The sequence below is a fragment of the Ranitomeya variabilis genome, chromosome 2, assembly GCF_051348905.1.
Source record: "Ranitomeya variabilis isolate aRanVar5 chromosome 2, aRanVar5.hap1, whole genome shotgun sequence".
Lineage (NCBI taxonomy): Eukaryota > Metazoa > Chordata > Amphibia > Anura > Dendrobatidae > Ranitomeya > Ranitomeya variabilis.
In genome coordinates, this window is record NC_135233.1 from 872,959,024 (window position 1) to 874,099,174 (window position 1,140,151).

At 44.8% G+C, this 1,140,151-nt stretch overlaps 2 protein-coding genes and 1 pseudogene across 2 annotated transcripts in view; 1 reads left to right on the plus strand and 2 right to left on the minus strand.

Moving 5' to 3' along the window:
- Nucleotides 1-155,197: 155,197 nt before the first annotated feature.
- LOC143808065 (putative cation-transporting ATPase 13A4) lies at nucleotides 155,198-752,517 on the minus strand. Its single transcript, XM_077290324.1, has 30 exons — nucleotides 752,366-752,517; nucleotides 663,886-664,056; nucleotides 663,575-663,703; nucleotides 594,383-594,453; nucleotides 593,816-593,896; nucleotides 593,288-593,357; nucleotides 536,620-536,754; nucleotides 536,459-536,531; nucleotides 471,536-471,667; nucleotides 470,895-471,065; nucleotides 405,391-405,548; nucleotides 402,488-402,676; nucleotides 383,564-383,625; nucleotides 383,118-383,265; nucleotides 382,539-382,625; nucleotides 362,117-362,273; nucleotides 361,443-361,560; nucleotides 346,726-346,850; nucleotides 335,742-335,911; nucleotides 335,005-335,127; nucleotides 310,990-311,069; nucleotides 306,731-306,773; nucleotides 301,682-301,791; nucleotides 301,161-301,257; nucleotides 243,319-243,391; nucleotides 243,016-243,190; nucleotides 194,047-194,216; nucleotides 178,607-178,695; nucleotides 169,331-169,411; nucleotides 155,198-159,342 (listed from the first exon to the last, which is right to left on the minus strand). Exons 1-30 carry the CDS (start codon nucleotides 752,411-752,413, stop codon nucleotides 159,097-159,099), a joined length of 3,582 nt encoding a protein of 1,193 aa, XP_077146439.1. The 5' UTR covers nucleotides 752,414-752,517; the 3' UTR covers nucleotides 155,198-159,096.
- Nucleotides 752,518-804,821: 52,304 nt separating this feature from the next.
- The window catches only part of LOC143808068 (putative cation-transporting ATPase 13A5), a 642,074-nt gene continuing 306,744 nt past the window's right edge, over nucleotides 804,822-1,140,151 (minus strand). Inside the window, exons 19-30 of the mRNA XM_077290325.1 lie at nucleotides 1,114,487-1,114,650; nucleotides 1,092,299-1,092,436; nucleotides 1,083,085-1,083,164; nucleotides 1,082,616-1,082,658; nucleotides 1,045,986-1,046,095; nucleotides 1,032,997-1,033,093; nucleotides 997,229-997,301; nucleotides 982,259-982,433; nucleotides 956,560-956,732; nucleotides 951,188-951,276; nucleotides 949,533-949,613; nucleotides 804,822-806,225 (exon numbers count right to left, since the gene is read on the minus strand). Of these exons, the coding sequence (XP_077146440.1) occupies nucleotides 806,211-806,225; nucleotides 949,533-949,613; nucleotides 951,188-951,276; nucleotides 956,560-956,732; nucleotides 982,259-982,433; nucleotides 997,229-997,301; nucleotides 1,032,997-1,033,093; nucleotides 1,045,986-1,046,095; nucleotides 1,082,616-1,082,658; nucleotides 1,083,085-1,083,164; nucleotides 1,092,299-1,092,436; nucleotides 1,114,487-1,114,650 (1,238 nt within the window). The 3' untranslated portion in view covers nucleotides 804,822-806,210. The remainder of the gene's footprint in view (nucleotides 806,226-949,532; nucleotides 949,614-951,187; nucleotides 951,277-956,559; nucleotides 956,733-982,258; nucleotides 982,434-997,228; nucleotides 997,302-1,032,996; nucleotides 1,033,094-1,045,985; nucleotides 1,046,096-1,082,615; nucleotides 1,082,659-1,083,084; nucleotides 1,083,165-1,092,298; nucleotides 1,092,437-1,114,486; nucleotides 1,114,651-1,140,151) is intronic.
- On the plus strand, nucleotides 956,924-979,141 carry LOC143808991 (zinc finger protein 592-like; annotated as a pseudogene).

Genomic DNA, 1,140,151 nt, shown 5'->3' on the forward strand with positions numbered 1-1,140,151 from the left:
CTACTTCTACTGCCGTTGTTGCTGCTTTTGCTGCATTTGCTCTTGTTGCTGTCGCTGCAACTGCAGCTGCTGCATGAGGGCCAACTGTTCAAGTATTTCCTCCATTTTGTCAGCCGGCTTGAGCTGTAGCATTGCAGGCTTGATTACTGACATTCAGCATGCTTTGGGGTATGCCTCAGTTCACACTGCTCCGCATTCTCCAACCATATGTAGTGCTGCAGTGTCCTCGCTGTACACTGAGAAGGCAGTGACCCGACAACAGTTCAAAATAAAGTCTCATTTAATTTACAGCGTATTTACAAACAGAAAGTAAAGCGGATCCTCCGTATTGCAGCCAGGAAAACAGACAGTTCATGACCGGTTGGAGTGGGCGACTGCTCCACCATGTATGCTGGGGTGCCAGGCTTTTGGCTCAGCTGGGCCTTGTGTTGCTTCACACAGGAAGAGCTCTATAAGGCCTCCTGCTCAATCTGCTTCCAAGACCAACACTGACACACCCAAACCGTTCCTGCAAGGTTTTTTTTTTTTCATCTCCTCTGGATTTTGTGGCCATGGGCCAGTTATAAGATCCGGCCTTGAGGAAATGGACTGGCCCCACTAACTTCTTGCAGTCCGTTTCAAAAATTAAAGCCCATACTATGTTTTCCTGAACAATTCCTTGGCCACATAACCTGATCAGGTTCATGCTTACTTTTATTCTGCCTTATGACTCATAGGCATCCTGCAGTGACCACAAGGCACTTCAGCAGATCTAATAAGCTTCTAAGCACATCATGGGGGACACATAGTGACCCTCGCAAATAACACCGGTTGCTGCTTCTCACTGTGTATAAGGCCACATTCACACTTTCAGTATTTGGTCAGTATTTTACCTCAGTATTTATAAGCCAAAACCATAAGTGGGAGAAAAATACAGAAGTAGTGACGTGTTTCTAATATAGTTTTCCTCTGATTGTTTTACGACAAGTTTTAGAATACAAATACTGAGGTAAAAATCCAAACTAAACGAGGTCTAAAGGAGAAAAGTGTGATGCTGCAGAAGAACTAGGCTGTGTATACTATACGATTCATTGCGACTAGTGCATTTTCTCACAGGGTCAAAGCTGTGCTGCAGAAAAATGCTGTGTATAAAGGAGGAGCGTGAGGTGCAGGAGGAGGCTGGGTAAAAAGCAGGAGCATGAGGTGCAAGAGGAATAAGGCCCCTTAACTGCTGCCTTTAAAAGTTGTATCAGCAGTCATTAAGGGGTTAATATTGTGTTAAAAAATGCTTTAACAAAATGGTGCAGATGGGTGTTTCGTGTAGCAGTGTAGGAGCGTTGCTATGTTCAACAGCGACAATTTATTTTTCTTGTGCACGTTCCCTTACTGGTCATCGGAACATAGTGGGTTGTGCATGTGTAGATTGAGAGCATTGCTTGCCAATAGATGCTATTGTGCATGCGCCAGCATCATTTTGTTGAAGCAAAATTTTTCTTTTTTGAAGACGACAATATTAAATGCGCAGTATTTAAAATAGGAAGCACGTCACTGAATGTTCAATTACCTGTAATTTAAGCCCAGAATGATCATGATGAGGACAGAGCACCAAAAAAGATCTGCACATAGCATTCCACGGAGCACCAGCATATCAGTATGGCAAGTTAAAACTTCAAACACAGATTAAAAAAAGAAACATAACGCGGATTTATCCAACCCAGGTATCATTTTAATCGGTTTAACAGCACCAACCTAACAATGTCTGTAGTTTACTTAGCAAAATCCTGATGACAGGTTCGCTTTAAAATTATTTTTACAGCTACAACTAATGCCACTCTAAATTAGTCCTTCTTTGAAATTTCTAACTAAATGGTATTATACTCTCACAAGTTTGAAATCTGCTTTCTCTAAGAGAAAAGTTGTGTTATGCCTCAATGAGCAAGACTTACAGAAAGAAGAAAGGGAGGCAAGACTAACAGAAATGAGTACAGAAATGAAAGAAAGGGAGGCAAGAGCTGCTTCTTCAAGGGCCACTGAAATATCTCAGCAGAGAGAAGCAAGACTTGCAGACATGAATAAGAGCTGCTTCATCAAGGGCCACTGAAACATCTCAGCAGAGAGAAGCAAGACTTGCAGATATGAGAACAAGAGCTGCTACCTCAAAGTCCACAGAAGTTTCTCAGCAGAGAGAAGTGTGGCACTCCAGGAGTCCAGAAGCCACAATGGTATAACCTACCTCATAGTGGAGGTGATGTCATGCCTGGAAACAAGGAGGGATCCCTTAATCAGGTAATACTGGCATGCAACACTGTTTTGACTCCAGGCCAGAAGGGGAAGCTCTAAACCCAGCTTCAGGGTAGCTTCCCTATATATTCTGGCTGGAGGAGGACTTAGTCAGTCTGCTAGGGACAGTGAGATGAGAGAAGGCAAAAGAAGAGGAGTTTGGGGTCTGGAGCTGCAAGTGGGCTCACCCCAGAGGAAAACACCAAGAGACCGGACTGTTATGGTCTGGTGATTAAGGAGCGACATGCGACTAGCTCTGAGCAGGTGGTAACTATACCGACCGCAGTTCCTAATCTTAACACAGACACTAGCAGTAGCCGTGGGATGTTCCTGTCACTCCCTGGACACCTCATCACAGCCGGAGAACTAGCTACCCCTAAAGGTAGAAACAGGAAAGCTATCTTGCCTCAGAGAAAATCCCCAAAGGATAGGACAGCCCCCCACAAATAATGACTGTGAGAGGAGAAGGAAATGACATACGTAGTATGAAACAAGATTTAGCAAAGGAGGCCACTACTAGATAGACAGAATTAGTACAGAACAGAAAACTGTGCGGTCAGTAATAAAAACTAGAAAAAGTCCACCGCAGAGAAATGCAAAAATCTCCACACCTGACTAAAGGTGTGGAGGGCAAACTCTGCTGCCCAGAGCTTCCAGCTTAGCTAAATAGATCCATACTGATAAGCTGGACAAATGAGCAAAATATAGAAAATGCCAAACATCAAAGTCCACAACAAGTGAACTGCAAAAAGACAAGCAAGGACTTAGCTTTGCTGAAATAGTCAGAGTGGCAGGGAAATCCTCAGAGAGCCATGACTCCAAGCTCAACAATTGACAACTGGCATTGAATTAGGGATAAGGCCAGACTAATATAGCCGAGCCAGAAAGACGATCAGTGAGAACAGCTGCTGATGCTAAATCCAAGAAGCAGCCATACCACTCAAAACCACAGGAGGGAGCCCAAGAGCAGAATTCACAAAAATGCTACTTATAACTACCGGAGGGAGCCCAAGAGCGGAATTCACAACACTGGACACCGGGGTCTGTGGTGGTGTACGAGTTGGAGACCCAGCCACTGAACCCGGAGGGCAGGAGATTGCAAGTCTCCTGTCCCATCCAAGACCTGCAGGTACCACAGCAAGTGAGGAGGCTGCCAGAGAAAGGACAATGCCCAAGAAAGCTTCAGGCTGTCAGCCATACAGGTTGAGAATACAGACACTGAGAGGACTTGTGCAGAGCTTCAGGCAGCAAGGGTCAGAACCCACCTGGCTAAGTGGATCCCAAGCTGTTTCCAGGCTGCCCTGACCCCACCATCACCTGATACCTGTACCCTGGACTGTACCTGAATTCTACCAGTAAAAGGTCAAAGAAACTGTTATCCCTGTGTCCTGCAATTATTCCCTGCACCCCACCGTCAACTATTCCTCTTACCAGCTACACTGGGAGCCCTGGGGACCAAGCTCTACCTGTGGAGAGCTATACCATCTAAGCTGTAAAACCATCAGCCCCAGAGGACCCTTTAATACCTCAGATGGCGTCATGAACACTACTACATTAGACTTTATTCCCATCTTCATTAACCCCCTTTTACTGGACACCCAGGGCCATGGACCGGGTCACTGCCACCGTGACCACCCCTTTAAGAACAGAACCGGCCCCGTATCCAGTACCCACGGTCCTAGAGGGTGCTCCACAAGACTTGCAGACATGAGAACAAAAGCTGCTTCTTCAAGGGCCACTGAAACATCTCAGCAGAGAGAAGCAAGACTTGCAGACAAGAGAACAAGAGCTCCTTCATCAAGGTCCACTAAAATGTCTCAGCAGAGAGAAGCAAGATTTGCAGACATCAGAACAAAAGCTGTTTCCTGAAGGGCTACTGAAATATCTCAGCAGAGAGAAGCAAAACTTACAGACATGAGAATCGCAACTGCTTCCACCAGGACACAGGAAAAAGTTGGAAATTTGAAATACTCTGCCTTTTGTTACCACTCAGACATCAACTCTCAGGATAATCCAATAGTTAACATAGGAAAAATGGATGTGGTATGCATGTACTGCAATGCCCTGAAGTGGAAACATGAACCACCAGGTTTATGCTGTGGAAATGGCAAGGTAAAACTGCTTCCTCTCCTCTCACCACCAGACCCCTGAAATCTCTGATGACAGGCACCACTGTAATATCAAACCATTTCTTGGACAACATCAGGAAGTACAACTCCTGCTTCCAAATGACATAATTTGGTGCAAAAAGAGAAGTTTTTCAACTGGATTTATGCCCATGTTCAAAGTTCAAGGACAGATTTACCACTCAATTGGCTCACTGTTTCCATTACAAGAAAAAGAACCTCAATTTCTTCAACTCTACTTCATGGGAAATGTAGAAGCAGAAGCTCAGCAGAGATGGTCTTTAATTCCAAACACTCACCTTGATATTGTCACTAACTTGCAGCAGTTCCTTCACTTAAACAATCCATATGTACAACTTTTCAAGACTGCACTTGAAAGCATGCCAAATGACGATTACAAAGTTGTAATCAGAGCTAACAAAGCACCACAAGGTGAACATCACTGGCATTTCAATGCCCCCATATTTGATGTGGTAGTTATTTTGATTGTGGGTAATGAGTTTACACCTGTGATATTGTGCTTCATAAAAGGAACAGTAGTTTGCAATGGGTGACAGAAACTCATAGTAATTAGTGATGAGCGAGTGTACTGATTGCTCAGGTTTTCCAAGCACGCTCGGGTGATCTCCAAGTATTTGTTAGTGCTCGGAGATTTAGTTTTTGTCAAAGCAGTTGCATGGTTTATGGCTGCTAGCCAGCCTGAGTACATGTGGGGGTTGCCTGGATGCTAGGGAATCCCCACATGTATTCAAGCTGTCTAGCATCCTTAAATCATGCAGCTGCGTTGACAAAAACTAAATCTCCGAGCACTAACAAATACTTGGAGACTACCCGAGCATGCTCGGGAAAACCCGAGCAACGAGTACACTCGCTCATCACTAATTACTATGAGTTTCTGTCACTCATAGTAATCATTTAGTAAATTTTTGTTGAATATATATAATGTGGGTGGTTTTCATGTGCATTATAATCATTCTAATTTGATATAGCTAACCACAGTTAGTTACTATGCCCGGTCAACGCTGGGCTCTTTAGCTAGTCTCTTTATAGTTTTTAAAAGCTAGAGCTGACCCATCAGAATGTTATTGTTTCTAAATGCCCTATTGTAGGTGTGCCCCATGTGCAGCATAATTTTTGTTGTATATGTAGCGCCCCCACTGTTGCAGGGCCGAGGGGTACCCGGTACCGGGCCTCTTAGTCTCTGTTCTGGGGTTGTCACGGTGGCTAGACCCGGTCCGTGACCCTGCTGAGGGGCGTACAATGAAGGTGGAGGGAATGGTGATGATGTTGTGGTGGTGCGGTGCAGGTCGCAGTAAATAACGAGGACACCAGGTTGCAGTCTCTTTACCTCTTTACTGAAGGTCCCAGGATCCTCAGTCCGGAATACGGTTAACCGGGCTGCGCAAGTCCGGCCGGTCCGATGGCACCTCCAGAGTTCCCTTCGCAGGTGGAAATCTGTGCCTACCTTCTAGCGCTTGTGTGTTGTGGTCCTCCCCTGCTGTCCTTACGGGATAGTCCCCACAACTGTTGTGTCTGTTTCTGAAGTTCCCTCACAACTCGATTATGATGTTCTTCTTCGTCCCCCAGATGATATGGCTAGGACGCACCCGTATGACGGGTAGGCTCGGAGATCTTCCGGGACCCTAGAGTCGCCCCTCTCCTATTGTTGCCCCCTGTGTCTTCGTAGGTGAATGGTGTGAGACAGCCCGCCTATAGCTGACTGTCCTGCCGTAGGTTTGAAGTATTGCTTGGAGCCTAGTACTTCCTCGGCGTTCCGGCCACCGGCTACGCGCCTCAGTAGGATGTTGCCTCGTCTTACAGCACGACTCCTACTGGTATTTCTCCTTGTTGCGTTGATCTCGTTTCTCACTCAGCACAATATACCTCGCCTCTTGTCCTTTCTTAGGGTACCGCCGCGATCAAGTGCAGGCGCGGTCCCGTAACGTTCTCTCTGTTCGCTAGGCCTCTGTCAGGATCCCACCCCTGACAGGGACCCCCCTGAGTCTCTCCCCGCAACACCCTCTGCCACAGGGTGTTGCCTGTTCGATTCCCAGTCAGCTTCCGTCTAACTTTCTGCCTAACCCCCAGTTTTACCAGATTGTGAGGAGTGGCCTAATACATAGCACCCTTAGCTCCCCCTGGAGGCCAGACTGTGAAGTGTTTTGGTGACTGTGATACCTGGTCAGAAGAACTCCTTCAGTGCCATCAGACGTACCATAGCCCCCCTTAGCGGCGGAACATCAGTACTGCAGCAACCTGGACTCTGGGGCGCTGCACTCCCCCCCGGTTAAATCCAGTACTCCTGGACTGGGAAGAAAACAACAGTACATGTCAGCAAAAAGACATACAATTTTGAAATGCAATAACATTAAGCAAGTTTGAACAGAGCTTCCCTTTATGGGAGGTGAGGACACTTGAACGTTACAAACATGGTTAAATACTTTAAATAACATACTATAAATAACTTTTCTTACCCAACCGGGTATTCTACTAAGTGCACATTTTTGAACAATAATTTAACATTGCCTTTAAGGATGTACACACTGAATCCACTAAAGACCTTCTTATAAAACGCTATAAGGCTAATCAACTTTTCCTTCATTTTCCATCTTTACATCTGCAGGACCGCCTGTCTATCTGCCCCAGGCCTACTGCCTCTCGTTCTATTACAGGACCGTCCCTTTCTGCCCGGGCCTACTGCCTTTCTACTACTATACACAGTATAGAACATATCATCCATCTCTCAGTTCAAGATCTCTGAGCCATCTCTGTATGGCTCCTAGGAGGACTCACCGACTAACCCCGTATGGGTTCACTTCCTGTCCTCGTTCTCTGACACATCATTAGACATTTCTCACAATTAACTAGCTCACTACATATAACTTCTTTATACGTAAGCATTATCAATACTTTCTTTTAAAGCACCATCATTCTTTAAGTGCTATCGATGAACGTTCCCTTTAAGAAGGAACCAAGTCTCTATGAGGTAGTGCAACTTCTCAAGCTGCAAGTCCGTATGCAGCAAGGACTCCGGTACTGCTTCCAGGAACAGTTTCTTCGCAAAGAGTCCTTTCTTTTATAAAACCAGTAGAGGGCACCTTTAAGAAGGTGCAAACTATTTACAAGGAGTTTGTAATCATGCAGTGTTCCTGATCCAGCAGTTCTTTCAACAATGATAAGACAGGAACAAAAACAAAAAGCAGAAGAAGGGATCCTGGGTAAACAAAGGGATCCCTTTAAGAATTACCCTAGTCGGGTCATAGCAGCAAGAGGACAAACAGTTAACTATATACATTCTGTAAAGCATTTATGCTTACTCAGGTTCTGGCTGAGCAGGAGGCGGACTCTGATCTGCGGCTGATGTAGTGTCAGTGTCAAGGGTTGGTCTCTCGGGTGCAGTCAGGTCACCCGGTGTCTGGATTTGAAGGCTAACCCTGGCTGCAAGCTCGGTAGCCGCAACAAGGCGCACAGTGGCGATAGTAACAAGATCTGTCAAGTCCGGATCGGTCATGGTCGGGGCATCAGGTGACACCCCCTCAGGCCCACATTGTTGGACGTTCCGAGCGCACCATCCTTGCGCACTCCGGTGGCGGGTGTAGGTCACCTGATCCCCCCTTTGCAATAGTGGGTCACCATATTGGTCGCGGCAGGGAGTCTTCACGTTATAACTGGTAACGAAGACGTCAGTCGTAGTCCCGGTTCCTGTATGGAGCCCCAACCCCGTTTTGGGTGAAAGGCCAGCACAGTTCCCCGCTTTACCACGTCTTTCCTGCCGCACGCAGGCTTCGAGCATTGTACTTTTGGCGCATTAGTTTATCCTGTGTCCCTTCGGTTTTTCCAATGTAGGATCAGGCATTGTTTATATTGTTCCCAGGTGAGCACAGCAAGGGTGAAGCCTTCCTCCCGAGCTCCTTCTGGCCCGGTCCAGGGGGTGTCCCACTGGAGGATCACCCCTTCTGGGCTCACATCTATGGGTTCCCCCATCGTGGTCGGTAGTGGAGGTACCAGCTTCCCCATCATGTCGGGGGTGAGCACCACCAGCCCCGCCGTGAGGAAACAGTTATTGTTGGGGTGAGGAGCGGGAGCGGGAGCGGGATCGGTCAGGGGAGCAGGATCGGTCGGGGGAGTAGGGGCGCCTTCCATACCTGCGCCGGATGTGATTCCACCGATGTCGATCCGTTCCGCTGACAAGGACACTGGAATCGGCTGCAGCCCGGACCGCGGCTCCTCCAAGGTGGCCTCTCAATGTGGGTCCGCTCTCCATGGCTCCGCACCTGCTGGCTCCGTGGTCGGGATAGGTAGGCTCGGCTCCGCCACCACTGGCTCCGAGGAGTTCAGATCCTTCAGCTGCAGTGCATTCGGGTCTGTCTCCGGTGGGTGAGGACAAGCCGGGAATACTTCGCCGTCGCTCAGGCACTTGCTGCTCATCGTCGCTGTCCGGCATTCGGCGGCACTGCATACACCTGGCTTCGCCATTTCTCCAAGGTCGAGCTCCCTCTTCGCCTCGTTCCCGCCGTTGCAAATCAGGGGGTGGTTCTCCTCTGCTGCTGGGCAGGTCGTCGTCTCGCAGCAGAAGTCGGAGGGGGCGGTCATTACTTTTGGCGCCGCTTTGGTAATCTCCTCCCATGGCACACCCTTCTTCTTCCTCTGCGCTCCCTGTGGCGCTGCAATGGCGGTGGCTTTTGGCGGGAACTTTTAGCGGCAAGTGGCAACACACAGCCTTTGCAATAAGTCACAGTCCAGTCACAATAAATCACAGTTCCAAGGCACACATGACCTGATTCTTCAGGCTTAAGTAGATCCTGTTCGTGACGCCAAGTTGTAGCGCCCCCACTGTCGCAGGGCCGAGGGGTACCCGGTACCGGGCCTCTTAGTCTCTGTTCTGGGGTTGTCACGGTGGCTAGACCCGGTCCGTGACCCTGCTGAGGGGCGTACAATGAAGGTGGAGGGAATGGTGATGATATTGTGGTGGTGCGGTGCAGGTCGCAGTAAATAACGAGGACACCAGGTTGCAGTCTCTTTACCTCTTTACTGAAGGTCCCAGGATCCTCAGTCCGGAATACGGTTAACCGGGCTGCGCAAGTCCGGCAGGTCCGATGGCACCTCCAGAATTCCCTTCGCAGGTGGAAATCTGTGCCTACCTTCTAGCGCTTGTGTGTTGTGGTCCTCCCCTGCTGTGCTTACGGGATAGTCCCCACAACTGTTGTGTCTGTTTCTGAAGTTCCCTCACAACTCGATTATGATGTTCTTCTTCGTCCCCCAGATGATATGGCTAGGACGCACCCGTATGACGGGTAGGCTCGGAGTTCTTCCGGGACCCTAGAGTCGCCCCTCTCCTATTGTTGCCCCCTGTGTCTTCGTAGGTGAATGGTGTGAGACAGCCCGCCTATAGCTGACTGTCCTGCCGTAGGTCTGAAGTATTGCTTGGAGCCTAGTACTTCCTCAGCGTTCCGGCCACCAGCTACGCGCCTCAGTAGGATGTTGCCTCGTCTTACAGCACGACTCCTACTGGTATTTCTCCTTGTTGCGTTGATCTCGTTTCTCACTCAGCACAATATACCTCGCCTCTTGTCCTTTCTTAGGGTACCGCCGCGATCAAGTGCAGGCGCGGTCCCGTAACGTTCTCTCTGTTCGCTAGGCCTCTGTCAGGATCCCACCCCTGACAGGGACCCCCCTGAGTCTCTCCCCGCAACACCCTCTGCCACAGGGTGTTGCCTGTTCGATTCCCAGTCAGCTTCCGTCTAACTTTCTGCCTAACCCCCAGTTTTACCAGATTGTGAGGAGTGGCCTAATACATAGCACCCTTAGCTCCCCCTGGAGGCCAGACTGTGAAGTGTTTTGGTGACTGTGATACCTGGTCAAAAGAACTCCTTCAGTGCCATCAGACGTACCATAGCCCCCCTTAGCGGCGGAACGTCAGTACTGCAGCAACCAGGACTCTGGGGCGCTGCATATACAGTATACCATACTTGTTACCAATGTATTTTGCATTCTGACTATAAAGTTAAAATACTGCAACTTGTCTCTGCTATCACTGTGACAGTAGCTGCCCCCAATGAATGTCCTCAATGCAGCCTGGGAAAATTGGTCTATTTAAAATTAAGGGTTAATGCCAGTATGTTTTTTATAATATAAGCAAAGTTAAATTAAATTTTGTCACCAACGCCAAGGTTTTTGTGAACGATGACATTTCTTACACATTCTGAGTTTTGTTTAAGTAACAAATATAATATATTTTCTAAGAGATTATTTTGTGATTTTCCTTATACAGCATGTTGGACTCGTACAGTATATAGCAAATCTATACTTTGAAATGTCTGGGCAATCAGTAGTACACAAAGTATGACCGATAGCCATCTTTCTCTCCAGTTCATTTTTCAAATGCTCCGGGTTTAAATATTTTTTTACAACAGCAGCTCTTTATATTTCACATGCAAAATGTGTTACACCATTACTCTGGCATACAAATACAATGTGACACTGTTGGTACTGAAAAAAATTGAATATAAAACTTGATAATGTGTCAGTGTTTATCAGTCCAAAAAATAATGTTAATCACTTGAACACTTTATACTAATCAGTGAGTTAAGAATGCAAAATTTCCAGTTGAAAGAATGTAATGATGACAGTGATACGAAGTTTTAAAACACATTTGTTGCTATAAAGGGTCCGTGTCAGAATGGCTGCGTAGGAATGTGTGAACGTTTTCTTGCTTGACATTGATGTAGTTACTTTTATGACCAAAAATGACAGAACTATTGTAGGAGTGATACCTTTATTGGCTATCCTGAAAAATTATGTTTACAAAATTTTAGAACGCAGAAAAAGAAAATGACATTAAAACGAGAATTTTTAAAGTTTAGCTGGACTCCCAAAAATGCTTAATTTACTATCAGTGTGTCTAGGGGAAACATTTTTCTCTTTATGGAGAGTGCCAAGCCATCATAAAGAGCCTTCTAAGCCTTAAGGTACCGTCACACTCAGCGATGCTGCAGCGATATAGACAACGAGCCGATCGCTGCAGCGTCGCTGTTTAGGTCGCTGTAGAGATGTCAAACACAGCAGCTCCAGAACGATGCAGGAGCAATCCTGTGACGTAACGGTGACTCATTTATCGTTCTCACAGGTCGTTACCTCCATGTAAAACATTGCAGGCATCGTTGCTTTTGCTGTCAAACACGACGATACACGCCGATCTGACGACCAAATAAAGTTCTGGACTTCTAGCTCCGACCAGCGATATCACAGCGGGATCCAGATGGCTGCTGCGGGTCAAACACAACGAGATCGCTATCCAGGACGCTGCAACGTCACGGATCGTTGTCGTTCTCGTTGTAAAGTTGCTGAGTGTGAAGGTACCTTTAGAGCTGAGCTAGACTGCTGTATTTGTCCTGTGAGGATGGCATTGCACTGCACGCACTGGCCCAGCACCTCTCCTGACCTGAGCAAGACAGCATGATAGATTACTATGCAGCTGTCAAGCTCAGGTCAGGAGAGCCAACAGCCAGTAAGAATTTTATGATGGGATTCTCACAGGAGGAATAAGGCAGTCTGTCTCTGCCCTTACAATGCTTCTCTGAGAATGCTGCCAGAGGGGCATTACATAGCCCATAAGTCTCCTCCTGATTGATACTCTCAATAAGGAAAAATGTTCCCTCTTTGCCCCTTGTCAAAAAACTTTCACTTAGCCAAATCAGACCTTCTGTCTTGCACTGATGAGGGGCAAACACCATAAAACACATCTACAAATGAAGTGTCTGGTTCAACTCTTTATCTTAAGTCATTTGACAAGGCTCCTCAAAGGGTCGATAATAACTTTTAGGATTTGTACATCCAATAGATGGCATGAGAATTTAAGTCATGTTCTCTGAAGAGGCTATTAGCACAATTTAGTATCAGGCAAAAGAACTATCAAAAAGGATTATACAGCCATTTTATCAGATGTTCAAAATAAGTACATCAGGCTGTGAAAATTGCTGACATATCAACTTTAAAAAAGAAAAGTTCTTTAGTTTCCCTATATTAAAAAAAAAAGCAGAAAGAAAGTACTGATAGGATTATACAGAAAACCAAATATTAAATTTAATCTTGAGGGCATTACACAATAAAATTATCTTTGTTATACAACAGGCACATTATTGTGGTGGCAGACATATCTCATATGTCACATTTATTTATCTGCTGCCAAAGAACAGTGTGTCCTGTGTCTACATGTATTTTTCCATTAACACTGTGACACCATGTAGGAAGCGGAGGTTTTTAAGATTGCATAATGCAATTCATGCTTATTTATTTATAAAGGATTCATTACACGTGGGGTGCATAGATTTTGAACAAATACTTTTTAGGATAACAATAATAATTCTGATAATTTTCATTTCTATAGCACCAACACATTCCACAGCACTTTACAATTCAGAAGGGACAGGTCCTTCAAACAAAAGTCAGTTGTTCAGAGATAGGGGTCATCCAGGCTTTTTTTTTTTTGTATGTAAAAAATGGTCCAAGTTTCATCTGTACTTTTTACCAGAGTTTCAACAGAGTTTGGTCAGTGCATCCATTTTTTAGCCAACAGAGTTTAGTCAGGGCATCATCAGTTTTTCTTGGATGCCAAAAAATGATGATTTCTTAACCTTCTATATCAAACAGTCTGTAAAACTGAACAACACACAGATGGCATCAAAGTGCTGTCTGATTTTTTTTTCACAGACACATAAACTTGCATTGATGAGATTGATCAGAGGATTGGATCAAAATTAGACATATCTCCTTGATTTTGTGCTCACCACTTGGTCCCCGAAAATACATGGACATGTCAACAGCCCTATAGAATAAACTGGATATCAGTTTTATCCCTGAAAACCACGGATAAGACTCATATGCAAAAATATGACATCTGACTGAGTTCTTGTAGAAGCTGTCATTATGATGTCATTTCCTAAAGGTAAGTTATCAACGTAAATAAAAAAAGAAGAAACTTTAGTAATGTAAATGTACCATGCAACTATTTTTTTCCAAAGGTACTCATAAACGATTCTTGTTCAGCATACATGTATTGAAATTCAGTTTGACAGATCATTTTACTTAACAGTATTATTTTTTTATAAAGAATTGTGATGTCCTCATACACATGAAATGATCAGTCAGTTCTGTTGAAAAGAGCATGTTTGTCCGACATTAGTTTCACACAATGTTTGAGCTTCCCTTGAGATCTTCATGGAGGGCTTCTGCTGAAAACAAAGTAAAAATCAAAACAAAAAAGACAGTATTCATGTGGAATCCCAATTACACTGCATATAATGAGGCAAACAAAGCCTAAAGCCTGCAATTTTTGACAAGATAGCATAGCCTGTTGTATTCTGCCTTATTGTGTCCAGCAATTAAAACCATTGGAGAAAACTCTACTTGTCTGTTCCTATCAACCAAATGTACCATTCAGGTTATCCCTCAAGTACCCTTTCTTATCTTCTCTTTGTTTGAGGCCCAATGCTATCAGACTCTACATCTCCTTGTCCATGCCAGTGGCTGTTGTGTATAGTCCTCTGGGCCCCTCCCGTCAGTTCCTGGATCACTTTGCCACCTGGCTTCAACATTTTCTCTCCTGTGACAGTCCCACCCTCATCATGGGATACTTTAACATCCCCATTGCTTTCCCCCTCTCCCCATCTTACACTCACCTTTTATCTCTAGCCTCCTCCTTCAGCCTTTTGCAGCTTATTAACTCTCCTACACAGGAACATGGAAACTCCCTGTACCAGGTCTTCTCTGGACTTTTCTCAGTGTATGATTTTGCCAACTCCTCTCTCCCACTCTCTGACCACAACCTTCTTTCTTTCTCTGTCAAGAACTGTCTTTCTGCTCAGGGCCCCCCCTCCCACACTTTCCACACTTATAGAAATATACGGGCCATTAACACCCAGAAACTTATGACAAATTTGCAGTCATCATTGTCCCAAAACTACTCCCTCTCATGTCCTGACTCTGCACATTATAATGAAACACTATCAAGTGCCCTGGATGAAACTGCACCTCCTATACATAGAACAACTTGGCACAGATGACAACAACCCTGGCACTCTGCAAACACGTTCCTAGTGCTCGGAACATCTGTGGAGAATATCCAATCTGCCTGAAGGTTTCATTCATTATAAGTTTATGCTTAAAATGTACAACAATTCTGCCCTTCACCTCTCCAAACAAGCCTAATTCAACACCCTCATCACCTAACTATCCAATAATCCTAAATGTCTCTGACACTTTTCATTCCCTACTCAACCTAAGAGTGCAGGCACCAATCACGCATCTCCGCCCTAATGAACTGGACAATTATTTCAAAGAAAAAATTGACCATTTCCAACAGGAAATTTTCTCTCAATCCCCTCATACCATGCACTGTCCTCCCTCCCCCACAGCATGTAGCTCACTCTGACTTTGAGCCAGTCACAGAAGAAGAAGTGATCAGGCTCCTTGCAACTTCTCACCCTACTACTTGCACCAGTGACCGTATTCCATCACATCTCCTCCAGTCCCTTTCCCCTGCTGTCACCACTCACCTAACAAAAATATTCAACCTCTATCTCTCTTTCAGTATCTTTCCCTCATCATTTAAGCATGCCATCATGCATTCACTACTTAAAAAATCATCCGTCAACCAAAACTGTGCTGCTAACTATTGACCTGTCTCTAATCTTCCCTTCATCTCTAAACTCCTGGAACACGTGGTCCACTCCCGTCTAATCAGCTATCTCTCCGATAACTCTCTTCTCAACCCTCTTCAATCTGGTTTCCGCTCTTTAAACTCTACTGAAACTGCCCTCACTAAAGTATCTAATAATTTGCTAACAGCTAAATCTAATGTTCTATACTCCATGCTAATTCTCCTGGAACTCTCTGCAGCATTCGACACTGTGGATCATCAGCTCTTCCTCATTATACTCTGCTCCATTGGCTTCAAGAACAGTGTTCTCCCCTGGTTCTTCTCCTTCCTCTCTGACCGCTCCTTCACTGTATCTTTGCTGGCTCCTCCTCCTCTCATCTTCCCCTTACTGTTGGGGTTCCTCAAGGATCAGTCCTAGGCCCCCTCCTCTTCTCCTTGTATATTGCCCCTTATTAGACAAATAATCTGTAGATTTGGTTTCCAGTACCATCTCTATGCTGATGACACGTAATCATACACCTCTACTCTTGACATCATGCCTACATTATTACAGAATATGGGTGATTGTCTTACCACTGTCTCCAACATCATGTCCTCCCTCTATTTGAAACTGAACCTGTCAAAAACTGAACCCCTTGTGTTTCCTCACTCTACTAACTTACCTTTGCCCGACATTGCCATTTCTAAGTGTGGTTCTACCATTACTCCCCAGCAACATGACTGCTGTCTTGGGGTCATACTTGATTCAGAGCTTTCATTCACTCCCCACATCCGATCACTGGCTCGTAGGGTTGAGCGACTTTTAATTTTTTGAGATCGAGTCGGGTTTCACGAAACCCGACTTTCTCAAAAGTCGGGTTGAGTGAAATCGGCCGATCTTATTGAAAAGTCGGGGTTGGGGATCGGCCAAAACAAGAAACCCAATGCAAGTCAATGGGGAAGCATACTTTTTTAATATTTACTTCAGCGCGATAATGTTGAAAAGCCGGTAATTCAATTGCCGGCTTTTCATTTCTCCTGCCTAAACCCGACATGATATGAGACATGGTTTACATACAGTAAACCATGTCATATCCCCCTTTTTTTTGCATATTCCACACTACTAATGTTAGTAGTGTGTATGTGGCAAAATAATAAACCCACAATATACATACCCTCTGATGACCTGTCTCGTCCCACGAGGTAATCCATCTGAAGGGGTTAAAATATTTTACAAGCAGGAGCCCTGCTAATTCAGCTGTGCTCGTGCTTGTAAGCCTCGGCGAATGAAGGAAATGTAGGTCAATGACCTATAGTTACCTTCAGTCGCGGTGATGCGCCCCCTGGTGGATGTCCTCATATGACGTCCAGCGTGGGAAAAAGTTCCCAGGCTGCAGTTCACGAGGACATCCAGCAGAGGGCGCATCACCGCGACTGAAGGTAACTACAGGTCATTGACCTACATTTCCTTCATTCGCCGGGGCTTACAAGCACGAGCACAGCTGCATTAGCAGGGCTCCTGCTTGTAAAATATTTTAACCCCTTCAGATGGATTACCTCGTGGGACGTGACAGTTCATCTGAAGGTATGTATATTGTGGGTTTATTATTTTGCCAAGCGAGGGTCTTCAGCTGGATTGAGAGAGCAATAAAATATTAAAACAACCGGTGTGTTTATTTCATTAAAATACTTTTTAATAATGTGTGTGTGTGTTTTTAACCCTTTCATACAATTGGATTAATAATGGATAGGTGACATAATTGACGCCTCTCCATTATTAATCTGGCTTAATGTCACCTTACAATAGCAAGGTGGCATTAACCCTTCATTACCCCATATCCCACCGCTACACGGGAGTGGGAAGAGAGTGGCCAAGTGCCAGAATAGGCGCATCTTCCAGATGTGCCTTTTCTGTGGTGGCTGGGGGCAGTTGTTTTTAGCCACGGGGGGGCCAATAACCATGGACCCTCTCCTGGCTATTAACCCCTTCACCCCAAAGCCTGTTTTCACCTAAGTGACACGGCCAATTTTTACAATTCTGACCACTGTCACTTTATGAGGTCATAACTCTGAAACGCTTCAACGGATCCTGGTGATTCTGAGATTGTTTTCTCGTGACATATTGTACTTTATGATAGTGGTAAAACTTCTTCGATATGACTTGCATTTATTTGTGAAAAAAACTGAAATTTGTCGAAAATTATGAAAATTTAGCAATTTTCAAATTTTTCGTTTTTATGCCCTTAAATTAGAGAGTTATATCACATAATATAGTTAATAAACAACATTTCCCACATGTCTGCTTTACATCAGCACAATTTTGGAAACATAATTTTTTTTTTGTTAGGGAGTTATAAGGCTTAAAAGTTGACCAGCGATTTCTCATTTTTGCAACAAAATTTGCAAAACCATTTTTTTTACGGACCACCTCACACTTGAAGTGACTTTGAGGGGTCTATATGACAGAAAATGTCCAAAAGTGACACCATTCTAAAAACTGCACCCCTCAAGGTACTCTAAACCACATTCAAAAAGTTTATTAACCCTTCAGGTGCTTCACAGGAATTTTTGGAATGTTTAAAAAAAATTGAACATTTAACTTTTTTTTCACAAAATTTTTACTTCAGATCCAATTTGTTTTATTTTACCAAGGGTAGCAGGATAAATTGGACCACAAAAGTTGTTGTGCAATTTGTCCTGAGTACGCTGATACTTCATATATGGGGATAAACCACTGTTTGGGCGCATGGCAGAGCTCGGAAGGGAAGGAGCGCCATTTGACTTTTCAATGCAAAATTGGCTGGAATTGAGATCGGAACCCATGTCGTGTTTGGAGAGCCCCTGACGTGCCTAAACAGTGGAAACCCCCACAAGTGACACCATTTTGGAAAGTAGACCCTCTAAGGAACTAATCTAGATGTGTGGTGAGCACTTTGAACCTCCAAGTGCTTCACAGAAGTTTATAATGTGGAGCCGTAAAAAAAAATTCATATTAATTTTCACAAAAAATGATATTTTTGCCCCAAATTTTTTATTTTCCCAAGGGTAGCAGGATAAATTGGACCCCAAAAGTTGTTGTGCAATTTGTCCTGAGTACGATGATTTTTCATATATGGGGATAAACCACTGTTTGGGCGCATGGCAGAGCTCGGAAGGGAAGGAGCGCCATTTGACTTTTCAATGCAAAATTGGCTGGAATTGAGATCGGAACCCATGTCGTGTTTGGAGAGCCCCTGACGTGCCTAAACAGTGGAAACCCCCAGAAGTGACACCATTTTGGAAAGAAGACCCCCTAAGGAACTTATTTAGGTGTGTGGTGAGCACTTTTAACCCCCAGTTGTTTCACTAAAGTTTAGAATGTAGCGCTGTGAAAATCAAAAAATCATTTTTTCTTTCCACAAAATGATGTTTTAGCCCGCAATTTTTTTTCCCCCAAGTGTAACAGGAGAAATTGGACCACAAAAGTTATTGTCCAATTTGTCCTGAGTACGCTGATACCCCATACATTGGGGGGAACCACTGTTTGGGCGCACGGCAGAGCTCAGAAGGGAAGGAGCGCCGTTTGAAATGCAGACTTAGATGGATTGGTCTGCAGGTGTCATGTTGCATTTGCAGAGCCCCTGATGTACCTAAACAGTAGAAACCCCCCACAAGTGACCCCATATTGGAAACTAGACCCCCCACGGAACTTATCTAGATGTGTTGTGAGAACTTTGAACCAACAAGTGTTTCACTACAGTTTATCACGCAGAGCCGTGAAAATAAAAAATATTTTTTTTTCCACGAAAATTATATTTTAGCCCCCACATTTTTATTTTCTTAAGGGTAACAGGAGAAATTGGACAACAAAAGTTGTTGTCCAATTTGTCCTGAGTACGCTGATACCCCATATATGGGGGGGAACCACTGGTTGGGCGCACGGCAGAGCTCGGAAGGGAAGGAGCGCCGTTTGAAATGCAGACTTAGATGGATTGGTCTGCAGGTGTCATGTTGCATTTGCAGAGCCCCTGATGTACCTAAACAGTAGAAACCCCCCACAAGTGACCCCATATTGGAAACTAGACCCCCCCCGGAACTTATCTAGATGTGTTGTGAGAACTTTGAACCAACAAGTGTTTCACTACAGTTTATCACGCAGAGCCATGAAAATAAAAAAATATTTTTTTTTCCACGAAAATTATATTTTAGCCCCCACATTTTTATTTTCCCAAGGGTAACAGGAGAAATTGGACAACAAAAGTTGTTGTCCAATTTGTCCTGAGTACGCTGATACTTCATATATGGGGATAAACCACTGTTTGGGCGCACGGCAGAGCTCGGAAGGGAAGGAGCGCCGTTTGAAATGCAGACTTAGATGGATTGGTCTGCAGGTGTCATGTTGCATTTGCAGAGCCTCTGATGTACCTAAACAGTAGAAACCCCCCACAAGTGACCCCATATTGGAAACTAGACCCCCCACGGAACTTATCTAGATGTGTTGTGAGAACTTTGAACCCCCAAGTGCTTCACTACAGTTTATAACGCAGAGCTGCGAAAATAAAAAATATATTTTTTTCCACGAAAATTATATTTTAGCCCCCATGTTTTTATTTTCCCAAGGGTAAGGCTGGTTTCACACTTGCGTTTTTATCTGCATACGTTTTTTTAAAAAACGCATGTGTGAAAAAACGCATGTAATCGCGGTAAAACGCATGCGTTTTTTTAGACGCATGGGTTTTTATAGAAAAACACAAGAAAACAAGAAAAAAACAAAAAACCCTAACCCTACCCCTAACCCTACCCCTACCCCTAACCCTAACCTGAAATACGTGGCAGTGAAATACGTGGCACTGAAATACGTTTATATACGTATATACGTATATAAGTGCCACGATATTTCAGTGGCCACGTATATAAGTGCCACGTATATAAGTGCCACGTATATAAGTGCCACGTATATAAGTGCCACGTATTTCATGTACATGCCACGATATTTAAGTGCCACGTATATAAGTGCCACGTATTTAAGTGCCACGTATTTAAGTGCCACGTATTTAAGTGCCACGTATTTCACGTAAATGCCACGATATTTCAGTGCCACGTATTTCACTGAAATATCGTGGCACTTAAATACGTGGCACTGAAATATCATGGCACTGAAATATCGTGGCACTGAAATATCGTGGCACTGAAAGACGTGGCACTGAAATACGTGGCACTGAAATACGTGGCACTGAAATACGTGGCACTGAAATACGTGGCACTGAAATACGTGGCACTATGACTGTCAGAAAATGTTCATTAAACGGTTAGGGATGAGTTTAGGGGTAGGGTTAGGGTTAGGGTTTGGATCCCTTTATCACCTTGATGGTGGTGGGTGACTTTTCAGTGTGTGTTCTGGTTTTTTTCTATAAAAACGCATGCGTTTTTAACGCAAACAAACGCGTTGAGATCGGACGCCATGTCGCGTTTGGAGAGCCCCTGATGTGCCTAAACAGTGAAAACTCCCCAATTCTAACTGAAACCCTAACCCCAACCCTAACCCTAGTCATAACCCTAGCGCTACTTTCACACTAGTGTTTTTTTGCATACGTCGCAATGCGTCGTTTTGGCGAAAAAACGCATCCTGCAAAGTCATCTGCAGGATGCGTTTTTTCCCCATAGACTAACATTAGCGACGTATTGACACTAGGGTTGAGCGAAACGGGTCGTTCATTTTCAAAAGTCGCCGACTTTTGGCTAAGTCGGCGTCTCATGAAACCCGATCCGACCCCTGTGCTTGTCGGCCATGCGGTACGCGACTTTCGCGCCAAAGTCGCGTTTCAAAGACGCAAAAAGCGCCATTTCTCAGCCAATGAAGGTGAACGCAGAGTGTGGGCAGCGTGATGACATAGGTCCTGGTCCCCACCATCTTAGAAAAGGGCATTGCAGTGATTGGCTTGCTGTCTGCGGCGTCACAGGGGCTATAAAGGGGCGTTCCCGCCGACCGCCATCTCACTGCTGCTGATCTGAGCTTAGGGAGAGGTTGCTGCCGCTTCGTCAGAAGCAGGGATAGCGTTAGGCAGGGTCCACTAACCACCAAACCGCTTGTGCTGTAGCGATTTCCACTGTCCAACACCACCTTCGGTGTGCAGGAACAGTGGAAGCTACATTTTTTTTTTTTCTCTCAGCGCTGTAGCTCATTGGGCTGCCCTAGAAGGCTCCGTGATAGCTGTATTGCTGTGTGTACGCCACTGTGGAAACCAACTGCTTTTTTCAAAGCACATATCCTCTTGTTCCTTCCTTTCTGCACAGCTATCTTTTTTGTTTGTCCACACTTTTTATTTAATTTGTGCATCAGTCCACTCCTATTGCTGCCTGCCATACCTGGCTGAGATTACTGCAGGGAGATAGTAATTGTAGGACAGTCCCTGTTTTTTTTTTTTTTTTTGTGGGAGATTAAGATTTGCATTTCTGCTAGAGTGCCATCCGTGTGTGTGCCATCCCTGTGTGCACCATCTCTCACTCAGTGGGCCATAGAAAGCCTATTTATTTTTTTGCTTGATTTGGGTTCTAAAATCTACCTGAAAAAAAAAAACACTACATCCATCAGTGGGAGATTAATACTGTCCTCAGGGCTTGTGTGCCACTCCTGATCCTGACTCCTATGAGCGCCATCTCTTACTCAGTGGGCCATAGAAAGCCTATTTATTTTTTTGCTTGATTTGGGTTCTAAAATCTAACTGAAAAAAAAAATCACTACATCCATCAGTGGGAGATTAATACTGTCCTCAGTGCTTGTGTGCCACTCCTGATCCTGACTCCTGTGAGCGCCATCTCTCACTCAGTGGGCCATAGAAAGCCTATTTATTTTTTTGCTTGATTTGGGTTCTAAAATCTACCTGAAAAAAAAAACACTACATCCATCAGTGGGAGATTAATACTGTCCTCAGGGCTTGTGTGCCACTCCTGATCCTGACTCCTGTGCGCGCCATCTCTCACTCAGTGGGCCATAGAAAGCCTATTTATTTTTTTGCTTGATTTGGGTTCTAAAATCTACCTGAACAAAAAAAACACTACATCCATCAGTGGGAGATTAATACTGTCCTCAGGGCTTGTGTGCCACTCCTGATCCTGACTCCTGTGCGCGCCATCTCTCACTCAGTGGGCCATAGAAAGCCTATTTATTTTTTTGCTTGATTTGGGTTCTAAAATCAACCTGAAAAAAAAAACACTACATCCATCAGTGGGAGATTAATACTGTCCTCAGGGCTTGTGTGCCACTCCTGATACTGACTCCTGTGAGCACCATCTCTCACTCAGTGGGCCATAGAAAGCCTATTTATTTTTTTGCTTGATTTGGGTTCTAAAATCTAACTGAAAAAAAAAAACACTACATCCATCAGTGGGAGATTAATACTGTCCTCAGGGCTTGTGTGCCACTCCTGATCCTGACTCCTGTGAGCGCCATCTCTCACTCAGTGGGCCATAGAAAGCCTATTTATTTTTTTGCTTGATTTGGGTTCTAAAATCTAACTGAAAAAAAAAATCACTACATCCATCAGTGGGAGATTAATACTGTCCTCAGGGCTTGTGTGCCACTCCTGATCCTGACTCCTGTGAGCGCCATCTCTCACTCAGTGGGCCATAGAAAGCCTATTTATTTTTTTGCTTGATTTGGGTTCTAAAATCTACCTGAAAAAAAAAACCACTACATCCATCAGTGGAAGATTAATACTGTCCTCAGGGCTTGTGTGCCACTCCTGATCCTGACTCCTGTGCGCGCCATCTCTCACTCAGTGGGCCATAGAAAGCCTATTTATTTTTTTGCTTGATTTGGGTTCTAAAATCTACCTGAACAAAAAAAACACTACATCCATCAGTGGGAGATTAATACTGTCCTCAGGGCTTGTGTGCCACTCCTGATCCTGACTCCTGTGCGCGCCATCTCTCACTCAGTGGGCCATAGAAAGCCTATTTATTTTTTTGCTTGATTTGGGTTCTAAAATCAACCTGAAAAAAAAAACACTACATCCATCAGTGGGAGATTAATACTGTCCTCAGGGCTTGTGTGCCACTCCTGATCCTGACTCTTGTGAGCGCCATCTCTCACTCAGTGGGCCATAGAAAGCCTATTTATTTTTTTGCTTGATTTGGGTTCTAAAATCTAACTGAAAAAAAAAACACTACATCCATCAGTGGGAGATTAATACTGTCCTCAGGGCTTGTGTGCCACTCCTGATCCTGACTCCTGTGAGCGCCATCTCTCACTCAGTGGGCCATAGAAAGCCTATTTATTTTTTTGCTTGATTTGGGTTCTAAAATCTACCTGAAAAAAAAAAAAACACTACATCCATCAGTGGGAGATTAATACTGTCCTCAGGGCTTGTGTGCCACTCCTGATCCTGACTCCTGTGCGCGCCATCTCTCACTCAGTGGGCCATAGAAAGCCTATTTATTTTTTTGCTTGATTTGGGTTCTAAAATCTACCTGAAAAAAAAAAAAAAACTACATCCATCAGTGGGAGATTAATACTGTCCTCAGGGCTTGTGTGCCACTCCTGATCCTGACTCCTGTGAGCGCCATCTCTCACTCAGTGGGCCATAGAAAGCCTATTTATTTTTTTGCTTGATTTGGGTTCTAAAATCTACCTGAACAAAAAAAACACTACATCCATCAGTGGGAGATTAATACTGTCCTCAGGGCTTGTTTGCCACTCCTGATCCTGACTCCTGTGAGCGCCATCTCTCACTCAGTGGGCCATAGAAAACCTATTTTTTTTTTTGCTTGATTTGGGTTCTAAAATCTACCTGAACAAAAAAAACACTACATCCATCAGTGGGAGATTAATACTGTCCTCAGGGCTTGTGTGCCACTCCTGATCCTGACTCCTGTGAGCGCCATCTCTCACTCAGTGGGCCATAGAAAGCCTATTTATTTTTTTGCTTGATTTGGGTTCTAAAATCAACCTGAAAAAAAAAACACTACATCCATCAGTGGGAGATTAATACTGTCCTCAGGGCTTGTGTGCCACTCCTGATCCTGACTCCTGTGAGCGCCATCTCTCACTCAGTGGGCCATAGAAAGCCTATTTATTTTTTTGCTTGATTTGGGTTCTAAAATCTACCTGAAAAAAAAAACACTACATCCATCAGTGGGAGATTAATACTGTCCTCAGGGCTTGTGTGCCACTCCTGATCCTGACTCCTGTGAGCGCCATCTCTCTCTCAGTGGGCCATAGAAAGCCTATTTATTTTTTTGCTTGATTTGGGTTCTAAAATCTACCTGAAAAAAAAATCACTACATCCATCAGTGGGAGATTAATACTGTCCTCAGGGCTTGTGTGCCACTCCTGATCCTGACTCCTGTGTGTGCCATCTCTCACTCAGTGGGCACTGGGCCATAGAAACCTTTTTTTTTATTATTATTATTTGGTTTCTAAATTGTCCCTGAAAAAAACAATTTATCTTATTTGGTTTCTAAAGTCTCCCTGAGGGAAAAAAAAAAAAAAAAAAAAAAGGTGGGAGATTAATATTGACATTTGTGCTTGAGTGACAGTCCTGCGTGTGTGGCATCTCTGTGATTTTGTGCCACAGAAAACAGAGTGTGTAACATTGTGCCTGATTTTCCTTGTGGTCTCACCAACCTGTTAAGGGATATTGAAATCATACTGAAGTTATAGCTTACCGTGTAAGTTGTTTGACAGCAACAAATAAAGTTACTTTGGTTAAGTTTTTAAAACAATGAGGAAGTCTGGTGCAAGAGGTCGTGGCCGTGGGCGTTCATTGTCAGCTGGTAATGATGGTAGTGGTAGTGGAGCATCAGGTGGTCGTGGGGATAAAAATATTCCACGTAAGTCTGGAGCTGTGGAGCCAGTTTCGTCATCTGGCTACACAAGGCCTCGAACGCTCTCTTTTCTGGGAGTAGGAAAACCGCTTTTAAAGGCGGAGCAGCAACAGCAAGTTTTGGCTTACATTGCAGACTCAGCCTCTAGCTCTTTTGCCTCCTCTTCTGAAACTGGTAAATGTAAAAGCAGCGCGTCGCTTGTGGATGTCCACGGTCAGGGACAAGTCGCTTCCTTGTCCTCTTCAGCAAAAACTACAACAAGAGAGAAGGATGCAGCAGGCGACACAACGGGTTACTCCATGGAGCTCTTTACACATACCGTCCCTGGCTTACAAAGTGAAACACTTAACAGGCCATGCCCATTACAAGTTGATTCTGACATGGAGTGCACTGATGCACAGCCACAGCCAGAGTACTATGCTGCTCCTTTGACTCAGACCACCACATTGCCCTCTCAGGGTACTGATCCACAATCAGACCCTGATGAGACTATGTTGCTCCGCCACGAACGCTATACCACCGACCGACACAGTGACACAGACGAAGTTGCACACGAGCTCGAAGAGGAGTTAATAGATGACCCAGTTATTGACCCCGATTGGCAGCCATTGGGGGAACAGGGTGCAGGCGGCAGTAGTTCAGAAGCGGAGGTGGAGGAGGGGCCGCAGCAGGCATCAACATCGCAACAGGTTCCATCTGCCGGGCCCGTATCTGGCCCAAAACGCGTGTCAAAGCCAAAACCTGTTGGAGGACAGCGTGGCCATCCGGTTAAAGCTCAGTCTGCAATACCTGAAAAGGGATCCGATGCTAGGAAGAGTGCAGTCTGGCATTTTTTTAAACAACATCCAATTGATCAGCGCAAAGTCATCTGTCAAAAATGTTCAACTAGCTTAAGCAGAGGTCAGAATCTGAAATGTCTCAATACTAGTTGCATGCATAGACACTTAACCACCATGCATTTTCAAGCCTGGACTAACTACCAAACGTCCCTTAAGGTTGTAGCACCCTCGGCCAATGAAGCTAGTCATCAACGCAACATCCCTTCCGTCACTGTAAGGCCACCATTTTCCGCACCACCGGCAGTATCTGTGCAGGTTTCTTTGCCAGCCAAAAGCACTCAGGGTCAGGGAATCACCAGTTTTGTAGGAGGAAATATTGCATCTAGGTCACCGGCGGAAACAATACCATCTCCAACCGTCTCGCAGTCTGCCATGTCCACCGGCACACCCGCAGGTTCCACGATCTCCATCTCTCCAGTTCAGCTCATACTACATGAGACTCTGGTTAGAAAAAGGAAGTACTTATCCTCGCATCCGCGTACACAGGGTTTTAACGCCCACATAGCTAGACTAATATCGTTAGAGATGATGCCCTACCGGTTAGTTGAAAGCGAACCTTTCAAAGCCCTGATGGAGTACGCTGAACCACGATACGAGCTACCCAGTCGACACTTTTTTTCCAGAAAAGCCATCCCGGCCCTGCACCAGCATGTTAAACAGCGCATCGTCCGTGCACTCAGGCAATCTGTGAGTACAAAGGTGCACCTGACTACAGATGCATGGACCAGTAGGCATGGCCAGGGACGTTATGTGTCCATCACGGCACACTGGGTGAATGTGGTGGATGCAGGGTCCTCAGGGGACATCAATTTCGGGACAGTTGTGCCTAGCCCACGGTCTAGGAAACAGTTGGCTGTAGGCGTTCGCACCACCTCCTCCTCCTCCTCCTCGTCCTCCTGCAGAAGCTACAGCTCTTCCACAGACCACAGTCGGCCAACCACTCCATCGGCAGATGACACTGTTGCACACCAGTTGTCCCATTATGGGCCAGCTACTGCCAAGCGTCAGCAGGCTGTATTGGCTATGAAGTGTTTGGGCGACAACAGACACACCGCGGAAGTTCTGTCCGAGTTCTTGCAACAAGAAATGCAGTCGTGGCTGGGCACAGTAGATCTTGAGGCAGGCAAGGTAGTGAGTGATAACGGAAGGAATTTCATGGCTGCCATCTCCCTTTCCCAACTGAAACACATTCCTTGCCTGGCTCACACCTTAAACCTGGTGGTGCAGTGCTTATTGAAAACTTATCCTGGGTTCTCCGACCTGCTCCTCAAAGTGCGTGGACTTTGCTCACATATCCGACGTTCGCCTGTACACTCCAGCCGTATGCAGACCTATCAGCGGTCTTTGAACCTTCCCCAGCATCGCCTAATCATAGACGTTGCAACAAGGTGGAACTCAACACTGCACATGCTTCAGAGACTGTGCCAACAGAGGCGGGCTGTTATGTTTTTGTGGGAGGATACACATACACGGGCAGGCAGTAGGATGGCAGACATGGAGTTGTCTGGTGTGCAGTGGTCCAAGATACAAGACATGTGTCAAGTCCTTCAGTGTTTTGAGGAATGCACACGGCTGGTTAGTGCAGACAACGCCGTAATAAGCATGAGCATCCCCCTAATGCATCTGCTGATGCAAAGTTTGACGCACATAAAGGAGCAGGCGTCTGCACCAGAGGAAGAGGAAAGCCTTGATGACAGTCAGCCATTGTCTGGTCAGGGCAGTGTACAGGACGAGGTAGCGGGCGAAGAGGAGGTGGAGGACGAGGAGGATGATGGGGATGAGTATATTTTTAATGCGGAAGCTTTCCCGGGGGCACTGGAAATTGGTTGCGTGGCAAGGCCGGGTTCTGGTTTTTTGAGGGACACAAGTGACGTAGATTTGCCTGAAACTGCCCCTCAACCAATCACAACCGGAGATTTGACAACTGGAACTTTGGCCCACATGGCGGATTATGCCTTACGTATCCTAAAAAGGGACACACGCATAACGAAAATGATGAACGATGACGATTACTGGTTGGCCTGCCTCCTTGATCCACGCTATAAAGGCAAATTGAAAAATATTATGCCACATGAGAACTTGGAACTAATATTAGCAACCAAACAATCAACTCTTGTTGACCGTTTGCTTCAGGCATTCCCAGCACACAGCGCACGTGATCGTTATCACACGAGCTCCAGGGGGCAGCAGATTAGTAGTGTTAGGGGTGCACACATCAGAAGTGGCATTGGACAAAGGGGTTTTCTGACCAGGTTGTGGAGTGATTTTGCTATGACCGCAGACAGGACAGGTACTGCTGCATCAATTGAAAGTGACAGGAGACAACATTTGTCCAGTATGGTTACTAACTATTTTTCATCCCTTATCGATGTTCTCCCTCAACCGTCATTCCCATTTGATTACTGGGCCTCAAAATTAGACACCTGGCCAGAATTGGCAGAATATGCATTGCAGGAGCTTGCTTGCCCGGCAGCAAGTGTCCTATCAGAAAGAGTATTCAGTGCTGCAGGTTCAATATTAACCGAAAAAAGGACTCGTCTGGCTACCCAAAATGTTGACGATCTAACATTCATTAAAATGAACCACAACTGGATTTCAAAATCTTTTGCCCCACCTTGCCCGGCCGACACCTAGCTTTCCTATGAAAAGCTCTTGCCTGTGGACTACTGTGAATTACTTTTCTAATGTCTAATTTTCTGCAGCTGATTGTCCGGCATATGACATGTTTACACCTCTGTTGTGAAATTGGATTTTGGGCTCCCCCGGTGGCCACTGGTGGAATTGAACTGGTGTGCATCATCCTCTCTGTTCACCTGTTTCCATCAGGATGTGGGAGTCGCTATTTAGCCTTGCTCCTCTGTTACTTCCATGCCGGTCAACATTGTAATCAGAAGCCTTTCTGTGCATGTTCCTGCTGCTAGACAACTCCCAGCTAAGTTGGACTTTTGTCCTTGTTTGTTTTTGCATTTTGTTCCAGTTCACAGCTGTAGTTTCGTTTCTGTGTCTGGAAAGCTCTTGTGATCTGAAATTGCCACTCTGATGTTATGAGTTAATACTAGAGTCTTAAAGTAATTTCAGGATGGTATTTTGATAGGGTTTTCAGCTGACCATGAAAGTGCTCTTTCTGTCTTCCTGCTATCTAGTAAGCGGACCTCAATTTTGCTAAACCTATTTTCATACTACGTTTGTCATTTCATCTAAAATCACCGCCAATATTTGTGGGGGCCTCTGTCTGCCTTTCGGGGAAATTTCTCTAGAGGTGAGCCAGGACTATATTTTCCTCTGCCAGGATTAGTTAGTCCTCCGGCCGGCGCTGGGCGTCTAGGGATAAAACGCAGGCTACGCTACCCGGCTACTGTTAGTTGTGCGGCAGGTTTAGTTCATGGTCAGTTTAGTTTCCATCCTTCCAAGAGCTAGTTCTTATGTTTGCTGGGCTATGTTCTCTTGCCATTGAGAACCATAACAGTTTGACCGGCCATAAAGGGTTAAATTAATTGACAGAGAAAGGAGAGAAAAGAGAAGTCTGCTGAAGATTTTTTTTTTTTTTTTTCTTTCCTTCAGTTCTGAGTGTGCTTGTAATTGAATTTCTTGCAAGTCTGCCTATATTGCAGCCTTTCTCTCTCTCTCTCCTTCTAATCCTGGAATGGCTCTGTGTTCACCTGTTTAAAATGGATATTCAGAGTTTAGCTGCAGGTTTGAATAATCTCACCACGAAAGTTCAAAATTTACAAGATTTTGTTGTTCATGTTCCTATATCTGAACCTAGAATTCCTTTGCCTGAATTTTTCTCGGGGAATAGATCTTGCTTTCAAAATTTCAAAAATAATTGCAAGTTGTTTTTGTCCCTGAAATCTCGCTCTGCTGGAGATCCTGCTCAGCAGGTCAGGATTGTGATTTCCTTGCTCCGGGGCGACCCTCAGGATTGGGCTTTTGCATTGGCTCCAGGGGATCCTGCGTTGCTCAATGTGGATGCGTTTTTTCTGGCCTTGGGGTTGCTTTATGAGGAACCTCAGTTAGAACTTCAGGCGGAAAAGGCCTTGATGTCCCTATCTCAGGGGCAAGACGAAGCTGAAATATACTGCCAGAAATTCCGTAAATGGGCTGTGCTTACTCAGTGGAATGAGTGCGCCCTGGCGGCGAATTTCAGAGAGGGTCTCTCTGATGCCATTAAGGATGTTATGGTGGGGTTCCCTGTGCCTGCGGGTCTGAATGAGTCCATGACAATGGCTATCCAGATCGATAGGCGTCTGCGGGAGCGCAAACCTGTGCACCATTTGGCGGTGTCTACTGAGAAGACGCCAGAGAATATGCAATGTGATAGAATTCTGTCCAGAAGTGAACGGCAGAATTTTAGACGAAAAAATGGGTTGTGCTTCTATTGCGGTGATTCAACTCATGTTATATCAGCATGCTCTAAGCGTACTAAGAAGCTTGATAAGTCTGTTTCAATTGGCACTTTACAGTCTAAGTTTATTCTATCTGTGACCCTGATTTGTTCTTTATCATCTATTACCGCGGATGCCTATGTCGACTCTGGCGCCGCTTTGAGTCTTATGGATTGGTCCTTTGCCAAACGCTGTGGGTATGATTTGGAGCCTCTTGAAACTCCTATACCCCTGAAGGGGATTGACTCCACCCCATTGGCTAGCAATAAAACACAATACAGGACACAAGTAACTATGCGGATTAATCCGGATCACCAGGAGATTATTCGCTTTCTTGTGCTGTATAACCTACATGATGTGTTGGTGCTTGGATTGCCATGGCTGCAATCTCATAACCCAGTCCTTGACTGGAAAGCTATGTCTGTGTTAAGCTGGGGATGTAAGGGGACGCATGGGGACGTACCTGTGGTTTCCATTTCATCATCTATTCCCTCTGAGATTCCTGAATTCTTGACTGAATATCGTGACGTTTTTGAAGAACCTAAGCTTGGTTCATTACCTCCGCACCGGGAGTGCGATTGTGCCATAGATTTGATTCCGGGTAGTAAATACCCTAAGGGTCGTTTATTTAATCTGTCTGTGCCTGAACATGCTGCTATGCGAGAATATATAAAGGAGTCCTTGGAAAAGGGACATATTCGTCCTTCGTCATCTCCCTTAGGAGCCGGTTTTTTCTTTGTGGCTAAGAAAGATGGCTCTTTGAGGCCGTGCATTGATTATCGGCTTTTGAATAAAATCACGGTTAAATATCAATATCCGTTGCCACTGCTGACTGATTTGTTTGCTCGCATAAAGGGGGCCAAGTGGTTCTCTAAGATAGATCTCCGTGGGGCGTATAATTTGGTGCGAATTAAGCAGGGGGATGAGTGGAAAACCGCATTTAATACACCCGAGGGCCACTTTGAGTATTTGGTGATGCCTTTTGGTCTTTCAAATGCCCCTTCAGTCTTTCAGTCCTTTATGCATGACATTTTCCGTGATTATTTGGATAAATTTATGATTGTGTATCTGGATGATATTTTGATTTTTTCGGATGACTGGGACTCTCATGTCCAGCAGGTCAGGAGGGTTTTTCAGGTTTTGCGGTCTAATTCCTTGTGTGTGAAGGGTTCTAAGTGCGTTTTTGGGGTTCAAAAGATTTCCTTTTTGGGATATATTTTTTCCCCCTCTTCCATCGAGATGGATCCTGTCAAGGTTCAGGCTATTTGTGATTGGACGCAACCCTCTTCTCTTAAGAGTCTTCAGAAATTTTTGGGCTTTGCTAACTTTTATCGTCGATTTATTGCTGGTTTTTCTGATGTTGTTAAACCATTGACTGATTTGACTAAGAAGGGTGCTGATGTTGCTGATTGGTCCCCTGCTGCTGTGGAGGCCTTTCGGGAGCTTAAGCGCCGCTTTTCTTCTGCCCCTGTGTTGCGTCAGCCTGATGTTGCTCTTCCTTTTCAGGTTGAGGTCGACGCTTCTGAAATCGGAGCTGGGGCGGTTTTGTCGCAGAGAAGTTCCGATTGCTCCGTGATGAGACCTTGTGCTTTTTTCTCGCGTAAATTTTCGCCCGCCGAGCGGAATTATGATGTTGGGAATCGGGAGCTTTTGGCCATGAAGTGGGCTTTTGAGGAGTGGCGTCATTGGCTTGAGGGGGCTAGACATCAGGTGGTGGTATTGACTGACCACAAAAATCTAATTTATCTTGAGTCCGCCAGACGCCTGAATCCTAGACAGGCACGCTGGTCGTTGTTTTTCTCTCGGTTTAATTTTGTGGTGTCCTACCTGCCGGGTTCTAAGAATGTTAAGGCGGATGCCCTTTCTAGGAGTTTTGAGCCTGACTCCCCTGGTAATTCTGAACCTACAGGTATCCTTAAGGACGGAGTGATATTGTCTGCCATTTCTCCAGACCTGCGGCGGGCCTTGCAGGAGTTTCAGGCGGATAGACCTGATCGTTGCCCACCTGGTAGACTGTTTGTTCCTGATGATTGGACCAGTAAAGTCATTTCTGAGGTTCATTCTTCTGCGTTGGCAGGTCATCCTGGAATCTTTGGTACCAGGGATTTGGTGGCAAGGTCCTTCTGGTGGCCTTCCCTGTCTCGAGATGTGCGAGGCTTCGTGCAGTCTTGTGACGTTTGTGCTCGGGCCAAACCTTGTTGTTCTCGGGCTAGTGGATTGTTGTTGCCCTTGCCTATCCCGAAGAGGCCCTGGATGCACATCTCGATGGATTTTATTTCGGATCTTCCTGTTTCTCAGAAGATGTCTGTCATCTGGGTGGTGTGTGATCATTTCTCTAAGATGGTCCATTTGGTTCCCCTGCCTAAGTTGCCTTCTTCTTCCGAGTTGGTTCCTCTGTTTTTTCAAAATGTGGTCCGTTTGCATGGTATTCCGGAGAATATCGTTTCTGACAGAGGTACCCAATTCGTGTCTAGATTTTGGCGAGCATTCTGTGCTAGGATGGGCATAGATTTGTCTTTCTCGTCTGCTTTCCATCCTCAGACTAATGGCCAGACCGAGCGGACGAATCAGACCTTGGAGACATATTTGAGGTGTTTTGTGTCTGCAGATCAGGATGATTGGGTTGCTTTTTTGCCTTTAGCGGAGTTTGCCCTCAATAATCGGGCCAGCTCTGCCACCTTGGTGTCTCCCTTTTTCTGTAATTCGGGGTTTCATCCTCGATTTTCTTCTGGTCAGGTGGAATCTTCGGATTGTCCTGGAGTGGATGCTGTGGTGGAGAGGTTGCATCAGATTTGGGGGCAGGTAGTGGAAAATTTGAAATTGTCCCAGGAGAAGACTCAGCTTTTTGCCAACCGCCGGCGTCGGGTTGGTCCTCGGCTTTGTGTTGGGGACTTGGTGTGGTTGTCTTCTCGTTTTGTCCCTATGAGGGTTTCTTCTCCCAAGTTTAAGCCTCGGTTCATCGGCCCGTACAAGATATTGGAGATTCTTAACCCTGTGTCCTTCCGTTTGGACCTCCCTGCATCTTTTTCTATTCATAATGTTTTTCATCGGTCATTATTGCGCAGGTATGAGGTACCGGTTGTGCCTTCCGTTGAGCCTCCTGCTCCGGTGTTGGTTGAGGGCGAGTTGGAGTACGTTGTGGAAAAAATCTTGGACTCCCGTGTTTCCAGACGGAAACTCCAGTATCTGGTCAAATGGAAGGGATACGGTCAGGAGGATAATTCTTGGGTGACTGCCTCTGATGTTCATGCCTCCGATTTGGTCCGTGCCTTTCATAGGGCTCATCCTGATTGCCCTGGTGGTTCTGGTGAGGGTTCGGTGCCCCCTCCTTGAGGGGGGGTACTGTTGTGAAATTGGATTTTGGGCTCCCCCGGTGGCCACTGGTGGAATTGAACTGGTGTGCATCATCCTCTCTGTTCACCTGTTTCCATCAGGATGTGGGAGTCGCTATTTAGCCTTGCTCCTCTGTTACTTCCATGCCGGTCAACATTGTAATCAGAAGCCTTTCTGTGCATGTTCCTGCTGCTAGACAACTCCCAGCTAAGTTGGACTTTTGTCCTTGTTTGTTTTTGCATTTTGTTCCAGTTCACAGCTGTAGTTTCGTTTCTGTGTCTGGAAAGCTCTTGTGATCTGAAATTGCCACTCTGATGTTATGAGTTAATACTAGAGTCTTAAAGTAATTTCAGGATGGTATTTTGATAGGGTTTTCAGCTGACCATGAAAGTGCTCTTTCTGTCTTCCTGCTATCTAGTAAGCGGACCTCAATTTTGCTAAACCTATTTTCATACTACGTTTGTCATTTCATCTAAAATCACCGCCAATATTTGTGGGGGCCTCTGTCTGCCTTTCGGGGAAATTTCTCTAGAGGTGAGCCAGGACTATATTTTCCTCTGCCAGGATTAGTTAGTCCTCCGGCCGGCGCTGGGCGTCTAGGGATAAAACGCAGGCTACGCTACCCGGCTACTGTTAGTTGTGCGGCAGGTTTAGTTCATGGTCAGTTTAGTTTCCATCCTTCCAAGAGCTAGTTCTTATGTTTGCTGGGCTATGTTCTCTTGCCATTGAGAACCATAACACACCTCCCTAAATGGCCAAACTCCCCACAAGGGGCCGTGGTATCGCGACTTGGCGCAAGCACCCGTGAGACAGCTGTTTGCCTGAAGAGGTGGGTGTGCTCGCTTTTGGTCGACGGCATTGGTACTGGGTCCCTCATAGTACAATAAAGTGTCTCTGGCGGTGGTGGTGCGCACCCAACGTCAGACACACTGTTGTAACATGAGAGGCCCTGGGCCTGTACCGCCGGCCACAAGAGAGTTCACCCACCCCCAGGTCAAACATTGCTCTACCACTTCCACAGTTATCTCTCACACTTCCACCAATGTTTAGTCTATGCGCTGACATCCTTCCATACCTGCCACTGACAATACCATTGTGTTGACATGTATGATGGTACATAACATAGTCAGGGGCAGTGTCCTCTATTTACCACAGTAAATACTTTGCGCTAAATTAGTAGGTCTGAAACAACGCAGAGGATCCCACTCCTGAACCTAATGATTGCACCCTTTAGTGTCTTTGTTTTAATGCGAGACATTCACATTTATTTGTTGTTTTTTGACTACTAACTGGCAGACACCCATTACAATCGGCCTCCGTTGACCACACCACTGCTGCCCGTGTACCCTTGGATCCAATTATAAAGTGCCTACAGCCAGCCCATTTTATCATGTTAGGCCTTCAAAGCCTGTCTGCGGTCCCTCCTTCCACTAGGCCTCCACTGACCAGACCACTGCTGCCCGTGTACCGCTGGAACCAATTATAAAGTGCCTACAGCCAGCCCATTTTATCATGTTAGGCCTTCGAAGCCTGTCTGCGGTCCCTCCTTCCACTAGGCCTCCACTGACCAGACCACTGCTGCCCGTGTACCCCTGAAACCAATTATAAAGTGCCTACAGCCAGCCAATTTTATTGTGTTAGGCCTCCGAAGCCTGTCTGCGGTCCCTCCTTCCACTAGGCCTCCTGTTATGATTTTCCCAATGGCAGGGAAATCAAAATAACAACGGACTAGCTCTCGGGTGATGGGAACTAAAGTGACCGTGACCTGAACCTGACACGACACTGGAAGTAGCCGGGGAGTGTTTCCTACGATGCCCTAGACACCACGCGCCAGCCGGAGATCTAACTACCCCTATCAGAGGAATATACAGGCCTGCCTTACCTCCAGAGATGAACCCCAAAAGGAGATAGCAGCCCCCCACAGATATTGACGGTGAGTCAAGAGGAAAAGACATACGTAGGATGAACAGCAGATTTAGCACAGTGAGGTCCGCTTACTAGATAGCAGAAGTACAGGAAAGAGTCACTTCACGGTCAACTTCAAAACACTACTCAAAAACACCATCCTGAAATTACTTTAAAACTCCAGTGACAACTCATGCCACTGGAGTGGCAATTTCAGTCCGCGAGAGCTTCCAGCTACAGAGAGTACATTGCAAATAGCTGGACAAAAATAGCATAAACTAGAAACAAAATACAACTTAGCTGAACAGGATCTTGAGGCAGGAGAATGCAACAGAATGCTACTGATACATTGTTGGCCGGCATCAGACCAGCAGCCAAGCAGCCTTAAATAGGAAACTCCCCTAATGGGTGTCAACAGGTGATCAAGGATAGAAGAAGGCAAATAAGTGGCACTACCATAAAACACCACCGGGAAGCCCACAAACAGAATTCACAACAGTACCCCCCCCTTAAGGAGGGGGCACCGAACCCTCACCAGAACCACCAGGGCGATCTGGATGAGCACTATGAAATGCACGAACCAAATCAGGAGCATGAACATCAGATGCTGTCACCCAAGAATTATCCTCCTGACCATAGCCTTTCCACTTAACCAGATACTGAAGTTTCCGTCTGGAAACACGGGAGTCCAAGATCTTTTCCACCACATACTCCAACTCACCCTCAACCAGCACAGGAGCAGGAGGATCAGCAGACGGAACAACCGGCACCTCATACCTCCGCAACAATGACCGATGAAAAACATTGAATGAATAGTAAAAGATGCTGGGAGGTCCAAACGAAAGGACACAGGATTGAGAACCTCCAGAATCCTATAAGGGCCGATAAACCGAGGCTTAAACTTAGGAGACGAGACCTTCATAGGAACAAATCGAGAAGACAACCAAACCAGGTCCCCAACACAAAGACGAGGACCGACACGCCGATGACGATTAGTGAACTGTTGAGTCTTCTCCTGGGACAACTTCAAATTGTCCACAACCTGTCCCCAAATCTGATGCATTCTATCAACCACAGCATCTACTCCAGGACAATCCGAAGACTCCAATTGACCGGACGAAAAGCGAGGGTGAAACCCTGAATTACAAAAAAATGGAGAAACCAAAGTGGCAGAACTGGCCCGATTGTTAAGGGCAAACTCTGCCAATGGCAAAAAATCAAGCCAATCGTCCTGATCAGCGGACACAAAACACCTCAAGTAAGTCTCCAAGGTCTGATTAGTACGCTCAGTCTGGCCATTAGTCTGAGGATGGAATGCAGACGAAAAAGACAAGTCGATGCCCATCCTGGCACAGAACGCCCGCCAAAATCTAGACACAAACTGAGTACCCCTGTCAGACACTATATTCTCAGGAATACCATGCAAACGCACAACATTCTGAAAAAATAGAGGGACCAGCTCAGAGGAGGAGGGCAATTTGGGCAAAGGTACCAAGTGAACCATCTTGGAAAAACGGTCACACACCACCCAGATGACGGACATCCTACGAGAAACAGGAAGGTCAGAAATAAAGTCCATAGAGATGTGCGTCCAAGGCCTCTTAGGAATAGGCAAGGGCAACAACAACCCGCTGGCCCGGGAACAGCAGGGCTTAGCCCGAGCACAAACATCACAAGACTGCACAAAAATACGTACATCTCGAGACAAGGAAGGCCACCAGAAGGACCTAGACACCAGATCCCTGGTGCCAAAAATTCCAGGATGACCTGCCAACGCGGAAGAGTGAACCTCCGAAATAACTCTACTGGTCCAGTCATCAGGGACAAACAGTCTACCAGGCGGACAGCGATCAGGCCTATCCACCTGAAACTCCTGCAAAGAGCGCCGCAGGTCTGGGGAGACAGCTGACAATATCACCCCATCCTTCAGGATGCCAGTAGGTTCGGAATCACCAGGCGAGTCAGGCTCAAAACTCCTAGAGAGGGCATCCGCCCTCACATTCTTAGACCCAGGCAGATATGAAACCACAAAGTTAAATCGAGAGAAAAACAACGACCAGCGCGCCTGTCTAGGATTCAGACGCCTGGCTGACTCAAGATAAATTAGATTTTTGTGGTCAGTCAAGACCACCACCTGGTGTCTAGCACCCTCAAGCCAATGACGCCACTCCTCAAATGCCCACTTCATGGCCAAGAGCTCCCGATTTCCAACATCATAATTTCGCTCAGCGGGCGAAAACTTTCGAGAGAAAAACGCACATGGTCTCATCACTGAGCAGTCAGGACCTTTCTGCGACAAAACTGCACCTGCTCCGATCTCGGAAGCATCTACTTCAACCTGGAACGGGAGCGGAACATCAGGCTGGCGCAACACAGGAGCAGAAGAAAAGCGGCGCTTAAGCTCCCGAAAGGCCTCCACAGCCGCAGAGGACCAATTAGCAACATCAGCACCCTTCTTGGTCAAATCAGTCAAAGGTTTAGCAATGGCAGAAAAACCCGCTATGAATCGGCGATAGAAATTAGCAAATCCCAAGAATTTCTGAAGACTCTTTAGAGAAGTAGGTTGTACCCAATCACAAATAGCCTGAACCTTAACAGGGTCCATCTCCATAGATGAAGGGGAAAAAATATATCCCAAAAAGGAAATTCTCTGAACCCCAAAAATACACTTTGAGCCCTTCACAAATAGAGAATTAGCTCGTAAAACCTGAAAAACTCTCCTGACCTGTTGAACATGAGATTCCCAGTCATCCGAAAAAATCAAAATATCATCCAAATACACAATCATAAATTTATCCAGATATTCACGGAAAATATCGTGCATAAAGGACTGAAAAACGGAAGGGGCATTCGCGAGACCGAAAGGCATTACCAAATACTCAAAATGGCCTTCAGGCGTATTAAATGCGGTCTTCCACTCATCCCCCTGCTTAATCCGCACCAAATTATACGCACCACGTAGATCGATCTTAGTGAACCACTTCGCCCCCTTTATGCGAGCAAAAAGATCAGTCAGTAAAGGTAACGGGTACTGGTATTTAACTGTAATCTTATTCAGAAGTCGATAGTCGATACAAGGTCTCAATGAACCATCCTTTTTACCCACAAAGAAAAACCCTGCCCCCAGTGGAGACAAAGAGGGGCGAATATGACCCTTTTCCAAAGATTCTCTGATATACTCCCGCATAGCAGTATGTTCAGGTACAGACAAATTAAACAAGCGACCCTTAGGAAATTTACTACCGGGAATCAACTCAATAGCGCAGTCACACTCTCTGTGAGGGGGGAGAGAATCAGTTTTAGGCTCCTGAAAGACATCATAAAAATCTGACAGAAATGCTGGGATCTCAGAGGGAGTAGATGAAGAAATGGGAACCAAAGGTGCATCCCCATGAATCCCCTGACATCCCCAGCTCAGCACAGACATTGATCTCCAGTCCAAGACTGGATTATGAATTTGTAACCATGGTAATCCAAGTACTAATACGTCATGTAGATTATATAACACAAGGAAACGAATAATCTCCTGATGGTCTGGGGAAAGATGCATAGTCACTTGTGTCCAATATTGTGGTTTATTGCTAGCCAAAGGTGTAGAATCAATACCCTTTAAGGGAATAGAAACCTCCAGAGGCTCTAAATCAAACCCACAACGCTTGGCAAAGGACCAATCCATGAGACTCAGAGCGGCGCCAGAATCCACATAAGCATCCACAGTAACAGATGATAAAGTACAAATCAATGTCACGGACAAAAGAAATTTAGACTGCAAGGTACCCATAGAAAAAGATTTATCAACCTTTTTATCAACCTTCTTTATGTGTTTAGAGCATGCTGATATAACATGAGCTGGATCTCCACAATAGAAGCACAACCCATTTTTGCGCCTGTAATTCTGTCGTTCGCCTCTAGACAATACACTATCGCATTGCATATGCTCTGGTGCCTTTTCAGAGGTCACCGCCAAATGATGCACAGGTTTTTGCTCAGAAGATACCGCCATATGGTGCACAGATTTTTGCTCAGAAGATACCGCCATATGGTGCACAGATTTGCGCTCCCGTAAACGCCGATCAATCTGGATAGCCAATTTCATGGCATCATTCAGACCTGTAGGCACAGGGAACCCCACCATGACATCCTTCACGGCATCAGAGAGACCTTCTCTGAAATTAGCTGCTAGAGCGCACTCATTCCATTTAGTAAGCACCGACCATTTACGAAATTTTTGGCAGTATATCTCAGCTTCATCTTGCCCTTGGGAAAGAGCTATCAAGGCTTTCTCAGCCAAAATCTCTAAATTAGGTTCTTCATAAAGCAACCCCAAAGCCAGAAAAAACGCATCTACATTTAATAACGCAGGATCCCCTGGCGACAATGCAAATGCCCAACTTTGTGGGTCACCCCGCAATAGAGAAATAACAATTTTAACCTGTTGCGCAGGATCACCAGCAGAGTGAGATTTCAGAGACAAAAACAATTTACAATTCTCTCTGAAATTCAAAAAACGGGATCTGTCTCCGGTAAAAAATTCAGGCATAGGGATCTTAGGTTCAGACATTGGAGCACGTATAACAAAATCTTGTAAGTTCTGGACCTTTGTAGCCAGGTTATTCAGACCTGCAACCAAACTCTGTGGATCCATGATTCAAACAGGTGTAACCAAAGCCATTCAGAGATTAAGAGGAGAGGAAAAAAAAAAAAAGGCTGAAGACTGCAGTTTAAGCAAGGAGTACAAATAAGCACTAAGGTGCACTTTCCAAACACAGAAGGAAAAAAAAACTTTTCATATCCTTTCCTGCTTTAGTGCATAGTTTTAACACATGTTGGCCGGCCAAACTGTTATTATTTTCCCAATGGCAGGGAAATCAAAATAACAACGGACTAGCTCTCGGGTGATGGGAACTAAAGTGACCGTGACCTGAACCTGACACGACACTGGAAGTAGCCGGGGAGTGTTTCCTACGATGCCCTAGACACCACGCGCCAGCCGGAGATCTAACTACCCCTATCAGAGGAATATACAGGCCTGCCTTACCTCCAGAGATGAACCCCAAAAGGAGATAGCAGCCCCCCACAGATATTGACGGTGAGTCAAGAGGAAAAGACATACGTAGGATGAACAGCAGATTTAGCACAGTGAGGTCCGCTTACTAGATAGCAGAAGTACAGGAAAGAGTCACTTCACAGTCAACTTCAAAACACTACTCAAAAACGCCATCCTGAAATTACTTTAAAACTCCAGTGACAACTCATGCCACTGGAGTGGCAATTTCTGAGAGCTTCCAGCTACAGAGAGTACATTGCAAATAGCTGGACAAAAATAGCATAAACTAGAAACAAAATACAACATAGCTGAACAGGATCTTGAGGCAGGAGAATGCAACAGAATGCTACTGATACATTGTTGGCCGGCATCAGACCAGCAGCCAAGCAGCCTTAAATAGGAAACTCCCCTAATGGGTGTCAACAGGTGATCAAGGATAGAAGAAGGCAAATAAGTGGCACTACCATAAAACACCACCGGGAAGCCCACAAACAGAATTCACAACAGTACCCCCCCCTTAAGGAGGGGGCACCGAACCCTCACCAGAACCACCAGGGCGATCTGGATGAGCACTATGAAATGCACGAACCAAATCAGGAGCATGAACATCAGATGCTGTCACCCAAGAATTATCCTCCTGACCATAGCCTTTCCACTTAACCAGATACTGAAGTTTCCGTCTGGAAACACGGGAGTCCAAGATCTTTTCCACCACATACTCCAACTCACCCTCAACCAGCACAGGAGCAGGAGGATCAGCAGACGGAACAACCGGCACCTCATACCTCCGCAACAATGACCGATGAAAAACATTGAATGAATAGTAAAAGATGCTGGGAGGTCCAAACGAAAGGACACAGGATTGAGAACCTCCAGAATCCTATAAGGGCCGATAAACCGAGGCTTAAACTTAGGAGACGAGACCTTCATAGGAACAAATCGAGAAGACAACCAAACCAGGTCCCCAACACAAAGACGAGGACCGACACGCCGATGACGATTAGTGAACTGTTGAGTCTTCTCCTGGGACAACTTCAAATTGTCCACAACCTGTCCCCAAATCTGATGCATTCTATCAACCACAGCATCTACTCCAGGACAATCCGAAGACTCCAATTGACCGGACGAAAAGCGAGGGTGAAACCCTGAATTACAAAAAAATGGAGAAACCAAAGTGGCAGAACTGGCCCGATTGTTAAGGGCAAACTCTGCCAATGGCAAAAAATCAAGCCAATCGTCCTGATCAGCGGACACAAAACACCTCAAGTAAGTCTCCAAGGTCTGATTAGTACGCTCAGTCTGGCCATTAGTCTGAGGATGGAATGCAGACGAAAAAGACAAGTCGATGCCCATCCTGGCACAGAACGCCCGCCAAAATCTAGACACAAACTGAGTACCCCTGTCAGACACTATATTCTCAGGAATACCATGCAAACGCACAACATTCTGAAAAAATAGAGGGACCAGCTCAGAGGAGGAGGGCAATTTGGGCAAAGGTACCAAGTGAACCATCTTGGAAAAACGGTCACACACCACCCAGATGACGGACATCCTACGAGAAACAGGAAGGTCAGAAATAAAGTCCATAGAGATGTGCGTCCAAGGCCTCTTAGGAATAGGCAAGGGCAACAACAACCCGCTGGCCCGGGAACAGCAGGGCTTAGCCCGAGCACAAACATCACAAGACTGCACAAAAATACGTACATCTCGAGACAAGGAAGGCCACCAGAAGGACCTAGACACCAGATCCCTGGTGCCAAAAATTCCAGGATGACCTGCCAACGCGGAAGAGTGAACCTCCGAAATAACTCTACTGGTCCAGTCATCAGGGACAAACAGTCTACCAGGCGGACAGCGATCAGGCCTATCCACCTGAAACTCCTGCAAAGAGCGCCGCAGGTCTGGGGAGACAGCTGACAATATCACCCCATCCTTCAGGATGCCAGTAGGTTCGGAATCACCAGGCGAGTCAGGCTCAAAACTCCTAGAGAGGGCATCCGCCCTCACATTCTTAGACCCAGGCAGATATGAAACCACAAAGTTAAATCGAGAGAAAAACAACGACCAGCGCGCCTGTCTAGGATTCAGACGCCTGGCTGACTCAAGATAAATTAGATTTTTGTGGTCAGTCAAGACCACCACCTGGTGTCTAGCACCCTCAAGCCAATGACGCCACTCCTCAAATGCCCACTTCATGGCCAAGAGCTCCCGATTTCCAACATCATAATTTCGCTCAGCGGGCGAAAACTTTCGAGAGAAAAACGCACATGGTCTCATCACTGAGCAGTCAGGACCTTTCTGCGACAAAACTGCACCTGCTCCGATCTCGGAAGCATCTACTTCAACCTGGAACGGGAGCGAAACATCAGGCTGGCGCAACACAGGAGCAGAAGAAAAGCGGCGCTTAAGCTCCCGAAAGGCCTCCACAGCCGCAGAGGACCAATTAGCAACATCAGCACCCTTCTTGGTCAAATCAGTCAAAGGTTTAGCAATGGCAGAAAAACCCGCTATGAATCGGCGATAGAAATTAGCAAATCCCAAGAATTTCTGAAGACTCTTTAGAGAAGTAGGTTGTACCCAATCACAAATAGCCTGAACCTTAACAGGGTCCATCTCCATAGATGAAGGGGAAAAAATATATCCCAAAAAGGAAATTCTCTGAACCCCAAAAATACACTTTGAGCCCTTCACAAATAGAGAATTAGCTCGTAAAACCTGAAAAACTCTCCTGACCTGTTGAACATGAGATTCCCAGTCATCCGAAAAAATCAAAATATCATCCAAATACACAATCATAAATTTATCCAGATATTCACGGAAAATATCGTGCATAAAGGACTGAAAAACGGAAGGGGCATTCGCGAGACCGAAAGGCATTACCAAATACTCAAAATGGCCTTCAGGCGTATTAAATGCGGTCTTCCACTCATCCCCCTGCTTAATCCGCACCAAATTATACGCACCACGTAGATCGATCTTAGTGAACCACTTCGCCCCCTTTATGCGAGCAAAAAGATCAGTCAGTAAAGGTAACGGGTACTGGTATTTAACTGTAATCTTATTCAGAAGTCGATAGTCGATACAAGGTCTCAATGAACCATCCTTTTTACCCACAAAGAAAAACCCTGCCCCCAGTGGAGACAAAGAGGGGCGAATATGACCCTTTTCCAAAGATTCTCTGATATACTCCCGCATAGCAGTATGTTCAGGTACAGACAAATTAAACAAGCGACCCTTAGGAAATTTACTACCGGGAATCAACTCAATAGCGCAGTCACACTCTCTGTGAGGGGGGAGAGAATCAGTTTTAGGCTCCTGAAAGACATCATAAAAATCTGACAGAAATGCTGGGATCTCAGAGGGAGTAGATGAAGAAATGGGAACCAAAGGTGCATCCCCATGAATCCCCTGACATCCCCAGCTCAGCACAGACATTGATCTCCAGTCCAAGACTGGATTATGAATTTGTAACCATGGTAATCCAAGTACTAATACGTCATGTAGATTATATAACACAAGGAAACGAATAATCTCCTGATGGTCTGGGGAAAGATGCATAGTCACTTGTGTCCAATATTGTGGTTTATTGCTAGCCAAAGGTGTAGAATCAATACCCTTTAAGGGAATAGAAACCTCCAGAGGCTCTAAATCAAACTCACAACGCTTGGCAAAGGACCAATCCATGAGACTCAGAGCGGCGCCAGAATCCACATAAGCATCCACAGTAACAGATGATAAAGTACAAATCAATGTCACGGACAAAAGAAATTTAGACTGCAAGGTACCCATAGAAAAAGATTTATCAACCTTTTTATCAACCTTCTTTATGCGTTTAGAGCATGCTGATATAACATGAGCTGGATCTCCACAATAGAAGCACAACCCATTTTTGCGCCTGTAATTCTGTCGTTCGCCTCTAGACAATACACTATCGCATTGCATATGCTCTGGTGCCTTTTCAGAGGTCACCGCCAAATGATGCACAGGTTTTTGCTCAGAAGATACCGCCATATGGTGCACAGGTTTTTGCTCAGAAGATACCGCCATATGGTGCACAGATTTTTGCTCAGAAGATACCGCCATATGGTGCACAGATTTGCGCTCCCGTAAACGCCGATCAATCTGGATAGCCAATTTCATGGCATCATTCAGACCTGTAGGCACAGGGAACCCCACCATGACATCCTTCACGGCATCAGAGAGACCTTCTCTGAAATTAGCTGCTAGAGCGCACTCATTCCATTTAGTAAGCACCGACCATTTACGAAATTTTTGGCAGTATATCTCAGCTTCATCTTGCCCTTGGGAAAGAGCTATCAAGGCTTTCTCAGCCAAAATCTCTAAATTAGGTTCTTCATAAAGCAACCCCAAAGCCAGAAAAAACGCATCTACATTTAATAACGCAGGATCCCCTGGCGACAATGCAAATGCCCAACTTTGTGGGTCACCCCGCAATAGAGAAATAACAATTTTAACCTGTTGCGCAGGATCACCAGCAGAGTGAGATTTCAGAGACAAAAACAATTTACAATTCTCTCTGAAATTCAAAAAACGGGATCTGTCTCCGGTAAAAAATTCAGGCATAGGGATCTTAGGTTCAGACATTGGAGCACGTATAACAAAATCTTGTAAGTTCTGGACCTTTGTAGCCAGGTTATTCAGACCTGCAACCAAACTCTGTGGATCCATGATTCAAACAGGTGTAACCAAAGCCATTCAGAGATTAAGAGGAGAGGAAAAAAAAAAAAAGGCTGAAGACTGCAGTTTAAGCAAGGAGTACAAATAAGCACTAAGGTGCACTTTCCAAACACAGAAGGAAAAAAAAACTTTTCATATCCTTTCCTGCTTTAGTGCATAGTTTTAACACATGTTGGCCGGCCAAACTGTTATTATTTTCCCAATGGCAGGGAAATCAAAATAACAACGGACTAGCTCTCGGGTGATGGGAACTAAAGTGACCGTGACCTGAACCTGACACGACACTGGAAGTAGCCGGGGAGTGTTTCCTACGATGCCCTAGACACCACGCGCCAGCCGGAGATCTAACTACCCCTATCAGAGGAATATACAGGCCTGCCTTACCTCCAGAGATGAACCCCAAAAGGAGATAGCAGCCCCCCACAGATATTGACGGTGAGTCAAGAGGAAAAGACATACGTAGGATGAACAGCAGATTTAGCACAGTGAGGTCCGCTTACTAGATAGCAGAAGTACAGGAAAGAGTCACTTCACAGTCAACTTCAAAACACTACTCAAAAACGCCATCCTGAAATTACTTTAAAACTCCAGTGACAACTCATGCCACTGGAGTGGCAATTTCTGAGAGCTTCCAGCTACAGAGAGTACATTGCAAATAGCTGGACAAAAATAGCATAAACTAGAAACAAAATACAACATAGCTGAACAGGATCTTGAGGCAGGAGAATGCAACAGAATGCTACTGATACATTGTTGGCCGGCATCAGACCAGCAGCCAAGCAGCCTTAAATAGGAAACTCCCCTAATGGGTGTCAACAGGTGATCAAGGATAGAAGAAGGCAAATAAGTGGCACTACCATAAAACACCACCGGGAAGCCCACAAACAGAATTCACAACAGTACCCCCCCCTTAAGGAGGGGGCACCGAACCCTCACCAGAACCACCAGGGCGATCTGGATGAGCACTATGAAATGCACGAACCAAATCAGGAGCATGAACATCAGATGCTGTCACCCAAGAATTATCCTCCTGACCATAGCCTTTCCACTTAACCAGATACTGAAGTTTCCGTCTGGAAACACGGGAGTCCAAGATCTTTTCCACCACATACTCCAACTCACCCTCAACCAGCACAGGAGCAGGAGGATCAGCAGACGGAACAACCGGCACCTCATACCTCCGCAACAATGACCGATGAAAAACATTGAATGAATAGTAAAAGATGCTGGGAGGTCCAAACGAAAGGACACAGGATTGAGAACCTCCAGAATCCTATAAGGGCCGATAAACCGAGGCTTAAACTTAGGAGACGAGACCTTCATAGGAACAAATCGAGAAGACAACCAAACCAGGTCCCCAACACAAAGACGAGGACCGACACGCCGATGACGATTAGTGAACTGTTGAGTCTTCTCCTGGGACAACTTCAAATTGTCCACAACCTGTCCCCAAATCTGATGCATTCTATCAACCACAGCATCTACTCCAGGACAATCCGAAGACTCCAATTGACCGGACGAAAAGCGAGGGTGAAACCCTGAATTACAAAAAAATGGAGAAACCAAAGTGGCAGAACTGGCCCGATTGTTAAGGGCAAACTCTGCCAATGGCAAAAAATCAAGCCAATCGTCCTGATCAGCGGACACAAAACACCTCAAGTAAGTCTCCAAGGTCTGATTAGTACGCTCAGTCTGGCCATTAGTCTGAGGATGGAATGCAGACGAAAAAGACAAGTCGATGCCCATCCTGGCACAGAACGCCCGCCAAAATCTAGACACAAACTGAGTACCCCTGTCAGACACTATATTCTCAGGAATACCATGCAAACGCACAACATTCTGAAAAAATAGAGGGACCAGCTCAGAGGAGGAGGGCAATTTGGGCAAAGGTACCAAGTGAACCATCTTGGAAAAACGGTCACACACCACCCAGATGACGGACATCCTACGAGAAACAGGAAGGTCAGAAATAAAGTCCATAGAGATGTGCGTCCAAGGCCTCTTAGGAATAGGCAAGGGCAACAACAACCCGCTGGCCCGGGAACAGCAGGGCTTAGCCCGAGCACAAACATCACAAGACTGCACAAAAATACGTACATCTCGAGACAAGGAAGGCCACCAGAAGGACCTAGACACCAGATCCCTGGTGCCAAAAATTCCAGGATGACCTGCCAACGCGGAAGAGTGAACCTCCGAAATAACTCTACTGGTCCAGTCATCAGGGACAAACAGTCTACCAGGCGGACAGCGATCAGGCCTATCCACCTGAAACTCCTGCAAAGAGCGCCGCAGGTCTGGGGAGACAGCTGACAATATCACCCCATCCTTCAGGATGCCAGTAGGTTCGGAATCACCAGGCGAGTCAGGCTCAAAACTCCTAGAGAGGGCATCCGCCCTCACATTCTTAGACCCAGGCAGATATGAAACCACAAAGTTAAATCGAGAGAAAAACAACGACCAGCGCGCCTGTCTAGGATTCAGACGCCTGGCTGACTCAAGATAAATTAGATTTTTGTGGTCAGTCAAGACCACCACCTGGTGTCTAGCACCCTCAAGCCAATGACGCCACTCCTCAAATGCCCACTTCATGGCCAAGAGCTCCCGATTTCCAACATCATAATTTCGCTCAGCGGGCGAAAACTTTCGAGAGAAAAACGCACATGGTCTCATCACTGAGCAGTCAGGACCTTTCTGCGACAAAACTGCACCTGCTCCGATCTCGGAAGCATCTACTTCAACCTGGAACGGGAGCGAAACATCAGGCTGGCGCAACACAGGAGCAGAAGAAAAGCGGCGCTTAAGCTCCCGAAAGGCCTCCACAGCCGCAGAGGACCAATTAGCAACATCAGCACCCTTCTTGGTCAAATCAGTCAAAGGTTTAGCAATGGCAGAAAAACCCGCTATGAATCGGCGATAGAAATTAGCAAATCCCAAGAATTTCTGAAGACTCTTTAGAGAAGTAGGTTGTACCCAATCACAAATAGCCTGAACCTTAACAGGGTCCATCTCCATAGATGAAGGGGAAAAAATATATCCCAAAAAGGAAATTCTCTGAACCCCAAAAATACACTTTGAGCCCTTCACAAATAGAGAATTAGCTCGTAAAACCTGAAAAACTCTCCTGACCTGTTGAACATGAGATTCCCAGTCATCCGAAAAAATCAAAATATCATCCAAATACACAATCATAAATTTATCCAGATATTCACGGAAAATATCGTGCATAAAGGACTGAAAAACGGAAGGGGCATTCGCGAGACCGAAAGGCATTACCAAATACTCAAAATGGCCTTCAGGCGTATTAAATGCGGTCTTCCACTCATCCCCCTGCTTAATCCGCACCAAATTATACGCACCACGTAGATCGATCTTAGTGAACCACTTCGCCCCCTTTATGCGAGCAAAAAGATCAGTCAGTAAAGGTAACGGGTACTGGTATTTAACTGTAATCTTATTCAGAAGTCGATAGTCGATACAAGGTCTCAATGAACCATCCTTTTTACCCACAAAGAAAAACCCTGCCCCCAGTGGAGACAAAGAGGGGCGAATATGACCCTTTTCCAAAGATTCTCTGATATACTCCCGCATAGCAGTATGTTCAGGTACAGACAAATTAAACAAGCGACCCTTAGGAAATTTACTACCGGGAATCAACTCAATAGCGCAGTCACACTCTCTGTGAGGGGGGAGAGAATCAGTTTTAGGCTCCTGAAAGACATCATAAAAATCTGACAGAAATGCTGGGATCTCAGAGGGAGTAGATGAAGAAATGGGAACCAAAGGTGCATCCCCATGAATCCCCTGACATCCCCAGCTCAGCACAGACATTGATCTCCAGTCCAAGACTGGATTATGAATTTGTAACCATGGTAATCCAAGTACTAATACGTCATGTAGATTATATAACACAAGGAAACGAATAATCTCCTGATGGTCTGGGGAAAGATGCATAGTCACTTGTGTCCAATATTGTGGTTTATTGCTAGCCAAAGGTGTAGAATCAATACCCTTTAAGGGAATAGAAACCTCCAGAGGCTCTAAATCAAACTCACAACGCTTGGCAAAGGACCAATCCATGAGACTCAGAGCGGCGCCAGAATCCACATAAGCATCCACAGTAACAGATGATAAAGTACAAATCAATGTCACGGACAAAAGAAATTTAGACTGCAAGGTACCCATAGAAAAAGATTTATCAACCTTTTTATCAACCTTCTTTATGCGTTTAGAGCATGCTGATATAACATGAGCTGGATCTCCACAATAGAAGCACAACCCATTTTTGCGCCTGTAATTCTGTCGTTCGCCTCTAGACAATACACTATCGCATTGCATATGCTCTGGTGCCTTTTCAGAGGTCACCGCCAAATGATGCACAGGTTTTTGCTCAGAAGATACCGCCATATGGTGCACAGGTTTTTGCTCAGAAGATACCGCCATATGGTGCACAGATTTTTGCTCAGAAGATACCGCCATATGGTGCACAGATTTGCGCTCCCGTAAACGCCGATCAATCTGGATAGCCAATTTCATGGCATCATTCAGACCTGTAGGCACAGGGAACCCCACCATGACATCCTTCACGGCATCAGAGAGACCTTCTCTGAAATTAGCTGCTAGAGCGCACTCATTCCATTTAGTAAGCACCGACCATTTACGAAATTTTTGGCAGTATATCTCAGCTTCATCTTGCCCTTGGGAAAGAGCTATCAAGGCTTTCTCAGCCAAAATCTCTAAATTAGGTTCTTCATAAAGCAACCCCAAAGCCAGAAAAAACGCATCTACATTTAATAACGCAGGATCCCCTGGCGACAATGCAAATGCCCAACTTTGTGGGTCACCCCGCAATAGAGAAATAACAATTTTAACCTGTTGCGCAGGATCACCAGCAGAGTGAGATTTCAGAGACAAAAACAATTTACAATTCTCTCTGAAATTCAAAAAACGGGATCTGTCTCCGGTAAAAAATTCAGGCATAGGGATCTTAGGTTCAGACATTGGAGCACGTATAACAAAATCTTGTAAGTTCTGGACCTTTGTAGCCAGGTTATTCAGACCTGCAACCAAACTCTGTGGATCCATGATTCAAACAGGTGTAACCAAAGCCATTCAGAGATTAAGAGGAGAGGAAAAAAAAAAAAAGGCTGAAGACTGCAGTTTAAGCAAGGAGTACAAATAAGCACTAAGGTGCACTTTCCAAACACAGAAGGAAAAAAAAACTTTTCATATCCTTTCCTGCTTTAGTGCATAGTTTTAACACATGTTGGCCGGCCAAACTGTTATTATTTTCCCAATGGCAGGGAAATCAAAATAACAACGGACTAGCTCTCGGGTGATGGGAACTAAAGTGACCGTGACCTGAACCTGACACGACACTGGAAGTAGCCGGGGAGTGTTTCCTACGATGCCCTAGACACCACGCGCCAGCCGGAGATCTAACTACCCCTATCAGAGGAATATACAGGCCTGCCTTACCTCCAGAGATGAACCCCAAAAGGAGATAGCAGCCCCCCACAGATATTGACGGTGAGTCAAGAGGAAAAGACATACGTAGGATGAACAGCAGATTTAGCACAGTGAGGTCCGCTTACTAGATAGCAGAAGTACAGGAAAGAGTCACTTCACGGTCAACTTCAAAACACTACTCAAAAACGCCATCCTGAAATTACTTTAAAACTCCAGTGACAACTCATGCCACTGGAGTGGCAATTTCTGAGAGCTTCCAGCTACAGAGAGTACATTGCAAATAGCTGGACAAAAATAGCATAAACTAGAAACAAAATACAACATAGCTGAACAGGATCTTGAGGCAGGAGAATGCAACAGAATGCTACTGATACATTGTTGGCCGGCATCAGACCAGCAGCCAAGCAGCCTTAAATAGGAAACTCCCCTAATGGGTGTCAACAGGTGATCAAGGATAGAAGAAGGCAAATAAGTGGCACTACCATAAAACACCACCGGGAAGCCCACAAACAGAATTCACAACAGTACCCCCCCCTTAAGGAGGGGGCACCGAACCCTCACCAGAACCACCAGGGCGATCTGGATGAGCACTATGAAATGCACGAACCAAATCAGGAGCATGAACATCAGATGCTGTCACCCAAGAATTATCCTCCTGACCATAGCCTTTCCACTTAACCAGATACTGAAGTTTCCGTCTGGAAACACGGGAGTCCAAGATCTTTTCCACCACATACTCCAACTCACCCTCAACCAGCACAGGAGCAGGAGGATCAGCAGACGGAACAACCGGCACCTCATACCTCCGCAACAATGACCGATGAAAAACATTGAATGAATAGTAAAAGATGCTGGGAGGTCCAAACGAAAGGACACAGGATTGAGAACCTCCAGAATCCTATAAGGGCCGATAAACCGAGGCTTAAACTTAGGAGACGAGACCTTCATAGGAACAAATCGAGAAGACAACCAAACCAGGTCCCCAACACAAAGACGAGGACCGACACGCCGATGACGATTAGTGAACTGTTGAGTCTTCTCCTGGGACAACTTCAAATTGTCCACAACCTGTCCCCAAATCTGATGCATTCTATCAACCACAGCATCTACTCCAGGACAATCCGAAGACTCCAATTGACCGGACGAAAAGCGAGGGTGAAACCCTGAATTACAAAAAAATGGAGAAACCAAAGTGGCAGAACTGGCCCGATTGTTAAGGGCAAACTCTGCCAATGGCAAAAAATCAAGCCAATCGTCCTGATCAGCGGACACAAAACACCTCAAGTAAGTCTCCAAGGTCTGATTAGTACGCTCAGTCTGGCCATTAGTCTGAGGATGGAATGCAGACGAAAAAGACAAGTCGATGCCCATCCTGGCACAGAACGCCCGCCAAAATCTAGACACAAACTGAGTACCCCTGTCAGACACTATATTCTCAGGAATACCATGCAAACGCACAACATTCTGAAAAAATAGAGGGACCAGCTCAGAGGAGGAGGGCAATTTGGGCAAAGGTACCAAGTGAACCATCTTGGAAAAACGGTCACACACCACCCAGATGACGGACATCCTACGAGAAACAGGAAGGTCAGAAATAAAGTCCATAGAGATGTGCGTCCAAGGCCTCTTAGGAATAGGCAAGGGCAACAACAACCCGCTGGCCCGGGAACAGCAGGGCTTAGCCCGAGCACAAACATCACAAGACTGCACAAAAATACGTACATCTCGAGACAAGGAAGGCCACCAGAAGGACCTAGACACCAGATCCCTGGTGCCAAAAATTCCAGGATGACCTGCCAACGCGGAAGAGTGAACCTCCGAAATAACTCTACTGGTCCAGTCATCAGGGACAAACAGTCTACCAGGCGGACAGCGATCAGGCCTATCCACCTGAAACTCCTGCAAAGAGCGCCGCAGGTCTGGGGAGACAGCTGACAATATCACCCCATCCTTCAGGATGCCAGTAGGTTCGGAATCACCAGGCGAGTCAGGCTCAAAACTCCTAGAGAGGGCATCCGCCCTCACATTCTTAGACCCAGGCAGATATGAAACCACAAAGTTAAATCGAGAGAAAAACAACGACCAGCGCGCCTGTCTAGGATTCAGACGCCTGGCTGACTCAAGATAAATTAGATTTTTGTGGTCAGTCAAGACCACCACCTGGTGTCTAGCACCCTCAAGCCAATGACGCCACTCCTCAAATGCCCACTTCATGGCCAAGAGCTCCCGATTTCCAACATCATAATTTCGCTCAGCGGGCGAAAACTTTCGAGAGAAAAACGCACATGGTCTCATCACTGAGCAGTCAGGACCTTTCTGCGACAAAACTGCACCTGCTCCGATCTCGGAAGCATCTACTTCAACCTGGAACGGGAGCGAAACATCAGGCTGGCGCAACACAGGAGCAGAAGAAAAGCGGCGCTTAAGCTCCCGAAAGGCCTCCACAGCCGCAGAGGACCAATTAGCAACATCAGCACCCTTCTTGGTCAAATCAGTCAAAGGTTTAGCAATGGCAGAAAAACCCGCTATGAATCGGCGATAGAAATTAGCAAATCCCAAGAATTTCTGAAGACTCTTTAGAGAAGTAGGTTGTACCCAATCACAAATAGCCTGAACCTTAACAGGGTCCATCTCCATAGATGAAGGGGAAAAAATATATCCCAAAAAGGAAATTCTCTGAACCCCAAAAATACACTTTGAGCCCTTCACAAATAGAGAATTAGCTCGTAAAACCTGAAAAACTCTCCTGACCTGTTGAACATGAGATTCCCAGTCATCCGAAAAAATCAAAATATCATCCAAATACACAATCATAAATTTATCCAGATATTCACGGAAAATATCGTGCATAAAGGACTGAAAAACGGAAGGGGCATTCGCGAGACCGAAAGGCATTACCAAATACTCAAAATGGCCTTCAGGCGTATTAAATGCGGTCTTCCACTCATCCCCCTGCTTAATCCGCACCAAATTATACGCACCACGTAGATCGATCTTAGTGAACCACTTCGCCCCCTTTATGCGAGCAAAAAGATCAGTCAGTAAAGGTAACGGGTACTGGTATTTAACTGTAATCTTATTCAGAAGTCGATAGTCGATACAAGGTCTCAATGAACCATCCTTTTTACCCACAAAGAAAAACCCTGCCCCCAGTGGAGACAAAGAGGGGCGAATATGACCCTTTTCCAAAGATTCTCTGATATACTCCCGCATAGCAGTATGTTCAGGTACAGACAAATTAAACAAGCGACCCTTAGGAAATTTACTACCGGGAATCAACTCAATAGCGCAGTCACACTCTCTGTGAGGGGGGAGAGAATCAGTTTTAGGCTCCTGAAAGACATCATAAAAATCTGACAGAAATGCTGGGATCTCAGAGGGAGTAGATGAAGAAATGGGAACCAAAGGTGCATCCCCATGAATCCCCTGACATCCCCAGCTCAGCACAGACATTGATCTCCAGTCCAAGACTGGATTATGAATTTGTAACCATGGTAATCCAAGTACTAATACGTCATGTAGATTATATAACACAAGGAAACGAATAATCTCCTGATGGTCTGGGGAAAGATGCATAGTCACTTGTGTCCAATATTGTGGTTTATTGCTAGCCAAAGGTGTAGAATCAATACCCTTTAAGGGAATAGAAACCTCCAGAGGCTCTAAATCAAACCCACAACGCTTGGCAAAGGACCAATCCATGAGACTCAGAGCGGCGCCAGAATCCACATAAGCATCCACAGTAACAGATGATAAAGTACAAATCAATGTCACGGACAAAAGAAATTTAGACTGCAAGGTACCCATAGAAAAAGATTTATCAACCTTTTTATCAACCTTCTTTATGCGTTTAGAGCATGCTGATATAACATGAGCTGGATCTCCACAATAGAAGCACAACCCATTTTTGCGCCTGTAATTCTGTCGTTCGCCTCTAGACAATACACTATCGCATTGCATATGCTCTGGTGCCTTTTCAGAGGTCACCGCCAAATGATGCACAGGTTTTTGCTCAGAAGATACCGCCATATGGTGCACAGGTTTTTGCTCAGAAGATACCGCCATATGGTGCACAGATTTTTGCTCAGAAGATACCGCCATATGGTGCACAGATTTGCGCTCCCGTAAACGCCGATCAATCTGGATAGCCAATTTCATGGCATCATTCAGACCTGTAGGCACAGGGAACCCCACCATGACATCCTTCACGGCATCAGAGAGACCTTCTCTGAAATTAGCTGCTAGAGCGCACTCATTCCATTTAGTAAGCACCGACCATTTACGAAATTTTTGGCAGTATATCTCAGCTTCATCTTGCCCTTGGGAAAGAGCTATCAAGGCTTTCTCAGCCAAAATCTCTAAATTAGGTTCTTCATAAAGCAACCCCAAAGCCAGAAAAAACGCATCTACATTTAATAACGCAGGATCCCCTGGCGACAATGCAAATGCCCAACTTTGTGGGTCACCCCGCAATAGAGAAATAACAATTTTAACCTGTTGCGCAGGATCACCAGCAGAGTGAGATTTCAGAGACAAAAACAATTTACAATTCTCTCTGAAATTCAAAAAACGGGATCTGTCTCCGGTAAAAAATTCAGGCATAGGGATCTTAGGTTCAGACATTGGAGCACGTATAACAAAATCTTGTAAGTTCTGGACCTTTGTAGCCAGGTTATTCAGACCTGCAACCAAACTCTGTGGATCCATGATTCAAACAGGTGTAACCAAAGCCATTCAGAGATTAAGAGGAGAGGAAAAAAAAAAAAAGGCTGAAGACTGCAGTTTAAGCAAGGAGTACAAATAAGCACTAAGGTGCACTTTCCAAACACAGAAGGAAAAAAAAACTTTTCATATCCTTTCCTGCTTTAGTGCATAGTTTTAACACATGTTGGCCGGCCAAACTGTTATTATTTTCCCAATGGCAGGGAAATCAAAATAACAACGGACTAGCTCTCGGGTGATGGGAACTAAAGTGACCGTGACCTGAACCTGACACGACACTGGAAGTAGCCGGGGAGTGTTTCCTACGATGCCCTAGACACCACGCGCCAGCCGGAGATCTAACTACCCCTATCAGAGGAATATACAGGCCTGCCTTACCTCCAGAGATGAACCCCAAAAGGAGATAGCAGCCCCCCACAGATATTGACGGTGAGTCAAGAGGAAAAGACATACGTAGGATGAACAGCAGATTTAGCACAGTGAGGTCCGCTTACTAGATAGCAGAAGTACAGGAAAGAGTCACTTCACGGTCAACTTCAAAACACTACTCAAAAACACCATCCTGAAATTACTTTAAAACTCCAGTGACAACTCATGCCACTGGAGTGGCAATTTCTGAGAGCTTCCAGCTACAGAGAGTACATTGCAAATAGCTGGACAAAAATAGCATAAACTAGAAACAAAATACAACATAGCTGAACAGGATCTTGAGGCAGGAGAATGCAACAGAATGCTACTGATACATTGTTGGCCGGCATCAGACCAGCAGCCAAGCAGCCTTAAATAGGAAACTCCCCTAATGGGTGTCAACAGGTGATCAAGGATAGAAGAAGGCAAATAAGTGGCACTACCATAAAACACCACCGGGAAGCCCACAAACAGAATTCACAACAGTACCCCCCCCTTAAGGAGGGGGCACCGAACCCTCACCAGAACCACCAGGGCGATCTGGATGAGCACTATGAAATGCACGAACCAAATCAGGAGCATGAACATCAGATGCTGTCACCCAAGAATTATCCTCCTGACCATAGCCTTTCCACTTAACCAGATACTGAAGTGTCATGATCTCTGCAGGCAGAGATCATAGCAAGCCTATAGAGGGACAAGCTCTCGGAAGATGGAACTATACTGACCATGAACTAAGCCTGCCGCGCAACTAGAAATAGCCAGGTAGCATTTCCTATTTATCGCTAGATGCCCAGCTCTGGCCTAAGACCTAAATAGCTAGCAGAGGGAAATATAAGACCTGGCTCACCTCTAGAGAAATATTCCAAAGAAGACAGTAGCCCCCCACATATAATGACGGTGAGTTCAGATGAAACTACAAACGCAGCAGGAAAATAGTCTTTAGCAAATTTGAGGTCCGCTTACTAGATAGCAGAAGACAGATAGTATACTTTCATGGTCAGCAGAAAAACACTAACAAAACACCATCCAGAGATTACCTTAAACTCTGGCATTAACTCATAACGCCAGAGTAGCAATCCCTGTTCAACGAGAGCTTTCCAGACACAGTAACAAAACTTCAGCTGTGAACTGGAACAAAATAGGCAAAACAAAACATGGACAAAAGTCCAACTTATCTAGTAGTTGTCAGAAGCAGGAACAAGCACTGAGAGGCATCAGATAACATTGTTGACCGGCAAGAAACCACCAGAGAAATGAGCTTAAATAGCGACACCCACTACTGATGGAACCAGGTGAAACAGGAAAAAGGATGACAAGTCCAATTCCACAAGCGGCCACCGGGGGAGCCCAGAATCCAAATTCACAACAGTACCCCCCCCTCAAGGAGGGGGCACCGAACCCTCACCAGATCCACCAGGGCGACCAGGATGAGCCCTATGGAAGGCACGAACAAGATCAGAAGCATGAACATCAGATGCATTGACCCAAGAATTATCCTCCTGGCCGTAACCCTTCCAGTTGACCAGATACTGGAGTTTCCGTCTGGAAACACGAGAGTCCAAAATTTTCTCCACAACGTACTCCAACTCACCCTCAACCAACACCGGAGCAGGAGGCTCAACTGAAGGTACAACAGGTACCTCATACCTGCGCAATAACGACCGATGAAAAACGTTATGAATGGAAAAGGACGCAGGGAGGTCCAAACGGAAAGAAACAGGATTAAGAATCTCCAATATTCTATAAGGGCCGATGAACCGAGGTTTAAACTTAGGAGAAGAGACCCTCATAGGGACAAAACGAGAAGACAACCACACCAAATCTCCAACACAAAGCCGAGAACCAACACGACGATGACGGTTGGCAAAACGCTGAGTCTTCTCCTGGGACAACTTCAAATTGTCCATAACCTGCCCCCAGATGTGATGCAATCTCTCCACCACCGCATCCACTCCAGGACAATCCGAGGATTCCACCTGACCGGAGGAAAATCGAGGGTGAAACCCCGAATTACAGAAAAACGGGGACACCAAGGTGGAAGAACTGGCCCGATTATTGAGGGCGAACTCTGCCAATGGCAAAAAAGCAACATCAGCGCCTTGTCTGGTCAAATCAGTCAGTGGTTTAACGACATCCGAAAAACCAGCAATAAATCGGCGGTAAAAGTTGGCAAAGCCCAAAAATCTCTGAAGACCCTTAAGAGAGGAGGGCTGAGTCCAGTCACAAATAGCTTGCACCTTGACGGGATCCATCTCAATGGAAGAGGGAGAAAAAATATACCCCAAAAAGGAAATTTTCTGGACCCCAAAAACGCACTTAGACCCCTTCACACATAAAGAATTAGACCGCAAAACCTGAAAAACTCTCCTGACCTGCTGGACATGAGAGTCCCAGTCATCAGAAAAAATCAGAATATCATCCAGATATATTATCATAAATTTATCCAGAAAATCGCGGAAAATATCATGCATAAAAGACTGGAAAACTGAAGGGGCATTAGAAAGACCAAAAGGCATGACCAAATACTCAAAGTGGCCCTCGGGCGTATTAAATGCGGTCTTCCACTCATCCCCCTGCCTGATCCGCACCAAATTATACGCCCCACGAAGATCAATTTTAGAGAACCACTTAGCACCCTCTATACGAGCAAACAAATCAGTAAGCAATGGCAATGGGTATTGATACTTAACAGTGATCTTATTCAGAAGCCGATAATCAATACATGGTCTCAAAGAGCCGTCTTTTTTTGAGACAAAGAAAAACCCAGCTCCCAAGGGAGAAGAAGATGGACGAATATGTCCCTTTTCCAAAGACTCCTTTATATATTCCCGCATAGCAGCATGTTCCGGCACAGACAAATTAAACAAACGACCCTTTGGATATTTACAACCCGGTATCAAATCTATGGCACAATCGCACTCACGGTGCGGAGGTAACGACCCAAGCTTGGGTTCGTCAAAGACGTCTTGATAATCAGAGAGGAACTCAGGGACTTCAGAGGGAATGGACGACGAAATAGAAACCAAAGGTACGTCCCCATGAATACCCTTACATCCCCAGCTCAACACAGACATTGCTCTCCAGTCCAAGACTGGGTTGTGAGACTGCAACCATGGCAATCCCAGTACCAAATCGTCATGTAAATTATACAGCACCAGGAAACGAATAATCTCCTGGTGATCCGGATTGATACGCATGGTTACTTGTGTCCAGTATTGTGGTTTATTATTAGCCAATGGGGTGGAGTCAATCCCCTTCAGAGGAATAAGAGTCTCCAAAGGCTCTAAATTAAAACCACAACGATTGGCAAAGGACCAATCCATAAGACTCAGAGCGGCGCCAGAGTCAACATAGGCGTCCGTGGCAATGGATGACAAAGAGCAAATCAGGGTTACAGACAAAATAAACTTAGACTGAATGGTGCCAATGGAAACAGACTTATCAAGCTTCTTTGTACGCCTAGAGCATGCTGATATAACATGAGTAGAATCCCCACAATAGAAACACAATCCATTCTTCCGTCTAAAATTCTGTCGCTCGCTCCTGGACAGAATTCTATCACACTGCATACTTTCTGGCGTCTTTTCCATAGACACCGCCAGATGGTGCACCGGTTTGCGCTCCCGCAGACGCCTATCAATCTGAATAGCCATTGTCATGGACTCATTCAGACCTGCAGGCAAAGGGAACCCCACCATAACATCCTTAACGGCATCAGAGAGACCTTCTCTGAAAGTTGCCGCCAAAGCGCACTCATTCCACTGAGTAAGCACAGACCATTTACGGAATCTTTGGCAGAAAACTTCAGCTTCGTCTTGCCCCTGAGATAGTGCCATCAAAGTTTTTTCTGCCTGAAGTTCCAAATGAGGTTCCTCATAAAGCAAGCCCAAGGCCAGAAAAAACGCATCCACATCGCGTAACGCAGGATCCCCTGCTGGCAATGAGAAGGCCCAATCTTGAGGGTCACCCCTGAGCAAGGAAATCACAATCCTAACCTGCTGAGCAGGGTCTCCAGCTGAACGAGACTTCAGGGACAAATAAAGCTTACAATTATTTCGGAAATTCTGGAAGCTAGCTCTATTCCCTGTGAAGAACTCCGGCAAAGGAATTCTCGGCTCAGATACCGGAGCATGTACCACAAAATCTTGTAAATTTTGTACTTTCGTGATGAGATTATTCAAACCCGCAGTTACACTCTGGAGATCCATTATTGTCAGGTGCACACAGAGCATACAGAGATTAGGAGGAGAGAGAGAAAAAAGACTGCAGCAAGGCAGACTGGAGAAAAAAAAAAAAAAAAATTCCAGCAGACTTCTTATAACTCTCCTTTCTAAACCTGGGTCTTTAACACTTTACAGGCCGGTCAAACTATCATGATCTCTGCAGGCAGAGATCATAGCAAGCCTATAGAGGGACAAGCTCTCGGAAGATGGAACTATACTGACCATGAACTAAGCCTGCCGCGCAACTAGAAATAGCCAGGTAGCATTTCCTATTTATCGCTAGATGCCCAGCTCTGGCCTAAGACCTAAATAGCTAGCAGAGGGAAATATAAGACCTGGCTCACCTCTAGAGAAATATTCCAAAGAAGACAGTAGCCCCCCACATATAATGACGGTGAGTTCAGATGAAACTACAAACGCAGCAGGAAAATAGTCTTTAGCAAATTTGAGGTCCGCTTACTAGATAGCAGAAGACAGATAGTATACTTTCATGGTCAGCAGAAAAACACTAACAAAACACCATCCAGAGATTACCTTAAACTCTGGCATTAACTCATAACGCCAGAGTAGCAATCCCTGTTCAACGAGAGCTTTCCAGACACAGTAACAAAACTTCAGCTGTGAACTGGAACAAAATAGGCAAAACAAAACATGGACAAAAGTCCAACTTATCTAGTAGTTGTCAGAAGCAGGAACAAGCACTGAGAGGCATCAGATAACATTGTTGACCGGCAAGAAACCACCAGAGAAATGAGCTTAAATAGCGACACCCACTACTGATGGAACCAGGTGAAACAGGAAAAAGGATGACAAGTCCAATTCCACAAGCGGCCACCGGGGGAGCCCAGAATCCAAATTCACAACACTGAAGTTTCCGTCTGGAAACACGGGAGTCCAAGATCTTTTCCACCACATACTCCAACTCACCCTCAACCAGCACAGGAGCAGGAGGATCAGCAGACGGAACAACCGGCACCTCATACCTCCGCAACAATGACCGATGAAAAACATTGAATGAATAGTAAAAGATGCTGGGAGGTCCAAACGAAAGGACACAGGATTGAGAACCTCCAGAATCCTATAAGGGCCGATAAACCGAGGCTTAAACTTAGGAGACGAGACCTTCATAGGAACAAATCGAGAAGACAACCAAACCAGGTCCCCAACACAAAGACGAGGACCGACACGCCGATGACGATTAGTGAACTGTTGAGTCTTCTCCTGGGACAACTTCAAATTGTCCACAACCTGTCCCCAAATCTGATGCATTCTATCAACCACAGCATCTACTCCAGGACAATCCGAAGACTCCAATTGACCGGACGAAAAGCGAGGGTGAAACCCTGAATTACAAAAAAATGGAGAAACCAAAGTGGCAGAACTGGCCCGATTGTTAAGGGCAAACTCTGCCAATGGCAAAAAATCAAGCCAATCGTCCTGATCAGCGGACACAAAACACCTCAAGTAAGTCTCCAAGGTCTGATTAGTACGCTCAGTCTGGCCATTAGTCTGAGGATGGAATGCAGACGAAAAAGACAAGTCGATGCCCATCCTGGCACAGAACGCCCGCCAAAATCTAGACACAAACTGAGTACCCCTGTCAGACACTATATTCTCAGGAATACCATGCAAACGCACAACATTCTGAAAAAATAGAGGGACCAGCTCAGAGGAGGAGGGCAATTTGGGCAAAGGTACCAAGTGAACCATCTTGGAAAAACGGTCACACACCACCCAGATGACGGACATCCTACGAGAAACAGGAAGGTCAGAAATAAAGTCCATAGAGATGTGCGTCCAAGGCCTCTTAGGAATAGGCAAGGGCAACAACAACCCGCTGGCCCGGGAACAGCAGGGCTTAGCCCGAGCACAAACATCACAAGACTGCACAAAAATACGTACATCTCGAGACAAGGAAGGCCACCAGAAGGACCTAGACACCAGATCCCTGGTGCCAAAAATTCCAGGATGACCTGCCAACGCGGAAGAGTGAACCTCCGAAATAACTCTACTGGTCCAGTCATCAGGGACAAACAGTCTACCAGGCGGACAGCGATCAGGCCTATCCACCTGAAACTCCTGCAAAGAGCGCCGCAGGTCTGGGGAGACAGCTGACAATATCACCCCATCCTTCAGGATGCCAGTAGGTTCGGAATCACCAGGCGAGTCAGGCTCAAAACTCCTAGAGAGGGCATCCGCCCTCACATTCTTAGACCCAGGCAGATATGAAACCACAAAGTTAAATCGAGAGAAAAACAACGACCAGCGCGCCTGTCTAGGATTCAGACGCCTGGCTGACTCAAGATAAATTAGATTTTTGTGGTCAGTCAAGACCACCACCTGGTGTCTAGCACCCTCAAGCCAATGACGCCACTCCTCAAATGCCCACTTCATGGCCAAGAGCTCCCGATTTCCAACATCATAATTTCGCTCAGCGGGCGAAAACTTTCGAGAGAAAAACGCACATGGTCTCATCACTGAGCAGTCAGGACCTTTCTGCGACAAAACTGCACCTGCTCCGATCTCGGAAGCATCTACTTCAACCTGGAACGGGAGCGAAACATCAGGCTGGCGCAACACAGGAGCAGAAGAAAAGCGGCGCTTAAGCTCCCGAAAGGCCTCCACAGCCGCAGAGGACCAATTAGCAACATCAGCACCCTTCTTGGTCAAATCAGTCAAAGGTTTAGCAATGGCAGAAAAACCCGCTATGAATCGGCGATAGAAATTAGCAAATCCCAAGAATTTCTGAAGACTCTTTAGAGAAGTAGGTTGTACCCAATCACAAATAGCCTGAACCTTAACAGGGTCCATCTCCATAGATGAAGGGGAAAAAATATATCCCAAAAAGGAAATTCTCTGAACCCCAAAAATACACTTTGAGCCCTTCACAAATAGAGAATTAGCTCGTAAAACCTGAAAAACTCTCCTGACCTGTTGAACATGAGATTCCCAGTCATCCGAAAAAATCAAAATATCATCCAAATACACAATCATAAATTTATCCAGATATTCACGGAAAATATCGTGCATAAAGGACTGAAAAACGGAAGGGGCATTCGCGAGACCGAAAGGCATTACCAAATACTCAAAATGGCCTTCAGGCGTATTAAATGCGGTCTTCCACTCATCCCCCTGCTTAATCCGCACCAAATTATACGCACCACGTAGATCGATCTTAGTGAACCACTTCGCCCCCTTTATGCGAGCAAAAAGATCAGTCAGTAAAGGTAACGGGTACTGGTATTTAACTGTAATCTTATTCAGAAGTCGATAGTCGATACAAGGTCTCAATGAACCATCCTTTTTACCCACAAAGAAAAACCCTGCCCCCAGTGGAGACAAAGAGGGGCGAATATGACCCTTTTCCAAAGATTCTCTGATATACTCCCGCATAGCAGTATGTTCAGGTACAGACAAATTAAACAAGCGACCCTTAGGAAATTTACTACCGGGAATCAACTCAATAGCGCAGTCACACTCTCTGTGAGGGGGGAGAGAATCAGTTTTAGGCTCCTGAAAGACATCATAAAAATCTGACAGAAATGCTGGGATCTCAGAGGGAGTAGATGAAGAAATGGGAACCAAAGGTGCATCCCCATGAATCCCCTGACATCCCCAGCTCAGCACAGACATTGATCTCCAGTCCAAGACTGGATTATGAATTTGTAACCATGGTAATCCAAGTACTAATACGTCATGTAGATTATATAACACAAGGAAACGAATAATCTCCTGATGGTCTGGGGAAAGATGCATAGTCACTTGTGTCCAATATTGTGGTTTATTGCTAGCCAAAGGTGTAGAATCAATACCCTTTAAGGGAATAGAAACCTCCAGAGGCTCTAAATCAAACTCACAACGCTTGGCAAAGGACCAATCCATGAGACTCAGAGCGGCGCCAGAATCCACATAAGCATCCACAGTAACAGATGATAAAGTACAAATCAATGTCACGGACAAAAGAAATTTAGACTGCAAGGTACCCATAGAAAAAGATTTATCAACCTTTTTATCAACCTTCTTTATGCGTTTAGAGCATGCTGATATAACATGAGCTGGATCTCCACAATAGAAGCACAACCCATTTTTGCGCCTGTAATTCTGTCGTTCGCCTCTAGACAATACACTATCGCATTGCATATGCTCTGGTGCCTTTTCAGAGGTCACCGCCAAATGATGCACAGGTTTTTGCTCAGAAGATACCGCCATATGGTGCACAGGTTTTTGCTCAGAAGATACCGCCATATGGTGCACAGATTTTTGCTCAGAAGATACCGCCATATGGTGCACAGATTTGCGCTCCCGTAAACGCCGATCAATCTGGATAGCCAATTTCATGGCATCATTCAGACCTGTAGGCACAGGGAACCCCACCATGACATCCTTCACGGCATCAGAGAGACCTTCTCTGAAATTAGCTGCTAGAGCGCACTCATTCCATTTAGTAAGCACCGACCATTTACGAAATTTTTGGCAGTATATCTCAGCTTCATCTTGCCCTTGGGAAAGAGCTATCAAGGCTTTCTCAGCCAAAATCTCTAAATTAGGTTCTTCATAAAGCAACCCCAAAGCCAGAAAAAACGCATCTACATTTAATAACGCAGGATCCCCTGGCGACAATGCAAATGCCCAACTTTGTGGGTCACCCCGCAATAGAGAAATAACAATTTTAACCTGTTGCGCAGGATCACCAGCAGAGTGAGATTTCAGAGACAAAAACAATTTACAATTCTCTCTGAAATTCAAAAAACGGGATCTGTCTCCGGTAAAAAATTCAGGCATAGGGATCTTAGGTTCAGACATTGGAGCACGTATAACAAAATCTTGTAAGTTCTGGACCTTTGTAGCCAGGTTATTCAGACCTGCAACCAAACTCTGTGGATCCATGATTCAAACAGGTGTAACCAAAGCCATTCAGAGATTAAGAGGAGAGGAAAAAAAAAAAAAGGCTGAAGACTGCAGTTTAAGCAAGGAGTACAAATAAGCACTAAGGTGCACTTTCCAAACACAGAAGGAAAAAAAAACTTTTCATATCCTTTCCTGCTTTAGTGCATAGTTTTAACACATGTTGGCCGGCCAAACTGTTATTATTTTCCCAATGGCAGGGAAATCAAAATAACAACGGACTAGCTCTCGGGTGATGGGAACTAAAGTGACCGTGACCTGAACCTGACACGACACTGGAAGTAGCCGGGGAGTGTTTCCTACGATGCCCTAGACACCACGCGCCAGCCGGAGATCTAACTACCCCTATCAGAGGAATATACAGGCCTGCCTTACCTCCAGAGATGAACCCCAAAAGGAGATAGCAGCCCCCCACAGATATTGACGGTGAGTCAAGAGGAAAAGACATACGTAGGATGAACAGCAGATTTAGCACAGTGAGGTCCGCTTACTAGATAGCAGAAGTACAGGAAAGAGTCACTTCACGGTCAACTTCAAAACACTACTCAAAAACACCATCCTGAAATTACTTTAAAACTCCAGTGACAACTCATGCCACTGGAGTGGCAATTTCAGTCCGCGAGAGCTTCCAGCTACAGAGAGTACATTGCAAATAGCTGGACAAAAATAGCATAAACTAGAAACAAAATACAACTTAGCTGAACAGGATCTTGAGGCAGGAGAATGCAACAGAATGCTACTGATACATTGTTGGCCGGCATCAGACCAGCAGCCAAGCAGCCTTAAATAGGAAACTCCCCTAATGGGTGTCAACAGGTGATCAAGGATAGAAGAAGGCAAATAAGTGGCACTACCATAAAACACCACCGGGGAAGCCCACAAACAGAATTCACAACAGCCTCCGTTGACCACACCACTGCTGCCCGTGTACCCCTGGAACCTATTTTACAGTGCCTACAGCCAGCCCATTTTATTATGTTAGGCCTTCGAAGCCTGTCTGCGGTCCCTCCTTCCACTAGGCCTCCACTGACCAGACCACTGCTGCCCGTGTACCCCTGGAACCAATTATAAAGTGCCTACAGCCAGCCCATTTTATCATGTTAGGCCTTCGAAGCCTGTCTGCGGTCCTTCCTTCCACTAGGCCTCCACTGACCAGACCACTGCTGCCCGTGTACCCCTGGAACCAATTATAAAGTGCCTACAGCCAGCCCATTTTATCATGTTAGGCCTTCGAAGCCTGTCTGCGGTCCCTCCTTCCACTAGGCCTCCACTGACCAGACCACTGCTGCCCGTGTACCCCTGGAACCAATTTTAAATTGCCTACAGCCAGCCCATTTTATTGTGTTAGGCCTCCGAAGCCTGTCTGCGGTCCCTCCTTCCACTAGGCCTCCACTGACCACACCACTGCTGCCCGTGTACCCCTGGAACCTATTTTACAGTGCCTACAGCCAGCCCATTTTATTATGTTAGGCCTTCGAAGCCTGTCTGCGGTCCCTCCTTCCACTAGGCCTCCACTGACCAGACCACTGCTGCCCGTGTACCCCTGGAACCAATTTTAAAGTGCCTACAGCCAGCCCATTTTATTATGTTAGGCATTCGAAGCCTGTCTGCGGTCCCTCCTTCCACTAGGCCTCCACTGACCAGACCACTGCTGCCCGTGTACCCCTGGAACCAATTATAAAGTGCCTACAGCCAGCCCATTTTATTATGTTAGGCCTTCGAAGCCTGTCTGCGGTCCCTCCTTCCACTAGGCCTCCACTGACCAGACCACTGCTGCCCGTGTACCCCTGGAACCAATTATAAAGTGCCTACAGCCAGCCCATTTTATTATGTTAGGCCTTCGAAGCCTGTCTGCGGTCCCTCCTTCCACTAGGCCTCCACTGACCAGACCATTGCTGCCCGTGTACCCCTGGAACCAATTCTAAATTGCCTACAGCCAGCCCATTTTATTGTGTTAGGCCTCCGAAGCCTGTCTGCGGTCCCTCCTTCCACTAGGCCTCCGTTGACCACGCCACTGCTGCCCGTGTACCCCTGGAACCTATTTTACAGTGCCTACAGCCAGCCCATTTTATTATGTTAGGCCTTCGAAGCCTGTCTGCGGTCCCTCCTTCCACTAGGCCTCCACTGACCAGACCACTGCTGCCCGTGTACCCCTGGAACCAATTATAAAGTGCCTACAGCCAGCCCATTTTATCATGTTAGGCCTTCAAAGCCTGTCTGCGGTCCCTCCTTCCACTAGGCCTCCACTGACCAGACCACTGCTGCCCGTGTACCCCTGGAACCAATTATCAAGTTTATAAGCGTGTCCCGAGGAACACTCCGGTATAAAACATCAGAAAATATAAAAATAAGTATTTTGCTTATAATAAAGAAAATACTGGAGAGATATCAAATGCATACATTTTAACATTAAAAACAAAAACACATACAACCAAAAACTGGTACAGTACCAAAATTGGCCACCAGCTACAAAAACTTTCTCCTGCAAGTAGTTAACTGAAAGGTTTTTTTCCATTGAAAACACAGATATGGCATCCACCGAGTGTTGTCCTGTCGCGTCTTCTTTATATTATTGCAAAGAAGCTGCAACTGAATAAAGCTGTGCTTCAACCTTCTGGCTTTCTGCCTATAGTATCAGATATTAAACTGCATTTGGCCTTCAACTTTGGTTACGGCCTACTAACGGTGTCTGCCCCTCCCTGGTGTTGTCCTCAACTAAATACAGCTGAGCTTCAACCTTCTGGCTTTCATTAAGTGTTTTTTAAAAAACAAAATGGTGGTTAGGGCCTACTAACGGTGTCTGCCCCTCCCTGGTGTTGCCCTCAACTGAATAAAGCTGAGCTTCAACCTTCTGGCTCTCATTAAGTGCTGTGTTTTTAAAAAATGGTGGTTAGGGCCTACTAACGGTGTCTGCCCCTGCCTGGTGTTGTCCTCCACTGAATACAGCTGAGCTTCAACCTTCTGGCTCTCATTAAGTGCTGTGTTTTTAAAAAATGGTGGTTAGGGCCTACTAACGGTGTCTGCCCCTGCCTGGTGTTGTCCTCCACTGAATACAGCTGAGCTTCAACCTTCTGGCTCTCATTAAGTGCTGTGTTTTTAAAAATTGGTTGTTAGGGCCTACTAACGGTGTCTGCCCCTGCCTGGTGTTGTCCTCAACTGAATACAGCTGAGCTTCAACCTTCTTGCTCTCATTAAGTGCTGTGTTTTTAAAAAATGGTGGTTAGGGCCTACTAACGGTGTCTGCCCCTGCCTGGTGTTGTCCTCCACTGAATACAGCTGAGCTTCAACCTTCTGGCTCTCATTAAGTGCTGTGTTTTTAAAAAAATGGTGGTTAGGGCTTACTAACGGTGTCTGCCCCTGCCTGGTGTTGTCCTCCACTGAATACAGCTGAGCTTCAACCTTCTGGCTCTCATTAAGTGTTTTTTAAAAAACAAAATGGTGGTTAGGGCCTACTAACGGTGTCTGCCCCTCCCTGGTGTTGCCCTCAACTGAATAAAGCTGTGCTTCAACCTTCTGGCTTTCGGCCTATAGTATCAGATATTAAACTGCATTTGGCCTTCAACTTTGGTTACGGCCTACTAACGGTGTCTGCCCCTCCCTGGTGTTGTCCTCAACTGAATACAGCTGAGCTTCAACCTTCTGGCTCTCATTAAGTGTTTTTTAAAAAACAAAATGGTGGTTAGGGCCTACTAACGGTGTCTGCCCCTCCCTGGTGTTGCCCTCAACTGAATACAGCTGAGCTTCAACCTTCTGGCTCTCATTAAGTGCTGTGTTTTTAAAAATTGGTGGTTAGGGCCTACTAACGGTGTCTGCCCCTCCCTGGTGTTGCCCTCAACTGAATAAAGCTGAGCTTCAACCTCATTGCTCTCATTAAGTGCTGTGTTTTTAAAAAATGGTGGTTAGGGCCTACTAACGGTGTCTGCCCCTGCCTGGTGTTGTCCTCCACTGAATACAGCTGAGCTTCAACCTTCTGGCTCTCATTAAGTGTTTTTTAAAAAACAAAATGGTGGTTAGGGCCTACTAACGGTGTCTGCCCCTCCCTGGTGTTGCCCTCAACTGAATAAAGCTGAGCTTCAACCTTCTGGCTTTCGGCCTATAGTATCAGATATTAAACTGCATTTGGCCTTCAACTTTGGTTACGGCCTACTAACGGTGTCTGCCCCTCCCTGGTGTTGCCCTCAACTGAATAAAGCTGTGCTTCAACCTTCTGGCTTTCGGCCTATAGTATCAGATATTAAACTGCATTTGGCCTTCAACTTTGGTTACGGCCTACTAACGGTGTCTGCCCCTCCCTGGTGTTGTCCTCAACTGAATACAGCTGAGCTTCAACCTTCTGGCTCTCATTAAGTGTTTTTTAAAAAACAAAATGGTGGTTAGGGCCTACTAACGGTGTCTGCCCCTCCCTGGTGTTGCCCTCAACTGAATACAGCTGAGCTTCAACCTTCTGGCTCTCATTAAGTGCTGTGTTTTTAAAAATTGGTGGTTAGGGCCTACTAACGGTGTCTGCCCCTCCCTGGTGTTGCCCTCAACTGAATAAAGCTGAGCTTCAACCTTCTTGCTCTCATTAAGTGCTGTGTTTTTAAAAAATGGTGGTTAGGGCCTACTAACGGTGTCTGCCCCTGCCTGGTGTTGTCCTCCACTGAATACAGCTGAGCTTCAACCTTCTGGCTCTCATTAAGTGTTTTTTAAAAAACAAAATGGTGGTTAGGGCCTACTAACGGTGTCTGCCCCTCCCTGGTGTTGCCCTCAACTGAATAAAGCTGAGCTTCAACCTTCTGGCTCTCATTAAGTGCTGTGTTTTTAAAAATTGGTGGTTAGGGCCTACTAACGGTGTCTGCCCCTGCCTGGTGTTGTCCTCCACTGAACAAAGCTGAGTTTCCACCTTCTGGCTCTTTTTTTTTTTTTAAATTGCTGGATGGGGCCTAATAGCTCTGTTTGCTCCTCCCTGGTGTTTGTCCTCAACTAAAAAAAGCTGAGCTTCAACCTTATGGCTTTCGGCCTATAGTATCAGATATTAAACTGCATTTGGCCTATTAGTGTGTTTGGGCCCTTAAAACAGTGTCTGCTGCTCCTGGGTTTGCTACTCCACTCAACAAAGCAATGCCGCCTGTTTAGTCCTGTTACCAATTTTGAACTGCATTTAGCCTACTTTATTCTTTGGCCCTATATCTGTTTCCTCCTCATCCTGCCCACTGCCCAGCCACTGCTACATGAGTCTGCTGGTACATTGACCTAGACCACTACATTCCCCTTGCACTCTACACAGCCAGAATCTGACCCTGCTGAAAGTCAGGTTCCCCTTCCCGCATGTTATACCACCTTACACAGGGACAAAGAGGAAGGTGCAGATGAAAGTACAGGTTCCTTCATCAGGTGGGGGGGGGCATACTCGTTGGCGACGTCACTGGCACAGGGCCCCTCAGAGTACGCAAAAGTGTCGCTGCTGGTGGGAGGCGCCCCCGCCGTGCAAACACACCGCTGTACTTTGAGGGGCCCTGTGCCAGTGCCAATGCCAACGAGTGGGCCCCCCTGCTTGCTTAGGATCACAGCACTTGCAAACTTGACATACTTACCTCTCACTGCTCCACTGCCGTGACGTAGTCCATGTTTCCTGTGCCCACTAAAACCTTGAACCAGCCCTACCCCCCACAACTTTTGCCAAATCACCCCCAATTTCCAGTGCCCAACTATTATTACAAAGTTAATTTAGATTGACAAGCTTCAGAAAACAAGAATGAATGTTTTTGGCATTAAAATGGGCACTGTAGGTGTTTTCCTGGCCTCCACTCACTGCCGGCTATGCTTCCCCATTGACTTGCATTGGGTTTCGTGTTTCGGTCGATCCCCGACTTTTAGCGATAATCAGCCGACTTCACTCGACTCGACTCTGGACTAAGTCGGGTTTCACAAAACCCGACTCGATCTTAAAAAAATGAAAGTCGCTCAACCCTAATTGACACACGTCGCAAGCGTCGTGCGACGGTTGCGTCGTGTTGTGGCGGACCGCCGGCAGCAAAAAACGTTACATGTAACTTTTTTTGTGCTGACGGTCCACCATTTCTGACCGCGCATGCGCGGCTGGAACTCCGCCCCCACCTCCCCGCACCTCACAATGGGGCAGCGGATGCGTGGAAAAACAGCATCCGCTGCCCCCGTTGTGCGGCGCTTGCACAGTATGCGTCGGTATGTCGGGCCGACGCAGCGCGACGGCCCCGTACCGACGCTAGTGTGAAAGTAGCCTAACGGGAAAATGGAAATAAATATATTTTTTAAAATTTTATTATTTTTCCTAACTAAGGGGGTGATGAAGGGGGATTTGATTTACTTTTATAGCGTTTTTTGGGCAGATTTTTATGGTTGGCAGCCGTCACACACTAAAAGACGCTTTTTATTGCAAAAAATAGTTTTTGCATCACCACATTTTGAGAGCTATAATTTGTCCATATTTTGGCCCACAGAGTCATGTGAGATCTTGTTTTTTGCAGGACGAGGTGACGTTTTTGCTGGTACCATTTTCGGGTACATGACATTTTTTGATCGCTTTTTATTCCGATTTTTGGGAGGCGGAATGAACAAAAACCAGCAATTCCTGAAATTCTTTTAGGGGGTGCGTTTATACGGTTCCGCGTTTGGTAAAAAGGATAAAGCAGTTTTATTCTTCGGGTCAGTACGATTACAGCGATACCTCATTTATGTAATTTTTTTATGTTTTGGCGCTTTTACACAATAAAAACTATTTTATATAAAAAAATAATTGTTTTTGCATCGCTTTATTCTGAGAGCTATAACTTTTTTATTTTTCTGCTGATGATGCTGTATGGCGGCTTTTTTTTTTGCGGGACAAGATGACGTTTTCAGCGGTACCATGGTTATTTATATCCGTCTTTTTGATCGCGTGTTATTCCACTTTTTGTTTGGCGGTATGAGAATAAAGCGTTGTTTTTTGCCTCGTTTTTTTTTTTTTTTTTTTTTTACGGTGTTCACTGAAGGGGTTAACTAGTGATATAGTTTTATAGGTGGGGTCGTTACGGACGCGGCGATACTAATAATGTGTACTTTTATTGTGTGGTGTTTTTTTATTTAGATAAAGAAATGTATTTATGGGAATATATATATATTTTTTTTCTTTATTTAGGAATTTTTTTTTTTTTTTTTTTACACATGTGGAAAATTTTTTTTTTTACTTTTTTACTTTGTCCCAGGGGGGGACATCACAGATCGGTGATCAGACAGTGTGCACAGCACTCTGCCTGATCATCGATCTGACAGGCACATTGCAGAGGCTTGCCGGCGCCTGCTATGAGGATTCTCAGCAGACGCCGGCAAGCAGGGTCATCTTATGACCCGGAAGGAGTCCCGCGGCCATCTTGGATCCGGGGACTCCTTCCAGGTCTCATCGCGCTGCTCCGGTGGGAGAGCGCAGGGAGCCCCCGTCCCTGCGCGATCCCCCTCTATGCCGCTGTCACTATTGACAGCGGTATCAGAGGGGTTAAATGCCCGCGATCGGCGACAGCGCCGATCGTGGGCATTGCTGCGGGGTGTCAGCTGTCATATACAGCTGACACCCGCACCCGATCACCGCGGCGCTCAGCGTGAGACCGCGGTGATCGGGGCGCCGTACTAGTACTGCGGCTGGCACTAATGCAGTGCCGGCAGCGCCGTACTAGTACGGCGCATGGCACGAAGGGGTTAATATCTGCCCTCAGTCACTGGCTTTACCGCTCTGGTGGAGAAAATTGCACGGGAGCCCACGCCAATTTTTTCCGCGATTTAACCTTTTATTTTACAAACTACAGCGCCGAAATTTTGCACATACACACTACTAACATTAGTAGTGTGGAATATGCAAAAAAAGGGGATATGAGATGGTTTACTGTATGTAAACCATGTCTCATATCATGTCGGGTTTAGGCAGGAGAAATGAAAAGCCGGCAATTGAATTACCGGCTTTTCACATATATCGCGCTGAAGTAATATATATGTGTCTCAATGACATATATATATATGTTATATATATATATATATATATATATATATATATATATATATATATATAAAACGAAACCCGACTTTGCAGCGAAGATCGCCGACGGCCGACCCGATCCCACAGTGAGATCGGGTCGGGTTTCACGAAACCCGACTTTCCCAAAAGTCGGCCGACTTTTGAAATTGGCCGATCTGTTTCGCTCAACCCTACTGGCTCGCCCTTGTTATCTGCACCTCAAAACCATTTCCAGAATTTGACCTTTTCTTACTTTCTGCAAAAACTTTTACTGTTGCTCTTATTCATTCTAGTCTGGACTATTGTAACTCTCTATTAATCGGTGTCCCTCTTACCAAACTCTCCCCTCAACAATCTCTCTTGAATGCTGCAGCCAGGATCATATTCCTCACCAACTGCTACACCAATGTCTCTACCTTGTGCCAGCCATTGCACTGGTTACCCATCCACACAAGAATTCAATATAAACTTGTCATTCTCACCCACAAAGCACTCCATGGTTCAGTACCCTACATCTCCTCCCTCGTCTCAGTCTACCACCCTACCTCTACCCTCGGTTCTGCTCCAGACCTAAGGTTAACATCCTTAACAATCAGAACCTCCCAGTCCCATATCCAAGACTTCTCATGTGGTGTGCCAATTCTTTGGAATGCACTACCTAGGATAATTTGATTAATCCCCAATCCCCAAAGCTTTAAGCGTTTCTCTAAAAACGCTTTTCTTCAGACTGACCTTTAACCTCAATACATTTATTTAACTATCCTTGTGTTGCCCATTCAAAATTTTCACCATAACCAGGTTCCTCGTATCACGTTCTCTCACTCTTTATGCAATTAATAGCCCTCTGTGTCTGTACTTTTACATATTTTGGCTGATAACCGGTTCATGCAGCATTACATGAACACCTGATTTCTTACATTATGGCTGGTCAGCACAATGAACGCAATTGGTACCATCCACCTTTCGTGTCTCCCCTATATCCTCATAGATTGTAAGATTGCAAGCAGGGCCCTCATTCACCTTAGTATCTGTTCATTTATGTGATTATTGTTATGCTGTAATGTCTTTTATTGTCTGTACAAGTCTCCTCTAAAATGTAAAGTGCTGCAGAATATGTTGGTTCTATAGAAAAAAAAATTATTAGTATTATTAATTATTATTATTATTATTATTATTATTATGTTTAATGACTTCATCAATTTACAATTTTCAACTGAAACTTGTATTTCTAGGGCAGAAGCCCAAGATGGAGTCAGAAAAGGAGGCTCAAAAGTTATGTCAAATTATAAATCAACTATGTCAAATGGAGGTCAGCCCATTTGATAAGTGATTCCAACCAACTTAAATAAAACAATATATTTTTATTAACTCAATATAAAAAAAATTTGCAAGGATAAAATATTTAAAAAGACAGGGCAAAAGCCTCCAAAGATGAGTTGGACAACAGCCAAAAAAGTTAAGTATGGAAAGGTAAAAGGACATTTAAATAAAGTCAGTATTCATCATTTGCTATTTTGATGATGGGGGTTTGTGGGTCGTATACATGTCCACAGGACCGCATTTTCAAAACTGTTGTTTCCCCATATGGCTTTTTTATCCCATTATGGACTATGCTTGCCCTCCTTGGCACTTCCTCTTGTCAGCATCCATGAAGTAGTGTGAACCCCAGTGGACTACACCACAAACCTCCCCCTGGACCTGCTGCCCACCTTCCCCTTCCCCTCCTCACTCAATTCCCCTCTATTCTGTGTGCCAAGCACACTTTGCAATTTATTTATTTATTCATTAACATGGATTATAATTATGCACCTTAATAAAAGCACCTTAATTTTTATTTTTATCTCTGTATCAAGTATCTTCGTAATTAGTCACACTCTAATACTCTACAGATTCTTTCAGGTATCCCCCTGATATGTTCTCAAGGACACTCCTCTTTGATTACTAGTGATGAGCGAACGTGCTTGCCACTACACGGTACTCGCCCGAGTATCACTGTGCTCCGTGTACTTGGCAAGCACCGAGTATTTCTGGGATTATTCATCGGGAGCTTGGGTCTTCGCCCTGCAATTCTAGCGCTCTTTAGGGTGCCAATGACAATGCAGGGATTGTCAGCCAGTCACTGTAATGCCGCAGCCATCTTTGTTGTGGTATTACAGTGAATGGCTGGCCGCACAGCGTCATCAGGTCTATAAGAGACCTGGCGCTGCCCTGCTCACCGCATTCTGCTCAGACTTAGCTAGTGTAGGGACAGCTGCTGCTGAGATAGGGTCAGAATCGTTCTTTTAATAGTTAGTGTGGGTCTGCTAGTGTTCATTCCACAAATCCTGAGAAACCAACAGTTCTTTTTGGGGCTAATTCGGGGGTACTGAGGTACTGAGATTGCAGCGCTAGGTAGGCAGGGGAATCTATGTGCACATATCCACATCAGTGCAAGGCCTGCATGCACTGTATGTGAATACATAGCTCTCACTGCATAGCTCCAAAAGCTCCATTCCTGTCAGCTGCTGCTGCTGCTTATATAAGATATACCTATCTGCAGTTATCTGTGGCATTTTTTTTTTCGCAGCTTATACCTGCTCATTTTATTATAAAACAGTCCATAGCCCCCTTTTTTTCTACATTGATTTGCTTGGTCACGCTGCAGACTACAGCCAGGTCATTGCAATAGAAGAGCGTGCAAATCTAAGAATTTATTTATTTTTTTTTTTTGTACAAAGGACTCAGATGTGAGTGTGCCAAAAAATCTGTCCTTTTTGTTTCGTTAGTATCAAATATTTAGTAGTGTCTTACAACATTTTTGGACACCATTTTGCTGCCCCAAATATCTGTAGCTGGTACAAAAAATTTTAGCTACAGTTCTTATATTTATCACTGTGAGTTGTACACCACATGCATCGCATGTTATTGTGCAAAATATCTTACCATTTTATTACTCCATTTTTTTTAGTGTCAAAGCCAAATTGTTGACAAAATTTTGGTGTGCCCCAAAAAATCAAGGCCACATTAGATCAGTCTGTTATCTCACATTGAGGCATGGTGTATCTGTTGTGGAAAAATCTTTGCTTCACAGGCATACGTTGCATAGTTCTGTCTGCTAGCCTAGTTCTACTCATTTTTTTTCCAAAATAAAAAAAAAAAAAATTAATACAGTCTATTATCTCAGGCTGTGGCCTGGTGTATCTGTGATGGAAAAATCTTTTCCTCGCAGGCATACATTGCATAGTTCTGTCTGCTAGACTTGTTCTACTCATTTTTTATTGTTTTCAAAAGTTGCCAACAAACATAAATAAAAATGTATACAGTCTGTTATCTCATGCTGAGGCCTGGTGTATCTGTGTTTGAAAAATCTTTGCTTTGCAGGCATACTGATCACATAATTTTTCTCCAAATAAATCCATTTGCAATGAGCTTTTCAAATAGTTCAGTAGTCCATTTAAAATGGGCAAGGGACGGGAAAGTGGACGTGATGCTGATGATGCATGCAAAGGATCAGGCCGTGGCCAAGCTGAAAGTGGGCCACAACAAAGACCTACATTTTTCAGCTCGACTTTCCTGTCCCAGTTTCTAGGGGACCAAAGCACACCATTATTGAAGCCAGAGCAGTGTGAAACGGCTGTTGGTTGGATAGCAGATAATGCTTCCAGTCAATTAGCCACCACCATCACCACCATGTCTTCCACACTGTCAAGTCTGAGTAGCCGTGAGTGTGGACCAGATATTCCTCACCCTGATCCTACTTCCACCCACCATGCCGGGTGCCCTGAGACAACTAATCCCACACTTGGATACTCCGAAGAGCTGTTCAGTTTTCCCTTTAAAGATTCCAGACTCTCGGCCAGTCAACTTGAAGTGGGGCCAGATGAGGTCGCATGTAGCAATGACCAATGCTTTGAACAGCCACGGTCACAAGAAGGTGATGGTGGAAAAGTGTCACAAGAGGTGGACGATGATGAGACACAATTGCCAGAAAGTCAGGAGGAGGAGCATGGTGCAGATGTGGAAGACGAGGTGGTGGATGACAGTGACTGACCCAACCTGGCAGGAGGACATGCAGAGCGAGGACAGCAGCACACATGGGGAAGGAGGCATATCACCCCAACAGGCAGGAAGAAGCAGTGTGGTGGCCACAAACAGAAAGCGTGCATAAGTTCCCCGTAACACCAACATAAGGGAAGTTGCCACTCCGACTGTTAGATCTTCCCAAATCTGGTCATTTTTTAAAGACTCTGTCGATAACCCCAAACAGGCCATTTGCAGCACATGCCATGCCCGCATCAGCAGGGGTAGCAAAACTACCAGCCTGACCACCACCAGCATGATCAGGCACATGGCAGCAAAGCACCTGACTTTGTGGGCCGAACCCCAGGCTCCAGGAACACTGCAGGTGATACCACTGCTTCTTTCACTGTTTTGCTTAGAAGCCAATTGTCAGTTTACCGTGCATGTGAAGATGCCTTTGGCCCTGCACAGCCTTCAATTGTCCATACCCCAGTCATTGGAAGGCAAGCGGAAATATGCAGGCAATGCCCCACAGGCCACAGTACTAAGTTCACACATTTCTCATCTGCTTGCACTCGAAATGTTGCCTTTTAGGCTCGTGGAGATGGAAGCTTTCCACAACCTGTTGGCGGAGGCCGTCCCAAGGTACTCGGTCCCCATCCGCCACTATTTCTCCTGGTGTGCCGTATTGGCATAACACCAACACGTGTCCCACAACATTACCGGTGCCCTCAACAATGCTGTTACTGGGAAAGTCCACCTAACCTTGGACAGTCCACCTAACCTTGGACAAGTGCTTGTGGGCAGGGACGGTACATCTCACTGACGGCACACTGGGTTAACATAGTGGAAGCAGCAACCCAGTCGGACCTTGGGATGGAACATGTCCTCGTGACACCAAGGATTGCAAGCCCTACGTCAATCAGGGTTGCCCCCACAGTCTACATCTCCTGCACTTCCTCCTCCTCTTCAGCCTTCATCTCTGAAATGAGCACATCAGTCACAAACTGGAAGCACTGCATCACTGCCTCAGCCAAGCACCAACAGGCTGCGCTGAAGCTAATCTGCTTGACAAACCACACAATGCTGAAGAGTTGTGGACAGCTCTGAAAGAGGAGTCAAATTTGTGGCTGACACTGCTTAACCTACAGCCAGGCATGGTCGTGAGTGACAATGGCCAGAACCTGGTTGTGGCTCTGAGGCAAGGTGAGCTCACACATGTACCATGCCTGGCTAATGTGTTTAACCTCATCATTCAGCGGTTTCTCAAAAGCTACCCGGAGCAGCCGGATCTGCTTGTGAAAGTACACCGCCTGCATGCTCATTTTAGAAAGTCAGCTACAGCTTCAGCTGCCCTTGCCGTGCTTTAGCAGCATCTGCAGCTTCCAGCTCACCGACTGGTGTGTCATGTCCCCACACGTTGGAACTCTGTTGTGGGTTCTGCTCTTGAGATCCCTCCTGTGGTTATAAATGGTAGTGCTGGTGTTTGTCCTTCACAGCAGTCATCAGGTGCTACCACTTTGGATGGGGCTATTTAGTCTGGCCTCACCCTTTGGTGAGTGCCAGTTGTCCATTGTCTTCTGTAGAATTCACATCTCTGCTTGGTTTCTCCTGCTGGATTGTCCAAATCATCAAAGATAAGTCCTGGCTTGGTTTTTGCAGTCCACATGCGGTGGACTTTATAGTTCAGTGAATTGCTATGTTTTTTCTTGTCCAGCTTTGTCTGTGTAAGGATTTATTCAGCCAAGCTGGAAGCTCTGGAGTTGCAGAGTTACCCTCCATGCCTTTAGTTAGGTGTGGAGATTTTTGTATTCTCTGTGGTGGATTTTTGTTGTATTTTAATACCGCACAGTACTCTGTCCTGTCTTTTCTTTCTAGGTAGCGTGGCTTCCTTTGCTAAATTCTGTTTTCAGTCTGCGTTTGTAATTTCCCTCTCCTCTCACAGTCAATATTTGTGGGGGGCTGTCTTTCCTTTGGGAATTTTCTCTGAGGCAAGATAGTTTTCCTGTTTCTTTAGGGGTAATTAGTCCTCCGGCTGTGACGAGGTGTCTAGGGAGTGACAGGAACATCCCACGGCTACTTCTAGTTGCGGTGTTAAGTTCAGGGTCTGTTATCTGTGACCCTGATCTGCTCATTATCGTCATTTTCTGTCATGGCATTTTTGGATTCAGGCGCTGCTTTAAATTGAATGGACTTAGAATTTGCCAGACGTTGTGGTTTTCCCTTGCAGCCTTTGCAGAGTCCTATCCCTTTGAGGGGCATTGATGCTACACCATTGGCTAAAAATAAACCTCAGTTTTGGACACAGTTAACCATGTGCATGGCGCCAACCCATCAGGAAGATTGTCGTTTCCTGGTTTTGCATAATTTGCATGATGCTATTGTGCTGGGGTTTCCATGGTTACAGGTACATAATCCGGTGTTGGATTGGAAATCTATGTCTGTGACTAGTTGGGGTTGTCATGGGGTTCATGATGACGTTCCTTTGATGTCAATTTCCTCCTCCCCCCTCTTCTGAAATTCCTGAGTTTCTGTCAGATTTCCAGGATGTTTTCAATGAGCCCAAGTCCAGTTCCCTTCCACCTCATAGGGACTGTGATTGTGCTATTGAGTATTGACTTGATTCCAGGTTGTAAGTTCCCTAAGGGCCGACTTTTCAACCTACGTGTGCCTGAACATGCCGCCATGCGGAGTTATGTTAAGGAGTTTTTGGAGAAGGGACATATTGGGCCATCTTCTTCTCCATTGGGAGCAGGTTTTTTTTTGTTGCTAAGAAGGATGGCTCCTTGAGACCCTGTATTGATTATCGCCTCTTGAATAAGATCACGGTCAAATTCCAATACCCTTTGCCTTTGCTTTCTGATTTGTTTGCCAGGATTAAGGGGGATAGTTGGTTTACTAAGATTGACCTTCGAGGGGCATATAATCTTGTTCGTATTAAGCAGGGTGACGAATGGAAAACTGTGTTTAATACGCCCGAGGGCCATTTTGAATATCTTGTGATGCCATTTGGACTCTCTAATGCCCCATCTGTGTTTCAGTCCTTCATGCATGATATTTTTCGGAATTATCTTGATAAATTCATGATTGTATATTTGGATGATATTTTGATTTTTTCAGATGATTGGGAATCTCATGTGAAACAAGTCAGGATGGTATTTCAGGTCCTTCGTGATAATGCCTTGTTTGTGAAGGGGTCTAAGTGCCTCTTTGGAGTACAGAAGGTTTCTTTTTTTGGCTTCATTTTTTCTTTATCATCTATAGAAATGGATCCGGTTAAGGTTCAGGCCATTCATGATTGGATCCAGCCCACATCCGTGAAGTGAAGAGCCTTCAGAAATTTTTGGGCTTTGCTAATTTTTATCGCCGTTTCATTGCCAACTTCTCTAGTGTGGTTAAACCCCTGACCGATTTGACAAGGAAGGGCGCTGATGTAACGAATTGGTCCTCTGAGGCTGTTTCTGCCTTTCAGGAGCTTAAGCGCCAATTTACTTCTGCCCCTGTGTTGCGTCAGCCTGATGTTTCTCTTCCTTTTCAGGTTGAGGTTGACGCTTCTGAAATTGGGGCAGGAGCCGTTTTGTCTCAGAGGAATTCTGATGGTTCCTCGATGAAACCATGTGCCTTCTTCTCTCGGAAGTTCTCGCCTGCGGAACGCAATTATGATGTCGGTAATCGTGAGTTGTTGGCTATGAAGTGGGCATTTGAGGAGTGGCGACATTGGCTTGAGGGGGCCAAGCACCGTATTGTGGTCTTGACCGATCATAAGAATCTTATTTACCTCGAGTCGGCCAAACGGCTGAATCCTAGACAGGCTCGATGGTCCCTGTTTTTCTCTCATTTTGATTTTGTTGTCTCGTATCTTCCGGGTTCTAAGAATGTTAAGGCTGATGCCCTCTCTAGGAGTTTTTTGCCTGATTCCCCTGGGGTTCTTGAGCCGGTTGGTATTCTGAAGGAGGGGGCAATTCTTTCTGCTATCTCCCCTGATTTGCGACGGGCTCTTCAGGAGTTTCAGGCTGATAAACCTGATCACTGTCCAGCGGGAAAACTGTTTGTTCCTGACAGATGGACTAGTAAAGTGATTTCTGAGGTTCACTGTTCTGTGTTGGCTGGCCATCCTGGGATTTTTGGTACTAGAGATTTGGTTAGTAGGTCCTTTTGGTGGCCTTCTTTGTCATGTGATGTGCGTTCTTTTGTGCAGTCCTGTGGGACTTGTGCGCCGGCTAAACCCTGCTGCTCCCGCGCCAGTGGGTTGCTTTTGCCTTTGCCGGTCCCTGAGAGGCCTTGGACGCATATTTCTATGGATTTTATTTCGGATCTTCCTGTTTCCCAGAGGATGTCGGTTATCTGGGTGGTCTGTGACCGGTTTTCTAAGATGATTCATTTGATACCTTTGCCTAAATTGCCTTCCTCTTCTGAGGTTCCGTTGTTTTTTCAGCATGTGGTTCATTTGCATGGCATTCCGGAGAATATTGTGTCCAATAGAGGTTCCCAGTTTGTTTCTAGGTTTTGGCGGTCCTTTTGTGCTAAGCTGGGCATTGATTTGTCTTTTTCTTCCGCATTTCATCCTCAGACAAACGGTCAAACCGAGCGAACTAACCAGACTTTGGAGACTTATTTGAGATGCTTTGTGTCTGCTGATCAGGATGATTGGGTGGCTTTCTTGCCATTGGCCGAGTTTGCCCTTAATAATCGGGCTAGTTCTGCTACCTTGGTTTCACCCTTCTTTTGTAATTCTGGGTTTCATCCTCGTTTTTCTTCAGGGCAGGTTGAGTCTTCTGACTGTCCTGGGGTGGACTCTGTGGTTGACAGGTTACAGCAAATTTGGGCTCATGTTGTGGACAATTTGGTGTTGTCTCAGGAGGAGGCTCAGCGTTTTGCCAACCGTCATCGGCGTGTGGGTTCCCGGCTTCGGGTTGGGGATTTGGTCTGGTTGTCTTCCCGTCATGTTCCTATGAAGGTTTCTTCCCCGAAGTTTAAACCTCGGTTTATTGGTCCTTATAGGATTTCTGAGATTATCAATCCAGTGTCTTTTCGTTTGGCCCTTCCAGCCTCTTTTTCCATCCATAATGTTTTTCATAGATCTTTGTTGCGGAAATATATGGTGCCCGTGGTTCCCTCTGTTGATCCTCCTGCCCCAGTGTTGATTGATGGGGAGATGGAGTATGTTGTGGAGAAGATCTTGGATTCTCGTTTTTCAAGACGGAGGCTTCAGTACCTTGTCAAGTGGAAGGGTTATGACCAGGAGGATAATTCTTGGGTTGTTGCCTACGATGTTCATGTTGGCGATTTGGTTCGTGCCTTCCATTTGGCTCGTCCTGATCGGCCCGGGGGCTCTGGTGAGGGTTCGGTGACCCCTCCTCAAGAGGGGGGGGGGGTACTGTTGTGAATTCTGTTGTGGGTTCTGCTCTTGAGCTCCCTCCTATGGTTATAAATGGTAGTGCTGCTGTTTTTCCTTCACAGCAGTCATCAGGTGCTACCACTGGACGGGGCTATTTAGTCTGGCCTCACCCTTTGGTGAGTGCCAGTTGTCCATTGTCTTCTGGAGAATTCACATCTCTGCTTGGTTTCTCCTGCTGGATTGTCCAAATCATCAAAGATAAGTCCTGGCTTGGTTTTAGCAGTCCACATGCGGTGGACTTTATAGTTCAGTGAATTGCTATGTTTTTTCTTGTCCAGCTTTGTCTGTGTAAGGATTTATTCAGCCAAGCTGGAAGCTCTGGAGTTGCAGAGTTACCCTCCATGCCTTTAGTTAGGTGTGGAGATTTTTGTATTCTCTGTGGTGGATTTTTGTTGTATTTTAATACTGACTGCACAGTACTCTGTCCTGTCTTTTCTTTCTAGGTAGCGTGGCCTCCTTTGCTAAATTCTGTTTTCAGTCTGCGTTTGTAATTTCCCTCTCCTCTCACAGTCAATATTTGTGGGGGGCTGTCTTTCCTTTGGGAATTTTCTCTGAGGCAAGATAGTTTCCCTGTTTCTTTCTTTAGGGGTAATTAGTCCTCCGGCTGTGACGAGGTGTCTAGGGAGTGACAGGAACATCCCACGGCTACTTCTAGTTGCGGTTTTAAGTTCAGGGTCTGCGGTCAGTATAGAGGCCACCTACTCCAGAGTTCGTCCATGCTGCTCCTAGGCCACCAGATCATTACACACTAAATGTGTTGGAAAGGATTTGTGAGAAAAAGAGGGCAGTTGTTGACTACCATCATCAACAAGGCCGTCGTTATTCAGTTCAGACTCCACACATAACACCTCAAGAGTGGACATGGATGTTAGACATTTGTACCATCCTACAAAACTTTGAGGACTCCACCAAGATGGTGAGCGGCGATGATGCAACAATTAGCATCACTATCCCCCTTCTCTGCATTCTGAAAAGCTCTCTGCTCACAACGAAAGTGGATGCATTGCAGGCGGAGCACGAGGACATGGAGCAAAGAACCATAGAGGGTGATTACACAGAGCCCAGCCTCATGTCGTCTCAATGTGGATTGGTAGATGAAGAAGGAATGAGGAAGAGGAGGAGGAGGAAGAACAGGAGCTTCTTTCATGCGCTACAGTGGGTACTTCAAACACAACTGTAATACAATCTGTTCAGCGTGGATGGCCTGAGGACAGGGAGGATGAGGACAGCATGGTAAGTCATCCTTTTGGTTTACACACAGAAGTCTTGCCTGTTAGCAGTGTGACCAGAGGACAGATATACCAAGGGGACCAAGTTGGATCAATTATATTCCTTTATTAAGCAGTGATACATATATTAAAAATTAAATATATTTAATATTAAAATACAAAAAATGCAATATATTATATAAAAATTGTGCAGCATGGACGGCAAATAACAATAAATATACAGATACCCACTGTGCACCATAAAGATTACATATATATTGGTGCAAGGTAAATATTGTTTCCTGGGATAAATTCAACAGTGTAAAAAACTAAGTGGAAATATATATAAAATATATAATAAAAAACTCCAATACAATAGTGTATAATGTGCAAACAATTGCTAAAGTGCTAGAGGAAGGAGAAAATTATTATTAAATGGCTGGGTAAAATTTCAACCCAGCACAGTGATAGCCACCACAAAGTGCTAAGTGCAAAATAAAGAAAATCCCAGGAAGGCAAGATATACCATTTATATTACCTTGGGGACCGTGCCTAACCAGCCTGCACACACACGCCCGACGCGCATTTCGGAATTATATTCCTTCGTCAGGGGATGGTGTTTCAGGTAAACTAAACGTTTTTATATAGTGCGCTACAATAAGGAAACCGGAATACTTCCGGGTTAAAGTTGATACATGCGCAATGTGTCCAGGTTCCTAGCACTTCACCGATGATGTCATCCCGGACGTAATCGGCGCATGCGCATTCTGATGAGTCCTGGACACAACCATTCCCCCACACCGCGGCACCGGCCGTACAGGATATACCCGACGTTACCACGGTAACCGCAGCATAGAAGACAGAAGAGTCCGGACACAGGCCACGCATGCGCACCGACCAGGACCCCACCGTGAGCGGTGCAGGCATATAAACCATTTGTTATAACCTTACAAAATGGGGCAATGATGGAAAAAACCTTTACATAATGCACATAATTGTAACGGAAAAAGACAAAAAGAGAGCGGGGAGAAAAGAAAATATAAAGGAACCAAAAAACAAAGGGCTGCTTTAACATATTCTGCCCTCTAGTGCATCCAAATTACTGCACAGCAATGTCAATACTCTCCCTATACAAAAATTATATTTAGATTAAATAATACATTCCTCAAAGACCACTAATATATAACTATTACATTAAATTACATATGGGAGAAAAATACATGTGTACATACTAACCCCTATTAAATAGAGTGTACATGCATCAGGCTACTCAGGATGTGTAGTTAAATTTAACATGTGAGCAAAAAATGTTATATATACTACCACATACAAAAATGCTATGCCAAATGTTCACATGCATCAGAGTGCCCTGGCTGTGTATTTAAAAACAGTACAATACAGAAGAATATAATAAATAATAAAAATAATTAGTCTCTCTCTCCATCTTTTAGGCACGAAGGAATCCATCCAGCCAATACATTCATTGCCAAGAATTCTTCACGGACTACATCCTCTGTGAATTTATAGAAGTCATCACATATTCAAGCTTCCGCCCGTGATTGTACAAGACGAAGAACCACAGAAGGAATATAAGGTAAGTAATTAAAAACCTAAAATATAATAAGAACACATTATAAAAATAGCATTAAAATGACCTAAAACAACCATTTGGTGTAAAAAAGAAAAGAGGGGGGAAGAAGAAGGGACTATAAAAAAGGGGCAAAGCTAATATTCTCTTTAAGGCCAAAGGGGGAAATGGTTTCTAAAAGCCAAATCCATTTCGTTTCCATCTGAGCTAAAGGTATGCTTATTTTTCCTTCCCTTTCCCTGGTTTCAATCATGTCTATGCCCATCACTTTTAATAAGGTTGAATCACAATCATGATGGATTTTAAAATGTTTGGCACTAGATGTTACGGCACTAGAATTACAGTTTATTGCATGTTTAATTTCATATGAAATTAAACATGCAATAAACTGTAATTCTAGTGCCGTAATCTATTACGCCACGTGCCCATGCTCACTTATATACGTGGGACTCACGACACGCAAATTAAAAGTACGTGTAAGGGAGCATGTGTTGGGAATACAAACAGCAAAAGAAGTGGAAGATGTCTCTCTGCTTAAAACCATTCCCAAACATTTTACAATCCATCATGATTGTGATTCAACCTTATTAAAAGTGATGGGCATAGACATGATTGAAACCAGGGAAAGGGAAGGAAAAATAAGCATACCTTTAGCTCAGATGGAAACGAAATGGATTTGGCTTTTAGAAACCATTTCCCCCTTTGGCCTTAATGAGAATATTAGCTTTGCCCCTTTTTTATAGTCCCTTCTTCTCCCCCCCCCCCCCTCTTTTCTTTTTTACACCAAATGGTTGTTTTAGGTCATTTTAATGCTATTTTTATAATGTGTTCTTATTATATTTTAGGTTTTTAATTACTTACCTTATATTCCTTCTGTGGTTCTTCGTCTTGTACAATCACGGGCGGAAGCTTGAATATGTGATGACTTCTATAAATTCACAGAGGATGTAGTCCGTGAAGAATTCTTGGCAATGAATGTATTGGCTGGATGGATTCCTTCGTGCCTAAAAGATGGAGAGAGAGACTAATTATTTTTATTATTTATTATATTCTTCTGTATTGTACTGTTTTTAAATACATAGCCAGGGCACTCTGATGCATGTGAACATTTGGCATATCATTTTTGTATGTGGTAGTATATATAACATTTTTTGCTCACATGTTAAATTTAACTACACATCCTGAGTAGCCTGATGCATGTACACTCTATTTAATAGGGGTTAGTATGTACACATGTATTTTTCTCCCACATGTAATTTAATGTAATAGTTATATATTAGTGGTCTTTGAGGAATGTATTATTTAATCTAAATATAATTTTTGTATAGGGAGAGTATTGACATTGCTGTGCAGTAATTTGGATGCACTAGAGGGCAGAATATGTTAAAGCAGCCCTTTGTTTTTTGGTTCCTTTATATTTTCTTTTCTCCCCGCTCTCTTTTTGTCTTTTTCCGTTACAATTATGTGCATTATGTAAAGGTTTTTTCCATCATTGCCCCATTTTGTAAGGTTATAACAAATGGTTTATATGCCTGCACCGCTCATGGTGGGGTCCTGGTCGGTGCGCATGCGTGGCCTGTGTCCGGACTCTTCTGTCTTCTACGCTGCGGTTACCGTGGTAACGTCGGGTATATCCTGTACGGCCGGTGCCGCGGTGTGGGGGAATGGTTGTGTCCAGGACTCATCAGACTGCGCATGTGCCGATTATGTCCGGGATGACATCATCGGTGAAGTGCTAGGAACCTGGACACATTGCGCATGTATCTACTTTAACCCGGAAGTATTCCGGTTTCCTTATTGTAGCGCACTATATAAAAACGTTTAGTTTACCTGAAACACCATCCCCTGACGAAGGAATATAATTCCGAAACGCGCGTCGGGCGTGTGTGTGCAGGCTGGTTAGGCACGGTCCCCAAGGTAATATAAATGGTATATCTTGCCTTCCTGGGATTTTCTTTATTTTGCACTTAGCACTTTGTGGTGGCTATCACTGTGCTGGGTTGAAATTTTACCCAGCCATTTAATAATAATTTTCTCCTTCCTCTAGCACTTTAGCAATTGTTTGCACATTATACACTATTGTATTGGAGTTTTTTATTATATATTTTATATATATTTCCACTTAGTTTTTTACACTGTTGAATTTATCCCAGGAAACAATATTTACATTGCACCAATATATATGTAATCTTTATGGTGCACAGTGGGTATCTGTATATTTATTGTTATTTGCCGTCCATGCTGCACAATTTTTATATAATATATTGCATTTTTTGTATTTTAATATTAAATATATTTAATTTTTAATATATGTATCACTGCTTAATAAAGGAATATAATTGATCCAACTTGGTCCCCTTGGTATATCCGTCCTCTGGTGATTTGGTTTTTTCTCGGTTTTAGTGGTTCCCACTTCTTTGACCTTTCAAAAGACACCCTGGTGGAATAATAATATCATACTCATATGTGATATATATAGATTGGTGAAATATTGGGTTGTTCTTTTATAAGTGTAATTTCTGTTAGCAGTGTGGCACGCATGGCCGACTTTATGTTGCGCTGCCTTTCCCGTAACTCTCGCATTATCAAAATTTTCAGTGACACTCATTACTGATTGGTGACACTTCCAGACTCACGCTACAAGGAGAACTTACAATCTCTTCTTCCAGAGGCAGACAGGTCTGCTTAATTGGTGCAGTACAAGAGGGCTCTTGTAGCGGAATTACTAAAAAAATTCCCATCTGAGAATGCTGGCAGCAGACGTCACAGTTCGTTGGACAACCAAGGAGTACAGGCAAGAGAGACACATCTTCAATCCAGCAAAGGCAGGGGAACACTGGCAAAGTTTTGGGAGAATTTTCTAAGACCCTCCCATCGCTCTGGCACAGAGGCAAGGGGTACTGTCACAAGGAGTGTTTTGGAAGATGCTGAGGGAGTACCTTGCTGACCGTACCAACATCCTCCATGGTTCCTTTGTGCCTTTTAATTATTGGGTCTCCAAGCTAGACACGTGGCATGAACTGGCTCTCTATGCCTTGGAGGTCCTGGCCTGCCCTGCCATTTTGTCAGAGCAGGTTTTTAGTGCCACTGGTGGAATTATAACTGTTAAGCGCATTCGCTTGTCAACTAAAAATGCTGACAGGCTGACTCTTATAAAAATGAACAAGGGCTGGATTGGGCCAGGCTTCTCTACACCACCGAATGATAATAGCGAAACATAACCTCCAACACAGTGACTTTTTTTGGGAAGTGTATTCCCATGTACCTCTTCACACCTACACATGGATATTCCCTTACTGATTTTGTCTACTTGATGTTATCCTACTTCTTCTCCTCATTCTCATCATCCACCACCACTAGAACACGAGGGTGAACTTATTCCGTGATGCAACAGTCACTCTATTTTTTGGCTAGAGTGTTTATGATGCCTGTAAAAAAAATGTGTACCCTCAGGGGGAAATGTTTGTCCGCCCATACACAGTGTATGGGCATTCCAAATATCGGAGACCTTCTCCATTAAATTGGGAATAGATTCTTAAGAGGACATCCTCCATGTCTCTTCAGACACCACCACTTGAACACCAGGGTGAATGTATTCCGTGATGCAATAGTCACTCTGCTTCTTGGCAAGGCTGTTTATGATGCCCGTAAATAATTTTAAAAAAGTGTACCCCCAGGGAGAAATGTTTGTCAGCCTGTACACTTAGTGTATGGGCATTACAAGTACAGTCATATGAAAAAGTTTGGGCACCCCTATTAATCTTAAGCTTAATGTTTTATAAAAATGTTTTTTTTTGCAACAGCTATTTCAGTTTTATATATCTAACAACTGTTGGACACAGTAGTGTTTCTGCCTTGAAATGAGGTTTATTGTACTAACAGAAAATGTGCAATCTGCATTCAAACAAAATTTGACAGGTGCATAAGTATGGGCACCCTTATCATTTTCTTGTTTTAAATACTCCTACCTACTTTTTACTGACTTACTGAAGCACTTTTTTTGGTTTTGTAACCTCATTGAGCTTTGAACTTCATAGCCAGGTGTATGCAATCACGAGAAAAGCTACTTAAAGTGGCCACTTGCAAGTTCTTCTCCTGTTTGAATCTCCTCTGAAGAGTGGCATCATGGGCTCCTCAAAACAACTGTCAAATGATCTGAAAACAAAGATTATTCAACATAGCTGTTCAGGGGGAGGATACAAAAAGCTGTCCCAGAGATTTAACCTGTCAATTTCCACTGTGAGGAACATAGTAAGGAAATGGAAGAACACAGGTACAGTTCTTGTTAAGGCCAGAAGTGGCAGGCCAAGAAAAACATCAGAAAGGCAGAGAAGAAGAATGGTGAGATCAGTCAAGGACAATCCTCAGACCATCTCCAGAGAGCTGCAGCGTCAACTTGCTGCAGATGGTGTCACTGTGCATAGGTCAACTATACAACGCACTGTGTTTTTTTGCCGCCATGCATAACGCCTTTTTGTATTACCAAATAACTCAATCTTGGTTTCATGAGTCCACAGGACCTTCTTCCAAAAATAAATTGGCTTCTCCAAATGTGCTTCTGCATACCTCAGCCGACTCTGTTTGTGGCGTGCTTGCAGAAAGGGCTTCTTTCGCATCACTCTCCCATACAGCTTCTCCTTGTGCAAAGTGCGTTGTATAGTTGACCGATGCACAGTGACACCATCTGCAGCAAGTTGATGCTGCAGCTCTCTGGAGATGGTCTGAGGATTGTCCTTGACTGATCTCACCATTCTTCTTCTCTGTCTTTCTGATGTTTTTCTTGGCCTGCCACTTCTGGCCTTAACAAGAACTGTACCTGTGTTCTTCCATTTCCTTACTATGTTCCTCACAGTGGAAATTGACAGGTTAAATCTCTGAGACAGCTTTTTGTATCCTTCCCCTGAACAACTATGTTGAATAATCTTTGTTTTCAGATCATTTGACAGTTGTTTTGAGGAGCCCATGATGCCACTCTTCAGAGGAGATTCAAACAGGAGAAGAACTTGCAAGTGGCCACTTTAAGTAGCTTTTCTCATGATTGCATACACCTAGCTATGAAGTTCAAAGCTCAATGAGGTTACAAAACCAAAAAAAGTGCTTCAGTAAGTCAGTAAAAAGTAGGTAGGAGTATTTAAAACAAGAAAATGATAAGGGTGCCCATACTTATGCACCTGTCAAATTTTGTTTGAATGCAGATTGCACATTTTCTGTTAGTACAATAAACCTCATTTCAAGGCAGAAACACTACTGTGTCCAACAGTTGTTAGATATATAAAACTGAAATAGCTGTTGCAAAAAAAAACATTTTTATAAAACATTAAGCTTAAGATTAATAGGGGTGCCCAAACTTTTTCATATGACTGTATAAGAGACCTGCTCGTTTATAATAGGAACATTTTTTTACTAGGCCCTACTCCACATCTCTTTCATGGGGCATTGGAGTGCCTCCTAATTTTTTGCAGGCCGTGCATACACTGCATAGGCAAACACTATGGGAGGCCCACTTTCTAGTAATGGGAACATTGTTTTCAGGTGGCCCACCTCTACATATCTTCCAAGGGTTATTGGAGTGCCTCCTAATTTTTGGCAGACCTTGCATTCACTTCACAGGCAAACCGTATGGGAGTAACACATAAATAATGTGAATAGGGTTTTATTGTGGCCATCCAGTACCACGTTTATAGGGGTTCATGCATAGCTCCCAACCGTCCCTCATTGTGCGGGATTGTCCCGGATTTCATTCTTTGTCCTGCTGTCCAGCGCAGGACGCTGTGATCCCGGGAGACAGCAGGAGACCTCCCGTCACACCCCCTTTTGTTAGGCCATGCCCCTTCCCCTGTATGTTCCTGAGTCTCCCAGCATCACTGTTCAGAGAGGGAGAGAGGGGAGTGACTCACTTCTAGTTTCAGTTTGAGGTACGTAATTAGTAACACAGCCGAACACAGCCTGGGTGCCAGCGGCAATGTAAGCAGCAGACCAGAGTGTGAGTGGACTGCTGGAGCTGCTAATTATAATGCCTGGCTAATAATAATCGTGCGGAATGAAAGTGGGGCTGAGCAGGGAGGGACGGACACACTCACAGCCTCCCTCTGTTTGCCTCGGCTGCTCAGTGCTCACTGCTGTGTTCTTATTGCAGAGCGCCCAGTGTGAGTGAGTAGTCGATGTCACAGATCGATGACTCACTGACATGTCTGTCTCCAGTCAGTGGCATTTGAGGAGGAGCAGCTGCAGCTCCCACGGAGAGGGTGACGACACGACGCTATTGTGGCTGCTATTTCCCCACGCATAAAAGGGCTACCAAAGCCCCTGTGACAGTCTGACACTGTATCATCATGTGCTATGAGACAGCAAATCATGGCACAATTAATTCATTGCTCTACACAAAAATTACAAGCAGCTCTGCTCGGTACACACTCTGCTCTGCTCGGTACACACTCTGCTCCGCTCGGTACACAGACACACACGTGGCTCCACTCGGTGCACCTCGTACACACACACACGCGGCTCCACTCGGTACACCTCGTACACACACACGCGGCTCCGCTCGGTACACCTCGTACACACACACAAGCGGCTCCGCTCGGTACACCTCGCTCACACACACGCGGCTTCGCTCGGATCACTTCGTACACACATGCGGCTCCGCTCGGTACACCTCGTACACACGCGGCTCCGCTTGGTACACCTCGTACACACACACACACATGCGGCTTCACTCGGTTCACCTCGTACACACACACACACATGCGGCTTCACTCGGTTCACCTCGTACAAACACGCGGCTCCGCTTGGTACACCTCGTACACACACACACGCGGCTTCGCTCGGTTCACCTCGTACACATACGCGGCTCCGCTTGGTACATCTCGTACACACACGCGGCTCCGCTCGGTACACCTCGTACACACACACACGCGGCTTCGCTCGGTTCACCTCGTACACACGCGCGGCTCCGCTCAGTACACCTCATACACACACGCGGCTCCGCTGTATAGATCAGCTGAGATGCTCAGTTCAGAGCGGGCTCAGCGCCGGAGCCCGCGCTGAAACAGGGTTTATTACCTATGTCGTACTATTACGGCATAGGTAATAAAGCAGTTAAAGAACAGCACCAGAATGGGGGGGGGGCATATACCAAGATAAGGGATATATATATTACCAGGATGGGGATATATATATACCAAGATGAGGCCCAGTATAAGGGACATATACCAGTGTGTGTATATAGATAGACTAGCTATTGAACCCGTTCTACGCCCGGGTGGCGAGCATTTATATTGGTATATGGTCTCCATCCTGATATGTACTGCTTCCATCCTGCGTCCCAATCCTGTCATTTGCTCCCATCCTGTCATGTGCTGCTCCCATCCTGCGCCCCCATCCTGTCATTTGCTCCCATCCTGCGCCCCTATTCTGTCATGTGCTGCTCCTATCCTGCGCCCCCATTCTGTCATGTGCTGCTCCCATCCTGCGCCCCCATTCTGTCATGTGCTGCTCCCATCCTGCGCCCCCATCCTGTCATGTGCTGCTCCCATCCTGCACCCCCATCCTGTCATTTGCTCCCATCCTGTGCCCCTATTCTGTCATGTGCTGCTCCTATCCTGCGCCCCCATTCTGTCATGTGCTGCTCCCATCCTGCGCCCCCATCCTGTCATGTGATGCTCCCATCCTGCGCCCCCATCCTGTCATGTGCTGCTCCCATCCTGCGCCCCCATTCTGTCATGTGCTGCTCCCATCCATATGCCCCGTATGCTGCTCCATGAAGGTTGATGGCCCCCATAAGATGCTCCATAGCATAATATGCCCCGTATGCTGCTGCGATAAAAAAAAAATGGCTCAGGCCCCCGACACTTGCGAAATTCACCTGTCCCCGTTCCACCGCTGTGCTCCAGTCTGTCTTCCGGGTCTCTGGCTGTGACTGTTCAGTCAGATGGCGCGCACTAAGCACGTCATCGCGCCCTCTGACCTGAACGTCACAGCCAGAGGACGTGGAAGCCGTAGCCCAGTGGTTGAACGGGGACAGGGGAATATCGCATACTTGCCCTCCTGGCACGTCCGTGCTTCTCCGTCAGAGATCTCAGTATGCGTTCAGTGCTTACGCATACTGCGATCTCCTGGGCCACAATTCTCATCCCCGGATGCATAACTCTGTGGAGTCCAGACTGCGCAGGCGCTTGCTCAGTTTATAAAGGCTTCGGACACAGTGATGCTCCCAGTGTTATATTATAGATAGATATGATGCGGGGGTCCGGTTCAAATCTTGCACCACAACCCATCACACTCTATTTATGCCGCTGTTCTTGGTTGCTCTATGTGACTGTAGACATTTGAATCTTCACAGCGTTCACATCGCACGCTGTGAGGATTCTCCAGACACGGCAGCAGGCAGTTATATGACTTTGAGTATGTGATTTGCATACTCCTTTAAACATTCTCATACCTCCCAACCGTCCCGGATCCCGCGGGACTGTCCTGATTTTGACAGTCAGCCCCGGGATCCCAGACGGGACATTAGTTGCCCCGCATTACGTGCCTAGGGCGGGGACAATGCAGCAGGGGGCGGCATCTGAATAAGGTTTGTGTCTGTTTTTTTTTTTTTTTTTTATAAAAACTGGATCTCACCTCCCGACCGACCCCGCCCCCCGCCCCCTGTGCGGCCGCTGCCACGCTGAGGGAGAGGGCCAGCAGCAATCAAGATGAAAGGTCAGCGACTCACTACCTCCTGTGTGTGCACGGAGCTCCGGCTTCTCCTGCTCTTATCTGCTATCCCGGCAGAGAAGGAAAGACGGGGGAGGTGCAGGGACAGTGCAGAGCTGTGAGCAGGAAAAACTGAAGAGCTGCACATGGACATCAGCCGCCCCTGCACTACAGAGGAGATTGTGTGATGTGTGTGTGTGTGAGCTGTGTGATGCTGCATGTGTGTGTGTGTATGAGGTATCTGGTGTGTATGTGATGGCTGCATGTGTCTGTGATGGCTGCGTGTGTCTGTGATGGCTGCGTGTGTGTCTGTGATGGCTGCGTGTGTCTGTGATGGCTACGTGTGTGTCTGTGATGGCTGCGTGTGTGTCTGTGATGGCTGCGTGTGTGTCTGTGATGGCTGCGTGTGTGTAGGATGGCTGCGTGTGTGTGATGGCTGCGTGTGTGTGAAGGCTGCGTGTGTGTGATGGCTGCGTGTGTGTGATGGCTGCGTGTGTGTGATGGCTGCGTGTGTGTGATGGCTGCGTGTGTGTGTGATGGCTGCGTGTGTGTGTGATGGCTCCATGTGTGTGTGTGATGGCTGCGTGTGTGTGTGATGGCTGTGTGTGTGTGTGATGGCTGCGTGTGTGATGCATTTGTGTCAAAGCTGCATGTGTTTGTGAGCTGCGTTTGTGATGCTGCATGTGTATGTGTGATACTGCGTGTGTGTGTGATGGCTGCGCGTGTGTGTGTGATGGCTGCGTGTGTGTGTGATGGCTGCGTGTGTGTGTGTGATGGCTGCGTGTGTGTGTGATGGCTGCGTGTGTGATGCATTTGTGTCAAAGCTGCATGTGTTTGTGAGCTGCGTTTGTGATGCTGCATGTGTATGTGTGATACTACGTGTGTGTGTGTGATGCTGCATGTGTGTGAGCTGCGTGCGTGTGTGAGCTGTGAGCTGTGTGTGTTAGCTGCGTGCCTGTGTGTGCTGCGTGTGTGAGCCGTGTGTGTGAGCTGTGTGTGTGTGTGTGAGCGTGGGTGTGAGCTACGTGCCTGTATGTCATTATACAGTATGGAGAACTGTGGCCATTATACAGTATGGAGCATCATGTGCAGCCAGTATACATTATGGAGCATCATGTGCAGTCATTATACAGTATGGAGCATCATGTGCAGCCAGTATACAGTATGGAGCATCATGTGCAGTCATTATACAGTATGGAGCATCATGTGCGGTCATTATACAGTATGCAGCATCATGTGCGGTCATTATACAGTATGGAGCATCATGTGCGGTCATTATACAGTATGGAGTATCATGTGCGGTCATCATACAGTATGGAGCATCATGTGTGGTCATTATACAGTATGCAGCATCATGTGCGGACATTATACAGTATGGAGCATCATGTGCAGTCATTATACAGTATGGAGCATCATGTGTGGTCATTATACAGTATGGAGCATCATGTGCGGCCATTATACAGTATGGAGCATCATGTGCGGCCATTATACAGTATGCAGCATCATGTGCGGTCATTATACAGTATGGAGCGTCATGTGCAGCCAGTATACAGTATGGAGCGTCGTGTGTGGCCATTATACAGTATGGGGCACTGTGTGGCCATATTTTTTTGTTTATAATTATTGTATATGAAACAGTGTGATCGGCAGTGCTAAATGGGTGTGGTTGGGACGTGGATATGGGTGTGACTAATTATGAATGGGTGTGGTCAGAGGCGTGGCCTAAAATTTGCCGCGGCGATCTTCGCGCGCCGCAAACTTTGTCCCTCTTTCCCATCTTCAAAAGTTGGGAGGTATGGTACATGTAGCTTTGGGGCAGGCCATGGCTGGCATTCAATGCATAAGCAAACAGTATGGGAGAAACACTTTCTTCTAATGGGAATAATTTTCTCATGTGGCCCTCAAGTACATCTGCTAAAAGGGTTATTGGGGTGTATGTAAATTTGGTGCATGGCAGGCCTTGCATTCAATGCATGATGCTGGTTTCACATTTGCGGATGGAGGTGCTGCGGAGGGCTGCGTACGTCCTCTGTGAAGCTCCACTGCAGCACCTCCTCTGGTCAGCTCCTCCTACGTCAGAATGCGACGTGCATACCATATCTTTACCATTAGGTATGTAGGCAATGCCGATTTATGCGGATGCCTCCGCATGCGTCGTGTTGGCGGTGCAGCGACCTGTGCCGCACCTTATTGTGCATGTATCTGTGGTGCAGAGCAGGCCTTGCATGCAATGAGACATTTTTTAAGGAGGCCCTCCTGTACGTCTCCTGAAAGGGGTATTGGAGTGCATCCTAATTTTTGGCAGCTCAGCCACTCACTCCATAGGCATTAACAGTATAGGAGACCCATTGTTTAATAATGGCCCTTTAAGAATATTAATGCCACCTGATGCCACTATAAAAATAGGCTCTGTGACTTTAACAGTCCCTCCTTCATAAATGAAACAAGATGTATCTAATGATGTGTCACACACCACATGGCCAGCTAAGGTTGTTAAATGTTACAATTACATTTCCCAGTGAATGCATTTGAATTGGTTGAAAGCAATACTAAAGTTGAAAAACGCATCAAAAACGCAGCGTGTAAACATAGCCCAAGTGGTGGAGGAACATTTTTGTTTGAGGTTAATTATTTTGCCTTATATACAAGTCATTACCCTGAAAAGGAAGTACCTTAACATATTTCCCAGCAAAATCCATTTTGGTTTCGGGTTTTTATGTTTTTTCGTGCACCTGTAAAAATGGCATGAAACTCTGAGAACATTGTTTACAGCTGTGACTTCCAGCTGCTTCCAGGGGCATTTGCCATGCTGTTCCCATGTCATTTGAGCAGTGTTTCCATAATTTTCAGATGTTTTTAGACCTTAAAGGACCCCCGGGGGAGATCATGGTAAACATGCCTGGGTTTCCCATAGACTTACATTGGGCTCGTTGTTCTGTCTGAGTACCCAAGTATTACAAATTGATCGACCCGAGCAACATTTTAACCCCTTAACGACTGCCGATACGCCTTTTAACGGCGGCCGCTAAGGGTACTTAAACCAGATCGACGTTAATTAACGGCGCTGTGGAAAAAGTGAATAGCGCCCCCCAGAGTCGGATTTTCTCTGGGGTCTCGGTTGCCGAGGGTAGCCGAGACCCCAGAGAACATGATTCGGGGGGTTTTTACCGACCCCCGAGTTGCGATCGCCGGTAATTAACCGTTTACCGGCGGTCGCAACAAAAAAAAAATGCGATTTGCCATTTAATTTCTCTGTCCTCCGATGTGATCGCACATCGGAGGATAGAGAAATAGTGTCCCCGATGGCCCCCAATAGCCCCCCAATACTCACCTATCTCCCCCGGTGCTCCTCGTGGCTCCCGATGGGTGCCGCCATCTTTTTTCCGGGAAAAAATGGCGGGCGCATGCGCAGTGCGCCCGCCGCCCGGCACCCGGAAGATCTTTGGGGTCTCGGCTGCCGGGGGTAGCCGAGACCCTAAAGAACATGATCGGGGTTGGTTTTTACCGACATCTGTTTTGCGATCGGCGGTAATTAACTGTTTACCGGCGACCGCAAAAAAAAAAAAAAAAAAAAAGCGATCTGTAATTCTCTGTCCTCTGATGTGATCGCACATCAGAGGACAGAGAAATAGGGGGATTCAGGGACCCTATCATACTCACCCGGATTCCCCGGGTCCTCCTGCGTCTCCTCTTGCCGGCCGGCTTCTTCCTCTGCAAAGAAAATGGCGGGCGCATGCGCAGTGCGCCTGCCATCTGCTGCCATCTGCCGGCCGGCAGGAGAGACGAGTTGGGGCTAAAATTAGGGTTAGGGTTAGGGCTAGGGTTAGGGCTAGGGTTAGGGTTAGGGCTAGGGTTAGGGTTAGGGTTAGGGCTAGGGTTAGGCTACTTTCACACTAGCGTTTTTTGGCTTCCGTCGCAATGCGTCGTTGGAGAAAAAATGCATCCTGCAAAAGTGCTTGCAGGATGCGTTTTTTTCTCCATTGACTTGCATTAGCGACACATTGCGACGGATTGCCACACATCGTGCTTTGGCGGACCGTCGGCACAAAAAAACGGAAAACATGTAACTTTTTTTGTGCAACGTGTCCGCCATTTCCGACCGCGCATGCGCGGCCGGAACTCCGCCCCCGCCTCCCCGCACCTCACAATGGGGCAGCGGATGCATTGAAAAAACAACATCCTCTGCACCCGTTGTGCGGCGCTTACTACGCTAGCGTCGGTACGTCGGCCCGACACACTGCGATGGGCCGAGTATGACGCTAGTGTGAAAGTAGCCTTAGGCTTCTTTCACACTTGCGTCGGTACGGGGCGGTCGCAATGCGTCAGCCCGACGTACCGACGCACGTTGCGAAAATTGTGCACAACGTGGGCAGTGGATGCAGTTTTTCAACGCATCCGCTGCCCAGTCTATGTCTTGGGGAGGAGGGGGCAGAGTTACGGCCACGCATGCGTGGAAATGGCGGACGCGACGTACAAAAAAAAGGTTACATTGAACTTTTTTTGTGACGACGGTCCGCCAAAACACAACGGATCCAGTGCACGATGGATGCGACGTGTGGCCATCAGTCGGTAATTCAAGTCTATGGGCAAAAAAGGCATCCTGTGGGCACATTTGCAGGATCCGTTTTTTGTCCAAAACGACGGATTGTGACGGATGCCACACGACGCAAGTGTGAAAGTAGCCTTAGGGTTAGGGTTGGGGCTAAAGTTAGAGCTAGGGTTAGGGTTAAATTTAGGGTTAGGATTGGGGCTAAAGTTAGGGTTAGGGCTAGGGTTGGGGCTAAAATTAGGGTTAGGGTTAGGGTTGGGGCTAAAGTTAGGGATAGAGTTGGGATTAGGGTTAGGGTTTGGATTAGGGTTGGTATTAGGGTTACGGTTGGGATTAGGGTTACGTTTGGGATTAGGGTTGGGATTAGGGTTAGGGTTGGGATTAGGGTTAAGGTTAGGGTTGGGATTAGGGTTAGGGGTGTATTGGGATTAGGGTTAGGTTTGAGGTTAGGGTTGAGATTAGGGTTAGGGGTGCGTTGGATTTAGGGTTTTGATTAGGGTTATGGTTAGAGTTGAGATTAGGGCTGTTTTGGGGTTAGGGTTGTGATTATCGTTAGGGTTGTCATTAGGATTATGGATCGGGTTGAGATTAGGGTTAGGGGTGTGTTGGAGTTTGGGTTGGAGTTAGAATTGGGGGGTTTCCACTGTTTAGGTACATCAGGGGGTCTCCAAACACGACAGACAATTTTGCGCTAAAAAAGTCAAATGGTGCTCCCTCCCTTCTGAGCTCTGCTGTGTGCCCAAACAGTGGTTTACCCCCACATATGGGGCATCAGCGTACTCGGGATAAATTGGACAACAACTTTTGGTGTCCAATTTCTCCTGTTACCCTTGTGAAAATGTAAACTTGGGGGCTAAAAATCTTTTTTGTGGGAAAAAAATATTTTTTATTTTCACTACTCTGCATTATAAACTTCTGTGAAGCACTTGAGCATTCAAAGTTCTCACCACATATCTAAATAAGTTCCTTAGGTGGTCTAGTTTCTAAAATTTGGTCACTTGTGGGGGGTTTCTACTGTTTAGGTACATCAGGGGCTCTGCAAACGCAACATAACACCCACAGACAATTCTATCAAAGTCTGAATTCCAAAATGGCGCTCCTTCTCTTCCGAGCTCTGCCGTGTGCCCAAACAGTGGTTTACCCCCACATATGGGGTACCAGCATACTCAGGACAAATTGGAGAACAAATATTGGTGACAAAAAGAGAAATGATCCAGCTGGAGGTGGAGGCAGTTCAGACTTTGTGAGACTTTATTAGACAACTAAAGCGATAAATAGTTCTTCAAAAAGAAAAATCTTTACATAGCAAACACCTGGCACACCAGTGGGGAGGATCAACGTGTTTCAACTATGAAGTCTTACTCATGATCTACCTCATTTGTCTTCATTTGCTGTGGGCGCTCACCCCGAACCGTGCTGGGCGTTGGCAGGTCTGGGGATTTCGTCTAAGACCGGTAAGCTGACTATATTCCTTTTTTCTTTTGTTTAACAAATATTGGTGTCCAATTTCTCTTGTTACCCTTGTGAAAATAAAAACTTGGGGGCTAAAAAATCTTTTTTGTGGAAAAAAATATATTTTCTATTTTCACTACTCTGCATTATAAACTTCTGTGAAGAACTTCAAAGTTCTCACCACATATCTAGATAAGTTCCTTGGGGGGTCTAGTTTCCAAAATGGGGTCACTTGTGGGGGGTTTCTACTGTTTAGGAACATCAGTGGCTCTGCAAACGCAACATAACGCCCGCAGACCATTCTATCAAAGCCTGCATTCCAAAATGGCACTCCTTCCCTTCCGAGCTCTGCCGTGCGCACAAACAGCGGGTTACCCCCACATATTGGGTACCAGCATACTCAGGACAAATTGGACAACAACTTTTGGGGTCCAAATTCTCTTGTTACCCTTGTGAAAATAAAAATTTTGGGGCTAAAAAAATCTTTTTTGTGGGAAAAAAATATATTTTTTATTTTCACTACTCTGCATTATAAACTTCTGTGAAGCACTTGGGCATTCAAAGTTCTCACCACATATCTAGATAAGTTCCTTGGGGGGTCTATTTTCCAAAATGGGGTCACTTGTTGGGGGTTTCTACTGTTTAGGTACATTAGGAGTCTGCAAACGCAACATAACGCCAGCAGACAATTCTATCAAAGTCTGCATTCCAAAACGGCGCTCCTTCCCTTCCGAGCTCAGCCATGCGCCCAAACAGTGGTTTACCCCCACATATGGGGTACCAGCATACTCAGGACAAATTGGACAACAACGTTTGGGGTCCAATTTCTCTTGTTACACTTGTGAAAATAAAAACTTGGGGGCTAAAAAATATTTTTTGTTAAAAAAAAAATATTTTTTTTTTCACGACTCTGCATTATAAACTTCTGTGATGCACTTGGGCATTCAAAGTTCTCACTATAGATCTAGATAAGTTCCATGGGGGGTCTAGTTTCCAAAATGGGGTCACTTTTGGGGGGTTTCTACTGTTTAGGCACATCAGGGGCTCTCCAAACGCGACATGGCGTCCGATCTCAATTCCAGTCAATTTTGCATTGAAAAGTCAAATGGCGCTCCTTTGCTTCCGAGCTCAGCCATGCGCCCAAACAGTGGTTTACCCCCACATATGGGGTGTCGGCGTACTCAAGACAAATTGTGCAACAACTTCTTGGGTCCATTTTCTCCTGTTACCCTTGGTAAAATAAAAATTTGGAGGCAAAAAATCATTTTTGTAGAAAAAATTCGATTTTTTTATTTTCACGGCTCTACGTTATAAACTTCTGTGAAGCACCTGGGGGTTTAAAGTGCTCACCACACATCTAGATAAGTTCCTTAAGGGGTTTAGTTTCCAAAATGGCGTCATTTGTGGGGGGTTTCCACTGTTTAGGCACATCAGGGGCTCTTCAAACGTGACATGGCGTCCGATCTCAATTCCAGCCAATTCTACATTGAATAAGTAAAACGACACTCCTTCTCTTCCAAGCTCTGCGGTGCGCCCAAACAGTGGTTTACCCCCACATATGGGGTATGGACGTACTCAGGAGAAATTGCACAACAACTTCTGTGGTCTAATTTCTCCTGTTACCCTTGTGAAAATAAAAATTTGGGGGCAGAAAGATCATTTTTGTAGAAAAAATGCAATTTTTTATTTTCACGGCTCTACGTTATAAACTTCTGTGAAGCACTTGGGGGTTCAAAGTGCTCACCACACATCTAGATAAGTTCCTTAAGGGGTCTAGTTTCCAAAATGGTATCACTTGTGGGGGGTTTCCACTGTTTAGGCACATCAGGAGCTCTCCAAACGCGACATGGCATCCGATCTCAATTCCAGCCAATTCTGCATTGAAAAAGTCAAACGGTGCTCTTTCACTTCCAAGCTCTGCGGTGCGCCCAAACAGTGGTTTACCCCCACATATGGGGTATGGACGTACTCAGGAGAAATAGCACAACAACTTTTGTGGTCTAATTTCTCCTGTTATACTTGTGAAAATAAGAATTTGTGGGTGAAAAAATCATTTTTGTGAAAACAAATGCGATTTTTTATTTTCACGGCTCTACGTTATAAACGTCTGTGAAGCACTTGGGGGTTCAAAGTGCTCACCACACATCTAGATAAGTTCCTTAAGGGGTCTAGTTTCCAAAATGGTATCACTTGTGGGGGGTTTCCACTGTTTAGGCACATCAGGGGCTCTCCAACCGCGACATGGCGTCCGATCTCAATTCCAGCCAATTCTGCATTAAAACAGTCAAACGGCGCTCCTTCACTTCCAAGCTCTGCGGTGCGCCCAAACAGTGGTTTACCTCCACATATGGGGTACCAACGTACTCAGGAGAAATTGCACAACAAAATTTGTGGTTAAATTTCTGTTTTTACACTTGTGAAAATTAAAAAAAATGGTTCTGAAGTAAAATGTTTGCAAAAAAAAAGTTAAATGTTCATTTTTTTCTTCCACATTGTTTCAGTTCCTGTGAAGTACGTAAAGGGTTAATAAACTTCTTGAATGTGGTTTTGAGCAGCTTGAGGGGTGCAGTTTTTAGAATGGTGTCACACTTGGTTATTTTCTATAATATAGACCCCTCAAAATGACTTCAAAGGTGATGTGGTCCCTAAAAAAAACATGGTGTTGTAAAAATGAGAAATTGCTGGTCAACTTTTAACCCTTATAACTCCCTAACAAAAAAAAATTTTGTTTCCAAAATTGTGCTGATGTAAAGTGGACATGTGGGAAATGTTATTTATTAACTATTTTTCGTGACATATCTCTCTGATTTAAGGGCATAAAAATACAAAGTTTGAAAATTTCAAGATTTTAAATTTTTTTGCCATATTTCCATTTTTTTCATAAATAATCGCAAGTAATATCGAAGAAATGTTACCAATAACTTGAAGTACAATATGTCACGAAAAAACAATCTCAGAATCAGCGGGATCCGATAAAGCGTTCCAGCGTACCTCATAAAATGACAGTGGTCAGAATTGTAAAAATTGGCTCGGTCATTAAGTACCAAATTGGCTCTGTCACTAAGGGGTTAATGCTCGCTCATCACTACTGACAACAACTTTGACCTTCACACCCTTTTGTTTAATTTCAGTTTCTTTATCAACAGTAAACCTTCCTCTAATTGCACCTGCACTAACATTAAACTTGTTTCTTTTCTTTTACTTAACCTTTCCAAGCTTTTTTTTAAACCTTTGCAAAAAAACTAAGAACATTTTTACATCAAATGTTATGTTCAACTAGATTCCATGTGCTGATGTGGTATGTTTGTGTTACTTTATTGTTCCTGGACATGTTTTTGTTAGTTTGCTTTGTTTTCTGTTCCTGAAATGAGAACTAAATGTTTGTTAGAGCTAAAGAACTCTACAGCTAATACAATTCATAGGTTAATTGTCATATGATTAGGATATAGAGTGTGTATTTTTAGTTTTCTCACTTTAGCATAATAATTAAGATTATATAATGTTTATTTGCTTTATAGAGGCGTTATATACGTTTAAATGAGTAATTGATATTCTGTTTGTGTAGCTTTCTCATGCATATGGAACACAAAACAATCAGAAAAAACATGGTATATACAGACTGTTACTACATTTTTGCTTTTTGACCAGATTTACTTCTCTTGATTTTAATAGTATAATTTGTATTTATTTTTTTAGCATCACTAATTTCACAGCCCTTTACCCTTTATACACATTACTATTAGGGTTGAGCGACTTAATTTTTCAAGATCGAGTCGGGTTTCGTGAAACCCGACTTTGTCAAAAGTCGGGTCGGGCGAAATCGGCCGATTATTGCGAAAAGTCGGTGATCCGATCGAAACGCGAAACCCAATGCAAGTCAATGGAGAATCAAAGTCGGCAGTGAGTGGAGGACAGGAAAACACCAACAGTGCCCATTTTAATGCCAAAAACATCAATTCTTGTTACTTAAGCTTGTCAATCTTAATTTACCTTATAAGAATAGTTAGGCATTGAAAATTGGGGCTCATTTGGCAAAAGTTGTGGGGGGATTCGGGCTGGCTAAACTTTTTCAGGGGCCCAGGAAATTTTGAACTACGTCACGGTGATGGAGTGCTGTGATCCAGAGCAAGCAGGGGGGGCACACTCGTTGGCACTGGCACTGGGCCCCTCATAGTACAGCAGTGTGTTTGATGGCGGGTGGCATCTCACACTGGCAGAGACACTTTTGCGTACTATGAGGGGCCCTGTGCCAGTGACGTCGCCAACGAGTATGCCCCCCCACCTGATGATGGAAACTGCACTTTCATCTGCACCTTCCTCTTTGTCCCCGTGTAAGGTGGTGTCTGTTCACATGGGGTGCATTTGGATAGGGCTGGGCAGGCCCGCCTGATCTAATAGAAGGGTGTCACTACTAGGCTTGCCTGGATGCTTTGCATCTCCATTGTGTGAACAGCGCCACATACAAGTCTTTTATTTGCAGCAATGTGCCAAGCAGCCACCCCCTCCATTAATTTGGCAGGTTGTGAGTGGCTGCCTCATCAGTTATGCTGCACCTGTGTTTTTTTCTATCATAACCACATGGGTCCACTGCATCCTGATAGTGCATTTGTTTGGAGGCCTAGGCAGGTAAGCATCTCTGCCTTGTTTTGCTGTATTTTCTATTTTTGGAGGATCTTTGAATCCTATTTTTGTGCTGTTGCTTTTTAGAATTAGGACTCATGAGCGTGGGGACCCTTGACGCGGGTCATGAGCTTCCGTATTTTGGCCAAAATATTAACTAATACCTCACAAAGAAATTTTTTTTATGTGTTTTTTGCACTTTTTTCCAGGGTGTAGTTGGGCCCATTTTTGTCTTGTAAACTGTGGTGTCTGTTCACATGGGGTGCATTTGGATAGCGCTGGGCAGGCCCGCCTGATCTAATAGAAGGTTGTCACTACTAGGCTTGCCTAAATGCTTTGCATCTCCATTATGTGAATAGTGCCACATACAAGACTTTTATGTGCAGCAATGTGCCAAGCAGCCACCCCCTCCATTAATTTGGCAGGTTGTGAGTAGCTGTCTCATCGGTTATGCTGCACCTGTGATTTTTTCTATCATAACCACATGGGTCCACTGCATCCTGATAGTGCATTTGTTTGGAGGCCTAGGCAGGTAAGCATCTCTGACTTGTTTTGCTGTATTTTCTATTTTTGGAGGATCTTTGAATCCTTTTTGTGCTGTTGCTATCCCCATGTAAGGTGGTATAGTATGCGGGAAGGGGAACCTGAGTTTCAACAGGGTCAGATTCAGGCTGTGTAGAGTGCAAGGGGAATGTAGTGGTCTGTGTCATTGTACTAGCAGACGCATCTAGCAGTGGCTGGGCAATGGGCAGGAATGAGGAGGAAACACAGATATAGGCCCAAAACAAAAGTAGTAGGCTAAAAGCTGTTAAAAATTGGTAACAGGAGTAAACAGGCGGCATTGGTTTGTTCAGAGGAGGAGAACAACAATCAGTGGCAGACACCATTAGTAGGCCCAACCAAACAAGTAGGCCACATGCTGTTTCATATTCTATATATAGGCTGAAAGCCTGAAGATTGAAGCTCAGCTTTGTGTAGTAGAGGAAAACAAGAGGCAGCAGCAGACAACGTTACTAGGGCCAAACCAAGAACTAGGCCAAATGTAGTTTCATATTGTTGTTACAGGCTGAAAGCCTGAAGCTTCAAGCTCAGCTTTGTTTAGTAGAGTAAAACAAGAGGTGGCAGCAGACAATGTTACTAGGCCCAACCCAACAAGTAGGCCAAATGCAGTGTAATATAAAAAATAATTAAACGAAAGCCTGAAGATTGAAGCGCAAGATAAATAAACCAGGAGAACACCAAGGAGCGGCAGACACCTTTAGTAGGCCCCAACCCAACAAGTAGGCCAAATGCAGTTTAATATTTGAAACGGGACAACAGTTCAGCTTTGTTCAGCGAAGGAAAAAAAAGAAGCAGTGATTACGCCCAAATAATAAAGACAGTGGTAGTAGGCGCAAAGTATTAAATGAAGGCCAGGGACCCTGTATATTTTAACTATCATCTATCATTTCAAATAATTCGTATTGGCAGTGCCATTTAAGGTTTTAACCGCACAGACTAGACAGTGGTGGAGCTGGGAGAGGTAGTATTGCAAGTGGTAGAGCACTGTTCAAGCTGGGGGGGAGCACTCTCTCGTGGGCAGCGGTACTGGCACAGGGCCCCTCATATTTCGACGGTGTAATATGAGTTGTGGTTCAGTGTCTCCCGCCAAAAAATGAGGAAGTCTGGTGGAAGTGGCCGTGGGCGGGGGTTGCCAGCTGGTACTGATGGTGCTGGTGGTGCTGCATCTCGTGGTAGTGGCAAAAGCACATTAGCACCTAAGGCTGGAGGTGTTGAGCCTGCGTCATCGTCTGGCTACACAAGGGCTCGAAGGCTCCCTTACCTGGGAGTAGGAAAACAGCTTTTAAAGCCAGAGAAGCAGGAAAAAGTGTTGTCTTTCCTTGCTGACTCACCCTCTAGCTCTTTCGCCTTCTCTTCCCAAAGTTCTAAATGTAAGAGCAGCCAGTCGTCAGTGGATGCTCCCGGTCAGGAAAAAGACGTTTCCTTGTGTCCTTCTCCCAAACCAAAAGTGAAGGATGCATCAGGCGACACTACAGGTTACTCCATGGAGCTCTTTACACATACCTTGCCTGGGTTAGAAAGGGAAATTATACACTGCCAATTACAAGAAGAATCGGACATGGAGTGCACTGATGCACAGCCACAGGTAGATTGTGATGCTGTTCCATTGACTCTGATCACTACATTGCCCTCGCAGTTTACTGAGCCAGAATCTGACCCTGATGAGACTATGGTGCCCTGTCCCGAACGCTATAGCACCTTACACTGTGACACTGAGGAAGGTGCACATGATATTGAGGAGGAGGTGATAGATGACCCAGTTGTTGACCCAGATTGGCAGCCATTGGGGGAAGAGTGTGCCGCTGCCAGTAGCTCAGAAGCGGAGGAGGTTGATCCACAGCAGCCATCTACATCGTAACAGCTGTCATCTTGCAGGCCCGTATCAGGCCAAAAATGTTTGTGAAAAACAAAACAGTTTTAGGAGAGCGTGGCCATTCGGTGAAAGTAGCAAAGCGCAGAATGCCTGAAAAGGTTTTCGATAGTAGGAAGAGTGTAGTGTAGCAATTTTTTAACCAAGATCAGAATGATCAGTCAAAAGTTATCTGTAAGAAATGCTCAAAGACCTTTAGTAGAAAGAAGAATCTTCAAAATTTAAATACAACGTGCATGCTTAGACATTTAACCAGCATGCAGTTGCAAGCCTGGACTAACTACCAAACGTCCCGTACCATTGGTGCACCTGCTCAGAATGAAGGTAGTCAGCAATGCTACATTGCTTCCCTCACTGTAAGCCCACCGGTTAGGACACCACCAGCAGCAAATGTGGAGTTATCGTCGTAAGGCCAAAGCAGTCAGGGAATCACAAGGTTATTGGTAGGATAGACTGTATGTAGGCCAACATCAAGAATACCATAACAAACTCTCTCAATCCGCCATGTCCACCACCACCACCACCGCTAGTTCCACCATATGCACCTCTCCAGTCCATCTCACCCTACAAGAGACTCTCGTTAGGAAAAGAAAGTACTCATCCTCTCATCCACGTACACAGGATTTGAACGCCCACATTGCTATACTAATCTCATTAGAGATGATGCCCTACCGTTTGGTTGAAAGCGAAGCTTTCAAAGATCTGATGGACCACGCAGAACCACGCTATGACCTACCCAGTCGCCACTTCTTTGTGAGAAAAGCCATCCCAGCCCTCGAGCAGCAAGTCAAAGACCGCATTGGCCATGCCTTGAGGCAATCAGTCAGTGGAAAGGTGCACCTCACAACACATGCATGGACCAGTAGGCATGGCCAGGGACGTTACGTGTCCATCACGGCGCACTGGGTTAATGTGTAGGATGCAGGGTCCACAGGGGGCAGCCATAGTGGGACAGTTCAGCCTATCCCACAGTGTAAGGAAACAGTTGGTATAAGGCGTTTGCCACTCCTCCTCCTCCTCCTCCAGAAGAGAAAGCTCGTGCACAGAGCGCAGTCGCACGACCACTCCATCCGCAGCTGCCACTGTTGCACACGAGGTGTGCCATTATCGAACAGCAACTGGTAAGCGTCAGCAGGCTGTGTTTAAAATGAAGTGTTTGGGCAACAACAGACACATCGCAGAAGTTCTGGCCGAGTTATTGCAGCAAGAAACTCAGTCATGGCTGGGCAGTGTACATCTTGAGGCAGGCAAGGTAGTCAGTGATAACGGAAGGAATTTTATGGCTGCCATAGCCCTTTCATAACTGAAACACATACCTTGCCTGGCTCACACCTTTAACCTGGTCGTGCAGGGCTTCCTCAAAAATTATCCTAAGTTACCAGCCCTGCTCCTGAAGGTGCGAAGGCTTTGTTCGCACATCCGCCATTCTCCCGTACACTGCAGCCGTATGCTGAACCATCAGCGATCACTGAATCTTCCCCAGCACCGCCTAATAATCGACGTTGCAACAAGGTGGAACTCCACACTGCACATGATTCAGAGGCTGTGCGAACAGAGGCGTGCTGTAATTAATTTGTGGGAGGATAAACGGGCTGGCACTTGGATGGCAGACATGGAGTTGTCTGGTGTGCAGTGGTCGAAGCTCCTAGACCTCTGTCAAGTCCTTCAGTGTTTTGAGGAATGCACACGGCTGGTAAGTGCAGATTACGCCATCATAAGCATGAACATCCCACTTATGCGTCTGCTGATGCAAAGTTTGACGCACATTAAGGAGCAGGCTTCTGCAGCCGAGGAGGAGGGAAGCCTTGATGACAGTCAGCCATTGTCTGCTCAGGGAACTGTCCAGGACGAGGTGGCGGATGAAGAGGATGATGAGGAGGATGATGGGGATGAATATGTATGGGAGGAGGATGATTCTCAGGTGGCAATAGAAACTGGTGGCATTGCAAGGTCTGGTACAGGTTTCTTGCGGGACACCTGTGATGTTGATTTGCAAGAAAGTGGTCCTCAACCCAGCAGAAACAGTTAATTGACACCTGGAACATTGGCCCACATGGCTGAGTATGCCTAGCGTATCCTAAAAAGGGACCGCTGCATAGTCAAAATGATGACCGATGACGACAACTGGTTGGCCTGCCTCCTGGATACAAGATGTTAAGGAAAACTGCAAAATATCATGCCACATGACAAACTAGGTCAAATATTGGCTACCAAACAAACAACTCTTATAGACCGTTTGGTTCAGGTATTCCCAGCACACAGCGGCGGTGATGGTTCTCACACGAGCCTTGGGGGGCAACATGGCAGAGGTGCTAGAGGTGCAGAAATCCGAAGTGGAGTTGGAGAAAGGGGTTTATGACAAGGTTGTGGAATGATTTCGCAATTACCGCTGACACAACAGGGACAGCTGCATCGATTCAAAGTGACAGGAGACAGCATTTGTCCAGTATGGTTACAAACTACTTTTCCTCCATTACCGATGTTCTCCCTCACAGGTCATTCCCCTTTGATTACTCATCATCTAAACTGGACACCTGGCCTGAATTGGCAGAATATGCATTACAGGACCTCGATTGCCCTGCTGTCAGTGGGTTTTCAGAAAGTGTTCAGTGCTGCTGGTTCAATACTGACTGAAAAAAGGACACGTCTGGCTACCAAAAATATTGATTAGCTAACCTTCATTTAAATTAACCAATCATGGATTTCACATTCTTTTGCCCCACCTTCCCCTGCTGACACGTAGCTTGCCTGAAAGATGACTTGCTTTTGGGGGGAGACACTGAACCCCAACTCTGGCCCTGTGGTATAACACAACACTATGAACGTGGCAGAAAGTGGCTGCCTGATATAGGACGCACTAGCAGTACAGCTGAATATACACTGTGTGAGAATTTGAATCTCCATTTTTTGGGGGAGACACTGAACCTTAACTCTGGCCCTGTGGTATAACACAACACTATGAACGTGGCAGAAAGTGGCTGCCTGATATACGACGCACTAGCAGTACAGCTGAATATACACTGTGTGAGAATTTGAATCTCCATTTTTTGGGGGAGACACTGAACCCTAACTCTGGCCCTGTGGTATAACACAACACTATGAACGTGGCAGAAAGTGGCTGGAATTATTATAAAGAAAAAAATAAGGTACTGCAATAACACACTCCCTAGTCCCTACAATGATCTCAGGACAAGTATGGCAGCAATAAAAAGGACTTCAGAACAAAAAAAGTGTGGACAAATAAAAATGACAGGTAACTGTGCAGAAAGGAGCAACAGGATTTTTGCTTTGAAAAAAGCAGTTGGTTTGCACAGCACCGTGCACACAGCTATGCAGCTGCTGCACTAAAATACGACCTCCACTGTCCCTGGACAAAAAGGTGGTGTTGGACAGTGAAAATCGCTACAGCACAAGCGGTTTGGGGGTTAATATTCCCTCCCTAACTCTGTCCCGGCTTCTGACGAAGCTGCAGCAACCTCTCCCTATGCTCAGATCGGCAGAAGTAAGATGGCGGTCGGCGTGCACGCCCCTTTATAGCCCCTGTGACGCCGCAGACAGCAAGCCAGTCACTGCCATGCCCTTGTCTAAGATGGTGGGGACAGAGATCTATGTCATCATGCTGCCCACACTCTGCGTCCTCCTTCATTGGATGAAAAACGGCGGTAACAGCGTCATACGAAACGCGACTTTGGCGCTCTGATCGTGTACCGCATGGCCGATCCCACACTAGGATCGGTTCAGGTTTCATGAAACCCGACTTTGCCTAAAAGTCGTCGATTTCTGAAAATGACCGATCTGTTTCGCTCAACCCTAATTACTATCACTGTCCCCATTGTGCCTCACAACATAAAATCCACATCAGTATGTTTTTCTCAGTAGAGGCAATTTGCATATTATATTTCCCAGAGGAGCATTGCACGGCGAATAAGCCTCCTTACCTTGACAAGCCAGAGTTGGTATGTCACTCTCCATAAGGAGAAACGATACCCCTTAGACCCCAGTCCAGAACCTCTCACCTAGCCAAATCAGTTCACATGCTTCGCACTGATGAGGGCCAACAGCCCAAAGCACCGTGTCTGCGAATTGAGATACTGATTTGGCTTTTATCCTAAGTCATATTGCTTGACTCGTTAAAGGGTTTATTGTGACTTGTAGGATCGCTACTTCCAACAGGTGGCGCTATAGAGTTAAGTCCTCTTTTTTTCAGAAGAGGCAAATTGCATATGAGAAAATCAGAGCACTAGGAGGAAACCCATGAAAACACCTTGAGAACACAAAAACTCCTTGAAGATGTCCTTGGTGAAGCCAACACCCCAACACTTAAAGGCTACAGTGCTAGCCACTGAGCAACCATAAATGTTAAAATGAGAAAGAGAAAAATAATAAAAAGGGTCTGCTGGATGAATCTAATTTTTTTTCAGTCCTTTACATCTGTCATTCATCTATTTAATGATTTAATAAAAGCAAAATGGATACCATGTATATAATATAAAATGTGCCTTATGCTGTTTCCATTAAAATGAGTGTGCTGCCTGTGTAATGTACTGATATTTTGCATTTTCTCAAACAGTTCTGCCTAGAATTTACTTACAAATCAGTATTTTTTTTATCAGTATTTGAGGGGAAGAGGTAGTGGGAGCTAGAAGATGATACACACATTATTCTGCTAGTTCTCTTGAAGTAATAGGTCAAAGTTCAGCGTGTACACTGTCAGGCCGGTTTCACACGTCAGTGCCTCCGGTACGCGTAGTGACAGTTTTCTCACGTACCGGAGACACTTACACATGTAGACACATTCAAATGAATGGGTCTATGCAGATGTCAACGTGTTTTGACAGACCGTGTGTCCGTGTGCAAAACACGCAGACATGTCCGTTTTTACCCAGACACATGGCTCGCCAAACATCCAAAACATGTGCACACGGAGAAGAGTGTGCCCTGTCCTCCGTGCACACAGACGGCTGCCGGGAAGCAGCGCTACAGTAAGCTGCTGTTCCCCTGCATGTGGTGCTGAGCCCAGCTCTCATCCATTCTCCCCTGCTGTGCCGGTGAGCATCGTGAGCAGGGGACAAGGGATTTAAAAAAATATTGATGTGGGGTCCGCCCTATATTTTACAACCAACCCGGCAAAACTCACAGCCCCACCAGCCTAAAAAGAGCAGCCCGCATCTGCCCAGAAAAGGCGCATGTTAGATGCGCTAATTCTGGAGCATTGCCTGGTTTTTCCAACTTGCCCTCTAGCAGTGGCAAGTGGGGTAATGAGGGGTTAATGTCACTTTCTTACTGTAAGGTGACATTAAGCGGGCATAGTAATGGAGGTGTCAATAAGACACCTATCCATCACTAATCTTATGCTGGCTAAATGGTTAATAACACACCACACATTAAGAAAAATGTATTTTAATGAAATAAAACAATATACACATATTTTCCATCTTTATTATTATGCCATTCCAAGCGAAGCCCTCAATCTCCTGGAAAAAATGTCAAAATAATAAACCAACAATATACCATACCAGTCCGGCGTACGGTCAGTCCCACACAGTAATCTATATCTAGGGGAATTTATGGTTTACAATCGGGAGCGCTGCTATTGCGACCGCTCCTGGCTGTAAATTACTGGTGATTGGATGAAATGGCAGCTGATTTTCTCATGCTGAAGAGTTCATTTTAGTTCAGGCTGCTAGGGAGCGCAGCTTCAGTAACGACACCACTAGTCACTGAAGTTCCGCTGCCAGCGTTTCATTCATTCATCAGTAGATTACAGCCAGAAGCAGTCATATTAGCACTGCTCCCAATTGTAAACTGTAAATTCCCCTAGATATGGATTACTGCGTGGGACTGATGTATGCCTGACAGGTATGGTTCATTGTTGATTTACTATTTTGACATTTTTTCCAGGAGATCGAGGGCTTCGCTTGGAATGGCAGACTAATAAAAATGGAAAAAAATTGTATATTGTTTTATTTCATTAAAATACTTTTTTCTTACAGTGTGGTGTGTTTGATTAACCCTTTAACAACTATAGGATTAGTAATGAATAGGTGTCTTATTACTAAGCCGGCTTAATGTCACCTTACAATAGGAAGGTGACATTAACCCCTCAGTACCCCACTTGCCACCACTAGAGGGCAAGTGGGAAGAACTAGGCAAAGCGCCAGAATTGGCGCATCTAATAGATGTGCCTTTTCTGTGCAGCTGCAGGCTGCTTTTTTTTAGGCTGGGGGCCCATATCCATGGCCCCTTATCAGCCTGAGAATAGCAGCCTGCACCCGTGAGTTTTGATGGGTTGGTTGTAAAATCCTCACATCCTTTTATTCTTTCATTCATTCCTTCGTGCTTGCCGGCCGAGCAGGGGAGAAGGGATGACAGCCGGCTTCAGCACCGCACACAGGGGAACAGTGCTTACTGTAGCGCTGCTTCCCGGAGGACATCTGTGCGGTCCTAAAGCGGCACACAGTTGCCACACATGTGTCACACGGATGTATCACAAGGACATGGATATCTCCAGTACCGTGTTTACCGGTACCAGAAATATCAGGACGTGTGAAACTGGCCTCAGGATGTGAGGTGCTGGTTGAACAGGCTCTTAAGCCCCTGGCACTAGAAGATCAAAATAATAATGATAAACTAAGGTTCTTTTATTTTAGTCCGTAAACAAAAGCAATATTCTAGGGAGCGGGTAAAATGGTGATACAAAAAGCGACTAATGATTTATTGCAACGTTTCGACCTGTCACAAGTCTTAATCATTAAGTCGCTGTATTCTGAAGGTAGAGGAGCAAGGTATCATAGTAATGAGAGAGGAGAATGATTTCCATGAAAGATCCACAAAGAGGATGCTGAATGGTCGATTTAGTAACGAATTCTGGTAAACCTGCTGATCTGTTGGCCCTGAACAGCGGCACTCCTGTGCCTTGCTGCAGTGCTGGTGCCAGTACGGTCGTTGAATATATTTGAACCTCATTGATTTCAATGGGATGCAAAACCCATTTTGGGGGAGAGTGGGCAAAAAGCTGCCTAAAAAGTTCATATTAGGGGCATTCAAGTGGCATCAATTGACCCACAGTACAAATTTGATAATGGCACAGCAACAGTCAGCCATGGGCCATGCATGAGGTATCAGCATCTGTGCCAGCATTTACAGCTTTGAGTTTAAGTTAAAATTAACCCCTTAACATCCAATGACAGGCACAGTCCATTATTGGATGCCTACCCCTGTTTAGTGCGGGCTCTGGCAATGAGCCCACACCTTTTCCAGCACATGACAGCTGATCTGATCAGGTGACATGTGCCCGGAACAGTCGCTGGTGGAATCGTGATTCAAGCACAGCTGTTAACATGTTAAATGCCGTTGTCAAACGCTGACAGCGGCATTTAACATGCATGCGCAGGAATAATGTTATTATCTCCTCCCATCGGCGCCCATGTCACATGACCGCGGGTTTCCGATGGGTTGGCATGACAACCCTGGGTCAGCAGTAGATCCATGTTGTTGTCATTGCTGGATCGCTATGAGCGCCGCCTGGTTGTGAGTGCTTATAGCAAGTGCGCATATCTGCTGCATAGAGCAGGACTGCAGCCCTGCTCTATGTAGCAGAGACGATTGGACAAATGCAGCTTCTAGTCTCCCATGGAGACTATTGAAGCAAGTAAAAAGTAAAAAAAAAAGTTTTAAAAAATATTAATATTAATTCAATCGGTGAACAGCGTAGTGAGAAAAAAAATAAAACCGCCAAAATTACTTTTTTTGGTCGCTGTAACATTGCAATAAAATGCACAAACAGGTGATAAAAAGATTGCATACACACCAAAATGGTGTCATTAAAAACATAATATTGGCGCGCAAAAAATAAGCCCTCAAACAGCCCCAGATCCTGAAAAATGGAGACGCTACAGGTCTCGTAAAATGGCAATTTTTTAATAAACTTTGGAATTTTTTTTCATCATGGGATTGCACTTTTTTTTGCAATTTCACCGCACTTGGAATTTTTTTCCCGTTTTCTATTACACTACATGGTAAAACCAATCGTGTAATTCAAAAGTACAACTCGTCCCACAAATAACAAGCCCTGACATGGCCATTTTGACCAAAAAATATGGCTCTGGGAACAAGGGGAGCAAGAAATAAAAATGCAAAACCAAAAATACCCCTATCTGCTAAGGAGTTAAGACAAGGTGGGTGAGGGACCTGTGTAAGTCTGCTGTGCTGGGAGCCCAGATACCTCATGCAAAACGTTATTTTTCATCAGCCACATTTAGGTGGCACAAATATCAGCTTGGTATACCACAAATGTTATAAAAATGTATGGATAGTAACATAGGTAGTTGGCTGAAAGTAATTGCAGGCCTGTTGGACTGGGAGCCCTACTGCTATAGGCAACACACTTGAAGGACACCCAACTCTGAGTACAAACATTTCCCAAAATTATTGACATACACCACTAAAGTGACATCGATTTCCCAAAGTTGAAATATTATAATTGTGCAGTTTTCTCAAAACTTCAATAACTAGACGGTCTACTTGACTAACTTTCTTTGGCAGCCGCACAGTATCATTATTATTGTTTTAGCATTTTTCATGTGAAAAGGAGTATACACAATAAAAAATAAAAACAAGTACAATAATCTTAAACAATACAGGTCACCGACTGCTACTGGAGGAGAGAGGACACTGCCTGCGAGGGCTCACAGTTTACTAAAGATGGGTGAAGATAAAATAGCGCTATGGTGGAGTGGTATGGTGGAGCGATGGTTAGTGTAGGTTGCAGGCTTGTCGGAAGAGGTATTTCTTCAGGTTTCTTTTGAAGGTTCCCAGGGTAGACAAGAATATGATGTGTTGAGTAGTGATGAGTGAAAAACATTTGCCAAACATAAATTCGGCACGAATATAGCACATTCGGATTTATGATCTGAAACAAGAGCATACTTTTATAAAATTGTAAAAAAATCTGAAACATTTGGTAAAAAGTGTGGGAAAATATTTGTGTTGCCACTAAAGTATTTTAAGCACTTTGGCTACTATAATGGGGGTATATGATGAGGGTAGGGCATGTGTTTGATGAGGGTAGGGTGTTTGCAAAGCTCAGTGGAGCAGCATGCTTGTAAACAGTTTTTTTTTTCCTAACTTTGTGTGCACATTGCGGCTAGCCAATCAGGGCAGGAAACATCCACAATATCCTTACACAACGACTTGTGTCATTGGCTGCTGATATCACATGTCCCTCTCCTTATAAAGAATGGACATCTTGCTTTAGCACCATTTTGACACTGTAACAGCACAGTAAGGCTACTCCTGATGCTGGCACTGTTAGCATCAAGATTTTAGTTAGCTAGGTAGTCAGTTGTTTATTAGTCAGATAGCTTAACTAGCTAGTGTCCTGTGTGGCTGTGAAATCGACCTTCCACCAGTTTTTTTGTGACATTACTGAGGTGCACAGACAAAGACTGCAGGGCATATTTCATACAAGTGTGTTTCTATTGTGCTCCATGCACTAGTAGACCATTCTAAATCTTATTTTTTCTCTTGCTAAATGTGAAATAGCATGGCATATCCCACCTTGTCATTTAGTGGTGTGGTGACATTGTTCTGTTATTTGAGCTGTTGTGCATTAAAAACATTTTTTTGTTGTCAGTTGCTACCGTGATTCACCATGACATATCTCATGTTATTTAGTGGTGGTGAAATTCCACTGTCTTCATAGCTCATGCACATTAAAAAAGATTATTTGGCTTGAGAAAGGTCCACACTTTCAGAACCGAAATGTTACCAGATGGGCAATTAAATTGCATGTGAAATGACTCCACTATGGTGAGCTGCTTTCATTTTTTGGACATTAAAAAAGATATATATATATTTTTCTGTTCCAAAACATGATAAGTTATAACGTCCGTCATATCCCATGTTGTAACTTTGTGGTGATGATATGAAGCTGTCTACAGACCCCATGCACACTAAAAAAAAAAATGTTCTATTGATCAACGTGATACAGCCCACCACATCCCACGTTGTAATTTTGTGGCAGTGAAATAGACTTGTCTGCAGACCTCAAGCATGGTAAAAAATATATTTATTCTATTGGTAAACATGATACAGCCCACCGTATCTCACATTGTAATTTTGTGGCGGTGATATGAAGCTGTCCCATCTTGTCATTTAGTAGTGTTGAAATTGTTCTTTGTGCAGGCTTGTTGCACATTAAATATTTTATTTGTTTTACAAAAGTGATAGAGCAGCCGAGATCCGAGTTTAAAATTGTTTGAAACCTATCTTCTAGATTATATAGGCCTCATCTACACTAAAGGCAATTATATTTCTGATACTAATGTAATATAGTATTAGGTAATACAGGGATTAGGCTTGGTGTTCAAGGTGTGTGAGGGGTAGGTGGTAATGTTTGTGAAAGCACTAGTGAACCAACAACTTCATGTCCTATCCAAAGACAAGTGACAACTTCTATTACTGAATGTTGTAACTTTTAGAGTGCTGCATTTTTCTCGTGTAATTGTAGTCTGTGATATCTTTAGTGGGGCTTTAGTGCTTGCTGTTGCTGCAGATGTTAATTACTAATTTGTGGAAATGTGAACAGTCCTGCTTTGGTGTCCAACTGCTGGGTTGGCTGTAGTGGAAGACTTGTCAGTCTCTATTATACTATTACTACTGTGATGAAATTGATACCACTTTTGTGGTGTGTGCCACTTAAGGGGAAGATATGAGTTATCTAGGTAGGAGATTGAATAGAGCCAGACAAAGACCAGATCAGGGGTGTCACCTTCTTTGTGTGTCTCAGAGGTTAAAAGTTGTGAGAGCCAAAGACAGATGGGTAGAGATAGAAGCTGGGATTCAGTTGGAAAGGTTAGTTTATTGAGAACAGCCTGTGGCCTCCTCGGTTGATCATTGCCCAATCATGTAATTTTCTGGACAACAGGGGCCAACTAAAAGCTCTTTGCTTCAAAGATCACAGTGGGCAGTTCTGCGTGACCCCTGGCCTGTGATCTCTGTGATAATGGGACTAAATCCTTGACAAATTGGTTGGCCAATCCAATGTGTTGGCCACAGAAATGCAGTCTTTCTGCCTAGTGGATACAGACTGTTTCTGAAAACTGATAGCCATCACAGTCCACCAGTACCAGTTACCCAGTTGCCATTACTTCTTTAAGAAAAATGTGCCTACACTACACCAGCTTATAGAAGACAAAATTGTGCGTTCCTTGAAAAAATCTGTCTGACGGGGTGCATTTCAATACTGACACCAGGACGAGCGAGCATGGACAGGGGTATTACATCTCTGTGACTGGGCACTCAGTGACTCTGGTGGATGTAAGGGAAGGCGGGGAAGGGGCTATTGCAAAAGTCTTGGAATCCCCAAGGTTTGCAGGACACTTGAGGATGGAGAACTAAACTACTATACATTATAAGAAGGAGAACTAAATTATTAGACAACAGGGGTTGGAGAACTAAACTACTAAACACCCACAGTTGGATAACTAAACCAGTACACACCAGAAGATGGAGAGCTAAACTACTATACAACAGGGATTGGAGAAATAAACTACTAAACACCTAAAGTTGGATAACTAAACCACTGTACACCAGAAGATGGAGAACTAAACTACTTGACAACAGTGCTAGGAGAAACAATCAAATAAACACCTAAAATTGAATAACAAAACCACTACATACCAGAAGAAGGAGAACTAAAGTACGAGACACCAGGGGTTGGAAAACTAAACTATTAAACACCTAGTTTTGGAGAACTAAACCACTACACTAAAAGATGGTGAACTAAAACAGTAGACATAAAGGTGTCACTAGACAGCAAATCTTGGAATCCCCAAAGCTTGCAGGACAAACCTCTGTATCTAACACTTCCTCCATTACTTTGGCTTCCTCGACCTCCTGTAGGGTCTCCACCTGTGCCATCAACCGCTCCCTTAATGAGACATGCTTTCCAACAGTGCAGAGATAATCCCTTACCTTCGTACTGCACAGCCTGGGAAAACCGAAATCAGGTAATGTTTAAATTTATATGCCTTGGAGAACACAGTCACACAGCTAAAGCATTGTGGACATCTAGACTGGAGAAGTTTGAGCACTGGTTGTCTACACTGAACCTGGAGTCAGTGAAGGCCGTGTGCAATAACAGTGCAAACATGGTGGCGGACCTATGCTGAGTCAACATCACACACTCGCCTTGAGTGGCTCACGTTCTCAGCCTGGTAGTACAACAATTTCAATGAGACTACCCCAGCCTGAATGAGCTGTTGCAGAAAGCACAGCTGCTGTATGCTCATTTCCAGTATCTACACCATTTGTGTCATCGACTTACAGTTGTGCTCAAAAGCTTACATGGCCTGGTTGAATTTTTGCTTTTTTGGCTTTTTTTTCAGAGAACATGAATGATAACACCAAACATTTTCTCCACTCATGGTTAGTGGTTGGGTGAAGCCATTTATTGTCAAGCTACTGTGTTTTCACTTTTTAAATCATAATGACAACCCAAAACATCCAAATGACTATGATCAAAAGTTTACATACCATTGTGATTTTGACCTTATAACATGCACAGAAGTTGACACAAATGGATTTGACTGGCTACTAAAGGTAACATCTTTACCTGTGACCTGTTTGCTTGTAATCAGTGTGTGTGCAAAAAAACTGAGTGAGTTTCTGGGATACAGACAGACTCTTGCATCTTTCATCCAGCCACTGATGTCTCTGGATTGTGAGTCATGGAGAAAGCAAAAGTATTGACAACGGATCTATGGAAAAGGTCATTGAACTATATAAAACAGGAAAGGGATACAAAAAGATATCCAAGGATTTGATAATGCAGCCTTCGGGGAGCTAGCAGAGGGATGATAGCCCTTCTGCCCTTTTATCGGTGGATCAGAGACCTCACGGCATGACACGGGGTCTGGATCATTGCTACGGTGAACTGATGTCATCATGATGACATCCAGGTCACCAGAGCTAGGAAAGTTGCTGATCATGTGCAGTGCATGATCAGCAACTTTCCCTGTCAGTGCAGAGCTGACAGTTTGCACAGCATAGGGATGCTGCTGCATGACCATGCTGTACAAGAGATCAGCCTAAAAAAAGTGATAGTGCCATAGTGGGAAAAAGTAAAAAGTATTGCCGTGTCTGCAATGACCTGAGCAATAAAACTACCCAGCTAGTTAACCCATTTAGTAAACACCAAAAAATAAATAATAAACAAGGCTCAAAACAATGCTCTATTATCTTACCACTGAACAAAAAGTGTAATAAATCATGATCAAAAAGACGGATGCACAGTTGAGCTCCAAAGACTTTTGCATCTTTCATCCACACACTGACATTTCTGGATTGTGAATCATGGGGAAAGCAAAAGAATTGTCAACAGATCTACGAGAAAAGGTAGTTGAACTCTATAAAACAGGAAAGTGATACAAAAAGATATTCAAGGAATTGATAATGTCAGCCAGCAGCATTCAAACTGTGTTTAACAGATGGAAAAGCAGGGGCTCTGTAGCAACAAAACCATGGCCAAAAATTTTGTCCATTACTGCCAGGAAAATTGTTTGGATGCAAAGAAAAACCCACAAATAACATCAGCTGAAATAAAGGACTCCCTGAAAACTAGCTGTGTGGCTGTTTCAAGATGCACAATAAGGAGGCACTTGAAGAAAAATGGGCTGCATGGTCAAGTCGCCAGAAGAAAGCCATTGCTGTGCAAATGCCACAAAGTATCTCACCTACAATATGCAATACAGCACAGAGACAAGCCTCAAAACTTCTGGAACAAGGTAATTTTGAGTGATGAGGCCAAAATGTAACTTTTTGGCCACAACCATACATTTTACATTTGGAGAGAGGTCAACAAGGCCTTAGGCTAGGGTCACATTGCGTTAGGGCAATCCGTTAAGCGCATAGCGCTAGCGGGTTGCGCTAACGCAATGCTTCCCTAGGGTCCGCGTTCGGCGTCCCCGCTACCGCAGATCCCCGATCTGCACTAGCGAGGAACGGACCTCGGGCGCGCCGCGGACGCTGCAAGCAGCGTCCGAGGTCCGTCACTCAAATGACGCGACATCGCTAGCGCCCGCCCAATGTGGGAGGGCGCTAGCGACGCGCTCACCATTACAGGCTATGGCGGCGTTAACGGACTACGTTAACACCGCGTTATGCCGCGGTGTAACGTAGTCCGTTAAACGCGGTCACATAACGCAATGTGACCCTAGCCTTAGATGAAAGAAACACCATTCCTACTGTAAGGTGGATCGCTGATGTTTTGGGGATGTGTGAGCTATAAAGACACAGGAAACTTGGTCAGAGTTGAAGAAAAGATGAATGCAGCATGATATCAGCAAATTCTGGAGGCAAATTTACAATCATCAACCAAGAAGCTACGCATGGGACGTACTTGAACGTTCCAACATGACAACTAAAACACAAGGCCAAGTCGACCTGTCATTGGCTATAGCAGAACAAAGGGAAGGTTCTGGAGTGACCATCTCAGTCTCCTGACCTCAATATCATTGAGACACTCTGGGAAGATCTCAAGCACACAGTTCATAGTAGACAGAATAGGAATTTACAGGAACTAGAGGTTTTCTGCCAAAAGAGTAAGCAGCTTTACCATTTGAGAAAATAAAGAATCTCATCCACAACTACCACAAAAGACTTCATTCTGTCATTGATGTTAGAGGGGGCAATACATGGTATTAAGAAATGGGGTATGTAAAATTTTGATGAGGGTCATTTGGATGTTTTGGGTTTTCATTGTGACTTAAAAAGAGAAAACACAGTAGTATAACAATAAATGGCTTCACCCAACCACTAACCATGAGTGGAGAAAAAAGTTTTGGTGTTACCATGTATATGCTCTGAAAAAAGGCCAAGAAAGCAAAAATTTTGCCTGGGTATGTAAACTTTTGAGCACAACTGTACATCACTACAGAGGTTTCTTGAGCTACCAGTTAACCGGTTGATATGTACTGTGCTGACACGGTGGAATTCCACTACGCACATGCTGCAGTGACTGTTACAGCAGCGATGAACCCTAGGAAAGTATGCAAAGTCTAGCGCAATGAAGTACGAATGTTTAACAAATCACACTTTTGGAGTGGGCACAGATGAAGGACCTCTGCACCCTTTTGCACAGTTTCATAATGGCTACTAAATGGCTCTTGCTGATGTTGCCCTTATCAGCATCACTATTCCGGTCATCTCCATGCTGTAGCATACTTTAAATAGTCTGCATGGAAGTGGCTGACACATGAACGCCTTTTTGCTACACTATCTGCAACATGATTGTTGTCCGTATTGTTATTATTAGAAATAGTGCTGATTACTGGGCTGCCACTCTGTTAGTTCCATGATACAAGAACAAATTTTGCCAGATGCTTCACCCCCTTGAAAGAGATGTGCGCATGCTGGAGTATCGAAACACGCTTGTAGACAATCTTAAGAGGAATTTTCTCAAGACATGTGAGGCTCACAGTGTGCATCGCAGCTATAGACTTCCAACCCCTGTAATGTCAAGTCATCAATGCAAAAAACATTAGCAGCAGCAGTGTAAGTGGCAAAGGCAGCATGGTGTCTTAATGGTTAGCACTGTAGCCTTGCAGCACTGGGGTCCTGGGTTAAAACCCAACCATGGACAACAGCAAGGAGTTTGTATGTTCTCTCTGTGTTTGCATGGGTTTCCTCTGAGCACTCCGGATTTCTCCCATACTCCAAATATATACTGATAGAAAACTTAGATTATGAGTCCCAATGGGGACAGTGATGAAAATGTCTGTGAAGCGCCGTTTAAATAATGGCACTATATAAGCGAGGAAAATAACTAAAAATTAAAATAAGCAATTTCTGTAAGTCGTTTCACACATTTTTTAGACCAGCCCATGCAGCTGTAGAACAGAGTACAAGCCTGACACGGAATGAATGACTGGAGAAGATAGTGCAGGAGTATCTCGAGTGCAATATCAATACCATCAGGGGGGGTTGGACCCTTTGCATTTTGGTCTTCAAAAATGAAATAGTGGCATGAGCTTGCCTCTCACGCTTTGGATGTCTTAGTATGGGTAAGTACTCTGCCTTAACATGCATTTGCTATTAGTCAGCTGTTGTGACATTCACTGTGTGACTTTCATGCCGATTGTGGCATTTATTTAGTCTCATTTTAACTTACCATTATCAACTGCTGACATAGCAATCAATAGGTGCTTTCTTCTGTGGCAGTCATTTTGTTAAAATAATGTGCACTTTTTTTGATTGCTTTTAAGCTTTGTGTCCACTCTCTGTTCCATCCCATAGTATGAAATATAACTATGCATCTGTGCTATTGCACTTTGTTCATTTTATGATACCACTGGTCACCTGAGAATTTTTGGTACTTTGTCAACCTTCCATATTCCTACGTATTTTATATATTCATCTATGTATATAATATTTGCACTTAATAAATAATTTTTTTTTTTGCCACAAAACTCTTTCCTCTTTATTGCATTAATTGATCTCATGTTATTGCAGTTTGGGACACCTTTGTCATGGCTTCTGTGCCTGCTGTTACTATTGCTGCTCATATTACAAAACAATTTTATGTAAAGTGGAGACTCCACCAGAGCCCCATTACACTATTTCTACTCTGAGGAAATTGATAATGTCTGTAAAGCGCTGTGGAATTACTGGCCCTATATAAGTGAGTACAATAAATAAATAAAATAAATTCATGCCACTTTAGTGGTGTCTGCCCCTAATTGTTTAAAATATTTGGGCTCCAAGTTGCGTCTCCTTCATGTGTCTTGCCTGAATATGGCAGACCTCTCAGACTACCAGGCCAACACCAGTCACTCATCCACCTGTTATAGGTCAATATTTAATCTAGAAATGCTTGTCCAAGCCCTGCCTTTGGCCTTGTCCCATGCTGAAATGTGGCCTGCTGGCTTGACTACACAATTAGCACAAAGGATTTATATACTGAAATGTAGCCTGCTTTATAGACCACGCTATTGATTTGCTGGAAGGTCATTTTCACAGCCACACAAGATCCTATGTATCTGAACTAGCAGACTGACTATCAACCGCTTAGATAACTTTCTGACTATCCTGTAACAGAAGTATGAGAGGCTTCTCTGCGCTGATAGTGACAAAATGGCGCTAAAACAACATGTCTGCTCTTTATATGGAGAGATGAATAAAAGATAACAAAGGAAGTGCTTTAAAATTGATATGTAATGTAATTACAATAAACAAACAAGTGAAAGTAATATCCCTGCGACCTAGAAGCAGGACCAAAGTGATGGTATGTGGACAGTCGGAAATTACGGGAGAACTAAGAATGCAGAAGAAAGCCGGCCATATAGTAAAATGTATTATGATTAAAATATACAATTTATTATATTAAACAGGTACAATAATAGAAGAAACATGAATGATAATAATGAAATAAAATTACATACCAACAAGCACACGCACCCAGGAGAGTAGAAGACAGTAAGAATGGGTAAGAGAAATGCTAGGGTAATATGCACTACACGACTAATGGTAATAAAGAGTAAGAAACAATTCTTAGCTTAGTCTTGGGATTTACTTATTCATTATCATTATTTTTGTGTGCACACTTTTCATCTTTGTTCAAACTAAACACATAGTTTATATGCATTTTTATTACAGTTAATGTTTGGATATCTAATGATGCTCATTTATGCATTAACCATGTACCAACGTTAACAAGCACTTTATTTATTTACCGTATATACTCGAGTATAAGCCGACCAGAGTATAAGCCGAGACCCCTAATTTTGCCACAAAAAACTGGGAAAACTTATTGACTGGAGTAAAAGCCTAGGGTGTGAAATGGTAAATTTCAAAAATAAAAATAGATACCAATTAAAGTAAAATTAATTGAGACATCAGTAGGTTAAGTGTTTTTGAATATCCATATAGAATCAGGAGCCCCATATAATGCTCCATAAAGTTCATGAAGGGCCCCATAAGATGCTCCCTCCATATTAAAATATGCCCATAAAATGCTGCATAAAAGGTTACTGATGGCCCCATAAGATGCTCCATAGAATATTGTGCCCCATATAATGCTGCACAAAGGTTGATGGCACCATAAGATGCTCCATAGAATATTTTGCCCCATATAATGCTGCACAAAGGTTTATGGCCCCATAAGATGCTCCATAGAATAATATGCCCCGTATGCTGCTGCTGCTGCGATTACAAAAATGACATACTCACCTCTCATCGCTGGGGGTCTGGTGCAGTGTCCTGAAAAGGTGGGGACACTGGCTTGCTATGGGTGCCAGGTGCGGGAGTCACCGCTGGCTCAGGCCCCAGGCTCTTGCGATTTTCACCTGTTCCCTTTCCACCGCCACTCGCCGCTGTGTCTTCCGGGTATCTGCAGTGAGTATTCAGGCAGAGGGCATGCACTTACCACATAATTGCGCTCACTGACCTGAATGTCACAGCCAGAGGACTCGGAAGATACAGCGCGGCAGTGGAATGGGAACAGGTGAATATTGCATCTTTCACCCTCCCCACCATACTCACCCCATCCTGGAAAAGTCTCTCTGTATGTCCCTGCTTCTCTGATGGTCTCCAATGCACACCGACAGCTTGTACCTGTGTTCTGCAGTTACGTGGTACCGCTCATTAAAGTAATGAATATGCGCTCCAACCCTATGGGCGTGACCACATGACTGCTGAACACAGGAAGAGCTGCGGGTGCCGGAGACCATCGAAGCAGGGAAGTGCAGATACCATGCTGGGAGCAGGTGAGTATGATGTGACAGCCGCCACTCCTGCCGCTCCGCCTCCCCTGTCGACCCCCTGGGACAATGACTTGAGTAGAAGCCGAGAGGGGCACTTTTAGCCAAAAAAAGGGCTGAAAATTTTGGCTTACACTTGAGTATATACGGTATTTATATTATGCAGAATTTTTTCATACTCTTTTTTACCATTGGTCTTGTTGTGCATATTACCCTGGCACTTCTCTTAACCCAGTTTCCTGGTTCTTACTCTCCTGGGTGCGTGTCCTTGTTCGTATGTAATTTTATTTTATTATAATCATCATCATAATCTGTTATTGTACCTGTTTAGTAAAGAAAATTGTATATTTTAATCATAATACATTGGACTATATGGTTGGCTTTCTTCTGCATTCATAGTTCCCTTTGTATGGAGAGAGACATGTGACTTCAGCAGCCAATGACACAGGCCCTTGCTTCTGGACATTTTTAGTGGTTCTTGCGCCCTGATTGGCTCCAGAATCAACACACATAAAGTTAAGGGAAAAAAAATTGAGAGCGCTAACCTCTTCATATGCTCCTCTAACCTCTCCACAACCCGTCCCCTCATCAAACATGTCCCCCGTCACACCTGCTCATCATAGAGCCCCACTATCCAAGCCAAAGTAATAACAAAAAGCATTAGTTGAAGCGCGATGATTTACCTAACTGTGACCAATTTTTGCCGACTTTGAGTAAAAATGCTCGTGAAAACGAACACGAATCTCAATGTGCTACGTTCATGCCGAATTTGAAATTGGCAAATGTTTTCCAAACACGTTCACTCATCTCTATTGCTGAGTCACTGTTTCTACCTTCTTTGACTAGTTTTGATAGGTTCTTGCTACTTCACTATTGAATAGGAGTAATATCCCACAAGACTTGCCAATTTAGAGTTGATTTGATCCAGTTGTTAGACATTACAACTTGATAATTACTGAGACTGTTCATTAGCCATCTAGTAAGTCTCCCTTAAAGGTGCCATTGTCCCATGGTAATCAGTGCTTTTCACTTAACCCCTTCCCGACCTGTGACACAGTGTATGCGTCATGAAAGTTGGTGCCAATGTGACCTGTGACACATATGCTGTGTCACAGAATGATCGTGTTCCTGCAGATCGGGTGAGAGGGTTAAAGTTGTCCACTACAATAACCTTTTTTTTTTCTTAAATCTTGCTATTATGTGCCACTGAAAACATCCACTGTGTTTATTTTAGCAATATTACCTTTTATCATGCTCTAGCAGCACATCTTCAGTGCTGGATCCAGCTCTCATGGGGTTAATCGACAACTTCCTTTCTCCTGACTTATTGTGCTCTAATACTACAAACTCCATGATGCATTGCACAGGCTTCTAAGCCCGAACCTTTCACACCCACTCCAAAACACACCCAAACCCCTCCCTCCTCCTCTCCCTCCTCTATCTTCAAAAAGATTTGCGATGTCATTTCTGTCCAACCTCCTCTTTTACATTTGTCCAACCCACACTCCATTACACACAGATAGATAGGTAGATAGATAGATAGATATAGATAGATAGATAGATAGATAGACAGATAGATGGAATTAGATAGATAGATAGATAGATAGATAGATAGATAGATATGGGATAGATAGAAAGATAGATAGATAGATAGATAGATATGGGATGGATAAATAGATACATACAGATATATCTATATATCTATGTCTATTTCCATAGATATGTCCATATCCATGTTTCTAAACCCTTCACCCCTGGAACTTTTTTCGTTTTTGTTTATCGCTCCACTCCTTTCCAGAGCCATAATTTTTCCATCTATATGGCCATGTGAGGGCTTGTCTTTTGCAGGACAAGTTCTACTTTTGAACGACACCATTGGTTTTACCATGTCATGTAACAGAAAATGTGAAAAAAATTCAAAGTGCGATGAAATTGCAAAAAAGTGCAATCCCACACTTGTTTTTTGCTTGGCTTTTTTGCTAGGTTCACTAAATGCTAAGGCTGTGTGCACACTTTGCGGATTTGATTTCAGATACTCAGCGCTTTTTGCCACATGGAATTGCATCAAATCTGCAGTGTAGTGCACAACCAAGGTAAGCCTGTTCGAGCCGCAGACTTGTTGTGCACATGCTGCAGAAAAAGTCGCACCGAAACGCAGCTTTTTTTAACGTAGCATGTCACTTCTTTTGTGCCAAACGGCAGCGTTTCTGCACCCTTAGACTTTCATTGAGTTGGGCACATCCGCAGCAAAACCACAGATGTAAAAAAGATCTGCAGTTTTGCTGCAGATGTGGGTCCGAGAAACACTGCAGTTCGGGTGGAGGGAAGTGTGTGGGCGGAATGTGGGCGGTGACTGTGTGCGTGTGTGTGTGGGGGACTATTTGGGTGTGTGCAGGAATGTTCGGGTGTGTGCGGGGCTGTTTGGATGTGTGCGGGGCTGTTCGGATGTGTGCGGCGCTGTGCGGGGCTGTTCAGGTGTGTACAGGACTGTTCGGGTGTGTGCGGGACTGTTCGGGTGTGTGCAGGGCTCTTCGGGTGTGTGCGAGGCTGTTCGGGTGTGTACAGGACTGTTTGGGTGTGTGCGGGGCTGTGCGGGGGGTCTTTTGGGGGGTGTGTGCAGGCATCATCCGATGGGACTACAAGTACGCAGCATCCAATCTGCAGCTAATTTGGATGTAATCAGGACAGTGGACACACACCCTACACTAGCCATACATCTATCAATAGATATATCTATCCAGATATATCTATAGATAGATATATGAATTGATAGATGTATGCATCTCTAGATCTATCTACATGTAGATATATATATATATATATATATATATATCTGTCTATCCATTTCATTTATCATCTATCTGTCTATCTGTTTGTGTAAAGGAGTGTGGGTTAGACAAATGTAAAAGAGGAGGTTCGACAATAATGACATCACAAATCATTCTTTTGCTCAATAATACATCTTTTTTTAGCTTACAAAAATGCACAAAAACACATTAAAACCGCGCAAAAAGCACACCACAAACGAATTAAAAAATGCATCAAAACCGTGCAAGAAACGCACCGAAAACTGCATCAAAAACTGCATCAAAACTGCAACAAAAACTGCATCCAAAACGCATCAAAACTGCACCAAAAACTGCATCAAAACCCCACCAAAAACGCATCAAAACCGCACCAAAAAATGCATCAAAACTGGACCAAAAACTGCATCAAAACTGCACCAAAAGCTGCATCAAAAACGCTCAAAAACCGCACCAAAAATGCATCAAAACCGTGCAAAAAATGCATCAAAACTGCACCAAAAACTGCATCAAAACCACGCAAAAAACGCACCAAAAACCAGAATAAAAACTGCATAAAAATGCATCAAAACCTGATTCAAAACCCCGCAAAAAAAGAATCAAAACCGCACCAAAAACTGCATCAAAACCGCACCAAAAACTGCATCAAAAAATGCATCAAAACTGCATCAAAACTGCGCAAAAAGCGCACCAAAAATGGACCAAAAACTGCATAGAAATGCATTAAAAACTAAATGAAAAACGCGCAAAAAAACGCACCAAATACTGCAGCAAAAACTGAAGCAGGGTATGTGCACACGTCGCGGATTTCCTCCAGATATGCAGCTTTTTTTCCACGCAGAAACGCTGCAGATCTGCAAGTGATTTACAGTACAATGTAAATCAATGGCAAAAAAATGCTGTGCAGATGGTGCGGAAAAATCTGCACGGAAAACGCAGCAGATTCAAAAAAGCACCATGTCAATTCTTTAGTGCCGATCTGCTGCGTTTCTGCACCCATTCCATAATAGAAATCTGCAGGGTTAAAAAAAGGAAGAAATCTGCACAAAAATCTGCAGCGTGTGCACATACCAAAAAAGGCGCAGATTCTGACCTGCGTTTTCTGCCAAGAAATGCAAAATCTGCACAGAAAATTCCACAGTCAAATCTGCAATGTGTGCACATAACCTCAAAACCGCACCAATAACTGCATCAAAACCGCACCAAAAATGCATCAAAACCGCTAAAAAACGCATAAAAAACGCAGCTGCGTTTTCTGCAAGGAGATGCAGATTTTGTGCAGAAAATTCTGCTCCCAAAATCTGCAACGTGTGCACACAGCCTAAAACTGACCTAACATTATGATTCTCCAGGTCATTACGAGTTCACAGACACCAAACATGTCTAAGTTATTTTTTATCTAAGTGGTGTAAAAAAATTCCAAACTTTGCTAAAAGAAAAAAATAAAATAATTGCGCCATTTTCCGATACCTGTAGCGTCTATGTTTCCTGAGATATTGGGTTGGGTGAGGGCTAATTTTTTGCGTGCCGAGCTGACGTTTTTAATAATACCACTTTTGTGCAGATATGTTCTTTTGATTGCTCGTTATTGCATTTTAATGCAATGTTGCGGCGACCAAAAAAATATAATTTTGGCTTTTGAATTTTTTTTCTCGCTACGTCGTTTAGCGATCATGTAAATTTTTTTTATTGAAAACAGCTGACATGTTGCGGCTTTGAAGTGGGCTCATCTCCGAAGCCCACCTCAAAGCGGAGGATAATGCCCGCTGACCTACTATTCCGTCAGCTGGCAGAAAGGGGTTAATGAACAATATGTTTCAGTTAAAAAAATGAAAAAAAAAATGGCGTGGGCTCCCACGCAATATTCTGTGCCAGAGGGGGAAAGCCAACAGCCTGGGGCCAATATTTGCAGCCTGGGAAGGGAGTAATACCCATGGCCCCTCCCAGTCTATGAATATCAGCCCGCAGCTGTCGGCGTAGCCTTCACTGGCTATTAAAATAGGGGATCCCCAAAAAAAATGACGTGGGGTCCCCCTATATTTTATAGCCAGAAAGGCTATGCAGACAGTTGCAGGCTGATATTCATAGCCTAGAGAGGGGCCATGGATATTGGCCCCCCTGGCTACAAATACCAGTCCGCAGCTGCCCCAGAAATGGCGCATCTGTTAGATGCACCAATTCCGGCACTTAGCTTCTCTCTTCCCACTTCCAAGTAGCGGTGGGATATGGTGTAATAAGGGGTTAATGTCACCTTGCTATTATAAGGTGACATTAAGCCGGGTTAATAATGGAGAGGCATCAATAAGACACCTATCCATTATTAATCCTACAGTAGTGAAAGAGTTAAAAAAAACAAAGACACAGCCAGAAAAAAGTATTTTAATATTCTTAATTTAACTACACTTACCATACTCGATCACCAGCAAAAAATGAAAAATAATAAACCATATACTCACTTTCCGCCTTAGTCCAATTAATAACGAGTGTCCCACGACAATCTCCCCTATAGAATAGTGACATCGGGTGATGTCACTGTTCTATAGGACCTCCAGTGACACACTGACAGGAGACAATGGCTCCTGCAGTGCATCACTGAGAGGTTACTATAGTTCACTGGTCTCACTTTATGGCAATTGCTGCGTGGGAACTTTCTCACACAGCAATGCCAAAAGTGAGACTAGGGACTATTTTCTCACAGGGGGGTAGGAATACATTGCAGAAGGATACCTGCCATCATTGTATTTCTGTAGCCCCTGGATTGCAGTCGCATCAGCTGACCATGGGAGATTATCGTGAAACACTCATTTTAATTGGATTTCTGCGGATCAGGGAGTATAGTGTTTGTTTATTATTTTAATATTTTTTACAGATGACACTGGCTTCGGGAATCAAAGTGACAAGTGATGGTGAGTATGTACTCTGTTTAATGTACTATATGTCTATATGTATGTTGTATGTACTGTATGTATGTACTGTATGCATGTACTGTATGTCGCATGTTGCATGTCGCATGCTGCATGTCGCATGTTGTCACATGTCGCATGCTGCATGTCGCATGTTGTCGCATGCTGCATGTCACATGTTGTCACATGTCGCATGTCACCTGTTGTCACATGTCGCATATCGCATGTTGTCGCATGTTGCATGTTGTCGCATGTTGTCGCATGCTGCACGTTGCATGCTGCATGTCGTATGTTGTCACATGTCGCATGCTGCATGTCGCATGTTGCATTTTGCATGTTGTCGCTTGTCGCATGTTGTCACATGTTGCATGTTGCATGCTGCATGTCGCATGTTGTCACGTGTCGCATGCTGCATATCGCATGTTGCATGTTGCATGTTGTCACATGTTGCATGTCCCATGTTGCATGTTGCATGCTGCATGTCACATGTCACATGTTGTCACATGTTGCATGTCACATGTCGCATGTTTTCGCATGTTGCATGTCCCATGTTGCATGCTGCATGTCACATGTCACATGTTGTCTCATGTTGCATGTCACATGTCGCATGTTGTCGCATGCTGCATGCTGCATGTCGCATGTTGCACGTCATATGTTGCATGTCACATGGTGTATGTTGCATGTCGCATGGTATATGTTGTATGTCTGTATGTACCGTATGTATGTTGTATGTACTGTATATGTGTGGGGTTTTTTTACATTCAACACATGGCTAATGTGTCACTCACTGCCACTGTAGCAGGCATAGCCCGATGGGACTTGTAGTCCCATTGGACGATGCCTGCACACAGAGACACACACACCAATGACCCCCCCCTGCCAGCCAGCCAGCAGCATATCAAAGCACGGCCAGTGGATCCACCGCACACACCCGCAGACCCCAGCAACACGCAGCGCCCGCACATCCCGGTGCAGCGTCACCCCAGACTGCGCCTGTCTCCTCACTTTCACACATCACCAGGACAGGATCTGAGGAGGAGAATGGGGTCTTAGCATGCAAAGTCTGGATCAGAACAGGCCATCAATCCACAGAAATGTTTCCTGGATTTCTGAGGAGCAGACAAGCAGACGGTCCATCCATGTGTATAAAAGACAGTGCTCTATGTACAATCCCTGGCTGCTCCGCACACCGAACAAGGTGCCCCCCATAGACCAGCACACTGTTCTCCTGAAATACTCTGTGCTGCTGTCAATCTGCTCTCTCCACCATATGTCTCCCAGAATCCTTGCTGCCTACCATCCTCTGTGACTGTCTACTTGTCAGTATAAGGCCAGCGTCACACTCAGCGTATGTAAATACGGTCTGTTTTCTACGGCCGTAATACGCAGAAAAGTTCCCAAAATAGTGATCCGTATGTCATCCGTAGGCAGGGTGTGTCAGCGTATTTTGCGCATGGCATCCTCCGTATGTAATCTGTATGGCATCCGTACTGCGATATTTTCTCGCAGGCTTGCAAAACCGACATCTATTGGATTTATGTGCTCAAATGTTCGGTAAAGCATATATACAGTATATATATATATATATATATATATATATATATATATATATATATATATATATATATATATATATACATATATATATATATATATATATATATATATATATATATTCTGTATTTATATTTAATTCAGCGCGATATATGTGAAAAGCCGGTAATTCAATTGCCGGCTTTTCATTTCTCCTTCCTAAACCCGACAGGATATGAGACATGATTTACATACAGTAAACCATCTCATATCCCATTTTTTTTTGCATATTCCACACTACTAATGTTAGTAGTTTATATGTGCAAAATGTGAGCGCTGTAGCTTGTAAAATAAAGGGTTAAATGGCAGAAAAATTGGCGTGGGCTCCCGCGCAATGTTCTCCACCAGAGTGGTAAAGCCAGTGACTGAGGGCAGATATTAATAGCCTAGAGAGGGTCCATGGTTATTGGCCCCCCTGTCTACAAACATCTGCCCCCAGCCACCCCAGAAAAGGCACATCTGGAAGATGCGCCTATTCTGGCACTTGGCCACTCTCTTCCCACTCCCGTGTAGCGGTGGGATATGGGGTAATGAAGGGCTAATGTCACCTTGCTATTGTAAGGTGACATTAAGCCAGATTAATAATGGAGAGGCGTCAATTATGACACCTATCCATTATTAATCCAATAGTACGAAATGGTTAATAAAACACACACACATTATTACAAAGTCCTTCACTAGAAGTCCCGGGAATTTCAAGATCCCCCTGAAGTCCAGAGAGAGGGTCAAATGATCCTCAGTCCATATTGACACCTTAATTAGCATCCTTTCATTTGTAAATGTGCTCTTGCCTGAGGAATATGCAGGGGGGATTATCTAAGATAAGAGTGTGTAAACAGAAGAATGCAAGCTATTCCAGACTGTGGGGGTTGCTGCTCACAAGAAAGAGATGCTGGCTTCACAGTGCCTTTTTTTGCCTGATCGTTTGCATCCTGTTTTGCAGGGGTTGGTGCAGAGAAGGTACAGTCATCCAGAGAATGGCCCGGGGATCGCCTCTGAACTACAGGCTGGTTCCGAGGCAATCCTTCACAGACGTTCCCCGGCGACATGTCCGCATGTGTCATGTCACCAGTGATGCCCCGGCTTTGTGCACACGCACGTGATCGCCCGCACATCGCCGGGAATCATCTCCCCGTGTGACGGCCCCATTAGGGCCCAGGAGTGACTCCAAAACCCAGAACAGGTGTCAATCTTGAAAGAAAACTGATCAGGAACTGAAGTGTGTCCCTAGCCAAAGAATGTGAGCTGCTCCTGAGTGTCTGCCCACCCCCCCAGCTGCATTGCATTAGCAAATTTGCATGCAGCTTTATGTGCTGTGGGGGAGAAACCTATTTTGTTCACAGGAAAGAAAATGGAGAGAAGGCACACCATTGAAGAGACATTGGAACTGATTCTGAGCAACACAAACCCTTCTGACTCAGATGGAGAAGACATAGTCCTTCAACCGGATTCGGACTCTGAGCTGTCTTCAGGTTAGGCTGGCTTCACACTCCCTTTTTTGCCTGTTCATTTGGATCCTATGTATTGCAGGGGTTGGTGCAGATAAGGGTCGGTGCGGGGCAGGTGTGGTGCGTGGGCAGTACGCTGCGGTGCAGGGTGGGTGTGGTGCCTGACTATCTATTTTATTTTGAACCAAAACAAAATGCTTATTTTAAATTATTTATCTTGCAGATGAGGAGACTCCGCCTCTACCAAAAAAGAGAGCTCGGTTGGCGAGCGAGCCGACAGAGACCGCAAAAGATGGCACAGTGTGGCATGAAGTACAAGAGGGGAAGCATCTCCATTTGACCCCAATAGAACCGTACCCTACAGATGGAGAGCCAAGTGCTAAGGCCAGACGAAGTGTCCAGAGTCGCCTTCAGAGCTTCCTCTGTTTTAACAGTCTTGACATGCTTCGTAGCATTGAAGAATGGACTACTCAACATACACGTCACACGGAGCAGGTGGATTGGTTCATGGGTCTCCCGGAACTAATGGCATTTATTTCAGTCATTATCTTGTGGGGGTGACCAAGATTCCATCACTACGTGACAGCTGGTCAGCAAACCTGGGAAACCCAAGGATCATTGCCACTATGACCTGAAACCGCTTTCAAGACATCATGCAACACCTACGCTTTGATGATATGTTCACGTGCAGTGAGCGAGTGGAGACCGATAAGTTTGCTGCAATCTCTGATGTGTGGAGATCGTTTGTCACCAACTGCATCGCATCCTACAACCCTGGTCGACACATCACTATTGATGAACAGCTTTTCCCATCAAAGACTCGCTGCTGTTTTCTGCAATGCACTGCAACAAAACCAGACAAGTTTGGCATCAAGTTTTGGGTGGCTTGCGACTTGAAATCAAAGTACATCTGTAATGTCCTCCCATATCTTGGCAAGGACCCCAGTCATCCCAGCGGGGAGAGACTGTCCGAAACTGTAGTGATGAGGCTGATGGAACCATTCATGGAAAAGGGCAGAACTGTAACCACAGACAATTTCTTTACATCATTGTCACTTGCACAACGACTGCTTAGCCGGGAAACCACTATCCTCGGCACAGTCAACAAGAGTCGCCAGGAAATTCCTCAATCCGCTAGACAGATGGAACGCACTGAATTCACCACTCAGGTGTTTTCAACCACTGGTGCCACACTGACAGTGTATGCACCCAAACGAAAGAAGGCCGTCTACATTCTCAGCAGCATGCACTGTTGTGAACTCCGTTTTCAGGCTCCCTTTTGTGGTCACAGATGGTATTGTGTGACTTTGGTTTTTTGGCTCCCCCTGGTGGTTTGGTTTATTATCCTGCGGGTCTGCTGGATCAGCTGCCTCGTTATTCACCAGGGAGGCTCCTATTTAGCTCTGCTTCACTTCCACTTGTTGCCGGCTGTCAATGTATTCAGTGCTATTCTGATTACTCCTGATTATCTCGTTTTCTGCCTCTTCAGGATAAGCTAAGTTCTGTTTGAATATTTTTTGCTCATCTGCCTGCAATATGATTTCTGTGTAAGATGAGTCTAGTCCAGCTTGCTAACATGTGATTTCTTTTTGCTGGTAAGCTCTGGGGTACGGAGTTGCTTCCCCCGCACCGTTAGTTGGTGCGGGGGCTCGAGCAATCTCTGCGTGGATATTTTGAATAGGGTTTTTTATTGACCGCACAGTTTCCTTCCTATTTTCTGCTATCTAGTATTAGCGGGCCTCATTTGCTAAATCTGATTTCATCTCTGCATTTGTGCTTTCCCCTTAACTCACCGTTAATATTTGTGGGGGGCTATTCTATATCTTTGGGGTCTTCCACTGAGGCAAGTGAGGACTTACTTTCCCTCCAGGAATAGTCAGTTTCTCAGGCCGTGATGAGACGTCTAGGATTTTTAGGTAACGTTCCACGGCTGCCTATAGTTGTTTGCGGATAGGATCAGGTTGCGGTCAATCTAGTTACCACTTCCCCAGAGCTAGTAGTCTGTTCAGTAACTTAGCTAGTCCGACCTGCGATCCTTGCCACTAGGATCATAATAGTACAGCCGGCCATCTCCCCAGATTTGCGACGAGTGCTGCAGGAGTTTCAGGCGGATAGACCTGACCGTTGTCCACCGGAGAGACTGTTTGTCCCGGATAGATGGACCAGCAGAGTTATTTCCGAGGTTCATTCTTCGGTGTTGGCAGGCCATCCTGGGATTTTTGGTACCAGAGATTTGGTGGCTAGGTCCTTCTGGTGGCCTTCCTTGTCACGGGATGTGCGTTCCTTTGTGCAGTCTTGTGGAATTTGTGCTCGGGCTAAGCCTTGCTGTTCTCGTGCCAGTGGCTTGTTGTTGCCTTTGCCTGTCCCGAAGAGGCCTTGGATGCACATTTCCATGGATTTTATTTCAGATCTCCCTGTCTCTCAGAGAATGTCGGTCATTTGGGTGGTGTGTGATCGTTTTTCTAAAATGGTCCATTTGGTGCCCTTGCCTAAGTTGCCTTCCTCCTCCGAGTTGGTTCCTCTGTTTTTTCAAAATGTGGTTCGTTTGCATGGGATCCCTGAAAATATTGTTTCCGACAGAGGATCCCAGTTTGTGTCTAGATTTTGGTGGACCTTTTGTGCTAAGATGGGCATTAATTTGTCTTTTTCGTCGGCCTTCCATCCTCAGACGAATGGCCAAACCGAGCGCACTAATCAGACTTTGGAAACCTATTTAAGATGTTTTGTTTCTGCTGATCAGGACGACTGGGTGACTTTTTTGCCATTGGCCGAGTTTGCCCTTAATAATCGGCCTAGTTCTGCTACTTTGGTTTCGCCTTTTTTTTGTAATTCAGGGTTTCATCCTCGTTTTTCCTCGGGTCAGGTGGAGTCTTCTGACTGTCCTGGAGTGGATGTTGTGGTGGATAGGTTGCATCAGATTTGGAATCATCATTTGCACGGGATCCCTGAAAATATTATTTCCGACAGAGGATCCCAGTTTGTGTCTAGATTTTGGCGGACCTTTTGTGCTAAGATGGGCATTAATTTGTCTTTTTCGTCGGCCTTCCATCCTCAGACGAATGGCCAAACCAAGCGCACTAATCAGACTTTGGAAACCTATTTAAGATGTTTTGTTTCTGCTGATCAGGACGACTGGGTGACTTTTTTGCCATTGGCCGAGTTTGCCCTTAATAATCGGGCTAGTTCTGCTACTTTGGTTTCGCCTTTTTTTTGTAATTCAGGGTTTCATCCTCGTTTTTCCTCGGGTCAGGTGGAGTCTTCTGACTGTCCTGGAGTGGATGTTGTGGTGGATAGGTTGCATCAGATTTGGAATCATGTGGTGGACAATTTGAAGCTGTCACAAGAGAAGGCTCAGCGCTTTGCCAACCGTTGTTGCTGTGTGGGTCCCCGACTTCGCGTTGGGGATTTGGTGTGGTTGTCTTCTCGCTTTGTTCCTATGAAGGTCTCCTCTCCTAAGTTTAAGCCTCGGTTTATCGGTCCTTATAAGATTTTGGAAGTCCTTAACCCTGTGTCATTTCATTTGGACCTCCCGGCATCGTTTGCTATTCATAATGTGTTCCATCGGTCGTTGTTGCGGAGGTATGTGGTGCCTGTGGTTCCTTCGGTTGAGCCTCCTGCCCCTGTGCTGGTTGAGGGAGAATTGGAATACGTGGTGGAGAAGATCTTGGATTCTCGTATTTCTAGACGGAGGCTTCAGTATTTGGTTAAGTGGAAAGGGTATGGTCAGGAGGATAATTCCTGGGTTGTCGCCTCTGATGTTCATGCGGCCGATTTGGTTCGTGCCTTCCATGTGGCTCACCCTGATCGCCCTGGAGGTTTTGATGAGGGTTCGGTGACCCCTCCTCAAGGGGGGGTACTGTTGTGAACTCCGTTTTCAGGCTCCCTCTTGTGGTCACAGATGGTATTGTGTGACTTTGGTTTTTTGGCTCCCCCTGGTGGTTTGGTTTATTATCCTGCGGGTCTGCTGGATCAGCTGCCTCGTTATTCACCAGGGAGGCTCCTATTTAGCTCTGCTTCACTTCCACTTGTTGCCGGCTGTCAATGTATTCAGTGCTATTCTGATTACTCCTGATTATCTCGTTTTCTGCCTCTTCAGGATAAGCTAAGTTCTGTTTGAATATTTTTTGCTCATCTGCCTGCAATATGATTTCTGTGTATGATGAGTCTAGTCCAGCTTGCTAACATGTGATTTCTTTTTGCTGGTAAGCTCTGGGGTACGGCGTTGCTTCCCCCGCACCGTTAGTTGGTGCGGGGGCTCGAGCAATCTCTGCGTGGATATTTTGAATAGGGTTTTTTATTGACCGCACAGTTTCCTTCCTATTTTCTGCTATCTAGTATTAGCGGGCCTCATTTGCTAAATCTGATTTCATCTCTGCGTTTGTGCTTTCCCCTTAACTCACCGTTAATATTTGTGGGGGGCTATTCTATATCTTTGGGGTCTTCCACTGAGGCAAGTGAGGACTTACTTTCCCTCCAGGAATAGTCAGTTTCTCAGGCCGTGACGAGACGTCTAGGATTTTTAGGTAATGTTCCACGGCTGCCTATAGTTGTTTGCGGATAGGATCAGGTTGCGGTCAATCTAGTTACCACTTCCCCAGAGCTAGTAGTCTGTTCAGTTACTTAGCTAGTCCGACCTGCGATCCTTGCCACTAGGATCATAACAATGCACAGCGTGGTTGAGACTGAGGATACCAACAAAAGGAAGCCAAACACGGTCACACAATACAACCACACAAAGTGCGGTGTGGATGTAATGGACCAAATGGTGCGGGAGTACAGCATGAATGCAGGAACACGGAGATGGCCAGTCACCGTGTTCTACAACATGATTGACATGGCAGCACTCAATGCTCATGTTCTTTATCAGGCATGCACTGGGGTGCAGGAGAGACGGGTGGACTTCCTGGTTGAGCTTGCAAAAGAGTTAGGTGGCTGTCATGTGACTGAAAAGAAGGCACGCAAGGAGAAACTCCTTTGGCAACTTCCTTCCACACCCAGCCCTGGCAAAAGGGTGAAGTGTCAGGTCAACCATCGATGCACGAACAATTGTGCAACTGAGAGATGTGTTGACTGCTACAAATACACGTGTGGCAAATGTACCAGGGACATACCCAGGCAGTGCCAGGTATGTTCCGACATGTTCAGACAGACTGCTGAGTGAGTGTTGAAATGCTAGTCACACAAGGACATGCCACTCACACACACACAGCCCCCCACTGCAGCCTATTGAAAATATGTGTGGAATTGTTTTATTCCTTGTATTTTTTTAACATTTTTATAACAAAAATAAAAAGCATCCTTTGATGCGTACTCCTTTACTCCCCTACCCCCATGTATTTGTCTTTACCCTTTCCCCCTCCCCTCTTCCAACTCCTCCACCAAAATCCCTCCCTGTTGTATAATTTGATTATATTGTTTTCTTGTTCACTGTTTTATCACATTTGTTTGGCCATGCCGCTTATACACTGCTCATCTTGAAAATGTGACTATTTGTTTGATGTTGGTGTGAAATAACCCTTTAGTGAAAAAAAAATCTTATTGGTTTTTAAAAAAAATAAAAAGCATCAAAACAAATAACAGTTGTTCTTTTGTATATTTTTCACACTAAAATTTCAGTCCTCTTGTGCGAATTTTTTTCGCGCCAAATTTGCACAAGAATGAATATGCTGCAATTTTTTTTTGCTAGTGTGATTGAGGCCTAAAGGTACAGTTACACGTTACGATCTCGTTGACGATATCTTTTTAAAACGTCACGTGATCACGTCGTTCATGCGATGTCATTTTCACATCGTTGCGTGTAACGTGAAGATATCGGACGAACACATCATTGGATCGCTGATCGCAGATTTGAGGTCAGGATCTCAAATCTGACGATCCTCGTCCAATTATGTGTCAGAAGATGTGCAGCATCGTTCAGTGTAACACTGAGATGAACGATGTCGGTTTAAATTCTCCTATTCCTGCCATTGTGAAAAATCGTTCTGCAAACGTTTGCAATGAGGCTAACGCGGAGACAAAATTTACATCGTTAACAAGATAGTTGCATGTGACGCCTCTTGGACGATGTGAAACTGATTGCATGAACGATGTGATGATGTGACATTTCTAACTATATCGACGACAAGATCGTAACATGTAATGGCACCTTTGACCGCTGCGGATCCGCAGCAGTTTCCCCTGAGTTTACAGTACAATGTAAACTTATGGGAAACAAAAAATACTGTGCACATGCTGCGGAAAAATCCGCGCGGAAACGCTGCGGATTACATTCCGCAGCATGTCACTTCTTTTCTGCGGATTTTCACCTGCTCCAATAGGAAACTGCAGATGAAAATCCGCAGAAGAAACCGCAGTAAAAAATGCGATAAATCCGCAGTAAAAACCGCAACGAGTTTTCACTGCGGATTTTGGAATTCCGCTGCGGAAAAATCCGCAGTGGAATCCGCAAAGTGTGCACATAGCCTTAGGGTACTGTCACACAGTAGCACTTTGGTCGCTACAACGGCACGATCCGTGACGTTCCAGCGATATAGTTACGATATCGCTGTGTCTGACACGCTACTGCGATCAGGGACCCCGCTGAGAATCCTACATCGTAGCAGATCGTTTGAAACTTTATTTCGTCGTCAAGTGTCCCGCTGTTGCGGCATGATCGCAGCGTGTAACAAAGGTGTGCACGATATTCCCAATGTCCCGTATGACTTCTACATCGCAACTACGCCATGAAATTATTGCTCCAGCGCCGTGCATTGCAAAGTGTGACCGCAGTCTACGACGCTGGAGCGATAATCAAGCGAAACTGCAACGTCACGGATCGTGCCGTTGGAGTGATCAAAGTGCCACTGTGTGACAGTACCTGACCTGCTTCTGGTCATTACTCACAGCTGTACCTTGCTCTAAAATTTCTAATTCTCTATTTAAAATATATAAAAAATGATTCATTGTTTCAGCGCTTTTTTGCTCAAATAAAACTAAACTAAATACAATATGTATAGTATTTATATTATCAAATACAATAAACTGAACAGAACTAACTTGAAACTTGAAACTACATGGGTAAACTCGATGGAAAACAGCAAACAACCTCCTGTGGTGCAACTGTAATGGCCTTAATTACAGAACAAAAGACAGTGAATAGAGATAAGATAAGCTATAGATAAAATCCTTTAGGTCATTTGACCCTTCTCTGGGTTTCAAAGGTAGAAATGTCAAAAGACCCATCTCTGGGACTTTCTAGTGTTAATGAAATAAAGACACAGGGTGTTGTAATATTTTATTATTCTCTTAATCCAGCTGAAGACCCTCGTTCTGTAACAAAGTAAAAATAAAAAATCAACAATATCTCATATCTTCCGATGATCAGTCACGTCTCAAGAAGTAAATCCATCTGAAGGGGTTAAATCATTTTACAGCCAGGAGCTGTGCTAAAGCACTGCTCGTGGTTGTAAAACCCCTGGGAATGAATGGAGTGCAGGGTGACCTGTAGCTACCTTGAGTTGCGGTGAGGCGCCCTCTGCTGGATTTCCTCATGAACTGGAGCCTGGTAAAAGTTCCCGCGCTCGAGTTCATAAGAGGACATCCAGCAGAGGGCGCCTCACCACAACGCAAGGTAACTACAGGTCACCCTGCACTTCATTCATTCCCGGGGGTTTTACAACCACGAGCAGTGCTTTAGCACAGCTCCTGGCTGTAAAATGATTTAACCCCTTCAGATGGATTTACTTCGTGGGACGTGACTGATCATCGGAAGGTATAAGATATTGTTGATTTTTCATTTTTACTTTGTTACAGAACGAGGGTCTTCAGCTGGATTAAGAGAATAATAAATATTACAACACCCTGTGTCTTTATTTCATTAAAGGACTTTGTAATAATGTGTGTGTGTTTTATTAACCATTTCGTACTATTGGATTAATAATGGATAGGTGTCATAATTGACACCTCTCCATTATTAATCTGGCTTAATGTCACCTTACAATAGCAAGGTGACATTAACCCTTCATTACGCCATATCCCACTGCTACACAGGAGTGGGAAGAGAGTGGCCAAGTGGCAGAATAGGCGCATCTTCCAGATGTGCCTTTTCTGGGGTGGCTGGGGCAGATGTTTGTAGCCGGGGGGGCCAATAACCATGCACCCTCTCTAGGCTATTAATATCTGCCCTCAGTCACTGGCTTTACCACTCTGGTGGAGAAAATTGCGCGGGAGCCCACGTGTTGTGAATTCTGTTCTCGGGCTCCCTCCTGTGGTCGTGAATGGTACTTTGGTGAGTTCTGTCCTTGGACACCCTCTGGTAGCTTTGAGTGGAACTGCTGATCTTTGAGCTTGGCTTTCTCAGCTGCCCTCGTTTATTGCTGCTGCTGGCTTCCCTATTTAACTCTGCCCAGGGCGTTAGTTCATGCCAGCTGTCAATGTCTCAGTACTGGTTCAGATCTCTCTTGGATTTCTCAGGTGACCTGTCTACTCCAGCAGAAGCTAAGTCCTCGCTAGTTCATTTGCTGTTCATTGGTTTTTGAATATATTTCTCAGTACATGTTATGTTTCCAGTCCAGCTTGCTATTATGATATTTCCTTGCTAGCTGGAAGCTCTGGGGGTGCAGAGCTGCACCTCCACACCGTGAGTCGTTGTGGAGGTCTTTTTGCACACTCTGCGTGGTTTTTGTAGTTTTTAATACTGACCGCATAGTTCCCTTTCCTATCCTCTGTCTTTCTAGAGAAGATTTGGCCTCCTTTGCTAAAATCTGTTTCATTCCTGTGTTTGTTACTTTCCTCTTAACTCACAGTCAATATTTGTGGGGGGCTACCTTTACTTTGGGGAATTTCTCTGAGGCAAGGTAGGCTGCTATTTCTATCTTTAGGGGTAGTTAGCTCTTAGGCTGTGAAGAGGCGTCTAGGGAGAGTTAGGTACGCTCCACGGCTATTTCTAGTGTGTGTGATAGGATTAGGGAATGCGGTCAGTAGAGTTACCACTTCCTCAGAGCTTGTCCCAGGTTTTCCATTTTAACCATCAGGTCATTTCGGGTGCTCCTAACCACCAGGTCCATAACAGTACAGCTGGCCTACAAAGTGTTAATGCATCTCAAAAGAGGGAAAAGAGAAGTTCTGAGTCAATTTTTTTTTCTTTGCTGCTTGTTTGTCTTTCTTTTTCCCTTAACCCCTGGGTGGTTCAGGACTCAGGTGTAGATATGGATATTCAGGGTTTGTCCTCTTGTGTGGATCAACTCGCTGTCAGGGTACAGAGTATTCAAGATTATGTAGTTCAGAATCCAATGTTAGAGCCTAAAATTCCAATTCCTGATTTGTTTTCTGGGGATAGATCTAAATTTTTGAATTTCAAAATAATTGCAGACTGTTTCTTGCTCTGAAACCCCGCTCCTCTGGTGACCCCATTCAGCAAGTAAAGATTGTTATTTCTTTGTTGCGTGGTGACCCGCAAGACTGGGCATTCTCCCTTGAGCCAGGAATTCCTGCATTGCTTAATGTAGATGCATTTTTTCTAGCGCTTGGATTGCTTTATGACGAACCTAATTCTGTGGATCAGGCAGAAAAGATCTTGCTGACTATGTCAGGGTCAGGATGAGGCAGAAGTATATTGCCAGAAGTTTAGAAAGTGGTCTGTGCTTACACAATGGAATGAGTGTACCCTGGCAGCAATTTTCAGAAAGGGTCTTTCTGAAGCCCTTAACCCCTTAAGCCCCGAGGGTGGTTTGCACGTTAATGACCGGGCCAATTTTTACAATTCTGACCACTGTCCCTTTATGAGGTTATAACTCTGGAACGCTTCAACGGATCTTGGCGATTCTGACATTGTTTTCTCGTGAGATATTGTACTTCATGTTAGTGGTAAAATTTATTCGATATAACTTGTGTTTATTTGTGAAAAAAATGGAAATTTGGCAAAAATTTTGAAAATTTCACAATTATCCAACTTTGAATTTTAATGCCCTTAAATCACAGAGATATGTCATGTAAAATACTTAATAAGTAACATTTTCCATATGTCTACTTTACATCAGCACAATTTTGGAACCAACATTTTTTTTTGTTAGGGAGTTATAAGGGTTAAAAGTTGACCAGCAATTTCTCATTTTTACAACACCATTTTTTTTTAGGGACCACATCTCATTTGAAGTCATTTTGAGGGGTCTATATGATAGAAAATAACCAAGTGTTACACCATTCTAAAAACTGCAACCCTCAAGGTGCTCAAAACCACATTCAAGAAGTTTATTAACCCTTCAGGTGTTTCACAGGAATTTTTGGAATGTTTAAATAAAAATGAACATTTAACTTTTTTTCACACAAAATTTACTTCAGCTCCAATTTGTTTTATTTTACCAAGGGTAACAGGAGAAAATGGACCCCAGAAGATGTTGTACAATTTGTCCTGAGTATGCTGATACCCAATATGTGGGGGTAAACCACTTTTTCGGCACATGACAGAGCTTGGAAGTGAAGGAGCGCCATTTGACTTTTCAATGCAAAATTGACTGGAATTGAGATGGGACGCCATGTTGCGTTTGGAGAGCCTCTGATGTGCCTAAACATTGAAACCCCCCACAAGTAACACCATTTTGGAAAGTAGACCCCTTAAGGAACTTATCTAGATGTGTGGTAAGCACTTTGACCCACCAAGTGCTTCACAGAAGTTTATAATGCAGAGCCGTAAAAATAAAAAATCATATTTTTTCACAAAAATGATATTTTCGCCCCCAATTTTTTATTTTCCCAAGGGTAAGAGAAGAAATTGGACCACAAAAATTGTTGTGCAATTTGTCCTGAGTACGCTGATACCCCATATGTGGGTGTAAACCATTGTTTGGGTGCATGGCAGAGCTCGGAAGGGAAGGAGCGCCATTTGACTTTTCAATGCAAAATTGACTGGAATTGACATGGGACGCCATGTTGCGTTTGGAGAGCCCCTGATGTGCCTAAACATTGAAACCCCCCACAAGTGACACCATTTTGGAAAGTAGACCCCTTAAGGAACTTATCTAGATGTGTGGTGAGCACTTTGACCCAAGAAGTGCTTCACAGAAGTTTATAATGCAGAGCCGTAAAAATAAAAAATCATATTTTTTCACAAAAATTATCTTTTTGCCCCCAATTTTTTATTTTCCCAAGGGTAAGGGAAGAAATTAGACCACAAAAGTTGTTGTTCAATTTGTCCTGAGTACAACGATACCCCATATGTGGGGGTAAACCACTGTTTGGGCGCATAGCAGAGCTCGGAAGGGAAGGAGTGCCATTTGACTTTTCAATGCAAAATTGACTGGAATTGAGATGGGACACCATGTCGCGTTTGGAGAGCCCCTGATGTGCCTAAACATTAAAACCCCCCACAAGTGACACCATTTTGGAAAGTAGACCCCTTAAGGAACTTATCTTGATGTGTTTTGAGAGCTTTGAACCCCCAAGTGTTTCACTACAGTTTATAACGCAGAGCAGTGAAACTAAAAATTCTTTTTTTTTTCAGAAAAATGATTTTTTAGCCCCCAGTTTTATATTTTCACAAGGGTAACAGGATAAATTGGACCCCAAAAGTTGTTGTCCAATTTGTCCTGAGTACACTGATACCCCATCTGTGGGGGGGGAACCACTGTTTGGGCGCATGGCAGAGCTCGGAAGGGAAGGAGCGACATTTGGAATGCAGACTTAGATGGATTGGTCTGCAGGCGTCATGTTGCATTTGCAGAGCCCCTGATGTACCCAAACAGTATAAACCCCCCATAAGTGGCCCCATATTGGAAACTAGACCTCCCAAGGAACTTATCTAGATGTGTTGTGAGAACTTTGAACCCCCAAGTGTTTCACTACAGTTTACAACGCAGTGCCGTGAAAATAAAAAATCCTTTTTTTCCCACAAAAATGATTTTTAGCCCCCCAAATTTTTATTTTCCCAGAGATAACAAGAGAACTTGGACCCCAAAGGTTGTTGTACAATTTGTCCCGAGTACGCTGATGCCCCAAATGTTGGGGTAAACCCCTGTTTGGGCGCACGGGAGAGCTCGGAAGGGAAGGAGCACTGTTTTACTTTTTCAACGCAGAATTGTCTGGAATTGAGATCGGATGCCATGTCACGTTTGGAGAGCCCCTGATGTGCCTAAACAGTGGAAACTCCCCAATTCTACCTGAAACTAATCCAAACACACCCCTAACCCTAATCCCAACTGTAACCCTAACCACACCCCTAACCCTGACACACCCCTAATTCTAATACCAACCCTAATCCCAACCATAAATGTAATCCTAACCCTAACCCTAACTTTATCCGCAACCCTAACTTTAGCCCCAACCCTAACTTTAGCCCCAACCCTATCCCTAACTTTAGCCCCACCCTAACTTTAGCTCCAACCCTAGCCCCAACCCTAACCCTAACCCTAGCCCTAACCCTAGCCCTAATGCTAGCCCTAACCCTAGCCCTAGCCCTAACCCTAACCCTAGCCCTAACCCTAACCCTAGCCCTAATGGGAAAATGGAAATAAATACATTTATTTAATTTTATTATTTTTCCCTAACTAAGGGGGTGATGAAGGGGGGTTTGATTTACTTTTATAACGTTTTTTATATCGGATTTTTATGATTGGCAGCTGTCACACACTAAAAGACGCTTTTTATAGCAAAAAAGTTCTTGCGTCTCCACATTTTGAGACCTATAATTTTTCCGTATTTTGGTCCACAGAGTCATGTGAGGTCTTGTTTTTTGCGGGACGAGTTGTCGTTTTTATTGGTAACATTTTCGGACATGTGACTATTTTTGATCACTTTTTATTCCGATTTTTGTGAGGCAGATTGACCAAAACCAGCTATTCATGAATTTCTTTTGGGGGAGGCGTTTATACCGTTCCACGTTTGGTAAAATTGATAAAGCAGTTTTATTCGTCGGGTCAGTACGATTACAGCGATATCTCAATTATATCACTTTTTTATGTTTTGGCGCTTTTATACTATAAAAGCTATTTTATAGAAAAAATAATTATTTTGGCATCGCTTTATTCTGAGGACTATAACTTTTTTATTTTTTTGGTTATGATGCTATGTGGTAGCTCGTTTTTTGCGGGACAAGATGACATTTTCATCGGTACCATGGTTATTTATATCCGTCTTTTTGATCGCGTGTTATTTCACTTTTTGTTCAGCGGTATGATAATAAAGCGTTGTTTTTTGGCTCGTTTTTTTTTTTTTTTTTCTTACGGTGTTCACTGAAGGGGTTAACTAGTGGGACAGTTTTATAGGATAGGTCGTTTCAGATGCAGCGATACTAAATATGTGTACTTTTATTGTTTTTTGGTTTTTTTTAGATAAAGAAATATATTTATGGGAATAATATTTTTTTTTCTTCTTTATTTAGGAATTATTTTTTTTTATTTTTTTTTACACATGTGGAAATTTTTTTTTTTACTTTTTTACTTTGTCCCAGGGGGGGACATCACAGATCGCCGATCTGATAGTTTGCATAGCACTCTATCAGATCGGCGCTCTCACTCACATTACTGCAGGCTGCAGCTTTCATCTGCAGCCTGCTCCGGACCGGGAAGTACTCCCTGCACGACCCGGATGCAGCCCCGCGGCCATTTTGGATCCGGGGCCTGCAGAGAGGAGACGCTCGGTACAAGGTGAGTACATTCCCTTGTACCGATCGTCTCAGGGAAGCCCGCAGGGAGCCCCCTCACTGCACGATGCTTCCCTGTACCGCCGGTACAACGCGATCATGTTTGATCGCGGTGTGCCGGGGGTTAATGTGCCGGGGGCGGTCCGAGACCGCTCCTGGCACATAGTGCCGGATGTCAGCTGTGATAGGCAGCTGACACCTGGCCACGATCGGCCGCGCTCCCCCAGTGAGCGCGGCCGATCGGCTATGACGTACTATCCCGTCACTGGGAATTAAGTCCCAGGTCACCTTGATGGGATAGTACGTCATACGGGATTAAGGGGTTAAAGATGTTATGGTGGGGTTCCCCACGCCTGCTGGTCTGAATGAATCAATGTCTTTGGCCATTCAGATTGATCGGCGTTTGCGCGAGCGCAAAGTTGTGCACCATTTGGCGGTGTCCTCTGAGCAGAGGCCTGAGCCTATGCAATGTGATAGGACTTTGACCAGAGCTGAACGGCAAGAACACAGACGTCAGAATGGGCTGTGTTTTTTACTGTGGTGGCTCTTCTCATACTATCTCTGATTGTCCTAAGCGCACTAAGAGGTTCGCTAGGTCTGTCACCATTAGTACTGTGCAGCCTAAATTTCTCTTATCTGTTACTCTGATTTGCTCATTGTCGTCCTACTCTGTTATGGCATTTGTGGATTCAGGCGCTGCTCTGAATTTGATGGACTTGGAGTTTGCTAAGCGCTGTGGTTTTTTCTTGGAGCCTTTGCAGATTCCTATTCCCTTAAGGGGGATTGACGCTACGCCATTGGCCAAGAATAAACCTCAGTACTGAACTCAGCTGACCATGTGCATGGCCCCCGCACATCAGGAAAATATTCGCTTTTTGGTGTTGCATAATTTGCATGATGTTGTCGTGTTGGGTTTGCCATGGTTACAGGTTCATAATCCAGTACTGGATTGGAAATCAATGTCTGTGTCTAGTTGGGGTTGTCAAGGGATACATAGTGATGTTCCTTTGATGTCAATTTCTTCTTCCACTCCTTCTGAAGTTCCTGAGTTTTTGTCGGATTACCAGGATGTATTTGATGAGCCCAAGTCCAGTGCCCTACCTCCTCATAGGGACTGTGATTGCGCTATTAATTTGATTCCTGGTAGTAAGTTCCCTAAGGGCCGACTGTTTAATTTATCTGTGCCAGAACATGCCGCTATGCGGAGTTATGTAAAGGAGTCCTTGGAGAAAGGACATATTCGCCTGTCTTCGTCACCGTTGGGAGCAGGGTTCTTTTTTGTGGCCAAGAAGGATGGCTCTCTGAGACCCTGTATAGATTACCACCTTCTCAATAAAATCACGGTCAGATTTCAGTACCCTTTGCCTCTGATGTCTGATTTGTTTGCTCGGATTAAGGGGGCTAGTTGGTTTACCAAGATTGACCTTCGAGGGGCATATAATCTTGTGCGTATTAAACAGGGCGATGAATGGAAAACAGCATTTAATACGCCCGAGGGCCATTTTGAGTACCTGGTGATGCCATTTGGGCTTTCTAATGCCCCATCTGTGTTTCAGTCCTTTATGCACGACATCTTCTGGAAGTATCTGGATAGGTTCATGATTGTATATTTGGATGATATTTTGGTCTTTTCGGATGATTGGGAGTCCCATGTGAGGCAGGTCAGGATGGTGTTCCAGGTCCTTCGTGCTAATGCGTTGTTTGTGAAGGGGTCTAAATGCCTCTTTGGAGTTCAGAAGGTTTCCTTTTTGGGCTTCCTTTTTTCTCCTTCTACTATCGAGATGGACCCTGTTAAAGTTCAGGCCATTTATGATTGGACTCAACCTACATCTGTGAAGAGTCTTCAGAAGTTCCTGGGCTTTGCAAATTTTTATCGTCGCTTCATCGCTAATTTTTCTAGTGTGGTTAAGCCTTTGACTGATTTGACGAAGAAAGGCGCTGATGTGGTGAACTGGTCCCCTGCGGCCGTTGAGGCTTTTCAGGAGCTTAAACTTCGTTTTACTTCGGCCCCTGTGTTGCGTCAGCCAGATGTTTTGCTCCCTTTTCAGGTCGAGGTTGATGCTTCTGAGATTGGGGCAGGGGCTGTTTTGTCTCAGAGAAGTTCTGATGGCTCTTTGATGAAGCCATGTGCCTTCTTTTCTAGAAAGTTTTCGCCTGCTGAGCGTAATTGTGATGTCGGCAATCGGGAGTTGTTGGCTATGAAGTGGGCATTCGAGGAGTGGCGACATTGGCTTGAGGGAGCCAAACATCGCGTGGTGGTCCTGACTGATCACAAGAATCTGACTTACCTCCAGTCCGCCAAGCGGTTGAATCCTAGACAGGCTCGATCGTCACTGTTTTTCTCCCGTTTCGATTTTGTGGTCTCATACCTTCCGGGATCTAAGAATGTGAAGGCTGATGCCCTTTCTAGGAGTTTTTTGCCTGATTCTCCGGGAGTCTCTGAGCTGACTGGTATTCTCAAAGAGGGGGTGATTTTGTCTGCCATCTCCCCTGATTTGCGGCGGGTGCTGCAGGAGTTTCAGGCTGATAGACCTGACCGCTGTCCAGTGGAGAAACTGTTTGTCCCTGATAGATGGACTAGTAGGGTTATTTCTGAGGTTCATTGTTCAGTATTGGCTGGTCATCCTGGGATTTTTGGTACCAGAGATTTGGTTGCTAGGTCCTTTTGGTGGCCTTCCTTGTCACGGGATGTTCGTTCTTATGTGCAGTCCTGTGGGACTTGTGCTTGGGCCAAACCTTGCTGTTCTCATGCCAGTGGGTTGCTTTTGCCTTTGCCTGTCCCGAAGAGGCCCTGGACGCATATTTCCATGGATTTTATTTCTGATCTTCCTGTCTCTCCAAGGATGTCAGTCATCTGGGTGGTTTGTGATCGGTTTTCTAAGATGGTCCATTTGGTACCCTTGCCTAAATTGCCTTCCTCCTCTGATTTGGTTCCGTTGTTTTTTCAGCATGTGGTTCGTTTGCATGGCATTCCGGAGAACATTGTGTCGGACAGAGGTTCCCAGTTTGTTTCTAGGTTTTGGCGGTCCTTTTGTGCTAAGATGGGCATTGATTTGTCTTTTTCTTCAGCGTTCCATCCTCAGACAAATGGCCAAACCGAACGAACTAATCAGACCTTGGAGACCTATCTGAGATGCTTTGTCTCTGCTGATCAGGATGATTGGGTGACCTTCTTGCCATTGGCCGAGTTCGCTCTTAATAATCGGGCTAGTTCTGCTACTTTGGTTTCGCCTTTTTTTTGTAATTCTGGTTTTCATCCTCGTTTTTCTTCAGGGCAGGTTGAGCCTTCTGACTGTCCTGGTGTGACTTCTGTAGTGGACAGGTTGCAGCAAATTTGGACTCACGTGGTGGACAATTTGATGTTGTCTCAGGAGAAGGCGCAACGTTTTGCTAACCGCCGTCGCTGTGTTGGTCCCCGACTTCGTGTTGGGGATTTGGTTTGGTTGTCTTCTCGTTATGTTCCTATGAAGGTTTCTTCTCCTAAGTTCAAGCCTCGTTTCATTGGTCCTTATAAGATTTCTGAAATTATCAATCTTGTGTCATTTCGTTTGGCCCTTACAGCTTCTTTTGCCATCCATAATGTGTTCCATAGGTCGTTGTTGCGGAGATATGTGGCGCCTATGGTTCCTTCCGTTGACCCTCCTGCTCCGGTGTTGGTTGAGGGGGAGTTGGAGTATGTGGTGGAGAAGATTTTAGATTCTCGTATTTCGAGACGGAAGCTTCAGTACCTGGTTAAATGGAAGGGCTATGGTCAGGAGGATAATTCCTGGGTTGTTGCCTCCGATGTCCATGCTGCCGATTTGGTTCGTGCCTTTCATTTGGCTCGTCCTGATCGGCCGGGGGGCTCTGGTGAGGGTTCAGTGACCCCTCCTCAAGGGGGGGGCACTGTTGTGAATTCCGTTCTCGGGCTCCCTCCTGTGGTCGTGAATGGTACTTTGGTGAATTCTGTCCTTGGACACCCTCTGGTGGCTTTGAGTGGAACTGCTGATCTTTGAGCTTGGCTTTCTCAGCTGCCCTTGTTTATTGCTGCTGCTGGCTTCCCTATTTAACTCTGCCCAGGTCGTTAGTTCATGCCAGCTGTCAATGTCTCAGTACTGGTTCAGACCTCTCTTGGATTTCTCAGATGACCTGTCTACTCCAGCAGAAGCTAAGCCCTCGCTAGTTCATTTGCTGTTCATTGGTTTTTGAATATATTTCTCAGTACATGTTATGTTTCCAGTCCAGCTTGCTATTATGATATTTCCTTGCTAGCTGGAAGCTCTGGGGGTGCAGAGCTGCACCTCCACACCGTGAGTCGTTGTGGAGGTCTTTTTGCACACTCTGCGTGGTTTTTGTAGTTTTTAACACTGACCGCATAGTTCCCTTTCCTATCCTCTGTCTTTCTAGAGAAGATTCGGCCTCCTTTGCTAAAATCTGTTTCATTCCTGTGTTTGTTACTTTCCTCTTAACTCACAGTCAATATTTGTGGGGGGCTACCTTTACTTTGGGGAATTTCTCTGAGGCAAGGTAGGCTGCTATTTCTATCTTTAGGGGTAGTTAGCTCTTAGGCTGTGAAGAGGCATCTAGGGAGAGTTAGGTACGCTCCACGGCTATTTCTAGTGTGTGTGATAGGATTAGGGATTGCGGTCAGTAGAGTTACCACTTCCTCAGAGCTTGTCCCAGGTTTTCCATTTTAACCATCAGGTCATTTCGGGTGCTCCTAACCACCAAGTCCATAACACCCACGCCAATTTTTTCCGCGATTCAACCCTTTATTTTACAAGCTAGGGCACCCAAATTTTGCACATACACACTACTAACATTAGCAGTGTGGAATATGCAAAAAAAAGGGATATGACATGGTTTACTGTATGCAAACCATGTCTCATATCATGTCGGGTTTGTGAAGGAGAAATGAAAAGCCGGCAATTGAATTACCGGCTTTTCTATAGAACACCGCTGCGTATTTATCGCAAGTCACACTGCTGGTCCGTGTGTAATCCGTATTTTTCTCGCCCCCATAGACTTTCATTGGTGATTTTTTTGCGCATTACGGTGACAAACACAGCATGCTGCGATTTTGTACGGGCGTAGAAGACCGTATAATATGGATCCGTAAAATACGGCTGATAGGAGCTGGGCCATAGTGAATCATTGGGCCGTGTGTCATGCGTACTTTACGTGTGTATTTTCTGTGCTCATACGTCCATAAAACTCGCCAGTGTGACGCCGGCCTAACTCTGCAGTCATTAACAAAATGCCTTCTCACTGTGTTCCTGTATATCATCCTATCTTATCCCTTGGCAAACACCCAGAAGGGTAGGAGAGGAGTGACATTACACATGTTAGCAGACTCCGCCCATAATTACTGCAGTACAGTAATGTGAGCTACTTGTACTCTAGGTTTTCAGTAGCTGCTCCCCCTAGTGTTTAAAAGTGGAAATGCCAAACCTTTTAAAATTATTTTTCATATTTTACTAAATTATAAACAAATGATAATATAGTTTTAAGAAAATTTAAACATTAATTCTTTACTTTTTCTCAATCGCTGGAATTTTTTTTATGGCACCTTCCCTTTAAGTGAGCTCATAATTAGGAATTTTTTTTTGCTTTTCATCATTCAGAGCATAGCTTGTTTGCATGCTCACAGCATGAGTAGGCTACTTATCTAAGTTCCATCTTAGTCTTATACTTACCAGCCACTGCCTTCATCTGTTATCCACTCTGCTTCAGTAGGTTGGTCTCCAGCAGTCTGTGACCTGACAGATCTTTCCAGTGTTTGCTGGGGGAGAAGGAGGTTACGTTTCAATGCAAGTCTATAAGGCTAGGTTCACATTGCGTTAGGGCAATCCGTTAAGCGCATAGCGCTAGCGGATTGCGCTAACGCAATGTTTGTCTAGGGTCCGCGTTCGATCTGCGCTAGCAAGGAACGGACCTCGGGCACACCTCGGACGCTGCAAGCAGCGTCCGAGGTCCGTCACAAAAGAAAGGCACATCGCTAGCGCGTGCCGAAAATGGCATGCGCTAGCGATGCGCTACAGGAAAAAAATCACATTGCTGTCAATGGGTGCACTAACGGACCTGTTGCACGGCGTTAATTGCGACATTGTCGCTGTGCAACGCAGTCCGTTAGCGTTAACCCATTAACGCAATGTGAACCTAGCCTAAGAGATTTATTCTGACTCTCATAGACTTGCACTGAGAGCTTGTGATTGCTCTCTCTGACTCTAAGTCAGATGGGCACAAAATGGTGGCACAGGAACAGATAGGTGCCAGGATCAGCTGACGATGGCTAGCAAGTAGAACACTAGGGTCAGAGACCCTAGATTAGTAGCACCACTCCAGCACTGAAATACGAAAACTGCTGGAGTGCTGATTGAAGATAGCATGTTTGTCCATACATGTTAAGATAATGCAAATTCTTGCAGACATGCTTTTAAAGAGCTATTCTTTGCAGAATCCTTAACGTGTCAGTGCTTAAAATGTAATTCTCGTTTTTAGAGATTTTCAGTTATTTAATGGATAGGTGATAACCTGTTGATCAATGGGGATACAACACACTGGAATGTACTGCAAAGACAAAAAGGAGGGTATGTGCCTGCTTCATGATTTGTACCAATATAAGAAGCTATATGGATATTTTAGATAATATTTCATAATAAAAAAATAGTCAATAAAGTATTATGACAAATCTAATGTCTTAAAAATAAGTTTCCTTTTCAAAGAAAAAAACATTCCTGGAGCCTAAAATCTGGCTTATACATAGCCCATTACATATAGATTATGTAAGTTCAATTGCTGTGGATGGATGTCTTGAATATATAATGGAACATGAAAACACCAACAAGTATCCCATATTACACTATATAGTACTATACGTATTTTAAAAGTTTATACATTTTAACCGCCTTAGTGACCAAGCCAATTATTTCAAATCTGACATGTCACTTTATGTGACAATAAGACTGGAGTGCTCACACATATCTCAGTTATTGTGAGATTGTTTTTTTTCATGACACATTATACTTTATGCTAGCGGTAAACTTAAAGTCTGTGTTTTGCATAAATTTGTAAAAATATCAGATATGTGACAAAAAGTTCAAAATAAGGGGAAATTTTCAGAATTTGAATGTTCATATCGTTAATCAAAATTGTCACACCAGACAAAAAGTTATTTGATAACATGTACCTTATATATCAACACCTTATGTGAAATGTCCACTCATTTTGTTATGTTGCTAGGTTTAAAAATTTAGGAGTAATGTTTCATTTGTTTCAAGGAAATGTACAAAACTTATTTTTTTAGGGACCTATTCAGTTTTGAAGTGACTTCGAGGGACCTATATGTTGGAAACCCCCCAAAGTAATATATTTTAAAAACAGCACGAGTCAACATATTCAAAACTGTTGTCAGGTAGTTTATTAACCATTCAGGTGTTTATTAACCATTGAGGTGCAATGACAGAAATGTAAAATGTTATTTTTACCAATAAAATGTTGCTACATTTAAACAGGTCCTTATAGTTGGAAACCCTAGGGCCATTACTAGGATCGATGAACATTTGTTTTTTAGATCATGAAAGCATTATAGCTTCATAACAAGAAAGGAATGTACACATAATGAGAATATTAAGTAAATATTTATGTCTCTTCTCTTTTCCAAGAAAATACAGTTTTAATCTACATAGTGATTGGGATTGTTGTTGGAGTGTTTGTCATCTGCATAGTGTTTATAATTATTGCATATTTCTATCTCAAATCCAAGTAAGTGATCAGAATAAAAGAATAATAGCTTTTCTTAAAAATATTCTATAACTCTGCCCAAGCCCTACTTATCCTTGACAGCACCAACATTCATGGATCAGGCGATCAGCAAAGATGTGCATCAGACGTCCTGCTGTCAGCATCTGCATGATCCAGGATAGCGTTTAATGCTTTTAAGTGAAAACTCATCTTGGTGATCCTCTAACCTTGCCCATTTTTGCACAAAGACTTATAAAACTATCAAGCGATCATTTTGAAAAACTATGTGACACAGAGCAATTTTAGTTAAATTAAAATTGCAGTACAACCAATGCATGAGACTTTTGGACATACTGTATGGAGAGGTATTGTTAGGTATTCAATGGAAACAGCAACATATTTTTTTATTTGTAATCATTTCTAATGTGCCATTTATTACCAAAAGATGGACAGTTCACAGAGTAGGAACTATATGATGTAGTACACTGAAATGACCAAAGGCAATAAAAAGTGTGAAGATAGATCTGATTAAACATTTAACCACAGACTAAAACACAAATTTTTTTTATTCTGTATACATGAATTTATGTTAATATACCTCTGTGTACCTTTGGTCTCTGATCACTTGCAAAGTTTATGCCTAATGTGTGTACATGTTACATGTATGTATTTGTACTTTTTCCAATGATAATTTATAATATATTAATGTCTTTGTGATTATAATGTACTGTATGTAAAATTGTAACATTGTGGACATTTGAAAAGCAAAAATAAAAGCAAAGCATATTTATGTCTCAAAAAGATGACACATACCAGTCATTGGAAATTACATCAAAAAGGCTGCCGTATAGTTGAGCCCAATTACTTTTGAAAAATAAGACTATGGATTTAAAATAAGCAACACTCCAATGTTTACATGTATTCATGTTGTAAAGAAATATTTTCTTAAGGGGTTATATCACAGACAACTTCTTCAAGGCCTCATTCAGACGTTTGTGTTTGGTCACGTATGCAAAAAATTGGTATAGGTGTCATGAGTGATTTCGATCCGAGATTCATCAATGTTTGGGCAGTTTTTACCATCAGTGTTAGATCAGTGACTTTCACATATGGAGGAAAAATAAGTACATAAATTAAAAAAACTTTTCTTATTCTTTAAGCCACGTTCACACATTCAGTATTGGGTCAGTATTTTACATCAGTGTTTGTAAGCAAAAATCAGGAGTAGAAAAATCATAGGAAAAGGTTAATAGAGACACACCACCACTTCTATATTTTTCACCCACTCCTAGTTTTTGGCTTACAAATACTGATGTAAAATACTGTCCAAATACTTAACTTGTGAACATGACCTTAGATTGTTAATCACAGACAGCACATGGACAGCACACAGACAGCAGTGATGGCATCCGTGTGCTGTAATTGATTTTCATCCATGAAAATAGTAAAATAAAAAGATGTCTCTGATTTTTGATACTGACACACAGTCAGCAAAAAAAATGCAGACATATGAACAGCCGCATAGAATAAACCAAATTTTTCGGACTATAAGATGCACTTTTTTCCTCAAAAAATGTGGCGAAAACTGGGGGATGTGTCTTATAGTCTGGATGTACTGTCCGGCTCTGGCTGTGGTGGGTAGGTGGGGGAGCAGCACCAGCAGAGCAATGGGTCACAGGATGCTGGCGGTTGTGGCTAACTCCTGTGCCCGCTGCTAAAGAGACATGAATATCCACTGCATTTCACGCCCATGGGTGTGGAGAGCAATGAATATTAATTTAACTTTAATAGCGTCTTGGTATAATTGACCCACAACCCCGGTCCTGGTATGCATGGCCCCATCCTTATGATTGGCATCCACACCCATATTGGTATACACGGCCCATTCAGAAAACATAAAAAAATACCCATTACACTTACCTTCCCTCGCAGCATCCTGCTCTGATGCTAGCAGAGGCATTATGCTTGTAAGCAGTGCATGGCAGGGATGTCATGATCTGCTACTGGAAAACTCACTGCGTGCACACCAGGACTGTGTGCGCAGAGAACAGTGAGTATTCATCACTCTTCAGCAGCACTGCAGTGTCGGCTTCCGGTGGTCACGTGTGCTGCTACTTAAGAGGAATGAATATTCATCTCTCTCCACATGTATATTCATTTCTCTTAAGTAGCGGCACAAGTGACTGCCGGCAGCTGTAGGAAGGCTCCTTGTGACACTGTGCATGCTACTGCAGAGCAATAAATACTCACTGCTCTCTGCGCGCACAGTCCCGGTGTGCAGAGCAGTGACTGTGCTCAGAGTTGTGCTCTGCTTGTGAGCACTGCATGATGTCACTGCCATGCACTGCTTATAAGGATAAAGCAGCTGCTAGCAACAGAGCAGGACTCTGCGAGGGAGCGACGGGAAGCTAAGTGTGCTGGGTTTTTTTCAAATGTTTTCTGATGGGGCCATGCATACCAGGAAGGGGGTGGGGGCAATTATAAGGATGGGGCATGCATACCAGCATAGGGGTGGGGGCCGATTATAAGGATGGTGCCATGCATACCAGGACCGGGATGGGGGCAATCATACCAGAATAGGGCTGTGCATACTAGGACAAGATGGGGGCACTGCATACCAGGATAAATATGGGGGCCATGCATAATAGGATAAGGATGAGGATGGTAATTCTTACCAGGATAGGGATGAGGGGGACCATTCCTACCAGGATCGGGATGAGGGGACAATGCACACCAGGATAGGGATGAGGGGGCATGCATACCAGGATAGAGATTAGGGGGGCCATACATACCAGGATAGGGATGACGGATCCATGCATACCAACATAGGGATGAGTGGACCATGCATACCAGGGTGGGGATGAGGGGACCATATATACCAGGATAGGGGATATTAAGTACAGAATTGACCACATTTTTTGCTTCAATTGTTATCCCTAATTTCTTCCTCTAAAACCTAAGTGCGTCTTATAGTCCGAAAAATACGGTAATAGGTTTGTGTTCTATAAGTAAAAATCACCAACATAACACATGTGAAAAACCGGATTTATGAATGAGGCCTAAAAGTGGGTATATCATTCTTTTATGGGTATGTAGCATCTCATTTAACTCACATTTTAGCAAAATTGTATATAGATTGTTGCTGATGTATGCATAAAAAATTAACGTACAGCTTTAAAATGTCTTTAGCACTCTAACTACAGCTAATTACATAAGGATATTTTGATTAGCTCAGCTACAAGTATTATTATAGGGGTTGCCCCGGACTGACATAATCATGGCGTATTCCATCAATAAGAGATCGGGAAACAACGGGTAAAATCTTCAGTGACTAGATATAAGCGATTTACGGCGACAAACCTCAGCAGCACAATACATTGATTAGCGGCGCATGACGAGTACTAAACTTTATCTCTTACTAATTGCAGAACTCGGCATCATGGAGTGCCGGGTGTTTGACCCTAACTGATCTCAAATGTATGATTTATCCTATTTATTAGGTTCAGTGGCTTTTCACTAGCAAAAGAAGTATTTCTTTTTAGGTTTGCTGCATTTACATTACAGCTACAATTGTTTTTTCAGAATCATTTGGTGCAATTCTACAATGGGCTTTATTGTAAGTTAAAGTGCTGCAATCCTCAGCAGCAACATTTTCGATGGCATAGTCTATTCTGTTCCTTGGAGGCCACTCTGGATCTTTCTGTATTTTTCTTTGCAACTTTCTGTATTTGCTTTTTGATTTGTAGTGAAAGAGTCGCTTTATCCTGAGCCAGAGTTTTCTATTGTCAATAAACCATGTCTAGGAAAAATAAAGATAAAAAAAATTAGTTGGTCCCAAATGGCAGTATAAGGAGCTTGCACTATTCGGTATATATGATTTATACCAAATGGTTAACGCTTGTGGTGTTCTTTTCTTATCAGCAAAATCAGTCCCAAGTAAGTAAAACGGTTATTGCGAGAATATATTCCCACAGACAATAGAGACGAAGTCACGCTCAAGGCATCTTATCATCGAACCTTGAGGAATTATAAGGGTCTGTTGGTTTCTGACATATGCAAAGTGAAACTCTTTTAGCTTATACAGCTGGTGAAATTAAACAAGTCATCAATTTTCTAAGTAAATATTTTTCTAAAGGTGCTATTGATATAAAATTCTCATCAGACATCAGTAACAAACTATTCAATCCAAAAGGGCAAATAAATCAAGCCATAGATGTTCATAAATTGAGATATGTGTGATAATGAGAAATGGCACAGGGAAATGCATTCAACACGCTTACTGATATTTATTTTTTACTTCATACAAAAGCCTTTGTTGGTGATGACAGTTTCCAGGCACCTCCTCTATGGAGAAACTAGTGGCATGCATTGCTCTGGTGTGATTTTTCATTTTTCAACACAAACACTCTTCAAAATCTAAAGGTTCTCTGGCCTCCATCTATGGACTCTGAGCTTTAGTTCCTTTCATAAATGTTCTATTAGATTCAGGTCAGGTGATTGGATGCGCCATTCTAGCAGCTATATTTTCTTTCTCTTAAACCAATTGACAGTTTCCTTGGCTGTGCAGTGGGGATCATTGTCTTGCTGAAATGTCCACCCATATTTCATCTTAATCATCCTGGTAGATGGCAGCAGATTTTTATTAAGAATGTATCTGTACATTTGTCCATTCATCCTTCCATTAATTATATGAAGTTTGCCAGAGCAGTATGATGAAAAACCGTCTCACATCATGATGTTACCACCTCCTAACTTCACTATTGTTATGGTGTTTTGGAGTGATATGCAATTCCTTTTGGCCTCCAAACATGGTGTGTATTATGTCATCCAAAGAGTTCAATTTTGGTCTCATCTCAAAAGACTATACTTTTCCTGTATTTTACAAGCTTGTCTAAATGTGGTTGCACAAACTTTAACCCTTTTCTGATACAGGAAAGAAATATATCTGGGTACCGTGTTAGCCAGTAGATAGAAAAATATTTAGAATTGAGAGTCCTCAGTGGTTGATACCTTTTAATGGCTAACTGAAAAGATGGTAACAAATTGCAAGCTTTCGAGACTACTCAGGTCTCTTCATCAGGCTAAGACTAAAACAAATTCTGAAGAATCACATATTTATGCACAACAACATAGAAAAGAAAAGAAAAAAAAAAGGGAAAAACCATGGATAAGACAGGTGACATGAAGCAGAACTACCATTGGTGATAAACAGTTATGTTCATAAATATTGGGCCAGTTCTTAGATATTGTGGAGTCATCACAATAGAACGAGACCCCAATAAAACAATCCTTATCTAAGAACTGGCCCAATATTTATGGACATAACTGTTTATCACCCACGGTAAGTCTGCTTCATGTCACCTGTCTTATCCAATGGTTTTTCCCTTTTTTTTTTCTTTTCTATGCTATGCTGTTGTGCATAAATATATGATTCTTCAGAATTTGTTTTAGTCTGTGCCTGATGAGGAGACCTGTGTAGTCTCGAAAGCTTGCAATTTGTTACCATCTTTTCAGTTAGCCATTAAAAGGTATCAACCACTGAGGACTCTCAATTCTAAATATTTTATTAACCCTTTTCTGAAATTTGTCATAATTAGTGTTGAGCATTCCGATGCTGCAAGTATCGGGTATCGGCCGATACTTGCTGTATCGGAATTCCGATACCGGGATTCCGATACTCTTGTGGTATCGGGTATCGGGTATCGGAACAACATTAATGTTAAAATGTGTAAAATAGAGAATTAAAATAAAAAATATCGCTATACTCACCTGTCCGACGCAGCCGGGACCTCAGCGCAGGAACCGGCAGCGTTGTTTGTTTAAAATTCCCGCTTTTACATGGTTACGCGAAGTCCCGGCTTGTGATTGGTCAGGGCGGCCATGTTGCCGGGCCGCGGACCAATCACAGCAAGCCGTGACGAAAATACGTCACGGCTTGCTGTGATTGGTCCGCGTCCCGGCAACATGGCCGCCATTAACCAATCACAAGCCGTGACGTCACGGGAGGCTGGAAACGCGCTCATTTTAAAAAGGGCGCGTGTCCAGCCTCCCGTGACGTCACGGCTTGTGATTGGTTGCGTCGCGGTCAACCAATCACAAGCCGGGAGGCTGGACACGCGCCCATTTCAAAATGAGCGCGTCCAGCCTCCCGGCTTGTGATTGGTTGATCGCGGCGCAACCAATCACAAGCCGTGACGTCACGGGAGGCTGGACACGCGCCCATTTTAAAATGAGCGCGTGTCCAGCCTCCCGTGACGTCCCGGCTTGTGATTGGTCAGGGCGGCCATATTGCCGGGACGCGGACCAATCACAGCAAGCCGTGACGTAATTTCGTCACGGCTTGCTGTGATTGGTCCGCGTCCCGGCAACATGGCCGACCTGACCAATCACAAGCCGGGAATTCACGTAACCAAGTAATAGCGCGATTTTTAAACAAACAACGCTGCCGGTTCCCTCGCTGAAGTCCCGGCTGCGTCGGACAGGTGAGTATAGCGATATTTTTTATTTTAATTCTTTCTTTTACACATTTATATGGTTCCCAGGGCCTGAAGGAGAGTTTCCTCTCCTTCAGACCCTGGGAACCATCAGGGATACCGTCCGATACATGAGTCCCATTGACTTGTATTGGTATCGGGTATCGGTATCGGATTGGATTCCGATACTGTGACGGTATCGGCCGATACTTTCCGATACCGATACTTTCAAGTATCGGACGGTATCGCTCAACACTAGTCATAATATGTTTCCTATGCCCTGGGATTGTTTGACCAAGGACATATTATTACTGCATGGCGATCGAGAGCGCACACAGGCTATGCACGAGTAATCGCTGCCGGGTGTCAGCTGATTTTGACAGATGACACTGGGCACTAAGTACCAGGAGCAGACACACACCACCCCTGGCACTTTAACCCCCTAAATGCTGTGATAAAATGCGATCACAGCATTTGGGGAGCCAGCAGAGGGATGACAGCCCTTCTGCCTTTGGATCGGTGAATCGGAGACCTCGCGGCGTGACACAGGGTCCGGATCATTGCCATGGTGACCCAATGTCATCATAATGACATCCAGGTCACCAGTAGTGTTGAGCATTCCGATACCGCAAGTATCGGGTATCGGCCGATATTTGCTGTATCGGAATTCCGATACCGAGTTCCGATATTTTTGCGATATCGGAAATCGGAATCGGATCCATATTCATGTAAAAAATAAATAATAAAAATAAAAAATATTGATATACTCACCCCTCCGGCGGACCCTGGACCTTAGCGCTGTAACCAGCAGCCTCCGTTCCTAAGAATGCAGGGCGTGAAGGACCTGAGATGACGTTGCGGCTTGTGATTGGTCGCATGAGCGGTCACATGAGTGGTCACGTGACCAATCACAAGCCGCGACGTCTTCGAAGGTCCTTCACTCTGCATTCTTAGGAAACGGAGGCAGACGCTTGGACCGGTGAGAGCCGGGGCCGTCGGCGAGGTGTGTATATCAATATTTTTTATTTTTATTCTTTATTTTATACATGAATATGGATCCCAGGGCCTGAAGGAGAGTTTCCTCTCCTTCAGACCCTAGGAACCATTCCGATATTTTGTGTCCCATTGATATGCATTGGTATCGGGTATCGGTATCGGCGAGATCCGATATTTTGCCAGTATCGGCCGATCCAATCCGATACCGATACCTTTGCATATCGGAAGGTATCGCTCGACACTAGTCACCAGAGCTAGGACTTTTCCTGTCAGTGCAGAGCTTGCACAGCATAGGGATGCTGCTGCATCTTCATTCTGTACAAGTGATCAGCCTGCAAAAAATAGTAATGCCGTAGTGGGACTAAGTAACAAAGTTAAAAAAAAAAATAATAATAATAATAATTGTAAAAATATTAAAAAAATCAAAAATAATAATAAAAGAATCAAAAGATATTATGTCCATAAATAAATATTTGTATGAAAAAAATGAATATATCGAATAAAAGTGCAGTAGATTTAGTATCGCCGCGTCTACAACAACACAACCTGTAAAACTATTCAACTAGTTAACCCCTTTAGTAAACACTATAAAAAAATAAAAAACAAGGCAAAAAACAATGCTCCATCATCATTCCGCCGAAAAAGTGGTAAAAAACGCAATAAAAAAATACGGATATAAATAATCATGGTACCACTGAAAACGACATCTTGTCGCGCAAAAAATAAGCTGCAATACAGCTCCATCAGTGGAAAAATAAAAAAGTTATAGCTCTCACAATAAAGCAATGCAAAAATAATTATTTTTACTATAAGATAGTTTTTATTGTGTAGAAGCACCAAAATTAAAAAAAAACGATATAAATGAGGTATCGCTGTAATCGTACTGACTCGAAGAATAAACCTGCCTTATCAATTTTACCATACATAGAACGGCATATCCCCCGAAAAAACATCCTGAATTGCTAGTTTTTGCAGTAAAAGCATCTTTTATTGTGTGACAGCATCCAAACATAAAAACCCGATATAAATCTGGTATCTCTGTAATCGCACAGACCCATTGAATAAAGTTGCCTAATCACTTATACCACACAAAGAGCAGCGTAAAAAATAAACAAAACAAATTCATCACCTGTTGTTTATTTTTTAATTCTGCCTCCCAAAGATCGCAGTAAGCATCTGCGCACATTTATCCTGCACTTTGCAGTGAATGCTTGGACCGTGTTTTCCATGTAAATCTTTGAAATATGTGATTCAGACGGAACCTCTGGCCAAAAATTCCCTATAATGAGGCAGATGAAGGCACTGTGGATGCCGTCCGACCTGTGATGCGGTGGTGTCCATCTTTTTAGTATTGCATAAAAGTGCCGTAAGCCAAAGTTTTTTGCACTTCTGAAAAGGAGGACACGGCTGAGCAGAGGCCAGATGGAGTCCAGAGTAACTCTGCTGCCTCATTATAGTGAATGGATCCCTCGGGGGTTTTATCTGAATCGCGTCACTCAGAGATTTAAATGGAAACCCCAAAGTAAGTGCTCAGCGTAGAGCGCCAGATAAATATTATCACAAACGTTATGTAAAGCTTTAACTCAATCCACAAAAAAGCAAGCCCTTACTCAGGTCTGTCATCTGTTAATGCAATGTTCCCCAACTCTGGTCCTCAAGAGCCACAAACAGGTCATGTTTTCAGAATTTCCTTAGTATTGTCCAGGTGATGCAATTATCACCTCTTCAATACTAAGGAAATCCTGAAAACATGACCTGTTGGTGGCTCTTGATGACTGGAGTTGGGGAACACTGTGTTAATGGAAATATAGGGGGCTTCCACGTTACTGGTAATAAAAAGCTCTGGAAAAGCTCTCCGTTCCAAATTCCCCTTCCCTTCTGAGTCCCGAGTCTCTCTGTATGGCTAACTAGTACTGGACAGCCACATATGGGGTATTACCACGTTCAGTAGAAATTGTGGGACAAATTTTGATGCCATTTTCACCCACTTCTTGTTTGAAAATCTAAAATCTGAGGCTAAAAAAAATTTTGGTGGTATAAATATAGTTATATATTATTATTATATATATTTTTTTCTTCACTGTCAATATGATCACTGCACCCCTAGATAATTACATTGAGAGGTTTAGTTTGTAAAATGGGATCACTGCTATTCTGGCACCTTATGGGCTCTCCCGAGGTGTCATTGCACCTTCAAACCATAACAGTAAAATCTGGCGCTCCTTGCATTCTGAGATTTGCACTGTGCCTGAAAAATATTTCCTGATTACATGTAGGGCATTGGCAGACTCAGGAAAAAATGACCTCAGTTTGTTGTAAAAAAAATGTCCTATTAGCCCTTAGAAAAATTAAAAACTTGGGGCTAAAACAACATTTTAGTGGTATAAATGTAATTTATTCATTCTTTATTCTTTCTTCACCACTCGATGGTATAAAATTCTGTGAGACACTTGTGGTGTCAATATGATCCATGCACCCCTAGATGAATTCATTGGGGAGTGTAGTTTGTAAAATGAGTCCACATATTGGGGGTTTCTGTTGTTCTGGCACCTCAGGTGCTCTACCAATGTGACATGGCACCCTCAAACCATTCCAGCAAAATCTGAACTCCAATACGGCACCTCTTCCATCCTGAGCTTTGCAGTGTGCCTCAAAAGTAGTATTCCCCAACATATGGGGTATCGGCGTAGTGAGAAAAAATTGCACAACAAATTGTATGGTACAGTTTCTACTATTACCTTTAAGAAAATGAAACATTTGAGGCCAAAATAACATTTTTGTGGGGTAAATGTGATTTTATTATTTTCACAGCTCAATGTTATAAACTTCTGTGAAGAACTTGGGGGTTCAAGGTGCTCCCCACACATCTAAATACTTTTCTTAAGGAGTCTCGTTTCCAAAGTAGGGTCACTTGTTGGGAGTGTCCACTGTTTAGACACATCAGGGGATCTCCAAATGGGACATGACGTCCGCTAATGATCAAAGGAAATTTTACATTCAAAAAGTTAAATGATGCTCCTTCCCTTCTGAGCTATTCAGTATGCCCAACCAGGGGTTTTCTCCCTCATATGGGGTATCTGCATGCTCATGAGAAATTACAAAACAAATTTTGTGGTCAATTTTTTCATTTTACCCTAAAAAAAGTTTGGATCTGAAGTAAATTCCTGTGAAACACCTAAACGGTTAATAAACTTCATGAAAGTGGTTTTGAGCACCTTGAGGGGTGTGGTTTTTAGAATGGTGTCACTTTGGGGTATCTTCCATCATATGGACCCATAGACCCCTCAAACTGACTTCAAATTTGTCGTAGTTCCTAAAAAAAATGGTTTTGTAAATTTTGTTGGAAAAATCGCTGGTCAACTTTTAGCCATTATAACTTCCTAACAAAAAAAAAAAAAAATTGGTTCCAAAATTGTGCTGATGTAAAGAAGACATGTGGTAAACGTTACCTTTTTACTATTTTGTGTGACTTATTTCTGTGATTTAAAGGCATGGACATTCAATTTAGCAAAATTGTGAAATTTTAAGAAATGTTGCCAAATTTCCAGATTCTGGCAACCAAGAGTGCTCACTGAGACCTTGAGTGGGATAGAAATTCTTCTGTAACCAATTCTATCAGTATATTTTTAACCCCTTCATGACTGGAGCTTTTTTCAGTTTTGTGTTTTAGTTTTTCGCTCACCTCCTTCCCAGTGTCATAACTTTTTCTGTCAATATGGCCATTTGAGGGCTTATTTTTTGTGGGACGAGTTGTACTTTTGAATGACACCATTGATTTTACCATGTCGAGTACTAAAACGGGAAAAAAATTCCAAGTGTAGTGAAATTGCAAAAAAAAATGTAATCCCACACTTGTTTTTTGTTTGGCTTCTTTGCTAGTTTCACTAAATGCTAAAACTGACCTACTATTATGATTTTCCAGGTCCATTTGCGAGTTCATAGACACCAAACATGTCTAGATTCTTTTTTATCTAAGTGGTGAAAAAAAATAACAACATTGCTAAAAAAATAAAAGTGCCATTTTCCAATACCCGTAACGTCTCCATTTTTCGTGATCATGGGTTAGGTAAAGGTTTACTTTTTTGTGTGCCGAGCTGACATTTTTAACGATATCATTTTGGTGCAGATATCATCTTTAGATCACTCGTTGCGTCAACCAAAAAAAAACGTAATTTTGGCATTTTGACTTTTTTTCTTGCTACACCGTTTAGCGATTAGGTAACCCATTTTTTTATTGATAGATCGGCCGATTCTGAGTGTGGAAATATCAAATATGTGTAGGTTTAATTTTATTTATATTGTTTTATTTTGAATGGGGCGAAAGGGGGGTGATTTGAACTTTTATATTTTTTTTAATTTTTTTATATTTTTAAACACTTTTTTTACTTTTGCCATGCTTCAATAGTCTCTATAGGAGACCAGAAGCTGGCACAACTCGATCGGTTCTGCTACATAGAGGTGATGGTCAGATCGCCTTTATGTAGCAGAATTGCTGACTTTCTATGAGCGCCGACCCCAGGGCGGTGCTCACAGCAATCCGGCAGTGATAACCATAGAGGTCTCCATGAGACCTCGGGTTGTCATACCAACACAAAAGTGACACGCGATCATGTGACACAGGTCACCTGTGTGCGCATTTCAGGCCAGATGGCTGTAAGCGCCATTTAAATGAAGCTGTCAGCGTTTGACAGCGGCATTTAGCTAGTTAATAGCCTCGGGTGGATCACGATTCCACTCGTGGCTATTGCGGGCACATGTCAACTGTTCAAAACAGCTGACATGGCTCACCACCGGAGCCCACATCAAATGGAGGGATACCGACATCGGCATACTATTACGCCCGATGACTATAAGGTGTTAAGGTTGCAAAGGTCTTGAGACAGCTCATTTGTTTTATCCATCATAAGTTGTTGTTTATGTTGTACCTTGGTAGCCATCTGTTAAACAAGCTGATATTATTTTCATTAAGGGGCAAGATTGCTTTCCAATTACTGATAGATTTCAGCTGGTGTCATGACTTTCCATGGATATTTGCATCTCTCTTTCTTCTTGTGTTCAATAATTGTTTCCTGTGCAATTTATCATTATTACACATAACTTAATTTCTGGACATCTGTGGCTTGATTTCTTTTGGCCTGCTTGATAGGTTGTTACTGACATGTGGTGAGAATATAATGAAAATAGCAATTTAGAAATATATGAACTTAAAATATTGGTGACTTGTTCATTACGTATTTCACCAGCTGTATCCAGCCATATCTTGTGCACAGAGCTGGTGGAAGAGTGTCTTGGAGATCTACATATACATCAGTACACAATTGTTTTCAGGTCAAGACTCACAAGTGTCTATAACATCTTCAATGAATGTTAGGTGGTGATAGAGACACTAAAAAAGGAACCTGAGAGGAGGAAACTGAGCTTAGCACGTTAGAAGTCAGGAGACTTACAAGATCTACCATTCAACAACTCATGGTTCCTCAGTATATCGCGGTCTACTATTTGGTCACCATTGATCTAACATAATGAAGGAGTAGAGACCCTGATTACATTGATTTGTCACTTACTGGGCTGTGTTTTGCTTTTTCAATATAATCGGTGTTTTATCAGCAGGAGATCCTAACTACAGGACAACTGTCATTGTGCATCCTAGTCCAACCATACCCCCAGCACTGATTAGCAGCTCTCTGTCACTATAAAATGTACACAGAAAGTTTTGCTGTGGATGAGGTTATACAAAGCTCAACAACTGTTCTTTGCTGGAACTGCAGCACATTAAAACTGTGACTCTACCATAGCTGCTGCACCCAGAAAACTAAGGTGGCTGTGATCAAGGTCTCAGCTCCTACCTCATGGTGCGTCCAGATTACATAGCAAAAACCCGCTGACAGATTTCATTTTAAATAGAGAACAGTTTTAACATAATAATACTAATCTTTGTTTTTATATAGCGCTAACAAATTCCACAGGGCTTTACAGATATTATCATCGCTGTCCCCAGTGGGGCTCGCAATCTAAATTCCCTATCAGTTTGTCTTTGGAATGTGAGAGGAAACCAAAGTACACAGAGGAAACCCACGCAAACACGGGGAGAACATACAAACTCCTTGCAGATATTGTCCTTGGTGGGGTTTTAACCCAGAACCCCAGTGCTGCAAGGCTGCAGTGTTAACCACTAAGCCACCGTGCTGGCACATAAACATTTCAATGCATGTTTTCCTCTCTGCATGTTTTGAAAATATGGCAAAAATTGCAATATTTTGTTTGCTAAAATATTTTATAGTAAATAGTTGATGAATAAAATTCTCCAGGAACATTTACCTCCGTAGAGTATGACACCACGAAGAGAACAAGGTCCATGGTCAAGATGTACGCTCTCCAGTAATATGGCATACATGCAATCTGAATAATGAATAAAAAGACGAGTAAGCAATGATTTATACAAACAATAATACTTAAAAAATACATAAGGAATCATAAGGTTTTGATTCATAATAATTGTGATAAGTTTCAAATCAGAAAATTTACATAATTTTGACAAATGTTATAATTAACCATATTGACACAGATTCTAACAAAAAAAGACAATGCATCATATTTGAATTTGCTTTAGTTCAACAGATGGCCTGTGTGGATATGAAATATATGTGCATGCAATGGTGCATTAAAAGTGAGCCTGTCATCAGATTTACGTTTCGCTATCTGTAGGTAGCATAAAATAGTGACAGAAACTCTAATTCCACTTTCACTGTTCTATCTGTTGCAGATCTGCTAGTTATCCCAACAAAGTGCTTTTTATAATCCTGCCTGCACTATTAACTGACAGATTTCTCTGTACACTGTACATAGGAAGACAGGTGCCATCAATGGTGAGGGGTAGCGATAGCAGGAGATCATGAACATCAAGGACTACACACCGTAGTTCATAACGAAGAAACAGCAGAAAAATGGTGTTTTATCAAAACTACAGTATGAAGCCCAACAACTAGCACACCACAGAAATAAAGACATGTGCCTCTACTTTTTCTGTAAAAACTTAGTGGCAGAGTCTTTTAATGAAAAAAGGATTTCCTTACAGTCACCGTTTTTTCCAATAGCAAATTTAAAAGTCATCATATTTGTCTTGTTTAGTCTGAGTTCACTTTTGGAAACTCTGTTACATTGTTCTTTGACTAACGATGAGTGGATCAGGAAAATGTTCAATTCTCCTGTCCACACAGATTTTCTCATGAAATTTGATTTACAGAGAAGTTATTAGTTGTAAAAAGAGATGAGCAAATATTTCAATGTTCATTTCAGATTTCAATTGACGAATTTGCAATATTCATCATTTATTCATCGAATAATCACCGAACAAAACCAAAAGCCATTCAAGTCAATGGGAGGCAAAAACAAATGCATGCACCACACCTTCAGACAACCCCAAAACCTCCCAAAACACATCAACTAAGGAGCAGACATTGGGAAAGTGGTCTCAATTCACCCACAGCACAAACTATAGCATGGCACGGCAGCAATCAGCCATGTATGAGGTATTGGGGTCAGGGCCAGCATTTGCAGCTTTTACTTGAATGTCAAACTAAGATGAGATGTCATGGATATGTCAGAAGCTGCATGCAGTCACACTGCATCTAGCTGCAGAAGGTCTATGCATTTGGCTTTGCAGACACCTTCTTAAAACTTCTGACTCTTTGACCCAATGGCAACCTTTCTCCATCTCTAATTGACACACCTGAAGCAGAGTGTTTATAGACTCCCAGACTGGTGCTGGGAATCGCCGGTGATGTTTCCATTTTCTCCTGTTGAGGATTGGAGCTATAGCAGTTGGCTATCTTCCTCTTTGGTGTTGCTGGAGGACGTCTGTGTAACATCTCTGAGTCTACTAGAGATAAGTGTTCCCCTTGGTTGTCTATCCCAGCTGTCTTTAGTGGTAGTGGTGATTGACTAATGTGTATCCCGTTCTTCCCTAAGCAGGGTTTATTGCCAGGGTCAGACTGGGATTAGGTTCCTGCTCAGCGATAGGTGCAGAACCTACTTAGGAATATTTAGGGTAGACAGGGTAACTTCAGATCTCCCTAGGGGTCCCCACTCCGTCCTATTCTAATGTTTGTCTCCCTTCCCCTCATCCTTTTGCGTCTGAAGAATGAGCAAAAATTTGGTTAATTTTGCCTCCCATTAAATGTAATGGGGCTCGGGTACGTTCATCAAACCTTTCAGCAAATAGTGCAAATGGTGATCCATTTGGCAAATCCAAACCTTGAAAGGTTCGCTCATCTCTACTCACATCTCTGGCTGCTGCATTCACAAGGATTGGTATGGTTCGCACAAGATCATGTAAAGTCACGATGTCATGATATACTACGTGAACTTCCCGGCCTCCATCTGAGCCAGAATTACCCGCCTTGTAGGCCCGAGTATTAAGAGATTGTGGCATTGATAAGAAGATGCGACAGGGGTACTGAGGAATGGAGGGAGAGAAAGAGGAGCAGTATGGTGAGCAGTAGTTTTTTTTTTTACTTTTGATGTTCCTTTATTCCCCATGAAGCAATAATCTCAGTCAACCAAAATGATAGACATCAAGATGTCACAAAACTGACCTTCATAGTCAATGGATCAGTGGGCAGTAGGTCTATCTCTCCTATAACTGATCCTGGACTACTCTACGGTAGGATTGAGCGACTTTTACTTTTTCAGGATCGAGTCGGGATTCGCGAAACCCGACTTTGTCAAAAGTCGGGTCGGGTGAAATCGACCGATTATTTTGAAAAGTCGGGGATCCGACCGAAACACGAAACCCAATGCAAGTCAATGGAGAATCAAAGTCGGCAGTGAGTGGAGGACAGGAAAACACCAACAGAGCCCATTTTAATGGCAAAAACATCAATTCTTGTTACTTAAGCTTGTCAATCTTAATTTACCTTATAATAATAGTTAGCCATTGAAAATTTGGGGGTCATTTGGCAAGAGTTGTGGGGGGAGTAGGGCTGGCTCAAGTTTTTCGTGGGCCCAGGAAACGCAGACTACATCACAGCGGTGGAGCAGGGAGAGGTAAGTATTTCAACTTTGCAAGTACTGTGATCCTGAGCAAGCAGGGGGGGCACACTCGTTCACATTGCCACTGGCACAGGGCCCCTCAAAGTATGACATTGTGATTGATGGCGGGGGGCGCCTCCCACCGGCAGAGACACGTTTGCATACTATGAGGGGCCCTGTGCCAGTGATGTCGCCTACGAGTATGCCCCCCCCACCTGTTGAAGGAACCTGCACTTTGATCTGCACCTTCCTCTTTGTCCCCGTGTAAGGTGGTATAGTATGCGGGAAGGGAAACCAGACTTTCTGCAGGGTCAGATACTGGCTATGTAGAGTGCAAGGGGAATGTAGTGTTCTGGGTCAATGTACCGCCAGACTCATCTAGCAGTGGCTGGGCAATAGGCAGGATGAGGAGGAAACACAGATATAGGCCCAAAGAATAAAGTAGGCTAAATGCAGTTCAAAATTGGTAACAGGAGTAAACAGGCAGCACTGCTTTGTTCAGTGGAGAACAGCAACGAGCGGCAGACACCGTTAGTAGGCCCAACCAATCCAGTAGGCCAAATGCAGTTTTAACATTCCTATAGGCCGAAAGTCTGAAGATTAAAGCTCAGGAGAAAAACACAGGAGAATTCCAAGGAGCGGCAGACACCGTTAGTAGGCCCAACCAAACTAGTAGGCCAAATGCACTTTAATATGTGATATCGGCAGCAAATTGAGGCTCTGCTTTGTGCAGTGAAGGACAGCTGCATTGTGTGGTGCAGACAGACACATGTAGTAGGCCTAAATTTAAAAAGTTGGCTAAATGCAGTTTAAAATTGTTTACAGGGGTACACAGGCGGCAGAGCGTTGTTAAGCGGAGGACAATTGTTAGGACTGTAGTGGCCAAGACAGACTTACTAGGCCTAAAATTTAAAAAAAGGCGCAATGCAGTTCAAAATGGGTAACAGGGGTACACAGGCAGCATTGGTTTGGACAGTGGAGGACGATTGGTAGGAGTGGCGCAGACAGACTTACTAGGCCTAAAATAAAAAAGTAGGCTCAATGCTGTTAATAATGGGTAACAGGGGTACACAGGCAGCATTTGTTTGGTCAGCGGAGGATGATTGCTAGGAGTGGTGCAGACAGACGTACTAGGCCTAAAATAAAAAAGTTGGCTCAATGCAGTTAAAAATGGGTAACAGGGGTACATAAGCAGCATTGGTTTGGACAGTGGAGGACAATTGCTAGGAGTGGTGCAGACAGACTTACTAGGCCTAAAATAAAAAAAGTTGGCTCAATGCAGTTGTAAACTGGTAACAGGAGTAAACTGGTGGCACTGCTTTGTTCGGTGGAGGACAACTGGAATAAGTGGCTGACACAGTACATTGTCCTAAATAGTAAAGCGGGCTAAATATCTGCAAAAAAAATGTTCGTAAATAAACAGGTGGCAAAGCAACGTACAGGGGTGGGTTCCTCTGCTGAGTACCAGATAGCGGTAGTTCGCGCAAAGTATTCACCGGTCAAAATGGAGGGCATGGTCCCTGTATATATTTACTATCATCTCTCAATTTGTATTGCCAGTGCCATTGAAGGATTTAACAGCACCGACTAAACAGCGGTGGAGCACTGTTTCAGCTGGGGGGGGAAACACTCTCTCGTGGGCGGCGGTACTGGCCCAGGGCCCCTCATATTACGACGGTGTGTCTGACGTTGGGTGTGCACCCCCACCGCCAGAGACACTTAATTGTACTATGAGGGACCCTGTGCCAGTGCCGTCGGCCAAAAGTGGGCACACCCACCTCTCCAGGCAAACGGCACTCGCACGGGTGCTTGCGCCAAGTGGTGACCACGGGCCCGTGGGGGGAGTCAGCCCATTTAGGGAGGTGTTAAAAATGGCCTATGGTGGACATTCAGCAGCAGCAAATGGAGGAATTGGAGAAGTCAGTAAGAGGATTCAAAAAGCAAGACCTTTTTAAAGGAAAGCTACGTGTCAGCAGGGGAAGGTGGGGCAAAAGAATTTGAAATCCATGATTGGTTCATTTTAATGAAGGTTAGATCATCAACATTTTGGGTAGTCAGACGTGTCCTTTTTTCGGTCAGTATTGGGCCAGCAGCACTGAAGACTCTTTCTGATAGCACTGGCAGCAGGGCAAGCGAGCTCCTGTAATGCATATTCTGCCAATTCAGGCCAGGTGTTTAGTTTAGATGCCCAGTAATCAAAAGGGAATGACCTGTGAGGGAGAACATCGATAAGGGAGGAAAAGTAGTTTGTAACTATACTGGACAAATGCTGTCTCCTGTCACTTTGAATCGATGCAGCTGTCCCTGTCGTGTCAGCGGTCATTGAAAAATCACTCCACAACCTTGTCATAAAACCCCTCTGTCCAACGCCACTTCAGATTTCTGCACCACTCGCACCTCTGCCATGTTGCCCCCTATGGCTCGTGTGAGAACCATCACCACCGCTGTGTGCTGGGAATGCCAGAACCAAACAGTCTACAAGAGTTGCTTGTTTGGTAGCCAATATTTGCTCTAGGTTCTCAGGTGGCATGATATTTTGCAATTTCCCTTTGTAGCGTGGATCCAGTAGGCAGGCCAACCAGTAATTGTCATCGGTCATCATTTTGACAATGCGGGGGTCCCTTTTTAGGATACACAAGGCATACTCAGCCATGTGGGCCAATGTTCCAGGTGTCAATTCACTGCTTCTGCTAGGTTGAGGAGCACTTTCTTGTAAATCTACATCACAAGTGTCCCGCAAGAAACCTGTACCAGACCTTAGAACGGCACCAGTTTCTATTGCCCACTGAGAAGCTCCCTCCTCCCATACATTTTCATCACTATCATCCTCCTCCTCATCCTCTTCATCCGCCACCTCGTCCTGGACAGTTCCCTGACCAGACAATGGCTGACAGTCATCAAGGCTTCCCTCCTCCTCGGCTGCAGATGCCTGCACCTTAATGTGCGTCAAACTTTGCATCAGCAGACACATTAGTGGGATGCTCATGCTTATGATGGCGTTATCTGCACTTACCAGCCATGTGCATTCCTCAAAACACTGAAGGACTTGACAGAGGTCTTGTAGCTTCGACCACTGCACACCAGACAACTCCATGTCTGCCATCCAACTGCCTGCCTGTGTATGCGTATCCTCCCACAAATAAATGACAGCACGCCTCTTTTCACACAGCCTCTGAACCATGTGCAGTGTGGAGTTCCACCTTGTTGCAACATCTATAATTAGGTGGTGCTGTGGAAGATTTAGTGATTGCTGATGGTTCAGCATACAGCTGGAGTGTAAGGGCGACCGGCGGATGTGCGAACAAAGTTTTCACACCTTCAGGAGCAGGACTGGTAACTCCGGATAATTTTTCAGGAAGCACTGCACCACCAGGTTCAAAGTGTGAGCCAAGCAAGGTATATGTTTAAGTTGTGAAAGGGCTATGGCAGCCATAAAATTCCTTTCTTGCTGCAGGAACTCGGCCAGTACTTCAGCGGTGTGTCTGTTGTCGCCCAAACACTTCATTTCCAACACAGCCTGCTGACGCTGACCACTAGCTGTTCCATAATGAGACACCTCGTGTGCAACACTGGCAGCTGCGGATGGAGTTGCCAGGCGACTGCACTCTGTGGACGAGCTGTCGCTTCTGGAGGAGGAGGAGGAGGAGGGGTGTCGAACGCCTACTGCCAACTGTTTCCTAGACTGTGGGCTAGGCTGAACTGTCCCACTATGGCTGTCCCCTGTGGACCCTGCATCCACCACATTAACCCAGTGTGCCATGATGGACACGTAACGTCCCTGGCCATGCCTACTGGTCCATGCATCTGTGGTGAGGTGCACCTTTCCACTGACAGACTGCCTCAGTGCATGGACAATGCGGTCTTTGACATGCTGGTGGAGGGCTGGGATGGCTTTTCTCGCAAAGAAGTGATGACTGGGTAGGTCATAGCATGGTAGTGCGTAGGCCATCAGGTCTTTGAAAGCTTTGCTTTCAACCAACCGGTAGGGCATCATCTCTAACGAGATTAATCTGGCAATGTGGGTGTTCAAACCCTGTGTACGCGGATGAGAGGATTACTTTCTTTTCCTCATGAGAGTCTCTTCAAGGGTGAGCTGGACAGGAGACCTGCAGATGGTGGAACTAGCGGTGGTGGTGGTGGACATGGCGGATTGAGAGACAGTTGGTGATGTTGGCCTATATACAGTGCTTCCCACCAATAACCTTCTGATTCCCTGCCTGCTTTGGCCTTGTGACGATCCCTCCACATTTGCTGCTTGTGGTGTCCGAACCAGTGGGCTTACAGTGAGGGGAGCAATGTAGTGTTGCTGACTACCTTCATTCTGACCAGGTGCACCAACGGTACTGGACGTTTGGTAATTAGTCCAGGCTTGCAAGTGCATGCTGGTTAAATGTCTACGCATGCACGTTGTATTTAAATTTTGAAGAATCTTCCCTCTGCTAAAGGTCTTTAAGCATTTCTTACAGATCACTTTAGACTGATCATTGGGATCTTGGTCAAAAAAATGCCACACTGCACTCTTCCTACTATGGAATTCCTTTTCAGGCATTGCACGCTGTGCAACTTTCAGCGGTTGGCCACGCTGTCCTAAAACTGTTTTTGTCACACGTTTTGGGCCTGATATGGCCCTGGCTGATGACAGCTGTTGCGATGTAGATTGGTGTTGCTGAAGATAACCCTCCTCCGCTTGTGAGCTAGTGCCAGCGGCACCCTCTTCCCCCAATGGCTGCCAATCTGGGTCAAGAACTGGGTCATCTATCACCTCCTCCTCCACAATGTCATGTGCACCTTCCTCAGTGTCACCATGTAAGCCGGTGCTATAGCGTTCGGGACAGGGCACCATAGTCTCATCAGGGTCAGATTCTGGCTCAGGAAACTGCGAGGTCAATGTAGTGATCTGAATCAATGGAACAGCATCATAATCTAGCTGTGGCTGTGCATCAGTGCACTCCATGTCCGATTCTTCTTGTAATGGGCAGTGTACAATTTCCCTTTCTAACCCTTGCACGTTATGGGTAAAGAGCTCCATGGAGTAACCTGTAGTGTCGCCTGACGCATCCTTCACTTTTGGTTTGGGAGAAGGACACAAGGAAACATCTTTTTCCGGACCGGAAGCATCCACTGACGACTGGCTGCTCTTAGATTTTGAACTTTGGGAAGAGGAGGCGAAAGCGCTAGAGGCTGAGTAAGCAAGGAAAGACAAAACTTTTTCCTGCTGCTCCGGCTTTAAAAGCTGTTTTCCGACTCCCAGGTAAGGGAGCCTTCAAGGCCTTGTGTAGCCAGACGATGACGCAGGCTCAACACCTCCAGCCTTAGGTGCTACTGTGCTTTTGCCACTACCACCAGATGCAGCACCACCACCACCATCAGTACTAGCTGGCAACCCCCGCCCACGGCCTCTTCCACCAGACTTCCTCATTTTTGGGGAGGAGACACTGAACCACAACTCTGGCCCAGTGGTATAACACAACACTATGAACATGGCAGAAAGTGGCTGTAATTATTAAAAAAAAAAAAAAAAAAAAAAAAAAATTACTGCAATAACACGCTCCCTAGTCCCTACAATGATCTCAGGACAAGTATGGCAGCAATAAAAAGGACTTCAGAACCAAAAAGTGTGGACAAATAAACAAGACCGGTAACTGTGCAGAAAGGAGCAACAGGATTTTTGCTTTGAAAAAAGCAGTTGGTTTCCACAGCACCGTGCACACAGCTATGCAGCTGCTGCACTAAAATATGACCTCCACTGTCCCTGCACAAAAAGGTGGTGTGGGACAGTGAAAATTGCTCCAGCACAAGCGGTTTTGGGGTTTATATTTCCTCCCTAACTCTGTCCCTGCTTCTGACTAACTGCAGCAACCTCTCCCTATGCTCAGATCGGCAGAAGTAAGATGGCGGTTGGCGTGCACGCCCCTTTATAGCCCCTGTGACGCCGCAGACAGCAAGCCAATCACTGCCATGCCCTTGTCTAAGATGGTGGGGACAGAGACCTATGTCATCACGCTGCCCACACTCTGCGTCCTCCTTCATTGGATGAAAAACGGCGGTAACAGCGTCATACGAAACGCGACTTTGGCGCTCTGATCGTGTACCGCATGGCCGATCCCACACTAGGATCGGTTCGGGTTTCATGAAACCCGACTTTGCCTAAAAGTCGGCGATTTCTGAAAATGACAGATCTGTTTCGCTCAACCCTACTCTACGGTTTCTGTTACAGCTAACAACAATGATGAAGGTATGAACCAAACTTTTTCTGCATAGTATTTATTTACTATATTTATATCTCTTTTCATATTTTAATGAAAAATAATGAAGTCAACGATCTTATAAATTTAATTAGTTGCTTAGCTAGTAATCTTTGTAAAGTAAAATCGATGCTCAGACATTACTTTGTAGTTGTCTATCTTCATAGTTAATAAGAGCAGTAATATTGAGTTGTAACGTTTGATGAAACAGACACTAGAAAATTAAAGTATTATGTGAAGTATTGTACAAAGAAAATAGACATTTACAAAAAAAATAAGATTTGAGCTTTGAACATATATTCAATCTAAAATACTTTACCTGCATAGAAATGTATACTGACTCGATATCAGAAAAGATGAGAAACATATAAGCAGCAATTTGCAATATGATCATAACTGACATCGCATCTGAAAAAAAAAATAGGGCTATCAACATGTGTATATAAAAAATTGTGGAAGGTGTGTCTTGCAGGTAATACCTGATAAATATTAACATAATCCATGGGCTTGTCTTTCCTCTATGTACAACAAATAATTATAGTTCCAGGTTTGAAAGTTTAACATACAGTCTATAAGGGCATGATGTTCCTCTGCAGAGGGGATGGTAAGCAGAGATAAATTAAAAGACATAAGCCACAATTTATCAAGACTTTCATGTTGTTCTTGATGAGTGAGCAGGGTGGAGTGTGAGGCTCCTGATTCATTAAGAGTTACAAGCCTCTTAAATTTTTCACTCTTTGTTTCATTGCAGCCATTCGGTAAATTCAAAATAGTTCATTTATTTTCTCATTAATGTACATTCAGCACCCCATCTTGATGGAAAAAAGAGATGTAGAAATTTTTGCAAATTTATTAAAAAAGAAAAACTGAAATATCACATGGTTATAAGTATTTAGACCCTTTGCTCATATTTAAGTCACATGCTGTCCATTTCCTTGTGATCCTCCTTGAGATGGTTCTACTCCTTCATTGATGTCTAGCTGTGTTTACTTAAACTGATAGGACTTGATTTCGAAAGTCACACACCTGTCTATATAAGACCGCACAGCTCACAGTGAATGTCAGACCAAATGAGAATCATGAGGTCAAAGGAACTGACCAAGGAGCTCAGAGACAGAATTGAGGCAAATCAAAGCTGCAGAGACAGGACGACTGGTTGCAATTGGAGGAAATATGAATGTGACCAAGTACAGAGATATCCTGGATGAAAAACCTCTTCCAGAGTGCTCTGGACTTCAGGCTTGGCCGAAGATTCACCTTCCAACAAGACAATTGCCCTAAGCACACAGCTAAAATAATAAAGGAATGGCTTCAGAACAACTCTGTGACCATTCTTGACTGGCCCAGCCAGAGCCCTGACCTAAACTCAATTGAGGATCTGTGGAGAGACCTGAAAAAGGCTGTTTATCAATGTTCACCATCCAAATTGACGGAACTGGAGAGGATCTGCAAGGAAGAATGGCATAGGATACCCAAATCCAGGTGTGAAAAACTTATTGCATCATCCCAAGAAGACTCATGACTGTAGTAAGGCTACGCACACATTTGCGTTGTTGGGCGTTGCGTCAGCAACGCAACGCACAACGCATGCAAAACGCATGCAAAAACGCATTGTTTTGTGACGCATGCGTCCATTTTTGGCTTGATTTTGGACGCAAAAAAAATGCAACATGCTGCGTCCTCTGCGCCCTGACGCTTGCGCCAAAAATGACGCATGCGTCACAAAACGCAAAACAACGCATGTCCATGCGCCCCCATGTTAAATATAGGGGCGCATGACGCATGCGTCGCTATGCGTCGCCAAACCTGCGCCTGATGCAACGCAAATGTGAAAGTAGCCTAACTCAAAAGGGTGCTTCTACTCAATACTGAGCAAAGGGTCTGAATACTTATGACCACGTGATATTTCCGGTTTTATTTATTTTTTTTAAATTTGCAAAAATTTCTTCATTTCTGTTTTTTTTCAGTCAAGATCGGGTGCATAGTGTACATTAATGAGAAAAAGATGAACTTTTTTAAATTTACTAAATGGTTGCAATGAAACAATTAAAGGGGTCTGAATACTTTCCATCCCCACTGTATACACATATAAAGGTGCTTATCACAAATATCATAGAATCATAGAATGTTAGGGTACCGTCTCACAGTGGCACTTTGATCGCTATGACGGTACGATCCGTGACGTTCCAGCGATATCCATATGATATCGCTGTGTCTGTCACGCAGCAGCGATCAGGGACCCCGCTGTGAATCGTACATCGTAGCAGATCGTTTGGAACTTTATTTCGTCGCTGGAACTCCCGCTGTCATCGTTGGATCGGTGTGTGTGACACCGATCCAACGATGCGTTCGCTTGTAACCAGGGTAAACATCGGGTTACTAAGCGCAGGGCCGCGCTTAGTAACCCGATGTTTACCCTGGTTACCATCGTAAAAGTAAAAATAACAAACAGTACATACTCACCTTCGCGTCCCCCGGCGTCCGCTTCCTGCACTGACTGAGCGCCGGCCGTAAAGTGAAAGTACAGCACAGCGGTGACGTCACCGCTCTGTTGTTAGGGCCGGCACTCAGTCAGTGCAGGGAAGCGCAATCACAAGCCGCGACATCATCGAAGGTCCTTCACGCGTTCATTCTTAGGAACGGAGGCTGCCGGTTACATCGGTAAGGTCCAGGCTCCGTCGGAGGGGTGAGTATATCAATATTTTTTATTTTTATTCTTTATTTTACACATTAATATGGATCCCAGGGCCTGAAGGAGAGTTTCCTCTCCTTTAGACCCTGGGAACCATCCAGGATAACTTCCGATACTTGGTGTCCCATTGACTTGTATTGGTATTGGGTATCCGTATCGGCGATATCCGATATTTTTCGAGTATCGGCCGATACCTTCCGATACTTGAAAGTATCGGTATCGGATAGTATCGCTCAACACTACTCGTGCAGTCTGTGATCTATTAATATAACCAAGGATTTTTAACACAAGCAGTTGCTTAGTTTTTTCCTCCCATTCTGTAGATGTAATTTTTGTTTTTCATGCTCAGATGTAGAATCTTGCATTTCTCCCTGTTAATTGCCATTCTATTTGTCACTGCTAGGGTTGAGCGACTTTTACTTTTTTGGGGTCGAGTCGGGTTTTGCGAAACCCGACTTTGTCAAAAGTCGAGTCGAGTGAAATCGGCCGATCTTCTTGAAAAGTCGGGGTCGTGGATCGGCGGAAACACGAAACCCAATGCAAGTCAATGGGGAAGCATAGTGGGCAGTGAGTGGAGGCCAGGAAAACACCTACAGTGCCCATTTTAATGCCAAAATTATCAATTCTTGCTACTTAAGCTTGTCAATCTTAATTTACCTTATAAAAATAGGTAGCCATTGAAAATTTGGGGGTCATTTGGCTAAAGTTGTGGGGGGTAGGGCTGGTTCAAGTTTGTAGTGGGCACAGGAAACGTGGACTACGTCATGGCGGTGGAGCAGTTAGAGGTAAGTACTGCAATGTTGCAAGTGCTGTGATCCTGAGCAAGCAGGGGGTCCCACTCGTTCGCATTGGCACTGGCACAGGGCCCCTCACAGTACGGCGGTGTGTTTGCACGGCAGGGGCGCCTCCCACCGGCATCGACACTTTTCCGTACTATGAGGGGCCCTGTGCCAGTGACGTCGCCAATGAGTGGGCCCCCCCACCTGATGAAGGAACCTGCACTTTCACCTGCACCTTCCTCTTTGTCCCCGTGTAAGGTGGTATAGTATGCGGGAAGAGGAACCTGACTTTCAGCAGGGTCAGATTCAGGCTGTGTAGAGTGCAAGGGGAATGTAGTGGTCTGGGTCAATGTACCAGCAGACTCATCTAGCACTGGCTGGGCAATGGGCAGGATGAGGAGGAAACACAGATCTAGGCCCAAATAATAAAGTGGCCTAAATGCAGTTCAAAATTGGTAACAGGACTAACCAGGCGGCATTGCTTTGTTCAGTGGAGGACAACTGTAATGAGAGGCTGACACAGTGAGTAGGGCCAAATAAGTAACTAGGCTAAATGCAGTTCTAAATTGGTAACAGTAGGAAACAGGCGGCACTGCTTTGTTCAGTGGAGGAGAACACCAAACAGCGGCAGACACCGTTACTAGGCCCCAACCAAACTAGTAGGCCAACTGCAGTGTTACATTAACAACTACCTAATGAGAGCCTGAAGGTTGAAGCTCAAGAAAACCAAACAGGAGGAAACCCAGGAGCGTCAGACACCGTGACTAGGCCCCAAACAAAGTAGTAGGGCAACTGCTGTCTTATCTAAACAACTACTTAATGAGAGCCTGAAGGTTGAAGCTCAGACAAGGAAACCTGGAGGAGATCACCAGGGAGGAGGAGAACACCAAAGAGGAGGAGAACACCAAGGAGCATCAGACACCGTTACTAGGCCTCAACCCAAGTAGTAGGGCAACTGCAGTGTTACATTTAAAAATACTTAATGAAAGCCTGAAGGTTGAAGCTCAGACAAGGAAACCTGGAGGAGAACACCAAGGAGGAGAACACCAAGGAGCGTCAGACACCGTGACTAGGTGTGAGGGAAATGTATGTCACGATAATGTAAAAACCATAGCTGATGGATTTTTGCACTTCTGACCATGGTCCCAAAAACACATGGCAGGCACTGGGTAACCTGAAGCTTGTGTGTGAAGCTATTCTTCTCAATGCTCTGTCCTGCCCCCACTCCCAGGAAGGTTCATTATGCTTGCATAGGCACAAATCCCTGTTAAACCATGTGGTCCTTTGTTCTGTTATTGTAAGATATTAGGCAAACTAGTTAAGATAGGAGAATAATAAATACATATTTGGAATCTCCCTCGGCGGCTTTATCAGCCACCCTAAGCACAGGCTTCTAACTCCATCTGGTAAAAAAGTAGGGATTGCTCTGTAAATAATAGGACATATTTGATCTCATTAGAATGCCCACATTAATCCGAGATGAGTGCTGGATGTGGTATGATTCTGACATGTTCGGTAGCGGAATTACAAGTCTTAGAAAATTTAGCTTACACTTAGATGGAAAAGGTAGGAGGGTCTGGGATAGCCAGCCCTTTTTGGTGATGTCACCAAGCTGAGCTATAACTGTTTTGGCCAGACTCCAGCGGTCAGTCTGTTGCTGGAAGAACATGTGAGTCTGATCTGAAGAGCTGTACCTCATGCATTGGGATTTTTGGGAGCTCCGCCCACCAGCATGGTTTTTGCCTGAACTGATATGAACTAAGAACACGTGAGTGTTATCTTTTCTCCTTTAATCCTCTTTATGTTATAATTACCTTGTACATATTTGCAACTGTCTCATTTGTAACATCTTTGTAAAATATTTTGATATAAACACTGCATAAACTTTATGAGTATAATATTTCATACTAGTTCATTCTCCATGCTCTAAACGTACCCTGTCTTCTGAAAGGAATGCTGGTGGCGGCACTACTGTGTGCACTGTGCCTTTGGGTGACTTTGCAGCGACTGCGGCATTGATAATTATTGTTCCTGCCTGAGTGGGAGTAGTTATCGCGTCGCTGCAGTGTGCCCAATAGCCAGTACATAGCAGGCAGCCTTTCTGGTGACTAATTACCCTAGTTGCAGTACCTAATCTGACCTGACAGAAAGGGGGGCGCCAGAGAGCTGCAAGGTTTAAGTGGAACTGTAAGCGGGATATACACAAATCCCTGCAGTTCATGGTATATTGAAGAGCAGTGGGATACCTAAAATAAGCCCCTGCTCAAACTAAGATGTCCCGATCCTCGTGTGTGTTTTTTCATCACATTGTGGCAGTGGAGGGATAACTAGGATAAGCCCCCTGCACATGTGATAGCCGTCTGTTGGTCTAAAGTCACCCCAATCCGTGACATATTGGTGGCAGCGGCTAAGGGATCGTGACACTAGGCCCCAACCAAAGTAGTAGGGCAACTGCTGTCTTATCTAAACAACTACTTAATGAGAGCCTGAAGGTTGAAGCTCAGACAAGGCAACCTGGAGGAGATCACCAAGGAGGAGGAGAACACCAAGGAGCGTCAGGCACCGTTACTAGGCCCCAACCCAAGTAGTAGGGCAACTGCAGTGTTACATTTAAAAATACTTAATGAGAGCCTGAAGGTTGAAGCTCAGCTTTTTCAGTGGAGGACAGCGTGATTTAGTGTCGCAGACAGACAAAGGTAGTATGTGTTAAAGTTGGCTCTATGCAGTTTTAAATTGGTTACAGGGGTACACAGGCAACATTGGTGTGGTCAGCGGAGGACAATTGAAAGGAGGGACCGCAGACAGACTTCCTAGGCCTAAAATAATAAAATAGGCTCTATGCAGCTTCCATTATGTGGCAGGGGTACAGAGGCAGCATTGGTGTGGTCAGTGGAGGAAAATTGGAAGGAGGGACCGCAGACAGACTTCCTAGGCCCAAACTATTAAAATAGGCTCTATGCAGCTTAAATTTGTCGACAGGGGTACACAGGCAGCATTGGTGTGGTCAGTGGAGGACAATTGGAAGGAGGGACCGCAGACAGAATTCCTAGGCCTAAAATAATAAAATAGGCTCTATGCAGCTTAAATTTGGCAACAGGGGTACACAGGCAGCATTGGTGTGGTCAGCGGAGGACAATTGGAAGGAGGGACCACAGACAGAATTCCTAGGCCTAAAATAATAAAATAGGCTCTATGCAGCTTACATTTGGTGACAGGGGTACACAGGCAGCATTGGTGTGGTCAGCGGAGGACAATTGGAAGGAGTGTCTGACACAGTAAGTACTCCCAAAAACAAAATAGATGTTAACGTCTCCCAAAGCCCCCCCCCCAAAAAAAAAAGGTGGCATACTTAGGTACAGGGGTGTGCTCCTATGCTGACTTTCTGATAAAATAATTTTGCACAAAGTATTTACTGGTGTAAATGTAGGACAGGTCCCCTGACTATTTTAACTAGCATCATACATGTCATCAAATTGTTATTGTCTGTGCCAGCCATTGAAGGATTTCAGCACATAGACTAAACAGTGGTGGAGCACCGAGAGATAATTTTGCAAGTGGTAAAGCAAAGTTTGACCTGGGGGGGGGAAACTCTCTCCTGGGCGGCGGTACAAGCCCAGGGCCCCTCATGTTACAACGGTGTGTCTGACGTTGGGTGCGCGCCACCACCACCAGAGACACTTCATTGTACTATGAGGGACCCTGTGCCAGTGCCGTCGACCAAAAGTGGGCACACCCACCTCTTCAGACAAACGGCACTCTGACGGGTGCTTGCACCATTTAGGGAGGTGTAAACATGTCGTATGCTGGACAAACAGCCGCAGCAAATTAAGAGATTGGAACAGTCAGTAATACCAGTCCCAAAGCAAGACCTTTTTACAGGAAAGCTAGGTGTCAGCTGGGAAAGGTGGGGCAAAATAATTTGAAATCCATGAGTGGTTCATTTTAATCAAGGTTAGATCATCAACATTTTGGGTAGCCAGACGAGTCCTTTTTTCGGTTAGTATTCAACCAGCAGCACTGAATACTCTTTCTGATAGCACACTAGCTGCTGGGCAAGCAAGCTCCTGCAATGCGTATTCGGCCAATTCAGGCCAGGTGTCTATTTTGGATGCCCAGTAATCAAAGGGGAATGACGGTTGAGGGAGAACATCGTTAATGGAGGAAAAATAGTTAGTAACCATACTGGACAAATGCTGTCTCCTGTCACTTTGAATTGATGCTGCAGTACCTGTCGTGTCTGCGGTCATTGCGAAATCACTCCACAACCTGGTCAGAAAATCCCTCTTCTTAATTGTGCACCTCTAACACCTCTGCCCTGTTGCCCCCTGCAGCTCGTGTGAGAACCATCACCAGCGCTGTGTGCTGGGAATGCCTGAATCAAAAGGTCTACAAGAGTAGCTTGTTTGGTTGCCAATATTTGTTCGAGGTTCTCATGTGGCATGATATTTAGCAATTTGCCTTTATAACGAGGATCAAGGAGGCAGGCTAACCAGTAATCGTCATCGGTCATCATTTTTATAATGCGTGGGTCCCTTTTGAGGATACGCAAGGCATAATCCGCCATGTGGGCCAATGTTCCAGTTGTCAAGTCAGTGCATATGCTGGGTTGAGGAGCACTTTTGGGCAAATCAACGTCACTTGTCTCCCTCAAAAACCCTGAACGCGGCCTTGCACCGCCAGCACTTTCTATTGCCCCCTGAGAAGCTTCCTCACCCAAAAAATACTCATCCCCACCATCCTCTTTTTCCTCCTCCTCTTCGGCCGCCACCTCGTCCTGTAGACTTCCATGAGCAGACAATGGCTGACTGTCATCAAGGCTTCCCTCGTCCTCGGCTGCAGACGCCTGCTCCTTTATGTGCGTCAAACTTTGCATCAGCAGACGCATTAGGGGGATGCTCATGCTTATTATGGCGTTGTCTGCACTAACCAGCCATGTGCATTCCTCAAAACACTGAAGGACTTTACACAGGTCTTGGAGCTTCGACCACTGCACAGATGACAACTCCATGTCTGCCATCCAACTGCCTGCCCATGTATGTGTATCCTCCCACAAATACATAACAGCACGCCTCTGTTTGCACAGTCTATGAAGCATGTGCAGTGTGGAGTTCCACCTTGCTGCATCGTCTATGATTAGGCGATGCTGGGGAAGGTTCAAAGACCGCTGATGGTTCTGCATAAGGACGGAGTGTATGGGCAAACGGCGAATGTGAGAGCAAAGTCTGCGCACTTTCAGCAGCAGGTCGGGTAACCCCGGATAAGTTTTGAGGAAACACTGCACCACCAGGTTTAAGGTGTGAGCCAGGCAAGGAATGTGTTTCAGTTGTGAAAGGGCTATGGCAGCCATAAAATTCCTTCCGTTGTCACTCACTACCTTGCCTGCCTCAAGATGTACAGTGCCCAGCCATGACTGAGTTTCTTGCTGCAAGAACTCGGAAAGAACTTCCGCGGTGTGTTTGTTGTCGCCCAAACACTTCATTGCCAATACAGCCTGCTGACGCTTGCCACAAGCTGTTCCATAATTGGACACCTCGTGTGCAACAGTGGCAGCTGAGGATGGAGTGGTCGTGCGACTGCGGTCTGTGGACGAGCTCTCGCTTCTGCTAGAGGACGAGGAGGAGGAGGGGGGAAGAATGCCTACAGCCAACTGTTTCCTACACCGTGGGCTAGGCAGAACTGTCCCAATATTTCTGTCCCCTGTGGACCCTGCATCCACCATATTAACCCAGTGTGCCGTGACGGACACGTAACACCCCTGGCCATGCCTACTGGTCCATGCATCTGTTGTCAGGTGCACCTTTCTACTCACAGATTGCCTGAGCGCATGGACAATGCGGTCTTTTACATGCTGGTGGAGGGCTGGGATGGCTTTTCTCGAAAAGAAGTGTCGACTGGGTAGCTCGTAGCGTGGTACAGCGTAGTCCATCAGGGCTTTGAAAGCTTTGGTTTCAACTAACCGGTAGGGCATCATCTCTAACGAGATTAGTCTAACAATGTGGGCATTCAAACCCTGTGTACGCGGATGCGAGGATGAGTACTTCCTTTTCCTAACGAGAGTCTCATGTAGGGTGAGCTGGACTGGAGAGCTGCATACAGTGGAACTAGCGGGGGTGCCGGTGGACATGGGTGAGTGAGAGAGGGTTGGTGATGGTATTCTTGATGGTGCCCTACATACAGTTTTTCCGACCATGGACCTGGTGATTCCCTGACTGCTTTGGCCTTGCAACGAAACCGCCACATTACCTGCAGGTGGTGTGGTAAACACTGGGCTTACAGTGAGGGAAGGGATGTCGCGTTGCTGACTAGCTTCATTCGGAGAGGGTGCTACAACATTAAGGGACGTTTGGTAGTTTGTCCAGGCTTGCAAGTGCATGGTGGTTAAATGTCTATGCATGCAACTTGTATTTAAATTTTTAACATTCTGACCTCTGCTGAAGGTCCTTGAGCATTTCTTACAGATGACTTTGCGCTGATCATTGGGATCTTGGTTAAAAAAATTCCAGACTGCACTTTTCCTATCGGATACCTTTTCAACCACTGCACACTGAGCTACTTTAACCTGATGGCCATGCTGTCCTACAACTGGTTTTGGTTAGGCCACACGTTTTTGGCCAGATACGGGCCTGCCAGATGGAACCTGTTGCGATGTTGATGCCTGCTGCGGCTCCTCCTCCGCACCAGAGCTACTGCTGCCTGCACACTGTTCCCCCAATGGCTGCCAATCGGGGTCAACAACTGGGTCATCTATGACCTCCTCTTCTATGTTCTGTGCACCTTCCTCTGGGTCACCATGTAAGCCGGTGCTATAGCGTTCGTGACGGGGCTCCATAGTCTCATCGGGGTCAGATTCTGGATCAGTACACTGCGAGGGCAATGTTCTGATCTGAGTCAAAGGAACAGCATAATAATCTGGCTGTGGCTGTGCATCTGTGCACTCCATGTCCGATTCATCTTGTAATGGGCATGGCCTGTTAACAATTTCCCTTTCTAACCCAGGCACGGTATGTGTAAAGAGCTCCATGGAGTAACCAGTTGTGTCGCCTGACGCATCCTTCACTGTTGTTCTGGGTGAAGGACACAAGGAAGCGACTTGTTCCTGACCGGGAGCATCCACTGACGACGCACTGCTCTGACTTTTGGCGCTTTCCGAGGAGGAGGCAAAAGAGCTAGAGGCAGAGTCAGCAATGAAAGCCAATACTTGTTCCTGCTGCTCCGGCTTCAAAAGCGGTTTTCCTACTCCCAGAAAAGGGAGCCTTCGAGGCCTTGTGTAGCCAGACGATGACGCTGGCTCAACAACTCGAGACTTAGGGGCTATATTGCTTTTCCCACGGTCACGACCACCTGATGCTCCATGACCACCACCACTACCATCATTACCAGCTGGCAATGAACGTCCACGGCCACGACCTCTTCCACCAGACTTCCTCATTATTGGAAAAATGTAACCTAACTAACAACCGTTAGGTGGTACGGTAAAACCAGGTAGAAGGTGTACGTGAACTTGTTGTGAATTTAAATCTCCCTTTTTTATGTGTGGGAGAATGCAGGGAAAAATCAGGCCCACTGTATTACACTACACTGTTTGATTGGCAGACAGAGGCTGGCAGATATGACACTAACAGGACTGACGCAGATGCACACATTGGCAATAGAAATGTCCCTCTTTTTTTTAATATGGGAGACAAGGAATTTAATCAGGCCCACTATATCACAGTATAGTTCCTGTGGCACAAAATGACTGACAGATACCACAGAGAGCACTTGCACAGATGCACAGAGTTGGAAAGATTATTCTCCCTTTATTTAAATTTTTTTTTTTGGGATATGGGAGACAAGTGATTTAATCATGCCCACTGTTATACAGTTGGTTTTCTGTGGCAGAAAAACAAAGACAGATGCCACACACAGGACTGGCACTAATGCAGATTTGCCAATCTTAATCTCCCACTTTTTTTTGTTTTATGGGAGAATTAGGAAAAAATCAGGCACACTGTTCCACAGTAGGTTTTCTGTGGCAGAAAAAAAGACAGAAGCCACACACAGGATTGGCACTAATGCAGATTTGCCAATCTTAATCTCCCACTTTTTTTTTTTTTTTTTTATGGGAGAATTAGGAAGAAATCAGGCACACTGTTACACAGTAGGTTTTCTGTGGCTGAAAAAAAAGACATAAGCCACACACAGGACTGGCACTAATGCAGATTTGCCAATCTTAATCTCCCACTTTTTTTTTGTTTTTATGGGAGAATTAGGAAGAAATCAGGCACACTGTTACACAGTAGGTTTTCTGTGGCAGAAAAAAAAAGAAGCCACACACAGGATTGGCACTAATGCAGATTTGCCAATCTTAATCTCCCACTTTTTTTTTTGTTTTTATGGGAGAATTAGGAAGAAATCAGGAACACTGTTGCACAGTAGGTTTTCTGTGGCTGAAAAAAAAGACAGAAGCCACACACAGGACTGGCACTAATGCAGATTTGCTAATCTTAATCTCCCACTTTTTTTTTTGTTTTTATGGGAGAATTAGGAAGAAATCAGGCACACTGTTACACAGTAGGTTTTCTGTGGCAGAGAAAAAAGAAGCCACACACAGGACTGGCACTAATGCAGATTTGCCAATCTTAATCTCCCACTTTTTTTTTTTGTTTTTATGGGAGAATTAGGAAGAAATCAGGCACACTGTTACACAGTAGGTTTTCTGTGGCAGAAAAAAAAAGAAGCCACACACAGGACTGGCACTAATGCAGATTTGCCAATCTTAATCTCCCACTTTTTTTTTTTTGTTTCTATGGGAGAATTAGGAAGAAATCAGGCACACTGTTACACAGTAGGTTTTCTGTGGCAGAAAAAAAAAAGAAGCCACACACAGGACTGGCACTAATGCAGATTTGCCAATCTTAATCTCCCACTTTTTTTTGTTTTTATGGGAGAATTAAGAAGAAATCAGGCACACTGTTACACAGTAGGTTTTCTGTGGCAGAAAAAAAAGAAGCCACACACAGGATTGGCACTAACGCAGATTTGCCAATCTTAATCTCCCACTTTTTTTTTTTTGTTTTTATGGGAGAATTAGGAAGAAATCAGGCACACTGTTACACAGTAGGTTTTCTGTGGCTGAAAAAAAAGACAGAAGCCACACACAGGACTGGCACTAATGCAGATTTGCTAATCTTATTCTCCCACTTTTTTGTGTGTTTTTATGGGAGAATTAGGAAGAAATCAGGCACACTGTTACACAGTTGGTTTTCTGTGGCAGAAAAAAAAAAGAAGCCACACACTGGACTGGCACTAATGCAGATTTGCCAATCTTAATCTTCCACTTTTTTTGTTTTTATGGGAGAATTAGGAAGAAATCAGGCACACTGTTACACAGTAGGTTTTCTGTGGCAGAAAGTGGCTTGAAGAGATATAACAAAAAAACAAAAAAACAAAAAAAGGGACTGTACCACAATTACTATCTCCCTACAGTAATCTCAGAAAAGTGTAGCAGGCAGCAATAAAAAGGAGTGCTGCACACAAGAGTCAAAAGTGTGGACAAACAAACAATATAGCTGTGCAGAAAGGAAGGAGCAACAGGATTTGTGCTTTTAAAAAAGCAGTTGGTTTGCACAGCGGAGTACACACAGCAACGCAGCTATCAGGGAGCCTTATAACCTACAGAGCTGTTGCACAGAAATGTAGCCTCCACTGTCCCTGCAAAGAAAAGGTGGTGTTGGACAGTGGAAATCGCTACAGCACAAGCGGTTTTGGTGTCAATTTACCCTGCCTAACGCTATACCTGCTTCTGACGAAGCAACAGCATCCTTTCCCTACGCTCAGATCAGCAGCAGTAAGATGGCGGTCGGCGGGAACGCCCCTTTATAGCCCCTGTGATGCCGCAGAAAGCAAGCCAATCACTGCCATGCCCTTCTCTAAGATGGTGGGGACCAGGACCTATGTCATCACGCTGCCCACACTCTGTGTGCACCTTAATTGGCTGAGAAATGGAGCTTTAAGCGTCATATGAAACGCGACTTTGGCGCGAAGATCGCGTACCGCATGGCAGATCCGACGCTGGGATCGGATCGGGTTTCATGAAACCCGACTTTGCCAAAAGTCGGCGACTTTTGAAAATGACCGATCCGTTTCGCTCAACCCTAGTCACTGCCCATTATTTCACCTTATCAAAATTATTCTTTATTCTTTCTCTGTCTTCTCTAGTGTTAGCAATTCCTCCTAGCTTTGCATTGCCTGCAAATTTTATTAGCTTACCTTCAGTTCAGTTCAGTTACTCTCACTGGGGCCAGGAAAGAGCCTTGTGGTACTCCAATTGAAACACTTCCAATTGGATGTGCAAACATTCATCACCAATGTTTGAGTATGATCACTGAGCCAGTTATGAATCCACCTAACCGTAGCCTTGTCAATCCCATACCTGGTCATTTTCTCAATAAGTTACTTTATCAAATGCTTTGGTGAAGTCGAGATATACTTTTTCTACCACATTTCCCTGATCCACCCAGTCAGTGATTCCATCATAGAAGAAATTAGATTAGTCTGGCATGACTTGTTTGCTAAAAAACAATGCTGGGTCTGGTTAATAAATCTAGTCTTATCTAAATGCTTACATACATGTTGTTTAATAATTTGCTTAAAGGGCCACTGTCACTCCCTCCAGCCGTTATAAACTAAAAGAGCCACCTTGTGCAGCAGTAATGCTGCAGTCTAACAAGGTGGCTCTTTTAGTTTTTGATTCAGTTATTCCCTCAATAAAGCGTTTTAAAATTTGCCCTAAAAACCTGTCTGTAGACCTGGAGGCGGTCCGAAGCCTCCTCTGTGAATCTCCCAATGGCCGTCACTCTTCTCTTCTGGGGATGTGGTCGCCGCCCCCTTCGCGCTGTTTCTTCTTAAATCCGGCGCCTGCACTGTGCGTGCCTGCCTGGGGCAGGCGCAGTCTTCATTGTCCGTCATAGGTCAGATGCAGGGTGCCTGACTGCGCCTGTGCGGGCAGTGCTGCCACCCTGTTGCTGAATCCCCGCCCCGCACTGTGTTATTCATTATGCACAGTGCGGGGCTGGGGTTCCTGGGCATGCGCACTGTGCTGTTCAGACCCTCCCCCAGCTCAGATGCTCCCCCAGCTCCCCCGCCTTCCAGCGTTGTTATTTGCGGCTGCTTCATTCCAAACGCTGGCAAGGAAACCTGTATATTACGGCAACGCTGGAAGGCGGGGGACCGGGGAAGCGTCTGAACAGCGCAGTGCGCATGCCCAGGAACCCCAGCCCCGCACTGTGCATAATGAATAACACAGTGCGGGGCAGGGATTCAGCAACAGGGTGGCCGCACTGCCCGCACAGGCGCAGTCAGGCACCCTGCATCTGACCTATGACGGACAATGAAGACTGCGCCTGTCCCAGGCAGGCACGCACAGCGCAGGCGCCGGATTTAAGAAGAAACAGTGTGAAGGGGGCAGCGACCACATCCCCAGAAGAGAAGAGTGACGGCCGTTGGGAGATTCACAGAGGAGGCTTCGGACCGCCTCCAGGTCTACAGACAGGTTTTTAGGGCAAATTTTAAAACGCTTTATTGAGGGAATAACTGAATCAAAAACTAAAAGAGCCACCTTGTTAGACTGCAGCATTACTGCTGCACAAGGTGGCTCTTTTAGTTTATAACGGCTGGAGGGGGTGACAGTGGCCCTTTAAGGATCTTTCCTGGTATAGACATAAGGCTCACTGGCCTCTAATTTCATGGCTCCATCTTCTTTCCTTTTTTGAACATAGAGACAACATTTGACCTTCTCCAAACATCTGGGACTCTGGCTAGTGGCTCTGAAATTTCCTCTGAAATTTCTTTCAGTAACTTAGGATGTAATTTATCTGGACCAGAAAATTTAAATTCATTTAAATTAGCTAAGTGTTCCCTTACCAGTCACGATTTCTCTGTTTATAGTTAATGTGGATTAGTTTATTTATTTGATAGGATTGTGAAGATCAATTGATGTTACAATTGCTTTGTAAGAGTACACATATGCAAAATAGGAATTTAAAACTTTGGGCTTCTCAACATCATTTTTGATGGTTTAACCCTTTCCATACTGTAAATATCCTATTGCATCTTTGACTTTTCTTTTGCATTTGACATACCCCTAAAACTTTTTTTATTGCTGTCTCCCTCTCTCTGTATATATACAGATAGAGAAAAATCTCTGCATTTTTATGGTGACAGGTTCCCTTTAAAGATATATATATATATATATATATATATATATATATATATATATGTATATATTTGATATATATTTCAACTTACAGTTAGTATATAGAGGCTGCCGGAATGGCTTTCCTTTTGCATACACAATTTCTCCAACAATTAGATTAAGACCAAGCACAGGGAACATTGTTGATGCTATGAAGTTCTCTGAGAAACCAGGTTCTCTCATTGTAACATTCACTGTGCTATGGTTTGCTGGAAGACATGCACTGTGGATGAGAAAAGTAGTGATTATTATACTTTTGTGTTGTCACGTGACTTTATTAATCTTATTTAAGTCTAAGTCTGTTTTCTACTTAGACAACCCCTTCTCATTCCTGTTGTTTGGTCCAATTAAAATGAAAACACTCATAGTCACATCCAGGGCCAACACCATTCTGGTGGTGTTGGCACTTTCATTCCTGAGGCTCACGTGAGGTTGTTGCCTCACATGAGTCCTGTGCATGATCAACGCTAGCATCACTGATGCTGCATTCGGAGAAATCGAACATCGAGGGGAAGTCAGAAAGCAGCCACAGCCCTGACTAACTGTTAATGTAAAATACGTCTGATAGCTTGGACAGAGATGTGAGCACTGACTGAGAACCCACATGATGTATCAATCTTACGGTAGTCCCAGGAACGTGAGTGCCAACACCATTGGAATAACACCGCCTCAGGAAGTGAGTATAGGTGTTTCTTATTATAATTATGCCAAACATGAGGAATGAGAAGGGGTTGTCCAAGTAGTGAACAACCCTTTTAATATATAGCAGCAGCTGAAACCCAGTCTAAAAATTTATATGCATTAAAATATCCAGTATTTATTGATCATAACAGTTTATCAGCAATTTCCAGTTGAGAAATTAAGTATGTCCAAAGGAACATTTTTAAGGCCTTTAAAATATACACCTGATGACAGCAAAAGATAGATGGCAAACTTTTTCATTATAGTCTATGGTAGCTACAGTCGGGAAAAAAGTATTTAGTCAGCCACCAATTGTGCAAGTTCTTCTACTTAAAAAGATGAGAGAGGCCTGTAGTTGACATCATAGGTACACCACAACTATGAGAGTCAAAAAGAGAAAATCATCTTGTCTGTTTTGGCAAGATTTATTTTGCAAATTATGGTGGGAAATAAGTATTTGGTCACTAATAAAAGTTCATCTCAATATTTTGTTATATATCCTTTCTTGGCAATTACAGTGGTTAAACATTTTCTGTAAGTCTTCACAAGGTTGGTACACACACAGTTGGTAGTATCTTGGCTCATTCCTCCATGCAGATCTCCTCTAGAGCAGTGATGTATTGGGCCTATCGTTGGGCAACACAGACTTTCAACTCCCTCCAAACATTTTCTATGGGGTTGAGATCTGGAGACTGGCTAGGCCACTCCAGGACCTTCATATGCTTTTTATGAAGCCACTCCTTTGTTGCCCTGCAGGTATGCATGGGAATATTATCATGCTGAAAGACCCATCCACATTTCATCTTCAATGCCCTTGTTGATGGAAGGAGGTTTTCACTCAAAATCTCAAGACCATTGCTCCATTCATTCTTTCATATACACGGATCAGTCATCCTGATTCCTTTGCAGAGAAACAGCCCCAAAGCATGATGTTGCCACCCCGGTGTTTCACAGTAGGTATGCTGTTCTCTGAATGCATTTCAGCATTTTGTCTCCTCCAAACACGACAAGTTTTGTTTCTACCAAACAGTTCTACTTTGGTTTCATCAGACCATATGACATTCTCCCAATACTCTTTTGAATAATCCAAATGCTCTCTAGCAAACTTCAGATGGGCCTGGACATGTACTGGCTAGTGTTGAGCGATACCGTCCGATACTTGAAAGTATCGGTATCGGAAAGTATCGGCCGATACCGGCAAAGTATCGGATCTCGCCGATACCGATACCCGATACCAATACAAGTCAATGGGACTCAAGTATTGGAAGGTATCCCTGATGGTTCCCAGGGTCTGAAGGAGAGGAAACTCTCCTTCAGGCCCTGCGATCCATATTAATGTGTAAAATAAAGAATTAAAATAAAAAATATTGATATACTCACCTCTCCGACGCAGCCTGGACCTTACTGCTGGGAACCGGCAGCCTTCTTTGCTTAAAATGAGCGCGTTTAGGGCCTTCCATGACATCACGGCTTCTGATTGGTCGCGTGCCGCTCATGTGACCGCCACGCGACCAATCAGAAGCCGTGACGTCATCCCTCAGGTCCTAAATTCCTAGAAGGGAATGCTCAACACAATGCTGTATCGGAATGCTCAACACTAGTACTGGCTTAAGCAGGGGGACATGTCTAGCACTTCAGAATCCGAGTCCCTGGCGGCGTAGTGTATTACTGATGGTAGACTTTGTTACGGTGGTCCCAGCTCTATGCAGGTCATTCATTAGGTCCCCGCGTGTGGTTCTGGGATTTTTGTTCACCGTTCTTGTAATCATTTTGACCCCATGGGGTGAGATCTTGCGTGGAGCCCCAGGTCAAGTGAGATTATAAGTGGTCTTATATGTCTTCCATTTTCTTAGGCTACTTTCACACTAGCGTCGGGCCGAGGTCCCCGACGCTAGCGTTGTCTCCGTCGCACAACGGGGGCAGCGGATGCATATTTCCAGCGCATCCGCTGCCCCATTGTGAGGTGCGGGGAAGTGCGGGGAGGTGGGGGCGGAGTTCCGGCCACGCATGCGCGGTCGGAAAAAGCGGACCGTCGGGAGCAAAAAACGTTACGTGTAACGTTTTTTGCTCCCGACGGTCCGCCACAGCACGGCGCAACCGTCGCATGACGGTTGCGACATGTGGCAATGCGTCGCAAATGCGTCGCTAATGTTAGTCAATGCAGAAAAAACGCATCCTGCAAGCACTTTTGCAGGATGCGTTTTTTCGGCAAAACGACGCATTGCGACGTATTGCAGTTAACGCCAGTGTGAAAGTAGCCGTATTGTTCCCACAGTTGATTTCATCACACCAAGCTGCTTGCCTATTGCAAATTCAGTTTTCCCAGCCCAGTGCAGGGCTACAATTTTGTTTCTGGTGTCCTTCGACAGCTCTTTGGTCTTCACCATAGTGGAGTATGGAGTGTGACAGAGGAGCCTCTTAACCCTTAATCCCATATGACATACTATCTCGTCGAGGTGGCCTGGGACTTAATTCCGAGGGACGGGATAGTATGTCATAGGAGATCAGCCGAGCTCATGGGGGGAGCACAGAGGTCATGGACCGCTCCCGACACATTAACCTCGGAACACTGCGGTCAAACATGATTGCAGCATTCCGGCAGCATAGGGAAGCATCGCGCATGGAAGGGACTCCATGCGTGCTTCCCTGAGACCCTCGGAATGATGTGATGTGATTGCGTTGTTCTGACCGTCTCCGCCCTACAGGCCGCAGATCCAAAATGGCTGTGGGGCTCCTTCCGGGTCCTGCAGGGAGGTGGCTTGCAAGCGCCTGCTCGGAGCAGGCGCCGGCAAGCCTGCAGCACTGCCTGTTAGATCGCTGATCTGACACAATGCTCTGCAAAGTGTCAGATCAGCGATCTGACACTACATTGTGATGTCCCACACTGGGACAAAGTAAAAAAAAATATTAGTAAAAATATTTACATGTGTAAAAAAATATATATATTTTTCCAATAAATACATTTCTTTATCTAAATAAAAAAAACAATAAAAGTACACATATTTAGTATCGCTGTGTCCGAAATGACCCGACCTATAAAACTGTCCCACTACTAAACCCCTTCAGTGAATACCGTAAAAAAAATAAACGAGGCAAAAAACGCTTTATCATACCGCCAAAACAAAAATTGGAATAACACGCGATCAAAATCACAGATATAAATAACCATAGTACCGCTGAAAACGCCATCTTGTCCCGCAAAAAACAAGCCACCATACAGCATCATCAATCAGTGAAAATATAAAAAAGTTATAGTCCTCAGAATTAAGCGATACAAAAATAATAATTTTTTATATAAAATAGTTTTTATCGTATAAATGCGCCAAAACATAAAAAAAGACATAAATGAGGTATCGCTGTAATCGCACTGACCCAAAGAACTGCTTCATCCATTTTACCAAACATAAAATGGTATAAATGCCCCCCCCCCCCCCCAAAAAAAAAAAAAAAAAAAAAAAAAAAGAAATTCATGGATAGCTGGTTTCTGGTCATTCTGCCTCACAAAAATCGAAATAAAAAACGATCAATAAGTGTCACGTGCCCGGAAATGGAACCAATAAAACGTCAACTCATCCCATAAATAACAAGACCTGAGATGACTCTGTGGACCAAAATATGGAAAAATTATAGCTCTCAAAATGTGGAGATGCAAAATCAAGTAAATCAAACCCCCCTTCATCACCCCCTTAGTTAGGGAAAAATATTAAATTTAATTAAAAATGTATTTATTTCCATTTTCCCATTAGGGATAGGATTAGGGTTAGGGTTGGGGCTAAAGTTAGGGTTAGGGCTACAGTTAGGGTTGGGTCTACAGTTAGGATTAGGGTTGGGGCTAATGTTAGGGTTAGGGTTGGGGCTAAAGTTAGGGTTAGGGTTGTGGCTAAAGTTAGGGTAAGGGCTACAGTTAGGGTTAGAGTTGGGACTAAAGTTAGGGTTAGGGTTTGGATTACATTTACGGTTGGAATTAGGGTTGGGATTAGGGATAGGGGTGTGTCAGCGTTAGAGGTGTGGTTAGGTTTATGGTTGGGATTAGGGTTTTGGGTGTGATGGAGTTAGGGGAGTCATTAGGGTTGGGATTAGTGTTACAAATGTGTTGGGGTTAGGGGTGGTGTTGGAATTAGGGTTAGGGGCATATTCAGGTTAGGGGTGTGGTTAGGGTTATGGTTAGGGTTGGGATTAAGGTTAGAAGTTACCAGGTTAATACGATTAATCCCCAATCCCCACAGTTTTAAGTGTGCCCTAAAAACTCATTTGTTCAGATTGGCCTACTGCCTCAATGCATTGACCTATCTATCCCTGTGTGGCCCATTAAAAAAAAAAAAAAAACATAATCAGGTTCCTCGCATCATGTTCTCATACACTTTATACAGTTAATAGCCTCTGTGTCTGTACTGCTACATACTTAGGCAGTTAACTGGTTCATGCAGCTTTACATGAACTCCCGAGCCTTACACTATGGCTGGTCTGGTCCGAATAACTAAAGCAATTGTTACCATCCACCTCCCCATTTTCCTCACAGTTTGTAAGCTTGCGAGCAGGGCCCTCATTCCTCTTGGAATCTATTTTTAACTGTGATTTCTGTTAGGCTGTCGTCACTAGCAGTATTTGGTCAGTATTTTTACATCAGTATTTGTAAGTAGTGTTGAGCGATACCGTCCGATACTTGAAAGTATAGGTATCGGATAGTATCGGCCGATACCCGAAAAGTATCGGATATTGCCGATACCGATACCCGATACCAATACAAGTCAATGGGACACCAAGTATCGGAAGGTATCCTGATGGTTCCCAGGGTCTGAAGGAGAGGAAACTCTCCTTCAGGCCCTGGGATCCATATTAATGTGTAAAATAAAGAATTAAAATAAAAAATATTGATATACTCACCACTCCGGAGGCCCCTGCACCTTATCGCTGTTAACCGGCAGCCTCCTTTGCTTAACATGAGCGTGTTTAGGGCCTTCCATGACGTCACGGCTTCTGATTGGTCGCATGGCGGTCACATGAGCGGCACGCGACCATTCAGAAGCCGTGACGTCATGGAAGGCCCTAAACGCGCTCATTTTAAGCAAAGGAGGCTGCCGGTTAACAGCGGTAAGGTGCAGGGGCCTCCGGAGAGGTGAGTATGTCAATATTTTTTATATTAATTCTTTATTTTACACATTAATATGGATCCAATACCGATTCCCGATACCACAAAAGTATCGGAACTCGGTATCGGAATTCCGATACCGCAAATATCCGCCGATACCTGATACTTGCGGTATCGGAATGCTCAACACTATTTGTAAGCCAAAACCAGGAGTGGAACAATTAGAGGAAAAGTATAATAGAAACATATGCACCACTTCTGAATTTATCACCCTCTCCTGGTTTTGGCTTACAAATACTGATGTAAAATACTGACCAAATACTGATAGTGTGACGGCAGCCTTATGCTGTAATGTCTATTGTCTGTACAAGTCCCCTTTATAATTTGTAAAGCACTGCGGAATATGTTGGCGCTATATAAATAAATTTGTATTATTATTATTATAGAAGTGTGTTTGGGTTAGGGTTTCAGTTAGAATTGGGGGTTTCCACTGTTTAGGCACATCAGGGGCTCTCCAAATGCGACATGGCGTCCGATCTCAATTCCAGCCAATTCAGCGTTGAAAAAGTAAAACAGTGCTCCTTCCCTTCAGAGCTCTTCCGTGCACCCAATCAGGGGTTTACCCCAACATATGGAGTATCAGCGTACTCATTACAAATTGAAAAACAACTTTTGGGGTCCATTTTCTCTTGTTACCCTTTGAAAAATTAAAATTTGGGGGGCTAAACAATCATTTTTGTGGAAAAAAAAGGATTTTTTATTTTCATGAATCTGCGTTATGAAATGTAGTGAAACACTTGGTGGTTCAAAGTTCTCACATCACATTAGATAAGTTCCTTGGGGGGTTTAGTTTCCAATATGGGGTCACTTGTGGGGGATTTCTACTGTTTACGTACATCAGGGGCTCGGCAAATGCAACGTGACGCCTGCAGACCAATCCATCTAAGTCTGCATTCCAAATGGTGCTCCTTCCCTTCTGAGCTCTGCCATGCGCCAAAACTGTGGTCCCCCCACATATGGGGTATCCACGTACTCAGGACAATTTGGACAACAACTTTTGTGGTCCAATTTCTCCTTTTACCTTGGAAAAATACAAAACTGGGGGTTAAAAATAATTTTTTTGAAAAAAAAATATTTTTTATTTTCACGGCTCTGCGTTATAAACTGTAGTGAAATATTTGGGGGTTCAAAGTTCTCACAACACACCTAGGTAAGTTCCTTAGGTGGTATACTTTCCAAAATGGTGTCATTTGTGGGATGTTTCAATGTTTAGGCACATCAGGGGCTCTCCAAACGCGACATGGTGTCCTATCACAATTCCAGTCAATTTTGCATTGAAAAGTCAAACGGCGCTCCTTCCCTTCCAAACTCTGCCATGCACCCAAACAGTGGTTTACCCCCACATATGGAGGATCGGCATACTCAGGACAAATTGCACAACAACTTTTGGGGTCCAATTTCTTCTGTTACCCTTGAGAAAATAAATTTGGGCGAAAAGATCATTTTTGTGAAAAAATATGATTTTTTATTTTTACAGCTCTACATTATGAACTTCTTTGAAGCACTTTTTGGGTCAAAGTGCTCACCACACATCTAGATAAGTTCCTCAGGGGGTCTACTTTCCAAAATGGTGTCACTTGTGGGGGGTTTCAATGCTTAGGCACATCAGGGGCTCTCCAAACGTGACATGGCATCTTATCTCAATTCCAGTCAATTTTGCATTGAAAAGTCAAACGGCGCTCCTTCCATCCAAGCTCTGCATGGGCCCAAACAGTGGTTTACCCCCACATATGGGGTATCAGCATACTCAGAACAAATTATACAACAACTTTTGGGGTCCAATTTCTCCTGTTATCCTTGGTAAAATAAAACAAATCGGATCTGAAGTAAATTGTTTGTGAAAAAAAGTTAAATGTTCATTTTTTTTAAACTTTCCAAAAATTCCTGTGAAATACCTGAAGGGTTAATAAACTTCTTGAATGTGGTTTTGAGCACCTTGAGGGGTGCAGTTTTTAGAATGTTGTGACACTTGGGTACTTTCTATCATATAAGACCCCTCAAAGTGACTTCAAATGTGATGTAGTCCCTAAACAAAATGGTGTTGTAAAAATGAGAAATTGCTTGTCAACTTTTAACCTTTATAACTTTTGGTTCCAAAATTGTGGTGATATAAAGTAGACATGTGGGAACTGTTACGTATTAAGTATTTTGTGTGACATGTCTCTGTGGTTTAAGGGCATAAAAAGTCAAAGTTGGAAAATTGCGAAATTTCTGTTTTTTTCACAAATAAATGCAGGTAATATCAAATAAATTTACCACTGTCATGAAGTACAATATGTCTCAAGAAAACATTCTTAGAATTATCAGGATCCGTTGAAGCATTCCAGAGTTATAACCTCATAAAGGGACAGTGGTTGGAATTGAAAAAATTGGCCTGGTCATTAAACAATAAGCTAAGGCTATAATTATATTCCATGCTCACGTGACCAATAACAGACCAATAACACGAACATCATATGTTAGTCTAATAAAATAAGATATGGGTTTAATTGCCATATTAAAGTGACTGGTGGTGTAAGAGGCACAGGCACAGATTAAAGCCATCAGAGAAGAAAGTTGGAGAGAGCATGTTTTACTCAGAATGTACACTCAATTCTGATTGTGCAGATCCATAAAAAGGTATGTAGATCTTGAAAATGAATGAACAATGCAGTAATAAGGTAATCTAAAAGCTCATATACTATCTTAAAAAATATATTTTAATGACAAAAGTGTACATGCCCCTTTTAAATGGCTCAAATTTGTAAACCTAACCGGCAAATTATTTAAAGGCAACCTGTCACAAGGTTTGTCCCATATAAGATAAGATCACTACCTTTCTCCAGATATACAACACTCTAATATGCTGTATGTATGCCCCCAATCCAGTATGCAAGACAAGAAATAGACCTTTTATAACACTACGGGGCATTTGGATCCAATGGGCATAGATGGCCATGGTCCTGTGCTTCACTTCTTCTTGTGTTGCCATCCTTCGTCTCTGCTTCGTGTGAATGACGTGTGCTACTTAATCCACACAGTGTCCCCTGACATCGCTCTCCTGTGCAGGCGTACTTCTCTGCCCTGTTGAGGGCAGAACCAAGTATGGCAGTGCACATGCGCTAGGAAAGGTAAAAACCACAGCGCATGTGCACTACCCTACTTTACTCTGCCCTGGTCAGGGCAGAGAGGTACACCTGCGCAGGACTGAGATGCCAAAGATACAATGTGGATGACATACAGTGGGTATGGAAAGTATTCGGACCACTTTAAATTTTTCACTCTTTGCAGCCATTTGGCAAATTCAAAAAAGTTCATTTTTTTCTCATTAATGTACACTCTGCACCCCATCTTGACTGAAAATGAAACAGAAATGTAGAAACTTTTGCAAATTTATAAAGAATGTAAAACTGAAATATCACATGGTCATAAGTAGTGTTGAGCATTCCGATACCGCAAGTATCGGGTATCGGCCGATACTTGCGGTATCGGAATTCCGATACCGAGTTCGGATATTTCTGCGATATCGGAAATCGGAAGTCCCCACAGTGCAAAAATCACTATAATGGAAAGTGGGTGGTGCGTGGGCGGAGACTGTGTGTCTCTGTGCGGGCGGGGTCTGTGCGAGTGTGCGTTCCTGCCGGGGGGTCTGTGCGGCCTCTCTGGGGTCTGTACGGCCTACCGGGGGGGTCTGTGCGGCCTCCCAGGGTCTGTACGACCTGCCGGGGGGTCTGTGCGGCCTCTCCGGGGTCTGTACGACCTGCCGGGGGGTCTGTGCGGCTTCTCCGGGGTCTGTACGACCTGCCGGGGGGTCTGTGCGGCCTCTCCGGGGTCTGTACGACCTGCCGGGGGGGTCTGTGCGGACTGCCGGGGGTCTTTGTGTCTGTGCACTACAAGTCCCATCGGACGATGCCTGCTACACTGACAGTGATTGACACATTAGCCAATGATGGGACAGTAGTAGTCCCATCATCCGGCTAATGTGTTGAATGTAAAAAAAAAAAAAAAAAAATACTCCATACATGCTACATACATACATACATACATGCTACACACATGCTACACACATGCTACATACATGCTACATACATACATACATACATACATGCTACATACGTAATCCATACATACATACATACATGCTACATACATGCTACATACATACATACATATAAACCTATAAAAACCCACTGGGTTGCAGAGTGGAAAAGCAGATGTAAACAAAAGTTCACAACCAAGCAGAAGAGGTATCAAGAAACAAATATATTTATTATTTAAAGTATCAAATACACAACAATGCAATAATTACATATGGACAAAAACACGGTGAAAGGGAAGGCGTGCCAACAACAACACCAGCATAAGAGATGTAGACTAGATGCTGGGAAAAGGCACAACAAGACCAGGCATCCTAACTACACAACCACGCTGAGAAATGCCCATGGATCCAAATGATAGCAGTCAGGGGGGTTACACAAATGAGCAACACTCCAAAAGGATATGAAGACAGGGAAAGTTAAAGTAACTAATAAATCCATGGAGTGGATACATCAAAAATAACATGGAACCACATATATAAACATGACTGTGCTCAATCAGAACAGGGCATGAAGATGTACGTATCACCGGCACCTCCAGGTCCTAGGAAAGGAATGTGCATGCTATAGATGGTAGAGGGACGTTACCTTGAGACATGGTGGTGACCGGGCACCAGCGTGGTGTGAGCAGGAGAGGGCCTCGACGTATGTTTCGCCGTTTGCGGGCTTCGTCAGGAGCATACACACATACATACATACATACATGCTACATACATACTCCATACATACATGCTACATACATACTCCATACATGCTACATACATACATGCTACATACATACATACATGCTACATACATGCTACATACATACATACATGCTATATACATGCTACATACATACATGCTGCATACATACATGCTACATACTACATACATACATTCCACATACATACATACATACATGCTACATACATACATTCTACATACATACATACATGCTACATACATACATACATACATGCTACATACATACTACATACATGCTACATACATACATACCACATACAAACATACCACATACATACTACATACATACATACTACATACATGCATGCTACATACATACATACTACATACATGCTACATACTACATATATACATGCTACATACATACTACATGCTACTTACATACATACTACATACTACATACATACATGCTATATACATGCTACATACTGCATACATACATGCTACATACATACATGCTACATACATACATACTACATACATGCTACAAACTACATATATACATGCTACATACATACTACATGCTACATACATACATGCTACATACTACATACATACATGCTATATACATGCTACATACTACATACATACATGCTACATACATATTACATACATACATGCTACATACATACTACATGCTACATACATGCTACATACTACATACATGCTACATGCATGCTACATACATACTACATGCATACATACTGCATACATACATACATTATATACATGACATACATTACATTAAACATAGATTACATACTCACCATTACTTGTCACTTTGTTCCCCGAAGCCAGTGTCATCTGTAAAAAATGTGAAAAAAACAAACAACCAATATACTCCTGTTGTGAATTCCGTTCTTGGGCTCCCTCCTGTGGTTATGAATGGTACTTTTGGGAGTTCTGCCCTTGGGCTCCCTCTGGTGGTTTCGAGTGGAACTGCTGCTCCTGGAGTTTGGCCTGGCAGCTGACTTCACTAATCGGCTCCTTTGGCCTTGCTATTTAACAGGGCTATGGTCTGTAATTCATGCCAGCTGTCAATGTTTTTCTAGGTTAGACTCAGTCCTCTCCTTGGATATCCCTGATGGCCTGTCCATGTCAGCATAAGATAAGTTCTTGCTAGTTCTTGTAATTACTGTTCAGTTTAAAGTTATGTCTCTTTTTGTCCAGCTTGTCATTATGAAATATTCAGGCTAGCTGGAAGCTCTGGGGAAGCAGAATTGCCCCTCCACACCGTGAGTCGGTGTGGAGGTTATTTTTGTAATCTCTGCGTGGATTTTTTAGGTTTTATATACTGACCGCACATTGCCCTTTCCTATTTCTGCCTATCTAGTCAGTGTTGGCCTCCTTTGCTAAAATCTGTTTTCATCCCTGCATTTGTCATTTCCCTCTCCACTCACAGTCAATATATGTGGGGGGCTATCTTTCCTTTTGGGAATTTCTCTGAGGCGAGATAGTTTTCTATTTCCATCTTAGGGGTAGTTAGTTCTTAGGCTGTGAAGAGGCGTCTAGGGAGTGACAGGAACGTCCCATGGCTATTTCTAGTGTTTGTGTTAGGATTAGGGATTGCGGTCAGTAAAGCTACCACCTCCTCAGAGCTTGTCCATGATCTATTTTACCCACCAGGTCATATCAGTGCTGCTCCGTTCCCACCAGGTCATATCAGCGCTGCTCCGTTACCACCAGGTCATAACAGTACAGCTGGCCCACAATGTGTTAAATACATCTCTAAAGAGGGAAAAGAAAGTTCTGAGTCATTTTTTTTTTTTTTGTAGCTTGTTTTGTCTTTTTTTTTTCCCCTTAATCTTTGGGTGGTTCAGGATTTGGGTACTGATATGGAGGTTCAGGGTCTGTCCTCGCGTGTTCATCATCTCGCTGCAAGGGTACAGAGTATCCAAGATTATGTTGTCCAGACTCCGGTTTCTGAGCCTAGAATTCCTATTCCTGATTTGTTTTCTGGGGATAGATCTAAATTTTTGAACTTCAAAAATAATTGTAGATTGTTTTTTGCTCTGAGACCCCGTTCCTCTGGTGACTCCGTTCAGCAGGTGAAGATTGTTATTTCTCTGCTCCGTGGAGACCCGCAAGACTGGGCATTCTCCCTTGAGCCAGGGAATCCTGCATTGCTCAATGTAGATGCATTTTTTCAAGCACTTGGACTGCTTTATGATGAACCTAATTCTGTGGATCAGGCAGAAAAAAATTAGCTGGCTCTGTGTCAGGGTCAGGAAGCAGCAGAAATTTACTGTCAGAAATTTAGAAAGTGGTCTGTGCTTACAAAATGGAATGAGGATGCCCTGGCGGCTATTTTCAGAAAGGGTCTTTCTGAAGCCCTTAAGGATGTTATGGTGGGGTTCCCCACGCCTGCTGGTTTGAACGAATCAATGTCTCTGGCCATTCAGATTGATCGGCGCCTGCATGAGCGTAAGGTAGTGCACCATATGGCGGTGTCCTCTGGGCAGAGTCCTGAGTCTATGCAATGTGATGGGACTTTGACTGGAGCAGAACGGCAGGAATTCAGACGTCAGAATGGGCTGTGTTTTTACTGTGGTGATTCAGCTCATGCTATTTCTGATTGTCCTAAGCGTACTAAGAGGGTCGCTAGGTCTGTTGCCATTAGTACTATACAGCCTAAATTTCTCTTGTCTGTTACTCTGATTTGCTCATTGTCGTCCTTTTCTGTAATGGCATTTGTGGATTCTGGCGCTGCCCTGAACTTAATGGACTTAGACTTTGCCAGGCGCTGTGGTTTTTCCTTGGAGCCTTTGCAGAGCCCTATTCCCTTGAGGGGGATTGATGCTATGCCATTGGCCAAGAATAAACCTCAGTACTGGACACATTTGACCATGTACATGGCTCCAGCACATCAGGAAAATATTCGCTTTTTGGTGTTGCATAATTTGCATGATGTTGTTGTGCTGGGTTTTCCATGGTTACAGGTACATAATCCGGTACTAGATTGGAAATCTATGTCTGTGACTAGTTGGGGTTGCGAAGGGATACATAGTGATATTCCTGTGATGTCAATTTCCTCTTCCCCTTCTTCTGAAGTTCCTGAGTTTTTGTTGGATTTCCAGGATATATTTGATGACCCTAAGTCTAGTTTCCTGCCTCCTCATAGGGACTGTGATTGTGCTATTAATTTGATTCCTGGCTGTAAGTTCCCTAAGAGTCGACTTTTCAATCTGTCTGTGCCAGAGCATGCCGCTATGCGGAGTTATGTAAAGGAGTCCTTAGAGAAGGGGCATATTCGCCCGTCTTCGTCACCGTTGGGAGCGGGGTTCTTTTTTGTTGTCAAGAAGGATGGCTCCTTGAGGCCCTGTATAGATTATCGCCTTCTCAATAAGATCACGGTCAAATTCCAGTACCCTTTACCTTTAATTTCTGATTTGTTTGCTCGGATTAAAGGGGCTAGCTGGTTTACCAAGATCGACCTTCGAGAGGCGTATAATCTTGTTCGTATTAAACAGGGTGATGAATGGAAAACAGCATTTAATACGCCCGAAGGCCATTTTGAATATCTGGTGATGCCTTTCGGGCTCTCTAATGCTCCATCTGTGTTTCAGTCCTTTATGCATGATATTTTCCGGGAGTATCTGGATAAATTTATGATTGTATATTTGGATGATATCTTGGTTTTCTCCGATGATTGGGAGTCTCATGTGAAGCAGGTCAGGATGGTATTTCAGATCCTTCGTGCTAATGCACTGTTTGTGAAGGGGTCTAAGTGCCTTTTTGTAGTTCAGAAGGTTTCTTTTTGGGTTTCATTTTTTCACCCTCGGCTATTGAAATGGACCCTGTTAACTCCTTCCTGACATCTGACGTACTATCCCGTCGAGGTGGGGTGGGCCCGTATGACCACCGACGGGATAGTACGTCATACGCGATTGGCCGCGCTCACGGGGGGAGCGCGGCCGATCGCGGCCGGGTGTCAGCTGCATATCGCAGTTGACATCCGGCACTATGTGCCAGGAGCGGTCACGGACCGCCCCCGGCACATTAACCCCCGGCACACCGTGATCAAACATGATCGTGGTGTACCGGCGGTATAGGGAAGCATCGCGCAGGGAGGGGGCTCCCTGCGGGCTTCCCTGAGACCCCCGGAGCAACGCAATGTGATCGTGTTGCTCCGAGGGTCTCCTACCTCCCTCCTCGCCACAGGTCCCGGATCCAAGATGGCTGCGGCATCCGGGTCCTGCAGGGAGGGAGGTGGCTTACCGAGTGTCTGCTCAGAGCAGACACATGGTAAGCCTGCAGCCCTGCACAGCAGATCGCAGATCTGGCAGAGTGCTGTGCACACTGCCCGATCAATGATCTGTGATGTCCCCCCCTGGGACAAAGTAAAAAAGTAAAAAAAAAAAATCCCCACATGTGTAAAAAAATAAATAAAAAAAATATCCTAAATAAAGAAAAAAAAATATTATTCCCATAAATACATTTATTTTGCTAAATAAAATAAAAAAAACAATAAAAGTACACGTATTTAGTATCGCCGCGTCCGTAACGACCCAACCTATAAAACTGCCCCACTAGTTAACCCCTTCAGTAAACACCGTAAGAAAAAAAAAAAAAAAAACGAGGCAGAAAAACAACGCTTTATTATCATACCGGTGAACAAAAAGTGGAATAGCACGCGATCAAAAAGACTGATATAAATAACCATGGTACCGCTGAAAACGTCATCTTGTTCCGCAAAAAACGAGCTGCCATAAAGCATCATCAGCAAAAAAATAAAAAAGTTATAGTCCTTAGAATAAAGCGATACCAAAATAATTATTTTTTCTATAAAATAGTTTTTATCATATAAAAGCGCCAAAACATAAAAAAAATGATATAAATGAGATATCGCTGTAATCATAATGACCCGACGAATAAAACTGCTTTATCAATTTTACCAAACACGGAACGGTATAAACTCCTCCCCCAAAAGAAATTCATGAATAGCTGTTTTTTGATCACTCTGCCTCACAAAAATCGGAATAAAAAGCGATCAAAAAATGTCACGTGTCCGAAAATGTTACCAATAAAAACGTCAACTCGTCCCACAAAAAACAAGATCTCACATGACTCTGTGGACTCAAATATGGAAAAATTACAGCTCTCAAAATGTGGTAACGCAAAAAATATTTTTTGCAATGAAAAGCGTCTTTCAGTGTGTGACGGCTGCCAATCATAAAAATCCGCTAAAAAACCCGCTATAAAAGTAAATCAAACCCCCCTTCATCACCCCCTTAGTTAGGGAAAAATAAAAAAATTAAAAAATGTATTTATTTCCATTTTCCCATTAGGGTTAGGGCAAGAGTTAGGACTAGAGTTAGGACTAGAGTTAGGGCTAGGGTTAGGGCTAGGGTTAGGGTTAGGGCAAGGGTTAGGGCTAGGGTTAGGGTTAGGGTTGGGGCTAGGGTTGGGGCTAGGGCTAGGGTTGGGGCTAGGGTTAGGGCTAGGGTTAGGGTTGGGGCTAGGGTTGGGGCTAGGGTTAGGGCTAGGGTTAGGGCTAGTGTTACGGCTAGTGTTAGAGCTAGGGTTATTGCTAGGGTTAGGGCTAGGGTTAGGGCTAGGGCTAGGGTTGGGGCTAGGGTTAGGGCTAGGGTTAGGGCTAGGGTTGGGGCTAGGGTTGGGGCTAGGGTTAGGGCTAGGGTTAGGGCTAGTGTTACGGCTAGTGTTAGAGCTAGGGTTATTGCTAGGGTTAGGGCTAGGGTTAGGGCTAGGGTTGGGGCTAGGGTTGGGGCTACAGTTAGGGTTGGGGCTAAAGATAGGGTTAGGGTTTGGATTACATTTACGGTTGGGAATAGGCTTGGGTGTGTCTGGGTTAGAGGAGTGGTTAGGGTTACCGTTGGGATTAGGGTAAGGGGTGTGTTTGGATTAGGGTTTCAGTTATAATTGGAGGGTTTCCACTGTTTAGGCACATCAGGGGCTCTCCAAACGGGACATGGCATCCGATCTGAATTCCAGCCAATTCTGCGTTGAAAAAGGAAAACAGTGCTCCTTCCCTTCAGAGCTCTCCCGTGTGCCCAAAGAGGGGTTTACCCCAACATATGGGGTATCAGCGTACTCAGGACAAATTGGACATCATCTTTTGGGGTCCAAGTTCTCCTGCTACCCTTGGGAAAATACAAAACTGGGGGCCAAAAAATAAGTTTTGTGGGAAAAAAAAGATTTTTTATTTTCACGGCTCTGCGTTGTAAACTGTAGTGAAACACTTGGGGGTTCAAAATTCTCACAACACATCTAGATAAGTTCCTTGGGGGGTCTAGTTTCCGATATGCGGTCACTTGTGGGGGGTTTGTACTGTTTGGGTACATCAGGGGCTCTGCAAATGCAACGTGACGCCTGCAGACCAATCCATTTAAGTCTGCATTCCAAATGGCGCTCCTTCCCTTCCGAGCTCTGTCATGCGCCCAAACAGTGGTTCCCCCCCACATATGGGGTATCAGCGTACTCAGGACAAATTGGACAACAACGTTTGGGGTCCAATTTATCCTGATACCCTTGTGAAAATACAAAACTGGGGGCTAAAAATCATTTTTGTGAAAAAAAAAAGAATTTTTATTTTCACGGCTCTGCGTTGTAAACTGTAGTGAAACACTTGGGGGTTCAAAGTTCTCACAACACATCTAGATAAGTTCCTTGGGGGGTCTAGTTTCCAATATGGGGTCACTTGTGGGGGGTTTGTACTGTTTGGGTACATCAGGGGCTCTGCAAATGCAACGTGACGCCTGCAGACCAATCCATTTAAGTCTGCATTCCAAATGGCGCTCCTTCCCTTCCGAGCTCTGTCATGCGCCCAAACAGTGGTTCCCCCCCACATATGGGGTATCAGCGTACTCAGGACAAATTGGACAACAACTTTTGGGGTCCAATTTATCCTGATACCCTTGTGAAAATACAAAACTGGGTGCTAAAAATCATTTTTGTGAAAAAAAAAAGAATTTTTATTTTCACGGCTTTGCGTTATAAACTGTAGTGAAACACTTGGGGGTTCAAAGCTCTCAAAACACATCTAGATAAGTTCCTTAGGGGGTCTACTTTCCAAAATGGTGTCACTTGTGGGGGTTTTTAATGTTTAGGCACATCAGGGGCTCTCCAAACGCAACATGGCATCCCATCTTAATTCCAGTCAATTTTGCATTGAAAAGTAAAATAGCGCTCCTTCCCTTCCAAGCTCTGCTATGCGCCCAAACAGTGGTTTACCCCCACATATGGGGTATCGTCGTACTCAGGACAAATTGCAAAACAACTTTTGTGGTCTAATTTCTTCTCTTACCCTTGGGGAAATAAAAAAATGGGGGCGAAAAGATCATTTTTGTGAAAAAATATGATTTTTTATTTTTACGGCTCTGCATTATAAACTTCTGTGAAGCACTTGTTGGGTCAAAGTGCTCAACACACATCTAGATAAGTTCCTTAAGGGGTCTACTTTCCAAAATGGTGTCACTTGTACAGGGTTTCAATGTTTAGGCACATCAGGGGCTCTCCAAACACAACATGGCGTCCCATCTCAATTCCAGTCAATTTTGCATTAAAAAGTCAAATGGTGCTCCTTCCCTTCCGAGCTCTGCCCTGTGCCCAAACAGTGGTTTACCCCCACATATGGGGTATCAGCGTACTCAGGACAAATTGTACAACAATTTTTCGGGTCCAATTTCTTCTCTTACCCTTGGGAAAATAAAAAATTGGGGGCAAAAAATCATTTTTGTGAAAAAATATGATTTTTTATTTTTACGGCTCTGCATTATAAACTTCTGTGAAGCACTTGTTGAGTCAAAGTGCTCACCACACATCTAGATAAGATCCTTAGAGGGTCTACTTTCCAAAATGGTGTCACTTGTGGGGGGTTTCAATGTTTAGGCACATCAGGGGCTCTCCAAATGCAACATGGCGTCCCATCTCAATTCCAGTCAATTTTGCATTGAAAAGTCAAATGGTGCTCCTTTCCTTCCGAGCTCTGCCATGCGCCCAAACAGTGGTTTACCCCCACATATGGGGTATCAGCGTACTCAGGACAAATTGTACAACAAATTTTGGGGTCTATTTTTTCCTGTTACCCTTGGTAAAATAAAACAAATTGGAGCTGAAATAAATTTTGTGTGAAAAAAAGTTAAATGTTTATTTTTATTTAAACATTCCAAAAATTCCTGTGAAACACCTGAAGGGTTAATAAACTTTTTGAAAGTGGTTTTGAGTACCTTGAGGGGTGCAGTTTTTAGAATGCTGTCACACTGGGGGATTTTCTATCATATAGACCCCTCAAAATGACTTCAAATGAGATGTGGTCCCTAAAAAAAAATGGTGTTGTAAAAATGAGAAATTGCTGGTCAACTTTTAACCCTTATAACTCCGTCACAAAAGAAAATTTTGGTTCCAAAATTGTGCTGATGTAAAGTAGACATGTGGGAAATGTTACTTATTAAGTATTTTGCGTGACATATGTCTGTGATTTAAGGGCATAAAAATTCAAAGTTGGAAAATTGCGAAATTTTCAAAATTTTCGCCAAATATTCGTTTTTTTCACAAATAAACGCAAGTTATATCAAAGAAATTTTACCACTATCATGAAGTACAATATGTCACGAGAAAACAGTGTCTGAATCGCCAAGATCCGTTGAAGTGTTCCAGAGTTATAACCTCATAAAGGGACAGTGGTCAGAATTGTAAAAATTGGACCGGTCATTAACGTGCAAACCACCCTTGGGGGTGAAGGGGTTAAGGTCCAGGCCATTCATGATTGGACTCAACCTACATCTGTGAAGAGCCTTCAGAAATGTTTGGGCTTTGCTAATTTTTATCGCCGCTTCATTGCTAATTTTTCTACTGTGGTTAAACCTCTGACCGATTTGACCAAGAAAGGTGCTGATGTGGTGAATTTGTCCTCTGTGGCTGTGGAGGCCTTTCAGGAGCTTAAGCGTCGTTTTACTTCTGCCCCTGTGTTGCGTCAGCCAGATGTTTCTCTCCCTTTTCAGGTTGAGGTTGACGCTTCTGAGATTGGGGCAGGAGCCGTTTTGTCTCAGAGAAGTTCTGATGGCTCTTTGATGAAACCGTGTGCTTTCTTCTCCAGAAAGTTTTCGCCTGCTGAGCGTAATTATGATGTCGGCAATCGAGAGTTGTTGGCTATGAAGTGGGCATATGAGGAGTGGCGTCATTGGCTTGAGGGAGCTAAACATCGTGTTGTGGTCTTGACCGATCATAAGAATCTGATTTACCTCGAGTCTGCCAAGCGGTTGAATCCTAGACAGGCTCGATGGTCTTTGTTTTTCTCCCATTTTGATTTTGTGGTCTCGTATCTTCCGGGATCTAAGAATGTGAAGGCGGATGCCCTTTCTGTTGTGAATTCCGTTCTTGGACTCCCTCCTGTGGTCATGAATGGTACTTCAGTGAGTTCTGTCCTTGGACTCCCTCTGGTGGCTTTGAGTGGTACTGCTGATCCTTGAGGTTGCTTTCCCAGCTGCTCTCGTTTATCGCTAGGCTGGCTTCTCTATTTAACTCCACTCAGATCGTTACCTCATGCCTGCTGTCAATGTCTCAGTGCTGGTTCAGATCTCTCTTGGATTTCTCTGATGACCTGACTGTTCCAACAGAAGCTAAGTCCCTGCTATTGTTCATTGCGTTCTGAATATATTTCTTAGTACATGCTAAGTTCTGTCCAGCTTGCTATCATGATATTTCCTTGCTAGCTGGAAGCTCTGGGGGTGTAGGGTTGCACCTCCACACCGTGAGTCGGTGTGGAGGGCTTTTGCACACTCTGCGTGGTTTTTGTAGTTTTTTGTGCTGACCGCATAGATCCCTTTACTAGCCTCTGCCGATTTAGTGAAGACTGGCCTCCTTTGCTAATACCTGTTTCATTCCTGTGTTTGTGACTTTCCTCTTAACTCACCGTCAATATTTGTGGGGGGCTGCCTTTTCCTTTAGGGAATTTCTCTGAGGCAAGGTAAGGCTTTATTTCCTATCTTTAGGGGTAGTTAGCTCTTAGGCTGTGAAGAGGCATCTAGGGAGAGTTAGGTACGCTCCATGGCTATTTCTAGTGTTTGTGTGATAGGATTAGGGTTTGCGGTCAGCAGAGCTCCCACTCCCCAGAGCTTGTCCCGATTTCCAGTTTAACCATCAGGTCATTCTGGGTCTCCTAACCACCAGACCCATAACACCTTTCTAGGAGTTTTCTGCCTGATTCTCCGGGAGTCCTTGAGCCGGCTGGTATTCTCAAGGAGGGGGTGATTCTTTCTGCCATCTCCCCTGATTTGCGGCGGGTGCTTCAGGAGTTTCAGGCTGATAGACCTGACCGCTGTCCTGTGGGGAAACTGTTTGTTCCTGATAGATGGACTAGTAAGGTAATTTCTGAGATTCATTGTTCTGTATTGGCTGGTCATCTGGGGATTTTTGGTACCAGAGATTTGGTTGCCAGGTCCTTTTGGTGGCCTTCCTTGTCGCGGGATGTGCGTTCTTTTGTGCAGTCCTGTGGGACCTGTGCCCGGGCTAAGCCCTGCTGTTCTCGTGCTAGTGGGTTGCTTTTGCCTTTGCCGGTTCCTGAGAGGCCCTGGATGCATATTTCCATGGATTTTATTTCTGATCTTCCTGTCTCTCAGAAGATGTCTGTCATCTGGGTGGTTTGTGACCGGTTTTCTAAAATGGTCCATTTGGTACCTTTGCCTAAGTTGCCTTCCTCCTCTGATTTGGTTCCATTATTTTTTCAGCATGTGGTTCGTTTGCATGGCATTCCGGAGAATATTGTGTCTGATAGAGGTTCCAGTTTGTGTCTAGGTTTTGGCGGTCCTTTTGTGCTAGAATGGGCATTGAGTTGTCTTTTTCTTCGGCATTTCATCCTCAGACAAATGGCCAAACTGAGCGAACCAATCAGACCTTGGAAACCTATTTGAGATGCTTTGTGTCTGCGGATCAGGATGATTGGTTGGCCTTCTTGCCGTTGGCCGAGTTTGCCCTTAATAATCGGGCCAGTTCGGCTACCTTGGTTTCGCCTTTTTTTTGTAACTTCGGTTTTCATTCTCGTTTTTCTTCGAGGCAGGTTGAGCCTTCGGACTGTCCTGGTGTGGATTCTGTGGTGGACAGTTTGCAGCGGATTTGTACTCAAGTGGTGGACAATTTAACGTTGTCTCAGGAAAAGGCTCAACGTTTTGCTAACCGCCGTCGGTGCGTTGGTCCCCGGCTTCGTGTTGGGAATTTGGTCTGGTTGTCTTCTCGTCATGTTCCTATGAAGGTTTCTTCTCCTAAGTTTAAGCCTCGTTTTATTGGTCCTTATAAGATTTCTGAAATTATTAATCCGGTGTCTTTTCGTTTGGCCCTTCCTGCTTCTTTTTCCATTCATAATGTGTTCCATAGATCTTTGTTGCGGAGATATGTGGTGCCCATGGTTCCCTCCGTTGACCCTTCTGCTCCGGTTGACGGGGAGTTGGAATATGTGGTGGAGAAGATTTTGGATTCTCGTCTTTCGAGGCAGAAACTTCAGTATCTGGTCAAGTGGAAAGGTTATGGCCAGGAGGATAATTCTTGGGTTTTTGCCTCCGATGTCCATGCGGCCGATTTGGTTTGTGATTTTCATCTGGCTCGTCCTGATCGGCCTGGGGGCTCTGGTGAGGGTTCGGTGACCCCTCCTCAAGGGGGGGGGGTACTGTTGTGAATTCTGTTCTTGGGCTCCCTCCTTTGGTTATGAATGGTACTTTTGGGAGTTCTGGCCTTGGGCTCCCTCTGGTGGTTTCGAGTGGAACTGCTGCTCCTGGAGTTTGGCCTGGCAGCTGACTTCACTAATCGGCTCCTTTGGCCTTGCTATTTAACAGGGCTATGGTCTGTAATTCATGCCAGCTGTCAATGTTTTTCTAGGTTAGACTCAGTCCTATCCTTGGATATCCCTGATGGCCTGTCCATGTCAGCATAAGATAAGTTCTTGCTAGTTCTTGTAATTACTGCTCAGTTTAAAGTTATGTCTCTTTTTGTCCAGCTTGTCATTATGAAATATTCAGGCTAGCTGGAAGCTCTGGGGAAGCAGAATTGCCCCTCCACACCGTGAGTCGGTGTGTAGGTTATTTTTGTAATCTCTGCGTGGATTTTTTAGGGCACAGTGCCCTTTCCTATTTCTGCCTATCTAGTCAGTGTTGGCCTCCTTTGCTAAAATCTGTTTTCATCCCTGCGTTTGTCATTTCCCTCTCCACTCACAGTCAATATATGTGGGGGGCTATCTTTCCTTTTGGGAATTTCTCTGAGGCGAGATAGTTTTCTGTTGTGAAATTGGATTCTGGGCTCCCCCGGTGGCCACTTGTGGAATTGAACTTGTGTGCATCATCCCCTCTGTTCACCTGCTCCTATCAGGATGTGGGAGTCGCTATATAACCTTGCTCCTCTGTCAGTTTCTTGCCGGTCAACAATGTAATCAGAAGCCTTCTGTGCTTGTTCCTGCTACTAGACAACTCCCAGCTAAGTTGGACTTTTGTCCTTGTGTGTTTTTGCATTTTGTTCCTGTTCACAGCTGCTGTTTCGTTACTGTGTCTGGAAAGCTCTTGTGATCGGAAATTGCCACTCTGGTGTTATGAGTTAATGCTAGAGTCTTAAAGGAATTTCTGGATGGTGTTTTGATAGGGTTTTCTGCTGACCATGAAAGTGTCCTTTCTGTCTTCCTGCTATCTAGAAAGCGGACCTCGATTTTGCTAAACCTATTTTCATACTACGTTTGTCATTTCGTCTAAAATCACCGCCAATATATGTGGGGGCCTCTGTCTGCCTTTGGGAAAATTTCTCTAGAGGTGAGCCAGGACTGTCTTTTCCTCTGCTAGGATTAGGTAGTTCTCCGGCTGGCGCTGGGCATCTAGGGTTAAAAAACGTAGGCATGCTACCCGGCCACTTCTAGTTGTGCGGCAGGTTTAGTTCATGGTCAGTATAGTTTCCATCTTCCAAGAGCTAGTTCTCATATATGCTGGGCTATGTTCTCTCGCCATTGAGAATCATGACAGTTTGACCGGCCCGAAAAAGGGTTAAATTACTGGCTGAGAAAGGAGAGAAAAAAGAAGTCTGCTACAATTTTTTTTTTTTTTTTTTCCTCTAGTTCTGAGTGTGCTCTTAATTGAATCACTTGCTAGTCTGCCTATACTGCAGCCTTCCTCTCTTTTTCTCCTTCTAATCCTTGAATGGCTCTGTGTTCACCTGTTTCAAATGGATCTTCAGAGTGTAGCTACAGGTTTGAATAATCTCGCCACAAAGGTACAAAACTTGCAAGATTTTGTTGTTCATGCACCTATGTCTGAGCCTAGAATTCCTTTGCCTGAATTCTTCTCGGGGAATAGATCTCACTTTCAAAATTTTAAAAATAATTGCAAATTGTTTTTGTCCCTGAAGTCTCGCTCTGCCGGAGACCCTGCACAGCAGGTCAGGATTGTAATTTCCTTGCTCCGGGGCGACCCTCAAGACTGGGCTTTTGCATTGGCACCAGGGGATCCTGCGTTGCTCAATGTGGATGCGTTTTTTCTGGCCTTGGGGTTGCTTTATGAGGAACCTCATTTAGAGCTTCAGGCGGAAAAGGCCTTGATGTCCTTGTCTCAGGGGCAAGATGAAGCTGAAATATACTGCCAAAAATTCCGCAAATGGTCTGTGCTTACTCAGTGGAATGAGTGCGCCCTGGCGGCGATTTTCAGAGAAGGTCTCTCTGATGCCATTAAGGATGTTATGGTGGGGTTCCCTGTGCCTGCGAGTCTGAATGAGTCCATGACGATGGCTATTCAGATCGATAGGCGTCTGCGGGAGCGCAAACCTGTGCACCATTTGGCGGTGTCTACTGAGAAAACGCCAGAAAATATGCAATGTGATAGAATTCTGTCCAGAAGCGAGCGGCAGAATTTTAGACAAAAAAATGGGTTGTGCTTCTATTGTGGTGATTCAACTCATGTTATATCAGCATGCTTTAAGCGTACTAAGAAGCCTGACAAGTCTGTTTCAATTAGCACTTTACAGTCTAAGTTTATTCTATCTGTGACCCTGATTTGTTCTTTGTCATCTATTACCGCGGACGCCTATGTCGACTCTGGCGCTGCTTTGAGTCTTATGGATTGGTCCTTTGCCAAACGCTGTGGGTATGATTTGGAGCCACTGGAGGCTCCAATACCTCTGAAAGGGATTGACTCCACCCCATTGGCTAGTAATAAACCACAATACTGGACACAAGTGACTATGCGTGTTAATCCGGATCACCAGGAGGTTATTCGCTTTCTGGTGCTGTATAATCTACATGATGTTTTGGTGCTGGGATTGCCATGGCTGCAATCTCATAACCCAGTCCTCGACTGGAGAGCTATGTCTGTGTTAAGCTGGGGATGTAAAGGAACTCATGGGGACGTACCTTTGGTTTCCATTTCATCATCTATTCCCTCTGAGATTCCTGAATTCTTGTCTGACTTTCGTGACGTTTTTGAAGAACCCAAGGTTGGTTCACTACCTCCGCACCGGGAGTGCGATTGTGCCATAGACTTGATTCCGGGTAGTAAATACCCTAAGGGTCGTTTATTTAATCTGTCTGTGCCTGAACACGCTGCTATGCGAGAATATATAAAGGAGTCCTTGGAAAAGGGACATATTCGTCCTTCGTCATCTCCCTTAGGAGCCGGTTTTTTCTTTGTGTCTAAGAAAGACGGCTCTTTGAGGCCGTGTATTGATTATCGACTTTTGAATAAAATCACGGTTAAATATCAATATCCGTTACCACTGCTTACTGATTTGTTTGCTCGTATAAAGGGGGCCAAGTGGTTCTCTAAGATTGATCTCCGTGGGGCGTATAATTTGGTGCGAATCAAGCAGGGGGATGAGTGGAAAACCGCATTTAATACGCCCGAGGGCCATTTTGAGTATTTGGTGATGCCTTTTGGTCTTTCAAATGCCCCTTCAGTCTTCCAGTCCTTTATGCATGACATTTTCCGCGATTATTTGGATAAATTTATGATTGTGTATCTGGATGATATTCTGATTTTTTCGGATGACTGGGACTCTCATGTCCAGCAGGTCAGGAGGGTTTTTCAGGTTTTGCGGTCTAATTCCTTGTGTGTGAAGGGTTCTAAGTGTGTTTTTGGGGTTCAAAAGATTTCTTTCTTGGGATACATTTTTTCCCCCTCTTCCATCGAGATGGATCCTGTCAAGGTTCAGGCTATTGGTGATTGGACGCAACCCTCTTCTCTTAAGAGTCTTCAGAAATTTTTGGGCTTTGCTAACTTTTATCGTCGATTTATTGCTGGTTTTTCTGATGTTGTAAAACCATTGACTGATTTGACTAAGAAGGGTGCTGATGTTGCTGATTGGTCCCCTGATGCTGTGGAGGCCTTTCGGGAGCTCAAGCGCCGCTTTTCTTCCGCCCCAGTGTTGCGTCAGCCTGATGTTGCTCTTCCTTTTCAGGTTGAGGTCGACGCTTCTGAAATCGGAGCTGGGGCGGTGTTGTCGCAGAGAAGTTCCGACTGCTCCGTGATGAGACCTTGTGCTTTTTTTTCCCGTAAATTTTCGCCCGCCGAGCGGAATTATGATATTGGGAATCGGGAGCTTCTGGCCATGAAGTGGGCTTTTGAGGAGTGGCGTCACTGGCTTGAGGGGGCCAGACATCAGGTGGTGGTATTGACTGACCACAAAAATTTAATTTACCTTGAGTCTGCCAGGCGCCTGAATCCTAGACAGGCGCGCTGGTCGTTGTTTTTCTCTCGGTTTAATTTTGTGGTGTCGTACCTACCGGGTTCTAAGAATGTTAAGGCGGATGCCCTTTCTAGGAGTTTTGAGCCTGACTCCCCTGGTAATTCTGAGGCCACAGGTATCCTTAAAGATGGAGTGATATTGTCTGCTGTTTCTCCAGACCTGCGGCGGGCCTTGCAGGAGTTTCAGGCGGATAGACCTGATCGTTGCCCACCTGGTAGACTGTTTGTTCCTGATGATTGGACCAGTAGAGTCATCTCTGAGGTTCATTCTTCTGCGTTGGCAGGTCATCCTGGAATCTTTGGTACCAGGGATTTGGTGGCAAGGTCCTTCTGGTGGCCTTCCCTGTCACGAGATGTGCGAGGCTTTGTGCAGTCTTGTGACGTTTGTGCTCAGGCCAAGCCTTGTTGTTCTCGGGCTAGTGGATTGTTGTTGCCCTTGCCTATCCCGAAGAGGCCTTGGACGCACATCTCGATGGATTTTATTTCGGATCTGCCTGTTTCTCAGAAGATGTCTGTCATCTGGGTGGTGTGTGACCGTTTCTCTAAGATGGTCCATCTGGTTCCCTTGCCTAAGTTGCCTTCTTCTTCCGAGTTGGTTCCTCTGTTTTTTCAAAATGTTGTTCGTTTGCATGGTATTCCTGAGAATATCGTTTCTGACAGAGGGACCCAATTCGTGTCTAGATTTTGGCGGGCATTCTGTGCTAGGATGGGCATAGATTTGTCTTTTTCGTCTGCTTTCCATCCTCAGACTAATGGCCAGACCGAGCGGACTAATCAGACCTTGGAGACATATTTGAGGTGTTTTGTGTCTGCGGATCAGGATGATTGGGTTGCTTTTTTGCCTTTGGCGGAGTTCGCCCTCAATAATCGGGCCAGCTCTGCCACCTTGGTGTCCCCGTTTTTCTGTAATTTGGGGTTTCATCCTCGATTTTCCTCCGGTCAAGTGGAATCTTCGGATTGTCCTGGAGTGGATGCTGTGGTGGAGAGGTTGCATCAGATTTGGGGGCAGGTGGTGGACAATTTGAAGTTGTCCCAGGAGAAGACTCAGCTTTTTGCCAACCGCCGTCGTCGTGTTGGTCCTCGGCTTTGTGTTGGGGACTTGGTGTGGTTGTCTTCTCGTTTTGTCCCCATGAGGGTTTCTTCTCCTAAGTTTAAGCCTCGGTTCATCGGCCCGTACAAGATATTGGAGATTCTTAACCCTGTGTCCTTCCGTTTGGACCTCCCTGCATCCTTTTCAATTCATAATGTTTTTCATCGGTCATTGTTGCGCAGGTATGAGGTGCCGGTTGTGCCTTCCGTTGAGCCTCCTGCTCCGGTGTTGGTTGAGGGTGAGTTGGAGTACGTTGTGGAAAAGATCTTAGACTCTCGTGTTTCCAGACGGAGACTCCAGTATCTGGTCAAATGGAAGGGATACGGTCAGGAGGATAATTCTTGGGTCACTGCCTCTGATGTTCATGCCTCCGATCTTGTCCGTGCCTTTCATAGGGCTCATCCTGATCGCCCTGGTGGTTCTGGTGAGGGTTCGGTGCCCCCTCCTTGAGGGGGGGGTACTGTTGTGAAATTGGATTCTGGGCTCCCCCGGCGGCCACTTGTGGAATTGAACTTGTGTGCATCATCCCCTCTGTTCACCTGCTCCTATCAGGATGTGGGAGTCGCTATATAACCTTGCTCCTCTGTCAGTTTCTTGCCGGTCAACAATGTAATCAGAAGCCTTCTGTGCTTGTTCCTGCTACTAGACAACTCCCAGCTAAGTTGGACTTTTGTCCTTGTGTGTTTTTGCATTTTGTTCCTGTTCACAGCTGCTGTTTCGTTACTGTGTCTGGAAAGCTCTTGTGATCGGAAATTGCCACTCTGGTGTTATGAGTTAATGCTAGAGTCTTAAAGGAATTTCTGGATGGTGTTTTGATAGGGTTTTCTGCTGACCATGAAAGTGTCCTTTCTGTCTTCCTGCTATCTAGAAAGCGGACCTCGATTTTGCTAAACCTATTTTCATACTACGTTTGTCATTTCGTCTAAAATCACCGCCAATATATGTGGGGGCCTCTGTCTGCCTTTGGGAAAATTTCTCTAGAGGTGAGCCAGGACTGTCTTTTCCTCTGCTAGGATTAGGTAGTTCTCCGGCTGGCGCTGGGCATCTAGGGTTAAAAAACGTAGGCATGCTACCCGGCCACTTCTAGTTGTGCGGCAGGTTTAGTTCATGGTCAGTATAGTTTCCATCTTCCAAGAGCTAGTTCTCATATATGCTGGGCTATGTTCTCTCGCCATTGAGAATCATGACAGTTTTCTATTTCCATCTTAGGGGTAGTTAGTTCTTAGGCTGTGAAGAGGTGTCTAGGGAGTGACAGGAATGTCCCACGGCTATTTCTAGTGTTTGTGTTAGGATTAGGGATTGCGGTCAGTAAAGCTACCACCTCCTCAGAGCTTGTCCATGATCTATTTTACCCACCAGGTCATATCAGTGCTGCTCCGTTCCCACCAGGTCATATCAGTGCTGCTCTGTTACCACCAGGTCATAACATACTCCCTGTCCGCAGAAATCCACGAGTGTCCCACGACGATCTCCCGTGGAGAACAGCAGCATCAGATAATGCGACTGCTCTCCAGGGGCTCCAGGATGACAATGACGGAAGGAAGGTATCCTTCCGCCACTGTTTTCCTCCGCCACTGTAAAAAAAAAGTCCCTAGTCTCACTTTATGGCATTGTTGTATGAGACATTTTCCCATGCAGCAATTGCCATAAAGTGACACTTTGAACTCAGGTAACCTCAGTGATGCACTGCAGGAGCCATTGTCTCCTGTCAGTGTGTCACTGAGGGTCCTATAGAGCAGTAACATCACCCGATGTCACTGTTCTATAGGAAAGATCGTCGTGGGACAATCGTTATTAATTGGACTACGGCGGACAGGTAGTATGCGGTTTATTATTTTACGTTTTTTGCAGGCGCTGAAGTATGGTAAGTATGGTGAAATGAAGAAAATTAAAATACTTTTTCCTAATGTGTGCATGTTTTATTAACCCTTTTCTTACTATTGGTTTAATAACGGATAGGCGTCTTATTGACGCCTCTCCGTTATTAACCCGGCTTAATGTCACCTTACAATAGCAAGATGACATTAACCCCTTATTACCCCATATCCCACCACTACACGGGAGTGGGAAGAGAGGGGCTAAGTGCCGGAATTGGCGCATTTTACAGATGCGCCATTTCGGGGCTGCTGCGGACTGGTATTTGTAGCCGAGGGGGGGCCAATATCCATGGCCCCTCTCTAGGCTATGAATATCAGCCCGCAGCTGTCTGCGTAGCCTTTTTGGCTATAAAATATAGGGGGACCCCAAGTCATTTTTTGGGTGGTCCCCCTATTTTAATAGCCAGTAAAGGCTATGCAGACAGCTGCGGGCTGATATTCATAGCAGGCTACAAATATTGGCCCCCGGCCGTTGGCTTTCCCCCTCTGGCACAGAAAATTGCGCGGGAGCCCACGCCGTTTTCTTCCATTTTTGTTGTTGTTTTTTTTAAATTCAATGCTCATAAAGGCCTCTTTCACCCTTGCGTTGGTACGGGTCCGACGTACCGACGCACGTTGTGAAATTTGTACATGACGTGGGCAGCGGATGCAGTTTTTCAACGCATCCGCTGCCCATTCTGAACTGCGGGGAGGAGGGGGCAGAGTTTCTGCCGCACATGCGCGGTAGAAAATGGCGGACGCGACGGACAATTGTGGGAATAAAAGGACTAGAAATAGGAAAAACCCAATGTGGCTAAACAAAGAAGTAAGACAGGCAATTAACAGTAAAAAGAAAGCATTTGCACTACTAAAGCAGGATGGCACCATTGAAGGTCTAAAAAACTATAGGGAGAAAAATACTTTATCTAAAAAACTAATTAAAGCTGCCAAAAAGGAAACAGAGAAGCACATTGCTAAGGAGAGTAAAACTAATCCCAAACTGTTCTTCAACTATATCAATAGTAAAAGAATAAAAACTGAAAATGTAGGCCCCTTAAAAAATAGTGAGGAAAGAATGGTTGTAGATGATGAGGAAAAGGCTAACATATTAAACACCTTCTTCTCCACGGTATTCACGGTGGAAAATGAAATGCTAGGTGAAATCCCAAGAAACAATGAAAACCCTATATTAAGGGTCACCAAAATAACCCAAGAAGAGGTGCGAAACCGGCTAAATAAGATTAAAATAGATAAATCTCCGGGTCCGGATGGCATACACCCACGAGTACTAAGAGAACTAAGTAATGTAATAGATAAACCATTATTTCTTATTTTTAGGGACTCTATAGCGACGGGGTCTGTTCCGCAGGACTGGCGCATAGCAAATGTGGTGCCAATATTCAAAAAGGGCTCTAAAAGTGAACCTGGAAATTATAGGCCAGTAAGTCTAACCTCTACTGTTGGTAAAATATTTGAAGGGTTTCTGAAGGATGTTATTCTGGATTATCTCAATGAGAATAACTGTTTAACTCCATATCAGCATGGGTTTATGAGAAATCGCTCATGTCAAACCAATCTAATCAGTTTTTATGAAGAGGTAAGCTATAGGCTAGACCACGGTGAGTCATTGGACGTGGTATATCTCGATTTTTCCAAAGCGTTTGATACCGTGCCGCACAAGAGGTTGGTACACAAAATGAGAATGCTTGGTCTGGGGGAAAATGTGTGTAAATGGGTTAGTAACTGGCTTAGTGATAGAAAGCAGAGGGTGGTTATAAATGGTATAGTCTCTAACTGGGTCGCTGTGACCAGTGGGGTACCGCAGGGGTCGGTATTGGGACCTGTTCTCTTCAACATATTCATTAATGATCTGGTAGAAGGTTTACACAGTAAAATATTGATATTTGCAGATGATACAAAACTATGTAAAGCAGTTAATACAAGAGAAGATAGTATTCTGCTACAGATGGATCTGGATAAGTTGGAAACTTGGGCTGAAAGGTGGCAGATGAGGTTTAACAATGATAAATGTAAGGTTATACACATGGGAAGAAGGAATCAATATCACCATTACACACTGAACGGGAAACCACTGGGTAAATCTGACAGGGAGAAGGACTTGGGGATCCTAGTTAATGATAAACTTACCTGGAGCAGCCAGTGCCAGGCAGCAGCTGCCAAGGCAAACAGGATCATGGGGTGCATTAAAAGAGGTCTGGATACACATGATGAGAGCATTATACTGCCTCTGTACAAATCCCTAGTTAGACCGCACATGGAGTACTGTGTCCAGTTTTGGGCACCGGTGCTCAGGAAGGATATAATGGAACTAGAGAGAGTACAAAGGAGGGCAACAAAGTTAATAAAGGGGATGGGAGAACTACAATACCCAGATAGATTAGCGAAATTAGGATTATTTAGTCTAGAAAAAAGACGACTGAGGGGCGATCTAATAACCATGTATAAGTATATAAGGGGACAATACAAATATCTCGCTGAGGATCTGTTTATACCAAGGAAGGTGACAGGCACAAGGGGGCATTCTTTGCGTCTGGAGGAGAGAAGGTTTTTCCACCAACATAGAAGAGGATTCTTTACTGTTAGGGCAGTGAGAATCTGGAATTGCTTGCCTGAGGAGGTGGTGATGGCGAACTCAGTTGAGGGGTTCAAGAGAGGCCTGGATGTCTTCCTGGAGCAGAACAATATTGTATCATACAATTATTAGGTTCTGTAGAAGGATGTAGATCTGGGGATTTATTATGATGGAATATAGGAATATAGGCTGAACTGGATGGACAAATGTCTTTTTTCGGCCTTACTAACTATGTTACTATGTTACTATGTTACAAAAAAACGTTCACTTGAACGTTTTTTCGTGCCGACGGTCCACCAAAACTCAACGGATCCGTTGCACGACGGACGCGAGGTGTGGCCATTCGTCGCGATCCGTCCCTAATACAAGTCTATGGGAAAAAAATGCATCCTGCGAGCACATTTGCAGGGTCCGTGTTTTTCTGCCAGATCCGTTTTTTTTCCACCGGATCCATTTTTTCCTGCCGGATCCATTTTTTTCCGCCAGATCCATTTTTTTTCTCATAGAGTTGTATTAGCGCCGGATTGCGCCTGATGGCCACACAATTCATCTGTTTTTTGCAGGATCCATCAAAAAAGCTGTTTCCGCCAGACGGACAACACATAGGAATGGTTTTTGTCCGTTTTTTTCATGCATGTTTCTATTCAAATCATGCACATTTTCCGTTTTTTTCCAAAAACCTCATCAAAACCTGCATCAAAACTGCACCAAAAACTGCATCAAAAACCGCACCAAAAACCTGCACCAAAAACTGCATGAAAAACCGAACCAAAAACCTGCAGCAAAAAAAAGCACCAAAACAGCATCAAAAACAGCATCAAAAAGCTACATCAAAAACAGCACCAAAAACTGCATCAAAAACCACACCAAAAACTGCACCAAAAAACTGCATGAAAAACCGCACCAAAAACCTGCAGCAAGAAAAGCACCAAAAACTGCATCAAAAACAGCATCAAAAACCGCATCAAAAAGCTACATCAAAAACAGCACCAAAAACTGCATCAAAAACCGCACCAAAAACCTGCACCAAAAGCTGCACCAAAAACTGCATCAAAAACAGCATCAAAAACCGCATCAAAATGCTACATCAAAAACAGCACCAAAAACTGCATCAAAAACCGCACCAAAAACTGCACCAAAAAACTGCATGAAAAACCGCACCAAAAACCTGCAGCAAGAAAAGCACCAAAAACTGCATCAAAAACAGCATCAAAAACCGCATCAAAAAGCTACATCAAAAACAGCACCAAAAACTGCATCAAAAACCGCACCAAAAACCTGCACCAAAAGCTGCACCAAAAACTGCATCAAAAACAGCATCAAAAACCGCATCAAAATGCTACATCAAAAACAGCACCAAAAACTGCATCAAAAACCGCACCAAACCCTGCACCAAAAACTGCACCAAAAACTGCATCAAAAACAGCATCAAAAACCGCATCAAAAAGCTACATCAAAAACAGCACCAAAAACTGCACCAAAAACCTACACCAAAAACTGCACCAAAAACGGCATCAAAAACGGCATCAAAAACCTGCACCAATAACTGCGCCTAAAACCTGCACCAAAAACTGCATCAAAAACAGCATCAAAAACCGCATCAAAAAGCTACATCAAAAACAGCACCAAAAACTGCATCAAAAACCGCACCAAAAACCTGCACCAAAAGCTGCACCAAAAACTGCATCAAAAACAGCATCAAAAACCGCATCAAAATGCTACATCAAAAACAGCACCAAAAACTGCATCAAAAACCGCACCAAACCCTGCACCAAAAACTGCACCAAAAACTGCATCAAAAACAGCATCAAAAACCGCATCAAAAAGCTACATCAAAAACAGCACCAAAAACTGCACCAAAAACCTACACCAAAAACTGCACCAAAAACGGCATCAAAAACGGCATAAAAAACCTGCACCAATAACTGCGCCTAAAACCTGCACCAAAAACTGCATCAAAAACAGCATCAAAAACCGCATCAAAACTGCACCAGTTTTTTATGCAGGTTGTGATGCAGTTTTTGGTGCGGTTTTTAATGCTGTTTTTGGTGCAGGTTTGTGGTGCGGTTTTTTATGCAGCTTTTGGTGCTGTTTTTGATGTAGCTTTTTGGTGCGGTTTTTGATGCTGTTTTTGATGCAGTTTTTGGTGCTTTTTTGATGCAGGTTTTTTGTGCGGTTTTTGATGCAGTATTTAGTGCAGTTTTGATGCAGGTTTTGATGAGGTTTTTGGAAAATAAATAAACATAAAATGTGCATGATTTGAATGGAAACATGCATGAAAAAAATGGACAAAACCCGTTCCTATGTGTTTTCCATCCGGCGGAAACAGCTTTTTTGACGGATCCTGCAAAAAACGGATGAATTTTGTGGCCATCAGGCGCAATCCGGCGCTAATACAACTCTATGAGAAAAAAACGGATCTGGCGGAAAAAACGGATCCGGCAGGAAAAAATGGATCTGGTGGAAAAAAAACGGATCTGGTGGAAAAAAACGGATCTGGTAGAAAAAAACAGATCTGGCAGGAAAAAAAACGGATTCGACTGAAAAAAACGGATCTGGCGGAAAAAAAACGGATCCTGCAAATGTGCTCGCAGGATGCATTTTTTCCCATAGACTTGTATTAGCGACGGGTCGCGACATATGGCCACACGTCGCGTCCGTCCTGCAACGGATCCGTCGTGCTTTGGTGGACCGTTGGCACAAAAAACGTTCAAGTGAACGTTTTTTTGTCTGTCACGTCCGCCATTTTCTACCGCGCATGCACAGCAGAAACTCTGCCCCCTCCTCCCCGCACTTCAGAATGGGCAGCGGATGCATTGAAAAACTGCATCCGCTGCCCACGTCGTGTACAAATTTCACAACGTGCGTCGGTACGTCGGCCCGACGCATAGCGACGGACCCGTACTGACGCAAGGGTGAAAGAGGCCTTTATGAGCGTTGAATTTAAAAAAAACAAAAAACAGAAAAAAATGGCGTGGGCTCCCTCGCAATTTTCTGTGCCAGAGGGGGAAAGCCAACGGCCGGGGGCCAATATTTGTAGCCTGCTTTGAATATCAGCCAGCAGCTGTCTGCGTAGCCTTTACTAGCTATTAAAATAGGGGGACCCCCCAAAAAAATGATGTGGGGTCCCCTTATATTTTATAGCCAGAAAGGCTACGCAGACAGCTGCGGGCTGATATTCATAGCCTAGAGAGGGGCCATGGATATTGCCCCCCCCCCCGGCTACAAATACCGGTCCGCAGCCGCCCCGGAAATGTAAGATGCGCCAATTCCGGCACTTAGCCCCTCTCTTCCCACTCCCTTGTAGCGGTGGGATATGGGGTAATAAGGGGTTAATGTCACCTTGCTATCGTAAGGTGACATTAAGCCGGGTTAATAACAGAGAGGCGTCAATAAGACGCCTATCCATTATTAATCCATTAGTAAGAAAAGGGTTAATAAACACGCACACATTAGGAAAAGTATTTTAATATTCTTCATTTCACCATACCATACTTAGCATACTTCAGCGCGTGCAAAAAACGTAAAATAATAAACCGCATACTTTCTGTCTGCCGTAGTCCAATTAAAGGGAACCTGTCACCCCCAAAATGGCTGGTGAGCTAAGCTCACCGGCATCAGGGGCTTATCTACAGCATTCTGTAATGCTGTAGATAAGCCCCCGATGTTACCTGAAAGAGGAGAAAAAGACGTTAGATTATACTCACCCAGGGGCGGTCCCGGAGCGGTCAGGTCGGATGGGTGTCTCCGGTCCGCTCCGGCGCCTCCCATCTTCATTCCATGACGTCCTCTTCGGGTCTTTACGCCGCGGCTCCGGCGCAGGCGTACTTTGTCGGCCCTGTTGAGGGCAGAGCAAAGTACTCCAGTGCGCAGGCGCCGGAAAGGTCAGAGTGGCCCGGCTCCTGCGCACTGCAGTACTTTGCTCTGCCCTGAACAGGGCAGACAAAGTACGCCTGCGCCGGAGCTGCGGCGTAAAGACTCGAAGAGGATGTCATGGAATGAAGATGGGAGGCGGCGCAGGTGGGGACCGGAGACACCCATTTGACCACACCGCAGCGGGACCGCCCCTGGGTGAGTATAATCTAACGTCTTTTTCTCCTCTTTCAGGTAACATCGGGGGCTTATCTACAGCATTACAGAATGCTGTAGATAAGCCCCTGATGCCGGTGAGCTTACCCCACCAGCCATTTTGGGGGTGACAGGTTCCCTTTAATAACAAGTGTCCCACGATGATCTCCCTCTATAGAACAGTGACATCGGTTGATATCACTGCTCTATAGGACCCTCAGTAACACACTGACAGGAGACAATGGCTCCTGCAGTGCATCACTGAGGTTACCTGAGTTCAAAGTGTCACTTTATGGCAATTGCTGCATGGGAAAATGTCTCATACAGCAACGCCATAAAGTGAGACTAGGGACTTTTTTTTACAGCGGCGGAGGAATACAGTGGCGGAAGGATACCTTCCTCCCGTCATTGTGTTCCTGGAGCCCCTGGAGAGCAGTTGCATTATCTGATGCTGCTGCTCTCCACGGGAGATCGTCGTGGGACACTCGTGGATTTCTGTGGACAGGGAGTATATTGGTTGTTTGGTTTTTTCACATTTTTTACAGATGACACTGGCTTCGGGGATCAAAATGACAAGTAATGGTGAGTATGTAATCTATGTTTAATGTAATGTATGTCATGTATGTAATGTATGTAATGTATGAATGTACTGTATGTCTATATGTATGTATTGTATGTAATGTATGCAGTATGTATGTAGCATGGATGTATGGATGTATGCATGTAGTATGTACGTAGCATGTATGTAGTATGTATGGATGTATGTAGTATGTATGTATGTAGCATGTATGTAGTATGTATGTAGCCTGTATGTAGCATGTATGTAGTATGTAGCATGTATGTATGTAGTATGTATGTATGTAGCAGGTAGCATGTATGTATGTATGTAGCATGTATGTATGTAGCATGTAGCATGTATGTATGTAGCATGTATGTATGTAGCAGGTAGCATGTATGTATGTAGCATGTATGTATGTAGCATGTATGCATGTAGTATATAGCATGTAGTATATACATGTAGTATATAGCATGTATGCATGTAGTATATAGCATGTATGTATGTATGTAGAATGTATGTATGTAGCATGTATGTATGTAGAATGTATGTAGTATATGTATGTAGCATGCATGTATGTATGTAGCCTGTATGTATGTAGCATGTATGTATGTATGTATGTATGTAGAATGTATGTATGTATGTATGTAGAATGTATGTATGTATGTATGTATGTAGCATGTATGGAGTATTTTTTTTTCATTCAGCACATTAGCCGGATGATGGGACTACTACTGTCCCATCATTGGCTAATGTGTCAATCACTGTCAGTGTAGCAGGCATAGCCTGATGGGACTTGTAGTCCCATCGGACGATGCCCGCACTAAGACCCCCGCACGCCGCAGAGACCCCCCCACGCCGCAGAGACCCCCCCACGCCGCAGAGACCCCCCAGCACGCCACAGAGACACCCCCCACGCCAAATCAAGCCCCAGCACGCCGCATCGAGCCTGGGCAGCCCAGATACAGAGCCGCATAGAATGAGATCCCTCGCAGGCCCGCACAGACCCCGCCCGCACACACACTCAGTGTCCGCACACACAGACACTCAGTGTCCGCCCACGCACCGCCCACGCACCGCCCACTCTCTTCCTCCCTCCAGAACCCCATATAGAAGGACAGAAAGGGCTGATTTACATTCTGATACTTGTGTCCCATTTACTTGTATTGGTATCGGGTATCGGTATCGGCGATATCCGATATTTTTTGGATATCGGCCGATCCAATCCGATACCGATACTTTTGAATATCGGAAGGTATCGCTCAACACTAGTCATAAGTATTCAGACCCTCTGCTCAGTATTGAGTAGAAGCATCCTTTTGAGTTAGTACAGCCTTGAGTATTCTTGGGAATGATGTAACAAGTTTTGTATACCTGGATTAGGGGATTCTCTGCCATTCTTCCTTGCAGGTCCTCGTTAGTTCCTTCAGGTTGGATGGTGAATGTTGGTGGACTGCATTTTCACGTCTCTCCAGAGATACTCAATTGGGTTTAGGTCAGGGCTCTGGCTGGGCCAATCAAGAATGGTCACAAAGTTGTTCTGAAGCCACTCCTTTGTTATTTTAGCTGTGTGCTTAGGGTCATTGTCTTGTTTGAAGGTGAACCTTTCACCAAGTCTGAGGTCCAGAACATTCTGGAAGAGGTTTTCCTGGATATCTCTGTACTTGTCCGCATTCATGTTTCCTTCAATGACAACCAGTCATCCTGTCCCTGTAGCTGAAGCATGATGCTGCCACCACCATGTTTCACTGTTGGGATTGTACTGGGCAGGTGATGAGCAGTGCCTGGTTTTCTCCACACATGCTCCTTAGAATTATCGCTGAAAAGGTCTATCTTCATTTCATTAGGCCAGAGATCTTATTTCTCATAGTCTGGGAGTCCTTCATGTGTTTTTAGCAAACACTATGTGGGCTTTCATATGTCTTGAACTGAGGAGAGGCTTCCATTGGCCCACTCTGCCATACAGGCCCGACTGGTGGAGGGCTGCAGTGATAGTTGTCTTTGCGGAACGTTCTCCCATCTCCCTACTGCATCCCTGGAGCTCAGCCACAGTGATCTTGGGTTTCTTCTTTCATTTCTCACCAAGGTTCTTCTACTACTATTGCTCAGTTTGGCAGATCTGGGAAGACTTCTGGTGGTCCCAAACTTCTTCCATTTAAGGATTATGGAGGCCACTGTGCTGTTAGAAACCTTGAGTACTGCCGAAATTCTGACATGCACTGTGAGTTGTGAGGTCTTATATAGACAGGTGTGTGCCTTTCCAAATCAAGTCCTATCAGTTAAATTAAACACAGCTGGACTCCAAATGAGGTGAAAAATCATCTCAAGGAGGATCACAAGGAAATGGACAGCATGTGACTTAAATATAAGTGTCTGAGCAAAGGGTCTAAATACGTATGACCATGTGATATTTCAGTTTTTACTTTTTATTACATTTTCAAAAATTTCTATCTTTCTGTTTTTTCCCATCAAGATGGGGTGCAGAGTGTACATTAATGTGAAAAAATGAACTTTTTTGAATTTACCAAATGGTTGCAATGAAACAAAAAGTGAAAAATTTAAAGGGGTCTGTTAAGTGTCCTGTTCACACTGAGTGGCGTTTAACCCAGTGTGTACAAGTAATCGCTCGCTATGTGTTCCGTCATTGTTCACTGGCAGCAGTTTCCAATCTCTGCACGGTGGACTCCGAGTTGCGATTGCACTTTATTACTTATTTTATTTAGTGCATTCCGCCAACCCTAACAGGGTCTGAATACTTTCCATACCCAATGTAGGATGAGTCACCAAGACGAAGCAAGAAGGACGGAATCGCATGAAATTATGCACTGGACCAAAACAACGATACCCATTAGACCCAACCACCCTGTAGGTGAGTATTATAAAACGTGCTTTTCTTGTATTGCAAGTTGGATTGGGAGCACATACTGAATACGGCATATATGGATGATGTAAATCAGGGCTGAAAGGTCTTATCTCATGAGACAAACCTGGTGACAGATTCCCTTCAACTCTTCCTTCACTAGGTCGTGAATTAACTTCCTAAGGCCCCTTTCACAAGACCATTTTATGTATTACACACGTTGGGTTTATCATTCATTTATTTAAGAACAATTGCAGCTAGCGGCTGTAGAATACCTCGATCATCCGCACCTACTGTCACTGTTATTGGAGGCAACAGGTGTCGAATGATGGGGTAGCAGTCCCAAAAGCCCCATCTGCTGTCATTCAGACTTTAATATAATGCTCATATATATCAAAGGTTGTAGGGCCGCACCCTAAAGCACCATAGTCTCTCTGGACTCAGAAGCGCACGTCCTTACCAGGGGGTCCAACCCAGTCCAAAGTACCAAAATGTAGATAAAGAAAGGACAGCGCCACTCCAGGATGTGAAGAAGATCAGTTACATCTTTAATCCGCCTCTTGTGGCAACGTTTCGGTCATACGACCTTTCTCAAGCACAATACAAAACACGTTTCAACCACCATTATATACCTGTAGACACACCCATCAGTTAAACACCACCCAATGGAGTGACCACTTCCCTTAAAAAACACAATATATTAAAATACAACAATATAAATATAAAAACAGTCCCACAAAGGCAGTCCCACATAGGTCCCATTAACTAACAGAGTTCAACTATACCTGATCGCTCCCACCAATGTATATACATCCATAAAACCCACACGACATACCCAGCTCCCAAAATGTAAACAGAACACATCGCACCAATCAAAATAATGCATCAGCAATTGCCATAGCGATATAGGCGTGTGTAAGGCAAGAGTCACCAATCATACGGGTAAGGGGCCATATCCGCTGACCGGCCCACAGCCGGCATGCAGTGCGCAGCACCGCGTCAGCTCCTAGGGCATTTACCCAATCAGTTCATCCTTAGTGCCGGAAATGACGGCGCCTCATCGGAGGGATCCTATTGCGCATGTCAAAGACTCCCTCCTTAGCGCAAAAAACTTCTCCTACTCCAGCGCTAAACTGCGCATGTCTGCGTCGTCATGGAAACATGATGTTGTTTCGCCGGAGGGAGTCCCAGTACGCATGTCGGAAGTACATCTATTAATCATGCCGCACAAATCCATAGGTTTCTCCTGTCCAGGGGTTGTACAGCGTCTCCCATCATATGTACGCTCCATAGCACGCATGTCCATAATTCATATAACCCCATTGCCAATGCACATGACAATAGTTGTCTATAATAGAACATATTGCACATATCCCAATTAGGCCAGTATTCATGCAAATATCCCCGCTGATCCCCATCCAAAAGAGGGGGCATTCCATACATAATATATCACGGAGATGCATCAAGTATTCATCTGGGGCAAAAAAGCATGTCATATAATAGGGCACATAGCAGGATCTTATCAGATAGCAGTTGGATCTCATTAAACATTCCAATGTGTCACAGGCTTCCATATTTAGGGTGCCCTCATAATATACAAACATATAAATGAACAAGGCTCACCCCTCACAGGACACAGATCCACCCGTAATACAATATTAAATATTGACCTAAAATTAACACATAAATAAAGAAGAAAAAAAAGGAGAAAAAAAAATATTTAGACTTCAAGAGACTGTCTAATCCGGGACAACAATTCTTAAATAAAAACACTATAAGAGGTTAAAAACGATATACCGACTTGTGCAACACCGAAACCATATGACACTATAGAAGACAACTTTGTGGATATTCCATATTTAATCCCCTAGGGAAAAGTGTATCAAGTTCATAGATCCATTTCAGTTCTTTTTTCTTAAGCATAGCAACACGATCCCCTCCCCGTCTCAATATAGGGACGTCATCCACAATTCTAAACCTGAGCTGATTCACTGAGTGTTTATACTCAAAAAAATGCTTTGGTACCGGAAGATCAATGAGCTTTGTCCTAATTGTACTTTTGTGTTTAGAGATCCTCGTCCTGATCTCCTTCGTGGTCTCGCCCACATAGTATAGACCACACGGACAACTCAAAACATAGATCACAAAACTACTCTTGCATGTGTACCGTTTATGTATCATATACTTTTTACCGGTATGGGGATGATAAAAACATGCCCCTTTCACCATATTGTTACAACATGCGCATCCGAGACATGGAAAATTACCCAAGCTCGGACGACTAAGAGTAGTTTGCAGATCCCTCTTAGAGCTCCCTACATCCGAACACACCAATGCATCCTTCAAGTTTTTATTCCTCCTATAGGAAAAGAGTGGAGATTTCTGAAATTCCTTTACATTAACATGTCCCTTACTGAGCAAAGGCCAGTATTTACGTATAATACCCGAAACTTGGTAACTTTGACCATTAAAAGCTGTAACGAAGGGTATCCTTTTTTCTGCCTCGACTGCAACCCTAGGGGTCAAAAGCTCATCCCTATCCTTAGATAGTACTTTAGACTTAAATTTATCCAAATCAGACCTAGGGTACCCTCTCGCAAGAAATTTTTGGCACATTTCATCTAGCCTAGTGTCGATCAGAGCGTCATTAGAAACAATTCTCCTGACCCTCAGGAGCTGGCTCCATGGAAGGGACTCTACCATTCGTCGCGGATGTTCACTTGAAAAAAGCAGCAAATTATTCCTATCTGTCTGCTTGACGAACAGATCAGTGCATAATACCCCATCACTTTTATACACACTAGTGTCCAGGAACTGCATCCTGGTCTGAGAACACTCCATTGTGAAACCCAACCCAGGGTATATATTGTTTAAAAATAAATGGAAAAGCTCTAATTCATCGCGATCACCGTCCCATATCAGGAAGACGTCATCAATGTAGCGCCGCCAGCCCCTAACACGGCCCTCATTCTAATTTGAGCTATATTGAACGAAGGGAAATTGAGACCCTCAAAAACAACAAATCCATCACCATCAAGGCCGCCGACAAGGGTGGGGCGTTGGTGGTGATGGATACGGCCCAGTATGTTGACGAGATCAGGTCACAGCTTTCGGACACTGATGTATATGAGAAACTCCAGGTGAACCCTGCCCAGAGGTTCAAAGTGGAATTAGACACATTGATAGAGGAGGCGTACACCAATGGTTTGATTGACGTAAAGTTGGTGGAATATTTGAAAGTTGAGCATCCGGTGGTTCCCGTCCTGTACACCCTTCCGAAGATCCACAAGGATTTACGGAGGCCTCCTGGTCGCCCGATCGTGTCGGGCAGGGGTTCCTTATGTAACAAGGTGGCGATTTTTCTGGATCACCTACTGAGAGGGTTTGCAGTTGCTGCACCATCGTATGTTAGGGATACCAGTGACTTTATTGGATCTCTGAGGGGTGTGCAGGTCGAGGATTCCACTTGGCTGGTCTCCTTCGATGTGACCTCATTATACACGTCCATAGAACATGTCAGGGGGATGTCAGCTGTCGGTGTGGCGCTGGCCGGCTCCGACATGGCCCCTGACTGTGCACGTTTCGTTCTGGCGCTGTTGGAGTTCGTCCTTGAGAGGAATTTCTTTCTTTTTGGGGATGAATTTTTCCTGCAGCGCCGCGGGACAGCCATGGGGTCCAATGTGGCCCCCACTTATGCTAACATCTATATGGCTGTCCTGGAGGACGAGTACGTGTACAGTTCTCGGTTTTGGGGCCGTGTTAGGGGCTGGCGGCGCTACATTGATGACGTCTTCCTGATATGGGACGGTGATCGCGATGAATTAGAGCTTTTCCATTTATTTTTAAACAATATATACCCTGGGTTGGGTTTCACAATGGAGTGTTCTCAGACCAGGATGCAGTTCCTGGACACTAGTGTGTATAAAAGTGATGGGGTATTATGCACTGATCTGTTCGTCAAGCAGACAGATAGGAATAATTTGCTGCTTTTTTCAAGTGAACATCCGCGACGAATGGTAGAGTCCCTTCCATGGAGCCAGCTCCTGAGGGTCAGGAGAATTGTTTCTAATGACGCTCTGATCGACACTAGGCTAGATGAAATGTGCCAAAAATTTCTTGCGAGAGGGTACCCTAGGTCTGATTTGGATAAATTTAAGTCTAAAGTACTATCTAAGGATAGGGATGAGCTTTTGACCCCTAGGGTTGCAGTCGAGGCAGAAAAAAGGATACCCTTCGTTACAGCTTTTAATGGTCAAAGTTACCAAGTTTCGGGTATTATACGTAAATACTGGCCTTTGCTCAGTAAGGGACATGTTAATGTAAAGGAATTTCAGAAATCTCCACTCTTTTCCTATAGGAGGAATAAAAACTTGAAGGATGCATTGGTGTGTTCGGATGTAGGGAGCTCTAAGAGGGATCTGCAAACTACTCTTAGTCGTCCGAGCTTGGGTAATTTTCCATGTCTCGGATGCGCATGTTGTAACAATATGGTGAAAGGGGCATGTTTTTATCATCCCCATACCGGTAAAAAGTATATGATACATAAACGGTACACATGCAAGAGTAGTTTTGTGATCTATGTTTTGAGTTGTCCGTGTGGTCTATACTATGTGGGCGAGACCACGAAGGAGATCAGGACGAGGATCTCTAAACACAAAAGTACAATTAGGACAAAGCTCATTGATCTTCCGGTACCAAAGCATTTTTTTGAGTATAAACACTCAGTGAATCAGCTCAGGTTTAGAATTGTGGATGACGTCCCTATATTGAGACGGGGAGGGGATCGTGTTGCTATGCTTAAGAAAAAAGAACTGAAATGGATCTATGAACTTGATACACTTTTCCCTAGGGGATTAAATATGGAATATCCACAAAGTTGTCTTCTATAGTGTCATATGGTTTCGGTGTTGCACAAGTCGGTATATCGTTTTTAACCTCTTATAGTGTTTTTATTTAAGAATTGTTGTCCCGGATTAGACAGTCTCTTGAAGTCTAAATATTTTTTTTTCTCCTTTTTTTTCTTCTTTATTTATGTGTTAATTTTAGGTCAATATTTAATATTGTATTACGGGTGGATCTGTGTCCTGTGAGGGGTGAGCCTTGTTCATTTATATGTTTGTATATTATGAGGGCACCCTAAATATGGAAGCCTGTGACACATTGGAATGTTTAATGAGATCCAACTGCTATCTGATAAGATCCTGCTATGTGCCCTATTATATGACATGCTTTTTTGCCCCAGATGAATACTTGATGCATCTCCGTGATATATTATGTATGGAATGCCCCCTCTTTTGGATGGGGATCAGCGGGGATATTTGCATGAATACTGGCCTAATTGGGATATGTGCAATATGTTCTATTATAGACAACTATTGTCATGTGCATTGGCAATGGGGTTATATGAATTATGGACATGCGTGCTATGGAGCGTACATATGATGGGAGACGCTGTACAACCCCTGGACAGGAGAAACCTATGGATTTGTGCGGCATGATTAATAGATGTACTTCCGACATGCGTACTGGGACTCCCTCCGGCGAAACAACATCATGTTTCCATGACGACGCAGACATGCGCAGTTTAGCGCTGGAGTAGGAGAAGTTTTTTGCGCTAAGGAGGGAGTCTTTGACATGCGCAATAGGATCCCTCCGATGAGGCGCCGTCATTTCCGGCACTAAGGATGAACTGATTGGGTAAATGCCCTAGGAGCTGACGCGGTGCTGCGCACTGCATGCCGGCTGTGGGCCGGTCAGCGGATATGGCCCCTTACCCGTATGATTGGTGACTCTTGCCTTACACACGCCTATATCGCTATGGCAATTGCTGATGCATTATTTTGATTGGTGCGATGTGTTCTGTTTACATTTTGGGAGCTGGGTATGTCGTGTGGGTTTTATGGATGTATATACATTGGTGGGAGCGATCAGGTATAGTTGAACTCTGTTAGTTAATGGGACCTATGTGGGACTGCCTTTGTGGGACTGTTTTTATATTTATATTGTTGTATTTTAATATATTGTGTTTTTTAAGGGAAGTGGTCACTCCATTGGGTGGTGTTTAACTGATGGGTGTGTCTACAGGTATATAATGGTGGTTGAAACGTGTTTTGTATTGTGCTTGAGAAAGGTCGTATGACCGAAACGTTGCCACAAGAGGCGGATTAAAGATGTAACTGATCTTCTTCACATCCTGGAGTGGCGCTGTCCTTTCTTTATCTACATTTTAATATAATGCTCATCATTGACCTCTGCTCGCCGGCAGAGCAGGGGAGAATGATGACAGCCGGCTACAGCACCAGCCACCAGGGAACAGCGCTTGCCGTAGCGCTTCTTCCCCGATGCTGATGTGTGGCACACGAAGGACATCAATGTGTGTTCTTCGTGTGCACGTGTGCATGACATTTTGCCGTCCATGCTAATGGCAAAAAAAAAAGACATGTCAGCGTGTTTTGCCCAAGTGGAAACACACTGACGTGCACAGACTAGTGTTGAGCGATACCGTCCGATACTTGAAAGTATCGGTATCGGATAGTATCGGCCGATACCTGAAAAGTATCGGATATCGCCGATACCGATACCCGATACCAATACAAGTCAATGGGACACCAAGTATCGGAAGGTATCCTGATGGTTCCCAGGGTCTGAAGGAGAGGAAACTCTCCTTCAGGCCCTGGGATTCATATTAATGTGTAAAATAAAGAATTAAAATAAAAAATATTGATATACTCACCCGTCCGGAGGCCCCTGCACCTTACCGCTGTTAAACGGCAGCCTGCTTTGCTTAAAATGAGCGCGTTCAGCACCTTCCATGATGTCATGATGGCTTCTGATTGGTCGCGTGCCGCTCATGTGACCGCCACGCGACCAATCACAAGCAGCGACGTCATTCTCAGGTCCTAAATTCTTAGAATGAGGAGTTTAGGGCCTGAGAATGACGTCGCGTCTTGGGATTGGTCGCGTGGCGGTCACATGAGAGGCACGCGACCAATCAGAATCCGTGACATCATGGAAGGTGCTGAACGCGCTCATTTTAAGCAAAGCAGGCTGCCGGTTACTATCAGGGCGCGTCAGAGGGTGAGTATATCCCTATTTTTTATTTTAATTCTTTATTTTTTACATGGATATGGATCCCTGGGCCTGAAGGAGAGTTTCCTCTCCTTCAGACAATGGGAACCATACACTGGGAACTTCCGATTCCGATTCCCGATACAACAAAAGTATCGGATCTCGGTATCGGAATTCCGATACCTCAAGTATCGGACGATACCCGATACTTGCGGTATCGGAATGCTCAACACTAGCACAGACCCATTCATTTGAATTTGTCTACTTGTGTATGTGTTTCCATTAAGTGTGAAAACTGTCACCACACGTATTGGAGACACGGACGTGTGAAAGGTGCCTAAGAGAGAGTCTGCATTTGTGGAATGGTTCAGAAGCTGAGCTTTCTCCACACATGGCTGATGCCAGCTTTATTAAATAGCTAGGATCAGTCTCTAAGGGTATGTTCCCACGGTCAGTCAACGCTGTGGGTTGGATGCTGCATTCATCCACCGCATCCAACCCTTAGCAGTCAGATGTTACAACATAGTGGATGAGATTTCAAGAAATCCCATCTCTACTATGCGTGCACGGATGCCTCGGGATTTCCTGCGAAGATGGACATGTGGTGCGTTTTTCCAGGCCACAGCATATCTATTTATCTTGCAGAGATGCTCAGTCTCTGCAAGAAAAATATAATGAGTCCAATGTATTGGGCATGGTAATTCCGCACGATTCAATGAACACATGCTTTCAAAAGCCGACAGCACTTTGGATAGAGCGGACATGTACTGTGTCCAAAGCGCTGCTGATTACTGACCATGGGAACATACCCTAACAACGGCGGCTGGAGCTGAGTTCAAATTGTGGCAGTTAACCATTTTAGGGCTGTCCCACACGTCCAGATAATTCCGGTACCGGAAACAATCGGTACCGGAATTATCCGTGTCCGTGTGCCCCTACGTTTCTGGTGTACATCAGTGTGGCACACCTGTGGCACACGTGTGCCGCCCGTGTGCCCACTGGGTACCACACGCACCGTGCTAGGTACCACACGTACCAGCATCTGGTGCTGAAGCCGCGATTCATATCTTCCCTGCAGCAGTGTTTGCTGCATAGAAGATATGAATAATAGTGTTTAAAATAAAGATCTATCTGTCCGCTGCCCCCCACCCCCTGTGCGCCCCCCCGCTGTTCTGGAAATACTCACCCGCTCCCTCGTTGGCTGTCGCTGCTTCCTGTCCTGGCCGTGGCTTCTACTGTATGCGGTCACGTGGGGCCGCTCATTTACAGTCATGAATAGGCGGCTCCACCCCTATGGGAGGTGGAGCCGCATATTCATGACTCTAATCGGCGGCCCCACGTGACCGCATACAGTAGAAGGTGCGGCCAGACCAGGAAGCAGCGACAGCCAACAAGGGAGCGGGTATTTCCAGAACAGCGGGGGGGCGCACAGGGGGTGGGGGGGCAGCGAACAGATAGATCTTTATTTTAAACACTATTATTCATATCTTCTATGCAGCAAATGCTGCTGCAGAGAAGATATGAATGGCGGCTTCAGCACCATGTGGGGGGGACAGCGCTTACGCTGTCTCCTGCACGGCACACGGACTGCAGACGGACAACGTCCGTGTGCGGTCCCTGTTCTACACGGACCCATTGACTTTATTGGGTCCGTGTAATACGTGCGCTCCCACAAACACTGTTTGGCACACGGAGACACGGTCCGCAAAAAATCAATGACATCTGCACAGATGCATTGATTTTAATGGGGCTACGTGTGTCAGTGGCTCCGGTACGTGAGGAAACTGTCACCTCACGTACCGGAATCACTGACGTGTGAAACCGGCCTTAAGCATTGCTGTCAATCTCAGCAGTATATAAATTTGCACATGCCAGTGTTCACACACTGGGTCCCGTTGGCCCTCAGTAACATGATTACGGGGGAATCGATGGGTTACTATAACAATCGATGGTCTTCTGAAGTCCCTCATTGTTGTAATTTAAAGGGAACCTGTCACCTGAATTTGGCGGGACCAGTTTTGGGTCATAGGGGCGGGGTTTTCAGGTGTTTGATTCACCCTTTTCTTACCCGCTGGCTGCATGCTGGCCGCAATATTGGATTGAAGTTCATTCTCTGTCCTCCGGAGTACACGCCTGCTCAAGGCAATCTTGCCTTACGCAAGCGTGTACTATGGAGGACAGACAATGAACTTCAATCCAATATTGCAGCCAGCATGCAGCCAGCGGGTAAGGAAAGGGTGAATCAAACACTCGAAAACCCCGCCCATATGACCCTAAACTGGTTCCGCCAAATTCAGGTGACAGGTTCCCTTTAACAAAAAACAAAATTGACACACCAAAATTCCTTAACTCACTGTGCAAAAAAAAAACCTCAAAAGTCTATGTTAATGAAAAATTAAATAAGTTATGGCTCTTGGAAGATGGTGAGTAAAAAACAATAGCTGAAAAATGTCCTTGTTCGTAAAGGGTTAATAGTAATATGATGATATAACGGTCATCTCTTTTACATATGTGATATCACTCAATTCCACACATAAAAAATGTGTAAAAATATGAACTGAACTAATCATTGAACATTGCTGGCCAAGTGTCTGTTCTGGCTCCAATGAACAAATTTACCTGAAGACATCAGTTTCACTGTACCATGGCTGCTGCTGTACCAAATGGAAAGCTGTGGTTTGGACAATAAATGAAAAGATAAATTGCATGAAAATGGACAGTAATAAAGGAGGAGAGAGAAGCTGTCCCGGGGGTCTGTAAGGAGCCAACTTTGGGGCTGGGTGGTTTAAACTCACTAGAAAAAAAAGAGAAAATATTTTTTATAAACTCACAAAAAACTGACATAAATATGCTACAAATGTGGGTCAAAAATTGCAACGACATCGGTGAGAACAATTAGATAAAATGTAAAAATATACTTACTAGTCAGGGCAATTGTGATGTTGATAGCAATATCTATCATGAGGTACTGATAATTTGAAAGAAATGTAAATTTCTGGAAAAAAAAAAAAAGATTAATACATTATTTCATAACATTTGGATATTTTGATTAAGTTACAGGTCTCCTTTGTGTTTATTAATAACCCCAGAATCCAATAGGTTTTGGTGGTTTCTTAATATTAAAGGGTGTGTCAGGCTCTCAGGTACAAGTCTGCATTTACTCTATGTTACAGCAGACTTGTGAATCCTCACAGGGTTCAGTATGTGTGCTGTCAGGATTCTCCGATGCTGGGAGCGGACAGGCGCATGATCACAAGTATGCGATTTGAATACATGCGGTCATGTGCAGACTAAACATACGCTGGCCTTACTCAAAACAAGTGAAATGAGCAAGGCTGAATACATCAAGCTAGAATGTAGCCAGAGTATGCAAATCACATTCCTGTGATCACTAGTGATGAGTAGTGTTGAGCATTCCGATACCGCAAGTATCGGGTATCGGCCGATACTTGCGGGTATCGGAATTCCGATACCGAGATCCGATACTTTTGTGGTATCGGGTATCGGTATCGAAACAACATTAATGTGTAAAAGAAAGAATTAAAATAAAAAATATTGCTATACTCACCTCTCCGACGCAGCCTGCACCTTACCGAGGGAACCGGCAGCGTTGTTTGCTTAAAATTCGCGCTTTAACTTCCTTAAGTGAAGTCCCGGCTTGTGATTGGTCGCGCGCCGCCCATGTGGCCGCGACGCGACCAATCACAGCAAGCCGTGACGTAATTTCAGGTCCTTCAGGATTTTAAAATTACGTTCCGGCGTTGTGATTGGTCGCGTCGCGGTCACATGGGCGACGCGACCAATCACAAGCCGTGACGTCACGGGAGGCAGGAGACGCGCGCATTTTAAAATCGCCGGAACGTAATTTTAAAATCCTGAAGGACCTGAAATTACGTCACGGCTTGCTGTGATTAGTTGTGTCGCAGCCACATGGGCGACGCGACCAATCACAAGCCGTGACATCACGGGAGGCTGGACACGTGCGCATTTTAAAATGCGCGCGTCTCCTGCCTCCCGTGACGTCACGGCTTGTGATTGGTCGCGTCGCCCATGTGACCGCGACGCGACCAATCACAACGCCGGAACGTAATTTTAAAATCCTGAAGGACCTGAAATTACGTCACGGCTTGCTGTGATTGGTCGCGTCACGGCCACATGGGCGGCGCGCGACTAATCACAAGCCGGGACTTCACTTAAGGAAGTTAAAGCGCGAATTTTAAGCATACAACGCTGCCGGTTCCCTCGGTAAGGTGCAGGCTGCGTCGGAGAGGTGAGTATAGCAATATTTTTTATTTTAATTCTTTATTTTACACATTAATATGGTTCCCAGGGCCTGAAGGAGAGTTTCCTCTCCTTCAGACCCTGGGAACCATCAGGAATACCATCCGATACATGAGTCCCATTGACTTGTATTGGTATCGGGTATCGGTATCGGATTAGATCCGATACTTTGCCGGTATCGGCCGATACTTTCCGATACCGATACTTTCAAGTATCGGACGGTATCGCTCAACACTAGTGATGAGCAAGCACTAAATTCTTGGGTGCTCCTTACTCGGGTAGAACAATTTGTAATACTCGGGTATTCGGACAGAGCAACGAGCACAAGTCTATGGGACACCCGAGCATTTTTACCGTGACCCCCCCCCCCGGGATCCTTTTAAGGTCTAAAAGCATCTGAAAATGATGGAAACACTGCTCAAATGACATGGGAACATCATGGCAAATGTTCCTGGAAGCATTTCTGACTCCTAGGTCACAGCTGTAAACAATGCTGTCAGAGTTTCACGCCATTTTTACAGGCGCACCAAAAAACATACAAAAACAAAACCCAAATGGATTTTGCTTGGAAATATGTTAAGGTACATCCTTTCCAGGGTAATCTCATGTGAAAAGAAAAAAGGATTGGTTGGCACTGAAAGTACTACAATTGTCCGTATAAAACTATTGCAACTATGGAGTAACAATATCCGGGGAATAATGCTTCTATCGGGAGTTCAGGTGGTGCTCAGCCATAGAAGACAACACATCCAAAATGCAGCGACATAGTAGAAAAGAAAAGGCAGCACTCACCCGTTGATACTTCCGTTATTAAAGTTGCTTTTAATCCATAAAGATTACACTTGTACAACCAAATGCGGTATTGGCTGAGGCATAAGAGTGAAGAGGGAGCGGTGAAGACAAAAACAGACGACGGCCGTTTCGCTCTTACGAGCTTCTACGGGTCCATTACCATTTCCAGGGTAATGACTTGTATATAAGGCAAAATAATTAACTCCAAACAAAAATGTTCCTCCACCACTTGGGCTATGTTCACACGCAGCGTTTTTGATGGTTTTTTCAACTTTAGCATTGCTTTCAACCTATACAGGTCCTTCTCAAAAAATTAGCATATAGTGTTAAATTTCATTATTTACCATAATGTAATGATTACAATTAAACTTTCATATATTATAGATTCATTATCCACCAACTGAAATTTGTCAGGTCTTTTATTGTTTTAATACTGATGATTTTGGCATACAACTCCTGATAACCCAAAAAACCTGTCTCAATAAATTAGCATATTTCACCCGTCCAATCAAATAAAAGTGTTTTTTAATAACAAACAAAAAAAACATCAAATAATAATGTTCAGTTATGCACTCAATACTTGGTCGGGAATCCTTTGGCAGAAATGACTGCTTCAATGCGGCGTGGCATGGAGGCAATCAGCCTGTGACACTGCTGAGATGTTATGGAGGCCCAGGATGCTTCAATGGCGGCCTTAAGCTCATCCAGAGTGTTGGGTCTTGCGTCTCTCAACTTTCTCTTCACAATATCCCACAGATTCTCTATGGGGTTCAGGTCAGGAGAGTTGGCAGGCCAATTGAGCACAGTAATACCATGGTCAGTAAACCATTTACCAGTGGTTTTGGCACTGTGAGCAGGTGCCAGGTCGTGCTTACATTATGGTAAATAATGAAATTTAACACTATATGCTAATTTTTTGAGAAGGACCTGTACAAATGCATTCACTGGGTAAAGGAAAATGTCGAAGCCATGGGCAGAGGGCCCCATGACTGGGTTTGTAGGGTAAAAAGGGGTTAAAATTAATATTGTTTGAAGCGCGGGCTCAGAGGGGTCAAAAGTTTAAAGGGGGTGTATAAAGTTGAACAAGGTTTATCTGTCTGAGAAGGGGTGGGGGCTATAAATCGGCACGAGGCACCTAGCGCAAAGGTCTTGTGCCCCCTTACCTTTATCTCCTGCTCCCTGAAGATATGGCAGCGATTGCAGATATTCTAGAGCAGTTAAAAGCTACTGCTGGCAGGCAAGATGGAGAAAATGTCAGGTGTTGTGAATTCTGCTCTTGGGCTCCCTCCGGTGGTTGTTTGTGGTAGTGCAGTTGTCTCTGGATTGTAATCCAGGGCAGGTGTTTCTGCTGATTGCAGCTCTATTAGGTATTTAGGTGTGTTGGATCCAGGAGTCCCTGCCAGTTGTCCATTGTTCATGGAGGGATTGCATCTCTGTCTGGCTCCTCATGCCCTGCTGTCAATTCAGCTAAGATAAGTGCCTGGTTTTTGTTCTCTGTAGCACACATGCAGTGTGCTTTTCTATTCAGTGCAATTTATTGTGTTTTTGTCCAGCTTAGACTTTGGATTTTTCTGTCATGCTGGATTCTCTGGAGATGCAGATATACATTCTATGTCTTTAGTTAGATGTAGAATATTAGTATTGCCTGCTGTGGATATTTTTAGGGTTTTAATACTGACCGCTTAGAATTCTGTCCTATCCTTTTCTATTTAGCTAGAAGTGCCTCTTTTGCTAAATCCTGTTTTTCTGTCTGCGTACGTATTTCCTCTTAAACTCACAGTCAATATTTGGGCTGCCTTTCCTTTGGGGTTCTGCTCTGAGGCAAGATAGAATTCCTATTTCCAACTTTAGGGGTATTTAGTCCTCCGGCTGTGTCGAGGTGTCTAGGCCGTGTTAGGAACACCCCACGGCTACTTCTAGTTGCGGTGTCAGTTTAGGGTTGCGGTCAGTACAGGTACCACCTACTCCAGAGATAGTCTCATGCGGCTCCAGGGTCACCGGATCATAACAGTCAGGGATCAGATCGGGGAGATACTGGGAGATCAGGCTGCTGCAGTTGATGAAGATCTTCCTACAGCCCAACATGCATGCAATGTGAGACCACTGCAAAGATTGTCCCCTGACGCAGCTCCTAGGTCTCGGTGGCACTGTAGGAGCCCCTCCTTGTCAGCATCTGGCTTCCCCTGGTCCTGCTCCGAACTGCAGGTCTTGACGAGGTAGGAATTCATACAGGCAGCCGGGACCTTCGGTGGGCGGGGCTTTGCAGGGTCATGTGACCAGGCCTACTACCTCTACTATCTCAGGCTAGAACAAGATGGTGGTGGCCATCCCTGGCAATGCTCCGGTCAGGGGGGTCTGCTTGGACAGTGAGAGATCCTCCTTCTGCATCAGCATCTGCAGCACCCCCAGGCCCTGCTGTGGATATTTTTAGGGTTTTAATACTGACCGCTTAGAATTCTGTCCTATCCTTTTCTATTTAGCTAGAAGTGCCTCTTTTGCTAAATCCTGTTTTTCTGTCTGCATACGTATTGAGGTGTCGAGGTGTCTAGGCCGTGTTAGGAACACCCCACGGCTACTTCTAGTTGTGGTGTCAGTTTAGGGTTGCGGTCACAACAGGTACCACCTACTCCAGAGATAGTCTCATGCGGCTCCAGGGTCACCAGATCATAACAGTACAACTGGCCGACAATGAGTTAAATGCATCTCAGAAGAAGGGAAGAAAAGTGCTGAGCCATTTTTTTTCTGTAGTCTGTTTTGTCTTTCCTTCCCTCTTTTCCTCTGGGTGACTGAGGAGTTTGGTGCCAGCATGGATGTTCAGGGATTAGCTTCTCGTGTAGATCAACTTGCTGCTAGGGTACAGGGTATTTCCGATTATATTGTTCAGACTCCGGTTTTAGAGCCTAGGATTCCTACTCCTGATTTGTTTTTTTGGGACAGGTCCAAATTTTTGAGTTTTAAAAATAACTGTAAACTGTTTTTTGCTCTGAAACCTCGTTCCTCTGGTGATCCCATTCAGCAGGTTAAAATTGTCATCTCCCTGCTATGTGGCGATCCTCAGGATTGGGCATTTTCCCTGGAATCTGGGAATCCGGCCTTGCTTAATGTAGACACCTTTTTTCAGGCTCTAGGGTTATTATATGATGAACCAAATTCTGTGGATCATGCTGAGAAAACCTTGTTGGCCCTGTTTCAGGGTCAAGAAGCGGCAGAATTGTATTGTCAGAAATTTAGAAAATGGTCTGTGCTGACTAAATGGAATGAGGATGCTTTGGCGGCAATTTTCAGAAAGGGTCTTTCTGAATCTGTTAAAGATGTTATGGTGGGGTTTCCCACGCCTATTGGTCTGAGTGATTCTATGTCTCTGGCCATTCAGATTGATCGGCGCTTGCGAGAGCGCGGAACTGTGCGCACTGTGGCGTTGTCCTCAGAGCAGATGCCTGAGCCTATGCAGTGTGATAGGATTCTGTCTAGAGCGGAACAACGGGGATTCAGACGTAAGAATAGGTTGTGTTTTTACTGTGGCGATGCTTCTCATGTCATTTCGGTTTGCCCTAAGCGTACAAAGAGAATCGCTAGTTCAGTTACCATCAGTACTGTACAACCTAAATTTCTGTTATCTGTGACCTTGATCTGCTCATTATCATCATTTTCTGTCATGGCGTTTGTGGATTCAGGCGCCGCTTTGAACTTGATGGACTTTGAATTTGCCAGGCGTTGTGGTTTCCCCTTGCAGTCTTTGCAGAACCCTATTCCTTTGAGGGGCATTGATGCTACACCTTTGGCTAAAAATAAACCCCAGTTTTGGACACAGGTGACCATGTGCATGGCGCCAGCCGATCAGGACGATTGTCGTTTTCTGGTATTGCATAATTTGCATGATGCTATTGTGCTGGGTTTTCCATGGTTGCAGGTACATAATCCGGTGTTGGATTGGAAATCTATGTCTGTGACTAATTGGGGTTGTCAGGGGGTTCAAAGTGACGTTCCTTTGATGTCAATCTCCTCTTCCCCCTCTTCTGAAATTCCAGTTTTTGTCTGATTTTCAGGATGTATTCGATGAGCCCAAGTCCAGTTCCCTTCCACCGCATAGGGACTGTGATTGTGCTATTGACTTGATTCCAGGCTGTAAGTTTCCTAAGGGCCGACTTTTCAACCTGTCTGTGCCTGAACATACCGCCATGCGGAGTTATGTTAAGGAGTCTATAGAGAAAGGGCATATTCGGCCATCTTCTTCACCATTGGGAGCGGGATTTTTTTTTGTTGCCAAGAAGGATGGCTCCTTGAGACCCTGTGTTGATTATCGCCTCTTGAATAAGATCACGGTCAAATTTCAATACCCTTTGCCTTTGCTTTCCGATTTGTTTGCTAGGATTAAGGGGGCTAGTTGGTTTACTAAGATTGACCTTCGAGGGGCATATAATCTTGTTCATATTAAGCAGGGTGACGAATGGAAAACTGCGTTTAATATGCCCCAAGGCCATTTTGAATACCTTGTGATGCCATTCGGGCTCTCTAATGCTCCATCTGTTTTTCAGTCCTTCATGCATGATGTCTTCCGGAATTATCTTGATAAATTCATGATTGTATATTTGGATGACATTTTGATTTTTTCCGATGATTGGGAGTCTCATGTGAAACAGGTCAGGATGGTATTTCAGATCCTTCGTGATAATGCTTTATTTGTGAAGGGGTCTAAGTGTCTCTTTGGAGTGCAGAAGGTTTCTTTTTTGGGCTTCATTTTTTCTCCCTCATCTATAGAGATGGATCCGGTTAAGGTTCAGGCCATTCATGATTGGATTCAGCCCACATCCGTGAAGAGCCTTCAGAAATTTTTGGGCTTTGCTAATTTTTATCGCCGTTTCATTACTAACTTCTCCAGTGTGGTTAAACCCCTTACCGATTTGATGAAAAAAGGCGCTGATGTGACAAATCGGTCCTCTGCGGCTGTCTCTGCCTTTCAGGAGCTTAAACGCCGATTTACTTCTGCCCCGGTGTTGCGTCAGCCGGATGTTTCTCTTCCATTTCAGGTTGAGGTTGACGCTTCTGAGATTGGGGCAGGGGCCGTTTTGTCTCAGAGGAATTCTGATGGCTCCTTGATGAAACCATGTGCCTTCTTTTCCTGAAAGTTTTCGCCTGCTGAACGCAATTATGATGTCGGCAATCGGGAGTTGTTGGCTATGAAGTGGGCGTTCGAGGAATGGCGACATTGGCTTGAGGGAGCCAAGCACCGTATTGTGGTCTTGACCGATCATAAAAATCTGATTTACCTCGAGTCTGCCAAACGGCTGAATCCTAGACAGGCTCGATGGTCCCTGTTTTTCTCCGGTTTTGATTTCGTGGTCTCGTATCTTCCGGGTTCTAAGAATATTAAGGCTGATGCCCTCTCTAGGAGCTTTTTGCCTGATTCTCCTGAGGTCCTTGAACCGGTCGGCATTCTGAAGGAAGGGGTGGTCCTTTCTGCCATCTCCCCTGATTTACGACGGGTTCTTCAGGAATTTCAGGCTGACAAACCTGACCGCTGTCCAGTGGGGAAACTGTTTGTTCCTGATAGATGGACTAGTAGAGTGATTTCTGAGGTTCATTGTTCTGTGTTGGCTGGCCATCCTGGTATTTTTGGTACCAGAGATTTGGTTGGTAGGTCTTTTTGGCGGCCTTCTTTGTCGCGGGATGTGCATTCTTTTGTGCAGTCCTGTGGGACTTGTGCGCGGGCCAAGCCTTGTTGTTCCCACGCTAGTGGGTTGCTTTTGCCTTTGCCGGTCCCTGAGAGGCCCTGGACGCATATTTCTATGGATTTTATTTCAGATCTTCCGGTTTCCCAGAGGATGTCTGTTATCTGGGTGGTTTGTGACCGGTTTTATAAGATGGTTCATTTGGTGCCTTTGCCTAAATTGTCTTCCTCTTCTGATTTGGTTCCGTTGTTTTTTCAGCATGTGGTTCGTTTGCATAGTATTCCGGAGAATATTGTGTCCGACAGAGGTTCCCAGTTTGTTTCTAGGTTTTGGCGGGCCTTTTGTGCTAGGCTGGGCATTGATTTGTCTTTTTCTTCTGCATTTCATCCTCAGACAAATGGCCAAACCAAGCGAACTAATCAGACTTTGGAAACTTATTTGAGATGCTTTGTGTCTGCTAATCAGGATGATTGGGTGGCTTTCTTGCCATTGGCCGAGTTTGCCCTTAATAATCGGGCTAGTTCGGCTACCTTGGTTTTGCCCTTCTTTTGTAATTTTGGTTTTCATCCTCGTTTTTCTTCAGGGCAGGTTGAGCCTTCTGATTGTCCTGGTGTGGATTCTGTGGTTGACAGGTTGCAGCAAATTTGGGCTCATGTGGTGGACAATTTGGTGTTGTCTCAGGAGGAGGCTCAGCGTTTTGCTAACCTTCGTTGGTGTGTTGGTTCCCGGCTTCGGGTTGGGGATTTGGTCTGGTTGTCTTCCCGTCATGTTCCTATGAAGGTTTCTTCCCCTAAGTTTAAGCCTCGGTTTATTCATCCTTATAGGATTTCTGAAATTATCAATCCGGTGTCTTTTCGTTTGGCCCTTCCGGCCTCTTTTGCCATCCATAATGTTTTCCATAGATCTTTATTGCAGAAATATGTGGTGCCCTTTCTTCCCTCTGTTGATCCTCCTGCCCCTGTGTTGGTTGATGGGGAGTTGGAGTATGTGGTTGAGAAGATTTTGGATTCTCGTTTTTTGAGACGGAAGCTTCCGTACCTTGTCAAATGGAAGGGTTATGGCCAGGAGGATAGTTCTTGGGTTTTTGCCTCTGATGTCCATGCTGCTGATTTGGTCTGTGCCTTTCATCTGGCTCGTCCTGAACGGCCTTTGGGCTCTGGTGAGGGTTCGGTGACCCCTCTTCAAGGGGGGGGTACTGTTGTGAATTCTGCTCTTGGGCTCCCTCCGGTGGTTGTTAGTGGTTGTGCAGTTGTCTCTGGATTGTAATCCAGGGCAGGTGTTTCTGCTGATTGCAGCTCTATTAGGTATTTAGGTGTGTTGGATCCAGGAGTCCCTGCCAGTTGTCCATTGTTCATGGAGGGATTGCATCTCTGTCTGGCTCCTCATGCCCTGCTGTCAATTCAGCTAAGATAAGTGCCTGGTTTTTGTTCTCTGTAGCACACATGCAGTGTGCTTTTCTGTTCAGTGCAATTTATTGTGTTTTTGTCCAGCTTAGACTTTGGATTTTTCTGTCATGCTGGATTCTCTGGAGATGCAGATATACATTCTATGTCTTTAGTTAGATGTAGAATATTAGTATTGCCTGCTGTGGATATTTTTAGGGTTTTAATACTGACCGCTTAGAATTCTGTCCTATCCTTTTCTATTTAGCTAGAAGTGCCTCTTTTGCTAAATCCTGTTTTTCTGTCTGCGTACGTATTTCCTCTTAAACTCACAGTCAATATTTGGGCTGCCTTTCCTTTGGGGTTCTGCTCTGAGACAAGATAGAATTCCTATTTCCAACTTTAGGGGTATTTAGTCCTCCGGCTGTGTCGAGGTGTCTAGGCCGTGTTAGGAACACCCCACGGCTACTTCTAGTTGCGGTGTCAGTTTAGGGTTGCGGTCAGTACAGGTACCACCTACTCCAGAGATAGTCTCATGCGGCTCCAGGGTCACCGGATCATAACAGTCAGGGATCAGATCGGGGAGATACTGGGAGATCAGGCTGCTGCAGTTGATGAAGATCTTCCTACAGCCCAACATGCATGCAATGTGAGACCACTGCAAAGATTGTCCCCTGACGCAGCTCCTAGGTCTCGGTGGCACTGTAGGAGCCCCTCCTTGTCAGCATCTGGCTTCCCCTGGTCCTGCTCCGAACTGCAGGTCTTGACGAGGTAGGAATTCATACAGGCAGCCGGGACCTTCGGTGGGCGGGGCTTTGCAGGGTCATGTGACCAGGCCTACTACATCTACTATCTCAGGCTAGAACAAGATGGTGGTGGCCATCCCTGGCAATGCTCCGGTCAGGGGGGTCTGCTTGGACAGCGAGAGATCCTCCTTCTGCATCAGCATCTGCAGCACCCCCAGGCCCTGGGGCTCAAAAATGTTCAATCATGATACCTCATGGTTCCATGCTCCCTGGTCGTTATGCCTGGTCTGAGCAAGGCAGCATTCCAGGTGGTCCCTGTCAGAGATGCCGAGGAAGATCAGGCCCCCATACACCCTGCGAGTGATCGTCTGGATTCCGGTTTTCCGGATGGTGGGTCCCGGGCACTGACGCAGCCTGGTGAGTATGTGTCTATGCTATGCGCATTCTCACATAATTCAGTTTCTCCTGGTGCAGTTTTTAGCGAGGCTCAGGGTGCTTTGAAAGGGGTAGTATTGGCAGTTTGTTAGAGAGCGTGTGGGAGTTATTAGAGAAATTGGATTGGGAAAATAATGGCTTACCAGCCTCCCCGATTCCTGTTTGGATGAAAGGATCAGATTTTTCGGGTCTTGCTGTTAATCGGGCAGTGAGCGAAGGTTTGCATAGCAGTGGGGTTTCAGTGTCTATTCAAACACAAAAAGAAAAAGAGGGAGACAGGATAGCGCTGGATGATAGGGCAAAAGGGGAAGTGTACATATGTTTTTGAGGGTCGTCTCGGAGCCCATCTTAAAAAGGAAGTAAGAGAGAAAATATGGAAGGACAAATATGTGGAAATAGTTTCCCTCCTTCCATTAGACAAATTTAGTTTAGATAGGGGAAAGAAGGATGATAGTAAAAAGGAAGAGCATGAGAAGCAGAGGTGGCGGCTTATTCTCCAGACTTTTTGTAAATTGGCTTCAAGCCTTTGCCATTTTAGCTACTGTGATAGGGGAGAAGACACCCGAGAATTGCTCTGGGCTTTTCTGCTACATGGATGCTATCGGCAAGGCTCATCACACCTATGGGGGGCAATCCTGGTTAAAGTACGACGAGCAGTTTTGGCAGAGAAAAGCTGTCAAGCCTACAATAAGGTGGGACCAGAAGGATATAAGTCTATGGCTAAAGGTAATGGCACTTGCTCATTATGGGCAGTCCTTTCCTGGGGAGCTGGGGACACGGCCAGCATATCGTGGGGGGCATGTCACAAATAGAACCTGCAGTAGCAAGGCAGGAGCATGTCGGCAGTTTAATGAGGGCCAGTGCAAGTTCGAAGGGAGCTGTAAATTTAAGCAGCAGTGTTCAGGATGTGGAGGCTCTTCACATGGGTTGTCGCATTGTTTCAAGAAAGGAAAATCTAGATTTGGTTGGATTCTTCAAAAGGGAGCGAGTCCAGTGAATCTGCACATGATGGTCTCCTATCTAAATAGGTACTTAAAAGGAGATAAGGTGGTTTTGTTGGAGGAAGGTTTTAGTTTTGGTTTTAAGATTCCCTCCCCTCCACATGCAGTGCCTTTTAAGTTGGAGAATTTGTTGTCGGCTCGTCAGCATCCCGAGGTTGTTAATAAAAAGATTATGCATGAAGTATCATGTGGACGGATGGCAGGTCCTTTTAAAGAGCCCCCTTGGATAATTTGGTAGTTTCTCCCTTTGGGGGTAGTACCAAAGAAAGAGCCAAATAAATTCTGACTTATTCAGGATCTATCATTTCCTAAAGGTTTACCGGTTAACGAAGGCATAGACCCGGAGCTTTGCTGTGTGGTTTATACATCCTTTGATGCAGCAGTTGGTTGGGTTAAGGAGTATGAGAAGGGGGCATTGTTACCCAAAACCGATATAGAGTCTGCTTTCCGTTTGTTGCCAATGCACCCGGATAGATTATATTTGTTGGGTTGTTTTTGAGCGGGTGTTTATTTTGTGGATATGTGTCTGCCCATGGGTTGCTCCATTTCTTGTGCCTATTTTGAAGCATTTAGTTAGTTTTTGGAGTGGGTGGTTTGCAACATAGCCAGGATAACATCAGTTATTCACTACCTCCATGATTTTTTATTTATCGGGCTGCCCAGTTCACTGATTTGCCAGTTATTGTTACGGTCTATGGAGTGGGTAGCTGATCACTTTGGAGTTTCACTGGAACAAGAAAAGACAGAAGGGCCTTGTACATGTATTAGTTTTTTGGGCATCACTATCGACACCAAGAAGATGGAGTGTAGGTTGTTCTGATGAAAAAATTGTGGCTTTGTGCACCAAAGTGTGCAGGGTGGGCCGACTCAAAAAAATCCAGTTGATGGACCTACAGTCATTACTGGGAAAACGTAATTTTGCATGCCAGATTATGCCCATGGGACGGGATTTTTCGTTTGGCATCAATAATAATGTTGAGCGATACCGTCCGATACTTGAAAGTATCGGTATCGGATAGTATCGGCCGATACCCGAAAAGTATCGGATATCGCCGATACCGATACCCGATACCAATATAAGTCAATGGGACACCAAGTATCGGAAGGTATCCTGATGGTTCCCAGGGTCTGAAGGAGAGGAAACTCCCCTTCAGGCCCTGGGATCTATATTAATGTGTAAAATAAAGAATAAAAATAAAAAATATTGATATACTCACCCTCTGACGCGCCCTGGTTGTAACCGGCAGTCTCTGTTCCTAAGAATGAGCGCTTGAAAGACCTTAGATGACGTCGCAGCTTGTGATTGGTCGCGTGAGCGGTCACGTGACCGCCAAGCGACCAATCACAAGCCGTGAAGTCATCTAAGGTCTTTCAAGCACTTGAAAGACCTTATATGATGTCGCGGCTGATGATTGGTCGCGTGGCGGTCACGTGACCGCTCACGCGACCAAACACAAGCCGCGACATCATCTAAGGTCTTTCAAGCGCTCATTCTTAGGAACGGAGGCTGCCGGTTACAACCAGGGCGCGTCAGAGGGTGAGTATATCAATATTTTTTATTTTTATTCTTTATTTTACACATTAATATTGATCCCGATACCGATTCCCGATACCACAAAAGTATCGGAACTCGGTATCGGAATTCCGATACCGCAAGTATCGGCCGATACCCGATACTTGCGGTATCGGAATGCTCAACACTAATCATCAATGTCAGGGGCATCATCTCCTAGACATTACATTCGCTTAACGAAGGAACTTAGGGAGGATTTGTCAGTTTGGGAAGGTTTCCTTGAAAAGTATAATGGCCGGTCACTAGTGTTGAGCATTCCGATACCGCAAGTATCGGGTATCGGACGGAATTCTGATACCGAGTTCCGATACTTTCAGTATATCGAATACCGGAATCGGAAGTTCCCATAATTCAAAGATCCAGAATTCAGCCAATGAGGAATGATTAGAAGTGTGGGGACATCCTGTTCTGCATGGTAGGCATGTAAGTACTTGCATGGCTGTGATTGGCTGCTGAAATGATGTCATGATGCACTATAAAAGTCGCCGCCACCATTTTGGGCTCACTCTGCTGTGAATTCAGTTAGGGACAGGACGCTGTGTTCTGACTGAGGGCCAGTTTAGAGATAGTGATTTGCTTCATTGTGCTTTACCCAGGTTAATTTAGCAACCGCTGTGTGAGAACCTTGCTTTTACCTTGCAGCGCTGTTTACGGCTGTCTGCACGGTCTCTGTGTGAGTGCAGCTCACTTTGTAGTCTGTTCGCAGCCACAGCCACTTGTAGTCAGCTCAGGGTGCTTCACTGCCTCATACTGTTCAATTCATTGTCCTTTTTTGCAATTAGTGCAGCCTGCTGCACATTTTTTCAAATTTATCCTATTAGTGGCTTTCCATCCATATCCAGCTAGATTGTAGAAAAACACTATATAGAATTACATAGAGGACCTTTTTTTGGCCTTGCAGCACCGTTTACGGCTGTTTGCATGGTCTGTGTGTGAGTGCAGCTCGCTCTGTAGTCTGTTCTGCCACCACAGCCGTTTGTAGTCAGCTCAGGGTGCGTCACAGCCTCATACCGTTCCATTGTCCGTTTTTCAATTAGTGCAGCCTGCTGCACATTTTGTCTAATTTATCCTATTAGTGGCTTTCCATCCGTATCCTGCTAGATTGTGGAAAAACACTATATAGGATTACATAGAGGACTTTTTTTTGGCCTTGCAGCACCGTTTACGGCTGTCTGCATGGTCTGTGTGTGAGTGCAGCTCAAAACAAGTTTATAAAGTTCACCAAACACTCCACTTTAGAGTTGTGTAGGCCACAGTAGCTCATATTAAAGTCTAGTCCACACTTGATAAAATTAGTGTTCCTTATACCAGTTAGCAGCTGTTCAGGAATAAGTACACTAAGCTCTTAGTACTTTTCTGCCTATCTTTATCAGTCTACCAAGATGAAGAAGGCAGGGAGTAAGGCACGTTGGCGTGGGCGTGAAGCAGGGAGAGGACGTGGGGATTCTGTGCCTGCTGCGTGAACCGGTGACTCATCATCCCCCAGTTTTAGCAGGGAACAGTCCTTCATGTGAATCTTTGTTGGAGATCGCCGTACCCCGCTGCTGAGGGACGAACAAATTGAAGCCGTTGTCAGATGGATGGCAGCTAACGCATCGACTTCAATTAGTGCCACATCCTCTCAGGCACAGAGCACTGAAGAGCACCCATATGTCTCTTCACCACCTGCCAAATTGCCCAGGCAGTCAGAGATCCCAGGAAAGGAGCCATCTCTACTTCTGTTCTCTGAATCTCTTGGCTTGGAAAGAGGGGGCCAGCCAAGCAGCATTGGAGAAATGGAAGAAGAGGCAGTATGCAGTGATGCCCAACAGCTTTGTCTCTCTGACTCTGAAGAGACGGGTGGGCCAGTGCTTCCGGTCAGCACACCTCAGTACGCATCTGATGATGAGACTCAGTTGCCACTTTCAGGTGCATACTGTGCTGCCGAGACTACCCCGGAGAAGCAGTTGGTGAAAGAGGGTAGTGTAGATGATGAGGTCCTTGACCCATCATGGCGTGAGGTACAGGAATGTGGTGGGAGCAGCTCTGAGGAAGAGATTCCCCAAATAGCACAAAGAGGGAGAGGGAGGGGAAGACTGCGGTGCCTTTAGCCTCCACTTCGGCGCCCGTTAGGAGCATGCCTCTTCCAAAAGCCAAAACGAGTGCTCCCAAAACTTGCAGTGCCTGGTCCTTTTTTGACACAGTTGCAGATGACATTTGCTTAGTCAAATGCAAGGTGTGTCATCAGAAAGTCAAAAGAGGGAAAAGTGTCAGCAACCTCAATACCACAAATATGTGGAAACATGTGCGGACCAAGCACGCGGTGGAGTTACAAAAACACACTGAAGACCTAGGCCAACCTACAGTGGCACCTACCACGTCTTCAGCTCGTGTTGTTGCCTCTTCCTCCAGCTCACACACAGCTGGTTCGGCTTCCTCACAGGATCGCCATGGAAGAACCTCTGGCACTGTTGTCCAGAGACCTAGTGTAATTCCACCCACAGCACCATGTTCCCAGTCATCCTCACACTCCCAGCCATCGGTAGCACAGGCATGGGAGAAAAGGCAGCCAGTCTCAGCAAACCACCCCTGAGCACAGGCTCTGAATGCTGGCATTGCAGAACTACTGTCTCTTGAAATGCTGTCATTCAGGCTGGTGGAGACTGACACCTTCCGTAACTTGATGGCATTGGCAGTCCCACAATACAATGTGCCCAGCCACTTTTATTTCAGCAGGCAAGCCATCCCTGCCCTGCAAAAACATGTGGAGGGACACATAAAACACGCGCTACTGAACGCCGTCAGTAGCAAGGTCCACCTCACCACCGATGCGTGGACCAGTCACCATGGACAGAGGCGATACCTTTCCCTCACTGCCCATTGGGTTAATGTTGTGGAGCCGGGTAGAGATCGTGCGAGTGGCGCAGGACGTGTTCTGCCAACTCCAAGGATTGCAGGAATCCAGTCTGTACACATTGAATCATCCTCATACTCAAGTTCCTCAGAAACATCGCTGCAGGAGCCGTCACAGTCCACCTCCACATGGACCCGTGAACGCTTAGCTGTTACGACCGATATGAGCACAGCCATGGCCAAACGTCAACAGGCCGTCTTGAAATTAATTTCTTTGGTGAATCGAAGCCACACAGCGCAGGAGCTCTGGAATGCCATCAAGCAGGAGAGCAGTGTGTGGTTTGTGCCAGCGAATCTCCAGCCAGTCAGGGTAGTGTGTGACAATGGCCAAAATCTGGTGGCAGCTCTGGCCCTAGGCAACCTCACTCACATCCCATGTCTGGCACATGTGCTCAACTTGGTCATGCAGAGTTTTTTGAGGGACTATCCGGATCTTGATGCACTGCTGCACAATGTCCGCCTAGATTGTGCTCACTTGCGGCGTTCCAGCATGGCAAGATCGCGCATTGCAGCTCTGCAGCGCCAATTCCGCCTTCCAGAACATCGCATCATATGTGACCTACCCACCAGGTGGAATTCTACGTTACATATGTTGGAGCAGTTGTGTGAGCAACAGCAAGCAGTAATGGAGTACCAGCTGCATCAGGCGCAAAGAAGTTGCACTGTGCACCGTTCAGACTTCACAACCACTGTGTGGGCCACTATGAAGGACGTCTGCCAGGTTTTGCATGCCTTCGATGATTCCATGTGGATGGCGAGTGCAGATGATGCACTAGTCAGCATGACTGTCCCCCTTATCTGCATGCTTGAAAGAACACTGCAAGCGCTAAGGGATGATGTTGTGGAAGAGGTGGAGGATGAGTAGTCACCAATTCCAACGTGGTTCCTCACAAAGGCCTAGGCAGGGGACACTTTGTGAGGAGGACGAGGAGGAGTCAATGGAGGAGGAAGACATCGGTCCAGAGGAGGGAGTTACACAATTCTCCAGTAGTCAGTGTGTAGAGCGAGGGTGGGGTGATGCAGAGCAGGCAGAGATCACACCTCAAGCAGGGGACAGCGTTTCTTGGCCAGTTGGCAGTCTGCAGCACATGGTTGATTTCATGCTGCAGTGCCTGAGAAATGACCGCCGCATCGCCCACATTCTCAACACGGCTGATTATTGGGTGTACACCCTCCTAGATCCTCACTATGGGGACAACTTACAAAGCCTCATAACACCGTTGAACCGGGAGCATAAAATGCGGGAGTACCAAGACACACTGGTGAATTCCATCATCTTCTCCAGTCCAACTGAGAGCAGTGCTGCTATTGCTTTACAAAGCAGCTCAGTGCGTCAAGGCAGTGGAGGAAGTTCTGCACAAAGAGGGAGCAGAAGCAGTGCCTCAGCACAAGGCAAGAAAAGTATGGCCCAACTGTGGCACAGTTTTGTGTGCCCGCCACAAATGTCTACACCATCACAGACGGGTCCAGTCAGCAGGAGGCAACGTTTCCGTCAGATGGTGACAGACTACATGTCTTGCACTCTCAGTGAACTCCCAGACGGCTCTTCCCCCTTCAAGTTTTGGGTCTCTAAGCTGGATACATGGCCAGAGCTTAGCCAGTATGCATTGGAGGTGCTGGCTTGCCCTGCTGCTAGTGTATTATCGGAACGCGTCTTTAGTGCCACAGGTGGTGTAATAACAGACAGTCGCATGCGACTATCCTCTGATAACGTTGACCGGCTTACTTTTCTGAAAATGAACAAGGCCTGGATCTCGCAGGAATTTGCCACTCCTCTTTCAGATTAAATAATTGGTTGGAAACAGTATCCAGGTCTCCTGTTATGTTTATGTTTCTACCACCTGAACTGCAATCCCTGGGCTCCAACACCGCCAGTTGCTGCTCAGAAGTGCCGTCAACAGATGACCCAGTGTTATAGGGTTTCAGTAACGTCAGCTGATCCCCTGCTGTTTATCTGGCAATGTGTCCTGCTACCTCCACGCTGACACTACAACAGAAATTTAAGGGAACCTGTCCCCCCCCAGGCGTTTGTTACTGAAAGAGCCACCTTGTGCAGCAGTAATGCTGCACAAGGAAAAGGTGGCTCCTTTAGTTATGCTCCTTACACACGCTGAACTTAACACTTATAAAATGTGTCCCCTTATACCGTGATACCGGCCCAGAGGTGGGACTTTCCTTCGTAATGAGACGCAAGACAGCCGTCATTTCTACCCTCTTGGTGCCGTGCGCCTCCTCCTCAGCGTTGTTTGAAACTGTCCCCGAGCCTGCGCTGTTATGTTCAACCTTGGGCATGCGCAGTTAGCGCTGCCCATCTTCTGACATAATTTGGTGTCAGGATGTCTGCGCCTGTGCGTCCGCGCTGCCAGAGATCCAGCTTCGCAGTGTCTTCTGATTTAATCACACTGCGGGCCTGGGATTCATAGCCTTGCGCAGTGCATACCTTCGTCTCTCACTCATCTCCTTCCGCTTTCATGTGATTAGGGATCAGCTGACGCCGCACAGTCTGAAGAAGGCGTAAGGACATGAGTGACAGGCGAAGATATTTACTGCGCAAGGCCATGAATCCCTGCCCCGCAGTGTGAATAAATCAGAAGACACTGCAGGGCTGGGATTCATGGGCATGCGCAGAGCATACCTTCGACTCTCACTCATCTCCTTCTGCCTTCTTTAGACTGTGTGGCGTCACGGCCGTGGCATGTGATTAGGGATCAGCTGACGCCGCACAGTCTGAAGAAGGTGTAAGGACATGAGTGAGAGGCGAAGATATTTACTGCACAAGGCCATGAATCCCAGCCCCGCAGTGTGAATAAATGAGAAGACACTGCGGGACTGGATTTCATGGGCATGCACAGTGCATATCTTCTCCTCTCACAGTCAACACTTGCTGCCGTGTTATTGGGTTTCAGTAACGTCAGCTGATCCCCAACTGTGTATCCGGCAATGTGTCCTGCGACCGCCACGCTGACACAACAACAGATATTAAACTGCCTCGAGTGCAGGCTTCAGCCTACACTCTGCTCCTCCTGCTGTCCCTGGGCTCCAACACCACTAGTTGCTGCTCAGATGTGTCTTTGGCACAGGTACTCCCTCCTACCCAGCCTGGTTACAGCACGCCAGCTGTTTACGGGTAGTGTCAAGGTCACTTGGCCTCCAATACATTGTCCTGTCGGGTTGAGGTCGGGTTAGCCGACTCTATGTGTCATGAATCCCCAATGGCTAGGGATAGCACAGGATAAGCAAAGTATAATAAATATCGGACGAGCTCTAGGGTGATGGAACCTGGGCTGACCGCTGCCCTACGCCTGACAAACGCAACTAGAGATAGCCAGGGAGCGTGCCTACGTTGGTTCTAGACGCCACGCACCAGCCTAAGAGCTAACTAGTACTGCAGAGAAAACAAAGACCTCACTTGCCTCCAGAGGAATTAACCCCAAAGATATAGTTGCCCCCCACATGTATTGACGGTGAAATGAGAGGAAGGCACATACATAGAGATGATGTATATAGCTTTAGCAAATAGAGGCCCGCTGAAAACTAGAAAGCAGAATGACACAAAAGGGGACTGAGCGGTCAGCAAAAAACCCTAATCAAAAAAAACATCCTGAGATTACAAGAACCCATGTGCCAATTCATGGCACATGGGGAGAACCTCAGTCCACTAGAGCAACCAGCTAACAAAGAGACATTCTAAGCAAGCTGGACAAAAAAACCAAACAACTGAAAATCAGCACTTAGCTTATCCTGAAAGATCTGGGAGCAGGTAGGCAGGAACCAAACAGAGCACATCTGAACACATTGATAGCCGGCAAGGGAAATGACAGAGAGGCCAGGTAAAATAGGAAACACCCAGCCTCTGATGGACAGATGGAAACCAAAGGCCGCGACCCACCAAAGTCACCCAGTACCAGCAGTAACCACCAGAGGGAGCCCGCAAACAGAATCCACAACAGTACCCCCCCCTTGAGGAGGGGTCACCGAACCCTCACAAGAACCCCCAGGGCGATCAGGGTGAGCTCTATGGAAGGCGCGGACCAAATCAGTCGCATGAACATCGGAGGCGACCACCCAGGAATTGTCCTCCTGACCATAACCCTTCCACTTAACCAAATACTGGAGTTTGCGTCTGGAAACACGAGAATCCAAGATCTTTTCAACAACATACTCCAATTCTCCCTCCACCAGCACCGGAGCAGGAGACTCGACCGAAGGAACAACAGGCACCTCATACCTCCGCAACAACGACCGATGGAACACATTATGAATAGCGAACGATGCTGGGAGATCCAAACGGAAAGATACAGGGTTAAGAATCTCCGAGATCCTATAAGGACCGATGAACCGAGGCTTGAACTTAGGAGAAGAGACCTTCATAGGGACAAAACGAGAAGACAACTACACCAAGTCCCCAACAAGAAGTCGGGGACCCACGCGGCGACGGCGATTAGCAAACTGCTGAGTCTTCTCCTGAGATAACTTCAAATTGTCCACCACCTGATTCCAAATGTGATGTAGCCTGTCCACCACCACGTCCACTCCAGGACAATCCGAAGACTCCACCTGACCAGAGGAAAAACGAGGATGAAACCCCGAATTACAAAAAAAAAGAAGAGACCAACGTGGCCGAACTAGCCCGATTATTAAGAGCAAATTCGGCCAGTGGCAAAAAAGCAACCCAGTCATCCTGATCAGCAGAAACAAAACACCTCAAATAAGTTTCCAAGGTCTGATTAGTTCGCTCCATCTGGCCATTCGTCTGAGGATGGAATGCAGACGAGAAAGACAAATCAATGCCCATCTTGGCACAAAACGTCCGCCAAAATCTAGACACAAACTGGGATCCCCTGTCAGAAACGATATTCTCCGGAATCCCATGCAAACGAACCACGTTCTGAAAAAACAAAGGAACCAACTCAGAGGAGGAGGGCAACTTAGGCAAGGGCACCAAATGAACCATCTTAGAAAAGCGGTCACACACAACCCAGATAACGGACATTTTCTGTGAAACCGGGAGATCAGAAATAAAATCCATGGAAATGTGCGTCCAAGGCCTCTTCGGGATGGGCAAGGATAACAACAACCCACTAGCCCGTGAACAGCAAGGCTTAGCTCGAGCACACACTTCACAAGACTGCACAAAGGTACGCACATCCCTAGACAAGGAAGGCCACCAAAAAGACCTGGCCACCAAGTCTCTTGTACCAAATATTCCAGGATGACCAGCCAACACAGAAGAATGGACCTCGGAGATGACTCTACTGGTCCAATCATCCGGAACAAACAGTCTTTCTGGTGGACATCGATCCGGTTTATCCACCTGAAACTCCTGCAATGCGCTTCGCAAGTCTGGGGATACGGCGGACAATATTACTCCATCCCTAAGGATACCAGCAGGCCCAGTGTCTCCAGGAGAGTCAGGCACAAAACTCCTGGAAAGAGCATCTGCCTTCACATTCTTTGAACCTGGCAGGTATGAAACCACGAAATTGAAACGAGAAAAAAATAACGACCAACGAGCCTGTCTAGGATTCAAACGCCTGGCAGGCTCAAGGTAAATGAGATTCTTGTGATCAGTCAAGACCACCACACGATGTTTAGCACCCTCAAGCCAATGACGCCACTCCTCAAATGCCCACTTCATGGCCAAAAGCTCCCGATTACCCACATCATAATTGCGCTCGGCGGGCGAGAATTTTCTAGAGAAGAAAGCACATGGCTTCATCACCGAGCCATTAGAACTTCTCTGTGACAAAACCGCCCCCGCTCCAATCTCGGAAGCATCAACCTCCACCTGGAAAGGAAGTGAAACATCTGGTTGACACAACACAGGAGCAGAAGAAAACCGGCGCTTAAGTTCCCGAAAGGCCTCCACGGCCGCAGGAGACCAATCAGCAACATCAGCACCCTTTTTAGTCAAATCAGTCAAAGGTTTAACAATACTGGAAAAATTAGCAATGAACCGACGATAAAAATTAGCAAACCCCAAGAACTTCTGAAGGCTCTTAACAGATGTAGGTTGTGTCCAGTCACAAATAGCCTGAACCTTAACGGGATCCATCTCAATAGTAGAAGGAGAAAAAATGTACCCCAAAAAAGAAATCTTCTGGACTCCGAAGAGACACTTTGAGCCCTTCACAAACAGAGAATTGGCCCGCAAAACCTGAAACACCTTCCTGACCTGTAGAACATGAGACTCCCAGTCATCAGAAAACACCAAAATATCATCCAAATACACAATCATAAACTTATCCAGATATTCACGGAAAATATTGTGCATAAAGGACTGAAAGACTGACGGAGCATTGGAGAGTCCAAAAGGCATTACCAAATACTCAAAATGGCCCTCAGGCGTATTAAATGCGGTTTTCCACTCATCACCCTGTTTTATCCGCACCAGATTATACGCACCACGAAGATCTATTTTAGTGAACCACCTAGCCCCCTTAATGCGAGCAAACAAATCAGTAAATAATGGCAATGGATACTGGTATTTGACTGTAATCTTATTCAGAAGGCGATAATCTATACAAGGCCTCAGGGAACCATCTTTTTTTGCCACGAAAAAAAAACCTGCTCCCAGAGGGGACGAAGATGGACGAATATGTCCTTTCTCCAAGGACTCCTTAATATAATTCCGCATAGCAGTATGCTCTGGCAGTGACAGATTAAATAAACGACCCTTAGGGAACTTACTGCCAGGAATCAATTCTATAGCACAGTCACACTCTCTATGGGGAGGGAGCGAATTGAGCTTAGGCTCCTCAAAAACATCCCTATAATCCGACAAAAACGCAGGGATCTCCGAAGGAGTAGATGAAGCTATAGAAATCGGAGGTGCATCACCATGAACCCCCTGACATCCCCAGCTTAACACAGACATTGTTTTCCAGTCCAGGACAGGATTATGAGTTTGTAACCATGGCAGACCAAGCACTAGTACATCATGTAAATTATACAGTACAAGGAAGCGAATCACCTCCTGATGAACGGGAGTCATGCGCATGGTCACTTGTGTCCAATACTGCGGTTTATTCATAGCCAATGGTGTAGAATCAATTCCTTTCAGAGGAATAGGAACTTCCAGAGGCTCTAGACTAAAACCGCAGCGTTTAGCAAATGACCAATCCATAAGACTCAGGGCAGCGCCTGAATCCACATAGGCATCGACGGAAATGGAAGACAGTGAAAAAATCAGAGTCACAGACAAAATGAACTTAGACTGCAGAGTATCAATGGCAAAAGATTTATCAACCCTTTTTGTGCGTTTAGAGCATGCTGATATAACATGAGCTGAATCACCACAATAAAAACACAAACCATTTTTCCGCCTATAATTTTGCCGTTCACTTCTGGACTGAATTCTATCACATTGCATAGTCTCAGGTGCCTGTTCAGAAGACACCGCCAACTGGTGCACGGGTTTGCGCTCCCGTAAACGCCGATCAATCTGAATGGCCATAGCCATAGACTCATTCAGACCTGTAGGCGCAGGGAACCCCACCATAATATCCTTAATGGCCTCAGAAAGACCATTTCTGAAGTTTGCAGCCAGGGCGCACTCATTCCACTGAGTAAGCACCGACCATTTCCGAAATTTCTGACAATATATTTCCGCTTCATCATGCCCCTGAGAGAGGGCCAATAAAGCCTTTTCAGCCTGAATCTCTAGGTTAGGTTCCTCATAGAGCAATCCCAATGCCAGAAAAAACGCATCCACACTGAGCAATGCAGGATCCCCTGGTGCCAATGCAAATGCCCAATTCTGAGGGTCGCCCCGTAGGAACGATATAACAATCTTGACCTGTTGAGCAGGGTCTCCAGAGGAGCGAGATTTCAAAGAGAGAAACAATTCACAATTGTTCCTGAAATTCAGGAAGGTAGATCTATCTCCAGAAAAAAAACTCTGGAATAGGAATTCTAGGTTCAGACATGGGAGTGTGAACAACGAAATCCTGTATGTTTTGAACCTTTGCCGCGAGATTACTCAGGCTGGAAGCCAAACTCTGGACATCCATGATAAACAGCTAAGATCAGAGCCATTCAAGGGTTAAGAGGAGGTAAGAAGCAGCTAGACAGCAATTAAGGGCTAGGCAGCAAAACTCTGAAGGAAAAAAAAAAAAAATTTTCCTTGAACACTTCTTTTCCTCCTGCTTCAGCCCAAACAATTAACACTTTGTGGGCCGGCTATACTGTCATGAATCCCCAATGGCTAGGGATAGCACAGGATAAGCAAAGTATAATAAATATCGGACGAGCTCTAGGGTGATGGAACCTGGGCTGACCGCTGCCCTACGCCTGACAAACGCAACTAGAGATAGCCAGGGAGCGTGCCTACGTTGGTTCTAGACGCCACGCACCAGCCTAAGAGCTAACTAGTACTGCAGAGAAAACAAAGACCTCACTTGCCTCCAGAGGAATTAACCCCAAAGATATAGTTGCCCCCCACATGTATTGACGGTGAAATGAGAGGAAGGCACATACATAGAGATGATGTATATAGCTTTAGCAAATAGAGGCCCGCTGAAAACTAGAAAGCAGAATGACACAAAAGGGGACTGAGCGGTCAGCAAAAAACCCTAATCAAAAAAACCATCCTGAGATTACAAGAACCCATGTGCCAACTCATGGCACATGGGGAGAACCTCAGTCCACTAGAGCAACCAGCTAACAAAGAGACATTCTAAGCAAGCTGGACAAAAAAACCAAACAACTGAAAATCAGCACTTAGCTTATCCTGAAAGATCTGGGAGCAGGTAGGCAGGAACCAAACAGAGCACATCTGAACACATTGATAGCCGGCAAGGGAAATGACAGAGAGGCCAGGTAAAATAGGAAACACCCAGCCTCTGATGGACAGATGGAAACCAAAGGCCGCGACCCACCAAAGTCACCCAGTACCAGCAGTAACCACCAGAGGGAGCCCGCAAACAGAATCCACAACATCTATGGTGCCTGCAGTTTAGGTGCTTCCTATGTGGGCTGCGGAAACTGGCAATCAAGGCTGGTTCCGTAATGCCAATAGGACAAGCTCCCCCTGTAGGACTGTGGATTTTCAGTAACCACGGCCGGCTCGCGACCTTGCTACTTTTGTTTTTCCTGTGGACTTTCTGCTGCCTATCTGTGTTCCAGCACCATTAGCTTGTTCTTAGGAAGACAATCTTGAATAGGTCCCCCTGGTTCCAGTACCTTCAGCTGGTTCCGGGCAGAGCCTTTGGCTTAGGTGCCTCCTTCTGTGTATCCGAGTTCCACCAACGTCAGGTGGTCCTTGGTAGTGCTTTCTGGCACGAGATCCTCCTGCTTAGTAACTAGGTTCCAGTAACGTCAGCTGGTCCTCGGTGGTTCCATTGGCTCTTGGACCTTCAGCTACCCATCTGGGTTCCAGTACCGCCACCTGGTTCTCGGCAGTGTCTTTTGCTCTTGTACCTTCTGCTCCCCATCCTGGTTCCAGTACTGTCATCTCGTTCCGGGCCGAGCCTTTGGCTTAGGTGCCTCCTTCTGGGTATCCTAGTTCCACCAATGTCAGGTGGTCCTTGGTAGTGCTTTCTGGCATGGGTACCTCCTGCTTTGTAACCGGGTTCCAGTACCATCAGCTGGTCCTTGGTAGTTCCATTGGCTCTTGGACCTTTGGGTAGCCATCCGGGTTCTAGTACCATCAGCTGGTTCTCGGCATTTCCTCAGCCTTCATGTACCTTCTGCTACATTTCCAAGTTCAAGACCCTAAAGACAATGACCCTGAAGACCACCCCTAAGATGGCGACGACAACTGAGACAACGACCCTGGAGACGACGACCCTGAAGACCACCCCGAAGTCGACAACCCCGGAGACGACGACCCTGAAGACCGAGAAGCAGAAGAACAAGAAGCTGCAGAACAAAGAGCAGAAGAACATTAAGCATAAGACTAAACATCAGAGCAAAAGATATTATCTAAATTATAAGCAGAAGAAGACTAAGCAGTGTATGGGCGTGAGTCCATTCCTCCTCGTGGTGCCCCTGGAAAAAGCCTGCTGCTGCAGGCCAAACTGAACGCGGACAAATCCTGTTGTAACTCTTTTGTTACAGGCAGAACGGAAAGTGTTATCTTCAAACTTTTATAGATAACAACTACAGGAATGCCTGTCACAAATAAGAATATGATGAAGAAGTAGAATATGAAGAAGATTAATAGTTTAATAAAAAAGAATATGAAGAATGTAACAAAAAAGAATAATAGGTAGAAGATAAAGAAGAAGATGAATAAGGTGAAGAAGAAGTTGATGTCAAAGATGCTGATGCTGAGGATGATGAAGAAGAAAGTGTCAGAGAAGTAAAAAAGAAGGTGAAGAGCATGGAATTAGTGAAACATCAATATCTGACAAAATATAAAAAATCTTAACATAGTCAATATCTTTGTAACTCCGAACGTCTTTAAAAAAAAATTAATTCCTGCTATTCTATTTGATTGGGCTAAATCTCTATGCCTTTAATGTCTCCTCCACCTCCCCCAATACATCCTACATTATTCTTAGTTGTTTTCCTTCATGTAGAATGAACCTACAAGGAAAGGAAGGGTTTATTTTAATTCCGATATTTTGGTCCCATTGACTTGCATTGGTATCGGGTATCATTATCGGCGATATTTGATATTTTTTGAATATCAGCCGATCCAATCCGATACCAATACTTTTGGATATCAGAAGGTATCGCTCAACACTACCGGTCACTAATAATAATCACTGAGTTTTTGGAGGATTTTGACTGCAAACTGCTTACCGACATGGCAGGTAGTACAGATGTCGGTGCTTATTGCAAGGGTCACTGGTGCGTAGGAGAATGGCTGAAGACCTGGGTGGAAGCATGATTTACAAAGTATCACAAAGTATTTACAAAGAATTGGGGTCGGAAGAGGACCTCGTGGGCGCTTTACTTTGTTGGTTAAGTTCGATGGTGGCAGAAAGGTAGTCTATTTCAAGAGTTAATCGTGTTATGGCAGGAATAGCATTTGGTTTCAAGTTTAGGGGTTTGGTGGATATTACTAAGCATTTTCCTGTAGGTCAGGCACTGAAAGGGTTTAGAAAGGGTCTCACTAAGACAGACAGTAAGAGGCCAGTATCATTCAAGCTTCTGGATGAATTAGGGGGCATTTTGGCACGAATATGCAGTTCTCAGTTTGAGGAGACTTTGTTTTGGCTGGCGTTTAATTATCGATGGCCGGGGGACCACCGCGGTGCAGGAAGACTACTGTACACAAGATGAGGTGCAAACAACAAAGGGTAGATTTATTGGAAGGCAAGGAACGAAGTGAATGAGGAAGATGCAAACAGGGGTATGCAATGGTATAAGACAATTTACAAGAGTTATAAACTTTATCTTTTCCGTAAAATAGCACGGTGCTCCAACTATTACAGACTCAAAATATGTCTAACCAGCAAATGTAAACACTAAACAAGTGATGATGCTACTCTATGTATAACCTCCCTGGCCTTTACTAAGCAGGCCACTTGGCTCCCATGTACTGACTATTGAAGCCTACACTGGGCCCTAACAGGTGCACCAAACAAGAACAGACACACGGTGATGTTGGAGAATCAGATACAGTCCCAGGGGAGCCCCCAGCAGTGTAATATGGTGATGCGCACGGCTTTCTGCCAGCTCTGTGAAACTTGGTCTTCTCCTTGCTTCTGGATCCTAGGGATGCTCCTGGTAACTGTAAATCCCTTTCTCTGTCTCTTCATGGCTCTCTTGCAGCTATGTCAGAACACAGTTCTTCTCTCTTTCCGCTATCAGCGCAAAAAGTCCTCTCTGCAGCAGCCTCAGTTCACACACGCTGCTCCAGCTCCACACTTGCACTCTGCCAGACTAGTTCATCACACCGACTATTGCAGGGGAGAAGCAGAACATTCCATCACGCCAGACAAGGGGGTGCAGCCTCTTAAAGTGACAGCGTGTTCCTTACTGTCCATAACAGCACCACCCTCTTACATGCCTCCCTTCTTAATGATGGTCGTCCTCGGCCATCACAGCATCAGGGTCAAAGTGTAATGGAGGAACGTTCAATGCGGAAACAGCACCTATAGAGGAGGCAATAAAGTTGTAAAAAGAGACAGAGCACACTGTTCTACATATTGGACTGGTGGAATGCCTGCATTAGACTTCTGGGATCTCCAAAGCTCTTGGCTGTCAGGCAAGGTTTGACTATCTTCCAGAGGAACACTTGTTGCAGGAGACATTGTGAGCTCTTGTCTGGTCTCGTCCTCGCATGGTGGTACTGGTACATCTACGGGATTACCATCTCTGTGCAGCTGAGGACCCCCTCCTGTGTCAGGGACGGTCCACCACTCATCATTGATTTCACCATCAGGCATGACAGATTCAGGAAGTGGAGTAGCGCCTTCAGGCGACAATGGCATAGAACAGACCTCAGACCGGCAAGTTCGCAGCATATTTCTGTGAAGTACTCTAGGAGCGGATGCCCCAGTCTCAGTCTGTACTTTGTAGACAGGGCCGTTAGCATATACTCGCTTGATAACTTTGTATGGCTGTACTTCCCATCTCTCACTTAGTTTTCTCTTGGGCCATTTCTCTCTGACTAATACTCGGTCTCCAGGTTGGAGGGGTAACTCTTGAGTCGGTTCATGACCCGTATGTCCTTTTTTTTGCAGCTGCTGACCCGCCAACCGCCGTATCGTTTGCAATCGTTGCCGATGCTCTTTCACCCATGAGGTGACAGTTCGCTCCATCAGCTCCTCTGACTGTTCCAAATTTAGCTCAATGATCTCTCGTCCAGCTCTTCCAAACAACAGTAGATAGGGGGTATAACCCGTGGTGGAGTGGACCCGATTGTTGTAGGTCCAGACCAATTCTGGCAGATAGTCCGGCCAACACACCTTCTTATCCTCCTCCAACATTCTCAGCATTTGTAGTAAGGTTTGGTTGAAGTGTTCACAAGCTCCGTTGCCTTGAGGGTGGTAAGGGGTGGTCCGGGACTGCTCGATGCCATACATATGATACAATTCTTTCATCACCTTGCCTTGGAAACATGCACCTTGGTCGGAGTGGATGCGCTTTGGGCACCCATAAACCCAGATGAAGTCTTGACAGATGGCTCGCGCTGCCAATTCCGCAGTCTAATCTCTAGTCGAAGTGACTACTGCGAACTTAGAGAAATGATCGCTCATCACCAAACAGTATTGCAGCCCCCGGGCCAAGTGTCCCACGAGGAGATAGTCGATCATCAAGACTTCTAGCGGTTCCTTAGTTTGGATGGTTTGGATGGGTGCCCTCTGTTCGGTACTCTTAATGAGGTCACATGCTCGACATTGCCGGCAAACCTCTTCCACCACAAACTCCAACCGTGGACAATACACATACCGCTGTAACCATTGGTAGGTCTTTGTGGGGATGAAGTGTGCTCCATATTCTTGGGCTTCATTAGCTACTTTTTGAGCCATTCTTCCTGGGATGACCACTTGCCACCTTACTTCCATATCTTTTGGCTGTTGCCTCTTACGATATAGCACTGACTCTCGCACTTCCAGTCTATCCCACTGGTGTAACACACTCCTCATTTCAGAGTCCAGATCATCTTTCTCTTGTTTGCCAGGCTTACGCTTTTGAGTTACCCACCATTTCATCTGTCTCAGCCCTTCGTCTTCATCCTGAACGTGTCCCCATTCCTCATTGATTCTCCCCAGGGACCGGGGTAATGCGCAGGTCTCCCTTCTCGACTGGGCCGCAACCATTGGGGGCTTAAACTTACGAAAGTCTGAGGTTTCTTCCTCTTTGAGTTGCTCATCAAGATCTCCCACTTGAGTCTGCACAGTCACTCTTGACAGCCCATCAGCATTTGCGTTTTTGGTAGCAGAGCGATAACGGATGGTAAAGTCGAACTTGGCTAGGCGAGCCACCCACCGTTGTTCCAAGGCCCCCAATTTAGCATTCTTAAGGTGGGCCAGGGGATTATTGTCTGTTCGAACTTGAACCTTGGTACCTGTCGGGAAGTCTGCAATCTTTTCTGTCATGGCCCACACCAGGGCCAGGAGCTCTAACCGGAAGGAGCTGTAATTGAGAGGGTTTCTTTCGCTGTCTTGCAGGGACCTGCTAGCATACCCAATGACTCTCCCATGTCCATCCTGTATCTGAGAAAGTACTGCACCAAGTCCATGAAGGCTACCATCTGCGTACAACAGGAATGGTTGATCGAAGTCTGCATAGGCCAAAATCGGGGCTAAGGTAAGGGCATTCTTTATAGCCTGGAAGGCCATGTCTTGTCCCTGTGCCCAGGGGATGTGCTGGGTCTTTGGCACTCCAGCGGTCCCCCTCAACAACTCATTAAGAGGACCCGCCACCTTCGCAAAGTCTTTAACAAACCGGTGGTAGTACCCAGTGAGTCCCAGGAAGGCCTGGAGTTCTCTCACTGTTCTAGGGACTGGCCACTTCAGGATAGCAGCCACTTTTTCTGGCAAGGGTAGAACTCCATCTTGTGACACTATGTGGCCCAGGTACTCGATCTCTCCCTTGAAGAGGTGGCACTTCTTTGGCTTCACCTTCAGGTTATGAGCCCGCAGTCTTCCAAGTACCTGTCCAAGCTGGGCAAGATGTTCTTCGAATGAGGCTGAAAACACAATGATGTCATCCAGATAGATCAGGGTAGCCTCAAAATTTAAGTTTCCCAAACACTTTTCCATCAGCCATTGAAATATGCCTGGAGCATTGGAGAGCCCGAAGGGCATCCGGTTAAACTCAAACAGCCCCATAGGGAGGATGAAGGTGGTTTTCTCTTTGTCTTTCTTTGCCACGGCTACTTGCCAGTATCCACTTGCTAGGTCCAGGGTGGAGAAGTACTTGGCTTTCCCCAATGCTGTCAAGGATTCCTCGATGCGGGGCAACGGATACGAGTCTCGAACAGTGCAGGCATTGAGTTTCCTGTAATCTACACAGAACCGGATGGTCCCATCCTTTTTCTTGACGAGCACCACCGGGGCTGCCCAAGGGCTCTGACTACTCTGCACCACTCCTGAATCCAGCATCTGCCTCGGTAATGTTTTCACCTCTTGATACATCTTGGACGGGATCTGCCAGTATCGTTCTCAAATTGGACGAGCTTCCCCATTCGGTATCTCATGCTTGATGGCTTCAGTACAGCCAAAATTTTCGGCGTGACGGGAGAATGCGGCCTGATTTCCCCACAGCATAGTTTCTATTGCTTTCACACGCTCAGGGCCCAGAGCCTTCATATCCACTTCCATTTAATCAAGGATGACCCGTCCACACCACTCTGGGGATGGCGTCTCTTCGTCCCCTGCAGCAACTGCTAGGGTCCACCCCGCACCTTCTTTTGGTAATAAAAACATCTCCTTTTGACTTACCACTTCACGCTTATGTAGGTACACCAGGGCCAGATCTGTCCCTCGTGGCAAGGTGACCTCCCTGGGGCCCACATTCAAAGCTCTTATGGGGACATGTCCTTGCTGGACCACAGCTATCATACGAGCTATCATGACTTCTTGGTCCACCCCTCTGCCTACCACAGGCTGAACAATCACTTCCAACCCGTCAAGGTTGCAGTGAGTCCCCACTGGAAGGTATACTATAGTTTATCGCTCGAGAGGTAGGATTACAGGCTCTTTGCCATGGGCCCTGAATGACCCCTACCATCTGATAAGATGGCACACTCTTCTGCATCTCACAGACGTGGATCAGTTGCTGAAGGGCTTCTTGAGTGGGCTTATGTGTAGTAGCCTTCTTACAATATCCGGGTCCCCGTTTGGTAAACATAATCTGATCGAGTTCACGTAGGATATTCATTCCCAGTACTACAGGCACATCTTCCTTGATAGGCTCAGGGAATAGCAGGATCCCTTTTCTCCCAACTTCTTGCCCACAGATTCGAATATTCATCCACATGACCCCTGTGACCGGGATCAGTTGTTGGTTGGCAGAAAACAACCGGATCAACGTCTCTTTTTCTGGCTTGGCCAGGTCCTGGAAATGCTGTTTGAAATACGCTTCCAGCAACGTTGTCACTTGTGACCCTGTATCTATCAGGTAATCCACTAGAACTCCTTCGAATTCAGCATGTAGGATGGGGCTCCCAGCAATCAAGTGTTCGTTATGATATGGAGCGGCCTTTGTTCTTGCCTCCCCCGAGTGCCGCACTACTGCGGGGGTTGTTAGCTTAACGGCGGCTTCCGCTGACCTTGAGTATAGTTCCGACAGTCTCTGGCAAGGTGCCCCCGTCCTCCACATACCCAACATTGGATGCCTCATCCTCACCGGGGGGTACCTCAAGCCTATCCTTGTGCCTCTGATGCCTGATGGGAGGGGGCTTACTCTCACTGATCCCTTATCGGTCGGGCTGAAGAATGGATGCATGAGTACGATGGGTGTTGTGATCTGCTTTTTGGGCTCCCCTGGTGGTGGCTGGTGGTACTGGAGACTTGTGTGTACTTTTCTGCCTCAGCTCACCTGCTTCCATCAGTTTTGGGAGTACCCTATTTAGCCTTGCTCTCCAGTCACTTCCTTGCCGGTCACCATTGTAACCTGAGTCATTCAGTTGCATGTTCCTGCTACTAGTCTGCTGATCAGCTAAGTGGACTCTTGTCCTTTTTGTTTTGTATTTTTTGTCCAGTTTACAGTTTGTCATTTCCTGTTACTGGAAGCTCTTGTGGACTGAAATTGCCACTCCTGTGTCATGAGTTGACACAGGAGTCTTAAAGTAATTTCAGGATGGGTTTTTGAAAGGGTTTTTCAGCTGACCGTGAAGTCCTCTTTTGTATCCTTCCTCTATCTAGTAAGTGGACCTCGCTTTGCTAAATCTACCTTCATACTGTGTATGTCTTTTCCTCTGAACTCACCGTTAATATATGTGGGGGCTACTATCATCTTTGGGGAATTTAACTGGAGGTAAGCCAGGTCTGTTCCTTCCTCTTCCAGGCGTAGTTAGTTCTCCGGCTGGCGCGTGGCATTTAGGCAGCCGTAGGAATGCTCCCTGGCTACTGTTAGTTGTGTGGTAGATTTAGGTCACGGTCAGCTTGAGCTTCCATCACCCGAGAGCTAGTCTGTTATTTTGTGTTTCTGATGTTCCCATGCCATTGGGGAATCATGACAGTATGACCGGCCACTGTTAAAGTAATTGGCAGAAGAAAGGAGAGTAAAAGAAGTCTGTAGATTTTTTTTTTTTTTCCCTCTCATGTTTGCTACTTAGTTGGCTCAGTTGTATTTCTGCTCTATTTACAGCCTTGCCTTTCTCTCCTTCTAATCCTTGAATGGCTCTGATCTCTCCGGTTTAAGGATGGACCCTCAGAGTTTGGCTGCAGGTTTTAATAATCTTGCTACGAAGGTTCAGAATTTACAAGATTATGTTATACGTACTCCTATTTCTGAACCTAAGATTCCTACACCAGAGGTATTTTCCGGAGATAGATCTCGGTTTCTGAATTTCAAATGTAATTGTAAATTATTCCTTTCTCTCAGACCTCACTCCTCTGGAGATCCTGTTCAGCAGGTTAAGATTGTGATTTCTTTGCTGCGAGGTGACCCTCAAAATTGGGCATTTTCATTGACACCAGGGGATCCTGCGTTGCTCAATGTGGATGCGTTTTTTCTGGCTTTAGGGTTGCTGTATGAGGAACCTAATTTGGAGATTCAAGCTGAAAAAGCTTTAATAGCCCTGTCTCAAGGGCAAGATGAAGCTGAGATATACTGCCAAAAATTTCGTAAATGGTCTGTGCTTACTCAGTGGAATGAGTGTGCCCTAGCGGCAAATTTCAGAGAGGACCTTTCTGATGCCGTTAAGGATGTCATGGTGGGGTTTCCTACGCCCACAGGTCTGAATGAGTCCATGACAATGGCGATTCAGATTGATCGGCGTTTGCGGGAGCGCAAACCCGTGCACCATTTGGCGGTATCTTCTGAAGGGACGCCAGAGAAAATGCAATGTGACAGAATTCTGTCAAGAAGCGAGCGGCAGAATTATAGGCGCAAAAATGGCTTGTGCTTCTACTGTGGTGATTCCGCGCATGTTATATCAGCATGCTCTAAACGTACTAGGAAGGTTGACAAGTCTGTTTCTATTTGTACTTTACAGTCTAAATTTCTTCTGTCTGTAACTCTGATTTGTTCATTATCAGTTATTACCGTGGATGCCTATGTGGACTCTGGCGCCGCTCTGAGTCTCATGGATTGGTCCTTCGCCAGGCGCTGTGGGTTTGATTTGGAGCCTCTGGAAGTTCCTATACCTCTGAAGGGTATAGATTCTACACCTCTGGCTTGTAACAGACCACAGTTCTGGACGCAAGTGACTATGCGTATGACTCCAGACCATCAGGAGATGATTCGCTTCCTCGGGTTGCATAATTTACATGATGTCTTAGTGCTTGGATTACCATGGTTACAATCTCATAATGCAGTACTGGACTGGAAAACTATGTCTGTGTTAAGCTGGGGATGTCGGGGGGCTCATGGGGACATACCTTTGGTTCCTATCTCGTCATCTATTCCCTCTGAGATTCCGGCATTTTTGTCGGATTTTGGGGATATTTTTGAAGAGCCTAAAATTGGTTCTCTCCCTCCCCACAGAGAGTGTGATTGCGCCATAGATCTGATTCCAGGCAGTAAATTTCCAAAGGGTCGTTTGTTTAACCTATCTGTACCTGAGCATGCTGCCATGCGAGAGTATGTTAAGGAGTCCCTGGAAAAGGGACATATTCATCCTTCTTCGTCACCTTTAGGAGCTGGGTTTTTCTTTGTCTCTAAAAAGGATGGCTCGCTGAGGCCTTGTATTGATTATCGACTCCTGAATAAAATTACAGTCAAATATCAGTATCCGTTGCCGCTGCTTACTGATTTGTTTGCTCGCATAAGGGGGGCTAAGTGGTTCTCCAAGATCGATCTCCGTGGGGCGTATAATTTGGTGCGAATTAAGCAAGGGGATGAGTGGAAAACCGCATTTAATACGCCTGAGGGCCACTTTGAGTATTTAGTAATGCCTTTCGGCCTTTCTAATGCACCTTCAGTTTTTCAGTCCTTTATGCATGATATTTTCCGTGAATATCTGGATAAATTTATGATTGTGTATTTGGACGATATTTTGATTTTTTCTGAGGACTGCGAGTCTCATGTTCAGCACGTCAGGAGGGTTTTTCAGGTCTTGCGGGAGAATTCTCTGTGTGTAAAGGGTTCTAAGTGTGTTTTTGGGGTTCAAAAGATTTCTTTTTTGGGGTACATTTTTTCCCCTTCTTCTGTTGAGATGGACCCTGTCAAGGTTCGGGCTATTTGTGACTGGACGCAGCCTACTTCTCTAAAGGGTCTTCAGAAATTCTTGGGCTTTGCTAATTTTTATCGTCGATTTATAACTGGTTTTTCTGGTGTTGCTAAGCCTCTTACGGATTTGACTAAGAAGGGTGCTGATGTTGCCAATTGGTCCTCTGCCGCTGTGGAGGCCTTTCGGGAACTTAAGCGCCGCTTTTCGTCTGCCCCTGTGTTGCGCCAGCCCGATGTCTCTCTCCCCTTTCAGGTTGAGGTCGATGCTTCCGAGATCGGAGCAAGGGCGGTTTTGTCGCAGAAAAGTTCCGATTGCTCAGTGATGAGACCTTGTGCGTTCTTTTCTCGAAAATTTTCTGCCGCCGAAAGAAATTATGATGTCGGTAATCGGGAGCTTTTGGCCATGAAGTGGGCATTTGAGGAGTGGCGTCATTGGCTTGAGGGTGCTAGACATCAGGTGGTGGTTTTGACTGATCACAAGAATCTGATTTACCTTGAGTCTGCCAGGCGCCTGAATCCTAGACAGGTGCGCTGGTCGTTGTTTTTCTCTCGGTTTAATTTTGTGGTCTCATATCTACCAGGTTCTAAGAATGTGAAGGCGGATGCCCTTTCTAGGAGTTTTGAGCCTTATTCCCCTGGTGATTCGGAACCTACAGGTATCCTTAAGGATGGGGTGATATTATCTGCTATTTCCCCAGATCTGCGACGTGCTTTGCAAGAGTTTCAGGTGGATAGACCTGATCGCTGTCCACCTGGTAGACTGTTTGTTCCTGATGATTGGACCAGTAGAGTCATCTCGGAGGTTCATTCTTCTACGCTGGCGGGTCATCCTGGAATTTTTGGTACCAGGGATTTGGTGGCTAGATCCTTCTGGTGGCCATCTCTGTCTCGAGATGTGCGTGTTTTTGTGCAGTCTTGTGATGTGTGTGCTCGGGCCAAGCCTTGTTGTTCTAGGGCTAGTGGGTTGTTGTTGCCCTTGCCTATTCCGAAGAGGCCTTGGACGCACATCTCTATGGACTTTATTTCTGATCTTCCTGTCTCTCAGAGGATGTCTGTTATCTGGGTGGTGTGTGACCGTTTTTCTAAGATGGTTCATTTGGTGCCATTACCGAAGTTGCCTTCCTCGTCTGAGTTGGTTCCTTTGTTTTTTCAAAATGTGGTTCGCTTGCATGGTATTCCTGAAAATATCGTTTCTGATAGGGGTACCCAGTTCGTTTCTAGATTTTGGCGGGCATTTTGTGCCAGGTTGGGCATTGATTTGTCTTTTTCGTCTGCCTTCCATCCTCAGACTAATGGCCAGACGGAGCGAACTAATCAAACTTTGGAGACGTATTTGAGGTGTTTTGTGTCTGCGGATCAGGATGATTGGGTTGCCTTTTTGCCGTTGGCGGAGTTTGCTCTTAATAATCGGGCTAGTTCTGCCACTTTGGTTTCCCCTTTCTTTTGCAATTCGGGGTTTCATCCCCGTTTTTCTTCTGGTCAGGTGGAGTCTTCGGATTGTCCTGGAGTAGATGCTGTGGTGGATCGGTTGTATCGGATTTGGGGACAAGTGGTGGACAATTTGAATTTGTCCCAGGAGAGGACTCAGCGGTTTGCTAACCGCCAGCGTCGGGTTGGTCCTCGCCTTCGTGTTGGGGACTTGGTGTGGTTGTCTTCCCGTTTTGTCCCAATGAGGGTTTCTTCTCCTAAATTTAAGCCTCGGTTCATCGGTCCCTATAGGATTTTGGAGATTATTAACCCTGTTTCCTTTCGTTTGGACCTCCCGGCATCTTTCGCTATCCATAATGTGTTCCATCGGTCGTTGTTGCGGAGATACGAGGTGCCGGTGGTTCCTTCTGCTGAGCCTCCTGCTCCTGTGCTGGTTGAGGGTGAATTGGAGTACATTATAGAGAAGATCTTGGACTCCCGTATTTCCAGGCGGAGACTCCAGTATCTGGTTAAGTGGAAGGGCTATGGTCAGGAAGATAATTCTTGGGTAACTGCCTCTGATGTTCATGCCTCGGATTTGGTTCGTGCCTTTCATAGGGCTCATCCAGGTCGCCCTGGCGGTTCTTGTGAGGGTTCGGTGCCCTTAAAGGGGGGGGGGGTACTGTTGTGATCCGCTTTTTGGGCTCCCCTGGTGGTGGCTGGTGGTACTGGAGAATTGTGTGTACTTTTCTGCCTCAGCTCACCTGCTTCCATCAGTTTTGGGAGTTCCCTATTTAGCCTTGCTCTCCAGTCACTTCCTTGCCGGTCATCATTGTAACCTGAGTCATTCAATTGCATGTTCCTGCTACTAGTCTGCTGATCAGCTAAGTGGACTCTTGTCCTTTTTGTTTTGTATTTTTTGTCCAGTTTACAGTTTGTCATTTCCTGTTACTGGAAGCTCTTGTGGACTGAAATTTCCACTCCTGTGTCATGAGTTGACACAGGAGTCTTAAAGTAATTTCAGGATGGGTTTTTGAAAGGGTTTTTCAGCTGACCGTGAAGTCCTCTTTTGTATCCTTCCTCTATCTAGTAAGTGGACCTCGCTTTGCTAAATCTACCTTCATACTGTGTATGTCTTTTCCTCTGAACTCACCGTTAATATATGTGGGGGCTACTATCATCTTTGGGGAATTTCACTGGAGGTAAGCCAGGTCTGTTCCTTCCTCTTCCAGGCGTAGTTAGTTCTCTGGCTGGCGCGTGGCATTTAGGCAGCCGTAGGAATGCTCCCTGGCTACTGTTAGTTGTGTGGTAGATTTAGGTCACGGTCAGCTTGAGTTTCCATCACCCGAGAGCTAGTCTGTTATTTTGTGTTTCTGATGTTCCCATGCCATTGGGGAATCATGACAGATGGGTCAGACTGTTGTAGTTCCCCCACTCTTCGCTCCATCTGGGTCAGTTTCTCTTGCACGTTGACAACGGACCGCTGCAAGTCCTGCACCACCTGGACCAGCACCTCCTGATGGTTTGGGTCCCCTCTAGTATTGGTGCCCTGGACACGCATCACCCCAGACGCATATCTCTCTTCTTTACTTTGGCCCACTGTTTCCGCCAGGATTTGATGAAACGGAAGAGCCAGATCTGCCCGGACCAATTCTGACAGTGCTCGCCTCAAGGATGTGCTGTGCAGTCCCAGAATGAATTGCTCCCGGAGTATCTGGTCTTTAGAGCCCATGCCGCCAAATCCATCCACCTTCTTTCTCTGCACCTCTGCTAACACTTCTTGCAGTGCTGTTGCATACTGAGAAATTCCTTCTTCTTCCCGCTGCAGCCTAGAGAAAAATTTGGCGCAAAGGTATCCGGCGCTAGCAGTCTCACCGTAGATCTCTTCCAGGAACTTCACTAGCTCCTTCAGGGTAATGCGGGTGAGTTCTGGTTGTAGGCAGATGTTTCTACGGGCTTCTCCCTCTAGGGCAGTTAATGCAATGTCCACTTCGAGGTCTGGGCTGATGTTATAAATCTTCAGGGTTCTTTGCAGCCGGGACACCAAGTCGGACAGTGGCATATTCTTGCCATCAAACTTTGGTAGCACACTAAATATGGTGCCCATAGGGAGTGTCCTTGCAGGGGTTCCACCAATGCCCACGGCATCTCCATTAGCATTAGCATTCCCACCATTGCTGTCTGCTGCCTCTATCTTGGTGACAGTACACTGCTCGCAGCGCCACTTGACGCGATGGCTGGGGGACCACCACGGTGCAGGAAGACTGCTGTACACAAGATGAGGTGCAAACAACAAAGGGTAAATTTATTGGAAGGCAAGGAACAAAATGAATGAGGAAGATGCAAACAGGGGTATGCAATGGTAAAAGACAATTTGCAAGAGTTATAAACTTTATCTTTTCCGTAAAATAGCACGGTGCTCCAACTATTACAGACTCAAAATATGTCTAACCAGCAAATGTAAACACTAAACAAGTGATGATGCTACTCTATGTATAACCTCCCTGGCCTTTACTAAGCAGGCCACACGGCTCCCGTGTACTGACTATTGAAGCCTACACTGGGCCCTAACAGGTGCACCAAACAGGAAGCAGACTCACGGTGATGTTGGAGAATCAGATCCAGTCCCAGGGGGGCCCCCAGCAGTCTAATATGGTGGTGCGCACAGCTTTCTGTCAGCTCTGTGAAACTTGGTCTTCTCCTTGCTTCTGGATCCTAGGGATGCTCCTGGTAACTGTAAATCTCTTTCTCTGTATCTTCGTGGCTCTCTTGCAGCTATGTCAGGACACAGTTCTCTCTTTCAGCTATCAGCACAAAAAGTCCTCTCTACAGCAGCCTCAGTTCACACACGCTGCTCCAGCTCCACACCTGCACTCTGCCAGACTAGTTCATCACACTGACTATTGCAGGGGAGAAGCAGAACATTCCATCACGCCAGACAAGGGGGTGCAGCCTCTTAAAGTGACAGCGTGTTCCTTACTGTCCATAACAGCACCACCCTCTTACATTTACGTGGGCATTTTTTTGGCCATGAGAATAGGAGAGTTGGTTTCCCCATCTTAGGCTAAGGGGGTGGGATATTAAGTCAGGGTGCAGTTTTTATTAGCTGATTCAGTAGAGTTTTGGGTGTGGTGGTCAAAAATAGATCAAGCTGGGGCATTTAGGGGATCAAAAATGTGTCCGGTAGAGTGTTTTAAAAGTTATTTGGGTTTAGGAGTGGATCATTCAGGCCCATTGATAGATACCAATAGATGTAATATACTAATATAATCAAATAGATCAGAGACAGTGTGATGTAGCAGCAAAAAAGACAAACATAAATCTTGTATGTACTAAGAGAAGCATAGAGTCTAGATAACATGAAGCAACTATCCTCTTCTACTTGACTTCACCTGGAATACTGTGGCACCACATTTTAAAAAAATACATAGAGTGGAGCAAGTTCAGAGATGAGCTACCAAAATGGTGAGCGGACTGCAAACTATGTCCTACACGGAATGGTTAAAGGGAACCTGTCACCCCGTTTTTTGAAGATGAGCTAAAAATAGCGTTAAATAGGGGCAGAGCTGGGCGTTACGTTAGTGTCTTTGTGTGCCTTTATTACCTACCTATGCTGCCGAAATACATTTGTAAAGTCACCGTTTTCTGCTGTCACTCACGCTGGTCAGGTCCTATGGGCGTAGTGACAGCGCTGTTTCTCCCCCAGAATCCTGCTCATCATTACGTTGGTGGCGTAGTGGTGTTCGCATGTCCAAAGAGAATATCCACTGCCCAGGAGATGAAAAACAGCGTGATCTACGCTATTCAGCCGTTTACCGGTGGGCGCTGCCATCTTTCCTGCGGCCGCGCGTGCGCAGATGGAGCGCTCTGCTGCCCGGGGCTTCAGGAAAATGGCCGCCGCGATCTCCATCTGCGCACGCGCGGAATCCCGCGGCCATTTTCCTGAAGCCCCGGGCAGCAGAGCGCTCCATCTGCGCACGCGCGGCCACAGGAAAGATGGCTGCGCCCACCGGTAAACGGCTGAATAGCGCAGAGCGCGCTCTTTTTCATCTCCTGGGCAGTGGATATTCTCTTTGGACATGCGCACACCACTATGCCACCATCCCTCTAAATGTTCATCTCAAACAAGGAGAAGACAGAGATGCAGCCAAGAGGCCCATGATCACTATGGATGAGATCTACAGCTGAGGTGGGACAGTCTGTCCATAGGACCACAATCAGTCGTACACTGCACAAATCTGGCCTTTATGGAAGAGTGGCAGGAAGAAAGCCATTTCTCAAAGATATCCATAAAAAGTGTTGTTTAAAGTTTGCAACAAGCCAGCTGGGAGACATACCAGATATGTGGAAGAAGGTGCTCTGGTCAGATGAAACCAAAATCAAATTTTTTGGCAACAATGCCAAACGATATGCTTGGCGTAAAGGCAACACAGCTCATCACCTTGAACACACCATCCCCACTGTCAAACATGGTGGCAGCATCATGGTTTTGGCCTGCTTTTCTTCAGCAGGGACAGGGAAGATGGTTAAAATTGATGGGATGATGGATGGAACCAAATGCAGGACCATCCTTGAAGAAAACCTGTTGGAGTCTGCAAAAGACCTGAGACTGGGACCGAGATTTGTCTTCCAACAAGACAATGATCCCAAACATAAAGCAAAATCTACAATGGAATGGTTCACAAATAAACATATTCAGGTGTTAGAATGGCCAAGTCAGAGTCCAGACCTCAATCCAATCGAGAATCTGTGGAAAGAGCTGAAAACTGCTGTTCACAAACGATCTCCATCAAACCTCACTGAGCTCGAGCTATTTGCCAGGGAAGAATGGGCAAGAATTTCAGTCTCTCAATGTACAAAACTGATAGAGACATACCCCAAGCGACTTGCAGCTGTAATCGCAGCAAAAGGTGGCGCTACAATGTATTAAGTTAAAGGGGCTGAATGATATTGCACGCCCCACTTTCAGTTTTTGAATTTCCACAAAAATTTTAAATGACCAATAAATTTCGTTCAACTTCACAATTGTGTTCCACTTGTTGTTGATTCTTCACTAAAAATGTACATGTGGTATCTTTGTTTGAAGCATGATATGTGGGAAAAAGTTGAAAATTCCAGGGGGCCGAATACTTTCGCAAGGCACTGTATATATCTAGGGAAGTTCCCCTGAATCCCAGTTCAGAGCTCCCCTTTCTGGCCTGGATTCAAAATGTGTTGAATGTAGGTGTGCTAACTGTTAACGGGAAACCTCATTGCCTCCAGTCATGACATCACCCTCCCCGAAGGGAAGGCAACATCACTGTAACAACCGGTTACCTGGGGTGTTACATAGACAGTATAGAGTGTGTAGGATAGACAAACCTCCTGAACAGTATGTCTGTGTGGGGGGTAATGTACCATGCACAGACCATAAGATGGGGAAGAGATAAAGCACCTAGACATGAATCACATATGAGCAGAAATATAACAAGAAAAATAGGACTTAATGCAAGACAACTAGTGTGAAGTACCTGACTGCAGTGGAAAATAAGGCACCAATAAAAAAGAATCCATGTAGTGCCAAGCACTGAGAAAAAGTCTCTGCCTCCAGCAATGAATATTGCTCTTGTAATTAGGAGTCCATCCAGTGCAGGGGTGGGGAATCTTTTTTCTGCCAAGGCCCATTTGGATATTTATACCATCCTTTGGGGACCGTACAAACTCTGCCCACAAAGTACATCCTGACTCTGGCACTGGTGTCAGGACGTAATCTTTCATTGCATGCCCTTCAGTGTTCAGTAGTGAACACTGCATGTGTGCTAACAGAGCAAGAAGAAATTAATGAGCTGGTTGTAATCAAAATACACCTCCCTGGCCAAGAATGCGGTCCCTGAGAATCTGCTCAGGGGCCTAATAAAAGGTCGAGGGCCATAAATGGCCCTGGGGCCTGAGGTTCCCCACCCCTGATCTAGTGCAAGAAGCTAAAAAAAGGCGCCTGCCTAACGTAGTATTTCATCTAAGATTGCCAATAACGTTGTTTTTTATACCACATATATTAGGTGTGCGCATCAATTATGCATGATTCTTTTTATTGTCCTTTGTTCCAATTGCACATTTCATGCTTGATGCAGCACCCTTTTGTGTAGCCTATTTGCCTACTAGTGGTGCACCCTTATTTATATGTGTATACTGCTATTCTTATGGGCCTGCTTATGCTAGTTATGAATGATTGATGAGGGTGAACTGATCTCACTATATGGTGTCTACAATACCTACTTCCATTTCTGCAATGTCTCCACTTGGCTATGAAATATGTTTGTACTGCTAGCACCAATATCTATGATCAAATATAGGTCTTACCTCTGTCCTCATATGAGTTAGCACTTATAGCTTTAGGTGTCATATTGTTATAATGGGCCATTACTTTTCATGCTACTAATTTTTATTCCTGTGATAGGAACTATTTTTTATTCCTGGTGCTGTGCTCACTCATTGATACTTATCCCTGTTTTTTATGATAATTTTAATGTGTCTATTATTGTACTAATAAAGTTTTCATTACTTTTATAAGCTTTTTTCGCCTATTGCTTCCCTTCATTGTTTTTGTTTTGATAAGGCTTCATACACTTCAAATTCATGTTAAAAACCTATAACTCTGCCCTTCACATTGCCAAAAAGGCCTACTTCACCACCCTGATCTCACTATCCAACAACCCCAAGAAACTTTTTGACACCTTTCACTCCCTCCTCAGGCCAAAAGCTCAAGCCCCTATCACAGACATTTGTCCTGATGACCTGGCCTCCCACTTTATAGAGAAAATAGAAAATATCCGTCAGGAAATCCACTCCCAATCACCAAGTTCAGTGACTCTTATTTCTTTCTGCATCTCCCCTGGCTCACTCTCCATGTTTGATCCCATCACAGAAGAAGAAGTCTCCAGGCTCCTCTCTTCTTCTCGTCCGACTACATACACTACCGACCCCATTCCCTCTCATCTCCTCCAGTCTCTCTCTCCAGTCGTCATTACTCACCTTACTACAATCTTTAATCTCTCCCTCTCCTCAGGCATTTTCCCGTCCTCCTTCAAACACTCTATCATTACTCCGTTACTAAATAAACCCGCCCTCGACCCATCCTGCACAAATAACTACAGACCGGTCTCCAACCTCCCCTTCATCTCTAAATTCTTGGAGCGCCAAGTCTACTCCTGCCTTACCCGTTAGCTCTCCACTCACTCCCTCCTAGACCCTTCACAGTCTGGCTTCCACCCCTACACTCGACAGAAACTGCACTCATCAAAGTGACCAATGACCTTTTGACAGCAAAATGTAACGGTGACCACTCTCTGCTCATTCTTCTCGATCTTTCTGCAGCTTTCGACACTGTTGACCACCCTCTCTTACTCTCTAGGCTCCAGTCACTTGGCATTAAGGGCACTGCTCTCTCCTGGTTCTCCTTCTACCTTTCGGACCGCTCTTTCAGTGTTCTGTTGTCTGGCTCCACTTCATCTCCTCTTCCTCTCACTGTTGAGGTACCCCTGGGCTCAGTCCTTGGCCCCCTTCTCTTCTCCCTTTACCCGGCCCCACTTGGACAGACCATCAGCAGATTTGGCTTTCAGTACCATCTTTATGCCGACGACACACAACTATACATGTCATCCCCTGGCCTTACTCCTGCTTTACTACAGAACACCACTGACTGTCTGTCCGCAGTCTCCGACATCATGTCCGCTCTCTATCTGAAACTAAACCTCTCCAAAGCTGAACTTCTTCTGCTCCCACCATCTACTAACCTCCCTAAACCTGACGTTTCCCTCTCCATGGGTGGCACCATAATAACACCCCGGCAGCAGGCGCGCTGTCTGGGTATTATGTTTGACTCCAATCTCTCCTTCACATCCCATATACAATCTCTTGCCTGCTCATGCCGCTTACACCTAAAGAACATCTCTAGAATCCACCCTTTTCTCACTATAGAAACAACAAAAACCCTCACTGTCACCCTGATCCACTCCCGCCTGGACTAATGCAACGCTCTATTAATTGGCCTCCCCCTCACTCGACTTTCTCCACTCCAGTCTATCTTTAATGCAGCAGCCAGGGTTGTCTATCTAGCTGATTGTTGCTCAAACGCGTCCGCTCTTCGCCAGTCATTACACTGGCTGCCCATTCATTACAGGATACAATTCAAAGTACTTGTTCTCACCCACAAAGCTCTTCACAGTGCGGCACCCCCTTACATCTCCTCCCTCATTTCTGTCTATCAACCTAACCAACCTCTGCGCTCTGCAAATGACTTTCGACTAACCTCTGCACTAATCCGTACCTCCCACTCCTGACTCCAAGACTTCTCCTGTGCTGCGCCAATACTCTGGAATGCTCCACCCCAAGAGATTAGGACCATCCACAATTTACATAGTTTTAGGCGCTCCCTCAAAACACATTTGTTCAGAGCAGCCTATCATGTTCCCTAATCAGTTATTTTGTTTGTGTGTAGCCCATTCACTACTTCCATCTATCCCCCACTCCCTGAAGATGGCTGGACCATCATTGTAAATACATAATTGTAAATACCCACCTCATTGTAGATTGTAAGCTCTCATGAGCAGGGTCGTCTTGTGTTGCTTTAATTATTGTATTGTTAACATTGTTACTTATGACTGTTGTGTTTGAAGCTGTTAAACTGTAAAGCGCTGCAGAATATGCTGGCACTATATATATAAAGATTATTATTATTATTATTATTGATATATTGATATTGGAGGTGCGTATTACTGCTGACCATTTCTATTAGATACTAACCATGCAGGGTGCTCAAACTTTTGATTGGGCCAATTTTTCTTTTTTTTAATTTTGAAAATGTAAAAGATGAAAGGAAGGAAGTGTGACATCTTTTCAAATTTAGCCTTTTAGAGATCATTTTATCTAGGACTTGCTTAAGTGTTCACAATATCAGTAATTTTGACCAGGGGTTCCCAAACCTTTATGTGCCACTGTAATAGCTGTGTACAAATATGTAAACGGATGTCACGGTGTAAAGAGATCACCCTTCAACTCATTTGCACATGGAAACATGAGAAGCAATGGAATGAAACCGAAAGGCAGAAGGTACAGATTTGATATTGAAAAAAAACTTTTTGACGGTGAGGGTGATCAATGAATGGAACAGGCTGCCACGAGAGGTGGGGCGTTCTCCTTCAATGGAAGTCTTTAAAAAACAGAGGCTGAACAGACATCTGTCTGAGATGTAGTGAATCCTACATTGAGCAGGGGGTTGGACAGGTTGACCCTGGAGTCCCTTCCAACTCTAACATTCTATGGTTCTATGATTCTATAATAGATTTGCATACTTGTAATCACAAGACAGCTCAAACACTTTTTTCAGTGTTCTATTAAAAGAAGCAGATGACAATTCAGTTAGCATGTGACCCGAAGTATGCAATTTCTATATTTCATATGACCACCAACTCACACTGCAAATAAAATAATGAAAGACACTGAGACTCCTGAGACTCTAGTAGGCAAATCACTTACATGTGGTCATATGACCGTCCATGTGTGCTGCAAATGCAGGGTAATGTGACAGTGTGAACATTTCACAGCGCTACAATTCAACAGTCTGCAGTCATATAAATACTCTGTGTAATATATATACTGGAAAATGCCAGAATGTGTGTCCATGAGCTGAATCTAAAGATAATGTGAATAGGGCAGCAACCCAAAGTACAAATGTAATAATAATAATAATAATAATTTTGTTTTTAGAGCACCAACATATTCTGCAGAACTTTGAAATTAAGGCGGGACATGTATGTTATTTGTGAAAATATTTGAATTTTGGTAAAAAATTTGAAAAATTCGCAATTTTCAAAGGTTTTATTTTAATATCCCTAAGCCAGTTAGTCATGTTGTACAAAATAATTAACCCCTTTACTCCCAAGGGTGGTTTGCACGTTAATGACCGGGCCAATTTTTACAATTCTGACCACTGTCCATTTATGAGGTTATAACTCTGGAACGCTTCAACAGATTCCCGTGATTCTGACAAAGTTTTCTCATGACATATTGTACTTCATGATAGTGGTAAAATTTCTTCGATATTACCTGCGTTTATTTGTGAAAAAAAATGGGAATTTGGCAAAAAATTTTAAAATTTTGCAATTTTCCAACTTTGAATTTTTATACAATTAAATCACAGAGATATGTCACACAAAATACTTAATAAGTAACATTTTCCACATGTCTACTTTACATCAGCACAATTTTGGAACCAACATTTTTTTGTTAGGGAGTTATAAGGGTTAAAAGTTGACCAGCAATTTCTCATTTTTACAACACCATTTTTTATTTAGGGACCACATCTCATTTGAAGACATTTTGTGGGGTCTATTTGATAGAAAATACCCAAGTGTGACACCATTCTAAAACCTGCACCCATCAAGGTGCACAAAACCACATTCAACAAGTTTATTAACCCTTCAGGTGTTTCACAGAAATTTTTGGAATGTTTAAATAAAAATGAAAATTTTACTTTTTTACACAAAAAATGTATTTGTTTTATTTTCCCAAGGGTAAGATAAGAAATTGGACTCCAAAAGTTGTTGTAAAATTTGTCCTGAGTACACTGATACCTCATATGTGGGGGTAAACCACTGTTTGGGTGCAAGGGAGAGCTCGGAAGGGAAGGAGCGCCGTTTGACTATTCAATGCAAAATTGACTGGAATTGTGATGGGACGCCATGTTGCGTTTGGAGAGCCCCTGATGTGCCTAAACATTGAAAGCCCCCACAAGTCACACCATTTTGGAAAGTAGACCCTGTAAGGAACTTATCTATATATGTGGTGAGCACTTTGACCCATTAAGTGATTCACAGAAGTTTATAACGCAGAGCCGTAAAAATAAAAAATCATATTTTTTCACAAAAATAATATTTTTGCCCAAAATTTTTTATTTTCCCAAGGGTAAGAAAAGAAATTGGACTGCAAAAGTTGTTGTCCAATTTGTTCTGAATACGCTGATACATCATATGTGGGGGTAAACCACTGTTTGGGTGCATGGCAGAGCTCGGAAGGGAAGGAGCGCCATTTGACTTTTCAATGCAAAATTGACTGAAATTGAGATGAGACGCCATGTTGGGTTTGGAGAGCCACTGAGGTGCCTAAACATTGAAACCCCCCACAAGTGACACCATTTTGGAAAGTAGACCCCCTAAGAAACTCATCTAGATGTGTTTTGAGAGCTTTGACCCCTCAAGTGTTTCACTACAGTTTATAATGCAGAGCCGTGAAAATAAAAATTCTTTTATTTCAAACAAAAATTATTTTTTGGCCCCCAGTTTTGTATTTTCCCAAGAGTAACAGTGTAAATTGAACCCCAAAAGTTGTTGCCCCATTTGTCCTGAGTATGCTGATAACCAATATGTGGGGGGAACCACCGTTTGGGCGCATGGCAGAGCTTGGAAGGGAAGGAGCGCCATTTGGAATGCAGACTTAGATGGATTGGTCTGCAGGCGTTATGTTGCATTTGCAGAGCCCCTGATGTAACTAAACAGTAGAAACCCCAAAAGTGACTGCATATTGGAAACTACACCCCCCAAGGAACTTATCTAGATGTGTTGTGAGAACTTTGAACCCCCAAGTGTTTCACTACAGTTTATAACGCAGAGCCGTGAAAAAAAAATCTTTTTTTTCCCACAGAAATTATTTTTTAGCCCCCAGTTTTGTATTTTCCCAAGGGTAACAGGAGAAATTAGACCACAAAAGCTGTTATCCAATGTGTCCTGAGTACGCTGATACCCCATATGTTGGGGTAAACCCCTGTTTGGGCGCACGGGAGAGCTCAGAAGGGAAGGAGCACTGTTTTACTTTTTCAGCGCAGAATTGCCTGGAATTGAGATCGGACGCCATGTCACATTTGGAGAGCCCCTGATGTGTCTAAACAGTGGAAACCCCCCAATTATAACTGAAACCCTAATCCAAACACACCCCTAACCCTAATCTCAGTGGTAACCCTGTTATGATCCGGTGACCCTGGAGCCGCATGAGACTATCTCTGGAGTAGGTGGTACCTGTACTGACCGCAATCCTAAACTGACACCGCACCTAGAAGTAGCCGTGGGGTGTTCCTAACACGGCCTAGACACCTCGACACAGCCGGAGGACTAAATACCCCTAAAGTTGGAAATAGGAATTCTATCTTGCCTCAGAGCAAAACCCCAAAGGAAAGGCAGCCCCCCACAAATATTGACTGTGAGTTTAAGAAGAAATACGTACGCAGACAGAAAAACAGGATTTAGCAAAAGAGGCACTTCTAGCTAAATAGAAAAGATAGGACAGAGTTCTAAGCGGTAAGTATTAAAACCCTAAAAATATCCACAGCAGGCAATACTAATATTCTACATCTAACTAAAGACATAGAATGTATATCTGCATCTCCAGAGAATCCAGCATGACAGAAAAATCCAAACAAAGTCTAAGCTGGACAAAAACACAATAAATTGCACTGAACAGAAAAGCACACTGCATGCGTGCTACAGAGAACAAAAACCAGGCACTTATCTTAGCTGAATTGACAGCAGGACATGAGGAGCCAGACAGAGATGCAATCCCTCCATGAACAATGGACGACTGGCAGGGAATGCTGGATCCTACACACCTAAATACCTAATAGAGCTGCAATCAGAAGAAACACCTGCCCTGGATTACAATCCAGAAACAACTGCACTACCACTAACAACCACCGGAGGGAGCCCAAGAGCAGAATTCACAACATAACCCTAACCACACCCCTAACCCTGACACACCCCTAACCGTAATCCCAACCCTATTCCCAACCGTAAATGTAATCCAAACCCTAACCCTAACTTTAGCCCCAACCCTAACATTAGCCCCAACCCTAACTGTAACCCTAACCCCAACCCTAACCCTAACCCTAACCCTAGCCCTAACCCTAGCCCTAACCCTAACCCTAGCCCTAGCCCTAACCCTAGCCCTAACCCTAGCCCTAACCCTAGAACTAACCCTAATGGGAAAATGGAAATAAATACATTTTTTAAATTTTTTTATTTTTTCTTAGCTAAGGGGGTGATAATTTACTATTTATAGCGGGTTTTCTAGCGGATTTTTGATTGGCAGCTGTCACACACTAAAAGACGCTTCTTATTGCAAAAAATGTTTTTTTGCGTTACCACATTTTGAGAGCTATAATTTTTCCATATTTTGGTCCACAGAGTCATGTGAGGACTTGTTTTTTGTGGGACGAGTTGACGTTTTTATTGGTAACATTTTCGGGCACGTGACATTTTTTGATGGCTTTGTATTCCGATTTTTGTGAGGCAGAATGACAAAAAAACAGCCATTCTTGGATAAAGCATTTTTAATCTTCGGGTCAGTATGATTACAGCAATACCTAATTTATATCATTTTTTTATGTTTTGGTGCTTTTATACGATAAAAACTATTTTATAGAAAAAATAATTATTTTTGCATCACTTTATTCTGAGGACTATAACTTTTTAATTTTTTCGCTGATGATGGTGTGGTGGCTCGTTTTTTGCGGGACAAGATGACGTTTTCAGCGGTACCATGATTATTTATTTCTGTCTTTTTGATCGCGTGCTATTCCACTTTTTGTTCGGTGGTATGATAATAAAGCGTTTTTTGCCTTGTTTTTTTTTACGGTGTTCACTGAAGGGGTTAATTAGTGGGACAGTTTTATAGGTCGGGTCATTACGGATGCGGCAATACTAAATATGCGTACTTTTATTGTTTTTTTTTTATTTAGTTAATGGATTGTATTTATTGGAACAATATTTTTTATTATTATTATTTATTTAGGATTTTTTTTATTTTTTTTTACACATGTAATTTTTTTTCTTTTTACATTTTTACTTTGCCCCAGAGGGGAACATCACAGTAAAGTGCCAGATCGCTGTCACAGTAAAGTGACAGGTGCTATGAAGACACCTCCCTGCAGGACCCGGATGCAGCCCCCCGGCCATTTTGGATCTGGGGCTTGCAGGGAGGAGATGCTCTGTACAAGGTGAGCACATCGCCTTGTACCGATCGTCTCAGGGAAGCACGCAGGGAGCCCCCTCCCTGCGCAATGCTTCCCTATACCGCCGGAACACTGCGATCATGTTTGTTCGCAGTGTGCCGGGGGCAGTCCGTGACTGCTCCTGGCACATAGTGCCAGATGTCAGCTGCGATAGTCAGCTGACACCCGGCCACGATCGGCCGCGCTTTCCCCGTGAGCGCGGCTGATCGCGCTGGATGCACTATTCCATCCTTGGGAAGTAGGGCCCACCCCATATGGACGGAATAGTACGTCCAATAGCAGAAAGGGGTTAATAACTAAAATTTTCCATATGTCTACTTTACATCTGCACCATTTTTCAAACATCATTTTTTTTCCTTTAGGATATTAGAAGGGTTAAAAGTTGAGCAAGAATTTCTCTTTTTTACTCTCTGTTTCTTCAGCGAGCCATTCAGATTTAAATGGACTTTGTGGGACCTATATATTGGAAAGTCCCCAAAATAAATACCATCTTAAAAACCTCACCCCCAAATACTTCAAAACTGTTGTCAAAAATTGTTTTGAACCTTTCAGATGCTACATAGGAATTAATGCAAAGCGGAATGAAAAATAAATTTTAATTTTTACTCAAAAATGTTTCTGTAATTTTTTCACTTTTACAAGGAATCACATGATAAAATGGACCCCACAATTTGTTACCCAGTTTCCTCTGAGTGTGCCGATACATCACATGTAGTCAGGAACCTCTATTTGAGGAAACGGTAGGGCTCGGAAAGGTAGATGCACCATTTAGTTTTGCAAAACAAGTTTAGCTGAAATACATTGTGGTTGCCTTGACACATTTGCAGGGCACATAAGGTGACTAAACAGCAGAAATTCCAAACAAGAAACCTTATTTTGGAAACTACACCCCTCAAGGATTTTATCCAGAGGTAAAATGAGCATATTGTACCTACTAGTATCACATCTAATATGATAAAATTAGGTTGTCATATTGAAAATTTTCATATTTTTCATGAAAATGTTGCTTTAACCCCAAATGTTTCACTTTAGCAGGAGAAAACATGAAAAGTTGACCCCACAGTTTGTTATCCATTTTCTTATGAGCGTGATAATGCCCTAAGAATAGTCAAAAGTAGTGTTGAGTAGGGTTGAGCGACTTTTATTTTTATAGGATCGGATCGGGTTTCACGAAACCCGACTTTCTCAAAAGTCGGGTCGAGTGAAATCGGCCGATCCTATAAAAAAGTCGGGGTCGGGCGAAACACGAAACCCAATGCAGTGCAATGGGATACTATGGTTCCCAGGGTCTGAAGGAGAGGAAACTCTCCTTCAGGCCCTGGGATCCACATTTAAGTGTAAAATAAAGAATTAAAATAAAAAATATTAATATACTCACCTTTCCAGAGGCCCCTGGACATCGCCGCTGGTAACCGGCAGCCTTCTTTGCTTAAAATGAGCACGTTTAGCGCCTTCCATGACGTCACAGCTTGTGATTGGTCGCGGCCACCCATGTGACCGCTCACGCGACCAATCACAAGCCGTGACGTAATTCTCAGGTCCTAAATTCCTAATTCTAGGAATTTAGGACCTGAGAATTACGTCACGGCTTGTGATTGGTCGCGTGGCGGTCACATGAGCGGCCGCGACCAATCACAAGCCGTGACGTCATCTAAGGCCCTTCACGTGCTCATTCTTAGGAAGGAAGGCTGCCGGAATGAAGCCGAGGGTGAGTATATTCCTATTAGGTATATACTCACCCTCGGACGCGCCCTGCTTCTTTCCGGCAGCCTTCCTTCTTAAGAATGAGCGCGTGAAGGGCCTTAGATGACATCACGGCTTGTGATTGGTCACGGCCGCTCATGTGACCGCCACGCGACCAATCACAAGCCGTGACGTAATTCTCAGGTCCTAAATTCCTAGAATTAGGAATTTAGGACCTGAGAATTACGTCACGGCTTGTGATTGGTCGCGTGAGCGGTCACATGGGCGTCCGCGACCAATCACAAGCCGTGACGTCATGGAAGGCGCTAAATGCGCTCTTTTTAAGCAAAGAAGGCTGCCGGTTACCAGCGGCGATGTCCAGGGGCACCGGAGAGGTGAGTATATTAATATTTTTTATTTTAATTCTTTATTTTACACTTAAATGTGGATTCCGATACCGATTTCCGATATCGCAAACATATCGGAACTCGGTATCGGAATTCCGATACCAGATTCAGAAGATCGCCGACCTCGTGGCCGACCCCACACAGGGGTCGGGTCGGGTTTCATGAAACCCGACTTTGCCAAAAGTCGGCGACTTCTGAAAATGACCGACCCGTTTCGCTCAACCCTAGTGTTGAGCGATACCGTCCGATACTTGAAAGTATCGGTATCGGATAGTATCGGCCGATACCCGAAAAATATCGGATATCGCCGATACCGATACCCGATACCAATGCAAGTCAATGGGACACAAGTATCGGAAGGTATCCCTGGATGGTTCCCAGGGTCTGAAGGAGAGGAAACTCTCCTACAGGCCCTGGGATCCATATTTATGTGTAAAATAAAGAATTAAAATAAAAAATATGGATATACTCACCACTCCGGCGGCCCCTGGACCTTACCTCTGTAACCGCCAGCCTCCGTTCCTAAGAATGAGGAGTTTAGGACCTTCGATGACGTCGCGGCTGACGTCGCGGCTTCTGATTGGTCGAGTGAGCGGTCCGATTTCCGATATCACAAAAGTATCGGAACTCGGTATCGGAATGCTCAACACTAGTCAAAAGTACTGATTGGACACACAGCAAAGCTTGCAAAGGAAGAAGAAACATTTGGAATTTTGAACTTAAATTTGGCTGGAATAGATTGCAGATACCATAAGTGGAAAGAGCTGAAGATTTTTCTTCTGGAAGTTGGCTCCTTTGCTTAATTTCTTAATTTTGATACATTCAGTATTTATTAGAAAAACTTGGAAAAGATCCAAGAGCAGTGTGAAACTATTGAATGTTACAGATGACAGGGTCTTTTGACATTTTAATTCGCTAGTTCACCAGGTTTGATTATTTTTTCTCCGACACTTGAAAATCTATTCACCTGCCAAACATCCAATTGCACAAAAAAAGCGTGTGCAAAACTTTGATGTCTCCTAGGACTTTGTTGAACCCCTTTCAAGCTGTTTAAAACATATATATTATGTACTGTATATGTAATGTCAAAGTAACCTCATCTCAGAAATGGATGGTAACCTGGTAGTACCAATAGTCCATGTAATAACATTGCACAATAACAAACTTTTCATGCTTTTTTAAATGATATATATATATATATATATATATATATATATATATATATATATATATATATATATATATATATATATATATATATATAAAGGCCCAAAAATGATCCTTTTTAATCATGTTAATACTGTATTTATTAGATGGTGTCACTGTCTGAGGTAGCATCACACTTCTGTAACTGAGATGTGTGACATGAGTGTCATATCTTCAATAATGCTCTCTGCTTCATCCCTAATACAATTGGCAAAATCAGTGGATTCCAATAGTGACTATTACAAATAAATGCTAAGTAGGTACAAGTCTAAAAAGCCAACACCTGCAATAGAGTGCTGTATTAATGTGGCATGTACAGATAAAAAATTGTTCATGAAATTCACTTTGTGAGGTGGACAGTATCAGTTAAATGTCTAGATTTTGGGCAATTTTCTTTTGTATCAACAATTATTCCACTCTTCATAATAAAGATTGCACAAGATAAGCAAAAACTCAGTAAAGTTGCTTATGTGGGTCACACGGGCCAAGTTACTTTGGTGACCCTAAATAGCAGTGAAATGGATTCCTCGTGGTGTACGTTTTTAACCTCTGCAGATGTTTCTCTCTATCACAGCATACTGTGAGATGACACAAGACCCCCAAATGTGACGCATAGATAAAGAAAGTTTCAGTTCATGTCATAAAGTTAAACGTTATTTCACTGATGAACGTGATGGAGCTTATATACACTGCTAAAAAAATAAAGGGAACAATAAAAACCCACATCCTAGATATCACTGAATGAAATATTCCAGTTGTAAATCTTTATTTTTTACATAGTGGAATGTGTTCAGAACTATAAAACCTAAAAATTATCAACATAAATCACAACAAATATCCTACGGAGGTCTGGAGTTGGAATGATGCTCACAATCAAAGTGGAAAATGAAGTTACAGGCTGATCCAACTTCAGTGGAAATGCCTCAAGACAAGGAACTGATGCTCAGTAGTGTGTGTGGTCTCCACATGCCTGTATGACCTCCTTACAACGCGGGCATACTCCTGATGATGTGGTGGATGGTCTCCTGAGGGATCTCCTCCAAGACCTGGACTAAAGCATCCGCTAACTCCTGGACAGTCTGTGGTGCAACGTGACATTGGTGGATGGTGTGATACATGATGTCCCAGATGTGTTCAATCGGATTCAGGTCTGGGGAATGGGTGGGCCAATCCACAGATTCAATGCCTTCATCTTGCAGAAACTGCTGACACACTCCAGCCACATGAGGTTGACATTGTCTTGCATTAGGAGGAACCCAAGGCCAACAGCACCAGCATACGGTCTCACAAGGGGTCTGAGGATCTCATCTCGGTACCTAATGGCAAACACGCTACCTCAGGCAAGCACATGGAGGGCTGTGTGGCCCTCCAAAGAAATGACAGCCCGCACCATTACTGACCCACTGCCAAACCGGTCATGCTGAATGATATTGCAGGCAGCAGATCACTCTCCACGGCATCTCCAGACTGTCACATGTGCTCAGTGTGAACCTGCTTTCATCACAAGGCGCCAGTGGCGAATTTGCCAATCCTGGTGTTCTGGGCAAATGCCAAGCATCGTGCATGGTTTAGGCTGTGAGCACAACCTCCATCTGTGGACATCGGGCACTCAGATCATCCTCATGGAGTCGGTTTCTAACCGTTTGTGCAGACACATGCACATTTGTGCCCTGCTGGAGGTCATTTTGCAGGGCTCTGGCAGTGCTCCTCTGTTCCTCCTTGCACAAAGGCTGAGGTAGCGGTCCTGCTGCTGGGTTGTTGCCCTCCTACGGACCTCTCCACGTCTCCTGGTGTACTGGCCTGTCTCCTGGTAGTGCCTCCAGCCTCTGGACACTACGCTGACAGACACAGCAAACCTTCTTGCAACAGCACGCGTTGATGTGCCATCCTGGATTAGCTGCACTACCTGAGCCACTTGTGTGGGTTGTAGAGTCCGTCTCATGCTACCACGAGTGTGAAAGCACAACCAACATTCAGAAGTGACCAAAATATCAGGCAGAAAGCATTGGTACTGAGACGTGGTCTGTGGTCCCCACCTGCAAAACCACTCCTTTATTGAGTGTGTCTTGATAATTGCCAATAATTTCCATCTGTTGTCTATTCCATTTGCACAACAACATGTGAAATGGATTGTCAAACAGTGTTGCTTCCTAAGTGGACAGTTTGATTTCACAGAAGTTTGATTTACTTGGAGTTATAGTTTGTTGTTTAAGTGTTCCCTTTATTTTTTTAAGCAGTGTATATAATTGGAGGTACAAGACTTGTTAAATATATATTATGTTTTTCAGAGGCTTATTATTTACAATGGCAGCACAAATGTTGAAAGAAGCATTTCAGTTATTTAACATAGATGATTTGTGTCATTTTTGCTATCTTTCCTCTGCCCCAGCACTATTTTTTGCAGTACCCATACCCTGTCCTGGCAATTCCAGTATTTATTTGTTAGCACTTCCAGGTCTGCCCTACACATTGCCTCAGCCCCCAAACTTCACTTTTGCTGACTAAGGATTCAAACAAACCCACAGCTTTACCTTTCTGGGCTGTCAACAGTAGTCTGTGCAATTGAGCTCTCTTTTCTGTTTGTTCTATTTTCCAGTGCAAGGATATTTTGGCCATGTCTAGCATCCAAACTTGTCAATGCAGTTGAAAACTTGCTTACTATGTCTCTCTTTCTACACATACCCAATCTGCGGCTTATACTTTCAGCTCTCCACTTCTCTCTTTAACCCCAAATCCTCAATTGAATTAAACTGATTGTCTTCTTCCACAATCTTCAACATACTTAAAGTCATGATTCAAAGAGCAAAATGAGCAGTAAAATGTGTAAAAACTTTGCTCTACAGTGCCAGGCATTGAAAATATACACTCAATTTACTATCTATTGTATACACAATTTACACTGATAATTGAACCAAGTAACATCTTCCAAGAGTCCATTCAGCTGCAGGGCTAACTCCCTGTTACTCTTCCCTGGCCAGCTGCCTATTAACCATAAATGATCAAACTACTTCACATGAATGTCATGTAATTACAGTATATCATGCAGCAAAATAAATCATTATGTAATACAGCTAATCTCTTCAGGTGGTGCTAGCCAGCATCCACTCATTTCCAATCACACTGTGTCTAACTGACACAGATTTCAGATATTTTTTTTTATTAAAAATAATGGACTGGCTTGCTGCTTTCTAGTGCAGTAAGAATGAAGATAAAATGTGTAATTGAAATTCAATTGCAACAGGACAAATGTCAGCTGTTAATATTGTCTACTAATAGTGCTAGTAAGGAGTTTTCATGCTTATAACATTATGCCTCCCAGCCATTTACTTTAATCTCAGTAATAATGGTATTCACTGTAGCAGAAGAACTTTAAGCTCATCTCAATAAATCACATATTTGCAGTACAACAAGCTCAGCGGCCAAACATATAATGTGAAAAAGCTGCATAGACCGTATATTCAGCTATAGAGCTCCTTATCATGTACTGGTGTGATTTATTGAGGTAAGCTCAAAATTCCTCTGCTGTAGCAAATGCCATTGCTACTTAGATCAAAGAAAGGGGCAGATAAATATAACAAAATAAGCATGTAATAGCACCTGCTAGCTCTATCAGTAGAGAATATTCACTTATCCTCCCTCCATCCTTCTGTGAGATCAGTGCAAACAACATGAGTCAAACAGTAGCTGAAATGGGTTTTCCCATGAGCAAAAGTTCATATTAATCAATAGATCTAGGAATAATAATAATTTCCATAATTGGATGTGTTTAAATAAAATAAATATTGAGTTTAGAAGTTGATGCTGGACCATTTGCTTACTATTCTGAAACTTATTTTTCTACATCATGTCTGTGCATGAAAGGCAAATTAGGTAATTCAAATGCATCAGTGATTTGTATATTGCAACATTATAAACATTAATGAAAATACTGGAAATTTTAGTTCTGGAGCAAAGAAAGAACATAACTTTTCAAGACAACATTTTGGACAAAAGTAAAAATGAAAGGAAAGTCATACCCAGAAAAGAAAATATAGGCAAAGTAATGCAATGGACTGATACAAGGTCAAGAATTTGAAGAGAGAGAATGTTGTAACAAGAGTATTCCGACCTTCCCTGCATAGAAACACAACATTTTTGTTATTTGTAAAATGTTATCATTCACTTAAGTTACTATAACAAAATAATATTTGTAGTAGAAAAGTTATTTCATAGTCAGCAAACAGTTATTAACTTATACAAAAATAACACTGGAGAAATTTAGTTAAATATGTAGATTGTGTATATGGGGCTGAACCAAAATATCAATATCAAACATATCATGTGAACAAAACTTATGGTGGTCTATTCCAATCACATAATGATCTACTGCAATATCATTAGGAAACATATCACATTGATTAAATCAGTGGTGGCCCGTACTGATGCAAATTCCAGATAAAATATCAGAACTGTTTAAGCCAATGTAACCTATTTAAAGCAATCAGGTATAATGCACCTTCAATTGTATATGTATGTCCCAGATTATTGCAAAACTTACTTGATGAGCAAAGGAACACATTCAATATTTGGAATTTTGGAAGTAAATGGAGATGCAACTGATGCTTCTAATTCAGAGAGTGAAATTCCAGCATGAGCCATTTTAAGTGCCTGGAAGTAGTGAAAAATGTATGAAACATTTTGTTTCATAATTAACGATAATCCCTGTTATATCCTACACTTTTGCCTAACTTTATTTTCAGAATTAAAATCAGCAACACATCTACAGTTGGTCTAAATTAAACAACTGGCCATAATAATTTCTGTGTGTCAAGGAAGGCTTATAAGTCTCTGAGATTGACTTAAAGGGCCACTGTCACCCCCTCCAGCCGTTACAAACTAAAAGAGCCACCTTGTGCAGCAGTGATGCTGCTTTCTAACAAGGTGGCTCTTTTAGTTTTTGGTGCATGTATTCCCAAAATAAAACGTTTTATAAGTTCTCCAAAATACCTGTCTTTGGCCACGGAGGCAGGTCCTCACCCCCCTGCTTGAAACGCCAAACTGCTGTCACTCAAATGTTCAGGGGTGCTGGGCGCCACCCCCTCCACGCTGTTGTCTCATGAAATCCGGCACCTGCGCTGTGTAGTAATGTCTGGTGCAGGCGCAGAGAGCTCTGGCCGTCTGACGTCACAGCCATGGCTCGCAGACTGCGCCTGTGCAGTCAGTGCGGACACCCACCTTGGTAATCCCAGCCCCGCAGTGTGTTATGCATTATGCACAGTGCGGGGCTGGGATTACCAAGGTGGGTGGCCGCACTGACCGCACAGGCGCAGTCTGCGAGCCATGGCTGTGACGTCAGACGGCCAGAGCTCTCTGCGCCTGCACCAGACATTACTACACAGCGCAGGCGCCGGATTTCATGAGACAACAGAGCGGAGGGGGCGGTGCCCAGCGCCCCTGAACATTTGAGTGACGGCAGTTTGGCGTTTCAAGCAGGGGGGTGAGGACCTGCCTCCGTGGCCAAAGACAGGTATTTTGGAGAACTTATAAAACGCTTTATTTTGGGAATACATGCACCAAAAACTAAAAGAGCCACCTTGTTAGAAAGCAGCATCACTGCTGCACAAGGTGGCTCTTTTAGTTTATAACGGCTGGAGGGGGTGACAGTGGCCCTTTAAAGGAATTGTCCACCCCTGAGGAAATTTTTGGGCAAAACATACAGCTTTTCAAACCTCACTACTGTGTAATGCATGCATTTCTAGAATTCTCTTGTGAAAACAGTCATCATGTGTCCGCAAGTATGTGATTTGCAAAAATACTGACAATAGTCTCAGGCACTTCATTTAAAAGTTTTAGTGATAAACTCTTTAGACTCTAATCAACACGTGACCACAACTCTGCAATATATTTGAAAAAACTGACCGTCACATCCATACATAGACTAAGTGTGAACAGGTGCTGAACCTAGAGTAACCAACTCATATATAGTCAAGTAAAAAAGGCAGCACACTGCAGCGCTAAGACATGCACTAGAAATATGAAAAATGAGAGCGTTTAGCGCATAAAAATGGCCAATTTTATGTGTATCTGATAGCCCCACAGAGAGAGAAAATGTGAGTCTAGGAAGAGGTTCTCACAGGTACCCATTCACATGGAGACGTTTATTCTCAGCGAGGTAGGCAAGCGTAGGACCTGATATACGAGAGATGCCGTAAAGGGGCTATCAGGTACACATAAAATTGGCCATTTTTATGCGCTAAACGCTCTCATTTTTCATATTTCTAGTGCAGTATTGCAGTTCAGTTTTCATGTTTCATGTTTGCATGTCTTAGCGCTGCAGTGTGCTGCCTTTTTTACTTCACAACTCTGCAAATCACATATATTTTGGTCTTTTGACGACTTCTGGAATGGGCAAGCAGGGCTGAATCATAACAATGTGTACATTACATACTGTTAGGATTTATCTAGCTGCAAGGCTTTTAAAAAATTTCTTTAGGAGTGGACATTACTTTTAATAAAACCCTATTAACATGCTGAGCCAAAAATATAATCACATAAAATCATTGTTAGTATTGTTAAGCACAGATATACAGTACAATCCAATGTCTTACATAACTAGTTACATAGCTAACTACTTCCTACGTTTTATATGCACAGACTATAATGCATTTCAATATAAAAACAGTTTGATACATTATTGTTAAAAATGAAAACAAAATAAATATAAACTTGTTGTGATGCAACTGAAAGGCAGTTGCACACAACCTCCCCCAGGGGGCGCAGGTAAGGGGGACAAGGTTGCACTCACCGTGTAGCACCACAGTGCAAGGCGCGGAGTGCCACTAGAAGGCGGCAGAGTAGTCAGATAGGTCAGTCCACAACAAACAGGAGATGAGGTACCAGAAGTAACAGCAGAGCACGTAGTCAGAGACAAGCAACAAGTCAGAGCCAAACGGCAGCATGGTATCCAAAACGTGAGACGTAAGACGAAGTCGGGGGTACAAGCCAGAGAGTCAAAAGTTGGTCAAAAAAACGTGGTACTGAGACAGAAAACAAAAGGCGGGGTCAGAGATCCTGTCGAGTCACACACTGTATTGAATGGGTCTAATACAAATAAGGGAAGTCAGAGGCAGAAGGAACACCACGGTATACGGGTCAGCTGCTCCAGCCAGGAGGCATGAACTATCACTAACTCCGGCCAGCAGACTACAGAGGACTTAAACAGCCCAGCCAGCTCCAAAACGAGGCTGAGGGTATTAACTCCCGCATGACCAGTCCAGAGAGGAAACAGTAGAAAACAAACTCCGAACTGGATCATGACAGTACCCCCTCTCAATGGGGTCCACATGACCCCCAGGCTTCCCTGGACAATGAGTGTGAAAGGCTCGAACCAACTGATCCGCAGGAACTGAATGCACCGGCACCCACGACCGGTCCTCAGGACCGTAACCTTTCCAATGGATCAAGTACTGAGGTGAATGGTGGAGCATATAAGAATCCATTACCTGTTCCACCTCAAACTCGGTCTGGTCATCCACCACAACAGGCAGCGGGTGTGAGGGAGATTCCCCTGAGGAAGGCACTGATGGCTTCAAAAACGCCTTATGGAACACATTGGGGATCCACAATGATGGAGGCAAGCGCAGATGAAAGGCCACAGGATTAACCACTTCTAAAATTTCATAAGGGCCAATAAACCTGGGGCCCAACTTAGCAGAGAGAATCCTCAATCTTATATTCTTGGTGGATAACCATACCTTACCCCCCACCTGGTAAGCCGGCCCCACAGAACGTTGTTTATCCGCAAAAAAAATTATATTTCCCCTGAGCATCCCAATGTTTCTCTGAACCTCCCTCCAATTCTCCCCAATGACAGAAAGGCTGAATCAGCCCCTGGACATCCAGCTGGGAAAACTCACCAAAGTGAGTATGAAGCCCATAGTTGCAGAAGAACGGGGAAGTTCCAGTGGACTGATTGACATGATTAAAGAAAGTAAAGTCTGCCATGAGTACCTCAGAGCACCAATCATCTTGTCTAGACGTAGCAAGACACCGGAATATCTGCTCTAAAGACTGATTGGTCCTTTCAGTCTGACTGTTTGCCTCAGGATAGTAAGCTGATGAAAAGATCAGACTGATACCCAGCCGTTTACAAAAAAATGGCCAGAATTTTGCCACAAATTGCACCCCTATATCAAACACCACACTGACAGGCACACCATACAATCAGACCACATGCTCAATTAATAGTTTTGATAGAGTCTCAGCATTAGGAAGGCCCACCAATGGTATAAAATGCGCCTGTTTACTGAACCTATCAACAACTACCCAGATCATGGTTTTGCCATTAGAGGGGGCAAGATCGGTGATAAAATTCATGGACAGATGAGTCCACAGTCTATCTGGAATTGGCAGTGGCACCAATTCCCCGGCTGGCCAGTAACAGGGGGGTTTTGCACAAGTATCAGAAGAGGACACAAACCCAGTGACATCAGAAACCAATGAGGGCAACCAAAACAGCCTAGTGATGGCTTTATGTGTGGCTGAGATTTCAGGATGCCCGCTCAGAGCCGAGTCACGGAACTCTAGAAGCACCCTTAACCGATACTGAACAGGCACAAATAGCTTATTATCAGGTGCGGACGAAGGAGCAAGAGATTTGGCCTCACGAACAAATGCCGTGGACACCACAGCCGCCACCACTCCACTCTGAAAAATGGAGGAAGGAGGTTCAGGAAGTGATATTGGATCTAGGCTATGAGACAAAGCATCAACCTTTACATTCTTTTACCCCAGTCTGAAAGTAATAGAGAATTGAAATCGGGAAAAAAAAGTGACCACCTTGCCTGTCTCAGAGTTAAACGTTTGGTGGTGTAAGAGAGGTTCTTGTGATGTGTAATGACAGTGATACAATGGACAGCCCCCACCAAAAAATGCCTCCATTCTTCAAACGCCAATTTAATGGCCAATAGCTTCCGGTTACCGACATCATAATTCCTCTCAGCAGAGGAAAATTTTCACGAAAAGAAGGCACAGGGTCTTAAGTTAGTTAACGTGGTGGGTCCCTGAGACAACACAGCCCCCACTCCCACCTCTGAGGCATCCACCTCTACGATAAATGGTTTAGAAAAATTAGGTTGAACTAATACAGGGGCAGTCATGAAACTGTTCTTCAAGGAAGAAAATGCCGCAGCAGTTGGAGCTGACCAGTTGTTGAGATCAGCCCCCTTACAAGTTAAATCAGTGAGGTGTTTGACCACCTGAGAAAATCCCTTAATGAATTTTCTAGAATAATTAGTGAAACCCAGAAAACGCTGAAGACCCTTGAGATCTCTGGGTTGCACCCAATCCACAATAACCTGTACATTCCTAGGGTCCATGCGAAACCCCTCAGCAGACAAAATGACCTCAGGGAAAGACAATTCTTGAGCAAAAAATGAACACTTCTCTGGTTTAGCAAATAGTGATTTCTCCCTAAGCCTCTGAAGAACTGCCCAGAAGTGGCTCATGTGACTCTGTTTGTCGGAAGAATATATGAAGATGTTATCCAAACAAACCACCATGATATATAATAATAAATTTGTGCTTTATCAGTCTAACATTTCCTTACCCCACAATCATTGGCTCCATCTCCACACATCCCAACAAAATAGCTACAACAAAAAAATGAGGTCTGTTAGATGTTTATAATAATACATAATATAGTTATACTCCTCAATATTTAAATTGCAGCACCAAGAAAGAAAAGTTGTGAAATTATACAAATCATATGATAGATAGACATGTTAAAGGGGTTGTCCATGGCTAAAAAGTAACATGGCAGACATTTGCTAACAGAGGCAAAAACCTGCAAATTCTACCCAGTGATTCTGCTGCTCCACGACAACAAAGAAGTCATGCTGATTGACAGCCACTCACCTCTGAGTTGACTGAGATTGGTTGGTTACAACAGATTGGTAGTTAGTAACTACTTGCCTGTTAGTTTTTAGGCCCATAGTAAAGAAAATTAAATTGTTATGGATAATGACCTTGGGATTTTCCATTTTTCCGTTTTCATTTTTCACTCCCCTCCTTCCCAGAGCCATAACTTTTTTTATTTTTCCGTCAATTTGGCCATGTGAGGGCTTATTTTTTGCGGGACGAGTTTTACTTTTGAATGACATCATTGGTTTTAGCATGTTGTGCACTAGAAAACAGGAAAAAAATTCCAAGTGCGGTGAAATTGCAAAAAAAGTGCAATCCCACACTTGTTTTTTGTTTGGCTTTTTTGCTAGGTTCACTAAATGCTAAAACTGAGCAATTATGATTCTCCAGGTCATTACAAGTTCATAGACACCTAACGTGACTAGGTTCTTTTTTATCTAAGTGGTGAAAAAAAATTCCAAACTTTGCTAAAAAAAAAAAAAAATTGCGCCATTTTTCAATATCCGTAGCGTTTCCATTTTTCATGATCTGGGGTCGGTTGAGGGCTTATTTTTTGTGTGCCGAGCTGGGGTTTTTAATGATACCATTTCGGTGCAGATACATTCTTTTGATCGTCCGTTATTGCATTTTAATGCAATGTCGCGGCGACCAAAAAAAACGTAATTCTGGCATTTCGATTTTTTTTCGCTATGCTGTTTAGCGATCAGGTTAATGCTTTTTTTATTGATAGATCAGGTGATTCTGATTGCGGTGATACCAAATATGTGTAGATTTGATTTTTTTATTGATTTACTTTGAATAGGGCGAAAGGGGGGTGATTTAAAATTTATATTTTTTTATCTTTTTCATATTTTTTTACTTTTTTTTTTACTTTTGCCATGCTTCAATAGCCTCCATGTGAGGCTAGAAGCTGGCACAACGCAATCGCCTCTGCTACATAGCAGCGATCTTATGTTCGCTGCTATGTAGCAGAAAATCAGGTGTGCTGTGAGCACCGACCACAGGGTGGCGCTCACCGCTATCCGGGATCAATAATCATAGAGGTCTCAAGGACCTCTATGGTTACAATAGAGAAGCATAGCCGATCATGTGACGGGGGTCGGCGATGAGCTTATTTCCGGGCGCCAAGCCGGAAGCGGTAGTTAAATGCCGCTGTCTGCGTTTGACAGCGGCATTTAACTAGTTAATAGGCACGGGCAGATCGCGATTCTGCCCGCGCCTATTACAGGCACAGGTCAGCTGTTCAAAACAGCTGACATGTCCCGGCTTTGATGCGGGCTCACTGCCGGAGCCCGCATCAAAGCGGGGCTTCTGACCTCGGACGGGATAGTATGTCCGAGGTCAGAAAAGGGTTAAAGAAATGCAAATTATGAAAAAATGTAAACATTTTTAAAACATCTTAATGTATTTAATATTGAGCATGAGTGCCCCTGAGCAGAAGTACATGTACTCACGCTATCAATGAAGTCATTGGTTGTTTGAGGAATGTTCTTCCATGCTGAATGCACTAAGGCACTCAAATCCCTAAGATCAGATAAAGATTTCTCCTAATTATCACAGGGTCGTTTTTCAACATAACAATGTCAGCCTTCCATGAAGCACCTCTTAGATATCAATAAGCGTCAATAGTAGTGTTGAGCGATACCTTCCGATATGCATTGGTATCGGTATCGGATAGTATCGGCCGATACCGGCAAAATATCGGATCTCGCCGATACCAATACCTGATACCAATGCATTTCAATGGGACGCAAAGTATCAGAATGGTTCCCAGGGTCTGAAGGAGAGGAAACTCTCCTTCAGGCCCTGGGATCCATATTCATGTGTAAAATAAAGAATTAAAATAAAAAATATGGATATACTCACCTCTCCGGAGGCCCCTGGACCTTACCGATGTAACCGGGAGTCTCCGTTCCTAAGAATGAGCGCGTGAAGGGCCTTCGATGACGTCGCGGCTTCTGATTGGTTGCGTGACCGTTCATGTGACAGCTCACGCGACCAATCAGAAGCCGTGACGTCATCGCAGGTCCTTCACGGGCTCATTCTTAGGAACGGAGGCTCCCGGTTACATTTCGGTAAGGTCAAGGGCCCGCCGGAGAGGTGAGTATATCCATAATTTTTATTTTAATTTATATACTCACCTCTCCGGCGGCCCCTGGACCTTACCGATGTAACCGGGAGCCTCGGTTCCTAAGAATGAGCCCGTGAAGGACCTGCGATGACGTCGCGGCTTCTGATTGGTCGCGTGAGCGGTCACATGAGCGTTCACGCGACCAATCAGAAGCCGCAACGTCATCGAAGGCCCTTCATGCGCTCATTCTTAGGAACGGAGACTCCCGGTTACATCGGTAAGGTCCAGGTTCCTCCGGAGAGGTGAGTATATCCATATTTTTTATTTTAATTCTTTATTTTACACATGAATATGGTTCCGATACGATTCCCGATACCACAAAAGTATCGGAACTCGGTATCGGAATTCCGATACCGCAAGTATCGGCCAATACCCGATACTTGCGGTATCGGAATGCTCAACACTAGTCAATAGCAAAAGGAGTTGCCAGAAGCAGTTCTTAATAATTTTTGTGTCCGGGTGCATTTAGCATGGCAGAACGCTCCTCAGACAAATACTACTAATCACAATGATACCTGCCAAGTTGTGCAAGTGCTTATACTTATAATAATAATAATAATAATACATTTTATTTATATAGCGCCAACATATTCCGCAGCGCTTTACAAATTATAGAGGGGACTTGTACAGACAATAGACATTACAGCATAACAGAAATCACAGTTCAAAATAGATACCAAGAGGAATGAGGGCCCTGCTCGCAAGCTTACAAACTATGAGGAAAAGGGGAGACACAAGAGGTGGATGGTAACAATTGCTTTAGTTAGTCGGACCAGCCATAGTGTATGGCTCGGGTGTTCATGTAAAGCTGCATGAACCAGTTAACTGCATAAGTATGTAGCAGTATAGACACAGAGGGCTATTAACTGCATAAAGTGTATGAGAACATGATGCGAGGAACCCAATAATTTTTTTTTTTTTTGAATGGGCCACAAAGGGATAGTTAGGTTAATGCATTGAGGCCGTATGCCAATCTGAACAAATGAGTTTTTAGGGCACGCTTAAAACTGTGGGGATTGGGGATTAATCGTATTAACCTAGGTAGTGCATTCCAAAGAATTGGTGCAGTACGTGTAAAGTCTTCGAGATGGGAGTGGGAGGTTCTGATTATTGAGGATGCTAACCTGAGGTCATTAGCGGAGCGGAGGGCACGGGTAGGGTGATAGATTGAGACCAGAGAGGAGATGTAGGGTGGTGCTGAGCCAGTGGAGTGCTTTGTGGATGAGGGTAGTAGTTTTGTACTGGATTCTTGAGTGGATGGGTAACCAGTGTAATGACTGGCACAAGGTAGAGGCATCGGTGTAACGGTTGGTGAGGAATATGATCCTGGCTGCAGCATTCAGGACAGATTGGAGCGGGGAGAGTTTGGTAAGAGGGAGGCCGATTAGTAGAGAGTTACAATAGTCCAGACGAGAATGAATAAGTGAAACAGTAAGAGTTTTTGCAGAGTCGAAAGTAAGAAAAGGGCAAATTCTAGAAATGGATACTTCTGTGAGTGCTGCTCATACTCAATATTAAATGAATTGAGGTGTTTTGAAAATTGTTTTTCCATTTTTCACCATTTGCATATTATTAGCATGTCTATTGATCCTGTGGTTTCTATAATTCCACGACTTTTCTTTCTTGGTGTTGCAATTTCAATGTTGAAGACTCAGAGTATATATTAATAATACATCATTTGTAAGTCTGAAAAAGTCATCCAGTTCAGCCTTTTTCCCTGTAATGTTAATCCATAGGATGGGAAAACCCATAACGTCCTCAATGTATATTTTAAATTAGGCACAGTTTTATTAAAGGGAATATTTCAAACTTACTCTAATTTTTGAAGCTCTTCAACAAGACTTGACTTTTGCCTTGGAGTCATTCTTGCAAAAATGGTTCCATTTAATAGTACCTTGAAACAAAAATATTAAATCATAAGCTCTGTAAAACCCCATCCTTTACATATATGCAGTATAGTTAAAAATAATCCTCCTAAGTGTCCACTTATCTGAACATACGACAGCAGAGGTGTCTAGGTTTATACAAGACCAACGTCCTCTACTCTCTGTGTAATGTATGAGACACCGTCTTTCCAATGGTTTTAGGGATTTTCATCAATATTGAAAACCATTTTACTGAAAAATATATCCTCTATACACACAAAACTAAAGTGCACAAAAGTGATTAAGGAAACTGAATTTGTAGTTTTAGGAATAAAAAATCAATTGTGTATGTCAATACAAAGTTTGGCATTAAGGGTATGTTCACACAACCGATTTTTCCACATCCTAGAAAAACAGTATGATTATTTTGTTCAGACTTTGATCAGAGTTTGATCATAGACATATCAGTTTTTCTTGGATGTGTAGAGAAAAAAAAATCTTCTCCATTCTTTCAGGTCCTATTTTTTTCAAGGATCCATAGACTTGAATTGCAGATATGTGTACAACCCCATAGAGTATCATGAAACCCACGGATAGTACTTGTACAAGAAAATTGGTCGTGTACAGGAGCCCTAATGTAATAGGAATAAAGTTTATTAGAACTGATATATTAGGGATATATTAGGGAATCAGACTTCTTTAACCCCTTTACCCCCAAGGGTGGTTTGCACGTTAATGACCGGGCCAATTTTTACAATTCTGACCACTGTTCCTTTATGAGGTTATAACTCTGGAACGCTTCAACGGATCCTGGTGATTCTGACATTGTTTTCTCATGACATATTGTACTTCATGATAGTCATAAAATTTATTTGATATTACCTGCATTTATTTGTGAAAAAAACAGAAATTTGGCAAAAATTTTGAAAATTTCGCAATTTTCCAAATTTGAATTTGTATGCAATTAAATCACAGAGCTATGTCACACAAAATACTTAATGAGTAACATTTCCCACATGTCTACTTTACATCAGCACAATTTTGGAACCAAAATTTTTTTTGTTAGGGAGTTATAAGGGTTAAAAGTTTACCAGCAATTACTCATTTTTACAACACCATATTTTTTAGGGACCACATCTCATTTGAAGTCATTTTGAGGGGTCTATATGATAGAAAATAACCAAGTGTGACACCATTCTAAAAACTGCATCCCTCAAGGTGCTTAAAACCACATTCAAGAAGTTTATTAACCCTTTCACAGGAATTTTTGGAATGTTTAAATAAATATGCCACTCTCCATAAGGAGAAACGATACCCCTTAGACCCCAGTCCAGAGCCTCTCACCTAGCCAAATCAGTTCTCATGCTTCGCACTGTAGAGGGCCAACAGCCCGAAACACCGTGTCTGCGAATTGAGATACTGATTTGGCTTTTATCCTAAGTCATATTGCACGACTCGTTAGAGGGTTGATTGTGACTTGTAGGATCGCTACTTCCAACAGGTGGCGATATAGAGTTAAGTCCTCTTTTTCTCAGAAGAGGCAATTTGCATATTTAATTTCCCAGAGGAGCATTGTACGGCAAATAAGCCTCCTTACCTTGACAAGCCAGAGATGGTATGTCACTCTCCATAAGGAGAAACGATACCCCTTAGACCCCAGTCCAGAGCCTCTCACCTAGCCAAATCAGTTATCATGCTTCGCACTGACGAGGGCCAACAGCCTGAAACACCGTGTCTGCAAATTGAGATACTGATTTGGCTTTTATCCTAAGTCATATTGCACGACTCGTTAGAGGGTTGATTGCGACTTGTAGGATCGCTACTTCCAACAGGTGGCACTATAGAGTTAAGGCCTCTTTTTCTCAGAACAGGCAATTTGCATATTTAATTTCCCAGAGGAGCATTGTACGGCAAATAAGCCTCCTTACCTTGACAAGCCAGAGATGGTATGTCACTCTCCATAAGGAGAAACGATACCCTTAAGACCCTAAATAAATATGAACATTTAACTTTTTTTCACAAAAAAATTACTTCAGCTCCAATTTGTTTTATTTTACCAAGGGTAACAGGAGAAAATGGACCCAAAAAGTTGTTGTTCAATTTGTTCTGAGTACGCAGATACCCTGTCATGATCTCTGCAGGCAGAGATCATAGCAAGCCTATAGAGGGACAAGCTCTCGGAAGATGGAACTATACTGACCATGAACTAAGCCTGCCGCGCAACTAGAAATAGCCAGGTAGCATTTCCTATTTATCGCTAGATGCCCAGCTCTGGCCTAAGACCTAAATAGCTAGCAGAGGGAAATATAAGACCTGGCTCACCTCTAGAGAAATATTCCAAAGAAGACAGTAGCCCCCCACATATAATGACGGTGAGTTCAGATGAAACAACAAACGCAGCAGGAAAATAGTCTTAGCAAATTTGAGGTCCGCTTACTAGATAGCAGAAGACAGATAGTATACTTTCATGGTCAGCAGAAAAACACTAACAAAACACCATCCAGAGATTACCTTAAACTCTGGCATTAACTCATAACGCCAGAGTAGCAATCCCTGATCAACGAGAGCTTTCCAGACATAGTAACAAAACTTCAGCTGTGAACTGGAACAAATAGGCAAAACTAAACATGGACAAAAGTCCAACTTATCTAGTAGTAGTCTAGAAGCAGGAACAAGCACTGAGAGGCATCAGATAACATTGTTGACCGGCAAGAAACCACCAGAGAAATGAGCTTAAATAGCGACACCCACTACTGATGGAACCAGGTGAAACAGGAAAGAGGATGACAAGTCCAATTCCACAAGCGGCCACCGGGGGAGCCCAGAATCCAAATTCACAACAGTACCCCCCCCTCAAGGAGGGGGCACCAAACCCTCACCAGATCCACCAGGGCGACCAGGATGAGCCCTATGGAAGGCACGAACAAGATCAGAAGCATGAACATCAGATGCATTGACCCAAGAATTATCCTCCTGGCCGTAACCCTTCCAGTTGACCAGATACTGGAGTCTCCGTCTGGAAACACGAGAGTCCAAAATTTTCTCCACAACGTACTCCAACTCACCCTCAACCAACACCGGAGCAGGAGGCTCAACTGAAGGTACCACAGGTACCTCATACCTGCGCAATAACGACCGATGAAAAACGTTATGAATGGAAAAGGACGCAGGGAGGTCCAAACGGAAAGAAACAGGATTAAGAATCTCCAATATTCTATAAGGGCCGATGAACCGAGGTTTAAACTTAGGAGAAGAGACCCTCATAGGGACAAAACGAGAAGACAACCACACCAAATCTCCAACACAAAGCCGAGAACCAACACGACGATGACGGTTGGCAAAACGCTGAGTCTTCTCCTGGGACAACTTCAAATTGTCCATAACCTGCCCCCAGATGTGATGCAATCTCTCCACCACCGCATCCACTCCAGGACAATCCGAGGATTCCACCTGACCGGAGGAAAATCGAGGGTGAAACCCCGAATTACAGAAAAACGGGGACACCAAGGTGGAAGAGCTGGCCCGATTATTGAGGGCGAACTCTGCCAATGGCAAAAAAGCAACCCAATCATCCTGGTCAGCAGAGACAAAACACCTCAGATATGTCTCCAGGGTCTGATTAGTCCGCTCGGTCTGGCCATTAGTCTGAGGGTGAAAAGCAGATGAAAAAGACAAATCTATGCCCATCCTAGCACAGAATGCCCGCCAAAATCTAGACACAAATTGGGTACCTCTGTCAGAAACAATATTCTCAGGAATACCGTGCAATCGGACAACATTCTGAAAAAACAGAGGAACCAACTCAGAAGAAGAAGGCAACTTGGGCAGAGGAACCAAATGGACCATTTTAGAGAAACGGTCACAGACCACCCAGATGACAGACATCTTCTGGGAAACAGGCAGATCTGAAATAAAATCCATCGAGATGTGTGTCCAAGGCCTCTTAGGAATAGGCAAGGGCAACAGCAGTCCGCTAGCCCGAGAACTACAAGACTTGGCCCGAGCACAAACGTCACATGACTGCACAAAGACTCGCACATCTCGTGACAGGGAAGGCCACCAGAAGGATCTTGCCACCAAATCCCTGGTACCAAAAATTCCGGGATGACCTGCCAATGCAGAAGAATGTACCTCAGAGATGACTCTGCTGGTCCAATCATCCGGAACAAACAGTCTATCAGGCGGACAACGATCCGGTCTATCCGCCTGAAACTCTTGCAAGGACCGCCGCAGATCAGGAGAAACGGCCGACAAAATTACTCCCTCCCTAAGGATACCTGTGGGTTCAGAATTACCAGGAGAGTCCGGGTCAAAACTCCTAGAAAGGGCATCTGCCTTAACATTCTTAGAACCCGGTAGGTATGACACCACAAAATTAAAGCGAGAAAAAAATAAAGACCAGCGCGCCTGTCTAGGATTCAGGCGTCTGGCAGTCTCAAGATAAATCAAATTTTTGTGGTCAGTCAATACCACCACCTGATGCCTAGCCCCCTCGAGCCAATGGCGCCACTCCTCAAACGCCCACTTCATGGCCAAAAGCTCCCGATTCCCAACATCATAATTCCGCTCTGCGGGCGAAAATTTGCGAGAAAAGAAGGCACAAGGCCTAATGACGGAGCAGTCGGAACCTTTCTGCGACAACACTGCCCCAGCTCCGATCTCCGAAGCGTCAACCTCAACCTGAAAAGGCAGATTCACATCAGGCTGACGCAACACAGGGGCAGAGGCAAAACGGCGCTTAAGCTCCTGAAAGGCCTCTACAGCATGAGGGGACCAATTAGCAACATCAGCGCCTTGTCTGGTCAAATCAGTCAGTGGTTTAACGACATCCGAAAAACCAGCAATAAATCGGCGGTAAAAGTTGGCAAAGCCCAAAAATCTCTGAAGACCCTTAAGAGAGGAGGGCTGAGTCCAGTCACAAATAGCTTGCACCTTGACGGGATCCATCTCAATGGAGGAGGGAGAAAAAATATACCCCAAAAAGGAAATTTTCTGGACCCCAAAAACGCACTTAGACCCCTTCACACATAAAGAATTAGACCGCAGAACCTGAAAAACTCTCCTGACCTGCTGGACATGAGAGTCCCAGTCATCAGAAAAAATCAGAATATCATCCAGATATATTATCATAAATTTATCCAGAAAATCGCGGAAAATATCATGCATAAAAGACTGGAAAACTGAAGGGGCATTAGAAAGACCAAAAGGCATGACCAAATACTCAAAGTGGCCCTCGGGCGTATTAAATGCGGTCTTCCACTCATCCCCCTGCCTGATCCGCACCAAATTATACGCCCCACGAAGATCAATTTTAGAGAACCACTTAGCACCCTCTATACGAGCAAACAAATCAGTAAGCAATGGCAATGGGTATTGATACTTAACAGTGATCTTATTCAGAAGCCGATAATCAATACATGGTCTCAAAGAGCCGTCTTTCTTTGAGACAAAGAAAAACCCAGCTCCCAAGGGAGAAGAAGATGGACGAATATGTCCCTTTTCCAAAGACTCCTTTATATATTCCCGCATAGCAGCATGTTCCGGCACAGACAGATTAAACAAACGACCCTTGGGATATTTACAACCCGGTATCAAATCTATGGCACAATCGCACTCACGGTGCGGAGGTAACGACCCAAGCTTGGGTTCGTCAAAGACATCTTGATAATCAGAGAGGAACTCAGGGACTTCAGAGGGAATGGACGACGAAATAGAAACCAAAGGTAAGTCCCCATGAATACCCTTACATCCCCAGCTCAACACAGACATTGCTCTCCAGTCCAAGACTGGGTTGTGAGACTGCAACCATGGCAATCCCAGTACCAAATCGTCATGTAAATTATACAGCACCAGGAAACGAATAATCTCCTGGTGATCCGGATTGATACGCATGGTTACTTGTGTCCAGTATTGTGGTTTATTATTAGCCAATGGGGTGGAGTCAATCCCCTTCAGAGGAATAAGAGTCTCCAAAGGCTCTAAATCAAAACCACAACGATTGGCAAAGGACCAATCCATAAGACTCAGAGCGGCGCCAGAGTCAACATAGGCGTCCGTGGAAATGGATGACAAAGAGCAAATCAGGGTTACAGACAAAATAAACTTAGACTGAATGGTGCCAATGGAAACAGACTTATCAAGCTTCTTTGTACGCCTAGAGCATGCTGATATAACATGAGTAGAATCCCCACAATAGAAACACAATCCATTCTTCCGTCTAAAATTCTGTCGCTCGCTCCTGGACAGAATTCTATCACACTGCATACTTTCTGGCGTCTTTTCCATAGACACCGCCAGATGGTGCACCGGTTTGCGCTCCCGCAGACGCCTATCAATCTGAATAGCCATAGTCATGGACTCATTCAGACCTGCAGGCACAGGGAACCCCACCATAACATCCTTAACGGCATCAGAGAGACCTTCTCTGAAAGTTGCCGCCAAGGCGCACTCATTCCACTGAGTAAGCACAGACCATTTACGGAATTTTTGGCAGAAAACTTCAGCTTCGTCTTGCCCCTGAGATAGTGCCATCAAAGTTTTTTCTGCCTGAAGTTCCAAATGAGGTTCCTCATAAAGCAAGCCCAAGGCCAGAAAAAACGCATCCACATCGCGTAACGCAGGATCCCCTGCTGGCAATGAGAAGGCCCAATCTTGAGGGTCACCCCTGAGCAAGGAAATCACAATCCTAACCTGCTGAGCAGGGTCTCCAGCTGAACGAGACTTCAGGGACAAATAAAGCTTACAATTATTTCGGAAATTCTGGAAGCTAGCTCTATTCCCTGTGAAGAACTCCGGCAAAGGAATTCTCGGCTCAGATACCGGAGCATGTACCACAAAATCTTGTAAATTTTGTACTTTCGTGATGAGATTATTCAAACCCGCAGTTACACTCTGGAGATCCATTATTGTCAGGTGCACACAGAGCCATACAGAGATTAGGAGGAGAGAGAGAAAAAAGACTGCAGCAAGGCAGACTGGAGGAAAAAAAAAAAAAAAATTCCAGCAGACTTCTTATAACTCTCCTTTCTCAACCTGGGTCTTTAACACTTTATTGGCCGGTCAAACTGTCATGATCTCTGCAGGCAGAGATCATAGCAAGCCTATAGAGGGACAAGCTCTCGGAAGATGGAACTATACTGACCATGAACTAAGCCTGCCGCGCAACTAGAAATAGCCAGGTAGCATTTCCTATTTATCGCTAGATGCCCAGCTCTGGCCTAAGACCTAAATAGCTAGCAGAGGGAAATATAAGACCTGGCTCACCTCTAGAGAAATATTCCAAAGAAGACAGTAGCCCCCCACATATAATGACGGTGAGTTCAGATGAAACAACAAACGCAGCAGGAAAATAGTCTTAGCAAATTTGAGGTCCGCTTACTAGATAGCAGAAGACAGATAGTATACTTTCATGGTCAGCAGAAAAACACTAACAAAACACCATCCAGAGATTACCTTAAACTCTGGCATTAACTCATAACGCCAGAGTAGCAATCCCTGATCAACGAGAGCTTTCCAGACATAGTAACAAAACTTCAGCTGTGAACTGGAACAAATAGGCAAAACTAAACATGGACAAAAGTCCAACTTATCTAGTAGTAGTCTAGAAGCAGGAACAAGCACTGAGAGGCATCAGATAACATTGTTGACCGGCAAGAAACCACCAGAGAAATGAGCTTAAATAGCGACACCCACTACTGATGGAACCAGGTGAAACAGGAAAGAGGATGACAAGTCCAATTCCACAAGCGGCCACCGGGGGAGCCCAGAATCCAAATTCACAACAATACCCCATATGTGGGGGTAAACCACTGTTTGGGCGCATGGGAGAGACCGGAAGGGAAGGAGCGCCGTTTGACTTTTCATTGCAAAATTGACAGGAATTGAGATGGGACGCCATGTTGCGTTTGGAGAGCCACTGATGTACCTTAACATTGAAACCCCCCACAAGTGACACGATTTTGGAAAGTAGACCCCCTAAGGAACTCATCTAGATGTGTCGTGAGAGCTTTGAACCCCCAAGTGTTTCACTACAGTTCATAACGCAGTGTTGTGAAAATAAAAATTCTTTTTTTTTCCATAAAAAATATTTTTTAGCCCCCAGTTTTGTATTTTTCCAAGGATGACAGTTGAAATTAGATGACTAAAGTTGTTGTCCAATTTGTCCTGAGTACGCTGATACCCCATATGTGGGGGGAACCACCGTTTGAGCGCATGGCAGAGCTTGGAAAGGAAGGAGCGTCATTTGGAATGCAGACTTAGATGGATTGGTCTGCAAGAGTCACATTGCGTTTGCAGAGCCCCTAATGTACCTAAACAGTAGAAAACCCCCACAATTGACCCCATATTGGAAACTAGACCCCCAAGGAAGTTATCTAGATGTGTTTTGAGAACTTTGAACCCTCAAGTGTTTTACTACAGTGTTAGGGGTCGAGTTCCCACCTCTGCACAGGGGGAATCTCCAGCCATCTCCGCTGCGGTCTCCCATTCTTCTTCTGCCGCAGTAGAGCCTGCTCAGTGGAGACATCGGTCCCAGCATCTCGCTCAGTCTGACTCTGTACAAAGAGTTACTGCTGCTTTTTCTGCTTCTGCCATGGAAGTCAGTGCTGGGCAGCGGCGAGCAGACGCTTCTGGGACTAAGTCCTGCTTTTCTCGTTCTGAGCATGCCCAGAGTAAGATCTCTCAGTGGAGATCGAGGGTCACATGTTCAGATACTGCAGCTAAGGCCATTGGTCCTTCAGGAAGGTCCTGTAGGTGCTCACGCTCTGTGGCAGCCTCTCATTGGTCCTTCTAGGAAGGTCCTGTACGTGCTGCAACTACTTAAGGCTCGCATGGCCGCACGGCCATGCACTAGTATTGTTCTATGTTATGTACTTTGCGCCAGTGTGGTCATGTGAGTTTGTGTTCAGGGACCCGGCTGAAATAAGCCCCTAGAATGCTGGCACCTCCGGCGAGGAGATTTTGTGTGAATGTATTCAGGGACCTGGCTGAAATAAGCCCCTAGAATGCTGGCACCTCCGGCGAGGAGTTTGTGTGCATGCATGACCACTGACAGCTCTCAGTTGAGTAGTTAGCCTGTGCCACTGTGAAGTCAAACAGGGCACAGTGCTTTGAGTTTCGGCTACTCTGTGAAGTAACAGGGTTAGCTCATACCGATATATAGTTCTGCCATTTGCTAGCAGCAGGTTCTCCTGCACGGTGGACCCCGGGCTGCGAACACATCAATTACAATTAAACCTCTATATTTACTCGGTGCGTTCCGCTAGCCCTAACATAATACTAGCGCCAGGGTCTGGCTGTTACTGCAGTAGCTGTACAGGCTGCTAGCGTGGCTGCAGCAATCTTGTCCACTGCCACCCCTGTTCCGACATTATCTCGCCTCCCGCTGCCAGAAAAACTTTCTGGAGATAGCAAATCTTGTAGGGGATTCGTGAGTCAGTGCTCTATTTACCTCGAGCTCCTGGCTGCACGTTTTCCCACAGAGCAGGCTAAGGTGGGATTTATTGTGTCTCTCTTGTCGGATAGAGCGTTGGAATGGGCTACGCCACTGTGGTAGCATGGCGATCGTGTGGTGCAGAGTGCTCTGCTGTTACTGAGCACTCTGAAACAGGTCTTTGTAGGACCTCGGGTCACCCATGACATAGCGCTCCAACTGCTGGCATTAACTCAGGGTGTGTCCTTGGTCAGCCATTTTGCCGTCCACTTCCGTACTTTAGCTTCTGAGCTGGAGTGGTCGGATAAAGCCCTTATCCCCATATTTTAGAGGGGGCTGGCTGATCACGTGAAGGACGCTCTGGCCACTAGGGAGATTCCTGCCACACTGGAGGAGTTAATAACTGTCTCTACTCGTATTGACCTCCATTTTAACGAGCGGAGGTTAGAGTGAGCCCAGTGTAGGCAGAGGTTTCGGATGGCTCCCACCTTCACCAAACCTCTGGAATCTCCGGTCCTGGTTCCTGAGTCACATGAGGCCATGGAGGTGTCACGAGCGGGATCTAAGTCCCGGACCGCTTGTGCACTCAAGGTCTGTCATGTTTGCCAGCAGTCAGGACATCTTGCCACCAGATGTCCCCAGCGGTTGAGGAAACGTCAGCATCTAGTGGTAGTAGGTGGAGGTACACTAGACATGGCGACGTTTGCCTCCAAATTGTCCTTTAAGGGGACAATTATTATAGGCTCATCCTCCCACTTGGTAGAGCTCTGCGTGGATTCTAGGGCGGAGGGCAATTTTATGCCTTCTGCCTTCGCCCAACGTCACGCAATGCCCCTGGTTATGCTAGCTCAACCAGTAACGGTACAAGTGGTGAATGGGTCGACACTGCCCTCACAGATAACACGCCAGACCATCCCTTTTACTCTGTCCATGTCGCCATCCCATCTGGAGATTATATCTTTGCTCGTCATTCCTGAGGGAATTGATGAGGTCCTGTTGGGGATACCTTGGCTACGGTACCACTCTCCTCATATCGAGTGGTCCTCAGGCAGAATTTTGGGATGGGGTGAATCTTGTGGGGGTAGGTGTCAGAGGGAGTGCGTTCAGGTAGCTACTACAGAGGTACCCATAGATCTATCCTCTCTCCCCATGCAATATTGGTCTTATGCGGACGTGTTCTCCAAAAAGGCGACGGAGACCCTTCCACCCCATCGCCCCAATGACTGTCCTATTGACCTCTTGCCTGGTGCTGAGCCTCCCCGGGGTCGAGTCTATCCATTATCTCTCCCGGAGACGGAGGCAATGTCTCAGTACATTCAAGAGAATCTGGCAAGAGGGTTCATCAGGAAGTCAGTGTCACCTGCTGGGGCTGGGTTCTTCTTCGTGCAGAAGAAGAATGGGGAACTGCGTCCATGCATAGATTACAGGGGTCTTAACGCCATCAACGTTAAGAATAAGCATCCTTTGCCCTTGATATCTGAGCTCTTCGATAGGCTTCGGGGAGTAAGGGTATTTACTAAATTAGATCTGCGGGGTGCTTACAACCTGATTCGCATCCGTGAGGGGGACGAATGGAAGACAGCTTTTAACACCAGGGATGGGCACTATGAATATCTGGTGATGCCCTTCGGACTCTGTAATGCCCCAGCCATTTTCCAAGACTTTGTGAATGACATCTTCCGGGATATGCTTTCCACCTCGGTCATAGTCTATCTGGATGATATTCTCATCTACTCTCCAGATATTGACTCCCACCGGATAGATGTTCGCAAAGACTTCGACCTCCTATGGGCAAACTCCTTCTATGCCAAGTTGGAGAATTGTATGTTCGAGCAGGAGTCTTTACCTTTCCTAGGCTATATCATATCTGCCCAGGGATTGGCTATGGATCCTGCCAAACTACGGGCTGTGATGGACTGGCAGGAACCCCATTCTCTTAAAGTGGTGCAGCGCTTTATGGGGTTCATTATTTACTATCGCCAGTTCATTCCGCACTTCTCAACTTTGGTAGCTCCTTTGGTTGCCCTCACCAAGAAGGGAGCAAATCCCAAATTGTGGTCTGAGGAGGTCTCCAAGGCCTTTAACTCCATAAAGTCACACTTTGCTAGCGCTCCCATCCTACATCGCCCCGATGTAGATAAGCCTTTTATCATGGAGGTGGATGCCTCATCTGTTGGTGCTGGAGCAGTCCTCTTCCAAAAGGATGCTCAAGGTCGGAAGCATCCTTGCTTCTTCTTTTCTAAGACCTTCTCACCAGCAGAGAGGAATTATTCCATTGGGGACAGGGAGTTGCTAGCCATGAAGTTGGCTTTCTCAGAGTGGAGACATCTCTTGGAGGGAGCTCACTTTCCCTTCCAAGTCTTCACAGATCATAAAAATTTGGTGTACCTGCAGACAGCCCAGCGGTTAAATTCTCACCAGGCCAGATGGTCCTTGTTCTTCTCCCGGTTTCATTTCACCCTCCATTTTCTTTCTGGGGAAAAGAACATTTGTGCCGACACTCTCTCTCGCTCCGTTGTGTCATCTGTGGAGGAGGAAGAGGAGCCTCGGCTTATGGTCCCCACTGAGAGCCTGAGAACTGTGGCCCCGGTTTCGCTAGAGTCTGTGCCTCCGGGCAAGACATTTGTACCATCCAGTTTGCGCCCAGAGGTTCTCTCTTGGGCACACTCGTCCAGGGTGGGTGGACATTTTGGTTCCAAAAGGATATCTGATTTACTGGCGAGGACATACTGGTGGCCGCATATGGCTCGTGATGTCGCAGACTATGTTCGGGCGTGTGTCTCTTGCGCCAAGAACAAGTCCTCTCGGCAACGGCCAGCTGGGTTGCTTTACCCTCTGCTGGTGGCGGACAGACACTGGGAGATGGTCAGGATGGACTCTGTGGTGGGCTTACCCAAGTCTCGTAACTGCACCATTATCTGGGTGATCACCGACCATTTTTCCAAAATGGTTCATTTGGTGCCTCTTCCACAGCTACCTTCTGCACGGGCTCTGGTAGCCTTGTTCATCAAGCATATCTTTCGCTTACACGGTATGCCGGACAAGATTGTCAGTGACCGGGGTCCCCAGTTTGCGTCTCGATTCTGGAGGGAGCTTTGTCGTCTATACAGTATTGAGTTAAATCTCTCCTCAGCTTATCATCCCGAGACGAATGGGTTGGTTGAGAGGGACAATCAGACTCTGTTCACTTATTTATGACATTTTGCTTCTGCCAGGCAGGATGACTGGGCATCCTTGTTAACGTGGGCTGAGTTTGCCCTTAACAACACTGTAGCCGATTCCACCGGTCAGACTCCTTTCCTCCTTAATTGTGGACAACATCCCCGGGTTCCTCTGCCTATGCCCATGTCCTCTGCTGACTCCAGGGTGGCAGACTGGGCAGTGGAGGCACGAGACATTTGGGACCACACTCAGGATGTCATCCGGGCCTCCAAGGAGAGAATGAGGTCCTCCGCCGATGCACATCGGCGCCCTGCCCCGACCTTTGCTACTGGCGACTTAGTGTGGCTCTCCACTTGTAACATCAGGCTGCGTGTTGAGTCCATGAAGTTTGCACCTTGCTACTTGGGTCCCTTCAAGGTCCTCGAACAGGTTAATCCTGTGGTCTACCGTCTAGCCCTTCCTCCACGCCTAGGTATCACCGACACCTTTCATGTGTCCCTCCTTAAGCTCGTATACATGTCCCAGTTTTCTGAGTCGTCTACCGGGACATCGGGTTTGTCTATGGATGATTACAAGGTAAACGCTATTTTGGGGTGCAAGGTGGTTCGTGGCAAAAAATTTTTTTGGGTGGACTGGAAGGGTTACGGTCCTGAGGATAGGTCCTGGGAGCCTGCTGAGCACATTTGTTGAGAACATAGCGAGGCCCAAGGAGGGGGGCCCTAGGAGGGGGGATAATGTTAGGGGTCGAGTTCCCGCCTCTGCACAGGGGGAATCTCGGGCCATCTCTGCTGCCCTCTCCCATTCTTCTTCTGCCGCAGTGGAGCCTGCTCAGCGGAGACGTCGGTCCCAGCGTCTCGCTCAGCCTGACTCTGTACAAAGAGTTACTGCTGCTTTTCCTGCTTCTGCCATGGAAGTCAGTGCTGGGCAGCGGCGAGCAGATGCTTCTGGGACTAAGTTCTGCTTTTCTCGTTCTGAGCATGCCCAGAGTAAGATCTCTCAGTGGAGATCGAGGGTCACATGATCAGATACTGCAGATAAGGCCATTGGTCCTTCAGGAAGGTCCTGTAGGTGCTCACGCTCTGTGGCAGCCTCTCATTGGTCCTTCTAGGAAGGTCCTGTACGTGCTGCAACTATTTAAGGCTCGCATGGCCGCACGGCCATGCACTAGTATTGTTCTATGTTATGTGCTTTGCGCCAGTGCAGTCATGTGAGTTTGTGTTCAGGGACCCGGCTGAAATAAGCCCCTAGAATGCTGGCACCTCCGGCGAGGAGATTTTGTGTGAATGTATTCAGGGACCTGGCTGAAATAAGCCCCTAGAATGCTGGCACCTCCGGCGAGGAGTTTGTGTGCATGCATGACCACTGACTGCTCTCAGTTGAGTAGTTAGCCTGTGCCACTGTGAATTAAAACAGGGCGCAGTGCTGTGAGTTTCAGCTACTCTGTGAAGTAACAGGGTTAGGTCATACTGCAGCGCCCCAGAGTCCTGGTCGTTGCAGTACTGTTGCTCCGCCACTAAGGGGAGTGATGGTACGTCTGATGGCACCTAAGGAGTTCACCTGACCAGGTATCACAGTCACACATTACACGTCACACTCTAGCCACCAGGGGGAGCAAAGGGTTCTATGATTAGGCCACTCCTCACAATCTGGTAAAACTGGGGGCTGGACAGAAAGTTAGTCAGAAGCTGACTGGGTTGGAACCAGGCAACATCCTGTGGCAGAGGATGCTGCAGGGGAAGATTCAGGGGTGTCCCTGTCAGGAGTGGGATCCTGACAGAGGCCTAGCGAACAGGAAAGGACGTTACGGGACCGCTCCTGCACTTCATTGCGGCGGTACCCAAAGAAAGGACAAGAAGCGAGGTTTATTGTGGAGAAGTGAGAAACGAGATCACAGCACAAAGGAGATAAAAGCCAGTAAGAGTCGTGCCGTAAGATCGAGGCAACATCCTACTGAGGAGCGTAGCCGGTGGCCGGAACACCAAGGAAGTATTGGGCTCCAAGCATTACTTCAAACAGAGGCAGGACAGTTAATTATAGGTTGGCTGTCTCACCTAAATCACCTAAGCAGACATAGGGGGCAATTGTGGGAGAGGGGCGACTCTAGGGTCCCAGAAGAACTCCAGGCCTACCCGTCATACGGGTGCGTCCTAGCCATATCATCTGGGGGACGGAGAAGAACATCAGAACAGATACGAGTTGTCAGAAATAACATCAGAAGCAGACACAACAGTTGTGAGGACTATCCCGTGGTGCTCAGCAAGGAGGTACTACAACACACAGGCGCTAGAAGGAAGGCACTGATTTCCACCTGCGAAGGGAACTCTGGAAGTGCCATCGGACCGGCCGGTCTCAGCCAGCCCTGTTAGCAGTACTCTGGATTGTGGCTCCTGAAGCCTTCAGTAAAGAGGTAAGGAGACTGCAACCCTGTGTCCTCGTTATTCATATCGACTTGCACCACTCACCATCACTACATCCTTTCATTGGACGCCCCTTAGCAGGGTCACGGACCGGGTCTAGCCACCGTGACAACCCCAGAACCGAGACAGAGAGAGGCCCGGTACCGAGTACCCTGCGGCCCTGCATCTGGGGGCGCTCTAACTTGGCGTCACGAACAGGATCTACTTAAGCCTGAATGATCAGGTCATGTGTGCCTTGGAACTGTGTCTGATTTGCGCTTGAACTGTGACTTACTGCAAAGACTGTGTATTGCTATTTGCCGCCAAAAGTTCCCGCCAAAACCGCCGCCATTACAGCGCTAAGAGGAGCACAGGAGAAGAAGAAGGGCGTGGAAGTGGGCGTGAATGAACTGGAGAGCGTGAAAGACAATGACCGCCCAGTCTAAATATTTCTGTATCCTGAGGACGTGTCCGTCAGCCGCTGAGACCCGCCTCCTGATCTTCTATGGCGGGCGGAGACCGAAGAAACAAAACTATGACTCAGATGAGGTGGGACTGGAGATCAGAGAAGGCCTACAGAAAAGGATGGCCCCGCACCGACCTCCGTCAACGGAGGACTACTCTGACATGCCCTCGTTGGAGGACCTCGAACCGCGGAAGCTGTTGATGGGGCACCCCATGCCTGAATGGACCCCAGTCCATACGCCTCCCTCAGGAGAGTGGAGTGGTGCCGGAGGAGTTACCTCGAGCGAAGGTACTCGGTGCCGCGACCCTCAGGGAGGTTGCCTCACCTCTGCACCAGACCCGGCCGCTGTTGGAACCACCGGAGCTCCAGGACCCCCGCCGCCTGGCCCCAAAGCATCGGGGGGGCATGACCTCGGGTCCTTCCCTTGGGGAGAATATAGGAACCACCTGATCGCAGAGTACCAGCGGGAAGTGGAGCGGGAAGTGCAAGGCGAGCTGTTGGAGGGTTCCTTGCCGAAATGGGGCATTGTAATTGTTTACCAGCCCCAGGAGGGGAGAGGCTTCGTTCAAGAAATTGGAGCGTCCCTGAGAGTTCGCATTACCCGGGAGGAGGTAGAGCCCTTCCTGTGCGGAGATGGTGCAAAGTCCCTCCTGAAACCCTGGGATGTCGCCGCAGCCGCCGCCAGCATCATCCATCGGCCCACGCAGACACTCATCGCTGCGCACGACCTGGTCATGCAGAAGACCCAAAACCATGGGGTATGCCTAGGGCCGGGAGTAGACTTGGAGTCCAGCCTACCTGTGCCGCAGAGGGCCACCTGCCAGGTAAAGCCCCGGTGGAGGCCACCAGAATAAGAGTGAAATCTCCATGCTCTGCAATTGTATATTGTTCATTAACTGTTCGTCTTCTGTGTTTCCTGTTGCTGCTAAAACCCGACCAGGGTTAGTTCTTAAAGGGATCCCTTAGTTGACCCGGGATCCCTATCTGTGCCTTTTTGTGTTTTGTTTTTTATTCATCAGTGTTTCCAAAGACTGCTGAATCATGGACGGTGAATGGTTCACGAACTGTACTGTAAATAGCTTGCACCCTCTTAAGGGTGTCCTCTACTGGTTTTACAAAGAGAGAGCTTTGTGAAGAGACTGTTCCTGAATACAGCATGGAAGCTCCTGTCTAAAAAAAAACAACAAAAAAACTTGCAGATAGAGAGAGTCTGCACTACCTCAAAGAGACTTGGTTCCCTCTTAAAGGGAACATTCACCAGTTGCACTTAATGTACAATGTTGCCTTAAAGACAGTGAATAGTAATAATGTTTTGGATAGCAAGTTATATGTACCCTGCTAGTTAGTTATAGAAAATGTTTGATAATGTTGCTAGAGATTGAGGACAGGAAAGTGAACCCATAGGGGTTAGATGGTGAGTCCTCCTGAGAGCCATAGAGAGATGGTTCGGTGATCCTGTAATCAGAAAGAAAGGCAGTAGGCCTGGGCAGATAGACAGGCGGTCCTGCATATGACAAATCAGAGAGTAAAAAGAAAATGTTGCACTTAGCAGAGAAAAATGAAGAAAGGTTAATTTATATTTTAGGAGTTTTATAGTAAGCCTTTAGTGGATTCAGCTTATACATCCTTAGAGGCAAAGTTAAATTATTGTTCAGAATCTGCACTTAGTAGAATACCCGGCTGGGTAATAGAAGTTATTTATAGTATGTTATCTAAAATATTTAACCATGTTTGTAATGTTCCAGAGTCCTCACCTCCCATAAAGGGAAGCACTGTTATATTTACTTGTTCATTGCATTTTAAAATTTGCATGTCTTTTTGCTGACTTGTATTGTTGTTTTCTTCCCAGTCCGGGAGTACTGGATTTAACAGGGGGGGAGTGCAGTGCCCCAGAGTCCTGGTCATTGCAGTACTGTTGCTCCGCCACTAAGGGGAGTGATGGTACGTCTGATGGCACCTAAGGAGTTCACCTGACCAGGTATCACAGTCACACATTACACGTCACACTCTAGCCACCAGGGGGAGCAAAGGGTTCTATGATTAGGCCACTCCTCACAATCTGGTAAAACTGGGGGCTGGACAGAAAGTTAGTCAGAAGCTGACTGGGTTGGAACCAGGCAACATCCTGTGGCAGAGGGTTTTGCAGGGGAAGATTCAGGGGTCCCTGTCAGGGGTGGGATCCTGACAGAGGCCTAGCGAACAGGAAAGAACATTACGGGACCACGCCTGCACTTCATTGCGGCGGTACCCAAAGAAAGGACAATAAGTGAGGTTTATTGTGGAGAAGTGAAAAATGAGATCGCAGCACAAAGGAGATAAAAGCCAGTAGGAGTCGTGCCGTAAGATCGAGGCAACATCCTACTGAGGCGCGTAGCCGGTGGCCGGAATGCTGAGGAAGTATTGGGCTCCAAGCATTACTTCAAACAGCGGCAGGACAGTTAATTATAGGTTGGCTGTCTCACCTAAATCACCTAAGCAGACATAGGGGGCAATTGTGGGAGAGGGGCGACTCTAGGGTCCCAGAAGAACTCCAGGCCTACCCGTCATACAGGAGAGTTCTAGCCATATCATCTGGGGGACGGAGAAGAACATCAGAACAGATACGAGTTGTCAGAAATAACATCAGAAGCAGACACAACAGTTGTGAGGACTATCCCGTGGTGCTCAGCAGGGAGGTACTACAACACACAGGCACTAGAAGGAAGGCACTGATTTCCACCTGTGAAGGGAACTCTGGAAGAGCCATCGGACCGGCCGATCTCAGCCAGCCCTGTTAGCAGTACTCTGGATTGTGGCTCCTGAAGCCTTCAGTAAAGAGGTAAAGACACTGCAACCCTGTGTCCTCGTTATTCATCGCGACTTGCACCACGCACCATCACTACATCCTTTCATTGGACTCCCCTTAGCATGCTCACGGACCGGGTCTAGCCACCGTGACAACCCCAGAACCGAGACAGAGAGAGGCCCGGTACCGAGTACCCCGCGGCCCTGCGTCTGGGGGCGCACCAAAACCGCCATATAGTTCCGCCGTTTGCTAGCAGCAGGTTCTCCTGCATGGTGGACCCCGGTCTGCGAACGCATCAATTACAATAAAACCTCTATATTTACTCGGTGCGTTCCTCTAGCCCTAACATACAGTTTATAACGCAGAACCGTGAAAATAAAAAATCCTTTTTTTCCACAAAAATTATATTTTAGCCCCCAGATTTGTATTTTCCCAAGGGTAACAGGAGAAATTGGACACCAAAAGTTGTTGTACAATGTGTCCTGAGTACGCTGATACCCCATTTGTTCGGGTAAACCCCTGTTTGGGCACACGGGAGAGCTCAGAAGGGAAGGAGCACTGTTTTACTTTTTCAACGCAGAATTGGCTGGAGTTGAGATCGGACGCCATGTGGCGTTTCAAGAGCCCCTGATGTGCCTAAAAAGTGGAAACCCCCCAATTATAACTGAAACCCTAATCCAAACACATTCCTAACCCTAATCCCAACGGTAACCCTAAACACACCCCTAACCCTAATCCCAACCCTATTCCCAACCGTAAATATAACCCAAACCCTAACTTTAGCCCCAACCCTAACTTTAGCCCCATCCCTAACTGTAGCCTTAACCCTAGCCCCAACCCTAGCCCTAACCCTAGCCCTAAACCTAGCCCTAACCCTAACCCTAACCTTAGCCCTAACCTTACCCCTAACCCTAGCCCTAACCCTAACCCTAGCCCTAACCCTAGCCCTAATTGGAAAATGGAAATAAATACATTTTTTTATTTTTTTTATTTTTCGCTAACTAAGGGGGTGATGAAGGGGGTTTTGATTTACTTTTATAGCGGGTTTTTTAGTGGATTTTTATGATTGGCAGCCGTCACACACTGAAAGATGCTTTTTATTGCAAAAAATATTTTTTGCGTTACCACATTTTGAGAGCTATAATTTTTCCATTATTTTGGTCCAGAGTCATGTGAGGTCTTGTTTTGTTGCGGGACGAGTTGACGTTTTTATTGGTAACATTTTTGGGCACGTGACTTTTTTGATCACTTTTTATTCTGATTTTTGTGAGGCAGAATGACCAAAAACCAGCTATTCATGAATTTCTTTTGGGGGGAGGCGTTTATACCGTTCCGCCCTTGGTAAAATGGATGAAGCAGTTTTATTTTTTGGGTCAGTACGATTACAGCGATACCTCCTTTATATATTTTTTATGTGTTGGCGCTTTTATACGATAAAAACTATTTTATAGAAAAATAAATTATTTTTGCACCACTTTATTCTGAGGACTATAACTTTTTTATTTTTTCTTTGATGACACTGTATGGCTGCTCGTTTTTTTGCGGGACAAGATGACATTTTCAGCGGTACCATGGTTATTTATATCTGTATTTTTGATCGCGTGTTATTCCACTTTTTGTTTTGCGCTATGATAGTAAAGCGTTGTTTTTTGCCTCGTTTTTTTTTTACGGTGTTCACTGAAGGGGTTAACTAGTGGGACAGTTTTATAGGTCGGGTCGCTACGGATGCAGCGATACTAAATATGTGTACTTTTATTGTTTTTTTTTTATTTAGATAAAGACATGTATTTATAGGAACAATATATATATTTTTTTTCATTTTTTGGGGAATTTTTTAAAACTTTTTTACCCATGTGAATATATATTTTTTTACACTATAACATTGCCCCGGGGGGGGGGGGGCATCATGTTATAGTGTAAGATCGCCGATCTGACACTTTGCTGTGCACTGTGTCAGATCGGCGGTCTGACGTGCACAGATCCTCCAGGCTTCCCGGTGCCTGCTCTGAGCAGGCGCTGGTAAGCCACCCAGATGCCGCGGCCATTTTGGATCTGGGCCTGCTGCAGGGAGGAGGAGGTAAGAGACGCTCGGAGCAATGGAATCACATCGCGTTGCTCCGGGGGTCTCAGGGAAGCATGCAGGGAGCCCCCTCCCTGCGCGATGCTTCACTATACCGCCGGAACACTGCGATCATGTTTGATCGCAGTGTGCCGGGGGTTAATCTGCTGGGGGCGGTCCGTGACCGCTCCTGGCACATAGTGCCGGATGTCAGCTGCGATAGTCAGCTGACACCCGGCCACGATCGGCAGCGCTTCCCCCCTGAGCGTGGCCGATCGCTATGACGTACTATCATGTCGAGGGTCAGATAGGCCCAGGTCACCTCGACGGGATAGTACGTCTAAGGTCTGAGAGGGGCTAAATTTCCTATAAAAGTGGTATGGTATTAGGAAACAAATCTATAATAAAGCGCTGGACATGTCCATCTGTCAGATGCTGGTATAGACTGCGCCTGAGCAGTGTGGCTGGAGTCAGAAGGGCACATCCAGCGTCAATATATCAGGCTGAGGGACCATATACCAAGATGGAGGAGAATATACCAGGCTGGGGGAGAATAAACCAAGCTGGGGGAGCATATACCACGACTAGCTATTGAACCCGTTCTATGTCCAGGTGGTGAGCATTTTTATTGGTACATTTTTGTGCTATATGAAAGGGAACCTGTCACCAGTAATAACACTGTTGACCTGCAGATATGCTGTTAATGTGCATGTTAACAGCATTATTATGCTGCCAGGCGCCTGCACGCTGCAAAATGCAGCTGGGAGAAAATGAACTTTAATTTTTCCCCCATAATTCAGCTTCACTCATATGGTGCGGGGAACCACGGGTTCAGTCTGTAACGGGGGCCAGGGTGGTATTCGTGCCGAGGGGCTTCTGTACTTTTATTGCACTCCGGTGCCCCGCTGCGTTAATAAAGTGTCCATTTTGTGGTGTGCTGTGTGTGTCATGTATTTCACCCATCTGTGGGTCAGGACCCTTCACAGCATGCAGGGCTCCAATCTATCACAGACACACACAAATGTTATCAAACTCCAAGTTCAATTTCAAGAAAATTCTACTTACCTCGTGCTTCTTCATAACAGCCTTATTCTAGCAGTTCCCCCTGATCTCTCCTGTCAGCATAACCTCTGGCAATATGGTATCCAGTCCTGCAGTTCCCTAGGCAATCAAGCTAGCTGATTCTAGGGGCTCCCCATCCAATTTCCCCATCTTGGGCGAAAATTCAAGTTGCCACTGCAAATCCTGGTCAGACTGTAAGTCCCCGACATCACAGAAGTTACCCCACAGTCTAGCCACTAATTCTTTCAAGCTGACTAGGTCCACTTGTGCCCTGCAATCTTCCATTCTTCAGAAATCTCCTTTCCAGTTCTTCTTGTCTCTTTCTCTCTCTCTGGACAACAACAACTACTAACTTCTTTCTAGAACAATTCTCCTCACAGACTCATTCCTCTCACAACCTGACAGCTCTGCTCAACTCTACTAATTGAAATTACCTCAGGGAGACACTCTAACCGTCACTACACTGGCCCCGCCCCCTTTCTCAACTGTCACTACTCAGGCAGAAACCAGTTCTTAGCATGATCTAATATCTAACTCTATAGTGCCCTCCAATGTCTAACCCGCAACTACACTGTCATAACCCTTACCAATGCTGACCTACCACTGCCACTGACTGTCCCTATTTGTGTCCCTAACACACATATATCAGAACAGTGTCAGCCATTATTATATTATACAGTTTCAGCTATCATATATTACACATGGCACACTGTAAACATAAAACGTACCCGGTTTCATTTGGTAGGCATGTACAGGAATGCAGGGCCCAAACCAGCCGCCTGCATACCCCTTACAAGTCCTTGCTTTGAGAATACAGAACCGTGCCTCCTGCCCTGACTGACAGCCAGCCTCAATGTAGAGGAAGTGTCAGTCAGTGTCGGAGGCGTGGTTACAGCAGCCGCTCTCTATACTCAGAGCAGTGACTGAACACGCAGCGCCCCAACCTCCATGATGGAAATTGAACGCTGGTGGGAAGAATAAAGTTTGTTTTATCCCAGCTGCATTCGGCTCCTTGCATTCGTCAGGTAGCATAATAAAGCTGTTAACCTCCAGATTAACCACAAATCTGCAGGTTAACAGTATTAACTGTTTAACCTTATTAATTAAGGTTCCCTTGAATTTAGTAATACAATACTTCAATAAAATGGTGCCGGAGTCAGCGTGTGCGTATACCACAATATCCAAATGCCAATTTATTGAAGACTCCGACACAGTGTCTTAAAAAAAAAATGGTGCCAGAAATGTACCAATAAAAATGCAGAACAGGTTCAATACCTAGTTTACATATACAGTATATTGATGCAATGTTAGTTAGACTTTGGGCAGGTGCACACCACCATAGATTCTCTCATTCAACAGAAAAGGGTCGATCATTCACATGACATTCAGATCAAACTCTCATCAGAATTTGATCCGATTGCCAGCATAGTGTAATCTGATATTCTGGGATGAGAGAATTGGAGCACACAGTGAGGAAAGGATGGAAAACAAAATTTCTCCATCTTCTCCGTTGTGTCAGTGCACGGACTGCACTCAGATGTCATTCCAGTGTAGTTCAATGATTTCACACTCATTGACTTGAATGGCTAAGTGTGATACAATAATCAGATAAAACTCAAAAATGCTGTGATTTTTTCCTAGTACAGACTTGGTCCAAGAAAAAAAATGGACATGTGCTCGGCTCCATAGAATAACATTGGTCCGAGTGCAATGTGATGTTTTGTCGGACCGCACTTGGAAGGAAAATACAGTGGTGTAGGCAAACACTTTAAGATGTCTAATTCCAATGAAACAAGAATACTGCTCATTAAAAGGAATATGGCAGTAGAAACAACCTTTGTAAACAGTCTATATGAGCATACACGTCATAGGAAATTGTATACCTTGATTTCTGCCATCTGATGTCTTATTCCAGAGAAATCCTCACTTTTCTCATATATAAATGACCTCTTCCAGGCTATGGGGATGATGTTACCTGGAAGATAACTCTGCCTCCAGAGCTTGCTTAATTAAAAGGGGGAGTTACCAATGTGAGACAAGTAACGTACACAGACCAGGAGAAATTAACTTTGTGTTCTTGCATACACATTATTTGCAGCTCTCTCAGCTGTTCTGTATTGCAATAATATTGCAGCCCTGTCTGCCTGTGAGATGAAATCTGAAGCTGAGAGGAACCTGCAGTTTTGTCAGGTACAATCACACACAGCTCTGCAGTGAGATCAGGAGAGCAGAGAGCGGCCATTACACATCACACTGGTGTCTCCCCCTTCATGTAAAATAATCTCTGGAGGTGGAGATATCTTCCAGGCAACATCTTCCCCATAGCCTTGAAGAGGTAGTTTGCATAAAGTGATAAAAGATTATTTCTCAAAAACCAGACTTCCAATGAAGCATACAAGTAAGACTTTTCTAACCTGTATTCCTATATTAATAGATTAAATACAGTAGGTTAAATGTGATAGCTGATTCCCTCTAAAAAGAGAATGGAACCACTCCGATGACTGAAGATCTGAGCCTCCTGAAACGGACAGTGAACTTTTCATTAATTAACATATTGTGCAAAATATAAGTAAATGTAAAGTCAAAGCTATTTTCTCCACTTACCTTTGGCAGCACATTGGAGAAATATTGTGTTAAAACCTGATAGGACTTTCCATTCATTGCAAAGTGGAACTTTCCAAGGATAGTGGGATTATTAATCCATCCTTCATTTACATTAATTTGTGACTCCAAAAAATAGAAAAATCAGATTATGAATAAGTAAAAATGTATCATTTAAAAAAAAAAAATTTAAATAACTGTTTTATGTCACCATATTCAAAACGCCTTAACTTTTTTATGTTGATGGAAATGTATGTGGGCATGTTTTTTTGTAGTATGAGCTTTGTGTTGTTCTATTTGTACTATTTTAGGGGACTTATAAATTTATTTTCTAAATGAGATAAAATGATGCGATCAGTTCTAACTCTGGTTGCCTCAGTTATGGGTATGAGCTGACTTCAAACCACCCTCATAAATGATGAATCTGGGCCCTAAATTATGCAAATTCAAACTCCGGAATTCATGGCAATTAATATTTGGTTATAATTTCACCTGACTTGTATTTAGATTGTTGTAGGCAAGAGATATGAAATAAAGTTTTAGAGAGTTCATACTTATTTTTCTGTTTCAGATTGTATGGACATCCCTTTTTGGCCAATCTATGTAGTAGCTCAATCCTCATACTGGAGCATAAATGCAATTTTGCATATTAGATTATGGAACTGTACATACCCTACTCTGTTTTAATAGTCAGTTCCATTATTAAAATATATTTTTTTAAATTCTGTAATAAAACATACCTTAGCCTTTAAATGGATTTCATGTGTTTGACTTTCAGTCAAAGATTTCCAAGTAAGTGAAGCAGGTAAGTCTTTCTCAGGTTCACAGGCCTCCAACATAATTATGTTGCTGTTGGAGGGAATCATTCCTGATTTTTTACCAACAGTCACAGCCGTCTGAAGGTTATCACCTATAAAACATAAAACTATAGACAGTCCAAGGAAAAGGACAATGATGTTTCAAAATGGGGCAGCAGTCCCTCTATCTCTCCATTTACACCACTTTCTACTTTATGATCTTGGCACTGTCAAACTATATAAATGTGCTGCATTTGGACTTTAGACACAGTCATATCTAATTTATTTCTAATAGGCGCATGAAGATCAGATTGTATGCTGAATGGAGGGGGATGCAATTGTAATCTGAGTTAATCAGACAGTACATGCAATGACCACGACTGTGGATGTTGTTCTACTACCTCTGGAACGTGGCAGACAATAACAACTTCCTGATAAGGAACTGTGATTTAAGGTATGGTCAGATGGCCGTAGCTTTGGATTGATTGGGCTAATGACACTCTGATCAAACTGATCAGATTTTGATATGAATGTCAGCATAATGTGATTAAATTTTCTAGGATGAGAGAATCGGAGCACACTGTGAGTATAAGATGGAGAAAAAAATGCATCCATCTCCTCCATTCTATTACGCTGTGGAAATCAGATTGCACTCGGATATCTTCCGAGTGCAGTCTGATGTTTTCCATGCACCCATAGACTTGAATGGGTCAGTGGCATCTGATTTCAAAGTGAAGTTGTAACATGATAGATTTTTTCAGTGAAAATATTCATGCAGCAGCATTGCTCCATTAAATAACATTGGTCTAAGTGTTATCTGATAAAAATTCGGCTAGCACATGTCTGATGTTTCCGCCAGCGTGAGCTAGCCCTTAGAAGAAGTCTGAAGCACAAATGGCTGAGCTTCAAGGAAAATATTTACCACTGGTTCATAAAATTCTAAAAGCAAAGCAAGAAGTGAATTGTCATTTAACCAATTCATCCCGAGCCTGTTTTCTCCTTCCTGACCAGGCCAAATTTTACAATTCTGACCACTGTCACTTAATGTGGAAACTACTAAGGAACGCTTCAACAGATCCCAGTGATTCTGACACTGCTTTCCCTTGACATATTCTACTTCATGATAGTGGTAAATTTAGATTGATATTTTTTGCATTTTTTTGTGAAAATATCAGAATTTTGGCAAATGTGTAATTTGTATGCCTTTGAACCGGATAGTTAAATCACATAAAATAGTTAATAAATATCAATTAACACATGTATACCTTACATCATCATAATTTTTTGAAAAATTTTTTTTAGGAAGTTAGAAGGATAAACATTTTTCATAAATGTTCCATTTTTCCAACAAAATTTACAAAACCAATTTTTGTAAGGACCACATAGCATTTGAAGTGACTTATAAGGGGCCTATATGACAGAAAATACCAAACAGTGACATAATTCTAAAAACTGTACCCCTCAACATGCTTAAAACCTCATTTCATACGTTTATTAACCCTTCAGGTGATTGGCAGGAATAAAGGCAATATGGAAGGAAAAAAAATAAAATATTACTTTTTGCCATAAAAATGTTGCTTTAGCCCCAAATTTTGGATTTTCACAATAGTAACTGGAGAAAATGGAACGTACTGTCTTTTCTGCAATTTCTCCTGAGGATACTGTTACCCCATATGTGATTAAAACTACTTTTGAGACACAGTGCGAAGTTCAGAAGGGAAAATGTGCCACATTGAAGCTTAGATTTTGCTGTAATGGTTTGAGGGTGTCATGTCACATTAGCAGAGCCTCTGAGATGCCAGAACAGCAGGAACACCTAAAAGTAACCCCATTTTACAAAATACACCCCTCAATAGATTTATATAGGGGAGCAGTGAGCATGCTGACACTATGTGTGCCTCACAGAATTTTACACTATTGGGCTGTGAAGAAAGAATAATTACATTTTTAACACTAAAATGTTGCTTTAGCCCCAAGTTTTTATTTTTTTTATTAAGCTAATAGGAAGAAATGAACCATGCAGCTTTTTGTGCAATTTTTCCTGAGTGCACCAATACAATACATGTAACCGGGAAATACTTTTCAGTCACTGCGGACAGCTCAGAAGACAAGAGCCATATTATAGTGCAGATTTAGCTGTTATAGTTTGCGGGTGCCATGACCCACTGCAAGGGCCTTTTTTTTTTTTTTTACAAATGACACCTCTCAATGAATTGACCTAAGGGTGCAGTGGTCATAGTGACACCATGAGTGTGTCACAGAATTTTACACCATTGGGCAGTAAAGAAAAAATAATTACATTTTTTACACCAAAATTTTGTTTGGCATTTTCACACATGAGAATGGATAAAAATGCAATACCCCACATGTGTCTGTGCCATACTGCTTAGCCACATGGTGATACTCGAGAAGGAAAGAGCTCAACTTGACTTTTGGAGAAAAATTATCGTATAATAGTTTGCGGACTTTATATACAGAGACTTGAAGTTTTAGAATAGCAGAATCCCCCCTCAAGTGACCTCATTTTGGAAATTACCCCACAGTGAAAAATTATCTACAGGTGTAGTGATGATTTTGACTCAATGGGTGCTTTCCAGAAATAAGCAACAATGGATGTTGCCTAGTGAAAATTGCAAATGAGCCATTGTAGTGCCTGTACATTATGCCCAGATGGTGCTTCTGGATATATGCACTATAAATTAAGCAGGCTCTCATCACTACAGAATTGTCAAACATGTGGACACTAAATTTGGTTTAGACACACTGTGGGCCTTAGAAGGCAGGGGTGGATTTGGATTTAGGAGTGCAGAATTTACTGGATTTCTTTTGGGGAGCAGAGTCACAGCATTTTTCCAGCGTCTTTGTGCTTCCAGTAGCGTGGAAGCCACCTATATTTCCATTGACAGATGACGGACCTGATTGGGGACTGTTTTTTTTGTGGATTGAGTTGAAGTGTTTATTGGGTACATTATACATAACATTTCGGAGTACATTTATTTTGTGCTCTCTGCTGAGCAATTACATTGGGGTTTCCATGTAAATCTTTGAATGGCATGATTCAGATGAAACCTCATTATATTCACTATAATGAAACAGCAGAGTTATTGCTCGCTCACACTGTCGAGTAGTATTCGATGATATTTGTATGCGAGGGAATAGGATGCTATATGCAAATGATCATCTGCTTAAACTGACCCCGCTGCCTCCTCACCACTACCGGGGCTACTGCCTCACCAACACAGGAGCCCCTGCAACCCTCGACCTAAAGTCTCATTCCCCACCATCCTTTAGAATGTAAGCTCACAAGGGCAGGGTCCTCGCCCCTCTGTATCAGTCTGTAATTGTTAGTTTGCTTACTGTAAGTGATATCTGTAATTTGTATGTAACCCCTTCTCATGTACAGCACCATGGAATCAATGGTGCTATATAAATAAATAATAATAATAATAATAATAATAATAATAATAATAATAATAATAAACTCTGCTAAGAGCATCAGTCGAGTGTCATTTTAGCGTGATCCAATTCTCTCTCATGCAAGAATCTGATCACAAGTGCTGAAATATGGAGAACTTTATTTCTATATCTTCTCAATTCTGTGAATCGACATAAATCAGATTGCGTTCAAATGACATCCAACTGCAATCCGATATTTTCCAGGCACCCATAGACTTGTATGGGTGCACGCCATCCAATCTACACTCTCAGTCGCAGCATGCAGTGTTTTTTTTTCATGTGCCGACTCACCATGAGAAAATAAACGCTAGTCAGCACTGCTCCATAGTATAACATTGGATCAAGTGGTAACTGATTAACTATCAGATAACACATGTCTGATTTAAAGACTGGCTACTTGCCAGTGTGAGTGAACTCTAACTCTGGTTTCAATCTGGCCTGTATTCAATGGTGTCCTTCTTTTCAGAGGTGCACAACACTGTGGCCAACCAAATTGTTATGCATGCTTTAGAAGACGGACACTGTCGGATCGTAGGCCAGGCATAGACCACAGTGCCTCTATCTGCCTCATTATAGGTAATCTTTCACCAGAGGTTCCGTCTGAATCACGTATCACAGAGATTTACACAGAACCTCCAATGTAGGTGTTCAAAGTGGAGTGCATGATAAATGTGAGCCAAGGCTTACAGCAATCTTTGGGAGGCAGAATGAACAAATCAACAGCAGGTGAAGAATTGGTTTTCTTTATTTTTCACACCGCACCTTGTGTTGTATAAGTGATTAGACGACTTTATTCTTTGTCTGTGAAATTACAGTGATATCAGATTTTTATCTTTTTTTATGTTTGGCTGCTATCACACACATTGAAAGACCCTTTCTTTTTCCATAAACAGGTTTATGCATTGCCATATTTAGACAGCCATAAGTTTTCTATATTTCTGCTGGCAGTCATCTGAGGACTTTTTTTGCAGAATGAGTTGACGTTGCTCGATTGCTTTTTATTATGATAATGAACAAAATCAAGCAATTCGGGGGATGCTTATTTATGTACTTTTCAAATGCCGTTTACTGTGTGGTAAAATTGATAAGGCAGCATTATTTTTCATATCAGTGCAATTACAGTGATACATCATTCATATAATTTTTTATCTTTTGCTTCTTTTACACAAAAACTGGTTCATGTAATTGTTTTTGCTTCTCTGTATTCTAACATCTATAGCTTTTTTATATATCCACAGAAGGAGCTACATGGTAACATGCTTTTTGCGCGGCAATATGATGTTTTCAGCTATACCATTTTTACTTGCATTTGTCTTTTTGATTGCGTTTTTTTGGCAGTATGATGAAAAAGCAATGTTCACTGAAGAAGTTAACTAATGTAAAAGATTTATAGATCAGGTTGTTTTTTGTGTACTGTTTTTGTATTTTTGTTTTTACATAAACCTTTTTTTTCCACAATTATGCAAAATTCCCACTCCTACATTGGGAGAATTAAGTATTTGATCCCTTGCTGATTTTGTAAGTTTACCCACTGATTAAGACATGAACAGTCTACAATTCTAAAGGTAGGTTAATTTTAATATTAAAAGATAGAATATCATAAATAAATCCAGAAAATCACATTGTATTAATTATATAAATGTATTTGCATTTTACAGTGAGAAATAACTTTTTGATCCCTCTGGCAAATAAGAATAAATACTTGGTGGCAAAACCCTTGTTGGCAAGCACAGCAGTCAGATATTTTTTAGAGTTCATGATGAGGTTTGTGCACATGTCAGGAATAGTGTTGAGCATTCCGATACCGCAAGTATCGGGTATCGGCCGATACTTGCGGTATCGGAATTCCGATACCGAGTTCCGATACTTTTGTGGTATCGGGAATCGGTATCGGATCCATATTACTGTGTAAAATAAAGAATTAAAATAAAAAATATTGATATACTCACCTCTCCGGAGGCCCCTGGACTAGTGTTGAGCGATACCGTCCGATACTTGAAAGTATCGGTATCGGAAAGTATCGGCTGATACCGACAAAGTATCGGATCTAATCCGATCCCGATACCAATACAAGTCAATGGGACACCAAGTATCGGACGGTATCCTGTATGGTTCCCAGGGTCTGAAGGAGAGGAAACTCTCCTTCAGGCCCTGGGATCCATATCAATGTGTAAAAGAAAGAATTAAAATAAAAAATAGGGATATACTCACCCTCTGACGCGCCCTGGACTTTACCGCCATAACCGGGAGCCGTTGTACCTAAGAATGCGCGCTTGAAGGGCCTTAGATGATGTCACGGCGCTCTGATTGGTCCGTAGCGGTCGCGTGACCGCTACGCGACCAATCACAAAGCCGTGACGTCACCTAAGGTCTTTCAAGCGCTTGAAATACCTTAGAAGATGTCCGCAGCTTCTGATTGGTCGCGTAGCCCTTAGGTGACGTCACGGCTTTGTGATTGGTCGCGTAGCGGTCACGCGACCGCTACGCGACCAATCAGAAACTGCTGACGTCTTCTAAGGTATTTCAAGCGCTTGAAAGACCTTAGGTGACGTCACGGCTTTGTGATTGGTCGCGTAGCGGTCACGCGACCGCTACGGACCAATCAGAGCGCCGTGACGTCATCTAAGGCCCTTCAAGCGTGCATTCTTAGGTACAACGGCTCCTGGTTACGGCGGTAAAGTCCAGGGGCCGTCGGAGAGGTGAGTATATCCCTATTTTTTATTTTAATTCTTTCTTTTACACATTGATATTAATCCCGATACCGATTCCCGATACCACAAAAGTATCGGATCTCGGTATCGGAATTCCGATACCGCAAGTATCGGCCGATACCCGATACTTGCGGTATCGGAATGCTCAACACTACCCTGGACATCACCGCTGGTAACCGGCAGCTTTCTTTGCTTAAAATGAGCGCATTTAGGGCCTTCCATGACGTCACGGCTTCTGATTGGTCGCGTGCCGCCCATGTGACCGCCACGTGACCAATCACAAGCCGCGACGTCATTCTCAGGCCCTAAACTCCTCATTCTAGGAATTTAGGACCTGAGAATGACGTCGCAGCTTGTGATTGGTCGCGTGGTGGTCACATGAGCGGCACGCGACCAATCAGAAGCCGTGACATCATGGAAGGCCCTAAACGCGCTCATTTTAAGCAAAGAAGGCTGCCGGTTACCAGCGGTGATGTCCAGGGGCCTTTGGAGAGGTGAGTATATCAATATTTTTTATTTTAATTCTTTATTTTACACATTAATATGGATCCCAGGGCCTGAAGGAGAGTTTCCTCTCCTTCAGACCCTGGGAACCATCAGGATACCTTCCGATACTTGGTGTCCCATTGACTTGTATTGGTATTGGGTATCGGTATCGGCGATATCCGATACTTTTTGGGTATCGGCCGATACTATCCGATACCGATACTTTCAAGTATCGGACGGTATCGCTCAACACTAGTCAGGAGGAATTGTGGTCCACACCTCTTTGCAGATCATCTCTAAGTCATTAAGACTTTGAGGCTTTCGCTTGGCAACTCGGAGCTTCATCTCCCTCCATAAGTTTTCTATGGGACTAAGGACTGGAGACTGGCTACGCCACTCCATGACCTTAATGTGCTTCTTTTTGAGCCACTATTTTGTTGCTTTAGCTGTATATATTGGGTCATTGTCTTGCTAGAAGACCCAGCCATGACCCATTTTAAACCCCTCCACGATATGCACCGTACTGGTACAGCACATGTTGTGTCTCCCCCTTTGATGTGGGCTCTGGTGCTGAGCCCCAAATTCTCCAGCACTTCTCAATTGTTTTGAACAGCTGACATGTGCCCGGAACAGGAGCGGGTGGAATCGGGATCCACCCACCAGTTAACCTGTTAAATGATGCTGTCAAACTGACAGTGGCAATTAGCGCGCTTCCGGCAATGGCACCGAAAATCTGCCTATTAGTGACCCCCTTCACATGATCGTGGGTCACCAATGGGTCGGCATGACAACCAGAGGTCTCCTGCAGACCTCTATAGTTGTTCATGCCGGATTGCTAAGAACACCGCTTGGTGGTCGGTGCTAATAGCAAGTCAGCAATTCTGCTACATACAGGTGATCTGATCATCGCCTGTATGTAGCAGAGCCAATCAGGTTATGGAAGCTTCTTGTCTTCCAAAGAGACCATTGAAGCATGACAAAAGTAAAAAAAATGATTTTAAAAATATAAAAAGAATAAAAAAAATATAAAAGTTCAAATCACCTCCCTTTCGCCCCATTCAAAATAAAACAATAAAAGAAAATCAAACATACACATATTTTTTATCACCGCCTTCAGAATCATCCGATCTATCAATATGAAAAAATAATTAACTTGATCACTAGTGTTGAGCGATACCTTTCGATATGCATTGGTATCGGTATCGGATAGTATCGGCCGATACCGGCAAAATATCGGATCTCGCCGATACCCGATACCAATGCATTTCAATGGGACGCAAAGTATCGGAATGGTTCCCAGGGTCTGAAGGAGAGGAAACTCTCCTTCAGGCCCTGGGATCCATATTGATGTGTAAAGTAAAGAATTAAAATAAAAAATATGGATATACTCACCTCTCCGGCGGGCCCTGGACCTTACCGATGTAACCGGGAGTCTCCGTTCCTAATAATGAGCGCGTGAAGGGCCTTCGATGACGTCGCAGCTTCTGATTGGTCGCGTGACCGCTCATGTGACCGCTCGCGCGACCAATCAAAAGCTGCGACGTCATCGAAGGTCCTTCACGGGCTCATTCTTGTGAACGGAGGCTCCCGGTTACATTTCGGTAAGGTCCAGGGCCCGCCGGAGAGGTGAGTATATCCATATTTTTTATTTTAATTGATATACTCACCTATCCGGTGGCCCCTGGACCTTACCGATGTAACCGGGAGCCTCCGTTCCTAAGAATGAGCCCGTGAAGGACCTGCGATGACGTCGCGGCTTCTGATTGGCCGCGTGAGCGGTCACATGAGCGGTCACGCGACCAATCAGAAGCCACGACGTCATCGAAGGCCCTTCACGCACTCATTCCTAGGAACGGAGACTCCCGGTTACATCGGTAAGGTCCAGGGCCCGCCGGAGAGATGAGTATATCCATATTTTTTATTTTAATTCTTTATTTTACACATGAATATGGATCCCGATACCGATTCCCGATATCACAAAAGTATGGGAACTCGGTATCGGAATTCCGATACCGCAAGTATCAGCCGATACCCGATACTTGCGGTATCAGAATGCTCAACACTACTGATCACAAAACGGCCTAACAAGAAAAAAATAAAAAATGCCAGAATTATGTTTTTATGGTTGCTGCAAGATTACATTAAAATGCAAAAACGGGCGATTAAAAGATTGTATCTGCACCAAAATGGTATCATTAAAAAGTCAGCATGCAAAAAATAAGCCCTCACTCAACCCAAGATGACAAAAAATGGAGACGCTACATGTCTTGGACATTGATGCAATTATTTTCTTTTTGTAACAAACTTTGGATTTTTTTTTCACCACTTAAATAAAAAAAAAAATAGATATCTTTGGGGTCTATGAACTCATAATGACCTGGAGAATCATAGTGACAGATCAGTTTTGCATTTGGTGAGCATGGTAAAAAAAAAAAAAAAAAAAAAAAAAAACAGCTGTAGAATTGCACTTTTTGCAATTTCACTACAGTTGGAAATTTTGTTCCCATTTTTGGGTACAAGATATGGTAAAACCAATGATGTTGTTCAAATTTACTACTGATCCTGCAAAAAACAAGCCCTTACATGGCCATATTGACCAAAAATCAAAAAGTTATGGCCCTGGGAAGAAGGGGAGCTAAAATCAAAAATGCAAAAATGAAAAAGGGCTGCAGCTCGAAAGGGTTAATGTCCAGGCAGAGGGAAGGAAGTTGTCACTCAGGATTTTATGGTACATGGCTCCATCCATTCTCCCATTGATGCAGTGAAGTAGTCCTGTGCCCTTAGTAGAGTAACACCCCCAAAACATAATGTTTCCACCTCCATGCTTAACAGTGGGGACGGTGTTCTTTGGGTCATAGGCAGCATTTCTCTTCCTCCAAACATGGCATGTTGAGCTAATGCCAAAGACCTCAATTTTTGTCTCATCTGACCACAATAATTTCTCCCAATCACTCACAGAATCATCCAGGTGTTCATTGGCAAACTTTAGATGGGCCTCCACATGTGCCTTCTTGAGCAGGGGAACCTTGCGGGCACCGCAGGATTTTAAACCTTTATGGCTTAATGTGTTAGCTATGGTTTTCTTGGTGACTGCAGTCCCAACTGCTTTAAGATCATTAACAATTTCCCTATGTAGATTTAGGCTGATCTCTCACCTGCCTCATAATCAAGGATACCCCATGATGTGAGAATTTGCATGGTGCCCCAGATCAATGTCGATTGACAGTCATTTTGCATTTCTTCCATTTTCTTACTATTGCACCAACAGTTGTCTCCTTCTGACCTAGCATCTTAATTATGGTTTTGTAGCCCATTCCAGTTTTGTGCTGGTCTATGATCTTGTCCGTAACATCCTTATAAAGCTATTTGGTCTTGCCCATGTTGTGGAGGTTAGAGTCTGACTGATTAATTGAGCCTGTGGATAAAAGTCTTTTATAAAGGTGACTATATAAGGCTGTCTTTAATGTAGGTAGCGAGTTGATTAGGAGCATCTAACTGGTCTGTAGGAGCCAGGACTTATAATGGTTGGTAGGGGATCAAATACTTATTTCTCACTGCAAAATGCAAATAAATGTATATAATTTATACAATGTGATTTTCTGGATTTTATTTTTGATATTCTATCTCTCAATGTTAAAATTAACCTACCCTTAAAATTACAGATTGTTCATGTCTTTGTCAGTGGGCAAACTTACAAAATCAGCAAGGGATCAAATACTTATTTTCCCCACTGTAAATATTTTAAAAGCATATTTTAAAGGACAATCAGTGTCTTAAATGTGTCTAAAATAGAGGGTATTGCTTTTAGAAGCCTCAGGAAACTAAAACATTTGGACTGTGTAACCCCTGTAACATTTCCAGTAACACCAATAACAGTCCAATTATGCTTTTGTAAAAAAAAAAATTAAGTATGAAATAATGATAAACATCTACTATTACATTATGGGATCTTAACTACAACTGATTAAAAAATATATAATTATTGTCCGGTTCACAGAGTTTGTAGCTTTTCTTACTCTGCACAGGACTCTAGGTTTGTTTTGGGTAACACCAATAACACCCAGTTTAAACATTTTTTTCACTATAGAAACTGCAATTTTACCACATATGTTTAAAATATATATTAAGACATATCTGTTTTTGCCATAAAAACAAATGTAGCATATTTCCTTATTTATCCAATTTAATTTTTGTGAATGTAACACCCATAACTATGAATTCACCCAAAAGCAACTTCCAGGAATATAATAATAAATAAATGAGCAAAAACATACCTGTGACCATGACAGTCCTAATATTGGCTTCAATGAGTTCCTGCAGTACTGAACTGGTCTCTGGTTTAAGTTGATTTTCAAAGATCAGTAGGCCAAGAAATGTAAGGTCACGCTCCACTGCTTCCCTTTTAAGATAAAATGTTTTCATTAAAACAGCAGTAAAGTTGTGTCCTTCATTCATGTCATTATCTTTGGATAGTACTTGTCCAGCATTTAGATTCCTCTGTCACTTATTCTCCCTTTGTTGAGTAGTACTCAACTGGCAATTACTTTCTTGCAATTAAAGGAAATCTGACAGCTGTTACATGCGGCCGATCCATGAGCACTTAGGGTATGTTTCCACGGTCAGGATGGCCGGCGGTATCGCCGCAGCAGCGAAGCCGCTCGGCGCTAAGCCCCGCCCCCTTTCTGGGATGCGATCATGCCGGATGTGTTAACTCTTCACATCCGGGATGATCGCTCTCTCCCATAGCGCCCTGTGATATACCTTGGGTGGACGCTGCATCCCTGTTGTGAATTGTATTTCTTGGCTCCCTCTTGTGTTCTCTAGCGGTATTACACTTGGATTGTCTGTCTCCAGGTTTTTTCCCACCTGGGTCGTTTGGCCTGGGTGTTCCTATTTAGACTTCCTGGAAACTCAGTATGGTGCCTGGAATCGATGTAACCAGTCTAAGTCCTTTGGCTCCTGTCTCCTGCTTTTTGCAAAATAAGCTAAGTCCTGTTTCCTTATTTTTGTTTATTCGCATTACTGATATTTTGTTCCAGCTAGTAATAAGTTGATTCTGATTTTTGCTGGAAGCTCAAGGGGGCTGATATTCTCCCCCCGCACCGTTAGTCGGTGCGGGGGTTCTTGGATATTCAGCGTGGATATTTTGGTAGGGTTTTTTGCTGACCGAATAAGTTCTCTTTCTATTTTCTGCTATTAATTAGTGGGCCTCACTTTGCTAAATCTAGTTCATACTTACGTTTGTCTTTTCTTCTTACTTCACCGTTATTATTTGTTGGGGGCTTGTATCATACCTTTGGGGTTCCCTTCTCTGGAGGCAAGTGAGGTCTTATTTTCTCTGAAAGGGTTAGTTAGTTCTCCGGCTGGTGCGAGACGTCTAGAATCAATGTAGGTACATTCCCTGGCTACTGTTAGTTGTGTGCTAGGATCAGATATTCGGTCAGCCTAGTTACCACCTCCCTTGGAGCTGGATTTTGTGTTACGGACTTAGTTTTGTATATTTGAGATCCTCTACCACTAGGATCACAACACATCCCCGCAAGGTGTACGGACATGCTGCGATCTGAAAAGACGCGCAGCATGTCCGTAGTCGCAGGGCCGCCGCGTGCGGGTTTCCACGCATAGTGGAGATGGGATTTCATAAAATCCCCTCCACTATGCTGGAACATCTGGACGCTGCTTGTTTGACGCTGCAGCTCTGCGCAGCATCAAACAAGCAGCGTTTCCTGACCGTGGAAACATAACCTTAGGGTATGTGTCCACGTTCAGGATTGCATCAGGATTTGGTCAGGATTTTCCATCAGTATTTGTAAGCCAAAACCAGGAGTGGAACAATTAGAGGAAAAGTATAACAGAAACATATGCACCACTTCTGTATTTATCACCCACTCCTGGTTTTGGCTTACAAATACTGATGAAAAATCCTGACCAAATCCTGATGCAATCCTGAATGTGGACACATACCCTAAGACACTGGCTGTATGATTTCAGCCAGGTATGTTTGCCTCTGAAATGCTGCAACATTTCAGAGAAAAACATACTTTAAAAGTCACCGGGGATCAAGTGGCACAGGAGACTAGTCAATTAATAGTGGACCCTTGTCAGCTAAAGACCCACCAGCTACCTTTGGAGAAACAGGTCTCTTTGTAGAAACCCAGGCAGAGACAAACCTGTCACTCAAGGGGAGTGGGTAAGGAGAAGCCACCAGGAACCTCCCTGTCTGGCTAGTCTCCTTGGCAATTTATAATGTTTGTTTCTCTCAGTAAGGCTGGGGTCACACTTGGCGTAAGACAATACGCCACATATTATACGTCCATACTACGGCCGTAATACGGAGAAATGTTCCCAAAATATTGTTCCGTAGTCAGGGTGTGTCAGCGTATTTTGCGCATGGCATCCTCCGTATGTAATCCGTATGGCATCCGTACTGCGAGATTTTCGCGCAGGCTTGCAAAACTGACATCTAATGGATTTATGTGCTCAAATGTTCATTAAAACATATATACAGTATATATATATATATATATATATATATATATATATATATATATATATATGTCATTGAGACACATATATATATATATTCTGTATTTAGATTTCATTCAGCGCGATATCTGTGAAAAGTCGGTAATTCAATTGCCGGCTTTTCATTTCTCCTGCACAAACCCGACAGGATATGAGGCATGGTTTACATATAGTAAACCATCTCATATCCCCATTTTTTTTGGCATATTCCACACTACTAATGTTAGCAGTGTGTATGTGCAAAATTTCAGCGCTGTAGCTGCTAAAATAAAGGGTTAAATGGCGGAAAAAATTGGCGTGGGCTCCCGCGCATTTTTCTCCGCCAGAATGGTAAAGCCAGTGACTGAGGGCAGATATTAATAGCCAGGAGAGGGTCCATGGTTATTGGCCCCCCCGTGGCTAAAAACATCTGCCCCCAGCCACCCCAGAAAAGGCACATCTGGAAGATGCGCCTATTCTGGCACTTGGCCACTCTCTTCCCACTCCCTGTAGCGGTGGGATATGTGGTAATGAAGGGTTAATGCCACCTTGCTATTGTAAGGTGACATTAAGCCAGATTAATAATGGAGAGGCGTCAATTATGACACCTATCCATTATTAATCCAATTGTATGAAAGGGTTAAAACACACACACACACATGATTTTAAAGTATTTTAATGAAATAAACACAGCGGTTGCTTTAATAATTTATTGCTCTCTCAATCCATTTGCAGACCCTCGCTTGGCAAAATAATAAACGCACAAGATACATACCTTCTGATGTCCTATCACGTCCAACGAGGTAATCCATCTGAAGGGGTTAACTAATATTACAGGCACGAGCTGTGATAAACCACTCGCTCATGCCTGTAATCCCCGGGTGCTGAAAAGAAAGCAGAGTGATCTATACTTACATTCAGTACCTCACAGCCTGAGGTTACGGGCAGAGAGCCACACTAAGTCTCCAGGAGCAAAGGTCGGAGAGGGGCACCGATGCGCATCGGCAGAGACCCTCATTCTCTCATTGGAGGCCCGGATGGCATCCTGAGTGTGGTCCCAAATGTCCCGTGACTCCACAGCCCAGTCTTCCACCCTGGAATCAGCGGAAGACACGGGCATAGGCACAGGAACCCGCGGATGCTAGCCGTAATTAAGGAGGAATGGAGTCTAACCAGTGGATTCAGCTACGGCGTTGTTAAGCACAAACTCCGCCCACGGTAGCAAGGATGCCCAGTCATCCTGACTGGCAAAAACAAAATGTCGCAGATATGTGACCAGGGTCTGGTTGGCCCTCTCTACCAACCCATTTGTCTCGTGATGATATACTGAAGAGAGATTCAACTCAATGCTGAATAGATGACTAAGCTCTCCCCAGAACCGAGACGCAAACTGGGGACCCCGGTCACTGACAATTTTGTCCGGCATACTGTGTAGGCGAAAGATATGTTTAATAAAAAACGTTGCCAGAGCCCGTGCAGAAGGCAGCCGTGGAAGAGGCACCAAGCGGACCATTTTAGAAAAATGGTCGGTGATCACCCAAATAATGCTGCAGCTACGAGACTTGGGTAAGCACACCACAAAATCCATCCTGACCATCTCCCAGGGCCTGTCCATCACCTGCAGGAGGTAAAGCAATCCTGCTGGCCCTTGTCGAGGGGATTTGTTCTTGGTGCAGGAAACACACGCCCAAACATAGTCACCGACGTCGCGGGCCATATGCGGCCACCAATATGTCCTCGCCAGCAGCTCAGATGTCCCTTTGGTCCCAAAATGTCCACCCACCCTGGACGAGTGAGCCCAAGAGAGAACCTCCGGACACAAATTTGATGGTACAAAAGTCTTGCCCGGAGGCACAGACTCTAGTGAAACTGGAGCCACAGTTCTCAGGCTCTCAGAAGGGACAATAAGCTGAGGCACCTCTTCCTCCTCCTCAGATGATACAACGGAGTGAGAAAGAGAGCATCGGCATGGATGTTCTTCTCCCTGGAGAGAAAATAGAGGATGAAACGGAACCGGGAGAAGAACAGGGAGCATCTGGCCTGGTGAGAATATAACCGCTGGGCTGTCTGTAAGTAGACCAAATTTTTGTGGTGTGTGAATACTTGGAAGGGAAAGCGAGTCCCCTCCAAAAGATGTCTCCACTCAGAGAAAGCCAACTTCATTGCTAGCAACTCCCTGTCCCCGATGGAATAATTCCTCTCCGCTGGTGTGAAGGTCTTGGAAAAGAAGAAGCAAGGATGCTTCCGACCTTGAGCATCCTTTTGAAAGAGGACTGCTCCAGCACCATCGGATGAGGCATCCACCTCCATTATAAACGGTTTATCTACATTGGGGCAATGTAGGATGGGAGCGCTAGCAAAATGAGACTTAATAGAAGTGAAGGCCTTGGAGACCTCTTCAGACCACAATTTTGGATTTGCTCCCTTCTTGGTGAGGGCTACCAAGGGAGCTACCAAAGTTGAGAAATGAGGAATGAACTGGCGATAATAGTTAATGAACCCCATAAAGCGCTGCACCGATTTAAGAGAATCGGGTTCTTGCCAGTCCATCACAGCCTGTAGTTTTGCAGGATCCATAGCCAATCCCTGGGCAGAGATGATATAGCCCAGGAAAAGTAAGGACTCCTGCTCAAACACACATTTCTCCAACTTGGCGTAGATGAAATTTGCCTGCAAGAGGTCGAAGACTCTGCAAACATCTCTCCGGTGGGAGTCAATATCTGGAGAGTAGATGAGAATATCATCAAGAAAGACTATGACCGAGGTGGAGAGCATATCCAGAAGATGTCATTTACAAAGTCTTGGAAAATGGCTGGGGCATTACAGAGCCCAAAGTGCATCACTAGGTATTCATAGTGCCCATCCCTGGTGTTAAAAGCCATCTTCCATTCGTCCCCGGGGGAGGCTTAGCACCAGGCAAGAGTTCAATAGGACAGTCATAGGGGGCTATAATGCTTTTATTTTCGCTGATGATGCTGAATGGTGGCTCATTTTTTGCGGGACAAGATGACGTTTTCGGTGATACAATGTTTATTTATATCCGTCTTTTTGATCGCGTGTTATTCCACTTTTTTTTCCAGCGGTATGATGTTAAAGCATTGTTTGTTGCCTAGTTTATTTTAAGGTGTTCACTGAAGGGGTTAACTAGTGGAACAGTTTTATAGGTTGGGTCGTTACGGACGCGGCGATTCTAAATATGTGTACTTTTATTGTTTTTTTTATTTACATAAAGAAATATATTTATGGGAACAATATTTATTTTTCATTTATTTATTTAGGATTTTTTTTTTACACATGTAAATATTTTTTTTTTAGTTTGTCCCAGAGTGAGACATCATGTTATAGTGTCAGGTCGCTGATCTGACACTTTGCAGTGCACTGTGTCAGATCAGCGATCTGACAGGCACTGCAGGAGGCACCTCCCTACAGGACCCGGAAGGAGCCCCGTGGCCATCTTGGATACGGGGCCTGCAGGGAGGAGGACGGAGGAGATGCTCGGACCCGAGGGTCTCAGGGAAACACTCAGGGAGCCCCCTCCCAGCGCGATGCTTCCCTATGCCGCCAGAACGCTGCGATCATGTTTGTTCGCAGTGTTCCGGGGGTTAATGTGCCAGGAGCTGTCTGTGACCACTCCTGGCACATAGAGCCAGATGTCAGCTGTGATGTATGGCCAACTCCCACATGGATGCATTGATGTAGCAAAAGAAACGTGGGAGGTGGAGTCCACACCCTACCAGAGTGTGATCGAGCATGTGGCCCAGATGCAAGAGAGGATTGCTAAGTTGATGCCCCTTGTGAGAGAACACCTCCACAAAACACAAGAGGTGCAATCGAGAATCTACAATCAGTCAGCAAGGGTGAGACAGTTCAACCCAGGGGATCAAATACTGATGCTGGTGCCTATTGTGGAGACCAAATTCCTGGCCAAGTGACAGGGTCCCTATGAGGTAGTGGAGAAAGTTGGGGATGTCAACTACAAAATCCACCAACCGGGGAAGCAGAAGCCTTACCAGGTGTATTACGTGAACCTGATCAAACCTTGGTAGGACAGAGAAACTGAGGAAAACTCTTGTCCGCTAGCTCAGTCCAAGGTCAGTGTAGAAGATGTCAAGGTGGCAGACACCTTACCCTGCTTGCAGAAGAAACAGTGCCAGGAGTTACCGCAGCAGAACATAGACCTTTTCTCAGAACTCCCGGGGTGTATGAAGATTATAGAGCATGAGGTTCTGACGGAGCCTTATGTCCGGGTCAATGTGAAACTATATCAGATTCCTGAAGCTCACCAAGAGGTAATCTTGAAGGAGGTAAAGCAGATGCTGAGCCTGGGAGTCATCGAAGAGTCCAAAAGTGGCTGGTCCAGTCCAATAGTCTTGGTTCCAAATCCAGATGGGGAATGGCGGTTTTGCACTGACTACAGGAAGCTGAACAAAGTCTATAAGTGCGATGCTTACCCAATGCCTCAGGTCGATGAACTGATTGAGAGGCTAGGGCCAGCTTGGTATGATACTACCCTTGACCTCACAAAAGGATATTGGCAAATCCCTATGTCCCAAGAAGCCAACGAGAAGACTGCCTTTTAGCGATGAGTAAGCATGCTCTGTCATGCTCGGTTCTCACCCGAGCATCGAAGTGCTCGGTGAGCGCTGAGTATTTCCGGGGTTGTTCGGCGGTAGCTCGGGTCCCCACCCTGCATGTTTGGCTCTCTATAGAGCATCAGTCAACATGCAGGGATTGTCTGCCATGCACTGTAATGCCGCAGCCATGTTGGTTGTGGCATTACAGTGATTGGATAGTCGCACAGCGTCATCAGATCTATATCAGACCTGGTGCCGCCCTGCTTGTCCCAGTCAGCTCCAGACTTAGGCAGTGTAGGGAGAGGTGCTGCTGAGATAGGGAGAGATCTGGTGGTGTATAAGTTAGTGTGGGTATTCCATATAGAATACACAAATCCAGAAAACTAGCAGTCCTTCTGAGGACTAATTACAGTGTATATAGGTATCAGTGGTAGGCAAGCAGTGTATGTGGCAGACTTCATTGCATACACCAAGAGGGTCCATTCCATTACTGTCTGCTGATGCTGCCTATTACAGATATTTACTGTATATACATTGTTTCAAGTATCAGTGGCCAAGAAAAATTTTTTTTGCATCTTAATCCTGATTATTTAATAAAAAAGCAATCCAGAGCACACCGTTTATTATTTCCATTAGCTTGTTGGCACTGCAGAATACAGCCAGATCCTTTCCATAGTACAGCATGAAAATTGAGCTATTTTAAACAGGATTTTTGCCGTCACAGAGATCACATCTGAGTGCGCAGAAAATTCTGCCATATCTGTGCTACTGTAAAATTTTGTTGGAGTGTGTGAAACAATTTATTGACACCACATTGGTGAAAAAAATAGTTAACTACAGGGCAGATATTTAACACTGGGTTTTGTCTGCCACATGGGTCGCATATCAGTGCACTCAAAATTGTGCCATTTCAGGGCTCCATTTAATTTTTTGCTGTATCTTAGCCTAGTTATTGACACCCATTTGCTGAAAAAAAATACAGGCCAGATAGTTGAAAATGGGGTATCTCCGTCACAGGCCTCATATATCAATGTGCTCAAAATTGTGCCATTTCAGGGCTCCATTGCATTTTTTCGCTGTGTCTTAGCCTAGTACATCTCACTGACGGCACTCTGGATTAACATAGTGGAAGCCAGTACCAAGTCGGACCTTGGGAAGGAAGACCTCCTCCCAATGCCAAGGATTTCAAGTTATGAGTAATGACTAAGGAGCATATTTGGCCCTGAAATGCATAAACCGGTGTCTGGGACCCCTGCTATTTATGGCATTTTTCAGTTGGCCATGCTTTTAAGTGAAGATTTTCGAATAAAGCCTATTGGAGTGCAACCTCTTGGTGCTGGATTTTTTACTACTTGTTGGATTTTCCTAGGATGGCAGCCATGCACAGAGTTGACAGGTGAGCTGAAAAATACTTTTTTTTTACTCAACGCCAAGGATTGTGGGCCCTAAGTCAATCAGGGTTGCTCCCACAGTCTACAGCTCCTGCACCTCATTCTCTTCAGACTCCATCTCCAAAATGACTACATCAGTTACAAACTGGAAGCACTGCAGGTGACAAGGCGCACAATGCTGAAGAGTTGTGGACAGCTCTGAAAGAGGCAAGCTCACACACGTACCATACCTCGCCCATATGCTTAACTTTGTTGTTCAACTGCTTCTCAAAAGCTACTCGAAGCTGCCGGATCTGCTTGTGAATGTACGCTGCCTGTCTGCCCATTTTAGAAAGTCAGCTACAGCTTCCGCCGCCATTGCCATGCTTCAGCAGGGTTTGCAGCTTCCGGCTCACCGACTGTTTGATGTCCCCTCTGCACTACATATGTTGGAAAGGATTTGAGAGCTGAAGAGGGCAATTGTTGACTACCAGCATCAAGAAGGCTGTCAGTATTTAGTTCAGACTCCACACATAAGACCTCAGGAATGGACGTGGATGTCAGACATATGTACCATCCTCCAAAACCTTGAGGACTCCACCAAGATGGTGAGTGGCGATGACACCATAATTAGCGTCACCATCCCACTTTTCTGTGTTCTGAAATGCTCTCTGCTCACAATCAAAAATGATATGAAATTCAAAATTCACCGCACACTCTGTCCATATGGTGATGCAAAAAATTATATTTGTTACACTTGATGACAATAAAATAATCATAGAGCAGAGAAAAGAAAAAAAAGAAAAATATTTTAAGCGACTATATTCAATTTTGACATTTCAACCTATCCTAGGTTTTATTCAATACATCACCAGTTTGCTGTCATTCCTGTGTGGTCCTTAGGAATGTAAGGAGTATAGCGATATGCTTACAGTGGTGTCCAAGGCAGCTCTCCTGTGCTCAGCTTCTAGCTGCTGCTATGGTATACTTTAATTAGTGTGCACAGATGTGTCCCGCTCTCAGCCCTCTGCTGCTCAGAGGACCATGCAGGCATGACAGCAAAGCTCTCTCCACCTTGGAGTGCCCTGCCACTAGCGTTTTGTCAAAGCGGGTTTTTAGTTCTGTTGGTGGAAGTACAACTGATAAGCGCATTCGCCTGTCAACTGGATTGGGCCAGAGTTCCCTACGCCACTGAATGATATCAGCATAATGTAAACTCAAATCCATTGTCTTTTTTTGGGAGGTCTGTTACCATGCACCTCTTCACCCCCACACATGGGTATATGCTTCCTGATTTTGGCTGATGGGCATTACACTTATAGGAGACCAGCTCCTTTGTAATGGGAACAGATTTTTAGGAGGCCCTCCTTCATGTCTCTTCTAAGGGGTATTGGGGTGCATCCAAATTTGGGGCAGGCCTTGCATTCACTGCATAGGCAAAAAGTAATGGAGACTCACTTCCTAATAATGGGAACTGTAGGGTTGGTCATCTTCAACAATGCAATTCTCCACTGCCGGGTGTTCAGCCTCAACAGTGCAATGCTCCACTGCTGTGTCTTCAGCCTCAACAATGCAATTGTCTACTGCAAATTCTTCAGGTTCACCACTGCAATTAACCAATGCATGTTCTTTAGCCTCAACACAGCAATTCTCCACTGCAGTTTCTTCAGCTTCAATACTGAAATTCTTCACTGTAGGTTTTTCAGCCTTAATAATGCTGGGTCTTCATCCTCAACGCTGCAATTCTCCAATGCAGGTTCTTCAAGTTCAACACTAATATGCTCCACTGCCAGGTGTTCAGCCTCAACACTGCAATGCTCCAGTGCTAGATGTTCAGCCTCAACACTGCAATGCTCCACTGCCGTGTCTTCAGCCTCAACACTGCAATTGTCCACTGCAGGTCCTTCAAGCTCACCACTGCAATTCACCAATGCAGGTTCTTCAGTCTCAACACTGAAATTCTCCACTGCAGTTTCTTCAGCCTCAACACGGAAATTCTCCACTGCTGGTTTTTCAGCTTCAGCACTGACATTCTCCACTCCCGGGTCTTCATCCTCAACACTGCAATTCTCCAATGCAGGTTCTTCAGGCTCAACACTGAAATGCTGCACTGCCTGGTGTTCAGCCTCAACACTGCAATGATCCACTACCCTGTCTTCATCCTCAACATTGCAATGCTCCACTTCCATGTCTTCAGCCTCAACACTGCAATTGTCCACTGCAGGTTCTTCAAGCTCTCCACTGCAATTCACTGCATAGGCAAACAGTATGAGAGTACCAAATGAGTAATAATGTGAACTTTGGTATCATGTGACCATCCTGGACATCTGTTCAAAGGGTTATTGGATTGCATGTAACTTTGGGGCAAGGCAGACTTTGCATTCAATGCCAGACTAACAGTATGGGAGTACCAAATGAGTAATAATGGGAACTTTGGTTTCAGGTGGCCATCCAGTGCATCTGTTCATAAGGATATTGGAGTGTGTGTAACTTTGGGGCAGGGCAGGCTTTGCATTCAATGCATAGGCAAACTGTATGGGAGTACCAAATGAGTAATAATAGCAACTTTGGTTTCAGGTGGCCATCCAAGACGTCTGTTCAATGGGTTATTGTAGTGCATATAACTTTGGGGCAGGGCAGGCCTTGCATTCAATGCATAGGCAAACAGTATGGGAGTACCAAATGAGTAATTATGAGAACTTTGGTTTCAGGTGGCCATCCAGGACATCTGTTCATTGGGTTATTGTGGTGCCTTCAAATTTGAAGCAGACCTCATGGTCAAACAGTATGGGAGTACCAAATGAGTAATAATGGTAATAATGGGAACTTTGGTTTCATGTGGCCATCAAGGACGTCTGTTCAATGGCTTATTGGGGTGCTTGTAACTTTGGGGCAGGGCAGGCCTTGCATTCAATGCATAGACAACACAGTATGGGAGTACCAAATGAGAAATAATGGGAACTTTGGTTTCATGTGGCCATCCAGAACGTCTGTTCAATGGGTTATTGGGGTGCTAGTAACTTTGGGGCAGGGCAGGCCTTGCATTCAATGCATTGGCAAACAGTATTGGAGTACCAAATGAGTAATAATTGGAACTTTGGTTTCATGTGGCCATCCAGGATGGCTTTTTAACACAGTATGTTAATGTATACCCCCATGGGGAAATGTTTGTCAGCCCATACACTTAGTGCATGGGCATTACAGGTATAGGAGACCAGCTCCTTTGTAATGGGAACATATTTTTAGAAGGAATCCCTCTTTTTTTTTCACCAATAGTAGTCAAGGGCACCTCTACTATAATCTATTGAGTATTTCACGTCCTATATGAAAATGTAGACACAGTAAAATCTTCCAACTCTTCTAGCGACCACTGAAATTTTCAGCAGATTAGATCTCTTGTGGCTCAGTTAGCTCCTCCGTTCCTCGGTTCTTCAGTGATTCTCCATACAGTGAATCCGGGTATTGAATTGCTGATCTTGAAAACCGGTGTATTAACGATGAGAGTGCGGGTAGTAAGCACTGCCCTGGTCGGCGGCAGAACTCACCAAAGCCGTCACTCGTTGTTATCAGCGTGGAGTAGTTGCGTGCTGTAGAAAGTAGCCGCTCGGTTCACTGACAGTGCAGGACCTTGCATGACGTCACAGTCACGTGATAGCACACGGAGAGATTATTTCTAGCGTCGATATACGATTATTTACTTTAATTCTATTATACGACACAGAGAAGTGGTACTATGGCATTATCTGCTGCAAGAATTCAATATAGCAAGCGCCACTGGTGTCTAGATATCTACTCATATTTTTAGAAGGCCCTCCTCCATGTCTCTTCTAAGGGTTATTGGGGTGCATCCAAATTTGGGGCAGGCCTTGCATTTAATTCATATACAATAACAATATAGGAGACCCACTGTTTAATAATGGGAATAACAAAGCATAGCCGGCTGATGAATCTCTAAGAATAGTGAGTGAGGACTGACTGCTGGACCTTTAAGAATAGTATGGCCACCTGATGGCCCTATAAAAATAGGCTTCGTGACTTTCAGAGTCCCACCTTCATAAATGAAACAGGATGTGTCAGATGATGTGTCACACACCACATGGCCAGGTAATTATAACATGTTAAAATGACATTTCCCAGTGAATGCATTTGTCTTGGTTGAAAGCAATGGTAAAAAGGAAAAACGTAGCAAAAACGGAGGAGCATTTTTGTTTTGGGTTATTTATTTTGCCTTATATGCAAATCATTATCCTGGAAAGGAAGTTCCTTAACATATTTCCCAGGAAAATCCATTTTGGTTTTGCTTTTGTATGTTTTATTGTGTGCCTGTAAAAGTGGCGTAAGACTCTGACAACATTGTTCACACCAGTGATCTGGGAGTCAGAAATGCTTCCAGGGGTCTTCCCCATGATGTTCCCATGTCATTTGAGCATTGTTCCCATCCCATCGATTTCTGATGTTTTAAGAACCTAAAAAGACCCCCAGGGGTCCGTGGTTAAAATGCTCGAGTTTCCCATAGACTAAAGGTACCTTCACACTCAGCAACTTTGCAACTAGAACGACAACGATCCGTGACGTTCCAGCGTCCAGGATAGCGATCTCGTTGTGTTTGACACGCAGCAGCGATCTGGATCCTGCTGTGCCATCGCTGGTCGGAGCTAGAAGTCCAGAACTTTATTTCGTCATCAGGTCGGTGTGTATCGTCATGTTTGACATCAAAAGCAACGATGCCAGCAACGTTTTACATGAAGCTAACAACCAGTGAGAACGATAAGTGAGTCGCCGTTACGTCACTGGATCGCTCCTGCATCGTTCTGGAGTTGCTGTGTTTGACGTCTCTACCACGACCTAAACAGCGACGCTCCAGCAATCGGCTCGTTGTCTATATTGCTGCAGCGTCGCTGAGTGTGACGGTACCTTTACATTGGGCTACTTGCTCGGGTCGAGCACACGAGCATTCCAATTTGATTGACCTGAGCAACGAGAACCCAAGCACAGTTTAGTGCTCACCCACCACTACTGCCTTTTCAATGCCAGATGGGAGCTTCCATTACACAAGTCTATCTATGGCTCTCTACATTCTAGAGAGCCATAGACTGTATCATGGCCCCCCACGACATTGTTATCTTCAGCCCGGATTGTTGGAGTCATCTGTGCAAAGTGCAGGTGGCGCTGGATGCTCTACGGATGGCGGTGTTTTCTATTAGCCCCCAAAAATGTGCCTTGAGAATGGAGGAAGTGAGATACTTGGGCTATGTTTTAGGCAGGAGATAAATAAAGCCCTAAATAACTAAAGTTGAGGCAATCCAGGGCTGACCACAACCTCTCTCATAGAAGCAGGTCAGGGCATTGCTGGCTATTACAGCTATAGCAGCTGCCTCTCTGAAAGACCTCCTTAAAGGGACGAAGTCGGCTATTGCTAAGTGGTCTCCAGGAACTGAAGCTGGCCCTGTGCAAACAGCCAGTGTTGGTTGCACCCGATTTCTCTGAGGAGTTTGTGGTCCAGACAGACGCGTGGGATGTCGGGCTAGGCGCTGTTTTATCTCAAGAGGTGAACAGGGAAGAGCGCCCCATCATGTCTCTTAGCCAGAAGTTGTCATCCTTTGAGAAAAACTATTCGATAGTGGAGAAGGAATGTTTAACCATCAAGTGGGAGTTGGACTATCTAAAGTACTAACGATCAGGCAGAAAGTTCAGACTGGTGTCAGATCATGCCCCACTGATGTGGATGAGGGAGAAAAAGTGAACAATGCCCGAGTGACCAGGTGGTTCTTAGCACTTCAGGATTTTAACTTCCATGTGGAACATAGGTCAGGGAAACTGCACGGCAATGCTGATGCTCTGTCTAGAGTCCACTATTTATTGGCAGAAGGTGCCAACCCCCGGGCTTTAGGCAGATGGGAAGGGTAGGTAAGAGGGCCACTGGACAAGTCCTTGAGGGGAGATATATGTCATCTCGGCTGTTATCTAGGATGATATGAGTTTGGAAGTTTGCTCCAGCACCTATAGTACTGAGAGAGTTATTTGAGCCATTCCAGGGACGGGTTTTACGAGCGGGGTAAGGAATGGGAAGGAATGACTGCTCACATAACCCAACCCCAGGGTCATGGTTTGGCAGATAAAATGGAGGCCGGGTATCTCATTCAGGGTCTGTGACTGAAGGTGAGGAGACCTCCAATGTTTGTTGCTAAAGATAATGACCTGAGCAGGCGGACCAGGGCTATATGGGCTATTTACCTGCAGTTTGTGTTTACTTTCAGTGTCTAAAAGCACTGGCCTGAGTGGGCGGTCCCGCAATGGACACATGGACTATTTGTTTTCAGTTTTGTTTTCACTTTGTGCTAGAAAAGGCTCTGTTTTGCTTTGCCTTCCGGAGCGGTTGTGAAGTGCCTACCTCAAGAGCAGCTGAGTGAGTACAGATCCCTACAACCTGTTAATGAATTCAGTATGTCTTATTTCTGCACATCCCTTATTAAAACTGGCATACAAAACTCCAGTCTTAATAAATCAGGGCCTTAATACTTAAGTATATGTAAAAATTATTACCTGTCTGTGTTAAAAGACTTTGGCAGATCTTCTTTTTGCAGTGACCGACAAGCTAGCCCAATTACTCGGAAGCCTTGTACTGTGCAATCATCAAGTTTCTCAGAGAAGTTGTCTGGAACTATTAAGAAATGAGAAACACTACTCAAAATCAAAATTATATATACAGTCATATAGACTGTAGCAAAATACTCTATGTGTTGATTACAGTTCCATGAATTTAGGAAGGAATATACATATTTAATATTTCTGGAAATCATAGCAGACAAACTTAATTTTCCTTTGTATTAGAAGTGAATATTTAATATTGCACATATGCCAAATTGTGCCAAAGTTATGTGCAAAAAAATACTGCAAATTGAACCAGTAGGTGGTATAAAGTTAGATAAATGTTGAAAGATGCCCTGAAGTTAAGGTTTCTATTGCCCTACTTGCTGTTCTCAAAGAAATATCACAAGGGGGGCAATATCAATATCTAAATTACAATAATTTGCATAGCTATATATTCATAACCAATTCATTTTTACTCATTGTGCAAACTTCCTCATTTTGAAGAAGATTTTTGTATTTTATTATCAATGTACAAATGTAAACTTTTATATCAACAAAATAATTAGTCAACAATGACACAACACATCACAGTTATTCTAACTTTACTACACATACTTTATAGTTACCTGTTTCTGGTTTGCAATAGCACACAACCATTTCAGGTGCCCCTTTCATGAACATTGTCATATTACTCTCTCCAATAATCTGGGTAATGACAGTCATGCGCTGTAAAGAGGAGGAGAATGGGAACTGGTGTAGAATAAGAATTCCTTCCACTGGAGTCTACTTGATGCAGATGTAAGAATTTGAGAAACTGTTATTAATGAACAAGAATTAAACTATCGTGTACTGCTTTTAGCTAATTCAATATAAAATGCTGTTTATGGTACATTAACACATCACATTAGCTTAAAATGATGCACACATTTGCCCAGGTGGGGTATAACTTTCTGCAGCAGAATGAACATGTACAATATCAGATGGCGAACGTGTGCCTATGCTATACGCAGCAGGAGCCAGCTGTAATGTACAGATGAGTTTCCACTACATTTGCTGGAATTGAAGAAACTCTGATTCTAGCGGTATAAATGATCATATGCAGAGGTCAGGAGTAGAGATGAGCGAATTTGATCGGAAAATGATCGGCAAGCATAAATTCTGCACAGATATAGCACATTTGGATTTATGATCGGAAATCAGAGCAAAATTTTCTAAAATTGTTAAAAATCAGTAACATTTAGTAAAAGTGTGGGAAAATGTTTGTGTGGCAACCCAGGGTCCTGGTTGTCGCAGTGCTATTGCTTTCCTCTCGGGGAGAGTGATGCTACGTTTGGAGACAAAGAAGGATAACTGCATCCAGGTATCACAAACATGCAACACATTTCACACTCCAGGCCATCAGGGGAAGCTATTGCTCCTATTTATTAGTTCACTCCCCACATAGGTAAAACTGGTCGCCTGTAGGGAAAGTTAGTTAGTTGTTGGCTGAGCTCAGTTAGTTGGTCTCTGACAGGGGTGGGATCCTGTCAGCGAACAAAGGACACAAAGCTGTGCATGCCCTCAGAGCTGCAGCTCCCAGAAAGAGACATTCAGAAGGAGAACTGTATTGCAGCAAGCATGAAGGGAGTCGCAGCAAAGGAGAGGATACCAGAAGGGGACCAGCCCTACACAGGCTGCCTCCTTTGGAGGCGCAGAAGCCCGGTAGCCAGAACACCGAGGGAGTAAGAACCTTTACGCTTTACTCCAGAGACCGGCAGGAGCTAATTGCAAGTTACCTGTCCGCCCTACACCCAGGAGGCACGGTGACAACTACAGAGCCAGGTTATTTAAGAGACCCTATAAACAGCTTCAAGTCACCAGTCATACAGGTATTATCCTATCCTATATGGGGGACAGAGAGAGAGACACCACATCTGTGACACCCTTATGTGAAGCCATAGGCAGTAAGGGACTACTCCACTGCAGCACAAGGGAAGGCTACTGATTTCCACCTGGACAAGGGAAATCTGGACTTGCCTCCAAACCGGCCGGACTCTGCCTGCCCTGTGATCTGGTGCTCTGCTGTGGATGCTTAAGTCTTCAGTAAGGCCATGTTCACACTTTGCGGTGTGCTCTGCGGGTTTATCCCGCAGCGGAATTGATAAATCTGCAGGGCAAAACCGCTGTGGTTATCCCTGCAGATTTATCGTGGTTTGTTCCGCGGTTTCCGCTGCGGGATTACTCCTGTACTATTGATGCTGCATATGCAGCAATATGCAGCATCAATAGTAATGATAAAAATAATAAAAATTGGTTATACTCACCCTCCGATGTCCGGATCTCCTCGGCGCTGCACTCGGCGGTCTGATTCCAAAGATGCTGTGCTGAGAAGGACCTTCGTGACTAGTGTTGAGCATTCCGATACCGCAAGTATCAGGTATCGGCCGATATTTGCGGTATCGGAATTCCGATACCAAGATCCGATACTTTTGTGGTATCGGGAATCGGTATCGGAACCATATTAATGTGTAAAATAAATAATTAAAATAAAAAATCGGGATATACTCACCTCTCCGACGCAGCCTGGACCTTACCGATGTAACCGGCAGCTTCCGTTTCTAAGAATGAGCGCTTGAAAGTCCTTAGATGACGTCGCGGCCTGTGATTGGTCGCGTTGCGGTCACGTGACTGCTCCGCGACCAATCACAGGCCGCGACGTCATCTAAGGACTTTCAAGCGCTCATTCTTATGAACGGAGTCTGGCGGTTACTACCAGGGCGCGTCAGAGGGTGAGTATATCAATATTTTTATTTTTATTCTTTATTTTACACATTAATATGGATCCCAGGGCCTGAAGGGGAGTTTCCTCTCCTTCAGACCCTGGGAACCATCAGGATACCTTCCGATACTTGGTGTCCCATTGACTTGTATTGGTATCGGGTATCGGTATCGGCGATATCCGATACTTTTCGGGCATCGGCCGATACTATCCGATACCGATACTTTCAAGTATCGGACGGTATCGCTCAACACTATTCGTGACATCACGGTCATGTGACCGCGGCATCATCACGGTCATGTGACCGTGACGTCACCACAGGTCCTGCTCGCACAGCAAGTGAGACCGGACAGCCGCGGGCAGTGCTGTGAGGTGAGTATATCATCATTTTTTATTTTAATTCTTTTTTTTACACTATTCATGCTTCCCAGGGCCTGGAGGAGAGTCTCCTCTCCTCCACCCCGGGTAGCAACCGCGCATTATCCGCTTACTTCCCGCAACGTGGGCACAGCCCCATGCGGGAAGTAAGCGGTTCAATGCATTTCTATGGGTGCAGAATTGCAGCGATTCTGCACAAAGAAGTGACATCATGCTGCGGGTTTTAAACCGCTGCGTTTCTGCACGGTTTTTCCCGCAGCATGTGCACTGCGGTATGCGGTTTCCATAGGGTTTACATGTTAATGTAAATGCTATGGAAACTGCTGCGGACCCGCAGCATCAAAATCGCCGCGGATCCGTGGTAAAAACCACAAAGTGTGAACATGGCCCAAAGGTAAAGAGACTGCAACCCTGTGTTCTCGTTCTTCACTGCGCCATTCATCATTCACCATCTACACACCGGGAAGCCCTGGGGATATACTTCACCTGTGGGAAGGTATACCATCTAGCTGCCATAACATCACCCCAGTGGACCCCTTAAAGCAGCGTCGGTCACCCTGACTGAATACCACAGGTGGCGTCACGAATATTCCCCTTAAAGACCTTTCCCTTTTACACGGATGTCCCAGGGCCACGGACCGGGTCAGCCACCATGACATCCCCCTGTGAACCGAAGGACCCGGTACTGAGTACCCCACGGCCCCATGGGGGTGCTCTATTTGTGTTGCCACAAAAACATTTTCAGCACTTAAGCAGCAATAATGGTGGTGTATCATGAGCGTATGGCACATGTTTGATGAGAGGAGAAGGTTTGCAGAGCTCAGAGGCATGGAGTTTTTGGAAGCACAGCACAGCAGTCTTTTTTTTCCCCTAACTTTAAATGTGTACACATTGTGGCTAGCCAATCAGGATGCAGGAAACATCCACAATGTCCTGACACCACGGGTTGTGTCGTTGGCTGCTGAAATCACATGTTCCTCTCCATATAAATAACTGACATGGTTTTAGCACCATTTTGACTCTGATACAGCACAGAGAGGCTGCTCCTGAAGCTGCCACTGATTGCATCAAGATTTCAGCTATTTAGTTAGGCGGTTGTACATCAGTCAGATAGTGTAGCTAGATACTGTCCAGTGTGGCTGTAAAATTTACATTACAGATTTTTTTTTTTTGGGGGGGTGCATTAAAGTACCGTTACACTAAACGACTTACCAATGATCACGACCAGCGATACGACCTGGCCGTGATTGTTGGTAAGTCATTGTGTGGTCGCTGGGGAGCTGTCACACAGACAGCTCTCTCCAGCGACCAACGATCAGGGAAACGACTTCGGCATCATTGAAACTGTAATAGTTTAATACCAATATGTCCAGAATAAATAATTTGTTAGACACTTTAGTTTACTATATCAACAAATGTCTGTAAGTGGCCTAATTGCCACCAGACAAGAAGAAATTCCAACAGAATATAATCATTAAAAAAATCAATTTTATTAATACATGATTAAAAATGAATGATTAAAACAGACAGGGCTGAAAATCTCCAAAGTGGAGGTGAAAGCATGGAAAAAATACAGAAGTACTAAGATGGAAATATGTAGGGCAATAAAAGCCCTGAGACGATCAATGTACCCTATAAGCCAGGTAAATAACAAAAATTGCTACTAATATTGAAAGAAGATATAACCTTTAAAAATAGTTTGTAGCATCTAGTGTGCTACAGGCGCCTGATACATAGGTCTCAAAAAAATCCTTCTGTTATTAACATCATACAGTAAGGTACCTACTTTTAAAAAAAGTTTGTAGCATGTACTGTAGTGTGGTGTTCAGGCCTGATACATAGGCCACAAAAAAATTAATCTGGTATTAACGTCATAAAGTAAGGGACCTGACTTGGAAAATAGTTTGTAGCATCTAGTGTGTTATAGAAAAGTATTTTTTTTGTGACTAACATGATACAGCATGCCATATTTCAACTTTGAATTTACTGTCACTGAAATTCAACTTTTTGCAGGGGTGGTGCAGAGTTTAAAATCTAATTTTTGGTTGTTAATACAGAGCTCCTACCACTAGTGTTGAGCATTCCGATACTGCAAATATCGGGTATCGGCCGATATTCGCTGTATCGGAATTCCGATACCGAGTTCCGATATTTCTGCGAAATCGGAATCGGAAGTCCCCACAGTGCAAAAATTACTATAATGGAAAGTGGGCGGTGCGTGGGCGGAGACTGCGTGTCTCTGTGCGGGCGGGGTCTGTGCGAGTGTGCGTGCCTTCCAGGGGGTCTGTGCGGCCTCTCAGCGGGTCTGTATGGCCTGCCGGGGGGTCTGTGTGGCCTCTCCGGGGTCTGTACGACCTGCCGGGGGTCTGTGCGACCTGCCAGGGGGTCTGTGCGGCCTCTCCGGGGTCTGTACGACCTGCCGGGGGGTCTGTGCGGCCTCTCCAGGGTCTGTACGACCTGCCGGGGGGGTCTGTGCGGACTGCCGGGGGTCTTTGTGTCTGTGCACTACAAGTCCCATCGGACGATGCCTGCTACACTGACAGTGATTGACACATTAGCCAATGATGGGACAGTAGTAGTCCCATCATCCGGCTAATGTTTTGAATGTAAAAAAAAAAAAAATACTCCATACATGCTACATACATACATACATACATGCTACATACATACATACATACATACATACATGCTACATACATACATGCTACATACATACTCCATACATACTCCATATATACATACATGCTACATACATACTCCATACATGCTACATACATACATGCTACATACATGCTACATACATACATACATGATACATACATACATGCTGCATACATACATGCTACATACTACATACATACATTCTACATACATACATACATGCTACATACATACTACATATGTGCTACATACATACTATATACATACATAGATGCTACATACATGCTACATACTACATACATACATTCTTCTTACAGATGCGCCATTTCCGGGGCGGCTGCGGACTGGTATTTGTAGCCGGGGGCGGGGGCCAATATCCATGGCCCCTCTCTAGGCTATGAATATCAGCCCGCAGCTGTCTGCGTAGCCTTTCTGGCTATAAAATATAGGGGGACCCCACGTCATTTTTTTGGGGAGTCCCCCTATTTTAATAGCCAGTAAAGGCTACGCAGACAGCTGCGGGCTGATATTCATAGCAGGCTACAAATATTGGCCCCCAGCCGTCGGCTTTCCCCCTCTGGCGCAGAAAATTGCGTGGAAGCCCATGCCATTTTTTTCCGTTTTTTTTCTTTTTAAATTCAACGCTCATAAAAGCCTCTTTCACCCTTGCGTCGGTACGGGTCTGTCGCTATGCGTTGGGCCGACCTACCGACACACGTTGTGAAATTTGTACACGACGTGGGCAGCGGATGCAGTTATTCAACGCATCCGCTGCCCATTCTGAAGTGCGGGGAGGAGGGGGCAGAATTTCTGCCGCGCATGCGCGGTAGAAAATGGCGGACGCGACAGACAAAAAAACGTTCACTTGAACGTTTTTTCGTGCCGACGGTCTGCCAAAACTCGACGGATCTGTTGCACGACGGACGCGATGTGTGGCCATTCGTCGCGATCCGTCACTAATACAAGTCTATGGGAAAAAAACGCATCCTGCGAGCACATTTGCAGGATCTGTTTTTTTCCGCCAGATCCGTTTTTTTCCGTTGGATCCGTTTTTTTTCCGCCAGATCTGTTTTTTTCCACCGGATCCGTTTTTTTCCACCAGGTCCGTTTTTTTTCCGACGGATCCGTTTTTTCCTGCCGGATCCGTTTTTTTCCCCCAGATCCATTTTTTTCTCATAGAGTTGTATTAGCGCCGGATTGCGCCTGATGGCCACACGTTTCATCCGTTTTTTGCAGGATCCGTCAAAAAAGCTGTTTCCGCCGGACAGAAAACACATAGGAACGGTTTTTGTCTGGTTTTTTCATGCATGTTTCCATTCAAATCATGCACATTTTCCGTTTATTTATTTTCCAAAAACCTCATCAAAACCTGCATCAAAACTGCACCAAAAACTGCATGAAAAACCTCACCAAAAACCTGCACCAAAAACTGCACCAAAAACCGCACCAAAAACCTGCATCAAAAAAGCACCCAAAACTGCATCAAAATCAGCATCAAAAACCCCACCAAAAACCTACATCAAAAACAGCACCAAAAACTGCATCAAAAAACTGCACCAAAAACTGCATCAAAAACTGCACCAAAAACCTGCACCAAAAACTGCACCAAAAACGGCATCAAAAACCGCATCAAAAACCTGCACCAATAACTGCGCCAAAAACCTGCACCAAAAACTTGCATCAAAAACTGCATCAAAAACAGCATCAAAATCCGCATCAAAAAGCTACATCAAAACCAGCACCAAAAACTGCATCAAAAACCGCACCAAAAACCTGCACCAAAAACTGTACCAAAAACTGCATCAAAAACAGCATCAAAAACCGCATCAAAAAGCGACATCAAAAACAGCACCAAAAACTGCATGAAAAACCGCACCAAAAACCTGCACCAAAAACTGCATCAAAAACCGCACAAAAAACCTGCATCAAAAAGCACCAAAAGCTGCATCAAAATCAGCATCAAAAACCCCACCAAAAACCTACATCAAAAACAGCACCAAAAACTGCATCAAAAACTGGACCAAAAACGGCATCAAAAACCGCATCAAAAACCTGCACCAATAACTGCTCCAAAAACCTGCACCAAAAACTTGCATCAAAAACTGCATCAAAAACAGCATAAAAAACCGCATCAAAAACCGCATCCAAACTGCACCAGTTTATTATGCAGGTTTTGATGCAGTTTTTGGTGCAGGTTTTTGGTGCGGTTTTTAATGCAGTTTTGGGTGCTGTTTTTGGTGCGGTTTTTGATGTATGTTTTTGGTGCAGTTTTTGGTACTTTTTTTCTGTGCATGTTTTTGGTGCAGTTTTCGATGCAGTTTTTGGTGCAGTTTTGATGCAGTTTTTGGTGCAGGTTTGTGGTGCGGTTTTTGATGCAGTTTTTGGTGCTGTTTTTGATGTAGCTTTTGGCTACGTTCACACTTTGCGGGTTTTGCCGCGGATCTGCAGCGGATTTGACACTGCGGATCCGCAGCAGTTTTCCATGCAGGGTACAGTACAATGTTACCCTATGGAAAACAAAACCCGCTGTGCCCACGCTGCGGATTTCCGCGGAAAAAGCCGCGCGGCTTTTCTGCGGAAAAAAAGAAGGAGCATGTCACTTCTTGGTGCAGAATCGCAGCGGTTCTGCACCCAAAGAAATGCATTGATCTGTTCCCTTTCCGCATGGGGCTGTGCCCACGTTGCGGGAAGTTAAGCGGATAATGTGCAGATGGTACCTGGGGTGGAGGAGAGGAGACTCTCCTCCAGGCCCCGGGAACCATATTTTGGTGTAAAAAAAAGAATTAAAATAAAAAATGATGCTTTACTCACCTCTCAGCGCTGCCCGCGGCGTCCGGTCTCAGTTGCTGTGCTTGCAGGACCTGTGGTGACATCGCGGTCACATGACCGTGATGACGCCGCAGTCACATGACCGTGACATCACGAAGGTCCTTGTCGGCACAGCCGCCTGCAGCACCGAGGAGATCCGGACATCAGAGGGTGAGTATAACCAATTTTTATTATTTTTTACATTACTATTGATGCTGCATATTGCTGCATATGCAGCATCAATAGTATAGGCGGAAACCCGCAGCGGAAACCGCAGAACAAACCGTGATAAATCTGCAGGGATAACCGCAGCGGTTTTGCCCTGCAGATTTATCAATTCCGCTGCAGGATTAACCCGCAGAGCAGGCTGCAAAGTGTGAACGTGGCCTTTTTGTGTGGTTTTTTATGCTGTTTTTGATGCAGTTTTTGGTGCTTTTTTGATGCAGGTTTTTGGTGCGGTTTTTGATGCGGTTTTCGATGCAGTTTTTGGTGCAGGTTTTTGGTGCGGTTTTTGGTGCAGGTTTGTGGTGCGGTTTTTGATGCAGTTTTTTGTGCTGTTTTTGATGTAGCTTTTTGGTGTGGTTTTTGATACTGTTTTTGATGCAGGTTTTTGGTGCGGATTTTGATGCGGTTTTCGATGCAGTTTTTGGTGCAGTTTTGATGCAGTTTTTGGTGCAGTTTTTGATGCAGTTTTTGGTTGCAGGTTTGTGGTGCGGTTTTTGATGCAGTTTTTGGTGCTGTTTTTGATGTAGCTTTTTGGTGCGGATTTTGATGCAGCTTTTGGTGCTTTTTTGATGCAGGTTTTTGGTGCTGTTTTTGATGTAGCTTTTTGGTGCGGTTTTTGATGCAGTTTTTGGTGCTTTTCTTGATGCAGGTTTTTGGTGCTGTTTTTGGTGCAGGTTTTTGGTGCGGTTTTTGATGCAGTTTTTGGTGCAGGTTTGTGGTGCGGTTTTTGATGCAGTTTTTGGTGCAGTTTTGATGCAGGTTTTGATGAGGTTTTTGGAAAATAAATAAACCGAAAATGTGCATGATTTGAATGGAAACATGCATGGAAAAAAACGGACAAAACCCGTTCCTATGTGTTTTCCATCCGGCGGAAACAGCTTTTTTGACGGATCCTGCAAAAAATGGATGAATCTTGTGGCCATCAGGCGCAATCCGGTACTAATACAACTCTATGAGAAAAAAACAGATCTGGCAGAAAAAAACGGATCTGGCAGGAAAAAACAGATCCGGAGAAAAAAAAAGGATCTGGTGGAAAAAAACAGATCCGGTGGAAAAAACTGATCTGGCGGAAAAAAATGGATCCGACTGAAAAAACGGATCTGGCGGAAAAAAACGGATCCTGCAAATGTGCTCGCAGGATGTGTTTTTTTTCCCCATAAACTTGTATTAGCGATGGATCGCGACAAATGGCCACACGTCGCGTCCGTCCTGCAACGGATCCGTTGTGCTTTGGCGGACCGTCAGCACGAAAAAACGTTCAAGTGAACTTTTTTTGTCCATCGCGTCCGCCATTTTCTACCGCGCATGCGTGGAAGAAACTCTGCCCCCTCCTCCCCGCACTTCAGAATGGGCAGCGGATGCGTTGAAAAACTACATCCGCTGCCCACGTCGTGTACAAATTTCACAACGTGCGTCGGTACGTCGGCCCGACGCATAGCGACAGACCCGTCTTGATGCAAGGGTGAAAGAGGCCTTAATGAGCATTGAATTTAAAAAAAAAACGGAAAAAAACGGCGTGGGCTCCCGCACAGTTTTCTGCACCAGAGGGGGAAAGCCGACGGCTGGAGGCCAATATTTGTAGCCTGCTATGAATATCAGCCCGCAGCTGTCTGCGTAGCCTTTACTGGCTATTAAAATAGGGGGACCCCCCAAAAAAATGACGTGGGATCCCCCTATATTTTATAGCCAGAGAGGCTACGCAGACAGCTGCGGGCTGATATTCATTGCCTAGAGAGGGGCCATGGATATTGGTCCCCCCCTGGCTACAAATACCATTCCGCAGCTGCCCCGGAAATGGCGCATCTGTAAGATGCGCCAATACCGGCACTTAGCCCCTCTCTTCCCACTCCCGTGTAGCGGTGGGATATGGGGTAATAACGGGTTAATGCCACCTTGCTATCGTAAGGTGACATTAAGCCGGGTTAATAACGGAGAGGCGTCAATAAGACGCCTATGCGTTATTAATCCAATAATAAGAAAAGGGTTAATAAAACACACACACATTAGGTAAAAGTATTTTAATATTCTTCATTTCACCATACTTACCATACTTCAGCACCTGCAAAAAACGTAAAATAATAAACCACATACTACCTGTCCGCCGTAGTCCAATTAATAATGTGTCCCACGACGATCTCCCTTATAGAACAGTGACATCGGGTGATGTCACTGCTCTATAGGACCCTCAGTGACACACTGACAGGAGACAATGGCTCCTGCAGTGTATCACTGAGGTTACCTGAGTTCAAAGTGTCACTTTATGGCAATTGCTGCATGGGAAAATGTCTCATACAGCAATGCCATAAAGTGAGACTAGGGCCTTTTTTTTACAGCGGCGGAGGAATACAGTGGCGGAAGGATACCTTCCTCCTGTCATTGTGTTCCTGGAGCCCCTGGAGAGCAGTCGCATTATCTGGTGCTGCTGCTCTCCACGGGAGATTGTCGTGGGACACTCGTGGATTTCTGCGGACAGGGAGTATAGTGGTTGTTTGTTTTTTTCACATTTTTTACAGATGACATGGCTTCGGGGAACAAAGTGACAAGTAATGGTGAGTATGTAATCTATGTTTAATGTACTGTATGTCTATATGTATGTATTGTATGTATGTATGCAGTATGTATGCATGTATGTATGGATGGATGCATGTAGTATGTATGTAGCATGTATGTAGCATGTATGTATGTATGTAGTATGTATGGATGGATGGATGTAGCATGTATGTAGTATGTATGTAGCCTGTATGTAGTATGTATGTAGCATGTATGTAGTATGTAACATGTATGTATGTAGCATGTATATATGTATGTAGCATGTATGTATGTAGCAGGTAGCATGTATGTATGCATGTATGTAGCATGTATTTATGTATGTAGCATGTATGTATGTAGTATATAGCATGTATGTATGTATGTAGAATGTATGCATGTAGCATGTATGTATGTATGTATGTAGCATGTATGTATGTAGCAGGTAGCATGTATGTAGCATGTATGTATGTAGTATATAGCATGTATGTATGTATGTATGTAGAATGTATGTATGTAGCATGTATGTAGCATGTATGTATGTTCGCTCCAATCAGAAGCCGTGACGTCATCTAAGGTATTTCAAGCGCTTGTAAGACCTTAGATGACGTCACGGCTTGTGATTGGTCGCATAGCGGTCACGCGACCGCTACGCGACCAATCAGAAGCCGCAACGTGGTCTTTCAAGCGTGCATTCTTAGGAACAACGGCTCCCGGTTACGGCGGTAACGTCCAGGGGCCGCCGGAGAGGTGAGTATATCCCTATTTTTTATTTTAATTCTTTATTTTACACATTGATATGGATCCCAGGGCCTGAAGGAGAGTTTCCTCTCCTTCAGACCCTGGGAACCATCAGGATACCTTCCGATACTTGGTGTCCCATTGACTTGTATGGGTATCAGGTATCGGTATCGGCGATATCCGATACTTTTCGGGTATCGGCCGATACTATCCGATACCGATACTTTCAAGTATTGGATGGTATCGCTCAACACTACTCAAGGCTGAATTTGATCAATGGCTGTCTCTATTGATCCTGCATCCAAGGAAGGCCATGTCCAATAACAGTGCAAACCTTGTGGGTCCCTACGGCAAGGCAACCTCACACACGTGCCTTGCATGGCTCACATCCTCAACCTGGTGGTGCAGCATTTTCTTAGCCACTATCCTGGCCTGGGTGAGCTGCTCCAGAAAGCATGTAAGCTGTGTGCTCATTTCCACTGTTCGCATCCCTCTGCTCATCGACTTGCATCAATACAGAGGTCTTCATCCCTGCCAGTTAACAGGTTAATATACAATGTGCCGACAGTGGAATTCCACTCTGCACATGTTGCAGCAAATGTGGCAGCAGCGAGCCATGATGCAGTATGTCATATTGCATATTACAGAGTGCACAAAGATTAAGGACATCTGCACCCTTCTGCATAGCTTTGAAATGGCTACTGAAATGGTTAGCGCTGATGAAGCCATTATCAGCATCACTATTCCGGTCATTTATATGCTGGAGCAGACTTTGAATAGCCTGCAGGAGGAGATGATGGTCCCAGAAGAAGAGGAGGAAGCTGCGGAAGGGATAACATTGTCTCGAAGTTCAAGACTGTTGTCACACAGGTGGGTGTAAAGGGAGGGTGGAGGAGGGCTGTTGATAACAGACAAACTGTTATTAAAGGTGCAAGATCCAAGGAACAAATGGAGGAGATAGATATTTTGGGCGAGCAACTGTCAGATGAAGAGGATATTCCTCTCCTCTCTGTTATTCAGGGTTGGAAGGAGGGGACCGAGGAATCGAGCCTCATTGTTACCCAGCCACCAACACAGCATGGGCTCGGACCTCATGGAAGGGCCTGAGATACAAGTGCCTTCTTGCTGCATTATCTGCAACATGATCCCGTGTAGTAATGATTAGGAATAATGCTGACTACTGGGTTGCCACTTTATTAGATACACATTATAAAACCAAATTTTGCCAGATGATTCCCAACCTAGAAAGGGACCCACAAATGCTGTAGTATCGAAACATGCTTTTGTACAACCTTAAGTGAGCTTTTCCCCAAGACAGCATTGAAGCACACAGTTCGCATCGCAGCTGTAGAATTCCAACCTCTGGCCCATCAATTCGTCAATGCCAAAACAATAGCAGCAGCAGCAGTGGTAGAAGTGGAAAAAGCAATTCCTGTGAGTCCTTTGACACTTTTTTTAGGCCAACTTGTGCACCAGCACGACAGAGTTCAAGTCTTACACGTGGTGAAAAAATAGAGAGGATGGTGCAGGAAAATCTAGAACTAAACATCAATACCATCAGGAATGGTTTAGACCCTTTCACATTTTGGTCTTCCAAAATGGAGGCGTGGTTTTAGCTTGCCTCACATACCTTGGAGGTTTTATCATGCCTGGCTGCCAGCGTTCTTTCAGAACATGTCTTCAGCGCTGCTGGTGGTGTACTGATGGATAAGCGCATACATTTGTCCCCTGAAAGTGTTGACCCCCTAACTTTCATTAATATGAACAAGTCATGGATCTTCAAGGATTTTAGCACCCCAATCGCATACTGTAAAGACTAGGTGATATTGCAATTTTTAGTGTGATGCACTATTGTCACGTAACTGCACTCTGTGATATCTTTAGTTTCGCTTCTGTAACTGCTTCTGCTAAAGTTAACACAAATTTGTAGAAATGTGAAAAGTCATGGTTTGTCTACATCTGCTGAGTTAGCTGTAGTGGAAGAAATTATCGATCTGCCACTGGACCTTCATTAGAATTATATCTAGAATGATACTGAATGCTGTTTGCAGATAACTTGTTAAAGCAGCGTGTCTGTTGCTTGCAAGCACTGTCGCTATGTATATGCACTCTGTCAGAGGATCTGCATGTCTGCGCTATATACTGCTGTTGTGGAAGGATGCAAAAATAAATGGAACATTCTTTTTTCACTAATCGAGTGCCAAGTTTATTACTAACATTTGATGGGCTGGATACCCTACTTGAGCACCAATCACAAACTTGTTTATGAGTGCCGTGTTTTTTCATATTATTGTAGTGGAAGACGTGTCAGTCCCAGTTATACTATTTCTATTCTCGTGAAACTTAGTCCACTTTGGTGGTGTCAGGCCCTCATTTTTTAATATGTGAACACTCCAAGTTGGGTGTCCATCTGCTGGATTGGGTGTAGTGAAAGACCTGTCGGTCCCTATTACACTATTTCTACAGTGCTGAAATTGATGCCACTTTTGCGGTATCCGCCAATAATTTTTTGACATGTGAACACTCATGGTTGAGTGTCCATCTGCTGAAATGCGTGTAGTGAAAGACCTATTGGTCCCTATTAGACTATTACTACTGTGGTGAATTTGATGCCACTTCTGTGGTGTAAGGCCCTCATTTCTTTTAATGTGAACACACCTTGTAGGCTGTTCATCTATTGGATTGGGTGTTGTTCCCTATTCTACTGTTTTACTGTGGTGAAATTGATGCCACTTTATTGGTGTATGCCAATAATTTTTGGACATGTGAACACTCCTTTGTTGTGAATCCGCTTTTGGGCTCCCCTGGTGGTTGCTGGTGGTACTGGTGACTTGTGTGTCTTTGCTGTCTCAGTTCACCTGCTCCCATCAGTGTTTGGGAGTTTCCTATTTAGCTTTGCTCTCCAATCATTTCCTTGCCGGTCATCATTGTAACCAGAGCCTTCGGTTGCATGTTCCTGCTACTAGTCTGCTGATCAGTTAAGTGGACTTTGTCCTTTTGTTTTGTATCTTTTGTCCAGTTTGCAGTTTTGTTATTCTCTGTAGCTGGAAGCTCTTGTGGGCTGAAATTGCCACTCCTGTGTCATGAGTTGACACAGGAGTCTTAAAGTAATTTCAGGATGGTTTTTGAAAGGGTTTTCAGTTGACCGTGAAGTCCTCTTTTGTATCTTTCTGCTATCTAGTAAGTGGACCTCTCTTTGCTAAATCTACTTTCATACTGTGTATGTCTTTTCCTCTTAACTCACCGTTATTACATGTGGGGGGCTGCTATCATCTTTCGGGGTATTTCCCTAGAGGTAAGCCAGGTCTGTTCCTTCCTCTACCAGGCGTAGTTAGTCCTCCGGCTGGCGCGTGGCATCTAGGAAGCCGTAGGTATGCTCCCTGGCTACTGTTAGTTGTGTGGTAGATTTAGCTCACGGTCAGCTTAAGATTCCATCACCCAGAGCTCGTCCGTTATTTTTGTGTTCTGATGTTTCCCTGCCATTGGGAACCATGACACTCCTTGATGAGTGTCCATCTGCTGGATTAGGTGTAGAGAAAGACCTGTCGGTCCCTATTCTACTATTTCTACTGTGGTGAAATTGATGCCACTACTGTGGTGTCTGCCAATAATTTTTGGAAATGTGAAAACTCATGGTTAGATCTCCTTCATGCATGTTGCCTATAGCAGTAGGCCTCCGAGACCGTCAGGCCTCCACTTCCTTGCACTCAACTACCCATGATACTATCATTACATTTTTCTGACAATGGAGACTAGAAAACTAATATTTGTGCCACCTAAGTGTGGCTCAGCATGAAAGCAGGTATAGGTGTTGCATGTGTTATCAGGGCTTCCAGCAAAGGGGCCCTTCACCGATTCCTCACCCACCTCATCTTACTGTGATGTTCATTGGAAAGCTGTAAATGCTGTTGTATACCCCGATACCTCATGCCTGCCTGATTGCTGCAGTTCCATGCTGCAATTTGTACTGTGGGTGAATTAAGGCCACTTTCCTTGTGTCTGTCCCTCATGTGATGTGTTTCGGCAGCATTTGGGGTCGTTCTAAGGTGTTGTGCATGCGTTTGTTTTTGCATCCCATTGACTATAATGGTGTTCAATTATGTTCGGTGAATATTCGACAAATTAATCAGCGAATATTGCAAATTCGGCAAATGTAATCCAAATCGAACATTGAAATATTTGCTCATCTCTAGTCAGGAGTAAATGTGTAACCTAAGGAGTTTGACAGAAGAAAACCTCTAAATCTATCACCCCCTCAGCCTAGCTCAGTCTAAGGCCAGTTTCACACGCCAGTACCTCCGGTACGTGTAGAGATAGTTTTCTCACGTACCAGAGATACTGACACATGTAGACACATTCAAATGAATGGGTCTATGCAGATGTCAGCGTGTTTTGATGGACCTTGTGTCCGAGTGCAAAACAAGGAGACATGTCCATTTTTTTCCGGACTCATGTCCTGCACACGGAGAACAATGTACACTGTCCTCCGTGCACACGGACGGCCACAGGGGAAGCAGAGCTACTGTAAGCTGCTGTTTCACTGAATCTGGTGCTGAAGCTGGCTCTCATCCTTTTTCCACTGCTATGCCAGTGAGCAGGGAACAATGAATGAAAGACAAAAACGACGTGGGGTCCCCCTATAGTTTACAACCAACCCGGCAAAACTCACAGGTGTGGGCTGCTATTCTCAGGATGGTAATGGGCCATGGATATGGGCCCCCTAGGCTAAAAAAAGCAGCTACCTAGAAAAGGCGCATCTATTAGATGTGCCAATTCTGGAGCTTTAAAACCTATACAGAAAAGAAATACCACTATTATTATTAATTGTATGAACATATATTTAAACATCATATAAGAATACATAAATGATAAACAGTGATTGAAAAGAACAAAGGAGCAGAAAGAAATACCACTATTATGACACTATAAAACACTATGAATACTGAAAACAATAATATATACCCAAAAAAAGTATTCAAATGAATGAATAAAATATTAAATACGTTTTATTTTATTTTAACAGATCATGATTACACACAAAAACATTAATTAAAATATAAATGAATCATAAACACATCACAATGCACCAGAATTTTATAAAAAATAATTAAAACCACATGATATACAATGAAACAAATGTAATATGTAGAAAGATATATAAAATTATATATATATATATATATATATATATATATATGTGTATATATATATATATATGTGTATATATATGTATATATATATATATATATATATATATATATATATATATATATATATATATATATATATATATATATATACAGTCATATGAAAAGTTTGGGCACCCCTATTAATCTTAAGCTTAATGTTTTATAAAAATTGTTTTTTTTTGCAACAGCTATTTCAGTTTCATATATCTAATAGCTGTTGGACACAGTAATGGTTCTGCCTTGAAATGAGGTTTATTGTACTAACAGAAAATGTGCAATCTGCATTCAAACAAAATTTGACAGGTGCATAAGTATGGGCACCCTTATCATTTTCTTGTTTTAAATACTCCTACCTACTTTTTGCTAACTTACTAAAGCACTTTTTTTGGTTTTGTAACCTCATTGAGCTTTGAACTTCATAGCTAGGTGTATGCAATCATGAGAAAAGCTACTTAAAGTGGCCACTTGCAAGTTGTTCTCCTGTTTGAATTTCCTCTGAAGAGTGGCATCATGGGTTCCTCAAAACAATTGTCAAATGATCTGAAAACAAAGATTATTCAACATAGTTGTTCAGGGGAAGGATACAAAAAGCTGTCTCAGAGATTTAACCTGTTAATTTCCACTGTGAGGAACATAGTAAGGAAATGGAAGAACACAGGTACAGTTCTTGTTAAGGCCAGAAGTGGCAGGCCAAGAAAAACATCAGAAAGGCAGAGAAGAAGAATGGTGAGATCAGTCAAGGATAATCCTCAGACCATCTCCAGAGAGCTGCAGCATCAACTTGCTGCAGATGGTGTCACTGTGCATCGGTCAACTATACAACGCACTGTGTTTTTTGCCGCCATGCATAACGCCTTTTTGTATTACCAAACAACTCAATATTGGTTTCATGAGTCCACAGGACCTTCTTCCAAAAAGAAATTGGCTTCTCCAAATGTGATTTTGCATACCTCAGCCAAATCTGTTTGTGACGTGCTTGCAGAAACGGCTTCTTTCGCATCACTCTCCAATACAGCTTCTCCTTGTGCAAAGTGCGTTGTATAGTTGACCGATGCACAATTACACCATCTGCAGCAAGTTGATGCTGCAGATCTCTGGAGGTGGCCTGAGGATTGCCCTTGACTGATCTCACCATTCTTCTTCTCTGCCTTTCTGATGTTTTTCTTGGCCTGCCACTTCTGACCTTAACAAGAACTGTACCTGTGTTCTTCCATTTCCTTACTATGTTCCTCACAGTGGAAATTCACAGGTTAAACCTCTGAGACAGTTTTTTGTATCCTTCCCCTGAACAACTATGTTGAATAATCTTTGTTTTCAGATCATTTGACAGTTGTTTTGAGGAGCCCATGATGCCACTCTTCGGAGGAGATTCAAACAGGAGAACAACTTGCAAGTGGCCACTTTAAGTAGCTTTTCTCATGATTGCATACACCTAGCTATGAAGTTCAAGGCTCAATGAGGTTATAAAACCAAAAAAAGTGCTTTAGTAGCTTTAGTAAGTCAGTAAAAAGTAGGTAGGAGTATTTAAAACAAGAAAATGATAATGGTACCCATACTTATGCACCTGTCAAGTTTTGTTTGAATACAGATTGCACATTTTCTGTTAGTACAATAAACCTCATTTCAAGGCAGAAACATTACTGTGTCCAACAGTTATTAGACATATGAAACTGAAATAGCTGTTGCAAAAAAAACATTTTTTATTAAACATTAAGCTTAAGATTAATAGGGGTGCCCAAACTTTGTCATATGACTGTATTTTAGAAATTTACATGGAATCCCTGGTGTAAGAGTTTAAAGCAGAGAGCAGGATAAATGTGCGCTGAACATTACTGTAATCTTTGGGAGGCTGAATAAAAAATTGAGGCTAAGTAGGCTAAGAATTGGTTTTCCTCATGCAGTATAAATGATTAGGCGACTTTATTCTTCAGGTCGGTGCAATTACAGCGATACCAGATTTATATTGGGTTTTTATATTTGGCTGCGATCACTCACTTAAAGATTCTTTATTGCAAAAAATAGTATTTGCATCATTACATTTTGAGTGCTATAATTTTTCCATATTTTGGCCAACAGAGTCATGTTATGGCTTGTTTTTTGCGGAACAAGTTGACATTTTTATTGGTACATTTTCAGGCACATTACATTTTTTTATTACTTTCTATTCCAATTTCTGGGAGGCAGAATGAAAAAAAAACAGCAATTCAGGAATTTCTTTTTTGAGGAGGTTCATGCTGTTCCATGTGTGGTAAAATTGATAAAGCAGCTTTATTGTTCTGGTCATTAAGATTACAACGATACAACATTTATATTGTTTTCTTATGTTTGGCGCTTTTACACAATAAAAACTATTTTACAGAAAAAATAATTATTTTTAGATACTCTTAGGCTATGTTCACACTTTGCGGTTTTTGCTGCGGATCCGCAGCGGTTTTGACGCTGCGGATCCGCAGCAGTTTTCCATGCAGGGTACAGTACAATGTTACCCTATGGAAAACAAAAACCGCTGTGCCCACATTGCAGAAAATCCCTGAAAAAAACGCACGGAATTGCTGCGGAAAAAAAGAAGGAGCATGTCACTTCTTTCTGCGGATTCCGCCGCGGTTTTCAACATGCACCAATAGGAAAGTGCTGTTGAAAACCCGCAGAGGAATCCGCAGAAGAAACCACAGGAAAATCCGCAGTGAAAACCGCAGCGGTTTTGCACTGCGGTTTTTCCAAATCCGCTGCGGAAAAATCCGCAGCAAAATCCGCAAAGTGTGAGCAAGCCCTTATTGTGATAGCTATAACTTTTTTATTTTTTCACTGATGGAGCTGTATTTGGCTTTTTTTTAGGGAATAGATGACATTTTCAGCAGTACCCTGTTTATTTATATCCGTCTTTTTTAACTCGTTTTATTCCACTTTTTGTTCAGCAATAGGATGATAAAGCATTGTTTTTTGCCTTGTTTTTTTATTTTTTTATGGTGTTCACTCAAGGGGTTAACTAGTTGGATAGTTTTATTGGTCTGGTCATTGCGGATGCGGCGATACCAAATATATATACTTTTATTATTTATATTTTTTTCATTCAAATATTTATTTATAGATACATTATCTTTAGATTTTATTATTATTATTTTTTATTTGTTTTTTAAATATTTTTGCAATTATTTAGAATTATTTTTTTTTACATTTTTTAAACTTTTTTACTTTGTCTCACTGTGGGACATCCGGTCATCATGGCAATGATTGGGACCCCGCGTCACTCTGAAGAGTCTCCGATCCAAGGGCAGAGGGGCTGTCAGCCCTCTACCAGCACCCGGAATACTACAATTGTGTTCGATCACAGCATTTCGGGGGTTAAAGTGCTGGGAGCGGTCAGTGATTTACTGCCAGGGCTGAAATCCGGCGGCGATTGCCTGCACACCACCCACGTGCGCATGATCGTGAAGATCTAATAATCCGTCCGTGGTCAAATGGGCCCAGGGCACATGGACGGATTATTACATCTGATGTCAGAAAGGGGTTAAAACAATGTACTGATCCAAAGAGGGAAATCTGGGCACTGGTAGATGAGTAGCGGTTTGTATCTGTTATTTTTTTTAATTATCTTATTATATTTCCAGCTGGGCGGCTTTTATAGTTACTTTAAAAGGTTGAACCATCCCTTTAATGCTCATGAGATTAAAGATTAAAAACATAATCAATAACACATAATATGTTAAACTTTTTTAGAAAATCATACTGAAAAATAAAATTATGAAAATAAAATTAACTTGCCTTTGCAGCAGAAGGTCCAGGTTTCACCTTTGTGCAGCCTTTATATGGGTCATTTTCTCTGATTTTTACCTTGTAATCTACGAGTTCCTGTTCAATATATTAAATTCAGATTTATTAATGAAGGGTTATTCCCATCACAGCCATTCATACGTCAGTCAGTCTATCTCTTTAACACTCAGTTTTCAGAGATTGGTGAACCTCTGACCACCTCTGCCTCTCCAACATACTTTTTTCTACAAAGTCATGTAATTTTCAAGTCAATTGACCCTCCAGCTGTTTTTCATTAGTACCACTTACCCTTTTTTTAGATATATTGTTGCCATCGATTTCTAAATGTGTTAATTTTTTTCAAATGAAAAGGAAAAATGTCTAACTTTCAACTTCTGATTTTTTCTGTTCTTTTGTAAATAAAATATGGTAATAAGAAATTTTGAGTCATTGCATTCTTGTTTTCTTTACATCTTACACAGCGTCCCAAATATTTTGGAATTTGAGTTGTAGATGGGTGCATAATAATAGAGGTGAATGGTATATTCTTATAAAATTTTAACACATAAACCTTTTTAACATGTAACTTACCCAACCTGTTCCCTCAAACATCTTCAAGTCCATTGGATCTCCTAGTAATTTTCCATCCAATGTGATAAGTGAGTGACAGCTTGCCATTGCTTGAAGTATTGGACACCAGCATAGATTATCAGAAGTGATAAATGTCGTATCCTGAAAACTAAAAATGCATGTTGGAGCACATAGCATTGCTTAACTAATATTAATTTTAAGTTTAACATTTTTGAGAAAAAAAGGAGTGGATTAAAAAAGAATAAAAATAGTAGACACCATGGGAAGCGCAAGAGTTATATGGAATAGGGGTCCCTTGGGGCTTGCTTAAAGAAGGAGAGCACAATTTATTGATATAGAACAATTAGCTTTGCTATTGAATGATTGACTGTTTGCACTGGCCACTGATTGAGCTTTCACTCCTGGCAGGCAAACACTTTACAGTTGTTATGCTGACTAAAACTTACCATCTTTTATCACAAGGAAGAACACCATACAAATCCAAGATGTCTTCTGTCAAAGTTCCAGTCTATATAGAAATGAGTGAATTGGAAAATCTTATGCAAATGTTGTAAATATCTTGACTCCAAGTACAATTTCAGACAAATACAGGAACAATCTAGCATCCTTATTTCGGACACAGCATCTGAAACTATAGATTCTACCGAGCTACTGTTAGTTCACCATAAAATCCTATAGTAAAATAGCCAAGATCTACCATAGGTCTTATATCACTATAACTATTGAGCAATCATAAAGGAAGAAAATCACCATCAGCTCACCAAATCTAGCAAAATGTCCATGGATTCAGAAATTGTCCAATACAGAAATCCAAGAGGTCGGCATCCCCAAGTAAGCAGACAGGGTGAAAATAACTGAGATCCAGCACCGGAATTATAAAAATTCAATAGTTTATTGGATCAACATTACAAAACAATACAGGAAGAGATATGTATCTTGGTACAATGTAAGCCAGTAGATAGAAAAATATTTAGAATTGAAAGTCCTCAGTGGTTGATACCTTTAGCCATTTAATTGTATCAACCACTGAGGACTCTCAATTCTAAAAACAATAAAACAAACCATGGAGGGACATGAAACACATGACTAATTTTGGACAGAGATGTTCTTAGTCATAGAAATATCTATGACTAAGGACATCACTGTCCAAAATGCATCAGGTGTTTCATGTCCCCCCTTGGCATGTATTACAGTTTTTTAATATTGATCCAATAAATTATTGACTTTTAATAGTTCCGATACTGGATCTCAACTACCTTTAACATAACTAATAAGGATAATAAACTAACTTTTATAAGGTAAACCAGCAATCAAATATATCAAAAATATATACATCTTAGATCATTAAAAACCTGACATGGGATGCATGTTGTCTCTAGTTTATGCTGCATGAATCAAACAGGCTACATTATTGCAGTTATGTATTTTTTCTCTGAAACACTGTGGTAGTTCAAAGAGAACATACTTTGAATAGTCAGCAAAGGACTATGTGTTTCAAATGACTAGTCTTGAATGACAAGTCAAGTCCCATGGGTCTTCTCCCATCCTGATCCTGTACAGGGAGCAAAGGAGTGGGATGGGTGTAGACTCAGAATGGGAACGAGGGGTTAGAATGGGTGCATACACAGTATGGGGATTGAAGGAGGAAATTTGAGGACATAGCATGGAGAGCAAGGGGGATGGGTGCGGATAGAGTATGTACAGTAGAGCGAGGAGGGTTGGGCATGGACACAGCATGGAAAGCGAGAGGGGAAAATTTGAGCACAATATGGGGACTGGTAAGGTCATGGTATTGGGAGCAAAGGGGGATGGGTACTGACAATAAGGGGAGTAAGGGGGGATGAGTGTGGAAACAATATGGGGAGGGGGATGTGACAGAAGAGTTTTGAGGGAAATAGTATGAGGAGACAGTATGGAATGGGAAAAATGTGAGTGGACATAGAATAGAGACTGGGTATTGCAAGGGGATGGTATGTAGAAGGGCCAGCATGGGAGTATAGTCTTAGACCACAGGAAGGAGGAGACAGTCTGCCGAGCATGGGGTGTGTGTTGAAAAAGCAAAGTATAAGGCAGTATAGGGCAGTATATGGGGCCATCGTGGGAGTACAGTGTGAATATGGGGCACAATATGGAAAGGAACGTGCAATGTGGAGAGTATGTACCATAACAGGGACAGAGTGTGTGGATCATATTTTGTGCAAGGAACACAATGATGAGCCATTATTTATCAAGGGGCACAGAGTAGGGTAGATATTTTTATTCAGGTGTTTTACAACTAGTTATGAGTGAATTTCTGCGAAAAATGATCGCCAAAAATAAATTCGGCACAAATATAATATATTCGGATTCGTGATGGCAACATGAGCAAAATTTTATAAAATCGGAAAAAAATGGAAACATTTGGTAACAAGTGCAGGGAAATATTTGTGTTGACTAGTGTTGAGCGATACCGTCCGATACTTGAAAGTATCGGTATCAGAAAGTATCGGCCGATACCGGCAAAGTATCGGATCTAATCCGATACCGATACCCGATACCAATACAAGTCAATGGGACTCATGTATCGGACGGTATTCCTGATGGTTCCCAGGGTCTGAAGGAGAGGAAACTCTCCTTCAGGCCCTGGGAACCATATTAATGTGTAAAATAAAGAATTAAAATAAAAAATATTGCTATACTCACCTCTCCGACGCAGCCTGCACCTTACCGAGGGAACCGGCAGCGTTGTTTGCTTAAAATTCGCGCTTTAACTTCCTTACGCGAAGTCCCGGCTTGTGATTGGTCACGCGCCGCCCATGTGGCCGGGACGCAACCAATCACAGCAAGCCGTGACGTAATTTCAGGTCCTTCAGGATTTTAAAATTACGTTCCGGCGTTGTGATTGGTTGCGTCGCGGTCACATGGGCGACGCAACCAATCACAAGCCGTGACGTCACGGGAGGCTGGACACGCGCGCATCTTAAAATGCGCGCGTCTCCTGCCTCCCGTGACGTCACGGCTTGTGATTGGTTGCGTCGCCCATGTGACCGCGACGCAACCAATCACAACGCCGGAACGTAATTTTAAAATCCTGAAGGACCTGAAATTACGTCACGGCTTGCTGTGATTGGTTGCGTCGCGGTCACATGGGCGACGCAACCAATCACAAGCCGTGATGTCACGGGAGGCAGGAGACACGCGCATTTTAAAATGCGCGCGTGTCCAGCCTCCCGTGACATCACGGCTTGTGATTGGTTGCGTCGCCCATGTGACCGCGACGCAACCAATCACAACGCCGGAACGTAATTTTAAAATCCTGAAGGACCTGAAATTACGTCACGGCTTGCTGTGATTGGTTGCGTCCTGGCCACATGGGCGGCGCGCGACCAATCACAAGCCGGGACTTCGCGTAAGGAAGTTAAAGCGCAAATTTTAAGCAAACAACGCTGCCGGTTCCCTCGGTAAGGTGCAGGCTGCGTCGGAGAGGTGAGTATAGCAATATTTTTTATTTTAATTCTTTATTTTACACATTAATGTTGTTTCGATACCGATACCCGATACCACAAAAGTATCGGATCTCGGTATCGGAATTCCGATACAGCAAATATCGGCCGATACCCGATACTTGCGGTATCGGAATGCTCAACACTAGTGTTGACACTAAATACTAAAGTATTTTCAGCACTTTGTATGATGAGCGTGGGGCACATGTTTGATGATGGCAGGGGGTGGAGAGAGCTTAGAGGAGCAGCGTGCTTGTAAACAGTAATTATTTTTCTTCTTCTAATTTTATGTGTGCACATTGCAGCTAGCCAATCAGGGCGCAGGAAACATCTGTGAACATATATTCCCTTTAAAAACAAACTTTAATGTTTCAATCTTAAAAAACACCAACCCAGTGAAATAATTGGTAATATACCAGAGTTATCAAAAAAGACCATACAGCTTCCTGTCAAGAAACTACAATAGGCCTATTATCACCCCTGCCTGGCTGTGGTGGTTGGCACCCTAAGAGATGATTTTTTGGCTCCCCACTCACCGTAGACTATCCCTTACTCCCCTATATCAACCCTACAAATAAAGGTGGGAAAACAATATATTAAAGGGCTGAGATGAAAAAAAGATAAATACTATTAGAAATTCCCTATAGGGATCCTGCAGTACAAACATAAATATTAACAAATTTCATCCAACATGCATAGAGTCTTCAACAATGCATGACATGTTTTGTCTGCTCAAATTGTGCTTGGCAGCAAAAACCTTAATAACCGATATATATAGGCAAAACATGTCATGCATTGTTGAAGACTCTATGCATGTTGTTGGTCTCTTAGGGTACCATCACACAGTGCCATTTTAATCGCTACGACGGCACGATTCGTGACGTTCTAGCGATATCGTTACGATATCGTAGTGTCTGACACGCTACTGCGATCCGGAACCCCGCTGAGAATCGTACGTCGTAGCAGATCGTTTGAAACTTTCTTTCGTCGTCTAGTGTCCCGCTGTGGCGGCATGATTGCATCGTGTGACACAGGTTGTATACGATGTGCGCACAGTAACCAACGGCTTCTACATCGCAAATACGCCATGAAATTATCGCTCCAGCGCCGTGTATTGCAACGTGTGACCGCAGTCTACGACGCTGGAGCGATAATCATACGACGCTGCAACGTCACGAATCGTGCCGTCGTAGCAATGAAAATGGCACTGTGTGACGGTACCCTTAGGGTGCCAACCTCCACAGCCAGGCAGGGGTGATAATAGGCTTATTGTAGGGTCTTGACAGGCAGCTGCATGGTCTTTTTTGATACCTCTGGTATATTACCAATTATTTCACTGGGTTGGTGTTTTTAAAGATTGAAACATTAAAGTTTGTTTTTAAGGCCAGTCTCACATGTCCAGATAATTTCGGTACCGGAAACAATCGGTACCGGAATTATCCGTGTCCGTGTGCCTCTACGTTTCTGGTTTACATCAGTGTGGCACACGTGAGGCACACGTGTGCCGCCCGTGTGCCCACTGGGTACCACACGCACCGTGCTGGGTACCACATGTACCAGCATCTGGTGCTGAATCCGCAATTCATATCTTCCCTGCAGCAGCGTTTGCTGCAAAGAAGATATGAATAATAGTGTTTAAAATAAAGATCTATCTGTCCCCCGCCCTCCCACCCCCTGTGCGCCCCCTCACCCCCTGTGCGCCCCCCCGCTGTTCTGAAAATACTCACCCGCCTCCCTCGCTGCTTCCTGTCCTGGCCGCACCTTCTACTGTATGCGGTCACGTGGGGCCGCTCATTTACAGTCATGAATAGGCGGCTCCACCCCTATGGGAGGTGGAGCCGCATATTCATGACTGTAATCGGCGGCCCCACGTGACCACATACAGTAGAAGCCGCGGCCAGGACAGGACACTGCGAGGGAGGCGGGTGAGTATTTTCAGAACAGCGGGGGGGTGCACAGGGGGTGGGGGGGCGGGGGACAGATAGATCTTTCTTTTAAACACTATTATTCATATCTTCTATGCAGCAAACGCTGCTGCAGGGAAGATATGAATCGCGGATTCAGCACCATGTGGGGGGGACAGTGCTTACTGTAGCGCTGTCTCCTGCACGGAACAGGGACTGCACACGGAGAACTTCCGTGTGCGGTACGTGTTTTACACGGACCCATTGACTTTAATGGGTCCGTGTAATACGTGCGCTCCCACGAACACTGACATGTCTCCGTGTTTGGTACACGGAGACACGGTCCGCAAAAAATCAATGACATCTGCACAGATGCATTGATTTTAATGTGTCTACGTGTGTCAGTGGCTTCGGTACGTGAGAAAACTGACACCTCACGTACCGGAGCCACTGACGTGTGAAACCGGCCTTAAGGGAATATATGTTCACATATGATTTAGGATTTCCATGATCTACTTGTTTGGATATTAATTTACACAGGAAACATCCACAATGTCTTGACACAATGGCTAGTGTAATTGGCTGCTGAAATCACGTCCTTCTCCATAAAAAGAGTGAACATCTTGTTTTAGAACCATTTTGACGCTGTAATAGCATAATTTTTGGGGGCAGCTGCTACCATGATTCCCCATGCCATATCTCATTTTGTTATTAAGTAATGGTGAAATTCCACTGTCTGCATAGCTCATGCAGATGAAAAAAAAAATTCTGTTAAACGTGATAAAGCCCGCCATATTCCATGTTGTAATATTAAGGGGGGTTGAAATTAAGCTGTCTGCAGATCTCATGCACATCCAAAAAATATTTTTTTCTGTTGCTAAATGTGACACAGCCCTCCATATCCCACATTGTAATTTTCTATCAGGGAAATCAAGCTGTCTGCAGACTTCACGCACATTGAAAAACAAATATGCTGCTAAACGTCATACAGCCCGCCATATCCATTGTTGTAATAATTTGAAGTTGAAAGTAAGCTGTCTGCAGACCTCACGCACATCAAAAAAATATTTTTTTTCTGTTTCTAAATGTCATACAGCCCGCCTTGTCCCACGTTGTAATTTTGAGGCAGTAAAATTGTTGTGTGTGCAGAGCTGTTGCACATTAAAAAAATATATATTTTTTGGATACAGGCTAAATCCGATTTTGAAAAGTTTTGGAGCATATATATTAGGTTATACAGGCATCACACACACTAAAAAAAAATGTTCAATTACTAACATTGTTCAGTAGGGCGGATCTCATTTTGAAATTGTTTGTAGCATCTAGTCTGTTATACAGGCCTTATTCACAGGCCAAAATATATTTATTCTGTTACGGACGTCATACAGTATAGGACATCTCACTTTCAAATTGTTTGCAGCATCTAATTAATGTTATACAGGCCTCATCCAATGGCTCCAAAAATCTATTTGGTTATTAACGTCATACAGTAGGGGACATCATATTGTTTGTAGCATCTAGTCTATGTTATACAGGCTTCATCAACAGGCCAAAAAAATTCAGTTACTAACATCATACAGTAGAGGAGATCTCATTTAGAAATTGTTTGTAGCATCCAGTCTATTTTATACAGTCCTCATCCAACAACAACAAAAACATTTATTATGTTACTAACAACAAACAGTAGGGTAGATTTCACTTTGAAATTGTTTATAGTATTTATTCTACATTATACGGCCTCATACACAGGCCAACAAAAATTATTTTGCTGCTAACCTCATACAGTAGGGGACATCTTACACTGAAATTGCTTGTAGCATCTAGTCTATGTGAAAAAGGCCTCATCCATAGGCAAAAAATGTCTTCAGTTACTAATATCATACAGTAGGGAAGATCTCACTTTGAAATTATTTGTATCATCTAGTCTATTTTTCCAGTCCTCATCCAACAAAAAAATAATTTCTTCTGTTACTAACTTTCAACAGTAGTGGAGATCTAATTTTTTAAAATTGCTTGTAGTTTCTGGTCTATGCTATACAGGCCTCATCCACAGGGAAAAAAATGTTTATTCTGTTACTAACGTCATATTACTAACATCATACAGTAGGGGACATCTCACTTTCAAATTGTTTGTAGCGTCTGGTCAATGTTATACAGGTCTCATCCACAGGCACAAAAAATGTTGTTGGTTACCAACGTCATACAGTAGGGGAGATCTAAATTTAAAATTGTTTGGAGCATATTTTCTTTGTCATACAGGCCTCATCCACTCAAACAATTCTTTTTTCTATGGCTAATGCGATTCAGCATGTCATATTTCACGTTGTCATTTACTGTCGCTGAAATTCAGCTCTTTGCAGAGCTGGTGCAGAGTTAAAAGTTATTTTTTGTTTGTTCATACTGTGTTTCTACCACAGTATTTGAGCAACATGACTGGGAAAAAGCGAGGTCATGGTAGAAGAGGACTTAGGCTTGGTGATCAAGGTGTACGTGTGGTAGGTGGTAATGTTAGTTAAAGCACTAGTGAATCAAAAATGTCACGTCCTATGAAAAGACAACTGACAACTTCTGTTACTGGATGGGCTACTCCACTACCTTTCTTTGGCAGATGCACAGCTGTATGACTTGTTGATGAGGCCCAGAAAGAGCATGTGCTTGAATGGATGGCAAGCACAGCTTCAAGTGGACTATCGTCATCCTCCACCTCAACATCACACCCAGTAGAGTCCACAGAAGGGGGAGCCAAGTTACCCTTGCTTTCCCCCATGTCATAACTCTCCAACTGTGCAACTGACTGTAGGAAAGCACAGATGGGTAAGTCTGAAGAGCTGTTCACACATTCTTTGCCATGGGCATAGGAAGTGTACTGAAAAGTTTCACAGAGTCAAGAGGAGGAAATCTACACCAATGCCAATTTTTTTTTAACATAGGTCTGGGGCAGGATGAAGTAGGGTCCAAACAGCATCCTGACATTAACCTCCGTGGGGGAGGTGATCCTGATGAGACTCAGATATCTGAGGTTTATGCGGACATTACTGTGCTGTCACAGCAGGAAGAGGACGAGAGTGACTCTAAGGGCGAGGAATGTGATAACACAGAAGATGATGGTGATGCGGTGGTAGATCCCAGTTGGCATCAACACAGAGGCAAACAGCTGAGTAGGTAGTCATCTGAGGAGGAGTAAGACAAGCAGGTTACATTGTGCCATATGTCACAGACATGTAGTGATGCAGCCACACTGAGTAATGCATCGTCAGCCACAACTGTGGCTTTGACCAGCAGCATTCATGGGTCTGCAGCTCACAGGGGTGGAAAGGGTTGCCTAGCCTGGGCATTTTTTGACACCGCAAAGATGAGCTCACATAATCTGCCAACTTTACAAAAAAAATATGGAAAAAGTAGAGGGAAAAAGTGCAATAATTTAACTACTACATGTTTGAACCTTCAAATGCTCAATCAACATGCATTACTCTGGGAATCTACTGCCCTAAAATGCAGACCAATAGATCTCACAACCGTCAGCCACCTCATCAATCGCATCTGCTGCTTTTCCTCTTCCTCTTTTACTGTACCAAGTATTGTGATGCAGGTTTTCGACCACAGAACCTCAGATTCTTTACCCACTCCAGTCATGCTGACTGAGATTCCGCCACCAGCTGTAATGGAAGCTATCATGCCTGCTGTTTTTAAACGATATCAGAGAACAAGCAAACTTTCTCAATCCATCGTAACATCTCCACCTGTTCACCGTACTTCACCCTCTCTCAGCACTACAAGGCAGCCCACAGTCCCGCAGTTGTGGTCACATAAAAGAATGATTCCTCCTACACATGACAAAACTAAGAGGTTGAACTTCACCAGCTCCAATCTGTTGACCAGGGAAATGCTGCATTTCTGCCTGGTACGAGGGGTGTTTATTAAAGATTTCCCCTGACCCACTACTATTTAGCACACGACGCTGAAACTACACATGTATAATTACATAGTTACATAGTTATTAAGGTTGAAGGAAGACTTTACGTCCATCTAGTGATGTAGTCTCTATAGATTACGTGTCAATTTGCAACTCGCATGTGCCCAACCTCCGGCAGGCAAGGTCATGCTCACAGTATTTTGGGACCAGCACGGAGTAGTATTGATGGATTTCCTAGCAAAGGGGGCATGATCCCTGGAGCATACTATGCTTCACTGCTGTGGATATTGCGTGAGGACATCAAAACCAAGAGACTTGGCATGCTGACCAAAGTTCCGTCTTCTGCAAAACAATGCACCAGTTCACAACTCACATGTTTCCCAAGTGGAAGCATGCTCCTGTGTCTTTAAAATTCTACCGCATCCTCCTTATTGACCCGACCTCACACCATCGGACTTCCACCTCTTTCTAGTAATTAAGTTATTTTTGAAGCAAAATCATTTTCCAGATGATGAGACTCTGATTTCTGAAGTCACAACGTGGTTTTTGGAGCAACCTTTCGACTTCTACAGGTGAGGTGTTTACAGTGGCTTAAAGAGATGGGGCAAGTATGTGTCCCTAGATGGCACCTATGTAGAGAATGACGACTAATGACTGTTCCAAGTTTCATTACTCTCAGCCCACAGGAAGTGGGTCAGGGAAAATCTTTAATGAATGCCCCTTTTAGATACAGATGGTTTACGAAAGCTGATGGCCGTTGCAGTCCCCCAGTACCAGTTGCCCAGTCACCATTACTTTTCTAAGAAAGCTGTGCCTGCGCTATATCAACATGTCACAGACAGCATCACCTGTTCCTTGACTAAATCTATGTCTGTCAGGGTGCATTTCACCACACATACTTGGATGAGTAAGCATGGCCAAACCTCTATAATTCATACTTCTTCCACTGCTTCTGCCTCCTCCACCTCATCTAGGGCCTCCAACTGCACCCTCAACCTCTGCCTTAATGAGACACGAGTTCCAACAGTGCAAAATGAATCCCCACCACCTCTGTACTGCGCAGCCATGTCTCACTGCAATCAGGCAGTGTTAAAATTAATATGCCTCGGAAATAGCAGTCATACAGCTGAAGAGTTGTGGACTGCTCTCCAGACCATGTTTGAGCAATGGCTGTCTCCGCTGAACCTGCATCTAGGGAAGGCCGCGTCTGATAACCTTGCAAACGGTGGCAGCCCTACGCCAATGCAACCTCACACACGTGCCTTGCATGGGTCACGTCCTCAACCTGTAGGTACAGCGTTTTCTCCGACACAATCCTGACCTGGGTGAGCTGCTGCAGAAAGCTTGAAAGCTGCGTGCTCACTTCCACTATTCACATCTCTCAGGTCATTGACTTTCATCAATACAGAGGTCTTTGTCCATGACAGTTAACAGGTTGATATGCGATGTGCCAACATGGTGGAATTCTACACTGCACATGTTGCAGCGACTGTGGCAGCAACAAAGAGCCCTCACACAGTATGATGTATGTTGTATAGCCTGGGCCAATGCAGTAAAGATGTGAATATCACGTTTAGGTAGTGGGCACAGGTTAAGGACCTCTTCACCCTTATGCACAGTTTCGAAATGGCTACTAAGATGGTTAGCATTGACAATGCCATCATCCACATTACTTTTCCAGTCATCTATATGCTGGAGCAGACTTTGAATAGCCTGTGGGAGGAGGTTGTGGTCCCAGAAAGGAGGATGCGGAAAGGATAACATTGTCTCAAAGTTCCAAACTGTCCTCACACAGGTAGATACCAAGGGAGAGTGCATTACTGTGATCAGAGGGGCTAGAGATAACAGACAAACTGTTAGTGAAGGTTCAAGATCCAAAGTACAAATGGAGGAGGAAGAGAAGATGGACAAGCAACTGTCTGAAGATGAATAGGATAATAATTCCCTCTGTGTTGTTCGTGGTTGGCATGAGGGGATGGAGTAAACAAGTATCAGTGTTACCTTGCCACCAACACAGCATGGGCTTGGACCTCATGGAAGAGCCCGACATATGAGTGCCCTCTTTCTGCAATATCTGCAATGTGATACCTGTATAGTTATTATTATTTTATTATTATTATTATTTATTTATATAGCACCATTAATTCCATGCTGCTGTACACAAGAAAGGGGTTACATACAGGGTTGTAGATATCATTTATAGTACACAAATTTATGATGACAGACTGGTACAAAGTGGAGAGGACCCTGTCCTTGCGGACTTACATTCTAGTTATGATTCGAAATAGTGCTGACTACAGGGTTGCCACTCTGCTACTCTGTTAGATCCGAATGTTGCCAGATGCTTCCCACCCTGGAAATGGACCCACGAATAGTGTTGAGCGATACCGTCCGATACTTGAAAGTATCGGTATCGGAAAGTATCGGCCGATACCGGCAAAGTATCGGATCTAATCCGATACCGATACCCGATACCAATACAAGTCAATGGGACTCATGTATCGGACGGTATTCCTGATGGTTCCCAGGGTCTGAAGGAGATGAAACTCTCCTTCAGGCCCTGGGAACCATATTAATGTGTAAAATAAAGAATTAAAATAAAAAATATTGCTATACTCACCTCTCCGACGCAGCCTGGACCTCACCGAGGGAACCGGCAGCGTTCTTTGCTTAAAATGCGCGCTTTTCCTTCCTTCCGTGACGTCACGGCTTCTGATTGGTCGCGTGCCGCCCATGTGGCCGCGACGCGACCAATCACAGCAAGCCGTGATGTAATTTTCAGGTCCTTCTAGGCATTCAGTATTTTAAAATTACGTTCCGGCTTTGTGATTGGTCGCGTCGCAGTCACATGGGCGACGCGACCAATCACAAGCCGTGACGTCACGGGAGGCAGGAGACGCGCGCATTTTTAAAATTACGTCACGGCTTGTGATTGGTTGCGTGCCGCCCATGTGACCGCGACGCGACCAATCACAGCAAGCCGTGACGTAATTTCAGGTCCTGATGCCTATTTCTGCATTCAGGACCTGAAATTACGTCACGGCTTGCTGTGATTGGTCGCGTCGCGGTCACATGGGCAGCACGCAACCAATCACAAGCCGCGACGTAATTTTAAAAATGCGCGCGTTTCCTGCCTCCCGTGACGTCACGGCTTGTGATTGGTCGCGTCGCCCATGTGACCGCGACGCGACCAATCACAAAGCCGGAACGTAATTTTAAAATACTGAATGCCTAGAAGGACCTGAAAATTACGTCACGGCTTGCTGTGATTGGTCGCGTCGCGGCCACATGGGCGGCACGCGACCAATCAGAAGCCGTGACGTCACGGAAGGAAGGAAAAGCGCGCATTTTAAGCAAAAAACGCTGCCGGTTCCCTCGGTGAGGTCCAGGCTGCGTCGGAGAGGTGAGTATAGCAATGTTTTTTATTTTAATTCTTTATTTTACACATTAATGTTGTATTTTACACATTAATGTTGTTTCGATACCGATACCCGATACCACAAAAGTATCGGATCTCGGTATCGGAATTCCGATACCGCAAATATCGGCCGATACCCGATACTTGCGGTATCGGAATGCTCAACACTACCCACGAATGGTGGAGTATCGAAAAACAGTTTTACACAGCCTTAAGAGAGGTTTTCCGCAAGACAGCAGTGAGGCACACAGTGTGCATCACAGCTATAGACTTCCTATATCTGGCACATCAATTCATCAATGCCAAAGCATTAGCAGTAGCAGCAGTAGTGTGAGTGAAAGAAAACATTTCTGTGAGGATTCCTTTGACACAGCTCGTGCACCAGCACAACAGAGTCCAAGTCAGACACGTGGTGAACAAAAATAGAGGATGGTGCAGGAGTATCTAGAAATGAATATCAACACAATCAGGGAGGGTTTGGACCCTTTCACAATTTGGTCTTCAAAAATTGATCAGTGGCTAAAGCTCACCTCTCATGCTTTGGAGGTTTCATATTGCCCGGTAGCCAGCGTTCTCTCAGAACGTGCCTTCAGCACTGCTGGTGGTATCCTGATGGATAAGCGCAGCTGGCTGTCCCCTGAAGTGCAGACCAAGACCACCTAACTTTCATCAATATAAATAAGTCATGGATCTCCAAGAACTTTTGTACTCCAATCACAGACTGTACAGACTAGGCAAAGTAGAATTTTTTAGTGTGCTGCATTAATCTCACATTATTGCACTTGTAATATCTTTAGTGTGGATTCTGTAACTGTTGTTGCTGCTGCTGCAGATGTTAACAAAATTTTGTGGAAATGCAAACAGGTATGATTGGTCTCCATCTGCTGAGTTGGCTGTAGTGAAAGATTTGTCAGTTCCTATTATACTATTTCTACTCTAGTGAAATTTATGGCACTTTGGTGGTGTCTGCCAATATTTTTTAGAAACGTGGAGAGTCCTGATTAGGTCTCTCCATCTGTTGGGTTGGCTGCAATGAAAGAAATATTGTTCTCCATTATACTAATTCTATTCTGGTGAAATTGATGTCACATTAGTGCTGTCAGGCCCTAATATTTAGAAATGTCAACACTCCTGGTTGGATATCCATATGATGGGTTGGCTGTAATGTAAGAGATGTTGATCCCTATTATGCTATTTTTACTCTTGCAAAGTTGATGGCACTTCTTTGATGTCTGACACTAATTTTTGTAAATGTGTTTACTCCAGGTTGGGTCTCCTTCCTGTGTGTTTCCTGTAGCAGTAGGTCTTCGAGACCATCAGGTCTCCACTTCCTTTTAGTTAACTACCCGTGTTACTATCCTTAGATGTTTCTGATAATAGTAGTCTACGAAACTGATATTTATGACACCTGAGTGTGGCCGAGGATGAAATCAGGTTGAGCTGTTGCATGTGGCATCACGGCTCCCAGCACAGCAGGCCTACACTGATCCCTCACCCACCTTGTCTTAATTTGACATTCAATTCAAAGCTGTAAATGATGGCCTAGACCCCAACACCTCATGCATGGCTGATTGCTGCCGTGCCATGGTACAATTTGTTTTGTTGGTGAACTGAGGCCACTTTTCTGGTGTCTGTCCATCATTTGATATGTTTGGGCAGCTTTTGTGGCCATTTGAAGGTGTTGGGTATGCATTTGTTGTGCCTCCCATTGCCTTGAATGGCATTCGGTTATGTTCGGCGAATATTCAACAAATAAATTGTCGAATATTGCAAATTCGGCTATCATAATCCGAACCAATCATTGAAATATTCGCTCATCTATAGTTATAACGACACTGCTTTTTTAAGGGTATTGTGTGGAATATAATATACAGGACTGGAGAAGATGGAAGCCTACAGAGATGATATTGGATGTGGAAAGTCATTCTGGCATCTGGACAAGATGAAGAAAAGAAAAAGAATGACCCCAATCAGAGACAACATCATCTATAAGGCACCTGGATGCATATGTTTATTTGTGATACTAACTTATTCTCATCAGTACTGTGGTTCCTGTATGGTCTGCAGTCTGATTATGACTGATAACAACTTCCAGTATCTCCTTACCATTGTTAAGGACACATTGAAAGTTGTAGTTATCATTTACTACATATTTATATGGGTCTGATCTGTGATTACAATTAATGTAGCATGTACTGATGGTGATTATAGTGCTAAATTCATGTATTGAAGGTAGTCCTAGTGATGCATTCATGCACTGATGGTGTTTCTTGTGTTGAATTTCTGTACTAATAAAGATTTTGATGATTTGTTTCTGAACTGATGGGGGTTATGTGGATGTATTTCTTTATTGACGGTGGTTCTGATTATGAATTTTTCTACTGCAGTTGGTTCTGCTGATGTATTTCTGTACTGATGAGGGTTGTGCTGCTGTGCTTTTATACTGATGGAGGTTCTAGTGATGTATTTATGTACTGTTGGTGGTTCTGGTGATTAATTATTGTGTTGTTATTGGTTCTGATACTGTACACATGTAATAATCCAGAACTTTTAATATTGCTTTATACATGGCTATGTTAATAAAGTGTTGTGCCATCTGACAAGTTATGGAATAGTATATTTTTATTTATGTGAGAAGCATTAAAGGGGTTGTCCATGTTTGTGATGAGTCAACAGTCATTCTACGTGACTGAATATTTCAGAATTCTCACAGCGTGTAGTGCACGCTGTCAGGATCTCTAGTGTTGGTGGTGAGAGAGTGAAATCATGAAATGACAAGTATGTAATATGCACACACTACCGTTCAAAAGTTTAGGGTCACTTAGAAATTTCCATATCTTTGAAAGAAAGCATATTTTTTCTAATGAAGCTAACAATAAATGATTCAGAAATACACTCTATACATTGTTAACGTGGTAAATGACTATATTAGCTGCAAACGTCTGGTTTGTAATGCAATATCTTCATAGGTGTATAAAGGCCCATTTCCAACAACCATCATTCCAGTGTTCTTATGGTACTTTGTGGTTGCTAACTGTGTAAGAAGGCTAATGGATGGTTAGAGTACCCTTGAAAACCCTTGTGCAAGTATGTTAGCACAGCTGATAACAGTTTGGCTGATTAGAGAACCTATAAACCTGACCTTCCTTTGAGCTAGTTGAGAATCTGGAGCATTACATTTGTTGGTTCCATTAATCTCTCAAAATGGCCAGAAAAAAAAGAACTTTCATGTGAAACTATTCTTTTTCTTAGAAATGAAGGCTATTCCATGCAAGAAATTGACAAGAAACTGAAGATTTCCTACAACAGTGTGTACTACTCCCTTCAGAGGAGAGCACAAACAGGCTCTAACCAGAGTAGAAAGAGAAGTGGAAGGCCCCGCTGCACAACTGAGCAACAAGACAAGTACATTAGAGTCTGTAGTTTGAGAAATTGACGCCTCACAGGTCCTCAACTGGCTGCTTCATTAAATAGTACACGCAAAACGCCAGTGTCAACATCTACAGTAAAGAGGTGACTCCGGGATGGTGGCCTTCAGAGAAGAGTGGCAAAGAAAAAGCCATATCTGAGACTGGCTAATAAAAGGAAAAGATTAATATGGGCAAAAGAACACAGACATTGGACAGAAGAAGATTGGAAAAAAGTATTATGGACAGATGAATCCAACTGTGAGGTGTTTGGATCACACAGAAGAACATATGTGAGAAGCAGAACAACTAAAAAGATGCTGGAAGTGTGCCTGACGCCATCTGTCAAGTATTTTGGAGGTAATGTGATGGTCTGGGGTTGCTTTGGTGCTGGTAAAGTGGGAGATTTGTACAAGGTAAAAGGGATTTTGAATAAGGAAGGCTATCACTCCATTTAGCAACTCCATGCCATACTCTGTGGACAGCGCTTGATTGGAGCCAATTTCATCCTACAACAGGACAATGACCCAAAGCACACTTCCAAAATATGCAAGAACTATTTAGAGAGGAAGCAGGCAACTTGTATTTTATCTGTAATGGAGTGGCCAGCGTAGTCACCAGATCTCAACCGCATTGAGCTGTTGTAGGAGAAGCTTGACCATATGGTATGCAAAAAGTGCCCATCAAGCCAAATTAACTTGTGGGAGGGGCTTCTGGAAGCATGGGGTGAAATTTCTCCTGATTACCTCAGCAAATTAACTGCTAGAATGCCAAAGATCTGCAATGCTGTAATTGCTGCAAAGGGAGCATTCTTTGACGAAAGCAAAGTTTGAAGGAGAAAATTATTATTTCAAATAAAAAGCTTTTTTATCCGAACCTTGTTATTGCCTGGACTAGATTTTCAATTCACTTGGCAACTTATTTGATTAATAAAAGTATGAGTTTTCATGGAAAACACAAAATTAAACTATTGAACGGTAGTGTACATACAGGCACATGCCAACTTGACATGTATGGCCTCGCTCAATGAAAATTAATTGAGCGAGGATGGACATGCCTAGTCAGAATGTGGCTATACAATTTGCATACTTGTGTTAGGCGCCGGGACTCTTCTTCTGCACAGGATGGATCCCAAGCCTTGTTGTCCCCTATTCAGTCTCAACCGCAGTGAATGCTGCTGAGCAAAGACATTGGTCTCACTGTCTTGCTCAGATCAGGACTGTACGCTTGGTTATTGCTGCCTCTCGAGGTTCAGCTATAGTAACAGACAATACTCAGCAGCATGCAGTCACTCCTGAGACTAAGTCCAGGTTTAGCTCTACTGAGCTGTGTGTACTCAGGGCAGGCTCAGTGCCTTTAGAATCCGGCTTCTCCAGAGAGGAGTTTGTGTGGTTGAATTCGGGGCAGGCGCTAGTGCCTTTAGAATTCTGGCCCCTCCGAAGAGGAGTTCTTTGAGTGCTTGGAGTCCACTACCGGTTCCCATGCCCCAGTGTGGCTTGTGTTCTCCTGTGACGCTAACAGGGTATGCGATAAGTGTCATATTCACTCTGTGGCCATGTGCTGATAAACATGGTTTCATAGCAGAATTTCTTTTCTGTTGCTGTGTGCGATTTGCACAGTAACGTTAACTCAGTGCGAGCCTGTGTCACTCGCTGCAAGTCTCGTCATTGTCCTTTTAGCTGTAGTGTACCATTTCTGCACGGTCGACCCCGGGTGGCAAACGCACTTCGCTATTATAATTTCTTTAGTGCATTCCGCCCACCGTAACACTTGTGCTCACATGACAAATGACAATCCACTCTTGCCACCGGCAAGGTAGAATTCAAAAAGTGTTCAGTGCCTGCGCTGTGAGAATTCAGAAACCTGCAGTAACCTACAGTGACTGCAGACTTTTATCTCAAACCTGGACAAGGCCTTCAATAATAAAATGAAGCACATGCAAATCCCAACAGCATGTAATATACTTACTATCAAGATTCAGCTCTGCTTGCTAGTTCCAGTAGCTATCAAATGGTCACTTCAATCATGCAATTTTCATACTCACTGTTATGTGGCAATTAACTTTTTTCCCTACTTCTCTCAGTTTTCCACTGAGCATTGAAAGGATTAGTAAGAGCAGTTAGTAGACATGTGACTTTTAGTGTGTAAATAGCATTTGAATGATTGGTCACAACTCACATAACATCTACTCAAACTGCTTAGTGGAGGGCAAGCTGAATTCTTGCCCTAGATTCTGGAGCATCTAGATACACCTCTGGGTAGAGACTTGTCAGTGTAGAGGAGCAGGGCAAAGACAAAACCTTAGGAAAAGGCCTTGGACTAGTCAACGGAGACACATAGCTTTTGAAAGTATATTTTCTCTGAAACATTACAGTGTGTCAGCTTAAAACATGCACGGCTACAATAAAGCAGACAGTGTCAGATTCAGGCAGCATGTATCTCATATCAGGTTCATAATAAGGGTTTTCCAAGCCCAAAACCTATTTCCAATCATTTAGACTAATATACAGTGTGCTACGGCAGTAAGAAGAGGATTGGACAGTGGTTGACAGGGTGACTGAAGCGGTTGGTCAAGAGATTGAGTATTAGGTTTTTCGTTATTTTTTGGCTGGCTCTGTTCCAATTTAAATACAAATATCTAGTTTGCAACATGAGGAATGCCTGTATATGTCCGTTTAAGACATTTTTTTATTTTTTGATCACAAAAAACTGCTAAAAAATGTTTTAAATTGTATTGCATTTTCTAAAGAAATATTTTTTATGTATTTGACATATTTTTTCAATGGAAGCAGGGCCAGGTATTTGGATAAGTGGAGTTTTTTATTAGTTTTAATTTGTTTATTTATTTTAGTTTTTTTGTGATCTGATTGTACACAGTGCCACAGATAAGGTCACACAGATCTTTGTTTTACATTTGAACATATTATTAGAATATTTTCATTGCTGATTTTCCCTATAACTGTAGCTGGTATATTAGTGATCAGATGATTACTGGGTGCATAATAAATCATGTCTGCCTTCTCTGTGGAGATTTTGTTTCAGTCCGCCAGACACCTCCCATAGCTTTATAATATTCTGCAAGCTCCTTACTATGCAGTGATATTTTAAATTTATATAAACATGATCATAAATTCTTGTTTATTTTTTTTACCCTTTGTTGTAATATCACAATTGTGCTCAGTAGAGAATAATGCATACAGCTAGCATCAAGGAGTCACTAAAGTAGATAAACCACATGGAACTTACTTTATCAAAGCACATAAGATTCAACTGCCCAGCTAAATTGATCCGGTGAGGACTAATACAGAAGATGTCATGTTTTTTCAGCCTTGTTTGACCCCACAGTTGACTAATTGTAATTGAAGCAGGAAGGGCTGCATTTACCACGCTACTTAGCATCATAAATGACATTAGCACAACGAAACTATCATCGGCCTAGGAAAGCAATACAAGTATTTTTTTAGTTACATCATTTTATGCATGTTGATACATAGTTACAAAAATAATCCCACTGAAATTATAGAAGTATGTTTCTAAAAAGGATTTGGTCACAAACATTGCATAGAAATAAATTAAAAAGCAAACAGGCGCAGATGGCACCTTAAGGCTAGTTTCACACTAGTGTTTTGAGGAGCTGCGGAGGGCTGCGGACTTCCTCCGTGAAGCCCCGCCCTTGGCCGCACCTCCGCCTCTAGCTCCGCCTACTTCTGCATGTGGCCAGCATGTGGCCTGCGTACCTATCTTTAACATTCTGCATGCGTCGTTTTGACGATGCGGAGAAAAAAAGAAATTGCTACAAGCGGCGTCCTACGCTGGTCGCCGCATCGTTAAAACGATGCATGTGGAAGCATCCGCATACAGCGGCACGACCTGCATACCTAATGTTAAAGATAGGTACGCAGGCCGCATGCAGAAGTAGGCGGAGCTAGAGGCGGAGGTGCAGCCGAGGGCGGGGCTTCACAGAGGAAGTCTGCAGCTCCTCCAAACGCTAATGTGAAACCGGCCTAAAACAGTTATCCACCACCTATGACATCCACATTGGGGATTGAAAGACACTGCTGATTTGGAAACTTTCACATCCTTAACAGATAATGTGCACACCTGACAGGTGTTGTCCATTTCTATTCTCCTATTTTAATTAAGACAACAAGTTCATGACAGGTATGCATACTGGGTAGGGTTGAGCGACTTTTATTTTTATAGGATCGGGTCGGGTTTCAAAAACCCGACTTTCTCAAAAGTCGGGTCGAGGGAAATCGGCCGATCCTATAAAAAAGTCGGGGTCGGGGTCGGCCAAAACACGAAATCCAATGCAGTGCAATGGGATACTATGTTTCCCAGGGTCTGAAGGAGAGGAAACTCTCTTTCAGGCCCTGGGATCCATATTAATGTGTAAAATAAAGAATCAAAATAAAAAATATTGATATACTCACCCTCGGACGCGCCCTGGTACTAACTGGCAGCCTTCCTTCCTAAGAATGAGCGCGTGAATGACCTGCGGTGACGTCGCGGCTTGTGATTGGTCGCGTGAGCGGTCACATGGGCGGTCGCGACCAATCACAAGCCGCGACGTCATCTAAGGCCCTTCACGCGCTCATTCTTAGGAAGGAAGGCTGCTGGAAAGAAGCAGGGCGCGTCCGAGGGTGAGTATATACCTAATAGGAATATACTCACCCTCGGACGCGCCCTGCTTCTTTCCGGCAGCCTTCCTTCCTAAAAATGAGCGCGTGAAGGGCCTTAGATGACGTCGCGGCTTGTGATTGGTTGCGACCGCCCATGTGACCGCTCACGCGACCAATCACAAGCCGCGATGTCACCGCAGGTCATTCACGCGCTCATTCTTAGGAAGGAAGGCTGCCAGTTAGTACCAGGGCGCGTCCGAGGGTGAGTATATCAATATTTTTTATTTTGATTCTTTATTTTACACTTAAATATGGATTCCGATACCGATTCCCGATATCGCAAACATATCGGAACTCGGTATCGGAATTCCGATACCAGATTCAGAAGATCGCCGACCTCATGGCCGACCCCACACAGGGGTCGGGTTTCATGAAACCCGACTTTGCCAAAAGTCGGCGACTTCTGAAAATGGCCGACCCATTTCGCTCAACCCTAATACTGGGCTCAACATCAGCTGTGTCTCTCAGCACCTTTTGTACAATTGAGAGGATGAGGACAACCCTTTTCATTATATTTTCATATCTGGCACATTTGTTGCAGAGATTTCAGCAAAAGTCTCATTCATCTATACTGGTATAGCATAAATCCATGAGCTGGCCAAATAAATAATCTGCCAAATGTAGCAATACTCTTATAACATAACCCTCCATGAGCAGATTCCACCTCCTGACTGCATTTAGTGATGATGAGTAGAAATGAGCAGAACTACACTTCATCAAATTTTCTTCCAAACTTTGATTTGTTGTGAATTATTTAATTAATTTTGCTTAATTAAATGCCTCTAATACAGTATGTGTTTAGGACTCTTAATTCTTCTTGGAGTCTACCAATATTATATTGAGCTCTGTAATGCACACAAATCTTTTTAATATCACAAAGACATCATCCTATCTGGCTAGGGGGAAATGGATGGTAAGCAGTGGTAACTAGCAGCCTATTTAAACACACAGAGCAGTTGCAGACTTTGTAACATAAAACTTATGTTGTACAAACGGTCTAAAAATGATCCCTTTTCAGAGTCAGATGCATGGCTTGGTGTTGTTTATACAGACGCAGTGCACACAGAAGAAAATGTGGCATTATCACAAAGTTGGGTGCAAAAATGATCCCTGTTTTCGGTGTATTGATAGCTTAGCACTCTGCTAAGCATAGAAGCAATATCATATAACAGTGTCCCGGGAACTATCTTTTATACTGCTATATTGTCTATGAAAGCCTCCCGACCACTCCCCTGATTGGATGAGCTTAGCATTGTGATTTGATTGCTGCAGGGCATTATGGGGAAGCCCACATCTGTGCCTGACACCATTAACATTCTGACTGAGGCTTCATCTTTTGTTCATGCGCTCTCACAAGTGGGTTAGAATGACTAATCAACTACAGAAATAGACTTGAATAAATGTAAACAGCACCACTAAGAAGGACTAAATACTGTCATACTGTACTTATGATACATAGTAACTTACCCCTTTCGTCTTGAACACAGCTGCAGTGTAGATAACTCCAATTAAACCAAAAACCACAAGTACGATGAGAAATCTCATGGCCTCTCTATGCAGTTTAATACTCACTGGTTTGTTATATAGAATGGCTCTTACTAGCTCTCCCTTTGTGGTATTGAATCCTAAACAATACAAAAACATAATAAAAACATTTACATATCAAAGTCCAATTAACCTTTTCTTTTCTTTATATCTAGCGATGAGCAGGCATGCTCACCACTACTCGGTGCTCGCCCGAGCATCTCACTGCTTGAGATGGTCGGAGCTCACCGAGTATTTCCGGGATCCCCACCCTGCATGTTTTGCACGCTTTAGAGAACCAATGAACATGCAGAGATTGTCTGTCACACACTGTAGTGCTGCAGCCATGTTGGTTGTTGCATTACAGTGATTGGCTGGCCGCACAGCGTTATCAGGTCTATATCAGACCTGGCACCGCCATACTCGGCCCAGTCTGCTCCGGAATCAGGCAGGGTAGGAAGAGTTGTTGCTGAGCTATGGGGAGATTTGTTTGCTTTGTACTTAGAGTGGGTATACTATATATAATATACATATACATCTCAGCTAACGGTCCTTCTGAGGACTAATAATTAGCTGCACAGATATCAGTGCTAGGCAGGCAGGCAGTGCATGTGGCAGACTGCAGTGCATATAGCAAGAGGGTCCATTCCAGTTCTGTCTGCTGCTGCTGCTATTAAAGATGTTTCTAGACATAGCCCCAGGTATCAGGGGCCAGGAATAATATTTTTGCAGGCCAGCTATTTACAAGAGTTATTTTTCTGTCACACAGATAAGAGATAAAAATTGCACTCAAAATTCTTCCATTTCTGACCTACCTTTAAATTTTGTTGCAGTGTGTTAGCAAAGTTATTGACACCAGTTTGCTGGTTAAAACTGATACCTACACGCCAGCTATTTCCAACAGTGGTTTATCGGTCACATGGATCAGAGATAAAAATTGCACTCAAAATTCTGCCATTTCTGGCCTCTATTTAATTTTTGGTGCAGTGTGTTAGCAAAGTTATTGACACCAGTTTGTTGCTAAAAATAGTTACCGTATATAATAATATATGGTGCATCTTATGGGGCCATCAACCTTTATTCAGCATTGTATGGGGCATAATCTATGGAGCACCTTATGGGGCCATCAACCTTTATGCCGAATTCTATGGAGCATAATCTATGGAGCATCTTATGGGGCCATAAACAACCATTATACAGCATTGTATGGGGCAAATGTTTCTATGGAGCATCTTATGGGGCCATTATTAACCTTTGTGCAGCATTATATGTGGCATATTTTAATGAGGAGCATCTTATGGGGCACATCATGAGCTGTATGGAGCATTATATGGGGCTCCTGATTTAATATGGATATTCGAAAACACTTAACCTACTGATGTCTCAATTAATTTTACTTTTATTGGTATCTACTTTTATTTTTGAAATTTACCAGTAGCTGTTGCATTTCCCACCCTAGGCTTCAAGTCATTAAGTTTTCCCAGTTTTTTGTGGCAAAATTAGGGGTCTGGTCGGCTTATACTTGAGTATATACGGTACCTACGGGCCAGCTATTTCTAACTGTGGTTTGTCCATCACACAGATCACATATAACTGCACTCAAAATTCTGCCATTTCTGGCCAACCTTAAAATGTTGTTGCAGTATGTTAGTGCAGCGCCCCAGAGTCCTGGTCGTTGCAGTACTGTGGCTCCGCCACTATGGGGAGCTATGGTGCGTCCGATGGCACTGAAGGAGTTCATCTGATCAGGTATCACAGACACCAATACATTTCACAGCCGGGCCTCCGGGGGGAGCTAAGGGTGCTATTCATTAGGCCACTCCCCACCATAGTGGGTAAACTGGGGGTCAGGCAGGAAGTTAGAGCAGAAAGCTGACTGGGTTCGAACCAGGCAACACCTTGTGGCAGAGGGTGTTGTAGGGGAAGATACAGTAGGGTCTCTGTCAGGGGTGGGATCCTGACAGAGGCTTGGCAACAAGAACGAACGTAACGGGACCGTGCCTGCTCCGGGTAGCGGCGGTGCCCAAGAAAGGATTAGAAGAGAGATAGATTGTGCTGAGTGAGAAACGGGATCACGCAAAGGAGAAATACCAGTAGGAGTCGTGCTGTAAGACCGAAGCAACATCCTACTGAGGTGCACTACCGGTGGCCGGAACGCCGAGGGAGTAGAATAACATTCAGCTTCAAGCAATACTCCAAACAGCGGCAGGACAGTCAGTCTCAGGCGGGCTGTCTAACTCAAATCACCTATGAAGTCTTGGGAGGCAATTGTGGGAGAGGGGCGTCTCTAGGGTCCCGGAAGAATTCCAGGCCTACCCGTCAAACGGGTGCCGTTCCTACCCGAACCTCAGGGAGGGATGGAGGATTAGCAGAACATCATCTAGTCGAGTTGTGAGGGAACATCAGAAACAGACACAACAGTTGTGGGGTACTTTCCGTAAGCACAGCAGGGAAGGACTACAAAACATAGCGCTAGGGGGAAGGCACAGATTTCCTCCTGTGAAGAGAGCTCTGGAGGTGTCATTGGACCGGCCGGACTTGCGCAGCCTGGTGAGCCGTATTCTGGATTGAGGACCCAGAGATCTTCAGTAAAGAGGTAAAGAGACTGCAACCTGGTGTCCTCATTATTTACCGCGACCTGCACCCCACAACTGCACCGTTACAACACCACTTATTGCACCGGACGTCCCCCACTGACAGACAGGGCCACGGACCGGGTCTAGCCACCGTGACAACCCCAGGACTGAGATCCCAGAGGCCCGGCTCCGGGTACCCCTCGGCCCTGCGGCGGTGTGGGGGCGCTCCATTAGCAAAGTTATTGATATCAGTTTGCTGGTAAAAATAGTTACGTACAGGTCAGCTATTTCTAACTGTGGTTTGTCCATCACACAGATCACATATAACTGTGCTCAAAATTCTGCCATGTCTGCCCTCCATTTTATTTTTGTTGCTATGTGTTAGCGAAGTTACTGACACTAGTTTGCTCGTAAAAATAGCAACCTACAGACCAGCTATTTCAAACTGTTGTTTGTCTGTCATATAGATCACATATAAGTTCACTCCAAATTCAACCATTTGTAGTGAACGTGGAAAATATTGTCTTCTATTTAAAATTGGCAAGGCGCGTGGCAAGGGACAGTGAACTGGAGAGATGAGTAAAACATTTTTTCATTTTTACGCATTATGCTTATTGTACTCTGTGGTCTCTCCAGACTAGAGATGAGTGAATATTTCAATGTTCAGTTCAGATTATAATTGCCAATTTTGCAATATTCGCCCATTTATTTGTTGAACATTCACCCAACATAGCCGAACTTCATTGGAGTCAATGGGAGTCGAAAACAAGCGCATACACAACACTTTCAAATGGACCCAAAAGCTGCCAAAACACATCAAATTAGGGGCAAACACCAGGAGAGTGGCCTTTAATGACCCACAGTAAAAATTTTAGAATGGCACCGCAGCAAACTGCCATGCATGTTGTATCAGGGTCTGGGCCAGCATTTACAGCTTTCAATTTAATCTCAAAGTTAGACGATGTGTGTGAGGGATTGGTGTAGGCCTGCTGTGCTGGGAGCACTGATGCTACATGCAGCAGCTCAACCTGCTTTTATTCTCAGCCACACACAAGTCTCCCAAATATCAGTTTCGTAGGCTACGATCATCAGAAAAACGTAAGTATAGTAACATGGGTAGGTGACTAAAAAATGGTAGAGGCCTGCTGGTCTTGGAGGTCTACTGATACAGGAAACACACATGAAAGAGACCAAACCAGGAGTCTACATATTTATAAAAAAATTTGCAGCAGACATCACCAAAGTGGCATCAATTTCACAAAAGTAGAAATGGTATAATGGGGAACGACATCTCTTCCACTACAGCCTACCCAGCAGATGGAGGTCCAACCAGGAGTGTTCAAATTTCAAAAACTAGTGGCAGACACCACCGAAGTGGCATCAATTTCAAAAGTTCAACACAGTATAAATAGTATAATAGGGACCAACATGTCTTCCACTACAGCCAACCCAGTATATGGAGACTTAACCAGAAGTATTCAAATTTAAAATAATTAAAGGCAGACACCACTAAAGTAGCATCAATTTTGACACTGTAGATCTAGTATAATAGGGAGCAACAACTCTTTCACTACAGCCAGCCCAGCAAATGGAGACACAATCAGGAGTCTCCACATTTCCAAAAATGCCATCAGTTTCACCAGAGTAGCAATAGTATAATAGGGAAGAACACATTTTCCACTATAGCCAACCCAGCAGGTGAAGAAACCCAATCAGGAGTCTCCACATTTCCAAAAATTAGTGGCAGACATCGACAAAGTAGCATCAATTTCATGAGAGTAGAAATAGTATTATAGGGACCGACACTTCTTATACTACAGCCATCCTAGCAAATTGAGAAACCCAATTAGGTGTCTCCACATTTGCAAAAATTAGTGGCAGACATCACCAAAGTGGCATCATTTTCACAAGAGAAGAAACAGTATAATGGGGAGTGACATCTCTTTCACTGCAGCCAACCCAGCAGATGCAGAGACCAAATCATGCGTCTCTGCATTTCCAAAAATTAGTCAGGCACCAACAAAGTGGCATCAATTTCATCAGAGTAGAAAGAGTATAATAGTGACTAGTGTTGAGCATTCCGATACTGCAAATATCGGGTATCGGCCGATATTCGCTGTATCGGAATTCCGATACCGAGTTCCGATATTTTTGCGATATCGGAAATCGGAATCGGGATCCATATTCATGTAAAAAATAAAGAATAAAAATAAAAAATATGGATATACTCACCCCTCTGACGAACCCTGGCTGTCACCGCTGCAAGAGTCTGCCTCCGTTCCTAAGAATGCAGTGAGTGTAGGACCTGCGAAGACGTCGCGGTCTTGTGATTGGTCGCGTGACCGCTCATGTGACCGCTCATGTGACCGCTCACGTGACCGCGACGTCATCGAAGGTCCTTCACTCTCTGCATTCTTAGGAACGGAGGCAGACGCTTGCAGTGGTGACAGCCAGGGTTCGTCGGAGGGGTGAGTATATCCATATTTTTAATTTTTATTCTTTATTTTTTACATGAATATGGATCCCAGGGCCTAAAGGAGAGTTTCCTCTCATTCAGACCCTGGGAACCATCCAGGATCGCTCCCTATTACGTTCCGATATTTGTGTCCCATTGACTTGTATTGGTATCGGGTATCGGTATCGTCGATATCCGATATTTTTTGGATATCGGCCGATCCAATCCGATACCGATACTTTCAAATATCGGAAGGTATCGCTCAACACTAATAGTGACCAACACCTCTTCAACTACAGCCATCCCAGCAAATGGAGAATCCTAATCAGGAGTCTCCACATTTCCAAAAATTAGTGGCAGACATCACCAAAGTGGCATCAATTTTACCAGAGTAGAAATAGTAATAGGGACTGACATCTCTTCCACAACAACCAACCCAGCAGAAGGAGACCAAACCAGGAATGTTCACATTTCCATATATTAGTGTTAACATCTGCAGCAGCAGCGGCAACAACAGGTACAGAAACACCTAAAAATTTTTAACAGACTGCAATTACAAGAGATTAATGCAGAACTAAAAACTACAACATCGCCTAGTCTGTACAGTCTGCAATTGGGGTTCAAAAGTCCATGGAAATGCATGACTCGTTCATCTTGATTAAAGTTAGGCAGTCTACATTTTTTGGGGACAACCGGCTGCTCTTATCCGTCAGTACACCATCGGCACTGAAGACACATTCTGAGAGAATGCTGGCTGCCGGGCATGATAAAACCACCAAGACATGACAGGTAGTGATGAGCGAATTTGTTTGAAAAATGATCTCAAAACATAAGATCTGCACGAATATGTCATATTCGCGTTCGTGATCGGAAACATGAGCTAAATTTTATAAAAATGGAAAAATTGGTAACATTTGGTAAAAAGTACGGGAAAATATTTGAGTTGCAACTAAAGTATTTTAAGCACTTTGGCTACGATAATGGTGTTGTATGAGAGAGGCTGCTCCTGATGCTGGCAGTGTTAGCAGCTAGATTTTAGGTAGTTAACTAGGCGCTTGTTCATTAGTCAGATAGTTTAACTAGGTAGTGTCCTGTGTGGCAATTTTTTTTTCTTTGGCATTACAGAGATCCACAGACAAAGCCAGCAGGGCACATGTCATACAAGTGTGCTGTGCACTGCTTCTATCTGTGTTCAATGCATGAGTAGACCATTCTAAATCTTATTTTTTCACCCTTATCAAATCCATTTCTCAATGTTCAAATAAAAAATCACATAAAAAATCAGTTAAGCAGAACTGACTGCAAGGAAAAAAAACAAAAGAATCTGTTTCTCTTCCTCCAAAACGTGCTATAGGCCAGCAAGCTTAACATCTACTGTGGGTAAAATCCTTGAGGGTTTTCTAAGAGATTCTATACTGGAGTATCTGAAGAGGAATAACCTCATGACCCAGTATCAGCATGGGTTTACTAGGGACCGTTCCTGTCAGACAAATCTGATCAATTTCTTTGAAGAGGTAAGTTCCGGACTGGACCAAGGGAACCCAGTGGATGTAGTGTATATGGACTTTAAGGGTATGTGTCCACGTTTAGGAAACGCTGCGTTTTTGACGCAGCGCTGAGCCGCAGCGTCAAAAACGCAGCGCCCAGATGTTACAGCATAGTGGAGGGGATTTAATGAAATCCCGTCTCCACTGTGCATTAAAAAACGCATGCATTTTTCCTGCGAAAACGCAAATGCGATGCGTTTTTTAAGAACGCAGCATGTTGCTACAATGAGCAAAACACGCAGGAACACCGCAGGTGACCTGCCAGTGACCTCAGGTGCATTTTTGGTCAGGATTTTACCTGCATAAAATCCTGACCAAAGCCTGAAGCAAACCTGAACATGGACACATACCCTATAAAAGCTTTTGATATGGTGCCACACAAAAGGTTGATACATAAAATGAGAATAATGGGGATAGGGGAAAATATGTGTAAGTGGGTTAAGAGCTGACTCAGGGATAGGAAACAAAGGGTCGTTATTAATGGAGCACACTCGTACTGGGTCGCGGTTAGCAGTGGAATACCACAGGGGTAAGTATTGGGCCCTCTTCTTTTTAATATATTTATTAATGATCTTGTAGGGGGCATACAGAGTAGAATTTCAATATTTGCAGATGACACTAAACTCTGCAGGGTAATCAATACAGAGGAGGACAATTTTATATCACAGGATGGTTTATGTAAACTAGAAGCTTAGGCTGATAAATGGCAAATGAGCTTTAATGGGGATAAATGTAAGGTCATGCACTTGGGTAGATGTAATAAGATATATAACTATGTGCTTAATTCTAAAACTCTGGGCAAAACCGTCAATGAAAAGGACCTGGGTGTATGGGTGGATGACAAACTCATATTCAGTGGCCAGTGTCAGGCAGCTACTACAAAGGCAAATAAAATAATGGGATGCATTAAAAGAGGCATAGATGCTCATGAGCAGTACATAATTTTACCTCTATGCAAGTCACTAGTTCGACCACACTTAGAATACTGTGCACAGTTCTGGTCTCCGGTGTATAAGAAAGACATAGCTGAACTGGAGCGGGTGCAGAGAAGAGCGACCAAGGTTATTAGAGGACTGGGGGGTCCGCAATACCAAGATAGATTATTACACTTGGGGCTATTTAGTTTGGAAAAACGAAGGCTGATGGGTGATCTTATGTTAATGTATAAATATATGAGGGGACAGTACAAAGACCTTTCTGATGATCTTTTTAATCATAGACCTGAGACAGGGACAAGGGGGCATCCTCTACGTCTGGAGGAAAGAAGGTTTAAGCATAATAACAGACGGGGATTCTTTACTGTAAGAGCAGTGAGACTATGGAACTCTCTGCCGTATGATGTTGTAATGAGTGATTCATTGCTTAAATTTAAGAGGGGACTGCATGCCTTTCTTGAAAAGTATAATGTTACAGGGTATATACAGTGGGGCAAAAAAGTATTTAGTCAGTCAGCAATAGTGCAAGTTCCACCACTTAAAAAGATGAGAGGCGTCTGTAATTTACATCATAGGTAGACCTCAACTATGGGAGACAAACTGAGAAAAAAAAATCCAGAAAATCACATTGTCTGTTTTTTTATCATTTTATTTGCATATTATGGTGGAAAATAAGTATTTGGTCAGAAACAAACAATCAAGATTTCTGGCTCTCACAGACCTGTAACTTCTTCTTTAAGAGTCTCCTCTTTCCTCCACTCATTACCTGTAGTAATGGCACCTGTTTAAACTTGTTATCAGTATAAAAAGACACCTGTGCACACCGTCAAACAGTCTGACTCCAAACTCCACTATGGTGAAGACCAAAGAGCTGTCAAAGGACACCAGAAACAAAATTGTAGCCCTGCACCAGGCTGGGAAGACTGAATCTGCAATAGCCAACCAGCTTGGAGTGAAGAAATCAACAGTGGGAGCAATAATTAGAAAATGGAAGACATTCAAGACCACTGATAATCTCCCTCGATCTGGGGCTCCACGCAAAATCCCACCCCGTGGGGTTAGAATGATCACAAGAACGGTGAGCAAAAATCCCAGAACCACGCGGGGGGACCTAGTGAATGAACTGAAGAGAGCTGGGACCAATGTAACAAGGCCTACCATAAGTAACACACTATGCCACCATGGACTCAGATCCTGCAGTGCCAGACGTGTCCCACTGCTTAAGCCAGTACATGTCCGGGCCCGTCTGAAGTTTGCTAGAGAGCATTTGGATGATCCAGAGGAGTTTTGGGAGAATGTCCTATGGTCTGATGAAACCAAACTGGAAATGATTGGTAGAAACACTACTTGTTGTGTTTGGAGGAAAAAGAATACTGAGTTGCATGCATCCAACACCATACCTACTGTAAAGCATGGTGGTGGAAACATCATGCTTTGGGGCTGTTTCTCTGCAAAGGGGCCAGGATGACTGATCCGGGTACATGAAAGAATGAATGGGGCCATGTATCGTGAGATTTTGAGTGCAAACCTCCTTCCATCAGCAAGGGCATTGAAGATGAAACGTGGCTGGGTCTTTCAACATGACAATGATCCAAACAACACCGCCAGGGCAACGAAGGAGTGGCTTCGTAAGAAGCATTTCAAGGTCCTGGAGTGGCCTATCCAGTCTCCAGATCTCAACCCTATAGAAAACCTTTGCAGAGAGTTGAAAGTCCGTGTTGCCAAGCGAAAAGCCAAAAACATCACTGCTCTAGAGGAGATCTGCATGGAGGAATGGGCCAACATACCAACAACAGTGTGTGGCAACCTTGTGAAGACTTACAGAAAACGTTTGACCTCTGTCATTGCCAACAAAGGATATATTACAAAGTATTGAGATGAAATTTTGTTTCTGACCAAATACTTATTTTCCACCATAATATGCAAATAAAATGATAAAAAAACAGACAATGTGATTTTCTGGATTTTTTTTCCCTCAGTTTGTCTCCCATAGTTGAGGTCTACCTATGATGTAAATTACAGACGCCTCTCACCTTTTTAAGTGGTGGAACTTGCACTATTGCTGACTGACTAAATACTTTTTTGCCCCACTGTATACTAGATTCCTTGATAGGGAGTTGATCCAGGGAACTAGTCTGATTGCCGTATGTGGAGTCGGGAAGGAATTTTTTTCCACAGTGTGGAACTTACTCTTTGCCACATGGTTTTTTTTTGCCTTCCTCTGGATCAACATGTTAGGCCATGTTATGTTAGGTTAGGCTATGGGTTGAACTAGATGGACGTAGAGTCTTCCTTCAACCTTAATAGCTATGTTACTATGTAACACTTCAGAGTTGCGGCTGATAAAAATATCACTAATTAGTCCAAAAGCGAGTGAAACAGATTACCTTAAATCCTTGCAAGAATATAAAGTTTACTAATTTGACACAAAATGATGTCTGTTTTCAGTTAAGCTTTTGAGAATACCCAACCATGCAGTCTGAATGACGTGATTGAAGACAGGAGACTATCACTTTAAAAAAATAAAGAAATTGTGAACCATGAAACCTCAAGCTGTCAAACCCTTTCTTGGTTTTCAAATGGTAATGGAATCCCAACAATATTTGAGAGCAGGAAGCACTACATTGAAGGGCGATCAACTTTTTGTCTTTTTTAATGGTATGAAGGTTCCCTCTTTGCAGAATTATTTACAGGAGAATTTGGCCATTTTATTTTCAACGGTTTTAGCACTTAGGTTCAGATCTGGCTTTAAAGAAGGCTAATACTTGCAATGCAACGCAATTTTATTTCAAAGTAAAAAATTCAAGGAATAGTATGATTGAACAGTTATGAGTGCATACACTTTTGTATATGTTAACATACAAAGGTAAAGTACATATAAGGATTAAATACATATAATGATTAAGTATATAGAAAGATTAACTACATACAGTATACTTACATCATCTCCAAGAGGCTTATAAACATCATCCGTCTGGAATATCAGAGAAGCAACACCAAGACAGAGAACCCCTGGGAGATTACCTACACTGCATGGGCATCCCCAATTATGCAGGTATGAGCACACTGTACAGGTACCCCAGTTTGTGCATCTGTTTTAGTCATGTTTCTCTGGTCTTATATAGTAGTTAACATTATGTAGTAACTCTAGTTTCACCCAGCCCTTCAAGTGGCCAGCTTTCAAGGTCAGATGAAAGTGAGATATCATGGAGTCATCAGACGATGGGCCATAAACCCTTAGAATATAAAAACCACAAGGATTTAGATAAAACCACCACAGGTAGAGGTTCAGTAAACCTTAATGTTTTACAATGCCAAACAACAGACACATAGAAGCTTAGAACTGTTTGTGAAGTGAATAAACAAGTCTGACTTTGTGCAAAGGGTTACTAATGCTTTTCCAGCTTCTGCCATTGAAGCCAGTGCTGGGCAGCGGCGAGCAGATCCTTTTGGGACTAAGTCCTGCTTTTCCCCTTCTGAGCATACCCAGGGTAAGATCTCTCATTGGAGATCGAGGGTCACATCCTTAGATACTTCTGCAGAACCCATTGGTTCTCCAGGAAGGTCCTGAAGGTGTTCAGGCTCTGTGGCAGCCTCTCATTGGTCCTTCTAGGAAGGTCCTGTACTTGCTGCAGCTATAAAAGGTTCGCATAGCCACACGGCAATGCGCTAGTATCAAATCTAAGTTATGTGCTTTGCGCCACTGTGGTTACGTGTGTATGTGTTCAGGGACCCAACTGAAATAAGCCCCTAGAATACCGGCACCTCCGGTGAGGAGATAGTGTGTTTGGATTCAGGGCCCCGGCTGAAATAGCCCCTAGAATACCGGCTCCTCCGGTGAGGAGATTGTATGATTGCGTAGCCACAAACTGCTATCTGCTCGGTAGTTGCTGTGTTCTCCTGTGAGTGGAACAGGACACAGTGCTTTCTTTAGGCGACTCTGTGAAGTAACAGAGTTCGCTTCTACCGCCATATAGGGCCGCCATTTGCCAGCTGCGGGTTCTCTCCTGCACGGTGGACCCCGGGCTGCGAATGCACCAAATAACATCTCTCCTTTTACTCGGTGCGTTCCGCCAGCCCTAACACACCCTTGCTCAAAAATTGACAGTAGCAGCACAGAAGACGTTAAGCCTGGTGATCTAGTGGTCGAGAATGAGGAGACATTGCTGAAGGCCTCATTGAAAACTAGGCCAAATTTAAAGGAGCAGGTCTGCTAGACTTATAATGCCCATACAATAAGTGTATGGGCTGAAAAACATTTCCCCATGGGGGGTAAATTTTATAAAAATATACTATGGGCATCATAGACACCCTTGACAAAAAATTGACTGTCTGTAGCATCACAGAAGATGTTAAGCCTGGTGATCTAGAGGTGGAGAATGAGGAGAGATTGATGAAGGCCTCATTAAAAACTTGGCCCAATTTAAAAGAGCGGGTATACTCTAATAATAATAATTTTTATTTATATAGCGCCAACATATTCCGTAGCACTTTACAATTAAGTTGGGACATGTACAAACAATAAATTCGTTACGAGTTAAGACAATTTAAACAGAGACATTAGGAGTGAGGTCCCTGCTCGCAAGCTTACAATCTACAAGGAAATGGGGGGACACAATAGGTGAAAAGTGCTTGTTATTTCAGGTCTGGCAATTATAATACATAGGGATTTTCATACAAAGCTGCATGATCCGGTCATCAGCCCGTGTGTTTAAGTGCAATAGTCAAGTATCAAGTGCATTTAATCGTGTGCATGGAGGGTGTGGAGACAGATAAATAGTAGGGTGCAGATTTAGAGTAATATTTGAAAGGAGGGTACCGGGCAAAGTTAGTTTACTGAGTAGTTGATGTGGTAGGCTTGTTTGAAGAGATGGGTTTTCAAAGCGCGCTTGAATAGGTCGGGGCTAGGCATCAGTCTGATCGTCTGGGGAAGTGCATTCCAGAGAGCTGGCGCAGCACGAGAGAAGTCTTGGAGACGGAGGTGTGAGGTTCGGATTGCAGGGGATGTTAGTCTTAAGTCGTTTGTAGAACGGAGGGCACGTGTAGGGCGATATACAGAGATGAAAGAGGAGATATAAGGCGGTGCAGAATTATGGAGAGCTTTGTGGGTGAGAGAGATGAGTTTATACTGGACCCTGTAGCGAACGGGTAGACAGTGTAATGACTGGCACAAGATGGAGGCATCGGTGAAGCGGCTGGACAGAAATATCACTGGCTGCAGCATTCAAGATGCATTGGAATCTTGTAATGCCCATACACTAAGTGTATGGGCTGACAAACATTTCCCCATGGGGTGTAAATTTTTAAAAAACGTACTTTGAGCATCATAGACACCCTTGCCAAAAAATCGAATGTCTGTAGCAGCACAGAAGTGATCTAGTGGTGGAGGATGAGGAGACATAAAGATAAATCTTAATGAAATAAAACAAATACATAAAAAATATGAATCCACCAATGAAAGTAAATAACAAAAGGGTGGGGTGAACACAGGTTCATAGATGTGAAGCCAGAATGTGTCCAACGAGATATGTTTGTCCTTACCAACAGCTCAGAGACAGGGCTATTAATAAAAATATAATATAATAGTCTTTGAATCATTTTCTATTGTAGAGGTATACACTACCTCATTAGAGGACTGTCCAGGGATAGGGAAAATGGAAAATATAAGAATAATTGAAAAATTAGACATACATCTCTTTTTTATGACATTTCCCCCTGTGGGAGTAACATTTGTTTTGGTTTCCAGTTAGTAATGGGCATCATAAAAACACCTTTGCACAAACAAAAATTGTGAGTTTGGCATCACGGAATCCATTCACTCTGGTGTTCTACTGGTTGTGGATGATGAGGATGAGAATAAGGAGGAGGATAACAACAAACAGAACAAATCTGTTTTACCCATGTGTGGTTGTGAAAAGGTGCATGAGAATACACCTCCCAAAAAAGAGAATGTATTAGAGGTTATGTTTCGCTGTTTTCACTTCGTGGTGTACAGAAGTCTTTCCCAATCCAGCCCTTGTTAATTTTTATAAGAGTCAGCCTGTCAGCATTTTCAGTTGACAGACAGATGCGCTTATCTGTTATAATTCCACCAGCGGCACTAAAAACCAGCTTGGACAGAATGATAGCAGCAGGGCAGGCCAGGTCCTCCAAGGCGTAGAGAGCCAGTTCATGCCACGTGTCTAGCTTGGATGCCCAATAATTAAAAGGCACAGAGGAATCCCGGAGGATGTTTGGACGCCCTGCAAGGTACTCCCTCAGCATGTTCCTAAACATTGCACTTCTTGTGACAGCACCCCTTGCCTCTGTCCCGTCACAATGGGAGGGTCTGAGAAAACTGTCCCAGAACTTTGCCATTGTTCCCCTGCCTGAGCTGGATTGTAGTTCTGTCTCTCTCGATTGGACTTCTTGGTTGTGCAACAAATTCTGATGTCTGCTGCCAGCGTTCTCACATGGGAATTTTCTAAGTAATTCCACTACAGGATGACTGAACATGTTGTCACACTCATCCTCATCCTCCTCCCTGTCCAAAGGCCATCCCTGCTGAACAGATGGTATGACAGATGTGCTTGTAGTACCATCTATAGCGCATGAAAGTAGCTCCCGTTCTCCCTTTTCCTCCTCATTGCCTACCAATCCACATTGTGAAGACATGAGGCTGGGCTGAGTGTAATCCCCTTGTATAGTTCCTTGATCCATGTCCTAGTGCTCTGCCTGCAATGCATCCTATTTATTTGTGAGCAGAGATGTTTTCCGAATGCTGAGAAGTGGGATGGTGAAGCTTATAATGGCATCATCGTTGCTCACCATCTTGGTGCAGTCCTCAAAGTTTTGTAAGATAATAAATATGTCTGACATCCATGTCCACTCCTGAGGTCTTATGTGTGGAGTCTGAACTGAATATCGATGGCCTTGTTGATGTTGGTAGTCAACAACTGCCCTCTTCTGCTCACAAATCCTTTCCAACATATGCAGCGTAAAGTTCCAGCGCGTGGGGGCATCACACACCAGTCGGTGAGCTGGAGGCTGCAAACGCTGATGAAGCACAGCAAGGGCGGCTGAAGCTGTAACTGACTTTTTAAAATGTGCAGTCAGACAGCGTACTTTCACTAGCAGATCTGGCAGCTCCGGGTAGCTTTTCAGAAAACGTTGAACCACGAGGTTAAGCACATGGGCCATGCAAGGTACATGTGTGAGCTCATCTTGCCTCAGAGTCGCCACCAGGTTCCGGCCATTGTCACACATGACCATGCCTGGCTGTAGGTTCAGCGGTGTCATCCAAATATCTGACTGCTCTTTCAGTGCTGTCCATAACTCTTCAGCACCTATGCAGATTAGCTTCAGCACAGCCTGTCGACACTTGGCTGAGGCACTGCTGCAGTGCTTCCAGCTTCTGACTGATGTGTTGACTTCAGAGATGGAGGATGAAGAGGAGGAGGTGCAGGAGCTGTAGAATGGGGGGCAAACCTGATTGACGTAGGGCCCAAAATACTCGGCGTGGGGAGGATGTGTTCCATCCCAAGGTCCGACTGGGTTCCGGCTTCCACTATGTTAACCCAGTGTGCCATCAGTGAGATCTACCATCCCTGGCCACAAGCACTTGTCCACGTGTTCTTGGTTAGGTGGACTTTCCCAGTAACAGCATTGTTGAGGGCACGGGTAATGTTGCTGGACACATGCTGGTGTAATGCCGGTATGGCACACCGGGAGAAATAGTGGTGACTGGGGACAGAGTACCTTGGGACGGCCACCGCCATCAGGTTGCAGAAAGCTTCCGTCTCATCGAGCCTAAAAGGCAACATTTTGTGCTCAAGCAGAAGAGAAATGTTAGAATTTAGGACTGTGGCCTGTGCGGCGTTGGCTGGGTATTTCCGCTTGCGTTCCAATGACGGGGGTATAGACAACTGAAGGCTGTGCTGGGACAAGGACATGAACAGGCTTGAAGATGGTGCTGCTTGACTGTGGGCAACAACAGGTGCAGGGCTAGAGGCATTTTCACACGCACGGTGGACTGGGGATTGGCTTCTATGCAAAACAGTGGAAGAAGCTGTGGTGTCCCCTGCAGACAGTGTTCCTGAAGCCTGCGGGTCGGCCCACAAAGTCAGGTGCTTTGCTGCCATGTGCCTGATCATGCTGGTGATGGTCATGCTGGTAGTTTTGCTACCCCTACTGATGCGGGCATGGCAGGTGCTGCAAATGGTCTGTTTGTGGTTATTGGCAGAGTCTTTAAAAAATAACCAGACTTGGGAAGATCTAACAGTTGAAATGGCAACTTACCTCATGTTTGTGTTACGGGCAATGGATGCACGCCTTCTGTCTGTGGCCACCACATTGCTTCTTCCTGCCTGTTGGGGTGATATGCTTCCTTCCATACGTGTGATGCTGTCCTCGCTCTGCATGTCCTCCTGCCAGGTTGGGTCAGTCACTATGTCATCCACCACCTCGACTTCCTCACCCTGCTCCTCCTCCTGACTTTCTGACAATTGTATCTCATCATCATCCACCTCATATGACACTTTCCCACCATCGTCTTCATGTGACCGTGGCTGGTCAAAAGCTTTGGGCATTGCTACATGTGATCTTATCTGGCACCACTTCAAGTTGACCGGCCGAGAGTACGGAATCTTGAAATGGAAAACTGAATAGCTCTTCAGAGTGTCCAAGTATGGGATCAGTTGTTTCAGGACACTCGGCATGGTGGGAGGAAGGAGGATCAGGGTGAGGAATATCTTGGCCACACTCATGGCTACTCAGACTTGACCGTGTAGAAGACATGGTGGTGGTAGTGGCTAAGTGACTGGAAGCATTAGCCGCTATCCAACCAACAACCATTTCACACTGCTGTGGCTTCAGCAGTGGTGTGCTGCGATCCCCTAGAAACTGTGACAGGAAGGTCGAGTGAGAAGATGTGGGTCTTTGTTGTGGCTCACTTTCAGCTTGGCAATGGCCTCGTCCTCTGCATGCACCATCAGCATCATGTCCACTTCCCCGTCCCTTGCCCTTTGCAAATTTATATCTTTTCAGTATTCCTGCTAAGCTACGATTTTTTCACCAAAGATACACCAGGCCTCAGCCAGATATAAAAGACTGTATAAATAATGTTTTGGGGGGTGATTTATTTATTTTTTTTAAAGGAGACCAAGGCTAGCACACAGAACTATGATACGTATGCCTGCAAAACTTCTATTTTTCCAACACAGATACAACAGGCCTCAGCTAGTGATGAGCGAGCACTAAAATGCTTGGGTGCTCGTTGCTTGGGTCGAGAAGGTGGGAATACTCGGGTACTCAGCCAGAACAACGAGCCCAATGTAAGTCTATGGGAGACCCGAGTATTTATACCGCGATCCCCCCTGGGGGTCCTTTTAAGCTCTAAAAAAGTCTGAAAATGATTAAATCATAATATACCACATAAAATAAATTTTATTATAATTAAAATACCACCAACCTGTGGTTATCCCAAACACACAAAAACACACCGTGAAACTTTGGTATAGGGATCAGTGTTCTACAATGATAGCTAAACTGGTGTCTGCCTATCTGTGGGGGTTGGCGCCCTAGGGGAAACGTTGTGGCACCCCCGCTCCACGATGGCTGGCCCTGGGGTCTCTAGATAAATCCTAGTAGTCCAATTGGGTCCCTCTACCCAGATAATTTGCTAAAGGTACCCCTGACAACTATACATAGATCACTCCTACACATAAGGACAACTAATCCCCACACGGTGCTATAAAAACAATAGAGAACATGTGAGAAGGCAAAAGACGGCAATTGGATAAATGCAGCACAATGGTTATCAGTGTTGTACACAGTATGATGTCATAGACACCTATATCTTGCATATTTTAGCATTCCAAATTATCCAGATGCTCATATGAACACTCGTGTACCACATCAGATGATTAATTCCCTTTAAATGCCATGCTATAGAGGTATTCTCATAGGTATATTGATAAATCCAGATCAAAATTTCAGATCACAATAGAGTACTCATCTAATATAGCATGCCGTCCGCCTCTCAAAGACACCGCCTCAACGCAATTCTCCTCCCTCTGGCTCATCAGGAGGCCCGATTCCAAAACATGTATCCCGATGGTGTATGAACACTGCTCAAATGACACAGGAACATCATGGTGATTGCCCATGGAAGTATTCCTGACTCCTAGTTCACAATTTTAAACAATTTTTTCCAAGATTCATGCCATTTTTCCCGCTGCCACCAAAAACACACTAAAACGAAACCAAAACGGATTTAGCTGAGAAATACAGTACAGATCAAAAGTTTGGACACACCTTCTCATTTAAAGATTTTTCCGTATTTTCATGACTATGAAAATTGTACATACAAAACGACGCATGCGGAAGCATCCGCATACAGCCGCACGACCTGCGTACCTAATGTTAAAGATAGGTATGCAGGCGGCATGCAGGCCGCATGCAAAAGTAGGCGGAGCTAGCGGCGGAGGTGCGGCCGAGGGCAGGGCTTCACGGAGGAAGTCCGCAACTCCTCAAAATGCTAATGTGAAACCGGCTTTACACAGCCTGGAAGTGTGTTTGTGGTCATTGTCCTATTGAAAAATAAAAGATGGTCCAACTAAATGCAAACCGGATGGAATAGCATGCCGCTGCAAGATGCTGAGGTAGCCATGCTGGTTCAGTATGCCTTCAATTTTGAATGAATCCCCAACAGTGTCACCAGCAAAGCACCCCTACACCATAACACCTCTTCCTCCATGCTTCACGGTAGGAACCAGGTGTGTAGAGTCCATCCATTCACTTTTTCTGCATCGCACAATGACATGGTGGTTGGAACCAAAAAGTTCTCAAATTTGGACTCATCAGACCAAAGCACAGATTTCCACTTGTCTAGTGTCTATTTCTTGTGTTCTTTAGCCCAAACAAGTCTCTTCTGCTTGTTGCCTGTCCTTAGCAGTGGTTTCCTAGCAGCTATTTTACCAAGAAGGCCTGCTGCACAAAGTCTCCTCTTAACAGTTGTAGAGATGTGTCTGCTGCTAGAACTCTGTGTGATATTGACCTGGTCTCTAATCTGAGCTGCTGTTAACCTGCGATTTCTGAGGCTGGTGACTCAGATAAATTTATACTCAGAAGCAGAGGTGACTCTTGGTCTTCCTTTCCTGGGGCGGTTCTCATGTGAGCCAGTTTCTTTGTAGCGCCTGATGGTTTTTGCAACTGCACTTGGGGACACTTTCGAAGTTTTCCCAATTTTTCAGACTGACTGACCTTCATTTCTTAAAGTAATGATGGCCACTCGTTTTTCTTTACTTAGCTGCTTTTTTCCTGCCATAATACAAAATCTAACAGTCTATTCAGTAGGACTATCTGCTGTGTATCCACCAGACTTCTGCTCAACAGAATTGATGGTCCTAACCCAATTTATAAGGCAAGAAATCCCACTTATTAAACCTGACAGGGCACACCTGTGAAGTGAAAACCATTTCCGGTGACTACCTCTTGAAGCTCCTCAATAGAATGGCAAGAGTGTGCAAAGCAGTCATCAAAACAAAAGGCGACTACTTTGATGAACCTAGAATATAAGACTAGGGATGAGCGAAATGGATCGGTCAATTTCATAAGTCGCCGACTTTCGGCAAAGTCGGGTTTCGTGAAACCCGAGTCGATCCCAGTGTGGGATCGGCCATGCGGTTGGCGATTTTCGCACCAAAGTCGTGTTTCATATGACGCTTTAACTGTCATTTTTCAGCCAATGAAGGAGTGTGGGCAGCGTGATGACATAGGTCTCGTCTTGCTTTCTGCGGCGTCACAGGGGGTATAACCGCCATCTTACCGTTTTGGATGTAGCGATTTACACTGTCCAACACCACCTTTTCTTTGCAGGGACGGGAGAGAGAGAGAGAGATAGAGAGAGAGAGAGAGAGAGAGAGAGAGACTTAGAGACTTGCTTCCCCATTGACTTGCATTGGGTTTCGTGTTTCAGTCAGATCCCCGACTTTTAGCAATAATCGGCCGATTTCACCCGACCCGACTTTTGAGAAAGTCGGGTTTCGCGAAACCCGACTCGATCCTAAAAAAGTAAAAGTCGCTCAACTCTATATAAGACATATTTTCAGTTATTTCACACTTTTTTGTTAAGTATATAATTCTACATGTGTTATTTCACAGTTTTGGTGTCTTCAGCGTGAATTTTCAATTTTAATAGTCATGAAAATACAGAAAAATCTTTAAATGAGAAGGTGTGTCCAAACTTTTGGTCTGTACTGTATGTTAAGGTACATACTTTGCAGGTTAATGACTTGCCTGTAAGGCCAAATTATTAACCCCAGAACAAAAATTTACCCCCCTCTACTTAGGCTTAGTTCAGACGCAGCATTTTTCAACTTTAACATTGCTTTCAACTAGGGTTGAGCGAAACGGGTCGGCAATTTTCAGAAGTCGCCGACTTTTGGCAAAGTCAAAACCCCTGTGTGGGGTCGGCCATGAAGTCGGCGATCTTCTGAATCTGGAATCGGAATTCCGATACCGATTCCCGATATGTTTAAGATATCGGGAATTGGTATCGGAATTCAGATTTAAGTGTAAAATAAAGAATTAAAATAAAAAATATCACCATACTTACCATCTGATGCGCCCTGGTACTAAGCGGGAACCTTCCTTCCTTAGAATCAGCCTTCCAGGACCTTGCGGTGACGTCGCGGTGACGTCGCGGCTTGTGATTGGTCGCGCGGCCGCCCATGTGACCGCTCGCGCGGCCGCCCATGTGACCGCTCGCGCGACCAATCAAAAGCCGCGACGTCACCGTGACGTCACCGAAGGTCCTGGAAGGGCTGATTCTTAGGAAGGAAGGCTGCCGGAAAGAAGCAGGGCGCGTCCGAGGGTGAGTATATACCTAATAGGAATAAACTCACCCTCGGCTTCTTTCTGGCAGCCTTCCTTCCTAAGAATCAGCCCTTCCAGGACCTTCGGTGACGTCACGGTGACATCGCGGCTTGTGATTGGTCGCGCGAGCGGTCACATGGGCGGCCGCGCGACCAATCACAAGCCGCGACGTCACCGCGACGTCACCGCAAGGTCCTGGAAGGCTGATTCTAAGGAAGGAAGGTTCCCGCTTAGTACCAGGGCGCATCAGAGGGTAAGTATGGCGATATTTTTAATTTTAATTCTTTATTTTACACTTAAATATGGATCCCAGGGCCTGAAGGAGAGTTTCCGCTCCTTCAGACCCTGGGAACCATTGGAAACCCAATGCACTGCATTGGGTTTCGAGTTTCGGCCGACCCCGACCCCGACTTTTTTATAGGATCGGCCGATTTCACTCGACCCGACTTTTGAAAAAGTCGCGTTTCGTGAAACCCGACCCGATCCTATAAATGTAAAGGTCGCTCAACCCTACTTTCAACCACTACAAATGCATTCACTGGGAAATGTAATTGTACATTTAACAACCCTAGCTGGCCATGTGGTGTGTGCCCAATTCCCAATTCATGCCCAATTCCCCAATGTGGGTTCCTTTTTTAACAAAATAAAAGAGTGCCATCACAGACCCCTTGCCCAAAATGCACCGTACAGAGTATGTTCACCCTGGTGACCTAGTGGCAGTTAAAGGACACACTGCAGGAGACAGAATTAAGAAGTAGGCCCAATGTAATGTCATGCCCAATTCCCCAATGTGGGGTCCTTTTTTTACAAAATAAAAGAGTGCCATCACAGCCCCTTGCCCAAAAACCACCATACAGAGCACGGTCACCCCAGTGATCTAATGGCAGTTAAAGGACACATTGCAGGAGACAGAATGAAGAAGTAGGCCCAATGTAATGTCATGCCCAATTCCTCAATGTGGGGTCCTTTTTTTACAAAATAAAAGAGTGCTATCATAGCCCCTGTGCCCAAAATTCACCGTACAGAGCACGTTCACATTGGTGATCTAGTGGCAGTTAAAGAAGAGACATTGCAGGAGACAGAGTTAAGAAGTAGGACCAATGAAGTGCTGTGTGTCTCTGAGACTTGTAATGCAGTGCATGAGCTGCCAAACAATTCCACAATGAGGGTACCTTTTTAAAAAATAGACTAGTGCCATCGCAGGCCCCTTGCCCAAACTTCACTAGCCTATAACAGTTCAAAGTACATTCATCCTGGTGATCTAGTGTCAATTAAAGAAGAGAAATTGCAGGAGACAGAGTTAAGAAGTAGGCCCAATGTAGTGGTGTGTGTCTCTGGGACTTGTAATGCAGTGCATGAGCTGCCAAACAATCCCTCAATGGGAGTACCTTTTTAAAAATAGACTAGTGCCATCGCAGGCCCTTTGCCCAAACTTCACCGGCCTATAACAGTACTGAGCACGCTCACCCTGGTGATCTAGTGGCAGTTAAAGGACACATTGCAGGAGACAGAATTAAGAAGTGGGCCCAATGTAATGTCATGCCCAATTCCCCAATGTGGTGTCCTTTTATTATAAATTAAAATAGTCTCATCACAGCCCCCTTGCCCAAAATGCACCGTACAGAGCACATTCACCTTGGTGATCTAGTGGCAGGTAAAGGACACATTGTAGGAGACAGACTAAAGAAGTAGGCCCAATGTAGGGGTGTGGGTCTCTTAGACTTGTAATGGAGTGCCTTGCCTGACAAGCATTTGCTCATGGGTGGTTCATTTGATGACAGAAATGGGAACGTACATGATTAATAACAGCGGTGGCTATGGGAGGTATGAGATCCAGGATACAGCTTACAATGATTAGTCGTTTAGCCACCACCAGTTACCAGAATGTGTTTCATGCCTGTCAGAAGATTGGTGTAACAGATGCGCGTGTTTGACCCGGCCTACAAAATGACTGTCAAAAATATGTTGCAAAACCAAAGATGCACTTGTCTGTCTAAAGGGCAAAGTGCAACATGTTCGTGAGATGCTGAATTATAGAAAGCAGATCAGTGTTGGAGGAAAACCAAACAAAGTGATGGATGCTTGTGAAAAACTAAGTTTAAAGAAGAGTGCACCGTCCGTAACTATAAACACACCGGTGGCACAAGCTTCTTAATCGTAACCCATACATATTACCAATACTATCCAAATGTCAAAGTCGAAAATTATTTGTTGTAGTGTAACAAACACTGTTAAAGGAATGCCACTAAACGTACATAACCACTACCCTCAGAAACACCAGATTTCCTCTTCACAAGATAAGGACGATGATGGTATTGATGGCGACTTGGAAATTTACCACATCAACACCAAGAAGATGAAGATCACAGCTGCAAAAAAAATGTGCAAAAAAGACCGTGAATGTATGGAAAATCATTTTCTCTTGGGCAAAAGTTCCCTCTTACTAAAGTGGTACCGAATGATGCATACACATCTCTCATGTCTATTTAGCTTGAGAATGTTGAAAGATGATGTATTCTGTTTTGTCCATGTCCACTCTTTGAAAGCGAGCATAAAATAAGGATAAAATAGCGGCAAGATGTGTGATTTTGGTCAGTAAAGAGGTAATGTCAGGTACAGATAGGCAGATTTGCATGTCATCGGCATATTGATGATATTGCAAACCGTGCCATTACATCAGCTGTCCTAGGCGTAGATGGAGAAGAGTAGGGGGTCCTAGAACAGAGCCTTAGGGAACACCGAAAGACCGTGGTCGAAGTGAGGAGGTGGTGTGGGAGAGGGAGACACTGAATGTCCCCGTAACACCATGGTTGTTTTTTAAAGACTCTGCCGATAACCCCCAAAAGGCCGTTTTCACCACCGGCCATGCCCGCATCAGCAGGGGGGGCAAAACACCCATCTTAACCCTCACACGCATGATCAGGCAAATGACAGCAAAGCAACTGACTTTGATGGTTGAACACAAGGCTCCATGAACAGTGTCTGCGCGTGATACCACTGCTTCTTCTGATGTTGTGCATGCAAGCCAATCCCCTGTCCATGGTGCATGCAAAGATGCCTCATGCCCTGCATCTGCAGTTGCACACAAAACTCAATTAGCACATCAACAAGCACATCCCCGTCCTTGTCCCAGCGCAGTGTTCAGTTGCCCATACCCCAGTATTTGGAACACAAAGGGAAATAAGCAGCCAATGCCACAGTACTAAATTCACACATTTCTCGTCTGCTTTGGCTCAAAATGTTGCATTTAGGCCCGTGGGAGACATAAGCTTTCCGCAACCTGATGATGGTGACAATCACAAGGTACTCGTTATCCAGCTGCCACAATTTCTCCCTGTCTGCCATCACAACATTACACAAGCAAGCACATGTCCCACAACATTACCTCTACAATGCTGTTACAGGGAAAGTGTACCTAAACAAGGACACTTAGACAAGTGCATTTGGGCAGGGATGGTACATCTTGCTGACGGCACATTGGGTTAGTGTAGAGGAAGCCATGACCCAGTCGGACATTGGGAGACCATGTTGCCGATGTATAGAGACAAGTTGTGGAAGGCTTTGTCTGTCATAGTTAGGGTTTTCAACTGTAGCCTCTGGGCAATTGGAAGGCACTGAAGGGCCTGGCAGAGAGGAGAGGCTGGGGATTAACAGAGGGAAAGTTGGATTACTCGGGCATCAGACTTTAGGATAAATTGGAGTGGTGCAAGAATGCTAGAGGGAAGGCCAGAGAGTAGAAGGTTGCAGTAGTGGAGGCGGGAAATCATGAGGGTGTGCGCAAACATTTTTGCAGTTTCTTGGAATGTACGGATCCTGGAAATGTTTTTGAGTTGCAGTGGGTAGGAGGAGGCAAGGGCTTGGATCTGTATCTTGAAAGAGAGGGCAGAGTCGAGGATCACCCCGAGGCCCCGAACATGCGGGACTATTTGAACCGGTGTGCCATCCCGGCATCACACAGGCACATGTCCCACAACATTACCCATGCCCTCCACAATGCTGTTATTGGGAAAGTCCACCTAACCACAGACACGTGGAAAAGTGCTTGTGGTCAGGGACAGTACTACTCACTAACGGCACACTGGGTTAACATAGTGGAAGCCAGGACCCAGTCCGACCTTGGGATGGTGCACGTCCTCCCAATTCTGAGTATTGCGGGCCCTACGTCAATCTGGGTTGCCACCACAGTCTACAGCTCCTGCAATTTCTCCTCCTTTGCATCCTCTTCGGCTTCCATTTCAGAAGGTAACACATCAGTCATAAGCTGGAATCACTGCAGCACTGCCTCAGGCAAGTGGCAACAGGCTGTGCTGAAGTTAATATGGTTAGGTGACAAACAGCACAATGATGAAGAGTTGTGGACAGCTCTGAAAGAGCAGGCAGATATGTGGCTGACACCAGTGAACCTACAGCCAGGCATGGTCGTGTGTGACAATGGCTGGAACCTGGAGGCTGCTCTGTGTCAAGGCGAGCTCACACACGTGCCATGCCTGGCCCATGTGCTTAACCTCATTTTTCAACGTTTTCTGAAAAGCGACCCAGAGGTGCCAGATCTGCTTGGAAAAGTATGAGACTCTGCGTACCCATTTTAGAAAGTCAGCTAGAGCTTCATCTGCCCTTGAAGCGCTTCTGCATCACTTGCAGCTTCTGGCTCACCGACTGGTGTGTGATGTCCTCCCCATGCATTGGAACTCTACACTGCATATTTTGGAAAGGATTTGTGAGCAGAAGAGGGCAGTTGTTGACTGCCAGCATCAACAAGGCCGTTGGTATTCAGTTCTGACTTCACACATAAAATCTCAGGAGTGGACATGGATGTCAGACATATGTACCATCCTACAAAACTTTGAGGAATTCACTAAGATGGTGAGTGGCAATTACGCTATAATTAACATCTTCATCCTGCTTCTCTGTGTTCCAATATTAATATTTATAGTTATTTATCTGGCGTCAATATATTTACAGTTTAAAACACAACAGTCCTAAGTAACAATGATTACAATAATACAACATATAAACAGAAATAAAACAAGCCTGCTCGTGACAACTTACAATCTACACTAAATAACAATGATAACAATAATTACCCCCCCCAAAAAAAAAAAATCCTGCTCATGACAACTTACAATCTACACTGAGGTGGGGGTGATAAAAACTACAGGGGAATGTAATTACAATTAAGTATTTCCAATTATATTACTGAGGTTTTTGCGAAAGTTGAGGAGGCCTGAGGACAAGGAGGAAGAGGAAAGCATAGTCAGTTGTCCTCTTGGTGATGACACAGAAGTATCGACTGTTAGCAGTCTTGCACACATGGCTGAGATTCTGTTCCACTGCCTTTCCCGTCACCCTCGCATTCTCAAAATTTTGGGTGACAGACAGAGAATACTGATTGGTGACACTTAAAGACCCACGCTACAAGGAGAACATTATTTCTCTTGTTCCAGAGGCAGACAGGTGTACTACAATGTTGGAGGACCATAGGGCCCTTCTTGCTGAATTATTTAAAAAATTCCCATCTGAAAATGCTGGCAGAAGAGGTCATAGTTCATTGGCCAAGCAAGGAGTACAGGTGAGAGAGACACAACACCAATCAAGCAGAGGCAGTGGAACACTGACAAAGTTCGGGGTGAGTTTTCTCAGACCCTCTTATCGCCTTTGCCCTGAGGCTTGGGGGACTCTCACAAGGAGTGCTTTGTTTGGGAAAATGCTGAGGGAGTACCTTGCTGACTGTACCAATGTCCTCTGTCATTCCTCTGTGCCCTTTAATTATCGTTTTGCAAAGCTGAACACAGAGCATGAACTCTCTCTACTGCGCACGTGCGCTGTACTCACCTTCATGGAGCGCACGGTGCCTCGCTCTCTGGCGGTCACTGTGAACATGGTTCCTCCCTTTCTGGCAGTAACGCTTTTATTGGCAGTAGCATACGCCTTTGAAATACAGAGAAAGTACAGCACTGCCCAAGCGTTCACACTCTGTTCATCAGACTTTCTATGTGGCCTTTTTATATATTTTTAAGCTAAATAGTGCTGTTTAGAATTTGAGTATCAGACAGCAAAATAGGGGTACACCGGCCTACAATGACCAAACTTGAAGCACGCGGATATATGAGGGCTGTCACGGAAATACTACACTGGCAAATATGTGGCCTTTTTATATTTTTTGAAGTTAAATAGTGCTGTATAGAATTAGAGTATCAGACAGCAAAAAAATTGGTACACCGGCCTACAATGACCAAACTGGTAGCACGCAGATATATGCAGGCTGTTACGGAAATACCGCACAGGCAAATATGTGGCCTTTTTATATTTTTTAAAGCTAAATAACGCTGTATAGAATTTGAGTATCAGACAGCAAAAAAAGGGTACACTGGTTTACAATGACCAAACTTGGAGCACGCAGATATATGAGGGATGTGTTAGGTGTCGAGTTCCCACCGCTGCACAGGGTGAATCTCAAACCATTTCCACTGTGGTCTCCCATTCTCCTCAAGCCGCAGTGGAGCCTGCTCAGCAGAGACATCGGTCGCAGCATCTGGCTCAGGATAATACCATGCAGCTGGTTACTGCTGTCCTTCCAGGCTCAGCCATTGTAACCAGTACTGATCAGTGGCGAGCAGGCGTCCCTGGGACTAAGTCCTGCTTTTCTTCTTCTGAGCATGCCCAAGGGACGATCTCTCATTGAGGTCAGGGGTCACATGCTCAGGTCCTGTAGCAGCTCCTATTGGACAACTAGGAAGGTCCTGGAGAGCTTCTACTATAAAAGGTTCGCATGGCCGCACAGCCATGCGTTAGTATAAACATATGAGCGTGTTTGTGTGGATGTATGCCTGTCGATGGATGAAAGCTCTGAATCATTCCCATGGCTAATGTTGTTGACTGTTCGTGAATGGTGGAAGCTACCTAGCACCTGACAGTGCTATTCCACACAGCTAGCACACGATACAGCATCTGATAGCAGTGACCGCCAGTGCGGCGCGGTGCGCTTTCCTCACCCAAGTCAGGGTGGTTACTGGCATCCGCCAGAGTGGCACTGCACCGACTCTTGTGAATTAAATTTTTATTTCTGTTAATCTCTGACAACCAAGTAGCGGTATCGAGCGCAAGAGGTCTAGAAAAACTCTTTCCCTGAGTCTTGGGACAGAGTTCTGTGACTCAGCTTGCGCTCTTTGTGCGATACCGTGGCCCTGTGACGCAACAGGGTTAGTTTCCTTCATACCTGGTGAAGCTAATCCGTGTGTGTATTCACATTATACAACCATATAATCTGTCATTTCTAAGCAGCAGGTTCCATCTCTGCATGGTGGATACCGGGCTGTGAATGCACCTTATACCATCCTTCTAATTATTTGGTGTGTTCCGCTAGCCCTAACATTATATTAGTGCCAGTATCTGGCTAGTAATGGTGGACGAACAGCGACTGCAGCAGTACATCCAGCAGGTGGAGGGCAGGTTGGCGGCTCTCGAGCGCACAACATCGGCTGTGGATGTTACCGCAGTAGCTGTTCAGGCTGTTAGCGTGGCTGCAGCTAGTTTGTCCACTGCCACCCCTGTTCCGACCTTAACCCGCCTCCCACTGCCAGATAAGTACTCTGGTGATAGCAAGTCATGCAGGGGATTCGTGAACCAGTGTGCAATACATCTTGAGCTTCTGGCTGCACGTTTCCCCTCAGAGTGGGCTAAAGTGGGATTCATAATATCTATCTTGTTGGACAGGGAGTTGGAGTGGGCTACACCGCTCCGGGAGCGTGACGATCATGTGGTGCAGAGTGCTCTGCAGTTCCTGAGCACTCTGAAACAGGTCTTTTTGGGACCTCAAGTCACTCATGATATGGCGCTCCTACTGCTGGCACTGACACAGGGCTCATCCTTGGTCAGCCATTTTTCTGTTCACTTCCGGACTTTAGCATCTGAGCTGGAGTGGCCAGCTAAAGCCCTCATCCCTGTATTTTGGAGGGGGCTGGCTGACAATGTGAAGGACGCTTTGGCCACTAGGGAGATTCCCACCACACTGGAGGAGCTAATAGCTGTATCAACTCGCATCGACCTTCATTTTAATGAGTGAAGGTTGGAGCGAACCCATTGTAGGCAGAGGTTTCGGCTGGCTCCCACCTTCACCATACCTCTGGAATCTCCAGTCCAGGCGTCCGAGCCACATGAGGCCACGGAGGTGTCACGATCTAAGTCCCGGATCGCTCATGCACTCAAGGTCTGTCATGTATGCCGGCGGTAAGGACATCTTGCCTCCAGATGTTCCCAGCAGTCGGGAAAACGTCAGCTTCTAATGGATGTAGGAGGAGGTACACTAGACATGGCGACATTTTCCTCCAAACTGTCCTTCAAAGGGACCATCACTTTTGGCCCATCTCCTCTTACAGTCGAGCTTTGTGTGGATTCTGGGGCCGAGGGGAATTTTATGTCCTCTGCTTTCGCCCAATGCCGCACAATACCTCTGGTGATGCTCGCCAAGCCGGTGACTGTACGAGTGGTGAATGGGTCGACTCTGCTCACACAAATAACACACCAGACCATCCCATTTACTTTATCCATGTCTCCATCCCATCAGGAGATTATCTCCCTGCTAGTCATTCCTGAGGGAATTTATGAAGTTCTGTTAGGGATACCATGGCTACGCTACCACTCTCCTCATATAGAGTTGTTCTCTGGGAGAATTCTGGGATGGAGTGAATCTTGTGAGGGTAGATGTCTGAGGGAGTGCGTTCAGGTTGCTACTACTTAACTACCCGCAGATCTTTCTTCTCTCCCCAAGCACTATTGGCCCTATGCGGACGTGTTCTCCAAGAGGTGCTGCGGAGACCCTTCCACCCCACTGCTCCTATGACTGTCCTATTGACCTCTTGCCTGGTGCAGAGCCTCCCCGGGGTCGAGTCTATCAACTATCTCTCCCAGAGATGGAGGCGATGACCTAATACATTCAGGAGAATCTGGCAATAGGATTAATTAGGAAGTCAGTGTCACCTGCAGGGGCGGGGTTCTTCTTTGTGCAGAAGAAGAATGGAGAACTATGTCATGCATAGATTACAGGGGTCTTAACGCAATCACTGTTAAGGACAAATATCCTCTGCCTCTGATATCTGGGCTATTCGATAGGTTGTGGGGAGCGAGGGTATTTACTAAGCTTGATCTGCGGGGTGCTGACAACCTGATTTGCATTCATGAGGGGGACTAATGGAAGACGCTTTTAACACCAGGGATGGGCACTATGAGTACCTGGAGATGCCCTTCTGGCTCAGTAATGCTCCTGCCGTTTTCCAAGACTTTGTGAATGATATCTTCCGGGATATGCTCACCACCTCGGTCGTAGTCTATCTGGTTGATATTCTCATCTACTCTCCAGATATAGACTCCCACCGGAGAGATGTTTGCAAAGTCTTCGACCTCCTATGGGCAAACTCCCTCTATGCCAAGTTGGAGAAGTGTGTGTTTGAGCAGGAGTACTTGCCTTTCCTTGGCTATATCATCTCCGCCCAGGGATTGGCTATGGATCCTGCCAAGTTACAGGCTGTGATGGACTGGCCGGAACCCCATTCTCTCAAAGCGGTGCAGCACTTTATGGGGTTCATTAACTATTATCGCCAGTTCATTCCTCACTTCTCATCTTTGGTAGCTCCCTTGGTAGCCCTCAACAAGAAGGGAGCAAATCCAAAATTGTGGTTGGAGGAGGTCTCCAAGGCCTTCCTCTCTATTAAGTATCACTTTGCTAGCGCTCCCATCCTACATTGCCCCAATGTAGAGAAACCATTTATAATGGAGGTGGATGCCTCATCCGTCGGTGCTGGAGCAGTCCTCTTCCAAAAGGATGCTCAAGGTCGGAAGCACACTTGCTTCTTTTTTTTCAAGACCTTCACACTAGCAGAGAGGAATTATTCCATCGGGGACAGGGAGTTGCTAGCTATGAAGTTGGCCTTCTCGGAGTTGAGACACCTCCTGGAGGGGGCTCATTTTCCCTTCCAAGTGTATACCGACCACAAAAATTTTGATTTATTTACAGACTGCCCAGTGTTTAAACTCTCGCCAGGCTATGTGATAATTGTTCTTCTCCTGCTTACACTTCACCCTCCATTATCTTTCCAGGGAGAAGAACATCCGTGCTGACGCTCTCTCCCGCTCTATAGTGTCATCAGTAGAGGAGGAGGAGGAGCCTCAGTTAATTGTCCCTTCGGAGAGCCTGAGGACCGTGGCCGCGGTTTCACTAGTGTCTCTGCCCCGGTCAAGACCTTTGTGCCATCTAATTTGCGACCGGAGGTTCTATCTTGGGCTCACTTGTCCAGGGTGAGTGGACATTTTGGGACCAAGAGGACATCTGAGCTTCTAGCGAGGACATACTGGTGGCTGCATATGGCCCGTGACGTCGGAGACTATATTCGGGCATGTGTCTCCTGCGCCAAGAATAAGTTTCCTCGACAACGGCCTGCTGGGCTACTTTACCCCCTGCCAGTGGCAGACATGCCCTGGGAAATGGTCGGGATGGACTTTGTGGTGGGCTTATCCAAGTTCTGTAGCTGCACCAATATTTGGGTAGTGACCGACCATTTTTCCAAAATGGTGCACTTGGTGCTTCTTCCATGACTACCTTCTGCATGGGCCTTGATGGCGTTGTTTATTAAGCACGTTTTCCGTCTACACGGTATGCCAGACAAAATTGTCAGTGACTGGGGTCCCCAGTTTGCGTCTCAGTTCTGGAGAGAGCTTTGTCGTCTTCTCAGCATCGAGGTGAATCTCTTTTCAGCATACCATCCCGAGATGAATCGGTTGGTAGAGAGGGCCAACCAGACCCTGGTCACATACCTGCGACATTTTGTCTCATCCAGGCAGGATGACTGGGCATCCTTGCTACCATGGGTGGAGTTTGCGCTGAACAACGCTGTAGCTGACTCCACTGGGCAGACCCCATTCCACCTTAATTATGGCCAGCATCCGCGGGTTCCTGTATCGATGCCCATGTCATCCGCCGACTCCAGGGTGGCAGACTGTGCTGTGGAGGCACGTGACATTTGGGACTGCACACAGGATGCTATTTGGGCCTCCAACGAGAGAATGAGGGTCTCCCCCGATGCACATCAGCGCCCCACTCCGACCTTTGCTCCGCCCGTAACATCAGACTGTGAGTTGAGTCCACTAAGCCCTCTTTCATATTTCTGTCGGTACGGGGCAGTCGCAAACCATCAGCCTGACGTACCGACGGACGTTGTGCACAATTGTGCACAACGTGGGCAGCAGATGCAGTTTTACGACGAATCCGCTGCCCAGTATGAAGTCCGGGGAGGAGGGGGCGGAGTTCCGGCCGCGGATGCGCGGTCAGAAATGTCTGATCCGACAGACTAAAAAAGTTACATTGAACGTTTTTCGTCACGACGGACCTCAAAATCACGACGCATCCGTTGCACGACAGATGCGAAGTGTGGCCATCCATTGCAATCCGTTGTCAATAAAAGTCAATGGCAAAAAAACGCATCCTGCAAGCACTTTTTCAGGATCCGTTTTTTTACCAAAACAACGGATTACGATGGATGGCAAAATACGCAAGTGTGAAAGAAGCCTAAGTTTGCGCCTCGCTACTTAGGTCCCTTCAAGGTCCTGGAACAGGTTAATCCTGTGGTCTACCGTCTGGCCCTTCCTCCGCGCCTAGACATCACCGACACCTTTCATGTGTTACTCCTAAAGCCCGTCCAAATGTCCTGGTTTTCCAAGTCATCTGCTGGGACATCGGGTTCTTCCACGGATGAATACGAGGTGAACGCCATCATGGGGTGTAAGACGGTACGTGGCAAAAAATTCTATTAGGTGGATTGGAAGGGTCATAGCCCAAAGGACAGGTCCTGGGAGCCTGTTGAGTACATTCAGGCTCCGCAGCTCATTGCTGCCTTCAAGTGTAGCAAGGCCCAAGCAGGGGGGGTAATGTTAGGTGTCGAGTTCCCGCCGCTGCACAGGGGGAATCTCAAACCATCTCTGCTGCGGTCTCCCGTTCTCCTCCAGCCGCAGTGAAGCCTGCTCAGCAGAGACATCGGTCCCAGGGTCTGGCTCAGGCTGATACTCTGCAGCTGGTTACAGCTGTCCTTCCAGGCTCAGCCATTGTAACCAGTACTGATCAGCGGCGAGCAGGCATCCCTGGGATTAAGTCCTGCTATTCTTCTTCTGAGCATGCCCAAGGGACGACCTCTCATTGGAGGTCGGGGGTCACATGCTCAGGTCCGGTAGCAGCTCCTATAGGACAACTAGGAAGGTCCTGGAGAGCTTCCGCTATAAAAGGTTTGCATGGCCGCACGGCCATGCGCTAGTATAAACTTATGAACCTGTGTGTATGTGGATGTATGCCTGTCGATGGATGAAAGCTCCGAATCATTCCCATCCCTAGTGTTGTTGACTGTTCGTGAATGGTGGAAGCTACCTAGTGCCTGACAGTGCTATTCCACACAGCTAGCACACGATACAGTGTTTGATAGCAGTGACTGCCAGTGCGGCGCTGTGCGCTAATAGAGCGTTTTCCTGGCCCAAGTCTGGGTGGTTACTGGCATCCGCCAGAGCGGCACTGCATGCAGTCTTGTGCATTAAATTACTATTTCTGTTCATCTCTGACACCCCAGTAGCGGTATTGAGCACAAGAGGTCTAGAGAAACTCTTTCCCTGAGTCTTGGGACAGAGTTCTGTGACTCTTTGCTTGCACTCTTTGCTGCGGTACCGCAGCCCTGTGACGCAACAGGGTTCACCTCCTTCATACCGGGTGAAGCTAACCTGTGTGTGTATCCACAATATACCACCATATAGTCAGTCATTACTCAGCAGCAGGTTCCATCTCTGCACGGTGGAGCCCAAGCTGCGAACGTAACCTGATGGCGGCAGCCGTCCCAAGGTACTCAGTCCCCAGTCGCCACTATCTCTCCCGGTGTGCTGTACCAGCATTACAGCTGCATGTGGCCCACAACATTACCCATGCCCTCAACAATGCTGTTACAGGGAAAGCCCACCTAACCATGGACATGTGGCAAAGTGCTTGTGGCCAGGGACGGTACATCTCACTGACGGCACACTGGGTTAACATAGTGGAAGCTGGGACCCACTCGGACCTTGGGATGGAACACATCCTCCCCACGCCGAGGGTTTTGGGCCCTATGTCAATCAGGGTTACCCCCACAGTCTACAGCTCCTGCACCTCCTCCTCCTCTTCAGCCTCCATCTCTGAAATCAACACATCAGTCAGAAGCTGGAAGCACTGAAGCACTGCCTCAGCCAAGCGGCAACAGGCTGTGCTGTAGCTAATCTGCATAAGTGACAAACCGCACAATCCTGAAGAGTTGTGGACAGTGCTGAAAGAGCAGTCAGACATTTGGATGATGTGTGAAGAAGAGGAAAAAGTTGGTGCGCACTCTTGGGTCCGTTTAAAATCCTTGCTTTATTGGAACATCAATGAAAAGACAAACAGGCGGGAGACTACGTGCGGGATGAACAGGACTACAGCCGTTTCACGCAACACTGCGCTTCTACAGGTCCCAACAGGTTTGGGACCTGTAGAAGCGCAGTGTTGCGTGAAATGGCTGAACAGATTCCGTGATGCCAATGTCAACATTTTTTTTGGTGCAAGGGTGTCTATGATGCCCATAGTATATTTTTAAAAAATTTACCCCCCATTGGAAAATGTTTATCAGCTCATACTCTTAATGTATGGGCATTACAAGCCTAGGAGACCCGCTAATTTAAATTAGGCTTAGTTTTCAATGAGGCCTTCAGCAATGTCTCCTCATTCTCCACCACTATATCACCAGGCTTAACGTCTTCTGTGCTTCTACAGACAGTCAATTTTTGGGCAAGGGTGTCTATGATGCCCATAGTATATTTTTTACAAATTTACTTGCCCTGGGGAAATGTTTGTCAGCTCATACACTTATTGTATGGGCATTACAAGTCTAGGAGACTCGGTCATTTAAAGTGGGCTTAGTTTTCAATGAGGCCTTCAGCAATGTCTCCTCATTCTCCACCACTAGACCACCAGGCTTAACGTCTTCTGTGCTGCTACAGTCAATTTTTGGGCAAGGGTGTCTATGATGCCCATAGTATATTTTTTTTAAATTTACCCCTCTGGGGAAATGTTTGTCAGCCCATACACTTAGTGTATGGGCATTACAAGTCTAGGAGACCAACTCATTTAAATTGGGCCTAGTTTTCAATGAGGCCTTCAGCAATGTCTCCTCATTCTCCACCACTAGATAACCAGGCTTAACGTCTTCTGTGCTGCTACATACAGTCAATTTTTGGGCAAGGGTGTCTATGATGCCCATAGTATATCTTTTAAAAATGTACCCCCCCTGGAGAAATGTTTGTCAGCCTATACACTTAGTGTATGGGCATTACAAGTCTAGGAGACCCGATCATTGAAATTGGGCCTAGATTTTTGGGCAAGGGTGTCTATGATCCCCATGAAATATTTAAACAAATTAACCCCCATGGGCAAATGTTTGTCAGGCCATGCACTCCATTACAAGTCTCAGAGACCCACACCCCTACATTGGGCCTACTTCTTAACTTGGTTTCCTGCAATGTCTCTTCCTTATCTCTGACTACATAACCTGGGTGAAAGTGTTTTGTACTGTTATAGGACGGTGAATTTTGGGCAAGGGGGGCTGTGATGGCAATAGTATATTTTTTTAAAAAGGTACCCCCCATTGGGGAATATTTTGTCAGCTCATGCACTCCAATACAAGTCTATGAGACCCACACCCCTAAATTGGGCCTACTTCTTATCTTGGTTTCCTGCAATGTCTCTTCCTTATGTCCGACTACATGACCTAGGTGAACCTGTTCTGTACTGCTATAGGCCAGTGAATTTTGGGAAAGGGGGGCTGTTTAAATCACCCCCCTTTCGCCCCAATCAAAATAAATCAATTAAAAAAAACCCCAACCTACACATATTTGGTATCGCCGCGTTCAGAATCGCCCGATATATCAATAAAAAAAGCATTAATCTGATCGCTAAATGGCGTAATGAGAAAAAAATTCGAAACGCCAGATTTACGTTTTTTTGGTCGCCACGACATTGCATTAAAATGCAATAACGGGCGATCAAAAGAACGTATCTGCACCAAAATGCTATCATTAAAAACGCCAGCTCGGCACGCAAAAAATAAGCCCTCACCTGACCCCAGATCACGAAAAATGGAGACGCTACGAGTATCGGAAAATGGCGCAATTTTGTTTTGTTTTGTTTTTTGCAAAGTTTGGAATTTTTTATCACCACTTAGGTGAAAAATAACCTAGTCATGTTAGGTGTCTATGAACTCGTAGTGACCTGGAGAATCATAATGGCAGGTCAGTTTTAGCATTTAGTGAACCTAGCAAAATAGGCAAGCAAAAAACAAGTGTGGGATTGCACTTTTTTTGCAATTTCACTGCACTTGGAATTTTTTTCCCGTTTTCTAGTACACGACATGCTAAAACCAATGATGTCGTTCAAAAGTACAACTCGTCCCGCAAAAAATAAGCCTTCACATGGCCAAATTGACGGAAAAATAAAAAAGTTATGGGTCTGGGAAGGAGGGGAGCGAAAAACGAAAACGGAAAAACGGAAAAAGCTCCGGGGGTGAAGGGGTTAATATTTTCTACTCAGCCGATCGGAACAGTTAAGGAAAATTGAGCTTGGTCACAGTTATTTTTTAGAACATCTTCACATTCTTGCAGTTGTCACTTTTATTTCCGGAATACATAGTAGCAGCTATTTTTAACATTACTTACCTATAGATACTGGTCAAGAAGATTGTCATGATTATCCAGAGTACTCAATATGAATATAGATATGATTGCTGTTAATAGTGTAGTGCGAATATACAAATGGTGATTTAAATCCAGATTGAAATATACTGAATACATTCAGACAATTACATAGCTGCATTTCTTGTAAATCATTTACAGATGTGACAGACAATGATCATAGTGACATAAACTTGATAAATGTTTGTTTATTCACTTCACAAACAGTTCTAAGCTTCTATGTGTCTGTTTTTTGGCATTGTAAAACAATAAAATTTACAGAACCTCTGCCTGTGGTGGTTTTATCTAAATCATTGTGGTTTTTATATTCTAAGGGTTTATGGCCCCTCATCTGATGACTCCATGATATCTCATTTTCATCCGACTTGATGGCCACTTGAAGGGTTGGGCGAAATTAGCATTGCAATATAGTGTAAATCATTATATAAGACCAGAGAAACATGACTAAGACAGATACCAAAACTGGGGTACCTGTACATGTACAGTGTGCTCATACATGCATAATTGGGGATGCCCATGCAGTGTAGGTAATCTCCCAAGGGTTCTCTGTCTTGGTATTGCTTCTCTGATATTCGAGACGGATGATGTTCTCTTGGTGATGAAGTAAGCATACTGTAAGTAGTTAATCTTTATATATACTTAATCATTATATGTATTTCATTCAAAGATGTACTTAACCTTTGTATGTTAAAATATACAAAATTGTACGCACTCATACTATTCAATCATACTAATCCTTGAATTTTGTACTTTGAAATAAAATTGCGTTGCATTGCAAGTATTAGCCTTCTTTAAAGCCGTATCTGAACATTAAGGTTAAAAACTTGGCAAATAAAATTGCCAAATTCTTCTGTAAATAATTCTGCAAAGAGGGAACCATCATACCATTAAAAAAGACAAAAAGTTGATTGTCCTTCAATTTATCAATTTAGTGCATCCTACTCTCAACATATTGTTGGGATTCCATTACAATTTGAAAACCAAGAAAGGGTTTGACAGCTTGAGGTTTCATGGTACTCAATTTTTTTCCCCAAACTAACAGTCTCCTGTCTCCAATCACGTCATTCAGACTGCATTGTTGGGTATTCTCAAAAGCTTTACTGAAAACAGACATCATTTTGTGTCACATTAGTAAACTTTATAGTCTTACAAGGATTTAAAGTAATCTGTTCACTCGCTTTTGGACTAATTGGTGATATTTTTATCAGCCACAACTCTGAAGTGTTACCAAGTTTTGGTGGAAGAGATAAAAAATCCTTTCCTTTTTCTTCCTTGCAGTCAATTCTCCATAAAGAAGTTGTCCACTACTATAACTTTTTTTTTCATAAATCATGCAATTATGTGCCACTGAAAATATCCACTGTGTTTATTTTAGCAATATTACCTTTTATCATGCTGTAGCAGCACATCTTCAGTGTTGGATCCAGCTCTCATAAGGTTAATCGACAATTTCCTTTCTCCTGACATATTGTGCTCTAATACTACAAGTTCCATGATGCATTGCACTGACCTGTAAGCCGGAACCTAGCACACCCACTCCAAAACACACTCCAACCCCTCCCTCCTCTCCCCCCTCTATCTTCAAAAAGATTTGTGATGTCATTTCTGTCCAACCTCCTCTTTTACATTTGTCCAACCCACACTCCATTACACACAGATAGATAGATAGATAGATAGATAGATAGATAGATATGAGATGGATAGATAGATACATACAGAGATAGATCTATATATCTATATCTATTTCCATAGATATGTCCATATCCATGTTTCTAAACCCCTTCACCCCTGGAGCTTTTTTCGTTTTTGTCAATCGCTCCCCTTCTTTCCAGAGCCATAAGTTTTCCATCAATATGGCCATGTGGGGGCTTATCTTTTGTGAGACAAGTTCTACTTTTGAATGACATCATTGGTTTTACCATGTCGTGTAACAGAAAATGTGAAAAAAAATTCAAAGTGCGATGAAATTGCAAAAAAAGTGCAATCCTACACTTGTTTTTTGCTTGACTTTTTTGCTAGGTTCACTGAATGCTAAGGCTGTGTGCACACGTTGTGGATTTGATTGCAGTTCCACAGCATTTTTTGCCACATGGAATTGCATCAAATCCGCAGTGTAGTGTACAATCAATGTAAGTCTATGGGAACCACAGACTTGTTGTGCACATGCTGCGGAAAAAGCTGCACCGAAACGCAGCTTTTTTTTCCCACAGCATCTCACTTCTTTTGTGCGGAACTGCAGCGTTTCTGCACCCATAGACTTGCATTGAGTCGGGTACATCCGCAGCAAAACCGCAGATGTAAAAAAGACCTGCAGTTTTGCTTCAGATGTGGGTCCGAGAAACGCTGCAGTTCGGGAGGAGGGAAGTGTGTGGGCGGTGACTGTGTGCATGTATGTGTGTGCGGGTGGGGTCTGCGGGCTGTTCAGATGTATGCAGGTGTGTGCAGAGCTGTTCCGGTGTGTGCGGGACTGTTCAGGTGTGTGCAGGACTGTTTGGGTGTGTGTGGGACTGTTCGAGTGTGTGCAGGCAGGGTCTGTGGGCTGTTCTGTTGTGTGTGGCGCTGTGCGGGACTGTTCGGGTGTGTGCGGGGCTGTTCGGATGTGTGCAGGGCTGCCAGGGTGTGTGCGAGTCTGTGCGGGGGGGGTCTTTGGGGGGGGGGTGTGCAGGCATCATCCGATGGGACTACAAGTATGCAGCATCCAACCTGCAGCTAATCCGGATGTAATCCAGGCAGTGGACACGCACTCTACACTATCCATACATCTATCAATAGATATATCTATCCATAGATATATCTATCCAGATCTATCTATAGATATCTGAATAGATAGATGTATGCATCTATAGATCTATCTATATGTAGATCTATCTATCCATCTCATCTGTCATCTATCTGTCTATCTGTGTGTGTAATGGAGTGTGGGTTGGACAAATGTAAAAGATGAGGTTGGACAATAATAACGTCGCAAATTTTTTTGGGGGGTCAATAATACTTTATTTAGCTTTCAAAAACGCATACAAAAACACATAAAAAACACACCAAAAACTGCATCAAAAACAAATAAAAAAATGCATCGAAACCACGCAAAAACCGCACCAAAAACTGAATCAAAACCGCGCAAAAACCGCACCAAAAACTGCATCAAAACCATGCAAAAACCGCACCAAAAACTGCACCAAAAACTGAATCAAAACCACGCACAAACTGCACCAAAAACTGCATCAAAACCGTGTCAAAACTGCACCAAAATCGGCATCAAAACTGCACCAAAAACTGCATCAAAGCCGCACCAAAAACTGCATCAAAACCACGCAAAAACCACACCAAAAACTGAATCAAAACCGCGCAAAAACCGCACCAAAAACTGCATCAAAAACTGCATCAAAACTGCACCAAAAACTGAATCAAAACCGCGCAAAAACCGCACCAAAAACTGCATCAAAACCGCACCAAAAACCCGCACCAAAAACACATCAAAAACCGCGAAAAAAGCGCACAAAAACACATCATAAACGCAGCTGCGTTTTCTGCAAGGAGATGCAGATTATGTGCAGAAAATTCTGCACTTAAATCTGCAACGTGTGCACACAGCCTAAAACTGAACTGTCATTATGATTCTGCAGGTCATTACGAGATCATAGACACCAAACATGTCTAGGTTCTTTTTTATCTAAGTGGTGAAAAAAAATTCCAAACTTTGCTAAAAAAATAAAATAATTGCGCCATTTTCCGATACCCGTCGCGTCTACAATTTCTGAGATCTTGGGTTGGTTGAGGGCTATTTTTTTGCATGCCGAGCTTACGTTTTTAATGATACCACTTTTGTACAGATACGTTCTTTTGATCGCCCGTTATTGCATTTTTAATGCAATTTCCTGGCAACCAAAAAAACATAATTTGGGCTTTTGATTTTTTTTTCTCGCTACGCCATTTAGCGATCATGTAAATGTGTTTTTTTTGTATTGAAAACAGCTGACATGTTGTGGCTTTGAAGTGGGCTCACCACCGGAGCCCACCTCAAAGCAGGGGATACTGCCAGCTGACATAATATTCCATCAGCTGGCAGAAAGGGGTTAATGAACAATATGTTTCAGTTAAAAAAAAGAAAAAAAATGGGGTGGGCTCCCGTGCAATTTTCTGTGTCAGAGGGGGAAAGCCGACGGCCAGGGGCCAATATTTGTAGCCTGGGAAGGGGGTAATACCCATGGCCCCCTCCCAGGCTATGAATATCAGCCCGCCATTGTCTACGTAGCCTTTACTGGATATTAAAATAGGGGACCCCCCAAACAAAATGACATGGGGTCCCCCTATATTTTATAGCCAGAAAGGCTATGCAGACAGCTGCGGGCTGATATTCATAGCCTAAAGAGGGGCCATGGATATTGGCTCCCTGGCTACAAATACCAGCCCGCATCCGCCCCAGAAATGGCGCATCTGTAAGATGCACCAATTCTGGCACTTAGCCCCTCTCTTCCCACTCCCGTGTAGCGGTGGGATATGGGGTAATAAGGGGTTAATATCACCGTGCTATTGTAATGTGACATTAAGCCTGGTTAACAATGGAGAGGCGTCAATAAGACACCTATCCATTATTAAACCTAGAGTAGTGAAAGGGTTAAAAAAATTAAAGACACAGCCAGAAAAAAGTATTTTATTATTCTTAATTTAACCATACCATACTTGAGCGCCTGCAAAAAACGTAAAATAATAAACCGTATACTCACTTTCCGCCGTAGTCCAATTAATAACGAGTGTCCCATGATGATCTCCCCTATAGAACCGTGACATCGGGTGATGTCACTGCTCTATAGGCCCTCCAGTGACACACTGACAGGAGACAATGGCTCCTGCAGTGTATCATTGAGAGGTTACTGTAGTTCACTGGTCTCACTTTATGGCAATTGCTGCATGGGAACTTTCTCACACAGCAATGACAAAAGTGAGACTAGGGACTATTTTATCACAGCGGCGTAGGAATACATTGTGGGGAATACATTGTGGAAGGATACCCACCATCATTGTATTCCTGGAGCCAATGGAGAGCGGTCGCATCAGCTGATGCTGCTGTTCACCATGGCAGATCGTCGTGGGACATTCGTTTTAATTGGATTTCTGCGGATCAGGGAGTGTAGTGTTTGTTTATCATTTTAATATTTTTTACAGATGACACTGGCTTCGGGGATCAAGGTGACAAGTGATGGTGAGTATGTACTCTATGTTATATGTACTGTATGTATATATGTATTTTGCATGTATGTACTGCATGTATGTACTGTATTTGGCATGTTGTATGGTGCATGGCACATGGTGCATGGCGCATGTCGCATGGTGCATGTCACATGGTGCATGGCGCATGTTGCATTGCGTGTGTCGCATGGTGCATGTCGCATGGTGCATGTCGCATGGTGCATGGCACATGGTGCATGTCGCATGGTGCATGGCACGTGTCACATGGTGCATGGCTCGTGTCGTATGGTGCATGTCGCATGGTGCATGTGGCAGGGATCCGCATTTTTTGTGCACATGCTGCATTTTTTTCCTGAGCGGAATCGCATTCCAGAAAAAAAACGCAGCATGTTCATTAAATTTGCGGAATCACAGGGATTCCGCACACCTAGGAATGCATTGATCTGCTTACTTCCCGCATGGGGCTATGCCCTCATGCGGGAAGTAAGAAGATCATGTGCGGTTGGTACCCAGGGTGGAGGAGAGGAGGAGAGGAGACTTTCCTCCACGGACTGGGCACCATATAATTGGTAAAAAAAAAGAATTAAAATAAAAAATAGTGATATACTCACCTTCGAAGGCCCCCGGAGTCTTCCCGCCTCTCAGCGGTGTACGCGGCCGCTTCCGTTCCTATAGATGGTGTGTGTGAGGGACCTGCGATGACGTCGCAGTCACGTGACCGCGACGTCATGGAAGGTCCTGCACACACACTATCTATAGGAACAGAAGCCACTGAGGAGATTGGGCCACCAGAAGGTGAGTATAATCATTTTTTTTATTTTTTTTTATTATTTTTAACATTCTATCTTTTACTATTAATGCGGCATAGGCTGCATGAATAGTAAAAAGTTGGTCACACTTGTCAAACACTATGTTTGACAAGTGTGACCAACCTGTTAATCAGTTTTCCAAGCGATGCTACAGATCGCTTGGAAAACACTAGCATTCTGCAAGCTAATTATGCTTGCAAAACGCTAGTTTTCTGCGGGAATATGCATACCAATTCCACATGCGATATACCCGCGGCAGGAGCTGCAGAATTGCCGCTGAAATTTCCGCGGCAATTCTGCAACGTGTGCACTTAGCTTAAATGTTACAATGACATTTCCCAGTGAATACATTTGTAGTGGTTGAAAGCAAAGTTAAAGTAGAAAAACGCTTCAAATCCGCTGTGTCTGAACTAAGCCCAAGTTGGGCAGGAACATTTCGGTCTCGGGTTAATTATTTGGCCATACAGGCAAGTCATTAACCTGCAAAGGTTGTACTTTAACATATTTCCCAGCAAAATCCATTTTGGTTTCATTTTAGTGTGTTTTTAGTTGCACCGGGAAAAATGGCATGAATCTCAGAAAAAATCGTTTACAGCTGTGAACTAGGAGTCACGAATGCTTCGAGGGGTGATCCCCATGTCATTTGAGTAGTGCTTCCATCATTTTCAGACGTTTTTAGACCTTAAAAGGACCCCCGAGGGGGATCGCGGTAAAAATACTTGGGTCTCCCATAGACTTACATCGGACTCGTTGCTCGGGTCGAGTACCCGAGTATTCCAATTTGGTCAAATTGTAAACCCAGAAGCATGCAGTGGAGTAGCTCAGCAGAGGAGGAGGAGGAGGAAAACAAGGAGGTTACGTAGACATAGAGTTGTGCAACCTCGACAATTAATGCATCCTGAGCCCCAACTCTGGCAGTGGACAGCAGTGTTCACGTTTATGGAGTTGCCTATCTTGGGTCTTTTTTTCAGACCAGCAAAAATCTTAAAAAATCACATTGGCTGACAACTTTTTTAAAAGAAGACCTGCTAGAGCAAAAAATAATAATTTCAGTATTACATGCATGAACTGGCAAATGCGCGATCAACATGCGTTAATCTGGGAATGCCACTTTCCTAAAATGCAGACTAGCAGGCATCGCCAACCATCGTCTACCCCTTCAAACTCATCTTCTGATTCTTCCTCCTCCCCCATCATGGCGTGTTGTCTCACAGGTCTTCGACTAAAGACCTCTACTTGTTTACCCCCTACAGATGGGGTGACTGAGAGCCTTTCAGCTGAAACGGAATTGGACATGCCTGCTTTTTTTGAGTTATCTTACATATCAAGCACACCCCATCTTTCTCAATCCACCATAACATTTCCGCTTGCACCTCTCTCACAGTCCAGTAACTTGCTGTGTTCACCCTACTCCACCATGTGTCAGCACAGCAGCAAACCCTCATTTGTGCTCACATAAAAGATTCTTTCCTCCTACACATGGCAAAGCTAACAGTTTGAAATTCACCAACTTCAACCTACTAATAATAATAACCTTTATTTATATATCGCAAACATGTTCTGCAAAGCTTTACAAGTCAGCAGTTCGTATTTTTTTTCTATTTTTATTGGTGGTGTGCCGCTACCTTTTTCATTTTTTCATGTTGGGCTGTTCTCACTATCGGTGCGAGCATCCACCTGTTTCCTGATTTGGCTCAATCTATTTGATTTCATGTGTGGATCTTGAGAAGCTCCCAGACCTCCTTCCCCTGCATGTTTCGTGAAGCGATGAGCTCCGTGACCTTTTAACAATTTTCTAGACTATATTTTGTAACGTATTTTTAAAATTGTGGTTACAATTGTCTTTGGACTTTTTTGAGCCTGATATTTATGCACTTTTGTTTGACTCCCGGATGGCCAAACTAGCACAGGTCTTCAATGACCCTGATACATTGAACAATGAACCATCACATTATTAGAGACTTAATTAAAAATCTTGACAAATTACTTGGGCAGGAATTGTGAGTGTGGTGGGACCATAATACTCTGAAAAAATATCTTGGAAAAGAGATGATCCCACATGGACTTCGCCTTAAGAAAATCTCTACCTATGTTTTTCCAGTTGAGTTTCTTATTAAATGGAATGCTATTTTGACTAGTGTTGACCGAGATCCGATACTTTTGTGGTATCGGGAATCGGAATCGGAAGTTCCCAGTGTATGGTTCCCAGGGTCTGAAGGAGAGGAAACTCTCCTTCAGGCCCTGGGATCCATATCCATGTAAAAAATAAAGAATTAAAATAAAAAATAGGGATATACTCACCCTCTGACGCGCCCTGGTAGTAACCGGCAGCCTGCTTTGCTTAAAATGAGTGCGTTCAGCACCTTCCATGACGTCACGGCTTCTGATTGGTCGTGTGCCGCTCATGTGACCGCCACGCGACCAATCACAAGCCGTGACGTCATTCTCAGGTCCTAAATTCCTAGAATTCGGAATTTAGGACCTGAGAATGACGTCACGGCTTGTGATTGGTCGCGTGGCGGTCACATGAGCGGCACACAACCAATCAGAAGCCGAGATGTCATGGAAGGCCCTAAACGCGCACATTTTAAGCAACGGAAGCTGCCGGTTAACAGCGGTAAGGTGCAGGGGCCTCCGGACAGGTGAGTATATCAATATTTTTTATTTTAATTCTTTATTTTACACATTCATATGGATCCCAGGGCCTGAAGGAGAGTTTCATCTCCTTCAGACCCTGGGAACCATAAGGGATACCTTCCGATACTTGGTGTCCCATTGACTTGTATTGGTATCGGGTATCGGTATCAGCAAGATCCGATACTTTTCGGGTATCGGCCGATACTATCCAATACCGATACTTTCAAGTATCGTACGGTATCGCTCAACACTACTCACAACACACACGGCCATGACGTCACGGCTTCTGATTTGTCGCGTGCCGCTCATGTGACTGCCACGCGACCAATCACAAGCCGCGACGTCATTCTCAGGTCCTAAATTCCTAGAATGAGGAGTTTAGGGCCTGAGAATGACGTCGCGGCTTGTGATTGGAGAAGCCGTGACATCATGGAAGGCCCTAAATGTGCTCATTTTAAGCAAAGGAGGCTGCTGGTTAACAGCGGTAAGGTGCAGAGGCCTCCGGAGAGGTGAGTATATCAATTTTTTTATTTTAATTCTTTATTTTACACATTCATATGGATCCGATACCGATTCCCAATACCACAAAAGTATCGGAACTCGGTATCGGAATTCCGATACCGCAAGTATCGGCCGATACCCGATACTTGCGGTATCGGAATGCTCAACACTAGTTGTGAGTGAAAGTCACTCATTAATCATCCCCTCCCTTGTGTTTGAATGCTCGCGTATGGAGGATGATTGTAATCTAGTGCCCGACTTGTAACCAACACTGGTACACAAACAGCGTCTATTGCTGTGACCGCCAGTGCGGCGCTGTGCGCTATCACCGCACTTTCCAAACCCAAGTCTGGGTGGTTAGTGGCGTCCGCCAGTGCGGCATCGCATGCACTCTCATGCTGTTAAATTAGTTTTGTTACATGGGGTGCTGCGGCCCTGTGACGCAACAGGGTTCGCCTATTTCACACAGGGTGAAGCTAACTCGTGCGTATCCTCATTGTACCGCCATACAGTCCGTCATTGCTTAGCAGCAGTTTCCATCTCTGCACGGTGGACCCCGGGCTGCGAACACACCTTATTCCTTTTCTCTAAATATTTGGTGCCTTCCGCTAGCCCTAACAATCATCTTTAGATCTATTTCAATCATTAGTTGAAAAAGATCTTAGAATTTTGGATCAGCAAAGCAATAATTGTGATCAGTTTAATAATTTATTGGCAACTCAATCTTTGGCTATCAAACAATTGCAAAATAATTCTAACATTGTTATCAGACAATCGGATAATGGGGTGGTGTATGGTGGTATTAGACATTGATCTGTACATTAGCTTGGTATATACTATACTCAATGATTCTTCCACCTATTTACCACTTAAATCTGATCCCACTGCATCATGTCAATTAGAGTTATCTTGTCTGGTGCAGCGTAGTATCCGGTCTAGTGTTTTGAGTTCTAAAATTAGAAAATGGCTAATAGCTGATTATCTTATATCCAATTTTCATGGCCTTCCTAAAACCCACAAAATCGTGTTTCCCCCTCCTCACCATACAATTATATCGAATATTGGATCTTTAAATGGAAATCTTGGTTCATGGGTAGATAGCCATCTGTACCCATTGGTCACCAGAATTCCAGGGTCTCTTAAGGATACGTCCTCTGTTTTGGCAGCTTTCAATGATCTGCATTGGAAGGATAATTTGTGTTTCTTCACATATGATGTGGTGAATCATTATTCATCTGTTCCTCATTCATTGGCCATTCGAGCTGTTAGTCACCATTTAGATCGATACAGTGCTGAATTAAAGTGATTTATTATCGGATCGCTCACATATCTGCTCAAACATAATTTTTTGTTTTTGGAAAAAATAGTTTTTACAAATTCTTGGTGCCCCTATGGGCTCGAAAATCTTCCCCTCCCTCGCTATTTTATATATGGCTCGTTGGGTGTAACAATTTCTCTTTGTTGATTCAAATCCATTCACTGATGATATCTATTGGTTTGGCAGATATGTGGATGATCTGATTTTCATATGGCAGGGTTCTCCAGCAGATTTGAAAAATGTTATATGCATTTCAATGCCAATGATTTAAATCTATAAATCTATATTTTGCTATCAGTCATGTTGGTATAAGAATTCCATTTCTCGATGTATTGTTAACAGGTGATTCCATCTCAAATAAGATACATACTTCAGTTTACAGAAAAAGTAATTCAGGAAATTTCCTGCTTCTTTCTTCTTCCTCCCATTCTAAACACAGTATCAAAGCGATCCCCAATGGTGAGTTCAATAGAATCAAATGCTTGATTCAAGACATTTTTTTGCAGGAAAGTCATGTGGTTACCAAACGTTTGCAAGATAGAGGCTATAACTTTTTTATTAGTCTCTGGTGTTTATCAGCATTCAACGCCTTCGTGAAGATGTCTGCTGTCATTTCTTCAGTAGGACAGTACTCTAACTTCAAGACTCCTTGTTCCTGATGATCCCTCAAGAAATGATATTTCACATCAATATGCTTGGCTCCTGGATTCACTCTTTCCATTTGAGCAAGAATAAGACGTCCTTGATTGTCCTCTTTCAGTTTTGTTGGTGCCAACTGTGGTTGTCCTAATTCTGTCAACAATTGTCTTAACCACAGTACTTCTTGACTCGCATGTGCTGTGGCAACATATTCTGCTTCTGTTGAAGATAGTGTCATAATTGACTGTTTCTTTCTTGTCCAACTTATTGGTCCACCTGAGAGAAAAAAAAATATGTCCACTGGTAGATCTTCTGTCAGTTGGATCTCCAGCCCAATCTGCATCAACATATCCTGTTAAAATGCAATTATCACTTGTGGGTAATTTCAACTTAACATTGCTAGTTCCTTTCAAATAACGCATTACTCTCTTCACGGCATTCCAATCAGCTTTATTTGGTTTTGATACCTTTCTACTCAGGATTCCAACTGCTGCTGCGATGTCTGGTCTTGTAACGGTCGCTAGATACAGTAGTTTTCCTATTGCTGTTCTGTATTCTTCATTATTTGGTAGCATATTTTTTTACTGTTCATCTCCTTGAGATAATTAGTTTCCATTGGAGACTTTACTGTTTTTGCATCCTTTAATCCAAATTTTTCTGTTATGTCTTGAATCATGTGATTTTGATTCAGTAGGAAACTTCCGTCTTCTTCTCTTTCTACCTGTATTCCTAGGTATTGTTTTACATTTACCAAGTCTTTGATTTCGAAATGTTGCTTCAGGATTTTTAGAATGTTTTCTTTATCCCTTTCTTGTTTAAAACAAATCAAAATGTCGTCTACACATATGAGTATATAAATCCATCTATTAATCAGCCTTTTTGTGTATAAGCATGGATCAGCTTTGCTTCTTTGAAATTTTTCATTTGTAAGTACTTCTGTGATTTTGTCATTCCACGCTTTAGCTGCTTGCTTTAAACCATATATGCTTTTCTGTAGTTTACAAACGTTGTTTGGATTTCTTTCATCTTTGAATCCTGGAGGTAGTTCCATATAAATATCTTCTGTTAAATCTCCATTCAGAAAAGCTGTCTTTACATCCAGATGTCTCAGTTCCATCTGTTTCATTGCTGCAACTGTAAGTAAAGTTCTTATTGTAGTGTGTTTGACAACTGGAGCAAATGTCTCATCATAGTCTCCATATTTTTGAGAACACCCTTTAGCTACGAGTCTTGCTCGGTATCTTTCAGCTGTGCCATCTGTTTGGTATTTAACTTTAAAAATCCATTTACATCCTATGGTTTTTCTTCCTTCTGGTAAATCTGTTAGTATCCATGTATTTGAATCATGCATGGATTTAATTTCTGTTTCTGTTGCTTCTATCCATTTATTAGCTTCTTCTACAGGAAGTTTAGATATGTCTTCCCAAGAGGTAGGCTCATAGATTTTTCTTATACTTGTCTTGTATGAGAGATGTTTTGGTGGTTTTCCTTTGTTCTCTCTCATTGAACGTCTTGGTTCTGTGACTGTTTGTAGTTGTGATTCTTCACTTTCAGTATTTAGTTCTTCATTAATTTCTACTTCTTTCTTATCAGATATTTCTTCAGTTGTGTCACTATTGGTTTTCTCATTTTTTGTTTCAACTGAAATCATAATGTCTTCATTTAAATCTTCCATGAATGTCACACTGTTACTCACCGTAACTCTGTCTGTTTTGGGATCTAGGATTCTATATCCTTTGCAATTTTCACTATATCCAACAAATATTCCTTCCATGGATTTTTTGAAGTTTGGAACGTTTTTCTGTTGGAATGAATATAAAAACTTTACATCCCAAAACTTTTAAATGATTGACACTTGGTTTCATACCTTGCCACAGTTCATATGGAGTTTTCATCAGTTTTCTGGAAAAAAAACTTGGTTCTGTAGATATGTAGCTGTCATTGCTGCCTTACCCCCAATATTTCTCTGGTAGTTTGGAATCTGTCAGCATACATCTTATCAGTTCTGTTTTTCCTTTCTGCTACTCCATTTTGTTCAGGTGTGTATGGAACATTTTTCTGGTGTTCTATTCCATTTTGTCTTAAGTAGTCTTCTATTCTATGACCTGTAAATTCACCTCCATTATCACTTCTGATGACAATTGGCTTCCTTTGAAATGTGTTACTTGATCTTGTTACATAGTCTACAAGTTTATCGAAAACTTCACTTTTGTTTTTAATTAAGTATGTGACTGTGTATCTTGAGTAATCATCTATAAAAGTCAACATGTATCTATTGCCTCCTGATGTAGTCACTTTCATGGGTCCACATATGTCAGTATGCACCAAATCAAGTGGTCTTTCGCTTTTCATCTCATTTTCTTTTGGAATAGATATCCTTTTGGCTTTGGATTTTTTTTTCTTTTTTTTATATAGCGCTAACATATTTCGCAGCGCTTTACAGTTTTGCACACATTATCATCACTTTATACAACATTCACATCTTATGATAATTGAGCAATCTGATATCTTTAAATCTTTTGTCAATTCTTTTCTCTGTAGTTCCCTTATACTGTCAGGGTTTCTATGTCCACATGTGAATACAGTTTTTGTGATCATGTTTCCTGCAATAATTGCACGCTCATTGTCATTGAATTTTACTGTAAGTCCTTTTGCTGTTAAACGATTCACAGATAATAATCCGCCTTCCAATTTTGGAACATATAACACATTCTGTACAAGTATCTTTGAATCTTGTCCGAACTTGTTTGAACAATTTAGCATACCTTGTCCAATACCGTTATTTTGCTTCCATCTGCAAGATAAATGGCTTCTTTCTAATCTAAATCAAGATCAGTAAAAAAATTATTGTCACTTGTCACATGACTCATTTCTCCTGAATCAATAAACCAACCAAGTGATGGTTTCTAGTATGTTACTTTAAATGTGCCATTCCAATTATTCTCACATGAATTGGAAATTGTGTTTTTTACTTTCTGTGTATGCTTTTTATGTTGTAATTTTTGTTGTTCTTCTTTCTGTATGGTATAGTCTTTCTTTAAATGACCTTTATTCTTACATCTGAAGCATTTTCTTGTCTCTTTATTATAGGGTTTTTTAAATTCTGTAGCTTTAAGAGCATTTTCACAGTCCTTTTCAGTAGAAGAATAATTTATTTGTTCTTTTCTTCTCTGATATTCATCTATTAGTCTTGTTTTCACAAAATCTAATGTAATGTCAGTTTCTGGTTTCATCTCAAGGGCATTTATCAAGGCTGTATACGAATCTGGTAAACTGCACAACACTATAGCTGCTACATGACTTTCTTTAATGTCTTCACCAATAGATCTTAGATTCTCCCATCCGCTTCCCTGCACTGACTGAGTGCCGGCCCTAACAGCAGAGCAGTGACGTCACCGCTGTGCTGTGCTTTTACATTACGGCCGGCGCTCAGTCAGTGCAGGAAGCGGACGCCGGGGGACGCGAAGGTGAGTGTGTACTGTTTGTTTTTTTACTTTTACGCTGGTAACCAAGGTAAACATCGGGTTACTAAGCGCGGCCCTGCGCTTAGTAACCCGATATTTACCCTGGTTACCATTGTAAAACATCGCTGGTATCGTTGCTTTTGCTGTCAAACAACGATACACGGCGATCTGACGACCAAATAAAGTTCTGAACTTTCCTAAACGACCAGCGATATCACAGCAGGATCCTGATCGCTGCTGCCTGTCACACTCAACGATATCGCTAGCCAGGACGCTGCAACGTCACGGATCGCTAGCGATATCCTTTAGTGTGAAGGTACCTTTACGAGATCTTCAATCAGCAAGATACCTTGAGTAAACAGTATTTACTTCATACTGGATAAACATGAGATACAATTCAGTGTCACACAGTCCGTGTGCTGCTGATATAACACATTCTTGAAGAAAAAAAACAGTAAGAAAAACAACCAACAACTGAGACCTTCCCTCCCCACATTACAGCAAGCATATCATTTACACACTATCGCCATCTGCTGTCTGGTTAGTATAAAGTTCTCCTTTTACTTATATTAAGTCCTAATCTGTTTCATATGCCAACAAGAGAAGCATTTAATAAGGTTTGTAAACAACTTAGATCCTTTTCATCTACCAGAGCTTCTTCCCTTATGGATTCTGATTCTATTGTAACTTTCTCTACTACTTACAGCCCCAATTTCAATTAATAAAAAATATAGTGAAAAAATATTTCACTGTAATTAATCAGGGAGAAGGACCAGGCTAACTGTCCCTCTAACGTGTCTGGGCTGGAACTGTTGGGACTGTCACCATTACTCCGGGGGGGAAGACATTTCTGACTGCAGCAGTTCAGGACACCTGACTAGTTGGGGCGTGCCCAACTTATATAGCTCTGAGCCCGGGAAGATGGCGTGAGGAAGTGTGAGGACAGAGACGGTTGACTTCCTCTTAACTTACCCATGCCAGCTATCCGTGCCATCATGCTTGGTTAGTGAGTCCACCCCAACTGATGACATACAACTCAGAGAGACCTCTGCATTGTACTGTGACCAGTGCAGAATGCATAGCATCATCTCGCTGACCACCGCTGAGGCACCACTCAGTCAAATCCCTGCTGTGCCCATGGAGAACAGGCCTACAACTGAGGCTGTGACCGCTGGACTGTGTACTACTACTGCTGCCATGTCTACTGAAATGTTTGCTTCATCCACTGTGCCGTGGACGTACACCTCTACATCATCTTATGCCCGTACCTGGAGATCACGTGCCGATTGACCCAGAGGAGTCATCACCGCGACGAGACAGTGCAACATTCCTATTGTACCCCCATGCTTTATCTGCTATAGTTCTACAGTATATAAAGAAACACCCGTTAACCCTTGCTCTGCCTCCTGTGTGTCACTGCATCCCACGCACCGGCATAATTCCTACATTTGGCGTAGTGAGCAGGATGCAGTCCAATAGCATGCAGGCAGCAGACCAAGCAGTGGGGGTGACCCCAGGACCAGCATTTCACTGGGGGCCATGCTAAGTAATTGGCTGGATTGAACGCATTATGGGCATGATGAGAATGCACCCCATGGCCTCTGCACTGGAGGATGAGGTGGCTATCAAGGCCCTGGACAGGCAAGCTAGGAATTCAGTGATGTTGTGGACCCCAAAAGACCGAAATACATTTGATATAGGTGCTGCAGATATTGGAGGAGACTCACGGAGACCCCACAGACGTAGGGGAACTGAGGACATGTTTCTTTAGCAGAATGCAGAGGGAGGGGGAGACCACAACCCAATATTTGAATGCATTGCAGTTACACACTGCGATTGTTAGAAAGGATAGTATGGGGGTAGGTCCCACTGACATAATGCTACGAGACCTCTTAGTGACTGGTTTACGAGACATGCTGACAAAACATGCCCTACGAGAGCGTGTGCGAATAAACCCCTGAATGACTTTCCCTGAGGTAGGGAGTGAAGCACGCATGTGTGAACAGGAGCAAGGGGTGACCGTCCCAGTGGGGTAGGTTCAGAGTGTGGGGGTGCCCGTAGATGCCATTGCTGAACCCCAATGGGTGGAAGAACTCAGGAGAGAACTTGTGATTGTGAAGGAAGAACTGTCTGACAAAGAAGAAAACAGGGGCTACTAATAATCCATCAGAGAGCAGAGAAGGTCCGGAATTTCGCCGTGTCTCCAGAATGCTTAGCCGGCCGGGGCTCATCACTTGTTTCAACTGCATAGAGAGTGGACACATCGCACGGGAGTGCACCCACTGAGGAAGAGTGACTGCTCACCTCCCAGAGCCAGAACAGGCGAGGAAGAGTAGTGGAAGTCCCACAAGTTTAGTGTCAACATGCCTCCTGATATGGGCAGAGATGGATGGACATGCAGTGTGATGCCTAGTAGACATGGGCTTGCAGGGGACAATGATGCCAGAGGCTTACTTCCGGCGACATTCTCCCTGAGCGAAACGGCCTGAATGGGACCCTGTGATAAAGTTAACGGTGGCCAACCAACTGCCCATCCCGGTCACATGGATGGTATGGATGCAAGTGTCTATCTGTGGGAAAGACCTAGGATGGAAAGGCGTGGTACTGACCCAGGGAGAAGTAAGTAATGGACCCACCGTCACCTTGGGGATGAACGTGCTGAAGGAGTTCGGAAGCCTTCTCATCAGGGAACCCTCTAATGAGACTAAAACAGTGTGGCCCACATACCCCCTAAGAAGAATTTTTCAACAACTAGCATGAGTGGCGCAAGTACAAGATTCTAGCTTCAAGGGAGGAGTGTAGGGAAAAGTGATCATCCCTGGCTCCACCAAACTTATTCTTCCACCAGGAGAAACAGTGCTTTCTCTGCCCGTTCATGCCTGTGTTCCCTTGGAGGAGGTTAAGGTTCAAATTGAATCATCTCCTTCAGAACAGCTACCTACTGGACTCCTAGTGGCGCACACATTGGCCATTGTACGAGAAGGGACTGTTAATGTACGGTGCATTATTTTAGTAGATCAGGACATTACAATTGTTCCCAGAAGTGTGCTAGCCTGAGTAATGAACTGGGTGAAGGATTGTACTCAGAGGGCTCTGAGAGGTTAGAACTAGTGATAAGCGAGTATACTCATTGCTTGGGTCTCCCTGAGCATGCTCGGGTGATCTCCGCATATTTTGATGTGCTCGGAGATTTTGTTTTTGTCACTTCAGCTGCATACTTTACAGCTTCTGGACAGGTTGAATACATGTGAGAATTCCCTAACAGGCAATCCTCACATGTATTCAGCCTGTCCAGCAGCCGCAAATCATGCATCTGAGGTGATGAAAACTAAATCTCCGAGCACGCCAAAAAACTCAGAGATCACCCGAGCATGCTCTGAGAGACCTGAGCAACAATGCTACTCGCCTATCACTAGTTAGAACCAGAGAATACAAACACGCCCATGGCTCTTCCCCCACAGTTGGATTCTGCCCCACAGGAAAGCTCCACTACTTCTCCTGATCTGAGATGCTCCGATCAACAAAACTTCGTCTGGCAACAAATCACCAAGAAGAAAAAGAGAAAGTCACGTACTCCTCAAAGAGCCTTGCCTGTGGAATGGTGAGCAAAAAGAGTGAGGGAGTTTAGGGAGAAGGACCAGGCTAGCAGTCCCTCCTGAGTGTCTAGGCTAGAACTCTCGGGACTGTCTGTTAGGGCTAGCGGAACGCACCAAATGAATATAGAGATTTTATTATAATAGATGCATTCGCAGCCCGGGGTCCACCGTGCAGGCGAACCTGCTGCTAGCAAACGGCGGAACTATATGGTGGTATGAGCTAACTCTGTTAATTCACAGAGTAGCCGTGAACTCAAAGCACTGCACCCTGTTAGACTTCACAGTGGCACAGGCTAACTACCCAAACAAGAGCAGTCAGTGGTCATGCACGCACACAAAACTCCTAGCCGGAGGTGCCAGCGTTCTATGGGCTTATTTCAGACAGGTCCCTGAATACTCAAACACACAAACTCCTCGCCGGAGGTGCCAGCATTCTAGGGGCTTATTTCAGCCGGGTCCCTGAACACATTCATACATGACCACACTGGCGCAAAGTACAAAACTTAGAACAATACTAGCACATGGCCGTGCGGCCATGCGAGCCTTAAATAGTTGCAGCAAGTACAGGACCTTAACTTAGAAGGACCAATGAGAGGCTGCCACAGAGCGTGAGCACCTACAGGACCTTCCTGAAGGACCAATGGCCTTAGCTGCAGTGTCTGATCATGTGACCCTCGATCTCCACTGAGAGATCTTACTCTGGGCATGCTCAGAATGAGAAAAGCAGGACTTAGTCCCAGAAGGGTCTGCTCGCCGCTGCCCAGCGCTGATTCCAATGGCAGAAGGAGGAAAAGCAGCAGTAACTCTCTGTACAGAGTCAGACTGAGCGAGACGCTGGGACCGACGTCTCCGCTGAGCAGGCTCCAGTGCGGCAGGAGAAGAATGGGAGACTGCAGCGGAGATGGCCCGAGATTCCCCCTGTGCAGAGGCGGGAACTCGACCCCTAATACTGTCAACATTATTCTGGGGGGAAGACATTTCTGCCTAAAGTAGTTCAGGACACCTGACTGGTGGGGGCAGGCCTGACTTTTATAGCTCTGAGTGCAGGAAGATGGCACTTTTGTTGGGGAACTAGAGCGTGAGGAAAGAGACGGTTGACTCCCCCTCTCAACTTACCCATGCCAGCTATCCGTGCCATCATACTTGGTTAGCGACTCCACCCCGACTGACAACGCACAGCTCAGAGAGACCTCTGTATCATACTGTGACCGATGCAGAGTACATAGCATCATCCCGCTGACCACCGCGGAGGAGCCGCTGAGTCCAATCCCTGCTGTGCCCACAGAGAACAGGCCTACAACTGAGGCTGTGACCGCTGGACTGTGTACTAGTACTGTGGCCTTATCTACTGAACTGTTTAATTCGTCCGCTGTGCCGCAGACCTACACCTCTATGTCATCTTGTACGCGTACCTGGAGACCACTTGCCAAAAGACCCAGAGGAGTCATTACCGCGAGGAGACAGTGCATCGCCTTTCTGCGGGATCGGATCGGAGACATCTCGGGCTGCCTGGGGCACCACCAAGGGATCTTCCAGCCATCTTTCACAAAGGCCCAGAGACTTATAAGTTAAACAGTTGTTACCTTCACTATTGTACTCCCCTGCTTTACCTACTATAGCTATACATAAAGAAACACCCGTTAACCCTTGCTCTGCCTCCTGTGGGTCACTGCATCCCACGCACCTGCATTATTCCTACAATATCATAAGTCAAATTATTGGGAATGGCTGTAGATATGTAGCAAAAAGAGGTTTTAGTCTAGGTAATGCACTTTCTCCCAGTTTTCTCAAGCAACCCTCAACCCCTAAATATTGGTTGCCTACAACTGGTTTTTATAAATGTGCTGGTAATCGTTGTAATGTGTGCGTTTACACACTGGATAAAACTAAATCTATCAGTTCTTTTTGAGGTTTTTCACAGAATATTAAGTCTTTCATTAACTGTGACTTGCAATATGTAGTATATTGCATCTGTTGTCTTTGATGCAAAATGCAGTGTGTCGGTTGCACCAGATGGAAAATCAAAAAATGCATAGCTGAACATTTACCTAATATTCAAAAAAATAACGCAGCTTATTCCGGTGCTTCCAAACAATTTGTGAATATCCACCAAGGAGATGTCACACACTTTGCCTTTTGTGCGTTTGAAAAAATCTACAATCCCATTTAGGGTGGAAGCAAGCAGAAATTATTGACTACACGGGAGGCATTTTGGATTTTGAAGTTGGAAACTAAATATCTGAAGGGCATTAACTCAAGAAATGACTTATTTAACATTTATTAATACACTGTATGTATTTTCACTGCTTTGTTTGAACCCACACCATATGCATATTTAATTAATGATTCGTTATTTGTGATTGGGCTTTCACTTACATTTATTCTGGCTGTGATTTTAATTGTATATCCTATGACTAAAGGTGCTGTTCACGCACCTGAAACACGTCAGGTTTTTCATGTTTCATTATGGCTTGTCATGCCTGAATAAAGTTTTTCTATTTTTATTGGTGGTGTGCCTCTACCTTTTTCATTTTTTCATGTTCGGTTGTGCTCACCAGCAGTGCGAGCACCCACTTCCTTCCTGTCCAGCAGTTGGCAGATGCTTAAGTCCAGATCTGGGAGGAGATCTGTTGTGAATTAGACTTTTTTGGCTCCCTCTTGTGGTCACTAGTGATATGACTCTGGGATTGTCTTTCCCTAGTTTGGCACCCACCTGGGTCGTTAGTCCAGGGGTGTTGCTATATAAACTTCCTGAATTCTCAGTCTGGTGCCTGGCATCATTGTAATCAGTTCCTTTCTGTTTGCTCCTGTCTGATGGTCCTGGTTCTTGCAAAATTAAGCTAAGTCCTGCTTCCTTGTTTTTTGGTTATTTGCATTGCTCTTATTTATTTGTCCAGCTTGTACTAAATGTGATTCCTGATTTTGCTGAAAGCTCTAGGGGGCTGGTATCCTCCCCCCGGGCCGTTAGACGGTTCAGGGGTTCTTGTATATCCAGCGTGGAAATTTTGATAGGGTTTTTGCTGACCGTATAAGTCATCTTACTATATTCTGCTATTAGTCAGTGGGCCTCTCTTTGCTAAATACCTAGTTCATTCTTACGTTTGTCTTTTCTTCTTACCTCACCGTTATTATTTGTTGGGGGCTTGTATCCAACTTTTGGGGTCTTTTCTCTGGAGGCAAGAAAGGTCTATCTTTTCCCTTCTAGGGTTAGTTAGTTCTCCGGCTGGCGCGAGACGTCTAGGACCAACATAGGCACGTTCCCCGGCTGCTGCTATTTGTGGTGCTAGGATTAGTTATACGGTCAGCCCAGTTACCACTGTCCTATGAGCTGGTTTTTTGTGTTTGCAGACTTGGTAATTACTTCTGAGACCCTCTGCCATTGGGGTCATAACAGTATGCCAGGCCAAAGTTGAATGTTTAATGCATTGCAGAAGTGGGATAATAAGAAAGGAAATTCTGAGTTTTTTTTTTTTCTTTCTTCCTCCCTTTTACCTCTGAGTGGCTTGTGCTTGCTGCAGACATGAATGTCCAGACCTTGATTACAAGTGTGGATCAGCTTGCTGCTCGTGTGCAGGGCATACAAGATTTTGTTACTAGTAGTCCTATGTCTGAACCTAAAATACCTATTCCTGAACTGTTCTCTGGAGACCGATTTAAGTTTAGGAATTTCAGGAATAATTGTAAATTGTTTCTGTCTCTGAGACCCCGTTCATCTGGAGACTCAGCTCAGCAAGTTAAAATTGTTATCTCTTTTTTGCGGGGCGACCCTCAGGATTGGGCTTTCTCGCTAGCGCCAGGAGATCTGGCATTGGCAAATATTGATGCGTTTTTTCTGGCGCTCGGATTGCTTTACGAGGAACCCAATCTTGAAATTCAGGCAGAAAAAGCCTTGCTGGCTATTTCTCAGGGCCAGGATAAAGCTGAAGTGTATTGCCAAAAATTTCGGAAATGGTCCGTGCTTACTCAGTGGAATGAGTGTGCTCTGGCCGCAAATTTCAGAAATGGCCTTTCAGAAGCCATTAAGAATGTGATGGTGGGTTTCTCCATTCCTACAAGTCTGAATGGTTCCATGGCGCTGACTATTCAAATTGACCGGCGTTTGCGGGAGCGCAAAGCCGCTAATCCTCTGGTGGTGTTGTCTGAACAAACACCTGATTTAATGCAATGTGGTAGAATTCAGACTAGAAATGAACGGAAAAATCATAGACGTCAGAATGGGTTGTGTTTTTACTGTGGTGATTCTACACATGTTATATCAGCATGCTCTAAACGCCTAACAAGGGTTGTTAGTCCTGTCGCCATTGGTAATTTGCAACCTAAATTTATTTTGTCTGTGACTTTAATTTGCTCATTGTCCTCCTACCCTGTTATGGCGTTTGTGGATTCAGGTGCTGCCCTGAGTCTTATGGATCTGTCATTTGCCAAGCGCTGTGGTTTTGTTCTTGAGCCGTTGGTAAATCCTATCCCTCTTAGAGGTATTGATGCTACGCCATTGGCGGAAAATAAACCGCAGTTTTGGACACAGGTAACCATGTGCATGACTCCTGAACATCGGGAGGTGATTCGTTTTCTTGTGCTGCATAAAATGCATGATTTGGTCGTTTTGGGTTTGCCATGGTTACAGACCCATAATCCAGTCTTGGATTGGAAGGCAATGTCTGTGTCAAGTTGGGGCTGTCAGGGAATTCATGGTGATTCCCCCCCGGTGTCTATTGCTTCCTCTACTCCTTCGGAAGTTCCTGAGTATTTGTCTGATTATCAGGATGTATTCAGCGAGTCCAGGTCCAGTGCTCTCCCTCCTCATAGGGACTGTGACTGCACTATAGATTTGATTCCAGGTAGTAAATTTCCTAAGGGAAGATTATTTAATCTGTCTGTACCTGAGCATACCGCAATGCGTTCGTATATCAAGGAATCTCTGGAGAAGGGGCATATCCATCCATCCTCTTCCCCTCTTGGTGCGGGATTCTTTTTTGTGGCCAAGAAGGACGGATCTTTGAGACCTTGTATTGACTATCGGCTTCTGAATAAAATCACTGTTAAATTTCAGTATCCTTTGCCTCTGTTGTCGGACTTGTTTGCCCGGATTAAAGGTGCCAAGTGGTTCACCAAGATAGATCTTCGTGGTGCGTACAACCTTGTGCGCATTAAGCAAGGAGATGAATGGAAAACTGCATTTAATACGCCCGAAGGTCATTTTGAGTACTTGGTGATGCCTTTTGGGCTCTTTAATGCTCCTTCAGTGTTTCAGTCCTTTATGCATGATATTTTCCAGAAGTATCTGGATAGATTTATGATTGTTTATCTGGATGATATTCTGTTTTTTTCTGATGATTGGGACTCGCATGTAGAGCAGGTCAGGATGGTGTTTCAGGTTTTGCGTGAGAATGCTTTGTTTGTTAAGGGCTCAAAGTGTCTCTTTGGAGTACAGAAGGTTCCCTTTTTGGGGTTTATTTTTTCCCCTTCTGCGGTGGAGATGGACCCAGTCAAGGTCCGAGCTATTCATGATTGGACTCAACCCACGTCAGTTAAGAGTCTTCAGAAGTTCTTGGGTTTTGCTAACTTCTACCGTCGTTTTATCGCTAATTTTTCTAGCGTTGTTAAACCTTTGACGGATATGACCAAGAAAGGTTCTGATGTTGCTAACTGGGCTCCTGCAGCCGTGGAAGCTTTCCAAGAGTTGAAGCGCCGGTTTACTTCGGCGCCTGTTTTGTGCCAGCCTGATGTCTCACTTCCCTTTCAGGTTGAAGTGGATGCTTCTGAGATTGGGGCAGGGGCCGTTTTGTCGCAGAGAGGCCCTGGTTGCTCTGTAATGAGACCATGCGCTTTTTTCTCTAGGAAATTTTCGCCCGCTGAGCGGAATTATGATGTTGGCAATCGGGAGTTGTTGGCCATGAAGTGGGCATTTGAGGAGTGGCATCATTGGCTCGAGGGTGCTAAGCATCGTGTGGTGGTCTTGACTGATCACAAAAATCTGATGTATCTCGAGTCTGCTAAACGCCTGAATCCTAGACAGGCCCGTTGGTCATTGTTTTTCTCCCGTTTTGACTTTGTGGTCTTGTATTTACCAGGTTCAAAGAATGTGAAGGCTGATGCTCTTTCAAGGATCTTTGTGCCTGACTCTCCTGGAGTCGCAGAACCTGTTGGTATTCTTAAAGAGGGAGTAATCTTGTCAGCCATTTCTCCGGATTTGCGACGTGTGTTGCAGAGATTTCAGGCTGGTAGACCTGACTCTTGTCCACCTGACAGACTGTTTGTTCCTGATAAGTGGACCAGTAGAGTCATTTCCGAGGTTCATTCCTCAGTGTTGGCAGGGCATCCGGGAATTTTTGGCACCAGAGATTTGGTGGCTAGGTCCTTTTGGTGGCCTTCTTTGTCACTGGATGTGCGGTCATTTGTGCAGTCCTGTGGGACTTGTGCTCGAGCTAAGCCTTGCTGTTCTCGTGCCAGCGGGTTGCTCTTGCCCTTGCCTGTCCCGAAGAGGCCTTGGACACACATTTCCATGGATTTCATTTCAGATCTTCCGGTGTCTCAGGGCATGTCTGTCATCTGGGTGGTATGTGATCGCTTTTCCAAGATGGTCCATTTGGTATCTTTGCCTAAGCTGCCTTCCTCTTCCGATCTGGTTTCTTTGTTCTTTCAGAATGTGGTTCGTTTACACGGCATTCCTGAGAGGATCCCAGTTTGTTTCCAGGTTCTGGCGATCCTTCTGTGCTAAGATGGGCACTGATTTGTCGTTTTCGTCTGCCTTTCATCCTCAGACTAATGGACAAACGGAGCAAACTAATCAGACTCTGGAGGCTTATTTGAGGTGTTTAGTTTCTGCAGATCAGGATGATTGGGTGACCTTCTTGCCGTTGGCTGAGTTTGCCCTTAATAATCGGGCTAGTTCCGCTACTTTGGTTTCGCCATTTTTCTGCAACTCTGGTTTCCATCCTCGTTTTTCCTCGGGACATGTGGAGCCTTCTGACTGTCCTGGGGTAGATTCTGTGGTGGATAGGTTGCAGCAGATTTGGAATCATGTGGTTGACAACTTAAAGTTGTCACAGGAGAAGGCTCAGCGTTTTGCCAACCGCCGCCGCGGTGTGGGTCCCCGACTTCGTGTTGAGGATTTGGTATGGCTGTCTTCTCGATTTGCTCCTATGAAGGTCTCCTCTCCTAAATTTAAGCCTCGCTTCATCGGTCCTTACAAGATATTGGAAATCCTTAATCCCGTGTCCTTTCGCTTGGATCTTCCTGTGTCGTTTGCCATTCACAACGTGTTCCATAGGTCTTTGTTGCGGCGGTACGTTGTACCTGTGGTTCCTTCTGTTGAGCCTCCTGCTCCGGTGTTGGTTGAGGGCGAGTTGGAGTACGTGGTGGAGAAGATCTTGGATTCTCGTCTCTCCAGGCGGAGGCTTCAGTATCTGGTCAAGTGGAAGGGCTATGGTCAGGAGGATAATTCCTGGGTGGTTGCCTCTGATGTGCATGCGGCCGATTTAGTCCGTGCCTTTCACGCTGCTCATCCTGATCGCCCTGGTGGTATTGGTGAGGGTTCGGTGACCCCTCCTTAAAGGGGGGGTACTGTTGTGAATTAGACTTTTTTGGCTCCCTCTTGTGGTCACTAGTGATATGACTCTGGGATTGTCTTTCCCTAGTTTGGCACCCACCTGGGTCGTTAGTCCAGGGGTGTTGCTATATAAACTTCCTGAATTCTCAGTCTGGTGCCTGGCATCATTGTAATCAGTTCCTTTCTGTTTGCTCCTGTCTGCTGGTCCTGGTTCTTGCAAAATTAAGCTAAGTCCTGCTTCCTTGTTTTTTGGTTATTTGCATTGCTCTTATTTATTTGTCCAGCTTGTACTAAATGTGATTCCTGATTTTGCTGGAAGCTCTAGGGGGCTGGTATCCTCCCCCCGGGCCGTTAGACGGTTCGGGGGTTCTTGTATATCCAGCGTGAAAATTTTGATAGGGTTTTTTCTGACCGTATAAGTCATCTTACTATATTCTGCTATTAGTCAGTGGGCCTCTCTTTGCTAAATACCTAGTTCATTCTTACGTTTGTCTTTTCTTCTTACCTCACCGTTATTATTTGTTGGGGGCTTGTATCCAACTTTTGGGGTCTTTTCTCTGGAGGCAAGAAAGGTCTATCGTTTCCATTCTAGGGTTAGTTAGTTCTCCGGCTGGCGCGAGATGTCTAGAACCAACGTAGGCACGTTCCCCAGCTGCTGCTATTTGTGGTGCTAGGATTAGTTATACGGTCAGCCCAGTTACCACTGTCCTATGAGCTGGTTTTTTGTGTTTGCAGACTTGGTAATTACTTCTGAGACCCTCTGCCATTGGGGTCATAACAGAGATCCGTCAGGAGACCATCCACCGCCTCATCAGGAGCATGCCCAGGCATTGTAGGGAGGTCACACAGGTACATGGAGGCCACACACACTACTGAGCATCATTTCCTTATCTTTAGGCATTTCCACTGAAGTTGGATCAGCCTGCAATTTGATTTTCCTCTTTGATTTTGAGCATCTTTCCAACTCCAGACCTCCATGGGATATTAGTTGTGATTTACATTTATCATTTTTAGGTTTTACTGTTCTCAACATACTCCACTATATAATGAATAAAGATTCACAACTGGGATATTTCATTCAGTGATATCTAGGATGTGGGACTTTAGTGTACCCTTTATTTTTTTGAGCAGTATATATGTATATACTGTGTATATATATATATATATATATATATATATATATATACACTCACTGGCCACTTTATTAGGTACACCTGTCCAACTTCTTGTTAACACTTAATTTCTAATCAGCCAATCACATGGCGGCAACTCAGTGCATTTAGGCATGTAGACATGGTCAAGACAATCTCCTGCAGTTCAAACCGAGCATCAGTATGGGGAAGAAAGGTGATTTGAGTGCCTTTGAACGTGGCATGGTTGTTGGTGCCAGAAGGGCTGGTCTGAGTATTTCAGAAACTGCTGATCTACTGGGATTTTCACGCACAACCATCTCTAGGGTTTACAGAGAATGGTCCGAAAAAGAAAAAAAATCCAGTGAGCGGCAGTTCTGTGGGCGGAAATGCCTTGTTGATGCCAGAGGTCAGAGGAGAATGGGCAGACTGGTTCGAGCTGATAGAAAGGCAACAGTGACTCAAATCGCCACCCGTTACAACCAAGGTAGGCCTAAGAGCATCTCTGAACGCGCAGTGCGTCGAACTTTGAGGCAGATGGGCTACAGCAGCAGAAGACCACACCGGGTACCACTCCTTTCAGCTAAGAACAGGAAACTGAGGCTACAATTTGCACAAGCTCATCGAAATTGGACAGTAGAAGATTGGAAAAACGTTGCTTGGTCTGATGAGTCTCGATTTCTGCTGCGACATTCAGATGGTAGGGTCAGAATTTGGCGTAAACAACATGAAAGCATGGATCCATCCTGCCTTGTATCAACGGTTCAGGCTGGTGGTGGTGATGTGCAGCCGACAAATCTGCGGCAACTGTGTGATGCCATCATGTCAATATGGACCAAAATCTCTGAGGAATGCTTCCAGCACCTTGTTGAATCTATGCCACGAAGAATTGAGGCAGTTCTGAAGGCAAAAGGGGGTCCAACCCGTTACTAGCATGGTGTACCTAATAAAGTGGCCAGTGAGTGTATATATATCTCAACACCTGCACTCCTCCCATTGACCTTGCAGGTGGCCGTAATCAGGTCTTCCTGTCCATAAATTGTAGGCTTTTGCCCGAGAGTGACTTGTTTGGCCATAGTTGTAGGCTGGTGGCCCAAAAGTGGCATGTACAGTGAGAGTAGGACCTATCAGAGGGAGGTCATCTTGCCGTGGTTGATGGGCATACATGAATTGGACAATTTATGAGCTAAGAACCTTCATTTTCATCTATTACTGCAAGTTTTATAATATAAAAATGTTTTGAAAAAAGTTGTGAAAAAACATTTTTGAGAAGTATAATCTATATTGAATGTCTGCCTGTGTTTTCACATGGCCTAGATTCATGCACATGTGCTGCTGTGTTCTTTTTTGCCTATATCAACACCTGGTCATCTAATGGATAGATGGAGACCTGGAGAGGCATACAAGCCACAATGTCTTGCACCCATTATGAAATTTGGTGGAGGATTGGTGATGATCTGGGGATGCTTCAGCAAGGCTGGAATTGGGCAGCTTGTTCCTTGCAAAGGACTTATTAATCAAGCCGCATACAAGGTTATCCTGGAAAAACAGTTGATTCCTTCCGCTCAGGCAATGTTCCCCACCTCTGAGGACTGGTTTTTACAACAGGACAATGTGCCATGCCACACAGCTAGGTCAATCAAGGTGTGGTTGAAGGACCAGCATATCAAATTCCTGTCATGGTCAGCCCAATCACCAGACCTGAACCCCATTGAAAACCTCTGGAATGTAATCAAGAGAAAGATGGATAGTCACAAGCCATCAAACAAAGCAAAACTGCTTAATTTTTTTGTACCAGGAGTGGCATAAGGTCACCCAAAAGCAATGTGAAAGACTGGTGGGAAGCATGCCAAGACGCATGAAAGCTGTGATTAAAAATCATGGTTATTCCACAAAATATTGATTTCTGAACTCTTCCTGAGTTAAAACATTGATAGTGTTGTTTCTAAATGATTATGAACTTGTTCTTTTTTTTTTTTTTTGCATTATGTGAGGTCGGCAAGCAATGCTTTGTTTTATTATTTTGACCATTTCTCTTTTTATGAAAGTAAATACAATATGTATTGCTTGGAACTTCGGAGACATGTTTTCAGCAGTTTATAGAATAAAAGAACCATTCACATTTTACTCAAAAATATGCCTATAAAGAGGAAAATCAGACAAACTGAACATTTTGCAGTGGTCGCTTAATTTTTTCCAGAGCTGTATATATATATATATATATATATATATATATATATATATATATATATATATATATATATATATACTGTATATATATATATATATATATATATATATATATATATATATATATATATATATATATATAGCATTACATCATTTATTACAGATGACTACTAGGGGTCTAACACCACCCTATTAATCTATTGCAGTGATTGTTAAAAATACTGTGTGTAACCTCTCGGCAGCTGCTAAACTATATACATATGTGAAAACCAAAATACCCACCAGTCTGTAGGACGACAGCTTTTACAAGATCTTGACTATTTCTTTTAGCTTGGATGACTTCGGTTCCACAAAAAAGAACATGTTTTTTGTAGTCATCACCACAGTGTTCCATCCAAGGAATGGAATTGTTAATATTTGGGAGTGATGTCTTCGTTACAGGGACACTTTCACCTTGAAATTAAATTTAAAGGTATGTTTTTAAGTTATCTGTAAATGAAGTTTCTGGGTCTTGTGTATGGAGATCTAACAGTTTCACATACTTGCAGATTAGAGACAAATATAAAGTAAATAAAAGCAAATCAATGCAAAACACAATTGCTCCATTATTTTCAACAAATATCATTGGGTCACATGTAAAAAATAAAGTGGGGTAACAAACAAATGAAGTCTGAGTTTTTCTTCTCTCAAATTTATTTTATTGAAGTAATAGCAGTGGGTCAGCACACGATATGGCGAACCATAAAAAGCCCTAAGAAATGTAAACTATAAAGTGCACAAAGACATCTTAAGCCCTAAACACTCTAGGCTCAACTGGCCGGCAATATACCCGTGCAGTAACTTAAAGGAATTACTGTATAAAATCCAAACAAACAAAAATCAGATAATTTCAAAGAATGGAGACAACAATGAAATATCCATACCAGTTAACATTGCTTCGCTGACAGTACACCCTCCATTGATTAAAATGGCATCACATGGTAAGAAAAGCTTGTTTCCTTCCAAAACAATGACATCACCTGGAACCAAGGACTGAGATTGTATTTCTCTAATTTCTGGTAAAAATAAACACAACAATAAATGCATTAAAAAATATTTCTAGGAAAAAAAGGTCAAACAATATTTAAGTGTTGTTTCTGTGGTTTTATAATTTGTGTAAGAGTAACATAATATAACCATTGACTGTGTTTTCCTATTTGAACCTTTTCCCATGCCACAGCATGGTGGCCACTGACACTGCAGTCTGTTTTATAGCATGAATATAGAGATTGATGGAAGTTGTCGTGAATCAACTCAGTTGAATTTTCTGAAATTTGCATGTCACAGCAAATTTGAACAATTTTCAATTTGATTCACTTGAAAAAAGTCAGGTGCCATTTCACACATTGCTGATGATAGCATCACCCAGATAATCAAGATTGATAAAGACCAACATAAGACTCATGAATCAGGAATGTCAGACATCTCTGAGAGTGACTCGCCAGAAATCCTACTCCAGAACTAGTAGAGTATGATTTGCAGCAAAGCAAACACTGCAGCTCATCATGAATTTGATGAGCAGTAGTCACCACACCCTTGTAGTCACCAACTGTGATGCAGCAGGCCCATTGTGTACACATACACTAAAAAAATGTTAATTCAGTCGCCAAATTTTGGCTTTGACAGGGTAGGGATAAAAGTCAGAAAAAGACTAAATGAAAGTATGCTGTACTACTAGAATATGTAGAAATATGAGTCTCTGGAATTTGTTGCTACACTGTCTCTTTGGCATGGGGGATTACATTTGCTTATCAAAAACTCTGAAAACAAATTATTACACTAAATCTAGACATCACACTGTGCAAATCTGTTTTGACAGCTGTTTAAATTTGCCAATTTGAGACAAGTAGACACCAGACACACCTTTACTACGGATGTGCTGTTGTTGTATTAACCTTTTTGGCTGTCATGTGTACCTTACCTAGCATTTCTGACTGATTGGATAATTTGTGCAGAGCTTTATAACTTTTTTGTAAAATTTATAATTGTGTCCAATGGTACAAGAAAAATAGGTCCCGGCAATGGACATGGCAGTATAAGAGTGAATAAAAACATATTACAGCTAAAAATATCAGAGCTGCCACCAACAGCAGCAACAGTGGTACCGATACATAAGTTACATAATACTTCTAAGTCACAACAGGATAGTTTGTGATGGGATGTGTGACAGAGCAGACGGGCATCAAGTCGATGAACAATCCAACAACTTTTATCAAGACGGGGAAAATATAATCCCAAACATAGATTTCATTAAGTCTGTAAGGTGGCCACATAAAAGGGACAAATCCTTGGGCACCACCAGGTAATCCGTCACCAAGGAATATGCAACAACAGTCTTTACATTCAGTCTTCAAATCCAGCAGGGTAGTTAAACATCACAATCCCATGTGGCAAATGATCTTTAATCTCCATACATGGCACAGGACCTGGCCACAATAGCAGATCCTTTCCGTTACCAAGATACAGCATCAACTAACTCAACAGTGGCATATTGTCTTACCTCTCTTGGGATCAGCCCCCTTGTTGGGCAGAGATACTAACACCCACCCCCTTAAACAAAGGTCAAAGGATAAAGAATGTTCCAGAAGCCCAGACTCAGCCTGTCTGCAGGTTTGTGCATTCCGCGATGCACCATGCAGGGAGGAACAAAGGGAAATTTGCACCGACTAGATGCAGGATGAGGATTGCTAATGTAGGCCAGATTACAGTATGGTCCATGCAAACAGATTGGGGGTGACTCTCTGTTACCATGATGTTACCTCTAACAGCAACACTGTCAGTTTGAGTCAGTGTTCTGAACAGTCCACCTCCTCCACCCCAGGACACCTAATGTTTTTCAAAGTAGAATTTAAATTGCATTGATTTTAATTCTATTCATTCATCCAATTAAGGTATATAATCCACAAGCAGAACTTATTTCTGTCGATTTGAAAGAGATGGAGAATACAATTCTAATACCAAGCTGTGTTGGTGGCTTTGTGAGCTTTGGCAGTAGGGGCATTGCAAGTGATATGAACATTCCTAGCCAGGCCACATCTCAACAAGCTCTGGGTATTTTCCATTTAGAAACAACTGTTGTCCAGTCATGGAAAATGCTGCTGATAACTGGGAAGGAAAATGGGATGCAGAGCCGATGTCTAGCAAGAGGATCCTCTGGGAGGAAATTTGCTTTTTCAGCTATCAGCTTGGGAGTAAATGATGTTGCGACTGAAGATGGTGTAGGAGGGTAAATAGTGTCTGACAGCTCTATTGGTGGTTGTGGTGATGGTAATTTCTATGTGCTGGCTTCTCAGGTGTGTAAATTGTTTTCTTAATTGCCGGAGAACTAACCTTTTGCAGTATGCAGGCTGTGGTGTTGTAAAATAAATATACCTCCTAAATTATTATTATTAATTATTATTTTCTTAATTGCCAGAACTAACCTTTTGCAGTATGCAGGCTGTGGTGTTGTAAAATAAATATACCTCCTAAATTATTATTATTAATTATTATTTTCTTCATTGCCGGAGAACTAACCTTTTGCAGTATGCAGGCTGTGGTGTTGTAAAATAAATATACCTCATCCTAAATCCTGGTATACATCGCCTATAAATAACATCTCTCCATCAGAATATGAAATGTCATTATCTACTTAAATGGGGAAAGCAAACTGACCAGAAAAATAAAAAAACCTCAAGCTCTCCTCCATATTCACCTCATGATCATAACCATCATCATCACCATCCTCATTTACTGCTCTCGATACTCTTTCTCCTCTCTATCCATTCTGTTGTCAGTTTTCTGAGCTTAAGAAATAGGAATTCTGCTGTCTGGGTAGAAATCAAACTCGAACATGATTTTACTATCTTTTGCGAATAATTGCACACAATAATTTATTGAATATTTGGAATTGACATTGTCTTAAAGGGAAGATGCAACAATTTTTTTTGTATTCAAAATCATTGTTTATATAAACAATTATTTTTTATGCAAAATTAATTTTTTTAAAATTTTTAACTTTAACTTTTTATTATTATTAATTATTTTTGCAGCCACTGGAGGCTGCCATTTTGTCTGCACGACACTTATACTCTGCAAATATGGCTGCCTTGGGCAATGGGCTTAGGAGACAGCGGTTGCCCAACGACTCTATACCTTGCATTGAGCAGCTCTCTGCTGTGATCTGGGCATGCCCTCTGGGGTGTCCAGATCACAGCAGAGGGAGGAGATTGGCACCATTTTTCTGGAGCCCACAGTTTATTCTGTGAACTCCATTTTCCCCTATAACCGCACGAGCCATGCAGATATAGGAGGAAAGATCTCACCGAAGACCGGAGGCGGTGGGGAGAGAGGAGCAGCGTGAGCAGTGGAGCGGTGAGGTAAGTATCGGCGGGGAGCGGAGACCAGTGATTTTAAGTCACCGCCAGCCTACAGTGGATTTACTGAGAGAGTAGTAACTGCAGCTGAGCTCCGTGTGGCAGCGGCATGGCGTCGTTGAGTCAGGCTGCTAGCGGTTCATGGCAGGGGGCCTGTAATGTATGTTTGCTGCTTGTTAGCTGTCACGTCACTGACAGCCGGTGCTGGTGGGACCTGTAGTGACACCGCACAAGGAGCACTCCCCACAATGCCCCGGGCTGCCCCTGATAGTATGTGGTTGGGAAAACCTGCAGGACAGGTGGACTCGCACCTGTGTGCAGTGCTTGGGGAAGGGTCACCCTTGTGCTGCTGCATTGTGGCACTGCACCAGCTGAGCCCTGTGAACAGGGGCATTACCATCTCTGACCTAAGGGGTGTTTGGGGTTGAACTGTGACTGCCTGCAATTTGCACATTGTTAGGATCCCACCTTATTCCCCATGGTGGGCGGTCCCGTGTATATGATTTGCATACTTGTGTAGTTACGTGCCCATAAGACAAGTCTGGCTGGCTTCTCAATAGAATAAGAGACAACTTAGCAGGTGACCGCCAGCATCCAGCTCTCATGTCAGGTCACATGACTGCACACCAAACAAGAATCGTGATAGTGTGAGGATTTCCACACTGTACACGGCCAAATCGTTAATCACGCAGACATCTTTTCAGCCCAGAGAACCCCTTTAAATGTCATCTGTCAGTATTATCACACCTGATCCATCTACAACCCCTGGCAAAAATTATGGTATCACCAGCCTTGGATGATGTTTGTTGTGAACTCTATTTCTGGGCTCCCTCTTGTGGTCACAAGTGGTACTGTGTGAGTGCTGTCTTTCTGCAGGTTTGTGACTGGCATCAGCTGTATCGTTATCTGTGGGCTGATTCTCGTATTTCCAGATGGAGGCTTCAGTATTTAGTTAAGTGGAAGGACTATGGTCAGGAGGATAATTCCTGGGTTGTTGCCTCTGATGTCCATGCGGCCGATTTGGTTTGTGCCTTCCATGCGGCTCATCCTGATCGCCCTGGGGGTCTTGATGAGGGTTCGGTGACCCCTCCTAAAGGGGGGGGTACTGTTGTGAACTCTATTTCTGGGCTCCCTCTTGTGGTCACAAGTGGTACTGTGTGAGTGCTGTCTTTCTGCAGGTTTGTGACTGGCATCAGCTGTATCGTTATCTGTGGGCTGGTTTTCTATTTAAGCTCACTTGGACTCTCAGTCTATGCCTGCTGTCAATGTATTCAGTGCTATTCTGATTCCTTCTGACTACCTTGCTCCCAGTCTCTTCAAGAGAAGCTAAGTTTCCATTTTGTTCATTTTTTGATCATCAGTATTCTATATTTTTCTTGTCCAGCTTGCTAATATGTGATTTCCCAGCTTGCTGGTAGCTCTGGGGGGCTGAGTTTCTCCCCCCACACCGTTAGTTGGTGTGGGGGTTCTTGAATTCTCAGCGTGGATATTTTGGTAGGGTTTTTTACTGACCGCACAGTTCGCTATCTGTCTTCTGCTATCTAGTATTAGCGGGCCTCATTTGCTGAATCTGTTTTCATTCCTACGTGTGTCTTTTCTCCTTACCTCACCGTTATTATTTGTTGGGGGCTTCCTATATCTTTGGGGTTATTTCTCTTGAGGCAAGTGAGGTCTTGCTTTCTCTTTAGGGGTAGTCAGTTTCTCAGGCTGCGTCGAGACGTCCAGGATTTTAGGCACGTTCACCGGCTACCTTTAGTGTGTTTGGATAGGATCAGGTTTTGCGGTCAGTCCAGTTACCACCTCCCTAGAGCTCGTGTCTATGTTTAGTTACTTAGCTAGTATTTCCTGTGATCCCCAGCCACTGGGATCATAACAGATGTTCATTTAGTTGTTTAATTTTGTAGAAAAAAAGCAGATCACAGGCATGGCACAAAACTAAAGTTATTTCAAATGGCAACTCTCTGGCTTTAAGAAACACTAAAAGAAATCAAGAACAAAAAATGTGGTAGTCAGTAATGGTTAATTTTAACCAAGGATAGGGAAAAAATTATGGAATCACTCAATTCTGAGGAAAAAATTATGGAATCACCCTGTAAATTTTAATTCCCAAAACTAACACCTGCATCAAATTAGATCTGCTCATTAGTTTGCATCTAAAAAGGAGTGATCATAACTTGGAGAGCTGTTGTACCAAGTGGACAGCCATGAATCATGGCTCCAACACGAGAGATGTCAATTGAAACAACGAACAGGATTATAAAACTCTTAAAAGAGGGTAAATCATCATGCAATGTTGCAAAAGATGTTGGTTGTTCACAGTCAGCTGTGTCTAAAATCCGGACCAAATACAAACAACATGGGAAGGTTGTTAAAAGCAAACAAACTGGTAGACCAAGACAGACATCAAAGCGTCAAGAGTAGACCAGAAACTTAAAGCAATATGTCTCCAAAACAGGAAATGCATAGCAAAACAAATGAGGAACGAATGGGTGGAAACTGGAGTCAACGTCTGTGACCGAACTGTAAGAAACCGCCTAAAGGAAATGGGACTTACATACAGAAAAACTAAAGGAAAGCCATCATTAACACCTAAACAGAAAAAAAACAAGGTTACAGTGGGCTAAGGAAAAGAAATCGTGGACTGTGGATGACTGGATGAAAGTCATATTCAGTGATGAATCGCGAGTCTGCATTCGGCAAGGTGATGATGCTGGAACTTTTGTTTGGTGCTGTTCCAATGAGATTTATAAAGATGACTGCCTGAAGAGAACATGATGATTGATGATATGGGACTGCATGTCAGGTAAAGGCACTGGGGAGATGGCTGTTATTACATATTCAATAAATGCACAAGTTTATGTTAATATTTTGGACACTTTTCATATCTCATCAATTGAAAGGATGTTTGGGGATGATTAAATCATTTTTCAAGATGATAATGCATCCTGCCATAGAGCAAAAACTGTGAAAACATTCCTTGAAAAAAGACACAAAAGGTCAATCTCATGGCCTGCAAATAGTCCGGATCTCAATCCTATTGAAAATCTTTGGAGGAAGTTGAAGAAAATGGTCCATGACAAGGCTCCAACCTGCAAAGCTGATCTGACAACAGCAATCAGAGAAAGTTGGAGCCAGATTGATGAAGAGTACTGTTTGACACTCATTAAGTCCATGCCTCAGAGACTGCAAGCTGTTATAAAAGCGAGAAGTACTAGTGATGTGTTGGAGTGTTCTTTTGTTTATTTGTTTTTCATGATCCATAATTTTTTCCTCAGAATTGAGTGATTCCATAATTTTTTCCCTATGCTTGTAGTAACCATTAAAAAAGTAACCATTACTGACTACCACATTTTTTGTTCTTGATTTCTTTTAGTGTTTCCTAACGCCAGAAAATTGCCATTCAAAATGACTTTAGTTTTGTGCCATGTCTGTGATCTGCTTTTTTTCTACAAAATTGAACAACTGAATGAACATCCTCCAAGACCGGTGATTCCATAATTTTTGCCAGGGGTTGTATATGGGCGTACAGGTCATAGCTGAGTATGATGATACCTTGTTCTCTGCAGTCTGAGCGCATATTCCAGAGATCCACAATTTTCTTCCTCCATGTTCATGTAGACAGCCTAGGAGTCCCTTTAAGGAAAAACCTGACATATGCAGAAAAAGCTATTTACCTGCATTTATAGGGTTAATCTGCAGGCAAATATTGTTACCAAGCTGCCTGGCCGCCTAAATGAATTATCCTCCCAGGAGCCGCCAGCTCTCAGTCACAGGATCGTTGTGGGATATTATGGATTACCTTCTCGGCAGACAGGTGATGAATATTTGTGGTTTATTATTTTATTTGTGTTGCAGGAGACGAGGGAGTCAGGGATTAGGCGTTCGGTAAGTATGGCTTAATTAAGATTAATAAAGGACTTTATTCTGGCTGTGTCTTTATTTACCATACAACTATAGAATTAGTAATGGATAGGTGTCTTATAGACACTTCTCCATTACTAAGCGGTGGGCTTGATGTCATCTGACAATACAAAGGTGACATCAACCCCACAAATATTACCCCTGCTCCTTCCATTATATATCTCCCTCTGTGATCTCCTATAATTTAGCACACAGCACTCCTGAAATACTCTGCTGTGGTAACACTGCTCTTTCCCCCCTCTGTGACCCTGAAGGTGACTGTCTCTCCCCATGTGTGCTGTCTCTCTCCCCATGTTTGCTCTTTATCCCCCTGTGTGCTCATCCCCCTGTGTCTGGTCTCTCTCACCATGTGTGCTCTCTATCCCCCTGTGTCTGATCTCTCTCCCCATGTGTACTCTCTATCCCCTTGTGCCACGTCGCTCTCTGCCCTATGCACCCCTCTCCCCCTCCATGTCTCTCTCCCCATGGGTCAATCTTCATCCTATGCACTCCTCTCCCCCCTGCATTTCTCTATCCTGATGGGTCGCTCGCACTCCTATGCATTCCTCTCCCCCCTGCATGTCTCTCCTCATGGGTCACTCACCCTCCTAAGCACTCCTCTCCCCCTGCATGTTTCTCTCAAGCGTCGCTGTCTCTCCTATGCACTACTATCCCCCCTGCATGTCTCTATCCTCATGGGTCGCTCTCCCTCCTATTCACGCTCCCCCTGTATATCTCCTCATGGTTCGCTCTCCCTCCTATGCACTCCTCTACCCCCTGCATGTCTCTCTCCCCATGGGTCACTCTCCCTCCTATGCACTCCTCTCCCCCTGCATGTCTTTCTCCCCATGGGTCACTCTCCCACTTATGCACTCCTCTCTTCCCATGGGTTGCTCTCCCTCCTATGCACTACTCTCCCCCTGCATATCTCACTCCCCATGGGTCGCTCTCCCTCCACTGCAAGCCTCCCCCCTGCATGTCTGCATGACACAGCGAGCAGTACCAACTAACAGAATCCCTGCTGTCTGCCATCATCGGTGACTGTCTACTTGTTAGTATAACTTTGCAGTCACCAACAAAATGGCTCCGCACTGTATTCCTAAATGTAATCCTATCTTATCCTTTAGCAAACACCCAGAAGGGGAGGCGAGGAGACATCACACACATCAGCAGATTCAGCCCATAATTACTGAAGTGCCCTAATGTGAGCTGGTTGTACACTAGGTTTTTGTTAAATTTTAGTTGCTGCTCCCCCTAGTGTTTAAAAGTGGCATTACCAAAACTTTTACAATTAATTTTCATAGTTTACTAAATTATAAGCAAATGATAGTATTTTTTAAGAAAATTTAAACATTAATTCTTTACATTTTTTCAATTGCTGACTTTTTTTTATTTAGTTGACACCTTCCCTTTAAGTTGCAACATTGACAGCTGCAGTTAAAGCTTTGGAGCTTACATGCATTTTATGACCCTTCCGTTTGATTCAGTGTTTTGCAAAGATGCATGACTGTGTTTTGAGGGGTTAGATGGCTCTTATACACTGCCTCCACATCACAATAACTATTTCTCAATACCAACAAGCAATAGGGAACAACAATATATAAAATGTCATTCAGGATGATTCCCAGGCCAAGATTTATTCGTTGCTACATTTTTTTAAATATGATACCTGGAACAAAGTTTTAATCTCCAAAAGAGAATGTGGGCACTCCAACATTTCATTTGTGATGAAGAATGCCTGCGAGGATTAGCTGTGATAGAGCAGTATGAAGGCTGCTTTCACACATCAGTTTTTTTGCCATCAGTCACAATCCGTCGAATTTCGAAAACAAAACGGATCCGGCGACTGATTCCGCCGGATCCATTTTTTTCTCATAAACTTTTTTACTCATAGACTTGTATTAGCAACAGATTGTGACGGATGGCTTCACGTTTCATCCGTCATTCGCTGGATCCGTCAAAAATTGTTTGTCCTGCAGCCGGTGAGAACGGACATAGTAACATTATTTGCGTCCGTCTAAAAAACGGATAGTGACGGATGGAAGCCTATGGCGCCGGATCCGTCAAAAGACGGAATACGTCAACGGATTCCATTTTTTTGTTAACTGAGCATGTTCCGATTTTTTTTTTTACAATCCAATTAGCCGGATCAGCTAATCGAATCCGGTGAAAAAATGGATCAGTTGCATCAGTTTTTCTCAATCTGCGACGGATCCGTCTTTTTCAAAATTTGGCGGATTGCGACTGATGGTAAAAAACTGATGTGTGAAAGGGGCCTAAGTCACTGGCTAATTTGCAAAATTGCCACTGCATAGTCTGTGAACAACATCAGGCTGGGGGTGGGGAGGGTGTGACATAATATTATGCAACATACAAACTGGAGTATAAGTTACTTTGAAATCTGCCATTGTGAATTGATGAGGGCCACAAGTCACTTAATAAAGTTTTTGAAAGAGGGTACAAAAATCTTTGTTTTCCATGATTCACATTGTTGTAACTTATCAGTATACCATAAAAGGCAATCAACTTTTTCAAAACAAAATTCATTCTCTACCATGATTCAAATTTTGGGTATTTTTCAGCGGTTTCATATTTTTACTGAAATTAAAATGTTGGCTTTAAAATCTGGTGTGAATTCCCTGGGTAGGATCCTACAGAGATTGGGCCCCTGTACAAGGATAGGCGCAAAATGCAAAACTTGTTGTGAAAAATTGTTGGGCTTCTATAACTCCCAACTTTCTTTAGGCTTCTGGCTCTCTGCTTCACCATCATATTTTGTGTGTATGATTTTTGGGGGGGCAATCTATACTGGGATGACTTCCACTGTTAGCACCCTTTGCAGGACTGGGCGCCTGAGCATGGATGGGCACAGAGAGCAACATTTATTTTAAAAATTTACTGGGCTTCGCTGGCTCCCAAATTTCTTTTGGTCTCAGCTTTTTCCTTATTTTTAGTGAAATACCTAATTTTTTTAAGTGGCTCCAATTGTAATAAATTTGCATAGTAAGGCCCTGCATAGGATTACTTCCTTTGAGCAGTGAAGGAACAAAAGGAAAAATTCTTGTAATTCTTGTTTGCGGTCCAGTGACATCATCGAAATGGCATTGTGACCCGCAGCGTCATCATGGAAGCTGGAAGTGATGCACTTCCCTGGGCAGTCGGCAGAACACATGCGCCGGTGATTGATTAGGACTTATGGTGGGATCTATTTAAAAGCAAGCTTGGGACACACTGCAGCACTGCCCCCTTACGAAGCCAACGCGAAACGCGCGTTGGGGCTGCACAGTTGGGAGCCAGAGGACACCACTTTATGGGTAAGATTTCTAGGATATCGAAGGTCATGATACAGTCAGGACACTGTTCCCTATGCTAATGAGCAATTTTGTTTGAGTCACACCTATTATCCCTCTTTAGTGGGTATCTTTTCCTCTTCTATACCAAAGCACTTTGCACTTTACCTTATGATATATGTGGTGACATCTGGTATACCCACCGACCTTTTTCCACCTGTTTCTCTTGCTGAAATTCTAATGGCTATCAGTACCCTTATTGCAGTACTATTTACTTCGTGTGTACAATATTTGCATTGTAATAAATTTATATCCCTTTTAAAATTTCTGGACCTGAACTCCATTCTCTTTCTTGGGTTGTAAAGATAAATTACTTGTATTCCATTGATTCAATTTCCTTGAACAAAATTATGTTGTGCTTTTTTTTTTTTTTTAGTTCAGATGAATGTGAACCTGCTTAGTGAGGGCATCACTTCTGCCAGTATTTCAGGTTCAAAATAATTCAATATATATTAGTAATGCCTAATTCTTCTGGTTATGTGGTATCTATAGCAATTTCGTGATATATATATATATATATCCACCTCCAACTCCCTTCATCTCTTCTGAAGACTTTGCCATCTACCGTATATACTCGAGTATAAGCCAACCCGAGTCTAATTTTGCCACAAATAACTGGGACAACGTAATGACTCAAGTATAAGCCTAGGGTGGAAAATGCAGCAGCTACCGGTAAATGTCAAAAATAAAAATAGATACCAATAAAAGCAAAATTAATTGAGACATCAGTAGGTTAATTGTTTTTGAATATCCATATTGAATCAGGGGCCCCATATTATGCTCTATACAGTTCATGATGGGCCCCATAAGATTCTCCATATTAAAATATGCCTCATATAATGCTGCACAAGTGTTGATTATGACCCCATAAGATGCTCCATACAGACATTTGCCCCATATAATGCTGCGCAACTGCTGATTATGGCCCCATAAGATGCTCCATAGAGATATTAGCCCCATATGCTGTTGCTGGATTAACCCCTTTAGCCCCAAGGGTGGTTTGCACGTTAATGACCAGGCCAATTTTTACAATTCTGACCACTGTCCATTTATGAGGTTATAATAACTCTGGAACGCTTCAACTGATCCGGGTGATTCTGACAATATTTTCTCGAGACATATTGTACTTCATGATAGTGGTAAAATTTCTTTGATATTACCTGCGTTTATTTGTGAAAAAAACGGAAATTTGGTGAACATTTTGAAAATTTCGCAATTTTCCAACTTTTAATTTTTATGCAATTAAATCACAGAGATATGTCACACAAAATACTTAATAAGTAACATTTCCCACATGTCTACTTTACATCAGCACAATTTTGGAGCCAAATTTTTTTTCTTTTTAGGGAGTTATAAGGGTTAAATTTGACCAGCAATTTCTCATTTTTACAACATCATTTTTTTTTAGGGACCACATCTCATTTGAAGTCATTTTGAGGGGTCTATATGATAGAAAATAACCAAGTGTGACACCATTCTAAAAACTGCACCCCTCAAGGTGCTCAAAAACACATTCAAGAAGTTTATTAACCCTTCAGGTAATTCACAGGAATTTTTGGAATGTTTAAATAAAAATGAACATTTAACTTTTTTTCACAAAAAATATACTTCAGCTCCAATTTGTTTTATTTTACCAAGGGTAACAGGAGAAAATGGACCCAAAAAGTTGTTGTACGCCGATAACCCATATGTGGGGTAAAACACTGTTTGGGCGCATGGCAGAGCTCAGAAGCAATGGAGCGCCATTTGACTTTTCAATGCAAAATTAACTGGAATTGAGATGGGACGCCATGTTGCGTTTGGAGAGCTCCTGATGTGCCTAAACATTGAAACCCCCCACAAGTGACACCATTTTGGAAAGTGGACCCCTGAAAGAACTTATCTAGATGTGTGGTGAGCACTTTTACCCAATAAGTGATTCACAGAAGTTTATAATGCAGAGTCGTAAAAATAAAAAATCATATTTTTTCACAAAAATGATCTTTTCGCCCCCAATTTTTTATTTTCCCAAGGGTAAAAGAGGAAATTGGACCCCAAAAGTTGTTGTCCAATTTGTCCTGAGTACGCTAATGCCCCATATGTGGGGGGAACCACCGTTTGAGCGCATGGCAGAGCTCGGAAGGGAAGGAGCGTCATTTGGAATGCAGACTTAGATGGATTGGTCTGCAAGCGACACATTGCATTTGCAGAGCCCCTAATGTACCTAAACAGTAGAAACCACCCACAAGTGACCCCATATTGGAAAGAAGACCCCTCAAGGAACTTATCTAGATGTGTTGTGAGAACTTTTAACCCCCAAGTGTTTCACTACAGTTTATAACGCAGAGCCGTGAAACTAAAAAATCCTTTTTTTTCCACAAAAATCATTTTTTATCCCCCAGTTTTGTATTTTTCCATGGGTAACAGGAGAAATTGGACCACAAACGTTGTTGTCCAATATGTCCTGAGTACGCTGATACCCAATATGTTGGTGTAAACCACTATTTGGGTGCACGGGAGAGCACGGAAGGGAAGGAGCACTGTTTTACTTTTTCAACACAGAATTGGCTGGAATTGAGATCGGACATCATGTCGCGTTTGAAGAGCCCCTGATGTGCCTAAACAGTGGAAAGCCCCAATTATAACTGAAACCCTAACCCAAACACATCCCTAACCCTAATCCCAACGGTAACCCTAACCACACCCCTAACCCTGACACACCCCTAACCCTAATCCCAACCTTATTCCCAACCATAAATGTAACCCAAACCCTAAATTTAACCCCAACCCTAACCCTAACTTTAGCCCCAACCCTAACTGTAGCCTTAACCCTAGCCCCAACCCTAACCCTAGCCCTAACCCTAGCACTAACCCTAACCCTAGCCCTAACTCTAACCCTAACCCTAGCCCTAACCCTAGCCCTAACCCTAAGTCTAGACCTAACCCTAGCCCTAACCCTAACCCTAGCCCTAACCCAAACCCTAGCCCTAACCTTAACCCTAGAACTAACCCTAACCCTAACCCTAACCCTACTCCTAACCCTAACCCTAGCCCTAACCCTAACCCTAATGGGAAAATGGAAATAAATACTTTTTTTAATTTTTTAATTTTTTGCTAACTAAGGGGATGATGAAGGGGGTATGATTTACTTTTAAAGTGGGTTTTTTAGCGGATTTTTATGATTGGCAGCTGTCACACACTGAAAGACACTTTTTATTGCAAAAAATATTTTTTGCGTTACCATATTTTGAGAGCTATAATTTTTCCATATTTTGGTCGACAGAGTCATGTGAGGTTTTTCTTTTTGAGGGACGAGTTGACGTTTTTATTGGTAACATTTTTGGGCACTTGACATTTTTTGATTGCTTTTTATTCCGATTTTTGTGAGGCAGAATGACCAAAAACCAGCTATTCATGAATTTCTTTTGGGGGAGGCGTTTATACCGTTCCACATTTGGTAAAATGGATAAAGCAGTTTTATTCTTCGGGTCAGTACGATTACAGCGATACCTCATTTATATCATTTTTTTATGTTTTGGCGCTTTTATACGATAAAAACTATTTTATAGGAAAAATAATTATTTTTGCATCGCTTTATTCTGAGGACTATAACTTTTTTACTTTTTCTTTAATGACGCTGGATGGCAGCTCGCTTTTTTGCGGGACAAGATGACGTTTTCAGAGGTACCATGGTTATTTATATCCGTCTTTTTTATCTCGTGTTATTCCACATTTTGTTTGGCAGTATGATAATAAAGCGATTTTTGCCTCGTTTTTTTTTTAACGGTGTTCACTGAAGGGGTTAACTAGTGGGACAGTTTTATAGGTTGGGTCGTTACGGAAGCCGCGATACTAAATATGTGTACTTTTATTGTTTTTTATTATTATTTAGATAAAGAAATGTATTTATAGGAACAATATATATATATATATATTTTTTTTTTTTTTTATTTTATTTATTTTTTTTGATCTGACACTTTGCTGTGCACTGTGTCAGATCAGCGATCTGACGTGCACAGCTCCAGCCTTACCAGGCACCTGCTCTGAGCTGAGGAACTTATCTAGATGTGTGGTGAGCACTTTTACCCATTAAGTGATTCACAGAAGTTTATAATGCAGAGCCGTAAAAATAAAAAATCATATTTTTTTACAAAAATGATCTTTTCGCCCCCAATTTTTTATTTTCCCAAGGGTAAGAGAGGAAATTGGACCCCAAAAGTTGTTGTCCAATTTGTCCTGAGTACGCTGATACCCCATATCTGGGGGGGAACCACCGTTTAAGCACATGGCAGAGCTCAGAAGGGTAGGAGCGTCATTTGGAATGCAGACTTAGATGGATTGGTCTGCAGGCGACACATTGCGTTTGCAGAGCCCCTAATGTACCTAAACAGTACAAATCACCCACAAGTGACCCCATATTGGAAAGTAGACCCCTCACGGAACTTATCTAGATGTGTTGTGAGAACTTTGAACCCCCAAGTGTTTCACTACAGCTTATAACGCAGAGCCGTGAAACTAAAAAATCTTTTTTTTTTTCCACAAAAATCATTTTTTTCCCCCCAGTTTTGTATTTTCCCAAGGGTAACAGGAGAAATTGGACCCCAAAAGTTGTTGTCCAATGTGTCCTGAGTACACTGATACCCAATATGTTGGTGTAAACCAGTATTTGGGTGCACGGGAGAGCACAGAAGGGAAGGAGCACTATTTTACTTTTTCAACGCAGAATTAGCTGGAATTGAGATTGGACATCATGTCGCATTTGAAGAGCCCCTGATGTGCCTAAACAGTGGAAACCCCCCAATTATAACTGAAACCCTAACCCAAACACATCCCTAATCCTAATCCCAACGGTAACCCTAAACACACCCTTAACCCTTGAGACAAAAGTCAGACGGCACTAGAGGTGTGTAAAATTTCTCAGTCTTGAGTGAATTAACCACTGTTGTGCAGGGAACACGAGCTGATTGGGTATATGGTGCTCAGCATAGAATAATAGACTAGATATTCATATGAAGTAGAAGAAAAATGCGGCACTCACCCTGTAGTTGCTGTGCTTACGTGTTCTTTATTGGATAAGAAGAAGTTAATAACAAACGTCCATTAGGACTGCAGATGAGCGAGAGGGTGCGGGAGTGTGGACGACGGCCGTTTCGCACCAAATGTGCTTCGACGGGTCCAGGTGATCAATTACTATACGTCATTTCCTTATAAAGGTTTTCGGACGAAAGTGGAAAAGTGCAAATTACAACATACAGAAAATGCTAAAAAGTTAGTATAAAAGTGATATACTGTTATGGTGACAATATAATACACTGTTCGGTGATAATTTACAATATAATAGTAATAGATACTCATTTTTCCTATACAGACTGTTATACCTATATATTTTTATATCTTTATATAATATATTTAATATCAAATAACTGGACCTTGTTATTCATTATAATATTGTCTAGAAGCTAGCACAAAATATAACTGCTATTTTTATAAAAAGACTGACATATCTAGTCTGTCGTTTAGTCCAATAGGACCCTGCGCATTGGTATTCAAGATCCATCTAGCTTCTTTCTGTAAAAGCAGTCTATTCTGGTCCCCTCCCTGTGGAGGCATTCTCACAATCTCTAAACCAGCAAATTTTAATAGATTCGGATTTGAATTGTGCATCTCTTTCATGTGATTAATTAACCTTAGACAGCCTTTCTCAGTTGTTACGGAGTTGTAATGTTCTTTGAAACGTGTTACCATCGGTCTGATTGTTTTTCCTATATAAAAATATGAACATGGACAAAACAAAACATAAATTACAAATCTACTTTTGCAATAAATGAAATCTCGGACTCTATGTGTGACAGAACCAACTTTGATTGGATTATCTGTGATGTGAAGATGACAGAATCTGCAATTACCGCATCGGTGATTTCCCACAGAGGAACTATTTGTTAGCCAATTTTTCTTTCTGGATGACAACATTCTATTGTGTACCAAGAGATCTGACAGATTATGCGATCTTCTGTACGCAAATTTGGGCATGTTTTTATGTATATGAGTTAGATCTCTATCTGACTGTAATATGTGCCAGTTTTTACGTATAGCAGCATATATTGTATTGTCCAAGTTGCTATGTTTAAAACAGAACGAAAATCTTTCCTCATTTGTATTTTCAGATATAGTTTTTCTTTTTCTCTTGGATAAAAGATCTGTTTGTGAGAGATTACCGATGCGGTTCTCAGCCTCCTTTAGTATTTGTGAGGGATAGCCTCTCTGCATAAAGCGAGATTTTAATTCATTAATTTGTTCCTTGAAAATATGATTATCATTATTAATTTTTCGTAGTCTAGCCATTTGGCTAAAGGGGAGTCCTCTTTTTGTGTGAACTGGATGTGCACTATCAAAGTGTAGCAAACTATTAGTTGCTGAAGATTTTTTAAAAACTTTAGTTTTTATTTCTCCCTCTATGATATCTATTTTCACGTCTAGGAACTCTAGGCTGTTGGCTCCATAGCAAGATGTAAATTGCATATTATCTGTATTACAGGAATTTAGATATAAAACAAAATTATTAAATTCCATTTCTCCCCCGTCCCAAATTATGAAGATGTCATCCACGAATCTTAAAAATAAACGGATGTGTCCAAGAAAAGGGTTATTAATATTGTTAATATATGTATCTTCAAAAACTGCTAGAAAGAGGTTAGCGTATGTACATGCGGTGGGCGTACCCATTGCAGTCCCAACTAGTTGTTTGTACCATTGGTCCATGAATTTAAATGAATTGTGAGATAGAATAAATTCTAAACTTTCTAACTTCATTTATTGCAAAAGTAGATTTGTAATTTATGTTTTGTTTTGTCCATGTTCATATTTTTATATAGGAAAAACAATCAGACCGATGGTAACACGTTTCAAAGAACATTACAACTCCGTAACAACTGACAAAGGCTGTCTAAGGTTAATTAATCACATGAAAGAGATGCACAATTCAAATCCGAATCTATTAAAATTTGCTGGTTTAGAGATTGTGAGAATGCCTCCACAGGGAGGGGACCAGAATAGACTGCTTTTACAGAAAGAAGCTAGATGGATCTTGAATACCAATGCGCAGGGTCCTATTGGACTAAACGACAGACTAGATATGTCAGTCTTTTTATAAAAATAGCAGTTATATTTTGTGCTAGCTTCTAGACAATATTATAATGAATAACAAGGTCCAGTTATTTGATATTAAATATATTATATAAAGATATAAAAATATATAGGTATAACAGTCTGTATAGGAAAAATGAGTATCTATTACTATTATATTGTAAATTATCACCGAACAGTGTATTATATTGTCACCATAACAGTATATCACTTTTATACTAACTTTTTAGCATTTTCTGTATGTTGTAATTTGCACTTTTCCACTTTCGTCCGAAAACCTTTATAAGGAAATGACGTATAGTAATTGATCACCTGGACCCGTCGAAGCACATTTGGTGCGAAACGGCCGTCGTCCACACTCCCGCACCCTCTCGCTCATCTGCAGTCCTAATGGACGTTTGTTATTAACTTCTTCTTATCCAATAAAGAACACGTAAGCACAGCAACTACAGGGTGAGTGCCGCATTTTTCTTCTACTTCATATGAATATCTAGTCTATTATTCTATGCTGAGCACCATATACCCAATCAGCTCGTGTTCCCTGCACAACAGTGGTTAATTCACTCAAGACTGAGAAATTTTACACACCTCTAGTGCCGTCTGACTTTTGTCTCATGGACTGAATTTGGCTTGTTATACAGACCGAGCACAGAGAAATAGTGTGTACAAAGAAACAAATATATATATAAAAAGTCACCATTTAATTATGGAAGATACTATGGACTTAACCACAAGTGCGAGTGTGGATAACATGGGAATATTAGCAGGACGAGAGGGTGCGGTGGAGTTCTTTGCAGACTGTAACCTAAAAGACGAACTACAAATAATTAGCACAAAAACCTTGGAAACAAAAATTCAAATATCTGCTGAAAAAGAAATGCGTCTATTCTGGACCATTAAATCCCTGAAATCTTATATAGACTGTGGCAGAGTCCCTAGAGGCTTACGAGTATTCAAAGAAATCTCCCAATTCCAACATGACACCTTGTTTCAAGAAGAATGGGAGAAAATACACCTACAATGCTCTCGCAGCCTGCTACAGCTAGTGATTAATCAGAACGAAAAAGAATACTCTCTTTTACTTGCAGATTTGGATAAATTTAAAACAGAATTATCATCTCGATTGACCGAAAGTCAATATAAAAATTTCGTTAATAAAATGGAAAGAAAGCTTGCCTTATTACAAATAGAAATTAAACAACAAAAGAAAGAAAAATTTTTGAGAGATAAGAATGACTTTGATAATGGTCAAATATTTTCATGGAACAAAAATAAAAAACAATCTTCATATTTCAATAAATTTCGGAGTCAAAAAAGGAATAAAGATAACCATAAGAAAAAAAGACAGGATGGTTGGATAACTGACTCAGAATCTAGCGCTGCAGAGGATACAAGCGATAATAGCCATGAAACCGGAGTAGAAACAGCTGCGTCCTTCCCTTTAGGAAGAAAACCCGACGAGGGAGGAGAAAGCACAACAAGCCGAGGAAAGCGCAAGCAGGTTTCGTGGAGAAAATAGAATGTCACCAGGATGAACTCCAAGTCTTAAATCTATCTAAAAGATCTCTCAATGCGGACCACATTTCACTCCTTTCAAAAGGTCTGAATTATTGTATTCCAGAAACCTTTGATCTTACGGATTTTAAAATAGACCTCTTCAAGAGTGTGAGAAAACTACATTTACAGAAACACTTTCATAAAGATAAGAAAGCCTCGCTATATAACACAGTAGATCTACCAGTAAACAATGCTTTTTCTCCCTCTATAGAGAATAATATAGGATCACTGGGCTTTATGGCTTATTCACCCCAAAATACTTCGGACATCGAGGATGCAGCATTATTATTAAGTATTAATGATTCATTAGAAACACAATCCCCATTTGTCGATAATAAGGCATTAATTGTTCAGAAAAAAACATTTAAAGGAGGTACTCCATCACGATATATGCCACCTATCTCTCCGGGCAATGCCATTGATTTATTTCACGATTTAGTGATTAAGGATGTAGAAGCTATTATTTATCGCACACCACAAAGTAATTTATCCAACAAAGAATTACAAGCTTTAAAAGACCTACAAAAATGGGAAGATATTATTATCAGAAGGGCAGATAAAGGAGGCAACATTGTTGTGTTAGATAAAGATTATTATATTAAAGAAGCCCTGACACAATTAAATGATCCAGTTACTTATTGCCCACTGCCCAATAATCCAACCCAGAAATATCTAACGAAACTAAGATCTTTGTTAAGAAAACATGTAGAAAAAGGGGTGTTATCTAAAAAACGTGCAGAAAGCTTATTGCCTGAATCCCCGCAATATCCCCATTGGTACAGTTTACCAAAAGTACATAAATCCATGAAAGAACCGCCGGGACGTCCAATAATATCCGGGATTAATTCAATAACAGAATCACTATCTCATTACATAGATTGGGCTTTAAAACCGTTATTACCAACAATCCCTTCATATATTAAAGATTCAGGGGAGTTCATCCTCGCGTTAAAAGACATAGACTGGCAATGTACTTTTGCATTGACATCAATAGACGTCGTAAGCTTATATACGCGGATACCTCAAAACAAAGGTATTGCAGCTATTGAAAAAATTCTTCACAATGGGGATACTGATCCATTAATAAGTGCCTTCATATTAGAAAGTTTAGAATTTATTCTATCTCACAATTCATTTAAATTCATGGACCAATGGTACAAACAACTAGTTGGGACTGCAATGGGTACGCCCACCGCATGTACATACGCTAACCTCTTTCTAGCAGTTTTTGAAGATACATATATTAACAATATTAATAACCCTTTTCTTGGACACATCCGTTTATTTTTAAGATTCGTGGATGACATCTTCATAATTTGGGACGGGGGAGAAATGGAATTTAATAATTTTGTTTTATATCTAAATTCCTGTAATACAGATAATATGCAATTTACATCTTGCTATGGAGCCAACAGCCTAGAGTTCCTAGACGTGAAAATAGATATCATAGAGGGAGAAATAAAAACTAAAGTTTTTAACCCCTCTGTGACCTTTGACGTACTATCCCGTCGAGGTGACCTGGGCCTATCTGACCCTTGACGGGATAGTACGTCATAGCCGATCGGCCGCGCTCACGGGGGGAGCGCGGCCGATCGCGGCCGGGTGTCAGCTGCATATCGCAGCTGACATCCGGCACTATGTGCCAGGAGCGGTCACGGACCGCCCCCGGCACATTAACCCCCGGCACACCGCGATCAAACATGATCGCGATGTGCCTGCGATGCAGGGAAGCATCGCGCAGGGAGAGGGCTCCCTGCGGGCTTCCCTGAGCCCCCCGCAGCAACGCGATGTGATCGCGCTGCTGCGAGGGTCTTACCTCCCTCCCTGCCTGCTCCAGACCCGGATCCAAGATGGCCGCGGATCCGGGTCCTGCAGGGAGGGAGGTGGCTTCACAGACGCCTGCTCAGAGCAGGCACTGTGAAGCAGCCTGCACTTCAATCAGATCGGTGAGCTGTCAGAGTGCTATGCAAACTGGCAGATCACCGATCTGTATTGTCCCCCCCTGGGGCAAAGTAAAAAAGTAAAAAAAAAAATTTCCAAATGTGTAAAAAAAAATAAAAAAAAATATTCCAAAATAATGAAAAAAAAAAAAAAATATTATTCCCATAAATACATTTCTTTACCTAAATATAAAAAAAACAAAACAATAAAAGTACACATATTTAGTATCGCCGCGTCCGTAACGACCCGACCTATAAAACTGGCCCACTCGTTAACCCCTTCAGTAAACACCGTAAGAAAAAAAAAAAAAAAAAGAGGCAAAAAACAACGCTTTATTATCATACCGCCGAACAAAAAGTGGAATAACACGCGATCAAAAAGACAGATATAAATAACCATGGTACCGCTGAAAGCGTCATCTTGTCCCGCAAATAACGAGCCACCATACAGCATCATCAGCAGAAAAATAAAAAAGTTATAGTCCTGAGAATAAAGCGATGCAAAAATAATTATTTTTTCCATAAAATAGTTTTTATCGTATAAAAGCGCCAAAACATAAAAAAAATAATATAAATGAGATATCGCTGTAATCGTACTGACCCGAAGAATAAAACTGCTTTATCAATTTTACCAAACGCGGAACGGTATAAACGCCTCCCCCAAAAGAAATTCATGAATAGCTGGTTTTTGGTCATTCTGCCTCACAAAAATCGGAATAAAAAGCGATCAAAAAATGTGACGTGCCCAAAAATGTTACCAATAAAAACGTCAACTCGTCCCGCAAAAAACAAGACCTCACATGACTCTGTGGACCAAAATATGGAAAATTTATAGCTCTCAAAATGTGGTAACGCAAAAAATATTTTTTGCAATAAAAAGCGTCTTTCAGTGTGTGACGGCTGCCAATCATAAAAATCCGCTAAAAAACCCGCTATAAAAGTAAATCAAACCCCCCTTCATCACCCCCTTAGTTAGGGAAAAATAAAAAAAAAGTATTTATTTCCATTTTCCCATTAGGGCTAGGGTTAGGGCTAGGGTTGGGGCTAGGGTTAAGGCTACAGTTAGGGTTGGGGCTAAAGTTAGGGTTAGGGTTGGGGCTAAAGTTACGGTTAGGGTTTAGATTACATTTACGGTTGGGAATAGGGTTGGGATTAGGGTTAGGGGTGTGTCAGGGTTAGAGGTGTGGTTAGGGTTACTGTTGGGATTAGGGTTAGGGGTGTGTTTGGATTAGGGTTTCAGTTATAATTGGGGGGTTTCCACTGTTTCGGCACATCAGGGGCTCTCCAAACGCGACATGGCGTCCGATCTCAATTCCAGCCAATTCTGCGTTGAAAAAGTAAAACAGTGCTCCTTCCCTTCCGAGCTCTCCCGTGTGCCCAAACAGGGGTTTACCCCAACATATGGGGTATCAGCATACTCAGGACGAATAGAACAACAACCTTTGGGGTCCAATTTCTCCTGTTACCCCTAGGAAAATACAAAACTGGGGGCTAAAAAATAATTTTTGTGGGAAAAAAAAGGATTTTTTATTTTCACGGCTCTGCGTTATAAACTGTAGTGAAACACTTGGGGGTTCAAAGTTCTTACAACACATCTAGATAAGTTCCTTGGGGGGTCTAGTTTCCAAAATGGGGTCACTTGTGCGGGGCTTCTACTGTTTAGGTACATTAGGGGCTCTGCAAACGCAATGTGACGCCTGCAGACCATTCCATCTAAGTCTGCATTCCAAATGGCGCTCCTTCCCTTCCGAGCCCTCCCATGCATCCAAACGGTGGTTCCCCCCACATATGGGGTATCAGCGCACTCAGGACAAATTGGACAACAACTTTTAGGGTCCAATTTCTCCTGTTACCCTCGGGAAAATACAAAACTGGGGGCTGAAAAATAATTTTTGTGGGAAAAAATTTTTGTTTTATTTTTACGGCTCTGCATTATAAACTTCTGTGAAGCCCTTGGTGGGTCAAAGCGCTCACCACACATCTAGATAAGTTCCTTAGGGGGTCTACTTTCCAACATGGTGTCACTTGTGGGGGATTTCTACTGTTTAAGTACATTAGGGGCTCTGCAAACGCAATGTGACGCCTGCAGACCATTCCATGTAAGTCTGCATTCCAAATGGCGCTCCTTCACTTCCGAGCCCTTCCATGCGTCCAAACGGTGGTTTCCCCCCACATATGGGGTATCAGCGCACTCAGGACAAATTGGACAACAACTTTTGGGGTCCAATTTCTCCTGCTACCCTCGGGAAAATACAAAACTGGGGGCTAAAAAAATAATTTTTGTGGGAAAAAATTTTGGTTTTATTTTTACGGCTCTGCATTATTAACTTCTGTGAAGCCCTTGGTGGGTCAAAGCGCTCAAAACACATCTAGATAAGTTCCTTAGGGGGTCTACTTTCCAAAATGGTGTCACTTGTGGGGGGTTTCAATGTTTAGGCACATCAGTGGCTCTCCAAACGCAACATGGCGTCCCATCTCAATTCCTGTCAATTTTGCATTGAAAAGTCAAACGGTGCTACTTCCCTTCCGAGCTCTCCCATGCGCCCAAACAGTGGTTTATCGCCACATATGGGGTATCAGCGTACTCAGGACAAATTGTGCAACAACTGTTGGGGTCCAATTTCTTCTCTTACCCTTGGGAAAATAAAAAATTGGGGGCGAAAAATAATTTTTGTGAAAAAATATGATTTTTTATTTTTACGGTTCTGCATTATAAACTTCTGTGAAGTACTTGGTGGGTCAAAGTGCTCACCACACCTCTAGATAAGTTCCTTAGGGGGTCTACTTTCCAAAATGGTGTCACTTGTGGGGGGTTTCAATGTTTAGGCACATCAGGGGCTCCCCAAACGCAACATGGCGTCCCATCTCAATTCCAGTCAATTTTGCATTGAAAAGTCAAACGGTGCTACTTCCCTTCCGAGCTCTCCCATGCGCCCAAACAGTGGTCTATCGCCACATATGGGGTATCAGCGTACTCAGGACAAATTGTACAACAACTTTTGGGGTCCAATTTCTTCTCTTACCCTTGGGAAAATAAAACAAATTGGAGCTGAAGTAAATTTTTTGTGAAAAAAAGTTAAATGTTCATTTTTATTTAAACATTCCAAAAATTCCTGTGAAGCACCAGAAGGGTTAATAAACTTCTTGAATATGGTTTTGAGCACCTTGAGGGGTGCAGTTTTTAGAATGGTGTCACACATGGGTATTTTCTATCATATAGACCCCTCAAAATGACTTCAAATGAGATGTGGTCCCTAAAAAAAAATGGTGTTGTAAAAATGAGAAATTGCTGGTCAACTTTTAACCCTTATAACTCCCTAACAAAAAAAAATTTTGGTTCCAAAATTGTGCTGATGTAAAGTAGGCATGTGGGAAATGTTACTTATTAAGTATTTTGCATGACATATCTCTGTGATTTAAGGGCATAAAAATTCAAAGTTGGAAAATTGCAAAATTTTCAAAATTTTCGCCAAATTTCCATTTTTTCTGCAAATAAACGCAGGTAATATCAAAGAAATTTTACCACTATCATGAAGTACAATATGTCACGAGAAAACAATGTCAGAATCGCCAAGATCCGTTGAAGCGTTCCAGAGTTATAACCTCATAAAGGGACAGTGGTCAGAATTGTAAAAATTGGCCCGGTCATTAACGTGCAAACCACCCTTGGGGGTGAAGGGGTTAAAAAATCTTCAGCAACTAATAGTTTGCTACACTTTGATAGTGCACATCCAGTTCACACAAAAAGAGGACTCCCCTTTAGCCAAATGGCTAGACTACGAAAAATTAATAATGATAATCATATTTTCAAGGAACAAATTAATGAATTAAAATCTCGCTTTATGCAGAGAGGCTATCCCTCACAAATACTAAAGGAGGCTGAGAACCGCATCGGTAATCTCTCACAAACAGATCTTTTATCCAAGAGAAAAAGAAAAACTATATCTGAAAATACAAATGAGGAAAGATTTTCGTTCTGTTTTAAACATAGCAACTTGGACAATACAATATATGCTGCTATACGTAAAAACTGGCACATATTACAGTCAGATAGAGATCTAACTCATATACATAAAAACATGCCCAAATTTGCGTACAGAAGATCGCATAATCTGTCAGATCTCTTGGTACACAATAGAATGTTGTCATCCAGAAAGAAAAATTGGCTAACAAATAGTTCCTCTGTGGGAAATCACCGATGCGGTAATTGCAGATTCTGTCATCTTCACATCACAGATAATCCAATCAAAGTTGGTTCTGTCACACATAGAGTCCGAGATTTCATTTATTGCAAAAGTAGATTTGTAATTTATGTTTTGTTTTGTCCATGTTCATATTTTTATATAGGAAAAACAATCAGACCGATGGTAACACGTTTCAAAGAACATTACAACTCCGTAACAACTGAGAAAGGCTGTCTAAGGTTAATTAATCACATGAAAGAGATGCACAATTCAAATCCGAATCTATTAAAATTTGCTGGTTTAGAGATTGTGAGAATGCCTCCACAGGGAGGGGACCAGAATAGACTGCTTTTACAGAAAGAAGCTAGATGGATCTTGAATACCAATGCGCAGGGTCCTATTGGACTAAACGACAGACTAGATATGTCAGTCTTTTTATAAAAATAGCAGTTATATTTTGTGCTAGCTTCTAGACAATATTATAATGAATAACAAGGTCCAGTTATTTGATATTAAATATATTATATAAAGATATAAAAATATATAGGTATAACAGTCTGTATAGGAAAAATGAGTATCTATTACTATTATATTGTAAATTATCACCGAACAGTGTATTATATTGTCACCATAACAGTATATCACTTTTATACTAACTTTTTAGCATTTTCTGTATGTTGTAATTTGCACTTTTCCACTTTCGTCCGAAAACCTTTATAAGGAAATGACGTATAGTAATTGATCACCTGGACCCGTCAAAGCACATTTGGTGCGAAACGGCCGTCGTCCACACTCCCGCACCCTCTCGCTCATCTGCAGTCCTAATGGACGTTTGTTATTAACTTCTTCTTATCCAATAAAGAACACGTAAGCACAGCAACTACAGGGTGAGTGCCGCATTTTTCTTCTACTTCATATGAACACCCTTAACCCTGACACACCCCTAACCCCAATCTCAACCTTATTCCCAACCATAAATGTAATCCAAACCCTAACCCTAACTTTAGCCCCAACCCTAACTTTAGCCCCAACCCTAACTGTAGCCTTAACCCTAGCCCCAACCCTAACCCTAGCCCTAACCCTAGCCCTAACCCTAACCATAGTCCTAACCCTAGCCCTAACCCTAACCCTAGCCCTAACCCTAACCCTAGCCTAACTCTAGACCTAACCCTAACCCTAACCCTAGCTCTAACCCTAACCCTAATGGGAAAATGGAAATAAATACATTTTTTAATTTTTTTTATTTTTCCCTAACTAAGGGGATGATGAAGGGGGGTAAGATTTACTTTTAAAGCAGGTTTTTTAGCTGATTTTTATGATTGGCAGCTGTCACACACTGAAAGACGCTTTTTATTGCAAAAAATATTTTTTGCATTACCACATTTTGAGAGCTATAATTTTTCCATATTTTGGTCCACAGAGTCATGTGAGGTCTTGTTTTTTGCGGGACGAGTTGACGTTTTTATTGGTAACATTTTCGGGCACGTGCCATTTTTTGATCGCTTTTTATTCTGATTTTTATGAGGCAGAATGACCAAAAAACAGCTATTCATGAAATTCTTTTGGGGGAGGCGTTTATACCGTTCCACGTTTGGTAAAATGGATAAAGCAGTTTTATTCTTTGGGTCAGTACGATTACAGCGATACCTTATTTGTATCATTTTTTTATGCTTTGGCGCTTTTATATGATAAAAACTATTTTATAGGAAAAATAATTATTTTTGCATTGCTTTATTCTGAGGACTATAACTTTTTTACTTTTTCTTTGATGACGCTGGATGGCAGCTCGTTTTTTTGCGGGACAAGATGTCGTTTTCAGCGGTATCATGGTTATTTATATCCGTCTTTTTTATCGCGTGTTATTCCACTATTTGTTTGGCAGTATGATAATAAAGCGTTTTTTGCCTCGTTTTTTTTTTTTACGGTGTTCACTGAAGGGGTTAACTAGTGGGACAGTTTTATAGGTTGGGTCATGACAGATGCGGCGATACTAAATATGTGTACTTTTATTGTTTTTTATTATTATTTAGATAAAGAAATGTATTTATAGGAACAATATATATATATATATATATATATATATATATATATATATATATATATATATTTTTTTTTTTTTTTTTTTTTGATCTGACATTTTGCTGTGCACTGTGTCAGATCAGCGATCTGACGTGCACAGCTCCAGGCTTACCAGGCGCCTGCTCTGAGCTGAGGAACTTATCTAGATGTGTGGTGAGCACTTTTACCCATTAAGTGATTCACAGAAGTTTATAATGCAGAGCCGTAAAAATAAAAAATCATATTTTTTCACAAAAATGATCTTTTCGCCCCCAATTTTTTATTTTCCCAAGGGTAAGAGAGGAAATTTGACCCCAAAAGTTGTTGTCCAATTTGTCCTGAGTACGCTGATACCCCATATCTGGGGGGGAACCACCGTTTAAGCACATGGCAGAGCTCGGAAGGGTAGGAGCGTCATTTGGAATGCAGACTTAGATGGATTGGTCTGCAGGCGACACATTGCGTTTGCAGAGCCCCTAATGTACCTAAACAGTACAAATCACCCACAAGTGACCCCATATTGGAAAGTAGACCCCTCAAGGAACTTATCTAGATGTGTTGTGAGAACTTTGAACCCCCAAGTGTTTCACTACAGCTTATAACGCAGAGCCGTGAAACTAAAAAATCTTTTTTTTTTCCACAAAAATCATTTTTTTCCTTCCAGTTTTGTATTTTCCCAAGGGTAACAGGAGAAATTGGACCCCAAAAGTTGTTGTCCAATGTGTCCTGAGTACGCTGATACCCAATATGTTGGTGTAAACCATTATTTGGGCGCACGGGAGAGCACAGAAGGGAAGGAGCACTATTTTACTTTTTCAACGCAGAATTAGCTGGAATTGAGATTGGACATCATGTCGCATTTGAAGAGCCCCTGATGTGCCTAAACAGTGGAAACCCCCCAATTATAACTGAAACCCTAACCCAAACACATCCCTAATCCTAATCCCAATGGTAACCCTAAACACACCCTTAACCCTGACACACCCCTAACCCCAATCTCAACCTTATTCCCAACCATAAATGTAATCCAAACAATAACCCTAACTTTAGCCCCAACCCTAACTTTAGCCCCAACCCTAACTGTAGCCTTAACCCTAGCCCCAACCCTAACCCTAGCCCTAACCCTAGCCCTAACCCTAACCATAGTCCTAACCCTAGCCCTAACCCTAACCCTAGCCCTAACCCTAACCCTAGCCTAACCCTAACTCTAGACCTAACCCTAACCCTAACCCTAGCTCTAACCCTAACCCTAATGGGAAAATGGAAATAAATACATTTTTTAAATTTTTTTATTTTTCCCTAACTAAGGGGATGATGAAGGGGGGTAAGATTTACTTTTAAAGCAGGTTTTTTAGCGGATTTTTATGATTGGCAGCTGTCACACACTGAAAGACGCTTTTTATTGCAAAAAATATTTTTTGCGTTACCACATTTTGAGAGATATAATTTTTCCATATTTTGGTCCACAGAGTCATGTGAGGTCTTGTTTTTTGCGGGACGAGTAGACATTTTTATTGGTAACATTTTCGGGCACGTGACATTTTTTGATCGCTTTTTATTCTGATTTTTATGAGGCAGAATGACCAAAAACCAGCTATTCATGAAATTCTTTTGGGGGAGGCGTTTATACTGTTCCACGTTTGGTAAAATGGATAAAGCAGTTTTATTCTTTGGGTCAGTACGATTACAGCGATACCTTATTTGTATAATTTTTTTATGCTTTGGCGCTTTTATATGATAAAAACTATTTTATAGGAAAAATAATTATTTTTGCATTGCTTTATTCTGAGGACTATAACTTTTTTACTTTTTCTTTGATGACGCTGGATGGCAGCTCGTTTTTTTGCGGGACAAGATGTCGTTTTCAGCGGTATCATGGTTATTTATATCCGTCTTTTTTATCGCGTGTTATTCCACTATTTGTTTGGCAGTATGATAATAAAGCGTTTTGTGCCTCGTTTTTTTTTTTTTTACGGTGTTCACTGAAGGGGTTAACTAGTGGGACAGTTTTATAGGTTGGGTCATGACAGATGCGGCGATACTAAATATGTGTACTTTTATTGTTTTTTATTATTATTTAGATAAAGAAATGTATTTATAGGAACAATATATATATATATATATATATATATATTTTTTTTTTTTTGGATCTGACATTTTGCTGTGCACTGTGTCAGATCAGCGATCTGACGTGCACAGCTCCAGGCTTACCAGGCGCCTGCTCTGAGCTGAGGAACTTATCTAGATGTGTGGTGAGCACTTTTACCCATTAAGTGATTCACAGAAGTTTATAATGCAGAGCCGTAAAAATAAAAAATCATATTTTTTCACAAAAATGATCTTTCGCCCCCAATTTTTTATTTTCCCAAGGGTAAGAGAGGAAATTGGACCCCAAAAGTTGTTGTCCAATTTGTCCTGAGTACGCTGATACCCCATATCTGGGGGGGAACCACCGTTTAAGCACATGGCAGAGCTCGGAAGGGTAGGAGCGTCATTTGGAATGCAGACTTAGATGGATTGGTCTGCAGGCGACACATTGCGTTTGCAGAGCCCCTAATGTACCTAAACAGTACAAATCACCCACAAGTGACCCCATATTGGAAAGTAGACCCCTCAAGGAAGTTATCTAGATGTGTTGTGAGAACTTTGAACCCCCAAGTGTTTCACTACAGCTTATAACGCAGAGCCGTGAAACTAAAAAATCTTTTTTTTTCCCACAAAAATCATTTTTTTCCCCCCAGTTTTGTATTTTCCCAAGGGTAACAGGAGAAATTGGACCCCAAAAGTTGTTGTCCAATGTGTCCTGAGTACGCTGATACCCAATATGTTGGTGTAAACCATTATTTGGGCGCACGGGAGAGCACAGAAGGGAAGGAGCAGTATTTTACTTTTTCAACGCAGAATTAGCTGGAATTGAGATTGGACATCATGTCGCATTTGAAGAGCCCCTGATGTGCCTAAACAGTGGAAACCCCCCAATTATAACTGAAACCCTAACCCAAACACATCCCTAATCCTAATCCCAATGGTAACCCTAAACACACCCTTAACCCTGACACACCCCTAACCCCAATCTCAACCTTATTCCCAACCATAAATGTAATCCAAACCCTAACCCTAACTTTAGCCCCAACCCTAACTTTAGCCCCAACTCTAACTGTAGCCTTAACCCTAGCCCCAACCCTAACCCTAGCCCTAACCCTTGCCCTAACCCTAACCATAGCCCTAACCCTAGCCCTAACCCTAACCCTAGCCCTAACCCTAACCCTAGCCTAACCCTAACTCTAGACCTAACCCTAACCCTAACCCTAGCTCTAACCCTAACCTTAATGGGAAAATGGAAATAAATACATTTTTTTTATTTTTTTATTTTTCCCTAACTAAGGGGATGATGAAGGGGGGTAAGATTTACTTTTAAAGCGGGTTTTTTAGCGGATTTTTATGATTGGCAGCTGTCACACACTGAAAGACGCTTTTTATTGCAAAAAATATTTTTTGCGTTACCACATTTTGAGAGCTATAATTTTTCCATATTTTGGTCCACAGAGTCATGTGAGGTCTTGTTTTTTGCGGAACGAGTTGATGTTTTTATTGGTAACATTTTCGGGCACGTGACATTTTTTGATCGCTTTTTATTCTGATTTTTATGAGGCAGAATGACCAAAAACCAGCTATTCATGAATTTCTTTTGGGGGAGGCGTTTATACCGTTCCACGTTTGGTAAAATGGATAAAGCAGTTTTATTCTTTGGGTCAGTACGATTACAGCGATACCTTATTTGTATCATTTTTTATGCTTTGGCGCTTTTATACGATAAAAACTATTTTATAGGAAAAATAATTATTTTTGCATCGCTTTATTCTGAGGACTATAACTTTTTTACTTTTTCTTTGATGACGCTGGATGGCAGCTCGTTTTTTTGCGGGACAAGATGACGTTTTCAGCGGCATCATGGTTATTTATATCCGTCTTTTTTATCGCGTGTTATTCCACTATTTGTTTGGCAGTATGATAATAAAGCGTTTTTTGCCTCGTTTTTTTTTTTACGGTGTTCACTGAAGGGGTTAACTAGTGGGACAGTTTTATAGGTTGGGTCATGACAGATGCGGCGATACTAAATATGTGTACTTTTATTGTTTTTTATTATTATTTAGATAAAGAAATGTATTTATAGGAACAATATATATATATATATATATATATATATTTTATTTTTTTTTGATCTGACATTTTGCTGTGCACTGTGTCAGATCAGCGATCTGACGTGCACAGTTCCAGGCTTACCAGGCGCCTGCTCTGAGCTGAGGAACTTATCTAGATGTGTGGTGAGCACTTTTACCCATTAAGTGATTCACAGAAGTTTATAATGCAGAGCCGTAAAAATAAAAAATCATATTTTTTCACAAAAATGATCTTTTCGCCCCCAATTTTTTATTTTCCCAAGGGTATGAGAGGAAATTGGACCCCAAAAGTTGTTGTCCAATTTGTCCTGAGTACGCTGATACCCCATATCTGGGGGGGAACCACCGTTTGAGCACATGGCAGAGCTCGGAAGGGTAGGAGCGTCATTTGGAATGCAGACTTAGATGGATTGGTCTGCAGGCGACACATTGCGTTTGCAGAGCCCCTAATGTACCTAAACAGTACAAAACACCCACAAGTGACCCCATATTGGAAAGTAGACCCCTCAAGGAACTTATCTAGATGTGTTGTGTGTGAGAACTTTGAACCCCCAAGTGTTTCACTAAAGTTTATAACGCAGAGCCGTGAAACTAAAAAATCCTTTTTTTTCCACAAAAATCATTTTTCATCCCCCAGTTTTGTATTTTTCCATGGGTAACAGGAGAAATTGGACCCCAAAAGTTGTTGTCCAATGTGTCCTGAGTACGCTGATACCCAATATGTTGGTGTAAACCACTATTTGGGCGCACGGGAGAGCACAGAAGGGAAGGAGCACTGTTTTACTTTTTCAATGCAGAATTAGCTGGAATTGAGATTGGACATCATGTCGCATTTGAAGAGCCCCTGATGTGCCTAAACAGTGGAAACCCCCCAATTATAACTGAAACCCTAACCCAAACACATCCCTAATCCTAATCCCAATGGTAACCCTAACCACACCCCTAACCCTGACACAAACCTAACCCTAACCTCAACCTTATTCCCAACCATAAATGTAATCCAAACCCTAACCCTAACTTTAGCCCCAACCCTAAGTTTAGCCCCAACCCTAACTGTAGCCTTAACCCTAGCCCCAACCCTAACCCTAGCCCTAACCCTAGCCCTAACCCTAACCATAGCCCTAACCTTAGCCCTAACCCTAACCCTAGCCCTAACCCTAACCCTAGCCTAACCCTAACTCTAGACCTAACCCTAACCCTAGCTCTAACCCTAACCCTAATGGGAAAATGGAAATAAATACATTTTTTTAATTTTTCCCTAACTAAGGGGATGATGAAGGGGGTAAGATTTACTTTTAAAGCGGGTTTTTTAGCGGATTTTTATGATTGGCAGCTGTCACACACTGAAAGACGCTTTTTATTGCAAAAAATATTTTTTGCATTACCACATTTTGAGAGCTATAATTTTTCCATATTTTGGTCCACAGAGTCATGTGAGGTCTTGTTTTTTGCGGGATGAGTTGACGTTTTTATTGGTAACATTTTCGGACATGTGACATTTTTTGATCACTTTTTATTCTGATTTTTATGAGGCAGAATGACCAAAAACCAGCTATTCATGAATTTCTTTTGGGGGAGGCGTTTATACCGTTCCACGTTTGGTAAAATGGATAAAGCAGTTTTATTCTTTGGGTCAGTACGATTACAGCGATACCTCATTTATATCATTTTTTTATGTTTTGGCGCTTTTATACGATAAAAAGTATTTTATACGAAAAATAATTATTTTTGCATCGCTTTATTCTGAGGACTATAACTTTTTTACTTTTTCTTTGATGACGCTGGATGGCAGCTCGTTTTTTTGAGGGACAAGATGACGTTTTCAGCAGTACCATGGTTATTTATATCCGTCTTTTTCATTGCGTGTTATTCCACTTTTTGTTTGTATGATAATAAAGCGTTGTTTTTTTGCCTCAGTTTTTTTTACGGTGTTCACTGAAGGGGTTAACTAGTGGGACAGTTTTATAGGTTGGGTCGTTACGGATGCGGCGATACTAAATATGTGTACTTTTATTGTTTTTTTATTATTTAGATAAAGAAATGTATTTATAGGAACAATATATATATTTTTTTTGGGGGGGGGGATTTTTTTAAATTTTTTTTACACATGTGAATTTTTTTTTTTTACACTATAACATTGCCCCAGGGGGGGGCATCGTGTTATAGTGTAAGATCGCTGATCTGACACTTTGCTGTGCACTGTGTCAGATCAGCGATCTGACGTGCACAGCTCCAGGCTTACCAGGCGCCTGCTCTGAGCAGGCGCTGTGAAGCCACCTCCCTGCAGGACCCAGATGCAGCGGCCATTTTGGATCCTGGCCTGCTGCAGGGAGAGCAACGCGATCATATTGCGTTGCTCCAGGGGTCTCAGGAAAGCATGCAGGGAGCCCCCTCCCTGCGTGATGCTTTCCTATACCGCCGGAACACTGCGATCATGTTTGATTGCAGTGTGCCAAGGGTTAATGTGCCGGGGGTGGTCCGTGACCGCTCCTGTCACATGGTGCTGGACCCACATGGTGGTGGCCCACCCCACCTTGACGGGATAGTATGTCTTATGTCAGAAAGGGGTTAAAAAGAAAAAGTCACATACTCACCTCTTGTCGCTCAGGCCCCCGGCACTTGCTATAGTCACCTTTCCCCGTTCCACTGCTGGTCGCCGCTGCATCTTCTGCTCTGAGGTTCAGGCAGAGGGCAGCGTGCACACTATTCGCTTCATCGCGCCCTCTGACCTGAGCGTCACTGCAGAGGACGTGGAAAATAGAGCCCGGCGGTGGAATGTGTACAGGTGAATATCACGCAATGCCCCCGTTATACTCACCTGCTCCTGGCGCGGCCCCTGCATGTCCCTGGTGCTCCAGGCGCCGGCAGCTTCTTCCTGTGTTAAGCGGTCACATGGTACCACTCATTACAGTAATGAATATGCCACTCCACCCCTATGGGAGTGGATTCGGGTCCATATTCATTACTGTAATGAGCGGTACCATGTGACCATTCAACACAGGAAGAAGCTGCTGGCGCCCGGAGAACCAGGGATGTGCAGGGACCGCGCCAGGAACAGGTGAGTATGATTAGACAGCTGATGCTCCCCCTCTCCTGCTGACCCCTGGGAATGACTCGAGTATAAGCCAAGAGGGGCAATTTCAGCCTCAAAAAATGGGCTGAAATTCTCGGCTTATACTTGAGTATATACAGTACTTTAAAAAAAAGATCGACCAAACAAGGCAAACATTTACTGTCCCACCAACCTAAACCACTCCATATACCAGACCTCTGCCCTTCCCTAATAACTTCCTTCTCCAACATCACTGAAGGGGAACTGACCTCCTTTCCAAATCACACCTCAACATCTGTGTACTTGACCCCATCCCTTACCATCTGCTCCTTAACCTCACTAACATGCTCATTCCTGCCCTAACCCATCTCTTCAACCTATCACTATCTTCCGGTACCTTCCCGTCTGCCTTCAAACATGCCACCATCACACCCATCCTCCAAAAAGCTAACCTTGACCCAACTGTTATGCCCAGCTATCGCCCCGTATCACTGCCCTTCCAAACTCCTTGAGCAGCATGTCCATGCTCATCTTTCCTCCCACCACTCATCTAACTCTCTCCTTGACAACCTCCAATCTTGCTTCCCCCATCACTCCACCGAAACTGCTCTGACCAAAATTACTAATGACTTACTCACAGCCAAAGATTACAGACAGTCTCCTCCTTCTCAACCTGCCCTCTGCTTTCGACACAGTCGACCACTGCCTACTGCTACAGATTCTTTCTTCCCTTGGAATCAAAGACCTTGCCTTGACCTGGATTGCCTCATACCTTTCCGACCACACATTTAGCATTTCCCATTCCCACACTACCTCTTCATCCCACGCTCTCGCTTTTGGAGTCCCTCAAGGCTCTGTCCTAGGACCCCTACTTTTTTCCACCTATACCCTTGGCCTAGGACAACTCATAAAATTCCATGGCTTCCAGTACCACCTGTATGCGTACGACACTCAGATCTACCTCTTTGGCCCAGATGTCACCTCCCTGCTGTCCAGAATCCCGGAGTGTCTATCAGCCATATCCTCCTTCTTCAACTCTCGCTTCCTAAAACTCAATGTAGACAAAACCGAACTCATCATCTTTTCCCCATCTCGCGTATCTCCCCTACTTGATATTTCTATTACGGTAAACGGCATCACGCTCTCTCCCACACCTGAAATCCACTGCCTCAGGGTAACTCTCGACTCTGCCCTGTCCTTCAAACCGCACGTCCAAACTCTTGCCACCTCCTGTCGCCTCCAACTCAAAAATATTGCCAGAATCCGTCCCTTCCTCAGCCCACAATCTACTAAAACTCTTGTGCATGCCCTCATCATCTCTTGCCTCTATAACTGCAACACTCTCCTCTGTGGCCTCCTCGCTAACTCTCTTGCACCACTCCAGTCTTTCCTCATCTCTGCTGCTCAAATAATCCACCTTTCTCCTCACTACTCCCCTGTTTCTCCCCTCTGCAAATCCCTCCACTGGCTCCCAATTCCCCAACGAATCCAGTTCAAACTACTAACACTGATCTACAAAGCCATCCACAACCTGTCCCCTCCCTATTTCTCTGAACTAATCGCTCACTATCTTCCCTCACGTAGTCTTCGATCCCCCCAAGACCTCCTACTCTCCTCCACACTTATTTGTTCCTCACGCAACCGCCTCCAAGATATCTCCCGAATATCCCCCATCCTCTGGAATTCCATGCCTCAACACATCCGATTATCCACACCCTCGGATTCTTCAGATGGAATCTGAAAACCCATCTCTTCAGGAAAACCTACAGCCTGCAATAACTGTTCTGCCACCTCACCACCACCCAAGCTGCCACCTTACCAACAACCCGAGCAGCCGACTCACCAACCACCTGAGCTGCCACCTCACCAACCACCCAAGCTGCCGCCTCACCAACTGCCCGAGCTGCCACATCACCACCGCCCAAGCTGCCGTGTCACCACCACCAGAACTGCTGCCTCACCACCACCAGAGCAGCCGCCTCACCAGCACCAGAGCTGCCGCCTCACCAGCACCAGAGCTGCCGTTCCCCTGAACGTCTGTCTCTTCCCCATTTTCCCATAGAATGTAAGTCCTCAAAGACAGGCTCCTCTCCCCTCTGTGCCAGTCTGTCATTGTAAATTTGTTTACTGTTAACGATATCTATAACCCTGTACTTAACCTCTTTTGTTAGCATCATGGAATTAATGGAGCTATAAAAATAAATAATTATATATATATATATATATATATATATATATATATATATATATATATATACTAGCTGTACTACCCCTACTAAAAACTGCTGTTAGCAAAATAGAATGTGTTGTGACAATATCAAGGTGACTGTTAGGAATTAAAGAGCATCTCCGCTGAGCCTCTGCTTCTGCATTTCCCATGAAAAAGAGTTGAAGAAATTGAGGTTCTTCTCCTTGTAATGGAAGCAGTGAGCCAATTGAGTGGTAAACCTGTCCTTGAACGTTAAATGTCAGCATAAATCCTGTTGTAAAAATTTCTTTTGTTGCACCAAATGATGTGATTTGGAAGCAGGAGTTGTACTGCCTGATGTTGTCCAAGAAATGCTTTGATATTGTACTGGTACCTGTCATCAGAGACTTTGGGGGATCTTGTGGTGACAGGAGAGGTGGAAGTTTTATCTTGCCATTTGCACAGCATAAACCTGGTGGTTCATCTTTCCACTTCAGGGCACTGCAGTACATGCAGACCACATCCATTTTTCCTATCTGAACTTTAGGATTATCCTGACAGTTTATGTCTGACTGGTAACAAAAGGCAGCATGTTTCAAATATCCAACCATTTCCTGTGCCCTGGTGGAAGAAATAGCAATTCTCTTAGTGGCAAGTCGGCCTTCTCTTTGCTGAGATGACTCATTGGCCCTTGGGGAAGCAACTCTTCTTCTCTTATCTGCAAGCCTCGCTTCCCTCTCCTCAGAAAGTTCATTGGCCCTTGAGGAAGCAGCTCTTGTTTTCATGTCTGCAAGCCTTGCTTCCCTCTCCTCAGAATGTTCATTGGCCCTTGAGGAAGCAGCTCTTGTATTCAGGTCTTCAAGCCTCATTTCCCTCTCCTCAGAAAGGTCATTGGCTCTTGAGGAAGCAGCTCTTGCTTAAATGTCTGCAAGCCTCACATCTCTCTCCTCAGAAAGTTCATTGGCTCTTGAGGAAGCAGCTCTTGTTCTCTTGTCTGCAAGCCTCGCTTCCCTCTGCTCAGAAAGTTCATTGGCTGTTGAGGAGGCAGCTGCTGTTCTCATGTGTGTCAGCCTTGTTTCTCGGTCTTCACATTTTTCATTGGTCCGTAATACAGCTTTTCTTTTCGCATCAGCTGACATTCATGCCATGGAATTCCTTTTCTTATGAGGCATTATTGTGGTAAACATAGTCTGTAACTGGCAGTTTCTATATCCTCTCACATAGAGGTAATGTGACTGACATCAGCCTTTCCTCCAACACACCCTAACTGACATGCTATTACCTCACACAATCTTTGTTATACTGAGAATGTCCTTTGTTGCCTATATTAACCAATCAGAGCTCAGATTAATTAACTGTAGAAAAAAAGAAGATGAGCTGTGATTGGTTGCAATTTGCAGCCTGATTAATTCCCAGTAGTGTTGAGCATTCCGATACCGCAAGTATCGGGTATCGGCCGATACCTGCGGTATCGGAATTCCGATACCGAGTTCCGATACTTTTGTGATATCGGGAATCGGTATTGGAAAGATATTCATGTGTAAAATAAAGAATTAAAATAAAAAATATGGATATACTCACCTCTCCGGAGGCCCCTGGACCTTACCGCTGTAACCGCCAGCCTCCATTCCTAAGAATGAGGAGTTTAGGACCTTCGATGACGTCGCGGCTGACATCGCGGCTTGTGATTGGTCGCGTGAGCGCTCATGTGACCGCTCACGCGACCAATCAGAAGCCGCGACATCAGCCGCGACGTCATCGAAGGTCCTACACTCCTCATTCTTAGGAACGGAGGCTGCTGGTTACATCGGTAAGGTCCAGGGTCCGCCGGAGAGGTGAGTATATCCATATTTTTTATTTTAATTCTTTATTTTACACATAAATATGGATCCCAGGGCCCGAAGGAGAGTTTCCTCTCCTTCAGACCCTGGGAACCATCCAGGGATACCTTCCGATACTTGTGTTCCATTAACTTGCATTGGTATCGGGTATCGGTATCGGCGATATCCGATATTTTTCGGGTATCAGCTGATACTATCCGATACCGATACTTTCAAGTATCGGACGGTATCGCTCAACACTAATTCCCAGTCAACAGGGGCCCTCCCCCCAGGCAGTATATATTAGCTCACAGATACACATAATAGACAGGTCATGTGACTGACAGCTGCCGTATTTCCTATATGGTATATTTGTTGCTCTTGTAGTTTGTCTGCTTATTAATCAAATTTTTATTTTTGAAGGATAATACCAGACTTGTGTGTGTTTTAGGGAGAGTTTCATGTGTCAAGTTTTGTGTGTTGAGTTGCGTGTGGCGACATGCATGTAGCGACTTTTGTGAGATGAGTTTTGTGTGGCGACATGTATGTAGCAACTTTTTGTGTGTCATCTTGCATGTGACAGGTTAGTGTGGCAAGTTGTGTGCAGCAAGTTTTGCACATGGTGAGTATTGCGCGTGGCGAGTTTTATGTGTGGTGCGTTTTGAGTGTGCAAGTTTTGTGTGAGGCAACTTTTGCATGTGTTGCAACTTTTGTGCATGTGGCAATTTTTTGGCGTGTGCAAGTTTTGCGTGTGGCGAGTTTTCCATGAGGTGAGTTTTGCACGTGTGGCGAGTTTTGCGTGAGCCTAGTTTTGCATGTGGCGAATTTTGCGCGTGGTGAGTTTTGAGTGGCGACTTTTGAGTTTTGACTTTTTGTGGCGAGGTTGGTGTATGTATGGTGAAATGTGCGCTGAGGGTGGTATATGTGTTCAAGCACGTGGCAGTGTGTGGCGCATTTTGTGTGTTTGTTCATATCCCCGTGTGTGGTGAGTATCCCATGATGTCGGGGCCCCACCTTAGCAACTGTACGGTATATACTCTTTGGCGCCATCACCAAAGCATGTGGCTGTAGCTGCGACGATGCAGATGCCAATCCCGGACATACACACATACATACACACACACATTCAGCTTTATATATTTTATATAGTACAGAGCAAAAATTTGGACACACCCATTTAAAGATTTTTCTGTATTTTCATGACTATGAAAATTGTAAATTCACACTGATGGCAGCAAAACTATGAATTAACACATGTGGAATTATATACTTTACAAAAAAGTGTGAAACAACTGAAAATATGTCTTATATTCTAGGTTCTTCAAAGTAGCCACCTTTGCTTTGATGACTGCTTTGCACACTCTTGGCATTCTGTTGATGAGCTTCAAGAGGTAGTCACCGGAAATGGTCTTCCAGCAATCTTGAAGGAGTTCCCAGAGATGCTTAGCACTTGTTGGCCCTTTTTTATTTCTTCTTAGATCTTTCTTCTCATTACTTCTATGATCTTCAAATCTCAAAATCCAGTGATGGAATTGTCTGTACAGACATTTTCCAAAAGACCACCACGACAAATGCGTTACTGCACTTTACATCTTCACATCCAACCAAACTTAAGAGCTCTATCCCTATAGGACAATTCTTGCGGGCCTGTCGCATCTGTTCCAATGATGTGACATTCCACAAACAAGCAAAAGACCTATAACGTAGGTTTAAAAATAGGGGTTATCCGGCTAAAGACATTGTCAGGGGTTACTCTCGTGCCCTACATGAAGATAGGTCCAATCTTCTGTCTAAACCTACTCAAAGGAAAAATACATCTACAGATACACGACCTAGATTTATTACTAAATTCAATTCAAATTGGGACGAGATCAATCAAATCTTCAGGAAACATTGGTAAATATTGCTCACTGATAAAGATCTACAAGGACAAAATACACCTTACCCGTTTATCACTTGGCGTAAATCCCAGACTCTGGGGGATATGCTGTGCAGGAGTCATTATATACCTCCTAAAAATAATTCTTTTTTGGGCAGTAGTAAAGGGCCCCCTTGGGGTTGTTTCCCTTGCGGAAACTGTTCAGCTTGCCAGTATATCATCAGGACAAAGGAATTCTGAACTCAAGGGGGGACAAAACGTACAAAATAGTACATCATATTACCTGTAACAAAGAGACAGTTGTTTGTCATGCCAGCTGCCCCTGTGGTTACATATACATTGGGATGACAATTAGAGCACTTAAAATTCGGATTCAGGAGTACATTAGAGATATGAAAAATGCAGAAGACTGCTTGGAACCACATCTCCTTAAAACCATCCCGAGACACTTCTTTGAGATCCATCAATGTAACTCAAAAGGTTTTATAGTCCGGGGTATAGACCATGTCTATATGGGAATCTGCGGTGGGAATCTCAAACAAAGACTCTTACAAAAAGAAACACGCTGGATAGTCACACTGGATACCATGACATCCAATGGCCTTAATGAAGCCATTAGTTTCAAGTATTTTCTCTAATCTATTCTGAAAGCGCTATTTTAAATGGGTCATGGATTTTCTGGTTTTAAATTGCTTGATTTGTGACACTAATTACTGTTTTAAATTTATAGATGTTACGTTTCTTGTACTGGTATGACAAATTATTACCACATGGCACTTTCGGAGAAAGCATTAGCACTAGCCACCATCCATGGAAAATCGAAGAAAACGGTCTGGGACATTTATTTTACTGGTTTATGAAGAACTAGCTGTACTACCCGGCTTCGCCCGGGGTAATAACTGCTGTTAGCAAAATAGAATGTGTTAACAAAAATTTATTCTGCACAAAAAAACCACAAAACAAATAGATAGAAATGTAATTATTAAAAGGCAAAAACTAAGCTAATAGAAGCATTTTACAACATATATTTCAACACCAGAGATATTCCACACAGATTTAACTAAATTGGCCAAGTAATGTGAAGTAATCTTCTACTACTTATTCGAGAGCCTTTTGATAAACGACATTCTTATTTTTCCTTCAGGTGCAAAGACAAACAGATTTTTGGCTGTTCCAACTCTTGAACAGGCCACATAAAGTTGACCATGAGAAAAGCATGGAGATTGTAAATCTAAGCTAGCTGAAGAGCCCGGCGTTGCCTGGGCATAGTAAATATCTGTGGTTAGTTATAGCACCTCACTTCTCTTATTTTCCCATCACGCCTCTCATTTTCCCCATCACATCTTTCATTTTCCCCCTCACATCTCTCATTTTCTCCCTCACACCTCTCATTTTCCCCCTCACTCCTCTTATTTTCCCCCTCACTCCTCTCATTCCCCCCTAACACTTGTCATTTCGACCTCACATCTGTCATTTTCCGATCACTCCACTATTTTCCCTCACTCCTCTCATTTTGCACTCACACCTTTTCATTTTCACCTCACACCTCTCATTTTCACCTCAGTATATACATGTTTGTCATCTCCCTTATATATAGTATACACCTGTATGTCATCTCCTGTATATAGTATATACATGTGTGTCATCTAACCTATATATAGTATATATCTGTGTGTCATCTCCTCCTGTATATAGTATATACCTGTATGTCATCTCCTCCTATACATAGCATATACCTGTATGTCATCTCCTCCTGTATATACTATATACCTGTAGGTAATCTGCTCCTGTATATAGTATATACCTGTGTGTCATCTCCTTCTGTATATAGTATATACCTGTATGTCATCTCCTGCTGTATGTAGTATGTACCTGTATGTCATCTCCTCCTCTATATAGTATATACCTGTGTGTCATCTCTCCTGTATATAGTATATATCTGTGTGTTATCTCCTCCTGCATATAGTATATACCTGTGTCATCTCCCCTGTAAATAGTATATACCTGTGTGTCATCTCCTCCTGTATATAGTATATATCTGAATGTCATCTCCTCCTGTATTAGACCTCGTTCACACGTTATTTGGTCAGTATTTTTACCTCAGTATTTGTAAGCTAAATTGGCAGCCTGATAAATCCCCAGCCAACAGTAAGCCCACCCCCTGGCAGTATATATTAGCTCACACATACACATAATAGACTGGTCATGTGACTGACAGCTGCCGGATTCCTATATGGTACATTTGTTGCTCTTGTAGTTTGTCAGCTTATTAATCAGATTTTTATTTTTGAAGGATAATACCAGACTTGTGTGTGTTTTAGGGCGAGTTTCGTGTGTCAAGTTGTGTGTGTTGAGTTGCGTGTGGCGACATGCATGTAGCGACTTTTGTGAGATGAGTTTTGTGTGGCGACATGCGTGTAGCAACTTTTTGTGTGTCGAGTTGCATGTGACAGGTTAGTGTAGCAAGTTGTGTGCAGCAAGTTTTGCACATGGCGAGTTTTGCGCGTGGCGAGTTTTATGTGTGGTGCCTTTTGAGTATGTGCAAGTTTTGTGTGAGGCAACTTTTGCATGTGTTGCAACTTTTGTGCATGTGGCAATTTTTCCGCGTGTGCAAGTTTTGCGTGTGGCGAGTTTTCCATGAGGTGAGTTTTGCACGTGTGGCGAGTTTTGCATGTGGAGAGTTTTGCGCGTGGCGAGTTTTGAGCGGCGACTTTTGTGTTTCAACTTTTATGTGGCGAGGTTGGTGTATGTGTGGTGAAATGTGCGCTGAGGGTGGTATATGTGTTCGAGCACGTGGTAGTGTGTGGCGCATTTTGTGTGTGTGTTCATATCCCCGTGGTGGTGTGGTGATTATCCCATGTTGGGGCCCCACCTTAGCAACTGTACAGTATATACTCTTTGGCGCCATCGCTCTCATTCTTTAAGTCCCCCTTGTTCACATCTGGCAGCTGTTAATTTGCCTCCAACACTTTTCCTTTCATTTTTTCCCCATTATGTAGATAGGGGCAAAATTGTTTGGTGAATTGGAAAGCGCGGGGTTAAAATTTCACCTCACAACATAGCTTTAACGCTCTCAGGGTCCAGACGTGTGACTGTGCAAAATTTTGTGCCTGTAGCTGCGACGCCTCCAACACTTTTCCTTTCACTTTTTCCCCATTATGTAGATAGGGGCAAAATTGTTTGATGAATTGGAAAGCGCGGGGTTAAAATTTCACCTCACAACATAGCTTTGACGCTCTCGGGGTCCAGACGTGTGACTGTGCAAAATTTTGTGGCTGTAGCTGCGACGGTTCAGATGCCAATCCCGGACATACACACATACATACATACATACACACATACACACATTCAGCTTTATATATTAGATTAGGACATGTATTTCGGACTATTGTGTTAAAGTCAGTATTATTGCACTACAATTGTCTTACATAATTATTTGTTTACTATTCATTGATAGCTGCTTAATATTTAATATTCTATATTTAATTTATGCATGTTGCCTTTTGTCCATTTGGGCTTGGGGGATACTCCCCTGGCGCTAATGGACAGTTTGTGAAACCTTATAATGCTTATTGATTATTATAGTATTTGGACCCAGCACTTTGGATAACATCAATTATAGCAGTATTTATGTAAGCTATATGTGATGTGGCGACATTATTATTATTGTATGTATTTTACATCCATAATTTATACTGCTAATAGACTTATTAGATTATACTAATAATTACTTCTGATCTTGACTGATGGCCACATATATTTATTATTCAATTTTTATTAGGATCATCTTATCCTGGTCACTACTTAGTCTGTGGTATACCTATGTGATGCCCATATACTGCTCTATAATTTACATCTCAGGGCATTTACTTGTGTGCCCTGCCAATTTACTTTGGCACAAGGATTTGTTGAGCGAATTATGTATTGGCTTGTTGCTATACTAATTATGTACCGGTCAGTTTTAATATGGTAACATCTATCCATGTGCAGATGCGCTACACGTGTGCGCTGCCCTCCCCCTGTGGTGGGGCAGATCAGACGCATTGCCATGGCGATGTGAGGTGATGACGCAAGTCCTCCTTCCCATTGTGCACGTCGCGCACTGACCTGCCTCTCCTGGGGGTGGGGCATCACGCGAGGATGCGCGTCGATTTGCTGATGGATCCTCACTGGGTGCAGACACGCCTCACGTGTGCGCTGCTCTCTCCCTGTGGTGCGGTGGTTTGGACGCGTTGCCATGGCAATGCGAAGTGACGACATGCATCCTCCTTCCCATTGTGCAGGTCGTGCGCCGGCCTGCCTCCACGTGGGGTGGGGAATCACACGAGAATGCACGTCGATTCATTGACAGACCTCCACTATTCTATACTATACATATACCCCTGACCCTAATCTTTTAGCTACACCTCCTGACGAAACCGTGGGTGGTGAAATGCGCATCAAGGCTCTTGCATGTCTCACGGACGCTATAGAACAGGGTGTTCATCATGTCTCAAGGTAAATTTATACACACCTAAACTTTGGACTCTCGTTTTGGCACTGTGGACTAACTGACTTGTTAATTACAACTGTTATATTGGGTCATTATGGGGAGCAACGGGGAGCCATATAACGTAGATTATGGTTATATTATATAGCTTCTAACTGCGTTAGTGTGTGACTATTTTAGGCACAGCTGACACACTAATCCCTGAACCTGACCCATTTATCAGTGCTGTATGACATATATGATATACTAGATTCAGTTTTTTGTTCACCACCCGATTGAACAGTGCATAATAGTGCCCATTGAGACATCTTTATCTCTCTATTTCTGGTATTATACTTTCCAACTTTTACAGTGCCAGTGAATTTTAGCTGCTTCTCAAATATGAATGCCATTTTTGTCTATTTGCTATGTTTGATGTGTATAATAAAATTATATGTTTGCACTGAAAAAAACCCTTATTCTTTATTGAGATCTCTAAGCTATACGCTGATTTAAATATGGGTTTATAACACAGCTAGACCTTTTCACTACAGAGATCAGAGCTTTTGTTGTTGGTATAATGTATTCAGCCTAAGGGGTAGAATTCCGTCTTGGCCAAGGGAATTATGTTGTAAGTTACATATACTTGTTGGCCCTTTTGCCTTCACTCTGCGGTTCACCTCACCCCAAACCATCTCGATTGGGTTCAGATCTGGTGACTGTGGACGCCAGGTCATCTGGCGTAGCACCCCATCACTCTCCTACTTAGTCAAATAGCCCTTACACAGCCTGGAGGTATGTTTGGGGTCATTGTCCTGTTGAAAAATAAATGATGGTCCAACTAAATGCAAACTGGATGGAATAGCATGCCACTGCAAGATGCTGTGGTAGCCATGCTGGTTCAGTATGCCTTCAATTTTGAATAAATCCCCAACAGTGTCACCAGCAAAGCACACACCATCACACCTCCTCCATGCTTCACGGTGGGAACCAGGCATGTAGAGTCCATCCGTCCACCTTTTCTGCGCCGCACAAAGACACGGTGGTTGGAACCAAAGATCTCAAATTTGGACTCATCAGACCAAAGAACAGATTTCCACTGGTCTGATGTCCATTCCTTGTGTTCTTTAGCCCAAACAAGTCTCTTCTGTTTGTTGCCTGTCCTTAGCAGTGGTTTCTAAGCAGCTATTTTACCATGAAGGCCTGCTGCACAAAGTCTCCTCTTAAGAGTTGTTGTAGAGATGTGTCTGCTGCTAGAACTCTGTGTGGCATTGACCTGAGCTGCTGTTGACCTGCGATTCCTGAGGCTGGTGACTCAGATAAACTTATGCTCAGAAGCAGAGGTGACTCTTGGTCTTCCTTTCCTGGGGCGGTCCTCATGTGATCCAGTTTCTTTGATGGTTTTTGCAACTGTACTTGGGGACACTTTCAAAGTTTTCCCAATTTTTCAGACTGACTGACCTTCATTTCTTAAAGTAATGATGGCCACTCGTTTTTCTTTACTTAGCTGCTTTTTTCTTGTCATAATACAAATTCTAACAGTCTATTCAGTAGGACTATCAGCTGTGTATCCACCAGACTTCTGCACAACACAACTGATAGTCCCAACCCTTTTTTTTATAAGTAGTGTTGAGCGATACCGTCCGATACTTGAAAGTATCGGTATCGGAAAGTATCGGCCGATACCGGCAAAGTATCGGATCCAATCCGATACCGATACCCGATACCAATACAAGTCAATGGGACTCATGTATCGGACGGTATTCCTGATGGTTCCCAGGGTCTGAAGGAGAGGAAACTCTCCTTCAGGCCCTGGGAACCATATTAATGTGTAAAATAAAGAATTAAAATAAAAAATATTGCTATACTCACCTCTCCGACGCAGCCTGCACCTTACCGAGGGAACCGGCAGCGTTGTTTGCTTAAAATTCGCGCTTTAACTTCCTTACGCGAAGTCCCGGCTTGTGATTGGTCGCGCGCCGCCCATGTGGCCGGGACGCAACCAATCACAACAAGCCGTGACGTAATTTCAGGTCCTTCAGGATTTTAAAATTACGTTCCAGCGTTGTGATTGGTTGCGTCGCGGAACGTAATTTTAAAATCCTGAAGGACCTGAAATTACGTCACGGCTTGTTGTGATTGGTTGCGTCCCGGCCACATGGGCGGCGCGCGACCAATCACAAGCTGGGACTTCGCGTAAGGAAGTTAAAGCGCGAATTTTAAGCAAACAACGCTGCCGGTTCCCTCGGTAAGGTGCAGGCTGCGTCGGAGAGGTGAGTATAGCAATATTTTTTATTTTAATTCTTTATTTTACACATTAATGTTGTTTCGATACCGATACCCGATACCACAAAAGTATTGGATCTCGGTATCGGAATTCCGATACAGCAAATATCGGCCGATACCCGATACTTGCGGTATCGGAATGCTCAACACTATTTATAAGGCAAGAAATCCTACTTATTAAACCTGACAGAGAACACCTGTGAAGGGAAAACCATTTCCGGTGACTACTAGTGTTGAGCGATACCTTCCGATATCGGAAAGTATCGGTATCGGAAAGTATCGGCAGATACCGGAAAAATATCGGATCTCGCCGATACCGATACCCGATACCAATGCAAGTCAAAGGGACGAAAATATCGGAATTAAAATAAACCCTTTCTTTCCTTGTAGGTTCATTCTACATGAAGGAAAACAACTAAGAATAATGTAGGATGTATTGGAGGAGGTGGCGGTGACATTAAAGGCATAGAGGTTTAGCCCAATCAAATAGAATAGCAGGAATTTTTTTTTTTTTTAAGATGTTCGGAGTTACTAAGATATTGACTATGTTAAGAATTTTTTTATTTTGTCAGATATTGATGTGTCACTACTTCCACGCCCTTCACCTTTTTTTTTACTTCTCCCACACTTTCTTCTTCATCATCATCATCAGCATCTTTGACATCAACTTCTTCTTCACCTTATTCATCTTCTTCATTTTCTACCTATTATTTTTTTGTTGTTACATTCTTCATATTTTTTTTATTCAACTATTATTCTTCTTCATATTCTACTTCTTCATCATATTCTTATTTGTGACAGGCATTCCTGTAGTTGTTATCTATAAAAGTTTGAAGATTACACCTTCCGTTCTGCCTGTCACAAAAGAGTTACATTTGTCCGCGTTCAGTTTGGCCTGCAGCATCAGGCTTTATCCAGGGGCACCACGAGGAGGAATGGACTCACCCCCATACACTGCTTAGTCTTCTTCTGCTTATAATTTAGATTATATCTTTTGCTCTTATATTTAGTGTTATGCTTAATGTTCTTCTGCTCTTTGTTCTGCAGCCTCTTGTTCTTCTGCTTCTCGGTCTTCCATGTCGTCGTCTCCAGGGTCGTCATCTCCGGGGTCATCGTCGTCATCGTCATCGGGGTGGTCTTCAGGGTCATCGTCTCCAGGGTCATCATCATCTCAGTGGTTGTCATCTCTGGTATCGTCGTCATCTTAGGGGTGGTCTTCCGGGTCGTTGTCTTTAGGGTCTTGAACTTGGAAATGTAGCAGAAGGTACAAGAAGGCTGAGAAAATGCCGAGAACCAGCTGATGGAACTGGAACTCGGATGGCTACCCGAAGGTCCAAGAGCCAATGGAACTACCGAGGACCAGCTGACGTTACTGGAACCCGGTAACTAAGCAGGAGGTACCCGTGCCAGAAAGCACTACCAAGGACCACCTGACGTTGGTGGAACTCGGATACCCAGAAGGAGGCACCTAAGCCAAAGGCTCTGCCCGGAACCAGCTGACGGTACTGGAACCAGGATGGGGAGCAGAAGGTACAAGAGCAAAAGACACTGCCGAGAACCAGATGACAGTACTGAAACCCGGATGGGTAGCCGAAGGTCCAAGAGCCAATGGAACTACCGAGGACCAGCTGACGTTACTGGAACCCGGTTACTAAGCAGGAGGTACCCGTGCCAGAAAGCACTACCAAGGACCACCTGACATTGGTGGAACTCGGATTCCCAGAAGGAGGCACCTAAGCCAAAGGCTCTGCCTGGAACCAGCTGACGGTACTGGAACCAGGATGGAGAGCAGAAGGTACAAGAGCAAAAGACACTGCCGAGAACCAGCTGACAGTACTGGAACCCGGATGGGTAGCCGAAGGTCCAAGAGCCAATGGAGCTACCGAGGACCAGCTGACATTACTGGAACCCAGTTACTAAGCAGGAGGTACCCATGCCTGAAAGCACTACCAAGGACCACCTGACGTTGGTGGAACTCGGATACCCAGAAGGAGGCACCTAAGCCAAAGGCTCTACCCGGAACCAGCTGACGGTACTGGAACCAGGATGGTGACCTATTCAAGATTGTCTTCCTAGAGCCCCAACTAGCGGTGTTGGAGCAAAGGGTCACCAGGGGAAGCTGAGTGTAGGCCGAAGCCTGCACTGGCGGCAGCTTTGTGTCTGCGTGGCGTTTGCAGGACACGTTGCCGGCTACACAGCGAGGGAACAGCTGGCGTTGCTGAACCCCACTGACACATTGGCGGGTGTTTTTCTCTGTGCAGCCAGCACTTCCGGGCACCAACTGGCGGTGTTAGAGCCCAGGGTCAGCAGGAGGAGCAGAGTGTGGGCCGAAGCCTGCACTGGCGGCAGCTTTGTGTCTGCGTGGCTTTTGCAGGACACGATGCCGACTACACAGCGGGGGAACAGCTGGCGTTGCTGAACCCCACTGACACATTGGCGGGTGTTTTGCTCTGTGCAGCCAGCACTTCCGGGCACCAACTGGCGGTGTTAGAGCCCAGGGTCAGCAGGAGGAGCAGGGGGAGCGGAGTGTAGGCCGAAGCCTAATTGAACCAATTTTAAAGGTAACCTTTAACCCCCCCTCAGGTGTTACAAACTAGTAGAGCCACCTTGTGCAGCAGTAATGCTGCCCAAGTCAAAGGTTGCTTTTAATTTTGCTCCTTGCACACGCTGAATGAAACACGTATAACATTTAGCCCTTTATACAGTCAAACTATCTTGGAGGTGGGAGTCTACTTCTTAATGAGACGCAGCACAGCTGTGAAAAAAAGCACCTTGGTGCTGGGCGCGGCCTCCTGAGTGTCGCATTTTGCTGTACAGGAGTCTGCGCTGTTGTGTTATCCCTTGACCATGCGCTGTTAGCGCTGCCCATCATCAGACATCATTTCATGTCGGCCGGTGCGGTTCGCGATGCCCATGAATCCCAGCCCCGCAGTGTCTTTTCATTAATTCACACTGCGGGGCTGGGATTCATGGCCTTGTGCAGTACATATGTTCGCCTCTCACTCGGGTCCTTACACCTGCTTCAGACTGTGCGGCGTCAGCTGATCCCTTATCGCATGCCACGGCCATGAAGCCGCACAGTCTGAAGAAGGCGGAAGGAGATGAGTGACAGGCGAACATATGCACTGCTCATGACCATCAATCACACCCTCGCAGTCAAAATAAATAAGACACCGAGGGGTGCTGTGTCGTGCAGGGCGGCCGCAGAGGCGCATCCAGCCAACCAATGATGTCAGAAGACGGGCAGCGCTACCAAGGGGGTGGCTGCGTGTCATTACAAAGGAAAGTCACACCTCAGGGATGTTTTAATGGTCTCAGGGGACACATTATATACGTGTTGAGTTCGTCGTGTGCAAGGAGAATAACTTAATGAGCCACCTTGTACAAATGCAGCATTACTGCTGTACAAGGTGGCTGTTATACATCCAAACGCCTGGGGGGACAGGTTCCCTTCAATTTCAGTTCTTGTGTCTGCGTGGCATTAGCAGGACACGATGCCGGCTACACAGCGGGGGAACAGCTGGCGTTGCTGAACCCCACTGACACATTGGCAGGTGTTTTGCTCTGTGCAGCCAGCACTTCCGGGCACCAACTGGCGGTGTTAGAGCCCAGGGTCAGCAGGAGGAGCAGAGGAGCAGAGTGTAGGTCGAAGGCTGCACTGGCGGCAGCTTTGTGTCTGCGTGGCGTTTGCAGGACACGTTGCCGGCTACACAGCGAGGGAACAGCAGGCGTTGCTGAACCCCACTGACACATTGGCGGGTGTTTTTCTCTGTGCAGCCAGCACTTCCGGGCACCAACTGGCGGTGTTAGAACCCAGGGACAGCAGGAGGAGCAGAGTGTAGGCCGAAGCCTGCACTAGAGCTAGTTGAAAGGGAAACTTTAACCCCCCCCCCAGGCGTTTGTAGCTGAAAGAGCCATCTTGTGCAGCACTAAGGATTAGTGTTGAGCGATACCATCCGATACTTGAAAGTATCGGTATCGGATAGTATCGGCCGATACCCGAAAAGTATCGGATCTCGCCGATACCGATACCCGATACCAATACAAGTCAATGGGACTCAAGTATTGGAAGGTATCCCTTATGGTTCCCAGGGTCTGAAGGAGAGGAAACTCTCCTTCAGGCCCTGGGATCCATATGAATGTGTAAAATAAAGAATTAAAATAAAAAATATTGATATACTCACCTGTCCGGAGGCCCCTGCACCTTACCGCTGTTAACCGGCAGCTTCCGTTGCGTAAAATGAGCGCGTTCAGCACCTTCCATGACGTCACGGCTTCTGATTGGCTGCGTGCCGCTCATGTGACCGCCACGCAACCAATCAGAAGCCGTGACGTCATGGAAGGTGCTGAACGCGCTCATTTTAAGCAAAGCAAGCTGTCGGTTACTACCAGGGCGCGTCAGAGGGTGAGTATATCCCTATTTTTTATTTTAATTCTTTATTTTTTACATGGATATGGATCCCAGGGCCTGAAAGAGAGTTTCCTCTCCTTCAGACCCTGGGAACCATACACTGGGAACTTCCGATTCTGATTCCCGATACCACTAAAGTATCGGATCTCGGTATCGGATTTCCGATACTGCAAGTATCGGCCGATACCCGATACTTGCGGTATCGGAATGCTCAACACTACTAAGGATGCAAAAGGAAAAGATGGCTCTTTTAATTATGCTCCTTGCAAACACAGAAATAAACAATTATAAAATGTGTCCCCTGATACCGTGAGACCGTCCCGGAGGTGGGACTTTCCTTCGTAATGGGATGCAGCACAGCCGTCATTCCTACCCACTTGGTGCCGTGCGCCGCCTCCTCAGCGTTGTTTGATTCTGTCCCGGAGCCTGCGCTGTTATGTTATCCCTTGGCCTGGGGCACTTAGCGCTGCCCGTCTTCTGACATCATTTGGTGTCAGGCTGGTTGCGCCTGTGCGGCCGCGCTGCCCGAAATCCCGCCTCGCAGTGTCGTCTAATGTAATCCCACTGCGGGCCTGGGATCCATGGGCATGTGCAGTTCATATCCTTGCCTCTCACTGCCCTCCCTCCGGCTTCTTCAGACTGTGCGGCGTCACGGCCGTGGCATGCTATTAGGGATCAGCTGACGGCGCACAGTCTGAAGAAGGCGGAGGGAGATGAGTGAGAGGCAGAGGTGAAGATACGCACTGCTCATGCCCGTGGATCCCAGGCCCGCAGTGTGATTAAATCAGAAGACACTGCGAGGCAGGATCTCGGGCAGCGCGGCCGCACAGGCGCAGCCAGCTTGAAACCAAATGATGTCAGAAGACAGGCAGCGCTAAGTGCGCCTGGGCAAGGGATAACATAACAGTGCAGGCTCCGGGACAGAATCAAACAACGCTGTGGAGGCGGCGCACGGCGCCAAGGGGGTAGGAATGACGGCTGTGCTGCGTCCCATTACAAAGGAAAGTCCCACCTCCGGGATGGTTTAACGGTGTGAGGAGACACATTTCATAAGTGCTAGGTTCAGCGTGTGCAAGGAGCACAATGAAAAGAGGCACCTTTTCCTTGTGGAGCATTACAGCTGCACAAGGTGGCTCTTTCAGTAACAAATGCCTGGGTGGGAACAGGTTCCCTTAAATTTAAGTTGTTGTGCCAGCGTGGCGGTCGCATGACACGTTGCCGGATACACAGCAGGGGAGCAGCAGGCGTTGCTGAACCCCACTAACACATTTGCGAGGTGTTTGGCTCTGTGCAAACAGCACTTCCGGGCAGCAACCAGCAGTGTTGGAGCCCAGGGACAGCAGCTGGAGCAGAGTGTTGGCCGAAGCCTGCACTGGAGGCATGTAAATGTCTGTTAGTGTGCCAGCGTGGCGGTCGCATGACACGTTGCCGTATACACAGCAGGGGAGCAGCTGACGTTACTGAACCCCAATAACAGGGCAGCAAGTGTTAACTGTGCAGACAGCACTTCCGGACAGCAACTAGCAGTGTTGAAGCCCAGAGACAGCAGGAGGAGCAGATTGGAGGGATTGCCGCACACACAGCTGGGGAACAGATGACGTTACTGAACCCCAATAACAGAGGAGCTACTGTTGACTGTGCGGACAGCACTTCCGGGCAGCAACTGGCGGTGTTGTAGTCCAGGGACAGCAGGAGGAGCACAGGAACACAGTGTAGGCCGAAGCCTGATTGGAGCAAGTCAAAAGGGAACCTTTAACCCCCCCCCAAGGCGTTTGTAGCTGAAAGAGCCATCTTGTGCAGCACTAAGGATGCAAAAGGAAAAGGTGGCTCTTTTAATTATGCTCCTTGCAAACACAGAAATAAACAATTATAAAATGTGTCCCCTGATACCGTGAGACCGTCCCGGAGGTGGGACTTTCCTTCGTAATGGGATGCAGCACAGCCATCATTCCTACCCCCTTGGTGCCGTGCGCCGCCTCCTCAGCGTTGTTTGATTCTGTCCCGGAGCCTGCGCTGTTATGTTATCCCTTGGCCAGGCGCACTTAGCGCTGCCCGTCTTCTGACATAATTTGGTGTCAGGCTGGTTGCGCCTGTGCGGCCGCGCTGCCCGAGATCCCGCCTCGCAGTGTCATCTAATGTAATCCCACTGCGGGCCTGGGATCCATGGGCATGCGAAGTGCATATCCTTGCCTCTCACTCCCCTCCCTCCGGCTTCTTCAGACTGTGCGGCGTCATGGCCGTGGCATGCTGTTAGGGATCAGCTGATGGCGCATGGTCTGAAGAAGGCGGAGGGAGAAGAGTGAGAGGCAGAGGTGAAGATACGCACTGCGCATGCCCATGGATCCCAGGCCCGCAGTGTGATTAAATCAGAAGACACTGCGAGGCGGGATGCTGGCCAGCGCGGCCGCACAAGCACAGTCAGCCTGACACCAAATGATGTCAGAAGACGGGCAGCGCTAAGTGTGCCTGGCCAAGGGATAACATAACAGCGCAGGCTCCGGGACAGAATCAAACAACGCTGAGGAGTCGGCGCACGGCACCAAGGGGGTAGGAATGATGGCTGTGCTGCGTCACATTACGAAGGAAAGTCCCACCTCCGGGATGGTTTTACGGTATCAGGGGACACATTTTATAAGTGTTAAGTTCTGCCTGTGCAAGGAGCTAAACTAAAATAGCTACCTTTTCCTTGTGCATCATTACTGCTGCACAAGGTGGCTCTTTCAGTAACAAACGCCTAGGGGGGGCAAGTTCCCTTCAATTTCAGTTGTTGTGTCAGCGTGTCGGTCGCAGGACACATTGCAGGCTACACAGCTGGGGATCAGCTGACGTTACTGAAACCCAATAACACTGGGTCGTATGTTTTAACTGTGCAGCCTGCACTTCTGAGCCTCAACTGGCGGTGTTGGAGCCCAGGAATTACAGTTCAGGTGGTAGAAAGATGAACACAACAGGAGACCTGGATACTGTAGACAGTCACCCAATTATTTAATCAGGAAGAGGAGTGGCAAATTCCTGTGAGATCCAGGCCTGGTTCATTTTCAGAAAAGTAAGCCGGTCAACGTTATCAGAGGATAGTCGCATGCGACGGTCTGTTAGCACACCACCTGCGGCACTAAAGACGCGTTCCGATAATACACTAGCCGCAAAGCAAGCCAGCACATCCAATGCATACTGGCTTAGCTCTGGCCATGTATCCAGCTTAGAGACCCAAAACATGAAAGGGGAAGAGCCATCTGGGAGTACAGTAAGAGGGCAAGACATGTAGTCTGTCACCATCTGACGGAACCGTTGCCTCCTGCTGACTGGAGCCGCCTGTGATGGTGTAGACATTTGTGGCGGGCACACAAAACTATGCCACAGTTGGGCCATACTGGTCTTGCCTTGGGCAGAGGCAATGCTTCTGCTCCCTCTTTGCGCAGAGCCTCCTCCCCTGCCTCGACGCACTGAGCTGCTTTGTAAAGCACTAGCAGCACTGCTCTCAGTTGGACTGGAGAAGATGATGGAATTCACCAGTGTGTCTTGGTACTCCCGCATTTTACGCTCCCGGTTCAACGGTGTGATGAGGCTTTGTACGTTGTCCCGGTAGCGAGGATCGAGGAGGGTGTACACCCAATAATCAGCCATGTTGAGAATGTGGGCGATGCGGTGGTCGTTTCTCAGGCACTGCAGCATGTAATCAACCATGTGCTGCAGACTGCCAACTGTCCAAGAAACACTGTCCCCTGCTTGAGGCATGATCTCTGCCCGCTGTTCATCACCCCACCCTCACTGTACACACTGACTACTGGACAATTGTGTAACTCCCTCCTCTGGACAGATGTCTTCCTCCTCCATTGACTCCTCCTCATCTTCCTCACAAAGTGTCCCCTGCCTACACGTTTGTGAGGAACCACGTGGCGCTGACTGTCCAGAAGCTGATGGAAATGGTGACTCCTCATCCTCCACCTCTTCCACAACATCATCCCTTAGCGCTTGCAGTGTTTGTTGAAGCAGGCAGATAAGGGGGACAGTCATGCTGACTAGTGCATCATCTGCATTCACCATCCGCGTGGAATAATCGAAGGGACGCAAAACCTAGCAGACGTCCTTCATAGTGGCCCACTCTGTGGTTGTGAAGTCTGAACGGCGCTGAGTGCGACTTCTTTGTGCCTGATGCAGCTGGTACTCCATTACTGCTTGCTGCTGCTCACACAACCGCTCCAACATATGTAACGTGGAATTCCACCTGGTAGGTAGGTCACATATGATGCGATGTTCCGGAAGGCGGAATCGGCGCTGCAGAGCTGCAATGCGCGATCTTGCCATGCTGGAACGCCGCAAGTGAGCACACTCTAGGCGGACCTTGTGCAGCAGTGCATCTAGATCTGGATAGTCCCTCAAAAAACTCTGCACGACCAAGTTGAGCACATGTGCCAGACATGGGATGTGAGTGAGGTTGCCGAGGCCCAGAGCTGCCACCAGATTTCGGCCATTGTCACACACTACCATGCCTGGCTGGAGATTCGCTGCCACAAACCACACATTGCTCTCCTGCTTGATGGCATTCCAGAGCTCCTGCGCAGTGTGGCTTCGATTCCTCAAAGAAATTAATTTCAAGACAGCCTGTTGACGTTTGGCCATGGCTGTGCTCATGTCGGTCGTAACAGGTAAACGTTCACGGGTCCATGTGGAGGTGGACTGTGACATCTCCTGCAGCGATGATTCTGAGGAACTTGTGTATGAGGAGGAGTCAATGTGTACAGACTGGATTCCTGCAATCCTTGGAGTGGGAGAACATGCCCTGCGCCACTCGCACGATCTGTACCCGGCTCAACAATATTAACCCAATGGGCAGTGAGGGAAAGGTATCGCCCCTGTCCATGGTGACTGGTCCACACATCGGTGGTGAGGTGGACCTTGCTACTGACGGCGTTCAGTAGCGCGTGTTTTATGTGTCCCTCCACATGCTTGTGCAAGGCAGGGATGGCTTGCCTGCTGAAATAAAAGCAGCTGGGCACATTGTACTGTGGGACTGCCAATGACATCAAGTCACGGAAGCTGTCAGTCTCCACCAGCCTGAATGACAGCATTTCAAGTGACAGAAGTTTGGCAATGCCTGCAGTCAGAGCCTGTGCTCGTGGGTGGTTTGCCGAGAAAGGCCACCTTTTCTCCCATGCCTGTACTACCGATGGCTGTAGACTGGGCTGGGAGTGTGAGGATGACTGGGAACGTGGTGCTGCGGGTGGAATTACAGTGGGTCTCTGGACAACAGTGCCAGAGGTTCTTCCATGGCGATCCTGGGAGGAAGCCGAACCAGCTGTGTGTGAGCTGGAGGAAGAGGCAACATGAGCTGAAGAGGTGGTAGCTGCCGCTGTTGGTTGGGCTAGGTCTTCAGTGTGTTTTTGTAACTCCACCGCGTTCCTGGTCCTCACATGTTTCCACATGTTTGAGGTATTGAGGTTGCCGACATTTCTCCCTCTTTTGATTTTATGATGACACACCTTGCATTTGACAAAGCAAATGTCATCTGCAACTGTGTCAAAAAAGGACCAGGCACTGCAAGTCTTGGGAGCGCCCTTTTTGGCTTTTGGAAGGGACATGCTCCTAACGGGTGACGAAGTGGAGGCTACAGGCTCCGCAGTCTTCCCCCTCCCTCTCCCTCTTTGGTCCGTTGGGGAATCTCTTCCTCAGAGCTGCTCCCACCACTTTCCTGTCCCTCACGCCACAATGGGTCAAGGACCTCATCATCTACACTACCCTCTGCCACCAACTGCTCCTCCTGGGTAGTCTCGGCAGCACAGTACGCACCAGAAAGTGGCACCTGAGTGTCGTCATCAGATGCGTACTGCGGTGTGGTGACCAGAGGCACTGGCCCACCCACCTCTTCAGAGTCAGAGAGACAAAGCTGTTGCGCATCACTGCACACTGCCTCTTCTTCCATTTCTCCAATGCTGCTTGGCTGGCACCCTGTTTCCAAGCCAAGAGATTCAGAGAACAGAAGTAGAGGTGGCTCCTGTCCTGGGCTCTCTGACTGCCTGGGCAATTTGGCAGGTGGTGAAGAGACAGATGGGTGCTCTCCAGTGCTCTGTGCCTGAGAGGATGTGGCACTAATTGAAGTCGATGCATTAGCTGCCATCCATCCGACAACGGCTTCAATTTGGTCTTCACACAGCAGTGGTGTACGGCGCTCTCCGACAAAGCTGCGCATGAAGGTCTGTTCCCTCCTGAAACTGGGTGATGAGTCACCGGTGCCCGCAGCAGGCACAGAATCCCCACGTCCTCTCCCTGCTCCACACCCACGCCCACGTGACTTACTCCCTGCCTTCTTCATCTTGGTTGACTGATAAAGATAAGCAGAAAAGTACTAAGGCCTTAAGGTACCTTCACACGAAACGACATTATAACGATATCGCTAGCAATCCGTGACGTTGCAGCGTCCTCGCTAGCGATATCGTTTTGTTTGACACGCAGCAGCGATCAGGATCCTGCTGTGATGTCGCTGGTCGCTGAATAAAGTCCAGAACTTTATTTGGTCGTCCGATCGCTGTGTATCGTTGTGTTTGAAAGCAAAAGCAACGATACCAGCGATATTTTACACTGGTAACCAGGGTAAACATCGGGTTACTAAGCGCAGGGCCGCGCTTAGTTACCCGATGTTTACCCTGGTTACTAGCGTAAAATGTAAAAAAAACAAACAGCACATACTCACATTGCGTCCCCTGCAGTCTGCTTCCTCCTCTGACTCAGCGCCGCAAAGTGAAAGTGAAAGCAGCACAGCGGTGACGTCACCGCTCTGCTCTCACTGTACGGCGCTCAGTCAGTCAGGAAGTGGACGCAGGGGGACGTGAATGTAAGTATGTGCTGTTTGTTTTTTTTAGATTTTACGCTGGTAACCAGGGTAAACATCGGGTTACTAAGCGCGGCCCTGCGCTTAGTTACCCGATGTTTACCCTGGTTACCAGGGGACCTCGGCATAGTTGATCGCTGGAGAGCGGTCTGTGTGACAGCTCTCCAGCGACCAAACAGCGACGCTGCAGCGATCGACATCGTTGTCGCTATCGCTGCAGCGTCGCTTCGTGTGAAGGTACCTTTAGTGTGTTTATTCCTGAACTGCTCCTAACAGGTATAAGAAACACTAATTTTCTAAAGTGTGGACTAGACTTTAATATGAGCTAATGTGGCCTACAAAACTGTAAAGGGGTGTGTTTGGTGAACTTTATTATTTATTTATTTTTTTTTGGCAGAACTGACTACAGGGCGAGCTGCACTCACACAATGTATTTTACGGTATGACGCAGTGACGCAAAAAAGGACAATGGATAGAACAGTATGAGTCAGTGAACCACCCTGAGCTGAATACAACTGGCTATGGCTGCACACAGACTAGAGAGTGGGCTGCACTCACTCACACACACAGAGACCTTGCAGATCGCTGTGAAAACAGCGCTGCAAGGCAAAAGCAAGGTGAACACACAGCGGTTGCTAAATTAGCCTGGGAAAAGCACAATGAAGCAAATTGCTATCTCAACTGGCCCTCAGTCAGAACACAGCGTCCTATGCCTAACTGAATTCACAGCAGAGTAAGCCAGAAAGGGCGGCAGCGTTTTTTATAGTGCATCATGACATCATTTCAGCAGCCAATCACAGCCTTGCCAGTAGTTACATGCCCACCATGCTGAACAGGATGTGCCCACACTTGTAATCATTCCTCATTGGCTGAATTCGTGCAGTTTGAGTCCTGGGAACTTCCGATTCCGGTATCCGATATGCGGCAAGTATCGGAACTCGGTATCGGAATTCCGATACCGCAAATATCCGCCGATACCCGATACTTGCGGTATCGGAATGCTCAACACTAGTGACTACCTCTTGAAGCTCATCAAGGGAATGCCAAGAATGTGCAAAGCAGTCATCAAAGCAAAAGGTGGCTACTTTGAAGAACCTAGAATATAAGACATATTTTCAGTTGTTTCACACTTTTTTGTTAAGTATATAATTCCACTTGTGTTAATTCATAGTTTTGATGCCTTCAGTGTGAATTTACAAGTTTCATAGTCATGAAAATACAGAAAAAATTTTAAATGAGAAGGTGTGTCCAAACTTTTGCTCTGTGCTGTATATATATACACTCACCGGCCACTTTATTAGGTACACCATGCTAGTAACGGGTTGGACCCCCTTTTGCCTTCAGAACTGCCTCAATTCTTCGTGGCATAGATTCAACAAGGTGCTGGAAGCATTCCTCAGAGATTTTGGTCCATATTGACATGATGGCATCACACAGTTGCCGCAGATTTGTCGGCTGCACATCCCAAAGATGCTCCATACAAGGCAGGATGGATCCATGCTTTCATGTTGTTTACGCCAAATTCTGACCCTACCATCCGAATGTCGCAGCAGAAATCGAGACTCATCAGACCAAGCAACGTTTTTCCAATCTTCTACTGTCCAATTTCGATTAGCTTGTACAAATTGTAGCCTCCGTTTCCTGTTCTTAGCTGAAAGGAGTGGTACCCGGTGTGGTCTTCTGCTGCTGTAGCCCATCTGCCTCAAAGTTCGACGCACTGTGCGTTCAGAGATGCTCTTAGGCCTACCTTGGTTGTAATGGGTGGCGATTTGAGTCACTGTTGCCTTTCTATCAGCTCGAACCAGTCTGCCCATTCTCCTCTGACCCCTGGCATCAACAAGGCATTTCCGCTCACAGAACTGCCGCTCACTGGATTTTTTTTCTTTTTCGGACCATTCTCTGTAAACCCTAGAGATGGTTGTGCGTGAAAATCCCAGTAGATCAGCAGTTTCTGAAATACTCAGACCAGCCCTTCTGGCACCAACAACCATGCCACGTTCAAAGGCACTCAAATCACCTTTCTTCCCCATACTGATGCTCGGTTTGAACTGCAGGAGATTGTCTTGACCATGTCTACATGCCTAAATGCACTGAGTTGCCGCCATGTGATTGGCTGATTAGAAATTAAGTGTTAACAAGAAGTTGGACAGGTGTACCTAATAAAGTGGCCAGTGAGTGTATATATATATATATATATATTCTATGTATACAGCTCTGGCAAAAAATAAGAGACCACTGCAAAATGTTCACTTTGTCTGATTTTTCTCTCTATAGGTAAATTGTTCTTTTAGTCTATAAACTTCTGACAACACGTCTACGAATTTCCAAGCAATAATTTTTAATTTTTATTTTTTTTCTGACAAAGAAAAGTGGTCTAAATTTTAAAAAAACCCAATACTTTTAGACCTCAAGTAATCAAAGAAAACAAGTTCAGAATCATTTAGAATCAACAATACTAATGTTTTAACTCATTAAGAGTTCAGAAATAAATATTTTGTGGAATAACCATGATTTTCAATCACAGCTTTCATGATTCTTGGCATGCTTTGCACTAGTCTTTCACACTGCTTCTGCAGCAAAAATTTAAGCAGTTCTTCTTTGCTTGATGACTTGTGACTATCCATCATCCTCTTGATTACATTCCAGAGCTTTTCAATGGGGTTCAGGCCTGGAGATGGCCATGACAGGGATTTGATGTGATGGTCCTTCATCCACACCTTGATTGACCTAGCTGTGTGGCATGGCACATTTTCCTGCAGGAAAAACCAGCCCTCAGAGTTGGAGAACATTGCCTGAGCAGAAGGAATCAACTGTTTTTCCAGGATAACATTGTATGCGACTTGATTTATACATCCTTCACAAAGAACAACCTGACAATTCCAGCCTTGCTGAAGCATAGCCCCAAAATACTACTATATCAGGGAAATGCTGTAAATGTAGTATATCTTGACTTCAGCAAAGCATTTGACAAAGTATCTCATACCATCCTTATTAAAAAAATGACTAAGCATGGAATGGACAAGGCAACTGCTAGGTGAATTCGTAACTGGCTTAGTGATCGGACCCAAAGAGTGGTCGTAAATGGCTGCACATCCAGTTGGAAGAATGTCTCAAGTGGGGTACCACAGGGTTCTGTCCTGGGCCCTGTATTGTTCAACATCTTTATCAATGATTTAGAATAGATGAAGGAATTAAGGGTACACTGATTACATTTGCTGATGGCACAAAGCTAGGAGGGATAGCTTATACTAGAGGAGAGAGAGAGGATTCAAAAATATAAAAATAAACGAGCAGTGGGCAGCAAATAACAGAAAGGTTTTTTTAACAGGGAAAAATTCAAAGTACTGCACCTGGGCAATAAAAATGAAAAAAGCATATACAGAATGGGAGGAATAGGGCTGAGCAACAGCACATGTGAAAAAGACTTAGGTATACTAATAGATCATAAACTGACCATGAGTCAACAGCGTGATGCAGCAGCAAAAAAAGGCAAATGCAATTCTGGGATGTAGTAACAGAAGCATACAGTCTAGATCACGTGAAGTCATTATTGCCCTCTACTACTCTTTAGTCAGACCTCATTTGGAATACTGTGTCCAATTTTGGGCACCACATTTCAAAAAATACATCAACAAACTCGAGCAAGTTCAGAGAAGAGCGACCAGAATGGTGACTGGTCTGCAAACCATGTACTATGAGGAACGGATTACGGTTACAGAATTTGGGAATGTTTAGCTTGCAAAAAAGAAGACTAAGAGGACACTTAATAACTGTCTACAAATATCTCAATGGCTGTCATATTGTAGAAGGAATATCTTTATTCTCATTTGCCCAAAGAAAGACTAGAAGCAATGAGACACAGATTAGATATTATAAAAAACTTTTTGACAAGGTGACCAATGAGTAGAACAGGCTGCCAGGAGAGGTGGTGATTTCTTCTTCCATGGAAGTCTTCAAACAGAGGCTGGACAGACATCTGTCTGGGATGATTTAGTGAATTCTGCTTTGAGAAGGTGGTTGGACCAGATGACCCAGGAGGTCCCTTCCAACTCTACCATTCTATGGTTCTTTAGTTACAACATTATAATTCTGCAATACATGTTCTTCATTCAACAGTGTCAGCTCTTGGCACTGAGTCACATGGATTTTGAGGATGATCAATTGAGGAATACCACCCTGATTCTCAGATTTCCATGGTCTGGAAACCATAAGACCATCCAAAATTGATGGGATACACAGATACAGTGGTGTAGCTACAAGAATGGAATGTCCGTCATCAAATCCAATACCTGCATGTATTATGTAAAAAAAAAAAAGCAAAGCCAATTAGGTTTGCTGTAGACCATAGGACAAGGGATGTGAATACTGATTTGGGCCCCATGCATGAAATTAGAGCTATTCTCATGGATATAAAGGGAAGGACAGAATGGTGTGCCTGATCTTAAAAGGCTAAAAGTGATAATTTTTTGCCTTTTTTTTAATTATAAAAGCATGAACATTTGTTTTGTGTTATTTATTATTAAATGTGCTCCAAGTTACAACCAATTACCAACCATTTATTGATATCTACATATTCTAAAGTCAATTGGACCTTATTAAAGCTGTATTTGTGTTAAAGTGCAAAAAAGGGGTTTATTAGAGTCCTGAGATAAACCATAATGTTACACACATCTTATTCAGGCAATTAGAGCCTTAGCAGTATAGAGTTTCACAAATCAATTTGTTGCAAAACAAACTCAATAAAGTCATGAAATCTGCTGAACTAGAATTTTAAATGATTTGATCTTTTCTAGTCATATATCATTTGTGTGCTCGCTGCAACTAATTACTGGCCTCCTCTATCACTTGCCATATATGCAACCATCACTGCGTAAGCTAGTTATGTAAATGATGTATGGCATGTGACCAACTGCAGGACTGATGAAGATTACAGTAATCGCTGGTGATTTAAAGTAGGAGTTGTGAATGAAAAAAACAAAAACTGTGAAATAGAAAGTAAAACGTTTCTCTGAGCATGCTCAGGTGGTCTACAAGTATTTCAGCGTGCTCGGAGAATTAGTTTATGTTGACGCAGCTGCATGATTTGAGACTGCTAGACAGCATGAATACATGTGGGGATTCTCTAACAAACAGGCAACCCCCACATGTATTCAAGCTGTCTAGCAACCGCAAGTCATGCAGCTGCGTCTACATAAATCTCCGAGCACGCCAAAATACTCGGAGATGACCCGAGCCTGCTTGGAGAAACTCAAGTAACGAGCATGCTCACTCATCACTATTCCCAAACAGATGTATGCAATACTGCTGCTACAAGCGGCAAGGGATTCACCAAACTTATGCCAATAGTGATCACTGGTTTCCTTTTGTTCTTCTAAGCTTCTGTAGTTTGGTGAGGTCATGAATCACAGAACAGTTTGTGCAACTTTCAGTTTGTTACGGTGCTGCCGGCTAGAAGGGGCTAAGCTACTTGGAGTTATAGAACTAATTATTAAATTCCACCGACAGCTTTACAAGCTACACTGGAAGTCCTCTACAGAGAGTATAAGATATGTTTTGCTCCAATCACAATATCCATTTCGGACCATTTGCAAGGATACCAGCAACCCACAGCATGATTGTCAGTAAGTGTTGAAAATCTCTGCATTATGGATACCAGTAACACACAGCAGGAATATCAGTGAGTGTGTTGAGATACTCTGCTGCACAGATGTGTTTGTTTACTGATTTTTTTTGGACAATTTGAACTCCAGACTACTACATTTGCACTGATACCAGCAAACCACCCCAGGTTTGTCAGTGAGTGTGTTAAGATACTCTGCAGTATGGAATCACTCACTCACTTTTTGGACAATTTGAACTCCAGACTACTAAACTATTAAGAGAGACATTTAATAACCAGTATATTCAGCTTTTTTATTCAGAGATGTAGAGGTAGAAAAACAGTGAACATTGCAATTTTTGTTTATTGCAAAGTTCTTAAAACCTTTATTGTGAAATCATTGCCTATTTTTAAGACAAATTTACACAATATCTAGATTAATGTGTGTAAGATACTTATGTCATTCTGTATTTTGTACCAGATTGTACTACTTTTACATAATTATACTTTAACATATTTGTTTCAATGTACGTTTGCAAATTTATAAATTAAAAATAGAGAACACTACTGACACACTACTACATAGCTACATGTTACTAATCAGTAAATGAATATTCTCTGTAACTGTTACCTCCATTTTTTTGAAGCACTGAAACCAAAATGCTGTTGTAGGATGCTGACATTCTGTGCAGTTTGACTGATTGCTAAAATGAAAAAAGATGTGCATTTATTTATTTTTTGTAAAGGAAAATGGAATAGAACACTGTTTTCTTTAAACACAAGCACACTTACCTTTCTTAAATTGTACACTGTTGCTAAAATGCACAAGAGGGTCATAGCTACAATAGCTGAGCTATATTCATAGTATCCTGTAGCAAACCATATACTTAATGAATAGGTTTGAAACACATAAAATGGGTTTAAAATCTGTAAAGCAGAAGAAAATAATTATTTCACATATGCACAGTTCCAACAATTGTAACAGAATCATTTCCTCTTGTGTTCCAAGAACCCCAATCTAGCATTGAATTTGAAGAAACGTGAATAAAACCTGATGTTGTTTACACTACTGAAAAAACACAGAAAACTTGTGGACAATGGCGTGTGTCAAATGATCTGTGAAATGCAATTAATTTTATTGTATTGTGTGTAATTATTATTCATAGTTGCTCACGCTTTCTTTTATATGCAATCATGTGTTAGTTTAAAATGGACCCTTTAGCTGTTTTTCATTACTTTCACTTCCTTTTTCAGGCTTTTGTTAACCCTGTCCCAACTTTTCTTTAGGTGTTTTTCTGCCATCAATTTCTAATTTTTTTTTTAAATAAAGATTTGAGTCTGCATTTTTGTGCTAGAATTCTCAGACTATCTATATCCACAGATCTTGACATGTCTGGTGAGGGCAGGTAGCTATGACGTCGGACACTGACCCCACGACTTCCGATATCTGAGCCGCTGATGCTAGTGCCGCTCATAACCTCTCCTCGCTTATTTGGGAGTCAGAATATAAAAAGCCAGTGTCTCTATCCTAAACTTACCCCTCTGGAAGAAGCTAAAAGCGAAATGTGTGTTAAAATGCTATTTCCTCAGATTTTGCCCTCCTATTAATAGCTTTACTATTGCCTTTGATATTTTTACTTCTGTCATTTGCACTTACTATAGGATACCTTTACTTATTTTAGCAGCATTCTCAGTGTCAGTCTGAACTTTGTGGCTAGACATTTGGCACTTGCCCGACATATTGTCTCATGCTGTGTGCCACTTGGTATCTTTGTAGCATGTTGTCTGAAACCTGATCTCACTTGTAGGATCAGCCACATGGCCTCTATAGCAATATACTGTTATTGATAAACATTTTATTAGAAGAAAAAATGACTGTTCCACCTCCTCAAAATCATTAAAAACATAGTGTTCGGCAAAAGTCCTCAAATTGTGTGGATGTACACTTAGGGCGCTAAGAGTCCAGCGACGTGTTTCGATCTATAGGTAGATCATTATTACAGCTAAACTTCATCTGTCAGCATGTAGGGCTTATAGTATGTATGGACCAATCACATAATTTGCCCTCGTTAGGTGACTAAATAGCACGGTCCTAAAATAATCTATAGTACAAAGCTGATACATTGTGCCAACATGCCGTGAAAATCATAAATTAAAACAAATATCAAACATCACTAAAATTAAAATCACATAATATATCATCAGTAATGGAACATAATTTCATTCCTTCTATAAAGACCAGTAGGGTGTCTAGTTTACAACTATAGATCCAGAATGCCTCTCGCGTGAGAAGGCGTCTTTTAATATTCCCTACGCGTTTAAGATTTTCTACTTGCTCGATTCCTGTGACTATCAGACAAGAAGTATTACTATTATGATATGAACATGAACATTTTATTACCCTGCCTTTGGATATTCATTCTGATGATTCTAGTTAGTTTGGTCTACATAACATTGTATGATTTTGGCTAATCTTATGCAATAGTTATCTGTGTCTACACTCTCCTTTTATCTGCTTTTTTTGTGTTATTTAATTAATAAAGATTTACTTTTATTACTTGTTGTCCATAAGGTACCGTCACACTAAGCGACGCTGCAGCGATATCGACAATGATGCCGATCGCTGCAGCGTCGCTGTGTGGTCGCTGGAGAGCTGTCACACAGACCGCTCTCCAGCGACCAACGATGCCGAGGTCCCCGGGTAACCAGGGTAAACATCGGGTTGCTAAGCGCAGGGCCGCGCTTAGTAACCCGATGTTTACCCTGGTTACCAGTGTAAATGTAAAAAAACAAACACTACATACTTACATTCGCGTCCCCCGGCGTCCGCTTCCCTGCACTGTGTAAGCGCCGGCCCTGAAGCAGAGCGATGACGTCACCGCTGTGCTTTGCTTTCCGGCCGGCCGGCGCTGACACAGTGCAGGAAGCTCTGAGCAGCAGCGCGGACGCCGGGGGACGTGACAGACCTCAGAGGGTGAGTATGTAGTGTTTTTTTTTTACTTTTACAATGGTAACCAGGGTAAATATCGGGTTACTTAGCGCGGCCCTGCGCTTAGTAACCTGATATTTACCCTGGTTACCATTGTAAAACATTGCTGGCATCGTTGCTTTTGCTGTCAAACACGACGATACACGCCGATCTGATGACCAAATAAAGTTCTGGACTTTCAGCAACAACCAGCGATATCACAGCAGGATCCTGATCGCTGCTGCGTGTCAAACACAACGATATCGCTATCCAGGACACTGCAACGTCACGGATCACTATCGTTATCGTTGTTAAGTCGCTCAGTGTGAAGGTACCTATAGTCAGTAAGGTCAGCAGTGCCAGATTTCCTTGACTGCTTCCTTAAATCTTAGAGTAGAGCATTCATAAGCGCTGTGCTCCTATCTCTCAACTAAGTAGTTACATTGTTCTCTCGATCTGTATAATTAATGATGAGCAGGAGGGATTGAGCTGAGCGTGCTAGCAGGTTTAGTTAACCCTGCTGCTCTGTTCCCATGTACTATACACTTGTATTGCTCCTGGGTCACTATGACCCGGTTTATTAAATCTTGATTTTAGATACTCTAACTCAATTATTTTTATACCTTTTGTTTACTAGACTGTATGGGAACATGTTTGGAAATAAAAAAAAAAATGAAATTGAAATCTTTATTTTTTTTATTTAAAAAAACGTAGTAATAAGCAAAACGAAATATAGCAAACTACACATATGTGGTAAAAAAGCCAAACCAAAACAAGCAAATCAAACATTTTTTGTAAAAAAATTAAAGATAATAAACACTTAAATTTGAACATATTTACATGGTAATATTAATTTATGTATTCTTGCATGAAGAACAATAAACATGGTGTCATGTCGGACGCTGTTCAGACCAGGTCGTCCGACAGACAGCGGTAATTCTGCTTTTGACCACTATTTGCTCATTGGTGTCTGCTAGATTTTATCTAGCTGTTCCGGGGTTAATTTACCTAATCCTCGGATTGGAAGCTGGGCCATTTCTATGGCCTTTAAATAGTTCTCCTGATCATTGGGCGTCGCCGATTTATAGCTTCTGTCTTCTTGCATTGTTATCTCGGTCTGGAGTGGAGAGCTGGTTGTTGGAGTATCGTTGCTGGTGGTGTATATTCCTTCGTCTTATTTACTCCTTCCTATATTTGTATTTATTTTGCCCTGCACATTTATAGTGTATTCCTGAGTGACTGCTGCATGGTGTATATTTTCCTTTATCCTTGTCTGTGCTGCTGTGGGTATTGGTGTATTACATCTTCACTGGGTGGTGGGCAAAGGTTTCAGCCTAGGGCTGAGCTCAGGAGACAGGGTGAGGTTCGAGGCCTGGACATGCACACCTTCAGTGTAAACTCCAGGTAGAGGGTCAGTCAAGATTTCCCTAGTCTGAGGGAAATTGCAGGGGCCCGGGTTTTTAGCTCTCGCTCACCTAGTCTCTCCCTGACATTATGATCGGCCCAACAACAACAAAAAAAAAAAAGGGGGTTTCTTTTCTTTTTTGTGTTTTGTCATGGATCCCATGACTTCCATAACCCGCCAGTTAAGGGTGCTGTTCCTACAGGTCACTAAGTTGAGGGGGGCAGTGCAGCAACAGGGACTTGCAGTGTCTAATGTGCAAGCTGGAGCGACAGGAAGAGTTGCTGAGCCTAAATTTCCTTTGCCTGATAAATTTGCTGGGGAACGCAGTAAATTTGTTTCTTTTCGTGAATCTTGCAAAATATATTTCCGTATGCGCCCGATATCTTCAGGTAATGAGGCTCAGCGTGTGGGCCTAGTGTTGTCATTGTTAAGTGGGGATCCCCAAGCATGGGCGTTTTCTTTGCCATCTGATTCTGCTGCATTTGACTCTGTGGAGAGTTTTTTTCTTCTCTTGGGAAAATCTACGATGAACCTGACAGAATGGCTCTGGCAGAAGATACGCTCTATTCGCCAGGGTGAGCGAGTAGCAGAGGATTACTGTTCACAATTTCGTCGCTGGGTGATCGATACACAATGGAATGATCCAGTATTGCAGAGTCAGTTTATTCATGGGGTTTCTGGAAGGGTTAAAAAAACCCTTCTGATGTACGAGACTTCTGCTTCTCTAGATTCCGCTATGAGTCTGGCTGTCCGCATTGATCGCCTTTTGCGTCAGGGGGAGCATGAGACACCGCCTATGGGAGAAGGTTTAGGTTCACGTGAGGTTGCTGCAGGTGAGCCCACGGAGCCTATGCAAATCGCAGGGGTGTCACATGTCAAGCATCGAGCCCCTGAGCTCAGGAAGCAGGGAGCCTGTTTTTACTGTGGTAAAACTGGTAATTTTATTAACATCTGTCCTCTGCTGCCTAAGAAAAACGCAACGGCGGAAAACTTCTAAGCTCAGAGGGTGTGGAGGAGACCAGTCTGAGCTTATGTATATCCTCCATGGTGGTTTCTCAGTGCATGCTTCCTGCTAAAGGTTTTGTTTCTGGCAGTGAGCTGCCAATTACTGTTTTTGTGGATAGTGGTTCAGCCACAAATCTCATTGATGAGGAGTTTGCGCGCACAGCAGGTTTTAGGATTGAAAAACTGTCTCATCCTATCCGCGTGGTCACCATCAATGCTGCTCCTCTCTCTCAGGGGGAGATTACTGAATTTGTGGCTGAGGTGAAGCTACACATTGGAGTTCTACATTCCGAGTGGGCTACATGTAAGGTGCTCAGGAATCTTCCTGCTCAGGTGGTTTTGGGTTTTCCTTGGTTGTCTATGCACAACCCGGTAATTGACTGGAAAACTCAGGACATAATTCGGTGGAGTGAGTTCTGCCAGGAGAATTGCCTGGCCACATGTGTGGCTGCGGTGACTTCAAGCGTTCCGGAGTCACTTCAGGATTTTGTGGATGTGTTCTCTGAGAAGGGTTGTTCAGAGTTGCCGCCACATCGTCCTTATGACTGTTCTATCAGGTTTAAACCAGGGGCCAAATTACCTAAAGCAAGGATGTTTAACATCTCCGGTCCAGAGAGACAAGCGTTAAAAGATTACATTGCTGAAAGCTTGAGCAATTGGCACATCAGGCCATCATCCTCGCCGGTGGCAGCAGGGTTCTTCTTTGTGAAGAAGAAAGATGGCGGATTACACCCGTGTTTGGATTTCAGGGAGTTGAACCAGATTACGGTTCGTGATCCATACCCTATGCCTCTGATACCAGATTTGTTCAACCAGGTGGCAGGTGCTAAGTGGTTCACCAAGCTTGACCTCAGGGGGGCGTACAACCTCATAAGAGTCCGTCAAGGTGATGAGTGGAAGATGGCTTTTAATACCCCTGAGGGTCATTTTGAAAATTTGGTGATGCCGTTTGGGTTGACTAACGCACCTGCAGTGTTCCAACATTTCATCAATGATGTGTTCTCGCATGTTTTGGGGAAATTCGTTATCGTGTACCTAGATGGCATTCTCATATATTCTTGCGACCGTGATGCTCATTTAGATCATGTCAGGCAGGTGTTACAGCTTCTCAGAGAGAATAAGCTGTATGCTAAACTTGAGAAATGTGTATTTTCTGTTCAAGAGTTGCCTTTCTTGGGTTATATTGTGTCTGCTTCTGGTTTTAAAATGGACGCCGCTAAGGTGCAGGCGGTGCTGCATTGGGAACGTCCTGATAACCTGAAAGCACTTCAGCGGTTCCTTGGGTTTTCTAACTACTATAGGAAATTTATCAAGGATTTTTCCATCATTGCTAAACCTCTAACTGACATGACTAAAAAGGGTACCAATTTCTCCGTTTGGCCTGAGGCTGCTGTGCGCGCATTTGAATTTCTTAAGAACAGTTTTGTTTCAGCCCCCATTCTTGTGCAGCCAGATGTATCTAAACTCTTTGTTGTGGAAGTCGATGCGTCTGAGGTTGGTGTGGGGGCTGTACTATCTCAAGGCTCATCTTTGAGTGGTTTACGTCCGTGCGCCTATTTCTCCAAGAAACTGTCGTCCGCCGAACGTAACTACGATATCGGCAACAGGGAGTTGTTGCCAATTAAGTTGGCCTTTGAGGAATGGCGACACTTCTTGGAAGGGTCGGTACATCAGGTAACTGTTATTACCGATCATAAGAATCTGCTGTATTTGGAGTCAGCCAAGCGTCTGTTCCCCAGGCAGGCTCGCTGGGCATTGTTTTTCACGCGGTTCAATTTTGTGGTCACTTACAGACCGGGGTCTAAAAACACTAAGGCGGATGCTCTGTCCAGGTGTTTTCCAGGGGGAGAACCTCGGGAGGGTCCAGTACCCATCCTCCAAAAGGGTGTTGGGGTTTCGGCTCTCACTACCGAGGTTGAGGCTGAGATTGCCGAGGCTCAGGAGGAGGTACCATCTGAGCTTTCCGTCAACAAATCTTTTGTTCCGCTTCATCTCCGCCTAAAGGTTTTGGCGGAGCATCATGATGCTGTCCTGGCTGGTCACCCAGGGGTTAGAGGTACCTTGGAGTTGGTGTCACGTCGGTTTTGGTGGCCCAAGATCTGACAGGACGTGGTCTCATACGTGTCAGCTTGTGCCACGTGCGCTAGGGCTAAGACGCCTCGCTCCCGTCCTGTTGGCACACTACTTCCTCTTCAGGTACCTAGTAAGCCATGGACGGAAATCTCCATGGATTTCATCACTGATTTGCCCTCATCAGCTGGAAACACGGTCATCTTGGTGATTGTTGATCGGTTTTCTAAAATGTCGCACTTTGTGTCTTTGCCTGCGTTGCCTAACGCTAAGACTCTGGCTCAGGTATTTGTGCAGGAGGTGGTCAGACTTCATGGGGTTCCGTCTGACATCGTGTCTGATAGGGGGTCTCAGTTTGTGGCAAAATTTTGGAGAGCGTTGTGCTCACAGCTGGGAATCAAGTTATCTCATTCTTCGGCATTTAATCCTCAGTCAAATGGTCAGACTGAGCATATGAACCAAAATTTGGAACAGTACTTACGCTGCTTTGTCTCTGATAACCAGGAGGAGTGGTCTACCTTTCTTCCTTTGGCTGAGTTTGCCATCAATGATAACTGCCAGGAGTCATCTGGGGAGTCTCTGTTTTTTTGTGTTTACGGGCTACATCCTCAATTTTGTACCTTGAGTCAGAGGGGCTCTTCCGGCGTTCCGGAGGAGGACCAGTTAGGAACACAACTGTCATCAGTCTGGAGGAAAGTTAAACAGCGCCTGTTGAGTGTGGGTGCTAGGTACAAACGTGTGGCTGACAGTAGGCGTGTGCCAGGTCCGGACCTGAGTGTGGATGACTGGGTGTGGTTATCCACAAAAAATATAAGACTCAAAATACCGTCCCTTAAATTGGGTCCACGGTTTATTGGTCCATTTAGGGTCACCGCCGTCATTAACCCAGTTGCGTACCGATTGGAGCTCCTTACTTTGTATAAGATACACAACGTGTTCCACAGGTCTCTTCGAAAGAAGGTGGTGGGTTCTGTGGACGCGGCGCCTATGCCACCTCCAGTCTTGGTGGATGGTAATTTGAAGTTTGAAGTCTCCAAGGTGGTTGACTCTCATGTAGTGCATTGCACTTTACAGTACTTGGTACACTGGCGTGGTTATGGGCCTGAGGAGAGTTCCTGGGTACCAGCCTCGGTGGTGCTGATCTAATGTGTGTACACCACCTTTGGTTGCATTATAGTCCAAGATCATGTTAGGTTTTTTATCTTCCCGGGTACTTACTGCATTATCATGGTGGTTCGTACTCATTATTATTACTTGTTTATTTATTTTTTTTTTTAACATACGCAACAATTGTTGTACTTGCAGTAAAGTAGAACATGGAATATGTACATTTCTTTTACTCAAGGTACCTTGCGGTAGTTCATGCTTGTTTTTTCGGATCATACCCAACATGGTAAGTTGTCGCTTTTGTAACATTTGCCCTAGTTGGTAGGAAGTAAAAAAATTATCACATGTGACATTTTGTCCTTTGAGTCCATATGTCAAATCAAGGACAACTCTCATCCCCTGATTTTTTTCTACTCTTTGTCCTGGTGTTTTTCTGGTATACACCTGTGCATTGTAAAGGTCACACACGCCGATCCAGCGATGACAGCGGGTGATCAGCGACCAAAAAATGGTCCTGATCATTCCCCAACGACCAACGATCTCCCAGCAGGGGCCTGATCGTTGGTCGCTGTCACACATAACGAGTTCGTTAGCGGGATCGTTGCTACATCACCAAAGGCATGACGTTGCAATAATATCATTAACGATATCGTTATGTGTGACTCCAGCTTAAGTGTGCTAGCATATGTGTACTTATAAGATCAGAGAAGATAAGAACCCTTCTGAAAACAAGGAGATAAGCCAGGAAGACAGACTTAAGGTACCGTCACACTCAGCGACGCTGCAGCGATATAGACAACGAGCCGATCGCTGCAGCGTCGCTGTTTAGGTCACTGGGGAGCTGTCACACAGACAGCTCTCTCCAGCAACCAACGATCAGGGGAACGACTTCGGCATCGTTGAAACTGTCTTCAACGATGCCGAAGTCCCCCTACAGCACCCGGGTTACCAGGGTAAACATCGGGTTACTAAGTGCAGGGCCGCGCTTAGTAACCCGATATTTACCCTGGTTACCATTGTAAAAGTTAAAAAAAACACTACATACTCACCTACTGATGTCTGTCACGTCCCCCACCGGCATCCACAGCGCCGGCGCTCACACATTCAGTGCAGGAAGCTCTGAGCAGCAGTGCGTAACCCTGTGGACGCCGGGGGACGTGACAGACATCAGAAGGTGAGTATGTAGTGTTTTTTTTTTTACTTTTACAATGGTAACCAGGGTAAACATCGGGTTACTAAGCGCGGCCCTGCACTTAGTAACCCGATGTTTACCCTGGTTACAAGTGAACACATCGCTGTATCGGCATCACACACGCCGATACAGCGATGACAGCGGGTGATCAAGCGACGAAATAAAGTTCTGGACTTCTAGCTCCGACCAGCGATATCACAGCGGGATCCAGATCGCTGCTGCGTGTCAAACACAACGAGATCACTATCCAGGACGCTGAAACGTCATGGATCGTCGTCGTTCTTGCTGCAAAGTCGTTTAGTGTGAAGGTACCTTTACTTAGCAAAAAAAATCATTTGCAGGCCTTTAGATCTCAGCTTTACAAAATAAGGCCCTCTTACACAGCGTGTTCTGCGCAGTCTGTTCTGCACAGATTATACACGTGTAGTGCACACCGAATGGTCTCTCTGGATGCGCCCCACATTTTAGTATAGACTGTGCACCAAAAATAATCAATATAAAGCCATTTTTATGGTGCGCAGATCTCAATGCATACACCTGGCAGAGCGCGTGTACGACCCCATTGAAATAATTTAGGAAATAAATAAATTGATATACAATAGTATATGCAATAAATAGACCCAACTGAGGTTATCACTCCTTTATTTCACTGAAAATATGGCCTCACATCTGTAAAAAATGATGTCGGGTCACTATGACCCAAACACGACAAGTGTACAAATTGGCGTGTAGCAAAAAGTAAACACACACACACAAAAAAAAATACTCATAGATAGGTCCCCCAAATGAGGAAAAGTCAAGTAACCTCAAGTTTTAGAAACTTATAGAAAAATATCTACAGGGCCTCACAAATTCTCTACAACCCGAACAGAACAGCAGGGTTAAAGAATATGGATGGGCGAACACGAACAATAAATTTTGAGGTCTGTATTATGCACAGACCCTGAACATGGACTTCACCCAAAAATCAGGGTTACTGTTCGGGTACAGACATCTGAACAAAGTTTGTTGAAAGGTTGATGCGCAGCCCATCAACAAGCTTTGACTATATGGGCACTTCTGGCCCCCATGTCAAGTAATGTAATGGCTGTTATTGGCTGGCGGCACACTGTAAAATATAAATAATACAAAAAAAAACTTGTATCCTCTATTCTTGATAATCAGCTCAGGTAAAGCTGACAGTTGTTGGTTGCAGCCCTCAGGTGTCAGCTTTATCTTGCATGGTTATCAAAAACAGAGGATTCCCCCAAGCTGTTTATTAATTTTTGATCATCAGCCAAGCTAAAGCAGACTGCTGTGATATAGTATTCTCAGTCTGAGAAGAGTGCATGGATATTGGCCCTCCCCAGCCTAAAAATAGCAGCCCACAGCCACCCCCCAAAAAGCACATCTATTAGAGGCACTTTGGCAGGGCTTTGGCAGGTAAAAGGAGGTCAGGAGTTTTATTTAAAATAAAGGACTTTTTTCTGTGTCTGTCCTTATTACAATCTGACTATGAGGTTAGTAATAGGGACATCTTATAGACAATTCTCCAGTACTAACCCCTGGGCTTGATGTCAGAGGCCATAAAACAGCTGACATCAACCCCAAACCTATTACCCAACTTGCCACCGCACTAAGGTAAGTGGAAAGAGCAAAGACTAAGCGCCAGAATTGGCACATCTTATGGATGTTCTAGGGTGGCTGACCATTTCAAGGGTGGCTGAGTGTTGATGTTCTTAGTCTGGGAAGGGGCCAACATCCTTGGCCCCTCTCTAGGCTATTAATATCAGCCCATGGCTGTCTGATTAGCCTTTCCTGGTTATTGAATATTTGGGGACCTCACATCAATTTTTGGGGGGTCTGCCCTGTAATAACCAGTAAAGGCTAAGCACACAGCTATGAGCTGATATTAATAGCCTTGAAACCTTTAGGGCTACTTTCTACTTTCCAGAATATTAACATCAGCCCACATCCGTCTGCTTTCCTTCTGCTAGTAATGAAAATTACAGGAGACCACACACAGTTTTTTAAATTGATTTTAGTAAAAAAAAGCAAGTTTATACTAACATTTAAACCATTAATCCATTTGTCCCACGATCAGGTTCAGCTCTGCTACATCTGGATGCATTGCTGAGTGATGGCATAATGTGACCGCTCAGCCCGGAATCAAGGAAACACTTGCACAGACTTATCATCTGAGTGTGTACCTCTTTATTAGTGATGAGCGAATTTGTTCAGAAAACGATCACCAAACATAAATTTGGCACGAATATGGCCCATTCGGATTCGTGATTGGAATCTCGAGCAAAATTTAATAAAATCGTTAAAAATCAGTAACATTCGGTAAAAGTGCGGGAAAATAATTGCGTTGCCATAAAAATATTTTCAGCACTTTAGCAACGATAATGGTGGTGTATCATGAACGTTTGGCATGTGTTTGATGAGGGCAGGCGGTTTGCAGAGGCGTGGAGTTCTTGTAAGCACAGCACAGTAGTAATTTTTTTTCCTAACTTTATGTGTTCGCATTGCGGCTAGTCAATCAGGGCACAGGAAACACTCGCAATGTCATGACATTACTGCTTGTGAATTGGCTGCTGAAATCACATGTCCCTCTCCATATAAATAGCAGACATCTTGTTTTAGCACAATTTTTACACTTTAACAGTGCAGAAAGGCTGCTCCTGGCGCTGCCACTATTGACAGCAAGCTTTTAGCTAATTAGGTGGATGTATATCAGTCAGATAGAGTAGCTAGACAGTGTTCAGTGTGGATGTAAAATTTACCTTCTGGATGTTTTTTTGGGGGGGGCATTACTAAGGTTTACAGACAAAGTCAGCAAGGCACATGTCCTACAAGTGTGTTGTGCCCTTCTTCTTTTGTGCTCCATGCACGAGTATAGCATTCTAAATAATATTTTTTCACTAAGTAAATGTGAAAAAGCCTGCGGTATCCACATTTCAGCAACTTAGATGGTTGTATATCAGTCAGATACTGTAGGTAGCTAGTGTCCAATGTGGCTGTTAAATATACCTTCCAGCTCTATTTCTCTTTTTTGGCTATACTGAGGTCTACAAAGAAAGCCAGCAGGGCACGTGTTGTGCATGGTTTGAAATGTGATCCATGCATGAGTATAGCATTCTAAATCACATGTAGCTATTGAAAAAATATTAAACAGCCTAATGTATCCCACCTAGTGCTGTGGTGATACAAAACTGTCTGCAGACTTAAGGCACTTTAAAAAAAGTTATAATTTTTTCTGTTGCTAAATGTGAAACAACCTGCTGTATCCCACGTTGTCATTTTTTGGCAGTGAATTGAACCTGTCTGCAGACCTAAGGCACATAAAAAAATGTATATATAATTTTTCAGTCTCAAAAAGTTAGACAACCAGCTGAATCACACTTTATCATTTGGTTAGTTTGAAATTAAGCTGTAGAGGCCTGATTTAGAGGCCACAAAAAATTATTCTGTTATTAATGTCATGCAGTAAGGGACCTGACTTTAAATTAGTTTGTAGCATCTAGTGTGTTATAGAGGCCTGATCCATAGGCCACAAAAAAGTCTTCTGTTATTAACATCATACAATAAGGGACCTGACTTTAAAATAGTTTGTAGCATCTAGTGTGAAACAGAGGCCTGGTCCATAGGCCACAACAATTCTTCTGTTATTAATGTCATAGAGTAAGGGACCTCACTTAAAAAATAGTTTGTAGCATCTAGTGTGTTATAGAGGCCTGATCCATAGGCCACAAAAAAGTCTGTTATTAACATCATACAGTAAGGGACCTGACTTTGAAATGTTTTGTAGCTCCTAGTGTGTTAAAGAGGCCTGATCCGCAGGCCACAAAAAATTCTTCTGTTTTTAACATCATACAGTAAGGGACCTGACTATAATAATAGATTGTAGCATATAGTGTGTTAAGGATGCATGATTCATAGGCCACAAAAATGTCTTCTGTTATTAACGTCATACAGTAAGGGACCTGACTTTAAAATAGTTTGTAGCATATAGTGTGTTATGGATGCATGATTCATAGACCACAAAAAATTCTTCTGTTATTAACATCACACACTAAGGGACCTGACTTTAAAATTGTTTGTAGCATAATTTCTCTGTCATACAGGCATCATCCACACTCAAACAATTCTATTTTCTGTGACTAACAAGATACAGCACTCTATATTTCAATTTGGAATTTACTGTCCCTGAAATTCAGCTGGTTGCAGAGGTGATGCAGAATTTTAAATCTATTTTTTTTTTGCTAATACTGTGCTCCTACCCACACTATCTGAGCAACATGACTTGGAAAAAGCAAGGCCGTGGTGGAAGGGGAATTAGGCTTGGTGTTCAAGGTGTACGTGGGGTAGGTGGTAATGTTTGTGAAAGCACTAGTGAAGCAACATCACAACTTATGCAAAACAACTGACAACTTATGTTACTGGACAGGGTACACTACTACCTTTCTTTTGCAGATGCACAGCAGTACGCCTTATCGATGATGCCCAGAAAGAGCATGTACTCAGGTCGATGGCAAGTGCAGCTTCAAGTGGCCTTTCCAACTCTTCCTCCACCTCAACATCAAACCCAGTACAGTCCACAGATATGGCACCAAAATTCCCCTTGCTTCCCCCCGCATCCCAACTATCCAACCATTCAGCTGACTGTATGGAACCACAGCTAAGTTAGTCTGATGAGACTCAGATATCTGAGGCTCACTTGGACTCTACTGTGCTGTTAGGGCAAGAAGAGAAGAAGGGTGACTCCAATGCTGAGGAATGTGATAACACAGAGGATGATGAGGTGTTAGATCCCAGTTGGCATGAACATAGAGCCACACAGCTGAGTAGGTCATCTGAGGTGGAAGATGAGGAGGTCACGTTGTGTCATCTGTTGCAGACACGTAGTGATGTAGCCACAACAAACAATGCATCCTCAGTCACAGCTGTGCATCAGACCAGCAGCGTCCGTGGTTCTGCAGCTCGCAGGGGTGGCAAGGGTTGCCTAGACTGGGCCTTTTATGACACTGCAAAAGATGAGCCAACTCACATAATCTGCTAACTTTGCAAAAAATAAACCGTCAACGTAAAAAGTGCAATAATTTGACTCCTACATGTATGAACTTTCACATGCGCAATCAACATGCTTTACTGTGGAAATCTCACCGTACAAAAATGCGGACCAATGGACCTCAACAACCATCAGCCACCTCATCAATCACATCTACTTTTTCCTCCTCTGTTACCGTGCCAACTATTGAGATAAAGATCGTCCACTGCAGAACCTCGCGTTCTTTACCCACTCCAGTCACGCTTACTGAGAGGCTGCATTCAGCTGTAATGGAAGCAGACATGCCTGCTGTTTTTGACCGATCTCAGAGAACGATAACACAAGTTTCTTAATCCACAGTAACATCTCCGGCTGCACTTCTCTTATGTTCCAGCAGTTTGTCCGGCTCACCGCACTCCACCCTCTCACAGCACTGCAGCCAGCCCACAGTTTCGCAGTTGAGGTCACATAAAAGATTGTTTCCTCTTAGACATAACAAAGCTAAGAGGTTGAACTCCACAATCTCCAATTTGTTGGCCACGGAAATGCTGCCTTTCCACCTGATAGATACAAGTGGTTTCCAAAAGCTGATGGTGGTCGCAGTCCCCCAGTACCAATTACCCAGTTGCCATTACTTTTCTAAGAAAGCTGTGCCTGCGCTAAACCAGCATGTTGCAGACAACATCACACATTCCTTGACAAAATCTCTGTCTGCCAAGGTGCATTTCACCACAGATACTTGGACGGGTGAGCATGGCCAAAGCCATTACATCTCACTGACTGGGCACTGGGTGACTCTGGAGGCTGTGGGGAAAGGCGCTGCTCCACAAGTCTTGGAATTCCCAAGGCTTGCAACACAGAGCTCTACATTTAACACTTCCTCCACTGCTTCAGCCTCCTCTATCACCTTTAGGGTTTCCACTTGCACGCTTAACCTCTGCCTTCATGAGACACGTTCCAACAGGGCAGAGTGAACCCTCACCACCTCAGTACTGCACAGCCAGGGCTCACCGCAATCAGGCAGTCTTAAAATTGATATGCCTTGGAGATTGCAGTCATACAGCTGAAGAGTTCTGGACAACTCTCCAGGCAGAGTTTGATCAATGGCTGTCTCCGCTGAACCTGCATCCAGGGAAGATAAAACCTTTGTGACAGCCCTACAGTGAGACAAGCTCACAAACATGCCTTGCATGGCTCACATCCTCAACCTGTTGGTGCACCATTTTCTCAGCCACTATCCTGGCATGGGTGAGCTGTTCCATAAAGCACGTAAGCTGTGTGCTCATTTCCACCATTTGCACCCCTCTGCTCATCGACTTGCATTGATACAGAGGTCTTTGTCCATGCCAGTTAACAGGTTAATATGCAATGTGCCGACAAGGTGGAATTCCACTCTGCACATGTTGTAGCAACTGTGGCATTAGCACAAAGCTCTGATGCAGTATGTGATGTCGTATAGCCCGGGACAACACAGTATCGATGTGGCGCATATCACGTTTACAGAGTGGGCACAGATTATCCCCCTTTACCCCAAGGGTGGTTTGCATATTAATGACCAGGCTAATTTTTACAATTCTGACCACTGTCGTTTATGAGGTTATAACTCTGGAATGCTTCAACGGATCCCAGTGATTCTGACAGAGTTTTCTCGTGACATATTGTACTTCATGATAGTGGTAACATTTCTTTGATATGACTTGCATTTATTTGTGAAAAAAATGGAAATTTGTCAAAAATGTCGCAATTTTTCATCTTTGAATTTTCATGCCCTTAAATCACACAGAAAGGTCACATAAAATACTTAATGAGTAACATTTCCCACATGTCTACTTTACATCATCACAATTTTGGAACCAACAATTTTATTGTTAGGTAATCATAAGGGTTAAATTTGACCATCAATTTTTCATTTTTATAACACCATTTTTTTTAGGGACCACATAACATTTGAAGTCACTTTGAAAGGTCTATATGATAGAAAATACCCAAAAGTGACACAATTCTAAAAACTTCACCCCTCAAGGTGCGTGAAACCACATTCAACAAGTTCATTAACCTTTCTGGTGCTTCACAGGAATTTTTGGAATGTTTAAAAAATAAATGAACAACTTTTTGTCACAAAAAAATAATTCAGATCCATTCTGTTTCATTTTTCCAAGGGTAACAGGTGAAATTGGGCCAAAAACGTTATTGTGCAATTTTTCCTGAGTACGCTGATATCCCTTATGTGGGGAGGAACCACTGTTTGGGCACATGGCAGAGCTTGGAAGAGAAGGAGCGTCGTTTGACTTTTTCAACGCAAAATTGTCTGGAATTGAGATCGAACGCCATGTTGCGTTTGGAGAGCCCCTGATGTGCCTAAACAGTGAAAAAACCCATAAGTGACACCATTTTGGAAACTAGACCCTCCCAATGAACTTATCTAGTTGTGTAGTGAGAATTTTGAACCCCCAAGTGTTTCACAGAAGTTTATAACGTAGAGCCGTAAAATTAAAAAAAATATTTTTTCCACAAAAATTATCTTTTCACCCCCAATTTTAATTTTCCCAAGGGTAACAGGGCCCAAAAGTTTTTGTGAAATTTTCCCTGAGTACGCTGATACACTATATGTGGGTGTAAACCACTGTTTGGGAGTATGCCAGAGCTCGGAATGGAAGGAGCGCCGTTTGACTTTTTCAACGCGAAATTGGCTGCAATTGAGATTGAATGCCATGTCGTGATTGGAGAGCCCATGATGTGCCTAAACAGTGGAAACCTCCTCTAGTGACCCCATTTTGGAATTTAGACCCCAAAAGGAACTTATCTAGATGTATGGTGAGAACTTTGAACTTCCCTGGTGTTTCACTAAAGTTTATAATGCTCGGGCGTGAAAATAAAAAAATCATATTTTTTCCACAAACATGATTTTTAGTCCCCAATTTTTTTATTTCCCCAAGGGTAACAGGAGAAATTCGACCCAAAACGTTATTGCTCAATTTGTCCTGAGTATGCTGATACCTGATATGTGGGGATATACCACTATTTGGACGCATGGCAGAGCTCAGAAGGGAAGGAGCACCATTTGACTTTTTCAACACAGAATTTACTGAATTTGAGATCAGACACCATGACACATTTTGAGAGCCCCTGGTGTGCCTAAACAGTGGAAACCCCCCCAATTCTAACTCCATCCCTAACCCCAACACATCCTTAACCCTAATCCCAACCCTAACCATAACCCTAGCCACAAACCTAACCCCACACCCCTAACCCTAATCTTAACTCTAACCCTAATCCCAAACCTAACTCTAATCCCAACCATAACCATAATTCTAACTTTAGCCCCAACTCTAACCCTAATAGGAAATGGAAATAAACACATTTTTTTATTTTATTATTTTTCCCTAATTAAGGGGGTGATAAAGTGGGTTAGATTTACGATTTATAGCGGGTTTTTATATCAGGTTTTTATGTTTGGCAGCGGTCACACACTAAAAGATGCTTTTTATTGCAAAAAAAAGGTTTTGCATCACCACATTTTGAGAGCTATAATTTTTCCATATTTTGGCCCACAGAGTCTTGTGAGGTCTTGTTTTTTGCGGGACAAGCTTAGGTTTTTATTGTTACCATTTTCGGGCACATAACATTTTTATGATCGCTTTTTATTCCAATTTTTGTGAGGCACAATAAACAAAAACCAGCAATTCATGAATTTATCTTGGGAAGAGGGGCGGTTTATACCGTTCTGCTTGTGGTAAAATTGATAAAGCAGTTTTATCCTTCGGGTTAGTACGATGACAGAAATACCTTATTTATTTTTTTATGTTTTGGTGCTTTTATACAATAAAAACTATTTTGTATAGCAAATAATTATTTTTGCATCGCTTTATTCTGAGAGCTATAGCTTTTTTATTTTTATTGTGATGGAGCCATATGGCAGCTTGTTTTTTGCAGGACAAGATGAAGTTTTGAGTGGCAACATGCTTATTTACATCCGTCTTTTTGTTCGTGTTTTATCCACTTTTTGTTCGGTGGTATGATGATAAAGCATTGCTTTTTTGCCTTTGTTTTAGTGGTGTTCACTAAAGGGGTTAACTAGTGGGACACTTTTAGAGGATAGTTCATTTATAGACGAAGCAATACTAAATATGTTTGTTTTTTTGCGTTAGATTATTTTAATTCCAATATTTATTTATTGATGGAATAAATATTGATCTTTTTTATTATTATTTTTTATTATTTTTTTAAATGTTTTTACAATTATTATATATTTTTTTAAATTCATTCTTACTTTTACACTTTGTCCACTTACTCATTTTGTGCAGGCTGATTGCTTCTATACCATGCAGATCTGCATGCTATAGAAGCTGCCAGCGCTGCAATTTCTATTACGCTGACCTGAGAGACTTCCTGGTCATCACTGCGCATGACAGGAAGTCTCTCAGGTCTGGAGACCCAGATGTCATCATGACGACATCGGGTCTCCATGGCAGCAATTGGGACCCTGTGGCATGACGCCGATCCAAAGGCAGAGGTGCTGTCAGCCCCTCTGCCTGCTCCGGAGCGCTGCAATCATGTTTGATCAAAGTGTTTCGGGGGTTAAACTGCCGGGAGTGGTCCATGCCGGGTGTCAGCTGATTCTCATAGCTGTGCTTCTCGTGTGAGCGCAGCTAGTTGCCTATGACGTACTCTTCCGTCCATGGGAATTAAGTCCCAGGTCACATGGACAGAATAGTACATCCAATGCCAGAAAGTGGTTAAGGTCCTCTGCACTGTTCTGCAGAGTTTTGAAATGGCTATAAAAATGGTTAGCGCTGATGACGCAGTCATCAGCATTACTATTCCAGTCATCTATATGCTGAATAGCCTGAATAGACTTTGAATAGCCTGCGGGAGAAGATGGAGGTCCCAGTATAGGAGGATCTGGAAGGGATAATATTGGAGGAAGTAGAGGAGGATGCAGAAGGGATAATATTGTCTCTTAGTTCAAGACTATCGTCACAAAGGCGGGTGCCAAAGGAGGGTGGATTACTGCGATCGAGGGGGCTGGTGATAACAGACAAACTGTTATTCAAGGTGCAAGATCTGAAGAACAAATGGAGAAGGAAAAGGTGATGGGCGAGTAACTGTCGGATGAAGAGGATAACCTCCCCTCTCTGTTGTTCATGGTTGGCGGGAGGGGATGGAGGAAACAAGCCTCATTGTTACCAAACCACCAACACAGCATGGGTTAGGACATCATGGTAGAGCCTGACATATGAGTGCATTCTTGCTGCACTATCTTCAACATGATCCCTGTAAAGTTATGATTTGGAATAATGCTGACTACTGGGTTGCCACTTTATTAGAACCACGTTTTAAAACCACATTTTGCCAGATGATTCCTGCCCTAGAAAGGGACCCCCGAATGCTGGAGTATCGAAACACGCATTTTCACAACCTTAAGAGAGCTTTTCCCCTAGACAGCAGTGAAGCACACAGTTCGCATCTCAGCTGTAGACTTTCAACCTCTGGCCCGTCAATTCGTCAACGCCAAAACATTAGCAGCAGCAGTGGTGGAAGTAGAAGAAGCAATTTCTGTGAGTCCTTTGACACTTTTTTAGACCAACTAGTGCACCAGCACAACAGTGTCCAAGTTTTACACATGATGAACGAATGGAGAGGATGGTGCAGGAGTATCTAGAACTAAATATCAAATACCATCAGGAAGGGTTTTGGACCCTTTCACATTTTGGTCTTCCAAATTGGTTGAGTGGCGAGAGCTCGCCTCACAAGCCTTGGAGGTTTTATTGTGCTCGGCAACCAGCGTTTCCTCAGAACATGTCTTCAGTGCTGCTGGTGGTGTCCTGATGTATAAGTGCCACCGGCTGTCCCCTGAAAGTATTGACTGCCTAACTTTCATTAAGATGAACAAGTCATGTATCTCCAAGGACTTTTGCACCACAATCGCAGACTGTACAGACTAGTTGATATTGCTTTTTTTTAGTGTGATGCATTAATGTCACATAAATCCACTCTGTGATTTCTTTAGTGTGGCTTCTGTGCCTTCTGTGGCTGCTGCTGATGTTAACACAAATTTTTGGAAATATGAACAGTCATTGATGGTCTACACCTGCTGGGTTAGAAGTAGTGGAAGATGTGTCGGTCCTAATTATAATATTTCTATTCTCTTGACAGTTATTCCACTACAGTGGTGTCATGCCCTCATTTTTTTTAAAATGTTAATACTCCTGGTAGGGTGTCCATCTGCTGGATTGGATGTAGTGAATGACTTGTTGGTCCCTGTTATACTATTTCTATTGGGTTGTAATAGATGCCACTTTAGTGGTGTTTAACAATTATTTTTGGAAATGTTAACACTCCTGGTTGGGTGTTCATCTGCTATATTGGGTGTAGTGGAAGAAATGTCGGTCCCTATTATACAATTTCTACTATGGTGAAATTGATGCCACTTCTGTGATGTAAATCCTTAATTTCTTTAAATGTGAACACTTCGTATAAGGTGTCCATTTGCTGGATTGTGTGTAGTGTAAGAACTGTCTTTCCTTATTATACTATTTCTACTGTGGTGAAATTGATGCCACTTTTGTAATGTCTGATAATAATTTTTGAAAGTGTGAACTCTCTTGGTTGGGTGTTCTTTTGCTTAATATTTCTTCTCTGGTGAAATTGATGCCACTTCTGTTGTGTAAGGCCCTTATTTCTTTAAATATGAGCACTTCTTGTTGGGTGTCAATCTGTTCGATTGGGTTTAGTGGAAGACCTTTCAGTCCCTATTATACTGTTTCTACTGTGGTGAAATTGATGCCATTTCTGTTGTGTAAGGCCCTAATTTCTTTAAATATGAACACTTCTTGTTTGGTGTCCATCTGCTGGATTGAGTGTAGTGGAAGAACTGTATATCCCTATTATACTACTTGAACTGTGGTGAAATTGATGCCACTTCTGTGGTGTTAGGCCCTTATTTCTTTAAATCTGAACACTCCTGGTTAGGTGTCCATCTGCTTTATTGGGTGTAGAGAAAGGACTGTTGGTCCATATTATACTATTTCTACTGTGGTGAAATTGATGTCACTTTGGTGGTGTCTGCCAATAATTTTTGGAACTGTGAAAACTTCTAGTTGGATGTCCATCTGCTGGACTGAGTGTAGTGGATGATTTGTCGGTGCCTATTATACTATTTCTACTGTTGTGAAATTGATTCTTCTTTTGTTGTGTCTGCCAATTATTTTGGAAATGTGAACACTCCTGGTTGGGTGTTCATCTGCTGTATTAGGTGTAGTGGAAGAACTGTAAATCCCTATTATACTATTTCAACTGTGGTGAAATTGATGCCACTTCTGAGGTGTAAGGCCCTCATTTCTTTAAATCTGAACACTTCTGGTTGGGTGCCCATCTGCTTTATTGGGTGTAGTGAAAAGACTGTCGGTCCTTATTGTACTATTTCTACTGTGGTGAAATTGATGCCACTTTGGTGGTGTCTGCCAATAATTTTTGGAAATGTGAACACTCCTGGTTGCTAACATAGGACCTTCATCAGACAGGATTTTTGAGTACTGGAATACACGAAATGTTTGTGTGGGCCCAAGGCTGGTGCCAAAATCGGGCAAAGTCCAGGAGGTATGGTGCCACCTCGTTCAAGTTTAGGACAAATGTACTGCCAAAGGGCGAGGGAACTCGCTGGTACAGGGAGCGCTTGTGTGATAATGGGACTGCGCTGCAAATGGGCGAGATACTCGCTGTAGAGAAGAGCTCTGGTGCTGCAGTGGAGAGGAAATGGCGCCGTGCGGAGAATCCTCCCGGAGACGCGTCTCCGGGAGGATTCTCCGCACGGCGCCATTTCCTCTCCACTGCAGCACCAGCGCTCTTCTCTACAGCGAGTATCTCGCCCATTTGCAGCGCAGTCCCATTATCACACAAGCGCTCCCTGTACCAGCGAGTTCCCTCGCCCTTTGGCAGTACATTTGTCCTAAACTTGAACGAGGTGGCACCATACCTCCTGGACTTTGCCCGATTTTGGCACCAGCCTTGGGCCCACACAAACATTTCGTGTATTCCAGTACTCAAAAATCCTGTCTGATGAAGGTCCTATGTTGGGACCGAAAACGTTCATGTTGAACTGGATGCACTGAATAAATGATGTTTTACTTCACTACAAAGTTCTCCTGAGTGCCAAGTATATTTTCATTGATGTTCTACGGGTTGGATACCTAACTTGAGCACCTTCCAGATACCCAGAGTGCCGTGCTTTACTATATTACTCCTGGTTGCTAGTCCATCTGCTGGATTGGGTGTAGTGGAAGACCTGTCAGTACCTTTTATACTATTTCCTTTTGTGGGGAAATTGATGCCAATTTGGTGATGTAAGGCTTTCATTTCTTTAAATATGAACACTCCTTGTTGCTGTGTCCATCTGCTGAAATGGGTTTAATGGAAGACCTGTCCGTCCCTATTTTACTATTTCTACTTTAGTGACATTGATGCCACTTGGGTGATGTCTGCAGATACTTTTTGGAAATGTTAATACTCCTGATTGAGTGTTCAATTGCTGGATAGGGTGTAGTGGAAGATCTGTCAGTCCCTATTATACTATTTCTACTGTGATGATATTTATGTCACTTTGGTGGTGTTTGCGAATAATGTTTGGAATTGTGATCACTTCTGGTTGGGAGTCCCTCTGCTGGATTAGGTGCAGTGTAAGAACTGTTGGTCCCTATTATACTATTTCTAATGTGCTGAAATTGATGCCACTTATGTGGTGTAAGGCTCTCATTTCTTGAAATGTGAACACACCTTGTCGGGTATCCATCTGCTGGATTGGGTGTAGTGTAGGAAATGTCGGTCCCTATTATACTATTTCTACTATGGTGAAATTGATGCCACTTCTGTGGTATAAGGCCCTCATTTCTTTAAATGTGAATACTCTTTATATGGTGTCCATTTGCTGGATTTGGTGTAGTGGAAGAAGTGTCCGTCCTTATACTATTTTTACTGTGGTTAAATTGATGCCACTTCTGTAGTGTCTGCCAATAAATTTTGGAAATGTGAACAATCTAGGTTGGGTGTCCATTTGCTGTATTGGCTGTAGAGAAAGTCTTGTCGGTCCCTATTCTATTATTTCCACTGTCAGGAAATTGATGCCACGTCGGTAATGTCTGCAAATAAATTTTGGAAATATGAACACACCTGGTTTGGAGTCCATCTGCTGGATTGACTGTAGTGGAAGAACTATCGGTACCTATTATACTATTTCTACTCTGGTTAAATTGTTACCACTTCGGTGGTGTTAGGCCCTCATTGCATTTAATGTGACCACTCCTTGTTGGGTGTCCATCTGCTGGATTGGGTGTGGTGGAATAATTGTCAGTCCTTATTAAACTATTTATACTGTAGTGAAATTGATGCCACTTCTGTGGTGTAAGGCCTTTATTTCTTAAAATATGAACACCTCTTGTTGGGTGTCCATCTGCTAGATTTGGTTTAGTGGAAGACCTGTTGTTCCCTATTATACTTTTTCTACTGTGGTGAAATTAAGGTCACTTCTGTGGTGTAAGGTCCTCTTTTTTTAAATGTGAGCACTTCTTGTTGGGTGTCCGTCTGCTGCATTGGGTGTAATGGAAGAACTGTCTGGATGTAGTGAAAGACCTGACGTTCCCTATTATACTATTTCTACTGTGGTGAAATTGATGCCAGTTCTGTGGTCTAAGGCCCTCATTTCTTTAAAATGTGAACACTCCTTGTTCGGTTTCCATCTGCTGCATTGGGTGTAGTGGAAGAATTGTTGGTCCCTATTATACTATTTCTACTGATTGATGCCACTTTGGTGGTGTCTGCCAATAATTTTTGGAAATGTAAACACTCCTGGTTGGGGGTCCATCTGCTGGATTGGGTTTAGTGGAAGACCTGTCAGTCCCTATTATACTGTTTCTACTGTGGTGAAATTGATGCCACTTCTGTGGTGTAAGGCTTAATTTCTTTAAACATGAACACTTCTTGTTTGGTGTCCATCTGCTGGATTGAGTGTAGTGGAAGAACTGTCAATCCCTATTATACTACTTGAACTGTGGTGAATTTGATGCCACTTCTGCAGTGTAAGGCCCTCATTTCTTTAAATTTGAACAGTCCTTGCTAGGTGTCCAACTGCTGAATGGGGTTTAGCGGAAGACCTGTTGGTCCATATTAAGCTCTTTCTACTGTGGTGAAATTTGTGTGTAACACCCCAGGTAACCGGATGTTACAGTGATGTTGCCTTCTTTTCGGGGTGGCAATATCATGCTTGGAGGCAAGGAGGATTCCCTTTATCAGGTAATGCACCTACATACAACATATTCTGAATCCAGGCCAGACGGGGGAGTTCTGAACCCGGATCCAGTGGAGCTTCCCCAGCTTTATGTGCTCTGGTCTGGAGGAGGAGTTGGCAGTTGTTGAGAGACAGTAGAAGAGAAAAGAAGTGAGCGCAGACAGTGGATCCGTGCAGTCAGGACTGACCTGCAGCTCCATGAAAGGAAGATAACCTGAAGGGTTGCATGTTAGTGAGCATCAGAGGAAAGAAGCACAGGAGAAGGAAAGGGCTTAGAGGCGAACTGTGACCGGGCACCCTCTGGGCCAAAGCACATGAACTGGGCATCGGGAGCCCGAGGCTGTGTTGTACTCCAGGTCACACAGCAGAACCGGAGGGCATAGGACTTTATGTTATTTGCCAGCTCCCACACCTGAAGGTGCAGCAGTACACTAGGAGCCCGGGTCGTGATAGAGACCTTATAAAAAGGCTCACACTGCCCATCATACAGGTAACTGTCCCAGGACAGGAGAGAGAGGAATTTGCCAGCAAGCTACAGGCAGCAGGGACCTCGCCTAGAAGCGTGAGTAGGAAGGCTTATGGACCTCACCTGGGAGAGGGATCACCTTTGCCCCCAGGCCGGCTGGACCACATCATCACCTGTTCCTGGTACCCTGGACTGTGGGCTGCTTACAACCAGTAAACCAGATAAAGACGTTACAACTCTGTGTCATCCACTTATTTGCCAGCATATACCATCCCTGCCCAGCACACCGGGAGCCGTGGGGCCCCCGCTTCACCTCTGGGAAGCGACACCATCTTTGGTGCAATAACAACACCCCAGAGGACCCCTTTAAGCAGCATCTGTCCCCTCTGACCGAGAACCACAGGAGGGTCACGAACACAAACTTTAATACAAATCAATTTAAAGGCCTTTCCCTTTAATTGGGGACACTGTCAAAGTTTGCCCAATTTCTCGGACTGACTGACCTTCATTTCTTAAAGTAATGATGGCCACTCATTTTTCTTTACTTGGCTGCTTTTTTCTTGCCTTAATACAAATTCTAACAGTCCATTCAGTAGGACTATCAGCTGTGTATCCACCAGACTTCTGCACAACAAAACTGATGGTTGCAACCCCATTTATAAGGCAAGAAATCCCACTTATTAAACCTGACAGGGCACACCTGTGAATTGAAAACCATTCCCGGTGACTACCTCTTGAAGCTCATCAAGAGAATGCCAAGAGTGTGCAAAGCAGTCATCAAAGCAAAAGGTGGCTACTTTGAAGAACCTAGAATATAAGACATAATTTCAGTTGTTTCACACTTTTTTGTTAAGTATATAAATCCACATGTGTTAATTCTTAGTTTTGATGCCTTCAGTGTGAATATTCAATTTTCATAGTCATGAAAATACAGAAAAATCTTTAAATGAGAAGGTGTGTCCAAACTTTTGGTCTGTACTGTATATATATATATATATATATATATATATATATATATATATATATATACCGTATATACTCAAGTATAAGTCGAGATTTTCAGCCCAAATTTTTGGGCTGAGAGTGCCCCTCTCAGTTTATACTCGAGTCATGGTCAGCGGCGGGGTCGGTGGGTGAGGGGGAGATAGGACTGTCACATACTCACCTGCTCCTGGCGCTCCTGGCGCTGTCCCTGCCTGTCCTATGGTCTTTGGGTGCCGCAGCTCTTCCTCTGTTCAGCGGTCACATGGTACCGCTCATTAAAGTAATGAATATGGACTCCACTCCCATAGAGGTGGAGCCGCATATTCATTCCTGTAATGAGCGGTACCAGTGACCGCTGACAGAGGAAGAGGCTGCCATGCCCTGAGACCATCTGTCCAGGAGAAGGAGCCAGGGACCGCGCCGGAGCAGGTGAGTATTAAATATTCACCTTTCCGCGTTCCACCCTCCGGGCACCGCTCCGTCTTCCCGTCCTCTTGCTGTGACTGTTCACGTCAGAGGGTGCGATGACGTATCAGTGTGCGCGCCGTCCTCTGCCTGAACAGTCAGTGCAGAGACTAGAGACGGGACGCTGAGGAGCAGCGACGAGAGGTCAGTATGTCATTTTTTTTTCTTAGTGCAGCAACAGCATTACATGTGGCACAATGCTATATGGAACATCTATGGGGCCATAAAGAACTGCATGGAGCATTATATGGGGCATCTATGGGGCCATAACTGCATGGAGCATTATATGGGGCATCTATGGGGCCATAACTGTGTGGAGCATCTATGGGGCCATAACTGCATGAAGCATTATATGGGGCATCTATGGGGCCATAACTGCATGAAGCATTATATGGAGCATCTATGGGGCCATAACTGCATGGAGCATTATATGGAGCATCTATGGGGCCATAACTGCATGGAGCATTATATGGGGCATCTATGGGGACATAACTGCATGGAGCATTATATGGGGCATCTATGGGGCCATAACTGCACGGAGCATTATATGGAGCATCTATGGGGCCATAACTGTGTGGAGCATCTATGGAGCCATAACTGCATGGAGCATTATATGGGGCATCTATGGGGCCATAACTGCATGGAGCATTATATGGGGCATCTATGGGGCCATAACAGCATGGAGCATTACATGGGGCATCTATGGGGCCATAACTGTGTGGAGCATCTATGGGGCCATAACTGCATGGAGCATTATATGGGGCATCTATGGGGACATAACTGCATGGGGCATTATATGGGGCACCTATGGGGCCATAACTGCATGGAGCATTATATGGAGCATCTATAGGGCCATAACTGCATGGTCATTATATGGGGCATCTATGGGGCCATAACTGCATGGAGCATTATATGGAGCATCTATGGGGCCATAACTGCATGGAGCATTATATGGAGCATCTATGGGGACATAACTGCATGGAGCATTATATGGGGCATCTATGGGGCCATAAAGAACTGCATGGAGCATTATATGGAGCATCTATGGGGCCATAAAGAACTGCATGGAGCATTATATGGGGCATTTATGGGGCCATAAAGAACTGCATGGAGCATTACATGGGGCATCTAAGGGGCCATAAAGAACTGAATGGAGCATTATATGGGGCATCTTATGGGGCCATAAAGAACTGCATGGAGCATTATATGGGGCATATTTGTATATGGGGCCAAATTTGTATGGAGCATCTTATGGGGCCATAATGAACTGTATGGAGCATTATATGGGGCCTATTTTGTATGGATTATCTTATGGGGCCATAATGAACTGTATGGAGCATTATATGGGGCTCCTGATTCAATATGGATATTCAAAAACACTTAACCTACTGATGTCTCAATCAATTTTACTTTTATTGGTATCTATTTTTATTTTTGACATTCACTAGTAGCTGCCTTTTATCACCCTAGGCTTATACTCGAGTCAATAAGTTTTCCCAGTTTTTTGTTGCAAAATTAGGGGGTCGGCTTATACTCGGGTCGGTATATATATATATATATATATATATATATATATATATATATATATATATATATACACTGCTCAAAAAATAAAGGGAACACTTAAACAAAAGAATATAACTCCAAGTAAATCAAACTTCTGTAAAATCTAAATGTCCACTTAGGAAGCAACACCGTTTAACAATTAATTTCACATGCTGTTGTGTAATTGAAATAGACAACAAATGGAAATTATTGGCAATTATCAAGACACACTCAATAAAGGAGTGGTTCTGCAGGTGGTGACCACAGACCACATCTCAGTACCAATGCTTTTTGGCTGATGTTTTGGTCACTTTTGAATGTTGGTTGTGCTTTCACACGTGGCAGCATGAGACAGACTCTACAACCCACACAAGTGGCTCAGGTAGTGCAGCTCATCCAGGATGGCACATCAATGCGAGCTGTGGCAGGAAGGTTTGCTTTGTCTGTCATCGTAGTGTCCAGAGGCTGGAGGCGCTACCAGGAGACAGGCCAGTACACAAGGAGGCATGGAGGGAGCCATAGGAGGGCAACAACGCAGCAGCAGGACCGCTACCTCAGCCTTTGTGCAAGGAGGAACAGGAGGAGCAATGCCAGAGCCCTGCAAAATGACCTCCAGCAGGCTACAAATGTGCAGATGTCTGCACAAATGGTTAGAAACCGGCTCCATGAGGATGATCTGAGTTCCCGACGTCCACTGATTGGGGTTGTGCTCACAGCCCGACACTGTGCAGGATGCTTGGCATTTGCCACAGAACACTAGGATTGGCAAATTCACCACTGGTGCCCTGTGCTCTTCACAGATGAAAGCAGGTTCACACTGAGAAAATGTGACAGACATGAGAGTCTGGAGACACCGTGGAGAGCGATCTGCCTGCAACATCCTTCTGCATGACCGGTTTGACAGTGGGTCAGTAATGGTGTGGGGTGGCATTTCTTTGGAGGGCCGCACAGCCCTACATGTGCCCAACAGAGGTAGCCTTTCTGCCATTAGGTACCGAGATGAGATCCTCAGATCCCTTTTGAAATCATATGCTGGTGTGGTTGGCCCTGGGTTCCTCCTAATGCAGGACAATTCCAGACCTCATGTGGCTAGAGTGTCAGCAGTTTCTGCAAGATGAAGGCATTGAAGCTATGGACAGACCTGAATCTGATTAAACACGTCTGGGACATTATGTCTCGCACCATCCACCAACGTCACATTGCACCACAGACTGTCCATGAGTTTTCGGATGCTTTAGTTCAGGTCTGGGAGGAGATCCCTCAGACCATCAGCCACCTCATCAGGAGCATTCCCAGGCATTGTAGGGAGGTCATACAGACATGTGGAGGCCACACACACTGCTGAGCATCATTTCCTTGTCTTGAGGCATTTCCACTGAAGTTAGATCAGCCTGTAACTTCATTTTCCACTTTTATTTTGCGCATCGTTCCAACTCCAGACCTCCGTGGGATATTAGTTTTTATTTACGTTGATAATTTTTAGGTTTTATTGTTCTCAGCACATTCCACTATGTAATGAATAAAGATTTAAAACAAGAATATTTAATTCAGTGATATCTAGGATGTGGGATTTTAGTGTTCCCTTTATTTTTGTGAGTAGTGTATATACAATGGGGGAAATAGGCATTTGATCCCTTGCTAATTTTTTAAGTGTACTCACTGACAAAGACATGAACAATCTATAATTCTAAGGGTAGGTTAATTTTAACATTGAGAGATAAATTATCAAAAATAACATCCAGAAAATCACATTGTATAAATAATATAAATGTATTTGCATTTTGCAGTGAGAAATAAGTATTTAATCCTCTGGCAAATAAGACTTAATACTTGATGGCAAAGCTCTTGTTGGCAAGCACATCAGTCAGATGTTTTTTCTAGTTGATGATGAGGTTTGTGCACATGTCATGAGGAATTTTGGTCCTCTCCTCTTTGCTGATCATCTCTAAATCATTAAGATTTTGAGGCTGTCATTTGGCAAATCGTAGCTTCAACGCCATCCATAAGTTTTCTATGGGATCAAGGTCTGGAGACTGGCTAGGTGACTCCATGACCTTAAGGTGCTTCTCTTTGAGCAACTCCTTTGTTGCCTTGGCTGTATGTTTTGGGTCATTGTCTTGCTGAAAGACCCAGCCATGACCCATTTTGAATGTCCTGACGGAGGGAAGGAGGTTGACAATCAGGATTATACGGCACATGGCTCCATCCATTCCCCCATTGATGCAGTGAATTAGTCCTGTGCCCTTAGCAGAGAAATACCCCCAAAACATAATGTTTCCACCACCATGCTTGAAAGTGGGGATGGTGTTCTTTGGGTCATAGGCAGCATTTCTCTTCCTCCAAACACGGCGAGTTAATTGCAAAGACCTACATTTTTGTCTCATCTCACCACAGCATCTTCTCCCAATCACCCACAGAATCATCCAGGAGATCATTGGCAAACTTCAGAAGAGCCTGCACATGTGCCTTCTTGAGTAGGGGGACCTTGCGGGCACTGCAGGATTTTAAATATTTACGGCGTAATGTGTTACCAATGGTATTCTTGGTGACTGTGGTCCCAGCTGCCTTGAGATCATTAGCAAGTTTCCCCTGTGTAGTTTTAAGCTGACCTCTCAACTTCCTCATGATCAAGGATACCCCTTGAGAAAGGCACAACGCCGAAACGTACGTCGGGGTGGACAGAGGTGAGGTGCCTGCCTACAACGTGAAGTATTCTTATTATCTTACTGGTATGTACACCTATATCTACTTGATGTGAATGTGCTTTTTTGCATAATCTTTTGGACCTGTGGTCCAATATAGGTATTTCTATTCTATTTTATTGCACAGTCATCATGACTTTTTTGTTATAACTGGTTTGGTCATAAATGTGGATATATAGGCGCCCACCACCTGTCCTTTTAGGTGCGTGCTGAGTGCAGCACGGGGATTTTCCCTATGTCGTTTTTAAACCTGGAATGACTATCAATAAAGCTTGTTATATTTATCTATATGGACTCTATGCTGCCTTTTTTCTATTGGTTTTTCTTGTCAATTTAAATGCAGTGGTCCAACAATGGTCCTATACTTGGTCCCATTTTTTCTGATTTAAACATACCCTAGTTTTGGGTTTTATTACGATGCTGGTGACCTTTTTCTGTTCCACCTTAGTGCTTTACTGATGTGAGATTTTGCATATTGCATCAAAAATAAAACAAAAAAAAATCACATTGTATAAATTATATAAAATTATTTGCATTTTGCAGAGAGAAATAAGTATTTGATCCCTTACCAACCATTAAGAGTTCTGGCTCCTACAGACCAGTTAGACACTTCTAATCAACTCATTACCTGCATTAAAGACAAATGTCTTACATAGTCATCTTTATAAAAGGCTCCTGTCCACAGACTCAATTAATCAGTCAGACTCTAACCTCTATAACATGGGTAAGACCAAAGAGTATATAAAGATGTCAGGCACAAGATCATAGACCTGCACAAAGCCCGAATGAGCTACAAAACCATAAGTATGATGCTGGGTGAGAAGGAAACAACTGTTGGTGCAATAGTAAGAAAATGGAAGAAATAGAAAATGACTGTCAATCGACATCGCCCTGGGGCACCATGCAAAATCTACCTACCCTTAAAATTATAGACTGTTCATGTCTTTGTCAGTGGGCAAACTTACAAAATCAGCAAGGGATCAAATACTTATTTATATATATATATATATATATATATATATATATATATATATATATATATATATATATATATATATAATTATTTTTCCCTTTACCTTACTGGTTTATTTCTATTTGACTCTTGGTCTTCCTTTCCTGGGGCGGTCCTCATATGAGCCAGTTTCTTTGTAGCGCTTGATGATTTTTGCCACTGCACTTGGGGACACTTTCAAGTTTTCCCAATTTTTCGGACTGACTGACCTTCATTTCTTAAAGTAATGATGGCCACTCATTTTTCTTTACTTAGCTGCTTTTTTCTTGCCATAATACAAATTCTAACAGTCTATTCAGTAGGACTATCAGCTGTGTAACCACCAGACTTCTGCACAACACAACTGATGGTCCCAACCCCATTTAAAAGGCAAGAAATCCCACTTACTGAACCTGACAGGGCACACCTGTGAAGGGAAAACCGTTCCCGGCGACTACCTCTTGAAGCTCATCAAGAGAGTGCCAAGAGTGTGCAAAGGAGTCATCAAAGCAAAAGTTGGCTACTTTGAAGAACCTAGAATATAAGACATAATTTCAGTTGTTTCACACTTTTTTGTTAAGTATATAATTCCACATGTGATATATATATATATATATATATATATATATATATATATATATATATATATATATATATATATATATATACACACACACAGTAGTGTCAGCCACCAATTGTGCAAGTTCTCCCACTTAAAAAGATGAGTCCTGTAATTGACATCATAGGTGGACCACAACTGTGAGAGTCAAAATTGAGAAAACACATCCAGAAAATCACCTTGTCTGATTTGGCAAGATTTTTTTTTGCAAATTATGGTAGAAAAAAAGTATTTGGTCACCTAAAAACAGGCACAATTTCTCGCTCCCACAGACCTGTAACTCTTTCTTTAAGAGGCTCCTCTGTCCTCCACTCATTACCTGTAGTAATGGCACCTGTTTGAACTTGTTAATAGTATAAAAGACACCTGTCCACCTCAAACTGTCACTCACCAAACTCCACTATGGTGAAGACCAAAGAGCTGTCGAATGACACCAGAAACAAAATTGTAGCCCTGCACCAGGTTGGGAAGACTGAATCTGCAAGAGGCAAGCAGCTTGGTGTGATGAAATCAACTGTTTGAGCAATAATAAGAAAATGGAAGACATAAAAGACCATTGATAATCTCCTTCGATCTGGGGCTCAAAGCAAAATCTCACCCCATGGGGTCAAAATGTTCACAAGAACGGTGAGTAAAAATCCCAGAACCACACAGAGGGACCTAGTGAATGACCTCCAAAGAGGTTGGACTCCCATAACAAAGACTACCATGAGTAACACACTATGCCGCCAGGGACTCAGATCCTGCAGTGCCAGACGTGTCCCCCTGCTTAAGCCAATATATGTCCGGGCCTATCTGAAGTTTTCTAGGGAGCATTTGGATTATCCAGAAGAGTATTGGAAAAATATGATATGGTCTGATGAACCCAAACTAGAACTGTTTGGTAGAAACAAAACTCATCGTGTTTAGAGGAGAGAGAATGCTGAGTTGCATCCAAAGAACACCATACCTACTGTGAAGCATGGGGGTGGCAACATCATGCTTTGAGGCTGGTTTTCTGCAAAGGGACCAGGTCGACTGATCCATGTACGTGAAAGAATGAATGGGACCATGTATTGTGAGATTTTGAGTACAAACCTTCTTCCATCAGCAAGGGCATTGAAGATGAAATGTGGATGGGTCTTTCAGCATGATAATAATCCCAAGCACACCACCAGGGCAGCGAAAGAGTGGCTTCAAAAGAAGCATATGAAAGTCCTGGAGTGACCTAGACAGTCTCCAGATCTCAACTATACAGAAAACCTTTGGAAGGAGTTTAAAGTCCATGTTGCCCAGAGGAGATCTCCATGGAGGAATGGGCTAAAATACCACCAACAGTGTGTGCCAACCTTGTGAAGACTTACCGAAAATGTTTGACCACTGTCATTGCCAACAAAGGATATATAACAAAATATTGAGATGAACTTTTTTTAATGACCAAATACTTATTTTCCATCGTTATTTGCAAAAAAAATCTTACCAAATCAGACAAGGTGATTTTCTGGATTTGCTTTCTCAATTTTTACTCTCATATTTGTGGTCTGCCTATGATGTAAATTGCAGGCCTTTCTCATCTTTTAAGTGAGAGAACTTGCACAATTGGTGGCTGGCTAAATACTTTAATACTTTTTTTCCCCACTGTATATGCACTCCCCAAAAAATAAAAGGAACACTAAAATCCCACATCCTAGATATCACTGAATGAAATATTCCAGTTGTAAATCTTTACTCATTACATAGTGGAATGCGTTGAGAACAATAAAACCTAAAAATGATCAACATAAATCACAACAAATATCCCACGGAGGTCTGGAGTTGGAATGATGCTCAAAATCAAAGTGCAAAATGAAGATACAGGCTTATCCAACTTCAGTGGAAATGTCTCAAGACAAGGTAATGATGCTCAGTAGTGAGTTTTGCCTCCATGTGCCTATATGACCTCCCTACAATGCCTGGGCATGCTCCTGATGAGGCGGCGGATTTTATCCTGAGGGATCTCCTCCCAGACCTTGACTAAAGCATCCACCAACTTCTGGACAGACTGCGGTGTAAAGTGACGTTGGTGGATGGTGCAAGACATGATGTCCCAGATGTGTTCAATTGGATTCAGGTCAGGGGAACAGGCGGGCCAGTCCATAGCTTCAATGCCTTCATCTTGCAGGAACTGCTGACACACTCTAGCCACATGAGGTATGGAATTGTCCTGCATTAGGAGGAACCCAAGGCCATCTGCACCAGCACATGGTCTCACAAGGGGTCTGAGTATCTCATCTCGGTACCGAATGGCAGTCAAGCTACCTCTGACGAGCACATGGAGGGCTGTACGACACTCCATAGAGAAGCCAACCCACACCATTACTGACCCACTGCCAAACTGGTCATGCTGAAGGATGTTGTAGGAGCAGATCGCTCTCCATGGCATCTCCACACTCTGTCACGTCTCTCACATGTGCTCAGTGTGAACCTGCTTTCACATATGAAGAGCACAGGGTGCCAGTGGTGAATTTACCAATCTTGGTGTTCTGTGGCAAATGCCAAGTGTCCTGCACAGTGTTGGGCTATGAGAACAACCTCATCTGTGGACGTTGGGCACTCAGACCATCCTTATGGACTTAGTTTCTAACCGTTTGTGCAGACACAAGCACATTTGTGGCCTGCTGGAGGTCATTTTGCAGGGCTCTGGCATTGCTCCTCCTGTTCCTCCTTGCACAAAGGCTGAGGTAGCATCCTGCTGCTGGGTTGTTGCCCTCCTATGGCCCCCTCCGCATCTCCTGGTGTACTGACCTGCCTCTTAGTGGCGCCTCCAGTCTCTGGACACTACCCTGACAGACACAGCAAACCTTGCCACAGCTCACATTTATGGGCCATCCTGGATGAGCTGCACTACCTGAACCACTTGTGTGGGTTGTAGAGTCCGTCTTATGCTACCACGAGTGTGAAAGCACAGCCAACCTTCAAAAGTGACCAAAACATCAGCCAGAAAGCATTGGTACTGAGATGTGGTTTGTGGTCCCCCCCCGCAAAACTACTCCTTTATTGAGTGTGCCTTGATAATTGCCAATAATTTCCATCTGTTGTCTATTCCATTTGTACAACAGCATGTGAAATTGATTGTCAAACAGTGTTGCTTCCTAAGTGGACATTTTGATTTCACAGAAGTTTGATTTACTTGGAGTTATATTCTGTTGATTAAGTGTTCCCTTTATTTTTTTGAGCAGTATATATATATATATATATATATATATATATATATATATATATATGTATTGTGGTACGGTGACTGGTCTTGTGATTAATGGGCGGTATGTATCGCAGAGGTGGGTGGCACTGTGATGGAAACCTGGGCGTGTTTTGCTCAACAGATCTACTCTGAGGAATTTGTTTTACATTGGGAATGCTTCCAGGTGACTTGGAGAGATGTGTGGGTCCAGTTACCTACATACCCACCCAAAGGGGTGTGTCTGAACACCTAAGGTGGTAGTGTGTTTAAGGACCTGCGGTGATATGACGATCACCTGACTAGCCATGTCATAGGTACCTGGGTGTGTTTACAATTATGTAATGTAGGTGTGTTTGGCACATGGGAGCTAGTGCTGGCGAGTCTAAGCCAGAGCAAAGAGGCCTGTGACATTCCTCTGCAGTGGACGGTCTGATAACCATGAGTGATACTGACCGGGGTCAGTGAGAGATGTCTGTGGGATACCTCTGAGGATAAGAGGTATCTGGAAACCTTTGTGGCCGACACCAACAGGTAACGGACAGGGATTCGTGTTATACTGACCGGGGTCAGAGAGAGAGAGACTGTGTTTACTCTATGGGATACCTCTTAGGATAAGAGGCATCGGGGAACCTGTGTGATGGACACCAACAGGTAACGGACTGTCAACCGTGTTATGCTGACCGGGGTCAGTGAGGGACTGTGGTTCCACTGTAAAGCCCAATGTGTACAGACGCTGTTCAGGCTATTGTATATTACCAAGTTTTTAAGGTTGCGGTTTATGCTGATGTTGAAATAAACCAAATAGACTGTTTTTGTAAGAAAATCGTGCCTGTGTGCATTTATCCCGTTGCCAAGCGAGTGTCCCCCAGACACGCAGTAAGCGCTATCTATATATATAATTGTCTAAGGGTTTTTCCGTCTGTCTTTCTGTCTGTCTGTCTTTCTGTCTGTCTGTCCTGGAAATCCCGCGTCTCTGATTGGTCGAGGCCGCCAGGCCTCGACCAATCAGCGACGGGCACAGTATCGACGTAGATGTCATAATGGTTGCCATGGCGATGATGATGTCATAAAGGTTGCCTCGACCAATCAGCGTCGGGCACAGTCTGCCGCGAATTCTGGAATCATCATTGTCCATATACTACGGGGACATGCATATTCTAGAATACCCGATGCGTTACAATCGGGCCACAGTCTAGTCTTACAATATATATATAGTGACAAAGTCACTGGCAAAGTGCAGGAGGGGAGATACATTTCAATGAGGCTATTAGCTTCAATAATTTGAAATCCAGAAGTCTGCTCCAGCACATTATGTGTTGAGAGGGGTTAATTGGCCATTTCAAAGACTAGGTTTTTGTGGACAACCATAGAGTGAGTGGTAGATTGTCCACCTTCTCTCCACCCCAGGTTGTGGTCTGGGGTTTAAATATTCTGCCTGCTGTGGCATACGGTTTTCAGTGAGGTTGCTCCTTACCCCCACACTTGCACATACCATGACTACAAGGTAATATGCAGGATTACTTCTAATATTGCTTTAATCTATCAGTAATACTTACACATGGTGCAGGTTTAGTTTTAGGCTGTTATTAGAGATGTTGTTCTACAGTATATCTATTTTCACCTTTCTACTTTATATGTTGTCTATGTGAAATATTGATTCAACACACAGTAGTGACATTTTTTTAGATAATTATGCACAAATCCTACTTGTATGTGTGCTAGCTACTTATATCTATGACTGATCACTTATTCAGGACAATGTATGTCTTTACTATACTGGGGTGAATTGTTTTATCTATTCCTTTTGTCTGTTCATTATTATTTTTTATGTGGCTGCCTTAGATATACCACTGTATGCATTATTAATTTGTGTAAATCCAATTTTTTTATTTATACTTGATCAATTTGGATCCCATTAACTTCTTGTTGGCTCCTGTATGCTTTTATATATGAGAGGATCATATTTTTTTTTTGAGGATTATCATATGTTCCATACGGTGTTCAGTGTGTCTGGAGAGGGTAACTCCAGAGAAGTGTTTGTTTTTGTGCTAACCTGAAGTGGGCAGATCCCTTCTACCACAAGGGCTGTGCTTTGTCTTACCACTTTGTTTTGTTTTACTGTTTTTGCCCAAAAGGATGAGTTTATTTTTACTTCACTATGGATTATGCTGCATATCTAATAAACCAATGAAGATATTAAAGAGACAGTATTCCAGTGTCTACCTCTGTGTACAGATGAGTGAGCTGATCTAGCACAGGTAGTGCTAGAAGTACAGGCAGCATTCCCAGCGAACACGTGTGGCTGCTACAAGTGGTTCTGCATGTCCTGGGTGAAGGCCACAAGCCAGCAAATGATGTCAGGCAAAATGAAGGACCTTATTAATTAGCTGGTGCAAGCACAGAAGCAACATCACAAGTTACAGCAGCAATAGCAGCTGGCGTAACAAAAGACCAGTAAGCTGCTTACACAACAGATGCAACAACAGCAGCAGCATATTGAGTTATTTGCAGAGGCGGTTTGTGGGGGGTCAGAAACTCCTCCCCCAAGTCCAGGTGACAACAAATACATCTGAAAGGCAATGAGACAAGCGATGCCAAAAGTTACCCCAGGCATTGATGTGGAAGCTTTTTTGCCTGATTTTGAGCAGGTAGCAGAGCATGAGAGACTACCGCCAAAGCGGTGGGTAGAGTTATTGGACCCCTATCTAACTGGCAAGCGCCAAATGGCTTTTTAGGATTTGGCTTTACAGCATGCACAAGAGTTTGCCAAATTAAAAACTGAAATTTTTGCATGCATGGGAGTGACCATGTCCGTCAGAGCACAAAATATTCACCACTGTGCATATTATGGTGACAAACCCCCTCCCTCCCATATGTTTGACTTACTGTATCTTGTACAGAAGTGGTTGCAGCCAGAGTCTTCCACTCCAGCACAGATGGTCGAGTGGGTCATAATGGACCAGTTTATCCACTCCTTTCCAAGGCCAGGGAAGGCCTGGGTTGCCGATGGTGTACCACAAAATGCAGACTACCTGTTTGGCATAGTAGAAAGGTACCAGGTGGTAGAGAGGTCCCTGAGAAAGCCAAGTAGTTTTGCATCCTCATGCAGGAGCCCGAATATCAAAAGAGGGATAGTAGGGCCACCACTGGGGGGGGAGTTGCTGATGGGTCGCCAAAGGCTACAGGTAAAGACTTGCTCTGCTGGAGATATCACAGTCCTGGACACATAGCCTCCCAAAGTCCTATGTCCTCCGAATAGATGGACTGCAGCTATGGAGGCTATGTTCATACTATGGTTATCTCGCCTGCAGTGTGGACTATCAGCCCGGTGAGGGTCTACAGGCAAGTCCTGTGACAATAAATGAAGTACTGGTGTCAGGACTCTTGGACTCAGGGAGATTGGTGACCCTGGTAAGTGCCATACTCCTCCACCAGTTGATGCCAGGAAAAAACGTGGGCGTCTGCTATATAAACGGGGATGCCCAGGATTACCCCGTAGCCAGAGTGATGACAAAAAAAAATCATGGCAATAAGTCTTATAAGGTCAGGGTAGTCAAAGACTTGCTACACCCAGTGATAATTGGGCGGGACCTTAGCCTACTTGTGGGAAAAGACAAGGGTGCCCAATAAGTCAGACAAGAGCCAGTCCACCCATGAATATTCCCCATTGCAGTTGGAGGTGGATGAGGTCCCCTGTATGTCCTTGCTGGTGATGAGGATGAGACAGAGACCCATGAGGATGAGATTCCTGGGTTGGCGGTTTCTGAGGGGAATTTTGGGACTGTCCAAATGCAAGATCTTACATTGAAATGGGCTTTTGATAATGTGACTGTGATAAATGGAGCTGCTCAAGAGCCAGGGGCTTGTATATTTTACTTTAAATGAGGAGCTGCTTTATCGGTTCGCTATACCAAGAGGGGAAGCAATAGAACAGATGCTGGTGCCAGGTCCCTACAGGCATAGGGTATTAGATCTGGAATAGTCTCATGTCTTGGGTGGGCATTTGGAATTAGACAAAACTCAATAGTGGGTCCTTCAGAAGTTCTATTGGCCTAGATGTCACAGGGACATTGTTAATTTCTGCTGGTCTTGCCCTAACTTTCAGTTACCTGCTCCCATTCCCACTTTCACAATCCCCTAGTGCCATTGCCCATAACAGAAGGCCCATTTGACTGAAATTGCCATTTACTTTGTCTGGCCCTTAGTTAAGTCCGGCAGGTGTCACCAATACATCCTGGTGGTAAAGGACTATGCAACACAGTACCCAGAGGCGGTACTACTGAGAAAGTCTTTCGTCAGGAGTATAGTGAGAGAGCTAGCCTATATTTTCTCCCAGACGGACCTGCTAAAGGAGATCCTGACAGACTAAGTGACTCTTTTTTATGATGAATGTGATGAGGAAGTTGTGTATGGCTCTCCAGATTACCAAACTCCAGACATCTGCAGAAGGACCGCCTGGTGGAAAGGTTCAACAAGATCTTGAAATCTGTGCTGAAGAAGGTCATGGAGAAGGATGGACGAGACTGGGATTGCCTGCTGCCATACTTACTCTTCTCCATTAGAGAAGTCCCGCAGGCCACTACGGGGTTCTCACAGTTTGAGCTGCTATATGGATGGCACCCTTGGTAACTTCTAAACATTGCAAAGGAGACCAGGGAAGTGGAGCTAACACGCCACTGAAGCATCATCAAACATTTGGCCAATATGAAGGACGTGATCGTGAGGGTGAGGCATACTATGAGGGAGAGCCCCCTTCAAGCACAAGACCTGGAGACCGGATGTTGGTGTTGAGTGGCAAGGGCCATACGATGTAGTTGAAAAGTTGAGTGACATCAACTACAAGGTCCACCAACCAGGGAGAAGAAAGCGCTACCAGGTGTACCACATTATCCTGCTCAAACCATGGCGAAACAAGGAACACTTTGAAAGCAACGTGTCTTAGGGCCAATTCTGAAGCCAGGTTCGAGGATGTTGTAGTGGCAGAGACACTGTCACCAGCCCATAACCAATAGTCCCGAGAGCTGCTTCACCTGAATTGAGACCTGTTTACGGAGCTGCCAGGTTGTAAGCAGGTTGTGCTAAAACTGTGTTTCAGTGGCAAATCAGAAGACCAGATTTTCACTTAAAAATTGTTAGGCTTACTAAGGTGGTGCAGCCACAAGGCCCATTTAGCTACTCCAAATCATTTGTGCTTAAACTGTGTTTAAGTGGCAAATCAGAAGGCCAGATTTCCACTTAAAAATCATTAGGCCTACTATAGTGGTGCAGCCAAGAGGCCCAATAACACTGCACAACAAATTTAACCCCTTAAGCCCCGAGGGTGGTTTGCACGTTAATGACCAGGCCAATTTTTACAATTCTGACCACTGTCCCTTTTTGAGGTTATAACTCTGGAACGCTTCAACGGATCTTGGCGATTCTGACATTGTTTTCTCGTGAAATATTGTACTTCATGTTAGTGGTAAAATTTGTTCGATATAACTTGCGTTTATTTGTGAAAAAAACGAATATTTGGCGAAAATTTGGAAAATTTCGCAATTTTCCAACTTTGAATTTTTATGCCCTTAAATCACAGACATATGTCACACAAAATACTTAATAAATAACATTTTCCACATGTCTACTTTACATCAGCACAATTTTGGAACCAAAATTTTTTTTTGTGACGGAGTTATAAGGGTTAAAAGTTGACCAGCAATTTCTCATTTTTACAACACCATTTTTTTTTAGGGACCACATCTCATTTGAAGTCATTTTGACGGGTCTATATGATAGAAAATACCCAAGTGTGACACCATTCTAAAAACTGCACCCCTCAAGGTACTCAAAACCACTTTCAAGAAGTTTATTAACCCTTCAGGTGTTTCACAGGAATTTTTGGAATGTTTAAATAAAAATGAACATTTAACTTTTTTTCACACAAAATTTATTTCAGCTCCAATTTGTTTTATTTTACCAAGGGTAACAGGAGAAAATAGACCCCAAAAGTTGTTGTACAATTTGTCCTGAGTACGCTGATACCCCATATGTGGGGGTAAACCACAGTTTGGGCGCATGGCAGAGCTTGGAAGCAAAGGAGCGCCATTTGACTTTTCAATGCAAAATTGACTGGAATTGAGATGGGACGCCATGTTGCATTTGGAGAGCCCCTGATGTGCCTAAACATTGAAACCCCTAACAAGTGACACCATTTTGGAAAGTAGACCCCCTAAGGAACTTATCTAGATGTGTGGTGAGCACTTTGACCCAACAAGTGCTTTACAGAAGTTTATAATGCAAAGCCGTAAAAATAAAAAATCATATTTTTTCACAAAAATGATCTTTTCACCCCCAATTTTTTATTTTCCCAAGGGTGAGAGAAGAAATTGGACCCCAAAAATTGTTGTGCAATTTGTCCTGAGTACGCTGATACCCCATATGTGGGTGTAAACCATTGTTTGGGCGCAGGGCAGAGCTCGGAAGGGAAGGAGCGCCATTTGACTTTTCAATGCAAAATTGACTGGAATTGAGATGGGACGCCATGTTGCATTTAGAGAGCCCTTGATGTGCCTAAACATTGAAACCCCTAACAAGTGACACCATTTTGGAAAGTAGACCCCCTAAGGAACTTATCTAGATGTGTGGTGAGCACTTTGACCCAACAAGTGCTTTACAGAAGTTTATAATGCAGAGCCGTAAAAATAAAAAATCATATTTTTTCACAAAAATGATCTTTTCACCCCCAATTTTTTATTTTCCCAAGGGTAAGAGAAGAAATTGGACCCCAAAAATTGTTGTGCAATTTGTCCTGAGTACACTGATACCCCATATGTGGGTGTAAACCATTGTTTGGGCGCAGGGCAGAGCTCAGAAGGGAAGGAGCGCCATTTGACTTTTCAATGCAAAATTGACTGGAATTGAGATGGGACGCCATGTTGCGTTTGGAGAGCCCCTAATGTGCCTAAACATTGAAACCCCCCACGAGTGACACCATTTTGGAAAGTAGACCCCTTAAGGAACTTATCTAGATGTGTGTTGAGCACTTTGACCCAACAAGTGCTTCACAGAAGTTTATAATGCAGAGCCGTAAAAATAAAAAATCATATTTTTTCACAAAAATGATCTTTTCACCCCCATTTTTTTATTTCCCCAAGGGTAAGAGAAGAAATTAGACCACAAAAGTTGTTGTACAATTTGTCCTGAGTACGCTGATACCCAATATGTGGGTGTAAACCATTGTTTGGGTGCATAGCAGAGCTCAGAAGGGAAGAAGCGCTATTTTACTTTTCAATGCAAAATTGACTGGAATTAAGATGGGATGCCATGTTGCGTTTGGAGAGCCCCTGATGTGCCTAAACATTAAACCCCCCCACAAGTGACACCATTTTGGAAAGTAGACCCCCTAAGGAACTTATCTAGATGTGTTTTGAGAGCTTTGAACCCCCAAGTGTTTCACTACAGTTTATAACGCAGAGCCGTGAAAATAAAAATATTTTTTTTTTTCACAAAAATGATTTTTTAGCCCCCAAGTTTTGTATTTTCACAAGGGTATCAGGATAAATTGGACCCCAAAAGTTGTTGTCCAATTTGTCTGGAGTACGCTGATACCCCATTTGTGGGGGGGGACCACTGTTTGGGCGCATGACAGAGCTCGGAAGTGAAGGAGCGCCATTTGGAATGCAGACTTAAATGGATTGGTCTGCAGGCGTCACATTGCATTTGCAGAGCCCCTGATGTACCCAAACAGTACAAACCCCCCACAAGTGACCCCATATTGGAAACTAGACCCCCCAAGGAACTTATCTAGATGTGTTGTGAGAACTTTGAACCCCCAAGTGTTTCACTACAGTTTATAACGCAGAGCCGTGAAAATAATATTTTTTTTTTTTCACAAAAATGAAATTTAGCCCCCAGTTTTGTATTTTCACAAGGGTATCAGGATAAATTGGACCCTAAAAGTTGTTGTCCAATTTGTCCTGAGTACGCTGATACCCCCTATGTGGGGGGGAACCACTGTTTGGGCGCATGACAGAGCTCGGAAGGGAAGGAGCGCCATTTGGAATGCAGACTTAAATGGATTGGTCTGCAGGCATCACGTTGCATTTGCAGAGCCCCTGATGTACCCAAACAGTACAAACCCCCCACAAGTGACCCCATATTGGAAACTAGACCCCCCAAGGAACTTATCTAGATGTGTTGTGAGAACTTTGAACCCCCAAGTGTTTCACTACAGTTTATAACGCAGAGCCGTGAAAATATTATTTTTTTTTTTTTTCACAAAAATGAAATTTAGCCCCCAGTTTTGTATTTTCACAAGGGTATCAGGATAAATTGGACCCTAAAAGTTGTTGTCCAATTTGTCCTGAGTACGCTGATACCCCCTATGTGGGGGGGAACCACTGTTTGGGCGCATGACAGAGCTCGGAAGGGAAGGAGCGCCATTTGGAATGCAGACTTAAATGGATTGGTCTGCAGGCGTCACGTTGCATTTGCAGAGCCCCTGATGTACCCAAACAGTACAAACCCCCCACAAGTGACCCCATATTGGAAAGTAGACCTCCCAAGGAACTTATCTAGATGTGTTGTGAGAACTTTGAACCCCCAAGTGTTTCACTACAGTTTACAACGCAGAGCCGTGAAAATAAAACATATTTTTTTTCCCACAAAAATGATTTTTAGCCCCCCAAATTTTTATTTTCCCAAGGATAACAAGAGAACTTGAACCCCAGAAGTTGTTGTTCAATTTGTCCCTAGTACGCTGATACCCCATATGTTGGGGTAAACCCCTTTTTGGACGCACGGGAGAGCTCGGAAGGGAAGGAACACTGTTTTACTTTTTCAACGCAGAATTGGCTGGAATTGAGATTGGACGCCATGTCGCGTTTGGAGAGCCCCTGATGTGCCTGAACAGTGGAAGCTCCCCAATTCTACCTGAAACCCTACCCCTAACCTCACCCCTAACCGTTTACTGAACATTTTCTGACAGTCATAAGTGCCACGTATATAAGTGCCACGTATTTAAGAGCCACGTATTTAAGTGCCACGTATTTCAGTGCCACGTATTTCAGTGCCACGTATTTCAGTGCCACGATATTTCAGTGCCACGTATTTCAGTGCCACGTATTTCAGTGCCACGTATTTCAGTGCCACGTATTTCAGTGCCACGATATTTCAGTGCCACGTATTTCAGTGCCACGTATTTCAGTGCCACGTATTTCAGGCACTGAAAAATACGTGGCACGTAAATACTTCAGTGCCACGATATTTCAGTGCCACGATATTTCAGTGCCACGAATTTCAGTGCCACGAATTTCAGTGCCACGTATTTCAGGCACTGAAAAATACGTGGCACGTAAATACGTGGCACGTAAATACGTGGCATGTAAATACGTGGCACTGAAATACGTGGCACTGAAATACGTGGCACTGAAATACGTGGCACTGAAATACGTGGCACTGAAATAAGTGGCACTGAAATACGTGGCACTGAAATACGTGGCACTGAAATACGTGGCACTGAAATACGTGGCACTTAAATACGTGGCACTTAAATACGTGGCACTTATATACGTGGCCACTGAAATATCGTGGCACTTATATACGTATATACGTATATAAACGTATATTTCAGTGCCACGTATTTCAGTGCCACGTATTTCAGGTTAGGGGTAGGGTTAGGGGTAGGGTTAGGGTTTTTTGTTTTTTTCTTGTTTTCTTGTGTTTTTCTATAAAAACGCATGCGTTTTACCGCGTTTACATGCATTTTTTCACACATGCGTTTTTTTTAAAAAACGCATGCAGATAAAAACGCAAGTGTGAAACCAGACTAAAAGACGCTTTTTATAGCAAAAAAGTTTTTGCGTCTCCACATTTTGAGACCTATAATTTTTCCACATTTTGGTCCACAGAGTCATGTGAGGTCTTGTTTTTTGCGGGACGAGTTGACGTTTTTATTGGTAACATTTTCGGACACGTGACAGTTTTTGATCGCTTTTTATTCCGATTTTTGTGAGGCAGAAAGACCAAAAACCAGCTATTCATGAATTTCTTTTGGGGGAGGCGTTTATACCGTTCCGCGTTTGGTAAAATTGATAAAGCAGTTTTATTCTTCGGGTCAGTACGATTACAGCGATACCTCATTTATATCATTTTTTTATGTTTTGACGCTTTTATACGATAAAAACTATTTTATAGAAAAAATAATTATTTTGGCATCGCTTTATTCTGAGGACTATAACTTTTTAATTTTTTTGCTGATGATGCTGTATGGCGGCTCGTTTTTTGCGGGACAAGATGACGTTTTCAGTGGTACCATGGTTATTTATATCCGTCTTTTTGATCGCGTGTTATTCCACTTTTTGTTCGGCGGTATGGTAATAAAGCGTTGTTTTTTGCCTCGTTTTTTTTTTTTTTTTCTTACGGTGTTTACTGAAGGGGTTAACTAGTGGGCCAGTTTTATAGGTTGGGTCGTTACGGACGCGGCGATACTAAATATGTGTACTTTTATTGTTTTTGTTTGTTTTTTTTAGATAAAGAAATGTATTTATGGGAATAATATTTTTTTTTTTATTATTATTTATTTAGGAATTTTTTTTTTTTTTTTTTTACACATGTGGAAATTTTTTTTTTTACTTTTTTACTTTGTCCCAGGGGGGGACATCACAGATCGCAGATCTGATAGTGTGCACAGCACTCTATCAGATCCGCGATCATACTTTCATCGGAGCAGGCTGCAGCTTTCATCTGCAGCCTGCTCCGACCCGGAAGTGCTCCCTGCAGGACCCGGATACAGCCCCTCGGCCATTTTGGATCCGGGGCCTGCAGGGAGAAGACGTTCGGTACGAGGTGAGTACATCACCTTGTACCGATCGTCTCAGGGAAGCCCGCAGGGAGCCCCCTCCCTGCGCGATGCTTCCCTGTACCGCCGGTACACCGCGATCATGTTTGATCGCGGTGTGCCGGGGGTTAATGTGCCGGGGGCGGTCCGTGACCGCTCCTGGCACATAGTGCCGGATGTCAGCTGCGATATGCAGCCGACACCCGGCCGCGATCGGCCGCGCTCCCCCCGTGAGCGCGGCCGATCGCGTATGACGTACTATCCCGTCACCGGGAATTAAGGCCCACCCCACCTCGACGGGATAGTACGTCATACGGGCTTAAGGGGTTAAGGGAAGTTCTTGGCCCCTGAGAAAACTTTATTGTATCTTATAGATTTTGATATGCTGAACACGAATATGTGCTCCAAAGGACTATATCACGAAAGGTTTTTAACCCCTTCATGACCAGAGCTTTTCGTGATTTTTCACTCCCATTTTTTTCAGAGCCATAACTTTTCTATTTTTCCGTCAATATGGCCGTGTAAGGGCTCATTTTTTGCGAAACGATCTGATGTTTTTAATGATACCATGTTTGTGCAGATATGCTCTTTTGATCACCCATTATTGCATTTCAATTCAATGTCGCGGCAATGTCCATGGGAGGCTAGAAGCTGGCACAACTTGATTGCCTCTGCTACATAGAGGCGATGCTCAGATAGCCCCTATGTAGTAGAATTACAGCATTGCTATGAGCGCCGAACACAGGGTGACGCTCACAGCAATCTGGCATCAGCAACCATAGAGATCTCAAGGAGACCTCTGGTTGTTGCCAATGCACCGCTGACCCACGATCATGTGATGGGGGTCACCGGTGTGTGCATCTCTGGCCGGAAGTGCTTGTTAAATGCTGCTGTCAGAGTTTGACAGCGGCATTTAACTAGATAATAGGCGCGGGTACATTATTGCGGGCACATGTAATAAGTGCTTGCATGTGAAGACAAAAAAGAAGAAAAAAGATATGCACACTAGTGGGATCTACCAGCCATAATAATTTTTATTGTACATAATACTACAAAAAAGAGGCAAACAAGAGGACATACAATTAAAAACATTTAAAAAGGCAAAAAGCCAAGTTAAACCCCCAGGACAAACACAGATGAAAAAATAGAGGCTCACATGGTCATGCATGAGGTAATAAATACAAGATACATAGAAGAAATACTAAATATTAGTAAATATTAATGTGCATACAAAGAACTATAGGACAAATTTGCATACAGGATAGTAAATAAAGGACATAACTGCCCTGTGCTGCCAGCTGACCTCTATTGCATACCAAGAGCCTGTGTTGGTTGGTAACCCATAATGTGCATGCAGGAAATGTCACAATAAGTACCTCTATTCATATATCATATAAAGCACCTGAATCCTGCAACAACAAACAACCATGCACTATGAAATAAATAACCAGCCAGTCGTCCTAACCACAGCCTTTAAGAATATATAGGCTTAAATAGTAGAAAAGCCACAAACCGTGGCTATCAGAAGGAACCACTAGCATTAAGGGTATAAGCTATACGCTAGTGACCCGGTTACACGTGCATGTAGGTTACCAAACAGAGTCCATAGGGGAGTAAAAGCCCCACGCGTATCGACGCTGCTAGAGCGTCTTCATTAGGGGAGGTACGACTGGCTGGTGCTTTATATGATATATGAATAGAGGTATTTTCTCTACTGCGCAGGAGCTGGTTGCCATTTTCAAACGGATATTTGCTTTCTTTTGAATTTCAGCATAACCTCAAACAAATGAATGTTATACACATTACTTATCCGATCATCCGGCGGCGTAGGCAGCACCGTTGATGCCTGCCTGCAGAAGAGGATTATTTTTTCAAGATATACATATTATATTCATTATGTAAACTAGAGGGCAGGTCACTGAGGGATCAGAAGCCATACTGGTGAATGCCTAATCAGAGCACCATATGAAGACCCCCCAACAGGTCCGCCCAGAAGCACGAGAATCTCAGTAACTCAAAACTGAAAATAAAGATTAAACAACAATATGGATTTCATCATCCAAGTTATCATTTTAATCAGTATAACAGACCTGACAGTGTATGTAGGTTACTGTGCACAATACTGCTGACAGGTTCCCTTTAACCTCTATGCCACAAAGTCTGTTTTCACCATCCTGACCAGGCCAATTTTTAAAATTCTGACCACTGTCACTTTGACGTTATAACTCTGGGACGCTTCAATGATTCCACTGATTCTGAGACTGTTTTTTCATGACATATTGCACTTTATGATAGTGGTAACATTTCTTTATTTGTGAAAAAAAATTAAATTTGGTGATAATTTGGAAAATTTCGCAATTTTCAAAATTTAATTTTTATGCCCTTAAATCAGAGTAATATTGCACAAAATAGTTAATAAATAATATTTCCCACAAGTCTATTTTACATCAGCACAATTTTTTAAACATAATTTTTTTGTTGCGAAGTTATAAGGGTTAAATTTGACCAGTGATTTCTCATTTTTACAACAAAATTTGCCAAACCATTTTATTTAGGGACCACCTTACATTTGAAGTGACATTGAGGGGCCTATATGACAGAAAATACCCAAAAGTGAAACTCTTCAAAAAAACTGCACCGATCAAGGTACTCAAAACCACATTCATGAATTTATTAACCCTTCAGGTGCTTCACAGGAATTTTTGGAATGTGGAAGGAAAAAATAAACATTTATTTACTTTTGACAAAAATTTTTCCTTTAGACCTATTTTTTTTACTTTTGCAAGGGTAGCAGGAGAAAATGGACCATACAATTTGTTGTGCAATTTCTCCTAAGCATGCCGACACCCCATATGTGGGGTGAAATCTACTGTTTGGGCACATGGCAGGGCTCGGAAGGGAAGGAGCGCCATTTCACTATTTGAATGTAAAATTTGCTGGCATAATTAGCAGACACAATGTCATGTTTGGAGAGCCCCTGATGTGCCTAAACAGTGGAAACCCCAAACAAGTGACACCATTTTGGAAAATAGACCCTTTTAGGGAACTGATCTAGATGTGTATTGAGCACCTTTTGCCCACATGTGCTTCACATATGTTTATACTGTAACATTAAGCTGTGAAAATATTAAAAAAATTTCCTAGATAAATCTTTTTAGCTTCAAATTTTGCATTTTTATAAGCGTAACAGGAGAAATATGTCCAATCAATTTGTTGTGCAATTTCTCGTTAGTGCGCAGATACCTAATATGTGGACAAAAACAACTGTTTGTGTCCACGGCAGAGCTTGGAAGAAAAGGAGCACCTTTTGACTTTTTGAATGTACAGTTTGCTGGAATAATTATCTACATGAGTATTGAGCATGTTGAACCCACATGTGCTTCACAGAATAGGGTTGAGCGACTTTTATTTTTATAGGATCGGGTCGGGTTTCACGGGACCCGACTTTCTCAAAAGTCGGGTCGAGTGAAATCGGCCGATCCTATAAAAAAGTCGGGGTCGGCCGAAACGCGAAACCCAATGCAGTGCAATGGGATACTATGGTTCCCAGGGTCTGAAGGAGAGGAAACTCTCCTTCAGGCCCTAGGATCCATATTTACGTGTAAAATAAAGAATTAAAATAAAAAAAATTGATATTCTCACACTCTGACGCGCCCTGGTAGTAACCGGCATCTTCCGTTCCTAAAAATGGCGCTTGAAAGACCTTTTGAATGCTTCACGGCTTGTGATTGGTTGTGGCGGCCCACGTGACCGCTGAGCGACCAATCACAAAGCCGTGACGTCATCGGAAGGTCCTTCACACGTTCATTCTTAAGAAGGAAGGCTGCCGGAAAGAAGCAGGGCACGTACGAGGGTGAGTATATACCTAATAGGAATACTCACCCTCGGCTTCTTTCCGGCAGCCTTCCTCAGCGACCAATCACAAGCCGTGCCGTAATTCTCATGTACCTGAGAACCAGAACAGGACCTGAGAATTACGTCACCGGCTTGTGATTGGTCGCTCAGCGGTCACGTGGGCCGCCGCGACCAATCACAAACCGTGAAACATTCGAAAGGTCTTTCAAGCGCCATTTTTAGGAACGGAAGATGCCGGTTACCAGCGGCGATGTCCAGGCTGCGTCGGAGAGGTGAGAATATCAATATTTTTTATTTTAATTCTTTATTTTACACTTAAATGTGGATTCTGATACCGATTTCCGATATCGCAAACATATCGGAACTCGGTATCGGAATCCCGATACCAGATTCAGAAGATCGCCGACCTCATGGCCGACCCCACACAGGGGTCGGGTCGGGTTTCATGAAACCCGACTTTGCCAAAAGTCGGCGACTTCTTAAAATGGTCGACCCGTTTCGCTCAACCCTATCACAGAAGTTTATAACGTTAAATAGTGAAAATAAAAGAATCACATTTTTTCTGCAGAAATCGTTGTTTTAGCTCCAAATTTGGGATTTTCACAACGGTAACAGGAGAAAATGGACCCCAAAATTTGTTGTGCAATTTCTTTTGAGTTAACCGATACCCCATGTCATCAAAAACTAATTTTTAGGCACAGTGCAGAGCTCAGAAGTGAAGAAACGCCATATTACAGTGCAGATTTTGCTGAACTTGTTTGAGGGTGCCATTTACATTGGCAGAGCCCCTGAGATGCCAACTCAGCAGAAACCACCATAAGTGAACCCATTTTACAAACTAAACCTCTCAGTGAATACATCTAGGAGGGCAGTGATTATATTGACACCACAGGTGTGTCACAGACTTTTATAGCATTGAGCAGTGGAGAACAAATAGTTACATTTTCACCACCAAGCTTGTATATTAGCTCCAAGTTTTACATTTTCACACTGGGAAATGGGTAAAATCGACACCGAAATTTGTCCCACAATTTCTACAGAATGTGGCAATACCCCATATGTGGCTGTACAGTACTACTTAGCCATACGGAGAGATTCGGGAGAGATTGAGCACTTTATGTCTCCTGAAACGCCGATTTTCATAAAATAGTTTGCGGATTCAATATAAAGAGCCCATATGCGCTAGAAAAGCAGACTCCCGCCTCAAGTGACCACATTTTGGAAATTATAACCCTTTGGAAATTTACACTGTCATTCAAAAGTTTAGGGTCACTTAGAAATTTCCTTATTTTTGAAAGAAAAGCACAGTTTTTTTCCAATGAAGCTAACATTAAATGACTCAGAAATGTACTCTATACATTGTTAATGTGAACAACTATAAATGTATACCTGCTGTATGCAGTGTATATCAACAAGGAGGTATAGCAGAGGAAACATGACGATACTCGGATTGTATGTGGGTAACAAAATTCATCCCTAGGGTACAGACAGTAAATATGTATCTCTATATAAGAGTCCAAATTAGCAAAGAACTGGGCTCTAAGGCTATATACAGATCACAGTGTCCCCATATGTAATGGCCCAGAGTCCGCTAAAAATAGATCAATAATGCACGCTTACCCATATTGGAAAACAGGGGAGTAGATCCCACTTCACCCGGCTGCCGGGTAAAGTTGGAGATTTGTACAAGGTAAAAGGGATTTTGAATAAGGAAGGCTATCACTCCATTTTATGAAGAAGAACAAAAGACGTCACGCTATATAGTAGGAACCACCACTATAAATAGTACAAAAATATATAAATTTTATTTTGTCAGCCAAAAAAAAACAAAAACAAAGCACCACACTATTAAAATCATTTAAAAACCAGACTAAATCATAGGTTCCAAATAGGGAACCATCCCCCTGGACATGGTAAAGATAGAACACAATATACAGGTAAATATGTCAAGATGTAGTAGAATATTCAAATTACAGTGATGCAAGTGTCATGAGTATAAATCTGAATATACATCTGGATATAAGCGCTCCTCCCAGAAGGATATCACCACTATGCTAATCACACATGACAATGTTGGTATGGCACAGCTCGCAGCATGATTAATAATTTTGACAAAAAATGCGGGTACACTCTTGCTGCTAATTAGCGCCTAAATATTTGTATAGCAAATACAGTACAAACATTAAACCAATGATAATTGCATAGAGGTGAGCCCAAATAACGAGATCAAATGATGTCTAAAGACAACCAGGTCCTGGGATAGATGGTCACAGAGACAAAAAAGATATTATATATGAGCAATTGTCTCCCCTAAGGTCAGTCACCCCAAATGTCCCTAAGAGTCTAGGGCTCAGTACAAAAAAGGAGGTATATACCTATAGATGAGATGAAGCACCGCACAATGACTCAGTGCTAGGTGCCACCAAAAGAATGCTAAGGATAGCGCTGCCCAGAGAACATGAACCTGACATACTACCTATCACCCAGAGGTCCAGGGGACATCAAGCCCAACGCGTGTCGCCACCTAAAGTGGCTTCGTCAGGAGCAGGTGCCCTACCGTGCGGCTGACTCCTATATGTATACACAAATATTACATACCCAAATTGAAGAATCCACAAACAGCTGTGGGATGACGGCATGGCATAATGGCGAGGAATGTCTTGCCGGCTTTCCGAACGCCGGAAATGAGGTAGACAGGAAGGGTTCACAAAGCGGTACCAAAATGGCCGCGAAATTGGTTACTGCGCCTGTGCGAGCTCCTTATTCATAGACGCAATACGATCTTGTGGAGTACAAAGATGGCTGAACCAATCTTTACCGCGCATGCACTTATCTACTACTATCACTCCATTTTGCAACACCATGCCATACCATGTGGACAGCGCTTGATTGAAGCCAATTTCATCCTACAACTGGACAATGACCCAAAGCACACCTCCAAATTATGAAAGAACTATTTAGGAAAGAAGCAGGCAGCTGGTATTCTGTCTGTAACGGAGTGGCCAGCGCAGTCACCAGATCTCAACCCCATTGAGCTGTTGTGGGAGCAGCTTGACCATATGGTGCGCAAAAAGTGCCCACTGGTCACTGTAGTGACCAGTACATTATGCCCAGATCATTCTTCTGGAGGCATAGGTTAAGGTGGGTGGAATGCACTAAATAAATTATAATAATGAAGTGCGTTAGCCACCTGGGGACCACCGTGCAGAGATGGTACACTGCAGCTAAGAAGACAATGGCGAGATTTGCAGTGAGCATAACAGGCTTGAGCTGAGTTAATGTCACTTAGTGGAGCAGCAAGTGGCTGTGCCAATCGCACACAGTGATGGAAAAAGAACTCTGCTATGAGACCATGTTTATAGACACACGGCCGCAGAGTGAAAATGGCACTAAATGCATACCCTGTTAGCGTCACAGGAGTATGCAAACCCCTCTGGGACACAGGAACAGGTAGTAGACTCCAAGCACTCACAGAACTCTTCTCCAGAGGGGCCAGAATTCTAAAGGCACTAGTGCCTGCCCTGAATTCAACCACAAAAACTCCTCTCTGAAGAAGCCAGAATTCTAAAGGCACTAAGCCTGCCCTGAGCACATACAGCTGAGTCCACACTGCCGTTAGATTCCTCACAGAGTGCAGAGTAAGAATCCCGGCACCTAACAACATGCACCTGTAAATTTGGCGGGCTCTCATCAATGCAGAAAATACAAACATGGTCATTAAATGTGGTTTAGGTACACTGTGACTCAGAAGGCAGGGGGGAATTTGGATTTGTAAGTGTAGAATTTACTGAATTTCTTTTGGTGTCGAGGAGCCATTTTGATTTTCCAGAGCTTTTGTGCTACCAGTAACGTGGAAGATCCTATATTTCCATTAGCAGGTGATAAACCTAAGTGAGGGCTTGTTTTTTTGTGTATTGAGTTGAAGATTTTATTGGGAACATTTTACAAAACATTTATGAACACATTTATCTGTCGCTCTACTCTGAGCCATAGAATCATAGAATGGTAGAGTTGGAAGGGACCTCCTGGGTCATCTGGTCCAATCCCCTGCTCAAAGCAGGATTCACTAAATCATCCCAGACAGATGTCTTTCCAGCTTCTGTTTGAAAACTTCCATGGAAGGAGAACTCACCACCTCTCGTGGCAGCCTGTTACACTTATTAGTCACCTGTCAAAAAGTTTTTTCTAATATCTAATCTCTCCTCCCATTCAGTTTCATCCCATTGCTTCTAGTCTTTCCTTGTGCAAATGAGAATAAAGATGATCCTTCTACAATGTGACAGCCCTTGAGATATTTGTAGACAGCTATTAAGTCTCCTCTCAGTCTTCTTTTTTGCAAGCTAAACATTCCCAAATCCTGTAACCGTTCCTCATAGGAAATGGTTTGCAGACCGGTCACCATTCTGGTCGCTCTTCTCTCTGCTTGCTCTAGTTTGTTGATGTCTTTTTAAAAATGTGGTGCCCAAAACTGGACACAGTATTCCAGATGAGGTCTGACCAAAGATAAGTAGAGGGCAATAATAAATTTGCGTGATCTGGACTGTATGCTTCTGTTAATACATCCCAGAGTTGCATTTTCCTTTTTTGCTGCTGCATCACACTGTTGACTCATGTTCAGTTTATGACTTATTAGTATACTCGTCTTTTTCACATGTGCTGTTGCTTAGCCCTATTCTCCCATTCTATATATGGTTTTTCCTTTTTATTGCCCGGATTTAGTACTTTGCATTTTTCCTTCTTAAAAATCATTCTGCCCTTACATCGGAGATTCCATCTAAATCTTCAAGTGACGTGACAGATGAAACCCCTGATGAATCCATTCACTATAATGAGGCAGCAGAGTTACTCTGCACTCCATCTGGCCTCTGTTCAATGAAGACCATCTTTTCATAGGTGCAAAAAACTTTTATGCAAAACTAAAAAGACGGACACAGCGGAATCATTGGCAGTATAACGATAAAGCATTTTTTTGCCTCTTATTTATTGTTATGGTGTTCACTGAATGGGTTAACTAGTGAGACAGTTTTATAAAGCAGGTCGTTACGGATACAGCTATACCAAATATATGTACTTTTATTTTTTTATTTACATACATAAATGTATTGAAGAAAATATTTTTTTCTCTTTATTTGATGATTTTTTAAAAACAATATTTTTACACTTTTTAATATTTATTTGTTTTACTTTTTACTTTTTTTTACATTGTCCCATCCTGCGACATCATTGTCTTGTGTCAGATTGCTGACACTGCACTGCAGAGTATTACATTAGCATCTGATAGGCAGGGAAGCAGGCATGTCACACCTGCTTTCAGCAGGCGCTTACAAGCCACCTTCTCTGCAGGACCATGAAGGACCCCCAGCCGCAAGGTGGAGACCATCAAGAGAATGTGATCACATTGCGTTGTTCTGATGGAAGCACGCAGGGAACTCATTCCCTATGCGATGCTTATCTATCTTGCTGTCACTACTGACAGCGGCATCAGAAGGGCTAAATGTGCATTGCTGCGGGCTGTCAGCTCTCACACAGAGCTGTGACGCTCAGCATGAGGCTGCACAGAGCAGTACATGTACAACGCGTGTTGGGAAGGGGTTAACTACAGTTTGTAATGTAACTAAGGTAGGTAAAAAGCCAAGTAGGGGAATACATGCACAAGCCACTGAACTTCCTTCCTTCTCCCAGAAACTAGGAAAGTAGGAGAATGTAGAATTATGAGCTGCTTATTTAACAACTTGAGAATAATTAATTAAGTTTGGAAAAGTGTACTGATGGATCAAATATTTTGACTTTGCAGTATTAAAATAGCAACAGAGTAACAAATTGGAGGATAACTCCATACTATATTGATATACTTTTAACTCAATTTAACTGACCATACAGCTGACCATAGCTGACCATACAGTGGCATTTTTTATTTAGAAATATGTCGCAATTAGTGTTGAGCGATACCGTCCGATACTTGAAAGTATCGGTATCGGATAGTATCGGCCGATACCCGAAAAGTATCGGATATCGCCGATACCGATACCCGATACCAATACAAGTCAATGGGACACCAAGTATCGGAAGGTATCCTGATGGTTCCCAGGGTCTGAAGGAGAGGAAACCGCTGTTAACCGGCAGCCTTCTTTGCTTAAAATGAGCGCGTTTAGGGCCTTCCATGACGTCACGGCTTCTGATTGGTCGCGTGCCGCTCATGAGACCGCCACGCGACCAATCACAAGCCGTGATGTCATTCTCAGGTCCTAAATTCCTAGAATGAGGAGTTTAGGGCCTGAGAATGACGTCACGGCTTCTGATTGGTCGCATAGCGGTCACATGAGCGGCACGCGACCAATCAGAAGCCGTGACGTCATGGAAGGCCCTAAACGCGCTCATTTTAAGCAAAGAAGGCTGCCGGTTAACAGCGGTAAGGTGCAGGGGCCTCCGGAGAGGTGAGTATATCCATATTTTTTATTTTAATTCTTTATTTTACAAATTAATATGGTTCCGATACCGATTCCCAATACCACAAAAGTATCGGATCTCGGTATCGGAATTCCGATACCGCAAGTATTGGCCGATACCCGATACTTGTGGTATCGGAATGCTCAACACTAGTCGCAATATATAGCAATTGATCTTGAATTCTTCCATATATTAATTATTTTTGTGAAACATTGCAAATGTTGTTGCTGTTATATTATACAATGATATACATTTAATGTAATATGCAGCAAACAGCCTGCATATTATATTGTATAAAGATGTATTATTAACTTACCTCTTTTAACAGTAGTTTCCACAAAGGAGTTACTTTCACTACAATTGAGTTTAGTCCACAGATCCGTTGTCTGCCCAAACATAATACAAGTGATAATTGTACAATAGCCGTATGACATAGATCTATAAAGTTATGTGCCATTTTATTTTTATCTTAGTAAAGCCTTATCACTGTAAAATGCAATGTTATGTAGCTTTACAATATAATTTGTTTCATTTCCAGATTTTTAAAAAACTCTTCTCGCTGTCAATTATAAAAAACTATATCAATCATGTAACTGTATGCTTAATTAGAACAAAGCGCTTTTTTTTCTAGTGAGCCTCCTACCTATATAACCAGGTTTTCACCTTCTGGATATCAAAAATGAATCCACTGTGAGCAACCAGAGATATTCATAATTGACAACAATTAATGCATCAATCTTTTATTTTACAGGTCATCTGCTTTAATTATAAAAACTGGAAAACCAGTATATCATTATTCCAGAAATTAGATTGAGGAAAGGATAGGGGATAGGGGTGCTTATACCTGACTTCCTGTTCTTCTTTGATAAGACCAAAACTATATTTTGAGTGTATATCTGAGCAAGAGAGGTCTTTTTCCAGAACACTAAAAGAAAATATCTTTGATTATGAATTTATTTGATAAAGTACAGCATTAACGGAGTCATCCAGGACTTTTTTCTATGGAGCTAAGTACTTATCAGCAGGTACTTGCAAACTACATATCTTTTCTGCTGTGCAACAATCTCTCCCAGCTTAGAGTGGTCATGGGCCACTCCTGATGATTCTCCTAATTTCATGTGCTGTCATGTCAATTGAGCAGTTCCTTCTTTTCTGTTACTGTCAATGTATTTTGACTGACAGCTCCCTAATCGGCAGGTCGAAAGAGAAGGAACAGTTCTGTTGATGTGATGTCACAGAAAGTAGGAGAAACATTGCCAAAAGTGGTTTGTGACCGGTCAGAGCCAGGAGAGATCATCACAGGACAGAACAGGCAAGTATATAACAATGTCCTGTGAATAAGTGCCTAGCCCCATAGAAATACAATTAAGTCCCAGATAACAACATTACATTTTATTTGTAGTTCACTTACCCAAATTTTATAAACTTGTCCTCAGAGGGAATCCAGACATATCGTATTTTTTGCACTTGTATATATCTTACCTAGTAGAGTAAATGAGAGAAATGAGTAAGCATTGTATAATAAAATTACTTTTATGTATCACAATTAAAACAGCATATGTGGTTGTTTCACATTACTCTATTAATGTTGTTTATCATGTCAACCAGTAAACTATTCTAAATGCAGACATGAAAGGAGAATAGGAACTGAGCTTGTATCATTTGGGATAGAGAAACCAACATATCCCAATAGAGGCTCATCAGGTTAAACTTAAGGACATGCTAACTTTTGGCCAATGGCCACAAGTCATTATAACACACCACTATGGCACTGGTAGCTAACTTATTATGTGCTTTACTGTGTTACATTCGGTCCGGTCTCTGTACCTTCGCAAAGTCTCCGTCGGGACTCCGGCTCTGTGCCAGCTCCATGCTGTCCTGATACAGCCAGCAGGTTCTCGGGCCAAGAGCTTAGGTAGCGCGTGCTCGCTTCTGGTCTCTTAAAGAGACAGCGCACTATTTTAAAAAATGCTTCTGACTAAGCACTATTTCTAGCCCCTCCACCATAGGGAGGTTGCTGGAGCAACAAGTATCCACTGTTGCTTACTTCCAGTTTCTGCTAACATGTGCTTCTGCTTCTGAAGTTCTCTGCCAGTGCTCCGCTTATACTGTTTGCCTCCACAGACTATCTGCTACCCGTTACCTGGCTTTCCTAGACGACCTCCGATCTGCCTACTCCAGTTCCGTCTCGTTCCGACATTCAGTCACCCGTACCTCAGGACAACGTCAGTACTGCCGTAACCAGCTTCTACCCATACCCCCAGTACCCACCGGTTAGCTCTACATCACCTGCTAACCCTGCTAGTCCGTCTGTCCTGCTGGGTCTGCTACCACGTGTCTGGGGTCTAACTGGATGTAGCACCCGTGTCCCCCAGGCATCCCATTCTGACCCTGTTCGAGGGGTCTTACCACGGGTGTCTGGGGCTCACGTAGTCACGCCTCCTTCATAGCCCACCGGACCGTGGTCCCGAGGTTCCATGTTAAATTACAATAAAAACTAATGTGATCTTCAACATCTGTGCCTCCGTATCCATTCGTTACATACTGCTTTACAGGATATCAGGACTGCAAGCAGCACCTTCTATAGGAATGCAGAACCACAGGTTATTTTACAGTTCTTCTTCATTTATAACTACCTTGTTCTTCTCACAACTCAGCTCATATCACAGCTGCCTCATATCTTCTTCCATTGGGGTTACAAGTAGTATAGACATCATGAGTCAGTCGCAGCCGTGGCCTAAACTACCCAAGGATGCACCAGTTTCTTCCCATCAGAAAGCATACACCTACTATGGTGGCCAATTTTTAACACTAGTACATAAATGTAATGCATACAATGGTCCTTGTGATAATAATACTATATACACATAGAGCTCAACATGTCTTCGTCCCTGCCAAAAACACATTAACTCTACCTATAATCACAATAAAGGGTACACTACACTATATGCTTATATGCCAAAGATGAGCGGCTCATTAGAGATTCGAATTCATCAACTTCACTAAGTCCCCCCCCCCCCACAAAAATGATTTGTAGTAAATAAATTCATGGTAATCTCAATAGTAAAAACATTATAAGTGCTTGGAAAATACTTGTTGGGGAGAGGAGAGAGAGTCAAAGATCCCTGCTGACCATAAGAGCTTACACTCTACAGTAGAGAAAGAGGATCCCGTTAACCTTAGGAGCTTATACTCTACAGTAGAGAGAGAGGACCCTGCTGTCCATACAGTGGCATTTTTTTGTGTTTTGCTACCTCATAACTTCCTGTTAACCTTAAGAGCTTATACTCTACAGTAGAGAGAGAGGACCCTGCTGACCATACAGTGGCATTTTTTTGTGTTTTGCTACCTCTTAACTTGCAATTTCACTGGTTTCTTTTGAGGGTTTGCATCAGTTCATGTAAAGTAAATGCCTACAAGTGTGAACATTTGGTTTTCTTTTCATTGTGAAGACAACAACAATTAGGACAAAATAACTGAAAACTTCAATGTGCATAACTATACTCCCCCTAAAGTCAGTACTTTATAGTGTCTCCTTTTGCAGAAATTATAACTGTAAGTCACTTTGAATAAGTCTTTATCACGTAGAGATGAGCGAATTTGATCAGGTCCCTGCTTATTCGACAAGCTATAGCACTTACCAAATAAGCTGCAGAAGGAACGGCTCCACTGCTATGGTTTACGGCTGAGTGACAGTCACAACACATGTATGGATAGCCTGTTTGTTGGGCTCTCCTTTCATGCATTGTGACTGTTACCTAGCCATGACATATGCAGCTGTGGAGCTGAACAGCTGATCAGGCAGCGCAGTCCATGTGTCCGGATTCCCTCTGCCGCTTACTTGGTAAGCGCTATAGCTTACCGAAGACATAGTGTTTACATTCATGGCCAAAAAGTTCTATTTTGGTCTCATCTGACCACAGCAACTTCCTCCATACATTTGGGAATCCGTCACATGTCTTTTGGCAAGCTCAAGACAAGCATAATTTTTGTGCAGTTATATGGACAGATGCTCCAGTCTCTGCTTGGGAACTCTACAGGTCCTTTAGGGTTATCTTTAGTCTATTTGCTGACTAACTGCAGCTGGTGTTAGCTCTTACATGTCTCTGTCTAGTTGTATGTACTAACAGTAGGTAAGTTCCCTCTCAGAGGACGCTTGGAGGATTGCTGGCATGACATCTCAGTTGTCTTTTCAAGCTAAGTGTCCCCTTGTTTGTCTGCCCTCTTTGTCTTTAGTTGTAGTGGGGACTGACTAGTGCATACCCCCTAACCAGAGCCTATCACTAGGGTCAGGCAGGGATTGGATTCCTGCTCAATGACAGGTGCAGAATCTATTTAGGGATGTTAGGGCAGTCATGAAGATTTTCAATCTGCCTAAAGGTCTCTACTCCCCACTTCCTAAGTGTTTGGGCTCCACCTCCCTTAACCCTTTGTTGTTCACTTACTTATCCATCATCCAGCATGACATTAGCACCAGCCATATACTTTTGTAAAAGAAAAGAAAAAACAAAACTGACACTTGTTTTTTTTTGTGCGTGTGTTTTTTCGATGTGTTTTTTTTTTGTCTGGGTTCATGGATCCCATTTCTGTGCTGGCACAGCAGTTACAGAGGTTGTTACTGAAGATGACCAACTTTCTTTCTGAGGTTCAGCAGCAATGGCAGCGGCTGCAGACTCCTGTTGTGGGGGTCTCTGCAGGTTCAGCTTGAACCCAAAATTGCCCTCACAAACAGGTTTTTAGAAGGTAGGGACAGGTATTTTTGCATTTAAAGAATCTTGTAAACTATACAGGGTGAGCCAATTATATGGATACACCTAAATAAAATGGGAATGGTTGGTGATATCAACTTCCTGTTTGTGGCACAGTAGTATATGGGAGGGGGTAAACTTTTCAAGATGGGTGGTGACCATGGTGGTCATTTTGAAGTCAGCCATTTGGATCCAACCTTATTTTTTCGAATGGGAAGAGGGTCATGAAGGAATGCTAGCACAGGCTTCCAGTATCCGTTGTTTCAGATGCTGCACATCTTGTATCGTAAGGCATTTCTCTATGCTGTGAAGATAAGAGATGTGCAGCATCTGAAACAATGGATACTGGACGCCTGTGCTAGCATTTCTTCTGCGGTGTTGCTATCAGTGTGTCAAGAGTGGGAGAAGAGGGTTGCATTTACAATCCAACACAATGGGCAGCACTTTGATCACATTTTAAAAGTGGTCATAAACTTGTAAATAACTCATGAAAGAATAAAGTTACATTAAAACCAAGCACACCATTGTTTTTCTTGTGAAATTCTCAATAAGTTTGATGTGTCACATGACCCTCTTCCCATTTAGGTGTATCCATATAAATGGCCCACCCTGTAGTTTAAACTTCGACTTTACTCCTATGGGGATGAAAAACAACGTGTAGGAATTGTGATTTCACTGATGCAAGGGAATCCTCAATCCTGGGCTTTTTTTACTGCTACAGGATTCTATGTGTCTCCTGTCCATTGAAGGGTTTTTCAAGGCTTTAGCCCTTATCTATGATGATCCTGACCGTAATTACATGGCTGAATCAAGGTTTTGCCACCTTTAGTAGGGAAATCATTCAGTGGAGACTTATATCTCTGAAATCCGCAGGTGGGCAACCGATACCAAATGAAATGACCCGACTCTTAGAAGCCAATTTTGTCAAGGTCTTACTGAAAGATTAAAAGATGCTCTGGCAGTGTATGAAACTCCTGAGCCATTGGAGGCTTCCATGTAATTGGCTATATGGGTGGATAGATGCCTGGGGGATAGATAGGTAAGACCACCTTCTCCTGAGCCCTCTTTCTGGGACAATACGATTGTGTCAGTGGCGACGGTATAGGGGTGAACCTATACTTGTAGAGTTAGAGGACCCATGCAGTTAGTAGGTGCTTCTGCGTCATATGTCTCTCCTGACATTGGCAAGGAAAAGGGTGTGTGTTTTTTTGGGCCTGTCTTTTGATTCCTAAACAAAAATAGATGCGATTAACCCTTGAGAGCCTGGAGTTTGATGATCACAGGGTATGTTCCTTTTCAACCTGTAATTCTTGGTTTGTCCTGACAGCAGAGGTGGTGCTAGAGACCAGGACTGAGAACATTTCTGTGTTTGTGGACAGTGGAGCTTAAGTCAGTATGGTTGCTGCTAACTTTGCTAGACCTCATGGGCTTGCTTACTCTACCTTAGCTAAGCCTATTTCTATTTATGACAACAACTCAGCACCACTTGCACAGAGAGCAATGACGCAGATTGTTCATAACATAAGACTGAAGTTGGGGTCTTTTATTATAAGGCAATTACTTGTTATGTCCTGGAGAGTCTCCCCACTCCTATTGTTCTGGGATTACCCTGGTTGGCTCAAGCATAATCTGACAGTGGAATGGCAATCCAGAGAAATTGTGGGGAGATTACTGTCATGATAACTGCCTAAACATTTCCCTTTGTGCAGAATCTACGGGGACCTTAGCAGCATTTTTGTCTGGCTTTGAGGATGTATTTTCTGGGAGTGGGTGTCAGGATTTGCCCCCCATCAGTCATATGACTGTCCTATTTACCTGACTCTCATGTGGGGGAGTGTCTGGATGCTAGACTGAGAGAACTCCTGGCTGCAGAGCTCCCGCCAGGCATCTCCATATACCAGCTGATGAGTCCTGCACTGGCGCACTGTAACACTCATCAATGGGTCGCAGGAGGGTGAGAACCACTGCGCTTTCTGGAGCGATGTCGGCCATCTCGGTGACCACTCTGGATGTCTTCCTCCTGCGGGAGCAGAGCGGCACTGTGGTCTGGGCGCCATCTTGCCAGGAAGAGGAGGCAGCTAGAAGACACGAGGAGATCACAGCTCATGGTGCCCTAGATGAGGAAGAGCAGCCATGAGACCCGTCGGAAGCTGGGTCAACAGGGGTAATTAGGTTGCAAATAAAGAGAAGTCCCAGGGCAGCGTTGCATTGATGGGGTCCTGCAGACACTAATCTTCCCTGAACATTATGTTGCACAAAATGGCAGATCGCTACAGACAGCTGATGGAGGCCATCTCTCCCCCACCCTTGAACAGACACAAGTTGCAGAGCCTGTGTTGTTGCCTAGAAGTATAGTGACCCCATGGAATGGAGCAGTAATACTGAAAAAGAAGGGGTATTAAGTTCTCAAAAGGGTCCCCCTAGGCTAACCCCACGAACCACTTATGAGGAAAATGGGAGTGACTATATGGAGGGTTCCTCTGATGAGGGAGACCACCTGGACAAGAACCTTCCTTCACAATGGATGAGGGTTTTTTTTCACATTTCCCCTCAAAGAAAGACTTTAAAGCACTAATAGCGGAGGTCAAAGAATCATGCAGGTCTGAAATTGCCTGTGTGCTCCAGGATTTGCAGCTTTTGATAGGCAGAATTGATTGTTTGGAGGAGGATCACAACCTTACCAGATCCCATATGGCTGACCTGCACCAGACATCTATTTTGCAGAAGAAAACCGTTAGAGACCTTCGGGTTCAGCTGGAGTACTTGGATAATAGGGGCAGGAGATGTAACATTAGGGTGATAGGTGTCCCTGAATCTAATGAACAGGAAAATACCAAAATAATTCTGCAGGACATCTTTATATCCATCTTAGGAGACCCAGTCTTAATGCCCATTGACTGAGCTCATTGGGCCCTACACCTAAGGGATCATCATCATATCCACAAGACATTATCTGTTGCCTTCATGATTTTGAAGGAAAGAATTATGACAAAAGTCAGGTCCCAGATGGAGATATTGTAGCTGGATACCGCAATTCAATTATTTTTGGACTTGTCTCGTATTAATTTGCAAAAAAGATGGCTCCTCAGGCCTTTGCCTGCCATCCTGATAAACCTTAGAATCCCTTACAGGTGGATTTTCCCTTTGCTCAAACAGCACGGAGAAAGGGTATCTCAGTGTCTGGAGGACCTTCCAGCCTTTTGTGATACATTGGGGCTCCAGATCCCTAAGATTGCAGACAGGGATATTCCTGCCCCTGGGGTCCACCTCCGCCTCCGGTTTGGACCCAGAAAAAAGGAAAGGAATGTCTGAGTAGTAGGGGTGACAAGAGTGGACCACCTCAAAATGGACTTCGCTGACTTGTTAGACTTAACTTAATGGATTCTGTTGTTGACAGGTTGCAGCAAATTTGGGCTCATGTGGTGGACAATTTGGTGTTGTCTCAGGAGGAGGACGTTTTGCTAACCGTCGTCGGTGTGTTGGTTCCAGGCTTCGGGTTGGGGATTTGGTCTGGTTGTCTTCCCGTCATGTTCCTAAGAAGGTTTATTCTCCTAAGTTCAAGCCTCGGTTTATTGGTCCTTATAGGATTTCTGAGATTATCAATCCAGTGTCTTTTTGTTTGGCCCTTCCAGCCTCTTTTTCCGACTTGTTAGACTTAACTTAATCTTATAATTATTTTTTTCTCTTTCGTATAATGCAAGATTCAGGTTATAGAAGTTGTTTATATCTCTTAAAAGAATATTAGCTGGTGCAGGCTAATTTTTCTAATATGTCTTAAGTATTTGGAAGCCAAATTTTTCTGTAGGCAGGTAATTGTGCAAGATTTTGGTACTATATGCCCAGGGGAACCCTGGTTAGGCCTGCAATAGAAGATAGTTTTCCTTTGCCTTATTTCAGGATATTTATCTTTCTCCCTCTATGCAGGTTAAATGCTGGAAGGGATCACTGTATACTGGAGGCACTAGGAGAGGTGATAGTTTCCTAATTCCTTACACATGTGATTAACTTAACCATACATGACACGCATAATATCACTGAACGTTAGGGGCCTTAACTTCCCTAGAAGAAGGAGGCTCACCCTTCAGGAATTGAAGTCTCAGAGGACCGACATAGTTTTCCTACAAGAGACTCATTATGATAACTGGGGCACTTTCAAGTTTGCCTTTAACTCCTTTCCTGTGTCCTACTCTGCTTTCAACAATAATAAGAGGAGGAGTGGCAATTTTAATATCATCAGGTTACCCTTTGCAAGTGAACAGGACACATATTGACCCTGGGGGTAGATTTGCAATCCTAGGGGCCGTTCTGAGGGGTATGTCCATCATTTTATGCAACCTATATGCTCCAAATACCGGTCATATCAAATATCTGCTAAAAGTTTTTTCCCTGATTTAAAAACTTATGCTGGCAGCCTTATTAGTTGGTGGCAACTTTAATATCCATTTTTTCAGAGATATCTGATAGACATCTTCACCCGCCTCTGTTCCCTTACTAATGTCACTAACTCACTCCTCCCCCGTCTGACCACAACCTAATGACATTTTCTTCCCTCTCCCCTCCTAGTGCGCAACCTCCACTCCACAAACTGACTCACCCTTGCAGAAATCTCAAACACCTCAATTTAAACTTATTCTCTGAGTCCCTTCACCCTCTTACAGACATAGCTTCCTTCCATGACACAGAGGCTGCTGCCACTTTTTATAACACCACAATAACAGCTACACTTGATTTGGCCACCCCCTCATGCATAGCAAAACTCGTAGAATCAACAGGCAGCCCTGGCTAACCAGCCCAACCAAAGAACTGAGACAGCCTTCCAGGGTCGCTGAACGGAGATGGAAGAGATCTCGTTCTGCTGAGCACTTCACTGCATCCAAGCAGTCCCTCACCAGCTTCAAGTCCACGGTCACTGCCGCAAAACAATCTTACTTCTCATCTCTCATATCCTCCCTGACTCACAACCCTAAACAGCTCTTCAACACTTCAATTCTCTACTCCGTCCCCCAGCATCTCATTCCTTCCCTCTCATTTCTGCTGAAGAATTTGCCTCTTTCTTTAAGCAGAAGATCGATAACATCAGACAAAGCTTTGGCCCACAGCCCCCAATGCCCCTCCTCTTGACTTCTCAGCCCTGTTCCAAAGCCAGCTTCTTCCCCTTGACAGATGATCAGCTCTCCATTCTTCTGTCAAGATCACATCTTACCACTTCCACGCTTGACCCACTCCCATCCCACCTCATCCCTAACCTTGCAAAAGTCTTCATCCCAACCCTTACACAACTCTTCAACCTCTCAATCACAAACGGTGTCTTCCCCTCATCCTTTAATCATGCATCAATCACACCTATCCTCAAAAAACCCTCCCTCAACCCATCCTCTGTGTCCAGCTATCGCCTGATATCCCTTCTTGTTGTGAATTCTGCTCTTGGGCTCCCTCCGGTGGTTATAAGTGGTAGCGCTGCTGTCTTTGGATCATCAGGTGTCTCCACTTATTACAATTCTGACTGGGCTATTTAGCCTGGCTTGACCCTTTAGTCAGTGCCAGTTGTCCATTGTTCCTGGAGGATTCACATCCCTGCTTGGTCTCTCCTGCTTGCTGTTCATTTCAACAAAGATAAGTCTGGCTTTGTTTTCTGCAGTCCACATGTTGTGGGCCTATAGTTCAGTACATTTCCTTGTTTTGTCTTGTCCAGCTTGGTCTGTATAAGGATTTGTTCAGCCAAGCTGGTATCTCTGGAGATGCAGATATACCCTCCATATCTTTAGTTAGATGTGGAGATTTTTGTATTTTCTGTGGTGGATATTTTCTAGTGTTTAATACTGACCGCATAGTACTCTGTCCTATCCTTTCTATTTAGTTAGACCGGCCTCCTTTGCTAAATCCTGATTTCTGTCTGTGTATGTTTTTTCCCTCTCCTCTCACAGTCAATATTTGTGGGGGGCTGTCTATCCTTTGGGGATTTTCTCTGAGGCAAGATAGTTTTCCGTTTCTATCTCTAGGGGTATTTAGTCCTCCGGCTGTGACGAGGTGTCTAGGGAGTGTCAGGTACATCCCACGGCTACTTCTAGTTTGCGGTGTTAAGATCAGGGTCTGCGGTCAGTACAGGTACCACCTTCTCCAGAGTACGTCTCATGCTGCTCCTAGGCCACCAGAGCATAACAGTACAAATGGCCAACAATGAGTTAATTGCATCTCAGAAGAAGGGAAGGAAAGTGCTGAGCCATTTTTTTTCTGTAGTCTGTTGTGTCTTTTTTTCCCTCTTTTCCTCTGGGTGGCTCAGGAGTTTGGCACTGGCATGGATGTTCAGGGATTGGCTTCTCGTGTGGATCAACTTGCTGCTAGAGTACAGGGTATTTCCGATTATATCGTTCAGACTCCGGCTTTGGAGCCTAGAATTCCAACTCCTGATTTGTTTTTTGGGGACAGGTCCAAATTTTTGAGCTTTAAAAATAACTGTAAACTGTTTTTTGCTCTGAAACCCTGTTCCTCTGGTGATCCCATTCAGCAGGTTAAAATTGTCATCTCTCTGCTGCGTGGTGATCCTCAGGATTGGGCATTTTCCCTGGAATCTGGGGATCCTGCTTTGCTTAATGTAGACACCTTTTTTCAGGCGCTAGGGTTATTGTATGATGAACCTAACTCAGTGGATCATGCTGAGAAGACCTTGTTGGCCCTGTGTCAGGGTCAAGAAGCGGCAGAATTGTATTGCCAGAAATTTAGAAAATGGTCTGTGCTGACTAAATGGAATGAGGATGCCTTGGCGGCAATTTTCAGAAAGGGTCTTTCGGAATCCGGGTCAGAAAGGGTCTTTCGGAGACCACTCACTGGTCTGAGTGATTCTATGTCTCTGGCCATTCAGATTGATCGGCGCTTGTGCGAGCGCAGAGTTGTGCACACTATGGCATTGTCCTCCGAGCGGAGTCCTGCGCTTATGCAGTGTGATAGGATTTTGTCTAGAGCTGAACGACAAGGATTCAGACGTCAGAATAGGTTGTGTTTTTACTGCGGCGATTCTGCTCATGTTATTTCTGATTGCCCTAAGCGTACAAAGAGAATCGCTAATTCCGTTGCCACCAGTCCTGTACAACCTAAATTTCTGTTATCTGTTACCCTGATCTGCTCATTATCGTCATTTTCTGTCATGGCATTTGTGGATTCAGGCGCCGCTTTGAACTTAATGGACTTAGAATTTGCCAGACATTATGCTTTCCCCTTGCAGCCTTTGCAGGACCCTATTCCTTTGAGGGGCATTGATGCTACACCGTTGGCTAAAAATAAACCTCAGTTTTGGACACAGCTGACCATGTGCATGGCGCCAGCCCATTAGGAAGATTGTCATTTTCTGGTGTTGCATAATTTGCATGATGCTATTGTGCTGGGGTTCCCATGGTTACAGGTACATAATCTGGTTTTAGATTGGAAATCTATGTCTGTGACTAGTTGGGGTTGTCAGGGGGTTCATGGTGACGTTCCTTTGATGTCAATTTCCTCTTCTCCCTCTTCTGAAATTCCTGAGTTTTTGTCAGATTTCCAGGATGTATTCGATGAGCCCAAATCCAGTTCCCTTCTACCGCATAGGGACTGTGATTGTGCTATTGACTTGATTCCAGGCTAAGTTTCCTAAGGGCTGACTTTTCAACCTGTCTGTGCCAGAACATGCCGCCATGCGGAGTTATGTTAAGGAGTCTTTGGAGAAGGGGCATATTCGGCCATCTTCTTCACCATTGGGAGCAGGTTTTTTTTTGTTGCCAAGAAGGATAGCTCCTTGAGACCCTGTATTGATTATCGCCTCTTGAATAAGATCACGGTCAAGTTCCAATACCCTTTGCCTTTGCTTTCTGATTTGTTTGCCAGGATTAAGGGGGCTAGTTGGTTTACTAAGATTGACCTTCGAGGGGCATATAATCTTGTTCGCATTAAGCATGGTGACGAATGGAAAACTGCGTTTAATATGCCCGAAGGCCATTTTGAATACCTTGTGATGCCATTCGGGCTCTCTAATGCTCCATCTGTGTTTCAGTCCTTCATGCATGATATCTTTCGGAATTATCTTGATAAATTCATGATTGTATATTTGGATGATATTTTGATTTTTTCCAATGATTGGGAGTCTCATGTGAAACAGGTCAGGATGGTATTTCAGATCCTTCGTGATAATGCTCTATTTGTGAAGGGGTCTAAGTGCCTCTTTGGAGTGCAGAAGGTTTCTTTTTTGGGTTTCATTTTTTCTCCCTCATCTATAGAAATGGATCCGGTTAAGGTTCAGGCCATACATGATTGGATTCAGCCCACATCCGTGAAGAGCCTTCAGAAATTTTTGGGCTTTGCTAATTTTTATCGCCGTTTCATTGCCAACTACTCCAGTGTGGTTAAACCCCTGACCGATTTGACGAAGAAAGGCGCTGATGTGACGAATTGGTCCTCAGCGGCTGTTTCTGCCTTTCAGGAGCTTAAACGCCGATTTACTTCTGCCCCTGTGTTGCGTCAGCCGGATGTTTCTCTTCCTTTTCAGGTTGAGGTTGACGCTTCTGAGATTGGGGCAGGGGCCGTTTTGTCTCAGAGGAATTCTGATGGTTCCTTGATGAAACCGTGTGCCTTCTTTTCTCGAAAGTTTTCGCCTGTGGAACGCAATTATGATGTCGGCAATCGAGAGTTGTTGGCTATGAAGTGGGCATTTGAGGAGTGGCGACATTGGCTTGAGGGGGCCAAGCACCGTATTGTGGTCTTGACCGATCATAAGAATCTGATTTACCTCGAGTCTGCCAAACGGCTGAATCCTAGACAGGCTCGATGGTCCCTGTTTTTCTCCCGTTTTGATTTTGTGGTCTCGTATCTTCCGGGTTCTAAGAATGTTAAGGCTGATGCCCTCTCTAGGAGCTTTTTGCCTGATTCTCCTGGGGTCCTTGAGCCGGTTGGCATTCTGAAGGAAGGGGTGATTCTTTCTGCCATCTCCCCTGATTTACGATGGGTTCTTCAGGAATTTCAGATTGATAAACCTGACCGCTGTCCAGTGGGCAAACTCTTTGTTCCTGATAGATGGACTAGTAAAGTGATTTCTGAGGTTCATTGTTCTGTGTTGGCTGGCCATCCTGGGATTTTTGGTACCAGAGATTTGGTTGGTAGGTCCTTTTGGTGGCCTTCTTTGTCACGGGATGTGCATTCTTTTGTGTAGTCCTGTGGGACTTGTGCGCGGGCCAAGCCTTGCTGTTCCCGCGCTAGTGGGTTGCTTTTGCCTTTGCCGGTCCCTGAGAGGCCTTGGACGCATATTTATATGGATTTTATTTCAGATCTTCTGGTTTCCCAGAGGATGTCGGTTATCTGGGTGGTTTGTGACCGGTTTTCTAAGATGGTTCATTTGGTACCTTTGCCTAAATTGCCTTCCTCTTCTGATTTGGTTCCATTGTTTTTTCAGCATGTGGTTCGTTTGCATGGCATTCTGGAGAATATTGTGTCCGATAGAGGTTCCCAGTTTGTTTCTAGGTTTTGGCGGGCCTTTTGTGCTAGGCTGGGCATTGATTTGTCTTTTTCTTCCGCATTTCATCCTCAGACAAATGGCCAAACCGAGCGAACTAATCAGACTTTGGAAACTTATTTGAGATGCTTTGTATCTGCTGATCAGGATGATTGGGTGGCTTTCTTGCCATTGGCCGAATTTGCCCTTAATAATCGGGCTAGTTCTGCTTCTTTGGTTTCGCCCTTCTTTTGTAATTCTGGTTTTCATCCTCGTTTTTCTTCAGGGCAGGTTGAGCCTTCTGATTGTCCTGGGGTGGATTCTGTTGTTGACAGGTTGCAGCAAATTTGGGCTCATGTGGTGGACAATTTGGTGTTGTCTCAGGAGGAGGCTCAGCGTTTTGCTAACCGCCGTCGGTGTGTTGGTTCCCGGCTTCGGGTTGGGGATTTGGTCTGGTTGTCTTCCCGTCATGTTCCTATGAAGGTTTCTTCTCCTAAGTTCAAGCCTCGGTTTATTGGTCCTTATAGGATTTCTGAGATTATCAATCCAGTGTCTTTTCGTTTGGCCCTTCCAGCCTCTTTTTCCATCCATAATGGTTTTCATAGATCTTTGTTGCGGAAATATGTGGTGCCCGTTGTTCCCTCTGTTGATCCTCCTGCACCGGTGTTGATTGATGGGGAGTTGGAGTATGTGGTTGAGAAGATTTTGGATTCTCGTTTTTCGAGGCGGAAGCTTCAGTATCTTGCTAAGTGGAAGGGTTACGGCCAGGAGGATAATTCTTGGGTTGTGGCCTCCGATGTTCATGCTGACGATTTGGTTTGTGCCTTTCATTTGGCTCATCTTGATCGGCCTGGGGGCTCTGGTGAGGGTTCGGTGACCCCTCCTCAAGGGGGGGTACTGTTGTGAATTCTGCTCTTGGGCTCCCTCCTGTGGTTATAAGTGGTAGCGCTGCTGTCTTTGGATCATCAGGTGTCTCCACTTATTACAATTCTGACTGGGCTATTTAGCCTGGCTTGACCCTTTAGTCAGTGCCAGTTGTCCATTGTTCATGGAGGATTCACATCCCTGCTTGGTCTCTCCTGCTTGCTGTTCATTTCAACAAAGATAAGTCTGGCTTTGTTTTCTGCAGTCCACATGTTGTGGGCCTATAGTTCAGTACATTTCCTTGTTTTGTCTTGTCCAGCTTGGTCTGTATAAGGATTTGTTCAGCCAAGCTGGTATCTCTGGAGATGCAGATATACCCTCCATATCTTTAGTTAGATGTGGAGATTTTTGTATTTTCTGTGGTGGATATTTTCTAGTGTTTAATACTGACCGCATAGTACTCTGTCCTATCCTTTCTATTTAGTTAGACCGGCCTCCTTTGCTAAATCCTGATTTCTGTCTGCGTATGTTTTTTCCCTCTCCTCTCACAGTCAATATTTGTGGGGGGCTGTCTATCCTTTGGGGATTTTCTCTGAGGCATGATAGTTTTCCGTTTCTATCTCTAGGGGTATTTAGTCCTCCGGCTGTGACGAGGTGTCTAGGGTGTGTGAGGTACAACCCACGGCTACTTCTGGTTGCGGTGTTAAGATCAGGGTCTGCGGTCAGTACAGGTACCACCTTCTCCAGAGTACGTCTCATGCTGCTCCTAGGCCACCAGAGCATAACACCTTCTCCCTTATGCTTCAAAACTGCTGGAACAGCATGTCCATCTTGAACTGTCCTCCTATCTCTCCTACTGCTCCCTCTTTGACCGGTTACAATCTGGCTTCCAACCACATCACTCAACTGAAACTGCCCTAACTAAAGTGACCAATGACCTACTAACCGCCAAGAGCAAGCAACACTGCTCTGTCCTCTTCCTCCTGGACCTGTCTTCTGCCTTTGACACTGTGGACCACTCCCTCCTGTTACAGATTCTCTCATCTCTTGGCATTACAGACTTGGCCCTATCCTGGATCTCATCATATCTAACAGACCGGACATTCAGTGTCTCCCTCTCCCACACCACCTCCTCATCTCGCTCCCTGTCTGTCGGTGTTCCCCAAGGCTCAGTTCTAGGACCCCTACTCTTCTCCATCTACACCTTCAGCCTGGGACAGCTCATAAAATCCAACGGTTTACAATATCATCTATTCGCTGATGACACGCAGATCTACCTACCTGGACCTGACCTCACTTCCTTATTGACCATAATCCCACAATGTCTGTCTGCTATTTCATCCTTCTTTTCTGCCCGTTTTCTAAAACTGAACATGGACGAAACAGAATTCATCATCTTTCCCCCACCTCACTCTACCCCTCCACCTGACCTATCCATCAATGTTAATGGCTGCTCACTTTCCCCGGTTCCTCACGCTCGGTGCCTCGGGGTGATCCTTGACTCTACCCTCTCTTTCAAGCCACGTATCCAAGCCCTTGCCTCCTCTTGCCGATTCCAGCTCAAAAACATTTCCCGGATCCGTGCATTTCTTGACCATGAGAACAACAAAAACACTAGTACATGCCCTTATCATCTCCCGCCTTGATTACTGCAACCTCATACTCTCTGGCCTCCTCTCTAGCACTCTGGAATCACTCCAATCCACCCTAAACTCTGCTGCCCGACTAATCCACCTGTCTCACCGTTATTCTCCAGCCTCTCCTCTCTGCCAGGCCCTTCACTGGCTTCCTATTGCCCAGAGGCTAAAGTTCAAAACATTAACAATGACATACAAAGCCATTCACAACCTTACTCATCCATACATCTGTGACATGGTCTTTCTCCCACAACTACATCCAAGACTTCTCCCGTGCTTCCCCTATACTCTGGAACTCTCTACCCCAAAACATCAGGCTCTCGCCTACCACAGTATCCTTCAAAAGGAACCTGAAGACCCACCTCTTCCGACAAGCCTACAATCTGCAGTGATCCCCAATCTACTGAACCACCGCATGACCAGCTGTGACACTCTCCTAGTGTATCCTAACCCATCCCCTGTAGACTGTGAGTCCTCTCTCCTCCTGTACTTGTGTGTGCCTTGTTTTACTCATGTTTATTGTACTTGTCTATATTTTCCCCTTTCACATGTAAAGTGCCATGGAATAAATGGCACTATAAAAATGTGTTATAATAATAATAATAATAGACACTCTGTCAATAATAAACCCCCACCACAAAATCTAATTAGAATGGCGAGAGACTATAGAAAACTAATTACGACTAATTCCTTATTTGATTTGTGGAGAATAGATCCTCCTGTGAACAGAAACTTCTCCTTTTACTCTCCCTCCCCATTGCAACCATAACAGAATTTATTTTTTTTGCAAATATATTAACTCCTAAGGCTGAGATGGGTAAAATTAGCTGGTCTGACCATGCCTCGGTTTTGTTGGACCTTAATCCACTCAACTGTTTTCCAGGGCTTGTCACTGGCGATTGAATGAGTTACTAATTAATGACCCAACTGTCTGGAAGACCTTATTGGACCATCTCACTGACTTCTTCCATTTGAATGAGGGGTCAATTTCCTCTCCTTCAGTCCTGAGGAAAGCTCAGAAGGCCATCAAGAGGGGTTATTGTATCAAAGAAGGTTCCAGATTGAAAACAAATGATAAATTTTAACTCAATAAATTAACCTCTCAACTAATTAAAGAATGTAGGTTAACTGTTTCACCCTCCGTGAAGGTATTGAATAAGGTCGTGGGGATTGTAAACAAATTAAAAGACATTTCAATGCATAAAGTTGAAAAATTTCTTCTTTATACAAAATAAAAATATTACGAAAAGGTAATAAAGCACACACGCTTTTGGCTAGATTACTGAAGGATAAAACTTTGAACTCTGATCCCCAGGCCCTGAGAGGGGCTGATGTAACAATCCATGATAATCCAACTGAAATTTCAAAACTATTCTATAATTTCTATAGTAAATTGTATAACCTACAAGATACTCACCCCATAAATAGGGCTGATAGAAATATTGTATTGAAATTTTTTTTATCAAATTTAAATCTCCCTATTCTACCCTCTGAGGCCTTACTGTCTCTTAATCAGCTAGAGAGCCAGGAAAAATTTATGGATATTTTGAAAGATCTCCCTTTGGTTAAATCCCCTTGACCAGGTGGGCTGATGTACACTGCTCAAAAAAATAAAGGGGACACTAAAATAACACATCCCAGATATCACTGAATGAAATATTTCAGTTGCAAATCGTTATTCATTACATAGTGGAATGTGTTGAGAACAATAAAAAATAAAAATGATCAATGTAAATCAAAATTAACATCCCATGGAAGTCTAGATTTGGAATAATACTCAAAATCAATGTGGAAAATCAAATTACAGGCTGATCCAACTTCAGTGGAAATGCCTCAAAACAAGGAAATGATGTTCTGTTGTGTGTGTGTGGCCTCCATGTGCCTGTATGACCTCCCTACAATGCTTAGGCATGCTCTTGATGAGGCAGTGGATGGTCTCCTGAGGGATCTCTTCCCAGACCTGGACTAAAGCATCAGCCAAGTCTTGGACAGTCTGTGGTGCAACGTGACAATGGTGGATGGTGCAAGACATGATGTCCCAGATGCGTTCAATTGGATTCAGGTCTGGGGAATGGGGTGGGCCAGTTCATAGCTTCAATCCATTCATCTTGCAGGGACTGCTGACACAATCCAGTCACATGAGTTCTGGTATTGTCCTGCATTAGGAGGAATCCAGGGCCATCTGCACCAGCATATGGTCTCACAAGGGGTCTGAGGATCTCAATTCGGTGCCTAATGGCAGTCATGCTACCTCTGGCGAGCACATGGAGTGCTGTGCGGCCCTCCAAAGAAATGCCACCCCACACCATTACTGACCCACTGCCAAACCGGTCATGCTGAAGGATGTTGCAGACAGCAGATCGCTCTCCACCGTATCTCCAGACTCTGTCACGTCTGACACATGTGCTCAATGTGAACCTGATTTCATCTGTGAAGAGCACAGGGCGCCTTTGGCAAATTTTCAAACATGGTCTTCTATAGCAAATGCCAAGCGTCCTGCACGGTGTTGGACTGTGAGCATAACCCCCATCTGTGGACGTCCGGCACTCAGACCATCCTCATGGAGTCAGTTTCTAACCATTTGTGTAGACACATGCACATTTGTGGCCTGCTGGAGGTCATTTTGCAGGGCTCTGGCAGTGCTCCTCATTGCACAAAAGCTGAGGTAATGTTCCTGTTACTGGGTTGTTGCCCTTCTACGGCCACCTCAACATCTTCTAGTGTACTGGCCTGTCTCTTGTTAGCGCCTCCAGCCTCTGGACACTCCGGCGACAGACACAGTAAACCTTCTTGCCAGAGCTTGAATTGATGTGCCATCCTGGATGAGCTGCATTACCTGAGCCACTTGTGTGGGTTGTAGAGTCTGTCTCATGCTACCACGAGTGTGAAAGCACAACCAACATTCAAAAGTGAGCAAAACATCAGCCAGAAAGCATTGGTACTGAGATGTGGTCTGTGGACCCCACCTGCAGAACCACTCCTTTATTGAGTGTGTCTTAATAACTGCAAATAATTTCCATCTGTAGTCTCTTCCATTTGCATGTGAAATTTATTGTCAGTGTTGCTTCCTAAGTGGACAGTTTGATTTCACAGAAGTTTGATTTACTTGAAGTTATATTCTGTTTAAGTGTTCCCTTTATTTTTTTGAGCAGTATATATATATATATATATATATATATATATATATATATATATATAAATACATAAATAAAAAAAATATCTGTGCATGTATATATTACACAGATAGATGGAAGAAAAGCTGGTAATTCACCTGCCGTGTTCTGTAAAATTACTGCAGGAGCCGACAGGATAGAAGAGATGGATTACATACAGTAAATACAAATAGAATAGGTAGATATATAAATGTCAGTGACAAATACAATTATTATAGTGTGTGTGCAAATTACTGGACATGTATTTAATTAATAAAAGATTAATTTTCAGATAAAAAATGGCGTTGGCTCTCCTATCATTTTCATGACAAGCAGAGGGAAAGACGACGGTTGGGGCAGATGTTTATAGCCTGGAAAGAGGTAATACCCATAGAGCTCGCCAAGCTATTAATATCAGCTCACAGCTGTATACATAGCCTTTACTGGCTATTAAAATGGGGGACCCTAAAAATATTACATAAACATCAGCTCTCTGCTGACCCAGAAAAGGCAAATCTCTAAGATGCACCAATTCTGGCCCTTAGCCTCGCTCTTCCCACTTGCCCTGTGGCGGTGGCAAGTGGGGTGATAGGTGGTGGGGTTGATGTCACCTTTGTATTGTCTATTAACATCAAGCTCCGAGGTTGTTAATGGAGATGCGTCAATAAGAGGCCCTCATTACTAACCCCATTTCCACATTGTAAGAAAACACAGACACCTAGAATAAAGTCCTTTAATTGAAAAAAATGACACAGACTCCTTTAATAATCTCAATTAAACCATACTTACAAACTCGCCTAATCCCACCAAAGCCCTCGATTTCCTGTAATAAAAGTAAAATAAAAAAAAACAATATAACACACCTGTCTGTCGTTGATTCCACGTCGTAACGTAATCCATGTCTGGGGGAGGAATAGTTTTCAACCTGAACAGTGCCAAGATGTGACCGTCCAGGCTGAGAACCACTGGTGAATGAGATGCTGCGAGCGCAGCCTCAGTAACTAGCGGTGATGTCGCTGAGGCTCCGTTCCCAGCCGGGCTGAACTGTGGTGACCTCAGTGAGATCCACGTTAGCACTGTGAGAAAGTCCACGGTGCAGAACTGAGTTCACTGGAAGAATTTCACTGCAGAAGAAGGCACTGCGCCAAAGTGCTCGTTGGGTCGGGTGGTACAACGGTCCTGCAGTTAATTCCTTAGGCACATCATTACTGTATTTTGTCGGACTATAAGTCGCACTGGACCATAAGATGCACTTAGGTTTTAGAGGAGGAAATTTGGAAAAAAAAACTGAAGCAAAAAATGTGGTCAATGGTCCCCTTATCCCTATCCTGGTATGTATGACCCTCATCCCCATCCTGGTATGCATGGTCCCATTCTTATTCTGATATAATTGATTGGCCTCATCCCGTTCCTGGTATGATTCATTGATTGGCCCCCATTCAGTTCCTGGTAAGATTGATTAATTGGCCCCCATTCAGTTGCCGGTATGATTGATTGATTGGCCCCATCCCGTTCCTGGTATGATTGATTGATTGGCCCTCATCCAGTTCCTGGTATGATTAATTGGCCCCCATCCAGTTCCCAGTATAATTGATTGATTGGTCCCCATCCAGCTCCCAGTATGATGAATTGATTGGCTCCATCCCCTTGCTGGTATGATTGGACCCCATCCAGTTCCTGGTATGATTGATTGATTGGCCCCCATCCAGTTCCCGGTATAATTGATTGATTGGCCCCCATCCAGCTCCCGGTATGATGAATTAATGGGCCCCATCCCTTTGCTGGTATGATTGGCCCCCATCCAGTTCCCGGTATAATTGATTGATTGGCCCCCATCCAGCTCCCGGTATGATGAATTAATTGGCCCCATCCCCTTGCTGGCATGATTGGCCCCCATCCAGTTCCAGGTATACATGGCCCCATCAGAAAAGATTAAAAAGAAAACATTACTCTTACCTTCCTCTGCTCCCTCTCAGTCGCAGCATCCTGAGCAGCTGTTTAATGCTTGTAAGCAGCACATGGCAGGGACGTCATACGCTGCTCACAAGCAGATTGAACACAGCTGGCAGAAAACTCACCGACACTGTTCATCGTGATTGCGGTGAGTATCCATTCCCCTTCAGTAGCGCGCAGTGTCAGCCGCCTGCTTCCTGCTCCTGCCGGCGGTCACGTGTGCCGATACATAAGAGAAATGAATATTCTGAATAGGAAGTGGGAAGAGTGAGGCTAAGTGCCAGAATTGGCGCATCTTAGAGATGTGCCTTTTCTGGGATGGCTGTGAGTTAATATTTTTAGCCTGGGGGTAGCATCCATGGCTCCTTCCTAGGTTATTAATATCAGCCCGCAGATGTCTGCATAGCCTTTGCCAGTTATTAATTGTAGGGGGACCGTATATCATTTTTTTTAGTGTCCCCCATTTTAGTAGCCAGTAAAGGCTAATTATACAGCTGTGAGCTGATGTTAATAGCTTGGGAAGATCCATGGGCATTACCCCCTTCCCAGGCTATAAACATCTGCCCCCAGCCATCGTCTTTCCCTTTGCTGGTTATGAAAATTGCACATGAGCATACACCATTTTTTAATGAAAAATAATCTTTTATTAATTAAATACATGTCCAGTAATTTCCACACACACTGTAATAATTGAATTTGTCACTGACATCTATTCATCTAACTATTCTATTTGTATTTACTGTATGTAATCATCTATTCTATCCTGTCAGCTCCTGCAATAATTTTACAGAACACGGCAGATAAATAACCAGCTTTTCTTCTATCTGTCTATGCAATATATATATACAGTACAGACCAAAAGTTTGGACACATCTTCTCATTTAAAGATTTTTCTGTATTTTCATGACTAAGAAAATTGTACATTCACACTGAAGGCATCAAAACTATGAATTAACACATGTGGAATTATATACTTAACTAAAAAGTGTGAAACAACTGAAATTATGTCTTAAATTCTAGGTTCTTCAAAGTAGCCACCTTTTGCTTTGATGACTGCTTTGCACACTCTTGGCGTTCTCTTGATGAGCTCCAAGAGGTAGTCACTGGGAATGGTTTTCACTTCACAGGTGTGCCCTGTCAGGTTTAATAAGTGGGATTTTTTGCCTTATAAATGGAGTTGGGACTAGGGTTGAGCGAAACGGATCGGACAAATTAAAAAATCGCTGACTTTCGGCAAAGTTGGGTTTCATGAAACCTGACCCGATCCTAGTGTGGGATTGGCCATGAGGTCAACGATCTCCACGTCAAAGTTGCGTTTCATATGACGCTTTCACCGCCATTTTTCAGCCAATGAAGGAGGACGCAGAGTGTGGGCAGCGTGATGACATAGGTCTCGGTCCCCACCATCTTAGAGAAGGGCATAACAGTGATTGGCTTGCTTTCTGCGGCGTCACAGGGGGTATAAAGGGGCGTGCACACCGACCGCCATCTTACTTTTGCCGATCTTAGCATAGGGAGAGGTTGCTGCAGCTTCATCAGAGGAAGGGATATAGTTAGGGAGGGAAGTTTTACCCCCAAACCGCTTGTGCTGTAGCGATTTCCACTGTCCAACACCACCTATTTTTTGCAGGGACAGTGGAGGCTATATTTTTGTGCATCAGCTCTGTACCATATTAGGCTGCCTTATAAGGCTCCCTGATAGCTGCATTGCTGTTTGCACGCTGCTGTGCAAACCAACTGCTTTTTTAAAAGCAAAAATCCTGTTGCTCCTTTCAGCATAGTTATCTTGTTTATTTGTCCACAGTGCACTTTTGTGTGCAGCAGTCCTTTTTATTGCTGCTATACTTGTCCTGAGATCATTGTAGGGAGATTGAAATTGGACTACAGTCCATATATTTTTTCATATATCTTCCAGCCACTTTCTGCCACTTACATTTTGTTGTTTTATACAATGGGCCTGAGTTTTGGTTCAGTCACCAAAAAAAAAAAAGTGAGATTCAAATCCTCACAAAGTGGATGTAGTTCAGTCCTGTTAGTTTGTCGTATATCAGCCAGCCACTTTCTGCCACTTACATTGTGTTGTTTTATACACTGGGCCTGAGTTTTGGTTCAGTCTCCCTCCCAAAAAAGGGAGATTCAAATTCTCACAAAGAGGATATACTACAGTGCTGTCAGTTTGTCATATATCAGCCAGCCACTTTCTGCCACTTACATTTTGTTGTTTTATACACTGGGCCTGAGTTTTGGTTCAGTCTCCCCCCCAAAAAAGGAGATTCAAATTCTCACGATGTGGATATACTACAGTTCTGTTAGTTTGTCGTATATCAGCCAGCCACTTTCTGCCACTTATATTATGTTGTTTTATACACTGGGCCTGAGTTTTGGTTCAGTCTCCCCCCCAAAAAAAGGAGATTCAAATTCTCACAAAGTGGATATACTACAGTCCTGATAGTTTGACGTATATCAGCCAGCCACTTTCTGCCACTTTCATTGTGTTGTTTTATATACTGGGCCTGAGTTTTGGTTCAGTCGGCCCCCCAAAAAAGGGAGATTCAAATTCTCATGAAGTGGATATACTACAGTCCTGTTAGTTTGTCGTATATTAGGCAGCCACTTTCTGCCACTTACATTGTGTTGTTTTACACACTGGGCCTGAGTTTTGGTTCAGTCTCCCCCCAAAAAAGGGAGATTCAAATTCTCACAAAGAGGATATACTACAGTCCTGTTAGTTTGACGTGTATCAGCCAGCCACTTTCTGCCACTTACATTGTGTTGTTTTATACACTGGGCCTGAGTTTTGGTTCAGTCTCCCCCCCAAAAAAGAAAGATTCAAATTCTCACAAAGTGGATATACTACAGTCCTGTTAGTTTGTCGTATATCAGCCAGCCACTTTCTGCCACTTACATTGTGTTGTTTAATACACTGGGTCTGAGTTTTGGTTCAGTCTCCCCCCCAAAAAAGGGAGATTCAAATTCTCACAAAGTGGATATACTACAGTCCTGTTAGTTTGTCGTATATCAGCCAGCCACTTTCTGCCACTTCCATTGTGTTGTTTTATGCACAGGGCCTGAGTTTTGGTTCAGTCTCCCCCCCAAAAAAGGGAGATTTAAATTCTCAACAAGTTTATATACACCTTCTACCTTGTTTTACAGTACGATATAACGGTTGTTATTTTGGTTAGATTTTCCAAAAAAATGAGGAAGTCTGGTGGAAGAGCCCATGGGCGGTCGTTGCCAGCTGGTTCTGATGGTGGTGGTGGTGGTGGTGCATCTGGTGTTAGTGGCAAAAGCACAATAGCCCCTAAGGCTGGAGGTCTTGAGCCAGTGTCATCGTCTGGCTACACAAGGCCTCAAAGGCTCCCTTATCTGGGAGTAGGAAAACAGCTTTTAAAGCCAGAACAGCAGGAAAAAGTTTTGGCTTTCCTTGCTGACTCAGCCTCTAGCTCTTTTGCCTCCTCTTCAGAAAGTTCCAAATATAAAAGCAGCGAGTCATCAGTGGATGCTCCTAGTCAGGAACAAGACGTTTCCTTGTGTCCTTCACCCAAACCAAAAGTGAAGGATGCGTCTCGCGACACTACAGGTTACTCCATCGAGCTCTTTACACATACCGTGCCTGAGTTAGAAAGGGAAATTCTTAACTGTCCATTACAAGATGAATCAGACATGGAGTGCACTGATGCACAGCCACAGCTAGATTATTATGCTGTTCCATTGACTCAGATCACTACATTGCCCTCACAGTGTACTGAGCCTGAATCTGACCCTGATGAGACTATGGTGCCCCGTCCTGAATGCTATAGCACTTTACAAGGTGATACAGAGGAAGGTGCACATGACATTGAAGAGGAGGTGATAGATGACCCAGTTGTTGACCCAGATTGGCAGGCATAGGGGGAAGAGGGTGCCGCTGCCAGTAGCTCAGAATCGGAGGAGGATGATCCGCAGCAGCCATCTACATCGCAACAGCTGTCATCTGGCAGGCCCGTATCAGGCCAAAAACATTTGTCAAAAACAAAAACAGTTTTAGGACAGCGTGGCCATCTGGTGAAAGTAGCACAGCATGCAATGCCTGAAAAGGTATTCCATAGTAGGAAGAGTGCAGTGTGGACATTTTTTAACCAAGATCCGAATGATCAGTGCAAAGTTATCTGTAAGAAATGCTCAAAGACCTTTAGCAGAGGGAAGAATCTTCAAAATTTAAATACAACGTGCATGCTTAGACATTTAACCAGCATGCACTTGCAAGCCTGGACTAACTACCAAACATCCTGTACCATTGGTGCACCTGCTCAGAATGAAGGTAGTCAGCAACGCTACATTGCTTCCCTCACTGTAAGCCCACCGGTTAGGACACCACCAGCAGCAAATGTGGAGGTATCGTCGCAAGGCCAAAGCAGTCAGTCACCAACTCTCTCTCAATCCGCCATGTCCACCACCACCACCGCTAGTTCCACCATATGCACATCTCCAGTCCAGCTCATCCTGCAAGAGACTCTCGTTTGGAAAAGAAAGTACTCATCCTCTCATCCACGTACACAGGGTTTGAACGCCCACATTGCTATACTAATCTCGTTAGAGATGATGCCTTAACGGTTGGTTGAAAGCAAAGCTTTCAAAGACCTGATGGCCTACGCAGTACCACTCTATGACCTACCCAGTCAGCACTTCTTTGCAGGAAAAGCCATATTAGCCCTCCATCAGCATGTCAAAGACCGCATTGTCCATGCACTGAGGCAATCAGTCAGTGGAAAGGTGCACCTCACAACAGATGCATGGACAAGTAGGCATGGCCAGGGACGATACGTGTCCATCACGGCGCACTGGGTTAATGTGGTGGATGCTGGGTCCACAGGGGACAGTCATAGTGGGACAGTTCTGCCTAGCCCACGGTCTAGGAAACAGTTGGCTATAGGCGTTCGCCACCCCTCCTCCTCCTCCTCCTCCAGAAGCGAAAGCTCATCCACAGAGTGCAGTCGCATGACCACTCCATCCGCAGCTGCCAGTGTTGCACACGATGTGTCAAATTATTGAACAGCTAGTGATAAGCATCAGCAGGCTGTGTTACAAATGAAGTGTTTGGGCGACAACAGACATACCGCGGAAGTACTTGCCGAGTACTTGCAGCAAGAAACTCAGTCATGGCAGGGCAGTGTACATCTTGAGGCAGGCAAGGTAGTCAGTGATAACGGAAGGAATTTTATGGCTGCCATAGCCCTTTCAGAACTGAAACACATACCTTGCCTGGCTCACACATTGAACCTGGTGGCGCAGTGCTTCCTGAAAAATTATCCGGGGTTACCAGCCCTGCTCCTGAAGGTGCGAAGACTTTGCTCGCACATCCGCCGGTCGCCCGTACACTCCAGCCGTATGCCGAACCATCAGCGATCGCTGAATCTTCCCCAGCACCGCCTAATAATACATTGCAACAAGGTGGAACTCCACACTGCACATGGTTCAGAGGCTGTGCGAACAGAGGCGTGCTGTAATTTATTTGTGGGAGGACACACATACATGGGCAGGCACTTAGATGGCAGACATGGAGTTGTCTGGTGTGCAGTGGTCGAAACTACAAGACCTCTGTCAAGTCCTTCAGTGTTTTGAGGAATGCACGTGGCTGGTAAGTGCAGACGATGCCATCATAAGCATGAGTATCCCACCAACGCGTCTGCTGATACAAAGTTGGATGCACATTAAGGAGCAGGCGTCTGCAGCCGAGGTGAAGGGAAGCCTTGATGACAATCAGCCATTGTCTGCTCAGGGAACTGTCCTGGACGAGGTGGCGGATGAAGAGGAGGAGGAGGATGATGGGGATGAATATTTATGGGGGGAGGATGCTTCTCATGGGGCAATAGAAACTGGTGGTGTTGCAAGGTCAGGTACAAGGTTTTTGCGGGACACAAGTGATGTTGATTTGCAAGAAGGTGCTCCTCAACCCAGCACAAGCAGTGAATTGTCACCTGGAACATTGGCCCACATGGATGAGTATGCCTTGCATATCCTAAAAAGGGACCCCCGCATTATCAAAATGATGACCGATGACGATTACTGGTTGGCCTGCCTCCATGATCCACGATATAAAGGAAAATTACAAAATATCATGCAACATGAGAACCTTGACCAAATATTGGCTACCAAACAAGCAACTCTTGTAGACCGTTTGGTTCAGGCATTCCCAGCACACAGCGGCGATGATGGTTCTCACAGGAGCCATAGGGAGCAACATGGCAGAGGTGTTAGAGATGCACAAATCCGAAGTGCCGTTGGACAGAGGGGTTTTATGACCAGGTTGTGGAGTGATTTCGCAATGACTGCTGACACGACAGGTACTGCTGCATCGATTCAAAGTGACAGGAGACAGCATTTCTCCAGTATGGTTACGAACTACTTTTCCTCCCTTATCGATATTCTCCCTCACAGGTCATTCCCCTTTGATTACTGGGCATATAAAATAGACACCTGGCCTGAATTGGCAGAATATGCATTACAGGAGCTCGCTTCCCCTTCTGCTAGTGTGCTATCAGAAAGAGTCTTCAGTGCTGCTGGCTCAATACTGACCGAAAAAAGGACACGTCTGGGTACTCAAAATGTTGATGATCTAACCTTCATTAAAGTAAACCAATCATGGATTTCAAATTATTTGGCCCCACCTCCCCTTGCTGACACGTAGCTTGCCTGAAAAATGTCTTGCTTTTGGCCTCCTCTTACTGACTGCTCCAATTCCTCTATTTGCAGCTGCTGAATGTCCACCATAGGCCATTTTTATACCTCCCTAAATGTGCTGACTCCATCCACAGGCCCGTGGTCACCACCTGGCGCAAGCATCCATGTGAGTGCCGTTTGCCTGGACAGGTGGGTGTGCCCACTCTTGGATGACGGCACTGGCACAGTGTCCCTCATAGTACAATGAAGTGTCTCTGATGGTGGTGGTGCACAACCAACGTCAGACACACCATCGTAATATGAGGGGCCCTGTGCCAGTACCGCCACCCACGAGAGAGTGTTCCCCCCACAGCTCGAACAGAGCTCTACCACTTGCAATACTTACCTCTCCCTGCTCCACCACTGTGTAGTCTGAGCTGTTAAATCCTTCAATGGCACTGCCAATACAAATTTGTTGAAATGATAGGTGATAGTTAAAATATACAGGGGCCCTGGCCCCCATTTAGACCAGTTAATACTTTGCGCCTACTACCACTGTCTGCTACTCAGCAAAGGAGCCCACCCCTGTACCTAGCTATGCCACCTGTTTATATATGAACAATTTTTTGGCTGACATTTAGCCCACTTTATTATTTGGGCCTACTAACTGTGTCTGCCACTCATTACAGTTGTCCTCCACTGAACAAAGCAATGCCGCCTGTTTAGTCCTGTTACCAATTTTGAACTGCATTTAGCCCACTTTATTATTTGGGCCTACTACATGTGTATGCCACTCATTACAGTTGCCCTCCACTGAACAAAGCAATGTCGCCTGTTTAGTCCTGTTACCAATTTTGAACTGCATTTAGCCTACTTTATTATTTGGGCCTACTAACTGTGTCTGCCACTCAATACAGTTGTCCTCCACTGAACAAAGCAATGCCGCCTGTTAAGTCTTGTTACCAAATTCGAACTGCATTTAGCCTACTTTATTATTTGGGCCTACTAAATGTGTCTGCCGCTCATTACAGTTGTCCTCCACTGAACAAAGCAATGACGCCTATTTAGTTTTGTTAACACATTTGAACTGCACTTAGCTCAATTTATTATTTGGCCCTACTAACTGTGACTGCCGCTCATTACAGTTGCCCTCCACTGAACAAAGCAATGCCACCAGTTTAGTCCTGTTACCACATTTGAACTGCATTTAGCCCACTTTATTATTTGCGTCTACTAACTGTGTCTGCCGCTCATTACAGTTGTCCTCCACTAAACAAAGCAATGCCACCTGTTTAGTCCTGTTACTGTTGTGAATTCCGCTCTTGGGCTCCCTCCGGTGGTTGTAAGTGGCACTTTTGTGAATTCTGCTCTTGGGCTCCCTCCGGTGGTTTTAAGGGGAACGGCTGCTCCTTGGATTTAGCAGTCAGCAGCTGCTGCCACTGATCGTCTATTCTGGCTCGGCTATTTAGCCTGGCTCTATCCTTCAGCCAGTGCCACTGTTCAATGGTTCCTGGTTGGATTCACATCTCTTCTTGGATTTCCCTGATATTCTGACCAGTTCAGCAAAGATAAGTCCTTGCTTTGTTCTTTTGCTTTCCACATTTTGTGGACTTTATCGTTCAGCACATTCTATGTTTTTTCTAGTCCAGCTTTTCAGTATGGATTTATTCAGTTAAGCTGGAAGCTCTGGGAAGCAGATTTACCCTCCACACCTTTAGTCAGGTGTGGAGATTTTTGTAAACTCTGTGGTGGATTTTTCTAGTTTTTTAATACTGACCGCACAGTATTCTGTCCTATTCTATCTATCTAGCTAGCGTGGCCTCCTTTGCTTCATCCTGGTTTCATTCTGCGTATGTCATTTCCCTCTCCACTCACAGTCAATATTTGTGGGGGGCTGGCTATCCTTTGGGGATTTTCTCTGAGGCAAGATAGCTTTCCTGTTTCTATCTTTAGGGGTAGTTAGTCCTCCGGCTGTGACGAGGTGTCTAGGGAGTGACAGGAACATCCCACGGCTACTTCTAGTGTTGTGTTAAGCTTAGGAACTGCGGTCAGTACAGGTTCCACCTCCTCCAGAGCTCGCCCCATGTTGCTCCTAAACCACCATTTCATAACAGTACGAGTGACCAAAAATGAATTAAATGCATCTCAAAAGAAGGAAAAAAAGTTCTGAGCCATTTTTTTTTTTTTGCAGTCTGTTTTGTCTTTTTTTTCCTCTTAATCTCTGGGTGGTTCAGGATTTTGGCGCTGGCATGGATGTTCAGGGTTTGTTTTCTCGTGTGGATCAACTTGCTGCAAGAGTTCAGAGTATCCAAGATTATGTTGTCCAGACTCCGGCTTTAGAGCCTAGAATTCCTACTCCTGATTTGTTTTTTGGGGACAGATCTAAGTTTTTGAACTTTAAAAATAACTGCAAATTGTTTTTTGCTTTGAAACCCCGTTCCTCTGGTGATCCCATTCAGCAGGTTAAAATTGTCATCTCTCTGTATTTTTACTGTGGTGATTCTGCTCATGTTATTTCTGTTTGCCCTAAGCGTACTAAGAGGGTCGCTAGGTCTGTTACCATCAGTACTGTTCAGCCTAAATTTCTCTTATCTGTGACCCTGATTTGCTCATTATCGTCCTTTTCTGTCATGGCATTTGTGGATTCAGGCGCTGCCCTGAACTTAATGGACTTGGAATTCGCCAGGCGATGTGGTTTTTCCTTGCAGCCTTTGCAGAGCCCTATTCCTTTGAGGGGCATTGATACTACACCGTTGGCCAAGGATAAACCTCAGTATTGGACTCAGCTGACCATGTGCATGGCTCCAGCACATCAGGAAGATTGCCGTTTTCTGGTGTTGCATAATTTGCATGATGTTGTTGTACTGGGTTTTCCATGGTTACAGGTACATAATCCTGTGCTGGATTGGAATTCTATGTCTGTGACTAGTTGGGGTTGTCAAGGGGTACATAGTGACGTTCCTTTGATGTCAATTTCCTCTTCCCCCTCTTCTGAAGTCCCTGAGTTTTTGTCGGATTTCCAGGATGTATTTGATGAGCCCAAGTCCAGTTCCCTTCCTCCACATAGGGACTGTGATTGTGCTATTAACTTGATTCCTGGCTGTAAGTTCCCTAAGGGTCGACTTTTCAATCTGTCTGTGCCAGAGCATGCCGCCATGCGTAGTTATGTTAAGGAGTCTTCGGAGAAGGGGCATATTCGGCCGTCTTCATCACCATTGGGAGCGGGATTCTTTTTTGTTGCCAAGAAGGATGGCTCCTTGAGACCCTGTATTGATTATCACCTTCTTAATAAGATCACGGTCAAATTCCAATACCCTTTACCTTTGCTTTCTGATTTGTTTGCTCGGATTAAGGGGGCTAGTTGGATTACTAAGATTGACCTTCGAGGGGCATATAATCTTGTTCGTATTAAACAGGGTGACGAATGGAAAACTGCATTTAATACGCCCGAAGGCCATTTTGAATACCTTGTGATGCCTTTCGGGCTTTCTAATGCTCCTTCTGTATTTCAGTCCTTCATGCATGATATTTTCCGCAATTATCTTGATAAATTCATGATTGTGTATTTGGATGATATTTTGATTTTTTTCCGATGATTGGGAGTCTCATGTGAAGCAGGTCAGGATGGTATTCCAGATCCTTCGTGATAATGCTTTATTTGTGAAGGGGTCTAAGTGCCTATTTGGAGTTCAGAAGGTCTCTTTTTAGGGTTTTATTTTTTCACCCTCGTCTATAGAAATGGATCCTGTTAAGGTCCAAGCCATTCATGACTGGATTCAACCCACATCTGTGAAGAGTCTTCAGAAATTTTTGGGATTTGCTAATTTTTATCGCCGTTTCATTGCCAACTTTTCCAGTGTGGTTAAGCCCCTGACCGATTTGATGAAGAAATGCGCTGACGTGACGAATTGGTCCTCTGCGGCTGTTGAGGCCTTTCAGGAGCTTAAACGCCGATTTACTTCTGCCCCTGTGTTGTGTCAGCCAGATGTTTCTCTTCCTTTTCAGGTTGAGGTTGACGCTTCTGAGATTGGGGCAGGGGCCGTTTTGTCTCAGAGGAATTCTGATGGTTCTTTGATGAAACCGTGTGCCTTTTTTTCCAGAAGGTTTTCGCCTGCGGAGCGCAATTATGACGTCGGCAATCGGGAGTTGTTGGCTATGAAGTGGGCATTTGAGGAGTGGTGACATTGGCTTGAGGGAGCCAAGCACCGCGTTGTGGTCTTGACCGATCATAAGAATCTGATTTACCTCGAGTCGGCCAAGCGGTTGAACCCTAGACAGGCTTGATGGTCCCTGTTTTTCTCCCGTTTTGATTTTGTGGTCTCGTATCTTCCGGGATCTAAGAATGTTAAGGCTTATGCCCTCTCTAGGAGTTTTTTGCCTGATTCTCCTGGAGTCCTTGAGCCAGTTGGCATTCTTAAGGAAGGGGTGATTCTTTCTGCCATCTCCCCTGATTTACGGCGGGTGCTTCAGGAATTTCAGGCTGAAAAACCTGACCGCTGTCCAGTGAGGAAGCTGTTTGTTCCTGATAGATGGACAAGTAAGGTAATTTCTGAGGTTCATTGTTCGGCGTTGGCTGGTCATCCTGGAATTTTTGGTACCAGAGATTTGGTTGCTAGGTCCTTTTGGTGGCCTTCCTTGTCGTGGGATGTGCGTTTTTTTGTGCAGTCCTGTGGGACTTGTGCCCGGGCCAAGCCTTGCTGTTCCCGCGCTAGTGGGTTGCTCTTGCCCTTGCCGGTCCCTGAGAGGCCCTGGATGCATATTTCCATGGATTTTATTTCGGATCTTCCTGTTTCCCAGAAGATGTCTGTTATCTGGGTGGTTTGTGACCGGTTCTCTAAAATGGTCCATTTGGTACCTTTGCCTAAATTGCCTTCCTCCTCTGATTTGGTTCCATTGTTTTTTCAGCATGTGGTTCGTTTGCATGGCATTCCGGAGAATATTGTGTCTGACAGAGGTTCCCAGTTTGTTTCTAGGTTTTGGCGGCCTTTTGTGCTAGGATGGGCATTGATTTGTCTTTTTCTTCGGCGTTTCATCCTCAGACAAATGGCCAAACTGAGCGAACTAATCAGACCTTGGAAACCTATTTGAGATGCTTTGTGTCTGCTGATCAGGATGAGTGGGTGGCTTTCTCGCCGTTGGCCGAGTTTGCCCTCAATAATCGGGCTAGTTCGGCTACTTTGGTTTCGCCTTTCTTTTGTAATTTTGGTTTTCACCCTCGTTTTTCTTCAGGGCAGGTTGAGCCTTCTGATTGTCCTGGTGTGGATTCTGTGATGGACAGGTTGCAGCAGATTTGGACTCATGTGGTAGACAATTTGACGTTGTCTCAGGAAAAGGCTCAACGTTTTGCTAACCGCCGTCGGTGTGTTGGTCCCCGGCTTCGGGTGGGGGATTTAGTCTGGTTATCTTCTCGTCATGTTCCTATGAAGGTTTCTTCCCCTAAGTTCAAGCCTCGGTTTATTGGTCCTTATAAGATTTCTGAAATTATCAATCCGGTATCTTTTCGTTTGGCCCTTCCAGCCTCTTTTGCCATCCATAATGTTTTCCATAGATCTTTGTTGCGGAGATATGTGGTGCCCGTTGTTCCCTCTGTTGATCCTCCTGCCCCGGTGTTGTTTGAGGGGGAGTTGGAATATGTGGTTGAGAAAATTTTGGATTCTCGTTTTTCGAGGCGGAGGCTTCAGTATCTTGTCAAGTGGAAGGGTTATAGCCAGGAGGATAATTCTTGGGTTGTTGCCTCCGATGATCATGCCGCCGATTTGGTTCATGCTTTTCACTTGGCTCGTCCTGATCGGCCTGGGGGCTCTGGTGAGGGTTCGGTGACCCCTCCTCAAGGGGGGGTACTGTTGTGAATTCCGCTCTTGGGCTCCCTCCGGTGGTTGTAAGTGGCACTTTTGTGAATTCCGCTCTTGGGCTCCCTCCGGTGGTTTTCAGTGGAACGGCTGCTCCTTGGATTTAGCAGTAAGCAGCTGCTTCCACTGATCGTCTATTCTGGCTCGGCTATTTAGCCTGGCTCTATCCTTCAGCCAGTGCCACTGTTCAATGGTTCCTAGTTGGATTCACATCTCTTCTTGGATTTCCCTGATATTCTGTACCAGTTCAGCAAAGATAAGTCCTTGCTTTGTTCTTTTGCAGTCCACATTTTGTAGACTTTATCGTTCAGCACATTCTATGTTTTTTCTAGTCCAGCTTTTCAGTATGGATTTATTCAGTTAAGCTGGAATCTCTGCGATGCAGATTTACCCTCCACACCTTTAGTCAGGTGTGGAGATTTTTGTAAACTCTGTGGTGGATTTTTCTAGTTTTTTAATACTGACCGCACAGTATTCTGTCCTATTCTATCTATCTAGCTAGCGTGGCCTCCTTTGCTTCATCCTGGTTTCATTCTGCGTATGTCATTTCCCTCTCCACTCACAGTCAATATTTTTGGGGGGCTGGCTATCCTTTGGGGATTTTCTCTGAGGCAAGATAGCTTTCCTGTTTCTATCTTTAGGGGTAGTTAGTCCTCCGGCTGTGACGAGGTGTCTAGGGAGTGACAGGAACATCCCACGGCTACTTCTAGTGTTGTGTTAAGCTTAGGAACTGCGATCAGTACAGGTTCCACCTCCTCCAGAGCTCGCCCCATGTTGCTCCTAAACCACCAGTTCATAACATGTTACCACATTTGAACTGCATTTAGTCCACTTTATTATTTGCGTCTACTAACTGTGTCTGCCGCTCATTACAGTTGTCCTCCACTAAACAAAGCAATGCCACCTGTTTAGTCCTGTTACCACATTTGAACTGCATTTAGCCCACTTTATTATTTTGGACCTACTAACTGTGTCTGCCACTGATTACAGTTGTCCTCCACTGAACAAAGCAATGCCGCCTTTTTAGTCCTTTTACCAATTTTGAACTGCATGTAGCCTACTTTATTATTTGGGCCTACTAACTGTGTCTGCCACTCATTACAGTTGTCCTCCACTGAACAAAGCAATGCCGCCTGTTTAGTCCTGTTACCAATTTCAACTGTGTTTAGCCTACTTTATTTTTGGGCCTACTAACTGTCTGTCACTCATTACATTTGTCCTCCACTGAACAAAGCAATGCCGCCTGTTAAGTCCTGTTACCAAATTGGAACTGCATTTAGCCTACTTTATTATTTGGGCCTACTAACTGTGTCTGCCACTCATTACAGTTGTGCTCCACTGAACAAAGCAATGCCACCTGTTTAGTCCTGCTACCACATTTGAACTGCATTTAGCCCACTTTATTATTTGGGCCTACTAACTCTGTCTGCCACTCATTACAGTTGTCCTCCACTGAACAAAGCAATGCCGCCTGTTTAGTCCTGTTAGCAATTTTGAACTGCATTTAGCCTACTTTATTATTTGGGCCTACTAACTGTGTCTGCCGCTCATTACAGTTGTCCTCCACTGAACAAATTAATGTCGCCTGTTTAGTCCTGTTACCACATTTGAACTGCATTTAGCAACTTTATTATTTGGGCCTACTAACTGTGTCGGCCACTCATTACAGTTGTCCTCCACTGAACAAAGCAATGCCGCCTGTTTAGTCCTGTTACCAATTTTGAACTGCATTTAGCCTACTTTACTATTTGGGCCTACTAACTGTGTCTGCCGCTCATTACAGTTGTCCTTAACTGAACAAAGCAATTCCGCCTGTTTAGTCCTATTACCAATTTGGAACTGCATTTAGCCTACTTTATTATTTGGGCCTACTAACTGTGTCTGCCGCTCATTACAGTTGTCCTTCACTGAACAAAGCAATGCTGCCTGTTTAGTCCTGTTACCACATTTGAACTGCATTTAGCCCACTTTATTATTTGGACCTAGTAACTGTGTCTGCCGCTCATTGCAGTTGACCTCCACTGAAGAAAGCAATGCCACCTGTTTAGTCCTGTTACCAATTTTGAACTGCATTTAGCCTACTTTATTATTTGGGCCTACTAACTGTATCTGCCGCTCATTACAGTTGTCCTCCATTGAACAAAGCAATGGCGCCTGTTTAGTCCTGTTACCACATTTTTTTTTTAACCAATAAATTTTTATTGAAAGATTGCATATTAACAACATATCAAGAAAAAAAACCACATCAGGAGGGGGAGAGGGAGGAAGGAAGGGAGGGAGGACAGGGAAAGGAGGACAACAAGGAACCCAGTACATAATACAAGAGGACCACAATGTGGTCAAGCAAAACACATAAATTCCACAAACACAGGGTCAGTCATACTTTAAATGAGGGCGAGTGCAGACTGAGATATGTGTGCGGAGGAAACCCATGGATCCCACCACGAGAGGACCCTAGATTTCCTTGACAAATCCTGCGCCATAATAACCTCGTAGCAAAAATGTAAGTCAATTTTCGCAATCAGCTCGGCTCTGGAGGGGAGGGCCGGGGACTTCCAATATTTTGCAATACATTGTCTAGCGGCAACAAGGACATTAGAGATCACGGGTCGGAGAGGAGAGGGGAGGTCTATGAGAGAAATACCCAGAATAGCGAGCTGACCACTCAGCAGCAGGGGGAGACGGGTCAGATCAGTAATCAGTGCCTCCACCTCACTCCAAAAAGCCCGGATCTGCGGGCATAACCACCAGACATGAGAAGCAGATCCCACAGCACCACAACCCTTCCAACAGAGGGGTGAGGAAGATGGAGAGAACCTCGCCAGACGGGACGGAGTAATATACCAATGTAATTGTATCTTTTTAACCTGTTCCAAGTGACCGATACATGAAGAAAATTTAGAGGGATGAATCATTGCGAACTGCCAATCCTCCAAGGAAGCCTCAAAACCCAATGAGGACTCCCAGGAAGACATAAATTGAAATTTGCCAGAGACGCCACAGGATAGGAGGGCTTTGTAAATAATGGAGATGCCATGGGGCAATACAGTGGAAGGTCTGAAGAACCTATGGACCGGGTCCTCTGTCAAAGGCGGGGGGGCCCCGAATGAGCGATGAGACCTGAGAAAACTACGGAGTTGGAAATATTGGAAAAAGTCAGAGGCGGTCAGGGAGAACCTCCCAGAGAGCTCCTCAAATGACAGAAGGCCATCTGAGCCGAATAGATCCGCCACCCGGAGCACCCCGCGCCCCCTCCAAGAGGAGAGAGAGATGTGCCCGATGACATACTCCAAGGCCCGTACCGAGACATAATCATGCATGAACACCAGAATAGAGGGAATAAGCAACGCCCAAAGTTTCGTAGCAGTCCTAACAGAGCGGAGACACTTGCCCACAAGGGGAACCCGGAGAAACTGAAGTTCTAAGAGCAATTTTAGCGAGTTTTGGGGACCAAAGTGAGATTCGATAAGGAACCAGGGTAGACACGAGTCCCCTTCCCACCAAATTTTAAGAGGCTCAAGGATCGCCGCTCTATAATAAGATTGGACCGCCGGGACGCCCAGACCCCCCATTGAGTATGGTAGGCACATAATCCGACGCCTGACCCTATGAGGTTTCTTGTTCCAGATGAACCGATCTATAAGCGATTGGAAAGCAGAGATAAACTTCGAGGGGATAAAGAGGGGAAGACAACGGAAGAGGTACATAATTTTAGGCAGGAATTACATTTTAGCAGTTTGTATACGTGCCATCCATGATAGAGTCATACTCGATAAATGATCCATACCTCTTCTGACCTCTGCAAGAGTTCCCTCACAGTTTGCATGGACTATGTTGTCTAACCTAGTTATCTTGATGCCTAGGTACGTGAATCCCAGGGGAGCCCAGATGAACGCATATTTCGATTGGATTTGGACCTGAAGGGAAGCCGGGAGAAACAGGGGAAAAATTGTGGATTTGGTCAAATTAAGCTTATAATACGAAACCGCTGAAAATTCAGTTAGAATGGAGGTGATGGCATTCAACGAGGTTAAGGGCGAAGTGCAAGTTAATACTACGTCGTCGGCATAGAGACCGATTTTATGTTCCGATCCCCCCACCACAATTCCCCTTATATCCGTCGACTGTCTAACTCTTGCAGCCAGGGGCTCCATGACCAGAGCGAAGATAATCGGAGAGAGGGGGCAGCCCTGACGCGTACCATTACGAATAGGGAATGTCCGAGAATTAAAACCCGCCGAACGAACCGACGCACAGGGGTTGGAGTACAATGCCATAACTGCTCTACCAATTTGGCCAGTAAGCCCGAATCTCCCCAGAGTGAGTTCAATATAGTCCCAGTGTACCCTGTCGAACGCTTTTTCTGCGTCGAGCGACAGAAATACACTGGGGAGGCCCCTCCCTTCCACCACATCCAAAAGGTCTATCAGGCGCCTGGTGCCATCTCTGGTCTGCCTACCCGGGACGAACCCAACTTGATCAGGGTGAATAAGACTAGGGAGAACTGCGAATAGTCTGTTGGCCCAGACCTTTGCATAGATCTTCACATCGCAGTTTAGCAGTGCTATCGGGCGGAAATTCCCCGGGGATGTTGGGGATTTCCCTTGTTTGGGGAGAGTCGCAATGGAAGCCTCCAATCCCTCAGCCCTAATACTACCTGCCGACAACCAACTATTAAAAAGCCGCAGGAGGTAAGGGGAGAGAACAGAAAAGAACTGCGCGTAGTAGAGAAAAGAAAAACCATCCGGCCCAGGGGAGGAACCTTTATTGGCATCTCTGACAATTTGTGAGAGTTCAGATTCAACAATGGGGGAGTTTAAGAAGGCGAGCTGTTCCTGGGTAACGGAGGGGAGATTAGCCCCATCCAAGAATGCCAAAATTGACTCCCGCGAAGGCTGGGGAATCCCTAGGTCAGACCCGAGATCATAGAGCGAGGAGTAATAGGAAGCAAACTCCTCAGCAATCTGAATCGGGTTGCACACCTGGGAGCCGTCAGGCCTGAGCAAGAATGGGATCTTGGACTGAGCCTCTCTCTTCCTAACACGTCTGGCCAGGACAGCACCTGCTCGGTCCCCCATTGTGTAGAACTTTGCCCTAGATTTCCTCAGGTTCTTCTCAGCTCTATGGAGGAGAAGGTTGCGAACATGCATACGGGCCCTAGAAAGGTCAGAAAGAAGGGCTGGAGTAGGAGATAATTTGTGGGCAGACTCCAGTCGAGATAAGTCCTCCAGAGCCGAGCAAAGGACCGCGTTATACTGCCTTTTGGCCTTAGCTGCCAGTTTGATGAAGTGGCCCCTAATTACCGCCTTGTGAGCAAACCAAAGAGTGTCATCCGCTGTGTCAGGAGTATCATTGTAGGCGAAAAAATCACCCAAAGCCGCCTCTATACATTGGGAGTTGGTTTGGTCAGCAAGGAGATGGGCGTTGAGACGCCAGTGCCCGGGGGGTCTAATGGCCAAGGGGTCCTCCAGGGTGAGGGACACCGGAGCATGGTCCGACCAGGTAATGCCGCCAATATCTGCTGAGGTACAGTGAGGGAGAGCCACGTCATTCACCAGAACAAAGTCAATCCTGCTATAGGAACCATGTCTGGGAGACAAAAACGTGTAGTCTCTCTCGCCGCAATGCAGATATCTCCAAATATCATGAAGGTTGAAAGAATTAATTAGGGGACCCGCTTCACATCTTGACAGTGAGGAGGTAGAACAATCTAAATCTTTAGACATTGGGACATTGAAGTCGCCAGCAATCAATTGATGACCATGCTGAATGTCGTGAAGAGTTAGAAAAACCCCCTCCAGAAACCTGAGCTGCCCCACATTAGGGGCATAGATCGAAGCGATGGTATAGGGTGCGTTGTTAATGAGGCATAGCACCACAAGAAACCTACCCAGCGGGTCTGCAATGGAACGAACCAACTGAAAGGAGTTGGACCTGCTAAAGAAGATAGCTACTCCCGCCTTTTTAGACGGGCCATTAGCAAAAAACTGGTGCGGGTATAAACCTGAATGCATTCTCTGATTATCACATTCCAGCAAATGCGTTTCCTGAAGGCACAAAATGTCATGTCGGGATTTACCTAATTGGCGCCACACAACAGACCTCTTGCCCGGGGAGTTAAGGCCATTAACATTAATTGAATATAGCGAGATACTCATAATGAGAACATAAAAACAGTTTGGTAATCATCAAACACCGACAACCTGTGAATAAGAAAAGAGGCCAAGTAATCAATGGACTAGAGCATACATGTGTGCAGACCGGGGGGAGGGGAGAAGGAGATGGGAGGACACAAACAGGACATACGACAAGTAACAAGTAAACTAGCGGACTGGAGTCCATTCAGGAATACCCTGAGTCCAAAAGGTGAGAGTCAGAAAAACAGTTCACCTATGGGGCAAAAGAAGGTTGCAGAGAACCTCAAAAGAGGGCTCAGCACAGCAACAAAAACCAAGAAAAAATAAAAGAAAAAAAAACCCAGAGTATAACCGTGCGGGAAAATAGCCAGGAACCGCAAGACCGTGGAGTCAGACCTCCTCCCAATCAGGAACAATGCGGGCCCTGGGGCCTCTGTTACCTCCAGTCTTAGAAAGGGATGCCGAAGCCGGAGATTCAGGAGTCGCGAGTCCCCATTTGGAGAGAGCGGAGGCAGCGTGAGCCGGAATTAGGCAGGTGGTGATCGAGCCATCTTTGCGAATGAGAAGCTTGGTAGGAAATCCCCAGCGGTACTGGATACCCTTCTCTCTAAGGATCGTGGTGTAGGGGCCAAAGGCCCTCCGTAGCGCCAAAGTGCCTGGGGAGAGATCCGGAAAAACAGCTATGCGTGTGAACCTATCAGGGAGCGCTGGATCTTTCCGTAGAGCCTGGAGAAAATTTTCCTTTATCTCGTAGAAATGTATGCGAGCCAGCACATCTCTTGGAACGGAGGGACCCAAGCCAGACGGTTTAGGGATCCTGTGTATACGGTCGATTATAACCTCCTTTGGAGCAAGATGAGGGAGAGCTGCAGCCACAAAGTCTTGCAGGAATAACTTCAAATCTCCTGAAAGTATAGATTCCTCAATGCCCCTAAGTTTTACGTTGTTTCTCCTGGACCTATCTTCAAGGTCCAGGGCTTTAGAGTGGGTTTTAGTAGCCATGGTTTGCAGGGCCTCATGAGCATCCCAGAGTTCATTATGTGAAGAAACCAGCTCCGCCATCTTACGCTCCAGGCGGTCTGTACGATTACCCAGTTCCACCACTTCCCCTTTAAGTTCAGCCAGCATAGAACGCATATCTTCTTGGGTAGAAGCTCTAAGGTCACCAAGAAGGCCTTTGAGGAGAGCAGCAGTCACCGGGCCATCGACCGAATCCGACGCTGCAGCGCCTGAACGCGACGCCTCACCGCCAGAATGGAACGCTGCTGCGTTGGACTTCAGCGCCGCACCTCCGGACTGCGACGCCTGAGCGTTACGATGCGCAGAGCGCGAGGACCTGGGGGAGGACGGCGCCATCTTGGCTTTCGGCGAGGGCTGCGGGGCGGCGGCGAAGAAGTCGGGAATTCTCCTCGAGGGGTCACGGGCGCCTGCTTTTGCTTTCCCCATGCACTCACCACCGCAGCGGGGACAAGCGCCAATATCTTGGAGGTGAAGATTATCGAAGAGGAGGTAGATAAGAGCCGCTTTAGGGTTCCTGGCTGAGGAGCTCCCGCTCTGTGCGACCTACTCCATCAGCAGATAGGCCACGCCCCCTGTTACCACATTTGAACTGCTTTAGCCCACTTTATTATTTGGGCCTACAAACTGTGTCTGCCACTCATTACAGTTGTCTTCCACTGAACAAAGCAATGCCGCCTGTTTAGTCCTGTTACCAATTTTGAACTGCATGTAGACTACTTTATTATTTGGGCCTACTAACTCTTTCTACAGCTCATTACAGTTGTCCTCCACTGAACAAAGCAATGCCGCCTGTTTAGTCCTGTTACCACATTTGAACTGCATTTAGCCCACTTTAATATTTGGGCCTACTAACTGTGTGTGCCGCGCATTACAGTTGTCCTCCACTGAACAAAGCAATGCCACCTGTTTAGTCCTGTTACCAATTTTGAACTGCATATAGCCTACGTTATTATTTGGGCCTACTAACTGTGTCTGCCGCTCATTACAGTTTTCCTCCACTGAACAAAGCAATGCCGCCTGTTTAGTCCTGTTACCACATTTTAACTGCATTTAGCCCACTTTATTATTTGGGTCTACTAACTGTGTCTGCCGCTCATTACAGTTGTCCTCCACTGAACAAAGCAATGCCGCCTGTTTAGTCCTGTTACCACATTTGAACTGCTTTAGCCCACTTTACTATTTGGGCCTACTAACTGTGTCTGCCACTCATTACAGTTGTCCTACACTGAACAAAGCAATGCCGCCTGTTTAGTCCTGTTACCACATTTTAACTGCATTTAGCTCACTTTATTATTTGGGCCTAATAACTGTGTCTGCTGCTCATTACAGTTGTCCTCTATTGAAAAAAGCAATGCCGCCTGTTTAGTCCTGTTACCACATTTGAACTGCATTTAGCCCACTTTATTATTTGGGCCTATATCTGTGTTTCCTCCTCATCCTGCCCGTTGCCCAGCCACTGCTAGATGAGTCTGCTGGTACATTGACCCATACCACTACATTCCCCTTGAACTATACACAGCCAGAATCTGACCCTGCTGAAAGTCAGGTTCGCCTTCCTGCATACTATACCACATTGCACGGGGACAGAGGAAGGTGCAGATGAAAGTGCAATTTCCTTCATCAGGTGGGGGGAATGCTCGTTGGTGACATCACTGGCACAGGGCCCCTCATAGTACGCAAATATGCCCCACCCACCATCAAACACACCGCCATACTATGAGGGGCCCTGTGGCAGTGCCAATGCCAATGAGTGGGCCCCCACTGCTTGCTCAGGATCACAGCACTTGCAAAGTTGAAATACTTACCTCTCCCTGCTCCACCGCCGTGACGTATTCCGCATTTCCTTTGCCCACAAAAATCTTGAGCCAGCCCTACCCCCCACAACTTTAGCCAAATGACCCCCAGTTTTCAATGCCTATTATTATAAAGTAAACTTTTTGGAAGTGCATTTGAACAGCAAGGTGGCTTGTTGTTGAAGGGAAATAGAGGAAAAAAAATCTATAAATCTTCAGCATAGCGAGTGTGAGCGAGCTGAGTGTGACCTGAGCGTAAGTGTGAACGGCGGTAAGTGTGACTTGTGATTCAGTGACTTTGGAATCAGGGAGTTTCCAAGGGAGGAATTGCTGTCTGTTTTTAATTAATACTTGTATTTTTTTATTTAACGTTTCTGTGTGGTGCAATCCCCATTAGGAAATGTGCTCCACTATTGTTAATGCCATCCAGTGCACATCTTGCCACATGTATGCAGTCCTTGATCAGCCGGTCGAGGGTGCATACTGCTGTGCGAGATGTAAGAACGTTGTGCATTTGGAATCCCAGATTCTGGATCTAAATGTGCAGCTGGTAACACTGAGATCCATAGACAATATGGAGAGGAGTCTTCTGCTCACAGAGCAGACGCTCAATGGGATAGATGAGGAGGGGGATGGTAGGATGGAGCTGCAGGACAGTGAAGTAGGTAGCTGGGTGACATTCAGAAAGCGGGATAGAGGGAAGAGTGCCAGGGAGGCTAGTCCTGATCTGGCTCACCCCAATAAGTTTGCTAAGTTGGCAGATGAGGGGGGTGCCAGTACAGGGGTAGCACTGCTGCAGCCAGGCATGTCCTCTGAAAGCTGGAGGAGTGACTGCTCCAGTAAGGAGTGAAATAGGAGAGCAGGGCAGGCCAGACAGGTGCTGGTAGTGGGGGACTCTATTATTAGGGGAACAGATAGGGCAATCTGTCACAAAGACAGGGATTGTCGGACGGTGTGCTGCCTACCTGGTGCTCGAGTCCGACACATCGCTGATCGGGTGGACAGATTACTGGGAGGGGCTGGTGAGGACCCAGCGGTCATGGTGCACATTGGCACAAATGACAAAGTTAGAGGTAGGTGGAAGGTCCTTAAAGATGATTTCAGGGAATTAGGCTGCAAGCTGAAAGCAAGGACCTCCAACGTGGTATTTTCTGAAATACTGCCTGTACCACGTGCCACGCCAGAGAGGCAACGGGAGATTAGGGAGGTTAATAAGTGGCTCAAGAATTGGTGTAGGAAGGAGGGGTTTGGGTTCCTGCAGAACTGGGCCGACTTCTCAGTTGGCTACAGGCTCTATGCTAGGGACGGGCTGCACCTCAATGGGGTAGGTGCAGCTGTGCTGGGGGAGAAAATGGCTAGAAGGTTGGAGGAGTGTTTAAACTAGGGATTGGGGGGGAGGGTATTCATTTTATAGGAGGGGAAGATAGTGCAGATAGAGACCTGGGCACAAATAAGGAATTTGGGGGTGGCGGTGGCATGGGGGGTGGGGTTAGAAAAGTTAGTAATTTAAGAAAGAATAGGGGTACAGAGAGGAACATCAAGTGCATGTATACTAATGCCAGAAGCCTCGCCAACAAAATGGACGAATTAGATCTAATGTTGTTGGAACATAATTATGACATGGTGGGGATATCTGAAACATGGCTGGATGAGAGTCATGACTGGGCTGTTAACTTGCAGGGCTATAGCCTTTTCAGAAATGACAGATAAGCGAGTGGGTGGGGTGTGTCTGTATGTAAAATCGACCTTAAAACCCATCCAGCGTGATAATATAGGTGAATCTAATGAAAATGTAGAGTCCCTGTGGGTGGCGATAAGGAGAGGGGGAAAAATAATAAATTACTGATAGGGGTTTGTTATAAATCTCCAAAAATAATGGAAGCAATGGAGAATATCCTCATAAAGCAAATAGATGAAGCTGCGACTCAAGGAGAAGTCATTATTATGGGGGACTTCAACTACCCTGAAATAGATTGGGGAACGGAAACTTGCAGTTCCAGTAAAGGTAATCGGTTTTTGACAATTATGAGAGACAATTACCTTTCACAACTGGTTCAGGACCCAACAAGAAGGGGGGCACTGCTAGACCTAATATTAACCAACAGGCCAGACCGCCTATCAAATATAAGGGTTGGGGGTCACTTGGGGAATAGTGATCACAAAATAATAAGTTTTCATGTCTCCTTTAATAAGATGTGTAGTAGAGGGGTGACAAGGACATTAAACTTCAGGAGGGCACATTTCCAACTCATGAGAGAGGATCTTGGTGCAATTAACTGGGACGATATCCTGAGACATAAAAATACACAAAGAAAATGGGAGACGTTTATTAGCATCCTGGATAGGACCTGTGCACAGTATATACCGTATGGGAATAAACATACTAGGAATAAGAGGAAACCAATATGGCTAAATAAAGCTGTAAGGGGCGCAATAAGGGACAAAAAGAAAGCATTTAGAGAATTATAGGAAGTAGGTAGTGATGTGGCATTAAATAAATACAGAAAATTAAATAAATTCTGTAAAAAGCAAATCAAGGCAGCAAAGATTGAGATAGAGAGACTCATTGCTAGAGAGAGCAAAAATAACCCCAAAATATTCTTTAACTACATAAAGAGTAAGAAACTAAAAAATGATAGTGTTGGCCCCCTTAAAAATAGTCTGGGTGAAATGGTGGATGAGGATGCGGAAAAAGCCAATATGCTAAATGACTTTTTTTCATCAGTATTTACAAAAGAAAATCCCATGGCAGCCAATATGACTAGTGATAAAAATTCCCAATTAAATGTTATCTGCTTAACCCAGCAGGAAGTACGGCGGCGTCTAAAAATCACAAAAATTGACAAATCTCCGGGCCCGGATGGGATACACCCCCGAGTACTGCAGGAATTAAGTACAGTCATTGATAGACCATTATTTTTAATCTTTAACCCCTTCATGACCGTGGGATTTTTCGTTTTTCCGTTTTCGTTTTTCACTCCACTCCTTCCCAGAGCCATAACTTTTTTATTTTTCCGTCAATTTGGCCATGTGAGGGCTTATTTTTTGCAGGACGAGTTGTACTTTTGAATGACACCATTGGTTTTACCATGGCATGTACTAGAAAACGGGAAAAAAAGTCCAAGTGCGGTGAAATTGCAAAAAAAGTGCAATCCCACACTTGTTTTTTGTTTGTTTTTTTTGCTAGGTTCACTAAATGCTAAAACTGACCTGCAATTATGATTCTCCAGGTCAGTACGAGTTCACAGACACCTAACATGACTAGGTTATTTTTCATCTAAGTGGTGAAAAAAAATTCCAAACTTTGCAAAAAAATAAATAAATAAAATTGTGCCATTTTCCGATACTCGTAGCGTCTCCATTTTTCATGATCTGGGGTCGGTTGAGGGCTTATTTTTTGCGTGCCGAGACGGCGTTTTTAACTGTACCAATTCGGCGCAGATGCGTTCTTTTGATCGCCCGTTATTGCATTTTAATGCAAATCGCGGCGACAAAAAAAACGTAATTCTGGCGTTTCGATTTTTTTTCTCGTTACGCCATTTTGCGATCAGGTTAACGCTTTTTTTTATTGATAGATCGGGCGATTCTGAACGCGGCAATACCAAATATGTGTAGGTTTGATTATTTTTTTATTGATTTATTTTGATTGGGGCGAAAGGGGGGTGATTTAAACTTTTTTTTTTTTCCACATTTTTTTTAACTTTTTTTTAAAACTTTTACCATGCTTCTATAGCCTCCATAGGAGGCTAGAAGCAGGCACAGCCCGATCGGCTCTGCTACATAACAGCGATCATCAGATCGCTGTTATGTAGCTAAAATGCAGGTGTGCTGTGAGCGCCGACCACAGGGTGGCGCTCACAGCCACCGGCGATCAGTAACCATAGAGGTCTCAAGGACCTCTATGGTTACAATATACAAGCATCGCCGACCCCCGATCATGTGACGGGGGTCGGCGATGCGCTCATTAAATGCCGCTGTCTGCGTTTGACAGCGGCATTTAACTAGTTAATAGCGGCGGGTGATCGCGATTTCACCCGCCGCTATTGCGCGCACATGTCAGCTGTAAAAAACAGCTGACATGTCGCGACTTTGATGTGCGCTCACCGCCGGAGCGCACATCAAAGCAGGGGACCCGACATCGGACGGTATAGTACGTCCGATGTCGGGAAGGGGTTAAAGAGTCCATAATAACAGGGTCTGTACCACAGGACTGGGGTATAGCAAATGTGGTGCCAATATTCAAAAAGGGGACAAAAACTGAACTCGGAAATTATAGGCCAGTAAGCTTAACCTCTACTGTGGGTAAAATCCTGGAGGGCATTCTAAGGGATGCTATACTGGAGTATCTGAAGAGGAATAACCTCATGACCCAGTTTCAGCACGGGTTTACTAGGGACCGATCATGTCAGACTAATTTGATCAGCTTCTATGAAGAGGTAAGTTCCGGACTGGACCAAGGGAACCCAGTAGATGTAGTGTATATGGACTTTTCAAAAGCTTTTGATACGGTGCCACACAAAAGGTTGATACATAAAATGAGAATAATGGGGATAGGGGAAAATATGTGCAAGTGGGTTGAGAGTTGGCTCAGGGATAGGAAACAAATGGTAGTTATTAATGGAGCACACCCGGATTGGGTCACGGTTAGTAGTGGGGTACCACAGGGGTCAGTATTGGGCCCTCTTCTTTTTAACATATTTATTAATGACCTTGTAGGGGGCATTCAGAGTAGAATTTCAATATTTGCAGATGACACTAAACTCTGCAGGGTAATCAATACAGAGGAGGACAATTTTATATTACAGGATGATTTATGTAAACTAGAAGCTTGGGCTGATAAATGGCAAATGAGCTTTAATGGGGATAAATGTAAGGTCATGCACTTGGGTAGAAGTAATAAGATGTATAACTATGTGCTTAATTCTAAAACTCTGGGCAAAACCGTCAATGAAAAAGACCTGGGTGTATGGGTGGATGACAAACTCATATTCAGTGGCCAGTGTCAGGCAGCTGCTACAAAGGCAAATAAAATAATGGGATGCATTAAAAGAGGCATAGATGCTCATGAGGAGAACTGTTGTGAACTATAGTTCTTGGCTCCCTCTTGTGGTCATTAGCGGTATGGCACTTAGAGTGTCTTTCCCCAGGTTGGCACTCACCTGCTTCGTTTGGTCTGGGTGTGCCTATATAAACTTCCTGGATACTCTGTATTGTGCCTGGATTCGTTGTTATCAGACCTTGTCTGTTTTCTCCTGTCTCCTGGTCTCCTGATTTTGCAAGATAAGCTAAGTCCTGCTTTCCTATTTTTGTGCATTTGAATTTCCCTTATTTTGTTCCAGCTTTGTTTAATATGTGATTCCTGATTTTGGCTGGAAGCTCAAGGGGGGCTGTTATCCTTCCCCCACACCGTTAGTCGGTGCGGGGGTTCTTGGATATTCAGCGTGGATATTTTGTAGTGTTTTTTGCTGACCGTATAAGTCATCTTTCTATTTTCTGCTATTAGTTAGTGGGCCTCTCTTTGCTAAATCTAGTTCATTCTTACGTTTGTCATTTCTTCTTACCTCACCGTTATTATTTGTTGGGGGCTTGTATTATAACTTTGGGGTCCTTTCTCTTGAGGCAAGAGTGGTCTTATTTTCTCTGAAAGGGTTAGTTAGTTCTCCGGCTGGCACGAGACGTCTAGAACCAACGTAGGTACGTTCCCCGGCTGCTGCTAGTTGTTTGTGCTATGATCAGGTATACGGTCAGTCAAGTTACCACTTCCCTATGAGCTGGTTTTTGTGTTTGCAGACTTAGCTGGTACTCCTGAGATCCTCTGCCATTAGGATCATAACAGAGAACATAATTTTACCTCTATACAAGTCACTAGTGCGACCACACTTAGAATACTGTGCACAGTTCTGGTCTCCGGTGTATAAGAAAGACATAGCTGAACTGGAGCGGGTGCAGAGAAGAGCGACCAAGGTTATTAGAGGACTGGGGGGTCTGCAGTACCAAGATAGGTTATTACACTTGGGGCTATTTAGTTTGGAAAAACGAAGGCTAAGGGGTAGTGTTGAGCGATACCGTCCGATACTTTCCGATACCGATACTTTCAAGTATCGGCCGATACTGGCAAAGTATCGGATCTGATCCGATACCGATACCCGATACCAATACAAGTCAATGGGACTCAAGTATCGGAAGGTATCCCTGATGGTTCCCAGGGTCTGAAGGAGAGGAAACTCTCCTTCAGGCCCTGGGATCCATATTAATGTGTAAAATAAAGAATTAAAATAAAAAATATTGATATACTCACCTCTCCGACGCAGCCTGGACCTTACCGCTGTGAACCGGCAGCCTTCTTTGCTTAAAATGAGCGCGTTCAGCACCTTCCATGACGTCACGGCTTCTGATTGGTCGCGTGCCGCTCATGAGACCGCCACGCGACCAATCAGAAGCCGTGACGTCATCCCTCAGGTCCTAAATTCCTAGAAGGGAATTTAGGACCTGAGGGATGACGTCGCGGCTTGTGATTGGTCGCGTGGCGGTCTCATGAGCGGCACGCGACCAATCAGAAGCCGTGACGTCATGGAAGGTGCTGAACGCGCTCATTTTAAACAAAGAAGGCTGCCGGTTACCAGCGGTGATGTCAAGGGGCCTCCGGACAGGTGAGTATATCAATATTTTTTATTTTAATTCATTATTTTCCACATTCATATGGATCCCAGGGCCTGAAGGAGAGTTTCCTCTCCTTCAGACCCTGGGAACCATACACTGGAAACTTCCGATTCCGATTCCCGATACCACAAAAGTATCGGATCTCGGTATCGGAATTCCGATACCGCAAGTATCGGCCGATACCCGATACTTGCGGTATCGGAATGCTCAACACTACTAAGGGGTGATCTTATGTTAATGTATAAATATATGAGGGGACAGTACAAAGACCTTTCTGATGATCTTTTTAATCATAGACCGGTGACGGGGACAAAAGGGCATCCTCTACGTCTGCAGGAAAAAAGTTTTAAGCATAATAACAAACGCGGATTCTTTACTGTAAGAGCAGTGAGACTATGGAACTCTCTGCCGTATGATGTTGTAATGAGTGACTCATTGCTTAAATTTAAGAGGGGACTGGATACCTTTCTGGAAAAGTATAATGTTACAGGGTATATATATGAGATTCCTTGATAAGGCGTTGATCCAGGGAACTAGTCTGATTGCCGTATGTGGGGTCGGGAAGGAATTTTTTTCCCCATGGTGGAACTTACTCTTACCACATGGGGGGTTTTTTGCCTTCCCCTGGATCAACATGTTAGGGCATGTTAGCCTATAGGTTGAACTAGATGGACTTAAAGTCTTCCTTCAACCTTAATAACTATGTAACTATGTAACTATGTAATTAAGATTGACAAGCTTAAGTAATAAGAATTGATGTTTTTGGCATTAAAATGGACACTGTAGGTGTTTTCCTGTCCTCCACTCACTGACGACTTTGATTCCCCATTGACTTGAATTGGGTTTTGTGTTTCAGTCGGCCCCCGACTTTTCGCAATAATCGTCCGATTTTACCCGACCCGACTTATGACAAAGTCGGGTTTCGCGAAACCCGACTCAATCCGAAAAAATTCGGTTGTGTTGTTCAGAAGCTGGTGGATACACAGCTGATAGTCCTACTGAAAAGACTTTTAGAATTTGCATTATGTCAAGAAAAAAGCAGCTAAGTAAAGAAAAATGAGTGGCCATCATTACTTTAAGAAATGAAGGTCAGTCAGTCTGAAAAATTGGGAAATCTTTTAAGTGTCCCCAAGTGCAGCTACAAAGATACTGGCTCACATGAGGACCGCCCCAGGAAAGGAAGACCAAGAGTCACCTCTGCTTCTGAGGATAAGTGAACGGATGGACTCTACATGCTTGGTTCCCACTGTGAAGCATGGAAGATGAGGTGTGATGGTGTGGGCGTGCTTTGCTGTTGATACTGTTGGGGATTTATTCAAGATTGAAGGCATACTGAACCAGCATGGCTACCACAGCATCTTGCAGCGGCATGCTATTCTGTCCAGTTTGTGTTTAGATGGACCATCATTTATTTTTCAACAGGACAATGACCCCAAACACACCTTCAGGCTGTATGAGGGCTATTTGACCAAGAAAGAGAGTGATGGGGTGCTACGCCAGATGACCTGGCCTCCACATTCACCAGACTTGAACCCAATCGAGGTTTGGGGTGAGCTGGACCGCAGAGTGAAGGCAAAAGGACCAACAAGTGCTAAGCATCTCTGGGAACTCCTTCAAGATTGTTGGAAAACCATTCCTGGTGACTACCTCTTGAAGCTCATCAAGAGAATGCCAAGAGTGTGCAAAGCAGTCATCAAAGCAAAAGGTGGCTGCTTTGAAGAACCTAGAATATAAGACATAATTTCAGTTGTTTCACAATTTTTTTGTTAAGAATATAATACCACATGTGTTAATTCATAGTTTTGATGCCTTCAGCGTGAATGTACAATTTTCATAGTCATGAAATTACAGAAAAATCTTTAAATGAGGTGTGTACAAACTTCTGGTCTGTACTGTATATATATATATATATATATATATATATATATATATATATATATATATATATACATACAGTGCATATACACTCACTGGCCACTTTATTAGGTACACCTGTCCAACTTCTTGTTAACACTTAATTTCTAATCAGCCAATCACATGGCGGCAACTCAGTGCATTTAGGCATGTAGACATGGTCAAGACAATCTTCTGCAGTTCAAACCGAGCATCAGTATGGGGAAGAAAGGTGATTTGAGTGCCTTTGAACGTGGCATGGTTGTTGGTGCCAGAAGGGCTGGTCTGAGTATTTCAGAAACTGCTGATCTACTGGGATTTTCACGCACAACCATCTCTAGGGTTTACAGAGAATGGTCCGAAAAAGAAAAAAAATCCAGTGAGCGGCAGTTCTGTGGGCGGAAATGCCTTGTTGATGCCAGAGGTCAGAGGAGAATGGGCAGACTGGTTCGAGCTGATAGAAAGGCAACAGTGACTCAAATCGCCACCCGTTACAACCAAGGTAGGCCTAAGAGCATCTCTGAACGCACAGTGCGTCGAACTTTGAGGCAGATGGGCTACAGCAGCAGAAGACCACACCGGGTACCACTCCTTTCAGCTAAGAACAGGAAACTGAGGCTACAATTTGTACAAGCTCATCGAAATTGGACAGTAGAAGATTGGAAAAACGTTGCTTGGTCTGATGAGTCTCGATTTCTGCTGCGACATTCAGATGGTAGGGTCAGAATTTGGCATAAGCAACATGAAAGCATGGATCCATCCTGCCTTGTATGGAGCATCTTTGGGATGTGCAGCCGACAAATCTGCGGCAACTGTGTGATGCCATCATGTCAAAATGGACCAAAATCTCTGAGGAATGCTTCCAGCACCTTGTTGAATCTATGCCACGAAGAATTGAGGCAGTTCTGAAGGCAAAAGGGGGTCCAACCCGTTACTAGCATGGTGTACCTAATAAAGTGGCCGGTGAGTGTATGTAGTGTATATATATATATATATATATATATATATATATATATATATATATATATATATATATATATATATATATATATATATACAATAAAGTTCCTTTTAGTATGCTAATGAGCTGAGCACAGTGTAGCAGGAAGATGGCATTTCAAAGCCTGAGTGAGGAAGCCACACCAGCAGGGGACATAGAGTTGCCTGAGGGATTCATTAGAAAAGGTGGGGGCCAGGAGCACTCTAGAGTGTAGAGTGTAGAGTGTAGGGTGTATGGTGTAGAGTATATATACAGTATATATATATTAGATAGTGGCCCGATTCTAACGCATCGGGTATTCTAGAATATGTACTGTATGTTTGTATGTATATAGCAGCCACATAGTATATAGCACAGGCCACGTAGTATATAGGAGCCATGTAGTATATAGCAGACAAATACTACGTGGCCTGTGCTCTATACTATGTGGCTGCTATATACATACATACATACATATTGTAGAATATCCGATGCGTTAATACAGGCCACGCAGTATATAACAGTGGCCATGCAGTATATAACACAGCCCAAACAGTATATCACACAGCCCACGCAGTATATAGCAGCCACGCAGTATATAACACAGGCGACGTATTATATAACACAGGCCACACAGTATATAACACAGGGCACGTAGTATATAGCACAGCCCAAACAGTATATCAAACAGCCCACGCAGTATATCATACAGCCCATGCAGTATATAACACTGCCCATGTAGTATATAGCAGCCACGCTGTATATAACAACCCACACAGTATTTAGCAGTGTGGGCACCATATCCCTGTTAAAAAAAATAATTTAAATAAAAAATAGTTATATACTCACCCGCCGGGATCCAGTGAAGCTCTGGCGATACGTGCGCGACTGCCACCATCTTCCGTTCCCAGGATGCATTGCGAAATTACCCAGATGACTTAGCGGTCTCGCGAGACGGCTAAGTCTTCTGGGCAATTTTGCAATGCATCTCTGGGAACGGCAGATGGCGGCTGGCGCGAGCGCATCGTAGGACGATGCAAGGTGAGACTAGCAGGTTTTTTGTTTTTTTATTATTTTTAACATTACATCTTTCTGCTATTGATGCTGCATAGGCAGCATCAATAGTAAAAAGTTGGGGACACACAGGGTTAATAGCAGCGGTAACGAAGTCCGTTACACCGCGGCATAACGCGGCCCATTACCACTGGCATTAACCCTGTGTTAACGGTGACTGGAGGGGATTATAGAGCGGGCGCCGGGCACTGACTGCAGGGTAGTAGGGAGGGACTAATCGGACTGTGCCCATCACTGATTGGTCGTGGCAGCCATGACAGGCAGCTGGCGAGACCAATCAGCGACGCGGGATTTCCGTGATGGAAGTTGCCGACAGAAAGACCGAACTACCCCTTAGACAATTATATACATAGATATATGTCACTGACATCTATATATCTATGTATTCTATGTGTATATATCTAATCTATCTATTTTATTCTAACCTGCCAGTGTGATTTTACTGTATGTGCTTTTCTTCTATCACATACATACATATATGTGTGTGTGTATGTTTTGACAAATATTTCCTTTGAAAAGGATGTGTAAATGAGAGAGAAAAGCTCATGTTAAAATCGCATTGCAATCAGATAGCAATCACACTGTGTTTGGATGTAAATCGGGTGATAGGTGTGCAAAATCAAATTGTACTCGCATGACACTCACATTACACTCGTATGACTCTCGGTAAGGAGACATGGACCAATTTTCCATATGGTAAGTGTGACGCCGGCCTCAGACTAGTGATGGGCAAGCACTAAAATGCTCAGGTGCTCGTTACTAGAGATTGTAAAAAATGTCATTGTTCGGTTCAGATCACAATCGCCGAATTTGCAATATTCGCCAATTAATTTGTCAAATATTTGCCGAACATAAGCACACACCATTCCTGTCAATGGGAGGCAAAAATGCATACACAACACCTTATTATGTCCCCAATTGCTGCCACAGCAGATCAAATGAGGGACAGACACCAGGAAAGTGGCCTCATTTCACCCACAGTACAAATTTTAGAATGGCACTGCAGCAATGAGGCAGGCATGAGGTATCGGGGTCTGGAACAGCATTTACAGCTTTCAATTGAACGTCGCAGTAAGACAAAGTGGGAGACTGATCAGTGTAGGCTGTTGTGAATTCCATCTGGGCTCCCTCTGGTAGCCTTTAGCGATACTGCGGTTCTGGAGATGGGCTCAGCTGCCGCATTTCCTGCTATGCTGGTTCCTATTTAACTCCACCTGCACCTTTGTTGCCTGCTGTCGTTGTATTCAGTACTGGTTCTGATCTCTCTGGACTTCCTTGTGACCTGTCTCCATCCGGAGAAGCTAAGTCTTGCTAGTTCATGTTTGCTCATTTTTCTCTTGAAAATATGTTTGATTATATGATGAGTTCAGTCCAGCTTGCTTATATGTGATTTTTTGCTTGCTGGAAGTTCTAGGGTGCAGAGTGCGCCCCTCACATCGTGAGTCGGTGTGGGGGTTCTTGTATTTTCTGCGTGGATAATTTTTGATAGTTTTTGTACTGACCGCACAGATCCCTTGCTATCTTCAGTCTATTTAGCGTTAGCGGGCCTCATTTGCTTAAACCTGTTTTTCATTACTACGTTTGTATTTTCCCCTTAACTCACCGTTATTATTTGTGGGGGCTGTCTAAACTTTGGGGTCATTTCTCTGAGGCAAGTGAGGCTTGGCTTTCTCTCTAGGGGTAGTTAGTTCCTCAGGCTGTGACGAGGCGTCTAGGTTTTTAGGTAACGCTCCACGGCTGCCTTTAGTGTGTTTTGGATAGGTTCAGTGTTGCAGTCAGTATAGTTTCCACATCCCCAGAGCTCGTCCTAATATTCTGGTTTACCTATCAGGTCAGTTTGGTGATCCTACTACTGGATCATAACAGTACAGCAGGCCAATAAAGAGTTAATGCATCGCAAAAGAGGGATAAGAGAAATCCTGAGTTCATTTTTTTTTTTTTCTGCAATGTTTCTTGCCTCTCTCCTCCCCTTAATCTCTGGGTGGTTCAGAATTCAGCTGCAGCTATGGACCTTCAGAGTCTGTCTTTTAGTGTGGATCATCTCACTGCTAGAGTACAAGGCATTCAGGATTATGTAGTTCGCAGTCCTATGTCAGAGCCTAAGATACCTATTCCTCATTTGTTCTCCGGAGACAGATCTAGGTTTTTGAACTTTAAAAATAATTGCAAATTATTCCTTTCTCTGAGACCTCGTTCCTCTGGTGATCCGGTTCAGCAAGTTAAAATTGTTATTTCTTTGTTGCGCAGTGACCCTCAGGATTGGGCATTCTCTCTGGCGCCAGGAGATCCTGCATTGCAAAATGTGGATGCGTTTTTTCTGGCGCTTGGAGTGCTTTATGAGGAACCTAATCTGGTAGACCAAGCAGAAAAGGTTTTGCTGGCTCTCTCCCAGGGTCAGGATGAAGCAGAGCTTTACTGTCAGAAGTTTAGGAAATGGTCTGTGCTCACTCAATGGAATGAGTGTGCCCTGGCAGCGATTTTCAGAAAGGATCTTTCTGAAGCCATTAACCCCTTCCCGACATTTGACGTACTATCCCGTCGAGGTGGGGTGGGCCCGTATGACCGCCGACGGGATAGTACGTCATACGCGATCGGCCGCGCTCACGGGGGGAGCGCGGCCGATCGCGGCCGGGTGTCAGCTGCATATCGCAGCTGACATCCGGCACTATGTGCCAGGAGCGGTCACGGACCGCCCCCGGCACATTAACCCCCGGCACACCGCGATCAAACATGATCGCGATGTGCCGGCGGTGCAGGGAAGCATCGCGCAGGGAGGGGGCTCCCTGCGGGCTTCCCTGAGCCCCCCGCAGCAACGCGATGTGATCGCGTTGCTGCGAGGGTCTTACCTCCCTCCCTGCCTGCTCCAGACCCGGATCCAAGATGGCCGCGGATCCGGGTCCTGCAGGGAGGGAGGTGGCTTCACAGACGCCTGCTCAGAGCAGGCACTGTGAAGCAGCCTGTACTTCTCGCAGATCGGTGATCTGTCAGAGTGCTATGCAAACTGGCAGATCACCGATCTGTATTGTCCCCCCCTGGGGCAAAGTAAAAAAGTAAAAAAAAAAATTTCCAAATGTGTAAAAAAAAATAAAAAAAAATATTCCAAAATAATGAAAAAAAAAAAAATATATTATTCCCATAAATACATTTCTTTATCTAAATTAAAAAAAAAAACAATAAAAGTACACATATTTAGTATCGCCACGTCCGTAACGACCCAACCTATAAAACTGCCACACTAGTTTCAGTAAACACCGTAAGAAAAAAAAAAAAAAAAAACGAGGCAAAAAACAACGCTTTATTACCATACCGCCGAACAAAAAGTGGAATAACACGCGATCAAAAAGACTGATATAAATATCCATGGTACCGCTGAAAACGTCATCTTGTCCTGCAAAAAACAAGCTGCCACACAGCATCATCAGCAAAAAAATAAAAAAGTTATAGTCCTGAGAATAAAGCGATACCAAAATAATTATTTTTTCTATAAAATAGTTTTTATCGTATAAAAGCGCCAAAACATAAAAAAAATGATATAAATGAGATATCGCTGTAATCATACTGACCCGACGAATAAAACTGCTTTATCAATTTTACCAAACCCGGAACGGTATAAACGCCTCTCCCAAAAGAAATTCATGAATAGCAGGTTTTTGGTCATTCTGCCTCACAAAAATCGGAATAAAAAGCGATCAAAAACGGTCACGTGTCCGAAAATGTTACCAATAAAAACGTCAACTCGTCCCGCAAAAAACAAGACCTCACATGACTCTGTGGAGCAAATGTGGAAAAATTATAGGTCTCAAAATGTGGAGACGCAAAAACTTTTTTGCTATAAAAAGCGTCGCTGGTTTCACACTTCCGTTTTTGTCTGCAGCGTTTTTTGCACAAAAAAACGCATGCGTTTTTTCCCTATATTTAACATTGAAAACGCATGCGTTTTTTTTGTACGCGTTTGGTCGCGTTTTCAAACGCATGCGGTTTTTTTCTGCATGCGTTCATTTTCAGAAATACAACCTGCAGTATTTTCTTGCGTTTTTAAGCACATGCGTTTGTTTGCGTTAAAAACGCATGCATTTTTATCGAAAAAAACAGAAAACACACTGAAAAGCCACCCACCACCATCAAGGTGATAAAGGGATCCAAACCCTAACCCTAACTCTACCCCTAACCTCACCCCTAACCGTTTAATGAACATTTTCTGACAGTCATAGTGCCACGTATTTCAGTGCCACGTATTTCAGTGCCACGTATTTCAGTGCCACGTATTTCAGTGCCATGTATTTCAGTGCCACGTATCACGTATTTCAGTGCCACGTGTTTCAGTGCCACGTATTTCAGTGCCACGTATCACGTATTTCAGTGCCACATATTTTAGTACCACGTATTTCAGTTGCACGTATTTCAGTGCCACATATTTCAGTGCCACGTATTTCAGTGCCACGTATCACGTATTTCAGTGCCATGTGTTTCAGTGCCACGTATTTAAGTGCCACGTATCACATATTTCAGTGCCACGTATTTCAGTGCCACGTATTTCAGTGCCACGTATTTCAGTGCCACGTATTTCAGTGCCACGTATTTAAGTGCCACATATCACATATTTCAGTGCCACTTATTTAAGTGCCACGTATTTCAGTGCCACGTATTTCAGTGCCACGTATTTCAGTGCCACGTATTTCTGTGCCACGTGTTTCAGTGCCACGTATTTAAGTGCCACGTATCACGTATTTCAGTGCCACGTATTTCAGTGCCACGTATTTCAGTGCCACGTATTTCAGTGCCACGTATTTCAGTGCCACGTATTTCAGTCACGTTTAGGGTTAGGGTTAGGGGTAGGGTTAGGGTTAGGGCTAGGGTTGGAGGTAAAGTTAGGGTTGGGGCTAAAGTTAGGGTTGGGGCTAAAGTTAGGGTTAGGGTTTGGATTACATTTACGTTTGGATTAGGGTTGGGATTAGAATTATGGGTGTGTCAGGGCTAGGGGTGTGGTTAGGGTTACCGTTGGGATTAGGGTTAGGGGTGTGTTTGGGTTAGGGTTTCAGGTAGAATTGGGGGGTTTCCACTGTCCAGGCACATCAGGGGCTCTCCAAGCGCGACATGGCGTCCAATCTCAATTCCAGCCAATTCTGCGTTGAAAAAGTAAAACAGTGCTCCTTCCCTTCCGAGCTCTCCCGTGCGCCCAAAAAGGGGTTTACCCCAACATATGTGTTATCAGCGTACTCGGGACAAATTGAACAACAACTTCTGGGGTCCAAGTTCTCTTGTTATCCTTAGGAAAATAAAAATTTGGGGGGCTAAAAATCATTTTTGTGGGAAAAAAAAGATGTTTTATTTTCACGGCTCTGCATTATAAACTGTAGTGAAACACTTGGGGGTTCAAAGTTCTCACAACACATCTAGATAAGTTCCTTGGGAGGTCTAGTTTCCAATATGGGGTCACTTGTGGGGGGTTTGTACTGTTTGGGTACATCAGGGGCTCTGCAAATGCAACGTGACGCCTGCAGACCAATCCATTTAAGGATGCATTCCAAATGGCGCTCCTTCCCTTCCGAGCTCTGTCATGCGCCCAAACAGTGGTTCCCCCCGACATATGGGGTATCAGCGTACTCAGGACAAATTGGACAACAACTTTTGGGGTCTAATTTATCCTGTTACCCTTGTGAAAATACAAAACTGGGGGCTAAAAAATCATTTTTGTGAAAAAAAAAAAAGAATTTTTATTTTCACGGCTTTGCGCTATAAACTTTAGTGAAACACTTGGGGGTTCAAAGTTCTCAAAACACATCTAGATAAGTTCCTTGGGAGGTCTAGTTTCCAATATGGGGTCACTTGTGGGGGGTTTGTACTGTTTGGGTACATCAGGGGCTCTGCAAATGCAACGTGACGGCTGCTGACCAATCCATTTAAGTCTGCATTCCAAATGGCGCTCCTTCCCTTCCGAGCTCTGTCATGCGCCCAAACAGTGGTTCCCCCCCACATATGGGGTATCAGCGTACTCAGGACAAATTGGAAAACAAATTTTGGGGTCCAATTTATTCTGTTACCCTTGTAAAAATACAAAGCTGGGGGCTAAAAAATCATTTTTGAGAAAAAAAAAAAATTATTTTCACGGCTCTGCGTTATAATCTGTAGTGAAACACTTGGGGGTTCAAAGCTCTCAAAACACATCTAGATAAGTTCCTTAGGGGGTCTACTTTCCAAAATGGTGTCACTTGTAGGGAGTTTCAACGTTTAGGCACATCAGGGGCTCTCCAAACGCAACATGGCGTCCCATCTCAATTCCAGTCAATTTTGCATTGAAAAGTCAAATGGCGCTCCTTCCCTTCCAAGCTCTGCCATGCGCCCAAACAATGGTTTACACCCACATATGGGGTATCAGCGTACTCAGGACAAATTGCACAACATTTTTTGGGGTCCAATTTCTTCTCTTACCCTTGGGAAAATAAAAAATTGGGGGCGAAAAGATCATTTTTGTGAAAAAATATGATTTTTTATTTTTACGGCTCTGCATTATAAACTTCTGTGAAGCACTTGGTGGGTCAAAGTGCTCACCACACATCTAGATAAGTTCCTTAGGGGGTCTACTTTCCAAAATGGTGTCACTTGTAGGGAGTTTCAATGTTTAGGCACATCAGGGGCTCTCCAAACGCAACATGGCGTCCCATCTCAATTCCAGTCAATTTTGCATTGAAAAGTCAAATGGCGCTCCTTCCCTTCCAAGCTCTGCCATGCGCCCAAACAATGGTTTACACCCACATATGGGGTATCAGCGTACTCAGGACAAATTGCACAACATTTTTTGGGGTCCAATTTCTTCTCTTACCCTTGGGAAAATAAAAAATTGGGGGCGAAAAGATCATTTTTGTGAAAAAATATGATTTTTTATTTTTACGGCTCTGCATTATAAACTTCTGTGAAGCACTTGGTGGGTCAAAGTGCTCACCACACATCTAGATAAGTTCCTTAGGGGGTCTACTTTCCAAAATGGTGTCACTTGTAGGGAGTTTCAATGTTTAGGCACATCAGGGGCTCTCCAAACGCAACATGGCGTCCCATCTCAATTCCAGTCAATTTTGCATTGAAAAGTCAAATGGCGCTCCTTCCCTTCCAAGCTCTGCCATGCGCCCAAACAATGGTTTACACCCACATATGGGGTATCAGCGTACTCAGGACAAATTGCACAACATTTTTTGGGGTCCAATTTCTTCTCTTACCCTTGGGAAAATAAAAAATTGGGGGCGAAAAGATCATTTTTGTGAAAAAATATGATTTTTTATTTTTACGGCTCTGCATTATAAACTTCTGTGAAGCACTTGGTGGGTCAAAGTGCTCACCACACATCTAGATAAGTTCCTTAGGGGGTCTACTTTCCAAAATGGTGTCACTTGTAGGGAGTTTCAATGTTTAGGCACATCAGGGGCTCTCCAAACGCAACATGGCGTCCCATCTCAATTCCAGTCAATTTTGCATTGAAAAGTCAAATGGCGCTCCTTCCCTTCCAAGCTCTGCCATGCGCCTAAACAATGGTTTACACCCACATATGGGGTATCATCGTACTCAGGACAAATTGTACAACAACTTTGGGGGTCCATTTTCTCCTGTTACCCTTGGTAAAATAAAACAAATTGGAGCTGAAATAAATTTTGTGTGAAAAAAAGTTAAATGTTCATTTTTATTTAAACATTCCAAAAATTCCTGTGAAACACCTGAAGGGTTAATAAACTTCTTGAATGTGGTTTTGAGCACCTTGAGGGGTGCAGTTTTTAGAATGGTGTCACACTTGAGTATTTTCTATCATATAGACCCCTCAAAATGACTTCAAATGAGATGTGGTCCCTAAAAAAAAATGGTGTTGTAAAAATGAGAAATTGCTGGTCAACTTTTAACCCTTATAACTCCGTCACAAAAAAAAATTTTGGTTCCAAAATTGTACTGATGTAAAGTAGACATGTGGAAAATGTTACTTATTAAGTATTTTGCGTGACATATGTCTGTGATTTAAGGGCACAAAAATTCAAAGTTGGAAAATTGCAAAATTTTCTAAATTTTCGCCAAATTTCCATTTTTTCACAAATAAACGCAAGTTATATCGAATAAATTTTACCTTTATCATGAAGTACAATATGTCACGAGAAAACAGTGTCAGAATCGCCAAGATCCGTCAAAGCGTTCCAGAGTTATAGCCTCATAAAGGGACAGTGGTCAGAATTGTAAAAATTGGCCCGGTCATTAACGTGCAAACCACCCTTGGGGGTGAAGGGGTTAAGGATGTTATGGTGGGGTTCCCCACGCCTGCGGGTCTGAATGAGTCAATGTCTTTGGCCATTCAGATTGATCGGCGTTTGCGGGAGCGCAAACCAGTGCACCATCTGGCGGTATTTTCTGAGCAGAAGCCTGAGTCTATGCAATGTGACAGGATTCTGACCAGAATTGAACGGCAAAATCACAGACGTCAGAATGGGTTGTGCTTTTACAGTGGTGATTCTGCTCATGTTATCTCAGATTGTTCTAAGCGCACAAAAAACTTCGCTAAGTCTGTCACCATTGGTACTGTACAACCTAAATTCATTTTGTCTGTTACTTTAATTTGCTCTCTGTCATCCTACTCAGTTATGGCTTTTGTGGATTCAGGTGCCGCCCTGAATTTGATGGATTTGTCTTTTGCCAGGCGCTGTGGTTTTGTCTTGGAGCCTTTGCAATTCCCTATTCCACTAAAGGGAATTGATGCCACGCCATTGGCCAAGAATAAACCTCAGTACTGGGCTCAAATGACTATGTGCATGACTCCTGCACATCAGGAGGTGATTCGCTTTCTTGTGTTACATAATTTGCATGATGTTGTCGTGTTGGGTCTGCCATGGCTGCAGGCTCATAATCCAGTCCTGGATTGGAAAGCAATGTCTGTGTCAAGTTGGGGTTGCCAGGGGATTCATGGCGATGCTCCTTTGGTGTCAATTGCTTCTTCTACTCCTTCTGAAGTCCCTGAATTTTTGTCGGACTACCAGGATGTATTTGATGAGCCCAAGTCCAGTGCCCTACCTCCTCATAGGGATTGTGATTGCGCCATAAATTTGATTCCTGGTAGAAAGTTCCCTAAGGGACGACTTTTTAATTTGTCTGTACAGAACATGCCGCTATGCGGAGTTATATCAAGGAGTCTTTGGAGAAGGGGCATATTCGCCCGTCCTCGTCCCCTTTGGGTGCGGGTTCTTTTTTGTGGCCAAGAAGGATGGTTCTCTAAGACCCTGTATAGATTATCGCCTTCTAAATAACATCACGGTCAAATTTCAGTATCCTTTGCCACTGTTGTCCGATCTGTTTGCTCGGATTAGGGGGGCCAGTTGGTTCACCAAGATAGATATTCGTGGAGCGTATGATCTTGTGCATATAAAGCAGGGCGATGAATGGAAAACAGCATTTAATACGCCCGAAGGCCATTTTGAGTACTTGGTGATGCCTTTTGGGCTTTCTAATGCCCCTTCTGTGTTCCAGTCCTTCATGCACGACATCTTCCGAGAGTATCTGGATAGGTTTATGATTGTGTACCTGGATGACATTTTGGTCTTTTCTGATGATTGGGAATCTCATGTGAAGCAGGTCAGGATGGTATTTCGGGTCCTGCGAGCCAATGCCTTGTTGTGAAGGGCTCTAAATGTCTCTTCAGAGTCCAGAAGGTTTCCTTTTTGGGCTTTATTTTTTCTCCTTCTATCATTGAGATGGATCCAGTCAAGGTCCAGGCTATTCATGACTGGACTCAACCTACATCGGTAAAAAGTCTTCAGAAGTTCTTGGGTTTTGCTAATTTTTACCGTCGCTTCATCACTAATTTTTCCAGTGTGGTTAAGCCTTTGACGGATTTGACTAAGAAGGGTTCTGATGTGACGAATTGGTCTCCTGCAGCCATGGAGGCCTTTCAGGAGCTCAAACGTCGGTTCTCTTCGGCTCCTGTCTTGCGTCAGCTGGATGTCTCTCTACCATTCCAGGTCGAGGTTGATGCTTCTGAGATTGGAGCAGGAGCTGTCTTGTCACAGAGAAACTCTGATGGCTCTGTGATGAGGCCATGTGCTTTCTTTTCAAGAAAGTTTTCGCCTGCCGAGCGGAATTATGATGTTGGTAATCGGGAGTTGTTGGCAATGAAGTGGGCATTTGAGGAGTGGCGACATTGGCTTGAGGGAGCCAAACATCGTGTGGTGGTCTTGACTGATCACAAGAATTTGACTTATCTCGAGTCTGCTAAACGGCTAAATCCTAGACAGGCTCGATGGTCGCTGTTTTTCTCCTGTTTCAATTTCGTGGTTTCATACCTTCCGGGTTTGAAGAACGTGAAGGCTGATGCTCTTTCTAGAAGCTTTGTGCCTGACTCTCCGGGAGTTTCTGAACCGGCTGGTGTCCTCAGAGAAGGGGTGATTTTGTCTGCCATCTCCCCTGATTTATGACGGGTACTTCAGGAATTTCAGGCCAATAGACCTGATCGTTGTCCACCGGAGAGACTGTTTGTCCCGGATAGATGGATCAGTAGAGTCATTTCCGAGGTTCATTCTTCGGTGTTGGCAGGTCACCCTGGGATTTTTTGTACCAGGGATTTGGTGGCTAGGTCCTTTTGGTGGCCTTCCTTGTCGCGGGATGTGCGTTCCTTTGTGCAGTCCTGTTGGATTTGTGCTCGGGTCAAGCCTTGCTGTTCTCATGCCAGTGGTTTGCTTTTGCCTTTGCCTGTCCCGAAGAGGCCCTGGACACATATTTCCATAGATTTTATTTCGGATCGTCCAGTCTCTCAGAAGATGTCTGTTATCTGGGTGGTTTGTGATCGTTTTTCTAAAATGGTCCATTTGGTGCCCTTGCCTAAGCTGCCTTCCTCCTCTGATTTGGTTCCACTGTTTTTTCAGAATGTGGTTCATTTGCATGGTATTCCTGAGAATATTGTGTCTGACAGAGGATCCCAGTTTGTGTCCAGATTTTGGCGGTCCTTTTGTGCTAAGATGGGCATTGAATTATCTTTTTCATCGGCCTTCCATCCTCAGACGAATGGCCAAACCGAACGTACTAATCAGACCTTGGAGACTTATCTGAGATGTTTTGTTTCTGCTGATCAGGATGACTGGGTGACTTTTTTGCCATTGGCTGAGTTCGCCCTCAATAATCGGGCTAGTTCTGCTACTTTGGTTTCGCCTTTTTTTTGCAATTCTGGTTTTCATCCTCGTTTTTCCTCAGGTCAGGTTGAGCCTTCTGACTGTCCTGGGGTGGATTCTGTGGTGGATAGGTTGCAGCAGATTTGGAACCACGTGGTGGACAATTTGATGTTGTCACAAGAGAAGGCTCAGCGCTTTGCTAACCGCCGTCGCTGTGTGGGTCCCCGACTTCGTGTGGGGGATTTGGTGTGGTTGTCTTCTCGTTATGTTCCAATGAAGGTTTCCTCTCCTACGTTCAAGCCTCGTTTCATCGGTCCTTATAAGATTTTGGAAATCCTCAACCCTGTGTCATTTCGTTTGGACCTCCCAGCATCATTTGCCATTCACAATGTGTTACATAGGTCATTGTTGCGGAGACATGTGGTGCCTGTGGTTCCTTCTGTTGATCCTCCTGCTTCGGTCTTGGTTGAGGGAGAATTGGAGTATGTGGTGGAGAAGATCTTGCATTCTCGTGTTTCGAGACGAAGGCTTCAGTACTTAGTGAAATGGAAGGGCTATGGTCAGGAGGATAATTCCTGGGTTGTCGCCTCTGATGTCCATGCGGCCTATTTGGTTCGTGCCTTTCATTCGGCTCGTCCTGATCGGCCTGGGGGCTCTGGTGAGGGTTCGGTGACCCCTCCTCAAGGGGGGGGTACTGTTGTGAATTCCGTCTGGGCTCCCTCTGGTGGCCTTTAGTGATACTGCGGGTCTGGAGATGGGCTCAGCTGCCTCATTTCCTGCTATGCTGGTTCCTATTTAACTCCACCTGCACCTTTGTTTGTTGCCTGCTGCCGTTGTATTCAGTACTGGTTGTGATCTCTCTGTACTTCCTTGTGACCTGTCTCCATCCGGAGAAGCTAAGTCTTGCTAGTTCATGTTTGCTCATTTTTCTCTTGAAAATATGTTTCATTATATGATGAGTTCAGTCCAGCTTGCTTATATGTGATTTTTTGCTTGCTGGAAGTTCTGGGGTGCAGAGTGCGCCCCTCACATTGTGAGTCGGTGTGGGGGTTCTTGTATTTTCTGCGTGGATAGTTTTTGATAGTTTTTGTACTGACCGCACAGATCCCTTGCTATCTTCAGTCTATTTAGCGTTAGCGGGCCTCATTTGCTTAAACCTGTTTTTCATTACTACGTTTGTATTTTCCCCTTAACTCACCGTTATTATTTGTGGGGGCTGTCTAAACTTTGGGGTCATTTCTCTGAGGCAAGTGAGGCTTGGCTTTCTCTCTAGGGGTAGTTAGTTCCTCAGGCTGTGACGAGGCGTCTAGGTTTTTAGGTAACGCTCCACGGCTGCCTTTAGTGTGTTTTGGATAGGTTCAGTGTTGCGGTCAGTAAAGTTTCCACATCCCCAGGGCTCGTCCTAATATTCTGGTTTACCTATCAGGTCAGTTTGGTGATCCTACCACCGGATCATAACAGTAGGCCTCCTTTTCTAGGAGCACTGATACCATATGCAACATCATTACCTGCTTTCATGCTGAGCCATACTCAGGTGGCACAAATATCAGTTTTGTAGACTACGATTGTCAGAAAAATTCAAGAATAGTAACATGGGTAGTTGAGTCCAAGGAAGTGGAGGTCTGATGGTCTCAGAGGTCTACTGCTACAGGCAACACACATGAAGGAGACCCAACCAGGAGTGGCATAAATTTCACAAGAGTAGAAATAGTATAATAGGGACCGACAGGTCTTCCACTGCACCCAATCCAGCAGATGGACACCCAACCAGGAGTGTTCACATTTCCCAAAAGTATTGGCAGACAATACCAAAGTGGCATCAATTTCACCACAGTAGAAATAATATAATAGGGACCGATAGGTCTTCCACTACACGCAATCCAGCAGACAGACACCCAACTAGGAGCGTTCACGTTTCCAAAAATTATTGGCAGACAATACTACAGTGACATCAATTTCACCACAGTAGAGATAGAATAATAGGGACCAACAGGTCTTCCACTATGCCCAATCCAGTAGATGGACAACCAGAATTGTTCACCTTTAAACAAATGAGGGCCTTACACCACAGAAGTGGCATCAATTTCACCACAGTATAAATTGTATAATAGGGAAATACTGCGTCAGGGCTCATTGCTGCTGACACAGTCGCTGCAACATGTGCAGAGTGGAATTCCATAAGAAAGAAAAGTTTTTTTCAGTTCACGCTTATGGAAAAATTTCTCATAGTCCAAGGAAAATCCGAGCATGGAAAGGCGTATCTGCCTGACGCTGAAGCTTTGTAAGTGAAGACAAAAAGGGGATCCAGCTCCAAAAATTGAAAGCTGCTCACAAATGACCGGCAATTATCGATGAAGAGCAACCATGAACTACTGAACGCGTTTCAAACACACATGGTGTTCTTAGTCCTCAGTATGAAAATGAGCAGTTTGGTTCAAGAATAAAAATGTTCCTGACAGGTGAATAACATTAGTGATGATTGCATGATCATTGTTATCAAAATCACCGCACTAATATAGCAGGAAACTTAAACACAGTCTTTGCAGACATATACATGGAAAAGAAATATAAAGAATATTATAAGAAATAAATATACAAAAAACCCCAGAAAATACAAGGAATTCATATGATAATGCAAAACCCACATCAAAATACTAATAGTGCAACATGATTTCCTTTTTGAGATTTAATCCTGAAGGTACCCGAGTGTTCAATAGGTAAGTCCAAAAGCCTCCCTATCTCGCAATTTTTTCTCCCTGTCCCCTCCATGTATATTTTCATGAACCTGTTCTATTGCAAAAACTCTTAGATGCGTTATCCGTCTATTGTGTACTTTAATGAAATGAGTGGATGCATTTGAAACATGGCGGATTGTCGATTGTATGATATCATGCAAATGTTCTCTGAATCTGCCTTTGAGTCTCCTTATTGTAGATCCTACATAAAGTAATTTGCAGTCTAAGCATTCTGTTATATAGACTACTTAATCAGTATTAAAATTTAATTTTTCTTTATTGTGAAATGCATTATTTCATGGAATGGTCTTTGGGCGTCATGTTGCGTTTGCAGAGCACTTCATGTGCCTCAACAGTAGAAACTCCCCACAAGTGACCCCATTTTGGAAACTAGATCCCCCAAGGAGCTTATCTAGATGTGTAGTGAGCACTTTGAACACCCAAGTGCTTCACAGAAGTTTAAGACGCAGAACCGTGAAAATAAAAATATTTTTTTTTCCACAAAAATGATATTTTAGCCCTCAAATGTTTATTTTCCCAAGGATAACAGGAGAAACTGGACCACAAAAGTTGTCAAATTTGTCCTGAGTACGCTGATGCCCCATATGTTGGGGTAAACCACTGTTTGGGTGCACAGCAGAGCTCAGAAGGGAGGGAGCACCATTTGACTTTTTGAATGCAAAATTGGCTAGAATCAATGGTGGCGTCATGTCACGTTTGGAGACCCCCTGATGTACCTAAACAGTGGAAACCCCCAATTTCTAACTCCTACCCTAACCCCAACACACCCCTAACCCAAATCCCAACCCTAACCATAATCCTAATCACAACCCTAACCCCAACACACCCCAAACTCTTCCCAATCCTAACCATGACCTTAATCACAACTCTAACGCCAACACACCCCTAACCTTAATCCTAACCCTAACCATAACCCTAATCACAACCCTAACCACAACACACCCCTAACCCTAATCCCAACCCTAACGATAATACTAACCACAACCCTAACCCTAACCACAACCCTAATCCCAAACCTAACCCTAATCCCAACCATAACCCTAACTTTACCCCTAACCCTAGCACTAACTTTAGCCCCAACCCTAACCCTAACCTTAAACCTAACTTTATCCCAACTCACTTTAGCCCAACTCTAACCATAATTGGAAAATGGAAATAAATAAATTTTCTTTATTTTATTATTTTCCCTAACCAAGAGGGTGATAAAGGGGGGGTATTTATTTATTTTTATTTTTAGTACTATGATAGGGTCTATCACAATGACCAAAATGAACCAATAGGAAAAATCTTCCTATTGTTGCCGGGTGCCGGGCCGGTTGATCTCGGCGGGCGCACTACACATGCACCTGCCATTTTCTTACCGGAAGAAGACGCCAGAGGCCGTGGGGGGAAGCAGGAGGACCCAGTGACACCAGGAGACACTGGTTAAGTATCGGGGGCAATCGGGAACCCTATTTCTCTGTCCTCTGATGTGTGATCACATTAGAGGACAGAGAAATTAAATGGCAAATCCCTTTTTTTTGCATTTGCCGTTTTATAGTTAATAATGGTGATCACAACCCAGGGGTCAGTAAAAACTTACCTAAAACATGTTTCTCTGGTGTCAGCTACCCCCGGTAGCTGAGACCCCAGAGAAAATACGACTCTAGGAGGCGCTATACACTTTTTACGTGGTTTATGCACCCTTAACTACCGCTGTTAAATAGTGTATCGGAGGTCATTAAAGGGTTAAAGATCTTTTGCTTGAGAATACTCAAAAGATTTTCAATAGGATTGAGGTCAGGGTAGGATGGTGGCCACACAATGAATTTATCTCCTGCCCATAGCAGCCAATGACACAGAGATATTATTTTCAGCAAGAGATTATGCATTATTATGCATGAAGATTAATTTTCTATGTGTGACACTGTTCTTTTTGTAACATGGAAGGAAGCGGTCAGTCACAAACTCATATACTTTGCTGAGGTAATTTTAACACCTTCAGGGACCCTAAAAGGCATGACCAGTTCTCTGCCCAATATTCCACCTCAAAACATGACTTCACCACCTCCTTACTTACGTCATAGCATTTTGCAACATGGTGGCCATCCACTACTCCTTCCAGGATTGCACAGAACACAACAGTGAACAAGACTGTTTTAGAATTAACCATTTCTGTATGTGAGCACTGTTTAGGGGTTTCCGAATAATTGATTTAAGCACAACTGCAATCCTGTGGAGGATCCTACACCTTTTGTTACTCTGGACTTCAGAGGCACCTGGAGCTTCAAATACCTGTTTGCTGTTTTTTTATGTTATTTTAGCAGCTGCTCAATCCTAATCCTATGTCTGGCTGAAAACTTCCTTATTATGCAATTATCTTAACAGACCCATCTGAATTCTGTATCAGCCAAAAATCTCTTCATAGAACGATGATCATGCATAAGTTTTTGGGAAATATCTAATGTTTTTGTACCTTGTTCAAGTCACTGCACTATCCTTTTGCTCATATTGCTTGAAACCTGTGTCCTGTCCTTCTTAAGTAATTTTCTCTTAAATGAGCTCAACTGGAAAACTAATGGTGTTTGAGATTGATTTTAGTGGCCCAAAGAGCCCTGAGACACAATACCGTCCATGAGTTTATTTGAGAAAACAAAAGTTACATCTTTATAACACTTAAATCAAATGTACCTAATAGTTTTGAACACAGTATAAATATCATTTAGGTCCAAAACCTGTGCTGAAAAATGTAAAGACTTTAGCTTTTTTTCAGTAACTGAGCTCCACCCCTATTATTTTCTTTTTATGGACGTAGTCAAAGTGCACATTCAGTTATAAATAACCCCCCTTCCTCCCAATAAAATCACCATTATTATTTTGACAGGACAAAACTTACTTTGCTTGACTCCGTTATAGATTTGCATATGTATGAATTTTCATCACTAATAACGAAAGACCCAATTTTCATTTTTTTGCGAAGATTGATCTTGTTTACTGACTTCTTTATGTAGTTTTGAAATTCTCTCTGCAGAGATATTGTAGAATATATATAGATATAGAGAGAGACACGATAGTAATGAATTAATTTGCAGTAGCCTTGGGCAGAAATCTACAAAAATCACAAAAAACTTAATCTGGACAGAATAGAGTAATAAGAACGTTTAACTACTTATTCTAATTTGATAAATGACAAAATGATGTACTTACAGTTTGCAGCAAAACTGTATCAGCATTTGCTAGGCTACATGGAACACAGTGGCTCCAAACATCCAGCTCTGGCTTCCAATAAAAGAGCAATTTTAGGAACCCTAAAGAAAATATGTAACCAAATATATTCAAAATATTTCTCCACCTCTCTGATTTATATCCGAATATCTCCTGAAAAAGAAGAAAAGACAAGAATAGTAGAAGAATAAAATAAAAATGCACTGGTATTAAGTTGGTGCTTCATTTTTTTATGTTGAACTGGACACATGATGTAATAGTGTGTGCACAGTAAGATAAAAGTTTATTATGCTTAGTGTTTATTTTTTAGACATATTAGAAATCAAAGTAATTAGCTCCTAATGAGCTAATTTTCGTTAAGCTCAAGTTGGTTTTATCAGATAATTCTCATTAGGAACATGATTCGGCCGAGACTCGCTATTGCAAGACCATGTGTGAGAGAAAAAAAAAATTAAACACAGCACTCAGACAATGTGAATGCTGTCTCATTTTTACGCACCGGTGTCCTGTAAAAATCTGGGGTCTAAGGGGTAACGTTTCTCCTTATGGAGAGTGACATACCATCTGGCTTGTCAAGGTAAGGAGGCTTATTCGCCGTACAATGCTCCTCTGGGAAATTAAATATGCAAATTGCCTCTTCTGAGAAAAAGAGGACTTAACTCTATAGCGCCACCTGTTGGAAGCACCTGTAAAAAGCTGGTAATTCATGTGTGTGTACAGTAAAATCACACTGACAGGTTAGAATAAAATAGAATAGATATATAAACATAGATTACATAGATAAATACAGTAGATGTCAGTAAGACACACAAATACAGTACAGACCAAAAGTTTGGACACACCTCATTTAAAGATGTTTCTGTATTTTAATGACTATGAAAATTGTACATTCGCACTGAAGGCATCAAAACTATGAATTAACACATGTGGAATTATACTGTATACTTAACAAAAAAGTGTGAAACAACTGAAAATATGTCTTATATTCATCTAGGTTCTTCAAAGTAGCCACCTTTTGGAGACCTATGTCATCACGCTGCCCACGCTCTGCGTCCTCCTTCATTGGATGAAAAACAGCGGTAACAGCGTCATACGAAACGCGACTTTGGCGCTCTGATCGCCGACCGCATGGCCGATCCCACACTAGGATCGGTTCGGGTTTCATGAAACCCGACTTTGCCTAAAAGTCGGCGATTTCTGAAAATGACCGATCCGTTTCGCTCAACCCTACCTGAGACACAAAAATACACAAAGAAAATGGGAGACGTTTATTAGCATCCTGGATAGGACCTGTGCACAGTATATACCGTATGGGAATAAACATACTAGAAATAGGAGGAAACCAATATGGCTAAATAGAGCTGTAAGGGGCGCAATAAGTGACAAAAAGAAAGCATTTAGAGAATTAAAGGAGGTGGGTAGTTAGGAGGCATTAAATAAATACAAAAAATTAAATACATTCTGTAAAAAGCAAATCAAGACAGCAAAGATTGCCAGAGAGAGCAAAAATAATCCCAAAATATTCTTTAACTACATAAATAGTAAGAAACTGAAAAATGATAGTGTTGGCCCCCTTAAAAATAGTCTGGGTGAAATGGTGGATGAGGAAAAAGCCAATATGCTAAATGACTTTTTTTCATCAGTATTTACAAAAGAAAATCCCATGGCAGACAAAATGACTAGTGATAAAAATTCCCAATTAAATGTCACCTGCTTAACCCAGCAGGAAGTACGGCGGCATCTAAAAATCACTAAAATCGACAAATCTCTGGGCCCGGATGGGATACACCCCCGAGTACTGCAGGAATTAAGTACAGTCATTGATAGACCATTATTTTTAATCTTTAAAGACTCCATAATAACAGGGTCTGTACCACAGGACTGGGGTATAGCAAATGTGGTGCCAATATTCAAAAAGGGGGGCATTCTAAGGGATGCTATACTGGACTATCTGAAGAGGAATAACCTCATGACCCAGTATCAGCATGGGTTTACTAGGGACCGTTCATGTCAGACTAATTTGATCAGCTTCTATGAAGAGGTAAGTTCTGGACTGGACCAAGGGAACCCAGTGGATGTAGTGTATATGGACTTTTCAAAAGCTTTTGATACGATGCCACACAAAAGGTTGTTACATAAAATGAGAATAATGGGGATAGGTGAAAATATGTGTAAGTGGGTTGAGAGCTGGCTCAGGGATAGGAAACAAAGGGTGGTTATTAATGGAACACACTCATACTGGGTCGCGGTTAGCAGTGGGGTACCACAGGGGTCAGTATTGGGCCCTCTTCTTTTTAACATATTTATTAATGACCTTGTAGGGGGCATTCAGAGTAGAATTTCAATATTTGCAGATGACACTAAACTCTGCAGGGTAATCAATACAGGGGAGGACAATTTTATATTACAGGATGATTTATGTAAACTAGAAGCTTGGGCTGATAAATGGCAAATGAGCTTTAATGGGGATAAATGTAAGGTCATGCACTAGGGTAGAAGTAATAAGATGTATAACTATGTGCTTAATTCTAAAACTCTGGGCAAAACCGTCAATGAAAAAGACCTGGGTGTATGGGTGGATGACAAACTCATATTCAGTGACCAGTGTCAGGCAGCTGCTACAAAGGCAAATAAAATAATGGGATGCATTAAAAGAGGCATAGATGCTCATGAGGAGAACATAATTTTACCTCTATACAAGTCACTAGTTCAACCACACTTAGAATACTGTGCACAGTTCTGGTCTCCAGTGTATAAGAAAGACATAGCTGAACTGGAGTGGATGCAGAGAAGAGCGACCAAGGTTATTAGAGGAATGGGGGGTCTGCAATACCAAGATAGGTTATTACACTTGGGGCTATTTAGTTTGGAAAAACGAAGGCTAAGGGGTGATCTTATGTTAATGTATAAATATATGAGAGGATAGTACAAAGACCTTTCTGATGATCTTTTTAATCATAGACCTGAGACAGGGACAAGGGGGCATCCTCTACGTCTGGAGGAAAAAAGTTTAAGCATAATAACAGATGCAGATTCTTTACTGTAAGAGCAGTGACACTATGGAACTCTCTGCCATATGATGTTGTAATGAGTGATTCATTACTTAAATTTAAGAGGGGACTGGATACCTTTCTGGAAAAGTATAATGTTACAGGGTATATACACTAGATTCCTTGATAGGGCGTTGATCCAGGGAACTAGTCTGATTGCCGTATGTGGAGTCGGGAAGGAATTTTTTTCCCCAAGGTGGAGCTTACTCTTTGCCACATGGGTTTTTTTTTGCCTTCCTCTGGATCAACATGTTAGGGCATGTTAGGTTAGGCTATGGGTTGAACTAGATGGACTTAAAGTCGCCCTTCAACCTTAATAACTATGTAACTATGTAACTTGCATGGACAAAGACCTCTGTATGGATGCAAGTCGATGACCTGAGGGGTGCGAACGGCAGAAATGAGCACACAGCATATGTGTTTTCTGGAGCAGTTTATCTAGGCCAGGACAGTGGCAGAGAAAACATTGTACCAAAAGTTTGAGGACGTGAGCCATGCAAGGCATGTGTGTGAGCTTTCCTTGCTGTAGGGCCGCCACCAGGTTCGTACCCTTATCGGACACGGCCTTCCCTGGATGCAGATTCAGAGGAGGCTGCGAATGATCAAACTCAGCCTGGATAGCTGTCCACAGCTTTTCAGCTGTATGACTGCGATCTCCAAGGCATATCCATTTTAATACAGCCTAATTGTGGTGAATCCTGGATGCGCAGTACAAAGATGGTGGGGATTCACTCTGGTCAATTGGAAAGTGTGTCTCATTAAGGTAGAGGTTGAAGGCTAAGTTGGTGGCTCTGGAAGAGATAGAGGAGGAGGCAGAAGCAGTGGAGGAAGTGTTAAATGTAGAGGTTTGTCCTGCAAGCCTTAGGGGTTCCAAGACTTGTGGAGCATCTCCTGCCCCCACAGCCACAGAGTCATCCAGTGTCTAGTCAGCGAGATATAATACCTTAGGCCATGCTTACTTGTCTAAGTGTCTGTGGTGAGATGCACCCTGGCAGACAGAGATTTAGTCAAGATGCCGGTTGATATTGTCTGTGACATGCTGGTGTATAGCAGGCACAGTTTTCTTAGAAAAGTAATGCTAACTGGGTAATTGGTACTGGAGGACTGCAATGACCATCAGCTTTCGGAAACCGTCTGTGTCTATCAGATGGAAAGGCAGCATTTCCATGCCAATATCATTGGAGATGGTGGAGTTCAACCTCTTAGTTTTATCATGCGTAGGAGGAAACAATCTTTTATGTGACCACATCTGCGAAACCTTGGGCTGGCTGCAGTGCTGAGTGTGGGCAGAATACAGTGAACCAGACAAACTGCTAGACCGTGAGAGAAGTGCAGGCGGAGATGTTACTGTGGATTGAGAAACTTGTGGTGTGATCATTCTCTGAGATTTGTCAAAAACAGCAGGCATGTCCGCTTCTGTTACAGCTGAAGACGGGCTCTCAATCAGCATGACTGGAGCAGGTAAAGAACCAGAGGATCTGCGGTCAGAGACCTGCGTCTCAGTAGTTGTCACGGTAACAGAGGACGAGGAAGAAGCAGCATATGCGATTGATGGGGCGCCTGATGGTTGTTGAGGTCTTCAACACAACCTCATCGTCTTCCTCCTCAAATGACCTACTCTGCTGTGTGTCTCTATGTTCACGCAAACTGGGATCTAACACCTACTCATCATCATCCTTTGTGTTACCACATTCCTCGCCTTTGGTGTACAGTCTCATCAGGATCACCTCCCCCTTGGGGTTAACATCTGATGACGAGGGTCAGGATGCTGTTTGGATCCTACTTCATCCTGCCTTGGATCCAAGCTAAAAAAAATTGGGTTCATTAGTGCAGATTTCCTCCTTATGACTCTGTGAAACTGTTGAGCACACTTGTTCTGACAATGGCATAGATTGTGTGAACAGCTCTTCAAACTCACTCATATTTGGTTCCGTACAGTCACTTATATGGTTGGAGAGTTGAGATGTGGGGGAAGCAAGGGGAATTTGTGTGCCACCTCTGTGGACTCTACTGGGTGTGAAGTTTACAAGGAGAGTCCACTTGGTGCTGCACTTGCCATCCACTCGACCACATGCTCTTTCTGGGCCTCATCAACAAGGCGTACCACTGTGCATCCACCAAAGAAAGGTAGTAGAGTAGCCCATCCAGTAACAAAAGCTGTCAGTTGTCTTTGCATAGGACGTGACATTGTTGGTTCACTAGTGCTTTCACAAACATTACCACCTACCCCACATATGGTACGTCCGATGGCAGTACCCCCTCTATGATATGGGCTCCGGCGGTGAACCCTCATTAAAGCCGAAACATGTCAGCTGTTTTGAACAGGTGACATATGCCTGCAACAGGCGTGGGAGGAATCGCGATCAACCTGTGCCTATTAACTAGTTAAATGCCACTGTCATACTCTGACAGCGGCATTTAACGTGTGCTTCCAGCCAAATACGTGCATCGCTGACCGCCGTCACATGATAGGGGGCAGCGGTGCATCGGCATGAGAACTAGTGGTCTCCTTGAGACCTCTATGGTTGTTGATGCCAGATTGCAGTGAGCGCCACTTTGTGGTCGGCACTCATATTAATGCAGCTTCTATTCTCCCATGGAGACTATTGAAGCATGCCAAAAGTAAAAAAAAAGTTTTTAAAAATATGAAAAAAATGTAAAAAAATAAGTTCAAATCACCCCCTTTCGCCCCATTCAAAATAAGACAATAAAAAAAATCAAACCTACACCTACTACGTCACTTAGGGGTTAAATTCAGGTCCTATACTGTATGACACTAGGAACATTAGAATTTTTAGATGGCCTCTGGATCAGGCCTCTATAACACACTAGATGCAACAAACTATTTTAAAGTCAGGTACCCTAATGTATGACACTAGGAACAAAAGAATATTTTGGTGGCCTCTGGATCAGGCCTCTATAACACACTAGATGCTACAAACTATTTTAAAGTCAGGTCCTCTTCTGTATGACACTAGGAACAGAAGGCTTTTTGTGGCCTCTTGATAAGGTCTCTATAACACACTAGATGCTACAAACTATTTGAACCCCTTCGCGCTGCAGCCCATTTTCAATGCCCTAGCATTATGATTCTCCAGGTCATTCTGAGTTCAACAAACATATCTTGGTTCTTTTCTATTTAAGTGATGAAAAATGAATCCAAAGTATGTTAAAAAAAAAATAATAATTTTTGCCATGTTCCTAGACTTGTATAGTCTCCATTTTTCGCGATCTCGAGTTGGTTGAGGGCTTATTTTTTGCATGCCGAGCTGATGTTTTTATTGATACCACATTGGTGCAGATACGATCTTTTGATCACCCATTATTGCATTTTAATGTAATAAAGCGATGACCAAAAAAGCATAATTCTGAAGTTTTGACTTTTTTTTCTCGCTACGACATTTATCGATCAGGTAAATCCTTTTTTTTCCTTAATAGATCAGGCAATTCTCAACATTGTGATACCAAATATGTGTATGTTTGATTTTTTTTTATTGTTTTATTGTGAATGGGGCGAAAGGGGGGTGATTTAAACTTTTATATTTAAAAAAAATATATATATTTTTAAAAACATTATTTTTGCTTTTGACATGCTTCAATAGTCTTCATGGGAGACTGGCTATGCTACATATACATAGTTACATAGTTATTAAGGTTGAAGGAAGACTTTAAGTCCATCTAGTTCAACCCATAGCCTAACATGCCCTAACATGTTGATCCAGGGGAAGGCAAAAAAACCCCATGTGGTAAGAGTAAGCTCCACCATGGGGAAAAAAATTCCTTCCCGACCCCACATACGTCAATCAGACTAGTTCCCTGGATCAACGCCCTATCAAGGAATCTAATATATATACCCTGCAACATTATACTTTTCCAGAAAGGTATCCAGTCCCCTCTTAAATTTAAGTAATGAATCACTCATTACAACATCATACGGCAGAGAGTTCCATAGTCTCACTGCTCTTACAGTAAAGAATCCGCGTCTGTTATTATGCTTAAACCTTTTTTCCTCCAGACGTAGAGGATGCCCCCTTGTCCCTGTCTCAGGTCTATGATTAAAAAGATCATCAGAAAGGTCTTTGTACTGTCCCCTCATATATTTATACATTAACATAAGATCACCCCTTAGCCTTCGTTTTTCCAAACTAAATAGCCCCAAGTGTAATAACCTTTCTTGGTATTGCAGACCCCCCAGTCCTATATATAGATGATGATCAGATCGTCTATATGTAGCAGAATACCTCACTTGAAATGAGCACCGACCACCTGGCGGCGCTCACAGCAAGACGGCAGTGACAACCATAGCGGTCTCCAGGAGACCTTTGATTGTCATGCCAACCCATCGGTGACCCGCGATCATGTAATCGCGATTCCACCCGTGGCTGTTCTGGGCACGTCAGCTGTTCAAAACATCTGACATGTGTTGGGAAAGATGTGGGCTCACCGCCGGACCCCCACATCAAATGAAGAGACAAGACACGTGCTGTACTAGTACGGTGCATGTTGCAAGTCAGGTCCTCTTCTCTATGACACTAGAAACAGAAGGATTTTTGGTGGCCTCTGGATCAGGCCTCTAAAATAGTTTGTAGCATCTAGTGTGTAATAGAGGCCTTTTCCAGAGACCACCAAAAAATCCTTCTGTTCCTAGGGTCAAACAGTAGAGGACCTGACATTTAAATAGTGTATAGCATCTAGTTTGTTATAGAGGCCTAATCCAAAGTCAGGTCCCCTACTGTCTGTCACTGGGAATAGAATTGTAAGGTTCTCAGTCTCTTTGCCATATCTGGTTTTATTTTTTTAATTGAAAACAAGTTTTTCCCATCAGCCATTTTGCTTTCTGTCCTGCTGCAGTTACCTTGCCCTCATTTGGTATAGAGTTTTCAGTTTCCAAGTTTCTGCGCTGTTCTCTGCCACTTGCCTTTCTAAGCAGCTCCAGGTGTTCAATCAGAGCTTCTGAATCATGTCTGCAGTTCGCCTGTGACCGGGCTCCTGGAAGACTTGGACATAGTATTCCAGCCATCTCCTACTGCGGATCTTTGGAGCACATATGGACACAGGAATCCCTCTGTTTGCCATCAACATTTGCAAAGGAAGTAAAAGAGAGATTCTGAACCTATTTCTACAATTTATGCTGGACTAAAGGTTTATTCTGGCCTGCTGTGTCTCCTGCCTGCGTACCTGCAATTGTGTAAAACCTTTCCCCTCTGATATGCTGACTTGTATGAAGTAATACAAGCACTTCTTAAACAAGCCAGCGTTAGTGTCTGCTGGGTCTGGGAACGCTGAGTCGGCCACAGACCGTGGATTCAAGATATCTATTGATACCATCTGTGATGACAATAGTTGTGACTTCTCACAACCATTTTCAGGTGAGCACATTCCCTTCTTTTTCAGTCAGGTGTGTTGCCACATGTAAACTCTATTGTGTGCCCTTTTTCTCTTCCAACATTTCTGCCTTAAAGGATCTGGGAAGATGGAGGCTCACCTTAAAGACCTGTATGGAGTTAATGATACAATTCTTGCGGATGTACAGGTTGTAAAGACCAGCTTTACAAGTCAGCAGGATCACAATAATCACAACCTGAAAGTTTTCGGACAGAATATTCAGGAATTATGAACCAGGATTGAGGTTCTGGAGGAACGAGTCCAGGCATCATCCTCACCCCCGGGTTCTTGACTTCCCAAGTTACCACTTTTCTGCTTTGGCGGTGAACGGGACAAATTCATGGGATTTATTAATCAATGTCAACTGCTTTTTGCTGTTCATGCACCACAATTCCTCACTGAATGATCCAAATTTCTAACTATAATCATGCTGATCTCCAACAAAGCTCTTATGTGGGCAAACCCCCTGATTGAGACTGAGGATGAATGTCTAAATAATCTTGAAGCTTTTATTTCAGTTATGGTGGAGGTGTTCGACAACACGAAACGAGTTGCTACAGCTGAAGCAGCCATATTGACTTTGCGTCAATGTAAGTGTTTGGTAGCCGAATATGCCTTGGAGTTCAAGAGATGGGCCCTCGATATATCAGCAGAAATATCCTTTGGTAAGATCTACTCTCTGGCAGGGCCCGAGCTAAAAGCTTTGAAAGACTATATCAATGAAAATCTAGCCAAATGCTTCATACGCCACTCTTCATCTCCTGCAGGCGCACCCATCTTCTTTGTGAAGAAGAAAGATGGCTCTCTTAGACCCTGCATAGATTATCGGGAGCTCAATAAGGTTACTATTAGAAACCACTGCCCAATGCCAATGATCCCTAAGTTATTGGAGAGAGTACGGCAGGCTAAAAAAAATTTCTATTCTAAACTGGATCTCGGTGGGGCCTATAATTTGGTCCATAGTAGACTTGGGGACTAATGGAAGACTGAATTCAGGTCACGCTACGGGCATTTTGATTATTTGGTTATGCTATTCGGTCTGTGTAATGCCACAGCCACTTTCCAACATTTAGTGAACAATGTTTTCAGGGATCTCTTGGATACATTCGTAGTGATTTATCAAGATGATATTTTCATTTTTTTCTAACTCCACAGAAGAACATCATGGACATGTGAGGATGGTCTTAAAACACCTACGACAGAACCATTTTTACACGTATTAAACTGGAAAAGTGTGCATTCCATCGGCCCGAGATTCAATTTTTGGGGTATGTAATTTCTTCACAAGGAATTAGTATGGAAGAAAGCAAGACCCAAGCCATCAAGAATTGGCCATTTTCTAAGAATGTGAAGGAAGTGCAGTGTTTCATCGAGTTTGCCAATTTCTATAAGTGTTTTATTAGAAATTGTTCTGAGGTAGTGGCCCCCATCACACAACATACCTGAAAGGGTCTAGCTTCACCTGGACCCCTCAAGCCCAAGAAGCATTTTACCGTCTGATGAGTAAATTAATCACAGCACCGATCCCAGTGCATCCCAACCCAGAAATTGCCTTCATAATATAGGTGGATGCCTCAGATTGTGACGTCGGAGCTATACTCTCCCAGAGAACAGGTGAGAAGAATGTCTTGCATCCCTGTGCTTTCTTTTCCCAGAGGATGTCTTCAGCAGAATGGAACTATGATGTGGGCAATAGAGAATTGTTGGCCATTATTGCTGCTTTCAAGGAGTGGCGACACCTTCTTCAGGGTGCTGCACAGCAGATTATCATCCTAACCGACCACTGCAATCTTGAATTTATCAGGTCGGCTAAGTGCCTGACTCCTCGCAAGGCTCGTTGGAGTCTTTTCTTAAATCAATTCAGGTTTGTAATCTTTTATAGGCCAGGATCATGCAATGGAAAGGCTGATGTACTCTCTAGGATCAGTTCAACTGAGACCTTTCCACCCACTTCCCCTAAGACTATTCTTCCTGAATCTAGGTTTCTGGAAGCGATTCATAATCGAGACATACTTAATGACATCAAGGAGGCATACCATTTGGATTCCTTGCTGGCAGAAACTTCTAGTGACATAAGTCTTGTCTATAAGAATTGTTTGTGGATTCAGGGGCAACGCTTGTATATACCTGAAACAGTCAGATTGAGAGTACTGCAACTCATCCACGACTCTAAGATAGCTGGGCATAGAGGAGTTCTACTGACACAATAATTTCTTTCTTATTTCTTTTGGTGGCCCACTTACAGAAGAGACGTTCTAAATTTTGTCACTTCATGCGAAGTTTGTGCGAGATGCAAGACACCACGTTCCTGGCCGACAGGTCTATTACAACCCCCACACACCCCATCCCGTCTGCGCAGATCTATTTCTATGGACTTCATTGTGGAGTTGCCAACCTCTCAAGGGAAGAACACTATTCTAGTGGTGGTGGATTCTTTAACAAAGGGAGCTCATTTTATTCCCTGTGTTGCCTTACCCACTGCTAAACAGACATCAGATTTAATGATCCAAGATGTGTTTCGCTTGCACGCAGTACCAGGTAAGGTAATTTATTATCGAGGGATGCAATTCATTTCAAACTTTTGGCAGAATTTCTGTGCTGCATTGGATACTAAAGTAAACCTTTCTTCTGCTTTTCATCCCCAGACTAATGTTCAGAGTGCACAGACCAACCAGACCCTGGTGCAGTATCTCTGTTATGGAACTGCAAGACAGAACTAGGATAGAAGGGGGAAAACTGATCCTGTACTAAGACTAGCCTGATACCCTATGATGGAGTGGGTGACCCATTCCACCCACCGACAATCCTAGGTTAATCTCAGCGAAGACCTATAGATAGGGGGAGGAGGTCCCTGAAAGATCTAAGGACTGGGAATAAAAAACAGGTCACCTCTTAAAAGAAACACAGAGACGGCTGCAGAAACCAACTGAAAACAGAAACTAAAGATAGCAGAACCAGAGATCCCAGAACTGCACAAAATCAAACACAGAAAGCTATCAAAGCACCTAGCCAGAACTCAAGCAGATTAACACTGTTGTCCAGCAAGGAATGGGAGGCAGGTGCTGGATAATAAAAGGAGATGCAATCACCTGACCTAAGACAACCCAGCACCATGGGAAAAAGACCAGCAGCCAGAAAACCACAACAAGATGGTGGATGATCAAAAAACAAAACAGATTCTAACAGTACCTGCCCTTTTACAAGGATCCTCTGAATTGTCTTGGCCAAGCCTTATAAATCTCCAGTGAAAAGCATTACTCAGCCTTGAGGCCAAGACATCCTCAGCTTTCACCCAGGAATTATCTTCGGGACCGAAAACCATTCCAGGACACGAGATACTGCAACCTTCCTCTATGCCACCTGGAATCTAAAATGTGTGAAATCTCAAACTCGCCATCCTCATCAACTGGAGGAAAAGTCAGCATCACCTCCTTATCTGGTGTGTCAACTTTCTTCAGTAAAGATTCATGAAAAACTGAATTAATTCTCCAGGATGAGGTAATGTCTAATCGCTGCTAAGTTGACAACCTGAACCACTTTGAAGGGTCCTACAATCTTAGACTCCAGTTTTTAATAAGGGATCTTCAAACGCAGATTCCTACAGTACAACAATACCATGTTCCCAACTACAAACAATGCCTCCCTTCTTTTCTTGTCAAAATATTTCTTTGACCTCCTATTTGCCTCTTTCAGATTATGGCGTACATTGGTCCAAACCCTGTCCAAATTTCCAGAAAAACTCCTCAGGCACCGCTGCCCCAATCTTTGAAAATGGACCGAAAGATGGATGCCTCACTGTACAGCAAAAAAAGAGAACACCCAGCCAAGGAAGACGTATGATTATTAAGAGCAAACTCAGCTAATGGTAGATATTCCGACCACATCTCCTGATTGTCTGCTACAAAACATCTCAAAAACTGCTTGACATCCTGGTTCTTCCTTTGAGTCTGTCCATTGGACTCCAGATGATAACATTGACAAAAATGACAAATTAACCTTTAATCTGTCACAAAAAGCATGCTAAAAGCGAGCCACAAACTGTAGTCCTCTATCGGAGACAATGTCCGTGGGAACCCCATGGAGCCTGACAATCTCTTTCACAAATGCCTTAACTAGAGTCTTGGCACAGGGTAATTTATTGAATGGGACCAGATGACACATCTTACTAAACCGGTCCACAACAACCAAGATGACAGAAAAACCCTCAGAGACCGGCAGATCGGTGATAAAATCCATAGCAAGATCTAGGAATCTCCAAAGGGCACAGCAACCCTGCATCCAGGGCATGTGAGGCCTTTGACCTAGCGCACACAGTACACTGATGCACCCACTTGATGATTTCTCTTTGCCACCCTGGCCACCAGAAACTTCGGCCGATCGACTTTCTAGTTTCCGAAATCCCTGGATGACCCGCCAATCGAGACTCATGACATTCAGCAAACAAAGCTCTCTGCAAGGCTTTAGGCACAAATAATTTACCATACGGAGTGTTAGTTGGTGCAGCATTCTGGGCCTCTAGGGTGCTACTCTCCAACTCAGAACCCAATGCTGCCACCACCACCCCTCTCTGCAAAATACATTCCTCCTTCCCAGTATTAACAGCTGGAGATAAACTACGAGACAAAGCATTCGCTTTAACATTCTTCGTCCCAGGGATATATATTACGGAGAAATGAAACCGGGCAAAAATAAGTGCTCACCTAGCTTGACGGGCATTCAAACGTTTAGCAGCATCCAGATATATCAGATTCTTCTGATCAGTAAAAACCTGTATCGGATATCTAGCCCCCTCCAAAAAATGTTGTCAATTCTCAAAAGCGAGTTTAATAGCCAGCAACTCTCTGTTTCCAACTAGTGTTGAGCCCCTCCCCTAGTATTCGAGTTCAGTTCGTCGAATTGGGGCATGTTCGACGAATGTTCGTCGAACGTTCGACGAAAACCGTCGAACCCCATTGAAACCAATGGCAGGCAAACACAAACACATACAAATACATAGAAAACACATAGAAAACACCTTAAAAGGTGTCCAAAAGCTGACAAACTGCTCAGAATACACAACAAACACATGGAAAAGTCACAAATACATATAGTCATGCGAAAAGAAAAGAGGTGGAGGAGCAAAAGGAGGAGGAGACACAGATATAGGCATATCATGCCCTTATAAAATCAAGAAAGGCTGGAGTAAAAATCTAAAATCACCCTACTAACACCCAGACGTCGTGACAAAAAAATTTAAAAAATAAATATCTTTAGGTAGAAAGGTGTCAGGTCCATTCAGAACACTTTCATTAGAAGACGTAGTGGTAGCTCCGTTGGGAGTTGTGCCAAAAAAGGAACCCAAGACATTCAGACTAATCCACCATTTGTCATATCCAAGGGGCAGGACAGTAAACGACAAGATTGATGCGGAACCAAGTACAGTACTATGTACTGTACCTCCTTTGACGAGGCAATCATGTTGGTCAAGAAGTTGGGAAGGGGCACCCTAATGGCCAAAACAGACATTGAGGGGGCATTCCGGTTACTACCTGTGCCTCCGAATAGTGTCCTCCCATTGGGCTGCTTCTGTGAAGGAGCATACTACATAGATTGCTGTTTGCCCATGGGGTGCTCCATATCCTGCTCACTATTTGAGTTGCTTCCTCGAATGGGTCGTCATGTATGTTTCTAAGGGGGCACATATTATCCATTACCTCGACGACTTGTTATGCCTGGGCCCAAAAGATTCACCACAGTGTGAATACATGCAGTGGTCCACCTGTGAGAAGGAGAGAGCTGGAGGAATAGCGGACACCCCAGAGCCGAGGGGTTAGATTGAGAATAGAAGAAGGCGGTGTAGCTTGCTTCATGGGTGGGGTACTCTGCTGAGTAGCAGAAATTGTTACTAGGCCCAAAGTATTGCCTGGGCTAGATACAGTTAAAAATGAGTCATTAGATAAACAGGCAGTGTAGCTTGCTTCATGGGTGGGGTACTCTGCTGAGTAGCACAAAATTCTTCTCGGCCGAAAAGGATTTCCTGGGCTAGATGCAGTTAAAAATTAGTAATTAGATAAACAGGCAGTGTAGCTTGCTTCATGGGTGGTGTACTCTGCTGAGTAGCACAAAATGCTACTAGGCTAGATGCAGTTAAAAATTAGTAATTAGATAAACAGGCGGTGTAGCTTGCTTCATGGGTGGTGTACTCTGCTGAGTAGCACAAAATGCTACTAGGCCCAAAAGGATTTCCTGGGCTAGATGCAGTAAAAATTTAGATACACAGGCGGTGTAGTTAGCTTCACAGGTGGGCTACTCCGCAGACGTGCAGACACAGCTCCTAGGCCCAAAACAATTTACTGGGTTATATGCAGTAAAAATGTAGATACACAGGCGGTGTAGTTAGCTTTACAGGCGGGCTACTCCGCTGAAGTACAGACACTGCTCCTAGGCCCAAAACTATTTACTGGGTTAGATGCAGTAAAAATTTAGATACACAGGCAGTGTAGTTAGCTTCACAGGCGGGCTACTCCGCTGACGTGCAGACACTGCTCCTAGGCCCAAAACTATTTACTGGGTTAGATGCAGTAAAAATTTAGATACACAGGCGGTGTAGTTAGCTTCACAGGTGGGCTACGCCGCTGACGTGCAGACACTGCTCCTAGGCTCAAAACTATTTACTGGGTTATATGCAATAAAAATTTAGATGCACAGGCGGTGTAGTTAGCTTCACAAGTGGGCTGCTCCGCTGACGTGCAGACACTGCTCCTAGGCCCAGAACAATTTACTGGGATAGATGCAGTAAAAATTTAGATACAAAGACGGTGTAGTTAGCTTCACAGGCGGGCTACTCCGCTGACGTGCAGACACTGCTCCTAGGCCCAAAACAATTTACTGGGTTAGATGCAGTAAAAATTTAGATACACAGGTGGTGTAGCTAACTTCACAGGCGGGCTACTCTGCTGACATGCCGACACTGCTACTAAGCCCAAAACAATTTCCTGGGTTAGATGCAGTAAAAATGTAGATACACAGGCGGTGTAGCTAGCTTCACAGGCAGGCTACTCAGATGACCACCAGACAATGCTACTAGCCCAAAAGGATTGGCTGAGCTAGATTACACCGAATGCTATGAAAAACACTTGCACAGCACTGGTACAGACCTGCCTGGCAAAAAGTGCTATGAACTGCTGTAACCTACCCTGAAAAGGGTTGATATTACAACTAGTCCCAACTCCTGACTCCTTAAACCTATCTCTCAGAAACTTCGCTCGCAAAAAAAGACTCTTTGACTGTATAGCGTCCACAGCAGCGGTGCCGTCTAACACTAAGCTGCAGCAGTGAGGAAATGGTGGCGACGGGGAAAATGGCTGGTTCTTATAGGGCAAGGACATGTGACATACACAGTCAATGACACATGCCCTTGCTCGTGTGCATCACATGCACATTGCTATGTGTGTGTGCACTGCTGATAGGCTGAGATACTGCACCGCCCCACTGTAAATGCGGGAAAGAAATCCGGAATCAGCAGCAAGGGGTAAGGATTGCGCACAGTGATCTTATTAATCTCCAAAAAATCCAGACACGGCCTAAGGCCCCCATCCTTCTTTTTGACAAAAAGGAATCCTACAGCCACGGGGGTCTTAGAGAGTCCTATATGACCTGCAGATAAACTAGTCTGTAGGTATTCCTTTAAGGCCTCCCTCTCAGGAATCGTCAGATTAAATAAACTACTCTTAGGAAGTGTGGCACCTGGGACGAACTCAATAGCGCAGTCATAGTCTCCATGGGGTGGTAGAGCTTGCGACTCAACCTCTGAAAATACCCTCCAAAAATCCTGAATGGCTTCAGGTAGCTCCTTCTTCACAACAGCAGCAATGTAAACATTGCAACTACCATAACACCCCTGACCCCAGGACCTTATAGTACTAGACGACCAGTCCAGCAAAGGATTGTGCATTTTTAACCAGGGTAAACCCAGGATGACTAGGCAAGGTAATTTAGCAAGGACAAACAAGTCTATACACTCCTGATGTTCCATATTCACAGTTAGTGGTAACCCGGTAACTTTTTGAGAAATACACCCATGTTCCAGAGGAGTGTTATCAATAGCCACAACAGGAATAGGAGATGACAATGGTTCAGAATCAAACTTATATTTGTCTAGGAATTGTTGATCAATCAAATTAAGTGCACAACCACAATCCACCATTAACTGAAAATCAAATAAATGACCGTGATATGCGGTATTACCAGAAAAAAAACTGCGGATCGTAAAAGCACAATACGAACTGGAGTGTTACTCCTACTGACCTTTTTTTTCCTTGTCCGAACCTCACATTGCTTAATAAAATGGTCAGCCTTATCACAATACAAGCAGAGCCCTTCAGAAAACCTCTTCTCCCTCTCCTGGGAACGAGAGGACATGCATTGGTTCCCCGCTGTCGACAGGACTATCCTGAGAGATGGGGTTCAGCATTATAAGAGCCTTCTTTTCATTCTGTCTGTCTCTCAATCTTCTATCCATATGGATAGCTAACTGCATAGCAGTTTCTAAAGCATTAGGTGCAGGATATACAATGAGCAAATCTTTAGCCCTTTCACTCAAACCTGCTAAAAACTAACTCTTGAGCGCTGGGTCCACCTGACCTCTGCGGACCATCATCTGAACTGGGTGCAATACCTCTCAGCATCAACAGCACCCTATTTATGCCGTCTGAGCTCTGCCTCAGCTGATGTGACCTGATCAGGATCATCATATAACAACCCCATAGCAGAAAAAAAAGCTTCTACTGATGTCAAACAAGGATCATCAGGATATAATGAAAATGCCCAGATTTGGGGTTCATTTTGCAATAAAGACATAATAATCCCCACACGCTGTAATTCACTCCCTGAGGATCTGGGTCTAAGCCAAAAATATAGTAAACATGCATTTTTAAATGTAAAAAATTCCTGCCGTTTACCAGAAAAAAACTCAGGTAATCCTACATTAGGTTCTTCAGAGAGTGCTCCAGAGTAGTTACTCACGTGCTGCTGCAGGTCGGCTACTTACAAAGTTAACCCTTGCAAGCATTGAGTAAGTTCTTGGGCGTTGCACATATTGAAGGAATCCGGGAGAGAATTTTTTTATGGCTGGACAAACTGTTACGGAACTGCAACACCGAACTAGGATAGAAGGGGGAAAACTGACCCTGCACTGAGACTAAGCTGATACCCTACGATGGAGTGGGCGACCCATTCCATGCGAATAGACCCACTGACAATCCTAGGTTAATCACAGCGAAGACCTATAGATAGGGGGAAGGAGGTCCCTGAAAGATCTAAGGACTGGGAATAAAAAACAGGTCACCTCTTAAAAGAAACACAGAGACGGTTGCAGAAACCAACTGAAAACAGAAACTAAAAATAGCAGAACCAGAGATCCCAGAACTGCACAATATCAAACACAGAAAGCTATCAAAGCACCTAGCCAGAACCCAAGTGGATTATCACTGTTGTCCAGCAAGGAATGAGAGACAGGTGCTGGGTAATAAAGGGTGATACAATCACCTTACCTAAGACAACCCAGCACCAGGGGAAAAAGACCAGCAGCAAGAAAACCACAACAAGATGGCGGATAGTAAAAAAAAAACTGATTCTAACAATCTCGCCACTTTATCTGCCACCTACTGGATGATTGGGTGGATCTACTTCCACTGGCTGAGTTGTCTTATAATAACTCTCAGAGCGCTTCCACTAAGCAGTCTCCTTTTTACCACCAATCTGGGTTATCATTTTAACATTCTTCCTCGATTTCCCATAGATTTGCCTTTGCCGGCTGTGGCCGACAGAATCGCTTCTCTACAATGGAATGTTGATCTTCTGAAGGAGATTCTGCAATCAGCTCAGGAAAGGTATAAGAAAACAGCAAATAAGTTTCATAAACCTACACCAGCCTTCAAGGTAGGAGACTTGGTCTGGCGGTCTACTAGAAACCTTAAGTTGAGAATCCCATCATCCAAATTGGGACATAAGTACATTAGACCCTATAAGATTGGTAAAATTGTAAGAGCCGTTGCTTGTTATCTTCAACTGCCAAGAGCTATGAGAATTCACCCTGTCTTTCACGTTTCCCTACTAAAGGAAGCAGCACTCGATATGTTTTCTGGACGTTCTTCTCCCCGTCATGATCCAGTTATGATTGATGGTCAGGAGGAATTTGTGGTAGAAAAGATCCTGGATTCCAGGTTGCATAGAAATCAGCTACAATATTTGATTAAATGGCAGGGCTACTCAGTTGAAGACAACTCATGGGAACCAGCTAATAATATTAATGACCCTCGATTACTCAGCCAGTTCCATCAGAGGTACCCAAACAAGTCTGGTCTGGGGTCACCCAGAGGTTGTTCCTAAGGGCAGAGTAATGTAAGGTTCTCAGTCTCTTTGCCATATCTGTTGTTATTTTTTGTTGTTGAAAATTAGTTTTTCACATCGGCCATTTTGCTTGCTTCCTGTCTTGCTGCAGCTACTTTGCCCTCAATCAGTATGGAGTTTTCAGTTTCCATGTTTCTGCCCTGTTCTCTGCCACTTGCCTTGTTAAACAGCTTTAGCTGTTCAATCAGAGCTTCTGAATCAAGTCTGCAGTTTACCTGTGACCTGGCTCCTGGAAGACTTGTACATAGTATTCAAGCCATCTCCTACTGCAAATCTTTGGAGCACATCTGGACACAGGAATCCCTCTGTTTGTCATCAGCATTTGCAAAGGAAGTAAGAGATAGACTCTGAACCTATTTCTATGATCTATACTGGACTTAAGGTTTATTCCGGCCTGCTGTATCTCCTGCCTCTGTACCTGCAATTGTGTAAAACCTTTGCCCTGTAGTATGCTGACTTGTGTGAAGTAATACAAGCACTTTTTAAACAAGCCTGTGTTTCCTCTCACTCAAGCACAAGACTCTATATAAACTGCATTCATACAGATGAGTGAATTTGTTAGGAAAATAATCGCCAAACATAAATTCAACACGAATATCACACATTCGGATTCGTGATCGGAAACCCAAGCAAAATTTTATAAAACTGGTAAAAATCGGCAACATTTGGTAAAAGTGCAAGAAAATATTTGCATTGCCACAAAAATATTTTCCACACTTTAGCAACGATAATGGTGCTGTTTCATGAGAGTTTGGCATGTGTTTGATGAAGGGATGGGGTATATATAGCTTAGAGGTGACGTTCTTTGAAGCACAGCAGTCTTTTTTTCCCTAATTTTATGTGTGCACATTGCAGCTAGCCAATCAGGGCACAGGAAACACCCACAATGTCCTGACACCACGGCTTGTGTCATTGGCTGCTGAAATCACATGTCTCTTTCCATATAAATTTCTGACATGTGGTTTGAGCACCATTCTGACACTAACACAGTGCATAGAAGCTGCTTCTCATGCTGCCACTGTTAATAGCAAGATTTCAGCTATTTAGTTAGGTGGTTTTATATTAGTCAGAAAGTGAAGCTAGATAGTATCCAGTGTGGCTGTAAAATTTACCTTTTTAGATTTTTTTGTGGCATTTCTGATGGTTCTCAGACAAAGCAGGCAGGGCACATGTCCAACAAGTGTGTTGTGCACTGAATCAATAGATCTCCATGGATGAGTATAACATTCTAAATGATATTATTTCAGTAGCTAGTAAGATAGGTGGTTTTATATCAGTCAGATACTGTAGGTAGCTAGTGTCCAGTGTAGCTGTTACATTTACCTTCCAGCACTTTTTTTCTTTTTTGGCCATACTGAGGTGCACAAACAAATCCAGCAGGGCACATGTTGTGCACTGCTTCTATTGTGATTGATGCACGAGTATAGCATTCTAACTCACATGTAGCAAGTGAAAAAATATTAAACAGCCTGCTCTGTCCCACCTTGTAATTTAGTGTTGTGGTGAAATAAAACTGTCTGCAGACCTAAGGCACATAAAAGAATACAACTTTTCAGTTGCAAAAAATTAGACAACCCACTGTATCACACAATTTGTCGTTTATTTGGGTTGAAATTAAGCTGTAGAGGCCAGATCCAGAGGCCACAAACAAATTATTCTGTTATAAATATCATACAATAAGGGACCTGAGTTTAAAAATAGTTTGTAGCATGTAGTGTGTTATAGAGGCCTGATATACAGGCCACAAACAAATTCTTCTGTTATTAACGTTATATAGTAAGGGACCTGACTTGAAAAATAGTTTAAACGAACCGCAGAAAAGAGCTACAGTATATAGGGCCAAATTAAAAATGACTTGTATTTAATCATAATTAAAAACACTATAGTATCCAAGATAACTGTATTCCAAGCAGGGAAAGCCACCATACAGGATGTAATCCAAACAGTGCTTGCACTATATAATATACTTAGTGCCACTTGTAAATCAAATACATAATTCAGGGATACATTCCCTATGAAAGTAGGCAATAATATAATAACGAATACCAGCACTTACATGAGTAATGAGTCTATGTGTGGCACCCCCGCCACCCCAACGCACGTTTTGCTTCTTTGCCTGGATTCCTCTCCTCTTCCTCCACCCCAACATCACACCCAGTACAGTCCACAGATGTTGCACCTAAATTCCCCTTGCTTCCCCCCAGCTTCCCAACTATGAAAATGTTCAACCGACTGTACAGAACCACAGATGGGTGAGTCTGAAGAGCTGTTCACACATTCTATGCCATGGTCAGCAACAGTGTAAATTAAAGCTTTGCAGAGTCAAGAGGAGGAAATCTGCACTGCTGCCCAACATTTTTTTAGTTTGGATCTGGGGTATGAAGAAGTACAGTCCAAACAGCATCCTGACCATCGTCATCAGACGTTAACCCTTGAGTGGGAGGTGGTCCTGATGAGACTCAGATATCTTTGGCTCATGCGGACTGTACTGTGCTGTCAGGGAAAGAAGAGGAGGAAGGTGACTCCAATGGCGAGGAATATGATAACACAGGGGATGATGATGATGAGGTGTTCGATCCCAGTTGGCATGAAGATAGAGGCAGGTTACATTGCACCATCCATCACAGACATGTAGTGATGCAGCCACGACGAGTGATGCATACTCAGCCACAACTTTGCCTCTGGCCAGCATCGTCCGCGGGTCTGCAGCTCACAAGGGTAGCAAGAGTTGCCTAGCCTGGGCCTTTTTTGACACTGCAAAGGATGAGTCAACTCACAAAAACTGCCAACTTTGCAAAAAAAACTCAGTTGAGATAAAAAGTGCAATAATTTGAATACTACATGTATGAACCTTCACATGCTCAATCAAACAAACCACCATCAGCCGCCCCATCAATCGCATCTGCTGCTTTTTCCTCTTCCTCTATTAACATGCCAACTATTGAGACTCAGGTCTTTGACTGCAGAGCCTCTGGTTCTTTACCTGATCGAGTCATGCTGACTGAGAGGCCAGCATCAGCAGTAATGGAATCAACATGCCTGATATTTTTGACCAATTTCAGAGAACGATCACACCACAAGTTTCTCAATCCGCAGTCACCTCTCTCAAGGTCGAGCAGTTTGTCCATTTCACTGTACTCAGCCCTCTCACAGCACTGCAGCCAGCTCATGGTTCTGCAGTTGTGGTCATGGAAAAGATTGTTTCCTCCTATGCATGACAAAGCTAAGAGGATGAACTCCCCTATCTCCAGTTAGTTAGCCATTGAAATACCGCCTTTGCGCCTGGTGGATGCTGACAGTTTACAAAAGCTGATGGCTGTTGAAGTCCCCGAGTACAAATTACCCAGTCACCATTACTTTTCTAAGAAAGCTGTGTATGTGCTACACCAGCATGTAGCAGGCACCATCACCCATTCCTTGACATAATCTCTGTCTAAAAGAAGAAAATATCTAGCTTCACCGAATCCGTGAAAAAGTTTTCTTTATTCACAAACTTAAATATGGAGGATACAAACTTCAGCACAAACCATACGGGTATGAATCTCAATGCGTTTCTGGAGACTAAGCTCCCTTAATCACGACTAGTACTTGGTTGAAAACCCTTTGTATGCAATGACTGCCTGAAGTCTTGAACTCATGGATATCACCATACTCTGTGTTTCCTCATTTTTGATGCTCTGCCAGGCCTTCACTGCGGTGGTTTTCAGTTGTTGTTTGTTTGTGGGCCTTTCTGTCTCAAGTTTAGTCTTTAACAAATGAAATTCATGCTCAATTGGGTTGAGATCAGGTGACTGACTTGGCCATTCAAGAATATTATACTTCTTTGCTTTAATAAAGTCCTGAGTTGCTTTGGCTTTATATTTTGGGTCATTGTCCTTCTGTAGTATGAAACAATGACCAATCAGTTTGGCTGCATTTGGCTGGATCTGAGCACACAGTATGTCTCCGAATACCTCAGAATTCATTCGGCTGCTTCTGTCCTGTGTCACATCATCAATAAACACTAGTGACCCAGTGCCACTGGCAGCCATGCATGCCCAAGCCATGACACTGCCTCCACAGTGTTTTACAAATGATGTGGTATGCTTTGGATCATGAGCTGTACCACACCTTTGCCATACTTTTCTCTTTCCATCATTCTGGTAGAGGTTGATCTTGGTTTTATCTATCCCAAGAATGTTCTTCCAGAACTGTGCTGGCTTTTTTAGATGTTTTTTAGCAAAGTCCAGTCTAGCCTTTTTACTCTTGATGCTTATGAGTGGCTTGCACCGTGCAGTGAACCCTCTGTATTTACTTTCATGCAGTCTTCTCTTTATGGTACATTTGGATATTGATAAGCCTAACTCCTGGAGAGTGTTGTTCACTTGGTTGGCTGTTGTGAAGGGGTTTCTCTTCACCATGGAGATTATTCTGCAATCATCCACCACTGTTGTCTTCCGTGGGCGCCCAGGTCTTTTTGCATTGATGAGTTCACCAGTGCTTTCTTTCTTTCTTTCTCAGAATGTACCACAATGTAGATTTTGCCACTCTTAATATTGTAGCAATTTCTCGGATGTTTTTTTTCTGTTTTCGCAGCTTAAGGATGGCTTGTTTCACCTGCATGAAGAGCTCCTTTGACCCCATGTTTACTTCACAGCAAAACCTTCCAAATACAAACACCACACCTCAAATCAACTCCAGGCCTTTTATCTGCTTAATTGAGAATGACATAACAAAGAGATTGCCCACACCTGTCCAGGAAATAGACTTGGAGTCAATTGTCCAATTACTTTTGGTCCCTTTAAAAACAGGGTGGCGCATGTTAAGGAGATGAAACTCCTAAACCCTTCATCCAATTTTAATGTGGATACCCACAAATGAAAGCTGAAAGTCTGAACTTCAACTGCATCTGAATTGTTTTATTTAAAATTCATGGTGGTAATGTCTATAACCAAAATTAGAAAAATGTTGTCTTTGTCCAAATACATATGGACGTAACTGTATATGTGGTCAATATATCCTATAGGTAGCAGCAAAAGACAGTAATGGAATGGACCCTCTTGATGTATGCAATGATATCTATAGACACACATACAGTGCCTGATAGCCTTGCACAGATATGTATACAGCGACTTACACTCCCCTGCCTACCTAACACTGCAACCTATATACTCTGGAATTAGTCCTTAGAAGGACTGTTGGTTTAGCTGGATTTGAGTAATTTAGAATGGTAGACCCCACATTGACTAGGAAATCCCCAAATCTGACCCTATCTCAGCAGCAGCTCTCCCTACACTGTCTGATTCCAGAGCTGAATGTGGCGTCTTGTCTCTTATACCCCTGATGATGCTGTGCGGCCAGCCAGTCACTGCAAGACCACAACAAAGATGGCTGCGGCATTACAGTGCCTGGAAGACAATCCCTGCATGTTGATTTGGTCTCTAAAGACCGCCAAAAAGCAGGGTGGAGACCCGAGTTCCCGCCGAGTAATCCCAGAAGTACTCGTTGCTTGCCGAGTGCAGTGATACTCAAGTGAGTTTCGAGTAGTGGCGAGCACATTCGCTCATCACTAGTTTTGAGCAACAATGGAGTAAAAACAGGATGTGTCCCAAAGAGTGTTGAGGTCTTTGGAGTGTATTACTCAGGTAACAGGCAGTGATACAGATCTCAGGTAAAGGCCTTAGCGTGGTAATGACCATGTTCCAATATGTGTAAAACTGCGGCTTGAACAGGTCTGTTGAGCATATTAATCCAGTCTCTTTGACCTGCTTAAAATGTATCAAAACTGGCCAATGCGCCACGACCATTTTTTTTTAATCAAAATTTACAAAATTTAAGGAAAGCAACTAGTGTTGAGCGATACTGTCCGATACTTGAAAGTATCGGTATCGGATAGTATCGGCCGATACCCGAAAAGTATCGGATATCGCCGATACCGATACCCGATACCAATACAAGTCAATGGAACACCAAGTATCGGAAGATATCCTGATGGTTCCCAGGGTCTGAAGGAGAGGAAACTCTCCTTTCAGCCCTGGGATCCATATTACTGTGTAAAATAAAGAATTAAAATAAAAAATATTGATATACTCACCTGTCCGGAGGCCCCTGGACATCACCACTGGTATCCGGCAGCCTTCTTTGCTTAAAATGAGCGCGTTCAGGGCCTTCCATGACGTCACGGCTGCTGATTGGTCGCGTGCCGCTCATGTGACCGCCACGCGACCAATCACAAGCCGTGACGTAATTCTCAGGTCCTAAATGCCTTCCATTTTAAGCAAAGAAGGCTGCCGGTTACCAGCGGTGATGTCCAGGGGCCTCCGGAGAGGTGAGTATATCAATATTTTTTATTTTAATTCTTTATTTTACACAGTAATATGGATCCGATACCAATTCCCGATACCACAAAAGTATCGGATCTCGGTATCGGAATTCCGATACCGCAAGTATCGGCCGATACTTGCAGTATCGGAATGCTCAACACTAAAAGCAACAGTTTAATAAAAATACACAAGTCTCATTTAGGAGTCTGGAAAAGCCAGGAATGGTCCTTGTCCAGCACTGGGCAATGTAGACTGCTAATGAATATGTATGCCCTATCTAACTAACAATTTGCGAAGAGACATATATGCTGTAGATCTGGATGTTAATTTGAAACTAGATGAGTATTTCCTGAAGGAACTACAGATAGTGCTTTGGAATGGTGCCCGGGCTGCCCCTGCAAGACTTTCACACTTGGGTGCCCCTCAGGCGCTGGTTTGGTAGTTGTAGCCCCTTATTTGGTGGGCCGGGTCACTCTGGGTCCAATTTGGTGGGCCGGGTCACTCTGGGTCCGATTTGGTGGGCCGGGTCACTCTGGGTCCGATTTGGTGGGCCGGGTCACTCTGGGTCCGATTTGGTGGGCCGGGTCACTCTGGGTCCGATTTGGTGGCCCGGGTCACTCTGGGTCCGATTTGGTGGCCCGGGTCACTCTGGGTCCGATTTGGTGGCCCGGGTCACTCTGGGTCCGATTTGGTGGGCCGGGTCACTCTTGGTCCGATTTGGTGGCCCGGGTCACTCTGGGTCCGATTTGGTGGCCCGGGCCACTCTGGGTCCGATTTGGCGGGCGGCGCCACTCTGGGTCCGATTTGGCGGGCGGCGCCACTCTGGGTCCGATTTGGTGGCCCGGGTCACTCTGGGTCCGATTTGGTGGGCCGGGTCACTCTTGGTCCGATTTGGTGGCCCGGGTCACTCTGGGTCCGATTTGGTGGCCCGGGCCACTCTGGGTCCGATTTGGCGGGCGGCGCCACTCTGGGTCCGATTTGGCGGGCGGCGCCACTCTGGGTCCGATTTGGCGGGCGGCGCCACTCTGGGTCCGATTTGGCGGGCGGCGCCACTCTGGGTCCGATTTGGCGGGCGGCGCCACTCTGGGTCCGATTTGGCGGGCGGCGCCACTCTGGGTCCGATTTGGCGGGCGGCGCCACTCTGGGTCCGATTTGGCGGGCGGCGCCACTCTGGGTCCGATTTGGCGGGCGGCGCCACTCTGGGTCCGATTTGGCGGGCGGCGCCACACTGGGTCCGATTTGGCGGGCGGCGCCACACTGGGTCCGATTTGGCGGGCGGCGCCACTCTGGGTCCGATTTGGCGGGCGGCGCCACTCTGGGTCCGATTTGGTGAGCGGGGCAATAATTATAATAAGACTACAGATAGTGCTTTGAAATTGTGCTGTGCTATCACTTTAAGAGCTGATATTATCTGGCAAAACTGTGCTGGTGTGGTCATGTACAGTTCGCAGGCGTTGGCATAGTAACTGGGCCTGACTGCGCATATCAATGAGCTAATCAGCCAGGTGGCAGGTACATTTCAAAGTGCCTCAGAAACCCGGCCATTATAACCTATGGGAAAATTTCCCTATTGAAATGCATTACAATGAGGGGAAAAAAAATTTTCAAACGCAAATTGCGCCAAAACTACAAATCCGATCGACACAAAAAATAATTAGCACACCTCTTGGGGATGCTGGCTTCGAAATGACACCTCACTGGAGTCTGTGAGTGAAGCGGTTCGGGCCGCATTACGTGCGGACTGAATAATAATAAGAATAATAAGAATAAGAAGAAGTTATCCACGATGGAATAACAGTATAGTGCTTTGTTCCAAAGCACTATAATTAGAGGACAATATATACCTAGTCATTTTGGATTTGTTCTTTTTCTTAGTCATGCCAATGACAGTTACAGCATGAGCCTTTAATATGAGGGCAATTTGTAGCCCTTGAATGGATATTGTTTGGCAACTCCCAATAAACTCTAGTGAATACCAGAGGGTTTATTTCTATTTTCTATCTTAGGAGAGGCTGTTTTATATTTTTATAGCCAAAGGAATTAGCTATTTGTGAGCATGGTGGTGGGTCTTGGGTTGGTAGCCCACAGGGCTTTCAGAGATAGAAGGGACAGCCGTCGCGGAGTGGAGGCGCCGTGTCGAACTTAGGGTGCCAACTTCCACTGTCAGGAAGGTACAGCGTGAGTAGGATTTTATTAGGGCCACATTAGGTTTGTGTACCATTATCTTTAATCTGGCACCTTCCAGATTAATACCCTTGTACCAATACCCAATTTCAGTTTGGTGATGGTAATTTATGTATTTGTCTAGTGTTGGTCACTGGGTCTTTTAAAATATTTATGAATAAAAAATGCTTTTAGGGTTTTGTTTTTCTGTGGTTTAGTTTATTTCCAATATACCCTAGTTACCATTTAGGTTGGTTTCTCAACTGCAGGTTGTGGCCAAGACGCATCACCGCCTCCTTCCTGGAAAAGTGCACTGCCAGTATTTCATGGTGGACAAAATGTGTTTCATGTGAGGGTCTTGGGAAAGGCATCTGGATATGACCTGTGCCATGTGTGGCAGACTACAAAGAGTCAACAGTTCAGTGTCCTCACCAGCACAAACAGTAACCATCCTCTTCTCCCCACAATGCATTGCCTCCTCCTTCTCCTCTTCAGGACATCCATGCTGGAGATGCATGAAGCTGGGATTGGGAGTCCCCTCTGTAGTCCAGACCAAAAATTCCTGTTCCTCCTCCTCCTGTTCCTCGTCATCAACAAATATAGCCGAGTGTTGGGTCTCTGTGGAACACTTGACCGAGCTTTCCCTCTGGTCAAACCACTATCTCTTCTTGCCTGTTTTCTTGCTCCAGATCCATCCCTTCAGCACTGCTGTGCTTGCTAAGCATCCCACCTTGCCAGGTTGGATCAGTGGCCTCATTATCTACCATGTCATCTTACAAATACTCAATCTGATCTTCCTACTGAGTTGCAATTTTAGTCTGAACTGATAGCAATTGTGCATTATGATTATCCTCCACCTCTTCAGACATGAATTGACATTCCCCAACATGAATTTCTCCTGGCCATGGGTGCTCAAATGTTTGTGCATCACTGCACTTCACCTCATCATGACTCTTTAATGGTGCACAATGAGAGTCCTGAGTAATTACACGGAAACATAAACAGTTCCTCGGAGTGGCCAGCTTTGGGGTCATATGTCTCCTGGGACTATTGAAAGGAGGAAGAAGGAGAACTAGGTTGAGGTTTCTGAGGCCCAGCCTCTTGGCTTCTGTGACTGTATCATGTGGAAGACTTGGTGGTGCTGCTTGTCAAAACACTGGAGCCTTTGTCTGCTATCCAACTCACAATAGCCTCTCACTTGTCTGGTTTTGACAGTTGTGTAGCACACTGACCACATTTTCACAGGAAGCTGTAATGAGATAGTCACCTTCTGATCTGTCACATGGCCTTGGCAGACACCACCACATCCATGTCCCCATTCTTAAATGTTACCCTTTCCCATATAATAAACATTCCTGGCTTTATTTTTTAGTAAACTCACAGAGGTGTTATGTACAAATTCCCTGTATTTAACAATGTGTGGGTATGTTTTTCAGATATCAGCTTTATGACACATGGCAACAGCTTACTCAGAGATATTAATGGCAAATAGTGACGCATGCATATCTCAGTAAGCTTTGTGCTAGTTGCTCAATTGCTAGACAAAGATATGCTATTTATTTAAAAAATAGCAGAGGTTATTTTTTGTTATATCGCCTTTATGACACATGGCAACAGCAGACTCAGGAAAATTATCGGCGCTGGCAAAGAATGACATTTTCTTATCTGCAGGATTTGCACCAGTCGCAAAACTGCTAGATAAATATTTGCTATTTATTTAATGAATAGAAATTTTTTATAGCCTTTACGACACATGCCAACAGCAGACTCAGGGAAATTACTGGTAAATGGTGACATCTGCATATCTCAGAAGGTTTTGCACCAGTCACACAACTGCTAGATAAATATTAGCTATTTCAACAATAGGAGAGTAATATTGTTTAGCAATTGGCTTTTAAGAAACAGAAAAACACCCTACATAATAAGCATGGAGGACCATGATGCAAGAAAAAGCCTATGTATAGAAAAAAAGTCCTCCAAACTCAAGTTGTATAAAGAATAAACAATTTTATTAAAACACACAATTAAAAGTTGAAAATAGAGATGTAAACAAACCAAACAGAAAATGAAAATGAGCAAACACTGGGTAGATGGATGGGTTATGTACAAAATTATGAATAAAGTACAACATCTTGCAGAATAGACTCTAATTCATATATGAGCAAATGCATGAGATGACAGAGTATTCACTGGAATGTTATTAAGTGCAAGGTGCAAATAACTAAGGTGCAGAAAAAGACTTAATTATTTCACTGGACAATACTGGGGTTTCTCTGTTAACTGCTAAAATAAGTTATTCTAAATGTATAATAGATTAAGTGACACAAAATAAGTGATTCATAGTAGAATACAGAGACAAAAAATGCACATTAAGGCCCCGTCTCACATAGCGAGATCGCTAGCGAGATCGCTGCTGAGTCACAAGTTTTGTGACGCAACAGCGACCTCCATAGCGATCTTGCTATGTGTGACACGTACCAGCGATCAGGCCCCTGCTGCGAGATCGCTGGTCGTGTCGGAATGGCCTGGACCTTTTTTTGGTCGTTGAGGCCCCGCTGACATCGCTGAATCGGTGTGTGTGACACCGATCCAGCGATGTCTTCACTGGTAACCAGGGTAAACATCAGGTTACTAAGCGCAGGGCCGCGCTTAGTAACCCGATGTTTACCCTGGTTACCAGCGTAAATGTAAAAAAAAAAAAACAGTACATACTCGCCTTTCGGTGTCCAGGTCCCTTGCCGTCTGCTTCCTGCTCTCACTGACTGCCGCCGTACAGTGAGAAGTGAGAGCACAGCGGTGACGTCACCGCTGCGCTCTGCTCTCACTGTACGGCCGGATCTCAGTCAGAGCAGGAAGCAGACGGCAAGGGACCTGGACACCGAAAGGCGAGTATGTACTGTTTGTTTTTTTTGGTAACCAGGGTAAACATCGGGTTACTAAGCGCGGCCCTGCGCTTAGTAACCCGATGTTTACCCTGGTTACCCGGGTGCTGCAGGGGGACTTCGGCATCGTTGAAGACAGTTTCAACGATGCCGAAGTCGTTCCCCTGATCGTTGGTCGCTGGAGAGAGCTGTCTGTGTGACAGCTCCCCAGCGACCACACAACGACTTACCAACGATCACGGCCAGGTCGTATCGCTGGTCGTGATCGTTGGTAAATCGCTTAGTGAGACGGGGCCTTTACAGCTCTGGAATCTTATTTAGAAATTAGCTTTTAAAAAAGATGTTTAGTATCTGCTGGTACTGATAAATATTACTTAGCTGTAAATTAACCCCTTAACGACCGCCGATACGCCTTTTAACGGCGGCCGCTAAGGGTACTTAAACCACAGCGCCGTTAATTAACGGCGCTGTGGAAAAAGTGAATAGCGCCCCCCAGAGTCGGATTTTCTCTGGGGTCTCGGTTGCCGAGGGTAGCCGAGACCCCAGAGAACATGATTCGGGGGTTTTTTACCGACCCCCGAGTTGCGATCGCCGGTAATTAACCGTTTACCGGCGGTCGCAACAAAAAAAAAAAAAACGTGATGTGCCGTTTAATTTCTCTGTCCTCCGATGTGATCGCACATCGGAGGACAGAGAAATGGGGTCCCCGATGGCCCCCGATAGCCCCCCAATACGTACCTACCTCCCCCGGTGCTCCTCGTGGGTCCCCATGGGCGCCGCCATCTTTTTTCCGGGAAAAAAATGGCGGGCGCACGCGCAGTACGCCCGCCGCCCGGCACCCGGAAGATCTTTGGGGTCTCGGCTGCCGGGGGTAGCCGAGACCCCAAAGAATATGATCGGGGTCGGTTTGCACCGACCCCTGTTTTGCGATCGCCGGTAATTAACAGTTTACCGGCGACCGCAAAAAAAAAAAAAAAAAAAAAGCGATCTGTATTTCTCTGTCCTCTGATGTGATCACACATCAGAGGACAGAGAAATAGGGGGATTCGGGGACCCTAACATACTCACCCGGTGTCCCTGGGTCCTCTTCTGTCTTCTCCTGCCAGCCGGCTTTTTCCTTATGGCGGGCGCATGCGCAGTGCGCCCGCCATCTGCTGCCATCTGCCGGCCGGCAGGAGAAGACGAGTTGGGGCTAAAATTAGGGTTAGGGTTAGGGTTAGGGTTAGAGTTAGAGTTAGGGTTAGGGTTAGGGTTAGAGTTAGGGTTAGGGTTAGAGTTAGGGTTAGAGTTAGGGTTAGGGTTAGGGCTAGGGTTAGGGCTAGAGTTAGGGTTAGGGTTAGGGCTAGGGTTAGGGTTGGGGCTAAATTTAGGGTTAGGGTTAGGGCTAGAGTTAGGGTTAGGCTACTTTCACACTAGCGTTTTTTGGCTTCCGTCGCAATGCGTCGGAGAAAAAACGCATCCTGCAAAAGTGCTTGCAGGATGCGTTTTTCTCCATTGGCTTGCATTAGCGACACATTGCGACGGATTGCCACATGTCGCATCCGTCGTGCGACGGATGCGTCGTGCTTTGGCGGACCGTCGGCACAAAAAAAGCTACATGTAACTTTTTTGTGCGACGTGTCCGCCATTTCCGACCGCGCATGCGCGGCCGGAACTCTGCCCCCGCCTCCCCTCACAATGGGGCAGCGGATGCGTTGAAAAAACAGCATCCGCTGCACCCGTTGTGCGGCGCTTACAACGCTAGCGTCGGTACGTCGGCCCGGCACACTGCGATGGGCCGAGTACGACGCTAGTGTGAAAGTAGCCTTAGGCTTCTATCACACTTGCGTCGGTACGGGGCGGTCGCAATGCGTCGGCCCGACGTACCGACGCACGTTGTGAAAATTGTGCACAACGTGGGCAGCGGATGCAGTTTTTCAATGCATCCGCTGCCCAGTCTATGTCCTGGGGAGGAGGGGGCAGAGTTACGGCCACGCATGCGCGGAAATGGCGGACGCGACGTACAAAAAAAGGTTACATTGAACTTTTTTTGTGACGACGGGGCTAAAGTTATGGTTAGGGTTGGGGCTAAAGTTAGGGTTGGGGCTAAAGTTAGGGTTAGAGTTGGGATTAGGGTTTGGATTAGGGTTGGGATTAGGGTTACGTTTGGGATTAGGGTTAGGGGTGTGTTGGATTTAAGGTTTTGATTTAGGGTTATGGTTAGGGTTGAGATTAGGGCTGTTTTGGGGTTAGGGTTGTGATTATCGTTAGGGTTGTGATTAGGATTATGGATCGGGTTAAGGATTAGGGTTAGGGGTGTGTTGGAGTTAGGGTTGGAGTTATAATTTGGGGGTTTCCACTGTTTAGGTACATCAGGGGGGTCTCCAAACACGACAGCCAATTTTGCGCTAAAAAAGTCAAATGGTGCTCCCTCCCTTCTGAGCTCTGCCGTGCGCCCAAACAGTGGTTTACCCCCACATATGGGGCATCAGCGTACTCGGGATAAATTGGACAACAACTTTTGGGGTCCAATTTCTCCTGTTACCCTTGTGAAAATAAAAACTTGGGGGCTAAAAATCTTTTTTGTGGGAAAAAAAAATATTTTTTTATTTTCACTACTCTGCATTATAAACTTCTGTGAAGCACTTGAGCATTCAAAGTTCTCACAACATATCTAGATAAGTTCCTTAGGGGGTCTAGTTTCCAAAATTTGGTCACTTGTGGGGGGTTTCTACTGTTTAGGTACATCAGGGGCTCTGCAAACGCAACATAACACCCACAGACAATTCTATCAAAGTCTGAATTCCAAAATGGCGCTCCTTCTCTTCCGAGCTCTGCCGTGCGCCCAAACAGTGGTTTACCCCCACATATTGGGTACCAGCATACTCAGGACAAATTGGACAACAACTTTTGGGGTCCAATTTCTCTTGTTACCCTTGTGAAAATAAAAATTTGGGGGCTAAAAAAATCTTTGTGGGAAAAAAAAATATTTTTTATTTTCACTACTATGCATTATAAACTTCTGTGAAGCACTTGGGCATTCAAAGTTCTCACCACATATCTAGATAAGTTCCTTGGGGGGTCTATTTTCCAAAATGGGGTCACTTGTTGGGAGTTTCTACTGTTTAGGTACATTAGGGGTCTGCAAACGCAACATAACGCCCGCAGACAATTCTATCAAAGTCTGCATTCCAAAATGGCACTCCTTCCCTTCCGAGCTCTGCCGTGCGCCCAAGCAGTGGTTTACCCCACATATGGGGTACCAGCATACTCAGGACAAATTGGACAACAAGTTTTCGGGTCCAATTTCTCTTGTTACCCTTGTGAAAATAAAAACTTGGGGGCTAAAAAATCTTTATTGTTAAAAAAAAAATATTTTTTATTTTCACGACTCTGCATTATAAACTTCTGTGATGCACTTGGGCATTCAAAGTTCTCACTACACATCTAGATAAGTTCCATGGGGGGTCTAGTTTCCAAAATGGGGTCACTTTTGGGGGGTTTCTACTGTTTAGGCACATCAGGGGCTCTCCAAACGCGACATGGCGTCCGATCTCAATTCCAGTCAATTTTGCATTGAAAAGTCAAATGGCGCTCCTTTGCTTCCGAGCTCAGCCATGCACCCAAACAGTGGTTTACCCCCACATACGGGGTGTCGGCGTACTCAAGACAAATTGTACAACAACTTCTGGTGTCCATTTTCTCCTGTTACCCTTGGTAAAATAAAAATTTGGAGGCAAAAAGATCATTTTTGTAGAAAAAATGCGATTTTTTTATTTTCACGGCTCTATGTTATAAACTTCTGTGAAGCACCTGGGGGTTTAAAGTGCTCACCACACATCTAGATAAGTTCCTTAAGGGGTCTAGTTTCCAAAATGGTGTCATTTGTGGGGGGTCTCCACTGTTTAGGCACATCAGCGGCTCTCCAAACGTGACATGGCGTCCGATCTCAATTCCAGCCAATTCTACATTGAAAAAGTAAAACGACACTCCTTCTCTTCCAAGCTCTGCGGTGTGCCCAAACAGTGGTTTACCCCCACATATGGGGTATTGACGTACTCAGGAGAAATTGCACAACAACTTTTGTGGTCTAATTTCTCCTGTTACCCTTGTGAAAATAAAAATTTGGGGGCAAAAAGATCATTTTTGTAGAAAAAATGTGATTTTTTATTTTCACGGCTTTACGTTATAAACTTCTGTGAAGCACTTGGGGGTTCAAAGTGCTCACTGAATATCTAGATAAGTTCCTTAAGGGGTCTAGTTTCCAAAATGGTATCACTTGTGGGGGGTTTCCAATGTTTAGGCACATCAGGGGCTCTCCAAACGCGACATGGCATCCGATCTCAATTCCAGCCAATTCTGCATTGAAAAAGTCAAACGGTGCTCCTTCACTTCCAAGCTCTGCGGTGCGCCCAAACAGTGGTTTACCCCCACATATGGGGTATTGACGTACTCAGGAGAAATTGCACAACAACTTTCGTGGTCTAATTTCTCCTGTTACCCTTGTGAAAATAAGAATTTGTGGGCAAAAAAATCATTTTTGTGAAAACAAATGCGATTTTTTATTTTCACGGCTCTACGTTATAAACTTCTGTGAAGCACTTGGGGGTTCAAAGTGCTTACCACACATCTAGATAAGTTCCTTAAGGGGTCTAGTTTCCAAAATGGTATCACTTGTGGGGGGTTTCCACTGTTTAGGCACATTAGGGGCTCCCGAAACGCGACATGGCGTCTGATCTCAATTCCAGCCAATTCTGCATTGAAACAGTCAAACGGTGCTCCTTCACTTCCAAGCTCTGCGGTGCGCCCAAACAGTGGTTTACCTCCACATATGGGGTATCGGCGTACTCAGGAAAAATTGCACAACAAAATTTGTGGTTAAATTTCTGTTTTTACACTTGTGAAAATTAAAAAAAATGGTTCTGAAGTAAAATGTTTGCAAAAAAAAGTTAAATGTTCATTTTTTTCTTCCATATTGTTTCAGTTCCTGTGAAGTACGTAAAGGGTTAATAAACTTCTTGAATGTGGTTTTGAGCAGCTTGAGGGGTGCAGTTTTTAGAATGGTGTCACACTTGGTTATTTTCTATCATATAGACCCCTCAAAATGACTTCAAATGAGATGTGGTCCCTAAAAAAAAATGGTGTTGTAAAAATGAGAAATTGCTGGTCAACTTTTAACCCTTATAACTCCCTAACAAAAAAAAAAAATGTTTCCAAAATTGTGCTAATGTAAAGTAGACATGTGGTAAATGTTATTTATTAACTATTTTTTGTGACATATCTCTCGGATTTAAGGGCATAAAAATACAAAGTTTGAAAATTGCAAAATTTTAAAAATTTTCGCCATATTTCCATTTTTTTCATAAATAATCACAAGTAATATCGAAGAAATGTTACCAGTAACTTGAAGTACAATATGTCACGAAAAAACAATCTCAGAATCAGTGGGATCCGATAAAGCGTTCCAGAGTTATAACCTCTTAAAGTGACACTGGTCAGAATTGTAAAAATTGGCTCGGTCATTAAGTACCAAATTGGCTCTGTCACTAAGGGGTTAAAGCAGTTTAGTATATGCTGGTACCCAGAAATAATATGTAGCTTAAAAAAAATTGTTTAGTATATGCTGATACTGAGTAAAATTATTTGGCTCTAGAAAGAGCTGTTTTTTTATGTTATAATTAGTGTTGAGCATTCCGATACTGCAAATATCGGGTATCGGCCGATATTCGCTGTATCGGAATTCCGATACCGAGTTCCGATATTTTTGCGATATCGGGAATCGGGATCGGGATCCATATTAATGTAAAAAATAAAGAATAAAAATAAAAAATATGGATATACTCACCCACCGACGGCCCCTGGCTCGCAGCGGTGCAACCGGCAGCCTCCGTTCCTAAGAATGCAGTGAGTGTAGGACCTGCGATGACGTCGCGGCTTGTGATTGGTCGCGTGACCGCTCATGTGACCGCTCACAGGACCGTTCACGTGACCGCGACATCATCGAAGGTCCTTCACTCTGCATTCTTAGGAACGGAGGCAGACGCTTGCAGCGGTGACAGCCAGGGCTCGTCCGAGGGTGAGTATATCCATATTTTTTATTTTTATTCTTTATTTTTTACATGAATATGGATCCCAGGGCCTGAAGGAGAGTTTCCTCTCCTTCAGACCCTGGGAACCATCCAGGATCACTTCCGATATTTGTGTCCCATTGACTTGTATTGATATCGGGTATTGGTATCGGCGATATCCGATATTTTTTGGATATCAGCCGATCCAATCTGATACCGATACTTTCAAATATCGGAAGGTATTGCTCAACACTAGTTATAATATAAAATCATAAACCCTGCCTCTCTCCCTAATCCCACAGTCTGCTCCTACAGCATGCACAATGCAAACTAGCAGAGAACTGCAGCATGTACTTGAAATGATAACACCCTTCCTGCCTTCCCCTCTCATATTAAATCTCTCCCTACGCTATCTCACATATCGCATATCTAACAGAGAGCTAATTTTCACTCTCAGCAGCTCATAAAAGAGCTGTTTTTGAATCAGAAACTCTCCCAATGCTGATTACGGATGTAATATGCACAAGATGGTGCCAGCAGGACTTAAATATCACCTATAATATAAGGTCAGCCAATCAGAGTAATGAGTATTACTGTGACTGGCAAGCAAGCCCAGGATGTTCATTGGCTGCAACTAAAGCACAAACATTCTGGGTGGGTCCCTCAAATATACTAAGGTGAATAGCAAATTACTTGCCTAGTAACGAATAGCCCGAATAGCATACTGCAGGGGTGTCAAACTGCATTCCTCGAGGGCCTCAAACCATGCGTGTTTTCAAGATTTCCTTAGCATTGCACAAGGAGCAGGAATCATTATCTGTGCAGGTGGTTGACTTATCACCTGTGCAATACAAGGAAATCCTGAAAACATGACCTGTTTGCGGCCCTCGAGGAATGCAGTTTGACACCCCTGGCATACTGTTTGTGCGAGTAACGAATAGTGCCGAATATATTCGCTCATCATCACTAATGCGTGTACCCCTGACATCTATATATCTATCTATTCTATGTGTATATACTGTATGTAATCCATCTTTTCTAACCGATCAGGTCCTGCTGTGATTTTACTACACGCAACTGCTGAATTGCCAGCTTTTTATCTATTAACTACTTAAAAATACTTTAGTGGCAACACAATTAATTTCCTGCACTTTTACCGAAATTTATAGAATTTTTTCTATTTTAACAAAAATGCTTGTGTTTTCGATCATGAATCAGAATGTGCCAAATTTATGTTTGGCAATCATTTTCTGAACATATTTGCTCACCTCTAGTTAGCAACTGCCAAAAAACGTTTACCTTTTTTAAAAAAAAAATAAATTCTTTATTTAAGAATGTTGGCAAAAGCAATATAGCAACAAAGTTACAAAGAAAAAAACAACATTAATTTTCTTTATGGGTTACAAGGTTTAAGCGAACTGGGAGCAGTCTTTGTCTGTGTACCTTAGTAATGGAACAAAAAATGCTGGAAGGTTGATTTCACAGCTACATAGGACACTACCTTGCTAACCTATCTGACTTAGAAACAACCGCCTAGCTAATTTGCTAAAATCTATCAGCACCTCAGGACCAGTATAAGGAGCAACCTCTCTATGGTGTTACATTGTCAAAATGGTGCTAAAACAAGATGTCCACACTTTATATGGAGAGGGACATGTAATTTTAGCAGCCAATGACAAAAGCCGCTGTGTAAGGACATTGTGGACATTTCCTTTGCCCTGATTGGCCAGCCGCAATGTGCACGCATAAGGTTACAAGAAAAAAGAAAGGTTTTCAAGCACGCCGATCCTCAGAGATCTGCCAACCCTCTACCATCATCAATAAAGAGCCCTATGCTCATCATACACCACCATTATCACAACCAAAGTGCTCAAAATACTTTAGTGGCAAAGCAAATATTTTCCCACACTTTTTAACGAATGTTACCGATTTTTTTTTCCCGATATCATAAAATATTGCTTGTGTTTCCGATCACGAATCTGAATATGCCATATTCATGCTGATTTTATGTTTGGAGATTGTTTTTTGTACAAATGCGCTCATCACTACTCCTGAGTCATCTTGGGATGCTGTCCTGTCTGTGGTACTCAGCAAGAATAATGCAATACAGATCGTAGGAGATTAACTTGCATTTCTCTTTCTCATAATCCCTCATAATCTGTTCTGAGGTCTTGGGTGGGTGTTTTGAGAAAATGACTTGCATTTGTCACTCGGGACAAGATATTATTGCCTGCAAAAGTATCATAGACAAAATTGTCTGTCGTTATCGGAAGACTGGTGCAACAGCAAAGAAAACTTAATAGTTGCTGGAAGACTGGCGTGCACTCATTCAAATTGTCGAGGTGCAGGTGGAATGGGGCCTGTGACCCTATGACCAAGGCTAGAGAGATTCACCGCTCACTCTGTTTCTGGTGATACAAGTTACTTTTGTGCGAACAAAAAAAAATTAAATGTGCGACAAAGTACGGATGTTTTGACCCCTCTGGGGTCTTTATCACAATGTTGTTGCAAAAACAAAAAAAGACAGTATAGGTGAATAATATAATAGTCACAGGGCATCAATCAACAATATGCATTAGATATCCCATAAGATTCAATTGTATAAAAAAGGTGCAGTACAGACATGCAAGCAAAAATAACAATAAAAACTGTAAGCAAGAATTAAAATAGAATAAAAAATAAAGTAAAAAGTATACCAGGTGACCAAGTCAGAGACATCACATGATAAGGCAATTAGCCTGAGGGTTCAAATGGAACATGACAGTGTCATAATGCAGTCATGTGCATATACATAGCAAATAGAAATAGCAATATTTAAGTATGTAAACCAGTCTCGGGTTAAGGGATCACACAACAATGAACATAAATACAGTGTGGGAAATAAGTATTTGATCCCTTGCTGATTTTGCAAGTTTGTTCACTGAGAAAGATATGAACAGTCAATAATTTTAAAGGTAGGTTAATTTTAACATTGAGAGATAGAATATCAAAAAGAAAATCCAGAAAATCACATTGTATAAATTATATACATTTATTTGTATTTTGCAGTGAGAAATAAGTATTTGATCCCTCTGGTAAACAAAACTTAATACTTGGTGGCAAAACCCTTATGGGCAAGCATAGCATTCAGACTTTTTTGTAGTTGATGATGAGGTTTGCGCACATGTCAGGAGGAATTTTGGTCCACTACTCTTTTGCAGATTATCTCTAAATCATTAAGATTTTGAGGCTGTCGCTTGTCAACTTGGAGCTTCAACTCCCTCCATAAACTTTCTATGGGATTAAGGTCTGGAGACTGGCTAGGCCACTCCTTGACCTTAATGTGCTTCTTTTTGAGCCACTCATTTGTTGTCGCTGCTGTATGTTTTAGGTCATTGTCTTGCTGTAAGACTCAGCCATGACCCATTTTTAATGTCCTGGAAGAGGGAAGGAAGTTATCACTCAGGATACGTGGCTCCATCCATTCTCCCACTGATTGATGTGGTGAAATAGTCCTGTGCCCTTAACAAAGAAACACCCCAAAAACATATTGTTTCCATCTCCATGCTTGACAGTGGGGATGGTGTTCTTTTAGTCATAGGCAGCATTTCTCTTCCTCCAAACAAGGCAAGTTGAATTACTGCCAAAGAGCTAAAATTTTGTCTCATTTGACCACAGCATCTTCTCCCAATCGCTCACAGAATCATCCAGGTGTTCATTGGCAAACTTCAGATTGGCCGGCACATGTACCTTCTTGAGCAAGGTTACCTTGCAGACAATGCAGGATTTTAAATCTTGTGCAATGTGTTTGCAATGGTTTTCTTGGTGACCCTGGTCCCAGCTGCCTTGAGATCATTAACATGTTGCCCACGTGTAGTTTTAGGCTGATCCCTCACCTTTCTCATCATCAAGAATACCCATGAGGTGAGATTTTGCATGGTGCCCCAGATTGATGTCGATTGACAGTGAATGTCAATTGACATCAACTACTACTACTACTATTTGTATTTCTTCCATTTTCTTACTATTGCACCAACAGTTCTTTCCTTCTCACCCAGCATCTTACTAATGGTTTTGTAGCCCATTCCAGCTTTTTGCAGTTCTAGGATCTTGTCCTTGACATCATTAGAAAGCTCTTTAGTCTTGCCCATGTTGTAGAGGTTAGAGTTTGACTGATTAATTGAGTTGGACAGTTTTTTTTATAAAGGTGATTATGTAAGACAGCTGTCTTTAATGCAGGAAATGAGTTGATTAGTGTGTAACTGTTCTGTAGGAGCCAGAACTCTTAATGGTTGGTAGGGAATCAAATACTTATTTCTCACTGCAAAATGAAAATAAATTTAATATAATTTATACGGTGTCATTTTCTGGATTTTATTTTTGTTATTCTATCTCTCAATGTTAAAATTAACCTACCCTTAAAATTATTGACGGTCATGTCTTTGTCATTGGGCAAACTTCCAAAATCAGCAAGGGATCGAATACTTATTTCCCCCACTGTATGTGAAGAGGGCTTACTTTGGTATATGAAATGGAAGGGTTATATTTGAAGGCAGTAGCTTAGCTACCGGGGGGCAGAGGGGCAGCACGCAAAAACAGTTACTTTCTGCAGCAGAGCAGAGAGAATCGATATCCCTGCTCTGCCACCTGGCCGCTGTAGGCCCATCAGCAGGAGGGGGGTCCTGATGCAAGCAGTAGGCCCCCCGCCCATCATTGCAGGTTCAACTGTATGGGTTGAGTGCTGATACAGCTGACCGCATTGATGAGAGAAGGAGCAGTATGCTCCCTTTCCCATCATCCTCCTGTCAGAATCTGACGTCCTTGATGCAGACACTGACAGAGGGCGCGATTATGTCACTACTCGATGCCCACTGTCCAGAGTTGAGCGGAAGCTCGGAGCAGTGGAGGAACCAGGAGGAAGAGATGTGAGTATTGTATTGTATGGGGATCTGTATTATATTAGTCTGCCTATGGGGGCTTTATTATATTATAGAGTCTGCCTATGGGGGTGCATTATACAATATAGAGTCTGTTTATGGGGGTGCATTATACTATATAGAGTCTGCCTATGAGGAGTGCATTATACTATATAGAGTCTGCCTATGGGGAGTACGTTATACAATATAGAGGCCTATGGGGAGTACATTATACTATGTGGCTATCTAGGGGGCCATCATACAATGTGGAGATTACAGTGAAGGGGCTATAATACAGTGCTGGAGCCGTCAAACAGTTTGGGGGGATACTAAGAGGTCAGTACATATACAGTGAGGGGACTTTTATAATGAGTATAAAAGAGCATCATACTGTTTATAGGGGAGCTGTACAGGGAAGAGACTCAGGACATTATTAAATGTTAAGTGGGCACTTATTGTTATGAAGGAACTCAGGATACTGTGACAGACAAAGGGGCACACAGGGCACTATTACTTTCTAGGGAACAAAATGTGGGCATTGTTTTCAAGGGCACTTCCACCTGGCATTATAATATTCTGGAGGGTTGCTTTAGAATTTAGCGGTAACAGAGAACCACACAGCAGGTGCAGTAATAGAGACACATACAGCAGCGGCTCAGCATTGGGGTATCAGCAGGATAAGTAGTTTGAGCAGGTGGGGAATAGTCCTTTTGTGGACGGTGCTGAAATTATGAGACGTGAAATGCGTCTTTGTTCCAATCTCTGCAGCCGAGTCCTAGCTGGAAGAAGTTGTCAAGTTGGTCTGGGCCAGATGGAAAAGACAGGAAAAGTGAACAATTCCATCAGAAAGAACATCAGCTGTAAGTCGCCATTTATAACCATACTGTAATCACTTATATGTTCCATAGGACTGGTATCTACCACTGACCATATGGCGGTACTATCCATGTTGGTCTTTAAATAGAGATTATTTTCAGTAACAGCGCTGTCATTTGCTGAGGTTCTCCTACATCCACTATTGGGGTGCGTCACCAAGTTGTAATCAAGGTTACTTGGTTAGGGGCCCACTCAGAGGTTTTGCCCCCCTGAACCAAAACCCTAGCTACGCCTCTGTTTGAAGAAGGGTTGCGGTTACTGCTGTAAAGGAATGACAGTTTATGAGACAAGTATTAATCCCGTGGCATAGCAGCTCACACCCTAAGTAGGCATAGCAGCTCAAACTCCAAGTTGGTGGCACAGATGCTCTTACTCTAACTGGAATGCATAATTTACCTGCGTCTTCATGGTTCCCTTGGCGCTACCGCACCTATATTTATCTGCTGGGTGGTTGTCCTCTGAGGCTGTCTGCCATAATTAAATATCAACGTGTACATAATTGTGTATAACCTGATATACTGTCATTATACTATAACTTTTTCTATTTTACAATTCCTTTAACGTTTTAATATTCTTCCCTCTCTCACCCTTTTTCCCCCATCTATATGGGTCCTCCCCATGGAGATGCAATTTAAGTTCAGCTCTAAACTACTGCTTTCTACTTTCACAATTGCGTTTTTGCTGTATGTCGTTGTGCAGTAAAAAGATGGATCAACGGACTTCTTGAAAGTAGGTAAAACGTGTGCGACACATCCAGTGTAATGATGTATGCATTATTTGTGATGTTGACTCAATTTCAATGGAGAAATTTTGGCAAATGAAATGTCCGGGGACGAGAGAGAGAGAGAGAGACGCATGACGGACCGCTATTTTCTGACTGATCCAGTGGACGACGGATGAAACGGATGGCCATCCATCACAATCCGTCGCTAATACAAGTATTTGGGAAAAAACGCATCCTGCAGGGACATTTGCAGGATGCATTTTTTTCCAAAAATGATGGATTGGGACTGATTCCCAAAAAATGCAAGTGTGAAAGTAGCCTTATTCTAAGTATTCCCATGATATGTCTGAACATCAATCACCCATACCAAAAACACTACAGGCGATGTTTTATTTCTCAACATACAGCAGCACTGTGGCTCATATAGCAATGGTTGCATACAGATACAGCACATTTAAATACCAGGTGATGCCTCTCCGGCCCCGGGGAGTATCTCTTCACCCATGGCAATATGCACATGCACGTATAGAGTGAGGCTGCACATGCCACGTCACCACGGGTTAAGTCACTTCCGGTCTGGTGGTACTCGCTGATATGTAACCATGGCAGACAGCCTCAGAGGACAACCATTCAGCGGGTATGCACAGGTGCGGGAGCGCCAAGGGAACCATGAAAATGCAAGTAACTAATGCATGCTGGCTAAAGTGGGAGATGCTATTACTACTTAGGGTGTGAGCCGCCTTGCCACCAGCTTAATACATGTCTCATAAACTGTCATTCCCTTACAGCAGTAACTGCAACCCTTCTCCTTCAAATATACCCCTTCCATTTCATCTACCAAAGTACGCTCTCTTCATATATTTACCTTCATTGTTTCTTAACCTGAGACTGGTCTATATACTTAAATATTGCTATATCTGTTTGCTATGTATATGCACATGACTGCGTTATGACTCTTTTTGTCATGTTCAATGTGAACCCTCAGGCTAGTTGCCTTATCATGTGATGTCTCTGACTTTGTTACCTGGTATACTTATTTTTGCTTATTTTTATTCTATTTTAATTCTTGCTTTCAGTTTGCCTGACTTATTTTTGCTTATGTATTGCATGTCTGTACAGCACTTTGTTTATACAATTGAATCTTATGGGATATCTAATGCATATTGTTGATTGATGCCCTGTGACTATTATAAAATTCAGTTATACTGTCCCCTTTTTTGCAGTGACATTGTGATAAAGACCCCAGTGGGGTCAAAACGTCCTTACTTTGTCACACATTTCGATGCTAGATTTAATGTATTTTGTTTGGAAAAAATTAAGAAACTTGTATCACTAGAAACAGAGTGTGCGGTGAATCACTTTAGCCTTTGTCATGGGGTCACAGGCCCCATTCTGTTATGACCTGATGGTTAAAAGGCAACATTGGACAAGCTCTGAGGAGGTGGTATCTGTACTGACCGCAGTTCCTAATCCTAACACCAACACTAGCAGTAGCCGTGGGATGTTCCTGTCACTCCCTAGACACCTCGTCACAGCCTGAGAACTAACTACCCCTAAAGATGGAAACAGAAAGCTATCTAGCCTCAGAGAAAATCCCCAAAGGAAAGATAGCCCCCCACAAATATTGACTGTGAGTGGAGAGGGAAATGACATACACAGAAATGAAAACAGATTTTAGCAAAGGAGGCCACTACTAATCTAGATAGACAGAATAGAAAGGATACTGTGCGGTCAGTATTAAAAACTAAAAGTCCACGCAGAGTTTACAAAAATAATCTTCACACCGACTCACGGTGTGGAGGGGCAAATCTGCTTCCCCAGAGCTTCCAGCTAGACTGAATAAATCATATTGACAAGCTGGACAAAAAAGACATAACATGAGCTGAGCGATTAAGTCCACAGCAAATGGACAACAAAAGAACTAGCAAGAACTTATCTTTTGCTGAAATGGACAGGCCAGAAATCCAAGGAGAGATCTGAATCCAACCCAGAAACATTGACAGCTGGCACGGAATGAAGACCAGAGCCAGGTTAAATAGCAAAGCCAGGAGAGACGATCAGTGGAGACAGCTGCTAATGCAAAACCCAAGGAGCAGCAGTTCCACTTGAAACCACCAGAGGGAGCCCAAGGGCAGAATTCACAAAAGTGCATTTACAACCACCAGAGGGAGCCCAAGAACGGAATTCACAACAGTACCCCCCCTTGAGGAGGGGTCACCGAACCCTCACCAGAGCCCCCAGGCCGATCAGGACGAGCCAAGTGAAAAGTACGAACCAAATCGGCAGCATGGACATCGGAGGCAACAACCCAAGAATTATCCTCCTGGCCATAACCCTTCCACTTGACCAGATACTGAAGCTTCCGCCTCGAAAAACGAGAATCCAAAATCTTCTCCACCACATATTCCAACTCCCCCTCAACCAACACCGGAGCAGGAGGATCAACAGAGGGAACCACGGGCACCACATATCTCCGCAACAAAGATCTGCGGAAAACATTATGGATGGAAAAAGAAGCTGGAAGGGCCAAACGAAAAGACACCGGATTGATAATTTCAGAAATCTTATAAGGACCAATAAAGCGAGGCTTGAACTTAGGGGAAGAAACCTTCATAGGAACATGACGAGAAGATAACCAGACTAAATCCCCAACACGAAGCCGGGGACCAACACATCGACGACGGTTAGCAAAACGTTGAGCCTTTTCCTGAGACAACGTCAAATTTTCAACCACATGAGTCCAAATCTGCTGTAACCTGTCCACCACAGAATCCACACCAGGACAATCAGAAGGCTCAACCTGCCCCGAAGAAAAACGAGGATGACAACCAAAATTACAGAAAAAAGGCGAAACCAAGGTAGCCGAACTAGCCCGATTATTAAGGGCAAACTTGGCCAACGGCAAGAAGGTCACCCAATCATCCTGATCAGCAGACACAAAGCATCTCAAATAGGTTTCCAAGGTCTGATTAGTGCACTCCGTTTGGCCATTTGTCTGAGGATGAAATGCTGAAGAAAAAGACAAATCAATGCCCATTCTAGCACAAAAGGACCGCCAAAACCTAGAAACAAACTGGGAACCTCTGTCAGACACAATATTCTCCGGAATGCCATGCAAACGAACCACATGCTGAAAAAATAATGGAACCAAATCAGAGGAGGAAGGCAACTTAGGCAAAGGTACCAAATGGACCATCTTAGAAAATCGGTCACAAACCACCCAGATGACAGACATCTTCTGGGAAACAGGAAGATCCGAAATAAAATCCATGGAAATATGCATCCAGGGCCTCTCAGGGACCGGCAAGGGCAAAAGCAACCCACTAGCACGGGAACAGCAAGGCTTGGCCCGGGCACAAGTCCCACAGGACTGCACAAAAGAACGCACATCCCGCGACAAGGAAGGCCACCAAAAGGACCTAGCAACCAAATCTCTGGTACCAAAAATCCCAGGATGACCAGCCAACACTGAGCAATGAACCTCAGAAATTACCTTACTAGTCCATCTATCAGGAACAAACAGTTTCCCCACTGGACAGCGGTCAGGCTTATCAGCCTGAAACTCCCGAAGCAACCGCCGTAAATCAGGGGAGATGGCAGAAAGAATCACCCCCTCCTTGAGAATACCAACTGGCTCAAGGACTCCCGGAGAATCAGGCAAAAAACTCCTAGAAAGGGCATCAGCCTTCACATTCTTAGATCCCGGAAGATACGAGACCACAAAATCAAAAAGGGAGAAAAACAGGGACCATCGAGCTTGTCTAGGATTCAACCGCTTGGCAGACTCAAGGTAAATCAGATTCTTATGATCGGTCAAGACCACAACGCGATGCTTGGCTCCCTCAAGCCAATGTCGCCACTCCTCGAAAGCCCACTTCATAGCCAAAAACTCCCGATTACCGACATCATAATTACGCTCAGCAGGCGAAAACTTTCTGGAGAAGAAGGCACACGGTTTCATCAAAGAGCCATCAGAACTTCTCTGAAACAAAACGGCCCCTGCCCCAATCTCAGAAGCGTCAACCTCAACCTGAAAAGGGAGAGAAACATCCGGCTGACGCAACACAGGGGCAGAAGTAAAACGACGTTTAAGCTCCTGAAAGGCCTCAACAGCCGCAGAGGACCAATTCATCACATCAGCGCCCTTCTTCGTCAAATCGGTCAGGGGCTTAACCACACTGGAAAAGTTAGCAATGAAACGGCGATAAAAATTAGCAAAGCCCAAAAATTTCTGAATGCTCTTCACAGATAAGGAGCAGCAGTTCCACTTGAAACCACCAGAGGGAGCACAAGGGCAGAATTCACAACACCATTCCACCTGCACCTCAACACTTTTGATGGAGTGCACACCTATGTTTCAGCAACTGTTCATATGGCAGGGCATGAAAGGGAAGGAGCACCATTTCTTTTCAGAGTGCAAGATTGAAGTAAACTCCAGGTTGCATTTGCAGAGCCCTTATCCCTGTGCGACCTCCGCAGTACTAGTACTGCACAGGTCGCTTCCCTCCCTTTGATGTGGGCTCCGGCATTGAGCCCACATCTTTCCTGTTACTTGTCGGCTGTTTTGAACAGCTGACATGTGCCTGGATCAGCTGCGGGTGGAATTGTGATCCACCCATGGCTATTAACTTGTTAAATGCCACTGTCAAACTGACAGCGGCATTTTACCCTGTGCTTCCAGCCATCGGGCTGGAAATCCACCCACCGGTGACCCCCCTCATCACATGATCGTGGGTCATCGGTGGGTTTGTATGTCAACCAGAGGTTGTCAGTGCCGGATTGCTATAAGTACCATCTGGTGGTCAGCGCTCATAGCAAGGGAGTAATTCTTCTACATAGAGGCAATCTGTTCATCGCCTCTATGTAGCAGAGCCGATCAGGTTGTGACATCTTCTAGTATCCCATTGATGCTTTTGAAGCATGCCAAAAGTAAAACAAAATGTTTTTAAAAATATTAAAAAAAAAATGAGTATATATATATATATATATATATATATATATATATATATATATATATATATATATACACACACACAGTTGTGGCCAAAAATATTGACACTCCTGCAATTCTGTCAGATAATACTATGTTTCTTCCTGAAAATGATTGCAATCACAAATTCTTTGGTATTATTATCTTCATTTAATTTGTCTTAAATGAAAAAACACAAAAAGGAATGAAGAAAAAAGCAAAACATTGATCATTTCACACAAAACTCCAAAAAGTGGGCCAGACAAAAGTATTGGCACCCTCAGCCTAATACTTGGTTGCACAACCTTTAGCCAAAATAGCTTTGACCAACCGTTTCCGGTAACCATCAATGAGTTTCTTATTATGTTCTGCTGGAATTTTAGACCATTCTTCTTTGGCAAACTGCTCCAGGCCCCTGATATTTGAAGGGTGCCTTCTCCAAACTGCCATTTTTAGATCTCTCCACAGGTGTTCTATGGGTTTCAGGTCTGGACTAATTGCTGGCCACCTTAGAAGTCTCCAGTGCTTTCTCTCAAACCATTTTCTTGTGCTTTTTGAGGTGCGTTTTGGGTCATTGTCCTGCTGGAAGACCCATGACCTCTGAGGGAGACCCAGCTTTCTCACACTGGTCCCTACATTATGCTGCAAAATTTGTTGGTAGTCTTCAGACTTTATAATGCCATGCGCACGGTCAAGCAGTCCAGTGCCAGAGGCAGCAAAGCAACCCAACACATCAGGGAACCTCCGCCATGTTTTACTGTAGGGACCGTGTTCTTTTCTTTGAATGCCTCTTTTTTCTCCTGTAAACTCTATGTTGATGCCTTTGCCCAAAAAGCTCTACTTTTGTCTCATCTGACCAGAGAACATTCTTCCAAAACGTTTTAGGCTTTTTCAGGTATGTTTTGGCAAACTCCAGCCTGGCTTTTTTATGTCTCGGGGTAAGAAGTGGGGTCTTCCTGGGTCTCCTACCATACAGTACCTTTTCATTCAGATGCCGACGGATAGTATGGGTTGACACTGTTGTACACTCGGACTGCAGGGCAGCTTGAACTTGTTTGGATGTTAGTCAAGGTTCTTTATCCAACATCCGCACATACTTGCGTTGAAATCTCGTGTCAATTTTTCTTTTCTGTCCACATCTAGGGAGGTTAGCCACAGTGCCATGGGCTTTAAACTTCTTGATGACATTGTGCACGGTATACACAGGAACATTCAGGTCTTTGGAGATGGACATGTAGCCTTGAGATTGCTCATGCTTCCTTACAATTTGGTTTCTCAAGTCCTCAGACAGTTCTTTGGTCTTCCTTCTTTTCTCCATGCTCAATGTGGTAAACACAAGGACACAGGACAGAGGTTGAGTCAACTTTAATCCATGTCAACTGGCTGCAAGTGTGATTTAGTTATTGCCAACACCTGTTAGGTGCCACAGGTAAGTTACAGGTGCTATTAATTACACAAATTAGAGAAGCATCACATGATTTTTCGAACAGTGCCAATACTTTTGTCCACCTCCTTTTTTATGTTTGTTGTGGAATTATATCCAATTTGGCTTTAGGACAATTCTTTTTGTGTTTTTCCATTTAAGACAAATTAAATGAAGATAATAATAACAAAGAATTTGCGTTTGCAGTCATTTTCAGGAAGAAACTGAGTATTATCTGACAGAATTGCAGGGGTGGCAATACTTTTGGCCACAACTGTATATATAAGTTTAAATCGCCCCATGCAAGAAAGAGAAAACATTAACAAAATCAAACACATATTTGATATCGCTGCGTGCAGAATCGCCCGATCTATCAATGTAAAAAAAGGGTTAACCTGATAAAAAGTAAAAATGCAGAAATTACATTTTTTTGGTTGCCGCAACATTGCATTAAAATGCAATATGGGGCGATCAAAAGATTGTATTTGCATCAAAATGGTATCAATAAATACATCAGCATACAAAAAATAAGCCCTAACCCGACCCGAGAGCACGAAAAATGGAGACACTATGGGTCTCAGAAAATGACACAATTATTATTTTTTTTTTTTTACAAACTCTGGATATTTTTTTTGCCACTTAAAAAAAAAAGAACCTAGACATGTTTGATGTCTATGAAGTCGCAATGACCTGTCGAATCATAAAGGAGGGGGCAGGAATAGGCACAGCTTAATGTAGGCCCCCCATGACTGTGCTTGGCCATAGGTATTATTTAAAAAGTGTGCCTGAATAGTACGATTGGGTGAAAAGGAAGCATAGGGAGGGGTTTACAGTGGGGGGGCGTGGGTATATAAGAGAAAAGTGCGGGAAAAGGTGTCACTTGACACTGGGAAAGCAAGAGGAAAGAGAGCCCCCACCCCCTCCTCACCACACAGCCTGTTGGATCACCTGGTTCAGCGATGGAGTCGGTGGACGATTTGGTGGGGTGTCTGAGGGACGTCGCAAGGTCCAGAAGAAGAGGATGGTTGGAGGAGCAGCTTGCTTCGCTGCTCGGCAATGCAGGCCAGGACACCAGCGGCAGGCACGGAGGAGGACAAGCCCGCCTCAGAGACTATCACCGGAGGTGAGCACGCATGGCAGGCGCAGGCCTAGGAGCCCCTCAGGGGACCCTGCAGAGGCCAGGTGCAGCGGTGTGGCGTCCCCCCGCTGTGCCCCCTCCAGCAGGAATTCTCCTCGCCGGCCAGCTGGCGCAGGTCCCAGGAGCGCAGCAGTGGAGAGGGCCGTGCCGGAAACAAGGGCCACACCGGAAGTGAGGCCTGCGGCTCCTCGGCAGGCCACATCGAGGACCCGGGGAGCTGCAGGGAGGAGACTGGACTGCAGAAGCAGCACCGCTGCACCACTGGCGAGAGGAGGCACGCAGGGAGAGGCGGCCACCGGATATATGGGCACCAGAGCGGCGTGTCCCAGCAGGGCGGCCACAGCACCAGGTCCAGTCAGCAAGAGCGTGGGCAGGAGGATTTCTGCGTGCACAGCAGCACAAGGGGTGTCCCGGCACCAAGATGTGGATGACAGGCACCGGTCGGGAGGTGTGGCGGGCAGCGGGGCCCCACTGCCTGGCAGATGCAGAGTACGAGAGTCGGCCAGGGATCCACAGTCTGCAGAACAAGCACGGTCCAGATCCAGGATGAGGTCGGTTGGACGAATTGCAACAGTCCCCCCTGGTGACAACGATCCAGAGGTCGACGGGGAGCTGTGGGATTCGGGACGTACGGCTGGAAGGGACACAGCACCTGCGCAGTTCGGTGAGTATCAATCTATGTCTAGTTTGTTGCCCATGGGGGTTTTAGCAGCGGACGTGAGGGGTCGTCAGGCATCGAGTGGGAGGGCAACGAATTTAGGAGATACCGGTGGGTCGGTTAAGCCCGGGTTGCGAGACGTCTTGGTTAGCGTGTCGCAACTGTTGAGCAGATTGCAGAGTGGGGCCGGGAGGGAGACAGTGGCATTGCCAATTGGGGCTTGGCTCCAGGGGGTGGGGGTTGCGGCGCAGCCGATACCGGAACGAGATAGATCGTAGTGATTGAGCAGTCGCCGTCGGTGTCCGGTGTGTCCGTATCCGTGCAAACGGAAAAAGGTAAAGGGGACACAGTAAAGTTGGATGATAGGGCTAAGGGTGAGGTGTATGTATGTTTTGAGGGGCCGTTGGGGGCTCATTTGAAGAAGGAGGTTAAAGAAAAAATTTGGCGCGACGATTATGTGGAGATTTTTTCCCTACTCCCATTAGAGAAGTTTAATATGGACAAGGGAAAAAAGGATGACAGTAAGGAGGAGGATGAGGAAAAGAGGAGGTGGAGGCTTATCCCACAAACGTTTATTAATTGGTTGCAAGCGTTTGCAATTTTAGCGAGTGTAATAGGTGAGAAGTGTCCGGAAAATTGTTCCGGCTTATTCTGTTATCTTGATGCGATTGGGGAGGCGCACCGTACTTATGGTGGGCAGGCCTGGTTATGTTATGATGAACAGTTTAGTCAGGCGGTAAGGCCTGAGATACGGTGGGACCAAAAAGATATAGGACTTTGGTTAAAAGTGATGGCGCCGGTTAGGTACGGGCAGTCCTTTCACGGGAGCGGGGGGAGTGGCGCCCATCAGGCAGGCCACGGCAGTAGCGGTCAGGGGTCACAGGGAGCAAAGGAAAAATCAGGAACGTGATGGCAATTTAACGAGAGCCAGTGCAAATACGGATATACATGTAAGTTCAAACATGTGTGCTCCCACTGTAATGGAGGTTCCCATGGGGCCTCAAAATGCTTTAAGAAAGCGAGAGGTAAGCTGGCAGTGGATGCCGGTCAAGGGGGAGACGCCGGTGAGACTTCAAAAGATGGCCCCCTTTCTAAGTAGGTACCCTGATCGTGTGAAGGCGGGAGTCATTAGTGAGGGTTTTGCAGAAGGTTTTCACATCCCCCTCCTGATCATGCAGTTCCATTTTCGGTTAAGAATTTGAGGTCGGCTGCGTTGCATGCAGCAGTGGTTAGTGAAAAGTTAAAAAAGGAGGTGGAGTTAGGGCGAATGGCTGGTCTGTTTTCAAGTTTACCTGTTGAAGGGATGATCGTCTCACCGCAGGGGGTCGTCCCAAAAAAGGAGCCGAATAAGTTTTGTCTACTTCAACATTTGTCGTACCCGAAGGGGATGTCTGTTAATGATGGCATTTTGCAGGAGTTATGTTCGGTGGTCTATATGTCTTTTGATATGGCGGTGCACTGGGTGCGCAGTTACGGCATGGGAGCTCTGTTGGCAAAGACGGATGTGGAGTCAGCCTTTAGATTACTTCTGATTCACCCGGAAAGTATTCCGTTGTTGGGTTGTTTTTGGAATGACGGTTATTATCTAGACAGGTGTCTACCAATGCGTTGTGCCATTTCATGTTCCTTGTTCGAGACGTTTAGCACCTTTCTGGAATGGGTGGTCAGGGAGGTGGCTGGTGTTCCGTCCGTCATTCATTACTTGGATGATTTTTTGTTCATAGGTCCTCCCGATTCTAATGTGTGTAGCAATACTTTGGCCGCCATGGAATGGGTGGCGGAGCTTTTTAGTGTCCCCTTGGCTAAAGAAAAAACTGAGGGCCCCTGCACAGTTTTAAGTTTCCTGTGTATTCTGATAGACTCAGAAAAAATGGAATGTCGGTTGCCAGAGGAGAAATTGTTGTTTTTAAAACAGGAGGTTGGTCGCAATGTCAGGCTAAAAAAGGTGACTTTGAAAGAGTTGCAGTCTTTGCTTGGTCGCTTGAATTTCGCCCATGGACGTATTTTTTGCCATAGGTTGTCCAGGGCGACTGTGGGGGTACGGGCACCGCATCATTTCGTTCGACTGCGTCAAGAACATAGGGATGATTTGTTGGTGTGGCAGTTTTTTGGTGCACTATAATGGTCGCTCTCTGATACAGCAGCAGTTGGTGAACAATTTTGATTGTGAGATCTACACGGACGCAGCAGGCAGCATCAGTTACGGGGCCTATTGCGCAGGCCGATGGAGTGTTGGAATGTGGCCGGACGGTTGGCACGAGAGCGGTCTCACAAAAAAACCTTGTGTTGTGGGAGTTGTTTCCCACTGTGGTGGCAGTTTTAATTTGGGGTGACGTGTTTGCGAATCGCAGAATTAGGTTCCATTGCAACAACATGAGCGTGGTGTCGGTGATCAACACGCTGTCAGCATCATCGCCTCCAGTGATAAAGTTGGTGAGAGAACTGGTCTTACGATGTTTGGAGATCAATGCATGGATTTCAGTGGTGCATGTACCTGGCGTGGAAAATTCGTTAGCAGATGCCTTATCTCATTTACAGTGGGAGCGTTTCCAGGAGCTGGCACCAGAAGCGGACGCAGCAGGAGCGGTATGCCCTTTGCACTTGTTGGAGATTCCTACGGAGGAGCGGGACGGTTGATTCGGGCCTCAGTTACAAGTCAGACTTGTGCGGCATATGAAGCAGCATGGAATATTTGGCAGAGTTCGGTGGTTCAGTGGGGTGCGTTTGGGTCTGAGGAAGACAAGCTGTTAGCCGTTTTGTGTTTGGTCGGTAGGGCGGCAGATTCAGGCTCGTGTATCTCTAAGGTGAGCAAATTTGTGGCCGGCTTAGCGTTCGGTTTTAAGCTGGAGAGTTCGGTGGATGTGACAAAAATTTTTTTGGTACGGCAAGCATTAAAAGGGTTTCGGAGGGGTAAAAAGAGTGTTGACGGATGCCGGCCTATATCGTTTAATGTTCTGGAACGTTTAGGCGGAATATTGGATGGCATCTGCTGCTCTCATTTTGAAACGGTATTGTTTCGTTTGGCTTTTTCTTTGGCTTTTTTCGGGGCCTTACGAATAGGGGAGTTGGTGTCTCGTAGCAGAGTTAGTGCAGGTGGATTATTGGCCCAGGACGTTGATTTTTGGACTGGTGGTATCGTGTTTTGGATTTGGCACTCCAAGACAGATCAAGTTGGGGCGGGGAAACGGGTAGTGTTGGGCAGAGTTACAGGGTCATTGATGTGCCGGAAACAGTGTTTAAAGGCTTATTGGAGCTTGTGGTCTAGTCGGGAGGGACCATTGTTGTGCCATCAAGACGGGGTTTTCCTGTCCCGTTTTCAGTTTATTGCGATTCTTCACAAAAGTTTAAGGGTTTTGAGTTTTCCGCGGGACAAATTTGGATCACATTCATTCAGGATCGGGGCAGCGTCGGAGGCTGATAGCCTTGGCCTGGGGCCGGAAATGATTAAGCATATCGGACGCTGGAGCTCCGGCCGTTATTTGTCTTATGTACGGCACTAATTGCGGTAGCTTGGTAGGGTTATGGTCCTTGTTTAACGGTTACTGTTGTTATTGTTATATTTCAGGTCGGGGCCCATACCTTGCCTGGATTTTTGGACATTCCTTTGTCTATTGGGGGCCGCTTCGGGCGGACGCCAGGCCGGACGGTAGGCAGTTGGGTTTCAGTAGAGAGCAAGTTATTGTTCGGTGGCTCGGTTTTCGGGGTATGGTTTGGAGCAGGGTGATTTCTTATTTTGCACGTGCTGCCCGCTTGCATAGAGCACCCGATATTTTGGTTTTTAATTTGGGAGGGAGCGATTTAGGCTCCAAACCAGCCAGAGACTTGATAAGAGACATCCGATTGGATTTCCTCCGGTTGTGGAGGGAATTCCCGGGTGTGTTAACAGTCTGGTCAGATATTGTTCCTCGTAAGAAGTGGAGGTTAGCGCGATCTTTCAAGGGGATCAATAGGGCTAGGGTGAAGTTGAATAGAGCGGTAGCAAAGTTTGTATCCAGAAAAGGGGGTATTAGTTTGCGGCATTTTGATTTAGAGGCGGGTGTTGGTAATTATTGGAGGGAAGACGGGGTTCACCTGAATGAGATTGGCGTGGATTTGTGGGCCCTGTCAATACAGGAAGGAATTGAGAGAGCCGTGGTGGCGTTGGGGCACTCACGAGCCTGAGGTTTTCAGGGCTGTGAGTTTGTGGCGGGGGGTGGGGTTTTTGGAATTGATGCGGATTAAGCGGTGAAGGAATTTGAAGGAAATTCCGGACAGTTAAATTGGTTGGTTGTTCTGGCATTTTGGTTACAGGCTCTGGATGGGGTTTTTACCCTGGGAGCTGGTGGTGGTTAATTTGTTCCCGGAATAGGAATTATGGTGCCCTCGAGCTGGTGGTACGTTCGAGGGTAATTTGAGGTATTTAAGTTCTGTTGTTGGTTTTGCCAAAATATTTTAAGCCAGAATTTTTTCCTGGTGGGCTCCAAGAACCCTCCCCTCGAATTTTTTGCATAAATGTATATTAATGCTTAATGAAAATGTTTGTTATTGTTTGTTAATAAACTGGCCGCTGTGGCCAAAATTATCCAAAAGAAACTATTGTGTTTCGCTTTTGTTTTGAAGTCTGGTTCTTGGGGGTACACGGGGTGGTGGTTGATGTTTTTGGGGTAAGAAGGAGCCAAATTGGCCATACACAGTCATGGCAGGCCAGTTTTAGTATTTGTTGAACATGGTAAAAAACATTTTTAAAAAACTTTGTGGAATTGCACTTTTTTGCTATTTCACCGCATTTAGAATTTTTTTCCCCATTTTCCAGTACACAACATGGTAAATCCCATAGTGTCTTCAAAAGCACAACTCATCCCGCAAAAAACAAGCCCTCACATGGTCATATTGCTGGAAAAAATATAAAAGTTATGGCTCTGGGAAGAAGGGGAGTGAAAAACAGAAATTAAAAACGAGAAAGGCAGGGTCTCTAAGGGGTTAAAGTGAACCTGTCAGCAGGATTGAACACAGTAACCTATAGGCAGTGTCAGGTCTGTGCTATTATGCTAATTAAAATTATACCATTTGCAGAGCCCTTAAGGTATCACCAGAAACCCCTCACAATTGACCCCAGTTTGGAAAGTACACCACATAAAGAATTTACCTAGGGGCGTGTCAAACTCCGAAATTTACAGTGAGCTGTGAAAATGAAAAATGACATTTTCCAATAAAATATTGCCTTAGCCCCAAAGCTATCATTTTCAGTAACATAAGAAAAAGAACTACAGTTTCTCCTGCGTATACCAATACTTCTTATATGATCAGAAACTATGGTCTGGACACATGGGAGGGCTTAGAAGAGGAGTGCAAATTTGTCTGGAAGGTAATTTAGAAATAACTCTCAAAGAAATCATATAGATGTGGAGTAAGTATTTTTACCGTATATTTATTTCATGAAATGTTATGACATTGGGCAGTTATAAAGAATCAAAATGCATATTTTACACTAATATGTTGTTTTGGCCCCCAAATTTTCATTTACATAATTGGTAACAAAAGAAAATTGATACATTTTATTACACAATTTCTACAAATTTTAATTGTGTTAACTTAATACCCCATGTGTGGTTGTAAACTACTGTCTGGGCACTTGGTGAAACTCGGAAGGGAATACACCCTAATATTTTTAAGAGTAAATCTAGCAGGAATAGCTTGCTGGCACCATTTACAGAGTTCCTGAAGTGCCAGAACAAAGCTGTTGGAGAAGAGTCAGCGATAGTATAATGATGACACCCTCATCTGATGGTGCAAGTTTTGCTTCTGAGCTGGCTTCATCACGGTGCGCCCCATACAACCCTTTGTAGGATCTCATTGCTTGCTATGCAGTACATGTACATTGGATGACGGAAAGAGGCTATGACCTACTATATTTTTGGATTTTCTTACTTAAATAGAACTCTTTTCCCCTTCAATTACATGTCAGATCCATTGGTAACCCCTGACAGCCATGGTAGCCAAACGGTCCCACAATTGTATCACAGTATTAGGTTATAGAGGGTTCCCCAGTCCCCATGCTTGCCAAGGGTTTACTAAGATAAGATACCTTTAAAGAAACTAGTAGAAAAATTAGATGGTTGTGGTAAATTAAACAATGTGGTCTCTCTTATTGCCATTACAACTACAGAGAGAGCAAATTTCTGACTCTCACAGCTACGGATACAACTGACATTGTCTAGATTTTTTATTTAAATTTATTTAGTCTTTAGTTCCTGTGAAAGACAATTTTGTAATACAAATAAAGCAGGTATCGGTAATAAAAGTTGTTCCCAGAACATGATGTAATTATACCATTTAGTATTGGTTTCAGAAAAGATTAGGGACTTAAATATGTTTTATTATACTGTTGCATGTACAAAATATTCTATTCTTGGATCTATCTAGTACAGAGTAACATATTGCTGCTGAGCATCTACCCATCAGTTTCTCCTGCGTTTAGGTTCTGATGACTTCCTCACCCCTTTTGTTAACGACTATATTAACGGCCATGCTGCCACACAATTGGCAGGATATATGAAGTCCTTGGAATTGACAAAAAATTTCCTATACCAATTCCTGGATGGTTGATAGTAAGAGCCTGACAACTGAACAATTATATTGTGTGATGTGATGGTTCATGTCTTGACTCTGCTCTGAAACATTATAGTGAAACACTGCAATGTGCCCTGGATACAAGCTGCACTTCTACACAAAGAACAACTCGGCGCAGTTGCAAATCATTTTCTCCAGTGGTGCTCCAGGTGTGCTTAACATCTGTGAAGAAAATCCAATCTCTCCGAAGATTTCATCTATTATAAGTTAATGCTTAAAGCATGTACTGTAACTCTGCCCTTCACCTCTCCAAACAAGCTTACTTTCACACTCTCATCACCTCCGGATAAAACAATCCTAATCTACCCTTTAACACTTTTTATTCACTCCTCAGTTCAAGAGTTTAGACCTCAACATCCAACTGGTTACGGAAAGAGGTTACCCAGCTCCTCGCATCTTATAGCTTTACTACCTGCACCATTGACCCTTTACCCTCATATCTCCTTTAGGCCCTTTCCCTGGCTGTCAACAGTCACCTAACTAAACCTTTTAATTTTTCTCTCTCACCTGGTATTTTTCCCTCCTTTTTCAAACATGCCAGCATACACCCATTACATAAAGGACCATCTCTCGACCAGAACTGCACTGCTAGCTACAGACCTGTCTCTAATCTCCCCTTCATTTCTAAACTTCTGGAACATTTGGTCCACTCTCAGCTAATCAGCTATATCTCAGATAATGCTCTTCTTGACTCTTTACCATCCATTTTTCGCTTTTTACACTCTATTAAAGCTGCCTTTACTAAAATGTTTAACAATTTACTAACAGCTAAATGTATTGGTCGCTGCTCCTTGCTGATTCTCCAAGAGCTCTCTGAAGCATTCATCACTGTGGATCACCAGCTCCTTGTCATTATACTCTGTTCTATTGCCTCAAGGATACTGATCTCTCTTGGTTCTCATCCTACTTCTGACTACTCCTTCACTGTATCTTTTGCTGACTCCATCTTCCACTCCTCTTCCCCTTACTGTTGGGGTTCTACAAGGTTTAGTTATAGGTCTCCTCTTCAATTTATTTACTGCCCCTATTGGACAAACCATCAGTAGATTCAGTTTTCAGTATCATCTCTATGCTGCATACACCCAATTATACTCACAGTCTCCTGACATTACCCCTGCATAACTACAAAATACCAGTGATTGTCTTTCTTCCATGCCTAACATCATGTCCTCCCTCTATTTAAAACTGAATCTGTCAAAAACTCAACTTCTTGTATTTCCTCCCTCGATGAACCTTCCCAAATCCAATATTGCCTTTTCCGTGTGTGATTTTACTATTTTTTTCCCCTGAAGCACACCCGCTGTCTTGGGGTTATATTTGATTCAGATCTTTTCTTCAATACCCAAATCCACTCACTCGCTCACTCATGTCACCTACCCTCAAAAACATCTCTAGAACTTGACCTTTTCTTACATTTGTCTTTACAAAAACTTTTACTGTTGCTCTTACTCATTCCTGTCTGCACTATTGTAACATTCTACTAATCGGTCTCCCTCTTACTTACCTCTCCCCTCTTCAATCCTTTCTGGATGCAGATGCCTCTAAACTGTACCAGTCATTGCACTGGTTTTCCAATAACTACAGAGTTCAATATAAGCTTATCACTCTCACCCAGAAAGCAATCTGCAGTTCTGCACCACTCTACATCTCCTACGTTTATCTGTCTATCACCTTACCCATTCCCTCCATTCTGATAATGACCTAAGACTAAAATCCTCAATAATCTGAATCTCCCACTCCCGTCTCCAAGACTTCTCATGAGCTGCACTACTTCTTTGGAATACACTAACCAGGAAAATTGTATTTGCAATACCTCACTTACGTATCTATTCCAGTTTTGCCATTTCAAAATATTCTTCCTCATCTGATGATCACTCGTAGCATCTATTTACACACCATCCATGCACTAAATAGCACTTTGCACCTGTACTTATACAGATACTGGCTGGTGACCAGTTCATGCAGCATTATGTGAATAATTATTATATTGATGGCTGGACCATACAATACAAGCACTTCTTACCATTTATCTTTCGTGTCTCACCTATTTCCTCAAAGATTGCATGCTTGCGAGCAGGGCCCTCACTCCTCTTGATATCTGAATAATGTGTTTACTCTATTATGTCTTTATGGTTTGTAGATGCACTCTGCAAAATGTAAAGTGCTTCAAAATATGTTGGCACGATAGAAAAAAATATCATTGTAATAGCTTATGACAGTCCTCCATCATAGTTAGGACTAGCACAAGGTTAACAGTTGCTTACTAGGAGGGAAGTATACAATTCTGCGGTCACTTAACTAAACCCTTACACTGCACGCATTGGGTGCTGTGAATATTTACCAATGCTGGCGCTGGTAGTGGCGAGCTCATGACTACAAGTATGTGATTTGCATATGTATGGTCATGCTCTGAATAGATGAGTGCAGCCTTGCTTAATACAAGTGTACTGAGCAAAGCCAGACACAGACTAGTCGGAATGTGGCAGGAAGTATGCAAATCACATACTTGTGTTCACATGACCGACAACTACCTACGCTAGCGCCAAAGTATACTCATAGTCAGTAGTGTAGCTACCGGGGCACAGAGAGGGCCATTGCCCTGGGCCCCGTGCTCTGAGGGGGCCCACTGGGACCTAGGCTACTGTAACTGAATCGAGATGAGCAGAATGCCAATAAAGTTACATTCTGTGGCACAGCAGGGAGAACCGATCTCCCTGCTCTGCCACCTAGCTGCTATGGAGTCCCTGAGCAGGTGGGCGCCTGGTGCCAGCACTGTGTCTAGATGCCGATACAGCTGACCGCACTGATGAGAGGAGAGATATGTTCCCTCTCCAATCGTCCCCCTGTCAGCATCTGATGTCACTGACGCAGACACTAACAGCAGGTGTGATGACATCACTACCCGGCACCCGCTGTTCGGAGACGTGTGGGTGGTTGGAGCAGCGGAGGAACCAGGAGGAACGAGGAGGAAGAGAGGTGAGTATTGGATATTTTTTTTTTCAGGAGGTGCATTATACTATAGAGGACTAAGGGGGTGCATTATATTACAGTCTGATTATGGGGGGGCTGCATTATACTATATAGAGTCTACCTATGGGGGTGCATAATACTATATAGAGGCCTATGGGTAGAGCAGTAAAATATATAGATGCCTATGGGGAGTGTATTATACTTTATTGAGGACTATCTGGTGCATTATACTATGCGTAAGCCTATATGGAGTGCATTATACTATATAGAGGCTATCTAGGGGACCATTATACAGTGTGGAGATTACAGTGAGGGGTCCATCATACAGTGTTGGAGCCATAAAACAGTTTGGGGGATATTAAAAGGTCAGTATACTATGTGACTGGTTCTATACAGTGAGGGGGCAATATACTGTGTATAAAAGAGCATAATACTGTCTATAGGGAAGCTGTAAAGGATGTAAAGGAGGGGAGACTCAGGACATTATTACATGTAACTTATTGTTACAGGGGAACACAGAGAGCATTATTGCTTTCTAGGAGACAAAATGTGGACACTGCTTTCTAGGTCACTTGCACCCGACATTACTATATTTTAATGTGTTCAGTAATAGGGACACATACGACAGCAGCGGCTCAGTAATGGGGCATCGGCAGGATAAGAAGTTTTGTGCAGGTCGGGAATAGATGGTGATAGTGCTGAAAATCTGAGACATGAAACAAGTCTTTGTTGTAATCTCTGAAGCCGAATCCTAGCTGGAAGAAGTTGTCAGTCTGGGCCAGATGGAAAAGACGGGAAAAGTGAACAATTCCATCAGAATGAACGTCAGCTGTAAGTTACCATTGTAATGCAGCGGTATGACCATACACAGTGAAACAGCAATGACCCAAACAAGTTCAAACAAAATGTTTTATTGTGTTACTTCACACAGTCAATATAGTATATGGCTTCTTCATACAGTCCATTAATAATACATAGCTATATGATGAAGTCAATACACAGGCCAAACTTCCCTCTGTCCAGCTTCCCTGGGTGACCGCACGCTGGTAACAAGTCTCTGTACTCACTCAGCGCACTGCACTCTTTATCCTCTGGAGTGCAGCCGAGTACACATAAGACAGCCCAAGACACAGGGTGTCAGTCTCTCTGGTTCCTTTAGCCTCTGTGTTGCTCCACTTAGAGAGAGCTCTGCAGACAACTGCCCTGTCTGCTTCCAAGTTCACACTGACACACCTCCCCCACTACTACAGGGCTTTTTAAATCAGTCACTGCTTCACTATTCTAATTACAGCCATGCCTGTGTCTGTAGTACGCCCTCATGGCCTCACTTCACTTCCATGCACATTCTGGAGAGCACATACAGCGCCCCCTAGCTGTAACAGCCTCAGGGTCACTGCCTCACACCAACTATAACCATACAGTAATCACTTATATGTCCCATAGGACTGGTATCTACCACTGACCATAGCTATTCCTCTGCTTACAGTGCTCACATTTTGGGAATTCACAAGTCTGCAGTTACTAAAAGGGACTGCAGACTAACAGCCTAAAGCATGACAATGTCTTTAATTATTATGTTCCCCAGATGTTCCATTTCAAATTCATAAATACATTCATATTATACTTACCTGTCCAGCGACGAGTCATCCTGGACAGGTAAGTATAATTATAATGTTTATTATTAATTTTATGTTTTCTTTTACTTCTGCCCTGGACCTGAACTGGACCGGAACTGTAACACTGGTTTGGCATGGAAATGCTTGGGACCGTGTGTTCGGTATGGTCCCGAACTTTACAGTTTGGGTTCACCCATCCCTAGTTATGACAGCCCAGGTTGCTTTGATATCAGGTTGTCTGCACTGTTGAGTCTGGTGTCTCTCATCTTCCTCTTGACAACACCTGGCCAATCAAGTACAGTAATACTGTTATTTTTAAACCAGGTATTGGTACTTTTGGCAGTGTGGACAGGTGACAAGTCCTGCTGGAGAATTAAATTTACATCTACAAAATGCTTGTCAGCAGAGGGAAGCATGTAGTGCTCCAAAATTTCCTGGTAGATGGCTGCGCTAACTTTAGTCTTGATAAAGCACAGTGGACCTACACCAGCAGATGACATGGCTCTCCAAACTGATTGTGGGAACTTCACACTAGACCTCAAGCAGCTTGGATTGTGTTCCTCTCCACTCTTCCTCCAGACTCTGGAACCTTGATTTCCAAATTAAATGAAAAATTTACTTTCATCTGAAAACAACACCTTGGACCACTTCACAACAGTCCTGTTTTTTTTTCTCCTTGGCCAGATGATTCTGGCATTGTCTTTTGGTCATGAGTGTAGGATAGCTGCGGAGACACCATCACGTGTTTCTCAACGCAAGCAGTGAATAGCCAGACCTTTCCCCGGGAAGGAACAACCAAAGGGAAGGACAGCATCCAGTAAAGGAAAACATCCAATACAGGAAAACCACCTATGCCAAGCATGGTATCCATCCACAGACAGCTGTTTCGGGGTGCTTGCCCCTCATCAGTGTGGAGTAGGAATCTGGCTATTAGGAGCAGTGCCTAATAAAAGGCTGTGAAGGAACAGATGATTGGCCTCGGGGAGACCAAAACATCCAACACCACGGAGACACCATCACGTGTTTCTCAACGCAGTGATCCAGAACACTGCCCCCATCCCTTATGGGAAATATGCAAATGCATGTAGGATAGCTGCGGAGACACCATCACGTGTTTCTCAACGCAGTGAATAGCCAGACCTTTCCCCGAGAAGGAACAACCACGGGAAGGGCAGCATCCAGTAAAGGAAAACATCCAATACAGGAAAACCACCTATGCCAAGCATGGTATCCATCCACAGACAGCTGTTTCGGGGTGTTTGCCCCTCATCAGTGTGGAGTAGGAATCTGGCTATTAGGAGCAGTGCCTAGTAAAAGGCTGTGAAGGAACAGATGATTGGCCTCAGGGAGACCAAAACATCCAACACCGCGGAGACACCATCACGTGTTTCTCAACGCAGTGATCCAGAACACTGCCCCCATCCCTTATGGGAAATATGCACACGTGATGGTCTCTCCGCGGTGTTGGATGTTTTGGTCTCCCCGAGGCCAATCATCTGTTCCTTCACAGCCTTTTGGTCATGAGTGGCTTGACACAAGGAATGTGACACTTGTAGCCCATGTCCTGGATATGTCTCTGTGTGGTGCCTCTTAAAGCAAAGACTCCAACAGCAGTCCACTCCTTGTGAATCTCCCCCAAATTTTTGAATGGCCATTTCTTCACAATCCTTTCCATGCTGTGGTTATCCCAGTTGTTTGTGCACCATTTTCTACCACATGTTTTCCTTCCACTCAACTGTCCATTAATATGCTTGAATACGGCACTCTGTGAATAGCCAGCTTTTTTAGCTATGACCTTTTGTGGCTTACCCTCCATGTCAATGACTGCCTTTTTGACATCTGCCAAGTCAGCAGTCTTCCCCATGATTGTGGAGCCTACAGTAACAGACTACGGGACCTTTTTTTAAATGCTTGGGAGCCTTTGCAGGTTTTTTTTGTTAATTATTCTAATTTACTGAGATAATGACTTTTGGGTTTTCATTGGCTGTAAACCATATTAATCAGCATTAACATAAAAAAACACTTGAAATAGATCACCCTCTGTTTGTAATTACTCTGTATAATATATATGTATGTATATATATATATATATATATATATATATATATATACACTCACCGGCCACTTTATTAGGTACACCATGCTAGTAATGGGTTGGACCCCCTTTTGCCTTCAGAACTGCCTCAATTCTTCGTGGCATAGATTCAACAAGGTGCTGGAAGCATTCCTCAGAGATTTTGGTCCATATTGACATGATGGCATCACACAGTTGCCGCAGATTTGTCGGCTGCACATCCCAAAGATGCTCCATACAAGGCAGGATGGATCCATGCTTTCATGTTGTTTACGCCAAATTCTGACCCTACCATCCGAATGTCGCAGCAGAAATCGAGACTCATCAGACCAAGCAACGTTTTTCCAATCTTCTACTGTCCAATTTCGATGAGCTTGTACAAATTGTAGCCTCAGTTTCCTGTTCTTAGCTGAAAGGAGTGGTACCCGGTGTGGTCTTCTGCTGCTGTAGCCCATCTGCCTCAAAGTTCGACGCACTGTGCGTTCAGAGATGCTCTTAGGCCTACCTTGGTTGTAACGGGTGGCGATTTGAGTCACTGTTGCCTTTCTATCAGCTCGAACCAGTCTGCCCATTCTCCTCTGACCTCTGGCATCAACAAGGCATTTCCGCCCACAGAACTGCCGCTCACTGGATTTTTTTTCTTTTTCGGACCATTCTCTGTAAACCCTAGAGATGGTTGTGCGTGAAAATCCCAGTAGATCAGCAGTTTCTGAAATACTCAGACCAGCCCTTCTGGCACCAACAACCATGCCACGTTCAAAGGCACTCAAATCACCTTTCTTCCCCATACTGATGCTCGGTTTGAACTGCAGGAGATTGTCTTGACCATGTCTACATGCCTAAATGCACTGAGTTGCCGCCATGTGATTGGCTGATTAGAAATTAAGTGTTAACAAGAAGTTGGACAGGTGTACCTAATAAAGTGGCCGGTGAGTGTATATATATATATATATATATATATATATATATATGCCTTCACCTACCACATCTTCACCAGTTCTCCTTTGAGGCTCTGGTATTTCTCCAGCTGCTCATTTTCCTTCTTTTTGATGTTACTGTCACTTGGCACTGCCAAATCTATTATTGCTGTCTTCTGATCCTTATCTACTATCACCATGTCTGGTTGGTTAGCCAACACCTGCTTATCCGTCTGGATCTTGAAGTCCCACAGGATTTTATCCCTTTCATTTTCCACCACATTCTCTGGGGTCCCCCACCTGGACTTAGGGAGACTTGATCCATATGCTGTGCAGGTGTTCCTGTATACAGTTCCTGCTACTTGGTTTTGGCATTTGGTATTTGCTGTACCTGATTGCATTTTGCATCCTGCCACTATGTGTTGAACGGTTTCCGAGGTTTTTTTGCATACTCTGCACCTTGGGTCTTGCCTTGCATGGTAGATTCCTGCTTCTATGGATCTGGCACTTAGTGCTTGCTCTTGTGCCGCTATGATTAGTGCCTCTGTGCTGTCTCAGAATCCAGCTTTCTCCAGCCATTGGTAGGATTTCTCCATGTCAGCTACCTCTATTATCTGTCAATGGTACATCCCATGCAGCAGCTTGTCTTGCCTTGGCGCTTCATGTTCCTGTTCTTCCTTCCAAGTCTGTTGTTGCTGCTACCTTAGGCTTTCCATCAGCATCTCATCTTTTGGTGCCATTTTTCTGATATATTCCGGGATACTCCTTGTTTCATCTGTGATTGTGGCTTGGATGCTTATCAAGCCTCGACCACCCTCCATCATCTTGGAATACTACCTTTGGGTGCTAGACTTAGGGTGGAGACCTCAATGCATTGTGAGAAACTTTCGTGTCTTCGCATCTGCAGATTCCATCTCTTCTTAAACATATATACAGCTCTGTCAAAAATTAAAAGACCACTGCAAAGTTTTCAGTTTCCTTGATTTTTCTCTTTATAGTATTATTTTTGAGTAAAATGTACATTGTTTTATTCTATAAAATTTTGCATTTATTTCCAGCAAATGAGAAATTGTCAAAATAATAAAAAATAAACAGTGCTTTCAGACTTCAAATAATGCAAAGATAAAATGTTCGTTTTCATTTAGAAACAAAAATACTCAAGTTTTAACTAAGGAAGAGTTCAGAAATCAATAGTTGGTGGAATAACCATGATTTTTGATCACAGCTTTCATGTGTCTTGGCATGCTTTCCACCAGTCTTTCACACTGCTTTTGGGTGACCTTATGCCACTATTGACACAATAATTTAAGCAGTTCTTCTTTGTTTGATGGCTTTTGACTATCCATCTTCCTCTTGATTACACTCCAGAGGTTTTTAATGGGGTTCAGGTCTGGAGATTGGGCTGGCCATGACAAGGTCTTGATGTGGTGCTCCTTCATCCACACATTGATGGACCTAGCTGTGTGGCATGGGGCATTGTCCTGCTGGAAAAAAACAGTCCTCAGAGTTGGGGAACATTGCCTGAGCAGAAGGAAGCAAGTGTTTTTTCTGGGATAACCTTGTATGCTGCTTAATTCATGCATCCTTCGCAAAGATTAATTACCCAAATAGACCAACAAATACAATGTGGTATACAACCAAAATGCAATATATATCCAAAAAAGCATTTGAGTGGTACCTTCGCAAAGATTAACCTGCCCAATTCCAGCCTTGCTGAAGCATCCCCAGACCATCAAAGATCCTCCACCTAATTTCACAGTGAGTGCAAGACACTGTGGCTTGTACGCCTCTCCAGGTCTCCCTTTAACCATTAGACGACCAGGAGTTAGGCAAAGCTAAAAAATTGGACTCATCAGAGAAAATTACCTTACTCTAGTCCTCTATGGTCCAATCCTTATGGTCTTTGGCAAACTTCACCCTGGCTCTCCTTTGCTTCTCATTGATGAAAGGCTTTTTTCTAGCTTTACATGACTTGATGCCTGCCTCTAGGAGCCTGTTATGAACTGTTCTTGCCATGAACTTCACCCCAGCTGCCATTTGCCATTCCTTTTATAGGTCACTTGATGTCATCCTGCGGTTGCTGAGTGACATTCAAATAGGATGACGGTCATCCCGGTCAGTGGAGAGTCATTTTCGCCCTCTGCCAGTCTGTAGCTTTGTTGTCCCCAATGTCTGCTGCTTGATCTTGTTGTAATGGACTGCCGTCTTTGAAATTTTAAGGATGGAGGCAACATGACGCTCACTGTATCCCTCTGCTAGCCAGAATTGAGCCCTTCTTTTCCTCACCCAACACTTTTCTTTTCAACTTCTTTGAAATGGGTAAAAAGTTATTTTTTTCATTCAAATTGCTTTTGGGCTATTCCTTGCACTTGTTTTGCCATCCAGCTTGTCCTATTGCAAGAGGATTTTGAAGACCACAGCAGTGTTTTTTTTATACCTTCGCTCGTTAAATAAGATTTGGTTCAGGTGATCACCTAATCAGAAGCACATTAAGTAGAATGAGGTGCACTTTGGTTGGAATTCAGCTGACACTGGAATGGAATGGCTGTCAGACATGTAGAGATGGTGATTTTTAGGAAACTCTGCAGTGGTCTCTTAATTTTTGCCAGAGCTGTATATATGTGTGTGTGTGTGTGTGTATAAATAAATAAATAAATAAATATATATATATAAAAGAGTTTTTGGCAAAGCCAGCTCACCGCTTTGAAGAAACAGGAATACATCCAACCTGTGGTTACAGTTCGCATGGAAAACGGAATGGGATAAATCCACACATGTAAAGAAAGAATGATAATTACTTACCAGTAATTTGATTTTTCCAGAACCATGACAGCACCATACGTGAGAGATGGCATCCGCCCCCAGGAACAGGAAACCTGCAGCAGAGATAAAAGAATGGGGCGGCCCCTCTCTCCTCAGTTTGTTTCAGAGTATGGAAGATGACCGCTTTGTTAGTACACACTCGTATATTACATTTACATTGTATAGCTCTTTATTAGTTTCTATCTATACATATATCACCTTTATATATATATATATATATATATATATATATATATATATATATATATATATATATATTTACTTATATGTAATAAACTTTTATTTTTTGTGAATCACACCACCATCACCAAGATAGGGCGGGAATTAATGCGGTGCTGTCATGGTTCTGGAAAATCAAATTACCGGTAAGTAATTATCATTTTTTCCCTTCACCATGACAGCAACGTACGTGAGAGGAAGAAATAGAAAGACTCCTAGGGTGGGACAACAGCAGATTGCACCTTTCTCCCGAAAGACAAGTTTGATAGACCTAAATCTAGCCTATAATGTCGGAAGAAGGTAGAGGGTGAAGACCACACTGCAGCTCTACAAATGTGTTCTACCGAAGCGTTAGCCCTTTCCGCCCAGGATGTGGCAATAGCACGCGTGGAGTGGGCCGTAACACCCTGTGGGGGAACTTGGCCAGAAGAGGAATATGAAAGTGAAATAGCCGTACGCAACCACCGTGCAATAGTTGCCTTTGAGGCCTTTTTTCCCCTGTTTGTCCCCTGGAAGGCGACAAAAAGGGCTGATGACTGACGCCAAGATTTTGTGGCTTCTATGTTTTGAAGCAGGCAGTGTCTGACATCAAGACAATGGAAGGTTTGCTCTCCCTGGGATTTTGGTTGAGGACAAAATGAGGGTAAAATAATTTCTTGGTCCCTATGAAATTTTGAGTTGACCTTTGGTAGGAAGGCCGGGTCGGTTTTGATAATCACTTTGTCATCCTGGAAGGTAGTGTAAGGGGGTTCACCGAAATAGCTTGCAGCTCGCAGGTTCATCGAGCTGAAGTCAAGGCAACCAGGAGGACAGTTTTAGGGTTAAGGATTTTATTGAAATGGAATCGAGAGGCTCAAAGGGGGAAACAGTTAGGGCATTTGAAACTAAATTAAGATCCCAGGGAGCCACCTTAGGTAATAATTTTGAGGGTCTGGATGTAAAGGAGGCTCGGATGAACCTATAGACCCAAGGGTGGTCAGCAAGTTTCTGATCAAACAGCGCACCCAGGGCGGAGACTTGCACCTTTAAGGTGCTAGTAGATAGCCCTCTCTCTAACCCTTTTTGGAGAAATTCTAGAATCTCTTTCACCGGAATTTCTTGGCTTGTCTCGGACAACTGTCGCCCCGAGAATTCCAGGAATTTCTGCCAAATTTTTTGGTATTTCTCTGAGGTGACCTTTTTTCTGCTAGCGAGCAACGTGGTCACCAAAGGGTTCGAGAATCCTTTTGCTAATAGAAGCCTCCTCTCAAGTTCCAGGCAGTGAGATGTAGCCTGTGTACTTGGGGATGTTGAACTGGTCCCTGGTGTAGGAGATGCGGGGCATCTGGAAGGATCCACGAGTCCGAGATAGACATGCGTCTGAGCCATGTGAACCATGCCCTTTACGGCCAAAAGGGGGATATGAGGATCCTTGTGCCTTGTCTTCATGAATTTTCTTGAGGATTGTCAGGATTAACGGTATTGGGGGAAATGCGTACGCTAGATGAATGTTCCATCGGTGCAGAAACGCGTCCACTCCCTCCGGGTATTCTCTTGGGTTCAGAGAATAGAACTTCCTCACCTTCCGATTTTCTTTTGTGGCGAATAAGTCTATTTCTGGAACGCCCCAGCTGGCACATATTTTTCCAAATATTCCCTGCTTCAGGGACCACTCCCCTTGATGTAATATCTGACAGCTTATGAAGTCGGCTACTTGATTCTCCGACCCCTTTAAGTATGTTCCTGTTAAGGAAAGAAGGTTGTTCTCGGCCCATATGAACAGTTCTTTGGCTTCTGCCATAAGGGATGCTCATCTTGTGCCCCCTTGACGATTTATGTAGGCTATCATTGTGTTGTTGTCAGACAACACCACCACATGTCTTCCTCGTATCCTTTCTCCTATATGAAGAAGTGCTTGTCTTACCGCCGACAATTCTATTAGATTGGAGGATGCTGCTCTCATTGAGACCTCCCATTGACCCTGTAGGACCTGATCCTCCAAGTGTGCTCCCCACCCCCATGGGCTCGCATCGGTAGTAAGGACTACTGGATTCTGTACTGACCACGGCACGGCATTGTTTAAATTTTTTGTTCTCAGCCACCATTCTAGTGAGTCCAAAACTGTTGGAGGTAGAAGAATTTTCCGATTCAGATTGTATGGATTTTTCATTTGTTCGGTTAGTATCTGCCATTGTAATTCCCGTGTGTGGCTTTGTGCCCACCGGGTTGCTGGAATTGTTGCCGTTAGTACTCCTAGGAGTGACATTGCATTCCGTAATGAGATGGTCTGTCGTAGCTGGAACAGTTGTACTTTTTGTTGGATAGTTTGAATTTTCCTTTGTGGGAGGACACACTCCTGTTTGACTGAATCCAATAGGATCCCGAGGAATTCTTGAGTCTGTGTTGGGATTAGTCTTGATTTTCTTAGGTTTATAATCCATCCTAATTTGGTCAGCACCTCCAGTACTCTTGCTACTGTTTTTCCAGCAATTTTCTTTGGTGTTTGCTATTACCAGAAAATCGTCCAAATAAGGTATCAGCATTATGTCTTCTTTCCTGATGAAGGACGCCACTTCTGAAATGATTTTCGTAAACACACAGGGCGCTATAGCTACCCCAAATGGAAGACATTGATATTGTAGATGGGTGGGAGTCTTTGCAAGGTTTACCACTAATCTTAGGTATTGCTGATGTTGGACAGCAATTGGCACATGGTAGTAAGCATCTGTAAGATCGATTACTGCCATGTAACAGTTTGGGTCGAGTACTTTTGTTGCCGTTCTTAGGGTCTCCATTTTGAATCAATCCACTTGAATATAATGGTTTAGAGCCTTCAGGTTGAATATCGCTCTCAGCAAGCCGTCTGGTTTTGGAGTTAGAAACAAGGTGCTGTAGAACCCTTTCCCTATCTCCTGATGAGGTACTCTTATTAGCACTTCCTTTTGTATGAGGAGATGAACCTCTCTTTCTAGTGTGGCCTGATTGGCTGGAGAACTTGAGTCTTAGACCTTCTGACAACAAGCTGGTTACCCATTGAGAAGCCGGCAGCGCTGCCCAGTGGTGGACAAACCATCGGAGTCTTCCCCCCACTGGGATTTTGGCGTCATTGATGTTTGGGATCGGATTTGGGGGGAGGCTTAATAAAAAGGAATCCCCTTTGTTTCCTATCTTTCCAGGGTCTGCCCCGACCAGACCAGTTATCTGACCGGCCACGGCCCCCTCTATATCCAGATCCATGAAAGGACAAGCGAGAGGTCTCCCATCGGCGCCTAGGAAAGGAAGGAGGTGGAAAACGCTTTTACTTGTCCAATGCTTTCTCAAGGATCTTGTCTAGGGCCTTACCAAAAAGATATTGCCCTTCACAGGGTACCCCACAGAGTTTGACCTTGGATTGGAAGTCAGCCGTCCAATTCTTCAGCCACAATGCTCTACGACCCGAGTTGGATAAAGAACACGCACGTGCGGCACTTCTGACAGAATCAATTGAAGCATCTGCCAGGAATCTTGCGGCGCCCTGTAGAGAGTGTAATGCTTCAAGTAGTCTCTCTCTTGGGCATTTGTTTTTGATCTGGTCACTTAGCTCCTCTAACCACTTGACCATAGCACGTGCTGTGCAAGTGGCAGCAACCCCGGGTTTAAACGACCATGTCGCTGCCTCCCAAGCTGATTTTAGAAAGGCATCTGCTTTCTTGTCGAGGGGGTCTTTTAGGGCTCCCATGTCCTCAAATGGCAACACTACCCCTTTAGAGGTGCTGACAATGGCAGCATCTAACTTAGGAGCCTTTTCCCACTTTTCACAGATCTCTTCATCAAAGGGGTACTTGCGCTTTAAGACCAGAGGGATGGATATCTTTTTATTGGGCTTTTTCCACTCCCTTTTAATTAAATTGACTATATTATCATGGAAGGGAAAAAATTTACGCTTTTTTCTCTACAAGTTACTAAACATGGTGTCCTGAATTGAGCGAGGATCCTTAGGGGTCTCTACCCCCATAGTCGCTCTAATGAGTTTGAGGAGTTTCCCAATATCTTCTGATTGAAATAAGGGTGGCCATACTCCTCATCCGAGGAGTCTTGGTCTGAGGCATCAGAGGGGGTTAATACCCCCGGTTCATCCCCTGAATCTATGTCCGACCCTTGTTCATTTGTTGGGGGAGGGGGAGGTGGGGCTCCCTTTGCTGTATGATGTTTCACCTGCTCCTTAACCATTGATTTGACTTCCTCCAGTATAATTGCAGCGCCCCAGAGTCCTGGTCGTTGCAGTACTGTGGCTCTGCCGCTAAGGGGAGCTATGGTACGTCTGATGGCACTGAAAGAGTTCATCTGACCAGGTATCACAGACACCAATACATTTCACAGTCGGGCCTCCAGGGGGAGCTAAGGGTTCTATTCATTAGGCCACTCCTCACATACTGGTAAAACTGGGGGTCAGGCAGGAAGTTAGAGAGAAAGCTGACTGGATTGGAACCAGGCAACACCGTGTGGCAGAGGGTGTTGTAGGGGAGGATTCGGTAGGGCCTCTGTCAGGTTTGGGACCCTGATGGAGACTTGGCTACAAGGAAGAACGTCACGGGACCGTGCCTGCACAGTATAGCGGTGGTGCCCAAAGAAAGGATTAGAAGCGAGATATATTGTGCTGAGTGAGAAACGAGATCGAAGCAAATAGGAGAATACCAGTAGGAGTCGTGCTGTAAGATCGAGGCAACATCCTACTGAGGCGTGCAACCGGTGGCCGGAACGCCGAGGAAGTATATAGAATCATCTAGCTTCAAGCAATACTTCAAACCAACGGCAGGACAGTCAGTCACAGGCGGGCTGTCTCATCTAAATCACCTATGCAGTCTTGGGGGGCAACCTGTGGAGAGGGGCGACTCTAGGGTCCCGGAAGAGCTCCGAGCCTACCCGTCATACGGGTGCCGTCCCAACCAGAACATCGGAAGGGACGGAGGATTAGCAGAACATCATCTAATCGAGTTGTGAGGGAACATCAGAAACAGACACAACAGTTGTGGGGTACTTTCCGTAAGCACTGCAGGGAAGGACTACAACACATAGCGCTAGCAGGAAGGCACAGATTTCCACCTGCAAGGAGAACTCTGGAGGTGCCATTGGACCAGCCGGACTTGCGCAGCCTGGTTATCCGGATTCCAGACTGAGGACCCAGAGATCTTCAGTAAAGAGGTAAAGAGACTGCAACCTGGTGTCCTCGTTATTTACTGCACCGCACCACCACCACTACTCCATCCATATCTATTATTCACTGTACGCCCCTCAGCAGGGTCACGGACCGGGTCTAGCCACCGTGACGACCCCAGAACAGAGACTCAGAGGCCCGGTACCGGGTACCCCTCGGCCCTGCGGCAGTGGGGGCGCTACAACTTGGCGTCACAAACAGGATCTACTTAAGCCTGAAGAATCAGGTCATGTGTGCCTTGGAACTGTGATTTATCGTGCTTGAACTGTGCTTTATTACAAGGACTGTGTATTGCCACTTGCCGCCAGAAGTTCCCGCCAAAACCGCCGCCATTACAGCGCTAAGGAGAGCGCAGGAGAAGAAGAGGGGCGTGGAGTGGGCGTAGACAAGCTGAAAAGCGCGAAGGACAATGGCCGCCCAGTCTAAATACTTCTGCACTGTGAGGACGTGTCCGTCAGCCGCAGAGATCCGCCTCCTGATCCTCAATGGAGGGCGGAGACCGAGAAAACGAAACTGCCCACGAAGGAGAGAGCGGGAAAAGGACCAGGAAGAAGAAGTCAGCGACATGGAGGGCGCCATGGCCAGCCGTCAGGAGCCGGAGCGTGGGGTCGGAGCCAAGGACTCCCCCAGCTACCCGGAGAGGCATCGCAGCCAGACCTCCACAGCTGACGCTGACCTCCAGAAGACCGGAGCGGACGGGCTGATCCGCCAACCCCTGCAGACGCAGCTGAGCACTGAGGCCGGGTGGAAGAAGACCATCATCGGGAGCCTCGCCAGACGTCTGTTGGTAGCCTCGTCTGGTCCGGAGCAAGAAAGAAGTTCCAGCTCTCCGAAGCCAGAAAGCAAGGCTCTGCCGGAAAGTGAGATGCTGCAAACAGAGATGACAACGCCGCAGCGCAAGGCCCTGCAGCTAGCATTCCAGACCCCAGCGGAGATGGAGCAGATCGGCACCGGAGGAACCGCATCTGAAGCAGGTATGAAGGACGACCCTGCCCTGACGACCGACACCACTCCAGTGACTGCTAGTGCCACAGCTGCTTATTCTGTTTTAGTGACTGATCTTGCAGCAGCCGCTACCTCTGCTGCAGCAAATGCCCATACTCAAGCTGCGCGGACCTCCATCGCTGCGCATGATTTAACTGTACATGAAAGACGGATTAACCGCGTTTGTCCAGCACTGGGTGTAACCCTGGACCTCACTTTGCCCAGGCCAAGAAGGGTTAAGTGCCAGGTGCAGCCCTGGAAGCCGTCCAACAAAACCTCGGAAACCTGAAACTGTACATAGTTAACTGTTTGTTTCCCTGCTTTTTGCTACTTTAAACCCGACCTGGGTTATTCTTAAAGGGATCCCTTTGTTTACCCGGGATCCCTTCTTCTGCTTTTTGTTTTGTTTCCTGTTTATTCATCACTGAAAGAACTGCTGGATCATGAACAATGCATGATACAAACTTCTTGTAAATAGTTTGCACCTTCTTAAAGGTGCTCCTTACTGGTTTTACATAAAAGAAGGACTCTTTGCGAAGATACCACACCGGAGTCCTTACTGTGTACGGACTGGTAGCTGGAAAAACTGCGCTACCTCATAAAGACTTGGGCCCCTCTTAAAGGGGATGTTCATATGTTGCACTTACGAGTAGTATTGCCTTAAGACAGTTAGCTGGCAATAATGTTTTGATATAGTGAGTTATATGTGGTCAGTTAGACAATTATAAGAAATGTTGATAATGTGCTCTGGAATAAAGTAATTATTGGAAAGATGCAGTAGACCCGTAGGGGTAGACATAGTGTCCTGCATACATGTTAGTAAGAAAAGTAGTGAAGGAAGTTTAATGTTTTACTTAATAGGAAATGTTTAATAACGTGCAAGAAAATGAGGACAGGAAGTGAACCCGTAGGGGTTAGTGGTGAGTCCTCCTAGGAGCCATATAGAGATGGCTTGGTGACCTCAAACTGAAAGAAAAATGTTATGTTCTATACTGTGTATAGTAGTTGAAAAGGCAGAAGGCCCGGGCTGATTGGGGCGGTCCTGTATAGAAAGGAGAGGCAGAAGGTCTGGTGCCGTTAGGACAGGCGGTCCTGCAGACTTTAAGAAGGAGAATGAAAAGTTAAATTGCCTTATAATTAGTGTTGAGCGATACCGTCCGATACTTGAAAGTATCGGTATCGGAAAGTATCGGCCGATACCGGCAAAGTATCGGATCCAATCCGATACCGATACCCGATACCAATACAAGTCAATGGGACTCATGTATCGGACGGTATCCCTGATGGTTCCCAGGGTCTGAAGGAGAGGAAACTCTCCTTCAGGCCCTGGGATCCATATAAATGTGTAAAATAAAGAATTAAAATAAAAATATAGGGATATACTCACCCTCTGACGCGCCCTGGACTTTACCGCCATAACCGGGAGCCTTCTTTGCTTCAAATGCGCGCGTTTTCTTCATTCCGTGACGTCACGGCTTGTGATTGGTCGCCTGCCGCCCATGTGGCGGCGGCGCGACCAATCACAGCAAGCCGTGACGTAATTTTAGGTCCTTCAGTATTTTAAAATTACGTTCCGGCGTTGTGATTGGTCGCGACGCGAAGCGACCAATCACAAGCCGTGACGTCACGGGAGGCAGGACAAGCGCGCATTTTAAAATGGGCGGCAGGCGACCAATCACAAGCCGTGACGTCACGGAATGAAGAAAACGCGCGCATTTGAAGCAAAGAAGGCTCCCGGTTACGGCGGTAAAGTCCAGGGCGCGTCAGAGGGTGAGTATATCCCTATTTTTTTATTTTAATTCTTTATTTTACACATTTGTACATTAATGTTGTTTCGATACCGATACCCGATACCACAAAAGTATCGGATCTCGGTATCGGAATTCCGATACCCGCAAGTATCGGCCGATACCCGATACTTGCGGTATCGGAATGCTCAACACTACTTATAATGTGGTTATAAGAAGGTCTTTAGTGGATTCAGAGTGTACGTCCTTAAAGGCAATGTTAAATTATTGTTCGAGAATTTGTACTAAGTAGAATACCCGGTTGGGTAAGGAAAGTTATTTATAGCATGTTGCTATGATATTTAACCATGTTTGTAACGTTCAAGTGTCCTCACCTCCCATAAAGGGAAGCTTTGTTTAAGTATGCTTATTGTTATTGCACTCAACAAATTGTATGTCTTTTTGCTAACCTGTATTGTTGTTTTCTTCCCAGTCCCGGAGTACTGGATTTAACCGGGGGGGAGTGCAGCGCCCCAGAGTCCTGGTCGTTGCAGTACTGTGGCTCCGCCGCTAAGGGGAGCTATGGTACGTCTGATGGCACTGAAAGAGTTCATCTGACCAGGTATCACAGACACCAATACATTTCACAGTCGGGCCTCCAGGGGGAGCTAAGGGTTCTATTCATTAGGCCACTCCTCACATACTGGTAAAACTGGGGGTCAGGCAGGAAGTTAGAGAGAAAGCTGACTGGATTGGAACCAGGCAACACCGTGTGGCAGAGGGTGTTGTAGGGGAGGATTCGGTAGGGCCTCTGTCAGGTTTGGGACCCTGATGGAGACTTGGCTACAAGGAAGAACGTCACGGGACCGTGCCTGCACAGTATAGCGGTGGTGCCCAAAGAAAGGATTAGAAGCGAGATATATTGAGCTGAGTGAGAAACGAGATCGAAGCAAATAGGAGAATACCAGTAGGAGTCGTGCTGTAAGATCGAGGCAACATCCTACTGAGGCGTGCAACCGGTGGCTGGAACGCCGAGGAAGTATATAGAATCATCTAGCTTCAAGCAATACTTCAAACCAACGGCAGGACAGTCAGTCACAGGCGGGCTGTCTCATCTAAATCACCTATGCAGTCTTGGGGGGCAACTTGTGGAGAGGGGCTTTTCTAGGGTCCCGGAAGAGCTCCGAGCCTACCCGTCATACGGGTGCCGTCCCAACCAGAACATCGGAAGGGACGGAGGATTAGCAGAACATCATCTAATCGAGTTGTGAGGGAACATCAGAAACAGACACAACAGTTGTGGGGTTCTTTCCGTAAGCACTGCAGGGAAGGACTACAACACATAGCGCTAGCAGGAAGGCACAGATTTCCACCTGCAACGAGAACTCTGGAGGTGCCATTGGACCGGCCGGACTTGCGCAGCCTGGTTATCCGGATTCCAGACTGAGGACCCAGAGATCTTCAGTAAAGAGGTAAAGAGACTGCAACCTGGTGTCCTAATTATTTACTGCACCGCACCACCACCACTACTCCATCCATATCTATTATTCACTGTACGCCCCTCAGCAGGGTCACGGACCGGGTCTAGCCACCGTGACGACCCCAGAACAGAGACTCAGAGGCCCGGTACCGGGTACCCCTCGGCCCTGCGGCAGTGGGGGCGCTACATAATTATTTTAATATTTTGTAATAAGGATGAAGATTCTTCTGCAACCGTTTTTTCAATTCAAGGCTGGCAGATTTCCTTGCTATATAGTCTAGGGAGTGTGTCTTTGCATAGTGCACAGGCCCTATATTTATGTTTGGAGGTGGTTTTCTTCCCCTAAAAAACACAGTGTACAAGGTATCAGTATGTGTGGTTCGCCTTACAAAGGCACTCACCCCAACCCCGGATACCCCGGTAGCTTGTGCCTCTTCAGACATTTTGGGCTCAGGCACCATCGGTGTGTCCGGTTCCATCGCTGGTTCGGTCATCTTAGCAGGCAGATTGCTTGCTGTAGGACCAGCATTTCCCTTTGCTCATATATCAGGAGCAGTGTGCGCGCCTCTGGAACAAACGTCCGCCCAGAAGTGTCCAGCATACCGGCTCCCTCGGCGTGTGACGTCACTCCCATGCAACCGGAAGTCGTCACCCTTCACTTCGGCACCAGCGTCAGTGAGGGACACGCCCCTTATCCCCGGACCAGCCTCCTGCACAGATGCCGGGGAGTCCAGCGAGGAGGAAAAGGCACTGACTCAACAGCCCCTTCACCTGGACAGCACCGCACGCGATGCCGCCAAGTACGGCTGCACCCACTGCGGACCTCGGCCTCCGGACCGGCATCATCAGAGGGAGATCCCTCCAGAGGTAGGAGATCTGCCACAGGCATCCACGTGCAGGAACAGAAAACCAAACTGAGGAGAGAGGGGCCACCCCATTCTTTTATCTCTGCTGCAGGTTTCCTGTTCCTGGGGGCAGATGCCATCTCTCAAGTATGGTGCTGTCATGGTGAAGGGAAAAAACTTTTTGTTTCTCCAGCGATCAGTCCAATGGTAGAATACATTCAATCCCTTATGGACGACATGTTTCGACACCACATGTGTCTGCTGAAACATGTCGTCCATAAGGGATTGAATGTATGCAATATTGTTACTGAAGAAATCTGGAACTTTTTAATCGATAAATGAAAGGTATATTTTACTCTAATATTGGACTGATCGCTGGAGAAACAAAAAGTGTATATATATATATAATATAATATATATACATATATATTGTAGCGTGGCTAAAAGTTGTATAGTTGACGGGAGTTATCTGTCACAGAGAAGGCTTGTCGCTGTGATGTAACCCGGAGTGTTTTCTTTTATGCACATAAAGCAATAAGGAATTATTTAGTATGCTTGGGTCAGCGTTACGGGTAGCTATGAGAGATGGGAGGGTCTGGCTACCCATATACCTCACCCCTAGGTAAGAGGCATAACCATACCTATCTATATGTGTTTAAGGACCTGTGGTGATGTCACAACCACATGTCTAATCATGTGATGGGTTCCTAGGTGTGGTTTCAGGATACTTAATGGAGGTGTGTTTGGCACATGGGGGGAGTGTTTGGAAGTCTGCAAGTGTGGACAGACTTACATGTGTCCTGGCTGGACACTGCAGAGTGGCCTGTGTGTTGGACGGTTCCAAGTGGGGACAGACGTCCTGAACAGCACACAGAGACCATATTCAGGCTGGAGAGCCTGCGTGCTGGACATAGCACAGCCTTTGTGCCTACAGGTCTGAGAGAGAGAGTGGAGCTCTACTATGGACATTGAGGATTCATCTGTCCGATGTAAAACTGTTTACCTGTTGTTCCTGTTGCTATGTGGTTTATGGAGCAATAAACCCTGTGAACTTTTAATGTTTCCTGAGTGTCACCCGCTGCAGCTGAGTGAGTGCAACCCCCACAGTATATATATATATATATATATATATATATATATATATATATATACACTCACCGGCCACTTTATTAGGTACACCATGCTAGTAACGGGTTGGACCCCCTTTTTCCTTCAGAACTGCCTCAATTCTTCGTGGCATAGATTCAACAAGGTGCTGAAAGCATTCCTCAGAGATTTTGGTCCATATTGACATGATGGCATCACACAGTTGCCGCAGATTTGTCGGCTGCACATCCCAAAGATGCTCCATACAAGGCAGGATGGATCCATGCTTTCATGTTGTTTACGCCAAATTCTGACCCTACCATCCGAATGTCGCAGCAGAAATCGAGACTCATCAGACCAAGCAACGTTTTTCCAATCTTCTACTGTCCAATTTCGATGAGCTTGTACAAATTGTAGCCTCCGTTTCCTGTTCTTAGCTGAAAGGAGTGGTACCCGGTGTGGTCTTCTGCTGCTGTAGCCCATCTGCCTCAAAGTTCGACGCACTGTGCATTCAGAGATGCTCTTAGGCCTACCTTGGTTGTAACGGGTGGTGATTTGAGTCACTGTTGCCTTTCTATCAGCTCGAACCAGTCTGCCCATTCTCCTCTGACCTCTGGCATCAACAAGGCATTTCCGCCCACAGAACTGCCGCTCACTGGATTTTTTTTCTTTTTCGGACCATTCTCTGTAAACCCTAGAGATGGTTGTGCGTGAAAATCCCAGTAGATCAGCAGTTTCTGAAATACTCAGACCAGCCCTTCTGGCACCAACAACCATGCCACGTTCAAAGGCACTCAAATCACCTTTCTTCCCCATACTGATGCTCGGTTTGAACTGCAGGTGATTGTCTTGACCATGTCTACACGCCTAAATGCACTGAGTTGCCGCCATGTGATTGGCTGATTAGAAATTAAGTGTTAACAAGAAGTTGGACAGGTGTACCTAATAAAGTGGCCGGTGAGTGTATATATATATATATATATATATATATATATATATATATATATATATATATATATATATATATATTAGATGGTGGCCCGATTCTAGCGCATCGGGTATTCTGGAATATGTGGACTGACAGAACTTGTTCAGTAAACATGATTGAACAGTGTGGCACTGTGACTGACAGAACTTGTTCAGTTATTGTGACTAGTGTTGAGCATTCTGATACCGAAAGTATCGGGTATCGGCCGATACTTGCGGTATCGGAATTCCGATACCGAGTTCCGATATTTTTGTGATATCGAAAATCGGAATCGGAAGTGTGCGGTGCATATGGTTCCCAGGGTCTGGAGAAGAGGAGACTCTCCTTCAGGCCCTGGGATCCATATTCATGTAAAAAATAAATAATAAAAATAAAAAATATTGATATACTCACCCCTCCGGCGGACCCTGGCTCTTAGCGGTGCCTCCATTCCTAAGAATGCAGGGAGAGAAGGACCTTCGATGACGACGCGGCTTGTGATTGGTCGCGTGAGCGGTCACATGAGTGGTCACGCGACCAATCACAAGCCGCGACGTCATCGAAGGTCCTTCACCCTGCATTCTTAGGAACGGAGGCAGATGCTTGGACCGGTGAGAGCCGGGGCCGTCGGATGGGTGAGTATATCAATATTTTTTATTTTTATTCTTTATTTTATACATGAATATGGATCCCAGGGCCTGAAGGAGAGTTTCCTCTCCTTCAGACCCTGGGAACCATTCCGATATTTTGTGTCCCATTGATATGCATTGGTATCGGGTATCGGCGAGATCTGATATTTTGCCGGTATCGGCCGATCCAATCCGATACCGATACCTTTGCATATCGGAAGGTATCGCTCAACACTAATCGTGACTGAACTACGTGGCACTGTGACTGACAGAACTTGTTCAGTAAACGTGACTGAACTAGGTGGCACTGTGACTGACAGAACTTGTTCATTATACGTGAGTGAACTATGTGGCACTGTGACTGACAGAACTTGTTCAGTAAACGCGACTGAACTACATGGCACTGTGACTCACAGAACTTATTCAGTAAACGTGACAACTACGTGGCACTGTGACTAACAGAACTTGTTCAGTAAATGTGACTGAACTACGTGGCACTGTTACTGACAGAACTTGTTCAGTAAATGTGACTGAACTATGTGGCACTGTGACAGACACACTATGACTGCGCCTGTCGCTGATTGGTCGCTGGCGCGACCAATCAGCGATGTGGGATTTCAATTAGGGATACAGAATTAGACAATTATATAGCAGACTAGATGGTGGCCCGATTCTAATGCATCAGGTATTGTAGAATATGTATGTAGTTTATTTATGAAGATTTAAGAATAACGCAATGAATACACAGGATTCGTCCGGCCAGGCGTGACCAATCAGCGAAGCGTGGTTCAAATCCTGTGCCAATTTGCAGCCGGACTGCACCTGTCGCTGATTGGTCATGCCCAATCAGTGAAGCCAGGGCCGGCTCCAGGTTTTTGAGGGCCCCAGGCAAAAGAGTCTCAGTGGGCCCCCCTTTAACACATACCACAATTCATGATGCACAGACACAGCAGAGAAATATAGCACAGCCACGTAATATATAACACAGCCCACATAGCATTTAGCACAGGCACGTAGTATATTGCACAGCCCATGTAGCATATAACTCAGCCCACGTAGTATATAGCACAGCCAGGTAGTATGCAACACAGCCACATAGTATATAGCACAGCCACGTAGCATATAACACACCCCATGTAGTATATAACACAGCCACATAGTATATTGCACAACCACGTAGTATATTGCACAGCCCACGAAGCATATAACACAGCCCACGTAGTATATTGCACAGCCCACATAGCATATAACACAGCCCACATGGTATATAGCACAGCCAGGTAGTATGTAACACAGCCACGTAGTATATAGCACAGCCACGTAGCATATAACAAGCCCACATAGTATATAACACAGCCACATAGTATATTGCACAGCCCACGAAGCATATAACACAGCCCATGTAGCATATAACACAGCCCACATAGTATATTGCACAGCCATGTAGTATATTGCACAGCCCACGAAGCTTATAACACAGCCCACGTAGTATATAGCACAGCCACATAGCATTTAACACAGCCACGTTTAATATAACACAGCCACGTAGTATATTGCACAGCCACATAGTATATTGCAAAGCCCACATGGCATATAACACAGTCCACGTAGTATATAGCACAGCCCACATAGTACATAGCACAGCCACGTAGTATATAGCACAGCCACACTGTATATTCCACAGCCACATAGTATATAGCACAGCCCACATAGTATATAGCACAGCCACGTAGTGGCACAGCCCACATAGTATATAACACAGGCAACATAGTATATAACACAGCCCACGTAGCATATAACACAGCCATGTAGTATATAACACAGCCATGTAGTATATAACACAGCCACGCAGTATATTGCACAGCCACGTAGTATATTGCAAAGCCCACATGCCATATAACACAGTCCACGGAGTATATAGCACAGCCCACATAGCACAGCCCACATAGTACATAGCACAGCAACGCAGTATATAGCACAGCCATGCAGTATATTCCACAGCCACGTATTATATAGCACAGCCCACATAGTATATAGCACAACCATGTAGCATATAGCACAGCCCACGCAGCATATAACACAGCCCATGTAGTGTACAACACAGCCCACATCGTATATATCACTGCCCACGTAGTATATAACACAGGCGACATAGTATATAACACTGCCTACGTAGTGTATAACACAGACGACATAGTATATAACACAGCCCACGTAGTATGTAGCACAGCCCGCGTAGTACATAACACAGCCCACATAGTATATAGCACAGCCCACATAGTACATAACACAGCCGCGCAGTATATAGCATAGCCATGTAGTATATAGCACTGCCCAAATAGCATATAACACAGCCCACGTAGTATATAACACAGCCCACGTAGTATATAGCATGGCCACATAGTATATTGCACAGCCCACATAGTATATAGCACAGCCCATGTAGTATATTGCACAGCCCACATAGTATGTAGCACATCCCATGCAGTATATAACACAGCGCACAAAGTATATAACACAGCCACATAGTATATAGCAGCGTGGCCACAATATCCCGGTTAAAAAAAGAATTATAATAAAAAATAGTTATATACTCACCTTCCGGCAGCCCCCGGTTCAAGTCCAGGCCTTTAGCGATGCTCCCGCTGTTAGGTCTCGAGTTTCCGCTGCTGCACAGGGGGAATCTAGAACCACATCCGTTGTGGTCTCCCATTCTTCTCCAGCCGCAGTGGAGCCTGCTCAGCAGAGACATCAGTCCCAGCATCTGGCTCAGGCAGAGACTATGCGTTTGGTTACTGCTGCCCTAACAGGCTCAGCCATTGTAGCCAGTACTGGTCAGCGGCGAGCAGGCACTTCTGGGACTAAGTCTTGCTTTTCTCCTTCTGAGCATGCCCAAGGGAAGACCTCTCATTGGAGGTCTGGGGTCACATGCTCAGGTCCTGTAGCAGCTCCTATTGGACCACTAGGAAGGTCCTTGTCTGCTGCAGCTATAAAAGGTTTGCATGGCCTTTCGACCTATATCTGAGCTTTGCTGTATTGTGGTCATGCTTGCATGTGGTTAGGGTTTGCTGAAATAAGACCCTAGAATAACGGCACCTCCGGTGAGGAGTTGTGTGTATGAATTCAGGGCTGGCGTATAGCCACTAGAATTCCGGCTCCACCGGAGAGGAGTTATTGTGTGCTATGCTGACTGCATGACCACTGACTGCTACCCACTCAGTTAGTTAGCTGTGATCCTCTGTGAGGTTGACAGGGCACAGCGTTTTCCTTCTCAGCGACTCTGTGAAGTAACAGAGTTCGCTTATACCGCCATATAGTGCCGCCAACTACTAGCAATGGGTTCTTCTCCTGCACGGTGGACCCTGGGCTGTGAACACACCTAAAACAACTCATATATATATACTCGGTTGGTTCCGCCAGCCATAACACCCGCCAGGTCCGTTCCCAGTGATGCTTTGTGGCAATAACCCGTGATGATGTAGCGGGAAAAGCTGTCGGGGACGCCGGAAGGTGAGAATATCACGATTTTTTTTTTTATTATTTTGAACATGATATCTTTTTACCATTGATGCTGCATAGGCAGCATCAATAGTAAAAAGTGAAGTGGTGTTTAAATCCTGCCCCAATATTGCTGATTGGTCGCGGCCAGCCGGGCGCAACCAATCAGCGACACAGGATTTCCATTGCAGACAAACAAACAGATGGAAGTGGACCTTAGACAATTATATATATATATATATATATATATATATATATATATATATATATATATATATATATATATATATATATATATATATACACTCACTGGCCACTTTATTAGGTACACCTGTCCAACTTCTTGTTAACACTTAATTTCTAATCAGCCAATCACATGGCGGCAACTCAGTGCATTTAGGCATGTAGACATGGTCAAGACAATCTCCTGCAGTTCAAACCGAGCATCAGTATGGGGAAGAAAGGTGATTTGAGTGCCTTTGAACGTGGCATGGTTGTTGGTGCCAGAAGGGCTGGTCTGAGTATTTCAGAAACTGCTGATCTACTGGGATTTTCACGCACAACCATCTCTAGGGTTTACAGAGAATGGTCCGAAAAAGAAAAAAAATCCAGTGAGCGGCAGTTCTGTGGGCGGAAATGCCTTGTTGATGCCAGAGGTCAGAGGAGAATGGGCAGACTGGTTCGAGCTGATAGAAAGGCAACAGTGACTCAAATCGCCACCCGTTACAACCAAGGTAGGCCTAAGAGCATCTCTGAACGCACATTGCGTCGAACTTTGAGGCAGATGGGCTACAGCAGCAGAAGACCACACCGGGTACCACTCCTTTCAGCTAAGAACAGGAAACTGAGGCTACAATTTGTACAAGCTCATCGAAATTGGACAGTAGAAGATTGGAAAAACGTTGCTTGGTCTGATGAGTCTCGATTTCTGCTGCGACATTCGGATGGTAGGGTCAGAATTTGGCGTAAACGACATGAAAGCATGGATCCATCCTGCCTTGCATGGAGCATCTTTGGGATGTGCAGCCGACAAATCTGCGGCAACTGTGTGATGCCATCATGTCAATATGGACCAAAATCTCTGAGGAATGCTTCCAGCACCTTGTTGAATCTATGCCACGAAGAATTGAGGCAGTTCTGAAGGCAAAAGGGGGTCCAACCCGTTACTAGCATGGTGTACCTAATAAAGTGGCCGGTGAGTGTATATACAGGTCCTTCTCAAAAAATTAGCATATAGTGTTAAATTTCATTATTTACCATAATGTAATGATTACAATTAAACTTTCATATATTATAGATTCATTATCCACCAACTGAAATTTGTCAGGTCTTTTATTGTTTTAATACTGATGATTTTGGCATACAACTCCTGATAACCCAAAAAACCTGTCTCAATAAATTAGCATATTTCACCCGGCCAATCAAATAAAAGTGTTTTTTAATAACAAACAAAAAAAACATCAAATAATAATCTTCAGTTATGCACTCAATACTTGGTTGGGAATCCTTTGGCAGAAATGACTGCTTCAATGCGGCGTGGCATGGAGGCAATCAGCCTGTGACACTGCTGAGATGTTATGGAGGCCCAGGATGCTTCAATAGCGGCCTTAAGCTCATCCAGAGTGTTGGGTCTTGCGTCTCTCAACTTTCTCTTCACAATATCCCACAGATTCTCTATGGGGTTCAGGTCAGGAGAGTTGGCAGGCCAATTGAGCACAGTAATACCATGGTCAGTAAACCATTTACCAGTGGTTTTGGCACTGTGAGCAGGTGCCAGGTCGTGCTGAAAAATGAAATCTTCATCTCCATAAAGCATTTCAGCCGATGGAAGCATGAAGTGCTCCAAAATCTCCTGATAGCTAGCTGCATTGACCCTGCCCTTGATGAAACACAGTGGACCAACACCAGCAGCTGACATGGCACCCCACACCATCACTGACTGTGGGTACTTGACACTGGACTTCAGGCATTTTGGCATTTCCTTCTCCCCAGTCTTCCTCCAGACTCTGGCACCTTGATTTCCGAATGACATGCAAAATTTGCTTTCATCAGAAAAAAGTACTTGGGACCACTTAGCAACAGTCCAGTGCTGCTTCTCTGTAGCCCAGGTCAGGCGCTTCTGCCGTTGTTTATGGTTCAAAAGTGGCTTTACCTGGGGAATGCAGCACCTGTAGCCCATTTCCTGCACACGCCTGTGCACGGTGGCTCTGATGTTTCAACACCAGACTCAGTCCACTGCTTCCTCAGGTTCCCCAAGGTCTGGAATCGGTCCTTCTCCACAATCTTCCTCAGGGTCCGGTCACCTCTTCTCGTTGTACAGCGTTTTCTGCCACATTGTTTCCTTCCAACAGACTTACCATTGAGGTGCCTTGATACAGCACTCTGGGAACAGCCTATTTGTTGAGAAATTTCTTTCTGGGTCTTACCCTCTTGCTTGAGGGTGTCAATGATGGCCTTCTTGACATCTGTCAGGTCGCTAGTCTTACCCATGATGGGGGTTTTGAGTAATGAACCAGGCAGGGAGTTTTTAAAAGCCTCAGGTATCTTTTGCATGTGTTTAGAGTTAATTAGTTGATTCAGAAGATTAGGGTAATAGGTCGTTTAGAGAACCTTTTCTTGATATGCTAATTTATTGAGACAGGTTTTTTGGGTTATCAGGAGTTGTATGCCAAAATCATCAGTATTAAAACAATAAAAGACCTGACAAATTTCAGTTGGTGGATAATGAATCTATAATATATGAAAGTTTAATTGTAATCATTACATTATGGTAAATAATGAAATTTAACACTATATGCTAATTTTTTGAGAAGGACCTGTATATATATATATACTAGTTGGAGGCCGGATTCTAACGCTTCGGGTATTCTAGAATACTATACAGTAGTATATAGTACAGCCCACGCAGTATATAACACAGCCCACACAGTATATTGCCCAGACACGTAGTATATAACACAGTCCATGTAGTATATAACACAGCCCATGTAGTATGTAACAAAGCCCACATAGTATATAACACAGCCCACGTAGTATATAGCACAGTTCATGCAGTATATAGCACAGCCTATGCAGTATATAACACAGCCCACGTAGTATCTAACACAACCCATGTAGTATATAGCTATGTGGGCACCATATCCCTGTTAAAAAAAGAATTAAAATAGTTATATACTCACCTTCCAGCGGCCCCCGGATCCAGCCCAGGCGTTTAGCGATGCTCCGGTCCCAAGAATGCATTGCGGCAATAACAGGTGATGATGTAGCGGTCTCGCAAGATCGCTTCGTCATCTCTGGTCCTTGCCGCAATGGATTCTTGGGACCAGAGCGTCACGAGGAGCGGGAATGGCGCCGGAAGGTGAGAATATAATGATTTTTTATTATTTTTAACATTAGATCTTTTTACTATTGAGGCTGCATAAGCATCGCCGGCCGCGACCAATCAGCGACGCGGGATTACCGTGACAGACAAACAGACGGAAGTGACCCTTAGATGATTATATAGATAGATATCTCACTCCACCTCCACTACAGTAAAAATGTGGTGACACTTTATATTCAGAGTTACACTTTAGCTTTTGTAAGTCAAAGAATAATTTCAAAAATAATAATAATAATAATAATAATAATAATAATAATGAATTATATAGTAGGGCTAATAGATGTGAAGCAAATCAGGTTAAACAGAAATCACAAATGTACATTTGCTAAATATTTATTAGTACCTTATCCATCAATATACATTGCAGCCAGCTATTGATATAAACCAAAATAAATTAAGATCACTAATTTAAGAATAATAGTCAAACAAGCTGTTAACTCTTTTCATCCACTATTACACATAACACACAGCATAAACAGTATATAATGACTACATACTGGTTACATTCATTTGCAGATGACAGACCTTTATCAGTTGTTATATTTGCCCCATCAGCACTCACCATTTCATTCTCCTCTCCTTCATTAAGTACTGCATGATTTTCTGCCATTCCTTCATGTACCAGTACGACTCTGCAAAACTGAGTAAGGGAATGTGGCAAGTCTTAATCCCTTCTGATCTGGAAACTGCAAAAGGTTTGTCTCCTGAAAGTACAGCCTCCAGATTTGCCTACAGACTCTTATTGGATCTTTTTATGTTGGGCACAAACATTTCTTTCAAATGATTTATTATTAGGATTTTATGTAACACAGTAAAAATGTATTTCAGTTTACATTTTCTGATTTTTCATATCAATATATATTAAGAATTTAGATTCTAGATCCAAGTGACAAGGAGCAATATGAGTATTATCACTGGTATAGAATAGAAAAATAAAGGGCTGCTGTATAAGCAATGGAAGAAATAATGAGCAAAATCGTATCCAGGTATCACAGAAGATGATATTGGATTTTACTGTAGATCTGTTGATGTCAATGAAATTGTTTTCAAAAGCATTTTTATTGTGAAAGTAATAAGGCAAAAGTTTATAGTGGGCCCCCAAATGATAACATATTGCACCATTACACAGAACATTTCTGTTGTATTTACATGCACTGAGTTCAGGCCGTTAAACGAGCTTGATCGACAATATTAAAGTCGTTCGACCCTTGTTCCCGAGTTTCATTACACCTGCTGAGGAAGAATGATGGGGATAGATAGTCCTCGATACAGTATAATACAGGTCCCATATAGTACATAAAGTATAATGCACTCCCTATGGTCCTTGATAAAGTATACTGCAGCCCCACTCCAGAAGTCTAGCCAGGGTTTTGGTTCAGGGGGGCAAAACGTCTGATTGGGCCCCTAACCAGGTAAACTTGATTATTACAACTGGGTGATACACCCTAATAGTGGATGTAGGAGAACTTCAACGGATAACAGCGCTGTTACTGAAAATAGTCTCTAAATAAAGACCAGCATTGTTATTACCGCCATATGGTCAGTGGTAGATACCAGTCTTATGGAACATATAAGTGATTATACTATGGTTATAGATGGTGACTTAAAGGGGTTGTCCACTACTTTCAATTAACCCCCCAATGTATCCCCCCGGGGCCCCTGATGAATTGTGCAAATACCTTTTGTTGCCGTTTTTGCCTGTGAGCGGCGCTGTAGCGGCAGCTGAGTCCGGGTCACGTGACCCCCAGGCTGCAGCCGCCGCTTATTTCCGCCGACGTCACGTCAATTTCCAGACTCTGGAAATTGATGTGACGTCAGCAGCAGGTGTGTCCCAGCCGCACAGTCAGAGCAGTCACTCATCAAGAGTGACTGGGCTGTGGGCGGGGCTGGTGGCTGCCTGCGGGGCTGTGCTGGGGGCGGGCGGGGCTAGGCAGTGATGATGAAGGTGCGGGCGCTGAGGTCTGTATGTACGTGCCGGCGCCGGTGCTCTGCGTGCCAGCGCCTGTATGTAGGTACGGCGCCGGGGCTCTGCGCCGGCATGTGGGGGTGGGGGCCGGCGCCGGTGCTCTGCGTGCCAGCGCCGGTATGTGGGTACAGCGCCGGGGCTCTGCGCCGGCATGTGGGGGTGGGGGTGGGGGCCGGCGCCGGGGCTCTGCTGCCGGGGCTCTGCTGCCGGTATGTGCTGGGTCTGCTGCGGGGGGTGGGGTGGTCTTTGGTGTGTGTGTGTGTGTGTGTCTCTGTGTGCAGGCATTGTCCGATGGGACTACAAGTCCCATCGTGCTCTGCCTGCTACAGTGACAGTCAGTGACACATTAGCCAATGATGGGACAGTAGTAGTCCCATCATCCGGCTAATGTGTTGAATGTAAAAAAAAAACAAAACAAAAAAAAAACACACATATACAGTACATACAGAACATGCGCTGTTATGACCCCAATGGCGAGGGTCTCAGAGGAACGTGGAAGTCTGCAGAATACAAAAATCCAGCTCATAGGGCAGTGGTAACTGGGTTGACCATATATCTACTCCTAACGCCAACACTAGAAGTAGCCGGGGATCATACCTACGTTGATTCTAGATGACACGCTCCAGCCGGAGAATCTAGCTACCCCTAGTAGAGGAAAACAAAGACCTTTCTTGCCTCCAGAGAAGGGGACCCCAAAGCTGGATAGAAGCCCCCCACAAATAATAACGGTGAGGTAAGAGGAAATGACAAACACAGAAATGAACCAGGTTTAGCACAGAGAGGCCCGCTTACTGATAGCAGAATAAAGAAAGGTAACTTATATGGTCAACAAAAACCCTATCAAAATCCACACTGGAAATTCAAGAACCCCCGAACCGTCTAACGGTCCGGGGGGAGAACACCAGCCCCCTAGAGCTTCCAGCAAAGGTCAGGATATAGATTTGGAACAAGCTGGACAAAAATACAAAACCAAAACAAATAGCAAAAAGCAAAAAGCAGACTTAGCTGATATAACTGGAACCAGGATCAGTAGACAAGAGCACAGCAGACTAGCTCTGATAACTACGTTGCCAGGCATTGAACTGAAGGTCCAGGGAGCTTAAATAGCAACACCCCTAACTAACGACCCAGGTGCGGATAAAAGGAATGACAGAAAAACCAAAGTCAAAAAACTAGTAACCACTAGAGGGAGCAAAAAGCGAATTCACAACAGTACCCCCCCCTTAGTGAGGGGTTACCGAACCCTCACCACGACCACCAGGGCGATCAGGATGAGCGGCATGAAAGGCACGAACTAAATCGGCCGCATGAACATCAGAGGCGACCACCCAGGAATTATCCTCCTGACCATAGCCCTTCCACTTGACCAGGTACTGAAGCCTCCGCCTGGAGAGGCGAGAATCCAAGATCTTCTCCACCACGTACTCCAACTCGCCCTCAACCAACACCGGAGCAGGAGGCTCAGCAGAAGGAACTACAGGCACAATGTACCGCCGCAACAAGGACCTATGAAATACATTGTGAATAGCAAACGACACAGGAAGATCCAGACGAAAAGATACAGGATTAAGGATTTCCAATATCTTGTAAGGCCCAATAAAACGAGGTTTAAATTTGGGAGAGGAGACCTTCATAGGAACAAAGCGGGAAGAAAGCCATACCAAATCCCCAACGCGTAGTCGGGGACCCACACCGCGGCGGCGGTTGGCAAAGCGCTGAGCCCTCTCCTGTGACAACTTCAAGTTGTCCACCACATGATTCCAGATCCGCTGCAACCTATCCACCACAGAATCCACCCCAGGACAGTCAGAAGGCTCCACATGACCCGAAGAAAAGCGAGGATGGAAACCAGAGTTGCAGAAAAAAGGCGAAACCAAGGTGGCGGAACTAGCCGCAAACTCAGCCAACGGCAAGAATGTCACCCAATCGTCCTGATCAGCAGAGACAAAACACCTCAAATAAGCCTCCAAAGTCTGATTGGTTCGCTCCGTCTGTCCATTAGTCTGAGGATGGAAAGCAGACGAAAACGACAAATCAATGCCCATCCTACTACAAAAGGATCGCCAGAACCTGGAAACGAACTGGGATCCTCTGTCTGACACAATATTCTCAGGGATGCCATGCAAACGAACCACGTTCTGGAAAAACACAGGAACCAGATCGGAAGAGGAAGGCAGCTTAGGCAAAGGAACCAAATGGACCATCTTGGAGAAGCGATCACATATCACCCAGATAACGGACATGCCCTGAGATAGCGGAAGATCAGAAATGAAATCCATGGAGATATGTGTCCAAGGTCTCTTCGGGACAGGCAAGGGCAAGAGCAAACCGCTGGCACAAGAACAGCAAGGCTTAGCTCGAGCACAAGTCCCACAGGACTGCACAAATGACCGCACATCCCTTGACAAAGAAGGCCACCAAAAGGACCTGGCCACCAGATCTCTGGTGCCAAAAATTCCCGGGTGACCTGCCAACACCGAGGAATGAACCTCGGAAATGACTCTGCTGGTCCACTTATCCGGGACAAACAGTCTGTCAGGTGGACAAGACTCAGGCCTATCCGCCTGAAATCTCTGCAACACACGTCGCAGATCCGGAGAAATAGCTGACAAGATAACTCCATCTTTAAGAATACCAACAGGATCAGCGACTTCAGGAGCATCAGGCACAAAGCTCCTAGAAAGAGCATCGGCCTTCACATTCTTTGAACCTGGTAAATACGAGACAACAAAATCAAAGCGGGAGAAAAACAATGACCAGCGGGCCTGTCTCGGATTAAGGCGTTTAGCAGACTCGAGATACATCAGATTTTTGTGATCAGTCAAGACCACCACACGATGCTTAGCACCCTCGAGCCAATGACGCCACTCCTCAAATGCCCATTTCATGGCCAACAACTCCCGATTGCCCACATCATAATTTCGCTCGGCCGGCGAAAACTTCCTAGAGAAAAAGGCACAAGGTTTCATAACAGAGCAACCAGGGCCTCTCTGCGACAAAACGGCCCCTGCTCCAATCTCTGAAGCATCCACCTCAACCTGAAAGGGAAGTGAGACATCGGGCTGGCACAAAACAGGCGCCGAAGTAAACCGGCGTTTCAACTCCTGGAAAGCCTCCACGGCAGCAGGAGCCCAGTTGGCTACATCGGAGCCCTTCTTGGTCATATCCGTCAAAGGTTTCACAATGCTAGAAAAATTAGCGATAAAACGACGGTAGAAGTTAGCGAAACCCAAGAACTTCTGAAGACTCTTAACTGACGAGGGCTGAGTCCAATCAAGAATAGCTCGGACCTTGACTGGGTCCATCTCCACAGCAGAAGGGGAAAAAATGAACCCCAAAAAGGGAACCTTCTGTACACCAAAGAGACACTTTGAGCCCTTGACAAACAAAGAATTTTCACGCAAAATTTTAAAGACCAACCTGACCTGCTCCACATGCGAATCCCAATTATCAGAAAAAACCAAAATATCATCCAGATAAACAATCAAAAATTTATCCATATACTTCCGGAAGATGTCATGCATAAAGGACTGAAAAACTGAAGGCGCATTGGAGAGCCCAAAAGGCATCACCAAGTACTCAAAATGACCTTCGGGCGTATTGAATGCGGTTTTCCATTCATCCCCTTGCTTAATGCGCACAAGGTTGTACGCACCACGAAGGTCTATCTTGGTGAACCACTTGGCACCCTTAATCCGGGCAAACAAGTCAGACAACAGCGGTAAAGGATACTGAAATTTGACAGTGATCTTATTTAAAAGCCGATAATCAATAAAAGGCCTCAAAGATCCGTCCTTTTTTGCCACAAAAAAGAATCCCGCACCAAGAGGGGAAGAAGACGGACGAATATGTCCTTTCTCCAGAGACTCCTTGATATATGAACGCATAGCGGTATGTTCAGGTACCGACAGATTAAACAGTCTTCCCTTAGGAAACCTACTGCCCGGGATCAAATCTATAGCACAGTCACATTCCCTATGAGGAGGCAGTGCACTGGACTCAGACTCACTGAAGACATCCTGATAATCAGACAAATACTCCGGAACTTCCGAAGGCGTAGAAGAAGCAATAGACACAGGCAGGGAATCCCCATGAATACCACGACAGCCCCAACTTGAGACTGACATAGCCTTCCAGTCCAGGACTGGATTATGGGTCTGTAACCATGGCAGCCCTAAAACAACCAAATCATGCATTTTATGTAAAACCAGGAAACGTATCACCTCGCGGTGTTCAGGAGTCATGCACATGGTAACCTGTGTCCAATACTGCGGTTTATTTGCTGCCAATGGCGTAGCATCAATACCCCTAAGAGGAATAGGATTTTCTAATGGTTCAAGAGTAAAACCACAGCGCTTAGCAAATGACAGATCCATAAGACTCAGGGCAGCACCTGAATCTACAAATGCCATGACAGGATAAGACGACAGTGAGCAAATCAAAGTTACAGACAGAATAAATTTAGGTTGCAAATTACCAACGATGACAGGACTAACAACCTTAGCTATACGTTTAGAGCATGCTGAGATAACATGTGTAGAATCACCACAGTAGTAGCACAAGCCATTCCGGCGTCTATGAATTTTCCGCTCATTTCTAGTCAGGATTCTATCACATTGCATTACATCAGGTGTCTGTTCAGACAACACCATGAGGGAATTTGCGGTTTTTCTATCACATTGCACCGAATTAGGTGTCTGTTCAGACAACACCATGAGGGAATTTGCGGTTTTGCGCTCCCGCAACCGCCGGTCAATTTGAATAGCCAGTGCCATAGTATCATTCAGACCTGTGGGAATGGGAAAACCCACCATAACATTCTTAATGGCTTCAGAAAGGCCATTTCTAAAATTAGCGGCCAGTGCACACTCGTTCCAATGTGTCAGCACGGACCATTTCCGAAATTTTTGGCAATACACTTCAGCCTCGTCCTGCCCCTGAGACATAGCCAGCAAGGCTTTTTCTGCCTGAATCTCAAGATTGGGTTCCTCATAAAGTAAACCGAGCGCCAGAAAAAACGCATCAATATCAGCCAATGCCGGATCTCCTGGCGCCAGCGAAAAAGCCCAATCCTGAGGGTCGCCCCGTAAGAACGAAATAACAATTTTTACTTGCTGAGCAGAGTCTCCAGATGAACAGGGTCTCAGGGACAAAAACAATTTACAATTATTCATGAAATTCCTAAACTTAAACCTGTCTCCGGAAAACAGTTCAGGAATCGGTATTTTAGGTTCTGACCTAGGATTTCTGATAACATAGTCTTGTATGCCCTGCACACGAGTAGCCAGCTGGTCTACACTTGTAATCAAGGTCTGGACATTCATGTCTGCAGCAAGCATAGCCACTCTGAGGTAAAGGGGAAGAAGAAAAAAAAAAAAAACTCAGAATCTTCTTTCTTATAATCCCTCTTCTGCAATGCATTAAACATTTAAGGGGGGGCCTGGCAAACTGTTATGACCCCAATGGCGAGGGTCTCAGAGGAACGTGGAAGTCTGCAGAATACAAAAATCCAGCTCATAGGGCAGTGGTAACTGGGTTGACCATATATCTACTCCTAACGCCAACACTAGAAGTAGCCGGGGATCATACCTACGTTGATTCTAGATGACACGCTCCAGCCGGAGAATCTAGCTACCCCTAGTAGAGGAAAACAAAGACCTTTCTTGCCTCCAGAGAAGGGGACCCCAAAGCTGGATAGAAGCCCCCCACAAATAATAACGGTGAGGTAAGAGGAAATGACAAACACAGAAATGAACCAGGTTTAGCACAGAGAGGCCCGCTTACTGATAGCAGAATAAAGAAAGGTAACTTATATGGTCAACAAAAACCCTATCAAAATCCACACTGGAAATTCAAGAACCCCCGAACCGTCTAACGGTCCGGGGGGAGAACACCAGCCCCCTAGAGCTTCCAGCAAAGGTCAGGATATAGATTTGGAACAAGCTGGACAAAAATACAAAACCAAAACAAATAGCAAAAAGCAAAAAGCAGACTTAGCTGATATAACTGGAACCAGGATCAGTAGACAAGAGCACAGCAGACTAGCTCTGATAACTACGTTGCCAGGCATTGAACTGAAGGTCCAGGGAGCTTAAATAGCAACACCCCTAACTAACGACCCAGGTGCGGATAAAAGGAATGACAGAAAAACCAAAGTCAAAAAACTAGTAACCACTAGAGGGAGCAAAAAGCGAATTCACAACAATGCGCCATGCGACGACATGCACCATGCGACGACATGATGCATGTGGCGACATGATGCATGCGACGACATGCGCCATGCGACCACATGCGCCATGCGAAGGCATGCGCCATGCGACGGCATGCGACGACATGCGCCATGTGACGGCATGCGACGCCATGTGATGCCATGTGACGACATGCGCCACGCGACGACATGCGCCATGCGACGGCATGCGCCATGCGACGCCATGCGACGACATGCGCCATGTGACGGCATGTGACGCCATGCGACGACATGCGCCATGCGACGACATGCGCCATGCGACGACATGCGCATACAGTACATACAGACATACAGTACATACATACAGTACATATAACATAGATTACATACTCACCATCACTTGTCACTTTGATCCCCGAAGCCAGTGTCATAAAAAATATTAAAATAATAAACAACCAATATACTCCCTGATCCGCAGAAATCCAATTAAAACGAGTGTCCCACGACGATCTCCCGTGGAGAACAGGAGCATCTGCTGATGCAACCACTCTCCAGGGGCTCCAGGAAGACAATGAGGGGAGGATGGTATCCTTCCACAATGTATTCCCCACAATGTATTCCTACGCCCCTGTGAGAAAATAGTCCCTAGTCTCACTTTATGGTATGCTGTATGAGAAAGTTCCCACGCAGCTTTTTGCCATAAAGTGAGACCAGTGAACTATAGTAACCTCAGTGATGCACTGCAGGAGCCATTGTCTCATGTCAGTGTGTCACTGAGGGTCCTATAGAGCAGTGACATCACCCGATGTCTCTGTTCTATAGGGGAGGTCGTCGTGGGACACTCGTTATTATTTGGACTACAGCGGACAGGTAGTATACGGTTTATTATTTTACGTTTTTTGCAGGGGCTGAAGAATGGTAAGTATGGTGAAATGAAGAATATTAAAATACTTTTTCCTAATGTGTGTGTGTTTTATTAACCCTTTATTAATATTGGATTAATAATGGATAGGCGTCTTATTGACGCCTCTCCGTTATTAACCCGGCTTAATGTCACCTTACAATAGCAAGGTGACATTAACCCCTTATTACCCCATATCCCACTGCTACACAGGAGTGGGAAGAGAGGGGCTTAGGCTGGTTTCACACTTGCGTTTTTATCTGCATGCGTTTTTTAAAAAACCGCATGTGTAAAAAAACGCATGTAAACGTGGTAAAACGCTGCGTTTTTTTAGACGCATGCGTTTTTGCATGTAGAAAAAAAACGCGACGTTTTGCCGCGTTTACATGCGTTTTTTCATGCGTTTGCGTTTTTAAAACGCATGCTGAGAAGTGTGTGACAGCTGCCAATCATCAAAATCCACAAGAAAACCCACTATAAATAGAAATAGCTAGGGGTAGGGTTAGGGCCTAACCCTAACCCTAACCCTAACCCTAAACGTGACAGAAATACGTGGCACTGAAATCCATGGCACTGAAATACATGGCACGTGGCACTGAAATACGTGGCACTTAAATCCGTGGCACTGAAATACGTGTCACGTGGCACTTAAATACGTGGCACTTACATACATGGCACTTACATACTTGGCACTTACATACGTGGCATTTACATACGTGGCACTTACATACGTGGCACTTAAATAGTGGCACATGGCACTTACATACGTGGCACTTATATACGTGACACGTGGCACTTGCATACGTGGCACTTATATACATGGCACTTATATACGTGACACTTACATATGTGGCACTTACGCACGTAGCACTTACATACGTGGCACTTATATACGTGGCACTTGCATACGTGGCACTTACATACGTGGCACTTAAATACGTGGCACGTGGCACTTACATATGTGGCACTTATATACGTGGCACTTGCATATGTGGCACTTATATACGTGGCACGTGGCACTTGCATACGTGGCACTTATATACGTGGCACTTACATACGTGACACTTACATACGTGGCACTTACATACGTGGCACTTACATACGTGGCACTTGCATACGTGGCACTTATATACGTGGCACTTACATACGTGGCACTTACATATGTGGCACTTACATACGTGGCACATATACGTGGCACGTGGCACATATATACGTGGCACTTACATACGTGACACTTACATACGTGGCACTTACATACATGGCACGTGGCACTTACATACGTGGCACTTACATATGTGGCACATATACGTGGCACTGCAATATCGTGGCACTATGTCATAAAATGTTCATTAAACGGTTAGGGGTGAGGTTAGGGGTAGGGTTAGGGTTTGGATCCCTTTATCACCCTGATGGTGGTGGGTGGTTTTTCAGTGTTTTTTCTGTTTTTTTTCTATAAAAACGCATGCGTTTTTAACGCAAACAAACGTGCGCGTTCAAAAACGCATGCGTTGCCGAAAACGCGTCAAAACGCATGCGAAAAAACGCATGCGTTTTTAATGTTTAGTATAGGAAAAAAAACGCGTGCGTTTTTTAGCGCTAAAACGCAGCGTCCAAAAACGCAAGTGTGAAACCAGCCTCAGTGCCGGAATTGGCGCATCTAAGGCTACGTTCACATTTGCGTTGTGCGCCGCAGCGTCGGAGACGCAACGCACAACGCAAACAAAAACGCAACAAAACGCACGCTAAAACGCTGCGTTTTGTGACGCATGCGTCCTTTTTGGCCGAAAGTTGGACGCCAAAAAAATGCAACTTGCTGCGTCCTCTGCGCCCAACGCTTGCGGCCAAAAAAACCCATGCGTCGCAAAACGCAGCACAATGCATGTCCATGCGCCCCCATGTTAAATATAGGTGCGCATGACGCATGCGGCAACGCTGCGGCGCCGAACGCTAATGTGAACGTAGACTTACAGATGCGCCATTTCTGGGGTGGCTGCGGACTGGTATTTGTAGCCGGGGGGGGGGACCCAATATCCATGGCCCCTCTCTAGGCTATTAATATCAGCCCGCAGCTGTCTGCGTAGCCTTTCTGGCTATAAAATATAGGGGGACCCCACGTCATTTTTTTGGGGGGGTCCCTCTATTTTAATAGCCAGTAAAGGCTACGCAGACAGCTGCGGGCTGATATTCATAGCAGGCTACAAATATTGGCCTCGGCCGTCGGCTTTCCCCCTCTGGCGCAGAAAATTGCGCGAGAGCCCACGCCGTTTTTTTTGTTTTTTTATTAAATTAAACGCTCATTAAGCCCTGTTTCACACTTGCGTCGGCACGGGTCCATCGCTATGCGTTGGGCCGACGTACCGACGCACGTTGTGAAATTTGTGCACGTCGTGGGCAGCGGATGCAGTTTTTCAACGCATCCGCTGCCCATTCTGAAGTCCGGAAAGGAGGGGGCGGAGTTTTGGCCGCACATGCGCGGTAGAAAACGGCAGACGTGACGGATGTGCCAACGGTCCGCCAAAACACGACGCATCCATTGCACGATGGACGCGACGTGTGGCCATCCGTCGCGATCCTTCACTAATACACGTCTATGGGTAAAAAACGCATCCCGCGAGCACATTTGCAGGATCCGTTTTTTTCCCAAAAAGACGGATTGCGAAAAACGCAAATGTGAAAGTAGCCTTATCGAAACATCGGCCTTTCTATTATATATCTATGGATATATCTATCTATAGATATATTTATCTATAGATATATCTATAGATACATAGATGTATCTATCCATATATTTGGGTGCTTTCACACATCAGGTTTTTGCCGTGAGGCACAATCCGGCGAGCTTTGAAAAAAACGGTTCAATTTTTTTCCGACGGATCCGTCTTTTTCTCATAGAGTTTCATCCGTTTTTTGCCGGATCCGTCAAAAAAGCTGTTTCTGCTGGATGGAAAACACATACAGAGGAACGTTTTTTCTGTCCGGCGAAAAAACGCACAGCGACGGATCCGGCAAAAAAAGTATGAAACTGAGCTGTGAAATGATGAATCCGGCCTTGGAATCCGTTTTTTCATGCATGTTTCCATTCAAATCATGCACATTTTCTGTTTATTTACTTATTTCCAAAAACGGCATTAAAACCGCGCATAAACCGCACCAAAAAAAGCATAAAAACTGCACCAAAAACTGCATCAAAACTGCACCAAAAACTGCATCAAAACCTGGTGCAGTTTCGCAGTTTTGGTGCGGTTTTGATGCAGTTCTTGGTGCGGTTTCAGTGCGGCTTTTTCCGCAGCATGTGCACAAGTCTGCGGCTCCCATAGACTTACATTGGTTGTACACTACACTGCGGATTTGATGCAATTCAGTGCAGCAAAAAACGCTGCGGATCTGCAATCAGATCCGCAACGTGTGCACACAGCCTTAGCATTTAGTGAACCTAGCCAAAAAGCCAAGCAAAAAACAAGCGTGGAATTGCACTTTTTTTGCCATTTCATTGCACTTTTAATTTTTTTCACATTTTCTGCTACACGACATGGTAAAACCAATGATGGCGTTCAAAAGTAGAACTTGTTCCGCAAAAGATAAGCCCTCACATGGCCATACTGACGGAAAAATTATGGCCCTGGAAAGAAGGGGAGCGATAAACGAAAACAAAAAAGCTCCAGGGGGTGAAGGGGTTTAGAAACATGGATATGGACATATCTATGGAAATAGACATAGATATATCTGTATGTATCTATCTATCTATCTATCTATCTATCTATCTATCTATCTCATATCTATCTATCTATCTATCTATCTATCTATCTATCTATCTATCTATCTATCTTTCCCTCTATCTATCTATCTTTCCCTCTATCTATCTGTAATGGAGTGTGGGTTGGACAAATGTAAAAGAGGAGGTTGGACAGAAATGACATCACAAATCTTTTTGAAGCTAGAGGGGGGAGAGGAGGGAGGGGTTGGGGTGTGTTTTGGAGAGGGTGTGCTAGGTTCAGGCTTAGTAGCAGTGCAATGCATCATGGAACTTGTAGTATCAGAGCACAATGACTCAGGAGAAAGGAAGTTGTCGATTAACCCCATGAGAGCTGAATCCAGCACTAAAATGTGCTGCTACAGCATGATAAAAGGTAATATTGCTAAAATAAACACAGTAGATGTTTTCAGTGGCCCATAATAGCAAGATTTATGAAAAAAAAAAAAAAAGGTTATAGTAGTGGACAACTTCTTTAAAGCTGACATTCTTTCTGATGGAATCGTTCACTTTTCCTGTCTTTTCCATCTGGCCCAGACCAACATGACAACTTCTTCCAGCTGGGATTCGGCTGCAGAGATTACAACAAAGACACATTTAACGTCTCATATTTTCATAACTGTCACCATCTATTCCCAACCTGCACAAACTCCTTATCTTGCTGATACCCCAATACTGAGAGGCTGCTTTCGTATATGTGGTTCTCTGCACCCTCTAAATTCTAAAAAAAAAACCTTTAGAATATAGTAATACCAGGTACAAGTGCCCTTGAAAACAGTGCCCATATTTTGTCCCCTAGAAAGTAATAATGTCCTGTCTGCCCCTTTGAAAGTCATAATAACCTGAGTTCCCCTATAACAATAAGTGCCCACTTTACATTTAATAATGTACCGAGTCTCCCTCTGTACAGGTCCCCTGTACACAGTATGATGCTCTATTATACACAGTATAATGCCCCATCACTGTATAGTACCACCCACAAAGTATACCGACCTCTTAGTATCCCCCAAACTGTTTGATGGCTCTAACACTGTAATATTCACACTGTATTACTGCCTCCTACATAGCCTCAATATAGTATAATGCACTCCAAATAGGCCTACGTATAGTACCGTATATACTCGAGTATAAGCCAAGATTTTCAGCCCAAATTTTTGGGCTTAAATTGCCCCTCTCGGCTTAAACTCGAGTCATGATCGGCAGTGGGGTCAGCGGGTGAGGGGGAGAGAGGATTGTTGCATACTCACCTAGTCCTGGCGCTCCTGGCGCTCCCCCTGCCTGTCACACTGTCTTCGGGTGCCGCAACTCTTCCCCTGTTCAGCGGTCACATGGGACCGCTCATTAAAGTTATGAATATGGACTCCACTCCCATAGGGGTGGAGCCGCATATTCATTTCTCTAATGAGCGGTGCCAGTGACCGCTGACAGAGGAAGAGCTGCGGCACCCGAAGACAGTGTGACAGGCAGGGACAGCATCAGAAGTGCCGGGACTAGGTGAGTATTTTATATTCACCTGTCCACGTTCCACCCGCCGGGCGCCGCTCCGTCTTCCCGTCCTCTTGCTCTGACTGTTCAGGTCAGAGGGCGCGATGACGTACTAGTGTGTGCGCCGCCCTCTGCCTGAACAGTCAGTGCGGAGAGACGCTGAGACGGGATGCTGAGGAGCTGCAGGCAGCAAGAGAGGTGAGTATGTTTTTTTTTTTTATTGCAGCAGCAGCAGCGTTATATATGGCACAGCTTTAAATGGAGCATCTATGGGGCCATAATGAATGCTATAGAGCATATATGGCACAGCTTTATATGGAGTATCTATGGGGCAATAATGAACGGTGCAGAGCATATATGGCACAGCTTTATAAGGAGCATCTATGGGGCCATAATGAACGGTGCAGAGCATTGTATATGGGGCACAGCTTTATAAGGAGCATCTATGGGGCCATAATGAACGGTGCAGAGCATTGTATATGGGGCACAGCTTTATACGGAGCATCTATGGGGCCATAATGAATGGTGCAGAGCATTCTATATGGCACAGCTTTATAAGGAGCATATATGGGGCCATAATGAACGGTGCAGAGCATTGTATATGGGGCATCTATGGGGCCATAATGAATGGTGCAGAGCATTCTATGTGGCACAGCTTTATAAGGAGCATCTATGGGACCATAATAAACGGTGCAGAGCATTCTATATGGCACAGCAATATATGGATCATCTATGGGGCAATAATCAACTGTATGGAGCATTATATATGGCACAGCTTTACATGGAACCTCCTTTAGGGCAATAATGAACGGTATGGAGCATCTATTTTTATTTTTTAAATTCACCGGTAGCTGCTGTATTTTCCACCCTAGGCTTATACTCGAGTCAATAAGTTTTCCCAGTTTTTTGTGGCAAAATTAGGGGGGTCAGCTTATACTCGGGACTGCTTATACTCGAGTATATACGGTATAATGCACCAGATAGTCCTCAATAAGGTATAATGCACTCCCCATAGGCCTCTATATTGCATAATGCACCCCTAATGCTGATACAGTTACAGTAGCCTAGCTCGGGGTGGGCCCCTTCAGAGCACGGGGCCTGGGGTGATGGCCCACCTGCCCCTCCCGTTCGTTATGCTACTGCCTCCCTCACATTATAATGCAGCCCCTCTCAGAGTATAATGCAGACCCCCCAGAATGTAATGCAAACCCTCTGAGTATAATGCAGCCCCACACACAGTATATTGTAGTCCCCCATAGAGTATAATGCAGCCCCCTTCATAGAGTATAATGCAGAGCCACACAGAGTATACTGTAGCCCCCTTATAGTGTATAATGCAGCCCCCTCAGAGAATAATACAGCCCCCTCAGCATATAATGTAGCCCCACAAATACATAGTATAATGTATCCCCCTCCTAGAGTATAATGTAGCCCCTTCCTAGAGTATAATGTAGTCCTTTCACATAGTATAATGCAACCCCCACAGAGTATAATGCAGCCCCTCCATGCACAGTATAGTGCAACCCCCCACATAATATAATACAGCCCACACACAGTATGATACAAATATATATATATATATATATATATATATATATATATACACACACACACAAACACACACACACACGCAGTGTAATTCAGCCCCCCATGAGATAGCATAGTGCAGCCCCCACACATAGTATAATGCATACACACAGCATAATGCATACACATACGTACACACACAGTATAAACCATACACACAGTATCATGCAGCCCCCCACACAGTATAATTAAATGCAACCACAGATATACCAACTACTTTCACCAGTGGTAACTCAATAGCCAGCAATATTAGTACAATTTTTAACATATGCCAGTGATTGGTGCTCTATGGAGAGACAATGTGGAGAGACCACTTACATAAGGAGGAAGGGACAACCACAACCAATATACAGAAATACCCAGAAAAACCACCAAGCAGAGAATAGATATAAAATGCCTTTATTATATGTAATTGGCAAATACAACACATTGTGCGCACAACAGAACAAAAATATAATAATTAAAATGTGGTAGAGGCTGACCCTGTTTGTATTTATATATGTCTACATAAAAAGGTAGTGTATCCCTCAAATAGTGTATTCATAAAAACTAAAATAAACAGTCACAAAAAGGCAAAAATACATGATACATATTTTGCATATGAAAAGATGTTTATATCATATATATACCGTAACCTATATTAATCAATTAAAATAAGTGGTAATAATCATCATATCACATGTGCAAAAAATATAAGGTGCAATGATATGTCTGCAAACTGAAATGTGCAAAAATAGCAATTGCAAATACCAAAAAGTGCCTTAATATGTGTGCAAATTTAAAGAAATGTGCAAAATAGCAGTGGCAAATCCCAAAAGATGCCTTACACCGGCCTATCAGCACAGCACATACATGTTACCACATATGCAGCAATATATCATATAAGATGCAAAAGATGCCATATACCGGCCTATATGCAGTTCAGCACAGCATATACGTATCTCCACATATGCAGCAATGTAGCATATAAAGTGCAAGGTGCCGTAAAATTCAGTGGGACAAACCACTAAAGTGTACCAACCAAAGTGCAAAGTGCATTGAGAGGGAAATATACACACTCTACCTTAATGTCAGGGTCAGCCACGACCTGTAGCAGTGCACCCCGATGCGCGTTTCAGATATTAATCCTTCGTCAGGGGGTGGCTATTGTAACACAGACTGGCCTTAAATAGGATCCTTTCACCTAGTGCTTCGTCCTGGGTATAACCGGCGCATGCGCAGTCAAACCGATCAGGAGCTTCCGCCGCCCGCGCCACGTGACCAGACGTACAGGGCAGATTACCCGACGTAACCAGGGACATGGAGACGCGAAGCGGCAAAGCCCCATCCCGCAGACCGGGCATGCGCACAACCAGGGACCGAGTCTAGGGCAGATGCAAGAGAAAACACTGACCACATTAACCCTGTCTTAATCGTAGGATCTCAGAGCGGGACCTTAGCACCTAATCAAAAAAGAAGGGCCATCCATGTATATAACAGATGTCCCTAATGCATATAAACATGAACCATGATCATGCCCAATTCTAAAGGGGATTAAAGGTAATAAGATATAGACAGTTATTAATGGGTCAGATATATTATATACATATATATAGGTATTGGTAGCACCATCTATAATATCAAACTGTATATATACAAAAATAAAAAATAAGATGTAAAAATGATAATGAGAAAGGAGAAAATGAAAAAATGAATGAAAAAATGAATGAAAAAAATAAATTATATCAAATAAGGAAATCAAATATACAATGTGTCAAATATATTGAAAACAATATATATATATATATATATATATATATATATATATATATATATATATATATATATATATATATATATATATATATATATATATATATATATATATACTAGATGGCAGCCCGATTCTAAAGAATCGGGAGTCTAGAATCCATATATACTTTATTTATTCAAATGTAAGAATAATACAATTAATAAATAATAGTAAGAAAGAACAAAAAATGGCTGCACTCACCAGGTCTTGACAATTCTTGACAGTACGGCACATTTCTGATTGGTCGCTCGCGGCAGGCGGCAACCAATCAGAAAAGTGCCGCGCACCACGAAGGCATATATCTTTGTCCACCCTGAGCGGGTGTAGGACGCTGGTGACGTCACTTATCTCCGGACATTATCTCCGGACAAAGCCACGGAAGTTGGCACAAATTGCCGGAAGTAGTATTCTAGGCAATTATATATTAGATTTTAATGTTATCAGTGTTTACCTTTGAACGTTTATATTGTATTGTCCTGTCACCAGCCATGTGTACGATTATCGGCCGAAAGCCTCTCTGGAACCAATAATCACCCCATGTAAAGGTATCTTTATAAGTTAAAGATTCAGAATACTATGACTTTTATCATATCCTGAACAGTCAATTTTTTTATGAACCGTTAAGGTTTTCTGGTTGAAGTAAAAAAAACTCTGAGTGTTTACAGTTTGAAACCATAAAATGTTGAAAAATGATGTCATTCTTGAGTATATCACTCAATGGTGCTCATAAACGTGTCAAATTTGATCTATAATATACTTTAATATACGTTACTTTAATCTTTAATATACTTAAGAACAGGGCCCCAGACATCACACAGGGGGTCTGAAACACCGCACAGTGGTCCAAAATATCGCTGTGCTCTGCCTGGGGCCCCATATGCTGCCTGGGGCCCCTGTGCTCTGCCTGGGGCCCCATATGCTGCCGGGGGCCCCTGTGCTCTGCCTGGGGCCCCATAGGCTGCCTGGGGCCCCTGTGCTCTACCTGGGACCACTGTGCTCTGCCTGGGGCCCCTGTGCTCTGCCTGGGGCCCCATGTTCTGCCTGGGGCCACTGTGCTCTGCCTGGGGCCCCATAGGCTGCCTGGGGCCCCTGTGCTCTGCCTGGGACCACTGTGCTCTGCCTGGGGCCCCATATGCTGCCTGGGGCCCCTGTGCTCTGCCTGGGGCCACTGTGCTCTGCCTGGGGCCCCATATGCTGCCTGGGGCCCCTGTGCTCTGCCTGGGGCCCCATATGCTGCCTGGGGCCCCTGTGCTCTGCCTGGGGCCCCTGTGCTCTGCCTGGAGCCCCATGTTCTGCCTGGGGCCCCTGTGCTCTGCCTGGGGCCACTGTGCTCTGCCTGGGGCCCCATGTTCTGCCTGGGGCCACTGTGCTCTGCCTGGGGCCCCATAAGCTGCCTGGGGCCCCTGTGCTCTGCCTGGGACCACTGTTCTCTGCCTGGGGCCCCATATGCTGCCTGGGGCCCCTGTGCTCTGCCTGGGGCCACTGTGCTCTGCCTGGGGCCCCATATGCTGCCTGGGGCCACTGTGCTCTGCCTGGGGCCCCATATGCTGCCTGGGGCCCCTGTGCTCTGCCTGGGGCCCCATATGCTGCCTGGGGCCCATGTGCTCTGCCTGGGGCCCCTGTGCTCTGCCTGGGGCCCCATGTTCTGCCTGGGGCCCCTGTGCTCTGCCTGGGGCCACTGTGCTCTGCCTGGGGCCCCATATGCTGCCTGGGGCCCCTGTGCTCTGCCTGGGGCCCCATATGCTGCCTGGGGCCCCTGTGCTCTGCCTGGGGCCCCATATGCTGCCTGGGGCCCCTGTGCTCTGCCTGGGGCCCCATATGCTGCCTGGGGCCCCTGTGCTCTGCCTGGGGCCACTGTGCTCTGCCTGGGGCCCCATAGGCTGCCTGGGGCCCCTGTGCTCTGCCTGGGACCACTGTGCTCTGCCTGGGGCCCCATATGCTGCCTGGGGCCCCTGTGCTCTGCCTGGGGCCACTGTGCTCTGCCTGGGGCCCCATATGCTGCCTGGGGCCCCTGTGCTCTGCCTGGGTGTAGGACACTGGTGACGTCACTTATCTCCGGACATTAGCTCCGGACATTAGCTCCGGACATTAGCTCCGGACATTATCTCCGGACATTAGCTCCGGACAAAGCCACGGAAGTTGGCACAAATTGCAGGAAGTAGTATTCTAGGCAATTATATATTAGATGGGCATTTCCTGAAGGAAATACATGGTGCTTGAACAGCGCTACCAGCTTTACAGCAGCACTTTTCACACACGGGACTGGGGGGCGCGCTTACTTTTGCACCCGGGGCCGGGGGCGCGCTTACTTTTGCACCCGGGGGCGCACTTACTTTTGCACCCGGGGCCGGGGGCGCGCTTACTTTTGCACCCGGGGGCGCACTTACTTTTGCACCCGGAGGTGCACTTACTTTTGCACCTGGGGGCGCACTTACTTTTGCACCCGGGGGCGCACTTACTTTTGCACCCGGGGGCGCACTTACTTTTGCACCCGGGGGCGCACTTACTTTTGCACCCGGGGGCGCACTTACTTTTGCACCCGGGGGCGCACTTACTTTTGCACCCGGGGGCGCACTTACTTTTGCACCCTGGGGCGCACTTACTTTTGGGGCCGCACTTACTTTTGGTGGGCGGGGCTCCTCGGCCTCCGATTTGGTTGGTGGGGCCCCTCGTCCTCCGATTTGGTGGGTGGGGACCCTCGGCCTCCGATTTGGTGGGCGGGGACCGGCCTCCGATTTGGTGGGCGGGGCCCCTCGGCCTCCGATTTGGTGGGCAGGGACCCTCGGCCTCCGATTTGGGGGGCGAGGCTCCTCGGCCTCTGATTTGGTTGGTGGGGCCCCTCGTCCTCCGATTTGGTGGGTGGGGACCCTCGGCCTCCGATTTGGTGGGCGGGGACCGGCCTCCGATTTGGTGGGCGGGGCCCCTCGGCCTCCGATTTGGTGGGCAGGGACCCTCGGCCTCCGATTTGGTGGGCGGGGCCCCTCGGCCTCCGATTTGGTTGGTGGGGCCCCTCGGCCTCCGATTTGGTGGGCGGGGACCCTCGGCCTCCGATTTGGTGGGCGGGGACCCTCGACCTCCGATTTGGTGGGTGGGGACCTTCGGCCTCCGATTTGGTGGGCGGGGCCCCTCGGCCTCCGATGTGGTGGGTGGGGCCCCTCGGCCTCCGCTTTGGTGGGCGGGGCCGGGCCCCTCGGCCTCCGCTTTGGTGGGCGGGGCCGCTCGGCCTTCGATTTGGTGGGCGGGGCTCCTCGGCCTCCGATTTGGTGGGCGGGGCCCCTCGGCCTCCGATTTGGTTGGCGGGGCCCCTCGGCCTCTGATTTGGTGGGCGGGGACTCTCGGCCTCCGATTTGGTGGGCGGGGACCCTCGGCCTCCGATTTGGTGGGCGGGGACCCTCGGCCTCCGATTTGGTGGGCGGGGACCCTCGGCCTCCGATTTGGTGGTCGGGGACCCTCGGCCTCCGCTTTGGTGGGCGGGGCCCCTCGGCCTCCGATTTGGTGGGTGGGGTCCCTCTGTCTCCGATTTGGTGTGCCGGGACCCTCGGCCTCCGCTTTGGTGGGCGGGGCCCCTCGGCCTTCGATTTGGTGGGCGGGGCCCCTCGGCCTCCGATTTGGTTGGTGTGGACCCTCGGCCTCCGATTTGGTGGGCGGGGACCCTCGGCCTCCGATTTGGTGGGCGGGGACCCTCGGCCTCCGATTTGGTGGGCGGGGACCCTCGGCCTCCGATTTGGTGGGCGGGGCCCATCGGCCTCCGATGTGGTGGGCGGGGACCCCCGGCCTCCGATTTGGTGGGCGGGGCCCCTCAGCCTCCGATTTGGTGGGCGGGGACCCTCGGCCTCCGATTTGGTGGGCGGGGACCCTCGGCCTCCGATTTGGTAGGCGGGGCCCCTCGGCCTCCGATTTGGTGGGTGGGGACCCTCGGCCTCCGATTTGGTGGGCGGGGCCCCTCGACCTCCGATTTGGTGGGCGGGGCCCCTCGGCCTCCGATTTGGTGGGCGGGACCCCTCGGCCTCCGATGTGGTGGTCGGGGCCCCTCGGCCTCCGCTTTGGTGGGTGGGGCCGGGCCCCTCAGCCTCCGCTTTGGTGGGCGGGGCCGCTCGGCCTTCAATTTGTTAGGCGGGGCTCCTCGGCCTTCGATTTGGTTGGCGGGGCCCCTCGGCCTCCGATTTGGTTGGCGGGGCCCCTTATCCTCCGATTTGGTGGGCGGGGACTCTCGGCCTCCGATTTGGTGGGCGGGGACCCTCGGCCTCCGATTTGGTGGGCGGGGACCCTCGGCCTCCGATTTGGTGGGCGGGGCCCCTCGGCCTCCGATTTGGTTGGCGGGGCCCCTCGGCCTCCGATTTGGTGGGCGGGGCCCCTCGGCCTCCGATTTGGTGGGCGGGGCCCCTCGGCCTCCGATTTGGTGGGCGGGGCCCCTCGGCCTCCGATTTGGTTGGTGGGGCCCGTCGGCCTCCGATTTTGTGGGCAGGGACCCTCGGCCTCCGATTTGGTGGGCGGGGCCCCTCGGCCTCTGATTTGGTTGGTGGGGCCCCACGGCCTCCGATTTGGTGGGCGGGGACCCTCGGCCTCCGATTTGGTGGGCGGGGACCCTCGGCCTCCAATTTGGTGGGCGGGGACCCTCGGCCTCCGATTTGGTGGGCGGGGACTCTCGGCCTCCGATTTGGTGGGCGGGGACCCTCGGCCTCCGATGTGGTGGGTGGGGCCCCTCGGCCTCCGATGTGGTGGGCGGGGCCCCTCGGCCTCTGCTTTGGTTGGTGTAGACCCTCGGCCTCCGATTTGGTGGGCGGGGACCCTCGGCCTCCGATTTGGTGGGCGGGGCCCCTCGGCCTCCGCTTTGGTGGGTGGGGCCGGGCCCCTCGGCCTCCGCTTTGGTGGGCGGGGCCGCTCGGCCTTCAATTTGTTAGGCGGGGCTCCTCGGCCTTCGATTTGGTTGGCGGGGCCCCTCGGCCTCCGATTTGGTTGGCGGGGCCCCTTATCCTCCGATTTGGTGGGCGGGGACTCTCGGCCTTCGATTTGGTGGGCGGGGACCCTCGGCCTCCGATTTGGTGGGCGGGGCCCCTCGGCCTCCGATTTGGTGGGTGGGGCCCCTCGGCCTCCGATGTGGTGGGCGGGGCCCCTCGGCCTCTGCTTTGGTTGGTGTAGACCCTCGGCCTCCGATTTGGTGGGCGGGGACCCTCGGCCTCCGATTTGGTGGGCGGGGCCCCTCGGCCTCCGCTTTGGTGGGTGGGGCCGGGCCCCTCGGCCTCCGCTTTGGTGGGCGGGGCCGCTCGGCCTTCAATTTGTTAGGCGGGGCTCCTCGGCCTTCGATTTGGTTGGCGGGGCCCCTCGGCCTCCGATTTGGTTGGCGGGGCCCCTTATCCTCCGATTTGGTGGGCGGGGACTCTCGGCCTTCGATTTGGTGGGCGGGGACCCTCGGCCTCCGATTTGGTGGGCGGGGCCCCTCGGCCTCCGATTTGGTGGGCGGGGCCCCTCGGCCTCCGATTTGGTTGGTGGGGCCCCTCGGCCTCCGATTTGGTGGGCGGGGACCCTCGGCCTCCGATTTGGTGGGCGGGGCCCCTCGGCCTCCGATTTGGTGGGCGGGGCCCCTCGGCCTCCGATTTGGTTGGCGGGGCCCGTCGGCCTCCGATTTGGTGGGCAGGGACCCTCGGCCTCCGATTTGGTGGGCGGGGCCCCTCGGCCTCTAATTTGGTTGGTGGGGCCCCACGGCCTCCGATTTGGTGGGCGGGGACCCTCGGCCTCCGATTTGGTGGGCGGGGACCCTCGGCCTCCAATTTGGTGGGCGGGGACCCTCGGCCTCCGATTTGGTGGGCGGGGACCCTCGGCCTCCGATTTGGTGGGCGGGGACCCTCGGCCTCCGATGTGGTGGGCGGGGCCCCTCGGCCTCCGATGTGGTGGGCGGGGCCCCTCGGCCTCTGCTTTGGTTGGTGTAGACCCTCGGCCTCCGATTTGGTGGGCGGGGACCCTCGGCCTCCGATTTGGTGGGCGGGGACCCTCGGCCTCCGATTTGCTGGGCGGGGCCCATCGGCCTCCAATGTGGTGGGCGGGGCCCCTCGGCCTCCGATTTTGTGGGCGGGGACCCCCGGCCTCCGATTTGGTGGGCGGGGCCCCTCGGCCTCCGATTTGGTTGGCGGGGCCCCTTATCCTCCGATTTGGTGGGCGGGGACTCTCGGCCTCCGATTTGGTGGGCAGGGACTCTCGTCCTCCGATTTGGTGGGTGGGGACCCTCGGCCTCCGATTTTGTGGGCGGGGCCCCTCGGCCTCCGATTTGGTTGGCGGGGCCCCTCGGCCTCCGATTTGGTGGGCGGGGACCCTCGGCCTCCGATTTGGTGGGCGGGGCCCCTCGGCCTCCGATTTGGTTGGTGGGGACCCTCGGCCTCCGATTTGGTGGGCGGGGACCCTCGGCCTCCGATTTGGTGGGCGGGGCCCCTCGGCCTCCTATGTGGTGGGCGGGGCCCCTCAGCCTCCGCTTTGGTGGGCGGGGCCAGGCCCCTCGGCCTCCGCTTTGGTGGGCGGGGCCGCTCGGCCTTCGATTTGGTGGGGGCTGGGCTCCTCGGCCTCCGATTTGTTTGGCGAAGCCCCTCGGCCTCCGATTTGGTTGGCGGGGCCCCTCGGCCTCCGATTTGGTGGGCGGAGACTCTCGGCCTCCGATTTGGTGGGCGGGGACCCTCGGCCTCCGATTTGGTGAGCGGGGACCCTCGGCCTCCGATTTGGTGGGCGGGGACCCTCGGCCTCCGATTTGGTGGTCGGGGACCCTCGGCCTCCGCTTTGGTGGGCGGGGCCCCTCGGCCTCCGATTTGGTGGGCGGGGTCCCTCTGCCTCTGATTTGGTGTGCGGGGACCCTCGGCCTCCGCTTTCGTGGGTGGGGCCCCTCGACCTTCGATTTGGTGGGCGGGGCTCCTCGGCCTCCGATTTGGTTGGTGGAGCCCCTCGGCCTCCAATTTGGTGAGCGGGGACCCTCGGCCTCCGATTTGGTGGGCGGGGACCCTCGGCCTCCGATTTGGTGGGCGGGGACCCTCGGCCTCCGATTTGGTGGGCGGGGACCCTCGGCCTCCGATTTGGTGGGCGGGGACCCTCGGCCTCCGCTTTGGTGGGTGGGGCCCGTCGGCCTCCGATTTGGTGGGCGGGGCCCCTCAGCCTCCGATTTGGATGGTGTGGACCCTCGGCCTCCGATTTGGTGGGCGGGGACCCTCGGCCTCCGATTTGGTGGGCGGGGACCCTCGGCCTCCGATTTGGTGGGCGGGGACCCTCGGCCTCCGATTTGGTGGGCGGGGACCCTCGGCCTCCGATGTGGTGGGCGGGGCCCCTCGGCCTCCGATTTGGAGGGCGGGGACCCCCGGCCTCCCATTTGGTGGGCGGGGCCCCTCGGCCTCCGATTTGGTAGGCGGGGCCCCTCGGCCTCCGATTTGGTGGGCGGGGATCCTCGGCCTCCGATTTGGTGGGCGGGGACCCTCGGCCTCCGATTTGGTGGGCGGGAACCCTCGGCCTCCGATTTGGTGTGCGGGGACCCTCGGCCTCCGCTTTCGTGGGCGGGGCCCCTCGACCTTCGATTTGGTGGGCGGGGCTCCTCGGCCTCCGATTTGGTTGGTGGAGCCCCTCGGCCTCCAATTTGGTGGGCGGGGACCCTCGGCCTCCGATTTGGTGGGCGGGGACCCTCGGCCTCCGATTTGTTGGGCGGGGACCCTCGGCCTCCGATTTGGTGGGCGGGGACCCTCGGCCTCCGATTTGGTGGGCGGGGACCCTCGGCCTCCGCTTTGGTGGGTGGGGCCCGTCGGCCTCCGAGTTGGTGGGCGGGGCCCCTCGGCCTCCGATTTGGATGCTGTGGACCCTCGGCCTCCGATTTGGTGGGCGGGGACCCTCGGCCTCCGATTTGGTGGGCGGGGACCCTCGGCCTCCGATTTGGTGGGCGGGAACCCTCGGCCTCCGATTTGGTGGGCGGGGACCCTCGGCCTCCGATGTGGTGGGCGAGGCCCCTCGGCCTCCAATTTGGAGGGCGGGGACCCCCGGCCTCCGATTTGGTGGGCGGGGCCCCTCAGCCTCCGATTTGGTAGGCGGGGCCCCTCGGCCTCCGATTTGGTGGGCGGGGACCCTCGGCCTCCGATTTGGTGGTCGGGGCCCCTCGGCCTCCGCTTTGGTGGGCGGGGCCGGGCCCCTCGGCCTCCGCTCTGGTGGGCGGGGCCGCTCGGCCTTCGATTTGGTGGGCGGGGCTCCTCGGCCTCCGATTTGGTTGGCGGGGCCCCTCGGCCTCCGATTTGGTTGGCGGGGCCCCTCGGCCTTCGATTTGGTGTGTGCTCTGCCTGGGGCCACTGTGCTCTGCCTGGGGCCCCATATGCTGCCTGGGGCCCCTGTGCTCTGCCTGGTGCCCCATATGCTGCCTGGGGCCCCTGTGCTCTGCCTGGGGCCCCATGTTCTGCCTGGGGCCCCTGTGCTCTGCCTGGGGCCACTGTGCTCTGCCTGGGGCCCCATAAGCTGCCTGGGGCCCCTGTGCTCTGCCTGGGACCACTGTGCTCTGCCTGGGGCCCCATATGCTGCCTGGGGCCCTTGTGCTCTGCCTGGGGCCACTGTGCTCTGCCTGGGGCCCCATATGCTGCCTGGGGCCACTGTGCTCTGCCTGGGGCCCCATATGCTGCCTGGGGCCCCTGTGCTCTGCCTGGGGCCCCATATGCTTCCTGGGGCCCCTGTGCTCTGCCTGGGGCCCCTGTGCTCTGCCTGGGGCCCCATGTTCTGCCTGGGGCCCCTGTGCTCTGCCTGGGGCCACTGTGCTCTGCCTGGGGCCCCATATGCTGCCTGGGGCCCCTGTGCTCTGCCTGGGGCCACTGTGCTCTGCCTGGGGCCCCATATGCTGCTGGGGCCCCTGTGCTCTGCCTGGGTGTAGGACACTGGTGACGTCACTTATCTCCGGACATTAGCTCCGGATATTAGCTCCGGACATTAGCTCCGGACATTAGCTCCGGACATTAGCTCCGGACAAAGCCACGGAAGTTGGCTCAAATTGCAGGAAGTAGTATTCTAGGCAATTATATATTAGATATATATATATATATATATATATATATATATATATATATATATATATATATATATATATATATATATATATATATATATATATATATATATACATAGATAAACAAAAGTAAGAAAACAAATTGTAACAATAATGAATATACAGTACAAAAATAATACAATATATCAGATTACGTATATATATTATGCTACAGTGTATAATAGAAAATATTGCATACACAGTGAGGACCGCTATACTGGTATCAAGGTATGGAGATCAATAACATATGATTTTTTCACACAGCCAAAGTTCTCATGTCTGATCCGGAAAAGGTCCAATTATTTCAATTGAACAAGTTCAATCCAGGAATGTGATTCCCACAGAGCCATTGAAAAGAAATCAGCAGTGGCTTGCATAGGAAGGTAAGTAGAACACTAAAATATTAAAAAAAATATAAAAAACAAATTTTAAAATGATGATTTTAAAACAAGGACCATAAAAAGTACAATAGCACAGAATAAAATACTAACAATAAAATATATTAAAATATGCACTGGTGGTTTTACAAAAAGGGAGCAAAGCCAATTTCACCACCCCGTTCATTTAGTACGATTGTATCAATCCCTATGAATTTTAAACCAGACGGGTCACAGTTATGATGGATCCTGAAATGTTTCGGAAGGTTTTTTAATTCCGATATGTCCTCAACCTCGTTAGCAGCTTGTATCCCATGTACATGGTCTTGTACCCGCACTTTAAATTGTCGGGTTGTCATGCCAATATAGATTAACGAACACGGGCATATGGCATAATATACCACAGCCTTTGATGTGCACGTTATGGCATGTTTAATTTTGAACGTGCTGGTCCCACTGGAATTCACAAATGTTTCAGCTCTCACTACATATTTCCCACACGCTCTACACCCAGATGGACGTTTGATACTGTCCAGAAAGGTAGTAGTAGTCGGTTCAAATTTGTAGTGACTTTTAACCAAATAGTCACCCAAATTTTTAGATCTGCGATATGTGATATTGGGTCCATCACCCACATATTGCGATAAGATGGGATCAGCTTTCAAAATACCCCATGATTTCAATAGTTGGGATCTCATCATTTCTGTCTGACCATTATATTGTGTGATGAATCTTACCTTCTGGTCAGATCTTTGCGGTTTCATACCATATAGTGCTTGATGGCGAGTGATGTTTATCGCTCTATTGTAACCCCTTTTAATTGAGCGTCGGCTGTAGCCACGCTCAATACACCTTTCTTTCAGGATTACCGTCTGTTCCTCAAAATCCACGTCATCAGAGCATATTCTTCGCAGCCGCAAAAACTGTCCAATCGGAATTGAGTTAACCATCCAAGGGGGTGAGAAGACGTCATGTGTAACAAGGAATTAACTGCTGTTGTTTTACGAAAAATATTAGTGGAAAGGCAGTTATCATTATTCCTATATACTCGCACGTCCAAAAATTCCATCTCGTTTGCATCAAACTTATATGTGAGATGGAAATTACGAGAATTATGGTTTAGCTGCCCCAAAAAATCTTGTAAAGAATCCACTGGACCCTGCCAAATAAAAAATATGTCATCGATGAACCGCACCCACAAAGGGATGCGGTCCACCGACGGCATGAGTCCAGACATAAAGAGGTCCCTCTCCCACAGCCCCAGGAATAAATTTGCATATGCTGGCGCGAAAGAAGCACCCATAGCGGTGCCCTGGAGGTGTAGGTAGAAGGACCCCTTAAACACAAAAAAGATTTTTGATAGTGAGAACTCAAGCAACTGAGTGACAAACTCTCTCACGGGTTCAGGCAAAAATGATGACCCAAAAAAATATTTTACCGCCTGAATTCCATCATTATGGCGGATATTGGTGTAGAGACTCTCCACATCACACGATACTATGAAAGTATCCACACCAACATGCAAACCATCAACCTTCCTCAGAAAATCATTGGTGTCTTTTATAAATGAGGGGAGATCTGCAACCATTGGCTGTAGTCTAGAATCTATAAACTTATTGATCTTTTCCAAGTAGTTACCGCAACCAGAAATTATAGGTCTCCCAGGTCGGTTAGTTTGGTTTTTGTGAACCTTCTGCAACAAGAATAAAGTTGGTATTACAGGCTCGGACACATGTAGGGCTGTAAATAAATCCTTGGTAATTACATCGGATTCAAGGGCCATTTTAAGAATTTTTTCAAGTTCACCCTGGAATTTGGTCAATGGGTTGAAGGTAGTGTTGAGCGATACCGTCCGATACTTGAAAGTATCGGTATCGGAAAGTATCGGCCGATACCGGCAAAGTATCGGATCCAATCCGATACCGATACCCGATACCAATACAAGTCAATGGGACTCATGTATCGGACGGTATCCCTGATGGTTCCCAGGGTCTGAAGGAGAGGAAACTCTCCTTCAGGCCCTGGGAACCATATAAATGTGTAAAAGAAAGAATTAAAATAAAAAATATCGCTATACTCACCTCTCCGACGCAGCCGCGACCTCAGCGAGGGAACCGGCAGCGTTTTTTGTTTAAAATTCGCGCTTTTACTTGCTTACGTGAATTCCCGGCTTCTGATTGGTCAGGGCGGCCATGTTGCCGGGACGCGGACCAATCACAGCAAGCCGTGACGAAATTATGTCACGGCTTGCTGTGATTGGTCCGCGTCACGGCAACATGGCGCCGTGACCAATCATAAGCCGGGGACGTCACTGGAGGCTGGACACGCGCTCTTTTTAAAAAGTGCGCAAGTCCAGCCTCCCGTGACGTCACGGCTTGTGATTGGTTAATGGCGGCCATGTTGCCGTGACGCGGACCAATCACAGCAAGCCGTGACGTAATTTCGTCACGGCTTGCTGTGATTGGTCCGCGTCACGGCAACATGGCGCCGTGACCAATCATAAGCCGGGGACGTCACTGGAGGCTGGACACGCGCGCTTTTTAAAAAGTGCGCAAGTCCAGCCTCCCGTGACGTCACGGCTTGTGATTGGTTAATGGCGGCCATGTTGCCGTGACGCGGACCAATCACAGCAAGCCGTGACGTAATTTCGTCACGGCTTGCTGTGATTGGTCCGCGTCACGGCAACATGGCCGCCCTGACCAATCAGAAGCCGGGAATTCACGTAAGCAAGTAAAAGCGCGAATTTTAAACAAAAAACGCTGCCGGTTCCCTCGCTGAGGTCGCGGCTGCGTCGGAGAGGTGAGTATAGCGATATTTTTTATTTTAATTCTTTCTTTTACACCTTTTTACATTAATGTTGTTTCGATACCGATATCCGATATCACAAAAATATCGGATCTCGGTATCGGAAATTCCGATACAGCAAGTATCGGCCGATACCCGATACTTGCAGCATCGGAATGCTCAACACTAGTTGAAGGTCATTTTTTTTGTAGCACACCTTATCCTTTAACTGGTGAAAAACCTCACCCTCATATAATTGTTTTGGCCAAATCACCACATTTCCCCCCTTATCGGCCGGTTTGAACACCACATCCTGTAGATTTTGCAAATTCGTAAGGGCTCTTTTTTCACTATGATTCAAATTTTCTCCAGGGGGAAATTGTGGGACTTTGTCAAAGTCTTTACTTACAGTCTTTACAAATACATCAATGGTGGGACAGGCCGACAAGGGAGGAAACCTGAGCCACCTAGGCCGAATAGAAGGTGGAATCTTACCTCCTATTGGTTAGTTATGTTCCTGGGCCAGTTCCTCAACTATAGTCAGTGCCTCCTGCTCCGTCTCTGTAGGGAATAATTGTAATGCACCCTCATTATGAAAATGTCGTTTAAACATTAACTTCCTCGCAAAGAGATGCAAGTCTTTAATCGCAGTAAATTTGTCAAATTGAGCTGTAGGTCAAAACATAAGACCCATCTGAAGGATGTAAATTTCTATATCAGATAATACATGAGTACTCAAATTAATCACCTTAGGGTTATTCTTGGAATTCACAGGAGAGTATCCAAAACTGCGTTTAACGGGTGCATAACGTGGTTCACGTTTTCGTTTAGGTGTTGAAGCCACTGATGTTACCACAGAGGCGGAACAGGAGGCACCAGAGATATCACTCACAGCTGGGTTAGATGAGGTAGAAAAATTCCGATCTCGGCCCTCACCATTCAGGTTTGGTTTACGCCATTTATAGACCCTACCATTTGAGAAATCCCTTTGATCTCTTAATAGTTTACTTGTCTGGTTTGTTCGAATGTCTTTAATCCACTGATCCATAAGTTTTTCTAGTTGGTCATCCAGTGAACTGACTTGTTCAGTTGATAGACAGGATTTAGCTTTGGTGAACATTTCATCCAGAAATTTGTCAATTTCTGTCAAATTTTTAGCATTATATTTAACCAAGAGCTCCATTAGTTGTTTTGAGGCCAAATTGCATATTTCTTCCCAGTTCTTAATAAATTCTTCATCACTCACAGGGAAGGATGGGGTTATGTGTATTCGCAGACCTCTTGGAATCAAATGATGTTGAATATAATTTTCTAGGAATGCTTTATTCCACCAAGAACGAGTTCTTTTGTATGTTAAATTTAATACTCTTAAATATTTCACCTCTCCCTGCTCCACCACCGTGACGTAGTACGCATTTCCTGAGCGCACGAAAAACTTGAACCAGCCCTACCCCCCACAACTTTAGCCAAATGACCCCCAATTTTCAATGACTAATTATTATTATAAGGTAAATTAAGATTGACAAGCTTAAGTAACAAGAATTGTTTTTGGCATTTAAATGGGCACTGTAGGTGTTTTCCTGCCCTCCACTCACTGTCGACTTTGATTCCCCATTGACTTGCATTGGGTTTCATGTTTCGTTCGGCCCACGACTTTTCGCAATAATCGGCCGATTTCACCCGACCCGACTTTTGACAAAGTCTAGTTTCGCGAAACCCGACTCGATCCTAAATAAGTAAAAGTTGCTCAACTCTAGTTGCATCCACTGAGTCTTCCTAGAAAAAATACTGACACCTTTGACACGACGGGCACCTTCATTCCTTCTTGACACTAGCGATATTTTACAGACCATTCGGAATCTCGGCCAAATACCTGCTACCTCCATATTGGACTCACTTGATGTAAAAGATTTATACACATACATCCCTCACCAACAAGGACAAGCCTGTGTTGAGCGCCTTCTTGCTACTTCTAACATAGGCCCCGGCATGGTTGAACTAAGCCTTAAGCTCCTTACATTGGTACTGACTAGAAACTATTTTATGTTTGAGGACAGTTTTTACCTACAGATGAAGGGGACCGCTATGGGGTCAAATGTAGCACCGCCATATGCAAAATGCTACATGGCTACATTTGAGGAAGAAGTGGTGTATACAAACCCCCTCTTTAAGGACTATTGTCTGGTTTGGAGAACATTCATAGACGAGGTCTTTTGCATTTGGACCGGCCCACTTGATTCCTTGGAACTCTTTTTCTCCAAATTAAATCCAGCCTGGCCAGGCCTCACTTTTACTTTGACCCTTGACAACAAACAGGTGAGCTTTTTGGACACCCTGGTTCTTAAAGATGACCAGGGCTAGATCAGTACTGACTTATACACAAAACCCACCGATCGTAACTGCCTAATACATTTCATCAGTCTACACCCCCTATCTATGAAGAAATCTATACCAGGATCGCAATTCAGGAGGGTCCAAAGAATAGTTTCTGACCCCACTAAGAGCCAACAAAGGGTGGATGAAATGCACAGTAAATTTCAAGAGCGTGGCTATCCCACAACATTTCTATCTGAAGTCGTTAGACAATCAGAGACTCCACGTCATTCGGTGGAGAAACGTATACCTTTGGTACATATGTACCACCCTTATGTACACATTCTACATCATACAATAAAGAAACATTGGAATATCCTTAAGATAGCATACCCTAACGTTAGGAAATTTCATAACCCATTTCTACCATGCTATAAATGCCCTCCTAACATTAGAGATTCACTAGTACGAGCAGACATAAAAACCAGGACTCGCTCGTCCACACAGAGGTTCCTCCACTCCCCCAAGGTGGGCACATATCCATGTCTGCACTGTAACCAGTGTAATAATGTACAAAAGGGTGATTGCTTTTATCACCCACACTCAGGTAAGAAGCATACATTTAAGGACTACTCCACGTGTGACTCCTTCTACGTATTATACTTGATCAAGTGTCGTTGCGGTCTTTTGTATATAGGAGAAACGACACAACCTATAAAAGATTGCATCTCAAAACATAAATCTACTATACATTGCAAGAACATGTTTCTTCCGATCCCATTTCATTTTATCACTAGAGGACATACAATTGCCCAATTGAAATTCCAGGTCATAGAAAAAATTCCCGTTCCAAGGAGGGGGTAATCGGATCCAAATACTAAAGAAGAGGGAGTCTTATTGGATTCATTTACTACAGACGCTCTCTCCCAAGGGACTCAATAGGAAATATGACCTACAGTCCTTCCTATGATAATGACGGCCACCCTAACCCCTTCACATATATATCTATGAGTAAGGAAGGAGATGTCAGCACTCACCGATCTTCAGTGCAGGTAAAACTTTATTGCAGTAAAATCTTCATGGCTCGGGGGAGCATATACAGCAGAGTGTACAGGTCAGCTGTTTCTTGATTGACTGGATATATATCTATGACCTCTATCATTACTAACATCTACACTGGTTAACAGTATTAAATACAAGGACATCTAGTGATCTCATGCTATGTGTCATGTGGCTAAAAGGGTATTTGTTTTACTCAGATTTACAGTACTGTCCACAACTAATGAAGGTTATGCCTTCCAATGCTTAGTATAGGCGAGCCACACGTCCCAATATATACTGTTTGTATACTGTTTGTTTAATGTGGAATACAGTTAGTCATTGTATGAATCACATTGCTTTTCTCTTCTCACAGAGCCACCTGTATTGAATGCACCACGCAACCTCTCTCTTTGATTTGTTTTTCTGGACTTCTGGAATATCCCTTTTCTACCTGACTGCTATAATGAACACCGTCCACTAGTTCTCACTTAGCTATTCTATTCAACGCACAGTAATACCAGCGTCTATCCCACCCAAGATGGCACCTGGGATATAAGTCCATACAGGACTATTATGTATACCCCTCCTCACATGTAAAGCGCCACGGAATAAATGGCGCTACAACAATAAATAATAATAATAATACAGGATAGAGCGCACAGTGCATTAGATCCAGCACTGATCTCACCAAACATGGTGCTGACACACTGGTCTACACAGGGTGGAGCACACAGGTCACTTCCTGTGATGCGTCTGGTCCCGCCCCTTTTCTATATACAGCTCCCCACAGACACTATAGCTTACGCAACGCGGTGGATGCCGCGTTGGAGAGATCGTCACGCAGCCCACCGAATCACCACTGGTAAGGACGCACAATTATCCATCTCCAACGGGACTCACCCTTGGTTCCTATGACCATAACAATATTGTTGTCAATAAGGTGAACCCGTTACATAGAGAAACCTTGGGGCCTTATAGCGTACATCTATACTCCCTAACAGAAGGCTGGTGGGAGTGTACCCACTATCACACATGGAGGGAGTGCCTTCACCCAGGCACCAGATGCAGCGCCCCAGAGTCCTGGTCGTTGCAGTACTGATGCCCCACCACTAAGGGGGGTGATGGTACGTCTGATGGCACCTAAGGAGTTCACCTGATCAGGTATCACAGTCTCACATTACACGTCACACTCTGGCCACCAGGGGGAGCAAAGGGTTCTATGATTAGGCCACTCCTCACAATCTGGTAAAACTAGGGGCTGGACAGAAAGTTAGTCAGAAGCTGACTGGGTTGGAACCAGGCAACATCCTGTCGCAGAGGGTGTTGCAGGGGAAGATTCAGGGGGGTCCCTGACAGGGGTGGGATCCTGACAGAGGCTTAGCGAACAGAACAGAACATTATGGAACCGCGCCTGCACTTCATTGTGGCGGTATCTTAAGAAAGGACAAGAAGCGAGGTTTATTGTGGAGAAGTGAGAAACGAGATCGCAGCACAAAGGAGATAAAGCCAGTAGGAGTCGTGCCGTAAGATCGAGGCAACATCCTACTGAGGCGCGTAGCCAGAGGCCGGAACGCCGAGGACGTATTGGGCTCCAAGCATTACTTCAAACCAACGGCAGGACAGTGAACTATAGGTTGGCTGTCTCCCCTAAATCACCTAAGCAGACATAGGGGGCAATTGTGGGAGAGGGGCGACTCTAGGGTCCCAGAAGAACTCCAGGCCTACCCATCATACGGGTGCATTCTAGCCATATCATCTGGGGGACGGAGAAGAACATCAGAACAGATACGAGTTGTGAGGACTATCCCGTGGTGCTCAGCAGGGAGGTTCTACAACACACAGGTGCTAGAAGGTAGGCACTGATTTCCACCTGCAAAGGGAACTCTGGATGTGCCTTTGGACCGGCTGGTCTCAGCCAGCCCTGTTAGCAGTACTCTGGATTGCGGATTCTGAAGCCTTCAGTAAAGAGGTAAAGAGACTGCAACCCTGTGTCCTCGTTATTCATCGTGAATTGCACCATGCACCACCATCACATCTCTTATTGGACGCCCCTTATCAGGGTCACAGACCGTGTCTAGCCACTGTGACAACCCCAGGACCGAGACAGAGAGGCCCGTTACCGAGTGCCCCGCTGCCCTGTGCCTGGGGGCGCTTCAACTTGGCATCACGAACAGGATCTACTTAAGCGTGAAGAATCAGGTCATGTGTGCCTTGGAACTGTGACTGAATTGTGCTTGGACTGTGATTTATTGCAAAGACCATGTATTGCCACTTGCCGCCAAAAATGCCCCTCCAAAACCACCGCCATTACAGCACTCCGAGGAGCGCAGAAGACGAAGAGGGGCGTGGAGTGGGCGTATCTGAGCTGGAGAGCGTGAAAGACAATGGCCGCCCAGTCTGAATATTTCTGTGTCCTGAGAACATGTCCGTCAGCAATTGAGACCCGCCTCCTGATCTTCTATGGCGGGTGGTGACCGAAGAAACTAAACTATGACTCAGATGAGGTGGGACTGCCAACCAGAGAAGGCCTACGGAAAAGGATGGCCCCGCACCGACCCCCGTCACCGGAGGATTACTCCGACGTGCCCCCGTTGGAGGATTTGGACCCATGGGAGCTGTCGATGGGGCATCCCGTGCCTGAACAGTCCCCAATCCGTGCGCCTCCCTCAGGAGAGTGGAGTGACACCAGAGGAGTTACCTCAGGCGAAGGTACTCAGTGCCGTGACCCCCAGGGAGGTCGCCTCACCTCCGTACCAGACCCTGCCGCCACTGCGACCACTGGCGCCCCAGTGCCCCCGCCGCCTGGCCCCAAATTACCGGGGGGGCATGACCTCAGGCCCTTCCCTTAGGGAGAATATAGGAACCATCTGATTGCAGATTTCCAGCGGGAAGTGGAGCGGGAGAAGCGAGGTGAGCTGCTGGAGGGCTCCTTGTTGAAATGGGGCGTTGTAATGGTTTACCAGCCCCAGGAGGGGAAAGGCTTCATTCGGGAGATTGGAGCGGCCCTGAGAGTCCGCACCACCCAGGACGAGGTGGAGCCCTGCCTGTGCGGAGATGGTGAAAAGTCCCTCCTGAAGCCAGGAGATGTGGTGACGTATCGCCGGCATCTGAAGAGAAGCAGCTGGTGGGCCCGGGACATGCAGCGCTGTACAGCCGTCCTGGCGGTATCCAGAACCGAGGGGGAGGAGCTTGCCGCTGAAGCCGCTGCCGCAGCCTTGGCCGCCGCCAGCATCATCCACCGGCCCACACAGACACTAATCGCGGTGCACGACCTGGTCGTGCAGAAGACCCAAACCCATGGAGTGAACCTGGCATCGGGAGTAGACTTGGAATCAAGCCTGCCTGGGCCACAGAGGGTCACCTGTCAGGTAAAGCCCCGGTGGAGGCCGCCAGAACCAGAGTAAGATCCTAATGCTCTGCAACTGTAAATAGTTACTTGTTTGTTTCCTTGCTTTTGCTGCTAATACCCGACCAGGGTTGTTCTTAAAGGGATCCCTTTGTTTACCCCGGGGATCCCTATTGCTTTTTATTTTTGGCTTTTGTTTTCCTTTTTGCTTTTGTTCCACAATGTTACAAAGGCTGCCGAATCATGGACAGTGAATGGTTCACAAACTGTAATGTAAATAGTTCGCACCTTCTTAAAGGTGCCCCTTACTGGTTTTACAAGAAGGAGAACTTTGCGAAGAGACTGTTCCTGAGTAGAGCATGGAAGCTCTTGCCTTCACCGGACTTGCAGATAGAGAGAGTCTGCATTACCTCAAAGAGACTTGGTTCCCTCTTAAAGGGAACGTTCACTAGTTGCACTTAAAGTATAATGTTACCTTAAGGAAAGTGAATGGTAATAATGTTTTGCATAGGAGTAGTATGTAGTTAGTTAGGTAGTTATAGAGAATGTTTGATAATGTTGCTAGAGATTGAGGACAGGAAGTAGACCCGTAGGGGTTAGTGGGTGAGTCCTCCTAGGAGCCATAGAGAGATGGCTCAGTGATCCTGTACTAAGAAAAAGAGGCAGTAGGCCTGGGCAGATAGACTGGCGGTCCTGCATATGAAAAATCAGAGAGTGAAAAGAAGAATGTTGCACTTAGAAGAGAAAAATAAAGAAATAGTTAATTTATATTTTAGAAGTTTTATAGTAAGCCTTTAGTGGGTTCAGCTTATACGCCCTTAAAGGAAAAGTTAAATTATTGTTCAGAATTTGCACTTAGTAGAATACCCGGCTGGGTAATAGAAGTTATTTATAGTATGTTATTTAAAATATTTAACCATGTTTTGTTTGTAACGTTCAAGAGTCCTCACCTCCCATAAAGGGAAGCACTGTTATATTTACTTGTTCATTGCAATTCAAAATTTTGTATGTCTTTTGCTGATATGTATTGTTGTTTTCTTCCCAGTCCGGGAGTACTGGATTTAACCGGGGGGGAGTGCAGTGCCCCAGAGTCCTGGTCGTTGCAGTACTGACACTCCGCCGCTAAGGGGGGTGATGGTACGTCTGATGGCACCTAAGGAGTTCACCTGACCAGGTATCACAGTCACACATTACACTTCACACTCTGGCCACCAGGGGGAGCAAAGGGTTCTATGATTAGGCCACTCCTCACAATCTGGTAAAACTGGGGGCTGGACAGAAAGTTAGTCAGAAGCTGACTGGGTTGGAACCAGGCAACATCCTGTGGCAGAGGGTGTTGCAGGGGAAGATTCAGGGGGGTCCCTGCCAGAGGTGGGATCTTGACAGAGGCTTAGCGAACAGAACAGAACCTTACGGAACCGCGCCTGCACTTCATTGTGGCGGTATCTTAAGAAAGGACAAGAAGTCTTTTGTGGAGAAGTGAGAAATGAGATCGCAGCACAAAGGAGATAAAGCCAGTAGGAGTCGTGCCGTAAGATCGAGGCAACATCCTACTGAGGCGCGTAGCTGGTGGCCGGAACGCCGAGGAAGTATTGGGCTCCAAGCATTACTTCAAACCAACGGCAGGATAGTGAACTATAGGTTGGCTGTCTCACCTAAATCACCTAAGCAGACATAGGGGGCAATTGTGGGAGAGGGGCGACTCTAGGGTCCCGGAAGAACTCCAGGCCTACCCGTCATACGGGTGCGTCCTAGCCATATCATCTGGGGGACGGAGAAGAACATCAGAACAGATACGAGTTGTGAGGAATAACATCAGAACAGACACAACAGTTATGAGGACTATCCCGTGGTGCTCAGCAGGGAGGTACTACAATACACAGGCGCTAGAAGGTAGGCACTGATTTCCACCTGCAAAGGGAACTCTGGATGTGCCTTCGGACCGGCCGGTCTCAGCCAGCCCTGTTAGCAGTACGCTGGATTGTGGATCCTGAAGCCTTCAGTAAAGAGGTAAAGAGACTGCAACCCTGTGTCCTCGTTATTCATCGCAAATTGCACCATGCACCACCATCACATCTCTTATCGGACGCCCCTTAGCAGGGTCACGGACCGGGTCTAGCCACCATGACAACCCCAGGACCGAGACAGAGAGGCCCGATACCGAGTGCCCCACGGCCCTGTGTCTGGGGGCGCTTCACCAGATCTCTACCAGTGAGCAATATAAACCAACTTTTTTTTCCCCATAATCATCAGCTGTGTACATATGACAAATTATGCCTTCATTTTAATTTTGATTATAGGTTCCTCGGGACACATTATAAAGTAATATGGTGACCTTTTGCCTTACCTTGGAGTTTTTGGTCAGTGACATAATTACTACAGCTATGCATCATATATGCATTCCATAAAATTATTCTTACACTTATCCTTTGCATTATTTTTTACTTTTGTTTGGTTAGGCTCTATATACAGTCACGGACCCAGTACAGTACTCGCAATTACACAGTGGTTATTCCCACCATAGCAATGGTATGTCTCCTCACTCCTACCACTTACCTGAGCCACCATACCCTGTACTCTTCATATAGCCACATTACCTAGCCCTGTAGCCTATCCTATTTTCCACCATTTTGGGATTTAAACAGCACCTAGCAGTCAGGTGTACTTCTTGATGATCAGTCTCTCTTTTCTCCATTTATTCTTCCTTTGCTTCTGAGCACGGAGATCACGCCAGACTGACTGTTAGTGTTATTATGATTTTGTATTTATGTTACTTGTGCCTTTGAATGATTTTGCACCGAAGACATTGTCATGTATGTATATTCTCATTTAATTATGCACCCTTTGATCATGTATCGCAACTCCTGATGAAGGTCCGGTGAGGACCAAAACATTGTTTATTTTTGCTGGACTGCATTAAAAATCTTCAAATTAAACAAAAGTTGAGTGCCAAGTTATAAAGTTATATAATGGGGTGCATATGACTGACTGTGCAGCAGGGCTGGCTTTGCTGCCAATGTGTAAAACAAAGGAGTACGGAGTACAAAAAGCATATTGTGAAGTGGATTTTCAGGGGCCCATCCAGTGTGTGGCTTCAAAGGCTTATTGGGGTGCATATGAATTGGTAGCAGGACAGGCCTTGAATTCAATGCAACACTTTTTCAGGAGTCCCCCCTGGACATCTTATGAAAGGGGTATTGTGGTGCGTTGTAATTCTTGGTAGCCCATCCACTCACAGCATAGGCTACAACAGTTTAGGAGACCCACTGTTTAATAGTGGCCCTTTAAGAAGATTAATGCCGCGTGATGCACCAGTAAAAATAGGCTCTGTGACTTTAAGAGTCCCTTCTTCATAAATGAAACAAGATGGGTTTGCTTATGTGTCACACACCACATGGCCAGCTAGGGTTGTTAAATGTTACAATGACATTTCCCAGTGAATGCATTTGTAGTGGTTGAAAGCAATGTTAAAGTTGAAAAACACTTCAAAAACGCTGCGTCTGAACTAAGCCTAAGTGGGGGAGGAAATTTTCAGTCTGGGGTTAAATATTTGGCCTTACAGGCAGTCATTAACCTGCAAAGGAAGTACCTTGACATATTTCACAGCAAAATCCGTTTTGGTTTAGTTTTAGTGTGTTTTTTGTTGCATCGGGAAAAATGGAAAAAAGTCACAGAGAAAAAAGATGATTACCTGCTGAAGCCTCCAAACAAATGCACTATCAGGGTGCAGAGGACCCGATTAATGATGGCAAAAACACAGGTGTAAAATACACCAATGAAACAACCACTTTCTATCCAGTGTTGGCTGTTTGGCATTAGTGCACAAAAAGATAAGAGATAATAGTCTGAATGTGGTTTTGTTCACACAGGCAATGCAGAGCATCTGGTTTACAGCCTATTACTGACGCACATACAGGCGGGCTGCACAGTGCTACAAAATGCATGCTGTGTGAACAGAGGCCTACAGTTTACAGAGCCATCTTGGTCCGACTGCACCCTGCAAGATATAGTGCAAAAAAAACATATCAATGTATGCAAGGTATTAGTTAATATTGGGGCCTCAAAACGTAATCTGGCAACCGGCGTCAAGGGTCCTTACATTTTACCAGTCCTAACGCCAAACATTGAGTAATAGCTCACAGACACAAAAAAGGACTTAAAAATCCTCGAAAAATTGAAAAAAGTCACAAAGAAAAAAGCAGAGATGATTACCTGCTGAAGCCTCCAAACAAATGCACTATCAGGGTGCAGCGGACCCGAATAATGATGGCAAAAACACAGGTGCAAAAAATACCAGTGAAACTTTGCACCTGTGTTTTTGCCATCATTAATCGGGAAAAATGGCATGAATCTCAGAAAAAAATGTTTACAGCTGAGTCAGGAATGCTTCCAGGGGTGATCCCCATGATGTCCCTGTGTCATTTGAGCAGTGTTTCCATCATTTTCAGATGTTTTTAGACCTCAAAAGGACCCCCGGGGGAAATCGCTGTAAAAATACTCGGGTCTTCCATGGACTTTCATTGGGCTCGTTGCTCAGGTCGAGTACCCGAGTATTCCAATTTGCTTGACCAGAGCAACGAGCACCCAAGCATTTTAGTGCATCATTAGTCCTCACCCGTTAGAGTATACATCGATTTTTATTGAAGAACAGTATAATCTCCAAAATGAATAAAAACTCAAAATGCACTGTTCCAAATTATTAGGCACAGTAGAATTTCTAAACATTTGATATGTAGAACTGAAAATGCTCATTTGTGGAATTTGCAGCATTAGGAGGTCACATTCACTGAACAAAAAAGCTATTTAACACCAAAACATCCTAACAGGCCAAGTTACATGTTAATATAGGACCCTTTGTTTGATGTCACCTTCACAATTCTTGCATCCATTGAACTCGTGAGTTCTCGGACAGTTTCTGCTTGTATTTCTTTGCATGAAGTCAGAATAGCCTCCCAGTGCTGCTGTTTTGATATGAACTGCCTCCCACCCTCATAGATCTTTTGTTTGATGATACTCCAAAGGTTCTCTATAGGGTTGAGGTTAGGGGATGATGGTGGCCACACCATGAGTTTATCTCCTTTTATGCCCATAGCAGCCAATGACTCAGAGCTATTGCTTGCAACATGAGATGGTGCATTGTCATGCATGAAGATGATTTTGCTCCTGAAGGCACGTTTCTGTTTTTTATACCATGGAAGAAAGTCGTCAGTCAGAAACTCTATATACTTTGCAGAGGTCATTTTCACACCTTCAGGAACCTTAAAGGGCCCTACCAGCTGTTTGCCCATGATTCTGGCCCAAAACATAGTTACATAGTTATTAAGGTTGAAGAAAGACTTTAAGTCCATCTAGTTCAACCCATAGTCTAACCTAAAATGACTCCTCCACCTCCTTGCTGACATCGCAGCCTTGTTGGGACATGGTGGCCATCCACCAACCATCCACCACTCCATCCATCTGGACCATCCAGGGTTGCTCGACACTCATTAGTAAACAAGACTGTTTGAAAATTAGTCTTCATGTATGTCTGGGCCCACTGTAACTGTTTCTGCTTGTGAACACTGTTTAGGGATGACCGAATACTAGGTTTATGCACCACAGCAAGCCTTTGTAGGATCCTACACCTTGAGGTTCGAAAGACTCCAGACTCACCAGCAGCTGCAAATAACTATTTGCTGCTTTGTAATGGTATTTTGGCAGCTGCTGTCTTAATCCAATGAATTTGTCTGGCAGAAACCTTTCTCATCATGCCTTTATCTGCATGAACAGCAGCAGAGAGATACTTATTTTTTCTCATATTGCTTGAAACCTCTGGCCTGCTTAATAATGTGGAACATCATTTTTAAGTAGTTTTCCTTTAATTAGAATCACCTGGAAAACTAATTATCACATGTGTTTAAGGCTACTTTCACACTAGTCCGTCGGTACGGGCCGTCGCAAACCGTCGGCCCAACGTACCGACGGACAGTGTGCTAATTAATCACAATGTGGGCAGCGGATGCAGTCTTACGACGCATCCGCTGCCCAGTGTGATGAGCGGGGAGGAGGGGGCGGAGTTCTGGCCGCACATGCGCGGTCAGAAAAAGCGGAACCGACGGACAAAAAAAGAGACATGTAACATTTTTTGTGCCGACGGTCCGCCAAAACACGACGCATCCGTCGCATGACGGATGCAACGTGTGTCACTCTGTCGCAATGCGTTGCTAATGTAAGTCTATAGAGAAAAAAACGCATCCTGCGGGCAACTTTGCAGGATGCGTTTTTTTCTATATAAACGACGCATTGTGACGTGCGTTGATCGACGCAAGTGTGAAAGTAGCCTAAGATTGATTTCAGTGATCCATTGAGCCCTGAGACGCAATACCATCCACGAGTTTATTTGAAAAACTAAGCAATTAAATCTTTATGACACTTAAATCCAATTTGCATAATAATTTGGAACACAGTGTATATATGTGTATGCATTATACTGTGTGGGGGGCTGCACTATACTGTGTGGGGAGGAAGGGACAGGCACAACCAATTTACAGAAATACCCAGAAAAACCACCAAGCAGAGAATAGATATAAAATGCCTTTATTATACTGTATGTAATTGGCAAATACAATATAACATAAAAGGAGAAGAATCCAGCTCAACGATGCAGTGAAGAATCCGTAACTTTATTTCACTTCAAAATAGCGTGTAAGGACAAGACATCAGCATGATAAAACCAAGATCGACGCGTTTCCGGTGACTAGGCACCCTTAATCAATTAAAATAAGTGATAATAATCATCATATCACATGTGCAAAAAATATAAGTTGCAATGATATGTCTGCAAACTGAAATGTGCAAAAATAGCAATGGCAAATACCAAAAAGTGCCTTAATATGTGTGCAAATTGTGCAAAATAGCACAAAAGATGCCTTATACCAGCCTATATGTACGGTAGTTCAGCACAGCATATACGTATCTCCACATATGCAGCAATGTAGCATATAAAGTGCAAGGTGCCGCCCGCTGTAAAATTCAGTGGGACAAACCACTAAAGTGTACCAACCAAAGTGCAAAGTGCATTGAGAGGGAAATATACACACTCTACCTTAATGTCAGGGTCAGCCACGTCCCGTAGTAGCGCACCCTGACGCACGATTCGGATATTAATCCTTCGTCAGGGGATGGCTATTGTAACACAGATTGGCCTTAAATAGGATCCTTTCACCTAGTGCTGCGGCCCGGGTATACCCGGCGCATGCGCGGTCAAACTGATCAGGAACTTCCGCCACCCACGCCACGTGACCGGACGTACAGGGCAGATTACCCGACGTAACCAAGGACACGGAGACGCGAAGCGGCAAAGCCCCATCCCGCAGACCGGGAATGCGCACAACCAGGGACCGATTCTAGGGCGGATGCAAGAGAAAACACTGACCACATTAACCCTGTCTTAATCGTAGGATCTCAGAGCGGGACCTTAGCACCTAATCAAAAAAGAAGGGCCATCCATGTATATAACAGATGTCCCTAATGCATATAAACATGAACCATGATCATGCCCAATTCTAAAGGGGATTAAAGGTAATAAGATATAGACAGTTATTAATGGGTCAGATATATTATATATATATATATATATATATATATATATATATATATATATATATATATATATATATATGTGTGTTGGTAGAACTATCTATAATATCAAACTGTATATATACAACAATAAAAAAAATAAAAAAATTAGATGTAAAAATAATAATCAAAAAGGAGGAAATGAAAAAATGAATGAAAAAATGAATGAAAAAAATAAATTATATCAAATAAGGAAATCAAATATACATTGTGTCAAATATATTGAAAACAATATATATATATATATATATATATATATATATATGTATATATATATGGAGCGCCCCCACTTTCGCAGGGCCGAGGGGTACCCGTTACCGGGCCTCTCTGTCTCGGTTCTGGGATTGTCACGGTGGCTAGACCCGGTCCGTGACCCTGCTGAGGGGCGTCCAATGAAGGTTGGGACTGATGATGAGGTGTGGTGCAGGGCGCGATGAATAACGAGGACACAGGGTTGCAGTCTCTTTACCTCTTTACTGAAGGCTTCAGGATCCTCAGTCCAGAGTATGGTTAACAGGGCTGTCTGAGACCGGCCGGTCCGATGGCACCTCCAAAGTTCCCTTTGCAGGTGGAAATCTGTGCCTTCCTTCTAGCGCTTGTGTGTTGTAGTCCTTCCCTGCTCAGCACCACGGGATAGTCCTCACAACTTGTGTCTGTTTCTGATGTTCCCTCACAACTGATTCTGATGTTCTTCTCCGTCCCCCAGATGATATGGCTAGGACCCACCCGTATGACGGGAAGGCCTGGAGTTCTTCCGGGACCCTACAGTCGCCCCTCTCCCACTGTTGCCCCCTATGTCTGCTTAGGTGATTTTAGGTGAGACAGCCCGCCTATAACTGACTGTCCTGCCGTTGGTTTGAAGTAAGGCTTGGAGCCAGTACTTCCTCGGCGTTTCCTGCCACCGGCTACGCGCCTCAGTAGTATGTTGCCTCAGTCTTACAGCACAACTCCTTCTGGTGTTTCTCCTTGTTGCGTTGATTTCGTTTCTCACTCTTCACAATAAACCTCGCTTCTTGTCCTTTCTTGGGGTAACGCCGCGATGAAGTGCAGGCATGGTCCTGTAACGTTCTTTCTGTTCGCTAGGCCTCTGTCAGGATCCCACCCCTGACAGGGACCCCCCTGAATCTTCCCCTGCAACACCTTCTGCCACAGGATGTTGCCTGGTTCCAACCCAGTCAGCTTTCTGTCTAACTTCCTATCTAACCCCCAGTTTTACCAGATTGTGAGGAGTGGCCTAATACATAGCACCCTTAGCTCCCCCTGGAGGCCAGACTGTGAAGTGTATTGGTGTCTGTGATACCTGGTCAGGTGAACTCCTTCAGTGCCATCAGACGTACCACGGCCCCCTTTAGTGGCGGAGCAACAGTACTGCAACGACCAGGACTCTGGGGCACTGTATATGTGTATATATATATATATATATATATATAGATATATATTAACCAAACAAAATTAAGAAAACAAATTGTAACAATAATGAATATACAGTAGAAAAATAATACAATATATCAGATTACGTATATATATTATGCTACAGTGTATAATAGAAAATATTGCATACACAGTGAGGACTGCTATACTGGTATCAAGGTATAGAAATCAATAACATATGATTTTTTCACACAGCCAAAGTCCTCATGTCTGATCCGAAAAAGGTCCAATTATTTCAATTGAACAAGTCCAATCCAGGAATGTGATTCCCACAGAGCCACTGAAAACAAATCAGGAGTGGCTTGCATAGGAAGGTAAGTAGAACACTAAGGCTAGTTTCACACTAGCGTTTACCTGATCTGCGGCAGGCTGCGGACTTCCTCCGTGAAGCCCCACCCTCGGCCGCACCTCCACCACTAGCTCCGCCTACTTCTGCATGCGGCCCGCATGCGACCTCCGTACCTATCTTTAACATTAGGTACGCAGGTCGTGCGGCTGTATGCAGATGCTGTCGCATGCGTCGTTTTGACGATGCGGAAAAAAAAATGCTACAGGCTGCATCCTACGCTGGTCGCCGCATCGTCAAAACGACACATGCGGCAGCATTTGCATACAGCCGCACGACCTGCATACCTAATGTTAAAGATAGGTACGGAGGCTGCATGCGGGCCGCATGCAGAAGTAGGCGGAGCTAGCGGCGGAGGTGCGGCCGAGAGCGGGGCTTCACGGAGGAAATCCGCAGCCTGCCGCAGATCAGGTAATCGCTAGTGTGAAACTAGCCTTAAATATTCAAAAAAATATAAAAAACAAATTTTTAAATGAGGATTTTAAGACAAGGACTATAAAAAGTACAATACCACAGAATAAAATACTAACAATAAAATATATAAAAATATATTAAAATATGCACTGGTGGTTTTACAAGCAAGCTCAAATTTTCATTCAATCCCTTGGGAGACACCGTATCTAAAGTCCATATCCACTTAGTCTCCATTTTCGCAAGTGGTATGCCAGTTTCGCCACCCCATTCATTTAGTACGATGGTATCAATCCCTATGAATTTTAAACCAGACGGGTCACAGTTATGATGGATCCTGAAATGTTTCGGAAGGGTTTTTAATTCCGATATGTCCTCAACCTCTTCAACAGCTTGTATCCCACGTACATCTATTCATTATTGTTACAATTTGTTTTCTTACTTTTGTTTTGTTAATACATATATACAGTATATATATATATATATATATATATATTGTTTTCAATATATTTGACACATTGTATATTTGATTTCCTTATTTGATATAATTTATTTTTTTCATTCATTTTTTCATTCATTTTTTCATTTTCTCCTTTTTCATTATTATTTTTACATCTTATTTTTTTATATTTGTATATATACAGTTTGATATTATAGATGGTGCTACCTATAATTATATATATATATATATATATATATATATATATATATATATATATATATCTGACCAATTAATAACTGTCTATATCTTATTACCTTTAATCCCCTTTAGAATTGGGCATGATCATGGTTCATGTTTATATGCATTAGGGACATCTGTTATATACATGGATGGCCCTTCTGTTTTGATTAGGTGCTAAGGTCCCGCTCTGAGATCCTACGATTAAGACAGGGTTAATGTGGTCAGTGTTTTCTCTTGCATCTGCCCTAGACTCGGTTCCTGGTTGTGCGCATGCCCGGTCTGCAGGATGGGGCTTTGCCGCTTCGCGTCTCCATGTCCTTGGTTACATCGGGTACTCTGCCCTGTACGTCTGGTCACGTGGCGCGGGCGGCGGAAGCTCCTGATCGGTTTGACCGCGCATGCTCCGGGTATACCCGGGCCGCAGCACTAGGTGAAAGGATCCTATTTAAGGCCAGTCTGTGTTACAATAGCCATCCCCTGACGAAGGATTAATATCTGAAATGCGCATCGGGGTGCGCTACTACGGGACGTGTCTGACCCTGACATTAAGGTAGAGTGTGTATATTTCCCTCTCAATGCACTTCGCACTTTGGTTGGTACACTTTAGTGGTTTGTCCCACTGAATTTTACAGCGGGCGGCACCTTGCACTTTATATGCTACATTGCTGCATATGTGGAGATACGTATATGCTGTGCTGAACTGCATATAGGCCGGTATAAGGCATCTTTTGGGATTTGCCACTGCTATTTTGCACATTTCTTTAAATTTGCACACATATTAAAAGGGACTCTGTCACCTGAATTTGGAGGGAACAATTTTCAGCCATAGAGGCGGGGTTTTCGGCTGTTTGATTCACCCCTTCCTTACCCGCTGGCTGCAATATTGGATTGAAGTTCATTCTCTGTCCTCCATAGTACACGCCTGCGTAAGGCAATCTTGCATTGCGCAGGCGTGTACTACGGAGGACAGAGAATGAACTTCAATCCAATATTGCAGCCAGCATGCAGCCAGCGGGTAAGGAAAGGGTGAATCAAACAGCCGAAAACCCCGCCTCTATGGCTGAAAATTGTTCCCTCCAAATTCAGGTGACAGAGTCCCTTTAAGGCACTTTTTGGTATTTGCCATTGCTATTTTTGCACATTTCAGTTTGCAGACATATCATTGCACCTTATATTTTTTGCACATGTGATATGATTATTATTATCACTTATTTTAATTGATTAATATAGGTTACGGTATATATATGATATAAACATCTTTTCATATGCAAAATATATATCACATATTTTTGCCTTTTTGTGACTGTTTATTTTATTTTAGTTTTTATGAATACACTATTTGAGGGATACACAACCTTTTTATGTAGACATATGTAAATACAAACTGGGTCAGCCTCTACCACATTTTAATTATTATATTTTTGTTCTGTTGTGCACACAATGTGTTATATTGTATTTGCCAATTACATATAATAAAGGCATTTTATATCTATTCTCTGCTTGGTGGTTTTTCTGGGTATTTCTGTATATTGGTTGTGGTTGTCCCTTCCTCCCCACACAGTATAGTGCAGCCCCCCCACACAGTATAACGCATACACATATATACACTGTGTTCCAAATTATTATGCAAATTGGATTTAAGTGTCATAAAGATTTAATTGCTTAGTTTTTCAAATAAACTCATGGATGGTATTGTGTCTCAGGGCTCAATGGATCACTGAAATCAATCTTAGGCTACTTTCACACTAGCGACGTTCAACGCACGTCGCAAGGCGTCGTATATATAGAAAAAACGCATTCTGCAAAGTTGCCCGCAGGATGCGTTTTTTTCTCTATAGACTTACATTAGCAACACATTGCGACACAATGACACACGTTGCATCCATCGTGTGACGGATGCGTCGTGTTTTGGCGGACCGTCGGCACAAAAAAAGTTACATGTAACTATTTTGTCCGTCGTTTCCGCTTTTTCCGACCGCACGTGTGCGGCCAGAACTCCGCCCCCTCCTCCCCGCTCATCACACTGGGCAGTGGATGCGTCGTAAGACTGCATCCGCTGCCCACATTGTGATTAATTAGCACACTGTCCGTCGGTACGTCGGGCCGACGGTTTGCGACGGACCGTACCGACAGACTAGTGTGAAAGTAGCCTTAAACACATGTGATAATTAGTTTTCCAGGTGATTCTAATTAAAGGAAAACTACTTAAAAATGATGTTCCACATTATTTATCAGGCCACAGGTTTCAAGCAATTTGGGAAATAATAAGGATCTCTCTGCTGCTGAAAAGCTTTAAATAGTGCAATGCCCTGGACAAGGTTTGAAAATATTAGATATTTCACGAAAAGATCATCATACTGTGAAGAGATTTGTGACTGAAACAGAGCACAGACAGAGTTCATGCAGATAAAGGCATAATGAGAAAGGTTTCTGCCAGACAAATTCATTGGATTAAGAGAGCAGCTGCCAAAATACCATTACAAAGCAGCAAACAGTTATTTGAAGCTGCTGGTGCCTCTGGAACCTCAAGGTGTAGGATCCTACAAAGGCTTGCTGTGGTGCATAAACCTACTATTCGGTTACCCCTAAACAGTGTTCACAAGCAGAAACAGTTACAGTGGGCCCAGACATACATGAAGACTAATTTTTAAACAATCTTGTTTACTAATGAGTGTCGAGCAACCCTGGATGGTCCAGATGGATGGAGTGGTGGATGGTTGGTGGATGGCCACCATGTCCCAACAAGGCTGCGATGTCAGCAAGGAGGTGGAGGAGTCATGTTAGGTTAGACTATGGGTTGAACTAGATGGACTTAAAGTCTTCCTTCAACCTTAATAACTATGTAACTATGTAACTATGTTTGGGGCCAGAATCATGGGCAAACAGCTGGTAGGGCCCTTTAAGGTTCCTGAAGGTGTGAAAATGACCTCTGAAAAGTATATAGAGTTTCTGACTGGCAACTTTCTTCCATGGAATAAAAAACAGAAATGTGCCTTCAGGAGCAAAATCATCTTCATGCATGACAATGCACCATCTCATGTTGCAAGCAATAGCTCTGAGTCATTGGCTGCTATGGGCATAAAAGGAGATAAACTCATGGTGTGGCTACCATCTTCCCCTAACTTCAACCCTATAGAGAACCTTTGGAGTATCAGCAAACAAAAGATCTATGAGGGAGGGAGGCAGTTCACATCAAAACAGCAGCACTGGGAGGCTAGTCTGACTTCATGCAAAGAAATACAAGCAGAAACTGTCCAAGAACTCACGAGTTCAATGGATGCAAGAATTGTGAAGGTGACATCAAACAAAGGGTCCTATATTAACATGTAACTTGGCCTGTTAGGATGTTTTGGTGTAAATAGCTTTTTTGTTCAGTGAATGTGACCTCCTAATGCTGCAAATTCCACAAATAAGCATTTTCAGTTCTACATATCAAATGTTTAGAAATTCTACTGTGCCTAATAATTTGGAACAGTGCATTTTGAGTTTTTATTCATTTTGGAGATTATACTGTTCTTCAATAAAAATCGATGTATACTCTAACGGGTGAGGACTTGTGATGAGCGAGCACTAAAATGCTTTGGTGCTCGTTGCTCTGGTCAAGCAAATTGGAATACTCGGGTACTCGACCTGAGCAACGAGCCCAATGAAAGTCCATGGAAGACCCGAGTATTTTTACAGCGATTCCCCCCGGGGGTCCTTTTGAGGTCTAAAAACATCTGAAAATGATGGAAACACTGCTCAAATGACACAGGGACATCATGGGGATCACCCCTGGAAGCATTCTTGACTCAGCTGTAAACATTTTTTTCTGAGATTCATGCCATTTTTCCCGATTAATGATGGCAAAAACACAGGTGCAAAGTGTCACTGGTATTTTTTGCACCTTTGTTTTTGCCATCATTATTCGGGTCCGCTGCACCCTGATAGTGCATTTGTTTGGAGGCTTCAGCAGGTAATCATCTCTGCTTTTTTCTTTGTGACTTTTTTCAATTTTTCGAGGATTTTTAAGTCCTTTTTTGTGTCTGTGAGCTATTACTCAATGTTTAGCGTTAGGACTGGTAAAATGTAAGGACCCTTGACGCAGGTTGCCAGCTTACGTTTTGAGGCCCCAATATTAACTAATACCTTGCATATATTGATATGTTTTTTTTGCACTTCATCTTGCAGGGTGCAGTCAGACCAAGATGGCTCTGTAAACTGTAGGCCTCTGTTCACACAGCATGCATTTTGTAGCACTGGGTGGCCTGCCTGTATGTGCATTAGTAATAGGCTGTAAACCAGATGCTCTGTATTGCCTGTGTGAACAATGCCACATACAGACTATTATCTCTTATCTTTTTGTGCACTAATGCCAAACAGCCAACACTGGATAGAAAGTGGTTGTTTCATCGGAATTTTTTGCACCTGTGTTTTTGCCATCATTAATCGGGTCCGCTGCACCCTGATAGTGCATTTGTTTGGAGGCTTCAGCAGGTAATCATCTTTTTTCTCTGTGACGTTTTTCCATTTTTCCCGATGCAACAAAAACCACACTAAAACTAAACCAAAACGGATTATGCTGTGAAATATGTCAAGACACATCCTTTGCAGGATAATGACTTGCCTGTAAAGCCAAATATTTAACCCCAGACCGAGAATTTCCTCCCCCACTTAGGCTTAGTTCAGACGCAGCGTTTTTGAAGTGTTTTTCAATTTTAACATTGCTTTCAACCACTACAAATGCATTCACAGGGAAATGTCATTGTAACATTTAAGAACTAGTGTTGAGCGATACCTTCCGGTATTTGAAAGTATCGGTATCGGATTGGATCGTCCGATATCCAAAAAATATCGGATATCTCCGATACCAATACCCGATACCAATACAAGTCAAAGGGACACAAATATCGGAAGTGATCCTGGATGGTTTTCAGGGTCTGAAGAAGAGGAAACTCTCCTTCAGGCCCTGGGATCCATATTCATGTAAAAAATAAAGAATAAAAATAAAAAATATGGATATACTCACCCTCGGACGAGCCCTGGCTGTCACCTCTGCAAACGTCTGCCTCCGTTCCTAAGAATGCAGAGTGAAGGACCTTCGATGATGTCGTGGCTTGTGATTGGTCGCATGACCGCTCACGCGACCAATTACAAGCCGCGACGTCATCACAGGTCCTACACTCACTGCATTCTTAGGAACGGAGGCTGGCGGTTGCACCGCTGAGGTCCAGGGTCTGTCGGAGGGGTGAGTATATCCATATTTTTTATTTTTATTCTTTATTTTTTACATGAATATGGATCCCAGGGCCTGAAGGAGAGTCTCCTCTCCTCCAGACCCTGGGAACCATACGCACCGCACACACCTGGGAACTTATAGGAACTTCCGATTCCGATTTCCGATATCACAAAAACATCGGAACTCGGTAACAGAATTTTGATACAGCGAATATCGGCCGATAACCGATATTTGCAGTGTCGGAATGCTCAACACTATTAACAACCCTAGCTGGCCATGTGGTGTGTGACACATAAGCAAACCCATCTTGTTTCATTTATGAAGAAGGGACTCTTAAAGTCACAGAGCCTATTTTTACTGGTGCATCACGCGGCATTAATCTTCTTAAAGGGCCATTATTAAACAGTGGGTCTCCTAAACTGTTGTAGCCTATGCTGTGAGTGGATGGGCTGCCAAGAATTACAACGCAACACAATACCCCTTTCATAAGATGTCCAGGGGGGACTCCTGAAAAAGTGTTGCATTGAATTCAAGGCCTGCCCTGCTACCAATTCATATGCACCCCAATAAGCCTTTGAAGCCACATACTGGATGGGCCCCTGAAAATCCACTTCACAATATGCTTTTTGTACTCCATACTCCTTTGTTTTACACATTGGCAGCAAAGCCAGCCCCGCTGCACAGTCAGTCATATGCACCCAATTATATAATTTTATAATTTGGCACTCAACTTTTGTTTAATTTGAAGATTTTTAATGCAGTCCAGCAAAAATAAACAACGTTTCGGTCCTCACCGGACCTTCGTCAGGAACTGCGATACATGATCAAAGGGTGCATAATTAAATGAGAATATACATACATGACAATGTCATCGGTACAAAATCATTCGAAGGCACAAGTAACATAAATACAAAATCATAATAACACCAACAGTCAGTCTGGCGTGATCTCCGTGCTCAAAAGCAAAGGAAGAATAAATGGAGAAAAGAGAGACTGATTATCAAGAAGTACACCTGACTGCTAGGTGCTGTTTAAATCCCCAAATGGTGGAATATAGGATAGGCTACAGGGCTAGGTAATGTGGCTATATGAAGAGTACAGGGTATGGTGGCTCAGGTAAGTGGTAGGAGTGAGGAGACATACCATTGCTATGGTGGGAATAACCACTGTGTACTTGCGAGTACTGTAGTGGGTCCGTGACTGTGTATAGAGCCTAACCAAACAAAAGTAAAAAATAATGCAAAGGATAAGTGTAAGAATAATTTTATGGAATGCATATATGATGCATAGCTGTAGTAATTATGCCACTGACCAAAAACTCCAAGGTAAGGCAAAAGGTCACCATATTACTTTATAATGTGTCCCGAGGAACCTATAATCAAAATTAAAATGAAGGCATAATTTGTCATATGTACACAGCTGATGATTATGGGGAAAAAAAAGTTGGTTTGTATTGCTCACTGGTAGAGATCTGGTGCCTGGGTGAAGGCACTGCCTCCATGTGTGATAGTAGGTACACTCCCACCAGCCATCTGTTAGGGAGTATAGATGTAAGCTATAAGGCCCCAAGGTTTCTCTATGTAACGGATTCACCCTATTGACAACAATATTGTTAGTCCCGTTGGAGATGGATAAATGTGCGTCCCTACCAGTGGTGATTCAGTGGGCTGCGTAACGATCTCTCCAACGCGGCATCCACCGCTTGTTGCGTAAGCTATAGTGTCGGTGGGGCGCTGTATATAGAAAAGGGGCGGGACCAGACGCATCACAGGAAGTGACCTGTGTGCTCCACCCTGTGTAGACCAGTGTGTCAGCACCATGTTTGGTGAGATCAGTGCTGGATCTAATGCACTGTGCGCTGTATCCTGTATTATTATTATTATTATTATTATTTATTGTTATAGCGCCATTTATTCCGTGGCGTTTTACATGTGAGGAGGGGTATACATAATAGTCCTGTATGGACTTATATCCCAGGTGCCATCTTGGGTGGGATAGATGCTGGTATTACTGTGCGGTGAATAGAATAGCTAAGTGAGAACTAGTGGACAGTGTTCATTATAGCAGTCAGGTAGAAAAGGGATATTCCAGAAGTCCAGGAAAACGAATCAAAGAGAGGTTGCGTGGTGCATTCAATACAGGCGGCTCTGTGAGAAGAGAAAAGCAATGTGATTCATACAATGACTAACTGTATTCCACATTAAACAAACAGTATACAAACAGTATATATTGGGACGTGTGGCTCGCCTATACTAAGCATTGGAAGGCATAACCTTCATTAGTTTTGGACAGTACTGTAAATCTGAGTAAAACAAATACCCTTTTTGCCACATGACACATAGCATGAGAACACTAGATGTCCTTGTATTTAATACTGTTAACCAGTGTAGATGTTAGTAATGATAGAGGTCATAGATATATATCCAGTCAATCAAGAAACAGCTGACCTGTACACTCTGCTGTATATGCTCCCCCGAGCCATGAAGATTTTACTGCAATAAAGTTTTACCTGCACTGAAGATCGGTGAGTGCTGACATCTCCTTCCTTACTCATAGATATATATGTGAAGGGGTTAGGGTGGCCGTCATTATCATAGGAAGCACTGTAGGTCATACTCCCTATTGAGTCCCTTGGGAGAGAGAGTCTGTAGTAGATGAAACCAATAAGACTCCCTCTTCTTTAGTATTTGAATCCGATTACCCCCCTCCTTGGAACGGGAATTTTTTCTATGACGTGGAATTTCAATTGGGCAATTGTATGTCCTCTAGTGATAAAATGAAATGGGATCGGAAGAAACATGTTCTTGCAACATATAGTAGATTTATGTTTTGAGATGCGATCTTTTATAGGTTGTGTCGTTTCTCCTATATACAAAAGACCACAGGGACACTAGATCAAGTATAATACGTAGAAGGAGTCACACGTGGAGTAGTCCTTAAATGTATGCTTCTTACCTGAGTGTGGGTGATAAAAGCAATCACCCTTTTGTACATTATTACACTGGTTACAGTGCAGACATGGATATGTGCCCACCTTGGGTGAGTGGAGGAACCTCTGTGTGGCGAGCGAGTCCTGGTTTTTATGTCTGCTCGTACTAGTGAATCTCTAATGTTAGGAGGGCATTTATAGCATGGTAGAAATGGGTTATGAAATTTCCTAACGTAAGGGTATGCTATCTTAAGGATATTCCAATATTTCCTTATTGTGCCATGTAGAATGTGTACATAAGGGTTGTACATATGTACCAAAGGTATATGTTTCTCCACCGAACTACGCAGTTTCTCTGATTGTCTAAAAAGCTCACCTGTTTGTTGTCATGGGTCAAGGTAAAAGTGAGGCCTGGCCAGGCTGGATTTAATTTGGAGAAAAAGAGTTCCAAGGAATCAAGTGGGCCGGTCCAAATGCAAAAGACATCGTCTATGAATGTTCTCCAAACCAAACAATAGTCCTTAAAGAGGGGGTTTGTATACACCACTTCTTCCTCAAACGTAGCCATGTAGCAATTTGCATACGGCGGTGCTACATTTGACCCCATAGCGGTCTCCTTCGTCTGTAGATAAAAACTGTCCTCAAACATAAAATAGTTTCTAGTCAGCAGTACCAATGTAAGGAGCTTAAGGCTCAGTTCAACCACGCCGGGGCCTATGTTAGAAGTAGCAAGGAGGCGCTCAACACAGGCTATTCCTTGTTGGTGAGGGATGGATGTGTATAAATCTTTTACATCAAGTGACTCCAATATGGAGGTAGCAGGTATTTGGCCGAGATTCCGAATGGTCTGTAAAAAATCGCTAGTGTCAAGAAAGAATGAAGGTGCCCGTCGTGTCAAAGGTGTCAGTATTTTTTCTAGGAATATGGAAAGTGGAGCCAAAATAGGCTCAGTGGATGCAACTATAGTTGAGCGACTTTTACTTATTTAGGATCGAGTAGGGTTTCGCGAAACTAGACTTTGTCAAAAGTCGGGTCGGGTGAAATCGGCCGATTATTGCGAAAAGTAGTGGGCCGACCGAAACACGAAACCCAATGCAAGTCAATGGGGAATCAAAGTGGGCAGTGAGTGGAGTACAGGAAAACACCTACAGTTCCCATTTTAATGCCAAAAACAATTCTTGTTACTTAAGCTTGTCAATCTTAATTTACCTTATAATAATAGTTAGTCATTGAAAATTGGGGGTCATTTGGCTAAAGTTGTGGGGGGTAGGGCTGGTTCAAGTTTTTCGCGGGCCCAGGAAACGCGGACTATGTCGCGGTGGTGGAGCAGGGAGAGGTAAGTATTTAAACTTTGCAAGTGCTGTGATCCTGAGCAAGCAGGGGGTCCACTTGTTTGCATTGGCACTGGCACAGGGCCCCTCAAAGTATGGCGGTGTGTTTGACGGAGGGGGCGCCTTCCACCGGCAGAGACACTTTTGCGTACTATGAGGGGCCCTGTGCCAGTGACGTCGCCAATGAGTATGCCCCCCCACCTGATGAAGGAACCTGCACTTTCATCTGCACCTTCCTCTTTGTCCCCGTGTAAGGTGGTATAGTATGCGGGAAGGGGAACCTGACTTTCAGCAGGGTCAGATTCTGGCTGTGTAGAGTGCAAGGGGAATGTAGTGGTCTGGGTCAATGTACCAGCAGACTCATCTAGCAGTGGCTGGGCAATGGGCAGGATGAGGAGGAAACACAGATATAGGCCCAAATAATAAAGTATAAACAGGCGGAATTGCTTTATTCATTGGAGGAAAACTGTAATGAGTAGCAGACACAGTTAGTAGGCCCAAGTAATAAAGTGGGCCAAATGCAGTTCAAAATTGGTAACAGGAGCAAACAGGCGGCACTGCTTTGTTCAGTGGAGGAGAACAACAAGGAGTGGCAGACACCGTTAGTAGGCCCAACCAAACAAGTAGGCCAAATGCAGTTTAATATTCGAAACAGGAGTAAACAGGCGGCATATCTTTGTGCAGTGGAGGACAGCTGTAATGAGTGGCGCAGACACAGTTTGTAGGCTCACATTAAAAAAGTAGGCTCCAAGCAGTTCAAAAATGGTAACAGGAGTAAACTGGCGGCATTGGTTTATTCAGAGGAGGTCAACTGTAAGGAGTGGCGCAGACAGACTTAGTAGGCCTAAAATAAAAAAGTAGGCTCAATCCAGTTCAAAATTGGTTACAGGAGTATGCAGTACGCGGGCGGCATAGCGTTGTTCAGCGGAGGACAACTGTAAGGAGTGGCTGACACAGTAGGCCAAAATAATAAAGTGAGGTAAATGTCTGCCAAAAAATGTTCATAAATAAACAGGTGGCATAGCTAGGTACAGGGGTGGGCTCCTCTGCTGAGTAGCAGACAGTGGTAGTTGGCGCAAAGTATTAACTGGTCTAAATTGTGGCCAGGGCCCCTGTATATTTTTACTATTATCTATCATTTCAACAAATTTGTATTGGCAGTGCCATTGAAGGATTTAACAGCACAGCCTACACAGTGGTGGAGCACAGAGAGGTAAGTTTTGCAAGTGGTAGAGCACTGTTCGACCTGGGGGGAACACTCACTCGTGGGTGGTGGTACTGGCACAGGGCCCCTCATATTACGACAGTGTGTCTGACATTGGTTGTGCACCACCACCATCAGAGACACTTCGTTGTACTATGAGGGACCCTGTGCCAGTGCCGTCGCCAAAGAGTGGGCACACCCACCTGTCCAGGCAAACGGCACTCGCACGGGTGCTTGGCTAGGTGGTGACCACGGCCCTGTAGGGGGAGTCAGGCCACTTAGGGTGGAAAAAAATGGCCTATGGTAGACATTCTGCAGCTGCAAATGGAGGAATTGGAGCAGTCAGTAAGAGGAGGCCAAAAGCAAGACATTTTTCAGGCAAGCTACGTGTCAGCAGGGAAAGGTGGGGCAAAATAATTGGAAATCCATGATTGGTTCATTTTAATGAAAAAAAAAAACACCATAACACAGGCAGATATGCTTACCTGTTCAGGGCCTCCAACAATTGCACTAACCAGGGTGCACCAGGCCCAAGTAGAGATAGCAAATACACAGGTGCAAATAATACTAATGCAGCCAAACTACAATCAGGAATTGGCCGCTTGGAGCACCCGTGCAAAAAATAGACTGTATGTGGCATGTTCACACAGGAATGCAAAGTATATGGTGCAAAGCCTATTAATGACGCCATATGTATAGCGGGCTAACCATGATGCATCCTGTGTGAACAAACGCCACAGTGTACAGAGCCATCTAGGGCCCAGTCACACCCTGGAAAAAAACACAGTGCGTTGTATAGTTGACCGATGCACAGTGACACCATCTGCAGCAAATTGATGCTGCAGATCTCTGGAGGTGGCCTGAGGATTGTCCTTGACTGATCTCACCATTCTTCTTCTCTGCCTTTCTGATGTTTTTCTTGGCCTGCCACTTCTGGCCTTAACAAGAACTGTACCTGTGTTCTTCCATTTCCTTACTATGTTCCTCACAGTGAAAATTGACAGGTTAAACCTCTGAAACAGCTTTTTGTATCCTTCCCCTGAACAACTAAGTTGAATAATCTTTGTTTTCAGATCATTTGACAGTTGTTTTGAGGAGCCCATGATGCCACTCTTCGGAGGAGATTCAAACAGGAGAACAACTTGCAAGTGGCCACTTTAAGTAGCTATTCTCATGATTGCATACACCTAGCTATGAAGTTCAAAGCTCAATGAGGTAACAAAACCAAAAAAAGTGCTTTAGTAAGTCAGTAAAAAGTAGGTATGAGTATTTAAAACAAGAAAATGATAAGGGTGCCCATACTTATGTACCTGTCAAATTTTGTTTGAATGCAGATTGCACATTTTCTGTTAGTACAATAAAACTCATTTCAAGGCAGAAACATTACTGTGTCCAACAGTTATTAGATATATGAAACTGAAATAGCTGTTGCAAAAAGAACAATTTTTATAAAACATTAAGCGTAAGATTAATAGGGGTGCCCAAACTTTTTCATATGACTGTATTAGTAGCGCAATAATATCTGATTAGTATGCTTGCAAATCTATGATTTTTCAACCCAAAAACACCAGGCAAGCCTTAGCCTGACTTAACAGACTGTATTCAATTTTGGGGGGCTTTTTTGTGAAGCTAACTTATGCAAAATAGTGCTGTATATAAGTAGAGTAGCAGACAGCAAAAAAAGTGGTCCACTGGCCTACAATGCCCAAACTTGGAGTACGCAGATATATGAGGGCTGTCACGGAAATACCACACTGGCAAATATGTGGCCTTTTAAAAAAAAAAATTATGCTAAATAGTGCTGTATATAACTAGAGTATCAGACAGCAAAAACAGTGGTACACCGGCCTAAAATGCCCAAACTTGGAGCACGCAGATATATGTGACCTTCTTTGGTGAATTTAAAACACCAAAAAAAATGTTGAAGAACAAGGCTAGCACACACAACTATGCTACATATGTCTAAAAAGCTATGATTTTTAAACAGGCCTCAGTCTAACAGAACTGACTGTATTTTTTTGGGGGGAATTAATTTTTGGGAAAAAATAATTGCAACTAGGTATATAGTAAAGAAGCTGCAGCAGCAGACAGTTATGGAGCTTTGGGAGGGATGCAGTGGGAGCAATGTACGCACATACAGTGCCTGCCGGCCTTGCACTGATGTGGATATGCTTTGATCTGCCTACCTAGCGCTGCAATATCGAGAACCACAAATTAGCCCTATAAAGGACTGTTGGTTTCTCACGGGTTGTAGATTTAAGAGTTGCAGACCTACACTAACTATAAAAACCACGATTCTGACCCTATCTCGGCAGCAGCTCTCCCTACTCTTGCTGAAACCAGAGCAGAATGCAGCGAGCAGGGCGGCACCAGGTCTCCTATACTCGGGATGATACTGTGTGGCCAAGCCAATCACTGCACGACCACAGCAAAGATGGCCGCGGTGTTTCATGGCCTGGCAGACAATCCCTGCAGTGTGATTGGGTCTCTAAAGACCACCAAAAATGTTTGGTGGAGACACCAGTTACTGCCGAATAATCCTGGAAATGCTCACTGCTCGCCGAGTACACTGAACATAGTGATACTCGGGTGAGTAACGAATAGTGGCGAGCACATTCGCTCATCACTAATGATTAGGGTTGAGCGAAACGGGTCGGCCATTTTCAGAAGTCGCCGACTTTTGGCAAAGTCGGGTTTCATGAAACCCGACCCGACCCCTGTGTGGGGTCGGCCATGAGGTCGGCGATCTTCTGAATCTGGTATCGGAATTCCGATACCGAGTTCCGATATGTTTGCGATATCGGAAATCGGTATCGGAATCCACATTTAAGTGTAAAATAAAGAATTAAAATAAAAAATATTGATATACCCACCTCTCCGGAGGCCCCTGGACATCGCCGCTGGTAACCGGCAGCCTTCTTTGCTTAAAATGAGCGCCTTCCATGACGTCACGGCTTCTGATTGGTCGCATGCCGCTCATGTGACCGCCACGCGACCAATCACAAGCCATGACGTAATTCTCAGGTCCTAAATTCCTCATTCTAGGAAATCCGAGAAAAATGTCATTTGCATAATAATTTGGAACATGGTGTACAGCACTATTTTGCATAAAAAAATACAGGCCACATATTTGGCAGTGTGGTATCTCTGTGACAGGCCTCATATATCTGCGTGCTCCAAGTTTGGGTATTTTAGGCTGGTATTCCAGTGTTTTTCCTGTCTGTTACTCTAGTTCTATTCAGCACTATTTAGCAGACCCCCCAAAAAATACAGGCCACATATCTGGCAGTGTGGTATCTCCGTGACAGGCATCATATATCTGTTTGCTCCAAGTTTGGGCATTTTAGGCCGGTAATTTAATCTTTTTCCTGTCTGTTACTCTAGTTACATACAGCACTATTTTGCATAAAAAAAAAAAAAATACAGGCCACATATTTGGCAGTGTGGTGTGTCCGGGAAAAGCATCATATATCTGTGTGCTCAAAGATTGGGCATTTTAGTCTGGTATTGCAGTGTGTTTCATGTGTGTTATTATTATTTATTTATATAGCACTATTAATTCCATGGTGCTGTACATGAGAAAGGGGTTACATACAGAATTCTAGATATTGTTTACAGTAAACAAGTTTACAATGACAGACTGGTACAGAGGGGAGAGGACCCTGTCCTTTCGGACTTACATTCTATGGGATAATGTGGAAGAGATAGAAGGTATGGGGTGCAGCAGCTCTGGTGGTGGTGAGGCATCAGCTTGGGTGGCGGTGAGGCGGCAGCTCGGGTGGTGGTGAGGTGGCAGAATGGTTATTGCAGGCTGCAGGCTTTCCTGAAGAGATGGGTTTTTACGTTCCATCTGAAGGATCCGATGGTGGTGGATAATCGGACATGTTGAGGCATGGAATTCCAGAGGATGGGGGATATTCAGGAGAAATCTTGGAGGCGGTTGTGTGAGGAACGAATAAGTGTGGAGGAGAGTAGGAGGTCTTAGGAGGATCGAAGATTACATGAGGGAAGATATTGGGAGATTAGTTCAGAGATATAGGGAGGGGACAGTGTTATGGACCTGGTGGTTAGGAGCACCCGGAATGACCTGATGGTTAAACTAGAAATAGGGACAAGCTCTGGGGAAGTGGGAACTCTGCTGACCGCAAACCCTACTCCTATCACACACACTAGAAATAGCTGTGGAGCGTACCTAACTCTCCCTATACGCCTCTTCACAGACTAAGAGCTAACTACCCCTAAAGATAGAAATAGAAGCCTTACCTTGCCTCAGAGAAATTCCCCAAAGGAAAAGGCAGCCCCCACATATATTGACTGTGAGTTAAGAGGAAAGTCACAAACACAGGAATGAAACAGGTTTTAGCAAAGGAGGCCAGTCTTCACTAAATAGTCAGAGGATAGAAAAGGGAACTATGCGGTCAGCACAAAAAACTACAAAAACCACGCAGAGTATGCAAAAAGACCTCCACACCGACTCACGGTGTGGAGGTGCAACTCTGCACCCCCAGAGCTTCCAGCTAGCAAGGAAATATCATGGTAGCAAGCTGGATTAGAACTTAGAATGTACTAAGAAATATATTCATAAAGCAATGAACAACAAATGAACTAGCAGGGACTTAGCTTCTGCTGGAGTAGACAGGTCATCAGAGAAGTCCAAGAGAGATCTGAACCAATACTGAGACATTGACAGCTGGCAAGAAGTAACAATCTGAGTGGAGTTAAATAGGGAAGCCAGCATAGAAATAAACGAGGGCAGCTGAGCAAGCCAACCTCAAGGACCAGCAGTTCCACTCAAAGCCACCAGAGGGAGTCCAAGAACAGAACTCACCAAAGTACCATTCATGACCCCAGGAGGGAGTCCGAGAACGGAATTCACAACAGTCAGGGTCAAGAAGCGGCAGAATCGTATTGCCAGAAATTTAGAAAATGGTCTGTGCTTACTAAATGGAATGAGGATGCTTTGGCGGCAATTTTCAGAAAGGGTCTTTCTGAATCCGTTAAAGATGTTATGGTGGGGTTCCCCACCCCTTCAGGTCTGAGTGATTCAATGTCTCTGGCCATTCAAATTGATCGGCGCTTGCGTGAGCGCAGAGTTGTGCACACTATGGCGTTGTCTTCCGAGCGGAGTCCTGAGCCTATGCAGTATGATAGGATTGTGTCTAGAGCTGAACTACAAGGATTCAGACATCAGAATGGGTTGTGCTTTTACTGCGGCGATTCTGTTCATGTTATTTCTGATTGCCCTAAGCGTGCCAAGAGAATAGCTAATTCCGTTACCATCAGTACTGTACAACCTAAATTTCTGTTATCTGTGTCCCTGATCTGCTCATTATCGTCATTTTCTGTCATGGCATTTGTGCATTCAGGCGCCGCTTTAAATTTAATGGACTTAGAATTTGCCAGATGTTGTGGTTTTCCCTTACAACCTTTGCAGAGTCCTATCCCTTTGAGGGGCATTGATGCTACACCATTGGCTAAAAATATACCTCAGTTTTGGACACAGTTAACCATGTGCATGTCGCCAGCCCATCAGGAAGATTGTCGTTTCCTGGTGTTGCATAATTTGCATGATGCTATTGTGCTGGGGTTTCCATGGTTACAGGTACATAATCCGGTGTTGGATTGGAAATCTATGTCTGTGACTAGTTGGGGTTGTCAGGGGGTTCATGATGACGTTTCTTTGATGTCAATTTCCTCCTGACCCTCTTCTGAAATTCCTGAGTTTCTGTCAGATTTCCAGGATGTTTTCGATGAGCCCAAGTCCAGTTCCCTTCCACCACATAGGGACTGTTATTGTGCTATCGACTTGATTCCAGGCTGTAAGTTCCGTAAAGGCCGACTTTTCAACCTGTCTGTGCCTGAACATGCCGCCATGCGGAGTTATGTTAAGGAGTCTTTGGAGAAGGGGCATATTCGGCCATCTTCTTCTCCATTGGGAGCAGATTTTTTTTTTGTTGCCAAGAAGGATGGCTCCTTGAGACCCTGTATTGATTATCGCCTCTTGAATAAGATCACGGTCAAATTTGAATACCCTTTGCCTTTGCTTTCTAATTTGTTTGCCAGGATTAAGGGGGCTAGTTGGTTTACTAAGATTGACCTTCGAGGGGCATATAATCTTGTTCGTATTAAGCAGGGTGACGAATGGAAAACTGCGTTTAATACGCCCGAGGGCCATTTTGAATATCTTGTGATGCCATTCGGACTCTCTAATGCCCCATCTGTGTTTCAGTCCTTCATGCATGATATATTTCGGAATTATCTTGATAAATTCATGATTGTATATTTGGATGATATTTTGATTTTTTCAGATGATTGGGAGTCTAATGTTAAACAAGTCAGGATGGTATTTCAGGTCCTTCGTGATAATGCCTTGTTTGTGAAGGGGTCTAAGTGCCTCTTTGGAGTACAGAAGGTTTCTTTTTTGGGCTTCATTTTTCTCCATCATCTATAGAAATGGATCCGGTTAAGGTTCAGGCCATTCATGATTGGATCCAGCCCACATCCATGAAGAGCCTTTAGAAATTTTTGGGCTTTGCTAATTTTTATCGCCGTTTCATTGCCAACTTCTCCAGTGTGGTTAAACCCCTGACCGATTTGACGAGGAAGGGCGCTGATGTAACGAATTGGTCCTCTGAGGCTGTTTCTGCCTTTCAGGAGCTTAAGCGCCGATTTCCTTCTGCCCCTGTGTTGCGTGAGCCGGATGTTTCTCTTCCTTTTCAGGTTGAGGTTGACGCTTCTGAGATTGGGGCAGGGGCCGTTTTGTCTCAGAAGAATTCTGATGGTTCCTTGATGAAACCATGTGCCTTCTTTTCTCGAAAGTTTTCGCCTGTGGAACGCAATTATGATGTCGGCAATCGTGAGTTGTTGGCTATGAAGTGGGCATTTGAGGAGTGGCGACATTGGCTTGAGGGGGCCAAGCACCGTATTGTGGTCTTGACCGATCATAAGAATCTGATTTACCTCGAGTCTGCCAAACGGCTGAATCCTAGACAGGCCCGATGGTCCCTGTTTTTCTCCCATTTTGATTTTGTTTTCTCGTATCTTCCGGGTTCTAAGAATGTTAAGGCTGATGCACTCTCTAGGAGTTTTTTGCCTGATTCCCCTGGGGTTCTTGAGCCGGTCGGCATTCTGAAGGAGGGGGTGATTCTTTCTGCCATCTCCCCTGATTTGCGACGGGTTCTTTAGGAGTTTCAGGCTGATAAACCTGATCGCTGTCCAGTGGGGAAACTGTTTGTTCCTGACAGATGGACTAGTAAAGTGATTTCTGAGGTTCACTGTTCTGTGTTGGCTGGCTATCCTGGGATTTTTGGTACCAGAGATTTGGTTAGTAGGTCCTTTTTGGTGGCCCTCTTTGTCACGGGATGTGCAGTCCTGTGGGACTTGTGCGTTCTTGTGGGTTCTTTTGTGCAGTCCTGTGGGACTTGTGCGCGGGCCAAACCTTGCTGCTCCCACGCCAGTGGGTTGCTTTTGCTTTTGCCGGTCCCTGAGAGGCCTTGGACGCATATTTCTATGGATTTTATTTCGGATCTTCCTGTTTCCCAGAGTATGTCGGTTATCTGGGTGGTTTGTGACCGGTTTTCTAAGATGGTTCATTTGGTACCTTTGCCTAAATTGCCTTCCTCTTCTGAGTTGGTTCCGTTGTTTTTTCAGCATGTGGTTCGTTTGCATGGCATTCTGGAGAATATTGTGTCCGATAGAGGTTCCCAGTTTGTTTCTATGTTCTGGCGGTCCTTTTGTGCTAAGCTGGACATTGATTTGTCTTTTTCCTCCGCATTTCATCCTCAGACAAACAGCCAAACCGAGCGAACTAACCAGACTTTGGAAACTTATTTGAGATGCTTTGTGTCTGCCGATCAGGATGATTGGGTGGCTTTCTTGCCATTGGCCGAGTTTGCCCTTAATAATCGGGCTAGTTCTGCTACCTTGGTTTCACCCTTCTTTTGTAATTCTGGGTTTCATCCTCGTTTTTCTTCAGGGCAGGTTGAGTCTTCCGATTGTCCTGGAGTGGACTCTGTAGTTGACAGGTTGCAGCAAATTTGGGCTCATGTTGAGCACAATTTGGTGTTGTCTCAGGAGGAGGCTCAGTGTTTTGCTAACCGTCGTCGACGTGTGGGTTCCCGGCTTCGGGTTGGGGATTTGGTCTGGTTGTCTTCCCGTCATGTTCCTATGAAGGTTTCTTCCCCGAAGTTCAAGCCTCGGTTTATTGGTCCTTATAGGATTTCTGAGATTATCAATCCAGTGTCTTTTCGTTTGGCCCTTCCAGCCTCTTTTTCCATCCATAATGTTTTTCATAGATCTTTGTTGCGGAAATATGTGGTGCCCATGGTTCCCTCTGTTGATCCTCCTGCCTCGGTGTTGATTGATGGGGAGTTGGAGTATGTTGTTGAGAAGATCTTGGATTCTCATTTTTCAAGACGGAGGCTTCAGTATCTTGTCAAGTGGAAGGGTTATGGCCATGAGGATAATTCTTGGGTTGTTGCCTCCGATGTTCATGCTGACAATTTGGTTCGTGCCTTCCATTTGGCTCGTCCTGATCGGCCTGGGGGCTCTGGTGAGGGTTCGGTGACCCCTCCTCAAGGGGGGGTACTGTTGTGAATTCTGTTGTGAATTCTGCTCTTGGGCTCCCTCCGGTGGTTATAAGTGGTAGTGCTGCTGTTTTTCCTTCACAGCAGTCATCAGGTGCGTCCACTTCGGACGGGGCTATTTAGTCTGGCTTCACCCTTTAGTGAGTGCCAGTTGTTCATTGTTTCTGGAGGATTCACATCCCTTCCTGGTCGCTCCTGCTTGCTGTTCATTTCTACAAGATAAGTTCTGCTTGTTTTGCTGCCCACATGTTGTGGGCCTCATTGTTCAGTGCATTGCATGTTTTTTCTTGTCCAGCTTAATCTGTGTAAGGATTTATGCAGCTTAGCTGGAATCTCTGGAGAAGCAGAAATACCCCCCATGTCTTTAGTTAGATGTGGAGTTTTTTGTATTTTCTGTGGTGGACATTTTCCTAGTATTTTAATACTGACCGCATAGTTCTCTGTCCTATCTTTTCTATCTAACTAGATTGGCCTCCTTTGCTAAATCCTGTTTTCAGCCTGTGTATGTTTATTCCTCTCCTCTCACAGTCAATATTTGTGGGGGGCTGCCTATCCTTTGAGAATTTTCTCTGAGGCAAGATAGTTTTCCCTTTTCTATCTATAGGGTTAATTAGTCCTCCGGCTGTGTCGAGGTGTCTAGGATTGGTAGGTACATCCCGCGGCTACTTCTAGTTGCGGTGTTAAGTCCAGGGTCTGAAGTCAGTACAGTCACCACATTCTCCAGAGTACGTCTCATGCCACTCCTAGGCCACCAGATCATATCACTGAACCATCCGTCTGCACTGTGGGCTCAACGTCAAGAAATGATATCGCCTGTTGGTGAAAGTTGTAGGTCAATGTGATGTGATGTTGGATTCGTTGTGATGCAACACTGACATAAAATTATATAGCTCTTCAACTGTTCCCTGCTAAATAAACAGAATATCATCATAACAAAACCATCCAAGGATCTGCGGAACGACATGTGCACTGTCCATCACGAAACTCCGTTCTCAATAGCCAAGAAATAAATTGACATATGATGGCACAGAGGCTGCTCCCATAGCAGTCCCGCATTTCTGTAAAAAGAAGCGATCCTTGTGAGTCGGTATGAATCGCAACAAATTCAACACCAGTTCACGTCTGTCAACATCCAAATTACTAGATTCCAAATAGAATTGTACAGCTCTCATGCCATCTTCATGGAGTATACTTGTATATAGAAAGTCAATATCAGCCACAACAAGAAATTTATCTGAATCAAGAGACAGGCCATCCAACTGCCGCAGAACATCCGTAGTGTCACTGACATAGGAGGGCAAAGTTTTCACCTGTGATTTTGAATAATGTTCAATAAATTTACATATAGGGTCACACAGCCCTCCAATGCCAGAGACTGTCGGACGATTATGCTTTGTGGACCATGGGCAAAAGATAGAATGTGGAGACAACAGGAAACTTTATATTAAGACTAGTGTGGAGCGATACCGTCCGATACTTGAAAGTATCGGTATCGGATAGTATCGGCCGATACCCGAAAAGTATCGGATATCGCCGATACCGATACCCGATACCAATACAAGTCAATGGGACACCAAGTATCGGAAGGTATCCTGTATGGTTCCCAGGGTCTGAATGAGAGGAAACTCCCCTTCAGGCCCTGGGATCCATATTAATGTGTAAAATAAAGAATAAAAATAAAACATATTGATATACTCACCCTCTGACGCGCCCTGGTTGTAACCGCCAGCCTCCGTTCATAAGAATAAGCGCTTGAAAGTCCTTAGATGACGTCGCGGCCTGTGATTGGTCGCGGAGCGGTCACGTGACCGCAGCGCGACCAATCCCAAGCCGTGACGTCATCTAAGGTCTTTCAAGCGCTTGAAAGGGAATGAATAGAACATGTGCACTGCGGCTCCATTGTGGACCCCCATGATCAACAAATTACAATCCCATTTTGTGTATATGTGAAAACTTATTTTCCCCTGGATAATCCCTGTAATTGAGCTTTATTGACGTTCTCCCAGTGAAACCCTTCAAAGCCACATTTCCAAAGTTGTAAATGGCCATATTCATTAACCTGTCATTGTCCATTATGTGTATATTACATCCAGACGCCATGAATAAACAGCCATCAAAGCCTCAGTCTGTGTTAATATGTTATTCCAAATGTTCCATCTTGTTATCCCATTTATGATGATGATTGACCTCACTCGGTGCGTAGCTTCAAAGTGTCTGCAGCTGACGTAGAAAGGAAACATATGGAGGTCTGTGCCATCGTCCTCTCTTGCACCCTTTCATCTTACATTTCAGCACCAGTTTATCTATGAAGATTGTGGTGAGCTAATAGTGAAAAGTGAGAGCCAAGAGAAACCATGTTATACATCAGCATGAATCCCGGGGGAAGGACACAGGCTGCTTGCTACAATCTGACCGCATCAGAACAAAACATGCTGAATGTTAGAGAAAACAGAGCGAGATGGGCGCAAAATGCAATGTATCCACACCGAAATATTATCACGTGGCTCCAATATGTTATTACTGCCGCCGTCCTGCTGACGGACTATGGACAATAACCTACTTATAGGAACAAATCCAAGCTCATGGGTTGTAAAGCACAACTGCATCAAAAAGCTAGAAAGTTATTACTGTATGGAAAATATCAAATCTGCACAAGTTCTTTATGCTGCAAGTGTAAAATCTTATATACAGTATACGGGGCTCTACTTATCACTAATCACGTCACGGCCTGTGATTGGTCACGGAGCGGTCACGTGACCGCCACGCGACCAATCACAAGCCGCAACGTCATCTAAGGTCTTTCAAGCGCTTGAAAGACCTTAGATGACGTCACGGCTTGCGATTGGTAGCATTGCGGTCACGTGACCGCTCCACGACCAATCAAGGCCGCGATGTCATCTAAGGACTTTCAAGCGCTCATTCTTATGAACGGAGGCTGGTGGTTACAACCAGGGCGCGTCAGAGGGTGAGTATATCAATATTTTTTATTTTTATTCTTTATTTTACACATTAATATCGATCCCGATACCGATTCCCGATACCACAAAAGTATCGGATCTCGGTATCGGAATTCCGATACCGCAAGTATCGGCCGATACCAGGTACTGGTGATATAGGTATCGGAATGCTCAACACTAATTAAGACCATCGAGGACCTTCTTGGAAATTATCCCTCTCTCACATGCAATCTCCAAAATAGACATCAATTTGTCCTTAAATTGAGCAAGAGGATTGCATGTCAATTGGGAATATGTTTCTTTATTTCTAAGTTGCTTAAAAGCTTCCCTCTCTACCTCTCCACCAGTCAAATCACCACATTCCTCCCCCCTTATCTGCTGGTTTAATCACTACTTCATCTAGCCTGCTTAATTCCTACAAAGCTACTAACTGTTGGGGAAAAAAAGTTTAAAATCTTCCGTCATCAACCTCGTGAAAATCTCCACTTGTGGACAAAGAGATAGGGGGGAAACGTGGTAGATCTATAGAAGATTGAGGGTAGAGAGGTACCTGTAAATCAAGAAATGCACTCCCATTCCTGTGCCTCTAGTTTCTCAATCGCTTCCTGTTCCAAACAACCATGATGTCAGTGACCCTGTACTGATATGCGCGGGTCAGTGACGTCATAGGGGAGCTTCCTGTGACCTGCACCGCCATTTTGTTGCTGTGTGTGAAGCTATTTCTGGATCCCGTCTTCGGATACATGCGCTTCAATCGGCAACATATTCAACACCTTTCATGTGGGTATTTAAGGAGGCAGATCACACCGCAGCAGCCCCCATAAGGAACCCTCGTGAAACGCAGGTCTGGGCGGTGTGAGCGACACTGCATGCAGTTATGGATAAGAGTAATGTGGAGATATGACCTGGTGGCATCTCAGGCTGGGATAGGTATACATATAAATACACTTTGCACAAAAAGAAAAAAAAAAGAAAAAAAAGAGCATGACCCGCACCTCCAAAAATCATACATTGATCTAAAGCCGCAAGGCAAAAATGTATATAACTGAACATGAGGCTCTTAGTTTAACATTCTGATCAGACTGTATGAAGCCCACTGCCACGCCATGGCAAATCTCGTAGTGGGTCCTACCGCCCTAATGGAGCGGAGCTGTGTGGCGACAACCGCCACAGGGGTAATGCACCAGCAGGGCAGACGGCCTGCTGCCCTACAGCACCCATACTGCAAGACTGAGTCCCCATAACTCCAGATCGCGCCGCCCCACCAGAACAATGCCATAGCAACAATGGCTGCCACACAGCACCCACACCAAAATGAAAGGAGCATTGAAACTCACCTTCTACCAGCTCTTCAGTGAGAGCCAAAATGAGCTAGACCCCTTACTTTGCAGTCTCCTGCTAATTAAAATCACCTATGCCAAACGGGAGGAGTGTTGGTCTAAGAAAGAGACAAGAACATGCTTTGCACAAAAAAAAAAGAAAAAAAAGAGCATGAATCGCACCTCCAAAAATCATACGTTGATCTAAAACTGCTAGGCAAAAATTTATATAACTGAACATGAGGTTCTTAGTTTAACATTCTGATGAAACTGTATGAAGCCCACTGCCACGTCACGGCAAACCTCGTGGTGGGTCCTACCACTCTAAAGTAAATACCTCACTTGGGGATCTACTATGTCCTTGCTGATATGACTATTCGGGCCTTATGGACTTTACTACTGCACTGTCACTTTATGGATACTTAATGTTTACAACTCCTGGCAAAAATTATGGAATCACAGGCCTTGGAGGATGTTCATTCAGTTGTTTAATTTTGTAGAAAAAAGCAGATCACAGACATGGCACAAAACCAAAGTCATTTCAAATGGCAACTTTCTGGCTTTATGAAACACTAAAAGAAATCAAGAACAAAAAATGTGGTAGTCAGTAATGGTTACTTTTTTTAACCCCTTAGTGACGGAGCCAAATTTTTGAAATCTGACCAGTGTCACTTTATGGAGTAATAACTCTGCAACGCTTCAACAAATCCAAGTGATTTTCAGACTGTTTTTTTGTGACACATTATACTTTATGATAATGGTAAATTTAGGTCGATATATTTTGTGTTTATTTATAAAAAATATCAAAAATTTGAGATAAATGTTAAAAAAATTAGCAATTTTCAAAATTTGAATAATTATCCCTTTAATCCAGATAGTCATACCACAGCAAACCATTAATAAATAAAATTTCCCACATGTCGCCTTTACATCAGCACCATTGATAAAATGTTATTTTATTTTGTTAGCATTTTAGGAGGTTTAAAAATATAGCAGCAATTTTTCATTTTTTCAAGGGAATTTACAAAATTTATTTTTTTAGGGACTTATCCATGTTTCAAGTGACTTTAGGGGTCCCATATATTGGGAAACCCCCAAACGTGATACCATTTTAAAAACAGCACCCCCTAACATATTGAAAACTGCTGTCAGGTAGTTTATTAACCCTTCAGGTGCTTTACAGGAATTAATGAAAAGTGGTATGACAGAAATGAAAATGTGTATTTTTACCACCTAAATGCCTCCAACTTCTGAACAGAATACTATAGCCGTCAGACGCTAAGGCCACTATTTGGTCGTGAATTGCAATTGCAAACATCAGGGCCACACAATAATGATCTGAGGGCACCAATTGGGATAAATAGGAAGCCCCCACACTCTGTTATCCATTTATACTGATGTAGTCACTATTGACAGCAGCATCTATGGGGTTAAACAGATTTAGACGGTGCAAACACTGATCGTGGCTGATACAGCAAGTTGTCAGCTATAGTGGGTGACCAGAAAAATGCACACAGGAAAATTGCCCACATGAAAAATGCACACAGGAAAAATGCACACAGGAAAATTCCCCACACGGAAAATTCCCCACACGGAAAATTCCCCACATGGAAAATTCCCCACACGGAAAATTCCCCACATGGAAAATTCGCTATAGTGTACAGTGGACAGCTGCTGGATTGTCACCTGTATGGGGAGGCTAGTCTCTTATCTCAGGTCAGTTAAAAGACGTATTAGTGGTCATTAAGGGGTTAACCAAGCATAGGGAAAAATGATGGAGTCACTCAATTCTGAGGAAAAAATAATGGAATCATGGAAAATAAACAAACAAAAAAACACTCCAAAACATCACTAGTATTTTGTTGCACCACCTCTGGCATTATTAACAGCTTGCAGTCTCTGAGGCATGGACTTAATGAGTGCCAAGCTGTACTCTTCATCAATCTGGCTCCAACTTTCTCTGATTGCTGTTGCCAGATCAGCTTTGCAGGTTGGAGCCTGGTCATGGACCATTTTCTTCAACTTCCACCAAAGATTTTCAATTAGATTGAGATCCGGACTATTTGCAGGCCATGACATTGACCTTGTGTCTTTTTTCAAGGAATGTTTTCATAGTTTTTGCTCTATGGCAGGATGCATTATCATCTCGAAAAATTATTTCATCATCCCCAACCATCCTTTCAATTGACGAGATTAGAAAAGTGTCCAAAATAGCAACATAAACTTGTGCATTTATTGAAGGTGTAATGGCAGCCAGTGCCTTTACCTGACATGCAGCCCCATATCATCAATGACTGTGGAAATGTACATGTTCTCTTCAGGCAGTCATCTTTATAAATCTCATTGGAATGGCACCAAACAAAAGTTTCAGCATCATCACCTGTCCCAATGCAGATTCGTGATTCATCACTGAATATGACTTTGATCCAGTCATCCACAGTCCACGGTTGCTTTTACTTAGCCCATTGTAACCTTGTTTTTTTTCTTTTAGGTGTTAATGATGGCTTTCATTTAGCTTTTCTGTATGTAAATCCCATTTCCTTTAGGCGGTTTATTACAGTTCGGTCACAGATGTTGACTCCAGTTTCCACCCATTCGTTCCTCATTTGTTTTGTTGTGCATTTCCTGTTTTGGAGACATATTGCTTTAAGTTCCCTGTCTTGATGCTTTGATGTCTTCATTGGTCTACCAGTATGTTTGCCTTTAACAACCTTCCCATGTTGTTTGTAATTGGTCCAGATTTTAGACACAGCTCACTGTGAACAACAAACATCTTTTACAACATTGCGTGATGATTTACCCTCCTTTAGGAGTTTGATAATCCTCTCCTTTGTTTCAATTGACATCTCTCATGTTGGAGCCATGATTCATGTCAGTCCACTTGGTGCATCAGCTCTCCAAGGTGTGATCACTCCTTTTAAGATGCAGACTAGCAAGCAGATCTAATTTGATGCAGGTGTTAGTGTTTGTTATGAAAATTTACAAGGTGATTCCATAATTTTTTCCTCAGAATTGAGTGACTCCATAATTTTTCCCCTATGCTTCGTTACAAAAATTAACCATTACTGACTACCACATTTTTTTGTTCTTGATTTCTTTTAGTGTTTCTTAAAGCCAGAAAATTGCCATTTGAAATGACTTTCGTTTTGTGCCATGTCTGTGATCTGCTTTTTTTCTACAAAATTAAACAACTGAATGAACATCCTCCAAGGCCTGTGATTCCATAATTTTTGTCAGGGGTTGTACTTGAACCCAGCTGCTATACTGTTGGTGTTGCACTCTTGTCTCTGGTTAAAACTCTGTCATGATATTGCTGTTATTACTATTTTTTAAAAGTGCCATCTTATATTGATTGTTAATAATAAAGTTAATTGGTTTTCCTTTATTACTTGATGGATTTATTACAGGTGTGTAATTAGCAGCAGAAGGTGGAGGTAACTGTTGGGTCCTAGAAGGAGAAAGATATCGCTCCATAACAGAGATGCAAAAATCAAGAAGGTGCTTGAGCTAATTGCAAAGACCTTGTACAGCCAGATCCAGGATGACTGTCTGTCACACCTGACACACCCATGACAGTACCCCACTTCTAGAAGTGGCCTCCGGACACTCAGAACCCGGTTTCTCAGGATGAGGCATGGAATGAACGAACGAGTCGAGGTGCATTCACCTCTTATCCAAAACCAACATCTATTCTGAACCATAACCCCTCCAGTGCAACAACTACTGCAGGGAATGATGCTGAAGACGAGGCTCATCATTTCTTGAAATCTGGAACTTCAAATTACCATCAACAAGGATTGGGGGTGGTGGCAGGGAAGAGGACTCAAGAGGTTCAACATACTTCTTGAGCAGAGACCTGTGAAACACATTGTGAATTTTAAGATCCCGGGGTAATTCACGATGAAAAGCTGTGTTAATGATGGCAGTTAATTTATGTGGTCCAATAAACTTAATTCCCAGTTTACAGGAAAGGATCTTCAACTTGATATTACTGGTAGACAACCACTCAAAGTCATTCATACTTAAGTCCGGGCTTGGCAAGTGTTTTCTGTCAAGCATACGTTTGTACATGTCACTAGTGAAGGGTATGGGAAACTCAAGCATTTTTGCTGTTATCCCCCCAAAGGTCTTTAGAGGGACTAGAAATTGCGACAATCGATGGGCCACTTTTACAGACTCACAATAAAACATAAAAAAGAAACCAAAATGGATTTTCCTGGGAAATATGTTAAGTAACATCCTTTCCAGGGTAATGACTTGCATATAAGGCAAAAAAATAACGAAAACTGCTCTTCCACCACTTGGGCTATGTTCACACGTAGCGTTTTTGATGATTTTTTCAACTTTAGCATTGCTTTCAACCAAGACAAATGTGGTATGTGACACATCATCAGACACATCCTGTTTCATTTATGAAGGAGGGACTCTGAAAGTCACAAAGCCAATTTTTATAGGGCTATCAGGAAGCCCTCACTATTCTTAGAGAGCCATCGGCCAGCTATGCTTTGTTGTTCCCATTATTAAACAGTGGGTCTCCTATATTATTGTTGCGTATGCAGTCAGTGGCAGGGCTGCCCAAAATTTGGAAGCACCCCAATACCTCTTTGAAGAGACGTACAGGAAGGCCTCTTGAAATCAATGCTCCCATTACTAGTAATTTGGTACTCCCATACTTTTTGCTTATGCAAGGCATGCCCCAAATTTGGACGTGTAAGGAGGAAGACAGGGCTGCGGGTATCTGCATCATGCCAGGTCTGGAATTGTTTAAGCTGGGTCCAGTGTTGCCTAGGAGAAAGAATGGGAAACGAGACAGGTTACAAGATCCTGGGATACGTGGTAAAGCCGGGCAATGAACAGGAAGTGTGGGAAAGAGGTCTCAGTTTAACGCTTGCAGTGAGAGCAGAGAGAGGTGTGCAGCATGCTCCGCATCAACAGAGGCAGCATGGAGATGTTGTCTGGCAATAGCATTGTTATACAGCTTTGTTCTACAATCCCTGCCTTACTGCATCCCCACACCTGCTTACAGACGTATTTGAGGGCCTCCTGAAAGCAATATTCTCATTATTAGGAAATTGGTACTCCCATACTGTTTGCCTATGTATTAATTGCAAGGCCTGCCCTGCACCAAATTTAGGCGCACCCCAATACCCCTTTGAAGAATGCAAGGCCTGGCCAAAATTTAGATGCACCCCAATAACCCTTTGAACAGATGTACAGGATGGCCACCTGAAAGCAATGTTCCCATTATTAGGAAGTTGGTCCTCCCATACTGTTTGCCTATGCAGTGAATGCAAGGCCTGCACTGCACCAAAGACAGAGAAATTAAATGGAAAATCTGACTTTTTTTTTTACAGTCACTGTTATAACATTAATAATGGTGATCCCAACAGAGGGGTTGGTAAAAACCAACCAGAATCATGTTCTCTGTGTGAAAATTCGACTCTGGGGGGGCACTATAACCTTAAACCTCAGCGCCATTAAAAAGCTGCGCTGTGCCACAGTGAGAAGGTGTATCGACAGTTGTTAAAGAGTTAGAGTCGTCAAAATTCTGTTACAGCTCAGTAAATCATCACGTTTTCCACTAATGCTTTTGCATGACTTTGGCTGGGATAGAGGTGCTCTTTGATGAGCAAGAAGGACAGGGAGACGAGTTTGATAAGGGGAGAGGGTGTGAAGGGGTTAAAAGAGTGTCGAAAGAGATTACAGGATTGGCGCGCTTTTTTTCCCCTTAAGTTTGTGTGTTGATTCTGCCAACCAATCAGAACATCATGATACAAGGTCTTCTGTGACTGTATGCTGAAGTCATATGTCCCTTGCCATATAAAAAGTGGACATCTTATTTTGCTGTCGCCATTTGCTCCATGTCAGAGTACAAAGAGGTCACTCCTGCGCTGGAGTTGGTGCTGCTGAAAGTGAACTTGTCAGTGAAATAGAAAGGATCCTGTCCTGTGTAAAATCGATCTTCCAGCATTGAAGTAGATTGTGAAAATTATGTGTGGGAGTCTTCAGAAGCGCTATTTGCTACAGTGCTAAAACTGTGTTTCAGTGGTAAATCAGAAGGCCAGATTTCCATGTAAAAATCATTAGGCCTACTATAGTGGTGCAGCCACGAGGCCCAATTAACTAGTCTGAATTGTTTGTGCTAAAACTGTGTTTCAGCGGCAAATCAGAATGCCAGATTTCCACTTAGCAATTGTTAGGCCTAATATTGTGGTGCAGCCACGAGGTCCAATTAGCTACTCCAAATCGTTTGTGCCAAAACTGTGTTTCAGTGGCAAATCAGAAGGCCAGATTTCCACAAAAAAAATCATTAGGCTTAATATAGTGTTGCAGCCACGAGGCCCAATTAGTTACTCCTAATCGTTTGTGCTACAAGTGAGTTTCATTGGCAAATCAGAAGGCCAGATTTACACTTAAAATTGTTAGCCATAACAGTGTTGTTCAGGTATAATATCTAAGAAAATTAATATAGCAGAAAAAAGGGGAACAGCACAGGTATACTTATCTTCGGGTGCAAGGCCCCCAGATAACCAGTCCACCGATCATCCAAGTTACATAGAGGTTAAAAAAAAGAGGCAGCACTCCATTGTTCAAGTGAAAAAGTCTCAAGCCTTGAGAAAAGCTCAGTATGAGCTGAAACGTCGCCTTAAGATGTGGGTACATTAAATTCTGCACTTTTTCACTTGAACAATGGAGTGCTGCCTCTTTTTTTGAACCTCTAAGAAAATTAATAGTGATTGTTAATTTAGTGAGAGGTGACTGATAAGCTGTTGGCCTAAGGTTGTGGAAAAGCAGGGTACAAGAGGGGAAGGCAACATACGTCATGAGTGGGAAATAGCGAGGTTGTGGTGGAAGGGGGAATAGGCTTGGTGTTCGACATGTACATGGGTTAGGTGTTTATGTGAATGAAAGCTCAACTGAACAAACACCATCACATCCCATCCAAAGATTGCTGACAACATCTGTTACTGGCTGGCCTACATTACTCCCTTTCTTTGGCAGCCTCACAGCGGTAAGACTTACAGATACGGCTCTGAAAAAGCATGTGCTTCAGTGGATGGCAAGCACTGCATCAAGTGGCCTCATCTCCTCTTCCTCCACCTTATCATCACACATAGTACAATCCTCAAAGGGGTACCCCAATCACCTGTGTTTCTCCCACGTCAAATATTTCCAAACACCCAACTAACTATGAGGAGCCTCATATGGGCCATTTTGAAGAGCTGTTCACACATCTTATTCCATGGGCATCAGAGGTGAGCTCTGAAGAATCATAGAATCCAGAGGAGGAAAGTATCTGCACCGATGCCCAAAATTTTTTCATGTTGGATGGGGGTTCAGACAAAGTAGGGTCTAAGCAAAATCTAGACCCTAGTCACCAGATGTTAACTACCAAGGGTGGAGGAGATACTGATGAGACTCAGATACCAAAGGCACATGTGGACTGTACTGTGGTGTCAAGCCAGGAAGAGGAAGAGGGTGACTCTGAAGGTGAGGAGTGTGAGAACAGAAAGAATGATGATGAAATTATAGATCCCTCTTGGTGCGAACCCAGAGATTTGCAGCTGAGTAGCTCAGCAGAGGAGGTGTAGGAGGAAGATGAGGAGATTACATTGCAGCCTGCCACAAAGACACGAAGTGATGCAACCACAAAAAAGTAATGCATCCTCAGCCCCAACTCTGTATGTGGCCAGTACCAGTTAAGAGTGTGCAGTTCTCATGGGCAGCAAGGGTTGCCTAGCCTGGGTTTTTTAAGACCACAAAGGATGACCCAACACAAGTTATCTGTCAAATTTGTAAAATAAAGCTCAGCAGAGGAAAAAATTGCAATAATTTGATAACTAAGTGCATGAACGCCATATGCCATCAACGTGCCATCTCATTGTGCTAAAAGCGGCCTAGCGGGCCTTGCCAACCAGCGTCTGTCCCATCAACCCCATCTGTTGCTTCTTCCTTCTCCATCATCATTCCAAGTGTTCACACACAGGTCTCCAGCTGCAGAAACTTCAATTGTTTACCCACTACAGTCGGGGTGAGGTAGAGCCGGTCAGCTGCTCCGGAAGTAGACATGACTGCTGCTTTTGTGTCACTTAGCACAACACATCTTTCTCAATCCACCATAACATCTCCGCCTGCACCTCACTCACAGTCCAGAAGCTTGTCCTGTTCTCCGTACTCCACCCTCTCTCAGCACAGCAGCCAGCTCACGGTACCACAGCTGTGGTCACGTAAAAGAATATTTCCTCCTACACACGGCAAAGCTAAGAGCTTGAACTCCACCATCTCCAATCTGTTGGCCACAAACATTCTGCCTTCCGCCTGGTGTATACAGATGGTTTCTGAAAGTTGATGGCTGTCGCAGTCCCCCATTTTCCAGTTGCCCAGTCGCCATTACTTATCTAAGAAAGCTATATCTGTGCTACACCAGCATGTCACACACAACAACACTTGTATCCTGAAAAAATCTATGTCTGCCAGGGTGTATTTTACCACTGACACCTGGACAAGCAAACATGGGCAAGGACGTTACATCTCGCTGACTGGGGCACTGGGTGACTTTGGTGGCTGTGGGGGCAGCCGATCAAGAGGATGCTCCACAAGTCAATTAATCCCCAAGGCTTGCGGGATAAGCCTCTGTATCTAACTGTTCCTCAACTGCTTCTGCCTCCTCCATCTACTCCTAGGTCTTCCACCTGTGCCCTCCACCTCTCCCTTAATAAAATACGTGTTCCTACAGTGCAGATTGAATCTTCCCCACCTCCATACTGTGCAGCTATGGCTCACGGCAATTAGGCAGTGTTTAAATAATTATGCCTTGGAGATCACAGTCACACAGCTCAATAATTGTGGACAGGTATCCAGACCGAGTTAGAGAAATGGCTGTCTCCACTAATCCTGGAGCCAGGGAAGGCCGTGTGCAATAACGGTGCAAACCTGCTGGTGGCCCTTTGTCGTGGTAACCTCACACTCATGCCTTGCACGGCTCATGCTCACCTTGTGGCACAGCAATTTCTCTGCCACTATCATGGCCTTGATGCTCTGCTGTTGAAAGCACAGTTGCTGTGTGATCACTTCCGACAAACTCACACAGCAGGTCATCAGCTTGCATTGCTACAGAGGTCTTTTGGCCTATCGGTCAACCTTTTGATTAGCAATGTTCTGATATGGTCGAATTTCCCTCTGCACATGTTGCAGCGGCTGTGTCAGCAACGATAAGCCCTGGTGCAGTATGTCCTTTTGCATAGTCTGAGCAAACACAGTCTGAAGATTTCCAGATATGTCTCCATAATTTTTTGCAAACCACTTGGTCCACGAAAATACCCAGACATGTGAACAGACCTATAGACTAAACTGGATGTCAGTTTTATCCATGAAAACCATGGATTCAAAGCTTTTTGTATAATGCTATTTCCTAAAGGCAAGTTATCAAAGTAAATAAAAAAAGACTAAAATTTTTAAGGCCGAAGTCAAATTAAACATGAAAAATCGGTCCGAGTCTCCCTGCCGAGAGTCACTCTAATGTTCTCCATATGGTAATCATTGTGTAATGCGTTTGCAATGTGATGATTTTCTCTGACCCATTTATCTGTATGACATCCGTATGATAGCTGAATGACATCGATATGGCATGCGTATGGTTTTACATTTCTCACTGATTTTTCTCATTAAATTAAATGGCTCAATGGTCGGAAATGAATAAAAACCTAATCAAGCAGCCCATATATTGGCTCCACAAGAAGTTATCTCCCCCAATCTTTTAAATAGTCCCTGCTGTTATGTTGTTTTTGCTGGTTTGTGACGAACATGTGTGAGAGCCTAACCTTAAACACAACTGAGCGGGTTCTTTTAAGGTACCGTTACACTAAACGACTTACCAACGATCACGACCAGCGATACGACCTGGCCGTGATAGTTGGTAAGTCGTTGTGTGGTCGCTGGGGAGCTGTCACACAGACAGCTCTCTCCAGTGACCAATGATCAGGGGAACGACTTCGGCATCGTTGAAACTGTCTTCAACGATGCCGAAGTCCCCCTGCAGCACCCGGGTAACCAGGGTAAACAACGGGTCACTAAGCGCAGGGCCACGCTTAGTAACCCGATATTTACCCTGGTTACCATTGTAAAAGTAAAAAAAAAAAAAACTACATACTCACATTCCGATGTATGACACGTCCCCCGCCGTCAGCTTCCCGCACTGACTGTGTCAGCGCCGGCCGTAAAGCAGAGCACAGCGGTGATGTCACCGCTGTGCTCTGCTTTACGGCCGGCGCTGACAGTCAGTGCGGGAAGCTGACGGCGGCGGACGTGACAGACATCGGAATGTGAGTATGTAGTGTTTTTTTTTAACTTTTACAATGGTAACCAGGGTAAATATCGGGTTACTAAGCGCGGCCCTGCGATTAGTAACCCGATATTTACCCTGGTTACAAGTGAACACATCGCTGGATCGGCGTCGCACACACCGATCCAGCGATGACAGCGGGTGATCAGCGACCAAATAAAGGTCCTGATCATTCCCTACGACCAATGATCTCCCAGCAGGGGCCTGATCGTTGGTCGCTGTCACACTATAACGAGATCGTTAGTGGGATCATTGCTATGTCACCAAAAGCGTGACGTTGCAACGATATCCTTAACGATATCGTCATGTGTGAAGGTACCTTTACACTCGTCTTGTCTCAACGTTTTGGAGGGCCTTACCCAGTGATTGTTGATCCAAGGAGGCAGAGACAAATGTGGGTAGATTTTCTTTTGAGTCACATTAGAGTTGACGGCTCACTAAAGGACATTTTCACCATATGGTTCCCAATGCAGCCATCTTGACATTTTTACATTTTTATGACATTTTATCAGAACTGTTGGATGAACCTCTCTACATTTGACCTTCTTTTGGAGGCAGTGCGAACTGGCCTAATTTTCAAGGACACAAAGATGCACAAATGTATTTTGGCAGAGGAGCATCTTTTACTTACATTACGGTATGTATTCATCCTATATTTTTGGTATATTAAATGTAATTATCATTTTAAAACCCGCTCCAGCCATGCGTTTATTCTAAATACTGTGTGAATGTTTACGGCATCTTTGCTTCAATTACTTAACCACATTTTGTCCTTATCACGCCCTGATGTTTGACAAAATGAATTGTTCCTTAGCATGTAAAACTGTTGTCTATTGTTTACCTAGGTCTTACTTTGCTATGTTGCTTACTTTTAAGATGGACTACACTGTTAATATTATCCATAGAGAAGTTTTTTCTGAATTTGTGTTTGTTTATTGTTAATTTTAGATTTCTATCCACCAGATTCTCCTATGTGGCACTTCATCTGGAGTTTCTAATTGGGAAATCGACCTTCTCAGGCATTGTACGTTCCACTTGTACAGAAATATGGACCCACCTTCATAATTCTGTTAAGGCGGAGCCCAAACAAGAAAACTGGCTGAGGATAGCCCGTGGCTTTGAGCAAACATGCCAGTTCCCCATGATCCTCCTGATGGGAAGCGCATCCATGTTTATAAGGCTCAGGGTCCGAATATTACAATGATAAGCATTTTTTTTCTCTATTGCTGTTGACCCTGGTTGACAGCACATACAGGTTTATAATTGTCGATATTGGGGCCTATGGAACAACTAGAGACTCCAGAGTCTTCAATTCTTCCATAATGGGTTGGCACATGCAAAATAATGATTTGGACATCCCAACCCCACATGTTCTATCAGGTTCATGTTTAGAAGTGATTCCTTGTGCAATGGTTGCAGATGAGGCATTTCAATTGAGCCGCAATGTAAAGAGGCCATATCCACTTAGAGGCCTTGATCACCAGCACTGAATGTTTAATTATCGGCTATACCGCACAAAACAATGATTTTATCAATGATTTAGATGAAGGAATTGAGAGTAAACTGATTTAAATTTGCTGGTGACACAAAGCTAGGAGTGATAGCTAATACTAGAAAAGAGAGAGAGAGGATTGAAAAAGATATAAACTGGAGCATTGGGAAGCAACTAACAGAATGATTTTTAACAGGGAAAAATGCAAAGTACTACATCTGAGCAATAAAAATGAAAAAAGCATACAGTATACAGAATGGGAGTTATAGGGCTAAACAACAGCACATGTGAAAAAGACTTGGGTATACTAATAGATCACAGACTGAACATGAGTCAACAGTGTGATGCAGCAGCAAAAATGGCAAATACAATTCTGGAATGTATTAACAGAAGCATACAGTCTAGATCACGTGAAGTTATTATTGCCCTTTACTCCTCTTTGGTCAGACCTCATCTGGAATACTGTGTCCAGTTTTGGGCACTACATTTTAACCCCTTCATGACCCAGCCTATTTTGGCCTTAATGACCTTGCCGTTTTTTGCAATTCTGACCAGTGTCCCTTTATGAGGTAATAACTCAGGAACGCTTCAATGGATCCTTGCGGTTCTGAGATTGTTTTTTCGTGACATATTGGGCTTCATGTTAGTGGTAAATTTAGGTCGATAATTTCTGAGTTTATTTGTGAAAAAAATGGAAATTTGGCGAAAATTTTGAAAATTTTGCAATTTTCACATTTTGAATTTTTATTCTGTTAAACCAGAGAGTTATGTGACACAAAATAGTTAATAAATAACATTTCCCACATGTCTACTTTACATCAGCACAATTTTGGAAAGAAATTTTTTTTTTGCTAGGAAGTTATAAGGGTTAAAATTTGACCAGTGATTTCTCATTTTTACAACAAAATTTACAAAACCATTTTTTTTAGGGACCACCTCACATTTGAAGTCAGTTTGAGGGTTCTATATGGCTGAAAATACCCAAAAGTGACACCATTCTAAAAACTGCACCCCTCAAGGTGCTCAAAACCACATTCAAGAAGTGTATTAACCCTTCAGGTGTTTCACAGCAGCAGAAGCAACAAGGAGGGGAAAAATTAACATTTAACTTTTTAGTCACAAAAAAGATCTTTTCGCAACAATTTTTTTATTTTCCCAAGGGTAAAAGGAGAAAATGGACCACGAATGTTGTTGTCCAATTTGTCCTGAGTACGCTGATGCCTCATATGTGGGGGTAAACCACTGTTTGGGCGCACGGCAGGGCTCGGAAGGGAAGGAGCGCCATTTGACTTTTTGAATGAAAAATTGGCTCCAATCTTTAGCGGACACCATGTCGCGTTTGGAGAGCCCCCGTGTGCCTAAACATTGGAGCTCCCCCACAAGTGACCCCATTTTGGAAACTAGACCCCCCAAGGAACTTATCTAGAAGCATAGTGAGCACTTTAAAGCCCCAGGTGCTTCACAAATTAATCCGTAAAAATGAAAAAGTACTTTTTTTTTCACACAAATTTTCTTTTAGCCTCAATTTTTTCATTTTTACATGGGCAACAGAATAAAATGGATCCTAAAATTTGTTGGTCAATTTCTCCTGAGTACGACAATACCTCATATGTGGGGGTAAACTACTGTTTGGGCACATGGTAAGGCTTGGAAGGGAAGGAGCGCCATTTGACTTTTTGAATGAAAAATTATCTCCATCGTTAGCGGACACCATGTCAGGTTTGGAGAGCCCCTGTGTGCCTAAACATTGGAGCTCCCCCACAAGTGACCCCATTTTGGAAACTAGACCCCCCAAGGAACTTATCTAGATGCATAGTGAGCACTTTAAACCCTCAGGTGCTTCACAAATTGATCCGTAAAAATGAAAAAGTACTTTTTTTCACACAAAATTTGTTTTTGCCTCAATTTTTTCATTTTCACATGGGCAACAGGATAAAATGGATCCTAAAATTTGTTGGGCAATTTCTCCTGAGTACGCCGATACCTCATATGTGGGGGTAAACCACTGTTTGGGTGCACGGCAAGGCTTGGAAGGGAAGGCGCGCCTTTGACTTTTTCAATGGAAAATTAGCTCCAATCGTTAGTGGACACCATGTTGCGTTCGGAGAGCCCCTGTGTGCCTAAACATTGGAGCTCCCCTACAAGTGACCCCATTTTGGAAACTAGACCCCCCAAGGAACTTATCTAGATGCATAGTGAGCACTTATAACCCCCAGGTGCTTCACAGAAGTTTATAACGCAGAGCCATGAAAATAAAAAAATATTTTTCTTTCCTCAAAAATGATTTTTAGCCCGGAGTTTTTTATTTTCCCAAGGATAATAGGAGAAATTGGACCCCAAATATTGTTGTCCAGTTTGTCCTGAGTACGATGATACCCCATATGTGGGGGTAAACCACTGTTTGGGCGCACGGCAGGGCTCGGAAGGGAAGGCACGCCATTTGGCTTTTTGAATGGAAAATTAGCTTCAATCATTAGCGGACACCATGTCGCGTTTGGAGAGCCCCTGTGTGCCTAAACATTGGAGCTCCCGTACAAGTGACCCCATTTTGGAAACTAGACCTCCCAAGGAACTAATCTAGATGTGTGGTGAGCACTTTGAACCCTCAAGTGCTTCACAGAAGTTTATAACGCCGAGCCATGAAAATAAAAAATTATTTTTCTTTCCTCAAAAATGATTTTTTAACCCACAATTTTTTATTTTCCCAAGGGTAATAGGAGAAATTGGACCCCAAAAGTTGTTGTGCAGTTTCTCCTGAGTACGCTGATACCCCATATGTGGGGGTAAACCACTGTTTTGGCACACGTCGGGGAGCGGAAGGGAAGTAGTGACGTTTTGAAATGCAGACTTTAATGGAATGCTCTGCGGGCGTCACGTTGCGTTTGCAGAGCCCCTGATGTGCCTAAACAGTAGGAACTCCCCACAATTGACCCCACTTTGGAAACTAGACCCCCAAGGGAACTTATCTAGATGTGTGGTGAGCACTTTGAACCCCCAAGTGCTTCACAGAAGTTTATAACGCAGAGCCGTGAAAATAAAAAATGTGTTTTCTTTCCTCAAAAATATTTTTTTAGCCCAGAATTTTTTAATTTTCCCAAGGGTAACAGGAAAAATTTGACCCCAAAAGTTGTTGTCCAGTTTCTCCTGAGTACGCTGATACCCCATATGTGGGGGTAAACCACTGTTTGGGCACATGGCGGGGCTCGGAAGGGAAGTAGTGACGATTTGGAATGCAGACTTTGATGGAATGGTCTGCGGGAATCATGTTACGTTTGCAGAGCCCCTGATGTGTCTAAACAGTAGAAACCCCCCACAAGTGACCCCATTTTGGAAACTAGACCCCCCAAGGAACTTATCTAGATGTGTGGTGAGCACGTTCAACCCCCAAGTGCTTCACAGAAGTTTACAACGCAGAGCCGTGAAAATAAAAAATAATTTTTCTTTCCTCAAAAAAGATGTTTTAGCAAGCAATTGTTTATTTTCACAAGGGTAACAGGAGAAATTGGACCCCAATATTTGTTGCCCAGTTTGTTGTGAGTACGCTGATACCTCATATGTGGGGGTAAACCACTGTTTGGGCGCACGTCAGGGCTCGGAAGGGAAGTAGTGACATTTGAAATGCAGACTTTTATGGAATGGTCTGCGGGCGTCATGTTGCATTTGCAGAGCCCCTGATGTGCCTAAACAGTAGAAAAAACCCACAAGTGACCCCATTTTGGAAACTAGACGCCAAAAGGATCTTATCTAGATGTGTGGTGAGCACTTTCAACCCCCAAGTGTTTCACATAAGTTTATAACGTAGAGCCGTGAAAATAAAAAATAATTGTTCTTTCCTCAAAATTATGTTTTAGCAAGTATTTTTTTATTTTTGCAAGGGTAACAGGAGAAATTGGACCCCAATAGTTGTTGCCCAGTTTGTCCTGAGTACGCTGGTATCCCATATGTGGGGGTAAACCACTGTTTGGGCGCACGTCGGGGCTTGGAAGGGAGGGCACACCATTTGACTTTTTGAACGCAAGATTGGCTGGAATCAATGGTGGCGCCATGTTGCGTTTGAAGACCCCTGATGTGCCTAAACAGTGGAAACCCCTCAATTCTAACTTCAACACTAACCCCAACACACCCCTAACCCTAATCCCAACTGTAGCCATAACCCTAATCACAACCCTAACCCCAACACACCCGTAACCCTAAATCCAACCCTAATCCTAACCCTAATCCCAACCCTACCCAAAACTGTAACCCCAACACAACCCTAACCCTATCCTTAACCCTAACCACAAGCCTAATCTTAACCCTATTTCCAACCCTAGCCCTAATTCCAACCCTAAGGGTACCGTCTCACATAACGATTTACCAACGATCACGACCAGCGATACGACCTGGCTGTGATCGTTGGAAAGTCATTGTGTGGTTGCTGGGGAGCTGTCACACAGACCGCTCTCCAGCGACCAACGATGCCAAGGTCCCGGGTAACCAGGGTAAACATCGGGTTACTAAGCGCAGGGCCGCGCTTAGTAACCCAATGTTTACCGTGGTTACCAGCGTAAAAGTAAAAAAAAAAAACCGTACATACTCACATTTCGGTGTCCTTCAGGTCCCTTGCCGTCTGCTTCCCGCTCTGACTGAGTGCCGCCGTACAGTGAGAGCAGAACGCAGCGGTGACGTCACTGCTGTGCTGTGCTCTCACTTTCCAGCCGGCAGACAGTCAGAGCGGGAAGCAGACGGCAAGGGACCTGAAGGACACCGAAATGTGAGTATGTACGTTTTTTTTTTTTTTTTTTACTTTTACGCTGGTAACCACGGTAAACATCGGGTTACTAAGCGCGGCCCTGCGCTTAGTAACCCGATGTTTACCCTGGTTACAAGTGAACGCATCGCTGGATAGCTGTCACACACAACGATCCAGCGATGACAGCGGGAGATCCAGCGACGAAAGAAAGTTCCAAACGATCTGCTACGACGTACGATTCTCAGCGGGGTACCTGATCGCTGCTGCGTGTCAGACACAGCGATATCGTATGGATATCGCTGGAACGTCACGGATCGTACCGTCATAGCGATCAAAGTGCCACTGTGAGACGGTACCCTAACTCTAATTCCAACCCTAACCCTAAGGCTATGTGCCCACTTTGCGGATTCGTGTGAGATTTTTCCGCACCATTTTTGAAAAATCCGCAGGTAAAAGGCACTGCGTTTTACCTACGGATTTACAGCGGATTTCCAGTGTTTTTTTGTGCGGATTTCACCTGCGGATTCCTATTGAGGAACAGGTGTAAAACGCTGCGGAATCCGCACAAAATTGACATGCTGCGGAAAATACACAGCGTTTCCGCACGGTATTTTCCGCACCATGGGCACAGCGGATTTGGTTTTCCATAGGTGTACATGGTACTGTAAACCTGATGGAAAACTGCTACGAATTCGCAGCGGCCAATCCGCTGTGGATCCGCGGCCAATCCGCTGCGGATCCGCGGCCGATCCGCTGCGGATCCGCGGCCGATCCGCTGCGGATCCGCGGCCGATCCGCGGCCGATCCGCTGCGGATCCGCGGCAATCCGCTGCGGATTCGCAGCCAAATCTGCACTGTGTGCACATGCCCTAACCCTACCCCTAACCCTACCCCTAATTCTAACCCTAATTCTAACCCTAGTTCTAACCCTAACCCTAGCAGGAAAAAAAAAAAAAAAATATTTTATTTATTTTTATTATTCTCCCTATGGGGGTGATAAAGGGGGGGGGGGGTCATTTACTTTTTTTTATTTTGATCACTGCGATAGGCTATATCGCAGTGATCAAAATAGATCTGGAACGAATCTGCCAGCAGGCAGACTCTGCGGGCGCAGTGCGCGTGCGCCCGCCATCTTGGACAATGGCGGCGCCCATGGAGAAGCCGGACGGACACCGGGAGGCCAGGTAAGTATGTAGGGGGGGGTGATCGGATCACGGGGGGGGGACCGGAGCACAGGGAGGGGGCACCGGAGCACGGGGGGAGCGGGCAGGAGGACGGGGGAGCCGGCAGGCGGACGGAGGGGACCGGACCCCGTAACGGAGCACCGGGGGGGCGATCGGTGGGGTGGGGTGGGGGCAGATTAGGTTTTCCAGCCATGGCCGATGATACTGCAGCATCGGCCATGGCTGGATTGTAATATTTTACCGTTTTTTGGGGTGAAATATTACAAATCGCTCTGATTGGCAGTTTCACTTTCAACAGCCAATCAGAGCGATCGTAGCCACGAGGGGGTGAAGCCACCCCCCCTGGGCTGAAGCACCACTCCCCCTGTTCCTGGAGATCGGGTGAAATTGGAGTTAACCCTTTCACCCGATCTGCAGGAGCGCGATCCCTCCATGACGCATACGCTGCGTCATAGGTCGTTTTGGCACCGACTTTCATGACGCAGCGTATGCGTCAAAGGTCGCTAAGGGGTTAAAAAAGAAATCAACAAACTGGAGCAAGTTCAGAGAAGAACAACCAGAATGGTGACCGGTCTGCAAACCATGTCTTATGAGGAGTGGTTACAGGATTTAGGAATGTTTAGCTTGCAAAAAAGAAGACTGAGAGGAGACTTAGCTGTCTACAAATATCTCAAGGGCTGTCACATTGTAGAAAGATCATCTTTATTCTCATTTGCACAAGGAAAGACTAGAAGCAATGGGATGAAACTATATGGCAGGAGACACAGATTAGATATTAGAAAAAACTTTTTGACAGTCAGGGTGATCAATGAGTGGAACAGGCTGCCACGAGAGGTGGGTAGTTCTCCTTCAATGGAAGTCTTCAAACAGAGGCTGGACAGACAGCTGTCTGGGATTATTTAGTGAATCCTGCTTTGAGCAGGGGGTTGTACCAGATGACCCAGGAGATCCCTTCCAACTCTAACATTCTATTATTCTATGATTCTATGTCCATCACATGATGCTGATGATGGAGACTATGGAAATAATGGCAGGGATTAGTGATGATCAAATAGTAAAATATTTGAATTCGGGAAAATCGTCACAAATAATTTCTAATATCCGTGTATTCGAACCGAATAACAAATCAAATGCAAGTCAATGGGAAAGCCGAATATTTTTCTGCTGGACCCAACAAACAGGTCTGGGGGCATGGGAAAAAAGCTGAAATTGTTGGGAAATGGTTAAAACTAAATGGGAACAGCAAGGAAATGCCTGCATGCCTTTGTGACTCACATATGGTATAATAATGTAGTCTGAGTATTCCGCCGGTTTTGTGGATTTGTAAAAAGACCTACTGAACAAAACCAAACATTTTTTCCTTCATAATTACATGTATATAATGCTAATTATAATATATATATATATATATATATATATATATATATATATATATATATATATATATATATATATACACTCACTGGCCACTTTATTAGGTACACCTGTCCAACTTCTTTTTAACACTTAATTTCTAATCAGGCAATCACATGGCGGCAACTCAGTGCATTTAGGCATGTAGACATGGTCAAGACAATCTCCTGCAGTTCAAACCGAGCATCAGTATGGGGAAGAAAGGTGATTTGAGTGCCTTTGAACGTGGCATGGTTGTTGGTGCCAGAAGGGCTGGTCTGAGTATTTCAGAAACTGCTGATCTACTGGGATTTTCACGCACAACCATCTCTAGGGTTTACAGAGAATGGTCCGAAAAAGAAAAAAAATCCAGTGAGCGGCAGTTCTGTGGGCGGAAATGCCTTGTTGATGCCAGAGGTCAGAGGAGAATGGGCAGACTGGTTCGAGCTGATAGAAAGGCAACAGTGACTCAAATCGCCACCCGTTACAACCAAGGTAGGCCTAAGAGCATCTCTGAACGCACAGTGCGTCGAACTTTGAGGCAGATGGGCTACAGCAGCAGAAGACCACACCGGGTACCACTCCTTTCAGCTAAGAACAGGAAACTGAGGCTACAATTTGTACAAGCTCATCGAAATTGGACAGTAGAAGATTGGAAAAACGTTGCTTGGTCTGATGAGTCTCGATTTCTGCTGCGACATTCGGATGGTAGGGTCAGAATTTGGCGTAAACAACATGAAAGCATGGATCCATCCTGCCTTGTATGGAGCATCTTTGGGATGTGCAGCCGACAAATCTGCGGCAACTGTGTGATGCCATCATGTCAATATGGACCAAAATCTCTGAGGAATGCTTCCAGCACCTTGTTGAATCTATGCCACGAAGAATTGAGGCAGTTCTGAAGGCAAAAGGGGGTCCAACCCGTTACTAGCATGGTGTACCTAATAAAGTGGCCGGTGAGTGTATATATATATATATATATATATATATTTATATATATATATATACAGTATATATATATATATATATATATATATATATATATATATATATATATATATCTATCTACTATATTATTGTCTAGGGGTCACTTCCGTCTGTCTGTCTTTCTGTCTGTCACGGATATTCATTGGTCGCGGCCTCTGTCTGTCATGGAAATCCAAGTCGCTGATTGGTCGCGGCAAAACGGACACGACCAATCAGCGACGGGCACAGTCCGCTCCTTACTCCCCGCAGTCAGTGCCTGGCGCCTGCTCCATACTCCCCTCCAGTCAGCGCTCACACAGGGTTAATGGCAGCGGTAACAGACCGCGTTATGCCGCGGGTAACACACTCCTTTACCGCTGCTCTCAACCCTGTGTGTTCCCAACTTTTTACTATTGATGCTGTCTATGCAGCATCAATAGTAAAAAAATGTAATGTTAAAATTAATTAAAAAAACAAAAAACCTGCTATTCTCTCCCTCTGTAGTCCGTTGAGCCGCACGCGGCTGCAGCCAACTTCCGTTCCCAGAGATGCATTGCGAAATTACCCAGAAGACTTAGCGTTCTTGCGAGACTGCTAAGTCTTCTGGGTAATTTTGCAATGCATCCTGGGAACGGAAGATGGCGGCAGCCGCGCGCCATCACCAGAGCTTCGGTGTATCCCGGTGGGTGAGTATATCACTATTTTTTATTTTATTTTATTTTTTTTAACAGGGATATGGTGCCCACACTGCTAAATACTGCATGGGATGTGTGATATACTGCGTGAGCTCTGCTATATGCTACATGGGCAGTGTGATATACTGCGTGGGCTGTGCTATATACTACATGGGCAGTGTGATATACTGCATGGGCTGTGTGAAATACTGCGGGGCTTTGCTATATACTACATGGGCAGCGTGATATACTATGTGGGCTGTGCTGTATACTACATGGGCAGTGTGATATACTGCGTGGGCTGTGTGATATACTGTGGGGGCTGTGCTATATACTATATGGGCAATGTGATATACTGCGTGGGCTGTTTGATATACTGCAGGGGCTGTGCTATATACTACATGGGCAGTGTGATACAGTGCATGGGCTGTGTGATATACTGCGGGGGCTGTGCTATATACTACATGGGCAGTGTTATATACTGCATGGGCTGTGTGATATACAGCGGGGGCTGTGCTATATACTACATGGGCAGTGTTATATACTATGTGGGCTGTGTGATATACTGCGGAGGCTATGCTATATACTACATGGGCAGTGTGATATACTGCGTGGGCTGTGTGATATACTGCGGGGGCTGTGCTACATACTACATGGGCAGTGTTATATACTGCATGGGCTGTGCTATATACTACATGCCCTGTGTTATATACTGCGTGGCCTGTATTAACGCATCGGGTATTCTAGAATATGTAGGTATGTATATAGCAGCCACATAGTATATAGCACAGGCCACATAGTATTTGTCTGCTATATACTACATGCCTCCTATATACTACGCGGCCTGTGCTATATACTATGTGGCTGCTACATACATACATACATACATACATATTCTAGAATACCCGATGCGTTAGAATCGGGCCACCATCTAGTATATATATATATATATATATATATATATATATATATATATATATACCTCTCCTTTAGCATATGTTCGCACACAGCGTTTTAGCCTTAGTTTTTCCTTTAACGTTTGTGAGGGCTCTCACTTCTGCATTTGGGAGGTCCCTCCCTCATGTCAAATAGTTACCAAGATGGTGGAATACATATTCCCCATCCCTTTACAAAGCCATTTCAAACAAACCCATTTGTAACTTGGGCTTCGCCCACCACCCGGAGATCCAGAATGGGAGCTAGCAAATTCAATCAGTCATAATATATATTTCTGCTTTTTACTGACTGCTGCACCACACCTGGCCTGCTGCTGGCGCTTACGGCGGCATTGATCACGGCAACGGCACCACAGTCTTGTGACATCAGCCACGGCAAAGTGACACAATAAATCAATCTAAGTATGATCACTTTGTTTGCGTTTTGAATGATAGGTTACAGTGTAAACTTGCTTTCAGTTTGCCAAGTGTATATGAACAAACATGCCAGTTATTCCAAATAACATCATGTGGAATAATGTATTTAACTCTTTTGTGCCACAGCCTGTTTTCGCCTTTGTGATCGGGCCAATTTATATAATTCTGACCACTGTCACTTTATGAGGTTATAACTCACAATGCTTCAACGCATCCGACTTATTCTAAGATTGATTTTTAGGACATATTGTATGTACTTCATGATAGTGGTAAAATTTGTTCAAATTGACTTGCGTTTATTTCTGAAAATATCGTACATTTGGTGAAACTAAATTTTTAATCTTTATGCCCTTAAACCAGAGAGTTATGTTACACAAAATAGTTGTAAAGTAGACATGTGGATAATATTTTTTATCAGCACAATTTTTGAAACTTAATGTTTTTTGTTACGAAGTTATGAGTAGTGTTGAGCGATACCTTCCGATATCGGAAAGTATCGGTATCGGATTGGATCGGCCTATACCTGCAAAATATCGGATCTCGCCGATACCGATACCCGATACCAATGCAAGTCAAAGGGATGAAAATATCGGAATTAAAATAAACCCTTCCTTTCCTTGTAGGTTCATTCTACATGAAGGAAAACAACTAAGAATAATGTAGGATGTATTGGGGGAGGTGGCGGAGACATTAAAGGCATAGAGGTGTAGCCCAATCAAATAGAATAGCAGGAATTTTAATTTTTTTTTAAGACGTTCGGAGTTACAAAGATATTGACTATGTTAAGATTTGTTTTATTTTGTCAGATATTGATGTTTCACTACTTCCACGACCTTCACCCTCTTTTTTACTTCTCCCACACTTTCTTCTTCATCATCCTCAGCAGCAGCATCTTTGACATCAACTTCTTCACCTTATTTATCTTCTTCATCTTCTACCAATTTTTTTTTTGTTACATTCTTCATATTCTTTTTATTCAACTATTATTCTTCTTCATATTCCACTTCTTCATCATATTCTTATTTGTGACAGGCATTCCTGTAGGTGTTATCTATAAAAGTTTGAAGATTACACCTTCCGTTCTGCCTGTCACAAAAGAGTTACAACAGGATTTGTCCGCGTTCAATTTGGCCTGCAGCAGCAGGCTTTATCCAGGGGCACCACGAGGAGGAACGGACTCACCCCCATACACTGCTTAGTCTTCTTCTGCTTATAATTTAGATAATATCTTTTGCTCTTGATGTTTAGTGTTATGCTTAATGTTCTTCTGCTCTTTGTTCTGCAGCCTCTTGTTCTTCTGCTTCTCGGTATTCCATGTCGTCGTCTCCAGGGTCGTTGTCTCCGGGGTCGTCGTCGTCATCGGGGTGGTCTTCAGGGTCATCGTCTCCAGGGTCGTCATCATCTCAGTGGTTGTCATCTCTGGTGTCATCATCATCTTAGGGGTGGTCTTCCGGGTCGTCGTCTTTAGGGTCTTGAACTTGGAAATGTAGCAGAAGGTACAAGAAGGCTGAGAAAATGCCGAGAACCAGCTGATGGAACTGGAACTCGGATGGCTACCCGAAGGTCCAAGAGCCAATGGAACTACCGAGGACCAGCTGACATTACTGGAACCCGGTTACTAAGCAGGAGGTACCCGTGCCAGAAAGCACTACCAAGGACCACCTGACGTTGGTGGAACTCAGATACCCAGAAGGAGGCACCTAAGCCAAAGGCTCTGCCCAGAACCAGCTGACGGTACTGGAACCAGGATGGGGACCTATTCAAGATTGTATTCCTAGAGCTCCAACTAGCGGTGTTGGAGCAAAGGGTCAGCAGGGGGAGCAGAGTGTAGGCCGAAGCCTGCACTGGCGGCAGTTTATTGTGCCTGCCTGGCGTTAGCAGGACATGTTGCCGGCTACACAGCAGGGGAACAGCTGGCGTTACTGAACCCCACTGACACATTGGTGGGAGTTTTTCTCTGTGCAGCCAGCACTTTCTGGCACCAACTGGCGGTGTTAAAGCCCAGGGTTAGCAGGAGGAGCAGAGGAGCAGAGTGTAGGCCGAATCCTGCACTGGCGGCAGCTTTGTGTCTGCGTGGCGTTTGCAGGACACATTGCCGGCTACACAGCAGGGGAACAGCTGGCGTTGCTGAACCCCACTGACACATTGGCGGGTGTTTTTCTCTGTGCAGCCAGCACTTCCGGGCACCAGCTGGTGGTGTTAGAGCCCAGGGTCAGCAGGAGGAGCAGAGGAGCAGAGTGTAGGCCAAAGCCTGCACTGGCGGCAGTTTTTTGTCTGCATGGTGTTAGCAGGACACGTTGCCGGCTACACAGCAGGGGAACAGCTGGCGTTACTGAACCCCACTGACACATTGGCGGGTGTTTTTCTCTGTGCAGCCAGCACTTCCGGGAACCAGCTGGTGGTGGTAGAGCCCAAGGTCAGCAGGAGGAGCAGAGGAGCAGAGTGTAGGCCAAAGCCTGCACGGGCAGAAGCTTTGTGTCTGCATGGCGTTTGCAGGACACGTTGCTGGCTACACAGCAGGGGAACAGCTGGCATTGCTGAACCCCACTGACACATTGGCGGGTGTTTTTCTCTGTGCAGCCAGCACTTCCGGGCACCAACTGGTGGTGGTAGAGGCCAGGGTCAGCAGGAGGAGCAGAGGAGCAGAGTGTAGGCCAAAGCCTGCACTGGCGGCAGTTTATTTTGTCTGCGTGGTGTTAGCAGGACACGTTGCCGGCTACACAGCAGGGGAACAGCTGGTGTTACTGAACCCCACTGACACATTGGCGGGTGTTTTTCTCTGTGCAGCCAGCACTTCCGGGCACCAACTGGTGGTGGTAGAGGCCAGGGTCAGCAGGAGGAGCAGAGGAGCAGAGTGTAGGCCAAAGCCTGCACTGGCAGAAGCTTTGTGTCTGCATGGCGTTTGCAGGACACGTTGCTGGCTACACAGCAGGGGAACAGCTGGCGTTGCTGAACCCCGCTGTTATGGTTACCCCAATGACCATGGGAAAAAAATACAAAACGGACTAGCTCTCGGGTGATGGAAACTAAGGTCGACCGTGACCTGAACCTGACCCAACACTTACAGTAGCCGGGGGATGTACCTACGATGCCCTAGACACCACGCGCCAGCCGGAGATCTAACTACCCCTATAAGAGGAACATACAGGCCTGCCTTACCTCCAGTGAGGAACCCTAAAAGATGATAGTAGGCCCCCACAGATATTGACGGTGAGTTCAGAGGAAATGACATACGTAGGATGAACAGCAGATTTAGCACAGTGAGGTCCGCTTACTAGATAGCAGAAGGACAGGAAAGAGTTACTTCACGGTCGACCTAAAAATCACTATTCAAAAACACCATCCAGAAATTACTTTAAACTCCAGTGACAACTCATGCCGCTGGAGTAGTAATTTTCTGTCCACAAGAGCTTCCAGCACTGAAGAGTCACATTGCAGATAGCTGGACAAAAATAGCAAAACAAGAAACAAAATTCAACTTAGCTGAACTGGAACTTGAGGCAGGAGAAAGCAACAGAATGCTACTAGCACATTGTTGGCCGGCATGTGACTAACAGCCAAGCAGCCTTAAATAGGAAACTCCCCAAGAGGGTGGCGACAGGTAATCAGAGATGGAGGAAGGCACATAAGAGACACTACCATAACAGACCACCGGGGGAGCCCACAAACCGAATTCACAACAGTACCCCCCCCTTAAGGAGGGGGCACCGAACCCTCACCAGAACCACCAGGGCGACCTGGATGAGCACTATGAAATGCACGAACCAAATCGGGAGCATGAACATCGGATGCTGTCACCCAAGAATTATCCTCCTGGCCATAACCTTTCCACTTAACCAGATACTGAAGTTTCCGTCTGGAAACACGGGAGTCCAAGATCTTTTCCACCACATACTCCAATTCACCCTCAACCAACACAGGAGCAGGTGGATCAGCAGAAGGAACAACCGGTACCCCATACCTCCGCAATAATGACCGATGGAAAACATTATGGATATTAAAAGATGCTGGGAGGTCCAAACGAAAGGACACAGGATTAAGAACCTCCAGAATCCTATAAGGGCCGATAAACCGAGGCTTAAACTTAGGAGACGAGACCTTCATAGGAACAAATCGAGAAGACAGCCACACCAGGTCCCCAACACAAAGACGAGGACCAATACGCCGATGACGATTAGTGAACTGTTGAGTCTTCTCCTGGGACAACTTCAGATTGTCCACAACCTGTCCCCAAATCTGATGCATCCTATCAACCACAGCATCCACTCCAGGACAATCCGAAGACTCCAATTGACCGGACGAAAACCGAGGGTGAAACCCTGAATTACAAAAAAATGGAGAAACCAAAGTGGCAGAACTAGCCCGATTGTTAAGGGCAAACTCTGCCAATGGCAAAAAGTCAAGCCAATCATCCTGATCAGCGGACACAAAACACCTCAAGTAAGTCTCCAAGGTCTGATTAGTACGCTCAGTCTGGCCATTAGTCTGAGGATGGAATGCAGACGAAAAAGACAAATCGATACCCATCCTGGCACAGAACGTCCGCCAAAATCTAGACACAAACTGAGTACCCCTGTCAGACACTATATTCTCAGGAATACCATGCAAACGCACCACATTCTGAAAAAATAGAGGAACCAACTCAGAGGAGGAGGGCAATTTGGGTAAAGGTACCAAATGAACCATCTTGGAAAAACGGTCACAAATCACCCAGATGACAGACATCCTACGAGAAACCGGAAGGTCAGAAATAAAGTCCATAGAGATGTGCGTCCAAGGCCTCTTAGGAATAGGCAAGGGCAACAACAACCCACTGGCCCTAGAACAGCAGGGCTTGGCCCGAGCACAAACATCACAAGACTGCACAAACATGCGCACATCTCGAGACAAAGAAGGCCACCAGAAGGACCTAGACACCAAATCCCTGGTGCCAAAAATTCCAGGATGACCTGTCAACGCGGAAGAATGAACCTCCGAGATAACTCTACTGGTCCAATCATCAGGGACAAACAGTCTACCAGGCGGACAGCGATCAGGCCTATCCACCTGAAACTCCTGCAAAGAACGCCGCAGGTCTGGGGAGACAGCTGACAATATCACCCCATCCTTCAGGATGCCGGTAGGTTCGGAATCACCAGGCGAGTCAGGCTCAAAACTCCTAGAGAGGGCATCCGCCTTCACATTCTTGGACCCAGGCAGATATGACACCACAAAGTTAAATCGGGAGAAAAACAACGACCAGCGCGCCTGTCTAGGATTCAGACGCCTGGCCGACTCAAGATAAATTAGATTCTTGTGGTCAGTGAGGACCACCACCTGGTGTCTAGCACCCTCAAGCCAATGACGCCACTCCTCAAACGCCCACTTCATGGCCAGAAGTTCCCGATTTCCCACATCATAATTTCGCTCAGCGGGCGAAAATTTTCGGGAGAAAAACGCACATGGTCTCATTACTGAGCAGTCAGGATCTTTCTGCGACAAAACTGCACCTGCTCCGATCTCCGAAGCATCCACCTCAACCTGGAACGGAAGTAACACATCAGGTTGGCGCAACACAGGAGCGGAAGAAAAGCGGCGCTTAAGCTCTTGAAAGGCCTCCACAGCCGCAGAGGACCAATTAGCAACATCAGCACCCTTTTTGGTCAAATCAGTCAAAGGTTTAGCAATGGCAGAAAAACCCGCTATAAATCGGCGATAGAAATTAGCAAAACCCAAGAACTTTTGCAGACTCTTCAAAGAAGTAGGTTGCATCCAATCACAAATAGCCTGGACCTTGACAGGGTCCATCTCCATAGATGAAGGGGAAAAAATATATCCCAAAAAGGAAATTCTCTGAACTCCAAAACTACACTTTGAGCCCTTTACAAAATGAGAATTAGCTCGCAAAACCTGAAAAACTCTCCTGACCTGTTGAACGTGAGATTCCCAGTCCTCCGAAAAAACAAGAATATCATCCAAATACACAATCATAAACTTATCCAGATATTCACGGAAAATATCGTGCATAAAGGACTGAAAAACGGAAGGGGCATTTGCGAGACCGAAAGGCATTACCAAATACTCAAAATGGCCTTCAGGCGTATTAAATGCGGTCTTCCACTCATCCCCCTGCTTAATCCGCACCAAATTATACGCACCACGTAGATCGATCTTAGTGAACCACTTAGCCCCCTTTATACGAGCAAACAGATCAGTCAGTAAAGGTAACGGGTACTGGTATTTAACTGTAATCTTATTCAAAAGTCGATAGTCGATACAAGGTCTCAATGAACCATCCTTTTTACCTACAAAGAAAAATCCTGCCCCTAGTGGAGACAACGAGGGGCGAATATGACCCTTTTCCAAGGATTCTCTGATATACTCCCGCATAGCAGTATGTTCAGGTACAGACAAATTAAACAAGCGACCCTTAGGAAACTTACTACCGGGGATCAATTCAATAGCGCAGTCACACTCTCTGTGGGGAGGGAGAGAATCAACTTTAGGCTCTTGAAAGACATCATAAAAATCTGACAGAAATGCTGGGATCTCAGAGGGAGTAGATGAAGAAATAGGAACCAAAGGTGCATCCCCATGAATACCCCGACATCCCCAGCTCAACACAGACATAGATTTCCAGTCCAAGACAGGATTATGAATCTGTAACCATGGTAATCCAAGCACTAAGACATCATGTAGGTTATATAATACAAGGAAACGAATAATCTCCTGATGGTCTGGGGTAAGACGCATAGTCACTTGTGTCCAATATTGTGGTTTATTGCTAGCCAAAGGTGTAGAATCAATACCCTTCAGGGGAATAGAAACTTCCAACGGCTCCAAATCAAACCCACAACGCTTGGCAAAGGACCAATCCATGAGACTCAGAGCGGCGCCAGAATCCACATAAGCATTCACAGTCACAGATGATAAGGTACAAATCAATGTCACGGACAAAAGAAATTTTGACTGCAAGGTACCTGTAGAAAAAGATTTATCAACCTTTTTATCAACCTTATTTATATGTTTAGAGCATGCTGATATAACATGAGCTGGATCTCCACAGTAGAAGCACAATCCATTTTTGCGCCTGTAATTTTGACGTTCGCCTCTAGACAAAACACGATCGCATTGCATATGCTCTAATGCCTTTTCAGAGGTCACCGCCAAATGGTGCACAGGTCTTTGCTCAGAAGACACCGCCATATGGTGCACAGGTTTTTGCTCAGAAGATACCGCCATATGGTGCACAGATTCTTCCTCAGAAGACCCCGCCATATGGTGCACAGATTTGCGCTCCCGCAAACGCCGATCAATCTGGATAGCCAATTTCATGGCATCATTCAGACCTGTAGGCACAGGGAACCCCACCATGACATCCTTCACGGCATCAGAGAGACCTTCTCTGAAATTAGCTGCTAAAGCGCACTCATTCCATTTAGTAAGCACCGACCATTTACGGAATTTCTGGCAGTATATCTCAGCTTCATCTTGCCCTTGGGAAAGAGCTATCAAGGCTTTCTCAGCCAAAATCTCCAAATTAGGTTCTTCATAAAGCAACCCCAAAGCCTGAAAAAACGCATCTACATTTAACAACGCAGGATCCCCTGGCGATAATGCAAATGCCCAACTTTGTGGGTCGCCGCGCAGTAGAGAGATAACAATTTTAACTTGTTGAGTCTGATCACCAGCAGAGTGAGATCTCAGAGACAAAAACAATTTGCAATTTTCTCTGAAACTCAAAAACCGGGATCTGTCTCCGGTAAAGTATTCAGGCAGAGGAATCTTAGGTTCAGACATTGGAGCACGTATAACAAAATCTTGTAGGTTCTGTACTTTTGTCGCAAGGTTATTCAAACCCGCAACTAAACTCTGTGGATCCATGTTTCAAATGGGTGTAACCCAAGCATTCAGAGGTTAAGAGGAGAGGAGAAAAAAAAAGGCTGAAGACTGCAGTTTAAGCAAGGAATACAAATGATCAAACTAAGGTGCACTTTCAAACACAGAAAAAAAAAAACCTTTTCTTCTCCTTCCTACTTTAGTGCATATTTTAACACATAGATTTTTTACTGGCCGGCCAAACTGTTATGGTTACCCCAATGACCATGGGAAAAAAATACAAAACGGACTAGCTCTCGGGTGATGGAAACTAAGGTCGACCGTGACCTGAACCTGACCCAACACTTACAGTAGCCGGGGGATGTACCTACGATGCCCTAGACACCACGCGCCAGCCGGAGATCTAACTACCCCTATAAGAGGAACATACAGGCCTGCCTTACCTCCAGTGAGGAACCCTAAAAGATGATAGTAGGCCCCCACAGATATTGACGGTGAGTTCAGAGGAAATGACATACGTAGGATGAACAGCAGATTTAGCACAGTGAGGTCCGCTTACTAGATAGCAGAAGGACAGGAAAGAGTTACTTCACGGTCGACCTAAAAATCACTATTCAAAAACACCATCCAGAAATTACTTTAAACTCCAGTGACAACTCATGCCGCTGGAGTAGTAATTTTCTGTCCACAAGAGCTTCCAGCACTGAAGAGTCACATTGCAGATAGCTGGACAAAAATAGCAAAACAAGAAACAAAATTCAACTTAGCTGAACTGGAACTTGAGGCAGGAGAAAGCAACAGAATGCTACTAGCACATTGTTGGCCGGCATGTGACTAACAGCCAAGCAGCCTTAAATAGGAAACTCCCCAAGAGGGTGGCGACAGGTAATCAGAGATGGAGGAAGGCACATAAGAGACACTACCATAACAGACCACCGGGGGAGCCCACAAACCGAATTCACAACACCCCGCTGACACAGTGGCGAGTGTTTTCTCTGTGCAGCTAGCACTTCTGAGCACCAACTGGCAGTGTTAGAGCCCAGGGACAGCAGGAGGAGCCTAGTGTAGCCGAAGCCTAATTGAACCAATATTAAAGGTAACCTTTAAAACCCCCCTCAGGTGTTACAAACTAGAAGAGCCACCTTGTGCAGCAGTAATGCTGCACAAGTAAAAGGTTGCTCTTTTAATTTTGTTCCTTGCACAGGCTGAATGAAACACGTATAACATTTAGCCCCTTATACAGTCAAACTGTCTTGGAGGCGGGACTTTCCTTCTTAGTGAGACGCAGCACAGCTGTCAAAAATACCACCTTGGTGCTGGGCGCAGCCTCCTTAGCGTCGTTTTTTGCTGTACAGGAGTCTGCGCTGTTGTGATATCCCTTGGCCATGCGCTGTTAGCGCTGCCCATCCTCTGACATCATTTGATGTTGGCCGGTGCGGTTCGCGATGCCCATGAATCCCAGCCCCGCAGTGTCTTTTCATTTAGTCACACTGCGGGGCTGGGATTCATGGCCTTGCGCAGTACATATGTTCGCCTCTCACTCATGTCCTTACACCTGCTTCAGAATGTGCGGCGTCAGCTGATCCCTTATCGCATGCCACGGCCATGAGGCCGCACAGTCTGAAGAAGGTGGAAGGCGATGAGTGACAGGCGAAGATATGCACTGCTCATGCCCATCAATCACACCCTCGCAGTCAAAATAAATAAGACACCGAGGGGCGTTGTGTCGGGCAGGGCGGCTGCACAGGCACAGCCAGCCTGCCAACCAATGATGTCAGAAGATGGGCAGCGCTACCAAGGGGGTTGCTGCGTGTCATTACAAAGGAAAGTCACACCTCATGGACAGTTTAATGGTATCGGGGGGACACATTTTATACGTGTTGGGTTCGACCTGTACAAGGAGAATAACTTAATGAGCCACCTTGTACAAATGCAGCATTACTGCTGTACAAGGTGGCTGTTATACATACAAACACCTGGGGGGGACAGGTTCCCTTCAATTTCAGTTCTTGTGTCTGCGTGGTGTTTGCAGAACATGTTGCCGGCTACACAGCAGGGGAACAGCTGGCGTTACTGAACCGCACTGACACATTGGCTGGTGTTTTTCTCTGTGCAGCCAGCACTTCCGGGCACCAACCAGCGGTGTTAGAGCCCAGGGACAGCAGGAGGAGGAGATGGAGCAGAGTGTAGGCTGAAGCCTGCACTGGAGGCAGTTTTAGGTCTGTTGTGTCTGCGTAGCGTTTGCAGGACACGATGTCGGCTACACAGCAGGGGAACAGCTGGCGTTGCTGAACCCAACTGACACATTGGCGGGTGTTTTTCTCTGTGCAGTCAGCACTTCCGGGCACCAACTGGCAGTGTTAGAGCCCAAGGACAGCAGCAGGAGCAGAGTGTAGGCCGAAGCCTGCACTGGAGCAAGTTGAAAGGGGACCTTTAACCCCTTCCCGACATTTGACGTACTATCCCGTCGAGGTGGGGTGGGCCCGTATGACCGCCGACGGGATAGTACGTCATCACCGATCAGCGGCGCTCACGGGGGGAGCGCGGCCGATCGCGGCCGGGTGTCAGCTGCATATCGCAGCTGACATCTGGCACTATGTGCCAGGAGCGGTCACGGACCGCCCCCGGCACATTAACCCCCGGCACACCGCGATCAAACATGATCGCAGTGTACCGGCGGTATAGGGAAGCATCGCGCAGGGAGGGGGCTCCCTGCGGGCTTCCCTGAGACCCCCGGAGCAACGCGATGTGATCGCGTTGCTGCGAGGGTCTCCTACCTCCTTCCTGGCTGCAGGTCCCGGATCCAAGATGGCCGCGGCATCCGGGTCCTGCAGGGAAGGAGGTGGCTTACCGAGTGTCTGCTCAGAGCAGACACTTGGTAAGCCTGCAGCCCTGCACAGCAGATCGTCGATCTGGCAGAGTGCTGTGCACACTGCCAGATCAATGATCTGTGATGTCCCCCCCTGGGACAAAGTAAAAAAGTTAAAAAAAAAATTTTCCACATGTGTAAAAAAAAAAAAAAAAAAAATCCTAAATAAATAATAATAAAAAAAAATATATTATTCCCATAAATACATTTCTTTATCTAAATAAAAAAAACAAAACAATAAAAGTACACATATTTAGTATCGCCGCGTCCGTAACGACCCAACCTATAAAACTGCCCCACTAGTTAACCCCTTCAGTAAACACCGTAAGAAAAAAAAAAAAAAAATGAGGCAAAAAACAACGCTTTATTACCATACCGCCGAACAAAAAGTGGAATAACACGCGATCAAAAAGACTGATATAAATATCCATGGTACCGCTGAAAACGTCATCTTGTCCCGCAAAAAACAAGCCGCCATACAACATTATCAGCAAAAAAATAAAAAAGTTATAGTCCTGAGAATAAAGCGATACGAAAATAATTATTTTTTCTATATTTTAGTTTTTATCGTATAAAAGCGCCAAAACATAAAAAAATGATATAAATGAGGTATCGCTGTAATCGTACTGACCCGAAGAATAAAACTGCTTTATCAATTTTACCAAACGCGGAACGGTATAAACGCCTCCCCCAAAAGAAATTCATGAATAGCTGGTTTTTGGTCATTCTGCCTCACAAAAATCGGAATAAAAAGCGATCAAAAACGGTCACGTGTCCGAAAATGTTACCAATAAAAACGTCAACTCGTCCCGCAAAAAACAAGACCTCACATGACTCTGTGGAGCAAAATGTGGAAAAATTATAGGTCTCAAAATGTGGAGACGCAAAAACTTTTTTGCTATAAAAAGCGTCGCTGGTTTCACACTTGCGTTTTTGTCTGCAGTGTTTTTTGCACAAAAAACGCATGCATTTTTTCCCTATATTTAACATTGAAAACGCATGCGGTTTTTTTGTACGCGTTTGGTCGCGTTTTCAAACGCATGCGTTTTTTTTCTGCATGCGTTCATTTTCAGAAATACAACCTGCAGTATTTTCTTGCGTTTTTAAGCACATGCGTTTGTTTGCGTTAAAAACGCATGCATTTAAACACACTGAAAAGCCACCCACCACCATCAAGGTGATAAAGGGATCCAAACCCTAACCCTAACTCTACCCCTAACCTCACCCCTAACCGTTTAATGAACATTTTCTGACAGTCATAGTGCCACGTATTTCAGTGCCACGTATTTCAGTGCCACGTATTTCAGTGCCACGTGTTTCAGTGCCACGTATTTCAGTGCCACGTATCACATATTTCAGTGCCACGTATCACGTATTTCAGTGCCACGTATCACGTATTTCAGTGCCACATATTTTAGTACCACGTATTTCAGTGCCACGTATTTCAGTGCCACGTATTTCAGTGCCACGTATTTCAGTGCCACGTATTTCAGTGCCACGTATTTCAGTGCCACGTATTTCAGTGCCACGTATCACGTATTTCAGTGCCACGTGTTTCAGTGCCACGTATTTAAGTGCCACGTATCACGTATTTCAGTGCCACGTATTTCAGTGCCACGTATTTCAGTGCCACGTATTTCAGTGCCACGTATTTCAGTGCCACGTATTTCAGTCACGTTTAGGGTTAGGGTTAGGGGTAGGGTTAGGGTTAGGGTTAGGGCTAGGGTTGGAGGTAAAGTTAGGGTTGGGGCTAAAGTTAGGGTTGGGGCTAAAGTTAGGGTTAGGGTTTGGATTACATTTACGTTTGGATTAGGGTTGGGATTAGAATTATGGGTGTGTCAGGGCTAGGGGTGTGGTTAGGGTTACCGTTGGGATTAGGGTTAGGGGTGTGTTTGGGTTAGGGTTTCAGGTAGAATTGGGGAGTTTCCACTGTCCAGGCACATCAGGGGCTCTACAAGCGCGACATGGCGTCCAATCTCAATTCCAGCCAATTCTGTGTTGAAAAAGTAAAACAGTGCTCCTTCCCTTCCGAGCTCTCCCGTGCGCCCAAAAAGGGGTTTACCCCAACATATGTGTTATCAGCGTACTCGGGACAAATTGAACAACAACTTCTGGGGTCCAAGTTCTCTTGTTATCCTTAGGAAAATAAAAATTTGGGGGGCTAAAAATCATTTTTGTGGGAAAAAAAAGATGTTTTATTTTCACGGCTCTGCGTTATAAACTGTAGTGAAACACTTGGGGGTTCAAAGTTCTCACAACACATCTAGATAAGTTCCTTGGGAGGTCTAGTTTCCAATATGGGGTCACTTGTGGGGGGTTTGTACTGTTTGGGTACATCAGGGGCTCTGCAAATGCAACGTGACGCCTGCAGACCAATCCATTTAAGGCTGCATTCCAAATGGCGCTCCTTCCCTTCCGAGCTCTGTCATGCACCCAAACAGTGGTTCCCCCCCACATATGGGGTATCAGCGTACTCAGGACAAATTGGACAACAACTTTTGGGGTCTAATTTATCCTGTTACCCTTGTGAAAATACAAAACTGGGGGCTAAAAAATCATTTTTGTGAAAAAAAAAAAGAATTTTTATTTTCACGGCTTTGCGCTATAAACTTTAGTGAAACACTTGGGGGTTCAAAGTTCTCAAAACACATCTAGATAAGTTCTTTGGGAGGTCTAGTTTCCAATATGGGGTCACTTGTGGGGGGTTTGTACTGTTTGGGTACATCAGGGGCTCTGCAAATGCAACGTGACGGCTGCTGACCAATCCATTTAAGTCTGCATTCCAAATGGCGCTCCTTCCCTTCCGAGCTCTGTCATGCGCCCAAACAGTGGTTCCCCCCCACATATGGGGTATCAGCGTACTCAGGACAAATTGGAAAACAAATTTTGGGGTCCAATTTATTCTGTTACCCTTGTAAAAATACAAAGCTGGGTGCTAAAAAATCATTTTTGAGAAAAAAAATAAAAATTATTTTCACGGCTCTGCGTTATAATCTGTAGTGAAACACTTGGGGGTTCAAAGCTCTCAAAACACATCTAGATAAGTTCCTTAGGGGGTCTACTTTCCAAAATGGTGTCACTTGTAGGGAGTTTCAATGTTTAGGCACATCAGGGGCTCTCCAAACGCAACATGGCGTCCCATCTCAATTCCAGTCAATTTTGCATTGAAAAGTCAAATGGCGCTCCTTCCCTTCCAAGCTCTGCCATGCGCCCAAACAATGGTTTACACCCACATATGGGGTATCAGCGTACTCAGGACAAATTGCACAACATTTTTTGGGGTCCAATTTCTTCTCTTACCCTTGGGAAAATAAAAAATTGGGGGCGAAAAGATCATTTTTGTGAAAAAATATGATTTTTTATTTTTACGGCTCTGCATTATAAACTTCTGTGAAGCACTTGGTGGGTCAAAGTGCTCACCACACATCAAGATAAGTTCCTTAGGGGGTCTACTTTCCAAAATGGTGTCACTTGTAGGGGGTTTCAGTGTTTAGGCACATCAGGGGCTCTCCAAACGCAACATGGCGTCCCATCTCAATTCCAGTCAATTTTGCATTGAAAAGTCAAATGGCGCTCCTTCCCTTCCAAGCTCTGCCATGCGCCCAAACAATGGTTTACACCCACATATGGGGTATCAGCGTACTCAGGACAAATTGCACAACATTTTTTGGGGTCCAATTTCTTCTCTTACCCTTGGGAAAATAAAAAATTGGGGGCAAAAAGATCATTTTTGTGAAAAAATATGATTTTTTATTTTTACGGCTCTGCATTATAAACTTCTGTGAAGCACTTGGTGGGTCAAAGTGCTCACCACACATCTAGATAAGTTCCTTAGGGGGTCTACTTTCCAAAATGGTGTCACTTGTAGGGAGTTTCAATGTTTAGGCACATCAGGGGCTCTCCAAACGCAACATGGCGTCCCATCTCAATTCCAGTCAATTTTGCATTGAAAAGTCAAATGGCGCTCCTTCCCTTCCAAGCTCTGCCATGCGCCCAAACAATGGTTTACACCCACATATGGGGTATCAGCGTACTCAGGACAAATTGCACAACATTTTTTGGGGTCCAATTTCTTCTCTTACCCTTGGGAAAATAAAAAATTGGGGGCGAAAAGATCATTTTTGTGAAAAAATATGATTTTTTATTTTTACGGCTCTGCATTATAAACTTCTGTGAAGCACTTGGTGGGTCAAAGTGCTCACCACACATCAAGATAAGTTCCTTAGGGGGTCTACTTTCCAAAATGGTGTCACTTGTAGGGGGTTTCAGTGTTTAGGCACATCAGGGGCTCTCCAAACGCAACATGGCGTCCCATCTCAATTCCAGTCAATTTTGCATTGAAAAGTCAAATGGCGCTCCTTCCCTTCCAAGCTCTGCCATGCGCCCAAACAATGGTTTACACCCACATATGGGGTATCAGCGTACTCAGGACAAATTGCACAACATTTTTTGGGGTCCAATTTCTTCTCTTACCCTTGGGAAAATAAAAAATTGGGGGCGAAAAGATCATTTTTGTGAAAAAATATGATTTTTTATTTTTACGGCTCTGCATTATAAACTTCTGTGAAGCACTTGGTGGGTCAAAGTGCTCACCACACATCTAGATAAGTTCCTTAGGGGGTCTACTTTCCAAAATGGTGTCACTTGTAGGGAGTTTCAATGTTTAGGCACATCAGGGGCTCTCCAAACGCAACATGGCGTCCCATCTCAATTCCAGTCAATTTTGCATTGAAAAGTCAAATGGCGCTCCTTCCCTTCCAAGCTCTGCCATGCGCCCAAACAATGGTTTACACCCACATATGGGGTATCATCGTACTCAGGACAAATTGCACAACATTTTTTGGGGTCCAATTTCTTCTCTTACCCTTGGGAAAATAAAAAATTGGGGGCAAAAAGATCATTTTTGTGAAAAAATATGATTTTTTATTTTTACGGCTCTGCATTATAAACTTCTGTGAAGCACTTGGTGGGTCAAAGTGCTCACCACACATCAAGATAAGTTCCTTAGGGGGTCTACTTTCCAAAATGGTGTCACTTGTAGGGGGTTTCAGTGTTTAGGCACATCAGGGGCTCTCCAAACGCAACATGGCGTCCCATCTCAATTCCAGTCAATTTTGCATTGAAAAGTCAAATGGCGCTCCTTTCCTTCCGAGCTCTGCCATACGCCCAAACAGTGGTTTACCCTCACATATGGGGTATCAGCGTACTCAGGACAAATTGTACAACAACTTTGGGGGTCCATTTTCTCCTGTTACCCTTGGTAAAATAAAACAAATTGGAGCTGAAATAAATTGTGTGTGAAAAAAAGTTAAATGCTCATTTTTATTTAAACATTCAAAAAATTCCTGTGAAACACCTGAAGGGTTAATAAACTTCTTGAATGTGGTTTTGAGCACCTTGAGGGGTGCAGTTTTTAGAATGGTGTCACACTTGAGTATTTTCTATCATATAGACCCCTCAAAATGACTTCAAATGAGATGTGGTCCCTAAAAAAAAATGGTGTTGTAAAAATGAGAAATTGCTGGTCAACTTTTAACCCTTATAACTCCGTCACAAAAAAAAATTTTGGTTCCAAAATTGTACTGATGTAAAGTAGACATGTGGGAAATGTTACTTATTAAGTATTTTGCGTGACATATGTCTGTGATTTAAGGGCATAAAAATTCAAAGTTGGAAAATTGCGAAATTTTCAAAATTTTCGCCAAATATTCGTTTTTTTCACAAATAAATGCAAGTTATATCGAATAAATTTTACCACTAACATGAAGTACAATATGTCACGAGAAAACAATGTCAGAATCGCCAAGATCCGTCAAAGCGTTCCAGAGTTATAGCCTCATAAAGGGACAGTGGTCAGAATTGTAAAAATTGGCCCGGTCATTAACGTGCAAACCACCCTTGGGGGTGAAGGGGTTAACCCCCCCCCCTGGCGTTTGTTGCTGAAAGAGCCATCTTGTACAGCACTAATGCTGCAAAAGGAAAAGATGGCTCTTTTAATTATGCTCCTTGCAAACACAGAACTAAACATTTATAAAATGTGTCCCCTGATACCGTGAGACTGTCCCGGAGGTGGGACTTTCCTTCGTAATGTGACGCAGCACAGTCATCATTCCTATCCCCTTGGTGCCGTGCGCCGCCTCTTCAGCGTTGCTTGATTCTGTCCTGGAGCCTGCGCTGTTATGTTATCCCTTGGCCAGGCGGACTTAGCGCTGCCCGTCTTCTGACATCATTTGGTGTCAGGCTGGCTGCACCTGTGCGGCCGCGTTGCCCGAGATCCGTCTCGCAGTGTCGTCTACTGTAATCGCACTGCGGGCCTGGGATCCATGGGCATGCGCAGTGCATATCCTTGCCTCTCACTACCCTCCCTCCGGCTTCTTCAGACTGTGCGGCGTCACGGCCGTAGCAAGCTATTAGGGATCAGCTGACGGCACACAGCCTGAAGAAGGCGGAGGGAGATGAGTGAGAGCCTGAGGTGAAGATATGCACTGCGCATGCCCATGGATCCCAGGCCCGCAGTGTGATTAAATCAGAAGACACTGCGAGGCGGGATCTCGGGCAGCGCGGCCACACAGGCGCAGCCAGCCTGACACCAAATAATGTCAGAAGATGGGCAGCGCTAAGTGTGCATGGCCAAGGGATAACATAACAGCGCAGGCTCCGTGACAGAATCAAACAACGCTGAGGAGGCGGCACACGTCGCCAAGGGGTTAGGAATGACGGCTGTGCTGCGTCACATTACAAAGGAAAGTCCTACCTCCGGGACAGTTTTACAGTGTGAGGAGACACATTTCATAAGTCTTAGGTTCAGCGTGTGCAAGGAGCACAACGAAAAGAGGCACCTTTTCCTTGTGCAGCATTACTGCTGCACAAGGTGGCTCTTTCAGTAACAAACGCCTGGGGGGGACAGGTTCCCTTAAATTTCAGTTGTGCCAGCGTGGCGGTCACATGACACGTTGCCGGATACACAGCAGAGGAGCAGCAGGCGTTACTGAACCCCACTAACACATTTGTGAGGTGTTTGGCTCTGTGCAAACAGCACTTCCGGGCAGCAACCAGCAGTGTTGGAGCCCAGGGACAGCAGGAGGAGCAGAGTGTAGGCCGAAGCCTGCACTGGAGGCATGTAAATGTCTGTTAGTGTGCCAGCGTGGTGGTCGCATGACACGTTGACGGATACACAGGAGGGGAGCAGCTGACATTACTGAACCCCAATAACATGGCAGCAAGTGTTAACTGTGCAGCCAGCACTTCCAGGCACCAACTAGCGATGTTAGAGCCCAGGGACAGCAGGAGGTGCAGATTGAAGGTATTTCCGCACACACAGCTGGGGAACAGCTGACGTTACTGAACCCAATAACAGAGGAGCGACTGTTGACTGTGCGGACAGCACTTCCAGGCACCAACTGGCGGTGTTGGAGCCCAGGGACACCAGGAGGAGCAGATTGGAGGTATTGCCGCACACAGCTGGTGAATAGCTGACGTTACTGAACCCCAATAACAGAGGAGCGACTGTTGACTGTGCGGACAGCACTTCCAGGCACCAACTGGCGGTGTTGAAGCCCAGGGACAGCAGGAGGAGCAGAGGAACACAGTGTAAGCTGAAGCTTGATTGGAGCAAGTCGAAAGGGAACCTTTAACCCCCCCAAGGCATTTATAGCTGAAAGAGCCATCTTGTGCAGCACTAAGGATGCAAAAGGAAAAGGTGGCTCTTTTAATTATGCTTCTTGCAAACACAGAACTAAACACTTATAAAATGTGTCCCCTGATACCATCAGACCGTCCCGGAGGTGGGACTTTCCTTTGTAATGGGACGCAGCACAGCCGTCATTCCTACACCCTTGGTGCCGTGCGCCGCCTCCTCAACGTTGTTTGATTCTGTCCCGGAGCCTGCGCTGTTATGTTATCCCTTGGCCAGGTGCACTTAGCGCTGCCCATCTTCTGACATCATTTGGTGTCAGGCTGGCTGCGCCTGTGCGGCCGCGCTGCCCGAGATCCTGCCTCGCAGTGTCGGCTAATGTAATCCCACTGCGGGCCTGGGATCCATGGGCATGCGCAGTGCATATCCTCGCCTCTCACTCCCCTCCCTCCGGCTTCTTCAGGCTGTGCGGCGTCACGGCCGTGGCATGCTATTAGGGATCAGCTGACAGTGCACAGTCTGAAGAAGGCGGAGGGAGATGAGTGAGAGCCTGAGGTGAAGATATGCACTGCGCATGCCCATGGATCCCAGGCCCGCAGTGTGATTAAATCAGAAGACACTGCGAGGCGGGATCTTGGGCAGCGCGGCCGCACAGGCGCAGCCAGCCTGACACCAAATGATGTTAGAAGATGGGCAGCACTAAGTGTGCATGACCAAGGGATAACATAACAGCGCAGGCTCTGGGACAGATTCAAACAACGCTGAGGAGGCGGCGCATGGCACCAAGGGGGTAGGAATGACGGCTGTGCTGCGTCCCATTACGAAGGAAAGTCCCACCTCCGGGACGGTTTTACGGTATCAGTGGACACATTTTATAAGTGTTAAGTTCTGCGTGTGCAAGGAGCTAAACTAAAAGAGCTACCTTTTCCTTGTGCAGCATTACTGCTGCACAAGGTGGCTCTTTCAGTAACAAATGCCCTGGGGGGGTACAGGTTCCCTTAAATTTCAGTTGTTGTGTCAGCATGGCGGTCGCAGGACACAATGCCGGCTACACAGCTGGGGATCAGCTGACGTTACTGAAACCCAATAACACTGGGTCGTATGTTTTGACTGTGCAGACGGCACATCTGAGCCTCAACTGGCGGTGTTGGAGCCCAGGAATTACAGTTCAGGTGGTAGAAAGATGAACACAACAGGAGACCTGGATACTGTAGACAGTCACCCAATTATTTAATCAGGAAGAGGAGTTGCAAATTCCTGCGAGATCCAGGCCTGGTTCATTTTCAGAAAAGTAAGCCGGTCAATGTTATCGGAGGATAGTCGCATGCGACGGTCTGTTAGTACACCACCTGCAGCACTAAAGACATTTTCCGATAATACACTAGCCGCAGGGCAAGCCAGCACCTCCAATGCATACTGGCTTAGCTCTGGCCATGTATCCAGCTTAGAGACACAAAACTTGAAAGGCGAAGAGCCGTCTGGGAGTACAGTAAGTGGGCAAGACATGTAGTCTGTCACCATCTGACGGAACCTTTGCCTCCTGCTGACTGGAGCCACCTGTGATGGTGTAGACATTTGTGGCGGGCACACAAAACTGTGCCACAGTTGGGCCATACTGGTCTTGCCTTGGGCAGAGGCACTGCTGTTGTGAATTCCGTTCTTGGGCTCCCTCTGGTGGATGTGTGTGCACTTTTGTGAGTTCTGCCCTTGGGCTCCCTCTGGTGGTTTTGAGTGGAACTGCTGCTCCTTGGGTTTAGCATTAGCAGCTGTTTTCACTTATCTTCTTTCCTGGCTTTGCTATTTAACCTGGCTCTGGTCTTCAGTTCGTGCCAGCTGTCAATGTTTCTGGGTTGGATTCAGATCTCTCTTTGGATTTCTCTTATGGCCTGTCCATTTCAGCAAAAGATAAGTTCTTGCTAGTTCTTTTGTTGTCCATTTGCTGTGGACTTAATCGCTCAGCTCATGTTATGTCTCTTTTTGTCCAGCATGTCAGTATGATTTATTCAGTCTAGCTGGAAGCTCTGGGGAAAGCAGATTTGCCCTCCACACCGTGAGTCGGTGTGGAGATTATTTTTGTAAACTCTGCGTGGACTTTTAGTTTTTAATACTGACCGCACAGTATCCTTTTCTATTCTGTCTATCTAGATTAGTAGTGGCCTCCTTTGCTAAAATCTGTTTTCATTTCTGTGTATGTCATTTCCCTCTCCACTCACAGTCAATATTTGTGGAGGGCTATCTTTCCTTTTGGGGTTTTTCTCTGAGGCAAGATAGCTTACTGTTTCCATCTTTAGGGGTAGTTAGTTCTCAGGCTGTGACGAGGTGTCTAGGGAGTGACAGGAACATCCCACGGCTACTGCTAGTGTTGGTGTTAGGATTAGGAACTGTGGTCAGTACAGATACCACCTCCTCAGAGCTCGTCCTATGTTGCTCCTTAACCACCAGGTCATAACACACTGCTTCTGCTCCCTCTTTGTGCAGAGCCTCCTCCACTGCCTCGACACACTGAGCTGCTTTGTAAAGCACTAGCAGCACTACTCTTAGTTGGACTGGAGAAGATGATGGAATTCACCAGTGTGTCTTGGTACTCCTACATTTTACGCTCCCGGTTTAACGGTGTGATGAGGCTTTGTACGTTGTCCCGGTAGCGAGGATCGAGGAGGGTGTACACCCAATAATCAGCCATGTTGAGAGTGTGGGCGATGCGGCGGTCGTTTCTCAGGCACTGCAGCATGTAATCAACCATGTGCTGCAGACTGCCAACTGGCCATTAAACGCTGTCCCCTGCTTGAGGCGTGATCTCTGCCCGCTCTTCATCACCCCACCCTCGCTGTACACACTGACTACTGGACAATTGTGTAACTCCCTCCTCTGGACAGATGTCTTCCTCCTCCATTGACTCCTCCTCATCCTCCTCACAAAGTGTCCCCTGGCTACGCCTTTGTGAGGAACCACATGGCGCTGACTGTCCAGAAGATGATGGAAATGGTGACTCCTCATCCCCCACCTCTTCCACAACATCATCCCTTAGCGCTTGCAGTGTTTGTTGAAGCAGGCAGATAAGGGGGACAGTCATGCTGACTAGTGCATCATCTGCACTCGCCATCCGCGTGGAATAATCGAAGGGACGCAAAACCTGGCAGACGTCCTTCATATTGGCCCACTCTGTGGTTGTGAAGTCTGAACGGCGCGGAGTGCGACTTCTTTGCGCCTGATGCAGCTGGTACTCCATTACTGCTTGCTGCTGCTCACACAACCGCTCCAACATATGTAACGTGGAATTCCACCTGGTTGGTAGGTCACATATGATGCGATGTTCCGGAAGGCGGAATCAGCGCTGCAGAGCTGCAATGCGAGATCTTGCCGTGCTGGAATGCCGCAAGTGAGCACACTCTAGGCGGACCTTGTGCAGCAGTGCATCAAGATCCGGATAGTCCCTCAAAAATCTCTGCATGACCAAGTTGAGCACATGTGCCAGACATGGGATGTGAGTGAGGTTGCCGAGGCCCAGAGCTGCCACCAGATTTCGGCCATTGTCACATACTACCATGCCTGGCTGGAGATTCGCTGGCACAAACCACACATCGCTCTCCTGCTTGATGGCATTCCAGAGCTCCTGCGCTGTGTGGCTTCGATTCCCCAAAGAAATTAATTTCAAGACGGCCTGTTGATGTTTGGCCACGGCTGTGCTCATGTCGGTCGTAACAGGAAAATGTTCACGGGCCATGTGGAGGTGGACTGTGACGGCTCGTGCAGCGATGATTCTGAGGAACTTGTGTATGAGGAGGAGTCAATGCGTGCAAACTGGATTCCTGCAATCCTTGGAGTGGACAGGACACGTCCTGCGCCACTCGCACGATCTGTACCCTGCTCAACAACATTAACCCAATGGGCAGTGAGGTAAACGTATCGCCCCTGTCCATGGTGACTGGTCCACGCATCGGTGGTGAGGTGGACCTTGCTACTGACGGCGTTCAGTAGTGCGTGTTTTATGTGTCCCTCCACATGCTTGTGCAGGGCAGGGACGGCTTGCCTGCTGAAATAAAAGTGGCTGGGCACATTGTACTGTGGGACTGCCAATGCCATCAAGTCACGGAAGCTGTCAGTCTCCACCAGCCTGAATGAGAGCATTTCAACGGACAGTAGTTTTGCAATGCCAGCATTCAGAGCCTGTGCTCGGGGGTGGTTTGCCGAGAATGGCTGCCTTTTCTCCCATGCCTGTACCACCGATGGCTGTAGACTGGGCTGGGAGTGTGAGGATGACTGGGAACGTGGTGCTGGGGGTGGAATTACTGTGGGTCTCTGGACAACAGTGCCAGAGGTTCTTCCATGGTGATCCTGTGAGGAAGCCGAACCAGCTGTGTGTGAGCTTGAGGAAGAGGCAACAACACGAGCTGAAGAGGTGGTAGGTGCCGCAGTTGGTTGGCCTAGGTCTTCAGTGTGTTTTTGTAACTCCACCGTGTGCTTGGTCCGCACATGTTTCCACATATTTGAGGTACTGAGGTTGCTGACATTTTTCCCTCTTTTGACTTTCTGATGACACACCTTGCATTTGACAAAGCAAATGTCATCTGCAACTGTGTCGAAAAAGGACCAGGCACTGCAAGTCTTGGGAGTGCCCGTTTTGGCTTTGGGAAGAGGCATGCTCCAAATGGGTGCCAAAGTGGAGGCTACAGGAACCGCAGTCTTCCCCCTCCCTCTCCCTCTTTGGCCTGTTCGGGGAATCTCTTCCTCAGAGCTGCTCACACCACCTTCCTGTACCTCATGCCACAATGGGTCAAGGACCTCATCATCTACACTACCCTCTGCCACCAACTGCTCCTCCTGGGTAGTATTGGCAGCACAGTACGCACCAGAAAGTGGCACCTGAGTCTCATCATCAGATGCGTACTGCGGTGTGGTGACCGGAGGCACTGGCCCACCCGCCTCTTCAGAGTCAGAGAGACAAAGCTGTTGGGCATCACTGCACACTGTCTCTTCTTCCATTTCTCCAATGCTGCTCGGCTGGCCCCCTGTTTCTAAGCCAAGAGATTCAGAGAACAGAAGTAGAGATGGCTCCTGTCCTGGGCTCTGTGACTGCCTGGGCAATTTGGCAGGTGGTGAAGAGACAGATGGGTACTCTCCAGTGCTCTGTGCCTGAGAGTATGTTGCACTAATTGAAGTCGATGCGTTAGCTGCCATCCATCCAACAACGGCTTCAATTTGGTCTTCACGCAGCAGCGGTGTACGGCGATCTCCTACAAAGCTGTGCATGAAGGACTGTTCCCTTCTGAAACTGGGTGATGATGAGTCACCGGTGCCCGCAGCAGGTACAGAATCCCCACGTCCTCTCCCTGCTCCGCGCCCACGCCCACGTGCCTTACTCCCTGCCCTCTTCATCTTGGTTGACTAATAAAGATAAGCAGAAAAGTACTAAGGGCTTATTGTGCTTATTCCTGAACAGCTCCTAACAGGTATAAGAAACACTAATTTTCTAAAGTGTGGACTAGACTTTAATATGAGCTAATGTGGCCTACACAACTGTAAAGTGGTGTGTTTGGTGAACTTTATTATTTATTTATTTTTTTTTGCAGAAATGACTACAGAGAGATGTGCACTCACACTGAGACCGTGCAGACAGCCGTAAACGGCTCTGCAAGGCCAAAAAAAGCTCCTCAATGTAATCCTATGTAGTGTTTTTCCACAATTTAACTGGATACGGGTGGAAAGCCACTAATAGGAAATATTTGAAAAAATGTGAAGCAGGCTGCACTAATTGCAAAAAAGGACAATGGATTTAACGGTATGAGGCAGTGACGCACCCTGAGCTTACTGCAACCGGCTGTGGCTGCGGACAGACTACAGAGCGATGTGCACTCACACGGAGACCGTGCAGACAGCCGTAAACGGCGCTGCAAGGCCAAAAAAAGCTCCTCTATGTAATCCTATGTAGTGTTTTTCCACAATTTAGCTGGATACGGGTGGAAAGCCACTAATAGGAAATATTTGAAAAAAAGTGCAGCAGGCTGCACTAGTAGCAAAGAAGGACAATGGATAGAACGGTATGAGGCAGTGACGCACCCTGAGCTGAATACAACCAGCTGTGGCTGCACACAGACTACAGAGCGATGTGCACTCACACGGAGACGGTGCAGACAGCCGTAAACGGTGCTGCAAGGCCAAAAAAACCTCCTCTATGTTATCTTATGTAGTGTTTTTCCACAATATAGCTGGATATGGGTGGAAAGGCACTAATAGGAAATATTTGAAAAAAAGTGCAGCACGCTGCACTAATAGCAAAAAAGGACAATGGATAGAACGGTATGAGGCAGTGACGCACCCTGAGCTGAATACATCCGGCTATGGCTGCACACAGACTACAGAGCAATGTGCACTCACACAGAGACTGTGCAGACAGCCGTAAACGGCGCTGCAAGGCCAAGAAAACCTCCTCTATGTTATCCTATGTAGTGTTTTTCCACAATGTAGCTGGATACGGGTGGAAAGCCACTAATAGGAAATATTGGAAAAATAAGTGCAACAGGCTGCACTAATAGCAAAAAAGGACAATGGATAGAACGGTATGAGGCAGTGACGCACCCTGAGCTGAATACATCCGGCTGTGGCTGCACACAGACTACAGAGCGATGTGCACTCACACAGAGACCTTGCAGACAGCTGTGAACAGCGCTGCAAGGCAAAAGCAAGGTTCTCACACAGCGGTTGCTAAATTTGCCTGGGTAAAGCACAATGAAGCAAATCGCTATCTCTAAACTGGCACTCAGTCAGAACACAGCATCCTGTCCCTAACTGAATTCACAGCAGAGTGAGCCCAAAATGGTGCCAGCGACTTTTAAACTGCAGCATGACATCATTTCAGCAGCCAATCACAGCCATGCCAGGAGTTACATGCCCACAATGCTGAACAGGATGTGCCCACACTTCTAATCAGTCCTCATTGACAGAATTCGGGCAGTTTGAATTCTGAGAACTTCCGATTCCGGTATCCGATATACGGAAAATATCGGAACTCGGTATCGCAATTCCGATACCGCAAATATCGGCCGATACCCGATACTTGCGGTATCGGAATGCTCAACACTAGTATTGACTCTATCTATCCGAGCCTTACACTATGGCTGGTCCAAATAACTAAAGCAATTGTTACCATCCACCTCTTGTGTCTCCCCTTTTCCTCATAGATTGTAAGCTTGCGAGCAGCAGGGCCCTCATTCCTCCTGGTATCTGTTTTGAACTGTGATTTCTGTTATGCTGTAATGTCTGTTGTCTGTAGAAGTCCCCTCTATAAGTTGTAAAGCGCTGCGGAATATGTTGGCGCTATATAAATAAAATTATTATTATTATTATTATTATTATTATCTAATATATGAGTTTCACTTTTTGTATTGAAGAGCCAAAATAATGATGATATTCTAATTTTGTGAGATGCACCTGTATGTACTATATGGGACCTGCATTATACTGTATCGAGGACTATCTTCCTCAATCGTTCATCCTCAGCCGGAGTTAGGGTAGGTGCACAAGGTCAGTAAATGATGCGGGTTGAATGCTGAGTACTTCTGCAGCGTCCTGATGTTACAGCTTTGTGGGTGGGATTTCAAGATATCCCATGCCCACTATGCATGCACATATGCCCGCAAATCACCCGCAGAGACGGACATGTGGCACGTCTCTCCAGACTGCAGCATGTCTCCGCAAGATACATTTCACCTGTGCAATGTATTGGATGCGGTGTATCTGCACGGTTCAATGAACACATGCGGATTCATCTGCATTCAAAAGCCGGTAGCACTTTGGACACAGTGGACATATGCTGCATCCAAAGTGCTGCCAGTTTTTGAACTTGTGCACATACCCTAAAGAGGCATTGAATGACATTGAACGACTTCAATATTGTCGATCGCGCTCATTTAACGGCCTGGATTCAGCACAGGTAAATACAACAGAAATGTTTCTGTGTAATGGTGCAATATGCTAGCATTTGGGGTCCCACTTTAAACTTTTGCCCAGGGCCCTACTTTGTCTAAAACCTGCCCTGCCTACACCCTCACAGCTGAGATGGCTGGGAAATTTCTGAAGGTGACATATTTAAAATCTTGATAGTGCACTAACAAAAGATTACCTTTTATTACATTTTTACTAAATAAAGATATTTAGTAACACTTGAAATATTTAAATGTACTTTATTTATTTTAATTATTTATTTGTCTTACAGATCTCAGAGTGCCCCTTTAAAGAATGGATTATCAACTTGGAGTAGCCTCACACTATTTTGTTGTCCTTTACTGGCTCCAAAAAAATGAAAACACTTTTTTAAAAATTGTTTAAATCGTTCTGTGCTTTATTTGTTAAATGTTTTTTCACATATAAAAAAATCAAAGAGATAGGATCACATGATTTGTAATTAACAGTAGTGCTCAAAAGTTTACATACCCTGGAAAAATGTTTGCTTTCTTGGCCTTTTTTTCAGAGAGTATGAATGATAACACCAAACCTTATTCTCCACTCACGGTTAGTGGTTGGGTGAAGCTACTGTGCTTTCTCTTTTTAAATCATAAAGATAACCCAAAACATCCAAATGACCCTGATCAAAAATTCACTTACCCTGGTGATTTTGGCCTCATAGCATGCACAGAAGTTGACACAAATGGGTTTGAATGACAACTAAATGTAACATCCTCACCTATGACCTGTTTGCTTGTAATCAGTGTATGTCCATAAAAGCTGAGTGAGTATCTGGGATCCAGACAGACTCTTGCATCCTTCATTGAGCCACTGATGTTTCTGAATTTTGAGTCATGGGGAAAATAAAAGAATGATCAACGGATCTATGGGAAAAGGTAGATGAACTGTATAAAACATGAAAGGGATCCAAAAATATTTCCAAGGAATTGATAATGCCAGTCAGCAGCGTTCAAACTGTGATTAGCAAATGGAAAATCATGGGCTCTGTAAAAACAAAGCCATGGTCAGGTAGACCAGTAAGATTTTTGTCCACAACTGCCAGGAAATTTGTTCAGGATGCAAGTTAACCCACAAATAACAATAGGTGAAATACTGGACTCTCTTAAAACTAGCGATGTGGCTGTTTGAAGAAGCACAATAAAAAGGCACTTGAAGAATAATGGACTACATGGTCGAGTCACCAGAAGAAAGCCATTACTGCACAAATTTCCACAAAGCATCTTGCCTATAATAGCACAGAGATTAGTCTCAAAACTTCTGGAACAAAGTAATTTGTAGTGAGGAGGTCAAAATTGAACTTTTTGGCCACAACCATAAACCTTACAATTGGAGAGAGGTCAACAAGGCCTATGATGAAAGGAACACCTTTCCGACGGTAAACCACGGAGGTGGATAGCTAATATTTTGGGGATGTGTGAGCTGCAAAAGCACAGGAAACTTGGTCAAAGTTTGAAGAAAACATGAATGCAGCACGTTATCAGCAAATACTGGAGGCAAATTTGCAATCATCAGTCTGGAAGCTGCGCATGGGACGTACTTGGACATTCCATCATGACAACAATCCAAAACACAAGGCCAAGTTGACCTGCCATTGGATACAGCAGAACAAAGTGAAGGATCTAGAGTGGCCATCTAAGTCTCCTGGCCTCAATATCATTGAGCCATTCTGGGGAGATCTCAAGTGTGCAGTTCATGCTAGACAGTCCAGGAATTTACAGGAACTGGAGGCTTTTTCCCAAGAAGAGTGGGCAGATTTACTATCTGAGAAAATAAAGAACCTCATCCACAACTACCACTAAAGACTTCAAGCTATCATTGATGTTAGAGGGGGCAATACACAGCATTAAGAAATGGGGTATGTGAACTTTTGTTCAGAGTCATTTGGATGTTTTGGGTTGTCATTGGGATATATAAAGAGAAAACAAAGTAGTTTGACAATAAAAGGCTTCACCCAAACACATACCATGAATGGAGAAAAAGTTTTGGTGTTATCAATCATATTTTCTGAAAAAAAGGTCAAGAAAGCAAAATTTCTGCCAGGGTATGTAAACTTTTGAGCACAACTGTATATAGTGCATTAATGGAAATTTGTCAGTAAGTTTGACCCACTCCTCCATGCTGTAAAACCCTCTTTTAAACATATATCACAGTGAAAGATGAACTCGTTGGTACCTTTATTTGTCAATCTGTTGCCTAAATTTTGTGAAATCCCTATTTTAGCACTATGCAAAAAAGGCGTTAAGTACAGTGGGCTGGAGAATGTACTTGGGCTACATACGCATATTGTGCATTTATTGTGAAGGATGGGTCAAACTTAAGGACAGATTCCTTTAAAATTTCCACTAAAAAACTATTCATATTTAAAAATGGAGATTTATAAAGAAAACTACTGGAAATTGGATTTAAAAAAACTACCGTACACCATGTTGCATTTGAAAAAACAGACACCAGAAAAAAAGAAGATAATTGAATATAAATGCATTGTTTGCATTATACTGAATATTTCATATTTACAGCTAAGATATACGGTAGTTGCTAAAAAAAAAAGACACCCATGAAGGGGTGAACTCATCTTTTCTCAACCATCTTTGTGTCTTCAAGCAACCCATTGTAATGTTAGGACATGCAACCCATTGTAATGTTAGGACATTGCTTGCTGACAATGTACTTGGTGTCTGTGCTCAGTACTTCATTCTTCATAAAGCTGAAATAGATATAATGCAATACTTGAAATTTTGTGTTGCATAACATTACTTTTTTTGAATATGTTGGAAAATCCGCTATGCTTTATATTTATAACATAAGTAATCCAGCTTTTAAATGGCAACTAGATCAGCATATACAATTCAGAAAAATATTAAAACGTAGAGTGTATGTATATATACAGTTCATACAGTGGGTACGGAGAGTAATCAGACCACTTTACATTTTTCACTCTTTGTTTCATTGCAGCCATTTGGTAAATTCAAAAAAGTTCATTTTTTTCTCATTAATGTACACTCTGCACCCCATCTTGACTGAAAAAAACAGAAATGTAGTAAGTTTTGCAAATTTATCAAAAAATAAAAACTAAAATATCACAGTCATAAGTATTCAGACCCTTTGCTCAGTATTGAGGAGAAGAACCCTTTGGACCTAGTACAGCCATGAGTCTTCTTGGGAATACTCTGCCATTCTTCCTTGCAGATCCTCTTCAATTCCTTCAGGTTGCATGGTCAACGTTGGTGGACAGCCATTTTCAGGTCTCTACAGAGATGCTCAATTGGGTTTAGGTCAGGGCTCTGGCTGGGCCAATAAAGAATGGTCAGAGTTGTTCTGAAGCCACTCCTTTGTTAGTTTACCTGTGTGCTTAGGGTCATTGTCTTGTTAGAAGGTGAACCTTCGGCCAAGTCTGAGGTCCAGAGCACTCTGGAAGAGGTTTTCATCCAGGATATCTCTGTACTTGGCCGCATTCATGTTTCCTTCAATGACAACCAGTCATCCTGTCTCTGCAGCTGAAAAACACCCCCATAGCATGATGCTGCCACTACCATGTTTCACTATTGGCAGTGTACTGGGAAGGTAAAGAGCAGTGCATGTGTTTTTAAGAAAACTATATGCAGGCTTTCATATGTCTTGCACTGAGGTGAGGTTCCATCGGTCCACTCTGCCATAAAGGCCTGACTGGTGGAGGGCTGCAGTGATAGTTGACTTTGTGGAACTTTCTCCCATCTCCCTACTGCATCTCTGGAGCTGAGGCACAGTGATCTTGGGGTTCTTCTTTACTACTCTTACCAAGGCTCTTGTCCCATGATTGCTCAATTTGGCTGGAAGGCCAGGTCTAGAAAGACCTCTAGTGGTTCTAAACATCTTCCACTTAAGGATTATGGAGGCCACTGTGCTCTTCGGAACCTTGAGTACTGTAGACATTCTGTTGAAACCTTGGACAGATCTGTTCCTTGACACAATTTTGTCTTTGAACTCCTTGGCCAGTTCCTGTGACCTCATGATTTTCATTTGGTCTGACATGCACTGTGAGCTGTGAGGTTTTATATAGACAGGTGTGTGCCTTTTTTAAATCAAGTCCTATCAGTTTAATTAAACAAAGCTGGACTCCAATGAAGGAGTAGAACCATCTCAAGGAGGTTCACAAGGAAATGGACAGCATGTGACTTAAATATGAGTGTCTGAGCCAAGGGTCTGAATACTTATTACCATCTGATATTTCAGTTTTTCTTTTTTATTAAATTTGCAAAAAATTCTACATTTCTGTTTTTTTAAGTCAAGATGGGGTGCAGAGTGTACATTAATGTGAAAAAATTAACTTTTTTAAATTTTCAAAATGGTTGCAGTTATACAAAGAGTGAAAAATTTAAAGGGGTTTGAATACTTTCAGTACCCACTGTATATACCTGTGCAGTGGCTCGTGACAGTACTCACCTTCCTTGGCTTTTTACCTATTTTGTTACATGACAACCTGCATTTAAATATCTTTGTAATCCAATTTAAATGATGTATCAGCACTAAATAGTCTAAGTAGGTCAAGTGATGTAAGGAAAATAGGCATAAATTACATTTATGGGATCAAATAGCTCATAAAGGTAAATTGGCCTAAATTAGCATATGCATATGCTCTCACCCCTCTTCCTGTGAAGCCACTAATGTTTTCTGGTGCAAGCAATTACCTTCATAAGTCTCTTGCTTAGTAACATGAAATACCCCTGTGTGCAATCTAAGTGTCACATGGTCTGTCAGTATATTCACATTTTATCTGAAAGGCCATAGAGGCTGTAAAACCATTAAGTAAGAGGCACCCCTAACCAAACAACATGAAGACCATGGATGTCTCCAAACCAGTCAGTTGTTATCATAAAATGGAAAAAACGTGGTACTACAAAAGACCTGCGAAGAGAGGTTTGTCCACCAAAACTCAGCACAAACAAGGAGGACATTAATCAGAGAGGCAGGGCAAAGACCAAAGGTAACCGTGAAGGAGCTGCAGAGTTCCCAAGTAGAGACTGGAGTATCTGTCCATACTATCACAATAAGCTGTACACTCCATAGAGGTGACCTTTATGGAATAGTGGGCAGAAAAAAAGGCTTTACTTACACACAAAAAATGTAAGGCTCATTATGAGCTTGCCAAAAGAAATGTGGGAGACTCCCCAAGTGTATGGAGGAAGGTACTGTGATCAGATGAGACCAAAATTGAACTAAAAGGAATGTCTGGTGCCAAACCAACACAGCTCATCACCCCAATAACATCATCCCCACAGTAAAACATGTTTGTGGCAGCATCATGTTTAAGCCTGTTAGTGACTTGAGACTGGGATGGAGGTTCACCTTCCAACAAGACAATGACCCAAAGCATATTGCTAAAGCAATACTCTAGTGGAGGGTTGAGCTAAATGGATCGGACAAATTAAAAAATCGCCGACTTTCGGCAAAGTCGAGTTTCATGAAACCCGACCCGATCCTAGTGTAGGATCGGCCATGAGGTCGGCGATCATAGCGCCAAAGTCGCGTTTCGTATGACGCGTTCAGCGCCATTTCTCAGCCAATGAAGGAGGATGCAGAGTGTGGGCAGTGTGATGACATAGGTCTCGGTCCCCACCATCTTAGAGAAGGGCAGTGATTGGCTTGCTTTCTGCGGCATCACAGGAGCTATAAAGGGGCATGCACGCTAACCGCCATCTTACTTCTGCCAATCTTAGCATATGGAGAGGTTGCTGCAGCTTCGTCAGAAGAAGGGACATAGTTAGGGAGGGAAGATTAACCCCCAAACCGCTTGTGCTGTAGCGATTTCCACTGTCTAACACTACCTTTTTTTGCAGGGACAGTGGAGGCTATATCTTTGTGCATCAGCTCTGTAGCTTATTAGGCTGCCTTATAAGGCTCCCTGATAGCTGCATAGCTGTTTGCACCGCTGCTGTGCAAACCAACTGCTTTTTTAAAAGCAAAAATCCTGTTGCTCCTTTCTGCACAGTTATCTTGTTTATTTGTACACACTTTTGTGTGCAGCAGTCCTTTTTATTGCTGCCATACTTGTCCTGAGATCATTGTAGGGAGATTGAAATTGTACTACAGTCCTTGTATTTTTTCATATATCTTCCAGCCACTTGCTGCCACTCACATTGCGTTGTTTTATACACTGTGCCTGAGTTTGGGTTCAGTCTCCCCCCCAAAAAAAGTGAGATTCAAATTCTCAAAAAGTGGATATACTTCAGCCCTCTTAGTTTGTTGTATATCAGCCAGCCACTTTCTGCCACTTCCATTGTGGTGTTTTGTACACTGTGCCTGAGTTTTGGTTCAGTGTCCAAAAAAAAAGTGAGATTGAAATTCTCACAAATGAGATATATTTCAGTCCTGTTAGTTTGTCGTGTATCAGCCAGCCACTTGCTGCCACTCACATTGCATTGTAAAATACACTGGGCCTGAGTTTGGGTTCAGTCTCCCCCCCAAAAAAGTGAGATTCAAATTCTCACAAAGTGGATATACCTCAGTCCTCTTAGTTTGTTGTATATCAGCCAGCCACGTGCTGCCACTCACATTGCGTTGTTTTATACACTGGGCCTGATTTTGGGTTCAGTCTCCCCCCCAAAAAAAAAGTGAGATTCAAATTCTCACAAAGTGGATATACCTCAGTCCTCTTAGTTTGTCGTACATCAGCCAGCCACTTGCTGCCACTCACATTGCATTGTTAATACACTGGGCCTGAGTTTGGGTTCAGTCTCCCCCCCAAAAAAAAGTGAGATTCAAATTCTCACAAAGTGGATATACCTCAGTCCTCTTAGTTTGTCGGATATCAGCCAGCCACTTGCTGCCACTCACATTGCATTGTTTATACACTGGGCCTGAGTTTGGGTTCAGTCTCCCCCCAAAAAAAGTGAGATTCAAGTTCTCACAAAGTGGATATACCTCAGTCCTCTTAGTTTGTCGTATATCAGCCAGCCACTTGCTGACACTCACATTGCATTGTTTTATACACTGGTGCTGAGTTTGGGTTCAGTCTCCCCAAAATAAAAAGGGAGATTTAAATTCTCAACAAGTTTATATACACCTTCTACCTTGTTTTACTGTACTATATAACGGTTGTTATTTTGGTTACATTTTCCCAAAAATGAGGAAGTCTGGTGGAAGAGGACATGGGTGGTCGTTGCCAGCTGGTACTGATGGTGGTGGTGGTGCTGGTGGAGCATCTGGTGGTAGTGGGAAAAGCAAAATAGCACCTAAGGCTGGAGGTGTTGAGCCAGCGTCATCGTCTGGCTAAACACGGCCTCGAAGGCTCCCTTATCTGGGAGTAGGAAATCAAGTTTTAAAGCCAGAGCAGCAGGAAAAAGTTTTGGCTTTCCTTACTGACTCAGCCTCTAGCTCTTTCACCTCCTCTTCAGAAAGTTCCAAATATAAAAGCATCGAGTCGTCAGTGGATGCTCCCGGTCAGGAACAAGACGTTTCCTTGTGTCCTTCACCCAAACCAAAAGTGAAGGATGCTTCTGGCGACACTACAGGTTACTCCATGGAGCTCTTTACACGTACCGTGCCTGGGTTAGAAAGGGAAATTGTTAACTGCCCATTACAAGATGAATTGGACATGGAGTGCACTGATGCACAGCCACAGCTAGATTACTATGCTGTTCCATTGACTCAGATCACTACATTGCCCTCGCAGTATACTGAGCCAGAATCTGACCCTGATGAGATTTTGGTGCCCCGTCCCGAACGCTATAGCACCTTACACGGTGACACAGAGGAAGGTGCACATGACATTGAAGAGGAGGTGATAGATGACCCAGTTGTTGACCCAGATTGGCAGCCATTGGGGGAAGAGGGTGTCGCTGCCAGTAGCTCAGAAGCAGAGGAGGATGATCCGCAGCAGCCATCTACATCGCAACAGCTGTCATCTGGCAGGCCCGTATCAGGCCAAAAATGTGTGTCAAAAAAAAAAAAGTTTTAGGACAGCGTGGCCATCCGGTGAAAGTAGCACAGCGTGCAATGCCTGAAAAGGTATTCGATAGTAGGAAGAGTGCAGTGTGGTAATTTTTTAACCAAGATCCGAATGATCAGTCAAAAGTTATCTGTAAGAAATGCTCAAAGACCTTTAGCAGAGGGAAGAATCTTCAAAATTTAAATACAACGTGCATGCATAGACATTTAATCAGCATGCACTTGCAAGCCTGGACTAACTACCAAATGTCACGTACCGTTGGTGCACCTGCTCAGAATGAAGGTAGTCAGCAATGCTACATTGCTTCCCTCACTGTACGCCCACCGGTTAGGACACCACCAGCAGCAAATGTGGAGGTATCGTCGCAAGGCCAAAGCAGTCAGGGAATCACAAGGTTATTGGTAGGAAACACTGTATGTAGGCCAACATCAAGAATGCCATCACCAACCCTCTCTCCATCCGCCATGTCCACCACCACCACCACCGCTAGTTCCACCATATGCAGCTCTCCAGTCCAGCTCACCCTACAAGAAACTCTCGTTAGGAAAAGAAAGTACTCATCCTCTTATCCGCGTACATAGGGTTTGAACGCCCACATTGCTAGACTAATCTCGTTAGAGATTATGCCCTACCGGTTGGTTGAAAGTGAAACTTTCAAAGACCTGATGGCCTACGCAGTACCACGCTATGACCTACCCAGTCGGCACTTCTTTGCGAGAAAAGCCATCCCAGCCCTCCACCAGCATGTCAAAGACCGCATTGTCCATGCACTGAGGCAATCAGTCAGTGGAAAGGTGCACCTCACAACAGATGCATGGACCAGTAGGCATGGCCAGGGACGTTACGTGTCCATCACGGTGCACTGGTTAATGTGGTGGATGCAGGGTCCAATGGGGACAGCCATAGTGGGACGGTTCTGCCTAGCCCACGGTCTAGGAAACAATTGGCTGTAGGCGTTCGCCACCCCTCCTTCTCCTTCTCCATAAGCGAAAGCTCGTCCACAGAGCGCAGTTGCACAACCACTCCATCCGCAGCTGCCAGTGTTGCACACGAGGTGTTCCATTATTGAACAGCTAGTGGTAAGCGTCAGCAATCTGTCTAACAAAATGAAGTGTTTGGGCAACAACAGACACACTGCGGAAGTACTGGCCGAGTAATTGCAGCAAGAAACTCAGTCATGGCTGGGCAGTGTATATCTTTTTCCAAACATTTTAGTGAGATATTAAACTATATTTGGGTAGGATAGACAAGGAAGGGGAGGAGGGGAAGGGGAGGGATATGAGATCAGGAAAAGAAAACCCCTATCAAAATAGGGGAAACAAGGCAGGTTTACATACATATAGGAACCATGTGTTTACGATACAGCCTGAAATAGCGTTCTTACATGAATACGTTAGCTTATGATGTAGATTAGAGTAGTATTGAAAAAGCATAAACAGTGTGCTCAAATTAAAATACAAAATGATGTTGTGTAGCGCTCAGTAAGACATGAAAACCTGCCCGGCCCGGGGTCATCCAGTGTGACCCATAAACCATTGGTGGGGCAATGTCCGGTTCAAAATCAGTAAGACAAGCAAGGGGAGAATATAATTTTTCAAGTATGGTATGCATTCGGTGTGGCCAGATGGATGGCGTCAGGTGGAGTTGTAGTAGACGATAATCCCATTCTTTTTAGGAGGGTCATTCTCTCCTCTGGACTTGAGAGGACACATTCCTTTGAGGCGAGTTTCACTTGTAAGTTGGAAGACTTTGTCCACTGGTAGCGGATTCCGGCGTGGGAAAGTTCCCGAGTGGTTTGGAAAAATGATTTACGTCTTTGTAAGGTTATTTTTGACAGGTCTTTGAAGAAAGATAGGTTACTGTATGGAGCCGGGAGAACTTTTGAGAATCTTGTCAACCTAAGAAGGTCATTTTTAACCCCTGTGGGGAAGAAGGACACAATGACATCGCAGGCAACATATGAGGGGAGAGAAGAAGGCCTCTGTATTCTGAAGACCCTCTCAATCAAATTTTCCCCATCTCTTCTAGGCAGCAGGTGGGAAATCATTGAGGAGATATACTTTTTTAGCTGTGCAGGTTGAATCGACTCAGGTATTCCTCTTATTTTAATGTCTTTTCTTCTGAAGTCATCATAATTGGCCAAATACTCTCTGAAACAGGTGATGTCTTTTTGGATCCCCTCCAGAGAGTCCAAGAACATGTGCGTGTTGTCAGTCTGAGTAGAAAGCGAGGTGCGGTAATTTTGGTCCGGAGATTCTATTGTCCCTTGGTCTTGAAGTGGAGTACCGATGACCCTATTAGGGCAAAATTTAGAGTCCCCAACAATAATATGAGCTAAATCCTTAAAGAGTTGCTTATTAAATGATTCAGAGGCTCTTTTCATGTTTGGTTGTTGGGAAACGGATATATTTGGTTCATAGTTAGTATAATTGTTGCCCTTCTTCAAAGTATTTGTTGATGTTAAAAGAGCTCTGCAGATGTCTATCATGAAGCTTTCAGATGGGTAGTCATTATCTCTTAAAGTAATTGGAAAATGGATCTCGGGTCTCTCATCCTGGTTCTTTTGACTTTGTTTTGTGGGCACATGGGTCTCAAACTCCATAGGGCTCCCAGGAAGGGAATTTTGGGTAGAGGTTTCGTTAAAATCTGTGAAATTATGAAAGTCACTACCCTCACTATCAGAGTTGTCTGTCATTTTGATAAATTCTTCTGAATTGGAATTTTCTGCCCGATTATCTCTGATTTATCCCGTCCCCAATATTATCCCCCTTATTAGTAGTGAAGTCGCATTGGTGGTCAGGGGTGACACAGTCAATTATATATTGTGGAGGTTTCGTGGCACTAAAAACAAGTGGCGACATTCCACTCCCCGCTTTGTAAATCCTCTGCAGAGCCTGCAGCGGCAGGACTCCCTCCTCCCCCACCGCAGCTGTTTCTTTCTCCAGTGCTCCACGTGCGGCCATCAAAGAAAGCTCCGGGCTGCTCAATGATTTTTCTCCCTGCCCCCTCAGGACCGAGTCTCCCCGGTAGGACACGCCTACCTCTCGGGTGGGGACCTCTTTCGACGTTGCTCTCTCCTGTGGCCGTGACTCAGCCGTGGCCTGCATCTTTGGCACAAATGCCGGAGCATCGTACCTTAACTGCGGCGGCGGCGAGAGCGCTGAGTCACTTCCAGGTCTGTGACCCCGGCTTGCCGTGAGCTGGATAGTCGCTTCTCTCCGGCTTCTTCGCGCAGCACTCAGCTATGCTCTTGTGTCCAGTTTGTCTGCTGGGGCTCCATCGGGTGTCCGCTGAGCAGACGCTGCCTGTGTGCTGTCTCCGCCGTGCAGCTTCTGCTTTACGATGTCTGTCCTCGGAGTTGATTCCGGCTTGAGTCCCCGCCGCTGCTGGCCGCTGCATAAGCCCCGGGAAGTCCGGTCTTCTTCGCTGTATACTGTTTACCCGGTGGCTGTGCTTTTATGGATTTAGCCTTTTCCGGGGTCTGGCAGGGAGCTGGGACCAGCGTCGCCGCAGCATTTCCGGTCCTCATAGGCCTGGGTATAGCAAGGCCTCCACAGTGGGCTCCTCTGATGTTTTGCACCGAAGGAGGATGATAACTCCCGGTGCCTGTTTTTTTCTTATTGTGCGTGGGTCCTGGCATATTAGGATAGCAATAAAGTCAGTCTCTGCACTTTCAGTAAGCTTATAGTATGCTATATAAGGGGAAATAGCAGGAGCTCCTGTGAAGCACGTCTGCTTACTTCCCCTGGCAAACCACGCTCCCCTCTGGGCAGTGTACATCTTGAGGCAGGCAAGGTAGTCAGGGATAATGGAAGGAATTTTATGCCTGCCATAGCCCTTTCAGAACAGAAACACATAACTTGCCTGGCTCACACCTTGAACCTGGTGGTGCAGTGCTTACTGAAAAATTATCCGGGGTTACCAGCCCTGCTCCTGAAGGTGCGAAGACTTTGCTCGCACATCCGCCGGTCATCCGTACACTCCAGCCGTATGTTGAAACATCAGCGATCGCTGAATCTTCCCCACCACCGCCTAATAATCGACGTTGCAACAAGGTGGAACTCCACACTGCACATGCTTCAGAGACTGTGTGAACAGAAGCGTGCTGTAATTTATTTGTGGGAGGATACACATACACGGGAAGGCACTTGGATGGCAGACATGGAGTTGACTGGTGTGCAGTGGTCAAAGCTACAAGACCTCTGTCAAGTCCTTCAGTGTTTTGAGGAATGCACATAGCTGGTAATTGCAGACGACGCCATCATAAGCATGAGCATCCCACTAATGCGTCTGCTGATGCAAAGTTTGACGCACATTAAGGAGTTGTCGTCTGCAGCCGAGGAGGAGGAAGCCTTGATGACAGTCAGCCATTGTCAGCTCAGGGAACTCTCCTGGACGAGGTGGCGGACGAAGAGGAGGAGGAGGAGGATGATGGGGATGAATATTTATGGGAAGAGGATGCCTCTCAGGGGGCAATAAAAACTGGTGGCATTGCAAGGTCAGGTGCAGGGTTTTTGTGGGACACAAGTGATGTTGATTTGCAAGAAAGTGCTCCTCAACTCAGCACAAGCAGTGAATTGACACCTGGAACATTGGCCCACATGGCTGAGTGTGCCTTGCGTATCCTAAAAAGGGACCCCCACATTATGAAAATGAAGACCGATGACGATTACTGGTTGGCCTGCCTCCTGGATCCACAATATAAAGGAAAATTACAAAATATCATGCCACATGAGAACCTTGAGCAAGTATTGGCTACCAAACAAGCAACTCTTGTAGACCATTTGGTTCAGGCATTCCCAGCACACAGTGGCGGTGATGGTTTTCACACGAGACGTAGTGGGCAACATGTCAGAGGTGTTAGAGGTGCACAAATCTGAAATTGTATTGGACAGAGGGGTTTTATGACCAGGTTGTGGAGTGATTTCGCAACGACCGCTGACACGACAGGTACTGCTGCATTTTTCCAGGATGGTTACAAACTACTTTTCCACCCTTATCGATGTTCTCCCTCACAGGTCATTCCCGTTTGATTACTGGGCATCTAAATTAGACACCTGGCCTGAATTGGCAGAATATGCATTACAGGAGCTCGCCATGCCCTGCTGCTAGTGTGCTATCAGAAAGAGTATTCAGTGCTGCTGGTTCAATATTGACCGAAAAAAGGACACGTCTGACTACCCGAAATGTTGATGATCTAACCTTCATTAAAATGAACCAATCATGGATTTCAAATGATTTGGCTGCCCCCTGCTGACACGTAGCTTGCCTGAAAAACGTCTTGCTTTTGGCCTCCTCTTACTGACTTCTCCAATTCCTCCATTTGCAGCTGCTGAATGTCCACCATAGGCCATTTTTATACCTCCCTAAATGGGCTGACTCCCCCCACAGGGCCGTGGTCACCACCTGGCGCAAGCACCCATGCGAGTGCCGTTTGCCTGGACAGGTGGGTGTGCCTGGCACAGGGTCCCTCATAATACAAAGAAGTGTTTCTGACGGTGGTGGTGCACAACCAACGTCAGACACACCGTTGTAATATGAGGGGCCCTGTGCCAGTACTGCAGCCTACGAGACAGTGTTCCCCCCAGCTTGAACAGTGCTCTACCACTTGCAAAACTTACCTCTCCCTGCCACCACTGTGTAGTCTGTGCTGTTAAATCCTTCAATGGCACTGCCAATACAAATTTGTTGAAATCATAGATGATAGTTAAAATATACAAGGGCCCTGGCCTCCATTTAGACCAGTTAATACGTTGCGCCTACTACCACTGTCTGCTACTCAGCAGAGGAGCCCACCCCTGTACCTAGCTATGCCACCTGGTTAGTTCTGAAAAAAAAATTGGCAGACATTTAGCCTATTTTATTATTTGGGCCTACTCACTGTGTCAGCCACTCCTTACAATTGTCCTCCACTAAACAAAGCATCGCAGCCAGTTTAGTCCTGTTACCAATTTTTAACTGCATTTAGCCTACTTGCTTATTTGGGCCTACTCACTGTGTCAGCTTCTCCTTACAATTGTCCTCCGCTGAACAAAGCAATGCCACTGGGTTAGTCCTGTTACCAATTTTGAACTGCATTTAGCCTTCTTGCTTATTTGGGCCTACTCACTGTGTCAGCCACTCCTTACAATTGTCCTCCGCTGAACAAAGCAACGCCACCAGTTTAGTCCTGTTACCAATTTTGAACTGCTTTTACCCTACTTAATTATTTGGGCCTACTCACTGTGTCAGCCACTCCTTACAATTGTCCTCCGCTGAACAAAGCAATGCCGCCTGGTTAGTCCTGTTACCAATTTTGAAGTGCATTCAGTCTACTTGCTTATTTGGGCCTACTCACTGTGTCAGCCACTCCTTACAATTGTCCTCCGCTGAACAAAGCAACGCCGCCAGTTTAGTCCTGTTACCAATTTTGAACTGCATTTAGCCTACTTACTTATTTGGGCCTGCTCACTGTGTCAGCCACTCCTTACAATTGTCCTCTGCTGAACAAAGCAATGCCGCCTGGTTAGTCCTGTTACCAATTTTGAACTGCATTTAGCCTACTTGCTTATTTGGGCCTACTCACTGTGTCAGCCACTCCTTACAATTGTCCTCCGCTGAACAAAGCAACGCCGCCAGTTTAGTCCTGTTACCAATTTTGAACTGCTTTTAGCCTACTTACTTAATTTGGCCTACTCACTGTGTCAGCCACTCCTTACAATTGTTCTAAACTGAACAAAGCAATGCCGCCTGGTTAGTACTGTTACCAATTTTGAACTGCTTTTAGCCTACTTACTTATTTGGGCCTATTCACTGTGTCAGACATTCATTACAATTGTCCATTGCTGAACAAAGCAATGCCGTCTGGCTAGTCCTGTTACCAATTTTGAACTGCATTTAGCCTACTTGCGTATTTGGGCCTACTCACTGTGTCAGCCTCTCCTTACAATTGTTCTCCACTAAACAAAGCATTGCAGTCAATTTAGTTCTTTTACCAATTTTGAACTGCATTTATCCTACTTTCTTATTTGGGCCTACTCACTGTGTCAGCCACTCCTTACAATTGTCCTCCTCTGAACATAGCAATGCCCCAAGTTTAGTCCTGTCACCAATTTTGAACTGCATTTAGCCTACTTACTTATTTGAGCCTACTCACCGTGTCAGCCACTCCTTACAATTGTCCTACGCTGAACAAACAATGCCACCTGGTTATTCCTGTTACCAATTTTGAACTGCATTTAGCCTATTACTTATTTGGGCCTACTCACTGTGTCAGCCACTCCTTACAATTGTTCTCTGCTGAACAAAGCAATGCCGCCTGGTTAGTCCTGTTACCAATTTTGAACTGCATTTAGCCTACTTGCTTATTTGGGCCTACTCTGTTATGATCTGGTGGCCTAGGAGCAGCATGGAGTAGGTGGCCTCTATACTGACCGCAGACCCTGAACTTAACACAGCAACTAGAAGTAGCCGTGGGATGTTCCTGTCACTCCCTAGACACCTCGTCACAGCCGGAGGACTAATTACCCCTAAAGAAAGAAACAGGAAAACTATCTTGCCTCAGAGAAAATTCCCAAAGGAAAGACAGCCCCCCACAAATATTGACTGTGAGAGGAGAGGGAAACTACAAACGCAGACTGAAAACAGAATTTAGCAAAGGAGGCCACGCTACCTAGAAAGAAAAGACAGGGCAGAGTACTGTGCGGTCAGTATAAAAATCCTACAAAAATCCACCACAGAGAATACAAAAATCTCCACACCTAACTAAAGGCATGGAGGGTAACTCTGCAACTCCAGAGCTTCCAGCTTGGCTGAATAAATCCTTACACAGACAAAGCTGGACAAGAAAAAACATAGCAATTCACTGAACTATAAAGTCCACCGCATGTGGACTGCAAAAACAAAGCCAGGACTTATCTTTGATGATTTGGACAATCCAGCAGGAGAAACCAAGCAGAGATGTGAATTCTCCAGAAGACAATGGACAACTGGCACTCACCAAAGGGTGAGGCCAGACTAAATAGCCCCGTCCAAAGTGGTCGCACCTGATGACTGCTGTGAAGGACAAACAGCAGCACTACCACTTATAACCACAGGAGGGAGCCCAAAAGCAGAACCCACAACAGAATTCACAACAGTACCCCCCTCTTGAGGAGGGGTCACCGAACCCTCACCAGAGCCCCCGGGCCGATCAGGACGAGCCAAATGGAAGGCATGAACCAAATCGCCAGCATGAACATCGGAGGCAACAACCCAAGAATTATCCTCCTGGCCATAACCCTTCCACTTGACAAGGTACTGAAGCCTCCGTCTTAAAAACGAGAATCCAAGATCTTCTCCACAACATACTCCAACTCCCCATCAATCAACACCGGGGCAGGAGGATCAACAGAGGGAACCACGGGCACCACATATTTCCACAATAAAGATCTATGAAAAACATTATGGATGGAAAAAGAGGCTGGAAGGGCCAAACGAAAAGACACTGGATTGATAATCTCAGAAATCCTATAATGACCAATAAACCGAGGTTTAAACTTCGGGGAAGAAACCTTCATAGGAACATGACGGGAAGACAACCAGACCAAATTCCCAACCTGAAGCCGGGAACCCACCCGCCGACGACGGTTGGCAAAACGCTGAGCCTCCTCCTGAGATAACACCAAATTGTCCACAACATGAGCCCAAATTTGCTGTAACCTGTCAACCACAGAGTCCACCCCAGGACAGTCAGAAGACTCAACCTGCCCTGAAGAAAAACGAGGATGAAACCCAGAATTACAAAAGAAGGGTGAAACCAAGGTAGCAGAACTAGCCCGATTTTTAAGGGCAAACTTGGCCAATGGCAAGAAAGCCACCCAATCATCCTGATCAGCAGACACAAAGCATCTCAAATAAGTCTCCAAAGTCTGGTTAGTTCGCTCGGTTTGACCATTTGTCTGAGGATGAAATGCGGAAGAAAAAGACAAATCAATGCCCAGCTTAGCACAAAAGGACCGCCAAAACCTAGAAACAAACTGGGAACCTCTATCGGACACAATATTCTCCGGAATGCCATGCAAATGAACCACATGCTGAAAAAACAACGGAACCAACTCAGAAGAGGAAGGCAATTTAGGCAAAGGTACCAAATGAATCATCTTAGAAAACCGGTCACATACCACCCAGATAACCGACATACTCTGGGAAACAGGAAGATCCAAAATAAAATCCATAGAAATATGCGTCCAAGGCCTCTCAGGGACCGGCAAAGGCAAAAGCAACCCACTGGCACGGGAGCAGCAAGGTTTAGCCCGCGCACAAGTCCCACAGGACTGCACAAAAAAACGCACATCCCGTGACAAAGAAGGTCACCAAAAGGACCTACTAACCAAATCTCTGGTACCAAAAATCCCAGGATGGCCAGCCAACACAGAACAGTGAACCTCAGAAATCACTTTACTAGTCCATCTGTCAGGAACAAACAGTTTCCCCGCTGGACAGCGATCAGGTTTATCAGCCTGAAACTCCTGAAGAGCCCGTCGCAAATCAGGGGAGATAGCAGAAAGAATCACCCCCTTCTTCAGAATACCAACCGGCTCAAGAACCCCAGGGGAATCAGGCAAAAAACTCCTAAAGAGGGCATCAGCCTTAACATTCTTAGAACCCAGAAGATACCAGACAACAAAATCAAAACGAGAGAAAAACAGGGACCATCGAGCCTGTCTAGGATTCAGCCGTTTGGCCGACTCGAGGAAAATAAGATTCCTATGATCGGTCAAGACCACAATACGGTGCTTGGCCCCCTCAAGCCAATGTCGCCACTCCTCAAATGCCCACTTCATAGCCAACAACTCACGATTACCGACATCATAATTGCGTTCCGCAGGCGAGAACTTCCGAGAGAAGAAGGCACACGGTTTCATCGAGGAACCATCAGAATTCCTCTGAGACAAAACGGCCCCTGCCCCAATTTCAGAAGCGTCAACCTCAACCTGAAAAGGAAGAGAAACATCCGGCTGAGGCAAAACACAGGGGCAGAAGTAAATTGGCGCCTAAGCTCCTGAAAGGCAGAAACAGCCTCAGAGGACCAATTCGCTACATCAGCGCCCTTCCTCGTCAAATCGGTCAGGGGTTTAACCACACTAGAGAAGTTGGCAATGAAACGGCGATAAAAATTAGCAAAGCCCAAAAATTTCTGACGGCTCTTCACGGATGTGGGCTGGATCCAATCATGAATGGCCTGAAACTTAACCGGATCCATTTCTATAGATGATGGAGAAAAAATGAAGCCCAAAAAAGAAACCTTCTGTACTCCAAAGAGGCACTTAGACCCCTTCACAAACAAGGCATTATCACGAAGGACCTGAAATACCATCCTGACTTGTTTCACATGAGACTCCCAATCATCTGAAAAAAATCAAAATATCATCCAAATATACAATCATGAATTTATCAAGATAATTCTGAAAAATATCATGCATGAAGGACTGAAACACAGATGGGGCATTAGAGAGTCCAAATGGCATCACAAGTAGTGTTGAGCATTCCGATACCGCAAGTATCGGGTATCGGCCGATACTTAGCGGTATCGGAATTCCGATACCGAGATCCGATACTTGCCGCGTATCGGATACCGGAATCGGAAGTTCCCAGGATTCAAACTGCACAAATTTGTACGAAATCAGCCAATGAGAATGATTCCAAGTGTGGGCACATCCTGTTCAGCATGGAGGGCCTGAAACTACTGGCAAGGCTGTGATTGGCTGCTGAAATTATGTCATGATGCAGTTTAAAAGTCGCTGGCGCCATTGTGCGCTCACTCTGCTGTGAATTCAGTTAGTGACAGGACACTGTTTGCTGACTGAGGGCCAGTTTAGAGATAGCGATTTGCTTCTTTGTGCTTTTCAAAGGCTAATTTAGCAACCGCTGTATTCACCTACTAATCACCTTGCTTTTGCCTTGTAGCGCTGTTTTCACAGCGATCTGCAAGGTCTGTGTGTGTGTGTGTGTGAGTGCAGCCCACTCTCTAGTCTGAGTGCAGCCATAGGCCATCCATAGCTGGTTGTATTCAGTTCAGGGAGGGTGGTTCATTGCCTCATACTGTTCTTTTTTTTTTTTTTTTCAAGTAGTGTAGTCTGCTGCTCATTTTTTCAAAAAAATCCTATTAGTGTCTTTCCACCCGTCTCCAGCTAACTTGTGGAAAAACACTACATAGGATAACGTAGAGGAGGGTTTTTGGGCCTTGCAGCACCGTTTACGGCTGTCTGCATGGTCTCCGTGTGACTGCGGCTCGCCCTGTAGTCTGTGAGCAGACATAGCCTGGTTGTCTCCAGCTCAGGGTTCTTCACTGCGTCATACCGTAAAAACAATTTTCCTTTTGTTTTAAGTAGTGCAGGCTGCTGCACATTTTTTCAAAAAATTCCTATTAGTGTCTTTCCACCCGTCTCCAGCTAACTTGTAGAAAAACACTACATAGGATAACGTAGAGGAGGGTTTTTGAGCCTTGCAGCGCCGTTTACGGCTGTCTGCACGGTCTTCGTGTGACTGCAGCTCGCTCTGTAGTCTGTGAGCAGCCATAGCCTGGTTGTCTCCAGCTCAGGGTTCTTCACTGCGTCATACCGTAAAATCAATTTTCCTTTTGTTTTAAGTAGTGCAGGCTGCTGCACATTTTTTCAAAAAATTCCTATTAGTGTCTTTCCACCCGTCTCCAGCTAACTTGTGGAAAAACACTACATAGGATAACGTAGAGGAGGGTTTTTGGGCCTTGCAGCGCCGTTTACGGCTGTCTGCACGGTCTCCGTGTGACTGAAGCTCGCCCTGTAGTCTGTGAGCAGCCCTAGCCAGGTTGTATCCAGCTCAGAGTTCTTCACTGCGTCATACCGTAAAATCAATTTTCCTTTTGTTTTAAGTAGTGCAGGCTGCTGCACATTTTTTCAAAAAATTCCTATTAGTGTCTTTCCACCCGTCTCCAGCTAACTTGTGGAAAAACACTACATAGGATAATGTAGAGGAGGGTTTTTGGGCCTTGCAGCGCCGTTTACGGCTGTCTGCACGGTCTTCGTGTGACTGCAGCTCGCTCTGTAGTCTGTGAGCAGCCATAGCCTGGTTGTCTCCAGCTCAGGGTTCTTCACTGCGTCATACCGTAAAATCAATTTTCCTTTTGTTTTAAGTAGTGCAGGCTGCTGCACATTTTTTCAAAAAATTCCTATTAGTGTCTTTCCACCCGTCTCCAGCTAACTTGTGGAAAAACACTACATAGGATAACGTAGAGGAGGGTTTTTGGGCCTTGCAGCGCCGTTTACGGCTGTCTGCACGGTCTCCGTGTGACTGAAGCTCGCCCTGTAGTCTGTGAGCAGCCCTAGCCAGGTTGTATCCAGCTCAGAGTTCTTCACTGCGTCATACCGTAAAATCAATTTTCCTTTTGTTTTAAGTAGTGCAGGCTGCTGCACATTTTTTCAAAAAATTCCTATTAGTGTCTTTCCACCCGTCTCCAGCTAACTTGTGGGAAAACACTACATAGGATAATGTAGAGGAGGGTTTTTGGGCCTTGCAGCGCCGTTTACGGCTGTCTGCACGGTCTCCGTGTGACTGCAGCTCTCTCTGTTGTCAGTTCAGCCCCCAAAAAATAAATAAATAATAAAGTTCACCAAACACATCAGTGACACCACTTTACATTTGTGTAGGCCACATTAGCTCATATTAAAGTCTAGTCCACACTTTAGAAAATTAGTGTTTCTTATACCTGTTAGGAGTTGTTCAGGAATAAGCACACAAAGCCGTTAGTACTTTTCTGCTTATCTTCATCAGTCAACCAAGATGAAGAAGGCAGTGAGTAAGGCACGTGGGCGTGGAGCAGGGAGAGGACGTGGGGATTCTGTGCCTGCTGCGGGCACCGGTGACTCATCAGCACCCAGTTTCACCAGGGAACAGTCCTTCATGCGCAGCTTTGTCGCAGAGCGCCGTAAACCGCTGCTGCGTGAAGAACAAATTGAAGCCATTGTCGGATGGATGGCAGCTAATGCATCAACTTCAATTAGTGCCACATCCTCTCAGACACAGAGCACTGGAGAGCAGCCATCTGTCTCTTCACCACCTGCCAAATTGCCCAGGCAGACAGAGATCCCAGGACAGGAGCCGTCTCTACTTCTGTTCTCTGAATCTCTTGGCTTGGAAACAGGGGGCCAGCCAAGCAACATTGGAGAAATGGAAGAAGAGGCAGGGTGCAGTGATGCCCAACCGCTTTTTCTCTCTTCCTCTGAAGAGGCGGGTGGGCCAGTGCCTCCGGTCACCACATCGCAGGACGCATCCGCTGATGACACTCAGGTGCCACTTTCTGGTGCGTGCTCTGCTGCTGAGACTACCCAGGTGGAGCAGTTGGGGGCAGAGGGTAGTGTAGATGATGAGGTCCTTGACCCATCTTGGCGTGAGGGACAGGAAGGTGGTGGGAGCAGCTCTGAGGAAGAGATTCCCCGTATGGCCCAAAGAGGGAGAGGGAGGGGGAAGACTGCGGATCCTGCAGCCTCCGCTTTGGCACCCGTTAGGAGCATGTCTCTTCCAAAAGCCAAAAAGGGCGCTCCCAAGACTTGCAGTGCCTGGTCCTTTTTTGACACAGTTGCAGATGACATTTGCTATGTCAAATGCAAGGTGTGTCATCACAAAGTCAAAAGAGGTCGAAATGTCAGCAACCTCAATACCTCCAACATGTGGAAACATGTGCGCACCAGGCATGCGGCGGTGTTAGAAAAACACACTGAAGAGCTAGGCCAACCAACAGCGGAAGCTACCACCTCTTCAGCTCGTGTTGCCTCTTCCTCCAGCTCACACGCAGCTGGTTCGGCTTCCTCCCAGGATCGCCGTGGAAGAACCTCTGGCCCTGTTGTCCAGAGACCCGCTGTAATTCCACCCGCAGCACCACTTTCCCAGTCATCCACACACTCCCAGCCCAGTCTACAGCCATCGGTAGTACAGGCATGGGAGAAAAGGCGGCCTTTCTCGTCAAACCACCCACGAGCACAGGCTCTGACTGCAGGCATTGCCAAACTTCTGTCACTGGAAATGCTGTCATTCAGGCTGGTGGAGACTGACAGCTTCCATGACTTGATGTCATTGGCAGTCCCACAGTACAATGTGCCCAGCCGCTTTTACTTCAGCAGGCAAGCCGTCCCTGCCCTGCACAAGCATGTGGAGGGACACATAAAACACGCGCTACTGAATGCCGTCAGTAGCAAGGTCCAACTCACCACCGATGCGTGGACCAGTCAACATGGACAGGGGCGATACCTTTCCCTCACTGCCCATTCGGTTAATGTCGTTGAGCCGGGTACAGATCATGCGAGTGGCGCAGGACGTGTCCTGCCCACTCCAAGGATTGTAGGAATCCATTCTGTACGCATTGACTCCTCCTCTTACACCAGTTCCTCAGAATCATCGCTGCAGGAGCCGTCACAGTCCACCTCCACATGGACCCATGATGAACGTTTACCTGTTACGACCGACATGAGCACAGCCGTGGCCAAACGTCAACAGGCCGTCTTAAAATTAATTTCTTTGGGGAATCGAAGCCACACAGCGCAGGAGCTCTGGAATGCCATCAAGCAGGAGAGCGATGTGTGGTTTGTGCCAGCGAATCTCCAGCCAGCCATGGTAGTGTGTGATAATGGCCGAAATCTGGTAGCAGCTCTGGGCCTCGGCAACCTCACTCACATCCCATGTCTGGCACATGTGCTTAATTTGGTCGTGCAGAGTTTTTTGAGGGACTATCCGGATCTTGATGCACTGCTGCACAAGGTCCGCCTAGAGTGTGCTCACTTGCGGCGTTCCAGCACGGCAGAAGCGCGCATTGCGGCTCTGCAGCACTGACACCACCTGCCGGAACATCGCATCATATGTGACCTACCTACCAGGTGGAATTCCACGTTACATATGTTGGAGCGGTTGTGTGAGCAGCAGCAAGCTGTAATGGAGTACCAGCTGCATCAGGCGCAAAGAAGTCGCACTCCGCGCCGTTCAGACTTCACAACCACAGAGTGGGCCACTATGAATGACGTCTGCCAGGTTTTGCGTCCCTTCGATTATTCCACGCGGATGGCGAGTGCAGATGATGCACTAGTCAGCATGACTGTCCCCCTTATCTGCCTGCTTGAAAAATCACTGCAAGCGCTAAGGGATGATGTTGTGGAAGAGGTGGAGGATGAGGATTCACCATTTCCATCATCTTCTGGACAGTCAGCGCCACGTGGTTCCTCACAAACACGTAGGCAGGGGACAGTTTGTGAGGAGGATGAGGAGGAGTCAATGGAGGAGGAAGACATCCGTCCAGAGGAGGGAGTTACACAATTGTCCAGTACTCAGTGTGTACAGCGAGGGTGGGGTGATGACGAGCGGGCAGAGATCACGCCTCCAGCAGGGGACAGCGTTTCTTGGGCAGTTGGCAGTCTGCAGCACATGGTGGATTACATGCTGCAGTGCCTGAGAAACGACCGCCGCATCGCCCACATTCTCAACATGTCTGATTATTGGGTGTTCACCCTCCTCGATCCTCGTTACCGGGACAACGTAGAAAGCCTCATCACACCGTTGAACCGGAAGCGAAAAATGCGGAAGTGCTGCTAGTGCATTACAAAGCAGCTCAGTGCGTCCAGGCAGTGGTGGAGGCTCTGCACAAAGAGGGAGCAGAAGCAGTGCCTCTGCCCAAGGCAAGACCAGTATGGCCCAACTGTGGCACAGTTTTCTGTGCCCGCCACAAAAGTCTACACCATCACAGACGGCTCCAGTCAGCAGGAGGCAACGGTTCCGTCAGATGGTGACAGACTACATGTCTTGCCCTCTTGCTGTACTCCCAGACGGCTCTTCACCTTTCAAGTTTTGGGTCTCAAAGCTGGATACATGGCCAGAGCTAAGCCAGTATGCATTGGAGGTGCAGGCTTGCCCTGCGGCTAGTGTATTATCGGAACGCGTCTTTAGTGCTGCAGGTGGTGTACTAACTGACCGTCGCATGCGACTATCCTCCGATAACGTTGACCGGCTTACTTTCCTGAAAATGAACAAGGCCTGGATCTCGCAGGAATTTGCCACTCCTCTTCCTGATTAAATAATTAGGTGACTGTCTACGTTATCCAGGTCTCCTGTTGTGTTCATCTTTCTACCACCTGAACTTAAATTCCTGGGCTCCAACACCACCAGTTGAGGTTCAGAAGTGCCGTCTGCACAGTCAAAACATACAGCCCAGTGTTATTGGGTTTCAGTAACGTCAGCTGATCCCCAGCTGTGTAGCCGGCAATGTGTCCTGCGACCGCCACGCTGACACAACAACTGAAATGTAAGGGAACCTGTCCCCCCCCCAAGGCGTTTGTTACTGAAAGAGCCACCTTGTGCAGCAGTAATGCTGCACAAGGAAAAGGTAGCTATTTTTGTTTAGCTCCTTGCACACGCAGAACTTAACACTTGTAAAATGTGTCCACTGATGCCGTAAAACCGTCCCGGAGGTGGGACTTTCCTTCGTAATATGACGCAGCACAGCTGTCATTCCTACCCCCTTGGCACCGTGCCCCGGCTCCTCAGCGTTGTTTGATTCCGTCCCGGAGCCTGCGCTGTTATGTTATCCCTTGGCCAGGCACACTTAGCGCTGCCCATCTTCTGACATCATTTGGTGTCAGGCTGGCTGCGCCTGTGCGGCCGCGCTGGCCGAGAGCCCGCCTCGCATTGTCTTCTGATTTAATCCCACTGGGGGCCTGAGATCCATGGACATGCGCAGTGCATATCTGAACCTCCCCCTCTCACTCATCTCCCTACGCCTTCTTCAGACTGTGCGCCGTCAGCTGATCCCTAATAGCATGCCACGGCCGTGACGCTGCACAGTCTGAAGAAGCCATAGGGAGGGGAGTGAGAGGCGAGGATATGCACTGCGCATGGCCATGGATCCCAGGCCCGCGGTGGGATTACATTAGATGACACTGCGAGGCGGGCTCTCGGCCAGCGCAGCCGCACAGGCGCAGCCAGCCTGACACCAAATGATGTCAGAAGATGGGCAGCGCTAAGTGTGCCTGGCCAAGGGATAACATAACAGCGCAGGCTCCGGGACGGAATCAAACAACACTGAGGAGCCGGGGCACGGCGCCAAGGGGGTAGGAATGACAGCTGTGCTGCATCATATTACGAAGGAAAGTCCCACCTCCGGGACGGTCTCACGGTTTCAGGGGACACATTTTATAAGTGTTTAGTTCTGTGTTTGCAAGGAGCATAATGAAAAGAGCCACCTTTTCCTTTTGCATCTTTTGTGCTGCACAAGCTGGCTCTTTCAGCTACAAATGCCTTGGGGGGGGTTAAAGGTTCCCTTTCGACTTTCTCCAATCAGGCTTCGGCCTACATTGTGTTCCTCTGCTTCTCCTGCTGTCCCTGGGCTCCAACACCGCTAGTTATTGCCTGGTAGTGCTGTACGCACAGTCAACAGTCGCTCCTCTGTTATTGGGGTTCAGTAACGTCAGCTGTTCCCCAGCTGTGTGTGTGGCAATCCCTCCTATCTCCTCCACCTCCTCCTCCTCCTGTCCCTGGGCTCCAACACCGCTAGTTTTTGTCCAGAAGTGCTGTCCGCACAGAGCCAAACACCTCGCCAATGTGTTAGTGGGGTTCAGTAAAGCCTGCTGCTCCCCTGCTGTGTGTGTGGCAATCCCTCCTATCTCCTCCACCTCCTCCTCCTCCTGTCCCTGGGCTCCAACACCGCTAGTTGCTGTCCAGAAGTGCTGTCCGCACAGTCCCAACAGTCGCTCCTCTGTTATTGGGGTTCAGTAACGTCAGCTGTTCCCCAGCTGTGTGTGTGGCAATCCCTCCTATCTCCTCCACCTCCTCCTCCTCCTGTCCCTGGGCACCAACACCGCTAGTTGTTGTCCAGAAGTGCTGTCCACACAGAGCCAAACACCTCACCAATGTGTTAGTGGGGTTCAGTAAAGCCTGCTGCTCCCCTGCTGTGTGTGTGGCAATCCCTCCTATCTCCTCCATCTCCTCCTCCTCCTGTCCCTGGGCTCCAACACCGCTAGTTGTTGTCCAGAAGTGCTGTCCGCACAGAGCCAAACACCTCGCCAATGTGTTAGTGGGGTTCAGTAATGCCTGCTGCTCCCCTGCTGTGTGTGTGTGGCAATCCCTCCTATCTCCTCCACCTCCTCCTCCTCCTGTCCCTGGGCTCCAACACCGCTAGTTGCTGTCCAAAAGTGCTGTCCGCACAGTCCCAACAGTCGCTCCACTGTTATTGGGGTTCAGTAACGTCAGCTGTTCCCCAGCTGTGTGTGTGGCAATCCCTCCTATCTCCTCCACCTCCTCCTCCTCCTGTCCCTGGGCTCCAACACCGCTAGTTGCTGTCCAGAAGTGCTGTCCGCACAGTCCCAACAGTCGCTCCACTGTTATTGGGGTTCAGTAACGTCAGCTGTTCCCCAGCTGTGTGTGTGGCAATCCCTCCTATCTCCTCCACCTCCTCCTCCTCCTGTCCCTGGGCTCCAACACCGCTAGTTGTTGTCCAGAAGTGCTGTCCGCACAGAGCCAAACACCTCGCCAATGTGTTAGTGGGGTTCAGTAAAGCCTGCTGCTCCCCTGCTGTGTGTGCGGCAATCCCTCCTATCTCCTCCACCTCCTCCTCCTCCTGTCCCTGGGCTCCAACACCGCTAGTTGTTGTCCAGAAGTGCTGTCCGCACAGAGCCAAACACCTCGCCAATGTGTTAGTGGGGTTCAGTAAAGCCTGCTGCTCCCCTGCTGTGTGTGGCAATCCCTCCTATCTCCTCCACCTCCTCCTCCTCCTGTCCCTGGGCTCCAACACCGCTAGTTGTTGTCCAGAAGTGCTGTCCGCACAGAGCCAAACACCTCGCCAATGTGTTAGTGGGGTTCAGTAAAGCCTGCTGCTCCCCTGCTGTGTGTGTGGCAATCCCTCCTATCTCCTCCACCTCCTCCTCCTCCTGTCCCTGGGCTCCAACACCGCTAGTTGCTGTCCAGAAGTGCTGTCCGCACAGAGCCAAACACCTCACCAGTGTGTTAGTGGGGTTCAGTAAAGCCTGCTGCTCCCCTGCTGTGTGTGTGGCAATCCCTCCTATCTCCTCCACCTCCTCCTCCTCCTGTCCCTGGGCTCCAACACCGCTAGTTGCTGTCCAGAAGTGCTGTCCGCACAGAGCCAAACACCTCACCAATGTGTTAGTGGGGTTCAGTAACGTCAGCTGTTCCCCAGCTGTGTGTGTGGCAATCCCTCCTATCTCCTCCACCTCCTCCTCCTCCTGTCCCTGGGCTCCAACACCGCTAGTTGTTGTCCAGAAGTGCTGTCCGCACAGAGCCAAACACCTCGCCAATGTGTTAGTGGGGTTCAGTAATGCCTGCTGTTTCCTGCTGTGTGTGTGGCAATCCCTCCTATCTCCTCCACCTCCTCCTCCTCCTGTCCCTGGGCTCCAACACCGCTAGTTGCTGTCCAGAAGTGCTGTCCGCACAGTCCCAACAGTCGCTCCTCTGTTATTGGGGTTCAGTAACGTCAGCTGTTCCCCAGCTGTGTGTGTGGCAATCCCTCCTATCTTCTCCACCTCCTCCTCCTCCTGTCCCTGGGCTCCAACACCGCTAGTTGTGTTAGTGGGGTTCACCACCGCCAGCTGTTCCCCTGCTGTGTATATGGCAACGTGTCATGCGACCGCCACGCAGGCACAACAACTTAAATTTAAGGGAACCTGTCCCCCCCCCAAGGTGTTTGTTACTGAAAGAGCCACCTTGTGCAGCAGTAATGATGCAAATGGAAAAAGTGCCTCTTTTCGTGGTGCTCCTGGCACATGCTGAACCTAACACTTATGAAATGTGTCCCCTCACACCGTTAAACCGTCCGGTAGGTGGAACTTTCCTTTGTCATGTGACGCAGCACAGCCGTCATTCTTACCCCCTTGGCGCCGTGCACCGCCTCCTCAGCGTTGTTTGAATCTGTCCCGGAGCCTGCGCTGTTAGGTTAGCCCTTGGCCATGCACACATTTTGCGCTGCCCGTCTTCTGACATCATTTGGTGTCAGGCTGGCTGCGCCTGTGCGGCCGCGCTGGCCAAGATCCCGCCTCGCAGTTTCTTCTGATTTAATCCCACTGGGGTTCTGAGATCCATGGACATGCGCAGTGCATATCTGAACCTCCACCTCTCACTCATCTCCCTACGGCTTCTTCAGACTGTGCGGTGTCAGCTGATCCCTAATAGCATGCCACGGCCGTGACGCCGCACAGTCTGAAGAAGCCGTAGGGAGGGGAGTGAGAGGCGCGGATATGCACTGCGCATGGCCATGGATCCCAGGCCCGCGGTGGGATTACATTAGACGACACTGTGAGGCGGGATCTCGGCCAGCGCGGCCGCACAGGCGCAGCCAGCCTGACACCAAATGATGTCAGAAGACGGGCAGCGCAAAATGTGTGCATGGCCAAGGGCTAACCTAACAGCGCAGGCTCCGGGACAGATTCAAACAACGCTGAGGAGGCGGCGCACGGCGCCAAGGGGGTAAGAATGACAGCTGTGCTGCGTCACATGAAAAAGGAAAGTTCCACCTACCGGACGTTTTAACGGTGTGAGGGGACACATTTCATAAGTGTTAGGTTCAGCATGTGCAAGGACCATAATTAAAAGAGCTAAGTTTACCTTTTCCAGCATTAGTGCTGTACACGATGGCTCTTTCAGCTACAAACGCCTGGGGGGGGTTAAAGATTCCCTTTCAACTTGCTCCAGTGCAGGCGTCGGCCTACACTCCGCTCCCCCTGCTCCTCCTGCTGACCCTGGGCTCTAACACCACCAGTTGGGGCCCAGATGTGCTAGCTGCACAGAGAAAAACACCAGCCAATGTGTCAGTGGGGTTCAGCACCGCCAGCTGTTCCCCTGCTGTGTAGCCGGCAACGTGTCCTGCAACAGCCACGCAGACACAACAGACCCAAAGCTGCCGCCAGTGCAGGCTTCGGCCTACACTCTGCTCCCTCTCCTCCTCCTGTTGACCCTAGGCTCTAACACCGCCAGTTGGGGCCCAGATGTGCTAGCTGCACAGAGAAAAACACTAGCCAATGTGTCAGTGGGGTTCAGCACCGCCAGCTGTTCCCCTGCTGTGTAGCCGGCAACGTGTCCTGCAACAGCCACGCAGACACAACAGACCCAAAGCTGCTGCCAGTGCAGGCTTTGGCCTACACTCTGCTCCCTCTCCTCCTCCTGTTGACCCTGGGCTCTAACACCGCCAGTTGGGGCCCAGATGTGCTAGCTGCACAGAGAAAAACACCAGCCAATGTGTCAGTGGGGTTCAGCACCGCCAGCTGTTCCCCTGCTGTGTAGCCGACAACGTGTCCTTCAATAGCCACGCAGACACAACAGACCCAAAGCTGCCGCCAGTGCAGGCTTCGGCCTACACTCTGCTCCCTCTCCTCCTCCTGTTGACCCTGGGCTCTAACACCGCCAGTTGGGGCCCAGATGTGCTAGCTGCACAGAGAAAAACACCAGCCAATGTGTCAGTGGGGTTCAGCACCGCCAGCTGTTCCCCTGCTGTGTAGCCGGCAATCATGAACCCCCTGACAACCCCAACTAGTCACAGACATAGATTTCCAATCCAACACCGGATTATGTACCTGTAACCATGGAAACCCCAGCACAATAGCATCATGCAAATTATGCAACACCAGGAAACGACAATCTTCCTGATGGGCTGGTGCCATGCACATGGTTAACTGTGTCCAAAACTGAGGTTTATTTTTAGCCAATGGTTTAGCATCAATGCCCCTCAAAGCGATAGGACTCTGCAAAGGCTGCAAGGAAAAACCACAACGTCTGGCAAATTCTAAGTTTATTAAATTTAAAGCAGCGCCTGAATCCACAAATGCCATGACAGAAAATGACGATAATGAGCAGATCAGGGTCACAGATAACAGAAATTTAGGTTGTACAGTACTGATGGTAACGGAATTAGCGATTCTCTTGGCACGCTTAGGGCAATCAGAAATAACATGAGCAGAATCGCCGCAGTAAAAGCACAACCTATTCTGACGTCTGAATCCTTGGCGTTCAGCTCGAGATACAATCCTATCACACTGCGTTGGCTCAGGACTCCGCTCGGAAGACAACGCCATAGTGTGCACAACTCTGCGCTCACGCAAGCGCCGATCAATTTGAATAGCCAGAGACATAGAATCACTCAGACCTGCAGGCGTGAAGAACCCCACCATAACTTCTTTAACAGATTCAGATAGACCCTTTCTGAAAATTGCCGCCAAAGCATCCTCATTCCATTTAGTAAGCACAGACCATTTTCTAAATTTCTGGCAATACGATTCTGCCGCTTCTTGACCCTGACACAGGGCCAACAAGGTTTTCTCAGCATGATCCACAGAATTAGGTTCATCATACAATAACCCAAGCGCCTGAAAAAAGGTGTCTACATTAAGCAAGGCCGGATTCCCAGATTCCAGGGAAAATGCCCAATCCTGAGGGTCACCACGCAACAGAGATATGACAATTTTTACCTGCTGGATGGTATCACCAGAGGAACGGGGCTTTAGAGCAAAAAACAGTTTACAATTATTTTTAAAGCTCAGAAATTTGGACCTGTCCCCAAAAAACAGATCAGGGGTAGGAATTCTAGGCTACAAAACAGGAGTCTGCACGATATAATCAGAAATACCCTGCACTCTAGCAGCAAGTTGATCCACATGAGAAGCAAGTCCCTGAACATCCATATCAGCGCTTAACTCTTGAGACACCCAGAGGTAAAGAGGGGAAAAAAAACCACAGTACAGAAAAAAAAATGGCTCAGCACTTTCTTTCCCTTCTTTTGATAGGCGGTTAACTCATTGTTGGCCAGTTGTACTGTTATGATCTGGTGGCCTAGGAGCAGCATGGACGAGCTCTGAAGTAGGTGGCCTCTATACTGACCGCAGACCCTGAACTTAACACCGCAACTAGAAGTAGCCGTGGGATGTTCCTGTCACTCCCTAGACACCTCGTCACAGCCGGAGGACTAATTACCCCTAAAGAAAGAAACAGGAAAACTATCTTGCCTCAGAGAAAATTCCCAAAGGAAAGACAGCCCCCCACAAATATTGACTGTGAGAGGAGAGGGAAACTACAAACGCAGACTGAAAACAGAATTTAGCAAAGGAGGCCACGCTACCTAGAAAGAAAAGACAGGGCAGAGTACTGTGCAGTCAGTATAAAAATCCTACAAAAATCCACCACAGAGAATACAAAAATCTCCACAGCTAACTAAAGGCATGGAGGGTAACTCTGCAACTCCAGAGCTTCCAGCTTGGCTGAATAAATCCTTACACAGACAAAGCTGGACAAGAAAAAACATAGCAATTCACTGAACTATAAAGTCCACCGCATGTGGACTGCAAAAACAAAGCCAGGACTTATCTTTGATGATTTGGACAATCCAGCAGGAGAAACCAAGCAGAGATGTGAATTCTCCAGAAGACAATGGACAACTGGCACTCACCAAAGGGTGAGGCCAGACTAAATAGCCCCGTCCAAAGTGGTCGCACCTGATGACTGCTGTGAAGGACAAACAGCAGCACAGTAGGTATTATTTGTAGTACAAAGTAGTCTGGTGAGATAGGCGCGCTTGTAGTAAAAAACTGGCTGCCCGTATGTGGTATGACGCTGGTATGCCTCAGCGCGGTATCCGCCGCTAGTTGATACCTACAATTTTACCTAACCTTCTGGCACTTGAGGCCACAATTCATGGTTCTCAGCTCCCTATTATGCTTGTTATTATCTACATTTCCTATGATACCACAGTGGATTTAAAACTATTTACCTATCTTACAACAAGCCACCTGTATTTGTTGCAGTGTTTTTTCTAAACCTGGATCACCAGGCCCTTATATGATCCACCTCTCTGGTATCTTATTCGTCTCTGTTACCATTGTAGGGCTGTTACCATACCCAGACAGGTCCACACGAAACCATAATCTGGGACCCACTCCACGTTTAGAGACATCCTCCATTCCTGTTACATAAGCAGTCGGTTTACTGAAGAACGTCTAATGTTTGACCGAAACATTTATTTTGGACTGCCATCTGAATAAAAAAATCATCACCATTTTCTAAAGTTGAGTGCCAAGTTACTTACTTATTATTTTCTTATTTGGACCTACTCACTGTGTCAGCCACTCCTTAAAATTGTCCTCCGCTGAGCAAAGCAATGCCGCCTGGTTAGTCCTGTTACCAATTTTGAACTGCATTTAGCCTACTTGCTTATTTGGGCCTACTCACTGTGTCAGCCACTCCTTACAATTGTTCTCCGGTAAACAAAGCATCGCAGCCAATTTATTCCTCTTACCAATTTTGAACTGCATTTATCCTACTTGCTTATTTGGGCCTACTCACTGTGTCAGCCACTCCTTACAATTGTCCTCCTCTGAACAAAGCAATGCCGCCAGTTTAGTCCTGTCCCCAATTTTGAACTGCATTTAGCCTACTTGCTTATTTGGGCCTACTCACTGTGTCAGCCACTCCTTACAATTGTCCTCCGCTGAACAAAGCAACGCCGCCAGTTTAGTCCTGTTACCAATTTTGAACTGCTTTTAGCCTTCTTTCTTATTTGGACCTACTCACTGTGTCAGCCACTCCTTACAATTGTCCTCCGCTGAACAAAGCAACGCCACTAGTTTAGTCCTGTTACCAATTTTGAACTGCATTTAGCCTACTTGCTTATTTGGGCCTACTCACCGCATCAGCCACTCCTTACAATTGTCCTCCGCTGAGCAAAGCAAAGCCGCCAGTTTAGTCCTGTTACCAATTTTGAACTGCTTTTAGCCTACTTGCTTATTTGGGCCTACTCACTGTGTCAGCCACTCCTTACAATTGTCCTCCACTAAACAAAGGATCGCAGCCAGTTTGGTCCAATTACCAATTTTGAACTGCATTTAGCCTACTTGCTTATTTGGGCCTACTCACTGTGTCAGCCACTCCTTACAATTGTCCTCCGCTGAACAAAGCAATGCTGCCAGTTTAGTCTTTTACCAATTTTTAACTGCATTTAGCCTACTTTGGTCTCCGGTGTATAAGAAAGACATAGCTGAACTGGAGCGGGTGCAGAGAAGAGCGACCAAGGTTATTAGTGGACTGGGGGGACTGCAATACCAATATTGGTTATTACACTTGGGGCTATTTAGTTTGGAAAAACGAAGACTAAGGGGTGATCTTATTTTAATGTATAAATATATGAGGGGACAGTACAAAGACCTTTCTGATGATCTTTTTAATCATAGACCTGAGACAAGGACAAGGGGGCATCCTCTACGTCTGGAGGAAAGAAGGTTTAAGCATAATAACAGACGCGGATTCTTTACTGTAAGAGCAGTGAGACTATGGAACTCTCTGCCGTATGATGTTGTAATGAGTGATTCATTAATTAAATTTAAGAGGGGACTGGATACCTTTCTGGAAAAGTATAATGTTACAGGGTATATACACTAGATTCCTTGATAAGGCGTTGATCCAGGGAACTAGTCTGATTGCCGTATGTGGAGTCGGGAAGGAATTTTTTTCCCCATGGTGGAGTTACTCTTTGCCACATGGGTTTTTTTTGCCTTCCTCTGGATCAACATGTTAGGGCATGTTAGGTTAGGCTATGGGTTGAACTAGATGGACTTACAGTCTTCCTTCAACCTTAATAACTATGTAACTATGTAACTATGTACTTGCTTATTTGGGCCTACTCAGTGTGTCGGCCTCTCCTTACAATTGTCCTCCACTGAACAAAGCAATGCCACCTGGTTAGTCCTGTTACCAATTTAGAACTGCATTTAGCCTACTTGCTTATTTGGGCCTACTCACTGTGTCAGCCACTCCTTACAATTGTCTTCCGCTGAACAAAGCAACGCCACCAGTTTAGTCCTGTTACCAATTTTGAACTGCATTTAGCCTACTTGCTTATTTGGGCCTACTCACTGCATCAGCCACTCCTTACAATTGTCCTCCGCTGAGCAAAGCAAAGCCACCAGTTTAGTCTTGTTACCAATTTTGAACTGCTTTTAGCCTACTTGCTTATTTGGGCCTACTCACTGTGTCAGCCACTCCTTACAATTGTCCTCCACTAAACAAAGCATCGCAGCCAGTTTGGTCCAATTACCAATTTTGAACTGCATTTAGCCTACTTGCTTATTTGGGCCTACTCACTGTGTCAGCCACTCCTTACAATTGTCCTCCGCTGAACAAAGCAATGCTGCCAGTTTAGTCTTTTACCAATTTTTAACTGCATTTAGCCTACTTGCTTATTTGGGCCTACTCACTGTTTCGGCCTCTCCTTACAATTGTCCTCCGCTGAACAAAGCAATGCCACCTGGTTAGTCCTGTTACCAATTTTGAACTGCATTTAGCCTACTTGCTTATTTGGGCCTACTCACTGTGTCAGCCACTCCTTACAATTGTCCTCCGCTGAACAAAGCAACGCCGCCAGTTTAGTCCTGTTACCAATTTTGCACTGCTTTTAGCCTACTTACTTATTTGGGCCTACTCACTGTGTCAGCCACTCCTTACAATTGTCCTCCGCTGAACAAAGCAATGCCGCCTGGTTAGTCCTGTTACCAAATTTGAACTACATTTAGCCTACTTGCTTATTTGGGCCTACTCACTGTGTCAGCCGCTCCTTACAATTGTCCTCCGCTGAACAAAGCAACGCCGCCAGTTTAGTCCTGTTACCAATTTTGAACTGCATTTAGCCTACTTACTTATTTGGGCCTACTCACTGTGTCTGCCACTCCTTACAATTGTCCTCTGCTGAACAAAGCAATGCTGCCTGGTTAGTCCTGTTACCAATTTTGAACTGCAATTAGCCTACTTGCTTATTTGGGCCTACTCACTGTGTCAGCCACTCCTAACAATTGTCCTCCGCTGAACAAAGCAACGCCGCCAGTTTGGTACTGTTACCAATTTTGAACTGCATTTAGCCTACTTGCTTATTTGGGCCTACACACCGTGTCAGCCACTCCTTACAGTTGTCCTACGCTGAACAAACAATGCCACCTGGTTAGTCCTGTTACCAATTTTGAACTGCATTTAACCTATTACTTATTTGGGCATACTCACTGTGTCAGCCACTCTTTACAATTGTTCTCCGCTAAACAAAGCATAGCAGCCAATTTAGTCCTTTTACCAATTTTGAACTGCATTTATCCTACTTGCTTATTTAGGCCTACTCACTGTGTCAGCCACTCCTTACAATTGTCCTCCTCTGAACAAAGCAATGCCGCCAGTTTAGTCCTGTCACCAATTTTGAACTGCATTTAGCCTACTTGCTTATTTGGGCCTACTCACTGTGTCAGCCACTCCTTACAATTGTCCTCCTCTGAACAACGCAACGCCGCCAGTTTAATCCTGTTACCAATTTTGAACTGCATTTAGCCTACTTACTTATTTGGGCCTACTCACTGTGTCAGCCACTCCTTACAACTGTTCTCTGCTGAACACAGCAATGCCGCCTGGTTAGTCCTGTTGCCAGTTTTGAACTGCATTTAGCCTACTTGCTTATTTGGGCCTACTCACTGTGTCAGCCACTCTTACAATTGTCCTCCGCTGAACAAAGCAACGCCGCCAGTTTAGTCCTGTTACCAATTTTGAACTGCATTTAGCCTACTGTTGTGAATTCCGTTCTTGGGATCCCTCTGGTGGTTTTTAGTGGAACTTAGCAGCTGCATTCACTAATTGGTTCCCTGGTCTTGTATTTAACTGGGCTCTAGTCTGTAGTCAATGCCAGCTGTCAATGTTCCTCCTGTGGACTCAGTCCTTTCCTGGAAGTGCTCTGTTGGCCAGTTCATTTCAGCCTAAGATAAGTCTGCTAGCTTTTGGGGTATTTCCCTGCTTATGACCTTCAGTTCAAGTTAATGTTATGTCTTTTTTGTCCAGCTTGCCAGTATGAATTATTTCGGCTAGTTGGAAGCTCTGGGGTAGCAGATTTGCCCCTCCACACCGTGAGTCGGTGTGGAGGTTATTTTTTGTAAACTCTGCGTGGATATTTAGTTTTTTAATACTGACCGCACAGTAGCCTTTTTCTATCTCTGTCTATTTAGATAGTTTTGGCCTCCTTTGCTAAAATCTAGTTTCATTTCTGAGTTTGTCATTTCCCTCTCCACTCACCGTCAATACTTGTGGGGGGCTATCTTTCCTTTGGGGGTTTCTCTGAGGCGAGATAGTTTTCCGTTTCCATCTTCAGGGGTAGTTAGCTCTTAGGCTGTGAAGAGGCGTCTAGGCAGAGATAGGAACGCTCCACGGCTATTTCTAGTGTTGGTGTTAGGTGTAGGGCTTGCGGTCAGTAAAGTTACCACCTCCTCAGAGCTTTTACATAATTGGTTTTACCCACCAGGTCATCTCAGTACTGCTTCGTAACCATCAGGTCATAACAGTACAGCTGGCTCACAATGTGGTAAATGCTTCTCAAAAGAGGGAAAAAAAAAAAAGGGTTCTGAGTCAGTGTTTTTTTTTTTTTTGTGTTGCTTGTTTTGTCCTTTTTTTCCCCTTGATCTTTGGATGGTTTAGAATTTGGGTGCTGAGATGGAGGTTCAGGGTCTATCTGCGCTTGTTGATCATCTCGCTGCTAAGGTACAGAGTATCCAAGATTATGTTGTCCAGACTCCGGTTTCTGAGCCTAGAATTCCTATTCCTGATTTGTTTTCTGGGGATAGATCTAAATTTTTGAACTTCAAAAATAATTGTAGATTGTTTTTTGCTCTGAGACCCCGTTCCTCTGGTGACCGTTCAGCAGGTGAAGATTGTTATTTCTCTGCTCCGGGGAGACCCACAAGACTGGACATTCTCCCTTGAGCCAGGGAATCCTGCATTGCTCAATGTAGATGCATTTTTTCAAGCACTCGGACTGCTTTATGATGAACCTAATTCTGTGGATCAGGCAGACAAAATCTTGCTGGCCCTGTGTCAGGGGCAGGAAGCAGTAGAGATATATTGTCAGAAATTTAGAAAGTGGTCTGTGCTTACAAATGGAATGAGGATGCTCTGGCAGCTATTTTCAGAAAGGGTCTTTCTGAAGCCCTTAAAGATGTTATGGTGGGGTTCTCCACGCCTGCTGGTTTGAACGAATCAATGTCTCTGGCCATTCAGATTGATCGGCGCCTGCGTGAACGTAAGGTGGTGCACCATATGGCGGTATCCACTGAGCAGAGTCCTGAGCCTATGCAATGTGATAGTACTTTGACGAGAGCAGAACAGCAGGAGTTCAGACGTCAGAATGGGCTGTGTTTTTACTGTGGTGATGCTACTCATGCTGTCTCTGACTGCCCGAAGCGTACTAAGAGGGCTGCTAGGTCGGTTACCATCAGTACTGTACAGCCTAAATTTCTCTTGTCTATTACCCTGATTTGCTCATTGTCGTCCTTTTCTGTAATGGCATTTGTGGATTCTGGCGCTGCCCTGAACTTAATGGACCTGGAATTTTCCAGGCACTGTGGTTTTTCCTTGGAGCCTTTGCAGAGCCCTATTCCCTTGAGGGGGATTGATGCTACGCCATTGGCCAAGAATAAACCTCAGTACTGGACACAGTTAGCCATGAACATGGCTCCAGTACATCAGGAGAACATTCGCTTTTTGGTGTTGCATAATTTGCATGATATGGTTGTGCTGGGGTTTCCATGGTTACAGGTACATAATCCTGTGCTGGATTGGAAATCTATGTCCGTGACTAATTGGGGTTGCCAGGGGATACATAGTGATATTCCTCTGATGTCAATTTCTTTGTCCCCTCCTTCTGAAGTTCCTGAGTTTTTGTCGGATTTCCAGGATATATTTGAAGAGCCCAAATCCAGTCCCCTGCCTCCTCATAGGGACTGTGATTGCGCCATTAATTTGATTCCTGGCTGTAAGTTCCCTAAGGGCCGACTCTTCAATCTGTCTGTGCCAGAGCATGCCGCTATGCGGAGTTATGTAAAGAAGTCCTTGGAGAAGGGGCATATTCGCCCGTCTTCGTCACCGTTGGGAGCGGGGTTCTTTTTTGTTGCCAAGAAGGATGGCTCCTTGAGGCCCTGTATAGATTATTGCCTTCTCAATAAGATCACGGTCAAATTCCAGTACCCTTTGCCTTTGCTCTCTGATTTGTTTGCTCGGATTAAAGGGGCTAGCTGGTTTACCAAGATTGACCTTCGAGGGGCATATTATCTTGTCCTCATCAAACAGGGTGATGAATGGAAAACAGCATTTAATATGCCCGAAGGCCATTTTGAATATCTTGTGATGCCTTTCGGGCTCTCTAATGCTCCATCTGTGTTTCAGTCCTTTATGCATGATATTTTCCGGGAGTATCTGGATAAATTCATGATTGTATATTTGGATGATATTTTGGTTTTTTCCGATGATTGGGAGTCTCATGTGAAGCAGGTCAGGATGGTTTTTCAGATTCTTCGTGCTAATGCACTGTTTGTGAAGGGGTCTAAGTGCCTTTTTGGAGTTCAGAAGGTTTCTTTTCTGGGGTTCATTTTTTCCCCTTCGGCTATTGAAATGGACCCTGTTAAGGTCCAGGCTATTTATGATTGGACTCAGCCCACATCTGTGAAGAGCCTTCAGAAATTTTTGGGCTTTGCTAATTTTTATCGCCGCTTCATTGCTAATTTTTCTACTGTGGTTAAACCCCTGACCGATTTGACCAAGAAGGGTGCTGATGTGGTGAATTGGTCCTCTGCGGCTGTGGAGGCCTTTCAGGAGCTTAAGCGTTGTTTTACTTCTGCCCCTGTCTTGTGTCAGCCAGATGTCTCTCTCCCTTTTCAGGTTGAGGTTGACGCTTCTGAGATTGGGGCAGGAGCTGTTTTGTCTCAGAGAAGTTCTGATGGCTCTGTGTTGAAACTGTGTGCTTTCTTCTCTAGAAAGTTTTCACCTGCTGAGCGTAATTATGATGTCGGCAATCGGGAGTTGTTGGCTATGAAGTGGGCATTTGAGGAGTGGCGACATTGGCTTGAGGGAGCTAAGCATCGTGTTGTGGTCTTGACCGATCACAAGAATCTGATTTACCTTGAGTCTGCCAAGCGGTTGAATCCTAGACAGGCTCGGTGGTCTTTGTTTTTCTCCCGTTTCGATTTTGTGGTCTCGTATCTTCCGGGATCTAAGAATGTGAAGGCTGATGCCCTGTCTAGGAGCTTTTTGCCTGATTCTCCAGGAGTCCTTGAGCCGGCTGGTATTCTCAAGGAGGGGGTGATTCTTTCTGCCATCTCCCCTGATTTACGCAGGTGCTTCAGGAGTTTCAGGCTGATAGACCCGACCGCTGTCCTGTGGTGAAATTGTTTGTTCCTGATAGATGGACTAGTAAGGTGATTTCTGAGATTCATTGTTCTGTATTGGCTGGTCATCCTGGGATCTTTGGTACCAGAGATTTGGTTGCCAGGTCCTTTTGGTGGCCTTCTTTGTCACGGGATGTGCGTTCCTTCGTGCCCGGGCTAAGCCCTGCTGTTCTTGTGTCAGTGGGTTGCTTTTGCCTTTGCCTATCCCTGAGAGGCCGTGGACGCATATTTCCATGGATTTTATTTCTGATCTTCCTGTCTCTCAGAAGATGTCTGTCATCTGGGTGGTTTGTGACCGGTTTTCTAAAATGGTCCACTTGGTACCTTTGCCTAAGTTGCCTTCCTCCTCTGATTTGGTTCCTTTATTTTTTCAGCATGTGGTTCGTTTGCATGGTATTCTGGAGAATATTGTGTCTGACAGAGGTACCCAATTTGTTTCTAGGTTTTGGCGGTCCTTTTGTGCTAGAATGGGCATTAATTTGTCTTTTTCTTCGGCATTTCACCCTCAGACAAATGGACAGACGGAGCGATCCAATCAGACCTTGGAAACCTATTTGAGATGCTTTGTGTCTGCTGATCAGGATGATTGGGTTACTTTTTTGCCGTTGGCCGAGTTTGTCCTTAATAATCGGGCTAGTTCGGCTACTTTGGTTTTGCCTTTTTTTTGTAACTTCGGTTTTCATCCTCGTTTTTCCTCAGGGCAGGTTGAGCCTTCGGACTGTCCTGGGATAGATTCTGTGGTGGACAGGTTGCAGCGGATTTGGACTCATGTGGTGGACAATTTAACATTGTCTCAGGAAAAGGCTCAACGTTTTGCTAACCGCCGTCGGTGCGTTGGTCCCCGGCTTCGGGTTGGGGATTTGGTCTGGTTGTCGTCTCGTCATGTTCCTATGAAGGTCTCTTCTCCTAAGTTCAAGCCTCGTTTTATTGGTCCTTATACGATTTCGGAAATTATCAATCCTGTGTCTTTTCGTTTGGCCCTTCCAGCTTCTTTTGCCATTCATAATGTGTTCCATAGATCTTTGTTGCGGAGATATGTGGTGCCCATGGTCCCCTCTGTTGACCCTCCTGCTCCGGTGTTGGTTGAGGGGGAATTGGAATATGTGGTGGAGAAGATTTTGGATTCTCGTCTTTCGAGGCGGAAACTTCAGTAACTGGTCAAGTGGAAGGGTTATGGCCAGGAGGATAATTCTTGGGTTTTTGCCTCTGATGTCCATGCTGCCGATTTGGTACGTGCTTTTCATTTGGCTCGTCCCGAACGGCCTGGGAGCTCTGGTGAGGGTTCGGTGACCCCTCATCAAGGGGGGGTACTGTTGTGAATTCCGTTCTTGGGCTCCCTCTGGTGGTTTCTAGTGGAACTTAGCAGCTGCATTCACTAATCGGTTCCTGGTCTTGTATTTAACTGGGCTCTAGTCTGTAGTCAATGCCAGCTGTCAATGTTCCTCCTGTGGACTCAGTCCTTTCCTGGAAGTGCTCTGTTGGCCAGTTCATTTCAGCCTAAGATAAGTCTGCTAGTTTTTGGGGTATTTCCCTTCTTATGACCTTCAGTTCAAGTTAATGTTATGTCTTTTTTGTCCAGCTTGCCAGTATGAATTATTTCGGCTAGTTGGAAGCTCTGGGGTAGCAGATTTGCCCCTCCACACCGTGAGTCGGTGTGGAAGTTATTTTTTGTAAACTCTGCATGGATATTTAGTTTTTTAATACTGACAGCACAGTAGCCTTTTTCTATCTCTGTCTATTTAGATAGTTTTGGCCTCCTTTGCTAAAATCTAGTTTCATTTCTGAGTTTGTCATTTCCCTCTCCACTCACCATCAATACTTGTGGGGGGCTATCTTTCCTTTGGGGGTTTCTCTGAGGCGAGATAGTTTTCCGTTTCCATCTTCAGGGGTAGTTAGCTCTTAGGCAGTGAAGAGGCGTCTAGGCAGAGATAGGAACGCTCCACGGCTATTTCTAGTGTTGGTGTTAGGTGTAGGGCTTGCGGTCAGTAAAGTTACCAGCTCCTCAGAGCTTGTACATGATTGGTTTTACCCACCAGGTCATCTCAGTACTGCTTCGTAACCATCAGGTCATAACAGCCTACTTACTTATTTGGGCCTACTCACTGTGTCAGCCACTCCTTCCAATTGTCCTCTGCTGAACAAAGCAATGCCGTCTGGTTAGTCCTGTTACCAATTTTGAACTGCATTAAGCCTACTTGCTTATTTGGGCCTACTCACTGTGTAAGCCACTCTTTACAATTGTCCTCTGCTGATCAAAGCAACGCCACCAGGTTAGACCTGTTACCAATTTTGAACTGCATTTAGCCTACTTACTTATTTGGGCCTACTCACTGTGTCAGCCACTCCTTACAATTGTCCTCTGCTGAAAAATGCAATGCCGCCTGGTTAGTCCTGTTACCAATTTTGAACTGCATTTAGCCTACTTGCTTATTTGGGCCTACTCACTGTGTCAGCCACTCCTTACAATTGTCCTCCTCTGAACAAAGCAACGCCACCAGTTTAGTCCTGTTACCAATTTTGAACTGCATTTAGCTTACTTGCTTATTTGGGCCTACTCACTGTGTCAGCCACTTCTTACATCTGTCCTCCGCTGAACAAAGCAGTGCTGTCAGTTTAGTCCTGTTACTAATTTTGAACTGCTTTTAGCCTACTTACTTATTTGGGCCTACTCACTGTGTCAGCCACTCCTTACAGTTGTCCTCTGCTGAACAAAGCAATACCACCTGGCTAGTCCTGTTACCAATTTTGAACTGCATTTAGCCTACTTTCTTATTTGGGCCTACTCACTGTGTCAGCTACTCCTTACAATTGTCCTCCGCTGAACAAAGCAACGCCGCCAGTTTAGTCCTGTTACCAATTGTGAACTGCATTTAGCCTACTTACTTATTTGGGCCTACTCACTGTGTCAGCCACTCCTTACAATTGTCCTCTGCTGAACAAAGCAATGCCGCCTGGTTAGTCCTGTTACCAATTGTGAACTGCATTTAGCCTACTTACTTATTTGGGCCTACTCACTGTGTCAGCCACTCCTTACAATTGTCCTCTGCTGAACAAAGCAATGCCGCCTGGTTAGTCCTGTTACCAATTTTGAACTGCATTTAGCCTACTGTTGTGAATTCCGTTCTTGGGATCCCTCTGGTGGTTTTTAGTGGAACTTAGCAGCTGCATTCACTAATTGGTTCCTGGTCTTGTATTTAACTGGGCTCTAGTCTGTAGTCAATGCCAGCTGTCAATGTTCCTCCTGTGGACTCAGTCCTTTCCTGGAAGTGCTCTGTTGGCCAGTTCATTTCAGCCTAAGATAAGTCTGCTAGCTTTTGGGGTATTTCCCTGCTTATGACCATCAGTTCAAGTTAATGTTATGTCTTTTTTGTCCAGCTTGCCAGTATGAATTATTTCGGCTAGTTGGAAGCTCTGGGGTAGCAGATTTGCCCCTCCACACCGTGAGTCGGTGTGGAGGTTATTTTTTGTAAACTCTGCGTGGATATTTAGTTTTTTAATACTGACCGCACAGTAGCCTTTTTCTATCTCTGTCTATTTAGATAGTTTTGGCCTCCTTTGCTAAAATCTAGTTTCATTTCTGAGTTTGTCATTTCCCTCTCCACTCACCGTCAATACTTGTGGGGGGCTATCTTTCCTTTGGGGGTTTCTCTGAGGCGAGATAGTTTTCCGTTTCCATCTTCAGGGGTAGTTAGCTCTTAGGCTGTGAAGAGGCGTCTAGGCAGAGATAGGAACGCTCCACGGCTATTTCTAGTGTTGGTGTTAGGTGTAGGGCTTGCGGTCAGTAAAGTTACCACCTCCTCAGAGCTTTTACATAATTGGTTTTACCCACCAGGTCATCTCAGTACTGCTTCGTAACCATCAGGTCATAACAGTACAGCTGGCCCACAATGTGGTAAATGCTTCTCAAAAGAGGGAAAAAAAAAGGGTTCTGAGTCAGTGTTTTTTTTTTTTTTGTGTTGCTTGTTTTGTCCTTTTTTTTCCCCTTGATCTTTGGATGGTTTAGAATTTGGGTGCTGAGATGGAGGTTCAGGGTCTATCTGCGCTTGTTGATCATCTCGCTGCTAAGGTACAGAGTATCCAAGATTATGTTGTCCAGACTCCGGTTTCTGAGCCTAGAATTCCTATTCCTGATTTGTTTTCTGGGGATAGATCTAAATTTTTGAACTTCAAAAATAATTGTAGATTGTTTTTTGCTCTGAGACCCCGTTCCTCTGGTGACTCCGTTCAGCAGGTGAAGATTGTTTTTTCTCTGCTCCGGGGAGACCCGCAAGACTGGGCATTCTCCCTTGAGCCAGGGAATCCTGCATTGCTCAATGTAGATGCATTTTTTCAAGCACTCGGACTGCTTTATGATGAACCTAATTTTGTGGATCAGGCAGAAAAAATCTTGCTGGCCCTGTGTCAGGGGCAGGAAGCAGTAGAGATATATTGTCAGAAATTTAGAAAGTGGTCTGTGCTTACAAATGGAATGAGGATGCTCTGGCAGCTATTTTCAGAAAGGGTCTTTCTGAAGCCCTTAAAGATGTTATGGTGGGGTTCTCCACGCCTGCTGGTTTGAACGAATCAATGTCTCTGGCCATTCAGATTGATCGGCGCCTGCGTGAACGTAAGGTGGTGCACCATATGGCGGTATCCACTGAGCAGAGTTCTGAGCCTATGCAATGTGATAGTACTTTGACGAGAGCAGAACAGCAGGAGTTCAGACGTCAGAATGGGCTGTGTTTTTACTGTGGTGACGCTACTCATGCTGTCTCTGACTGCCCGAAGCGTACTAAGAGGGCTGCAAGGTCGGTTACCATCAGTACTGTACAGCCTAAATTTCTCTTGTCTATTACCCTGATTTGCTCATTGTCGTCCTTTTCTGTAATGGCATTTGTGGATTCTGGCGCTGCCCTGAACTTAATGGACCTGGAATTTTCCAGGCACTGTGGTTTTTCCTTGGAGCCTTTGCAGAGCCCTATTCCCTTGAGGGGGATTGATGCTACGCCATTGGCCAAGAATAAACCTCAGTACTGGACACAGTTAGCCATGAACATGGCTCCAGTACATCAGGAGAACATTCGCTTTTTGGTGTTGCATAATTTGCATGATATGGTTGTGCTGGGGTTTCCATGGTTACAGGTACATAATCCTGTGCTGGATTGGAAATCTATGTCCGTGACTAATTGGGGTTGCCAGGGGATACATAGTGATATTCCTCTGATGTCAATTTCTTTGTCCCCTCCTTCTGAAGTTCCTGAGTTTTTGTCGGATTTCCAGGATATATTTGAAGAGCCCAAATCCAGTCCCCTGCCTCCTCATAGGGACTGTGATTGCGCCATTAATTTGATTCCTGGCTGTAAGTTCCCTAAGGGCCGACTCTTCAATCTGTCTGTGCCAGAGCATGCCGCTATGCGGAGTTATGTAAAGAAGTCCTTGGAGAAGGGGCATATTCGCCCGTCTTCGTCACCGTTGGGAGCGGGGTTCTTTTTTGTTGCCAAGAAGGATGGCTCCTTGAGGCCCTGTATAGATTATTGCCTTCTCAATAAGATCACGGTCAAATTCCAGTACCCTTTGCCTTTGCTCTCTGATTTGTTTGCTCGGATTAAAGGGGCTAGCTGGTTTACCAAGATTGACCTTCGAGGGGCATATTATCTTGTCCTCATCAAACAGGGTGATGAATGGAAAACAGCATTTAATATGCCCGAAGGCCATTTTGAATATCTTGTGATGCCTTTCGGGCTCTCTAATGCTCCATCTGTGTTTCAGTCCTTTATGCATGATATTTTCCGGGAGTATCTGGATAAATTCATGATTGTATATTTGGATGATATTTTGGTTTTTTCCGATGATTGGGAGTCTCATGTGAAGCAGGTCAGGATGGTTTTTCAGATTCTTCGTGCTAATGCACTGTTTGTGAAGGGGTCTAAGTGCCTTTTTGGAGTTCAGAAGGTTTCTTTTCTGGGGTTCATTTTTTCCCCTTCGGCTATTGAAATGGACCCTGTTAAGGTCCAGGCTATTTATGATTGGACTCAGCCCACATCTGTGAAGAGCCTTCAGAAATTTTTGGGCTTTGCTAATTTTTATCGCCGCTTCATTGCTAATTTTTCTACTGTGGTTAAACCCCTGACCGATTTGACCAAGAAGGGTGCTGATGTGGTGAATTGGTCCTCTGCGGCTGTGGAGGCCTTTCAGGAGCTTAAGCGTTGTTTTACTTCTGCCCCTGTCTTGTGTCAGCCAGATGTCTCTCTCCCTTTTCAGGTTGAGGTTGACGCTTCTGAGATTGGGGCAGGAGCTGTTTTGTCTCAGAGAAGTTCTGATGGCTCTGTGTTGAAACTGTGTGCTTTCTTCTCTAGAAAGTTTTCACCTGCTGAGCGTAATTATGATGTCGGCAATCGGGAGTTGTTGGCTATGAAGTGGGCATTTGAGGAGTGGCGACATTGGCTTGAGGGAGCTAAGCATCGTGTTGTGGTCTTGACCGATCACAAGAATCTGATTTACCTTGAGTCTGCCAAGCGGTTGAATCCTAGACAGGCTCGGTGGTCTTTGTTTTTCTCCCGTTTCGATTTTGTGGTCTCGTATCTTCCGGGATCTAAGAATGTGAAGGCTGATGCCCTGTCTAGGAGCTTTTTGCCTGATTCTCCAGGAGTCCTTGAGCCGGCTGGTATTCTCAAGGAGGGGGTGATTCTTTCTGCCATCTCCCCTGATTTACGCAGGTGCTTCAGGAGTTTCAGGCTGATAGACCCGACCGCTGTCCTGTGGTGAAATTGTTTGTTCCTGATAGATGGACTAGTAAGGTGATTTCTGAGATTCATTGTTCTGTATTGGCTGGTCATCCTGGGATCTTTGGTACCAGAGATTTGGTTGCCAGGTCCTTTTGGTGGCCTTCTTTGTCACGGGATGTGCGTTCCTTCGTGCCCGGGCTAAGCCCTGCTGTTCTTGTGTCAGTGGGTTGCTTTTGCCTTTGCCTATCCCTGAGAGGCCGTGGACGCATATTTCCATGGATTTTATTTCTGATCTTCCTGTCTCTCAGAAGATGTCTGTCATCTGGGTGGTTTGTGACCGGTTTTCTAAAATGGTCCACTTGGTACCTTTGCCTAAGTTGCCTTCCTCCTCTGATTTGGTTCCTTTATTTTTTCAGCATGTGGTTCGTTTGCATGGTATTCTGGAGAATATTGTGTCTGACAGAGGTACCCAATTTGTTTCTAGGTTTTGGCGGTCCTTTTGTGCTAGAATGGGCATTAATTTGTCTTTTTCTTCGGCATTTCACCCTCAGACAAATGGACAGACGGAGCGATCCAATCAGACCTTGGAAACCTATTTGAGATGCTTTGTGTCTGCTGATCAGGATGATTGGGTTACTTTTTTGCCGTTGGCCGAGTTTGTCCTTAATAATCGGGCTAGTTCGGCTACTTTGGTTTCGCCTTTTTTTTGTAACTTCGGTTTTCATCCTCGTTTTTCCTCAGGGCAGGTTGAGCCTTCGGACTGTCCTGGGATAGATTCTGTGGTGGACAGGTTGCAGCGGATTTGGACTCATGTGGTGGACAATTTAACATTGTCTCAGGAAAAGGCTCAACGTTTTGCTAACCGCCGTCGGTGCGTTGGTCCCCGGCTTCGGGTTGGGGATTTGGTCTGGTTGTCGTCTCGTCATGTTCCTATGAAGGTCTCTTCTCCTAAGTTCAAGCCTCGTTTTATTGGTCCTTATACGATTTCGGAAATTATCAATCCTGTGTCTTTTCGTTTGGCCCTTCCAGCTTCTTTTGCCATTCATAATGTGTTCCATAGATCTTTGTTGCGGAGATATGTGGTGCCCATGGTCCCCTCTGTTGACCCTCCTGCTCCGGTGTTGGTTGAGGGGGAATTGGAATATGTGGTGGAGAAGATTTTGGATTCTCGTCTTTCGAGGCGGAAACTTCAGTAACTGGTCAAGTGGAAGGGTTATGGCCAGGAGGATAATTCTTGGGTTTTTGCCTCTGATGTCCATGCTGCCGATTTGGTACGTGCTTTTCATTTGGCTCGTCCCGAACGGCCTGGGAGCTCTGGTGAGGGTTCGGTGACCCCTCATCAAGGGGGGGTACTGTTGTGAATTCCGTTCTTGGGCTCCCTCTGGTGGTTTCTAGTGGAACTTAGCAGCTGCATTCACTAATCGGTTCCTGGTCTTGTATTTAACTGGGCTCTAGTCTGTAGTCAATGCCAGCTGTCAATGTTCCTCCTGTGGACTCAGTCCTTTCCTGGAAGTGCTCTGTTGGCCAGTTCATTTCAGCCTAAGATAAGTCTGCTAGTTTTTGGGGTATTTCCCTTCTTATGACCTTCAGTTCAAGTTAATGTTATGTCTTTTTTGTCCAGCTTGCCAGTATGAATTATTTCGGCTAGTTGGAAGCTCTGGGGTAGCAGATTTGCCCCTCCACACCGTGAGTCGGTGTGGAAGTTATTTTTTGTAAACTCTGCATGGATATTTAGTTTTTTAATACTGACAGCACAGTAGCCTTTTTCTATCTCTGTCTATTTAGATAGTTTTGGCCTCCTTTGCTAAAATCTAGTTTCATTTCTGAGTTTGTCATTTCCCTCTCCACTCACCATCAATACTTGTGGGGGGCTATCTTTCCTTTGGGGGTTTCTCTGAGGCGAGATAGTTTTCCGTTTCCATCTTCAGGGGTAGTTAGCTCTTAGGCAGTGAAGAGGCGTCTAGGCAGAGATAGGAACGCTCCACGGCTATTTCTAGTGTTGGTGTTAGGTGTAGGGCTTGCGGTCAGTAAAGTTACCAGCTCCTCAGAGCTTGTACATGATTGGTTTTACCCACCAGGTCATCTCAGTACTGCTTCGTAACCATCAGGTCATAACAGCCTACTTACTTATTTGGGCCTACTCACTGTGTCAGCCACTCCTTCCAATTGTCCTCTGCTGAACAAAGCAATGCCGTCTGGTTAGTCCTGTTACCAATTTTGAACTGCATTAAGCCTACTTGCTTATTTGGGCCTACTCACTGTGTAAGCCACTCTTTACAATTGTCCTCTGCTGATCAAAGCAACGCCACCAGGTTAGACCTGTTACCAATTTTGAACTGCATTTAGCCTACTTACTTATTTGGGCCTACTCACTGTGTCAGCCACTCCTTACAATTGTCCTCTGCTGAAAAATGCAATGCCGCCTGGTTAGTCCTGTTACCAATTTTGAACTGCATTTAGCCTACTTGCTTATTTGGGCCTACTCACTGTGTCAGCCACTCCTTACAATTGTCCTCCTCTGAACAAAGCAACGCCACCAGTTTAGTCCTGTTACCAATTTTGAACTGCATTTAGCTTACTTGCTTATTTGGGCCTACTCACTGTGTCAGCCACTTCTTACATCTGTCCTCCGCTGAACAAAGCAGTGCTGTCAGTTTAGTCCTGTTACTAATTTTGAACTGCTTTTAGCCTACTTACTTATTTGGGCCTACTCACTGTGTCAGCCACTCCTTACAGTTGTCCTCTGCTGAACAAAGCAATACCACCTGGCTAGTCCTGTTACCAATTTTGAACTGCATTTAGCCTACTTTCTTATTTGGGCCTACTCACTGTGTCAGCTACTCCTTACAATTGTCCTCCGCTGAACAAAGCAACGCCGCCAGTTTAGTCCTGTTACCAATTGTGAACTGCATTTAGCCTACTTACTTATTTGGGCCTACTCACTGTGTCAGCCACTCCTTACAATTGTCCTCTGCTGAACAAAGCAATGCCGCCTGGTTAGTCCTGTTACCAATTGTGAACTGCATTTAGCCTACTTACTTATTTGGGCCTACTCACTGTGTCAGCCACTCCTTACAATTGTCCTCTGCTGAACAAAGCAATGCCGCCTGGTTAGTCCTGTTACCAATTTTGAACTGCATTTAGCCTACTGTTGTGAATTCCGTTCTTGGGATCCCTCTGGTGGTTTTTAGTGGAACTTAGCAGCTGCATTCACTAATTGGTTCCTGGTCTTGTATTTAACTGGGCTCTAGTCTGTAGTCAATGCCAGCTGTCAATGTTCCTCCTGTGGACTCAGTCCTTTCCTGGAAGTGCTCTGTTGGCCAGTTCATTTCAGCCTAAGATAAGTCTGCTAGCTTTTGGGGTATTTCCCTGCTTATGACCATCAGTTCAAGTTAATGTTATGTCTTTTTTGTCCAGCTTGCCAGTATGAATTATTTCGGCTAGTTGGAAGCTCTGGGGTAGCAGATTTGCCCCTCCACACCGTGAGTCGGTGTGGAGGTTATTTTTTGTAAACTCTGCGTGGATATTTAGTTTTTTAATACTGACCGCACAGTAGCCTTTTTCTATCTCTGTCTATTTAGATAGTTTTGGCCTCCTTTGCTAAAATCTAGTTTCATTTCTGAGTTTGTCATTTCCCTCTCCACTCACCGTCAATACTTGTGGGGGGCTATCTTTCCTTTGGGGGTTTCTCTGAGGCGAGATAGTTTTCCGTTTCCATCTTCAGGGGTAGTTAGCTCTTAGGCTGTGAAGAGGCGTCTAGGCAGAGATAGGAACGCTCCACGGCTATTTCTAGTGTTGGTGTTAGGTGTAGGGCTTGCGGTCAGTAAAGTTACCACCTCCTCAGAGCTTTTACATAATTGGTTTTACCCACCAGGTCATCTCAGTACTGCTTCGTAACCATCAGGTCATAACAGTACAGCTGGCCCACAATGTGGTAAATGCTTCTCAAAAGAGGGAAAAAAAAAGGGTTCTGAGTCAGTGTTTTTTTTTTTTTTGTGTTGCTTGTTTTGTCCTTTTTTTTCCCCTTGATCTTTGGATGGTTTAGAATTTGGGTGCTGAGATGGAGGTTCAGGGTCTATCTGCGCTTGTTGATCATCTCGCTGCTAAGGTACAGAGTATCCAAGATTATGTTGTCCAGACTCCGGTTTCTGAGCCTAGAATTCCTATTCCTGATTTGTTTTCTGGGGATAGATCTAAATTTTTGAACTTCAAAAATAATTGTAGATTGTTTTTTGCTCTGAGACCCCGTTCCTCTGGTGACTCCGTTCAGCAGGTGAAGATTGTTTTTTCTCTGCTCCGGGGAGACCCGCAAGACTGGGCATTCTCCCTTGAGCCAGGGAATCCTGCATTGCTCAATGTAGATGCATTTTTTCAAGCACTCGGACTGCTTTATGATGAACCTAATTCTGTGGATCAGGCAGAAAAAATCTTGCTGGCCCTGTGTCAGGGGCAGGAAGCAGTAGAGATATATTGTCAGAAATTTAGAAAGTGGTCTGTGCTTACAAATGGAATGAGGATGCTCTGGCAGCTATTTTCAGAAAGGGTCTTTCTGAAGCCCTTAAAGATGTTATGGTGGGGTTCTCCACGCCTGCTGGTTTGAACGAATCAATGTCTCTGGCCATTCAGATTGATCGGCGCCTGCGTGAACGTAAGGTGGTGCACCATATGGCGGTATCCACTGAGCAGAGTTCTGAGCCTATGCAATGTGATAGTACTTTGACGAGAGCAGAACAGCAGGAGTTCAGACGTCAGAATGGGCTGTGTTTTTACTGTGGTGACGCTACTCATGCTGTCTCTGACTGCCCGAAGCGTACTAAGAGGGCTGCAAGGTCGGTTACCATCAGTACTGTACAGCCTAAATTTCTCTTGTCTATTACCCTGATTTGCTCATTGTCGTCCTTTTCTGTAATGGCATTTGTGGATTCTGGTGCTGCCCTGAACTTAATGGACCTGGAATTTTCCAGGCGCTGTGGTTTTTCCTTGGAGCCTTTGCAGAGCCCTATTCCCTTGAGGGGGATTGATGCTACGCCATTGGCCAAGAATAAGCCTCAGTACTGGACACAGTTAGCCATGAACATGGCTCCAGTACATCAGGAGAACATTCGCTTTTTGGTGTTGCATAATTTGCATGATATGGTTGTGCTGGGGTTTCCATGGTTACAGGTACATAATCCTGTGCTGGATTGGAAATCTATGTCCGTGACTAATTGGGGTTGCCAGGGGATACATAGTGATATTCCTCTGATGTCAATTTCTTTGTCCCCTCCTTCTGAAGTTCCTGAGTTTTTGTCGGATTTCCAGGATATATTTGAAGAGCCCAAATCCAGTCCCCTGCCTCCTCATAGGGACTGTGATTGCGCCATTAATTTGATTCCTGGCTGTAAGTTCCCTAAGGGCCGACTCTTCAATCTGTCTGTGCCAGAGCATGCCGCTATGCGGAGTTATGTAAAGAAGTCCTTGGAGAAGGGGCATATTCGCCCGTCTTCGTCACCATTGGGAGCGGGGTTCTTTTTTGTTGCCAAGAAGGATGGCTCCTTGAGGCCCTGTATAGATTATCGCCTTCTCAATAAGATCACGGTCAAATTCCAGTACCCTTTGCCTTTGCTCTCTGATTTGTTTGCTCGGATTAAAGGGGCTAGCTGGTTTACCAAGATTGACCTTCGAGGGGCATATTATCTTGTCCTCATCAAACAGGGTGATGAATGGAAAACAGCATTTAATATGCCCGAAGGCCATTTTGAATATCTTGTGATGCCTTTCGGGCTCTCTAATGCTCCATCTGTGTTTCAGTCCTTTATGCATGATATTTTCCGGGAGTATCTGGATAAATTCATGATTGTATATTTGGATGATATTTTGTTTTTTTCCGATGATTGGGAGTCTCATGTGAAGCAGGTCAGGATGGTTTTTCAGATTCTTCGTGCTAATGCACTGTTTGTGAAGGGGTCTAAGTGCCTTTTTGGAGTTCAGAAGGTTTCTTTTCTGGGGTTCATTTTTTCCCCTTCGGCTATTGAAATGGACCCTGTTAACGTCCAGGCTATTTATGATTGGACTCAGCCCACATCTGTGAAGAGCCTTCAGAAATTTTTGGGCTTTGCTAATTTTTATCGCCGCTTCATTGCTAATTTTTCTACTGTGGTTAAACCCCTGACCGATTTGACCAAGAAGGGTGCTGATGTGGTGAATTGGTCCTCTGCGGCTGTGGAGGCCTTTCAGGAGCTTAAGCGTTGTTTTACTTCTGCCCCTGTCTTGTGTCAGCCAGATGTCTCTCTCCCTTTTCAGGTTGAGGTTGACGCTTCTGAGATTGGGGCAGGAGCTGTTTTGTCTCAGAGAAGTTCTGATGGCTCTGTGTTGAAACTGTGTGCTTTCTTCTCTAGAAAGTTTTCACCTGCTGAGCATAATTATGATGTCGGCAATCGGGAGTTGTTGGCTATGAAGTGGGCATTTGAGGAGTGGCGACATTGGCTTGAGGGAGCTAAGCATCGTGTTGTGGTCTTGACCGATCACAAGAATCTGATTTACCTTGAGTCTGCCAAGCGGTTGAATCCTAGACAGTCTCGGTGGTCTTTGTTTTTCTCCCGTTTCGATTTTGTGGTCTCGTATCTTCCGGGATCTAAGAATGTGAAGGCTGATGCCCTGTCTAGGAGCTTTTTGCCTGATTCTCCAGGAGTCCTTGAGCCGGCTGGTATTCTCAAGGAGGGGGTGATTCTTTCTGCCATCTCCCCTGATTTGTGCGGGTGCTTCAGGAGTTTCAGGCTGATAGACCCGACCGCTGTCCTGTGGGGAAATTGTTTGTTCCTGATAGATGGACTAGTAAGGTGATTTCTGAGTTTCATTGTTCTGTATTGGCTGGTCATCCTGGGATCTTTGGTACCAGAGATTTGGTTGCCAGGTCCTTTTGGTGGCCTTCTTTGTCACGGGATGTGCGTTCCTTCGTGCCCGGGCTAAGCCCTGCTGTTCTTGTGCCAGTGGGTTGCTTTTGCCTTTGCCTATCCCTGAGAGGCCGTGGACGCATATTTCCATGGATTTTATTTCTGATCTTCCTGTCTCTCAGAAGATGTCTGTCATCTGGGTGGTTTGTGACCGGTTTTCTAAAATGGTCCACTTGGTACCTTTGCCTAAGTTGCCTTCCTCCTCTGATTTGGTTCCTTTATTTTTTCAGCATGTGGTTCGTTTGCATGGTATTCTGGAGAATATTGTGTCTGACAGAGGTACCCAATTTGTTTCTAGGTTTTGGCGGTCCTTTTGTGCTAGAATGGGCATTAATTTGTCTTTTTCTTCGGCATTTCACCCTCAGACAAATGGACAGACGGAGCGATCCAATCAGACCTTGGAAACCTATTTGAGATGCTTTGTGTCTGCTGATCAGGATGATTGGGTTACTTTTTTGCCGTTGGCCGAGTTTGTCCTTAATAATCGGGCTAGTTCGGCTACTTTGGTTTCGCCTTTTTTTTGTAACTTCGGTTTTCATCCTCGTTTTTCCTCAGGGCAGGTTGAGCCTTCGGACTGTCTTGGGGTAGATTCTGTGGTGGACAGGTTGCAGCGGATTTGGACTCATGTGGTGGACAATTTAACATTGTCTCAGGAAAAGGCTCAACGTTTTGCTAACCGCCGTCGGTGCGTTGGTCCCCGGCTTCGGGTTGGGGATTTGGTCTGGTTGTCGTCTCGTCATGTTCCTATGAAGGTCTCTTCTCCTAAGTTCAAGCCTCGTTTTATTGGTCCTTATACGATTTCGGAAATTATCAATCCTGTGTCTTTTCGTTTGGCCCTTCCAGCTTCTTTTGCCATTCATAATGTGTTCCATAGATCTTTGTTGCGGAGATATGTGGTGCCCATGGTCCCCTCTGTTGACCCTCCTGCTCCGGTGTTGGTTGAGGGGGAATTGGAATATGTGGTGGAGAAGATTTTGGATTCTCGTCTTTCGAGGCGGAAACTTCAGTAACTGGTCAAGTGGAAGGGTTATGGCCAGGAGGATAATTCTTGGGTTTTTGCCTCTGATGTCCATGCTGCCGATTTGGTACGTGCTTTTCATTTGGCTCGTCCCGAACGGCCTGGGAGCTCTGGTGAGGGTTCGATGACCCCTCATCAAGGGGGGGGTACTGTTGTTAATTCCGTTCTTGGGCTCCCTCTGGTGGTTTCTAGTGGAACTTAGCAGATGCATTCACTAATCGGTTCCTGGTCTTGTATTTAACTGGGCTCTAGTCTGTAGTCAATGCCAGCTGTCAATGTTCCTCCTGTGGACTCAGTCCTTTCCTGGAAGTGCTCTGTTGGCCAGTTCATTTCAGCCTAAGATAAGTCTGCTAGTTTTTGGGGTATTTCCCTTCTTATGACCTTCAGTTCAAGTTAATGTTATGTCTTTTTTGTCCAGCTTGCCAGTATGAATTATTTCGGCTAGTTGGAAGCTCTGGGGTAGCAGATTTGCCCCTCCACACCGTGAGTCGGTGTGGAGGTTATTTTTTGTAAACTCTGCATGGATATTTAGTTTTTTAATACTGACAGCACAGTAGCCTTTTTCTATCTCTGTCTATTTAGATAGTTTTGGCCTCCTTTGCTAAAATCTAGTTTCATTTCTGAGTTTGTCATTTCCCTCTCCACTCACCATCAATACTTGTGGGGGGCTATCTTTCCTTTGGGGGTTTCTCTGAGGCGAGATAGTTTTCCGTTTCCATCTTCAGGGGTAGTTAGCTCTTAGGCAGTGAAGAGGCGTCTAGGCAGAGATAGGAACGCTCCACGGCTATTTCTAGTGTTGGTGTTAGGTGTAGGGCTTGCGGTCAGTAAAGTTACCAGCTCCTCAGAGCTTGTACATGATTGGTTTTACCCACCAGGTCATCTCAGTACTGCTTCGTAACCATCAGGTCATAACAGCCTACTTACTTATTTGGGCCTACTCACTGTGTCAGCCACTCCTTCCAATTGTCCTCTGCTGAACAAAGCAATGCCGTCTGGTTAGTCCTGTTACCAATTTTGAACTGCATTTAGCCTACTTGCTTATTTGGGCCTACTCACTGTGTAAGCCACTCTTTACAATTGTCCTCTGCTGATCAAAGCAACACCGCCAGGTTAGACCTGTTACCAATTTTGAACTGCATTTAGCCTACTTACTTATTTGGGCCTACTCACTGTGTAAGCCACTCCTTACAATTGTCCTCTGCTGAAAAATGCAATGCCGCCTGGTTAGTCCTGTTACCAATTTTGAACTGCATTTAGCTTACTTGCTTATTTGGGCCTACTCACTGTGTCAGCCACTCCTTACAATTGTCCTCCTCTGAACAAAGCAACGCCACCAGTTTAGTCCTGTTACCAATTTTGAACTGCATTTAGCTTACTTGCTTATTTGGGCCTACTCACTGTGTCAGCCACTTCTTACATCTGTCCTCCGCTGAAAAAAGCAATGCTGTCAGTTTAGTCCTGTTACTAATTTTGAACTGCTTTTAGCCTACTTACTTATTTGGGCCTACTCACTGTGTCAGCCACTCCTTACAGTTGTCCTCTGCTGAACAAAGCAATACCACCTGGCTAGTCCTGTTACCAATTTTGAACTGCATTTAGCCTACTTTCTTATTTGGGCCTACTCACTGTGTCAGCTACTCCTTACAATTGTCCTCCGCTGAACAAAGCAACGCCGCCAGTTTAGTCCTGTTACCAATTGTGAACTGCATTTAGCCTACTTACTTATTTGGGCCTACTCACTGTGTCAGCCACTCCTTACAATTGTCCTCTGCTGAACAAAGCAATGCCGCCTGGTTAGTCCTGTTACCAATTTTGAACTGCATTTAGCCTACTTGCAATTTTGGGCCTACTCATTGTGTCAGCCACTCCTTACAATTGTCCTCCGCTGAACAAAGCAATGCCGCCAGTTTAGTCCTGTTACCAATTTTGAACTGCTTTTAGCCTACTTACTTATACTTAGACGTCTCGCGCCAGCCGGAGAACTAACTAACCCTAGAAAGGAAAAGATAGACCTTTCTTGCCTCCAGAGAAAAGACCCCAAAAGTTGGATACAAGCCCCCAACAAATAATAATGGTGAGGTAAGAAGAAAAGACAAACGTAAGAATGAACTAGGTATTTAGCAAAGAGAGGCCCACTGACTAATAGCAGAATATAGTAAGATGACTTATACGGTCAGCAAAAACCCTATCAAAATTTCCACGCTGGATATTCAAGAACCCCCGAACCGTCTAACGGCCCGGGGGGAGAATACCAGCCCCCTAGAGCTTCCAGCAAAATCAGGAATCACATTTAGTACAAGCTGGACAAAAAATAAGAGCAATACAAATAACCAAAAAACAAGGAAGCAGGACTTAGCTTAATTTTGCACGAACCAGGACCAGCAGACAGGAGCAAACAGAAAGGACTGATTACAACGATGCCAGGCACCAGACTGAGAATTCAGGGAGTTCATATAGCAACACCCCTGGACTAACGACCCAGGTGGGTGCCAAACTGAGGAAAGACAATCCCAGAGTCATATCACTAGTGACCACAAGAGGGAGCCAAAAAAGTCTAATTCACAACAGTACCCCCCCTTTAAGGAGGGGTCACCGAACCCTCACCAAGACCACCAGGGCGATCAGGATGAGCAGCGTGAAAGGCACGAACTAAATCGGCCGCATGCACATCAGAGGCAACCACCCAGGAATTATCCTCCTGACCATAGCCCTTCCACTTGACCAGATACTGAAGCCTCCGCCTGGAGAGACGGGAATCCAAGATCTTCTCCACCACGTACTCCAACTCGCCCTCAACCAACACCGGAGCAGGAGGCTCAACAGAAGGGACCACAGGTACAACGTACCGCCGCAACAAAGACCTATGGAACACGTTGTGAATGGCAAACGACACCGGAAGATCCAAGCGAAAGGACACAGGATTAAGGATTTCCAATATCTTGTAAGGACCGATGAAGTGAGGTTTAAATTTAGGAGAGGAGACCTTCATAGGAACAAATCGAGAAGACAGCCATACCAAATCCCCAATACACGAAGTCGGGGACCCACACCGCGGCAGCGGTTGGCAAAACGCTGAGCCTTCTCCTGTGACAACTTTAAGTTGTCCACCACATGATTCCAAATGTGCTGCAACCTATCCACCACAGAATCTACCCCAGGACAGTCAGAAGGCTCCACATGTCCTGAGGAAAAACGAGGATGGAAACCAGAGTTGCAGAAAAATGGCGAAACCAAAGTAGCGGAACTAGCCCGATTATTAAGGGCAAACTCAGCCAACGGCAAGAAGGTCACCCAATCATCCTGATCTGCAGAAACAAAACACCTCAAATAAGCCTCCAGAGTCTGATTAGTTCGCTCCGTTTGTCCATTAGTCTGAGGATGAAAGGCAGACGAAAACGACAAGTCAATGCCCATCTTAGCACAAAAGGATCTCCAGAACCTGGAAACAAACTGGGATCCTCTGTCAGACACGATATTCTCAGGAATGCCGTGTAAACGAACCACATTCTGAAAGAACAGAGGAACCAGATCGGAAGAGGAAGGCAGCTTAGGCAAAGATACCAAATGGACCATCTTGGAAAAGCGATCACATACCACCCAGATGACAGACATGCCCTGAGACACCGGAAGATCTGAAATGAAATCCATGGAAATGTGTGTCCAAGGCCTCTTCGGGACAGGCAAGGGCAAGAGCAACCCGCTGGCACGAGAACAGCAAGGCTTAGCTCGAGCACAAGTCCCACAGGACTGCACAAATGACCGCACATCCCGTGACAAGGAAGGCCACCAAAAGGACCTAGCCACCAAATCTCTGGTGCCAAAAATTCCCGGATGCCCTGCCAACACCGAGGAATGAACCTCGGAAATGACTTTGCTGGTCCACTTATCAGGAACAAACAGTCTGTCAGGTGGACAAGAGTCAGGTCTACCAGCCTGAAATCTCTGCAACACACGTCGCAAATCCGGAGAAATGGCTGACAAGATTACTCCCTCTTTAAGAATACCAACTGGTTCAGCGACTCCAGGAGAGTCAGGCACAACGCTCCTTGAAAGAGCATCAGCCTTCACATTCTTTGAACCTGGTAAATACGAGACCACAAAGTCAAAACGGGAGAAAAACAATGACAAACAGGCCTGTCTAGGATTCAGGCGTTTAGCAGACTCGAGATACATTAGATTTTTGTGATCAGTCAAGACCACCACACGATGCTTAGCACCCTCGAGCCAATGACGCCACTCCTCAAATGCCCACTTCATGGCCAGCAACTCCCGATTGCCAACATCATAATTCCGCTCAGCAGGTGAAAACTTCCTAGAGAAAAAAGCACATGGTCTCATTACAGAGCAACCAGGGCCTCTCTGCGACAAAACGGCCCCTGCCCCAATCTCAGAAGCATCCACTTCAACCTGAAAGGGAAGTGAGACATCAGGCTGGCACAAAACAGGCGCTGAAGTAAACCGGCGCTTCAACTCTTGGAAAGCTTCCACGGCTGCAGGAGCCCAGTTAGCAACATCAGAACCTTTCTTGGTCATATCCGTCAAAGGTTTAACAACGCTAGAAAAATTAGCGATAAAACAACGGTAGAAGTTAGCAAAACCCAAGAACTTCTGAAGACTCTTAACTGACGTGGGTTGAGTCCAATCATGAATAGCTCGGACCTTGACTGGGTCCATCTCCACCGCAGAAGGGGAAAAAATAAAACCCAAAAAGGGAACCTTCTGTACTCCAAAGAGACACTTTGAGCCCTTAACAAACAAAGCATTCTCACGCAAAACCTGAAACACCATCCTGACCTGCTCTACATGCGAGTCCCAATCATCAGAAAAAAACAGAATATCATCCAGATAAACAATCATAAATTTATCCAGATACTTCCGGAAAATATCATGCATAAAGGACTGAAACACTGAAGGAGCATTAGAGAGCCCAAAAGGCATCACCAAGTACTCAAAATGACCTTCGGGCGTATTAAATGCAGTTTTCCATTCATCTCCTTGCTTAATGCGCACAAGGTTGTACGCACCACGAAGATCTATTTTGGTGAATCACTTGGCACCTTTAATCTGGGCAAACAAGTCCGACAACAGAGGCAAAGGATACTGAAATTTAACAGTGATTTTATTCAGAAGCCGATAGTCAATACAAGGTCTCAAAGATCCGTCTTTCTTGGCCACAAAAAAGAATCCAGCACCAAGAGGGGAAGAGGATGGACGGATATGCCCCTTCTCCAGAGATTCCTTGATATATGAACGCATTGCGGTATGCTCAGGTACAGACAGATTAAATAGTCTTCCCTTAGGAAATTTACTGCCTGGAATCAAATCTATAGCGCAGTCACAGTCCCTATGAGGAGGCAGAGCCTACTCACTGTGTAAGCCACTCTTTACAATTGTCCTCTGCTGATCAAAGCAACACCGCCAGGTTAGACCTGTTACCAATTTTGAACTGCATTTAGCCTACTTACTTATTTGGGCCTACTCACTGTGTAAGCCACTCCTTACAATTGTCCTCTGCTGAAAAATGCAATGCCGCCTGGTTAGTCCTGTTACCAATTTTGAACTGCATTTAGCCTACTTGCTTATTTGGGCCTACTCACTGTGTCAGCCACTCCTTACAATTGTCCTCCTCTGAACAAAGCAACGCCACCAGTTTAGTCCTGTTACCAATTTTGAACTGCATTTAGCTTACTTGCTTATTTGGGCCTACTCACTGTGTCAGCCACTTCTTACATCTGTCCTCCGCTGAACAAAGCAATGCTGTCAGTTTAGTCCTGTTACTATTTTTGAACTGCTTTTAGCCTACTTACTTATTTGGGCCTACTCACTGTGTCAGCCACTCCTTACAGTTGTCCTCTGCTGAACAAAGCAATACCACCTGGCTAGTCCTGTTACCAATTTTGAACTGCATTTAGCCTACTTTCTTATTTGGGCCTACTCACTGTGTCAGCTACTCCTTACAATTGTCCTCCGCTGAACAAAGCAACGCCGCCAGTTTAGTCCTGTTACCAATTGTGAACTGCATTTAGCCTACTTACTTATTTGGGCCTACTCACTGTGTCAGCCACTCCTTACAATTGTCCTCTGCTGAACAAAGCAATGCCGCCTGGTTAGTCCTGTTACCAATTGTGAACTGCATTTAGCCTACTTACTTATTTGGGCCTACTCACTGTGTCAGCCACTCCTTACAATTGTCCTCTGCTGAACAAAGCAATGCCGCCTGGTTAGTCCTGTTACCAATTTTGAACTGCATTTAGCCTACTTGCAATTTTGGGCCTACTCATTGTGTCAGCCACTCCTTACAATTGTCCTCCGCTGAACAAAGCAATGCCGCCAGTTTAGTCCTGTTACCAATTTTGAACTGCTTTTAGCCTACTTACTTATTTGGGCCTACTCACTGTGTCAGCCACTCCTTACAATTGTCCTCCGCTGAACAAAGCAAAGCCGCCTGTGTTCTGACCCCAATGGCAGAGGGTCTCAGAAATAAATACTAAGTCTGCAAACACAAAAAAACAGCTCATAGGGCAGTGGTAACTGGGCTGACCGTATATCTAATCCTAGCACCACAAATAGCAGCAGCCGGGGAACGAGCCTACATTGGTTCTAGACGTCTCGCGCCAGCCGGAGAACTAACTAACCCTAGAAAGGAAAAGATAGACCTTTCTTGCCTCCAGAGAAAAGACCCCAAAAGTTGGATACAAGCCCCCAACAAATAATAACGGTGAGGTAAGAAGAAAAGACAAACGTAAGAATGAACTAGGTATTTAGCAAAGAGAGGCCCACTGACTAATAGCAGAATATAGTAAGATGACTTATACGGTCAGCAAAAACCCTATCAAAATTTCCACGCTGGATATTCAAGAACCCCCGAACCGTCTAACGGCCCGGGGGGAGAATACCAGCCCCCTAGAGCTTCCAGCAAAATCAGGAATCACATTTAGTACAAGCTGGACAAAAAATAAGAGCAATACAAATAACCAAAAAACAAGGAAGCAGGACTTAGCTTAATTTTGCACGAACCAGGACCAGCAGACAGGAGCAAACAGAAAGGACTGATTACAACGATGCCAGGCACCAGACTGAGAATTCAGGGAGTTCATATAGCAACACCCCTGGACTAACGACCCAGGTGGGTGCCAAACTGAGGAAAGACAATCCCAGAGTCATATCACTAGTGACCACAAGAGGGAGCCAAAAAAGTCTAATTCACAACAGTACCCCCACTTTAAGGAGGGGTCACCGAACCCTCACCAAGACCACCAGGGCGATCAGGATGAGCAGCGTGAAAGGCACGAACTAAATCGGCCGCATGCACATCAGAGGCAACCACCCAGGAATTATCCTCCTGACCATAGCCCTTCCACTTGACCAGATACTGAAGCCTCCGCCTGGAGAGACGGGAATCCAAGATCTTCTCCACCACGTACTCCAACTCGCCCTCAACCAACACCGGAGCAGGAGGCTCAACAGAAGGGACCACAGGTACAACGTACCGCCGCAACAAAGACCTATGGAACACGTTGTGAATGGCAAACGACACCGGAAGATCCAAGCGAAAGGACACAGGATTAAGGATTTCCAATATCTTGTAAGGACCGATGAAGTGAGGCTTAAACTTAGGAGAGGAGACCTTCATAGGAACAAATCGAGAAGACAGCCATACCAAATCCCCAATACACGAAGTCGGGGACCCACACCGCGGCAGCGGTTGGCAAAACGCTGAGCCTTCTCCTGTGACAATTTTAAGTTGTCCACCACATGATTCCAAATCTGCTGCAACCTATCCACCACAGAATCTACCCCAGGACAGTCAGAAGGCTCCACATGTCCTGAGGAAAAACGAGGATGGAAACCAGAGTTGCAGAAAAATGGCGAAACCAAAGTAGCGGAACTAGCCCGATTATTAAGGGCAAACTCAGCCAACGGCAAGAAGGTCACCCAATCATCCTGATCTGCAGAAACAAAACACCTCAAATAAGCCTCCAGAGTCTGATTAGTTCGCTCCGTTTGTCCATTAGTCTGAGGATGAAAGGCAGACGAAAACGACAAGTCAATGCCCATCTTAGCACAAAAGGATCTCCAGAACCTGGAAACAAACTGGGATCCTCTGTCAGACACGATATTCTCAGGAATGCCGTGTAAACGAACCACATTCTGAAAGAACAGAGGAACCAGATCGGAAGAGGAAGGCAGCTTAGGCAAAGATACCAAATGGACCATCTTGGAAAAGCGATCACATACCACCCAGATGACAGACATGCCCTGAGACACCGGAAGATCTGAAATGAAATCCATGGAAATGTGTGTCCAAGGCCTCTTCGGGACAGGCAAGGGCAAGAGCAACCCGCTGGCACGAGAACAGCAAGGCTTAGCTCGAGCACAAGTCTCACAGGACTGCACAAATGACCGCACATCCCGTGACAAGGAAGGCCACCAAAAGGACCTAGCCACCAAATCTCTGGTGCCAAAAATTCCCGGATGCCCTGCCAACACCGAGGAATGAACCTCGGAAATGACTTTGCTGGTCCACTTATCAGGAACAAACAGTCTGTCAGGTGGACAAGAGTCAGGTCTACCAGCCTGAAATCTCTGCAACACACGTCGCAAATCCGGAGAAATGGCTGACAAGATTACTCCCTCTTTAAGAATACCAACTGGTTCAGCGACTCCAGGAGAGTCAGGCACAACGCTCCTTGAAAGAGCATCAGCCTTCACATTCTTTGAACCTGGTAAATACGAGACCACAAAGTCAAAACGGGAGAAAAACAATGACAAACAGGCCTGTCTAGGATTCAGGCGTTTAGCAGACTCGAGATACATTAGATTTTTGTGATCAGTCAAGACCACCACACGATGCTTAGCACCCTCGAGCCAATGACGCCACTCCTCAAATGCCCACTTCATGGCCAGCAACTCCCGATTGCCAACATCATAATTCCGCTCAGCAGGTGAAAACTTCCTAGAGAAAAAAGCACATGGTCTCATTACAGAGCAACCAGGGCCTCTCTGCGACAAAACGGCCCCTGCCCCAATCTCAGAAGCATCCACTTCAACCTGAAAGGGAAGTGAGACATCAGGCTGGCACAAAACAGGCGCTGAAGTAAACCGGCGCTTCAACTCTTGGAAAGCTTCCACGGCTGCAGGAGCCCAGTTAGCAACATCAGAACCTTTCTTGGTCATATCCGTCAAAGGTTTAACAACGCTAGAAAAATTAGCGATAAAACGACGGTAGAAGTTAGCAAAACCCAAGAACTTCTGAAGACTCTTAACTGACGTGGGTTGAGTCCAATCATGAATAGCTCGGACCTTGACTGGGTCCATCTCCACCGCAGAAGGGGAAAAAATAAAACCCAAAAAGGGAACCTTCTGTACTCCAAAGAGACACTTTGAGCCCTTAACAAACAAAGCATTCTCACGCAAAACCTGAAACACCATCCTGACCTGCTCTACATGCGAGTCCCAATCATCAGAAAAAAACAGAATATCATTCAGATAAACAATCATAAATTTATCCAGATACTTCCGGAAAATATCATGCATAAAGGACTGAAACACTGAAGGAGCATTAGAGAGCCCAAAAGGCATCACCGAGTACTCAAAATGACCTTTGGGCGTATTAAATGCAGTTTTCCATTCATCTCCTTGCTTAATGCGCACAAGGTTGTACGCACCACGAAGATCTATTTTGGTGAATCACTTGGCACCTTTAATCTGGGCAAACAAGTCCGACAACAGAGGCAAAGGATACTGAAATTTAACAGTGATTTTATTCAGAAGCCGATAGTCAATACAAGGTCTCAAAGATCCGTCTTTCTTGGCCACAAAAAAGAATCCAGCACCAAGAGGGGAAGAGGATGGACGGATATGCCCCTTCTCCAGAGATTCCTTGATATATGAACGCATTGCGGTATGCTCAGGTACAGACAGATTAAATAGTCTTCCCTTAGGAAATTTACTGCCTGGAATCAAATCTATAGCGCAGTCACAGTCCCTATGAGGAGGCAGAGCACTGGACCTGGACTCGCTGAATACATCCTGAAAATCAGACAAATACTCAGGAACTTCCGAAGGAGTAGAGGAAGCAATAGACACCGGCGGGGAATCACCATGAATTCCCTGACAGCCCCAACTTGACACAGACATTGCCTTCCAATCCAAGACTGGATTATGAGTCTGTAAACCATGGCAGCCCCAAAACGACCAAATCATGCATTTTATGCAGAACAAGAAAACGAATCACCTCCCGATGTTCAGGAGTCATGCACATGGTTACCTGTGTCCAAAACTGCGGTTTATTTTCTGCCAATGGCGTAGCATCAATACCTCTAAGAGGGATAGGATTTACCAACGGCTCAAGAACAAAACCACAGCGCTTGGCAAATGACAGATCCATAAGACTCAGGGCAGCACCTGAATCCACAAACGCCATAACAGGGTAGGAAGACAATGAGCAAATTAAAGTCACAGACAAAATAAATTTAGGTTGCAAATTACCAATGGCGACAGGACTAACAACCCTTGTTAGGCGTTTAGAGCATGCTGATATAACATGTGTAGAATCACCACAGTAAAAACACAACCCATTCTGACGTCTATGATTTTTCCGTTCATTTCTAGTCTGAATTCTACCACATTGCATTAAATCAGGTGTTTGTTCAGACAACACCACAAGAGGATTAGCGGCTTTGCGCTCCCGCAAACGCCGGTCAATTTGAATAGCCAGCGCCATGGAATCATTCAGACTTGTAGGAATGGAGAAACCCACCATCACATTCTTAATGGCTTCAGAAAGGCCATTTCTGAAATTTGCGGCCAGAGCACACTCATTCCACTGAGTAAGCACGAACCATTTCCGAAATTTTTGGCAATACACTTCAGCTTCATCCTGGCCCTGAGAAATAGCCAGCAAGGCTTTTTCTGCCTGAATTTCAAGATTGGGTTCCTCGTAAAGCAATCCGAGCGCCAGAAAAAACGCATCAATATTTGCCAATGCCGGATCTCCTGGCGCTAGCGAGAAGGCCCAATCCTGAGGGTCGCCCCGTAAGAAAGAGATAACAATTTTTACTTGCTGAGCTGAGTCTCCAGATGAACGGGGTCTCAGAGATAGAAACAATTTACAATTATTCCTGAAATTCCTAAACTTAAATCGGTCTCCAGAGAACAGTTCAGGAATAGGTATTTTAGGTTCAGACATAGGACTACTGGTAACAAAATCTTGTATGCCCTGCACACGAGCAGCAAGCTGGTCCACACTTGTAATCAAGGTCTGGACATTCATGTCTGCAGCAAGCTCAAGCCACTCAAAGGTAAAGGGGAGGAAGAAAGAAAAAAAAAAAAACCTCAGAATTTCCTTTCTTATAATCCCACTTCTGCAATGCATTAAACATTCAACTTTGGCCTGGCATACTGTTCTGATCCCAATGGCAGAGGGTCTCAGAAATAAATACTAAGTCTGCAAACACAAAAAAACAGCTCATAGGGCAGTGGTAACTGGGCTGACCGTATATCTAATCCTAGCACCACAAATAGCAGCAGCCGGGGAATGTGCCTACGTTGGTTCTAGACGTCTCGCGCCAGCCGGAGAACTAACTAACCCTAGAAGGGAAAAGATAGACCTTTCTTGCCTCCAGAGAAAAGACCCCAAAAGTTGGATACAAGCCCCCAACAAATAATAACGGTGAGGTAAGAAGAAAAGACAAACGTAAGAATGAACTAGGTATTTAGCAAAGAGAGGCCCACTGACTAATAGCAGAATATAGTAAGATGACTTATACGGTCAGCAAAAACCCTATCAAAATTTCCACGCTTGATATTCAAGAACCCCCGAACCGTCTAACGGCCCGGGGGGAGAATACCAGCCCCCTAGAGCTTCCAGCAAAATCAGTAATCACATTTAGTACAAGCTGGACAAAAAATAAGAGCAATACAAATAACCAAAAAACAAGGAAGCAGGACTTAGCTTAATTTTGCACGAACCAGGACCAGCAGACAGGAGCAAACAGAAAGGACTGATTACAACGATGCCAGGCACCAGACTGAGAATTCAGGGAGTTCATATAGCAACACCCCTGGACTAACGACCCAGGTGGGTGCCAAACTGAGGAAAGACAATCCCAGAGTCATATCACTAGTGACCACAAGAGGGAGCCAAAAAAGTCTAATTCACAACACGCCTGGTTAGACCTGTTACCAATTTTGAACTGCTTTTAGCCTACTTACTTATTTGGGCCTACTCACTGTGTCAGCCACTCCTTACAATTGTCCTCCGCTGAACAAAGCAACGCCACCAGTTTAGTCCCGTTACCAATTTTGAACTGCATTTAGCCTACTTACTTATTTGGGCCTACTCACTGTGACAGCCACTCCTTACAATTGTCCTCCGCTGAACAAAGCAACGCTGCCAGTTTAGTCCTGTTAGCAATTTTGAACTGCATTTAGCCCACTTTATTATTTGGGCCTATATCAGTGTTTCCTCCTCATCCTGCCCATTGCCCAGCCACTGCTAGATGAGTCTGCTGGTACATTGACCCAGACCACTACATTCCCCTTGCACTCTACACAGCTATAATCTGACCCTGCTGAAAGTCAGGTTCCCCTTCCCGCATACTATACCACCTTACACGGGGACATAGAGGGAGGTGCAGATGAAAGTGCAGGATCCTTCATCAGGTGGGAGGGCATACTCATTGGCAACATCACTGGCACAGGGCTTCTCATAGTACACAAAAGTGTCTCTGCCGGTGGGAGGCGCCACCTGCCGTCAAACATACCACCGTACTATGAGGGGCCCTGTGCCATTGCCAATGCCAACGAGTGGGCCCCCACTGCTTGCTCAGGATCACAGCACTTCCATAGTTGAAATACTTACCTCTCCCTGCTCCACCGCTGTGACGTATTCCCCGTTTCCTGGGCCCACGAAAAACTTGAGCCAGCCCTACCCCCCACAACTTTAGCCAAATGACCCCTAGTTTTCAATGCCTAACTATTATTATAGAGTAAATTAAGATTGGCAAGCTTCAGTAATAAGAATTGATGTTTTTGGCATTAAAATGGGCACTGAAGGTGTTTTTCTGTCCTCCACTCTCTGCTGACTTTGATTCCCCACTGACTTGCATTGGGTTTCGTGTTTCAGTCGGCCCCCAACCTTACGTAATAATCGGCCGATTTCACCCGACCCGACTTTTGACAAAGTCGGGTTCTGCGAAACCCGACTCGATCCGAAAAAAGTAATAGTCGCTCAACTCTACTCTAGTGGTTTAAGGGGAAATGTATAAATTCTTTGGCGAGGCCTAGTCAAAGCCCAGACCTTAATCCAATTGAGAATTTGTGGCCATACTTGAAGATTGCCTTACACCATTGGAAACCTTCTAACTTGAAACAGCTGGAGCAGTTTTGCTTTGAGGAATGGGCAAATATCCCAGTGCCAAGAATTGGAAAGCACATAGAGACTTATCCAAAGCGACTTGAAGTTGTAATTGCCACAAAAGGAGGCTCTACAAAATGCTGACTTTAGGGAGGTGAATAGTTATGCACACTGACATTTTCAGTTATTTTGTCCTTTTTGTTGTTTGTTTCAGAATAAAAAGAAAACCAAATGTTCACAGTAATAGGCATGCTCTTTACATGAACTGATGCAAAACAGTGAAATTCCAGGTTGTGTGGTAGCAAAAGAATAAAAAATGCCAAGGGTGAATACTTTCACAAGCACTGTATTCATATACTGTGTATGTATAGCAATATTTTACCTCTACTTGGCCTTTTGTTCTTTGTTACTGAATGATCTACTAAACACAGTCTTTTTCTAGTACTGAATACTGATTCTTTCCGGGAAATGTGTCTTTTCTTAAAGAACTGTCTTTATGTTGTTCCAAAACCCATTGAATTTTCTTGTACTGGCTCTTTGATTTGTAGCCAAAAATCTTCTTTATGATCAACCAAAGTTCTCTGTTGTACACAAATACCTTGAGAAAATGACCAATAATTAGTTTTATCACATAATTCATCTTAGGGCAGAGACAGACTGCCGTATTTCTCGTGCAAGAATCGCATCGCAAAACTCGTACTGGCTGTCAGCTCTCATGACCTGAGCTTGACATACTGTCTTGCTCAGGTCAGGAGAGGTACCAGGCCAGTCCATGCAGTGCGATGCGATTCTCGCACGAGAAATATGGCAGTCTGTCTCTGCCCTTATTAGTATTATATAGCACATTGTCATTAGGAGAATTCCTAAAATAGTCATTTAATAATATGGCTTCATGGAAAAAAAAATAGACTGTATCAGTTTAATGGCACATTCAACTTAACATATTTTTCATTTACTAGGCTCATGTCTCTTACAGATTTCATAATATATCATATATCATGGGGTATTATGTACTGCTTCTCGCACAGACCCATAAGGTTAAATGAAAAGCTGTACTTCCTGAAGCTACCTGTAGGGAGACTTAGAATCTTGCTGCATACAAACTAAATACATAGTTTAGGTATAGCTGTATATACTGCATCTGTATACTGTATCATCACTCTAATGTTGGCTGCAAACAATGAAAACACCACACGATAATATGTTATTTTATTTTACTGCTGGAGTGGTGCTTCCAATCTAGTGTCCCTGACCCTGCTCTTATACTCACCTGCCCGCTATCTTCACCTTTTAACATCGTCTCTCCTGTCAGTGTCCAGCAGTTTGATATCTGCCAAATCAATCCAGTGTTTCATAATTCAATAGTGATTTTTATAGGTGATATTTCTTTTTTCCTTAATATAGTCTATTTTAGTATGTTTAAGACTGATCACCATCTATATGGTCGTGCCTTCTTTACATTATTACATCAAAGAGAGAGCTGGAGGCCACAACTCAGTAGAAGTCTTTGATAGCCTCATTTGGGCTCTCGAGATGCATTGAGAGCTTGTGACTTAACTTCTGACCTCCAACCAGTCAGAAGTTGCTGTCACAAGATGGCACCACTCTGGTCCCGAGGAAAGGTCAAGAAGCCGGAGGGTGAGTATAGGACTGGAGACAGAGACCTTAAATTAGAAACATCACTCCAGTGCTGAAAAAAAGAAATGTGGTGCTTGAAAGGAGTCTCTGAGATTTTTGCTCTGGCTGCACAGGTATGCTGTAGGCAATTATTGGCTACAACATAATTAACATATCCTTGATCCAATTCACATACATCTAAAAGTGAATGTTAGTCGATTTAATAAGAATTTTAGTGTGTAACGTATGTTGAGCTGATCATGAAGTCCTGAGTCTATGACTAGGCACTAGGTCTGCCCCAGAAAGGACCTGCTAAAATGAAGAATTCTGCGGTGTTTTGGAGTATTGCTTTTTTCACCCTTTGCACTACATGGAAACTGTGTCTAAGTCCCAGGCTTTTGCAGCTGACTGCTGAAAATAAAATGCTGTATTTTTTTTTTTACATTTGTTACACGTTTTTCATTTCTAGAACAAAAAGAAACTATTAGGATGAGAAAAGGCATTATGTCAGAAATTAATGCTCCTGTATTAAAAAAAAAAGATGATCCTTTCACTGTAATAGTTAAGTACTCTATTGATTGCCTTTTATCAGGGGCTGTATTGAGATTTTTATGAGCCCCCATTCCTTGTCTGGAACCAGGATTCCACTTGACTTCCGCTGCAGCCACAAATAAATGAGATGGAAATGCAATGAAGTCTCTTGTGGTGCTTGCACATTGCGTTCTTTGCCAAGTTCAATGCTCCCATCGGAATTTATGTCCAAACTAGAGATGAGCAATGTTCGAGTCGAACTGTTCGCCAATTTCAAATTCGAGCTGTTTTGGGCGGTGTTCGAGTCGTTTGTCGAACTCGAACAATTTGCTTAAAATTCGGCAGTTCGAGTTTCTGTTCGATAACTGTTTGTTCACCAAAAGCCTAACTTGATTTGCACATTAAAACTGTTTATCATTGTTAATAGACTGTTTCAGTGTATTGTGGGCGGAGGATAGATCTGTGCTGAAATAATACCGATCTCTATTTATTTATTTTTCCCGCATTAACAGTGGGGCTGTGCAGTCTCTCAGCCTATCAACAGTGCACACACACACACAGCAATGTGCATGTGATGCACACAAACAAGGGCATGTGTCATTGGCTGTATATGTCACATGTCCTTGCCCTATAAGAACCAGCCATTTTCCCTGTCGCCACCATTTCCTCACTGCTGCAGCTTAGTATTAGGCCTCTTTCACATTTCTGGTTTTTGCCATCCGTCGCAATCCGTCGTTTTGGCAAAAAAAACGGATCCTGCAAATATTCCTGCAGGATGCATTTTTTTGCCATTGACTTTAATTGACGACGGATTGCGACTGATGGACACACGTCACATCCGTTGTGCAACAGATGCGTAGTGTTTTTGCGGTCCGTCATGACAAAAAAACGTTCAAGGGAACTTTTTTTTGTCCGTCGGATCCGCCATTTCCGACCACGCATGTGCGGCCAGAACTCTGCCTCCTCCTCCCTGGTCTGCACAATGGGCAGCGGATGTGTCGAAAAACTGCATCCACTGCCCACGTTGTGCAGAATTTAGCACAACGTCCGTCGGTAGGCCTTAGATGGCACCGCTGCTGCTGTGGGCGCTATACAGACTAACAGTCTTTTTTTGGAGCGAATTGTCAGAGAGATAGGTTTAGGGGGTCGGGAGTTGGGATTAGTTGTAATATCAGCCATTATTTTCAGGGTAGGTTACCGCAGTTCCTAGCACTTTTTGCCAGGCAGGTCTGTGCCAGTGCTGTGCAAGTGTTTGTCACAGCATTTGGTGTAATCTAGTTCAGCCAATCCTTTTGGAGCTAGTAGCATTGTCTGGTAGTCATCTGAGTAGCCTGCCTGTGAAGCTAGCTACACCACCTGTGTATCTAAATTTTTACTGCATCTAACCCAGGAATTCTTTTTGGGCTAAGTAGCGGTGTCTGCACGTCAGCAGAGTAGCCCACCTGTGAAGCTAACTACACCGCCTGTGTATCTAAAATTTTACTGCATCTAACCCAGTAAATAGTTTTGGGCCTAGGAGCAGTGTCTGCACGTCAGCGGAGTAGCCCGCCTGTGAAGCTAACTACACCGCCTGTGTATCTAAATTTTTACTGCATCTAACCCAGTTAATAGTTTGGGGCCTAGGAGCAGTGTCTGCACGTCAGCGGAGTAGCCCACCTGTGAAGCTAACTACACCACCTGTGTATCTACATTTTTGTGGCATCTAACCCAGTAAATCCTTTTGGGCCTAGTACCACAGTTTGGCCACTCAGTTCTGCTCGGTTTTCATCCATAGGTTTTTGTGCCAACAACTACAGATACAGAGTTACCAATTAGTTAAGCACCAAAATGAGTGGCAAAAGGCCTGCTGCTGGTGGAAAGGGGAATAGGCGTGTTGGAAAGGGAAAAAAAGGTTGTGTCCGTGGGGTAGGTGGTAAAGCAACAGTAACATCTGCAGAAAAAAGACCATCTTCCAGCCAAAGTAAGATGTCAACTTATTTTCGTGGACAATCTGATATGATCCCTTTCTTACGACCATCGCTACGAGCATCGCAAAAAATTCCAGATGAGGCACAAAAAAAAGCAGGTGCTTGAACGGATATCAAGTGCTCGTTCAAGTGGGCTCTCCTCCATGTCAACTTCAACATCACAACTACTCCAGTCCTCAGAGGTGTCACCCCAATCGCACTTGCTTCCTTACAGCTCCCAAGTCTCCAGCCGCCCGTCTGAGTATGGGGTAACACAGATGGTTGAGTCTGCAGCGCTGTTTACTCATACTATAGCCTGGGAATCAGAGGTCTGCTCCAGAGCTTCTGTGAATCCAGACGAGGAAATGATCTGCTCTGATGCCCAGAATCTTTGTGAGTCGGATCCAGGCCCAGATGAAGAAGGTTCTAAGCATAATGTAGACCCTCGATCCCAAACTGTAACTCCTGTTGGTGGAGACAATGAGGAAGATGATGATGAGACTGAGATACCTGATTGGAACAAAAACTTGACTTTTCGGTCAGGGCAGGAAGAGGTTGGCTCTGAAGACGACGGGTGTGAGAACACACAGGATGATGATGACGAGGTTGGAGACACCACTTACTGTCAACCCACAGTCTGCCAGTCCATGACCATTAGGTCAGCAGAGGAGGTGGAGTAGGATGCAAGTGATGAGTCTGACGACAAAGTTAGGTTGTGCCTTCCTGGACAGAGACGGAGTACTGGAAGCATGTCAACAACTGCATACTCAACCCTAACTGTGCCTCTGAGCACAAGTCGTGGTGGCTCTTCAGGTCGCACGGGCTCTAAGCCTTGCATAGCATGAGCATTTTTTGACATCGCAAAGGATGACCCAACTCATGTTGTCTGTAAGATTTGTCACCCAAATCTCAGTAGAGGCCCCAAAATTACTAGCCTAAGCACTTCATGCATGAACCGTCACATGGATATGAGGCATAAGTTGCAGTGGGAAGCTCACTGTGCTACAATGCGGCCTACTGGGCCAGGTCAACCACCGTCTGCCCCATCAAGTGCATCCGCGTCCTCTTCATCCTCTGTGACTGTGGGGACAGCAGCCACACATGGTTTTGGATGCAGACCTTCACCTCTTTACACGCAACAGCCAGCGTGATTGGTAGGTTGTCAGGATACTTGCAAGTGGAAACACCTGCTGGTATTGAGCACTCTCCTACATCAAGACCACATTTTGATCAAGGCAACATAACATCTCTGCCGGCACCTTCCTCACAGACCAGCAGTTTGCCGGGGACACCCTACTCAACCCCGTCTAAGCACAGCAGCCAGCCCTCAGTCCCTCAGATGTGGAAAAGTAAAAGACCATTTCCTCCTAGCCATGACAAAGATAAGAGGTTGAATTTCACCATCTGCAAGCTGTTGGCTACAGAAATGCTGCCTTTCTGCCTGGTGGACACAGAGGATTTTTGAGAGCTTATGTCCATCGCAGTGCCCCAGTACCAGATGCCCAGTCGCCACTACTTCTCAAAGAAAGCTGTGCCTGCGCTACACCAGCATGTCGCACACAACATCACCGCTTCCTTGAGAAACTCTGTGTGTGACAGGGTGCATTTCACCACAGACACTTGGATGAGTAGACATGGACAGGGGCATTACATGTCGATAACTGGGCACTGGGTAACTCTAGTGACATCAGGAGAAGGGGCTGCTGTCCAAGTCTTGCCGTCCCCTCACGTTGCTCGTTGATCATCTGTATCTAGAAGTTCCTCTGCCTCCTCAACCTCCTCTTAGTCCTCCACCTGCACCCAAAGCCTGTCTGGTAATGCCACCCGCATTCTAATTGCGCAGAAGGAATCCTGCACACCTCCTTACTATGCTGTCACTAGGGCTCAATGGCATCAGGCGGTATTTACATTGAAATATCTGGGAAATGTGAGTCACACAGCTGAGGAGTTGTGGTCAGCTCTGGACACCGAGTTCCATCACTGGTTGTCTCCACTCAACCTGCAGCCAGGGAAGGCCGTGTGCGACAATGCTGCAAACCTGTGTGCGTCCCTTCGCCGGGGCAATGTCACACACGTGCCTTGTATGGGTCATGTTTTGAACCTGGTTGTCCAGCAATTTTTATCCAACTTTCCCAGACTATATGGGCTTCTGCAGAGGGCATGGTCACTGTGTGCTCACTTCCGCTGTTCGTATCCTGCAGCTCAACGACTTACATCTCTATAGAAGTCGTTGGGCCTGCCTGTACACAGGCTGAAATGCGATGTGCCCACATGGTGGAATTCAACTCTGCACATGTTGCAGAGGCTGTGGCAGCACCGACGAGCCCTGGTGCAATACGTTATGTGATGTATAGCCTGGGTCAACGATATCCAGAGGTGGGGCGAATCACGCTGCAGGAGTGGTCTCAGATCAGGGACCTATGCACCCTTCTGCATTTTGAAATAGCGACAAAGACATTTAGTGCTGACGATGTCATTATCAGCATGAATATTCTGGTGATTTCCATACTGGAGCACACCTTAGGCTACGTTCACATTTGCGTTGTGCGCCGCAGCGTCGGCGCCGCAATGCACAACGCAAACAAAAACGCAGCAAAACGCATGCACAATGCTGCGTTTTGCGCCGCATGCGTCCTTTTTTTCATTGATTTTGGACGCAGCAAAAATGCAACTTGCTGCGTCCTCTGCGCCCGGACGCGGGCGCCGCAGTGACGCATGCGGCGCAAAATGCAAGTGCACCGCATGTCCATGCGCCCCCATGTTAAATATAGGGGCGCATGACGCATGCGGCGCCACTGCGGCGCCCGACGCTGCGGCGCTGACCGCAAATGTGAACGTAGCCTTAAACAGTATTCAGAGTCAGGTGGTGGAACAAGAGGAGGAGGAGGAACAGGAGGAGTCGTATGCAGAAGGGATAATATCTCCAAGGTCCAGACGGTTGCCAGTACCAAGACAGCTGGCATTGGAAGCTGGGGGAGAGGGTTTACCGAGTGCGCATGGTTGCAGCCAAACTGTTGAGGAAGGTGCAGGAGGCGAGGAAGAAGTGGAGGATGAACTGGCACTGGGCATGGAAGACTAATCAGATGAGGGAGACCTTGATCAAATTTATGTAGTGCGAGGTTGGGGGGAGAGGGCAGAGGAAGGAAGCATGATTCTCACCGCGCCGCCACCAAGACACCAAGGACTTAGTCCTCCTTGATGCGCAAGACACATGAGTGCCTTCTTGCTGCACTGCCTGCAACATGACCCTCGGATTGTCAGAATCCGAAGTAATGCTCACTACTGGGTTGCCACACTCTTAGATCCCCAATACAAAAGTAAATTTGGTGAAATAATTCCTGCCATAGAAAGGGATTCACGTATGCAGGACTATCAGCAGAGACTGTTACAGAATCTTACATCTGCTTTTCCACAAAACACCAGTGGTGCACGTAGTGAATCTCTGAGTTCTAACTTGCCAACCATGGGACTATCGAGTCATCACTCAAACCATAACAGTAACATCATATCTGGTGGTAACAGCAATTTTTTCCAATCGTTTCAAGATTTTTTTAAGACCATCCTTTGCAAGGCCACAGGAGACAAGAAGTCTGACGCACAGCCAACGCCTAGAGAGGATGGTACAAGAGTATCTCCAAGTTAACATTGATGCCATGACTGTGGAACTGGATCTTTGCTCATTTTGGGCTTCCAATCTTGAAAAATGGCCTGAGCTTGCCACTCACACCTTGGAGATCTTGTCGTGCCCGCAGCCAGCGTTCTCTCTGAACTTGTGTTCAGCGCTGCTGGTGGTGTGCTGACAGATAAGTGCACGCGGCTGTCCAGTGACAATGTAGACAGACTAGCATTCATCAAGATGAACAAATCCTGGATCCACAGGGACTTTTCTACCCCTGTGTCATCCTAGGGAGACTAAAAGCTTGATGATTTTTGAAAATTACCTCACCAACCATTTTAAAAAACTGTGGCGTAATTGATGCCACTTAAGTGGTGTCTGTGGCCAAATTTTTGGAAAAAACGGAGACTCTTAATTGAGTCCCCTTGCTGTATTTTACAAGACGTTGCCATCGTCAATTCCAGGTGGGTGGGGTCGTCTGTAGAGTTATTTACTCATACTATAGCCTGGGATCCAGAGGTCTGCTCCAAAGCTTCAGTGTCTGCTAGTCGGCAGAGTAGCCCACCCATGAAGCAAGCAAAACCGCCTGTTTACCTGAGTACTATTTTTTAACTGCATCTAGCCCAGGAAATCCTTTTGGACCTAGTAGCATTTTGTGCTACTCAGCAGAGTACCCCACCAATGAAGCAAGCAAAACCACCAGTTTACCTGAGTACTATTATTTAACTGCATGTAGCCCAGGAAATCATTTTGGGGGTAGTAGCATTTTGTGCTACTCAGCAGAGTACCCCACCAATGAAGCAAGCAAAACTGCCTGTTTACCTGACTACTATTTTTTAACTGCATCTAGCCCAGGAAATCCTTTTGGGCCTAGTAGCATTTTGTGCCACTCAGCAGAGTACCCCACCCATGAAGCAAGCTACACCGCCTGTTTACCTGACTACTATTTTTTAACTGCATCTAGCCCAAGAAATCATTTGGGGCCTAGTAGCATTTTGTGCCACTCAGCAGAGTACCCCACCCATGAAGCAAGCAAAACCGCCTCCTGACTACTATTTTTTAACTGCTTCTAGCCCAGGAAATCCTTTTGGGCCTAGTAGCATTTTGTGCTACTCAGCAGAGTACCCCACCCATGAAGCAAGCAAAACTGTCTCCTGACTTCTATTTTTTACCTGCTTCTAGCCTAGGAAATCCTTTTGGGCCTAGTAGCATTTTGTGCTACTCAGCAGAGTACCCCACCCATGAAGCAAGCAAAACCGCCTCCTGACTACTATTTTTTAACTGCTTCTAGCCCAGGAAATCCTTTTGGGCCTAGTAGCATTTTGTGCCACTCAGCAGAGTACCCCACCCATGAAGCAAGCTACACCGCCTGTTTACCTGACTACTATTTTTTAACTGCATCTAGCCCAAGAAATCATTTTGGGCCTAGTAGCATTTTGTGCAACTCAGCAGAGTACCCCACCCATGAAGCAAGCAAAACCGCCTCCTGACTACTATTTTTTAACTGCTTCTAGCCCAGGAAATCCTTTTGGGCCTAGTAGCATTTTGTGCCACTCAGCAGAGTACCCCACCCATGAAGCAAGCTACACCGCCTGTTTACCTGACTACTATTTTTTAACTGCATCTAGCCCAAGAAATCATTTTGGGCCTAGTAGCATTTTGTACCACTCAGCAGAGTACCCCACCCATGAAGCAAGCAAAACCGCCTCCTGACTACTATTTTTTAACTGCTTCTAGCCCAGGAAATCCTTTTGGGCCTAGTAGCATTTTGTGCTACTCAGCAGAGTACCCCACCCATGAAGCAAGCAAAACCGCCTCCTGACTACTATTTTTTATTTTAACTGCATCTAGCTCAGGAAATCCTTTTGGGCCTAGAAGCATTTTGTGCTACTCAGCAGAGTACCCCACCCATGAAGCAAGCTACACCGACTTTTTACCTGAGTACTATTTTTTAACTGCATCTAGCCCAGGAAATCCTTTTGGGCCTAGTAGCATTTTGTGCTACTCAGCAGAGTACCCCACCCATGAAGCAAGCTACACCGCCTGTTTACCTGAGTACTATTTTTTAACTGCATCTAGCCCAGGAAATCCTTTTGGGCCTAGTAGCATTTTGTGCTACTCAGCAGAGTACCCCACCCATGAAGCAAGCTACACCGCCTGTTTACCTGACTAATATTTTTTAACTGCATCTAGCCCAGGAAATCCTTTTGGGCCTAGTAGCATTTTTTGCTACTCAGCAAAGTACCCCACCCATGAAGCAAGCAAAACCGCCTCCTGACTACTATTTTTTATTTTAACTGCATGTAGCCCAGGAAATCCTTTTGGGCCTAGTAGCATTTTGTGCTACTCCACAGAGTACCCCACCCATGAAACAAGCTACACCGCCTTCTTCCTTTCTCAATCTAACCCCTCTGCTCTGGGGTGTCCGCTCTCCCTCCAGCTCTCTCCTTCTCACAGGTGGACTACCACGTGTATTCACACTGTGGCGAATCTTTTGGGCTCAGGCATAAGAAGTCATCTAGGTAATGGATAATATGTGCCCCCTTAGAAACGTCCATGAGGACCCATTCGAAGAAGCAACTAAACGCCTCAAATAGTGAGCAGGATATGGAGCACCCCATGGGCAAACAGCGCTCTATGTAGTATGCTCCTTCACAGAAGCAGCCCAATGTGAGGACACTATTCGAAGGCACAGGTAGTAACCGGAACGCCCCCTCAATTTTGGTTTTGGCCATTAGGGTGCCACTTCCCAACTTCTTGACCCGCCTGATTGCCTCATCAAAGGAGGTACAGTATATAGTACTGTACTTGGTTCCGCGTCGATGTTGTCATTTACTGACCTGCCCCTTGGATATGACAAATGATGGATTAGTCTGAATGTATTGGGTTCCTTTTTTGGCACGACTCCCAACGGGGATACCACTACGTCTTCTAAGGAAAGTGTTCTGAATGGACCCGCCGCCATTCTACCTAAAATAATTATTTTTAAATTTTTTTGTCACGACATCTGGGTGTTGGTAGGCTGATTTCAGATTTTTACTTCAGCCTTTCTTGATTTTAGAAAGGCATGACATGCCCATATCTGTGTCTTCTCCTCCTTTTACTCCTCCACCTCTTTTTTTTTCGCATGACTATTTGTAGTTGTGACTTCTCCATGTGTTTGTTGTGTCTTCTGAGCAGTTTGTGAGCTTTTGGACACCTTTTAAGGTATTTTCTATGTGTTTGTATGTGATTGTCTTTGCCTGCCATTGGTTTCAATGGGGTTCGACAGTGTTCGACGAACGATCGATGAACATTTGTTGAACACGTCCCAGTTTGACGAACTGAACCCAACTTGAACACTAGGGTGGTGGCTCAACACTAGTCCAAACGCCCTGTAAACTTGACCGACCGAGCCACTGACTATAATTGTGCAGACAGATTCAATGTGTGCTCTGCTGTGTATTATTTTCAGACCTATAAGCCTACTGGAGGCAGACAACGCAGACATGTGTATGTTGACTCCTTCTGCACTATTATAGTCAATGGCCCTGTCGGTGCATACTCCCAAATCCCAGTTTGCGGGGGATTTGGACGTAAGCCTTGACGATACCACTGAATGCAGGGTAAAAGGATCCTTAGATAATTAGCCTATATACTACTGATAAAATTCAGGTTTGTCAGAGGCAAAAAGAAACGAGGAAATGCTGGACCTCATAGCAAATGTTTGAAAGGGTCCCCATTCTCCACATATTATATTTTAAGGTCCATTTTTAATTTTGCTACATGCCTTCCCTCCTAGTTATAGGCTTGTCAGTGGTATAGCTCATTAAATAGATATTTGCAAATGAAGCAAAATAACTTACCTCTACACTGTACGAAACAGCAAAAAGTATGATAAGCATTCCTAATATTTCCATCCTCCAGTAATAGGGAGTGCAGACAAGCTAGCAAAAAAGGAGAAAAAGCAACAATTCAGTATGTAAAATTCAAAAATTATCAACAGACCCAGTACTTTAATATTGCAAATATAATAAATTATATTTATAGATTTTCACCAAAACTGTGCATGACCCATACAGTTTAATGAAATGGTTATCAATTCAGTCCAATAACATTTAGAGAGATTTGCTGCCATAACAATATTGATCACGAATGGCCATTGATATACATTTCTGAATCAAGGTTAGACATTTTTGACAGTGAATACAAATAGATGACAGGGAAGCATAAATGTAATTTTTGCTAAGGACTTCAAACTAGTGAATGCTACTATTCTGTAGCATACCAATTCTTCCTTTCATATATCTGTGTCTATACTTTCACCATTCTCTGGATAAATTTGATGGCAATACACTGAATGGTTCATTCATTCAGGCTACGGACTCCAAGTTTTGATCCTCATATGAGCTTAGTGCAACAGAAATTAGGTTTCAGCTAAATCATAATGGAAAGGTTTTTCCATTGCTCAGTGATGACATTTTAGAGCTTTTTTTACCCATTAGATTCTTTAATTTTCCCGAACAGAGGCACTCAAATCGGTTGCTGTTACAGACCCATCTATGCTAAGGAGTTGTGCGTTCAGAAATATTTTTTGAAGAACAGTGCTCCATTCAGCTGCAGTTTGCATGACTCTGTACTGCCTGTTCATTAGAATTATTCTAGACATCCTCTTCAGGATCCCCTTTTGCTAGATCTTCATTGATCACATTATTCTCAACATTCTCTCGATACTGCACGAGGAACCCCCCAGGGTTGCCAGTTTTGGAAATACTCTCTCTGACTAATCTAGCACAGATGACCATGACGTATTTAAAGTCACTTAAACTGCTTGAGTTTCTCATTGTAAGGCCGAGGTCACATTAGCGTATGGCATCCGATGCGATGTGCTAATGACCCTTGGCTTCAGCTCTGCTGCAAGTGGGAGCCGAGTGTCATGCTTCTGTGCTCCGAGCCTCTCGCACAGAGAGAATTGGAGCACAGCTGCGGAGGAGGCAGAGAAACTAATCTCTCTATCTCCTGCTTTGCCGGCATCCGCGTATATTGCACAGCACTCAGATGACATCCGGGTGATGTGCACTGTGTCACTCACACCCATAGACTTATATGGGTGTGAATGCGCCGAGACCTGACTGAGTGTTGGTGACAATCGCAGCATGCTGCAATTTTAATCGCACACTGAATACGACCGATAAAAAAAATGGTGATGGGAGCTGCCTCGTAGATTAACACTGGTCTGAGTGCTATGCGATGATTCTTCAGAATTTGTATTAGTCTATGCCTGATGAAGGGACCTGAGTAGTCTCGAAAGCTTGCAATTTGTTACCATATTTTCATTTAGCCATTAAAAGGTATCAACCACTGAGGACTCTCAATTCTAAATATTTTTCTATCTACAGGCTAACACGGTACCAAGATATATATCTTTCCTATATCAAGTATTTTATGCAATTACTGTATATATTTTTACAAAAGCAGATAACACAAGCAGTTGAAAAGGTTGTTTTTCATTCTTACATACCTCCATGGTGTGATAAAGATGCTCAATGTCAGCGAACAGCATAAACAAAAAGGCAACCAATTGGGCCAACATTAGTATGCAAAATATATCTGTCAAAGCAAAACCCAGAAAATAAAACTATTATCTCTCTTATTTTTGCACAATTTGTAAAGAAAAAATAAAATCCATATGCATTATAGCAGTGTTCCCCAACTCCGGTCCTCAAGAGTCACCAACAGGTCATGTTTTCAGGATTTCCTTAGTATTGCCCAGGTGATAATTGCATCACCTTCACAGGCAATAATTCTATCACCTGTGAAATACTAAGGAAATCCTGAAAACATGACTTGTGGATGGCTCTTGAGGACTGGAGTTGAGGAACACTGCAACATAGTATACAATTGTAGTGCTACTCATCTCCAGTCTCTGTATTTTTACTGCAGAGATGATGTCATGTCAACAGCTCACGTCACCTCTGCTGTCAATTACTGAACTCAGTTGCTCTGCCTATGTAGATGGCATGAGCCGCTGAGCCAGGTGCATACATAGAAATCATGGAGCCCAATAACAGAAGTCTTAATTCCCCCCTGCACCCCCAAAAAAATTCAACGGGGTCACAAAAGAGCATATCTCTCAACTTTGTAGCCCTTACAAAGTAATTTAGCTTCTATTGAAGCCCCTTAGCCTTCCCTCACACTAAAATACCCTTTTCATGACCCCAATAAAGTATGAGGTTAACAAATGTACCATCCAAACCGAGTATGATGCAGCCACAATGAATTGCTCCACTGTACCCTCCATACGCACGTGTCTGAACCGGGCACACACCACCGCTGTGACATCTTCCACCAGGTAAAAACGCTTTAGAGATGCACCTCACTAGCTTTAATAGCCACTGCAGCGATTGCGTTGGGTTGTTTTAATTTATCCTATTTATCTGTTTCCAGTTGGTCTGGTCTCTTAATCATACATAATTACAGGTAAGCCTCCCCACTGAATCCACTTAGCACACGTACACGCTATACTGATAGTCAAGGTCACCACCATACTCTTGTCTGTCTCAGATGCTGTCTAAACATGTGCCTAGAGACACTCATGTCTCTTTTCTCCACAAGTTCTCTTGCAGTACGGTACGTTATGATATATTCCCTTCTACCCCCATTCTCTATCCGTATCGGCACCTGATACTAGAGGTATATCTCTTTCTGCTGGACACAATGTCTAAAAAACTTATTATCTAACCATGACCTATCTCTTCGGGCTCAGAAACATTACACTGATTATAAGTTATTGTATATACTTTTTTTCTCACTATATTTGTATTTATGTATATATTTTGTGTTTCACTTTTTGTAGTAACTGATGAAGGTCCTGTATGTTGTACCGAAACATTTTGAGTACTACATTAAAATCTCACATGAGCATTAAGTTGAGTGCAAGGTTATTTACTTTACGTGCTGTATGGTGTGGGAACCTACCTTTGCACCTTCACTGGTAGTGCACGCGCTTTTATCATTTAAACATTTTCTGTTAGTCTTCACAAGTTTGGCACACACTGTTGGTGGTATGTTGGCCCATTCCTCCATGCAGATCTCCTCTAGAGCAGTGATGTTTATAGACTTTTCACTAGGCACTGCTCCTAATGGCCAGTTTCCTACTCCACACTGATGAGGGGCAAATACCCAGAAAAAGCTGTCTGTGGATGGATACCATGTTTTGGCATAGGTGGTTTTCCTTTGTTGGATGCTGCCCTTCCTGTGGTTGTTTCTTCCCGGTGAAAGACCTGGCTATTCATTGCTTGCATTGAGAAACACGTGATGGTGCCTCTGCGGCTTTTCTACATGCATTTGCATATTTCCCATAAGGGATGGGGGCAGTGTTCTGGATCACTGCATTGTGAAACATGTGATGGTGTCTCCGCGATGTTGGATGTTTTGATCTCCATGAGGTCATTCATCCTTACGTTTATATGTTTTATGCTTGTCGCTGGGCAACACGGACTTTTAACGCCCTTCATATGATTCTTAAAGGGACTCTGTCACCCCCTCCAGCCATTAGAAACTAAAAGAGCCGGCACCTGCGCTGTTTTCTTCTGCCTGGGGCAGGCGCAGTGAGCGATGCCCGTCTGACCTCAGATGCAGTCTCGCAGACTGCGCCTGTGCGGCAACCCAGCTTGTGAATCCCAGCCCCGCACTGTGTTATGCATTATGCACAGTGCGGGGCTGGGATTCACAAGCTGAATTGAAAACAGCGCAGAGGGGGAGGCACCCAGTGCAGAAGAAGCCTTGAGTGATGGCAGTGTGGCGTGTGCAGCAGTGGGGTTAAGACCTGCCTCCATGGCTAAAGACAGGTATTTTTGCGAAATTATAAAACGCTTTATTTCTGCTTTGACTGCACCAATAACTAAAAGAGCCACCTTGTCAGAATACAGCATTACTGCTGCACAAGGTGGCTCTTTTAGTTTGCTGGAGGGGGTGACAGAGTCCCTTTAAGAAGCCTCTCCTTCGTTGCCCTGGTGGTGTATTTGGGAACATTATCATGCTGAAAGACCTATCTACATTTCATCTTCAATGCGCTTGCTGATGAAAGGAGGTTTGCACTCAAAATCTCACGATACATGGCCCCATTCATTCTTTCATGTACATGGATCAGTTGTCCTGGTCCCCTTGCAGAGAAACAGCCCCCATGCTTCATAGTAGGTATGGTGTTCTTTGGATGCAACTCAGCATTCTGTCTCCTCCAAACATGAGTTTTGTTTCTATCAAATAGTTCTACTTCTTTTTCATCAGACCATATGACATTCTCCCAATACTCTTCTGGATAATCCAAATGCTCTCGTATTTCAGGTCCTGAATGCCTATTTCTGCATTCAGGACCTGACCTTACGTCACGGCTTGCTGTGATTGGTCGCGTCGCGGTCACATGGGCGGCACGCAACCAATCACAAGCCGGGACGTAATTTTAAAAATGCGCGCGTTTCCTGCCTCCCGTGACGTCACGGCTTGTGATTGGTCGCGTCGCCCATGTGACCGCGACGCGACCAATCACAAAGCCGGAACGTAATTTTAAAATACTGAATGCCTAGAAGGACCTGAAAATTACGTCACGGCTTGCTGTGATTGGTCGCGTCGCGGCCACATGGGCGGCACGCGACCAATCACAAGCCGTGACATCACGGAATGAAGAAAACGCGCGCATTTGAAGCAAAGAAGGCTCCCGGTTACGGCGGTAAAGTCCAGGGCGCGTCAGAGGGTGAGTATATCCCTATTTTTTTATTTTAATTCTTTATTTTACACATTGATATGGATCCCAGGGCCTGAAGGAGAGTTTCCTCTCCTTCAGACCCTGGGAACCATCAGGGATACCGTCCGATACATGAGTCCCATTGACTTGTATTGGTATCGGGTATCGGTATCGGATTGGATCCGATACTTTGCCGGTATCGGCCGATACTTTCCGATACCGATACTTTCAAGTATCGGACGGTATCGCTCAACACTAGTTAGGAGTGTGACTGTTTGAGGTTGTGGACAGGAGTCTTTTATACTGATAACAAGTTCAAACAGGTGCCATTACTACAGGTAATGAATGGAGGACAGAGGAGCCTCTTAAAGAAGTTACAGGTCTGTGAGAGCCAGAAATCTTGCATGTTTGTAGGTGACCCAATAATTATTTTCCACCATATGTTGCAAAATAAATCTTGCTAAATCACGCAAGGTTATCTTCTGGATTTGTTTTCTCATTTTGACTCTCATAGTTGTGGTCTACCTATGATGTCAATTTCAGGTCTCTCTCATATTTTTAAGTGGGAGAACTTGCACAATTGATGGCTGACTAAATAATTTTTCTCCATTGTATGTATTGCTGATAGATTTCTTTAGAGTTTTAGATAGAGTTTTGTGGCTGGAACCTGCCTCCTCATACGTTATATATCAATATTACCTGACTAAGGGACTATTATATAAGTTATTACATTTGGTCCACATACCTCAGGGAACTATATTATATTGTTGTGTTTTATATGTTTGTGTGTTTGCATGTGTTTGTTATTGCACTTTACTATAGGCATGGTGCATAGCAGGGCACATAGAGGGCAATATTACAGCCATTCAATGTGGATGCTTTTTTAGGGATAGTTATTTACCTTACTTCCTTAATATAGTATATATATATAATTATGTATATTATACAGTATATGGTGACTTTTCACACTGTATAATGGCCCTCACATATTATAATGGCCTCCATTAGCACTCCAAATAGTATAATAGACCGACATATACTCCTGAAAATATTATAATAGCCCCCTCACAACCTCCACTCAGTATAATGGCCCTTGCACAACTCTTCACACTGCATAATAGCCCTAACTCGCCATCCAAACAGTAAAATGGTCCTCACAGATCCCTCTAAACAATATAATGTCCAACACACAACCCTCCAAACTGTATAACTGCCCCCACACAGTTCTCCAAACAGTGTAACTGCACCAAAGCCCTCCAAACAGTATAACTGGCTGCCAAAGAGCCTTCCAAACAGCATTACTGGTACCCACATAGTCCTTTACATAATATATTGGTAATCCAAATAGTATAATTGACCTTTACACAGCCCTCCAAATAGTATAATGGCCCCCACACAGCCCATCAAATAATATAATGTAGTCCTCTATTTGGTATGATGACTCCTCACATAAACCTCCAAATAGTATAATGTTCCTTCAAGAAGCTTTCCAAAAAGTAAGAAGACCCCTGTATCATATGATACCCCCAAGTAGTCCTCCAAATATTATGATAATCCCTCAAGTAGCCCTCCAAATATTATTACGGCCCCCACGCAATCCTCCAAATAGTATGATGGCCCCAAGTAACCCTCAAAATAGTATTGTAGCCTCCCAAGTCGCCCTTCAAATAGTATGATAGACCCCAAATAGTATGATGGCCTCCCAAGCAGCCATCCAAATAGTATGACAGACCTCAAATAGTGTGATAACTCCAAAATAGCTCCCCAAATAGTATGGTGGCCACCACGTAGCCCTTCAAATAGTATGATAGCCCTCACATAGCCCTCTGAATAATATGTTGGCACCCACATAGGCCTCCAAATAATATTATGGCCCCCACATAGCAGCCCTCCAGATAGTATGATGCTCCCACAATGTACTCATTGATTAAAAAAAATCCTCTATTCATCATCGCAGTCACTGCACTGAGATATCAGATGCACAGGGAAAATGATTCAAAAGAGAGCATAAGCTAACGCTTTTTCTTTATATGACAAAAACCTGGCATTTTTAGACTTTTTATATACACCAAATATATATGTATGCAGCTACGTGGCAAGTAGAATTATTATTTTTCAGAATATGTACATATAATAACATTAACACTTACAATTTGTATACATTGGTTTTCTAAAAGGACTTCCTTTAGAAAACACGCATTCAACAATGATGAGATGTATTCCGCTCACAGGCCACAATGTGGTGGTCAAAAAGTTCTGAGACTGACCATGTGTCATCATCATCGTTTGGTTGTCAGAAGTTTCATTAGCAAGAAGACAAGCGCTGGAGAAGAAAAATATATAGCGAACAATGCATTATTAACCAATATTCAAAAGTGATACGCAATCTAAGAGAAAAATTGCAAAGCACTTGAATCTATCCAATGTTCAATATTCTGTTTATATAGATACATGAATAAAAGAATGACATCACTTAGTAAATAAGATGGAGCTGCTATAGAACCCTCCTTGGACATGGGGCCAACTCCTGGCTGTTGCCATGACTTTTTCCTGTGCAAGACTGTAATCTCCATAGTGTCTGCATTGTCAGCAACTAAGGGGGTTGAGAATTGGTCATGGACAGAGGATAGGGGCAGTAAAAGGAAGTGGGAGGGAAGCTAAGGTACACTAACATCAGTGTTTCTTGAGTGGCAAAACCTGGCCATTTAATTATCACATCTTATCCCATAAAATATAGTAAAAATAATTGTGACATAACTGTACCATGGAGGATGTTTTAGGAACTCTATCTCCTATCTACAATACCAGATGCGTCTTGTGCACTAATAATATCATCTATGAAGTTCAGTTCGGATTACGATCACAGAATTTACAATATTCGCCAATTAATTTGTCGAATATTCACCAAACATAACCAAACGCCATTCATGTCAATGGGAGATAAAAACAAACGCATGCACAATACCTTATAACGGCCCCAAATGCTGCCAAAACACATAAAATGAGGGACAAACACCAGGGAAATGGTCTCAATTCACCCAAAGTACAAATTGAATCATGGCACTGCAGCAATCAGCCAGCCATGAAGTATCAAGGTCTGGGACAGCATTTACAGCTTTCAATTTAACGTCACAGTAAGACAAGGTGGGTGAGGGATTGGTGTAGGCCTCCATTGCTGGGAGCCCTGATGCCACATGCAACACCTCTACCTGCTTTCATGCTGAGCCACTCAGGTGGCACAAATATCAGTCTTGTAGACTCCTATTGTCAGAAAAATTTAAGGATAGTAACACGGGTAGTTGAGTCCAAGGAAGTGGAGGCCTGACGCCCTCGGAGGCCTATTGCAACAGGCAATAAGCATGAAGGAGACCCACCCAGGAGTGTTCACATTTCCAAAAACTATTGACAGACACCACCAAAGTGGCATCAATTTCATAACATTAGAAATAGTACACCATGTTCGAAATTATTATGCAAATGATATTTTTCTTGTATTTTCCTGAATGGTCGGTGCAAATGACAGTTAGTCTAATAAAAGTCATCACCGGTTAGATTATACATCAAATTTTATTGAAGAAACCTCCCAATGATAACAGTACAATCTCCAAAATGAATACAAACTCAAAATCCACTGTTCCAAATTCCAAATGTTCCATTTGATATGTTTTAAAGAACTGAATATGCTCATTTGTGGAATTTGCAGCATTAGGAGGTTACATTCATTGAACAAAAAAGTTATTTAACTCCAAAACACCCTAACAGGCCAAGTTTCATGTTAACATAGGAACCCTTCTTTGATATCACCTTCACAATTTTTGCATACATTGAACTTGTGAATTTTTGGAGAGTTTCTGCTTGTATTTCTTTGCATGAAGTCAGAATACCCTCCCAGAGCTGCTGTTTTGATGTGAACTGCCTCCCACTTTCATAGATGTTTTGCTTGATGATACTCTAAAGGTACTCTATAGGGTTGAGGTCAGGGAAAGATGGTGGCCACACCATGAGTTTATATCCTTTTATGCCCATAGCAGCCAATGACTCAGAGGTATTCTTTGCAGCATGAGATGGTGCATTGACATGCATGAAGATGATTTTTCTCCTGAAGGCATGTTTCTGTTTTTTATACCATGGAAGAAAGTGGTCAGTCAGAAAATCTATATACTTTGCAGAGATCATTTTCACACCTACAGAAACCTTAAAGGGCCCTACCAGATGTTTTCCCCATGACTCCAGGCCAAAACATGACTCCTCCACATCCTTGCTGACGTTGCAGCCTTGTTGGGACATGGTAGCCATCCACCAACCATCCACTACTCCATCCGTCTGGACCATCCAGGGTTGCACGAGACTCATCAGTAAACAAGACTGTTTGGAAATTAGTCTTCATGTATGTCTGGGCTCACGGCAACCCTTTCTGCTTGTAAACACTGTTTAGGGGTGGCCGAATAGTAGGTTTATGTATCACAGCAAGCCTTTGAAGGATCCTACACCTTGAGGTTCGAGGGACTCCAGAGGCACCAGCACCATCAAATAACTGTTTGCTGCTTTGTAATGGTATTTTGGCAGCTGTTCTCTTAATCCAATGAATTTGTCTGGCAGAAACCTTCCTCATTATGCCTTTATCTACATGAACTCTGTCTGTGCTCTGTTTCAGTCACAAATCTCTTCACAGTATGATGATCACTCTTAAGTTTTCGTGAAATATCTAATGTTTTCATACCTTGTCCAAGGAATTGCACAATTTTACGCTTTTCAGCAGCAGAAAGATCCTTTTTATTTCCCATATTGCTTGATGCCTGTGGCCTGCTTAATAATGTGGAACATCATTTTTAACAAGTTTTCCTTTAATTAGAATCATCTGGAAAACTAGTTATCATATGTGTTTAAGATTGATTTCAGTGATCCATTGAGCCCTGAGACCCAATACCATCCATGAGTTTATTTGAAAAACTAAACAATTAAATCTTTCTGACACTTAAATCCAATTTGCATAATAATTTATAACACGGTGTATAATAGGGACCGACAGGTCTTTCACTATGCCAAATCCAGCAGATGGACACCCAACCAAGAGTGTTCACATTTAAACAAATGAGGACCTTACACCACAGACGTGTCATCATTTTCACCACAGTATACAGTGCCTTGCGAAAGTATTCAGCTCCATGGAACTTTTCAAACTTTTCCCACATATCATGCTTCAAACATAAAGATACCAAATGTAAATTTTTGGTGAAGAATCAACAACAAGTGGAACACAATTGTGAAGTTGAACGAAATTTATTGGTTATTTAAAATTTTTATGAAAATTCAAAAACTGAAAAGTGGGGCGTGCAATATTATTCGGCCCCTTTATTTTCAGTGCAGCAAACTCACTCCAGAAGTTCATAGTTGACCTCTGAATGATCCAATGTGGTCCTAAATTCCTAATGATGATAAATATAATCCACCTATGTATAATCAAGTCTCCCTATAAATGCACCTGCTCTGTGATAGTCTCAGGGTTCTGTATGAAGCACAGAGAGCATCATGAAGACCAAGGAACACAACAGGCAGTCCGTGATACTGTTGTGGAGAAGTTTAAAGCCGGATTTGGATACAAAATTATTTCCAAAACTTTAAACATCCCAATGTCCACTGTGCAAGCGATCATATTGAAATAGAAGAAGTATTATACCACTGCAAATCAACCAAGACCAGGACGTCCCTCTAAACTTTCATCTCAAACAAAGAGAAGACTGATCAGAGATGCAGCCAAGAGACCCATGATCACTCTGGATGAACTGCAGAGATCTACACCTGAGGTGGGACAGTCTGTCCATAGGACAACAATCAGTCGCACACTGCACAAATCTGGCCTTTATGGAAAAGTGGCAAGAAGAAAGCCATTTCTCAAAGATGAAAAAAAGTGTTGTTTAAAGTTTGCAACAAGCCACCTGGGAGACACACTAAACATGTGGAAGGTGCTCTGGTCAGTTTAAACCAAAATCGAACTTTTTTGCAACAATGCCAAACGATATGTTTGGCGTAAAGGCAACACAGCTTATCACCCTGAACACACCATCCCCACTTTCAAACATGGTGGTGGCAGCATCATCGTTTGGGCCTGCTTTTCTTCAACAGGGACAGGGAAGATGGTTAAAATTGATAGGAAGATGGATGGAGCCAAATAGAGGACCATTCTTAAAGAAAACCTGTTGGAGTCTGCAAAAGACCTGAGACTGGTACGGAGATTTGTCTTCCAACAAGACAATGATCTCAAACATAATGCAAAATCTGCAATGGAATGGTTCATAAATAAACAGTTCCATGTGTTAAAATGGCCAAGTCAAGGTCCAGACCTCAATCCAATCGAGAATCTGAGGAAAGAGCTGAAAACTGCTGTTTATAAACGATCTCCATCAATCCTCACTGAGCTTGAGCTGTTTGCCATGGAAGAATGGGCAAAAATTTCAGTCTCTCAATGTACAAAACTGATAGAGGTATACCCCAAGCGACTTGCAGCTTTAATCACAGCAAAAGGTGGCACAAAAAAGTATTAAGTTAAAGGGGCCGAATAATGTTGCACGCCCCACTTTTCAGTGTTTGAATTTCCGCAAAAATTTAAAATAACCAATAAATTTCGTTCAACTTCACAATTGTGTTCCATCACAATTGTAGATTCTTCAACAAAAATTTACATTTGGTATCTTTATTTTTGAAGCATGATATGTGGGAAAAGGTTGAAAAGTTCCAGAGAGCCGAATACGTTTGCAATGCACTGTAGATAGTATAATAGGGACCGACAGGTCTTTCACTACACCCAATCCAGCAGGTGGACACCCAACCAGGAGTGTTCACATTTCCAAAAATTATTGGCAGACAATACCAAAGTGGCATCAATTTCACTACAGTAGAAATAGTACAATAGGGACCAACAGGTCTTCCACTATGCCCAATCCAGCAGATGGACATCCAACCTGGAGTATTCATATTTATAAAAAATAAGGGCCTGATGCCACCAAAGTGGAATAAATGTCACGAAAATAGTAACAGTATTATTGGGACCAACACGTCTTCCACCACAGCCAACCCAGCAGATGTAGACCAACCATGACTGTTCACTTTTCCACAAATTTGTGTGAACAGCAGCAGCAGCCACAGTAGTCACAGAAGCCACAGTAAAGATATCACAGAGTGCAGTTACGCCACAATAATGCAGCACACTAAAAATGCAATATCACCTAGTCTGTACATTCTTCGATTCGGGTGCAAAAGTCCTTGGAGATCCATGACTTGTTCATCTTGATGAAAGCTAGGCAGTCTACACTTTCAGGGGACAGCTGGCTGTGCTTATCCATCAGGACACAATCAGCAGCGCTGAGAGAACGCTGTGTGAGGCGAGCTCAGACCACTCATCCATTTTGGAAGACCAAAATACGAAAGGGTCCAAACCCTCCCTGATTGTATTGATATTCAGTTTTAGATACTGCTGCACCATCCTCTAGATTCGTTCACCACGTGTGAGAATTGGAATCTGATGTGCTGGTGCACGAGTTGGTCTAAAAAAAAGTGTCAAAGGACTCACAGAAATTGTTTCCACTTACACTACTGCTGCTGCTACTGCTACTAATGTATTGGCATTGACGAATTGACGTGCCGGAGGTTGGAAATCTAAAGCTGCAATGCAAACTTTTTGCTTCACTGTTGTCTTGGGGAAAAGCTCTCTTAAGGTTGTGTAAAAGAGTGTTTCGATACTACAGCAAAGCAGATCCTTTTCCAGAGCGGGAAGCATCTGGCAAAATTTGGTTTAATAACTTTGATCTAACAAGAGTGGCAACCCAGTAGTCAGCAGTATTCCTAATCACAGCTATACTGGGATCGTGTTGCAGACAGTGCAGTAAGAAGGCACTCATATGTCGGGCTCTTCCATGAGGTCCAAGCCCAGACTGTGTTGGTGGCTGGGAAATAGTGATGCTTGTTTCCTCTGTCCCCCTCCTGCCAACCACGAACAACAGAGAGGGGAGGATTATCCTTTTTATCTGACAGTTGCTCGCTCATCACTTCTTCCTCCTCAATTTGTTCCTCGGAGCTTGCACTTTCGATAACAGTTTGTCTGTTATCACCAGCCCCCCTCGATCGCAGTAATCCACCCTCACTTGGTACCCCCCGTGTGACAACAGTCTGAAACTTAGAGACATTGTTATCCTTTCTGCATACTCCTCTGCTTCCTCCTCTTCTTCTGGCACCACCATCTTCTCCTGCAGGCTATTCAAGGTCTGCTCCTGCTTATAGATGACTGGAATAGTGATGTTGATTACGGCATCATCTGCGCTAATCATCTTAGTAGCCATTTTGAAACTGTGCAGAAGGGTGCAGAGGTTCTTAATGTGTGCACACTCCGTAAACGTGATATGCGCCATGTCTGCACTGCGTAGGCCCAGGCTGTATGACATAACAGATTGTGTCAAGGCTCATTGCTGCTGCCACAGTCACTACATGTGCAGAGTGGAATTCCACCCTGACGGCACATCGCATATCAACCTATCAACTGACATGGAGAAAGACCTCCATATTATATTATTGTTATTATGTATTGTTATAGCGCCATTTATTCCATTGAGCTTTACAAGTAAGGAGGGGTATACATAATAAAAACAAGTACAATAATCTTAAACAATACAAGTCATAACTGGTACAGGAGGAGAGAGGACTCTGCCCACAAAGGCTCACAATCTGCAAGGGATGGGTGAGAAAACAGGAGGCGAGGTCATGCAGCGGTTTGATCGATCGGTGGTTACTGCAGGTTGTAGGCTTGTCGGAAGAGGTGGGTCTTCAGGAACTTTTTGAAGGTTTCGATGGTAGGCGAGAATCTGATGTGTTGTGGTAGGGGGTTCCAGAGTAGGGGTGATACGCGAGCGAAATCTTGTATACGATTGTGGGAGGAGGAGATAAGAGGGGAGTAGAGAAGGAGATCTTGTGAGGATCGGAGGTTGCGTGTGGGTAAGTACCGGGAGACGAGGCCACAGATGTATGGAGGAGACAGGTTGTTGATGGCTTTGTACGTCATGGTTAGGGTTTTGTACTTTAGTCTCTGGGCAATGGGGAGCCAGTGAAGGGATTGACAGAAGGGAGAGGCCGGGGAATAGCGGGGGGACAGGTGGATTAGTCAGGCAGCAGAGTTTAGAATAGATTGGAGGGGTGCAAAAGTGTTAGAGGGGAGGCCACAGAGCAGGAGGTTGCAGTAGTCAAGGCAAGAGAAGATGAGGGCATGGACTAGGAATTTTGCAGATTCTTGGATGCAAGTCGATGGCCTGAGGGGTGTGAGCAGCGTAAATGAGAACACAGCTTCTGTGCCTTCTGGGCAGCTTAGATCAGAATAGTGGCTGAGAAATTGCTGCGCCACCAGGAAGAGATGTGAGCCAAGCAAGGCACGTGTGCAAGGTTTCTCAACACCAGGTTTGCACCGTTATCACACACAGCCTTCCCTGGCTTCAGGTTCAGTGCAGAAAGCCACTGCTCTAACACGACCTTGATAGCTATCCACAACTCTTCAGCTATGTGACTGCGATCTCTAAGTCATATTGTCAGGACACTGAACATTTTTTATTACCTTTTTGTGCATTACTGCCCTTTTCCAAGATGGCGTCTTTGGTCTCATGTGCCCTGTGTCTTCCTGCTATAAAACTCCACCCCAGCCTTCAGTCTGTGCTAGAGTATTCTGTGTTGTGAATTTGGATTCTGGGCTCCCCCGGTGGCCGCTTGTGGAATTGGACTTGTCATCCTCTTTCCTGTTTCACCTGATTCCATCAGTAGTGGGTGTCGCTATTTAAGCTCATTTCTCTGGTGGTTTCTTGCCGGTCAACAATGTTATCTGATGCCTCTCAGTGCTTGTTCCTGCTTCTAGACAACTACTGATAAGTTGGACTTTTGTCCATGTTTTGTTTTGCCTATTTGTTCCAGTTCGCAGCTGAAGTTTTGTTACTGTGTCTGGAAAGCTCTCGTCGATCAGGGATTGCTACTCTGGCGTTATGAGTTAATGCCAGAGTTTAAGGTAATCTCTGGATGGTGTTTTGTTAGTATTTTTCTGCTGACCATGAAAGTATACTATCTGTCTTCTGCTATCTAGTAAGCGGACCTCAAATTTGCTAAGACTATTTTCCTGCTGCGTTTGTTGTTTCATCTGAACTCACCGTCATTATATGTGGGGGGCTACTGTCTTCTTTGGAATATTTCTCTAGAGGTGAGCCAGGTCTTATATTTCCCTCTGCTAGCTATTTAGGTCTTAGGCCAGAGCTGGGCATCTAGCGATAAATAGGAAATGCTACCTGGCTATTTCTAGTTGCGCGGCAGGCTTAGTTCATGGTCAGTATAGTTCCATCTTCCGAGAGCTTGTCCCTCTATAGGCTTGCTATGATCTCTGCCTGCAGAGATCATGACAGTTTGACCGGCCTCTAAAGTGTTAAAGACCCAGGTTGAGAAAGGAGAGTTATAAGAAGTCTGCTGGAATTTTTTTTTTTTTTTTTTTTTCCTCCAGTCTGCCTTGCTGCAGTCTTTTTTCTCTCTCTCCTCCTAATCTCTGTATGCTCTGTGTGCACCTGACAATAATGGATCTCCAGAGTGTAACTGCGGGTTTGAATAATCTCATCACGAAAGTACAAAATTTACAAGATTTTGTAGTACATGCTCCGGTATCTGAGCCGAGAATTCCTTTGCCGGAGTTCTTCACAGGGAATAGAGCTAGCTTCCAGAATTTCCGAAATAATTGTAAGCTTTATTTGTCCCTGAAGTCTCGTTCAGCTGGAGACCCTGCTCAGCAGGTTAGGATTGTGATTTCCTTGCTCAGGGGTGACCCTCAAGATTGGGCCTTCTCATTGCCAGCAGGGGATCCTGCGTTACGCGATGTGGATGCGTTTTTTCTGGCCTTGGGTTTGCTTTATGAGGAACCTCATTTGGAACTTCAGGCAGAAAAAACTTTGATGGCACTATCTCAGGGGCAAGACGAAGCTGAAGTGTTCTGCCAAAAATTCCGTAAATGGTCTGTGCTTACTCAGTGGAATGAGTGCGCCTTGGCGGCAACTTTCAGAGAAGGTCTCTCTGATGCCGTTAAGGATGTTATGGTGGGGTTCCCTTTGCCTGCAGGTCTGAATGAGTCCATGACAATGGCTATTCAGATTGATAGGCGTCTGCGGGAGCGCAAACCGATGCACCATCTGGCGGTGTCTATGGAAAAGACGCCAGAAAGTATGCAGTGTGATAGAATTCTGTCCAGGAGCGAGCGACAGAATTTTAGACGGAAGAATGGATTGTGTTTCTATTGTGGGGATTCTACTCATGTTATATCGGCATGCTCTAGGCGTACAAAGAAGCTTGATAAGTCTGTTTCCATTGGCACCATTCAGTCTAAGTTTATTTTGTCTGTAACCCTGATTTGCTCTTTGTCATCCATTGCCACGGACGCCTATGTTGACTCTGGCGCCGCTCTGAGTCTTATGGATTGGTCCTTTGCCAATCGTTGTGGTTTTTATTTAGAGCCTTTGGAGACTCTTATTCCTCTGAAGGGGATTGACTCCACCCCATTGGCTAATAATAAACCACAATACTGGACACAAGTAACCATGCGTATCAATCCGGATCACCAGGAGATTATTCGTTTCCTGGTGCTGTATAATTTACATGACGATTTGGTACTGGGATTGCCATGGTTGCAGTCTCACAACCCAGTCTTGGACTGGAGAGCTATGTCTGTGTTGAGCTGGGGATGTAAGGGTATTCATGGGGACGTACCTTTGGTTTCTATTTCGTCGTCCATTCCCTCTGAAGTCCCTGAGTTCCTCTCTGATTATCAAGACGTCTTTGACGAACCCAAGCTTGGGTCGTTACCTCCGCACCGTGAGTGCGATTGTGCCATAGATTTGATACCGGGTTGTAAATATCCAAAGGGTCGTTTGTTTAATTTGTCTGTGCCGGAACATGCTGCTATGCGGGAATATATAAAGGAGTCTTTGGAAAAGGGACATATTCGTCCATCTTCTTCTCCCTTGGGAGCTGGGTTTTTCTTTGTCTCAAAAAAAGACGGCTCTTTGAGACCATGTATTGATTATCGGCTTCTGAATAAGATCACTGTTAAGTATCAATACCCATTGCCATTGCTTACTGATTTGTTTGCTCGTATAGAGGGTGCTAAGTGGTTCTCTAAAATTGATCTTCGTGGGGCGTATAATTTGGTGCGGATCAGGCAGGGGGATGAGTGGAAGACCGCATTTAATACGCCCGAGGGCCACTTTGAGTATTTGGTCATGCCTTTTGGTCTTTCTAATGCCCCTTCAGTTTTCCAGTCTTTTATGCATGATATTTTCCGCGATTTTCTGGATAAATTTATGATAATATATCTGGATGATATTCTGATTTTTTCTGATGACTGGGACTCTCATGTCCAGCAGGTCAGGAGAGTTTTTCAGGTTCTGCGGTCTAATTCTTTATGTGTGAAGGGGTCTAAGTGCGTTTTTGGGGTCCAGAAAATTTCCTTTTTGGGGTATATTTTCTCTCCCTCTTCCATTGAGATGGATCCCGTCAAGGTGCAAGCTATTTGTGACTGGACTCAGCCCTCCTCTCTTAAGGGTCTTCAGAGATTTTTGGGCTTTGCCAACTTTTACCGCCGATTTATTGCTGGTTTTTCGGATGTCGTTAAACCACTGACTGATTTGACCAGACAGGGCGCTGATGTTGCTAATTGGTCCCCTCATGCTGTAGAGGCCTTTCAGGAGCTTAAGCGCCGTTTTGCCTCTGCCCCTGTGTTGCGTCAGCCTGATGTGAATCTGCCTTTTCAGGTTGAGGTTGACGCTTCGGAGATCGGAGCTGGGGCAGTGTTGTCGCAGAAAGGTTCCGACTGCTCCGTCATTAGGCCTTGTGCCTTCTTTTCTCGCAAATTTTCGCCCGCAGAGCGGAATTATGATGTTGGGAATCGGGAGCTTTTGGCCATGAAGTGGGCGTTTGAGGAGTGGCGCCATTGGCTCGAGGGGGCTAGGCATCAGGTGGTGGTATTGACTGACCACAAAAATTTGATTTATCTTGAGACTGCCAGACGCCTGAATCCTAGACAGGCGCGCTGGTCTTTATTTTTTTCTCGCTTTAATTTTGTGGTGTCATACCTACCGGGTTCTAAGAATGTTAAGGCAGATGCCCTTTCTAGGAGTTTTGACCCGGACTCTCCTGGTAATTCTGAACCCACAGGTATCCTTAGGGAGGGAGTAATTTTGTCGGCCGTTTCTCCTGATCTGCGGCGGTCCTTGCAAGAGTTTCAGGCGGATAGACCGGATCGTTGTCCGCCTGATAGACTGTTTGTTCCGGATGATTGGACCAGCAGAGTCATCTCTGAGGTACATTCTTCTGCATTGGCAGGTCATCCCGGAATTTTTGGTACCAGGGATTTGGTGGCAAGATCCTTCTGGTGGCCTTCTCTGTCACGAGATGTGCGAGTCTTTGTGCAGTCATGTGACGTTTGTGCTCGGGCCAAGTCTTGTAGTTCTCGGGCTAGCGGACTGCTGTTGCCCTTGCCTATTCCTAAGAGGCCTTGGACACACATCTCGATGGATTTTATTTCAGATCTGCCTGTTTCCCAGAAGATGTCTGTCATCTGGGTGGTCTGTGACCGTTTCTCTAAAATGGTCCATTTGGTTCCTCTGCCCAAGTTGCCTTCTTCTTCTGAGTTGGTTCCTCTGTTTTTTCAGAATGTTGTCCGATTGCACGGTATTCCTGAGAATATTGTTTCTGACAGAGGTACCCAATTTGTGTCTAGATTTTGGCGGGCATTCTGTGCTAGGATGGGCATAGATTTGTCTTTTTCATCTGCTTTTCACCCTCAGACTAATGGCCAGACCGAGCGGACTAATCAGACCCTTGAGACATATCTGAGGTGTTTTGTCTCTGCTGACCAGGATGATTGGGTTGCTTTTTTGCCATTGGCAGAGTTCGCCCTCAATAATCGGGCCAGTTCTTCCACCTTGGTGTCCCCGTTTTTCTGTAATTCGGGGTTTCACCCTCGATTTTCCTCCGGTCAGGTGGAATCCTCGGATTGTCCTGGAGTGGATGCGGTGGTGGAGAGATTGCATCACATCTGGGGGCAGGTTATGGACAATTTGAAGTTGTCACAGGAGAAGACTCAGCGTTTTGCCAACCGTCATCGTCGTGTTGGTTCTCGGCTTTGTGTTGGAGATTTAGTGTGGTTGTCTTCTCGTTTTGTCCCTATGAGGGTCTCTTCTCCTAAGTTTAAACCTCGGTTCATCGGCCCTTATAGAATATTGGAGATTCTTAATCCTGTTTCTTTCCGTTTGGACCTCCCTGCGTCCTTTTCCATTCATAACGTTTTTCATCGGTCGTTATTGCGCAGGTATGAGGTACCTGTTGTACCTTCTGTGGAGCCTCCTGCTCCGGTGTTGGTTGAGGGTGAGTTGGAGTACGTTGTGGAGAAAATTTTGGACTCTCGTGTTTCCAGACGGAAACTCCAGTATCTGGTCAACTGGAAGGGTTACGGCCAGGAGGATAATTCTTGGGTCAATGCATCTGATGTTCATGCTTCTGATCTTGTTCGTGCCTTCCATAGGGCTCATCCTGGTCGCCCTGGTGGATCTGGTGAGGGTTCGGTGCCCCCTCCTTGAGGGGGGGGTACTGTTGTGAATTTGGATTCTGGGCTCCCCCGGTGGCCGCTTGTGGAATTGGACTTGTCATCCTCTTTCCTGTTTCACCTGATTCCATCAGTAGTGGGTGTCGCTATTTAAGCTCATTTCTCTGGTGGTTTCTTGCCGGTCAACAATGTTATCTGATGCCTCTCAGTGCTTGTTCCTGCTTCTAGACAACTACTGATAAGTTGGACTTTTGTCCATGTTTTGTTTTGCCTATTTGTTCCAGTTCGCAGCTGAAGTTTTGTTACTGTGTCTGGAAAGCTCTCGTCGATCAGGGATTGCTACTCTGGCGTTATGAGTTAATGCCAGAGTTTAAGGTAATCTCTGGATGGTGTTTTGTTAGTATTTTTCTGCTGACCATGAAAGTATACTATCTGTCTTCTGCTATCTAGTAAGCGGACCTCAAATTTGCTAAGACTATTTTCCTGCTGCGTTTGTTGTTTCATCTGAACTCACCGTCATTATATGTGGGGGGCTACTGTCTTCTTTGGAATATTTCTCTAGAGGTGAGCCAGGTCTTATATTTCCCTCTGCTAGCTATTTAGGTCTTAGGCCAGAGCTGGGCATCTAGCGATAAATAGGAAATGCTACCTGGCTATTTCTAGTTGCGCGGCAGGCTTAGTTCATGGTCAGTATAGTTCCATCTTCCGAGAGCTTGTCCCTCTATAGGCTTGCTATGATCTCTGCCTGCAGAGATCATGACAATTCTGTCTTGCATCCAGCTCCTGACTTTGTTGACTCCCTGGCTATATTCCTGCTCCTGTGAACCTGTGTGGAGATCCTGCTACTCTGCTCTGAGTTCCTGCTCCATACACCAGTTCCAGTAATCCTCCTACATCTGCTGCTCGTGTTTACTTCCATCTGCATTTGCTGGACATGTAATCTGTAGCTGTTCTGCAAGAACCTGAGACTATTACCCAGACCTCCCTGGTTGAGCTAAGATATTATTTGAACTGCCTTATAGGCATATCTATCTGTGTTTTGGACTAAGCAAGGACTTATTCGTGTCAAGTATCCTCAAGAATAATTGTGCTTCATAGACTTTCTGCGTGATTGCATTTTCCTCTGAAGTTTCTGATAGACTGCTAAGCTGCGTTTAATATTTACACCAAGTGTTGTGGACTTGAGTTTCTCTCTGCACCTGTTTGAATCACTGTGGGATAATATAGACTTTACCACTTATAAAACTGTGTCCTGTAGTTGTTTTGTTCCACGCAAAGAGTCTCCTGAGTTATCCCCTATAATTATTACAGGATACTCTAGCCTAAAAAGAAAAGGAGACTGCTGGAACAATGACTGCAGAAAGCAGACTAGAGCAAGTGTTTTCCATAATTAGATCACTGCAGAAAGATGTGGAAGGTCTGCAAAAGAAGTTTGGAAGCTTTGAACACAATCAACAAGTGTTTGGACAGACTTTGCAGGACTTAAGCACCCACATGGTAGCCCAGGAAAACAAACTTGCTGGCATAGAGTCCCAGTATGGACGGGCTTTTCAGGACATAAGCACGCAAATAGCTGCACAAGTGACTTTTCCCTCTGGACAACCGCCATCAGCTAGCCCACCTAAGTTGCCCCCATTCAGATTTAATGGTAATTGCGACAAATTTCGTGGCTTTGTGAATCAATGTATGCTAGCTATATTTTGCTGTGCATGCTGACCGTTTTCCTAATGATAGATCCAAAGTATTGTGTGTAATAATGCTGCTGACTGCATGAGCGCTCGCCTGGGCGAATCTGATGATTGAGTCTCGTGACCCACGGTTAAATAACTTGGATGATTTCTTGGCTGCTATGGCATTAATGTTTGATGATCCTAATCGCCGTGCAACCGCTGAATCTGCTTTATTGTCTTTACACCAGGCAAAACATTCTGTTATTGAGTATGCTACTGAATTCAGAAGATTAGCGTTAGATACCAATTGGGACAGTTACCGTATTTCGCGGACTATAAGACGCACCGGACTATAAGGCGCACCCAGGTTTTAGAGGTGGAAAATAGGGAAAAAAAATATTTGAAGCAAAAAAAATGTGGTAAAATATTTAATAACATAAATAACATACTATTATATGTGGTGTTATTATATATAATAGTACGTTATTATGTTGGAAGCTGCGGGACCAGTGTGGTGTCTGTACAGTACTATATGAAGACACTGGAGGGTGAGTATAAGAATGGGGGCACAGGGCTTATAGTGAAAGCACCACTCCAGCACTGCAAAATAGCACTGGAGTGCTGCTTTAAAATCCCATGGGAGAACTATAACTCCCAGCATGTCCTGCAGATCCTATGACATGCTGGGAGTTATAGATAACCACAGGAGTGGCAGAGTGCTTTATTGTGTGTTGTAGACTAACCTCTTAATTGTGGCAGCCAGCCAGCTGTGGTGAGGTAAATGCATCCCATGGCTGCACACACACAGAGCCCTCCCTCTTGTTGCCTCTCCACAGCACAGCACAGGTTATAAGAGGAAGCCAGCAGATTCTAGTGGGGAGTCTGAAGGACCTATGATGATGTCAGGAAGAGGGAGGGCTCTGAGCTGCCATGTGATGCTCCAGCCCGCCCACTCCTGACATCATCACAGGTCCTGATTGTGCACAACACTCAGCGTCCAGGCAGGTAGGCAGCGATCTCCTGGCCCCTGCTACTGCCTCCTGCTCCCCAGGACACACAAATCTCCTTAGCTGCTGAAGGAATCAGCGCTGAGGAAGCCCTGTGTGTCCCTGATTAAGTGCAGCATTCATGTGCTGCTCCTGGCTCACTGCTCAGCTGATCGGTGGGCGGGGAGCCGCTCATAAATATTCACTGCACTTAATCAGCGGGGCCATGTGCTTTCCCCAGCAGCTGATTCCGGGCAGCGGGACATCCTGAAGTGGGATAACAGTGCGATCCCACTCCCTGCTGCCCCCCTCCCCACATGCTATATCCGGACTATAAGACGCACCCACACTTTCCTCCCAAATTTGGAGGGGAAAAAAGTGCGTCTTATAGTCCAAAAAATACGGTATGCACAATTACCTATTTTTAAAAGGGGTCTGTCTAGTATTGTAAAAGATGAACTAGCTCGCTCTGAGTCACCACAAGAACTAGAGACATTTATACAGCATTGTGTGCACATTGACATTCGCCTTACTGAGCGTAGGCAGGAGAAGTTTGCTGCATATAATCGTATTTCTAACTTTTCTCTTCCTTCCAAAGAGCCTGCAGGTAAAACATCTCGGGAGGTGGAGGAGGTGCCCATGCAAATTGATTCCGTTCAGAGGCACGAGATCAATGAGCACCGGGAGCATCGCCTTCGTGAAAGTCTATGTTTCTACTGCGGCCAGTCTGACCACTTCTTGATCAATTGTCCTAAGTGTCCTAGACGGCCTAAAAAGGTGCTAGCAGCAGTAGGAGAGTATGACAACTGTGATGCTGAATCTGACATCTCTGAATGTAGCCTGCCTTTAAACGCTGTATTCCATTCACTTTCTGTGACTTCACCCCCCAAGGAGCTTAAGGAAAAAAACTGTTCTCTCCCTATCATTTTAAAATGCGCGCGTCTCCTGCCTCCCGTGATGTCACGGCTTGTGATTGGTTGTGTCGCCCATGTGACCGCGACGCAACCAATCACAACGCCGGAACGTAATTTTAAAATCCTGAAGGACCTGAAATTACGTCACGGCTTGCTGTGATTGGTTGCGTCCCGGCCACATGGGCGGCGCGCGACCAATCACAAGCCGGGACTTCGCGTAAGGAAGTTAAAGCGCGAATTTTAAGCAAACAACGCTGCCGGTTCCCTCGGTAAGGTGCAGGCTGCGTCGGAGAGGTGAGTATAGCAATATTTTTTATTTTAATTCTTTATTTTACACATTAATATGGTTCCCAGGGCCTGAAGGAGAGTTTCCTCTCCTTCAGACCCTGGGAACCATCAGGGATACCGTCCGATACATGAGTCCCATTGACTTGTATTGGTATCGGGTATCGGTATCGGATTAGATCCGATACTTTGCCGGTATCGGCCGATACTTTCCGATACCGATACTTTCAAGTATCGGACGGTATCGCTCAACACTAATCACAAACCATCAGGAATCTGTTTGGGTGAGAATCTGTCTTTGGCCCAGTCTGTGTCTGTCCCTGATGTTGTAACAGTTAGGGTTATTGTGAAAAACACCAGCCGTCAGGAGTCATTTGAGGCATCTGAAAAGGACAAAACTCTCAAAGGACTAACTGTACTGTTGAATGGTTTTCGTGGCCCTGAAGTGGGCCCTGATCCCCATGCTGTTGGACCAGGCAATGGAAAGTTTGAACCAGGATTTATCAATGGGGCAACTCACAGAGCTACACAGAAAAAAATTGAATTTCTTAATGCAGAAATTTTGCCAAGTTTTACCCAGTTTAGCCCTATTTCCAGCCCTGAGCCAGAAGATTCAAAATATATTGTTCTTAACAAGCAGAAGGAAGCAGAGTCTCTATATTTTCCACAGCCTTCCATGTACGATCCTGGAGAAGAATGCATGGTTGATTCTTTTAGAAAGCCCTCGGAATCAGAGCTGAGTATGTTTCATGAATACTGTAAAAATAGAGCAGAAATGCAGCTGCATGGAAGCAGAGAAGGTTAGATCTGAGCAAACCCGAGGTATCAACAGAAACAGCACATTGCTTGGTTCATCTATGCCTTGTAGGGATGCTCAGGACAGCAGCAGTTCTCAGGATAAAGTATTTTCCGGTCCAGGGGACTCTTTTGGTGATGTAGCAGGTACTCAACTCTGGTATCAACTCTGTCTTCAACTATGCCACCTAGGCAGCAAACTAAACTTAATCATCCTAAATTATTATCTTGTGAAACTGCTTTGATGGCCTTGCAGCAGGCTAAAAAGTTGCGGTGGTCCCTAAGATGGAATCTTTAAATCCTTCTAAAGACTTTGATATATATATATATATATATATATATATATATATATATATATATATATATATATATATATATATATATAGAGCGCCCCAGACGCAGGGCCGCGGGGAACTCGGTACCGGGCTTCTCTGTCTCAGTGCTGGGGTTGTCACGGTGGCTAGACCCGATCCGTGACCCTACTAAGGGGCGTCCAATGAAAGGTGTAGGTGGTGGTGCGTGGTGCAGGTCGGGATGAATAACAAGGACACAAGGTTGCAGTCTGTTTACCTCTTTACTGAAGGCTTAAAGGTCCTCAATCCAGAGTACGGTTAACAGGGCTGTCTGAGACCGGACGGTCCTTTGGCACCTCCAGAGTTCCCTTTGCAGGTGGAAATCTGTGCCTACCTTCTAGCGCCTGTGTGTTGTAGTACTTCCCTGCTGAGCACCACGGGATAGTCCTCACAACTGTTGTGTCTGTTTCTGATGTTCTTTCCCACAACTTATGTCTGTTCTGATGTTCTTTTCTGTCCCCCAGATGATATGGCTAGGACGCACCCGTATGACGGGTAGGCCTGGAGTTCTTCCGGGACTCTAGTGACGCCCCTCTCCCACAGTTGCCCCCTATGTCTGCTTAGGTGATTTAGGTGAGACAGCCAACCTATAATTAACTGTCCTGCCATTGGTTTGAAGTAATGCTTGGAGCCCAATACTTCCTCGGCGTTCCCGGCCACCGACTACGCGCCTCAGTAGGATGCTGCCTCAATCTTACAGCACGACTCCTACTGGCTTTTATCTCCTTTTTGCTTTGATCTCGTTTCTCACTCTCCACAATAAACCTCGCTTCTTGTCCTTTCTTGAGATACCGCCGCGATGTAGAGCAGGCGCGGTTCCTTAACGTTCTTTTCTGTTCGCTAGGCCTCTGTCAGGATCCCACCCCTGACAGGGACCCCCCTGAATCTTCCCCTGCAGCACCCTCTGCCACAGGATGTTGCCTGGTTCCAACCCAGTCAGCTTTCTGTCTAACTTTTTATCCAACTCCCAGTTTTATCAGATTGTGAGGAGTGGCCTAATACATAGCGCCCTTAGCTCCCCCTGGAGGCCAGACTGTGAAGTGTATTGGTGTCTGTGATACCTGGTCAGGAGAACTCCTTCAGTGCCATCAGACGTTCCATCACTCCCCTTAGCGGCGGAGCATCAGTACTGCAACGACCAGGACTCTGGGGCGCTGCATATATATATATATATATATATATATATATATATATATATATACATATATATATATATATATATATATATATATATATATATATATGTATATATATATCCATCCCAGAGTCTACATCTCCTCGAATTAAAGTCCTCAAACTTGTTCATGATTCTAAACTTGAAGGGGGCACACTGGAGTTATGAAAAGGCTAGAACTACTGTTTTGTTCTTATTAATGGCCTAATTGTCGGAAGGATGTGGGAAAATGGATGTTTCCTCCTGTTTAACTTATGCACAGACCAAGATGTCATAATCTTCTCTATGATTCCTTCAACCTCTTCCAGTTCCATACAGACCTTGGATATCAATGTCAATTAATGCTATTGTGGACATACCTAAAGAAATGACTGTTATCCTTGCTGTGGAAGGTCAGCTCACAAAGATGGCCCATTTTATTCCAACTAAAGACAACATCAAACCGCAGAATAAAAAGTCAAACAGATATTAAGGCTGAATGGAATCCCTGACAATGTAATTTCTGATAGAGGTGTTCAGTTTACATCAAAATTTTGGAAAAGCTTTTGTACAGCTTTAGGAGTTACTGTCAATTTGTCTACTGCCTTCTACCCACAATCCAGTGATCAGACTGAAAGGACTAACCAAACACTAGAACAATACCCGCGCTGCTTTATTTCTTAGGCTACTTTCACACATCAGGTTTTTGCCGTTTTTTTCTCATAGAGTTATATTAGCACCGGATTGCGCCTGATGGCCTAACGTGTCATCCGTTTTTTGCCGGATCCATCAAAAATTAGTTTTCCGGCGGCCGTAGAAAACGTCCAGAGGAACATTTTTTGAGTCCGGGCGAAAAAACGCACAGCAACAGTTTCGGCGATAAACAGATGAAACGTGAGGTGAAATCGGCTACCTATTCCGAGCATGCCCCGTAGCTGCATTTTATTCTGGAGTCTTTCTCTCTTTCTCTCTCTCCTTTTTTTCCCCGGAAGAGAAAATCCATACTCTATTCCCGGTTTTAAAAAAACGGATCCGTCGCATCAGTTTTTCACATTTTGCTCCGGATCCGTTTTTTAACCCCTTCCTGACCTCGGATGGGATAGTACACCCGAGGTCAGATCCCCTGCTTTGATGTGGGCTCCGGCGGTGAGCCCACATCAAAGCCACGACATGTCAGCTGTTTTGAACAGCTGACATGTGCGCGCAATAGCTGCGAGTGGAATCGCGATCCACCCGTCACTATTAATTAGTTAAATGCCGCTGTCAAACGCTGACAGCGGCAGTTAACTATCGCTTCCTGCCATGCAGCTGGAAATGCTCGCATCGCCAACCCCGTCACATGATCGGGGGTCAGCGATGCATCGGCATAGTAACCAGAGGTCTCCTTGAGACCTCGATGGTTACTGATGCCGGCTTGCTGTGAGCGCCACCCTGTGGACGGCGCTCATAGCAAGCCTGCTGTTCAGCTACATAGGAGCGATCTGATGATTGCTGCTATGTAGCAGAGCTGATCAGGCTATGCCAGCTTCTAGCCTCCCATGGAGGCTATAGAGGCATGGCAAAAGTTAAAAAAAATGTTTAAAAAAACATGAAATAAATAAAAAAAATATGAAAGTTTAAATCACCCCCCTTTCGCCCCATTCGCCCCATTCAAAATAAAGCAATAAAAAAAATCAAACCTACACATATTTGGTATCGCCACATTCAGAATTGCCTGATCTATCAATAACAGAAGGATTGACCTGATCGCTAAACGGCGTAGCGAGAAAAAAATTCAAAACGCCAAAACTATGCTTTTTTGGTAGACGCGACATTGCATTAAAATGTAATAACGGGCGATCAAAAGTACATATCTCCACAAAAATAGTATCACTAAAAACGTAAGCTCAGTGCGCAAAAAATAAGCCATCACCCAACCCCATATCACGAAAAATGGAGGCGCTACGAGTATCGAGTAACAAGTTTTGAATTTTTTTTTACCACTTAGATAAAAAATAGCCTAGACATGTCTGGTGTCTATGAACTCGCAATGACCGGTATAATCATAATGGCAGGTCAGTTTTAGCATTTAACCTAGCAAGAAAGCCAAACAAAAAACACGCAATTTCACCGCACTTGGAATTTTGTTCCCGTTTTCTAGTACACGACATGGTAAAATCAATGATGTCATTCAAAAGTACAACTTGTCCCTCAAAAAATAAGCACCACATGGCCATATTGACGGAAAAATGAAAAAGTTATGGTTCTTGGAAGCAGGGGAGAGAAAAATGAAAACAGAAAAACGGAAAATCCCAAGGTCATGAAGGGGTTAAAAAATTCTACAGATCCTGCCTGATGGCAAAAACCTGATGTGTGAAAGTAGCCTTACCTCCAGGATGACTGGGTGGACTATTTACCAACAGCAGAATTTGCCCATAATAACTCCAAAAACAGTTTTGCATCCCAAAGTCTATTTTTGCTAACTTTGGCTTGCATCTGGTATTTATTTATAATCTTCTATTTACTACTTCTGTTCCTGCTGTTACAAACAGACTTAAGGCCCCGTCTCACATAGCGAGATCGCTAGCGAGATCGCTGCTGAGTCACAAGTTTTGTGACGCAACAGTGACCTCAGTAGCGATCTCGCTATGTGTGACACGTACCAGCGACCAGGCCCCTGCTGTGAGATCGCTGGTCGTGTCGGAATGGCCTGGGCCGTTTTTTGGTCGTTGAGGTCCCGCTGACATCGCTGAATCGGTGTGTGTGACACCGATCCAGCGATGTCTTCACTGGTAACCAGGGTAAACATCGGGTTACTAAGCGCAGGGCCGCGCTTAGTAACCCGATGTTTACCCTGGTTACCAGCGTAAATGTAAAAAAAAAAAAACAGTACCTACTCACCATCTGATGTCCGTCAGGTCCCTTGCCATCTGCTTCCCACACTGACTGAGCGCCGCAAAGTGAAAGTGAAAGTACAGCACAGCGGTGACGTCACCGCTGCACTCTGCTCTTACTGTACGGCGGCACTCAGTCAGAGCGGGAAGCAGACGGCAAGGGACCTGACGGACATCAGATGGTGAGTATGTACTGTTTGTTTTTTTTGGTAACCAGGGTAAACATCGGGTTACTAAGCACGACCCTGCGCTTAGTAACCCGATGTTTACCCTGGTTACCCGAGTGCTGCAGGGGGACTTCGGCATCGTTGAAGACAGTTTCAACGATGCCGAAGTCGTTCCCCTGATCGTTGGTCGCTGGAGAGAGCTGTCTGACAGCTCCCCAGCGACCACACAGCGACTTACCAACGATCACGGCCAGGTCGTATCGCTGGTCGTGATCGTTGGTAAATCGCTATGTGTGACGGGGCCTTTACAGAGTTGCAGAAAGTTCAGGAGGAACTACTGAGATGTTACAAAAGGCTCAAGAAGATTACAAATAAGCAGCAGATAAGCATCTCAAAGCCCCTCCTACCCTTCAGGTCAGTGACAAGGTTTGGCTTTCTAAAATAAAATTTGAAAATGAACTTACCGTCTTGTAAATTGGGTCCAAAATTCATAGGTCCTTTTCAAATTTCTGCACAAATTAACCCAGCTGACTTCCATTTCAAACTTCCTAACAGCCTGAAAATTCACCCTCTGTTCCATTTATCCTTGCTCAAACCATTCAGTGATAACCCGTTCCCAGGTAGAACTCAGACACCTCCACCAACAGAAAAAGTCCATGGTGAAGAGGAGTACATTGTGTATAACATTCTAGACTCTAGAAGATTCAGAGGAAGACTACAATATTTGGTGCAATGGAGGGCTTACCGACCAGAAGATAATTCAAAGGAGCTGGAAGGCAATGTTCATGCACACTGGCTTAAAAGAGCTTTTCATCAGAGACATCCAGAGAAGCCAGCACCTGAGATGTCCAGAGGCCATTCTGGAAGGAGAGGCGCACTGTCAGGATTCAATATCAGCGGCTCTTGTGCACCAGGCATCAGTTCTTCTATCTGAGCTATTCAGCTCGCTGGACATTTCCTTCCTAACCCAGATACAAGTACCTGTGTCTCCACCTTGAGTTCCTGATTGGCTCCACTCTGATTGAACACCCTACTTAAACCTATCATTATACTTCCTTCCTTGCAAGATTATTGAGCTACCAGACTTTAGTCAATCTTCCTATCTCATGTTGATCCTGTAAACTACATTAAAGCACCAGTGTACTGTTGCCTGGCTATTCCTGACTACACTACCTGCATGTGCTGCCCATAGTGGTTGCAATACCACTACTCCAACCCAAGTCAGTCCATAAAGGAGGGATTCTATCTGCAATGTTGGAACATGTGTCTGATTAAGGGAGATGCTGAGGGCACAGGAGGAAGCCTTAGAGAAGGTGGAGGAGTAAGAAGCAGTGGAAGAACTGTTAGATACAGAGTTTCTCCCACAGGCCTTTGGGATACAAAGACTTGTGGAAAAGCCACTTGACCACCTGGCCCCATAGCCACCAGAGTCATCCAATGCCCAGTCAGCGAGATGTAAAGCCATTGGCCATGCTTACTCGTCCAAGTGTCTGTGGTGAAATGCACCCTGGCTGACAGATTTAGTCAAGGAATGGGTTATGTTCTCTGTGACATGCTGGTGTAGCACAGGCATAGCTTTCTTAGAAAAGTAATGGTAACTGGGCAATTGGTACTGGGGGACTGCGACGGCCATCAGCTTTCGGAAACCATCTGTATCTACCAGGCGCAAATGCAGCATTTCCATGGCCAACAGGTTAAAGTTGGTGGAGTTCAATCTCTTTACTTTGTCATGTGTAGGAGTTAACAATCTTTAACGTGACCATAACTGCAGTACCATGGGCTAGTTGCAGTGCTGAGAGAGGGCAAAGTACGGTGAACTGGACAAACTGTTGGACCATGAGAGAGGTGCAGGTGGAGATGTTACGGTAGATTGAGAAAGTTGTGGTGTGTTCGTTCTCTGAGATCAGTCAAAAACAGCAGGCATGTCTGCTTCTGTTAAAGCTGACGGCGGGCTCTCAGTCAGCATGACTGGAGTGGGTAAAGAACCCGAGGTTCTGCTGTTGAAGACCTGCATCTCAATTGTTGGCACTGTAACAGAGGAGAAGGAAGAAGCAGCAGATGCAATTTATGGGGCCGCTGAAGGTTGTTGAGTTCTGCATTTTAGCACAGTGGGATTCCCAGGGTAACACATGTTGATTGCACATGTGAAGAATCATACATGTAATAGTCAAATTATTGCACTTTTTACCTATACTTATTTTTTTCGCAAAGCTGGCAGATTAAGTGAGTTGGCTCATCCTTTGCAGTGTGAAAAAAGGCCCAGGCTTGGCAACCCTTGCCACCCCTGCGAGCTGCAGACCCGTGGATGCTGCTGGTCACAGCCACAGTAGTGGCTGAGGATTTATTGCTTGTCATGGCTGCAACACTAGGTGTCTCCTCATCTTTCTCCTCAGATTACCTTGTCAGCTGTATGCCTCTATGTTCACACGAACAAGGAACTAACACCTCATCATCATGATCCTCTGTGTTATCACATTCCATGCACTTGGTGTTGCCCATTTGAAGCTGCTCTTGCCATCCACTTGAGCAAATGCTCTTTTTGGGTCTCATCGACAAGGCGTACCACTATGCGCCTGCCAAAGAAAGGTAATGGAGTAGCCCATCCAGTAACAGAAGTTGTCAGATGTCTTTGCATAGGAAGTGACATGGTTGGTTCACTAGTGCTTTCACTAACACCCTATGTACATCTTGAATACCAAGCTTAATTCCCCTTCCACCACGGCTTCACTTTTTCCCAAGCATGTTGCTCAGATACTTTGGTAGGCGCACAGTATTTGCAACAAAAAATTTTAAACTCTGCCCCACCTCTGAAAACAGCTGAATTTCTTCCAAGGTGAAATATGGTGAGCTGTATCACATTAGTCTCAGAAGAAAGAGTTGTTTGAGTGTGGATGAGGCCTGTATGACCAAGAAGATATGCTACAAACAATTTGAAAGGCAGATGTCCCCTACTGTATGAAGTTGGGAACACAATATTTTTTGATGGCCTCTGGGAAAGGCCACTATAACACACTAGATGCTGCAAACTATTTAAAATTCAGGTGCCTTATTAAATGATACTAGAAACAGAAGATTTTTTTTGGTGGCCTCTGGATCAGGCCTCTAAAATAGTTTGTAGCATCAAGTGTGCTATAAATTCAGGTCCCCTACTGTATGACACTAGGAACAGAATAATTTTTTGTGGCCTCTGTATGATGTTTAGCAACAGAAACGTTTTTTGGTTATGTGCGAGAGATCTGCAGACAGCTTACTTTCAACCCAACAAAATGACAAAGTGTGAAGTGTGATATAGTAGGCTTTTGCAATGTTTTGCAACTGTAAAATTATAATTTTTAAAGTGCTTTAGGTCTGCAGACAGTTTCGTATAATCACAGCACTAAATGACAAGGTGGCATACAGCAGGCTGTTTCACATTTAGCTAGTGAAAAATGTTATTTAAAATGCTATACTTGTGCATGGAGCACAATAGAAGCAGTGCACAACACATTTGTAAGACATGTGCCCTGCTGGCTTTGTCTGTGGAACTCGGTAATGGCCAAAAAAATGATGGAAGGTAAATTTAACAGCCACACTGGACACTAGCTAGCTACAGTATCTGACTGATATACAACTGCCTAACTAACTAGCTAAAATCTTGCTGTTAATAGCGCCAGCATCAGGAGCAGCCTCTGCGCTGTTATAGTGTCAAAATGGCTCTAAAACAAGAAGTCTGCTGTTTATATGGAGAGGGACATGTGATTTCAGCAGCCAATGACACAAGCCGTGGTGTCAGGGCATTGTGGATATTTCCTGCGCCCTGAAAGGCTAACCACAATGTGCACACATAAAGATAGAGAAAAAAAAGTTTACAAGAACGCCGCTCCTATGAGCTCCCCAAACCCTCTTCCCTTATCAAACACATGCAAAACACTCATTGTACACAACTATTATCATTGCAAAAGTGCTGAAAATTTTCCAACAAATTCACTCATCAATAAAAATCAGTAGACTGACTTTTATAGTACATAGTGCTGACAACACTGTGGTTCCAAATTAAAGCACAAAATCTCACCTAAAAACATTTGTTTCATTGTACCATGTTTGATGCTGCACACGGAAGAAGGCAGTGGTCTGTATGATGATGGTGAATGAAATATGCAGAACCATTGAGAGCAGTAAAGGTGGAGAAAGGAGACTCATTGCAGGTCTGTAGGGGGCTAACTTTGACGCAGGACCAGTTAGACTCACTGTGAGAGAAGAACAAAAGTTGTGTTTTAGGAAAGATACACTAGATGTGATCTGTACTTGCTTTGACATCTATAGTGGTTTATACAAATCTTAAGTGGTTGCCTTGCAAGAATAGCAATCACAAAGATTAATATAATTATTGTTATTAATATTTTATTTAAGTAGTCCCAACATATTCCACTGTATTCTACCAGGGCCTGCAACATCTCTGGACTTGTCTCCCTTCAAGTACATCTGGGATTTCGATAGTTGTCAATTGTAAGAGGCCTCCCAGCAGCAGATCTTAATCATTTTCATACCCAAGTGTGCAGCAGAACAGTCTTCACAGAACCATTAATAACTTAATTGGTAGCATGCCAAAACATATAAGAGCTTGTATTTCAGTGCATGGTGCTCATACTTAATACTGAATAAATTGAGATGTTTCAAAAAATTTTATTTCCATTTTTCATCATATGTATACAGCAATACCGCAACAGAGAGGTTCCAGAAGATCAGAACGTCTGGTCACACAAAATCCTGTACAGATTAGAACTACTTTACAATCCTATTAAACAGTGCAGGTTTTCCTTGCTCTGTCATTGCAAGGATTACTCAGCTCACTTGCTCTCCCAGAGCTCTCCATCCTGAATTGCTTTAGCTGTTCTGTGTTGGACACTCCCCTATGCTAAATACAGTATATGTTCAACAGGGAAATGCCAGTGAGTGTATTTACTTCCTAATTTGGTGGTGGAGGATAAATTCAGTGTTGGGAATAGGTGGTTGGAGAGTTGTTCAGCAGATTTCTGCTTGGAGTTTGCTTGCATGTTTATCCTCATCGCCTCCTGTTTGGTTTTGCCTACCTATACCTCTCCTGTGTTGCACTCTGTTGTTTTGTGAGTATATTTGTGTGATTGCAGTTTGCTTTCCTCCCTGTATGTTAGGGGTCGAGTTCCCACCTCTGCAGAGGGGGAATCTTAGGCCATCTCCGCTGCAGTCTCCCATTCTGCTCCAGCCACAGTGGAGTCTGCTCAGCGGAGACGTCGGTCCCAGCATCACACTCAGTCTGACTCTGTGCAAAGGGTTACTGCTGCCTTTCTAGCTTCTGCCATTGTAGCCAGTACTGGGAAGCGGCAAGCAGACGTTTTTGGGACTGAGTCCTGCTTTTCCCCTTCTGAGCATGCCCAGGGTAAGATCTCTCATTGGAGATCAAGGGTCACATGCTTAGACACTGCAGCTAATTCCATTGGTCCTCTAGGAAGGTCCTGAAGGTGCTCAACTTCTGTGGCAGCCTCCCATTGGTCCTTCTGGGAAGGTCCTGTACTTGCTGCAGCTATAAAAGGTTCGCATGACCGCACGGCCATGCACTAGTATCAAATCTAAGTTATATGCTTTGCGCCAGTGTGGTTATGTGTATATGTGTTCAGGGCCCCGGATGAAATTAGCCCCTAGAATACCGGCTCCTCCAGTGATGAGATTGTATGACTGCCTCTTTGATTGGGTAACCACAAATTGCTATCTGCTCAGCAGTTGCTGTGTACTCCTGTGAGTTAAACAGGACACAGTGCTCTCTTTAGGCGACTCTGTGAAGTAACAGAGTTTGCTTCTACCGCCATATAGGGCCGCCATTTGCCTGCAGAAAGTTCTCTCCTGCACGGTGGACCCCGGGCTGCGAACGCACCAAATAACATCTCATTATTTACTACGTGCGTTCCGCCTGCCCTAACACTGTATATCTTCCTTTCATAGAATTATAGAATGTTAGAGTTGTAAGGGACCTCCAGGGTCATCACTTCCAACCTCCTGCTCAATGCAGGATTCACTAAACCATCTCAGACAGATCTCTGTCCAGCCTCTGTTAGAAGACTTACATTGAAGGAGAACATCTTTGACTTTTCTTTTGCTTTTGACATACTCCCAAAATATGGCCCAAAATCTTTTTTATTGCTTTTGGGCTCCCTTTCAAGCCTAACTTCATTATTGATTTTAACTATTTTAACGATTGCCCTGCAATCCCTGCAGACAGCATTATGTTGCTCTTTAGATATGCCTCCCTATTTCAATTCAATATACATTTATTTTTTCCTTTTTAACAAGTGTTTAAGTTCTGTCCAAGTGGCCTATATTAAACACCTACAGTAGTGTCCTTTCTGTTCTTCTCTTTGTATTCTTATCCAAACACTTTCTGCAAAGCTACTATTCTCTGAAGCTTGGATCTCTATGGAGATATATACATTTTTCTAGCATACAATGCACCACTCCTCTCCTCTTGTTAATCCTGTTTCTGCTAAATAAATTGTAGCTACCGTGGTTTGCATTACAATCATGTGTATCATGGGGCAGCACGGTGGCGCAGTGGTTAGCACAGCAGCCTTGCAGCGCTGGAGTCCTGGGTTCTAATCCCACCTTGGACAACATCTGCAAAGAGTTTGTATGTTCTCTCCGTGTTTGCGTGGGTTTCCTCCGGGCACTCCGGTTTCCTCCCACATTTCAAAGACATACTGATAGGGAATTTAGATTGTGAGCCCCAAAGGGGACAGCGATGATAATGTGTTCAAACTGTAAAGCGCTGCGTAATATGTTAGCGCTATATAAAAATAAAGATTATTATTATTATTATTATTGTATCATGCCACCAAGTTTCAGTGATGCCTATAACAACATGTCTCTCTTCTGGCATTCGCAGCGCCAATTCTCCTTGTTTGTTTCCCATGCTCTGTACATTTGTATAGATCCATTTTAGTTTGTAGTCAGTTTCCCTTGCTCCTTTATTTTCTTTCTGAATTTGTTTTTTTGGTCTTTATTTCTACTTCTAATAGCAATAATTAATTAGCTGCATATTTTTTCTTGGCTGTATATTTCCCATCCCTTGTCTGTCTGATTTTGTGTAATCCTATACACTTCAGCCTCACATCTCCCTGGCTGGAGGAGGGAACAGACTAGATTTAAGATAGGATCATAGCAAGTTACATGACTCTGGCATCCCCATCTTTCTGGGTTATACAGGGGACAGAGATAGACCAGGGCGATCCCTAGTTCTAGAGATCATGTAGTAACCAACAGTTCCTAGTCACTACATAACATTATCACTGGCAGGTACCTTTTTGGATCTATTATGGATGGTGTGGCTGCTTTGGCAGAACATCTACTCAACCTGGAGGTGGCAGGCTTGCGCTCAGTTGCTTTGCAGCACCCATTAAACGCCAAGCTTAGGGCCTACAGTTACTGGGCATGCCCTGGTAGAGCCCAAGATTGCTCTGCTAGGTTATCTGGGAGTTGGTATAAGTTTATGGCTTTCAGGGAGGCCTGCATACTTCATTTTAGGTTACATCCTCATTACTCGGGTACCGAGTTGTCATGGTTCTCAATGGCAAGAGAACATAGAAGAGCATAAATAAGGACTAGCTCTTGGAAGATGGGAACTCGAGCTGACCATGAGCTAAACCTACCGCACAACTAACAGTGGCCGGGTAGCGTGCCTACGTTTTTATCCCTAGACGCCCAGCGCCAGCCGGAGGACTGACTAACCCTAGCAGAGGAAAATTCAGACCTGGCTTACCTCTAGAGAAATTTTCCCCAAAAGGCAGACAGTAGCCCCCACATATAATGACGGTGATTTCAGAAGAAATTGACATACGTAGTATGAAAATAGGTTTAGCAAATGGAGGTCCGCTTACTAGATAGTAGGAAAACAGAAAAGGGAACTTCACGGTCAGCTGAAAACCCTTTCAAAATACCATCCTGAAATTACTTTAAGACTCTAATATCAACTCATGATACTAGAGTGGCAATTTCAGCTCACAAGAGCTTCCAGCCTCAGAAATATACAATCACTGAGAACTGGAACAAAAATGCAAAACAAACTTAGGACTAAAAGTCCAACTTAGCTGATAGTAGTCTAGGAGCAGGAACATGCAACAGAAAGGCTTCTGGTTACATTGATGGCCGGCATAGAAATGACTGAGGAGCAAGGCTAAATAGAAAACTCCCACATCCTGATGGAAACAGGTGAACAGAGGAGATGAAGCACACAAGTACAGTACCACCAGTGACCACCGGGGGAGTCCAGAAACCAAATTCACAACAGTACCCCCCCCTCAAGGAGGGGGCACCGAACCCTCACCAGAACCACCAGGGCGATCAGGATGAGCCCTATGAAAAGCACGGACCAAATCGGAGGCATGAACATCGGAGGCTGTAACCCAAGAATTATCCTCCTGACCGTAGCCCTTCCACTTGACCAGATACTGAAGTCTCCGTCTGGAAACACGGGAGTCCAAGATCTTCTCCACAACGTACTCCAACTCACCCTCAACCAACACCGGAGCAGGAGGCTCAACGGAAGGCACAACCGGTACCTCATACCTGCGCAACAATGACCGATGGAAGACATTATGAATAGAAAAAGATGCAGGGAGGTCCAAACGAAAGGACACAGGGTTAAGAATCTCCAATATCTTGTACGGGCCGATGAACCGAGGCTTAAACTTAGGAGAAGAAACCTTCATAGGGACAAAACGAGAAGACAACCACACCAAGTCCCCAACACAAAGACGAGGACCAACACGACGACGGCGGTTGGCAAAATGCTGAGTCTTCTCCTGGGACAACTTCAAATTGTCCACCACATGCCCCCAAATCTGATGCAACCTCTCCACCACAGCATCCACTCCAGGACAATCCGAAGACTCCACCTGACCGGAAGAGAAACGAGGATGAAACCCCGAATTACAGAAGAAAGGAGAAACCAAAGTGGCAGAACTAGCCCGATTATTGAGGGCAAACTCCGCCAAGGGCAAAAAGGCAACCCAATCATCCTGATCCGCAGACACAAAACACCTCAAATAAGTCTCCAAGGTCTGATTAGTTCGCTCGGTCTGGCCATTAGTCTGAGGATGGAAAGCAGACGAAAAAGACAAATCAATGCCCATCCTAGCACAGAACGCTCGCCAAAATCTAGACATGAATTGGGTCCCCCTGTCAGAAAAGATATTCTCCGGAATACCATGCAAGCGAACCACATTTTGAAAAAACAGAGGAACCAACTCGGATGAGGAAGGCAATTTAGGCAAGGGAACCAAATGGACCATCTTAGAGAAACGGTCACACACCACCCAGATGACAGACATCTTCTGAGAAACAGGGAGATCAGAAATAAAATCCATCGAGATGTGAGTCCAAGGCCTCTTCGGAATAGGCAAGGATAACAACAATCCACTAGCCCGAGAACAACAAGGCTTGGCCCGAGCACAAACATCACAAGACTGCACAAAACCTCGCACATCTCGTGACAGGGAAGGCCACCAGAAGGACCTAGCCACCAAATCCCTGGTACCAAAGATTCCAGGATGACCTGCCAACGCAGAAGAATGGACCTCCGAGATGACTCTACTGGTCCAATCATCAGGAACAAACATTCTACCAGGCGGGCAACGATCAGGTCTATCCGCCTGAAACTCCTGCAAGGCCCGTCGCAGGTCTGGGGAAACAGCAGATAATATCACTCCATCCTTAAGGATACCTGTAGGTTCAGAATTACCAGGGGAATCAGGCTCAAAACTCCTAGAAAGGGCATCCGCCTTCACATTTTTAGAACCCGGTAGGTATGAAACCACAAAATTAAACCGAGAGAAAAATAACGACCAGCGCGCCTGTCTAGGATTCAGGCGCCTGGCAGACTCAAGATAAATCAAATTCTTGTGGTCGGTCAATACCACCACCTGATGTCTGGCCCCCTCAAGCCAATGACGCCACTCCTCAAAAGCCCACTTCATAGCCAAGAGTTCACGATTACCAATATCATAATTTCGCTCCGCGGGCAAAAATTTACGAGAAAAGAACGCGCAAGGTCTCATCACGGAGCAGTCGGAACTTTTCTGCGACAAAACCGCCCCAGCCCCGATTTCTGAAGCGTCGACCTCAACCTGAAAAGGAAGAGTAACATCAGGCTGACGCAATACAGGGGCGGAAGAAAAGCGGCGCTTAAGCTCCCGAAAGGCCTCCACAGCAGCAGGGGACCAATCAGCAACATCAGCACCTTTCTTAGTCAAATCAGTCAATGGTTTAGCAACATCAGAAAAACCAGTTATAAATCGACGATAGAAATTAGCAAAGCCCAAGAATTTCTGAAGGCTCTTAAGAGAAGAGGGTTGCGTCCAATCACAAATAGCCTGAACCTTGACAGGATCCATCTCAATGGAAGAGGGGGAAAAAATATACCCCAAAAAAGAAATCTTTTGAACCCCAAAAACGCACTTAGAACCCTTCACACACAAGGAATTAGAGCGCAAAACCTGAAAAACCTTCCTGACCTGCTGGACATGAGAGTCCCAGTCATCCGAAAAAATCAAAATATCATCCAAATACACAATCATAAATCCATCCAAATATTCATGGAAAATGTCATGCATAAAGGACTGAAAGACTGAAGGGGCATTTGAAAGACCAAAAGGCATTACTAAATACTCAAAATGGCCCTCAGGCGTATTAAATGCGGTTTTCCACTCATCCCCCTGCTTAATTCGCACTAAATTATACGCCCCACGAAGATCAATCTTAGAGAACCACTTGGCCCCCTTTATACGAGCAAACAAATCAGTAAGCAGTGGCAAAGGATACTGATATTTAACCGTGATTTTATTCAAAAGCCGATAATCAATACACGGCCTCAAAGAGCCATCTTTTTTAGATACAAAGAAAAAACCGGCTCTTAAGGGAGATGACGAAGGACGAATATGTCCCTTTTCCAAGGACTCCTTAATATATTCGCGCATAGCAGCATGTTCAGGCACAGATAGATTAAATAAACGACCCTTTGGAAACTTACTGCCCGGAATCAGATCTATGGTACAATCACAATCTCTGTGCGGAGGCAGTGAACCAAGTTTAGGTTCCTCAAAAACGTCACGATAATCAGATAAAAATTCCGGAATCTCAGAGGGAATAGATGACGAAATGGAAACCAAAGGTACATCCCCATGAGTCCCCTGACATCCCCAGCTTAACACAGACATTGCTTTCCAGTCGAGGACTGGGTTATGAGATTGCAGCCATGGCAATCCAAGCACCAAAACATCATGTAGATTATACAACACAAGGAAGCGAATAATCTCCTCGTGATCCGGATTAATACGCATAGTTACTTGTGTCCAGTATTGTGGTTTATTACTAGCCAATGGCGTGGAGTCAATACCCTTCAGAGGTATAGGAACTTCCAAAGGCTCTAAATCATAACCACAGCGTTTGGCAAAGGACCAATCCATAAGACTCAAAGCGGCGCCAGAGTCGACATAGGCGTCCGCGGTAATTGACGATAAAGAGCAAATCAGGGTCACAGATAGAATAAACTTAGACTGTAAAGTGCTGATTGAAACAGACTTATCAACCTTCTTTGTACGTTTAGAGCATGCTGATATAACATGAGTTGAATCACCACAATAGAAGCATAACCCATTTTTTTGCCTAAAATTCTGCCGTTCGCTTCTGGACAGAATTCTATCACATTGCATATTCTCTGGCGCCTTCTCAGTAGACACCGCCAAATGGTGCACAGGTTTGCGCTCCCGCAAACGCCGATCAATCTGAATAGCCATTGTCATGGACTCATTCAGACCTGCAGGCACAGGGAACCCCACCATAACATCTTTAACCCCTTCATGACCTTGGGATTTTTCGTTTTTCCGTTTTCGTTTTTCACTCCCCTCCTTCACAGAGCCATAACTTTTTTATTTTTCCGTCAATTTGGCCATGTGAGGGCTTATTTTTTGCGGGACGAGTTGTACTTTTGAACGACATCATTGGTTTTACCATGTCGTGTACTAGAAAACGGGAAAAAAATTCCAAGTGCAGTGAAATTGCAAAAAAAGTGCAATCCCACACTTGTTTTTTGCTTACCTATTTTGCTAGGTTCACTAAATGCTAAAACTGACCTGCCATTATGATTCTCCAGGTCAGTACGAGTTCATAGACACCTAACATGACTAGGTTATGTTTTACCTAAGTGGTGAAAAAAAATTCCAAACTTTGCAAAAGAAAAAAAAAAAATTTGCGCCATTTTCCGATACTCGTAGCGTCTCCATTTTTCGTGATCTGGGGTCAGGTGAGGGCTTATTTTTTGCGTGCCGAGCTGGCGTTTTTAATGATAGCATTTTGGTGCAGATACGTTCTTTTGATCGCCCGTTATTGCATTTTAATGCAATGTCGCGGCGACCAAAAAAACGTATTTCTGGCGTTTCGATTTTTTTTCTCTTTACGCCATTTAGCGATCAGGTTAATGCTTTTTTTTATTGATAGATCGGGCGATTCTGAACGCGGCGATACCAAATATGTGTAGGTTTGATTTTTTTTTTATTGATTTATTTTGATTGGGGCGAAAGGGGGGTGATTTAAACTTTTATGTTTTTTTTATTTTTTTCACATTTTTAAAAACTTTTTTTTTTCACTTTTGCCATGCTTCTATAGCCTCCATGGGAGGCTAGAAGCAGGCACAGCCCGATCGGCTCTGGTACATAACAGCGATCATCAGATCGCTGTTATGTAGCTGAAATGCAGGTGTGCTGTGAGCGCCGACCACAGGGGGGCGCTCACAGCCACCGGCAATCAGTAACCATAGAGGTCTCAAGGACCTCTATGGTTACCATTCAGAAGCATCGCCGACCCCCGATCATGTGACGGGGGTCGGCGATGACGTCATATCCGGCCGCACGGCCGGATGCGGTAGTTAAATGCCGCTGTCTGCGTTTGACAGCGGCATTTAACTAGTTAATAGGTGCGGGCAGATCGCGATTCTGCCCGCGCCTATTGCGGGCACATGTCAGCTGTTCAAAACAGCTGACATGTCCCGGCTTTGATGCGGGCTCACCGCGGAGCCCTGCATCAAAGCAGGGGAGCTGACCTCGGACGGTATAGTACGTCCGAGGTCAGTAAGGGGTTAATGGCATCAGAGAGACCCTCTCTGAAATTCGCCGCCAGGGCGCACTCATTCCACTGAGTAAGCACAGACCACTTACGAAATTTTTGGCAGTATATTTCAGCCTCATCTTGCCCTTGAGACAGGGCCATCAAGGCTTTTTCAGCCTAAATCTCTAAATGAGGTTCCTCATAAAGCAACCCCAAAGCCAGAAAAAACGCATCCACATTGAGCAACGCAGGATCCCCTGGTGCCAAAGCAAATACCCAATCCTGAGGGTCGCCCCGGAGCAAGGAAATTACAATCCTGACCTGCTGTGCAGGATCTCCAGCGGAGCGAGATCTCAGAGACAAAAACAATTTACAATTATGTTTGAAATTCTGAAAGCGAGATCTATCCCCGGAGAAAAATTCAGGTAAAGGAATTCTAGGTTCAGATATTGGAGCATGAATAACAAAATCCTGTAAACTTTGAACCTTCGTAGCGAGATTATTCAAACCTGTAGCTAAACTCTGAGGATCCATTTTAATCAGGTGAGATCAGAGCCATTCAAGGATTAGAAGGAGAGAGAGATGAAGGCTGCAGTATAAGCGGAGGTGCTAGTGAATCAACTATAGAGCAAACTCGGAAAAAAAAAAAAAAAAAAAAGTTCTCTGCAGACTTCTTTTTCTCTCCTTTCTTCAGCCGATTATATTAACCCTTGGCCGGCCATACTGTCATGGTTCTCAATGGCAAGAGAACATAGAAGAGCATAAATAAGGACTAGCTCTTGGAAGATGGGAACTCGAGCTGACCATGAGCTAAACCTACCGCACAACTAACAGTGGCCGGGTAGCGTGCCTACGTTTTTATCCCTAGACGCCCAGCGCCAGCCGGAGGACTGACTAACCCTAGCAGAGGAAAATTCAGACCTGGCTTACCTCTAGAGAAATTTTCCCCAAAAGGCAGACAGTAGCCCCCACATATAATGACGGTGATTTCAGAAGAAATTGACATACGTAGTATGAAAATAGGTTTAGCAAATGGAGGTCCGCTTACTAGATAGTAGGAAAACAGAAAAGGGAACTTCACGGTCAGCTGAAAACCCTTTCAAAATACCATCCTGAAATTACTTTAAGACTCTAATATCAACTCATGATACTAGAGTGGCAATTTCAGCTCACAAGAGCTTCCAGCCTCAGAAATATACAATCACTGAGAACTGGAACAAAAATGCAAAACAAACTTAGGACTAAAAGTCCAACTTAGCTGATAGTAGTCTAGGAGCAGGAACATGCAACAGAAAGGCTTCTGGTTACATTGATGGCCGGCATAGAAATGACTGAGGAGCAAGGCTAAATAGAAAACTCCCACATCCTGATGGAAACAGGTGAACAGAGGAGATGAAGCACACAAGTACAGTACCACCAGTGACCACCGGGGGAGTCCAGAAACCAAATTCACAACACCGAGTAATAACTGGTGGGGGTCATAATCTCTCTTCTTTAGGGTGACGCTCAAGCTTGGGCATTTTATCTATATATTTTCAGGCTCTGGGTCTTATCTATGATGACCCCTACCATGTCTCTGGCTGAGTGTAAACTACGTTGTTTTCAGCAAGGAGTCTGGCCAGCAGAGGAGTATTGCTCTGAGTTTCTGTAGGTGATCTACGGATACTAGGTGGCATGACCCCATGATCCGTAGTCAGTTCTGTTAGTGGATTTCTGAGAGGATAAAGGATACATTTGCTCTGTATGAGACCTCAGTTTCCCTGGAGGCAGCCATGTCCTTAGCTATCCATGTGGACCACTGTCTATGTTAGAGACATAAAGAGATGCCTCAATTTTTTGGGGGGCGGGGGTCATGAGTCAATGGAACCTAGGGCTGAGTCTACCAAGGATCCCATGCAGTTGGGGGGATGACTCATTTTATCAGTCCTTTTTCTGTGATAAGAAGAGTCATTTTATGGGTACTTGCCTATCCATATGTAACCACAAACTGCCTCCAGGAAACTAAGGAGCTCGGGTTACAGGGAGGTTAGCAACCCGGGTGTGCATATTTCCTCCATAGGTAGGTCACAATTCTATTTACTGTCCGTGATCCATTTTGGTGAAAGTGAGGTGGTTATTTCAGCATTTTTGGGCAGTGGGCCGAGGTTTGATTGACGCCCAGTTCAGTCCACATAAATTGTCTAGACCTTTACCTATAATCGCAATAGTTTCTGCATCCTTTAGCCAGAGACATTTTACTCAGGTCATTTGAGAGATACATCTGCAGGTAGGGGCCATGCACTCAGAATCAACCGATTGTTATATGCTGGAGGGCTTGTCTTTTCCCGTGATTTTGGGAATACCTTGACCTATGTTGCACAATCCCGTGGTTGACTGGCAGATTTTGGAAGGTGGTATTGTGGTGCAAGTACTGTCAAAGATCTGTTTAGCCAGAGTTGATACCCATTCTCTGCCGGAACACCTGTCAGATTTTGAGCATGTGTTCTAGGAACAGGTGTGTCAAGAACTTGCTCCTCATCCTTATGATTGCACCATTAATTAAATTTTTGGTTCTATAGTGATTCAAGTCCACAGAAACAGGCATTGGATGACTATATCACAGAAAGTCTGGCTAAAGGTCACATCAGACCATCCTCATCTCCTATTGCAGCTGTGTTTTTCTTTGTGAAGAAAAAATATGGGGAGTTAAGCCCCTGACTAGATTTCTGTGAACTAAACTAGATCACGGTTCGGGATCCATATCTTCTTCATTTCATTCCAGACCTCTGTAATCAGATCGTAAAGGAGCAAAGTGATTTTCCAAACTGGACCTCCAGGGGCCATATAATCTCATCTGCATAAGGGAAGTGGAAGAATGCTTTTAATACACCAAAGGTACACTACAAAAACCTTGTTATGCCACTTGGGTTGACTCCTGCCATCTGTCAGCACTTTGTAAATTACATTTTTTGTCATCTGGCAGGGGGAGTTATGCTACTCTATCTGGATGACATATTGATTTTTTAGCCAGGTGAATGTCCGGGCAGTATAAGCTTTATAACGGTTTTTAGGGTTTGTCAATTATTATCTTAAATTCATCAAGAAATTTCCGGTAGTGTACAAACCTCTAATGAATATGACCAAGAAAGAGACAGACTTTTCTAATTGGTCGAGTCCGGCCAGTGAGAAATATTTGCCACTTTAAAGAGATGTTTTTCTTCTGGGCCTATTGTTATACAGCCTGACATCACTGACATCAATCAGCCATTCATTGCAGAGGTTGACGTGTCAGAAGTGGGGATTGGGGCTCTATTGTTGCAGGGTTCATCTCCAAGTAAATGGCATCCATCCGCGTGCATACTTTTCCAAGAAACTATGACACTGGTAATAGTGAAATCTTGGCAAGTAATTGGGCCTTTGAAGAGTGGCATCATTTTTTGGAGGGGGCAGTCTATCTGGTCATGGTAATCACGATCTTAAAAATCTTTTGTATTTGTAATCTGCAAAATGTCTAACATCTAAGCAGGCAAGATGGTCATTATTCATTACCTGAATCAACTTTTTATGACTTAAGGTACCTTCACACGAAGCGACGCTGCAGCGATAGCGACAACGATGCCGATCGCTGCAGCGTTGCTGTTTGATCGCTGGGGAGCTGTCACACAGTCAGCTCTCCAGCGACCAACGATGCCGAGGTCCCCGGGTAACCAGGGTAAACATCGGGTTGCTAAGCGCAGGGCCGCGCTTAGTAACCCGATGTTTACCCTGGTTACCAGCGTAAAAGTAAAAAAAACAAACAGTACATGCTCACCTGCGCGTCCCCCAGCGTCTGCTTCCTGACACTGACTGAGCTCCGGCCCTAACAACACAGCGGTGACGTCACCGCTGTGCTTTCACTTTCACTTTAGGGCCGGCGCTCAGTAAGTGTCAGGAAGCAGACGGCAGGGGACGCGCAGGTGAGTATGTGCTGTTTGTTTTTTTACTTTTACGCTGGTAACCAGGGTAAACATCGGGTTACTAAGCGCGGCCCTGCGCTTAGCAACCCGATGTTTACCCTGGTTACCAGTGTAAAATATCGCTGGTATCGTTGCTTTTGCTTTCAAACGCAACGATACACGGCGATCGGACGACCAAATAAAGTTCTGGACTTTATTCAGCGACCAGCGACATCACAGCAGGATCCTGATCGCTGCTGCGTGTCAAACGAAATGATATCGCTAGCGAGGACGCTGCAACATCACGGATCGCTAGCGATATCATTTCGTGTGAAGGTACCTTTATAGACCGGGGGATAATAACATTAAGGTTTTCATTGTTTTCTGGGGGTGGAGGTAAATGTCAGCCCGTTTCTATACTACAGAAAGGGGTAGCTGTTGTTACTATATGTTCAGATCTGGAGAAGGAAGTCATAGAGGCTCAGGGGGACGACCCTGTTGTCTGTCCTTCAGGTAAACTGTTTGTTCCTGTAAACCTCCATCCTGGTAGTAAAGCCATCACAGATCTTATTATTTATTGTTTTTAGTGGTCTGGAGTGCACCAGAATGTTCAGGAGAATGTAGCCGCTTGCAGTACTTGTGTGCATTCTAAGACCCACATACACTTCCTTTGCCGATTCGCTGTAGATCATAAACTCATTTATCTGTAGATTTTATCACTGTTCTACCTGTATCAGCAGGTAAAATTGTAATGTTGGTGTTGATGGACAGATTCAGCATGATAACTCATTTCATTGTGCTTCCTGCTTTACTGAATGCCAAAAATTTGGCTCAAATTTATATTTAAAAAGATCGTGAAAATACAGTATATGGGATTCCATCTGATATTGTTTCTGACTGGGGAAGTTCATTTTTTTTCCAAATTTTGTAATACGTTTTGTGCTTGCTTGGGGATTTAACTTTTCATTTTTCATCCTCAGTCTAATGGGCAAACTGAACAAGGGAATAAGAATCTTGAGACATAACTTTTTGACGAGACATATCTAGTTCTCCTTCAATGGAAGTCTTCAAACAGAGAATGGACAGACACCTGGCTGGGATGATTTAGTGAATCCTGCTTTGAGCAGGGGGTTGGACCAGATGATCCAGGAGGTCCCTTCCAACTCTAACATTCTATGATTCTATGATTCTATGACTGCTGTTTGCCAAAATGTTAGTAAACCAAAATCCTTCTGGCAAAACATTTTGTGGGGAGAAGAGACCAAGATAGAGCTTTCTTGTAAAGCACCCCATTTTACTATTTGCTGAAAATGGAATGAGGACTACAAAGAAAAGAGCACAATACTTATAGTCAAATATGGTGGAGATTCAAATATGCTTTGGGGTTGTTTTGCTGCCCCTGGCATTGAGTGCCTTGCTAAGTACCAGTGTCTGTACCAAATCTAGACTTATGGCAACCCATTCTTACATAATTAGTGATAAAATGATAACTCCTCAGATCTTTATCCCATTGAGAACCTGTGGTCAAACAGCAGGAGGACAAACAAAAACACAGAAATTGTGATTATCTCCATCCACTGATTAGGAAAGAATGAATTGTCGTCAGTCAGGATTTTACCGAGAAGCTGATATCCCGCATGCCAAGATGAGTTACAAAAGTCTTGAAAAATATGCCTCACCACTGTAAATGTTGAGTCTGTGCATAAACTTGATGTAGTTATCAATAAAGATGTTAAATCTTATGAAATGCTGCTAATTGTACATCGTAACCATAGAAAAATTTGACTAAAAGATCTAAAAACATTAAAGAGGCAAACTTTGTGAAAACCAAAATTTAAGTTAGTCTAAAAAAAATTGGTGGTACGACATGGTTTGCTTGTAATTCCTATCTTACAAAATTATTCATACAACTAGGTCTTGCCCACAAAACTTCCTAACATACATTCATTAAAATGTATTTATCAACATCTGTCAATTGAAATGTCAATTACAATTACTCTTACTTGTAAGAATGACTGTGACACTGATGGCAACGTCTTGTATTAGATAATGATAGTTTCCAAGTAATGTTTGTTTCTGGAAAGAGAGGAAATATCAAGACATTTTATTAGTTTTCTTGTAACAATAAAAATAGTAATAAAACAAAGATGAAGTTATCAAGATGATACACTGTAAAAGTGTGTTTACTCAGACCAAGCGGCATCATGATACGGTCACCAATTGGTATAACATGGTAAATACCGGTGGTCATTTAAATGTCTGTTTACACAGGCAGACTCAGGGTATGTACACACGTCAAGATTTCTTGCAGAAATTTTCCTGACAAAAAACTGACATTTCTGCCAGAAATCCGCAAGCGTTTTTTTCGCGTTTTTTCATGCGTTTTTGACGCATTCTTTGTGCATTTTTTCCAAATGCATAGAATTGCGGGAAAAACGCGGAAAATCCGCAAAATTAATGAACATGCTGCTTTTTTACCGCGATGCATTTTTTTCTCAGAAAAAAATGCACCATGTGCACAAAACATGCAGACTGCATTCTAAATGATAGGATGCGTAATGTATGCGTTTTTAATGAGTTTTTATAGCGAAAAAACATGAAAAAACCTGAACGTGTGCACATACCCTAAAACAACTGATGCAAACTAAGCAATCTGTAATAGCTTGATCATTGCACATAGGCTTTCTGTCATAGTTCTCCAAAGTACAAGTCCTCTTTACATAGGATGATGCATTGCTGAGAATAAGGATTTTTTTGTGCTGTGCAGAAGATCATTTCACCATATAAGCAAGAATTTTTTTTCCATAGAGTTCCCATATAGGTGATATTGGAGAAATATAGATTAGATAGTTTGAATTTAAATTACCGATACCTTGCTTTGCTCTCCCAATAGAGAAGAGGTCACTGGGGGTGAATTTCTCTTCACTCTTAACATGTGCCCAGGGGAATCAAGACAGATGCTGTCAGCCGAACAAGGTATTTGGGCTTATTTAGTCACATACAGCTTGCAAAAAATTTTCACCCATGAGTCACAGTAATATTACAATAAATCACAGGTTGCACCACACCACTGTAAAACTGATGTCAACCTCTACTGATTTTAATCTTTAAATTGCTCAAAAATAACTGTGACCTCAGTGCAATAGAGCTGTGTTTAGATAACTTTGAATAATGACTATGTTCTATGTGATCTTGTTCTATTAACCCTGCTGTTCTGTTCGCATTTACTATACACTAGTTCTGTTCGGGTCACTATGACCCGGCTTATTAAACCTTGATTTTAGACACTCTAACTCATTTTTTTTTATAACTTTTTGCTTACTAGATTGTTTGTGAACATGTTTGGTAGTAAAAAAAAGAAAAATGAAACAGAAATCTTTTTTTTTTGTTTTTATTCTGAAAAAACAGATCAATGAGCAAAACGAAAGTAGAAAAATACACATTTTTGTAAAAAAAAAAAAAAAAATCAAAACAATCAAATCAAACATTTTGAAAACTTCTGAAAACAAGCAGATAAGCCAGTAAGACAGACTTACTTAGCCAAAAAAAATATTTGCAAGACTTTACAGCTCAGATTTACAAACAAAAACCGTCTTAGACAGCGCGTTCTGAGCAGTCCGTTCTGCGCAAAATATACACGTGTAGTGCACACCTAGTGATCTCTCCGGATGCACTCTACATTTTAGAATAGACTGCGCACCAAAAATAATCAATATAAAGCCATTTTTATGGTGCGCAGATCTCAATGCATACCCCCGGTAGAGCGCGCGTACGACCCCATTGAAATAATTTAGGAAAAAAATCAATTGATATACAATAGTAGATGCAATAAATAGACCCAACTGAGGTTATAAGTCCTTTATTTCACTGAAAATATGGCCTCACAGCTGTAAAAAACGATGCCGGGTGACTATGACCCGAACAGAACTAGTGTAACTTTTTTCGTGTAGCAAAAAGTAAACGGAAAAAAAAAAATATATATATACTCATATGTAGGTCCCCCCAAATGAGGAAAAGTCAAGGAGTCTCAAGTTTTAGAGACTTACAGAAAAAAATCTACAGGGCCGCAAAAAGTCTGTTCGGGTCACTATGACCCGAACAGAACAGCAGGGTTAAGTATGCAAATATCCTCTTCAGATAGGAAAAGGACTTGCACTGAGCAGGGAGAGGTAAGTATTGCAAGTGCGGGGGCCCTGAGCAAGCAGAGGGCCCACTTGTGTGCACTGGCACAGGCTACTGGCCACAAAGCACGATGGTGTCTCCTACGGCGATTGGGCACCCACCGATGATTGGGTCCTCTGCCTGCTAAGGGCCCTGGCACTTTCCCAAGTGAACAGCCCTGCTTCTCAGCATTAAATTGTAATTCTCACACCCTCTAGACTACACAACACCACTGTAAAACTGATTTCAACCTCTATTGATTTTAATCTTTATATTGATCAAAAATAACTGTCAGCGCAATGGAATAGAGCTGTATTCAGATAACTTTGAATAATGACTATGTTCTGTGTGATCTTGTTCAATTAGTTATGCTAATATCCTCTTCAGAGAGGAAGAGGACTTGAATGCTAGAGCTACCTTTTGAATGAAGAAATCTTGAAAATCAATAATGACTCTTTAAGGGTATGTGCACAAGTCAGGATTTCTTGCAGAAATTTCCTGAAGAAAACCGGAAATTTTCTGCAAGAAATCCGCATTTTTTTTTGCGTTTTTTTCCCGTTTTTTTGCGGGTTTTTTAGCATTTTGCAAGCGTAATTAGCTTGCAGAATGCTAAAGTTTTCGAAGCGATCTGTAGCATCGCTTGGAAAACTGATTGACAGGTTGGTCACACTTGTCAAACATAGTGTTTGACAAGTGTGACCAACTTTTTACTATAGATGCTGCCTATGCAGCATCAATAGTAAAAGATAGAATGTTTAAAAATAATAAAAAAAATAAAAAAATGGTTATACTCACCTGCAGACAGCCGATCTCTTCAGCGGCGTCCGTTCCTATAGATGGTGCGCGTGTGCAGGACCTTCGATGACGTCGCGGCTTGTGATTGGTCGCGTGAGCGGTCACATGAGCGGTCACGGGACCAATCACAAGACCGCGACGTCATCGCAGGTCCTTCACACAGAGCATCTATACGAACGGAAGCGGCAGAGTGCACCGGAGAGGCGGGAACACTCCGGGGGCCATCAGAGGGTGAGTATAGGACTATTTTTTATTTTAATTCTTTTTTTTACCAATTATATGGTGCCCAGTCCGTGGAGGAGAGTCTCCTCTCCCCCACCCTGGGTACCAACCGCACATAATCTGCTTACTTCCCGCATGGTGTGCACAACCCCGTGCGGGAAGTAAGCAGATCAATGCTTTCCTAGGTGTGCGGAATCCCCGCAATTACGCAAATTTAATGAACATGTTGCTTTTTTTTCCGCAATGCGATTTTTTCGCGGAAAAAAAATGCAACATTTGCACAAAAAATGCGCAATACCCTGTAAATAATAGGAGGCATATGTTAGCGTTTTTTTCGCGTTTTTATCACGTTTTTATAGCGAAAAAACGCGAAAAAAATTCGAAAAATCCTGAACGTGTGCACATGGCCTAAAGCGCTTTACCACATTACTTAGGATAAGAAGCCAAACCAGAAACTCCACTTGGAGACACACATTTCAAGGTGTTTGACTCTCTTCAGTGCAAAGCACGAGATCTGATTTGGCTAGGTGAGAGGTCTCTGACTGGTGGTCAAAGGAGGAACATTTATACAGTTTGTGAGAATGGGTGAGAAAAGTCATACAGCGAATTAGTTACTTCTCAGCAGGGCCGGTTCCAGGTTCTCGTGAACCCCAGGCAAAAGAGTCTCAGTGAGGCCCTTTAACACATACCACACTTCATGATGCACAGATACGGCAGAGAAATATAGGTACAGTACAATGACAAAGATTTCACTTACTTCTTACATTACATGAGTGATATCTATTATATCTATAAATTCTATGATAGGTCAGAAACCAGACAGTATAGTTGTCCATACAATGTTATGGGCACCACATAGTGCTTCATACAGAATAATGGACCCCATGTATTGCTCCTAACAGTATTATGGGCACCACATAGTGCTTCATACAGAATAGTGAGCCCCATATATTGCTCCATACAGAATAATGGACCCCATATAATGCTCCATCTATATACAGTATATAATTGTCTAAGGGGTACTTCCGTCTTTCTGTCTGTCCTTCTGTCTGTCTGTCGGCAACTTCCATCACGGTTATTCATTCGCTGATTGGTCTCGCCAGCTGCCTGTCATGACTGCCGCGACCAATCAGCGACGGTCACAGTCCGATTAGTCCCTCCCTACTCCCCTGCAGTCACTGCCCAGTGCCCGCTCCATACTCCCCGCAGTCATGGCTCACACAGGGTTAATGGCAGCGGTAACCGACCGCATTATGCCGCGGGTAACTCACTCCGTTACCGCCGCTATTAACCCTGTGTGACCAAGTTTTTACTATTGAGGCTGCCTATGCAGCCTCATTAGTAAAAACATCTAATGTGAAAAATAATTAAAAAAAACACCAAATCATTATATACTCACCTTCCGCCGCCTTTCCGACGCTCCGGTGACCGGTCCATGCAAGCGGCAGCTTCCAGTGCTAAGTTTGGTGTGCGACAAGGACCTGCCATGACGTCACGGTCATGTGACCGTGATGTCGTCACAGGCCCTGCGCGCCTGCGCGAGCAGGACCTGCCATGACGTCACGGTCATGTGACCGCGACATCACCACAGGCCCTGCGCGAAGAAGCTGCGCTACCATGAGACAGGCAGCGTGTTATGACCTGGTGGGTACGGAGCAGTACTGAGATGACCTGGTGGGTAAAACAAATAATGTACTAGCTCTGAGGAGGTGGTAGCTTTACTGACCGCAATCCCTACTCCTAACACCAACACTAGAAATAGCCGTGGAGCGATCCTATCTCTGCCTAGACGCCTCTTCACAGCCTAAGAACTAGCTACCCCTGAAGATGGAAACGGAAAACTATCTCGCCTCAGAGAAACCCCCGAAGGAAAGGTAGCCCCCACATATATTGACGGTGAGTGGAGAGGGAAATGACAAACTCAGAAATGAAACTAGATTTTAGCAAAGGAGGCCAATACTATCTAAATAAACAGAGATAGAAAAGGCTACTGTGCGGTCAGTATAAAAAAACTAAATATCCACGCAGAGTTTACAAAAATAACCTCCACATCAACTCACGGTGTGGAGGAGCAAATCTGCAACCCCAGAGCTTCCAACTAGCCGGAATACTTCATAATGACAAGCTGGACAAAAGAGACATAACTTAAACTGAACAGAAGGTCATAAGCAGGGAAACACCCAAAAACTAGCAGAACTTATCTTAAGCTGAAATGGACTGGCCAACAGAGAACTTCCAGGAAAGGACTGAATCCACAGGAAAAAACATTGACAGCTGGCATCAACTACAGCCTAAAGCCCAGTTAAATAACAAGGCCAGGGAACCGATTAGTGAAAGCAGCTGCTAAGTTCCACTTGAAACCACCAGAGGGAGCCCAAGAGCAGAACTCCCAAAAATACCATTCGTAACCACAGGATGGAGCCCAAGAACGGAATTCACAACAGTACCCCCCCTTGAGGAGGGGTCACCGAACCCTCACCAGAGCCCCCAGGCCGATCGGGACGAGCCAAATGAAAAGCACGTACCAAATCAGCAGCATGGACATCGGAGGCAAAAAGAGTTATTCTCCTGGCCATAACCCTTCCACTTGACCAGATACTGAAGTTTCCGCCTTGAAAGACGAGAATCCAAAATCTTCTCCACCACATATTCCAGCTCCCCCTCAACCAACACCGGAGCAGGAGGGTCAACGGAGGGAACCATGGGCACCACATATCTCCGCAACAAAGATCTATGGAACACATTATGAATGGAAAAAGAAGCTGGAAGGGCCAAACGAAAAGACACCGGATTGATAATTTCCGAAATCCTATAAGGACCAATAAAACGAGGCTTGAACTTAGGGGAAGAGACCTTCATAGGAACATGACGAGAAGACAACCAGACGAAATCCCCAACCCGAAGCCGGGGACCAACGCACCGACGGCGGTTAGCAAAACGTTGAGCCTTTTCCTGAGACAATGTTAAATTGTCCACCACATGAGTCCAAATCCGCTGCAACCTGTCCACCACAGAATCTACCCCAGGACAGTCCGAAGGCTCAACCTGCCCTGAAGAAAAACGAGGATGAAAACCGAAGTTACAAAAAAAAAGGCGAAACCAAAGTAGCCGAACTAGCCCGATTATTAAGGGCAAACTCGGCCAACGGCAGGAAGGTAACCCAATCATCCTGATCAGCAGACACAAAGCATCTCAAATAGGTTTCCAAGGTCTGATTGGTTCGCTCCGTCTGTCCATTTGTCTGAGGTTGAAATGCCGAAGAAAAAGACAAATTAATGCCCATTCTAACACAAAAGGACCGCCAAAACCTAGAAACAAACTGGGTACCTCTGTCAGACACAATATTCTCCGGAATACCATGCAAACGAACCACATGCTGGAAAAACAAAGGAACCAAATCAGAGGAGGAAGGCAACTTAGGCAAAGGTACCAAGTGGACCATTTTAGAAAACCGGTCACAAACCACCCAGATGACAGACATCTTCTGAGAAACAGGAAGATCAGAAATAAAATCCATGGAAATATGCGTCCAGGGCCTCTCAGGGATAGGCAAAGGCAAAAGCAACCCACTAGCACGAGAACAGCAGGGCTTACCCCGGGCACAGATCCCACAGGACTGCACGAAGGAACGCACATCCCGTGACAAAGAAGGCCACCAAAAGGACCTGGCAACCAAATCTCTGGTACCAAAGATCCCAGGATGACCGGCCAACACCAAACAATGAATCTCAGAAATCACCTTACTAGTCCATCTATCAGGAACAAACAATTTCCCCACAGGACAGCGGTCAGGTCTATCAGCCTGAAACTCCTGAAGCACCCGCCGCAAATCAGGGAAGATAGCAGAAAGAATCACCCCCTCCTTGAGAATACTAGCCGGCTCACGGACTCCCAGAGAATCAGGCAAAAAACTCCTAGACAGGGCATCAGCCTTCACATTCTTAGATCCCGGAAGATACGAGACCACAAAATCAAAACGGGAGAAAAACAAAGACCACCGAGCCTGTCTAGGATTCAACCGCTTGGCAGACTCAAGGTAAATCAGATTCTTATGATCGGTCAAGACCACAACACGATGCTTGGCTCCCTCAAGCCAATGTCGCCACTCCTCAAATGCCCACTTCATAGCCAACAACTCCCGATTGCCGACATCATAATTACGCTCAGCAGGCGAAAACTTTCTGGAGAAGAAAGCACACGGTTTCAACACAGAGCCATCAGAACTTCTCTGAGACAGAACAGCTCCTGCCCCAATCTCAGAAGCGTCAACCTCAACCTGAAAAGGGAGAGAAACATCTGGCTGATGCAACACAGGGGCAGAAGTAAAACGACGCTTAAGCTCCTGAAAGGCCTCCACAGCCGCAGAGGACCAATTCACCACATCAGCACTTTTCTTGGTCAAATCGGTCAGAGGTTTAACCACAGTAGAAAAATTAGCAATGAAGCGGCGATAAAAATTAGCAAAGCCCAAAAATTTCTGAAGGCTCTTCACAGATGTGGGTTGAGTCCAATCATAAATAGCCTGGACATTAACAGGGTCCATTTCAATAACCGAGGGAGAAAAAATGAACCCCAGAAAAGAAACCTTCTGAACTCCAAAAAGGCACTTAGACCCCTTCACAAACAGTGTATTAGCACGAAGAATCTGGAATACCATCCTGACCTGCTTCACATGAGACTCCCAATCATCGGAAAAAAACAAAATATCATCCAAATATACAATCATGAATTTATCCAGATACTCCCGGAAAATATCATGCATAAAGGACTGAAACACAGATGGAGCATTAGAGAGCCTGAAAGGCATCACAAGATATTCAAAATGGCCTTCGGGTGTATTAAATGCTGTTTTCCATTCATCACCCTGTTTCATGCGGACAAGATTATACGCCCCTCGAAGGTCAATCTTGGTAAACCAGCTAGCCCCTTTAATCCGAGCAAATAAATCAGAGAGCAAAGGCAAAGGGTACTGGAATTTGACCGTGATCTTATAGAGAAGGCGATAATCTATACAGGGCCTCAAGGAGCCATCCTTCTTGGCAATAAAAAAGAACCCCGCTCCCAACGGTGACGAAGATGGGCGAATATGCCCCTTCTCCAAGGACTCCTTTACATAACTCCGCATAGCGGCATGCTCTGGCACAGACAGATTGAAAAGTCGACCCTTAGGGAACTTACAGCCAGGAATCAAATTATTTCAATAAAGCTGTGTATATATTTTTTTGCCATATCCTTGTTGTGGTGATCCCCTTTCTTAGGACCTTGTCTGTTTCACCTTTTGTGTAGAATCAAATTAATAGCGCAATCACAGTCCCTATGAGGAGGCAGAGGACTAGATTTAGGCTCCTCAAATATATCCTGGAAATCCGACAAAAACTCAGGAACTTCAGAAGAAGGGGACAAGGAAATTTACATCAGAGGAATGTCACTATGTATCCTCTGACAACCCCAACTAGTCACAGACATAGATTTCCAATCCAGCACTGGATTATGTACCTGTAACCATGGAAACCCCAGCACAACCACATCATGCAAATTATGCAACACCAAAAAGCGAATATTTTCCTGATGTGCTGGAGCCATGTTCATGGCTAACTGTGTCCAGTACTGAGGTTTATTCTTGGCCAATGGCGTAGCATCAATCCTCCTCAAGGGAATAGGGCTCTGCAAAGGCTCCAAGGAAAAACTACAGCGCTTGGCAAATTCTAGGTCCATTAAGTTCAGGGCAGCTCCAGAATCCACAAATGCCATTACAGAAAAGGACGACAATGAGCAAATCAGGGTAATAGACAAGAGAAATTTAGGCTGTACAGTACTGATGGTAACCGACCTAGCAACCCTCTTAGTTCGCTTCGGGCAGTCAGAGATAGCATGAGTAGCGTCACCACAGTAAAAACACAGCCCATTCTGACGTCTGAACTCCTGCCGTTCTGCTCTCGTCAAAATCCTATCACATTGCATAGGCTCAGAACTCTGCTCAGAGGACACCGCCATATGGTGCACCACCTTACGTTCCCGTAGGCGCCGATCAATCTGAATGGCCAAAGACATTGATTCGTTCAAACCAGCAGGCGTGGGAAACCCCACCATAACATCTTTAAGGGCTTCAGAAAGACCCTTTCTGAAAATAGCTGCCAGGGCATCCTCATTCCATTTTGTAAGCACAGACCACTTTCTAAATTTCTGACAATATATCTCTACTGCTTCCTGATCCTGACACAGAGCCAGCAAAATTTTTTCTGCCTGATCCACAGAATTTGGTTCGTCATAAAGCAGTCCAAGTGCTTGAAAAAATGAATCTACATTGTGCAATGCAGGATTCCCTGGCTCAAGGGAGAATGCCCAGTCCTGCGGGTCGCCACGCAGCAGAGAAATAACAATCTTCACCTGCTGAATGGGGTCACCAGAGGAACGGGGTCTCTGATTAAAAAACAATCTGCAATTATTTTTAAAGTTCAAAAACTTAGATCTATCCCCAGAAAACAAATCAGGGATAGGAATTCCAGGCTCAGAAACAGGAGTCTGAACAATATAGTCTTGGATACTCTGTACCCTTGCAGCGAGATGATCAACACGCGCAGACAGACCCTGAACCTCCATATCAGCACCAAGCTCCTGCACCATCCAAAAATCAAGGGGAAAAAAAAGACAAAACAGGCAAAAAAAAAAAAACAATGACTCAGAACTTTCCCTTCCCTCTTTTGAGATATATTTAACACATTGTGGGCCAGCTGTACTGTTATGACCTGGTGGGTACAGAGCAGTACTGAGATGACCTGGTGGGTAAAACAAATAATGTACTAGCTCTGAGGAGGTGGTAGCTTTACTGACCGCAATCCCTACTCCTAACACCAACACTAGAAATAGCCGTGGAGCGTTCCTATCTCTGCCTAGACGCCTCTTCACAGCCTAAGAACTAGCTACCCCTGAAGATGGAAACGGAATACTATCTCGCCTCAGAGAAACCCCCAAAGGAAAGGTAGCCCCCCACATATATTGACGGTGAGTGGAGAGGGAAATGACAAACTCAGAAATGAAACTAGATTTTAGCAAAGGAGGCCAATACTATCTAAATAGACAGAGATAGAAAAGGCTGCTGTGCGGTCAGTATAAAAAAACTAAATATCCACGCAGAGTTTACAAAAATAACCTCCACATCGACTCACGGTGTGGAGGAGCAAATCTGCAACCCCAGAGCTTCCAACTAGCCGGAATACTTCATAATGACAAGTGTTGTGAATTTGGTTTCTGGGCTCCCCCGGTGGTCACTGGTGGTACTGAACTTGTGTGCTTCATCTCCTCTGTTCACCTGTTTCCATCAGGATGTGGGAGTTTTCTATTTAGCCTTGCTCCTCAGTCATTTCTATGCCGGCCATCAATGTAACCAGAAGCCTTTCTGTTGCATGTTCCTGCTCCTAGACTACTATCAGCTAAGTTGGACTTGTAGTCCTAAGTTTGTTTTGCATTTTTGTTCCAGTTCTCTGTGATTGAATATTTCTGAGGCTGGAAGCTCTTGTGAGCTGAAATTGCCACTCTGGTGTCATGAGTTGATATTAGAGTCTTAAAGTAATTTCAGGATGGTATTTTGAAAGGGTTTTCAGCTGACCGTGAAGTTCCCTTTTCTGTCTTCCTACTATCTAGTAAGCGGACCTCAATTTGCTAAACCTATCTTCATACTTCGTATGTCAAGTTCCTCTGAAATCACCGACAATATATGTGGGGGCTACTGTCTGCCTTTTGGGGAAAATTTCTCTAGAGGTAAGCCAGGTCTGTATTTTCCTCTGCTAGGGTCAGTCAGTCCTCCGGCTGGCGCTGGGCGTCTAGGGATAAAAACGTAGGCACGCTACCCGGCCACTGTTAGTTGTGCGGTAGGTTTAGCTCACGGTCAGCTCGAGTTCCCATCTTCCAAGAGCTAGTCCTTTTGTATCCTTTACTACGTTCTCTTGCCATTGAGAACCATGACAGAATGGCCGGCCAAGGGTTAAAATAATTGGCAGAAGAAAGGAGAGAAAAGAAGTCTGCAGAGAATTTTTTTATTTTTTTTTTCTGAGTTTGCTCATTAGTTGATTCCTAGCATCTCTGCTTACTGCAGCCTTCATCTCTCTCTCCTTCTAATCCTTGAATGGTTCTGATTTCACCTGATTAAAATGGATCCTCAGAGTTTAGCTACAGGTTTGAATAATCTCGCTATGAAGGTTCAAAATTTACAGGATTTTGTCATTCATGCTCCTATATCTGAACCTAGAATTCCTTTACCTGAATTTTTCTCCGGGGATAGATCTCGCTTCCAGAATTTCAAACATAATTGTAAATTATTTTTGTCTCTGAGATCTCGCTCCGCTGGAGATCCTGCACAGCAGGTCAGGATTGTAATTTCCTTGCTCCGGGGCGACCCTCAGGATTGGGTATTTGCTTTGGCACCAGGGGATCCTGCGTTGCTCAATGTGGATGCGTTTTTCCTGGCTTTGGGGTTGCTTTATGAGGAACCTCATTTAGAGATTCAGGCTGAAAAGGCCTTGATGGCCCTGTCTCAAGGGCAAGATGAGGCTGAAATATATTGCCAAAAATTTCGTAAGTGGTCTGTGCTTACTCAGTGGAATGAGTGCGCCCTGGTGGCGAATTTCAGAGAGGGTCTCTCTGATGCCATTAAAGATGTTATGGTGGGGTTCCCTGTGCCTACAGGTCTGAATGAGTCCATGACAATGGCTATTCAGATTGATCGGCGTTTGCGGGAGCGCAAACCTGTGCACCATTTGGCGGTGTCTACTGAGAAGGCGCCAGAGATTATGCAATGTGATAGAATTCTGTCCAGAAGCGAACGACAGAATTTTAGGCGAAAAAATGGGTTATGCTTCTATTGTGGTGATTCAACTCATGTTATATCAGCATGCTCTAAACGTACTAAGAAGGTTGAGAAGTCTGTTTCAATTGGCACCTTACAGTCTAAGTTTATTCTATCTGTGACCCTGATTTGCTCTTTATCGTCTATTACCGCGGACGCCTATGTCGACTCTGGCGCCGCTTTGAGTCTTATGGATTGGTCCTTTGCCAAACGCTGTGGGTATGATTTAGAGCCTCTGGAAGTTCCTATACCTCTGAAGGGTATTGACTCCACGCCATTGGCTAGTAATAAACCACAATACTGGACACAAGTAACTATGCGTATTAATCCGGATCAAAAGGAGATTATTCGCTTCCTTGTGTTGTATAATCTACATGATGTGTTGGTGCTTGGATTGCCATGGCTGCAATCTCATAACCCAGTCCTCGACTGGAAAGCAATGTCTGTGTTAAGCTGGGGATGTCAGGGGACTCATGGGGACGTACCTTTGGTTTCCATTTCGTCATCTATTCCCTCTGAGATTCCGGAATTTTTATCTGATTATCGTGACGTTTTTGAGGAGCCTAAACTTGGTTCACTACCTCCGCACAGAGATTGCGATTGTACTATAGATCTGATTCCGGGCAGTAAGTTTCCAAAGGGTCGTTTATTTAATCTATCTGTGCCTGAACATGCTGCTATGCGGGAATATATTAAGGAGTCCTTGGAAAAGGGACATATTCGTCCTTCGTCATCTCCCTTAGGAGCCGGTTTTTTCTTTGTATCTAAAAAAGATGGCTCTTTGAGGCCGTGTATTGATTATCGGCTTTTGAATAAAATCACGGTTAAATATCAGTATCCTTTGCCACTGCTTACTGATTTGTTTGCTCGAATAAAGGGGGCCAAGTGGTTCTCTAAGATTGATCTTCGTGGGGCGTATAATTTAGTGCGAATTAAGCAGGGGGATGAGTGGAAAACCGCATTTAATACGCCTGAGGGCCATTTTGAGTATTTAGTAATGCCTTTTGGTCTTTCAAATGCCCCTTCAGTCTTTCAGTCCTTTATGCATGACATTTTCCGTGAATATTTGGATACATTTTTGATTGTGTATCTGGATGATATTTAGATTTTTTCGGATGACTGGGACTCTCATGTCCAACAGGTCAGGAGGGTTTTTCAGGTTTTGCGCTCTAATTCCTTGTGTGTAAAGGGTTCTAAGTGCGTTTTTGGGGTTCAAAAGATTTCGTTTTTGGGGTACATTTTTTCCCCCTCTTCCATTGAGATGGACCCTGTCAAGGTTCAGGCTATTTGTGATTGGACGCAACCCTCTTCTCTTAAGAGCCTTCAGAAGTTTTTGGGCTTTGCTAATTTTTATCGTCGATTTATAACTGGTTTTTCTGATGTTGCTAAACCGTTGACTGATTTGACTAAGAAGGGTGCTGATGTTGCTGATTGGTCCCCTGCTGCTGTGGAGGCCTTTCGGGAGCTTAAGCGCCGCTTTTCTTCCGCCCCTGTATTGCGTCAGCCTGATGTTACTCTTCCTTTTCAGGTTGAGGTCGACGCTTCAGAAATCGGAGCTGGGGCGGTTTTGTCGCAGAAAAGTTCCGACTGCTTCGTGATGAGACCTTGTGCGTTCTTTTCTCGTAAATTTTCGCCCGCTGAGCGAAATTATGATATTGGTAATCGGGAGCTCTTGGCTATGAAGTGGGCTTTTGAGGAGTGGCGTCATTGGCTTGAGGGGGCTATACATCAGGTGGTGGTATTGACCGACCACAAGAATTTGATTTATCTTGAGTCTGCCAGGCGCCTGAATCCTAGACAGGCGCGCTGGTCGTTATTTTTCTCTCGGTTTAATTTTGTGGTTTCATACCTACCGGGTTCTAAAAATGTGAAGGCGGATGCCATTTCTAGGAGTTTTGAGCCTGATTCCCCTGGTAATTCTGAACCTACAGGTATCCTTAAGGATGGAGTGATATTATCTGCTGTTTCCCCAGACTTGCGACGGGTTTTGCAGGAGTTTCAGGCGGATAGAACTGATCGTTGCCCGCCTGGTAGAATGTTTGTTCCTGATGATTGGACCAGTAGAGTCATCTCGGAGGTCCATTCTTCTGCGTTAGCAGGTCATCCTGGAATCTTTGGTACCAGGGATTTGGTGGCTAGGTCCTTCTGGTGGCCTTCCCTGTCGCGAGATGTGCGAGGTTTTGTGCAGTCTTGTGATGTTTGTGCTCGGGCCAAGCCTTGTTGTTCTCGGGCTAGTGGATTGTTGTTATCCTTGCCTATTCCGAAGAGGCCTTGGACTCACATCTCCATGGATTTTATTTCTGATCTCCCTGTTTCTCAGAAGATGTCTGTCATCTGGGTGGTGTGTGACCGTTTCTCTAAGATGGTCCATTTGGTTCCCTTGCCTAAATTGCCTTCCTCATCCGAGCTGGTTCCTCTGTTTTTTCAAAATGTGGTTCGCTTGCATGGTATTCCGGAGAATATCGTTTCTGACAGGGGAACCCAATTCGTGTCTAGATTTTGGCGAGCGTTCTGTGCTAGGATGGGCATTGATTTGTCTTTTTCATCTGCTTTCCATCCTCAGACTAATGGCCAGACCGAGCGAACTAATCAGACCTTGGAGACTTATTTGAGGTGTTTTGTGTCTGCGGATCAGGATGATTGGGTTGCCTTTTTGCCCTTGGCGGAGTTTGCCCTCAATAATCGGGCTAGTTCTGCCACCTTGGTTTCTCCTTTCTTCTGTAATTCGGGGTTTCATCCTCGTTTCTCTTCCGGTCAGGTGGAGTCTTCGGATTGTCCTGGAGTGGATGCTGTGGTGGAGAGGTTGCATCAGATTTGGGGGCATGTGGTGGACAATTTGAAGTTGTCCCAGGAGAAGACTCAGCATTTTGCCAACCGCCGTCGTCGTGTTGGTCCTCGTCTTTGTGTTGGGGACTTGGTGTGGTTGTCTTCTCGTTTTGTCCCTATGAAGGTTTCTTCTCCTAAGTTTAAGCCTCGGTTCATCGGCCCGTACAAGATATTGGAGATTCTTAACCCTGTTTCCTTTCGTTTGGACCTCCCTGCATCCTTTTCTATTCATAATGTCTTCCATCGGTCATTGTTGCGCAGGTATGAGGTACCGGTTGTGCCTTCCGTTGAGCCTCCTGCTCCGGTGTCGGTTGAGGGTGAGTTGGAGTACGTTGTCGAGAAGATCTTGGACTCCCGTGTTTCCAGACGGAGACTTCAGTATCTGGTCAAGTGGAAGGGCTACGGTCAGGAGGATAATTCTTGGGTGACAGCCTCTGATGTTCATGCCTCTGATTTGGTCCGTGCCTTTCATAGGGCTCATCCTGATCGCCCTGGTGGTTCTGGTGAGGGTTCGGTGCCCCCTCCTTGAGGGGGGGGTACTGTTGTGAATTTGGTTTCTGGGCTCCCCCGGTGGTCACTGGTGGTACTGAACTTGTGTGCTTCATCTCCTCTGTTCACCTGTTTCCATCAGGATGTGGGAGTTTTCTATTTAGCCTTGCTCCTCAGTCATTTCTATGCCGGCCATCAATGTAACCAGAAGCCTTTCTGTTGCATGTTCCTGCTCCTAGACTACTATCAGCTAAGTTGGACTTGTAGTCCTAAGTTTGTTTTGCATTTTTGTTCCAGTTCTCTGTGATTGAATATTTCTGAGGCTGGAAGCTCTTGTGAGCTGAAATTGCCACTCTGGTGTCATGAGTTGATATTAGAGTCTTAAAGTAATTTCAGGATGGTATTTTGAAAGGGTTTTCAGCTGACCGTGAAGTTCCCTTTTCTGTCTTCCTACTATCTAGTAAGCGGACCTCAATTTGCTAAACCTATCTTCATACTTCGTATGTCAATTTCCTCTGAAATCACCGACAATATATGTGGGGGCTACTGTCTGCCTTTTGGGGAAAATTTCTCTAGAGGTAAGCCAGGTCTGTATTTTCCTCTGCTAGGGTCAGTCAGTCCTCCGGCTGGTGCTGGGCGTCTAGGGATAAAAACGTAGGCACGATACCCGGCCACTGTTAGTTGTGCGGTAGGTTTAGCTCACGGTCAGCTCGAGTTCCCATCTTCCAAGAGCTAGTCCTTTTGTATGCTTTACTACGTTCTCTTGCCATTGAGAACCATGACAGACAAGCTGGACTAAAGAGACATAACTTAAACTTAACAGAAGGTCATAAGCAGGGAAACACCCGAAAACTAGCAGAACTTATCTTAAGCTGAAATGGACTGGCCAACAGAGAACTTCCAGGAAAGGACTGAATCCACAGGAAAAAACATTGACAGCTGGCATCAACTACAGCCTAAAGCCCAGTTAAATAACAAGGCCAGGGAACCGATTAGTGAAAGCAGCTGCTAAGTTCCACTCGAAACCACCAGAGGGAGCCCAAGAGCAGAACTCCCAAAAATACCATTCGTAACCACAGGATGGAGCCCAAGAACGGAATTCACAACACAGGGACAGCGTTATGAGCGCCAGGACCAGGTGAGTATTTCATATTCACCTGTCCATGTTCCATCCGCCGGACGCCGCTCTGTCTTCCCGTCTTCTTGCACTGACTGTGCAGGTCAGAGGGCGCGATGACGTATTAGTGTGGGCGCCGCCCTCTGCCTGAACAGTCAGTGCGGAGAGACGGGACGCTGAGGAGCAGCAACTAGAGGTGAGTATGTGATTTTTTTTTTTATTACAGCAGCAGCAGCATTACATGTGGCACAATGCTGTATAGAGCGTCTATGGGGACATAAAGAACTGCATGGAGCATTATATGGGGCATCTATGGGGCCATAACTGCATGGAGCATTATATGGAACATCTATGGGGCCATAACTGCATGGAGCATTATATGGGGCATCTATGGGGCCATAACTGCATGGAGCATTATATGGGGCATCTATGGGGCCATAACTGCATGGAGCATTATACTACGTGACTGGGCAACATAGTACGTGGACATCCATATTCTGGAATACCCGATGCAATAGAATCGGGCCACCATCTAGTACAGTATAATGAGCCACATATAACGCTTCATACAGTATAATGACCCCATATAATGCTCCATACAGTATAATGATCCCTATACATTGCTACATACAGTATATAATAGGCCCCATATATTGCTCCATACAGTATAATGAGCCACATGTAACGCTCCATACAGTATAATGAGCCCATATAATGCTCCAGAGTGCTCCATTCAGTATAATAAGCCCTATACATTGTGACATACAGTATATAATAGGCCCCATATATTGCTCCATACAGTATAATGAGCCCCATATATTGCTCCACACAGTATAATGTGTCCCATATAATGCTCTATAAAGAATAATGAGCCCCATACATTGCTCCATGCAGCATAATGAGTCTCAAATAATGCTCTAAACAGTATAATGAGCCTCATATAATGTTCCTTACAGTATATGATGGACCCCATATAATGCTCCATACAGAAAGGACTCCATATAATGCACCAGCATATGATGGACTCCATATAATGCTCCATAACAGTATAGGGCCTCTCACAGCATAATTAACCCCATACATTGCTCCATACAAGTACTCCGTATAAGGAGTCCCATGTGATGCTCTATACAGTATATGATGGGCCCCATATAATGCTCCATGCAGAATGGGCCACATATAATGCTCGATACATAATAGGCCCCATATAATATTCCATTTATAATGGGTCACATATTATGCTCCCTATACATTATGGGTCCCATTTATGATGCTTCATGTATAACGGGCCCCATATGATGCCCCAGTGGATGATGAGCCCCATATATGATGCTACAATGTATGATGGGCCCCATATAATGCTCCATATATAATGGGCCCCATATATGATGATCCAGTGTATGATGGGCCCCATATAATGCTCCATATATCATGGGCCCCATATATGATGCTCCAGTATATGATGGGCCCCATATGTTGCTCCAAACATAAAAAAAAAATGAAATACTCACCTCTCCTTGTTGGTCGCTTCTCTGCTCTGGACTCCTCAGTGTTGCCATCATCCGGCTCTCTGCACTGTGACTGTTCAGTCAAAGGGTGCACAGATGTGACATCATCATGCTCTCCGACCTGAACATCCCAGGTAGGAGACGCAGAAGATGCAGCAGCACTGGAGCGGGGAGAGGTATGTATTGCAATTGTCAGGGCCCTGAGCAAGCGGGGAGCCCTCTCATGGGCACTGGCACCGGGCCCCCATAGTGTTCCAGTACCCAGACAGCGAGTAAGCCCCCTGCCTTCTCAAGGCCCTGGAACTTTCCCGAGTGTACAGGGTGCTGAAGCAGTCCCTGCTTCTCAGCATCAAATTGTAAATATTGTAAATCTCACACCCTCTAGACTACACAACACCACTGTAAAACTGATGTCAACCTCTATTGATTTTAATCTTTATATTGCTCAAAAACAACTGTGGCCTCAAAAGATATGATGGGTAGCACGCAAATTAAAGATTAGAATGACAGTGCTAGTGAAAGGGGCCTGTGGTCCCATAAACAAAAAATTACTACACACATACGAGTTGAAAATTATGCTTCAAGTGAGGATTTATTAATAGTGTGTTAGGGCTGGTGGAACGCACCAAATAATTATAAGGATGGTATAAGGTGCGTTCGCAGGCCGGGGTCCACCATGCAGAGATGACTCCTGCTGCTCGGTAATGGCGGACAGTATATGGCGGTATAATGTGAACACACACACAGGTTAGCTTCACCCGGTATGTAGGATGTGAACCCTGTTGCATCACAGGGCCGCAATAACGCAGAGAGAATGCTAGTATTGGGTCACAGGACTCTGCCCCAAGGACACGGGGTTAGAGTCTCTCTAGACCACTAGCACTCGGCGCCGCAACTGCGGTACCAGGGAGAACCTAAATAATGAGTTACCGCACTGAGTGCATACAGCACCGCTCTGGCAGACACCACTAACCACCCTAACCAGGGCCAGGAAAGTGCACTAGTTGCACAAGGCGCCACACTGGCGGTCACTGCTAATTGACGCTGTGTAGTCGTGCCTAGTGCTGGATGGCACAGTCTGTAATAATTATAGGGGATAACTCAGGAGACTCTTTGCGTGGAAAAAGACAACTACAGGACACAGTTTTATAAGTGGTAAAGTCTATATTATCACACGGTGATTCAAACAGGTGCAGAGAGAAACTCAAGTCCACAACACTTGGTGCAAATAATAAAAGCAGCTTACTAGTCTATAGGAAACTTCAGAGGGAAATGCAATCACGCAGAAAGTCTATGAAGCACAGTTATTCTTGAGGAAACTTGACACAAATAAATCCTTGTCTTAGTCCAATGTTGTGAATTCTGCTCTTGGGTTCCCTCCGGTGGTTGCTGGTGGTAATGCAGTTTTCCCTGGGTTGCAATCCTGGGCAGGTGTTCCTGCTGATTGCAGCTCTGACTGGGGTATTTAGGTGTGCAGGATTCATTAGCCCTTGCCAGTTGTCCATTGTTCTTGGAGGTTATGCATCTCTGTCTGGTTCCTCCTGCCCTGCTGCCAAATCAACCAAGATAAGTGTCTGGTTTTGTTTCTGCTGCACACATGCGGTGTGTTTTACAATTCAGTGCTATTCATTGTTTTTTCTTGTCCAGCTTAGACTGTGTTTGGATATTTTCAGTCAAGTTGGATTCTCAGGAGATGCAGAGTTACATTTCATGTCTTTAGTTAGATGTGGAATTTTTGTATTATCTGCTGTGGATATTTTTAGGGTTTTAATACTGACCGCTTAGTATTCTGTCCTATCCTTTCCTGTTTAGCTAGCATGGCCTCTTTTGCTAAATCCTGATTTCTGCCTGCGTTTGTCTTTCCTCTTATACTCACAGTCAATATTTGTGGGGGGCTGCCTATCCTTTGGGGTTCTGCTCTGAGGCAAGATAGAATTCCCCTTTCCATCTATAGGGGTATTTAGTCCTCCGGCTGTGTTGAGGTGTCTAGGATGTGTTAGGTACACCCCACGGCTACTTCTAGTTGTGGTGTCAGTTTAGGGTTTGCGGTCAGTACAGGTTCCACCTTCTCCTGAGAAAGTCTCATGCGGCTCCAAGGTCACCGGATCATAACAGTACAACTGGCCAACAATGAGTTAAATGCATCTCAGAAGAAGGGAAGAAAGGTGTTGAGCCATTTTTTTTCTGTAGTCTGCTTGGTCTCTTCTTCCCTCTTTTTTTCTGGGTGGCTGAGGAGTCTTGTGCTAGCATGGATGTTCAGGGATTGGCTTCTCGTGTGGACCAGCTTGCTGCTAGGGTACAGGATATTTCTGATTATATTGTTCAGACTCCAGTTTTGGAGCCTAGGATTCCTACTCCTGATTTGTTTTTTGGGGACAGGTCCAAGTTTTTGAGTTTTAAAAACAACTGTAAACTGTTTTTTGCTCTGAAACCTCAATCCTCTGGTGATTCCATTCAGCGGGTTAAAATTGTCATCTCCCTGCTGCGTGGCAATCCTCAGGATTGGGCATTTTCCCTGGAATCTGGGAATCCGGCCTTGCTTAATGTAGACGCCTTTTTTCAGGCTCTAGGATTATTATATGATGATCCAAATTTGGTGGATCAAGCGGAGAAGACCTTGTTGGCCCTGGTTCAGGGTCAAGAAGCAGCAGAGTTGTATTGTCAGAAATTTAGAAAATGGTCTGTGTTGACTAAATGGAATGATGATGCTTTGGCGGCAATTTTCAGAAAGGGTCTTTCTGAATCGGTCAAAGATGTTATGGTGGGGTTTCCCACGCCTTTCAGTCTGAGTGATTCTATGTCTCTGGCCATTCAGATTGATCGGCGCTTGCAGGAGCGCAGAACTGTGCGTGCTGTGGCGTTGTCCTCAGAACAGATGCCTGAGCCAATGCAGTGTGATAGGATTCTGTCTAGAACAGAACAACATGGATTCAGACGTCAGAATAGGTTGTGTTTTTATTGTGGCGATGCTTCTCATGTCATTTCAGTCTGCCCTAAGTGTACAAAGAGGATCGCTACTTCATTTACCATCAGTACTGTACAACCTAAATTTCTGTTATCTGTGTCCTTGATATGCTCATTGTCATCATTTTCTGTCATGGTGTTTGTGGATTCAGGCGCCGCTTTGAACTTAATGGACTTTGAGTTTGCCAGGCATTGTGGATTTCCCTTGCAGTCTTTGCAGAACCCTATTCCTTTAAGGGGCATTGATGCTACACCTTTGGCTAAAAATAAGCCCCAGTTCTGGACACAGGTGACCATGTGCTATGTGCATGGCGCAGCCCATCAGGAAGATTGTCGATTTCTGGTGTTGCATAATTTGCATGATGCTATCGTGCTGGGTTTTCCGTGGTTGCAGGTACATAATCCTGTGTTGGATTGGAAGTCTATGTCTGTGACTAGTTGGGGATGTCAGAGTGTTCATAATGACATTCCTTTGATGTCAATCTCCTCTTCTTCCTCTTCTGAAATTCCAGAGTTTTTGTCTGATTTTCAGGATGTATTCGATGAGCCCAGGTCCAGTTCTCTCCCACCGCATAGGGACTGTGATTGTGCGATTGACTTGATTCCAGGCTGTAAGTTTCCTAAGGGCCGACTTTTCAACCTGTCTGTGCCTGAACATACCGCCATGCAGAGTTATGTTAAGGAGTCTTTGGAGAAAGGGCATATTCGGCCATCTTCTTCACCATTGGGAGCGGGTTTCTTTTTGTTGCTAAGAAGGATGGCTCCTTGAGACCCTGTATTGATTATCGCCTCTTGAATAAGATCACGGTCAAGTTTCAATACCCTTTACCTCTGCTTTCTGATTTGTTTGCTAGGATTAAGGGGGCTAGCTGGTTTACGAAGATTGACCTTCGGGGGGCATATAATCTTGTTCGAATTAAGCAGGGTGATGAATGGAAAAGTGCGTTTAATACGCCCGAAGGCCATTTTGAATACCTTGTGATGCCATTCGGACTCTCTAATGCTCCATCTGTTTTTCAGTCCTTTATGCACAATATCTTCCGGACTTATCTTGATAAATTCATGATTGTATATTTGGATGACATTTTAATTTTTTCCGATGATTGGGAGTCCCATGTGGAACAGGTCAGGATGGTATTTCAGATCCTTCGTGATAATGCCTTGTTTGTGAAGGGGTCTTAGTGTCTCTTTGGAGTGCAGAAGGTTTCTTTTTTGGGCTTCATTTTTTCTCCCTCATCTATAGAGATGGATCCGGTTAACGTTCAGGCCATTCATGATTGGATTTAACCCACATCCGTGAAGAGCCTTCAGAAATTTTTGGGCTTTGCTAATTTTTATCACCGTTTCATTGTTAACTTCTCCAGTGTGGTTAAACCCTTGACCGATTTGACGAAGAAAGGCGCTGATGTGACGAATTGGTCCTCTGCGGCTGTCTCTGCCTTTCAGGAGCTTAAACGCCGATTTACTTCTGCCCCGGTGTTGCGTCAACCAGATGTTTCTCTTCCGTTTCAGGTGGAGGTTGACGCTTCTGAGATTGGGGCAGGGGCCGTTTTGTCTCAGAGGGATCCTGTTAGTTCCTTGATGAAACCATGTGCATTCTTTTCCCATAAATTTTCGCCTGCTGAACGCAATTATGATGTCGGCAATCGGGAGTTGTTGGCTATGAAGTGGGCATTTGAGGAGTGGCGACATTGGCTTGAGGGAGCTAAGCATCGTATTGTGGTCTTGACTGATCATAAAAATCTGATTTACCTCGAGTCTGCCAAGCGGCTGAATCCTAGACAGGCTCGATGGTCCTTGTTCTTTTCCCGTTTTGATTTTGTGGTCTCGTATCTTCCGGGTTCTAAGAACATTAAGGCTGATGCCCTCTCTAGGAGTTTTTTGCCCGATTCTCCTGAGGTCCTTGAACCGGTCGGCATTCTGAAAGAAGAGGTGGTTCTTTCTGCCATTTCCCCTGATTTACGACGGGTTCTTCAGGAATTTCAGGCTGACAAAACTGACCGCTGTCCAGCGGGGAAACTGTTTGTTCCTGATAGATGGACTAGTAGAGTGATTTCTGAGGTTCATTGTTCTGTGTTGGCTGGCCATCCTGGTATTTTTGGTACCAGAGATTTGGTGGGTAGGTCCTTTTGGTGGCCTTCTTTGTCACGTGATGTGCGTTCTTTTGTGCAGTCCTGTGGGACTTGTGCGCGGGCCAATCCTTGTTGTTCCCGTGCTAGCAGGTTTCTTTTGCCTTTGCTGGTCCCTGAGAGGCCTTGGACGCATATTTCTATGGATTTTATTTCTGATCTTCCGGTTTCCCAGAGGATGTCTGTTATCTGGGTTGTTTGTGACCGGTTCTCTAAGATGGTTCATTTGGTGCCTTTTAGGGTTGAGCGAAACGGGTCGGCCATTTTCAGAAGTCGCCGACTTTTGGCAAAGTTGGGTTTCATGAAACCCGACCCGACCCCTGTGTGGGGTCGGCCATGAGGTCGGCGATCTTCTGAATCTGGTATCGGAATTCCGATACCGAGTTCCGATATGTTTGCGATATCGGAACTCGGTATCGGAATCCACATTTAAGTGTAAAATAAAGAATTAAAATAAAAAATATTGCTATACTCACCTCTCCGACGCAGCCTGGACATCGCCGCTGGTAACTGGCATCTTCCGTTCCTAAGAATGGCGCTTGAAAGACCTTTCGATGACGTCACGGCTTGTGATTGGTCGCGGCGGCCCACGTGACCGCTGAGCGACCAATCACAACAAGCCGTGACGTAATTCTCAGGTCCCAAATTCCTCATTCTAGGAATTTAGGCCATGAGAATTATGTCACGGCTTGTGATTGGTCGCTGAGCGGTCACGTGGGCCACCGCAACCAATCACAAGCCATGACGTCATCGAAAGGTCCTTCACGCGCTGATTCTTAAGAAGGAAGGCTGCCGGAAAGAAGCAGGGTGCGTCCGAGGGTGAGTATATACCTAATAGGAACATACTCACCCTCGGCTTCTTTCCGGCAGCCTTCCTTCTTAAGAATCAGCGCGTGAAGGACCTTTCGATGACGTCACGGCTTGTGATTGGTCGCGGCGGCCCACGTGACCGCTCAGCGACCAATCACAAGCCGTGACGTAATTCTCATGGCCTAAATTCCTAGAATGAGGAATTTAGGACCTGAGAATTACGTCAAGGCTTGTTGTGATTGGTCGCTCAGCGGTCACGTGGGCCGCCGCGACCAATCACAATCGGTGACGTCATCGAAAGGTCTTTCAAGCGCCATTCTTAGGAACGGAAGATGCCAATTACTACCAGGGCGCGTCAGAGGGTGAGTATATCAATATTTTTTATTTTAATTCTTTATTTTACACTTAAATATGGATCTCAGGGCCTGAAGGAGAGTTTCCTCTCCACCTTCTCCTGAGAAAGTCTCATGCGGCTCCAAGGTCACCGGATCATAACATTCCAAACACAGATAGATATGCTTATAAGGCAGTTCAAATAATATCTTAGCTCAACCAGGGAGGCCTGGTTAATAGTCTCAGGTTATTGCAGCAGCAGCTTACATGTCCAGCAAATGCAGATGAAGTAAACAAGAGTAGCAGATGAAGGAGGATTATTGGAACAGGTGTATGCAGCAGGAACTCAGAGCAGAGTAGCAGGATCACCACACAGGTTCACAGGAGCAGGTGTATAGCCAGGGAGTAATCAGAGGTCAGGAGCTGGATGCAAGGCAGAATACTCTAGCACAGACTGAAGGCTGGGGTGGAGTTTTATAGCAGGAAGACACAGTGCACATGAGACCAAAGATGCCATTTTGGAAAAGGGCAGTAATGCACAAAAGGTAAAAAATGTTCAGAGTCCTGACACAGTCTGGCGCTAAGTAGCTCAATCACCAAAGTACTTTTAACAACACTAAGGATGGGTGTCATGATCTCAATGGCAAGAGAACATAGCATAAGCATATATAGGAACTAGCTCTTGGAAGATGGGAACTGAGCTGACCATGAACTAAACCTAACGCAAAACTAGCAGTGGCCGGGTAGCATGCCTACGTTGATTCTAGATGCCCAGCACCAGCCGGAGGACTAAATAAAGCTAGCAGAGGAAAATATTAGTCCTAGCTCACCTCTAGAGAAATACCCCAAAAGGAGACAGAGGCCCCCCACATGTATTGGCGGTGAGTTGAGATGAAATAACAAACGTAGTATGAAAATAGGTTTAGCAAATTTGAGGTCCACTTACTACATAGCAGAAGACAGAAAGGACACTTTCATGGTCAGCTGAAAACCCTATCAAAAACACCATCCAGAAATTACTTTAAAACTCTGGCATTAACTCATAACACCAGAGTGGCAATTCCTGTTCACAAGAGCTTTCCAGACACAGTAACGAAACTACAGCTGTGAACTGGAACAAAATGCAAAAACAAACATGGACCAGAGTCCAACTTATCTAGTAGTTGTCTAGGAGCAGGAACAAGCACAGAGAGGCTTCTGATAACATTGTTGACCGGCAAGCAACTAACAGAGCAGCAAGGTTATATAGCGACTCCCACATCTTGATGGGAACAGGTGAACAGAGAAGATGAAGACACCAGTTCAATTCCACCAGTAGCCACCGGGGGAGCCCAGAATCCAAATTCACAACAGTACCCCCCCCTCAAGGAGGGGGCACCGAACCCTCACCAGAACCACCAGGGCGATCAGGATGGGCCCTATGAAAGGCACGAACCAGATCGGAGGCATGAACATCAGATGCATTCACCCAAGAATTATCCTCCTGGCCGTATCCCTTCCACTTGACCAGATACTGGAGTCTCCGTCTGGAAACACGAGAGTCTAAGATTTTCTCCACAACGTACTCCAACTCACCCTCAACCAACACCGGAGCAGGAGGCTCAACGGAAGGCACAACCGGTACCTCATACCTGCGCAATAATGACCGATGAAAAACGTTATGAATAGAAAAGGATGCAGGGAGGTCCAAACGGAAGGAAACAGGGTTAAGAATCTCCAATATCTTATACGGGCCGATAAACCGAGGCTTAAACTTAGGAGAAGAGACCCTCATAGGGACAAAACGAGAAGACAACCACACCAAATCCCCAACAGAAAGCCGAGGACCAACACGACGGTGGCGGTTGGCAAAAAGCTGAGTCTTCTCCTGGGACAACCTCAAATTGTCCACCACCTGCCCCCAGATCTGATGCAATCTCTCCACCACAGCATCCACTCCAGGACAATCCGAAGATTCCACCTGACCAGAGGAAAATCGAGGATGAAACCCCGAATTACAGAAGAACGGGGACACCAAAGTGGCAGAGCTGGCCCGATTATTGAGAGCGAACTCCGCCAATGGCAAAAAAGCAACCCAATCATCCTGGTCAGCAGACACAAAACACCTCAGATATGTCTCCAGGGTCTGATTAATCCGCTCGGTCTGGCCATTCGTCTGAGGATGGAAAGCGGACGAAAAAGATAAATCTATGCCCATCCTAGCACAGAATGCCCGCCAAAATCTAGACACGAATTGGGTCCCTCTGTCAGAAACGATATTCTCAGGAATACCATGCAAACGAACAACATTTTGAAAAAACAGAGGAACCAACTCGGAAGAAGAAGGTAACTTGGGCAGAGGAACCAAATGGACCATCTTAGAAAAACGGTCACACACCACCCAGATGACAGACATCTTCTGAGAAACAGGCAGATCTGAAATAAAATCCATCGAGATGTGCGTCCAAGGCCTCTTAGGAATAGGCAAGGGCAACAATAATCCACTAGCCCGAGAACAACAAGGCTTGGCCCGAGCACAAACGTCACAAGACTGCACAAAGCCTCGCACATCTCGTGACAGGGAAGGCCACCAGAAGGACCTTGCCACCAAATCCCTGGTACCAAAAATGCCAGGATGACCTGCCAACGCAGAAGAATGAACCTCAGAGATGACTCTACTGGTCCAATCATCAGGAACAAACAGTTTATCAGGTGGGCAACGATCAGGTCTATCCGCCTGAAACTCCTGCAAGGCCCGCCGCAGGTCTGGAGAAACGGCTGACAATACCACTCCATCCTTAAGGATACCTGTGGGCTCAGAGTTACCAGGCGAGTCAGGCTCAAAACTCCTAGAAAGGGCATCCGCCTTAACATTCTTAGAACCCGGTAGGTATGACACCACAAAATTAAACCGAGAGAAAAATAATGACCAGCGCGCCTGTCTAGGATTCAGGCGCCTGGCGGTCTCAAGATAAATCAAATTTTTGTGGTCAGTCAATACCACCACCTGATGTCTGGCCCCCTCAAGCCAATGGCGCCACTCCTCAAAAGCCCACTTCATGGCCAAAAGCTCCCGATTCCCAACATCATAATTCCGCTCAGCGGGCGAAAATTTACGGGAAAAGAAGGCACAAGGCCTCATCACGGAGCAGTCAGAACTTTTCTGCGACAACACTGCCCCAGCTCCGATCTCAGAAGCGTCGACCTCAACCTGAAAAGGTAGAGCAACGTCAGGCTGACGCAACACAGGGGCAGAGGAAAAACGGCGCTTAAGCTCCCGAAAGGCCTCCACAGCATCAGGGGACCAATCAGCAACATCAGCACCCTTCTTAGTCAAATCGGTCAATGGTTTAGCAATATCCGAAAAACCAGCAATAAATCGACGATAAAAGTTAGCAAAGCCCAAAAATTTCTGAAGACTCTTAAGAGAAGAGGGCTGCGTCCAATCACAAATAGCTTGAACCTTGACAGGATCCATTTCAATGGAAGAGGGGGAAAAAATATATCCCAAAAAGGAAATCCTCTGTACCCCAAAAACACACTTAGAACCCTTCACACACAAAAAATTAGACCGCAAAACCTGAAAAACCCTCCTGACTTGCTGGACATGAGAGTCCCAGTCATCCGAAAAAATCAGAATATCATCCAGATACACAATCATAAATTTATCCAAATAATCGCGAAAAATATCATGCATAAAGGACTGGAAAACTGACGGAGCATTAGAAAGACCAAAAGGCATCACTAAATACTCAAAGTGGCCCTCGGGCGTATTAAATGCGGTTTTCCACTCATCCCCCTGCCTGATTCGCACCAAATTATACGCCCCACGAAGGTCAATCTTAGAGAACCACTTGGCCCCCTTTATGCGAGCAAACAAATCAGTCAGCAACGGCAATGGGTATTGATATTTAACAGTGATTTTATTCAAAAGCCGATAATCAATACATGGTCTCAAAGAGCCGTCTTTTTTTGACACAAAGAAAAAACCGGCTCCTAAGGGAGATGACGATGGACGAATATGTCCCTTTTCCAAGGACTCCTTTATATATTCTCGCATAGCAGCATGTTCAGGCACAGACAGATTAAATAAACGACCCTTTGGGTATTTACTACCCGGGATTAAATCTATGGCACAATCGCACTCTCGGTGCGGAGGTAACGAACCAAGCTTGGATTCTTCAAAGACGTCACGATACTCAGACAGGAACTCAGGAATTTCAGAGGGAATGGATGATGAAATGGAAACCACAGGTACATCCCCATGAGCCCCCTTACATCCCCAGCTCAACACAGACATAGCTCTCCAGTCGAGGACTGGGTTGTGAGATTGCAGCCAAGGCAATCCTAGCACCAAATCATCATGTAGATTATACAGCACCAGAAAGCGAATAATCTCCTGGTGATCCGGATTAATACGCATAGTTACTTGTGTCCAGTATTGTGGTTTATTATTAGCCAATGGGGTGGAGTCAATCCCCTTCAGAGGAATAGGAGTCTCCAAAGGCTCTAAATCATACCCACAGCGTTTGGCAAAGGACCAATCCATAAGACTCAAAGCGGTGCCAGAGTCGACATAGGCGTCCGTGGTAATAGATGACAAAGAGCAAATCAGGGTCACAGATAGAATAAATTTAGACGGTAAGGTGCAAATGGAAACAGATTTACCAAGCTTTTTAGTGCGCTTAGAGCATGCTGATATAACATGAGTAGAATCACCACAATAGAAACACAACCCATTTTTCCGTCTAAAATTCTGCCGCTCGCTTCGGGACAGAATTCTATCACACTGCCTTCTCTCTGGCGACTTCTCAGTGGACACCGCCAGATGGTGCACTGGTTTGCGCTCCCGCAAACGCCTATCGATCTGAATAGCCATTGTCATGGACTCATTCAGACCCGCAGGCACAGGGAACCCCACCATAACATCCTTAATGGCATCAGAGAGACCCTCTCTGAAAGTCGCCGCCAGGGCGCACTCATTCCACTGAGTAAGCACAGACCATTTACGGAATCTTTGGCAGTAAATTTCCGCTTCATCTTGCCCCTGAGATAGGGACATCAAAGTTTTTTCTGCCTGAAGCTCCAAATGAGGTTCGTCATAAAGCAACCCCAAGGCCAGAAAAAACGCATCCACATTGAGCAACGCAGGATCCCCTGGTGTCAATGAAAAAGCCCAGTCTTGAGGGTCGCCCCGGAGCAAGGAAATCACAATCCTGACCTGCTGTGCAGGGTCTCTGGCAGAGCGAGATTTCAGGGACAAAAATAATTTGCAATTATTTCGAAAATTCTGAAACCCGGATCTATTCCCCGAGAAAAATTCCGGCAAAGGAATTCTCGGCTCAGATACAGGTGCATGACAAACCAAATCTTGCAAATTTTGTACCTTCGTGGCGAGATTATTCAAACCTGCAGTTACACTCTGAAGATCCATTACAAACAGGTGGACACAGAGCCATTCAAGGGTTAAGAGGAGGTAAGAAGCAGCTAGACAGCAATTAAGGGCTAGGCAGCAAAACTCTGAGGGGAAAAAAAAAAAAAAAAAAAAATTTCCCTTCAACACTTCTTTTTCTCCTGCTTCAGCCCAAACAATTAACACTTTGAGGGCCGGTCAAACTGTCATGATCTCAATGGCAAGAGAACATAGCATAAGCATATATAGGAACTAGCTCTTGGAAGATGGGAACTGAGCTGACCATGAACTAAACCTAACGCACAACTAGCAGTGGCCGGGTAGCATGCCTACGTTGATTCTAGATGCCCAGCACCAGCCGGAGGACTAAATAAAGCTAGCAGAGGAAAATATTAGTCCTAGCTCACCTCTAGAGAAATACCCCAAAAGGAGACAGAGGCCCCCCACATGTATTGGCGGTGAGTTGAGATGAAATAACAAACGTAGTATGAAAATAGGTTTAGCAAATTTGAGGTCCACTTACTACATAGCAGAAGACAGAAAGGACACTTTCATGGTCAGCTGAAAACCCTATCAAAAACACCATCCAGAAATTACTTTAAAACTCTGGCATTAACTCATAACACCAGAGTGGCAATTCCTGTTCACAAGAGCTTTCCAGACACAGTAACGAAACTACAGCTGTGAACTGGAACAAAATGCAAAAACAAACATGGACCAGAGTCCAACTTATCTAGTAGTTGTCTAGGAGCAGGAACAAGCACAGAGAGGCTTCTGATAACATTGTTGACCGGCAAGCAACTAACAGAGCAGCAAGGTTATATAGCGACTCCCACATCTTGATGGGAACAGGTGAACAGAGAAGATGAAGACACCAGTTCAATTCCACCAGTAGCCACCGGGGGAGCCCAGAATCCAAATTCACAACAGATGGGTATGATTAGGAGCTTTCACAAGATTCAGTCATACATCCACACACACACACACACGATTTCTGATTTATACTAGTGCATTGCCGAGCAGCCATGCAAACCTTTTATAGTTGTAGCTCTCCGGGATCTTCCTAGTGGTCCAATTGGAGCCGCTACAGGAACTGAGCATGTGACCCCCGACCTACAATGAGAGGTCATCCCATGGGCATGCTCAGTAGATGAAAAGCAGGACATAGTCCCTGGAACGTCTGCTCACTGCTGATCAGTGCTGGTTATAAAGGCTGAGTCCAGAAAGGCAGCAGTAACCAAGCGCACAGAATCTGCTTGAGCCAGACGCTGGGATCAATGTCTCTGCTGAGCAGGCTCCACTGCGGCTGGAGGAGAATAGGAGACTGCAGTGGACATGGTTCAAGATTCCCCATGTGCAGCGATGGGAACTCGACACCTAACATAGTGATTGCTGAAGCGACAGGCAAAATGACGATTCGGTCAGTTAATAGCCTTGATCACATAGTCGCCCACAAGGAGAAATACATACAAGGATCTTTTCACAGGTGCTGAAAAAAGAAGGTTCCACACAGTAGGTTCTGGTGTGGAGCAACTGCTATCCGTTGGTGGTACAGTGGTAGAAGTGGTAGCGGTAGTTTACTTTGTGGAACTTTCTCCCATCTCCCTTCTGCATCTCTGGAGCTCAGGCACAGTGATCTTAGGGTTCTTCTTTGCCTCTCTCACCAAGGCTCTTCTCCCACGATTGCTTAGTTTGGCTGGATGGCCAGGTCTAGGAAGACTTATGATGGTCTAAAACTTCTTCCATTTAAGGATTATGGAGGCCACTGTGCTCATAGGAACCTTTAATACTTCAGAAATTCTGATGTACCCTTGGCAAGATCTGTGCCTTGCCACAATTCTGTCTCTGAGGTCCTTGGTCAGTTCCTTTGACCTCATGATTCTCATTTGGTCTGACATACACTGTAAGCTGTGTGGTCTTATATACACAGGTGTGTGCATTTTCAAATCAAGTCCTATGAGTTTAATTAAACACAGCTAGACTCCAATGAAGGAGTAGAGCCATCTCAAGGAGGATCTCAAGGAAATGGACAGCAAGTGACTTAAATATTAATGTGCAATATGCTGAAAAGCAGATAATGGACAGCAGTGCACCTCCAAAAATCATACATTGATCTAATGCTGCTAGGCAAAAATATATATAACTGAACATGAGGTTCTTAGTTTAACATTCTGATTAGACTGTATGAAGCTCCCTGCCATGTCACGGCAAACCTCTTAGTGGGTCCTATTGCCATAATGGCGCTGAGCCGACCACAGCTGCAGTGCACCTTCAGGGCAGACGGCCTGGGGCATCACAGCACCCATGCTGCAAGACTAAGTCCCATGACTCCAGACCATGCTGCCTCGCCAGCACAAAAGCACAGTAACAATGGCCGCCACACAGCACCAGCACCAAATGAAAGGAGCATTTCAACTCATCTTCCACAAAGTGTTCAGTGAGAGCAGAAATGGGCTAGACCTCTTTCTTTGCAGTCTCCTGCTAATTAAAATCACCTGTACCAAATGGGAGGAGTGCATATCCAAAGAAAAAAAAAGGACAGATCATGCAATATGCTGAAAAAGAAAGCCTAGGGCAATAGGACCCACTACGAGGTTTGCCGTGATGTGGCAGTGGGCTTGAAACAGTCTGATCAGAATGTTAAACTAAGAACCTCATGTTAAGTTATGTACACTGCTCAAAAAAATAAAGGGAATACTAAAATCCCACATCCTAGATATCACTGAATGAAATATTCCAGTTGTAAATCTTTATTCATTACATAGTGGAATGAAAAACCAAAAAGAGATGTGGCACTCACCCTTCAGCACTGCTTGATTAATATCCTTTATTCATCTTTACAATAAAACATGTGTCATGTGGAGAGGCGGCTGGGATCGGGAGACAGGATAAGGAGGAAAGGAAAGGACGACGGCCGTTTCGCGCTTGTGCGCTTCCACGGGTCCACTTCCGTGGACCCGTGGAAGCGCACAAGCGCGAAACGGCTGTCGTCCTTTCCTTTCCTCCTTATCCTGTCTCCCGATCCCAGCCGCCTCTCCACATGACACATGTTTTATTGTAAAGATGAATAAAGGATATTAATCAAGCAGTGCTGAAGGGTGAGTGCCACATCTCTTTTTGGTTTTTCATGGACTATTTTTGTTATTATATGTTGAGCACCCCCGTTTATGCCTGCAATCGTTGTTGCTGTGTGAGACCAACGAACCTTGGTGCCAATATAGGTAACACATAGCCATACAGCCTAGTGCCGTCCGCACGTCTTGGAATTTTTGTCTTCACATAGTGGAATGTGTAGAGAATAATAAAACCAAAAATTGATCAACATAAATCACCACTAATATCCCAAGGATGTCTGGAGTTGGAATGATGCTCAAAATCAAAGTGGAAAATGAAGTTACAGGCTGATCCAACTTCAGTGGAAATGCCTCAAGGCAAGGAAATGATGCTCAGTGGTGTTTGTGGCCTCCACGTGCCTGTATGATCTCCCTACAATGCATGGGCATGCTCCTAATGAGGCAGCGGATGATCTCCTGAGGGATCTCATCCCAGACCTGGACTAAAGCATCCGCCAACTCCTGGACAGAGTGTGGCGCAAAGTGATGTTTGTGGATGGTGCGAGACATAATGTTCCAGATGTGTTCAATCGGACTCAGGTCTGGGGAACAGGCGGGCCAGTCCATAGCTTTTATGCCTTCATCTTGCAGGAAATGCTGACACACTCCAGCCACATGAAGTCTGGCATTGTCCTGCATTAGGAGGAACCCAGGGCCAATCGCACCAGCATATGGTCTTACAAGGGGTCTTAGGATCTCGATACCTAATGGCAGCCAGGCTACGTCTGGCGAGCACATGGAGGGCTGTGCGGCCCTCCAGAGTAATGCCACCCACACCATTACTGACCCACTGCCAAACCGGTCATGCTTAAGGATGTTGCAGGCAGTAGATCGCTCTCCACAGAATCTCCAGACTATGTCACATCTGTCACATGTGCTCAGTGTGAACCTGCTTTCATCTGTGAAGAGCAAAGGGCGCAAGTGGTGAATTAGCCAATCCTGGTGTTCTGTGGCAAATGCCAAGTGTCCTGCACGGTGTTAGGCTGTGAGCACAACCCCCATCTGTGGACGTTGGGCACTCAGACCATCCTCATGGAGTCGGGTTCTAACCATTTGTACAGACACATCCACATTTGTCGCCGGCTGGAGGTCATTTTGCAGGGCTCTGGCAGTGCTCCTCCTGTTCCTCCTTGCACAGAGGCTGAGAGAGCAGTCCTGCTGAGTTGTTGCCCTCCTTCGGCCCCTCCACATCTCCTGGTGTACTGGCCTGTCTCCTGGTAGCACCTCCAGCCTCTGGACACTAAACTGACAGACACAGCAAACCTTCTTGCCACAGCTCGCATTGATGTTAAATCCTGGATGAGCTGCACTACCTGAGCCACGTGTGGGTTGTAGAGTCTGTCTCATGCTACCACGAATGTGAAAGCACAACTAACATTCAAAAGTGACCAAAACATCAGCCAGAAAGCATTGGTACTGTGGTCTGTGGTCCCCACCTGCAGAACCACTCCTTTATTAAAGATGTCTTGATAATTGCCAGTAATTTCCATCTGTTGTTTATTTCATTTGCACAACAGCATGTGAAATTGATTGTCAAACAGTGTTACTTCCTAAGTGGACAGTTTGATTTCACATAAGTTTGATTTACTTGAAGTTATATTCTGTTGTTTAAGTGTCACCTTTTTTTTTTGAGCAGTGTATATTTTTGCCTAGCGGCATTAGATCAATGTATGATTTTTGGAGGTGCTGTCCATTCTCTCTTTCTCAGCATATTATATATGAGTGAGTGAGCAAGGGTCTGAATACTTATAACCATGTGATATTTCACTTTTTCTTTTGAATTTGCAAAAAGTTCTACATTTCTGTTTTTTCGGTCAAGATGGGGTGCAGAGTGTGCATTAATGTGAAAAAAAGAACTTTTTTAAATTTACCAAATGCCTGCAATGAAACAAAGAGTAAAAAATGTAAAGAGGGGCATAATACTTTCCATTCCCACTGTATGTATATATATATATATATATATATATATATATATATATATATATATATATATATATATATATATATACACTCACCGGCCACTTTATTAGGTACACCTGCCCAACTTCTTGTTAACACTTAATTTCTAATCAGCCAATCACATGGCGGCAACTCAGTGCATTTAGGCATGTAGACATGGTCAAGACAATCTCCTGCAGTTCAAACCGAGCATCAGTATGGGGAAGAAAGGTGATTTGAGTGCCTTTGAATGTGGCATGGTTGTTGGTGCCAGAAGGGCTGGTCTGAGTATTTCAGAAACTGCTGATCTACTGGGATTTTCACGCACAACCATCTCTAGGGTTTACAGAGAATGGTCCGAAAAAGAAAAAAAATCCAGCGAGCGGCAGTTCTGTGGGCGGAAATGCCTTGTTGATGCCAGAGGTCAGAGGAGAATGGGCAGACTGGTTCGAGCTGATAGAAAGGCAACAGTGACTCAAATCGCCACCCGTTACAACCAAGGTAGGCCTAAGAGCATCTCTGAACGCACAGTGCGTCGAACTTTGAGACAGATGGGCTACAGCAGCAGAAGACCACACCGGGTACCACTCCTTTCAGCTAAGAACAGGAAACTGAGGCTACAATTTGTACAAGCTCATCGAAATTGGACAGTAGAAGATTGGAAAAACGTTGCTTGGTCTGATGAGTCTCGATTTCTGCTGCGACATTCGGATGGTAGGGTCAGAATTTGGCGTAAACAACATGAAAGCATGGATCCATCCTGCCTTGTATGGAGCATCTTTGGGATGTGCAGCCGACAAATCTGCGGCAACTGTGTGATGCCATCATGTCAATGTGGACCAAAATCTCTGAGGAATGCTTCCAGCACCTTGTTGAATCTATGCCACGAAGAATTGAGGCAGTTCTGAAGGCAAAAGGGGGTCCAACCCGTTACTAGCATGGTGTACCTAATAAAGTGGCCAGTGAGTGTATATATTGATTGATTTTTAAATGTTTGCATTACTATTTTTGATATATATGTACTTATCATGTGTGCTGTTTCATGTTTGTCTAATCTGTTTGTTTTAGCATACTGATTAACACAAATTAACTTATGGGATTACTTCATATTCATAGAAAAGATTTGTCTTACCCAGAATAGAAGCATCATGCAAACAAGGGCCACCATGGTATACATAATGAGGTATTTGAACAAAGATATTGAAGTAACAAATGTATTTCTTCCCTCCCTGTGTGTCAAAAGGAAAGAAAAAAATAATTAAAACGAAGTTCATCCATAAATCAAAAACATGAATGTTCCAGCTTTTTGTTTGAAGTTAATATGTTATGATAAAAGTACTGCTCTAAGTGCGCTCCGGAGGTACTATCTATTTTCAGTTGGGACAATATATGGCAACTATTGTGAACAATGTCATTTAGTCACTTAGACTCTATTTCTCATGTCTCCCCCACTCAATATAAGTCAAGCTTGGTAGATGAGAAAATAAAAAAAAATATTGTAAATACAATTCACCCCAGGCCCTTTTCCATTTTTGCATTTCTGTTTTTTGCTCTCCTTCTTCCAAGAGCCATAACCTTTTATTTTTTTCATCAATATGGCCAGGTGAGGGCTTGGTTTTTGCAGGGAAAATTTTACTTTTGAACAACACCATTAATTTTACCATTTAATGTACTAGAAAACAAGAAATTAATTCCAAGTGCTGTGAAATTGCAAAAAATGTGCAATTCCATATTAGTTTTCTTTTACCATGTTCACCAAATGCTAAAACTGACCTGCCATTATGATTCTCCAGGTCATTACAAGTTTGTAGATACTAGACAGGTTTATGTTCTTTTTAATTTAAGTGGCAAAAAAATACAAAGTTTGTAAAAAAAAAAAAAAAATTGAGTCATTTTCCAAGACCCTTAGCGTCTCCATTTTTCATGATCTGGGGTTAAGTGAGGGATTATTATTTGCATGCCAAGCTGAAATTGTTATTGATACCAGTTTTGTGTAGATACAATCTTCTGATCATCCATTAATACATGTTATTTCAATGTTGCGGTGACCAAAAAAACGTAATTCTGGCGGTTTGATTTTTTTCACGTTACGCTGTTTACTGATGAAATTCTTTTTACATATTAATAGATCAGGCAATTCTGAATGCAGCAATGTAAAATATGTGCATTTTTTATTTTTTTAACCCCTTTACGACATGTGAGATAATAGTATAGAAGTCTAAATCCTCTGTTTGATGTGGGCTCCGGTGCTGAGCCCACACCTTTCTGGGCTGATCTATACAGCTGACATGTGCCTGCAATGACTGCAGGAGTAATCGTGATCCACCTGTGGATGTTAACTAGTTAAATGCCTGTCAATCTCTGGCAGCAGCATTTAAAGGGAACCTGTCACCCCATTTTTTCCGTATGAGATAAAAATACTGTTAAATAGGGCCTGAGCTGTGCATTACAATAGTGTATTTTGTGGACCCCGATTCCCCACCTATGCTGCCAAAATACGTTACCAAAGTAGCCATTTTCGCCTGTCAATCAGGCTGGTCTGGTCAGAAGGGCGTGGTGTCTTCCCCCAGATCTTGCTTATTTTTCCGTTGGTGGCGTAGTGGTTTGCGCATGCCCAAGTCCAGAATCCACTGCACAGGGGAGGGAAAAGAGCGCGATTTGCGCTATTCCCCTGGTGATCGGTGGGGGCGGCCATCTTCCTGTGGCCGCGCGTGCGCAGATGGAGCGCTCTGTTGCCCAGGGCTTCAGGAAAATGGCCGCAAGATGCCACGCATGCACAGAAGGAGATCGCGGCGGCCATTTTCCTGAAGCAGAGTTCGCATCTTTGCTTCAGGAAAATGGCCGCCGCGATCTCCATCTGCGCACGCGTGGCATCCCGCGGCCATTTTTCTGAAGCCTCGGGCAGCAGAGCGCTCCATCTGCGCACGCGCGGCCACAGGAAGATGGCCGCCCCCACCGATCACCAGGGGAATAGCGCAAATCGCGCTCTTTTCCCTCCCCTGTGCAGTGGATTCTGGACTTGGGCATGCGCAAACCACTATGCCACCAACAGAAAAATAAGCAAGATCTGGGGAAAGACACCACGCCCATCTGACCAGACCAGCCTGATTGACAGGCAAAAATGGCTACTTTGGTAACGTATTTCGGCAGCATAGGTGGGGAATCGGGGTCCACAAAATACACTATTGTAATGCACAGCTCAGGCCCTATTTAACAGTATTTTTATCTCATACGGAAAAAACGGGGTGACAGGTTCCCTTTAACTCGTGCTTACAGGAAGTGCATCACTAATCCCGCCAATCAGTGAACCTGTGTGTAGCAGAGGAAATCAAAGTACTGCAGCTTCTAGCCTCTTATAGTGAATATCGAAGCATGCAAAAAGTTAAAAAAAAGTTTAAAAAAATAAATAAAAGTTCAAATCACTCCCCTTTTGCCTCATTCAAAATAAAACAATAAAAAAACAAATGTACACATATTTGGTGTTGCCATGTTCAGAATCACCCGATCTATCAATATACCACCTATGTCAACTAACTCCTTTAAAACAAAACCTGTTAGCTGTCACGAGCACATAAATCACCACCCTGAATTTAATGAACCATTTAAATACTTTCTATCAAACACTTTCAATTACTAATCGACTTTTGAATATGCCTCAAATCAGTTTTATAACTGGGCAGTTATATGTTTATTTGTGGGGGCATTTTTTTGCCAAGACTAATCACCCAACTTATCATGTTATTGTAAGATTCTAGCAGGAACGCATGATGCAGTGACGGACGGGGAGACAGAGCAAGGGTTAAACAGGTTTATTTAGAGGGGAGTACTCCACGCAGGGAGAAAAAGGCTTAAACAGTAAATTGAACAAAATAAACGGCAGTTTGTTAATATGTATGTCTGGAAGTCCTTAAACTGAAGCTCCTGCTGCGAACTCAATAGCGCCAGCAACGGCGAGCGCAGTGGGTTTTCCAGAATGGTACTGTAGTTGTTGGTCCGTCTTCTGGCGGCAGTGGTCGGTCTCCGATACCTTCCACTGCCACTTGTCCATATACTGATGGGGCTAACAAAAGCACTAGCCACAGTCCTGTGCGAGTCCAACGCGGCTCCTTAACTATCCCAACTGGGGTAGTCAGGTAACAAGGGTCGGGACAACTATTCTATGCCCACGTCAGGGTGCAAGTGTCAGTCCCGTGTGTGGTCTCTCTTGGGGTAACGCATGTGTGGTACTCACGGTCATGTAGTGCTCAGCACCTGGTTCTCTCTGGCGGTCACTGGACATACACCGCACATCACGCTCTCCCTGGTCCCCGCTGTTGGCGGTGGGTGAAGCTGATTTGCTTGGTGCTAGTGCTCCCAGCTGGAGCACTACTCTCTGTGGCTGCTGCACTCTACGGAGGGGGAAGCAGAGCACGCCCCACACTGCACTGCTTTGCGCGATTTTTTCCTCTTTTCTTCCGTCCCCCTCTCACAGCAGGAAGCCCCTCCTCACTAAAGCTTCTCCCAGGCAATAGGGGGAGGTCCGCTTCACTCAGGCTCCCCCCTGGGAACAGTGGATGTAGCCTCTCTAGTTCCGGACCCAGCATGCAGATACCCGCTGCCTCGTCAACCTCCTTACATTCCCCCTCTCTTTTAGCTCGCCATTCCACGGGCAAGAACTCTTCATACTACACTACACTCTTCTGGGGGCCGACAGATGCCCATAATTTTTGCAACCGCTCCTGCCTCTCTGGCTCCATCTTCAGCCAATAAGGTTGGTACAGGAGTTCCTCTTCTGGGTCAACATATGGCGAGTCGAGAGATTCTCCCTCTTCATCATCCATTGCTGCTGGAGGCAATGTCTCAAGAGCTTTCTTCTTCTCCACAGTCTACTACTTCTGGCAGGGGTACCTCAGGGGCATCTTGCAATTCTTCCGATGGATCAGGGTCCGTCAAGCTGGCGAGCGGCAAACTTTCCACTTCAGGAGACGAGATTAGAGGCTCTTCCTTCTCATAAATGGGAACTGTAGGAGCGAGCATCTCAGGGACACTTGTCACCTTCTCTTCCCTGTCAGGAGCTTGTGGTGGGCAAGGTAACGATTTACTCCAGTGGACAACTTGGGCAGATGTCCCTTCTTCTCCTTTTCGTGGAATCTCACAGACGGGAACTTTGGATCCAGTTTGGAGTTCCACCATTGCACCAGACTCGCCTCCACATGCCTTGACAGGGCAGACATCTCACCATGGACATTCAACACTTTTTCCATCTCTTCTTGGCATCCGTAGTCATGACTCTGTCTGGATCTAGGTGCGGCTCTTCTCCTCTTGCCATACCATTTTTCCCAAGGTTGGCATTCTCTCCGATTAGAACCTTTGGAAGGGTGAGCGTATCTTCTCCATCATCTGTCTTGAATAGGACAACTTCTGGACAGTTGTCCCAGTCTTCCACACATCCAATACCCTCTTCTGTGCATGTCTGATGGGTGCTTTGGTCGTGATCGCTATCCTCCATGGGAAGCATACTCCCTCTGCCTTCGCTCTTCTCCCCACAATATGGGGTTGAATTCTGGAGCTGCTGCAGAAGTTATTTTCATGCTCCGCACCTCTCCAGGAACGCAGGATGCAGTGACTGACAGGGAGACAGAGCAAGGTTAAAAAGATTTATTTACAGGAGAGTGCTACACGCAGGGAGAAAATGGGTTAAACAGTAATTTGAACAAAATAAATGGCAATTCTTTAACACGTATGTCGGGAAGTCCATAAACTGCAGCTCCTGCTGCGAACTCAATAGCGCCGGCAATGGCAGGCACAGTGCCTTTTCCAGGATGGTACTGTAGTCTTTGGTCCGTCTTCTGGCGGCAGTGGTCGGTCTTCGGTACCTTCCATTGCCCTTTGTCCATATACTGATATGGCTAACAAAAGCACGGGCCACAGTCATGTGCTAGCCAGTGTGGCTTCTTAACTATCTCAACTGGGATAGTCAGGTAACAAGGGTCAGGACAACTATTCTATGCCCATGTCAGGGCGAAACTGTCAGTCCCATCTGTGGTCTCTCTTGGGTCATGGCTTGTGCGGTACTCATGGTTACCTAGTGTATGGCACCTAGTTCTCTCTGGCGGTCACTGGACACACCACACATCCCGCTCTCCCTGGTCCCCACTGTTGGCCACGGGTGATGCTGATCTGATTGGCGCCGGTGCTCCCGGCTGAAACACTACTCTCTGTGGCTGCTGCAACACCCAGTTCAGCTATGCTTTGTGTACATGTCTCTACCTGGCTCTGCTCCACATGGCTCTGCTCCTCATGGCTCTGCTTTGCATGGCTCTGCTCCACACAGCTCTGCTTTGCATGGCTCTGCTCTGCATGGCTCTACTCCACACAGCTCTGCTCTGCATGCCTCGGCTCTGCACAGCTCTGCTCTGCATGGCTCTGCTCCACACGACTCGGCTCTGAATGGCTCTGCTACGCACGCCTCTCGCTCTCCAGGTTGCTGCTAAGCACCCTACCCCCCTCAATGCAGCAGTCCCCATCCTTCAGGCCTGCTGCTGCACTCTCTAGAGGGGGAAGCAGAGCATGCTCCTCACTGCTCTGCGCTGGAAAAACACTGCCCTGCTTCGTGCGCTTTTTTCCTCTTTTCTTCTGTCCCATCTCACATCAGGAAGCCCCTCCTAACTAGAACTTCTCCTAGGTAACAAAGGGAGGTCCGCCTCACTCAAGCTTCCACCCAGGAACAGTGGATGAAGCTTCTCTAGTTCTGGACCCAGAATGCAGGTGACTTGATTTGAAACAATGACGTGACTTCTGGCTTTTTTGCAAATCTCTGCCTCTCTGGCAATGCTCAGTTAAACTGGGTATACACACCTTGGGTTCAACGGTGCACAGTGTAAGATTTGCTAAGAGTTGGCAGTAATGGCTGGTTGAGTCCTCTGTCACTGCTGGCATTGCAAAGTGTGCCTATGAAATTGGGGAGCATACATCAAACTCCACTGCACATTACCAGAGAGGAGGAGATGTGCAAAGAATGAATAGTGATTCCTCACTTACAAATCATGCCTCTCTCCCCCAAAGGGGCTGATAACATGAATACTGGGACAATTAGTCTTGGGAAAGAAATGTCAACACAATTCACCCTGTTGTGAATTTGCGTTTTGCTCCCTCTAGTGGTCATTAGTGATTGACACTGGAGCTTCTGTCTTCTCCTATATGCTCACCTGGGCCGTTAGTTCAGGGGCATTGCTATATAAGCTCTCTGGACCTTCAGTTCAATGCCTGGCATCGTTGAAATCAGAGCTAATCTGTTGTGCTCTTGTGTACTGATCCTGGTTCCTGCTTGTTAAAGCTAAGTATCTTCCTTGCTTTTTGCTTTTGTTTTGTTTTGTATTTTTGTCCAGCTTGTTCCAATCTGTATCCTGACCTTTGCTGGAAGCTCTAGGGGGCTGGTGTTCTCCCCCCGGACCGTTAGACGGTTCGGGGGTTCTTGAATCTCCAGCGTGGATTTTTATAGGGTTTTTGTTGACCAAATAAGTTATCTTGCTTTATTCTGCTATTAGTAAGCTGGCCTCTCTTTGCTGAACCTGGTTCATTTCTGTGTTTGTCATTTCCTCTTACCTCACCGTTATTATTTGTGGGGGGCTTGTATCTTGCTTTGGGGTCCCTTTCTCTGGAGGCAAGAGAGGTCTTTGTTTTCTTCTCCTAGGGGTAGTTAGATTCTCCGGCTGGCGCGAGTCATCTAGCGATCACCGTAGGCATGATCCCCGGCTACTTCTAGTGTTGGTGTTAGGAGTAGATATTTGGTCAACCCAGTTACCACTGCCCTATGAGCTGGATTTTTGTATCTCGCAGACTTACACGTACCTCTGAGACCCTGTCCACTGGGGTCATAACAGTATGCCAGGCCAGTATTGAATGTTTGATGCATTGCAGAAGTGGGATTATAAGAAAGAAAATTTTGAGGTTTTTTTTCCCTCTCTCATTTTTTTTTTTCTTTTCCCCTTTACCTCAGAGTGGCTTAAGCTTGCTGCAGACATGAGTGTCCAGACCTTGATTACAAGTGTGGACCAGCTTGCTGCTCGTGTGCAGGGTATACAAGATTATGTTATCAGAAATCCTAGGTCTGAACCCAAGATACCGATTCCTGAACCGTTTTCAGGAGACCGATTTAAGTTTAGGAATTTCAGGGATAATTGTAAATTGTTTTTGTCCCTGAGACCTTGTTCGTCTGGAGACTCTGCTCAACAAGTAAAAATTGTTATTTCATTCTTACGGGGTGACCCTCAAGATTGGGCTTTTTCGTTGGCGCCAGGAGATCCGGCATTGGCTGATATTGATGCGTTTTTTCTGGCGCTCGGTTTACTTTATGAGGAACCCAATCTTGAGATTCAGGCAGAAAAAGCCTTGCTGGCTATGTCTCAGGGCCAGGACGAGGCTGAAGTGTATTGCCAAAAATTTCGGAAATGGTCCGTGCTGACACATTGGAACGAGTGTGCACTGGCTGCTAATTTTAGAAATGGCCTTTCTGAAGCCATTAAGAATGTTATGGTGGGTTTTCCTATTCCCACAGGTCTGAATGATACCATGGCCCTGGCTATTCAAATTGACCGGCGGTTGCGGGAGCGCAAAACCGCAAATTCCCTCATGGTGTTGTCTGAACGGACACCTGATTTGATGCAATGTGATAGAAAAACCGCATATTCCCTCATGGTGTTGTCTGAACGGACACCTGATTTGATGCAATGTGATAGAATCCTGACTAGAAATGAGAGGAAAATTCATAGACGCCGGAATGGCTTGTGCTACTACTGTGGTGATTTTACACATGTTATCTCAGCATGCTCTAAACGTATAACTAAGGTTGTTAGTCCTGTCACCGTTGGTAATTTGCATCCTAAGTTTATTCTGTCTGTAACTTTGATTTGCTCACTGTCATCTTATCCTGTCATGGCGTTTGTAGATTCAGGTGCTGCCCTGAGTCTTATGGATCTCTCATTTGCTAAGCGCTGTGGTTTTATTCTTGAACCATTAGAAAATCCTATACCTCTTAGGGGTATTGATGCTACGCCATTAGCAGAAAATAAACCGCAGTATTGGACACAGGTTACCATGTGCATGACTCCTGAACACCGCGAGGTGATACGTTTTCTTGTTTTGCATAAAATGCATGATGTGGTTGTTTTGGGGCTGCCATGGTTACAGACCCATAATCCAGTCCTGGACTGGAAGGCTATGTCAGTGTCAAGTTGGGGCTGTCGTGGTATTCATGAGGATTCCCTGCCTGTGTCTATTGCTTCTTCTACGCCTTCGGAAGTTCCGGAGTATTTGTCTGATTATCAGGATGTCTTTTGCGAGTCCAGGTCCAGTGCATTGCCTCCTCATAGGGAATGTGACTGTGCAATAGACTTGATTCCAGGCAGTAAATTTCCTAAGGGAAGACTGTTTAATCTGTCGGTACCTGAACATACCGCTATGCGTTCATATATCAAGGAGTCTCTGGAGAAAGGACACATCCGTCCGTCTTCTTCCCCTCTTGGTGCGGGATTCTTTTTTGTGGCTAAAAAGGACGGATCTTTGAGGCCTTGTATTGACTATCGGCTTTTAAATAAGATCACTGTCAAATTTCAGTATCCTTTGCCGCTGTTGTCTGACTTGTTTGCCCGGATTAAAGGTGCCAAGTGGTTCACCAAGATAGACCTTCGTGGTGCGTACAACCTTGTGCGCATTAAGCAAGGTGATGAATGGAAAACCGCATTCAATACGCCCGAAGGTCATTTTGAGTACTTGGTGATGCCTTTTGGGCTCTCTAATGCCCCTTCAGTTTTTCAGTCCTTTATGCATGACATTTTTCGGAACTATCTGGATAAATTTTTGATCATTTATCTGGATGATATTCTGGTTTTTTCTGATAATTGGGACTCGCATGTGGAGCAGGTCAGGATGGTCTTTAAAATTTTGCGTGAAAATTCTTTGTTTGTCAAGGGCTCAAAGTGTCTTTTTGGTGTACAGAAGGTTCCCTTTTTGAGGTTCATTTTTTCCCCTTCTGCTGTGGAGATGGACCCAGTCAAGGTCCGAGCTATTCTTGATTGGACTCAGCCCTCGTCAGTTAAGAGTCTTCAGAAGTTCTTAGGTTTCGCTAACTTCTACCGTCGTTTTATCGCTAATTTTTCTAGCATTGTGAAACCTTTGACGGATATGACCAAGAAGGGCTCCGATGTGGCTAATTGGGCTCCTGCTGCCGTGGAGGCTTTCCAGGAGTTGAAACGTCGGTTTACTTCGGCGCCTGTTTTGTGCCAGCCTGATGTCTCGCTTCCCTTTCAGGTTGAGGTGGATGCTTCAGAGATTGGAGCAGGGGCCGTTTTGTCGCAGAGAGGCCCGGGTTGCTCTGTTATGAGACCTTGCGCCTTTTTCTCTAGGAAGTTTTCGCCTGCTGAGCGAAATTATGATGTGGGCAATCGGGAGTTGTTGGCCATGAAATGGGCATTTGAGGAGTGGCGTCATTGGCTCGAGGGTGCTAAGCATCGTGTGGTGGTCTTGACTGATCACAAAAATCTGATGTATCTCGAGTCTGCTAAACGCCTGAATCCTAGACAGGCCCGCTGGTCATTGTTTTGCTCCCGTTTTGACTTCGTTGTCTCGTATTTACCAGGTTCAAAGAATGTGAAGGCCGATGCTCTTTCCAGGAGCTTTGTGCCTGATGCTCCTGGAGTCGCTGAACCTGTTGGTATTCTTAAGGATGGAGTTATTTTGTCAGCTATTTCTCCAGATCTGCGACGTGTGTTGCAGAGATTTCAGGCTGATAGGCCTGATTCTTGTCCACCTGACCGACTGTTTGTGCCTGATAAGTGGACCAGCAGAGTCATTTCCGAGGTTCATTCCTCGGTGTTGGCAGGTCACCCAGGAATTTTTGGCACCAGGGATCTGGTGGCCAGATCCTTTTGGTGGCCTTCCTTGTCAAGGGATGTGCGGTCATTTGTACAGTCCTGTGGGACTTGTGCTCGAGCTAAGCCTTGCTGTTCTCGTGCCAGCGGGTTGCTCTTGCCCTTGCCTGTCCCTAAGAGACCTTGGACACATATCTCCATGGATTTCATTTCTGATCTTCCGGTGTCTCAAGGCATGTCGGTTATCTGGGTGATTTGTGATCGCTTCTCCAAGATGGTCCATTTGGTTCCTTTGCCTAAGCTGCCTTCCTCTTCCGATCTGGTTCCTGTGTTTTTCCAGAACGTGGTTCGTTTGCACGGCATCCCTGAGAATATTGTGTCAGACAGAGGATCCCAGTTCGTTTCCAGATTCTGGCGATCCTTTTGTAGTAGGATGGGCATTGATTTGTTGTTTTCGTCTGCTTTCCATCCTCAGACTAATGGACAGACGGAGCGAACTAATCAGACTTTGGAGGCTTATTTGAGGTGTTTTGTCTCTGCTGATCAGGACGATTGGGTGACCTTCTTGCCGTTGGCTGAGTTTGCCCTTAATAATCGGGCTAGTTCTGCCACTTTGGTTTCGCCGTTTTTCTGCAACTCTGGTTTCCACCCTCGTTTTTCTTCGGGTCATGTGGAACCTTCTGACTGTCCTGGGGTGGATTCTGTGGTGGATAGGTTGCAGCGGATCTGGAATCTTGTGGTGGACAATTTGAAGTTGTCGCAGGAGAGGGCTCAGCGCTTTGCCAACCGCCGCCGCGGTGTGGGTCCCCGATTACGTGTTGGGGATTTGGTGTGGCTTTCTTCCCGCTTTGTTCCTATGAAGGTTTCCTCTCCCAAATTTAAACCTCGTTTTATTGGTCCTTACAAGATATTGGATATCCTTAATCCTGTATCCTTCCGTCTGGATCTTCCTGTGTCGTTTGCTATCCACAACGTGTTTCATAGGTCCTTGTTGCGGCGGTACGTTGTGCCTGTAGTTCCTTCTGCTGAGCCTCCTGCTCCGGTGTTGGTTGAGGGCGAGTTGGAGTACGTGGTGGAGAAGATCTTGGATTCTCGTCTCTCCAGGCGGAGGCTTCAGTACCTGGTCAAGTGGAAGGGCTATGGTCAGGAAGATAATTCCTGGGTGGTCGCCTCTGATGTTCATGCGGCCGATTTAGTTCGTGCCTTTCACGCCGCTCATCCTGATCGCCCTGGTGGTCGTGGTGAGGGTTCGGTGACTCCTCACTAAGGGGGGGGGTACTGTTGTGAATTTGCGTTTTGCTCCCTCTAGTGGTCATTAGTGATTGACACTGGAGCTTCTGTCTTCTCCTATATGCTCACCTGGGCCGTTAGTTCAGGGGCGTTGCTATATAAGCTCTCTGGACCTTCAGTTCAATGCCTGGCATCGTTGAAATCAGAGCTAATCTGTTGTGCTCTTGTGTACTGATCCTGTTTCCTGCTTGTTAAAGCTAAGTATCTTCCTTGCTTTTTGCTTTTGTTTTGTTTTGTATTTTTGTCCAGCTTGTTCCAATCTGTATCCTGACCTTTGCTGGAAGCTCTAGGGGGCTGGTGTTCTCCCCCCGGACCGTTAGACGGTTCGGGGGTTCTTGAATCTCCAGCGTGGATTTTTATAGGGTTTTTGTTGACCAAATAAGTTATCTTGCTTTATTCTGCTATTAGTAAGCTAGCCTCTCTTTGCTGAACCTGGTTCATTTCTGTGTTTGTCATTTCCTCTTACCTCACCGTTATTATTTGTGGGGGGCTTGTATCTTGCTTTGGGGTCCCTTTCTCTGGAGGCAAGAGAGGTCTTTGTTTTCTTCTCCTAGGGGTAGTTAGATTCTCCGGCTGGCGCGAGTCATCTAGCGATCACCGTAGGCATGATCCCCAGCTACTTCTAGTGTTGGTGTTAGGAGTAGATATTTGGTCAACCCAGTTACCACTGCCCTATGAGCTGGATTTTTGTATCTCGCAGACTTACACGTACCTCTGAGACCCTGTCCACTGGGGTCATAACATCACCCCCCCTTTAGCATATCACAAAACAAGATATAACAATGATTGTAGGCATATTCAAAAGTTTGCAAATAACAAAAAGGGTTTGTTAGGAAGTATAAAAATGGGTCAATAAATTCATGATGGTGGTTTGGGGGTCTGAGGAAACTGACAGGTTCCGTTTAAGGTTATGTCTCTTGTGACAAAGTCACTGATAGAGTACTGGAGGGAAAATGTGTCACTACACTTGGTGGCGTCCATGATGCGAAAACCAGAATATTTTTCTTCAGCACACTAGGTGTTGTGAGGTTTTGTAGCTAAGTTGCATAAATGGGTTGGATTTTATGTGGACATCCATAGAGTGGGTGGGAGGATGTCCACCTTATCTCCACCAGCACAGGACCTGTGAGATGTCAGTCATGTGTTCAGTCACATGGGGAAAAAGTCACATGGTCTGGGGTTTAAATAACTGGGCTCTAGATGCAGTCTTTGATCAACAAGACTGGATAGGGGATTTTCCAATGTCTTTGCTTCATGAAGAAAGACTGAACCTGTGTTGCTTCAGAGCAAGCTGCTGCTACTCACATACATATGGACTGTGTTGCAGTGTTATGTTTTTTTGTTGATTTCCTGTTTTAGCCTGAAGCGCTGTGTTTACTTTCCCTTGTTGTTGGTTTATACTGCATAATAAGAAACCAAACAAAGATTTAAAGAGTGGATTTTCCTGTTTTCTACCTCCGTATACTGTCATGTGAGTTGAACTACCACAGTCTGTATTATACAACAAATAAGTTTTACTTTATTAGCAAGAGATAGCTAATATATTGACTACATTTTCTATATGGTAATCATTTTTATTGCATATTAATCATATTTGAGATTTATTAATTCAGAAAATAACACATCTCAGTATTACACTTTTAACCATTATTATCATAAATTGCCCATGTAATTAACAATTTATTCCCATGAGAACATTTTAACTTTTGAATAATATTTACTTCTTTGTGAGTATATGCCCGAAGCAAAATTTAACTGTGATACAATAATGATAGCTTCTGTTTTTAAGACTGTATGATTCTTAGAACATTTCTTAGGACCTAAGGGTAAATTATACTAGACAAAGCTCTTAGCTTTCTCCTCCAACAGAATAAATAAGATAAAAAATAAAAAATAGAAATAGAATTCATAGAGGAGAATGATGTCGTAGATGTTACCACATTGATGCTACTTATATCTAGTGTGTAGGGTAATAGTAACTTACTTTAATAGTGCGGACACACATTCAATGTTTGGGATTTTAGAAGTAAATGGTGAAGCTACTGATGCTTCTAAGTTTGATAAAGATATTCCCACGTGAGCCATTTTGAGAGCCTGGTAAATCAGGAAAAACAAAATGTTCATTCAAGTAGAAACTGCTGATGGCAGGTGCAGTAAAAAACATATACGGGTATGTTGGTGAAAATATAATTTACATTTCGAAATTAATTAAATCTCTAACAAATGCTGCAATTTTAATATAGATTGAACAACTTCAAAAACTATAAGTGAATCATAAGTATGATTAACCAATAATAGATTATGATTTTATTGCTTCAGGTTAGTCATGTTGTGTTTTAAAACTGGTCAGCTATTAATTTGACTTCTCTAAGGCGTACAATTCCGTACGATGAAGGATATGTGTAAACATGCTGAGTGGAATATTTAAATAGGTTTTCTTTGACTTTAACATTGATGGCCTATCCTTAGGATTGTTCATCAATGTCTATTTAACAGGTGTGTGACATCTGCCACCCCTGCTCATCAGTTGTTCCATTGATGGTGGCAGCCCAAACTGCTCAGTTAAGGAGCTTCACAACAGACCTGCACATCCAACTCCTATTCATTTCAATAGGTGGTGGATATGTAATATTGACTGGGGCCAATTTACAGTTAACTGAGCAGTGTTGGCCATTGCTGACACTGGATAAAGCTAATAGCTAACCATCAACATTAAACCCCTTTAAAGATTACCTTTTTCCAAATTTTTTTAGTTGAGCTGGACACATGATGTAATAATGGCTGCGTTGTGTAGATATTAGCAATCAAAGTATTTGGCACCTAAAAAGTTTATTTTGTCCATGTGGGCAAAACAACAAGGATCTCAAGGGGGGCATGACCTGGTGAACATATGACTCTTCACTAGATCCTCTGATGGTGGGGCTAGACTTCACTACAGATGGACACCAGGTGCTACTCCAAGACAGACCATAGACACACAGCAGCTTACCCCCCCCCCCCAAAGGAGCAGGTAGTTAGAATGACCATTGACCAGGGACAGGTGGACTTTAGCAAATACAGGCAGGCACAGCAGGATCAGGCAGGTACAGTTGTTATACAGAATTGCATGGCAGTTGTAGTCAGGTATAGCTCATATACAGACTGGCACAGCAGGTGCAGGCAGGTATGGCTGGTTATACAGACTGACATGGCAGAAACAGGCAGAAACCGTTGGTATACATACTGGCATGGCAGTTGCAGGCAGGTACGGCTCATATACAAACTCGCACAGCAAGTGCAGTCAGATATGGCTGGTATACAGACTGGCACAGCAGGGGCAGGCAGTAACAGGTGGTATCCAAACTGGCATGGCAGATAAAGCTAGGTACGACTGGTATACATACTGGTTTGGCATGTACAGGCAGGTACAGCTGGTATACAGACTGGCACAGCAGATGCAGTTAGGTATGACTGGTATACAGATTGGAATGACAGATGTAGGCAGGTAGAACCGGTATATAGTCTGACACAACAGGTGCAGGAAGACACTGAAAGGCACAAGCAGGGGCAGGCAAGAACGAGCAAGAACAAGCGGGTACTAATAGGTACTGGTAGGTACCAGCGAGTACTGGCAGGTGCTAACAGACAGCAAACTCGAGAACTAGCAAACATGCAGACTGACTATACAAATTGCTAAGGCACCCCCAAACAGATGAAAGTGCCTTAAATAATAAGTGTCTCCCAGCCATTGGCTGAAAACACTTTTGAATGGTGCGTGCTGTTTCTTTAAGAGATAAGGATTGCACGCCCTAAGTGCATGGATCAGCCAGGTATGCACTTACCCTGGAAAGGAGCAGGAGGAAGAGGACATGCTTTACGAGTGCAGAGGCGGTGAGTGAGTCGATGTTCCTACCGGGGAGGGGAAGATGTGAAGCATGGAGGGACTCCGACATTACATTCTCACTGCAGAGCGATGACATGTGCAGGAGCACAGGAGAGCTGAGAGAATTAGTAGCATTAATCTCCAGCAGTCACCTTGGGCAAAGAGCCATGCTGCACTTCTACTAAGTCTCCCAAATTCAAATTAGCTTTATTGACAGGATCAAATGCACATTAACATTGACAAAGTAAGTGTAGTACTGGCAACTCTGATGTACTCCTGAAACTGACTGCTGGAGACGAAAACTAAAAGGTGTTAGTCACACTCAGGTCTGCTGGGTTACCATACGTTATCACTCTGCAGTGAGTTGAGCAAAATGTTTGTCAATACATATCTAACACTGAGCCTGTTCCAAACTATGGTTGGGGCATATTCTTCTTTCCCTAACAAGTAGCTGCCTGTACTTGAATGGTCAATGTGAGAAAGAAAGAATTCCGTGCACACAATGAAATCTCTTTGTTAATGTCCATTTGGATGCTTCAATTCCAAATACTTTGATCATTAATATTGTTATTATCCCAGCCAGTGTTGGAGTATTTGCATTGCAATCACTAGGAGGAACAGAGGCAGGTAGCATAATCAAGGAAGCCATAGATCAGTGCACAGGAGCAGCAGTATTGTGATGGAGGATAAGCAGGTTGCATTGTCAGGGAATTGCCAGGGGTCAGTACACATAAGCAGTAGCAGAGTAACATAGGATAAGCAGGTAGTGGAGTCCATAAATAGACAGAGGTTGGTACACAGGAGCAGTAATATTGTATGAAGAAGCAGCAGGTAGAGAGAGCGTTTGACTAAAGGCTGGAAGCTCAATAATCTCAGAAGGCATAAAGAGCAAGTCCAGTTTTAAATACGGTGTTCAATCTGGAAGTCACAGGGTGGAGACAATCAGGAACAACACAGATACTGCTACACATGTGGTCAAAATTGTTGGTACCCCTCGTTTAATGACAGAAAAATCCACAATGGTCACAGCAATAACATAAATCTGACAAAAGTAATAATAAATAAAAAATCTATGAAAATGATCAAATGAAAGTCGGACATGACTTTTCAACCATGCTTCCACAGAATTTAAAAAAAATAAAACTCATGAAATAGGCCTGGACAGAAATGATGGTACCCTTAAAAGTGATGAGCAAGCACTAAAATGCTAAGGTGCTCGTTACTCGGGTCGAGCAAATTAGAATACTCGGGTACTCGACACGAGCAACGAGCCCAATGTAAGTCTATGGGAGACCCGAGTGTTAAACCGCGATCCCCCTGGGGGTCCTTTTAAGGTCTAAAAATGTCTGAAAATAATGGAAACACTGCTGAAACGACACAGGAACATCATGGGGATTGCCCCTGGAAGCATTACCGACTCCTAGTTCACAGCGTTAAACAATTTTTTCTGAGATTCATGCCATTTTTCCTGGTGCCACAAAAAACATACTAAAACGAAACCAAAACATATTTTGCTGGGAAATAAGTTAAGACACATCCTTTGCAGGTTAATGGCTTGCCTGTAAGGCCCAATAATTAACCCCAGACCAAAAATTTCCTCCCCCTCTTGAGTTTAGTTCAGAAGCAGCGCTTTTGAAGTGTTTTTCAACTTTAACATTGCTTTAATAATCTTTATTTTTATATAATCTTTATTTTTATATAGCGCTAACATATTCCGCAGCACTTTACAGTTTGCACACATTATCATTGCTGTCCCCATCGGGGCTCACAATCTAAATTCCCTATCAGTATGTCTTTGGAACACGGAGAGAACATACTCTTTGCAGATGTTTTTGCAGCGCCCCAGGGTCCTGGTCGTTACAGTAATGTCATTCTTCCACCAGGGGGAGTGATGTTACATCTGAAGGCAATAAAGGAAATCTCTTTACCAGGTATCACAAACCATTCAACACACTTCACACTCCAGTCCACCAGGGGAAGCTATGCTCCTATTTATTAGGGCATTCTTCACAATTAGGTAAAACTGGTGGTCTGGATAAGAAGTTAGTCAGAAGCTGGCTGAGCTTCACTCAGTCAGTACCTGTCAGGCTGACAGAGGGAAAGGAGGAACATCGAAGAGCTGCAGACAGGGTGGCCCCTGACAGGGGTGGGATCCTGTCAGATGCCTAGACAGAAGGCCACGGAGCTGCACCTGCCCGACGTGCGGCAGTATCCTAAGAAAGAGACACAAACAGCAAATTGTATTGTAGAGGGTGAGAAATGAAGTCATAGCAAAAGGAGAGGAAACAAGAAGGAGTTCTGCCCTGCAAAGGCTGCTTCCTTCTGAGGCGCAGGATCCGGTAGCTGGAACACCGAAGGAGCAACAGTCTCTATACCTTGCTCCAGAGATCGGCAGGACAGCTAATTCCACGTTAACTGCCCGACCCATACCCAGGAGGCACAGTGGCAACTTGTGGGGGCTGGTGCATGCTAGAGTCCCTGTAAAAAGCCTCAGGCCATCAGTCATATGGGTTTGTCCTATCCTTACCATCAGGGGGACAGAGAGAGAGACACAACATCTAGAACACCTACAACAGTTGTGATGACTTTATGAGAAGCTCAGCAGTAAGGTACTACAACACCCAGGCGCTAGAGGAAGGTTACCGATTTCCACCTGGATAAGGGGACTCTGGATTTGCCTTTGGACCAGCCGGACTCTGCCTGCCGTGTGATCCGGTGCTATGGACTGTGGATGCTGAAGCCTTCAGTAAAAAGGTAAAGAGACTGCAACCCTGTGTCCTCGCTCTTCACTGCGCCTCTCACCATCCACCATCTACACACTGAGAAGCCCTGGGGATACATTTCACCTGTGGGAAGGTATACCATCTAGCTGCCATAACACCACCCCAGCGGACCCCTTAAAGCAGCGTCGGTCACCCTGATCGAATACCACAGGTGGCGTCACGAACACTTTCCCTTTAAAGACCATTCTCCCCTTGTACAACGGATGTCCCTAAGGTCATGGACCAGGTCAGCCACCGTGACATCCACCTTGAGAACCGAACGACCCGGTGCCGAGTACCCCATAGCCCTACGGGGGCGCTCCATTGTCCTTGGTTGGGTTTCAACCCAGGACTCCAGCGCTGTAAGGCTGCAGTGCTAACCACGGCGCCACCGTGCTTTCAACCACTACAAATGCATTCACTGGGAAATGTCATTGTAACATTTAAAAACCCTAGCTGTCCATGTGGTGTGTGACACAAAAGCAGACCCATCTTGTTTCATTTATGAAGGAGGGACTCTCAAAGTCACAGAGCCTTTTTTACTGGTGCATCAGGCAGCATTTATCTTCTTAAAGGGCCATTATTAAACAGTGTGTCTCCTAAACTGTTGTAGCTTAATCTGTGAGTGGATGGGCTGCCAAGAATTACAATGCACCACAATGCCCCTTTCATAAGATGTCCAGGAGGGCCTCCTGAAAAAATATTGCATTGAATGCAAGGCCTACACTGTTACCAATTCATATGAACCCAAATAAGCCTTTGAACCCACATGCTGGATGGGCCCATGCAAATTCACTTCACAATATTCATTTTGTACTCCCATACTCCTTTGTTTTACACATTGGCAGCAAGGCCAGACCTACTACATAGTCAGTAATAGGCACCCCATTACGCCTTGGAATCCACATACTGGATGGGCCCATGAAAATCCACTTCACAATATGCATTTTGTACTCCCGTACTCCTTTGTTTTACACATTGGCAGCAAGGCCAGCCCTGCTGCATAGTCATATGCACCCCATTACGCCTTTGAACTTACATACTGGATGGACCCATGAAAATCCACTTGTACTTTTTAATGTTATGATGGTTCCCTCTTTGCAGAATTATTTACAGGAGAATTTGGCAATTTTATTTGCCATGTTTTTAACACTAAGGTTCAGATATGGCTTTAAAGAAAGCTAATACTTGCAATACAATGCAATTTTATTGCAAAGTACAAAATGCAAGGAATAGTATGATTGAATAGTATGAGTGCATACACTTTTGTATATGTACTTAACATGCAAAGTTTAATAAGTACATATAAGGATTAAATACATGTAATGATTATGTATGTATAAAGATTAACTACATACAGTATACTTACATCATCAACAAGAGGCTTTTAAACATCTTCCGTCTGGAATATCAGAGAAGCAACACCAAGACAGATAACCCCTGGGAGATTAACTACACTGCATGGGCGTCCCCAATTATGCAGGTATGAGCACACTGTACATGTACAGGTACCCCAGTTTTGGCATCTGTCTTAGTCATGTTTCTCTGGTCTTATATAGTGATTTACACTATGTAGTAACTCTAGTTTCACCCAGCCCTTCAAGTGGCCAGCTTTCAAGGTGGTATGAAGCTGAGATATCATGGAGTCATCAGACGAGGGGCCATAAACCCCTAGAATATAAAAGACACAAGGATTTAGATCAAGCCATCACAGACAGAGTTTCAGTAAACCTTAATATTTTACAATGACAGACAGCAAACATATAGAGGCTTAGAACAGTTTGTGAAGTGAATAAACAGACATTTCTCAAGAAATGCAGCTATGTAATTGTCTGAATGCATTTGCTATACAGTATTTTAATCTGGATTTCAAATCGCCATTTGTATATTCGCTATTTGTACATTTGATGCAGCCAAAGTTATGGCTCTCAAGGAGAGAAACTAATATAGTGGACAAAGAAATATTTGTAATAAACAACTGAGCCAAACTAACAGCATTGCTTTATGAAGTTTATACGAAGTGTATTGTGTCTAATTTGAGCAACCAGGCAACACAAAAAAGAGCTTTTCAAGTGAGCTTTTTAAGGTACACAAATGTTATGAAGTCTTTGCCAACAAGGATGTGGTTTCACCAATGGAGGGTACCTTTTTTAAAAATAAACTGTTGCCATCACAGCCCCCCTTGCTCAAAATTCTGTAGCCTATAACAGTACAGAACACGTTCACCCAGGTCATGTCATCGGAGATAAGGAAGAGACATTGCAGGAAACCAAGTTAAGTAGTAGGACCAATGTAGGGGTGTGGGTCTCTGAGACTTGTAATGGAGGGCATGAGCTGACAAACAATTCCACAATGGGGGGGTCCTTTTTTAATAAATAAAATAGTTCCATCACAGCCCCCTTACCCAAAATTCACCGGCCTATAACAGTACAGAGCACGTTCACCCTGGTCATCTAGTGGCAGTTAAAGAAGAGACATTGCAGGAGATAGTTAAGAAGTAGGCCCAATGTAGGGGTGTGGGTCTCTGAGACTTGTAATGAAGGGCATGAGCTGACAAACAATTCCCCAATGGGGGGTCCTTTTTTAATAAATAAAATAGTGCCATCACAGCCCCCTTGCAAAAATTCACAGGCCTATAACATAGTAACATAGTAACATAGTTATTTAGGTTGAAGGAAGGCTTTAAGTCCATCTAGTTCAACCCATAGCCTAACCTAACATGCCCTAACATGTTGATCCAGAGGAAGGCAAATAAACCCCATGTGGAAAAGAGTAAGCTCCACATGGGGGAAAAAAAATTCCTTCCCGACTTCACATACGACAATCAGACTAGTTCCCTGGATCAACACCCTATCAAGGAATCTAGTATATATAACCTGTAACATTATACTTTTCAAGAAAGGCATCCAGTCCCCTCTTAAATTTAAGTAATGAATCTCTCATTACAACATCATATGGCAGAGAGTTCCATAGTCTCACTGCTCTTACAGTAAAGAATCGGCATCTGTTATTATGCTTAAACCTTCATTCCTCCAGATGTAGAGGATGCCCCCTTGTCCCTGTCTCAGGTCTATGATTAAAAAGATCATCAGAAAGGTCTTTGTACTGTCCCCTCATATATTTATACATTAAAATAAGATCACCCTTTAGCCTTCGTTTTCCAAACTAAATAGCCCCAAGTGTAATAATCTTTCTTGGTATTGCAGACCCCCATTCCTGTAATAACCTTGGTTGCTCTTCTCTGCACCCGCTCTAGTTCAGCTATGTCTTTCTTATACCCCAGAGACCAGAACTGTACACAGTATTCTAAGTGTGGTCGAAATAGTGACTTGTATAGAGTTAAAATTATGTTCTCCTCATGAGCATCTATGCCTCATTTAATGCATTCCATTATTTTATTTGCCTTTGTAGCAGCTGCCTGACACTGACCACTAAATGTGAGTTTGTCATCTACCCATACTCTTAGGTCTTTTTCAGTGACGGTTTTGCCCAGAGTTTTAGAATTAAGCACATATTTATACATCTTATTACTTCTACCCAAGTGCATGACCTTACATTTATCCCCATTAAAGCTTATTTGCCATTTAACAGCCCAAACTTCTAGTTTGCATAAATCATCCTGTAATATAAAGTTGTCCTCCTCTGTATTGATTACCCTGCAGAGTTTAGTGTCATCTGCAAATATTGAAATTCTACTCTGTATGCCCCCTACAAGGTCATTCATAAATATGTTAAAAAGAAGAGAGCCCAATACTGACCCCTGTGGTACCCCACTGCTAACCGCGACCCAGTCTGAGTGTGCTCCATTAATAATCACCCTTTGTTTCCTATCCGAGAGACAGCTCTTAACCTGCTTACACATATTTTCCCCTATCCCCATTATTCTCATTTTTATAACAGTACAGAGCATGTTCACCCTGGTCATCTAGTGGCAGTTAAAGACGAAATATTGCAGGAGACAGAGTTAAGAAGTAGGCCCAATGGAGGGGTGTGGGTCTCAGAATTATAATAGAGGGCATGAGCTGACAAACAATTCCACAATGGGGGGTCCTTTTTTTAATAAATAAAATAGTGCCATCACAGCCCCCTTGCCTAAAATTCACCAGCCTATGACAGTACAGAGCACGTTCACCCTGGTCATCCAGTGGCAGTTAAACAAGAGACATTGCAGGAGACAGAGTTAGAAGTAAGCCGAATGTAGTGGTGTGGGTCTCTGAGACGTGCAATAGAGTGCATGAGCTGAGCTGACAAACAATTCTCCAATGGGGGTTTCTTTTGTAATAAATAAAGTAGTGCCATCACACCCCCTTGCCCAAAATTTACTGGCCTATACAGAGCTAAAAAGTACAGAGCACTTTCACCCTGGTCATCTAGTAGTTCTGGATGATGTGGTTGAGGATAAGGAGGAGGATAAGAGCAAACAGACCAAATCTGGAAGTGTATACCCATGTGTGGTTGTGAAGGGGTGCATGAGAATACACCTCCCTAAAACAGAAACCATATTTGAAGTTATGTTTCGCTGTTTTCACATGGTGATGTACAGCAGTCTTTTCCAATCCAGCCCTTGTTCATTTTTATAAGAGTCAGCATGTCAGCATTTTCAGTTGACAGGCGGATGCGCTTACCGTATATACTCGAGTATAAGCCGACCCAAATATAAGCCGACCCCCCTAATTATGCCACAAAAAACTGGGAAAACTTAATGACTCAAGTATAAGCCTAAGGTGGAAAATGCAGCAGCTACTAGTAAATTTCAAAAGTAAAAATAGATACCAATAAAAGTAAAATTAATTGAGATTGAGACATCAGTAGGTTAAGTGTTTTTGAATACCCATATTGAATCAGGAGCCCCATATAATTCTCCACACAGTTAATGATGGGCTCATAAGATGCTCCATACATTTCGTGATGGGCCCCATAACAAGCTCCATACAAAATACGCCCCATATAATGCTCCATAAAGTTTATGATGGGCCTCATTAGATGCCCCATATTAAAATATGCAGCATATAATCCTGCACAAAGGTTAATAACAGCCCCATAAGATGCTCCATAGACACATTTGCCCTATACTGTACTGTATAAAGGTTAATAAGGGCCCCATAAGATGCTCCATAGACACATTTGCCCAATATAATGCTGCACAAATGTTGATTATGGCCCTGTAAGATGCTCCATAGAGATATTTGCCCCATAAAGTGCTGCACAAACGTTATGGCCCCATAAGATGATCCATTCAGACACTTGCACCATAGAGTGCTGCACAAACGTTATGGCCCCATAAGATGATCCATACAGACACTTGCCCCATATAGTGGTGCACAAACGTTATGGCCCCATAGGATGATCCATACACACACTTGCCCCATATAGTGCTGCACAAATGTTATGGCCCCATAAGATGATCCATGCAGACACTTGCCCCATATAGTGCTGCACAAACGTTATGGCCCCATAAGATGATCCATGCAGACACTTGCCCCATATAGTGCTGCACAAACGTTATGGCCCCATAAGATGATCCATACAGACACCTGCCCCATATAGTGCTGCACAGACGTTATAGCCCCATAAGATGTTCCCTACAGACACTTGCCCTATATAGTGCTGCACAAACTTTATGGCCCCATAAGATGATCCATACAGACACTTGCCCCATATAGTGCTGCACAAACGTTATGGCCCCATAAGATGATCCATTCAGACACTTGCCCCATATAGTGCTACACAAACGTTATGGCCCCATAAGATGATCCATACAGACACCTGCCCCATATAGTGCTGCACAGACGTTATGGCCCCATAAGATGTTCCCTACAGACACTTGCCCTATATAGTGCTGCACAAACTTTATGGCCCCATAAGATGATCCATACAGACACTTGCCCCATATAGTGCTGCACAAACGTTATGGCCCCATAAGATGATCCATTCAGACACTTGCCCCATATAGTGCTACACAAACGTTATGGCCTCATAAGATGATCCATACAGACACCTGCCCCATATAGTGCTGCACAGACGTTATGGCCCCATAAGATGATCCATACACACACTTGCCCCATATAGTGCTGCACAAACGTTATGGCCCCATAAGATGACTCATACAGACACTTGACCCATATAGTGCTGCACAAACGTTATGGCCTCATAAGATGATCCATACAGACACTTGCTCCATATAGTGCTGCACAAATGTTATGGCCCCATAAGATGCTCCATACAGACACTTGCCCATATAGTGCTGCACAAGCGTTTTGGCCCCATAAGATGCTCCATACTGACACTTGCCCCATTTGGTGTGGCTGCAATAAAAAAAACAATTACATACTCACCTATCCGTCGCTCAGGCCCCTGGCACTTCAATATTCACCTGTCTTCATTCCGGCGCCGCTCCATCTTCAGCGTCTTCTGTACTGATGCTCAGGCAGAGGGCTCGCACTAACCACGTCACGGTACCCTCTGACCTGAGCGCCACTGCAGAAGACGCTAAAGACAGAGTGGCACCGGATCGAGGAGCAGGTGAATATCGCGCAGCGCTCCCCTCCCCGTTATACTCACCTGCTCCTGGTGTGGTGCAGTCCCTGTTTCCCCGGCGCCACAGCTTCTTCCTGTATTGAGCGGCCACCAATACCGCTCATTACAGTAATGAATATGCGGCTCCACCCCTATGGGAGGTGGAGCCGCATATTCATTACTGTAATGAGCGGTACCATGTGACCGCTCAGTACAGGAAGAAGCTGCAGCACCTGTAGAACCAGGGACGTGTAGGGACTGCGCCAGGAGCAGGTGAGTATAATTAGACAGCCCCCGCTCTCCCTCCCCTGCCGACCCCTGGGTATGCCTCAAGTATAAGCCGAGAGAGGGACTTTTAGCCCCCAAAAATGGGCTGAAAATCTCGGCTTATACTCGAGTATATTCGGTATCTGTTATAATTCAACCAGCGGCACTGAAAACCCTCTCTGACAGAACGCTAATAGCAGGGCAGGCCAGGACCTCCAAGGCATAGAGAGCCAGTTCATGCCATGCATCCAGCTTGGATACCCAATAAGTAAAAGGCACAGAGTAATCACGGAGGATGTTTGTACGCTCTGCAAGTTACTCCCTCACCATCTTCCCAAACATTGCACTTCTTGTCACTTCTTGTAACAGCACCCCTTGCCTCTGAGCCGTCACGATGGGAGGGTCTGAGAAAACCGTCCCAGAACTTTGCCATTCTTCCCCTGCCTGAGCTGGATTGTATTTCTGTCTCTCGCGCTTGGACTCCTTGGTTGTACAACAAACTCTGACATCTGCTGCCAGCGTTCTCACATGGGAATTTTCTAAGTAATTCCACTACAAAGGCCCTCTGGTACTTTAAAATTTTAGAACACCTCTCTGCCTTAGGCAGAAGAGATTGAAAGTTCTCCTTGTATCGTGGGTCTAGAAGTGTCACCAACCAGCAATCACATTATAATGTGAGGGTCACGTGAAATGCAGCACAACATAAAGTCAGCAATGCGTGCCAGACTGCTAACAGGCAAGATTTCCGTGTCCTCGCCAAGAAGATGACTGACCATGCTGTCCTCCTCCTCCCTGTCCTCAGGCCATCCCCGCTGAACAGACGGTAGGACAGCTGTGTTTGTAGTACCGTCTATAGCGAAGAAAAGAAGCTCCTGTTCTTCCTCCTCCTCCTCATTGACTACCAATCCACATTGAGAAGACATGAGGCTGGGCTGAGTGTAATCCCCCTGTATGGTTCCTTGCTCCATGTCCCCATGCTCTGCCTGCAATGCATCCTCTTTAATTGTGAGCAGAGACATTTTCAGAATGCTGAGAAGCGGGATGGTGATGCTAATTATGGTGTCATTGCCGCTCACCATCTTAGTGCAGCCCTCAAAGTTTTGGAGGATGGTACATATGTCTGACATTCATATCTACTCCTGAGGTCTTATGTGTGGAGTTTGAACTGAATATCTACGGCCTTATTGATGTTGGTAGTCAACAACTGCCCTCTTCTGCTCACAAATCCTTTCCAACATATGCAGCGTAGAGTTCCAGCACGTGGGGACATCACACAACAGTTGGTGAGCTGGAAGCTGCAAATGCTGCTGAAGCACGGCAAGAGCAGCTGAAGCTGTAGCTGACTTTTTAAAATGGGCAGACAGATGGTGTACTTTCCCTAGCAGATCCAGCAGCTCCGGGTAGCTTTTCAGAAAATGTTGAACCACGAGGTTAAGCACATGGGCCAAGCAAAGTACGTGTGTGAGCTCACCTTGCCTCAGAGCCGCCACCAGGTTCAGGCCATTGTCACACACGACCATGCCTGGCTGTAGGTTCAGCGGTGTCATCCAAATATAAGACTGCTCTTTCAGCGCTGTCCACAACTCTTCTTGCATTGTGCGGTTTGTCACCTATGCAGATTAGCTTCAGCACAGCCTGTTGCCGCTTGGCTGAGGCAATGCTGCAGTGCTTCCAGCTTCTGACTGATGTGTTGATTTCAGAGATGGAGGATGAAGAGGAGGGGGAGGTGCGGGAACAGTAGACTGTGGGGGCAACCCTGATTGACGTAGGGCCAGCAATCCTCGGCGTGTGGAGGATGTGTTCCATCCCAAGGTCCGATTGGTCCTGGCTTCCACTGTTAACCCAGTGTGCCGTCAGTGAGATGTACCGTCCCTGCCCACAAGCACTTGTCCACGTGTCTGTGAATAGGTGGACTTTCCCTGTAACAGCATTGTTGAGGGCACGGGTAATATTGTGGGACACATGCTGGTGTAATGCCAGTACGGCACACCGGGAGAAATAGTGACTGTGGACTGAGTACCTTGGGATAGCCACATCCATCAGGTTGCGGAAAGCTTCCGTCTCAATGAGCCTAAAAGGCAACATTTCTAGCGCAAGCAGAATAGAAATGTTAGAATTTAGGACTGTGGCCTGTGGGGCGTTGGCTGGGTATTTCCACTTGCGTTCCAAAAACTGGGTTATAAACAACTGAAGGCTGTGCTGGGACAAGGACGTGGATGGGCTTGATGATGGTGCTGCTTGACTGTGGGCAACAACAGGAGAGGGATAGAGGCATCTTCACATGCACGGTGGACTGGGGATTGGCTTCACCTTCTAAGCAAAACAGTGGAAGAAGCAGTGGTGTCACCTGCAGACAGTGTTCCTGCAGCCTAGGGTTCGGCCCCAAAAATCGGGTGCTTTGCTGCCATGTGCCTGATCATGCAGGTGGTGGTCTGCCTGGTTGTTTTGCTACCCCTGTGAATGCGGGCATGGCAGGTGCTGCAAATGGCCTGTTTGGGGTTATCGGCAGAGTCTTTAAAAAATAAACATACTCGGGAACATCTAACAGTTGGAATGGCAACTTCCCTCATGTTGGTGTTATGGTGAATGGATGCACGCCTTCTGTCTGTGGCCACCACACTGCTTCTTCCTGCCTGTTGGGAGATATGCCTCCTTCCCCATGTGTGCTGCTGCCCTCGCTCTGCATGTCCTCCTGCCAGGTTGGGTCAGTCACTATGTCATCCACCACCTCGTCTTCCACATCCGCATCCTGCTCCACCTCCTGACATTCTGGCAATTGTTATAAACATAAGGATGAATGACCTTGGGAAGATCAAAACATCCAACACCGCGGAGACACCATCAGGTGTTTCTCAATGCAGTGATCCAGAACACTGCCCCCATCCCTTATGGGAAATATGCAAATGCATGTAGAAAAGCCGCGGAGACACCATCATTTGTTTCTCAACGCAAGCAATGAATAGCCAGGTCTTTCACCGGGAAGGAACAACCACGGGAAGGGCAGCATCCAATAAAGGAAAACCACCTATGCCGAAACATGGTATCCATCCACAGACAGCTGTTTCGGGGTATTTGCCCCTCATCAGTGGGGAGTAGGAAACTGGCTATTAGGAGCAGTGCCTAGTGAAAAGGCTATAAACATAAGGATGAATGACCTCGGGGAGATCAAAACATCCAACACTGCTGAGACACCATCACGTGGCCAAATATGTGGCCTGTATTTTTTGTTATACTATATAGTGCTGTATATAAATAGAGTAACAGACAGGAAAAAAATTGGGAAGCCGGCCTACAATGCCCAAACTTGGAGCACACTGATATACAGTATGAGGCCTGTCACGGAAAACCACACTGCCAAATATGTGGCCTGTATTTTTTTATGCAAAATAGTGCTGTATATAAGTAGAGTAACAGAGAGCAAAAAAGGTTGGAAGCCGGACAAAAAGGCACAAATTTGGAGTACGCAGATATATGAGGCCTGTCATGGAAATACCACACTGCCAAATATGTGGCCTGCATTTTTTGACATGCAAAATAATGCAATATATAAGTAGAGTAACAGACAGTAAAAAAAAAAGTGGGAAACTGGCCTACAACGCCCAAACTTGGAGCACGCAGATATATAAGGCCTGTCATGGAAATACCACACTGCCAAATATATGGCCTGTATTTTTTTAATGCAAAATATTGCTGTATATAAGTAGAGTAACAGACAGTAAAACAAAGTGGTAAACCGGCCTACAATGCCCAAACTTGGAGCACGCAGATATATGAGGCCTGTCACGGATATACCACACTGCCAAATATGTGGCCTGTATTTTTTGTAATGCTAAATAGTGCTGTATATAAGTAGAGTAACATACAGTAAAAAAAAGTGGGAAACCAGCCTACAATACCCAAACTTGGAGCACGAAGATATATGAGGCCTGTCAAAGAAATATCACACTGCCAAATATGTGGCCTTTATTTTTTGACATGCAAAATTGTGCTGTATATAACTAGAGTAACAGACAGCAAAAACAGTGGGAAACCGGCCTAAAATGCCCAAACTTGGAGCACGCAGATATATGAGACCTGTCACGGAAATACCACACTGCCAAATATGTGGCCTGCATTTTTTAATGCAAAATAGTGCTGTACTGTATATAAGTGGGGTCACAGACACCAAAAACAGTGGAAAACCAGCCTAAAATTCCCAAACATGGAGCACGATGATATATGAGGCCTTTTTTGTTTTTTGATGAATTTAAAACCAAAAAAAGTAAAGAGTGGCACAAGGCTACCGCACAGAACTATGCTACTGCGTAAATACAATTAAAAAAAAAACAAAACACCAGGACTCAGCCTGGCATGACAAACTGTCTTATTATTATTTTTTTTTTTTTGGCTTTTGGGTGAATTTATAAAAAAAAAAAATAGCAAAACAAGGCTAGCACACACAACTATGCTACCATATGCCTGACAAACTAAGATTTTTCTACAGATGCACCAGGACTGACATAACAGGCTGTATTATTTTTTTGGGGGGGAGTGAATTTTTGGAAAAAAGAAAAAAAAAATGAAAACTGCAACTAGGTATATAGTAAATAAGCAGCAGCAGACAGTGATGGAGCTTTGGGAGGGATGCAGTGGAAGCTATGTACGCAAATACTGTGCCTGCAGGCCTTGCACTGATGTGGATAAGCTGTGCCCTGCCTACCTAGCGCTGCAATCTCGGGACCCACGAATTAGCTCTAAAAAGGACTATTGGTTTCTCAGGAGTTGTGAATTTAACAATTGCAGACCTACACTAACTATTAAAAGCATGATTCTGACCCTATCTCGGCAGCAGCTCTCCCTACAGTAGCTAAGTCCGGAGCAGAATGAGGTGAGCAGGGCAGCGTCAGGTCTCTTATACTCGTGATGATGCTGTTCGGCCAAGCCAATCACTGCACGACCACAAAAAAGATGGCTGCAGCGTTTCATGGCCTGGCGGACAATCCCTGCAGTGTGATCGGGTCTCTAAAGTCCACCAAAAATGCTGGGTGGAGATACCAGTTACTGCCGAATAATCCCGGAAATGCTCGGTGCTCGGCGAGTACACCGAGTACACTGATACCTGGACGAGTAACGAGTTGTGGTGAGCACATTCGCTCATCACTAACTATTCCTGCAACTGTCAGAGAGACTTCTGCACATCTCGACAGGTATTTTAACCCACTCCTCAAGAGCAAACTGCACCAGTTGTCTCATGTTTGAAGGTTGCTTTTTCCAGAAGACATGTTTCAGCTCTTTCCAAAAATGCTAAATAGGATTTAGGTCAGGGCTCAAAGTTGGAATACTTCAGAATAGACCAATGTTTTCCTCGTAGCCACTCTTGGGTGTTTTTAGCTGTGTGTTTTGGGTCAATATCCTGTTGCAAGACCCATGACCTGCGGCTGAAACCAAGCTTTCTGAAACTGGGCAGCAAATTTCTTTCTATAATCCCATGGTAGTTTTGAGATTTCATTGTACCCTGCACAGATTCTAGACCCCCTGTGCCAGATGCAGTAAATGAGCCTCAGAACATATCAGAGCCTCCTCCATGTTTCACAGTAGGGACAGTGTTCTTTTCTTGATATGCTTCATTTTTCCATCTGTGAACATACAGCTGATGTGCCTTGCCAAAAAGTTCAATTTTTGTCTCATCTGTCCATAGGACATTCTCCCAGAAGCTTTGTGGCTTGTCAACATTTAGTTTGGCAAATTCCAGTCTGGCTTTTTTAAGATTGTTTTTCAACAATGGTGTCCTCCTTGGTCGTCTTCCATGAAGTGCACTTTGGCTTATACAATGACAGTTACGATCTGACACTGATGTTTCTTGAGCTTGAAGTTCACCATTAACCCCTTCCTGACATCCGACGTACTATCCCGTCGAGGTGGGGTGGGCCCCCATGACCGCCGACGGGATAGTACGTCATAGCCGATCGGCCGCGCTCACGGGGGGAGCGCGGCCGATCGCGGCCGGGTGTCGGCTGCATATCGCAGCTGACATCCGGCACTATGTGCCAGGAGCGGTCACGGACCGCTCCCGGCACATTAACCCCCGGCACACCGCGATCAAACATGATCGCGATGTGCCGGCGGTGCAGGGAAGCATCGCGCAGGGAGGGGGCTCCCTGCGGGCTTCCCTGAGCCCCCCGCAGCAACGCGATGTGATCGCGTTGCTGCGAGGGTCTTACCTCCCTCCCTGCCTGCTCCAGACCCGGATCCAAGATGGCCGCGGATCCGGGTCCTGCAGGGAGGGAGGTGGCTTCACAGAAGCCTGCTCAGAGCAGGCACTGTGAAGCAGCCTGTACTTCTCGCAGATCGGTGATCTGTCAGAGTGCTATGCAAACTGGCAGATCACCGATCTGTATTGTCCCCCCCTGGGGCAAAGTAAAAAAGTAAAAAAAAAAATTTCCAAATGTGTAAAAAAAAATAAAAAAAAAATATTCCAAAATAATGAAAAAAAAAAAAAAATATTATTCCCATAAATACATTTTTTATCTAAATAAAAAAAACAAAACAATAAAAGTACACATATTTAGTATCGCCGCGTCCGTAACGACCCCACCTATAAAACTGCCCCACTAGTTAACCCCTTCAGTAAACACCGTAAGAAAAAAAAAAAAAAAAACTAGGCAAAAAACAACGCTTTATTTCCATACCGCCGAACAAAAAGTGGAATAACACGCGATCAAAAAGACTGATATAAATATCCATGGTACCGCTGAAAACGTCATCTTGTCCCTCAAAAAACAAGCTGCCATACAGCATCATCAGCAAAAAAATAAAAAAGTTATAGTCCTGAGAATAAAGCGATACCAAAATAATTATTTTTTCTATAAAATAGTTTTTATCGTATAAAAGCGCCAAAACATAAAAAAATGATATAAATGAGATATCGCTGTAATCGTACTGACCCGAAGAATAAAACTGCTTTATCAATTTTACCAAACGCGGAACGGTATAAACGCCTCTCCCAAAAGAAATTCAGGAATTGCTGGTTTTTGGTCATTCTGCCTCACAAAAATCGGAATAAAAAGCGATCAAAAATGGTCACGTGTCCGAAAATGTTACCAATAAAAACGTCAACTCGTCCCGCAAAAAACAAGACCTCACATGACTCTGTGGAGCAAAATGTGGAAAAATTATAGCTCTCAAAATGTGGAGACGCAAAAACTTTTTTGCTATAAAAAGCGTCGCTGGTTTCACACTTGCGTTTTTGTCTGCAGCGTTTTTTGCACAAAAAAACGCATGCGTTTTTTCCCTATATTTAACATTGAAAACGCATGCGTTTTTTTTGTACACGTTTGGTCGCGTTTTCAAACGCATGTGGTTTTTTTCTGCACGCGTTAATTTTCAGAAATACAACCTGCAGTATTTTCTTGCGTTTTTAAGCACATGCGTTTGTTTGCGTTAAAAACGCATGCATTTTTATCGAAAAAAAACAGAAAACACACTGAAAAGCCACCCACCACCATCATTGTGATAAAGGGATCCAAACCCTAACCCTAACTCTACCCCTAACCTCACCCCTAACCGTTTAATGAACATTTTCTGACAGTCATAGTGCCACGTATTTCAGTGCCACGTATTTCAGTGCCACGTATTTCAGTGCCACGTATTTCAGTGCCATGTATTTCAGTGTCATATATTTCAGGGCAACGTATCACGTATTTCAGTGCCACGTGTTTCAGTGCCACGTATTTCAGTGCCACGTATCACGTATTTCAGTGCCACATATTTTAGTACCACGTATTTCAGTTGCACGTGTTTCAGTGCCACGTATTTCAGTGCCACGTATTTCAGTGCCACGTATTTCAGTGCCACGTATTTCAGTGCCACGTATCACGTATTTCAGTGCCACGTGTTTCAGTGCCACGTATCACATATTTCAGTGCCACGTATTTCAGTGCCACGTATTTAAGTGCCACGTATCACATATTTCAGTGCCACGTATTTCAGTGCCACGTATTTCAGTGCCACGTATTTCAGTGCCACGTATTTCAGTGCCACGTATTTCAGTGCCACGTATCACATATTTCAGTGCCACGTATTTAAGTGCCACATATTTAAGTGCCACGTATTTCAGTGCCACGTATTTCAGTGCCACGTATTTAAGTGCCACGTATTTAAGTGCCACGTATTTAAGTGCCACGTATTTCAGTGCCACGTATTTCAGTGCCACGTATTTCAGTCACGTTTAGAGTTAGGGGTAGGGTTAGGGTTAGGGCTAGGGTTGGAGGTAAAGTTAGGGTTGGGGCTAAAGTTAGGGTTGGGGCTAAAGTTAGGGTTGGGGCTAAAGTTAGGGTTAGGGTTTGGATTACATTTACGTTTGGATTAGGGTTGGGATTAGAATTATGGGTGTGTCAGGGCTGGGGGTGTGGTTAGGGTTACCGTTGGGATTAGGGTTAGGGGTGTGTTTGGGTTAGGGTTTCAGGTAGAATTGGGGAGTTTCCACTGTCCAGGCACATCAGGGGCTCTCCAAGCGCGACATGGCGTCCAATCTCAATTCCAGCCAATTCTGCGTTGAAAAAGTAAAACAGTGCTCCTTCCCTTCCGAGCTCTCCCGTGCGCCCAAAAAGGGGTTTACCCCAACATATGTGTTATCAGCGTACTCGGGACAAATTGAACAACAACTTCTGGGGTCCAAGCTCTCTTGTTATCCTTAGGAAAATAAAAATTTGGGGGGCTAAAAATCATTTTTGTGGGAAAAAAAAGATGTTTTATTTTCACGGCTCTGCGTTATAAACTGTAGTGAAACACTTGGGGGTTCAAAGTTCTCACAACACATCTAGATAAGTTCCTTGGGAGGTCTAGTTTCCAATATGGGGTCACTTGTGGGGGGTTTGTACTATTTGGGTACATCAGGGGCTCTGCAAATGCAACGTGACGCCTGCAGACCAATCCATTTAAGGCTGCATTCCAAATGGCGCTCCTTCCCTTCCGAGCTCTGTCATGCACCCAAACAGTGGTTCCCCCCCACATATGGGGTATCAGCGTACTCAGGACAAATTGGACAACAACTTTTGGGGTCCAATTTATCCTGTTACCCTTGTGAAAATACAAAACTGGGGGCTAAAAAATCATTTTTGTGAAAAAAAAAAAGAATTTTTATTTTCACGGATTTGCGCTATAAACTTTAGTGAAACACTTGGGGGTTCAAAGTTCTCAAAACACATCTAGATAAGTTCCTTGGGAGGTCTAGTTTCCAATATGGGGTCACTTGTGGGGGGTTTGTACTGTTTGGGTACATCAGGGGCTCTGCAAATGCAACGTGACGGCTGCTGACCAATCCATTTATGTCTGCATTCCAAATGGCGCTCCTTCCCTTCCGAGCTCTGTCATGCGCCCAAACAGTGGTTCCCCCCCACATATGGGGTATCAGCGTACTCAGGACAAATTGGAAAACAAATTTTGGGGTCCAATTTATTATGTTACCCTTGTAAAAATACAAAGCTGGGGGCTAAAAAATCATTTTTGAGAAAAAAAAAAAAATTATTTTCACGGCTCTGCGTTATAATCTGTAGTGAAACACTTGGGGGTTCAAAGCTCTCAAAACACATCTAGATAAGTTCCTTAGGGGGTCTACTTTCCAAAATGGTGTCACTTGTAGGGAGTTTCAATGTTTAGGCACATCAGGGGCTCTCCAAACGCAACATGGCGTCCCATCTCAATTCCAGTCAATTTTGCATTGAAAAGTCAAATGGCGCTCCTTCCCTTCCAAGCTCTGCCATGCGCCCAAACAATGGTTTACACCCACATATGGGGTATCAGCGTACTCAGGACAAATTGCACAACATTTCTTGGGGTCCAATTTCTTCTCTTACCCTTGGGAAAATAAAAAATTGGGGGCAAAAAGATCATTTTTGTGAAAAAATATGATTTTTTATTTTTACGGCTCTGCATTATAAACTTCTGTGAAGCACTTGGTGGGTCAAAGTGCTCACCACACATCTAGATAAGTTCCTTAGGGGGTCTACTTTCCAAAATGGTGTCACTTGTAGGGAGTTTCAATGTTTAGGCACATCAGGGGCTCTCCAAACGCAACATGGCGTCCCATCTCAATTCCAGTCAATTTTGCATTGAAAAGTCAAATGGCGCTCCTTCCCTTCCAAGCTCTGCCATGCGCCCAAACAATGGTTTACACCCACATATGGGGTATCAGCGTACTCAGGACAAATTGCACAACATTTTTTGGGGTCCAATTTCTTCTCTTACCCTTGGAAAAATAAAAAATTGGGGGCGAAAAGATCATTTTTGTGAAAAAATATGATTTTTTATTTTTACGGCTCTGCATTATAAACTTCTGTGAAGCACTTGGTGGGTCAAAGTGCTCACCACACATCAAGATAAGTTCCTTAGGGGGTCTACTTTCCAAAATGGTGTCACTTGTAGGGGGTTTCAGTGTTTAGGCACATCAGGGGCTCTCCAAACGCAACATGGCGTCCCATCTCAATTTCAGTCAATTTTGCATTGAAAAGTCAAATGGCGCTCCTTTCCTTCCGAGCTCTGCCATACGCCCAAACAGTGGTTTACCCCCACATATGGGGTATCAGCATACTCAGGACAAATTGTAAAACAACTTTGGGGGTCCATTTTCTCCTGTTACCCTTGGTAAAATAAAACAAATTGGAGCTGAAATAAATTTTGTGTGAAAAAAAGTTAAATGTTCATTTTTATTTAAACATTCCAAAAATTCCTGTGAAACACCTGAAGGGTTAATAAACTTCTTGAATGTGGTTTTGAGCACCTTGAGGGGTGCAGTTTTTAGAATGGTGTCACACTTGAGTATGTTCTATCATATAGACCCCTCAAAATGACTTCAAATGAGATGTGGTCCCTAAAAAAAAATGGTGTTGTAAAAATGAGAAATTGCTGGTCAACTTTTAACCCTTATAACTCCGTCACAAAAAAAAATTTTGGTTCCAAAATTGTACTGATGTAAAGTAGACATGTGGGAAATGTTACTTATTAAGTATTTTGCGTGACATATGTCTGTGATTTAAGGGCATAAAAATTCAAATTTGGAAAATTGCAAAATTTTCAAAATTTTCGCCAAATTTCCATTTTTTTCACAAATAAACGCAAGTTATATCGAATAAATTTTACCACTAACATGAAGTACAATATGTCACGAGAAAACAATGTCAGAATCGCCAAGATCCGTCAAAGCGTTCCAGAGTTATAGCCTCATAAAGGGACAGTGGTCAGAATTGTAAAAATTGGCCCGGTCATTAACGTGCAAACCACCCTTGGGGGTGAAGGGGTTAATCTGTTTAGAAGTTCTTCTGGGCTCTTTTGTTATCATTCGTATTATTTGTCTCTTTTATTTGTCATCAATTTTACTCCTGTTGCCACGTTCAGGGAGGTTGGCTAATGTCCCATGGATCTTAAATTTCTGAATAATGTGTGCAACTGTAGTCACAGGAACATAAAGCTGCTTGGAGGTGATCTTATACCTTTTACCTTTAATGTGTTTGTCTATAATTTTCTTTCTAATCTCCTGAGACAACTTTTTCCTTTGCTTCCTCTGGTCCATGTTGAGTGTGTTACACACCATGTTACCAAACATCACAGTGGGTATCTGTAGCTCTATATAAAGGCCCACTCACTGATTACAAGATGGTAGACACCTGTGATGCTAATTAGCGGACACACCTTGATATAACATGTCCCTTTTGTCATATTATTTTCAGGCCTGTTATATGAGTTTTACGAGGTTTCCATCTATCTGTACCCTTCTCTGTCTCTATGGAGCCAGAGCTGTCAGTTAAAGAAGAGAAAGAGGGGAGATTGAAGGAAAACAAGCAGTTAGGAAGGTATATTTAAATTATTGGCCCCCGTCGTGAAGCACTGAGCAGTGGGAATTAGTTTGAACAGCCATTCTGTGGCCTTTAAAGGGGTACTCCAACAATGTCATACTAATTGCCCTCATGACATATTTCAAACTTCCCTCATCCTAGTCACTTGATAGGCTGGGTTGAAGACTGATGAAACAGCTTGAGATGTGTGTCTCAACAGACAGAATAGCAGCATTCTAAATACACATACCTTACTCAGCCACCAGAGAAGGGTTGTGACCTCTGCAGTGGATCTGGTCTTCGGCCTCTTGATAATCCAGGCTTTGGTCACAGTGTGAATTTTTGGCATGTTGTCAGAGCTCAAGTTGCAGTTCAAGTGAAGGTCTGGGGTGCTGGGTTTCTTTTTATACACACACACTAATTAACTGATCATTTACTGAGCACAGGTGAGGATGCAAACTAGGATTGGGTGCATTATATGGCCAGGCGACAAAACTTTTGTCTTGCCAAAATCTGACCATTCTGTGTCCATTAATTTATCAATATTTCTGCATTGATGCCAATTTATTTTCTTAACCTAAACAACATTTTGGGGGGTTTCAGCTAAAGAATAATTTATACAATCAATGGATGAATTTAACGTCAAGTTTTTAATTACATAACATGGATAAGCGACATAACTTCTGTCAGGGAGTATAGAAGAAGAAATACATTTTCTCCTTTCTGACTGAGAATAATGACATTTTTTGCATATTTATGTTCCTTCATTATTTGTTTACCCAGTCTGCTCAGTCAGTCTTCATTTCCTGCTATAAATCTGCAGACAGTGATGCTTAGCCTTGCTTTTGTGGCTAAGTGAGGAAGTATGTATGCTTAACATGCTTTCTTTTGTCAGTTGTGGCACACATCTCAAGCTATGCTCCTTCAGTGTGAGAACCCATCACTAGGGGTGGATTAAGGGTAGACAGACACTGTGGGCCCCCTGTTCAGACACTGTGGGCCCCCTGGTCATGTGATGGGGTCATGTGATGGGGTCATGTGATGGGGTCATCATATACCTGCTCCAGATTATTTCAGAAAAATAGTTGCTGTGTGAAACTATAACCTTTCAAACATCCATTGATCTAGTCAATTTACCCTTCAGTTAGGAAGAAAAAAAAAACAACAACAAAAAAGCACAATACTATCACCATAAGTAGGGTTGAGCGACTTTCATTTTTTTAAGGTCGAGTCGGGTTTTTTTGAAACCCGACTTTGTCCAGAGTCGAGTCGAGTGCAGTCGGCCGATTATCGCTAAAAGTCGGGGATCGACCGAAACACGAAACCCAATGCAAGTCAATGGGGAAGCATAGTCGGCAGTGAGTGGAGGCCAGGAAAACACCTACAGTGCCCATTTTAATGCCAAAAACATCCACTCTTGTTTCTGAAGCTTGTCAATCTTAATTAACTTTATAATAATAGTTGGGCATTGGAACTTGGGGGTCATTTTGCAAAAGTTGTGGAGGGTAGGGCTGGTTCAAGCTTTTAGTGGGCCCAGGAAACGTGGACTACGTCACGGCAGTGGAGCAGTGAGAGGTAAGTATGTCAAGTTTGCAAGTGCTGTGATCCTAAGCAAGCAGGGAGGCCCCCTCGTTGGCATTGGCACTGGCACAGGGCCCCTCAAAGTACAGCGGTGTGTTTGCACGGCGGGGGCGCCTCCCACCAGCAGCGACACTTTTGCGTACTCTGAGGGGCCCTGTGCCAGTGACGTGGCCAACGAGTATGCCCCCCCCACCTGATGAAGGAACCTGCACTTTCATCTGCACCTTCCTCTTTGTCCCTGTGTAAGGTGGTATAACATGCGGGAAGGGGAACCTTACTTTCAGCAGGGTCAGATTCTGGCTGTGTAGAGTGCAAGGGGAATGTAGTGGTCTAGGTCAATGTACCAGCAGACTCATCTAGCAGTGGCTGGGGAATGGGCAGGATGAGGAGGAAACAGATATAGGGCCAAAGAATAAAGTAGGCTAAATGCAGTTCAAAATTGGTAACAGGACTAAACAGGCAGCATTGCTTTGTTGAGTGGAGTAGCAAACCCAGGAGCAGCAGACACTGTTTTAAGGGCCCAAACACACTAATAGGCCAAATGCAGTTTAATATTTGCTACTGTAGGCCAAAAGCCAGAAGGTAGAAGCTCAGCTTTATTCAGTTGAGGACAACACCAGGGAGGGGCAGACACCGTTAGTAGGCCGGAACCACCAATTTTTAAAAAAACAGCACTTAATGAGAGCCAGAAGGTAGAAGCTCAGCTTTATTCAGTTGAGGACAACACCAGGCAGGGGCAGACACCGTTAGTAGGCCGGAACCACCAATCTTTTAAAAAACAGCACTTAATGAGAGCCAGAAGGTAGAAGCTCAGCTTTATTCAGTTGAGGACAAACACCAGGGAGCAGCAAACAGAGGTATTAGGCCCCATCCAGCAATTAAAAAGAAAAAAAAGCTTAATCAGAGCCAGAAGGTAGAAGCTCAGCTTTATTCAGTTGAGGACAACACCAGGCAGGGGCAGACACCGTTAGTAGGCCCATAACCACCTATTTTTAAAAACACAGCACTTAAAGAGAGCCAGAAGGTGGAAGTTCAGCTTTATTCAGTTGAGGACAACACCAGGCAGGGGCAGACACTGTTAGTAGGCCGGAACCAACAATCTTTTAAAAAACAGCACTTAATGAGAGCCAGAAGGTGGAAGCTCAGATTTATTCATTTGAGGACAACTTGAATTAGGGACTGCAGACAGACTTACCAGGCTGTCCCCTGTGTGGACCATGCATCCAATACATTAACCCATTGCGCCACAAAGGACACGTAACCTTCCGTGGCCATGCCTACCGCTCCATGTGTCTGTTGTCAGGTGTACCTTTGGACTCACAGATTGACAGAATGAAAGGACAATGTGGTCTTTAACATGCTGGTGGAGGGGTGGGATGGCTTTTCTCGCAAAAGAATTGTCAACTGGGTAGCTCATAGCGTGGTACAGCGTAGTCCATCATGGCTTTATTAATATTAAATAAAATAAAAAATAGGCTCTATGCACTGTAAAATAGGTTCCAGGGGTACACGGGCAGCAGTGGTCAGGTCAGTGGAGGCCTAGTGGAAGGAGGAACCGCAGACAGGCTTCGAAGGCCTAACATAATAAAATGGGCTGGCTGTAGGCACTTTATAATTGGTTCCAGGGGTACACGGGCAGCAGTGGTCTGGTCATTGGAGGCCTAGTGGAAGGAGGGACCGCAGACAGGCTTCCAAGGCCTAACATAATAAAATGGGCTGGCTGTACGCACTTTATAATTGGTTCCAGGGGTACACGGGCAGCAGTGCTCTGGTCAACGGAGGCCGATTGTAATGAGTGTCTGCCAGTTAGTAGTCCAAAACAACAAATAAATGTGAATGTCTCGCATTAAAACAAAACAAAAACACTAAAGGGTGCAATCATTAGGTTCAGGGGTGGGATCCTCTGCGTTGTTTCAGACCTACTAATTTAGCGCAAAGTATTTACTGTGGTAAATAGAGGACACTGCCCCTGACTATGTTAAGTACCATCATACATGTCAACACAATGGTATTGTCAGTGGCAGGTATGGAAGGATGTCAGCGCATAGACTAAACATTGGTGGAAGTGTGAGAGATAACTGTGGAAGTGGTAGAGCAATGTTTGACCTGGGGGTGGGTAAACTCTCTTGTGGCCGGCGGTACAGGCCCAGGGCCTCTCATGTTACAACAGTGTGTCTGACGTTGGGTGCGCACCACCACCACCAGAGACACTTTATTGTACTATGAAGGACCCAGTAGCAATGCCGTCGACCAAAAACGAGCACACCCACCTCTTCAGACAAACAGCAGTCTCACGGGTGCTTGCGCCAAGTCGCAATACCACGGCCCCGTGTGGGGAGTTTGGCCATTTAGGGAGGTGTAAACATGTCGTATGCTGGACAATCATCTGCAGCAAATTAGACATTAGAAAAGTAATTCACAGTAGTCCACAGGCAAGAGCTTTTCATAGGAAAGCTAGGTGTCGGCCGGGCAAGGTGGGGCAAAAGATTTCGAAATCCAGTTGTGGTTCATTTTAATGAATGTTAGATCATTAACATTTTGGGTAGCCAGACGAGTCCTTTTTTTGGTTAATATTGAACCTGCAGCACTGAATACTCTTTCTGATAGGACACTAGCTGCCGGGCAAGCAAGCTCCTGCAATGCATATTCTGCCAATTCTGGCCAGGTGTCTAATTTTGATGCCCAGTAATCAAATGGGAATGACGGTTGAGGGAGAACATCGATAAGGGATGAAAAATAGTTAGTAACCATACTGGACAAATGTTGTCTCCTGTCACTTTCAATTGATGCAGCAGTACCTGTCCTGTCTGCGGTCATAGCAAAATCAGTCCACAACCTGGTCAGAAAACCCCTCTGTCCAACGCCACTTCTGATGTGTGCACCCCTAACACTCCTAGTCTGCTGGCCCCTGGAGCTCGTGTGAGAACGATCACGTGCGCTGTGTGCTGGGAATGCCTGAAGCAAACGGTCAACAGTTGTTTGGTTGCTAATATTAGTTCCAAGTTCTCATGTGGCATAATATTTTGCAATTTGCCTTTATAGCGTGGATCAAGGAGGCAGGCCAACCAGTAATCGTCATCGTTCATCATTTTCGTAATGCGTGTGTCCCTTTTTAGGATACGTAAGGCATAATCCGCCATGTGGGCCAAAGTTCCAGTTGACAAATCTCCGGTTGTGATTGGTTGAGGGGCAGTTTCAGGCAAATCTACGTCCCTTGTGTCCCTCAAAAAACCAGAACCCGGCCTTGCCACGCAACCAATTTCCAGTGCCCCCGGGAAAGCTTCCTCAATAAAAATAAACTCATCCCCATCATCCTCCTCGTCCTCCACCTCCTCTTCGCCCGCTACCTGGTCCTGTACACTGCCCTGACCAGACAATGGCTGACTGTCATCAAGGCTTTCCTCTTCCTCTGGTGCAGACGCCTGATCCTTTATGTGCGTCAAACTTTGCATCAGCAGACACATTAGGGGGATGCTCATGCTTATTATGGCGTTGTCTGCACTAACCAGCCGTGTGCATTCCTCAAAACACTGAAGGACTTGACACATGTCTTGTATCTTCGACCACTGCACACCAAGACAACTCCATGTCTGCCATCCAACTGCCTGCCCGTGTATGTGTATCCTCCCACAAAAACATAACAGCCCGCCTCTGTTGGCACAGTCTCTGAAGCATGTGCAGTGTTGAGTTCCACCTTGTTGCAACGTCTATGATTAGGCGATGCTGGGGAAGGTTCAAAGACCGCTGATAGGTCTGCATACGGCTGGAGTGTACAGGCGAACGTCGGATATGTGAGCAAAGTCCACGCACTTTGAGGAGCAGGTCGGAGAACCCAGGATAAGTTTTCAATAAGCACTGCACCACCAGGTTTAAGGTGTGAGCCAGGCAAGGAATGTGTTTCAGTTGGGAAAGGGAGATGGCAGCCATGAAATTCCTTCCGTTATCACTCACTACCTTGCCTGCCTCAAGATCTACTGTGCCCAGCCACGACTACGTTTCTTGTTGCAAGAACTCGGACAGAACTTCCGCGGTGTGTCTGTTGTCGCCCAAACACTTCATAGCCAATACAGCCTGCTGACGCTTGCCAGTAGCTGGCCCATAATGGGACAACTGGTGTGCAACAGTGTCATCTGCCGATGGAGTGGTTGGCCGACTGCGGTCTGTGGAAGAGCTGTCGCTTCTGCAGGAGGACGAGGAGGAGGAGGAGGGGGTGCGAACGCCTACAGCCAACTGTTTCCTAGACCGTGGGCTAGGCACAACTGTCCCGAAATTGATGTCCCCTGTGGACCCTGCATCCACCACATTCACCCAGTGTGCCGTGATGGACACATAACGTCCCTGGCCATGCCTACTGGTCCATGCATCTGTAGTCAGGTGCACCTTTGTACTCACAGATTGCCTGAGTGCATGGACGATGCACTGTTTAACATGCTGGTGCAGGGCTGGGATGGCTTTTCTGGAAAAAAAGTGTCGACTGGGTAGCTCATATCGTGGTTCAGCGTACTCCATCAGGGCTTTGAAAGCTTCGCTTTCAACTAAACGGTAGGGCATCATCTCTAACGAGATTAGTCTAGCTATGTGGGCGTTAAAACCCTGTGTACGCGGATGCGAGGATAAGTACTTCCTTTTTCTAACCAGAGTCTCATGTAGGGTGAGCTGGACTGGAGAGCTGGAGATCGTGGAACTTTCGGGTGTGCCGGTGGACATGGCAGACTGAGAGACGGTTGGAGACGGTATTGTTTCCGCCGGTGCCCTAGATGCAATATTTCCTCCTACAAAACTGGTGATTCCCTGACCCTGACTGCTTTTGGCTGGCAAAGAAACCTGCACAGATACTGCCGGTGGTGCGGAAAATGGTGGCCTTACAGTGACGGAAGGGATGTTGCGTTGCTGACTAGCTTCATTGGCCGAAGGTGCTACAACCTTAAGGGACGTTTGGTAGTTAGTCCAGGCTTGAAAATGCATGGTGGTTAAGTGTCTATGCATGCAACTAGTATTGAGACTTTTCAGATTCTGACCTCTGCTTAAGCTAGTTGAACATTTTTGACAGATGACTTTGCGCTGATCAATTGGATGTTGTTTAAAAAAATGCCAGACTGCACTCTTCCTAGCATCGGATCCCTTTTCAGGGATTGCAGACTGAGCTTTAACCGGATGGCCACGCTGTCCTCCAACAGGTTTTGGCTTTGACACGCGTTTTGGCCCAGTTACGGGACCGGCAGATGGAACCATGTTGATGCCTGCTGCGGCCCCTCCTCCACCTCCGCTTCTGAACTACTGCCGCCTGCACCCTGTTCCCCCAATGGCTGCCAATCGGGGTCAACAACTGGGTCATCTATTACCTCCTCTTCGAGCTCGTGTGCAACTTCGTCTGTGTCACCGTGTCGGTTGGTGGTATAGCGTTCGTGGCGGGGCAACATAGTCTCATCAGGGTCTGATTGTGGATCAGTACCCTGAGAGGGCAATGTTGTGGTCTGAGTCAAAGGAGCAGCATAGTACTCTGGCTGTGGATCAGTGCACTCCATGTCAGAATCTACTTGTAATGGGCATGGCCTGTTAAGTGTTTCACTTTCTAAGCCAGGGACGGTATGTGTAAAGAGCTCCATGGAGTAACCCGTTGTGTCGCCTGCTGCATCCTTCTCTCTTGTTGTTGTTTTTGCTGAAGAGGACAAGGAAGCGACTTGTCCCTGACCGTGAACATCCACAAGCGACGCGCTGTTTTTACATTTACCAGTTTCAGAAGAGGAGGCAAAAGAGCTAGAGGCTGAGTCTGCAAGGTAAGCCAAAACTTGCTGTTGCTGCTCCGGCTTTAAAAGCGGTTTTCCTACTCCCAGAAAAGAGAGCGTTCGAGGCCTTGTGTAGCCAGACAACGAACCTGGCTCCACAGCTCCAGACTTAGGTGGAATATTTTTATCCCCACGACCACCTGATGCTCCACTACCACTACCATCATTACCAGCTGACAATGAACGCCCACGGCCACGACGACCTCTTGCACCAGACTTCCTCATTGTTTTAAAAACTTAACCAAAGTAACTTTATTTGTTGCTGTCAAACAACTTACACAGTGAGCTATAACTTCAGTATGATTTCTATATCCCCTAACAGGTTGGTGAGACCACAAGGAAAATCAGGCCCAATGTTACACACTCTGTTTTCTGTGGCACCAAATCACAGAGATGCCACACACGCAGGACTGTCACTCAAGCAAAAATGTCAATATTAATCTCCCACCTATTTTTTTTTTTTTTTTTCAGGGAGACTTTAGAAACCAAATAAGATAAAATGATTTTTTCAGGGACAATTTAGAAACCAAATAATAATAAAAAAAAAAGGCTTTCTATGGCCCACTGAGTGAGAGACGGCACACACAGGAGTCAGGAGTGGCACGCAAGCCCTGAGGCCAATATTTTTCTCCCACTGATTGATGTAGTGATTTTTTTCAGGTAGATTTTAGAACCCAAATCAAGCAAAAAAAATAATAGGCTTTCTATGGCCCACAATTTGAGAGAGAGAGATGGCACACCCAGGAGTCAAGACTGGCACACAAGCAGAAAGGGCAATATTAATCTCCCACTGTTTTATTTATTTTTTTTTTTCTCAGGGAGACTTTAGAAACCAAATAAGATAAAATGATTTTTTCAGGGACAATTTAGAAACCAAATAATAATAAAAAAAAAAGGCTTTCTATGGCCCACTGAGTGAGAGATGGCACACACAGGAGTCAGGAGTGGCACACAAGCCCTGAGGCCAATATTTTTCTCCCAATGATTGATGTAGTGATTTTTTTTCAGGTAGATTTTAGAACCCAAATCATGCAAAAAAATTAATAGGCTTTTTATGGCCCACTGAGTGAGAGATGGCACACACAGGAGTCAGGAGTGGCACACAAGCCCTGAGGCCAATATTTTTCTCCCACTGATTGATGTAGTGATTTTTTTTTCAGGTAGATTTTAGAACCCAAATCAAGCAAAAAAATTAATAGGCTTTCTATGGCCTACAATTTGAGAGAGAGAGATGGCACACCCAGGAGTCAAGACTGGCACACAAGCAGAAAGGGCAATATTAATCTCCCACTGTTTTAATTTTTTTTTTTTTCAGGGAGACTTTAGAAACCAAATAAGATAAAATGATTTTTTCAGGGACAATTTAGAAACCAAATAATAATAATAAAAAAGGCTTTCTATGGCCCACTGAGTGAGAGATGGCACACACAGGAGTCAGGAGTGGCACACAAGCCCTGAGGCCAATATTTTTCTCCCAATGATTGATGTAGTTATTTTTTTTCAGGTAGATTTTAGAACCCAAATCAAGCAAAAAAATTAATAGGCTTTCTATGGCCCACTGAGTGAGAGATGGCACACACAGGGATGGCACTCTAGCAGAAATGCCAATCTTAATCTCCCACAAAAAAAAAAAAAAAAACAGGGACTGTCCTACAATTACTATCTCCCTGCAGTAATCTCAGCCAGGTATGGCAGGCAGCAATAAGGAGTGGACTGATGCACAAATTAAATAAAAAGTGTGGACAAACAAAAAAGATAGCTGTGCAGAAAGGAAGGAACAAGAGGATTTGTGCTTTGAAAAAAGCAGTTGGTTTGCACAGTGGCGTACACACAGCAATGCAGCTATCAGGGAGCCTTCTAGGGCAGCCCAATGAGCTACAACGCTGAGGAAAAAAAAAAAATGTAGCTTCCACTGTCCCTGCACACCGAAGGTGGTGTTGGACAGTGGAAATCGCTACAGCACAAGCGGTTTGGTGGTTAATGGACCCTGCCTAACGCTCTCCCTGCTTGTGACGAAGCGGCAGCAACCTCTCCCTAAGCTCAGATCAGCAGGAGTGAGATGGCGGTCGGCGGGAACGCCCCTTTATAGCCCCTGTGACGCCGCAGACAGCAAGCCAATCACTGCAATGCCCTTCTCTAAGATGGTGGGGACCAGGACCTATGTCATCACGCTGCCCACAGTCTGCGTTCACCTTCATTGGCTGAGAAATGGCGCTTTTCGCGTCATTGAAACGCGACTTTGGCGCGAAAGTTGCGTACCGCATGGCCGACCCCGCACAGGGGTTGGATCGGGTTTCATGAAACCCGACTTTGCCAAAAGTCGGCGACTTTTGAAAATGAACGATCCGTTTCGCTCAACCCTAACCATAAGTGCCAGCTTTCACAGGAGATCTGTACTTAGTATGCAGTGTCTGTGTAGAGGTAATACATTGATCACCGGTGACATTATACACAGGACCTCTGTATAAAGTGTATAGTGTCAGAGTATACTGTAGGTAACAATGACTCACCATTGATGTCTCTAGGTGAAGTCCTTCATCTTTCATCCAGCACAGACTGCCATCATTTCATCCAGCCAGATCTGTCTCCAATCCTGCCCCATGTCTTTAATTCTGCCCCGTGTCTCCAATCATACCCCGTATCTACATTCTGCCCAAGTCTCCAATCCTGCCCCATCTGTCTCCAGTCCTGCCCCCAGTGTGTCCAGCATCTCTGCCCCCCAATGTCCAGCATCTCTTCCCCCAGTGTGTTCAGCATCTCTGCCCCCAGTGTGTCCAGCATCTCTGCCTCCAGTGTGTCCAGCATCTCTGCCCCCAGTGTGTCCAGCATCCTGCCCCCAGTGTGTCCAGCATGTCTGCCCTTAGTGTCCAGCATCTCTGCCGCTAGTGTGTCCAGCATCCTGCCCCCCATGTGTCCAGCATCTCTGCCCCCAGTGTCCAGCATCTCTGCCCCCAGTGTCCAACATCTCTGCCCCAGTGTGTCCAGCATCTCTGCCCCCAGTGTATCTAGCATCTCTGCCCCCAGTGTGTCCAACATCCTGCCCCCAGTGTGTCCAGCATGCCTACCCCCAGTGTCCAGCATCTCTGCCCCTAGTGTGTCCAGCATCCTGCCCCCCGTGTGTCCAGCCTCCTGCCCCCAGTGTGTCCAGCATCTCTACCCCCAGTGTCCAGCATCTCTGCCCCAGTATTCAGCATCTCTGACCCCAGTGTGTCCAGCATCCTGCCCTCAGTGTGTCCAGCATCCTGCCCCCAGTGTGTCCGGCATCTCTGTCCCCAGTGCCCAGCATCTCTGCCCCCAGTGTTCAGCATCTCTGCCCCAAGTGTCCAGCATCTCTGCCCCCAGTGTCCAGCATCTCTGCTTCCAGTGTGTCCAGCATCCTGCCCCCAGTGTGTCCAGCATTCTGCCCCAGTGTGTCCAGCATATTGCCAATAGTGTGTCCAGCAATCTGCCCCAGTGTCTCCAGCTTATTGCCCCAGGGTGTCCAGCATCCTGCACCAGTGTGTCCAGCATATTGCCCCAAGTTTGTCCAGCATATTGCCCCCAGTGTGTCCAGCATTCTGCCTCCAGTGTGTCCAGCATTCTGCCCCCAGTGTGTCCAATTATTATACACAGTATACCCGAAACTATCCACAGAATTATATTAATTACTATATATTACAAATAGAATAAAATAAACCAGTGGTTAGGGTATTTTGTGGAAAACCACAGTGGAGAACACTGTATTAGAAAAACAAGCACCAAACCACCATGAACAAGAAATCACCAGATAGTCTATGAACACGGGAATATTGCCCCCAGTGTGTCCAGCAATCTGCCCCAGTGTCTCCAGCAATCTGCCCCAGTGTCTCCAGCATATTGCTCCAGTATGTCCAGCATTCAGCCCCAGTGTGTCCAGCATCTCAGCCCCAGTGTGTTCAGCATTCTGCCCCCAGTGTGTCCAGCATCCTGTCCCCAGTGTGTCCAGCATATTGCCCCCAGTGTGTCCAGCAATCTGCCCCAGTGTTTCCAGCATATTGCCCCAAGTGTGTCCAGCATTCTGCCCCAGTATCTCCAGCATATTGCCCCCAGTGTGTCCAGGATTTTGCCCCAGTGTGTCCAGCATCCTTCCCCCAGTGTGTCCCGCATCCTGCCCCCAGTGTATCCAGCATCTCTGCCCCCAGCATCCAGCATCTCTGCCCCCATTGTATCCAGCATCCTGCCCCCAGTGAGTCCAGCATCCTGCCCCTAGTGTGTCCAGCATTCTGCTCAGTGTGTTCAGAATATTGCCAACAGTGTGTCCAGCAATCTGCCCCAGTGTCTCCAGCTTATTGCCCCCAGTGTGTCCAGCATTCTGCTCCAGTGTGTCCAGCATATTACCCCCAGTTTGTCCAGCATATTGCCACCAGTGTGTCCAGCATCCTGCCCCCAGTGTGTCCAGCATTCTGCCCTCAGTGTGTCCAGAATATTGCCAACAGTGTCTCCAGCAATCTGCCCCAGTGTCTCCAGCAAATTGCCCCAGTGTGTCCAGCATTCTGCCCCAGTATGTCCAGCATCTCTGCCCCCAGTGTGTCCAGCTTCCTGCTCCCAGTGTGTCCAGCATCCTGCTCCCAGTGTGTCCAGCATATTGCCCCCAGGGTGTCCAGCAATCTGCCTTAGTCTCTCCAGCATATTGCCCCAGTGTGTCCAGCATTCTGCCCCAGTGTGTCCAGCATATTGCCCCCAGTTTGTCCAGCATATTGCACCAGTGTGTCCAGCATCCTGCCCCCAGTGTGTCCAGCATTCTGCCCTCAGTGTGTCCAGCATATTGTCCCCAATGTCTCCAGCATTCTGCCCCCGTGTATCCAGCATATTGCCCCCAGTGTGTCCAGCATTCTGCTCCAGTGTGTCCAGCATCTCTACCCCCAGTGTGTCCAGCATTCGGCCCCAGTGTGTCCAGCAATCTGCCCCAGTGTCTCCAGCATATTGCCCCAGTGTGTCCAGCATTCTGCCCCAGTGTGTCCAGCATCTCTGCCCCCAGTGTGTGCAGCTTCCTGCCTCCAGTGTGTCCAGCATCCTGCTCCCAGTGTGTCCAGCATATTGCCCCCAGTGTGTCCAGCAATCTGCCCCAGTGTCCCCAGCATATTGCCCCCAGTGTGTCCAGCATTCTGCCCCAGTGTGTCCAGCATATTGCCCCCAGTTTGTCCAGCATATTGCGCCAGTGTGTCCAGCATCCTGCCCCCAGTGTGTCCAGCATTCTGCCCCCAGTGTGTCCAGCATATTGCCCCCATTGTCTCCAGAATCTCTGCCCCCAGTGTCCAGCATTCTGGCCTGGGCCCCCCCGAATTGCAATAAAATAAAAACAAAAAACGAGTTCTCCTCACCTGTCCGCACTCCTTCGGCGAAGCTCCCTCCAGCAGCGCGCACTCGCCGGCGACTGACAATGACATTAGACGCCGGTGACGTGCGCACTGTGGCTGACTTCAGCTGCCAGCCTATAATTGGCTGGCGGCTGTTAACTATTGACGTGCAGGCGCGCGCACGTCAATAGCGTTAAACTGCCACAGCCCCGGTAGGGGCCCGATGAGGAGATGAGATGGGCCCCCTATGTCCACTGGACCCATACGCCAGTCAGGGCAGAAATGCCCTGATGGCGGCGGTCAATCTGAGCGGTTGCCCAGGGCCCCCCCACACCACTGGGCCCCGGGCTACCACCCGGATTGACCTCATTATAATCAGCCACTGCCCGTCATGGACACATGACTAAGAAGAATTGCAGTTTAAAATACAATGCATCACGGAATCCATTTTAGTCACATTCTTAGAAAACCTTTTAAAAGATGTTCTCAACATTAAAAGTTATCAGCTACCCACAGGCAATAACTTTCTGACTAGTGAAAGTATTATTAGTCAGATCCACAGAAAGCAGCTCTGAAATGAGTAGAGTAGTGAAACAATAGCTCCATTCTTTTTATATCGGACCTCGAGAGGTAGCTTACAAGAGCTGAAGATATTCTACTCTAGAAAGAGAAGTGAATATGAAATCTCATGTAGGAATTAGATAATAAAATACCTTACCCCACAATCATTTGCTCCATCTCCACACATACCGACATAATAGCTAAAATAAAAGTAAAATAACAGTTAAAACAGACATACTTTGAATACCAAACACAAACTACCTGCCAAAGTAAATTCACATATGCTATATTAACTAAATGCAATATAAATGTCATAAATAGGTTCAAAATTACAGAACTAATAAAGTCAAGTCAGGTTTGGCATAGCACAAATATGCCAGGTATTTGCTTATGTCCATTTTTAATTAGGCTTTGCCTAGTTTATCATTAATAGCTTTTAGTAGTCAATGTAAAATATCAGTTACTGATACTAATAATAATCTCCCAGATCATGTTAATCATTTTCAGTTTAAGATTAAACAGTTGACAAAATTGTGAATATTAAGCTTCAGAATAAACCACAGATTTTAGCTTCAAGAAGGTAACAAACTTTGTTGGACATTAGAAACTATTCTTTTCTAACTCACTCAATTTTTTGCAAATCTTCTATAAGGCCGGATTTTTGTTTTGGTGTCATTCTGCCAAAAATAGTTCCATTTAGAAGAATCTGAAACATAAGGAAAAAAATGTTGACATGTGGTGTATAAAGCATAGACTAAACGTAAATTTAAACAATCAACATCTGCATATTTTATATTTGCATTTAAATAATTATATTTTCATTTGTAGCTCAGCTGTTTATGCTACTTGAAGTATTCACATATTACTGGTCACCTGAAGACACAAGGTAGCAATTTCCTGTGTCAGTCACAAAACAGAAGTGGAGCTGCTGGGCATCTTCACATAAGAGGAACTTTCTCAATGATTACCTTCTGACTTACTGGAAGTCAGAAAAAACAGTTGCAAGCTCTCAATGCAAGTCTGTAAGAGTCTCATCTGCCTCTCTAGACTTACATTGAGTTATGACTTCGGGATAGCCCAGCATAATTAATCTAACACTCACTTTGGAAAGTAAACAGTTGTGTTTTAGTTAAATTTAAGCAAAAGTTGGCTTGTGTGTCTCAAATTCTATATCCAAAGTTTAGGTGTCACTGAAAATATAATTGCTTTATTTTGTTTTTAGTTGCACTGTTAGCAATAAGGGGTTTAATACTGACCCTTGCTTACTCTATGTGAAAAAATCATCTGTTCTTAAGGTGCTGTTTCTGCGGTATATCACAGAACAATCAATTCACAGCCACACAGAATGATTATGAAGGTACAGCACTTCCCTGTATAGCACTTGAATATTTGGATTATTACTCACAGACTAAGGATACTTTCACACTAGCGTTATTCTGCGGACGTCTAAAACCGTCGTTTTGGCAAAAAAACGCATCCTGCAAAATCTCCCGCAGGATGCGTTTTTTTCCCATAGACTTGTATTGGCGACGGATCGCGACGCATTGTCATGCGTTGTGTACGTAATGCGACGGTTGCGTCGTAATTTGGCGAAACGTCGTCTGGAAAAAACGTTGATTGTAATGTTTTTTGTCTGCTGCGGGAAAACGTGTCGCGACGCATCCTGCGGCATACATTGTTGGCTAGAATAGAAGCCTATGGGCGCAGGATGCGTCGGGACACGTTGTACGACGGACTGCAGCGCTGCAATCCGTTTTTTTACACTGAGCATGCTCAGAAGCAGGATTTTGTTGCCAATTTCACCAGACAACCCCAAATCTATATAAACCAGGCCTGAGCCTTCAACCCCAGATATGCCAGAAAGAAGACAGAAGCCAGAAGACAGCCTGCCAGCATCTGCCCAGCATCTGCACAGCCTGCCAGCCTGTGCCCAGCCTACTATCATCTGCCAAGCCTGCCAGCATCTGCCAAGCCAGCGAGTGTCCAGAGGCCTGCCAGCTTCAGAACCTAAAGCTGCAGCATTCCAGCCAGTGTGAGTATATATACTGCCATTTTTGCGTGCGTCTGTGTGCATGTGTGTGTGTGCGTGTGCATGTGTTTGTGTCTGTATGACGTACTGAATACAGTCAGAGCTAAACCTGAACCAGAGCTAAACCTGAACCAGAGCTAAACCTGAACCAGAGCTAAACCTGAATACAGCCAGAGGCCTGACATCGTACTGCACCACCCAGCGTCCTGCCAGAGTCCAGCTCCAGCATGAGGCCTGCCCTTGTAAAGCCAGTCAGCTTTGAGCTCCAGCCTGATTCCTGCCATTTATGCATTCGTATGTGGGTGCATGTCTGTGTGTGCGTGCGTGTCTGTGTGCGTCTTGTGCTTTTGGCCGGCTGTGTTATTTTGTGTGTGTGCATGTGTGTGTTTGCGTACAGCTGTGTGCTTTTGTGTGTTTGTGCATTTTATGCCTGCACCTGTGTGCTTTCGTGCATGTGTCTGAGTGATTGCTGGTGCATGCGTCCGTGCACGTGCATTTTTTTTTACTGTGATGTATTTACCAAGTTGTGCGATTTGTGTAGCCTGTGGTTTAGTTTGTGAGCATGTGTCAGCATGTGTCTTGCGTGTGTGTCCTGTTTCTCAACTTATATTTTTGGTGTTTTATTGTTGAAAACATTTCCAGTTGATGTACTTGTATTTAAAATAAAGAGCATTTTAGCTCCTATTGTGATGGTAAAAAAAAAAGGAAACTAAAAAAGAATTAATAAAATTTTTCTTAAAAATATCCGTAGTATCATTTCACAAAGGTAAATTTCAAAGTGGTGTATGTAAAAATGGCCACACATGCAATACTGTGTTGGTTCAGGGTTTATTTTTTACGATAAAAGGTAATCCTAAATTTTTAAAATGGAAATGTAATCTTATTTTTAAAGGGATCTTTTCTAAATCACATATCTTATTAATACATTTTGAACTGGTGTGTAGGTTTTTCAATTTTACAAGAGGTTTTTTTTTGGGCGGTGGTAGGGTGAAATGGTTTTACAGCTTGCACATACTATTGCAGTAGGGAATCCAGCTCATACTGGTGTGCATTGGGTAAATTTTTTTGGGTGGTTTGCTCAGATAATTTCAGCAGGGTGGTTATTAAAATTATTACACTAGCGAGTTTGGGGGGTGGTTGTAATGATAAATATGTTATATTTGCAGAGCTACGAGGAACCATAGCCGCCTTCTCAGACAGCCGCCTTCCCAGAGGGACCACAGCTGCTTTGCTGATGTAAGTATTACTTTCACACAGACCCTACAGCTTCAATTTCAATGTGTATAGTAGATTACAAGGGTTTTTATACTTACAGAGCTACCAGGGACCACAGCCGCCTTCCCAGAGGGACCACAGCCGCCTTCCCAGAGGGACCACAGCTGCTTTGCTGATGTAAGTATTACTTTCACACAGACCCTACAGCTTCAATTTCAATGTGTATAGTAGATTACAAGGGTTTTTATACTTACAGAGCTACCAGGGACCACATCCGCCTTCCCAGAGAGACCACAGCTGCCTTCCCAGAGGGACCACAGCCGCCTTCCCAGAGGGACCACAGCCGCCAGTGTGGGAAAAAAATGTCTTCTTCTGATGAGAGCCCTTCTCCACAGCGACAGCGTGTTGCGGTCATTTTCAATTTTTAAAGTTTTTGGTGATATACTTAAAATGTTGGTTATTAACTATATGCATTACTTATGTTTTCACAGGAAGCTGAAGCTGGCGAGAGCCTCACAGAAGGAGACTACATGGGTGGAGAAATGTCAGGCGCAGGCGTACAGAGTTGTGCAGAAACAGACGCTTCACACATAACAGTACACCCAACACATACAAAACACTTCATCATACATCACAGTACACATACAACATATGCCTACTTCAAAACTAATTTTTTTTTTTTTAGTCTGCTGCACCAGAAGTTCCTCCCAGCAGCAGGTCCCAGAGTCGGCGTCGTTATCGTCGCTGCGGTCAGCCAGCAGTGAGTTTTTTTTTTAATCTGTTTATTTTTGGGGGAACTTGTTAATTTGTAGTTTAAGTGTACTAATTTTTATTTTATTATTTTTAATCTTTTCACAGGTTTCACAGCAGGCTCCCGAGTTAGATGAGGAACAGGGAACAGATGTGGACCAGGGAATAGATGTGGACCTTCTCATCGAGGAGGTCCGCGAGCGGGAGCCGCTGTGGAATATGGCTGACCGCAGGCATTCAGACAAGTACCTTACACGTCGGCTCTGGTTAGAAGTCTGTCACAATATAATCAGCAACTGGGAGGACCTAAATCCAAGGCAGCAGACTCTTGAATGTAAGTAGTCAAATTTCAGTAATTTCTGGAGCTGGTCGGAATGTGTTGTAATTATTCTTTTATTTTTTTCTGCTTTACAGGTGAAATGGTTAGCAACCGGTGGCGGTCACTCAGGGATCGCTTCAGGAGGGAGTTTAACCAAGAGATGCAGGCCCCAAGTGGCTCAGCAGGAAGGAGAAGGATCCGTTATAAATATGGCCCAGCCCTGTCCTTCCTCAGGCAAACCATGCTGAGTAGAACGTAAGTATTCAAAATCCCATTAAATCACCATGTTTGCCTGTCTAACTTTTTTGGTTTCAGTCAGGTCTTTTTCCTCTCAAGATATTAATTTTTTTTTTTACTATTTCACAGCACCCTCTGCAGCCATCCGGTGCCTGCATCGACCCTGGATCCCTCTGGAGAGATCTCTCAGGAGTCCGCCACCGAGGGCCACGTCGGTAGGCCCCACCCCTCTGACCCCTCATCTGGCACTTCAGGTACCTCTGCCCCATCCACCTCCACCGCCACCAGCAGTGGAGCAGCATTGCAGACTGCGTTACTTGAAGCTGCTGGTCAAGACTTAGCATTCCCTGTACCCCACCCCTCTGATCCTGCCACCTCTAGACCACCATTAGGTTCATGGCGGCAGTGACAGAGGGGTCAGGGAAGGAGCTATGCTCCTGAGTTCTTACATCTGAATGCATTCTTCCAAAGCTCTTTCAAAATTTTGGGAGAGCAAGTGACTGCTGGTTTCAACATGGTGCAAGCACACATCAGTGAAACCAGCATTGAAACCAGCAGTCGCTTGGATAGGCTGCATTCAGATGTAAGTCAATCTCCAGCAAACCTATTTTTTCAATCCATGCTCAGGAGCATGGAAAAGCTTTCTCTTGACCAGCAGATGCAGGTAATGCACAACTGCCATGCTGCTCTACTGCGGGTCATGAGCCAAACTCCCACACCTCCCCAAACAGCCACTACAAATTTCCCAGCCCAGTCACAATTCCCACCACAGTCCCAATACCAACCCCAGTCCCAATACCAACCCCAGTCCCAATACCAACCCCAGTCTCAATACCAAACCCAGTCCCAATACCAACCCCAGTCCCAAAACCAAACACAGTCCCAATTCCCATCCCGGCCACAAATCACAATGTCTTCCCCAATGTTTTCCTCGTCAAGCTTTCCTTCCCCGTTTTCCATTCCACCTACCCCTGCAACACCCTCCCCTGCTCAGCCTCCTGCTTTTTCACCCCATCCCACTACACCCCAACCCAGTAGGCTTTCCCCACCTATCGGCGTGGTCCAACCTTCCAGCCCCTCCGCTAGTATCTCCACCCCACACTTTGCCGACCTGTGATTTTTCTTTTTTTAGTAATAAAAAATTGTTTGTATTCTGCAATTGTTTGCCAAAAAAATTGATGGAAAAAGGTAACACTAAGAGTTATGAAAAAAAAAGTGATGTTATCTTGTTAAAAAATGTAGAACCAGAACAAAAAAGGGTTTTACAAAGTGTTATTAAATTTTTTTTATTTTTTGAGAAGAAAAAAATTTCAAAAATTGAAAATAAAATTAATTTTGGTTCAAAATAAATTTTGGGTTTCAGTGCAATCATTTAGGAAAATATGCTGGTATGGTCACAAATAAAAGGTAAAAAAAAATTACACAACACACGTTTTAAGGTATAAAATATTTGGTTTATTACCAAGAATACCACACTTTTGGAAAATAATTAATTAAACTTGGTGTCAATAAAACCACTTGGTATAGAAACAGAAATCAAAGAGACAAGAAATAAAGATCTCACACTATGTTATCTTGCCAGGGCACTCTGCCTACAGGTGATACAAAATACTCAGCAAAGTGGTCCCTCATTCTGGTAACAGAACCTGTGGAGCGAACAGAGCTGCTGTGGTAATCCCACAACGTGGTTTTAGAGTCCTCATCATCGATGGAAACAGGCTCGTTTGAAAGGACATAGTTGTGAAGGACCACACAGGCCTTCACTATCTCATCCACTGTTTGGGTGTGCATTCTTATTGCAGTAAGCAGAGCTTGCCACTTTGCGGTTAATATTCTGAAAGCACACTCCACCACTCTTCTTGCTCTTGTCAAACGATAGCTGAATACTCTTTTTGTTGTGGACAAGTCTCTGCTTCCATATGGTTTGAGTAGGTGTAGCGATAACTGGAAAGCCTCATCACCCACACATAAATATGGCATAGCTGGTCCCGTTGTTCCCGGAGGTGGCCTGGCTGGTGGAAACTTGTACATATCTCCATACAAACAAAGTCCCATCGGAGACGTTTTGAACACTTGGGAGTCATTTGACCGGCCATAGGCTCCAATGTCAACAGCCAGGAATTTGCAGTTGGCATCTGCAATGGCCATGAGCACGATAGAAAAGTACTTCTTATAGTTGTAGTACTCTGATCCGGAGCCTGCTGGTTTTGCTATTCTGATGTGTTTCCCATCTACAGCCCCCACACAATTTGGGAAATGGCAAAGTTTCTCAAAAAGTTCTGCACTCTGCAGCCAGATGTCCTTTGTTGGTGGAGGAATATACTCCTGGTGCAAGTTATCCCAGATAGCCAAACAGGTCTCTTTCACAATTCCGGAAATGGTAGATATTCCAAGCCGGAACTGGAAATGTAGTGATGTCAGGGATTCTCCAGTAGCCAGGAATCTGTGAATAACATAAAAATTTTAGTAAAAATCGCAAAGACCAACATAACATTTTTAAGCAATTTACACAAGTATCAAATTTTTTGGGGGGGTTCCTAAATGGCACAAAGGACTTTTTTGTTCTGTTGTTATGCACATTACAGCCAGCATTTTCACATCTGTGCATTACTATTGTGGAGCAGGTGTAAAACACTGGAAAGGCCACAAACAATAAAAAAAAAAACATGCTGCAGTATTTGCTGAAGCATGTTCACTGCTGATGTTTTTTTTTTTTGTTATGTAGGTAAAAACATGTGTACATGACATTACATCTGAGCAATGATATAAAACATATATGATCTAAAAAAAAAAATTAATAATAAAAAAAAAATACCGCAGTGTCACCATCAGCCGCTCCGCCGGTGCGATGGAAGACCTCATGCGTGTATCCTGCCTTCTGATTGCATCCCCAACTTTTTCCAGCAACAAATCGAAATTCTCTTGCCTCATCCGGACATAGTTAAAAAATTTGTCAGGGCTCTGACGCAGCTCCATGTACAGAGTAGAGTAGACGCCTCGAGTCATCTGCAGTGCATTAATGGGATGAATCCATAGACGTTGACGTCGCTGCAGAAGCATCCTCCGTCTTGCCACTTTCTCCTTCTCCCGAACAATAATATCCTGGCGATTTGTCTCAAAAATAACATCTGTTACCACACTCGCAATCCTCCCAAGTACTCCTTCCATCTCTGCCACTTACCCTTTCAAAGATGGGATGCAAAAACAGTCAGTATATAGTTTTCCCTATTTTACAGTAGCCAATCACATTTGGGAGACTCCCACAGGGAAAACGGATCCGTCGTAAAAACGGATGAAACGGATGGTAAAAACGGACACAACGGATGCAATGGATGCAGTTTTTCGACGGAAACATCAGGCGGATTTCCGGCGGATCCATTGAAATACTGGATGCGTTGCATCCGTTTTTCACTTTTTGGGACGCATCCGTCGCTATGTCGCGACGACGCACTGTGACGGCCGCAAGACGACGCTAGTGTGAAAGTAGCCTAAGATTATTCAATTTTCAATCTGCTTCATCAGAACGGAAGTAGAACATCACAATTGCATTTTTTTATTTCTATCTTGTGTACCCTCAGCTCCTGTTCCTACAAAGCATAGACATAAAATGGCATTCTTTGGCTGGCTCGCATCTTTTATACTGCTTATGATTGATGCAGAGCATTATGGTGAAGCTCGCGTGGCCACGCTTAATGCAATTCACATGCTCACTAAGTCTTCAGCATTGTGTGAGATGCCGTCAGATGTAAATTGTCAGAATTTGTATGGAACAGCGAATTTCTAAAAATTTGACTCGAATTTGACCCGAATGTGATCGTCTGTGGCTCACCTATAGTAAAAGCGTATCTAAATTATATCTTAGGAATAATTGTGATTGGGCAATCCTATGGCCCCTCTCAAAATTCATACTGTCAGTAAACATGAAGTACACCTTTCCTGTTTTGCATCCCATAGATACCTTTTTGATGCCATGATTATAAGTAATATTGGTATGTGGCAGAGTATAGAAGACATTTAGCTGTCAATCATACCTGCCTTTCTGAAATGGCTTTCTAACATTCAATGTGGTAGTATGAGGATCATCAAATTAGGTCTAACAAAACTAAATCCCATTAAAAAATGTATAGTTCATTAGCTATGCGTTAAAAACTTAACCCTAACACAAACAAGACAAAATACACAAATATATTGGTTACCAAATGAGTCAGATAAGAGCTCTTGTTTGTTTTAGCCCTATATGATACCAGGCATTCATGGGTGCTAAAAATACCCTTAAGGTACCGTTACACTAAACGACTTACCAACGATCACGACCAGCGATACGACCTGGCCGTGATCGTTGGTAAGTCGTTGTGTGGTCGCTGGGGAGCTGTCACACAGACAGCTCTCTCCAGCGACCAACGATCAGGGGAACGACTTCGGCATCGTTGAAACTGTCTTCAATGATGCCGAAGTCCCCCTGCAGCACACGGGTAACCAGGGTAAACATCAGGTTACTAAGCGCTGGGCCGCGCTTAGTAACCCGATATTTACCCTGGTTACCATTGTAAAAGTAAAATTAAAAAAAAAACCACTACATACTCACATTCTGATGTCTGTCACGTCCCCCGCCGTCAGCTTCCCACACTGACTGTGTCAGCGCCGGCCGTAAAGCAGAGCACAGCGGTGACGTCACCGCTGTGCTCTACTTTACGGCCGGCGCTGACAGTCAGTGCGGGAAGCTGACGGCGGGGGACGTGACAGACATCGGAATGTGAGTATGTAGTGGTTTTTTGTTTTTTTTTAACTTTTACAATGGTAACCAGGGTAAATATCGGGTTACTAAGCGCGGCCCTGCGCTTAGTAACCCGATATTTACCCTGGTTACAAGTGAACATATCGCTGGATCGGCGTCACAAACGCCAATCCAGCGATGACAGCGGGTGATCAGCGACCAAATAAAGGTCCTGATCATTCCCTACGACCAATGATCTCCCAGCAGGGGCCTGATCGTTGGTCGCTGTCACACTATAACAAGATCGTTAGCGGGATCGTTGCTACGTCACCAAAAGCGTGACGTTGCAACGATATCCTTAAAGATATCGTTATGTGTGAAGGTACCTTTAATCATTCCCTGTGATTCTTACTAATTAGTCTCGGAGGTTGGCACCCTAATTTAGATGAATACGTTTTCCCCACTCAATGTCGACTTTCCCTAAACAGCCCTGTATATTTTTAATAGTCAGCGTCAAAGGTAAGTGGAAAACGTTATTAATATTACTGTTTCCTTTAATAGAAAATTTGCACTTACTTCTAGTACCACATCAGGGAAATATTGCTTGATAATTTCATATGATTTCCCACTCATTGCGTAATGATATTTTTCAGCATTAACATTAAAATCCGAAGTAATTTCAGAGGCTGAGGTTATGTTATGTTTCATGGTGCTCTGAATAAAAAAGGCATTCAATTATGTATTATATACCATTATTGTATCACAATCATAGATGGACTTAGGACAGTGTTCAAGATAGCCATCTAAAGAGATTGACAGTCTTAAACTTAAAGGGAAATTCCACACTGGGACATTTTATGGTACATTAATAAGATAGGCCATAAATGCCCAATATATGCAGGTCTCATTGTTGGGACCCACATCAATCCTGGCGTGTACTGTTAGGAATGGATATGTCACTATTTATAAACTGCCCCTTGAATTCCTTTCAATTACTGTTTCAAAAATTGACAAATTACGGTAGTCATTTTTAGATCTTCCAAAGTGATAGTGCCTGAATCTATTGGACATTCATGGCATAGCCTATTGATATGTCATGAATCTTGCAGAAGGGAACACCACTTAAATGTTTTAATTTAAAAATATCACAATTTACATATTAATATAATCTAAAAAAGTCAACATTGAAATACATTGTGCTATATATCATAAACAAAACTGATCTAAATTATATTTGTTGATTCTGGGACCATTTGGAGAGTTCCTTGGTAGTCACACTCGGAAACGTAACGACCATGGTTACAGAAAATGCTCGCTGATGATAAGTGTTATTTTCATCTGGATGTGCAGTCCATAACTGCACATCCAGTTGAAACTATTGTGGTGCAGAGAGTCACTGGCTCCCTGTGCCACAATAGTCTATCAGAGGACAACAGATGTTGTCAGAGGGTCACAGTCAATACAATGACAGCACTGCATTGCACCGCCTGTGCGGGACAATAAAGGAGAAGGAAGAAGAAAGAGCCAATTGTAGTGTGACCCTAGACAACTGAGACAAAGAGGCTGTTTTTTATTTTTTTTTGTATTTTTATATGGAAAAGATCAGTATGGCAACATTACAAATATATTGTGCTCTATTCTGGCCACTTTGTAGGCGTCTTAGGCCAGAATGTGGACATTTACGCATGTATGAGATCCACAATGGGGGATATTAGTATATGATGGGAAGAATGAAGGACATCACAAGTTTATAGGAGCGTGAATAGGGGACACAATAGGTATATGAGGACCAGAAAGGGTGACATTATAAGTATCTGGTTGCCAGAATGGAGGACATTGTAAGTGTATAGGGTTACAATGGAGGACATTATGATAGCCAAAATGGGGGACATTACAAGTATACGTAGGCCAGAATGGTGGTTTTTATAAGTATATGGGGGCTGGAATGGGAGAATACAGTAAGCATATGGGGTCCAGAATCAAGGAATCGAGTATATGGGCACAAAATTGGGGACATTATAAGTAAATGGGGACCAAAATCGGGGACATTATAAGTATAGGAGTGCCAGAATTAGGGACATTGTAATTATTTTGGGCTCAGAATTGAGATATTATAAGAGCATGGTGTCCAAAATGGGGGACAATACAACTCTATGGATGCATTTCAAGTGTATGGGAGTCAGAATAGAAACATTTTAAGTGTATAGGGAATAGTGATGAGCGAATATACTCGTTACTCGAGATTTCTCGAGCACACTCGGGTGTCCTCCGAGTATTTTGTAGTGCTCGGAGATTTCGTTTTCTTCGCCACAGCTGAATGATTTACATCTGTTAGCCAGCATAAGTACATGTGGGTGCTGCCTAGTTGCTAGGGAATCCCCACATGTAATCAAGCTGGCTAAGAGATGTAAATCATTCAGCTGTGGCGATGAAAACTAAATCTCCGAGCACTAAAAAATACTCGGAGGTCACCCGAGCATGCTTGGAAAATCTCAAGTAACGAGTATATTCGCTCATCACTAATAGGGAACATTACAAGCATATGGCAGCAAAAAATGAGGGCCAGAATGAGAGAACATTAAAAATATATCTGTGCCAAAACAGAGGTCATTCTAAGTGTATGAGGGCTGGAATGATAGACATTTCAAGTTTATGGGGTCCAAAATTGGGAGACATAATAAGGTGGCCAGAATTAAAACCATTAAAAGTATACAAGTGTCAGAATGGGGCACATTACAAGTATATGGGGGCCCAGATCGGGGAACATAATAAGTATATGGAAGCCAGAATTGGTGAATATGTTTGACAGTCAGAATTTGGGAAATTATAAAATGTTTGAGCCAGAATAGTGGACATTATAAGTATATGGTAGCCGGAATGGGTGACTTCAATAGTGTAAGTGGCAGTGCACATCATGGTAAGAGTGCTGGCCACAATAGGGGAAATTATTAATGTATGGAGTCACAGAGGGGGCTATTATTAATGGATTGGGACAAAATGGAGGGCATTACTAATGTATGGGACAATAATGGAGGACATTAATAATGTCGTCCATTGTGTCCCTTTAAATAATTTTCCCAAACCTTGTTAATGTCCACCATTGTGGACCTATATCCTAAGGGCTAAAATGGCGATGATACAAATGTAACAGGGCATAAAAGGTGGATGCTGTTACTGTTTGGGGCAGAAATGGTGTATGCTGCTACCTAATGCTTCCCACTGGGGAGGGGGGCATTACTAGTGTGTTTGTGTAGAAAGACAGACATTACTACTTTGTGGAGACACAAGGGAGAATTTTACTATTGATTTCAGTGCCACAAAAATTAGATATTAGCATTAGCACAATTTGGAGGCCACATGGAGGCATTTCTATTATATGGGGGACACAAAAGGGGGACATAACTACTTTAAAGTATTTTCATTTTTTGGGATACATTTTGTGTAGGGGTGCTAAAGGAAGCAACTGTTACTGTGTAGAGCACCAGGGCGGCACTATGTTGCTTACCTTTTTCATCCAGTGTAGTGCAGAAGCGGGGAGAAAAGTGGTGAGGGCACGCTAGAAGTAATCTACAGCGCTCCTATGTATAGTGTCACCTTACCATTTGTAATATTAATCTTAGTAATGTGGAATTTCTTAATGATTAGTATGGTAGTCTTAATTGGTCACCACTATATAACCTGATAATATATGGTCATGATATGTGGCAATATTTGACCCTTGTATGTGGTATTATTGGAATATTGGTCTTGGTATAGTTAGTTTTGTTTAGTTACAGGATGGGTGTTATATTCAGACGCTGTAATGTGGTATTATATGGACTTGATGTGGCATTGTTTTCCCCTTGTGAAATTGGTCTTGGTATAGTGAACTTTGCACCGTGTCAGTATAGGGATGAAAATATTTGTCATTGGGCAACTGTATAGCTATTATTAAGAAGCATTACTTAGAAAATTGTTTTAGTGCTCTATTTTTTGTGAAATTTATACAGAGGGTGAACTCATATGTCTTTCTATGCTTTGGCAATGCCAATGTGGCCCATGTATCTGACCAACTTGCTGGTTGGGGTATGATGCCCAGATCAAAACTTTGCTCTAGTGCCAATAGGACCCTGGTCACACTACTAGCAAGCTAGCTGAGCTAATACAATAACATACAACATATAATAAATTAGATAATAAGGTGAATTACAATGTGCACATTCAGATGTAAGGATTTACAAAAAAAATTTTTGGTTTTAGTAAACAAAAACACAGTAAAGATTATTTTCACTGGCTACAATTAGTGTTGAGCATTCCGATACCGCAAGTATCGGGTATCGGCCGATACTAGCGGTATCGGAATTCCGATACCGGGATTCCGATACTTGGCGCGTATCGGATACCGGAATCGGAAGTTCCATGATTCAAAATTCAGAAATTCAGCCAATGAGAAAGATTCCAAGTGTGGGCACATCCTGTTTAGCATGGAGGGCATGAAACTACTGGCAAGGCTGTGATTGGCTGCTGAAATGATGTCATGATGCAGTTTAAAAGTCGCTGGCGCCATTTTGCGATCACTCTGCTGTGAATTCAGTTAGTGACAGGACGCTGTTTGCTGACTGAGGGACAGTTTAGAGATAGCGATTTGCTTCTTTGTGCTTTCCAAAGGCTAATTTAGCAACCGCTGTGTTCACCTACTATTCACCTTGCTTTTGCCTTGTAGCGCTGTTTTCACAGCGATCTGCAAGGTCTCTCTGTGTGTGTGTGTGAGTGCAGCCCACTCTCTAGTCTGAGTGCAGCCACATAGGCCATCCATAGCTGGTTGTATTCAGTTCAGGGAGGGTGGTTCATTGCCTCATACTGTCCTTTTTTTTTTTTTTTTTGAAGTAGTGCAGGCTGCTGCACATTTTTTCAAATAATTCCTATTAGTGTCTTTCCACCCGTCTCCAGCTAATTTGTGGAAAAACACTACATAGGATAAAGTAGAGGAGGGTTTTTGGGCCTTGCAGCGCCGTTTACGGCTGTCTGCACGGTCTCCGTGTGACTGCAGCTCGCCCTGTAGTCTGTGAGCAGCCGTAGCTTGGTTGTCTCCAGCTCAGGATTGTTCACTGCGTCATACCGCCAAATCAATTTTCCTTTTTTTTTAAGTAGTGCAGGCTGCTGCACATTTTTTCCAAAAATTCCTATTAGTGTCTTTCCACCCGTCTCCAGCTAATTTGTGGAAAAACACTACATAGGATAAAGTAGAGGAGGGTTTTTGGGCCTTGCAGCGCCGTTTACGGCTGTCTGCACGGTCTCCGTGTGACTGCAGCTCGCCCTGTAGTCTGTGAGCAGCCGTAGCTTGGTTGTCTCCAGCTCAGGGTTGTTCACTGCGTCATACCGCCAAATCAATTTTCCTTTTTTTTTAAGTAGTGCAGGCTGCTGCACATTTTTTCCAAAAATTCCTATTAGTGTCTTTCCACCCGTCTCCAGCTAATTTGTGGAAAAACACTACATAGGATAAAGTAGAGGAGGGTTTTTGGGCCTTGCAGCGCCGTTTACGGCTGTCTGCACGGTCTCCGTGTGACTGCAGCTCGCCCTGTAGTCTGTGAGCAGCCGTAGCTTGGTTGTCTCCAGCTCAGGGTTGTTCACTGCGTCATACCGCCAAATCAATTTTCCTTTTTTTTTAAGTAGTGCAGGCTGCTGCACATTTTTTAAAAAAATTCCTATTAGTGTCTTTCCACCCGTCTCCAGCTAATTTGTGGAAAAACACTACATAGGATAAAGTAGAGGAGGGTTTTTGGGCCTTGCAGCGCCGTTTACGGCTGTCTGCACGGTCTCCGTGTGATTGCAGCTCTATCCGTTGTCAGTTCAGCCCCCAAAAAATAAATAAATAATAAAGTTCACCAAACACACCAGTTACACCACTTTACATTTGTGTAGGCCACATTAGCTCATATTCAAGTCTAGTCCACACTTTAGAAAATTAGTGTGTCTTATACCTGTTAGGAGGAGTTGCTCAGGAATAAGCACACAAAGCCGTTAGTACTTTTCTGCTTATCTTTATCAGTCAACCAAGATGAAGAAGGCAGTGAGTAAGGCACGTGGGCGTGGGCGTGGGCGCGGAGCAGGGAGGGGACGTGGGGATTCTGTGCCTGCTGCGGGCACCGGTGAGTCATCAGCACCCACTTTCACAAGGGAACAGTCGTTCATGCGCAGCTTTGTCGCCGAGCGCCGTACACCGCTGCTGCGTGAAGACCAAATTGAAGCCGTTGTGGGATGGATGGCAGCTAATGCATCAACTTCCATTAGTGCCACATCCTCTCAGACACAGAGCACTGGAGAGCAGCCATCTGTCTCTTCACCACCTGCAAAATTGCCCAGGCAGACAGAGATCCCAGGACAGGAGCAGTCTCTACTTCTGTTCTCTGAATCATCTCTTGGCTTGGAAACAGGGGGCCAGCCAAGCAGCATTGGAGAAATGGAAGAAGAGGCAGGGTGCAGTGATGCCCAACAGCTTTTTCTGTCTTCCTCTGAAGAGGCGGGTGGGCCAGTGGCTCCGGTCACCACATCGCAGGCCGCATCAGCTGATGATGACACTCAGGTGCCACTTACTGGTGCGTGCTCTGCTGCTGAGACTACCCAGGAGGAGCAGTTGGGGGCAGAGGGTAGTGTAGATGATGAGGTCCTTGACCCATCTTGGCGTCAGGGACAGGAAGGTGGTGGGAGCAGCTCTGAGGAAGAGATTCCCCGTACGGCCCAAAGAGGGAGAGGGAGGGGGAAGACTGTGGATCCTGCAGCCTCCGCTTTGGCACCCGTAAGGAGCATGTCTCTTCCAAAAGTCAAAAGGGGGGCTCCCAAGACTTGCAGTGCCTGGTCCTTTTTTGACACAGTTGCAGATGACATTTGCTATGTCAGATGCAAGGTGTGTCATCAAAAAATCAAAAGAGGTCAAAAAGTCGCCAACCTCAATACCTCCAACATGTGGAAACATGTGCGCAACAGGCACCCGGCGGAGTTAGACAAACACACTGAAGAGCTAGGCCAACCAACAGCGGCAGCTACCACCTCTTCAGCTCGTGTTGCCTCTTCCTCTAGCTCACACGCAGCTGGTTCGGCTTCCTCCCAGGATCGCCGTGGAAGAACCTCTGGCCCTGTTGTCCAGAGACCCGCTGTCATTCCACCCGCAGCACCACTTTCCCAGTCAACCACACACTCCCAGCCCAGTCTACAGCCATCGGTAGTACAGGCATGGGAGAAAAGGCGGCCTTTCTCGTCAAACCACCCACGAGCACAGGCTCTGACTGCAGGCATTGCCAAACTTCTGTCACTGGAAATGCTGTCATTCAGGCTGGTGGAGACTGACAGCTTCCGTGACTTGATGTCATTGGCAGTCCCACAGTACAGTGTGCCCAGCCGCTTTTACTTCAGCAGGCAAGCCGTCCCTGCCCTGCACAAGCATGTGGAGGGACACATAAAACACGCGCTACTGAACGCCGTCAGTAGCAAGGTCCACCTCACCACCGATGCGTGGACCAGTCAACATGGACAGGGGCGATACTTTTCCCTCACTGCCCATTGGGTTAATGTAGTTGAGCCGGGTACAGACCGTGCGAGTGGCGCAGGACGTGTCCTGCCCACTCCAAGGATTGCAGGAATCCATTCTGTACGCATTGACTCCTCCTCTTACACCAGTTCCTCAGAATCATCGCTGCAGGAGCCGTCACAGTCCACCTCCACATGGACCCGTGATGAACGTGTACCTGTTACGACCGACATGAGCACAGCCGTGGCCAAACGTCAACAGGCCGTCTTGAAATTAATTTTTTTGGGGAATCGTAGCCACACAGCGCAGGAGCTCTGGAATGCCATCAAGCAGGAGAGCGATGTGTGGTTTGAGCCAGCGAATCTCCAGCCAGGCATGGTAGTGTGTGATAATGGCCGAAATCTGGTGGCAGCCCTGGGCCTCGGCAACCTCACTCACATCCCATGTCTGGCACATGTGCTCAATTTGGTCGTGCAGAGTTTTTTGAGGGACTATCCGGATCTTGATGCACTGCTGCACAAGGTCCGCCTAGAGTGTGCTCACTTGCGGCGTTCCAGCACGGCAAAAGCGCGCATTGCGGCTCTGCAGCGCCGACACCGCCTGCCGGAACATCGCATCATATGTGACCTACCTACCAGGTGGAATTCCACGTTACATATGTTGGAGCGGTTGTGTGAGCAGCAGCAAGCTGTAATGGAGTACCAGCTGTATCAGGCGCAAAAAAGTCGCAGTCAGCGCCGTACAGACTTCACAACCACAGAGTGGGCCACTATGAAGGATGTCTGCCAGGTTTTGCGTCCCTTTGATTATTCCACGCGGATGGCGAGTGCAGATGATGCACTAGTCAGCATGACTGTCCCCCTTATCTGCCTGCTTGAAAAATCACTGCAAGCGCTAAGGGATGATGTTGTGGAAGAGGTGGAGGATGAGGATTCACCACTTCCATCATCTTCTGGACAGTCAGCGCCACGTGGTTCCTCACAAACGCGTAGGCAGGGGACAGTTTGTGAGGAGGATGAGGAGGAGTCAATGGAGGAGGAAGACATCCGTCCAGAGGAGGGAGTTCCCGAATTGTCCAGTACTCAGTGTGTACAGCGAGGGTGGGGTGATGACGAGCGGGCAGAGATCACGCCTCCAGCTGGGGACAGCGTTTCTTGGGCAGTTGGCAGTCTGCAGCACATGGTGGATTACATGCTGCAGTGCCTGAGAAACGACCGCCGCATCGACCACATTCTCAACATGTCTGATTATTGGGTGTTCACCCTCCTCGATCCTCGCTACCGGGACAACGTAGAAAGCCTCATCACACCGTTGAACCGGGAGCGAAAAATGCGGGAGTACCAAGACACACTGGTCAGTTCCATCATCTTCTCCATTCCAACTGAGAGAAGTGCTGCTAGTGCATTCCAAAGCAGCTCAGTGCGTCCAGGCAGTGGTGGAGGCTCTGCACAAAGAGGGAGCAGAAGCAGTGCCTCTGCCCAAGGCAAGACCAGTATGGCCCAACTGTGGCACAGTTTTGTGTGCCCCCCACAAAAGTCTACACCATCACAGACGGCTCCAGTCAGCAGGAGGCAACGGTTCCGTCAGATGGTGACAGACTACATGTCTTGCCCTCTTGCTGTACTCCCAGACGGCTCTTCCCCTTTCAAGTTTTGGGTCTCAAAGCTGGATACATGGCCAGAGCTAAGCCAGTATGCATTGGAGGTGCTGTCTTGCCCTGCGGCCAGTGTATTATCGGAACGTGTCTTTAGTGCTGCAGGTGGTGTACTAACTGACCGTCGCATGCGACTATCCTCCGATAACGTTGACCGGCTTACTTTCCTGAAAATGAACAAGGCCTGGATCTCGCAGGAATTTGCCACTCCTCCTCCTGATTAAATAATTAGGTCACTGTATACGTTATCCAGGTCTCCTGTTGTGTTCATCTTTCTACCACCTGAACTTAAATTCCTGGGCTCCAACACCGCCAGTTGAGGCTCAGACGTGCCGTCTGCACAGTCAAAACATACGACCCAGTGTTATTGGGTTTCAGTAACGTCAGCTGATCCCCAGCTGTGTAGCCGGCAATGTGTCATGCGACCGCCATGCTGACACAACAACTGAAATGTAAGGGAATCTGTCCCCCCCCCCCCCAAGGCGTTTGTTACTGAAAGAGCCACCTTGTGCAGCAGTAATGCTGCACAAGGAAAAAGGTAGCTATTTTGGTTTTGCTCCTTGCACACGCAAAACTTAACACTTATAAAATGTGTCCACTGATACCGTAAAACCGTCCCGGAGGTGGGACTTTCCTTCGTAATATGACGCAGCACAGCCGTCATTCCTACCCCCCCGGCGCCGCGCCCCGGCTCCTCAGCGTTGTTTGATTCCGTCCCGGAGCCTGCGCTGTTATGTTATCCCGTGGCCAGGCACACTTAGCGCTGCCCGTCTTCTGGCATCATTTGATGTCAGGCTGGCTGCGCCTGTGCGGCCACGCTGGCCGAGAGCCCGCCTCGCAGTGTCTTCTGATTTAATCCCACTGGGGGCCTGGGATCTATGGACATGCGCAGTGCATATCTGAACCTCCACCTCTCACTCATCTCCCTATGGCTTCTTCAGACTGTTCGGTGTCAGCTGGTCCCTAATAGCATGCCACGGCCGTGACACCGCACAGTCTGAAAAAGAAGCCGTAGGGAGGGGAGTGAGAGGTGAGGATATGCACTGCGCATGGCCATGGATCCCAGGCCCCCAGTGGGATTACATCAGAAGACACTGCGAGGCGGGCTCTCGGCCAGCGCGGCCGCACAGGCGCAGCCAGCCTGACACCAAATGATGTCAGAAGATGGGCAGCGCTAAGTGTGCCTGGCCACGGGATAACATAACAGCGCAGGCTCCGGGACGGAATCAAACAATGCTGAGGAGCCGGGGCACGGCGGCGGGGGGGTAGGAATGATGGCTGTGCTGCGTCATATTACGAAGGAAAGTCCCACCTCCGGGACGGTTTCACGGCTTCAGGGGACACATTTTATAAGTGTTTAGTTCTGTGTTTGCAAGGAGCATGATGAAAAGAGCCACCTTTTCCTTTTGCATCTTTTGTGCTGCACAAGCTGGCTCTTTCAGCTACAAACGCCTTGGGGGGGGGTTAAAGGTTCCCTTTCGACTTTCTCAGGCTTCGGCCTACATTGTGTTCCTCTGCTTTTCCACCTGCCCCTGGGCTCCAACACCGCTAGTTGCCGTCCAGAAGTGCTGTACGCACAGTCAACAGTCGCTCCTCTGTTATTGGGGTTCAGTAACGTCAGCTGTTCCCCTGCTGTGTGTGTGGCAATCCCTCCTACCTCCTCCAACCTCCTCCAACCTCCTCCTCCTCCACCTGTCCCTGGGCTCCAACACCGCTAGTTGCCGTCCAGAAGTGCTGTACGCACAGTCAACAGTCCCTCCTCTGTTATTGGGGTTCAGTAACGTCAGCTGTTCCCCTGCTGTGTGTGTGGCAATCCCTCCTACCTCCTCCAACCTCCTCCACCTCCTCCTCCTCCACCTGTCCCTGGGCTCCAACACCGCCAGTTGCCGTCCAGAAGTGCTGTATGCACAGTCAACAGTCGCTCCTCTGTTATTGGGGTTCAGTAACGTCAGCTGTTCCCCTGCTGTGTGTGTGGCAATCCCTCCTACCTCCTCCAACCTCCTCCTCCTCCACCTGTCCCTGGGCTCCAACACCGCTAGTTGCCGTCCAGAAGTGCTGTACACACAGTCAACAGTCCCTCCTCTGTTATTGGGGTTCAGTAACGTCAGCTGTTCCCCTGCTGTGTGTGTGGCAATCCCTCCTACCTCCTCCAACCTCCTCCACCTCCTCCTCCTCCACCTGTCCCTGGGCTCCAACACCGCCAGTTGCCGTCCAGAAGTGCTGTATGCACAGTCAACAGTCGCTCCTCTGTTATTGGGGTTCAGTAACGTCAGCTGTTCCCCTGCTGTGTGTGTGGCAATCCCTCCTACCTCCTCCAACCTCCTCCTCCTCCACCTGTCCCTGGGCTCCAACACCGCTAGTTGCCGTCCAGAAGTGCTGTACGCACAGTCAACAGTCCCTCCTCTGTTATTGGGGTTCAGTAACGTCAGCTGTTCCCCTGCTGTGTGTATGGCAATCCCTCCTACCTCCTCCAACCTCCTCCAACCTCCTCCTCCTCCACCTGTCCCTGGGCTCCAACACCGCTAGTTGCCGTCCAGAAGTGCTGTACGCACAGTCAACAGTCGCTCCTCTGTTATTGGGGTTCAGTAACGTCAGCTGTTCCCCTGCTGTGTGTGTGGCAATCCCTCCTACCTCCTCCAACCTCCTCCAACCTCCTCCTCCTCCACCTGTCCCTGGGCTCCAACACCGCTAGTTGCCGTCCAGAAGTGCTGTACGCACAGTCAACAGTCCCTCCTCTGTTATTGGGGTTCAGTAACGTCAGCTGTTCCCCTGCTGTGTGTGTGGCAATCCCTCCTACCTCCTCCAACCTCCTCCTCCTCCACCTGTCCCTGGGCTCCAACACCGCTAGTTGCCGTCCAGAAGTGCTGTACGCACAGTCAACAGTCCCTCCTCTGTTATTGGGGTTCAGTAACGTCAGCTGTTCCCCTGCTGTGTGTGTGGCAATCCCTCCTACCTCCTCCAACCTCCTCCACCTCCTCCTCCTCCACCTGTCCCTGGGCTCCAACACCGCCAGTTGCCGTCCAGAAGTGCTGTATGCACAGTCAACAGTCGCTCCTCTGTTATTGGGGTTCAGTAACGTCAGCTGTTCCCCTGCTGTGTGTGTGGCAATCCCTCCTACCTCCTCCAACCTCCTCCTCCTCCACCTGTCCCTGGGCTCCAACACCGCTAGTTGCCGTCCAGAAGTGCTGTACGCACAGTCAACAGTCCCTCCTCTGTTATTGGGGTTCAGTAACGTCAGCTGTTCCCCTGCTGTGTGTATGGCAATCCCTCCTACCTCCTCCAACCTCCTCCAACCTCCTCCTCCTCCACCTGTCCCTGGGCTCCAACACCGCTAGTTGCCGTCCAGAAGTGCTGTACGCACAGTCAACAGTCCCTCCTCTGTTATTGGGGTTCAGTAACGTCAGCTGTTCCCCTGCTGTGTGTGTGGCAATCCCTCCTACCTCCTCCAACCTCCTCCACCTCCTCCTCCTCCACCTGTCCCTGGGCTCCAACACCGCTAGTTGCCGTCCAGAAGTGCTGTACGCACAGTCAACAGTCCCTCCTCTGTTATTGGGGTTCAGTAACGTCAGCTGTTCCCCTGCTGTGTGTGTGGCAATCCCTCCAACCTCCTCCACCTCCTCCTCCTCCACCTGTCCCTGGGCTCCAACACCGCCAGTTGCCGTCCAGAAGTGCTGTATGCACAGTCAACAGTCGCTCCTCTGTTATTGGGGTTCAGTAACGTCAGCTGTTCCCCTGCTGTGTGTGTGGCAATCCCTCCTACCTCCTTCAACCTCCTCCTCCTCCACCTGTCCCTGGGCTCCAACACCGCTAGTTGCCGTCCAGAAGTGCTGTACGCACAGTCAACAGTCCCTCCTCTGTTATTGGGGTTCAGTAACGTCAGCTGTTCCCCTGCTGTGTGTGTGGCAATCCCTCCTACCTCCTCCAACCTCCTCCAACCTCCTCCTCCTCCACCTGTCCCTGGGCTCCAACACCGCTAGTTGCCGTCCAGAAGTGCTGTACGCACAGTCAACAGTCCCTCCTCTGTTATTGGGGTTCAGTAACGTCAGCTGTTCCCCTGCTGTGTGTGTGGCAATCCCTCCTACCTCCTCCAACCTCCTCCAACCTCCTCCTCCTCCACCTGTCCCTGGGCTCCAACACCGCTAGTTGCCGTCCAGAAGTGCTGTACGCACAGTCAACAGTCCCTCCTCTGTTATTGGGGTTCAGTAACGTCAGCTGTTCCCCTGCTGTGTGTGTGGCAATCCCTCCTACCTCCTCCAACCTCCTCCAACCTCCTCCTCCTCCACCTGTCCCTGGGCTCCAACACCGCTAGTTGCCATCCAGAAGTGCTGTACGCACAGTCAACAGTCCCTCCTCTGTTATTGGGGTTCAGTAACGTCAGCTGTTCCCCTGCTGTGTGTGTGGCAATCCCTCCAACCTCCTCCACCTCCTCCTCCTCCACCTGTCCCTGGGCTCCAACACCGCCAGTTGCCGTCCAGAAGTGCTGTACGCACAGTCAACAGTCCCTCCTCTGTTATTGGGGTTCAGTAACGTCAGCTGTTCCCCTGCTGTGTGTGTGGCAATCCCTCCTTCCTCCTCAAACCTCCTCCAACCTCCTCCTCCTCCACCTGTCCCTGGGCTCCAACACCGCTAGTTGCCGTCCAGAAGTGCTGTACGCACAGTCAACAGTCCCTCCTCTGTTATTGGGGTTCAGTAACGTCAGCTGTTCCCCTGCTGTGTGTGTGGCAATCCCTCCTTCCTCCTCCAACCTCCTCCAACCTCCTCCTCCTCCACCTCTCCCTGGGCTCCAACACCGCTAGTTGCCGTCCAGAAGTGCTGTACGCACAGAGCCAAACACCTCGCCAATGTGTTAGTGGGGTTCAGCACCGCCAGCTGTTCCCCTGCTGTGTATACGGCAACGTGTACTGCGACCGCCACGCAGGCACAACAAGTTAAATGTAAGGGAACCTGCCCCCCCCCCCCCAGGCGTTTGTTACTGAAGGAGCCACCTTGTGCAGCAGTAATGATGCAAAGGGAAAAAGTGCCTCTTTTCGTGATGCTCCTTGCACATGCTGAACCAAACACTTATGAAATGTGTCCCCACACAGCGTTAAACCGTCCGGTAGGTGGAACTTTCCTTTGTCGTGTGACGCAGCACAGCCATCATTTTTACCCCCTTGGCGCCGTGCGCCCCCTCCTCAGCGTTGTTTGAATCTGTCCCGGAGCCTGCGCTCTTAGGTTAGCCCTTGGCCATGCACACATGTTGCGCTGCCCGTCTTCTGACCTCATTTGGTGTCAGGCTGGCTGCGCCTGTGCGGGTGCGCTGGCCGAGATCCCGCCTCGCAGTGTCGTGTAATGTAATCCCACCGCGGGCCTGTGATCCGTGCCCGTGCGCAGTGCATATCCTCGCCTCTCACTCCCCTCCCTACGGCTTCTTCAGACTGTGCGATGTCAGCTGGTCCCTAATAGCATGCCACGGCCGTGACACCGCACAGTCTGAAAAAGCCGTAGGGAGGGGAGTGAGAGGAGAGGATATGCACTGCGCACGGGCACGGATCACAGGCCCGCGGTGGGATTACATTAGACGACACTGCGAGGCGGGATCTCGGCCAGCGCACCCGCACAGGCGCAGCCAGCCTGACACCAAATGAGGTCAGAAGACGGGCAGCGCAACATGTGTGCATGGCCAAGGGCTAACCTAACAGCGCAGGCTCCGGGACTGATTCTAACAACGCTGAGGAGGCGGCGCACGGCGCCAAGGGGGTAAAAATGATGGCTGTGCTGCGTCACACGACAAAGGAAAGTTCCACCTACCGGACGGTTTAACGCTGTGAGGGGACACATTTCATAAATGTTACGTTCCGCATGTACAAGGACCATAATTAAAAGAGCTAAGTTTACCTTTTCCAGCATTAGTGCTGTACACAATGGCTCTTTCAGCTACAAACGCCTGGGGGGGGGGGGTTAAAGGTTTCCTTTCAACTTGCTCGAGTGCAGGCTTCGGCCTACACTCCGCTCCCCCTGCTCCTCCTGCTGACCCTGGGCTCTAACACCGCCAGTTTTTGCCCAGATGTGCTAGCTGCACAGAGAAAAACACCAGCCAATGTGTCAGTGGGGTTCAGCACCGCCAGCTGTTCCCCTGCTGTGTAGCCGGCAACGTGTCCTGCGACCGCCACGCAGACACAAGAACTGAAATTGAAGGGAACCTGTCCCCCCTCCCCCAGGTGTTTCTATGTTTTACAGCTACCTTGAACAGCAGTAATGCTGCATGTGTTCAAGGTGGCTCAGAAACTTATTCTCCTTGCCCATGTTGAAGTGAACACGTCTAAAATGTGTCCTCTGTGACCATTAAAACGTCCCTCAGGTGTGATTTGACTTTGTATTGACACACGCAACAAGCTCCTTGGTAACGCTGCCCGTCTTCTGGCATCATTGTTTGGCTGGCTGCGCCTCTGCGGCCGCCCTGACCCACACAACGCCCCTCGGTGTCTTATTTATTGGGACTGCGAGGGTGTGATTCATGGGCAGGATCAGTGCATCAGTTCGCCTGTCCCTCCTCTCCTTCCGCCTTCTTCGGACTGTGCGGCTTCATGGCCGTGGCATGCGATAAGGGATCAGATGACGCCGCACAGTCTGAAGCGGGTGTAAGGACCCGAGTGTGAGAGGCGAACACATGTGCTGCGCCAGGCCGTGAATCCCAGCCCCGCAGTGTTTTAACAATGTTTAGACACTGCGGGGCTGGGATTCATGGCCATCGCGAACCGCACCGGCCGACATTACATGATGCCAGAAGATGGGCAGCGCTAACGGCGCTAGGCCAGGGGATAACACGACAGCGCAGACTCCTGTACAGCAAATAACAACGCTCAGGAGGCTGCACCCAGCACCAAGGTGGGATTCTTGACATCTCTGCTGCGTCTCATTACAAAGGGAACTCGCGCCTCCAACACAGTTTGACTGTATAAAGGGCTAAATGTTATACGTGTTTCATTCAGCGTGTGCAAGGAGCAAAATTAAAAGAGCAACCTTTGACTTGTGCAGCACTACTGCTGCATAAGCTGTGGCTCTTCTACTTTCTAACCCCTGAGGGGGGGTTAAAGGTTACCTTTGAAATTGGTTCAAGTAGGCTTCGGCCTACACTCTGCTCCCCCTGCAGAGCCCGGGCTCCAACACCGCTAGTTGCTGTCCGGAAGTGCTGGCTGCACAGAGCCAAACACCTCGCCAATGTGTCAGTGGGGTCCAGCAACGCCAGCTGTTCCCCTGCTGTGTAGCCGGCAACGTGTCCTGCGACCGCCACGCAGGCACAACAGACCCAAAGCTGCCGCCAGTGCAGGCTTCGGCCTACACTCCCCTCCCCCTGCTCCTCCTCCTCCTGCTCCTCCTCCTGCTGTCCCTGGGCTCTAACACACCGCCAGTTGGGGCCCAGATGTGCTAGCTGCACAGAGAAAAACACCAGCCAATGTGTCAGTGGGGTCCAGCACCGCCAGCTGTTCCCCTGCTGTGCAGCCGGCATCGTGTCCTGCAAAAGCCACGCAGACACAAGAACTGAAATTGAAGGGAACCTGTCCCCCCTCCCCCAGGCGTTTGTACGTTTTTAAGGCCACCTTGTACAGCGGTAATGCTGCATGTGTGCAAGGTGGCTCAGAAACGTATTCTCCTCGCACATGTGGAACTGAAAACACGTCTGAAATGTGTCCTCTGTGTGACCATTTAACCGTCCCCGTGGTGTGACTTTCCTTTGTAATGACACGCTGCAACCCCCTTGGTAGCGCTGCCCGTCTTCTGGCATCATTGTTTGGCTGGCTGCGCCTCTGCGGCCGCCCTGACCCACACAACGCCCCTCGGTGTCTTATTTATTGGGACTGCGAGGGTGTGATTCATGGGCAGGATCAGTGCATCAGTTCGCCTGTCCCTCCTCTCCTTCCGCCTTCTTCGGACTGTGCGGCTTCATGGCCGTGGCATGCGATAAGGGATCAGATGACGCCGCACAGTCTGAAGCGGGTGTAAGGACCCGAGTGTGAGAGGCGAACACATGTGCTGCGCCAGGCCGTGAATCCCAGCCCCGCAGTGTTTTAACAATGTTTAGACACTGCGGGGCTGGGATTCATGGCCATCGCGAACCGCACCGGCCGACATTACATGATGCCAGAAGATGGGCAGCGCTAACGGCGCTAGGCCAGGGGATAACACGACAGCGCAGACTCCTGTACAGCAAATAACAACGCTCAGGAGGCTGCACCCAGCACCAAGGTGGGATTCTTGACATCTCTGCTGCGTCTCATTACAAAGGGAACTCGCGCCTCCAACACAGTTTGACTGTATAAAGGGCTAAATGTTATACGTGTTTCATTCAGCGTGTGCAAGGAGCAAAATTAAAAGAGCAACCTTTGACTTGTGCAGCACTACTGCTGCATAAGCTGTGGCTCTTCTACTTTCTAACCCCTGAGGGGGGGTTAAAGGTTACCTTTGAAATTGGTTCAAGTAGGCTTCGGCCTACACTCTGCTCCCCCTGCAGAGCCCGGGCTCCAACACCGCTAGTTGCTGTCCGGAAGTGCTGGCTGCACAGAGCCAAACACCTCGCCAATGTGTCAGTGGGGTCCAGCAATGCCAGCTGTTCCCCTGCTGTGTAGCCGGCAACGTGTCCTGCGACCGCCACGCAGGCACAACAGACCCAAAGCTGCCGCCAGTGCAGGCTTCGGCCTACACTCCCCTCCCCCTGCTCCTCCTCCTCCTGCTCCTCCTCCTGCTGTCCCTGGGCTCTAACACACCGCCAGTTGGGGCCCAGATGTGCTAGCTGCACAGAGAAAAACACCAGCCAATGTGTCAGTGGGGTCCAGCACCGCCAGCTGTTCCCCTGCTGTGCAGCCGGCATCGTGTCCTGCAAAAGCCACGCAGACACAAGAACTGAAATTGAAGGGAACCTGTCCCCCCTCCCCCAGGCGTTTGTACGTTTTTAAGGCCACCTTGTACAGCGGTAATGCTGCATGTGTGCAAGGTGGCTCAGAAACGTATTCTCCTCGCACATGTGGAACTGAAAACACGTCTGAAATGTGTCCTCTGTGTGACCATTTAACCGTCCCCGTGGTGTGACTTTCCTTTGTAATGACACGCTGCAACCCCCTTGGTAGCGCTGCCCGTCTTCTGGCATCATTGTTTGGCTGGCTGCGCCTCTGCGGCCGCCCTGACCCACACAACGCCCCTCGGTGTCTTATTTATTGGGACTGCGAGGGTGTGATTCATGGGCAGGATCAGTGCATCAGTTCGCCTGTCCCTCCTCTCCTTCCGCCTTCTTCGGACTGTGCGGCTTCATGGCCGTGGCATGCGATAAGGGATCAGATGACGCCGCACAGTCTGAAGCGGGTGTAAGGACCCGAGTGTGAGAGGCGAACACATGTGCTGCGCCAGGCCGTGAATCCCAGCCCCGCAGTGTTTTAACAATGTTTAGACACTGTGGGGCTGGGATTCATGGCCATCGCGAACCGCACCGGCCGACATTACATGATGCCAGAAGATGGGCAGCGCTAACGGCGCTAGGCCAGGGGATAACACGACAGCGCAGACTCCTGTACAGCAAATAACAACGCTCAGGAGGCTGCACCCAGCACCAAGGTGGGATTCTTGACATCTCTGCTGCGTCTCATTACAAAGGGAACTCGCGCCTCCAACACAGTTTGACTGTATAAAGGGCTAAATGTTATACGTGTTTCATTCAGCGTGTGCAAGGAGCAAAATTAAAAGAGCAACCTTTGACTTGTGCAGCACTACTGCTGCATAAGCTGTGGCTCTTCTACTTTCTAACCCCTGAGGGGGGGTTAAAGGTTACCTTTGAAATTGGTTCAAGTAGGCTTCGGCCTACACTCTGCTCCCCCTGCAGAGCCCGGGCTCCAACACCGCTAGTTGCTGTCCGGAAGTGCTGGCTGCACAGAGCCAAACACCTCGCCAATGTGTCAGTGGGGTCCAGCAACGCCAGCTGTTCCCCTGCTGTGTAGCCGGCAACGTGTCCTGCGACCGCCACGCAGGCACAACAGACCCAAAGCTGCCGCCAGTGCAGGCTTCGGCCTACACTCCCCTCCCCCTGCTCCTCCTCCTCCTGCTCCTCCTCCTGCTGTCCCTGGGCTCTAACACACCGCCAGTTGGGGCCCAGATGTGCTAGCTGCACAGAGAAAAACACCAGCCAATGTGTCAGTGGGGTCCAGCACCGCCAGCTGTTCCCCTGCTGTGCAGCCGGCATCGTGTCCTGCAAAAGCCACGCAGACACAAGAACTGAAATTGAAGGGAACCTGTCCCCCCTCCCCCAGGCGTTTGTACGTTTTTAAGGCCACCTTGTACAGCGGTAATGCTGCATGTGTGCAAGGTGGCTCAGAAACGTATTCTCCTCGCACATGTGGAACTGAAAACACGTCTGAAATGTGTCCTCTGTGTGACCATTTAACCGTCCCCGTGGTCTGACTTTCCTTTGTAATGACACGCTGCAACCCCCTTGGTAGCGCTGCCCGTCTTCTGGCATCATTGTTTGGCTGGCTGCGCCTCTGCGGCCGCCCTGACCCACACAACGCCCCTCGGTGTCTTATTTATTGGGACTGCGAGGGTGTGATTCATGGGCAGGATCAGTGCATCAGTTCGCCTGTCCCTCCTCTCCTTCCGCCTTCTTCGGACTGTGCGGCTTCATGGCCGTGGCATGCGATAAGGGATCAGATGACGCCGCACAGTCTGAAGCGGGTGTAAGGACCCGAGTGTGAGAGGCGAACACATGTGCTGCGCCAGGCCGTGAATCCCAGCCCCGCAGTGTTTTAACAATGTTTAGACACTGCGGGGCTGGGATTCATGGCCATCGCGAACCGCACCGGCCGACATTACATGATGCCAGAAGATGGGCAGCGCTAACGGCGCTAGGCCAGGGGATAACACGACAGCGCAGACTCCTGTACAGCAAATAACAACGCTCAGGAGGCTGCACCCAGCACCAAGGTGGGATTCTTGACATCTCTGCTGCGTCTCATTACAAAGGGAACTCGCGCCTCCATTACACAGTTTGACTGTATAAAGGGCTAAATGTTATACGTGTTCCATTCAGCGTGTGCAAGGAGAAAAATTACAAGAGCAACCTTTGACTTGCGCAGCACTGCTGCTGCATAAGCTGTGGCTCTTCTACTTTGTAACCCCTGAGGGGGGGTTAAAGGTGACTTTTGAAATCGGTTCAATTAGGCTTCGGCCTACACTCTGCTCCACCTGCAGAGCCCGGGCTCCAACAATGCTAGTTGCTGTCCGGAAGTGCTGGCTGCACAGAGCCAAACACCTCGCCAATGTGTCAGTGGGGTCCAGCACCGCCAGCTGTTCCCCTGCTGTGTAGCCGGCAACGTGTCCTGCGACCGCCACGCAGACACAACACACCCAAAGCTGCCGCCAGTGCAGGCTTCGGCCTACACTCCCCTCCCCCTGCTCCTCCTCCTCCTGCTCCTCCTCCTGCTGTCCCTGGGCTCTAACACACTGCCAGTTGGGGCCCTAGGAAGACAAGCTTGAATAGGTCCCCATCCGGGTTCCAGTACCGTCAGCTGGTTCTCGGCAGTGTCTTTTGCTCTTGTACCTTCTGCTCCCCATCCTGGTTCCAGTACCGTCAGCTGGTTCCGGGCAGAGCCTTTGGCTTAGGTGCCTCCCTCTGGGTATCCGAGTTCCACCAACGTCAGGTGGTCCTTGGTAGTGCTTTCAGGCACGGGTACCTCCTGCTTAGTAACCGGGTTCCAGTAACGTCAGCTGGTCCTCGGTAGTTCCATTGGCTCTTGGACCTTCGGCTACCCATCCGGGATCCAGTACCGTCAGCTGGTTCTCGGCAGTGTCTTTTGCTCTTGTACCTTCTGCTCCCCATCCTGGTTCCAGTACCGTCAGCTGGTTCCGGGCAGAGCCTTTGGCTTAGGTGCCTCCCTCTGGGTATCCGAGTTCCACCAACGTCAGGTGGTCCTTGGTAGTGCTTTCAGGCACGGGTACCTCCTGCTTAGTAACCGGGTTCCAGTAACGTCAGCTGGTCCTCGGTAGTTCCATTGGCTCTTGGACCTTCGGCTACCCATCCGGGTTCCAGTACCGTCAGCTGGTTCTCGGCAGTGTCTTTTGCTCTTGTACCTTCTGCTCCCCATCCTGGTTCCAGTACCGTCAGCTGGTTCCGGGCAGAGCCTTTGGCTTAGGTGCCTCCCTCTGGGTATCCGAGTTCCACCAACGTCAGGTGGTCCTTGGTAGTGCTTTCAGGCACGGGTACCTCCTGCTTAGTAACCGGGTTCCAGTAACGTCAGCTGGTCCTCGGTAGTTCCATTGGCTCTTGGACCTTCGGGTAGCCATCCGAGTTCCAGTTCCATCAGCTGTTTCTCGGCATTTTCTCAGCCTTCTTGTACCTTCTGCTACATTTCCAAGTTCAAGACCCGAAAGACGATGACCCGGAAGACCACCCCTAAGATGATGACGACACCAGAGACGACAACCACCGAGATGACGACGACCCTGGAGACGATGACCCTGAAGACGACCCCGATGACGACGACCCCGATGACGACGACCCCGATGACGACGACCCCGATGACGACGACCCCGATGACGACGACCCTGGAGATGACGACCCTGGAGATGACGACGACAACCTGGAAGACCGAGAAGCAGAAGAACAAGAGGCTGCAGAACAAAGAGCAGAAGAACATTAAGCATAAGACTAAATATCAGAGCAAAAGATATTATCTAAATTATAAGCAGAAGAAGACTAAGCAGTGTATGGGGGTGAGTCCGTTCCTCCTCGTGGTGCCCCTGGATAAAGCCTGATGCTGCAGGCCAAACTGAACGCGGACAAATGTAACTGTTTTGTGACAGGCAGAACGGAAGGTGTAATCTTCAAACTTTTATAGATAACAACTACGGGAATGCCTGTCACAAATAAGAATATGATGAAGAAGTTGAATATAAAAAAGATAATAGTTAAATAAAAAGAATATGAACAATGTAAAAAAAAATATATATATATACGTAGAAAAGAAGAAGATGAATAAGGTGAAGAAGTTGATGTCACAGAAGCTGATGATGAGGATAATGAAGAAGAAAGTGTGGGAGAAGTAAAAAATAGGGTGAAGGGCGTGGAAGTAGTGAAACATCAATATCTGACAAAATAAATAAAAAATTAACATAGTCAAATTCTTTCTAACGCCGAACGTCATAAAAAAATTAAAAATACTGCTATTCTATTTGATTGGGATAAACCCCTGTGCCTTTAATGTCTCCGCCACCTCCCCCAATACATCCTACATTATTCTTAGTTGTTTTCCTTCATGTAGAATTAACCTACAAGGAAAGAAAGGGTTTATTTTAATTCCGATATTTTCGTCCCATTGACTTGCATTGGGATCGGGTATCGGTATCGGATTGGATTCCGATACTGTGACGGTATCGGCCGATACTTTCCGATACCGATACTTTCCGATATCGGAAAGTATCGCTCAACACTAGCTACAATCCATTTTAAATGAACAATATATTAAAAAAAAATATTTTTGTAAAGCAGCCCATCTTTTTATTAACTTTGTAAGATTGAATTTCCTTTTAATAAAAACACAAAAGTTTCTGTCACTTTTCCCACATCAACCTGATACACAAGAATTACATTTTGGGTGTGTGATTTGTCCCTGTTGCTTTCCAGTGACTGTCTTGTAAATGACGCAGGCCTTTCCCCATCAGGTTTGCAAGCTTCCACTAGGAGTAAACTGGACTCATCAGGTACCATTCCAGAGCTCAGTCCCACTGTACAAGCCGTCTGAAGATTATCACCTTTCAAAAATAGAATAATTAGAATGTTATTGTAGATAGCAGTGTTAAATAATGCATGCAGACAAATGAATTGAGTGTGCTGACCCTTAAGGGTATGTGTCCACGGTCAGAAGACGCTGCGTGTTTGACGCTGCAGCGTCAAACACGCAGCGTCCAGATGTTCCAGCATAGTGGAGGGGATTTTTTGAAATCCCGTGACCAATATGCGTGGAAACCCGCACGCGGCGGGCCTGCGACTCCGGACATGCTGCGCGTCTTTTCAGATCGCAGCATATCCATGCTACCTGCGGCGACGCTGCGTTGCCGCAAGTAATATCACAGGACCCTATGGCGAGGGGTGCGATGATCCCGGATGTGTACAGTACACATCCGGCATCATCGCGTCCCAGAAAGGGGGCGGGGCTTAGCGCTGAGCGGCTTTGCCGCTCCGGCGATACCGCCGGCCATCCTGAACGTGGACACGCAGCCTTAAACTAGACCGTGTAAGGGTATGGGTATGTGTCCACGTTCAGGATTGCATCAGGATTTGGTCAGGATTTTTCATCAGTTTTTGATGGCAAAACCAGGAGTGGAACAATCAGAAGAAAAGTATAATAGAAACATATGCTCCACTTCTGCATTTATCACCCACTCCTGGTTTTGGCTTACAAATACTGATGAAAAATCCTGACCAAATCCTGATGCAATCCTGAACGTGGACACATACCCTATGTGTCCACGTTCAGGATTGCATCAGGATTTGGTCAGGATTTTCCATCAGTATTTGTAAGCCAAAACCAGGAGTGGAACAATTAGGGTATGTGTCCACATTCAGGATTGCATCAGGATTTGGTCAGGATTTTCCATCAGTATTTGTAAGCCAAAACCAGGAGTGGAACAATTAGAGGAAAAGTATAAAAGAAACATATGCTCCACTTCTGTATTTATCACCCACTCCTGGTTTTGGCTTACAAATACTGATGGAAAATCCTGACCAAATCCTGATGCAATCCTGAACGTGGACACATACCCTTAGAGGAAAAGTATAATAGAAACATATGCACCACTTAAGCATTTATCACCCACTCCTGGTTTTGGCTTACAAATACTGATGGAAAATCCTGACCAAATCCTGATGCAATCCTGAACGTGGACACATACCCGCTAGTTTCACATTAGCGTTTAAATCCGCAGCCTTTAAAACGCATCCGCAAGTGGTGGAAAAAACGCATATAAACATGTACAAACGCGGCGTTTTTTAGACGCATGCGGTATCGCATGCGGTTAAAAAAATACCGCGTTTATATGCGTTTTTTTCTGCATTTGCGTTTTTGGTGCGCATGATGAGAAATTTCACAAGAGAAAAATCAAGATAACCAGACACCGCCAATGGGTCTACAGAGGGCGTGTATTATGGGATCTCTATATATAGACCCTAGGGCTACTGAAATCTTAACAGTTTGCTACTGTATCCTGTGTCATGATGGATCTTCGCATGGAGAGCTTTTATTTCAACCTGGATTTAAGCATCAAGCTGTTTCTTGCCTGTGCTTTTGCTTGGGAGCAAGACAGAAATCGCGAAAGATGGAGAAGGAGACAACGTAGGCGTTTTTGGAGGCACCCCATTATCGAACTACGTGAGAGCCGTGGAGCCTATGACACGCTGTATGGTGAGCTTAATGCCAACCCAGAGAAATTCCAGGAATACACAAGGATGTTGCAAGACTCGTTCCGGGATTTGCTTGCTCGTGTCCAAGGAGCCATACAGCTCCGTAGAGCGATTCCACCGGAGGAACGTCTGCTGGTTACATTAAGGTACGTTCCAAATCTAAACCAATGACAGTCCAAATTTTGTGTTTTCTGACATGTATGTTTTGGGTATTTTCCTTTCTTTCTCTAGCGTAACCACACCATAAATAGAATAGATTTTAATGTTTTTTGGGTTTGATTTTCTTACAGATTTCTGGCAACCAGAGAGAGTTTATCATCCCTCCACTTCCAATACTGGCTTGGAATATCCACCCTGTCCGGAATAGTTGCGGACACATGCCGGGCTTTGTGGAATGTACTCCGGGATGAGTTTATACTCCTACCCACCCAGGAAATGTGGCTTGAAATTACGGAAAAATTCTGGAGTGTGTGTGATTTCCCCAACTGTTTAGGAGCGGTGGATGGAAAGCACATTCGCATTATCAAACCAGCCAGAACAGGATCGGAGTACTTCGATTACAAAAAATATGTTTCTGTTGTGCTCATGGCAATAGCCGATGCTGACTGTCGCTTCATCGCCATGGACATTGGAGCTTTTGGCCGTGGCAACGATTCCCAGACTTTCAAGAACTCGGATATGGGCCGCCGTGTGTATGGCCAAGATTTCAATTTTCCCCTGCCACAACCTCTCCCCAACACTCAAGGTCCACCAATGCCATTTGTTATGGTTGGGGATGAGGCCTTTCAGATGTGTGAAAACCTACTGAAGCCCTATTCCAGTCGGGACTTGAACCACACTAGAAGGATCTTTAACTACAGACTGACCAGGGTCCGAAGAACAGTAGAGTGTACCTTTGGCATTCTGGGAGCTAAACGGCGCATTCTTGCATCAGCCATAAATTCGAAAGTGGAAACAGTCAACGAGGTGGTCAAAGCCTGTGTGGTTCTGCACAATTATATGTCACGGGGAGACTAGGTGGGCGAGAGCTAATAACCCAGGCCCCTGCAATTACCCTCAGACTAGGGAAATGCTGACTGACCCTCTACCTGAAGTTTACACTGATGGTGTGCATGTCCAGGCCTCGAACCTCACCCTGCCTCCTGTTACAACCCTAGGCTGAAAACCTCCACCCTCCACCCAGTGAATGCAATACACCAATACCCACAGTTAGCACAGACAAGGATAAAGGAAAATATACACCACGCTGCAGTCACTCAGGAATACACTATAAATGTGCAGGGCAAAATAAACACAAATATAGGAAGGAGTAAATAAGACAAAGGAAAATACACCACCAGCAACGATTCTCCAACAACCAGCTCTCCACTCCAGACCGAGATAACAACGCAAGACAGAAGCTATAATCGGCGACGCCCACTGATCAGGAAAGCTATTTAAAGGCAATGGGCATGGCCCAGCTTCCAATCCGAGGATCAGGTAAATTAACCCTGGAACAGCGAGACAAAATCTAGCCGACGCCAATGAGCAAATAGTGGTCAAAAGCGGAACTACCGCTGTCTGTCGGACGACCTGGTCTGAACGGCGTCCGACATGACATTATATAATGGCTAAGGAGCAACCCAACATTGAACTGGATGAACCAGTTGCACACCCACTGCCCGATTTCCAGCATCACCCGCTGCGGTCAACTGCAGCAGTTGGTCACATGCGGGACCAATTTGCTGCCTTGTTTTTATTCAGATATTGGACGTGTGTCATGGCAGGACAATGTTGTGTAAATGTCCTGTTGTAATTAGATCTGTACCAGTAATTTTCTGATATGAAAATAATATTTCTCATAAATAAACTTTAGTTTTGGTTGTGTTGACCGTGTCTCCTATGTTTTTCCTCTACAAACCAAGGCTGTCCTAAAACTGGCAGTATTTGGTCTGTATTTAATATCAGTTTTTGTAATCCAAAACCAGGAGTGGGTGATAAAGGCAGAGGTGCTAGTTATTATGTTAATATAATAATTTACCTCTAATTATTCCACTCCTTGTTTTGACTTACAAATACTGATATAAAACACTGGCCACATACTGCTAGTGTTATGGCAGCCATGTTGCTTTATTGGTACGCTTGTTGACGTCATTGCGTCCTGATTCTGTTCTGCTGTATCCATTGGACACAGACTGAAGAGACAATGACTGTCACACTAAAGAGATCTATACTCATCAAGTCAGGTGTCAGAAATAATGAATTCATGATGCACATATAACAGCCTCGTGAATTCACTATTTCTGACACCTGTGCAGGTGAGCATAGATATGTAGTGTGTGACCACCTTTGTCCCTCAAGTTGTGTGTAATAGATTATGTATAAAGAAGAGAAAATGGTGGTTATCCAAGGCAGTTCTCTACTCACCAGGTCAGGTGTCCTAACTAATGAGTTTTTTGACACCTGACCTGTTCAGTAGAGGTCACCGCACTGCACTGTATTTCCACCATTTTCTCTTCAGACTGCCACACTAGTCACAGACAAGAAGAGATTATGGAGATAATACATCTAATATTTTTTGGCCCACCTCATATCTGTATACTATAGACACACAAAGCTGCAGTCTTTTTTTTTTAGAACTACTGGAGATATGATGTGGCCCAAAAAGTAAGTGTGTGGCGAAGTTTCTTAGTTGGCGCACGGTGTGTGTTGCCGGGGGCGGAAGACACAATAAACCAAACATAATTGTGGCAAATCAAATATTTTTTTATTTTTTAACAACCAAAAAATGTATTTACTGCGCCGGCTTGGGATAGAGTGATGTAAATGGGGGGTGTGAAGCAAAGAGGCCTGGCTAACCGTAGACGACGCAGAGGTGGCAGGAGAAGGGGCAATGAAACTAGAAGGGTCTGGAAGTTCGGGGATGGGGCTTGACACATGAGAGGCTTGAGACACACTGGAAGGCTTAGGCAAACCTGACATTACAGACACATTGGGAGGTGAAGGCGGAGGAATGCTAAGAGTCCTCTGTTTTTTTTTTGTTTGTGTCTTTTTTGGTTTGCCTGGTTGTGGGAGGTCTTGGTGGTCTCATATGGTGTGACGTGGTGGTGGGTGACCTGTCAGGGTCCAGCTGCACTGTGTCAGAGTCCATAGTGCTCATAGATCGTGCAGCCATGCCAGAGTCAATAGTGCTCGTAGAGCATGCAGCCATGCCACAGTCCAGAGTGCTAGTAGAGCGTGCAGCCATGCCAAAGTCCATAGTGCTCATAGATCATGCAGCCATGCCAGAGTCCATAGCGCTTGTAGAGCGGAAAGCCATGCCAGGGTCCTGCTGCATCGTGGTGGTGGCGGTACAGAATGCAATGCCAGGGTCCTGCTGCATCGTGGTGGTGGCGGTACGGAAGGCCATGCCAGTGTCCTGCTGCATCGTGGTGGTGGCAGTATGGAAGGCCATGCCAGGGTCCTGCTGCATCGTGGTGGTGGTGGAGGAGGTCCAAGCAGGAGCAGCAGTTGTCATGGTGGTGGCGGTGGGATGCACTCGGATGCAACTGCACTCGGCATGGTGGTGGTGGTGTAGTGGTGTCCGGCTGTGGAATGAATTGAGGTGGCCGTGCAGTGGGATGCAGCAGAGGTCGGCATTGAGGTCAATCGTGACAGTGAAGGCACAGGTGGATATGCCACCACTGTCTGATGGAAATACCAGCTCTGCTGCATAGCCTGCATGTAAGCAGCATTGCAGGCCTGCATGACACTCAGCTGGAGATCAGGAGTAAGGTGTTCCGACATACCCTGCTCAATTTGGTTGAAAAAATTATATGCTGGCCTCTGGAGGTCGGCTTTCACTTGATCAAGGCTCTTGCTGACCTCATGGATACGTGCATTCGAGAGGCTATGTGAAACATCCATTCGGTCACCCAAAGCCTTGATTGCTTCGTGTAAAACCGAGCTCAAGTGCAAAAACTCGGGCATGAGTGACCTGTCCGAAGCCCTCTGCCGCTGCCGGGAGGAGCCCCCAAAAAAAGGGGCAGTGGAAGAGCACTGCGAAAGGGGAAGACCTGATGGACCAGCTCCCTGGTCTACAGTTAGTGTGGAAGGCCCACTTGCTGCTGCGCTGCTGGGTGGCTGGAATGGGTCCGTGGCTGTCGGATGAAGGACCGCTCCAGAACCTGGGCCAACAGTAGTGCTGTATGTGCTATGAAAAAAGGAAAAAGAAAATTAATACCAAATATTAACCAGACGCAAAATCCTGTGGAATATAAAAAATACAGATTATGGCAATACAATACAACCTAATGCACGTGATAAATACTTACGTTCTCTGGGCAAGGACCGGTCTTAAAAATGCCAGAACTCGATGGTATGTGTACTTTCTGATCCTTGCTCCTGAACCACTGGGAACACGGCTCTCTTGACGCAGGTCCTTGTTGAAGCGGTCCTTCATCGAACGCCAACTTGTTTTGACTTTGGCCACTGTTAAAAAAAAAAAATTGTGGTCAGAAAAAGGACTTTTGTCCGTGCTCATACAACTGTGTGTGATGAGAGAAACTCCTGTGAGTTTCTTTCATCACACACAGTTGTGTGAGCATGCCCAAGGTCTCTGCTGCTTCACACTGCAGTGCAATACTTACCAAATGCACTTCGGACCTGTGTCGGGGCGTTGTCCCAGCCATCACACATCTCTTTGGCCACCTCATTCCATAAGCGCCGGATCGTGATGTTGTTTGAGTGCAGTGGATCCCGTGTGTCCCACAACAGAACTCGCTCCTGGACAAGGGAGATGAGGAGGTCATTCTCAATAAGATCATCCTCCCGTTGTGAAACCTAAAAATTAAATAAAGTCATTAAAGTTTGTTCAATTACCATAAGGAAAAGATAGAAAAAAGATGCTGAGAAATGGCATGAATAGGAAAGTCGACATACGAAAGGATTCCAGAAGAAAAAAGTAAAGGAATACGAATGGAAAGAAAGGAAGATTCAAGAATATTACACTGAGGATACAGTAGACAGTCAGCCTTGTATACGTACCCGCTGCCATCTTTCCACCGGACCTTGACTCCGCTGCTCCTGCCCTGTCTCTGCCGCAGTAGAAGGAGAGCTCTAAAAAATAGAAAAATTCAAATTGTCACATGTGTAGATGTGACAGTGAATACTTACCAATCTGACGAGGCAAGTACTCACCTCACTGACATGCTCGACTTCCGACGGCCCAGGACGAAACTCCTCACCAGAAGAAGAACAAGAAGACATTCTGATGCATGTAGAAAGAAACAAAATGCAAGAAATTAGGACATGTAGAGAAAGAAATTAGAAAATAAAGGCATTGGATAGGATATACTCACATTGTTCAGAGGCTTGTTTTCTCAAAGGTGCTGTTGTCTGTATGCTCTGCTTGGCTGTCCGCTGTGGTCTGTCTGCTCTGCTTGGCTGTCTGCTGAGAAGTGACCTGCAACTGTCCACACCCTCCCTTTATCACCTTGTATGTTGTGGGTGGCTTATCAGAGTCTAGACATGTTTTTCTATTGTGGAACGCATGCGTTCATGAACGCAACCAAATGCATGTGCTTGTAAACCCATGCATTCACATAGACAGCAATGCGTTTTTTTGTTGCAATCCTTGCGCAATCGACAGCATGCGTTTCCAGGCGGCAAATTGATGCCTCTAAAAATTACTACATGTTGCATTTCCGCGCCAAGCCGCAAACGATGAAACGGCGTTTGCGTCATCGAACGCGGCAAAACGCGACCAAACAAGAACGCATGCGTCCCTAATGTTAAATATAGGAAAACACAACGCATGCGGATATATGTGGTACAAACTCTGCGGACACAACCGCAAATATGAAACCAGCCTAATAGAAATTTAATCATGTAATGAGCTATTATCACATTCAGGCCCTGATTTGTCATTGAATTTGCACCATGTTTTCTGACATAAAAATGGTTCTAATAGTAATTTATGTTTGCACTGTATAAATTATTTCAGTTACGCATTTTTTAAGTTCTTTCCTTGTTTTCACGAAGTTTTTATTTTTTATATGTTGTCATATATTTCCTTATCCAGACCTTTTAACCTTTTTCATCATTTGCAATTATTCAAAATACCGCACAATTTTGAACAATTATGTTGTGGTCACAGAAGAAAAAAATGGAACAATAATTTTAAGGTTAAAATACCTTTATTGGTGAGGGTAATGAGAAGTAGCACTACGTGCAAAAAGAGGTGCCTGCACATGTTAAAATATAACACTTGATTAACCAAAATAGAAAATCACGTAAAAAACAGAACAGCAAGGGATTTAGGCAAAGGATTATACAAAAATGTTATATAAATAGACAAGCATCAAAAGCAGGATATTTAAACAATGAAAGCAGAGGCCCACAAGGACAATGTCTCACAGTAGTAGTTTGTCTGAATACACTGAATACACTAGTACAAACATCTGAAAACAAAAAAGTGAATAAATGGATATACAGCTCTGGAAAAAAGAGACAACTAAATCAAAACCCTGTCATGGGCAGCCCAATCTCCAGACCTGCACCCCATTGAAAACCCCTGGAATGTAATCAAGATGATGGATAGTCACAAGCCATCAAACAAAGATCTGCTTACATTTTTGCGCCAGAAGCAGTGTGAAAGACTGGTGGAAAGCATGCCAAGACCCATGAAAGCTGTGATTAAAAATCATGGTTATTCCACAAAATATTGATTTCTGAGCACTTCCTTAGTTAAAACATTAGTATTGTTGTTTTTGAATTTGTTTTCTTTGCATTATTTGAGGTCTTAAAAGCACTGGGTTTTTTTGTCAGAAAAAAAATACAAAATTTATTGCTTGGAAATTCAGAGACATGTTGGCAGACGTTTATAGAATAAAAGAACAATTTACATTTTACTCAAAAATATACCTATAAAGAGAAAAATCAGAAAAACTGAAAATTTTGCATTGGTCTCTAAATCTTTTCCAGAGCTGAAAAGAAAACAAAGTTGCCGCGCTGCAAGGCACTTACTGGTTCACGCAGAGTCCTAAGTATTGCCACTTGTGTACCGAAAACTTCTCCACCGTCCAGAGCTGTATATATATCAAGGGTATAAATAGCCAGGCTATATGCAAATGGATTAAAGACAGGGTGTCACAGAAGGTACATACATAAACAGCAAGGATAATGTATGAATAAATGTTATATAATGTGTACAAAGTGTGACAACACAAGTAAGAGCCAAAGATGCAGAGCCAGTGCAGGAGTAATAGTAATAGCATTAAATCAATAGGGCAAGCTAATACAAGTCTTGGCGTCTCGGAAACATAGAGACACAGGAAGCAGGGGACTCCAGGAATACTGACAGCGCACGCATACAGATCCAGTCAGGTCATATTAATCAAAGGAATAAGGGAATGGTAAAGGATAATGATAAATAATAACTAAAGAATATGTGGACACAGTGTATAAGAAACATCAATAGGAAAAATGATGATGGTATGTAAATAATAAAGTGTGTTGTGGATAACTAGAGAGTGGAATAAAGTGATAAGTGTGAATATGTGCAGACTAGAGTTGAGCGACTTTCATTTTTTTAAGATCGAGTCGGGTTTTGTGAAACCCGATTTTGTCCAGAGTCGAGTCGAGTGCAGTCGGCCGATTATCGCTAAAAGTCGGGGATCGACCGAAACACGAAACCCAATGCAAGTCAATGGGGAAGCATAGTCGGCAGTGAGTGGAGGCCAGGAAAACACCTACAGTGCCCATTTTAATGCCAAAAACATCCATTCTTGTTTCTGAAGCTTGTCAATCTTAATTAACTTTATAATAATAGTTGGGCATAGGGAATTGGGGGTCATTTGGCAAAAGTTGTGGGGGGAGTAGGGCCGGCTCAAGTTTTTCGTGGGCCCAGGAAATGCGGACTACGTCACGGCGGTGTTGCAGGGAAAGGTAAGTATTTCAACGTTGCAAGTGCTGTGATCCTGAGCAAGCAGGGGGGGCCCACTCGTTCGCATTGGCACTGGCACAGGGCCCCTCAAAGTACAGCGATGTGTGTTTGCATGGCGGGGGCGCCTCCCACCAGCAGCGACACTTTTGCGTACTCTGAGGGGCCCTGTGCCAGTGACGTCGCCAACGAGTATGCCCCCCCACCTGATGAAGGAACCTGCACTTTCATCTGCACCTTCCTCTTTGTCCCTGTGTAAGGTGGTATAACATGCGGGAAGGGGAACCTTACTTTCAGCAGGGTCAGATTCTGGCTGTGTAGAGTATAAGGGGAATGTAGTGGTCTAGGTCAATGTACCAGCAGACTCATCTAGCAGTGGCTGGGCAATGGGCAGGATGAGGAGGAAACAGATATAGGGCCAAAGAATAAAGTAGGCTAAATGCAGTTCAAAATTGGTAACAGGACTAAACAGGCGGCATTGCTTTGTTCAGTGGAGTAGCAAACCCAAGAGCAGCAGACACTGTTTCAAGGGCCTAACCACACTAGTAGGCCAAATGCAGTTTAATATCTGATAGTATAGGGCGAAAGCCAGAATGTGGAAGCTCAGCTTTGTTCAGTTGAGGACAACACCAGGGAGGGGCAGACACCTTTAGTAGGCCGCAACAGCCAATTTTTTAAAAAAACAGCAGTTAATAAGAGGCAGAAGGTAGAAGCTCAGCTTTATTCAGTTGAGGACAACACCAGGCAGGGACAGACCCCTTTAGTAGGCCGGAACAGCCAATTGCATTTTTAAAAATGGTAATTTGGAACAGAAGGTTGAAGCTCAGCTTTATTCAGTTGAGGACAACACCAGGCAGGGGCAGACAGACACCTTTAGTAGGCCGGAACAGCCAATTGCTTTTTTAAAAATGGTAATTTGGAACAGAAGGTTGAAGCTCAGCTTTATTCAGTTGAGGACAACACCAGGCAGGGGCAGACAGACACCTTTAGTAGGCCGGAACAGCCAATTGCTTTTTTAAAAATGGTAATTTGGAACAGAAGGTTGAAGCTCAGCTTTATTCAGTTGAGGACAACACCAGGCAGGGGCAGACAGACACCTTTAGTAGGCCGGAACAGCCAATTGCTTTTTTAAAAATGGTAATTTGGAACAGAAGGTTGAAGCTCAGCTTTATTCAGTTGAGGACAACACCAGGCAGGGGCAGACAGACACCTTTAGTAGGCCGGAACAGCCAATTGCTTTTTTAAAAATGGTAATTTGGAACAGAAGGTTGAAGCTCAGCTTTATTCAGTTGAGGACAACACCAGGCAGGGGCAGACAGACACCTTTAGTAGGCCGGAACAGCCAATTGCTTTTTTAAAAATGGTAATTTGGAACAGAAGGTTGAAGCTCAGCTTTATTCAGTTGAGGACAACACCAGGCAGGGGCAGACAGACACCTTTAGTAGGCCGGAACAGCCAATTGCTTTTTTAAAAATGGTAATATGGAACAGAAGGTAGAAGCTCAGCTTTATTCAGTTGAGGACAACACCAGGCAGGGGCAGACAGACACCTTTAGTAGGCCGGAACAGCCAATTGCATTTTTAAAAATGGTAATTTGGAACAGAAGGTAGAAGCTCAGCTTTATTCAGTTGAGGACAACACCAGGCAGGGGCAGACAGACACCTTTAGTAGGCCGGAACAGCCAATTGCATTTTTAAAAATGGTAATTTGGAACAGAAGGTTGAAGCACAGCTTTATTCAGTTGCAGCTTCTTGGCAATAATATAAAGAAGACGAGACAGGACAACACTCGTTGGATGCCATATCTGTGTTTTCACTGGAAAAAAAACTGTCAGTTAACTACTTGTAGGAGAAAGTTATTGTAGCTGGAGGCCACTTTTTGTATTGTACAAGTTTTTTGTTGTATGTTTGGAACTGAAGGTTGAAGCTCAGCTTTATTCAGTTGAGGACAACACCAGGCAGGGGCAGACAGACACCTTTAGTAGGCCGGAACAGCCAATTGCATTTTTAAAAATGGTAATTTGGAACAGAAGGTAGAAGCTCAGCTTTATTCAGTTGAGGACAACACCAGGCAGGGACAGACCCCTTTAGTAGGCCGGAACAGCCAATTGCATTTTTAAAAATGGTAATTTGGAACAGAAGGTAGAAGCTCAGCTTTATTCAGTTGAGGACAACACCAGGCAGGGACAGACCCCTTTAGTAGGCCGGAACAGCCAATTGCATTTTTAAAAATGGTAATTTGTAACAGAAGGTTGAAGCTCAGCTTTATTCAGTTGAGGACAACACCAGGCAGGGGCAGACAGACACCTTTAGTAGGCCGGAACAGCCAATTGCTTTTTTAAAAATGGTAATTTGGAACAGAAGGTTGAAGCTCAGCTTTATTCAGTTGCAGCTTCTTGGCAATAATATAAAGAAGACGAGACAGGACAACACTCGTTGGATGCCATATCTGTGTTTTCACTGGAAAAAAAACTGTCAGTTAACTACTTGTAGGAGAAAGTTTTTGTAGCTGGAGGCCACTTTTTGTATTGTACCAGTTTTTTGTTGTATGTTTGGAACTGAAGGTTGAAGCTCAGCTTTATTCAGTTGAGGACAACACCAGGCAGGGGCAGACAGACACCTTTAGTAGGCCGGAACAGCCAACTGCTTTTTTAAAAATGGTAATTTGGAACAGAAGGTTGAAGCTCAGCTTTATTCAGTTGAGGACAACACCAGGCAGGGGCAGACAGACACCTTTAGTAGGCCGGAACAGCCAATTGCATTTTTAAAAATGGTAATTTGGAACAGAAGGTAGAAGCTCAGCTTTATTCAGTTGAGGACAACACCAGGCAGGGGCAGACAGACCCCTTTAGTAGGCCGGAACAGCCAACTGCTTTTTTAAAAATGGTAATTTGGAACAGAAGGTTGAAGCTCAGCTTTATTCAGTTGAGGACAACACCAGGCAGGGGCAGACAGACACCTTTAGTAGGCCGGAACAGCCAATTGCATTTTTAAAAATGGTAATTTGGAACAGAAGGTAGAAGCTCAGCTTTATTCAGTTGAGGACAACACCAGGCGGGGGCAGACAGACACCTTTAGTAGGCCGGAACAGCCAACTGCTTTTTTAAAAATGGTAATTTGGAACAGAAGGTTGAAGCTCAGCTTTACTCAGTTGAGGACAACACCAGGCAGGGGCAGACAGACACCTTTAGTAGGCCGGAACAGCCAATTGCTTTTTTAAAAATGGTAATTTGGAACAGAAGGTTGAAGCTCAGCTTTATTCAGTTGAGGACAACACCAGGCAGGGGCAGACAGACACCTTTAGTAGGCCGGAACAGCCAATTGCTTTTTTAAAAATGGTAATTTGGAACAGAAGGTTGAAGCTCAGCTTTATTCAGTTGAGGACAACACCAGGCAGGGACAGACCCCTTTAGTAGGCCGGAACAGCCAATTGCATTTTTAAAAATGGTAATTTGGAACAGAAGGTAGAAGCTCAGCTTTATTCAGTTGAGGACAACACCAGGCAGGGGCAGACAGACTCGTTCGCATTGGCACTGGCACAGGGCCCCTCAAAGTACAGCGATGTGTGTTTGCATGGCGGGGGCGCCTCCCACCAGCAGCGACACTTTTGCGTACTCTGAGGGGCCCTGTGCCAGTGACGTCGCCAACGAGTATGCCCCCCCACCTGATGAAGGAACCTGCACTTTCATCTGCACCTTCCTCTTTGTCCCTGTGTAAGGTGGTATAACATGCGGGAAGGGGAACCTTACTTTCAGCAGGGTCAGATTCTGGCTGTGTAGAGTATAAGGGGAATGTAGTGGTCTAGGTCAATGTACCAGCAGACTCATCTAGCAGTGGCTGGGCAATGGGCAGGATGAGGAGGAAACAGATATAGGGCCAAAGAATAAAGTAGGCTAAATGCAGTTCAAAATTGGTAACAGGACTAAACAGGCGGCATTGCTTTGTTCAGTGGAGTAGCAAACCCAAGAGCAGCAGACACTGTTTCAAGGGCCTAACCACACTAGTAGGCCAAATGCAGTTTAATATCTGATAGTATAGGGCGAAAGCCAGAATGTGGAAGCTCAGCTTTGTTCAGTTGAGGACAACACCAGGGAGGGGCAGACACCTTTAGTAGGCCGCAACAGCCAATTTTTTAAAAAAACAGCAGTTAATAAGAGGCAGAAGGTAGAAGCTCAGCTTTATTCAGTTGAGGACAACACCAGGCAGGGACAGACCCCTTTAGTAGGCCGGAACAGCCAATTGCATTTTTAAAAATGGTAATTTGGAACAGAAGGTTGAAGCTCAGCTTTATTCAGTTGAGGACAACACCAGGCAGGGGCAGACAGACACCTTTAGTAGGCCGGAACAGCCAATTGCTTTTTTAAAAATGGTAATTTGGAACAGAAGGTTGAAGCTCAGCTTTATTCAGTTGAGGACAACACCAGGCAGGGGCAGACAGACACCTTTAGTAGGCCGGAACAGCCAATTGCTTTTTTAAAAATGGTAATTTGGAACAGAAGGTTGAAGCTCAGCTTTATTCAGTTGAGGACAACACCAGGCAGGGGCAGACAGACACCTTTAGTAGGCCGGAACAGCCAATTGCTTTTTTAAAAATGGTAATTTGGAACAGAAGGTTGAAGCTCAGCTTTATTCAGTTGAGGACAACACCAGGCAGGGGCAGACAGACACCTTTAGTAGGCCGGAACAGCCAATTGCTTTTTTAAAAATGGTAATTTGGAACAGAAGGTTGAAGCTCAGCTTTATTCAGTTGAGGACAACACCAGGCAGGGGCAGACAGACACCTTTAGTAGGCCGGAACAGCCAATTGCTTTTTTAAAAATGGTAATTTGGAACAGAAGGTTGAAGCTCAGCTTTATTCAGTTGAGGACAACACCAGGCAGGGGCAGACAGACACCTTTAGTAGGCCGGAACAGCCAATTGCTTTTTTAAAAATGGTAATATGGAACAGAAGGTAGAAGCTCAGCTTTATTCAGTTGAGGACAACACCAGGCAGGGGCAGACAGACACCTTTAGTAGGCCGGAACAGCCAATTGCATTTTTAAAAATGGTAATTTGGAACAGAAGGTAGAAGCTCAGCTTTATTCAGTTGAGGACAACACCAGGCAGGGGCAGACAGACACCTTTAGTAGGCCGGAACAGCCAATTGCATTTTTAAAAATGGTAATTTGGAACAGAAGGTTGAAGCACAGCTTTATTCAGTTGCAGCTTCTTGGCAATAATATAAAGAAGACGAGACAGGACAACACTCGTTGGATGCCATATCTGTGTTTTCACTGGAAAAAAAACTGTCAGTTAACTACTTGTAGGAGAAAGTTATTGTAGCTGGAGGCCACTTTTTGTATTGTACAAGTTTTTTGTTGTATGTTTGGAACTGAAGGTTGAAGCTCAGCTTTATTCAGTTGAGGACAACACCAGGCAGGGGCAGACAGACACCTTTAGTAGGCCGGAACAGCCAATTGCATTTTTAAAAATGGTAATTTGGAACAGAAGGTAGAAGCTCAGCTTTATTCAGTTGAGGACAACACCAGGCAGGGACAGACCCCTTTAGTAGGCCGGAACAGCCAATTGCATTTTTAAAAATGGTAATTTGGAACAGAAGGTAGAAGCTCAGCTTTATTCAGTTGAGGACAACACCAGGCAGGGACAGACCCCTTTAGTAGGCCGGAACAGCCAATTGCATTTTTAAAAATGGTAATTTGTAACAGAAGGTTGAAGCTCAGCTTTATTCAGTTGAGGACAACACCAGGCAGGGGCAGACAGACACCTTTAGTAGGCCGGAACAGCCAATTGCTTTTTTAAAAATGGTAATTTGGAACAGAAGGTTGAAGCTCAGCTTTATTCAGTTGCAGCTTCTTGGCAATAATATAAAGAAGACGAGACAGGACAACACTCGTTGGATGCCATATCTGTGTTTTCACTGGAAAAAAAACTGTCAGTTAACTACTTGTAGGAGAAAGTTTTTGTAGCTGGAGGCCACTTTTTGTATTGTACCAGTTTTTTGTTGTATGTTTGGAACTGAAGGTTGAAGCTCAGCTTTATTCAGTTGAGGACAACACCAGGCAGGGGCAGACAGACACCTTTAGTAGGCCGGAACAGCCAACTGCTTTTTTAAAAATGGTAATTTGGAACAGAAGGTTGAAGCTCAGCTTTATTCAGTTGAGGACAACACCAGGCAGGGGCAGACAGACACCTTTAGTAGGCCGGAACAGCCAATTGCATTTTTAAAAATGGTAATTTGGAACAGAAGGTAGAAGCTCAGCTTTATTCAGTTGAGGACAACACCAGGCAGGGGCAGACAGACCCCTTTAGTAGGCCGGAACAGCCAACTGCTTTTTTAAAAATGGTAATTTGGAACAGAAGGTTGAAGCTCAGCTTTATTCAGTTGAGGACAACACCAGGCAGGGGCAGACAGACACCTTTAGTAGGCCGGAACAGCCAATTGCATTTTTAAAAATGGTAATTTGGAACAGAAGGTAGAAGCTCAGCTTTATTCAGTTGAGGACAACACCAGGCGGGGGCAGACAGACACCTTTAGTAGGCCGGAACAGCCAACTGCTTTTTTAAAAATGGTAATTTGGAACAGAAGGTTGAAGCTCAGCTTTACTCAGTTGAGGACAACACCAGGCAGGGGCAGACAGACACCTTTAGTAGGCCGGAACAGCCAATTGCTTTTTTAAAAATGGTAATTTGGAACAGAAGGTTGAAGCTCAGCTTTATTCAGTTGAGGACAACACCAGGCAGGGGCAGACAGACACCTTTAGTAGGCCGGAACAGCCAATTGCTTTTTTAAAAATGGTAATTTGGAACAGAAGGTTGAAGCTCAGCTTTATTCAGTTGAGGACAACACCAGGCAGGGACAGACCCCTTTAGTAGGCCGGAACAGCCAATTGCATTTTTAAAAATGGTAATTTGGAACAGAAGGTAGAAGCTCAGCTTTATTCAGTTGAGGACAACACCAGGCAGGGGCAGACAGACACCTTTAGTAGGCCGGAACAGCCAATTGCTTTTTTAAAAATGGTAATTTGGAAAAGAAGGTTGAAGCTCAGCTTTATTCAGTTGCAGCTTCTTGGCAATAATATAAAGAAGACGAGACAGGACAACACTCGTTGGATGCCATATCTGTGTTTTCACTGGAAAAAAAACTGTCAGTTAACTACTTGTAGGAGAAAGTTTTTGTAGCTGGAGGCCACTTTTTGTATTGTACCAGTTTTTTGTTGTATGTTTGGAACTGAAGGTTGAAGCTCAGCTTTATTCAGTTGAGGACAACACCAGGCAGGGACAGACACCTTTAGTAGGCCGGAACAGCCAATTGCATTTTTAAAAATGGTAATTTGGAACAGAAGGTTGAAGCTCAGCTTTATTCAGTTGAGGACAACACCAGGCAGGGACAGACCCCTTTAGTAGGCCGGAACAGCCAATTGCATTTTTAAAAATGGTAATTTGGAACAGAAGGTAGAAGCTCAGCTTTATTCAGTTGAGGACAACACCAGGCAGGGGCAGACAGACACCTTTAGTAGGCCGGAACAGCCAATTGCTTTTTTAAAAATGGTAATTTGGAACAGAAGGTTGAAGCTCAGCTTTATTCAGTTGCAGCTTCTTGGCAATAATATAAAGAAGACGAGACAGGACAACACTCGTTGGATGCCATATCTGTGTTTTCACTGGAAAAAAAACTGTCAGTTAACTACTTGTAGGAGAAAGTTTTTGTAGCTGGAGGCCACTTTTTGTATTGTACCAGTTTTTTGTTGTATGTTTGGAACTGAAGGTTGAAGCTCAGCTTTATTCAGTTGAGGACAACACCAGGCAGGGGCAGACAGACACCTTTAGTAGGCCGGAACAGCCAATTGCATTTTTAAAAATGGTAATTTGGAACAGAAGGTAGAAGCTCAGCTTTATTCAGTTGAGGACAACACCAGGCAGGGGCAGACAGACACCTTTAGTAGGCCGGAACAGCCAACTGCTTTTTTAAAAATGGTAATTTGGAACAGAAGGTTGAAGCTCAGCTTTATTCAGTTGAGGACAACACCAGGCAGGGGCAGACAGACACCTTTAGTAGGCCGGAACAGCCAATTGCTTTTTTAAAAATGGTAATTTGGAACAGAAGGTTGAAGCTCAGCTTTATTCAGTTGAGGACAACACCAGGCAGGGACAGACCCCTTTAGTAGGCCGGAACAGCCAATTGCATTTTTAAAAATGGTAATTTGGAACAGAAGGTTGAAGCTCAGCTTTATTCAGTTGCAGCTTCTTGGCAATAATATAAAGAAGACGAGACAGGACAACACTCGTTGGATGCCATATCTGTGTTTTCACTGGAAAAAAAACTGTCAGTTAACTACTTGTAGGAGAAAGTTTTTGTAGCTGGAGGCCACTTTTTGTATTGTACCAGTTTTTTGTTGTATGTTTGGAACTGAAGGTTGAAGCTCAGCTTTATTCAGTTGAGGACAACACCAGGCAGGGGTAGACCCCTTTAGTAGGCCGGAACAGCCAATTGCATTTTTAAAAATGGTAATTTGGAACAGAAGGTTGAAGCACAGCTTTATTCAGTTGCAGCTTCTTGGCAATAATATAAAGAAGACGAGACAGGACAACACTCGTTGGATGCCATATCTGTGTTTTCACTGGAAAAAAAACTGTCAGTTAACTACTTGTAGGAGAAAGTTTTTGTAGCTGGAGGCCACTTTTTGTATTGTACCAGTTTTTTGTTGTATGTTTGGAACTGAAGGTTGAAGCTCAGCTTTATTCAGTTGAGGACAACACCAGGCAGGGGCAGACACCTTTAGAAGGACGGAACAGCCAATTTTTTTAAAAACAGCAGTTAATCAGAGCCAGAAGGTAGAAGCTCAGCTTTATTCAGTTGAGGACAACTTGAATTAGGGACTACAGACAGACTTTGCAGGCTGTCCCCTGTGTGGACCATGCATCCAATACATTAACCCATTGAGCCACAAAGGACACGTAACCTTCCGTGGCCAGGCCTACAGGTCCATGTGTCTGTTGTCAGGTATACCTTTGGACTGACAAATTGACAGAATGCAAGGACAATGCGGTCTTTAACATGCAGGTGGAGGGGTGGGATGGCTTTTCTCGCAAAAGAATTGTCAACTGGGTAGCTCATAGCGTGGTATATCGTAGTTCATCCTGGCTTTATTAATATTAAATTAAACAAAAAAATAGGCTCTAGGCACTTTATAATTGGTTCCAGGGGAACACGGGCAGCAGTGGTCTGGTCAGTGGAGGCCTAGTGGAAGGAGGGACCGCAGACAGGCTTCGAAGGCCTAACATAAAAAAATGGGCTGGCTGTAGGCACTTTATTATTGGTTCCAGGGGTACACGGGCAGCAGTGGTCTGGTCAGTGGAGGCCTAGTGGAAGGAGGGACCGCAGACAGGCTTCAAAGGCCTAACATAATAAAATGGGCTGTCTGTAGGCACTTTATTATTGGTTCCAGGGGTACACGGGCAGCAGTGGTCTGGTCAGTGGAGGCCTAGTGGAAGGAGGGACCGCAGACAGGCTTCAAAGGCCTAACATAAAAAAATGGGCTGGCTGTAGGCACTTTATAATTGGTTCCAGGGGAACACGGGCAGCAGTGGTCTGGTCAGTGGAGGCCTAGTGGAAGGAGGGACCGCAGACAGGCTTCGAAGGCCTAACATAAAAAAATGGGCTGGCTGTAGGCACTTTATTATTGGTTCCAGGGGTACACGGGCAGCAGTGGTCTGGTCAGTGGAGGCCTAGTGGAAGGAGGGACCGCAGACAGGCTTCGAAGGCCTAACATAAAAAAATGGGCTGGCTGTAGGCACTTTATTATTGGTTCCAGGGGTACACGCGCAGCAGTGGTCTGGTCAGTGGAGGCCTAGTGGAAGGAGGGACCCCAGACAGGCTTCAAAGGCCTAACATAATAAAATGGGCTGGCTGTAGGCACTTTATTATTGGTTCCAGGGGTACACGGGCAGCAGTGGTCTGGTCAGTGGAGGCCTCGTGGAAGGAGGGACCGCAGACAGGCTTCAAAGGCCTAACATAAAAAAATGGGCTGGCTGTAGGCACTTTATTATTGGTTCCAGGGGTACACGGGCAGCAGTGGTCTGGTCAGTGGAGGCCTAGTGGAAGGAGGGACCGCAGACAGGCTTCGAAGGCCTAACATAAAAAAATGGGCTGGCTGTAGGCACTTTATTATTGGTTCCAGGGGTACACGGGCAGCAGTGGTCTGGTCAGTGGAGGCCTAGTGGAAGGAGGGACCGCAGACAGGCTTCAAAGGCCTAACATAATAAAATGGGCTGGCTGTAGGCACTTTATTATTGGTTCCAGGGGTACACGGGCAGCAGTGGTCTGGTCAGTGGAGGCCTAGTGGAAGGAGGGACCGCAGACAGGCTTCAAAGGCCTAACATAAAAAAATGGGCTGGCTGTAGGCACTTTATTATTGGTTCCAGGGGTACACGGGCAGCAGTGGTCTGGTCAGTGGAGGCCTAGTGGAAGGAGGGACCGCAGACAGGCTTCGAAGGCCTAACATAAAAAAATGGGCTGGCTGTAGGCACTTTATTATTGGTTCCAGGGGTACACGGGCAGCAGTGGTCTGGTCAGTGGAGGCCTAGTGGAAGGAGGGACCGCAGACAGGCTTCGAAGGCCTAACATAAAAAAATGGGCTGGCTGTAGGCACTTTATTATTGGTTCCAGGGGTACACGGGCAGCAGTGGTCTGGTCAGTGGAGGCCTAGTGGAAGGAGGGACCGCAGACAGGCTTCGAAGGCCTAACATAAAAAAATGGGCTGGCTGTAGGCACTTTATTATTGGTTCCAGGGGTACACGGGCAGCAGTGGTCTGGTCAGTGGAGGCCTAGTGGAAGGAGGGACCGCAGACAGGCTTCGAAGGCCTAACATAAAAAAATGGGCTGGCTGTAGGCACTTTATTATTGGTTCCAGGGGTACACGGGCAGCAGTGGTCTGGTCAGTGGAGGCCTAGTGGAAGGAGGGACCGCAGACAGGCTTCAAAGGCCTAACATAATAAAATGGTCTGGCTGTAGGCACTTTATTATTGGTTCCAGGGGTACACGGGCAGCAGTGGTCTGGTCAGTGGAGGCCTAGTGGAAGGAGGGACCGCAGACAGGCTTCAAAGGCCTAACATAAAAAAATGGGCTGGCTGTAGGCACTTTATTATTGGTTCCAGGGGTACACGGGCAGCAGTGGTCTGGTCAGTGGAGGCCTAGTGGAAGGAGGGACCGCAGACAGGCTTCGAAGGCCTAACATAATAAAATGGGCTGGCTGTAGGCACTTTATTATTGGTTCCAGGGGTACACGGGCAGCAGTGGTCTGGTCAGTGGAGGCCTAGTGGAAGGAGGGACCGCATACAGGCTTCAAAGGCCTAACATAATAAAATGGGCTGTCTGTAGGCACTTTATTATTGGTTCCAGGGGTACACGCGCAGCAGTGGTCTGGTCAGTGGAGGCCTAGTGGAAGGAGGGACCGCAGACAGGCTTCAAAGGCCTAACATAATAAAATGGGCTGTCTGTAGGCACTTTATTATTGGTTCCACGGGTACACGGGCAGCAGTGGTCTGGTCAGTGGAGGCCTAGTGGAAGGAGGGACCGCAGACAGGCTTCAAAGGCCTAACATAATAAAATGGGCTGGCTGTAGGCACTTTATTATTGGTTCCAGGGGTACACGGGCAGCAGTGGTCTGGTCAACGGAGGCCGATTGTAATGAGTGTCTGCCAGTTAGTAGTCCAAAACAACAACTAAATGTGAATGTCTTGCATTAAAACAAAACAAAAACACTAAAGGGTGCAATCATTAGGTTCAGGGGTGGGATCCTCTGCGTTGTTTCAGACCTACTAATTTTGCGCAAAGTATTTACTGTGGTAAATAGAGGACACTGCCCCTGACTATGTTAAGTACCATCATACATGTCAACACAATGGTATTGTCAGTGGCAGGTATGGAAGGATGTCAGCGCATAGACTTAACATTGGTGGAAGTGTGAGAGATAACTGTGGAAGTGGTAGAGCAATGTTTGACCTGGTTGTGGGTGAACTCTCTTGTGGCCGGCATTACAGGCCCAAGGCCCCTCATGTTACAACAGTGTGTCTGACGTTGGGTGGCCACCACCACCGCCAGAGACACTTTATTGTACTATGAGGAACCCAGTAGCAATGCCGTCGACCAAAAGTGAGTACACCCACCTCTTCAGACAAACAGCAGTCTCACGGGTGCTTGCGCCAAGTCGCGATACCACGGCCCCGTGTGGGGAGTTTGGCCATTTAGGGAGGTGTAAACATGTCGTATGCTGGACAATCAGCTGCAGTAAATTAGACATTAGAAAAGTAATTCACAGTAGTCCACAGGCAAGAGCTTTTCATAGGAAAGCTAGGTGTCGGCCGGGCAAGGTGGGGCAAAAGATTTCGAAATCCAGTTGTGGTTCATTTTAATGAATGTTAGATCGTCAACATTTTGGGTAGCCAGACGAGTCCTTTTTTCTGTTAATATTGAACCTGCAGCACTGAATACTCTTTCTGATAGGACACTTGCTGCCGGGCAAGCAAGCTCCTGCAATGCATATTCTGCCAATTCTGGCCAGGTGTCTAATTTTGATGCCCAGTAATCAAATGGGAATGACGGTTGAGGGAGAACATCGATAAGGGATGAAAAATAGTTAGTAACCATACTGGACAAATGTTGTCTTCTGTCACTTTCAATTGATGCAGCAGTAACTGTCCTGTCTGCGGTCATAGCAAAATCACTCCACAACCTGGTCAGAAAACCCCTCTGTCCAACGCCACTTCTGATGTGTGCACCCCTAACACTCCTAGTCTGCTGCCCCCTTGAGCTCGTGTGAGAACGATCACGTGCGCTATGTGCTGGGAATGCCTGAAGCAAACGGTCAACAAGAGTTGATTGTTTGGTTGCTAATATTAGTTCCAAGTTCTCATGTGGCATAATATTTTGCAATTTGCCTTTATAGCGTGGATCAAGGAGGCAGGCCAACCAGTAATCGTCATCGTTCATCATTTTTGTAATGCGTGTGTCCTTTTTTAGGATACGTAAGGCATAATCCGCCATGTGGGCCAAAGTTCCAGTTGTCAAATCTCCGGTTGTGATTGGGTGAGGGGCAGTTGCAGGCAAATCTACGTCACTTGTGTCCCTCAAAAAACCAGAACCCGGCCTTGACACGCAACCAATTTCCAGTGCCCCCGGGAAAGGTCCCGCATTAAAAATATACTCATCCCCATCATCCTCCTCGTCCTCCACCTCCTCTTCGCCCGCTACCTCGTCCTGTACACTGCCCTGACCAGACAATGGCTGACTGTCATCAAGGCTTTCCTCTTCCTCTGGTGCAGACGCCTGCTCCTTTATGTGCGTCAAACTTTGCATCAGCAGACGCATTAGGGGGATGCTCATGCTTATTACAGCGTTGTCTGCACTAACCAGCCGTGTGCATTCCTCAAAACACTGAAGGACTTGACACATGTCTTGTATCTTCGACCACTGCACACCTGACAACTCCATGTCTGCCATCCTACTGCCTGCCAGTGTATGTGTATCCTCCCACAAAAACATAACAGCCCGCCTCTGTTGGCACAGTCTCTGAAGCATGTGCAGTGTTGAGTTCCACCTTGTTGCAACGTCTATGACTAGGCGATGCTGGGGAAGGTTCAAAGACCGCTGATAGTTCTGCATACGGCTGGCGTGTACAGGCGAACGTCGGATATGTGAGCAAAGTCCACGCACTTTGAGGAGCAGGTCGGAGAACCCAGGATAAGTTTTCAATAAGCACTGCACCACCAGGTTTAAGGTGTGAGCCAGGCAAGGAATGTGTTTCAGTTGGGAAAGGGAGATGGCAGCCATGAAATTCCTTCCGTTATCACTAACTACCTTGCCTGCCTCAAGATCTACTGTGCCCAGCCACGACTGCGTTTCTTGTTGCAAGAACTCGGACAGAACTTCCGCGGTGTGTCTGTTGTCGCCCAAACACTTCATAGCCAATACAGCCTGCTAACGCTTGCCAGTAGCTGGCCCATAATGGGACAACTGGTGTGCAACAGTGTCATCTGCCGATGGAGTGGTTGGCCGACTGCGGTCTCTGGAAGAGCTGTAGCTTCTGCAGGAGGACGAGGAGGAGGAGGAGGAGGGGGTGCAAATGCCTACAGTCAACTGTTTCCTAGACCGTGGGCTAGGCACAACTGTCCCTAAATTGATGTCCCCTGTGGACCCTGCATCCACCACATTCACCCAGTGTGCCGTGATGGACACATAATGTTTCTGGCCATGCCTACTGGTCCATGCATCTGTAGTCAGGTGCACCTTTGTACTCACAGATTGCCTGAGTGCATGGACGATGCGCTGTTTAACATGCTGGTGCAGGGCTGGGATGGCTTTTCTGGAAAAAAGTGTCGACTGGGTAGCTCGTATCGTGGTTCAGCGTACTCCATCAGGGTTTTGAAAGCTTCGCTTTCAACTAACCGGTAGGGCATCATCTCTAACGAGATTAGTCTAGCTATGTGGGCGTTAAACGCCTGTGTACGCGGATGCGAGGATAAGTACTTCCTTTTTCTAACCAGAGTCTCATGTAGTGTGAGCTGAACTGGAGAGATGGAGATCGTGGAACTTGCGGGTGTGCCGCTGGACATGGCAGACTGAGAGACGGTTGGAGACGGTATTGTTTCCGCCGGTGCCCTAGATGCAATATTTCCTCCTACAAAACTGGTGATTCCCTGACCCTGACTGCTTTTGGCTGTCAAAGAAACCTGCACAGATACTGCCGGTGGTGCGGAAAATGGTGGCCTTACAGTGACGGAAGGGATGTTGCATTGATGACTAGCTTCATTGGCCGAGGGTGCTACAACCTTAAGGGACGTTTGGTAGTTAGTCCAGGCTTGAAAATGCATGGTGGTTAAGTGTCTATGCATGCAACTAGTATTGAGACTTTTCAGATTCTGACCTCTGCTTAAGCTAGTTGAACATTTTTGACAGATGACTTTGCGCTGATCAATTGGATGTTGTTTAAAAAAATGCCAGACTGCACTCTTCCTAGCATCGGATCCCTTTTCAGGGATTGCAGACTGAGCTTTAACCGGATGGCAACGCTGTGCTCCAACAGGTTTTGGCTTTGACACGCGTTTTGGGCCAGATAGGGGCCCGGCAGATGGAACCTGTTGCGATGTTGATGCCTGCTGCGGCCCCTCCTCCACCTCCGCTTCTGAACTACTGCTGCCTGCACCCTGTTCCCCCAATGGCTGCCAATCGGGGTCAACAACCGGGTCATCTATTACCTCCTCTTCGAGCTCGTGTGCAACTTCGTCTGTGTCACTGTGTCGGTCTGTGGTATAGCGTTCGTGGCGGGGCAACATAGTCTCATCAGGGTCTGATTGTGGATCTGTACCCTGAGAGGGCAATGTGGTGGTCTGAGTCAAAGGAGCAGCATAGTACTCTGGCTGTGGCTGTGCATCAGTGCACTCCATGTCAGATTCTACTTGTAATGGGCATGGCCTGTTAAGTGTTTCACTTTCTAAGCCAGGGACGGTATGTGTAAAGAGCTCCATGGAGTGACCCGTTGTGTCGCCTGCTGCATCCTTCTCTCTTGTTGTAGTTTTTGCTGAGGAAGACAAGGAAGCGACTTGTCCCTGACCGTGAACATCCACAAGCGACGCGCTGCTTTTACATTTACCAGTTTCAGAAGAGGAGGCAAAAGAGCTAGAGGCTGAGTCTGCAATGTAAGCCAAAACTTGCTGTTGCTGCTCCGGCTTTAAAAGCGTTTTTCCTACTCCCAGAAAAGAGAGCGTTCGAGGCCTTGTGTAGCCAGACGACGAAACTGGCTCCACAGCTCCAGACTTAGGTGGAATATTTTTATCCCCATGACCACCTGATGCTCCACTACCACTACCATCATTACCAGCTGACAATGAACGCCCACGGCCACGACCTCTTGCACCAGACTTCCTCATTGTTTTAAAAAATTAACCAAAGTAACTTTA

What these genes read in the sequence shown, in the direction of transcription:
- LOC143808065 (XM_077290324.1), bottom strand. Translation starts at nt 752,413, where the DNA reads ATGGCAGAAAATCATGCAGTACTTAATGAAGGAGAGGAGAATGAAATG. An exon ending in GCAGCCTCTATATACTAACT is followed by an intron (nt 178,696 to 194,046) that starts GTAAGTTGAAAT and finishes TTTTTTTTTCAG; the next exon opens with ATGCGATGTCAGTTATGATC. An exon ending in TGGTGTCATACTCTACGGAG is followed by an intron (nt 159,343 to 169,330) that starts GTAAATGTTCCT and finishes TATTTTTCCTAG; the next exon opens with ACATGGTTTATTGACAATAG.